The 1,076,117-nt window shown below is 37.9% G+C and overlaps 5 protein-coding genes and 2 long non-coding RNA genes across 15 annotated transcripts; 2 read left to right on the forward strand and 5 right to left on the reverse strand.

The window, feature by feature from the left end:
- Window positions 1-143,244: 143,244 nt before the first annotated feature.
- On the reverse strand, window positions 143,245-368,650 carry NALCN (sodium leak channel, non-selective). 5 transcript variants are annotated; one of them, XM_039389441.1, is made up of 45 exons: window positions 368,528-368,627; window positions 359,761-359,907; window positions 357,294-357,476; window positions 346,403-346,486; window positions 344,675-344,814; window positions 343,722-343,850; window positions 328,995-329,149; window positions 298,914-299,056; window positions 298,691-298,795; window positions 295,967-296,053; window positions 261,304-261,435; window positions 253,249-253,416; window positions 248,084-248,275; window positions 240,195-240,332; window positions 236,286-236,360; window positions 208,334-208,470; window positions 206,315-206,456; window positions 191,895-191,968; window positions 181,550-181,651; window positions 181,041-181,110; window positions 178,979-179,070; window positions 178,695-178,817; window positions 176,620-176,676; window positions 176,125-176,245; window positions 175,892-176,023; window positions 173,753-173,920; window positions 172,489-172,593; window positions 171,665-171,771; window positions 169,591-169,711; window positions 169,407-169,505; window positions 166,721-166,814; window positions 166,121-166,227; window positions 165,654-165,728; window positions 163,332-163,451; window positions 162,259-162,327; window positions 160,202-160,350; window positions 159,407-159,500; window positions 158,494-158,626; window positions 157,842-157,957; window positions 155,490-155,647; window positions 154,675-154,825; window positions 152,433-152,582; window positions 151,647-151,764; window positions 149,659-149,893; window positions 143,245-144,657 (listed from the first exon to the last, which is right to left on the reverse strand). In XM_039389441.1, exons 2-44 carry the CDS (start codon window positions 359,866-359,868, stop codon window positions 149,700-149,702), a joined length of 5,217 nt encoding a protein of 1,738 aa, XP_039245375.1. In that variant the 5' UTR covers window positions 359,869-359,907; window positions 368,528-368,627; the 3' UTR covers window positions 143,245-144,657; window positions 149,659-149,699. The 5 variants fall into 5 exon arrangements, with proteins under 5 accessions (XP_039245375.1, XP_027586566.1, XP_027586564.1 ...); XM_027730765.2 differs by lacking the exon at window positions 143,245-144,657 and adding an exon at window positions 367,853-367,947 and having other exon boundaries at window positions 147,638-149,893; window positions 368,528-368,602; XM_027730763.2 differs by lacking the exon at window positions 143,245-144,657 and having other exon boundaries at window positions 147,638-149,893.
- On the reverse strand, window positions 183,398-185,329 carry LOC120324855. The gene is made up of 3 exons (XR_005566518.1): window positions 184,809-185,329; window positions 184,654-184,716; window positions 183,398-184,546 (listed from the first exon to the last, which is right to left on the reverse strand). It is a non-coding gene; the product is annotated as an uncharacterized LOC120324855 (long non-coding RNA).
- A 9,462-nt stretch (window positions 368,651-378,112) lies between the features above and the next one.
- On the forward strand, window positions 378,113-526,784 carry ITGBL1 (integrin subunit beta like 1). Its single transcript, XM_027730753.2, has 11 exons — window positions 378,113-378,194; window positions 379,468-379,679; window positions 442,173-442,319; window positions 444,946-445,068; window positions 448,010-448,150; window positions 450,554-450,694; window positions 454,867-455,013; window positions 501,816-501,932; window positions 513,131-513,277; window positions 518,470-518,583; window positions 520,118-526,784. The coding sequence occupies exons 3-11, from the start codon at window positions 442,280-442,282 to the stop codon at window positions 520,207-520,209; spliced, it is 1,062 nt and encodes a 353-aa protein (XP_027586554.2). The 5' UTR covers window positions 378,113-378,194; window positions 379,468-379,679; window positions 442,173-442,279; the 3' UTR covers window positions 520,210-526,784.
- LOC113992982 lies at window positions 463,614-477,778 on the reverse strand. Its single transcript, XR_003542435.2, has 5 exons — window positions 477,726-477,778; window positions 476,796-476,923; window positions 473,665-473,854; window positions 470,861-471,035; window positions 463,614-463,860 (listed from the first exon to the last, which is right to left on the reverse strand). It is a non-coding gene; the product is annotated as an uncharacterized LOC113992982 (long non-coding RNA).
- FGF14 (fibroblast growth factor 14) lies at window positions 521,346-922,938 on the reverse strand. 4 transcript variants are annotated; one of them, XM_027730754.2, is made up of 5 exons: window positions 922,320-922,937; window positions 616,916-617,026; window positions 608,308-608,411; window positions 531,203-531,401; window positions 521,346-528,109 (listed from the first exon to the last, which is right to left on the reverse strand). In XM_027730754.2, exons 1-5 carry the CDS (start codon window positions 922,525-922,527, stop codon window positions 527,973-527,975), a joined length of 759 nt encoding a protein of 252 aa, XP_027586555.1. In that variant the 5' UTR covers window positions 922,528-922,937; the 3' UTR covers window positions 521,346-527,972. The 4 variants fall into 4 exon arrangements, with proteins under 4 accessions (XP_027586555.1, XP_027586556.1, XP_027586558.1 ...); XM_027730755.2 differs by lacking the exon at window positions 922,320-922,937 and adding an exon at window positions 649,395-650,409; XM_027730757.2 differs by lacking the exon at window positions 616,916-617,026 and having other exon boundaries at window positions 922,320-922,938.
- A 76,767-nt stretch (window positions 922,939-999,705) lies between these two features.
- On the forward strand, window positions 999,706-1,055,707 carry TPP2 (tripeptidyl peptidase 2). Of its 2 annotated transcripts, XM_027730760.2 has the most exons (30): window positions 999,706-999,944; window positions 1,006,212-1,006,340; window positions 1,008,006-1,008,101; window positions 1,008,523-1,008,627; window positions 1,009,287-1,009,411; window positions 1,010,124-1,010,287; window positions 1,011,490-1,011,644; window positions 1,012,655-1,012,731; window positions 1,013,262-1,013,389; window positions 1,015,277-1,015,376; window positions 1,017,365-1,017,513; window positions 1,017,642-1,017,757; window positions 1,019,340-1,019,508; window positions 1,021,407-1,021,564; window positions 1,023,105-1,023,181; window positions 1,024,042-1,024,148; window positions 1,024,941-1,025,095; window positions 1,026,190-1,026,306; window positions 1,027,925-1,028,025; window positions 1,030,035-1,030,131; window positions 1,030,398-1,030,535; window positions 1,032,352-1,032,596; window positions 1,032,801-1,032,879; window positions 1,034,792-1,034,830; window positions 1,042,574-1,042,725; window positions 1,042,823-1,042,919; window positions 1,043,785-1,043,915; window positions 1,045,227-1,045,434; window positions 1,051,742-1,051,861; window positions 1,052,492-1,055,707. In XM_027730760.2, the coding sequence occupies exons 1-30, from the start codon at window positions 999,783-999,785 to the stop codon at window positions 1,052,579-1,052,581; spliced, it is 3,786 nt and encodes a 1,261-aa protein (XP_027586561.2). In that variant the 5' UTR covers window positions 999,706-999,782; the 3' UTR covers window positions 1,052,582-1,055,707. The 2 variants fall into 2 exon arrangements, with proteins under 2 accessions (XP_027586561.2, XP_027586562.2); XM_027730761.2 differs by lacking the exon at window positions 1,034,792-1,034,830.
- On the reverse strand, window positions 1,053,748-1,061,740 carry METTL21C (methyltransferase like 21C). The gene is given in 8 exon segments (XM_027730762.2): window positions 1,053,748-1,054,142; window positions 1,054,657-1,054,774; window positions 1,056,258-1,056,400; window positions 1,057,703-1,057,854; window positions 1,061,328-1,061,374; window positions 1,061,377-1,061,410; window positions 1,061,514-1,061,585; window positions 1,061,670-1,061,740. Coding segments are annotated over 8 exon segments (1,032 nt in total).
- Window positions 1,061,741-1,076,117: the final 14,377 nt, after the last annotated feature.

Here is a 1,076,117-nt window from a genome sequence, read left to right on the forward strand (position 1 = left end):
GAATGTCTTAGGTAGCTTGTTTTGTATGTAATGTATTGTATGTGTGTGTTGATATGCATACGTATACATATGTAGACAGGCAAACTCATATGCCTGTTGGAGTTGCAGTGTTGATCAACCTTAACTCATAAAACCAAGGAACAAATGAAACAGAAGTTAAACAAGATTGTTGCAACAAGACTCTAATGAATGGAACTTGTTTTGTGTTTTTTATGTGTCTCATATTCTTATACCTCCTTGCTTTATGAACTGCAGTTCCCCTCGTGACCCATATAAGACATCTTCATTAAGATCCCTTGATATTTCTCACTTTGCTTTTTGTCTTGTTACCCGTTCCAGGTTCATTTTATACTATAACTGACCAGAGCTATGAATGTGTTCCCTGGTGAACAGCTTGCCCAGACTTCCTGGCCAGCCAGCCACCACATAGAATTAGTGACAGCTCAGTCTCTCAGTGGAAGTGTCTATAGGATTGCTGTCATTTATGCAGCCATTATGGGCTTTTTTATGGAACATGCAGGAACTGAACATGCCTGAAGCTGCTGTACTTTGATAACTCTGGAATAAATGGAACAGAAGTTATCAGAAAAGGATTGACAGATAGACCCCACAACTTTAATTTTCCTTAGAATTGAGGTTTTCAGTGAAGTATTGAATCCATTGGCCCTGCTACTGTAGACGTATCCTTGCTCCCTGGTTGAGAATGAGCAGGTCCATTGACCAACAATGACTGATATTTTGTTGCTACTAAAATGTTTAGGATAGATTTGAAGGATTATGGCTTGCAGTCTTAAATTATGTTAATTTATCCCCTAAATAGGTAGATAAGAAGTATACTTTAAAAAATTTAATTCTGAAAGTGAGAATTATGCTCTGCTATACAGGTGGTTGTGGAATGTGTTCTTGCCAATATAAAATGAAAATGTAGCAGGTAAAACACTTCTGAATAACAAAGATTCTGCTATTCTGTTGTTCTCTGAACCATAAGAATCTTCATCACTACTTCTCACTATAGTACTTTAGGCATAGTACAAACTATACTTTAGCTTTTATAGGAAAATACAGAACCGTCTATCAATAATCAACCTAAGCCTTTCAAGGAAATTACCAATGCATTTATGCCAATTCGTTGCAAGTTCAGCATTAATACTGAACTACTTCCCTCTGTGCATCTGCCTAGCTTTTGTTACGTTAGAGAAAATACACCCTCTCTTCACCAGACATTGAAATTAAAATAACTCTCTATGCTTGACACAAAGAAACAGAAGATAAAAAAAATTAAAATTTAAATGGAAAGTGGAACTTTTAAATAATTTTCAAAACTACTCAAATTCCCTTCCTAAAACTATTTCAAGCTGTACAAGGAAAAGGTTGGAGACATAGTCAGAATGATTGCATGTGCTAACATTATGATTTAAGAATATTTCCAAGTTTTACATCTTAAAATTGTATTGTCCTAATGAAAAGGCTGTACAGGCATCTCTGCTGTCGGAATCAATTTGTAAATAGTCTTTTAACTACACATACACATACAAATATAAATAAAAATAGGCACTTTTAAAGACAGCTATATCTGTCAGTGTTAAATTGATTGAAACTTTATTGCACACTATATAAAGTTGTATGGGGCAATACATTAACAAATAAGGAAAATTATAATCTGCTGAAAAAAATCCAACAGCATCTAAAGTAGCTTCTCTTGAAAAGCATCTGAAACCATGGTCAGAGCACCAGAAAAATTATTTGCCTTTCCTTGAATTACCTAATTTTAGCAAATTGGACCTTTGTTTTGCACTCACATAGTCATTTGCCTAAGTGAAATATGGTGCTGAATGTCATAAGTCAGTCAGATGATGTCATTTTTTACTGAGTGGTATGAAATGATGATGTGAGATACAGGAAAGAATGAATTGGGACCTGTACATTTTAGTGCTATTTTTAACTTTTTGACTATGTGTCTAACCTTTTCTTTCTTTTTCACAGACCAGCTAACCTAACAATGGGTTCCATTGAATCCTGGAAGTTCATCCACATTTAAAGAACTCCGTGACCATGGCCTATATTTAAAAAGTAGGAGGGAAAAAGGGATCTTTGAAGCTAACCCTAAAAGATAAGAGAACTTCAGGGAAATACATACCATGAAACACTATAATATAGTGAAAAAAAGAGAGAAATTAATAGTTCATGATTCATATGAACCCAGTTTATAATTCTTAAATCAAAAGCTTTATTGAAAAATCTTAAAACTGCATCAGTGTTTGAGGTATACTTGGCAAGTAGCATGATCCAACAGCCATTAGATGACATCAGACTGCAGGCCAGGACATCAGACAGTAACGCTGCCATAAAATGCAGAAATTATTTTAAACTTTTCTTGTTACTTGTATTTGTGAAATTAATTTTGTATTCTTGCTAAAATGATTTTGTTTCATGCAGTTCTGGCTAGAAGCATGAGACTATACAGTAATGCTTGCGTTTTTAGTGTCTACCCAAGAAAGCACTGAGATATTTAAGACATATGAGTTACCGTGGAGTGTAGTTAGAGTGGCTACTTTTAGGTAATTTCCAGCTGTGATTTGTAAACAACGTTTTTCTTTCTTCCCCTTCTTGCTTGGGGTAATTGTGGCCTGTATAAGAAATTTAAGAAGGAATACTTTATCTTGTTTTCATCTAGAATGCTTGGCAAATGAAAGCATCTCGCTTTAGAGGAGAAAAACCTGAGGAATAATGAGATAAAGTCGCTTATCCATGCTTGCACAGTAATTCAGTGGGAAGAACAAGAAACAGAACCCAGCAGATCTTGTTATAACATAGCGTTTTCCTTGCTACGAGGAACTCTGAGGTTTCAGAAAAACTTGAGTTGACAGAAGAAAGGTAAAACCCCAAGAGTTTCATAGGACACAAACTGTGCTCTTCTGCTGCTGCCCATCCAAGAGAGCTCCATCTCAGAAGAAATAGGACTGAGTTATTCAATTAACCATTTATCTTCTAGAAGACTTCTTGTGCACTGGAAAGTAGAATTGATAGGACACCCTTGGGCGGGCTACCACAGTTTGAATTCTGTGCTTCTCTCTCTGACCTTCTAACTAGGCAAAAAAAAGACAGTTCTTTTCTTTCTCCCCACCCTGACTTCAGATCTGTGGTCCCCAGACTTAAAGATTTTTACCCATTATATTTTCTGTGAGGAAGTTATTCAGAAAGATATCACAACCAACTTTGGAAGCCTGTTAATGGAGCTCTAAAACAGCCCCTTATTCATAAGTTAGTCTGACTAATACATTATCTGTTGAGCAGATACTGCCTTTGTACAGAGCCTGACACATTTTTCATATTCTTCTATTGCCTACTAGACCATAATTACTTTTTTTCCCCCCAGTAAGCTAGGGCCTGTGGATCAGACTCCCATTGTGATGGATATTACACAAAAGCATAGGAAAGACAGAATTCCTGCCCCATTTCCTGCCCATTTGTACCCCACAATTTTTTGCAACATTTAAGTTGGTAGAGCAGCATTTGAGTAATAACATTTGGTGGATCTTATAGGGAGTGAAGTGGGGCCATCCTTCCATTGGTAGTGTTCTTTTGCTTGGACACAGGAAAACTATTTATGTGCTCTTCTGTTCTGATACTGCTACAGAGCTCATTAAATCTCCTTTCTGAAAGGAAGGCCTGGGGGCTATTAATTACTCTGTTTTTCTGTATATAAAATGGGCAGAATGCTACTAATCTGTTGACAAGTCTGCACGAAGCTGTTCAACTGTGAAATAATACTGAAAATTTCATTTTCTCAGAGATACTGTCATCTCCTCGTGTTTTTTTTTCCCTAAATAAGTTAGTAAAGCACTTCTCATTACCATGGAGACTAATATTTTATAGCAAAAATTGTAATTGCAAACTAGTTTCAAGGCTGCAAGCAGATTTTCCAGAAATCAGGTCAATTGATGAAGTACCTGCGCTCAATGTCGGCTGCTGCAGTGCACGTGACTTTCATTCTGCGTCTTATTTACATTCCAAGCCCCAGGGCTCGGCTGCCAGCAAATCAATTGTGGGATTTTTGAGCTGTGGTAGGTTCTGCAATAGGATAATAAAGGAAAAATAACTTCACTGAGGGTAAACTTGCTCGCACCTACCCCAAGGTACGTCAGAGTATCAATGTGTGCACAGGCAGTGGCTGCAAAAGAGTTGATGCCCCACAAGATCGTATGTGTTGGCTTACCCATAGCAAGTTATTCTTGTAACCACAGCAAAAGATAGATGGCTCAGTACATCACAAATCAAGGCCTGCCTAATAATAAGCGTCTCTTGCAATTATTAGTTTGATTTACTGAGAAAGAAAAAGAAACGAAAACCTTACTGCCTATTTTCTCACTCTTTTCTTAACACATCAAAAATAAAGTTAATAAATGTAAAAAAAAAAAAAAAAGACAAAAAGAAGAAGAAATGGCTCCAGTCTACAAATTGGAAGTAAAAATGCCAGCAATGCACTCCTGTCCAACTCCGAGGCAGATACATGGAGAGCTTTCAGCAAGTTTGTTTCTGAACTTTCTGTAGAAATCTTCAGGTAGAATTCAGAGACATAAGAGATTTCTTGACCACGTCTTCGTGGAAGGATATTTCTACTCTTGTGCCTTACTTTTGTATTTTTAGCCTTCCAAGTGAGTCAGAAACATCAAGAAATTGTTCCACAGATGCAGTGGCCTGCATGCTAGGAAATGATCGAACGTAGCCCAGGCATTAGTTATTTTTATTACATATATCTGTGGCTTTAAAGAACACTTGACAACCCACATGCATTTGCAGCACGTACATGTTTTTTCAGTATCTGCTTGAGGACCCACTTCTGAAAAGTGCCAAGTGCTCTTAAATTTTATGTGTTGAGTTCAGTGGCAGTAGTTGTATGAAAGCAGATCAACACTTTGGTGAGGAAGATTGGAGCCAGCCAGAAACTGTAACCATAGCTAGTATTTACAGACATTAAAGGTGACAGTATGTATTTAAATACATTGACATTATCTTCCAGAGCTTCCTTTTCCAAATACAATTAGTTTGAAAACCATTTTGCAAGATATTGGCTGTTTCTGAGCAAGCTTGCTGTGTTTCACAGGATCAAGCCCTAGTGGTGCCATGTCCCTGACCTCAAATGCCAGCAATCTGGTGTGTTACAAAGATGCAGTCCTGGACTCTCTTGAATAAATTATCCCTTGGTACAACACTACAGAGAAATGTCAGGAAATATGCTTGTGTAGCTTTAACAAACAAACATTTATGAAGGAGCAAATTAATCCAGAAGGAGAAATTTTCTGTTCCTACAAGACTTTTAGGGTGCTCGCTATCAGTAGAACTAAAGCCAAAGAGTCTAATACAAGACCACTAAACCCATTTGATGTAAAATAATAAGACAAGAATTTAACTGTGTTATTACTCCTAAGTTCTGGATTTCATTACAGATGATACTGGAGCTCCATATTCTGAAAATGTACTTTAAAATATTTTATTTGTGTGTTTTATTAGCATATCACATTGTCTGAAATACTGGGCAGTAGTCAATAAATTGCATACTGAAACATGAATAAGAGTTGTATCTCCTCTATTTTGTGAACAAGAGAAAAAGGAAAAGTAGAAGAAGGCAAAAAAAATTAAGAACCAGGACAATAATAATAGCAGACAATAATTCCAACTGTGTTGTCCCAGGAAATTCTATAACATGAATTTTAAAGCATTTGCTTTCATGCAGTTGTGTTCCCCTAAATATGTGGCGAAAGAGTTATATTTGTTGACTGCCATAATAATAAATTTTTTTTGTGCAAATCCCTTGTGCTCATGTCATTGATTTTATAATTCCTTCAGGAACCATTATTTTATGTTTAGGTTCACCAAGCCTCATTCTGGAATGGTGCATCATGATCTGTATCAAATCCTTTAAGTAGTACATTAGAGCTGGTTCAAACATTATAAGATTTATTTTAGGCATTTATCCATCTTGGGAATTAAAAAAAAAAAGTCAACATTGAGAAAGAATTTCTAAAACATTTTTTAAAAGGCTGCAGGCTTCTTCTGAATAGAAAATGATTTGTTAAGACTGTAGTGTCAAAACATACTGATATGGTTGTATCAGTGGCTGTCCATTCTGTTGTACCCTCAACAGTTTTGGAAAAGGGATTTCAGCTTCTTGAGCAGCAAAGCTTCTGGCACCATTTATTTGCACTATCTTCACACATCATTGCACCAATCTTAACACTGAGAGATGAGCAATAAAATCCCTAGTTTCAGCTTGATTTCTATCAGTGCAGGACTACCCTTTCCTGCTTATGGTTTTGATTGTCCAATGAGGAAGGGAAAAGAAAGACATGGATGAAGGGAGGAGGTTTTTTCCAATGGCTAACTTTCCTCTTCCTCTAAATTTCCATGTGTGCCTACGAGACTAACCTTATTAGGCTACTGTGAATTCCCACCACAAAATAAAAACTAATTTTCTGAATCCTATGCAAATAACATGCCTCTAGGCCATCTACTTTTATTACCACCTTTATTTGATTTATTTTGCTGTTGAAAGGATGTTGAGATCTCACATTAAGCCATCTGTCAAATTCAAAAGATGTTTCTCATAAGAAAGGATATTTTTTGCATATTATCACATCTAACTATTTTCACTTTTGGCTCGGGTAATTTAACTAGTTAAATAAACAAACTGCCAAATAAAGTGTAACTATTTCTCTAATAAGCAGCAAAGAAAAACACATACTAATATTATTGTTATGAGTGATATTCTAAATCTTTAAATGCAAAAGCAACAGTAACAGTTTGTTACAAAAACAGCTAGTTGAGGAGCTGCTTTCTGCAGGTAAATCTAGATCTTGTAGGCAGATATATGATCCATTTAGGCATTCTAGGCTCTTCCCAAGAGGGCACTGCTGTCACTTCATGCAAGTTTTGGTTCAGGTGAGATACAGTGCGTCAAGAACAGCAACTGTATGCTTGGCTGCATAAAAAAAAATTGACCAACACTTCGAGGGAGGTAGTTCCCTCTATTCCACTCTCATGAGAGCTCTGTGTGGAGCTCTGAGGCCCACAAGATAAGGATGATGTAGACCTGTTGGAGTGAGTCCAGGGGAGAGTCACAAAGATGATCATAAGGTTGGAGCATCTCTCCGATGAGGGCAGGTTCAGGGAGTTGGGGTTGTTTAGCAGGAGAAAAGAAGGCTCCAGGGAGACCTTAGAGCAGCCTTCCAGTGCCTAAAAGCTGACAGGAAAGCTGGAGAGGGACTTTTGACGAGGACATATATTGAAAGGACAAGGGGGAATGGTTTTAAACTGAAAGATGGTAGGTTTAGGTTAGATACTAGGAAGAAACTCTTCTACCATGAGAGTGATGAGACACTGGAACAGGTTGCCCAGGGAAGCTGTATCTGTCCCACCCCTGGAAGTGTTCAAGGTCAGGTTGGATGGGGCTTTGAGCAACCAGGTCTTGTGGAAGGTTTCCCTGCCCATGGCAGGCGGGCAAAAACTAGGTGATCTTTAAGGTTGGTTCCAACTCAAACCATTCTGTGATTCTATGACTCTATGAAAATTGCCTGCTTTACATGTGTACACTAACTTCATTTTTGTTGTTGATGAATCTCAGGTTTTGAAAGAAGATCTTGTTTTACCTGCTAAAACTGTAGCAAATTATTTATTATTCATTTTTAAACATGGGAAAGCCTAATCATTGTGAATTCATTCAGTATTGTTTGACAATATGTGTTACTAGTAATAATTATGTCATATCTTAGCAAGAAGAGTTCTTATAGGAGGTCCCCAAGAGTCACTTAAGAGAAAGACTATCAAGATCAGCTGGAAGACTTGAGGAAATCCTTATCACTATGAACAGGGTTGGATAAGGAATCATCAATAGGTCAGAACAGATGAAGTGTATGAAAATATATGTATGTGTGTAGACATATGTATACATAAATATGCACAGACATACAAACACAGAGAAATATGTATGTGTGTGTATACATACATACATATATATCTATATATCTATACATATATATATGAGTGAGTGAGTGAGTGAGTGTAATGACTGCTCAAAATAGCTCTGGAAACATGCTTGGAGGGAAATACAAGCAGCTTTTTAACCATGTCCTGATAACTTCATTGGTTTTTTTGAGCATTGATCATACTGCTGTTCTTTTCTGTTATATTGATGCTTCAGCTTTTGTGACTTTGGCAGCAGAAATTTTAAACTGCTTCATTGCAAGAGAGTGGAAGTTTTGTGGTTCTCAGAACTCAAGTCTGTTATGCAGCTGACCGTAATTTCAGAGGACTGATTCAGCTGAAAATCTTCTGCAGTGGAGATAGTGCTTGTTAGTGTAACAGGAGGTCAGAACTGTGGCTGGACAGAGCAGCAAAACACTTTTATGCACAGTAAGTGTATTCTTAAGGCTACATCAATTTTTAATTCTGTTAAGCTTTCAGTTTAGAAGAACTTCTTCAGTAGACAGAAGAAGTGCTTTCATAGAACTCCAGGAGGGCTAGGGGAACTTATGCACAAATGTATGAAATGCCAGAGAGTAGTTTTAACTGGCTGAGGTCAGAAGCAAATTTGAGTATGGAATCATGACTGGGTTTCTCTTTGTATATACATGTGTTTGGTCCATATACAATGTATTTTGTTAGAGAAACAAAAAGCAAAGTTGAGGCAAATACTGCTCCATCTGAAAACAGTCATACATTCCTTTGGGCTTTCAGTGGGCTGAGATTTTCAAAGACAGCTTTGATAAACTAAATACAGAGGAAAGACTTGCCATATTTGACTTATGATGAAAACCTGTAGGAGATACATTCATTATTGAACCAACTAGCAAAGAAACTATTTTTGACAAACACATTTAAGTATGGCACATATACGAAGTATCTGTGTGCCTTGTCTCAAAAGATAACCCAGTAATTTTTAGGGATAAACAAAATGTCCAGCCACCCACTAGATGGTGGCAAGGAGCATAGTTAGGTAAAATTGTATTTACAGCAGTGTATGTATTATCTTCTTAGCAGCAGAATCATATTAATCTGCCACCAGATTCTCTCCCCAAGGTGGATGTTAGAGCCAATCCTGATGAATAGTAGGGAATTGTTCATAATGGTGATCTGGGATAATAGATTTGCCTAGTTAGCCATGCTGTAGTGAAGCAAGAAAAAGAATAGTCAGGGTGGGTAAGGGGTGCTAAATGGTACAAACAGTTCTACAGTTATGATAACTCCAGCAACAAAATTATTTCCCTATGGTAGCTGTGTTGGAGAGCTCCAAAAGTGCACTCATATCTTCAAAAAGATATGTGACACCAAATGTGGCAGCAAATGTTTCTTTTTCCTAAGAAGGAGAGTGATCCTGGTGAATTAGAATATCAAAACAAAAGCTATGTGAGAGCTGAAGTACCTGCCTATGCCTTCCCTCTTGCTGACTTGTGCTGCATTTCATTAGCTCTCCTCAGCAGTGGCAGGTGAGGGGCCTTATAGATACACAGTCAGAACCATCAGCGGTGAATCCAAACTAACTCTTTCCTAGAAGGCATTATGCATAGCATATCTAGAACACCATGTTCCTCCTTGGTTGCCATAGGGGTGGTAATATTTAGGGAAGCAGTAAGCAGGAAACAATCTGTACCTGACTCTGAAAAGGTAATGCTGAACACAGAAGACACTTTTACTGTCTACATGCCCCATTATAAAAACGAGACAGCTACCACAAGGGGATTCTTATATTCTGTATCTGCTGCAAAGAGCTGGTTTGTATACAGCACTGACGGGTTTGGTTGCCTGAACACAGCTACAGAAGCACTAAGGGATCAAGCAGAATTTAACACCAGAATTTTGCTTGCACTTATGAATAGAATGGGGATACTCTCGCCCCCTCAACCCCCCCAGCATGGTAGATGGATCATAAATAACAAAACAGCATACAAAAACTGCCCAAGAGTTAAAGTATGTGCTATTGCATTTGGTGAAGACTGGCTGCTGCAACCACTGGCAGAGGTTGAATACAAGCCAAGTCAGTCTCACATTGTTTAAGGGAAAGGATGTGCATTGGTGGAAGATTTTTTTGCTATAGTCTACAGGAATAGTAAAATACACAGTAAGTGAATACAAGGAAATATATTGTGCATGAAAGTACTTTACCTTAACCCTAAACAAAATGTTTGCTCAATAGAAATGACCACAGTAAGATTTTAGGTGTCTTTATAGACATGCAGAATCTCCTCATCACTTCAAAAAATGTGGAAAAGCAAGCTGTCTGAGAATGGTACTTTCTCACTACCAAGTGATTAGTTGAATAAATGAGTTTAGTCATGAAAGAAGGGAGAGCACATTGGTGGGAGAAAGAGCAGTGGGAAGACCATGTAACAAAGAGGGGAGGATTCTTGTGATTCCACTTTAGATATTTACAGTGCAGCCTGAGTCCTCATCTCTCCAGTGAGTGACTAATAGAACAGCTGGGTACTACCCTCCTACCACAGACACATATGATGTGGAGCTGAGTGTGATTTCACCACTTATCCCCTTATAGGATGCTGGGTAGAACAGTGTCCTGTCTTTTTCAATCTCATGTTGCAAACTACATCTTTAATCTGGATGATAGCCACTTAACATTGCACATCCTGACCTTCTTGCTAGTGTAGAGATTTCATATTTACCCCAAATTTACAGAATGGCTCGTTTTTTTTGGTAGAATCACCTTCCAGCATCGCACAATACCTGCCATGTAAATTTAGTCTGCTGTAGTCTGTCTGCTTAATGATTTAAATACCTTACTACACAGTAGATGCTAACAGAGTGCCCCTGTTACAGGCCTTATAGTACCAAGCTTACACAGAAATGACCACACTTGATTGAAAAAAAAATCTTATTTTTCTTTAAATAGTTTTTAAACCACCAGTTATACACAGGGCAAGCAAATAAAAGGCTTCATAGATTCTATCTGGGACACTGTATGTTCAAGGCTCTTGTGAAGTATTTTCCTAGCACACAATTCAACACATTAAAAAAAGACTGTATTAACAGCAATCTGGAAAATGGTGTCCAGACCCTTTATTGTGCTCTAAATTTAAGAGTAAGGCACACTACATCTCCAAAAAAAAAAAAAAAAGGAGAGAGAAATAGAAAAGAGCAAGTGCTTTTTTGTCTTATCAGCAACAGAAATGTGATTTTGACACTGCATTGAGTGAACAAGGACCATGTTGGGCTTTCAACCAGACCATGTCTTTTGAATGACCCTTCAGGTAAATTTATGTTGCTGACTCTCAAGTGTATAGCATCATGTTAAACAAGTCACAGTGCGATTATCCTTAAGGTTATGGAGGAGACCAAGCTGTAAGTTTGCTATTGCTCTTCTTTAAGGTGAGGCCTGATGTGGATCTAAATATTCCTTTCATATCTGTTTTCAAACTCCAAAGAGTTTTCTGGTTATCAACAGGCTATGTCGAGTGAGTACTTCTTTGAATATGCCGTATCTTTGGCAAAGATTGCACCCCCTTATGAAGTTTCTGCTTAAAAATATTCTCCTGAGTGTCTCAGAATTTACAATTTCTCAAGGCAAGCAGTGCCACTCTGAAAATGATAGTATCTTTTCAGATTGGTAGAATTGCAGACTCTTGCAGTGCATAAAGTGTCCAGTTAATTCCTTTTCCTCCCTGCTGGAACTACTCCTGAAGATATGGAATAGAATTTTGAATGGGATTTATATCACTCCTTCCAAGAAGACCATCAGAAGACAGTGGTAAATTTACATCACTTGAAGTGGGGTTAATGCAGCTGATCACATGTAGCTTTGTATCTACATCTGAGCTTCTTGTTCTGGGCTTGTTTATAGTCAACAAAAAGAAAAATAGGCACCCCTACATCCCTAGACTTATTTTAGAAGTTTGTGTAAATATAAGACAAATCCAAATATAACAAGGTCTGTCTCCTTTAATACTAGAAACTATGTGCCATTTCTTGGTCTTGAGATCCTCCCAAAGAGAATTCCGGGAGCCAGGCCCTGGGAAAAAACTCTCAGTATAATAATTTTTTTTAATTTTTCTTCAAATCTTAAATATATGATACAATACAATAATAAAGAATAGTGCAACACAGATAGTACATTAAGAATTCATATCTTCAATAACATAAAATACATTAACAATTATTATTACAGTAATAACCAAGGGAGAAAAAACAAATGAAAATAATAGAATTTTGAATTAAAAATGTACAGTTTGCCCAACATAGTGTTATTAGGCAGTTAACCTATTTTGGATTAACCTTACCTAATTTGCCTAAGTTTAAAGATAAAGAAGGGCTTGAGAGAGTCTGCAGATGGAAACCACACCATGAGAATTGACTCAATAGCAAAGTACCGCTGCGAAGCATAATTCTTCTTTTATTACTCTAACTCTGATATAAAATCAGCTTAATAGATGTAATAATATTAAAAATGCTAAATTATATTAGTCTATAAAAGGTAGATGAGTGAATTACTGATAATACAAAACTGTCTCACTCTTACATGAGGTAAATGTTAAAAAGCCCATTTGTGAATGAGCTGGCTTCTCTATTTTTGCTCGTAGGAAGCTCTGACACATTTCTTGAATGTGAGTGTTTTCACAACCAATGTTTTCTGGTCATCTGCTTTCCCATATAAAATTTTCATCCATGTATTTTTTAAAGAGGCTCTTATATTATTGACCCATAATATTTAATAAACTAGGGTCTGATATATGAATTAAGATTTATTGGTGGGTCTAGAGAAACCTCTAGATGCTACACTTCATACCTGCCATCTATTTATGTAGTGCTTCTGAATAAAACCACAGATCCAAAGCCTTGAGGGCCGTTGGGGCTGGTCGAATGGGGAAAGAAATCCAAAAGAACTCCATATTGTTTCCAAATTTACAGTTTAGTCTCATTTCTCATTTTAACACCAATTATAAACATGCTCTTGAACATCATTTACTTTTCATCTCAAACCCATGTCCAAACTCCTGTGGATAATTTCAGCTACCTTATTCTTGTAATCCAGCACTGGTCTAAAATCCATTGGCTTCATGAGGAGCTTTTCAGCTGACTTTCAAATGAGCTCTGGATCAGGTCCTCACTATATATGGATCAAATACAGGGTAAAACAGTTTCCTAGGATGTTCTCTGTCAGGATTCTCTGTTTACCATTACATTTTATAATGATAGCCTCTTCAGCTTTTCTTGCAAAAATTGCTTCAGATCATTTGAAAGACCTTTTTCTCTTGTTAATAAAAACAGATTTAAAATATCTCTTGAAATCTGGCCTGCTGTTCCCAGCTGAAAAATATGCTATACATTATGCATGATTGTTGACTGTTCAGAGCATGAAAAAACCCACTCTGTTTTATGATTATAATGTTATACTAAATGTTTACACTTTATTATTTCTGATAAATATGGCAATCTAGCGATGAATGTGTGTTGTTATTAAGGACACCTATTTGGTATTAATAAAGTCAAATTGAAATTAATTTACTAAGCATCAGAGAAATAATTTTGGAGTGCATTTGTTTGCAAAGAGGCTTCACAATATAGAGGAGCTGGGGAGCAGAGGTTGCTTACTGATCTGGGATCATGTGTTTCTGATTAGTTTTACAGTCTTCCCTTCTCATGTTTACAGATTTCAATAACTATTGTGATTCACTGGATATTAAATGAATGCTTAACTGCGTTTATTACCTTTACTTGTTATTTGAATTTTGATTCTAAAGACACACAAGTGAAGCGTTATATATGAACAGTGTATCCTTTCAAAACATGTTTAGTCATGAATCTCCTGTGTTCCAAGCTTCAGGCATTGGTTGGGCTTAACTTTTAGATAATTCAGCACTTTACTAGAAAATGTAAAACATAAGCATAAAGAAGACCAATATTATCTAGTACATAATTACAAATAAATAAATATATAATATTAAATTAAAAAATAAAATACAGATCAAAATGAATGTGCAGAAAATCTGCTTTGCAGATCAGAGCAAAACACATGAGCTTAATTTATTCAGGGTGAAAATATTGATCGACAACACACCTAATAGCGTAACATCAAGAGTATGTAAGATAAAATTATGATGGAAAGAATAATCTATGACATAAAGATAAAAGTAAATTGTATAAATTGCAATAAGTTTTACCAAGTGAGGTTTATGCCTGAATTAGTTTTTTGGATAGCAGATTTTATAAAGCAGAGATCAAATTTGTTTGGTCACGAATGATGGGATTAATGTTACTAAATGCACATATATCTGCTCTGGAGACTTTTATTTCTGAACTAGTCACCTCATGCTCCCTTTTTTAGCAATGCTAAAAAATAGTTCCTTTTAGGGTATGATTCATCCCATCCTGAAATAAATATCTAAAATAAGTCAGATGAATCACTACGAGTGCTTATTTCTCTCTATTGACTGTAAAGTCAGCCAGGGATCATTAGCTCAGATGTAGATGACCACCCTGAAGACATCTGAAGTTAAATGGAAGTAATCCCACTGAGACAGACTAATTTATGAATAAAGCATCTCAAATGATGCCTTTAGGAAGTGCTCATTAATAAGACAGAGGTGCAAACTTTGACACAGTTAGGGAGTTGTTTAAAGTGAAGATGAAAATGAGCAATGTTGAAAAAAATATTTAATGGGTGGAAGGGAACTACTACTAGAACCATTTCTCATGAATCAGCCTTGGAGTGGCTCTTAGTATTTTCTTTAATGATTTTGGCATGAGAAGTAGGTTTGAACTAATGATATCTAATATGGAACTAGGTCACACTTGATATGGAAGAGAACTAGGATACAGGAAAAATTAGATAAGCTTGAGAACAGAACAGTGGGAATGAGATGAAATTTAATACAAAAGAGTACAAATATTTTTGAAAAATCTGAAAACTTTGCCTAGGTGCCTAAAGTGTATTTTGAAAGAACATTGATGTCTAATTTCAAAAGGAAAATTACAAAAAAATAATATATTCAATCATCTCTATGACTAAAAAGCAATGGAACTTCCAGATTTCTACTGATAATTAATTTTGTACCTAAAGTTTTTCTATTCTGCATTGTTAAGAATACTGCTACTGTGGCTGAACTGAACATTTGGGAACTTATTCCCTGCCTAGACTACTTTGGGAGTCTAAGGTCCCTGAAGACTGCAGTGTTTCTAAGCATTTTCTCATTAGCAAATTAATAGTATTGCCACGTTTCGAAGTCGTCAGATAGAAGCAGATAGACAAGCCTATTTTCTGGTCAATGACATAGCTGCTCGCATGCCTGAGAGGAATGCGACACAACCCGTGCAGAAATTAACCATCTGGTTATGAGAAAGGCACTCTTCATTATTCAGGGGCATCAAAGAATTCAAGAGTCAGAGATGCTAAAAGGATATGCTAGGAATGTCTTGCTTTCCAGCGTTGTTTTTTGGCAAGGAAACAGAGGACCTAAGTCTGGCTCTAAGTTTTGTTGGTCTTTTTTAATCATGATTGCTTCACTCAGGAAAGTGCTGACAGGAACCCAGATGACCGTGATTCCATTTCAGTGGTAAGGCCACTTGATTACTCCCTATTATTTGCTTGAACTGTGGCCCACTTGTACTAAGAGATAAGGGATTAAAGTTCCCTTCTGCCAGTAGACCTGAACCCTGATCACTGTGGGGAATAATGAAACTCAAGTGTCCTACTGACCTGGTAAATGCTCTAATAATTAATCTGTTCCTGATCTCAGGCAAATTGTCTCATGAGCATCTTTTCAATCTGACAGGACAATGACAGTCATCTGTTGAAATGTTGCCCGGAGGCTGTAGATGTCCCATCCCTAGACACATTCAAGGTCAGGTTGGACAGGGCTCTGAGCAACCTAATCTACTTGAAGATGTCCCTGCTCGTGGAACTAGAGGACTTTTAAATGTGCCTTCCATCCCAAAACATTCTATGATTCTATAAATACAGAAGTCTTCATCTGAATAGTTGCCTAGAAAATATATATAGGAAAGCCAAAAATGTGATTTGTGACTTAGTTGATCTCATAATCAATACCTAAAAGTAGACAAATTAATCTTTCTGGGAGTTCTCACATCTCTCCTTTGAGTATAAATAGAGCCTAACTATCTCATCAACATGTAGATTTTACAGGTAAGGTCTCTAGTGCAAAAGATGAATCCCTTTCACATTGGATCATGTATGTCCATTCAAAACTCAAGTTCTTCAAAATTCCCCATTCCTTTCATGTGGCACTGCTCATGGTGCAGTTCAGATTTTGCTATTGAATTGTCTATTGAAAGCTCATATATACCTTTTCTATAGACTGCAGGCACTTGATCTGGCATTTTTGAGCTCACTCTTAAATTTTGTGGATAATTTCTAGGTGATGGAGTGTTGAATATCACATTGCTTAATAAAAATGAGCTACCAGGTTGTCCCAGCACTTTTGAAATACAGGGATCTAGTAACTAGAAACTCAGTCCTGGTGAGAGTTAGCCAACAGCAAATGGTGAATATTCTGTACTAGTACATGGCATCCCGTTTTGTACATGGCATAGAGGAAAAAGTGCGGACATCTGAATCTCAGTTCCTTTGCAAAACTTTCATTCCTGCTTCTCAGAAGAGAAGAATACTAGTTTAATTTACAGATTTTTGACATGAAGCATCAGCTTCAAATTGATGAGCTAGCATTTGTGCCCCAAAAGTTAATTGGGAGGAAACTAACCTTTTCTTTTTCCACATCGGATTCTGTTTTCTTAAGCCCTATTCTTTGTCATAATCTCTTCAGCGTCAGAACTCATCTTCTCGATCAGTCACCTGCAGGCAGTAGGGCAATGATTTTGTTGTATGATGAGTTATGAGGGTGAACAAGGAATAACTTGTTTTGTATGGCTTGTATTTCAGACAGTTCTGAAGGCTGAAAATAACCCAAGAGAGCACACAAAACCCGATGGCTCCGGTGTTAAAACAAAACAAAACAATTCTTCAACAAATTTAAAAGCAAGTGAAACAAAGCCAGCACAGGGTGGATGATAATTTATGTGCCTTTCTGGCCGATGATTCATAGTCATACCTGCTGGCTATATATTTTGGAGAAGAATTTAGAATACCTCAAGCTATTTTCCTTCTTTTGCTCACTTCTCATCTGTATCACCAAACATCTCTACTGTATGTTTTGGTTCTGAGGAGGAGGGGATTATGTATCTCTATGTGAATGCCTTGGATGGAGTCCAGCTGCAAGAATAAGAGTAGATTATATTTAATGCCATTTTCTTGTTCTTTTTAACTCCACATGTCTCCTGACATTGTTACACCAGATTTCAGGGACGCTGTCTGCCTTTCCTATGATATTACAATGAAAGTTCAGTTAAACTTTTTTTTTCTCCACTGTAATTTGCAATTTGCTTTCCTTCTCACAATTCATCAGTTTTTCAGCAAGGTTTAGGTAAAAATTTTAGCATATTTTGTTACTTGTATCAGGCCCTTTGCAATGCCAGCTATTCCCATGAATTCTGAAAATTTGGACTGTTTCCAGAAGAATGGACTGAAGTATTGAAGAAAGTCACTGAAACATAATTTTTCATTTTACATTGCTACACTGACCACAACTGGTCTGCTCTCACCTTTTCTGTGGCAGCTGCTCTTCACTGCCCTGAGCCATAGACCTCAAGCTGATAGAGGGAACTGAACTTGCATAAGAAGGTGAAGACACAAGCTGCCTACTGCTATCATTAACTGCAGGGGAAGGTAGTGCTCCTGGCTGCGGGCAGCAGATGTTCATGAAGTTACTGCCAGAACAGTGTTTGGGGAAACTATACATGTGTTACTTGGCATCAGAGTATTAGTGAATCTAATAGGTTGCCCACTTTTCACTCAATACAGTGACATACAATGAAATGGAAGATGAGACTGTTCAGTCCCAAAGTCCAGCAGAGAATAAAGATCTAGGAATGATTTCCCAGACCTGTCAATTGTGCATCTTGTGCAAAAGCTGAATGGAAATTATTCCAAGATAATGTGGTGCATGTATAATGCGTGGGAAAAACCCTAAAGTGGTAACATGTATGTAAGAATTACTATTTGTTCTCTGGTAAAGAAGAGTGTCCTTTTTCTCCTCCCCTAGGCTCACTATATAACTTCTTACTCTTAAGAACACTTGGCAATCCCAACCACATTTTATCCAGGTATTGAGGAAATTGCTCTGGATCTGTTCTTTTATTCACATGTGGCATATCAGAATAGAAAGCTGTAACTTGTTTAAGATCTTCTATCAAAATGCTTTTAAAGTGTACTTGGAAGTAAAAGGTTCCATTTGGTTTCACTTTTTTAACACCACTATTAAATCTAAAACTAGTATAAAACTAAATTGGTTGGGCTGTAATATTTAAACTGGTAATAAAAGCTGGAAAATTCAGACCTAGGTTTTAATGTCCAGGGTGAATACTCCAGAAGCTTCCAAGCACCAGCTCACCTTATGTAACAGCTCTGGTGATTTATTGTGTCTTCTGAAGGAAAAAAACTTTCCATTAAAAGCTGAATAAATAAAAATAAATAAAATTTTAAATCTCCAGCATATTTTGTTAATATCAAAGAAGGCATAGTTTAAGAGTGACATAAAAGAAATTCGCTATCCTTTTCTTGCTTCTGTCTCTGTCCTTTAAATGACATCATATCCCTCCTTAGTACAGCCTCGTGAGGACATTGGATGTACTTTTTTACTCAGCAGTCAGTTTAGACATCAGTCAAAGGATTTTTCCTTGAGTTTTGTAACATTTGTCTGATGGTAGTCATTATCAGGACAACAGCACCAAAATAAGTGTCATCCTAGGGGAGACATTGCCTATCTGAAAAGCCACAGCCTTTTTGAAGTTGCCATAGGAGATTTCTTCTAAAATACACGTCACATTTCTTTCAGCTGTGGTCACTTGGAACTGAACCAGAGCTGCAGCAATCTCTCAGTAGTGCAAAATATCTGAATGCTCATTTAGTAACAATTCTGTGCTTCATACATGGTGAAATTAGAAAAATGTGTTCCAAATAAAGAAACATGCTTTGTTTGCATTCTGAGATATTGTGTGTAAGCAGGGAGGGAGTGAATTTCTGCATTAATTCAGAAGAAAGGTGAAGTTTATTTTGCCCAATGTAAGCCATATAAAAATAATTTCTTCAGTCAGTCAGGGTGTCTTGTGGGCCGGTGGATCCATAGGTGGTGAAGACTTGGAATCTGAGGGAGCTTCTCATGGGATTGGCAGGTCAGGGTCTCCCCAGCTAGGACCATTTCCACCACTCCAAACAGGATGCAGCCTGGGGAGCTGCCAGGATGAGGCAGGTGCAAGGTCAAGCTGGGAAGTCAATCCAGAGGTCAGGGGCCAGGGCTGGGTCCAGGTCTGGAGTGGTGGTGCCTGGGGCCAGGCAGGGGCATGGCTGTGATGCAGCAGGGGCTGTAGTTCGGGCAGGGGCCAGCCTCATCTTCAAGTTAGCTGCCAGAGTGAAAGGGTCAGCCCTGAGTGGGACCTCTCTGTAGGCATGCCTGACAGCCTCTCCAAAACATCACCAGAGGGGAGGAGGCAGCCTCTCACACTTTTCCTTGGGAAATCAGCATTGATCATTACGAGTATGGCCAGGTGCTCATACGCTAAATGCAAGTGGCATGAGGAGCAAATGGGGAATTGAAGGACTATGTGCAGCCTCAGCAGATTTGCAGATGATAAAAAGCTTGGAGGATTGGTTATTATGGTGGAGATGGTCGTGCTACCAATTCATAGGGACCTTGATGGACTGGAGAAACAGGAGTCCCATGAAGTTCAACAAAGGCAAATGCAAAGTTCTTTGCACAAAAGGACATGGGGATCTTCACAGGCAATATGTTCTTGCAGCAAGGAAAGCCAAAAGCTCCCTGGGCTGCATTAGGAAAAGCATCAGTGTATCACAGTAGGTAATCCTTCCCCTGTGGTCAGCATCTGGAGCACTGTGTCGAATTCTGGGCTCCTCAGTACAAGACATACGGACATACTGGAGTTAGTCCAGCAAAAGATCTTGAAGATGATTATGGAACATCTGACATGAGAAGAAGCTGAGAGAACTGTGACCGTTCAGCCTGAAGAAGAGAAGATTCAGTTGGGGATCTTATCAATATGTATGAATACTTTGAAGGTGCAAAGAAGAGGGATCCAGTCTCTTTATGTGGTGTCCAGTGACAGGAGACAATGGACACAAATTGAAATAGAGTAAATTCCATCTGAGCATAAGAAAACCCTAATTTTCTGTAAGGCCAGTAAAACACAGGTACAGGTTGCCCAAGTAGATTGTGGGGTCTCCATCCTTGCAGACATTCAAAACCTGACTGGACATGGTGAAGGCTAAGGACCTTTTACAAGTTGCCACGTATCATAACTTCTTATTCCACCAGTGCCATCTACTGTATACGAACTAGAAACAACACCCCAGGAACAATGTTAATTTTCAGAAGTATGGTTTTTTGCTTACTTACTAAATCATCACAGTCTGACTGGAGGAATTACAAAGAACAGATGCTAACTGATACAGCAGCTCACACCCTACCGAGAGAATAATGTGGCAGTCCTTGCTCTACTTGCTAAAATATATTTAAATTTAAAATGGCCTTACATTGTTTAATTTCTCTGTGTTATAATGAGCATTCATTTCACTGAATGATCCAATAGAAAAATTGGCTTTAGTTTTTACCCAGATTTCCTGAGGGCTTCAGAACAATAAACACTTTGGCTACACCTATTGGCATTTACTGCACAACAGGGATACGTTCCTCCCGTTCTGTTACATTGAGGAGAAAGGACATTATCACCTACATATCTCATTGTTGCTTCCATTACAATTGCTCTCTTGTGATGCAATTCAGAAATGAGGCATTTTTCATTAATGTAGTTTACCATGGAAACTCATGAGAGATAATCTGCTTCTGCAGCGTCTATGGGTAGTAGAGAGGATTATTTTCTGAGATATCGCTCTGTTTCCTGGCACCATGTCTTTCTGTCGTGTTCTTGGCTGCAAATAAGGCTAAAGCAATGGCACTAAGTACATGCGTGTGTGCATATATGATATGTATGTGTGAGTGTATGTGCAAGCATGCACATGCTCATACACACGTACATGTATGTGAAAGTAGACATATGTGGTCAGGGCAGGTTATGATGGCTTGATCCTCCAGTACAGGCTTGATCCTCCAGTACAGGCTTGATCTAGAACTAAATCACTTCACCATCCACTCTTCATGGTGTGAGGAGTTCACAGGGACCATGATGTCCCTCTTCACCCTGTGGAAGGCTCAGCAAAGCTCCCTCTCTCCAGCCTGGCATAAGAGTGCCAATGAGTGCAGATAGGGACCATTTCTTAGATGAACAGCACTTCTACAGGAAGACCGCGGTTTTGACTTAATTGAAAATGTTTGTGTAATGGACATTCTTTCTGAAAAGTGAAAATGCTTTCTTCTGGTGTTTTCAAAGAGCTCTTTCAATTATATATTCCAAAACCATGCTTCACTACTGCATTTAACAAAACTTATTTTGATTTATTTTGACTAATAGTAGTAATAATGTTAGAAATATGCTAAAGAATAAAGAGAGATAAAACGTCCCGTTTGGGCTGGATTAAAATTTCTTTGTTACCTTAGGTCCTTTTTCCACTTCTTCCTACCCCAGCAAAGTTTAAAAAAAAAAAAGCATGCTTGGAATTTACTCCAAATGCTTTTTTTTTTTTTTCCATTTTTCAAAACACACACTGGTTTGCCAAGCTTTATTCATGTGCTTTCAGAGTATCTGCTTAAGACTTAATTTTGAGTGAGCTTGGCCTAGATCAGGTTTGGCTAATAAGGGCCTAATGTAATATAGCCTCAATCATAACTATGCTGTGGATTGCACCTAGGGTAAGTTAGATCACTTAATCCTATTGGATCTCCTTGATTATATTTAATTTTAGGAGAGATCTTATGTTAACATGTTTTTCTCCATCTATACTGGGGAGAAGGTGAAATTTAAACCCATTCCTAACTAGCAAACCCTGGGCTATCTCTTTACAGAATATAGAAAATCAGTGGTGCAGCTGGGAGTTTAAACATGGAGTTAGTGTAGTTCTTTAGCAGCAAATCCATCCTTTCTATACAACAGATGATAGAAGACAGCTGTATTTAAGTATAGAATCATAGAATCATAGAATCGATTGGGTTGGAAAAGACCTCCGAGATCATCGAGTCCAACCCTTGGTCCAAATCCAGTCCATTTACTAGATCATGGCACTCAGTGCCACGTCCAATCTGCGTTTAAAAATCTCCAGGGATGGTGAATCCACCACCTCTCTGGGCAGCCCATTCCAATACCTGATTACTCTCTCTGTAAAGAATTTTCTCCCGATATCCAACTTAAATTTCCCCTGGCGGAGGTTAAGCCCGTGCCCCCTTGTCCTATTGCTGAGTGCCTGAGAGAAGAGACCAACCCCCACCTGGCTAGAACTTCCCTTCAGGTAGTTATAGACGGCGATGAGGTCACCTCTGATCCTCCTTTTCTCCAGTAAAATAGATATAAAAGAGAACAATGCCATATTTCACCAGCTAATGGATAACAGAAAACTTTTGAAAGAACTTTTAAATCTGTCTTTGCTGGTTACAGATTAAGTTATTCAATGAGTGTGTTGGACAACTAAAAATGAAATATTTGTTACAGATTGGCACCCTTCATCCTTTCCACAGGGAATATACACTCTGCAAGTTCCTGTGTCTACCCCTGCGGGGGGGAAGGGAAAGGTTTGAAGCTGTTGCTCAGAAAGGTGAATGCTGCTTATATCTCAGTGGCTGGCTGATGCTGAAAGAGACCTGAAAGTGACAACTTGAAATATACATCTACTAAAATATTTAATTACTGACTTTTTGTATCATATTCATCAGGAGACATACTTCTTCTGTAATTCCTAAAATTAAAAAGCTTAGGAACGACTGGATATAACATTATTTATTTCAATGTTTTATTCAATTGAATTGTAGTTGTCAGGACTTGGAATATTCTCTCTCCATTTTCCACACAGAAATCATGATCCTTGCTGTGGATCAGAGGTTCAGGCTTCCTCATGATACAGACCTCTTTCTAAAGAGCTTTCTTAATAAGACCTTGCCCAATTGGTTTGAAACACATTTATTTACTTGTCTCTCTGCTTATTGACTCTGAAAAAAGGGGGCTGTATTTACTTTAAGTTGGTGGAATGGCCCTCACAAAAAAAGACAGTATTTTTCTTATTTCTTGGATTTTTCTTTCTTTAGGGAACTGGTAACTTCCTATGCTTTAATTTTGGTTTATTTTAGGTTTCCTGTACCCTCTCAATGGCCCCTGTGTGCTGATTCACAAATCTTGTGGGTGAGAATTCTTCCTGTATAACTTGCAGTGCAGGAGCATTTTTCTGGCCTCTCCCTTTCATTCTGGTAAGACTCAGCCTCCTGGCAGTGGCTGAAGCCTATCTACACTACATGTATGGTAAGGTATTCCCTTCATAGCTGTGCTGGTACCCTGCCATTTTTGGTCTCATAAAAGAAGGCTAATACTGCAGTTAAAAGGGGAGTAGGAAAAGAGGAAAAATATAGGTTTTCAGATCCAACCAATTAAAATATATTGCTTCATGTAGCTATAGAATGATGAAAAGAATTTATTGTTCACAAATCACTTTTTCCAGTCTCCTTTTGTGGCCTACATCTTATGCAGTCTTATAATTTCTTTTAATAAAATTGTAGTTTAAGTGTCTGGCTTTGCGCTGTTTCACATTTTTTCCCTTTTTGGCATACAACACAGGGACATTCTCTGGAAACAGAAGAAAATGGTTTCCTAATTCTGTTCCCAAGATTACTCCTGTTTGTGAAGCAATTTATTAAAGGCACTTATATTCCTATGCTAATTATCTCATCTCTGGCCGGTAATGAATGCCCACATTGAACATAGTTATTGATCAAAATGATGGTAAACAAGTCTAAACAATGGGTTTATTAATTTGTCTTGTCAGAACGGAAATAATGAAATACATTTGAAAGAGTAGATAGTGGCGAAGACTCTCAAGTTTGTGTGACCTCTCTTCTATGTAGGTCCTGACAGAGGTTTGAGTCAAAAATAAGACTATAACATGGATCTATCTAGTGGTCTTGGTTTTGACAAGATAGGCATGGTTTTTGTTAATCCATATATTTTTTCTCACATAAAAAGGCTGTAGTTAATTCAGGCAGAAAAGGGTAAGCAAAATATCAAGGCAATCTGCTGCCTCTTTTCAAGACCAGTAGACAAGTCAAACACAGATATTATGCATACCAATTTTTTCAGGAAGCCAATAAACATGACATATTAAAGTGTCACACTTGCAGATAAAAAGGAACATAGGAGATAGGTAAAGGAAAGATGAAACAGATCATCTTGGCTCTCTATCAAAACCAAAATCTTCCTTCTAGAATCCATGCCTTTCTTTTGGCCAACCATTACTCAGGTTTTTACTCAGACCCTGTTTTAGTTCTTCCTAAAACCTTGGTCACCTTGGTCTATACCAAGGGTACCTTTAACTATAAAAAACATAAACATGTTGATGAAAATTAGTGGTAGGATTTCCCAAATTTTCTGTATGTAAATTTTCATTATAGACATGGCATTAGGAGGTTAAAGAAAGTAAAGAGGCAACTCTCACTGGCCACTTGCCTCTTGTTTATCAGATTTTAAGGAACCCATGAGCTGGAGTCTGGTTTTAATTTTCATACCTTGTATATATTTCTTATAACTCCATTGGCCTTTTAGCAAGAAACAGCGGAAGCTACCAAGGAAATTTACTGTGTTCAAAGTCACAGCCTCCAAGTGACACCAGGAATGGTTCTGGTCAGGTGCAGGAGTGCACCTGTAGGTCCTAACTGCCCTGAGCAGCCACATCTGAGACCCCCATCTATTCATCCTCCTTCCCATGGTCCACGAGTCCCATTTTACCTCAGCCCTGGGCACCCAGCCGTTTCCTGGAGCTACACTGGTAGCCTATACCCAGTCTTGTCTCCTGCTGTTCCTGATTTGACACCCTAGCTGGGTCCCAGTACTGGATTATTGTTTGCCTTGTCTGTCCGTGGATCCTGTTACTGGTCCCTGGCTCTGCCCTCTGTACTGAGACCCTGTGGAACAGTGCTCATTGGGGTGGGCTCAGTCTGTGGGGTCTGCTCATTCGCTGGCTTAGCCCCCACCTGTACTTCTGCTCCCTGACTGCTCTTCTCAGAAGAGTGGCTTTAGGGCTAATCCTTTCATCTTTATTTATGGCATAGTGTGTGGGCCCTTTGTCTATGTCCTTTTTCTGTCAGTGATGCTGCCTATAGGAACAAAACTATTATCTCAGCGAGGGCTTCCAGGGAAGACAACATACTGCTGGTCAATATATAACAGCTTGTGAATATATTCTGAGAATTATGAGCATCCAAGTGAAGTGCTTGCCATGTGTTCCCTAAATATCTGGTGGTTGTTACTGATCTCTGTAAGTCTGTGCCTGGGTCATCAGCTGAATGCACAGTGTCTAGACTGGCTACAGAGATTTTCTCTTGATTTTCAAGAGAATATTTTTTCATCTCTCTAGACAAATGGGCCCATGATCTTCCCCTTCTCAAATCCGACTGTCAGGGTGTTTCTGTGAAGGTGACTGTTGTTAGCTCCATGCCAGTTTTTCTTTGATGTAACTGAAGTGTAACATTAATGAGTTTTCTAGGCTGAGCTGATTTCTTAGGAACTGTTTTTCCTAGACATCACCTTTATCATACAACTTTAATCAAAAGGATGAAACAGGAGACAGGCAACTCAGAGATTAATTGCTCTTTGTGAAATACTCTGTGCACTTGGCTAAAAACGATGCAGCTCTCATCAAACCCAGGCAGTTCTCTATGAAACAGAACAGCAGAACCCACAGGTAGAATGATGGTTCAGATTTTCAGGAGTCAGCATGACAGCAACAGAGGAAGCAATAAATGTAATTCTTCAAGGGTCATTTCCCTGGCTGAAAATAGTATTTTACTTGCACTACCAAATTTCATTTTGTGTAGCTTTGTATGTATGGGAGGAATTACCTTCCAAGTGAATAGTATTTTGTGGGTTATTGTCACTTCAACCCTCCAAAGGTGTAGGCTGATTTTAAGAAAACAACAGCTGCCTATAGAGTTTTACTTTTTTCTCCTGGGCTTTCAATTTTGTTTGTTGAATAATTTGTAGTGCAAGAAGATGGCTTTTTTCTCTTTTTTTTATTGTAACTATTTTATGTTTTGGGATTTTTTTTGCATGGTAAGTGTACCAAGACAATAAAAAATGTAAGAATGACAGCAACACATAACCGATAAGCATGCCTCTTCAGTTTCTGAGTTTATTTCAAAGGAGGGAAAGAAGGAGGGAGGGAAGAAGAAGGTTGTGATCTGTCCTTGTCTTCCTGCTACCTGGTGTTCTTATTTCCCATTTAAGTGGTCTGAACTCAGGGATGTGACTTTGGGGCACTTGTAGGAAGAGTGTAAGCTATCTTGTCTGCCTAATATGATCAACTAGTGTTTTTACAAGGGAGGTGGGGTGGGTGAAGATTAGCATTTGGTAAATATGAATAGACTGAGTTTGCCTTCAAGGACAAACCCTATGCAGCATTGTAGAGACGACACTGAGTTTCTTCTGTTGTAGCTGCTCCAATTTATAAAATGCACTCAGACTTGAATTCAAGCTCACGCTCCACTTTATATTTAGAGTATTGCTGAAGATGCTTAGGTTCATTATCCTCTTCAGCACCTCTTGTAACTGACTCAGATTGCCTTGTCTAATCTTGTTTGTTTCTTGTTTTGAGGCAGCTTTCCCTCCTTGTGGTGCAAAGGAGCACCACCTGGGCATAGACAGGATACCTCAAGACTGTCATGGCCTTGTGAAATGTGGGTATTACAGCATTTCATATTTCAGTGTTCCAGTCTCTCTGTAAATTTATTCCCTAGGCCTACAGTCCTTGGTGTGTTTTTAATATAATAGGTGTTGCTTTATGACAAACCTGAATAATGACATATCTTACAAAAATGTATATTGCCCATAATGAATCTTCTCATCTTTCATGATTATTAATTACTTGCTAAATTCTCAAGTGTCTAACTAAGAAAATACTTAACTGACTGGTAATGCAGTGGCCAACATAAAATTCATTACTGTTAAGACATTGATCTCCAGGGTATTGTGTGAATAGTGTATGTCTTCAACGTGTTTTCCAAAGCGGCTACAAATGGCTTGGAGAAGCAATTAAATTACCATTTCTGTTTCATACCAGAACAGAATGTTTTCATATCATATTTTTGTAAATGGGAGTGCATGGTCTAGTCTTGGATCTATTGTTAGAATTTAATGATCAAAACAAAGTGAAAGCTCTACAGCCCCAGACACCTCTCTGTTTCTTTTAATGTTTTATATATCTTAATGTCAATGCATCAATGTATATTTTGAATAGATGAATGCATAAATTAAGAAAATATACTGTCTCTTCCTCTGTAGCTTGTATTTATTGCAATGATTTATCTGATCTCCATAAAGTGCTGGTTACTGTTGCTGAAAAATATTAATTCTTTGCAGAATGAAACATTCAGCTGTTATCATAGCTCCAGGCATTTTTTTTCACATCTGAATGATAGGAAGATGCACATGATTTATTTTATGTATGGGAACACATACCAGAGTCCAGTTTTTAAGAAGGCTTTTTGCACCCTGTTATTTTAGCATAGATTATGTGGCACATTTTCTGTTGAAATTTTGGTTTCTGCAGCAATGCACTATTTTTGTTGTTACTTATATACTGCTGATTAATTAATTTTTTTTCTATTCACATCACAGATTTAATTGCCAGTAGTTAGCTGGTAAGGTATCTCAGAATGCTAAAAATGTCCTAGGAGTGTAGTTCAATTACTAGGGCTATTGAGTATGTCAGAAATTACAAGGGGAGATGAGAGTTTTATGGTTCTGTATCTCAATGTGACAGGTAATAAAGTTGTTTCTGGGACTGTATCACCTCTCACAACAAGCCAAGTGTACTGGCTTTGTCTAATTGCTGTAATGGAGGAACTTCTATTGTCTCTTTCTTTTGCACTGCTCTGAATGTGTAAACTATTAATTTGCTGTTGCAAATATTCAAATGCCATCAAGTGTTTGACCTTCTAAAATATACATTGCTCAACTGCTCAGGGTCATGGAATAACACCTATTTTTCACATTGATATGTATGTGATATATATATATTGATAGGTGTGATAAATGTGAAAATGCATATAATAATAATAATAATAATAATATCAGAAATAATTTCTTTGATTGTCATGAATATGTCATGTCAATATGTCATGCCTGGAAACAAGAAAAACATAAGAGAGAACTTATTTATGGTACTGTTGAGATCAAAAAGATATTTCATTAGAGACTGCTTCAAAGTTCTTATCTATTAAGGAGACTTAAATTACTACTAACCAGCTGCATTATTATATTATGCAAGGTTTTTGATTGCTTGGATGCTCTACACCATACTTAGTTATTTCTGATTTTATCCTAAGCTTTGCAATCTGGTACTGTCACTTATGTTAATGCATTAACAGTTTGAATATTTATGTCAGCTTAAGCAGCTGTGATTTTGGTTTTTTTTCAGATATGGTAAGTAAAGCATACTCCCATAAAACTGAATTAACTGTAAGGTAATGATACTTCACACACTGCTGAAAATCTACCCCATGCACTGACATTTGCTACGTAACTTAAGAACTCTCCTTCTACTATATGAAATTTAATAGCTGGCATCAGATGACTTTCTCTAAGAGGAGCAGAGGAACAGAGTCAGTCGCCTGTAATGAATAATTGGGATAAGCTTTACGTATTTCATTAAAAATAAAAGGTTATTTGAACACTACAGTATCAAAACAGGGCCAGTTATTACCTGGGTACTGTACATAGATACTGTGCCCCTCTCTGTTTTAGTTTTGATTCCAAATTTTACCGAAAGAAGTTGAGGATGGTCCTGTACTCTTTTGGTGCTTCTGGGAGCTAGTGGAGCATTAGCACAAGCTGGAACCATGATAGGTATTACAAGTAATCACCAAGTCTTTTTTGCAGTCCAGGCTATAGCACAGATTGCTTTGTCTATTGTACTTTCAGTACCACTATATGCCTCACTGCCAGCTTACCTTTTGTTAGAGTGCATGAATGAGGTCTGGACAGAATTGGTGGGCAAAAGCTGCATCACCAAGAAATAATTTCCACTTACAGAGAAAGATGTTTTCTAGACCTCTTCTACATTCACATCATCAGAGCCAGAACCTAGGCCAAGATCCGGGGAAAGACTGGATGTGGCACTTAGTGCTACGGTCTAGTTGACATGGTGGTTTTAGGTCAAAGGTTGGACTCGATCTCAGAGATCTTTTGGTTGGTTTTGTGATCTTAAGGCATCTTGAGGAGACATTAAGGGTCAAGAAATTCCATCTAGAGCAAAAATATTGTCGGATACCCTAGCTTTTCCTATTATTCACATCTTCTCCTTGTTTTATGCTAGGATAGCATAAGGCATGGGCCAAGTACCTGCCATTGACTATCTACTTTCCCTTCCCTCTATGGATCCTCCTAGAAATTGTTCGCATTTTTGCCATCTGAAATCTGGGACATTAGTTTACAATGTGCTGGTAGTTTCTATGCCTGCAGTTTTGCTAAATTTTCAATTTTTTGAGTTATTTAATTTCATATTATGTTGGACAAAGCAATTTCAAACATTACACAAGACTCTGAAAATCAAGTTGCTAGCATTAATAGTGCTGAGCTGGATTGTTGCTTATATGAAGAAAAATCTTTTCAAAGAAGGAAGAAACAAGGAGAGTTTTCACACATGGAGCTTCCGCTACATTGTTCCACTGAAATGTAGGATGGAGAAAATCTTTGTTTTGAGATCTGGACTCCACAAATCCAGCTGACTGTGAGATCACCATGGACTGGAGCTTTCCATACTGAAACTGGGGCATCAGTACTAATTTCCTGACACCTTGCCTTTCTTTCCTGTAACAAAGTCACTGCTGTTATCTCTGATCTCTGAGTGGGAAAGTTTGATTGGTTGACCCTATCAAATAAGATTGCAGTGAATAATCAGAATTCTCCTGTGGAGATACTGACAAGGTCAGCTAAAGGCAAGGAAAATATAGATTAGATCAGATCCCTTAGTCTCAAAATATGCTTCAATTTTAAACTTCTTTATTCACCTACTTCTTTGCCCCTGCAGAACAACTGCTTGCTGAGGCAATTGGATAAGACCTTAGTACTTGCTTGCCACAGGGAATTATAGTCTTGGTGGTTTGTTTCCATTAAGCTGACTACTGGATGTAAGAATCTTTGAATTAAATTTCTAGCATAGAAGAAGAAAGAGTGATTTATTTCCTGCATTTCTATTAGAGTTTTTACTGTTGTCCTTTTACTCTTAGTTTTATGCAGCCTCTCTTTCCCCTGTAAATTATTGATTTTGTAGATGAATAATTATTCCACTGCCAGAAGTTAAGTGTCTTTGTCTGCCAGCAACATGAGCTGGCCCTCAGCTTGAGCCCTGAGATTTATTCAAGTAGAATTTATGCACAATAGAATTGTTAGTCTCTTTTTGCATGAATACTTGCCCATGTGGGTCAAATACCCAGAGAGCAAACTTTGAAATACATGTGAGTGTTGAAACCAAAAAAATATAAATCATCAAAATGCCTTGGCAATTGCCTTTTCCCTTACAACCCCTGCTCCCCTTGGAGGCTTGGCTGCCTCCCTTCAAGTTTCCCAGGGAGCGTGCAGATCGCTGAGCAGAGCCTGCTCTTCACCATCAGTGTCAGAGGTCGAGTAGCAGTGCTTTGGAGAAGTGGAAAACCCAAAGGGAAAATGAGAAGCTGGAAGCTGTTAGGGTTAGAGTGACAGGTGGACAAAAATGCAGTGACTCCTCTCATATTGCTCCTGTATTTCGGTGGGATATTGTGCACATTTCAGCTTTCATTGTGGGTGAATCTGGGTCAGGCGGAAAGTGCTCTGCTCAGAATAAGGCTCCTCACTCAAACAGAAAGGAAACTATTAAAAGCATGGGCTCACTCACATGTGTGACAGCTGTGGGTAACTGGGAAGATTTCTGATAAGATAGTTTTATTTTACAGCTCACCTGTCGAGGTGTATGTGTAGAGTGAGCTATGTTAGTTGCAGAGTTGTCAGTGCTCTGAAAGAGGAGGGAGAGATGTAGAATAGATGTGGATACAGATGTACTGCAAGTGAAACAAGGAAAACAAAGAAGAAAAAAGGAAAATGTACCCTGCCTACAGACTAGGTTGCCTAGAGCCAAGTCTTCAGTGGAAATATAATAATGTTGAGAAGTAGAGGAGGTTGTTAAATCCATCTCCACCTTAGATAAATTAGAGACGTTTCCAGCTGGTAAAATGTTTCATTTTATGAGTCAGTTTGAATGTGAGAATTTTCTTTTACTTCAACTCATGATCACTTCCAAACTTAAAGTTTCATTTTACTTGCTTTAAGATCTGTTGCTTACACAAAATTTTTGTGACAGCAGCCTCAGTTGTGAAGTCCATCTTCATCTCTCTTGTTATCCACTTAAGCTCTTCTTTAGAATCAATCTAAAACATAATTTTCAAATCTTTCCTGGTTGTGGCACTGATGGGAACCTGTATCATGTTTGTTGCTTGTTCCTGCATGCTTTCCATGTATGTTCCAGAGTACGGCTCCTCAAATGTGGGAAATTCACTTTGGTTTTGAGGTTCTGTTGCCATTATTTATATTTGCTCAGATTCCTCTTCATGAGATGTTACCCAAATACTGTAGTTGTGTTTGAACAGTTTCTCTTAGATCAGGGTGTGAGTTCAGTGTGGGTCCTTGAAGATAAGCTGAAGCCCAATTTCAGCCCTACTTCTCAATTACTTCTTCATGTGACATTTTAGAGAGTAAACAAGATCAAACTTGGAAATTATTTGTGTACATGACTCCTATTAATACTCAGTTTTCCATGGCATTTTTGAAACAGCTCTTCCTTTTATAAAGTATTGATGTTATTGACAAAAAACTGTTATCTTGCCAGATATTAAACCTCTGCATCTACCAGAGACTTGAGCCAGATACCAGCATGTTCTCAAAGGGTCTTAGGGATACAAAAATATTTTTCAGCTTGGAAAGCCTACTAAATCACTGGCAGGGGAGGACAGGAACTTACTTTCTGATTCCTGTGGAAATACCAGTATTCCAATTTGTAGAGGAAAAACAGGGACTACAGATCTAAATTAGTTTTGATGCCAGATTTTTATTCTCAAATACTACTGTTAAGCATAATAAAGCCATCAATGAACAGCACCTCTGTGCCATTGGTTAACATTTCTTCCCACTGTGTTGCTGGACCCTTTATTTTCATCCTTGTGGTGGTGCTTGTGACCTTATAGCAAATAAGAGGACACTTCTGCTACCTTTATCACCAGGGGGACAACTGCCAGCTGACTTTCAACTCTTTCATCAGCTGTCATCATCAATGTTCATTTGATGTTGCTTCATATACATCCACCTGAAATTGTCCTTTGCTCTCTCGTGCTTGATAACACTTCCCTAAGCAACTTCCCTTAGCCACCCCCTTGCTGCTAAGCACACTTTGTAGAGTCACTTGCATTTCATTTTCTGTATATTGTGGGTGAATTTGAGAACTGTATTTGCTACAGCTCAAGAAAATGGAACCCAGGAATGAACTCTTAGCAAAGATGGGATTCATGTCATATAATGATGGCCTTCTAAAACCAGGCATGCAGTCAGATCTAGTTATATGAAGTCTCCTGTACCTTCACTGGCAAGGACTGGAACTAGGTGATTTATGTTATCTACCTCGGTGACAAACCTGCCTCTCTCAATCCTTCTAATCACGTAATGGTTTTTCTACAGTGCTTTTACTGTGTATATGCAAGCATCTCAATTGTCTGTTAGTATCTGCAAGTTCTGGTAAAAAACTATAGTTCTCTGGGTTTTCAAAGTGTTCTCCATTTTGAAAGATATACTCTAAACTCCTTATTTCATTGTCACCAAAATCTGTGGAAATAAAAGGACACTGCACACAAAAGATCAGAAGATAATGTAAAATGGACATGATGTAAAAAGGAGAAAGTACACCAGGAGACTAAAAACATGGCTGAAGGAGGGCACAGGAAGAAAGCGAATTTCCTCCCACTTCTGTCTTTTAAGATTTTATTATTTAATTAAACATTGAATATAATAACCTGTAATAACTGTATCCTGGGCTAATAATGTTCTTGACCTTCAGCCATGGAATCTATTCGTCCAGATTATGCATATAACGTTATAAATAAAAGGTACTCTCAAGTTATTATTACAAGTGGGTTCTTGAGTTGTTAGTTTTCAGTTTGGAAAAATTAACAGTAATGTGTTCAGCTAAAACCAAAAGCAGCACAGCCAGAATGAATGATATGATTAGGTCTTTTCAACAGGAAAATGTCCAGGTGTGTGTTATATCTGTGTATAATGCTTTCAGAAGTCTGAAGAAGAGAGTCAAGTGTCTGTTTTCAAAGATACTGAAGAACATTTATTCCAATCAAAATGTTGAACTAACAAGTTGTGGATTGTTCTGGCACTGTTTCTCCGGAAAACATCCAGGTACTTCTATGTGTTTGGATTGGCATAGTCTTAGTGTTTGGGGCTTAGTGTGCTGCTTGAATGAAACAGAATGGGCACTTAAACTCTCCCAGTTTATCTATTTAGTTTGATTATCTGATTATTTAATATGGGTGTTAAAGCATGATAATATCCCTTTTCCTAAAGTGATGGATTTTTTGTGTCTGTCTATCTATCTATCTATCTATCTATCTATCTATCTATCTATCTATCTATCTATCTATCTATCTATCTGTCTATCTGTCTGTCTGTCTGTCTGTCTGTCTGTCTGTCTGTCTGTCTGTCTGTCTATCTATCTATCTATCTATCTCTATCTCAACATTTCTGAGGTCATGTAATAACTACAGTTATTACTGTAGTGATCATCCCTCCTCAATGTCTTGGTGAAATCTGGAGTTTTTCATTTCTGCTGTAGAACAGGTGAATTTTGGTTATTCTTTATTCAAGTTGTTTGCAATATATTTTCAAATAATAAATCTACATTTAATGCCCATTACCTAAGAAGAATATAGACTTCTAACAATTTAATTTTGTAAGTACTGAGTGCTGTGAAATTGCTTCTTCTCTGCAGTGCTATTTGTTTCTGGGTTTGAAAATGTAAGAAAAGACAAGAGGAATTACCTGTAAACGCAAATATAATTAAACCATATTAGAAAGTAATTTTTTCTTGGGTCGCAAAATAGGATATAATCTCAGTGCTTTTTGACTCAACATTACTACTGTAGTCCCAGGCACTGCAAGATGTACTTTGATTAATGTTCAAATTATTATAGTGGGAATGTGTGGTTTTAAGTTTCTTTCAAATTCTTAAATATTTGAGATTGAAGCTGTACAGATTATTCATTTACCTTACACATGATACAGTACAGTATAGCTGGGAAAAAAGCAAATTTGTAGAGGCACGAAAACCTCAATAAATTCCATAAATAATAGTTTGGTTGAACAAACAATGAATATTTATTAAAAATCCCTTAGCTGTAATATTTATATACAGTAAACGAAGACTGCATTCAACTGGGACTATGCTGTTGCCAACATTTAAGTTACTTTGGATATAACTTTTCAGGCACATGAAAGAGAAATATCCCCCCACCCAGACTTACCTGAATGTGAACAATTACACCCGATATCCTTTGTCTTAATATTCAAAATTTTTCATTGCACACTTCTGTGCATTATCTATAATTCTTTCCAGATTTGGTATCTGGCTTCTGTAGCTGTAGGAACTCTCAGAAATTTTGCCCTCTCTTGTGGCTATATCAGCAGCTACTCTCAGGGTTACTCAAAGATTGCTTGCTAAATATTGAATATGAAAAGTAAATGTAGCATAAGTAATTTAAATAACTTCTTGCAGTCAAAACCAGTAAACTCTACAGATTGTTTTTCACTGTTTTCCATAGTAGAAAGAAACTCAGAAAAAATATCCCCTTATTTCTCAGTTCTAGAAGCTCACATTGTCTCATTTATTGACTACAGATCTCCCTTGCTTATAATTTTTAAACAAGTAAATCATATTTTGTTCCTACAAGATTCCCATCTTCCTTCGCTGCTGCATACAACATGTTGGTGTATCTCTTCTACCATCTGCTCTTTTATAATTTCTCTCTTCATTTTCTTGCCAAACTGATGGAGAACCAAAATCTTTTTTTTGTCGACAATTTGGAATACTTTTTTCTAGGGTAATTTTATATCTTATGCAAATAAGGGACTAATCTGCTTGTCAAAGAATTACAGATAGACCAGTATGTACAGTGCGGTCTGTATATAAGTCCATCAATGATCTCTGTAGCATTCTATTATATCTCTGACTTTTTGGTTCATGAAACATATATATTTGTAAACAAATATTAAGTCTAGACTTAAAATATCTCTATCACACAGTTCCTAAATCACTGATTGTTAAAATCAAATATAACCTAAAAAGGGAAGGCTTCTTCTCTGACATGAGAAGGAGAATTCCTAAGAATTTGCTGCTTGTCAAACCTGTATGGCAGGTAGCAGGGTTTCTTTTGCAAAATACACTACTGGCAAAGGGAAAACTGCAAAATTTATCTTCTGTCATGACATAGCCTGATTCTATATTCTTAGTTCTGTCAGTTTGTGATGTTATTTACTGAGTGAAAATACTGCTCCTTGCAGCAGCAAGTATTTAGTCTGCACAAGGGTTTCTGTTTGCCTGTGTAAGAATAATTTAACAAATCTATGAAGCCCTGAGGAAGCAACAACTTTGTTCAAATTCAAAAGGGCTATAGGCGGTGCAAATTCCACTCCCAGCATCAAGTTGTTTAACTGAGGATGCTGCAGGGCTCACCTTGGCCAAGCTTATGTCCATTTGAGTGCCTAAAGCACTGGCTTATTTTGCGGTAGCAAAATTCTGTTAAATGTTTGGGAACCTATGAGGTAAGACTTGTGCCCTGGGCCACAGCCTGAACAGACTCTTTGATACTCACCTGGGTACCAAGTGTCACGATGGATGAACCTCTTCTTGTGTGGCAGCAGAGAACCGAGCCGTAGCATCAAGCTACCACACTTCTTAGGTCAAGGACCCTATATATTTGATGCAGTTAACTGGGGGGTCCCAGGCCTGGCAGAAACCTTGCATGAGCATTTGGTGATGATACCATACCTGTTGTGATCTGCTGATGCCCTGGTTTACAATGGTGCTCTCTGCCGTGTCTGCACACTGCAGCAGTAGAACATCATCCAAGGAGTGGCATCTCTGCTGCTGCCATGCCACAAAGCCTTTTCACAATTTTTTTTCTAGGCAAGGGTTTTGAAAGTGCATCATGTGGTCCACGCAATTTCCTTTTGATTGTGATTGTGAGGTGCTTCCATGTAAAAATTGGGTTGACACAGAATATGGAAGAACTTCAAGCAGGAGATTTTTGCTATAAATATTCTAAAGTACAGATCTGACTTCTATTTGAAATTAGCTTTCTGGGAAAGCAGTGGTTGTAGAAACTTATTTTTATACAGTCACATTAGTGATTATTATTATTTTTATTGCCTTCTAAAAGTGAGTTTTTTAGTCTAAATTTAGAAATAATAGGTATAATGTGTCATAAGTATCACTGAGCTTAAGTGGGTAAAGCAAACTGTAGTATTTACTGTAGAACACAAGGGATGTCTCCAGAATATAAAAAATGAAGTATTTATGGAAGCTGAGGTTACACACTCTTAAAGAATATTTTGAGAACTATCCACTAGAAGATCCTGAAAAATATTACTTGAGTAGGCTGATCCTCCCTGGGGTGGTTGGTATTCCCTGGGGATATAATGGCTGCAACTAATCTGTAAGATGACTGAGAAAATTAAATATTGATTTAGGGTTAGGTCTGATGTTGCACAGTGTTATTAAATTCAATTCAGTGGTGTTAATTTTACGTTTCACACTTTCCCAGAAGATTACACCATTATTTCAGTTTCCCCAGCAACATGGATTCTTTTGATTCAGAAAACCTTGTGAAAAAATATGAGTAGATAGAACATACACACGTGTGCATGGAGTAGTGTTTTTCTTTTAAAACTAGTCATGTTAGGACTCACTTTTGCTTTGATTTTCTCATACCAGAATTACACTATAACTCCTGATTTATGTCAGGAATGTCAAAGGTCACTTTCAATCTTCCTTTATGGTTTTACACTGTTCATAGACTGTTGTGGAGTTATGCTAAAGGAGAATTATACTCCTAAACGGACAAAGGTGTGAGTAGTATTTTTGTATTTAAAAGCTGTGTTTAGCTCTGCTTCCTGGCCTGAAACCTCTGACAGCTACTACATGCCATCACACATCAGTGATGAATCACAGTTTGGTCTTGCATCTGTTAGTCCTGTGTGTTGTTTCACTGTGGCAGGCACAGGAGTGGACCTGTGGGTTTCGCGTCCTTCTCGAAGTCAGGCCCAAATGCTGTGAATGGGCTAATCCTGTTTTACAGTTATCCCGGTGTACATGAAACTAGCTCAGTCGTAAATAATACTTCAGCCTACTGCCCTTAATATCTGCCAGTGCAAGTGGGGGAACAGCAGCCCAAAGAACAATACTCATTTAGGGAGCTGCTGGTGGCTCTGCTTCTCCGGAAAGGAGGGCAGAGTGAAAGTCCTACGGAAGAGCTCTGCCTTCTCTCCTTGGCTGTGCCCATGCTGCTGGAAGTGACAGGATGAGGATCATTCCCATGCCATGCTGCATCTACCTGCCCAGAAAGCTGGTCTGTGGCATGGGCAGCTGCTTCCTCCCTGTGCTGCACTTGGCTGCAGGAGTCCTTTGCATTCAGCATGACCCTCCTGTGACCCTCAAATGAAATAATTACCGGGTCTGCTTTTTCCAGTTCAAAGAAACTGAAGTAACATGAAGTTGCAATATTTTTACAGCAGGAATCTAAGGGTATATTTTTTCTGTCCCAGGATGTGGCATGAGGATCCTGAGAGTGCAGCACCTGCTGGGGGAGTGATTGTAGGCTGCATGGAAAGAAGGTGGCAAAACCAGTGTATGTCATCTATAATGTGGGATCTTGGGAGAAAATGATACCTTTAAATGTCCCTGGGCATTGTCACGAAGGCAGTGTTGCCCAGTATCCCAAAACTGGATACTCACTAATGGTCCCAAGCTCAGTGCTTGAATTTACTCCCTGGAAAGGCAGATGTACTCCCTGTTCTAACAGAAGGCCAGGCATTAAGCTTAGATGCTCCCATAGGCTTTTTTCCCCTTCTCAAATAGAAACAGAAGAAAAAAAATCTTTATTGTGAGGAAGACTTTGGAATTATCTCAGGTTTCCAATACTATGTCTATACTGTTTGAAGATTTTTCTTCCACCAGTGTCGTGAGATTTATATGTTTCTGTAATTCCAAAAGGCTATATAAATTCTGAAAATAGATTTCCCAATCTCTAAAAGCAATTGTTATCTTGGAAGTGGAGACAGCCTTGAATGAAATATAAGTGAGGGACAGAGTGAGGGAGAGAGGGTGAACTTCATCTTGCAATTCTGCCTTCTGCTGCTGTGTGACCTACAGAGATAAGAGTGAAGTGAGAAAAAAAAAATGTGTTGTTCTTGCTAAATTAGTCCCAAGATGTTTCTGAGTAAAAATTACTGACTGAACCACATGTTTTGGTAGTGATTAGGGAGTGTTTTGTTTTGACTAATTTTATGTATACTGGGAACTGAAGTGAGACCATATGTTTTATGTGTTGTAATAACCTTCTCTTAAAATCTAAGGAATTGATATTGGATTAAAACACTGTGCTTAAAGAGAGAGATAAATTTTTAAGAGAGTGATATTTTAAAAGAGACAGACAAATTAAAATAACAACCATTAGAAAAACTGTTACAATGTTAAAAGACCCAATTGAACATGTCAGCTGATCTTTTAAATATGGAAGGTAAATAAGGCCATAATTATTATGAGTACATGTTATTACGATAGTTTCTGGGTATAAAGAATCCATTCATATATGCAAATGTATTTTTAAAAACTGCCAGAAATTGCTACAAAGAAAGATGTTCTATAATAATTCTTTAACACAGTATTCACACATTTGTCACTGTTTTTAAAACACAGCTCTCTGCTTGTAACTTTCTGGAGTCATGGTCATTAATATTTTCGTAGGGTTCCTTTGGAAAACATAAGAAACACATCTCTTAAAGGTTTTGTTTTCCAGCATGAATTTCCTTTCTTCTGATGCAAGTAAATCTGTACTTTTTTTTTCACCTGGCCTCATCTGTGTCTATCATTCACTTGACAGAACTGTGGGTTTAACATTCTAGCTCAGCTATATTACACTCTAGTTCATGCACCAGGGAGCCATCAGCATGTCCATCCACACTGAGCTGTCATAAATCTTACTCCTATCCTGGCTATCCTCCCTAGAGCAGCTCTTCAGTTCAGCTTCTTCAGTTTATTTCTATGATGTTGAAATGCTCAGATATCACTTTTCTATAAGGAAAATAACCATCCCAAATATAGGCAAATTGCTGGTGTTAGACAGTGTGGCAGATATCAGGCTGTAAGGAATCTTTAGAGAAATAGGTCTCCAGGTGGATGTCTGCTGGATACCTAGTTATCATCATTTATACACACATATTTTGTGACAATACTTGCCAATACTGTATGTTTTCTGTTGGTTGACAAAGACAAAAACAGGGACAAAGGAAGACTTCTATTTACTAATAACTCAATAATTTTTGAAGCTGGACTTTCTATTTGGAAGCATTGGAGGGAGATTGGAATGAAAAGGACAGGACTCATCTGTCCCCAAACAGACATCTAGTGCTAGAGACAAGACAATGAAGGCTATATATCATATCTACACAGCATTGGTAGATGCGACAAGATCCAGGGGAGATCTGTGTCCTTTTGGAGATGCAGATACAGTGCAAGTGGCATATCCTGGAGTACTGCAAACGGTGCTTTTTTGGGGCAGGTAAATCAGGCCTCAGCAGTATAGTATTCCTCAAAGTATCTTTTCTTCTCATTCTTGACTGGGAAGCAACACTAATGAGACTGAGACTACTACCTCTTTTCTCTTGCACTTTTTCTGTCTCTCCTTGCTAATGGAGCCACTAACAGTGGTTTTAGTCCTGCAGTAATTATTACTCTGACCTGAAGCACAAGATCATTGAGTGGAGTCAACTGGTAATGACTTTCAGTCACAAATGATTTGAATGATTTTGAACCAATGACCCAGCTGTTGAGGTGAAAGTTGTTATAATTATTCCTCTGAGCATTTTTATTTCCTCTGAATTGGTTTGTTTTACTATTCTTCTCACAGTTTGATAAAAGAAACAAGAGTTGCATGTCTGAAGGCAAGCCTAAATTGATAGTTATTTAATCTTTCCACCTGTATCTACATATGAACAGAGTTGCTTGAGGTAGTAGAGATCTGAGACAGTAAATCCATCTACTGCAGCACTACATACAGCTGAATGCATCCCACTACTGAATGCCAGTGAATGTGTGTCCAGATCTGCTCTGTTGAAGTCTGCAAGAAGTTCAGTTGCAATGTTGCCACTCGTTATTGCAGGACTTTGCTAGTTCAGGTGTCTCTTCACTGTATAGACACATAGCCTGTAATGTTGCCTGTGCTATTGTATGTCGTAAGTCCTGCCCCATTTTGAACCCATTTATTTTAGTAATGTATCAGGTCCTGCTGCACAAGTTGCAGACTTCTCACGTTGACTGAAACCAGCTCTGACAACCTGGTGTCATCTCATGTTTGGCCTGTTTTGATTAACAAGTTATTTGTCAGCCTGACAGTGGCCATGGTGCTTGTGTCTATGTGTTTGTGGATTTCTGTGATGCTAGTGTTCAAACGCTAAGGACTAAACCCATGAACTTCCCCTAAGATACCTGTTTTTCAAAGATGGGAAAGACTAGAATTCTAAAGCTGCAGGATTTTCTTCTAGAAATGCATTATTCTAGATAATGGACCCTTTAGGTCCATAAGGGTGTTTTTTTCCCCTTGCCCTTCAACACCTCATAAGCTAGAGGATACTGTGCATGAACACACTACTGTAAAAAGCACTGGCTAAGGGGTACAGGTTGAAAATTTTGTAGATGTTAGAAATTTACATGAACGGATACACATTGTTCTTTCCAACTAACAAACCATCAGCTTCCATCAGCATTACTTTCCATTTGGAGGATATAGCTTCTCTCTGGCTTAGGAAATTCTTTTTGACATCCTTTCTGGCTTGTGAAGCTGCACAACTGCTTGTAATGCATTGTCCTGGCTTTCAGAGGAGTTTTTCATTGTTTGTTGCAATCAAGTTTTAAACCATTAGTGTCAGGAGCTGTCAATGTTCATAGAGTTTTTAACTCTGGTAAGTTTTATACAGGTTTTTCAGATAAAGGACTGACACCACAAATGCAGACTAAAATGTAATTTTCATTATGTTTAGTTGGAGACAATCTGCAATGATAATTCATTGTATTGCTTTGCTTTTTATTAATATGAATAATATATATGGATTTAGCTTTGGCTTTTCTTTCTTTTTTTTTCTTTTTTTTTATTTTTTTACATTTGAGTAAGCAGATCCATGCATTTAACAAAAAGTGAACTTTAGCCACTTGCCAACATAAACAGTGAGGGTGTTAATGAGGTCAAATCTGCCTACAATAAAACAGCTCAACAATGCTGTCCAAAAAAAGCTAAACCGGTGAACCAGTTTTGTGGTTCACGTGAAGAAACCAGTGAATCAGGCAAATGGAACAGTATATGAAACAGAAACTGGAGACCAGGGTTCTTCCATTGAGGCTGAGAATCATGCTCCCTTTTTCACTCTCCTTATCCTGCTAAATTAGAGGTTTTTTTCTACACAGTGGAACACCTTCAGTGACAGAAATGAGAAACTTACTATATATTCCCTCAAATCAAAGTAATCTGTAGTACTTTGGTGAAGCCTGAGGGACAAGACCTATAGAGTTCCTCTATTTGAGACATATGGAGATCCTCTATTGAAGAGAAGGATAGATGTGAGCCTGGTATTTCATATGCTAAATGAGCGCCCAGAAAAGGCAGATAGTTTGAAAACTAATGCCATAGATTAATTTTGTTTTACTTTTTATCTTAATTTTTTCTACTGTTCTACTGGACTTCATTCAATCTGCTGCCTTTTGGTACTGCCCTTGGTGTCTTTTCAAGCAGAATAATTTAATTCACACACGCACCTGTTTGTGTATAGCACTCTAAGACTGGAGTTTTGTACAGGATGCTTCTGTATTATCCCACCTCCTAAAAATCTTGTATCTTAAATAAGTCAACAAGCATCAGCAGATTTTTTTCTGCAAGTGGAGACAGTGCACTTGTGATGGCCAATTGAAACAGAAAACTCATTGAAAGATTATATATGGAAATTGCTACCTACAGTGGATCCATTCACAATGTGTGTGTTTTTAAGATTCTGTTTGAATATCATATTGTGAAGGTGTATTGACATCTATCCACATTTGTTTCCAGGATGAAGGATGGTCTGCAGTGAAAAACATCAAATGCCATAGATTTTACAGAGCTTATTCCTGTTGCATGTCTTGTCATGTAATCTATGATAGCCTTGAAGTCTGTGAAGTCTACAAGTGTAGTCTATGAAATAGACTACCGCTCAGAAGTCCGTGATAGATGATACATAAAAAAAAGATGTGAAATCTTGAGATTACCAAATCTTTACTTAATCTGTAACAAATTCCTTGTGGTTTTACACATTAGGGAAATTATTTTGAGTAAATTGGACTGTGTTCATTTTTCAGGGAAAATTACGTTGTCCAAGGAAGTTTCTTTTGAGTATTACCAAGAGCAGTTTTTGAGCCAAGCACTCCATGCTAAATCTCACGAGTTTGTGGTGTGCTGTTGGGATCTAGGCAAACTCCCATCAGACCTACGTGACGCAGTCATCATCACTTTGTATAAGAGGAAAGGAGATAAATCAGACTGCTCAAATTACCATGGTATTACTCTGCTCTCCATTGCTGGCAAAATCCTGGCAAGAATACTTTCGAACAGACTAATACCTGCTATAGCAGAAGGAATTCTACCTGAAAGCCAATGTGGTTTCAGAACCAACAGAAATACCACAGACATGGTATTTGTTCTCAGACAACTGCAAGAGAAGTGTAGGGAACAGAACAAAGGTCTCTATGTAACCTTTGTTGATCTCACCAAGGCTTTTGATACTGTGAATAGAAAAGGTCTATGGCAGATCTTGGAACGTTTAGGTTGTCCCCCCAAGTTCCTCAAAATGATCATCTTACTTCGTGAGGATCAGTGTGGCCAAGTCAGATATGGCAACACACTTTCTGAGCCCTTTCTAATACCTAATGGTGTGAAACAAGGCTGCGTTCTTGCACCAACCCTATTCACAATCTTTTTCAGCATGATGCTCCAAAGGGCCATGGCAGACCTCAATAAAGAAGATGGTATCTACATTTGATATCGTACCGATGGAAGCCTATTCAACCTAAGGTGACTGAAGGCCCATACTAAGACCTTAAATCACCTTGTCTGGGAGCTGCTTTATGCTGCTGCCGCTGCCCTCATTGCCCACACAGTAGCTCTGCAGCATTTAAACATCCTGCTTTGCTGAGGCTGCTGAGCTTTCTGGGCTGGAAATCAGCTTAAAGAAGACAGAAGTCTTCTATCAACCTGCACCTCAGGAAGCCTTCCATCATCCCCATATCACCATCGACGAATCAGAACTCAAATCAGTCCAGCAGTTTAATTACCTAGGTAGCCTCATCTCCTCGGATGGTAAGATTGACAGAGAGATAGACAACAGGTTAGCAAAGGCATATAGAGCTTTCAGAAAACTCCATAAAAGAGTTTGGCAAAATAAACGCCTGAAGAAAAGTGCAAAGATCAGTGTTTACAGAGCCATTGTGCTGTCTACTCTCTTATTTGGGTCCGAATCATGGGTCATCTACCGCCACCACCTGCATCTCCTAGAACACTTCCATCAATGCTGTCTCCGTACAATCCTAAACATCCACTGGTCAGATTATGTGACCAATACATCTGTTCTAGAACAGGCAGCAGTTACGAGTATTGAGGCCATGTTGATGAGAACACAGCTGCGCTGGGCAGGACATGTCTCAAGGATGGAGGACCACCACCTCCCTAAGATCTTGCTTTATGGTGAACTTGCCACTGGCTGATGCAAGAGAGGAGCCCCAAAGAGGAGATATAAGGACCCCTGAAACAACATCTCAGCCTTGGTCATACTGATCTTCATCACTAGTCTACTCTGGCCTCCAATCGGGAGGCCTGGAGACACGCTATCTATAACACTGCTGCTTCTTTTGAGAACGCGCGCCGGATCACTCTTGAGGAGAAAAGACAATGCAGAAAGAATCGTGTCTTGTCAATACCATCCAAGGAGTCTTTCTGCTGTGCCTTTTGCAACCAGACTTGTCTATCTCGCATTGGCCTCTTTAGCCACCAGCGCACTTGTAGCAAATGTGGGTAGAGCCCTTCCCAAATCTTCGTTTGCGAAGCCTAGCCATGATGAAATATTCATTAATATCAGAAACATTTTAGACTTCTATCTCTTTCTCTTTCTCTTTCTCTTTCTCTTTCTCTTTCTCTTTCTCTTTCTCTTTCTCTCTTTCTCTTTCTCTTTCTCTTTCTCTTTCTCTTTCTCTTTCTCTTTCTCTTTCTCTTTCTCTTTCTCTTTCTCTTTCTCTTTCTCTTTCTCTTTCTTTCCAGTAAAGGTATCTGAAACACCCAAGTGCCAAAGCAACATAACTGACACTTCAGGTCCCACAAAGTTTTTGAATCAATTTCCTGTCTTTGAAGTTCTGACTTCATATATGTGTAATTGTGCATGTATATGTGTGTTTGTTCATGACAACTAGTGTCAGTACATTTCATTAATTGAGGTAATTTGTCCTCCTCTCATCAACAGCTGGGAAAAATTCTTATTTACTTAACTTACTCCATTATTGTAGCAAAGGTGTGGATGCCATAGGAATGTGTGCAGGTCATCACTGGAACAGTGGAAAAGAAGGGGAGAACAGAGGTGGTAGAAGAATTGGACTAAGGAAATTTGAAAGACAAGAGAAAGGTTGAAGGTAAAGAAGAAAGTGGCAAAGATGTGCATGGTCATTTTGCGTATTTTTATTTTGTTCAGAAAGCAGAATACTGACATGTAATACTTTTTATTTTATACTGCAATCATACTTTGGGACTTTTCCAGTTCTTATATTTATCTAAATGTTTTTAAAAATTAAACTTGTAATATTTTGAGAAAATACCACAGAAACAATTTATCCAATGTAAAGTTATTTTACAGTTTGTCTCCATGCCTGTGAATTAAATAGGCCAAGATTCTCCCCAGAGGGGATTTTTATTGTGAATCTGACTGCCTAATCCATTTTAAATTGGGAGTTTATAACTGACACTTCATTAAATTGCAGCTTCTGTGTGCTACTAGAGTTGGCGCTTCAAGCTGGTTAGTTGGGACCTGATCCTGAAACCTTATTTATACAAGTAATATTACAAAGGTATCACCATTCATTTCATATGTGAGGTCTCCAGGTCTACAGAATAATATATTTTGATTAGTTCAATAATTATCTGTAAATGTTGCTGATTCTTTTATATGTGACTCTGCTTTTGGATTTAAGTGTAATTCTGCACGTGTATTACTCCATTAACAGTCACAATAAACAGTGCAGCTGGAGTGAGATAATTGCATCTGTGGGGCATAGCAACATGCAAGACAGATATGCCAATTCCCTGAGGTTATGATCAGTCTATAGGAACCATTCCCTTGAGTCTCTTGGAATTAGTGTGAGTCTGTACTGTAGGGAAGACTCAGCATAATGAAAAATTTGTACTTGCAGTTCAAAAACTTTTTTAAAAGTTAGGTGACAAGTGGGGGTGGGAGGGATGGCAAAATAATTTAATTCCTTACACACCACGCTTCCTTGTGGCAGAAAGTACAACCAAAGAAAAGTTGTTGTAATGAAACATCTACTGACTTCTGCTAAGGATGCTATGTGCCTATGAATGTGCTTATCCAGTCTTAAGAGTCTTGCTAACAACTTGCCACTCAAGTTCCTCCATCTGAAGATGGGACATTCTCACAGGTGATTATAAAAGACCAATATTTGTTCCCATTTGGTATCAGTGGAAATGCACAGAGGGAAGTCAGAAATCTTCAGAGCAGTTTCTCTACAGAGTTTAGATGTATTTCATATTACGAAGGGATAGCTTGTGGCCCTCATGGATTCTGTTTTTATGCAGGAGCTATGCCACTGACCCAGATAGATTTACAAATCATTTACACCAATGTAGCTGACAGTGATGATGCACAATTGTGGACAAGTTCAAGTAGACTGACAGACCAGGTTGCATAGAAGGATAATATGAAGATACTTCATGGGTTCACTTATGCTTCTCGATTTTGTAATTGAAATGGAGATAAATTTGCAATTAGTTCAGGAGGACAATCAATTCTGGTTGAGATGGTGCTATCACTACACTACCAAAGCAAAGGTTTGTTTGCTGGAATAAAGTTAGAATATTGTAGAATATCCTCATGTGAAAGGGACCCCCGGGTATCCTGACTCCAGACAGGGCAACCTAAAAGTTAACATTTCTTGAACACCAACAGGCTGGGAGCCATGACTACTTCCCTGGGGAGCTAGTTTAAGTGCTAGACCATCCTCTCAGTGAAAAATTTTTCCCAATATCCAGTTTGAACTTCCACTGATGCAGTTTTAAGTAATGCCTTTGTATTCTATTACTGGACACAAGAAAGAAGAGTTCAGCACCTCTCTCTCCACTCCCCCTCATGAGAAGATGTAGACAGCAATGAGGTCACCCCTCAGCCTCCTCTTTTCTAAGCTGAACAAAGCAAGTATCCTCGGCTGCTACTAAAAAGTCACACCCTCTAGTCCTTTCAGCGTCTTCTTGCCCTCCATTGAACACATTCAAACATTTCTGTATCCTTCTTATGCTATGGAGCCCAAAAGTGCACATAGTACTTCAGGTAAGACGACACCAATGCTGAGTATAGTGAGACAATCACTTCTTTTGACTGCCCGGATGTACAGTTAGCCCTTTTGGCCAATCAGGGCAAATTATTGACTCATATAGAGATTACCATCAACCAAACCCACAATCACAATATTAATAATCTGTCAATTGTTTTCCATGCTAGTTGTCACCCATCCTTCAATAGCATGAAGCAAGAGTAAGCATAAAGTTCAAACTGACTGCAGAGCCTGTCTCCCAAGAGCATTCAGCAATGCATTAGTAGTCACATAATGTAATAAGCACACAGAATCCAGGGTTTTATTCAGGTTCATTGATGATATTGCTGACTAAGGGGACTAGCTCAGAGAATGACTCCACTTCAATCAAATTAGCAACTCTGTGTGTTCTGTTTATGGCATCTGCAAAAATGTATAACCTTGTCATATACAATAGCTCAGCAGCAGTGGAAAGAGTAAAAAACACTGAAACCCAAGAATAAGAAGGTTGTGAGGTTTGCCCTTGTAGTTTTAGTAAACAGAGGTCTGCAGTAGGATATTTTCTTTTATGATTTCCTGAGTGTGCTGGAATACTTGCCAAAACTAATGTTTTTTTCAGAGACATGAGAATCTTTTAACTAAATGCTCAGGTGACAAAAGGTTAGGGCAGAAATGTTCTTTCTTTCCAGATTTTGCAAAGAAGACAGAGAAGAATCCTATTAATATTGCAGAAAGAATGAACACTTTATGAAGGCAGGGAGGAAACTTTGCCTAGCAAATGAAATAATTCCTGAGAGGACAGAAAGCATTTGAATCTTTGAAAAGGTTCTTCATTATTAGAGCAGATTTTGTTGGTAGAATACTTGGAACTGTCCACATAGCAGCCCTATGCTTTAGGCTTCATGGAAGTCATGTATAAGTCAAGAAAAGTATTACTGTTTATTTAATCTTTTTACAGCTCCATAAAGAAGGGTCAGATTTGTTGAAAATTATTTATTTTTTTACAGTCTGTTGAAGGATTTATTCTCACTTTTCTCTGTATCAGGAAGAATGCTTCACCAAAAAGTCATATTTGTGCATATCCAGGGGACAGGACAAACAAAAAACCCACAGATTATACTTGATAATGTATGCAGGTAAACTATGTTTGAAAACTCTTTGTCTGCAGCAATTGTTGACAGCCTTCACCACAATATTAAATTGGGAGTTTTTTGTTTATTTTCTTTGGAACCATTTGTATATAAACAGCTCTAAAAAACAGAGCTTCAAATGCCAAGTTTCCCTTTTGGCTTCCATGCCTTCTATGAAATCTAACCTTTTGAACTCATGCTTCATTACCTTGAAGGTGCATGAAGGCAAACCCCTGGAAGTTTGGACAGGCATTAGTTTATTCCAGAATCTCTCTCTTTCTCATAAACTTCTCACACAATGCACAAATATTCCCAGAACTGCAGGAAAGATTCAGGTCAGCTAGAGTAAGTTGTCTCAGATACTGTTTTGAAAGGTGGGAGCTGTTGACATGATATTTGATTATATTTCCTCATACACGGATGGCTTCAGTCTCATGTTCATTGGAATCTCAAAGAAATATCATATTCTTTACTTCCAAAATATCTACTGGTCCATTGTTCTTGAGGAATTTCATTCCATTAGGTCTGGTTTTTTTTATACCTGGTTTCCTGATGGCATTATATAGCAATCACGTTTGCTTCATATGAAATTACTTTACAAGCTTGGTCTTTGGATTTTTTTCACATCATTTAACTAAAGCACAGCATAGATTTTTACTTATCTCAGCATAAATGTCAATGCTACATGTTTATCTTACTAAAATGAGCAGTTGCAGTTGAGAAAATAAAGAGAGGGATTTTATAATAAAAACTGCACAGATGTCTCAATTCGGCATGGTACCCACCATCATACTTCTAACACATAGCTTTCTCCTCTACTGGTTACTTGCTCTGGGAATGACTGGCAATTTAGGTTTGACAGTATCAAAAGGTTTACTGGAACCCGAAAAAATACATCAGCTGGCTTCCCTTGATCAACTAGGTGGGTTACTTTATCATAAAAGGAAATCAGATTGGATAAGCAGGACTTTACTCTCATGAAGCTGTGCTGGCTGTGACCAATGACTGTGTTGTCTTTCAGGTGTTTTTCAATACTTCCCAGAATAATCTTCTCCATAACTTTACCAGGCACCGAAGTGAGACTGACAGGCCTGTAGTTTCCAGGGTCCTCCTTCTTGCCCTTCTTGAAAATCGGGACAACATTCATCAGCTTCCAGTCAGCTGGGACTTCTCTGAATTCCCAAGACTGCTCAAAAATCACCGAGAGAGGTTTAGCGATGACATCAGCTACCTCTCATTTCTTACGGTGTTTATTTCTCTTTAAGGTTGTCTCTTCTTTTTCTTACCTTCTGCCAAATTGGTTCACCACTGATACTGACTAGACTTATCTGTGTAGAATGCTCAGTTAGGAAAGAGTGACAAAATCTGGCTTTCAGGAAAGAACAGGTTATTCAGAAGAAAAAAAAGATCAGGTGGTTAAACTAAGCAGACACTAATGACTGAATGTCATAAGCACTGACAATTGAATGTTCTGGCATGAATGATTTATCTCAACCTCATGCACAAGTACCTCGTGAGGTACTTGTATCAAATTAGATACTGTATTAGCAGTCCAAAGTTTAAGCACTGTGTATAATGCCTGTGATAGCTGAACAACCTCTTTACAACTGGGTGCTTATTTGGAAAGTGGAAAGCTTGTTAAAAACCTCAGAAAAAAATAATGCAAACTTTCTGTTATGGACTTTATATCATGATGGTTAAAAAATCAATTAACATGTTAATATGTTAGTAATTCCTATTTGAGTAGATCTGCCTCAATGATTGTTGCAAGACGTCATTCATTTGTATTGCTCCAGAGAACCTACACTGTCTGAACTGCGTTCATTAATTCCTTTCCATTTCACACATAAGTATAGTACTTGACATGCTGTCCTTGGTGATGTATAATAGCAATTTGCTTCTGACCTCAAGGTCACTTTCTTTTTGTGTGTGCTGCAAGCTGAGATTTTGGGAAGCCTGTATGAATGATTATGGTAGAACTGGTGCTCTATAATAACCCCTGTTGCTACGTGATAAACAGTTAATTACTTCTGAGGCAATCTTGTATTCTAGAAATACAGACCTTTCAAAAGTGTATTTGCTGTGCCTCATGTATGTCAAACTTTATTCCATGGACCGAAAGGGGATATTTGCCTATATCCTTATATACCAAAGAACTTCATACCCAGTTCAGGCTACTGTTTACAGATTAAAAAAAATTATTATTGTTTGTGTCTTACTTCCAAGGCCCGAGTCTCATAAGTGAGTAGGCTCAGACTAAGGATCTGGTTGAGAGAGACTGGCGGGAAGGCAACTGAAAACCCTCCACTGGGGAGAAATAATTCTTTATTGTAAAATGGAGACTATTATAACAATTGTAATTAAAAATAAGGCTATGATATATAGCACTTAACCTTCATACTCACAATTATGTAAATGCTGCAAAACCCTTGCATGAATTTGTAAGCTACAGAGTTTTAAGTGTGATAGAGAGGAAAAATAAACTCTATTGTGGGGCCTGGAGTGCTGGCTGGCAGCCCTGTCCCAAAGAACATTCTAGATACAAAGCAGGAAGAGGGTAGAGGTGTTTGTTCCCTTCTTAAAGGCTGGGCAGTACATATACTGGTTGCAATTTCTATCTATTCAGAAGAAAAAAGAAACAAATAAGGCAAATGTATGATGGGAAAACACAAAGAGCTACAACAATGGGTTATGTTATTAATTATTTGATCCTATCAGTATAAAAAATGCTAAGAAGCAGAAGATAATTTTTACTGAGAATCATGTACACTGATGTATAAATCTTGTCTTTGTGACAGAGATGAAATTAAACAGTAGTTCCAAGAGCTGTCAAAGGAAAAACAAAAAAAAAGATAAATGAGAGGGCTTCAACAACAGCCTCCAAAAGCATTGCACAAAAGAAAAAGTTGGATTTTTTTGGTTTAGGTCACTGTGACCTGTTAATCAACCCTGTACTTGCTTTCAGTTTTGCAGTTACTCCCTGCCATGCACTCATCACATGTCTGAATGACCTTTCCTTAGCCCTTCTGATGGTTTCCCAGAAGCATTTGGAGGAAACACTGATGGTTTGCCTAAATCTCAGATGAGAAAGTCTTCTGACATCTGAGAAAGGCTTCCTAAGGATCATCCTCAAACTGCATTGCGCAGGACCCAGAGAAAGAGTACTGCAAACTATTTAAAAGAAAGAGCTCAGCTGACATGCATCCACCAATGTCAATCTTTGTAGAGTTTGTGGTTTTCTCTACAGTTCTACTAATCCAAATTTGTGTGATTTGAAAACTTTTAAGCTATGAACTCCCTTTTTCTATGTGCACTTCAAGCCTTTTGTATTTTCAGATATTTCTTGAACTATATGATCATCTCAGATTTGTACAATGAGGCTCAAAGCCTGCTAGAGTGGGACTGGGATGGGGACATTTTGTCCCTGATTTTTCTAGCTACATTTTTAATTATGGTGATTATCACAATTCCAATATTCTAGTAGTGTGGAATTGGAATTATAATGCCAGACCTCAATATGCTTCAGTCTGTGAACACAAAGACTTTTTTGACTGTGAATGTGTTAAACTAGCAGTATAAAAGACTGTAATTGATGATATTGTGGTTTTTCACGTATTTCTGCAAACCAGAATAAAATCAAGTTTTTCAGAGGAAGCTTTCTCCTCAATGGTTACACTAGGAACAGTGTGAGTGGAGAGTTCTGTTTCTAAGGGTAAAGAGCTGAAAATTGACCTAAAGAAGAAATGGCAGGTCAAACCCACTTCCTGAAGACCAGACTTCTGTTATCAGAATGACTCCACACTTCTTGCTGTTGCCAGATGTTTTGCATTATTTTGGCTGTATCCCAGAAGCCTTTTCATGTCCTACCATTTCTGCTCTGCCTAGCTCTAGGCTTTCTTTGTTTTTGGGGGTCTTACTCTCACTCTTTGCACATTACATGGACTGTTTATGATTGAGCTATTCCTTGATCTAATACGACTAAAGTACGACAGACAGAAGAGGTTACATACTTGCCTGAAATGAAGGTTAAATACCTGAAATGAGGTATCATGACTGTTAGACTCACAGAATGGAAGACTTTTCATTCAAGACATTTCATTTCAGCTTTTATAAAGTGAGGGTCAAGATGCAATCTGTAGAACAGATGATGCATGAAGCCTCTAACCTGTTTCTAATGATGAATATAAGCAGAAAAAAGTGTCTTCAGGAACTTAAAAGAATGGTAAGCTGCTATGATTAAAAAAATGTAGAAAGAGCAGAAGGGGTAGGGGCAACAGTCTGCATCTGCCTTCCACCCACCTTTTTCTGATTACCTGCTCAACAGATTTACATTTTGTGCTTATTTGGGGAATCTCTAAAAAAGGACAGCCATAGAAATGGAGATGAGAAATGCAAAAGAACAGGGCAGAAACAGGATCGTGGTATGAAGGAAAGTGATGGGGCTTTTTCAAACTGCTCGTTCACCAGCAAGGAATACTGATAAGGAAGCTGGAGAAGGTTATTCACTTCTGCCTTTTTATTCTTGTTCTCTTTTATTCACTCTAGATTTGCATCTCTCTTGGCATTTTAAATCAAAACTCTCTTGTCTGGCAAATTCAAGCAAAATTCAAGGATTAATTTATCTACAAAAAAAATATGCTTTTTGGCAAAATTGTTTGAAGAGAGACAAAAAATTTCCCATGCTGTAGCTCTTAACTGTGCTGCAGCAGAGGAACAGGAGAGTGTAAGTAATTGGTTGTGTATAATTCATATACAATGTGAATCTGTGTTACATACAACCATAGGAGCAGTCCCCACAATTGAAACACACAATGATTTGATAATTTTGTCAACTGTTAGACAGATATCAATAATATTTATATGTGAAAAAGAAGGAAATACGTTTGCTTTCCAGCATTACATACCACAAGTCCACTTTTTCCTTTTGTCCCAAGCTGGTTTCCATAAACCAGAATGTTCATTCTCAATTTGCAATAAGAAGAATTAAAAATTCATATTGGTTTTTTATTGTTTTTTTATTGGTTTTCAAGTGCTATGGTCTAATATTTCATTCTGTCACCGGTTTACAGATTAAGGAAGAAGGTGTTCCTTTGGAAAAGCGATTGCTCCAGTAGTAACATGCAAGATGTCTTTACAGGGAATGTGAGGACAACTTAGAAGGATTGTTATGGTACAACACGTGAAGTAGCACAACAATTTGTTTTCCCTATTCTTGTTTTTGTTCTTGGTGTTAAGCTCCCAAGGTGAAGGAAATCAAGTCTTTTTGAATTAAACATTATTATTTCTGCCAGACAATGAGAGTGGTTTCTCTGCATGGTAAAGGATAGCTTTTGAAAGGAGAGAAAATTATTTTTTAGTTGCCTATATATTTCCTGGCAACTCTACTTAAGGAAGCTTGTGCGTTACTGAGATATCCCTCTACCTGGTCTAAAAAGTCAAATAATCTTCCCAGGTCTTGTTCAACATGAAAAGGCACAGAAAATTCTCAAACTACTGAAGAGCAAAACTGCTGGGAATGTGTAGGTGCTATAAATTTAGGGTTATTTCCTATTGTAAAAACAAACCAAGCAAAGCAGAAAAACCACCCAAACCCCCCCCCCCAAATCCTAAAAATCCAAACTGCATTCAAATTAAGATATTGTGAAGTACTAGTACTTGCTTGCATCTGGAAAAATTCAAGTCCTTCACAGTCTTCAAATGAAGGTTGTTTGCTGTGTTTTCTCCCTCTCAGTTTTGAGAGAGTCCTCCATTTGAGCATCTTCTCAAGACATGGTGCAATAGAGCTATTTGGGAAATTTCAGAGCACTTTGTGGAAAAGTGAAACCTCTTCTATCCTTTTTAGCGTGGTCCTGGTACTGCTGGATCCCAAGAATCAAAGTCCTGAGGTGAGCAGAGTGAAAGACATTGTCCTTCTTGACAGAGAATTAAAAGCAAGATGCTTGCAAGGGGTTTCCTTGCAAGTTGCTTGCAGATGTTTTCCCTGAATTCCTGGCTGTCATTTCAAATCTCCTCCAAAAAGACTTTACAGTCTTTGTGCAAACCTACAAAACAAGAGGGCATGAGCAAGTATTCCAGCATGAGCATTGATGGACAATTACAATATTTTTGTATTGTTTACTCCCAGTTGAGAATTGAAATTTAGGAGAATGAGAGTTAAAATGGCCCCTCGGTGGGCCATGCATACCTCCTCTTTATCATTTCTCTTTCACACCAGTTCCAGGGTGGCAGCCTGCTGGCCCCTGATGGTTTGCTGAGCCACTCACATCTAGCTCTTCCTAAAGGAATTACTCTCAATGAGCTGAGCACCTGGGAAATCAGAAGGGAATAACTGAGTAATATCTTCATTTCTTCATCCACTGATATAGGAGATATGTGAGACTCTGTATTCTTAGGAAAACTAGCAAGCAGTCATGTTCTTCAGTGCTATGGCATGAATGGCCAGGTCACTTACTTGGATACATCAGGGCTCTGCTCCTGCAGATTCAGCAGCAGTGAGACCATGCTAGTGTGGATTTCCTCTTCTATTAGGAATTTATCTTTCCCATTGACAGCTCTGAGCAAATATCTAAATATTTTTAATGCAGTGCAGCATTTTTTCTGCCACTCCTGTGAAATACACTCCAGGGGAGGGCTTCATCCATTTTACAGAGTAATTGCAGCACAGACAAATCACTGACAGAAGGAGAATGGTTTTCAATTTGCCAAAATGTGGACTTTAATAAGTATTTTCACTGATGAAGAGGCTTTGAAAAGGCATGGTTTTGTGAGCACTGCAGCCAGAGTGAGGAACTAGATTCTATTTCAGTCATGTGTAGAACTCAAACAACTTCAAATCTAATCCAATCAAATTTAAATAGTATTGGCCGCTTATCTAAAGGGTTCTTCACTTGCATTCTTCTGAGGTTTGACTGCTTATACTGTAGGGCATTTGCAGCTCCCAGGGTGACCTTGGTTGGGCAACTCATTAAGCATCTGTGTCTCAGTTTTACCATCACTACAAATGAAGATAATAACATTTACCTACTGCACTGGAACTCAGTAATAATTAGATAACGTTTCCAAAACATTTTGAAACTCTGAAAGATCAATGAATGACAGAATGGTTTGATCTTCAATTTCTGAATGCTACCAAATTAAGGCACGGGTGGTATCTCTGGCATGAGCAGCGTGATGAATGAAGATGTTCCACTTCTAACTTGGATATCAATATGTCTTATTGCAGTAGGCTCATCTGTGGATGGTACCGGTTTTCATATGATGCCAAATAGTTATATACCTGTAATGCCACCCCAGGTGCATTATGGATTACACACTTGATGCTATTTTTGTGCTGATTTCATGTTGCTGTAATTCTATCAATTTCAACAACACCACGTTTATAGCAAAAAGTGTAGAGGCTGTACAATCTCTGTATATGGTTTGCATTCTGCCTTTTAGAATTAATTTTTTGTCTTTATGGGAGAAAATCTCTTCTGTTTTCACTTTTTTTCTGTTCAGGGTTACCACACACCAGTGTGTTTTTTTGTTTCTCTTACTATGGCTGATGGCAATTGCTATTATTAGTGTTTGTTGTTGGGGTATCTGGCAGAAATGCAAATGGAAAAGCCAGGCTCTGGAAGGCTGAAATAACTTTTGTTAGTTGTTCTTTTGAAGCATGCTTCCAGTTTTCCATAGAATCAGATTTTGCTTCTATTTTTATTCTGCTTGCACAGACATACACACACTTTGACTAGTCCCTTAAAACTTTAACAACACTTACTAAACCCATCAGTCTGCTTTGTGCTTTACATCAGCCGAGAAGTGTTGAAATTCTGGCAATCTTCATAAATTCCACACCGTGTTTGTCCTTGCTTTTGCAGTCTGCGACAGCTCTGGCAATGGCCCCAAAAGCCATCAAAATCACTCTTTCCCTTGGAATATTAAAACTATCAAAGATCTCTGTAAATATAGCTTGGATCTCTTTCTTCTGCAAAACCAGATATTAAAATGGGTGAAATAGCTGTTGTTTGCTATAAACTGGATGGAGAAGAAAATGATTAGAAAGCGCCAGTCCAATGGTGCATGGACTTAGCCATCTGCTGCAGGGACAGTGAGCTTTGCAGGCAAGAAAAGAAGGATATTTTCCGCTTTCCTTCAGGTTTGTGACTTGCCAGTGCATAATGTTCAGATCCTGTTGTAGCCTTTCTTACTGTGCCATTTCTGAGCAAAATGTGGGATTTTTGTGTTACGAGAGAAATCTCTCTGGTACATTCCCTGAATTCGTTAGTGATCTTCAAGGATTCAAAGCCATGAACGAACAACTCCTCACTTACCTTCTGCAGGTGCAGCACTTACAACTCTGAGAAGACCAGCTTAGTTAACAGTATGATTTAGATCAACTAGCCGTTTCTTCAAGTGGCCCAGGATGTACTCATCCTTTAATACTTCATAAGCAGATTCAGTGCAGAATAGCCCAAACAAAAAAAAATAACTGTCAAATTGGTGGGAAAGATATACTAGCATTTGCCTTTCTTGAACTTCTCAGTTGTCTTTGCAACTAAGAAAATCGTCACTTGTAAAGTCCACTTTCCTCTGGTTATGAATATCATCCTTGCTCAGTGCCTAAGCCTTTGAAATGTTAATGGTCTTATATTTGCAGCCCTGTAGAATGACCTTATTTGTTGTAGTTATCACGCTGCTGTTGTTGTGCTGTTATTCTCAACATCCTACACCAGAAAATCCTGCAAGTGTTCAAGGCTGAGTTGGATGGGGCTCTAAGCAACCTGATGTAATGGAAGGTGTCTCTGTCCATGGTCGAGAGGTTGGAACTAGATGATCTTTAAGATTCCTTCCGGCTCAAACTGTTCTATGAGTCTGTTTTCTGACAGTTTTCTCATGTGAAGTAATTGCCACATTTTCGTAGTCCTTATTTTGAAGCTTGTAGTTTACATCAGAGGAAAAATAAGACTTGCTGAATGACAGTGTAGATAATAATAGTTTAAATAATCAATATGTATTACTCAATGATATACATGCACAAAGATGAGTAACAGACGTTTGGGCAGCACCTGCAGCTGATCAGAATGTCCTCCAGTCAGTGCTGTTAGTGGGAACAGTCACGAGGGGTCCTGATGAAAAATATCCAAGCCTGGTGAATGACCATCATGAACTTTTCTAATTCTTGGTGTCAGCCTTGAACTCCGTGTATGCAAGTAGCTAAAGACCCCACAAATAAAACCTTCTGCATGTAAGGCTATCTCAACATTCTTTTTGTGATACTATGCCAATATATGCTAAGGCAGGGTTGAAGCCCAGGATGTTTCAGCTATTAGTGTGAATCATTCTTTTGTTGAGAAAGTCTGACAGCATTAAGCCTCAGATACCATTAATCCTTTAAAACAGGAAGGAAGCTCTGCCCAGTAACTGAGCTTCAGCACCCACTGGTGCAAGAAGGGAACCACCTTGATAAAACTGTCAAAATTGAGTCTGTGGTTGTGCTTGACAGCGATCTCTAAGATAAATACGATTGCTCTTAGCGTTAGAGAAGAAGGAATAATCCAAGGGAGGGGGCATTATAGAGCTAGTAAATTGCATAGTCCAACCAGATGAATTTAGAATGTTTTTCCCTTACTTACTTAGAGGAGGAACACCTTCCAGATAAGTCTCTGGCATTGCTAAGCATTTCAACATGTTGGATAAATTCAATCAAGGAGGATTTTTCCTTCTTTATGGTAGCTTTCAGAGTTTCAAGTGTGCAGCTATGTTCAGGACTAATCATTAATCAGCTGGCAGGCCTGTATAGGTAACCTAAGGCATACAGTAAAATAATAGAAATTCCCTTGTAATTTAAAATTGGGAACTCTGTCCTCACAAATTTTAGGATTGAATTCTACTTTTTTTCTGTCTATGTTTGCTAACGTACTGGGCAGAATGGAATTGTGGGGTTTGTGTTGATTAGGTTTACCCAAAAGCTTACCAGTCTACTTCATGATGAAGAGCTGGTTGACTTCAAAATAGAAAAGCATGTGCATCCAAACGTCCACAGCTACTGAGACAAGAGGGGTAGATGATTTTGGCTCTGTGAGTCCTGGCACTGTACCCTGCCTATGTGTGACTAATAGAATCAGCATAGCTGCTGTTTCTATTTCTGTGTTAGCACATCCATTATTTTTTATGCTGATAACCAAAATATTCAGTTGGGTTATCAATCCTATTTATCAAATGGTATTAAATAAAGTGCTTTTCAATATCCTGGTATAGAATGGGACTGGAATCCCTTTGTGGTTTCACTGAAATTTCAGTTTACTTCAGATCATAACCTCCCTTGCACCACCATACTATGGCTAGGAAAATCATTCATTTTTTCCCATTTATTTTCTGCTTCATAACAGACATGCTGGTGATTAGCTGCTCCTTATTTAAGTAAAGAAAAAGGATGAGTGTCACTTTTGGAGTTATTCTTCTTGTGTTTTATTCACTTTAAATGTCTCTTCTTCCACCAGAATAAAAATCAAGCAGGCAGGCAAGTAAGACACCCAGATGCCAGCTGAGTACCTCTGGGGTTTTTGTTCGTTCCATCCTCTGCTTAGCACAATTGAAAACAATGTTCACTACAAGTCTCAGTGAAGCAAGCCTATCTGCTTGGATTAGCCCAAGCCTGATCTACCATGCTAATAACAGTTGTCTTTTCACTTCATTGCCATTATTGCAGCATCTTGTGCTTTTTACATATTTTCACTTATGAAATATTGAATTTCAGTACACAGTCTTCTGCAAGAAAAACAGGCAGATAAGACAGCAAAATACAAACTCTGAAAGTAGATTAAATGGGAGACAGGCAGCAGATGTTTCCAAGTATACAGATATGTTGGATTTTTGTTTGCATTTAGAAACATAATGGGAAACTACCCATTTCTTGTTTTATTTGCAAGCAATTTTCTGCTGACAGATTTTCATTTGCATTCATCAATGTTGTTTAGAGCATATATTTTTACTCAACCTGGAGCATTATTATTGCAGATGGCTCTACTCTCCTTCATGAAAAATACTGAGAGGATTCTTCTGTCTGAAAATTTTGTAAACCAGCTGCCCTAAAAGCCTCCCTTGTGAACTTCCTCACTCAACTTATTTTTGGAGTCAATCTCAAAGTATCGTCTATGAACAGACTTCCTCTGTAGCTTGTAAAAATAGGATTATCCATTACAGTAACATGTAATTACCTCACAAAACTGGATGTTTTGAATCTGTCCTCTGGGCCATTCATAACATCTGGGAGACTCACAAAGTAATGTGTCTGAAAGACCAATAAGACTAATACAGGGACATAAAAAAAGTGCCCCCACAGGCACTTTTGTTTCCTTATTATGGAATATTATAGACAGGACTTCTGCTGCCTGGAAAAAAAAAATCAGAAATTTAACTTGAAAATAGTCTGTAATCTCGCTGTCTTTGCAATAAATACACTTTCCAATTGTCCCAATCTACAACAAATTATATGTTACTGTCACTCAAGTTGACAGCAGAGGGATGCTGTCACCAGTAATAACAATTGCCACTGATCAGGTAGCAATGGTACAGTCATTAAACCTTCACTGCTGTAACTGTGTGAGAATGGATGGCGTGAGGTTTTCTTGATCAAATTTCAGGATTTAAGATAACAATAGTAATTATTTTCTATAGGAAGGCAATAATGTACCCATTAGAAAGACTTTTTTTTCCTGAAGAAGACAAGGCCAAAAGGCCAAAAGGAATTTTTTTTTTAAATCTGTAAAATAAGTAACTTAAATAAAGACAGAGACTAAGCATCAAAAGATGAAGAAGCTGTGGTAGACTTGCCAAGAAAATAAATGACCACACTGAATCATTTAACTCTACAAGCTCAGATACACTGAGCTGTGTTTGCCATAACAACATGATCCCTTCCTCATTGATTCTTTTGAGCTAACAGTCCTAAATGCCCCCTTTAAGGTAAATAGAAGCCTGAAACAGAGAAATTATCACACCTTGAAAGAAAAGGTCAAACAAATGCATTGTTCCTGTTTGATTTTTTTCCCCTTTAAAATCATGTCTAAATTCAGTAGTAATGAAAAAAAGAAATCCAAACAAGTATTAGTCAGCACATAGTCTGCAGCTACTCTAAACTCAGGTCTTCTGACAGCATTTCTAATGAATTCCCAGTTTTCATCTACTAGGAGACAAAGGATGAGGGTATTTTACCCAACTTCTGTTACCTAGTGTATAAATGCAAGCAAATATTCTTTCAAGGTTTCTCTTTGAGGGTCACTTTGTCATAAACTTTTTCTGTTACTAGAAGCCAAAACAAAACAAAACAAAACAAAAAAGGGAAAGGCTTTATTGCAGACATTTCACATTTCTGACTTACTGTGGCAAAGGTGGAACTCTCCATCCCAAACCCTCTTGAGAGACCCACACAAGCTCTCTTATGCTCACTCTCTCTCCTCATAGCTCTAAAGTGATATTCCCTCCTAGTCTGATTTGCACTAACCACACATAATCCACAGATAATCCCCCAGTCATGTACAAAAAGCCCTTGGTTATGAGACAAGGCAAAACTGTGCCCTAAGCTTTCCTGGGTGTTCTTACAGCAACAGGTAGCAGAAAGGTACAATCCTCAAAGCTGTGACTTCATTCACAGCTTTCAAACTTGTTGGAGTAAGGTTTGGGGATTTTCTGTCACTTCGAGGTGCTCTGCGAGAACTTGGAGGATGACATTTCTTTTGGCTCTTCCAGTTGAGTCAAATGGCTGCATACTGAAGAAAACATACTGATAGTACCAGGTGTTACCAAACCTCTTCCTTGCCATTTCTGCTGTGGAAGAGAGGCTGGGAACAATTATGTGAAAGTGGGGAGGGACTGGACTTTCAACTATCTACTTCTTACTATTTTTGCCCCACAAAATGAGGCACGAGCCAGAACCACTTCAAAGCTAGCAGGATTACCTTGAGGTCCTGTGCACATTTGCTCTCTTTTAACCTGTTTTTACCTTAGTACACTGTCTTGCACATAAACCAGTCTCTGGCATACTCTCCATTGCATGATGAGCCACAGTTCTCCTGTCTGGTCAGTCTGGAGATGTAGAGTCTGGCTTAAAACCAGCAAATTAATTTCTACTCTTACTTTGGGAATATAACTGCTTACCTATCATGGGGGAGGGGACGTCTCAGGAAGGCTGAGACCATCTTCCTTGGGTGCTATTCAGTTAGTAAGCACACAGCTTCTGCAGCTGTCTGCCTACAGTGATTTTCTGTATAGCCTGAAGGTGGAAATAAACAATATCTATGAACTATATCACATGTAAGAAAATAAAACTTATTTAGTTTGTGTTTTTCCTGTAGATTCATTTCTTTTTATGGCCTGTGTCTGAACAAAGTGAAGGTCAGCATCTAAGTGAGATTGATTTGCAGCCCTGTGAAAGACTCCTGTGCCAAATAACAAACAGCGCATCTTCAGAAGTGCGAAAAGCTAACGACTTCGCTCTCCAAGGTGGTACATGCATCCACTGCATTGCTTAACAACTTCAACAGAACCTGATAGAGATGAGGATTTTGCAAAATGAGATCATGACACAAACACAAACAACTGGACACGAGATGGTTTAGTAATCCAGGTCTTTACCTGCTCTAATCACTGGGCTTCTGACTATTCCTCATCTTTTCTGACAATGTATATAATAAAAAGTGTTTTTCAGATTATAGTCCAATGGGGATACTAATCCATATGTGAAATGTCTGTATGTGAAAACCCTGAGGCATTTTCAGAAGCACCTCCCCCCTGTTTTCTGCTACTTTCTGAGACTGAAAATATGAAAATATCATGAATGTCATGAATTGTCCATCAGCATCCAAAAACTGGAAGGCTGTGGGAAATAAATGAAAACCAATGGAAGACAAATGAAATTTAATTAGGCCTTAAAAAGGCTCTGTTTACATGTGGCCAACCAGTTCATTGATGCCAGCTTTTGACTGACATAACAATGTTGTTTTCTATTTTCCAGCCTGTTTACTCTTGTACAAACAGATCAGAAATCCTCCTAGCAGCCCTGGGGAGGAACTGCTAGTTGACTTCATTTATTGGAAGTGTGGGAGAACTGCAGCCTCCTTGCAAGCATGTGCCACTGCCTGGCTCTCTTTAGCAGGGTGCAGCTTTTTTTTTTAAGACTGGAAATAAAGTGAGACAGTGGATTTACTCCTATGTCAAGGAACAAGTTTCAGGTACACTGGGAATAAATTCTCAACATACAGAGAGAAGGCCTAGAACATAAATACGCCAAGAAAAGTCAGTATCCAACAGAGAATTAGAATGGGAGAAGTAGAGTCCATTAAACAAGTGTGACAGAAAGAAATGCTAGCTTATTCTGAAAACAAAGGCATCATTACCAAGCCATAGGCAGCAGTTTTTCGGGGTTCAGGATCTCATTCATGATACTTCTAGACAAAGGTCTTCCCCTGCTTAGCTGTGTTGCATTGCATATGCCCCAAGGTAAGTATGAGAAAATTCTGGATACCTGCATGGATGCTGTGGATACTCAGCACTCCGGAAAAGCGGGAGGACAAGAAACACAGTCAGGTCAGACTGGCAATCCATCTAACTCACCTTCCTCTGTTGTCAGCGTTGGGTGCTTCAAAAGGAGACTTGAGATGTGGGGAGCTGACAGACAGTGGGTAATCTCTCCTTCACAACATTGCTGGAAAGGATGACATTGTTGCCCTTCCCTTACCAGCAGTAAGAGATTCTAAAATGTCATTTCCATGAAATATAATGTGGCTTGTGATATCCACATTTTAATTGCTGGCATGAATCTCTTGGTGTCTTCCAATGGGACAATAATCCTCAGTGACCTTTCAGGTGAATTGCAGTAATGAAGAAGCAATGCAGAGCACACTAAATTTTTTCTGTTTATTGATTAACATCTGTGTTTAGAGAAAGAGGATAAGGTACATGAATATGTCATAGGTACTGTTCTGACCTGGCTAACTACAGGAATATAGAGTGGTGTCTCTGGGCCTGAGCCTGCAGATAACAAGCTTGGGATAGTGTAATAGAAGTATTCCAGCGCAGGGCTGAGTCCTGGATAAGAGCCAAATTTGCTTTTCTTTTTATTTGCGCTGGAGATACTGAAATTATTGGTATTTAGCAATAAAGGATTGAGCAGGCCCTTGGGATGAGTGGAGGAATATGAGTGGTCTAGGCATGGCTAAGTGTTGATGTAAGTATTTAGTCCTCCCTTTCCCTCTGAGTGAGATGAACAGCAGCCAGCTACAGATGTGAGCATCTGAAAATGAATCCTGTAAACTCAAAGAACTAAATCTAAGAACTAGGAACTTAATAATTTACAAAGAGTGCTTGTGAATAATTTAAACACTGCAAGAGAACCATTCCCTTGCCTGAAATCAGTTAGTCTGGTTACCTTCTTATACTCCTCAGGCTGGCAGCTCTTCCAGGGAGGAGGGTTGGCTGCTGTCTGTGCTTGTTCAGCTCCCAGTGTAGCACAAGTGTTGGGAGGGAATAAAAATTATAAATCAATGGGGTCAGCCACTGACAAATAGCAATCCCAAAAATAGAAAGGGAGGGACTTTTTCTGATTCAGGGGAACATAAACCTTTTGGGAAGGAACAATCAGGGCAAGACAGTTTCTCCACTCATTACATGGCCAAAGATGAGGCAAATTTCAGAAAGCTAAAATGTCATGGTGATCCCAATGAAATTATTTCCCTGATAATGCCAAGCCCTTTTCCAAAGTATGGGACACTATACACCATCACTGCCAGAACCACATGAATTCCTTAAGGTAAGAAGTCAAGATGGTGTCATCGTTCTGTCTGCCTGGCTCTTGAGACAGATGCTGCAATGGGCACTGCCAGTGGCATGGTGGTGTGTCAACAGAAGTAGGTACTGGACAGCAGATAGGCCAGCCCAAGAAGTTTGAGTCCGGCAAAGTTTTAAGCAACCAAAAAATGGGAAAAAAATCAGGAAATTTTAACTCAAGTCTTTGCTATCAGCATTGTCTACAGTAGTGTTTCTCTTTCCTCAGAACATCAGAGGTCACTTTTCTCAAAAACAAGCCTGCCTTTTTTTCTTACAGTTACAGGAGCACAGCAGTCATCGGATCCAGCCCTCTTCCGTCCTTTCCCCCTGATCCCAGCAGTTAGAGCATCACAAAATACGAGTTTTTGCCTTTCTCAGGAGGTACATCTACTTCTAAGTCAGCGGTGAGAAGAAATCTCAGCATGAGAAGAGCAAACGTTCTTTTGTATAATATGTCATCTTTTGAATCAAAAGTAAAACCAAAGTTTAAACAGTTGCATTGAGTAGCACTAACATGCTGTTAGGGAGTATGCTTGGTGTGGCCTGACTTCACTAGTTACACTTTGCCTCATGTTCACAGTTTTGTGCAAGGCTATCAAATCTTTGTGCGTAAGCCCATCCAGTAACCTGTTTTCCCTGTAGATTATTTCTGGACATCACTGACAGCTTCAGTTGTTTTGCAAAAGGATAAATATCCCAAAAGTCACTGCAGTTCTTTGAACTTTGTGAGGGTGTGTGCTGTCTAGAGAAGTCCTCTTGAGGCCCTAACAGAGTGACATTGTCCTTTACTGACATCATAAAAATTAAAGAGGAGAGATGAACTAAAAATGTCCCAATTTTCGGAATAGCTTCACTGGTGCTTGCAGTTTCTTAGGGACCAAAGTCAGTCACCTACAATATTCAAATCTGACAATAATCAGACTTTATTAGCATCTCAGAGAACCACTTGTTCCTTCTTAAAATCTCTTGAAATTGGAACCTGGAATATTTTCCAGTTGTTGACCTGGATATTTATGTACTGCTGCTGCCCATGTGTGAGTGCAAATAATCTCTGCAAAAAATGTCTGCCCTAGCATGTGTCTGTATCTTTATGGCATATCCAAAGCCATAATATGTTTTTGGTATTGTTTGTTATATAAATGTCACACAAGGTCATTAGTCTTATGGGACAGATGAATAATATGTATAGGACTCATTCATTAACTGTTGGCAGATAAAAATCAGAGTGGGTGGACATGAAATAGCACCTTCAGTTGTTACCTGCTTGATAAATATTTGGATTATAATTGCACCTCCAGAAATAAGCTCTAAAAATAGAGTGAGACAAAAGAAAATGAGATATGAATAAAAGTTTATAATAGTGTTTTGTATAATGTCTCCTTCATTAGCATCCATCTGGACAGAACTGATTAAGTCTCTCCGTACGTGTCACTAGGTAGGAGAGATGAAGATGAAAGGATATTCAGCCGCAGACAGCCACAAAGTTGTACCATCAGTAGAATGAATACATAAACACTGACAACCTGCAGGCAGGCTGCACTATATTTCCCCTGCTTTACTCCTAACTGGTGCTGTGACACGTGATTCAAAAATATGGTGTTTTCAATACAGACTTATCTCGCCTGCAATTCCCCTCACTGGGTAATGAGCACAGAGGGCAATGCACATCCTTATCAAAGGCTCGTTCCAGACAGAAGGGCCAAAGTTGACAGAGGCAATTCCAAAAGACTGGGAAGAAATGCATTCTGTACAGACAATTAATTAGAAAAATTGGATGTCGTATTTAAGCTTGCTGTGCTGAGCTGAAAAACAAAACAGCACAAGATAGATTTTCAGGTAACAGGCAATTCATTATCAAAGAAACATATTTCACATAGAAAAGATTTACTGTGCACAATAATCTTTTTCGATTAATGGTTTTAATTAGCAGAAAAATAGCAGATTCAAACTTGAATCAATCTACAAAGGTATCCCACTCTCTTTGTTATTAACTTCAAAAAGAAATCAGGCATGGAATTTTTTTTTTCTTGCAAAACCTTTCCTTAAAATATCAAATTAAAAATCAAACCATTACAGACAAAAACTCAAGCAGATCATGCACTTTGAGCTATACAGGCTTAGCCTGAAATCAGGTAGAAAATTTGTTCTTTTAGTAGGAAGCATCGGGAGAATCCCTATAAAATTATCTAAATCAGAGTTGGTTTCTACATTTTGAGCATTATTTTCTAAAAAAATAAGGTCTATGTAAACTGTCTGTGACTGAACTCAACCTAGTGTGAAGCCTGGAAGTCTCAAAAATAGTTGAGTTCCTGTGTTTTCTCTCAAAGAAAGCTTTAACATAATCTGTCATCTCAGCGGGTAGCTGAGTCACCACCTGGGAGAGATGTCTGTTAAGACCCCTAAGAGAGGAAAAAGCTTTGTTTGGGGCTTAGGGTTTCTTGGAAGCTAAAACTGTACATGAAGAGAAATTCTGCCTGTGAGGAGGCATCTGTCTGTGCCCTGTGGAGAGGATCTGCAAAGCTGCACAGGGAAATGTAATTTTGAAGATCAATAGTGAGGTTACTGAGTGCTTGGAGGTGGCCAAGCAAGAGGAGGATGGCACAAGAGCCCTTTCCCATTCCTGTTTTGGGATGGTAAGTATGCTAGTGAGAATGGCTGATTTCCAGGGCTTCTGCTGCTGTCAGGTGAGCTGAGCCAGAAGGTTTTGGTGTCCCTCTTTGCTTCACCAACAACTGCTGTGAAGGGTTTTATTAGTCTGGACAGCATAGTAGAGTTCAACTGCAAGTAGCTGCTCCTGTTTTGGGAACTCTAGCAGTTCTCCTCCTCCTGACTGACCCTAGGCTTCTCCCCTACTCCATTCCTTTCCTTAGCAGCCTTGACAGCTTTCCCCGTTGGAGTGAGGCTGGCTCACTCCCAGCTCTTCTCATGCAGGCTGTGGACTGTGCTAAACTGCACTTTTTTTCCTGAACATTTGTATCTTGATTTCCCATGGAAACAAGCCTGGAATGATCCTTTCTTCTGTCCTCAGGTCTCTCTCCTCACTCTTAATAAGTCTTGAACTCAGTAGCTGTTTTCAGCCAGTTTTGACAGGGAGGCAGAGGTCTCAAAAGTAATTATGTTTTTACCAGTTTTATAAAAACAGGCATTTGGGTAGATGAGAAATGGGAGTATGAACACTTACAAATACACCTCTGGCTTATGTCTGAGCCCTCTGGCTTCTTGGCATCACTGAATGTGCCAGCCCAAGGATCACTGCCAACGTATTCTACGGGAAGACATTGCATGCATTTGTGGTGGTAATGGAAAATTGTTGTGTAATTTGGCAAACACAAATAATATCAGAGGGCACAAATGGCAAGAAATTGAGGCTTTGTCACATCGGATGCTCATAGAATTACTTATTCTGCATGAATGAAAGACCACTTTGCAGCCAATATTAGAAAATGTGTATCTGTTCATCAGTTCATCTCTAGTCTTTGAAGCTGTTAATCAAATTGCAGGCCAAGTGAAAGGTTTTGTAGCAGAAGTACTATACAAGTAACATGATCTGATCTGTGCTGAAACACCAGGCAGGACAAAATTCAGTGAGGTATAAAATAAGAGGAGTCTGCATAGTTAATGGTAGATTTAAAAAAGAGGGGGAACTCTGTGTCCTCAACTGGGTAATGTCACTATTCCATTACTCCTACATCTGCTGTATATAATTATAAGGATAGATAGTGTATTTTCCACATAGGCTGTTTATGACAGTATACGTCAGAAGAAGGAAACCCTTTAGATGATCTCACTGTAAATATCCTCCAAGCAGCACCATTTTGCTGATAGTTACTAGAAGATTTGATTGTGTTTAGGATGGGGAACAGACATTTCTGAGAGCAATGAGTGCACTGAAGCTATCTTTTTCTACATAAAGACCCAAAACTGCTTAGAGAGCATTACATAAAGGAGCAGGTCCTCTATTATCCCCACAGTGAGGCATAGAGGCAAAATCATGTTACTATGTACTGAGCTATTTATGATTACAGATGGAAAGAAAAGTCTTAGCTTTCCTAAATGAGCTACAGACCTGTTTAAATGGTGGTTATGAGCCTGCAAGTTGTTTTTTTGCCTACAGTTCTTGCTGAAAATCATGTCTGCTATGAAATAGAGATATCCTTCTGGCTTTCCCCATTTCCCTACAAATCTCCAGAGCTGTGAAACCAGAAATGTTGGAAGAGAAATGCTTTATAGCATTATGAATTTGCTGACATAAATACTTACTAATCAGGGTGATAAATTTCTGTCTGATCCAAGGAGCAAAATAAAATAAAAAGGACGTATTTGTGCCAGCATACATCAAAACCCCTTGAGCTGTGCTCCTCTGTCAAACTTCATAAATATTGAATCTGTCATCCCAATTCCACTGCAGCACTGCAGACAAGACAGTAGGAATGTATTTATCTGATATGATTATGATATAAACTTCATGTCTCATTCTTCTCTCCTTCATAAAGTGGAATATTAGATTAGACATTACCATGTGCATGTTGTAATGAGCCTTCTTTTCACTGACTTGTTTTTGATCGATGAGAGAACAATTTTGCTTATTTTACTTGAGACAAGAAAAAGCTAATTGTATTCCTTTCTGAAAATGTGATGTTATTAAAATTGAGAGAATTGGCTCCAAACAAAATACAGAACTTGGAAAAACAATTATTTCTATTATTAGCAACAAGGTGCATTCACTCTGCTGTAATTGCGAGGATACTTGAAATAATCTGTCTTCTCATCACCATTGTGGAAGGCAAAGAGAAAGTGAAAAGTACCAAATAGCTGCACTTAAGACAGGTGTGCTGCATCTCTAGCAGCACTGCAACCTGTATGTCAGCCACTTGACTTAAGGTAGTTTGGGAGGGAGATCCTCAGAGGAAAGAGACAGTTAAAAGGCCTTTTGCCCCATTCACCTCCTTTTATCTCTTCTCTTGTGTCTGTTTTTATGTCATCCATCCCTTGGCAGTAGGGTGACATGCTAATCAGCAAATACCTGGGGTGGCTGGGGCTGTCACTGGGGAGTAATTAATGCTGATGACAAACCCCCATTCTGCGTTTTATCAGACAGTGTGGGATTGTGCGCACATACATGGGAGTTTGCCTGTGTGTGAGGATCAGGAGAAGTGATTAAAGATACTCTCATTGCCTATGCTCTGTAATGAAACAGTAAACATCTGACATACTCATGTTGCTCCAGCTCAGCCCTTTATCCCTTCCAAAGACTTACTATTACACTAGGGTCCTTATAACTACTTCTTTACAAGGGTTTCTACAGAATAGAATTTCATATTTGCAGTGGGACTGCAAATTAGTTGAACATTTTTTTCCTGCTTTCTTCCTAGAATTTTTTTGTGGCAATATACTGAAGTGAATAGTCAAAGATATTTAAATTGGCTTCCAGATGAATGCAAGAAAATGTCAAGGTGACAGCTTGCTGGTGTTTACAGTCTCATTTTCAAATGTTGAACTATGCATTGTATCTATTTATTATGTGTTCCTGTGACAGCTTTTAATACCGGCAGTGCAAATGGTGCTTTTTCATATATGTTGACAATATGTGTCCTCTTGAACAACAAACTGAAGTTAGAGAAACAATAAAAAAAATAGTTGTCTGTGTTTAAGGAGAGACATTCACTTTATTGAATGTGAAAACTGTAGAGAGCAAAGGTGATTTATTCCACAGTTTTCCTGTTAGGGGTGTTCCCTCTAAAACTATGGTGTATATTCTACACCATCAAACCATGGAACAAGGTTGTTTCACTGTCACCAAGAAATTTTCTTAAAAAGCATCTCACAGAATAAAATCTGAATAATAAAAATACTTGTTTTCTTTATTTGTTAAAACAAATTCGAATGAATTTGTTTAGGAAATTGTTCTGATTTCTATTTTTAGAAATGGGGTAAGACCTTCAAACAGAAACAATATTTTTCATTTCAATCAATTGAACCTTTAAAAATATGTATTTTTTTTTCAGAAAAATCTGTTTTTCATTTGCTAAAATTATTTAGAAAATGGTTGCTTGAAAATATGGACTTCCAAGCTCCATTGTAAAATGGCACCATTTTGTATAATGGTGTTTCTACAAAATGGTATTGTGCCATTATGGTATCTCTACAAAAATATCTGTAGTGGAAACAGAGTCACTCTCTGTGATGCATTTGTACCATGAAGAGCATCCAGTGGCAACATTTACAGCTAGAACAATACATTTTTTCTGTAAAGAACCTATTCACATAAATGAAAATTACATGTGTCTTGGTACAGTATAATTATTTTATATTATATAAATAAAAATTTATTCAAATAGGTTTAAAGACAAGCATGTGTGACAACCTCCCACTATTAAATTTGTAAAAACCACTAAGTGCTGAATTACCATACTATTACTGGCCATAATCTAACACTCACTAAAGATGTTTTAAAAGAAAAAAACCCCAAACAACAAAAAGACTATTTTTTTTTTTTTTTGCTGAAGGATGATTAAAATACACATCACACAGGCATATCATCTACTGTACAATAAGTGCAAAATTTTAATTAGTGATTCAATGTTGGTGGCCATGGCTATGGTGCACCCTGATTTGGTCAGTGACATACTGCACATTAGAAGCTCATCTGAGTCGTTGAATCAACCATCACCGGTTTGGATGTATTTCAAAGTCACCTTGCTGACTGAGTGTAGAAAAGGAGAAGATAAACAAAAAACAGAGTGGTAGTTGTCAGGAATACAGGTGCCCTGGCAGGGGAGAAGGAAAAGAAGGCATATGGAATTTTGAACATTTAGCACACACAGTAGAACAGGGCTATGCTTCTTGGTGTTTCTGCTTTGTCTTTCAGAGTTCAAATTGAGAAAGAGACTTTACAAGGATAAAAGATGATCAGTATGTGAGAATTAAACTGAAACAATTGTGTTTTCTTTTCTGTGTGAGTAAAATGGCCAACATAATGTCTCGCAGTAAAAACATACTTTGAAAGGGAGGATTTGAAGCAGGTTACTAGAGTTGGGAAGTATCTCTCTTTTGCTCATTTAGGAAACTGTGAAAGCAGAGCACATGTGCAAGCCTCTGCATCAGGAAGGAGAGCTAGCAAGTGATGCTGATTTGGGATTCGGATTTAGAGGAATTAATTATGGACAGAAGGAGATAGGCATCTGTAGCTGTGGCTGGCATGTCCAACAGGGCTGATGCTGCAGTGCTGCTCCCCAGGCCGTGGCCAGCAGATGCCTGAAGCCGCCTGCCCGGCATCCTGCCTGCTGGTTCTTGTGGAAGCATGCTGGTGCAACCTCCTGCCTGTGCCCTGGCTCCCTAGCTGGCTGTGGGGTGACTGCTCTGCTGCAGGGCAATGTGGCACAGTCTGGAGTGCTGGCATCTCGAGATTTTACTTTTTAAACTTGTGTGCCTCTGAGCTGGCATTGCAATGCTTGTACAAAAGGCCACAGGTGTAGAAGCTGGAAACACAACTGGGGTAGACAAATGAACAATGAGAATGAGGACAAGGAAGATGAAGAAGAAGACGAGGAAAAGAAGGAGGAAAAGGAGGAGGAGGATGACAACAAGAAGAAAGAGAGAGTGTTCCCAGAGAAGCAAACCCTCAGAGAGGGCTTACAGCTGATCCTTCCAAAGGGAGGAAGGTGCTCATTTCTGGCCAATCAGCCAGGTCCACCCAATCTGTCATCCTGGTACTTGAACTCTATGGGTTGATTTCCTCTCTGCCTCATGCCTGCCCTCAAAGCAACACATCTGTGTTTGCAGGAGCTGCATTTCCTGACCTGATCTTGGACTTAGCTCCTGGCTCAGCCAGTGACCAAGCCTAGTTTTGCTATTTCAGAGGTGGCACATTGGGGTCTCTTCTACTTTCCGTTCAGCTTAGATGCCTCCCTGCAACAAACCTGTGCAAATCCCTTGTTTAGGTGTCTGTTCAAATGCTTTTTGGGAGAGATAAGGCAAAATGGTGCAACCCACTCCGTGGTGGAGGATTGCAGAAGGGCAGGTGCAGGTTTGAGAGTTGATCTCATCTACTCAAAACACAATGCTTCTGTTCCTGGTGAAAATCCAGTCACAGTGGGTTGTTCATCTTTTTTTCCCGTATGTGATGCTCTAATCCTTTTCCAGGAAGGCAGAAAGATTTGAGTTACATACCAACTAATAGCAAATTCCTGGCTACTGAGGCACAATTTCTCCAGCCAAACTGTGAAAGTAGTAGGACTTTCCCACTCAGTCAGAAGAGAGGGAGTTAGCTGTCCTTCACTTCCTTTTATTTCAACCCCTGCCAGATGGAAGGAGATAAAAAAGAACAAAATTCAAGTATTTCCCTTCTCCTCTGCCCTTAGTGCTAAAATAAATAGAAAAATAAATTCTTGATAACTAAGCAGAGCTCCAAACTGGCTCTGGCAAGTCATTACAGTATGTCAATTTGTTTTCTTTATACACAAAACCAGAATCAAAACCTCACATAAGCTTCTTTTGGCAGTATCTGAAATTACATGCCTGATCTTTTTCTGCAGCAATTCCTCACTGAAAATGCTCCTGCAATTTCAATGTGGTGTGAAACATTTACTATTTGTACTCTGTGCAAAGGTTTGAGGGAGAAAACAGGAATTCATCTTATTGCAGTCATTAATGTGACTGTCTTCAGCTAGGCAGAGCAGTACCGTGTTTCTGGTTATACTGGGGCTTCAAACTGTATTTTTTTATGGCCACATATAAACTGGCCCATAATAGCATATCAATAAACCCCAATTGCACTCAGGAAAATACTAAAAGCAAAGCTCAAGTGAAGTTCAATAAAGTCTACAGGCAGATTAGAGGTGTGCGGAATAGTGACATCCATCTGGTATTTTTCAGTGACTTCTAGTCAATTACTACATTTCATCATATGTAATCCTCTTTTATCTTCTGTTCCTGCTGCTACAGTAATTCTCACTCTGCTACATCTGTGGCTTTACTGTGAATTTTTATCACCTATGAGTAAGTGGACTTTTTTTTTTCACTAGCATTTGTGCTGTACCTGCTTCGGGATGAAAAAAGGCCAATCAAAAGCCAACCCAAGAAAAAGAAAGATTTAATTGCAAGAGAAGTGAAACACAAACCTAAAGACCACAAGGTACGGATATAAAATAAACCTATTCAGATATGGCAGATAATGAGCATGGCAAAGGTAAATTTCCAATCAGAACATGAATTGCTGAAAACATGGTGTACATTGAAGTGTCTGGAGTGATGCGTATTTTTAACAACCTCTTATGATTTGATCATATCTGTGACAACCCGTTAAAAAGAGCATTCTTAAATAAGTCATAATTGTATTTTTCTTGGAAAAGGAAATTTTGGCTGTCATGTTTTTTGGTCAATATTAAATCCATATTCTCTCTGTATTTTGAAAAATACAAGGTTAAAACCTGCATCTAGTACTCTGTGCTAGTCTAATAACATGCTAAAGTGTACAAAGGCTTCCAATGATTTTTGTGGAGATGGAGAGTGGGAAAGGAAAATTTGCTCATTTCACCACCGCGTGCAAAAGACAGGCATCACATAAACCTTTATATTTGGGGTGTCAGACAGAGAAACCTGTCATGGTGTAAATCATGAGATTCTCTATGAGACTAATGATTGATGCATGGAGCCATCTTCACTGTTAGCACAAATTTAGGGGGCACTTCTAGACAGGTAATGAGCTGAAGGAGTAAAAATGAGAGTAGAACCACAGAAGAAAAGTATATGAAGAGTAGTGAGGAATGCATGGTATGGACCTGCACCCTGGCTCTTCTGCATTCTCGCAAGCACTAATTTTCACGATGTTTTCAGGTGATTGACTCTCTTCCCACGGAGAGGCAAGTGGAAATGTCGCCCTGTGGCATCATCTTTTTCTAGAAAGATGGCTTTCCTTCCCAAGTACAAATTCCCAAGGGTCACGGAGCAAAGTTGCTTGGACATTTTTTGTTTGGAATTGATTTTGCTGAAGATTAGATAAAAAAGAAACTAGAGCTCAGCTTGTTGAGCCAAGTGAAACAGAGAGTGACTGCTCCATTCAAGTACCTCAGGGACACAGGATTCCATAAGGCAGAGGACAAAGCAGAGAGCAGAACCGAGTAATATAAACGGACTAATATTATATATCAGCCTCAAATTAATAGATTTTTAAGTAGAGGAAGAATGAGGGTCTGAAACTGCTTCCCAGTAGGAACATGGGCTGCAAGGAGCCTGAGTAGATTTAAGACTGAGCACGATCAACTGAAGAAAGGGATAAAGTGACATGATTGAAAGATGCAACAAGAAACAGGATTTGATGGTGTAGGAACTTCCTTCCAGGTCTGTACCCCCACGAAAAATGTTTCTTTCTACTTTAAAAACAAGAAAAACTGAGTGAACTATTTGACCTTGTCTACTTTCTCCATTTTGAGTGAAAATATCATGAATAATATCAGTGCATTTAAAAAATGAGAAATGGTTCAAATTGCACATATTGCCCTTAATTGAAGACATTATTTTATTTTTATAACTCTTTTCAGCTCCAGAGAGGTAGACTCGGGTTCAGGAGCAGGAAAATTTCTCCCATCCCCATTCCAGACAAATGTGGCAAAGGGACACTCCTGTCTCATGGATGATGGTGCAACCGTACTTTTGGTGTATTCAGAGCTGTTAAAGTTCTAGGAAAATGGCTTCTCCTACATCCCTAGAAATCAAATCTATGCCTCTGCTGCAATTTGCTTGGGGTTGGAACCAAATATTACCCCTTTGTTGTGGATCAAATGCTAGAGCCAGGATCTGGCAGGAAGAATGGCATAGCTTCCCAGACAGCCTAGCTGCCTGGATGCGTGCATTCAAATGTCACTCAGTTCCTACAGTAAGCAAATAAGCAGCTGCCATGAGAGAACTGTTAGACACTTTAAGTCCTGGTTATAAAACTTGTTATGTATTATTTACTCAGCACTGACGGCTTGCTCCGCACTGTGCACACAAAGCAGCGCGCTCTCTGCCCGTGGGAGCTTTTGATCTCAGGGATTAAAAATCAGGCGCAATCCAAAGGCTTAGGAGACACAGTCTGACTCTGGATTACTGCACCCATCATCCTGGCCTGCTGCTGTCTGGACCATTTATTTTCTTTTCAATGCATAGCTATTAATTTCCTTTCTATGGAAACTGAGATGCATCAAGGGCTCTTGAGTTTTCTGGAGTTGGGACACTGGTGAAACATTTACTTAAGTATCAGGAAATGGTCCAGATTCTTAATCTACAAATAGTCTTAAGCATCTTTATAACCAGTGAAGGCAAAAATACCTGGAAGAACTGAATCAGTTATTCAGCACTTGCATGTGACTTCTTAAACACATATTTCAGTGCTCCTTTTTTTCTCAGCACGTCTCGTTACCCCAGAAGAGAATTACAGTGATGCACACTTCAAATGCTTGGCTCAGAGATTGCTCAAATGCCTTCACAACATGGTATCATGACATTTGAACATATCCAAGTTCAGTGTCTCCAAATGACATCAAAACCAGCTGACACAGAGGCCATGAAGTGCCCAGAGTTAGATGACAGAATATGCTGAGAGAGGGGGTATCCTATCATTCTTCAAAATCTTGCTGCTACTTTTTTTTCTTCTATGGCACTTAACCAATGCTTAACCTGGACTCATGTCTCTTTGGTGCTAGTTACTCTCCAAGTTCCGGGTACAGAATCATTTCCAGGTCTTACTGCTTTCCAGATTTTCAGGCAATATTTTCAATAATTACACAGTTATAACCCTTTGCCATACAACACAATTAATCTTTATGAAGTTCTAGTTGGAAGACTCTCAGGTATCAATTGGCAGCTGCTGATTGTTGGAATTCTCTTTATTTTGACCACCCTTGAACTTTAATTATGAAATCAGAGATTGTTCAAAGTGCTGCAGCCAGACAGCTCACTGTTCCAGGTTTAAGTGATGAAATGCTCCCTGGCCTTCACTTTCAGAGCTGGATTCCTAACCAGTGTCAGGTTAGATCTGATGAAAAGAAATATAAATCAGTACAAAACTTGATGCTTGGATTTCATAATTTTTGCTTTATTATTTTAAGCTCTAAGATATCAGGGACCACAGCCACAAAACAAGAAAATTCAGCTACATTTTTAAAAGCTATCTCATGTTCACTGAAGACCCCCATTCTTCTGTCCTTTTCCATGTTCAGTGTCCATCCATTCACATTTTGCTTTCATTTTAGGAAGTGGAGCTGGATGTGATTTCAACTGAAGATGACACTTCACCTGAAGATGATAGTTTGATTGAAGAGGTGACTAAAGGAACAATAACAAGTGAATGCCTTGAGCCCTCTATTGGAATCAAACCTTTGGAGACACAATTGTATTAAGGTGTGGGGTGATCTGAGACAGGCTATGAGTGAAAGATAACGGCAGGGGATGGAGGTCAAAGACATCTAAGTTGCAGAGTCCAAGCTTATTTCTACCACCCTTTTTCAGTCTTCGACACACTGCAGCAGGCAGGCTATGCTGACTATACTTTTGGTTTTGCAAAACCTTTTGACACAACTTTTGCAAAACCAAGACAGAATAGTATGAACCTGGGTTTGCGTTTCTTCAAGATGTCACCTCTGGGTCAGGAAGGGAGAGGGATGTTTGGAAAGAAAAAATTAAATTTTTTTTTGTCATTCTCCACTCTAAACCTCAAAAATATGAGTAACATTGCTAATGCTCCTGCCTGATTTTCAGGAAACCAGGCACCTTGTTTTCCTCAGTTTTGTATTTAATAAACCCGAGTACATCTGTTAGAGGTCTCGATTTAGTCAAACTTGAACATATGGCAAAGTCAAATCAATGAGACTATTTGCAAGCATACAGTTAAGTGTGTGGCTGGGAACTTTGCTGAGTCAGGGTCATATTGAGTCATAAGGCAAACTGGCACATATTGAAGTATTTTGTTGTTAGAGGCAAAAATAATTTCTGTTTTTTTCCTGACTTTTTAATTTTTTTTCTTTTAATACATCTCTTTTATTGATAATATGCAAAAGTATAAACATGAATACACATACACACACAAAAGAGAGATCAAATTCTATCACGTTATACCAAGAGAGGCATAAAAACAAGGCAATTTTATCTGAAACTCTATTGAACTGCCATTTGTTCTCGGCTTCCTTGGAAAGTTAACTTTCCATATCACACTTTCCATAGTGTGACAATCAAAAAGTTGATGGCTTATAATATATGCAAAAAGAGTTTTTTAAATTTTACAGAATGTGTATAAACTGAATCAGTGCAGCGTGACTGACTAAACACGGATCAAGAGCCATTTGCTTGTTTTTTTCATAACTCACTGGACATGGAGGCGCAAATATTTATTCTCAAAGACATATAGAGATGTGAAGGAAGTGTATGAGAAAAAAAAAGAGAGAAGCAAAGAATAAACAACCGGTCAATTTTGAAGTGAACATCTTGGGATAAAAATGTTAGCTTAGCTAAAATAAAGAAAACAGGAGTGGGAGAAAGTGATAGCAGAGTAGAGGGCTGAGACTGGAAGCAGCATTTCTGTCAGAGGAGAACCTGCTATGGGAGAGCAAAGTAAAGAGAGTCTCTCAAGTATGGACATGAAATTGTGACAAGAGAGGGTACTAATTGGCTATCTAGCTCTGAAGTCTGTCCAAGGTGCAATAATCCTCTATAAGAAGGGCACAAGATGCACCCCGAAGGGATGGCTGTGGAGGGAGGGTTGGGTGCTCCTTCCCGGTGCAGAGTCACCTGGGTAGGTCTGGTGCTCTTGGCCAGTCTGAAGGAGTCTGTTGTCCAGCACTTTGTGTGTCCAGTTCAAACAACTATTTCCAAACCTGTAACCACATTTCAGAAGGGTTGTGTGCACCTGCTAGATGGAGAAGGAGGAGTTTGCACTTCCTGCAACGGAGACTTTGAAGAGGACCAAAGGTGCAGTGGTAGACCTGTTCATAAATATGGGAAATTTTTGCTTGGAGTGTCTGACTGGACAACACAAACTGCTGTGACTTAAAAATGGCAAAGCCCAGTTCTCACACCTGCCTGTAGAACAGCATGACATTTGAGTTTTGGATGACTTTACGTAGCTGAGCCGTTCTGTACTTAAGGTCTGACAGTGCCATGCCATGCGACTGCTATTCCTCTCAACAGAAGGACGAGTGCATGGCAGAGGCATGGCATTAGAGCCTTGCTGCAGAGAAGGCTGTGTTCCTCCTCTTCGGGTTCCTGTCATGACTTTCATCTCCTCTCCTCAGCTATTAGCTGGCCCAGGAAGCCTCACATGCTGAAGACATGAGGGAGAAAGGCAGCTGTTGTACCCAAGGGGTATTACAGCAGCAAGTCTTGGTTGAAGTATTTTATTTTCTGAGTCTTTTACGTGTGTGCGTGTATGTGTTGGAGCATGGCGGAAAGCAGGAAAAGTAGTCTTAAAATATTCTATCGACAAGCAATTACTTTTTAAGTTCTTATGGCCAGTCTCATTGGTTAACAATCTGAACATGAGCTCCCACTGTGATGTGCTGGCTGAGAGCATGGATGAGAGCCAAGGAGGTGTAAACAGCAGGATGTCAGGCAGGAGTGGGATGTGTGGGCATTGCCCTCCCCCAGACAGCACCAGCCAGAGTGTTTGTAGAATACTGTGCCTCATGCTAGTGCCAGGCTTAAAAGGGAAAAAGAAAAAAAAGAAAAAGAGAGAAGATGAATACTGGAGAGATTTTAGAAAAGATGATTTTAGGAATTGAAAGGAAATTTAGAAAGAAACAAGAGCGACTACAAGTATGCAAAATATACTCTGCCATAAAGGTCTTGTGGAAGCAGTTCTCTTTAGCCTGTTAAAAAAAGAGAAGATCCTAAACTGAGCTTAGAGCAGCCTTTGAACACCCCTAGGGAGGGTAGGAGTATCTGACACTAGTGAATCATAGCCCGTGGAAGAAGGAAGAGCTCGTGTGTGCATTTGGACTACCAAACAAAGCTTGACATTTCAAGGGGAATTCACAGTTTAAGTAGTGAAGGTAATTAATCATTGGAGTAATTTATCAAGGGATGTATCATTATTTCAAAAGTGATTTGGCTTAAAAAAATATACTGTTAGTTAGGAATTAGTCTACTGTTCTGTAGGAATTTGACCCATATAATCACAGCAGCTCCTACGACCTTAAAATCTATTACACTATTATTTTTTTAAATCAATCCAGGTTATCTTTCCTCAAATATTTAGTTGCTAGCCCAATCACATAAGCCATTTCAGGGGAATTATTCAAATTATGGAGCAGAGGTCCATCTCAAGGGAAAAAAGGTAGAGGCGATGCTTTCTTTCCATTGTTTAAATAAGTCAAAACTCAAGTAGAGGAGAATACATGAGAAATAGCAGCTGTGTTCAGTGGGGTCAGTCTAAAAGGAGGCATGATATAGCAGCAGCTTTAGGGAAAGTAAAATTAAGTTCAGAGGAAACTCTAGGTTAGTAAAGCTTGCTTCAAAGGAAGGACAGTAAGAGCACTTATTGCCTTAGCCAAAATGCACATTGCATGTTCTGACAAAAAAAATGAAAGGAAACAATAGAAAACAAATCAAGTCAACACAAACCAAAAACAATTTATTCATGCTTCATGTAGAATACAGACTATGGAAAAAGATGAGAGATAACACGCGACAGTCACGGCAAAAATAACACTTTATAGTTATGAACTCTCGAACAAAGCAATTTATGTAATAGAAAATATAGTTCAAAGTAATTTGAGTTATTTTTGAAGTGGATATAAGTAATGAAAAAAATGTCAGGTTATGAATTCTACATTTGCAGTTAGAGAGTAGGCAATGGAATAATATGAATATGTGAATAACAAGATACTTACAGACACTTGTGGAAGCAGGGGAAAAATATGAGAGGTGTTTTTAGATGTAAGTTTGAATTTGACTGACTTTTTAACAACATACACAAAGCCTAACATTTTCATGGCATGTTTAACATTTCATGTTGGTGCTGAGTTTTACATTGAGATTAATATTAACAATAATACACATATGAACTGGATAAATGAAACAAACTATGTGATGATCATATCTACTCAACACTCATTTATCTAATGATTACTCACTCTGTCTTCCTGTAATCAGACCCTTGTTTACTATTCCCCAACAAGTATGTGTTTTCTGTTTGAACCATACAAATCTTTCAGGAAAAACTAAGCCAAAACTGCCCTTCCTCCCCCACCTCAACCAGCTGTAAGATAAGGATCCCAGGTGACTCAATCCATTCCTTCTGCAAAGTAATACACAGCCCTTACATTACTTTTCAATGCATTTGTAAAGCAATTCTAATTTACCTAGTAGATCACGTAGGTTATTGATGCTGTGAGTTGCACTCACACAGTTAGTCATTTTGGTATCAGTGAGATTCTTTGAATGTATAATATCTACTCAGTGGGACTGAGGCTTCCAAAATGGAACTTGAAGAATATAAATGGCCTGTGCCCTAAAGCAAGAGCTGCAGTGCCCTGGTGTGGATTTTCAAAGTGTGACAGAGACTCCAAATGGGGGACACAAAAAAAATTAATTATGCAGACAACTGAAATTGCTGAGGATTACTTCCTTTAGGGGACAAATTCTTTCTGGTACCAGAGGCTCATGCCTATTTATTTCAGCTCATAATTTTCCATTACAAAACTATGGAGACACAAATCTGTGTCAAAGGGAGATGGCTTTTGAATTAAAATTGGAAGCATCCTCAGGAGGCGGGAGGATATGTGCTTAAAATGTGACTTGAGGGATAAAGATAGATGAGATTGCTTGGGGGACCAAGTCTAATCCCTTGGAAGGGAGGTGATGCTGAACAGACTCTTGATATGTTTAAACAGAAGTGCAAGAGTAAGCTGCACCATGTCCTGTTTCCCCAGTCACTCATACTGGGAAAGCTTCATGTAACCTTTTCTATTTTCAAAGCTTCCCTTCCTGTAGAAAGCAGACACAGGGACAGGAGAAATGGTGTCTACTCATTTGGGTCTACTCATGGGTTCTGGTTGCTACCTCCCAGCATGGTGCATGGTCAGAGTGCACACTTTGAGCAGGGCATTGAAATGTGCTTCCTCATCCCACGAGGAAGATGCAGCAGTCAACTTCTTGCTATAAGTGCATGAGTCCAGAACGGTCTGCAAAATGCTACATGCCCAAAGTGTTCCCATTTCCATATCAAAGTTGTATATACGCAAAATGAAGAGGCACCTCACATGACCACTACATTACACATATATACAAACTTAATTTGCTCATCCAGTGTTTAAACCGAGAATCCAAAGGATGCTATCAGAAAGGTTTTAATATTTCAAGAACCAGGGAGGCGAGAGTATGCAGGAGAAGTAAGCTATTTATGGATTCAGTGGTAGCATGAGCGTTATGTAATTCTCTGAATAGGAACATAAAATTGCACTAATTCTTTGATTTCAATTCCATTTTGTCTGAAACAGAGAAGACTTTCTTGTAGTTTGTTCATGCTGTGAACTGATGTAGAAGCATATAGTTTTGGCTTATCTGGATATATTATTGGGTTTATTCATGTCATTGAGACCATTTGGCAGAATTGGCAATATCTCTGTCTTCTGAGTTCAGAAAGATCAGTCTGGCTTAGCAAGAGTTGCTTTCCCTGACTTCCATGAAAGAGGTAAAGCTTTTCTGTCTCATTCATAGGAGTACAAAATCAAAATAATTCTTGTCCTGGTATTCAACTCCCTTCACCTTTTGCTGGGTTAACTTGTGTAAAAATAGAAGAATGATGACACTGGGTTTCAAGGGTTCTTTAAAGCCTGAAGCAGGAACTGAAAGGGAAGTACTAGACAGCTGTCACACACTCATCACATCTCAGCTTTGTGCTCGACATCCAGAAATCAGGATCAGCTTTAGATACCTATCCTTACAGAATACGGTTTGGCTATAAATATTCCCATGAGAAAGAGGTAGGGCTGATTTGTCACAGCTTTGATCTTCTCCAGGTGAGCTGAAGCAGGCAGCTTGACCCTGTGCCTGGGCACTTTGCTGATGTGGGCTCAATGGTAACACATATCTACAGCACCCATGCCCGTATGAACAAAACTCAGTCAAAGTTTCAAGATTTCACCGATGTAAAAAGAGGAAATAGAAAAAAGAATTTTCTGAATACAAATTAAAGAAATATTGTTCTTTAGAAAGAATTGTTCCAGATTGTCAAGTTTCTGTCAGACTCTCTTGCTGTGGCTTTGGAGAACTGAAGTGGAGGGAAGCGAGTTGTTCCACAGACAATTTACTAGGGCAAACTATTACTTGTTATTATTCACAATGTTGCTGCATCGGTACTTAAGCATGTGCTACAAAAGATTGCCTCCATCACCAGGGAAATGGTGACGTCAAGAGACAGAATAATCACAGAGCTTGAGAGGAGACACAAGCAGGGAGGGTGATATGAGTGTCACAAGGCTATGCAGCAGGTCAGTGGCGGAGGGTCACAGATCTCTGGTCTCTGACCTGGATTGCGCTTGCTCCCCAACTCTCAGCCTCACACCAACAAGAGGCTTTCCACCCTTAGTATTAGATCTTAAAATAAACAACGTGATAGCATCGCATATGTGGTCCCTGAATTAGTGTGGAATAGAAACCAGTTTTACAATCTCTTACATTGTTTCCCTGCTGTTGCTGTCACTTTTCAGCAAGATACCCCAGACAGCAGTCTAGCTCAGCAACGACAATTTCAATTAAAAACATTTGTTTTCACTTCCTATTAACAGTTTCCACATGGTGAGAAGTGCCTGCTCTCCCCATGTGAATTTGGGGTGTAGGACAGTGAACAAAGTGTGTATGTTTCCCTCTATGTGGAAAACAATTCCATCCTGGCTTCATTTGACATTGTGCTGTAGCAGAGCTGGGGTATTGCACTGTTGTATATCTCACAGTGCTTATAGGGGTTTATTTTCTCTAATCAAATGTTCTCTGATTAGCCTTTTTCCAACCTAGAAACAAAAACAACTAACATACAAACAAAAAGGGAACTCTGTGTAAAGGAATAAGTTTGTTTGCTACAATATCCAGCTCCTAAATATGCTATTTCTAGCTTGCAGATCATATTCCTGCAATATGTGGATTAAGTACACTTTATGTTGGTGTACACAGATTTACATAAGTTGAGACGTTTTATAGTTTAATGTCCTGACATTGCAAAGTAAGCACATTTTTTTCCAGCTTTTTGAGAGAATTTTTTTACATCAATACACTGGGGTCAAGAAAACATTTACGATGTGCTGTAAACGTGTACATTGATCAGCTTTGGGCTGAGGGCAAATATTTTTTAGGAAAATTATGGGTTTTGTCCACTAGCAACATAATCCTCTTCCTCCAAAAACCTGTTTCTCTGTCAGTACCCAAGTCCACCGCGTTTCATGAAAGTCACAGCAATCAGCAAGTAGTCAAGATCAGGACCCGCCCTGCATTTGAAAATGATACATTAATGTTTGATGTGAGAAGCAGGCATGGATAAAACTAACCTGACAGTTTTGACCTTGGAGGAAACAATACTCCCTAACAGTGATTAAAATCCATCCTGGGGTGAGACAGCAACCTGGTTCTTTCCTTTGCAGTATCGCTTCATATTTTTTTATGTACCTCAGCTCTCTAGATACCTTCCTACTTAATTTGAAAGCTTCTCTCATGCTTATTATTAATTGTCTGTGAATAATCCTACTGAAACAACTACTTCTTGGTAGATGGGCACCTACTTTTTTCCCTAAAGAAAAGAAGGTACTTGCTTAAACTCCTGGAGAATGACAAAAAGCTAGATACATGCAGGTCTAGCTTGACCGGTGTCATAATGTTTCTCACCCTGTATGTAGAGGTCTAGCAGCTGGAACACTCATGTAGAGTGGGAGAAACTGAAAAAAAAATCGTTAAAAACTTAAGGCAAGCTCAGCTGAGTGAATGCTCCTCTCCAGCCATTGCTGGGGCAGACAGAAGTCTGGTGAGGTGATGGCTTCCTGCTGACATTGCCCTTGTTCCTTATATAGCTCCATGTCTTCTGCGTTCCTGTTTGAAAAACGACCAGCCGTGGCTCAGATCATCCCAAGATAGCACTGGTGGGTGTTCATTCTCAGAAGGGATACAAGCAGACATATCTGTGACCTGACAGAGAAGCTCAATATTCCTGTTGTTTTCTTGTACTCTCAATGGAAGCATTAAATATTTACCAGAAATGGATTTCAAGTGCTTTATTTCCTTACACAAGCAATGCATGAGAGAGGTGCTTGCTAGGTGTTCTGGCAGCTGTGTTGGATAGAAAGACCATCCCTTCTCACTGAGCACTAGGAGCCTCAGCTACGTCTGAGACATGCCTAAGTCAGGCACCAAAACCGAGCAGACTGGAAAATCATGTTCTTTTCCTCTATTGCATCAACAAGAAGCACAGGTGTTGTGTTACCTGTCTGTGTGAGTGCAGCAACTGTAGCTGTGGGACTGAAGTCAAGGACTTTCTGAGTAAAATGCAGAGACCATATTATTGGATTCCATAAGAATCCAAGTTTTCTGGATTCAGGTGAAAATAGCTTATATACAGATGGGGAGAGATGGTGAGCTGACTATAATTTAAACCAGACACTTATGTTTAGATTTTACAGTCAAAATATCAGACTGCCTTCCTGTTCTAGGAGGACGTTGTGCTCTAAGGAAAGAGAATAGAGTTGGTGGCTTGGAAAGGGCAAAACCAGGTGACTGGAATGGGATGAGCAAGTAGGATATGGAAGAGATGGCAGAGGCTGACTATACTCCAAGGAATGCTGAAGACTAGAACCCCTATGGCTCAAAGTGGTAGATGTGAAAAAGAGAAGAGATGAAGAGATTTCCTCAAAAGATGACTCTAGACAACCAGAAAGTGAATGCAGCAGGACAAGGAGGCAAAATGGATATTTATGTTACATAAAATTTAAAACAACAATAATACAAATTTTAGAAAAATCACCCTTCAAATTGTCTCATAAACTTCAGCAAGTGCGGTGGGGTTTTCTAATCTCCATGGGACTACCACCCTGACAACTGCTGTTGAATCCCAAGTAAGACCAGATTTCATAGCACATGCGAAAGTAGAGGATATTTCCCCAATCAGGAAAGCTAAATTATATAAACACCAAATTTATTTTTTGAGCTATTTTTGAAGTTCCGTAAATAGTTTGGGAGTTTTCATGCCCAAATATAGTACCTGAACACATGTATCCTATAGGCATGTGGTATTACTTATTATGTGGATATTTCTTCATATTATTTCTCTCTTTCTTCCACTGCAAAATGAATGATCTTAAAGAAATACATATATTACAGAACCTGCCATTTTATAGAACTCACCCTAAATAGGAGGTTCCCAGAAGGAAGAATAAGCAAAAATATCTTTTTGACCAGCTAAATAATATATTTATCTGCATTCATTAGCACTGGAATTTGGATATGGCAAAAGGGAGACTATATGTATGACTGAAGTTTTACTGTATGTAGACAATGTAAGTCACAGTAGTGCAAGACCTCAGGCTCATTTGACTTTTCATTTTCTTCAGTGGCCCCTTGGGAACATTGACCAATCAATAATTGAATAGATTAAAACAAGAGGTCTCTAGAAAACAAATACTAGAGAAACCTGTGCCAGTGTATTGATAATATAGTAATTAAATCTTGACATGAGAACAAATATATCTACCAACTGTCTGAGTAAATAAAATTGTTTGTTAGAATTGTAGTTAATTTAACAGAGCTGGAGTCACACTAAAATCACCTTATCTTTCCAAGGATAATGTGTGGACTAAACCAGTTGTCTCACTTAATAGTTAAAAGAGAGAGAGCGAGGTGGACAGTTCCAGAACTGTATTCATCTCAGGTAAGACAGATAATGAAAATGCCTGAGTTAAGTGAAAAGACCTGGTCATTGAAAGTGCCTGTCCCTTTCACTGTTAGACGGTTATCCTAGTCTAGATAGGTCTAAGTGACTAATCAATAGGCAATCAGAATTAAATAATGATCTTCACGACTGGTATCATTGTCGTTACATGAAGTTCAAGAGATAGGGATACACATCATCCATGACTGGGAGACCTTAACTCCTGTTTAAATGGACATCAGAGAGAAATGACGATGAACTTACATGAAATGACAACTTCATGTCCAACAGGCATCAGAACTACTTCTCTTCACTGGCCACCCAAGGAACTGACATTGGGAGCCCTGGATGCTTATTGATCTGAATTGCTCATCAATCTCTTCATCTCAGACATCACTGCCAGTTACCAGGATGATTACTTTGGGTGATGTGGAAATGGCCCTTATAAAACAATAGTTTTTTGGACACCAAATGGTCATCCTCGTGGTATTCTGTGTTTGTACAGAGAAATCTGAACTGAGGAAGGACCTAGAAAGGAGATATTACACTATACAAGGTTGAGATGTCTGTTTTTCTGGTAAATGAGGAATGCCCAGAACTCAAGTTGGTAGTCCATAAAATTCTGATCAATTTGGATTCTCTCTTAGAGACTTCTAGTGTTGATTAGGTTTTGTGGTAGAGAAGATCATTCTCAGGAGGTTGGTGGTGATAAGAAATGAGGCTTCCTACTTCCTTTTCATGTTATCCAAGAGTAATGTTATACTGCTAGCATTGCAGAACCAAAGAAAACTTGTGAGCAGGCCCTCACATCCCCCGGGGTATGTCCATCCTCGACAGAATGATTAATTAATTGAGCACCACCTGCTGTGCTTGGTAATGTTTGTCTTGCTGTAACTGCACAAGTTAGAAAGAGACTGGCTTGTCCAGTAGGATCTGAATGGAATTTTAACAGTGAGCAAATTAAACATTACCTGTTTCTGTTTTGACAGAGAAATGTGGAAACCAATGCTAGAGCTGCTCTCAGCAAAGATGCTAACGAAGGTAGGAAAGGGGAGCAACTGTGAATGTACTCTAGATCCATAAGAAACTAGCCTTATCTTCATAGTGTGCCACAGAACTGATGATTTCCCTTAGTTTCAAGAGTAATTCTGGCTGGAAAAGACAGAAAATATGATGCTCTGTAATCTTCTATGAGGATTGCCTCCTTACCAGTCTCTGGTACAGAGTGGAACTTGCTGCTTATTTTCCCCTTGTAGTTTGATTTGTGGGGGTTTTAAAATGTCAAAACACAGTTTACCCACCTTTTATATACTCATAAATCCAAATAAATAATAAAATAAAAATTGGGCCATTTATTCAGTCACTTTTTGGTGTATAATCTCATTTTAAAAATATAGGTTTAGCTGCAGGGTAAGCAATCTTTCAGCATTATGCTTCCAATCTGTCAATCTGATAGGAGCTTAAAGGACTCCCATTCTGTTTTTTCCATAGAAACAGAACACTCACTCAACAGTAAATATAGCTTAAGGTGCCTTACAGACAATATGCCTCTCTGCTTCTCCATTGTCATTACCTAGAAAATTGGCCAGTTGTCAGCTGAATGGACCTTGATACCAGGCACTTCGAAGGTCATTGAGTGGCTCAGTACAGAAGACTTGGCAGCAAAAACATTGACAGATTCTGGAGAAAATATGTGTCAGGGATGAATCTCATTCCAGCTTTGTGATGATGAAAATCATCCCACCTTTATGTTTACGTGTAAACCAAAGATTATATATCCTTAACTCTGATTTAGACCTCGTCTCCTCTTTACAAGATCCTTTTTTAATGCTGAAGTAGATCAATAAATTTTAACTTCCTCTCTTTATGTTTAAGGCTAAGGCAGCTCTGTCCTGTTCTACTTTTCGGATTTCATCACATTCTCAAACACAGTTCTTTCTTTCACCAGTGTTGGCTACATTGATGTTATATTCTCTCTTTTTGCTATAACAGTTTGCGACAAGAAGCCTCTAAGAGGAAAAATTTGCTGGCTCCAGTTCCCTGAACACTATGGAAGCACAATTAATGACAACAATACAGGTTGCAAGGTCCTAAGTTGTCATTATTAGAAATGCAGATTATAGATGACCTGTAGTAGGTAGAGCTTTGTGATGCAGCAGACTCTACTGAGTTGCTTAATGACCAAAAGAAAATCGCATTTCTTAAATCACAGAAGCTGAAACAAACCTAAAAAGCTCCATATATACAGGCTGCCTCCTTTCATTTGTTCCAGAGTTTTAGTCTTTTTTTTTTGTTTTGTTCTGTTCAGGAAACAGAAAAACTTCAACTCCTTTTGAAGCTTAAAACTTCATGTAGAATATGTTTCAGAAGAAAGGACCAGGGCAATTATTTGCCCTGGTAGATCTAAGTAAGAAGTCTGGAGAAATAAATATCCTAGCAATATTCTTAAGAGTAAAGAAATGGTAGAATCTGTTTATTTTCTGAGTCTGGTATAAGCAATTCACTTGTTATTTCTGGGTGGTCATGAAGTTTATACTGGAAAGATTATTCTATAACCTCAAAACAAAGCCAAACCACAAATATTTAAACAGCTAAGAAGATTTTATAATAAGAGCCACTGAAAAACTCCTTTTTCGAAAAAGTCTCTCCATGAAGGAGACGGATGAAAGATTTTTGAAAATTTCTTTAGAAAGAGTTTAGACAAAGACAATGGAAAATTGTCTACCATCTAAGGTACTCAAGGTAACATTTGTAAATGTTAAAATTGTCGATTGTAATTGTGTGAGTTTACAATTTTATCTTAATATATTTTTTTCTAAAATAGTAAGGTGTGCTGGGCATGCACATACGAAATTAGCTGATGTTTTCAATATAATTTTCCAGCAAAGCGACCTTTTCTAAAGATTGAGATTTTTCCTTCCATACTTGCTGGTGAAGCCTATCAGGGAACATAATCATACTGTCCTTACTTGCGTTGAGTAGTACTTAGTAGCACCCAGTACGTCTAGGTTGGAAACAGCAGAAATTGGCTTAGAACCAGAAACGCATTTGACCACCTAAGAGCATATTTTCAGAGTTTGTCACACAGTGGTGCGGAGACAAATCCTTCAGCTGATTTCAACTGAGCTACCTTCATCCCCCATCACCACGATGGCCCAGAGGCACAGTGATAGCGGGCCTGGCTTAGCATCCTTTGTGGGACCTGAGTGATATTGATGTTGGGTTGCCATATGGGTGTAATATTTCACCCGGAGCTTAACTAAAGATTTCTGTACTTTATCCCACAGTAGAGGCAGACCCTTGCCCTCCACAGGAAAGCACCTATGATCACAGCAACCACACTACAAAATTTCTGCTATGTCCTCAACAACATTCAGATGCAGGACCAAGCTCATTAATAATAATAATAACAATAACAATAACAATAACAATAATAATAATAATAATAATAATAATAATAATATGCACAAAAGTCTGTCAGTATTTTCTGGCCTGGCTTTCAGAAAATTAGAATAATTTCAAACTTTACTGATTTCAGGGGAAGCAACAGTTGAGAACACACTCTAGGAAATAAGGTTCATGTAGCTGGGATTAGGTATGGTCTAAATATGAGTTTGTGTCTAGCATTCTTTTCAGAGAAATTATAAAGAAAACAAGAAGAAATAAAATTCAATTCAGGGGCTGCTGGATGTATAAATAGGAAAGTTACCTCATAAGGAACGAGTAGAGACTTCCATAAATACCAGTTTATGACGTGTTTATACTTAGGCAAATAAGTTTAAATGATATAATTTTAAATATCACTGGGGCTGTTGGTAAAAAACGTGAAACAAACTATGTTATGGAATTTATCTCATCCACCAGGAGCCATGTCTTTATTTCTTTTCTGACTATAAAGAAGATTTAAATAATTTGGTTTCATTTGAAACCTGCTGTTTACAAATTCTAGATAGATAAAACAAAATAGAAAAATAAAAAACTTGGAAAATATGTAAATGCATAGAAAAAAGTAAAGAAACACAAGACAGTTAGACAAAATGAACCCAATGTAGAAGGTCTTTGTGGAAATACGGTTCTTAAATGTACTTAAATTTAAGAACAAAACAGAGAAGACATAAGTGAACTACTAAAAAAGAAGAACTATTTTTGACTTATTTATTCATCAAACAAGAACCTTACATTTAAGCAATCCACTGACCTCTCCTTTTATGACTTTCTTCTTGAATAAAGAAAAAGGTAGTCAAAAATTTTAACTATGGCTTTGGATTATGTGTTGGGTTTTGATTTTGGGGTTTCTTTTTTTGACCCTGAGTCACTAATTGCACACCAAGGACAAGCTGCCAGTAATCTTCAGCTGGATCTAACATCATTGTTTCACAGTGGTATATTCATGACAACCAAAAAACCTCCTTGTGTTTTGGAACAAAACAATTGGAACTATCCAACAACACCAGAGAATTCAAATTACACATCAAGATATACTTTTTCCCTGGTCCACTGAAAGGCACTAACATAATCTCTGTGACTTGTCCTTCAGCAGATGACGTACATGATCACTCACTTAGGGATTCAGTGATGTTAAATATTTGCATGGCATCTTGGGCTTGTGTTGATACGAAAGTACCAGGGTTCTTCACGTGCAATACATTTTAGCAAGACACCAAGTAAAGCATAATTTCACCATAGCCTGTATCACAGAATCATAAAATCATAAAATCAGCCAGATTGGAAAGGATCTTTGAGATCATCAAGTCCAACCCCTGATCCACTACCGCCATGGTTACTAGACCAAGGCACTAAGTGCCACATCCAGTCTCTTTTTAAAAGCCTTCAGGGATGGAGAATCCACCACTTCCCTGGGCAACCCATTCCAATCGATGATTACCCTCTCTGTAAAATATTTCTTCCTAATATCCAGCCTAAACTTCCCCTGGCAGAGCTTAAGACCACGTCCTCTTGTTTTACTAATAGCTGCCTGGGAGAAGGAACCAACCCCCACCTGGCTACAACCTCCTTTCAGGTAGTTGTAGAGAGTGATGAGGTCTCCCCTGAGCCTCCTCTTCTCCAGGCTGAACAACCCCAGCTCCCTCAGCCTCTCTGCATAGGACTTGCGCTCGAGTCCCTTCACCAGCCTCGTTGCTCTTCTCTGGACCTGCTCCTGAACTGAGGGGCCCAGAACTGGACGCAGTACTCCAGGTGTGGCCTCACCAGCGCTGAGTACGGGGGAAAAGTCACTTCCCTGGTCCTGTTGGCCACATCGTTCCTGGTACAGGCCAGGATGCCATTGGCCTTCTTGGCCACCTGGGCACACTGCTGGCTCCTGTTCAGCTTCCTGTCAATGCAAACTCCCAGGTCCCTTTCTGCCTGGCTGCTCTCCAGCCACTCTGTCCCCAGCCTGTAGCTCTGCATGGGGTTGTTGTGGCCAAAGTGCAGGACTCGGCACTTGGCCTTGTTGAATCTCAGCCTGCTGGAATCAGCCCAACTCTCCAGCCTGTCCAGGTCCCCCTGCAGAGCCCTCCTGCCTTCCAGCTGATCGACACTCCCCCCCAGCTTAGTGTCATCTGCAAATTTGCTGATGGTGGACTCAATCCCCTCATCTAAATCATCGATAAAGATATTAAACAGAACTGGGCCCAACACTGATCCCTGGGGGACACCACTGGTGACCGGCCACCAGCTGGATGTGGCACCGTTCACCAGCACTCTCTGGGCCTGGCCCTCCAGCCAGTTCCTAACCCAGCAGAGAGTGCCCCTGTCCAAGCTGTGGGCTGCCAGCTTTTTCAGGAGAATGCAGGAGAATGTAGCACCAGCTACATCTCCCTTCCATGAATCTAAAGAGTAATCTCTTCAGCAAATTCAGCAGAAGTAAGATAAAAGATAGGTGGTGGTCAAGCTCCTATAGCCCCTATATAAGAACTGTTTTTTTGCAATGAATTGAAGACACAGAAGCCATACTGACTAAGAGAGAAGAATTTCATATAAATATATAAATGCTAGGTAGTCAGAGAGGGAAAAGCTTGTGTTTAAAAACATGATGTAAAGAAAAACATCTGGAGACTGCTGATTCCTGAACAGTACACATATTATAGCTAACTGTAAATAACCGTGAACAAAGAATATCTCAGTAGCCAATATTTTTCTCTGCTGGTATCAAATGAAATTCATTTGGTATCAGCTGGAGTTTTTATAGTGCTAATGGAAGTTATTTTCAGTTATCACGTTGGCCCATAAGTATACAAAGGCAGCAATTTTGCTAGTAATTTGGAGATCAGTTTGTATGTAGGGGGTATACTTTAGACTGTTTCTGCAATGCAAGCTTTTATCTTAATAAATATGATGAATCATAAATAAAAAGGAAATGATAAAAAAGGAACATTCAGCTGGGGCTAGGGTTGGATTTGGAAATATTTCATAGTGTGAGTGTCTGAACTCTCAGACATGCTATCCAGTAATCGCTGTGTTCAATGGAGAACCAGTGTACCCGATAACTAAACATAACTGATATTTTCCTTACAATAACTCCTCTGATATTCCTTTAACATATGACATGAGATAAAAACTAGTCAAATTTTGCACAGTATACATACAATTAAAATTCTTTTTAATAAACTCATGAATTTTAGACTGCCAAATGATTAAGTAAACCAATAAATAAGGAAGAGTTTAAGTTTGTTTTTATAGCTCTCCAAATGATACCAGCAATGCCAGTCTTTAATTTTGGTATATTGATTAGTATTTCAATACACTTTGTTAAGAGGTAATTTGTTCTCCAAAATTGCATTTTAAAAAGATCTTTCATATTTCAAAGCTCTGTTACTCAATTTCTCTAATGACAAGTTTCACATCACCTAGTTAAAATTTATCTAGCATAATGCATACATAATGCTTAAAAGTTACAAAAAATATTTTGTTATGGCATGCATAGACAATTCGGCTGTGCAAGAGGATAGGCCAGGCTCTCAACAGGCAATGCAGCTGAATTTTCTTATATTGCTTAGAATTGTCAGTGACTATTAATGATAATGCTCCTTAAAGATGAATTAATCCTTTTCTAATACTCATCAGTCATTATAGTCATGTGAGATACAGACTTCTGTCTTACACAGTGTTCCCTGGCATCCAGGTGCTCCAGATGTCGGACTGGGAGGACTATCAGGGAACACAACAGTTCCATCTATGTTTGACCACTAAAATGCCTTCCCAGTGACAGTAGAGTTAAGTGTGGAAATACATGATACAGACACAAGTTTAATCTTGTTTCATGGTTGGGTCTTGCCTAGAGTTTCATCAGACTTTGAAGTGGTCCCATATCCCACTTTCTGTCTGGAATCCTGTGATGCTTACCACAGCAGCTACCTGCTTGTTGCTTACACATTTGTGTAGGAACTGTATTTTACTTCCCCATATAATCGTGTGCAATATTTCTTCATTATGATGCCTACTGTTAATGCCAATAATGCAACACATTCTTGTCTGTCAGACTGTGTGCATTGACCTTCCATAATTAAGGTAAGTCATGATCAGCTAATGAGATAACAAAAGCAACTGGCTGAATTTAGAACATATTGCTACAGGTTTTTAACAATGCTTAACCTCAACATTTACCACTTTTTTACCACTTTTTTGAGTTATATGGAAGGCACACCCTCCAATTTTGTAAAGAATTAAAAGAAATGGTCAAAGTAATACAACAGTTCAAATGTTTTCTTCATTCAGTGAATAAAATTCACTACTGTTTCAAGCTGAAACGCAGCAAAACAACAAAAAAAAGGAAAATCTTAACCTGTCACAGGTATTTGATCCTTTCTATGTAATCTTCACAATAGTTACAGGGGCATAGTTTAAAACTGACTCTTAAGTCAATAATTTCCTTTTTAGGTAACAAAGCTTTGTGATACAACTGTTTGATTATACTTCTTTAATGGGAATTTTCTTTACCTGTGCAAATGATTAAACATCAGCCCACATTCTCTTTGCTATTCTAGTGAAACAACTGAGTCATGAAACCTACCTGAACTGACAGACAAAGGCAAACTTACAGTTGCTGTATGTAACCAAGATGACAAGACTATTTTTCCCAGCACTACTGAGATTTGGATCTTTATTGCCTTTCCCTTTGAGCAATCAGTTCCACTTTAGTAAAGACAGTTCCAGGGCTGTTGAAAAACCAGCATCACCATGACATCTGTAGTCACTTTGCATTCATGACTGTAAGGCAATACAGAATTAGGGTTCTTTTGCTCTCATTTTCACACTGAAGACCAAGATGGTAAAGATCAATGTCTGCACTGATATTAAAGCAAAGCTATTGAAGTCACATCCTGAACTACCTTAAATACCAAATTTTTTGACCAGAGGATGGTCTATTCTATTCTATTCTATTCTATTCTATTCTATTCTATTCTATTCTATTCTATTCTATTCTATTCTATTCTATTCTATCCTATCCTATCCTATCCTATCCTATCCTATCCTATCCTATTCTATTCTATTCTATTCTATTCTATTCTATTCTATTCCATGCTATGCTATTCTTCCTGTCCTAGTCTTTATACTAGTCTCACTCTGAAAAAAGGTCCAGCATTTCTTCAGAAGCATATTAAGCAGTGATGCCTTAAGCCCCTAATGTTTTTTTTTTTTTATTTTTCTAATATTTGTAAGACTTGTAAGTTTTATAAGTAGTGGAAGTAGATTTTAAAAGCAGCAACCTCCCCCCCCTTTTGTCCCTTGTCCCTTTCCCTTTCTCTAGCACCCTTGTTTATACATTCCTTAACCCTCTTACCCCATTCTATGCTCCCTATATCACTCATAGCCCCAAATCCAATAGAAATGTTTAGTCTTTTGTCAAGGCAAGGCCTAGATTGTTGGCAGAACAGCATATCAGGGCCTAAACCACAGAACACGGTCAAAAACTGGGTTACTATGTACCCTTTGTGCTCTGATGATGGTGAAGATGGGATGAACAAGGGGTCCCGAAATACACCCCAGACCCATTTTAAGGGGGTGGACCCGGGGCGGACCAGAGTAAAGGCCACAGGGTGGACACATCTGGGGTTGGATGGATGGTATTATAAAATGTAACCTATCAGGCATGGCCTGCGCGTGTCCTGTAACATCTTAGCCTTGGCAGAATAAACCCTTTCTTATCTCACCCCTAATTAACTGCTCTGGAGATTTTTTCAGCACCAAAATACCACGGCAACAGCAGCATACTTAATATCTCTCATACCGAGATTACTTTTTCTTGTGTTTTCTCTCTGGGAAAAGAGCAACATGTACAGTGGTATGTTTAAGTTGGGTGGGACACATCTGGAGACTTTCCTCCGCTGTGCAAGTCAGCCTCTCTTTGCACTAAAGAGACAATCGAGCTGCAGCAGGTGCTGAATTTTGTGACAGTCCTTAGTTTCCATGCGAGTTCAGTTTATGTAGTTCTGCATCATCCAATCCCTTAAGAAAGCTGCACACTTACAACAGAAAAGTGCATTATGCCAGCAGAATGGAATTGTCAGCTCTGTAGTCAGTTTTCAGCAGGATTAGAGAGGGGAAGTCTTAAAGAGGAAGTACAAGAATTTGAGCCCCATTTGGTGTTTCCTGGACAGAAAATAGGAAAATGGTTTTATATGCTCCTAGGATCTGTACTGCTGAAGATTCATGCCGAATATTCTGTACTAATTGAAGTCTAGGTTATTTCATTGTTTTGTCCATATAGAAGTGATAAAGGTTTTTATAGGAAAGGAAAAATCAATCTGTCGATGATAGGATGCAATCTCCTAACCATACAGAACTAACTTGACTGCTTAGGAATGCTACTGAAAGAGAGCTTAGTGTCAGTAAATAAAACTCTGTGGAGACTTGAATTTACCTCTGTGGATGTGAATTGCGCTCTCTGCAAACCTTTCAGAATGTTTTTCTTTGCTTTTCTGCCAAATTGATTGTTTAATTAACACTTCTAAGTAAATGATGAGTATGAACAGAGTAAAAGTAAACATTGGGGAACATTGAAAAAAGAGATGGAGTCTCTTTTTGCTATGCTTCAGGACAGATTTAAACTGCTTTAGTGAACTTCTTGAACCCTACTTTCAGATGGCATCACTGTAGCTCATACTTGAGACTGCCAAATGCTGCAGAGAGATCCCAGTAGATGGGAATAGCATTGAAAGCAGCTGATCAGTCATAGACAGTGCTCTACCTGCTCCCGTTATACCCTGTAGCCTACGTCCACAACTGACTGTTTTCAGGTTATAACTTATGCTGAATATGTAGTTAGCCTTTGCCTTGTTTCTGTTTCTGCTTGCTTAGTCCCAAGAAGCTGGATGTTGGGCTGACAGCAGGTTGAATCAATACCAACCTCTTCAAGGATCAGCAGGCAATTGGATGTGACAAAGACAAGGTTCTTCTACAGAATTAGTGTTTTGGTCTGAGACAGCATAGGCTGGTTGTGGCTCTGTTCCAGGAGCCAAGAGATGGCTTACAGGTGCTCAGTGAAGCTTCTGTCCCAGCCAGGGGCTGTTTTGTGAGTGAACATGCTGTGCACTGGCAATGCAAGCAGGATGGTAGCTGTGGTGCTGCGAGCGATGGATCCTTAGTAAGAAAAAGTGACCCATTAAATTTTGTCTTCACATGACATTGCTATGTAAGAATTTACTGTAGTTAAGATGGGGCTGTATGTGGTTACCAGGGAGTAAAAGGCAGATTGGGCACAAAAGTGAGAATGGACAGTCATCCCCAACGTCTTTTAGAACGGTATTCCAAATACTGATAGACCATGCATAATGCAATACCATGCTGAAAAACAGAATTTCAAATGAGCAATTAGTGGCCCCAAGCTACCTTTCAAAGGAAACTCCATTTACAGGTATGCTTTTCCATTCTGCTGAATTGTATCTGATATAGAATTTCTAAAAAATGTACAAATGTTTCAGAAATGATTGAGGAATCCCATATTGTCTGCAGTTTTTTCTTATGATGACTGACCTGAACTTCTTCTAAGTCTTCTTAGATGCCACAGAGAATCCATTAAGTCCTACTTGTCAATTCCACTGAGATAACTTGCAAATATTAAGGCTGATTAGGTATTTGCAGATTTAAGCTGATATTTGTCAAATGTAAAATTGCAGTAATGGTAGGAGACATAAACAAATTGTGATTGTTCCTTTTTCTAATGATGAAGAAAAGGACTGATTTTTTATATGTGATGCAAAGCCTGCAGTGCTCAAACTGAAAAAAATCCTAAACCTGTAATAAAGACACTGAACATGTTCCAAAACTGTTAAAATAGGCAGACTAAACCAGTAAATAATTAATATTGTAATTACATCTAGATCAACAATAAAATTTGAATATTTACAGAGTTACTATGCTGAAAAAACAATTTGAATTATTAGGAAATCACTTTATTTTTCTAAAGAAATAAATTTCTGTGTCTTCCTCTGTGCTGGTTTAAAGGTAAACCGGCAGGGGAAATGAACCCAACTCAAAAAGAGAGATTATAAGTCAGAATAACAATTTAATAAAATAATACACTAAGTACGATTATACAGACAAACAATTGGTTTAAACCCACAAAACCCAAATGTATAACCCAGCACCTTGGGGCATGAACAGAGTAGTGTTCTTTGGGTCCCCTGTGTCCAAAGTAAAAGGAGAGGGGAAAACCTGTTGGTGAGAGTTCTGTTGCAGTCTGGTCAAGAGTGGTGATTGCAGTCTGGTCGAGGGTGGTGGTTGCAGTCCAGTCGAGAGTGGTGGTCTGCAGTCTGGTTGAGAGTGGTGGTCTGCAGTCTTCCTCTGGATCCCAGGAGTGGTTAAAAAAGTTCCAAGACTCCAAGATTATATATTCTCCAGTTCAGGCAGGAATGCCCAGTAGCTCCCTCAGGGTGGGGAGTTCCACAATGGGTGTGAGGACAGGGGGCACCCTCCTATCTCGCAGGTCTCTTAGCACCCAGTTTATAGCCTGAGGAGTCAGGCTGCTCTGGGCAGATGGTGTAAATAGTCTATTGATAACAGTTTCTGGGAAATGGCATGGAAGGCTATAGAATACACAGTTTTGGGTTACACCCATACAGTGATGAACTGGTCCTAGCTGTTCTAACTAGGACAGCCACCATCCAAATTCTACATTCAAAGCCACAGGACTTAAATAGTAGGAAAGGAAAAAAATATATTTTCTTAACAAATGTTTACTGTGCTTTGGCAGCAGACATCCGTCATGAGTGACTACTGCTAATAGTGAAAAAGGTACAACCACTATACCCAGGGGCCAGACTTTTGAAAACACTGACTGTTGAAAGCTGGAGAAGAACATAAACTTACCAGGTTCCCAAAATGAAACTTATCTTTCTTGCCCTATCTCATCTCCCAGTCTAGAAGTTCAAACTTATTTTCTGTTATTTTATTTGGTTATTATTTTATATTATCTGTGTCAACAGCCTTTCCTATCTTCTAGATTAGCTAGGTTTTCTTTAATTTGTACTTTATCTGATGTTCGCAGAGCATTTTCTTATTAACGGTGAGCAGTGTCAAGTTTCCCTGATTTTCAGTTACCTTCCTATATCTTTTAATTTCCTTAGTAAAGAGACCGTTTCATTCATAGTGTTGAGAAAATTACCTTTTCTTAGAGCAAAAATCATGCCCTTCTCCATTCTAGAAGTTACTACTTAAAAAAAAAAATCAAAATACAGTATGAAAAAATAATGGTACACAGCATCATTATGTTTTTCCTGTGTGACTGGGCTAGCACCTAAAGTGTCCTTCCAAAGGAAGTCAACAGAGATACATGGGGCTCCTGTATTTCAATTACTCTTTAGTTGACTCAGCATTACCTATCCTGCCAGAAAAATGCAGAGAACATTCTAAATTAGTTTCGGGGTTTTTTTACATCTCATCCTTTATAAAAGGAAGGAAGAAACAACTGAGACATGAAAAGAATAGTTTGACATTTGAATGGTTGGAACACAGAAAACAAACTCCATGATCTTTTCTCTGAAGTTCATTTCTGAGCATTTTGGGGCAAACCACTTCTGCATTCCAGAAGTAATGTTTACAATGGCCTACTCAGAAGAGCTTTTTACAGACTATTTCAGAAGGAAACCCGCTACAGCTCCATAAAAACTCACTAAATCAACACGTTGCCAATGTTTTCTTTGTTGGTTGTCACAGTATCTCTTGATTGAATTAATGCAACTAACAAACTCTCTAGAATTAATCTTGTAAACTTCTTGATAACATTAGACACACTGAGGATATTGGTTTTGAATGTATAGACAGAAAATCTTAATACCTTTTTTTCCACCTTCCCTTTGTGTTAGAAACTGGACTGAAGGATTCTAGAAGGGATCCTTCTTGTCTCTGTTTGTCTTCCTTCCAGAAAGGACACATACATTTAAAATAAGTGTTCTGTCTGCCCACTGAGTCTGTAAAGAGAAAGAGATAGCTTCAGTAGATTTTTCTCATTCTCAGGTAAGTGTCAGGTAGGTTAGATGAGCTGCTCCAGAGAAGAACTTCTTTCTGTCCTTTGCCAGATGGGTTTCTGAGGAAGCACTCGTATCATCTTAGCTGAACCTTTCCAGAAAAGAAAAAGAATCCAGAAACAGATTTCAGCATAGGGTATCCCTGGGGCTTTTGCATCTGTCAGATTATCTCGACAATGGCAAATGTACCAGCTTTTGAAACCTCTCAAAATGCTTTTGTAGACCTTCTGTGTTAATAGCCAGGAACAGAGCATGGTTTGACAAAAGGCAAATAATAAAAAAATATAGTTTGGCATAAACACTGTAAATATACTGTGAATATTTGCATAGTTTTTTATCAGTCTCATGTTGGTGTTTTCTTCAAGGGAGAAACCCAGAAGTCAAAGATAGCATAGGGGAGATATGGACTAAAATATTAAACAATGCCCTGATGCATATCCATCCTTTTTTTGAAAACAGAAGAGATCTCTGGCTGCCCCTTAGACTGCTATTCAAACCAATGCCACTAACTCCAGATGTTTTTTGGCAGCTGCAAATGTGGTGTATTCTCGGGTGGTTATTCTGTACTCTCAGACGCCAAGAAAATATGTGGTCATTTCAGTGAAACCAATGCAGTCTTCGAGATTATATTTAATAATAGACACTAACCTATTGATCATGACATCAGTTTTAATCAATTTTTATAAAGGTTTTAGTTCACGTTTAAGGCACTGGTATGGAGGCAGAAAACTTCCTGGAGATTTAGGATGAGTTATATGATAATGCAGTAAAAATGTCAAAATATTAATAATTAGAAAATTGATCTTTTCTCCTGTTAATGTAGGTTGTATTTTACAGAGGATAGCTGGTTTTAAAGGAACTCAGGGCTCAGTCTTCACTGCTGTCCTCTGAGACAAGATGAACCTGAAATAGTCACTTCCTATATTGGATAGTTACTAGAGAGGCCTTATGGGTCTTTAAGTTCATTAATTTCACTGAAATCTCTTCTGAAATGCAAAGAGTAGCAATTATGTGTTGTAAAATCCTGAATAATTACTTTTGTATTTGGAGGCAAAACAGGTTCCGTGATTTATTCATTGAACGCTTTATAAGTGTAACTGCAGAACAGTACAGGTAGACTGTCTTCAGGCAATGTCCACAGTCATGAAAAAGACATTGTTTACTCCAATACCATGAACAATAAGCTTGAGATAAAAATTCAGCTTGCATCAAGACAATTCTAAAATATCTATCCTTTGCATAGAGAAGAACTGATGTTTAAGGCAGTCAGTGGAAAAGGTGAAGAGCTGTACAGGAAAGGAGATTTTAAAATCTACTTTTTTTTTTTTTACATCACAGGGAAACAGTGAACTCTTTCCACCTGCTTGGGCAACACAGTACTAGCATCTATCTTAACTAACATAAGTCAGCAATATTTTTACGTTTTGGTCTCACACACTAAAGTTAAACAGTCCCAACTTTCTGAAGGCAAAGAATTGCCATGCCTTCTCCTGGGAATAATTCTGAAGTAGATGTGTTATTTTTGCTCATAAAATGTCCACTTTTTTGGTTGCAGTTTTCATAAATTAAGAGCTTGTCATCTTGAGATGCAAGTTATTCTTTTGAAATTAAATCCTACCCTACTGAAAGAAACAGCAAGTGTTTTCACCGTGTCCAAAATTTTATTCCTATTTCAACCTGCGACAGGTTAGCATCTATACATAGATTTGGTTATCATTACAGGTCTATGAAGTACAAACCTTTAATTGCCCATGAGGTTACACGAGTAATATAGTATCTTAAATGTTAATTATGGCCTTTGCTTTATTACAAGTTATTTTTATCTGAGGAGAAAAATCCTAGAAAGGGGTTTTCTTCTAAGATGATAACTTAGATTATTAGATCCCCTAATGTCATCCAATGATTCACAGTGAAAGTTTTCTTTTATAAGAAATTTACAGTAAATGGCAAGAACAAACCTGAGGGCAGAATGAACAGATTATTTTTTTATAGCTGAACTAGGCCAGCATACCATCTGTGTAATTCCACCAGACATTATTACTTTCAAGGCAAATAGGGACATTATTTCTCTCAAGGAATGCCATGCATCACTTTCTTTTTTTCAACCAAGCTTTTGTGAAGCTTCAGTGCTCCAGTCATACCTTTAATAAATAGGGTATCTAATAAACAGGGGATCTTCTGCATCAGCCTTTGCACTGTAGAAACAACTACCTCACAGCTTTCTTTCATTTTCTGTGATTGCATTCTAAAGAAAATATGACTAAGATGGAAATTTTCAGGCAAAAACATTAAATAAAAAAATAATGTCAATCTAGAAAACTATCATCAGTTGAGAGTTGGTGCTTTCTGTTTGGTTAGTTATGCCAGTAAGTCCTGCCGCCTTTAAAAGATTTTCCTCTGTGTAAACTGGAGTACAACATCCCTAGCAGTGTGTTTCAATGCACCCATGCATGCATAAAGGTAATCATTGTGCATTTGCAGAGGTGGCCATCCAGCCTAGATCTTTCTGTTCCCAGGCCACAGATGCTTCATCAGCCAGTTTTTAATAACTTCTTATTCAGAATGGTGAGCAGGAATTCAAAGTCATCTTGCACTTCACTCACACCCACTTCCCAGACAAAACTCCCTAATGCATCCTTCCCCATCCCATCGCAGCCTGTCAATACACCCACTCACTAAGGTTTGCTTGCAGCTTAAGAGCTTTCTGTATTGTAGTGAATATGTTATTGATTTAGGGGCTAATTTCAGAGGGATCATTCACATGATTAAAATGACTATGTGTTAAATTTGCCTACAGCATCAGCTCCCCCCTTGAGTAATTGTCCATGATATCCTGGAGCTATGGACTCCCTCTGCAAGAATATAGGGACCACGCTGGTCCCTATGCAGAATCACTACCCACTGCACATAGTTCTGTGAAGCTATCTATCCTGTCTCTGACCATGACTAAATCTGTATTTCCAAGTAGAGTATAAGAACATGATGCTTCTCCTAAATACTCCATAAGCCTCTGATTTTTAGCAGTTCAGGGGAGAATTTGTGTGCATTATAGTTACTAAGAATTTAGTAACTATATAATGGAAATCAGTGGATTTCCATTCCATGAGCACAAACAGTGTCCTGCTGAACTTTTAGTAAGTGCACCATACTGGGGCAATGAGTCCCACAGTTCAGTTAGAACCTTTCCTTTTTACCTACGCTGCATGACTGCTGCTCTTCACATTTTCTGTAGTATAAATGTATTTTAAGTTGTTTTCTAACTCTAAGTTGTGTAAGGATATTATATATATAATATCATAATTATAATTAAATCATATTCCATTATAATTGCTGATACTATACTGTTATTTATCATATCATATTATACTACACTGTAATGCATTGTCTTGCATATTTGGGGTTTTTGTAACTTATGTAGATATATGAAAAATAGTAGAGGCAGTTAATTCAGATAGACTATGTGCAGTTTGGCCTAAGATGGAGTCAAGAACCACAACTACTTTATGAGGTCCCTCCACACATCTGCATCAAGTTAAGAACCTAAACTGCTTGAGGGTCTCGCATTTTACCACATTAACTATTTTACCACTGAAAGTTATGATGCTTGTCACTGGCTTCCATGGGAGCAGTGCTGAGCCACATATGAGCTATTCAAGGTCACTCAGCAATAAAGTATCAGGTGCAGGAAATGAACCTTTATCTTCTGACTCCTTATGTATTGCTTTAGCCTCAAAGTGAGCCTTTGTTCCTTTGTTTTTCTTTAAAAAATATTTTGACCAAATGCGGAGGTCGGCGCTTGAATAAACACCTCCAAACTTTTCAGGGTCCAACTGGTAAGGTGACTTTATTATAGAAGCGGGGTGCAACTGAACAGCTTAAAGCGAGGAACAGAAAAAGGGCACTGCACAAAATGGCTCCAGCCTTATATATCGTGGGTAGGGAAGGCGCTGGAACAGAAGGTGGGGTTTAGGCGGAACATGCAAATTACAACCAGTCATAGGAGACAGAGGCTGAACATAACCATATATGGTACTGCATCAAATATCAACCAATGAAAGAACAGAACATACATACATTATAAATAGAACACAATACAATACAACAACTTATATGCAAAATCTATGATTTCCTTACTAATTACACATTTTCAGACCGCCACAACCAAAAGATATTATTTTCTCCATGTCTTTGCATGAATAATTCCTCTTACAGTATGTCTTGGTTACATTTCTCATCCATTTTTGATGTAAAAAGAAAAATAACACAGTATCTTGCAGCTAAGTAAGTTTCCTGTTAAAAGATAAATGAAGTAATTTTGTACTTCCTATTGATCAGGTCTTCCAAATAGTATTGTAAACTGAAATCTAGTCTTCCTCACAAGAATCAAAATTTAAAATCTTTTTCCCTGCTTGCCCACATTTTTGGACACCTTTGGATGAGCTAACAGGAAAATGAGGACTTTTCCAGGGCCCAGAGATGTTGAACACAGGCAGAAAACCCATTGAATAGTTTGTCGGTGACCAAGACCTTTGCCTTCATCTACCTGCCCTGGAACATGTGGGAAGACATGTGACTGCAGCCATGAGCTCCTGTTCATTTCATAGTAAAATCTTGATGAAGAGTGAGCAAAGGAGTTGTGAAAAATACATTTCAGTACTTAAATATTCCCAAAATCCATCCCCCACCAACACTTCCCAAAACAACCTCAGACTTTTGAAAATTTTTTGCCTGTATTATTTATGCTGAGGACAGAAGTGACAGCCAGTCAGAAATGTGAAAGTCTTCTAAGGGCAGTAGTATTGTTCATAATGGCATGATCCCATGCTGCCAAATAAACTAGGTGGTATGGAGAGACAAAAACAACTCAAAAAACAAAAAAGCAGTAATCCTCATTATGATGTTAATCTCTAAACATTCTCTGAAAGTGCTTTATAAACCCATTTGCAGGAAATGAATCCATACAAGATATGGGCTTAAGAGGATAAAACCAGCATGAGCTGCTATTTACGTATGCTGACCTCAGAAAATATGTCAGATTGGCTGTCAGTGTCTGTAGAATGAGTTGAACAGTTGCTGACATCAGAGATTCATTCCTTTGCTTGTGTCATTTTGTCCCCGGAGATAGCTGTGGAATTGCTGCTGTTTGCTTTAAGGCAGAAGTGTGATTATCACCTCAGAAAAATCAAGAAAATATGATAGGGAGTTGTTTTAATTAAAGAGAAAAGCAAGAGGGAATTACAAATTTCATTGAGGAACACTGCTTGCTAATTATCTAATATACATGGGAGATGTAGGGTACTATAATTAGCCCTTGGGATGGGATGTAGCACAGGATTTACATCACTAGCCAATGAAGTTCCCAGATTTGGACTATCCCAGGACTGACAGTACAGGTCTGGTACTTCTCTTTGCCACTGCCTTTGCTCTTCACTGTGGTATTGGCAGAAAGGAAAGAGAAGGACATGGAAGTGTATTTATGTGGTGTTTGGTACAGGGTGAAGCATGTGTTGCTTCTTTGTAGTCAGACACAGACAACACTTTCTATATTCTATCCTTTACTCAGAATGTGTTTCAGTGATACAGATGTTAAAATGTGCATTTTGTTAGTGTCTCTATTAGACTGATTACTTTCTGTGACTGCCAAATAACCTACACATGGAAAACTATATCTCTGTGTGAGAGGTCTTCTCCCTGTTGTCCTTATAGTGGCCAAGCCAGGAGGTAGTCTATTTTCATGTTTGCCATCTTTCTTTGAATATTATTCCTGGGGCTCAGAGAGGAACTACCTTTTATATAAATGAAATTTGAGTAATCTTAGACATCTCAAAAAGGACAAATCTGTGTGTGTGCTCTGCATGGTTTCTTGATCTCAGAGGAAGAAAAGAAAAAGTTATAATTTCTAATTTGGCTGTTATTTGGCATTTCATGCCAAAAGCCCATTTTTGTAAGGAAGGGTCTTTCCTATTCAAATTTTCCCTCTCTTGATTCAGTAGCTTTGTGGAAGCCCTTAGGTCTATCTCCTTTCTTCATTGCCCCTTCCAACTCAGTGTGTTCTGTGATTCTGTGCTACAGACCTGCCAAGTGACACATGCATGTGTTTCCTAATTTGCTACAGGCAAAATCAGTCAGGTAATCTTCAACCAAAGATTTAAAGCAAGATTGTCTAAGGCAATCTGTTTGAGTTTGCCTGAGAAGAATTAAGTTGCTGTTCCACCGTCAGACTGAGCAATGGTTTCTGACAAGGGGTAGTCAGCACTTCTAGAACTGGATAGGGAAAAGAAAATAATTCCTGTGACCTAAAAAATGCTTGTATGATTCAGCCTTTGGGAGGTGGTGTCACACCAGGTGGATCACCAGAACTTCACTTGTAGCTAAGTGTTTGGCTGTAGCACAAGAGGAAAGTTGATGTTAGACACGCTGGTTGGAAAACGTATGTGGCTACATACGGATTTCATTACATCAATATTAGTGTGTGTCTTGGCTTGCTTGCAGTCAGCTTCGTAATAGATCTAGGACACTAAAGGGATTCACTAAGGAAGCTTTTAGCCTTATTAAAAATTTTTCCTGAGATACAGTGCATGGCCCTTAGGGCACCTCCAGGCCTTACTGTCCTCCATGGCCTCAACCTGAGACCACTCACGCAGGACCCTGGGCTCCATTTTGGCTCAGCCGTGCCTCATCTCAGCTCCAGCAATGCTGCAGGAGTGTTTGTGCTCAGCCTTGCCTCTCTGCTGACTTGGTCTGGCCTGGGACCCCAGCTTACTGCTCCCCAAAAGTGTCAGAGGCTGTTGGTGTCCCTGTTTTTGGTCCCAGCTTTGCCCACAACACTTGTCCCTGAGGTCCCCATGGCACTCTGCTACCCAGCCCTAAGAGAGCAACCGGTCAGTGCTGATTTTGGAATTTACATTTCTTATATAAAATAGCCCTATCTGCCAACTCCAAGTAGTAGATCTGAAGGATTTTTCCAAGCCAACTGTGTGTGTGCTCTGCGCTGCTTAGACTGATCCCTATACTGCCATCGCACTTGTTCTGCCATCGTGGGTACGAGTCTCACAGTTTTAGCTCTTTACGTGGGAGGGCCCCTTCCTTCAGTGATAGCCTCTGGTATCCTCTGTGACATCTGTTGATCATGGCACTGCCCTCTTTCTGCAGCTGTACTCTTCTGATGGGGGAAAAAGTTGCTGAGGACTCATCTCTTAGGTAGGGCTGCAGGAGCTGCTGAGCATGAAATGGAGCAAACTACACTAGGAAAAGAGTGACATACAGGATATGAGATTCACCCATAATTTGACATCTAAAATTAAGATTTCACTCAGGATCTAGAAAGGAGCAGTGTCTCTAACACTCATATTGGTCAATAGTGCTCTCCAGTGAAATATCAGCTTCTGTTTTGTCACCGCCATTTAGAAGCCGACTTTCAGACAACTGCTTTCTGATGCTCACTTGCAGGCAGGGAGTTGGATTCAGTTGCCTACAGAAGGATAGTTTTGGAGATGTTGCTGGTTGCAAGCCAATTATACCCTGGGCTGCATCAAAAGGGGTGTGACCAGCAGGTTGAGGGAGGTGATTCTGCCCCTCTACTCTGCTCTGGTGAGAACCCACCTGGAGTACTGCATCCTGCTCTGGTGCCCCCAGTAGAAAAAACGACATGGACCTCTTGGAGAAGGTCCAGAGGAAGGACATGAAGATAATCAGAAGACTGGAGCAACTCTCCTATGGAGACTGAGAGAGTTGGGGTGATATAACCTGGAGAGGACAAGGCTCCCAGGAGACCTTATAGTGGCCTTTCAATTTATAAAGGGGACTTGTAAGAAAGATGAAGACAGGCTGTCACTAAGAAGGCCCTTAGGGTCAGGACAAGAGGCAATGGTTTTAAACTGAAAGAGAGTAGATTCAGATTGGACATAAGGAATACATTATGATGAGAATAGTGAGTCACTGAAATGGATTGCTCAGGGAAGTTGTGTATGTCTCATTATCGGAAGTGCCTGAGGTCAGATTGACAGGGTTTTGAGCAATCTGATCTAGAGAAAGGTGTCCCTACCCATGGCAGGGACTAGATGATATGTGAAGGTCCCTCCCAACCCAAAGTATCCTATGGTTCTATGATTCTGTGATGTTAACAGACACTATGCAGGACTTTGGGGGTGTCCCACATGCTGGAAGGCCAGGCAGGGTCCCGTATGACATCTCAAATACGTTGAGAGCCTTCACTTATGCAAAATTTGCTCCCTGATCAGCACTGTCACGGGGGTCTAAAGAATAATTCAGCTTGCTTTTCATCAACCAAATATATTTCTTTGTTCCTGTGAGAATATTAACAAGATCTGCATTGACTGGAACAAGAGTTCAAATGCATCCACTTGGATTCCTATAAGGAGACACCTATATTTAATCTGTGAGTTGAATCTCACTCTCAATCTCTTCAGCAGATAACAGCGCTGGACTATAAATCCTTAGCCTTAGTGGAGATTTAAAAACAAGCATGCAAACGACCACTGAATCTGAAACACCTTAAAACAGCAAACCTTCCATTGAGGGAATTTGAAATACCTTGTGTTTCTGAAATGAAAGGTGATATTCTAATTGGTTTTTGGTTCCATTATACTTATATGTGTCTAGACACCTCAGAAAAATACCAAAACCATTCAATTTTTTAATGAATCTGTGGGAGCTAACAGCACAGTTATGTACCAATATCTCCTGCTATTTATAAAATAAAGTCCTAATCCAGCTGTCCATTACAGTGTAGGCTTCCTTTAGACTGCTAGTGTTAATAAGGAATGCATTACCTCCATAATCCTGGCAACACTGATTGTCCATCAAGGTAATAAAAGGCAACTGTTGTAACAACACTCTTAGGAATGTCAGTCCTATGCTTTATCTGTACAATCTCTCTTTCTTTTTAATAAACACACTTTTTATTTCCTTGTTTAAACACCAGCAGAGAGATGTTGTTTTGCATTTCAGTAAGTGTATGTAATTCCATTAAAAATAAGAGAGATTGGAATGTACAGCACGAGAGGTTATATCCTAAGGCATTAATCTCTCATCTCTACTGGAGAATTGCACCTTGTTTATCCAGGAATACATTTCATCCTGGTCTCTTTCTGTAAATTCTATATAACTAATGAGTGCTTATTATTTTTTTTTTCCCCAGAGATATTGTAATGATGATTTTCTCTGTTTGCCAGTTGTGGAATATCAACAGGTAATAGATTACCATAGCATACCTCTGTAATCCCAAAGCCATTTATTAGATATGAGAAAAAAAAAACAAAAAATGTGGTTATGATAGAAATGGTATTTTGTCTCTGATAGATGCAAGACTTGATGGGAACTCACCTAGATCCCACTTTACTTGGGTGTGCTTGAAAGTGCTTTATGATGCAAAGTGTAAGAACTTATAAAACTATGAAGAGAAGAAATCTCTGTTAAAAAAGGAAAAAATGTATTTTATCTCTGTGTGTTTCCACCAAGCTTTGAAGTTTGCAAGCCAGCCTAAAGGTAGGCTTGTAACCAAATACAGACACTGATGTCTGGATCTGCTTTTCAAAGGCAAGTTCTATATATACACAGGCTTGAAGTCTGTGGTTTTTAAGCAAATATACCCTTTTCTCTTACGAAACTGGAGAGAGCTACAAAAGTGAGATTTTTAAAAATTGACCACAATCTATGTTTTCATGTTGTGGTGGTTTGAGACCACCACATAGACTATATGTCTATAGTCTATGAATGAAATTTCTCAGAAAACATTGCTGGGCAACTCTTTATTCCACTGAGAGAGAGATAAGAGGAAATGAAAAGCTGAAACTGGGGTACAGGAAAGTAGTACTGGCAAGTTGTCACTAGTGTGGGATGAGGAGAGCGGAGGGAATGACACTGAGGCTGAAACACTAAAGAATGTCTTCAGAGTGAAATTAGCAGCATTGTGTTTGATGGAAATGAATTTTCTTCCTTTATTCAATGTTTTTGTGTCAGAAACTGGAAAATGCAATGACCCAATTATTTCTGTATTGTATTGGCATGACTTCAAGTGACTGCCATTGCTTGCAGACTGAAGATTATAGTTGCTAAATATGTTGCTGTAGAAATTGCACATGCTTTTTCACTTCCATATGAAAGTGTTACGCTCAATGAAAATAGTCACTCCGTGCTAAGAGTTGCAGTTCAGAAGTTTGTCCCACAGGTTTTCCATTACAGTGAAGCAGTGAGACCCAGGGAATAAAGAAAGAATGAAGACTTAGAAGAAAACTATTTCCAAGTCTGACCTTTGTGACTCAAACACTGGAAGACCTTATTCAAGTCACCTCTGCTCCTTATGCACCTTCAAAAAGAAATAACTCTCCCCTCATTTCTCAGTGAAGCACTTTATGGTTCACAATGTTCCAACTGGCAAGAATGACCTAGATGCAGTCCAGAGATTAAGCGATGGTGTGTATGAGCAACAAAAGTGTTCATCCTTAGGGTCAAAGGCTGAAGTAAAGCTTGCATCATCACCTTACTTGCTTTTTTTTTAAATTATGTACTCAGGAACATTACAGGCTATGAGACTTCCTAAAGCACCAATTCATCTGTGAAATAAAATGCAATAGTTTGTTAACCTGCCATTTTATCAAACCACTCATGCATTCTTAAAAGACTGCTGGAGTGGTAGAACTTGAACTAATTTCTACATTCATTTGCTACAAAATTTGAACCTCTCTGTACTTCTGCTATAGAAGAATTCACATATGAGTTTAATTAATGCTTGGTTTTAGTGTTATTCATTATAATTTACCAAGTCATTATGGTTTATGGTAGATGCTTCATTTGAAAGGAGTTGACAAATTTGTGCCTGGAAGAGATGGCATTTTTTAATTTTGCAGGTGTTTAAAAAGCATAGGCCAAATTCTGTCCCTAGTTTCACTTAATTCCTTTAAGAAAGAGTCTGGCCTAAGTTTACAATAGACTTGTGCAAACCTGCAAAGAAAGCTTATTTGTACAGTGTCGAAAGGATGATGTTTTATAGGGTATATAAAGCAGTTCAACTTGTCTTTAACTGCAAGAAAACTCATGTAGGTTCAAGCTAATTACTTTTTGGCTCTGAGAGACCTGAAGTCTTAGTAGCTTGTTCTGAGATGTCACTTATAAATTAACTGTCAAAAGACCCCAAACTTGTGTGAGTTCCTTGGCTTATTACTTCAGCCAAAGGCAGCATATTAACTCTCTCTCTAATTTTATAAAATCCATTGATTTTGTCACTTGAACTGTTGGTAAGACCATTACTTGTCTAGAGTCAAGTTCATTTTACCCACTTACAATTTTAAAAGTTTTAATACTGATCTGCTTAAGCCTAGGCAAGTAGTGACAAAACTCCTTAGGTATACATCTCACAAGAGTTAGAAATAGCTTAGCTGAGATAATAAACCAACTCCTGGTTAGAGAAGCAGATCTCCCATTGACATGAGAATGCTTAGGATTGGACCTTTTGCAAAAACTATTTGAGTTCTTATCAACTCTCACCTTTTTTCCCATATATTTCTGAACTGTGTTTTCTGTGTTAGGAAGGGCTTGACTATAAAACCAGAATAGACTCAGATAATATTTTGCTTGAATCTTCATATGAAACAGTTTATGTTGTATCCTAGAACAGCATAAATTAAAAGAACTTAATTTCATGGTCTGTTTTTGTTTTTCTCATCAATTTTAGTCCAAATGTTAATCTCTCAATCTATATAGACTAAAAAATAAAGTTTCAAAACTGAAAGACTGGTATTGATTTCAAAAGTCTGATCATAGCCAAATTTGAAAATATTGGCCTAAGATACCATGTACTTTGGAAGATTTCTCATTTAATAACTTGTTGAAACCTAATCATGCTTTATTGCAAACAGTGGTATTGACCTGTGTACGGAAAAGACCTTTCTTCAGGAAATTTTCATTGCGTGTATTTCCCCTCTTCTTTGGTTTGGTTTGGTTTTAATATGTATCTTTAGGGATTTTCTGGACTACTCAATAACTAGGAAAATATTCCTGTGTCTTCTCATATATAGAACTCCATGAGAGTCCCACTGCTCACTATTATTTGGAATACAGCCAAATGAATTATTAGTGGCAATTGTTCAGCTGATGACTAATGTCTCAGCCTTCAGAAATGGTGGGAGAGAGCCAGTAATCGTTAAAGTTATAAAAGGCATTTCACAAGGCTGATTTTATTTTAAGTTTGTTCACTTCCTCAGTATCCTTTTTCTCAGTATAAGATTATCTTATTTATCAGTCAGTGAATATGTTGTTTGTGATATTGTAATTTAGTCTATGAATGGTGGAACATTGTAGAAAATCACAGCAATTCCTCGCCCCCTCCAGATGAATTAATGTTTCATATTTTTCCTTTAGATTTCACTTACCCTAGTGTACACAAGTTATAAACAATTCAAGTTGGTGGAGTTGAGAAACAGGCATAAGTGAGGTAAGAATCCATCTGAAAGGCTTGAGCAAGGTGCTTCATAAATTTTTTATGTGCATATAGTACTATGTCATCATTTTCAGATTTTTATGAAGGACCTAAATACAGATCCGATTTGCTTCCATGACAGAAGACCAGCTAAAGCTTATGGAAATACATTATTTCTGCAGTCCACATGCCCAAGTCTAATGCTCCAAAATTCCTCTGTAGTTGTAACTAGTGATAACTGAAGGAAATTTTGGATATAATTAGGATATAATGATCAAAAAAAGAAATAAATGGGCATATTTTACTTGCAAGATTTTAGTGTGTGTCCAATCCATGACTATAAGGCTGGACAGTGGCAGTCAATTTGCAGTTGACCTGAGTATCACTGTATGCCCTCCCTGAATGCTGCTGCTGAGCAAAGCACTGCAGATTCACATCATAGAAGAGGAAAAAAGAAAAGCTAAATCTTTGTAGCAGGTAAACAAATGTTCCTTGGAGCATTCATTTCGTCCATCCCTGTGGAAAGGTGAACTTCCATGGTGAAATGTGCTGAGAGCACTGGCTGTCTCTCTCATGGTGTCTTCATTTTGATTAAGTCTGGATGCAATTTCTCCAACTAATCTTCACTTCTGTGGGTTTAATGCATAAATTTAAACTCCTTTTGCAGTCAGTAGAGGGAAAGATGCTCTGTAGGAAGCAACTCATCCCTCCTCTGGACAGTGGTTTGAGAGTGCAGTGTCATGATCAGCCCAAGCCTGTATGACATGTGATGCTGTTGAAATGACTGGCCTCAAGATCCCTCCTGTCCCTAGACTAGTGTCTATGCTGTCTTCCCTGTGATGGGTCTAGCAATCCAACAGCAGTTCATTGAGTTCTATTTCTGTTCTTTGCCTTTGCTCCTACAAAAGAAAAATATCTGATGTTCATCAAGCTGATTTGACTCAATTTGTGATCAGCATTACCAATACTAGAGATTGGCTGGGGTGAAAATTGGTTAGGTAAGTTTACAATAGCACAACAGCCATGGACTTGTAAAAGGCAATTGAGAAACTTAAACCTTCCACAGGCAGGATGAACATCAGTTTGGATTTTGCTATCTCTTTCCTGTAATTATAGGAAATGTAGATAGTTAATTCTTAGAGTTTAAGCTGTGTGAAATGAATCTACCCCTTTGATTTGGAAAGTGAGAATACCTTGCTATAGATATACTGCAATACTTGGCTTAATCTTTGTACAGAAAAGCATCCCAACTACAGTCTGCCAGAAATAGTTAATAGTGATAGAATTTTTTTGGAAGCTATGATTAGCTGCTCTGCATTTTCTGGGAATTTATCCAATATTTGTTTTCAAACATTCATAGGATTTTCTGGAAGAAAATAGCAATAAATATTTATCCTTTTACATGAGCTTTGTCTCTCTCTTTTACTCTTCATTTTTTCATTCACTTCTCAATCTTTATTTTCATAATCACTAGCAAATACTTTGTAAGATTTTGAATAAATGTTGTCTTCAGATAAGACTATCTAGGTAACCTGAGAGCCCAGAAACTGAATCATCCTTTTGTTATACTTTTCTCTTTTCTAAGGAGAATTGATGAATCTATTGGCAAGATCTAGTCTGACTAATTTAGAGATCAAAGTAGTTCTTAAAATTTAGGAAAGTAGTGGGACAGTGCATCTCAGGTTGCCACCTAATCAAAGAGCAACTTATTTAGGTGGATGGTATTCTCCTCTCTAATCATTTGAAGGCATCTTCCACTCTCCACTACTTGCATGGGGGAGGTAAACATTAGTTCTAAGATACTGAGGGAATTCATCGTACCAAATGAACAACTTAGTTAGTCACCTTAAAATCCTTTATTATGCATGAGCAGGAATACACTGAGGGTACTATTCTCAGTTTCATTTAGACATTTAAAGTGGGTCACATAAGCAACATCCTGAATTTTTTTTTTTTTCCATGGAAAAGGGAGTCTTGGGCTATTAGTTCAGGTGCTGACATCTGTATTGTAAAGCTGTAGTTTCCAAGGCCAAACTTACTCTCACTGTAGTTTACTGAAGATTTATATCCATGACAGATGTCCAGTTTAAGGGACTAGTTGCCCCTGCCCACCTGGGACTTTTGCCAAATCACATCTATGTGGCTTCTCTGAAGCCTGTAAATGGAGGAACTTCAACAGTAACCTTTCTCTTGGTTTGTACAGTTAGGGGATTTGTCTTTGCTAAGAAGGCTGATTTCACAGACATTATAACCAATTGCAAGATAGCTGTGTATGTAAGGATACCTAGATATAAACACCTACATTATGGATGTCTGAAGTTAAGTGGGTTGAATCCCATCCAGACTGGTCATGCAAGACTGCTTCCATGGAAAAACAGGCTGAGATGGGTCAGGAATTTAAAATAATTGCTCTTCCTACATTAGTTCTAATAAGCATTTAAAAACAATGCTGGAGTTAACCCTACGGCAGCACAAAGAGCATTTACCGCGTGAAGAGAATACACATTTGAACATTGCGATTAGATTTCACTGAGGGGTACCAGGGGTGCAGTGTGAATTGAAGCCTTAATATTGCTATTGGTCTTTCCTCTTAACTTCATCTTCACAGGATTAAGTTAATAGCGGAAAGGATGTTACCAATTAGATTGTACAATAAGTGACTCTTTGACTCAATTACCTACAGCCTTATTTTAGTTGTAAGAGATAAGTTAGCAATGCCTTTACAGTACATACTCATCTCCAAAACAGACTATTCAGTTTCTCCAAAATAACATTGAAACTGAAGTCAGAATACCTCTGTGACACTTCTTCATGGCTCAGCAAACTCTATCAAAAATAAACTTAGCTCTCATTCTGCTAGTTTGAGTGATGGCTAAGCAAGAATGTTAAGTCACCTCTTTGCATAGAAACAGAACAAGCTGCATTTGTCCCATTCTTGAAAAGGCATAATGTACCCATGAATAACAAAAACCTGGGGATTGTAAAACCACTTTATAATTAAAAAGACAGGTTCTCTTTTGTCCAGTTCTTCCAACATAGCTATTAATACACGTCCATTTCTCAATTCCTTCCTGGGGATAGAACAGCAGTTTAAACAAAAGTAGCTCCATTATATTTCTGCATTGCTTGTCTTTGTCTTTATTCTGTTCAGGTGACAAGTTCACTTGAAGGTTAAGGAAGCCTAATTGAATTAACTGTAAGCTTTAACACTGAGGAGTGGTTGGATGCAATTATTTTTCTGGTAATAAAGCTGACTAAAGAAGGTCCTACCTCCTCTCAAGCCCAGCAACACATGCCTGTGGAGGCAAGCCAGTCCCTCCTTCTGAATTTTGCTCAAATATCTCAGATAAATGTATGTCTATTCTCTAAATTAGACCAAGAAAGTGATCTAGGTTCTGGCAAATTGTTCCAAAAAGTGGTCTGGGTTTTTTTTTTAATCTTCACTAGCTCTATATTTATAGTCAAATAAGAAATGAGTATATTCAGATAAACACCAGGCAATTAAAGTGCACACACATTCAATGCAATAAAAAGCAGGATAAAAAGCAAACCCACAGATTCTTGATATATTTTTGCCCTTTATTAGCTAGACCAGCCCTGACTTCCATTCATTCAGTTTTAAAGACAGCATCAGTGATTTTTCCTAACATAAAAAGCTTTCATTTTTCCATTTACTCATTATAGGTATGGAAGATGTTGTGAGTTCCATCTCTTCAATGCCTCAGTATTTTCCTGTTTGATGCTGAGATTCAGATGATCTTTTGACAGTTGCTTGCAGGGAATTTGCTGGGATAAACAACCCAGCACAGATATGGCACTTTTATTAGTTAATAGAAGAAGAACAAAAGTGTGTGGTCTTTTGGAAATAGACAGTTTCATTTGTGCTGCTGGATATACAATATAGTGGTGAGGGTCTGATGTGATTTGAGCCCAGCCGGCCGCTCAACCCCCCACAGCCACTCACTTGCCTCTGCAGTGGAATGGGGGAGAGAATCAGAAGAGTAAAAGTGAGACAACTCATAGATTGAGATAAAGACAATTTAATAGGTAAAGCAAAAGCTGTGCACACAAGCAAAGCAAAGCAAGGGATTCATTCACCACTTTCCAAGGACAGGCAGGTGTTCAGCCATCCCCAGGAAAGCTGGGCTCCATCAACCCATAATGGTGACTCGGGAAGACAAACACCATCACTTCAAACTTTATATGCTGAGTATGATGTTATATGGTATGGGATATCCCTGTGGTCAGTTGGGGTCAGCTGCTTGGGCTCTGTCCCCTCCCAAATCCTTGTGCACCCCCAGCCTCCTCACTGGCAGGGTGGGGGGAGAAGCACAGTGGGGCCTTGACTTTGTGTAAGCCCTGCTCAGCAACACCTAAAACATTCTTGAGTTATCAACATGGTTTCCAGCACAAATCTGAAACACAGCCCCATGCCAGGTAGTGTGAAGAAAATTAACTCTACCCCAGTCAAAACCAGCACAGGATCATATACAACTTACTGGCACTTGATTGCAAGGCTTTTCTCAATGCACATCCATCTTCTCTGATCAAAGGTTCCCACTGGTTACATTCTCTGACGAGACAGCTGTAGTTGCTGTAAAGTCTGTTATAAAGAACACACTTTGTACCTCCCACTGTATAATTTTCAGGTTCAAGATTCCTCAGCACCTTCAAAGCAACTTCACTAGAGGCAAACTTCTTCCTGATTTTCATCCAGCTCCTGTATTAGCAAGGATGTTATGGTGGGTGGAACAGTCCTTTGAACTCAGACTGGAAAGCAGGACACATGCAATAGCTTTCTTGCACATTTTGCTTTTTCTACCAGTTGGACGGTCTCTATCTTTGCCATTCTTGAGAAAACTTTTCAGTTAGCTTCTGCCACAAACAAAATGCCAGCACATATTTCTTTTAGATGAGGTGTTTGATTAGGAAAATCTTGTGTAAGGGGAAGAACCCTTTTGTTCTGTAGGACAGTGGTGTCCTGTTGGTGTTTTTTTTTTTCTTAGAGTGAATAGAAGTTCCCAAGTTAAATTAATTTTAATTATGCAACAAGAAAGATACAGAGACAATGGTTCACATCTGCAGCTGTTGCAAACAATAATGGTTCAGAGGCTTCATAACCCCAAGATTTGGCTCAACCAAAGTCAGCCTTTATACAAGCGCTTTGCATTCTAATCAGCATGATCATAGCGTTCCTCCCCACCTGTCTGCATTGCAAAATATCTACTTGGTGGTAAAAAACTGCTATTAAGCAGTTAAGAATAGTAGTTCTTATGCTAGATGGCTCACACATGCTCTGTTAACTTTTCTGTAGTTGTTAGATTGATTTGCCCAAGTGCTACATTTGGCAAATTTCATTTAAGCAATCTCAGGTTGAAGTGACTGAAAGCTTTACTCAAATGAAGACTACACTCTCTGACTTACTGTTCTGCCTTAAAAATGATGAATAGCCACCATGTTTAATTAGCCTAGAAGGCTATGGCAAAGACACCACTGTCTCGACCTAACTACAGTACAGCTCTTTGACAAAGAATTAGGTAGAATCAATTTGGTATGTAACAGGACCCAGATCATTTATCTTTCTGACCTTCAAAAAATAGTCAAATGCAGTGAAGATTTACAGTAAGATTTATGCACATTAGGTTAATATTTCCCTACAGGCTTCATTTCAAAGCTTTCATAGTTTTGTCAGTCAATTTAATTCAACATCATAACAAAAGTGAGTATAATTTTCTTTGCTTTCCACACATCTTTATTTTCAGCAAATCAAGCTTGTAATAACAAGAATTAGAGTCATAGTCTAGCAGTGCACAATAACAGCTGAATGTCTCAGGCTAAGTAGTCATCTTTCACAAAAGGTGCATTGATTTGTCTTCATTAAGGCATAGAAACCAACCACAACACATCACCTTTGACCATTTTCTTCTCTAGCTTCCAATTTACATCTCTGGGTCCTTTAATGAATTAAAAGAGGGGTGTCAACCCCTTTTGTTAAAGTTACTGAAGAATTAATTTCAACTGTTTTTTCAAGTAAGTGACAATTTTCAAATGCTTCCATTTCTAGAACCCCCTTTTAAGGACACAGTGTAGCATTGCTAAGGGCTTATGTAAGTGTTGTTCTACAGAATCAGATAGGCAAAAAGCAAAAATGAGTCAAATATTTGTTTTCTGCCCTAAAGCGATGGAGTGAGAGAGACAGAAGTACATGAGGCATTTTCAAGTTCATAACGATTTAAAAAGGGCCCAAGTTTTACATGGCTGGACATGAAATTATACGAGATGGGTGAAAAGGCTTGAGGCTGTAAGTAGAATTTGACAGGAAAAGAGTGTTTGCTGAAAAGAAGCATCTATGCTTTTTGTGTAGGGAATTGGTTTCATTTGACCAAGCTATGAGCCTTGTCAAATTATGAGCTGTAGCCGTAAAATATGCAGCCTTTAAAATGTATGCAGCACATATACGCATGGCAAAGTTACTACATAATGAAAAATCTAGTCAGGTAGATTGCTGCAATTCAGACAAGGCTGCTTGAAAAAGGTATCTAGCAAGCCTTGTCAGGTGCTAAATGGCTGCTTGTGCAAAAAAAGGGTTCCTGCTGACAGTAAGAGACATTATACTTATACCTCCTAGGGATGTATTGCTTGCTGGCTATTGTCAGGGACAATCCAATGAATGAAACAGGATTTTGGTCCAGTTCTAGCAACTCCTATATTTCTAAGAATGTAAATTTTACTTGAAACTTAAAAGCTAGTATCTATCTCAACCTGGGATTCCCTAGGCAAAGCTCAGTGCATTAGAAAATGGAAATCAAACTTGGTGTGTCTGGTTTCATTAGATTAAACTGTGAGTATTGTGCCCTACCACAAGGAAGCCACTGGACCAAGACCACTGTTAATTTTCATATCAGTCAGTACAGAGGGACATTTTTCTTGACAGGCCAAATTCCCAGCTGAAGACTGAAGGATGGTCTTTTGTCTATGGAAGAAGCTGTCCCTACAGCTACTCAGCAGTGTGCTGGCTAGCACTGTGCATCAGCTTCCTCATCAATTTGGTAGTGATTTTAATGTCATTACTTAAGTCTCATCAGAAACAATGGACTGGGCTGTATTCATAAGGTACAATAAACTTTTTTTATTTTTAAAAAGAGTAACAGACAATGTTGAAGGAAATAAAACTCTGCAGGAGCTGGCTGTAGAAACAGTAGTCTTGTCATTAAATGTATTTGAGAGGTCAGATCCAATTGAAATTATATCTTAATATCATGAATTCCAATTAATTTCATCTGGGAAAAAGAAAGAAAAAGCTTTGTATTAATTATTTTTGTGACCACTCATCTTCTTGCGCTCTTGATTCTTACTTAAAATAACACCTTTAGTGCAGTCTACTTTGTATTACATATGCTTCCTCTTTAATATCCCTTGCTTGCCATCAGGGCACATTCAAGTTCTTCCCAAAACATCTGCAGAAAGTGCATACTCCCTGAAAGCATTAATCTCAATATTTACTTAGTTATGCACTCATACTAAACATCCCCAGCTAATACAAAAGACAATTTGTTTGCTGATTCATGGACTCTTGCTTAAGTTTCAGCTAGGAGCAATAAAAAATAAGGTTAAACGTGCCTTTGAAAAGGCAATCTGGTTTACATGAAAACTTTGAGCTGAATTATAGATGGCAACTGATGTTTGGTTCAGTACTAGTACAGCCTTCTCCTCTGGGGAGCTGTTGAGTTTCTTGCAGAGAGAAGCCCATTAAGGAAGGCTGTCCCAGGAAGACCCACAGGCACCCTGCACCTGTGGCATTACAAGAGGGTAATGCCTGAACCCAAATGCCTGCCACGTGCAATAATCCAACAAACAGAACTGGTCCTGGTTGGAAGGTTCATGTGAGAATCAGCATCAAGGACTCCTACTGAATTTAAAAAGATGGTCATTTAAAAAAAAACTTTGAAGAATTAGTCATTTGAGGCCCTGTGTGTTTCAGATCTTAAAAGCAAGCAGGGCATCATGCCATATTTCCCTCTCCCTGGGACTTGTTTCATGAGGCTGACTCTGGAAGAGCTGTCAGCCAGCTGTGCCTCTTAGCAGTGATGCTGAAGCATTCACTCAGGAAAGGAGGTAGGAGGCATTTAAATAACTGTCTCAAGCTGCCAAGATGAAAGCAGAAGTTGCACATTTTTAAAAGTGTAATGTGGCAGAACATCTAATAGCTGTAGCGTGGCAGTGCATCCAGTGTTGGGAGTGCAACACATGAGTGGCCTTTGCCTAGGACATGGCTGGTGGCACCAGCAGGAGCTGCCTACCTCAGGGGGAGAGCGAGAGAGAGAGCCCCAGAGCCTCCTTTCAGAGCGCTGGAGCAGGAAAATGAGGTTGGCACTGATCAGGGAAAAATAAGTCAAAGAAGGGGAAAAGAAACATTCCAGATCACTGGAATAAGGATCTGGAGAAGAAGCAGACAACTCTGGCTTTTGACTTTTCACAGTGCCATTAGCTCTTTAGGGACCTGTGCCCAGAAACTCATAGTTATCAGAGGGCAAAAAAGAGACTTGGTATGGTGCCCACTCTTAACTCTGTCATTACAAAATGCAACTGATTGAAATTGCTGCTGACACAGGGAAGAAAACAGGGTAATTAGGCAGCCATGTAACTCTCTTGTTTAATTTCTATTACCAAAGCATCTAGGCTTAGGAGGCATTTCTCTGTCACTCTGTGTAACACAAATACAGAACGGAAAGACCGTCCCTGTCCCCACAACCTACAATTTTAATATCCACAGACAAGAGACCTTAAAGAAATAGCAAAAATGTTGAGATGCAGGAGAGGTAGCAGGACAAGCATCTGCCCAGGGCCTACTTATGCTGAGGGAAGGAGGAGGAAGAGAGGGCTGCAGAGGAGGAAAGCTTACACGAACTTTGCCTGACACAGCAGAGCTGCTGAAAGGATATATAGACAGGGTGAGATGGCAAAGACATGGGTTTAGGGAGAAAACTCTTGTGGTGATGTTCTGGTTGTAGGTCAATGGCAGAAGGTGACATTTGTCATTGCTGTAGCAAAATCTTTTGCAGTGTCTGAGGTATAGGATTGTAATGCTGGGAGGAAGCCAGTGAAACAGCCAGCATATGTACAGGTACATCCTGTATCATCTCTGAGGGACAGAAAACCAGGTTATGGATAACAACAACATACTGTTGCTGGGGCTGGGTGATCAATTGTAACCATAAGTGTTCGTTTAAAAAAAAAAAAAGACAAAAAAACCCAAAACAGACAATTCCCCCACTGCTGTAGGATTCAGACCTTGTCAAAGATGTCAGTCTGACAGTCCTGGAGTCTGAAGTCCTCTCATTATCCACAGAACAGGTGCAGCAAGGGGAGCAGCAGGACAGCTTTTTCAGCACTGATCTGACAAGCCTGTCTTTAGCAGTAAGATGGCAGTTTTCTGTGACAGATAAATTGTTGATCTCCTGATGGAGTCTGCAATTTGTGGTGGTAGGAGCAGTGGAGTTTGGAGACCAACTGCACTCTCACTGAGAGCTGAGTTGAGGCAAACCACGTGCTTTGGATCACTTGAGTGAGAGGTCTGTCAGAAGTAATGCATTACAGTCAAGACATATTCCAGTGTAATTTAAACCAGGACCTCACAGAAAAAAATTTAGGATCCCACTTCAGCACTTCATCATTTTCCCACCAAAGTTCTTTGTGTTGGCTTTCAGGCCTTTGAATCATTCAATATCTTAAAAAGTCCTTTCTTGGGCCTTGTCATCCCTCCTGACCTGCCTCAGTAACTTGGACATTTTAGGAAAAACTGTCGAGGAGGGCATGAACCAGGTTTGATGTAGTATTGGTAGAGCCACCTCACAGAGGCGCTGCACCCAATCATATATACTTCTACCCAGAAGTTGTCATTCCTTGTCATATGGTAAATTGCACAACAAGCTCAGCCTCTTAGGATTTGCTGTTCCCGATAGCCTGGAAGCCAAGTGGGTGGCCTGGATGAACAACCCTGAAAACCCACGAGCAACCAGATCTCCCATGGCAGACAGCTCCTAGAATACCTGGCAAGGGTCTCTTTTTTCTGACTTAGGTATGAAGATGCCTGGTTTTGATATCACAGTTTTCTACAACTCCAATCTCTATTGCTAGTCTATCTCTGTGGACGGAGCAGAGTTTATAGGTTATTAAACCACATATTTATTCTAAACTAAGGACTAGTTCAACCAAAACTGCAGCACATCTAAGCAACTTGGAAAGCACTGACAAATCAAAAACTCCTCATGCCTTAGATATGTGTGACAGGTAGTTGCCAAAATTTTTTCTCAATTTTTACTCATGTCTTGAACAATTTTTCTTCTCCCCCTCGGCTTTTAACTACTTATTTTCAGAGTCTACTGTTAGCCATGGTTTAACTTGGGGTTTTAGTTTATATTCTTCTTTTTTTCATATCACTCAAACCAACTTGTAAACCCCTTGTACTCACTTAAGAGTTTTAATAAAAATGGTTGTCTTTAGGAGTTTCACTAGTTTGAACCAGGTCCTTGAAGTACTATCAATATTTTTCAGAATAGCTGCATACCTTTTTGACTTGTGTTTTGATATTCTGAACTGCCACTGCAAATGTCACTAGGATCCTGAGCAACTCCTAATCCCTGTGTTGCTCTCTGCTGCATGATCTGATCCCCACCTAACTGCTGATATCATCATGTTAAGCATGTCGAGCCCTTGCAGGAACATCAGTGTTGTCCAGGGTGGCAGAGTCAGCTTTTGATGTTCTGCACCCAGTGATTGGAAAGTCTGCCTCCATGTCCCTTTGTTCAGAAAGGAGTCATTAGTTTAGATTATACTGCCATTTATTCATCTTTAAGAGAGGAAGATATCACTTAATGTATTAATGGATGGAAATTGTACATCTATTTCAGCTTTAAATAGGTGAAACCTGGCTAGAGAGTTGTATACACTCCACCCCTGGAAATGTTGAAGACCAGGTTGGATGGGGCTTTGAGCAATTTAGTCTAGTGGAAGGTGTCCCTGCCCATGGCAGGGCAGGGTTGGAACTAGATGATTTTTAAGGTCCCTTCCAACCCAAACCGTTCTGTGATTCTATGATTCTCTGAAACAGGAGATATTTATAGTAAGTTCCCAACCTTACAGTAAGTTTTTATATTTGAAAAACCTGGGTAAGATAACCACTCAGCTTTTTAAGTGGTTGCCATAGCAGGAAAGAGAAGCATTTACATGTGGTGAAGGAGAAATAAAGTCTTGCAAAGTACTGTTCTGCATTATCTCAGGCACTTCAGCGTCAATGCAGAATTGGTCATGGCAGGCATTCAAGTCCTCAGCTTTTTACTAGAACAGTGATGTTCCCTCTAATGCTTTTATCTTTGAGGGAAATTCATCAGATGTAAAACCTGAAGACACATTGTACTCTCCTGATCATCCCCCATTACCATTGTTCCATATGTGTTTTAATACAGCTGACTCCAAATGTTCAAAATTCACAAATCACACTCCCATAAGTGATATTGAGTTAGAAGCCAGAACTTTTAAAGGAAAAAAAAATCCCAATAAATAAAAAAAGATTTTTTATTTCCTTCTCTTTTATGAGTTATTATTCTGGATGAATCATTATTATAAGGATTCTTTTGTGAAAGTTAAGTCTTGATAGTTCTCCTTGCCTTTTGCCTTGCCTTGCTTTGCCTTACCTTCCCTTTCCTTTCGCTTTTCCCTTTTCCCTTTACACTTGTGGACAAGGCTCTTTAGTTGCCTTTTTGAACACATTTTTCAAGGAATGATGCTTCTTTTCCCTCTTTCTGATTAAGAGAAGCCCTGTGTAAGAAGATGTCCCACTCCACTTTATCTCTCCTGGCTTTCTATACATTGAGGAGAAAGAGTTTGAGCTTTTCTCATGTCTGGCTGCAGCTCTTTATAGGAGAGTGGTTAGTCTTGTGTGTAAGACATGGCAAGTCTGCAGGATAATTCTCTGTTCCTGTGAGTCACAGTTTGAAAAATGTGATTAAATCTGTTGGTGTTTTAGTTTTTTTTAAAAAGAATGCAGAAGACCCTTGACTATTTAACATGATCTGTAAAAATGTTATTTTAATTTTTTTGTTGAGGGCTCACCAAGGAGGTGGAATTCAATAACTCGAAGCATCTGCACTATGAAATGGGTGTCAAGCCTCTGTTACAAATGATGGAGAATTCTGGAGGAACTGACTAGGCTAAACGTAGAGCTATAGAGTCATTTTAGGGCAGTCAGTCTCCAGAGTCTGCTTCAGAAAGAGCAGTCTTCCATAAGCTTGTGTTGTGCCTGCCCACCTGTGCACCTATCTGGCATGTTTCTGAGCATCTCAGCATACCAGCCCCTTATGGGATCCCCTGCCTGGATATCTGAAATGCTGATGTGTGGGTGTCTGATGAATCTCTCTCCACACACCACATAAGGAACGGTCTGTTAAGTTGTTCTAAATACAGACATATCATCTATCTCCGATGCCCTAAAGCACCTGAGACACCTGAACTGGACTGATAGAGCTGATGTCCAGATTTCCATGGAGTTTATTTGGAATTAAGACAAACGGCTCACACCTTGAACTATCTTAATCTGTGAACAGAATCCACCTTTGGTTGTTACAAGGTGCAAACTTGTACAATTTGAAATTCACATATGTTTTTCATCCAATTGTATTTGTTTGCCAGCATTTTCTTTTAGTTCAGTGATGTATTTTGAAATCTGTATTGCACACTTACTAAATTCCCAAATGAGTTGCTAGAGAAGCACACCAAATCATGGGTTTACAATGGCAAGATGGATATCTGCTTTTTTGCATATGCTTTTAATGTAAAAATATGATCAGGCTTCTAATCTGCTCGCTACTGTGTGACCTTTGTATTATTGTTTTGCTACAAGAGTTTCAAAAATTGTTTCAGACCAGTGGATCATGTCTGAAGGAACAAAACAGCAAATATATTGTTGCTTTTTATTAAGACTAATGCATGCTAATAAATGCTAATGCCATTTTCTAAAGTATCAAATAGTGATGTCAGACTCCAGCATAAGAATCTGTGGATTAGTCTCAGATAGGCAAGAGATGGATAGACCTCAAAGCTCTAAGATAACAGATTAAAAGGGAAAATGGAAAACTCAGGGATGAAAGGATATGTTTTAAAACACTGCAATCAGATTTGTTATTGTTGATGTGTGTCCCTGTCGACATCATCCCTGTTCTTCTCAAGGGCTCATGTTTCTGTAGGTGTCATCCTTTTTCCAGTCCATGGGATCATGTCCAGCACCTGCTGGTGTCTGAAAAGTCATAGATGCTTGAGTGTGGGCAACTGAACCAAACAGGTGAAGGCTTGATGTTTTGCTCTTTGCTGAGATTATTAGGACATATTTGGCCTGGCTGTGCTGCTTTTACGCAGCAGACAGATGTCAAATGTCTTCTCCATGCTGCCCGAATGTCCCCTCCTGATATTTGAAGATTCCTCTGCTCCATGGTGTCCTGGGATACTGCCTTTAGGTAAGTCTGAGTCTTCCTAGTACCACTGAAAGCAGAGACGTAACGTCATTCCGAGTGTAGCTCTGGAGGTTGCTATATTTCATGAAAGAAATGTCTTAGTTTTCCCAGCACACACATATAGATGTTTTACTCTGCCTTGTAAAGATAAAAGAGAAATCTGCTCTGACTAAACTGGAATCCCAGAAGTTAAGTATACTAGCAGAAAAAAAAAAAAAAGGCAAAAGAGAAGGGATTTTCTCAGCATGAAGTCAATCAGTGATGAAAAAAATGCTGCAAAGGATAGGGAAGAATTAATGCCAAGAATGGAGTTGTTATAGATCCTCGTTAACTGAGGTGCTAGCAAGAATTTCTACCATCTCTAAGGTGAACAACAGATTTGCAAGGGTTTTACATGTTCTTTTCTTCTGGTTGAACCAGACAACCAGTTATCGCAAGAATTCCTATATATTATGCCCCAGGTAAGAAGTGAATGATGCATAAATGTAATTCTTTTTGAGACCTGCCTCAGCAGGCTGTGGTAACAGCTGCCCACCCACAAACACAGAGCCATGTGATAAGGCTATTGTGAAAAAGATTAGTTAATTGGATTAGTTGTACAATTACATTCTCAGGAAAAATCACAGGGAAAGAGAAACCTCATAACAGGCAAGAATTATTTTTTTAACTTGTCACTTCAACAGTGACAGAGAGCAGAAGACAGATTTCCACTGCAGATTTTTTTTCTTTTTCTGTCAGAGATCAACTTTTCTAGAGAGCTGCTGATGTCTAGGAGGAACCTGGGTGAGTTTGAGTCCTGTCCATGCCATGCAGTTTTTGAAAGCAAGCCTTTGGTGTTCAAGGATGGTACCACAGCTGCAGAAAGCTCTTGAGGTGCAGCCAACACAAACGCTGCAAAAGCTGGAAGTGAGAATAGTCAAATATTGAAAGAAGGAGCCACCACTGTCTTTATATTCCCCCTTATTATTTGCAAAGTTTTTGGCTGAAGAAAGTTGCTGTAAGCATTTTCCAGCCCTTTCTCAGCCTTGTTACAACTTTTCTGTCCACTTTTTATCAGGGTACAATAACAGCCCAATTGAAAGAGGTCAGATTGTTTTGGTTTCTTAAAATTAGAGGCTTGCTGTGCCTTGCTAGTTTTGTTACCCATTAGCTGGAGGGAAATCTCATGGTTTTTTGTCTGGTACACTTTAAAATGCCCCATCCAAGAAATTAGAGAAAGAAAATAATGACTGAACATACAAAACAGACAGTGAGATGACAGCTCGATGATGACAATAATACATAATCTGTTCATTAAACCTGCAGGGATCCCACACTCGACTTCAGTAAAACTAAGTCTTTAAAAACGGCACAGAAAGACTAAAATGACCATAATATTTTCTTTTGTAAGTGATGAAACAATCACTTAAATACATGAACTATGACTTTGCAACATGACTTGGGTCTGTTTGTGACAAGGACCCAAAGACATGAGCTCTCTTCAAAAATTATTTTCATTGAGGAGTCCTGGAATAGAACTATGAGAATATGAGAAGTTGTATCTCTCTTTAAATAACACAGAGAAGTAATCGTATTTTGGTTTCTGTGGTTATTACCTGCATTCCATATGCTATCTACTTTTTAAGATTCTCTTGAGATGTTCTTTTTTCTTTTTATTGTGCTTCCATTTTTGAAGTAAAACTCTGGACCTACTGAAATCGACAGAAATCTTGTCTTGTCTGCTGGCAAGGAGTCATAATTGGTTCAACTCGGCAGCCTGAACAAAAAGCCATGCTTTTTTGTATATCCAAGCTAATTTTTTTATCAGATAACCATTCCTCCTTCCTTGCTGTTTAGGTGAGGAAATGCATTCTTATTCTTCCACCTTCTTCACTGATGGCACTGGCAGTAGGTGCAAGCAAATGCTCAAGGAGCACAATAACACTGGCAACAGATATTAGCTCTATTATTGGCACTATGAGCAACTGTGTACTGAGGATTTAGGTATAATTTGGAGTATGATGAAGCTAAATGACCATGTTTGCAGGCAGAGACAGATAACTTGATCCATCCACACATTCATTTTCTTTTTCATATTGAGATGACTTTTTCAAGTTTGTCAATAAATAATAGAAACACATTTAGTAATTCAGTCATTCATTAATTTGGAGTGGTGTCATTTTATTAATATAAGGTATCTGGACAAATCAACAAGAGTGAGTCACAAAAAAGAACATACTTGCAGTAGTTAGAATTTTTTGGCAAATATATGGAGTAAGGAAAGCTGAGCTTCAAAGAAAATGTTTATTGCCCAAAGACTTGTTAATAAATAGACTGGGAGAAGGACAAACAAGTTAAATGTTATGGGCAAAAATCCATTGAGCCTGTGTAAACTCATCAATTAAATCTTGGAGAGTTTGGTAGGGCTATTTTCATGGGAGCTGTGACCTCTGCTGCTACTGACTGCGACCAGGCTTTTCTAATTAACATGACACTCCAGGGACCACTGAATTGGTGATGAGTTTTGTGCAGGTGACCATTGCAAAGAGAAGCCCAAAAATTCAGATTGCAGGTGCTTCACTATGTGCTGCTGAGATGTATTTTCTCTCTGCATGCAAAACATGGAGTCCTACAAAACTGTTGCCTAGGCACTGGTCTGAAAATTCAGTCTGTAGAACCCAGCTTCTTTTTCATTCTTGTCATTCAGCCTTACTGAGACTGAGTGTGACCTTCCATTTATATGATTTTATTTAAACGATAAATTGCCTACTCCGTAAGAGTGTATTTCCTTATGATTTCCAATAGTATTTAAATACACTAGAGATTTTTGCTTTGTGTATTGCTGGTAGGAGGTTGTTGCATATTGGCAGTTTTGCCTCAACAGAGGAGAGGAATGCCTTATTAACATCTTTTCAAAAAGCATTTTACATTTTACTTAAGATTCCCAAGCAGTTGAAAGGCTACTGTTCACATTACATTTCTGTTCCATTTAATTTCCTCACTCCTCTTCTGTCTTGAAATGATTAGAGATCAGACAGGTTTCATTCTAGCTTTGTAAGAGAGACTAATTCTTAATGGAATGCAAACAGGACTTTCTCAGAAACAACATTATATCCTTATACAGATGGAGATACAGGTGATCAGAGGCTAAATAATAAATCTGGGCTGCCTCTCCACTAGGAAAATTGGAAGTGTTGGAACATGAGTCTAGGCACGGGTATGCAGCTGTGATTCTGGGGAGCTGTTACAACAGTGTTTGGCATGCCTTTGGACACAGAGGGTATCAGTTTCAACTGCATTGGCTTGCTTCAGGCTTCACATTCTCCTAAGCAAACTGGCAAATATTCACATTCGTCTCAATTTTATGTGTCTTAAGCCGATTTCAAATATCTCTTGGGTTAAAGTCACACTTCAGGCACCTCAGCCAAGAAAGGTGCTCAGAGAAGAGAAAGGGTGTGGGAAGTAACAGGTGTAAAGCTGGAAATACTTTTGCCTTTGCTATAGTAAGGTGAAGTGAGAGATACAAGTGAGGGAGGGGATGTCTTCCAACAGCCAATAGAGAGCTCATGGGGAGAGAGCTGGAGAAGGGCTGTAGAGAGGACCTGGGGTTTCAGCTGTGACAGCTGAAGAAAACACAGGGGAAAAATTAAAAAAAAAAAAAAGATGAAGTCAAAAAGTTTCGACATGTAAGGATTTGGTTGCAATGTTTGGGTTCTAGGAGGAGTCCCACTGAGTTAACAGTGGGTGAGAGGTGGAGGTCCTCAGCAGTCAGCTCACACTTCTCTATGCAACTTCACCAACATAATTCAAAACATACCTGTTATTTGCTTCCACAGTGGCATTACTCCCATTTTCTGGGGAGAGAAATGTGTGGGATAAAGGTAAAGAACAGTGACACAAGGGTTAACATCCCTGGGAACTTCATTTTAATGTTTCTTTCTCAGAAGCCCATTTCTGGTGCCATGCTGGGTTGCTAACAGATGAAGCATGTCTGCCTCCATGTTCCTTAATATTTCAACCTTTTATCTTCTGGTCCAGTGAGGAAGTGGTGCAGAACTGAAATGCCACCCATACTGTGACAATTCAATTGTTGTTTTATATTTTAAAAATGTCCTGTTGTTCATGGAAATATGACACCAACAGAAGCCCAATAGGAACTAGATGGAATTATTTACTTGCCTTAAACACTAGCTTCTTTATCTGCAGCAAATCCATGTTTCCTTTGTAAATGTCTGCTAGTGATGAGGCCAGCTGGATTAAAATAATTGGGGAGTTAAAGTATCAACCCAGGAAAAATGTTCATTACAAACAGTGCAAGGCCAAAAGGAAGACATCTGAAAATGTCATTGTTCCTTAACTTTTTCTTGTATCTTAGAGCACAAAATAAGATTTATCATGAAATGACATACATTAATCCCAAAAGCTTGTGTAGTTATATTTTTAAAGTGTATCAATGATATATTTTACTCTTTTTTTTTTTTTACAATTTCAGGCTTTTACATTTCCGTCTTGGCATTTCAAATATGTTTGCTTCAAGTGCAAAGGATTATGGCAAAACACTTCAAAGCTGCTTCCAAATATATTGACCTTGAACTATATATCTTTTTCTGGCAGCATAAAGCTGTCTACTGCTGCACCTCAACCAGGGTTGGTTGACGGAGAGCATTCAAACATGAAGGCAGGAAACAGTGGGTGATGAAATATATACATGTGCACATGCAAGGTTGAACCCACATTTGCATATAATTCAAGAAATATATTGTTTGACGTCCTGAGAGATTGTGTATGTCACCCGTGTCCACTTGATACTGTGAACAAATAACGATGGGACCTTACTGACCCCCACCCAAAACAAAGCAGAAAGAGGTATTTGAAACAAACTCTCCATTTACAAGAGTAATTCTGTATCCTTTCTTACACTGTATAAAACAGAGTTGTATATCAACTATTGTGAGGGAAAATTGCTTTTATATAAAATAACTGACTTTGAAATTGAAATTGAAGAGCAAGTAGGAGCACTGTATGTTTTAAAATAAATTTGTAATATAAGTGTTCTTCTCAATAAAAAGGGACTGTTATTCAACAGGCTTTTATTTCTAGAGTTGCTAAATCCTTTGCTGCTGCATCGCAGTTAGAGAGAACCAAGTGATTATTGATGTATGCACTAATTAATCACTTTCCTCCTTTTCCAGATCTGTCAGCACCATCATTACTCCTATTTTAATAACAGATTATGAAAAAATAGGCATAATTCAAAACTACTGCTTAGTATAACATGGATGGGGGTTTAGAAAATCTGAAAAAAATCAAGCAGACAAGCAGAAATAAAATGATTAATGATTTCTTAAAAAACCGCAGTTGATTTAATAATTTGAGGCTGAATGAGGTGCATTTCAGAAAGCCCAATTAGCTGATGGTTGGGAGGAGATAACTGTGTGTGGAGTGCCCTCGCTGAGTGTGTTAAGACAGTGGTATCTAAAGGTTAAAAACAGATGCATGAGAACCTGCTAAGAAGCAATTCAGGGCTGAACATGCATGAGGTCAAGTGTGAAAACTATTTCCTGCTTATTCTGGTTTTTATCTCCAAGCAGAGAAGAAATCAATAATCCCATATAGTGCACACTTCTGAATAAGAACTAGTCATCCCATTCTGAGTAACCCATTCACATGAGCTCCATGCATTGCTAATAAAAAAAAAAAAAAGAAAGAAAGGATGGTTCTCTCCATTGCCACAAATTAGGAACAGTATTTTGCCTCTTCCCCTCAGTGCTGCTTTAGATACAGTTTAGCTCATGCCCACTGCACACGAGAGGAATACAAAAGGAAACATACAGCTATTTGGGTATAAAATGAAAATACATCCCACAAACTGCTTTGACTTAATAGACTCTGCAGACAAAGCTGAAACATCGCGGAATGGGTGGAGTATTTACCCTAATTCATGGAACAGTATTTGACCATTCTCTTATCTTTCTCTTCCTTCTGTCTCTTTTTAAACATAGGTGATTGCCTACAGAAGCTGAGGCAGGAACTGACAGACCCCATTCCATCAGTCAGTTTCTTTCAGTGTAGATGATTTTCTTTTCTCTGTTAGCAAACATTGATTTTCTTAGTTTTATTTCCTTGGAGCTATACTCTCCAAGGCTCTCATTGTGCTGCTGCAGATTATCAGTAACAGCAAGAAAAACTCTGACAATAATGAGGGCTACTCAGCTGCTGCTTTTGAGCCAGCAGAGAAACACAAAAGCACAAAAGGATGCAGAACAAAGATGCTCTGGTGGTTAATCCCTGCTCAAAACCCTCCTCTATTGTGATGCCAATAGCAAAACTTGACAGTAGTCTGGCTGCAGCTGAGCAGAGACCTCTGCCTAGTGCTATGACTGGCAGCATCATTTCAGTTTCCTGGTCTCTTGTACTTCTCTGTCCGATTTATCCATCACTTGTAAAATCTTTTAGGTAGGAACCACCTTTTCAACTGTTGTGCCACAGGGAAATACCATACCGTTCTGTTTAAACCCAATCTAGATAAAAGAGCCCTATTTACTTATTGACATGTAAGTAGCAAGAAACCACTGAAGCATACATTCAAGACAAATGCAACAGGTAAAACACAGCACTAGATGTTGAAAAACTTCAATGAATGCTCAGAAGTTTCTGAAGATCCTTCTATAACAAAACCTAGGATGTTTTAATCCCACGCCGTCTCACAGTCCCCTTGGCGGTGGGTATCCTGCAGTGCAAAGTGTGGGAGCCTCAGCCTCATGGGTAGCCCTGCTGCTTCCCCCAACCTGCTGAAACACAGGGGGAGCCCCAGGGGCCCTGGCATTTCCAGAGAGTCATCTCTGCTGCCTAACTTAACCCATGTTCTTTGCTTATAACATCAAGTTGTGGTTGTCATGTCTTCGTCCCCACACCCTGCATAAACGAGGCTTTACACATGCATTATTTGCCGTGTGCTTTGTAGCCCCCGCTGAGCAATGTAGAGGTGCTGATGTGCTTGTGTCGAAACCTGGCCTTGGCAACACAGTGGGTGAAAAGCCTGGTTTGGTCCCCCATTTTGCAGGCAGATCATAAACTGCTTGAACTTTTTATTTTTAATTGAAGTATTTCAGGATTTAGCTACCACTGAAACAACAAAAGTCTTTTCCACAACCGTCCTTTTCTGAGGCTTAGAAATATTTGTCTGATTTCCATCCTAAATTTATTCATGGCCACTTTCTACCCACCAGTGCTTGCACAAGCAATGTTCATTAGTCTGAATAACAGCTATTTCACAGGCTGCAGCACTGGAGGCCTGGTAGGAAGCTCCAACAGCCAGGCAGACTTGTGCGCATCCTAAATCCATTTTTCAAGGAATTCTTCAAGGCTGGAGGAACAGCTTGTTGTGAGAGCTACATGGAAGCCAGACTCTCAGCTGGGGGGGAATGCTAGCAACAGTAGGAAAGATTTCTGGATGAAAACCAATAAATGCATTATTATAAGGGATTTTACATGCAGTGGGACACAGTTAGCTTCGCTTGAGAGTGGAAGCCAAATTTTCTTTGGCCGTTATCCTAACTGCCACACCTGATGCTAGATGGCTTCCAAGGGAAGAAAGAAACTCTCCAGAAGAAAGTTGAATCTTCATCTGGAGATTTAGCTACTCTAACTTAGATTTTATTAAACAAAAGGAAAAACAGATTATTGCTTCACCTTGCATGCAAGAATGCTTAAATCAGCATGGAACACTTTGCCAGTGTCAATGTGTTGTCCCAGGAGAACCTCTTTGACAGCTTCTGCGAGAAGTGAAGAAGTGATTTATGGCTTTGTATCTGTGAGCTGGTTGTGCTCATTTGCAGAGCTGTTGGGAGGCAGCAGAATTTGGCAACTCTGCTACCAATCAGCCTCTACATCAGAACAAAACCTGCACCTCATTGATGTGTCCCCTCCTTCTGACCAGGGGCACTTGAAAAGTTTCAACTTCCAGAATCTCGACATGATCAACAAAACTCCCATCAAGTCAGGTCACTAATTTTCTCTTCTCACTATGCTCATCAGTTCTCAGCTGAGGAAACAATATCTTTTTCAGGCATGGCCAGAGTGAGATTTCCAACTTCCATTGTGATATTTTCTTTAATTTCATACTGTGTGGCTAAATCAAATAATCAAAGGATTCCCTGGCACAAACAATGTTTGGTGCTAATAGCTGCTAATAGCAACAGCAAGTTCCGATTTGATTGCCCCAGGCTAAGGATACCTTGCCTAGGTATCTCCAAAATTTAGTGTAAAGTGCCAAAGTAAAGCCACGATTTCTTATTGCCATTCCTAGAGAAGTTCTCAAGCTTCTGCTGCTCCTTCCAAACTGACATAAGCCTGGAGGTGCCTTTACAGACATGTTTTATCCATACTAGATTCACTTCCAGTTTTTAAGTGTCCTGGGCTTTTGCTGATAGCATTCAGTTTTGACTGTGTTTGCCTAAGAAGCACACACTCTTCAATAGTTTTCTTACCTACGGCTAGTGAGTCACCTTGCTGTATTTGAGGAGGGGAAAATTGTTTCCGTAGTTTTCATATCATCAGCTTTCCAAACCACATAAAGAAATTAATTTGAGTATTTATATTTTTTAACTATATTTATATAAAGTGCAAATATTCACTGTGAGCTTTGGTTTTAAATATTGCCTTCTCAGAGTCCACTGATGACTTTCAGATAGTTGGGAACATGTTATGCCTCTGGCAGACACCCTGGGAAATTTATGAGTGCAACAAACCTCCAGTTCTTCAGGGGTCTTTGAATAAACTTACATGTCAGCATAATGAGAACAAGCAGCAAAATGCTGTTCGTAGTCAGAGACCTTATAAGTCTGCCCTGGAAAAGGAGGTTCTGGAAATTAATAACCTTTATAATCCAAGTTCTGCTTTTAAAATATAGATGAAAATAGTTGTGTGTGGATGTGAAACCAGATCAAAAAGAATGAACCAAACCATGGAAATGGATTTATGTGTGTGGGTTATTTATCAGTTTGGGCAAGGTAAGTAAGTCAGATGGATGATCAGCAGTTTTATTTAAATGTAGATGGCAGTATTAGGAGATGTTCCTGCTGAAGTCTGACTCCTATGATTTCAGGTTCATACAGCACAGCATGTAGTGCCAGGACTTTTTGAGGAACAGATCACTTGATCTGGAAGTCTAGCTTTGAGTACAGGACAGAATTTATGCATAGATGCAAGGCAGTTTTACTTCTGGAGTTCAGGAATGGATTAGGCTGTTGTGTTTCAGGTTGTCTCATATCACTGATAAACATCTTATAAGATGATTCATGTTGTTTATATATATTTTGCATGTTCATGCTGGAACTTGCACAATGAAGTCACATTTCCGCATAGGATCCTGTGATGATGGGGGTTGGAACTAGATGATCTTCAGGGTCCCCTTCAAACCCAAACTCTTCTATGATTCTATGATTCTATGAAGGTCTGCCCTTGGGTTGTTGCTTTAAGGAGAAGGCAATACGGTATTTGGTTGTCGTTGAGAGAGTCTGTGTCCAAGCTGAGCTTCTTTTGAACATGGGGCTGTGCCAAAGATCCTAGATATTTCTGTGTGTGGGATGACACAGAAGGAGACAGACCCCTAGTGACAGAGGTGAGTAGAGTAGGAGGCACCTGGGTAAATCTCTCATTCGACAGTGGCATCATATGATAAGTAGAGACCCCCATCCAACTGAGCTGTGTTATGTGTTGTCCCATAAACTGCAGTCTGCAAAGGGACAATCCTCAGCCACTATACAGCCACAGTCAGATACCTCCAGATTTCTGTAAATAAATTTCTGTAACCCATAGCTTTCCACACCCACTTTCCATAGCTCAGAAGTGAGTGCTGAGATGTCTTTCAGTGCTTCAAAGGAAGACAGTTTTGGAAAAATAAACATCCAGCTGAAAGTAGGCACAGTGAGCCTTCTATTGAAGTGAACAGGAGCAAGGCACTTGCAGGGCTGGGAGCACCACCTAACATTTTTGATGCGGCAAGAGCGCTTCTGCTCAAGGTTTTGGTAAAAACAAGTAAGTTCTCCTAAGTAGGCAGTATCATAAAACCCAGTTTCTGGAGAGGCATCAGGCTGTGGGCTGCTGAGAGGTAGCAGCAGAAGCCTTAGTGCCTGGCACACCTGAGCAGAATGTGGGTGTTGCTGGGGATCTTGGTTATAGGCATGTGAGGTCTGCAGCACTGCCTTGTGCAAGTGGCTTTACTGAATGTTTTCTGCAATGTCTGGGTGCCTGATGGCTGTATGCCATGGGCTGGACACATCCCTGCAATAGCATTTTCAAAAACTCTCCATTCTTGCTGGTGTCAAGGCTCTCCATATCCACAGTGGTGTGGTCCCAGGCTTTTTTCCATATGACCTTAAAGATTCTGAGCCTTAAAGTCCTTTGGGCTTTCCTCTTTCTGTGCATTTTAGAGTATCAAGGAGACCTGAGCCTAGCAGGAACTGTCAAACAGAAAGCATTGCTTCTGTGTGGCTCCCACATAAATATAGAAAAAAAGACCATTCCTGGCAAGAAGAGCTTTCTCTGAAAAAAAAGAAATGCTAAAATTATCATTATTTTGAGCCTGAAAAGCTTGACTTCACAAACTCAGATTAATTTTAAAGCAAAACTACTTTAAAGTTTGTTTTAACTGGATTTTTTCATTACTTAGCAAAAGAACAGGTGGTCAAGGTTTTCATATTTGGAGGCTCATAATGCATTTATGCTTACATGTCCTGCAGCACCCCACATCAGCAGGAATCAGCACTGTAAAATAGTAAAAAAGAAATTAAAATCTGCTTCTATGTTGCACTGTTGTTTTGTCTATTGCTACTAATAGAGATTCACAGAAGAGTAGCAATTAAAAAACTGCCGGAGTAATTTCAGGTCAATTTTAATTATTTGTGATACTAGGAATGAAATGCTAATTACAGGTCAAAGTAGCAAAGGCTTGCTGCCCCTGCCAGAGAAGCCACAGGCATATTTTCCCTGAGATCACATGCTTTGCTGCTTCAGGGAGACATCATACCCAAGAGGATGCAATCAATGAAAAGGTGCCTCAGGAGAGCACGTTAAAGCTAGAGGAAGAATTCAACTTGGAGGGAACCAACTGCATGTGCTTGGATAAGTCATAAGGCACATCAGATATAAAGGTGTTTGGGAAGGATAAACAAGGATCCATTTGTGTTGGTGGTAGCCAGGATGGAGATGTTTTATCTAAGGGACAAGAAATATTTGAGACCTTCATAGCACAACCAAATCCAAGTAGAAACTTAATAATTCTCTGTTTGGCAAAAGATGAGCCATTGGTGCCCCAAATCACTCAACTGGCTTAATGGCAATTGGCTTCCAAAACTAGCAAAGCAAGTGGAAGAATGGGATGGGAAAGCACATTTCTGAAATCAGGAGGCCACACATTCAGTCCCTGAGAAGCTCTTGTCAAAGGTCTATGGGCGCTGAGCAGTTTTTTTAGGCCTTTATTTTATTTTTAGATCAGAGAGATTTCTGCTGGCTAGACCCATTCCTTATGCCATCTCATCAGAGTAAAATGGTAAAAAAGGCTTTCAACTATGGGCCACACAATGTAAGAGCCATTGTTCACCATAGCACAACTGTATCAGCAAAGGCTTGCCTTCTAGTTTATGTAATATTTCAATATATATTAAGTTTAATCCTATGAAATATTATTATAATAGAAAGCAAATACTACTAGTGGGACAGTTCTGATCAATACTGATGCATCTGCCTTGTATTGCTTAATACTTCAGAAGAGAAAAAGGCACAAATGCTATTAAAGGATTTTTTTTTTCCACTCAAGTATTTTAAAGTTTTTCTTGTAGCTGCTGTTACAGACCTAACCATAAAACCAGAAGACTGGCTGCACTGAGCCAATCTAAAGATCCAATATCCTGTCTTTGTCAGAGAGCGATAACAGATGCCTGGAGAAAGAATGTAAGAAATAGCTCATTTATAGAGTGATCTTTCCCCTGGTATGCACTCCCCGTTTCCAGCAATAACCATTTAAGAGTTTCCCGTGCCAGCATCCAGACCGTCATGTTTAATGAGGAACTCCTCTCACTGGGCTGTCACCAGGTTGTTGTAATTAGGTCCTGAGTAATTCTGCGCCAGCTGGAGCTGGGCACAGTCCAGACGGCTCCTGAAAAGGGCTCCAAGGTGCAGTCCCTGGGGCAGACCTCCTGCCTGGCACAGTCCTGCAAAAGAAGGACCTGCCACTCATTTGTCCCCCAGGTGGTAGGTGACTGTGTGTGCTGAGTCCCGGGCCACCCTCAAAGCCACCCTGGCACAGGTGCTCTGCTAGGCAATGTTGTTCCTTGGGGCAAAATGACAATTAAAGAAAAAAAAAAGAAAAAAAAAGGAAGAAATATGAAACACAAACCTTTCCAGGAGCCTTCCTGAAAACTTTTATTGCTGGAAAGCTGTAACTTTGCATGTTTCAGGAAAAAAGAGATAAAACTTAAATACAGTTCTCTATGGTTTACTGATACAGTTTTCCAGGAATTGAACATCCTTCTTTATGAATGTGTTAAGTGACTGAATAAACATGATGGCCTTAAACTGAAAGACAGTGGGTTTAGATTAGATATTTGAAAGCAATTCTTTACTGTGAGGATGATGTGGCATTGGAACAGGATGCCCAGAGAAGCTGTGGATGCCCTATCTCTGGAAGTGTTCAAGTCCAGTTTGACAAGGCTTTGAGCAACCTGGTCAAGTGAAAGGTGTCCCTGCTCATGTGCCTTCCAACCCAAACCATTCTATGAATCCATGATTCCTCACTTAAGTCTAAGACCTTACTTTCTAGAATATATTAGATAAATATAATTTTGATAATTCCACGGTTTTCGTTCCTCCCTATATTTCCACATGAGAGCCTTGCCGTGTGTTTGAGGATGTTATGGGTCTATGTAACCACTCTAGCATCATATATCCACATGGGGTTAGGGGTAGCTATGATGCAAAAGGGGTCATACTTCTGGCTCAGTGTCCTTGGATTGTGCACTTGCCCAGGTCCCCAGGAGGCAAAAGGGCCCCAAAAGGCAGGGGAAAAATAACAACAACAACAATAATAATAATTAATAACTCCCCGCCACCACAACAAAAAAACATGAATAATAAAACTGTATAAATCTTTTTCTTCTGGAGCCATGGACAAGCTATACTTCACCTAAATGGCCTGTGGTCACACCCTTAGAAAGCACTGCTGGGCTCGGCTTCCTCCCACGTTCTTCATAAGGGCTTCCCCAAGGCTGCCTATTACTGAGATGAGAGGTGTTTTTCCACCTGGGAAAATGCAGCTCTGTAATTCTACTTTGCATGGTGAACAATTTGTGAACTTGACCATAGCAGGACTGGGGATACAACAGAAACAGGGACCCATGCAGGAGTCAATCAGCAAACCAAACCTTAAGCATTAGAGAACTAGAGGTCTTAGGATGCTATATTACAGTGGAAAACCCCACATGCATATACTTGCTGATGGGCTCAGCCCTTACACACTGCATTTTTAGGAATGTCTATTTGATTCAAGTTCAAGAGCAAAACAACTTGTTTGCTTCAAGGCAGACACAGCTGTTGAGACCCTGCTGGTCCCTCAAATCTCAGGCTTTGAGCAACTGGCTGTGTCAACTGGCAGGGGAAACTTGTATTTTTCGAACTGCAAATAGGGATCTCTTTGGCGAAGGGATGGGTGATGTAAGAGACATCTCAGCCACCCCAGGTGAGCTCCTCTCTGCTGGATGCTGTTTTGCCACAGAAGCGAGCATTCCTGAAGGTTATCCAGTACCTGAAGAAAAATTCAGAAACATGATCTGCCTGCTGGCATGTGCTCAACGTCATCCATGAACACTTGTAAAAAGGCAGATTGGTGAAAAGTGAAGCATTTGGAAGACACTGTTCAACCCCTTTGTGAAAAGCAATGGAGGAAACATGTATGAGACCAATAAAAGATAGCAGCAAGCACCTTCAATTAGAAGGCTGTCATGACAGAGAATTGCTGCTTAAGCTTTGAACATCTCTTTCACCCATTGCTCTGTAACAGAAAAGCCTCCACAGAGATCAACATTACTCTCTTTTCCACTATCTCAACATAACCCAGACCTTTTTGCAGCTGTGCTTGTATATCGCTCCTTCTCACCTGACTAACTTCTGTGCTGACAAACTCATACAGGTTCAGCCAGATTCCTTTGTTTGAAAGAGAGCACTTTTACTGAAGAGGTTCACACCTGGAATAAAGCAGGGTGTCATGGTTCTGGTTCTAGGTTTCACTAATGCCCTTGGCTTTGAAGCAGCCTGAGATACCTGATACACTATCATCTACAAGAGGAAACGGTTTTCTTTTGTGCTTTAAGGGATTCATTCTACCTCTGACTATTAATTTTGCAGGGTACTATGCACTCACTTGCAGGTGTTAGTAAAGATAATTTTTGTACCAATTAAAGCTCTGACTTGGTACAGAGATCATACAGCTTTGCAAGTTGCTTTTCTCCTGCCTGGAGAATGTTTCCCTCTTAATTCCATACCTCAGCTTTGGGAACAGCACCATGATAAACAGTGGCAAGACCTGTCTTCCTGAGCTGTTCCTATAATTTAAAACAGAAGTTACTGGAGTCACATCTGAGACAACAGTTGCCCCTGATTATCCAGCCTTGCACTGCTGATGTGGTGAGCTCATCCTTACTACCATGTGTGACAGTAGTCCCAGTATGGTCCCATGTCCTTTGCAAATAACCCCTAAAGCCCACTGGCTAACATAATGACCCTTGAAGTTGGATACCCTGTTCATGGCTGCACCCACCACTACCATGACACCCCTGGCTCCTTAAGGACCAGCCCCACACTAGCTAACAACCAGGCAGTGGTGACGGCGGAATAGCATACTCCAGCAGGGCCTTGCCTGCTCTCTTCTGAAGATGAATATCAAACTAATGTCTGCAGGAAGGCTCTGTAAAGATTTCCTGAAAAATTATTTTATGCACCTTACATTCTGCCTTTGCTGCTGGCCATTGCACAGCTTTAGCAGGACTTGCAGCCATTGCAGGGCTTTCATAAGGAGACATACCCAGGGAAAAAAACACCCAGATCCTCCTCAGCCTCATCTTTGTGGGCTGAGGGAAGTGAGCTTGAACAGGTTGCCCAGAGATGTTGTGGATGCCTTGTCCCTGAAGTGTTCAAGGCCAGGTTAGAGGGAGCTCTGAGCAACATGGTCTAGCGCAAGGTGTCCCAGCCCATGGCCATGGGTTGGAACTAGATCATCTTTAAGGCTCCTTTCAACCCAAACCATTCTATCATTCTATGATTCTATGATCTTTCCTTCATCTTTCTTCTGTGCCTTTGCTGCCTCAGTCCTCTAACCGCTGCACGACTCTTTGCCACAACCTGCTTGTATTTATCAACAGGGTGATCACAGAAGTTTCCAGCAATTCCTCCACATGGGCTAACCCTCAGCTCCTCCCTCCCAGATAAACGCTGAAAATGGAAAGAAACAATGGAAGGTTTTTACACTGATTTGGGTTCCAGAGTACATTTCCTGCTGGTAGGTATCCCACTATACACATGAGAGAAAAACATCTCTCTCTTGCTGCTTCTCTCAGCATACAGAAGCTAAGCAATGCAGGCAGTGTTTAACCATAATGCCAAATGCAACAGATAACCACAACAGCAAACCAGCCCTCACTGCAAGGTAGCAATGCTCACAGCTTGTGGGCCGATTCCTAGACACCACTTCGCAGTGCACTTGTAGCAATTTTCAGATGCAGATGATGCAGATGGGCACTGAAATTTTAAAATGAAATTCATATGCAGTTCAAGTTGAGGAATGCCTTGGTGAGACAGTTTACCCAGCAAATATTTTGATATGGCATAAAGTCTTGTGGTTTGTGTTAGATGAACACTTGAGGAGGAAGCCCAAAATGAATAGTGCAACACTAATGTGAAGTGAAGATTTGGACATGCAACTGAATGTGGGTGAACCACAGCTGGACAAGTCATTGCAAACAGCTGGGCATCTGAAATGGAAATCAACCACATTAGTCTAAAGTGTCCATTAAGAAGGGACACAATGGGCTCACTGCAGCCAAAGGGAAACTTCATGCTGCTTTTAGTGGATGTTGTACACCATCCCGTGCCTTTTTCTCCCCTTTCCCTCTTATTGTAAAAATTTTTATGAAAAAAATGACCCCAAACACTCCCTGCTTTTCGTACTAGAACACAGAAAGCCAGCTGCATTTTCAAATATTTCTCAAAATGATTAACTATCCATCAACAAACATAATCTGTAAAAGCATTTCTCATCTAATCACAGCTTGTAAGTGAGCATATGTAGATGCATATAGTTGGGCCAGAAAATCCAGAAATGAAAAGCAGGCATTGTAAAAAGCAGGTGTCACAGTTCTAATTATTGAGCATAATTTCTCTTTCCAAGAAATGAAATATGCATTTATTTTGTGGCATAAGGTTTCTGGTGTCCTTCGCTAATTGCTCAACTTTAGTATCTGGATTTTGAAAATGGTCTCACTCCTGAATTTTCCTGGGAATTGAAATGCAAATATAATCTGCATTCCAGCTGACACACAAATACCACAATCATTGGAGATACAGAAAATGAAATGCTGTTGCTTATTCAATTTTCTATTACAACTTCTGTGCACATCATACCTAAGTGGGAATTCAGATGTTATTAGTTTCCCAAAAAGTCATGCTTCCACAAACAAAACAAAGCAGTTTTTCTAGAAGTACTATAAGGTTAATGAAAGGTCCCTTTGTATATAATGATGGTAGAAATATCTTGTCACTGCATATCTAAACACTCTACAAACCAAAATAATTAAACCAACATTAAATCACTAGCACAGAGAGGTTCAAGCTACTTATCTTATGTGTGTGTGTGTGCAGAGGCCAATGTAAAGTAATGCCAGCCCTCTAGTGTTAAAAAAGAGTTTACATTTGTCATAGTTCTGCAATACCTTAATAGAAGGCTCAGCTATCGAAAATTGCTGAAATGGTCTGTCTTTGGCATTTCTGACTATCCAGCTCAGGGGGAATACAGTGTTTGATTACAACTGTGGATGACTTTAATAGACTAAAACTCTGTAGTTAGATTGGCTCAGAAAACTGATCTTACAGATTGTACCAAAACCTTTTCCTAATGAAAAGCACTGATTTGCTTGAAAAAGAAAGGCTTTGGTGAAAGCCATCTGATCCCAAGATGACTGTTTGTGTCTAAAAGTGAAGACAGAGACTGCTGTCCCTGGTTCTTGAGTGCATGTGGAGTAGCTGTGCGTCCACACTGCATGGTGTGAGACCCTCTGCAGAAACCCCATCACTTCCACAGCCCATACCCTGGGCCCGATTTGGTGTCCTTGTGGGGCTAGTATATAATTGACATATTCTTTCTGTTCATTGTTCAACTCAATCATCTGGAATAAGGCAAGGAATTTACTGCACCAGCCACAGCATGAAACTGAGAGAATGTTCCATATGCTCTGTGGTGTGTCAGGGGGGCTTGTAGGAATACTGGGGGCTACAGAGCTGCTCACACCATATTCAAGGGCTGCACAAGGTGGAGGGAACCCTACCCAGTACAGTCTCATCCGAAATGAATCCTGGGGGGTGGTTCCTGGTGTAAATTACCCCAAACTGCTCAACAATATCTTTGGGCAAAGTGGTTGGAATGGTACATGGCAGAGCCAGGGCTGCCCTGGCACCGGGTTCCAAGGATGCTCAGGGAGCAGGGTGTAAACTGGTCCTGAGACCACTTTTAGTTAGCATCTCAGTCACTTCTAGAGATGCTAAGAAGGGCCTCCTCTAAGCAAAGGATGTAAAACCATATAATTAAAGGTGCGGGTATTAAAATGGCTGACGTGTAGACCCGCGGGAGCACTCTTGCCATTAGAATAAAAGCATTTTATTTGGGTTATTTGGGTTTAAACATAGATCAATAGGAAAAATCTTTAAACTGAAATAAGCATTTCTACAGGTATTCAAACTGATTTAGAGAAATCAATTTGCAATAACAGGTTAAATTTAAGCTGGTGCAACTTCCTCACATAGATAACCTCTTGAAGAAACACGCTGAATTGATGAATACATATGAAGTTGAAATATATCTATAGGCAAATGTCAGATAAATATTCTTGCTGTTACTGATCCAATTAAAATGAAGGTTTTATATGAGGATTTTAAAATCTGGAGTATTTTATGGAGCTCAGAAGAGGAAGCAATTGGGTGAAGAGGTAAACTGGCCAAGTTCAGGACATTGTACTTCCTGGTAGAAGAGCTGCGCTGGCTATGAACAGCTGAATTTGATACCTTCTTAATCACAGCAGCTAAATCAATTCAGTGGATCATACCCTCAGGAACGTCCGCAGCACAGGGGTGCATAAACTTCACACCTAACATCACTGATCTGAAAGTTTTGGCAGAAACGCTTAGGCAAGCCTTTCTGTGCTTGTTGGCTGCTCTTTGCTGCCAAAGCACTATGGTGACAGAGGTGTCCCTCTCCTGGTAGAGCAGCCTGAGGGGACCTGCGTAGGCTCAGCCTCTGCTGGACTCTTTAGAACTTTAACTCCCCTCCACTGTGAGTGCAGTGGAAAAGTCAAGTTTTGTCATGGAGGACAGAGGTACAGGCGCCTAGTTGCATCTACCAGCCTTGATAAGGAAGTAATTGTCTCCAACAGCTGGGTGGACAAGGTGAGCAGGCACTGCAAAACTCACCAACAAGTGACGGTTGCACTGGAGGACTTGGCAGGCAGCCGAGGAGGAACTGGGAAAAGTGATTTTTTTTTTCCTTGGTGATGTGTAGTTTTTGAAGTACTTGAAATGCTTAGGAAGAAGACCCCTGTGGTCAGCAAACCAACATTTTCTCTTAATTAGTTTCAGCAAATAGAGTAAAATGTTCATTGTTGTGCAGTTTTCAACATAGTGATAACAAAGGCAGTGTTCCTCTTTCTCCTGGTTGTCATTTTTCTGTATGACATTGTTCTTATGCCAGCTCAGGAAACATGGAATGCTTTGGCTTGGAGGAGTCTTCAAAGGTCATCTAGTTCAAGCCCCCTGTCATAGAAAGAGACATTTTCCACTAGACTAAATTGCTGAAAGCTTCATCCACCATAGCCTTGAACGCTTCCAGGGATGGGGCATCCACAACTTCTCTGCTCCAGTATCTCACCATACTCACAGTAAAGAATTTCTTGCTAATACTGCTTCTAATGCAGCCCAGGATATGGTTGGCTTTCTGGGATGGAAGCTCACATTTCTGAGTTATGTCCAATTTTTCAGACAGATGAACTTTTTCCTGGTGGACTTAAAAGAAAAAAAATTAATCTGAGTGAATTTTTGTGCATGATAAAAATTTATAGGGAAAATCAGTTTTTCGTAACCAAAGTATTGTCAATTTTTAGTCAAATACAGCAAATAGGTTTTGATGACACTTATAACTAAAAAGAAGAGTCAAGATGTGAAACTCTTCCTTTCAAAACTGAGGTGCATTTGAGAAATGGACACATTAAGAAAAAAGTAAAACTTTTTTGTTTTCTTAGATTGGTTAGAGCAAATGACAAGCTTGGCTTTATGAAGAAAAGGAGATTTTTTTTTATTTTTAAGGAGCTGCTGAAATGAAAAAGCTAAAAAAGAAACTAAAACGCAACAACACCCAGGTAACCACTTATATATTTTTTCTCCTTTTTTATTTTTTTTTAATTTATTTTTTAAATTTTTTTTCCTTTTTTTTCCTGTTTCTTTTTCACTTTTTCCCCCTTTCTTTTTAAATGTGCAGTGAACAGACTCCACAGGCAGTACGAATTTAGACAATCTGAGTGGTGAAAATACCTAATCTGTAAAACATGTAGTTTGGTGGAATAGGTGCCGAGCCCAAAAAGCAAGACTCATTGCCCTTATAAACTAGCATCAGGTGCATTATAGTGAAATCATAACTGTGTTGAATTCTCCATTTCTGAGAACATACTGAGAATGGAGAATATGCTTAGACACTGACCACCCTACATGAAATTGGAAAGCAAAACCTAAAAGAAAACCAGAAAACAGGGCATGAGAGGGGATGTGACATCTGGCTTCTCTGCCAATGAACTCAAGGACCAACTCTCTTCTTTTATCTTCGGAGGAAGATGTACTTACAAACAACAATTCCACTATGTTGATTTCCAATGTGTGGAGGACCCCGCTAGAACCTGGCTGCCCAAGTCTCTAGGATACACTGATGTTTGCCTGGTGTAAACTAGTTTGTTTCCAATCTAGGCAAAAGTTTTCCTGAAACAAATGTCCACTGAGACAATGGAAGCTTGTGCCACTGGTGGCTGCTGCTTGAATTCAGAAAGAAGAAAAGTCTAATGTCAACAGCTCTTCAGGCTGATGGATAGTGGTGTGGTTTTTTTTCTCTTTTCTACCTGTACTTAAGACATATTTTGCCTTTCCAGTAAGCTACCCTTGTCTGAAAGACACTTTTATAGGGGCTCAGGTAATTCACCCAAACTCCCCAGGGCAGATATGCAAGTCAGATAACAGCAGGAAACCAGTAAGGGTATTGGAATAAGCATCTGAGACAGGAACCTGTGGAAGGGGGATAAAATGCCACTGCCATACACTTAGCTCACTGATGGGTTAATAACTTGGTGCTTAGAGGTTCTTCATTGAGAACAACGGGCAACAGCAGCTAATGGGGTCCGACACCAGCGCCCTTGGGATGAAGAGGAAGGTTAATTGAATTCCAGTGAAGCTCCCTTTGTGTTGCAGAGCATTTGAACAAACCAGGGCAGCCAACTTCCCAGCATCAACCTATGCATTGTGGCAAGTTCATCTGTGGTATGACTAAACTGCCTTCAACAGAAGGAATGAATTTAGCCTCCAAAACTTAGTTTTGGGGTGATTGAGATAATCCTATTGGAAATTTTGTCTGACTACTCAGACCAGTGTTTGTTTTCACTTGTGAAAATATTGCAGGAGAAGGAGTGGGCATTCTTGGATGAGATGGTGCTGCTCCAAACGTACAACAGTGTGAACTCTTCTACTTCACTTATTCATGGACACCCTAATCTGCACAAAAACAAGAGCTGTGGGCATGTTGTGAAAAAAGAGAACAAAATAGATTATTCACACAAAGTCATTCGCTTGCTTTTGGCATCTAAATCTCCTTTGGCTTTTCAGAAGCTGTGATACTAGTCTTCAAATGCAGACAATACTGAACATAATGTTATTTTGAAGATGTTTAAGCCTGATTGTTCCACATCAGTTAAAACAAAGATGGTAGTTTCAGCTTGCCTGACAAAAGCAGATTTTATGTTTTCAGTTCTTAATTCACTTGGATATCTTCCAGTAGCAAATGGTTTCAGGTTATTAGTTTCTTCATTACAATAGTGATTGTCTGAAATCTGACCTGACTTTGGAATGATATTGAGATACATCTTTGCTGCATGTTCTCAGATTTCCCACAAACTGTTTTTTTATTTGAGCACTGACAATACGCACTCACTTTTTTACCCACCCAAGTTGTGAAGACTTTTACAACTTGCTTCCTAAGGAACAGACCTCTCTTAGTGGCTGAAAAGAAGTTTAAACACCTTCCTGTTTTCACTTGTATAGGATAACTTCGTAGGTAGTAATATTCCCCTGACAATTTTTTGTTTACCTTTGCTTAGGATCTATTCTTGTTTGAACTTTTCTCTGAGGTTGTCTGCACTGACTCTGATTTCCTGTTGCGTTATTTCCACTTTGTGTGTCTCTATTGTTTGTGCAAGCTGTTTGAACTCCAGGCATTCTTCAACTCTCTTTTCTGCTTCTTCACCTTCATGTTTAAATGTGCATTGGTTGCTCTGCTGCAAAGGAGGAGGTTATCATCTTCTTCGGTTATGTTGGGGGTATCACACTAAGGAAGTTTTTACCTTAACCTAGTCACCTGGGTGCTCCAGTATATATTACTTTCATATCTTTATAACTCCATTCCATTTCCTATATCTGCAAAAGTAAAACGGGACACACACACACACACACACACACACACGTCCAAATTCCACAGCAAACAAAGAAAAAGTGGGTTAAATAAAAATAAATAAAGAACAGACTTATTTAGTCCCATCTTTTGACTGAGACTCTTTGTGGCATTACTGATGAGGTCAGTTGCTGGAGTTAAAAAAAAGAGGCCCTCCAATTACAAGAATTTGAAAGCAGCTCTAAATAATCTAAATAAGCCACAGAGCTAGTTACTATGCAGCATTATCACAGACAAGCCAGGTATAGTGAATGCAGTTAGAATGAAAACTATAGGGAGGAATATTGTTTAAAGCAACTCACTTTTATTGACAGTGTACTGTAAGGCAAGGAAAAAATGTTTGCCAGATTTTTTAAAAAGAAGGTTTGCAGCAAGAGTGATCTCCAGTTCAATATATTATTGAACTTTCAAAGATAGTATCTTTTATAAATCCAATATTTATCTTTTTATCGTATATACAAAAGCTTAACTTAAACAAGCACAAAACAGAACACAAAATAATGGATTTGCATATGAAGTTTTGTTGATGGTTCATAATCTAGTAAACAAGAAAATGCACACATTCTGTTACTATAGAGTTACATTTGACTAGATTTAAACTTAAATATACCCCAAACCACATAAAACACCCAGAAAATACAGATGTGTTCAATATGACTACTTCAGAAAAAAATCTAAACAATGTTCAACCATACACTGGGAACAAAACATTGATAGATGCCAAGAAAACTGTATTTCATGGCCAAAACTAATTTTGCATTTTTGGTGAAGGCATCTGTGTGTTTTCACTGTTGTATTCTGACTGTTCTACATTAATATCTTGGCAAGAAAAAATTTTCCAAACACTGGCTTTTGTCTGCTTTTGAAAGGATATGTTTTTGAACTGGTGATGTAAATAAACTGCGAGTCTCTTAGAAGATCTCACATCAGGCCATGTTAGAGCAAACTATCATTTCCATAGGAAACAATGGTAACAGAAAGGTCCCAGCTATGCTAAAAAACCCAGTCGGGGGACAAGGAACAAAATCTGCAAACTCTGAGTTCTTCCCTGAGGGAAGGGCACATTTTTACCCCACATTTTTTGACAGCCTTAAATTCTGAAACTAACAAACGCTGTTGTATTTCATGGCTTTTGTTCTCTACCTCCACATCTGTATAGCATTGGCCTTTCACTGGAAAAACTTTCATGAAAGCGATAGCTGCTTTTTCACTGGCGATAACGTAGCATTATTAGCGGTTCGTAAAATAAATGAAGGCTAACGTCTCAAAATATGATGCATTAGGATAAAAGGGACAAAGGTACTTAACCTCAGTACATGTCATGCCTTAGCTTTGCAGGGCTGTAGCATGAGAAGTAACACAGGTAAGTAAAATTTGCTTCTACCTATATAGGCAAAACTGAACGTATTTTTAAAGACATACAATACTATTCTGTAATTAGAATCCCCAACATGCTAATTTTTATCACAGACAAGAAGAAAATTATTTTACAACTACACAAGGAAATGGGACCCAATTAACAGGAGAATAATGACACTGCACTTATATGTAGCCAGTATATTCTGAAAATGAAGCATAAACCCATGGTTTTCAACTGGAGGTCTTTTGCTGGATGCTTAAATGCACAGTTTTCATGTATTTTTTTCTTGTTTTTTTTCCCCTGTTTTCTCTATGAAAATCAAGCTCTTTGCATAATTAACCACAGCTCAAAGATATTTACATTTTAAAAGCCAATCCTTCACCTTCTGATTTTAAAATGAGTCATGCTGTATCTTGTATATTTTAAAAAAAGGTCCAGAAAAAGCTTAGAATTGTAATTCAGAATCTGTACTTTGTAAAAATACTTCCCTTGAACATGAAGTCAGTGCTGACCTCTTCAGGTCATTTGTGAATAATAAAATCTTTCTAAAGTAATGTTACTTAATAAGAACTGAGTGAAAACATAAGAACATTACCCCTGTATTGTAAAGTGTTGCCACTTTAAAGTACAGTATAGGTTGAAGAAAAACAGAGGTGTGTATATCAAAATATATTTTCACTATGATTCTACAGAACACATGAAATCTTTCAATACTCTGTCTGCCAAAGGCAATATAGTCTTTCTGGCTTTGTTAGTACCGCTATAGTATACAGGTTTCTTAAAGTACACTTAGTACCTATAGAGGTCAATTCTAACACCTAAACGTGTGCTATGCTTCATATGGCAGAAGGATAAGCATAGAAAAAATTTATGACATTGATTTTAAAGAAATTGTACATCACACATCTATGTTTAATTCTAAACATAGAAAATAAGACTGTACTTGAAGTGGTTGTTGTTGTTGTAGTATGACTTAAATGTTTCTCAGATGTCAAGAAGGTCCTCTCCACTCTCATCACTCTCCACAGTTAATTGTCTTGTCCACCATTTCTTGACTTCTGATCCACAAGAAGCAGCATCAGACATAGGATTCATTTTGCATGCAACAGATTTCATAGTTGAACGTCCACCAAAACGGAGGTTGACTGAAGACACTGAATGGCTTAGTGGTTTGGGGGCTATGAAATCAAACAGAAAGTTCTGTATTAGAGTAGATCTGCTTCTTGAGCATTTTTGCTTGGAATTCACGTACACAGAACTAGCTGGAGTGGGGACACCTTCAAACTGATTTACTGCAAAAAGAGTAGCGGTCTTTTCTAATGTTGTTGTGGCTTTTTGTTTGGGTTTTTTTTTGTTGCTGTTTTTTGTTTCTTTGTTTTTTTCCCATCTCTCACTGTTCACACTGCTCCTACTAATCTGCTGGTAGAGCAGTTTAATGGAGCAGTCCCTCATTTCCTTCTGCTGGAATAACTGATCCAAGAGACATCTTCCTATCTAGCTAATTGCAGCCTAAATATTTTAGGCAGTACTTACATGAGCTGACCTGCTGGCAAAATGGTCGAAGTGGTAAATGTGAGGAAAAGGGGAGGAAAAGTGCTTTTAGGGTTGGCAGCTGCACCTAGAAAATGATACTTTACTAGGGCCTAGGGTTTGAAGCCAGTACAAGGTGCTGGTATGGCAGTAAAACATGTCTAATTATATAAACCCTACAGTTGATCTTAATTATACTATTCATGATGCTAAATACATGTCTTTGTTGGACTGGAGGCACACTACTTATCTGTTGGGCTGTACTATGCATGGAGATGACCCTCCTTTTTAGGACTATCCACTGAGGAACATTCAAGATGGACATGGACCAGGTCAGTGTTAAGAAAGGAAAACCTGAGCTCCTCGTTCTCACCCGAAAAACCTGTCCAGTTGGCTACAGCAGTATGATTCCTCTTTAGCAAGCTTTCTCTTTCACTCTTTCTCTCTGTTCCAACAAAATGTTGATCTTTGACGCTCAGTGATATTTACTTGGAAAACATGGATTGCAAGCTCTCTATTAAACTATCCTGTTTCTTGGACAAGTACACTGGTCACAAAAGTAGGGTCAATGGTAGTCAGTAGAATAGCATGACTACCTCTTCCACTTAGGTATGACTGGGGTCTGAACACTGGCAGCCTTTGAAGGCAGCACTCTGACTCAGAACAGGACCAACTGATGACAGCTGAAAGCAGGTTGATGTGCTGCTCGCCATGGGTGTAGCAGGCTGTAGAGGTCAATATACACTTTAAGAGAGACTATTTGAGGTGGGGGAGACACGGACTCTTGAAATACGGACTTAATAAGGCATCAGACTGTAGCTATGCACCTCTCCCACCCTCCTCTATGGCATAGCCTAGCCTTTTTTCTTCTAGTGGACTGTAGTTACTAGAGTAACCTGTTTCTGAGAAAATAAATGGGAAACTGGTTGTACACATGGCCAATTCCTGTCTGAAGATCTAAAAATGTGTTATTATGGTTTAAGTTATAAATCATACATCTGGCATGCTTAGACAAGACAAGGCAGTAGGAAATTATTACCGTTGTTGGGAAAAAATTCATTTTCACCATACTTCACATGACAAAAGAGAACTCTAAATGCACAAGATGCTATCCAAACATATGGGTCGGTACAGTCCCCTATTCAAAGGTCCTGAATAAATGAAAAAGTAAAAAACCACCTGCACAGGGCAGTGCTTCAGTCCATCTTCCAAACTTTCAGAATTGTGAAAAAGGGGAGAAGCTGCTTTGTTGTAACAGCCATGAGGGTAGGAAAGCCCTGATGTGGGTGTAAGCAGCAGCCAGGGGGCAGAACTGTGAACCACGAAGCCTCTCACGGCCTTGTTATTGTACAGCAGCAATTTTGCATGTAAGGACTCCACTGATAAACCTTCTTCACTTACCTGATGGCAAGCGCCATTGTCCAAATTTACGCTGAGGTTTCCCAGCATCTCCAGAGTCTTGTCGATAGCCACCTCTGTCAGAAAGTGTGGGGCTAAGGAGCTGCTGCTGGCTACTCGTCTGAACGGAGATAAAAGAATCTCAGTCAGAGTTCCCCACTGCATGGGTATAATCCTAAGGGGGGGTATTTTTCTATCCTATTTCAAGCTTTTTCCATGAATAAAACAAAACATATTGCCATTTGTTAAGGCAGTATGGTTTCTATTCTTTAAAGCCCCAGAAAACTACTAACAGACAAATGTAAAATGGGCTCAATGCCACTGCACAGTCCCATTGAAGGGTATGAAATTATTCTCAGCCTTCTACATTCACTGTAGAAAGTAGCCCTTATGCTGTACTTTTTGGGTTCCCCAGCCTGGAAGAGCCCAGGGCTCCTGCTCAGAGGACACAGCATGACCAGTATTACCTCTCTTAGTGTGAACACTAGTTCAGGATGCCTGAACTGGAAAGCTTCACATCCCCAAGCCTGTATAAAGCTCATGCTGGAGCTGAAAGCTGGTGCTGTCAGAATTGTACAGTTGCCCTTTATAGTGATAGCAAGACAGTTAACTATGTTGGGGAATTACTGCCTTAGACCATCTTGCCTTTACATCAGCAAAGACCAAAGCAAAACAAGGTATTGCTTTCAACCCTTTCAGTTAAAACGGTGTTTTAAAAAAGAAGAAATAAGAAACAGGGAAGTTTTCTGAATTTGTTATGAGTAGCTGATAGTTTTCAGTTTAACATACCTCTGGCTGAGCACTGTTATCTTGATTAATAGCATTCATATCTTCACTTGGCTGTGTTGTCTCAATGCTGGGAGGATTCAGAAATCGGCTCAACTCCTGCTGTTGACTCTCTCGCAGACTATGGATAATGCTGCACGACTGCTGTTGTTTCTATCAAGGCACAATATGTGATGAAAAAAATGTTCTCACTGGTGTGTCACAGTGATTTTTTTTAAAGCATTCTAAATATTTAACTGAACAGCCAGATGTGGATCCCAGGTGCATCAATAAAGATCCATGTATCAGATGTTGCTATTTAAATAAAGTGACTTCCAGCATATTTCTAACCTTTATATAGGGAATAGAGGATTAAAATCAAGAATTATATTAAGTGGAAGGCATGTTGCTCAACTGTTGGTTTAAACCTACAGTTTAAACACACACAAAGTTTCTAATTGATGAGTTAAAGTTCTTCCAAAAATAAGAAACAAGGAAATTGTTAGAGATTCACAGGAAATTACATGAAGGCAATGAAAAAATTCTGATTTCTTTCATGGACTTTGGAACAGGCTGCTAATAAGACTGAATAAAACTGTAGTGAAAACCTTGGGACTAAGTATAGATTTATAGTACAAATAGAAAAACAAACCTACCACCATTATGATCTTACAATCTAATTTGCTTTTAAATTAAAATAAACAGCCTTTAGGAAGGTTTTCACTTTCCTGGGTAGTTTTCACATGCTCCCTCTAGAGACACTTGGAGAATAACAAGAGAATTTGAAAGCAGATATTAACTTCCATAATTACATTCAGTTTATAAAAGGTTCATATAATGTGAAATGATCTGAACCATATTATTGGAGTGAAATGAATAGCATATTTACTTTAACATAGTGTAGTTCAGTATCATAATGAAATGAACAACAGAGTTGAACAAACCCAGAACTGAGAGTTGAGACTAAATTTACTGCCATTGTTATTCACATACAGAGATGAGATAAAAAATGAAACTATGTATCATTGAACACTGAGGTTTCAGCTGGAATGTACATTACATTCAAAATGTCCTGTTACGATTTTTTATACAGATTGCTATGGAAAACCTTCAATCACAAGAAGTAATTTTTTATAGAAATAAAAAATATATGTGTCAAAAGCTGGACTCAGACTTACAGGAACTGAAAAATCAGTCATCAATGCAATCAGGTTGTGATTTTTTATATAAAGGAAGAGTTGGTTTTGGAAGACAACATGAGAATAACTGCAAAACCTAAACAAAATTTTTTGCTTCTTTTTTTAATATAAATTTATCCAAGCCAAACTTCAACCAGCATGTATTGTAGCTATCCTGAGCAAAGGTAAAAATGTTTCTGACAATCAGAAGCACTTCATAAACAGAACACAGAAGCACTGGTTAGGTCTATACGGGTAAGTTAAAGAGACTGGGATTGCCTGCAGTGCTGAAGCCAAGGGACAGGCCAGGACTTGTATGATCTGGCTAAGCTTCCCTCTGCCTCTAGCTTCAACCACTGCCTACTGGCAGCGGTCTCCACCCTGATATGCCTGGAGGACAGTGATGCTCCTGCAGCGGTGGTCTGGGAGACCATATGGCAGTGGTCTGGGGGTATATGAGTACGCATAGGCCAAAACTGGCCAAAACTGTGCTGAAGAACATGCTAATGGGTGATCCCATCCCAGCCCTGAGCCAAGCCCCTTGTCCCTGCTTAGTTTACTGGCTACACAGCTACGGTGTGCCATGGTTCATATACCTGCTTTGCATGTACACATACGGCTCATTTGCACAAAAAATAACTGTAATGGTTCACTCAAATGATTTATCTTAATACAGGTTCCATTTGAAGAGTCATTTTCAGGTGACAGATCTACCAGCAGAGTCAAGGAAATTATACAATTATATTCTGTGAGGCGGGATTAGGCCTATGAAGTTTCATCAAATTATATTTTTTTTTTCTTTATTCCTTTGACTTTGGTCTCTGCACATGCCTCTTCCTGCTCTATCGAAAATACAGATAGATTTTTGTCAGGAAGACAGGTTTTGCCTTCAAAAGATGCTTATTTTTGTTGCACTTTCAATTGAGCTGTAACACACATTTTTTTGCTGAGTTAGCAAATGCTACATACTTCTTCAAATAAGTATTATCATGACTCCAGAGCAAATGAAGCACAGTGGTAGCAAATTCCAGCAGTGTTGAACAGTACAATTTATGCAACCATTTAGATCCTGGTTTTGCTTGACTTACTGCTCTGATTCGCTTCAAGCACTTCTTCAGCCACATGCGTATGGTCTGTTTGGCCACCTCCTCTTCTATGGTATATTCCAGTTGTTCCCTAGCAAGCAGCTCTTCCAGTTGAAGACTTTTTCTGATATCAACAGACCTATATGAAAGCATGCTGGAAGAAACACAATTTATTTATTTTTAAATGCTGGTATCATTACATTTTAATCTAGAAAATCAAACTTCATACTTGAGACCTTAGTGCAAAAATACATAACTAGGGTGTGTGCAATAAATTCACATTTGATGCTAAAAAATTGCTGAGATGATTCCAGAAGAGACTTGTGGTGCTCAAAACAAAGACCTTATCACCTACCTGTAGCTATTGAAAACAGGTGAGCTGCTGAACTGTGAGCAATTAGGGCATTTGTGGTGGTGTTTTGATTTTTTATTTTTTTTCCCCCCTAAGTGTTTATGCTTGGATAATGTTCCCATTTCTATTTTATTTCCAGTCAGGCTCGCTGTCATGTTGCTACACTTGAAGGTGCAGCATTTCATTAGAAGGATACAAGAACAACATGTGACTGCTGTTTGTGACAAATTGCCTCCAATGAAAATCTTAAAATACTTAGAGCTGATTCCCTAGGACCTGTGTTTTCCATCACTAATATTTTTGCAGGAAAAAAAGAGAAATCTAATTTTTGTACTGCATTTAAAATTGCAGTGCCTCTGTGGCTACCAGTCTTGCCTTTTCCCAAGTCTAATGACTACCTGTTAGCCTGGAGAGAAACACAGGCCATTATATATCTTCTAAAAATGTAGAGAAAATCTCAGGGTACCTGAGCACATCATGAAAAGTGACATCACCACCATTGTGAAGCCGCTCCATTTCATAGCACATGTGCTTGAACAGCAGCTTGTCCTTGTCGAGATCCACCTCCAGCCTGCCTCGCAGAAGCCTCAGCAGAAATTTCACTCGGAAGGTAGGGATTACCCCCTGTGTAAAATTGCATAATAGATGGTAAATTATTACTGCGACCTAACAACCGGCTCAGACATTCAACTTGATCAGTGAGAGAAACACGATTTCTCCAAAGACTCTGTGCCTAATCCTAGCCTATTTAAGTCACTGTGAATACATTACTGAAAAATATGCACATGAAGCCAGCTCTTCAGCACATTCACAGAAGTCTTGGCTGTTATTTGACTCATATACAGTCTATGTTGGTTATTTTGCCAGAAATTTTCAAAATTGCCTGGGGATTGAGTTTTTCCATTTGCATTCATCTGTAATGAGAATCATATGCCTGGAGAACTGACTTTGAAAAATGGAAATTAAACTACAATTTAAACACTCACAGCCAAGCCTACAAATCACTGTAAACCTGTTCCCTTCTCTGCATCTTTGGACAGGAGAATGTTGGGAGTTTTTATTTTATTCTTTTTTTAGGACTCAAGGTACTTCCCTTTGAAACTGTGGTACTCATAATATTCAAATATTTTTTTCTACTGAATAAGCCTGACCAGAACTATTTTTGCTGTAATGTGTTGTTCCACATCAGAGAGATAGTGTCAGTGCTGGGCACAATGGATCCAGAACTCTCTACCTCTATCAGTACCTCTATCAGTATCAGCAGCTTTCATCTCCAGCACAGCCATGTGCCAACTACAAGGAGCCAACTTGTTTCACTGCCATGTTGTTCATATTCAAATCTTAGTGATGTCATGAATCATTCAGATAATGACTTAATTTGTGTGAGCATCTGAACACCTCAGTCTCCCAGATGTTATTCTTACTCCAGAATCACAGAATGGTTGAGGTTGGAAGGGACCTATGGAGCTCACCTTGTCTGATTCCCTCTGTTTAAGCAGGGCTTCCTAAAGCCAGTTTCCCAGGACCATGTCCAGATGTCTTCTGAATATCTCCAAGGACAAAGACTCCACAATCCCCCCTGGGAAACCTGTGACAGTGCTCAGTCACCCTTACAGTGAAAAAGTGTTTCCTGATGTTCAGAGGAAACCTCCCATATTTCAGGATGTGCCCATTGCCTCCAGTCCTTCACTGGGGAGCACGGGGCAAAGCCTGACTCTGCCCTCTTTGCAACATCCCTTCAGGTATTTGACAAGCTGCCCCTGAGCCTTCTCCAGTCTGAACAGTCCCAGCTCTCTCAGTCTTTCCTCACAGGAGACATGCTCCAGTCCCTTCATCATCTTTGTGGCCCTTTGTATGTCTGTGTCTCTGTGTACAGAGGAGCCCAGAATTGAACCCAGGACTCCAGGTGTGGCCTCGCCCGGGCTGAGTAGAGGGGAAGGACCCTCTGCCTTGGCCTGATGGCAATACTTTGTCTAATGCAGCCCAGGACACCACTAGTCCTCTTTGCTGCAAGGGCAATGGTGGCTCATGTTCAACTTGGTGTCCACCAGGACCCCCAGGTCCTTTATTGACAAGCTGCTTTCCAGTTGGGTGGCCTCCAGCATGTACTTTGCCCTGGTTTATTCTTCTCCAGGTGCAAGACTGCATTTTTCCTTGTTGAACTTCATAAGGCTCCTGCGAGCCCACTTCTCCAGCCTGTCGAGGTCCCTCTGGAAGGCAGCACAACCCTCTGGTTTATCAGCCACTCCTTCCAGTTTGGTGTCATCAGGAAATGTGCTGGGGGTGCCCTCTGCTCCGTGGTCCAGCTCATTAATGAAGATGTTGAACAGGATTGGACCCAGTACTGACTCCTGGGGTACACAGCTAGTTACTGGCCTCCAACTAGAATCTGTGCTGCTGATCATCACCCTCTGGGCCTGGCTATGCAGACAGTTTTCAGTCCACTTCATTGTCTTCTCACTCAGCCCATACTTCATCAGCCTCTCCATAAGAATCAAGCTCTCCCAAAGATCAGACACATAAATGGATATGAGTTTGTAGACTTTCAAGGGGACAACTCTTTGGAAGCTGTGAGGAAAGATGCTATTATATTAATCCTTTAAATAGGTACGTTTGTTTGTAAATCTGCTACTATAAGTACTTCACAGAATACACATTAGTATTCGAAGGGTCATGAACAACTTCAGATCATGCTCACTGAACTTCTAAAATCTAACCTCTCAGTGAGTTTTGCCAACATACTTTGTTTTCCCCATACTTTCTTACAAGGAAAGCTGGAAATTTACTAGATTTCTGTGATTATTATCAAATGTCTTACCTCTCTTTTGTCATCAACCATGTTCCATATAATTTGAAAATGCCTAAGATCATTATAACTTAGAAGCTGGTCTTCTTCGGTTGAGTAAAACAATGAGAAATTCTCCACAATGATAGCTGAAAACCACAAGAACAAAAATACACCACAAAGAATGCCTGTAGTTACATTCTAACTGGTTAACATCTAATTCTATTGTGCCAACTTCATATTAATAAATGCCTGTATGTTCAGACAAGGATTTTGAATGCACAATATACCATTATGCCACATCAATATTCACCATGCTCACTTTTTAAGAGCTGTATTTTAAATGCTGGTGAGATCCTAACCTAAAGTTCTAATGTCAATTAAGTGAATTCCAATGATGTTCAAAAAATATTAACTGAAGAAAGAAAAGCTCAGAAAACAGTATTTCATAGGGAAACTGTACTCTACAAATACAACATATTCGTTCAAAAAGCTTACATTTCCAAACTTCCTGAGTTTTAGCGTACACCATACCAAAGAAGTATCAAAACCATTATACTCATACAAGATAACATTGAAAGTACAAGGTAGCCTCATACCTGAATAGCACAACAGACTCACATCTAGCACACTATATGCCAAGATGGACCTTACCTTTTTGTTATTAATGCATATTTTCACTTACCAACAAGCAAGTTTAGCATGATGTACGCAATGATGACATAGAAAGAACAGAAATACATAAGAGCACCGGCATAATTTCCACAGTCTGTTTTCCAGTAGGTGCTGTTATCTGGTGTGCAAAATGGAGGCTGAACCTTCAAAACAAAAGAAAATAAAGTAAAATGTTTCTCTGCAAACAATACAATAATTAAGACTATTATTTCTTTAAAGCTTCCCAGATAGGGAATAATACTATGGGCATTATTGTGGGCAGGTTTTTTTTCTTTCTTTAGTAGTCAAAAACCAGAAAACAGAGAGACATATGACAAAAAAGGCTTAGGCATGGATCTCAGTCCACATGCAGAGCACATTGTGCATTATGCCACTGTACAGAAATAACCTGGTGCTCTGAAACATGGTGCTTTCCAGAAATCTTCCTTGCTGCTCATTAATTTTAAAAAGGAAAGGCATATGATTTTCTTTGCAATGGAAAGCACAGACAAACATTTACCTATAACGATTTGAGGATTAATTCTGAGGTCATCAAGACTATCATTATCATGGACTGAACCTAAGTGCAGGCATTAAAGAAAAAGTTAATCTGAAAAGACACCTTGCCCCAGTCAAAGAAGAGATAAGAGTGAAAAAGTAAGTTATTGCACTTCTGATTTTGAAACATTTTCATTTGAAAACGAAATTGTTTCATTTTTGCTTTTAAACCATCTAATAGCCTAGCTCCAAGAAATACTACACTATGAGTACGGGATTGGAGCTGCAATGTGCATGTTCTGAGGTTTAGTGAACATTATATCTCTTGAAGAGATAAAGGCAAGCACAATATTCCTTCTACAAAGCTAAGATAGTGATAGCAGTTTGAGATGGAAGAGTGTATCTAATTTCTTGTCTACTGTAGCTCTGGCAGCATTGTAAATTACCATGCAGTCATGCATAATTTTGTTCCAGTCTTCTCCAGTAACTATTCTGAAGAGTACAGTAATAGCCTTGCCAGCTGATGAAAAATTTGCATGTCTGTTTTAAAGAAAAAGAGAGAGAGAGATTGTTTCACTTTCCAGAAATAAAACATTGGCAAGAAAAAATGTTTCCAGTTTCTACTGTTCTACTATTTTAAACTAAAAATAGTTACAGTATCATTTGAATGAGCTCATTGAATTATTTATTTCATGACTTAAGATGTAATAACTGAACTCTAGCTCAGACATGGGTCTGAGTATTTTAGTACATTTTATTTAGAGCTAAAGCAAACTCAAGGCCAGATCCTATTTCCTGTGTCCATTTTCTTCTATAAGCTTGATGATGACTGGGAAATCTTCAGTTAACAGACAGTTCAAAGAACTGTCTCCTCTCTGTATCAGCCTGGAATATGGATCCTGTTCTTGGGTGATGCCAAAAAGATGTAGTAGGTACACCGTGTTTCAGCAGCTTGCGGGTTAGCGCGGTGCTGCTTTGAAGCATATTCCAGCTGGCATAATGAAGAACAACTCTCAGTCTGCTCTGGGTTGGATCAGGTGTCATTTGGGCCAATGCACAAGGACTGGAAAGACGGCTCAGTATCAGAATAGGATGTCTCCTGTCAGAAATTCTGTTTAGAACTCTTCAGCTAGACCTGGAGAATTGTCTGGTTTTTTACCATGGATAAACTCTCTAGCAGAATGTGATTTCTTCAGGCTGCTTAAAGAACATCCCCACAAGGTAGGAAGTACACACTGTACCTGTTAATGTTCTCTCCATATTTCACTGTACCAAATAAAACCACTCCAGCAAAAGCATAACAAAGAAGCAGTAAGAACATTCCCACTATGATGAAGAAACTCTTGTACATGCTGACAACCACAGTAAGGAGCAACATTTTTAGTGTCACCTGGAAGGACAGAGAAAAAATCATCTATGATGCCATTCAGGAAAGCAAAGAAAAAAAGAAAAGACAGTTCTTGCACTTGCCATTTGACAATAAATTCTTTACACACATACATTAATGGATGAGCCCAGTAAAAAGGTACGTTATAAATCTGATTTGAAGTGTGTGTCATTTTTACTTGTTGTAGACATCAGCATATCTTCATCATTTACAAGGTCAAGATGTTGCTCCTCAAAAAGTATATATAAGATAATACAGCTTAGGATAATACAGTGAAAATATAGCGTAAGCTTAACTCTAATATTCTAGAATCAGTATACTCCTGAAGTATCAGAATTAGCATTGCATGAACAGTGGTGCAATAAACTACTCTGATCTTATCTGAAAGTGATTCTAACTGTTAGATAGAAACTACAGACACTGCAGCCTACTTAAAGGAATGGGTTGATGTATAGAGAAGGGGATTTCCTTAAGATTAGTGTAGCTTAATTAAACTATTAATTTCTCATGCAAGTTTGTGAAAGACCAGGGAGACTTTCTAGTATCCTTCCAGTCCCTAAAGGAGGCCAACAAAAGAGCTGGAGAGGGACTTTTTGCAAGGGCATGTAGAGACACGACAAAGGCAAATGGCTTTAAACTGAAAGAGGGAAGCTTTAGATTAGATGTTAGGAAAAAATTATTTACTGGGAGAGTGGTGAGGCATTGGAACAAGCTGCCCTAAAAATTTGTGGATGCCCCATCCCTGGAAGTGTTCAAGGCCAGGTTGGATGGGGCTTTGAGTAATCTGGTCTAGTGGAAGGTGTCCCTGCCCATGGCAGGGCAGGGTTGGAACTAGCTGATATTTAAGGTCCCTTCCAACCCAAACCATTCTGTGAGTCTATGATTCTGCAAAGTTGGTCATAGAGTTTAAGATGAGAACATAATTTTGGAAATTACATAGGCCGTAGGCCTAGATTGTAGCTATTACTTTCTCATGCATGTATATTGTACATCTTACTGTTGATAAAGTTATTGCCCTAGATTGTCCTGACACCCTTAACTGCTTTGGATGTGATGGAAAATTCCCTTTAATGGGACTGAGGGAGTCAGTTTTCTTTATAATCAAGCCAAATTCATGCTGACCTTTAGTCATCACATTGCAACAGAACAGGTAAATTAGTGAAACTCATACAGCTCCTAACAGGAAAGCACAAATGACTAGGTTAAAACCTTGAAAAAAACTTTAGAATCAATCTGAAACCTCTGAAGGCAATCATTTGGTCTGGATGCATAGGAGAAGCAAGGATTTTTCATTTGACTTCCAAGGCTCTTCAGGCTCTGTGCAGTTTGACTGAAAGAAAACTTTTTCCCTCTACTGAACAAATCCTTTGACTTACTGTTCTTAACCCCAGCAACCTAGTACAGCAGTCTTTTCATCACATTTACTTTAATATGTCAGACTTCATAGAAGATATTTGGATAGTGTAAGAAGTTCCACAGCAAGGGAATGCAGTGTCACCACTTGTCAAATAAATGTGTTTGTTCTCTGCCTATGCTTATTCTGCCTGTCTACTCTCAATTACACCAGAGAAAATCCAAACACAAAAGAAATGTAAACTTGAGAAGTGACTTGCTTTATAACCATGCAAGTGTTTCCAGAAGAACATCTTGGCCCAATATTGTTTTAAAATTGAATGTAAGTCCTTTAGCATGATAAGACATACACTGTAGAGACAAAAGACACAGACCTGCACTCTGGAGGAAGAAATTTCTGTAAAAGAGCACTATCATAATAAGATGAATGCATCAACCACTTCTACTGTAGTCTTGCAGCAAAAATAAATAAATAGCATGCTTTAGAGATGCATAGCATCTAGTCCTTTAACCAATACCTGAGCACTTCAACAGCTGTAGTTCCTAATTAATACTTACGTGCTTTCCACAAATTGAGAAAAACCTGAAGACAATTACACATGCCCCCATCATGTATGTGTACGCGTTCTGGAACACAAACACAGAAGACTTAATACATTGTGCCCCAAGGATTTCTTGGAAAGATCATGACAATTGATCTTTTAATAATATAGAGCAATCCCCATATAAAATAAGAGAAATCATAAACTAGTAGCAACAATATCAAAAAACCCAAACCCAGCCTCTCCACACATCAAACCGAAAAACCTTCAATCCTCTATTAATTATGTCCATCAGGCCCAGTCTACTTGTCTAGGCAGTCACTGGATTACAGAAACTCCTCAGGCCTTCCAAGCTACTTAGCAGCAGGGGGCAAACTGTGAATGTCAGGGCAAAATGTCTAGTCACAGAAGACAGGTTTTCTTTCAAACAGAGCTTGGGGCAGACAAGAGAGAATCCCACAGCCATTACAGGGTTGTGACTTTGACAACTTGTGATCCATGACAAGTATCAACCATCCCTTCTCCTTCCCTTGCAAATAAAAGAACCAGGAGTGTATTTAAATTTAAAAAACTGGTGTGGGATGGAGGGAGAGCTGATTTCCTCCCCTCTCCTCCATGTCTTCTTGGATTAATCATCCCCCCTTAACCCAAAACAGTGGTACAGAATCGCTGGTGGGTTTGGGACAGTCTATATTGTTCAGTAGTTTTGAACCAATGCTTTCTTCCAGTCCTTTGCTCCCATTTGCATTCTGTGCATTGCCTCTTTCTTCTTTCTTTGCTCATGAGACTGTTGTTGGCAAGAGCTCTCAGTCTGTTCAGTCTCCTTCCTTTTCTCAGTCACATTACACCTAAAGACTTGTTTTCTACCACATTTACAGACTCTTAACTCATATCAGTAAGACAACCTTTGCACTACATCGTTGTCCACGACAGTGATTCCTTCTTAGCATCAAGCTTAATGTTCTTCAGCCGTATTTCAGCCTTATTAAACTCCCGAGGGTTTATCTCAATGTATAGCAGCAATCCTACTGCTGGTGCTTAACAGATGAAATCACTTTAATCACTGCAATTTCATTCTGTAAATCTTACCAGTAAGGCAAAGTGAAGTATCACCCATATAACTCCAAGAGATGTCACCAAGAGATCATACCGATTTCTTCTGCTTTGCCAGAAGCCAGAAGGTGACATTGCAATAATCTTCATCGTGACCTAAGGATAAAAGAAATTAAAACTTGTAATGAAGAAATGGTTATTTCTTGCCATAAGATTCCTCTTCCATTCTCTAAAATGTTTGATTGAGTTTATCAAACAATCAAGGACACGTTTCACATCAGTTAAATGTTCCTATGTGGACTAACCAAATAAACCAGATATTGATGTAAGGTGATGTATGTAGAGGGAACATCAGAGAGCTTCTCATACACAATTCGTATAAAACCTCAAATCAAGTTAAGAGCTACTAAATAAAGACCATAAATGTCAGGCATTCATTACATTATTTTTTCCATTCCACCTTGCAACCCTGCCGTTTAATATTTTGGAAACCTAAACCATATATAATGTTGAGGTAAAAGGCTGACTTTCCAGGTAGTTTTTTGCCTTATAATGTTTTCTGAAGCCTGACTACAGAATGAACAATATGGTCTCTGAATTTCTAATTGTGATTTGAGGTATCTGAAAATATCTTGCCTCCTTCTACCCAGTTAGCTGAGGTGCCCTAGAGAATTGGAGATAGATGCATGGGGCTGGAAGGGATGACAGAAGACTGGTAAACATCCCTACTTTTCTGCAGTGGCTAGTGGAGGTAACTGAATCTCACCCTTCATCTTCCTTGATCACAGTTACAGCTTAAACACCTACCTCGAATATGGAATATAAGCACCTTAGGTACCTACAATCTTGAACTGAATACCACACCATGCAAATAAAAAACCCCACATCTCCCTTTATTCTGCCATCATCAGTGTGGTAACAAAAGTGAGATCTTCAGATTCTTCCTGTTCTTCTATACCACATATACTGATGTGAGCAGTAGAGGTTTAAGATTGAATCAGGAGTCGTTAGATTAGATATAGGGCTGTTAGCTATGCAGAAAGCTTCCTCATGGATCATGCCTGCTAGTGGTAGCAGACCATGTACATAGCAGATTCTGTAACAAGACAATGATGCCTTAGGGAAGATCCTGGGCAGGAAGCTGCTTTGTTTCCATAAATGGTGTGCACTCACAGTGTGATAGCTTGCCTGTTGAGACAACCAACCGATGTTTTTTGGCTCTGACAAAGTTCCTTTGAAATTCTACAAGTGTGTTTGTTTCCCCTGACAGTATAAGAGAAAAAAGTAATTCCAAAGACACAGTTACTAGGTAAATTAAAACCTGCCTGCTTATGACACAAAACTTTTCTGTGTTGCTCAGTCTCCCTAGAGATACTGATTTCTCCTGGGTAGGGAAAAAAAATCAACAACGTGGCCATACTCTAGCTACAGCTAGTGTATACAAGCTATTCACTTCATTGTTTATTCATCACTGCTGGCAAAACCTATCAGTGGAACATAGGAACTGTCATATTGGATTAGAGCAGTGGGAAACATGGTCTACTATCCTGTTTCTGCTAGTGGTCAGTATCAGCTATGTAGAATGGACTGACAAGAAGAGTAGTCAACCACAAACTTATAAAGAATTGTGTACTAACCTAACCACAGAGGAAGCATCTTCTTTAACATCATAAATGTGTGCTTTGTTACACTACGGATATCCTTACACATTAAAAAATATATGCATTTCAAAATGTGGCTAAATCATTAGATTCCAGTCTTATGCAAATAGGCTAAAGACACCTTGCACAGTTGTTTGTAATAACAATATTCTCATAGAAAGAGAACTGCTACCACACAGGAGCCAGATCTGTGCCCCAAAAGACAGACAATATGGACATAGCTTATTAAAGTATTAAAATGAAGTATGATACTTAAACCAAACCAAAACAAAACTGAGAGAGGTTTGATGATGTCACAGATACAGAGTAGTGGGGATTAATGCACCAGGCAAAATAGAACCGGATCAAGCAAAACTTCCATGAGACAACACAGATCCTGTGTTATACAGAGGGAATTTAACCTGAGATGTTCTGCAAGAAAAGAGTTCACTGGGTTCACCAAAACACACTTTTAAAGGCTCAGACTTGAATATATATAAAAGGACACAAAGCTCAAGGCTGTAGAGAAGTATGACTATGAAACATTAAAAGTTTCTTCTTATAATACATGTTTAAAGACAAGTGACATGGAGAACTCTGAATGTACATGTTCAGAAGTAAATACCATAGTGAAGAATGAGACAGATTTCCTAAAGACAAAATGAAATATGTACATACGAGGCTTAATCTCAAGAAGTCTCAAAATATATTACTTTACCTCGAGGACAAAAATGAAGGTGAAAACAACGGACATTGTTGCTAAAGGTACAGTCACTGGATCTGCAGCATCCCACTGAAATGCAAACAAAATCCATTCATGGAAGAGTAGCTGTTAAACAGAATAAATGCCTCTTCATTGCCTTAACTTTTCTTGAAGGTTTTGTTAGTGAATAGATTTCACTTTAAAATATGCTCAGACAGGAATGGTATCTTGGTATACTCTTCTCTTGTAGATTTATAGAAATTAAAAATAGTGGATTGGACCACAAAAAGGCACAAATTGACTCAGCTCTAAAAGTTACAATTAATCTACAGTGATCTGCCCCAATTGAGATTGTTGTATCTAGAAATCATATTTCCTTACATTCATCACAGTAATGGCTCAGTTGATGGTTAACTGGTGTTAGGAAATGTGCAACACATGCTGTACTACTATAAAGAAACACTTAAAAAAATCACAATTACCTTAACTGATAACAACACAGACTGCGCCAGAACAAGTACAGCAATAGTTCTCTTAAAGAATGGGTGCTGAGTTATGTCATACATCTTAGCTCTAAAGCCATCATTATCTGAAAAAAAAAAAAGAGTTCGAGGAGGAGAGTTAAAATACACAATGGCATTTTCCCCCTACTTCTGAACATCAAAATATATTTCTAATTTTCTGCTACAATTTTCCATATCAAATAGGGCTTCTGAACATCTAATTTCAAATACTGAACACCAGTGTTGCATGAAGGTTTTGGTACTTTTAGTGTAAGTGCATCGTTCAACTGCTGTCAGGTTAATACATTCCATTCATATCACTACAGCCAACTGCAAACATTTTTCATTTAGAAATTCATTTTATCATTAAGGCTTATCCTAAAGCCATCGAAGCAGAACCTTTTTTGGGTTGATTTTAATAGCCTTATGGAGAGATCTGTAGTTGGAGCCTGTTTCAACATTAACTTATGCACAACCTCCTAGTGGCCTCACGATTGCAGTTTTAATTTGAATTGCAGATTGCTGGGGAATTACGAACACTAGGGCTTAACACGTATAAAATCAAAATATCTTTGATACCCGGACGAGGTGGGAGATGAAGAGGTTGTGCTATCTTCAGTCTGCTTTTCAGATCTTCCCATCGTCTCTGATCGACAGTCAGTAAAGCTGTCCCCTTAATAAACAAAGAGAAGCGTATAAAGCTTTTGTCATTTAACAGCTAGAACATTCAACACCGTAACATGAAAACAACATTCTCTTTGGTGCCTGAAATAAAGTTACATATGCAACTTTCCTTAAATAACACACTGTTTGGGTAAAGGAGTCTGAAGTATCAGCTGTTACTCAAGAGGATTTCTGGATGCATTAGCCGTGTGTTTCCGGAACTCAACTCAGCAGGCACAGTTGTTCTTTGTAGCAGCAGCCCAGTGTGGGCAATGAAACACTGCAGGAGGTCTTATGTTTGACTGAACATCATTTGCCAGGAAGCACTATTTTAAAGACTGGTCGATTTTGTCTGGACTTTGCAGCAGAAAATCCTGTGGCTTGTCAGTGCCTCTACAGTTTCTCAGGGAACAAGCCCTCCAGGAGACCGCTGCTGCTCTCCACAGCTCTTCTGCTTGGGGTGTAAGTGAAATAAAATAATAGTATGCTATGAATCTACAAGAGCTCTCCATGGAGGAAGCACAAAGAGAGGTTGAGACACACCCTTAGGGTGGGGTGGTGGTAGATGGTATGTGTGTAAATGTTCTCATAACATAGGAAGAAACAAGCAGACTCCAAACGGAATTCAATGTTATCTAAAATGACCTTCAAAGCAAAGTGAGTTCCTTGTAACTTCAGAGAACTGTAAAATCTCATGGAAGGATTCTAGAGTTACAAAAACAAGGGAGACCTTTTCAAGGTAAGTGTCAAAAGGTTGCTTTCCCCGTTAGAAAGGAGCTGCACTGAGCTGGGTGAGGGCTGGGGTGATCTTTGGGGTTCACCTGGGAACTGGCTTGTTTAGATGCTTGAACTGAGGCTGGCTGTGCAACTGATAAGGTCAGGATTCCTCCCTCTTAGTGGACATAAGCTCTTTATGGAACTGTGTCCCCAGACAGCACCCTGGGAAGAGGTGCCTTCCAACACAATCCAGAAAAAGTGATAGATGTAAGGATGCTGACTACTTGTGTCAGGGCCAAATCGTACCATTTAGAAATGCTTAAATTAAAAGGAACTCATTAACCCTAATGAGTATGTCTGGTTTATATTCTTGGAGAGCCTTCACTGCCAAAAAGATAAAAGGTGGCAAAAAAGAGTGGACTCCTGTAAAATCTAGAAATAATGGTGCCACGTTGCTTTGCTGCTCAGAGACTGCAGTTCCACAAGTGGGATCATTATAAGGGGACCACAGAGCAGAGCCCTGCGAGTAGGACTACTGCTGGAGGAGCTGTGTTTGCATTTGGACTTTATCACAAAGTGGCAGCTAATATTTGAGTATTGACACATTTGAAGGAAAAGTAATACTGCACAGCTGAACAAGAAGAGGCAGAAGCATCTATAAAAATCCAATGGAATTCTCTGTCAAAATTTAGTGAATAAGAAAATAAATGAATAACACATTGCTCCTTGTTCTCTAGAACAGATACATTTTAACAGGAATGACCACACTTTATCTCACCAAAATTACACTGGAGTTATGCAAATATAAAAATACCTTCAGAATAGCAGAGGTTTTAGGCCATTTATTTGGCTCACAAAGTGTTTGACTCAATTGCATGATGCCTAGCTTGCCCATGCTACATGCACAGTAGTGTGCTGCTCAGCTCCCTTCTAGAAGGAGTCAAAGGGTCTTCCCGAAGGACAAACTCCACAGCTGTGTTTGCTACAGAGTTTGGATTAGGGCCATAGCCAGCAACCAGTCTCCAGCATTAGCACACTGGGTTGTTGCACATCTCCACACCCCAGAGTCTGAAATAATCCTTTTTCTCCAGTGCCATGAGTGATAAAAATAGCATATCTCATTATTTTTGTCACTTTGAACCAAAAGATGAAAAAAATTAATAATTATGTCCCAATGCCTCAGGGGCACCATAAGAGGCTCAGAAAATCCCCTCAGATTAAGCGTTGGGCAGTGTGTATGCAGCAAATCTATCCAGAGTATTCTATCTTTAACAAGTGTAGACATAAGCTGCTCTGCAACAATTCCCCCAGGGACAAGTTTTTCTATTTCTCAAGGTAATCCAAAAAGCCCATGTGAACTTCTCTAGAAAACTAGCTACCTTTTTGTTTAAGTGATGGACAATTATTTTTACAATGTACTCTGCTGTTTGCCAGGAAAAAGTCACACAGCTTTACTCTGGATATGAAATACTGCAATGGGAGGGCTCTAATGAGACCTCTTAGCTGCAACACATACAAGTATAACGCATCTTTTTATCTGCCACGGCATGTATGCCTACATTAAACTAAACCAGCAGCATCTGTAAATACATTGTGCTTTAGGTTCAGTCTCCATCTAGCAGCATGGCTGCAATATAAATAAACTCAGACAGCTTTGACAGAGTATGTGATGGATTGCTACCATCACAGGTTTCAGTTCTGTAGCAAATATGGATCAGATGGATCTGAAGACTTGCAGTGTTGTAGAATGCAAGATCAGTAAGCCAGTCTTCAAGGTAGCCTTACCAGGTAATGCAGACAGTGTAAGTATCAGTTTCAGGTTTCTTACAGAGTCAGTTCTACTGAATAAAATGCCTCACTCAGAATAAGCCACCTCATTCAGTACCTTGTTTTCATTAAAATTAGCGATGACAACTCCAACAAAAAGGGTCAGTCCAATCATGCAGCCAAGAAATACAAAAACGTGAATGTAGATTCCATGGATCTGAATAGACAAAAGTAAGATTTATAGTTAAGACAAATCAAAGGTAGGTGTTGTAGAATTCAAAGGCTTTGATGTGTTTCCTTACCGGCCCAACTCGATGAATAATAACATCTCTGACTTCCACCCAGCCTTTTAATGAAAGAACTTCGAATAGTGCCAGCATTGCATTGCCCACATTGTCAAAATTAAAATTCCGAGGATTTGCCCTGAAATGCAGTACACAAATAGGTGTAACTTCAGCAATAAAGTTGTTCTATTTGATACCTTGATTCTTCATAGCCTAACATTTAAATACCCTGCAAAGCTGGTGTGAAAGCTTCTGGAACACATCAAAGTTCTGTATCAAGAATAAGAAAACAGTAGCAACAGCAAAAAATATTTAAAGTATAATATTTTAGATCCCTATGTATGGTTTATTTTCTTACTCAGAATCTGATTCACAGTAATAAAGCTTAAAATATGTTCAAGGTTCAGGTTGAATGAGGCTTTAAGCAACCTGGTGTAGTGAAAGGTGTTCCTGTCCATGCCAAGGGGGTTGGAACTAGAGGATCTTTAAGGTCCCTTCCAACCCAAACCATTCTATGACAGTATGTTGCTGCATTTTAGTGGTTTTGCCATTGAAATTAGAAAAATACAGCATTCATGAAAAAATAGATCTGATGGCATTGGCCAGATTCTAAAATAAATTTACCTCTAGGAGATCATTCTCTAACACACATAGAAAATCTGGACTCCAAAGTCAGCAAGATTATTTAGAAAACGTAGTTCCCTGTTACATTATCATCAGGAACTGTCAGTCTAAAGTAAAACTTACTGAGATGACATCACATCTTCTTGGCTTACCTATACCATATGCTCTGATCTTTTTTATCAGTTGACATTCAAAAGAGTGTTTGCAATTGAACATTAAAAGTACCCTCCTTGGGCTAGGTTAGCATGGTGCTCTGTCTCTACAATCCAAAACAGACAATCCAAAGAGCACAATGACTTTTCAACAGTCTATAAGCTAAATAGTTGTATTCCAGAAGAGTTATTACATGTTTGGTGCCTCTTAAATCCAATCATTCAGTGAAAATAGAGCTCTCAGATGCAGATATTTCATTTTAATGCAGTCCTTATACTGACATCTGGCTCTTGAAAATCTGGCATGACACAGCCAACAGGTGATATAAACGTCCTTGCAGTAAAACATTTTTCTGCAATATTCCCCAAAGTTTACAGTTATGCTGATTAAGGCAGCTTTTGCTTATTTCTGGATCAAGCTGAACAGGATTGAATTTGCTTACTTGAGGAAGAATTTGTCTGAAGCATACAGAAACAAAGACATCTGCAGATGTCAGAATTTCACTGACTGTTCAAATCACAGCATATTATTTCATTAGTATAGGATGGATCTGAAACCACCACTGCTGGTACATTCTTTATCCACACACATGGCCAATTAAAATAATTGTGGCTGTTAAGATGATTTTGCAAAATGCCAACCAAGTGAAAAATATAAAAAATTAAAAAGAGGGAGTTTTGCCTGTTCAGGTGTTGAGAAATACTAAATGGACTTTATTAGAATACTAATTAAAAAGATATGTTAGCTTTTAAATAATTTTTACTGCATTTCTGCAATAGATAGACCACAAGGATTCCCTGCATTGGAAAAAGAAAGAAGTTGCTAGCTGGCATGGTTGATGACCATAGAAGAGAAAGTCTGGTTTTAGACATGACTTGCTCATTTGTTTTTGATGGTAGCTGTAGGAAAGTTGATTTACATTTCTTTTTCTTCCATCTTTTCATATATATTCTTAGGTTCTGTGTTGCTGTATGGCTCTCACGATGTCTCTACAACAGTACTAAAGAACAGTTAAGTGATAATTCTCCGAGAAAATAACTCCCACTGTAATAATAACCAAATCAAATCTAATTCCTATATAGGTTTATTATCTACAGGGATTTATACCTTTCTGGTTTATGAAGTTAAGGTTAAATCCAGAAAAGTTTCATATATATGTCTTTTTACTAAATATGCCAGAATTTTTACTCTTAACATCATTTCAATTATAATAAAACCCCTCAATCAGTAGTTTAATGCCATGAGATTTGAACCATTTTTCTACACCAACAGCTGCATTTTTAGAAGAAAAATAGGCAAATATGTAGCAACTCACCAGACTCGTGGCACCCAAAATCCAGGCTTTTTCTCTCCAGGTCTTAACTTTAAATTGAGGTTTTTGGAAACACTTACATTTATTCTGAAGATGCCATGACAGTCTTCCTATAGTATAATAAACCACAGCCTGAGATTAAACAAACGCCCTGAGAGATGCCAACATGCCATCATAAACAGGACATTTGCCACAATGGGAAAGCAATGTAAAGAGAAATGAAAGGTTATTTACAGGTCTGTGATTTGTAGTCATGGACCTTTATCCAAATGAAAAATGCATCTTAGCAAGGATTCAAAATGCTCTTTTTCTCCCAGGACTGACAGTGCTTTTCAATTTGCAAGACTATGTAGCCTTTCATCTCTTTCCTAAAGACCATTGGTCTCTTCAGGTGATGATGATATTTCTCCAAATGGAGTAAGAAACAAGGATAACTTTCTCCATATAATCCACATAGCATTCCCAGTGCTTTGAACCTCTAGCAGTCTAACCTGTTTTTCAGTTGTGGACCTAGGAATGCAGAGGTGCAATTTTCCATGGTTAATTCCATGTGCCATCCAGTCCTTTGCAGATAATAATGGCATTAATTTGACAACTTTCTTAAAGACAGTCCTCATTATTTGGACCTGCTTTACTTTTTTAATCAAAGCCTTATCCTCATTCACTGAATCCTTTTTTACCTCTTCCTCCATCATTCTGATTATGAACAAGAAAGTGCCCAAGATCTCCATTTCTCATACGACAGCTCTGATTTCCTCACTTGCTTTCCCTAGCAGGTAGAAATTGCACAACATACCAATATTTTGAAGCAGAAAAGCAGTTCTTACCCTAGAGATGATGTGAGGATCATTGCATTTGGCCAGTTTTCCAGCAAATAGCTGCACTCCAAAGCTTGCAAAAACAAGCATTAAAGTCAGCAAAAGTATAGAAACCTGTAAAGATGAAGTTAGATCTGTTAAGCTCTTCTCCTACTGACTTGAAAAAAGGGATCAGCTCCTTTGGGGAATGGCAGGTAGGATAGTTTTGTGGCATAAACCTGGAGATACGGTTTTCATGACAGATATGTTACTTTAGGTTCTGATGCAGTAACCAGGTGCTGCCTTAGTATTAGTCTTATCATTAACACAGGATCTAAAAATAGCAGATAAGGATCAAAGCTTTCTTGCATTCCGTGTACCACCTTGCTAAATTCTGTATGCATAAGAATTACCATTCACTTTAAAGAGAACTTTTCAAGTACTTAAATATGTGCTCCTTCTGTTTTTCTGAATCAGGCTTTACTAACTAATCCAAGTAAGACATTGTTAGATATTTAATCAGGATAGTTACAATAAAGATATGCATGAGTAAATTATGATGTAAATATCTTTAACAGAATACTGCATCTGTGAAATACTAACTAGCTTTATAATTTTTGTCCTTTTTCTATTACTGCCTGCAAATATTTTGTAGCTTTGCCTTTTATATCAATGTGACCTAATACAGCGTCCTGCTAAGGAATAAAATATCTGTTATTTAGGCTGACAAATATCACATAGGGTCTCAAGGCAATAGATTAGGTTCTGATCAAGCAATCACAGACTCCATTACTGTTATTATTACTATAAGTGCATAATTATGATCGTAGTAATAACAATAACGTAACAATGAGATCCAGATCTGTGATAAGCAGCTGTGTTGTCTCTGGTTGCCTCTCAAAAAACTTGGAGGTAGAGACCTTCAGCTCAGAAACCAGATTTACTTTTGTTCTTACAGAGCTGCCATATGCTACTTCTTATCTTCCTTGCCCAACTAGAAGTGTGAATAAGGAGTAGGTTTTTTTTTCAGTAGTCCTCCTATGTAACTGTGGTGAAATGTATGCTGAATTAATATAATTTATAAAAGAATTATTAAAGCAGCTTTATTCAGTATAAATATGAGTTACTTATATTCCTAATTTTTAACCTGTTCTGTGGTCATCTCCAGTGATAGCCACAATGAAAAGTAAACAGACAACAATGGTGAAAAGAATAGAAAACATACATGTTATAGCAAAATGTTATCTTATTACTGCTTCATATATTTTAACAAGAAAAAATAATTGGCACATACCAAAAAAATTTCCTTAAAGCCACTAAACAGCTCTCGCACCACTTTTCTCATCTGAGGGACTAGTTTGAAAATTCGAAGAGGTCGGAGGCAGCGGAGTACCATTAAGAGCTGAGCTCCGGATTTCGCAGGGACATTCTGAGGCATCCAGCACAGGAATATCAAACTCACCTGGAGATGACAGGGCAGGAAAGGGCAAAGAAGGATTAGGCTTACAATGCCTTACTTGACATAGACACAGCACAGATCAATGACTGCTTCCCTTCCTTAAAATTAAAGGAAAGAATAAGGCAGAAAAGCACCTAATTTAGAAAATGGACTTGGACCTCTTGTGTCCTGGCTTATTAACTAACAGGCATCAGCTTCAGTCTCTGTCTTCCCCTTTGACTCAGAATCTACTTGATACTTTTCAGCAGATGGAACTGTTCCAAAAGAGGAAACCAATTTGGCTGATTCAGAATAGGGTCAGAAACTATATTCTTGGAGCAGGCAGCATTATTGCTCTCCCCCCTTTCTCATTTCAGAGATTCTATCCTGAATCTAAGAAATCCTCACCTGGAAAATCTGTTAACAGTTTTCTCGACAGTTTTTCCTACCACTTTGTTACAGGCATAAATAGTTTTGTCACCACGTGGCCTCATCACATAAATGTTATGTATTTGAAAACATTTTCAAACAGCATAGTTGTGTCTTGTAGCCTCAGCAATCTCTGACAAATGGTTATTGATTTAAAGTCTGTTAATTACTTCTTATTTTTTAAAGCCAATGTTATTATAGGGGGACAGAGGCGAGAGTGTTACAATGAAGCAAGTGCACAAAAAATGGAGGATCAAGCTGATATCATCAATATGATTTAAAACATAATATGAATTGTTAAAACAACAGTGACAAAAGACAGCTGCTCCATCAAAACAAAATGATTTGCCAGCGCTTCTAACTTTATTTCATATTCTTTTAAGACCACCACAAGCACATTTGGAATATCCAAGCCACACCACCTAAATTTTCCTTCAGACAAGCAGAGGGATTCAGAGAGATTTGAAGAAACTAATGCACACAGGAATTATGCATACTACAGTAGGAGTTTTGTACAAGTATGCATATTTTTATTTGCTAACAATGGAATCTTAGATACAAATTGATCATGACAAATTTTATGCAGCACATCTGCCTGGTGAATTTATCTCTGAAAGATTTAATCTAAATCCATCAAAGCCATTTTTCTCAGTAATTTCTTCAGTACTAAATAACAGAATAACAGACTATGCTGAGTTGGAAGGGACCCACAAGGATCATCGAGTCCAGCCCTTAGCCCTGCACAGGACCATCCCTGAGAGTCACACCATGTGCCCAAGAGTATTGTCCAACTGCTTTTTGAACTTCTTCAGGCTTTGTGCTTTGACCACTTACCTGAGGAGCCTGTTCTAGTGCCCAACCACAAATAAAAATATTTCATACTGCATTATACTGGGCACTGGTTTTGACATTCTGTGGTGTTTACTGTCATATGTGAAGAGGAAATGGACACCCTTCTCCTGTATTTGAATGCACGAAATTTCTCAGGTACAAAGGAAACAGTAGAGCAATTTTTTTTTTCCTGAGAACTACTACTGATAGGTATAGGGTATAGAAAGATGTTGTTTTGCTTTCTGCTACAGCAACACCAGCAACAAGGATGTGCCCTTCATCAAATATTAAAGGTTTTTGAAACACCTTCTATAAGGCAGGAATACTGTGGAGAGGGGTAGAAGCAATGAGTATCTATGAAACAGGTAAAATAAAGAATCTCCTGCATAAGAATGCTGAAGCGAGGTCAGAGATCTTGAGTTTACTTTGGAATTAAATCAGATCTGACACTTAAAGCATATCAACAAATAAACAATTAAAAGGGACCATACAGTGACCCCACACTAAATTGCCAGGTGCTTATCACATCGGTGTATTTTTAGATGTCTAAACAAGTATTTGTACACATAACTGACAGGAATGCACATGAAAACAGCAGTGTCTGAACACAAATTATACTACTATATTTGCATCAGGGTGCAGAGCCAAACTTTTTCATACTACTAAACATTTATATAACCGAAGATATCAAAATTATGACTGCTACAAAAACCTCCCATAAATATAAAAACTTACAAGATATATAAATATGTCCATAACGCCTCCAAAGTCCCTAATGACAGCTGTTGGTGTAAAAAACAAGCCATCTGCCATAATCTTCAGATTAAGCTCAATGCTCATGAATATTACAAAAACATATTCAGCAATCTGAAAAGCAAAGCAGAAAACAGTCATAATTTAAGAACAGGCAGTGGAGAAAACCGAGGTGATTGTGCTTTGTTAATTGTAAAATGATTTGGTGGCAGTACCTGGAGTGTTGGAGCATGCATAACTCTTCTAAAAGGGGATTCGAACATCATGGAAATGCAGGAGCATATAGTAACAATGATCATGACCCAGTCCAGGTAAGTAACCAAACCCAGCAAGTCACTGTGAACAATACATAAGGAAATTCCATTACAGAAATGCCTAGAGTGCTGTGTACTTGTGCCACGCCTACAGTACAGTTAAATGCTTTCCTATGAAAAATAAATTAAGCTGAGGAGTATCAAAGATTTCAGTATTTCAGAAATGTGTACTAAAAAAACCAGAGAAGTTACATGCAAGTGAAGAAGAAAAGTCTGATTAAAAAATCTGCTTCCTATTCATCCTCCTCCCCAATCAACTCCATGGAAAGAAAAACCTTTTTGGGAAAAAAAAAAATACATGTGCATGCACATATACACACATACATGCAGGTGTGTGCTCACACACTTATGCTGCAGGCTTATGTGACCAAACAAAGTTACTTTTGCAGTGCTTACTAAAGCTGATGGTATTTGGTATTTTTCACAGCTCCAGTAACAGGATCTGTTTTAGAACTATAAAAAGAAGAAAAGATACAGTAATTTACATTTTATTTTAGTTAACATTATAATTATACCATGCATCTGTCACCTCAAAGTAATTTCTGTCCAAAATCAAGGCTCCATTTTATCTCATCTTAATTTTAAATGTCTGAATAAGTTTCATTTAATTCTATGCAATTTCAGTCATATTACCAACACAGCTGGTATCACTTTAACTCATTGCTTACCTGTAATTCCTCTAATGATTCCTTGAACTGCAAGTTTTTTGGGTTTTGCTTTTGCAAACAAGGATTTAATTTTGTATTTTGCTTGGAAATGAGGGCGCTAAGCTGCTACTGAATTTTATGTACCAAGGTATTTCCTCAGGAGTTAATTTCAAAACTTCTTGGACCATGGCTGGATGGGGCTCTGAGCAACCTGTCCTAGCGAAAGCTGTCCCTGTCCATGGCAGAGGGGGTTGAACTAGGTGATCTTTAAGGCCCCTTCCAACTTAAACCACTCCTTATGATTTTGTGATTCTATGATATCCTCAGTTAACATACACACACACAAATCCTTCCACATGACCTATTCCTTTTACTATTTCTTGAGTCTTTTTCTGATTAATATTTTTAGATTCTCCATATCTGAATTTTCCTATGTAATTGCTGTGCTCCACCTACCATGTCTAAGCACCCATTAGGCAGTCAGAAAGAGTGAGAACCACTTTATAAGTAATATACACATATCTAGGAGACAAGAGTTAAATTCTGGCTGCAGCAATTATTTATTGATTCCTAAAGTCAAGCCTTTCCCCCCTATTTTACATAGTAGCATTCCTCAGCCTTTTTTACTAGAAGAAAATATGTATCCTACCAGTTTGAAAAACATATCTAAAACACCTTACTTGGCAAGCTAGGTAGGACAATGAATGAAGCAGGTAGGATTTAAAGAAATGAAAAAAAGTACTGTTTAAGAAAATCAGTTTATTCTTATAATTGCAAATATTTTCTTTAAACTGTTTTAATGTAAATATCCTACTACCATCAGGCACTCCACAATGGTAAGAGGCACTGACAAGTTTTTGACAAGTGGATTGGAATGACTGTGTGGTTTTTTTTTTCTGTGTTAATTTGCAGTGTTACATGGACCAGTGCACCACAATCAAGTTAGCAGTTGTATAAAAAAGTGGACGTGCCTCTACACACATGGCAGAACACTTAAATATAGGTATTGTTAAAACTGAATATCTAACCTTCCTGCCATGCTAACCAATTTGTTGAAGGGCACAGAGAAAATCAATGATAAAGCAGGTACTGAAACCAGTCCTTACAAGGGCCAAGCTCATAGTCTAGAGCTATCTTGTGTCTTACACTATCTGTTTGCAAGGTGACATGCATTAACCCTTAAAAATTAGGATGCCAGTCACAGACAGAGGTTTAAAAGAAGAGCTGTAAGATTATTTTATATCAAGTTGCTTGTACATAGATCTCTATCTGCCATGCTCACACACACAGTTTAGTTGCTGAGACTTCCTGATTTTCATCTGGTTTCAGCTTTTCTTCTTTTATCTCCCAGAGCTGAACACCTCCCCATCCCATTCTGGGTCCCTAATTATGGGCTACAGAGTCTTCAGGTGAGCATAGGTGTGATTCATTTCTCTTTACCTTTTTCTGTTCTATGAGTAACTAACTGCTGGTGTATAAAAACTTCTCGCTTTATGATGAGGAATAGGAAGGAAATAGCAAGCTGATTCCCCAGGGTCTAAAACTGGGAAACATTAGCCTTTCCTCTCAGTTCACGTCTGTGGTTTCTCCACAGTCTTGTCCCATCTCAGCACCACAGACTGCTCTAACACATCTGCCCCTACACAGCATTTTATTGCTTCCTTTCTTTCAACAGCAAAACTACACCATAGAAAACTGACTGCCAGCTTGTCTGGTGACCACATTATATGCAGTTTTCCTTGTAAAAGAAAAGTTAGAACTTGATTTTGGAGGATATGAAGGTAAACATGTGTTGGAACCAATGTTGATATGAAATGAACTTACGCATTAAAGCGAGCTCGTACCACCACTCGGCAGAAATTCCTGAATCTGTGCTCACGACCAACTATGAAAAGGGGTTTATCAAAATATGGATGATTCTCTCTCAGCTCCTCCTCCTGGACTTTCCTTTTGAAAAAAATGTAAATTATTAAGTGTTATGCATTAAAACAGGCAAAAATATCCCTTACACTTTGTTCTTTTTTTCATGTTGACTCTCAATACATTTTACTTCATACAGAGAATAGTTAACACAGAAAATGTGCACTCAGACTTTGACTGTTAAATACCTTTTCATTTCAGCTTGTTCCTTTTTTTCTTGGATCATCTTTATCTCACTGTCTTCTCTCTGTGCATTTCTGTATCTCACTGTGTTTGAGTGCTAGAAGCAAAATGATTCCTTTTAAATAAGGTCTGAGGGTTGTTGTTTTTTTTATGTTTCAGATGAAAGCAAGATATGGTATTTTACATAGAAATATTAAAATGAAAGGTCTTTATTTCCAATTGTACTGCACATCAACTCAGTCAAGCATATTGCACAGTATTTTCCATCTACAACATAAGGCTCCTTATTTTCATCAAGGTTAATTTCAGTTCTAATTTCATGCTCGAGGTTCCATCCAATCTAACTTTTAACTTTAAAAACAGAGGTTCTGTAAGCTCAGCCAATCTCTCTGAACTGGAATGAATATCATCAAAGTTACTAAGGGCAAAGACTGGGAAAGAAAAGGCTTTAGACACCCCTTAAGTTTCTCATGCCTGCTGCATGGCTGCCACGCTGCGGGGCATGCAGAACATACAGGCAGTGAATGCTGAGTGCAGGGACAGGGAGAGTGAGGGAGGATGCCATCTGAGATCATCCAGTGAAGGGTACAATCAGTATTACTATTCTGAGTTATGTGAGTCTTTGGAGCACTCATGGTGGGGTAATGCTGGGTGTTATCCTTACTACTGGACACTAACAAAGCCACATCTGCTTTAGTTACCTACAGTTTAAGTTCAACAAGACCAAGTGCTGGGTCCTGCAATTTGGCCACAACAACCCCATGGAGCACTAGAGGCTGGGGACAGAATGGCTGGAGAGCAGCCAGGCAGAAAGGTACTGATTGACAGCAGGCTGAACATGAGCCAGCAGTGTGCCCAGGTGGCCAAGGAGGCCAATGGCATCCTGGCCTGTATCAGGAATAGTGTGGCCAGCAGGACCAGGGAAGTGATTCTTCTCCTGTATGCAGTGCTGGTGAGGTCGCACCTCAAGTACTGTGTCCAGTTCTGGGCCCCTCAATTTAGGAAGGAAATTGAGGCGCTGAAGCAAGTCCAGAAAAAGGCAATGAGGCTTGTAAGGCTCTGAGTACAAGATCAGTGAGGAGTGGCTGAGGGAGCTGGGGAGAACTGGGAGAACAGGAGGCTCAGGGGAGACCTTATCGCTGTTTACAACTACCTGAAAGGAGGTTGTAGCCAGGTGGGGGTCGGGCTCTTCTCCCAAATAACTAGTGACAGGACAAGAGGACAGTCTTAAGCTGTGCCAGAGGAGATTTAGGTTGGACATTAGGAAGAAGTTCTTCACAGAAAAAGTGACTGGGCATTGGAATGGGCTACCCAGGAAGGTGGTGGATTCACCATACCTGGAGATGTTTAAGAAAAGACTAGATGTGGCACTTAATGACATGGTCTAGTTGACAAGGTGGCATTAGGTCATAGGCTGGACTTGATGATCTCAGAGGTCTTTTCCAACCTAATTGATTCTGTGATTCTGTGATTCTGTTTCTTTGAAGACTTTGATAGTTTGAATGAGAGGACTAATATTGCCCCTTGAACTTTCATCGTCACAGAGTTCCACAAAATATGGTATGAATTTGCAGAAATGAAAACGCACTTAACTGTATGAAACTACACCGCAGTGAAATTCATGATTACTATTTTCCCTTTTAGTCTTTGTCCTTTCATCTGACAGTTCTACTGCTTGAAAAATATCGCTAAACTTCCACCAGAAATTCTGAAGTGCTGTATTGCCAGCCTGAGTGATCTGTGTAATTCCAGAGTAAGCCTTTTTAAGGTGTCCTGGGTAGCAATTGTTGTGTTCCTAATGTAGTATCTACAGCTTCAGTGAATCTATCTCAGCAAGTGTTCCAAAACCAGTAAGTCTATCAGTGAAATAACCATGGCAATTATTTTGAGGATAATTCTAATGCAGTTACAGTATTTGTTATATGACTTCCTTTCAAGATTTCAAAAGATAAATTGTAAGCTACTTCATAAATAGAAATTAGTCTTACACAAGCATTTATTTGATAGTATGTAGTCTTACTTTTTACATTCCCAAAAATCAAAACCATCATTTCTATGAGGACTTACATCTTGAGTCAACGTTTCAAGAGATTTTCCTCTGCTGATTCTCTGGCTGTTGGAACCATGTCTCAGTGACCTGAAACAATAATAATCAATTTAACAATACATCTCAGGATGAAATTTTGACCTTTATAAGATGGCCATTATAAAGCACTGCTCTCCAGACACCCAATATCTCAAATTTTTATCATTTTTCTCTCGCTAACATCAGAAGCTTATATGTTCTTCAATTGTTTTCAATCTGGTCTAACATAAGCCAATTTCTTTCCTTCTGATCTTTAAACTGATAGCTTTGTAGTTGGCAAAGGGAATGACATTTGAAATAAAAAGGCATTTTTTCCATTTATACAGTACAATGAATTTCATTATGGTTACAATGAAGAATGTAGAATTCAGTTCTTTGTACAAGTAGGCAATTTTGGGTTTTCATGTCTTAAGTATTGCTCAAATTTAATTCTTTTTGTCATCTTTATTTTAAGAATAGTTTTAAAGCCATCTCTTTTGTCCATGTTTACCTGCGTTCTTGTCGTATATGATGCTGGACACTAAGTATTGACCTTTCCTTTGCTGGCTGCCCCTCAAATGATCCACTCAGCATGCGCTGTCTAGTGCAGGCCCTACAAAGAAATATAAATATGATGACAGAGAGTTTTCAGTATAAATGATAATTTCAGAGGTAGCATATTCAGAAAAGTCAGCTTTGCTTTGTGGGAACCAAGTTCTTCAATAATAACAGACAAAAATAATAAAAGAGCAATGTACTTTCCATGAAAACATGTCCAAAGCAATAGTCCTTGCTCTGCAACACAACCAGTCATCCAATGAACCTCCTTCCTGCCTTAGCAAGGACCATCTACAACTTTTTTATCCAGTTGGTTTAGAATTTATGGTCCCTCAAGAGTTCACAAAGTGTGAAAGGGCTGAAGCAATGCACTAATCCCCAGTAAAACCAGCTTCTCAGCAATAAAGAAGGGAATAGGACAAGTACAACAGCAGTTTTAGTCCCTTTCAGGGCTGTATGTACACATTTAAGACTTACAGCATAACTTTGAGTGTTCTAAATAACTGGAACCATATATGGTATGAAATGAAAAGCTGCATGTTGCTGATATCCTGCAAATGAAATGTCTGCTCTCTGTGAATGCATTCAACTTGCAGCATTTTGCTGTGTGGGTTTTCTCACTTGTTTGCTCACAGTTCATTTTGTTTTGGCAAACACATTTTACATTTTACACATTTTGGCAGAGATGAGTATTCGTTGGCTACTAAGTGTACTACAACTAAACAGAGCATGCATATCTTTATCTTGATGGCTACAATGGAATTGATTTGCTTAAGAAAAAGAGATGTTTCCACCGAAATAGCTCACGCAAATATTCTGATGCCTGAGAGATGGAATTTCAACACTGGAAACATATTTTAACATTCCAGGAATGCTTCAATTTTAAGTTTACACTGTCCAATCCTTACTGCTCATTTTGTGTTATGCAACCATCCAGAGAAACATAAGACCCAACTGGCAATATTCCATACTTTTTATTGAATAGAATCTCCTTTTTTTTAAAAAAAAAGATTAAAAAAATTATACACCATTTGAGTAACCACTCAATTTGCCAGTCTGCTGTAGGGCTTAGGTAAATGCTGGCCTTGACAGCATGGAATGAGCATGCTTGACTGCAAAAGGTGTACATGGCATGTTCTTTCCCCACTGTGACTTTGTTTTTCACTCTTCTTTTGGATATAAACACATAAATGATAGAAGTATGAATCCAAAGTGAGATCTGGAACAAAACCAAGAAGCTTAGAATGCTTATCAGTGTCATCACTGCTCGTCAGATTAGCATGTCAGAAAAAAATACATTGTGCTACAATTGTTATAAAAAGCATTAGGTTATACTACACTGAACTGAAGCATCATGACATTTAAGAAAATTACTACATGTCTTATAAAACACAGCTCATCTTAGGCAAATCATGAACATTTTAATGCCAATGGATTTTAAGCATTATATTATGGAGGATGATACCATATAACACTGTCAGAAAACAACAGAGATATCTGAATACCTGTGCAATTTTTGACTAAAAAAAGAAAAAAGCAAAAAATTATTTCCTAAAAATGGATTATATCTAAATCCATTAAAATGACAGTTCAGTTTTTCCTAGGAGAGACAATGGAAAGTTCTGTATAAAGGGTTCTCGCTGTGACAAAGAGATTAACTTATCTTTTTTTCCCCCCCTGTAAATATAAATTATTATGCTTTGCTTTTAACAGCTAGAAATTATTTTCTTGACATCAAAAAGTGACTTGCACATAAACTTTTCATATTCTTGTACACAATTACTTGAATACCAAGCTACATGAACTCTTAGTGTTCACAATAAAAGAGATTTTAAGTGCTCAAACAATAAATTCTTTACCTGACTAATGAACAAGATGGCTTATTTTATTATTAATTGTATAATACAATAGACTTAGCCCATATACTATGGGCATACTATGGCAGAACGGGCATGCATAAAGAGTAACTAACACCTGTAGAAAGACTTAGTATTGTTTATGATCTCTAAATTAGATTACTAAATCCATATTTAGAATTTACATCCATTGCCTTATTTTCAATACCTCTGGAAGCCCTGCAGCTCCTACTGAAGTGAACAGAGAAATAAGGAAATGCCAGTTGTATAGCAGAGAGATCAGAAATTTTTATCAAGTAATTGCAAAGAAATTTTTTTGTATTTCTAGAGAAAAAGATGCTGTCCTGAAAAGGCCATGGCTCCTTTTGACAGTCTCTCTCTGAGCATTCTCCACTTCATGGGAATGATTGCCTTAATCTTCCTTGTATTTCCAGATACTTTGTTATACTTTTTTATACTTTTGACTCAGAATCTGGATATTTTTCAGCTGCTTAGACACCTAGAGTTGCAGATCTTTGGGACTTTTGAAAAAGAAGGCAAGTGCCATGAAGTTTTCAGAATGGCATGGTTGCCAATTTAAAAGTCTGCAGCAGGATTTGCGTTCTCATTGCAGACGTACACTTACGTACTCACTCTCAGTGCCTCCATGTGATCCGTGTGTCCAGGCTTCCCTCATAACCAACAGAGATGTAGGACTCAATTAATTTGGTTGTACAGAGGTGTCCAGCACCACCTGCCATGCCTTGGAGTATCTTGCCTTGCTTCCAGCTGCTGCTCCATCAGGGTACAAGGTACAATAGTCCTATGAATTTCTGTATTACCTCTGTCTTTATGTCTTTGACATCCTCTGGCATCTCATACAGTACTGTATGTCCCTATGTGGACAACTTCATTGAATGCTTGGTCAATTAATCTAATGAATTATGTTCTGAAAGTATTAAAGTAACCATAAAGTGGGCATCTAAAGACAAAGCAGTCAGCTAAAGATCTCACTGGGTTCCACTATTTTTATTGCAGAACTTGGAACAGAGTCCAGCAGCTGCCAACTACATGCTCCAAATCTTCCTTGAAAAGCGCAAATACAACAAAATATCCTGAAAGAGAAAATGCAATTTTTTGGTTATTAGAAAGCAGCTGAAGATTACACAGAACAATATACTACTGGGATACCACATAGTTTGTGCCACATAGTTTGTATTACCTGTAACCTGTTAGGAGGTCCAAACTTCTGAAGTTCTTCAAACTATTTCCTGCTTTGGGATCCCTGAAAAATAAGTAGTGAACAGTGTTCAAGCAACAGTCTTTGACCTAATATAAAATGTTAAATGTTTTGATCAATACTTTAAAATACTATACCTTTAATCAGTATTCCGAGGTCTCTTGGAGAAGGTATGCATATGGCTCATGCTTGGACTTCTTAGTCAGGCATCCTTTCTTCAACAAGTGTTTACTCATCTTTTATTCTACTAGAACACCAATTTGGGTTTTTTCTTCGTTATTTGAACGAGTGAGTACTTATGTAGTAACTGTAGCAACTGCATAAATTACTGTGTGCTTTTGTTCTTGTTCTCTCTGAAATGTGCTCAAACTGAAGTCTTAGCAGTGTGGTACCCTGCAGCACAACACTCAGTTATCATCCTCATTCAGCACTGTTTCCACTCTCTATGACTCTCTAACCTTACTAAATCTTTCTCTGCTCTCATTATAATTCCATCTAACTTGGAATATATGTTTGTATATGTGCCAATTTAAGATTTATGGGGAATCCACCTGATAGATGTTGTAGTGTTTCTTTCATTTATAAATTTAATTCAATAAGGTACTTTTTGAATAGCAAGCAAAATGCACATTTTCACCATAGCTATACTACTGTTCTTTTTTTAAAGAAATATGAATTTGGCTGGTAAAATAAAATGGATTATTAATGCAACTTGTATAATCTATGATTTTTCTTTTCCATGTTTTTTCTTGTTTCCTTCCATATGCTACTAAAGAAAAACCAGTCACATCTTTAGTGTCTGCTCAGCCAGATGAGCTATGGTAGCAGAGTTTTTTCTTTAGCAATTTTTTACTCTGATTGCCATTCTTGCCTTGCTGTTTCAGCTTCTCCTCTCACAGATATTAGTATAATAACAATTTGGATTGGATTGTAGAAGAATTAATAAAAGCAATATAGAAGAAGAAACCTCAAGTGACCATCCAGTCTATCACCTCTCTCAAAATGGGATCAACGATAGCTACATTATTTGGGGCTAATGTTTGTTTAACTTCTTTTTCCATACCTGCAGTGTTGGAGACTCCATAGTCCAATAACTCTACTTCACAACTGTGCTTTGCGCTGATCCATAACATGGTGGTCAGTTGGCACAACCCCCATGGAACAGAGTAACTTCTTACCAATGGATATGTGCATTCCAGAATTTCCTTTTTTTGTCTTTGCATTAGGTAGGTGAAATCCAATCATGCCATATGCTTGTAGATATTGAGGAAGGTGGACTAAGTCTGGATTTTGCGCCTGACAACAACTAACATCAAATTATCTGGAACATTTGTTCTGAGAAATGCATGGTATCAAACCCTCAAAGTTATGAAGAAAGAAATCATACTCTTAAGAGGGAAAACATAAAATATATGCCAAGAAATTTGTTGCAAATGATTCAGAACTAAGTCACTTATTTAATGCAGGTAAATTTCTAATAAAGAATAGTATGTCTTCTAGGATCATAGAATCATAGAATCATTTAGGCTAGAAATGATATTAAAGATCAAGTTCAACTGTTAACCCAGTATTGCCAAGTCCACCACTAAAGCATGGCCCTAAGTGTCTTTTAAATACCTCCAGAGATGGCGACTCAACCACCTCCCTGGGCAGCCTATTACAGTGCTTGACCACCCTTTCCATGAAGACTTTTTTCCTAACATCCAGTCTAAACCTCCCCTGGTGCAACTTGAGGCCATTTCCTTTTGTCCAGTCACTTGTTGCCTGGTATAAGAGACTGAACCCCACTTCAGTACAATGTTCTGGCAGTTGTAGAGAATGATAAGGTCTCCTCTCGGCCTCCTTTTCTCCAGTTGAAACATCCCTAGTTCCCTCAGCTGCTCCTCATAAGACTTGTGCTCCAGAGCCTTCACCAGCTCCGCTGCCCTTTTCTGGACATGCTCCAGCACCTCAATGTCTTTCTTGTCATGAGGGGGCTAAAGCTGAACACAGGTTTCAAGGTGTGGCCTCACCAGTGCTGAGTACAGGGGGACAATCACTTCCCTGATCCTTCTGGCCACACTACTTCTCATACAATCCAGGATGCCACTGGTTTTTTGTCTGCCTGGACATAATGCTGGCTGTCAACCAGCACCCCTATGTCCTTTTCTGCTGGCAGCTTTCCAGCCACTCTGCCCCCAAACTGTAGCACTGCATGGGGTTGTTGTGACCCAAGTGCAGGACCCAGCACTTTGTCTTATGGAACTGTTGCCCTCAGCCCATCAATCCATCCTATCCATATCTCTCCACTGAGCCTTCCTGCCTTCCGGCAGATCAACACTCCTGCCCAAGTTGGTGTCATCAGTAAACTTACTGAGGTTGCACTTGATCCTCTTATCCAGGTTATTGATAAAGATATTGAACAAGGCTGGCCCCAATACTGAGCCCTGGGGAACACCACTGCTGACCAGCTGCCAGCTGGATGTAACTCCGTTCACTATCACTCTCTGGGCCCAGCCATCCAGACAGATTTCACCTAGTGAAGAGTGCGCCCATCCATACCATGGGAAGCCAGTTCCTTCAGGAGAATGTTGTGGGAAATGATGCCAAAGGATTTACTAAAGTCCAGGCAGACAACATCCACAGCCTCACCCTCATCTACAAAGTGGGTTACCTTGTCATAGAAGGAGATCAGGTTGGTCAAGCAGGACCTGCCTTTCACAAACACATGCTGGCTCGGGCTGATCCCTTGTTATTCTGTATGTCCTGCATGATGGCACTGATGATGATCTGCTCCATGATCTTCCACAAGGTCAGGCTAACAAGCCTGTAGTTCCCTGGATACTCCTTCTGGCCCTTCTTGTAGAACCAGACCAGGTGGAAGATGCAGAGTTGAGCTGACCCAGGGTAAACAAGACCTGGTCTGATCCAGGGTTAGCAACTGGGCAGCTGGAACACATGGCCTACAAAGTTCCCCTCTGACCAAATTCCTGTGATAAACTAATGAAAATGTTTGCTCAGTGTCTTGTGAAAGGTGTTTATACATTAGTGTTCAGAGAGATTTTATTCAGAGATAAACTTTATAACTTTCCTAGAAGCACAGAGAACCTTGTTTCTTGCTCATTCAGAAAAAAAAACAAACCACTGTATTTTGAAGAAATACTTGTAGGAACAAAGTCTGAATTAACTTCTAGCGTATTAGCTGTGCTGGTTTAAAGGTAAACCGGCAGGAGAAATGAACTCAGCTCAAAGGAGAGATTATAAGTCAGAATAACAATTTAATAATATAATACAATAAATACGATTATACAGACAAACAGTTGTTTTTAACTCACAAAACCCAAACATATAACCCACCACCCTGGGGCATGAACAAAGTGGTGTTCATTGGGCCCCCTGAGTCCAAAGCAAAAGGAGAGGGGAAAACCTGTTGGTGAGAGTGCTGTTGCAGTCTGGTCAAGAGTGGTGATTGCAGTCCAGTCGAGAGTGATGGTTGCAGTCTGGTTGAGAGTGGTGGTCTGCAGTCTTCCTCTGGATCCCATGAGTGGTTAAAAAAGTCCCAAGACTCCAAGATTATATATCCTCCAGTTCAGGCAGGAATGCCCAGTAGCTCCCTCAGGGTGGGGAGTTCCACAATGGGTGTGAGGACAGGAGCATCCTCCTATCTCACAGGCCTCTTAGCACCCAGTTTATAGCCTGAGGAGTCAGGCTGTGCTCTGGGCAGATGGTGTAAATGGTCTATTGATAACAGTTTCTGGGAAATGGCATGGAAGGCTATAGAATACACAGTTTTGGGTTGCACCCATCCAGTGATGAACTGGTCCCAGCTGTTCTAACTAGGACATTAGCAAATTAGTAGAATGGAATACTTAATTCAAGCAATTCTTTCTCTCCCTCCTTCTTCCCCCCACCCCTAATGCACTCATGGTAGTCTCAGTTTCAAACATAAGATAAATGCACTTCACTCAATTAGGTGTTCGTGAAACTTAAGATTCCACTTAAGCATGAGTTATGTTATTCCCTCAGGCCCAGGAAACACATCAGGCAAACCTTATCTACAACAGTGAAAATCCTATTGCACACCCTTAGCATCAGTTTGCAGTTTGACTATAGCATCAGCTGTAATGAAAAGCAAATAAAAAGGTTAGAGTATAGACAGTTAGAACAACTTTTTTAGAACAAAGATGCAAACCATTGGTAAAAGTACTCAGGACAGTAGTTACTACATCCTTAACTTGGTTCCCATGCCTAATTGCACAAAGACCTCAAGGAGGCCAGGGGAAGATTAGTTTCAAAACAAGGATATTCAGAAACTAGGTAGTTCCCCTGAAGTGCAGCAAGAAAGCTTCAGGAGAACAGACCCAAGACCTGCATTTTGCTGCTGTAACACTGAGACACCTAGGATTGAATGTATGAACTGTCTCTCTGGGTGGTCAGGGCTATTCATGTCCTTCTTCCTCTTCTTGGGGGAGAAGTCAAACTGCAGTTCATCATACAAAGGGAAAAACAAGGTTTGCATAGAGAAAGATGCATAAGAGAGACATAGAGGTATCTTTGTGTAATGCATAGTACAGTTGGTTATATTGAAACATTCACAATTTGACTAAAATATAAATTGACAAGGTTTAAAAAATAGAGGGGAAAAGGTCAGAGGTGGACTTAAGCTAGAACAGACTTAAATTCTCTTTCAGTGCAGCAATTTTGTCAAGCTGAAGTTGCCCATGGGTGGTTTTACTGTGTAGAGGCATTGCTTTAGATAAATGCTCCTTAATTCAGGTAGACAAAAATTAAGAAGATGATAGAAGCAATCTTTTCTGAAGGGACATCCTGATTTATCTCTTATTGTTCTTGGCATAAATGCCATTTGTTCTTTTCTCAGATATTCTGAATAGCTGAGAGTAACCTAATTTTATGAAGGAGTTTATGTAATTTACAACTATAGCAAAAATTAGAAAAAGTCTTGAGGGTTTGAATTTTCCCGTGTTACTTAAACTGAATCTAAAATTTCAGATGTAAATCTTATCACTTCCTCTGTTTGTAAAACTCACCTGCATCAACAGTGGCAACACTGTCATCAACATGGAAACACTGTCAGTGCTCAGGACCAGTCAGACCCTCACTGGCAATGCTCTCTATCAGCATGCCCACCAGATATGCCACGAACACAGTTTTTTTATGCTGAAACAGATGCATTGTAAATGTCATAGATCAGAACTTATTTAACAATTTTGAGGCAAACCCAAGGAACAATAAACACTATTTGTTCCTTTTGCTCAGGAGGAGAATAAGACTGCTTCTTTGTAAATGACTTACAAGCATCCCAAGAAAGCATTAGAGGGCACGTGATCCCACGTTTTTCTTACTTCACACAAGTTCCCCCCTTTCTCTGTGTTTCTCAAAGTTCATTGCTGATGAACCAGGAAATAGATGAGAAAGAGCAGTAAATGCAGATTAAATTAATAGATTAAATAGATTAATTAAAAATAAAATAATAGATTAGTAAATGAAAACTTTCTTCTTCTTCCTCAGAAACTTTTCTTCAGAGGAATTTGGGTGAATTGGTGAGAAGTCCTTCTAGACACAAGATTTTGGCAGAAGTCATGATCTGTAGGACCAAGTGGAATTCAGTAGGCTTGAAACTGGAAGGACTGATTTCTGATCCTGTCCTGGTATGTCTGAGAAATTAGTGAAATCCAAACAATGGTTTGCTTAGATTCTCCTCCCATTCTGTTTCAGATTTATCCTGAAAAGGGGAAAAATCTATGCTGATGGGAGAATTCATCAGAATTCTTAATTTCAATTTTGCAGAACTTAGGTTTTTTTCTTCTGTCTAAGAAAGAATGGAGCCCCTACAGATGTAATTAAAAAAATTAAATATATAAAAGTAGGATATTTTCTTCATCTACATTTTTTCTCTGTGGTATAGTATAAGAAACACACCAAAAAACCTGACATTTGTGTAACCCTGGAGATGTCAATAGCATTTCACAGTTCTCGTATAACACAGAATTTCATTAAAAATGTTTTACTGAAATGATGCCAGGACGCTTGTATCTAAAACCATATTTTAAAAAGTTTTTTTATTAATCTATCTGTAACAGTTATGCCTGTAAAATCAAGGAACAATCCCATAACTGAAAAAAAAGGCTTACAAATAGAGCTCTAAGATTTGTTAAAATTGAATACTTATAGTACTTCATTTACATTTATGAACAATATCTTTATACTGAAAATTCATTTGAATTAGTAATTTTATGTTTTCATTACATGGATTTAAAGATAAAAAAAGTTTCACATTAATTGCTATAGTTTTCCCTGTTCTGTATTCTGATAGAGCATTAAAAAGAACTAATACTTCTCAAATGGCATGGATTCAAGAAACTTCATAATTCAGAAATCACACTGAACTTCTAGTTCACTGCTCCTCACAAAACACTGCCTCACTTAATCTACACTTTTCAGCAAAGTTATTCCTGTTTATACTGTGTGCTTACCTGGGACCTCTCATTGACAATACTCTGGAGATGCATCTGCTTTGCTGATAATTTAAATATAAAAAGAATGATCTATTAAGTGTTGGTATTGCTAATGCACCTTATACCAAGAACAGCCATTTTAATGTAAAACCAACAGTAGCATGAAAAACTGCACCATGGTGTTACCTATATGATAACTTCAGACATGGGCCTTGGAGACTCAGACTGGCATTATTCACTTATGGTACTGAGTACTTACTTGATATAGAATACCAAAAGGAGTGATCATTATTAAAACATTCAGGAAATCCTTCTTCAGAAGTCACAGTTCTGAAATCTTCTTTATCCATTTGGTACTTGGAGTATCATTGGCTGTAGTCTACGCTTTCTAGTGTGCAATCCCTGTGAACGTTTATGTGCATATACTTGCCAGATCCAGGCTAGAATTCTTTAGGCAAAATAACATCACTTATGAAAGGGCATGTTTTAGTTAATTTAGAAGGAAGAAATGAAATGAGCTGAAACGTGATCTTTCTGCGTGACACAGAATTCAAATACATACCAAAGAAGAACAATCTCTCTCTTATTTCTGTTTAAACATATAATATAGCCAGAGAAAAGAGCAATTTATTTTTGATAATGAAAGCAATAGATGTACTACAAAGGGATACACTATTAATACTATACATCCAGTAACATTTGTGAAAAACAAGGTTATGAGAAATCAGACGACAGTCAAAACAATACCAAATCACATCTGACTCTTACCTTAGAATTTTATTGATTGCCGTCTCTTTTTCCAGAAGATTTCTTGCTCTGATGCTGAAAACAGATTTACGGAGCTATAAAATTAAGAAAAAGACAGCGTACTTTTTAATTGTCATAAAATATAGCGTGTATGTGACAGACCAATGAAACATTATGATGTTGAGTGCATGTAAAATTAAAGACATAAGGTTCTCTATGATAAAGTTATTTTTCACAGTCTGCATCATGGGTGTTCTCTTCCAGGAAAAGGATGGCAGAAAAACTAAAAATGTTTACACAGAGCAAATTCCTTGAGGAATACCTAAGATCCTAGCCTCATCTTGCAGCTTTTGGCCTCTCTACCCCAATCCTGAGGTAGTTCTGTGTAGAAAGAAGCAGATAGTTTTGTTGACTAGCACAAATGTTATTTCCTTTATTACACATTTCTTCTCCAGTTGACCAAGTCATGCCTTTTTGCTACTCATTCTCCACTTTGGATTTTGACTAGGCTGGATTGTACTCTGGAGATGCCTTGACTATACAAAAGAGCCAGCTAACAAAGCTTAGATATATAATTTAAGTGCATAGAACTAGATAAGATGAAAGTAGGCCCCTTTTTTCCCCCACAGATGTAGAGTAAAAAAGCGTGGTGAGCAAAATGTGCTTGTGCTTGCCTCTGGTCATGAACAGTGTTTCGGGTATATTCTTGTGAACAGGACTTCCTGAATGGGAAATGGAAGGACATGAAAAAAGGACATTAAAGATACATGAAAAAACAAACATGCACTTACTAAGCAAGTGATTAACAAATATGGCAACTCAGGGAACAAATAACAGCTGAAGAATTTAGGTCAGGAATTACACCTGTGATGAACAGAAAGCCCCTGGCACCTTGTAAGACTTAAATCTGTCAACTGTTTGGAGATTGTTATCGTGAAGAAAATGGTTGAGAGAGATTTGGAAACTCCTAGCAATGTTTGCCCTGTTTTTGATCAATCTGAAATGGAATCTAAGCACATTACTTTAAATCTTCTTTACATGTTTCTAAAACACTGCCTCCAGTCATTTGACAAATAATTTTTCTAGAACTTCTCTCAAGACTCGGATTGACTCTGAGTCACAGTTAGATATCTTACTTTGAAGAGAAACAGAAGCCTAGAAAATACCTAAACTTTCAAATTGTACCGGCTGTACTTAATAAAATGGCTACTGCTTTTAACCCACACCTGCAAGCTACAATCTCATTCCTACCCCTTGTCTTCTCAAGCATGGTTCCTTTAACCTTTTTCATGCTCTAACCCATCTCTGTACAGCCTGTGGAAGTAAGAACACGGATTATTTGAAAACACCCCTATTTTGAGAATCTGCGGCTTCCTTAAAAAACCTGCAACTTGAAAACTGAAAATACTTGAGAAGGTAGTTTGGAAAATAAAGTATTGGATTTTCAATTAAGATTAAAAAATTAGTAATAGGCTTGTTGAATGTAAACAAAAAATGATTCCATTCCCTGGATATGGTTCCCATAAATATAAATTGAAAATCAATGTATGAGATATACCTGTTGAGGAATATATTTAGTGCAGGTAGCTCAGTGTGAAGCTGCAGATTGAGCTCTGTCTGGGTGATGAGAGCCCAAGGCAAGACGCTGTGAACTGTTGACCCTTTGCCTAACAAAGGGCACAGGGAGCCCTTCCAGGGGACCAGACACTCAGCGACATAGCAGGAGCTGATGACCCCCAGACTTTTCTGTTCTTAGACTGTTAGGGTATAAGCGCCCAAGGGTCCCTTTGTTGAAGATTCCTCCTCAGAGACACCAACATGAGCTGTTATTTTGTTATTTAGTTATTACACCGTCATTAAATTATTTTAAGGATCTGTATGTCTGAGACTCTGCTATGGGAAACCTGGGGTCAAGGTGGTCAGGAAACCTGGTCTGACTGTGAGTGTGGGGGGTGTAGCTGTGAAGGGGCCTCGGTCCCAGCTCAGATGGTGCCAGAGTCTGACTGCCAGAGTGGCTCCTGGATGGTCAGACAGGGAAGTTTCCTTAAGGTACCATTATAATAAATATTGTGTAGGTATAAATATTTCATATACTGAAACATACTTGTGTAGGTTTTAACTCATTTGCAGTATCTCAACACAGGTTTAGTGGATTTATAACCAAGGTACTTTATTATGGATTTGGATATAACTAACAGTGCTGAAAGCACTAGCAACTCTTTCACATATTTTTTTTCTTCTAATGTCAGTGAAATTAATGTCAGTGGAATCCCATAAAAATGTTTTTGCCCACTTGAGGATTGCAGAAAGAAGCCTCCAAACCACAGGAGTATCTATTTTACAAGATACTACATAATAATTCTTTTAGGGCTCAACTAGGAACATCAAACTTATGGGAATAAGAAAAGTGGAAAACCAGCAGTTTTGTTTCAGTTGGTTTTTCCTGTTATAAATAATTGCTTTAGAATAATTGCAATTACATTAAATATCAGAGAAAAAATGTGTGCTGCCTACTAATGTGTTATGTCCATTTATTTCTAATAAAAATTCTTGTTAACATCTTGGAAATCAAAAAGATTTTAAAAACAGGAAGCATTAATTTCCTTCCCAATTTCCAGTTTTTGCTCATCTGATTTTGGCAAAAAAGCTGAGTCAAATACATTTTCCTGAAATTGTCTACAGTTCCCTATCTGGCATAGGCCACTTTTCAGTGTATAAAGTAGGTGACAAAACACCTTGGCATTAAAGCTTGTGGCCCAAGCAAGGTTGTCAGCAAGGGAACATGTCCTAGAAAAGCAGAAGTGAGGAGTCTACATATTTTCAGACTCCAAAAGGATGTTGAGCACTTGAACTGATTCACTTAGTGCTTCCCCAAGCCAAGCATTAAACCACTTAGTGCCAGCAAGGAAAAAAGAACACCTCAAGAAAAGGTGCTGTCAGGTCTAGGGCAAGGGCTACTTACATACTATCGGGAACTGCCGAATCCGCCCTCTAGGTAGCAAGACTAACAAAGAAGGAAATAGTGCTGTATATTTTGCATAAAAGTATAGCACTAAATCTCTTTCATGCCTCAGCTGGAAATGGCTTGACTCCCTTTTTCTGTTTTCTTCAATGAACAAGCTTAGTTGTCTGCTGCAAGAATAGTGCCGCACTCCTGTATGTGGCCGCCACATAGCCAGAGGTGCATAATCCACAGAGCCAGAGAGATGAAGAGAAGCAATAGGAAGGAGCCCGTGTCTGGAGACACTGAGATGGGAAAGAAAAGACTGGGTTCTAGTTCATACACCCAAAGCTGTTCATGAATTTTATTCAGTGATGCTTGAACAAATAATCACAGAATCACAGAATACGCTGAGTTGGAGGGGACCCACAAGGATCATTGACTCCAACTCCTGGCCCTGCACAGGACAGCCCAAAAATCACACCACGTGCCTGAGAGCATTTTCCAAATGCTTCTTGAACTCTGTCAGGCTTGGTGCTGTGACCACTTCCCTGGGAAGTCTGTTCCAGTGCCCAGTCATCTTCTGGGTGAAAAACCTTTCCCTAATATCCAACCTAAACCTCCCCTGACACAACTTCAGGTCATTCTCTCAGGTCCTGTCACTGGTCACCAGAAAGAAGAGATCAGTGCCTTCCCCTCCTCTTCCTCTCACGAGGAAGTTGTAGACTGCAATGAGGTGTCCCTTCAGTCTGCTCTTCTCCAGGCTGAACAGACCAAGTGACTGCAGCTGGTACTCATACGGCTTCCCCTCTATGCCTAAGAAGTCATGAGAATGGAGAAAGGCATCAGAACACAGGGTGTTACACCACGTTATTTGGGCAGAGTGCATTTACTTTTGCTGCACTTTTTTTCACAACTAGCTGTGAAATTTGCACCCAAAGCACCTCAAGGACATCCTTGAGCACCAACCTTGGTCCATACCTAATGGACTGTGGCTTAGGTGAAGTTTTGAAGGTTTGTTACCATCCTGTTTGCCTTATGATTTTTGAAGCTAATGGTCCTCATTTCTCTTTAGGATTCAGGAGCCCTTCCTTCAAAAGAACCCTGGTGAATTTAACTTGAGTTTAAAATATCCAGAAGCAGCAATACAAGACAATATTTTTAGAGAAGCACAACTGATCCATTTCTCATATTTAAAGGAGTCAGCAGTCAGTCAAATAGCAACACATATGTCAATATTCATGCTGAAGAAAATCAAACAATACTATAGATTTTTAAAATATGTATCCTTACTTCTATATTAGATAAATAAATTAAACTGTTCCCCATTTAATTTTCCAAATTTACATAGCACACCAGGCAAGTGCAATGGAACTGTACAAATGGAAAATGTGGACGATGATCAGTATTTTGTTTAATAATGTCTAGATGCCACATGCTGGTGTAGAATGAGGCTGGCAATTAAAACTTGTGATACCTGCCGAGTTCTTGAATTTTACAGAGGAAATTATGAGCAGTGTTAATGTATAAAAGACATTACTCAATCAGATGATGTGGAATTAAATAAATACAGTATACTCTGCTGAGGTTATTTGAGGGATATCTGTTTAGCCTGCTGGGTTTTTTTATTACAGACTGTGCTGTACTGCGAGGACACCCTCAGTGTATCTTTATTAGCCTTTCTTTCTTTCTTTCTTTATGTACTTCTTTATGTAACCTATAAGTACACTCAGTGCAGAAATAACAGTGCCATACAGCTTTCTGCTATAGAGCATTATTTTTTAGCATATGACACTGTCCTGAAACCACCTAACAGCATCTGATTACTTTTAGACATGTTTTCAGCAACACATTTTAAAGAACTCTTGCAGGTTACTTTAAACTGTAAGGAATCACTGTGGCAGATCAGCAAATTACCAGTAGTATTTCCTGGATGAAAGGTGTTAGATGGAAAGTATGTGCTTCTATGAAACCATGAATAAAGTTCATGTCTTGGTTTCCACACTCCTTTATTTGCACACACATGCCCGTAGATAGAGAATTAGGAAATCTGCAGGTAGTGCTTCTCTTCCAGAAGTGCTGGCACCCTTCTCTGCTGCTGACTTCCAGGCACAAAAAATTACTCAGTCAAGTCAGTGTGAACTTGGTCTGAACACTACACCCTATGAAATCCCATTTGTCAACAAGGACAAAGCAATAAACCACAGTAAGTGTTGTAAAAAGAGCTAAATCACAGAACGTTGCTCTGCAAGTGCCACCCACTGCTTTGAAAAGGTACTGCAGATATTTTCAATGATAGTTTTTATTTAGTATCATGTTTAAAAAATCCAGGCTTTCTACCCTGGAATAAGAAGATCCTTGGCACAAGATTAAAAGCAAAGCAACACAGGAACCTCTGTGAAGTGTCAGGCAATGACTGCGGACCAGTCCTACAGCCTAGATGTACTGACTGGCACAGTACTGCTGACTTCAGAGCAATCTATCCCAATTTATACCAGCTAAGTTTTAAAGTTTTAAAGTTTTGAGAAATGTTATTCATTGTCAAGGTTTTGATGTATTTTTCTAGCAAGACGTTTGCACTGCACAAACCCCAGTAAACACTACATAAAGCAATTATTTTCAAATCGAACTTGCTAAAGAATTGTATGCTATCAACAGGTAAAATCTGTGGTGATGTAGTGTATCATTTTTGTATCAGACTACTTCAGAGTTGGTAGAAGAGACAAGCGTTGGTGAGTATTCTGCAATACAAGGTGAGACAAGGTCATAAGTAAATAATGAGATAGAAATACCTGAAATGTTTGCTTGACAATGGGAAAAAAAAGCGCAGTGCGTGTAATATGTTTTTCTAAGTCAGTTACTTAAGTGCTATATGAAAATTAGGAATCTTAGCTTAGTGCTGTTGCTAGTAATCTTTTATAGACAACTGCAGGACCATACAGGAATAGTCTACTGTGCCATGCCAGAAATTCCAAGCAAGGAAAAAAAATCATCCAAAGCTTCTGTTTCAAATCGTGATTTGTTGTATGTCAATAGATGGTTTATGTAGACTTGCAGAATGAACAGATTGTTAGGTATTATAATGTTATTTAAATATGTACAGCTTCTAGGGAAAATATGACGAGTCAGTACAATAAGTAATATATTAGAATGACTTTTAAGGAAAAGCAAGGAAATATTTGGTAAGAATCCATTCAAAGATTTAGCATTCCATCAAATATAGGATATTCTTGGCCCACAGGATTTTGCTGTGTAGCTTCTCAAATGCAAATAGTATTATGTGTTCAACAACATTCTGCCTATGCATCTTAGGTTTGAAGAGACTGGACTCTTTCAAAACGAATGTGACAAAAGTCACATGAAGAATGACAGAAGGGCAGACTGCAAGTTTTTGGTAGATGCCTAACAAAATGTTCACAAGAATTTAAGCAGGTTAAGTGACTAAATCCTATAGGTAGTGTGGAATTTCTTAAGCTCTTTTGAAAACTTTGGTTAATGCCTACAGAATCATAAAGGATGCAATTACAAGGGGTGTCTAGAGATCACCTAATCTCTCAAAGTAGAACTAACTATTTTCTGTTGGACTGTGAAAATCTGGCCCTTTGTGAGGTTGTCCTATAAAAGAAACAGGCTTACTAAACAGTCAAGAAAGTGGTCTAGCTTTAGGTAAGTGCCACAAGGACTCAAAGGCTGTCCCTTTGGATCAGATGTCTAGAATGAGAAGTGGGCATAATCTCCTTAAATCTTGGGAGTCACTGACCTGAAATAGCCTTAATTCATTTTCTAGACCTTGATTGCTGCCTCTCTCTTAAGGAAAGCAATGTTCTTCTAATTAGCTGACTACTGGTCTGGAAAATCTACATGTCCTTTCATAACCAAGAACCTTTTTCAATTAAGTCTGAAAATGTGGACAAGGATAATATTAGCATACTCATAAAACCTCCAAAGACTTAAAGAGGATGATAACAGTCCATCTCAGACACATCTCAGGGGAGCAGCTCTGGGGAGGGAGAAGAATCCCTCTCTTTTATGTCTTGTAATAATATGCTTGGGTTTTTTTCCCTTTAGTATACTTGAGTTTTTAACTTTCAGAGGTTTAATGGTAGATTTTTCACAAAAAAATAGATTGTTTTGGCTTGGAAGGGACCTTTAAACGTCATCTAGTCCAACCCTCCTGCCATGAGCAGCAACGTTGTCGACTAGATCAGGTTGCTCAGAGCCCCATTCAACCTGACAACGAATGTTTTCAAGGATGGGGAAATCACCACTTCTCTGGGCAACCTGTTCCAGTGTTTTACCACTGTCGTAATACAAAATTTCTTCTTTATATCTGGTATGAATCTACCCTCATTTAGTTTAAAATCATTAACCCTTGTCCTACTGCTACGGGCCCTTGTAAAAAAAAGTCTGTCCTCATCTTATAAGCCCCCTTTAACTACTGAAAAGCTGCTGTAAAGTTTCCCCAGAATCTTCTCCAGGATGAAAACCCCTGACTCTTTCATCTTGTTCTCATAGGAGAGGCAATCCATCCCTCTGCTTATTTTGGCAAATGCAACCTTGTTTTCTATCTTTACTCAATGCAGAAGCCAGGGAGACCCCGTGAAAAGCTAGTAAAGAAGGCTGGATAGATTACTTATGGCAGCCAACAGCAGGGTGGAACTGAGGACTCCTGGCCAGGCTGACAAGGGGTTTTCATTTATTCTGCTGGGTGCACAGTGATGGAGGAGAAGGCTCCATTCCACATCTAGGGCTAAGGATCTTGAGGCTCTAGGGAAGAAGGGACTGTCGGGCTGGGCTGGACTGGGAATGGAAGATATGGACAGGGATTTTCAAGCAGGAAGTAAGGAAGAACATTACTCCAGGTTGTACAAGCACATGCATATAATTCTGTTCACTAGAAAGAAGCGATCATGACTAGGGTTGTTAACCAGTTCTTGTGAATGAGTTCTCTGAATCGGTGGTAGAGACTGAAGGGCCTGGAGATGGAGATCTGGATTCCTTGGTAGAAGTGGGGAAAGGGAGAGTACAAGGCTCAAAGAGAAGGGCTTTCCTGTAACCCAGTTCCTCATTGCCTCTCCCTTCACTCCTAACTAATGCATGCTCTTCTCTGTTAAAATACAACAGGACTAAAAATTCTGCCATGTCTGTATTTTGATTGATTGAAGAAAATGGAGAAATATGATCATCCCTTTGTATATAAATGCATCTTCACAGCCTTTGTATCAAACACTTTAAATATTTTAGTGTAAAACTGATGAAGTAGAAAGCAAATGCCAGAAAGAAGTGCTGAGTTATGGTTCTTTTTGAAAATGGAAAAGTATCAAGTCCCCTGCCTCCTTTCTCTCAGAATATAATTGAAAATTGGCACTTTTCCAGACAGAATTTTGAACATACTATTTAAAGGCAAGAGTGACAAAGCAATTTAAAATCATCAGAAGTCAGAGACAGACCATAACAAGAACAGAGTCTTGTTACTATTGCAATTTTGTCTTCTCTGCTCTGAAGGCAAACATAGTCAGAGAAGTAAAACATTACCAGCACAAATGTATATTTGGTAAAATGCTTAATGAGAAGGAAATCTATAAATCGGTTATTTAGACATGGGGACATTGTTACATATCCATTTTATCTGAAAAGAAACAAAATCTTTAAAAATGCAAAACAGACAAAGAGGTCACCTGATTTTTAGTAAACCTGAAACATAATTGCATTCACATATATTAACTTCATTAGAAAGATCTGATGAGAACAGATGTGGGACAAAAATCTTTTAATATTATGACTGTAATGAGCAAGAAAATGCTGGATCCATAGGCCATTATTGTTCCAGCAGGTAGATTGTTTTAATGACTTTTCTGAATGTTACAGCAAGATAGATTTTGGCATTACCCTGTGAATGACATAAATAGATAAGACTTGATGGACTTGGCCATGTTTATTTAACAAGTGGTATATGGAAACTGAAATGGTAGGACAGAGTTCTACTCAGATACTCAGTAAATTAAGAAAAAGCTTGAATGATTTTTGTTGATACTTATGAACAAAGTCCTGCAAGAATTACTTCTGAAAAAAAGGTAGTATTCAGTAGTATTTAAAAATAAATAATGCTTTCTACTTGGAGTTCATGTGCAATTACAATTTATTAGTTTCTGTTATATTCAAAATGAATGTGATAAAATTATTCTTTCAAATTACTTAGAGAAAAGAATAATCAGGAACGCAACAGAATGCTATTGTACTTTTTGTGCCAAAATTCTGCTTTGCACAATAGAATGCCCAAAATAAAGTTCAGAGAAGTTGATTAACTTGGGACATAAGTTTATTACAATAAGAAATAGAAATTCTGGAAATTAGAATTTATGAATAAATACTCTACCCTTGGTTCTTTTCTAAGAAGGAAAAAATACAAATAAGTTATATGAGTATGTCTTCGCACCTGATGGTTTTCTGAAAGATGTCTTGGAACATCCTGTCTTTCATACTAAAAACCATGTTTTAAAAAAGCCGAAAGGCTACTTCAGCTTTTACAGTTAGAAATACTTTCTGCAAAGAGAAGTAGAAGCTGAGCTCAGATCAGGAAAAAAATCAGGACAGAACAAATTTCCAGATTAAACAATGTCTTATTAAGATTAGGTGGCATGTCTCAGCAGCACACAAATGAAGTATCTATGATGTTAACCAAACACGCATTAAACGAAGTATCCATCATGAGGTCTTCCTCTTAATATTCAGAATCCTCCAAGGTAATGGCTCTGGTTACCTCTGAGATCAGCTCTCACTTCCTGATCATGACCTCCCATCACACAGGTACATTCTGCTGTAAGCAGGAAATCAGTGGAAGAGGCATATAGCATGGGAGGTCAAGCTTTCCCAGGAGCTAGACCTTAATGATGCATCTGGCTCCCACAGGAAAAAAGGAATGGCTATGTGATAGTTTTCACCCTAGGCCTTCCTGGAGACCAGCTTGCAACCAGGAAGGAACTAGGGTAGTGACTTAGGAAGTATTCCATGCTATTCCTTTCCGTAACACAACATATAAAAAGGCGCAGATAAGAGAGTTCTCTCTCTTCTCCCTTCCAGTGGCTGAAGACGACAGGTCCCTCTCGCAGACAGTTTTTGCTTGTATAGGCCAAAGCCTGCCTGCTCTGACCTGCCATTATCTCCAGTCTCTCCGGGAGGCATGGGGGAAGTTGGCTGCTGCCTTGCACAGCTCTGCTGTCCTGCTCAGGGAAGTATTTAATTCGTTTTCATATTTATTCATCAGCTCTCTGTTAACAGGTGTATGTAGGAGATATTTGTTGTTAGGTTTCTTTTTATCCCTGTTTCCCCCTCCCTTTTCCCTTTTTCTGCCTCGGGAGCTCCCTGTTGTGGATAATATATTCAAATTGTATATATATAATTGTAAATATATATATTTTTTATAGAATCCTGTTTCGTTCAAACTTCTTTCAGTTTTTTTTCCTGTGGTTTGTTTTTTTTCCTTCCCTTTCTGGGAAGCAGGCCCTGTTGTCAAGTTTTGGAGACTTGTCGGGAAGCCAGTTCAAAACTTGCACAGGCTATTAACTTCAATGTTTGCAAAACTAAAACCAAAACTCATACGTGTGAAAGGAATCAGAAAGGAAACAAGATGATAAATAGGAGAGAAAAGAGAAATTATGTTTGTTACTATGCAATTACTCTTACAAATAGAGAAATAAGGGAGCTGGTTTGCTTACATTCCTCCAATTAAATGGGAGATGCTCAAAGTCTGAACTATAAAATACATGTATATATCAAAGGCTCTTCTATTTTCTTTTGTAATTCAATCTTGCTGTGCTACTGCTGTAAACATGTACATGGGTTATCTGTACATATTGAGCCATAGGCATTTTCAAAGTTTGTCTCATGAGCCTCTCAGTTTTGACTTTTAATTTAACAGCCATGTGCTATGTTTTGTGGCCAAAGATAAGTAACAAGTTCAAAAGTGTCCTTCTTGCAATAATTTTCTGCAAGGCTTCCTAAAAGTTGTATGTCTCTTAGGAAAGCACTCTGAAGTGTCTCTGTGCCCCTCTGATTCTACTCTTGAAGTTAAGAAGGCAAGGCCAATGCTCTACAGCCAACTCAGATGTATTTTACTGGACACCTTATTTGTTGTAAATCTCAGGGTTCGTTTAGTTCTTCATTCCTTGAAACTTGCTGCAACTATTCCTCAGTCTCTTGTGAAAGTCACCACAGGGAGACATCCTTATCTTCTGCCAACTTGCTTTCTTCTCATCCACCCACTCACACTAAAATTATATGTTTCCATACTTCATCCAGTTCTTCTGTCCAGAATTAACTGAAATATTGGTTATCTAAGGAAATTCACAGCATACTGTGAATAATTTTCAATTAATGGCCTGCAGACCATATCAGGACAAACTAGATCAGCACACAGTGGAGGAGGTCTGTGGCAAGATCAATGAGTTTAAGAAAATTTGCTCTGCAGGACCTCAAGTGCAGAGCAAAAAATGATCATCCTGCATTTCCAGCAGTGTTAAGTTCAGAGAACCCCAGAGAACCCCGGTTTTACACACAAAATGTTACAGATAATATTAAATAACTCAAACAAAGCATTGGGCTAAGCTGCCTATCAAGCATCTGTATCTGAGAGAGCCCAGGTGTAGCCAACACTGGAGGCAGAAGCACTGTAAAATTTGTATATACACATCCACTCAGACAACACATACTGAGAGTGAACTCTTAGGGGATGTATAAAGAGAAAAGGCATTTAGGTATCTATAGGTGATTTCTTATGTTAGTGTTTGGTTAGCTTATTACGTTCATAACAGTTTAAAAATTTTAAAGAGTTAGAAAAAGTGCTGGAACTCACAGACTTGACTAGAAAAAGAGGAGTACAGCAAAGAAATCTGTTTTCCAAAGCTGTTCTTTTGATTTGGCATAGATGAATATAATTTTAAACTGATTGTAGTCATGGTTACAGTAATATACACAACTATATATTTTTTTCAATTTTTTGAGAAGGTAAAATACCTTAAAAAAAGAAGAAAGAATTCAATGAAAATCTCCTCACCTTTTACAACTTAAAACAACTTTTAAAGGAGGTGGATAGTTATAATACTGAAAAAAACTCACTACATCCATTACATAAGAGAACATATATAAGATCTGCTCTATTGATCATCACAAATTATGGATCAGATTGATTCTGAACACAAAAACAACACTATATACATATACATACATATATATATATATAGTGGCAGGTTTTTAGAGAAAGGAAGAAAAGAATGTTGCTGAAATGGAAATAAGGGAAAAATAAAAGAATGTATGGATTAAGTACTTCCTACCCCTTCAGCAGGTGTCGAACATAGAAATACTGACTTAAGTCCAGGGGCAACTCAAGAATTAGCCACAGTTCAGGCATTACAAAGGAAGAGTCCAATCTGCCAGCAGAATCTTACCTTTTGATTCCACTTTTTTTTCATAAACTACAATGGAAAAAAGATGTGAAAAGTCTCTGAAGCTATCCTCCTGCTATCAGGAGCAGTGAAAATGTATCCTACTAGGCATTAAGATTAGTAAAATGTTTTGTTGGGTTTCTTTTTCTACGAAGAAAAGTAAAGTATGTATGTAAAGTTTATACTCAAGCAAAACAATCATTCCAAGCATGTTTTAAGGATATTTTTAACAAGATTTGTTCATACAAAAGTGAGGTTGCCTTGGCAACTGTAACTATAGAAAGGCAGAGTAATTACTTTCACAAATCCTTCCTAGTACTTTCTCCTCTTAATAGGGATGTGTAAATACCTTGTTTTAAGCTACATTTACCTGAAATATTACTCATCATTGTTTCTATCCTTGAGGCATGAGAATCCTAAAGTATGTGCTTAAAGCAGGTTGAATAGTACAAAACCAATTTCCAAATGCCTACTTCAATTAAAAAATGAAAGTCAGATCATGCATATCTGCTCTTGAAGTGAATATTTGAAAAGAATCCAACATTCTGTTTTCATATTGCAAGATCTCACTGAATAAACAGTACCATGTATTCAACTGTCTTCAAACATAAAAACAGTTCACTTTTGTGAACAGCAGGAATAAGGAATTAAGCTGCAACTTAAAATACCTAAACTATACTCATGTAAACAGATCTACTGCATTATTGCACCGCTCTGTGTTGCACACTATGGACTTACCTGTGTGTCTGAAACAACTTTGTTCATCCCTTTATTACGTGGTAAAAATGTATTTTGATTTCCCTGACATAGTGTTTGAGCTCCATTATCAGTGATGTTTAGCATAGTTCTACTAACTCCTAGGCTGGTCATTTAATAACTTATCCAATTTTGATTCTGTGCTTGTTAAAACAGATGATGTCCATTTAGGCTTGATTACTTCCTATGGCCTTCCTGGACTGATTTTGCCACAGACCTCCCTCTCAGGCCATGCTGTTCAGCTTTGGCTTACTGATGCCATAGAATACATCAGCCACAGGAACGTCTTCTTGCACCAAACTAGGGAAGGCAATTAACAGTAGCTTGAAAATTGACTATTTTCATTCATTATCAGAAGAGTAATCTTTTCTCCAGGTCTGCTTCCTGCCTTTATGAATGCTGTTCTGAGTTATGGTTGCAAACCACACTCTAGGAAAGCCAGTTATAATGAGTAACTGCAACACATAGACTCTTTTCTTGTATGTGATTCTGTAACTTAAAACATATCTAAAAAACACAGTACCCTGTAATAATACTGAAAGTACTTTTATCTGTTCAAATGTCACTAAGTTGCACAATACTACAAGTGATCAAGGACAGATTTCACTCTAGATGCCACTAGAAATCAGGGAAGCCAATATCTTCCAGGATGCACATGAAATTTTTTTCTGCTCCTGTAGTTTTGTAAGGTGTCAGAAGTCACATACATTTAGTTACAGTGCATCATCATCATCGTCATCATTCCGAGCAGTTTTGGTATTTTTCAAATCCAACCATCCATGTCAGTCTGACTGGGAGACTAGCAGCATTTAGAAAAAGGGGTATCAAATATGTGTTGAGCACCTGTTTTCCAGTGATTCTCAGGCTTAGGTTAATGTCCTCTAAATAATTAGAATAATTATTAAATTTTTACTCATCTTCAATGATTACACAGAGACCTTGCTTCAGTGAAGTGTGTTTTCAATGTTGTAATAGTATTGAGGCACTCAAAAATTATATTCGGAAACTTTAATTGTCCACTAGCTTCTCAGTAATTAACAGCAAAACTACTTCAAAAAATAGCTTCAGAAGATGCATGCATTAAATAAAATAATGTATCAAATCTTGAATTTTGAATTCAAAAGAGATGGGAAAATTTAACAGACATATCTATGATGCCTGTTGTAGGCTAAATAAATATAGCCCTTTAACCTGTGTTCAATCATCCTAGCTTGTATTTATCTTTTACGTAGCTATGAATAATCTGAAGTCTTTCCCCACAATACTCAAGGAAAGACATACACTGCCCTGTACTCCTGATTTACCTTTTGATCAATATATTTGTTTTCTTCAATTGCCGATCTTTTAGAGTGGTCGCACGAGGAAGAAGATGCTGAAGGAAGTCTTCGCAGCAAACAGCTGGTATCTTGTTGCTGACGATCAATAAACTGCTTCATAAAACTTTCCCTTGTGAACAAAGAAGATATTGATGCATTAGAACCCCAGGAAGAGTTAATATTTGGTTTTCCTTATGATGTCACAACCCACTAGTTGCTAAGATAAACTTCCGAGAAAAAGTTGTACTGGACTATAGATTTATAAATGAACAGAGTGCCAGAACAACTGATAATACTTCATTTATTAAAGAAATCCACAAGTGAATTGAGAGGTAGGTCACTTGTGTGTAGATTCAAGGAAAATAATTATATTGCTTTTATTATTTATTTATTTACCAATATAAATGCTAAATATTTCAAGTGCCTTTTGCAGTTTTCAGCTCTTTTGAGCTCATTAAACAGCAAGTTGTTACTTGACTGTAAATCAAATTCTAATATAACCCAAAGGAAACATAGTCTCTGTGTGAAATTCTTTCTTGAAGATTTCAAACAACATCTGTTCATATAACTGCTTTGAATGCCAGTATTAGGGTGCTTCAGCAATTCTGTGCCTCACATATGTCATGTTTAAAATGCAGAAGCATTTCTGTTTACAACAAATGTACATTCATTTTGCTGTATTTTAAGTTCAGCAGAGTTGTCTCTTTTCAGTGTAAACTGACTATGTCAAAACTAATTTACTCTGGAGAGATATTTCTATATGGTGCAATAACTTCAGATTTAAAGATATGATTTGCTAGTGCTACTTTGAAGTCTGTTTCAGTAGTTAGTATGATTACGAATTAGTATAGAGTACGTTAGGGAAAACAAAGCTAGAAAGAAATACCTGAAAAAGACTAAGACTAGTAGAAGAATGCCCTCCATATATAAACAAAGAGTATTTTGATACTAAAAGCAAAATATCTGTGATTGCTTCCTTGAGGTTTCGAAGGTGTTTTTCCTGACTCTTCCTTTCATTCAGCTAAGATACTATAAACAGGACAAACCAGTTGCCTTAGCTTTCTTGTGACTTTAATCAAAATAAATGTAATCTCAGGAGACTCAGAAAAATGGCAGCAATCTTTCACATCATCCTTTCTCCCAGCATGTAGTTATTGAGGATATTAGAACGGGCATGACCAGAGGACCTGCTTAGCCAGCCTGTGCTGTTTCAACAAACTTTGCAGCTTGTATATGCTAGAGCAGTCCTTTATGTAGGCTTTTTTTGACTTCAAGCAAAAATAATTGTAACTGAATGGTTTGGGTTGGGTTTGGGTTGGAAGGGAACTTAAAGATCACCTTGTTCCACCCCCCTGCCATGGGCAGGGACACCTTCCACTAGACCAGGTTGCTCAGAGCACCATTAAACCTGGCCTTCAACACTTCCAAGGATGGGGCATCCACAACTTCTCTGGGCAAACTGTTCTAGTGCCTCGCCACCCTCACAGTAAAAGAATGATCTAATAGATAACTGAGGGTCTGATCCTTTGTTAAGGTGAGTCTTATAGAAAAGTGATAACTATGCAAATACAAAGAAGGGATGAGGTCATCACAGAGTAACTGGTATTGGATGGTCTATGTTATCCCCTCTAATATTTGCTGCCAATTCACCCTATCTCTAAAAACCTACTAGTTGTCTAAAAAACAACTGTTAGTTGTTCATGTGAGCCAAGAATCTAAAATCCAAATGGGAGCGGAGAAACAACACACTTTTCAATTATATTGTGCTTGTGTCAGTTTTGGTCAATCTAGCTGCTTGTTGTCAGGAGTGCTAGGATTTTTTTCTCCCCAAACGTAAAAAAAGGTAAACCCAAAATGTCACATCTTTTGAATGCCTACGTTAATTCTATTTAATTTCTGATTTTCTGAACTATCTGCCTAACCCACAAGAAAAAATGTTAAATATTTTGGGTACTATGTGGCCCCAGAAAAGTTTACAGCATAGTAGCAAAGGAAATATTTCAATACCTTATTTTTGGAACTGTGAAATCTGAAGGAAGTTTGGAGATTTTCACCATTTGTGGTCTGTTTGGAAATTTTTCAAAGATGCGTAGACGCAATGGAAGCTTCTCCTTTGTGTCTGCATTAGCTTCACTTTGCTTTAGCTGAAAACAGGGAAATAAAACAAATGACATAAAGAGAAATTTTACTCCATAATATACCACTCTTATTTTTCAGAATCCAAATAATAATGGCAATCATTTTAAGAAACAGAAGATGGCAGCAAAGACCTGCGGAGGGTAAATTTGATACACGAGTTTTTTGGTCTTCTTGTGCCGGAAAAAGACAAATATATAACAATACCATGCTTTAACTGAAAGACACAAAATGTGAGGATTGTAAATAATTTTAATTTTAAAATACAAAGCATATTAGTGTCCTATTCAATATGCTTATTTCTACATTTTCTTCACAGATCCCTAACACTTTATCAAGCAAATAAACACGCATGATCTTTTCTTATTAGGCATATCTTTTTGTATACGCTGACAGCTCTTTGATATTCAAGGACAACACAGCACTTTAAAAGGCAGAAATTTTAAAGGCATCCAGCTCTCAGAATACAAAAATAACAAGAAAATCACATTTAGATTAGTATTATAAGCAATAATAAAGAACTCAAAAGAATCCATCTACATCAGCAATACTGAGCTGCAGCACATCACATAACATATTTCGAATTTGTAACTATCCACAAACAGTTATTCCATGGAACATCACACATCCAAGTACAGAAAAGGCAGATGCATCTATCTATGTGGACAGATGATGGCTAAATCAAATGATATAAGATAAAAAAGATATGCTATAGACATATGATTCCTGAATTGACTACCTTATGTAGCAATTCAGTTGTGTCATTTCAACAAAATACTATGTCAAAAAGAAGCAGTGAAATTAATTTTCACATTTATTTTAAACTGTATGTGTATTGTATGCTATTTCAACAAGAATATATCTAAATGAAATTTTAATTCTCCTTCTCACCCCTGCGTGTGAGCAAAGGATTAGAAGCTTATATTTTAGCAGAGATTTTCACCATCAGCACCCTGCAGAAAATACTGCTGATAGACATCAGCTATAGATTTTTACCAGGGGCAATTGCCCAGAAAGTTGAACAGAGTTTTAACTCTCACTTGCCCTGCCTACCGAAATGCACGCTCCCACAGTATGCTATAGAAGAACAACTGCTCTGCTGCACTGTCATGCTATCAGCAACATCATCACTTCCAGCCACAGGACAGCTTAAAATGAAAATCAATTCATATTTGGTTGGATGCAAGTTGTCATGTGGCTGAAAACTGAAGAGCTACAAAGACTAATTAATGGTGAAGCACTGAGTCAGAATAAAAGGGGAATATTGCATATATCTGTATTGTGTCCAGTCCTGTTTCATTGCTTTATTAATGATCCTTAAAAGGAATAAATGATGACATTAGCACCCACTTGGTATTAAAATGTGAAGAGTTACAAATACCATGTGGGACAAGGAAAAGGATGCATTTAGAAACAGCGTCAGGAAATAACAGACTGAAAAAATTCTAGATAAAGAATAAGAGCAGAAGCTAAACAAGAATTGAACTTCCATATAGCATCAAAAGGTCAATTTGGGCACCAATTACATTACCTGCCAAAGGCTATACTCACAACCAAGCTCTGTTGGGTAGATATTACAGAGTTATGAAAAATGGTACAGAAGTCCACAGCTCCTCTCTGTGCTGCTTTAAAGAGACCATATCAGGGTATGCATAAATTTCTAAATACCATTTTACCATTTTCATACTCACAAGGCAAAATAGTGCTGAAGAGAGGCACGAAAACCAGGAGAGTGCTACATAAACTAACAGGGGCAAGGGAGAAAAAAGGAGAGAAAGACTATAAAATTTATTCCACATCTGCAATAATGGATAATAAAGTAAGGGTAGGGGAGATGTAAATTTATATAAGAAATATTTGAAAACAAATTATTTCAAGAATATAACAGTGTATACCAAACAAAGGAATGAGAGGATGAAATTTAGAAAGAGAATTTCGAGGATGAGAATAAAGATTTCTAGTCTTATGGGGAAATTTCTGAGTGTTCAAACAGATCTCTGGAGGGGAGTGCCTCATCATTTCAAATTCAGACCACTCAGAACCCCCGAAATGCCAGAGTATTGCTGCAAGAAATCACTCACAAGGAAACCAGGCTTCTCTGCAAAACTGTACTGTTGAAAAGCTTAAGGAAGGGACTATTTCTAGAAGAAAAAAAAAAGGTTTCCAGTTTCTGACACTTGATTTTTTTAATAAGAAGACACTGCATAAATATGCACATTTTGGCATGGAAAATGTCACTTACAGCTATGAACTCCTGTTTGCAGAAGTCAGTGTATATAGAACAGAGACTATTGCAATGTTGTCTGAAGTCTTAGTGCAGAACAGATCAGGGAGAACTTGAAAGCAGGAAACTGTGTAGTTCAAAAGGTAAACAAGGCAACAGGAGAATGATTCAAGATAGGTTTTAAAATAACTTAAAGTCAAAGTAGTTCTATAGAATATCTCCAATTACTCATGCTGTGATAATATTACATATTGGGGAGCATGAGGCATTTAGCTTCACTAAGTTCTTCTCCTTGCACTTAAGGTGTAATTACTACTCCACATGACATACATCCTGTTTTGTATTGCTGCTTAAAACCTTTATATTTCAACTTTCTTTAACACATAACAAACATATATTTTTAAAGGTACAGGATTATGGTGAAATGGGGTTATGATAGTGCATATGATAGTGCAGAGTTTCTAGTAACAGCTAGACCCAAATAACCCAAGAAACACATATAAAATATTAGGTCATTTTTCTCTATGATTTTTAGGTTTTATTTATTACTCTTCCTATTGGCACACTGGCCTGATTTGCTCTGCATGGCCCTCAAGCTCCAGTCCCAAGAGCCTACTGGGAATGGTTCAACAATATTTTGTCATCCTGGTCTGGCTGAATTCTCTTGTGGATGGTGGAAAACATTTACGTCTGTAAAGCCGTTGAAGGAATTTGTGTCTATGTCCACTACTGCCATGATGCTTGAGTTTGGAGGAGCAGATTTAGTGGCACACACATATAGTAAAACTGTCTGCTCTAAACCTGTATCCAAATAGTACATAAATGGTGAGGAGTGTCAGAGAGGATATTTTAATTTAGGATTTCTGTGGTCATTTGAACAGGTCTCTAAAAACCAAGTTCTCCCTGATCTGTTCACATAATTGTCTCAGATCAATACAAAAGACAGCTGTGAGAAAGGCAGACTTACAGAAATAAGATTTGTACTATTTGACTCTCACAGAAAGGCATTATGGGCATGTCTCCATTTGGTCTGGAGCAGTTTGAAGTTTGAATCATCAGCATGTGTTTTCTGGTTCAGTTTATGAGCTGTGTTGGTAAGCAAACCAGATTCTTCTCAGAGGAAACAAAACCACAGGCTCCAGCTTGGTTACATAAAAAATGCGGTCCAGGCTTAAGGATCACAACCAGTGGCTGGTCCTTAGGGTGGCCTTGAACCCCATGTGTGATGGGGCACATAGTCCAATGTGAGACTGAATCTGTTCTGAAGCAAACCCCTCTGACCTGCACACTGTACATGCAACAGCCACAGCAACTGTTTCATTGTGCCAATTCTCTCCGATGGCACAGCCCAGGTCTTACATAGTACAATCTAATCCATATTACTCATTGCAGCTTCACTTGTAAATTTTTTTGTGACTTCAAGGCTTGCTTACAAAAACATGATTGCCAAAATCAGCTTTAGTATAATAAACATCTTGGTCCTTAAAAATTAAAAGAATCTGTAAGTGGTTGTCCTAAATACACACAGTAGGATGAGTGGTGGTGAAAGTGGAAGACCGGGAAAGGCAGAGTGCAATAAAAGAGACAGCAGGTAATGACTGTCAATGAGGAAAAGCGTCAGGATTATCTTTTTCGCACAGAGGTACCCTAGCTGTGGTCAGACAATTGTGCTAGGATGATCTGAAAAGCAATCACTGCCCTGCTGGAGAGAGCATCCTTTCTGTCATGAAGCCAGTGTCTCCTGTGTAATCACACTAGTCCTACCAGGCCAGAAAAGCCACAGCAACAGACTATTCACACACCATCCCACCTCTGCCAGGTACTAAAGCATTCTCATCTGTGTATCACAAATGTATTACAGTACTTGAACCACCCAGTATACACTGTTATCTAGAACTTTGAGAGTAAGGTAATAAATGGTGGTTCTTACTTTTTTTTATCTTAAAACATTGTAGCACTATAGTCACCCAGATAGCAATCACTGTAAATGTGCTCAAGGTGAAATTAGTGAGTTCTTTTAAAGTGCATATTGCAACTCCTGTGATAGCAGTGAATGGAGTTGCTGAAAAATCACTAAAGAATTGGAATGAGACAAGAAGCAGGACCTGATTAGGAGGGATGCATTTCCCCAGTCTTTCCCTATGTTCAGCAGAAGAGACATGCACAGTGAATTTCAGATCTTCAGGTGAATGCAGGGTAGTATCACACATGCCCTCCAGCTGACATCCTCTTCTGTGGAAGCAGGATGTGAGAAGTGTCTGCACATGCAAAAGTCTCATGATGGACTCAGGTGGGAGCTGACAGACTGAAAGGTGGAAGTGCTTCAGGGTCTGGTAATATGAACAAGATCACTCAAACAGTTCAAAGGGCAAACTAAGGTCAGTAACTCTCAATATCACCAATTTGCATTTAGAGACAGAAACATCCTCAAAAGTATTGATCTGGGCAAAAGAAACCAAAAGCTCAAATTTAACATAGTCATCGAGTCTCTAAGATATTGACAGTTTGGTGAGAAACAGAATTAACCATATCCAAAGGGATAAGACCTACCATTCCTAACTTTTTGTTTTGTTCTGTATTCATTTAGTTCTGATCATGGAAGAAGAGCCAGTAATGTGCAAAACTCAAAGAGTGACAGATGTAGTTTTCAGATGGCCTGTGAGGCAAATGTATGTGAAATTCACTTAAACGCTCTGTAAATATTTCAATGAAATCAAATGATTATAAAAATTTGCAGCAATGCTCTAACTCTTTCATTTTAGTTGACAGTTTTCAAAACAGGCTGAGATCAATCATGTTCCAAATTAAAAGCTTTACTACTGATGTACACAAAACCTATTTAGGAACTGGCCAGCTGCCCAGAATAATTTCATGGTGACTGAAAAGTTCAAACCTTTTGTGAAAGTTCAGGGGGAGTCACTAGTGGATAGTTTTAAATTAATATTGTTTGGTATATTATAGTGCACTACTAAATAACAACATTTTTCACTGCAAATCTCCTTTAGGGGCTGTATTTGAAGAATAAAATGACTATACAGTATCTGTGCTGCATGCTTAGCAAGATATACTACGTGCTCCAACACCAAACATTGAAAACAAAAGTGCACATGGATGAAAGACATTATAAACTGATACCAGCACCCAACCAACAGCTTTGCATAATTTTTTACCTATCCAGATTCTCAGAATTACCATCACCTTTGGTTTGTCAAAAGGAGCTTTGAATGAAATCCAAGTAATTAGCATAAAATGACATGTAAATTAAAGAACTAAAAATCAGAAAGGCAGACCAAACAAACTACTTTTTTTCCTTTCTGTTATTATTCTCAAATCCTATGGATCAGGAAAATTTTTGGACATGAATGAACTATACTTAAAGAAGATATGCATATGGGTAGGCTGTACTATTTGGCTCTTGGTTCTTCTAGGACCTGAGACATAATTACATCGGTTATTTTTCCACAGGTTTTCCAATTGTTCAAGGTATCTAAAACAACATGTGAGGTTTTATGAGCAATTTTCTTGTGCAGCACCTCCACAGGATGACATTTGGGTTGTGTATTGCCTACTTTGAGAGGCAGTTTGGCAGGAGGTGGGAGAGCATTACTGTTTGTCTTAGAGTCCAACCTGGTGAAGCCTTGTCTCTGCTTTCTTTGAAAGCAGTCCCTCCATTAAAATATTCCCTGAACTACATCAAAGTATTCTCTGGAAGAAAGTAGCAGGAGCTAGAGGAGAGAGCCAGCAGTGAGGGAAGAGTTAAGCAGCACGCACAGACAAGTGGTCAATGCTTAAGCTTGCTCTCTTGTCCTCTTTTAGGCAACTGGTTAGATGTACCAGTAGTGAATTCTGCCCTTCAGGCTCATGTATATAAATGGGTACATTGCAAGTAATAAAAAATGCTCCCATGTGGGTACTGTAAAACAGAACCCCAATTGATTTTAATCACATTCTGCACTGCCATGGGGAATTTTCAGTGAAATATACCAAAAACTATGATTATGGTGGTGCTGGCATTCAGAACAGAGACTGCATTGTTGATAATGATAAAGGTAAAATAAACTGAAAAAGTTCCTAGCAGATGGAGGAACAAGATTACATATATTTCTTATATGCATAAGATCTGTTTTTCTTATAAGCAACATTTCTCTGTCACCAGGTTTATATGCTGTGTGTAATACAATTTGGTGCTGTGCCTGCTATTTCCCAATTGTTCATTTAGATAATTTTTTCTTCAATTTTGCATGAAGTCTTCAAAATTTAACAGATTTTGAGTAAGGTTTCACAAATGTGGGGTTTTTAATAACTTCCTTCTAGCTCCTATCAGTTTTTCAGGAAAAAATCCTGCTGACAGGATATGATTCCAATTCCCATAGTGCAAAACTTACCTAGCAAAACTTGACTAAGATGTAGTCTATTTATCTAAAAGAGGACAGAAATCCAAATTTTCAGAGAGTTTTCCTTTGATCAACTGAGATAAATAAGACAAATTTTTCAGAGCTATTACTTCATACTGCCTACAGACTGGTAAACATTGCTACGTGGATTACACTTAAGCCATATTTACAAATATTTTTCCCTCTGCAGTGGCAAGCATTATATAATTTAAAAGAACAGGTGATCCAAGATTCTGTGCAGTCAGTGTTCGTAATCAGGGCCCCAGGTATGTGCTTATCAGACAAGATTCAACCTTCTTGCCTTTAGACTGAGGTACCTACCTGAATTAACTTAGTTAAGGTCTGTCTTATAGCCAAAAGTGACCAGATGTGTAGAGACCAGTTCAGATCTTGGGTTGGCTATATATTTCACACATGTTTATCTTTTCCCATTGACTAACTAGGCAACTTGAATCCAATATGTTCTTTAAATCAGATGTCTGACTCCCAATGTTAGGCAGGATGAATCTAGGCCATAGCATCCATGATGGTATTCATCTTAGTTAATTACAGTTGTCCAAATGTGAAGTAAATTGTACAATCATTTAGGCACTTATATTTAAATGAAAAAGGTATCCCCAGATATTGACTCACCCTATACTAACATATAAGTAAGACAAACAAGATAGACTATTACCTCAGGGTAACTCCTTCACTGAATGTAGAGACATTAGATCTACACCAGTAACCTAATGGGGTATGGGCCTAAGAACTGGAGTAAGACTGTCGATACTGCTAGCAAGATTGACTACACGGTTTTGGCCTCTTATCATGCTTGAGCACAGTTTGGGGCTTACCCTAGCTGGGGACATTCCCTACAGGCAGTATGGACACTTTCTATTTAAATGGTAGATAGTTTTGGGGAGGGAAAATAACTTAACTGTACATACAAGCCAGGCTGTGCCACTTAGCCAGCTCTAGGGACAGAGAGCAGGTTCTGGACTGCTATCTCAATACACATCAGCTAAATTACTAGCTTTGAGAAGATGCTCTAGTTTAGGTAAGAAGGTTTAGGTAAATTGTTTATAGATTCATAGAATAATTTAGGTTGGGAAAGACCCCTAAGATCATCGAGTCAAACCATGAACCTAAGATTGTCAAGATTTCTTTTATCTTAGATGAGATAAACCCCACCCTTATTCTAAAACAGTTCAGGGGTAGGTACCTCTTTTTGATGGATAGTTTAAAGTAGATAATGAAAATTAAACATAAATGTAATGCTAACATGTATAGTTCTTCTTTTTGCTGTTTCACATATAAATGTAGCTTTACCATTTTCATATTCATTATTTTTCTCTTGGGATAAGTGGCAGAAATATTTTTGTTTCCATACAAAGGTTAGTGAGTACCAAAAGAACATACATTATAATAAAAAAAGCATTGCATGCTCTATTACATCAGCAGAAACTGCTTGAGACTTCATTTAAACTAGGCATCATTATTTGTTATGAACAATAAGCAACTAAAATATTTTCAAGCGAACAATGGAACAACATGTATGAATTCTGCTCTTGTACAAACATAATCATTCAACATGGACTATTACAATGTGTTCATCTTCAAGATTCAGGGCAAAATTCAGTACAGCCTGAAAAGGTGCTTCTGCACAGGAAGCAAAGAAAGTACCATTGCAAGACAATTCAGAGACTTAATGTTTACTTTCTTATTCTAGATTCTACACAAAGGAAGATTCCTGGAGGTAGCTTTGTAAATGGTGCTTACCTAAATGTAGCTGAGACATACAACTTCCCTTAACATAATTATCAAACGTGATAATTAATGCATTACTCTTGGTCTTTACTCACAGGAGTAAGCAAACATCAACGACAGTGCACAGTACTTTTTTTCTGTATTTTTTCCAGGTGCTTTTATAATAACCACCATTATCATGTGCATTTGTTTCCTTAAATGTATTCGGCTAAATATGCATGTGGCTGTACATTTGATCTGATCTCCACATAGTCGATTTGTTTGAGACTGGAAAACTGAAGAGGGTTTGTGGAGAGACCACAGAAATTTCATCTATAATGTCATTCTAGAGAATATAGAGGAATACTCTTCACAAGGAGACTTGGTCACAGGACAGGAGGCAAAGAGCATCATTTGCTTCATGAAAGAAAAATCTCTTTAGACAGAATAAAGTAATTCTTCTTTATGAAGACAATCACTGGAATAAGTTGCCCAGAGAAGCTATGCTAAGTTTATCACTGGAGATATTCAGGAACTGACCTGACAGGACTCTAGGTAACCATATCTAATGGCCTGCTTTCAACAACAGGTTGGACCAGGTGTTGTCCAGAAGTCCCTTCCATCCTACACTTTTCTATGATTGTATGATTTGGTGATAGCTGTGAACTGCAAGACAACAGATCCTTATTATGCTCTTCAGTTTCACTCTTGTGTATATGCATGTGTCATCTCTTAGTAACTTGGCCTTTTGTTCAAACCATTATGAGGCTCTGTTAGATTCTGTGAGAAGATAATATAACTCAAATTGAAAATATGTAACTCACATAGTGGACCAATTCCTACAATTGAGTATCCTTACTTAGAAAATGTAACTGAAGTTAAGAAAAAATTCACAGATGTAGTTGAGGCCAGAATCTAGTACATTTTGTTCAACAGGGGAGACTTTGAGCAAATCAGCTGCCCCTTGGCTTTTTGTGGTTGGCTGGTTGGTTTGTTCATTTTGAAGTAGAGGCAGAACATTTAATTTGACATAAGTGGCCTGAGTTTTAGATTCACTGCAGTTTCACAGTATTTCTCCAGTACAGGAATTCAGACAGAAAATTAATTTTACCAAAGGACATGCAGAGGCAAACCTACATGAGTGGTAACTGGGAGGTCACAGAGGCTGATCCAAATTACTTCAGAAACCTTCTACGCTGGACTAGATGAAAACAAAGATAATTTGATGTTACTGGCTGCCCTTTCTCCCACACAAGTTTGCTGATGAAATTTTAGCCAGGGCTAGATTCCTGCATTCTGTTATTCCCTTTCACAAGAGATGGAGAGAGTTTTCTTTGTATCCTTGTGGTGATAGACTGCTTTTTTAAAGAGGAAGATACGGGTAAGAATTCTCCCTCAGTTTTGAAATAGTGCTCCCACTCATTGGATATTATGCAAGAAAACCGTGCAGGCTTTCTCATCTTCTGTCATGTTTTTAAAAGAGTGTCTGATCCATTCTTGAGGAACTATAAAGGGAGAAACCCTCTGAATTCTATGTGGAAGTGACTGACTTACACTCAGGTACCTAAAAATGGCAGTAAAAATAAAATGAATTAGTTATTTTAAGTAGACAGTAATTTTTAATGACTGAAAAAGGAATTAAATCTCATGCAAAGGCCAAGCCTCTACTTTTTTTTAAGTATGCAGAAGTCGATTACAATGTGTGCACAAGTGCAAAGATTCACATGCTGCTATGGGCCTAAAACATGGTTAAGGAAAGGTGATGCAGACAAAAAAAAAAAAAGGGGTACAAACACAGCATGGATTTTCAAGAATCCATTGCCATACAAATAACTAGTAATGCTACATAAGCCCTGTCCTTCATTCCAAACTGCTGCAGGGCTGCCCCTTTATTCAGAGGATGGAGCATCTAGAATCATGTATGTGCCCTGACAAACACTTGTATCTTCCTTTGCTATCAACCAAATAAAACAAAAGATAAAAAAGATAAAAAATAAAGATTAGGTGAGCTCCTGGTGATATAAAAGATAGGTAAGCATTTTCTTCCATAGTAATATAAATGAAGCAGCAGAAGCTTACATTTATATTTTGTTACTCCTATTCACACATTCATAGCAAATTTGACTCCCATCTCTCCTTGAAAAATGTGTGCTTTGAATATGATATTTGGCAAGAAATTTTCAAAGGTCTCTATTTTATACCATAAAACCTTCTTCCAAGAGAAAAGCTCTTGAATTTATTGAGTTTTCTTCACAGATAATACGGTATTGCATATACTAGGAATTGGCAACTTCTGAATTGATACTTAGGTGTTATTTTCACCATTGAAAATAAAACGTATGAGCCAGAATTTGTGATCCATTGATACTGTTTTTAAAAAAGGTGGCAGATGAGGTAAGAGATAGCAAAAAAATTCAAACAACAAAGGTGTTTTGAAGCTACAGCCTTCAGGAGACTTTGAAAACTTTCTTAGTTATTAAAAAAGAAATAGTCCAGCATGAGCAGTTTTCCAGATGACCGTGTTTTCCAGTCTCGAAAGGTCAGCTTATTTTCTAGAAATGGACACAGTCTCCATAAAACTTGCTACTTTTGAAACAGTGCTACTTTGAATTCTCTGCATATGGTCCAGGAATGGGGGACCAACTTGAATTTTGTGAACTTTCTATTTCCTCTATGATGAAAAGAAGGATTTTATGCATTTTATGTAGTACTTAAAATTCAGTTTGGAACCATTACTGTACTTTACATTTATTAATAAAATGTGCTCTACACTTATCTTTGCTGCCACTTGTTAAAAATCCATTTACACGGGATCAGATATAATGAAAAGGTAATTTTCCATTTTTATTCTACTTTATAGTTATTTCCCATTTAGAATTACCTCAAATACGGTCCTAAGAATAAAAATATTCTGGAGGCAAGTAAAACTAACTAGGCTTAAAAAAGCTCCTTGATTTTCACATACACATTCACATTTATAGGATTTTATGCTGAGTGTGTTTAAATTAGATATACCAATTATACCACCTTGTTCACACAATATGTTCATGAAAAATCCCCATGCTGAAACTCCCACTTTAATGCTAAAACCTCAGCACACAAAATTTGGAAGTGATGCAACTGCTGAAATTGTCATTGGCATCTTCCTAGATCTGCTGAATGACTGGAGATGCTGGGTGAAAGGCAGAGGGTTCCAGCAACATGTTCTGACCAAACGTGTTCAGCATACCAAATCCTATCTTTTCCATCTCCTCCTCTTCTGATAGATAAAATTGCACTTCTGAGATATCACTCAACATAGCTTTTGCAGTCAGGTACTCAAAAAAACAATTAGCAGTGTTTGACCTGTCATTGTTCATGGTCTCAATTAAAGGCAATAGTGAACTATGTGCTTTGGTTCTACTTAACAAAAATCTGGGGAGAAGGGGGCAGAGGAAAAGGAATACGGATCATAAAGTGTGAGCACAGTTTTGCTTCTTGCTGAAAAAAGGAGTTGTTAATAGGTCTGCCAAAATGATATCTGCATTACCAGGACAGTGAGACTTCTTGGTATTAAAAGGAGTAAGGTCGAAACTGTCTTCTGAATGAATAATGACTGTATCTGGATGGCCTGGACTTCCCCTAGAAAGACCTTGGTTTCAAATACTAAGCTGCCTCACCAGAAAAGAGAGCTGAGAAAAGTAAATGGAGACACAGGGAAAGCAAAAAGATGAAATCCATGAAAAGCAGTTCCAGCAAAGCATCAGCGAGCCAGTTGCATGAAGGGAGACAGGACTTCTTATTATTTTAGACTGACTTTCTAATACTTTTTCTATTATGGACTAGATATTTTGAATTCTTGTTAAGAAACCAATTCCAAGAAATGATGTTACAGAAATTCTATCCTAGTAATTTCACATACTGATTTATTTACTTTAAAAAAAAAATGAGGGCGTTTGTAAGGAATATTAAATATTACTTTTTCCAACATGTTAGTTATCTTGCAAATGTAGATCACTTCAAATAGACTTACCCAGTGAAAAGAAACTCAGGTCTGATTCTAAAGCTGCATGTACAGGTGCACAAAGACAGAAAACAGGAAGCAATAACAGGCATGGTAGGAAGGAGAGAGCACTGAGGAAGCATTTGACTGGAAGGTACATCACAGGCTAGCAGGCATCAAATGAAATAATCGAATGGCAGATTCATAAGTTGAAAAGGAATTATCTTCTCACACAGTGCATTGTTAAATTTATCTTTCCTGCTGCAAGCAGTAAATGCTAGAATATACACAGATTTGAAAATAGATTTAACAGACATGCGAGCAGTAAGTGCCTTCCCTATTTTTGTATTAGTTCCTAAACATATTTTTCTGGCCACCATCAGGGACTAGATATATTGAACTAGGAGGACCTTTGCTTTGAGCCAGTAGATCTCTTGCTATATTCCAAGTCTACAGGTTCTTCCTCAGTAAACTTCATAATAAATTTCCAAGGACAATCTTGGCATCATTTTTTCACCAGAAACATATATAGTGAAATTCTACCAATCACTGGTCACAAGGAATGGCCAAGTGACTGTGAATGCCTTGGTTCTACTGTCAGGTGACATTGGTAGTGATATAATTAGAGCTATAAGAGAGACATGAAGCTACGGATTACTAGGATGTGGAAGACTTTTCTCTGATGCCAGGGACCATCATAGTGAATACCAAGCAACACCATACTTAAAGAGCAGTAATTTTAGGGTACACAGTACACCTGGGTTACCAAGTAAAAGTCTCTAGTAGGACTTGCTCTCTTAGGACAGTCCACTGCCATTACAAACAAGATATGTAGGCACTCCACATAATTTCATTACTGAAAATGGATAAAATAATATTGTGGAATTAAGACATGCCTGATTGGAAAAAAAAAAGTATTAAACACAGGGAAACTCATTAGAGGCACTGCTGGAGCTGTTAAAAATTTAAGGATTTTGTTTTAAAGAACAATATAAGGTATGCACATACATTTTCAAGCTCTGGAAATACATTCAACACTTACATAAAACTGGTCTGATTTTAAAAGGGATCTGTTGTCATTTTGTAACCTGTACAAATCTGGTCACTTTGCAAAACTTTGTATATTTGACAAATTTATTGTATGTGGGTGTATGTGTACACCTGCATTCACATATGCATATGTAGCAAAGGTATTTGCAGGTCCTGAAATGGAGGAAAAATTTTATGATTCTGAAACGGTTGGCACGTATGTGTGTTTCTGTATAGTTTCAAAATCAGATAGGCTGCTTGTATTAGAGAACAAAAATATACATTATGTCTTTGTGGTAAACAGACCAAAAGCATATATTTAGGATATGATAATCAGATGCACAGAACAGAAAAATATGCATCTGCACTCAGGAGGTCCTAATTTTCTTTAATCTCTTCAAAGAACATGGATACAATGCTTGTCCTGACATTTTGATCGTTGCTTTTTTGTCCTAAACATAATTGCTTATACTAATGCCTAGAGGGTACCTCATCCTCCCAGAATTCACATGTTATTTTTAGTGCAGAATGGAATGTAGCACATTGCAAGCTTTTTAACTACCCAAAGGCACTGACTGTATAACCAAAATATAACTGATTCATAGTCCTTTTAGTATATTTTAGAAGATAAATATGAAGATTCTTTACTTTTTGGGGTTATTTTCCTCTCTTTTTTTAAAACCTTAGTGAAATATTTTAAACATGACTGAAGTACGTCAGATGGTTGTGGTAATGCAAATGAATCTATATTCTTTGCTAGGTGCAAAGTCTGAACTCCCCCATCTGAGATTTTAACCCAGTGTCTGGAATCCTTTGACCTATAAGAAAAAAGTAAAGGCATCTAGCTTTGTAAAACAAGTATCCTACACTCCAGCTGCAGGAAAGAATGTGACGGAAAGACAATTTAACATATCTGAGATATCACTGTCTCTGAGGAAGCCTATTCCTCTCCACTCCTCAGAGAACTGATGTAACTATATTGCCAAGGTCAGAAGTTTTAAAAAAAAAAAGAAGTTGAGTCTTGCTCTTTTCTTCAGATTTCGCAAGGATACTGCAAGGCTTCCTGGAGCTCCAGAATGAAAAGGGGTAGTGGGAGAGGCACTAAACAAATGGGTGTCTGAACAGATCAAGTGAGGTCTATGGGTCACCCTTGTTATTTGAAACCACAGAAGGGGTCACTTTTACTGGGTTGGGCATGACACGGCGAGGACAGTCCTGGAAGATTTAATGTAAGACTTTATAGAAGATGTGTGTGTGTGTGTGTGTGTGAGCATGTGTGTGTGCACGTATAACACAGAGGAAGTTTGACAAAACAGTATTTTACAAAGTAAGAATAATACACTATTAATTTTCAAAGAAACACTAACAAGACAAAGAAATATTTAATAGTTGTACATTAGAAAACAAAAAATAACAACCACCTCCACCATTTCAGTGCTGCCCAGCAACAGGACAAGAAGTAATGGTCGTAAATTAAAACACAAGAGGTTCCACCTCAATTTGAGGAAGAAATTCTTTATGGTGAGGGTGGTAGAGCACTGGAACAGGCTGCCAAGAGGGGTCATGGAGTCTTCCTCTCTGTAGACATTCAGAACCCTCTTGGATACATTGCTATGTCACCTGCTCTAGCTGACCGTGTCTTGGCAGGGTGGTTGGACTGGATGATCTCCAGAGGTGTCTTCCAACCTTAACGATTCTGTGATCTCATTGTGAATGATCTTACGACTCTCTCCTGCCCCTGCTCATGCTTAGTTCAAATTGCCATATTATTGTAAGCTTAGGGAGAGCCAGTGAAATTCCCACACATATGAATAAGAATATGCATTCTCAGTAACACCTTAAGTTAAAAAAAGTATCTGTCGAAACTCTTACCATCTCTTGCAAATTGCAACTTTCAACAAGTTTCCACAAGTATTCTACCTAATTTCACTAATACTTAAATGCATTACAGGCTTCCAAGTCAGTTTTTCAAGCCAGAAACATTTGAAAGAAAAATAAAATATAAGTGGTGCCAAATACAAATGCAGATCACATTATGGCTCTCATGGAGAAAAGACCTCTTAGGCAGGAAAGACTTCATAAGCAAAAATAAGTCCTAACTCCTTGTTGCAAATTCTTCTGAAACGTAGCTACCCCTGCAGACAGCATTAAAAATTTTAGTTCTTAGAGTAGCTCTGCCAAGTCCTAAAACTACTTGCAGATATTGCAGTTTGTTTTCTCTAAGCTCACATAAATCTTTTCACAAAATGATAGTTAGATGATGCACATCAAGAACTTACAACAGAGAGTGAACCAATGAGCAACAATGGACAACATTCTCAGGCACATGGTGATTCTTGGGGTTCCTGCACAGGCCCAGGAGTTGGACTTGATGATCCTGATGGGTCCCTTTCCACTCAGCATATTCTATGGTTCTATGAAAGCATTACATTTTCCTCTTCTGTTATCCATACGGTAATCCAGACCCAAATGCACAAGGCTTTTACTCAACATAAGAAGCATTCTGAAACAATAGGTTACTGAATACAGTTCCCTTGTTCAATACAACTTTTTTTATTGGTAATGTTGGTAAAAGTGCCAACTGCTTAAAGCTTCAATATTGCATATGTTCTGGTTTCAGAATAATGGAGGTTTGGGCACTTTAGATATCAAATCACAGACAGTTTGAGCTGCAAATAGCTGTGTAACTGTGCTTTACCCTGAAACCTGAATTAGTTTTGGCTTTATTTTCAAAATAGGGAGAAAGCACCGTCCTCTTTGAAATGGACTGTTTCCAAGGAATTACCTCCCTCCCAGAAGGAAAGTACTTTGCTTTTAGTAAGTCATGCATGATTGTGTGGCGAAACCACTGGCTAGCTGCCATGTGAACAGTTCTGTGAGAAACCAGGGTTCTGCATGGGGAAAAAAAGCCATGCACAGCCTTCGTTGGCTTATGTGCTTTCACTTTAACAGAGATGAAAATAATTGCTTTTTCCAGAGCTCTCCTACAGTGTGTAACTATATTTTCTCAGTTCCCAAACCCACATTGAGGAAAATATTTTACTTTTGTACTGTTTCCAGCATCCCAGAACCAAGATTAGGTAGAACTTGGCCTCAGCCATGGGCTTTGGTTTGGCTGACAGTCAGATTTTGACTTATCTTCTTTCTATGACCAGTTCTGCTGAATACATCTCTTTGTTAGCACTCACCTCTGCAAAGCTCTCACAGGGGTTTAATTATGAAGACTTCTTGACAAAAACTAATGGATCAATGCAGAAACATTTCTTCTTAGAAGCTCAAAGTAAAAAGTTAAAGATAAAGCAGTGCACTTAGTTCAGGTTGCTTCCTTCATTTGTTCTTCAGACAATAATATAAGAAGACAGCAGCAGAAGTGTCTAGTAGAAGCTATAAAAATAGCATGTATTTTCACTAGCTAGAAGAGGAGTGAGCTGTTTCAGTTATTAGAACTGCTTTATGTGAAGACATGATGAATATGTGGAGGACAAGAGTGTATGGAAACCAAATTTCATAGCTTAGTATCTAGAAACAGTTAAAAAAGCAAGCAAAAAGTGGAAAGGTATAAATACACAGGATCGACTGCTTCACGAATCATCGTGAATGTATACTGAAGAGGGTAGTGGCAAAACCTTGACCTTTTCTTCCTGGTCATCTGATTTCAACAGAATGACAACAACAAAAAAACCTCAAACCTGAAAATGAGTTAAAATCTGCAACCATCCCTAGCACAGAAAGTAGAAACATGCTATGTGTGAGAGACACAAAAAAGCTAATGGAAGATTAGGTTGCAGACCTGACTTCTGTATTTTGTTCTGTAAAAGATCAGTGTATTTCTCATTTTTATCTCTTTGTCAGTGTGACTTTCATAATGGAAACATAGTTTCCATTATGTGGGAAAGCTTTCTCTCATATCATGAATTTCAGCAATAGGTGTATGCCTGGGACAGAGAAATACCGATAAACAATTTTATAACGATTTTTAGTCCAAAAAAGAGAGCAGTGATCAGAGCAAGGCTCAACTTTAAAAGTGAGACACCTTTAAAAGTGTCAAGGAAACCAGTGCTGCATCTGTAAATCCATACGAGTTCTCCTAATAAACAGATGCTTGTTTTGCAAATGTCCAACAATGGATGGATGAGTAAACTCCTTTGAATATGGGGAAGTGATCACGGGCAGTAAGAAATGTATGATCTAATGTAAACAAAAGACTGCACTAACTGTGCCTGGATGTAAAAAAAAAATAACCAGTAGCCGAGGAAATGGGAACCATAATGATAATGGCTGAGGGGAGAAAGGTGTCAAACAAGAATAATACTGGAGTAACACAGTAAATAAAAAAAAATAAACCCCAGTATCTTGATATTGATGCAGCAACACTTGTTCTCATATCATTGCAGAGAATATAAGATGGATATCCTCAACATCATTGGAAATGCAGTGAGAGCCTTATTCTCTGGGGAAGCAATTATCTGTATCTTTGTCTTTCGAGACCAAACATAACTACAAAGTCTTAGTAGGGTACATAAAAATGTGTGAGAGCCACATTTTTGTCATATTCCCATAGCAAATGGTGAATGTCTGGTTTCACAGTGACTACATTGTTTTCACCTCTGAGCATGCCTTTTGCTCCACAAGTGAGTTGGGGCCTGTATTATCTTCTGAGTCAACCCCGGTTGAAGTCAGGAACCTCTACAGTGATCCTGTTAAATTTGTGCCACACACCATTAGAAAACTAACTCAAGTGCCAATGCAAGAGACCTGCTATTTTACGAACCTAAGTTCATAAATGTAGACTTCTTTTTCTGCTGTGAGTGAAGAGAGGTGACCAGCTTTGAATGTTGACTTTTATCCTTTGTTGCCATTATCATCTAAGTTGCTAATCTAACTTCAGTAAGGTGTCACTGTTGGCACCTTATCACACTAAGATTTTTGGCTTCAAAATGTAAAGGAACCCGTATGATTAAATGTCAATGAAATGTGGGTTCCTAATTCATCAGACTTGGATATTCATGTAATTTAACTTTATCTATTGAAAAATCAGGTATTTTGCCTAATTAGCTGTCTAGACTCCCTCTATAACAGAAAAAAGAAAGCATCCAACTTGGATGGGATGAATCATTCCCTGGAGGGTAACTATGACTACAGGTAAGCCCAAATGACTGGCTTAGACCACATGCCTAACTTTTTGCATGGCTAACGAGATGATATGAATCCTATCCCTTGACATTTTAGAAAATTCTAGCCATTATCTAAATGAATGAGAATTTTCTTCTTTGTATATAATTGTTCAAAAACTTGAGGATAGTTGCTTCTAAACTTCTGAGTGTCAGATTAATTATAAAAGCATTAAAACTTTTGTTATGCTGCTTACTGCGTAAGTACACAGTATTATCATGATTTATTTTTTTCAGTCTGTGTCAGAAGATACTCCTACTTCTTTATTAAAAACCCCCGCATTTAAATGCATGAAACTTTTTATTCTTGAGAGGTTTCTTTTAAATGAATTAAAAATGTGAATCTATTTGCTCTGAGTTAGAATCAAAGTAATAACTGCAAAATCAACAACTGATTGCACATGAATTTAGGATCAAAGGTACAAATTGTGCTGCTTCTCTCCAGCTTTGATACAAGCAAAGCTGAATACTATAGCAATCAATGAAAGAAAATTTTATGTTTGCTCTGGGGATGTAAGTTCAAATTGTTTGACATGTGAATACTGCTTTAGTTTAATAAATATTTCAACTCTCAAAATCAGCAGGATGCTCTGGTGATCAGAGTCCTGCAACACTGAAAAACATTTTATTCTACTTAATATAAATTTTTGATTTGAAACTTCTATTCAAATTCACTTTAGAGAAAAATGTCAAAGGACTCAGCACAGTCTCTTGAACTAATTTGCTTTGTCTTGACTGAGATTAACAAAAATTCCACTTATGTATTCTTGCATGAAAGGTAAGCAGTGTCAAATACACATTTAGAATATATGTGCCAGAATTTACTTGAACAATGTTCAGAAATCAGATACTCTCAGTTTAGATAGAAGGAAAACAAAAGTCTCATTATAAATCAGAGATTTTCTAATCTGAGTAGTGAAGAAGGAGAAGTAACTACTTAGTGAGAAAAAAATATTAATTGCTCTGTTTCCCTGACAACAAGACCAGAAAAAAACCTGAGTTTAAGATCAGAGAGATTAATATTTAAAAATCATTATTATTTTTTAAAATGCTTTTCAAAGACCTCTGTATTCTGCTGCTGTAGTTCTGGTCAATTAGGTGGTAGTAGATCCAAGTATAGACCTCCTTGTGCTCCTACCACCACCACCACTACCACCATCAAAAACGCCAAGCATCATGGTACTAGAGTCCAGGATAGTTCTTTGATAGCGCTGCCATTTTTGATAGCACTCAAATCCTGATCAACTTTCTTCTATTGCAATTGAGCCTTCTTATGAGACAGATTGCCTATTGCATTCCTTTTATTACTTTTATGCTTTTGCTTTGAAAGCTCTGTCAAGACTACTAATGTTTGTTTAACTGACTCTTTTCTGCAAAGCTTTTAAGCATTTCAAAATGTGACCCTGAACTACTGGCATCAAATTGAGCTATTCAGACATTAAACATTGTTGAAAGCAAGAATCTATCTCAACAGACAAAACCAGCAAAGAATCTATCATTATCTCCAAGCTTTTTTGTTTATGAAAGTTTTTGTTTCAACATCGAATAGTTAAAAGTGAGATTTAAAAGAGAGAAAATGGACATGGTAAAAATCTGTTATTTTTAAAAGCACAGGAACAAGAATTTAATTTGAAAGGTATCACTTTTTAAAAAAATATATGTGTACTGTAAGTATATATGTATATATATATACCATGATATAGTAGATATATATATGTATATATATATATATAAACCTCTGGAGGATCTGCTGCTTTGATATAGATTTGGGGGGAAAAAAACTTGTATGTATTTCATGGTCTGGAGCAGAACTGGAGGGAAAGGAGCACATACATATGACAAGTACCCTCACTGGTAAAAGTGTGAATTTAATTAAATTAGAAGAGAAATGTCCCCACTTTTGTCCAAGAATTTCTGTTGCCAGGTAGTAAGGCATGGAGATAATATTTTTAGTAATGACTGCCATCTGTATTCATGTTGTGAGTGTGCACCAGTGATCACAGACAGCACACATGCGATAAGACAGAAATCTGATCTTCCTCAAGGGAATATTCCTTTGAAGCAGTAGAACTCCACTTATGTGAGATTTCAATAATTTAAAAGTGGATCTATGTTCCTGATTGGCTTGAGGGGCTCAAGCACTAGAATAGTCTTTGTTTGATTCCTCATCCTACTGGGAATTTGTATATGAACCCAGAGATGTCACTACAGCTTTGATTCTCCAGTACTAAAATAGGGACACAACAATCTTGTCTGACACAAACTGTAAGATAAACCCTTCAAAGTTAGTGAAGTAAGTTGGGGTTGTTATCACAAATATAAGGTAAACAAAGAAAATTTTATAGTTTGTCTTATATATATAATTATATATAATATATATTTTAACAGTGGCATTCCAGGAAATAGGATTACAGAAGTAAGATTACATGGCCAGGGAAGTTAGACCGTGGTTTGTGCTCAGAGATGCTTGAGATGGTTGCCCTTCCCCTTGGGGCATTACAAAAGAGTACAGTGGGGGTGCACATGGGTTTAGCCACCAATGGGTTTGTCCTTATGCTATTTGAAAACTGAAATCCCATTCAGATGATGAAACACCAGGGGAGTAAGAAGGAGTGCACTAGGTTAGATCAACGGTCCATCTCTCCATTACCCTGTCTCTGACAAGGACCAGCCAAAGAGCTCTGAGATATAAGAATAGAACAAAGAGTAGTTTTACTTCCTGTGTGCTTTCCCAGTTTTGACAACCTCTGCAGCTGAAAGATACATCTAAACTATCAGCACTTATAGGATTTTTATTCCATTAATTTGTCTTAACACTAAACCCATTTGATTTGATTGAGTGCCCTCTCTTTTTTTTTTACTGTAGAAGAAATAAAATAGTCTTCTATGCAACTTCTCATACCTTTTCTGATTTAATATAACTCTTACTTAGCCTCCTCCTCAGTCCTCTCATTTACAAACTGAAGATCATCCTCATTATCCTTGTCTATACCTCTTCTTGGTTTATTATATCTTATTTTTAAAAAGATGCTTTGATCTTACCTGCATGCAGTACTCAAGACAACGAAGCATCTTGGATACAGATGGCAGAACAGTAATGTTTTCAATTCTGTTTAACAATTTTCTCTAATAATTTTAAAAAATATGTTTGCCTTCTCTTTTGATAAACACTGAACTGACATGACAATGAATATCTACAACAATTCAAAAATCTTTCTGGACTGGTAATAGCTTAATTAAACCCTATATTTCTGTATGTAGTCGGCTGCTTCCCTATGTGTATTTATTGACATTACATTTCATCTGACATTTTATTTCTCAGCCATGAAATATAAATACTTCACTGTAAGCTTTAATACTGTTTGTCTTTACTAACTTTTCACCATCAGCAAACGCTCTTGCCTCACTGTTCACCTCATTTTTAGATAAGTCACAAATACTGAACCGCACCGATCCCGGCCAAGATCATCATGGACCTCTACTTTCCTCTGTTGTGAAAAAACAGTCATTTATCCCTACCTTTTGTTTTATATCTTTTTTCTTTTTTTCATAATTCAACAGATATTTCTTTTTAAATTGTGTAAGCTTAGAAGGGATGCACTTTGTATGGTTCAGAGGAAGCTGGGATATACACTTGAGAAGCAGTGTCACACAGGTGTCATTATTGTAAGCTACAAACTATGCTGCAGATGAAGGAAAGACGATTCATACAGCCAGGGCAGCTTGAGGATAATCTTATGCTGGCTCCAAATTTTCTAGTAGCTGCCCTACAAACAAAATGTATGTCTCTCCAAATTGCCCTCCAAAAGTATTTACCACTCGTCAGTGACTAGGGAAGGAAATTTACATGAATACTTTAAACTGCATATACAGCTTCATAATGTATTGGTGAAGTGAGATGAATTCTACCCGGGTGTTTAAACCTCCATAACATTTTAAGGGAACTTCACCGGTTGCAAAAACTGTTTAAGGGACCAGGTTCTAAAACAGTAGAGTAAGCCCAGAATGGAGTAATAAAAAGGTAAACATGAGTTTTTCTGTAGAGAGTGAGGCTATGGGAAACCTAAAAGTTTACAAATTTCTAGTAGGAAACAGAAAAACATGAGAAATAAAGCCATATTAAGGAGGGGACATAAAACTAGACAAGAATAACATATATACAGGCTTTTATATTAATAGTAAAACCCTAAAAAATTTAACATGGTTGAATTAGAATTCCTGTTATTAAAAACTCCACAGTGTTGACACAAAACACATCTCAGAAATTCGGCAGAAGTAACAAGCAGTAGGATCCTGATCATATTCTGATCAGAATGAGAATATGCAGAACAGGCAACATATTATCCAGATTGACAGTACATGGCATCAATGAAAGACTGGTGTTATTCTACACAGACGTTCTACAGTCAAAGAAGTAAATAAGGTAAATGCATATATAAACAGCACAGGATCACTCTGCATTGAAACTGTGTGCCAAAGTGGAAGAAATATTCTGCCACCGTAAATGAGGATTAGAAAGTAACTTCAGTATGCAAAGTAGTATTCAAGGCCTAAAGACAAGCAGTAATAATAGTGGGAAGCCTTTGTTTATCCTCATGTATGTTTAGGAAAGGGTAGAAGAAAGAAATGAACTTTCTACTCATGCGTGAATCCTTGCTGAATTATGCAGCCAGAGAACACCTAAGTGAAGAAGCACATTATGGTTCAGTACTGAGCAAGATCTACTTCATGACATAAATATCAAAAAGTTATCCCATAACAGTGAGAAAAATGATCTTAAATTCAGATTTTAGTTTACAAGTAAAAGGTCAAATCCATCTACAATGCTGAATTTAAATGAAAAAAAAATAATTACTTAAAATCATAAGGCTTTTGAAAAGAATTTTAAAGGAAAGGCCAAATGACAGAAACTGGGAAGGGGGTGTATGGAGTAACTTTAAATATCCTGTTTTAGAAGGGCAGAGCACATCTACCAACTACAGAAAAACTCCAAAAAAGTCAAGAAGTCCAGCAGTGTCAACTGGACTGCAAAGAAGACTTATAAAAGTAAACAGATATGTTTCAGAAAGGGAATCCATATGCTAAGTAAAGAATAGAGAAAAAAAAGCATAAGTACTAGCAATTTTTTGGTATAAAAATAATGGCAGATCATGAAAGATATAGAGAAACTACTTTCTAAAGAAATTGAGAAACTACTTTCTAAAGAAATAAAATCTAAAAAGAAAGCTTTTAAGAACATAAAGAAAGCAGCAAGTCTAAAAGAGCAACATACTAATCAAGTGTGTTCTGTAAAATAAAACCAAAGTAAGAAAGAAAAATATATAGTGTTGACCACAGATGAGGTCAAAGGAGACCTTAAACAATGCCAAAGACTGATCTTCTACAAAACTGTCATGAGAAAAGCTTTTGGAAGATACTTAACACAAGTTCAACTTGTCCCTCTCCAACACCTGATAACACACTCTCAAGACTTCTAAAGGATCTCAGATACAACAAGGCTACATACAGCAGTGGTAAATAATTTGTCACCTAAATAAACTTTGGAGTGAGAGAAAGGAAAGTGGTAAATGTGACTAATGTTACAAAAGGGATTCAGGATAGAGCATTCAGGAAATGAGAAACTAATCAGTCTGACTTCACATTTAGGCAATTTGATAGAAATGTATTAATACTACAATTAGTAAATATGTGGAAAATATGATGTGAAAAGTTAATGTAGCTGCTGTAAGGGAAAGTCATGCTTCAAATGCTGTGAAGAGTGATGAATTTCTAAAAAAGAAAGTTGTCACTTTATCACAAAAGGCAAAAGAAATTCAAGAAGTCCTCTCAGTTTCTTTTTAACTTTGGAGCAATAGTTTATAGAGAGAGGCATAAAAGAGAAGGAAGTCAGTATTGTAGCTGAGAGACTTCTTGTGCCTAAGATCAATATCACCTGCATAACTGATGTACCAATCACCAAAGAAAAGGACCTCACAGGATGATGAGCAAGATCAACGACATACCTAGAGATCAAGTAGTGTGTTAGGGTCAGCCTGAATTGCTGCAGAGGATCAAGTTTAATGCACAGAGAGATGGTGACTATTAGCGACAGTACAAACCCTTCTCACTCGAGCTATCATGGCAGACAGACGAGAGGATGAGACGTGGCAGAGGATGAGAGATGTATTGCAAATGAACAGAGCTGTAAAAATACAAAAAATTATTCTGTTCTTAAACCATCTGAATGGTGTCTTGGAAAAACAGATTCTACTCCTATGTGTGCTTTTTCTGCTAAGTAAATCACTCAAATTAAATATTTTACAAATTTTATGTTCATTGTACATACTTATGAGGGGTACCATAAAAAAGTCAGAAAGGAGATTAATAGTTTTATCAAAGCTTGAATACTGGGCAATAAATAAAGCACATGATCGCACTGCACAATAAAGAGAAAAAATATCGACTAGTGGTTTATTAAAATGAACTCTATCTACTCCTTGCACTAAATGAGGCCAGACCTTTGGAAAGAATATTATGTAATAATGTAATTAAAAACTGAATCATGATGCATATCCTTAACTAAATTTGCACTGGCAAATTTAATTCTAAAAGTTTACTTGCTTTTAAATACATTATTTTACAATCTTATTTAGATTCTCTGAGTCATTTAATGCTTTCATTTATTCATATTTAAACATATTTACTGAAGCAACATGAATACCAAGTGTTTACATATCATTTTACATTTTGCAAATATTAACTAATTAGTCCTTTCCCCAATAATCTGAAAGATAAGTAATAAAATACATCTTATCAAGTTTCAGAAAAGAAATTCAGTGATAGTTAAGAAGAACACATTCCAAAAGGGATTACTAGCTAGATGTGATTTCTGGTCTAAATATATTCTCCTTCCTTCCTTCAAAAACATTCAGTATTTCATCATCTGAAAATGCCCTGTGCCTTGAGGTTTACATCTTGACCTTTACAGCCAGTAAAGGCAGGGAAAAAAATAGACCCATGAGGATGGAAATACTTTGTAGAGCATTACAGTTTCACCATTTTCAACCAATCAAGGTCTTTTACATTTGAATTACAATTTGAATTATTTGACTCCTCCTTTGGAACATCATTTATCTTTTAATTATAGATGCCAAAAATTTTCCTGTGCAGCAATACAGATTTATTTCTTTAAGAAATATTCTTGATTGAAACATAACAATTACCTTATAATCCTTCTTCTTCTAACAGTCCATTTTTAGTGGAGAATTCAAAATATCATTGAATTAAAAACTCTTTTTACTTTATCTTCTTGATACAAGGCAACCAATATTTCAGTGTACTAGACCACAGTCAGCACTGAGCCTGTGCATTACATTTAACCCACAGGAAACCTTTTTTGTTCTAGATATTTAATCAGTTGTACATTCATTCCACTAACTTTATATCGTGCAGCTCCAAGAACCAAACCCTTACCCCCTTTCACCGTAGTAATTTTTAAAATATGCAACACTTCATATAACATTAATTTGTTTTAAAATACCAGAAGGAAATGCAGTACTGAAGTACTGAAGAGAGGTGACTGTTTAAAAGAACATTTCAAAAGTGTAAGTACAAGTGAACCAGTGTCAGCCACCTTGGATATTTTTATACATCAAAATGGTGTATAATGCATATACCATTATGCCAGTCAACCAAACTGCTGTGCCCAATAGCAGAGTGCTGTGCTCTGGTTAAATGACCACTTGGGTCACAGAAACAGTCTGTCAGTGGCATGGTAGTTGGAAGGTCTGGTGACTGAGGGAGTGGTTTTATTCTGGTCCAGCACCATACTCATGTAGTTATGCTGCTGTAGTCTATGAAGTTGAAAGACTCATTCAAAAATTCTATTTATGTTTTTCACTGGGGTGTGCTTTATTGCTATTACAGAGACAGAATTCCTACTAGGTTAACAAGATTTCAGACTGACACAGTGACAAGTATTGCATGTGGTGGCCTCTCATCATTGCTTTTTGTTCACCAGTTCCAGAGCAAGCTGCTAAAGCACAAACCTATGCAAAAATGTAGACTATTAAAGTGGTTTATGAATCAGACATGCTATGTTTCATGGAAAACCCACTGGATTTCATATCATAAGCTCTTCACCCAGAAAAGTTGATTTGTGTTTCTAACTCATGCAGAGATTTTGAAAAATTTCCTGTAAGGGTATCAGGATGATATAACATTGTTTGCCATACATCTGAGCCATTTTCATTTCAGATCATTTTACATCTTGAGACTGGTAAAGAGAAACATGAATGCACTTGATTTGGCCTACTTGGTTTGCATACTCAAGACTGTCAGGCCATCTCAAAATCATCTGTAAGATCTGTCACTTATACGAGCTGATTAACTGAAATCCAGTATTTGTATTTCTTTGTGGCAGAAAATACTTGGTCTTTTAACTTTTTTGAAGTTTGCAATACATACTGAAATTTAATACTGCAACCACAAAAACCATATTGATTTCTGTATTGAATTCTGTAAAGATGAATTTAACACAAGTATATAACATTTTCATGTAAGAATTCAGTGTTAAATATCTCAATTGTCTGGGTGATTAATATTCAAGAATTGAAAAAACGTAATTCTTTGACAATTGCCGATGCACATTTAAAATGAACAAAACTAGCAAATGATGGGTGAAAGAAGGCTGTAAGCCCAATATTACAAAAGAGGTTCCCATGTGTCAACTCATGATAATTCGTGCATGAAATGTTTATGGCTCTGCTCCTCTTTGTGCAATTAAAGCACAGCCATAGATTTATGTAAAAGCTACAGACACCTTTCTCTCTGGTCATTTGTCCACAAGGTCAGAAAAGTCAATGTGAACTCTCTAGTTAAATTTGTTTTATGTGATTGAAATTTGGTGTTTCAAGCATGAGAGAATGACTTCTTGGTCCCCAGATGTGGAGAACCAAACAAGCAAGACAACTTTGCGAAGCCTCTTTAGCCCTCCCCTAACACATTGACCCTATCGCTCTATGCCTTCCTGTCTCTGGAGTCTTGTCAGTACTATCCCCTGCAGTGGAGCTGTGCTGTGCTCATAAAGCATGGGCAGGGACAGCTTTCACTAGTTTAAAAGCAAAAAGATGACCTAGCTGTGATTTTTAAATTATTTTAATTACCTGAGTATCTGAATTGACTTTCATTGAATATTTCAACCAATTTCTAAATCTATTTTACAATATTTTAATTTTTCCCCTCACATATTATTTTACCACATAAAATACCAGTAAAGTAATGCTTTTTTGAAAGCACAACAAAAATATGTTCTTACTTGTTTAAGTTTCTTTAGATCTTCATCGAGTTCCAAGTTGTCCAAAATAACAGCAACGAACAAGCTGAGTAGAATCTACAAAACAATGGTAAATGATTTGTTAAAGTTGACTTTATTTTTGTTAAGAAGTACTATTAAATGACATGGAAAAATGATGGCCCTACGGATATAAACTGGATTCTTGCTTTTGACATCTGTTGAACTAATATCTCCTAGCTACTATATATCTCCTAGCCATTTTGCAAGTACTAAATTGATTTTTATTTTACCATAAAATTAATATGAGTTTAAAAATGTTGAATTCTAGGTTTGATGACCAATGCATTATATATGTTATCAATATACTCATTAAAATGTACTTCACTTGCAAAGAAAATTAAATTAATCAGAAATAATAATTAAAAAAACCACAAAGCAAAATCCTAAAACAGCTTGTAAAGCTAAGGTAGTTTTCAACTAAGGTAGGAACCTTAGCACTTTTTTTAAAAGAGTTACAGGTCTAGAATATTTCTGTGGTCTTGGACCCCTGAGTGACAACCAGAGCAGACATATCGTTTCAGCACTACTATAAATGAAGTGCAAGTTTACCTGTCCCACCTATATAGAAGATAAAATTTAAGTGGCTTAGTATGCCAGCAAGGAGTTTGGAACTCAAACTGCATCAGAGTTGAGTGTCTGGACCTTATTCCAAAGAAGAATTTTCTTTCCCTCCATGAACTATAAAGGTACAGGAGACACAGGAAGGACTCTGGCCCATAAATTTAAAAACTGTAAATGTTCAGAAAAAACTGTGTTCTTTGAACAGGAAAGTGGTTTTAGCAGACATATTATATGTGCCACATACTTAAACAGTACCTCATACAGTTTTCAATGATCCAACTACAACCAACAGTGGAAGTAAAGATGGCATTCAGAATGGCAAAGCAAGACAGAAGTCTGATAAAATACATAATACCTGGCACAATGTGGAGAAGCTGACTTTAGTCACAGGATGGACTATGGTGATGCAACCTCCTCTGCCTCCCCCCAGCCCACACTAAGATCTGAGAAAGGCTCATTAGGCCTCAGCCTTGATGAACTGCACAAGGTCTAAGCCCCTCCAGAGCTTATTAGAAACACTGTCTGTTCCCAGGAACTAACAGGTGTCTAATAAGCACCTGTTTTTTAATGAACCACCTTGAAAACTTATTTTTCTTGCCTGAATAACAACTCAAGTGGAATAATATTTTTGTTGTTGAACTTTCAAAGCAAGTTACCAACTTGAATTGTGGCCAGAATGGAAAATTACTATAACTAAAGCCTACTCTCTAATGACCCTATAAACAGCGGTCCAAAGTGAGATGCTTTTGAGGTCTCGATTCCCAGAAGAAGGGGATAATGTGTGTATCTCAAACACTGATAACTGGATGGCTGTGGATCCAGCCAATGACTATTAGTAATAACAGACATGAATTGTTGGCAATAAACAAGGACTACTGGTATTAACATGGCATGAGAAAGAACAAGATTTGGCTGGAGAAGGGGGGGCAGGCAGAGATAGGGCAGCGCTTTTCTGTGAGAAATAAGCACAACACAGTACAGTGAAAGCTCAAGAGTGGCAGGAAGTGGTCATGTACTACAGGGTGGGATTGTGACCACCAAAGTCCCTCAAAGCCCTACAACCCATTTCCAGAAAGGCCTGAAAGAACAGACTGCGCATGATAACTAACTAGCATAGAAAGCGAGAAACCCATCTCTGGGGTGGAGAAACCTGTCTATAAAATGGTACCCACCCAAGCCCAGGTAGTGCCCTTCAGGACCATGGACATCTCATCGGCCAGACCTATGCAGCTGGATTGACACTTACCAGCTGGATCAATGCTGAAACCAGGATTGGCATCCCCCCAGTGGGATTGACACTGGAAACAGGACTCTCTTTCTCTTTCTTCTTCTCTTTTCCTTTCTCTCTTTCTTAATTAATTAATCTCTTCCCCTTTAATTTCTCTCTTCCCTTTTATCCCACCCCTTTATCCAAAACCCGCTGCCATGTGCTTATATAGCAGGTCAGGGACTAATATACCAATTTCCATGCCAAGTGGAACTTTCTGACTGTTTGTGGACTCTCTGACTTTTGTCGTTCCTTTAGATGATCAAGCATTTATGAATCTTAGGTGCTTCCTTCCCTTTAAGGGTGGGTTGTCACACACAAACTGCTTTGATCCCTAATTAATGATGAACAGTTTTGCTATAATTCTGTCAGGATTTTACAGTATGGTGTTTTCCTTCTTCAGATATGTTATACATTCCGTGATACTCCAGCACCTGCAGGTCAAAGCATACCAGTTAAGGAAGTGCTGTTCCATAGTAAAAAGAAGTATGGCACTCATTAAAGATATCACCCCTTACAGTCTTGCTGATTCACGCACTGATATGTATCAAGACAAGACTTTCTTGCTCCTTTTTTTCTTTTTTTCAAGAAGAACCAAAGACGATGTACCACAAAGTTAAATGTAAACTTGTTATTTGTTTAATTTCCTCTGCTGCCATCTCAACTAATAACAGTCCTTGGTTCCAAGAGTGGGATTTTTTTCTGAGCTTCAACTTTTCTTTGCCTTCTAATGTGAAACCTATTCATTTCTTTCCAAGGTTCTACAGTGTGCTTTGCCAAATGCCTGCAATTATCTCTTCTCAATTCTAATCCTCCTCCCTCTTCCAGTTGTTAAAAGTAATTTCTTCATTTAACTTCACTCTTGTTATTCACTGATGGCTGTTTATTCTTAGAATGCTTCTTTTAGGTTTCAGTAGCAGCCCAACTGTTTTCATTCTTCCTTACCAGTTCCATGTTATTTTCTTTCTTTAAACTTCTTTTACCTACAGAAAACTCTGTCCTACATAGTTTTTCTCTGCCAGGGTCTGAGGAAGGTCTCAGAACTGAAACTAAAAACTTCATAAGCCCAGGTAATTCTGCAAAGTTGTCTGCTGCACCCACAATTACAGTCTGATTATTCAGTCTTTAGAAGTGAAACAGGACATACTGTAAAGTAAAAGAAGTAAATAGAAGCTGATGAAGATTGTATAAATACATTTAATACCTTATGTAAGTAGACAATTGAGTAAAGAATGAAAATGGAATGAAGGAAGTGAAAATAAGAGTAAGTGTATCAAAACGTCCAGTGAATGGAGAATACAAAATGAGCAATAGCAGGAGTGAATTAAGGGAGCATAAAATGGTTAGTCCCCCTGGTCGTGGTATTTTCTCTGTGCTGGTACTCCAAATACAGTACTGAGCCCTTACTGATATAGGATAACCAAAGAGATGTTTTCCTTCCCATTTTCTCTATAAAAGAATGTAATAATCCCATTTTAAATGTATACAGAAAAATGGGGCTTTTACATATAATCCCCATTTCTGTATACGTGCAGGAACTGCTGTATTAGTTCTCGTCCATTTATTGCTTGATATTCTATGTCATATATATATGTGCATTGATTTTGCATCAGACAACAGGAATGTAGTGATTACTAGTCAAGTATATATCCTAAGGCTTTACACTTCTTACTTTAATTACTGTTGCAAAGAGAATGCAACGAAAGCTGAGGAGACCATTTCTACATGATAAATAAAATCACTTGCTTAACTCCGCAATCATTAGAGCTGTGAAAGTACAGGACAGATAACAATTATACTGTTAGTCTAGCAGTGTTACTTGGATCTAAGAAGAACAACACCTCACGCCAGAACAAAGCCCACCACTTTATGCCACATGGCTGAAGGGTAAATTAATTCTACCACATCAAAGAATTAGTCCTAAAGCCCCTCTGTGCTAAAAATGGGCACCACAATTAGTTTTAACTAGCTGAGAATTCTAAGTAATACAAGAGCTATGAGAATAATTCAAAAGCACAGCATATTTAAGAGTGAAAACTTACCAGAGTAGCAAAAAGATGATATAGTATAAAATAAATAGCAACTACTGGGGCCCACATATGTCCTACAGCATTCAGTGTCTGATCCATGACATCCACCCATCCTTCCTGTGTGAGAATCTGAAACATTGACATGAATGCCTGCAGGAAAGAGAATTGCCAACATATAAACAAATTATATTAATATGGTTATATTGACACATTCCTAAAGTTAATTTAACAGAGCAGAACACCTGTTTTGTTTTGCTTTTTAAACCTTAACAAATGTATTTCAACTTTTAAAGCCAAGCAAAACGCTATTCATGAGCTAAAGGAGAAATCAATAGCTTGACCATTGAACTGTAAACTGCAATTTGTAACATAGTCCTAGCTCCATTAGCCCATATGAAGAGCTTTTTGGTTTCCTTCAGGGCTGCAAAAAAAAAAAGAGAAAGATCCTGAGCATCAGATATTATTGTTTTGAATGCTATACTGTATTGTGATTTTTTGATTATGCTTTTTCTCCCATGTTACCTCTTTATGAATATACTTATAATGAAGTGTTATAGTTAAATGTGACCACACTTTTATATAATCTTAATAGTAGAAGCATTTGAGGCACCCCACAGATGAGACTGACCAACAAAAGGCAAGGTCTCAGTACTTGCACTTGATTTAGCCAGTCAGCCTGTTCCTCTACATTTTGTAAATAGCACTCTTTGTGGAACTGTTCCCGTAACATTTTCAAATCCTTTCAGACCAGACATACATGTCAGAAACAGAGTAAATAATGGAAATGTTTCAAACAACTTCATTTGGTGATAGGAACATATGAAAGCAGATAAATCTAGAACCCAGATGCCTTAGACCTTTGGAACCCCAACTGGAGCCTACAGCATCGACCAGAATCGAACTCAACGTGAGCATATACATCCTACACAGCTACAGAGGACTGCAGGCTGCCTAGGAAACAGAAGTTGGACTATAGTATCAAAGTGAAGTGTGGATCTTGATAGTCTTAACTGTCTCAATGAGGCCAAACTATTGCACAAGTTTCTTTTGCTTTTGCCTAACATCAAAAGTGCTCTCTTTCCAGACAGGATCAAAGCTGGTATCTTACTGAAATTTATGCATAACAAAAAAGTGTTAGGAACTGAAGATATTAAGAATGCAGCTTACACCTAACAGGATTCCTATAATTCAAGATGTTATAAAGATATATTAGGTCTGTGCTCAGTGTGCCTGACACTCACAGCGACAGCAGATTAACACATTAATGCACTGGCACAAAGAGAACAGCATTCTTCTTGCCAAACCTGTGAGAAAACAGTACCCAGAGAGCTATTCACATCAATTTACCCTACGTCAAAATGCATTCTTGAAAAGCTGAAAACATGTAGGTATGTAAACTTATGTGTTTGGGAAACAACAAAATGAGTTCTAATTAATTTTTAAAGTTGCTGGCAAAAATAATGGTGGGAGACTTCAGTTTTATATTCCTATTATAAACTACAGGCAACTTTGCTTGGGCTCCTTATCAAGTTTGCAGAGTTTTTCCAACAAAACAATGACTTCTCTAAGCAGTTTCTTCCAATGCAAACACGACTCTTAAGGTTACACCTACACCCTTAAGGGAGGCCACTCCAGAATGTGATTTCTCACCTGCAGTGAAGGCTAATTTACTCTAGAGAAGACCGTCCATGTGCATACATACAGCACTTGGTTGTGGTCTACGTAAGGTCCCTATGGGTGCAACACATCAGCAATATTTGGTGAAAGGAGCTGGTTCCAACTATCTGAAATAATAAGAAGGATGTGGCATGACTCACTACATTCTGTTTCTGCATCATGAAATCAAGGGTGTATGCTTTTTGCTTAAAATTTGAAACGATGGCCTGCAAGTACAAAGCATGCTGTAACAGGGTTGGGTAAGGCAGGGACAATCTAATCCAGTGCATCTCGTTATGCAATCACTTCAAAAAAGGAGTTTTGGAGTGCCCAGCTGGAGAGAACAATTTCCCAGAATCACAGAATATTCTGACTTGGAAGGGACCCACAGGGATCATTGAGTCCAACTCTTAAGCGAATGGCCCATGCCCAGGGATTGCCTCAGAGAGGGATTTCTGGAAGCAGAAAGAAAGTTAACAACTAAACAGCATCAGAAGGCCACTGATACTCACTGTCTGTCCATTCTTTCATTGACCACTGATAAGGATCCTAGGAATAAAGCTTTTTCTCCTCTGTCTAATTAATACATATTTTAAAGTACAAAAATTGGATCATATTGCCTCTAGATCATGTTCAGAGGAAGAATTGTGAATTTTTACTCTGTTAGAGGGGTCACAAACATTTAGATACTCAAGGGTTTGTAAAAAATTTGCCTGCTGACTCTCACAAAAAAAAGCCTGTCGCCAGAGTCCAACTTGTTTTTTTATTGCTGATTTGTTCTGTGGCATTCTGAAGCAGACAGAAGCATAAACACATTGCTAGGTTAAGACCAAGGAGTTTGAGAGCTATTTTTACAGTTGTTGTTCAGAATTAACTCACACTAATCAAATTTTCAGAGATGCTTAAGCCTACAAGTCCAAATTACTCACAAAAAGTGAAGCTAGGATGTGCACGGAGCAGCTTAAGGCATCCAAGTGAGCAATCACACACATTGGGAGAGAAGTTAAACATCAGACTTTAATTTTTACATCAGCAACATCTTGACCAAATGTAAAGTCCCAACCTTTCTTTTGAACATATAGATCCCACAGAGAACAAAGGCTATCATGAACTAGAAGCAGCAGAGAAAACTGCTCGCAACTACTTTTTTTGTAAATTCTCTATGGTGGCTAAAGTTTTTGGTATATCATGTATTAGGAGAGACTAAACATGATGGCTGGAGTTTACACAGTGCCGTCTACTTTATGTTGCTTAACTATGGCCTTAACTAGCATCCTGCCAACCTGAATCCAAGATCCTCCCTTCAAGTTAGTGTCCCCTTACAGCCCTGCACACGGACTCTTTACACTGCGCAAAATACAAACTCTTATTACTGATTCATTTTCTTACAATAAATAATTTTCTCCCCATGGAAAACATGTAGAGAAGGAAGCATTTGTGATCTTTATCCAGGAGAGGCCTTGTGTAGCCAGCTGAGCATGCATGAAGGAAGCAGAAAATTCAGCCTCCTTTACAGCTGCCAGTGGTGCTTGAGGATGAAGAAGACAATGACCCCATCAGTGCTCAACACTGCCTCTCAGGTTCCCTTCGTAATGGGGAGGTGAAGCTAAACCAGGCAGCTGTCATTTCCCTGCACTCAGAGCACCTCTGGAGTGGCAGTTGTACCGGACTGGTGTGGCACTCCTTGCTGAAATATAAGGTGGGCACTGCATTAAGTAACATACCCCACTGTTGGTTTTAAAAACACCTGAGGGACTGGGTAACTGAACCAGTGCAGTATCCGTTCTTCTGAATCACAGTGAATTCCAATATTTTAATGCTTTTTAAAAATATATATTTTACTTAATTCTTCAAAGTGTAAAGATACTTCCAATACTGTGACCTCTCATTAATATAAGTACTAGATTAATGTGGAGAAGATATTCTTTGAACATCATAAAAATCTAATCTTCCATTTAAACCAGTTGTCCATTAAGCACATAGTTATATAAAATGACCTTTCAATATAATTTAAGTATTTTATTATACCATTTATGAAAAAAAAATTAGTTTTAAGTAAATAAGGCAGTGCACAATGAGTATGCGCCTTGCACCTAGCAATCTCCTTTGGAGCAAGTTATTTTTAGCTGAAAGATAGACTTCCCACTGTTTATTTTAAAATTAATTTGAAATGCAACTAGCTGACAGAATCAACATCTGTGAAGACAAGACTTAGAGATTTATGCAAATGGTGATTTTCTGCATTAATTTGAGTTATAGAAAAGACTGTCAATTTCTTTGAGTATTTATGCCCTATTACTTAATGAGCTGTTTTGATGATGGAAGTCAAACTACCTTTTTATTTATAGTAGAAGATTGGCAAAAGTTTGGTAGAATATATGAGCCAAAGCACCAGTTCTGATATCTTGTCCAACTATTACAGGGGTGGTGCCACACAAATTACCACTTAACAGTTATAATGTACTTGTCTTGTAACTGGAGCTTGTAGGGGACAAATCCCAATGGCCGTATTCATGGAAGCTGTTCTACAATCACTGGGATTTTTTCTGCAAATTAAGTTAAAGGGATTTAGGACATATTGCTGTAACTTCCTTGCAATCTGTTCTACCACCATAAACTTATGTTTTCCTCCTAACACAGTCATGAATGTGCAGTAATGCACTGAGAGAAGAGTAGCTGTCCTGTAAAAATGTGGCAGTCATACTGAGATTTTAACTGCATCAGACAATTAAGACTACATTGTTTAACTTTACAAATGGATGTTGCTTAGGTTGAGCTAATATTTCATATCTTGAACGTTCTCCAAGCTTAAGGCTAGCAGCAAAGATCTGGTTTTGTGAAGACTGGAGGATTTTTGCTGCTTGAGATCAGTTGGGCCTGGCTTTCATGTTGTAATGACCCATTCAAAAGAAAGGCAGCATTCCCAGCTTTGTAACCTGAGATACAGAGCAGTCAGCACATGGCCCCAAACTCCAAGAGATACCAGGACATGGAAGTCAGAGACACTAACAATGTGTTTTGTTCTCCATACAGTGAATTTTCTTAGTGGCCTTCTTACACTTGTGCCTTTGAACAGTTTTCCCCTCCCATTCCTTCTTCAGGGGCCCAGCCACCCCTGTACTTTCTCATGGCTCAATACGTGCAGCCCAAGAAGACATGGAAAAATAAGAGACAGCAGATGGGTTAAAAACATTATAGCAAACATCTATATTTTTATACTTGGTATTAGATAGAAAGCCAGTCCATTGGGCCAAAAGAAGTAATGGCCAAAAGAAGGGTGAAATTAGTGGCCATGGCAACACTGAGCTTGTGCCTATTCACTGTCATCAGGAAACCATGTGAAAACATGCAATTTAGAGGCATTAGCAAAAGGAGGAGGTCTACTTGTTCCAAAACCCATACTGTGCCTTTTTATAAAGCACTTAGAGTTTCAAAATGATTGTAGGTTTTGTCTGTTTCAGTGTAGAAAACACTTTACTGTACAAACTCAAAATTTAGCCTTTAATGTCACCATTTTTGTTATCATGCTTGTTCTCTCTGTATTTGTAATGAAAAAAATGCCACAGTAACAATGCTGGAATTTTTAGGTTTGCTATTCTCTGAGGGTAAGTTCCTAAAAATTTATCTTAGCAAATTCTGGTATTGCAGATCTCATATCATCTCTACTTTATATAGTATGTCTTCAGTCATGTTTTGAAAATAATTTTAATTGTCTTATTGTAAACTGATTCAGTGGTCTTTATTCAGGGCAGAAAATGTGAGATCTCCCCAACCTTTTCTAGGAAGTCACACTTCTTTGGAGGGACACCACTATTCACATAATCAATCACAAATTTTGAGTTCAAAATTTTCATTGACTTTAAACCTATTAAGAGATGTTTCAGTATAAAACTGCAAAAAGAAGCCATATACTGTAAACTATACACTTCTGAAACAATCATAACAAGGTGAATATGTATAAAAATAAAAATTAAATAAAAAATAAGGAGAGACTCTTACTTCTGGCCATCATATGAAAAATATTAAAAAATTTTCAATTCAGTATTGCTGGAACACTCCTTTATTGTTGGTAACAGGTCTTCTGATTTTCCAATACTTAAGTAAGAAAAGAGGAAACAAGTAAAGATATTTTCTGTTTGTAAAAAAAATGTATAATTTGCTGGAGAGAATATTTTCTCACTCTTCCAACATATATTTAGGATATTCATATATCTGTTAAAATTCAATATTCTAGAAGCTCTTATTGAAGTTTAAATGGTAACAGATTAAAATGCTTAAAATAATCCAAAACTTTATTAATGTATCAATATATATTGGTAATTTTTCATTGCAAGTGGATCTTTACTCAGATACAAATTTATCTAGTCAAAATGTGCAGGTGTTTGTGAATCTGTCTTATTTTAATCATACTACAATAACTCTTTGAGGACTTCCATTGCCATTTTGCATAACTAATAAAATAATTCTAAAACAAAATTCCTTGGTGATTTGAAATCTGAAGTTGGAGGTTTTTTTCAGAAGTTACACGTGGGAGTTGGTCACACATTAGAAAAGCTTAAGCTTTTTTTTTTTTGTGTGTGTGTGGTTTTTTTTTTTCTTTTTCCCTTTCTTCAGCATTTAAACAATTAATTATATGGAATTCTACTGGATGCTTTTCTAAGCACATTTTCCAAAATAGAAAGCATGGTGTTACATTATTCCCAGTGGGTAGGCATTTTTTGTCTCACATTTGATGGCCAGCTTCCCATACATCAAGTTCAGGTTGATAATTATAAATTGCTGCTTAGCCATTTTGTTTGCTAAATGCATGACCCTTGAGGCTGCCTTATTCATTGTTATTTAATCGTTCCAAACAATGCACTTTCACTAAAATAGATACATTGGATAACCAAGCTGGAATGACAGAAACAAATAAATTGTCACTGGAATCAATCCATGTACACTCAGTCTAATCCACTATTAAAGAAATGGCAGTATTTTCATTCAGAACAGTGTGCTTCAATAAATACATTAGCTCCAATTTCCACTGATTTTCAGTGTTCTGTTCTGAATTAATGTAATGCTCATAAATATCCATTATTTATACCCAAAAGGCAAACACTTATTTTGTCAATGCAGACTGATTTTATAACCCTGTGTAAGACAAGCATTCCTGTACAAATCAAGAACAACATGAAGATATAAATCATGTATAGACATTTTATATAAATTTTGTGGCTAATATTCACACTTGTGGGCATGAATCTTCTTTCTGTAACATGCTAGAGTACTGTTAAGCCATATGCTGTTGTGTCATCATCACAGTGCATAGGTAAAATTTCTCTATATTCCCTTGACAGCAGAAATAGAACACCTCACTCAAAGAAAGACGGTCTTCACTACAGAAGGACTACAGGAAGACTGTTATACCCAGAAAATACAATTCTTTTATCTATACATATGGAGATAAACTGCTTCATGGTTCTCAGAAGGAAAGGAAGATCACTAATGTAATAAAAAAATATGACAGAATGTGACTTGGTTTCGGCTGGGGTAGAGGTAATTTTCTTCCTAGTAGTTGGTACAATGCTGTATTTTGGGTTTAGGATGAGAATAATGTTGATAACACTCCAGTGTTTTAGTTACAAGCAGTACTTGCTCAGAGCCAAGGCCTTTTCTGCCTCTTACCTCATGCCACCAGTGAGCAGGCTGTGGCTGCACGAGGAGTTGGGAGGGGACACAGCTGGGACAGCTGACTCCAACTGACCACAGGGATATCCCATACTGTATGGCATCATGGTCAGCATATAAACTAGGGGGAAAGCTGGCTGGTGGCTGCAGATCGGAAACTAGCTGGGCATCGGTCAACGGGTAGTGAGCAATGGCAATGTGTGCCACTTATTTTGTATATTCTAATGCTTTTATCATTATCGTTTTCCCTTCTGTTTCTGTCGTACTAAAATTTCTTTATCTCAGACCATGAATTTTGCTTTTTAAAGTTTTTTTCCCAATTCTCTCCCCCATCCCAGTCAGAGGGAGGATTGAACAAGTGGCTGTGTGAAGTTTAGCTACTGGCTGGGTTAAACCACGACAGAATCACAGAATTATTTAGGATAGAAAGAACCTTTAAGATCATCGAGTCCAATCATTAATCCAACGCTGCCAAGTTCACCATCAATGGTAAGAAAATATCAATGATAAGAAAATAATAACAAGTAATGAGTAATCATTTTGAGTAATTAATGAGTAATGCTTTTTATACTTGCCCGTGGAAAGGTTGTAAATCTATCCAGTTCTTCCACAAAGCAAAACATCTGTAAACTGATTGCTGACATTACGATTAACAGGCTGGCAGTAAATACTACCAAACTCCCAAGTTTTTTTCCTGGTCCAAATATCTTGTACACAAAATCCTCCAAAGCAGGAGAAATCTTTATAAGCCGAACTACTCTAAGAACCTGCATGGAAAAAGAAAATACAACTGTATCAATGATTTGATTATTACATTAATCAAAACTTTTCAAAATATCAGACAGTCATGGCCAAAAATGGACTTGCAGCCCTGTAGTCCAATAAATATTAGGTCGACAGCACTTGTAACAGATGACAAGTTGTGTTAGGTTAAAAATATAAGACACAGAACATAAGCAGCATTTAAGCATATAGGCACGGGATGACAGCAGAAGTCTTGATAGTACAGACATGGGAGGACTGAAGGACCCCAAGGCTGTAAACAACTCACAGATCACTAAGAGTCATTGCAGAAATGCAATTGGGTAAAGCTGGTTTTGAGGTAACAATGGGAACAAAGACATAGGCAAAACATATGACAGATAGTAAATCTGAATGTAATGTGGAATTAGAGACCAATGGAGGCTTATAGTGTGTTAGCAAATATAAGAATGGCTCCAGGCAGGGGTCCAAGCACATCAGTCTAGATTTAGCAACTGAGAATCTACTGCAGTGATAGTAAATTGCTCTGGTTTGATTAGCATCACTTCTAAAAATTCATACTTATTCTAAGCGGACAGGTTCCTGAACAGTCTTTGAAGAAACCTCTGCTTTGAGCAGCCAGCTAGATGAGATTACTTTGAAAGGCCACTCCCAAACTAGATTTTTCTATGATTCTATAATGTTTGTTGTACCAGGTTACATATTCACATAAAGAACTGCCAAATCTTTCCATTTCAGTGATCAAAGGCAAAACTGTTTGGCATTGTGTACTATGTAACCTAGCAAATTTGGTAATGAACATATTTTGCTATTTGATATTATATATAACATGGGAAATTTTGGGTGGCATTTCTCAGTATCAGAGGAAAAAGCAACGTGTGCCACTGACATATTTGATAACTTGCAGTATTAGTACTGGCAGTAAAACTTTGATCATGTGTGGAACTCCTGACCCATTTACTGCTGAGTCCACTTGAAAGAGCTGTTTATTCTCCTATTTCTGCTAGTGATGGTGGCACAGTGACATGAATACCAGTATCATCAACAAGAGGCAGTGGCAACAACAGTAGTTGCTGAAGACAACAGACAGCAGCATATGAGGGAACTGAGATTCTGCAGTTCTTCAGGAGAAAAAGACTCTCTAGCCCAAGGTATCATCTGGATTTCCACAAGAATCATATTGTAATCAAAAGGTAGGAATTGCAGTGCAGTTATTGGCTGAACTATGTGCAAGTCCAATACAATTACTATGCTGTTTTTGGAGAGAAAATAAGTATGACAGTTGTTCACAGAATGAGATCACTGTACTTTGTAGCTTGCTAAATACTGTACACCTTTGGATTTTGCATGAAACTCATCTCCCTACCCATTTGTAAGGTATGCAGAATATGCTTGTCATTTAGACTTTACTGCAAAAGGGGAGGGAGAGAGAGAAAGTCGACTCAAGAGAGCAACTTATTCCAAACATACGAGATCCCTTGTGTGAGATGAGATGAGTCTCCACAGTCTTCAGTGGTAAACAAGAGTGCCAGATCAGAGGTTAGACTAGACTTTCATAACGTTAGCACAAGGTGAGATAAAGTCCTTTCTTTCATATAGGTACTGTGGTTACATTACATGAAACTGGATACCAAGGCAGACAGTGAGATGAGGGAGATTTCCAAGTACTATGAATATGTAAATATGGTGCCTTCTTACTTACAAGATTTACTCATGGTGTAAATGTTAGCTCTGTTCCCATCAATACTGGTTTCAACACAGACCCCAGTGAGGTGAAGATTTCACGCTAGTCAGTATTCTGTTTTAGATAAATGCAATTATCTGCCTTACTTTTTTCCCCTTTGGAGAACTTTATTGACCTTTAAGCAACACACTAATCTTATTGATACTATTTGGTTTATTCATTTATTTTCATTAGGTGACAAATTGAATTTAACAAAAGTACACTCTAATGAACATTTATGCATTTTGTGTAATTGGATTGCAAATTGTATTAAATTTGGGAGCTGTGGAAGAAGCACTATTTGGATTAAATATAAAGATATGTTAAAGAACAAATCAAAATGAATAATACAAAAGAGGAACCACAGCTTTGTTACAAAGAATGGCTGCATCTCCTACAAGGAATGATAGTTATTCAGAAAATGACTCAGCCATATTTTCCCCAAGCAGAAATACAGTACCATCTCTTCAGTCCAGTATAGGTCAAATTCTGTTTAAATCTCTCCCTTTTATGCTGGTTCATTACAGATCTCTGCAGAATTACGCAAAATGTGTCATTTCTCCACTAGTTTTGTGCCCTATGGATTATTGCCATGTAACAGTTCTTTGCTGTAGTCTTTCACAGAGGACTTTCCAAAGTGTTTTGAATAAATGCACAGTGAATGCAAGAAAGATAAGAGGGACAGTGGACAGTAGCCAGTGTAGTAAAGAGTGAATGATGTGTTGGCAAAAGGTAATGGTAAAGACCAATGAATAATGCAAACTGAAATATATGCAAGGAAGACTAGACATGCCAAACAATAAATCTGCTTGCTATCCTGGAATGTGTCAAGTAGGACTTCTGTTTCCAGTAATCTGTTTTATTCACTGACAAGGAACACATTTAACCTGTCATCATGAATACCTAAAGGCCTGGAAATCTGCCTAACATCAAGATGTATTCATGCAAAAAAGACTTTTTGACCTTGGTTGATTTGAAAATGTGTTATCTAGCTTGCCCAGAACTTAATTGCAGAGGAATACAGTGTGTACCTCCCTTACAAGTTGACATCAAAGGTATTCAACCTTCCTATCCTTTGCCTCTTAGGGGTTTTGGATTGCAAAATAAAACCCAAATCTTTCAGTGTAGCAGGTGTGATGGCTTGTAAAATATGTATCTTTCATACATTCTGGAAAAAAAAAAATCATATCTTGGAATCTTCTGTCATAAAAGTTAGCACGTTGTAATTAAACAAACACCAACTCAGCTCCACAAAACTAATTAAATCCATTAAAAAGAAAATACTTATTATTTTATTATCAACATCTGGCTACATTTTAATTACACTTTCAATCCTATGAGTTAGTGATGATGTTCCCCATTTAGTACAAAATATTCATAAGTTATACTTAAAATTCTTAGAAAGAAACTACCAGTCATAAGTGGACTCTTCCCTAATAAATATGGACCAACTATTAACCAAGTTGCTAACTTCTTTAACTGAGATCTCCCAGCTATGTTCCCTCTGTGCTTTTGACGCAGCAGTGCAATGGCATAGTCCTGACAGATCATCCTTTCTTGCAGGTTAGATGTACCATGCTGCACTGAGTAACCATATTTTACATATTTGGAAAGCAAAATCAATGCTATAATGATCTAAAAGTCTTCAAATAATATCAGGTGAAAGCAAAATAGATTTTTTTCACCTGAAAGCTTTCTTGAGCAGGTTTGTAGAATCATTCAGAAAAAATACAGGATGACATTTGCAGAAATCTGAAAAGACCATTATACTTCAACCCACACTTGGGGAGTACTCATAGTACGTGTCACTATAACTAATCAAATTGATTGACAGGACTCTGTTGGACAATTTATTATTTTCCTTTATTAATTATTACTTATTCACCATGCCAATCCATTGTTGAATAATGATATGAATCCTTTATTATATATATACTTAAAATTCCCTTTCTTTAGCACTATAGAATATAACACATTGTAATGAATCCCAGTGCTTTCTCCCAAAACTGGAGTAATCCCAGGCACTTCAGGGAGGATGAATGGGGAATTAGTTGGGCTGACTGACAGGCAGAATCAGAAGTATGAATTAACAAGTCTTTTTTTTGTCTCTCCTACTCTTCCACAAAGTGAAAATGTAGGAACAGCCTCAAGAAACACACTTTCCCTCTAGATAAGGAATGGCTGAGGAGCTTAAAACCCAACTCTAAGAAGATTCTGGAGAAATGACCTCAGAAGACCCACAGTAACTGGAGCAGAGCCTCTTAGTTAGGCATGTGACTGTCACAGAGATGAAGATTTGGAGGAGCAGCAGCAACTGTACTGAGAACTCTGGGAGACCAGCCAGGAAAACAGTGGTGGACACTACAGGAAGGCAATGTTGTAAACAGCTGTATACAGGGTCAAGGCTCAATGAAAGACAGTGAAGAAACTAATCCAGAACTTACTGAACAGTGCAGCTCAGATAAGAAACAGGAGTTACTGAAAACAGAAAGGATTTCTCAGCAAAGTTAGAAAGAATCCTATTTCTGTAAATCCACCCAATTGATGCCTTAAGCCCCTAATGTTTTTTTTTTATTTTTCTAATATTTGTAAGACTGGTAAGAATTGTAGGTTTTAAAAGCAGAAACCCCTTTGTGCCTTGTTCCTTTCCCTTGTTTACACATTCCCTAACCCTCTTACCCCATTCTATGTTACCATATCAAACCTACCCCTGAATTCAGTAGCAGTGTTTAGTCTTTTGTCAAGGCAAAGGCCTAGACTGTTTGGAGAACAGCGTATCAGGGCCTAAACCACAGAATACGGTCAAGAATTAGGTAATCATGTACCCTTGGTACTCTGATGAAGCTGAAGATGATGAAGGGGGGGTCCCAAAATACACCCCAGACCCATTTCTCAAGGGGTGGACCCGGGGCGGTCCAGAGGAAAGGCCAAAGGGTGGACACATCTGGGATTGGATGGATAATGTTATAAAATGTAACCTCTCAGGCACAGTCGGCATGCGTCCTATAACATCTACTGCCTTGGCAAATAAACCCTTTCTTATCTCACCCCTAATTAACTGCTCCGGAGATTTTTTTCAGCACCAAAATACACAGGCAACACAATGAACACAGTTAAGAACAGAGAGATTTGTTACCTTAAAGTTATTCTCAAAATGAGTCAATACTGTGAGAAAATTGACATTTGTGTGAAATGTTGATGGGTTAATGTTTTAAATTGATATATAGGGTAAAAAGTAAAAGTAGATGATCATACCTGAAAATATGTAAATTGAGAATGATAGAGGTCTGGATAAATATGGAGAGTAGTTCCAATTACAAGCAGCAATTCAAACTTGTGAAGAGATGAGCTGATGTATCCTGTGAAACCCAAACACCAGATCTTCAGAAGAGCTTCTAAATCAAACAGAACTGTGAAAGCAACCTAGATAAATATATAAGACAAGAAAGATGCATTCAAAACACTGAGTTAAATTAGAAGTTTTTATGTCATGATGTCTATAGAGGCTTTGTAGGGCAAAAATAAAGATCTTCATAACATTTAACAAAACCAACCATATTCTAAACAAAATAAACAATAATAAATTTCACTTTATGAAAATTTCTGAAGACTCAATGCAGACAGGTAGATTTCATGGATTGGAAAGCATGAAATAATAAATCAATCCAGCTGATCTTTAAGTTTATGTACACATATAAAAAGGAAAATATGAAGAGATTTATTTTTTCAAAATACAAAGCAATATAGACAAGCCGCCTGAAGAATTTTAAGAGACCTCAGGAACAAATCACAGTTTAAGGTCTCTAGTCTGAAAATTGCTATTTCAATTTCCAAAAATATCCATAGAAATATGACAGTCAAAACAGGTAGCAAAGAAGTAGTGGGACTTAAACACCTAAAACAAATTTAAAAAAGAGACGAAATTCAAATTTAGTCCAGAATTGGTTAATTTTCACAAAGGTGTTAAAGAAGTTGTGCCTAGTAGGAAGTTACAAGAGAAGAAATCTACTTGTAAGGATTGAATGAATTTGGGGTTCTTCCAGAGGCTTTAAAATATTTGCACAGTAAAATGCATAACGTTCAGCTTGGACAAAAGGCGACAATTTTGAATAAGTTTACATCTTCAAAATTTATTTTCTCTTACTTCTCCCACTACCAAAAATACATCTGCCTAGACACACTTCTTCATCACATACCTTCTTATTTTACCATTGTATGTACTCTAGATGCTCTCTCCCTCACTCTCCAACAGCCAGGAAACCCAATGGAAAAGATGCTTTTCCTTGCCTCAGAAATGTTCCTCTCTGACCCTTTACACATGTTGGGGCTTAAAAGAGACACTAAAATAACATTAGGTCACATCTAAATACAACTAATACTTTCAAAGTGCAGTACAAGTATTAAGGAAAAACAGCTTAAATCTCCTTTGAGAAAAAGCCTTATTAGTCTTTTAGACTAATTGACTGTGAATCATAAGGTTTACTAGATTTGGTAGGGTATAAAAAATTTAGAGACTAACATTTTAACTTTGAATTGACAGTGACAATCTCTGGGATGCTGCCTTAAGTACTTATGTTATTTAAAATTTAAACTCTACAGTCCATCAAAAATATACTTATCAACATAAAAGAGGGAAGTTGTGAGATAGCTAAAAAAATTTTACTTATTTTATGTGTACAGGACTGCCACAAGAAGGAGTGGAGATGGAAATTAAACGCTGAAGTTTATGTCCTACGTTTATTCCCCTAGTCCACACACCTATTTACAAGAAGTGCTACCAGCTCTATCATACAGCTTCCTCAAGGCATGCAAAATAGTTATCAGGCTTCAAATGTCTTCTGAATGATTAAATCAAGGCAAAATGCTTCACAGCACTCCAAAAATCTCTTCACATTAGGAAAGAAAGACTACTAGAAGTATTTGTGTGCTTTCAGTCATAGGGACAATGTAGGGACACTTTCAGGCTCTTATTCTCAAATGGATCTGGTCAGTTTTTCAGCCTGCGCTCTGGGATCTCAAAGAGCTCTAGGAGAACAATGAGCCAAGTCTGAAGAGACTACTTCTTTACATGAAAATCTCTATCTAAGACACAAGGTAAATATTTTATTAAAAAATCTTAAAAGTAAAGCTCACTTTTAATGACAACACATCTAACTGAGTCCTGAAAGAGAAGAGGGTCAAAGTAAGAAAAATGGAACAGTGGGTAGAAAGCAGCTGGGATTCAGCTCAGAGCAGGTGAAACAGCCATCATCATGGCTAGGCTTTGTGAATGAAGATTTGGGAAGGCTCTACCCACATTTGCTACAAACACGCTGGTGGCTAAAGAGGCCAGTGCGAGATAGACAAGTCCGGCTGCAAAAGGCACAGCAGAAAGACTCCTTGGATGGTACCGGCAAGACACAATTCTTTCTGCGTTGTCTTTTCTCCTCGAGAGTGATCCTGTGTGCCTTCTCAGCAGTGTTATACATCGTGTGTCTCCAGGCCTCCTGATTGGAGCCCAGAGTAGACAAGTGATGAAGATCAATATGGCCAAGGCTGAGACGTTGTTTCAGGGAGTCCTTATATCTCCTCTTTGGGGCTCCTCTCATGCGGCAGCCAGTGGCAAGTTCACCATAAAGCATGATTTTAGGGAGGTGGTGGTCCTCCATCCTGGAGACGTGTCCTGCCCAGCGCAGCTGTGTTCTCAGCAACATGGCCTCAATGCTCGTAAGTGCTGCCTGTTCTAGAACAGATGTATTGGTCACATAATCTGACCAGTGGATGTTTAGGATTGTACAGAGACAGTGTTGATGGAAGTGTTCTAGGAGTCACAGGTGGTGGCGGTAGATGACCCATGATTCGGATCCATATAAAAGAGTAGACAGCACTATGGCTCTGTAAACACTGATCTTTGTGCTTTTCTTCAGGTGTTTATTTCGCCAAACTCTTTTAGGAGTTTTCTGAAAGCTCTATATGCCTTTGCTAACCTGTTGTCTATCTCTCCTTTGATCTTACCGTCCGAGGAGACCACTTAAATACACACATATACATTTCAGAGCACATAGGCTTCCTATTAGAACAAGACTAACAAATATGATGTTCAGTGTAATTTAATTTATTCTAAAAATGTGTGGGCAGGATCATTTGCATTTCACATGCTTGTCAAATCAATTCAAACCACTGGCACTTAAAAATGTATCAAATGGTTTGCATAACATTTGATTACATTTATACACCTGTCTTCCTGCTGACAGAGATTGTATTTTTTTCCTTCCTTGTAATTAATTACAGGAGAAGATTCAGAATATCTGACTAGAACTTTTTGTTAGACATGAAATGTAATACAACTTTATAGTTTTGTGGGGTTTTTTTTAAAGCTCAAATAATTCCCTTCATTGCTGTAGAGACATGGGAAAGGCAAACTCAGATATGAAGCCAGAGCAGACCCACAGAGAAAAAGCAGGTGTAACACACGAGCAGCCACTGAGCAGCCACTCTACATCAGGTTGCTAATTTTGCAAAGAGGAGCTAACAGGAATGGGCTGTTTCTCTGAGAGCTACCTCCCATTTGATCAGCTTCCACCTGGAAGCTTTATGGTACTAATGGTACCTTCAGCAACATTACGTTTTGCCAGCAGCCAGTAGCAAACAGTTTTTTTTTTCAGAGGCAGAGTTCAGTATCAGTGAAAACCCAACAGTGACAGACTCAGTTTGTTTTCTTTGTAACAGTGGCTCATTTGAAGGGTTATCAAGCTGTCGGGAAAGACAAGGATTCTTCCCAGCAGGACCAGTGGGATTAAGGGCACAGACCTCTCACACTTCTCTCACTACCAGATTTGACACAGCACTCAATCCGTCCTTTATCCAGGACAGGGCAAAGTCAGTAGTGCAAGGGGACAGGCTACAGAAGGAATCTAGGAGGAACCGTATAAGACCTGGTTTTGAACTCTGGTGTCCCGACACTTTCAAGCAATATTTGTGGAAATCTTACACATCTCTAATAAGACTATTAGCCTGTAAAATGTTTTAATGGAAGACAATGTGGGAGATGCATATAAACCAAACATCCATCTCTATTCTGTGTAGGTATTGAGCAGTTAAAGCCAACATCCTCATTAAAAATTACTGAAATGAGTTTGAAGCCCTACTCTTTCCAGGTTCTCAAATACTGCACTGGGGTTTTGAGTAATCCTGTTAAAATTCTGTTTTTGCTTAATCTGCAGGGTTGATGTATAAAAGTTGAAATGCCTGTCAGAACCTCTTATTTACTACTAGGTATACAAACTTATGCAAAGAATGGATCTGGGTTTAGAATTAATTTTATCTTCTCATATAGCTTTTTGCCTTCTTGAGTCTGTCTTCTCTTTCCAACAATGAAAACAAGTTTCTTCTCTCAGTATTGGGCATCGCAATAGCTTCACTTAGATTTGTCTCCTGAGCTTAAGCAGATGTATTTCTACAGTTCCAGATCACTAAAATGTCTGATCCAGAGAATGGACCAAGAGAGCTATTTTCTTAGACATATCTGCTCCTAAAGTCAGCAGCTCCCAAGATGACTTCTGGAAAATGTAACAGAAAGCCATGCTTGCTGTAATTTATCTGGCCATTTCCTTTAGCAAGGGGAATCCTCACTGCTGTTGGCTGCTCAAGTCAGCTCCCACTGAAGGGAAAGCTTTCTGCAGCCTAGTCTAATGGAAAAGACAGAGCAACAGCAGTGCATTCTGCTCCAACCAGTCTTCTTCACCAAGGAAACAAAGTAGCCACTGTGGAATAATCTGCATTGTTTCAGTATTCAGCCTCCTCAAGGCTCTTAAAAAACATTTTCTTTGTTCACTCTGTACTGGAAAGAACAAGTTTCACAATAACCAAGTAGGAAATGACACCCGTTTATCAATTCCTCCTCTCTCCCAGGATTTTTTTACTCTTCTACTGTTCTTATACATTCCTTTATACCTCCTTCTACAAGATACTAGGGTTTTGTTCTTGTTTGCTTTTTACAGTGCCTCTAGTAAAAGCATAACAGGCTTAAAAAAAATAATCAACAAACAGACATAAAAAAATGCTTTAAAATACCCCCCCTTCTCTATCCCAGAATACTTTATGCTATATAATCAGAAATGTAAAATGTAGAATGCAAGCAAATGAGTTTTCTGACAACCTCTCCACTAATAAATCAATTATCTAAGCTATACAGAAACACAATAATATATTGTTAAAGAAATTTGGACATAATTTATAGGACAGAATTATAATACACTAGTCTTCATGATATACTCACCTTGAATAAACTCTGGCAAGTATTTCTGTTGGAAAACAACCTCGCAAACCCTGTACTTGAAATAGATGTTGAAGAGATTGTTTCTAGCACTGATTATTAAAAGCATAATTATACTATATATTCAGAGCCAAAATAGAAATAGGACATGCAGTGATCCCTTTTTTGAATAAAAATAGAATTAATGTTATTTTGTTAAGAATCTGGGCTCCACTTGTTGTATGCTAGGCATAAAGCAAAAATGCCTACTGTGAATTCACGGTCTCAGGCTTTAATGCTGATTTAATTATTTGTTTCCGGCCAAGGACATTGTACTGGATTTGCCTGCAACAGAGTTAACTTTCCTCAACATAGTTTGTATAGTGCTATTTTGGATATGTGCTGGAAACTGTTGGTAAACAGGAATGTTTTAGTTGTTGCTGACCAGCACTTGCACAGTCAAGACTTTTTCTGCTTCTCTCCCCACCCCACCAGCAAAAAGGCTGGTGTTGGAGTTGGGAGGGAACACACCCAGGACATCTGACCCCAACTGACCACAGGGATATCCCATAACATATGGTGTCATGCTCAGCATATAAAGCTGGAGGAAGCAGAAGGAAGAGAGAGAGATTTAAAGTGATGATGTTTGTCTTCCCAAGGCACCGTTATGGGTCGTGGAGCCTGGCTTTCCTGGGGATGGCTGAACATCTGCCTGCCCATAGGAAGTGGTGTATGAATCCTCTGCTTTGCTTTGCTTGTGTGCATGGCTTTTGCTTTACCTGTTAAACTGTCATTATCTCTACCCATGACTTGTCTCACTTTTACCCTGATGATTCTCTCCCTATCCCATTGTGGGACAGTGAGCAAGAGGCTGTGTGGGGCTGAGCTGCTGGTTGGGGTTAAACTATGATGGAGAGTAGAATGAGTTTCCCTGTCTTCAATTCTATCCTCATCTGTAGGGTAGAACAAGAGAACCCAGCATATGCTGATGGGTTTTATTCTGATGTCTTATTTTCAGGAGAATCTTTTTCATGTTAATGTTGTTTCTTGAATGCTGTCTTGGGTCTGGCTGAGATTGTGTTCATTTCCCCATAGTAGCCCACACAGTGCTGTGCTTTGCAGTGGTAGCTAGAAGGGTGCTGATAACACACCGGTGTTTTGGCTACTGCTGAGCACAGCATCAGCACTGTAACATTCCTTCCTCAATCAAGGGCAAGATCCTGGGAGGGGACACAAGTAGGCCAGCTGACCCAAACTGACCAAAGGGATATTCCATACCACATGACGTCAGCTCAGATATAAAAGCTAAGGCAAGAAGCAGGAAGGCAGGCATTTGTTACCTCCAATGGCTGCCTGCTAAGGAACATGCTGAAGCCCTGCTTCTTGGAAGTGGCTGACCATCAGTGCTGATGAGAAGTAGAGAATAAACCATGTTATCTTTTGCTTCGCTTTTGCACACACAAGTTTTTGCTTTGCTTTTGGTTTAATAAACTGCCTTATCCCAACTCACAGGTTGTTTCCATCTTACTCTCTCCCCTGTCCGGCTGGGAAAGGCAGTGATAGAATGGCTGGGTAGGCACCTGGCATCCAGCCAAGGTCAACCCACCACAAATGCACTTAAAACTCGAGATAGAATAAGCACAACACATTTCACAATTACTCTCGTAATTGTTGGCCAGGCCAACATTGACTCAATATTCACACAAACTACAGCTATCTCCAGCAGCATGAGAGACAACAGAGTATGAGCAGCAGTGCTGTCTCTACAATATGTGCTTTTTTTAAGGTTTGGACTCTGGTGCTATCTTTTAACTTTTTTCTTGCTTTCATTTTCATTTTCACCACTGGTGAACATTTTCACCATAACTGGTGAACTCTCAGCTTCATACAATTTTATGAGATCAGACACAAATTCTAAAACAAAGATAAAAAATGTGTATCGACTCAACCTTCCTTAAAAAAAGGAGATTCATGAAGCATTGCACTGTTATGAACTAAAGGGTTTAAAGTGGGGCATAAAACCACAGAGTATTGCCAACAAGGCAATACCAACAAAGGAGAAACCAGAAGGAATATTCTGCTATCATGCACTCTAGCCTAAGAAAGTCTTCTCTGGCTCCAAAAATGGAGTGTGGAACTACTGAAGCCAGGGAAACTGCAATAACCATAAAGCTAAACATGTACCCAACCCAGGTAACTGTGATCAACACTTTGAGAGAATTGATCTTGGTGCACTGGTGAAAGAACTGATCTTTTTATTGGCTTTTTACTCAGATAAAGTCACAATTCACAATGCCCATGGAAATAAATCTTTATAATAAAGAATCATACAATACTGACTTCACTCAATACAGGAAAAACAAGTATCTATTTGAAGCTATGCCAGTACATTAGTACCAAAGATTTCAATTATTTTTTTTAACTGAATTGAATAGTACTAAAAAGATATGTATGGAAGGTTCTAGTATCTCTAAGTGTATGTTCTACAGTAAAATCCTTGACCAGCTAATGACTCAAGCAGGCTCCCTGTCAGAATGCCACTTGTAGCTCCACTTCAGTGGTTCAGAAGCACAGACTCCTCCTTCACCAAATTCATGACTGGATAAATGTGGTTTTTTGCAGTATGCTCTCCAGATTGCTGAAGCCAGACTATTTGTAATACTATTTTGGTTATGCTTAAGGACCTTCTGGAAGCTAAGTATGTAAAAATGATTTAGGGAGAAGTCCTATATTATTTTTTTTAAAAGGAAGTGTTTTGTCATCTTTTTAAAGTCTTCTGAATGTTATGTTCCTGCTAGAGAAAGATAGCAACTTAGCAGTCATGCATTGCCTGCAGATGTTATTCTTAAGCCTCAGCTCATTACCAGTGACATTTTGTTTGAGGAAATTACCTTTCAAAAGGTTGTTAAGATAGAGCTGTCAGCTATTGTCAGACAGAGGAAGTTGAACAAGTTAGCAAAGTATTCTTGGAATGCTTAAGGGAATAAGAAATTACATATTAAAATGTTCTTGACATTCACATTTTTTACTTTAGCTTATCTTGAAAATTATCCAGATAGTCATTTCAGCATACTCACCTCAGCTAGGTAAAATTCATCATATTGTCTCTTGAAATTTTCTCCTTTGTAGTAGTTACTAGCAGCAACAATCACATCGACAGCAACCATGCTTAGTATGAACATATGAAACACGGATGACCTCATCATTTTCTGCAAAAGAAAAAGTAACCTTTATCATCAAAATGAGTCAAACCACACGCATTTTAAAGTTCTTTTACGTTGTCAAAACATAATCAGCTATATCTTCTTTATATGATTGTAATTTATTTCTCTTTAAAATACAGTTTAATATATTCCTTCAACTGGCTTACATGTGCAAGTTTGGGGGGTGGTTTTTTTTTTGTTTTTTTTTTTTTTTTTACTTTTCAGTTTTTATTTGCCAACTGACTTCTTACTGAAGGTTTATAACTTAATATGATATCCATTATTTGAGTATGTTTTAAAGGATAAACTGTACTTCTATCTACTCAGTTGGCCCTGGTTAATACTCCTTCATTAGGATTTATTCTTACAAATCTTGTTCAGGAAAAAGTAACATCAATTCTATCTCATGCATTGCTTTTCCTCAAGAAACACGTGTAATATGGGATTCATCTGATGTCAAACTATTGCCTAAAGTAACAAAACATATAGTAGATATACACATCTGGGTCTATGAGCTATGAAGTACTCACAGATAATTCACGTATCTATGCACTCAATGCTTTATGTCACTGCTGCCACAACCCCACAGAAGGAAAGAGAAATGGAGGCATGGAGCACTGGTCAGGAGTGATAAGATACATAAGATGTATGTAGAAGTTCAAAGAAGTAACTTCTAAGCCCCCACCACAAAGATTGTGGACTTATGATTTACCCTGAAAACTAACCACAATCCTCATTGGGTCAGCCACAGCTGTTCAGGAAAATAAAATTCAAAATATAGAAGAACTCTGCCTCCTCTCAGCTTTTTCCTAAAGACACTGTATGCCTCTACTGGTTTAAGTTCACATAATCACATAGTAAATTAGGTTGAAAGGGATGTCTTGAGATTATCTAGTCTGCTGCTGCTTGTTTAAGCAGAGTCAGCTAGAGCAGGTATTCCAGAATTGTGTCCAGTCAGAGTTTGAGTATCTTGACAGAAGAAGGCTCCACAACCTGTCTGTTCAACCTATTCTACTCTTTGGCCACCTTCACAGTGAAAGAGTTTTTTCTTCTGTTCGGATGTTCAAAATTAGACAAATGTCCCAGTGGAAGGCAAATAAGATCACAGAATCTCTGAGATTAGAATCTCAAAGGGCTTCTTGAGATGTTCTTGTCCAATCTCTCTGCTCAAAGCAGCATCACCTAGAGAATGTTGCTCAGGACCACATCCAGTCAGGTTTTGACTATCTTGAATGATGGAAACTCTAACACCTGCCTGGGCATGTTTGTCCTGCATTTTTACAGTGAAAATTTTTTTCATGTTTAATTAGTATTTATTAGTGTTTCAATTTGTGTCCATTGCTTCTTATCCTATCATTGGATACTGCTCAGAAAAGCCTAGCTCTGTGTTCTTTACTTCCTCACATCAAGTATTTTTTCATACTGTCAGGATCTACTCCTGAGTTCATTATCTCCAGGTTAAACAGTTACAGCTCTCTCAGTATTTCCTCATATGAAAGATGCTCCAGCCCCTTATCATCTTTGCAGCCCTCTATTAGACTATCTAAAGAATTCATGCCTCTTGAATTCCACTGGAGTTTTAAGTAGCTTGCTTAAATTGAAGCTGAATGGAGATAAGCACACATTTGCAAGCCTTTGGCTGATAGGCTTCCCTCGTTTCTTAATATCTGGACTTTTTGTGTGAATTACAGATCGCATTATAGACAGAAGACAGATCAAACACTTCTCATGCAAGCTGGCTTCCTTTTGACCCTAGTGACATGAAATGGTTGTATATTCCAGCCTAAAAAGGGAGGCTCAGGAGATAAAGCTTTACATTCAGAAATTGACAGAACAAGCCTGAGTTAATAACAATGTCTAAAGACAGGTAAGTCACAAAAAATAGTGGCTAAATAAGGTCTTGCTTTTATGTTTAATCCACAAGACAAGCTATAAGAATACAATAAGTAAAGATAGGGCTATTGGCATCCAGCATGCACTTTTTTCAGCGGTGTGATTCAAAACAGGTAGCATCCTATCTGCTACATTTTCATTTCACATGAATTCTAACCAGATAGTCTCTCTGCATATTTTACACTGCATTTTTAAAAGTGTCAGAATTTTCTTCATAATAACAAAGTATTCTGTCTCAATTGTGAAAGGACTTGCTAAAAGAAACTAGTAAGTTAGGCTGCAAAATGCACTTATCTCTCACAAAAAACAAGGAAGCAAAATGGTAATACAGGAAGAATAAAAATGATAAACTGTCTTGGTATACATGTACATACATGCACACTTTCTCATATAGACTGTACCTTTGGACACTGTTGTGTTTTAGGAATGACACTTCCCAGTTTAGTGCTCTTATTGAGACTCTTCAGACCCTGCTGCTGCTCACTTGCTCCCCCCATCGCCTTGTGCAGCTTGCCGTCATTTCTTCTCATCCTGTAACTTGTCACTTATGAGAAGAGACCAACCCCCACCTCAGTGCAACCTCTTTTCAGGTAGTTTTAGGGAGACTCTTTTTCTCCAAGCTAAACAGCCCCAACTCCCTCCGCCGCTCTTCAAAAGACTTCTGCTACGGCCTCTTCACCAGCTTCCTTGCCTTTCTCTGGACTCACTGCAGCACCTTTTACTTTTCACTAAAATTCAATAAAACTTCTTGTCCAAGTTGCCTTCCCAACTGAACTAAAAGGAGACTATTTAGCTAACAGAGAGTATTACTTTGGATAACATGATTCAACATTAAGGTAATACAGAAGGAGGCTCAGACAGGACACAAGCTAGGCACAGGCTATGCAAAGCCAGAAACAGCTGGCTGAGGCATCAAATGAGGATGCAGTTGTGATGAGGAACGTGAAAAGCACCTAGCTGCTGGCAGAAAGACAGAGAGCACAAAGGGTCAGCAAGGTGGAGGTATCCAAGCAAATACCTCCACCACACGCACAGCAAAAACACTATGCTGAGGAGATCCAAAAAAGAAATTCACTACTTTTAGATCCCAGGACTGTCCAGTTCATAGAGGCCAGACTGGTGTCTTAATTTTTTCTACAGCATGTCAGAATCTAGCTGCTCATTTGGCATGAACGCTGTGCATGATAAGCAGTTTTCCCGTTGGTCTCTCAGACAGACTGCAATATCCTTAGGAGATCAATCACAGTGCTCTAGCCCATACACTTACCGTGCCTAGCTTTCCCCCTACTTTAATCTGTCTCAGTTTGCTCTTTCTACATCACAGAACGGTTTAGATGCATCTCTGCTGCAATGTTTGACCATGAGAATTCACCACCTCTTTACGTATTTTTGTATTTGGAATGAGGTCTAAGTGAAAGCTGAATTTAGCCCACAGCACTTGCCCAAGCCTTAAAAATTATTTTGGATCACCGCATCAGCAGTGTGTCATTTGGATTACAGCCCTTTTCAGAGCACACAGGGGTGGAAAATTCTCCACGCAAACTTGAAAGAAGAGACATAATGCCAATTTTTGTTCTTGTTTAATTTACTTTTTTCAGGCCTCGGATGTCTGTTTCTTAAACTGTGTAGGAATGAGATGAAAGAAATGTTCTGATGTTGCTGTCAGCCAGTTGCATGGTGGGAAAATTGTATCTAATATTAAATTGGACTTAAGATTACCTATGTTGAAGAAGTCTCAAGTGAAATGCCTTGTTACTACCATCAAGCAATTACAACAGTGATGAAGTTCTTACATTTACTACGAATCACTTGTAATACTGGCAACTGATTTCATGCAGAATACTGATTCTCAGTGTCCACACTACTGTGAAGAATGCGGATGGCAGAGAGCATTAAAGATGCAGTAGCCATAAAAATCAATACCCCAAAAAACTGTTAATGATCCAAATTCTTTCAGTGTTTGGAAATATACAAAGAAGCCGAGGATTTGCTTTGTGCCCAGATGGGAATCTCACAACAACAGAAAAGATTTCTAAAATACTACTTATTTATTCAACACTAGGGATGTGCTTGGTGCAGCTGAGGGACTCTGAATGAAAAACTGTATTTAATACCCCAGATTCACCCAAAAGCTCAAGTAAGCAATGACACTGCAATTGCTGACAGGCAAAAACTACCTGGCTCACTTAGTCTTACAGAGCATTACCACGTATGGCCTAAAGCAGTCTTTAGTCATGCCACAAGTATCAGAATGGGGTACATTACTTCAATACTCCTCCCATATTCCTGGATGGCAGAGGTAGGATGAGTGACATAAATTGTCTTTGCCAGCTCACTGCCCTGGAGAAAATCCACAGCAGCTGCCACCTTGCACAGCCAGAGCCACACAGATGCTGGTTCAGGAAAGCAGTGGTCCATGCAAAATGCAGTCACTAAGCAAACTAGAATAACTGAATAAGAAACTACTTTTTCCTAAACTGCTTTTGGGGGCTTGATACGTACATCAGGTCACTCCTTGTATCACCATCCTTTATACAGGATTTTTCTTTCAAGTCCGTAATAGATCATGCTTAGTAAGCAAGATAGGAAGTATTGCAAACTTCTAGGGTCTGACAAACTTAATAATGAAAGAACCCATGGGCCATGATACCCTCATATTACTAGCTCAAAACTGATCCAGCTGGTAATGTTCAATATTATCACGTGCAACCTTGAAAGAGGTGTCTTCAAAGGGCTCATTGTTTCATTTCAGACCCACAGAAATTCAGACTGCATTTGACAAAACTAACACTCTTGGTGGCAATCTAAGAAAACAAAAAAGAGGAAAAATTGGCTTGATAAAAAATTACCTACAAAGCCCTCAAGTTTATTAGTACTGAGCAAGACATGGTGAAGATCTGATATGCAGGAAAGCTTTGCTTGTTTTGGCCATTTAGTGTGTGAAAAGCTTAGAGTGCATAATTTTCAAACTGGCAGGGTAGATCTTGAAAGTACCAAATCAATTAAGGAACAGTGTAAACATCATTTAACTAAAAGACTTTGATAATCACTATATGGGTAAGCAGCTTTTTTGCAGATTTTGATACTCTTGAATTACACATTCATCAACAGGAAAAATATAGTTGTATCTGTATTTCTTTATATTTTAGATATACTATATCACTTCATAAAACAGAGTATCTCCTCCTTCAGGATTTAATGGAATGGCCCTGGAAGGCTGCTTACTCCCTTTTCATCTTCACTCACTTTTGCTCTTTGCCCAAGGAAGCTAGGTCCTGCTAAAAGATTCCTGGCAAGCTTCCAGCTATGGCTGTTTAAAGACCTTACACTGGCTACATGATCATTGTGGTTAAGTTTACACCTATCATTATAATTATGTTGTAGATTATTATGTACTCCTCTCTACACATGCCTATGGGAAGACCATCCTCTCTGGTAGCTAGAACAGATTTTGATTTGTTAAAGTTGTTTAGATGTGCGCAAAAGAGTTGGGTGATATTATAGAACAGTTACTGCAACTGAAAAGCTTACATTTGTGCTACTCCATTCTTTTTTACTTATGGGCCTGATGCAGCCAAGCCTCTACCACTGTAATGACATTAGGGTGAATAAAACTCCCAGCTTACTTCCATGCACAGAACCACCACAACTTGTGGTGTTACATTCTGTAACGACACCACAAGTCTTATGGTACCCAATGACTTCTTAAAGTTCCATTAGCTGAAGTTATGTGGGCATCATAATGCCTTGTTCAGAAGAGCTAACAAAGCATAACTCAGATTCATAGTAGCATGGAAAACACTAGGTCAAATGAAAAAAAAAGTATTTAAAGTAAGTTCTCATTCTTTCTAGCCATTTTTTCAGAGCTCAGCCCACAACTGCTAAATACTTATAAAGAGATCATGGGTTTTATAGAGCAGGACAAGTTTAAGGTGTATGCATAAAATTTATACCACTAAGAAAGTAACATGAAGGTCAGTCACTCAGTTTGATGTTGAAAGAAGGACACATAAAATGCCTCAGAAATAATTATAATGTACAAGACTAGAAATAGCAAAACACCCTTGACTTAAGGATTCTATGACACAAGGTTTCTAAGAGTCACTGAGCAAAGATTCAATTGTGGCATAAAGAAAAGGGCAAGTTTTTTTATCCTATACATGTTTAGTATACTTGTGGTGTTTATTTTGTCCCTTTTCTTTACAAAGTGCTTGAAGGTACCTTGAATATGAAAGACGCTTTAGAAAATCACATTCTATACACTGTTAATCATAGATAATTCATGGAGTGAATAGGATAAATTTGATTTTCATCTTGTTGGTTAATGGCCATCTGAGCAAGTACAAAATTGTGAAATTGCAGGAAATTTTCCCTTTTGTTTGCAGTACATTGTAGAGCATTTTACAAGCTATGTAACTAATTTTCTATAAACCATTTTGCTTTCAACTTATTTTATGACTGCCTGAAAAAGATATGCTTATAAGGAGAATTTAGCAATTATTCTCATGCTCTGCAATCTGAACATTTCTGAAAATTATTAAGCATTAACCAGAAATTTTATGGGATCAAGTTTTTTCACATCTTATATTGCTGCAGTTATATATCAGTGTGGGACATTAGAAATATTGTAAATCTGACATACCATCTACTGTATTTGAGAGGAACTTCCAGATGCTAGATGAATTCATATAATGCAATTTCACTGAGGAAACAAGGCGAAGGGTGGGTTTTAAAGATGCTGGAAGGGATGGTTTTTAGATATCGCAAAGAAAACAAGTCAGTACTCACAGCTAAGATGTTACTAACTTTGGTGATGACAGGGGGGCAGTCTTGGCCTTCCAGTACAGGCTGCCTGCCCCAGTGCAATGACAGCAGGGTGATTCTTCACCAATTTTGGCTATCGAGACTTGCTTTAACATTTTTATGATAGCACGGGAAGTTCTTAGGGTAGTGATGTAGTAGAGATCCATGGTCCAATGAAAAATCTCCTCAGAAACTTGAGGTTACTTTGAGATCACCTTAGCTCAGAGAACCTTTGTTATCAGCTTCAGGAGACAATATAGATGGTATGGTGATATTCAAGGAAGGAAAATGCTCCCCAAAAACACAAACATCATAACTCTTGCAAGTTTTAGAATACACATTTGGAAACCTTTCTATAAATGTTATGTGGTTTCAGTAGAGGTGACACTGGCCTGGCAGAAAGAACAGCATGGTCCTGGCTTGTAAAACATTCTACTCATTTCACTTTACTGTGCTTCCCTTTGCACCTTCCATCTGATCTGATTAGCATGCAAGCCTCAAGGTAGGCACTGTATCTAAGCGTATTTTTACAGGGTCTCCTACTATGTATCCTCAAAATAGCCTGGAAATGGGACTATTACTGAAAAATGGCAACATTTCAGGACATGCAGATATGTGCTCTGACAGGTAAGCATAAGATTTCCTGCTATCACCACCATATGTTTTTAAAGCAACAAATGTCATTTTCAGATGACATAATATAGATAAAATCATACAGAAATCAGCAATTTCCAAGCACTATCTTCCAACAGTCTAAATGTCTTTGTAATATTTGAAAATACAGGCAATTCATGAACCTGTCATATTTACATCGACTCTCCTGCCTTTTAGCATAGCTAATTTTGATTTATAAGTTAAAACTACTTTAAAAAAGGCACACCGAATTCTGATCAAAGGAATAAGGTAAAGATAGTAACATAGGACGAATGAGAAAATAACACACTTAGGAAGTAAATTCATGGAAGTAACGATAAGAAGCCTACTGAAGAGAAATGGAAAACTTGCATCTTCAGATTTTTTAAAATAACCAAACCTTTAAGGCAAAAGTTTCTGTCAGAAATTAGATATATTTTTTGTCCTTACATGTTAGATTTGAAAGCCAAAGTCCTATTTCTGCTATAGGGCTAAGGAATTTGTTGCATATGCCTCTTTCAGACTAGCTGCATCCTGCTAATTCACATTCTGCAACAACAGAATAAAGCAGTGCATAAATACACTTCTGTACGCCTCTTACTAACAGCAGCCACTTTTCTCCTCCCACAAACTTCTAATAGAACAGTCAAAAAGGAAATGGTGACTCTTCTGCCCTAAAAATCCATGAAATAATGGCTTATTTGAAACTAAACGATCCTCCTCCTCACCAGTTTATAAATCAGCTTGCACAGATATGTCATTTTCTTTGCAAGAAGATAGAGAAGAAGTAAGCAGCCTTTCAGTGCCTGCAATCTGACTTAGAGAAATGGAGAACAGCTGCTACAACATAAAAGAAACCTAAAAATATTCCTTAAGTTATTCATGATAACAATAATGCATAGAAATTGTTACCTACCTGTCAGATTTTTAGAACTGTTAGTAAGTATATCATCACCTCAGCAGTAATTTTCTTAAAGCTACATACTATGAAATGCAAAACAGAACCCAAATAATATGAATGAAGTTTTAGCTCTTTTTTCTAAACATTGCAACACAGATCAATTCAGAAAATACAATGAGTCAAAATAATTAATGAATAAAAGGTGAAATTAATTTTTGGTATATATGTAGTGACTTCATCAAAGCTGTAGGGTTGAAGTGGACTCTGTACTTTATCCTAAAATGTGATAAATTGCCAACCTGTTCTATGTGGATTAATACACTGCCTAGTCCCACAGCAGTTGCAAAATGAAAGTCTACAAATTCTTTTCCTCTCACAATAAAAAATACTGCAAATCACAAATTGTCAGTGATGTCTCAGCAGCAATCCAGACATATGAACTAGTTTAAAATCACAATGCTAAATGTATTTAACCTTAATGCATTTTATATACATTAAAATGCATTTAGCCTTAATGCATTTTATATATGTCAAACTTAATGCATTTAACCTGTGTGGATGACTGAGCACTGGAGCAGATTGCCCAGAGAGGTTGTGGAGTCTCCCTCACTGGAGACATTCAAGAACCATCTGGATGCAATCCTGTGCAGTGTGCTCTAGGGTGATCCTACTTGAGTAGGGAGGCTGGACCAGATGTCCCACTGTCATTCCTTCCAATCTTACCCATTCTGTGAACCTCAGGTACAGGAAGAGGTATCGACCCAAACACTCCCATCTGGTCACATTATGGATGAACACCACACAAATACATAATTATATAAAAATATATATGTATGCACATAACATTTCTATAAATATGCACTTATAGGGTAGGTCAAATTTATAGCCAATTGCTGATGCTGTGCTCGGTCAGTCACCTTATAATGGATGCACTTGACATTCTTAATCTACATTTTCTAAGTTCTTCTCTGAAAACTTCAGCTGATTCACTATCTGCATTATATATTTACATATTGTTGCTGAACCCTCTAGATATAATCTTCTATTTTATTACATTTCCTATATTTGTATATTTTTATTTTGAGAACATGTTAACCACAAAAAAAAAAAGTAATAATGTTGTGCTTACTGTGGAGTGAGGCAGCTCCATCCCTAATACTAAATCTGTTTGCTATTATTTAGAAGTTGTCCCATTTATGAGCTGTGGTACATAATATATTGCTCACTCCTTCAGAAACGCATTAAATATTATTTTGACAAGCAATTGTTTATAATATGTGCTTCAACTTTCTCCCCAAATTTCAGAGGAGATGAGTAAGAATGAAAAGAATTTGGACCCTACCCATGCTGTAATTTTTTTCCGTGCCTTCAAAATTTACATAACTTTTACACTTTACAACTCTAGGAACCTCATTTCCAAAAATTTTCAATTAACATTTATTCCTTGAATTATATGCCTCTGAAGATTTCACCTGGAAGGCCTCTCTGAAATTGCTTCAATAGACTACTTACTCTTTTACTTACATTTCAATTCAAGAGCCATGTCTCTGAAATGTCTTTTATTAACCTGATGAGAATCAGCCATTTTCATTACCTCTGTCCTCTTTGGCTTTTTATTTCTTGATTCATTAAAATAATTCTTATTTTTATGTTATTGCAGTTTTATTTATGTCATTGTAGCTTTACCAGCCGCTTTATAAATATGAAGAAAAACTTTGCTCTCATTATAATTAGTAGCTAATGAGCTGAAAGAACAATAGACTGTAACGTAAGTATTGCACCATATTCTGCAATTAGTACTTACTCAGGATCATCGTGAAATCCTTCAGAATTCTTGGCATTATTTTTAGGATACCCATATACAAGGACAGGTGCAGCTGAGCTAGAGGAATTAAATAATCTGCCTGCCCTTCCCTTTTTGCTCTGTCACAGTTTAAACCACCTTCTCAAGTATTTAGCGCAGATTCTGTTTCACTGTGACTTCATTGCTGTGTCAACTCCAAGGAGCCAGTTGCTTGTATCAAAGTTGGTATCTACTAACTCTGCATACAATCTGTAGAGGACATGGCTCTTCAGGGGGAACCAAAACTCAGTGCTGGCCACATGTGTTTCAACCCACCTTTCCTCACAGAAGTGTTCACATACCATGAGGGACTTATGTGGGTGTTCTGATAGTATAAAGTGACAGAAGGTAGAAAAGAGCTGACACTACTCAGAATGAGTTGGAGGACTGAAAATATAAATGCTGCTGTTAGGGAGACTTCAGGACATATCTTCTAGTTCCTTTGAGTTCATGAGAAAACAACACACGGAGCAATTCAGGATAAACAGAAATTGAGTCTCTCTTTGCCCACAACCTCTTGTACAACAACATAGCACCATTTTGAATTCCCAACTACCAAGAAAACACTAACAAGCCGATGTTTTAACAGAAAAGAAGAACAAGAAAACAAACAAAAAAAAGAGATGCGGAATATTTTTCTTCAGTTTGAAGAAGTGATGGGGAATAAAATAAATCCAAATGCTTCAAGGAAGCATTTGCTTGTCTGACATGGAAAGAGCAAAATATATGTCCATCTAAATAATTTCTTTTCTAACATCAAAAGATACATGTGGAAGCATTCAGTTCTATCTTTGGACAACTTGCTGTCAGTATTTCCAAACATCATGAAAACTTGGAAAATAAGCTTCCAAAAAAGCAATTCCTCATGAACGGAAACTTTTTTTTTGTAGGTTTTCTTATTACTATCACTATATTTCCTGGAAAACTCACTAAGACAAAACTCTCCTTCATGGAAAAGTTTTATACACATCTAGAGCTTCTTACCTTCTCTTAGTATTTATTGCAGCTTTTTATCTTAGCACGATGATTATTATAATGTGTGCTTTGAAATTCTTTAGGTGGCTGAGCTAAATTTCAGTGCTTTTTCACAGCTGTTGTATAGTTCAACTGTTTAAAACTTACAGAAGTACTTGATCAGCATTAGAAAAAGTAGAGTACTTCAATTCTTTGATAATTTCCCTTCTGAACTAAAAACTGCCAAATATGTGCTTTAAGACAACTTGCTTTAAGACAACTCTAGTCAGAATTAATGAAAATATTTCCCTGGGTCAGATTGGTCATTTGTATCGATTATTGGTTTCTGATTGCAATGCCTTGCCTAACGTAGGGCACTAATCTTCTTAGTTACTGTATGTACTGCTTTAGGAACATGGTGTACAGTCCAGTTCAGACTGGCAACAGCTACCTCCTTTGAAACGCTCTGTATCACTTTTATACTTTGGTGTGCTGGCATGAGACAACAAAAACTTCACTTTTTGGGAGAAGTTTTTATGGCAGGAAATTGATAATTTAATGAAATTCAGAACACAGCTGATATGCCTGAAAACATGTATGTGTATCTGCTTCACACTAAAAGGCTTAATCTAGTCAGGTGTGTAATAGGAAACAGAAAGAACATACCAACAGCGGCATGTTCAGAAAACCTCTTTTAGACAAAAACTTTTTCTAAAATGAGTTACTCAGCTATATAAATAAATATCAAAAATTTCAATGGAATTTCCACCTTTAGATTAGAATGGTTTTTCCTTGCATTTTCCTTGTGTAATTTAATTAGCACACTCTCAGATTTGTGATTTACATATAAAAAGCAGAGATTACTTTGAAATATATCAAATGCTCCATTAAAGAAGTGATCAGATGAATAATTAGAAGAAAAAATACTTTTTCACTTGGACTCAAAACCTACTTTCTAGTAAAGTGGCTTCCAATCAAAAAAATTAAACACACAGAAGAGAATCATAGGAGTATTTCTCCCTAACTTAAATAGTGCTGGAAACTGCTGACAACTTAGGCTCTACTGCCTTGAGCAAGGGGATAGCAAAGCTGATCAGAGATTTTGATTGCCATTAATTCAGAGGGCAAGGGGTAGTGATTGCCTATATAATTCCCTTTTTCTTAAAAAGCATCTGTTCTCCAGCTTCATCAGCTAGACTACCTTTACTGCAGTCAAGCTGTGATATCCCCTTCCCTTCACGAAGGTAAAACAAGTGATGTAGACCTGTCTAACAAAAAGACAACTCTAATGTGGCTTGGATGAAACACGGTATCATTCCAGAATGAAAAAATATTGATTTTTTTAAATTGCTTCCCTCTCATAGGCAGTAGTAAAAGAAATTATTTCCCCACTTTCTAAAAAGGGCATGATATTAAGGTTGGATTTGGACTAGACCACTCAGAAATCCTGTTTTGTAAATCTCTTGGAGAGGCTGGAGTCATAGGACACAGGAGACTGCAACCTTCTGGTTATTTTGAAGCTTACCATTCCAAATTTAGTGGAAATTCAACTAAATTTTAGTTGGATAATTGAATGAACAGCCAATAACCCTTCAGTTTCACAACCACACATAGAAGTGACTTGTAATTGTCATTTTCAGTGAGTTCATAGTTCAACATTACCAGCTTTCTCTTATAAGGTGTTATTTAAAGAAATATATTTAAAGTAAGAGACCTAAGACGAAGATTGTCTCAAGCCTAATGTAGGCATCATTAATTCAAATTTCAGGCTCCTTTGAAAATCATCCACTCCCTTAAAAAAATCAAAAAAACAAATCACAAAGAATCTTCTAAAAATATCCACACATTTCCATTTTTGATTGGTTTTCCAAATAGGATTAAGACAATTTTAAAGTGTAGATGCCATGTAAAAAGAGATAAGGATAACGTGTAGTGTTCATAACTATGGTCACACTTAGGGTATAAAACCAAGCAGGTAGGTCCTACAAAAGACAAACCAAGAGATGCACCAAATGCAGGTACTAGTAATTCTTCTTTCAGAGACTGGGAGAGTTTGTATAGGGGGGGTACAGTTCAATTTTTTGGCTGCTTTCACCACTACAGTTTCATAGAGCTGTGTTGGCTTCTGCTCATCTATAGCCAGCAAATTAAAAGAGCGGTTCAGTTCCGAGTAGAGTTGATTTGCAACACTGACAGCTTTAACACCACCTAAATAGAGCTGCTTCCCTGAATGTTGCTAGAGATGGATGGGACTACACAAAATAAATGGGCTTGATCAAGCAGTAAAGACACACAAGGTAATGTGTGATTTTGGATGAAAATTATAAATTTTGGGGCATGTCCTCAATACTGAGAAGCGACATGGATAGAGAGAAGCTGATTAAGTAAGGGAGAGGAAAGAAAATACAATTTTCCTTTCCTACAAATTTCTGAACTCCTAAAATGCTCTTCTCCCTATAACCCATCCTTTCAAAAATTCCCATATGACCTTCCTGAATTTTCACTTCAGAAACACTTATCTGATGGGAAAGCACATGGGAAGGGAACTAAGAAATCTTATGTTCACAGCAGGGGGAGGACAGAAAAGCAGAACAAAAGCAAAGGAGAAAAAAAGGTTTAGTACTAGGCTGAACTTGTAAGAGTATTTGACACAACTATGGGTGGCAATCATAGGGGAATTGCTGTTCCTGGATTGTGAAACTCATTCAAGGGCAAGGATTTGTATGAGCCTCACTTCTAACTCCTGCTCTTCAACTGGTGAGCGCACTGTTTGCCTAAAAACGTAGAACATTAAATCAAGCTGGGAATTAAGAAGAAAGAAAATTAAATAAAATAAGGAAGCAGGTTAAAAGTTTACCATCAGCACATACCTAGATGTTTTTAAAAGTTTAATTAATAAAAAATCTATAATTGTGATTTGATTTTGTTATATGCTAAATCAAAATGAAGCAGTTAATTAGTAAACCAAATCTCTTCTGGTCTGTACGGCAAGAGTTTCTATTGAAGTGAACTTCAAAGGATTTCTTTAAAAATATGAGCATCAAACATTTTTTTGAACAACAAAGGAATATCCTTTGATAAAAAAATGCTGTTGTCCTATATTTGTAATATATAATTCTTATTTGATAATTCTCAATGGGATTATAAGGTATCTCATAAGACTTTAGAAAAGAAGAAGGATCCTGTAATTAAATGATAAAACAAACTAATAACATGTCTGACAATATTGGTCCAAGTTCTGCAAATTTAGATGTTTTCTCTTTTGCAAATCATTCATCTTATTTTAGTTTTCCAAAGAAGATCTATAGCACTTTTAAAAACTGTCACATTAATATATATCATTAAGTAACATTTCCATTTATAGTCATTCCTGAAAAATGGGAAAATACAGACATTCCAGCTATTTTATGTGATAGTTTTATATGATTTTGATTATATCAAGTATGAAGAAATTTGCCTTTAATGAAAACCATCTCTTTACTTATGGCCACTGAAATACACCTAAAACTGAAGCACTGTTTGCAAGAGATCATGAGATATACAATCTCAGTGTGTTTTTATCTGTACAAATTCTTTAGGGGGAACTGCTATCACTGACACACTACTGAATTAACATGGTCTACTAAATATCAGTGAAGTAGGACCTCTTTAGACCTGTACGTCCAATTTTCAATTTTGACTAACTAGAGTTTTATTTTCAGCAGATGAAGTTTTGTGTGTCTATAAACTTGAATGTGGCCTCCAATTACTTCTCATTATGATCACAATGGGGTTTTAAAGCTACATGAAGAGCAGAGCTTACTGAGAATCCATTACCACAATATGTTATTCAGTATTTGCATTGTGAATTCAGCTTGAACATTTAAATGACCAAGGTTTTGAGCTATCAACAATGACTATCTTAAAATTACATGACTCATCTCCTGTTGACATCTCTTACTTCTGATTATAAAATGTCTAGGGTGATCAACTCCCATCAGTATATCTATTTGCCAGACTCATAAGAAGGTCAAATAAATTCCATTCCTTCTATGTCTATGTCTGTACAACTCCACCTATGCATAAATATCTATTCCTGCCCTCATTCCCACCCCTAAGGTTTTCAAGTATTTTTAAAATTAATTTCTAGTTAATATTGCTATCCCACCAGTGAAAAGAATAAAATCATTAAAATTTAAACTGTATCTATCACTGCCACACATCCCATTCTAAGCCACAGTTTCATTCTATTATTCACCTTTTGCACACCATATCTTATTATTCCCTTAAACAACCAGTAGGATTAACCTTAGTGGTTATATATTAATGATTAATTCTGAACTGAAATAGTGTGAACAGCTTAAACTGTATATTGATTTACAATGTAGGGGTTTTTTTTGTGAAAAAGGAACTTCAGTGGCAGCATTACTACAGCCAATTTTTCAAATGATCTGCAAAAGTAACTACACTCGTTCATATATACCAACAGGTATTACTGTCCTTTCATTTCAGTGATGATGTTAGTTCATAATGTTTTTTGTTGAATACACTTGCATATTCACAATCCACAAAAAATGGTAAGTTTTTCGTGTCCAACATGAGTCTTACACATACCCTCATCTGTCTCAATATAAGCTCGTTACTTGTTTATGAAAACACAGCACACTTACATGTCGAAGAGTCGTCTTAGAGACGAAGAGTTTCAAAGCAGTCAAGTGGATTTAGACATGTAAGCTCCACTTCAGTAATGAAATAGACAGAAAGCAATTCTTGGAATTGCTGAAGAATAGAAAAACATTAATTCTGAGAAATAGGAAGTATTCTAGAAATGTGTTCAATGTTAAGCATAACCAGTAAAATAATTTTTTTACAGCTAGAGTAAATTTAAGGAACAGGTTATACTGTTTCTGTTCTGCATTTCCCCTAAACAGAAAGAGAGAAAGTCCTAGATGAACAGAGCAGAAATAAACCTGTGCTAGTCTAGTGTCCTTTCTTCCTCACTTCTCCGAGGTACAGGTACAAGAAGGTCTCTGACCATTAGCGTTTGGCTCTACTTTGCAGAACATTCAGAATCCCCCATCAATTTTCTCTCAGAAACCCAGTAAGTAAATGAATTATCCTCTTTTGAAGCTCAATCAGTGAATAACAACCTGCCTCAGAACACTTAAGACTGACAAGCCAAAGTCTGTATTTCTGTATCATACACAGCTCTTTCCCCAGGTAGATCTTTACATCAGGCTTGGTTTTAGTTTACTCAATGGCATTTTCAGCTACAATAAACTTTGCTAAGTTTGCTCTATCCTAGGGGATATCACCTATCACCTCTAGAAGGATGCAGACTTACTGCACCTCAGTCTCCTGACATGAACTGGAAGATCCCAATGCCATACCTTGCCTGACTTCATCAACATCCTCTGCAATAATCTCCATGTGAAGCATGCTCAGCAGCATCCTTGAAAAAGGAATACCTTCTCCCAATGGAATCCTTCTGACTGGGAGCAGTACAGGACCTATCATGGTTCCACAAAGCATACAACAGGCATGAATTCAGTAGAAAAGCAAGACCCACACCAGAAGAAATGGTTCAGCTTATCTTCCAGTGACAGAATATGAGATCGGTCACCCATAACAAACTTGCTCAGTTTTTTGCTTTACTTCTCTACTGTGGCTAAGGAAAAAGGAAGAGTTTAAGATCAAATCAGATCTATTGTTAGTGGCTTCTATGTTATGCAGCCTTGGAAAAGGGCAAGAGATGAAATGGAGCTACTGAGTATGAAAACAGTAAGGCTTCTCTTGCAAACAACCATGAATAGTCAGTGGGAGGCAGTTTCTCAGTAAAAGAGAAATGACTTAGAGGATACTGAAGAAAACTGAGATATCCAGGAAGATAGTTCTGAGCCAACAGAATAAAAACTTTATGTAGACAAAGACAGTATGAGGAAGGGAATTTGGTATACAGTCAGCTTTCACTAATTAGTGTTCCAGTTCCTCCTCTGAGTTATCTAGGATCCTACAGAAGGAAGTGAAGGGCAGAAACAAAGAAAGAAGCACAGCACTTGTGCTGCCAACTCTGCTATATTAGCAGTGTCTGTAGTAAAATACCTTCTGAAATCAAGCCCACTAGTGCATACATCTGCTTTTCTCAGCTGAACCTTCTGAAATTTTTACGATAGAGAACAGGAACCCTCTAGATACTGGACAATTAATAAAATGTCATCACATATAATATATGCACCAGGTGGAATTAATGGCAAAATAATGCATGGTACTTAAAGTATGATGTTTTAAGCTACTATTCAAAAGATGAGGTGAAGACTGAATGGAAATGACTGATTATGGAAATGAATGATGAAAGTTCCTGAAACACTGCAATTTAAATATGAAACAGAATGTTATGGATCTAGGTCTATTAAAAAAAAATCTGTCACAACTAGCAAAGAAAGCATCTGCTTCTCTCCACTAAGTATAACCTTCTGTGCCTCAGTTGGATAAATAATTCTTAAATATTAAAAGTAAATTAAATGCCTGTTCCTGCCCACAGAAACTGGTTACTGCATATGAGGAAAGAATATGCTAGTGTTTTGCCAACTGTCCTGAGAAAAGGAAGCCCAAGTTACAGCTCTGCACTAAGCTGAGCTGGAAAGATCAAGGCTCTTTGTGTAGATAAAAGGAAAAGCTGGGAAAAGAATCCAATATAGCTGAGTGACAGTTTTACAGTTGTGATTAATTTTTGCCTTTCTCAAGGAATCAAAGAATCACAGAATAGTTAGGGTTGGAAGAGACTTCTGGAGATCATCTAGTCCAACCTCCCCTCCAAGACCAGGTCATCTAGTACAGGTGACACAGGATGGTATCTGGGTGGGTTTTGAATGCCTCCAGAGAGGGAGACTCCACAACCTCCCTGGACAGCCTGTTCCAGTGCTCTGCCACCCGCAATGTAAAGAAGTTCTTCCTCACATTGAGGTAGAACTTGTGTTTTATGTTATGGCCCCTCCCTGCTGGGCATCACTGAAAGGTGGTTCATCTTACAGCAGAGTAAAAGAAGTATCTGCTGCATCACACCCTTATCCCTACTGATGCAGAATGACTTTCTAGGCTGTTGACCAGCATGGTCTGACAATGGCTGCAGCCATTGGAGGATATTTTCCTGCTACCACTCAAACTTTACTACAGAATCTACAACATTCACTGTTCGCCATAAATTCTCCCATTCTTATTTTAATCATAGAATCACACAGTGTTAAGAGGTTGGAATAGATTTTAAAGATCATCTAGTTCCAACCCTCCCTACCATGGGCAGGGATACTTCCTCCTAGACCAGATTGCTAAATGGCTTTGAACACCATAAGGGTTGGGACATCCACAACCTCCCTGGGTAGCCTGTTCCAGTGTTTAACCACCCTCATAATGAAACATTTCTTACTAATATCTAACCTAAATTTTGCCTCTTTTAATTTGTACCCATTACTTCGTGTAATGGTCATAGTTGTTTGTACCATACAACGTACAGCCTGCTGTACCCTATCCTAATTTTCTGTCGTCTCTACTTGATCTTTTACAATACCTATCATTAACAACCAAGCACGTTTGGTTTCTGTGTTTAAGTATTGCACTGTATCCTTTTTGCCCCTGTGTTATGAAAGAATTTGCAAAAAACTTTTCACTTGAGGAAAACTCATTCTCTGCTACCTTTTATTCTGTTAAAAGAATGAAAGTCAAGAAGCAAACACAAAAACTGATGGCCATATGCAGTCTGCTTAACTGCTATCTGCCTGCATGGCTCTGGTTTGGACCTCCTCTGTTAGTTCTCCTTGAAACTACAGCCAAGAATGGCTCCCTCCATTCTATACCACTGTCTAACACCACAGAAGTCTTTGCACCCTTGAACAACTTCACTCCCACCGCTATCAAACCTGAGAGCACGCAATGCATGACCTCAGCATCACACCATTATCGTTCTGGTGAGCTGTCAACACTACCCTTAATTTATTTTGGATACTAGGAATGGAAAATACCACAGAGAAATAATTGTGCCTGAAAGATACAGGAATGCCACAGTGGCCCACACAAGACAAAGGGACAAGCACTATGTAAAGCGGGAATGATTGATCTGTTCTGGACAAGGAAGTATGGAAGGCCATAGTCCATGTCCAATGGCCTCTAGGCCAGGTATCCATCCTCACCTTCTTTAGCTAGAAAAATAAAGAACATGAGAGTCTATAAAAGGGAATGAACACTCTTATTGTGACAGTTCAGTTTTGTACATTGTCTGAAAGCTCTGAGACAAGAACATTAAAGGATTTTTTTTTTTTTTACATGGAAGAATTAAAATAACACACAGAAAAAAAAAGAGCTCAAACTTCAAAATACCCTAAATATAAAACTAAATCTAGGGCTAGAAATCAAAGTATATCTATGCCAATGAAGGGTTGCAAACATGTGCTATCAGTTCACATCCATTAAACATGAAGAAAGTTAGTCTCCTTTGTCCATGTGACACACTGCTAGCTTTCCTCTTTGCTCCTATCAGACCTCAAAGATCCTCTTTTCAAAGGTTCGAGGTAAGGGTAGGAAAGAAATGGAATCTCAGGAAGGGGATGCAAAATTGTGAGAGAATCAGCTTGAAGATTTGAATCTACTTTACTGCACTGCAGTCTTCAGCTTGTTAAAATGCATAGGGCAGCGGAAGATGCTTCTGTCTTTAGCTAACACTTTAAAAATTCCAAAAGGATAAAGGATGTAGACTTTGACATGACCGCAAATACTTCTCTGTATAACAGCTGCACTTATGTCAATGAAATCACTCACATGAAAATACGATTCTCAAAACTCTAGGCACCTTCTAGTGATTTCAGTAGGATTTAATAAATGCAAATACTTATGAAAATTCAGTATGCATGCCTGCTGAAGCAGGACTTAATCTTGCTTTAAATCTGCACACCAGAAATATATTATTATGGCCTACTGGAGACAGAGGAGGTACAGATTCTGGCATTCAAGATTCACCCCAGAAGCACTGGCACATCTAAAAGGCAAACACCCTGCACTCTGATGCAGTCTGTAGAGTGATGGGCACCCCTGGATTCAGATTCTCAGCTGCCCTCGGACAGTGTCCATAGTTTTCCATTGGTTCTGTGCCGCTATGATCCTACCATCGGCATCTGCCTGGGACTTAAAGACATGAAATGAAACAAGACCACACTGATTCTCAAGAGTTAGAGTCAGCATTTAGAGCACCAAGAATATGATAAGAAAAGGCAAAGCCATTCTTATAGATTTTTTTAGTGAGATATATTAATGAATAATTGAAAACAAAGATTTTAATCTGAATATGAAATAGCTACTTAAAAATTTCAGGATTTAGTAAGAGCTGTTTGCCTAAATACCTACTGGCTCACACTCATCCTGATTGCTCTTAGGCATTTCACTGAGGTGCTGTGAAGACCACACAGTTTGTGTCGCCTCCCCATGACAGTGAAGAAGTACAGACAACACAAAAGGCAATTCATCATCCCCAACTTGTGAATTATCTTCAGGTTCATGACGAGAATAAGTCTCCACTCACTATTGAGAAACCTATAGGGCTAGAGACCCCAAGAGTAACAAAGAGATATTGTAAAGTGATTTGTTTCAAAAAGTTTCAAAAATCTAAAAATAATATCTAAAAAGAACTATCTAATAACCTACATGGTTGTAGTACATGATATTCTTTGCAGTCCTAGTGAAAAGAGACATTTCTTTGCGAAATAATAGAATTATGGAAAATCTTGGAGGGAAAACAACCCACATGAAGACAAAAAAATCCTGCTAGTTTTATTCTAAGACTCTGCAGTCTTCCACTTTGCTCAGATTTGTCATCCAAGTTACAGCTCCAAAGGAAGTCATGCTGTTCCTGCTGCTGCTTTCAACACTTTGATTGCTCTAATTGTGCGAAACACAAGAAAACTACATGACAATTTAAATACCTGTTTTCTGTTTGATAGGATTTGAAACACTGGACATATTTAACCCCAGAAATAAAATTTTCTAAAGGAAACTCAGCTGAACTTCAACTCTAGTGGCATTACTGAATAGTTTCTATAATCCACTGACACTCATGTGCCCCAAAATTTCTAAGTACAAATTACGAGTACAAGCTGTACTGAAGTCCATTGCTAAAAAGAATGCTAGAAAAATGTTCCAGTCTGCCTGTTTAGATCAAAGCAAAAAGACTGAGGTAAAAAAAAAAAAAAAAGCAAAACACATAACTGAAGCAGTCTTTAAAAAACATTAAAATAACTTCTGTATTTTTATTGTAGGAGATTTTTAGCTTATTAATTTGGTCATGATGTTGTAAGAACTGAATGTGACTGCCTAATGAGCAAACTGTTGTGGTGGGTTGACCCTGCCTGAATACCAGGTTCCCACTGAGCCACTCTATCACTCCCCTCCTCAGCTGGAAGAGCTTGGGGAGAAGATGGAAAAAATTTGTTGGTCAAGATTAAAGCAGTTTAATAAAGCAAAAGCAAAGGCAGCATGTGGAAGCAAAGGAATACAAAAGGTTTATTCTCTACTTCCCATCAGCAGGTGAAGTACAGACACTTCCTGGGAAGCAGAGCTTCAGCATGCACAGGAGTTGCTCTAGAAGACAACATGTTGTAATAATAAATGTGTGTGTGTGTCCTCTCTCTTAGCTTTTATATCTGAGCAGACATCATATGATATGAATGAAATGAAAATGATATGAAATATCCCTTTGGTCATCTGGAGTCAGCTGTCCTGCCTGTGTCCCCTCTCAAGACCTTGCCCACACTCAGCCTACTGGCAAGGGGGGAATGTTGGGGAGACAGTGCTGATGCTGTGTGAGCACTGCTCAACAATAGCTCAACTGGTGTGTTACCAATACCCTCCTAAAAAAGCACAGCACTACAAGGACTGCTATGGGGAAAATTACCTCCATCTCAGCCACTCCCAACACAACTGTACAGGACTGTACAAAAGAAGGTCAAGACTTATAAAAATTCCTTATGTAAAATGTATTACTTGTGGAGCAGGTTTTCTGTGGATGCATTTGAAAATCAGGGGTTACACAAGAGGTTCTATTTTCAGCTTGTCAAAAACCAAGGAGAATTTCAGAGATTTTGACTAACTGTGTCAGCCAATGCTTCTGGCTGGATGGCCAAGCCCAGAGAGTGGTGGTGAACGGAGTTACATTCAGCTGTTGTCTGGTCACAAGTGGTGCTCCCTGGGGCTCAGTACTGGGGTCAGTTCTGTTTAATATCTTTATCAATGATCTAGACAAGGGGTTTGAGTACACTCAATCAGTTCACAGAGGACACCAAGCTGTATGGGAATGTTGATCTGCTGGAGGGTAGGAAGGCTCTGCAGAGGGATATGGATAGGATGGATTGATGGGCCGAGGCCAATGGTATGAAGTTCAACAAGTCCTGCCCTTGGGTCACAGCAACCCCATGCAGCTCTGCAGGCTGGGACAGAGTAGCTGTAAAGCTGCCCAGAGGAAAAGGATCTGCTAGCGTTTTTTGCCAGTCACTAACCATAAGCCAGCAGTGTGCCCAGGTGGCCAAGCAGGTCAATGATATCCTGGCTCATATTAGAAATAGTGTGGCCGGCAAGACAGGGCGATGATCATCCCCCCGTACTTGGCACAGGTGACTGGTGAACACCTCAAATCCTGTGTTCAGTTTTGGCCCCCTCATGACAAGAAAGACGTTGAGCTACTGAAGCATGAAGTCTTACGAGGTGTGGCTAAGGGTACCAGGATTGTTTAGCCTTGAGAAGAGGAGGCTCAGAGGGGCCTTATCACTCTCTAAAACTATATGAAAGGAGGTTGTAATGAGGTGGGGGTTGGCCTCTTCTACCAAGTGACAGGATGAGAAGAAATGGCTTCAAGTTCTGTCAGGGGAGGTTTAGATTAGACATAAGGAAAAAATTCTTCACATAAAGGGTTGTGAGACATTGGAACAGGCTGCCCAGGGGACTGGTAGAATCATCATCCCTGAAAGTGTTCAGGAAAACCCGTGGATGTGGCACCGAGGGACATGGTTTACAGGCGAACATGGCAGTGCTGGGTTAATGGTTGCACTTAATGATCTTAGAGATCTTTTCCAACCTTAAGAACTCAATGATTCTATGATATAATTCTGAAATACAAAGATTTTTGAAAATCTACTTCCTCAGAGAAATTCAAAATACTTGATCCTAAATTTCCCAAGTTGATGCCAAGGGCCTGATGTGACCCAGTTTTCTGCTGTGGGAGGCTGTCTTCTAATAAGGACTATTGCCAAGGAAAGCAGCTACCCTTTTATAAGCTTAATCATAGTTAAACACCTATCTATTTTGTCTTTTTGATGTGATTCCAATATTTTAAGTCTGCAGGAAAATTACATGATCAAACTGAGGAAGTCATTTTCTATTTGATCAAATGCAAAACAGTGAGACCAATGACATTTCCTTTCTTTTTTGTTTAGTTTCTGTAGTTACATTGCTACAACTCTGGCTAGTAATTTACTTTGTAATGAACAAGAACAGACAGTTCAGCAAGTAAATGGAAAACTATGGAGAAGAAACTATGAACATAAAAGAACTGTGTCTCTAACTCATTGTTACAAATGTGGTTTGGTATAATGGTTATAAAGGAAAAGGCAGGCAGGTAAGAAAGATAGGAAGGAGGGAGAGAGGAAAGGAGGCTGTATGCCTTGCAGAGTGGCAATATGCGTGTAGTCCTGAATCCCCTTGAAATTGCTTTTCTGTTAGATGCCTGTATACAATAGCAGAGAAATAGAAGCATAGGAAAAAATACAATAGGAATCTAATAATCATTAAATTAATTATTATTCGTTAATGCCACAGTGTTACCTATGGAAAGATTTGAAAGTTATCTTACAAATGACAGCCTTGTCACCAAGCACACTAACCTCTTTTATAACAATCCTTAGTGATAGTGAAAGTCTGTTTCCCTTTCTGATGTTTCCTTGGCACTGGTAGTTCTATTTGGATACACAAGCACAAACAAAAAGCAACCATCTCCCATGGCTGGTTGTTTATACTCCTCGGACACTCCTGTCTGCCCTCCTCTTGTTACTGATTGCATGTTACAACACCCTGTGATCCTGATCATAAAGTTTTGTTGCCTCAAATTCTTTGTTTTACTGAATATGAGCACCTGTCTCAAAATTGGAACGAACAATCTTTGCATCGTTTTGCTTTATTTCTGAGTAATCTCAGGAAAATGAGCAAATTAATCTGCAATTGTAATCAATTAAAATGCTGCATCGTTACTTTATGTAACTTGTTCCTACGAGGTGTTCTGGAAGCCAAAACGATAAATGCGTTCAAAAAAAAAGGCTAGACAAGTTAATACGTGATAAATCCATCAACAGATACTAAATATAATGACCTAAATTTAACATCCACTGTGCAAGACAGAGAACAAGGGCATAAATGGGTATCCAGGAGCCCAGAGAAGAATGATATATATATGCCTATTTCTAGTACTGGCCAATTTTTAAGTCATGGCAAATGCATTGTTTATCTGTTAGTTTTATGAGCACTGTAGAGTTTTCAGTAATCTATGACGTTGCTAGATATCAATCCAAGGAAAGCAATCAAAAGGAAAGTGATGCATTAAAGTATTATTTTATTGAGATAGTACCCCAAATAGGCTTTAAGCTTATTAAATATTAAATATTGACCAAAATACTGCTCAAAGAAGGCAAAATCTCAAAGTCTAAACAAACACAGACACCTTTATTCATCTGACCATGCATTACTGTTTCAGTTCTATCAAAGTAAAATAAAAGTAGGCCTCCTATAAAATTCATGCATTTAAATCTTTTGCAACATATTAAAGGCATTCTTTATGCATTAAGTCTCTAGTGAGAGATAAAGTAATTATTTGCAAAGAGTTTGAGTGAATTTTGTTCCTTAGGAACATGATGCATAAGTCTGAATCTAGGAAAGAGTTAATCAGATTGGAGAATATATATCCTGCCTTTAGGACACATGCAATTAATATGCACTCTTCTGACCTTTCTTGCCCAAGTATATTGTCATTCAATATCCTGTGAAAGATGGAGTTCTTAGGAAAAGGTAGTCAAGACTCTCCATTGCCCTGTATAATTTTAATTAAAATTTGCACTAAGTTTGGTTTTATTAATTCCTCTCTGGGCTCTATAAATATTACTGCTCCAAATATGAAAGGGAAATTAAAGTTCTGTTTCTACAGTTGCATGAGTCTGGGCCTATCCTTTGGAGAAACTCCACTTATTTAGTGTATTGAGTTATTTAGAACTTACTTCCTTAACAAACTATATTGTACATTGGGAAAGGAAATATCCTAGTGGCTAATGGAATGAAGAAGGACTCTGAAGATCTGTGTCTGATTTATTGGCTAAGTACAAATTTCCTGTAGATTTTATAGGTTTCTTGCTGTAGTTCATATTCCTTATTGTGGAAAAATGTATCCCTCTGAGATTTGTCTACTGTGGTGTCTAAACCTACTAACGAGCTACTTGAGAGGCACTCCAACAAGATAGGGCCTGTGCTATCTAAGCTGGCAAACAGATATATCCAGCTGTCTAAAGTGGGGAGTGATGGAGGAAAGAATAATGTGATAACTGTGGTGTGTAACATAAAACCCTCTCTCACACAAGTTTTGAAAGACACTTAGAACCATAGAATATCTTGAGTTGGAAGGGACCCACAAGGGTCATTGAGTCCAGCTACTTCCAGCTACAACCATTTTACATGGACTAGCTGGATCTGTTGGGTTTTACTAGTTTGGCCTTTGTACAACCATGCTTACTCCCTCAGACCAGGTCAGGGTTTCAGCCTGGCAGGCCTTGCTAGCCTAGGTAGAACATTGCAATGGCACATGAAGCAATGCAGGTCTGGTGTTATATCTGAGCAAACAACAATTCAGACAGAGATACCATATAGGCTCTGTGCAGAGCCTTTGTAACTTGCTTTTTCTCACACAAACATGTGGGTTTTGCACCAGACTGCTCAATTAGGTAAAACAAATAAAGAGGTTAACCACAGCTGATCTGCAAAGAGGATTACAAAGCAGTTTCAGAATCCCACCTAGTGTGTAGTGGGTCTTGGTATGTCTAAACTGCTGGGTAGGTGAGTGACACTGAGCTTGCCAAGGAACCCCCTCTCGTCTCTCCCAAGAGCCCACCTGCCTATCCTCTGGGTGCACGGCATATAGGCAGATCAGAACTAGGATGCACGTACAGATCTGGGATCTGCAAGGGGCTCTTGCATACAGCAGCATAACAGTTGAAAGTAAATAAGACTAAACCATGACAAGTGGGCAAGAAAGATGGCCACTAATATGGTATTTTTGAAGAACTTTAACTTGGTCACCTAACTGAGTTTCCTTTAATTTTTTATAAGTGGTTGGAAGTGGCAACACGAAAAATTAGTGTCACTATGGTTTCTGATTATGTCTTGCAAATCCATCCTCATGTAGGGCAAAGAAGCTTTTATTTTGGTATAATGGTTTTATACTTATTGCATTTTTCTTTTGAGCGTTCCCAAAGGTGCTTTGTGGTCTTTTGTTACTTGTTCTCACTGTTCCCTATGACTGGCATTGATTTAAAATATTGATTTTCTTTTCTTACTGAAAAATAATCTTTGTGTTTTCCATTTCAACATGAACCATTTGACATGAATGCATGCTGAGGCTTCCACATTGCCATATTATTTTGCTGTTGTTGATATTACTTTAACACACTGTAGTGTGCTAGAACTTTCTGCCTACCGTGAGTTACTCCTACAAGCCCAGCAGGAGGCTTCAGTTCACAAATAAAGAAAACCAAGCACCAGGTTCCAGGAAAAATCCTTTAAAAAACTCTTTGAGCATGTATTTATGCTTTTAAAGGCACATCGTGTTTTTTAGTTTTCTTTTCCTATTAATTTTAGAGGTTGCTAATGTTTTTATCACTCGTTCCTTAAAGTACACATACTCACTTAAAGCTGAACTGGGGAGATTAAGCTCATATCTTCCGTGAAACTGTGGTTGTTATTATTAACACCAGGTAATGACATCTGCAGTTTTCTCAATGCATAGTTTTCTAATGAACAGAGAAAATATGGAACTATGGCTTTTGTGGGAAACAATGAGTTAGACAATTCCATGTTCACATGCAAAAATGTATAGTTTGGGCAAAAAGGAAATGCATAACCAGAGATTCAACGATGTTTAGAAAAAGCTTTGGAATGCTGTGTGTGATGTGTCACCATGAACGGAAACAGTCACTTACAAACTGTATGTGCACTCTGATAGTAAAATCTTCAACTGATTAAAGACACTATATTCACTTTTAATCATATGTGTTCCCCCTAGGGAAGAAATAGAAGGTCACAAAGCTATGACCTGAGCAAGCAATGACATTATTATGAGTATAGTGCTTTTGAACACATGATTAATGTCAGAAATTTAAGCATACCTTTTTGCATAAAAAAAAAGTCCTTCATGCTATGTACTATTATCTCAGTTTGTTAAACAATTCTGTATAATGACAAAACTCTAGAGAAACTTGAAGGTGAGACAAAAAGATGAAAAACAATATCAAAAGACATAAAACATATGGAGGGTGGAGGAGACATGGCCAGAGAAGCAGGAATTGAGTGTTTTAGCAGGATATATTGAATGAGAGAGAGAAATGAGACAAAACAGTACTTAGGGATTTTCACTGCAGAAAAGAGATTTTCACACAGAAAAGAGCATAAGTGGGTTTTCTCTTGCATGGAAAGTAATTATTGGTGAACAAGAAAAGTGTGGTAGTCTATTTATTTACTAATTTGCCCTTTAGTGTAAATTTGGAATCAAAAGCAGAAGGTGAGCTTACTCAATCCTATTCTCTTCTTACCTACAGTGGCTTTCATTAAATTATATGCATATGTATTTTTTTCCAATGAACTGAGATCCCCTCTTACAGTGAAAGAAACATCTTTTCTTTCAGTTGGCTAAAATTAGTTTTGATTTGAATGAGTTTATTATTTGAGCATATTACATGAATTTATTATTAAATTAATTAGATTAATTGATTCCAAATCCTAAATTTCTGAGGCTGCAGTTACAAAAAAATTAAAAATTATGTCTTTTTTTTTCTATACCCTGTTCTCATTTAAAAAGCCTAGGAACTGCATTGGTTAAGAGAAGCTTGGATAAATCAGTGGTACCGAAAAGTACTGAAAAACAACCAGAGTATGAAAAGTGTAATGTAAAAGCAAACGGTTAGTTTCGGTGAGGTAAAAGCAGTGAAAAAAATGAGGAGAAATGGAAGGTTCTGCAGACAAATTAAACATGTTGGTGACAGAAGAACCTGCACAATATAGTCCAGCCCCATCCAATCTTGCTATCTTCAGTTGAATATAGGAAGATCGTAAATATCGGCCATTATGAAAAGAAAAAATAAAGAGATTCCCATTAATTTCTACTTGCACATATGGGAAGAAAGAGTGAAAGGGAATGGAGTAAAGGGGCAGAAACTCCAACATCTGGCTAACTCTAGCAGCTTTAGCCACAGCAGCAGTTGCAACTGAAGAGGCAGTGAGTTTCCTCCTCGGACATCTCAGTTCCCTGTCTCATCTAATAATGTAAACTGGCATCCACTTCAGTTTATGTTATTAAAAGAAGTTATGAATTCAGACAGCAGAAATGATTGAAGTTCATTTAACTGGAGGAAGGAGAGGACAGGGTAAATAAAGTGTAAATGTGAGTGGTGAGAACCACTGTCTTTTTCTGTTATGAAATAAAAAGCTAATCTCATAAAACTGGAGAATCAAACATATTTTGCCCATATACCTTTTTTGCATACTTTAATTCACTATTTTTTACTGAAAGGGACCTGAAAAACAGTAAGTCTCCCAACTATCTTGGAGCCCCTCTGTTGAACTTGCGCCAGCTTGTCAGTACTTATATTGTACCAGGGGGGCCAAAACCAGACATGGTGTCTGGATTCAGGCTTACCAGTGATGAGCAACAGGAGATAATTCCTTCCACACAATGGCCCAGGATCCTGTTGACTGCCTCTGCTGTCAGGGAAGGCCGCTGGCTCCTATTCAGCATGCTTTCTACAAAGACTCCCAGGGCCTTTCCAGCAAAGCCCAGACCCACCTTGTGTTGCCACAGTGGGTTCCTCCTGAAGTACAGCCTGTCCTCAGTGAATTTAACCTAATGTCCCTGCTGGTCTTTACCCTAGGCCTGCCTACTTCTGCCTAAATAGCAGCTCTGCCCTTAATTGTTTACTTCTCAATCTGGCAGCACCTACAAAGATGCTGCACATGCCGTCACAGACATTAATCTACCATTTTAAGATGTAAATTTGTGAAGAATTCTTAAATTTTAAATAGCTTTGAGGCTTGTCATTTGATACATGCAAAGTAAAGAGCAACCAGAGGTCAGGGAATGTTTTCCTATCCCATTTCAGGTGTGTTTGCAGTGTCTCCAGAGAGGGAGACCTCACTGGGCAGCCTATAAAAAATGTGTTTTGCAAGTTACCTGTGTAGTCTGTGACTTTAGCTCTCAGTCAGGAACATCACATAACTTGTATTAGTGGTCCTGCGGAGCTAAATTTTGAATTGGTTGCAAAGGCTTTTAAGAGGGAAGAGGATGAGCCTGCTGGGGACGCAACACACACTTTAAACAACTACTCAAAAAAATTTACTGTCAGAATCAGATGTAGGGCAGAACTCTGAGGCCATATCCTCCAGCAGTCCAATGCAGCCATTGAGACTTTGCAACATCAACACGTTTAGGAAAGGCTTGAGGTTTTATTAAACAACAAAAAAAATACATTCTCTGCTGAATTCAGTGTTATGCTTGTTCATCTTCAGTTTTCCATGGACTGCACAGGTGCCTACTGTGACAGCGTTACACTTTTTTTGTAGCTCATCAGGATACATATTCTAAAACAACTGGAGAATTAAAGGACATCAGCATTATCTGAGTTCTTGCACTCACCCAAACACGTTAATAATGTGTACTTACTGCCAGAGTTAGATTTCAAAGCTAATATCCTGTCAAAATAAGTGGCAGTTTACAACTCTCATAGCCATCTCTTTTGTATTGCAGATACTCTTTGCATATGTTACCTGGAAGATAAGAAGAGGTCTCAAATTTTTTTAGAATTCAGCTTTTAATCAGCAATTGTTTTCTTCCCAAATAAAATCAGGGTCAGTCCCTAAGATCCAAACACACTGAAGTGTCTATTTGTAGGAACTCCTAACAAAGAGAAACAGAGCATTGTCCATGGCATAGCTAATCACCTTATATACACAACTCAAGACCAACAGTGGCATTTGCAAGTTCTCATTTACAATTTCTCTTAGAAATTGTACATTCTCATTTCCTCTCATTAAGCAAGAAATGCTTGTTTTCTAGTCAGTAATTGCACCAACATTTTTAAGTGAAAATCAGTTGTATAACTGCAGGCAAGCAGTTACTCAGGCTAGTTACTGAAGTGGGAGAGGGAATGGGGATGGCAGAGTCAGCCACAGCCTCTACATATAGCTGTAGGTATTGTACTTCAGAGGTAGAAGGCTCCCTACGTAATGTCCTTTGTCAACACACTGGAGATATATTTACATTGGGGGTTTGTCCTGTTCTGTTTTTTTTCCCAAATACTAGTCCCTCAGTAAGCCACAACACCTCTCTAAATGTTGGCTTCTTCTGGTCAGGAGCCCACATGAATGGAAGAAGGCATGTTGAAAGAACATGCTAGGTACAGTCTACACCCACTCTGCCTGTCTGAAGTGAAGTGTGGAACAGTTTTGCTCCATGCACCAAAACCAGTCCTCCAATACTGTCCCCAACAGTCCTATATCTCCCCCATGCATCACACAACCCATGTACACAGGGTTCAAGTCTTCATGCACCCAAAATCACTACCCCACTAGCCCATTGCTTCTGGTCCCAGCAGTTAAAGAGGATATTAACACTTTTGCAATGAAACAAGGAGCTGGAAGTTAGTTTATATATTCCAGTGTCTAACTGAAGAGCGTAGCACAGGACAGTCCCTGGCAAAATCTCTGGTTCATGTCAGGGGAGAATCACAGCATGAACTGCAGGAAATGCACAGATGTTCTTAGTGCCATCATCAACTTGTAGATGCAGGGTCAAGTCTTTAATCTCAAATGTGTGAAATACTACCTCCAGTCAACTTGACAAACATTTTTCCAGCAGAATTTAGCCTTCAAACTGACAACTCTAGCAGCACAAGTCTTTAAAACCAGGCAGTAGGTAGGGCCTGTTGCTTCTGTTTAAATATTTGCTGAGCTGTTGTTCTTTAAATTGTTGCTACAGGCACTTAGTTTCTCTCCACAGCATTATCAGTTGTTATTAATATTTGTTTCTTCTTGCTTGAATGGTCCACTGTCACAGGGAGGCAGCAGCTCTGGTGATGTCACAGCAGACATGGAAGCTCCTCACAGCCATGGGCAAAAGGACATCTGCATCCTTTCAGCCGGCAGAGATGTGGGCTGGGCCCTACATGAGCTCCTGGAACACTTAATAGTGATGCAGTGGCTAAAACACTGATGGTGGCCCATGTCACTGTGGGGTAGGTGGGAGGGTTGGCCTAGGAGTCATGTCTTCTGGCTGTCACAGAGATATGGGATGGAAAACCTTGGAAGAAGTCTGGGAGAGCCCCAGGTTGGGGGGGCAGGAGAGGTCTGAGGTGATGGAAAGTGACTGCTTTGGTTATTGTTTCTCACCTCTTATGTCTGCACCACCCTGTATCTCCACACCCCATTAAGGCCCTACAGGCTAATGGAAGTTACCCACATTCAGAGACAAAGGTATGTCTGCCTCCTGCACCTTCTCCATACTCCATCATGGGACTACAGGCAAATGGAAGCTCAGCACAAAGGGATGTCCACACCTCTCTTCATGTCCCCCCCCCATTACTTCTCTACAGGCAGATGGAAGCCCATCACAGTCATGGGCAAAGGCAGCACCATTACACCAACCATATCTGTAGACTACCATCCACCAACTCTGTACCCCATTGTGTTCCTACAAGCAGCTGGAACCCACTCTACTCATGGCCACGGGGAATCGCACCTCCACACCACCTATGACCTCTATATTCCACACCGCTGCACCGTGTCATTATCCTACAGGTAGTTGGAAGCTCCACACAGCCATGGATGACAGTAACCTCTCAACTATGCTCCATTTCTGTACCCCTTCACAGTCACACTGGTAACTAAAGAATCCCCACTGCTGTGAACAGAGTAACCTTTTCATCGCCCACCTGAATACATAGAATTCTTCAAAATAAATGTTCCAATTCATGAACCCATTGTCTGGGTCTTTCAAATTTGTTTGGGTTTGATTTGGTTTGGGGTTTTTTGTAACCTTTTTGGGTGGATCATTGCTGTCCTTGTTTCCTTTTATTTATACATCTTTAAATGTGTGTGTGTGTGTGTGTATGTATGTGATATGCAGGTATATATAAATATACATATATAAAGCGTACCTATGAATAAACCTGAGAGCTGCACAGAGGAACCCGGGTGATTGCAAGCCACCAGGGCTGGGTACTTTAGGGATCACTTGGAGCTGGCTGCACAGGCCAGCAGACAAACTACCTCACATTCCCAGACTGCTCCCACTAAAGTTCTGGCCCCTTTCTTGTGTCAGAAAAAACATTTATGCAGCTGGAGTGAGTCTGATCAATAATAAATCCTTTCCCCCTGCCAACCTTGATTCCATGCCCTGAACAACTGAATAAACATTGTGCCAGTTCAGACAGGTAGTAAGGGGGAAGTATAGCAATGAGGAAGGATAAGACTATCTACTTTCTGCAATTCTCTCATTATGATCTGATGCAGAATAAAAAAAATCCATTTCTCAGAACATTTTAAAATCATTAGACCAACCTAATATGTGTAGACTAGCAGTTAAAAAACCACAAAAAGTCCTACACCACACAGAATATTTACATTTATGAACGCAGAAGTATCTAACACATAGAAGTTCCAAATTATACAAATCAAGTCTTAATGCTCGTATTTCTGGTATCTAAAAGTTAGAGTGTGTAAACATGAACAGCAATCCCCTTTATTGCCTCCATGATGACAAACATCAATATAGCTTATTTGTCAATAGAGACAGTAATGCCATGAAGTATAAATTTCCTAATGGAAATTAGGACATGGGCTTCATATAGTTTATGGACTATTGGACTAACAGACTCCTAATGGACTTCATATAGTCTAATGTCAGAACAAGCACTAAAGCACTGTTTTAGAGCCTCCTCTATATCACAAGGAAATGAAGAATGAGAAGAAAACTGCTAGCTGAGTTGCAATTATAAAAAGTTGAAATATCCACTGATGCATGATGCTTATGTCCACTGTAACACAATTTACTGTGTGTTCACATGATTCCTAAAAGCGGCAAAAATGAAATACTATGGACAAAGGCAGTCCAGGTAACTCAGATGGCATCTAAACTTTCATATGGATTTTTTTTCACTGTGAGTTCAGCTACATTTTATCCACATACATAAAACTGTTACTTGAAAACACCACAAATGATGTTCCTGTTGCTGTCAAAATCAAGAATGAAATTTGGGAAGAGGAATTATCCATTAAGACATATGCTATAATCAAATATATGGCAGTGGTTTGGCCAAGCAAAGATATTTGAGAATGAACAGCTTTTATAGGGGACTGAAGTGCCTTGCCAGCTTAGAGTTCAGCAATGTACATGCTGCCAACAAGTGTGTGTATTTTAGTTGACACATTAAACCAAACATAACCAAATCTGCCAGAAAATATCATGCTATCAGATTGCTGTAGTAGATTTGGCTTTCTACTCTGAAGCTAGTTTGCTTATCCTGAAATGATATTATTTAACTTGCAAATAAAAATTTGAGCTGCTGTACAGTGTTCTGTACTAAAAAATGGATTTATAAAAAAAATTACTTAGTCTTGATTTATTTAAACAATGAGGATAGAGTTTTACAAACTCACTTATATCCAAGGAAGAATATTAAATCTGGAAGTTTCAAACACTGTATGGCTTAATACCTACATCCATCTTCCCCCTTATTCTGTAAGCCTATTTTCACAATTAAACAAGAGAAACTAGGTACTTCTGTGTTTATTATGATTAGTCATGCTTCTTGGCATATGTCATTGTATTTTGCATTTAATAAACAAGCATTTATGTTGTGAATACCCTAGGAATGGAAACCATTTGTATATAAATTCTGAGATATAAAAGGTGATTAATTATTTTATTTTATATTTGAAAATCTTAAATCTTTCTCCCATGAGCACACTAAACAGAGCCTTTGTAAAGAATGGATTTTTATAATCTTCTCCCTTTGGGTGTGGTAGATCTCTTTTTGTTGATCTGTGATTTTCAAGAACGAGTCTACACTGCAGAAAGCAATGAATTAAAAAAAAATATGACTAAAACTACTGTTGCTATTTCTCACTGCAGTCTCTGTATGGCAACATTTGAGTGGTGCTGGTTACACATATTGATTTATTAAAAAGCAATGTCATACCTGTAGACATGCAGGAGCTCTGCCTTGTGGTTTATTCACATCAACAGCCACAAGCTGCCAACCTCCAGCAGCATCTTCATGAAACATCTTGAAAGGGAAGACTGTTGTCAGAAATGTTTTACGTGCCAATAAATACATGTGAAATCTAATACATTCACCTTAAGGATAACCATATGTTTTGATGATAGCTAGTTTAAAATAAGAGAGAAATGGTTCTCACTGCTACAGAAAAAAAAGTAACATGCTTTTTCCAACATTAATAGAGTCTGAATTTTACTCAGATAACATCAAACACAATGTGTCCCTATTAGTCCTAATGTAGAAACTGATTCAATTAATCTCTGATCAGTATCATTAGATAGTGGTACCTGTTCAGAATAAATTCCTTACAATGCTAAGCTTATCCCTGAGGAAACACAAACACATTGTGACCACGCAAATAAGTTTCATGGTGTATTTGGCAACAGCAGCCAACCTTGTCTTTTTTACTGGAAAAATTATTTTACTCCAAGGACCACTTTATTTTTGTTGCACTGATGCATATCAAGAGTAGCTGTACAGTCCTTCTGTATTGTTTCCCAGAGTTTATAATTCCTGTAAGTAGCTGAATATTTCCAGGTTCTAATAATGTCAATGGAAAAGGCTCTCTTGACCACAGTGGTATTCACATTTTACCAATAACCTCTGGAAGCACAGGTGTAGGTATTCTGAATTTTTTTTTTCTCAGAAATTAGGACACAAAAATATGCAAATTGCTGGACATAAGGAACAGTCCTTTAAAATGTCCTTGAAAGAAAATGAATGGCTCTAGCATTTTTAATTGCCACCTGCTTATACTATATAATAAAGTGTGGCAAAGTCCTCATCTCACTCCCACCTTTTCCTTGACACCCAGCACTCAAACAAGTCACTTCAAGAACACAGTCACAGGAACATGGTTGAAACTTAAAAGTCATCCTGAAAGAAGTGCTCATTAGAGTGGGGACAGTGTCACAAAAATACGGTTGTAATGCTTCTGAGTCCTTATTTAGCGTCTCTGCACTAGGAAGAGTTGCCAGCTAAGATCAGCTCCTAGTTACTCCTCTTTGTACCGTGCTTTAATGTGCAGTGTTTTACAAGAATGTCCTTTTATCTTTTCCCGAGACCCCTTCCTAGACTTTGACTCCTGGACATTCATTTTCTTTCCTACAGGAATAGCTCAAAATAGTTTGGGGAAAAGCTCAATTATTTATGAAGTGGGCAAATGAAGTAAGATATTGTTGCATTTTCTCAAGGTTATTTCATGCACAAAACAAGCAAGGGTTTTAACTTTCTTCTGGTGTTTTGAATAAGAAATCCTGCAAGAAATCTTCTGCCCTTCTTAAAACAGAAAAAGATAAATTGCTTTTGCAATTTGGTGAGCTGGGCTCCCTTCATGTGCAATTACGTCAGTGATTCAAGGAACAAAGCAACCATTTGCCTGTCTGCAGCAGGGTATTTGAAATTCCTTAATGTTAGCTGCTACTTGTGTTTCCCTACATTGATCTCTCTGTTCCAGCTTCTAGTTCAGAGTATGTTGGTTAAGCCTATGTGGGTGAGGAATTTGTCCTATCAGAGAGGAAATGAACAAAGTTCCCCAGGCTAAGCAGGTGTCCTGTAGAAAAGTCCTTCTTTTCAGATTTTAAATAGATATCACAAAGTCTGTTTTGACAAAGACATATATAGATTAGAAATTATTTCCATGAAGTCTATCTGAGGCAAAAAATGTAGTAGTAGGCAGAAAAGAACTAGATTTACATATGGATTACTGATATAACCAAAGGAATATCAGAGAATATTTAATAAATAATTTTGAAAATTTAAATCCTCTGGTTGAAGAAAATAAATAATCTCTAGCTACATAGTTAGAAAAAATTCCCTCATGGGCATGTTTCTCACATCTGTCCTATTAAGAGCTTTTTGCAGGCAGCTTTTTGCACTGGTTCCTCTTAGAGATGGCAAGCTGCACTAGCCTGGAAAAGCCTTGTCTTTTGTACATTCAAAACACATAATCTGACTGTTAAAATAATGAGTGAGAGAATTTAAATCTCAGCCCATTAGCTCTCATTTTTCATATTGGGTCTTTCCCACTACGCAGGCCACATGTAGCACCCTTCCTATCATGGTTTCTTCTTACTCATTATCTCTATTCAGGGTCTCACTTTCTGTGACTTCCCCAGCTATTAGCATGGCTCTTTCATTGTCCCAACACCTCATTTCCTCCTTGGTCTCAACACACCCTTCTCAGTTCCAGGACCAACTTCTGCAAACGCTTCAGCTACCCTCTGACCTCTCTTCTTCCAGCCACGACTTTGCAATTTCAGCTCTTATTCCTTAACACAGAAAAAGTGATATTCAACAGCAACCCTAATTTCAAACCCACTAATGACATGAGAAAAAACCATTATCCTACTCTATTAAAAGAAAATACAAACACAGCTATAGCATACCTAGCCATGTAGGGAACCACATTACAGTCTTCTCTATAATTCTTTTTTAAAAAAGACTAGTTAGATAATGCAATTTACATGGATATGGATAATAGAATTAAATTTTATATGAAAGTTCATATATTAATTTTAGAATATAGGTAGTAACATGCAAAGTCAAATATATCATATGTAACAGTAATTTTCTGCTTATTATTAATTCATAAACTAAAACAAATCAAATCCCCAGAGAATCTCAGCATCTCAAGTGCTTCACCTGGGTTGTAGCAGTTGAAGTAGTACTGCTCCTGGACCCCCACATCTGTTGGAACTGCACTCTAATTTCAGCAAACGTTTCAATGATGACTGCAATGAAAACATTCTGAAAAACAGAACAAGAAAGAATGGCTGACATAAAGCTCAGCAAGCAGAAAAGAGAAGAAATTAATTTAATATGATCTACATTTCAAACTGCTTTAAAAAGACATATTTTTAAGTACCTTGACAAGCCAGGCCAGAAAGAAAATTAAGGTGATGAAATAGAAATATGAACGCCATCGGGGAAAGCTGTCGATTGCTCGGTACATGAGGAACACCCAGCCTTCCTGAGAAGCAGCTTCATAAACAGTAAATATGCTTGTGCCTGTCAGAGGGAAAAAATAAAAAGTTTGGCATTAAGCCTCCCTGAAAGTTTTCAGTATCAGCAAACAATAAACTTTTAACCATTCTATTTTCTTTTTTTTCTAAAGGGTGTCAGCTTTCCTCTCCTCATTCAAAGAGAAGTTTTTCTTCTGCACTTCCACATTTCTTCCTTTTGCAACTGAATATGAATTGGTTTTGTAACAGACCAGACTGACTCCCTTCTCTTACTGGACCCACATGCATAATCTCTCAGATGGATTCACTTGCAGTATGCAAATGTCTCCAAAGGCAGAATTTGTCCCATCATGTGACTTCAGCAGCTTGTCTGAGAAAAGGCAGATTTAACTAAAACTCTCAGGATCAACATTCAGTAGGTGAAAGAAATCACTACTAATATCAGCAACACTGAGTAAGCATCAATATACCAAGAGGATGCCTGATGCTAGCAAGCACAGTTAAGCACCTACAAGCAAGCTACTGAACAGTTTTGAAATTCAGGTGGGTAGCTGCATTAACATACATGTGTTGCCTTAAAAAAGCATTTTTGGGTTGAACTTCCTATATCACTCTGTGGAGGGGGAGAGAAGACAAAAGGAAAGTTATGAGAGGCTTATGTGTGCAGAAACTAGTGGTGTTCCCCAGGGATCAGTGTTGGGCCCAGTTCTACTTAATATCTTTACCAATGATTTAGATGAGGGGATTGAGTCCACCATCAGCAAATTTGCAGATGACACTAAACTGAGGGGGGGGGTGTCAATTAGCTGGAAGGCAGGAGGGCTCTGCAGGGGGACCTGGACAGGCTGGAGAGTTGGGCTGATTCCAACGGGATGAGGTTCAACAAGGCCAAATACCAGGTCCTGTACTTTGGCCACAACAACCCCATGCAGAGCTACAGGCTGGGGACAGAGTGGCTGGAGAGCAGTCAGGCAGAAAGGGACCTGGGAGTTTGCATTGACAGGAAGCTGAACATGAGCCAGCAGTGTGCCCAGGTGGCCAAGAAGGCCAAGGGCATCCTGGCCTGTATCAGGAACAGTGTGGCCAACAGGACCAGGGAAGTGATTCTTCCCCTGTACTCAGCGCTGGTGAGGCCACACCTCGAGTACTGTGTCCAGTTCCAGGTCCCTCAGTTCAGGAAGGATATTGAGGTCCTGGAGCAGGTCCACAGAAGAGCAACGAGGCTGGTGAAGGGACTTGAGCACAAGTCCTCTGAGGAGAGGCTGAGGGAACTGGGGTTGTTCAGTCTGGAGAGGAGGAGGCTCAGGGGAGACCTCATCACTCTCTACAACTCCCTGAAAGGAGGTTGTAGCCAGGTGAGGGTTGGTCTCTTCTCCCAGGCAACTATCAGTAAGACAAGAGGGCATGATCTTAAGCTCTGCCAGAGGAGGTTTAGGTTAGAATTTCTTTACAGAAAGGGTAATCATCCATTGGAATGGGCTGCCCAGGGAAGTGGTGGATTCTCTGTCCCTGGAGGTTTTTAAGAGGAAACTGGATGTGGCACTTAGTGCCATGGCCTAGCAACCATGGTGGTAGTCGATCAAGGGTTGGACTTGATCTTGGAGGTCCCTTCCAACCCGGCTGATTCTATGATTCTATGAAACCACTTTTGATTAATAGCTGCAAAGTTACTAATTTTAAACTCTGGGTCCAAACTCAGCATAATGTCTGTGATAATAGGCTTCAGCCAGTTTGTCCTTCCTCCTTATCTCTGCAATGAAAGCTTCAAAATACAGACTGGTTAGGGCTTGTTAGGCATTCTCGTTTGAAGTAATTTTTTGTTCAGAGAAGAAGCACAATTAAACTGTGAAATTAAACTGTGAAATCTCACAAACTGCTGTGAAATCACAGAATTGTCCTACAGCCACCCGCTCGCTCTGCTTAACTGCTGCTTCATTTCATGAAATGTCTTGGATAAAAGAGAGCGAGTGTGAGGAGCATTGCCCTTAGCAAAACATAGCAGCTGCTAGCAACATAAAGATAGAAAGCTGACTATCTGATCCTCTTCACAGAGAAAGGAGTGGTTCTGGCCAGAAATGTCAGAGTCCACAGGTTTCCCAAAAATTCACACCAGCCTATAAGGAGTCCCTATTGATTTTGCAGCATCTACATCCTAGTCTGCTAATACAAATAGGATGAACCTGGAAGCGGTTTTGCCTCAGGGTGTCCCTTTTGCAAATAAATCTTCACCGATAAGAGGAGGCAGGGATGAATGGAATTTTTTCTGTATAAACTCAATTCTTTGATATGTTGGTGTTAAATGGTTAAGATGGGCATGGTGGGTAGGCAAAACTGTTAATCCTTTCTGTTAATTTTTCTAGTTATTTGATTCCTTCCTATTTACTGCACAGGCTCTCAGTACCAAGGAAGAGAAATAAAATAAAAGGAAAGGAAAAGCATTCAAGCACAGATAGCAAATCCGTTTCCATTTCTTCAGAAGAGAGAGTGGTCTCTATCAATACTGAAATATTCATCAGTGATTACTTCATGGGTATTTTGCATTTCAAAAATTCAAAAAGTAATGGTTCAATTGTCTAATACTGTTGCTGAACTGATTAAATTATTGAACAAAACAGTGCTGTTGAGGACAGGCCAAGATTAAAGAAAAAAATGGAATCTATTAAAAGTTGCTGGCTAGGAAACTGTCATTAGTCATTACCAATGGGAAAGTCACAGTGAAGATCAGTAAAATAGAGGGGATGTCATGCAAAGTGTTTATAACACATCACTGGGCCATCTGCCACAGTAAAGCAATACTGTGAATGGACAAAAATGCACAATTAGCCCAATTAAAATAATGTGTGTTCATCTGTGACACGAAAGTAAAAACATATTTAGCATATGACTGGTAGAAGTGTTCTTAAGGCTATTAGAAAGCAATCACTCTAATGAATATACATTCTTGCTTACATATGTGACTAGAGAATGATAAAGCTTTCATTATTGATGCCAGGAACCGTGCTGTTAACTATCTCTGTAAATACTCTTTCAACTGGATACAGCATAAAGCATGCCACTAAGGGATTCAACACCATGAAATGTTTTGCTTTCAAAAAGAAGAGTAATTCTTAGTTAACATCTGCCTTACTGCATCTTTTGCTCTTCCAAAAGTTACAATTAAAGACAATCAGCAACCGATTCCATTTTTTCTGATTATTTACTTAATATCTGACTACATCTTCCTGAAGCCAACAAGTAAGTTATTAAAAGACTTTCACAGCAACATGCTCTGTTTTTCTCAACATGTTCAAAGCCATATGGAGGGAGAGAAAGTATCAAAATTTTAAGTGATGGTGGGATACATCCCAGAAAATCAAACATGGGGATGCTGCCATGTACAAAACCTAACATATGTCCCTTATATCAAATGGCAAATTTCTCCTTTTTCACAGATGTCAGTATTCAATCAGTGACATTGTGCTGCCTTCTACTAGTTCAAAGGGTTTAAGTAATGACAGCATAGTGCTAGGAGTCCCATGGTTAGGACAGATGAGAGCATATATCTCTCTGTAGTTTGTATAACAGCAGGAACATGGGTGTCACGGGGCACAAGGGCTTGAAAACCTGCAGAGCCTGGCTATTCAATCTGCAACAGGCCCCGTTACTTCAAAACCTCTTGTCAATGTCCTCAACAATCAGATCATGATTCATGCAATATAACTACAGACATCAGTGAGACATTTCAGTCATGAAAAGGCTTTGAATCATGAAGAGGGTTAAACACATGGTTGTTATGACACTGCTCATCAGTTTAGGCATGTTGGCATGGGCAATTTGCAGCATTTGAGAGTAGGATTTCAACATCTGCATCTAAATATTGTTAGATCTTAGTAAAGAAAAATATCTAGCAAATATTTATGATAACTTTCCCATTTGTTTCAGTAGATGGCTAAACCTTGGTTAATTTATCAGAATTTTCTGATGACAAAAGAGGTAAAATAAAGTAACAGGCTTTGAAATTTTTGTGTTTCAGTGCTTTTGTTTGAACTTGTCTAATAAATTCCACATTTTGATGTAACAATAAAACAATTCCTTTAATCACAAAGACAGTTAATCATAAAAAGGAAGGAAAACACTTCTCAATAGAGATTAAAACTAAGAAAATTGATATCATCATGTGTATCAATCTCAAAAGACTGCTTTTATCCAAGCAATAAACAGTTCTACCTTTGAAAATGTTTTACACCTGTAAATGGTCATTATCAAAAAGAAAAGAAAAAAAGTTCAGGAAATGAAAGATTTAGTGAAGTACTGGAAAAGAGTTGAATCTTGATCAATTTATATGACATCCTCCCTTAGCTTCATACTGTTTAGAAGAAAAGACAGCAGACAAACTGTACCTGTACTCATATTGCACATTTAGGCATATGGGCATTCAGCAACAAAATGCAGGGGGCTTAAGTCTCCTTCAGTATATGTTTTTCTCAGATTTAGAAGATGGGAGCATTAGCCTGAAGGAGCATGGATGAAGTAATTGCTTTAACACCTAAATCATTATAATAAAAGAAAATTCTAGTAGTTTCCATGTCTAATCAGGAAGTTGGTAACCTGGCTCTTCCATGCTATACAGATGAATAGAGTATCAGAAAAAAAACCAACTAAAAGAACTAGAGGACATAAGTAATGATTTCCCATGGGGAGTAAAGAAACATATCCTGACAGAAACCCTATCTTTTAAATAACTAATGAATATAAAAGGTATTTATTTTTTAAGAAAAACTCATTGTTGACAGAACAATAGTATCATTATGCAGGGATGCTATTTTACACACTGTATTTATATTTATGCATATTTTGTAAACACATGGGATTTTCTGCTTGTTTCTGTGACTGTGTGACACCCCCATGCTCTGTGAAATCATTTCTTTCTATAATCAACTCATTCTGCAAATGGACATAATGAAAAAGGGAGTGCACTGAATAATACTGTAGCTTTATAATGTCAGAATTAAAGGAGCAGATCTAAAAGGTCACATGCAAAAAATTAACTGAATCTGGAAACAGAACCCATTCCTCCTAACTCTATGTTGCCTTCTTGCTTGATTCAAAATCCCATCTTATTTGAGGAAGAGAATATATGGTGTCGAGGAATTGTCTCTTATTAATTAGTATCTTTGTGCTATGTGATTTGTAGCTTTCCAAGTGAGAAGAAAAAACTTAAAACTAGCCTTAGATATGTGTGTGAGGTTTTTTTTCCTGTTTAATCAGGAATCACTCAGGCAAGTAAAAATGCATGCGTTGTTCTTAAAAGCTTAAAACATTACCTACTGTCGGCCATGAAATGCCTCCCATGCCAGGCAGTGACATGCTCCTCACCCTTACTATAGAGCAGCCGCTAGATGGTGGTCGTGCACCTCGAGCACATCTGGAACATCAGGCAGCGGCAGAGCGCCCACCCCGCAGAGCGCAGGCTGTGACAACCTCCCGGTGCGCCAGCAAAAGGATTGATTTTCCTATTTGCCGGCAAAACTAAGCCGCCTTCTGGCAGGTGCTGCTGTCTAATTTCTCTGTTGTGCTGCATACTGAAAGACAGTCTTCCTTAACATGGTTCTGTGAGTGATCTGTCCATAAAGCAATGACCTCTCACTTAGCTACAGAAATGTTATCATGCCTGTTTATATCCCTGCTCACTTTCACTCATAAATTCACAAGGCCGAATGTTTCTGTGGGGCATGGATTTTCCAAGTGAGCAGTCAGCTTGTAATTTACGTCGTCTTTCACTATCAAGGTATTTGTAAAACACTGCATGCAGTCAGGCTTTTCCAGCTGTCTTACACTATTGCTTTGGTGAAACTAGATGGGAACAAAAATTGCCCAGAAATGGAAGGACAAAGTTGTTAACACTTCTGGGAAGCAGCTGGCAGACAGGACTGAAATCAACAAAAAGATCAAATTCAGAATGGCTTCACAGGGGGTTGCTTCTTGCTTGCATCTGAGTGAGTGATCTAATTTACTCTCCCAAACTGACTCCCACCAGCCAGTTCGCCAGCCAGAAGAAATGACGAAGAAAAGAAGAAAGCCAAAACATGCCAATGCTCTGCTCCTCTGTTGAAATCTCAATCCCCAGTGCCATCTTTCTGTTACTGAGCTGTGGAAAAGACTGATTTACAACTGCAGAAAAAACACACTGCCATTCTGAACACAGTCTTTGAACACAGTCTTTTAACCCTTGTTAAGTGTAGTGACTTCATCATACAGTAGTAATGTGTTACCAAACCTTCATTTGGAAAATCTGTTTCCTTAAAAGAAGATTAAGGATACAACTTTTCTCAGTCTTTTACATATGAGAAAAGACTATAAACAGAGATTGTACGCATAAAAGCATCAAAGTGCTTGAGCTCCCTGATATAATATTTTATGCTTTAAAAAGAGGAATCTGGTTTACATTTGTGAACAAGTCCAAGGTGTAAACAGAGAGGAACATTCTTCAAAGTGACTCTATGTGTACTTGTTTATGGATATTTAGCCAGGCTAGCATTTATATCTGCTTTAATACTTTTTTAATTAAAGCACTCCTTAGCTATATGTTCACAAATAACTCAGCAAATAGGGATCCAAAATGTCAGCAGTGCTCATAAGCTGGCTTTATGTGCTGAAATACTGTCTGCTTTTTTCTTTTGGCAATTACATAGCTAGTAGGGCTAATATACTGTCTCTCATAATCACTTTTGTGTGTGTGGCAACTCTACAAAATTTACTGGCAGTTGATGAGAATAAAGGAAATGCTGAACTGTGAATTGTTCACACCTCACACACAGCTACCTGGAAGCTCTCCATCACAGTCAACACTCCCACCTCTACTTCGCCTTAGAGAGTATTTTTAAGGATACAACTTTTCTCAGATCTCTGGGCTCTCATCCTCAACAGAATGGGCAGAGCTTCAGGCTGAAGCCTGGAAGTAGGACACTACATAGCTGTGCTTGTCCTTATCAAACTGTAATAATACACATTTTCCAGATCTAGAAACCAAGAATATAGAAATCCCTATACCCTGGTTTAAAGAGCGACCAACGCTGTGAAGATGGGCCTTTTACCACCTCAGCTTTTCCAAAGAAATGCCTCTGATTTAAAGTACAGTCATAGTAGAGTAAATGACTGTTACAGTAAACGTTATGACAAAACCATGTAACATAAAAAATGTTCAATGGAAGAAACTCTATAATTCCTTTGAAAATTAACCATCTTTTTATAGGAGTGTTACTTCTTTTAAAATACATTATGCATGTAGCTGCCTTTAAAACTATACAGTAAAAGTGAGAGTCTAGAAATTAAAATTTAGAAATTCCCCAAAATGGTTACATCTAAAATTTAATAAACATTTTAAGGGTTACCATATTAAAAAGACAAATTAAAGACAACTTCTTAGTACAGATACTATGCATTTGGATTGTCATTCAGTCATATATTAAATGCTGGGAATGACTATTAAAGACAAGGTAGTGATGGATTCCTTTGTTAGAGAGTAAAAAAAGTATGAAAATCTTCCTTGACGCAAGGTATGTAAATTCAGCACTGACTTTCATACATTATTAATCAAACCCATTCACTTGTTGCATAAGCTTTCACAAGTCACAGAGAAATCTAATTCATTTTAAGTACAGTCATGAAATAGCAAAGCTAGCATGCATCATAGTATCAACTAATTTGCTTAATTTATAAAAAATATATCTGCTTTTTAAGATTTGCTTTGAAAGAATTATGAAACAATGAAACCATAGAACATATTCACATCGTAACATTTCCGTATCTAAGTGACCATTATGATACTTGACCTGGTTTTGGCTGGGACGGAGTTTGTTTTTTTTCCTAGTAGCTGGTACAGTGCTGTGGTTTGGATTTAGGATGAGAATAATGTTGATAACACAATGATGTTTTAGTTGCTGCTGTGCAATGTTTACCCTAGGTCAAGATCTTTTCTGATCTCACTACGCCCCATCAGTGAACAGGCGTGGGGTGCACAAGGGGTTGGGAAGGGACATAGCCAGGACAGCTGATCCCAACAGACCATGGGGATATCCCATACAATATGGCATTATTCTCAGCATAAAAATTCGGGGGAAAAGCTGGTTGGGGGCTGCTGCTTGGGAACTGGCTGGGCATTTTTCTTTTTTCTCAACCCAGGAATTATCTTATTTTTCTCCTTCCAATTCTCTCCCCCATCCCACAGAGGACAGGAAATGAGGGAGTAGCTCTGTGGTGCTCAATTGCCTGTTGGGGTTCAAACATGACAACACTTTACCCAAAAGTAGAGTTAAATAAGTAGAACAACTCTAAGCTTTACCAAGAGACATCATTTCATCAAGTCTTGAGTTTGGTTAGCTAGTAGCAACTGTCTCAAAAACATGAAATTGTGTGGAGGCAATAAAAATGCACTACAAGAAAAGAAGTAGAAGCTGAACAGATGAAAACCTGGAAAACCTGGAGACACAGAAAGAATCTAAACCCGTATGCATGTTTGGGAAATATGGATTACAAGAAATTGCCTGACATGAATAGAGCATTTCCAGTGTGGTATTTCTCTGAAAAATCGGAGAAGTTCAAGACAAAAAACCTTAAGAAAAAAAACAGACTAGCATAGTCCATAAAGAAAAGATTATGATGTCCAGAAACTGCTAAAAAAGATCTTGCAAGTACCCATAACAGCGAATTTTATTGATCCTTCACAACAATGTATTTCCTGATTTCCAGGTTGCAGTGCATTCTCTTCATCCTGAAGTTTCAAACAGTCCAAACAATCAGCAATTAAGAAAACCCTACAGCACAAATATGTAACAAAGTGAAGAATCTCCTCACCCTCAGCATAGATTTAAGAAAAGAAGAGGACCAAAGAGAGCTTGAAATTCACTCTACAAAACCCAAGCTGGTGACTGTGTGTGCAAAATGACTGGCCAGTCTGACAGTGAGTAACAGTAGGCTAGGTATTCTGGTAGACAGGAAGGTATTCAAGGAGGAAATTCCACAGTATATAATTTCAACAGCTTATGAAGGCTATATTTATTTATTCTTTTTACTGTAGTGCAGGAGAAACAAACGTTTAAGTGAACCTAGACAACCAAAGCTACTGCTTGGCCCTAAAGCTCTATTTCAGTTTCATTCAGTTCCTCTGCATTGTAGGCACTTCTCTGAGGATGTACTCTCTCTCTCAAAATGAAGAGATCAGCCCCTTTCTCATGAATGAATAAAATTTTCAAAAGCATTTGCATGAGATTTTACCATAATCAGTTGTAAAAATGTTGTCATCTTAAATAAGATGCTTTTAAAAATCCCTCCCCAAAGAATCCTAATTTGATTTGCTCCACTATAGTGCACATCTGAATAAGACTATATTCTTTTATGTATAAAAGTTTCACGAAAGGACAACAGCAGAAAATCTCACCTAACAAGACCTGCTGAGTATTCAGTGAATGGAAATAAGACAGTAACAGCACTTAGATAATGCATTTCTGTCAGAAAAGACTAGACAGTAAAGCTGGTGAAGGAGACATTACAAAAACAGATCCATGTTAGAAATCTCGTTAGCCTCCAAACATCTGAATAACAGGTGCAAATATACGGTATCAAATGCATCTTAAGAGACTAGTCAAACTGAAGAGACAATATCTTCTCTTCCTAAATTGGAGAAAGGAGCTCTATGATTGACTGTTACAAGAAAACCCAAATGACACTCACTCAATGACTTGTTTAGCTATTAATGACATAAGGACTCCCTGGTGCCTTATACATGCCACTAGAAGTAAAATAATTTACCTACTTTGTTGATGTGAGGAAGAGGTTTGCCCACTAGCCTCATTCGTGCAGTTAGAGGGAGTGCAGACACAGAGAAGTGGTTTAGTGTGCTGAATCCCACAGTATCTTTATTAGATAAGCATATTTTTAATTCTGTTTCAGAGATGGCTGTATTAAGTTAGAGACTCTGAGACTCTCTTCAAACAGCAACATAACCAATGTCTAAGATGTGACTATCTTAAAGAGTTCTGATTTTGAAAGAGCTGGGTGTAAAGAGAGAAAAAACCTGGTATTTTTTTTTAATAAAAACCATACATGGATGTCAGCAAAAATATACAACAACTTTTTTTCTTTCCTTCTGAAAACGAAATATTGAATTGAAATGAAAATCTATTCTTTTAACATCTGACTCCTTTTATTCTTAACTGCCTTAAAGAAAGTGTTTGCATGACCAGAGATCTACCGGTTATCAAAAGAATTCTTGGAAGCCTAGCACTAATAGACTAAGCAGATGAAAATCAAAACCTCTGGCAAGAAAAGCTGTATAAACTGCCAGGTATTTCTTGGGAGAGAGACTGTCCAGAGTTTTAATACACTGTTTAAACATTGTTTTCAATATTACCTCCTTCTTCAGAAATCCTTTCTGATCTTTATGCACTATTTAAAACAGTTCCACACACCCATAACAGAAATTTCCTGGATTTCTCTCTGTCAAATCAATGATTATTTTTTTCCCTTGGATAGGCCTTTTTCTTTTTTTTCTCAGCATTAAGTTTACCTGCAAAGATGTTTATTCTTTGTGTAGGTGTGTGTCAACTCTGTGCTTTGACTCAAATCTGCATTAATTCCTTATAGACCTACGATATTTAACATATTTTTTCTTAAAGCTTTTTGCTAAAGTAGAAAATGTGGCATTTTGTACTGAGACACATGAACATGTGGTTTGAAAAAAAAAGGACTGTGTATGAAAAAAAGTTTTGGCATTGCTTGGTGAAGTAGTTTCTCAAGAAATATACATCAGATCTACTCCTAGAAATTTTTTATCAAAGCATGAGCTACACAGACCTCATTTTCCATATGAAAATAATTTTCAGTGAGTGAAATGAAATCAGAACTTTTAGATCTGAAGGTGCAAAAAAGTGCTATCTATAAATTCAGGGTTGATGTTCTGCATGCCATTTACTTCACAGTGATTACCTCTTTTTCTACTCTTCAATTTTAAAACAAACCAACTTTGGAAGTCTATCCACTCCCTTCACTGAAGTCAAAGGCACCCCTAAAAGCGTACATAAGGACAGTTACTGCTGGACATTATAAACACATTGTTATCCCCAGTAATGTGTCTAGAAGTCCTACCATGGCTTGGGTAGAAATTTTGTGTTGTTACATTATGTCCCCATATTTTTCAGAACAAGAAACAAATCCCGATCCTTACTTGGAATCTCTGCTAGCACATTTCTGTAGTATTTTAGAGGAGAAAATTATGATCACAATTTTTTAAATCACACTGCCCAAAGTTAGTCATGTTAGCTGTTGTTCAGATAGCTGGATATAGCTGGATTCTTTGAGATGCTGAAGGAAGCAAGATCAAAATTTTCGACCCTGGCCTAATTGCTAGTGCTTGAAGCCAAAGAGGAATTTATCATTCCTTTAGTAGAAACAGAACTAGATTCACCACATAAGTTCCTGCAAAACATAAAAGATGTTGGGAAAAAAGTGTATTTGATCAATGTGGTGTTTTCAAAACACTTATTAAATTGCCTGCCACATTAAAAATAAAGCTAGAGATTGATACTACGATATGTAGTCACAAGAAGAAAGTACAACTGTTTCCACAATATCTGAGAGATGGTCTTCCTAAATGAATACAAATGCAATTGAGAACCTGAAAGAAATGTCTGCTTCCAAAACTGACCATCAGACAGATCTCTGGTGCTCTGGGATTAGAATTCTTTCCAGTGACTTTCCTAAGAAGTTTGTAAAGGTATCAACTAAATGCTTTTAGTAGGATTCATGTGCTCAGATCAGAATTAACTGAAATAGAGGAGAAACAACTGCTAGAAGGCAATAGCAAGTACTGGAATAACTGAAAAGACTGTAGAATTTGATTCCTTGGAGCTCTTTAAGAATACATCAGCTAAGCAACTATAAGGAATGACATAGGCACAGGTGACTCGATCTGGGGGTGGCAATGAGCTTGACCTTTAAATAGATATCTTTTTGAGGTTTGTACTAATTTTCTCCAATTTTAGAGCATTAAAGAATTCTATAAGGCCCATGCAGCATCTTATCTTTACTAGTTATTAAAAATATATATTAACATGGATAAAGTAATGTGTTTAGGCTGCATATAGACACTACCTCTTCCAAATGCTGCACATAGACACTACAAAAAAATGGAGTTCAGAATGCAAAAAGTACCTTGCATTAGGGTTTTGCAGAGCCAAGTTCCACTGCTTCTGAACCAGCAAAAACCCTTTTTCTTTCTGTTTGATAAAGGAAGCATTCATGAGTCATAGGCTGTGGATCTAACTTCTGTAGAAGATGTAAAGTAACACTATGAATAAATAAAATGTCACTCAAGACATGATTAGATGATAAATTAACTCTGTCCATAAGGCTCTGTCTGTAAGACTACTATATCAGAAGCACCACAGCCACATGACAAGAAGCACTGATTTACTATAAGCTCCTTAGAAAATACCTTTTTTCTAGGGCTTCACTTTTTACTGAAAGGTTATACACTGCAACTTGCACTGTCTACCTGCACCCCAATTTGTGCAACAGCAGATACTATCTGCTCTCCTACTTCCAGCATAAAGTCGGTATAATTGCAGCATTTTGTGTCTCCCTCAGGGATGCTGACAGTAACACATTTATGTACCCTGCCTCATCCTGAGCAATTGCTACAGTGGGTCTTATCACATGTCAGACCATGGCCCGAGTCTACTGCAAAGCAGCACTCCTGCAGCACTTAGTAGTGAAATATTGTAGTTCCTGTTCCCCGACATTATCTTCCAATGGATGTGCCTGTACCACGTGTAGCTCCCTCCAACCCGTGCACAACTCCTGTACTATTCCAAATAGGCTTGCATGTCTAACATCTTCCACAGGCTGACACTGCCTCATGCCATACTCAGTATCTTCGATACTGGATTATAAAGCCACATCCCTGGTGGGATGTGACAGCCACAGGGATGTGACACAACTCTCATGGGAACTTTGGACTGAGAAATCTCATATTTTTTAGTTATATTTTAGGGTCACTCATGAAGTCCAGTGAAGATCAAACCCAAGTACTGTACATACGGATACACGCACATACAGCTCTTGAAGGGACCAGGCTTGAGCAGTGTAAACACTTGTCAGCCTACATCACGTTGTGTATAGACCAAAGACCAGTGCCAAGTAGATGATTTTATTAGTGCAAATCCTGCCCCTGTCATAGTTCCATAGTTCATATTTCCACAGTATATGGCTCAGCAGCAGTAGGTTTGCAGAAGACACATAGCCAAATATCTAAGTGCGAACACAATAGAAAGTGCCCAAGTTCAGGTTGCCAAAAAATAGAAAACACAGAGGGTAAAAATATCACTAAGAACTTGTCTCTGACCATAAAGAAAGACAAAGGGTAATACTGGCATCAGAACAAGTAGACATGAATATGAGGTAGGCTGATTTTAGGCATTTTCTAATCATCAGAAAAATGAAGTCCTGAAAGAGTTTTTAATCTTGTTTTACCTCTTCCTCCTAAGTTGGAACTTACTTCATAGTTTTATGAACGATGGATATGACACAATTCTCTATGGTCACAAAAAGAAGTGAACAAGAGCATCACCGAGGTTTTTTCTAGCTGAAAAACAAGGTTTCATCTGTAAATGTGATGATACAGGCCATAAGCAAACTCCTTCTAAGTCCCATAAAGTCCAATTTTCTAAATAACATAGACTGAATCCACAAGGAGCAAACAGTACAAAAATAAGATTCATTTTCATTGGCTTCCTGACAGGGAAGATTTCTAAGAATGCTTCTAATGAAGTTATGCAGGAAGGATTAACACTGTGGTCTGTTCAGGAAGAAAGCAGCAATGTGGCTCATCTAATAAAGTACTGCACCACAGCTGGGCAAGTAATTCTTTGGTACAGAGACTGGTTTTGTTACAAAATATCTGTTTACTCTGAACTGCATTGAAATTCTCCAGTGAAAACTCTTTCCTGCCTTTCACCTTCCCCCTTGTGCCTGAGGACACTGTGGACAGAGCTGCAAATGTGCATCTGTTTACGGTAATTGAATTGCATATGAAACTAACAATATCTCCATGTTCACTACAACAGCCCTAACCACTTGAGCACTCTAAAAACTGCTGTCAGCATAGTTGGTCAAATCTATTTATAATTCTAATACTTAACTAAAATGAAGGACTGCTTAAGGATGCATTTAGAAGGGAGAAAAAAAGAAAAAAGAAAAAGAAGTCGTAGCTCTTGGAGATATCAAGAGGCCGCATATCCATGGAAGCATGTGTGTTATGGATTTCATAGAATGTCTAAGGAATGAATGAAATTAGAAAGCAACTGGAGAAAGACATGCTGTTGGAGACTAGGTTGCCTGGTATAACATAAAGCATCTTATCTGACAAATCTGGCAAAGTATTTGAGAAGAGAATAAAAAACAGACAGGTGTGAAGTAACTAACACAGTCAATTTCAATTAGGTTTAAGACACTTGTGAAACTATGGTAGAAAGCAGGTTAATCACAGTTCGAGTAAGTGCACAGTACAAGCAGCATTCTTCACTGGATAAAATGACCAGGTGAAAGACTGCAAAGACCAGTGTGACTGTGAAATAACCGTACAGATGTCTATTAAATTAATCCTACAAGGATCCCACAGCAACTCTTTAAAAACAGTACTCTCCCCCGATACTCCAAACTCTCTTCAGGATTTCTTAGTTACCCAATGATTGCAGGCAATACCCTTAGCTATCTCCAGAGCATTTGCATCTTGCTGTGTGAATGTCAGTGAAATAAATATTCACGGCTATGGTATAATAATGGTAGAATGCTGCATTTTAGATGGTTTTTGAAGTATTCCATTTCCATTCATTGCTACTACCCCTCCATGAATCATCATTATTGATCCATAGTTTCGTATCAGATGAGGACAAAAAGAAAACATCCAAGTAATAACAGAATTATGATTCTATGTGAAAAAATGAAAATAGGAAAAAGAAAACACATTTGGAGTTTGTTTTAGAGAAGAGGATTAAGCAGTAATAATACAACTGAAGCTCTTTGAGAGATGGTGATAGGCATTTAACTAATTGTCACCTCAGAATTCTAAGTAAAATGCCTAAAACCATCAGATGTAAAACAAATATAATAAATATGTTCGTATGTACAATGCAGCAATGGCTAATGCAGAAGGATATGTAAGCAGTACACATACCGGTATTAAAACTATGCAATGCCTGCCACAGGCAGGTAATTAGAAGAAAGCACACTACAGTTTATCCGAGGAGACATACAGAAGTCCTGTTGTGACTAATCTATCTTATTTGAATTTGTCAGCCCCTGGGTAACTTCTGTCAAGATGAATCAACTACATGTAGAGTCAGCTCCTCGAGCAATAGAACACATTTCTGAAGATTTTACTTTGTGGATGTTACCACAGAGCATCTATGCTCTATGAACGGTTAGATGTCCCTGTCCCACTGGTGACTGACAAGATCTTCTGACAGTAGATTTGCTAACTGTTTTCACTTCTTCTGAATTTTATACAAGAAGTGATTTAATTCTTTCAGTATCATTGATTTAAAAAGTGTACAGCTTAGCTGAAAACAGGGGCTCAAAGTCATCCAATCTCATTGTAGTTGTTTAAATTAAGTGCCAAAATTTGGAGCTAAGTTACTGCAATCTTCTTTACAGTGGTAAGGAAAAGGTGACAGCTTTGTGTAGTTAACTCCTTTTCAGATGTGGACTGAGATTCTTAACTTGAGGGTTGATACAATGATGAAATGAGGCAAAGTAATGACCATTATGGTACTCTCTATTGCAAGGTGACAGTAGCACAGATTTGTTGGAAAAGTAAAGGATAACCTTCTAAAACAGCTTCTGAATGTAGTAGAAAATTCTGACTGTAGCATGGGAGAAGATGTATGTTGACACTTGCCAAGATGACCAGTCACACCTTCCCTAGAGATGGAATAGCATGTCTTCAAAAAGTCTTAAAATCTGCACAGTTCAACCTCCAAGGCAGGTTGAACAATTAAAGACTCTGTCCACTGAAAAATATCTGTAGACATTTTAGGAAAGATAGCGATTATCTGCATATTGAAACAATTCATAAGACAAAAATGCCTCTGTGGCAAAGAAATCAAGATGTATTTCCTAACACAGTCCTAAGTATAGAAAAATGGTAACTATTTGTTAGATGTCTTAAAGTCTTATTCAAAAGATTTATTCAGATCACCTGCTAGATACTGCAGTATCTAGCTCCCAGTTTGTTCACAACCAAAATCTACGGTAAGAGTTAAGTATAGGTAAGGTATTTAATGTTCTTAGGTAAGACTGTTCTTTCAAGTCATTCCTATTCTTTCTCAGTTGCTGTGAGAAAGGCAGTAACTAGAAGTGAATGGTCTTACATTTTTTTAAAGAAGTTCGCATGGGATTTGAAATATTATACTGTTCTTTTAGCTTGTAACCTAGATCTTTTCATATATCACTCAGTGCATACCAGATACTGCGTAAGAATTTCTTCATGTGGCAATTTCATGACACTGACGATGGAGTAGAATACAGTAACTACACTAAATCCCTAAGAACAACAGGCAAAAGACACTTAGGAAAAGAAACATTCAATATTTAAATATTTGAGTAACACAGTGCACAATTTAATGAAGAAGGAGCATGGCATTACAAATTTGCTGCAGGGTACTGCAATGGTAGCAGCATGTATGAAGCCAGTTATCACAAATGAGCTGATGTGCTGGAGTGTCACACCTAAGCTGCTGCTCTGTGAGTGCTCCCCCCGCTAGAGTCACCATCTGTGAACTAGATTTTCTGGAATAGCATTATTCCCCCTTGTTCCCCAGCAGAATTGGGAAAGCCAAGCTGCAAGCTGGCCCTGTGTTATCAAATCAAAGGTCTTAAATCAAAGATAATTTGGTAAGCTACTCTAATTACTGTAACAGAGGGCATGTTGCATGAGTATTGCACGTTGTATTTCTAGTGGGTGGTTTAGCTCGTTTCCACCAACCTTATGGAAAGGATAAAATAATCAGATCTCAGGAGGTAAGGTAAAAACCACGTGTCCCATGCATTACACAAATGTTGAAGGTCAAAGCTTGTAAACCGGTCACATCCTGAAGCTTTTGTCTGAAAGTGAAGATCTTCCACTGTGAAAACAATTATCTCTATTACCCAGTAACTGCAGGTTTCATTGTGCAGAGCTATATTGTCTTAATGGAACTGACTGATAATTAAACCAAAAGGATCTAATTTTCTTGGTATGGAATGACAGGTTTCTAATTGTCTAACTCCATTCTCTGTCTATTGGCTAAGAGTTTCCTGCTCCTTAGCATGGCTGAAATTAGTCACACCTTTGTTTCTGGAATGTTCACACACCTGTACACCTTTAACTTCTCTTTCCATTTTTTCATATTGTTCTCCATTCCTTGTCAGACTGAGTTATTGAGTAGCTATCCACACAAATAGCTATTGTCTTTGACATAAGCCTTTCTTCAACACTCATGCAGAGTGAAAACTGGTGCACTGGGAGGTTGGTTTTGCTTGAAGCAGTTCTTTCTATTTGTTTTCTTAGTAAATCCTCATTAAGAAAATGGTCTTAATCTGCATTTATTTCCCTTTGACCGTGGCATTCCTAGCATGCATGTGTCCCTTGACTGCTTTACTTAGCCTCTCCAAGTTATCTGACCCTTTGGTCATGCCTTCCATAGGAATTATAAGTAAACTGTAGTAGCAGTACAAAAGAAAATTTCCTCTTTTGCCTTCACAGAGCATGTATCATCTCAAAATCATGCTGGAAGGCCTTGCCATGCTGGAGAAGGGGAAGCAGAAAGTAAGCATGAGAAGGTCACCTGTGGAAATAGTATTTACACTGCTTGTAACACACACAGCAGCAGTGGGCACTGACAGGCTGCAGGCCCGCTGGAGGATGCAGTGCAAAGGCTGCCGTTGGCTAGGGGTGCCCTCTGGGAGCTTGGGTCCTGCAGAGCCAGCTGCAAGGTCTCCAGCACCACATTTCCCAGCAAGCTCCATTCCAGGCTTCCTCAAACTGTTATGCTGGAGCAAATATGTCCTCTTGCCATGCAGAGCAGTAGGGAGCAAGAGGTGGGGATATTTAAGTGGTTCACTAAGAAGCAAACAGCTGGTGAACTCTACTGCACTGGGTTTTTTTGTTGGGTGTGTGTGTGTGTGTTTGTTTTAGTTGAGGTTTTTTGTTGGTTTGGGGCTTTTTTTTGTTTTGTTTTGTTTTTTTGTTATTCTTATACTTGTGATCTCCTACTGATCTCAGGGGAAAACTTACATAGAATTTAAGACTATCCTACTTCAGCTAAATTAAGAAACAGTACATGAAGTTTTATGTCAATAAGGAATTGATATGTATGAGGTGATAGAGCTTACAGTTCAAAAAAATCTAATCAGATGTAATTAAACCTTGCATTTGACCTGCCTCAACTTTCCTTTTCTTATACCCATCTAATAAGGCTGCCTTTCTGCTCCACTTTGCTCTTTCACCTTTTCAGCTTATGGTCAGGGACAGTTTATGGGCCTTTTACCTAAAAGTAGCAAGTATGAATTTATTTTTTTTAACATTGCCATTCCCATCATGCAAGTACTAATCAGAGGGTATATTAGAAAGAAAACTTCAAAATACCTACTTTCAAAATGAAATCTAACCAAAAGAACCCTTTCTGCATTCCCAGGCACAGATGAAAATGAAAGAGAGATAGAAAGAAGAAGACAGCAGAGACATTGGACACATGATTAAATTCTGTGCAGCACACTATAATAACACAAGTGATATATCAAACTATAAATAACAGCAAAAGATGTCCACCAGGAAAGGTCAACAATTACAAACAAAACAGAGAACAAAAGAAAAAGTAAAGCTTTCTGGAAAGTTCTTTTATTCCGTTATATATTTAGCTGCTGACTCTAACACAAAACAGCCTGAAATGGCAGGGAAAAGTATGTTCCACTGAAGCCTCTCAGCAGCAGTAAAGTTTTCTTTGACTGTCAGTACAACTGTATTAATCTATTCACATTAGTTTCACCCGATTGCCTGGTTTAATGCAAGACTCAATTACTTTGGGATTAACACAGCAATAAATTACAATTCTGGAGGGTTGCTCAAATTACTCTAAGTTTCCAAACCTCTGCAACTTCCCACATACCATTTCTTAGTGTAAGAGCTAATTCAATGGACATTATTTGTGCAATTTTCGTGTGTCTCTAAACCATTGCTTAAAACTAAAAAGTCTTAATTAACTAAGCAACAAGAATGGCCTCACTGAGAAAAGTGAAGCCTAGAGAAACATCAAATAGCTAAGGAATTTTTTTTGTTTTTAATTCACACCATTTATTCAGTTTTCTAAAATCACAAGTATTGTCTTATTATCCTTTGTGAAAAGTTTGTGGTTGTAGCTATCTCTGTGTTACTCTTCCAAAACAGAAATACAAAGAGCTCACTGTGACCATCAGTAACAGCCAATATTTATATCCCAGTCACATCCTTGTACCCACATATTACAAGCAGTTTAAGCAGTCGGTGTGTGCTGTAGAGTGGCAGGACACTGGTGCCCCAGTCCTGGGGAAGGGAGACTGGAGCTGCCTTCTGGTCTACATATCAGGCTTCCTTCTCCCACAAAAAGCAGGCAGGAATAAAGAAATAGCAATGAAATATGTCTCTGGTATAAGGTTATGACACAGCCACAGTATATAGGACCAAGACCTCAGACATGCAGGCCCACCAGCTGAGACATAACCTTTAGTTTAAGCCATTGGCATTCCATTGAAAATTCATGGCCTGACATAATGTCCTTAAGATGCAGTTGTTTCTAATCTGCCAAAAATTTCTCATTAAAGACTCTCTATTAATACATTCACCAATCAAACTTAGTCTACATCACCCTCACAAAGACACGACAGATTTGACTCCCTTCAGCAAGAGCAAGAATTAAAAGAATTAAGAGACTGAAAGTTTTCAAGAAACATGCCCCCATCTAGAGCCTACTCATTTTGGCATTGTGTTCCCTGCAAATCAAGAAATTACCTGTTTTCTCCTTTCCACAAGACATGGAAACTCACTAACATGGCCTTGCTAGAGCACTTCCATTTTAAAATGATTCTGCTTGTTTAGATGGAATTGTTACACTAAAGAATAAAACCGAAATAATCTGAAGAAGTCTGGCAAACTATACCTCTTCAGTGAAAGGCTCATCAAGCCTTCATATTTGAAAGGCATGTTCAGTCCTCTATAGCAATAATAATTTTACCATGTGCCACAGAATTTTTGCTGAACAGAGCTAATTGCCACTTACCTTGGAAACACTATCAGCACCAAATTGTTTGATAACTACCATATCTCATCTCTACTAGGAAGAAATAGTGAATCATATGCATTCATCTGCATTTTATAAACCTTTCTGTATAACTTTTAAGTAAGAAAACCTGTATTTTTTATGTATTATGTACAGGGATATTCACTTACATATATAGAGGGTTATAAACCCCATAGTGTCAGGCTGCAGGAGCAAGTGACAGCAAAAGATAAACAGTATACATATTTATGGTCAAAGAAAGTTAGTAAATAAGGGCTGATCCCTCAGTGTCTGCTCAGAAGAAAACTCCATACTGAGGATGTCAGCATTTCTAAAACCAGTCTGCTGTTAGCCAGTTATTCTGGGAAATAGCTTAAAACTTGTTAGTATGATTACAAGGTTTACGAACCCTCAAATAAACTTAAATCTATATGGAGAAAACAAGTATAATGAGGACAGAGCTCTCTCCAAATAAAGAAATAATTCTGCAGAGGCAACAACCTAGTATAAGTGTCTTTCAGCCGCCCTAATGCGGTAAAACAGAAGCACCTCTATTTGGAGCTGAGCTAAAGTTCACATAGCAATAAACTGTAAGCATTCATTTAAGGGGGACAAGTGACAAGTATAATGTGCGACATCCTTGCCAAGCCATAGAAACAGTGACCCACGACCACAACACCCCACAGTATTGCAGCCGTGGAAACTGCAGAACTGGTGACCCACTTGGAAAATTCTGTGGTTAATTTTAAAGTTCCTGCTAATTTTTGTTATTTGAAACAGGATCAAAACACAAAGTCGACTTTGCAGAACATGGAGATAGGTCAAGAGAAAAAACTTATTGCTGTCTGTCGTCTGCAAGGTGTTGGTTTACCAGACTCTGCTTTCCTGTGCAATGCAAGATAAGCATATACCATGGACACTGCCAAGGTTGGAAATATTTGTGCTAAATAAGCACACTTTGATAAATTAAGTTTGCCTAGTCTTCATTTCTGTTTCTTCTCATGAGCAACGGTCCTTTCCTGGTGCACCAATTTGAGAATGAAATCATATTATTTTTCTTCTTCGACAACTCTGAATATTCTTTGGTAGCAAAATGAATTTTCTACACAATGCCTTGCTAAATCTCTCCATTTTGTCAGTTTAAGAAAATTTCAGTGAGAGAAAACTTTGATCTAAAGGATATTATCCTGTATCCTGCACAAGATTTAGTACTAAAAAAACCACAAGCAAGCATAATGTAAAGACAAACAGAGCTTCCAATACTTTCAGACTCACTTGATGGCAAAAATTACATATTCTGCTGAATAGCATAATGGAAAAAGGTATTTGTGGGTAAAATCCTTACAGAAAGACAGCTGCTCCTGCTTTCTGAATCTAAGCCTCTATACAAACTGGCATTTGGAACCTCAAAGGAAAGAGTGGCTAAACAGTGAGTGGAATCAAAGATGAGTATCAAGAGAAAGGAATATTATGTCAAAAAATTCTCTTTTGTATTCTGTGAAAACTGAATATATTGTAGATCTGCATTTTTTCACTACAGGGAGAAGGAACAGGTTTAAAATCATATTTGGGAAATAGGAAAACATAAAAGCAGGAGTCAAGTGAAACAGTGGTCCGTTTCCACTGGATCACCTTGTTGTAGAAGGACATCAAGTTAGTCAAGCAGGACCTGCCTTGAATGTTTATGTTTTCCGAAGTATATTTGTCTACATTTGACTTCCAACCACTGAATTTCACTAGTACTTTTTCTGCCAAATAAAATTAAATACCAAAGAAAAAACAAAACTCACAAAGCCTTCTGTTATTAAACTCTTTCTGATGAGAAACTAAACATGGCCTTGTAAGCAGGTCCTTAACAAGCTGCAACCAGTGAAAACACTAGTGTGCCTTAAGCCCAAAGATTTGTCAGTTGATTCCATTTCAATTTTTTCATTATATCTAAGGAAGAAACTGAACTTATTTACTTTATTAACAGACCCATGCTTCATTCCTCACAGTGTTTGCATCCTTCTTAAGTACAATTATTTCCCAAGTTGAACAACACAACAAAGATCGCAAACTGTTCTCACCTGCACAGGGCATATAGACTGTTTACTTTACTCCTCTGTGCTCACCAAAACCCTCTACAACCTTCAGAAGGTGCATATGTAAAGGTGACGCCTAAGTTTATTTAGGTGCCTTTGGTGATCATAACCGGTAGGCTTTTGGTACTAGGGGGCATTCCAGAGCAGGGACACTTGTTAGGGGACTGCAGCCCATGTCTAAGTCCATCCTGGAGCAGAGGAGATGATTAGTAAGGAAGGAGCAGCAGCAGAAGAGTAAGAAAGAAGGGGCAGCACAAAACCCCCAAACATTATGCATCTACTCCAGATTCTTGCACCACTCCCTACCTCACATGCTGCAAGAACACAGGAGAGGAGACTAGGACACTGGGAGTAGAGGTGTGAGGACTGAAGCTGAGACAGGCGAAGGAGGAAAGATGTTTCCTGTAAGTGTCTCTTTAACTATTTGTCTTCCTTGCTTCTTAATACCTGAATAAGTAATTATACTACCTTAATTGGCAGTAAAACAAATAAGTGAAATTCCCTGAGTGGAGACTCTTTTCCCCACAACAGTGTCACAGATGGTGTCAGGGCCCTATTCTGTCTGCAAGCGTAAGAAGGAATTCCAGTGAAGAAAAAAATCTATCGCCATTTTTGAAATAATGGTTTTTAGTGGTTTCTCAATCAGTGGAGTAATGGGGCATGCTTTAAATCATTTTGGCTCACATTTAGAAAATATGTGTTTTATTACTAGATAGTCTGAATGCCTTCCCTAATTACATTTGACACCACACATTAACATCACTATCATTTGTCATGTTATCACATGATAACTCCACAGGCTGCAGTCATGGATGAAGGCCTCCTTATTAGACACTTTACATGAAAGAGCCATATAACTGGAATAAGATTAGACCTGTTTACTAAAGTATTTAATACTATAATGTAGTTTCTAGGATAAACAGAGCATGAAGATTCAATACATGTATCAAGCATCCATATCATCTATAGAATAAAAGAGTCTGACCAAAAATTTTGATGAAATTGTTATTGAATTAACGCTTCTTTCATAAGGCTCAACTTCTCAGCCCTTAATGGGTACAATTAAATGGAGGCTCTGACTAAACAATTACATGCCCTCATTGCTTTCTATTATTCCAGATACAAAATGACTGAGGGCCAAGGGATTCAGGCTGTGGTGGTGATGATGCTGATCTGCATTTCTGTCCATCTATGTCTGTGCAAAATGACACCAGCTTCACTCAGGTAGAGATGATGGTGTGAAAGGGCAGTGAAGGGGGGAAGAAGGCATGTTGGGAGGCTGATAAAAACCCTTTCAATCCTTTGCACTATCAGTTGTATCTCCTACTTTGAGCAAATAACCTGCAAATGTAAATTTTTTTCAGTTCATCAACTCATAATTTCCTCATGGACCTTGAAGTCTCAGAGCTGGCAAAGTAGGCAGTTGCTTAGGACAACTAACCAGTCAAAACCCACCTTCCTCTCTTGCCTGTGCCCGGGACGTGGAAAGACCAAGTGTCTGCTAATAGCACCACCAAGACCCAAGCAGCCTGTGTGGGGGTGACAGAGTAATTAAAAGGTTAGCCTCTGCCACCTGTGAGAGGCACTCTTCTCATCCAATGGCAGTAGGAATGGCAAGTTGGATTTTCAAGTGTTTTATGTTGGTATGTCTTGTTAGAATTCAGCCTCTTAAATGTTAGAGGTGATTTTATTTTATCCATTTTGGTGTGAGGTGGTCCATGGAGAAAAATTGGAAATAACTTCACAGAAGAATGACAAAGAGCAGGTCTTTATAGAACTCCCTCTAGTAACCAGTTTCATGTTGCTTGCTTTCTGATGCCTGCAGCAGGAATTCCTGCTGCTGCAGACTCAGAAGGAGGGAGATGGAAGGAACCATGCTCTGCCTCAGTCCCTGAATGCAGGTTAGCAGGGTATCCTTACAGAATGCAGGTTTTTCACTTTGACCACTGCACTACTAAATAAAAACATGGGTCACTTCCACCTTACCTTTAGACTACCATTTACTACTGAAATTTTGTTATTTGTCTCCAAGATATAATATGTATATGTTTATCTCCCATATGTAAAATGGCCATTAATGTGGTAGTTTTTGTGAAATACTCTTTGCAGGTAAAAGAAGTAATTAGTATCATTTAATAGGGTACTGGCCCTAGCTATTGACAGACGGGTCAATAATACAGGATAGAATTAGATTTCCTTTTTCTCCTTTCAAAAAGATCTTTCATGGCCTAGAACTTCTTTGGTTTGCTTTGTAGAATATTTTTTTAACTTTTAGGTTTCTTTATTCAGGACTCCCTTTTCCTTTTGAGAATATTTGAAACAATATGTAGCACTGTAAATCATTAAAAAAACCCCTTCTCTAGGATTACGTGATGACTAAAATCAGTAATGTAGCTGTAAGTGTACATCTGTAGATGATTACAGATGCACCCATGAGGCATGTGGAATGATTACTAGCTGATGTTTCAAAAACCTGAATGCATAAGCATCTGTACTGTGTGAAAAGTACAGGTAAGGAGGAAAACTGTACAGGATATCCAATGACAGTGCAGATTTTGGCACACTTGTGTCTACGAGGCACCCCTTCCAACAGCACCTATAAAGACAGCTCTGCCAACACCCTTAGTGTGCCCCTGATAGCAATTACTGCCATATTAAATAGTGACTTAAAGTAGATGCACATTCAGATAAACAGATAAGGCAGAAGTGCTTGTCGCAGCCCTTCAATTGCCAAGATTTGCATACTCTAATTTAATTCAACAGTTATATTTATGCTTTTTAGGTATATCAGATGCAAATACTTAAACAAATACGTGACTAATAATTTGTACAATTACTATTTGTTCACAAAACAAAAGCAATTTTTCTCAATATTTAGCTAAACTTTGTTTACATGCTTCATAATACTGTCATGCTATCAGCTATACCCTATGAAATTTAACACAGCTAGGAAAAATACAAAGTAGAAGAAAATAAAATCAGAAAGAAGAAATAGGCCATCTGTGAATGTACCTGATGCTCTCAGTGGGAGACAAGGCTGAAGGCTGTTCTAATTTTTTATAGAAGTCTGAATTGAAACCAGCTAAGTCTGAGAAAGCAAAGAGCTTGACAGTACCATACAGGTATAGTCAATATTGCCACCCACAGCCACACAGCCAGCCAAGCTTTTCATTCATACACTTTCTCTTACTCCCACTCAGCCCCATAGCTAGTGTTCAAAAAGTCTTTCAGGCATCCTTATGGATAAAAGAGGTAATTTAATATTAAGGCTGACATTGGGTAAGAACAACACATACTTAAGAAGACAAGTTCTGTGTCAAACTGTTGGAAAGAGTACTTAGGTTTCTACTAAGTTCATGAGCAACTTTCTAAGAGAAAGCAGTAACTTCCTGTAGCTTCTCATCACCTGTAACCTGAAACAGCTGAAGTCAGTTTACCTAGATGGGCATCTTGTTCTTTCCTTACTATTTCTTCCTTCCATTTCAGAACTTCACAGAGAAAGGGATTTGAGGTACTGGGACCTTAGCTAATTGGTTCCTGTTTCATTAATTCTTCAGTTTCACAAACACTTATGAGATAGACCTTTGTGACTTTTGCTTATAACTTTTCCAGAGGTATTGCCAGACAGAACTGTCCCAGCTTTTAGTAACTTCGCTCTCTTTAGAAATTACATTGATAAAGTTGGCAATACTAATCAGTGTTTATTTCATCCTACATGCAATCTAGAAATATGTACACTGAAGAACAGAGGCATTAGCTGTAGATATATGTTGATGTGGCCCATGTTTGAAAAATTATCTTCACAAACATCAGGTGTCTCAATATATTAATATATATTAAAGGGTACAGGCCCTGGAGAACATATGGAGAACCGGAGAACAAATCTTATTCTATCAATGCCGTACAAATGCAGAATGGAGGCAGGTTTTGTAAAGAGAGAGGAAACACTTGATGGCCTACATCTTAATTTTAAAAGGCTTTTAACATTGTCTCACCATGGCAACGTACAGGAATATGGCTAGGTGATGCTGCTCTGTGATGGGTGCAAAACTATTTCTTAGGTGTACTTATGAACAGCTATTAATGAAACTTTGTCAGAAGAGTAAGACTCATCAAACAAGGTTCCAGAGTCTGATCTTGGTCTGTTTCTATTTATTTTTTCACTCTTGACCAGGTTGACAGAAAATAAATTACACTCATCTAATTTCAGATACAAGTAAGTGGAAAGGCACAGAAAGTATTCAGGAGGAAAGAATTAAAATTACAGAAGATCTTGTAAATTGAAGAAATAGTCTGGAAAAACAAAAGAAAGTATGCTATTCAACAGAGACAAATGTACATTTAAAAAGAAATAAGTAAACAAATAAAGGATGGGAAACAGCGATGGCAGCTCTTTCAACAGGACGCAAGGGCTGTAATAAATCAGAAAAACATGAATCACCCACAGCATGCTGTTCTGAAAATGGAAAACATCTCACTGGGATGTAGAAACTGTAACAGAGCTTTACAACACATAAAGTAATGGCTCTACTGGGGTATTCTGACAGTACTGCACTTCAACAAAGTGGTGAATCAGCCACAGAAGGTCTAGAGAAGGACAGTAAGAACAATTTAAGGTATAAAATATAACAGCAAAAGACTGAAGCATTTAGAGCTATATGGAGGCATAAGGAAAGATGCAAAAAAGCTATTTTTTTAAGGTTTTGTCTGTGCCAATAGTGAATAAGGTGAGAAATTATGACCTTAAATTGCATAAAGAAGAGAGATTCAGGTTATCCTTTAGGAAAATCTTCCTAAGAGTACAGACAATGAATCAGCACAATAGGGTGCCTCGAAAGATTATGAAGCCTCCTTCTCATCAGAAGGGGATGGCCTAGATTGTCTTGACAAGATGAATTCAAGCCCCATTTATCAGTAGTCTATAGCTATGTTCTTCCTTATGCAGTACATACATACTTGCATGGAAGCATACATAAAATAGATAAACAGAACACCTCAAAACTAAAAATAAAAACTTGGGAAAGAAATAAATTTTATTTTTTTAAATAAGTATTAAAACTTATACTATTATCTTTCCAATTTCCATCCTTTTAAAGCCAAAGCCATTCATAAAAGTGGGAGCAGAGTATGGCTAAAATCAAGGTATTTTCCAAATATGAAACTATCTAATTGGCATAGCCCCCAGTATTAAAATCTCTATTAGCTTTTATCTGATTAGGACAACTTGGTTTTCACCCAGTAATAAAATTGTAAAAATCCCTCCTTTTTTCTTTATAGAGAAGAAAAATAACAGAAATTATCAAATTCAAATGTTCATGGCTTGTACTTATATGCTGCAAACTAAATATTACTAATTTTACAATAGCGGCCAAACTGTTATCTCTTGTGTTTTGTGTAACGATAGATTTCAGGATCCAACAGGATAGGCTGTATCATAACATCTTCAAGTAAAAATCAATGAATGTATACAATAAAACAGTACAGTTGCATAGAGAAGACTTCATTACTTACCTATTAATTACATACAAATGTGCATCACAAAATGGATATTTATAAAATATTGATAAACTCACTGGTTATAATCCTGTTTTATAACACTCCTGATTTGAGGAAGCATATTTAACATTTTGTAACAAAGCCTGTGTCTTACCCAGTATTTTAAAGTTTAGTAATCAGCTTTCAATTGATATTCAATTTACTGCTGGCTACTGTACTGAAAGGTGCTATATCCTGTTTACCTATTTCTAGACAAAAACAATTTATCAGTGACAAGTCTTCTATGTCTACTAGCAGTCTCTGACCTTTAAAATGCAACACTCAAAAAGACATATTGATAAGTGTAACTGTGACTCAGGAGACCAAGTCTTCAGTCCTGTTTTTTCACCCAGCATCGCAGGCATGGACAAACTATTTCACCTGTCTTTGCCAACCTGCCTCCATCATTAAAAACATACTGGCCTCCTTTATTAAGCACTCTGGACCTCATTCAAATCATCTACCCATTTAAGCTTGTCTAAGGCATTGCAACTGCTTTTTGTGGGTGACTAGGTAGGCAGCTAGAATAACACCCTTCAATGCCACAAATAATTTCACATGTCAAGGTGACTTCAATCTGAGGCCTTATTCCACTGAGGATACATCTATCTTATGTTCCCCTGTCAAACCATCTTGAACTTGAGAACTCATGTGCAGATGGTTTTAGGTTCTACTGTGAACTCAGCCCATGTTCATCCAGGCATAGCAATAATTCTGAAGGTTGACTGAGAGATCTGACAGGGTTATCCTTTGATGTCTACTGAAGAAAAAATTTATATAAAATTTGATACTGTCAATAGTGCTATTCAGCTAGCAGTACTCGTACAACTGGTACGCTTCTGACTCCCAGAGGAAACAGAACAGTGCTTGGTTGAAATCAGGTTTTTCTCCCTTTCTCACAAGAAAAAAGAAAGGACACAAATGGCAGTTGCTGTCCAGAAATTATTTGGTATCACAGAGTACTTCTTGTAGCAGGATTCTGAAACTACTTCTTGCAACTCTCTGGCTCATTCTGTATATTCAGCAACCTGGGAACCAACTGAAGTAATTTCAGCTGTAAAGGCTTTCAATACTCAAAAAACTATTCTGGATTACAGTCATTCAGTCATTAAACCTTTTGACTACCTTCGAACTGGGGACAAGAAAACAGTCTGGAGCCCATGCCAGGAAAAGTGAAAAAAAAAAAAGCTCATCAAAGTCAAAGAGATGCATCAGAAGGAATGCAGCCTGTGCGTATGCTCTATCATTTGAAGGGACTTCCCTATCTGCCCAGAAATAAAAATTTACAGTTGCAGGCTCCTATTGGACCTTTGTCTGTTAAATAAATGAGATAACCAAAATGTTCTGACAGAGTAACTGCATATTTTCCATTGGGATGTGGATCTTGCCACAGCTGCCCATGCTCTTGCCACCTTTCCTGATTTTTTGTTCTACACTCATTTCCCCATGGGGATAGCACGACACATTTCATCTATCAGAGATCATATTCTCCTGGTGACTCTGCAGGGTTTTTCACAGAACACAAATTGCACCTGTATTGCAAAATCTTCCTGACTCTCAATCATTTTTCTGGGTGACGTTCTGACTAACACAGTCTGGATCAAGATTGGCACAGATACACATGATATCACTTTCTCACTCCTCTTCTTAGTAACAAGATGATTATCAAAGTGATTCTGGCTGGTTTTTTTTTTTTTCCCATAGGAATTATTACTAAAATCAGACAAACAGGATGAATTATATAGTCCAAAATGAATCATAAATAAAACACAGAAATTAGTCTGGTTTGTATACTGGTGATAATCAACAGTTGACTCCTTATGAAGACACTGTTTTAAAGTTATTTAAATCCTGAGATCCCAGGCAATGTAAAAATGTATCATAACTGCAAAGCAAACAGCAAGCTTCTCTTTCTGGCATGTGCTCTACTTGAGCAGAATACTGACTGCACTTGATGTCTTTTCAGCACAAACATTTGTTCTATTCATTTAAAAAACATTTTTAAATGGATACTGAAATTGATTTTACCAGTAAGACAGACCTATCTCATTAAAGCCACTGTAGCCCAGCTCTTGCCTGCTTAGTCCCAGATCTTCAAGGTCCATGCATTTAAATCCCGGTGGGCACTGGTAACCTTCTTCTAGCTCTCTGGAACAGTGGGTGTCTGGGATAGCTAAATTATTCCAGGTTACGTTTCTGTGAAAAATACAAAATTAAGGTGTTACATAAACTAAGACAATAGCAAAACTAAATATTTGAAAGCGAGAGGACTATAGTGAAAAGTACATCAGCTGTTATTTTTACTATCTGATGTTCTTTGGTATACGCTATTTTCATTAATTAAGGACTTATTGTAAAGGGCAAGCTAACACTCTCCTAAAACTTCAGCCTTATGTAGCGATAGTGCAAATACTAACAGCAGAAATTTCATACTAATGCCTAGAGGCCCCATAAAAACAGAGACTCTCCAAGAAATGGAGGATTTGACACTCAGCTGTTCCAAATGCTCTTTAATGCAATTTGGACACTTAGTGTTTCGGGCTTCTTTGCAGATCCTGAGAGTGTGTTCAACTGCAGTCAATACTATGACTTTGACTTCCAAAGGCGTTACCTGTGCTAGCTCTGACACTCCTTAAAGGAACACTGTGGATGACTTGTCAGTCATCTGAACATTCAGATTGTAATTTGGTCAGGCCAGGTTTCCACCATGGATGGAGGGTCACAGGAAAGAAGTCAAACCATTACACGTCTAGTATCATTAGTATCTGTGACAGGCTCTGCTATGACTGAAACAGATCTGATTCCCTTTTAGACCAGTCCAGTAATGATTTGGTAGAATAGGTGAAAACATTTTAACTGGTTTGAATTGGTTCAAACTGATTTATGTTGGTGACCGTAACATTGAAAAATAGAAAGATCATGAGACAAGGGCCAGTGCCTCAACACAATGTGTTGATCATTTTTTACTGTTGTCAGAGGCCGAGCATCACTTGTCTTCCCAGCTCCTCTGGCAGCTGTGGCTGAGCTGCTGGAGGCTCTTCATGCTGGACCACAATGGGAGTTCAGGTAGGCCCAACACTAAGGGACATAGAAGCTAAAAGGAGAGGGAGGACAAGTTTGTTGCTCCCTGTTCTGTTAAATACATGCCTGTGGCATGTACACATAAATATGGCTTATCTAAGTACTCCAAACTTTGGGAAGGAGAAGCTCAGGCAGCTGATTCCTGCTAATAATTTACAGCACCCAGTTAATAATCACAATACATAGTATTTTGCCAAAACCAAACACTGATCGTCCTATTTCCTAAGTTGCAGTTTAGTTAAGAGGTAACTTTAGCAAACTGTTCCCCTCCATCCTGAGCACGTCCCTGTTAGTGTCTGCAAAGCAACACAGCACAGAAGTGGGAAATATATTACCTTAGGGCAAATATACTGAAAGACAATATATTAGCAGTAGTAAAAAATTACAGTATCTATACATTGAATTTAGAATTAAAAGAAAGTATTAGGTCATCTAATCAAACTTCATTTTGTTTCCCTTCTATGAAACCTTATAGCTTGTGTCTGTCTCCTAGATGTGTATCTATTCTTGACTAGCTTGCAGAAAAACAATCATAAGCATGGAAACTTTTTTTTTTATAGCAAAAACTGTTTCACTGTTAAAAAATGTTCCTAATTTATCACCTTAATTTGTTTGTCTTCAACTGTTGGCTTCCTATTCTTGTTATACTTTTTTACGCTAGACTGCACAGAACCTTAATTCCTAGTATTTTCTCTGTGTGAATCCACTGAAAAAAAATTAAGCACCTTTCAATATGCTTTTTAATAAACTAACATTATTGAGCTCTTTAGGTCTTTTACTGCAAAGCATGTTCTCCAGTGTTCTCATTTTCATGTTCTTCTATTATTCCATCAATTTTTCAAATACAAAATAGGATCAAAACCATGTATGCAATATTAATCAAAATTTGTATGAGTTCCACACATAAAGGAACATTAATTAATTTTTCTTTCTGTGTACAGTCTAGGAAAGCACTGGCTTTTTCTTGCCATGATGTTACTGGGACAAATATGAGAGCATACCTTGTTATATCCCCTCATCTCAAACTCTCATGTAGCATCTATATTCTATAATATTTCCATCCTCTTTTTATTCCAGAGGCCATAGGTCGTAAGATTGGCTTTCAGTGATCCTACTGCTATAACTTTGCATTTGGCTGTATTAAAGCACATTTTGGTTTGTAGGATCAAGGTAACCAAATGATTCTGATAACTTGTCAGAGTGCCTTGTCCTTATCATTATTTATGTTTCTATCCTTATTCTTCATTTTGTACATGTTTCTCCCTCATTGATTCTGGTAGATCATGATAATGATTTCACTCACAAGTATTTTTTGACATATCAGTTAATCAATTTTCAGCCCATTTAGCTTGTGCTTTATTGATATTATATAGTGCAAACTTTTTAATCAGTCATGTTATTGAATGAATTGCTTTACAAAGTCTAAGTTAGGCAATTTTATTAGACAAATCTGTAATCTTATAAAAATCATGTTACTATGATGAGAATTATTTTCTCTAAACCCCTTCTTCCTTCCATTTATTATATTAACTTTCTTTACTCTTTACCAATTAGACTTTTTATCAGCTCACTCTTTCTTTTGTCTTGGTTGATGTCGGGCTAACCAGTTTTGCTGCTTGTTCTTTAGAAATTAATGGTACACTAGCATTCTTCTGGAATTTCCCTGCTATTTCAAGATTTATTAAAAATTAATAGAAGAGATGCCCTCAGTTATTTGGGCCTGTTGATTTGAATAAAATTATCCCTAGCAGATGCTTTCTGATATTCTCCTCAGTTACTAATTCTTGATAAGTGAAATCTGTGTTTGCCAAGCTAAAATGTAAAATATGGAATGTTGCCAAAGCTTAAGCTTTGTGTTTATACTGTTTGTAAAGCCATGAGTCCTGTAAGCATGCCCTATCTTATTTTTAATGTGATAAAAATAATTAATAGATATCAGAGACAATCTGTTACCAGAAAGGGTTGAAAGCTTTATAGTTGTAATTACAGATATAATTATGAAAAACGTTAAATATGGATGAAGTTTTCACACTCACAGTTTAAAAGATAAAACAGACTTTGTTGTTGGATTAAAAACAGAAAACTGGTTCTGTAAGTACAGTACATGATCACTTTAGACTTAAATTTGAATAAAAGTAAAACATAACATTTAAAAATGACCCTTGGAATGCTAAGATTATAAAATATCAGAGGAATATTGGTGCCTAAACAAATCTGTAATCCTTAAACTAGAAAAGTGCTCTCTGAAATTTCTTCAACTGTCACCAGTGATTTTGGGTGACTCTGCTACTGAAGTCTCCAGAAGCTGTAATGACAGCTTTGTCCTAAGCAGCAATCTCTTTCTGCACAAATTAGAAGATCTGTCAGTAGATCTTAACTGCAGTACTACTCTCGCTCACTGAAGTTAATGATTATATATGTGTCTGACTTCAGTGACAGAAGAGTTTGCTGACACTGAGTATACTTGGAAAACAGTACACCCAATAATAATGATAAACTACTACTGCAAATTTTAGAAATACCAATATAACTGATTTATATGTTAATACTGTCCTTGTTAAGCTGAGGTCATAATGTGGTAATAAATATGAAAATGATAAATAGAAAACTTCATTACAGAAACAAAGCTGTTATAATTATTAAAGTACAATATCATTATTCTAACAATTGTGCAGGAGCAGCTGTTATTACTGTTAGGTCTGTAAAAAGAGCACCAGTGTAAGAAAGTGGTCTAGGAAACATCTGTTAATAGCAGTTGTACGTTCAGAGTTTCCCACTGGAGAAAATGGATTTGACTGGATCAGCACAGTAAGAATTAAGATATGGCTTTGGGAATAAGACACGTTTAAAAGGACAAATCAAAGGAAATTTGCCTAGGTGCTTAGACTGTTTTCATGGTCACTAAGCAACAAATAAACTTTAATCTTTCTCCATGTTTGTTTTTTTTTGAAAGGACTCAGATAAAAAGCAAGTACTTTTCCATCTAGGTTTCCTATCTTTTAAGTTCCCAGAGTCTCTGAAAACAAGTGTAACTTGGAATAAAAAAGAAATATTTTAATATTTTTGACTACCTAATGCTATTGGCAGCTATATAGCAGTTGCCATCTGAGCTTCTAAGAGGATATATTCTAAAGAGAAAAGTTATACAAAACTTCCCTTCTGCATGATGTTACTGGTATATTATAGCAAGAACCTTAATTTCATATTTTCTGATTTTTATTGGTATAAAATTACAGCCATTAATTATGGTTATGCCACGAGTATCTTTTTTTTTTTTTTAATTCTGTAAATTCTTTAAATTCTTTAAGGAAAATCTTTTGATTGGAAAACAGTGTTCTGTGCTCTAAAACTGGCTGGTGGCATAGGGGGAAAGCAAACTAAGGTTGATGACTTGGATGGCAATAGGAAGTGTCATTGCTTTTTTTTTTAACTTAAAGGGCCTGTTATCCTTTAAGTTATCCACATGTAGGCATTTGGTGTTACTGATGTATTGAAGACACTCAAGCAGGGCACAGGCTACCATGACACATCCGAAAAGCACAAGCAATCTCTGTGAGGAAAATAAAATTCAGTTACAAGTCTTGGGTATTCACATGGATTCAATTGCAGGAAGGAGCTTTAAATCTAGGATGCGAAGTGTTAGTGACTAAACATCTTATTCTGCATTTGATGTGAAAATCTGTTCTTTTGCATGATTAAGTGTTATGAGTAAGGCATTTGCAAAAAGAAGTTAGTATTTGCTACCCTAGCAATTAGCATTTGCTATATCAGATCTGTGACCTGGGAGATTCCGCTACCATTAATCTGTCAGTCTATATATATCTTGCACTTATATTTTGTTGCTTCAAATAATTCTCTACAGCACTGTTAAAATCAGGATGCTTGTGGCACAACTGACCTTACTTTCCGACTATGAATTCAGCTTGTAAATTACATCTCATTTCATAAAATACTGATATGATATGGAATTTAGAGCCTGAAATAAAAAAATTAATGGGCTATGTTAATTGTCCAGAATGGTGCAGTGAAGTTGTTCCAGAGCAGTAGATCACTCTGGTTTTCAAAATGATGACAAATTAAGAGATATAATTCGCCTATATATGTAAGAGAGCGGTATACTAATACTCATGAGACAACTTGTCTAAAGTCAATGTAGAACCACAGTATCACTACATCAGAAAACATTTATTGAGAAATCCTAGGCCAGAATCCATTTAATGTGAGCTTCAGGAACAAGTTATCTGCACCATGGAGCTCTCTGAGTTTATTTTAAGTTATTGCTAGATTCTCACTAGCTTGTTACTGTGCCCTTGTGTTCTGGCAATACGGCAAAGCAGAAGCATCTTTTAGAAACATGTAGAGAAATGGAAATTTTTTATCAAAATTGTATGTTCAGAGTTAGGTGTCTAGCAGAAGAGGAAACTATTAATTCTTGATATCTTAAAGAGAAAACTCTTATCAGTCATCTGATCCAAACTTATTTCTGTATTACTACTTTCTACACAGCAGTGCCCATTTTGTGTTTAGGTTCTATCACTTTCTGAATTCATTACTTGACATTAAATCACAGTTATTGAGAGTAACCTTTAAAGTCTTCAGAACTGCATAATCTTTCTCTGTTCTCAAAGGTTTTTGTTATCCTTCATCATATGCTCGGTGTGATTTTGATGATGCAGGGTTCACAAGGTCCCCCAGGTCACTAATGAAAATGGATAGCACAGAATACAGTGCCAATTCCTCTGAGATCCTAGTTAATGTATTGCTCCCTGTTTCACTGCTGTACGGTTGCTACTTACTTGCTTCATGATCTACCAGCCATTTTTTGTGTCTGCTGTGGTATTTTTACCAACGCAGTAGCTCTTCAGTCAGCAGCTGTGCTGTGCAGTACCTGGTTTTGGTGCAGAGACAGACATAGGGTTCCCTTCAACTAATACAGGAAATCCTTCAGCTCCAGCTAAGTCATTTTTACTTGTTGACTTCTTTACCTAATTAGTCAACTGTAATAATTTTTTATTATCTTATCAATAAATATCTGTCTTAGTTTTTTATTTAATTTTCTGGATCTGAAAACTACATGAGTAGCTTGGTAATTTTGAATTGCTTTCTGGTGATATCTTAGAAAATTAACAGAATACCAGAAAAAAAAATCCCTTTTTTCCTCCTTTTCTATTTTCAGCAGAGAAATCAGGCTAACAGAAAACAGGAAGCTAGAAGCTATGTTGGGTAATTTGTCTCTTAAGTTGTCAAAACCTCTCTTTGAAGAATTGCCTTAATAAGGAGAAGGTACTAAAAGATTGTGCTCACATGGGCACATGATGGTTGAAAGACCAGTTTCGCAACAGATGCTGTGGAAAACAGCCACTTTACTGCCAAGACACATCAACTCAGGTTCTTCTTGTGGTGTACATATGTATGTATGTAGTCAGAATGTTCTTCAGGCAATTAAAAACATGTCAGAGTAACAGTCCTATGCCTTTTGCAACAATCTTGTTATTGAAGGATGTCTATCAAGTGATGTGGAGTCAATTATCTCCTTCTGGATCCTTTGCATTCCTTTGAAGAACTAATTTCTGAGCTTGTTTGCTGGGTTGAAGCTGCACTCCATACTGCACTCTATACTCTGCATGGAAATATTCGGTTGATCTACTGGGATGAATTGTTTCTTGTTCATAATTTGATCAAGGCACCCTATTGAGCAAGATGTTTAAGCACATTGCCTAATTGAACTTTTGAGATGCTTAAAATTAGTTATGTGCTGAATCAGCACCTCAGTACTTAATTCATGTTGAATATGGCCTATGAAGGAATAAAACAATTGAAATCATCTTATATTGAAAACATCTGGTGATATTCTACCCATTTCTAGATATCTAATATTTTCTAGTCCATGTGTACTAGTTTATGCTTATTTATTGTCTTGAGGCAGAACAAAATTAGCCCATAGTAACAGTGGCCCAAAAAAGGCCTGTATCTGTACAGGTGCTATAAGCAGAGATTCTTCCTTTTTAGCCTAAGTCATACTCAATGCATGTAAGAGCTTTTTTTTTCTTCAAAAGGAGGTTAAATAAAAAAATAATCTACGTTTATATTAAGCACTTAAAATGAATGCTTTGCATTGTAGTGATTTAGGCAGCAATACTTTTAATAATATGCCCTCATGCTGCTGGCCTCTTGGGATTTGAGGGTTTTTCTAATGCAAACCATAATGTGAAATTCATCAACTACCAGTAGCTGGGGATCTGAATCTGCTTGAGCCAATGTATTAATTTTAATTTCTAAAAATACTTGTAAAATACTGTCTTATGATAATCCTATATATTATAATGGCTTTTGGATGGCAGTATCATAAATCTAACATACTTAAAGCATACAACTGGGTATGAATTAACATATTCTACTATAAAGGAATTAGGGTGCCCAGATTAATTTTTAAATCCTTGAGTTATATGTACTAAGCATGTTTACAAAAAGTGGAATGAGTACGTGTATGCTTGTGTATCTGTCTATCTTTTCAGTTACACACACAGTGAAATTTCAGGGTGTTCTTTAAAACTTCATCTGGAATTTACAAGTCTGTGTGTGCATCCACGTAGATATGTATGTGTAGCACTATACCTGATGAGAAACTTGTTTAAACATGTTTTAAAATGGCTCTTTGTGGTCCCTTTGCAAACACGTGTTTCTTCTTCCCAACAGCAACTGTTATGCAGGAATGTCCTGGGAAAGGTGTCCTGAGGTGTCCCATAACCCCTTCCTATTGGCTGCACCTACCTGATGGTTACCCTGAACTTGTGATTGGTTCCCCTTTGACCCTCCTAAAAGCATAAACCCCTTAAACTACGCCCGGTGTGCTGTCTCTGTGCCTGCCATGGAGCCACGTGCACCTCTCCCCTCCAGGGGGCCTGAAAAACCCTGTTTGGAGTACAAGACGTCGGAAATGGTTCTTCAGACGGAGAAGGAACTAGAGCTGGGCTCCCCCACGTCGAGGATGGGGAAAGGGAAACCCATATGTATGTCTCTCTGGTAATCATAAAGAAATGACTACAGGATAGGTGCACCTATAGTTATTTCTCTGCACTTATAATTGCCTAGGAAAAATTTTGTAAGAAGCTTTGGTTTCACACTGACAGATTTCAATTAATGTCTTGCTATCCCATGCAGTGCATGAAAGCAATAAAAATAATTAAAGCTTCTGTTCACCCAATTTAGTCGTCAAATGCATCTGTGAGTTAGATTAAAAGAAGAGGACTTTCAGAAGAAAAGTAAGATACTAATTATACTAAAGGGCAGCCTAAAGAGTTTTACCTTTTCTGTGGACAAGCAAGATTAATTAAAATGATGAATTTTAAGACACTCACTGAAGCCTTGGGATAATGGGGTGAATAGTACAAGATTTTATTTGCAACTTTCAGCAATTCATTTTGGATGTTTTTATATCAAAAGTCTGTGCTGTAACCAGGAAGTCAGAATCAACCTGAACATGAATGGAAAATATTATTGACTGCTTTTTTTCTCAGACCAGAACTTGCCATGATTAGCTTTTCAAGTCTGATTTGAAATTGCCCTAGGACTGGTCCAAAATAAGGATTTTCATTTGCTGGTTGAGAGAATACAAGCGAGGAGAAAAGCAGGTGTTTCTTATTACTGTATGCCCATTCAGCAGAGTTGGAGTTATGCCTTAGTTCAAAGTTTCTTCTCTTTGGTTTACCCAGCGGACCCATGAGGCAGTAATTCTGAGTAAAGTTTGATATCATTTTGACTGTAGCATTTTTTCATTTCATATGTGACCTGAGTCTAAAAAATGTGCCTTTGATGTTCCATCTATTGCTACTCACCACATAGTATCTCTGAAAAGATTCAAATTAAATCACTGACCCTATCTCACATTTCCGGATGCAAAAATTCAAAGCTCCAGCTCCTCTTAGTTGAATCTTTAGAAGGAACTGCACAATAAGAGACTGCAGGTCTGATGTCCTGACTTATCCCACCTCATTTTAAGTAATGAAGACAAAGAGAGAGAAATACATCTGCTGAGTTCAGAGGTTGGTGGTGTCAGCCACACTCCTAAAGCACCTTTCTCTCTCTGACAGCCAGAGAGGAAATTCAAGGCATTTAGGTTTCTAACACAGGTTTGCTGACATCAAAATCAGATGATACTCTGCTCATGGTAGATCACTTCTGTTAAGCAAAGCCAACGCTGTCATTGTCCAAATGAAAACAGGGCAGTTGCAGCTAATTAACAATTTTGACAAGCTATTGCTTTGATAACTAGTTACTGGCATTAGGGGAAATTAAATTCCCATCACTCATTTATTACCAGTCAAAGTAACAAAGTCACTGAAGTTAATCACAAAAAAATGAGTAAAAGAAGAAATCTTTCCTATGGACAGCCTTCTTCATTAGTTGTCCGGCTTCCTCTTGCACTATAAAGAAGAGTAGTTTTCCCTCTTCCTTTATATTTAAGAAAGCAAACAGTACCCAATCACCCATTTGGCAAATTCGCTTGAGATCACTCTTAGAATTCTGTTTTTCTAGTGATTTTTGTCTTTCTCTCAATTTTATGATATACCGGAGGATATTCTGACTTCTGGCATCCTGGCCTCCTGAATGTTTCCTGTAGAAAGCTCAATACTCATCAATAATTCTGTACAGCAATTATAAGGTAAAAATCTTGTGGCTAAATATAAAACTTTCCTTATGGCAAAGAAGAGATTAGGTAGTTATGTTCTTCAAATTCTTATACGTATAGTGAGCCAACTTCACAATAATCTATAAAATCCACTGCAGATTACTCAAAAGGATCTATTCTCAAAAAAATCCCACAAAGGTTGACAGGCTGAGCAGAAGTTCAATAAATTTGATTTCTGCTCTGGGACAGAGAATTGTGTGAACCCAAATGGCTCCAAATCTTAATACAAACAAGTACATGTCATTACTGAGCCATCAGGAGCTGAGGTAATTGGGTTCTCATCACTCTATCCCAGACTGTTGTTAAAAGGTCACCTTTTTGTTTAAAATGCATTTGGATAAACAAAACACTGTAAAGCCTGTGCTAAATTAATCAATCGTGTAATTACTTTGGACAGCTATCTGTATAAAAGTTCTAATAAAAAATAGTATTTCTGCTCAGAAATCATGTGCCCTCTGAAAGTTTCGAGAGCCTCACTCCTGAAGACTGCTTCCCAACACAGGCCACCAACATAGGCCACCACCTCAACATTCTTTCCACCCTTTTGACTGGATCCCATTTAAAATGAATTACTTTCCTTTTTGACTGGTGCTTTATTTTAATTGTTTTTGGTTGGGGTTTAAACAACATCAGGCCTCAAAGAATAAGATTTTTTTCCATTTCTCTTCTTCCTGAGGAGTTTATAGTAGACATGTATTACCAGTAAGAGAGATTGTGAATAAATCCCAAAGACAATATTAAAGTGGTGCTGGTTGTTGAACTAAAATCAATAAATTAATGTGCTCTGCTAATGAAGTCCTGTTATGTTGATTTTTCAAGCTTGGTCTTTGATTCCTTCCCTTTCTCAGAAACCTGATTACTCATGCTTACTTTCCCATGGCTGGTGTAAGACAGTATTACAAATTCCTTTTGTTCTTTTTAATCATATTTATTTCCTCTACTAGATACTGTGGTGAGCTTTCAGCTCCAATCTTTGAAGCTATTTTCTGACATTTTCGTGGCCTATCCGTAGACAGATGGAAAGATCACCAAGAACTTCTTAGCTCTTTCTATTACACAGTAATTATTTTTCTTATCTGTTTTCCTGGGCATCTGCTACTTTAAACAAGAAACCTTAAAAAAGAAGGATTTTAAATTGACTGCCATGGTGACAAGGCAGACCGGTCTACAGAAATATTCAGCCTATACACCACTGAAAATGTTAAAAAAAAAAGGATCTAAAGAATAACTTTGGGAAAAGAAATAGGTAAGTACCACAATTTATGGCGGTTAGCCATATTAGCCTTTCTCTTTTGATGAGGCTTCCTTTCCCTTAGCTCCATGTAGACTGAGATAATATAAATATAAACTATATTTAATATAATGTAAATATATTATATTATATAATATATAATAAATATAAACCAATCACGCGGTTTGGAAGCATTATTGTGTAATCAAACATGTCTTAGGAATAAAAAATACAGAAAACATTCAGTAGCTAGCATGTGAGGATATATAAAATATTCTAACAACCACAGGAAGGGTTTGGAAAGATTTTCTCTCTCCTGTCCTTGTGGAAGTACATTGTATATACTAGAGGTGACCAAGACTAAATTACAGTAGCTTTGGAAACACAACTTTTTTCACTTTATTTTGTTTGACTCTTTGAATTTAATCTCAGATATAACAAAAAAACCTATCAAACTGCTTATAATGTATGGATTTATCGAGATAATTGGATTACATATAGATTACATTCCAACCATACAGTGTGTCTTTCATGCAACTAAAGAAGATCTGCTCAAAGGAAATTCATGTAATATACCACTTATTGACAGAAAAAAGATATATTGCTCGGAGAAATCATCAGGGAAAAGCTATTACTGCATAGCTGAAAAAAGATAAGTCATAATCATGAGGGAATAATGAATGATAAAATTGTCTCGGAAGAAGACAGTGTTCCTTTTAGGGAAGACTGTTGTGAGAATAAAGGAAAAAAGGACTTATCATCAAACAACAACAATAAACTTTTCAGCCTTTGGGAGGAAGGCAGAGTCTGTTGGTTTCTCAGACAGAATGAAAACTCAGACTGCAGTTAGCTCACTTCAGTATTTCTATTTGTCAGAGTTAACATCATAAAATGACTGAGGAGGTGGAGAGACAGGAGGTCAGGCAGTGTGGGCATCAAGAGAGATGGAAAGATAAAAGAACTTGCAGCAGTCAAAGAGGCAATGCTTGTCTGATGAGGATACCATGTCCTTTCAAATAAAAAAAGAATAGCAAGATTTTAAGATGCCGTTTTCAAAAGGCACTTGCCTCCTTCATAATAATAATTTATAAGGCAGTAAACTTAAAAAGGGTGATTTCTAAAATGTCACAAATAGATGAAGCCTTGACCGCAAAAATAAGATTTCACCCTTGTTGCCTGACACAGAATTCTGCACAATACCAGGAAAATCACCTAAAATTAAACTTCTCACAGGTGGTTGCTAATTAGACGGTTTTCATTTTCTAATCTTGACTTGGGAGCCTGGGATCTGGTTTGCTGAAAATTTACAGCTGTGGCTCATTAAAGACTAAAGTTATTTAAGGACAAGTACAGCCAACTTTGGCGACTCTCCATTGCCTGGAACAGAGCCACCTGAGACAGACAGACTGACTGACCAATTCAACCTCTAAGAGGAATGTTTAATCCTCATTATAAGCTGAGAAACTGAACCTCAAAGACAAAAGTAAAACTTGGCTAAGCAATTTTCATGCTTTTGTGCTCTATTACATCCCAGCTAATAAACTAGCTCCGGAAAGGTCAGCCCTGACCTACATGAAGAAGGCACATGCCAACTCCACTCTGACCTTCTGCACTGCACTCTTCAAAAATTAAACACAGAAGAGATAGGGGCAAGTGTTTCTGGGGGTGTAATGATGAATGTTACAGACAAGAAGAGGAAATCAGTGTTTTCAGAGTAGGAATGAGCAGTATGCCAAGACTAAGGTAAAAATCCACATGTCAAGCAACAAAAAAAAAAAAGTATATTGTTCTTTGTGTAAGCACCATTCATCAGAATAAATGGGGGAACATTTCCAGGGAAAAAAAGTGGTGTCAATGTGGTGTCAATTTCTAATTTTTAAACAGCTAAAAAGATATAAACTTGATGAAACTGAAAGGAAAAGGAGTTTGGGGTACATGGTCAACCTCAAGTCTAAAATTCCCTTGATTCTCCACATTGGAATTTTTGAACATTAACCCCACCTAGGCAGATTTTAAATATTATTTTATACACTGGATATTTGTAGCTTTTAACCTTTTCCTGTAATTCAGACCTTCAACAACCTAAAATTTAGGGGGTTTCTGTATACTTTTTTTTTTTTTTAATAATGCCATATTCAGAGAGCAACCCAACACATGCAGAGAAAGCAGCCAAAACTTAATGGAAAGCCTTAAAGTTATAAATTTAAATTTCCATATTGCAAACATTATTATGTCCCATTTCATCTTTTTCTGCTGATTTCAAGGAAAAGCTGTATTCACTGACACAAGCAATTATATGATCCCTGATCTTTCTTGTGTTGTCTATGTCACTTCTTGTTTTTCCAAATAACATTCTGTAAATTGCAGAATTACATACCTTCTTATTACCACAAACGAATTTTTGACAAAGAACTTTTTCTCATGTCTATGGGAAATGGTAAAAAAAATCTGTTCTATAAAGATTTTTTCTTATAAAAAGAGTTAGAATAAAAGAATAAATGTGCAGTCGAGGTGAAGATCAGCTCCACATTTTACTATATTATTGATTAAATAAGTAAGAAAATATCTCAAAATTATTTTTTTTCATTTAACAAAGTACCATAAAATATCTAGCATATTCTCAAATAATTTTGCACTCTTTTTTTGAATCTGCCGCTTTTAATGCTCTCATTTTATATTTGATAGTTTTTAGGTCTTAGTTTAGAAAAATCTTTAATACAGAGTTTTGCGATCATGAGACCTACTGAGCTCAGTAGCAGACTAAGTGGTGTTTTGCTTTCTTACCATGCTTACTTTGTTTATTTTATGTTCTGACAAATTCAATACAGGAATAAAAGGATCCCATTTTGACTAAAACAAAGACCACAACTCCAGAGCTAATGTTTCACTATCCAAAGAAACAGGAACAAAACAAAGAAATAGATGTAAAAGACTCTCACAATGTAACGGTGCTCAAGGACACAGTTAAGTCTTCAATTCAACAGGACATGTAAGCATATTATCTGTGATTTTATCAGTCATCCCAGTGACAAGAGGCTCTATTGTACTTCAAGGTGGTTAAGTATATATTGAATCAAAATGTGATGTATACTCGATTACCAGTGTAAAATATATATCATAAGTATTTTGCAGAAGCTGGACAAAAAGGGTCTTTAAATCTGAGCATCAGATCCCAGCAAACTATTAATCCAGAAAGGGCCTGAGATACTGGAACAGGTTGACCAGAGAGGCTGTAGATGGCCCATCCCTGGAAACACTCAAGGTCAGGTTGGCTCTGAGCAACGTGATCTAGTTGAAGATGTCCCTGCTCATTGCAGGGGGGCCCTTCCAACCCAAACTATTCTGTGATTCTATAATTCCAGGGGTGGTTCTGCCCCATACTTTAGGTCTGGTCCCATATCAAGACATTCTAGGAAAAGACAGAAGAGCGCAAAACCTGATGAATCGTCAGTGACCCAGAGCAGCCACAAATGGCAATGCTCCTCTTAAAGTATCCTCTGCTCTCCTGCTCTCTCACCTCCCTGTCCCACACCACATACAGTCACTCACTCTCAAACTCAGACTGCAGCCAAATGACACAATTTGTAACCTCTCTGTCACAGTTAAAATTTGTATTTTTCGTAATTCCTAACATTTTTGTTTCCCCAATTTACCTTAATGTATTTTGGTGGATTGCTTTTAATCCATTAAGTTCATTTTACATCCGCTGATGCTACTACAATTATACATATATAAGGAAAGAACAGGCCCTGCACAGGTTAACTCACCCTGGTTGTGTGTCGTCGGTCACACAATGGTATGTAAAAGTTCCAAACATTTGCACTCCCAGGATCCCATATAGGAGAAGAAAGAACAGAAGAAAAATTGAAACGCTCCAGATTTGCTCTCCAGAACGCCTGGTAAAAAGACAAACAGGACTCTGAATGCACAGGCAATGTGAAGCCTCCTCTGAAAATCTCTAGAATAGAAAATATGCTCATACAAAGAAAGTAGTATTTCATCCTGCAGAAAAATTGTCCTTAAAACTGTACTTTTACTCTGCACAAAAAGAAAAGGGGGACATGATTTTTTCTAAATCCCTAAGTTAGGATAATTAAACCAGCTGTAAGCTGTAAAGGGTGGAACAAAAATGCCCAAATAAAATGTATAAAGTCTAGCTTTTGTAAAATAGTATCTAATGACTTATACAGACGACATATGGTGATGAATAAAGTTGATACTGAATAAAGACCAAAAAACTCTTTCACATTACCATTATACTTTTTGCCATGACATGCTCTACCAAGCATAATTATGTGTGTTTGCTTGCAAATAGGCATCTCTGTATACACACCAATACATGTACACTTGTAACTGTAACGGTTAGGGTCTGTGTTCATGTACTTTTATTTACAAATATTACCCTAGTAAGGGTATTCACCTTGATTATTAAATGGGGATATTAATGGAACAGAATTTACTGCCATTGGTTGCAAATTGCTGGCTACAGTTATTAGCAAAGTGCTTTAAAATGTGTTTAAATATTAGAAAATTTTGATCATTTGCTATAAAACTTCATTATTCCTTAAATATGGCAAATAGCAAGAATTTTTGGCCAGAACTAAAACTCAGGAGGAAAATGCCCATTAAGCATGAAGGGTCATTGATTTACTGCATAGTGAGTCTTCTAACCCAACACTGAAATATTCTCTATTATCTGAAGAATAATAGCCTTACTTACTTCAAAATATTTGTTATCCTAGTTCTTGGCAGCTCAAAACGAAAATATATCCGGAATGCTCGAATCATAATGAGCGGTCGTGGAATCCGTAGCATGCCCCAAGGTGACATCTGGTCAACTATTTCAGCAATTTCAAACACCTACAAAGCAAAGAATCAGTACTTTGTCTTGATGACTCTCTCCTATGCCTGTGTTCATTTATGGAACTTTTAAAAGTATGAATACTACACATTTTTTATTTTAATTTTCAATGTTCTCTTGGTTTATTTTATGGTTCATTTTAACTATATTTTTAAAAAAGAAAAGTCTTTGTAAATACTTTAATCCATTTCTGTTATCCTAATGAGCTTCCAAAAATATACTCTGCCCATGCTCATAATGCTTCAGTCTCAAACAACTCAAGAAGACTCTGCAAGCTTGTGTTAGCTGCCTATTTCTGTGCTAGTCCTACCCCATAGGTTTCCCACAACCTTGTTAGAAGTGATTAATATATATTTCCAAATATGAAAATCAGTATCTGTTAATGTTGCACAGCACTAAGGTTTTTACTATAATATAAAAATACATATACACAGATTGCCTTATGAGTTGCAACATGCTTATAAATTCTCCACTTAATTCCAAGTGCATGACAAAACTGTGCATTTTTTTCTCCTAGACTCTACTTATGACACAAATTTCAGCCAAGACACAGAATGGGGAACCATTTCCTCAATACATTGATAAGTTATGCACTCCATAAAGAGTGTTTAGCTAAATGATTGGGTGAAAATGTCTTGTTTTAATCCTTGTCTATCACTCTCTTAAAGTAACTACTTGATTTAATGTTTACTCAAAGTACTAAGAAAACGGAGGGGGAACCTGGACACACATAAACTGGGTAATCTACAGTGCTTATCTGTAATGATCAACCTTCATTCTACATGTGTACAAGATGTACCACCAAAGTCTGCCCTGTGTAAAAAGCAGAAAATAATGTGTCTGAAATTTGCCAGAAATGTATACGTGCCTAACAGCAATCACTATAGAACTTTTACAATCCTTACACTATTGCAGGTCAAATGTCAGTCTTCAACCTGTTCTTACCCAAAAAACTGCCTATGGTTAAGGACTGATTGATACGCAGGACACAATTTGACCTTTACCTTAACACTGTACTTTTTTGCAACATGTCCAGGTTCCCTTCTTTATAAAAATTTATCAAACTATTTCCAAATATAGTTTTTTTTCCCACTGTGCTTTAGCTTGAATCTTGGAAAATGTTTTGTTAGCTGTGAGCAATCAATCTTACATGAAACCACTCCACTCACCATATCAATACACCTGCAGCATGGGAAACATTTACCATTGGAAACATTCTCCCCTTAGATGCCTAAGCTAGTCACCATGGCATCCTGCTAGACTCAGTGGAAGGAAATGAGCACAACTGTCATATGGAGTAAGGGATAAATGGCTCTCTGAAGATCCTTCTTTCTCCTTTTGACCATGCAGAGAGTTTATGGTAACCAGCTTCAGATTTAATAAGAAAAATTAAACAAGATAAATTCTGCTACTAATGCAGATATGCTGCAATGTGCAATTACGGAGCTACTGAATTCAGTACATTTTTTTAAAAACAATTTGACCCAAGTACAACTGTACTTCCACAACTCACAATTTTTTGGTTGTGCCATATATTTTTCACAATTAAGGAACCATTCATTGAAAAAAAAGAAGTGAAATGATTACCTGTAAAACCAGTGACACCCAAAGACAAAAGACCATGAATCCATCAAACACACACCAACGATCCTTTACATAGGAGCTATCACCCTACATGAAAGAAAAGCTAAGAGGTTAATTGTTCTTTTACTGTCAGGATTTACAAATATCATAAACAAGAGTTCTTGGAAGAAGAAGTGTTTCTTGTGGACTTTTAGAATGCTACTTTTGAAAGACTTCAAGTCTAGTATCTGGATTAGAATATGCTGGAAACATATACATATCTTCTGGGTGAATAAATGTCAGCTTCATTCTTGTGTGGTACTTCTGTCAGAGAGAACTTACAAATAAACCTGCTATTTAGACTTTGATGTAAATCAAAAAACACACAAAAAATTAACACTGCACTTACTTTTCCATTGTATTGCCCATTACAAAATACACAGGAAGGTAAGTGTAAAATGGTAGCAATATAGTATTGTGTCATTCACTTACTTCAATACTGTTCAACAGCTTCAATTAAATCAGTATCATTTTACATTCATTTTTTTCATATTTTTTCAATCATTTTTCATGCTCTAGAGAAGTCTTGCTATCAGAAACACTTAACAGTAACCACTGAAACATCTGAACATGGTTTTGGTGACAGTCCAATCCAAAGATCACTCCTAAAAGGCAGCATGGAGAATTCAGCATCCAATTTCCTCTACACTACACAATTCTCAATCTCTCTTCCAGTTTGCATGCTTCTATATCCTCATGTTTCACACCATTCCTGACATGCAACACAGGCCCTCCACTGCAAGCTGTAACAACACTTCTTTGCTGGGCTGCTAATGCCTGATACTTCAGACACCTACACTTATTAGGTAGATCACAGCTGAGTGTTAGTTTTGTGTACCACACGGAGCATAGAGGAAGTTGGGACCCAAATGCATACAGATAGATGCAGCTTGTTGAAGGGGAGACTAGACAAAAATATACCTAAGGAAAGTAGATATCACAGTTTCATGCAAAAACATATGCAAAGACAATGACATCCCAGGGCACAAAATCACCCCTTCCAAATGATGTTTCTCACAACAGATTCAATATAGCCTTCCCTGCCTTATACACTCCCTCGTTTCTTTTCTGTTTAGAGATCTTACAGCTACAAAGTACAATCCACTTTTCAAAGGTATAACTGGGGAAAAAATTACTGTCATGTCTGAAGAATCTTGAAGACATTATTGGACTTTGGCCTTTTATGTGATTCCTGGCTTTATAGACATTTTTCCTTATCCCAGTTATTTCAGTATTTGTTTTTAAATGTCTCAGCATTTTCATTGATTCTGTAAGCACAGACAAGATGTTTTGTTTTAATCTGTTTTCAATGACATACACTATCCTAAAAATTATTTATCATTCCTTGCAGTAGGTGACAGCATGATATATTGTGTAAAGAGACAAATTATGTTTGGCTTAGTTTTTTTTTTAATTTATTTCAGTCGCAAAAATTCTTCAGGGCAGAAGTAAACACAGGATATCAAGAAAATACAGTAAGTGGTTTTCAAGTCTGAAATAAGGGACAGAGAACTTCAACACTATTTTCAAATGAGGATTTTCTAACACATAAGGAGGTTAAAGCTCTCAAATCAAGACTTAAGAGAAGGAAGACTGCAAATTAGGGAAGCAACAGAACAGGAACTTTTGCAACATTTTTACCTGTCCTTCCTAAAGAAAGTAGACTTAGTTCCTCAAGTAAACTCCAGGCTAATCAGTAACTGTTTGCTCAGGGCTGAGAGAATTCAGATGTTCAGTAGTTATGTTCAGTAACCGTGAAGCAGATTCATGTTATTTCTCTGCAGAAATCAGCTACCCACACCCTAAATCTCTTACTCCTCTTTCCTCTGCCATTCTCTCCTAGTGAATAAATCTCCAGTGAGATTTGTATCAACATGCAACTTGAGTCCTTCAATTGTGGCTCTGAACAAAAATGCTGATTGGTCTTTCTCTTGCTGAAGAATTCTTTGAAACTTACATTTCTTCTCTTAAGTACCCTTTGTCTAAAGCAAAAAGTCTTCCCTGAGTTGAGCCATACAGATCTGAGCAGGAACTTGTGCAGGAGTTCTTGTATTCACACTCTTCTGAATAACCCATCAAGTTCTCACTGAAAGCCAAACCTTTTTTTAGAAACTGCTTTTTCTCTCCACAATAGCTGTGGTATAATTGAAACAGCTTTGCTGTTTTCTCCTTACAAAAGTAGATGTCATGACCCTTTCCAGTCTTCTCACCTGTTAAGTTGCTGCATCACTTCACTTCTCTCACTGTCACACCAGGCCAGTTTCCACCACTAAATCCTCCCAGTAAGAGAGGCTTTCAGTGAACTGACCACAGAAACTTAGGGCACCTGAACTACATCTGTAGAAACGACTCATTTTGGGGGAGGGCCTGGCCCTTTCCACTTTGCATGTAGGGAGATCTGGGCTAAGTCCTTTTAATGTTATTTGTCTGGCAGTGGATGTGGTAGGGAATCTTTGATGCATTTTACTGTGTATGGCCTTATTAGATGTTAGTTGTTCTTGGAAGCATTTTTAAGGCAGGACTACATTCTAGTGTGCCTTAAAAATAAGTTTGAAATTGTAGCCTCGCAGAGGTGATGTGTGTTAAACACTGCTGTGCTTCATCCAGCAGTATTCTGTCCTCCCCCAGCTCGAGTGTTTATGGTGGATGCAATGGGTGGATTGGGAGCCAAATGATTCAAGGTGAAAGCTTTCACTTTGAAGCATCAAATATTGCCTGAAGATTGAACAGGGAGGTTTGACAGGCAAACAGTCTCATCTAACATGACAACAACTCAGATTTATAATTGACATTCAAAGCTCTTATTCAACAGAAAAAAGCCACAACACTGAGAGATGGAATAGGTAAGAAGGATGCATTTTCCAGAAAGAAGATTGTATTATTTGGTAATTAGCATTATTAAAAGTTGAACAATACATTTTATACTCCAAAGACTAGGAAAAGCTTATGGAAACAAAAATCCCAGTGTAGCTGTAAGAAAGACATATTTATATTAGTGGTGGAGAACACAATACTCTGAAATCAAATTTTACATTCAACTTACTCCCTTAAAAATCCTACACAAATTTCATCATTTTCATGAAAACACAGCTGCATAGAAAAGTTCTTATTCCCTTCAACGGGGATTTAGATGTCATTAAGATTTGTTCATCTTCATGTCTTGTTTCATTCTCTCAAATTAAGAGAGAAGAAAACATGGGCATAAAATAAAATAGAATTGTTTAATTATAGCAGAATTCCTTGAAAATGCAAGTTTCAACACAGAAGGGTACATTAGGGACGAAGTTCCTTCTCTTGCTACCTGAATACATAACATGTTATCCACTATGTTGCTTTCACTGCTTTCCTTTCGTGTCATTTTACCCTGATATGAAGTGATACATTAAAAATATCCTTCAGTAATAGCTGCTGTCATGAAGAATAACAAGCAAGTAACCCTTGAAAGTGCTGTTACAGAGGAAAAAATCAGCATTACCAAAAAGTAAAGTTCTGTTCATCTAACTGGTGTGTATATTGAAAGAGCAATTTCCAACTACATTGTGAAAGTCAGTATGCAGTGTATTTTTTCTTAGCAACTTTTAGGTTAAATTTTGATCATAAGTATTGCTAAGTATTATATGGACACATACTTCAATCCATGCCCCAAAATAATTTCTCACTAAAAACTTCCATGACCCATTGACCAGTCAGAAAAAATACTGTTTATATTTTAGAAATACTGCTTATGTACATTCACCAAGTAATTTAAATTTTCTAATGCTTTAATGCAAAAATGGTGCAAAAAGCCCCACTGTGTAATATGAGTCATTACTTTCCTGTAATAAACACTCCAACAAAACCTGACACAAGTAACCATAGAAACAGGTGCATATATTCTAGTGCTATGGTCTCTAACCTTCCCTGGTCCACAGGCAGCAACAGACAACCAGCAGCATGCTGCAGGCAACTTCAAATTTGTTTTCCTCATGATAATCACTTTTAATTTTTTTAATTTCCTGTGACTGGAAACAGCATCGGAGCATTTCACTAGTAACACAACCCCAGTAGGCTAGGAACAGATGTCCTTTACAATGGACATACATGCTTAGCAAAACAACAAAAAACACAGGAAAAAAGTGAGACAGAAGAATCAAGTTTTGTAGACTGTGTTATTCACATGATGGATATAAATACTATTTTCTATGAAATAATATTTACAACTAAGAATCACAGCTGCCAACACCAAAATATTCCAGTATTTTTTAAAGTTACATTTTAAAACAATTTGAAATAACATACTCTTTGCCAACAAAGAATAGCATGGGACCTGCACTACACATCTAGGTTTCCAACACCATTATACACTGTACAAAACTTCAGTTTTCTAATACATGTATGCAAAATAATTTGTCATGAGGAAAAAAAATCATCTTAAAATCCCAAGACACTGGGCAAAGAGAAACTCAAACCTTATGACAAATGGTCTTTTTTGTGTTTACTCTGTGAGCTTTTTACTACCACAAGTAAGTAGTTTTCTCACTTTCTTTTTTTCCCTCCACTCTGTTCAGTCAAAGAAACTCAGAATTTTCTCATTCTTGCCACTGACTCTACTGGTTATGCCCCTGCCCTCAAGGTCAAGGTTCTCACTCTTGTTTGTGACTTGCACATCCTGAGACTGAGCTTTCAGCACAAGGCATCACAAGCACATCAGAGCATGCTCTTGCTTGATGATGGGAGCCACATATTCTATTTTACTACCCAACCTTTGAAAAGAACACAATTTCCTGATCCTTAACTCATTCATACACTACGGGTATACAGCACTTCTAAAGTCATGGAACACATTCATTTCAGAATTTCAGTCTTCCATTTTCAGTCTGTAACACAACAGAAACTCCTTTAACAAAGCTAGTAAAACCCGGTGAGCAAGCTGACAGTGTTTCACCACAATTCTATTAATATTTTCATCATTTATCAGAAGGATTAATCTAATTTTGTAATTTCTTTATTCCTGTTTGATGAAGATGGAATGTTTAGTATTAAAACTACTGAAAAGAAGGCGAAACAGATACTTGTAATAAGGTGCATTAAACATCAGTTCTGTAATCGATAACTCAAGACAAACTTCTGAATTAGGATGATTATAGAAGAAACTCATTTAAACATGAATGAGTTAATGCCATAAATGTTAAAGAAAAAGTTGGCATCTCATTGTCTATATAAGTTTTGTGGTCCCTACCTGTCCATTGACAACAAATATATAATAATGAGTTAGAGCAATTGGTGAGATATCTATAGGCTGGGTGCTAGCGTAGGTACTTTAAGCTTCCCTTTCAGTCAATGGGAAAAAAACCACCAGATAAATTATAAATTATCTTTCGAAAGAGATACAATAAGCAACTAATTGCAGACCATTGCAGTCCCTCAAATTAGTGCTGATGAATGCTATTATTTTTTTCTAGGTTAAGTCAAAAAATCTACTTTTTGCAAGCAAAGATAGAAAAAAAAAAGCCAGATTATGCAATTAGATATCAGTGGCCACTGGAAACACAGAACCAAAGAGTCATTGAACTCCGTTTACATTATAGGAAATAAAGAGCAAATCTAGGATTAATTGAAGAAAGTGGAATTCTGAACAGAAGAGATCATGAAAATACTAATGTCAAATTGAATTCAGTAAGCTTTAACCACGAACTAAGTTTATTAAATTTTTTATTACATTTACTGTCACAGGTCATCATTCTTCAATCTAGAGTATCATTTAGAATACAAGCATAAAAATATGTCATAAGAAACAAACTGACTTGGTCTAATTCCCTGTTGCCATCTCATATAAAACTTCACAAGCCATTGCAAGTTGTCTTCCTGCTTGTACATACATTTTATACAATACAGCCAGACAATATGAGGCAGACTGTCCTAGAATATTGTTTTTAAAAAGATCTTAATCAGTAAGAAATTATAGCCTGAATTTCATCTTCAGACTCAAATTAATGACAGATGTATTAATAGCATTAGTTCACTAGTTCATGACATGTGACAATAGCCTGCAATACCAAAAACTTCACAACCTCCCTGGGCAGCCTGTTCCAGTGTCTAACCACCCTCACAATAAAAAATTTCTTCCTAATATCTAACCTGAATTTCCCCTCTTTCAATTTGTACCCATTACTCCATGATCTATCACTACCGTTCCTTATGTAGAGTCCCTCTCTGGCTTCCCTGTAGGCCCCCTTGAGATACTGGAAGGTTGCTATGAGGTCTCCACACAACCTTCTGTTCTCCAGGCTGAACAGCCCCAACTTTCTCAGCCTGTCTTGGCTGGGAAGGTGCTTCAGTCCTCTTATCAACTTCATGGCCCTCTGGACTTGCTCCAACAGTTCCACGTCCTTCTTATGCTGGGGGCACCAGAACTGTACACAGTACTCCAGGTTAGGTCTCACAAGAGCAGAGTAGAGGAGGAGAATCACCTCCTTTGACCTGCTGGCCACGCTCCTTTCGATGCAGTCCAGGATGAGGTTGGCTTTGCCAGTTCATGTTGAGTTTTTCATCAACCATCATCCCCAAGTCCTTCTCCACAGGGCTTCTCTCAATCACCTCTGCCCAACCTGTAAGCGTGTCTGGGATTGCCGTGCCCCAGGTGTAGGACCTTGCACTTTGCTTTGTTGAACTTCATGAGGTTTGCATCAGCCCAGCTCTCAAGCCTGTCAAGGTCCCTTCGGACGGCATCCCTTCCCTCCAGTGTGGCAACTGCACCACACAGCTTCGCGTCATCAGCAAACTTGCTGAGGGTGCACTCAATCCTGCTGTTCATGTTGCCAACAGAAATGTTGAACAGTAACAGTACTTTCAGTACTTTTCTCCCAGGTAGTGCCTATATACTGAATATAATCTGTTACGCTGCCCATTTCACTTCTTTCAGAGAAGTCAACCTATCATAATACCTATTTAGAAGCAAACAGTAAATGATAGCAATAATATGGAACATCAATATATAGTTTGAAAACAAAAGGAGCTCAGACTTTGTAGTAGATATATCCTATGCTGTCATGCTGAGGTTTCTTTAATACCTGTATTTGTTCTCATTTTCTAAACACATCAACATCTACTTTCTTTGTAGAAGGTGGATATCTATCTGTGTAATTCCAGGAGTTCCCTGTATCATTTGCCTTCACAAATGGAACAAGCACCAACCAGCATTTACAAGGCATGGGCAGCCCAAATTTTGAATAGATTTTACTAGCACAGCAACAATAACTCAGAAGGAAACATGAGCAATAAAAGGCACAGTATCACAGCAACATTTCAGTTTAGCTTTCCTTCTGGGGTAACAAAACTCTTGGATGGAGGCATTGTTTCATTTTGTCATTTAGTTTACATGGGGAAAAGGAAAACTTTTTACAGAGAAAAGGCTAGTAGTTTCAGAAAATACTTTTTTTTCCTAAAAACTCTTGGCACCAAAGGAAGTATATTTCTCACTTGTCCTCAGAGAGTGTTAATTGGACATGACTTAACATTTTCAAAATCTTCTTAGCTCAGCTATACTTACACTTTTATTAATTAGGACTTAAATGGATGGTGCCTACCTTATCCATAAATTAGGTTTCTCGCTGCACTATAATTTTGCATTAATCATGGTTCAAATGTTTATTAGCCTTTCAATTTCTAAAGCATTTACAGAAATACCAACATGGTAAAGTTCAGTAGAACCATATGGCAATGCATTCATTGATCCTATGCTCACTAAAAATCTTGAATGCACTTAAATTAGGATTACATTTCATAAACAAATTTTGTTATGTAAAGATGGTTCAAATACAAACATCTTTAATAAATGCTAATAGAGTTCTAAACAGTGCCTTATTTACTTCAATTGCCACTGTCTTAGGAAGACCATGGATCAATATGTTCTGGCAAAATTATAATATTTAACCAATATTTTCCCTAAAATCCATAATCCAAAGAATAAGTCAAATAGTTCACTAAAAAGGATCACTCACTAATTAGTATTCAAAGAAACATGGAAGTTTTTGATTAAGTATTAGGAAAAATATCTTTGCCATAAGGTTGGTCAAGCACTGGAACAGGCTGTCTAGAGAGCTTGTGAAGTCTTCATCCTTGGAGGAGTCTGAAATTCCCCTGGACAACCCAAGCCATGGGCAACTTCATCTAACTGGACCTGCTTTGGGCAGCAGGTCAGACCAGATGACCTCTGTAGGTTCCTTACCATCTAAGTTATTCTATGACTCCATGAATAAGCGCCAAAGAAGGCACTTCATTTCAGTGTAACTATATTCACTGATGAATGCTACAAGACATCAAGCTTTAAGCAAATGCTCAATTGTTAAAAAAACAAAAAATGCAGCCATTTTTTATTAAACTATCTGTTCTAGAACAAGCAGCAGTTACGAGTACTGAGGCCATGTTGCTGAGAACACAGCTGTGTTGGGCAGGACACATCTCAAGGATGAAGGACCACCGCCTCCCTAATATCGTGCTTTATGGTGAACTTGCCACTGGCTGCCACAAGAGAGGAGCCCTGAAGAGAAGATACAAGGACTCCTTGAAACAACATCTCAGCCTTGGTCACATTGATCTTCATCACTGGTCTACTCTGGCCTCCAATCGGGAGGCCTGGAGACACATTATCTATAACGCTGCTGCTTCCTTTGAGAACACACACAAGATCACTCTCGAGGAGAAAAGACAATGCAGAAAGAATCGTGTCTTGCCAATACCACCTAAGGAGTCTTTCTGCTGTGCCTTTTGCAACCAGACTTGTCTATCTGGCATTGGCCTCTTTAGCCACCAGCGCGCTTGTAAGCAAATGTGGGTAGAGCCCTTCCAAAATCTTCATTTGCGTAGCCTAGCCATGGTGATGATGATGATCTTTGTGTAACAGTGGTTATGTCTAATCTGTTTTAGTGTATTTTTATCTAATAAACAAATAGTAAAATGTCAGTGCAAAGGAAATAATCTGTGCTGTTATCTATATATGTATAACATAAATTGAGGCATTGAAACCAACTCCAGACAGCTACTCATTCTGTGTGGCCAGGCTCACCAGACACGCTTCAAATACAAGTTCATTATATGACAATTATAGACAAGTTCATCCTATGAGGAGCAGCTAAGGACTCTAGGTTTGTCTAGTTCAGAGAAAAGGAGGCTGAGGGGTAACCTTATTGCTCTCAACAGCTTCCTGAGGAGAGGAGAAGTGAAGAGTGAGGTGCTGATCTCCCTGGTACCCTGTGACCCGATGCATGGAAATGGTTCAAAGCTGTGCCAGGGAAGGTTCAGACTGGAAACTGGGAAACCTTTTGTAAAGAGGGCGGTTAAACACTGGAACAGGCTTCCTAGACAGGTGGTCAATGCCCCAAGCCTGTGTTTAAGAGGCATTTGGACAATGCACTTTAAGTTTTGGTCAGCCCTGAACTGGTCAATTGGTCAGGCAGTTGGACTGGATTATGGCTGTAGGTCCCTTCCAACAATCCCTTCCACCTTCTCCTTGCCTCACCTCACCTCGGCTCTTCTTTTTTCTCTTCCCACAAACCCACAAATTTAAACAATCCAGTGAAAGTCAGACTAAGCAGCATATTGTTCATAGACCTTAGGGGTCAACTGTGAGTGAAGTTGGCATTTGCATACACAAAAGCTCAGAAATCAAGCTTTGTACAAAAGTCACACTGTTGGCCACCCTTCCCTCTCTCTCTCTGCATTAATATCTACATGTCTCTTTCTCTGCAAAGGCCGTACTGGTTGTAATAGTAACTTTTTATTCTCACACTGTTCAAATGTGCACAACGGTCACCAATTCTCCATTCATAATCCTGTGTCCTTATCTTCACCTACTTAATAGACATCTCTGAAGAAGAAAGCATAGGTGGCAGCTAGAAATAGCACTTCACAATAGATTACTTGGGCTTTATACAGTCCATGAAGATTTTCTCATAACTATCTTATCTCAGTAATTTTCTAAATATTAATATTAATGACACTTTAACTTTTACTACTAATATTCATTAGGTATGATGAATAATATTTCAGTTTGGAAGTGAACAAAAAATGCTGTCTGCAAACTCAGAAAAACTTCAAGAGCTTAAGTACAGCATCAGATGTCTCTGGAGTCACCAGACCTTTCAGAAGTGAAAAGCAAGGATAACACTGATTATCTATTCTGTGCCATAGTGACATAATTGCATTGTCAATAAGGTCTGTAGATGGATTTTCTATATGGAAGCTGATTTGTATCTTTTTGTAGAAGACTGGAAACAACTAGTAAAATAATAGTACAAAATAATGATTACTGAAAAATTCTGCAGTTTTGCAGCCTACAATATTGTATCTACTTATACAAATTAGCCCAGTAACAACAGCAGACATATAACAGAAGCATTTGTTTACCAACATGGATTATATTAAGGAAAAAACATTCAAAGCAAGATAACTTTCTCATTTAGCTCACAGTAAGACATATGTTCTTATTTAAGTAACCACACAAGAACACATCCAGCCTTCTGAAACGAAAATCTAAATTCTAACTCCATATATGGACCAATAGACATTTACAAAATATTCTTCCTAATGTATATGTTGCTTTTTATTCCTTTCATTTTTTATACTAATGCAATGCAACTATCTATTTCTTACTAGTAGACCTTATTAGGAATGCTGGCATTATATTTTGGGGTGATTAAATATGCAGTAAAGCTGAATCTTTGTCAATCTGTCTTTTCAGTTTATACGCCATAATGTTGCCTGCAGTTAAAAACAATCATATTGAGAAGAGCTGGTAAATTGAAAAACAAATACCAAATGTCATTAGCATAAATGCAGATCACTTGAAGCACACATAGAATACTGTTAAAATGCTTACCTTAACTATCCCACGGATGTGCATTTTTGCTATCATCTCTGCAGTGTAAAGAAACATCAACAAAGTATCAAGAGCAAATGTCACATACTGGAGAGGCGGATAATGCTCGAAGGTCTTTGGAGTGTTCATACAAACAGAAATAACACTGATGATGGCACAGATTCGTAGTAAAGAGTGTACCCACTGAAAAAAAAAACAAAACCAAACAAAACAACCAAACACAAAATATTGCAAGATTGTTTTGATCTTTAAAAAAGCTCAAATATTTAGCCTCCATAACTTATATTGGCACCTTTTGTAAATGCACATCTGTGTTCTTTTACGTCATGATCCACATATTAAAGGTCTTTAACCACAAACAAGCACTCCTAAATGATTTATAATTATATATACATATAAAGAATTTTATTGGGCAATTTGTGAGGTTGTATAATTCAGAAACAAAGAATTAAGAACCATGAAACTGAGAATTAGGATTCCATCATTTCTACTTTGCAGCATTTGTAATTCAATTTCTTTTCAAATGACAGCTTGCCACATTTATGGGCAGACAATAAGTAGAACTAGTTGAAGTTATAAATTGGGTAAATATCTGTCAACAATTTTAGTTCAACACTGAGAAGAAATTATTTTTAAATCAATTTACAACTCCAAAAATTAAGTGAGAGGCACAGGATTAAAAGCATCCTTCCATTTATGAAAAGAATAAATATAAAAAAGGCTATGTCACAGAAAGCTACTTCTTAAGAACAGGATTCACTTTTGTTCCAATCAAGTTTTGTTGCTATAAGAGAACAGTTAATTTCTATTACTACTTAGGTCTCAGACACACTCCTTATTAATAAGGTTGATATTCAGTGCCAATTAGAGAGGGAAGTGTAACAAAAAAAGTAGAATATATTAATACAAGGGTTTAAGGTTAGATTTTTTTCTTTTAAATCAAAGCAGCTTGAAGCCACACAAGTGTAATGAATCAGAGTTGGTAAGGTCATACCTATCAAAACAAGTTCTTTTCAGCAAGAAAAAACTCCAAACAAAAAACATTGAAAGGTATTTTTAAAATTTTTCCATCTGGGGAAAAATCTGACACTCATTTACAGCACTTCAGACATTTTGATATACAGAAGACTTAACAGGCACCTAATTTAATACTCACTGTTTGCTCACCTAAGTGTAATGATATTTGACCTGAATTGAATAGCTCTATCATTTGCATACTCAGCCCAGATTAATAATCTGGAAGTGGAAGGCACCCAACGAAGATCTCTAATGTCCCTTTAACATCTACTTTGCTTTGAACCTTGTTTCAACTGAGAAAATTAACATAAATATTAAAGTGTGGCTGATATCAAACTCATTCTCTGCTGCAGTAAAAGGTCAGTATTACAAGCCCTAAGTACTATACAACTAGTTTATCAGCATGACGATAAAAAAATTATTCCATAAAAACCTCATGTATTGTGTGATGAGAAACATGTGTAAATAACCCAGCATATATTTCTGCAATGACATTTTGAGCTTCTTACAGCAGTCAATACAAACATTCTACTTAAAACTATTTAGCATTAATAAATACATGGGTGTTGTCTTGTAGATGATTTAGGTGTCAAAACTCAGCAGCAAAGCTGAAAGGATCTAGCATTCATACTGCAAATGAGATGACAGTTCCATAAAATGCATGCAATGACAACAACAGGTATTATTTCAGAATATTTTACTTTCTGCTTTTAAAAAGTAAAAATTTATACACTACTTTAAGAGAAATGTGAAAATTCCTTCTCTACAAAAACACAAATCATTCACCATATAGGAATCCCAGATGCATGCTGACTGCTGAATAATTTAATCATAAAAAACATATTTACACAGGAAAGACATTTTCTTAATACTACATCATCCATTATTAACTCCACTCCTAATGAAACTTACCCCAGTTTCAAGCTGTCAGACACTTTTCCACCTATCTATTTCTTATGGCAGATTATAAGGAAATGATACCATAAAAATGAGAGTTGTACTTCAAAATAAACAGTCAAAATACACTTCTATTATGATATATATGAAGTAAAAGGAGAGATTTGAAAGTCAAAAGTGTTGACTGCTGGCTACCACTTGAGCAATGAAATGCTCCTTTTAACATCCTTTTCAAAAGCCCAATTTATGAACTTCTAATTTCAACAACCATGTTAGGAACCAGAGACATTGAAAGGATGGCTGTTTTAAAAGAATCAATCAGTAGATGAACTGGTTGAAAACACTGCTTGATCATCCCATCATTTTGCAACAGCCAAAAGAAACTTGTTTTTTAGTTTTGGACTTTCTTCAAAAAATAACTGGTAGATTAGCAACTATAGCTCAATACTTGTTTCTGACAAATATTTAATTCAGAATCTTTTGTGGAAGTCATATTTCAACAATACAAGATACATTTAACTTAAAATCAGTAACTACAGAAAGAGATACCCACTGGTTTGTTAATCCATAGAATATCTGCGTTGTCTGACAAAGATTCATCAGGACCAAAATCTGTAACTGGCTGGGCTTCCACCCTTGAACTTTGTTTCCTTTTTAGCATCCTGAAGTTAACTTTTGTTATCTACAATCATGAAACCTCCTTCGGGAGAAAAAGACAGCAAACATTAATTCACTAAAACCATTTTATAATGCATTTTGAACAGTTTTATAAATAACCTAAAGCATTTTATTTTCATGCAAACTGCTTTTGTATTTACTGATTAACAGGATAGTCAGTTGATTAAATATAAATCACTCTCATTATGTTACAAAAAATTTACACAAAGGTATGTAACACAAACAATTACCAGAAACTTAGCAAAGCTGACAGAAAATTTGTACCAACATGCAAAGAATGCTATTGCTGTGAACTTCAACACAGAGTAATCACTGGATGGATTTGACCTGAAGCCATTTAATTAAATGGTGACATTTCCATTTATTACACTAGGCTAAGATAAATCCCAACATGCCAAAGGCAAACAGGCAATGTTAAGCTGCCAACACATATTAATGTTCTTTACTGAAATCGGAAGAGCCTTTTTGCTATATACTACTATTAACATGTATTTTTCTAATACTTTTTTTAATGTTAGCAATTATCTATCCAACACTTAGACAGATGGCTGTCTCTGGGGCTTGTGTTGGCATGCAGAAGCACTGAGGAAAATGTGTTGTTCGCACGGAGTCACGCCAAATCTGGACATTCCTGCATGGGTGGCACTGACTGAGACTTCTACATGCTCAGTGATGTGAGCCACAACTAGGAGACACAACTAGGAGACACAACAAGAGAGCAGAAAGGTGAGTTAGATCTTATTAGTCCTCGATTAGTTGGAGGCAATAGTTGACTTAGGACTGCAGAAGTCCCGTGTGCTTGGTCTCAGCTGGCCTTTTCAATGACATGGGCTCCTGCTTCATGTCCAAACACTATGCATGCATCCTTGGCTGTCTTGTCTTTTAGCTGTAATGGCAAATGTAAACTATTACACTTATTCCAAGTCCCTCAGAGTCTACCCCTACTCTGTTTTCTCTCTTTCAGATTGAAGAGGACAGCTCCTGTGTCTGTAAAACCAAGTCTGAACCACTGGTCTCTCTTTGCACAAACCACACAGCAACAGGGCTGAGGTCTTGTACTAACATACCCAGGTAGAGGAGCTGACATTATGCGATGATTGATTTTTTTAAAATAAACAGAAATAACACAAAAGCACAAAATAAGGGACAACTTCTGACTCCTATATTCATCTGGTCATTCACAGCAACCTTAGTACAAGTGAAGCTGGTAAGCTGTCACTAAAACCATGCAAATGTTGTAAAATGAACATTACAAATAAATAATCTTTCTCTAACAAATGAAGACTGAAATAATATTCACAGAGGTTGTAGGTTCTCTTAGTCTTCATGCTCAAACTTTGTGCTCCCACCTCTATCATAACTGAATTCACTACTTCCTCCTCTTTAGCAATTTTTTTCCACTTTCTCTTATTTCTTTCTAAGCCTGATATATTGACCTTTTTTCTCTACTTGGACCAAAGCATAACTAGAAATGCTTGAAGCCTCAATGATGCTGGTGTGCTTTTTGAAATCATGAAACTTTAAAATGGCTACATTTAACACAGCGATAAGAAGTCATTGCAATGCCTTGGGAGATGCATTTCCCAAAACCTTAGGGAAAAAAAAGACACTGTCTAAAATGTTTCTTGCAAATATGTTTTTTGGAAATTGTTACTCGAAAGCTAATCAGTGAATTAACAAAATAATAATTTTATGTTTACTATTTCTGGTAATGGCTATGACTGTGCTCCTAAGCTTTTAAGAAAATATGCAGCAATAAATAGAGAATTAATAAAATAAGCTCAATCAGTAATTATGAGAAAAGGCTCAGGATATGAAACACTGATTTTTGTTTAGCCACTACTGATTTTTTTTTTAAATAAATGACACTCTAAAGAACAAGCTATGTCCATTTAGGGAAAAAAGTAGATAATTATCAACTGTCTTTCAGCAAGGCTCTGTTGTTTTTATGCTTTTCTCAATACCGCTTATTCATACATCTCATGTGTAGGAAGATTAGCCATGTCCTTCTAATGAAATTCCCATTTTTCCTTTTATCTCGTGCCTCTTTGTTCAAGGTTTTTTTTTTAATTGGTCCAGGCACAGAAAATAATGTGAACTTTAGATGCTCATAATGGATGTCCATAATGGATTAGGTTCACATACTTAAATGTTGTGACTAAAGAGATTAGAATTCTTACTTTTAAGAGGCAGCCTTGAATAAACAACTCTTCATGTATCTAAACCTAATGGACGGAAGGGAAGGCGACGTTTATGGAATATAAGAATCAGCTTGTCTACTTCTCTACTTGAAATGACCAGAAATGCACACCAAAAAATGCAGAATAAAGGTGACAAGCCAAGAATATCATGGAAATGGTCTTCAGCAAGATTATTCAAAGTATAGCAAGGTTGCTTTCAAGCTTTTATGCATTTTTATTGTTCTCACTACTATTATTTTACCAGGGAATGCACAGGCTTTCCATGTGTCTGTTGCTGTACAGCAACATAAAGCCTAGTACAGCTTCAGGACTCTGCCATGTATGTAAAGAATTTTAACCCTTGGACTAAAATCCCTTTTGCACTTGTTACTGCAAGGAGGAACCTGCTGAAAGATGAAGAGAAGGGCAGCTGTGCACAAACTCCTTCCAGCATGTGACACGCAGTGAGCACCACACCAAGCTGTGCTAATGGGGAGGCTGTAGTACTCCCTAACCCTGACTACAAATCCACCCCTGCAGTTCCCGCATTGATTTTGGCACACATCATTAGGTCTTTCTTTGATCACAACCTGTTATTAATGTGAAAGGCTTAATACATTCCCTAGCATGTACTTCTCGCTCCAGTGTTTTTTAAGACATACTGGGTGCAGGGAAAACACAGGCTTGAGACAGGAAAATATCACGAAGTTTTGGGGCTACAATCACTTCACATTTCTTTGGAGTACTGATAAACCTGAGTCTCATTTATAAAGCAAGCTCACTGTATACAGCATAATCTGCTCAAAAGATCTCCATCACAAAGTCAAGAGAACGTGCTTATAAATGCTCTGGCTGACAAAGGCGGCAGTTGAAAAATGACTTCCCAGAAACATAAACAGGAAAATAAAGCAGATATTCCTACCTACAATTTTTGGAGTTTGAAAATCAGATAAATCCTTGAAATCAGCAATGTCTGGCTTCCAACATAACTTCTTTCTCATTGCTGATTGAGTTTGTCACGTGAGATCACGTGAGCACTATGTGAAGGTCCTCCTAAGGCAGGCCACATACAAGCACTCTCTTCAACACCAGTTCTCTCTCTGAAAATGTCAACTCCCCTTCCAACTTCACCCAGAGCAGGGACAGAGAAAGTGGCACATAACATTTCAAGACAATAACTACAAATGTGAAAGCTAAAAGGGGTGGCAGAAGAGGATGTGAACACCCATAGACATAGCATGGCGACAAAACCCCATTTCCATACTATACGCTAAAAAAGCCTCAAACTACAGGCCACCTTAAGGAAATTGATTGCTCTTAACTGTAGTATGCATTATATGGTTATAGGAAAAATATAAGTTCTCATTCTTTCATCTCAATAGCCGTCACCTTTCCCTCTTTACCAATTGTCCCTGTTTCTCTATTGCCTGCTCCCTCTATCCCTACGTTCTTCCATCCCTGATTTTGGGTGCAGGTACAGGTAAACGGCATTTCAGTATTTGTTTTCATGTTGAAAAAAATTTGAAGTGAGCAAGTTACGTACGTGACAGTATATTTATTTTAGAAGGGTAAACACAAAATTCCAGTGGATACAATCACATAGCACATGCCACCACGGATGCCATTAACTCATACCTAATTTTAAGGAAGAACTTATTTCAGTATTTTTCCTCTCTGTGGGGTATTGTTATTGCATCTGATGAATGATCTCTTCATTATTTTGTACACGATATACTGCTAACCAAACTTTAGTGTTTATTAAAAACAAACCTAGTTCTTCACAAAGACGGTATACTGAAGAAATATCCTAAAAATCAGTTACATTCACATTTTCAAATCATTTGGATACAGGTAGGAAAGAACAACTGGTGATATCTTGTACTTAGTAACAGGATCCCAGACTAAAAATACGAGAACTGGGGTTCACAACTGAGGAAGGTTTAACAATTGCTTACGGCTGCCAATGTAATAACATCTAGTCTGAAAATACACAGATGTTCAGACTTCAGCTCTTTGCTCCCAACACATCTCCTGTGTCTTGCCTTATTATCAACTAAGGACAATGCTCTCAAAGTATTTATTTCTTACATATAAGTTCTTCCACTCAGACACAGCCAAAATAATTCAGAACTATTGAGCAGACAGAAGCAAATTATCACATTGTATACAGAGGCAGATCTCTTGTGAGTCAGATATAAAGTCTACCTCTATTGTCACATGATGTATCACAAGTCCTTTTCACTACAGGCCTTCTAACATCCAGAATATACAATACCAAAGACACTACACATGCATATACATGGTGCCATGATGCAGCCAGAAAATGAACTTCTTAATTTTAAATAGAATTGCTTAGTTTTTTTATATTTTTCTATTAAAAAATTTGGTTGTGTCAAAAAAAAAGGCAGAACAACTCTAGACGATTTTTCAGTTGGTGCTGGTAGATCACACCACGGCACATTCCACCACACTTCTTTCATATACAATGGCCTGAAGTTGTGTCAGGGGAGGTTCAGGTTGGATATTAGAAAAAGGTTTTTCACCCAAAGGGTGGTTGGGTGCTGAAAGAGGCTCCCCAGGGAAGTGGTTACAGCACCAATTCCAACAGAGTTCAATAAAGCATTTGGACAATACTCTCCCGCACATGGTGTGACTCTTGGGGTTGAACCTGTGCGGGCCAGGAGTTGCACTTGATGATCCTTGTGGGTCCCTTCCTACTCAGCATATGCTGTGATTCTGTGAATGCACAGTAATTATATGTAGAGAATATACTGATGGTAATTTATTTCCTTTATGGATATATAGCAGTTTAACAGCTATCTTACTGCAAAAGTTCACTTCAACTGTGGGCCACCTACCCACCACTTGCTGCCCTAGGATTGGTCTACTGCAATATAGCCTATATAAATATCCTTAAGAGCCCAAAGCTGACAAAGACACACAGCAATGTCCTTAGCAAGAATCATGCTGGAAAAAATGGAGAGTGGTGTTCTGTAATTTGCTTTTGCGGTCTACCCATCTCCTAGTAGAAATTGTGTCTAGCCCTTTGCAAAAGTAATGGGACAGGCAGTACCAGGTCTTTCTTTGAGAGGATTCAGGAAGCAACCCATCCTCTCTCTAAAATACCCCACATTCAGTAACATGCTATGAATACCGCAGATCTATTTTTCAGACTTTTAAAGAAAAGAGTGAGGGTATCCTTCCCAGAATGACACAGGGGTGGAAAGGAGCCTCTCTGTAGGCAGATGGCTGATGACATGCCTGCTTAAGTGATTATTTTAAGGTTGCAGGGATTTTTTTGTGTATCAATAATTACATGTTAGTGTGCCTAGAGCCTTGTATACACATCCTTTCATAATTTAAATTGAAATACATTAAAAATTAAAATAAGCAGTGGTTATATTATTTTGAATTTGTTACAGTTTTTGCTAAAATAATTATTAAAGCAACTGAAATATTCTAGATCATCTTCCCTTCCCAAATTCTCCCCTTTCTATCCTCTAAGGAATTGCCAGTGAAACAGTTAACACGTATATATTTTAAAACTGAAGTCCTGAAAACAGAATTAGGACTTTTTTATCCTCTTATCTTTCCTTTAAAACAAAGTAATTGACATATGATACACATCCTCCTTGCTGCAGGCAGTTCCTAGAAGTCACAGTTATAATCTCTGATACTGTAGGTACTGTACCTGAAGGCTTTATTTTGGAGGGGAAAAAAAACCAAACAAACAAAGGAAAACTGAGTTCATAGAATCATAAGACAGATCAGGTTGGAGAGACTTCAGCTCTGCTCTTGTGAGACTCCACCTGGAGTACTGCATCCAGTTCCAGGGCCATCAACACAAGAAAGACATTGACCTGTTGGAATGAGTCCAGAGGAGGGCCATGAAGATGATCAGAAAGCTGGAGCTCCTCTCCTATGAAGACAGGCTGAGAGTTGGGGTTGTTCAGCCTGGAAAAGGGAAGGCTCCATGGAAACCTTCAAGCAACCTTCCAGTACCTAAGGGGGGGGCCTACAAGAGAGCTGGAGAGGGACTTTTCACAAGGACATAGGACACTTAAGGCGAATGACCTTAAGATGAAGGAGGGTAGGTATAGATTAGAAATTAGGAAGAAATTCTATATCGTGAGGATAGTGAGGCATTGGAACAGGTTGCCCACAGAAGTTGTGGATGCCCTATCCCTGACAATGCTTAAGGCCTGGCTGCCTGGGGCTCTGAGTAACTTGGTCTAGTGAATGGTTTCCTGCCCATGGCAGGGGGTGATGCAGCTAGATGATCTTTAAGGTCCCTTCCAACCCAAACCATACTATGATTCTATGACTTCAGGAGGTCTCCAGTCCCATTTTCTGCTCAAGCAGTATCAACTGTGATAAAGACCAGGCTATTGCAGTTTACTCAGGTTATTCCAGTCCAGTCATGGAAACCTGCAGCAAAGGAGACCATACAATTTCTTTGAGCAACTTGTTCCACTGCTTGATTTTCCTCACCAGGGGAAGGGGGGAGGAGGGAGGTTAAGAGAGAGAGATGGAAGATGAAAGCATCACAAAAAATAAAGAAAGGAAAAAAAAAGATTACCTAGTAGAGCCAAGGCAATTTGCAACCATAGTCTAGTAGTGGTATCGCTCAAAGCAAGGCATTTACCAGTACTCAGCCAATACAGGAAACTTCAAACGAAATAAAAGATGCGATGAAGGTAATGAAAGGGAGAACAGAGAAAGACTAAAAGGGAAAGAAAACATGATTCAATCCGTAATGCTCATATTAGGCTGACTTTGCTCTATCTCCAAAAGATTGCATGCTCAAAATCTACAGGAAATCTAAGTAATAGGAAAATATCCTATTAGTAACACAGTAAAAATAATTTGTGAATGCAACACCCGTGTTTTATTCATAAGCACATCAAAAATCTTGTTTGCAACTGACCAGATTCCTAAATACCTAGGGAGGATGGGAGGAAGCCCAAATCCCCAGAAGCCAGTACCAGTTCTATCTCATCATGAGATACTCATGCCTTAAGAAGACATCCTTATCCATGAAAGTCTAAGACTCGCCACCTCTTCTAGAGCTTGGTCCAGTAGCCCGTTACTCCTAGTAGTGCAGCACGATAGTATTGATCTCCTATCGTGAAGGTTTAAGAGCCAAAACCCCTTTGACTCAATAAACAGGTTTGGATGAATGCCATACAGATTTACGTAAGTGTTCATGGTACCGGCAATGACCAGGAGCTGGAAGGAAGTCAAATCAGAGCGAGTTATATTTCCAGGTGGTATAGCTTAAATGGGAATGAACTGTGATGGACCACATTTCAGATTAAAATAAAGCAAATGCACCAAACAAGAAGATCATGGGTCCACATAAAGCACAAATGACATGCTGATTGGTACAGTTTTAAAATTTCATTTTAAAACACAGTACCAAGCTCAAATGGTAAAACAAAAAATTCCCCAACTGTTCCTAAAAGTCTCAAAAGTATATGCATAAACTTGAAGAGAGCTGGAGTCTTCTAGCAACCAGGGAGTTTAAGTCAAAGAAATGTGATTTCCCGCCCCTCATTGAAGTTTAACTTCCTGATTCAACATAGTTCATTGTTAATATGTATCATTTCTCTGTTGGTCACTTAGAGGGCAGGTGGGATGGGACTGTTTTGGAAGGAAGTGAATAAAAACATCGATATTTAACAGGAAATTGACGATGCTTAAGAAAAAGACAAAAGACTCAAATAGCATTTAGTTATTTTTTTCTCACTGTAAATATTTGCCTTAATGCAACAATGGTTAACCTACCAAATCATAGCTGACTTAAAAGGTACGTTTGCAAGTAAAGGCCATCAAAAACCTTCATCCTTCCTAGAAATATGTCTCTGATGTTACCGGGAGTACTAAAATAAACAAGATGCCAACAACAAAAAAATATTAAGCACCTCTCTCTCTATTTGATGAACAAACCCCTGAAACTGCAAACTAAAGATTTACTCCAGGCCTGCGTAGGTCGCTCTCTCCAACCACCCCAACCCCGCAGGGAGAGAGCTCCCCACAGCCATCCCCGTCCTCATCCACAGCCACCCCATCAGTCAGTGCACTCCGAAGAGGCCTGTTCGCCCCTCGGCCCTGCCCTGCCTCAGTGGCGAGTGCGGCACTCCTGCACCCCACCGAGGGATGCCGAGGGGTCCGGAGCAGTCCCGGCGGGGAAGGCCGACGGCGGCCGGGCCGGAGCGCCCCCTCCCACCGCGGGGGAAGGACAGCTGGGGCGGGCGATGCAGAGGACGCCACCGCCCCTTCCCCCCTCGCCGCGGAGCCGGCCGGGCCTCTCGCCGCGCCCGTCCCCGCCTCGGGAACCGCCAGCGCTGCCGGCGGAGCCGCGGCGGCCGCGGGCCGCGGAAGGGCCGGGGAAGGGGGCGGGAAGGCGCAGGGATCCCACCGCGCACCGAGAGCGAGCCGCGCCCGCCGCCTCCGACCTACCGCCAGCATCTCCTTTCATGGCGCGGTCGGGAGGGGCCCCCGCGGGTGTGCGGGGTGTTACGGTGCTGTGCCAGCCCCGCACGCCGCCCTCCCGCGCTGGATCGCGGCGGCGGGGCCCGCCCGGCGGCGGCCGCGCTCAGTCTCTCGGCAACGACGGCGGGGGCGGGCGGGGACGGAGCAGGTGCGGGGGAGACGGTGCCGACCGCGCACGGCCGCGTTGGGACAAGCAGACCCCCGCCGTGCTAAAGCCTCCTGCTGGGAAGAGATGGGGGCTGAGCGGCTCCGGAGCAGCGGGGGGACCCCACGGCGGTCCCGTCACGCAAAACACCCCCAGAGCTGCTTGGAACTGTGGTCGCTGCGCCCCGAAACACGCAAGGGGCGACCTGCATGGGACGGAGCTCGCCGGGTGGTGCCCCGTGCTGAGCCCGCACAGCCCCCCTCCGAACAGCAACGGTGTAGGGCTTTGGTTTGGGGTGTAGCTTTTTTGTTTGTTGGTGGGTTTGGGTTTTTTGCTTGGTTTTGGTTTGGTGGGGGTTTTTTTGTCTTTTTGTTTGTTTGTTTGTTTGTTTGTTTTTGGTTTTTGTTTAATGATGATGCTCAAGTGCTAGGATAGTTTATTTATTTTGGCAAGAAACCCTATTTGTGCATCTTAAAGCTTTTTTAGTACTCATGACCTTCTTTGCCCGTTCTTCACTGGTAGCATCATCTGGGTGGTCTGGTTACTAATGAAGAGCCAAGTAAAGGCTCAGTCTTGACATGGTGAATTAAATTCATGAAATAGCATCACTTGTTGGACTAGATGATCTTAGAGGTCTTTTCTAGCCTGAATGAATCTAGGAAAGAGATACTAAAAATAAATAAATAAATAGATAAATACTAAATTGTTTCTGCTTGTGAATTTGACATGCTCCAATTTGTATTTTTGTTTTCTTGGGAAAAAAAAAAGGTACGTTTCTGAAAATTATAATTTGTGTTTAAATGAAACCTGATGATAGTGAATAATGTAAGCTCATAAACTTATGGAGTTTGTAAAGACATGGAATAGGATTTGAAAATAACCCAGAAAGGTGAAGGAAGGTATATGGCACAAATTGTACTACATTTCTTTAGATTACATCTATTTGTCTATTTGACGCTTGCAACAAAAACTAATAAGCCAGTTAGGGAGCTGGCCTCAGGATTACAGATGCAGTCCTGCCAGCACTACTTATGTGTATTACCAGCATTAGCAATTCCAGTAAATTTAAGCACCTAATTGTAGTGTGTGCAGGGCTAGTGTATTTGATAGCTGCTAAAAAAACCCAAACAAACCAATTTAAATGTGCTTACAAATAATACTTTTCACATTTTGTCTTTTTCCTCCCCAGTTACGTTTTATTGCTTGGGATAAGTTGCTAGGCAGTATTATGCTGTTGGTGATAGCATCTCAAAAATGAAAACTGACAGTTGCAAACAATGAAATGTTGCACCTATATCTAAGCAAAAGAAATCAGCGTATGCCAGCAGATGTGACTTTGTGTAACAGTTTTTCTATGGATATACTGGCTTCTGAAAAATAATTCTTGACAGAACAGTTTTCCAGTTGGAAGGGACCTTGCGAGACCATCTGGTCTGACCAATCTGCTGAAACCAGGCTCAGCGGTGAGATCACACCAGCTTGCTTAGGCTTTATCTGTTTGGGTCTTGAAAACCTCCCAAGACAGAGACTGCACAGTCTCCCTAGGAAGCCTGTTCCAGTACTGGACTGTCCTCATGGTGAAGGATTTTTTCGTGACACGCTGTTGGACCCTCTCTTGTCTGCTGTCTCTCCTCCTCCTGCAATGCACCCTGGAGAATAGCCCAGCTTCATCCTCTTGACAGCTTCTTCATAAACCCTGGCAGACTAATCTTAGATACCCCCTAAAGCCATCCCTTCTCCAGGCTGAAAAAGATCACCTCTTTCAGCCTCTCCTCATGGAGCAAGTGCTCCAGCCCCAACCACCTAGGTGGCCTGCCACTGAATTCACATATTACCATCTTTCAGGTGTTGGAGGGGAGCTCAGAATTTGATGCAGTATTATAGGTAGTTTAATGAGTGCCAAAAAACAGGTATTAATTTCCTTACATGTGGTTTGTATTATAGGATGCATATTTCCTTATATATTTCAAACTTTTACCTGGTGTCGTATTTGGTATTATATTGTTACTACCTGCATATACTGAGCCTCTATGAACTACAAGTGCTAATGGGGACCCACATTTCAGCAGAAGACTGGATTCTCTCATACAGCCTGTCTGTGAGCACCACTTGCATCAGATGATGCTAGTGCTGAAAAAAGGGTTTAGCCCCTGAAGCCTTGAGGTACCTGCCTATGCGCAAGGGCAAAATAGCAGTCTTCCATTTATAGAATTGTGCAGACAGAGAAAGTCTGCTGTTTTCAAGAAAAAGCGCTGTCTTGCTTTGCTATTTCACCACAAATTTACTTTCAGATCTGTCACGTGAAAAGCAATGATGAACACTTTAGAACTTGAGTGGCATATAATGTATATGAGGATAAAGTGGAAAACTTAGATATCTATAACATTTCTGATATAATTTTGCAAAGACCCTATCAGTCTTTTGAAGTCTGTAACAATGCTTAGTATTTAAGGCTGAAGTCTGTTTTTATTCTGATTTAGAAAGTTCACATCAACCTAAAATTCAAACCATAAACATATAGATAAGGACTGAATCTGGGAGTTAATCTTATGATGTTACTTTATGGTAACTTGAAATAGGTTAAAAGGAAAAATGTGTCTTAGTAAAGATTTGCCTCTCAGCTCTATAAATGAGGAACAGATAAAGGAACTTCCTTATTCAATCATCAAACTTTGAAACTGGTCATAGGAAAATGTCCATTTAAAAGGAAAACTTTGGACAATTGCAGAAGATGTCATACTGAGATTTCAAGGGGAGAATTCTCAGCCTTACCTATCACTTTAATTCCTGTAACATGATCTGCAAACACAGTAAGATCTTCCTAGATAAAAGATAATTAACAAACCAAAGTTTCGTGGACCTGCTAACTCAACAAGTCCTGAAGAAAAATGCGGAATGTAAAGCATCTACTTATTTTGCATGTTTCCTTGCAGAATCTGGAGAGCCCTCAAGCCCTGTTTTATTTTTCTGGGACGCAGTTAACTCAAGCAATTAAAAGGATGAAAATTAGAGTGAAGAATTGCTAGAGTGCACCAAAGAAGGAGAGTAATGGACATCCTCATCTTCCCCATTGTCAGTGAGGAAGAGCAAGGGTTAAGAAAGGAAAGCACTAGCAGGTCCTCAACACAAGTTGGGGGCCAACTATTTGTTCTTACAAAATCCAGTTGCTACTCTCCCATTTGCTGACGGCTGTATAAATACGCATGTTTCCTCAGACAGACACATAGTTTAACTATCCCACTGTTATTGGAAGGAAGTAAAGCCACATTAGAAGTAGTGGAATTGTGGGGGGTTATTTCTGAATTTATTTGAGCTTTATTTGGTCTCTTGTCCTTACTTTTCATAAGTATGTGTTAAGGAGTTAAAGAGCAATATAAACAAATTTTAAGAACATCCCAAGGAGTTGAGTTTATTGGAATTGCCATTGTTGAAATTCGATTTACCATTTAGGAAAGAATGAAGTGCTTGATCAGATTTCAGATAGTCTATAATGAGTAAAAGAATTCATGAAATATTCATTTTGAAATTATGCTTGAGCTTTTAAAAAAGGTCACAAAATATCATTTAGCAATTCAGAATTAAACTTCAGACCAAAGGAAGTTTTAATCATTTAGGTATAAGATACAAGTCAAAAGCTGCTCAATTCCTGTCTCTCTAGCCCCAGGTCATGCAAAGTCCTTAGTCCTCTTAATGGTGGTTACCACAAAGTTGTCCCATAGTCAGAAGTCCTGCTCTGTGCATGCTGAGCAGCCCCTGGTATTGCTAGAGCTCCACATGATTCAAATTATCTGAGCAGCCTGACTTGTTTCCACCTGTCTGGTCCTTATGGCTCAGGCTAGAGGTGGTCTTGCTCAGAATCATGTAACCATAACAGAAATGGCCACAGAACAACTTGAGACTAATGATGGTGAGAGAAGATCAGTTACTGTTCCTGAGTAATTTTGATTGGGATGGGTTAGAAAACTGTCATTCTTGAGTGTCCGTGATCTGTGTCAACATTGATGATCCAGAATATAAGACATGGATTATGGTTTTTAAAATTTCAAACCTTAAAAAGAATCCTAAATCTGCAACTAACTATGTATATGCTTAGTTTGCTTTCAAAAAGTACCAAGTATTTAGAAGAGGAGCAATAATGGTGTTCTTCCACACTTCCTTTTTCTTAATTTCTGTCTCTCCTTCATTTTTGGTTTGATAGCAAGCACTGCAAGACAGAGCGTTGAAACCGTACGAGGTGGTTGCAGTTGCCTGGATAATCTGGTGTGCATATGTTCAACTCAGGCACTCAACTTGAGTTACTGCAGTTTTGGCCTTAGGAAGTCAACAGTACCTGTTTTTTAAATTTGCTAACCTTAAAAACAACTCTTTAGCCAAAACAATGAGAATAATCCTTCATTGTAACTCATTCAGGTTAAAGGTTGTTAAAAAGATCATAAGTCAAAAAGCACAAGCAATAGTCATTCTTATATTTTCCACTATTTTTTATTCTTTAAGATTCCCAGCATCAAGAAACGTTATCCCTTTGAGAAATAAGGCACAACTTGACCACAGAGTAACAATTTATGTTGGGAAATGACATGCCTTTTTTCTACTTTCTTGGGCTCTTCAAGGATACTGTTAACTCAGCTTACCACAGACCTTGACTGACTTTCAGGAATAAGTGCTAAACAGTTAAGAACACAGTAGGATGCTCTTTAAAATACAGTTATTGCTGGCATTCTGAGCTTTCTTGCAAGGTCATGTTTAAAAACCTTCTGCTTCCTTTAAGACCTCTGTAAAAGCAGGGTGTTATTGCTGTTTAGGGGAGTTCTCTAGCAAACACTGAACAAACAAGAAACTTACCAACTATTTAAAGTTTCAACTGAGACATTAAAGAGTAAGCTAAGGTTTTACACTAGAGTATAACACAATAACATCTTGATTAACATTGGCCTATGAACTGTTTGGGTAGCTTATATATGAACTGTTTAGGCAGCTTATATTCTCTACTATTCAGGCCTGCTACCTTCGGATGAGCTCAGCTTTAATCTTGTTCTAACCTTGATCCTATAACTCCAAAAGCTATTTGTATTCCCTATGTGATACCATCAGCTGTCCCAGATTCCATGCCATGTCAGCAAAATTAACACGAAGTTTTCAGTTCTGTACAGCTCTGGCATACTCTGTCTCCTGCCACCTTCCAGATATGCCATTGGCTATCACAGTGATGACTCTCAACAGTTGCATGCATTTCTGAACTGTTTAATTTAGACAGATTTTAGTTAACTCCATCAAGTACTTTGCTCCATGGGTGTTAAAGTTTCTTGTCATAAATCTTTTCAACCATCTCATTTAGTGATTGTATACCCTTGGCAGAAGAATCACTGGGTCCTTCTAACTCTCCTCGTTCCACATTTTATGGAGAAACAATAACTTGTTTGATATGTGAGATTTTCAACTTCTGGTTAAGTTTAGAAAATTGTGATGTAACCGAATGCCTCTGCATTCTAATGCCTCAGTCTTCACTGATACTAACCAATGCTGCTACTAAAATGGAAATGCTGCTACTTCAGTGGAAACCCAGGAAGAATACTTGACAGACTTTGATGATCTCTAGAGGTTTTTTTTTAACTTTAGACTGTTCACTGGATGTGCATTTTGCTTTGTTTTATTAAAAAAAAAACCAAAAAAGCCTCCTTAAGAATTGCATGGAATGTGGTTTGCAAACCTAATGGTATTATTAAAGTGACAGCAAAATTAAACTGTTCACTAAGAGGCTGTAATTAAGGAGTAGGCAGAGTCCATCTGCCTCCCCACACCAAATCAAATCTTGTTCAGTAGCACAGTATGCCATCAGAGCCATAGAATTATGGAATGTTTGAGGTTGGAAAGGATCTCTGAAGATGGTCTAGTCCACCCTGCCTACTAAGAGTAGGATTGCCTAGAGCATGTTGCCCAGAACCCTGTCCAGATGGCTTTTGAATATCTTCAAGGGTGAAGATTACACAACATTGCTAGGGATACTGTTCCAGTTTTAGACCTCTCTTACAGTAAAAAAGCTTTTTCTTAGGTTTATTTTCCTTATGTTTTAATATTATTCTTATTTGCTTTACTAAAAAAAAACAATTATGGCAAAGTTAAAGTTAAGATATTGTTTGCCTTTAAAAAAATATCACTGCCTATGAATTACCTAATCTACCCCTGGGCTTGGTTTTTGCACAATTCAGAAGACTATGAAATCACAAAAATAACCTTCACCAATTTGGATAGGAAATTATACTACTTTTTCCTCTGCTGGTAAATAAAATTGCAGGGAGAGGCTTATCCCAATCGCTGGCCATACCAAATCCTGCAAACTTGTAAAAAGAGCACTAATAGGGATACACTTAAACTGAAGTTCAAGTGTAGGCATGTTTAACAGCACTTATTTTCTTGATTCCAATCTTTATTTGAATACATTTGCATCTGACAAGTATTATTTAAACCTATTGACTACTTTTCAAAAGGTTGTTTAGTATTAGCAGTACGTTCCAGCTCCTCCTCCTCCTCAGCAATGTGTTCCCTATGTGACTTTCTCTTTTCTGCCTTTACTCTGCAGGTAGCAATATTCCCACTCATAAAGTGTACGTCTACCAAGCACCTACAGGTCTGGACCCTTAGTCTGAAATTCCAGTACACAGGAAAAGTTGCATTTTAAGCATGCTCTGCTTCATGTGTGTATATGTTATCCAGTAGAGAACAAAGTTCCTTAAGATTATGTACAGGAGTGGCTGAAAGGAAGTGAGAAGTCCTCAAGACAGCATATCAGGTTCTCATCTAGAAAGACTGAGTCCTTTTAAATGGAATTTACAGTCTGTTTGCAAGCCTCTTAGCTCCTGAATATCCTGAATACATATACATCATATATATAATTATAAATACACATATATATGCATGCGTGCCTACAAACATTCTAGGCTTAAATGATTAAATAATAAATCTGAACAAAGGTTAAAATCCATTAAGAGAGCACTGAGATATTGTATTAGAGACACATACACATGAAAGCAATTATTAAATTTAAACTCTGGGTACACATTTCAAATACTGTACCCTTGGACTGGTGTAAGTACACCTTCTCCAAATTCAAAAGGTCCACAGCCAAAAGGTGTATATTGTTTCAAATTCTGACAGATGTAAATAAATAAAAAATAAGCTGCGATTAGGTCAACATATCATGATGAATGTCTTCTCCTCATAGATTTGAAGGCATAGTTTGCAGGCTGCCTGAAGGTCTTGTGAATACCTCTCAGCACAGTCTGCTCAGGGAAAAAGGAGGAAGATGAACAGATGGCAACATTTAAGTTTGTGGATTAAAGATAAATTTAGTGCCAAAAGAGAATTGCTATTGTTTAAAATGCAAACCTTTCTATTTATTCTTCTTTAACTTGAGACTTCAGGCAATACAATTTCTGACAATCACATTGTTCTTAAAAGTGCTCCCTTTGTAATGTCTCTTTTTATATATATTTACTGTAGCATTATAAATAAGTTCAAAAAACTATCACACAGACAGAACACGTAGTGCTGCATTAAGCATGGACTTCAAAGACTGTCAAAAATAAAGGCTTGCTAATATTATTTACCTTTTCACTAGATCCATCAAAGTAAGTCAAATGCATGGGGTTAGCACAACTGTAAACATTTACAAGACTGAAGCCAACAAATTACTCGTAACACAGGATTTTTACCATCTGCATTGCTTGAGAAAATTCTGTAACATGTTTGTGATATGAAATATACTATAAAGGGCATCAAAACTGGTAAAAACTTATATATAGTACGCAGCTGCTGTATATGGGACTTTCAAATATTTTTGACATCCTAATTCTACTTGCTCATATTTTAGGGCAAAATTATATGTCATATAGAGGGTTGTACACTAGACAGCGAAGTTTTGCACTTCAGAACTTCGAGATAACCTAATAAAATACAAGAGCCTTGTGTCCACTGGAATAATGTTTGAGTTTAACCTGAATATATTCAGGAAATAAGAATGTATATTTACAAATATGCTAGAACAGATTTTGTTGAGTCTCTTTTGAGTTTTGATGAAAGTTTTTATTTCAACAGAATGGGTACTTTACTGAAAACTGGATTTTACAGGCCCCAAACTGGACTTTAAGGATTCTTTCAGCATCTATAAGACCAACAGAGCAAAGCCAAATGCTTGATGCAATTTTTTTGCAGGACACCATTAGCAGAACTAGTTATGTGAGCAGAAATGCTGAGAATTGTACCCTTGATTTCACTATGTAAACTGTAAGACACGTACTTACACTTTTAGGAAAGACAGCCTATAAGTCAAAGAATTTTAACAAAATATTAATTTTTTTTAAAAAAACATTATAATCTGTGTTATACCAGATATTTAATATGAAACTAAACCAAGAGTTGTCCATTTTGAGAAAGCTACTGAGAGCTTTTATGTCCAATATAGGCTTCAGAACCAGTGAAAGTTTCTTCTGCCAGCTGCCTGCTTTAAAAATCTGTATGTGTATTGGTAGAGTAGGAAACCCCTAACATACTATCTTTTGTGGTCAAAGTGTGTTTCTTTAAGAGCTTTCCATCTCAGGGAGGTATATGGCAATCAGCAATTTCTCAGGACAACCAGAGGGATCAAGAAGTGTTGGATAAAGAAATGAACATGGCGAAATTTGATTCATTTAGAGAGACTATCCCTCAGCTTAGTTTTAAAGCACTTCCGAAATCTCCCACTGCTGTGATGAAGTATTGGACTGTGTGTTTTAACAAGGCATTAGGAAATGGCTAGCTAATAGTATTTTTAATGTGCAGTCACTCAGGCTGGTGTAGGTTGGCAACCTGCAGTGTCGTACAGTGCAATGACGTGAGCAGGTGACCTCAGGGGAACGAGAGAAGGGAGGGACCTGGGGAGGCAGGCGGCAGGGACGTGCTCCAGCGGCCAGCTGGGGAGTGCTGATCCTGTCTCTTCGGCGGTGCAAGTTTCACCCACCACGTTACACAGATTATCCCAAGCAGCCAGGCATCAAAGGACAGGGGAATACACATACCTCAAATATTTACGGTGCCTGCACTTTCAGAATGAGACAGTTCGTTCACATCTGTGAACGGGCCATTTTTAAAACATCAAAATAAACCATCTGGCTGCGCAACTGTTTCTAATTACTTCCCTGCCTAGACTGTAAACTTCGGGGTTTGGCACCGGCCTCCTTCCCAGAGTGCTGCCCAAATCCCACTCCCAGGCAGCTAATCAGAGCTACTGCAGCACGGGGGGAGCAGCGCTGGAGCCGGCCTTGTCCAGCTCGCAGCTCTCCGCATGCCTGGCGGGTCTGTCCGGCTGTCTGTCGGCCCGTCTGCAGGAGTACTCCAGGTGCGGCATAGCACAGCCTGCACCATGTACGCACAGGGGCTGCTGGGGCTGGCGCTGCTGCTGGTCACCTCGGTGCCGGCCGGTCACCTCTCGCCGCCGGCTGGCCCCCTGGCCCTGCGGTAAGTGTGGCTTTGAAGCCTCACGGGGGGTTGCGACCGATTTTGAGATGTCAGGAGCGTGGAAGCTGGGGTTGCAGAGGGAACAGTGGAGAAGTTTGTTAGCTCTTCCTCTGCCTGCTTAAAAGTAACACTGAGGGAAGCACTCTGGGTCCCTGGGAATCTCAACAGGTAGGTGCCTGTGAAAACTGCGGGAGTTATTTGCAATGATGTATTTGATGCCGAAGATGCAGGCTTTGAAAGCAGCAAAGGGGGAAGAGCTGGATAGTGATGACTTTACGCCCAACCTCTAAATTCTGCTGCCTGAGTGGAGCAGGCATCTAACCATAGAACCCTGCTTGTTCCTGCACTTTGGTGCAGTAGCACAGTGAGGCACACTGCCCTTCACTCTTCCCCTCCACCACAACCAGCACACCCTGACTCCTAGAGCCAGCAGTTCCTTTGCTCTAGAGCCTTGCAAAATCTACTATCTGAGAAGGGCAGGTACTACTCACTTTAATCCCCAGTATTCCCTAGCACTGTAAAGATCTATTTGTCTTGCGCAGTCCTTTGTTCTGTTTTCTTACAATGCAGCTCCCGATAAGGCAAAGTGTGATTTTCCCTGTGTATGTTCTGAAAGTCCTGATGTCTCTGTGCTCCAGTGCATGGTACAATTGCATGGCAGAACTGTAAATCTACTGATCTGGCGTCTGGATTCTGCTGGATTTACTAAAACCACAGCCACAAACTACACTATTGCATGGGAAGTGGTGATTAATTCGGTTTCCTTTTCCTTTGAAAGCATGGATCGTATATGTCTGACAACCAAAAGGATTACTTTGTGAAACATATTTTATTGGAATCAACCATAGGTTTACTTTTTGATATCATATATTCCTGTTATGCTACCTAGATGTTTGCATGTATATGTCATCTCTAAACTTTTTGGAATAAAAGATCAAAATGTTTCACGATAGATAGTCAAACTACACATGCCTATGCATATATACCAGATATGCATGATGAGGAAGTAGATGAGCCTAACACAGTTAATAAGGTAAGTAAAATCAAATAGAAACATTCCTGCAGGTATCAGTGAGATTGCTGATGAAGAAAATTGGGGGTATATGAGGCAAATAATATTTTGCAACCATAACTAAATGGTGGCATTAAGAACAGTGTTCTGGATATGGGCTGAAACCAAGGAGGGTGGTTTCCTATGAGCCAAGCTCTCATCATCTCTGAACTGCAGCCCCTGTCTTTGACTCCAACTTATTCTGTTTGCTGTTCCCCACAGGAGCAGTTTGGGTGGTCCTACTTTGTGCCAGCTGTCCCGGACTGAGTCGGAGCTCAGGTGCCGTGTCCCAGGAGGGAAGTTGTGCAATGACAGAGGCACATGTGAGTGTGGAGTCTGCATCTGCCAAGTGACTGAGTCTGGCAAATACTACGGTCCACTCTGTGAGTGCCATGACTGGGTGTGCGAGACCTATGATGGGAAGATCTGTGCTGGTAAGGAAGCCACTATGATGACAGAAGCTTAGAAAATTAGGAATATATATTAAAACTAGAAATATGTTAGGAACACAACACACTGATAGAGACATGGTTATGTATGGGTCCCTGACCCGTGTTTCTAAATGTAATTGTGGGCACATCCAAGGATTTTGCCAGATTAAAGGATACAAGTCAAAGGCACTGTCTCTGCCATAAAATGGGACTTTGCCCAGGGCAAGTTTCATCTGCAGCAGGGGTAAAAGCAGGAGCTGCTTTGGATTGGAGGCTCTGCAAGCTGTGTTTTAAGTCTAATATAGGAAGCAATATTGCTCATATGATATTACTTCATTTGAACCGCTTGCCTAATGGTGGCATATAGTATCTATCCAGGCTTTAAACTATCTCCAAATAATCAATTTTATCCTGTGATTATTGTTTTTTATTTCTTTGCTGAAAGAGGTACCACACTGAAGGCATATAAATATGAAAATTCTGTTTTTCTCTAAGTAATGATAAAGCTTTCCAAATAGAGACTTAAAACAACGTAATTGTATTGTGATTTCAGAGATTTCCCCACTGACACTGTATTCCTTGATAACATACATTTCTGGGACAGAATTTAGACCCTGCCAGTTGTTGGAACATGTCGCTTGGTTTGCGTCTAAACATTATCACTCTTTCATCTTTCCAGCTGTCTTTACTTTAGTTTCTGGGTTATTCCAGTCAGATTTTTTTTTTTTTAAGCAGCTTAGAACAGATTTTAGAAAAAAACAAGGAGAAGAGATGCCATCACATTCCTAAGGGGATTCAGCCTAGAGCTTGATGAAAGGGGCCAGAAGGGTACTTCATTTCTAGTATCCCTGCTTCAACAGCTTTACCAGATTCACACAAACGTGTCATCTTTTCAGGCCAAAACCTGCAATTAGGTCAATGGGAATGTTACAGGAATTCTTCTAGTAAAAGGACAATACAAATGAATTCCAGCAGTTTGGCAAATTTTGTAGGAAAAAAAAGCAACTTATTTTAGCAATAATTTAGCCAGGAAGTTCAATAACAACATGAAAAGGATAGGATTATGAGAAAAGGATTTATATTTGTCACGTATGACTTTAGAGTCCTGTGGAGAAAATGATTTATAGGCTCTGCAGTTACCAGTATTAAGTCCAGCTACATAAGAAATATAGCATTTCATTTCTTTGCTGTCCCAAATGTGAATTTTCTGATTGGTGGTGTGATTTCAATGTGCTTGCTGTTGTTGCTGAGTTAATTGCACAAAATGAAACCAAAAGCTCCTTCAATTTTAATATTCTACCATAAATTCCACTATCACGTTCTTGTTATTGTTATGAGCAGTGGCTTCAAGTTTTGTCAGTGCTTTGGTGGTAAGGGTGCTGACAGCATAAACAGAGCCAAGAAATCTCTAGCAATATTTAACTTCTGGGTAACACTTCATGTAGCAATGTGATTGTTAAGTGAATGAACGTTTTTTAGAAACCAGTTTTCTGTAGCTGTCACCTTTTGCACCTGGATTATTGAAGCCACGTTACCACTGAGATGTCAAACACTTTAAATTCTCCCTTCTGGGAAAAAAAATAGTAAAAAATTCAGTAAAAAGTCCTGGGCAGAGAAACAACTGTGTAGGGTGCAGGGGTTTTGCTTGCTTGGTTTGTTTTTTTTTGACAATGGTGCTGAACATCCAGCTGACTTTGTTCCAGTCCAGGGCTACCCAGCACTAGAGGAGAGTGGCTGGGATACAGGATCTGGATCCACGTGGTAAAATATTTCCTTTCAGGCTGTGCTTGTTTCCCTCTTCATTTTTCACCCAGGTTTTTAGTCACTGAAGTTATGTGTATATGGGAGGAGGGGACCATAGAAAAGATGGTCAGATCTAGTATAAGTGGCAGGCGACTGGACCTTATGTTGTATGAATAACATTTTCCCCTAACCAACTATTCAGTGAACCGCATCTTCTGATATTTCTTGACATTACGTCACCACCCTGATTTCCTGTGTAAACAATTTCCTTTCTTTGTATTTCTGAGCACATTTTTTGACTCGATGAAATTGTGTTTCCTCTAAGTGAATAGCCAAAATGTCTTACTGCAGTTGTATTCCTGTTTCCTGCTGTTCTTTTCATATTTTTATTTTGATGTTTGATGTCCTGTTTCGTTATGGATCTCTTCTGATAAATACAACAGCAGTACCCAGTGACTGGTACCACACAGAGAACTTCAAGACAGTCTTTCAGTACTCCTCCAGAGAGCCATGGTTAATGCTGTTTCAAACAGGCTACTTTTCAAGTTGCCAGTGATGCCTTTTTCAAACAACTGATGTCTAAGCACTGATGATGCTCATGTTCAGAGGTAGACAGGCAGATTTTTTTGAGTCATGAACATCAAAAATAGCTGTTTCCCTGCCAGTCAGTTCAGACCCACTTGCCTATACCAAGCTAAACAAAATCCTTATTTGCTCAATATGCAGCTCATTATCTTAAAGGCACTTTCTGTGTCAGATCCATTTTCTGGACCATTTTCTGAACAACCATATTCTGAAGAGGGAAGGCCTGAAGATAAATAAGATGTCCATCTGATTGACTTGCTTTTTCTAATAACCTTGTTTAAGAAAATGGCAAGAGATTATGCCATGAGTAATGAAGAAGAGCAGGTGTAAATGTCTCTGTCCTTTTACTCTACCTTGAGACTTCTTTGCTGTATTTATCTTCCATTGTGTGTCCAGGTGCTTTAGAGGGAATTTCAATTGGTTTTTTTTTCCTTTTAGCCCACTGAGATTGATAAAGCAACAGGTGATCTCTCACAAAGTCAGAGATGTAGAAGAGAGAAACGAAGTACTGTGGTCTGAGTCACTGAGTCCCCTGTTCTCCTCAGTGGCCTTTTTATCTGCCTGATGTATCTTGGGGTGTAGAGGAGAGTGAGTAGCTACTGTCATTCTCTTTGCAATGTTGGTGACATCTTTATTTATCGTTTGTTGCTGATCTTCAAGGAGATGAGCTAAGAGGAGGAAGACTGAATCAAACACTGAATCAAACCCCCAAAGGATTTATGCTCCCTTCAGTGCAGACAATATATTTGTTGCTGTTTATTTGCAGATAGTAGTTCTGACTTCAGTTGCATATTGCCTCAGGCTTGCTTAGCATAAGTGGAGCCTGTGTTGTGTGCAAGGGAAAGTGGATTACAGGACTAATTCCTATCACATTACTGCTTGACACCTATTTCTCTGTAGTTTTGCAGCATAGAGGAAAATGAATTTTAGTGAATTTTTTTTTTTTGTTAATCTTTTTTACTGTGTCTGTGGTTAATGAACATAGAAAAACTAAAGTAAGCATAGAATTCCTTGGCCAACTGAAGTGGGATCACTCTAGATGTTCTTAGAGAATGGACCACAGGAACTGCCAGCTGGAAAGTAACAGTATGACTGCACTGTTTATAGTTGGTAAGATAAGGGACAGATACAATTTTGTGACAACATAGGCAGCAACATATGAAGAAGGCTCCTATTTGCTCAGAACTATATTCATTGTCTTTGTTTTCTTCATAGTTACTATGATTTTATAAACCATTTTTCTTCCAAAATGAAATATATTTTATAACTACTGACTAATAGTGGCACAGCGTGATTTGTCATTGCCATAAGCAGTTGCTGGGGAACCTTCACTGCTGCTGTTCAGGCCAGTGAAAGATTTTTCTTTTTCTGTCTCCAAAGCTGTAGTCGCTGTGAGTGCTGTACCTATTTTGAGACTAGTTCAGCAATGTAATGGCAGCGTTACTTGTACGTTTTCACAACCAGAAGTGTTATCATACATAATGTGAACAAAAGTAAGATATCAGTGCCATTATTTTCTACTCTTTAAGGTTTTAAACTATGCAAAGAACACAAATGAAAAATTAAATTGACAAGGAGTAGATGTAGAAATACAAGATAAATCCAAATTAAAGTATTAATACGTAGCTATGTATCCATGTGAGTTTATTGGTCCTATGTATAAGTTGGAGAGAGTTAGGAATTTGAGAATGGAACTTGGAGAACGTTTTGAGCTGAAGGCTGTTCTTTGCACAAAAGCTGAATAGTGTCTTTAGGCAGAGTTATTGCAGTTGAGTTGGAAAGGTTCTAACAACTGTGCTTTTGTATTCATATTGAAGGGAGGTCTGACACACTGATTTTTCTTTCAGCAGAATTTCTTGCTAAAAGTGTCAAGAAAAGCTAGTCTGTGACCTGCATTGATTGCCATTTGATCCAAAGTGAAATTCAAAGCCCTGGATTTTGAGAACAAGTGTAAGCCACTTCTCTGTTAGAGGCCATGTTTGCAAAGACTCAGCTGTGGCACATGTGATCATTGGAGACAGAGCCTCCTAAAAAGACCAAGTTAAAAATAGGGCAGGAGGCTACTGATGAAAATAGAGTTTGCAGTTCTGCTCTGACCTAGTTTGTGTTAGTCCAGATTTCAGAACTTTGCTTTTTGTGACATTTCTTCCTGGAGCAGGGGTGTGTAGGTGTGATAATACCATCCATATTCATCTCAAAACAGGTCACTCAGGTTCTAGTAAAAGTGAAATCATGATAGCATAGACCTCATTGCAGGTTCTCTGCCTTGCTAAGTGCACGAGGTTCCAGCAGACATAAAAAGCTAAAACCCGTATTAATCTCAACTTTATGCTCTTGGTATCTCGTCTAGGTAAAATCAAGCAGCCTTTGATATATCAGCAATTACTGTAGTTCCAAATGTAGCATGTATGTTCATAGCTACGGTGAGGGAGGCAGAAGGAAACTCAGACAGAAACACTGCAAGGGAAGGGAAGCATTTTAAGAGTAACATTAAATGATCCGTAGCTAACTGTATTCCTTTATCTGTAGATACTACTAATGGAAAATAGGTGCTAGTTTAAAAAGTAAAAAGGAATAAGCTGGGTGTGTGGAAGGGAAAGGCTTTTGCAGCACCTAGCAGAGCAATGAATGTAGCCGCTCAGGCTATCACCAAAAACAAACAAGGGAGGAGAGCAGCATCTCCTTCACCTTTTGTCCTCCTGTAGTCTGAGGTGACAAGCTTATCCATTGCAGAGAAAAAGCAAACCTTTATGCAAGTTTTGTTCATGCAAATAAGTGTTCTGAAGTGTGTTTAAATTATCATGCTATTCACAGGCTGATAATGAAGTATATATTTGAAAGAATTTTCTTTGTGACAAAATGGCTTTCACAGACTGTATCCTTTTGTAACTTTTATGTGTTGGGATGATTAATATGGAAAAAGATATGATGAATAGCAAGTAGATGTTACAGAAGGGTTTATTAATGATTTTACCTGCTTCATCAGTGGCTATGTTTCAGTAAGTGTTCTTATGACAGCCTTTGTCGGACAAACTGACTGGCTTGGTAAAATTTTCTATGCTTATTTAAAGTTTTATTGTTGATAGCTGGTCGAGTAAAGGGCTTCAAATTATCTATCACTTATGACACTGGACTGTAGACTTTTCAGCCTTGGTGTTCCCAGGTAGTTTGTCCTGGCAAAGAATATGTCACTCATTTAAAAAGTTCCCATGAGGTTTTTGATGAGGAAAGAACACATTGCTAGTACTATCTCAGGAAAAAGGGCAATTTGTGCCTATAAAGACTGATGCTTGGCTTTGGCCATACAAAGAAGAACCCCAAAGTATTTACATGGTGCGTGAACTTAGCAGTGTTTTAACTGAATGGCATGGTGGTGGAGGGAGGTCACATTACTTTGTGATGAACACAGTTGTATTGCTGGAGTCAAATTTCCTTTAGAGCTGGAAGAACTATGAAGAAAAAAGGAAAGGTGAAGGAGCTGGAATTCAAGGTTTTTTCCTTTAATTCTCTTTTTTTTTTTTTTCACATGTCCTTAGAAAGAGAGGATTGTTTTGGCCAAAACCACTTGCAAGCCATGTTCATAACAATAATTCTAGATTGAAAAGACACATATCCAGAGCCAGTGAGGCATATTTTCCTTCACTCCTCTGTTCCAAGTCTGAGTATATAATGAAAAAATGTTCTACTTTTAAACACTATTTTAAAAGACCTTTTAAAACTTCATTTCTTAGCGATGGAGTCTTTACTTGTGGATAAGAGTTTGTGTACGTTTGATACATAGGGAGTGGGCTGGAACACAGCTCGAGCAGTTACATGACCATATGAAGAGGAATAAAGATTCGAGTTTAATTATAATTGCACTTGTCCCCTATCTTGAAAGAGCAATTACATTCCTAACACTCCTAAGACCTGCTTTGCCCTTCTGCCTCTCCACCTGAGTAGCATCAGTGATACGAAGTGAGGCATTTTCTTGAGAGTGACCTAAAGAGTGGCAGCCAGAGTCTATGGAGGCATATCTGGGGCATTTTTATGGGGAAAAGACTGCCAAAGCCTACCTTTCTCAGACATGCTTTATCCAACTGCGTGCCTCCAGCAGGCCCAAGTGGTGTCAGTCAATTTAAATATTGGAGATGTTAGCTTTCATGATCCACCGTTAGAGGCTACTTCATGTAAAAATAGCTCATTTAAAGTGTTTTTCCTGTTTTGCATGTAATTTCCTTTTTAATTAAAAGGATACATTAAAGTTATTTAAATCTTGAAGATGCATGATTGACAGTTAGGAAATTCTAAATCTGTCTACCTCTATTGGAGAGTCTTGTGCATTCATACTGTTATGCATCTTTTAATTTTGTATTCATTATGGTTTTCTGCAGTGGACTTAGGCATCAACGACAAGAAGAAAATGATTGCTTCCTGATATTTGAAATGGTTTAGTTTACAAACTTGATACCATGTTTAAAGCAAGATAAAAATGTTAAGTATTTGCCTTATTCCATTCATTTGTCTGAAATATGGGGAACACATATGGCAAAAGAGCTTGTTGTTAGGTAATGCAGGCTTCTTGGCATCCTATTTCCTTACTCCAAGTGTTTTAAACAATATTTTGCAGAAAGTAACTGAATATTTGCAAAACTCAATGGTATAAGCTGATTGAGTCTCAGAAGCCAGAAGTCCCTCTTTTTAAGAAAACTGTTTTCTTCTCCATTTCCTGAAAAAGCCAGACTTGTTTCTGGTCTGTCCTTACCCTTTCAGAAATTACTGGTTGCAAGTGGAGCTGGTATATCATTTGAATGGCTTTTCAGCAGATGAAGATACAGGTGTATCTTTTGGAGATGAATAATGAATGGCATTTGATTGTGAACAAGAGCTAAACTTACGTAATCCAAACCATTTCTATGTCTGTATGTCCTGGTGAGTATGTGCTCTAAAAAAAAAATTAGTTGAGGTATTTTCTTTGTCTTTTCAGTTGTACGACAATACAGTTTTTGACCCATTCTGGGAGACTTTTAAACTAATAACAAATCTGGATGCATAAAATACATTTCTGTTGTGAATAACCTATTTTCCAAAGTTGTAACTCAGAAGCTGAAATTTAACCACTTTCCTTTTCTTTCTCAAATAGTTGAATAATGATAATCTTGTTCACTTTGGGGAATCTTGGAGACACTCTCTTTCTTTAATCTCTCTTTCTCTCTGAATAGGATTTATTGGACTCTTAGGGACCACAAGCTGATGGCAAAACCAGCTCATACAAGTAGGATAGGTTCCTCCTGTCCAGAATTACAAGTCCCGTTTGCGATGGTGCAAACGTGTCTGGTACATGGCAGTGGACTGTAATGATCAGACTATCCAGCTCTCATGTACACCTTTCTTTGCAGTTCTTGCAACAAGTTACTAAAAGATGTATTTTTTTTTTCTGATATTGAAGAGAGGGGAAACTGAAAGTCAGACATCAAAGATATACCTCCTGATCATCTAAGGCTGATGGTGAGACTCAGAAGATTGCCCAAGTATCTGAGTCCTGCTCAGGGACTCTCAAACCATTGAGTCCTCATCAGGTGTAAGGATAAAGTCTGTTAGTATGAAAACTATCAGTTAAGACTGTGTCAAAAATACATTTTTTTCAGGTTTAGGTGCTAAAAATACTATTTCCTACAAAAAATAGTCATGTATTCTTTTTCCAAAGAGCTATCTGTGCATTATATACTACTGAATTGTTATTTCCTATGTGTATTATCGAAGTGAGAGCAGGTTTGATTTATGAAAACAGCCAGTGTGTTTCTGGCTTAAAAGTGTTCCACATATAAATAAGAAGGTGAATTTGTAGCAGGTCAATCCCACAGAGAACTGTAGGTGCAACGACATGCCTGGTAGACTGTGTTACAGAGAACAGTCCTCAAAATAGTGGTTTTTAAAGTCATACTTTGAAGGATTACTGGAGAAGTTCAGAATTCTCACTTTGGGAACAGGGAAGAACTAAAATGGAGAAGGACAACCAATTTCATTTTATGAGCATGCTTGCAGAAAGTCCAAGTCATGCTGAATGGTGGTAATGCCATGACAAAAGTTACATAAGAACATGTTGCACTGCTGTTCTCCTGAACACTTTTGCAGAATTGTGCCTCTTAATCACTATATGCTTTACATGAAAAAAACAATTATGTGGTCTCTCGGAACAAACCACACTTTTGCCCCAATGATCTGCACTGACTCAGTTTCTTCTTAAACAGTTTTTAAACTTGAAAGAGTAGTGGCAATGAATATATTGTACAACGGTAGTCTGACTTCCAGAGGTAAGGCTGAGACCTGCTGTTACAGAATCATAGAAGTCAGCATTACAAACTTACTTAGCTTTTTGTCTGGTGCCTTTGTAGTCAGGTAAATTCAGTGGGAAACAGATAACCAGTAAGAAATGTATTTAAAATCAGAAATGGTCTTCAAGCACTTCATTGAAGTACTGTCATAGCCCTGGTACTTCTAGTGACTGTCTTTTGAAATAATTTTGTTTCATTCTCACTTCTGTTTCAAGCCACAGATAATTCTCATCACAGACACAGCAAATGTAATGAAGCACAACTTCCTGTGCTTAGGAAGAGGTCCAGGTGCAAGCTATCACTGAAAGAAAATTGCCCATACCTTCATAAAGAGCACTTTCTCTAGATGAGATCTGAGAATGTAGGAGCAATTGCGGTTGAGTAGGACGACTTTCCATTTACATGAGTTTGCCTACACTTAGTGTTTGTGGAAATCCTTTTATTTAGGGCAAAATCTCTAAGTTTTACTTTAAAAATTTTCCTTTCTGGGGCAAAAAAAATCCCAGCTCTTAACCCTGTTTCAGCCACTGCAGCTTAACCTAAGACTGGTTGCCTTGAAGTGCTCTTGGAGTAATATCCTGCTTCCATTGCTGAAAATCCATCTGAGAATTTCCCAGAATGAGCCACTCTGCCTAAGCTTTTCCACCAACCCCAGATGCAGTGAAATTTTCTTCTCTTTCTTGAATATATCATTTTCTCATTCCCAGGGCTTTAGGCCATCATCCTGTAGTGAGAGGCACTGGAACATTTCCTACTGCCTTTTTTTCCCCGAAGGCTGCTTGATTAATTGAAGCGTAGCGGAGAAATGTTAGAGCATATCATTGGCACTGGACATAAACTGCTTCCCTTTGTATGTGGCCTCTTCTAAACAGAGAGACTTAACTGTGGCATAAATTTGTGTATCACAGTAAAAAATAACTGTACAAGGTCTCTTCAAGATTTATAATGTTTAACTTTCTACTACCTTTGTGTATCAAAATTTAAAAAATAGATTGGAGATGGGATTGACAAAATTACCAAACCCCAGTCATGTACTTTGTTAGATTTAGGAGTGGATCCTGTCACTCATCTCTACTCTTCAGGTTAAAAATATGTTTTAATAAAAGCAGATGGTGTATCTTTTTTTTTTTTTCAATCTAAATGGAAGCCTATGTTTTCTTCTGACAGCAGTCTAATAAATTCAATAAAGTTATGCCAACTGAGAATTGGTCTCAACATTTTCTTCCCTTGTTTGGCCAGAATCTCCAAGTAATAGCGGACAAAATTACAACAGCAAAATACAGACCCTGTCAATTTTCTGCAAGTGGTAATGGTAAAGCAGTAACAACAATAATGACATCTCCAAAGTGTAGAATGATTTTAAACTTGGCAACATTTTACATGATTTTCTGCTTTTTTCTTCTGTATATTGTACTACTTTAAAGAGTTACATGTTACTCAGTGGTAGTTTGAAAGGACATTTACCAAAATAATTTTTCTCCAGAATGGCAGAGTTGGACTTAGCAGAAATTAGATTTGTGCATGAAAACATTCTAATAAATGAAAACCAATCTTTTAAAGATTTAGACTGTTGTGTTAATAAAAGAATCGATTACACTGACAGAACTATGCCAAGTTTTATTAAATGGTCTGCCGATTTGGAAAGTCCCAATAAAATTAAGATTTTGTAATTAGATCAGCAGGATGTCAATCCCCTCTCCTCTCACCATCTTAAGACTTTTGTGTATAAGTTTTTGTAAATGAGAAAATTCTAATTTAACTATAATTGTCAACTGCTTTAAATGTATGTCTACTACACTTACAAGCAGTCTATAAAAGCTTTTATTTACAGATATTGTCCAGAAATGATTTCTCCATAGGTGGTTTCAAAAGGTCATATCATATGAGAATTTCTGAATTAAGTTCTTTCAGGATAATATCTTGAAGGCTGTATGTAAATAGTACAGTGACCTCAGACTTCCTTTTATTTCATGGGTGCCTATCGAAGGAACTCATAGTTGGAGGTTTTTAAAATAGTCTTACTCTGCCTGGATCATTTTTTATCAAGCTCTTTCAAAGTAGCACATAATTCCTCTGGCCCTTCATATGGGCTTCCAGTTCTCTGTATTTTTGGGTTTCAGGTGTTGTCTTGGCTTTTTTCTCCATCTTTTTCTGTATGAGCAGTGGTTGCCACCCCCACTTTGACCATTTCGGTTATCTCCAGTTGCCAAATTGTTTTTCCTAATTCGAGTCCCTCTTCGTGGAGTCTTTTCTGCTTTTTGGGTGGTCTCTGTCTGGCTCAATTCTTTGGCACTGCTCCTTACAGTTCTCCTAATCCATTCCTCTAGTTCATCAAAGAACAGTTGTTTCTGTGAGAACCTGGGTGGAAGCTGGACCCACCTTAGCTCTTTTTACGCCTCCTGATGGCATTTTTCAAATCAATGAACTCTCCTCTTGTGTTCCAGGAATCCGTTAAATACTGTTGCTTAGCTCACACTTTTTTCATGCAGATCTTGTTCAGGATATGAATCTAAACCACAGAAACTTTAAAATAGGCATAAATCAGGTGTACACTGCTGTATTGTCACTTCTACTACTTCACCCCTTTCTCCTTGCTGGGATAGGTGGCACAGCACACTGAAATTTTACAGCTTATTTTAGTTACTTCCAATAATCTGTGTATTGTGCTGCATATTCCCAAGAGAGGGAATGTTTTTGACTGTTGTAAAAAGCTTGTCCTAGGGAGACTGTGGAATCTCTGTTGCTGGGAGTTTCAAAAACATGTTGGACAAGTATCTGTCAGGAAGGATCAACACACACTTTTTTGTGTCTCAAGGCACAGAAGTGAACCGGATGATCTCTTCCAGAGGTCTCTGAGGCTGATTTTCTTTGATGCTGCTGTGAAACCAGTTCTCAGCTTAATGTTCTGCCTTAGAGAGGAGTATCTGTGGAAGTATAAACATAGTTTTTGTCATGCTATTATGTTTCTAAGTGTAATAATTCACTGAAATTGATGCATAACCATTGAATTTAATCTGTTAATACTAGGAACTTTCATTTTCTGCAGTATTTATAATATATGAGTGTCTGTTTCAAGTTTCTAAATGATCACATTCTTAAATGACCACTACCAAGTTATTAAGCAGGAATGATTCTGAGAACAAGTTTGCTTGTTTAAAGTATAGGCATCTTTTCAACAGAGTGGCATAAATTAATGCCTTCTAGAGATAAGTGGTGGATTGACTTCTATAACAAGTTCAGAGTCATGGAAAACATACTTTATCCAACCCTTGCAATTTGATGGAAAGTTAAGAGTGGAAGTATTAAACAGAAATATTTCTATTTTTTAATTTGCTTTGTTTTAACAAATGGATTCTTAGTCAACTACTGACCTACTGACTGAATAACTGGCAAAATGTGCAAAACAGTGAGGGAAAGCCAATGGTTGCCCTGCAGTTTGATGTAGAGTAATACAGAGCATGTAAAAAATGATATTCTTATCCTTGTTGGCTTCATTAAAAAGCAAGTTACATAATTCCTACTTAACCAGGAACCACGTCTGTTTTGCATTTTTCACTGGAAGTAAAAAGATAAAAATATTTTGCCAGATAATGAAAGAAGGGTAGCAAGTAGTATTACATTGCCTTTTTTTTAACTGCTGCCATGACACTATGTATCCCTATGTTGTCTCAGTGCAATATTACCCTCTGGAAAGTTAATTATTCTTGGATGGCAATGAACCGAACCCTATGCCGATAGCTGAAAACATTACTTAGATTGATGGCAAGTCAAAAGGTGCTGCCATTGTTGGGGGACAACACTTGTATCTCACACCTGATTACTTTCATATCAGTGGCAATCTGGGAATTGCCCTACATTTCCCTTCTTCAGCTTAAAACCTCGAGTCTGTACACGGGATAATTCCATATACACAGGATACAGCACAGTTCTGTACGAATGTTTCTTCTTCCTTCTTTCCTTCTCTTGATCTTCCTGCATTCCCCAGGCATATGGTATTCATCACACTTGTTGTGCACATTTGTAGGAAGGAGACAGGGAATTCCGCCCCCACAGAAATCTTCCCCAGTCTTCACCTTTTCTCCTGTATCCAATGAATGTGAAAATATTGCTGCTTAACTTCTCCTTTAGCTCAGTGTCCCCCACATGCTTCAGACAAGCCCTTCGTGGAGCTGTGTTGCAGTCTCAGTGATAATGTGTCAATAGTTTGTTGCTGCTGAGCAGCAATGATTTCAGAAGCTTCTGTAAGGGAAGTATCTGCGTTTCTGAACTGTGTATTCTATGAAACCAAATAACTTTGGGGTGCTTAAAATTTTTTGTTAGGTTAACCTCAGAAGAAAAGGTGATGTTACTCTATCTGTACTGAGCAACAGAATTGTCACCTCACAAGTGTAGTGACGGAAGCCGATGTTGGAGAGTCCAATACTCTTCAAATAATGGGCATTCCCACTGTACAGTGTTCTTACCCTCTTGATCTTTTTTTTCTTTCCATGTGAGTCACAGAAGTGGTTTTAAGCGTCTTTCAGTGAGTCATATAGTTTTACTAATTCTGTCCCTACTTTAATGTCACTATATACAGTCTCTTTCTTACCTAAAAGCTAACATTTCACTTGGTCATCTCCTTGACACCTTTATAATAAGTACTTGCTTCCTCAAACACACTTTTTTTTTTTTTTTTTGTCATAGCAATGTCAAAATCTCAAGCTTTTGTTTCTATTCTGAACTGTCAGTTTGAATTTTTAAATCCTTTCTCAAAAATGGATCAGACTGAGCATTACATTGACTGCATAGCTTCTGACACCTTCTGGCAAGCATCAGAAGCCAAGAGTTCCACTCTGCCATGTCTTATTGCTTGGCTGAAAAAGAATCAAAGTGCACATAGGAAATTTAATGTGGTAAAAGTGAGAAGAAGAAAAGGATTAAAGGCTAGAAACAAACATAAAGACTTTGCATACAAGTGGTGGTTGGAATGTATGAGACCTCATGCAGTACAAAGTGTTCCTCAGAACAGGAAAATGTAGGTCTGTTATAGCAGCCACAGTTTTTAAACTGACTTAATTTTGTGATGGTAACATTCACAAAATTCCTGACCCAGTGGTTTCATTCAGCTTGAAAATGAAGGAGACGAGTGCCTGAAGACATCATGCATGTGGTACAGAAGGGATATATTAAACTAACAGATGCCAAAAATCAATAGGGAAATGCTGACACCTTTCCAGCCAAACAGCTAGGTGGGGAAATTCTATTTGAGACATTTGGATAGGTAAGATATATTTCTAGAAAAAGCATGAGAGAGAGCCAAAAAAGATGATTGTTTGACTGCTATATTGAAACATATTGTATTGGCATTACAAGATATGTTTTGGCATTAAAATGAAATGAGCAAGGAAATTAACCTAGTTCAATATCTTCATTCCTTTCCCCTCAGTGCTGGCTTCTTCCAATGTAGTGTTTTAATGTTAAAAGCACTTTCACACTCTTTATGCACTAGAAATGCAACTTAAGTAAAAATATTGTTTCATTCCCCACCCAAAATACTAGAATGTGTAAAACAAGCAGTTAAAAATAATACTTGCATCATAACTTTTAAAACTTATAAATTTGAAAACTAAACCAGATGCAGTCCAAATTCAGTGAAGTGACTTGGTGAGCAGAGCATCACCATCTAAACACTGAGAGTCATTTTTCTGGTTTCTATAGAGACAAATCAATGCAAAGTCAAACTGATTTTTTTGTGTTTTGAGATGTAAACCTTAAAAACAAATATTCTTTTTTTTGTAAATGGAATGAAGAGAATCTATACTGCCTGTAAAGACCATTTGTTCTGCTGTTCTTGCATGCAGTTTTTCTATTGATATTGCTTGTACATTGGCCAAGGATGCAGTTTGATAAACCTGGCTTTCAAACAGTTCCAGAAGTAATATAGCAAGATTAGTTCTGTTAGGAGTTATTTCGCCTATAAATGCATCTTGAAACCACTTTTTTTTTTCTTTTACAAGATGTTGTCCTAGTGATGTATAGAAATTTTAGTTAATATTTTCTGCTGACTTCCAAACACGTAATACTAGGTTGTGCTCTCTGAAGATACGAAGATAGTGTGTTGCATACCATTTGTATCAGTCTCACCCCTAAATTTTGTGTTTTTTCCTAAGTATATTTCCACCTGTGTTTTAATATGACTGAGAAATTTGATCACTTTTGCTGTTTTGCAAATAGTGTAGGAATGCTCTCTGATTTACAAATCCTGGGGAATGAAAAGTGATGCAGAGTTATACAGGATGCTGAATAGGCTTGTGGGCTTCTGTATGTAAATATTTTAAGCTAGTACTGCCATGAAATTTTAAGACATAATTTTGTTTCCTAAGAAGCGGTCCTTAGAATCTCATCAGCAATTGTGCAGTTGGTAAATGAGCAGGGAATTGACAGAAACACTGATATTGGAACAAATGGTGTAGAATGCCTAGAGAGAACAGTTCATCCTACAGAATGAGTGGAAGAATTTCGTCAGAGGATGAAAGAGAGGATTTCATCATAATGGAAGAAATGAGGAAGAAGTATACAGGCATAAATACAACTCTTAATAACTATTAAAAACAACAGCCATTTTGCTTCATTACCCACCCTGCCTGCAAAACTTCAGTTACATTGCCTGCAGTGTTTATAGTGGTCATAGTGAAGTTATCACATGCAAAAGGGAATTAGGTTCAAGTAGCAGAGAGTACATTGGTGTTTCTTTTTCAGACAGCAGAAATGACAAGATTAGAAAAATTAAACTTCAGGAATATTACTATGAGCTGTGCTGAGATGGCATTTTCAGGCTCTTATCACTGCTATTGACAGTAGCCATCTTTGTGTCATGATTTTGATTATGTCACATACTCAACACTACAGGCAAACTAAACTTCATGATCAAAAGAGGAATTTCAGTGCACTTTTCTGAAATTCAGATATACACATACAGGTTGTGGTGGGGGGAAACAGTTTTTCCCCCTGCAGTTATAAAATGGTAAAACCTCAGGGGGTGGTGACCCTTGAAGTTTTGAGGTTTTACCCAGTGAGCAAAATATAAACATATCACAAGCAGAACGGAAGAGAAGGTTAGTTGTAGTTGTTGTAGAAGAAGTAACCATGTTGTAAAAGCCACGAGGAGAAACAGCAGCAGCCCCCTCTGGGGGAGCTCTGGCCCCCCAGCCCTGGCTGGGAGGGGGGGGCTGCAGGGACTTGGAACAGCGTAATGCTGGGCTAAGTACCTGTGCTGAAAACTAGAGAAGTTTTCTCCACCGTGAGTGAGCAGAGACAGAGCAGAAGCAGCATCCAGAGATTGTGGCTAAGAGCCAAGAGATAACTGAAGAAGCAGCAGAGGCATTGCAGCCGAGCAAGAGAGACACAGAGTTGTCTGAGAGACGAGAACCAGCAGCAAAGAGAGCAGACTAAGCTCTACAGACAGAGACAGAGTTGGGGTAAGAAACTGAAACCAAAAGATCCCAAACTCCTTGGAGACCCCTCACCTCCCAGAAGGGAGGGGTGAAGTGCAACATGCACTGCAGAGGAGCTGAAAAGCTCAAAGCGTCCCAGAAAGCTGGACCAAAGTAATGGCCAAAGGAATGTGGAGAGGGTGACCATGGCCCCCCCTGCTGCTTGAGACAGAGCACAGGAGCTCTGGGAGAACTCTTGAGGCAAAGACTTTCAACTGAAAGCTGCCCGAGACGTTCTGACTCAGAGGTAAATCCCCTGAGGAAGAGACTTTCACGAAGATGCCCCTGCACTTCGTGATACGCCCGTGGTGAAGTGAGTTTAGTCCCTGCTGGCAGTCCACAGGTGAGACCTTCGCTGGGAGTCAAAGGACGAGAGGGGTGAGAGGAGACCCCCTTGTGTGTATTGAAAAGAGATCCAGCTACAGCAATCCAGTTACAGCTGCCACATAGAAGAAGAGAACCTGCTGCCTATGAGACATTGCTGCTCTGAGAGTGGATCTTTTTCTTTCTTCCCTCCTGGACTTTTTTTTTGGAGGGGAGAAGAGATTTGATCCATTGTAAATACTTATGTCATGATAGAGATAGCTAAGATTGTATATAATGTATTGTAGTATTTATTTTGTACAGTCATTGTAATATATTCCCTTTCCCCCATTTAAGTCTCGTGTGGTGTCTGGAAACCATCTCACACTGGGTTGAGATGTGGGAGGGGGCTTGGACTAGGGAATTGGATTTTTGGGGCTCTCAAACCATGACACAGTTGTACTCCCCACCAGAAATCCATCACATGTCAGAAGTAATCAGGTTTGTTTTTTTTTTGCTTTTGTGAAAAGTGCTTATTCTCATGGGCAAGCAGAAATTTTGACAGGAGAAAAATGAAAAATACACACATGAGTTAGAAATCCCTCTGAAGCAAATCCCTTTTTCTATATACCTTTTATTATAAATATACAATAATACATTTTGACGTCATGAAGTAAGGCTTGTCTAGTCACAGAGCTCTTACTTTTTTGCCATTTTTTTCACCAGCATTGGTTAATTTTTGAAAACAGAAAGACTGGGCTGGTTCATAGCCATCATCAGAATAGGATCAAAGAATTATTTAGGTTGGAAGAGACTTGTCAAGGTTGGCTGATCCAACCTCCTGCTAAAGGAGGCCTGGCTTCGGAGTTGCTCAGGGTCATCACAGACACAAAGTCAAAGTATGTCTATGTGACAAGGTAAAAAAAAAATCAGCAGAACTACAGGTGAACTTCTACTGAAATAATGCTTAATTCATTTGACTCATTTGACAAAAATTAGAAACAGTTTAAAATAGTTTTTGACATGAGGAAAGATGGGTTCTGAAACTAAACCAACTTATTTTGCATTTCTTTATTAGAAATGTAATAACTTTATCCTGGGAGGTTTTCTTTTCTAAAGCTCTCTATTTTACATCAGGAAAAAAGCAAGCACAAAAGCAGAAAAGAAAACGTTGATGTGGACTGTCTTTTTAAGGAAGGTCTGTTAATTAGGATAGTTCTGCCTACCTCATTAACGCACATCTCTCCCATATTATTTTCTATTTCTCACATTTCCTTGATCTCTCAAGCTGCTAGTAGACTTGGCTTTTTCTTCTGAATATATGCTAACTGGTTGCATTGATTATTCCTGAGTTTCTCTGTGGAGTGTGTGATGCATTTTTGGACATTTCCTGTTGGAAGACAAGTACATGTTGGAAGATGGTACATGACACATGACAGAAAGCAGAGGGCTAGACTTAATAATGCAAGTAGGCATTTTTGAAGTTTCAAGATCTTAAGAGTTCATAAGTTGAAGATATACTGATGGAATGAACATGAAAATCCTTCGTTCAAATAAAAAATCAAAAAAGAAAAATTGGATTTGTTGCTTGGGTCTAGACATCTGTCTATTAACATAAGGTGTAGTCATAAAACTACTATTTCTGTCTCAAACTTCATGCCTAGAAGGATCATTCCTTCATCAAGTCATGCTGTCACTGATCACTAAAGGCTTAATGACTCCAAGGTGCAATTTCTGGGAGCTTCAGTCAAAGGTTTTTTTTTCTTAGCACTTGATTACAACCTTACAAAGCCAGCTGCTTTGAAACTGCTTAAACTTGTGATTAAGAATTGGAAGGTCTTGTTGCCCTGTCTCAATCTGACTGTGGGATAGGTTAACTTAAACTTCCTATGTCTCATCCTTCCTTTTATAACTGGAACATAATTACCATTCTTCCATAACAAAACCTGTTTTGGATGGTGATTGAAGACTTCCACTAAACTGTTCAGTGTTAAAAATACACAGTACATTGCTACCAAATACTCAGCCTGGTCTTGTCCATTAAGTCTGTTTTCAAGGCTAAATCTGACAGGAAAAAAATTAAATAAAAAAACCCACCTAGGTGACCCTTTGCTCTATTCATTCATCAGCAGGGAAGTAAACAGTTTGTCTATGATTGCCTGTCTCACTATTCCATTACAGTCTGTTTGTTCTTCCTACCCTGTAATTACCCCATTGGATCTGCTGAAATAACCTCTGATTCACATTCAAACTATTTGAAATACCCTTTAATTCTGGCATAATATTTCAGTGCTCAGTAAATATAAAGAGGTGCTCAAGTTTTGCTTTATTACAAAGTTCTGGATGGCACTGTGAACTTACTGCTGTGTGAGGTTCCAGTTTGGCAGCAACTAAAAACTGATTTCTTTCCTAGACTGAATGCCCAGAGTTGGAGGCAGCAACAGTAGGTGGCACAAACTTGTCCCTCCCCAGTACTAAGAAACTAAGTCAAGGTAGTTCCCTTCAGTGAGATACTCTTACGAGACATTGTCTCATTATTGTGAATTCGAATTCAATTGTTAACTTTATAAAAGAACCACATTTAATTTTTTTAAAGTTTGTTTATACATCTTTGATCATTTTACACCATGGCCTTGTGCCTTAGGTGTGAGGAAGGGAAAGCCAACTGGCTTCCTCAAGTGGACCAGATGTTAAGACCGTGAATAGACTTCCCCTGCAAGGAATTTAATGGGGACCCAAAAGGATGGTTGGTTACCTGGCTGCATCACACATGCTGAAGTGAAGGTCGTGAGCACATGAACCTTGAGGCATGGAGCAGCTGTATCTGCTCTCTAGAGAAGCATATTGCTCATGTATGTGTTTAATCTGTTTTGTCACCACACAGTTTTACTCCCCATGCCCAAACAGCAGGTGGTAAGCGAGGAGACTCACAGGAGTGCTGAATGTCAGAAAATGTGTAGCACCTATGGGAGGATTTAGGAGAACAGTGCTAATTTCTGGGTCTAAGCAAGTTGAACCATGGAGTCTCTGCTGCCAGAAGAAATACAGATGTGTTTCCATATCCATACCAAGAGCTGGAGAGACAGTTTTGGTTTTGCACAAGAAGACAAGAGCACAGCACATCTAGTTTTTTGGCCTAATACGCTATCCTGGTAAACATTTTAAAAGCCAGCAAGTCTTGGGATAGCCCATGCTGGCTTTTAAAATATTTACCAGGACAGGAATGATCAATTCCAAAGAGAAACAAGAACTCATTTTATAGTCCTGAGCCATATATTTCTATTGGGACATTGGGAAGTTAATGTTAAAGGCTTTTTTTTTTTTTTTTTTTTTTACTTGCCTTTACCTTTTAATTCTTTGTTTGATATTTCTGGGATATAGTGCTTTAACATTATTGGATGTATGCTGTAATTTGCTATTGGAACTGACAGGATGTTCCCAGGGATTTTTGTGTACAGGTTTTTGATGTAAAATAGAGTACTGAAAGGTTATTGTCTAAAAGTATAGCAAAACCCTTGCCAGGCCAAGTAATTAGGTTTAGAACCATCTCTTATCCTTACCCTAATGTTAGTTCAGAAAAAGATTTAAAAAAATAATGACTGTACATATAAATCAGTTGAATAACACAATGGTATGTTTTTCCCAACTTTGATGAGGAAAGCAAAAACTCTGTATCCCTCTAATACACAGAAATCCACACTGCTTTTAATAACAAAAAGGGAAAATAAAGAAAAATTACTGATGTTAACATCAGAAGAAACAGTACTTTGAGAAAGTCAACAATATGCTTTATAAAATTTCACTACTGGCTCTTGAATGATGGGTAATGAATTTATATGTAGATTCAAGTTACATATAGCACTTTTTGAAAATGTGTCAGACTGAAAAGCATGATTAAACATTAACAACTTTATAAAGGACAACATTTAAAAGGAGAAAGTTGGGCATTACTCTCCTGTAAGCATTTTCCTTTAATGTTGCTTTGCTTTATTAACCACTGACACTTACAGGGCATTTTATTGTCCTTACTCCTGTCAGTCTGTTCTCATGAAGCATGCTTATATCAAAATTCTGACTCTCGCCAGTTATAACTCACACTGTTTTCTTGGCAAAAAATATTTTCCATCTTACTTGAGACCTGTTGCCTTACTTGTTTGAAAGTTGTCCTTTTTATTATGACATACTTTGCATTATTATGGCTAGGGTAATGCAAGGAATTGCATATTATGTCATTTTTCACTAGATTACTCAAATAAAGACCAAAAAAAATGTATCCAACTTAGATACCTTGACTTTGTAAGGTTGTTTCTTTTTTTTTTTTTTTTAAGTTGCATTTCTAATCTTTTTACCTTATTGTATTAAGATTAATGGCTTAATGGAGATTAAACCCAGTTTGGTTATGTTGGTTAAAGCTTTCTTCCATTTGTCTCCTTGGCTGTTTCTGCAGACTAAAGTTAAATGTAGTCCAGTTTAGAAATGTTGCTCTTAAAGAGTATTCTCTGCTAATTACTTTTCAACTAGTATTAGATATTGAAATGAATACAAAAATAAAATTGGGCAACAGTCTACTTAAAATATATGTAGCATATAATCTTATTAGTATTAAAAAATCAAATGCAAAACGTTTGGCAAATATGAGAAAAATGAGTTCATGAGTCAAATAGTACCTTGGGAATGAAAGAAATTTTAACACTTTTCACTGCTACCTCTTTCCTTTTTCCCTCATCCACTTCTTTCCCCTTTATTAGAAGATATTACTTCTTACATATTTTAATTAGGAGAGACAGAGATGAAACATAAATACTGAAAGACTTATTATCTGCAACTTTAAAGAGTTTTGATGTGTTAAATTGTCTACTAACATTAAATCAAAATACTTGAAACAAAAAATAAAGCAGATAAGTAGTATACAACACCACAAATTTAGGCAGTTTAATTTGCAAGTTGTTTTAAAAAAAACCCCACAACGCTTTTTGATACCAAGAATTTTCCAAAGGAAAGACAAGTATTACCTACTCCTATACTATTTGATATCTATTAGAAATAGTGTGTCTGTCCCACTAATGTAGATAATATATAATTAGACACAACACTGCCACTGTGCCCAGCACCTTGGGAAACAATTTGAAAATAACACATCTTTCAAGTGTTGAAAGATGTGTTATTTTGGACTATGGTAGTTAAAAAATTCTCTTATTAAGAACACAGTGGCAGTTCTTAGCACTGCTGAGTACTTTGGCAGAAAAAGCAGATTTGTTCAATGGTTATTAATGTTCTGTATTTGGAAAGAATGACATACTAATATCATGTGATGATTACAAAAACCAGCTCAATGCTTTATTATCGAGGACCAAATGAAACATTTTTTTATGGAGAAAAGAATATTTTATAATTAAAATAAAACATTTAAAAGTGAAAAGCTTGTACACCAAATTATAAGGTAATGCTCAGCTTATACATTATCGTATAAGAACTAAAAAGTGATATATAATAGTACTGTTAAAAAAACTCCAAATTGAGTGATCCAGGTGATTCTATAAGGTATTCTAAGTTTGAGGGGGAATAATAGAAGATTGTTTTGGGATTGAGTAGATAAAGAATTAACGAATAAGAATATAATGTATAATATTCAACCTGGTTTTACAGAAATTACTTTTTAAAAACTATTTTCTTCAAATTACCTTGAATTCATTCTTCAAAGAGATTACAAGTTTGGTTGTTCAAAGTAATTACTTAGCTGGGACACTGCATTTTTGTGTGGTATTTGTTTTGCTATTGAAAGTCTTCCCATTTAAACAAAAATTTTGCCATCATTAACGTGTACGTTAATCAGTCTCAGGGACTTTTTTTTTGGATGGATTCAATTTTATTAATGTATTTAAATTTTTTATGGATTTAAAAATATTCTTACCAGTTCCTATCACTAAGCGAATTTCTAATAACAGTCACCATTCCATTTATTTTCTCATAGTGATCTGCTGATTTAAAAGGCATTGGACATTGACTACAATTTACAAGACAGAGAGACCGGCAGAATGGTTGATAAAGATATTTTTTAACATTATTATTATTATTAATATATAATCTGGAAAGCAATAAATAGAACTCTAGGAATTCACAATTCTAAAAGAATGTGCAGTAAAGGAGAGCCTGAGTAGAAGGACCAAGAATGGCGCACATGGTGGGGGCAAAGACTGATTCCCAGGAGAAACTCAAGTTTGATAAAATTAACAAGATCTGATTGTTTTTGTTAAAGGGTATTTATACCTTTTAAAATAATAAACAAAGCAGTGTAGGCACAATCTGGAATTGTGAACTTTTGTCCCAAATAGCTCCATACTCATTTTCAGATGCTGCCCTAAATGCCAGTTCAGTCCTGGGGTCTATGACTAAAACCAATTCCAAACAGAAAAATGGTGCTCTGAACAAGAAGAAAACCTCAGGTGATTTTTGAGCTGTGTGAAATCATCACATGTACTTATTTTTCAGTATGTAAATGTGATCATCTCTTCTCTACACAGGAAAGAGTTTATTATTATTTGTTCAGATTTATTGTTTGCCGTTGCTGTTCTTGCCTTTTCTGTATTGTGTCTGAAAAATGTGACATAAGAGTTCCTGTTTACTCACCTTTGTGTTATAGGAGGCATCCTTCTACCTGCAGTCAGGCTCAAAGGACCATATCACACAACACAGCAACTGAAGTAAACCACTTGTGGAAATTATGACATTTTTTGCCTTTAGCAGAGGTATATTTAGAGGCATAGTGGACAGAATTTTACCAATCCAGAACCATGAGTTCAAGCCATTAGTGTGGATGTGCCTTACACACTCTAGCTTGAGAGGTTATTCTGGCTCAGGTGAAATGACTCCAGTCAAGGATAGGTTCTTGTATGCATGGTCAAGTACATGGTCAAGTACATTGTCAAGTATATCTGGCCTCTGCCGTTCAGGCTTAAAAATCTCCACTGTAAATCTATGAGTCTATTAAATGTACTCCTTTTATTAGGAGGAAGCAGCTTTACAGCATTAGCCTGGAGATAGCTAAAGTTCTTCATGCTTTATTTTCTCACAGGGGATACCTAAGTTTTGTGAGTCAATACTAGGATGATCAGGGCATATAACACTAGAACAGTGATAAGTCTAACCGACACCAGGGATGCCCCTGTGATCTATGTTCTGCTAATGGATCTGGTGTTTGATTATTAGGTGATATAGGTCCAAAGGGCCAGGAAAGCTCACAAATAATAAAAGAAGTGGCAAAAGAACCAGAATTTTCTTTTCATCACTAAATTTGTAATATGGACTCAGGGTAGGGAGTAGGGAATATCCAGCTTTTAACACTGAGACTTCTCTTTTCAGAGACAGACACAGAATAAAGACCGTATCTTGCAAGGCTGTCGTGGAAAGTGGCCAATGTGTGGATGTTACTTTGATTAACTCATAAAAAATCCCTGAAAAAATAGTTTTTGATGACAGTTATTACAAAGAGAGATGATTTCATCCTACTAATGTGTTGTCCATGGATTTTTTAAGTTACTTGACTGTATGAGCAGAGAGGAAAATACTGCTTAAAATTGGCACTAACCATTCAAAATGCACTGTTTGTGTGTATCTGGAAAGGTACCTAGTAATGAACTACTGGATATGAAAATTGGAAGTGAATATAACACTGAATAAAAATGAACAAAAATTGGCTTTAAATTTAATGTCTGAATTGAGAAAAAATAATGCTGAGGTAATAGAATTCATTATTTATGAACAAGAGTATTATTTATCCCTTTGTGGTTTTGTTATACACTTTAGGTAGTTTAACAAGGCTAAAGGACAAACTTTCAAATTTTTGAGATACTGTTCAATTAGATGAAGTAGCAAACAGTGAAAAAATAAGCAGTCTGACAGATTACAGAATGATTCAGATAAATTGATGGATTAATAGATGGCAAATGTTATTCAACCGACAGTGAGAAAAACCCATAAGAATACAGAGTTAAATGCAGTGGTATCTGTAGGAAGGTTATTTCAGAGCACAGGCCAGGAGGGAGAATAGAATGATGTACTACAGAAAGAAATCATTAAGTTGTAAATGCAGTTAATGGGAGTAGTGGAAAGAGGAGCAGTAGAAAACACTACCCAGCCAAAGGAAGGATGGCTAGTGGGCCAGCCACAGAGAGGGCATTTTCAGACTGCTAGGGAAGTTCACTGTATAATCATCATCATCATCTCAATTTCTCCCGTGTTTCAGCTCAGATGATCCTAGAGGTTTGTCCTCTGCAGTAACAAAAGCAGGTATATGATAAAGGTCCCAGCTGATGGCCTTTTCACCAACAGGTGGTGTTCAAGCCTTGCTTCAGGGCCCGTTTGGACTTTCTGATTTTGAGGAGGAGAGAAGGAAATGAAATACTCCTTGTGCAAATTAGAATTACTGGGTCCAAGCAGCACTAGCAGTTCCTAAGAAAAAAAGAAAAGCTTGTACCATTGGCTTTAAAACAGTGGTAAAACATTCTGTTTGAGGAAAGTATGTGCTGGTTATTTAGGAGGTGAGGGTTTCTTAGTGCTTTGCAGACCCAATCTATTGGCAAATAGATTTACAAGAGTATTGGGTAAAGTGTTTCCATGGCAATGCTCAGGCTTTTTGTCAGCATTTTTAAAATGAGGATTGAGAGGTACCGCGCTGGGCAGTACAGGGCAAAAGCTTTTGCTTCCAATCACCGAGAGGAAACTGACCCTTCTGAGCCTTTGCGAGGCATGAAAAGGCAAGAGGCAACAAGGTGGTGGCTGTGGGAGGCTTTTTGTAGGATTGTCTGTATATCGTTCCAGCTGGAAAATAGCTTGAGACTGCCTTTTGAGGGAGTTCAAACAGAAGACCTTTGATGCTAATGCGAGGAGAGAAGCCGCAGAAGGAGAGCTTAAAGCTGCTGCTGCAAACAAGTAACTGTTTAAACAGTACACATGAATAATGATTTAGCCAAATGGTTACTGGCTCTTGGTCTTCAGACCTGAACAAAGTCTGATCCATGGGATTGCAGGGATGATTATTATACTCAAGCACCTGCAGACAAGCACAGAAATTCAGCTTCTACTTAACTGGATCTTTTTTCCTGTTGTGAGAAGTAGTATTTCCAGTGCATTTGGATGAGGAATGAATTTTGCCTAGTGGCCTGTCCAGAGTTTTTTTGGATTTGCCCAAAATTTCTCACAATGGGCATTGTTGGAATATTGTTACCTGAGGTCATCTTTGTGTGAGTGCTGGAATATGAAAAACCTTTTAAGTTACTGAATAAAAGAATGCATGTCTTCATGCTGTCTTTAAATGCACAATTGAGAATCTCTTGTATTTGAGTAAGTTACTGACATCAGTAGATGCAAACTTGGGGAAGTCACAAGTCAAACAGGAAAGAAGGTTTTCACAAAAAAACTTCTGGTTTTGAATGCTGTGTATATTTTTATGTTTACCAGGGATACACTTTGCACCACCAGCCTTTCAGTAGATCAATGTTATTTTTAGTTAGAACTTATGTGAAAATGGATATGCAAATAAACTCTTCACATAAGCTGGTAAGACACTGAAGTGGTAGGTGCTGTCATGGTGGGATGATGGCTGTGAGACCTTGAAATGAACTGGGGATACCATCTGAAAGAACAAGAGAAGAATCATGACTTTCTTCAAGTGCTCACACGCATTCTACTAATGAATATACAGGACATACTTACTCAGTGTTTAAAATGCAAATCATGAATTTATTGATTCACTATCAACCCACAGGTGAATGATGGTAATAGGTTCACTTTTGCAGCAGGCTTACAGAGAGTGGTAAGCACACCTTTTTCATGATAATGAGCTATCAGCAAACTGCAATAAAACCATGTACTGAGCGCTGGTGGTGATGCACCTCTGGGGTTGTTCTCAGCACCAACTGGAGCAACTATTTCTGGAACATCAGAAGCCTCAGGTCAGACGGTGCTTCCCAGAGAGGATGCAGCTCTCCAGGTCTGGGGACTGAGCAAGTGCCCAGAGCCTCTCGGTAAGGCAGGGAATGGGGAGATGGTGCCCTTAGCTGCTGGTAGAGGGTCTGTGTTGCCAAGTAAAGAAGCTGCAGGAGGAGGTCAGCAGCTGCAGAGCCTCAGAAATGACCAAAAAAAAAATGGCCAGATCTTCTCCAACACCATGCAGCTACAGGAGCCAGAGTGCACAGCTGTACCTAAGGAGAGGCATTTTTCAGGCTGGACAATAATGACAAAGCCCGGAATCTTGTGACTTCTGGTACTCACAGAAGAGGATCAGTGCCATGGTAGCAGATGAGAGGCTAGGATATATCTTCAGTGACAAACTGAGCCCAAGCTGGATGTTTCTTTTCTCATGGAAAACAGTAACTACTGCAAATGTTAAAGAAAGAAAAAACAACTGATCTTTGGTAATTAGAGGCATAGGAACTCAAACTAGGCTCTAGGCTTAGTTATATTAGTTATATTTGGTCAACAAAAGATTCAGCATGTACTGCTGCAGAGAACTGTGAAAGGATCACATCAATGACCACTAGAAGAGTTTTTATTTTTTATTGCCTGTGCAATTTCACTGCAGAGAAAAGGAAGAATGAAAATTAAAGGGCAATAATTTTGCTCCATTGCAATGGCTGTAGCAGTGTGACTTGCAATTTTGTCAAAGAAACAATTGCTATTGATATCACTGAATGCTGTGGTTTTGTAAAGGCTGTAAAGTCATACTCTGTCATCAGTCTCTTAACCACTTTTCTACTTTTCATATGCAAATGTTGGGATCTAGATTTCCTTCAAACATCCTGTTTCTCTATGGAAATACTGGTGAACTTGGCTTAGTTATTTTTATGATTGATCTCAAATATCTTTTTTAAAATATTGCAGAAATGGATTTCTGTTTCAGTTACTTGTTACAATCTGACAGTAGTTACAGTGAATTAGAGATGCATTTATCAATTAGTTGTTTGGTAACTTTCTTCTGTGCTTATTCTAAACTTTCTTGACAACAATTAATGAAAGCGTGGTCTGAAATGAACATTTTTCCCTAGATTAAGTGTTGGTCATAAATTTTGTACTGTAGTTATTTCTGGTAGGATTCCTATGCTAAGCTCTAGGCACTCTTGTGTAGCAGAAACATCTGGTTATCTGGCAGATTCTGCAGACAAATGTGTTGCCAGCTCCTGAGCTGTCTCCTCATTTGCCTTATGATTTGGCTTTTCTTGGCAGATTGACTCAAATTCCTTAATGCCATTTTTTCTGATTTTCTTTTTATGATAAAGACAATATTTCAAATGTTTTAAGTTTATTAGTGAATGTTTATGTTGAAAGTTATGCTTGGAATATCACTGAAAGAGTGCAGGTGACTGGAAAGAAAAGTTTGGACGTAGTATAAATTAAATAAATTATTTATAAAATAGATTATTCACTTAAAAATAAAACAACTTCTTTGTGTTTTCATGTAGCATATAAAATAGCTGAAAATCTCAATCAAGATGATGATGTGTGCTGTCCAAACGCTAATACTCATGATACATACTGTCCTGGAGAGCATTCTGTTCTGCCAGTATTTTCACAAAATATATCTCAGCGTACTAGATGTAAATTTTTTGCAGTTGCAGTAACCAAGATTCATGAGAAAGCCCCAGGATATCTGACAGCATTTCCCAATGCATCCTGTATGTTGAAAAAGTAAAACAGCTTTTCAGAAAAATAAATAACTGGATGTGGGGAAGTTCTGATAGTAATTATTTGAATAGGACTGATCAAGATCAAACATAATGATAATATGAAATATACCAAACTCTGTCAATAACATCATCTACTCTGTGCACACTGACAAGGAATAATGGATATGTTTATTCATTTTCAACATCGCAGATATTTAAAATTTGCTAATATTTTCCAACCAACTGCCCTATCAGTTGATCATTTACCTGTTTACAGAATGCTTTAAATAATTTTGTTCTGTACAACTACACTGTTATGTTACATGGCTGTTCTTGGAAAAACATTGGGACTTGTTCTTGGAAAAGTGTGTTGGATGTCTTATACACACATTTGCTTTTACAAATTAGGTCTGTTTATAGTAAGACATGATTATGGCATTTTAGGTAGTGCTTACTTTATTTTTTTTTATTATTATGATTTCTATAGTGAGTTCTTCTTTCCCTTTACAACAGATGAGTAACATAATGCTGTTGGATATTAAAATGTTGATCTGTTTTGTCTTATTCCTATAAATGCTCTTAGGGAGTGTTATTTGCCTCACATTAGTTTTCTAGATCCATGAAGATCAGCACAGCCAAGTCAGATATGCTGATCCATGAGGATCAGCACGGCCAAGTCAGATATGGCAATGCACTTTCTGAGCCCTTTTTAATTAAGAATGGTTTGAAACAAGGCTGCGTTCTCGCTCCTACCCTATTCACAGTCTTCTTTAGCATGATGCTCCAAAGGGCCACAGCAGACCTCAATGATCAGGACGGTATCTACGTTCGATATTGTACTGATGGAAGTCTATTCAATCTAAGGCGACTTAAGGCCCACACCAAGACCTTAAACCATCTTGTCCGGGAGCTGCTTTATGCTGATGATGCCGCCCTTGTTGCACACACAGAAGCAGCCCTGCAGTGTTTAACATCCTGCTTTGAAGACGCTGCTGAGCTCTTTGGGCTGGAAGTCAGCTTAAAAAAGACAGAGGTCCTCCATCAGCCTGCACCTCAGGAAGTCCCCCATCATCCCCACATCACCATTGGCCAATCAGAGCTCAAATCAGTCCAGCAGTTTAATTACCTTGGTAGCCTCATCTCCTCAGATGGTAAGATTGACGGAGAGATAGACAACAGGCTAGCAAAGGCATGTAGTGCTTTTGGAAAACTCCACAAAAGAGTATGGCGTAATAAACACTTGAAGAAAAGCACCAAGATCAGTGTTTACAAAGCCATAGTGTTGTCGACTCTCTTATACGGCTCCGAATCATGGGTCATCTACCGCCACCACCTGCGTCTCCTAGAACGCTTCCATCAACGCTGCCTTTGTTCAATCCTAAACATCCACTGGTCAGGTTTTGTGACCAATACATCTGTTCTAGAGCAAGCAGCAGCCACAAGTATTGAGGCCATGTTACTGAGAACACAGCTGTGATGGGCAGGGCACGTCTCCAGGATGAAGGAGCACCGCCTCCCTAAGATCTTGCTTTACGGTGAACTTGCCACTGGCTGCCGCAAGAGAGGAGCCCCAAAGAAAAGATACAAGGACTCCCTGAAACAACATCTCAGCCTTGGCCATATTGATCACCATAACTGGTCTACTCTGGCCTCCAATCGGGAGGCCTGGAGACACACCATCTATAACGCAGCTGTCTCCTTCGAGAACAAACACAGGATCACTCTCGAGGAAAAAAGGCAACGCAGAAAGAACCGTGTATTGCAGAATACACCATCTAAGGAGTCTTTCTGTTGTGCCTTTTGCAATCGGATATGTCTGTCACGTATTGGCCTCATAAGCCACCAGCGTGCCTGTAGCAAATGTGGATAGAGCCTTCCCAAATCTTTGTTCATGAAGCCTAGCCATGAGTTTTCTAGAATAAATTTGACTAGTCCCAGAGGCAATGTTAATCTTTAATGTAAATTCTCTTTCAAATGCCAAAACCAGGTGGTAAGGCTTGGTATGAATGGGATCATAAGGGTTTTAGGCAGTTTCTTCAGAATATAATTCTTTGGTCTGTTTTATTACAGCCAGATCCTGCATCTGGTTACATTGTCAGTCTTCATAATTCCACCTGCTATTTGTCTCTAATTTTGCAATATAATGCATGGAGAGTTCCTATGTATATTAGGACTGTGTGGTGCACAGACTGCCTTCATGTTTCATCTGAGATCCCCAAATCATGGTTTGCTTGTGCAAAAAACTGTTGAATAGGAGATCATTTCTAAACTGTGGTAACTGAAGATTTATGTGAATGCTACGTAGTGAAAAAGTAGAAAAGTTGGAAAAGATTTTGTGAGGACCTACGGACTTATTCCAGTTTTTAAAATGAAGCTCAGTTGAATGTTTTGAAGTTAATCAGACTTTAAAATTAATCCAGATTAATAATTTGTCTGAATAGTTTCATATTTGGACTCAGTGATCTTAGGTGCATTTTCCAGCCATAACGATGCTAAGATTCTGTTATTTTATAACTTAGCAGTCCCCCAATTTCATTTGTACAAAAATATATTCTATACTACAATACCTAATGAACTATCAATGGATAGAAAAGCAGTGTTGGAGCAGGGTCTGTGTCATGGTTTGAGATCCCAAAAAAAATCTAATTCCCTAGTCCAAGCCCCCTGGTACATCTCAATCCAATGTGAGATGGGTTTTCCAGACAAACACACGAGACTCAAAATGGGGAAAGGGAATATATTACAATGACTATACAAATAAATATTATAATACATTATACACACTATCACAACTATCTCTACTATGACATAAGTATTTACAATGGATCAGATCTCTTCTCCCCTCCAAATAAAAGTCCAGGAGGGAAGAAGGACAGATCCCTTCTAGTCTCTACTCTGAGCAGCAGCATCTTCTAAGGCAGCAGGTTCTCTGTGTCTTCCATTCCATGCAGCAGTTGGAGCTGGATCTCTTTTCAATACACACAAGGGGTCTCCAAGCCCCTTGGCCCGTCGTCTCCAAACGAGGGTCTTTCAAGACACAAGGGGGTCTCCTTTCACCCCTCTTGGCTCTCCTTCGACTCCAAGCGAAGGTCTCACCCGTGGACTGCCAGCAGGGACTAAACTCACTTCACCACGGGCATATCACGAAATGCAGGGGCATCTTCGTGAAAGTCCCTTCCTCAGGGGGGTTCACCCCTGAGTCAGAACATCTTGGGCAGCATTCAGTTGAAAGTCTTTTCCTCAAGAGTTCTACCAGAGCTCCTGTGCTCTGTCTCAGGCTGCTAGGCTTGTCAGCAGCAGTGAGGGGGGCCAAGGTCACCCCTCCGCATTCCTTCTCCGTCCCGGTCCAGCTTCAGGACGTCTTTGAGCTTCTCAGCTCCTCTCTCTCTGGTGCTGCAGCACTCCAAGGCTCCTCTCCTTAGTAGGAGTCCATCTCCCTCCTTTCTCGGAGGTCTCAGAGGGGTCTTATTCTAGTTCTTACCCCAGCTTCCTCTCTCCCTGCTGCTCTCTTGTCTCTCTCTATTAGACATCTCTGTGTCTGCTTGTCTGGTTGCAAGCCACCTCTGCTGCGTTCTTATCTTTTTGGCTCTCTGCCATCGCCTCTGGACGCTGCTTCTGCTGCTGCTGTCTCTGCTCACTCACAGTGGAGAAAACTTTCTTAGCTCTCAATTGCAGGCACCTAGCCCAGCTTTGTGCTGTTCCAGGTCCCTGCAGGCCCCCACTTGGGGCTGGGGGCCAAAGCTACGGCTACCACTTCTATAACCAAACTACAACTCACCTTCTCTTCCATTTGGTTGTAGTATGTTTACATTTCGCAGAAGCGCCCATTGGACAAAACTTCAAGACTTCCAGGGGTCACCACCCCCTGGGGTTTACCACTTTCTTAGCTTCAGGGGGAAAACCTGGTTCAAACCACTACAGTCTGATATATTCATATTTAGGAAAGATGAAAGTAACGCTGTGTAGCTTCTTTTGAATGCTTTTCTTCCTAATACACTGGAGCAATTATTCAAAAATATGTCACCAATGCGAAAATATGTTCCCTGTGGTGCTATGAAAATAGCTCTGCCCTTAGCATAACTGCTGCAAAAAGTGATGGACAAATACAGCTTTAATTTACTTTTAAAACAGTATACAAGAACATTTATGTTATCTTTCCTTTTTCCTTTTTTTTCTTTTTTTTTTTTTTCAGAATAATTTCTTTCTTTTTTAAAAAACCTGAATGTTCTACTTCTAGACATAGGTACATTGGTATAAATGAATACTGATGATGAATTAATTCAGTCTACACTATATAGGCTAAAAGTAGGTTATGGTACAAAGCTCATTTCTTGCCAAAGTGATAATTTGAGGCCAGCAGAGGTATAAAAGTGGAGTATGACACTAGAAATGAAGATGGCTTTTTAAAACTCTCTGTAAAATGTCACTGTAACATTCTACTTTTATCTCTTATCATTATCTTGTTTACATGCTTTCTGTAATTATCTTGTTCTCTAACCTTAATATTGCTCTTTAAAGGTATTGACTGTGATTTAATTTTCTTCTTTTGAAATAAATTGTGGGTTTTTCTATCCCCTAAGTTGGGTCAGCTGCAATTTTATCTTAAATCCTACTAGAATTGCAGTGGAGGCCTCTTGTGCTCTAGTTGGGGGGTTGTCCATAACCAAGAGTGGGATTTTTTTTAACTCCTCCATCCCCTGAAAGGTAGGCTAGTGCAGACATGTGAGAGAAGGTTATCATGTTTAGATTGCCTTTGTTATTGTTGGGAAGAAATTGTTAGGTTTTTGGACACAACTCTTTCCTTCAACGGGCCATCAAATAAATCCGGGGAAACCTAACAATCAGACAATGTCTTTCCTCTGTGACTTTCTAAATAGATGAATTAGAAAAAAATTGTCTCTGTATTTTGAAAGATATTGAAGTACGAGCACTCAGAATTCATTCCTGTTAGGGCAATTCTGCAGGTATTTCTTGGATAGAGTCTCAGACTAAAAGTTGGAGAAAAGGATCAAGTTTTGTGGCTTTCAAGGAAATGAATAGGGAGCCAGAACCACAGCTGAGGTGCTTGCAGTAGAAATATTTTGGGAATCCAAAGAAGCCAGTTTAAGGGACTTCTCATAAACACAGTTTCTCTCTTTGTTGAGCAGAAAATTTATACATACTTTTTTTTCTGTACCATGCAGTAATATTATACATATATATGTATATTTTAAGTTGCAGGAACTGTCTTGCCTAATTTGTATCATACGACAATTTAGGGGCTTCATTCATCTTCTTACAATATGTGAACCTAAGAAAATTCAAAATATTAGAAGAATCAATGATAAAAAAATCTATATTGCTAAATCGTCCAGCTGTTTGTGGTAATGTCTGTACATTAAACTTGATTCCACTGTAACTATTGTTTTTCCTCACTGAGTCCTTATGGAAGTGAATTACTCAGTTTGGAAGTTTAAAAGAAATACTGAAAGTGAATTTATCTAGTTGTTTTTTCTTCTAGCCAGATGCTTAAGTTTAATGTCTTTTTTAAGGAGAAACTATGTGCTTGCACATTTTTGTCCTACTGTGAATAACTGTACTTTAGGTTGTCATGATTCCACTGCTGCATTTAATGCAGAACTAGCACACTGACTACTGTGGCAGCAGAATTTAACTGATAGGTATAGAGCGGTCTGTCCAGGAAATTTTTGCGCTTCAGGTAAGATGAGTTAAGCACAAGAATAGGTCTTAGGTGAAGAAATTTGACACTCTTTACCCTTAGGGACCAAAAAAGCATGGAGTACAAACTACAAAAGCTTGACTTGCACAGACTTGTGTAGTCTACCTTACTAATTGCTCTGAAATTCTTCATTGGCTGCTGTATTTTTGTAAGATGAAGAGAAAATTAGTCTGCCATTGCACTTTATAAATAATTCTTTCACATTTAACTCATAATTTACATCATTAGTCAGGAAGCAATTAACATTTTAAATGCTAATTTTTAGACTATTAGAGAAATATTGATATTAGACTGCTAAGACGGAGGCATGCCATGGTAGATTATTATAGCTTGAAGACCATGGAGAAGAATACTGTATATTTCAGTTCAGTGTCAGCAAGAAATGATAAGATGCAGTTCTGTAGAAATCTGGAAGATTTATTTTAACTTTTTGAGGAAAAACAGCAGTACATAGTTATATAGAAAGCCTTACCTGAGACAGGTTTAAAGAGTAAAGCAAATAAGTTTTTTTAAACGTCAGAGTTGTATTGTTTTTTAAGTAGTACATTTGGATTAGTGCATTTTTCAATATCCAGCATTAGCAATTTTTCCCTTGTTAGCCTTTTCTTGTTTTAATCTGACTGGGATCATGTTAAAATGATAACACCTGGACAGCTCTGACGCTCAAAGGCTAGTAATTATATGTAAGCAGACATTCCCACTGATGGGACATGCCAAGGACTAGGTTTCCAGTTTAATCTCCTTATTGTTATTCATTCCAGTCAGCAGCAGAGATTCTGAAATTGTATGGGACATAAGAAACTCACAAATGAGGGCTGTTTTTAGAGAGTCACAGACCTAGTCAGTAGGAAATGCTTAGGGGACAGACAACTGGGGCTTGAACAGCTTTTGGGTTTGGGCATTGCCAGTGACTTGCTCTGTGGTATTCAGTCAGGGGTTCTGCTTCCAGAAAAACAGGGGAATGATACTGCCTTCCTTCTCAGAGCACTTTCATCTTAGTGTCTTTTAAGCTCTGTCATAATTACTGTTTAAAAAACTAACTAATTGCATACTTGTATCCCTCTGGACAAAGACAACTGGAAGATAATTACTAAAGTTATGGAATTGTGTATAGTCTCTTGCCCTTCTTTACTCCTATCTTTATTAATGTTGACATAATCAGTTTTAGAAAATTCCAGTGTTAGCTATTTAGACCTGGAAGTGCAAGAGAGACTTTGTTTTTCTGTTTTATTGTACTACTCGTTATGATGATTGTCAGAGTCTGTTAACTATGGAAACAAAATTTCTACATCCATTTTCTAGATCCTGTGGGTTAGGATGTGTATTTTGCCTTAGACAATTTCTCATTTCCATTTTGATAGCACTCTTGTAACACCTAGCCTCGATAGATAATTGGCTTGATGAATTAGCTGAATGTTATGGGCTCTATTAGCCCTCAAATCTCTCATAGTTGGGCAATAGAGTTTGAAGCCATTCTTCTCAAACTCCTGCTTTAGCAGCAAATTTACAAGTTATGGAACAAATGCAGTAATGAAAGTCAGTTGTGTTGTTTATACATTCAGAAAGATGCACCTCTGTAGCAAATTGCTGTCAAATGTCCATCTAAATGAGCTGGTTATTACGCACACATTCATTTTGCTGTTTCCAGCAGGTAGATACTCAGGGCTCACTAGCAGTTTTCATTGGGCTCTGTTGTTTACATAATGACATATTTGATAAGACTATCTTTGTTGAATCTAAATACTTTCACTTAAAACTGATCATAACTTTTAAGAACTGTGAAATATTTTGATTTCTAACTCTCGTATAGGAAATATTGATAATTTATGAAAACCCTAATGCAACTCAGTTAATGGGAGTGTGAGCAGGGGCTAGCAGTGAATATGTCATCAAAGCTGCTTGGGTGTTTTCTACAAAGCCAAAGGATATCAAGATAGTAACAGGAGCATTCAGATGGTTCTAATAAATGAATAAATAAATAAATGATATTCTAAGTAAGTTATCTAAAAGTAATAATACTGTAATAAATCTTTACATGAAAGGTTTACTAGAGAAAAACAAAGACAAAAAGATGATGCAACAGTAACAACAAGTATAAACAACTGGAAATTTAATGAAGTCAAGTAAAAACCAACTACACATAAATTGAAAGTCACTTTACTGAAGCAATTGTTGTCTCTAAAATACATACATAATGTACTTACTGGTTTCCATGGCCTGTTACAATGAAATTGTTTCACTTATTCAATACTTAGAAAATTAAACATTCTCTAAAATTGTAAATTTGTTCTAAAAAGATGAGAAAAACCACAGAAAGGTCACAGCAAGCCTTAGATTCATATGTGTGGCTACAGAGTTTGCAAGGACAGAAAATTACATATAGCTTCCTGTTCAAGAATCTATGAGTGATCCATACAATAAATACCTACCTTAAAAGCCAAATTATTTGTAGAAAGTAATAAATGCAGATCATGGATCAAATCAGTATGTACAGCCCCTCTAGATTTCCGTACTGATGTAAGATCACAATGACCCCTCATGTTTTCATTTGAACCAAAAATTTCTAGCCTTCCTTGCATTCCACTCTGCAGAATGTCTTGTCCTCTCTTTCATATAGGAGCCTGCAAAGTTACTCTGCATTAATTGGCACTCATGGCAGTTTCAGATTGTCAGATAAGTAAATTCATGAAACAGAAGTGGGAAGCTAGTATTGTGTGAGATTGTTTCTATCCTCCACTGGTGAAATTAGGGTGGAAACTGCTACTGAAAATAGCGTGATTTTTTTTCTCTGGTGCTTTTTTCTTTCTGTCTGCTTCAGAGAGGCTGAGCTAGAGTACCAGGACAGAATGTGCTAGGACGTGGGTGACACAGGTTCTTGAGGATGAAATCTGATTTGAACAAGACTATTTTTTATTTTGAGAGTTTTCACTGCAAATGAAAGCCATGGTATTGGAAATATGACTTCACCTTGACTTTGTAGCTTAATAGCATGTGGGAGGTCTCCTGCATTCAGGTCAGCTCAAGATCATGCAGACATCAAGCATTTCAGCTTTATTCAAGTCCTGGTGTTCCCTTCCTACAAAGTGGATTAATATGTTTAGAAGAATTTTCTCATTGATCTATTTTTGCCAGAAATAGTGAAAGGGAGAGATTCTGCCTGTGCAGTATGGGAGAGAAAAATGCATATTGAAGCAGCTTAAATCATGAAGAAACTGCTATTATAACTTGACTAAGAAATGAGTCTCAATTAGCTGCCACAAATGAAGTGCATTGCTGTTCTGGGAAGTATTTGATTATTGCATCGCAGTCTCACCTTGAACCCAATTTGAAACAAACTGAATATCCAGATCTGTGCTTTTAGTATTCTGTAATTTACAGTCTGAAAAGTCATAATGGTATTACTTTTCTTAAAAAAAAAAAAAAAGGAAAGAAAAGTTATATATTACTTCTACACACATTTCCACGTGTAATCCAACCTAAAATACCCTGATCTGTTATATATTATAGCTGGAAGATCTGGAGGTATTTTTCAAGGCTACTAACAGAGGAAAAGCACTTCCACAGAGGCAAAAAACAGAAGAGTTGCTTGCCAAGCCACTTTCCATCATTTACCAGCAGTACTGGTTAATCAGGGAGGTCCCAGTTGACTAAAGTGAGCAAAGGTGGTGCCCATCTACAAGAGAAGCTGGAAAGAGGATTCAGGGAACTACAGGCCTGTCAGTCTGACCTCAGGGCTGGGGAAGGCTATGGAACAGATCACCTTGAGCATGTGCAGGACAACCACATGATCAGGCCAAGCTGGCATGGGTTTATGAAAGGCAGGTCTTGCTTGACCAACCTAATTTACTTCTATATAACCCTCTATATTCACTCAGAGGGTCTATATGACCCTCTGAGTGAATGAGGGAAAGGCTGTGGGTGTTTTCTGTCTGGACGTTAGTAAAGTCTTTGACACTGTTTCTCACGGCATTCACCCGTAGAAGTTGGCTGCCCCTGGCTTGGATGGGTGTGCTGTTCGTTGCAGAAAAAACTGTCTGTACGGCCAGGCCCAGAGAGTGGTGGTGAATGGAGGTACTTCCAAGTGGTGGCCAGTCACCAGTGGTGCTCTCCAGGGCTCAATATTGGGGGCAGTCCTGTTTAATATCTTTGTCAATGATCTGGAAAAGAGGATCAAGTGAACCCTCTGTCAGTTCACAGACAAAACCAGGTTTGGCAGGATTGTTGATCTGCTGGAGTGTAGGAAAGCTCTGGAGAGGGATCTGGACAGGTTGGATCAATGGCTGAGGCCAGTAGTCTGAGGTTCAAAAAGACAAAGTGCTGGGTCCTGCCTTTGGGTCAAAACAGCCCCATGCAGTGCTACAGGCTTGGGGAAGAGTGACTAAAAGGCTGCCTGACAGAAAAGGACCTAGGGGTGCTGGTTGACAGCTGCTGACCATGAGCCAGCAGTATGCTCAAGTGACCAAGAAGGCCAATAGCATCCTGGCTTATAGCAGAAATAGTGTGGCCAGAAGGACCAGGGAAGTGATCGTTTCCCTCTACTCAGCACAGATGTGGCTGCACCTCAAGCACTCTGTTCAGTTCTGGGCCACTCACAACAAGAAAGACATCAAGGTGCTGAAGCATGTCCAGAGAAGGGCAACAGAGCTGGTGAAGGGAGTGGAGGAATGGCTGCCGGAGATAGGGTTGTTTAGCCTAGAGAAAAGGAAGCTGAGGGGAGACCTTATCACTCACTACAACTACCTGTAGACTGCCCGTAGCAAGGGGGGAATCAGCTTCTTCTCCCAGGCAACAAGTGACAGAACAAGAAGAAATGACCTCAAGTTGTGCCAGGGGAGGTTCGGGTTGGAAATCAGGAAGAAATTCTTTACCAAAAAGTTTGTCAAGCATTGGAACAGGCTGACCAGGGAAATGGTTGAGTCACAATCCCCAGAGGTATTTAAAAGACATGTAGTTGTGGCGCTTGGTAACACAGTTTACTGGTGCACTTGGCAATGTAGACTTTAATGGTTGGACTCAAAGACCCTAAGGGTCTTTTCCAACCTATGTGATTCTATAATTCTGTGAGTTTAGCAGCTGTTTAGGGCTTGGTCCAAATCCTGCCAAAGTAAATTGGTAGAAATTGGTAGATACTGAAATGAAAGAAAGAAAGAAAGAAAGAAAGAAAGAAAGAAAGAAAGAAAGAAAGAAAGAAAGAAAGAAAGAAAGAAAGAGAAAGAAAAAGAAAGAAAGAAAGAGAAAGAAAGAAAAAGAATGACAAAAAGAAAGACAGAAAGAAAGAGAAAGAAAGAAAAAGAAAGACAGAAAGAAAGAGAAAGAAAGAAAAAGAAAGACAAAAAGAAAGACAGAAAGAAAGAGAAAGAAAGAAAAAGAAAGACAGAAAGAAAGAGAAAGAAAGAAAATGAAAGACAGAAAGAAAGAAAGAAAGAAAGAAGGAAAGAAAGAAGGAAAGAAAGAAGGAAAGAGAGAAAGAACAAGAGTTGACAGTGGAGTGATATCTCCACCTGTGGATCCAGTAATGAGACTTGATTGTTGCAATTTAGATGTCCATTAGTCGAAGTGATGGTCGTAGTCTTGATCCACCAGAAGTGGGGGCGATACCAAAAAACAGCAGAAACTTCTTAAGACCAATTTGTAGGTTTTAAAAACAGCATTCTTTATTCAGCATGTTGGACATTCAGAGGATAGTTCCCTAATCGAAAGTGCCAAATGACAGATAAACAGGGCTTTTTATTACACATACTGTTTACATATAATTAGATATTCTCACTTAATACATATTCATTAGTTTGCTTTACATAGTCACACCCTTATTGGAAGTCCATTTTTGGTCCTTTCTCGGTCTTTGTCATCTTGAGCAGGCACAGCGTCATAGTGTTTCACCACCGAAAACTGTAACATTTGTTCTTTATCTTTTTTGGGTACACAGAACTTAGTTTACATCCCGTTTGAGTTACATGCTTATCTAATTCTCTATGACTTTTCTAAGATTATATTGTTCCTTATTTGGGCATTCCAGGATACTGTCAGTAAAGTTTCTATTTCTCCTACCAGGGGAAGCCAACGAAATGAAAAGTTCAATAGGTTAATATATGTTCAAGTTCAGGTGGAAACTCTCAGGTACCTTCCCTGGGAGTTTACACTGTCTGATGCAACACTGTGGAGCATGCACAGTCCTCTTGTGGAAGGCCCAAGAAATGAGTATGGGGGTGCTGGCTTATCTATGGCAAATTCCTTCTGAGGCCTTGACAGTGTTTGAGATAGGCAACTCTTTAATTCCTTACACTAGTTAAAAATGTATATGATTTACGGAAGGCTGAAGAGAAGTTCTTGAAAAAAAATAACATAAATTCTGTTCCATCCCATATTCCTGGGAACACAGATCACTTTCCAGTTGGCTTTTTCCTTTAACTTTCTTTTCTCCTCTTGTATTGAATAATATTCTTGTATCGTCAGCCAAAACAGGACCAAAGGGCTAGCTGGAAACTGTTCCCCATTTTCAGGTCTGTGTTGCATGTGTGTCCCTGAAACACAGGGATCATTTCCAATTCAAGCAATTCTCCTTATTGCACAGAGTCCTGTTAACTGTGAGGCCTAACTACAGGATTGGAAATTCTTGAGTTTTTGATGGAATTCTCTTTTGCATGTGTAGAGGCACAAAAATCACAAAACACAAGTTGACAGAAGTACATTGCTCTTTCATAAGAGCCATATGTGTGAAAAAGGAAAAGAGGATACTTACTATATTCAACTAATAAATAAAAAAGCATGTGTAATAAGAGCCTTTTGCCATTAGCATTTGATCTTTCGTTTTCCTTCAGAAGAATAAAAAAAATTATTGCAAAAGTGAAAGATTGAAAAAGAGAGTGTGCAAAGAAAAAGAACAAAACTCAATTTGTTCTAATTACTTTCCTTGAAATCTCTTGACATTTTATGGCAGGTACAACAGTAAATAGCTCTTTATCTTTAATTTTAGTTATTTTCTATCATTTTTTTGCGTTATTTAAAGTATATTTACTTTTATAGGTATATAGGTACCTATATTTTTATATTTGTGTGTGGATGTACATTTCTGTGTGTGGAAATGATTTGTCTAAAAAAGCACTGGAAAAACTTCCAGGTAACCTTTCTGAATTGTTTAATGCCAGAAAAACAATGTATAATATTAAACTCCGTCTTTAAACTTACTGTTCTTTCTTTTAGGCATCCATAGAAAAATGTTGCAACAGATACATATATTAAAGTGCTAAGTGGGAAATTGTGTAGTTACCCTGCAAGGGCTTATCTTTTTTTACATTACTAACTTTAGTAATATCACAAACTATTATTTTTATTTCTGTTATAAAACATTATCATGAAACAGATATTAACTGAAGATTACTAAACACTTAATGCTAAATTTTGCTGGGGAGTGGAGGATGGGCAATGTAGTTTATTTGTTTTATTTTTTTAACTTCAGAATAATAACATTATTTGTCTGGTGACAGGAACTTCCATCTTAATAGACCTAGAAATACTCCGCTCAAAATTGTGATCTTACTCTACTATAGGTCTCATTGGCAGTATCACCTCTTAAATGCAAGAGAAATGCCACAGCATTATCTGGGACAGTAAGATGAATTTAAATTCTTTTTGGAGATATATTTTACTACCTTTGCTTTCACATGATATTCCTGAAAAAAAGTTGTGTATGAAAGGCAAAATTATAATATTTTTTGCTAACTTATTAACAGGGAGGAGCACAGTCCTGCAGCACTCTTCTGTTTTGAACTCATTTCTTTTCCAAGTCTTATCCCAACCTTATTCTCCACCATCTGTTCCAACTTCCTTTTCATTTCACACAAATATCGTGGTATTCTTTCTGCTGTCATCTTGCATTCCTATCACCGAATAACTAAATACCCACCCACCTAACACATAGGTTAATATCCAGACCACACGATCCACCTAGGGGATATTTTCTAACTATTGTTTCATTTGGTTACAGGTATTTTCCAGACCTCTATTCTTTCAAAATATCTACTTTCATGCAGAATACACATCCTAAAATATTTTCACATTCTGTTTTTATGTTTTTATTAAAGACCCTGTCTTTATTAATGAATACTCTTTTGGCTGGTGCTTTCCACACTCAAGTTTTTTTAACTAAGTTTCTGTTAGCAGGCATTATTTTTCACCTAAATTTATCTTCTAACTTTCAGTGTGCCAATAAACATTTGTACTTGGTTAGCTCCCTGCAATATCTATGTATTACTAATTTCCTACTCTACATTCTAGCTTTTAAAATAATTTTCTGTTTGTTACAGTCTTCTTGAAATCTAGGTATATTAGTATATTTGCTTCTCATTCTAAATATGTGTTTATAAAAGTATTTTTGCTGGTATCACGGGATCTGGGTTGGAAGGGACCTTAAAGATTACCTATTTCCAAGCCCCCTGCCATGGACAGGGACACCTTCTACTAGACTAGGTTGTTCAAAGCCCTATCCAGCTTGACCATGGACAGTTCCAGGGATGAAACATCCGCAGCTTCTCTGGGCAATGTGTTGCAGTGCCTGACCACCCTCACAGTAAAGAATTTTTTCCTAATATCTAATCTAAACCTTCTCTCTTTTAGTTTAAAGCCATTTCCCCTTGCCCTATTGCTACTTGCCCTTGTAAAAAGTACCTAAGTAATGTAACTTTTTCTTTGGAAAACCACAAGCATTTTGAGAAAAAAACAAACAAACAACCCCCCACATATTTATCTTTAGACATGTTCAGCTATGTGAAGAGAGTATCTGTGTGCAAGATATTTTGAGACTAAATACATTCTGAGCAACAGCTATAATTCCTGAGTGCTTAAAGCCTGAAGCAATTTATGGACCTCTATTGTGTGTGCAGGAAATGGAATGACATCTGGCACTTGTTGCTAGGCAAAGTGTGCTTACCAACATAGCACTTAAAAGTAATCTGGCAGTTTAACTAGTAGGAAAGCTAAATTGCTTCCAATGCAATTTGCCTGTGATATATTTCTAAAGTGAATGTAAACTTTTTTTCCTACCCAATAATTTACGCCCACAAAATGTAAACCCCTCTACTTGTGTAGGCTGTCAGCCCCACGTGGGTAAAATCCCCAACATTTTGGGGGGGGCTTTTTTTCTGGAATGTACTAAGCACCTCTCAAGAGCATTGATTTCAGTAGGAGTTACCAAAACTCACAATTGCTTTGTAATGCACATAATTAGGCTCTGGAAAATCAGCACCCATATACACTGTGAGGGGTGTGGATGTAGGAAAGCAATTTAGCTAGCGTTTTCAGTAGGTTCAGTGTTTGCTTCATTTCTGTTCTGTGCAATGGACACTGAAGTGAAAGGGAAAGGATTTTGCATTTTGAGGACTGGAGAGATCACAGGAAGACGTCCTTCAGGGTATTCTTGGCACAATACATACAAACTACCAATAACCAGTCATTCTACATGAGCTAAAACAGTGTTTGAATATTATATTTGCACTATGGTGGGCCATATAGAAGAAATTAGAAGCACATGGGGTGATTTATATCTGTTTGTCTGATCTTAAAGTCTTTCCAGGACTTAAAAAAAAATCCACTGTCTAACTGGGAATAAACCAAGCAGTGTTAATAATGGATTCATGAAGATACATCTTTTTCGAGACCATTGCACTTTATTACACATATATCTATTTTAAAATATTTGTTACAGAGAAAGTTTGACTAATTTATATTCAAATATAAAATAAAATCTCCTTTATTTCATTATAATCTAACTTGGTTTTCTGTTGTGGACCTCTATATTGTAGGTATCTAGCAAAGACCCTGGTTGAATACATATTCTAGCTTTGTAGCTTTGATTGGCAACTGTAATATGAATGAGATTCTGCTTTGCTCAATGATTGTCATTCAGACATTCTTTGCAGAGAACATGAATTTGAACTAATGGCAGGAAAATTAAACAATTCTTCTATTGATTTGTTAATTCTTCTCGTTATAAAGGCATTTCCTTTAGGGAAATTGCATTCTATTTGGGAATATCTTCTACCAAATAGCCTGATTTGATTCTTGATGTGATCACATCTCATCCTTTTGACTGACAAGGTTGACTCTTACTGCCAAGGGTTTTTTTTTATGTTTTTTTTCTTTGCATTTTCCATGTCATGGCTTTCTGCCTCCTTCTTTCCATTCTTTCTCCATTTTGAGTATATGTTTTAACAATTGTCTATATTGTCTCACCTTCTTTTTTAATTTTCTGTCTTTTGTTTCTTCTGAATCCTCTCTTTAGTCCTGTAGTTTTGTTCTTTGTGCTCCACATTATAACCCAGTTCTTTCTACTCACCTGATCCTGCCTTTTTTTTCTTTCCTTAGGTCCTTTGTCCACTCCCTCAGACTCTTTAATTTCTTCTTCATTTGCTTCTAGGTTCCTTACACATTCTCTACTTAATACCATCCACTGCCCACCTCTGCAGCCATAGTTCTTAGGCACTTAAAACAACTGACGTTTTCACCCAGTTCCTATCCTTTCCTCCCCTCTGTACTTTTATTTTTTTTTTCCCTGTGGAAAGCATTGACTGAGGATATTTATTTAAAGAGAAATATTTTTCTCTTAGATTTTAATATTTTATGTACCATTTGCAAAGTAGTTACGTTGATCTTGCATTCACTTAAACTTTTTTGTCTAAGCCATCATAGTCTTAACTTGTCCATATTCATTAGTTTCAAAGTGTTAGCATGAATCTGTTGTCCTTGTGTAATCTATCTTTCAATTTGATCTGCTTCTTAGAACAACTAACATATCCATAATAAACAGACATTATTAATTTCTATGATAATTGATTTTCCACAGAATATGAAATCTAGCCAGGGTTGCATATTACGAAAAGTTTGTGAAACAAAGATCTTCTACCTAAAAAGGGAACAGGGGAACTTGGGTTTGTTCTTGTCTTTCAAGTCACTATTTTAACAACTACTATTTGCATTATACCATTTAATTATCTGACTAACCAAGGTCATACTCTAACTGGATGGGTTTGTGATTATGTCGGGCTTGAAAAGTCATGAATAACCAACATTAACATAAAAATTGTGAGTACAATATACATCGTGTTCCTATCAGTGTGTTTCAGTCAGAAGCAGAAGTGTCTTGTTTTTATCCTTGATTTCTGAACTGTCCTTATTGGCTCCTTTTAGAGCTTCTAAACCTTCCACTCTCGCCTTTCTCCTCAAAATGTTTCAAAAGTGTAAAAGTCCTAGGGAATAAAAAAATAATAAAATAATAAAAAAATGTACTCTTCTATTACCAAGCCAGCTCAGTGAAAGTTCTTTAAAGGTTTGATTCCTTTTTTCTATTGTATAAAGGTTCATCCTCTTCATCTCAAACTCAGAAGAACAATGAGAGTCTTGTTTACTGAATCTGTAATTCAACAGAAAGGTTTTTTTTTCTCTTCCTTTTTTATTTATTGCCACCAAAGTTCTTAGGAATTTTCTCCTTTGAAAGCTGACAGAGGATCTGCCTTTTTGTCTGTGTATGTGAGAGATTCGTCGTCAAAAGCTACCTAGGATCCTTTGTTAGAGCAGCCTTCCTTTCTTGCTACCTTGATTGAGCTTTTGAAGATCCCCTGATGGTTTCATCAGATGAGAGGACATCCATGTCATGAGCAAGAATGATTAAATTTCAGACTGAAACCAGACATCAGAAAATCAATGTGAGTTTTACCACTGACTTCAGCAGACCAGTCTCTTCTGTTTCCTTCTCTGGCTACAGTGCTTATTCTGTATGGTTTTTTTCCATTCCTTCCTGGCCACCTAATCTAAGAAGGAAGTGCATAGTGCAAAGTGTAGAGTCAAGACCACTGACTTATATGATCTGAGTGTAAAGACAGAGACTGTCTCACTCTGCTATATTAATATTACATTGGGAATATTAGCTACATAATATTAGCTAAACTCACTTGTTTTACGGTCTTCCAGTACATTTTATGCCCTATATGTAAAATGTGGGTAATTTTTTCCACCACAATTTTTGGGCATTGCGAATGTAACAGCCACACAAACACCTAATAATAGGCTGTGATATGCTGAGGTCATATGGCAACAGAACTCTATAAGTAACTGAAATTAAAAGTATTCAGGACTTCATCTGAGATTACTTCAGAACTTTGGGATATATTTTTCCCTGTGCTTCAAACTTTGTAAGGAATGGAAAATGTCATTCAATTGTTTGGATTTTTTTTTACTAAATTCATTACTTATTAGCACTACATTTAAATGTGCATCGAGGAGAATAACAACATAAAGAGACTGAGAAGTTCAATTATACCACCCACACATAGAAATACTCTTTTTACACTAAGAATCTGAAACGTTTTAAAAGCAAATAAAACAATCTGTTCACCTTCTATCCATTATGTTCTTTTAGTTTCAGAGATTTCCCTGATTTATTTTGAATCAAAGAAATAAAAATAGAATTAATTTCATTTTGCCATGAATTGCAGTCTCTGGTATTTCTGTGCTGATTACTCTTTGTTTAAAAGCATGGTAATCTGTGCATACTATCATAATTGGAGCTCTGTTCCCACCTGCCAGCTATTTTCTTACTGTTTCTCTGAGCAAGTAGTCTTTCATTTTGCTCTTTAAGTAATTTGATGCAAAAAATAAGTAACATAATAGTTTCGACTCTGCAAAAGCCTCTTCCTAAGTTGTTTGACCTTTTATAGAAAGGTCTGAGCATATTCACCCATCCAATTTTGGTGGTGTACCTGAAGCACCTAAGTTAGGAACCTATCTATCTTGCTAAAGTGTCTACACTGGCTTTCAGACTGTGCTGTACAGATCTCTGAGGTGCCATGAACTATATGTAAAGGCAACTGAAAAAATCAGGTTCTAATATAGATTTGAAAAAATATATGATTTTTCTGAAAAGGATAACGTGTTATCTGGCAAATGTCTAGGGATCTATAAAGCATGAATAACGTTTATCCTGGTAGACTTCTTTTCTCCAGGCTTAAGCTCTGAATCAAACCAAGCTACTTGCTGGAACCACCTAACTCTCTCCATTTGAGTATAGATTGACTGCAATTGCAATATATTTTAGCCTATGTTAGCTTAGGGATAAAATTTCCCAAATACCATACAGCATGTTTTGGAAAGTGAAATCTATTTTAATTTCACTGAGGAGCCAGTGCACAACTTGGTAAGTTTGCAAGTCTGTACTTGGTAGAATGTGATAACAACAGGAGGTGCTGCAGGAGGTTTGGCTGGACCGTAGAAGAAACTGTCAACCTGAGACGTCCTAAGAAACAAGATCCACCTTTATTTTGCTGAATTTTAGGTTCTTCTTAAAGCTTATAAAGAACACCATAATTTCTGAACAGGTTAAAAGTTCACAAATGTTTTTCCTTTCTAAAAGTATAAGGAAAAAATGAGACAGTGTTAAGAGATCATTTATATTCAAAAAGTAAGGGAAGAAAAACCTAATGCCTACCAGTACAGTGGTGGAGACTATAGCCAAAACAAATATCGAAAAGCATTTGTTTAACATTTGGCAGTGGATAAATGTAGGCACAACTTCATATGCTGTATAAAGAACTGTATTTCATTTTTTACCATGTTCTTCATTAAAATGTTGAGGTATACCCCTCTTATGTGTCCTGCATGGTCAGATATGTTTAAAATTTTCTAAAATGAGATTCACTCATGTTTTTTCCTCCAATAATAGTCTATTGAAACTATATGCAATGCTCAGTTTGTTTTTAAACATTACTGCAAGCTAACACATGCTTGAATACTCAGTTTTATACACCTCCTATTTTTGTAATTAATTTTCCCCATATGCTAGCAAAAGTTTTGGAGACATTAGTGACTCAATTTCAGGGATTACTAGCTGGTATTTAACAATTTAAATCTATGCTGTGACAAGCTGCTGTTTCCCATTTCTATTTTCTGCATCAAGTGTATATCTACATCGTTTTGAAGAGAGGAACCAGATTTCCTACCAGACACAAATCCAAAGGATTATTATATTTATGATCTTGATTTAGGGATTTGTATAGTACCAGAGAAATTTTCTGTTTAACCAAAAGACTGAAAAATGTGCTTTTGATTTAAATCTGAGGAAACTCATTAACTTTGCTTATGCTCTCTTGCTGAGATGCTGCTGTGCATAGCACACCCACAAAGAATTTATTTTAAACTAAGCTTTTCAACAAAAGCTGTAGGAAGTATGTGCAAGCACATCCCTTAATTTGCTACATATGTAAAGAGACCATTAAATAAAATTGTTATCCATTCCAATTAACTAGCTATAATTAGAATGAAATTATGGACAAACTAAATTTTGTAAAGCATATATATAACTTTGATAAAAATATTAAAAATTATTCTATCATTAATAGATAACATTGAATACAAGTATTTCAGATAAGAAAGCACATCATCTAGGAGATCCTTGGTTTGAAAAAAAAAGTCCTTGGATCACCAGCCAGTCATTCCTTAAGCACAATTAGTTAATAATGATAACTTCTTGTGATGCTGGCAAATTTCATTTAAGTGTAGTCATTGTGGGAGGCTTGCAGTTGTTTTGTGAGAGTATGTCCCCTTTTCCCCCCTCCAGCTCACTATACAAAGGAGATGTAACATAAAGTTATTAGCTTCTGACTCAGTGGTGACGACATAGTCATCAAACAGGCCTTGTGCAGTGAGTTGACTTTAATTAGGCACAGGTTCTCCCATGTGCAGCTCATGTACAGATTGTGCCAGACTTGTAATTTTTACCTTTTGGGCATTAGGTTTACCATGTTGTGAATAATATTTAAAATTCATTTTGTACTCTGTGGAGCTGTTTTACTGAGCTGACTTATTCCATGTAATATTTCTGTAACTGGTATATTTAATGTGGGCTTGTTTGACCAAATGGTAACCAGACAACTGTAGAGGATCTGGGTTTTCTTTGGAGAATGCTACAGAGAATTGCAACATACCTGTGCTAGAGTTTGTTGGGGATCCCAGTGAGAAAGGCTGTCAGAACACATTAAGGTATTGTTTAAAATACCTTTTATTGGAGATAACACAAGATGAACAAAAGGGATGGCACATATAATTTTACATCTCCTCAGATGCTGGCAGCATCAGATGTTGTACAGCATCAGATGGACTTCTACTCAAGGCATGTCAGGCTGCCTGAATCCTGTCTGTGCTGAGGTTCACCAGCGTGATGACCTTCAGACCTCTTATAGGATTTTCTTAGAAGTAACCATGATGGGTCATTCTGACTGTCAAGTAAAAGAATGTTCGCATGAGAACTTTAAGACAAAGACAAAAACCCACAGGTGACCGTTTATTTCACATATAGTAAATCAAATGTTACTTCAGCTAGTCTGAGCTCACACAGTCCTTAAAGCACAGTTCATGGTGTCTGCCTGTGGTCTACGTAAGCTGCAGAACCATCTGCATTCATTTTGAAGGTGCAATGTGTATCATATAACTTTACTCCTAAACAATTTTCTCCCAAACCCCCGCCCCGTGATCTAATATATCGATAATATAAAGTTTGTATTTAGCTTGGTATATTTTAGCCTTATCTTTAGATGTTTGATCAGAATGGACTCTCAAATCTCCAGTGGATACTGGAGTGGGTGGAGTGGCGTTTGACTGGGTGGAGAGAGGCAGCATCCATGGTACCATCACCTTGCTGTAGCTCTGTAGACCAGAGTGCTGAGGCTGCTGGCAGCAGGAATAACAGGGAATTTTTGAATGAAACAGTTGCTCTGGAAATTTCACATTTGCTGAATCCATAAGGAAAAGAACTTTCCTTGAATTGCTGTTCAAAGAACTTTCTGAAAGAGCTTTGCTCAAATGATATCCACCAAATATTAGATTTTTGAGTTACTACCATAGATGTCTGAGATTAGAAGCCTTAGGAATCCTTTGTACATCTTTGGGACTTAGGCCACAGTTGGACGCCTTGAGAGCTCCTATACAAACATGGCCTCCAAAGTTTCCAGACAGCCAAGAGGTGACTGTCAAGACCTTCAGGTGTTCATGGGTTCCTTTCTCTTAATCATGGGAGTCTAAAAGTCCATTGATTGTTTGGCTGAAATCAAATAGCTGCTAGGCAGGCATTTGGAGGCATGGTTTTTAATAAATTTGTGTACCTCTGTTTTTGAAAATAAAAACCGTGCAGCATGTGTTGGTTTTTTGGGTGGATGGTGGTGGTGAAGCCAAACATAGTGGTGGTCTGAAAAATAAAAGCTAGACACGATCCCAGTATGGGGAAACTGGAATAGTTTATTGAACACAAGAACACTATTTTAAAGGCGTCTGGGGCTGTATGTTAATGAAGGGGACAACCTATGTTAATTGGGGAGTTACACAATTTTTTACTGCAATTTCCAAAGAGTTAATTTTTCTTCTAGTAGGATTACATGGGGGATAGAGGGATTACAGGGGTTTAGACATGGTTTGATACAATCATCTCAAAAGTCCTTTCTGATTTCTGCTGGAGCCAAGCTTGATCCATGAGGTAGAACTTTAACAGGTCTTGTGAGAAGGGTCCAGCTCCTTCAGATCACAAGGTTTTTGTCAGCCCTTGTTTTCCTTTGCTGAAAGCTGGGTTTGGGCTCCCACAAAACATCAACTGTTTAATCTGACAGGGAATCAGGAATTCTCCTTCAGTCAGGTATGGTTTGTTGCCTTTGAATTATGGAGCCCAAAAAGTCATGGGTAGCCACAGACCATGGAAGGAGCCGGTTAAGGGTATCTGGGACAGCATTTGTTAGTCAACCTGAAGCACACACCAGTTTTGCTAGACTCAGGAAATGGTCTTGTGCTGGCTTTTTTGGGGATGATTTTCTTCATTGTAGTTGGTATGGGGCTGTGTTTTTCATCTTTGTTGGAAACAGTGTTGATAACTCAGGGATGTTTTAGTGGTTGCTGAGCAATGCTTGCGCAAAGTCAAGGCCTTTTCTGCTTCTCACACCACCACACGAGGGAGCAGGTTGGGCTGCATAAGGAGTTGGAAGGGGACACAGCTGGGACAGCTGACTGCAACTGACCAGAGGGATATTCCTTATGGCATCTTGCTCAGCGTATAAAGCTGGGGGAAGCAGGTGGAAGGGGGAATGGTTGTTGTGATGGCGTTTCTGTTCCCAAGTCACCATCTTGCATGATGGAGACCTGTTTTCCTGGGAACGGCTGAACACCTGTCTGCCAATGCGAAAAAGTAAAGGAATTCCTTCTTTTCCTTTCTTGTGTGCAGAGCCTTTGCTTTACCTATTAAACTGTCTTTTTCTCAACCCATGAGTTTTCTCACTTTTACCATTCTGATTCTCTCCCCCATCCCACCAAGGCTGACTTCTCTGCAAGTTATCTCATGGAAAGGAATTGTTCATCTCTTAGGCATAGTTTTGTTTGATATGTTCATTATCTGTACAAAAGTCTACACTGAGAAAGCAACATATGAAGTGGTCTTCTAGAGAAACCAAAGAATACTTCTTCTGTCTATTTAAAGATCTTCTTACTTAAAATTGATTATTTTTGTTCTTCAAAAAAAATGAGAAACCATTTGGTTAAAAATAAGTAAGAAATCTTTCACAGAAACATTGAATTATTAACAAAAACCTTGACTCTAGACTGTTTTGATGGATAAAACTAATTTATCTCTGTCTCCATGAGATATTTATATCATCTGTCTAAACAGTGTGAATCACATGTAAAATTATATCAACTTGTGCCACTTCCAGGGTAACAAACTAGAGCTGAGTCAACTGAGTGTTGCTTTCCTTCATTTTAATCATTCACAATATCCAATTGATTTTTATTAAAATTGAGACTCTTCACTTTACAGGGAATTTGAATTTATAGCCAAGAGGGAGAAAAAGAGATGTCAGTAATCAGCACTATAATATTTATTTACTGAAAACCTTGGTTTCTAATGCTTTGTTTAGGGCTTAAGCAGAAGCAGAATGGAGATGCAAAAAGGGCTACACGACTGTATAACCTGACACACAGAGTTTTGTACAGAGAAATTTTAAGAACGCGGGAGACAATCCCACTTATATCTGTCTTTTGCTGAGACCAATCTTTGAAAATCCTCACTGGTGTCTTTTTTTAAATTCTGAAATATAGGATTAGAGTAGTATGTATTAAAAAACCTTTATGGCCAGCATGTGCAATAAAAGCATAAGCATTACTGATAAGCATTACTGTAATTTAACTTCTAATCTTGTCAGTGGAATTGCAATTGCCAGTAAGTATAGTTTTGAATTTCAAGACTAAGTAAAATAATTCATGATGACCTCTTTGGACAGAGAACAATAACTGCAGTCTCAGTAATGAAGAATATTCATACCATCCAGAAGGCAATATTTTTATTTTTTTTTTAATTTCAATTTCATTTTCTAGTCTATTTCCATTTCAAAAGACAGTGATTTAAGTATTGTTTGATCTGATCCATGGTTCCTTATTACTATTAGTGTAATAAGTAAGTTTTTATCTAATGAGAGGACATTACTTACATGTCCTGTATGATGCCAATGCAAATTTTGTGTTTTCTTAAAATGTTCTTCTGCAAATGTTAATACTTTTCAACTCCAAATTTAACAATAGTACTTTTAAATCAGCTTATTTGCACAACTTTTAATGGGAGATGATTAGAAGTTTTAAAAACTTCTATATTCACATTGACTCAAGTCAACATGAAACAAAGAGTTTATTGCTGTGAATAATATTGCAGAGTGTGTGTAACAGAAATATCCGTTATGTCTAGTTTATTTATAACCTGAAAATTAAATAGCATCAGCAGTCATGTCCTCACACTTACCTCTGGTAATTTTTTTTATATTTTAATGTCTGTTCTGTTTGATTTTCTAATTTAGGAACACTATTTAATATTTGTTTACTAAAGCATTTTTCTAAGCCATCACTGTAACACATAGCACTACAAGTGCAATAGGATTTATTTTCCTTAGGAAGTATACACAGTAGTTTGGTTGGTTTTATCCACACCTCTGTTGGAGTTATGATTTACCAACATTTATGATGTTTTCATTGTTCGAGTGTTCCCAGTAATAACTAAATTGAGATGTTTTGTCACCACTTTTCATTTTAACTCTGAAAATCCATTTCAGGTAAATTTAAATGTGTGTGGAGAATCCGATCACTAAAGAGCACTGCAAGGCATACTCTGTTACAGACCCTATGTACTCTTGTCACAGTGACTCAGATAGTCTCTTAGGTTGCCCAAGGGCCAGTGCTCAATGTTTCTGCCTTTTATTTTTGACTACTTCAAAGTCTGAACAACCTAAATAAACACAGATAAACTGGTTTAATGTAAGAGCATCTAAGTTCAAAGTTCTTTTTTATTTTGATTTTCAATAGTCTTTTGAGAAATAAGGGTTAATTTCTTTTCATCATTAAAGGTCTCTGGGCTTACTGTGTTGCTTTAAAATCTCTGATGCAGTTCTTAACAGGACTGTAACTTGTTGATAAAGGGGCTTCAGTGACAAAATTGGCTTGAAATGTTCTACTATCATTAGGCAGTTTTTTCATTTAAATTTCCCTCTGGCTTTATTGAGTGTTGTTTCTAAATTCAAACTAGTACCCTTGACCACTCTATAGTTTAACTTCATACTGTCAGCATAGGGAAAGTAACAAGTGGTTGTGTTGTGAAGGAGGAGCCACCCCACCATTGCCAAACCTACTTTCAGTAGGAGCAGAATCCCTAGAGTATACTGCAAAGGTCCAGAAGACACCTGGCTTTCACCAGAGGTAGCCCAACATAGACAACCAAGATGCCAACCCTGAAGAGGGATTTATTTCAAACATACAGAGATAAAAAAGGTAATAATACCAACTTTTTTCCCCCAGAAACTGCAACTTTAACAATTCTGAAAAAGGAGATTCAGAGAAATTCTTCATCTGACTGCAAGGCAGTTACTGAGAATCAAAAATGCAGCTAAACAATATAGTCCATTTTGTAAAACTTATCCTAGTGCAATCTGAAATATTTTCACTAGCTTTACATTGGTATAAAGTAGCAGAATCTACTTCACTAACTACAGGAAAGAAAGCCATCCAGCTATTAAAAACACCTTCACTGTGCTGGTCTAGGTTGAAAGTGCAGAACAATGTTTTAATTTTTTCCCCAACGTTTTTGACTCTTGCAACTTAATCATCCCTCCTATCTAACATCCCAATCTGAAGTAGGAATCCATAACAATAAGTTCTTCATATTTTTTCACCTATTTCATGAATTGATTTTTTTAGATTTGAAAAGCACTTCATGAATCACTCAGGGGTTGCTAAAAATGAATAGTAATGTGCCCAATTAATTTATCATGCCAGCTGCTGATTTCCTTCTGATGACTTCATGCTGTAGACAGGAATCCTTACGTTAGCATAAGCATCTCACCTGCCTGTAGAAAATTGATTGCATTACAATTTTAAAATGAGAACTGACCTCAGCTGTGTTCTTACATAGAATAATTGGACTCTAGTTATCAAAAATAAGTGACAGCAAGGACATCTGAGTGTATTTTAATGCCTGGTCAAACATCGTGGATCTTTGCACTCAAGTAAGACACATCTTTTGCAGTGACAGTTACTGTGCTATAACTAATGTGGTGCAACCACATAAATATCTATTATTTCAAAGGCGGTATCTCCAATTGTGTTGACTTAATGAACGAAGGTTTTATTTAAGAGCTCTGGCAGTTTTACAAGCATATGATCATAGTTTTACAGTTCCCCCTAGACAGTGTTCATCTTACTGAGAAAAATGGTTACTGTAATTTATAGGATAGTACATTGCCTCATTGGGCTTTTTGTATGTTTGTTTGTTTTTAAATTAGCTACCTCTAGTCATACATAACATCTGAAAGCTCCAAGAAAATTTGTCCTTATGAGAATTTCTATGACAAAGTTAATTATCAATACTTTCTTAATAAAGAAGAGGAAAGGAGAGATTTTAAGCTCATCTCTTGGACTCCTGGTTATGTTGCACTGTGCTAGAGGTTATCCAGAAAATGAAAGATCCAAGAGTTGAACCCAGTCACCTTTCTTTCAATTCAAGGTCTTGGATCAAGATCAGCCTCTTATATCCATTTTCTGCTACATGTTCCTGAGGAGTCTGCATTTTTGTGCCCAACCATTGCTTGGTAGAAAAGATAGTCATGACATATAGACATGCATGCATTCGCACATGCTCTCAGCAAGACCGTGGGAGCTAATGAAACAAGTAATTTGTTTTGACTGTTTTCATTGCCTATAGGAAGTTTAACTGCAAGGATGTAGTTGTTATTGTTTACTTTGGCTGAACACCAGATATCCCAGTCCCTCCAGAGGGAATGGGAGAGGGGAAGGGGGGAAAAGAAGGGAAAAAAAACCTCTACGGAATTGAAGCTGCTAAGAAAGGGTGTTTATATTTACACAAAGAGGGAAGATGTACAGGCAGAGAAGAACTAAAAATAGATACTTCCCCACAACCAGCACTCTTCTCCCCCGAAGGAACTGCCCAACCGCTCCGCTCAGCTACCTGGAAGAGAAGGGGCCACTTGCTTCCTTCCCATCTATTTTATATCTGAGCTGACGTAATGTGGTATGGAATATCTTATTGGTAAAATACACATCAAATGACCTATCCTATTTCCGTTTCCTTTTCAGGGAGAGTAACAAACCCATTATAGTAGTAGAGCTTTCAGTGAATATTAGTAATTAATAAAAAAATGAACCAAAACTGGTACAAAGGTGGAGAGAATCTTTCCAGTGAGATGCACACAAATAACAATAGCACTGCTGAATGCTGCAATTTCTGTACACACATAGAAATGGAAACAATTTCAAATTTAATTTCTGCTTTATCTAATAATTATGTAATATAATTGTTTTGATAAACTGATGGACTTAAGCTGATATCCTTCTCTTTTCTTATTCAAACTGTGTCAGAGTATTTAAAACCTGACTTAGATTATTTTATAGATAAGTGAAGTAAATGAAAATAAACGAATGAATCTCTATTTGCACTCAAACAAGTCTAATGATGCACCAAACTTCAGAGTCCCAGCTTCCCGGTAATTTAATGAAGAAAGAGAGCCAACCTCTGAAGACTGTTCAGCCCACTCAGGACCTGAGTCACTCTGCAGAAGTGCTTGTCTCTCATGATGGATTACAGACAGATCACAGCAAAAGCAGGCTTCCAAACTGATGCCCTGAATACATACAATTCAGATATGAATTCAGAACGTTTTGTCAGAGATTTTACCTTTGTGTCTTTGCTCTTGAACCTATGGATATTCAGATATGTCATAGAAAAATGTTTTTGGAATGCACTTAGGATGAATTTAAGAGCCTAAGGACAAAGGTATGTGATCACAGGTTGTAGTTTAAATCACCATCTTTCATCTGAGATGTTTTAATTCCCAAGTCATTGCAACTTTGGAAGTAGCTACAATTTTACCAGTGTTTTCATCGGAAAACTTGACTCAGTCTTCTGAAGTTTAGAGATCTAATGGAAATTTCCAGAATTAACTGGGCCCATTACTGTGTTACATAGATTGTGTGCATCAAATCATTTCAAACGCAGGTTTGTTACCATTTCCTGTCCCTGATGATATATTTTCAATGGGTACATCTTAGACTCTTTTAAGCCAAAGACTTAGTCACACCATCTTTCCAGAGCTGACATGAATGTACACCCAGACTTTTCTTGTTATTTCCAACTAGGGACATATTAACCTATGGCACAATTTCCTTGCCCCTGCTGTGTGATCCTGTGCTTTGTATTTCCAGTTTCAATCCTTTTACTAGTTCAGTCCTTCAGACTGTCCATCCAGTTAATTTTGTATGGTCTTCCATCTTCACCTTTTTACCGAGGGCTTACAGGTTCATGTCTTTGGCAAATGTCTTTGGCATACTCTGAATTTTTGTATCAGTATCAGTAAAGTATATACAGTTCCAAAAACATCATTTGAAACATTGCCAGTAATCTCCTATCCCAGTAATATTCCTTTTGTTCCTAATATTGTTTCCTTCCTTTAAACTATGTTGTGATTCCTTTACATTTCTAGAACACCGTATCCAAAATAATTTTGGTTTCCCTGAGTGGTATTGCATCCAATATATGTGTTCATATTATCTAGATTTCCTGTGTTTGTTTTCTTAAAATATTGGTTATCTTATAAAGACATATGTCAGGTTAATTTAGCATAATTATAATCTACTTTGGGTTAAAACTGTTATTCATTATACTCTATTTTCATTATCTCAATGTCTCTGGCTGTGCAATGCTTCATAATTTGTTTGAAATCCTTGCTCAGCTCATGAGGTCACAGTCACTTGTTTTTATGTTGCCTGGATCATGTACATTCCTTTTTCTTATAAGGAAAAAAGCTAGTTTTTATTTTTCAGATATTTGATTGCCACCCTGATAGATTAATTAAAAGTCTGTGTTGTTAAACTGTCCTTTTATGTACAAGGATTTTTAGTATTCTCAAGTGGAGATTACAGGATCTTGCCCTCTTGGTCTAGACATTTCCTTAAAAACAATTTTATGTCTTTGTTTTCTTCTCCTCTTAGATGAGTAATTTTCATTTCCACAGAGCATATCATTAGCCACACTGCATTTGCTACTAGTAGTCAACATCCCCATATTAATTTTGTTTTGGACTGCCTGTAAATTGTCTTTAATCTTAACTGGTTTTTTGCTGCTTGGTGAAGCAACTCTTCTTCCCATTTTCTTTTTATTTGGATGATGAAAGTACCTTTTAGTACTTGCAGTTTTGCAAGATCTGACCCTGCCTAACATTTTCTGTTCTCACTTTCTTCATATATTTTCTGACATCTGACGGTTTTCCTTGCATATTAGTTTCATGTTCCACCCTACAAGCTTTCGGCATAGTCCAGATATACTCTCTGAGGTGACTGCTCATCTAGTTAGAAATGGAGTCCTTTGTTATAAAAGGTTTTTCCACATGTTTGAAGATGCAAGTTTTTCACAGTCCACAGCCAGTCTTTTTCTTATAGGAATTCTTACACTTTTTTCAGTCTTCATTATTTCCTTATTTTCTGATGTTTTAAAGTGAAATTCTGATTTATTTATGTTTAGCATTTATTTGTGTTACAGACATTTTAAAAAATGGAATGAATGTGTCATCACATTGAGATACAGCTTTCTTGGCCAACTATTCAGTAAGGTTTTGTACCTCACTTTTCTTGTGTTGTGTTTCTCATTCTCACATACCTGGGTCTACCCCTTATTGATGGAATTTATTTTCTGGGAACTTGAAATTTCACCTCATATTTTTCATAGTGATTTTAACTGCTTACTTACTATCATAATTATTTACATATTAAATAATGCAGAAATTTATATAAAACCAATAGGACCCTACTAAAACCTTTCTGAAAAGAATCTGAAACCAATAACAAAACTTTTGTGCTTTCTCTAATTTTCTTACAGTTATCACATACTTTGTTTATACTTTATCACATCAATATTTTTGCCCTGAGGAGGACCATATTGGTACATGGGGATGTGGGAAAAAAGCAAGAAGAGGATTACTGTGTTAAACTGACATGCAAATGTACTGCATCATCTATGTGACAGGGAAGATGCAGTGAGTTACTCAAACTATTGGAGGCAGTTCTATGGCCTTCTACACTTCTATATAGTCCTCTCACAAAAATTTTCAGTCAGAATATTGCCATTGCTTTAAAATTCAAAAAAAATCCAAATGGCACAATTAGTATATTTTAGAAGATGGTAAAGGTGAAAATCACACATGTAATCTTACAAATTTATATGAGTTAAATTCCTGATAGTTTCTTTCAGTTGTATGCAAGGATCTTCCACTAATTCTCTCAGTTTAATTAGTTTAATTTCTTTGCATTTTCTTGTTAAATAAAGCCAAAAAAATGCTCTGTATAACTACTCTCATGGAGGTCTTTTATTCATTTTCTTTAAACAGAACGTGCATTTGAAATGAAATTATTTTTTTCCTTTATGCATCATATGTTAGGTTAGTGCTGAGAGAGGTTAATGCTGCTGGACCACTGATATACAGTGGCTTCTGTCTTTGTCATTTAGACATGGGAATTGGAAAATGAGTCCTCTTTTTATTAGAGTATGTCTTCTTCACCAGCAGGCATCAAACTGCTAAATCACGAGAGTTCCTACCATAGAGAATGAAAAGTCATTGTGATAAGTAATTTTTAAAAGAATGGAAAATGGTTATATTTTGTCTTTAGTTATTAGTTATATTACAAATTTTAAGCAATTCAAATGATAGAGGGTTATCATGCCATGTATAGAACCACAAAACGGTTTGGGTTGGAAGGGACATTAAAGATCACACAGTTCCAAACCCCGTGCCATGGACAGGGACACTTTTCACTAGACCAGGTTGTTCAAAGCTGCATTCGACTTTGCCTTGAATGCTGCCAGGGATGGGGCATCTACCACCTCTCTGGGCAACAAGTTCCAATGCCTTACCACTCTCACAGTGAAGAATTTCTTTCTAATATCTAATCTAAACACTTTGTTTTGGTTCTTTAAGATACTTCACACTTAACAAATAATCATAAGTAAATATAGTCCTATAAGTATCAAAATATATCACACTGTCAATATTGTGTCAATATTTAAAGAAAAAAAAATAATTTTTGCAGCAGCAGCAATGTAGAGTGTAGGTAGGCGGGTGGGAATGGGCTAGAGAAATCAATAGCCAGAGGAGACTTCATGAAGAAGGATATGCACCTCTGTCATGGTTTGAGAACCCTAAAATCCAATTCCCTAGTCCAAGCCCCCCCTCCCTCATCTCAACCCAGTGTGAGATGGGTTTTCCAGACACCACACAAGACTCAAAATGGGGGGAAGGGATTATATATTACAGTGACTGTAAAAAATAAATATTACAATACATTACACACACAATCTAGGCTATCTACAATGACAAAACAGTATTTACAATGGATCAAACCTCTTCTCCCTTCCAAATAAAAGTCCAGGAGGGAAGAAGGAAGAGATCCTTTCCACTCTCAGAGCAGCAATGTCTCTAGGGCAGCAGGCTGTCTTCTCTCATGCAGCAGCTGTAGCTGGATCTCTGCCAGTACACACGAGGGGGTATCCAAGCCCCTCAGCCCTTCGTCTCCAAGCGAGGGTCTTCTCTTCCGTGGGCTGTGTTCACCCAGACAAAGGTCACTTCACCACGTCGTATCAATGAAGTACAGAAGCCTTCATGATGGTCTGTATCTTCAGAGGATTCAAGCCCCCTTTGCAGAGCTCCCATGCTCTGACTCAAAACTGCCAGCTTGGCAGTAGCAGCGGGGGGACCAAGGTCACCCCCTCCACATTCTTTCTCTGAGCTTTTCAGCTCCTTTCTGCAGTGCTATAGCACTCCAAGACTCTTTCAAGTAGGAGTCCATCATCCTCCTCTCTCTAGGAGGGGTCTCCAAGGCGTTTGGGGGGTTTTGGTTCAGTTCTTACCCCAGCTCTCTCTCTCCCTGTAGAGCTTAGTTCTGCTCTCTCTGCTGCTGGCTCTCTTTCTCTCGGACAACTCTGTGTCTCTCTTACTCGGTTGCATGCTTGTTTGCTGCTTCTCTCTAATCTCTTCTGGTTCTCTGCCACATTTCCTTGGTCAGTGTTGTTCTGCTGCTGCTGCTGCTGCTGCTCACGGTGGAGAAACTTACTTCAGCTTTCTAGCTACAGGTACCTAGCCCAGTTTAACACTGTCCCAAGTCCCTGTAGCCCCCCAGCTTGCGGCTGGTGGGGGGGCTCAGCCCCCAGTGGGGCTGAGGGCCCCTCAACTCGTGGCTTCCACAACATGGCCACCTCTCCAACAACAACTACAACTACTTTCTTTTCCGGTCTAAGTGTGATATGTTTATATTTTGCAGAAGCGCTCATTGGCTCAAACCTCAAGGGTCACCACCCCCTGGGGGTCTACCATTTTATAACTTCAGGGGGAAAAATGTTTTCCCCCACCACAACCTCTCAGTAAGGGTAGGAGCTGCAGCTGCTGCTCCATAGGAGAGATACTGCTTGCTGCTATAGCTGTGCCCCCTCACATTCCTTTCCAGAGCTTCTACCAATATAGCTAAATCAGAGTCTTCAGGCTTCCATTTCTAGCCATTCTTTGCCTACTGCTGGGCAAGGAGGTGAATGGAATCTTTGCACTTGGAGTTTTGTTGTGGTAATAACAGTTAAGAGTAGACAAACATGGGAATGAGAGAGAGGGTAAAGTAGTAAGAAAGCCCATTGTTCATGAAGGATGTTTTAGTTCTATATACCCTCTTAAAATAAGAATTTATATGCAGACCTATCAAAATTACATACAATATATTTATCATGTTCCCTCATATTTAAGGTCATTTTAAGGTCATATTTAAATCATATGCATAGAATCATGTAATGGTTTGGGTTGGAAGGGACCTCAAAGATCATCTAGTTCCAAACCCCCTGCCATGGGCAGGTACACCTTTCACTAGACCAGGTTGATCAGAGCCCCATCGAGCTTGGCCTTGAATGCTTCCAGGAATGGGGCAGCCACAGCTTCTCTGGGCAACCTGTGCCAGTTCCTCAACACCCTGACAGCAAAATATTTTTTCCTAATATCTAATCTAAACCTACTCTCTTTCAAAGTCATTGCCCCTTGTCCTATCAATACATGCCCTTGTAAAAAGTCTCCAGCTTTCTTGTAGGCTCCCTTCAGGTCATCCCAAAGCCTTCTCTTCTCCAGGCTGAACAATCCCAATTCTCTCAGCCTCTCCTCGTAGGAGAAGTGCATCCAGTGATCTTGGTGGCCCTTCTCTGATCTTGCTCCAACAGGTCGATGTCTTTCCTGTGCTGGAGACCCCAGAGCTGGTTGCAGCACACCAGGTGTGTTGTGAGTGGAGTGGAGTGGAGTACTCCACCAAGAGTGGAGTAGAGGGGCAGAATCCCATCCCTCAACCTGCTGGCCATACTGCTTTTAAAGCACTAACAAGTTCTTCTCAGCAGAGTTGCTCTTGATCTGTTCATCCCCAACCTGTATTGATACTGGGGGTTACCCCAAGCCAGGTGCAGGACCTCGCGCTTGGTCTTGTTAAACTCCATGTGATTCCCATGGGCCCACTTCTCAAGCTTGTCCAGATCCCTTTGTATGGCATCCCGTCCTTCAGGTGTGTCGACCTCACCACTAAGCTTGGTGTCATCAGCAAATTTGCTGAAGGTGCATTCGATCCCTTTATCTACGTCATTGATGAAGATATTAACTAACACTGGCCCCAATTCGGACCCCTGAGGGACACCACCTGTCACTGATGTCCATTGGGACTCTGAGCCATTTACCACTACCCTCGGGATGCAACTGTCCGACCAATTCTTTATCCACCTAACAGTCCACCCATCCAAACCATCTCTCTCTGATTTAGAGAGAAAGATATTGGGATGGGCTGTGTCAAAGGTTTTACGGAAGTTGAGATAAATGACACCTGTAGCCCTTCCTTTGTCCATTGATTTAGTCACTCCATTGTAGGCAGGACTTGTCCTTGGTGGAGCCATGCTGGCTGTCTTGATTCATCTCCCTTCTGTTTTTAATTGCATGTGAACTATGTTAATTTGTTAGTCATGATGATTTAAAAATGGAATTGATGGAATCTATTTTGAAAGCTGGATAAGAAAATATCACTTTCTGAATGAAAAAAAAAGGACTTGACACACTCTTTTCTTCCTTTGCTAGGACATGGAAAGTGTGACTGTGGGAAGTGCAAATGTGATGAAGGCTGGTATGGTGAAGCCTGTCAGTATCCAACTACTTGCAATCTTACACGGAGAAAAAGCAATGAAATGTGCAAGAATTCTCAAGATATCATCTGTTCTGGTGCAGGTAAGATGTCTTTTGTTGCTTTTGATGGTTTGATGCTCTCAGTGTTATCTTGAGAATCATCGTAATTTCTTTTCTAACAATTTTGTAGAGTATGTTTCAAAAGACTGAGAAATAACTGTGTGCATACTGAAGTGTTTCACTTTCCTATTTCTATGCATATAATGTACACTGATTCAGAATACCTACTTTAGTACTCTATCCATAGCTGTTTTAGGTTGGTGAAACTGCAGCTGTGTCATGTATTTTGCTCATCAAAATGTTGTGATAATGGGATTAACTCAAGAAGTGATGCAATTTCTTATTTGTGTTTGTGTTTGCAGTGTGCAAAAATGGCATTTACAAATATCTTTCCGAGGTGTTTATAAGCTGTACAATTTTTTGAGACGCTTTTGAATTGTAACAGTGATTCTTAAAATCAGTTGTAGAAAACCTTCTGAATAATTTTAAAGGGGTACTTTCATTTTCAATTTTCTGATTTGGTAACATTTTTTTCTCTAATTGTTTAATTTAATAACCAACCTAACTAAAATAGAGAGTCCTTTCCTTAAAAAAAAAACAAAAACAAACCCAACACCCCCCCAAAAAAAAGTCAGAAAACCAAACAACGTTTAGAAGACTTCACTGCAGAATAGTAGAATTTTGAAGAGCATTTGCTACCAGTCAAGGTTTGAGACCAGAAATTACCTTCCAGTTTTTCCGTGATATTGATCACTCAATGAGTGTTTCAAGAACCTCACTTCTGCTCACTATTCCTGGCCTTTAATTTCTCTCTGGGTCCATAAATTTTCATACAACGAATTTTCTCACAAGTTAGCTGCTGGCATGAGCAAAGAACCCAAAGGATTTGTGGGACTTGTTACAGAGAAGTTAGCCCTCACAGCAGGATGTGAAGCCAATTTAACATAAAACTTCTAGCATGTGGCATGCTGAGTAAATGATACATTTCATTTATGACAATAATATAGATTATATGAAACTCACAATTGAGAGACAGATGAGAGACAGCTAAATGAGAAACTGACTCTCAAAAATAAGTATAGTTCACTGTTATAAGTCAAAGTTCTTAAAAAAACCCTCTTTCTTTCCTTGGCTAGAAGTGGCCCCATTCTTCACAGAAAAAACAGTGTAGCTGAACAACCACTATAAGTAAGGGAGTGCTTGTGAATAAATGCTTTTGGTTTTGCTGATATTAAACAGGATAGGAATGCTGATATTAAACAGGACAGGATGAGACAGGCTTAGGAATTTGGGGTAACTTTGGCTGTAGTCATACGTATTTTCTCTTGGTAGGATTGTCTTTTGATCTATGACTAGCATTGATCTTCGAGTCTGAGCTGTTTTTTAATTGGCAATAAAAGATGGGAAGGGATGACATGAATTGTTACAAAAACAGTCCTCTGCAATCACACAAATAATTATTTATTGTAATACTTTTCATTAATCAATCAGGATCCACCTAAAATTTCACTTTTCTGATTTAACTGTTCCTAATAATTTGTCAGAATGGGGATTATCTGTAAACATAACAGTTTTCTTAAAATTTTGATTTGTATTTGTTTCCTGAGTAATTATAGCAAATAACTTGAGTTCTGTAGGTTACTTATGTTGTTTATCAGTTGTATTATTATTATCTTATTATATTAGCTCTTGAAAATATTTTTTTGAATGTCTGCCTAATATTTCTGTTCTTTAAATTAATATGTTTAGTAAAAGTTGTGCTGTACTTGTAGAGGTAAAATGTAAACTGGTTTCTACAAACTAGTGGTGTAACATCAGCATAAAAGTTCTATTTTGGAGGAATTCTTTGATGTCAATAACCATGTTTTCTAAAATACGTATGGGTGTAACATGAGAAATATGAATCCTGTGAAGTTCATTTTTTCATACCTTCTGCCATAGTGATATCATTGACTGCTGAAACAACCTGTGCAAGCCTACTGACCACAGGGCCCCAATAACATGGTATTGCACAAAATTCCTAGCCTTGCAATTTTGATAAAGGTGAGAGAGGTAGAGAAAAGGGATGTCGTATATGACCAGCATGGTAATACTTTTGTTTCTAATATGATTTTAATGTATTTTTGCCCATTTTTTGACTGTACAACTCATTAATATGTTTATTTGTGAGCTTGGGTCAGACAAACCCGTTGAGGAAAAAAGGGGGATTCTTCTTTCCCTAGGACCAACAAAATGAACTTTTCCTGTTTGGGACGACATGTCATGGAGAGAGGCAGCCACTGAGGTGAGGGGGCAACCCTGTTCAAAAGACCAAGAAACAACTGTGGGACCAGACCAAAGGCGATATAAGAGATCTGTTTACAAACCCATTTCCCTCCTTTGCCTTCTCTGAGCACTCTGGCTTTTCATTATGTCAGAAAGTTTTCTTTTGTAGTTTATGGTGTGGGAAAAAACAACTCTACCCTTCCAAAGCACATGAATGTTGTATCTCATTACAGCTAAGATTAGACTTTTTGATGATATGGATTGTTTCTGTGTCTGTCTTTATTTGATTGGATGATCTTAAGATTTCAGCCTTCTCAGACATAAAATATGTACTATCTCTGATGGACTAATGAAGCTCTTTCTATAAACTGCAGTCACTGAGTACTGTCTTAAATGTTTACAGGCACGTGTCAGTGTGGCAGATGTAAATGTGCAAACTCAGAAGGAAATGGACTGGTGTATGGCAAATTTTGTGAATGTGATGATAGAGAATGTGTAGATGATGAAACAGGAGAGATTTGTACAGGTATGTATTTTAACGAGTGCAAAAAATAGTGAAAATTAATACAGGCTGTTATAATTTGATTTTGTGGTCCTAAAAATAACTTTACTGAATGCATGACTTAAAATAAAAGTAACTGTATTTACAAGAATTTAGTTTGCAAATTGTAAGTGGAAATTTCAGATACAAAAATGAACTAAGAATAAGGTTAAAGAATGAATAAATCCTGTGACATCCTCCTTTTTTTGGAAGAACTGCAAAGAGGATTGCATAAGATAATTCACTAAGGTAATTCAAAACTCAGTGTGTCTGTCTTCAGTACAATATAAGAAATGTGAACGCTTTGTGGCACAAATGAGAGCAGGATGGAGGACATAGGAGAAAACAAAACAAAGCAAAACAAAAAGTAGAATATTAAGAACTTTGAAAAGGAAGTAAAAATTAAAAATAGCAAGAATAAATGTAAGAGAGAAAGGGATGAATGAATGAAAAAAAATCATCTGTGATAGGAAAGACAGGAAAATCAGATGGAATGAACTCTGCTGATAGATAGAAATGCAACCAAAATTCAAACCGTGTTTTCATTTCAACATAAGGTAGGAACTGGGCAACTAAATTTTAAATACCCACCATTTATGGCATTATAAATGCTGTTGCCTACATTGCTAGGGAGGCTTGCCCTTGAGCTGGAAGGTGCTACAAATACTGTCCAAGCCATACACATGCATACTGTGTCCGTATGCATGCAAGTGTTCTGATCTGCTCTTAGACTATTCATATCTAATGATGTGTCTGTGTATAAAAAGAGAGAGAGTACTTGTGTAAAATAGCTTTCCCTGTCTTTTCCTTACACAAAGAGCAAAATAAATTCTATTAATTTAAGTGCCTTTGAAGGCAAAAAGAACTTTCTATTTTGCATAGGATCTTGCAACAATTACATATGGTACCAAATATGATAAAAAAATTATCATTTGTTTGGTTCCAGTAAATTCTCTTTCCACTGTTTTTGTTTGTATTTTTCCTCCACCTGTTTTGCTGCTGGTTTATATTAAGTTTTTCTTAGCTTTTATTTCCCCTTGTTTCATCCAATCATTCCATATTTCAGAAAAGACCAGATGCATCTGTGTGAAAAACTAGTTTTATGTGTATGGAGAAATCAAAGTATGCTGATAAAAAAGGACAAACTGTGGGTAGATTCAAGTCTCTGCAGTTGGTGATTGATCAGCATAAAAGTCATGATACCTCATTTAAGATTTGGAGCCTTCTAAAGTATAGGTATAAACTAATGGTTTACTTGACTTGGTTGGGTTATACTGTAAGCTGAAGAGGTTATGCAGGTAGGCTATGAGTGTTACATTTTACTTTGCTTTCTAACAAACCTCTACAGTACAAAACCATGTTGAACCAGGTTTTATGCAGAAAAAATGCACAGCAGGTGAACTGAAGATCAAAGGTACATAATTTCATCAACTGGGAGCTGGGATTTTATCCTGGGAAAGCATACCATGTCATGCTGAGATATGGATAACATGTATTTTTATTTTTGCAAAAGGGCACTGCATTTTTTAGAACTGCAAATCAGTTCTTAGGTAGAGCAAAGTTGCAAAGATGTGTTAAACCTCAGTTGGATTTCTATCAATCAGTTGTCTGCAACACTTTTTATTAAAGGTAACATAAATTTTGGAATCAAGTTATAGCTTATTTTTAATAAAGTATCCTGGTTTCTAGCAATTTAAATTCTGATCCCCATCTTTATTTTCTTTTTGTAAGACTTTTTGGCTCTCACTGAATGATTTTTTTCTTCTGTCAAGAGAAAGTGATAGTGGCAAATTTTATCATTTAATTCATACTTATTTGAGGAGTATAAAAGTGTGAACGAAGCATGAAGTTCTGATATTTTAATCTGTAAAAACTGCCAGTATATGAAATTTATTTACTCCTTCACCATCTTCCCTGTTATTTCTTGCCCACTGTTCAAAAACAACCTTTTGGTAATAAGAATTATTTTAGATTATCTTTTCTGCTTAATTCTCTAATTAAATTAATTGGTTTTGACATGTAACCAAACAATCATAATGAAAATTCCATGTGTAGTTGCAAAAACAGGAAAAATTTTATTGAACTATTTGCAATCTTGATAGTTAAAAATATGCATTGACCTGATTTTCATAGAGATGACCAGATCTACTAAACTTAAGGGAAGGAAGAACAAGATCCTGACTTGATCCTTCTAGTAAAGAATTAATTTATGGCTTTAAGATTAGTAAGAGTTGCAACTACTTAGTTTGAATTCTTTGAGCCACTGAAGCACATGGCACAAGTACCTTAGCAGATCAAAATGTTCAAGAGCTGGTTTCATCAAGTCAGAGTTGATGCAAATATCTTTTTTGAGATATGTATGACTTGTTAAATGAACATCTGAAAGATTTGTTTTGCTAATAATTATTTTTAATGAACCGGTTTATTCGTGTTCTAAAATCTTCTTGACAGGTAAGAAGAGTAGCCATACACAGTGTAGGCAATGTGTAATAAATCAAGGTCCCCTTTCTGGAACTATCTGAGGAGTCAAGAACATACAATGCTTTCTTAGACATGCTGAGTATGATGGGCACTTGTGTCCTACCTTAATATGTAAAGCTGTGCTTAAATTTTAACTGTTACACTTACCATCTTCGAAATTGATCTATAAAGTTGAGCTTACAAATATAAAAATGTTGATTATAATTAGTGGTTATTGATTAGATTTAATCTGTGATTAAATGAAAACCTGTTCTAAAGCAGCGGAGAAAACTATAATTGAGATATCCTTTGTCTTATTTTATGTAGTCGTATATGGTTTATAAATTGTTTCTATTCTGAGTCTAGCTCTAGAAATTTTTAAAAGAAAAGATCAAAACAGTTAAATTGTTAATGCCTTTTAAAAACTTGCCTTTTTCTCACTGTATGAAATTTGTTTTGGCTTAAGGCCATGGAAAGTGTTACTGTGGAAACTGTTACTGTGAGGCTGGTTGGCATGGAGATAAATGTGAATTCCAGTGTGACATCACCCCCTGGGAGATCAAGAAAAGATGCACATCTCCAGATGGCAAAATCTGCAGCAACAGAGGTGTGTCATTCGCACGGTCCTTCTATGCATATTTATATAACTTGCTTTTATTTTGCTCTATGCATTTGCTACAGTATGACACTGTGTTTGCTGATAGTTTCTAGTTTGTTCTCAGCTATTTCAGGTCTGGATATACATTTCCAAGTGAGTGGGCAGATACCTGTGTTTAAGTATAAACTTAAACAGATCCACATCCATTTCTTGATTAAGCAAACCTAAGTTGGTCTCATCTTTTAGTTTCGTAGTAAGACTGAGCAGGATAATTTGTAGTAAAAAAAAACCTGTGAAGTGTTCAGTAACAATGGTGAGGAAGGTAGACTTCACAGGATATTTCTAACTACCTGGTGTTTTATTTGCGCAGAGTTTTAGAATTTGAATTTTACCATATACTTCTGTTTAATTTTGCCATTTTGGAAAAAAAAAGAGCATAAAATAAAGTTGTTTTTCACTACTGTGTTTGGCTTCATTGAACAAAGAGTTAAAAAAATATGAGGGATTTTTTTGGCAATAGTCCAGAAATATTACAGTAGAACATAAGCAAAAGTCACATTTCTACTGACAAAACCTGCTGTACTGCAAACATCAAATTATCTTGAGAGAATTTAGAAAATTCTCTTCTCATAATTATGAGAAGAGAAATACAGAGATCATGTAGGCCCATTTAGTCTTGTGACTTTAAGATAAAATTTTTGTGTAGTTCTGGAAATATTAATCAAAGTAGGTTCAGATCAGATACTTTCTTTGCACTGAGAAAGTAATTTCTTGTCAAAGAATTTGTCAAAGCAAGTTTTTGTTAAGATTTGGAATTGTATCGTGTGATTATAACAATTGAAGGAATTGAGTGAGTAGTAAAGCTGGTATTCTGGGTACTTACAACCTCCTATACAAAGGTACATTTGTGGGATATTTCTATATCTTTAGCTTTTCGTGTATTTGTGATTTTATTTTCATAAAACATTTGTAGACTTCTATGACATGAAGTTGCTTTCGAACACAGTATTTTTGCTCCATTTAGTCCTACTTACCCAGGTTTTAGTGTTCATACACCTTGCTGTATAAGTGCAGTTCATCTTGTCAGTCTTGAGACTTGTAAAAATCAAATATTGGGGTTAACCTTGCTGTCTACCCTCCTTCAGTGCTAAGTTGGATAAATTGTCTCTCTCTTTCCCCCCACAACTGTCTAGTCAACCAGCTGAGACCAGATGTGAACCTTTAGATTTTTAAACTTTGGAGAAATGGTGTTTTGCATTTTGATATCCAGGACAGCTGATCCAAATTCACTTTGAAGTTGTTTCTGGGAGGATTAATCACCCTCTGGAGGTGTTTTCTTTTTGGTTTTTTGTTTGTTGGTTGGTTTGGATTTTTTTCTTCTTCAATAATGTCACTGAATTGTGAACGTATAAAAAAATCAGGTGCAAATTTCCTGAGGGCTGCCTTGGTGGCTTTAGCCTTTCCTGCTTCATTTAAGTGTCATGCATACACAATTGTGTAGACCTTACCCTTTTAGAGAAAGTACTCATATATATATGTATTGTTGTCCTCAAATGCATTATATTGTTTAGAGTAATCAATAAGATGACAAAGGTGTTGGCAGAGTAGTAAAAGGTGGAGCTTCTTTGCAGGAAATGAGCTGCATGCATCAGTAAGGTCAGGTTGCTTCTAAGGACCTGTTGGCACCTCAGAAAAAGCAGTGGGTCTGTGGTCCTGAAGCATATTTGTACTTCTGAAGAAGGAAACTGGGTTTTTTTGTTGTTGTTGTTCAGATTTTCCTAAGTGTTCTCAGTATATTAGTAGGATTGTGCCAAATTTGTATTTCTGTCATATTTCATATTTCTTCTTATTGTAAACAACTGGGTGTGGCCCTGAATATTGACTTGGGAAAGTGGATAAATATCCTTTTCAGATAGATCTGTGCTGCAGTTCTTCTTAGGTAAAGAATGACCTCCTAGACATTTTCAGCTGGATTAGAATTTGTATTCCATTGTATTCTTAATATTTATGCTTTAACAACCATTAATTATCTATTGTGCCCAAGCCCAACTCATTTAAACAGAATTGATTTTTATTGTCATTACTGTCAGGGCAAATTACTGTTGATGTCAAAGATTTACGACTGTTCTGCGCACTACATTTTTCTGTTGATTCCTAACAAGTCTCAAACAGCAAAAAGAAACTTGAACAGAAAGCCAATTTGTTTGTATAAAGTATTGCTACTAACTAATCATAGAAGGTTTCAAATCGTAGAAGATGAACACTCGCTCATGATTAACACTTGCAGCTTTGAAACTGCATTCCTGTGAGAGCTAAAAATTCACAAGTGTAAATTCCTGTAATCAAACTACTATTACTTTAAATTGCTCTGTTAATCTTCTATCTCTGTGTATTTTTTTTTCTCTTTCTTAGGCACATGTGTATGTGGGGAATGCACATGCCATGATGTAGACCCAACTGGTGACTGGGGAGATATTCATGGAGATACTTGTGAGTGTGATGAAAGAAACTGCAAAGCAGTGTATGACAGATATTCTGATGACTTCTGTTCAGGTAAGGATTTTATGTAATAGGGACTTTTGTGTAGTTTTATAAAGAGAGCACCCAACTGGTCTGATCTCCCTCTTCTCTAGTGCTCCAGTTCCCATTTTTCTATCTTAAAAAATATACCAAACTTTACTTGTTTTTTCTTGTCGGTTCGGAGTGGATTTTTTAAATTAAAAGGCATAATTCTGTAATTATTTTCTAGGCCATTTAACAAAATTCTGTAAATATTAAATACTTCTAGGTGTCCATCTCTCTTCTAATACTCTTGCATTCAGTATAACCTAGCATAAATTGGATAATGGTTGAAACTTTAAAATATAGATATAACCTTTCTTGGGGAAATTTGAATTTGAAAGTTTGTTAGATTGAATTGTATTTGTTATTTCATGTTATACGGCAGGGAGAGAATAATCAAGAAGAAGAAATTCAAGGAAAAGTAAATAAAGGAGTTAACAAAAAACAGTACCCTGAAAATACAAAATGACATGAGAACAAGTAGAGCATCAATATATGGAAAATATGAATGTGTGGCCCAGCTGCACAATACTGACTGTACATCTTAGACACTTCTACCTTCCTTTTTCTTCTACCTGTGCTTCAGAGCATTATGTTCAAATCGGTTAATACCATCCATCCATCCACCCATGCATCCAAGTTTTTCAGTGTATTTAGATGGATGCTCCACGTATCAACTAACAAAAGCTGAGATTCCGAGTGAGACCTTGCATACAATTTTGTATAGTTACTAATAAAGATGCTAATACTAGGCAAGAGAGAAGGACTTTGATCAATACACGGCATGCAATTTTTACACACAGGAACTCTGCAAAAACAAATGAGTGATTTCAAAGGGACTTGACACATTAGAGGTTGCCAGCTTGAACGCATCCTGCAAAAACCTTATCTGGCCTAATTAATAACAGGAAGAATGCAGTGACGTCAAGGAAACTAGTGATGTGGTATATTCTCCTTCTATTACGAGAATGAAGGATCCATCATTGAAAGACCACAGAAGCTGTCTGTAACAGAGAAAGAAAGCAGAAACCAACATGATACATAAAATTTTCAGCTTTTTCTTTTACTGTTAAAGAAGTGGAATTTTTTTCAACTCTTATGTTAGGGTTTTTTAAATAAATATTGATGAATTACTAGCTAATAAAATGAGTAAAAAAAAGAAAGAAGCTATTCTGAAAACCTTCAGTGAATTAATTCACTAGTTAATGTTTCAGCCACTTGCAAATGTTATATAGGTTTATTTAATGAAAGATCTGGAAGGATGAAGAACTGCAGTCATGAGTGCAACAGGAAGACTTACTTTGGGATGTTGTCAATTTTTGAATGTATCATTGTGTTGCTGTCAATGTTTTTAGCAGTTTGGGACTGATCAAAATATCAGCATCAGCTGAGGAATACAAAGCTACAAATCAACCTGATAAATGTGTTCCATAGTTAAGGGTGAACACAAGAGTTTCAAACCTAATTAAATTGAAGCAAAGCTGTGGCATCTACAGCTAATGCTGCATAACTGAAACACTGATACTTGAACTCCCCCTTTTCTGGATATTATTGCCATTGCAGCTGCTGCTGCCCAGAATGGTAATGGTTGTAAGAAAGCACAGGGTAAGTAAGACAGTTACAGATGAGCTGGGGGAAAGATATTGCCATTTGACACTGGATTAAGGACTGATACAATGTTCTTTATACTGGTATAACTGTAAATGAGCAAAACTGTATGAGAAGACATACAAAATGAGGGACTCATATGGCTTGTTTAGTATAACTAAAACCCATTTTGAAGTATAGCTTAATTTTTCCATCTAGTCATCACAAATTTTAGTGGTAATTATTTTTATCCATTCCCTATTCATTATATTTTAGAAAAGCCTAATTTAACCTTAGCTGGCCATCCAAATATACATTATGCAAAAAAATCCATTTTCACATGAAGCAATGTGAACGTCTTCCAGTCCTGCTGCTTAGTCATATTTCAGAAATAGATAAGAGGCATGAGTACTAATTTTGGTTTATTGTGGTAGACAGACAGAATCTCCAATTAAACCAAAGATTTAATAGTAGAATTGTAACTGGACAACTTACTTGCTGCACAAAGTGTGCATACATTACGTGTGTCTGCAAAATATCCTCATTTTTCTCACAATTATTTCTAAATTGGTTTGGGATGAATCCAAGAGGGATTAGTCAGATTAGAGAAAATAATCCATCTCTCTTAAAACCTTCATGAAACAGAGATGATACAAAATTTTCTTGTCTTATTCTGCCTATCTAATAGCTATAGACAGGAAATCACATTGTCCTGAGTAGCATATTGAAATGATAGGAAGTCAGGTTTTCATGTAAAGAGTTTTACTGTAACTGAATGAAATGCTATGTTTATTTCATAAACTATGAATGACAGGAATTGGCAGCCCTGCTGTGAGAATTTAACATCACACAAGAGCAGCTTCCTCCAGAAGTTTCATATGACTTGAGGAGACTGTCAATTCACAGTACATCATATTGGCAACTAGAGTCCTTTTTTTAACACCTGAAGTGCTATTCAGTATGTTAATGAATTATTTTCTTTCAGAAGTGTTCTCAACATTAAAGTGATTCTCTTCGTTTAAAGAGATAATAGCTTTCATGACTTGACACCAAAAGAAAAAAGGCTTCCACAAGGAAATTCATACATTCACACATCTCATTAGCTCCTTTGCTGTGACTCTAGCAAAGAAACTATTGTATGAAAGAACATAATCCTCTCACAAGTATCTATGTGGATTAGGGAACATAGCTCCAATTTGCAACCTGTTTGCAGGTACACATGAAAGCAAAGGACACAATCATGGAATCACAGAATTATTTGTGTTGGAAGGAACCTTAAAAATCACCTAGTTCCAACCCCAGCCACGGGCAGGGACATCTTCCACTAGACCAGGCTGCTCAAAGCCCCATCCAGCCTAGCCCTGAACACTTTCAGAGATGGGTCATGCACAGATTCTCTGGTCAACCTGTTCCAGAGCCTCACCACCCACCCAGAAAAGATTTTCTTCCCAATATCTTGTCTAAACCTATCCTCTAAACAAGAGGAAGACTTTAATGCTTTTCAAGGAAAATAAATAACTGATGTAAAGAAATATTATTCTTTAACGTTAACTTTAAGACATATTTTGGGAATTACTCTGATGACTCACAGAATGCTTGCTTCCTCCCATTTTCTCCTTTTGAATTGATAAATGGGTACAAGCCATTCTTAAAATGCAAATATGGTTAGAAAGAAACATAAAATCTGTGTTGCTATGTTTTCATGAAGAAAATGGATAGAGAAGTGGACGTTGAAGCAATGCTTTGGTCCTGTGTCCAATGAATGATGACTATGTGAAAATTGTGAGAGTTCTAACCTGCTGTCAGAGGTCATGAAAATATTTGATTTTGTGGCAGGGAAGGTTTTTGCTGATTCTCAAACTTTCCTCAGTGTTCAAGAAATATTTTGTATTGCCAGAATCTCACTGCTTTAGGCAAAGAGTATAAAGAGGGAGAAGAGCAATTTTCTTGTTTTTTCTTGGTCTGGATATGTTTGCATTCATAGAGGAAATAGGCAGGCTCAGGAACAGTCAAGTTAGCCAGTGAGATACCAAAAATCATATCCAACTGCTCTATCGAAATGAGAATTGATTATGTCCAATATTTTATTATTTATACATCAGTTTTTAATAGAAGGCACTGGTTTGAGACTTGGAATTGATGTGACATTGTTTGTCTCTGGGAGATCACATTGATTGCAAGTAGATAAAAGATGGTATTGGTATATTTCATAGAGATTATGCTGCAACTGTGGTAGAAAAAGAAGAACATAAAGGTAAATGAAACTGCTTTATGACACCCTACTTTTCCAAGCAATGGTGAAATATGTATTTGTAATCTCTATTCCACCCATTTGCATGTAGATCATGTGCTGAGTGGCAAAACATGCCTTCAGAAGAAAAGAAAAAAGAAATATGGCTCAAATGGAACGGGAGACCAGTGCTATTTTTGGGGGGGAAAAAAATGTAGATAGAGTGAAATAATTGAATTTTTTGCCAGTCTAGTTATTGAATGAAGCCACAACTTTGATAAAGTTCATCTAATTATGACAGTTTACTACCTCATTAGAATGAAGGTTAATCTTAATTTTATTCAAGGTCATGGACAGTGTAATTGTGGAAGATGTGACTGTAAAGAAGGATGGACTGGGAAAAAGTGTGAGCATCCACGTTCTTGTCCATTGTCTGTTGAGGAAAGTGCTAAGAGATGCCAAGGAAATTCTAATTTACTTTGCTCTGGAAGAGGTAAAAACATTTCTGAAAGAATTTTCATGCTCTTTAAATGTACTTCCATTAAAAGAATTTTAATGATGTCCAGCATTACTAGTACTGAAAAATGTGGCTTATTGTGCATGAATCTCACATACATAACTTGTGAGTTAGGAGAAGGGAGGAGAAGAATCAGAAAGGTCACCTATTTTGCCTGTCATCTTCTGCTTTGTGTTTTATTTTACATATCAATAGTTGTTTTGCAGGTTTTCAAGGATGCTTTGAAAATTGCTGCAGCTAAGTCTTTACTAATGACACATTAAAAATATGAATGTATCCTATGCAGTCTTTGCTACAAAAGCAGCATGACATTTTCAGCCTGTGTAAAATGTTGTGGCACCATTGTGATAAGGACTGGATTTACTCTGCCTAAGAAACTGGGTAATTGAGTACAAGACTGACTCTATAAAATGCAGCTGTGCTTCAGCACAGTTTGCTAGTTGGCCACTGGCTTTTCATTTGAGAAATGTGACGTGACATATTTCTTTGTCACACTGTAGCCTTTTCCAAAGTTTTGACTAAAAAAGTATGCTAAGTCATACATACGCTTGAAATCCAAGCAAAAGAAAATTTTTCTCAAAAGGAAATGGACTTGCTAGTTTTCATCTGTCCCTGTGTGAAATGTGGTTTTCTGCAGATAGAAAAAAGAAAAGGAAATATGAGAGAGTATTGGTAATTGGTAAGTTGTTATGAATTGGTAGGAGTTGTTATTCAGTTGGTAATTGAAGTTGTTATGAATTCTGACCACTTAAGTATTTGCTGGGAAAGGTCTAAAGCTACTCTTGATTTATTGCATTTGACCCTAAATGTCAGTTCATTTGCAATATCTACTTAGTCAAAAATTGTAGGTTGTCCACCCAGGTTAGCTCTGTGGTAATTGTTCTTTTCTCCCCCTGTAAATGTATAGCAGGTCATAACTTAGTAAATGCAGCATTATCAGTATCTTAAAAGAACTGTGTGTTAAGAACATTGTTGCTCATTGTTTATTTTTTCTTAATTAAGACACAGTTTTCAGTGAGATCTCTCTTTTATTGTTAAGAATTTTCAACAGAATTTTTGGCTATGAGTTAGGTGAAAAATGAGCATCTGTAGAGAATTAATTACATTTTATTGTTCTTAATTGCAAGAATGACAACTAACAGAAATGAGGGTTGACTTTTGATTTATTTTAATTTTTTTTAATACTGGCTCACTTTTTTCTGTTGTCATTGGATGCTGAATGTCTCTTCTTTCATCTGCTTCACTAGAAGTTGTGTATGTTGAGAATTTTGAGTCATAAAAAGAAGTTTAATTTGAATAAATATACAGTCTTAGTTATGGAGCATGTGTTCTATTTTATATTTAAAATACTTATATTTTAAATTTTGATTTTTTAAATTAAATATAATGAAAAGAGTAATTTTAACATTTCAAAATTAATGTCAATAGTTTTGACTTTCTGAAAAACACTTATTAATGCTGGCAGTGTTTTTCTGTTGAGATATTAGCACTGAAATAAGTCCCTTTCAGGTGAATTCATTTGACTGAGTGATCTGTCAGTCAAAATTTTCAAAAAAAGTACAAGCAGCTTCTGTTGGAACAAAAAGCTTAATTGATAGTGGCTTTCACTGAACTTTGACTTCTAAACACAAAGAGATCACCAAGGTTTTTGAGGAGTGCAAAAGGCACAGATATGGATTTAGGACATAGCATGATGGACAGCTGCTGTAACAAAAGAATGAGAGATTTTGCATTCCACATTTGAAAAAAGATTTCCATGAAAACTGTAATTTTAAAATGGAAAGTAGTATCTTGTTTTAGTTTTATGAACAATTTTGTTTAGGAAATCGAGAGAGAAAAGAGAAAAGATATTTTAGTCTACTTATCTCTGTTTTACTGGATAGTGTATTTTCTTTTTTTACATTGGATTTCCCTTTCCTCCATTATACTTTGGATATAATACAAAATGTAAAAACGTTGCTGCCTTGCTGAAGTGATTAGTTTTACTTCCTATTAGCATTTAGTTCCTATGAAAAACTGCCACTGGACATGCACATTTAAATTCTTTGTTCCCATTGGAAAATCCAACTACTTGTCATAGCTTTTCATGTGCAGAAGTGTGAAACAAGAAAATGAAACAAAATAAACATTTTCAATCAAGCACAACCTCTTTCAAGTCTTCACGATTGCAAAAAGCCATGTACTTCTAACACCAGCTCCAGTTTTTCTGACATCCATAAAGAGGATTGTGTGACTTGAAAAGGAAAGTCCCGAAAGAAAATGGAAATGTGTAGTAGGTTGACCCCGGCTGGATATCAGGTACCCACTAAAGCCACTCTCTCCCTCCCCTCTGCAACTGGACACAGGAGAGAAAAAAACCAGCAAAGTATTCATGAGTTGAGATAAGAACTGGGAGAGTCAGTTACTGATCACAGGCAAAACAGACTCAAAGTGGGGATATTAATTAAATATTACTGACAGGATCAGAGCAAAAAAGTGAGAAGTAAAATAATCTTAAAAGCACCTTTCCCTCTCCCCTCCTTCCTTCCAAGTTCTACCTCCTCCCCCCCAGTGGTGAAGGGAGACAGGGAATGGGGGTTACGATCAGTTGTTGTTTCTGCCACTGCTCAGGCAGAGGAGTCCTTCCCCTGCTCCCTTGAGGTCCCTCCCACAGGAGATAGTCCTTCACAAACCTCTCTGGCATGAGTCCATCGCACAGGCAACACTTCTTCACAAACTGCTGTCCTGTGGGTCACTTCTCCATGGGTGCAGTCCTTCACGAATGAGCTGTACTGACGTGGGTCCCCCACAGGGGCCACAAGTCCTACCCAGGAAAAACACATTCCAGTGTGGGCTCCTCTCTCCATGGGCTACATCTCCCTGGCAGGACTCTGCTCCGTCTTGGGCCTCCCACGGAGTCACAGCCTCCTTTGGTTATCCACTCACTCCAGCACGGGCTCCACCACAGGCTACAGGTGGGTCTCTGCACCCCGATGGTCCCCCATGGGCTGCAGGGGCACAGCTGCTCCACCATGGTCTGCACCACGGGCTGCAGGGGCCTCAGCTCCTGTGCCTGGAGCACCTCCTGCTCCTCATTCTGCACTGACCTTGGTGTCTACATTGTTGTTCCCATGTTTTCACTCCTCTTTTCCCTGGCTGGAATTTTCATCTGTGCAATAACTTTCCGTTCTTAAATATGTTATCACAGAGGCGTTACTATCATTCTTCATTGGCTTGGCCTTGGCCAGAGGCAGGAAGCCTGTTCTGGAGCCAGCTGGCATTGGCTCCACCAGACAGGGGAAGCTTCTAGCAGCTTCTAACAGAAGCCACCCCTGTAGCCCCCACCCCCCCACTACCAAAACCCAACCACAGAAACCCACTACAAAAATGTTAGCTTTTCTATTTGAACATTATTGTTATGGCAACAACCTTGTATTATTTTTCTCCTGGCTATGACACAAGGACAGTAAGTCCTTGTACAGGTCACGAATCCACTGTGCTGCCAAAGGACTTGAGTACTTAACAGTCTTATTTAATGGGGTCTTTTAGTAAAGCAGTTCATGTATCAAGTACAGAATGCCCAGAGATGCAGATGCATGACTTTATGATTTTGCCACGTATTGTGTTTCCTTGAAGAATGTTTTCAGTTCATCTGTACCTTTTGTTTCTAGATTAGTTAACAGCAGTTGTGTCAGCTGATGTACTCTTCTGCAATCACTTTTATGGTCTTGGATAAAGACACTGAAGGACAAAGCATTTTTAGGATTTTTAATGCCATATAGATAGCAAAATGTGCAGACAGAGAAAGATAGAACTGCTGTAATATCTTCCTGCAATCTCTGTCTAAATTACAACATGCACTCAGATTTTCAGGTGGAGGAGTTTCAAACTTCAGTTACAATACTCTGTTCCCAAGATTAACAAAAGTTTTATTTCCGAGGTGGTATTTTCTTGTTGAAATCTTAAGTATGACTTCCAAATGGGATAATCCTGCATTTAAGCAGTATTAAAAAAAAAACAACAAAAAACATGCTGCCCTAGAAAGCATTAAATAAATAGTCCTTTAAAGCTTTGCCTGGCCATTTTTAGGTTTTTGTACATTTTTCAAATTTTTCTGATAAGGAGTGCTGTGAAACTCGCAATGGTTTAGCTTAAGTCTTTAAAAACTCCAATAATAATTACGGAAGGCGAACCACAAAAAAACCCTAAAAAAACCATACCCAAATCAAATAAAGCACCAAATCTTTTAAATTCCTCTTTAAAAAAAAAGGTTGAGATCTGGATATATTTGCATTAGAGACTTGGAATAATGTGGGCTTGTTAAAAAAAAATATTTAAAATTATATAATATTAACACAAAAATCATGGCAAAATGATACTTTTCATATCAATCTGAGGGACTCAATGTTTCCATCTTTGAACTTTATTTATCTTAATTTTACCTAATTACCTAATTTTACCTTAATTTTGGTAAGGGTCTTAATTTATACTCTATATTTTACTTTCACAGGTAATGATAAATGGAAAAGAGAATGTTAACCTAACCTAACTTTTTTGTTTTTTTAATGATTCAATGACACAATTTGTAATATTAAATACTGTGAGGTTTTTATATATGTTTTCCTCAAATTTTTATTACTTACCTCTTAGATAAATTATGCTACTATGTAGACAGAAATAGAGAAAGCATCAGCAACGGAAACTAAGAGAATTGTCACATGGTACCCAGATTTTGAGAATCCCATGTTCCCTTAACTGTTAGTCATGTAACTTCAGCAAGAGAAAAAAGGTGTGGGAAAAAATAACAGTGAAATAAAACTTTTTTTAATGTTGAAATGTGTCAGGGTTACATAAAATTCTATTAATTTTTTTAGAGAAGTAAAATGATGCTATGAAGAACACAACTTAATTACATAATTCCTGTCTATAAAATGCAATGGATTACAATTTCTCAATCTGCATTTTGCTCTTCTGAGAGCAGATGAAACAGTGAACTTTCATTTCAGGCTATAATTCCCTTCCTGATTTTCCCCAGTCACTCACAGGAATAACGAGCTGTTTCATGGGTTCTGGTCAGCATGTGGAGAGGGCAGAGAGGCTGCCAAAAATATATTACACCATGGTCTTATATTTCTTAGCTGCTTCAGTAGGCGAAGGAGAGAGGAGGCTTTATATTGACATGCTGAGCAGTAAATTAGAATATCTACATGCTAAGATCATATTATAAAGGCAGAGAAATTATACATCCTCTCAGTTAAATCAATCAATCTGTCTATACCTGCAGTAGTCCCTGTTATATATAACGTGAGAGAAGGACCACAGGAAAATTTTGGGAGTTTAAATACACTAAGTATTTTCCAAAAATTACTAGCCAGCTTCATTCATGTAAAGTGAAGAATTCCCTACACTTCTATTCTGAAGAGTGGTTTCTTTTTTTTAGCTTGCTGCATGACTTCTCACTGTGGATATAATACTTTCATTTTTTTGACAGTGAAAATCTGTCACTTTTAAGAACACACTGTACAGCAAGACCAGTGTCAAAGACAAAGGAAAAGACACACCAAACATCATGGTTAGAAATAAAGAGATAGCATATTGTTGTCAGGATTAAGGCTCAAGACAAACCCGTTTTTCTCTTTAAAACGCACATCACTCACTTGAGTTTCCCCTTTGGGTAAAAAGCAGATTTCAAAATAGTTTTAATAAAAAAGCCTTTAGTAAGATAAATGATAATTAAAAAAGTAGGTTTTGAGAATAATAAATGAGAGCTTTTTTTTTAAATAATCTTGTTTTCATCACTTACCCTTAGTGAAGGCAGCCATTCCACAGCAGATTTCCCAAGACAGATAAATGACAAATCTTATTAGCACTGTCTTTTAACATTTAAATATCTTTTCTATAGTTGCTTTTATTTATTTGCCATATGGAGATAATTAAACTGTTTCTTTATTGGTGAAATTCCTCCTTATACTTATGCTCTAGCATTGGCTATCTGAAATATGAAGATTTTTTTTGATTCTGTATTGAAACAGATTTCTGTTGTTTCTGAAAATGCCCTTAAGCCCCATTTTTAAAATACTAAATTAATTAGCTCAAAAACTATGTGGAATTTTGAAAGTTTACTGAGAGAGTTAATTTACAGTAACTTTGCTGTTTCTTCTCTGTTTAAAATTACTAGATGTTGATTGACTTAGTGGAAGAGCAACAGTGTTCAACGCATTATTAAACATTCCTTGCGGTGAACTAAGACAGTGAATCAATCTCTCGTGTTCTGTAATGTATATTGCCCGTCTGGCAAGATACCACCTCCTGAAGTCTGAAAACAAAGCTCAGGGATAAGGGTCAATGAACACTCCAAAGAACAGTGCCATTGGCCCTTGCCTACTGTAAAGTCTTAATACTTTTTTAAGATATCTTGACTGTATGATATCTTCTATGATATATGCTTTATGCTGCTCTGAAAGATATCACATCCAAACCTTGACTGGTGCAGAAAATGCTGTAAATTCCAATTGATACAATTCACCGTGATATGCAGAAGGAAAGAGAAAGGCACATGGCATAATCGTATCTGCGTAGTGACAAGAGTAGATGGAAACTGCATAAAACTTTTGTGCTGCCTAAATAGCTGCCTAAAAGCAGATGTAATTCTGCACTTCTGACCTTTGTGAAGTCTTACGTGACTGATGGTAAATATGGCATAAAATATTCCGGTTGTAATTAATTTTGGGGGTTGGATCATCAACTACTATAGTTTCATATAAACATTTGGATGACATCATTCAGCATATCTTCAAGATTTTTAATTCTATACAAACTGTAATTAAGTAATACCGATCTGTTCATCTCTCCAACAAGTAAGTCTCCACAGACAGGTATGACGCCTTTAAAGGGCGGAAGGGAAACTGGAGGCATGTATCAGATCATGAGAACTAATTCTATGCTATTACCATTGGAGCCTCATTTACTATAGTTTTATGTCCTCACAGTTCTGGTTTTTTTGTTCTAAATGCAGTTATTAGTTAAGGACTTTGGAGTCCCCCTCTAGTATGATATTGCCAAAACCGACCAACAAAAAAAAAATCCTATTTCTATTAGACACCGATATAAAAACATTGTTTCTAAAACCTAAAGCTTGTTGACTTAGTAAAGGAAGAAGATAGTAGAAGTTGCTATTTGAATAATTTACTGTACTTTATACATGACAGGATGGGGTCAGAGAAGAAAAGTGTAAACAATCCTAAGGTAAAATCTAGATTACTACCCCTGCTACCCGCTCTTTACTACAGACTCTTATTATGCAAATTGTGCTCTTTAATTGAAGTGTAAATTACTCTAATGTACATCATCTCTGAATTTGGCGTGCTGTTTTCATTCATTTTGCATGACCCCTGCATTCTGAAGGAGGTATTAATTAAAGCACTATAGTAGACAGCCTGGCAGCAAGCAGCATTATTAGCTGGTGTAAGAAGAACAGAGCATAAATTCAAGTCGTGTGTCACATTTCTAGCTTTCATCTCATCAACTTTGAGATTGAGCTCCATTATACATCTGTGTGCTTCAAGCAGAGAGGCAGTCTTGCTATGCTAGAACTTTAATGCTGCATGAGCTGGCGTAACAGTCTATGTTACACCCTTATATGCCAGACTGACACCCTGACCTCCACTTGTAGTCTGTTGAAGTCTAAGAAAAAAGTAGAGATAAATAGTTGCATCACACTCCTCTTATATTTGTCTATCAATAGTATAGGTCACTGATTTTAAGCTGCTTCTCTGATTCAAGCTCTGTTTGAGCCTTTCTCTCTCTCTTAATTGAAGCAGGATCATCTGGAAGCTGCCTTTTGTTAGGAAAGCCAATTTGGAATAGTTGAGAATATTTCACCTTTTCCGACCTTGTCTTTTTTTTAATTTTTATTTTTTTTTAATCATAAAGTGTTCAGGAGCTCGACACTTCAGTATTTGTCTGTAGAGAAAGCTACTTAATTGTCTGTGACCCACCTACAGCACTCTTGGCTATTGTTTTTAGCCTTACCAGTCATGTTTTTGGGAGACATCAAGTAGAGACGGAGGAAACCTAGGAAAGACTGTAAATCAAAAGAACATTTCATTTCTGCAGTGAACCCTTACTTGCAGTAAGGTAATACAAAATGGTAATACAAAGTAATACAAAAATGGTTCATGATGTACTTTGTTTCTGCCTAAGTACTTTTTCATCTGTCCTGGGAGAAGCAGGGTGTGTTGTAAGTTGTCTGTTTCTGAGATGTAGATGATATTCTAAGAGTGAGGTAGTTCTATAATACAATTTATTAATGTTCTGAAGTTTTCCACTGGTTTTCACAGTGAAAAGTTTGAGGATTGGTAAAGAATAGAGGATATGTAATATATTTGTTTTAGGATAATACTTAGGAATTAGGGCTGCAGGATAAAAGTATAACAGTATAACAAAGGAATCTTTAAACCATGGCAATCATGGCTGGTAGAGTAGCAAACATGGATGCCACCTTACAATGAGAATAATTTGCAGGCTCTTTTTCAATATGGCATGTTTTGGTTCAAATATATTTCATTTTATTCTCACTAGCAAGAAAGACAGTGTAGGACAGAACAAATTCTGATATTTAAATGAACATGCAAGAGGGCAACACAATTGTTTACATATTATATATTTATGTAATTATTTTTATGTGTTATATTAATAGGTAATTATTTATTGTGAGTGTGGTAGGTGTTTGCTACAGATCACCTGATCAAGAAAGGATGTAAATGAAACCTTCTTACAGCTGCAGGAATCTTCAGTGTTGGAGGCCTTGTTAATCACAGGCAGTTTCAGTCACCTTGGTATCTGCTGGAAGATCAGAACAGTTCAATGAAATTCTCTTAAGACTGGGAATGAAATTCCTCCTATTGTAGGAAAAGATCAGCTCCAAGATCACCTAAGGAACTATCCTTAGCGATTTTCAAAACTCTGTGGGGTCACAGCCCTCAACAACTGCACTGGGTGGGCTTTGAGCTAGTTGACCCCTGGAGGCTCTTCCAGCATACATGATTCCAGGAGCGTGTGATACAACAGGTGTATAAGATACCTTGTAGTCAATCAGCTTTTATTTCTTGTGCAATTTGGAAGAGGCTGGGATACAACTGTGCAACTGTTCATTCTGAAAAACTGTTTATCTCTATTTATCTCTAATTACATGCCTTTGCTGGTTTTCAAGCCTACATACTTCAGATAGTACAAACAATTCAATAGAATAGCTGGAACCCCTAGTGTGACCAGAGATCACCTGCAGCTGCCAGATTTGAAAAGCAACCAGCTGGCTTTGTCATATGTGAGTCCCCTTCATCATATTAACGTCTATTTAATCATAGCATGTAGATTTGCTTTTCAGGAAATAACAGCAAAATAAGTGATCCATGCACAGATTAGCGCCAGCCATTTTGTTTCAAAATTTTAAAATCTGGCATATGAGTTCTAGTTTGGCTTTGCATTCTTTCTCATCAGACAAGTAAAAGAGTGTGTTTCCCTGCTTGCTTTTTTAAAAATTTTCTTTTCTCTCCTTTTTTTTTTTTTTTTTTTTTTTTTTTTGTTTAATGTTCAGCTCAGCTTTAGCTGTTTTCTCTGAGATCTATGGAAAAAAAGAAATCAGTGTGCAATGCTTTATTGGCAGCTGGCAGCTACCAAGAGATAAGAGTCAATGTTTGTGCCTCCGCTGGTTAAAGGAGAGATAAACTGCACTAATGCTTTTATTTTCTTTTTTTACTCAGTGCAGTCTGTACAAGCCTACCAGCCAGCCATCTTAAATGGTTTTGTTTCTAATGAGTCATATGCCTATCTGAGGTATTTGTAGGCACTGGTTTAGGTAAACCTAATCTGATGGATAAGAATGATTAGAGTACAAAAGGCAGAAATCTGTAAAATATTGGAGTTACTAATTTCACAGTTCAGGGAGGAATGGGTTTTCTGGTGGCTGTAAGAAATGGTCACATGAAATATCCCTTTTATTTTCTCAGTCAGTGCTTCTGAAATGCTACCGTCTCTGGACACGTTGCAGATTTACTTTTGTGTGTGATGTGGTCTTCCTTGTTCTTGTTCCCTTGATTGCAATTCTTCCTCCAGCAGACAAAGACCTCTTTCATCTGTGAAAGACACCTGTGAAAGACCTTGAAGGCCAGGATTGTCTTCTTTCTGATGGCTAGTTGTCTTCTGTACATAGTCTCTTCCACATCCCAGTCTTGCTTAATTTTCTTAGCCTACATCTTCCCATTTTCAGTTGATCTGATCCTCTTTTTCTGTCTTTCTAAATGTCAGTGTTTAGTGATTACTAGTGTATCTTTTGACATAGTTAGCCTTTTTTTAAGACACCCCTATTTTTGTCAAATAGTTTGAGCTTGACTTCTTTAGCAGAGCAGGGAACATAATACAGAAGGCAAACAGGAAAACAATCATATTTACCTTATGTTTATATAGTATAAAAATCTCACTATTGAAATTTTATGTGAGAAAAAATAGTTTTGCCTAATGTTGTGTGTGAACTCAGGTGAAACTTTCAATAATGCCTGTTCTCTTTACACTCCAGTGAGATTTATATCTGTAGAGGATGACTATATCTTAGATGAATTCACGTATATATTAATAATATGTAATAGATCAAAGCCCTAATTTATCAGTCCAATTTATCCTGTTTACAACTGAAAGAACACAGTAAATATTCAAAAAGTTCAGGCAAAGCTTTGCATAAGTGGATACTTGTAAGTGCTACACTTTGCTACAGGCTGGCAATTTTGAAACATTTTCCTGTAGTGGATTGCTGTAATTATCATAATTGCCATTACCTAATCAAAGAATGGACTGACACTCATTTGTGCTAGACTTCCTTTGAATCTTTTGTCTGGTTTTTCTTTTTTATTTGATTAGAGAGTGAGCTGCAGATAGACCAGCAACACATCAAGGCCTTTGATGGATGGTATGGGCTTCTAAAGCCTAGAAAGCAAATATATTGTTGTCAATGCTGGATGGAGAAACTGCTTGCTCTTAAGCAGTAAATCCTGATAGCTGAAGGTTTGCGGTGAAATTTCTTTAGCTTCTGTTGAAGGACACCTAACAAACTTTAAATATACTTGCTTTTGATATAATAAACTAATTTGTAAGGAAGTAGAATGTGAGCTATGCATTCCAGTCAGAGAAGATATAACCAATTAAAATGAATAATAATTTATAAAGTAGATTAATTTTTTGCTGCTCCAAGTTGTCATCCTATTTTGGTTCGCTTAAAAAATGCTGTCTGACCTTAAGTCAGGATTTGTGAATGTCTTGAGTACATGCAAAGATATGGGAATGATTCACACTGCTGAAAAAAATTATTCATTGAAATGTGCAAGAGTAATTAGAAGAAGGAATGTTTATGCAAGGAATACAACAGGAGAGATAGATGCACGTTCATTTTACATTTGTGGCAGTGACACAGCTGTTTAAAATGGAAGTATCTTTAAGTACCTTCTTTCTCATAACTGGTATATCAAGTATTTTTTGTTCAATCACAATAACAGGAGACATTACAAAAAAAATCTCTGCTGGGAAAAAAGAAGCAATTGAGGTGTGTGTATATGTTTATGTGGGAGAGCTGATTAGATTTCACAGCTTGTTGACTAGAACAAATATCTTCTGTAAAGTCATGAAGTTGTACTTTGCAGTAAAAACTGAGATGAAGGCCTGTATTGTCCAAAATTTTTACTCATCCCCCAAATAAATGTATGTATATTGAAACATTAGTGTATGAGTCATTTGGAAATGCAGAATTGACTTGTTCTGCACAACAGAACCAAGTCATCATGTTAAAGAGATGTCATCTATTGTAAACACGGAGGAATATTCTGGGTGAGGTTCATCTCAAATTTACCTAGACATCAAACTGTGAGATACTTCAGTGTTTGGTTTTGGTGGAATGATAGTACTTCTAAATAAGAGGAAATCTGCCCATTTCTTCTATATTTCTGTGTTACTATAAGATGAATTGTCATAACTCATACTTTGCCCTACTGTCTTTAAAAGAATTACTATTGGGCTAACTTTTATATGCCTGCATCTCGGTTCTGTGAATCCCATCAGTTTATGAAATTATTTACCCCAACTGTAATGTTTTACTACAGTGCAAATAAAATTAATAGAAATCTACATGGGCTGGAGCAAAGAACCTCTGCTGTTGATATGCAGATATGAGTCCTTTTTCTGACTATCTTGTAGTTTATTGAGTGTTTTGAGATACCTTAACAGTGACATCTACACTAGCAAATTAAATACTTCCACGTATCAACCCCAGGCACTGCAGCTTGCTGGCCTATAATGTCAGATCGCTAGAACAGCTACTGACCCACTTTTACCCTGTGCCAGCTGGTATTCTTTCCAAACAATTTCTGCTTATAATTCAGGAACTAATGTGGGCTAGTGACTGTTCCCAGTAGGCAGTCTGGATGAGGCCACTCTCATGGAAGACAACTTGATAGTATGAATGCCAGTTCTTCTATGTCAATTGGTCTCAATGCCAGGGAACTGTCCCAATCCCATTTAATTGACTAGTAAAGAGACATCTATCAAATACTGCACTGTTGTTATTGTAATGAAGATTGACTTTCTTCCTGCACTGTGTTGGTGTGGTATCTAGGTAGCGTTCAGAAAAAGATAAAAGAAAGACAAGAGCTTCCAACACACTTTGTAAAGGACGCATTGCTTACTCTGAAGCTGTTACCTGCTCTGTGCTTTAGTTAAGACAGTCACTTGTGTAAAATAAATGCATCAATGCTGTCTCAAAATTTATTTTGTCTGGTGTGACAGATGATTAATAGGTTTCCATGCTGATTGAGTAGTTTGATTTCTTCCTTCTTTTGTTCTTCTCTTATAAAAAACCTTTTACTTAAAAATATCTGAAAGACCCTGAAAATTCAAATGAAGCCAATTTTAAGCTGAGAACTGTTAATAATTGAAAGTAATCAGGTTGTAGGTGAATATCACGAGATATGTTTTTTTCAGGATCTGCTTTTTGGAAAGAAAGCCTGGACTTGATGGAATAATTTTAGAAGTCCAACTTTCCACAGTAAAAATGACACCCCACCGTTTTTCTTAACTAGATTTAGACCTGACCAGGTTCTAGCCTAATCAATGCTTACTTGCTTATCTGTCTCAGTTTCTTGTTTGAGGAGTTCCTTATTTCTCTCCAAGTATCTTGCTATGTCATGCTTAGGGTGCAAAATGAGTTATTCCACTCTGTGGTAACTGAGTATCAGTAAGTGTATTTGAAGCATATAGGTACAAAGATTAAAAATTTCTTTAAATTCTGTAAAGAAGAAAGCTATTAAAAAGCTAAGGAAATTTTATTTTTCTGGTAGTCAGAAATAATCTTGCATGTTTATATCAATAGCTGTGTTCTGCTTTATTAAATTCTAAAGTGCTGTTTGCCAACTTTGCAAGAAGCACTGACTGGTATATTAGAGATGCAGGTATTTCTAAGAGTCTGAACACTATAAAATTAATTTATTAAGTCAACAAATCTCAAAGTATGTAGGTCTTTTTTTAACAAACTTTAACAAGTAACAAACTTTAAGAAATTAATACATTTAGCAAATGCTGAATTTAAATCAACATGACATTGATATTTAAACAGAACTTTTACTGTGCTACTTTTTGAGGTTGCTTCTTTGGTGTGAACATGCTTAATAATCAACATATGATTTGTAAGGAAAAAAACACAGTATCTTGCAGGAACATGTAGCATTGAATTTTTCTTTTTTTTTTTTTTTGATGAAACTAAAAAGGAATGCTATGAGTTGTTGTTAAGTAAGAATGTCTGTAGAAGGATGTTCTTTAGAAAACAAGTTCTTTAGAGTTTCAAAATAAATGGTTGCATCCTTGCTTTGCATAGGAAAACTGACATGACAGCATGAGCTCCCTGAGATAGAGAGATATGGAATTGTTTCCCTACTTTTACGTGCTTCTAGAGATATTTGAGTGTTATGAAACCTGAGCAGAGACTGGACTAAATATTTTACAAAGGAATGTAGAAAGAAGTGGGACTGGGAGGAAGTAGCTAGGCTTCTGATTTCTCATTGAGAGTTTTTGCAGTTATCAGTGAAAAATGGGAAGTATAGTTAGCAACTAAAAGCCTAAACACTTTCTAAAATCTTTGCTAGATATGTCTAAATACTGATATGAAACTTTGGACAATAACTCTAAGGTAAACGTGTTTCCTGCAATTTATGTTTAGAGAAAACTTTTTCAAAGTTCAGTGACAGTTCAAAGTCAAGAAAAGTCAGGCTGAAAGCCAGACTCCATATTGAGAAATTCCCAACAAAAGTCTTCTTCCCAATCAAAATCTTTGCCCCTGAAGTTGAGATTCTTTTTCTGAGACGGGGTTCACAAAGCTGTAATACATTATGTCATTTTTGTTCCCTGAATAGCACTAATGCACTTATTTTACAGGAACTGCTGCAGTTTTTCTAAGCAATGGACCCATGAGTTTAAGAGTTCTGCCCTTTCCTTGCCATCTTCATTTGTCCAGTGCTCAGTATACTTTCAGGAGACAGCTTAGTCAGTTCTGTTAGGAAAATTATTTTATGGCACACTTGAAGTCAGATATTTGTCTGTGTCTGTGTTCTCTTTAGTTTGTTGTCCAAATTGCACTTCAGAAAGCCAATAAAGGAAGACAAGACCCAAAAAAATAAGTGCTTATGATTAAATCATACTTTCAGTGAAATTTACAGTTACCTCAGCCCTCCAGTTCTAAAAGTGAAAGCACAGTGTTGGGTAAAACCAAGCAAAACAACTGTCTTACATTATAGAGTTTTTCAGAAAGACAGATGAATATCAGATTCAAAAAACTGCAGTCATAAAAATATTCATACTTGCTTAATCTGGTCCCTCTAAGACACAGAGGAAGAGAAGGGCATACAAATCAGATAATAAACATTAATTTTGTTATTTGAACTTTTGTATTTCTTGGTTGTTTTGTGTTTGTTTGTGGTTTTGTTTTTTTTCTCTCATGAGTCATAGCCATGGTTTTAAACCTAAGGTATCTGAAGACATGCTGTTCCTGATTATTTGTAAAGTGCAATATGTACAGCGTTTCTTTCTCATGTGTAGTATAATAAATAATTACTGTCTCCTTTACTTACTTATTATAAATCAGTCATTGCCTAAATACCCATTTCAAAATGACAGCACTTCAACAATTAATGTTTTTGGAAAGTTGTAGGACAGAGAACTGAACATGAAGCTATATGTCTGGTGGGGTCCTTTTTATCAGTTTACTCAAGAATCTTTTAACAGCATTGTCTGCCTCATTTATGCAGGCCAACATTGGAACTGTGTGTTTGGAGTTAATTTGTACGACCCTTTGCTTGCTATACGTGCCTTTCTTCTTACTGTGAGAACTGTCCATTTAGTAACTATGCCAGTACTGTGTATGCTTATGAGGCTGTGGAACATGCATACACAAAAAATCCTTCTTTCTAAGTGGGTCATGAACCAGCCAGTTATTTCCTACTAGGGACTTGTTTCCAAACATAAGGCAATGATTAAGAATAGCCTTTGAAGAGAAACGTGGAACATAACACCTTCTTTCAAATTTAGAGATTTCTTTTAAAATAAATGATCTTTAGACTTGTTTGTAGTGTCTGAAACTGATAATCTTACCCCACCTAGCAACTTACAAACACTGCTACTTATTGTTATTGCCGGTAGATGGCATTCTTTATATTAACTAAATAAACAACAGTTGGAAAGTTTTTTGTCAGCTTTTTTTTTGCAGGGTGGATGATAGACATTTGTTTTTCAGGGTATTCATGGAAATGATACATACCTGATATTTTGAAATGTTTGACAAAATTACTTCAATTCAGCAAAGTGATCTTACCTTTTTCTTTTTTCTTTTTTTTTTCCAAAATGAAAATTATGTAATGATACAATTCAACTCATTCAGTAATTTTTACTTTTATTTCAGGTGAGGAAGAGGAAAGGGTTTTTCTTTTTCTCTTCTGAAAGATAAAACAAAATATTTAATGGAGAGTTAGAGTTTAATATTGTTGCTTTCATTCTAGAAAATTTTAAAAAATTTTTTTTCTGCCCTATTGCTTACAGTCTGCAACACTTATAGACTAGAGACACAACCATTTTTTATGTAGTAGTTTTGTAATGACCTGTGACAGAACTGAGGAAATTACCCAGGGACATGAGTCCAGTTGTAGTTTACAGCTCTCCAACTGTTTGGTGGGGGTTTCTTTCCCCTATTTAAATGCGTAAACCAAAGCCCACTAAAGTTAAGAGGGAGATATATACTGGCATCAGAATTTTTTTTTCACGCTTCAATGCATACTGAAGTAAGGGGGCTGCTCTCAGAGAAAGGTACATTAATGGAAGCTAACCAGAAGATTTTCATGCATTAATCATATTGGAACCCATGACCTTTGCAGTGATAAATGAGCAAGTGAAGTGTAGAAGATATTTCAAGATCCATTAAATTTGAAAATGTATTATGTATTCCAGTGCATAATGCAGATATTGATCCTTGTGGCTTTTGCATGTGCTGAATGTTTATCTCACAGGCAGGAAGTAGATAGGAGCCAGACACCCCCGAGAGAGTGTGGACTAGAAGACTAATTTTCCCAGCTGGGATACTGGAATACAGTACACTTAGTTCAGTTTGCTACCACGTGCAAACTCATTCCATCACTTTGTGCCCGTAGAGTACCCAGATGTGAGCTGGAGGTGAGACAGAGCAGCAGCCTCTCAGATTCTCGGTAAATGAGCCTTCTCTGGTCGGAGGAGGTACTGCCAAATGCGGAATACTTTCCAGCTACAAACTATTGGTGATGACAAATAAGTATCTATGAAATAAGGAATTCATATCAGCAATGGCTTAGTTTCTAAACTTAGCCTTTGAATGGTAGTGACTTTCAGTCCGTTGTAGTGTACAGCTGAGTCAAACTGAAGAACTAATTAGAAAGACCCTTTGTCCCAGTAGGTCAATTGACCTAGATAGGCTTAAACCCTCTAATACTGAAGAAAAAAACCCAGATTTTTATCTTACTACACATTTGTGCTTACTGGAAAGAACATCTGTTTTTCCTGGGACTATCAGAAGTCCTGTATTGTGACCTGGCTGCAGTGGTGATTCTTGTCATAACCCTGTAATTCGAGGACTAAGCTGAGGGCCAGGGAAGCACAAAGATATTTTAATTATGTTTATGATTATGGACAAAATGCACGTGGAAAGAATATTCAGGTCATTAATAATGCTCTGCTACCCAGAGGTTATCTCATTTACCCTGTCTTCATTGGAAATGTCCTTCAAAAACGCTGCTTACTTAGGGAAAATGCTGCCGCATGAATTTGTACCAAATGCCACCTTAACACATAAGGAATCACATTAATTTTAAGTAGCTTGAGAAGTAAGATGTTTTTTTCTCACTGCACAAAGGTTCAGATTTTTATGCAGGACATGCACTGGAGCATAATTGAAGAGTAGCTCAAAGTGTTTCCCACTCTTTAAAGATTCATATAAGCTTTGAATGAACTCTGAAGCTAAAATGGATTTAATATAAACCAGAAATATCACAAATATATGCAGACATGGTTTTATGATGTAATGACATATTAGAATTCTGTTTTCTGCTTATCTGTTAAATTACAGGTTCAAATTAATATTTGTTGAGTAAATTTGATTTAATATCCTAATCCATGCCTTTACCAAAAAGAACAGACTACTAATCTGCTTTATCATTTTTGGAATGATGATTAACTTGAGCTGGAATGCAAATGTTATAAATTCTGGATCTTTTCATTCAAGTTTTTACTTGGAGCAACAGTTTTTGGATTTGTACCCAAATGAGTAATAGTTTTGTTTTATTAGTTTCAGTGTGTTTTCATACTTAAAAGCTGTTACCATAACCAAGAAATATGCTGATCTTTTTCCCCACTTCTAGATCTAGAAAGAATGGGATAGGTAATCCAAAAACACCCTGAACTTTCTTTTGTATTAGCTATCTTTTTGTTTCATATCACAGACTCAAAGATACTTCTAGATACCTCTGTGTGACCTTTGCTACTGATCTGATAGTAACTGGAACGTGATGCAACGCTGATTATCACGTAATACAGAATTTGCAAGAAATAAGCAACTCAGAGGCCTCTTGGTTTCATATATATAATGTAGTGAATTTCACTATTGGCATCTTACACTGATTAGTCATAGGTGACTGATTTTTGACTGGATATATAACCATAATCTTATGGTCAAGAAGTTGTTTGTCCAGTTTTTGTGAGGATACAGAGGAACAGTAATTGAAGAATAAACATTCAATGATAACTTTATAAGCATTTTGAGTAATTAACACAGCAAAAAAGGGTAATGATGGATAGAGGAAAATTATAAGAAGTGTACATATGGTTCTATCATTTCCTAAGCCTTAAGAGTTTTTTGGTGGTAATGGCAGTGAAGCAGAAGGCAGGGGGGAAAAAGCTCTGAAGAGACAGAAGGAAAGGCATTACAAATATTAAAAAAATTATTAATTAATACTAATACAGGTTTTCCAAAGGCCTAAAATGAAGTACATTATGATGAGCAGTTGTACCTAAATCAAAGAAACTTGTGCAAAAATCTGTCACCTGTAGAATTATGTCACAATCCAAACTTCAGGCATTAATTACAGTTCCATTCTTGAGTCATCTCAGTGAATATATTAACAGTAGATCACAGGAATTTCAGATAAAACCTCTCATTCCTGATGCTGAGTATTGTCAAGCTTATAAGCATCTTGAAGAGATCATCAGTCTTTTGGGTAGGAAGCTTGCACATCTGTAAATTTGCAAGTTTTATCAGTTTCTATTGAGATTAGGTAGATCATTTATCAGATGACAAACTTTCAAGGATAATCTAATAAACAGATAGTCTATAGAAAGAAAAGTGATTTGTAAGAGTTCATTCTCCTATTCAGCAGTTTTTCTTGCTTCTATGTTTAATTTGTAAATTTTTAAGATTAGAGTTTATTTTCTTTATAGCAAACAGTTATGAAACTTGACATGATGGGTTTGGATCAGCTAGTCTTAGCTGCAATGCAAATAGGACATGCAAACATAGCCAGTGGTAAGTAATATCTCAAATAAAATCTGAGGCTCCTTTAGGTGTAAATGATAACTCACATTAAATGAATGACCTTATAAATAATGCTCACTGGTATGGAATTGCATATTGACTATCATTTTGTCATATGACAAGTATATCTGTAATTCTGAAGAGCTCTTTCTGAGGTGCTAAATGGGGTTCTTTCTCAATGGGAATGACTCATATCATCACAAATTTGATATTGTGACATTTTCAAGTTTTATTCCATTTTATCCATATAGCTTAGTGTTAGATTCTTGAGAGTGTTATGTGTTGGCTGAACTGAATCAGCAAGATGACATAATCTCATCTAGATTCATCTAAAAGGATTGTGGAGCAATAGATCATTTAGATAATGGAGTGCTGGAATGATTTATTCTGCTTAAAATCTTGTAAAATAGAAATTTCTCTCCTCACAGAGGAGTGATGTCTTGACAGCCATCTTTTATGAGTTAGGAAAAGGCTATTCCGCAGGGGGGTTAACATACCTAGATTTCCAGCAGTGAACCATTTAAGGTGGATGACTATAGGCACTGTATTTTCAAATGTAAAACTTAATTTTCATGTATCTTGCTTTTGCCTTTGAACAGTTGAGTGGGATTTACTTACATGAGTACTTCCAGAAAGTGAATTTAAAAAAAATAAACAAGCATGAATTCTGAGACTGGCCCACTAGGAAAGAGAAAAAAAGGTTCCTTGTTCCCACAAAATCAATGCTACTTTAATGATTCATTTGTCAAATGGTAGTTATCTGTAGTCAAGGATAAAAGACTAAAAATCATTACATGAAATTTTGGGTAATGGTGGTGATGGTAGTTATGGATTAAGACTGAATATTGACTACTAATACCTGGTCTGAATAATCCAGGTAGGTTGAAGCACAAGCTGTCAATACTTTCCCAGAATTTCCTTACAACTAAGTTCCAAATAGTGTTATTATGTCCTAACTTGGTGTCATATTAAAAGAAATATCTGGGTAGTCCAAAGAGTCAATCCAAAAATCATCATTCAGGAAATGTAGCCATTTCACTGTACTTGTTTTTGAGTATTTGTATTTTTAAGTGAGGTCAAATAGTGCCAAATTTGAAATTTCTTTACAATTAGTACTACATGGCTACCAGGATAGGAAAGAATGGTAGATAAAAAATTAAGGCAAACATCTCTAATAATAGGAAAAGTTGATGCTATACTAAGCTCAAATATATAAATTTCTGTAAGCCTATACAGTTATAAAAAAAAATAGTTGCTAGGAAGATTCCTTTCAACTATTTCTCTTCCTTTCTACTTCATATCTTTTTAAAAAACAGTACTTAGAAGTATACACTCCCTTTGTTTAGCTTTTCTGTTTTAAGCTATGACAACAGAGTTTAGTAACACTGTGTATCTGTTGTGGTTTAGGAATGTTATTCCCCAATTTAGTACTTTCACCAAAAAGAAAACCACAAGCCACTCCCCTCCCACCTCTGGTGGGATGTACAAAAGGCAGAGATCCTTTGTTGAGACAAGAATAATTTACTGGAAACAGTAATGAGATAAAATAACAAACAGTAACAGCAACAGTATTAGTAGCAAAAATGCTCACCAAGCCCAGGACAACAAAAGACAGTGACAGACCCTCCACCTGCTATACTTTCCCCATGAGGAGAAAGGAATGTGAGAGAGAGAGTCCCTTTTCCTCACCACTGGCAATGGTGTAAGATGGTATTGAATAACTTTAGGGTCTTGGCCATGCCCATACAGTTCCAAGCTCCACCCTCTCACAGCTACTGAGAAAAATTAACCCTGTCCTTGGCCAAAACCAGGTCAGTATCCTAGGACAAACATCAAAGGATAGGCTAGGACTAGTTTTACTGTTTTCACAAGTAACAGCAGATCTCTTAAGATCAAGCAATAATTTATTAATGGAGAAAGAGTTGAACAATTGGGACTTAAAAAATGTCTGGTTTTATTTTCTTTCCCCCAGCTCCATCTACTTCATTAATAAACCAAAAAATTTCTGAGATGATATTCTGGATGGTAGTGACATAAGTAGAACCTGTTCTCCATTCCAAAAGGTCCCAAATAATAGTGTTTCTAACTAAGCCTGTAGCAAAATTTATTGTGCAATTTTTACACTTACAGCTGTGTAGAGTGCTGTGAACTTCATAGAGAAATACATCACAGGACAGTTTTGTAGTTTTGCAGGTAGCTTCAAGGTAACCTCTTGCTTCAGTCTGAGGTAACTCAGATCCCTCTTAATATTTGCTTTCAGAGACACCACATTGGTGTTAAGGAAAGATAAAATACTGCATGGTGAGTCTTTTAAATGGCACTACTTGTGCATGAGTAGATGCATAATGTCAAGCCAATGATTCTACTGTGTCTATATGTTCAATAAACCAAACTGAGGTTTATGTCTGGGCTCTGCATTAGTCACCAGCTATCTCAGGCTTAATTTCAATTACTCTGTCATTATTTGTATTCTCTTAGTGTCTCTGCTTTCCACTCAAGTTGGAAGCAGTATTTCTTTAAGCACTGTATGCCTATGCGGCAACAAGTGATGACTCTTGTCTGAAGAGGTTTCCTGTTTAAGGAGGGACTGTTCTGTTCCAGTGACAATAAATAATGGCCCAAGGGAGATGAAAGGGAACATTACCTTCTCTGGCTTAGTGTTAACTGAGATTTTAATTGTTCTCTTGTCTTCTATGTTATCAATTATAATGTCACTTTATCTGCTCCGAGTTTCAACAAACTATATGTTTTATTGTGAGATGCGATATTCCCCTGTAAGAAATACATAACCAGATACTTTAAAACAGAATGATAGAATATTTTGAACTTTTAGTCTGCAGTACTAGTAACACCTTCTTTCACTGCCCATAATGGGGTTCAAGAACCTTCCTAATTGCCTACCACCTTAATGGATCCATGAGGGGTGTTTACAGTAATTAATACTTCAAAATAACACAGATTAATTAGATTTCATGATATATTTATTGCTATCTTCATATTTACTCTGTCAGGGATTCTTTACACTGCTTCTTATTTAGAATGGTTTGGGTTTGTACTTGGTGTTATGAAGACTTTTGACAAAGAGAAATATTGTGCAGTTCTAGTAATTAGTACAGACTTGGTATCTGTATGAGAAATTTCAACATGATTATCTACTTGATTTTTTAATTCACACCTTAAAAGCTGATTCAAACAGGACTTTGGGATACCATAAGGAACAGAAAAAATTTCAAAACAAAGTGAAAATTCTTGCAGAATTATGTTTAAATGCTTGTCTAAGTTTTATTTGGCTCCCCACCAAGTCCCCAAGACCCAGCACAAAAACCTCTGGCAAAGAGCAAAAGAAAAAATACTACGAAAAAAATCCAGATTGGCCAAACTATATTAAAATATATGTATTTACATATATTACGGTTATATACAGTTGAAATACTATATACAATCCCAAAAGGGAAAGGGAAAAGGGAAAGGAAAAAAAAAAAGGACAAAAAAACCAAAACCAAAACAGATATACACAAATAAAAAAACCCCTCAGGATCTAGCAAACTAAAGAATTTGCAAAAGAGTATCTTACTACTTTCCTTGGGATAGCACAATTGCCCAAATGCTGCCGCCACCCTACCGGACCCCGGATCAGCAGGAACAACAGGCCCTGTAGGCCCGGCCAGGCCTCGACTCCCCCCACAGGAGCGAGACCGGCCTTGCGGGAGTCTGCTGTGTCCAAACCTCGCCGGAAGGGAAGAGAGAAAGAGGCTTCTCTCTCCATCTATTTATATGCTGGATTACGTAAAGGAATAGGATGGAATACTTCCTTCCTTCCTTCCTGGTTACCTGGAAGGAAGGCCTAAACTCAAAACCATTACAGTGCTATTTGGTAGAAACTGAAAGGATTATCTTCATTTTACAAGTGCAAAGTGCAAATGCATCAATGGCAATGAGGTTTACAATTTTACTCACAACATCAGTGTATGCAAAATCATATAAAATACTGTGTTCAAAACACTGTCCATATTGATGATTGTGTTTTCATTCTTAGGAGTCAATGAGAACTGTCTGCACCACTTTCAAAGTTCTGACCTGCATCTGAAGGTGCTGAAATGATCCTTCTGAATGTTGTTTGAATTCTCTTGGGGAGTGGGAGAGGAGGAAAATGTTTTTAGAATAGAATAGGACAAGGAGTAATTTCCTCTCCTACCCCTCCTGCCCCGCCCCCCCTTTTTTTCCTTTTGTTTTTCCTTCCTGAAAGTATGCCATTTGATATCTTGAAAAAAATGAGATTCTCTGTACCCTCAATTGAACAATAATGGTTCCTTAATTAATGAATTTTATTTGCCTTTCCTCATCTGACTTTTTATAAGGTTATTATGTATGCTTGTGGATCCATAGGCAATCTTGAAGTGGTCCCTGTTCTTCTGTGAGAGATGCATGGTAGGGAGATGAGCTTTGTAACATGGAGTTTGGCATGTTAACTGAATTATTCTGAGTCTTCCAAAGATTCCGTGGTTAGTGAAGGGATACGGAATCAGATATACTATTGTTTTGCTTCAGTACAGCAATTCCTGCATTGTTCTGTTTTGTCTATGCCGAATCAGGATCTCTGTGTGTTTTATTGTGTGTTGATTTATTCATACAACTACCTTAAAGATATTCCATAACAAGTGGTATATTTAACTTCCATATAAACAGGTAGCACAAAACTGTTTTTAGAGTCTTCTCTAAATCTTCATAAATAGATGATGTCTTCTGTCAACATACATTATGAGGTTACAGTCAAATTGACCAGTGTTAACGTGGCATTCAAATTCCTTCCATGGATAGGTCTTAACTTCTAGGAAAAGAGAAAAAAAGGTTGTAAAGCATATGAATGTATTCCTTAGTCAAGTTGTTGAGTGTAGAAGATATCTGAGCCTATACACTTAAACTTCTTTTTCCTATTGAAATTACTTCTTTTTTCCTGAATCACTGTGAGATCTACATTTTTCTTCCCAACTATTTCAGACATATCCTGCAGATACAGCTAATTAAGAGGCAACCACTAGGAGTTTCCCCCAGTGCTTTCCACTGATTTGTTTTTGTTTATGATGTGCTTTGTTTGCTTCATTTCAGTGACACATTTGTGCAGTCTTATTTAGCCTTTAGAGCATCAAGTTACTGGAGCATCAGTGCACGCAGCATGAAAAGAAATGAGTCATTCGCGCATTCCCAATCTTTTGTTTCCTCAGCTGATTGAAGGGTTCAATAAATTACTGTGGTTCATAATGACTGTAGAAGTTAAACACTATTTTTATCTCTTCAGCTGTGTTTTAAATACAGCATGGGGATCTATCATTCTGTCATGGAGAGAGGCTCTGGAAGCATATGACAACTTATAATCTTTCCTCCTTCACATATTCATGAGAGAGAAAGATTATGCATGCAAGCAATAACTTTACACATTAATTATTGAGTCAGATATCAGGAAGACCATAACTTCATGAAAGACAATGCACAGAAACACTTTGATTTGAAGAAAAGATGAAGCTCAAGGACAAAGGTCCTAAGGTTTGAATAACAGCAGATAATTTCTTGTCCTTCCTCTTCTACTCCTTATCTAAGTCTTGGGCTAGAACATTTACATTATGAAAAGTCCCTAAGGAAGAACAGAAGTGAGCAGCAGGAAATACAGCTGTTCACTGGGCTCATTAATGGGCTTGGGCAATGTCTGACTAGTGCCTATTACAGACTGGTGTAATGAGATCCTTCTCTGAGTTGTGATTCTTAGCATGCTGCAAGCAGTCATCAGGGCTATAACTCTAAAACTTTCAAAAAATTGCTTTCTTCCTGGAAAGAAGATGAAACCAGACAGTTGCCTTGCCTAGACCATGCAGCATGAGTGGTGGGCTTCTACTTTATCCTTGTGCCCTCTTATTACCTTATTATTTGGCCTAATGAATCAATCTCCCGTCTCAGAACATCAAACAGTGCTAAGGTAGCTCCCTAATTTGTTCATAACTGTTGATGACTACTAATTCAAAGTAATTCGACTGGCTGTATTGTAGAAACCCCTGCACTCATTCTTAGACTATTAGCCTGGTTTTTTGATGATAGCACTTTTAATTCATCCTGGTATTATACAGGAATAATTCTGTGAAATAATTTGTTCAAAAGACAGAGAAAAAAACCACTTTTACCCTTTCATTTACACATTGCAACAGAGAAATAACTCTTGGCAGGAATTAACCCATGCTCCTGAATAATCTTTCTCAGATTAAAAAATTGAAGCATTCTGAGTAATTCTTTTTGTTCAAGTAACATTTGAATTTGACGCTTCCTACAACCACTTTTATTCCAATAACATGGGCAGGATATGAAATTAATTTAGTGCAGAATAAGAGATGGCTGTTGTCTTTAATCTGCAGAGTCTCATGTTAAAGTCTGTAGACAAGAGCTCTTATTTTAAGATCATAAATACTCTGTTTCTGGTAATTTCATCTTTTTCTATATATTGCATATGATAAGAACAAAACAGTTACAGTTATCTACATACATATATATAAGTGAACAAACACAGTAGCAATGACACTTTGGCACCACTGCATAATTTTCTGTGGATTCAGCTATATATCCTGCTATACAGAGCCCGGAAAAAGGTAAGCTTTTTTACTTAAGAGGATTTTTTCTACTGTCATACTTTCTTTACCAGAAATTGTATTGGTATCTCCTAGAATACACTTCTTTATTTTATTTTATTTTATTATTTTATTAATTTTATTTAATTTTTTTATTTTTTGAGATGTGCATTTGTGTGCTTTGAAATCCATGGCATTCACCTAGAGAAACTGGCAGTTCATGGCTTTGCTGGGTATACTCTTCTTTGGGTGAAAAACTGCCTGGATGGCGAGGGCCAGAGAGTGGTGGTGAGTGGAGCTACATCCAGTTGGTGGCTGGTCATTGGGGGTTCAGTATTGGGGCCAGTCCTGTTTAAAATCTTTATCAATGAGCTGGATGAGGGCCCTTAGCCAATTTGCAGATGACACTGAGTTGGGTGGGAGTGTTGGTCTGCTGGAAGGTAGGAAGGCTCTACAGAAGGATCTGCACATACTGTATCGATGAGCCAAGGTCAAAGGTGTGAGGGTCAACTGTGCAAAGTGACGGGTCCTGCCCTTGGGTCACAACAAACCCACGTAGTGCTACAGGCTTGGGAAGAGTGGCTTGAGAGCTGTTCAACAGGAAAGTTTTAAGGCTGGCTGAACATGAGCTAGCTGTATGCCCAGGGGGCCAAGAAGGCCAATGGCATCTTGGCCTGTATCAAAAATAGCGTGGCCAGCCAGACTAGGGCAGTGATTGTCCCCCTGTACTAGGCAATAGGTGAGGCAACACCATGAGTACCGTGTTCAGTTCTAGGCCCCTCACTTCCAAAAAGACATTGAGGTGCTAGAGTGTGTCCAGAGAAGGGTAACAGAGCTGGTGAAGGGTCTAGAAAACATGTACTATGAGGAGTGGCTGATGGAACTGGGGTTGTTTAGTCTGGAGAAGGTAAACGTTCAGGCTAAAGGGGTACCTCACTGCTCTTTACAACTACCTGAAAGGAGGTTGTAGTGAAGTGGGGGTCTGTCTTTTCTGCCATCTCCAAAGTGAAAGGATGAGAAGAAATGGCCTTAAGTTGTGCCAGGGAAGTTCATATTAGGCAATAGAAGAAAAATTTTTACTGAAATTTTAGGCACTGGAATAAGTTGACCAGATTGGAATCACTATCTCTGGATGTGTTCAAGAGTTGTCTGGATGTGGCACTTGGGGACATAGTTTAGGGGTGATTATAGTTGTGCTAAGTTGATGTTTGGACCAGATGATCTTGAAGGTCTCTTCCAGCCTTGATGATTTTGTGATTCTGTGAACTTGTCTTGTTACAAACAGATATCTCTCATAAACTTATACTGATTTTCTATATTCCTTTAGTTGTAGACTTGAAGTCTCATTCTGAGAAACGTGTTATATATCAGAGTTACTTTCAACAAAACAAAGAAAAATGCATTGTTTAAAAGGTATAGAGCAATCTATTTTTCAAACTCTAGAAATCTCAACAACTTGAAGCTGTTTCACAAATCTTCAATCCATGTCACTTTCTTCAGTTAAACGTATTTTCCTTGCAGGCTGCCCTGTTTATGACCATTTCTATTAAAATTTCCCTATTAAATTATAGGCTTACCTATAATTCAAGTTGTTGATCTGCTTTTCATGCTTGCTGCCTTACATTGTTAAGCACTATAAGGCTGTCTGTCCTCTTCAATTTGTTTGAATAAGTTTTTGTGGTGTTTGCAGTGTGTTCTAACCTATGTATGTTCTTGTATCTCAGCATCCTCACTGTATCCAAATGCCTTCCAGTTGTCTGCTAAGGAAGAGTGCTACCCCTCGAGACTCAGTCTTTTTCTCACTCTTTTCCAAAGGAAGTGTTTTGATTTGAAAAGTTGAATTGATGATTTGTTGTAGGAGATGTTGAAAAAGAACTACACTTTGTCCTCCTGGCAGAGAATGGTAATGTTTGTGGCAGCCTTCATGCTTTTAAAATTTCAGACCTCCACCTGAGAATCTTTCACTGCAGCACAGATAAGATTTATTTTTGTTGTTTCATTTAGGATATGATATACCTTTGTGCCTAATTTGGATTTGTGATCTTAGTGTAGACCTCGTGCTAGAGCTTAAGACAAACCATCAGGTATTATCATCTGTGACTGACTGAAAATAAGAACACAATATTTTTTATACAAGCTATTTAATTTTTTCAATCAAAGAAAACTGAAAAATAAGTTGAAATTTCTTGATATAACATTTAGTAAGATTAATGATGTTATAGTTTCAGACTTAAAATTGGCTTATGTCTGATGGGAGGTCTTGCAAACTTTCATCTTCCCTGGAAACTACATTTATAATAAATGTGGACCCCAGTTTTGATAGTCTAAGATTGAAAAGCAGAGTAGCTCATTCTGCTTTAATTTCTAATTCAGTTTTTTTTCTGAGGATCCTGCACCCAGTGGGGCAAGTAAATTGAGTTACTTGGAGTGCATCCTTTATAGAAATTTGAAATCTACCACTGTTTTAAAGGTAGCTGGAAAAGCAAATATTTGAATAATTAATTTCAATGTTACTTAGAAGTGAGTAGAATACGTTGTTATTTTGATTCTGGTCCTAACTTATGTATATGGAAAAAGCATAACTTACTATTAAAAAATAGTATACAACCATTGCAGATACAGATACATAATTTCATTTCAAAGAAGAGCAGGGTGGAGATGTTGGGTTCTATAAAATATTCCATTTCCCAGATTGTTTCATTTTTTTTTTGATGAATCAGAAAGTGTCGAGTGCAAATATGCATAGTGTATTTCCACAACAAGCTTTTGGGAAACCTCTATTTGTTTTTTCCCCAAATCCCTCAATGGTGACTGATTAATCAACAGACTTTTTTTTCTTCACCTCCTGCAGGAGAGATATTGTAATAATTAATCTAAAAATTCTGTTATTTTTCTAGGTAAGGGAAACTCATTATAATCTTGGTGCAGTGGTATTTCAGAGGAGGAAAAAAATTAAAATGAAAAAAAAAGTTTTACTATGAGAGTGACCACACACTGGAAGAGGTTGCCTAGAGATTTTGTGTAATCTCCACCTCTGGAGTCATTCAAAACCAAACTGAACACAAACCTGGGCAGACAGCTGTAGATCATCCTCTACTGAAAAGAAGGATTAGACTAGATGATCTCCAGGCATGCCTTCCCACTTCAAATATCCTGTGATCCCTGCTTATGGTTCTGTGACTTAGATTAGTTGAAAAAACTTTCCTACAAGGGCACATTAATCTCTTGAATTTTGTGGTATCGCTTCATGGCAACAGTTTCATTTTTCCATCAATATAAATGAATTAATTACAGATAAAGTACTGCAGTCCCTTAGGACTAAGATACTTGGTCCATCTCTTTGCTGATTTGAGGTGGTGTGAATTCATTTTAATAGGCTAATACTGAAGAGCAGTGTTGTTCATGTATTTCAATGAAAAGGAACAGCTAAGACACTCCTCAATGGATGTATCTCTCTGGTTTATAAATCTATATAGATAGTGCTGTTAATTTATCTTGTGAGGTGTTTCCTTTTTACATTGTGTAACAACTGCATGAGAATTGAAGGGTCACTCATCACCTAACTTCCCAGGAGCTCGTTCCCTTGCAACAGGCACTCGTTATGACTGCCCGGCCTTCCCTGGAAAGAGAGCATTGACAGCAAGAGGAAAGCAAAAGCAGGGAATTCAGAGAGCTACTCCTTCTAATTTTCAGGTTTTGGAAGGATACATCCCTCACCGACTAACTTACGGTTCACTTTAGACTTCGTGCTGCCTAGTGGGGCTCTCCTTTACTGAGATATTTGGAGCCACAGGCATTCTTAAATTTGCGTTTATTTTCTTTAAGAATCTATATGCGCAAGAAAAATATATGAGCTTCCACGCAGCTTGAGTTCCAGACACATCTCTCTAGTTGCCATGGATTGCACCTAATCAAGATCTTTGTATGGTATGTGCAGCTGTCTAGGAATTAATATGATTCTTCAGACAAATATATAATTTCATTGGGAATATAGGTCATGAATGAGCACAAAATTCTTCAGCATTGCTAAGAGTTTGTCCATAGGGTCTTCTACAGAAAGTCCTGAGTTTGTATTTCATAGCGTTAGCCATGCCATGCAAGATGTAGCTTCAGAGACGAAACCACATTAGTGTAGCAGCACACTTGAGTTGTTGAATTCTGTTAGGCATCTGTATTCATGCTGATAATGTAGCTTTGGATCTAGCTTTGTCTGGAAAGACTGTACAGATCAATCCTTAGAGGTTTTATCTCCCTCCTAGCAGAAGGAGAAGGATGGGGTGAGGGCTGATATGTAATTTCTTACCCTTTAATGTAGATGCAACCTGTGTCTTGTTCTGTGTGGAATTTTTACAAGGGCATGTAATGATAGGACAAGGGAGAATGGCTTTAAACTGAAAGATAGTAGGTTTAAACTGGATATTGAGTCCATCATCAGCAAATTTGCTGATGACACCAAACTGGGAGGGAGTGTCGACCTGCTGGAAGGCAGGAGGGCTCTGCAGAGGGATCTGGATAGACTTGAGAGATGGGCTGATTCCAATGGGATGAAGTTCAATAAAGCCAAGTGCCGGGTCCTGCACTTTGGCCACAACAACCCCCTGCAGCGCTACAGGCTGGGCACAGAGTGGCTGGAAAGCAGCCAGGCCGAAAGGGACCTGGGGGTACTAATTGACAGGAAGCTCAACATGAGCCAACAGTGTGCCCAGGTGGCCAAGAAGGCCAATGGGATCTTGTCCTGTATCAAAATTGCGTGGCCAGCAGGAGCAGGGAAGTGATCCTTCCCCTGTACTCTGCGTTGGTGAGGCCACACCTTGAGTATTGTGTTCAGTTCTGGGCCCCTCAGTTCAGAAAGGATAGTGAGGTGCTGGAGCGGGTCCAGAGAAGAGCAACAAGGCTGGTGAAGGGACTGGAGCATAAGTCCTATGGGGAGAGGCTGAGGGAGCTGGGGTTGTTTAGCCTGGAGAAGAGGAGGCTCAGAGTTGACCTCATCACCGTCTATAACTACCTGAAGGGAAGTTCTAGCCAGGTGGGGGTTGGTCTCTTCTCTCAGGCACTCAGCAATAGGACAAGGGGGCACGGGCTTAAGCTCCGCCAGGGGAGATTTAAGTTGGATATCAGGAGAAAATTCTTTATAGAGAGAGTAATCAGGCATTGGAATGGGCTGCCCAGAGAGGTGGTGGATTCACCATCCCTGGAGATTTTTAAACGCAGATTGGACGTGGCCCTGAGTGCCATGATCTAGTAAATGGACTGGATTTGGACCAAGGGTTGGACTCGATGATCTCGGAGGTCTTTTCCAACCCAATCGATTCTATGATTCTATGATTCTATGATTCTATGATTCTATGATTAGGAAGAATTTTTCTTTACTGTGAGAGTGGTAAGGCACTGGAACAAGTTGCACAGAGAGGTTTTGGGTGCCCCATGCCTGGAAGTGTTCAGGGCCAGGTTGGGCAGATATTTGAGAAAACTGGTCTAGTGGATGGTGTCCCTGCCCATAGCAGGAGCATGGGAACTAGATGGTCTTTAAGGTCCCTTCTAACTCAAAACATTCTGTGATTCTATGAAACATGGAATTGCACTGTTTGACTTGTGACAGCATTTCATGATTTTGTAGATCTGCATGCATACACTACTCTGTCTGCTATTCTAAATTTGCCTCCATTTGGAAACTATTTTAATTTGACATTTTTATGTGGTGGGGAGGTTATTTTCCCTAGAATTATTTTGATCTTCAGTGTCATAAGTCATGTGATCATGTAATTTTGATACAGCTTGCTGTGAAACCTCAACATTTGTTACTTTTGCCTTTAAGAAACACTTTCATGCATGTGGTCTTGCATGGGTTTTATGTATAGAAAATAGCTGTATCCATCTGTACTACAATTTTTCAGATCAAGGTCTTTTAGGGGGAAAATGCCTATGAAAATAATTGCGTTTGTAATACAGAATCAGAAGCATGGAATCACAGACTACTTTGGGTTGGAAGGGACTTCTAAAGGACATTTAGTTCAATCCCCCTGCAGTGAGCAGGAACTTCTTCAACCTGTTCCATTGTTTCATCACTCTCATAATAAAAAATGTCTTCCTTATATCTAGTCTGAATCTACACTCCTTTAGTTTAAAACCATTTTGCCCTGTCCTATCAACATGTTGCACTTGGCTTCTCTTGACATTTGAGGTGGGGATTGTTTGGTTTTGCGTGGAGATTTTATTGTTCTTTTGAACACTGAACCTCTCCTCAGCAGTGGTGGCTTTTTTAGGGTAAGTCTGAATTGTCTTTCAATTAGATACTAAAAGTGAGGTGGGGTTCTGTGTATGATTTTATATGTATTTCTTATACTGCATAAACTATTCAGTTTGTGAATAGTTTTCCCTTGTGTCATGAAATTTCTTGGGAAAATACATTTCTTTTTCATTAATTGCAGCTATAAATAAAGTAGTGGCGAAACAGATAGAGATGAGTGTAATGTTTCCTGTTGTGATCTTTGAGACAGGATGGATGAATGAGTCATTCATTTAAGTAGCAGTGATGATAACGAAGGCTTCAAGGAAGATATTAAATTCTGTCATTGTGATCTGCCTGTGCTCAGACTCCAGATCCTGAAAGTGACAATCCCAGAATGCCCAGGTCTGCTGCAGCACAGTCTGCTCTGGCAGACTTGCCTGCTGCTGCCTTGCCTTGCCTTGTTGACCCCTTTTACCATCAAAAATTCTGAAAGCCAGACCATTACTGTGCAAAGTGGAGAGCCCTGACGTCTCTGGCAGTGATGCTGAAATGCTGGGGAGAAGGCAGGGCTGCTGCTCTTGGGAAGGAAACAGAGAGTGACTAACTTTATTTCTGTAAGTGTGTGCACTTCAAGAGTTTTGATGTGGTTTTTTATGCTACTGATGTTATAGTACATGTGGTGGCTGCTTGTTTTCAGCTGATGTCTCCACTGCTCTTTTTTCTCTCACAACTGAGTATCAGTTTCTGCCCTTGTCTTATCTACAATTTCCGCCCCCTATAACTTATGCCTCCCACTATTTCTCACAGAAAAATAATGAGTTCTGGTGATTATTTTCCCTATTTTTACCCATTCCTTCAGCCACAAGCCTCACTAGCCTCCCAGCTCCAGGAGGGGTAAATGAAAATAGCAATGAAATTAGTAATTCTTCTGTGGCAGACTCTTATTTGCTGCTGTCAATACTCTGCCATAACTCAAGTTCCTCGGGAGAAGGGTTAAAATCCAAGCAATTACTAGAACTTTACATCTTCCTGCACAGGAATTTAATAACACACCAGTCTTTCCGTTGCATGGAGCTACTGAGAGGAGGCTTAAATATAATTTTCTTATGACTGTATTAGCAAAGAGGAGCCAAACCACCTTCTTTTATGAAATAAATGCTCTTTAGATCATTACTACTTGCTGTTATTAGAAAACCAAACCAAACAAAACAATAGATTTGTAGAATTAATTGCTTCTAAGCATAGAATTTAAACTGTTTCTTTTATATGTCTGAGTAATTTCAGGTACTTTTCTCTATAACAGCAGTAAAAGATCCCACACTCATGCTAAATTTAAAGCCATTTTGACAAATTTAAAGTGGTAATACCAGACCCATTTTGTTTCTCTAGTTAAATGTTTATGGTAAGTGTGGAATACTCTGTCTAGGCCTAATTTCCAGCTGAAATCAGGTATGACAGAGATTGTCAAACTCATTGTGTTCAATCTGGTTGGCAGTAATGTGAGAGGGGAGATGTTCAGTTTTTTTCTTATTTGCTAAAGAGAACTCTGACATTTCCTGGAAAAGGACTGGGATGAATTTTTGACAGTCTGTAAAAATCCATAAAAGTAAACACAACTTTAGCATGCTAAAATCCAAGATGGCATCCTGGTGCTGGAACAATGTTTCTCACAACTGGGATTTGCCTTCTGTCTGTTCTCTCATATCACTTCAATCCCTCACAGTGAAAGTCATGAAAAACAGTGCTACTTTACACACGTTCCAAAGCTTCCTGGTTCATCTCCAGTGCTTGTTGTAGATATGTGGGTCCAGGTGCAAGCTTAACAGCTGAGTTTGGCTCCAGGGACAGCCATCTTCTCCTTCTTGCAGGACATGGGGAGTTGTGGTTTTTTTTCATAACACAGCTTTGCATGCTGACTGCTTTTAATACACTGGTTGCTAATGCTCTTCTTCTTAGGTGTTGTAATCCTGCTTCTTCCTTGTAGACAAGTAAGTGGATTGCTAATGAAGGTGCAACCATGCACTGTGATCCTGAATGCCCTCTCTAATTATAACAAGTAAGCAAAGAGTAACAGTAATTTTTACTGAAAGGAAGATCTAGCTTGATTAGACAACCAAGTGGGAACATTTTTTCTTCAGGTCTGTACAGTCTCTAATTGTGCCACCATGCTTCCCATGTGTTATGGCCACCACTCAATCCTTATGAGCCATGGCAGTTCAGAGGTGGTTTAGTGCCAGTGTATAAGTAGTAAGGCGGCTATAGCAGTGACAGAAAAATTGTTCTTAGACAAGAAAAATCAGCTGAACCATGGTGGTGCAGGAAATAGTGTTTCTTTCTGTAGACTCAACAGTCTGTACAGTGATACATTGCTTCATAGTTCAGCAAGGTGAAGGTCTTGATTAATCTGAGCTGTCTTCCTATGGAAACAGGGTCTGTTTTTTTATTATTATGGAAAATGTGTTGGCTCTTTCCATAGATAAAGTACTTTTGACTTGGACAGGAATTCTTTTGCTTTTAGAGGACAATATAGCATTTCTCTCTCTTCACACCACTGCTTGACCTAGATGTTGTGTTTTAATTCTCTTTTAATGACACTTTCCTTCAAATTGGAAAAATTTTCCTGAGAACACCTGGGTTTCACTTTTCTGGAGCATCTTCCTTAGAATTACTCATCCTCACCCCTTTGGCATACTTTTGTATTTTCAAGATTGATTTGCCTCATTTTGCTGAATGGGCGTCACAGGTTCTCCTTACTTTGTTCTTTTGTTTGGCAGATCATTTCACTTTCTATTTTCTCACCATCACCCACTTATTTTTCTGTGAGCTCTGATGCCTACCTGCCTCCCTTATCTGTTCCTTAGCGATAAGAGCAGACCTATTGCTCTCTACAACTACTTGAAAGGAGGTCGTAGCAAGGTGGGAGTTAGTCTCTTCTCCCAGGTAACAAGCTATAAGATGAGAGGAAATGGCCTCAAGTTGCACCAGGGAGTGGTTTAGCTTGGATATTAGGAAAAATTTCTTCACCAAAAGGCTGGTCAGGCAGTGGAACAGGCTGCCCAAGGAAATGCTTGAGTCACTATCCCTGGAGGTATTTAAAAGACATATAGCTATTGCACTTAGAGACATGTTTTAATGGTGGACTCTGCAGTGCTGGGTTAATGGCTGGACTTGATGTTCTTAAGGGTCTTTTCCAACCTAAATGATTCTGTGATTCAGTGATTTGCAGACATCTTTGCTTTTCTTTCCTTCCAGTTCACATTTGAATTTCTCAGGGTGTTTGGAACACTCCAAACTCATTGTTCAAGCTTATTCTTTTGTGTCCTAACTTCATGGCCAAAAGTTTTCTGTTCTTCTCATCTAAGAATGTGCTGTCAAAATCCTTTTTTTTTTTTTGTCAGATTTACGAGTTTTCAGTATATCCGACCTTAACTCTTGTATTATTTTACTACCCACCCAAATTTTGCCTTCATCCTCATCTGTGCCTTTAGTCTTGGGACTTTAGTTCTTTGGTGAAACCTGTTAGATTACATTTCTTACAGATACATATTCTAGAGAATGCTTACCATAGTGTAACTAGATGTAATGGTCTTCTCATCATGTCTTATCTTCTTCTGCCTTGGCAACCATTTGGATAACTTTTCCTGCTCCTACCTTTAAATGCAAGAACACTAAAAAGTGGGAAAAAGCTCCCAGAGACCTCTCACACCTCTCAATTCATCTGAAATCTCCACTGCGTTTCTGCTTTGTTGACTTTCCCTGTTTTACCAGTGAGATTTTTATGACTAAAAAAGTACTAGAATTACCTTCTGTAGGTTTATTTCAAAAACCTGGTTTATGTGAAGGATTGAGTTCTTTCTTTCCTCTCTGCTGGAGTAACATTGCTCTAAAGTTGCAAAGAACTGTTCCTAAATAGCTACAGTGGGTAGGGAGTTGCATCTGTGTTCAGATTTCTGTAATAGTGACTACTATCTCTGGGAACAATATGTTCTCCATACATTCAGTAGTGGGAAATAGGAAGTTTTAGCTTGCAATTTAGTGGACCTGTTTAGAAGAAGTACTTTGGGGGACACAAATTGCTACAGCAAGTGGCTTTGATGCATTCTTTCTCTTTTTCTATCCAGAAAGATAAAATCACTTAGGCTTCACTCAATAGGCCCAGATTTCTCCTCTAAGTTGATATTTTGCTTAGCAGTTTTTTTTTTTTTTAGAAACTGTTGCAGTGAATATTGCTTTTTCCTTGAAGGATTATTTTTTTTTTTTTAGCCAGCAATCTCATTTCTGATGAAGTTTTAAATATTTAATAAAGCAATTGGTCTGTAGAAAGCACTATTTGCATTGTCTTTGTGTTTTACATGATGACTGAGAAGATTGACAAAGCAGAATTTTGTGTAATATCTATACTTATTTCCAAAACAGCAGAGGAGAGATGTTTTCAATTTTGCATAGAATTCCCTACAGTACTTATCAGGCTTTACAGTCTTAACCTTTTTAATCAGTTGTAAAAGATCCTCTTACTCTCTGATTTATATAATAGACCTTAGCTTTTCTATTTTTTGCTTCATTTGACTTCAGAATGTTTCCAAGGCTATAAAAAATTGACATTTTGGTAATCTTATTTTCATCTTAAATTTTTCCATGGATCAATGTTGACAACATTATCACTTTTGAAACAGTGACTTTTAAAGACAGAAAAGATTAGACAAAATCCTTAAAACAAAAGACATACAATATTTAATATTAAACATATTAATGAAATTTTCCTCAAAACCTTATTGACTGAAGTTTTCAAGGGATTAGTCATGTGTTTTGAATTCTCCAGCTGCTGGAGAACTTTTAAAGTTTTCTGGGGAACACTGGGGACTCTTTCTTCTCTCTCCTTCCCTCTTATAAGAGAGGAAATACGGGAAGAACTGCAAGTTATATAAAACTTCCCTGGCACTCCCAGAGGTTCATCTTGTGTGGTAGTCTACTTGTCCCTGCACTAATGTGAAACATAAATTCTTGATTCCTAGTATCCATTCAGTTTCAAGTACTTCTTTTGCCCATAGGTGGTGTTTCCTCTTGTCCTATCCAGAGGGCTGAGGCTCTTCCAGACAATCAATATTTTCAGTGGGCTGCTCCACTGAGAACAGACACAGACTGCTGCATTTTGTGTCTACGACTTAAGCACACACGTAAATCTGTGGCAGAATGAAAATCTGTCAAAATGAAGGTCAGTTTCAGCCAAACCAGAAATCTTGGCAGGAACATGTCTTATTTCACAGTGATCCTTCTAGAAATTTTGGGGCTAATTCACACTATAAACCTCATTTCTTGCTCTCAGAACTAGCAAGAATATTAAGGTATAGGCATTTGTTTTAGAATTGAGCTCTTCATAACACCTTCTTTTGTTAACAAAGTGAAATAAAATGCCTACATTTTAGTGTTTCAGAGCACTATTGTGTTTGTCAGGAAGGTTTGGAGACTGATCTGTAATTCAGATGTCAATCCAAATTTTCTGTGACAGAGGTAGCGAAGCTCTCACTACTAGGCTTTGATGACTTGTTGTACGTATTTCAACTAGCTTGAAAACTGCCATCACTAATTGCTGGGTTTTATTCAGGTCATCCAAACATCATAAATACGTGCAGCTCCTAATTATACCTGTTCTCTCTACCTCTGTCTTACCAGTGTCTGTGTCAGTGCATGAGGTTGTATCAAGACATATGCTCAGTGTTACTTTCAAGGACTTTAAATAAGTACTCACCTGTAGAGTGATATATAATGTGCCTGGCTAGTCCTTTGATAACTCTTGGGTCACTGGTTTGTTATTGCCATGCACTCTTCTTGAAATATGTAAACTCAGGGTTACCTGCAACAAAGAATTTACTACTGATACTTGAAGTCATACAGTGGGGAAATAAAGGATTGTGTTGTTTTCTAAAGATAAAGTTTGCATTTAAAAATCTGTTAGTCCTTCATTCAAACTGCTTCAAAAGCTGTTATTTCTTCATTCCATATTATGCACTTTTCCTCAGAGACAACCTTTTTGGGTGCCAGGAAGAAACATTATTTCTCAGATGACATTACATTTGGGGAAAAGATTTTAAGAGCTGTAAGACACTGTCTCTATGACAGATTAAATAGAGAGCCTTGAAATGAGAAGCTAGTCCACAATCTGGTCAGTTGGCAACAAAAAAGGAAAAATTTGCTTAAAGAGTGAAGGGCAAGAGCATTTTAACTTGGAGCAACTCAATAGATGATGCAGTTGCTAGGTAATGTCTTTCGTTTCTGCAAAAAGTCTTTAGGTGAAAGCTAATCAATAAGGTAGATACAGTGTGATGTCATTGGTTGCCATGGTTTCTGAACTTAGCAGTCTTTTATCTGCAAATAATATTGATGGTTGCTATGCAGTTGAATATTTTCATATTTTTTTTTGCCATTATAAAGCTCTTTAATCTTAGCTAAAGCTTCAAAGAGCAGAGCACTTAAGAGTTTAAATGTTTTAATAGATAGGCTTCTATTACAACCCTAAAATATCTTGAATTTTACTACCTAATAAACAGTAGGCATCAGGAGGAAGTGAACAAGGTTAACATTTTGATGATTAAATTTCCACAAAGCGGTTGACATTTTCTAGTAAATTAATCTGCAAATTAAATATCTCTGTGGAATTAGTGCTATGACTCATTACATGGCAGATCATGTTAAAAAAAAAGGGGTAAGCAGTCAGTCCTCCGGATGATAAGGCAGTCAAATGTATAAAGCTCTAAATGTCTCAGAAACCATCATGGCTTCTTGAACAATGGCTTTGTGTTTTATGTATCTTTCACTGTTGGATTGTTCCTCTTCATGAACTTGGCTTTGGCTAGAAAATATTTTATAGCAGCTTATGCTAATCATTGAAGAGTTGGACAGGCTGAAAGGGAAATGAGACTTATTTTTCCTGATAGTTGTCGAGGTGAAGGGAAAGCATTTCCAAATCAGATCCTTTAAATCAAACATAACTTCATTCTTAATATTCTATGGAGAAGACGTTAGTTTTAGTAAAATGCTGTGTATCCTTTGCTTGATTTATTGGATCTCTTTACAGTAGTTTTTCTTGATAGTTTGAGTTCTTGAAAGCATTTTGGAGGGAAAAAAATGAAAAGAGATAAGGAGAGGAAGAGCAGTTAAAAATCAGATGATGGCTTGCTGAATTCTAGGATTTGTACATCTTCGGTGATGTTTACCATGCTGTCTAGTTTTTCTCTTTTTCCCCAATGTATTCCTTCTCCTCCTCTTCAATTTCCACTGTTCTCTGCCTTAACAACACATTTCTTTACAAAGTGTTTTGCCACCTTCTTTCTCGTCTTCTTCACACATCTCTCCTCTGTGTGGTGATATTGACTATCACCTTTCTTTCAAATGGAGAAGTAATTGCCTTCATAGTCCTACTTGTCTCCTTAATATAGTGAGTGAATTGGCAAGGATGCCTCCCAAATGGGAGAACCTGAGGAAGATGTCACCAGGAAAAGTGGTGCATACAACTAAAATCCTACTCCTGCAAAGTGGGCAGGGGTGTTCTTGATGATTCCTCTGCTGGAACTCCTCTAGAAATTCCCTGTCGGCCATGCAGAAACACAATAACAGCCTTCAAGGAGTGTATCCTCAAAGGAGTGCTACTGAGAGCAGGCAGATGGAGGAGATATGTCAGCTCCATGATGATCGCAAGTATCAAATTAACAGTCTCAAAAGGATACTAGCAATGCAGCAGTGTTTCTTATCCAAATGTTTAAAGAGAGGGAGGAGATAAAAAAAAAAAGAAAAAAGAAAGGCAGCCTGGAAAAGGAGATACAAATCAGTAGTGCTGATCAGCTAGAGCTTTAAATGACTATCTGATGGTAAATCTGTAAAGTGGTGCCATCGAGTGGAATTATCTAAAGAAGTATTTCACTCTAAGGCTGTCACAAAGAAAAAGCATTTACTTCAGATGTCATATGCCAACTGTGCAATCAGGCTTCCAGTCATACATGGTGTGTGTTCTAAAGCTGGGGGGCAAGTCTCAGCCATTTGCAATTGCTCTTGCATAATGCTAGCTTTTACGATACTAGATATTCGATTGCTTGTGCTGTTGTGAGAGTTTTGTTGTTTGGGATAACATACTTTTATTTCTTGAGATTTTTTTATTTTAGCATTACTTGTTTTTTGTGTTTTGGGGTGTTTTGTCCCCCTTATGAAAAAACTAAATTGTCAGACAATTTTTTAGTGCTCTTTCACATCATCAAGCAATTAAATCTGTAAAAGATTAAAAGAAACATACCTTTTCTGTCTGAGAAAATACCCACACCCCTAATTATATGATAGACAGTTGGGTATTTTGTGCCAATGAACAACTTTATAAAGCATACATACAATAGTGGAAAGTCTCAGGAAGCTTTAACAAAAGAATTGCTTAATTTGTGAATTTCTGCTGTGTTTTTTAGGCCAAATATTTGTGCCAACAGCCTTTACAAGACACTGAGTGTAGGTGATAAGTAGACATGGGAGTTTAAGTATCCACTCCTAAAAGAAAAGGATAAGAGAAACTGTACACATAAAATCTCCAGAGCCACCATGACATCACTGCATTGTACACACCTGTAAAGCCTTTCAAACTCTTCCCACCCTTTCACATGGGACTATGATGTTCCATGTAATACTGGTTGGCCCTGTGTCACTGAGAGCTTAACACAGGTTTGGAATAGGCTTTTCAAGCGTGATATGGAAATTAAAATAAAAACAAGTGTAACAGTAAAAGTATTTAGTGAAAGTATCCTGGCCTTTGAAGTCACATATGGGCCTGAGGTGAGATAATGCAATCTGGAATAAATTTTACCAGCTATAGCTACAAATCTTCAAAACGTATGATATAGTTACATCATAATAGTTGAATACAGTAATTTCAGCCCTGTTGGTAGTGCTGAATGTAGAAGATGATGAAGTTACTGCAGTTGAGGGGTGACTAGTAAGACTAAGAAAAATACAGATATTTAAGCCAGCTAGATGCTTCAGCTATTGTTGATGTTACTTAAATAAAAATCCCAGAACTTGCTGCTAGAAGTCGCTTCAGTGTATAAAATTCTTGAAAAAAAAGTAGTACAAAAATCTGAAGTTTGGAAATTACTTTAGATTTATTAAAGCAATTTTCATTTCACTATTATGTCTGTATGATTCAGCTAAGCTCTTCTCTGGAGCTTTTATATCTTTAGTTGAGGTCTTGGGTCAGTCATGCTGCAAATAATCTCTTTTTATGAGTAACTCAAGGCGTGTTTGCTTTCTGTAAAAGCAACTGATCTAGAAACAGAAAGTTAGTTCCCAATACAAATCTAAACAAGCAGTTCTTTTAATAATTGCAGAATGTTTTTTTCTTAGGTATGAGGAGATAAATGCACACATTTTTTTTCATAATGTACTGCAGAAAAACAAAAAAGGCTTGTTGCTTGAACATTCTGTGGAAAACACAATTTTCACCCAATTTTCAAGAGATCTTCACAAAAACAAGCCCTCCACCTCAAACCTGCAACAGCCTAATAGAGAAATCCTGTGTAGACTAAGCAAGGAAATCCTTTGTGGTTCTTGTAACTTGTACTGAGATAAGTTCATAATGCTTTTTTAGGAGAAGAAATATTTTCCCAGCATAACTAAAGACTACAGGTGACATGATTCATATCTTGCTCGCCTAAAATCCATGCAAGAAGCTAATCCCCAGATTTTCATCATTTGGGTGAAATCAGCCAGATATTCGTGTATTTAAAGAGGTTTTAAGGACACTTTTGCACGTATTTAAGATGCTTTCAAAGGTTCACTTTTTCTGGTACCTCACAAACTATCCAGCCAACCAGATCTAAGATTTGCCAGCATTTAAAACACAGTAAAAGGCAGATTTTTTTTTTTGTCTAGTCAGTACAATATTTTTATATGATTTTTTTAAGCCATTCTAGGTGTGGGAATTAATTCCAGGCTATTTTGGGAGTAGGACATGCAGAACACAGGATGCATAACTACTGAGAACTCTGTATTTGTTTTCTGTTTGAGTCTCTAAATTTCTCCACATTGATCAAGCTCAGCTGGAGTGTACTGTTCTTAGCACCTCTGACTGAACAAGACATGATGATATTGTCCACCCTATTTTTGGCAAGTATTGCATTTTGTTTGCCCATTTTGTGGTGCTGTTTATTCCCTCTACTGGTCTTTTTTTCTTCCACCATTCAACCAATGAATTTTCTTTTACCTTACCTGAAGCTGCTATATGGTATTACTTCCTTTAGTCAAATCTGCTTCCCCTCATCCACTAAGTCCCCTGAAACTTTATGATCTTCTGTACAAATCTTCCAACCCCTCTTCTCTGATTTGCCATTTCTGAACATTATTTTAAGCTCATCTTGTTCGCATCCAGCAATGAAATGAGTTCTGCTGGCAGAAAGACACAGCAGCTTTACTGAATGTGCTCAGGTTGCTTGAGATTACTTGATAACAAAGAAATTGCAATTTCTGATAGGCAATGCTTTCAGATGTTGAACCTGGGACAGCCACAGGGCAGAAAAGTCCTTCCTAAAAGCACATTCCCTTCTGTTTATCATTGGCCTGGAACACCATCTTTCCAGGATGACAATGAACCTGGTTTGCTTTTAGCACATTCTCAGTGCAATTTGGTACAGTATTTCTTACACATTAAAAAAAATAAATAAATAAAGAAAAAAAAATAGAAATAGTTTTATTTATTTGTTTTCATTTAGAAGATAAAAATTCAGCATCCTGCGCAGAAAAATCCTTTACGTTGTAGAGTTATAGACAGGAAAAGGCAATGAAGTACATCTTATTAATCTTAGTATATTCAGTGTTTATTTTTACATTGAAAGCTATTGCTATTTCTTCCTGATAATTTTGCTGGCAACAACAGGGTAAAAATTCTTTATTACACAAATTATATACTTCTATCACAGTCTTTTAAAATGAAAATTACCTGTACAAAGGAGATTTTCAGTCAGTCTACGTAGGCAGCTGGAGTTGGTTTGAATGCATGCAGCTAATGGTCACAGCAATTTGCATGGGAGCAGGTTTAATGTAAATCTAGGCACTGTTTACTTTACTTATGCTTTCATAAACGTTGGACATGAGGAATGAAAAAATGCTGTAGTAAATGGTGAATAAAATCAAAAGGCATTTTTTAGAATTCTAGAGTCAATTATCTAATGAACTAATGTGTTTTGATGAGATATGGCACCTTAATTCCCTTTAAAAACAAAAAACCCCAACCTAAACTGATCTTTTTTTCAATCTTCAAGTGCTAACAATTATTAGAAATAATTTAATACTCCTTCTGACATCAATGGGAGGAAAAAGTGTGAGAAAATACTAAAAGTGAGGGCAAATAAATGTCTTGTATAATTATTCTATTCTTAGAACCTTGCATTGCTATAGGTAGGTTAAGCTTTTCAACGCTAATAGCTAATACAACCTCCATCATAAAGCTCCCTTCATCTGAAGCCATCAGATTATGACATTTACTCTCCTTGTTTAGCTAGGAGGAGTGGATACCACTTGCTGTAAAATGTCTGAGGTCAACTGATTTCTTTTTACTCAAGTGTAGCTCTTGCACAGAAGGTTGAGAAGGTGCAGAATATTATAGTAATCCTGTATTTAATTGTTTCTGTATGTCCTGGAATTTAAAGAGAATTTAGGATGTGTTTGGCTTTCCCTGCATAATCAGGTTGCTATGGTAAACATATTATTCTATACAAAGAAAGAGCATGTTTAGTAAGGTACTAATCCTTTTCAGTACAATGCGAGCTTCAAATTATTTTTGAATGATTGAATTTATTTGGTAAGTGTTTTATCACAATAACTAAGAGAAGAACATCACAGAATAAGGTGTGGCTTCTGATATTTCAGTAGCACATACATCCTATGTAGTTAGCTGTTCAGAATCAATAGGACTTTAATTCTCAGTTAAACTATCTCCTCAGAATGAGCCTACCTTACACAATCTAACCAAAACCTCAGTACTTTTGGAGGCAAAATATTATTTTGAAGCCAGTAAAAAGTTGCAATTATTAAGTGCCACCACTAAATTAATTAACCTTGTTTCTAATGCTTATCTTGTAACATGTGTGAAAGTAAAGGAATGATAAACTAAATAACTTGTGTATCAATTTCAGCAGTGGTGTACTAAGCTACTGTAACTGTATCTTTGAATATTTAAAAGTGAAGAAATAGTTCAGAGAAATCAGAAATCCTTTTCTAGAGCACTTGCTGACTGAGGTTTTTGTCTATTTTCGAGACACTTTCAGTTCTGCCGATGTCTGGAGTCAGATGACCTAAACCATACTCTGAACTTAGGTGGGAGCCAGGCAAAATAAAATATGAAGCACAGATATTAACAAAGAGTTCAGGCTTTTTGAATATATGTGTTTGTGCTTTGTTCATTAGCTGAGAAGACTGAGAAAGTAAGACCTAAATTCCCTTTGAGCTTGTATCTCTTACCTGAAAAAATGTGCCCTATCTGTCTGGGGATGGGCATCCTTCCATTTTTCTACTGGTGAAACTGTTGCACGTTACACAAAATGAATAAACATTACTTGCAGCAAGAACCGAGAGGAACCTGTTCCCATTGCAGTGTAAGTGACTGGCCACTGGGCTCTCAGGTCACTCTGGCTTATTAAATTAAGCATTACAGAAGACAATGCTTAATTACAGAACATGCAGAATCCTCATTACAGGGCCTTCCTTTACTCATTCCTCTGGAGGATTTTCCATCTCTGATGACTCCTCTAATCAAAGCAACTTTTGCTTAAACTGATTTTATTATCCTTCAGGTATCCTCTTTATTATAGCAATAGCTGGCCAGGATACCACTGTTAAAGACTCTTTTTTGTTTATTTTATAGAGTCTTCACAGCAGGTGGGTCCTGTTCATCAGGTACTTCTCTGCCCATGGATGACTGACTGTTCTTTGGGACACCGTGATGTGACATATTTGCAAAAACAACCCTGTTGTCTAAGGTGGACGCATGGTGGAGAGCCCTAAATAGTGACAACTTAGACTCATTAAAATTCTCTGTATATTTAAGTACTAAGGAATTATTTTTTTTCAATTTCTAATTTGGCTCTTCTTGACAAATAGTTACAGCTAAGAGAATGAAGACAAATTCTTCTGTAGACAAACATATCTTAATTTTTGACATGATTACTAAACACAACTGTATTTAGTGATGTGGTAGATGCACTTTCTATAAGTTTCTTTCTGGAATGAATATCCCCATATAATTGCCAATGCAACATAGTTTTTAAACTATGTATATCATAAAGTTATCATGAAGTATTTGCTCTAATTCTCTTTATCAGCATGACTTTTTAAAAATTCTTGCACTTTATGTCCTTCTAGATTGAATTCTGGCATATAGAAGGTCAGCTCAAAAGTGTATTTGAGGCTTGGAGCAACTATAAAATCAACTGAGAATTTTTTTCCATAACTAATAAGATCCCCCACTACTCCAACTGAATTAGACTATTAAAAACAAACAAACAAACAAACACTAAGTAAAACCAAATCAAACCAAAACAAAACCTCCCAAATAAATATAATAAATTTACCTTATGGAAAAAAATATTAAGAATTATCTGCCAGTAGGTTAACCTAAAAGGTTTTATTGTCACAAAACTTACAGTTAGAAAACCTCCACTAAGGTTTTCATTCAGCAAAATATTTCCGAAAATGCTAAAAGAATTAATGTAGTGTGTGGTTAACTATCTGGTTACATATGAAAGGCTGCACTTGGAGAATTGTTTTTTTGTTTCTAGAAATATTTGCTCCTACTGTAAATTTGGGTTCAGTCAGTAGAGCAGTGGGCAGGCCCAGGCTGAGACTCACTCATGCTGTGATTAAGTTAAATCAAGAGGAGCAGGCTTTTCTGCATCCTAATCCATGTCTCTGGTGGGTTTTTTTTACACATAATAGTCTTTCCCATCAAATGTATTAGTTTGGTCCATGGTTTGGGTCATATTTAGAACATTCTCACACCAGTATTGCATTGAAACAATTTAAAAACTTACAGAGGCAAACCCTTAGAAGTTAGGGCCAGTGTTACCTGAAATGAGATTGTCTCAAATATATGCAATGTAAGACTGTCCTTGATATTAATTTTTTTCACACCTGACTATTTAGCACTTTCAGCACTGAGGATTTTGGAGTGGAAGATCTGTTGGAGCTTGGATAAATCCATTGGCCCTTTAAGCTCTGGGGAGCTCTCCTGTAAATAGGTTGATGGAAGGGGAGACTGACAAAGGTTGTGCTTTTGACTTCTGTTTCCTGAGATCTAGACAAGAAAAATTATAGGCATTTGTGCTTTCGAAATGCTTGACAGAGTATTTGATGAGTTATGTTTCTGCATGAATAGAGAGTATCTTAGATAACCCTGTGCGGAGACTATTTAATTCTGATCACATTAATATTGGAGTTTCTGAGATATGTGCTAAATATTTTAGATCAATTATAGAGGTTAATTATGCAGATAAGCATGGGCCATAGCTCAGTTATACTAAGTTCAGATATGAAAAGCATGCAATGCCAATGATTCCTTATTGTTGCTGTTTCCACTAAGATATAACAGTGACATACGGTCCTTCTGGTTGCCATGGAGGAGGAATTTGGTTTGCTATGTTTTTGTTTGATTCGGGTTTTTTTTAATCACGTTTATGTGCACACTTCAACTAATACAGGGTGACTTGTAGTTTGTCTTGGGGGGTAGAGTGTAGAATAAATTTAGGTTTTCATTTAATTTATTTTACTTCACTGAAATCATGACTCTATCAACTGTTTATTCTTACAGGGAGATGTGAATGCGGCCAATGCACTTGTTTCCCTCCAGGAGACAACAGAGTTCATGGCAAAAACTGTGAATGTGATGATCGACAGTGTGAAAATGCAGAAGGAGATGTCTGTGGGGGTATGTGTCCACTTAATAAAAATAAGAACATAGCATAAAATAACAATAACATAACTAAATCTTGACAGTTTATAACTTTCTGTTCTGCTTGATTTTATAACATGATGTCACTATATACGATTGGCATAATTAATTATTGCTAATAGATTGCAGATTTTTGTAAGAAACAATCTCTAGAAATATTGAATATGTTAGTGAATATTTATTTTAAGACTTCAGAAATACTAACACTGAAGTTGATTAAATAAAATTAGTGGCATAAATGTAAGTGCTGTAGTATATCCAAATTCTATCATTGTCCATTAGAGAAGAATACATTTGAAGACATTTGAAGAAGAATCTGAAATATTAGGTAATTTTACTTTGTGTTTAGTACACCTGATGTTTCACTATGTTGTAACACACCTAAAGGTATTAATGACCAGAAAAAATTTTAAATGTCTCATAGTCACTGACAGTGACTATGTTTTCTAAAAAAATCATAAGATATATCGTGAAAGAATCTAAAATGTCTGAGAGACAGTGTCATAGCAATTGTAGATGTAGATGGTTTATTTTAGTGTTGACTGTGAAAACCTCACTCAGGTAGTTTTGGATATGTAAATATATATATACCATATGGTATTTCAAAAGGAGGTGAGTAGTATTTATCTTAACTGCTGTCATTTTAGGTCTTACTGGCTTTATTTTTAAAATGATTCTTTGATTCTAAATATTAATAAAGTAGTTGGTATGAACAATGACACATTGTATTATATTCCTTATTTCTATGTAAGAAAAAACATACTGTTTCGTGATCCTTGTGTACATTAACAATTTTGACTACAGCAAATATTTCTTCATACTGTCTTCCATGCAGATTGTAGATATATATAGAAAATTGTGATTTGAATATCTAAACAGCCATAATAATAATTTATAACATTCAGAGTAATTCTGTAATAGGAATGTCTAGGAAAAGAATAATTTTGAAATTTAATTTTGTATAAAGGACATAAAAGTGCAGAAAAGCACTGAAAAGCTATGTGATATTTATTATCAACTAAATAGTTGGGAACCAAAGTTCATTATCATTTATGCTTAAAAATATCTCTTCTGTTAATATCACTCATATTTTACATTATTCAACAACAGCGTTTCAGTGTTAATATTGCTAATGATATTGCACATTTTGAAAAATATAGACAAGAATTCCATTCTTCCTTCTTAGGAGGAATACAGAGATAATTTTGATTTTTAATGCTGGCTAGAGCACCTCACACTTAAATGAATAATCACCTCAACACCTGAGCCAGTGTCCAATTTTCTATTGTTCACAAGACAGTCTAGATTACACTTTTACCTGAATAAAGTCTCTCCTTTAGTCTAAATTGCTTTGTCCAAAGAGAATAGCAGAAATGAATGAACAAACTATTTACAATCCATATGCTTTAACCTTATTTTCCTCATTTTGGAGCAACAAATACAAAAGAGAGACAGGTTATTTTTGTAATATTGGTATTTCATTTTTTGTTCTATTATATTTATAAATATAATTTGAGATCTTTTCAGTTTATTCTAGATTTGTCTGTAATTTACTCCTTGAAGTATGTTCTTATGTTGTTGTTATTGCACGATTTCATTCTTTCTTTCATTGTTTTACAGATAAGAACTGGTTTCCCCTTCCTCTGGTTCTGTTTTCATGCCACTGAAATGTTTCTTTGTTTGCACTTTTTTGGTTCTTCCACATGAAGTGTGCTGCGATTCAAATCAATCATGCAGTTCTCTTCCATACATCAGTTTTCCTTCTCTTTGCTGCTGGAGCCCTGAAATGGTTCCTTCCCTCATTTATCCTCTCTCTCTCTCTCTTTCTTTCCTTACTTTTTTTTTTTAATTCTTTCTACTTTTTTCCTTCTTTTTTTTTTGCTGCTGTCAGATCCTGAAACATTATTTTTTTGACCATCCAGTAGACACTGGATGTCTGTGCTTCTGATCCACCTACCTCAAGAGGCCACCTCACACCCCAATAACTAAGGGGAGCACCTATTTAGGTGTAAGCACTAAGTACAGAAATGTTTATCTTCAGAGGGTCCTCATCAGTTGCAGGTTTCTGTTCACTCATCATTTAGCAACTGAACTCCCCTCACCTTCCATCACCTTCAAACTCATAATATGAACTCATTTTCTTTCATCTTTCCTGCAGTTTCATTGAAATGTCTCTTCCCACAGTTTCTGACCAAATGTAGGAGTTTCTGTCACTGTTTTCCTTTTCAGATCCTCAAGAGCCCCTAATGTTACTGATAGCTTTCACCCCACTCTTTAGTAATAGTCAGATGTTTTTCTTGGCTATCCCTTTCTTTCCTGATAACATTTTGAACATTTCCTTTGGTATACCATACTTTGCCTATCTCTCTTTTTTGGATATTCTACCAATTTTAACCTTATTTTGCAACTTATCTATTCACTGAACTTCTCTCATTAATTTTGCACTAATAGCAAACATATCTCCCTCTCCTCTTTTTGGGTCTGTCCATGCTTCCATCTCAACCTGAACTTCTTGACACCTTTTGCTGACTGCTTATTCCTTCCTCTTTTCTTGTCCTCTTTTCATTACTATTTTTCTACCACTGTTGCTGGCAATCACTGTCAATACATAAGCCCTTGGTAGTAAATCTATCTTTGGAGAATTATAAGCTGGACTCTGTGAATGTGCAGGGTCTGACAGTGAGCACTGAGTGCCGGTAAGCACAAAGAAACACCACCAGTGTTTTCAGATTGAATGCATGCTGAAACGAGAAACACGAATGACAACCTAAATGATTTGAATAAGAATTGTTACTGGCTTCCTCTGACCATCAGAGATTGATTAATAGCTTGCTTTCCAGACCAGCTGTCCATGCAATGGTAGAAAGACATGAGGCGAAAGATATGATAAATTAGGGTACAACCAAGTGAGACCCTATTACCATGTTTCTGTATGATCGTGGTGAGTCATTCCTTTAAAAATTCATCTGTCCATCAATGCAGTACCAGGAATAGAGACACTGTGTCTCCACAAAGGTTGCAAGACAACTCAGCATAGATTTCACTATAGCACTCTGCTATTAGAAATTGATTCATATAATTATGGAATCATAGAATGATTTGGGTTGGAAGGGGCATTTAAAGATCATTTAGTCCAACCCCTCCCTGACATGGGCAGGGAACCTTTCACTAGACAAGGTTGCTCAGAACCCCATCCACCCTGGACTTGAACATTTTCAAGGGTGGGAAATTCACATCTCTCAGAAACCTTTTCCAGTGTCTCAACACCCTAATCATAAAAAAATCTCTTCCTTATGTTCATGATAAACCTACTATCTTTCAGTTTAAAACTATTACTCCTTGTTCTGTGACTACAGACCTTGAAGTGTCTCTCCCTCTTTCTTATACTCCCCCTTTATAATATTGAAAGGGCACAGTAAGGTCTCCCCAGAGCCTTCACTTCTCCAGGTTAAACGATCTCGACTCTCTCAGCCATTCCTCATAAGAGAGGTGATCCATTTCTCTGACTGTTTCTGTGGCCCTTCTCTGGACCTGCTCCAAGAGGTCCATCCATGTCTTTCTTGTACTGAGGACCCCAGAGCTGGACACATTAGTCCAGGTGGGAGAATGGAGGGGGAGCCTCACCTTCCTTGTCCTGCTTTCCAGATCCTTCCTTTGTGTTCCCCTTCCTTTGTCTATGCCTCTGTACAGAGACTTATTAAGCGATAGCTGGACAAGATGTCTCATTGCAGCTTTTTTGAGATAGGTGTGTTCTACCTATTCTGCCCATTCTCTACAGTTCAGTTTTTTTCAGTTATGTAAGATTTTTCCAGGTATATTGCAGTGCTGATCCACAGAAATATTTAACATTACATTTTCTTTGGCTTTATTTGGTTCTTTGAGTCTTTCTTGTGCAAGTTAAGTCATTTTGGTGCACCCATGTGACCAGAGAATGTCAAGTTCTTTCTTGGCAAGTCTATGCCACTGATGTACACCAGGCTGGATATTTATTTGTCCTGTATCCTGATGAGAGATACTTTTCTTTGCCCTCTGAGGTTAAGGCTGTGCTGCTCACTGCAGATGTGTCCTGAGCTGTCAAGTGTTATTTATTCCCCTACTGTGTCCAATCATGTTTTCCAATGATATCATCATTGGCTGCTCCACCTCATTGGGTTGACTGTTGTCCATTATGTTCTGTTCTCTTTCAGGATTGAGAGCAGGCAGACAAGAGCTCAGAACAGCAGTAAAGATCAATTTGAAATTGATTTGATAATGCTCTTAACTCCATTCACTTTGATTTGTTCTCTGGACAATTATTGGCCTAGGTGTTAGTTCTTGTCATGGAAAAGTAGCAACAATTAAAGGAATAAAACAAAAGCCCTTTGGGGTCCCCTGGATGCTACAAGTTGTGTAGGATTGTGCTGATTAAAAACTCTACAATAAAACCAAACTCATCAAAAATATAAAAAGTTGGTTGAAGATCAACACAAATTCATCACTAGGACCACTAGCAAAGGTTTAGACTAATAACAGGTAACTCATAACATGGCTTTGCATATTTTTAGGGATGCTTCAATTTTGTATTACATCAGTATATCATTCTGTGCTTCAAATAGTAGGCCACCAATCAGAAAATCAGCTTAGATGAGACCTTTTAATGTTTACTTATAGATGTTTGCACTGTCCTCAACACTAAGAAACAGATAAGACTCTGGTCATCCCAGTAAAACAGTTCTTTGACTGGTAATGGAATACCTTGAGAAGTCTGGTTTCTTTATTTTCAAGTGAAAAAATCCACTTTGATGACTTTTAAACTGTTCATTTTGGCCACAGCACATCAAAATACAATTTTCATCAAAATACAATCCTAACACTGTAGAAAATCCAGTTGTGTAATGTTATGTCACATTAAAAAGTTGTATTTGTTTATACCAATGTCTTTTGGTAAAAGGTTCTCATTAGTTTTAAATTCTGGTTGCAGTATAAAGGCTTATAAAAGTTGAAGGAGATGACATTCTTGGAGCAAATGCTGAGGTAATTCACATTTCCCTCCTTACTCAGGTTTACCTTCACATCTTTCTCTTCTCTAAGTATAAGACAACAGTACAGCAAAAACTCTGTTTGAGACTTTATGGGAGGGGAAGCTAGTAATTTTTTTAGAAAATCCCTGAGTAAATTAATTTTCACGACTCAGACACATCCTTTCATTAATTTAATTTACTCGCTTTCTCACTCCCACATACAAGCATCAAAGTGTCTGCATTTAATAGTTTAGTCACTTGTGTGTGACACAGATTATAGACAAGGGATGCCACCCATCAAGTTCTCAGTAGGTCTTTTTGTTTCATCTTGACTGACAACCACAAGCTCATCTTTAAACATATCTTTTATATGATTTAGGACTCAAAAGTTAGGGTGATCCTTTTGACATAGTTTTTCTTACTTTCATCTCTGTAAACCTCAGGCAAGTCTGATGCTTGTTGTCTGTGCTTCCTGATTTTTTACATTCTTAGGACAGTGCTGATCTTTCTGGGGTTATAGGGAAATGAATGACACAAATTATGTGCTGTGTCTGCGCTGACGTCTTTTCTTGTTGAGCACACAGTCTTCTGCTAACAATTCATTGTGCAAGTCATGATATAATTGTTTCATGAGAGTGCAGGCCTTTTGATATGAAAAAATAATTCATTCACTAGTTAACTCCTGTGAAGGTGGTGTTGGTTATCGATGTAGGTAATGGTTTTGACCTCATTCTGGTGCTTCTTCTGGTGCTTACTTACACATTTCCATCCATACATCATTCACACCAGTCAAGATTTCTGGTGTGAATCTCTAGGTATTGTCAGAAAACAAGGGAAAATCTGGATTCTATAAGGCGTACATTTACTTTAAGCCACAATTCCCAGCTTTATGATGATTTAAACTTTTAAAACAGGGACAGAAGCTGCCATATCACATTCTTATAATTAGTGATGGATTCTAGGATTGCACAGTCATCACCAGGATGTGCAATGGTAAGATTCCCTCTCAAAAGATTGGTATAAGTTGCCCCTAATTGTCATGTTCCTTTGAATATAAAATTTTCATTACAATCCAGTCAGGCTAATTAATTGGATTCAGAGGAAATACTGTTCATTTTTTTCTTCTTTTGGAATATCAGATATACAACAGAAAATGTAATTTTTTTTTTTAATGAATGTTCTAGGTCCATACTGCAGAAATCATGAATGAGATTTATTTTTGTCATCTGTTCAGTGAAGCAGAAGCATGATATTTTCAGCTAGCATGTTCTTATGAGGACCAATAAAACTATAACCATAAAAATGAGAGAGTTATGATTAATTATATACTTCATTAAGCAAAGTTAATATTATGGTACAGTTGCTGTCAGAAAATTTCCTTGTTTCTTGCACTAGCAGTGCTCCACAGAAATAGAACTATATAGGTTTTTATACCTAAAAACCATATTAGGATAGAAAAACCTGTCTCTCTCCCAAAGATAGGTTTTGGCAGTGATTGGTATGAAAATTCAGAAATATAAATTCAGCTCCTGAGTCTGCCATGGCTTCTCAGACTATGTGGGACATAATTGCAAAGTCTTCAGGCACCTAAAGTAAAGCACCTTTTATCACTTCTGATACCCAAGGCTTCCCTTACCTGACCCCAGCTTGGCTCCACAAGGACACAGGTGTTCCTGCATAGCTGGTGCCATCATGAGGATGTCCTTTGTGCCTTAGGGTATGTCCAATGGCACTAGGCATCTGAATTGAACCTGTAATTTGTCTGTGGTCCCTTCTATGTTAAAATAAGAGTTTATTTCCTACTGACAGGTTTTTCACCTGTTCTATTGGAAAGTCTTTGGAGCAGGGTCCATATCCTTTTGACTGAGAAATCTGAACAACATTGTCACAGAACACTTGTCACAGAATTCACTAGACATTTTTTGTACTATTAAATAAAGAAATTCTATTACGGTATTTGTTATTGAGAAATGCAGTTTATTCTCCAGAGGAAAAACCAAACAAACAAACAAACAAAAAACAAAAAAAGAAATCAACCATTCGAACGTGTGTTTACTGAGTGAAATTAGATCTAACAAAAGTGAAAATGACTATGTTAGGTAATGGAGAAGTCAGAGTCTAACTGGCATAAAACTAGTGTGATTTAGGGCTTTATTTTGACAACATTAAGTAGAGAATTAATGATTCAATGCCTGTGTCCTCGTGCTTAACTGTTTCATCCCAGCTCTGAGGTACATCCAGGGGCAGCAACAGATAAATTCAAAAGGATCAGTATGTATTAGATATGAGACTACCTATTGTAGCCAGTATAGGTATTAATGATATTGTATAGTCTGTATTAAATTATTATAGTTTTACTTAACTAATTTTAATTTTTATAATTTTTTCTTTTAAATGTCCTACAGATTTCTGTCCTGGTTACCCAGACATTTGTGTAGGTGTATGAAAAGTCAAGACTTTGTGTAGGTACACAGAGATCATATTTTCATTAGCTTTTCAGATAGCATAAAATATGATTTAGGTTTATAAAAGCATTTTAATTTAATCTTTCCGTTCAAATGAGCAGTAAAGGAATTGCTAATGCACCAACATTTAAGGTGATTAGTAGATATTAATTTTTAAATCCCAAAGCGGTTTTTTTGCTGAACCTTGTATATTAGTCTATAAATAAGCCATTACACTACATCCATACTTCCCCTATGTTGAAGTTTGTGTAGTGTGTGCAGCAAAAGCCTGTCTCTGAGCAGGCCATACTCTGAAGGCTCCTGTATAGTCCATGCCAACATCACTTTATAGTTTGTTCCGATCGTCATCACCCTTTTTTGAAATGCTGGTTCATTTCTTAAGTGGTTTTATCAGTATGAGCTTTTATCCCTTGCTTTGTCTTTCTCTGGTAGTTTGAGAATCCCCATTCTGGTAGCCTTTGAATTCTTTACATCTTTTTAGTACTCTTCCAAGTTTTGGAAAATCTCTTCAAACATCGATGTCACAGAGTTGCAGGACTTTAATATTCATCTCATCAATGCTCTAATTCTGCTCCTAGTCACTGTTCTACTGCTATATGCATATGAGGATGGTATCAGCCCTTTTCACTGCAGGTTTCACTTGAAGGTGTTACTGAACTATGTGACTGTTATGCTGCTGAAACTGGAGGCACAGTCCACCTTTATTAGACAGACAATACTAACTGGCCTCCTTTGAAAATATAATAGACAATCAGTATTTTGCTTCACATTTATATTAGGCTTCTCTAACTACAGTTTTCACAATTGTTATGACATTCTCCTTTTATTCAATAAAAACTAAAAAGTAAAAATCAGTGTTACAGTAATGTTTTTCTCAACTTGTTTAGCATATTTTGGCAGGGTAATGAAGCCTGTTTACTTAGAAATATTTCTCCCAGACAAATGTTTAATATTCTCTTCTGTTAATAATATAATGGAAAGTCCTGCAATTAAAAAAAAAAGGAAATCCTGTTTCCATTTAAATACAGAGAGAAATATTTGTTTAATTTACTGAAGTGTTCTATATAAGGGATCCTGCATTGTGCTGCAATTTTTCATACTCCTAGCCTGAGGTGCCAAATTTTGCTTGGGCCTGGCCTTAGTTTGCCCTTCAGAAACATCATCTGATTATAAACAGTCTAGAAATAAGAACCAGCTTTCTCTGTGATGATTACTTCACCTTTTTCATCATGCTGATGTTCCCATGTGGTTGTGCCTTTTGTATTACAAAATGATCAAGCAGGTTTTTCAGGAACTCCAACAACAGCTGTATTAGTAGTCCTAAACTGATTTCCCACAACAACACAATTTTGTTTCTAATCATGTTAAGAAATAATTAATCCCAGAGTCCTGTTCGGTTCGGGATGAGTTGGGCTATAATGGACCCCCGCCAGTAACTGTCACAGCTTGCTTTGTTGCTGCATTCATATTTTACATTTAAGTCTTGTGGTTATTGGAGTTTTAATTCTAAACAAAATGACAGTATTTTTAGCAACATCTTTTTCTGTCCTTTACCTCTCCCCCATCAGAGTCTTTATTCTTGATTGGACATTAATGTTTAAACTGTGTTAAATATTTAGAAGTTCATTAACATAGATTTTTATTAATGGAGATCTGTAGTCTCAGAACCATTGCATTGCAATGCAATTTTTTTATGATTTTAATGGTTTTTTGTTAAATTTGAAATTATGATAGACCAACACTTTCCAGTAAATCTTCTCAATCTGAACAGTTGGGGTAAAGAAAAATCTCTAAGTGAAGAAATCCAGCCCAAAATTAATTGTTTAACATGATAAAATACTGATTTAACTATTCACACTATCTTTTCTCTGTGATTTGCAAGGAAGATATACAGAACAAAATCACGTAAAACAGTTTTTCTCAGGCTACCACACACACATGAGATAGCGAGGAGTTAACAAGCACTGGGCAAAGCACGTATACTCAATATCCCAAGGCACCCAAAGAGCTGCAGTTGCCCAAGCTAGTGTCAGCTAGGAATACATATTATTTTTGTAAAATGGATTACTTGAGATGAAAGAATTCTTCATGGTTTGAGGATTTATATGGCATAAAGGAGGAGAGGAATGGTCACTGCAGAAAATGCAAGTCGAATTTTATATGGTAAACTGTAAACTGCAGTAAATTTATAGATTATTCATTACCTTTTTATTTGACTTATGTAAGGACTTTACAGACATGATCAGTCTCTGCATTCAGTAACACATAATGACTATACAAGAAAAATCCAACAAAATTATTTTCTCAGTGAAATCACCATAGATTTTGTACTATTCACTGCTAAAATGAGTAAAGCATCTGTATGTTCACTAATAATTTTCCAACAGTGACATCCAGTTGTATATTTTGCTCTTAATTGGTAGAGCTATTCTCAATTCTAATCCATATGTCACTAATTAAAAATAAATAAGACATAAAAATGCTCTGACAGAAGCTTAATTACATTAAGTTACAGTTGCATGACATCTATCTGGAAGGAGCATATCAGTATATGCTTGTTTTCTATCTCTTGTATTTTGATTTGTCATATAGTTGACCTTGTTTCCCTTTCTAAAACTAGGATCAAGCTTCAAAAGTGGCATCAAGCTTCTGTTGCTGCTAGTTATCAATTTTCATAAGTGGGTAGCAATACTGTCATAGTAACACTGTCATTGTTACAAATCATTTAAAGTTGTATAGATGGTATGTTAAAAAAAACCCAAACACCAATACAGAGTCTGGGATACAAATATTATTTTTAACATTTAGATGCTGTAAATGACAGCTAAAAAACTTTGGAGCTCCCTGTATTTTTCTAATTTAAAGTATTTTTCTAATTTAAAGTATTTGGCCATCAGTAAACTTTGAAGGAACTCCACTTAGAGCAAACTGTAAGGTTTGTCTCTCCTCTGGGCTTCTACCAGTGCTGCCTCCCTGTTTACAATATTAGGTTGTGTTGCTGGCTCATGAGAAGTCCACAAATGAGAAAAACAAAATTGCTGGTTTGCTTCCCCACATCCTGCAGCTCCATGCTTTGCCAGATACTCCTACTGCTTCTTCCCAGCCCATACTCACAAATTATCTCAGACTTTTCATTTCTGCTCCCTTGCCCTACATAGCGGGTAGGGTAGGAAAAAAGTCACTGGTATGTATAATTTTGTCTCTGCCGCAGAAATATAATTCAAAGCTGAAAAATGAAATTCTGGCTGAGAGACATTTTTTGCTTCTCTTTTTCATTCTCCATTCCTATATTTTTGTCTGCATTTGTTGTCACTTTTCCCTTCTTCCTGGCCAGATTTTCTACTCAGTTTATTCTTAAAAATATTTTCCTTTTTTATTAATTTTTTTACAAACAACTCTCAAAAAATTTTATTTTATCTTTTTTTTCCCTGTCTTTAAAGCATAAATTATAACTTCTAGGGTCTATCTTTGACCTGTGTTCTAGAGTTTCTTTGACCTTTCCCTCACTTGTTTTCTGCACATCACTGTTTAACATAAGAATGAAAGCTGAAGAAGGCCACCCTACCGAGAAGCAGTGCTGTCCATCCATCTGTCTGTCTGTCCCGTTACACACACTCCACACTGCACAGGTCTGAAGGTGATCTCGGCTGTGACTGCAGTCACTGGTTTCTGCTTGTCTTGGTCATAACCAACCTTGGTGTCATTACAGGCCATGGCATCTGCTCCTGCGGCCGATGCATTTGCCAGGATGGGTGGTTTGGAAACTTGTGCCAGCACTCAAGGAAGTGCAACATGACGGAGCAGGAGAGCAGAAGTCTCTGCGAGTCAGCGGATGGCATTTTATGTTCGGGGAAGGGTAAGAACTGGCAGCTGAGCTACTTCATGTCAGTGCAGTGCCAGAGGAAAACTATCATATTCTGGAAGACTAATGTGCATGGAAGTGGGTTGTTGTTTAATAACCCTTTCTTTTCAAAGGTACCCATTATTAAAAGGATGTTATATTTGGCTCCATAATGCACTTATATCCATTTTGTCAAACACCCACCACGGCCGTACATGCTCAGCGATGTTGCTCCCCTATGCAATTTTGTTAGTAGCATATCATTTTCTGTATCTGTTTAGCTGATGGTCTTCATGGAATAGCTGTACACTATAAACTAACTGTTCGTGCTCCATCCAGTTTGAGGGAAAGGGGCACTACCTGCAGAAACACTGCAGTGGGGAAGATGACAGATGTAATATACTGGGCAAGAGTAAGTGGAAGAGAGTGTTTAACAGCAACATTTGGTATACCTAATCACTCTGCTCCCCAACACAACAGCAAAGTATGTGTCTGCAGCCCCCACAAATGAATCCTGAAAACTTTCTCATTTACTAATTTTCATTTAGGTGGTTGCATCAGCTTCAGTTCAGCTATAAAAAAATGCCACAGGGAAGAATAAAAGTTAGAAAATCCTGATAGTTATCTGAAATTGTTCTCTGAGGTTCCTACCTTGCAGTCTTTCAGGCTAGGAAATTGCATTAATGGAAAGAGGGCTTTTTAGCTCCCCCATAGTGCAAATTGCCTATTTTTGTATATAATATAACTGAAAGAGAATAGACAAAAAATGGGTGGTGGGACTGACTGGAGGCTAGAATGCACTCACTCCAGATTTTATGTGCCATTTCCTCTATTTTTATGTCCCTTGCATAGACAGAGGACCAGCTGGAAAAAACAGTTAGGAGCTTTCTCCATCAGGCAGGTTTCCAGTTTTCCCTTTGGTAACTTTTATTTCAGTGCAGAGGAAATTTAAATAGGGTTTCCAGCCTGGCCTTCATCCATCTGTATTATCACTTGGAATTCTCTCCTGAAGAACTGTTTCATTTTATTTTGGGTTTTTTTCTGTCCCCAATTGATGCAATGTCATAGAAAATGAGCAAGTTGCATTGTTTCTTTATTTTTTCCAGATGTGTCTGTGTTTAAATTAGTGTATGTGTAAGAGAATGGTGAGTTGTTAGAGAAAATGAATGACTCTATTTTACTGTAGAAATTAACTTTTCTTCTCTTAGTCTTGGTCTCCCTGTGATACTTTATATAAACCATAAAGGTGAGGGAATATTCTTAGTAAAAATAAAATGCACTATGTGAGATTCTAAATAAATATAAACATGAAAAATTATATTGATTTTTAAAGTATTTGTATTATCTTCTACCTTTTTATAAGGATGGCTGAGAGCCCACTAGCCCGTGGGTCTTACTCTGAGAACAATTAGCTTTGAGACCGTTTATCAAGGATACAATTTACTCTGAGGCTTTGGGAGTAGATAATCTGGCAGAAATTTGCAGAGACACCCAGGATTATTTTTCTGTCTGCTGGCTATAGTGCCCAGGGGGTGGTTTGGGATCTGGTCACTAATGCAATCTGGAGCAGCCTGAAAGTTGCTCTAGGTTGTAACCAGCAGCAGGCAGGTAGTGCTTTTACACATGACTGCTTGAATGGAGGTTCCAAAGGCTCAGATTTTCTAGAGTAGTAGCTCTCTTGTTGAACAGCATTTACTTCCTCTGGGAATCACAAACCTGACACATGGAGCCAGACTCTTCTCAGTGGTTCCAAGCAGTAAAACGAGAGGCAAGGGGCAGAAACTGATGCACAGGAGGTTCCTTAACATGAGGAAGAACTTTACTGTGCAGATGACCGAGCACTGAAACAGATTACCCAGAGAGGTTGTGGAGTCTTTCTCACTGGAGATGCTCAAGAACCATCTGGATGCAATACTGCTCAACATGCTCTAGAGAGGCAGTGTAATACTCTTATTAACTGCTTCATCAGGGAGGTTGAATTAGATGACCCCACAATTGTCCCTTCCAACCTTACCCATTCTGTGACCTTAAATCCATATTCAGCAAGAGTGGTAGGATTTTTTTTTTTTTGTTAAGTTTCTTCGGACCCCAAGCACATGTAAGCTTTCAGTGTGATGGAAGGTTGCCCTGAGGACAGTCAATATAATAAAGCAGTGTCAAATTAGGTGCTATAAGAGCTTTATTGTAGAAACAGCTGCTCACATGTGTTTGTTGCAGCAGAGAAATACCTGCATAAGATAACTTCATTTCTGTGTGGTCAGTAAACATTCAAGCAGGCTACTATCTCCTGCCTCTTCTCTGAGCAGGATGGGGATCACAGGCAAAGACAGTGTAATTATTTATAGCCTTTTTTCCTTTTTTTCTTTTTTTTTTTTTTTTGGCAAATCTACTTTCGATGCTGAGATATGTATCTGAAAATCATGTCTTACTGGATACTCATACTTTAAAACGCTGTTCATAGCTAGTGAAGCATTACCCTAATGGCAAATTGTTCTTTCTGATTTATTACAATGAGAAAAAAAAATAATGATTACTTCTCAGATAAAAGTGAATTTTGCTGGAAACCTAGCCAGGATAAGCAAGTGTTATAATGGACTGAGAGGAGCTTGAGTTTCTTTTGTAGGACTGTGAGGAGTCCTAGTTTTCAGCAGATAACTGCTGAACAATACCAGAAAATTGCACTCTGCTAATATAAGCAAAGTTGGACATCCACATTCCTAGTCTGTTTTTAGAATCTTGGCTCTCTGACTGTGCCACCTGTAGTAAGAGCTCTTCCAAAGGAAAACAGCAACACCCACCACTGCTGTCTCCCTGGCATTAAATATAGGGCTGCATATGGCGACTGTAACAGTGCAGGATGTAGGCAAGGTAATGAGCCAAATCCCATCCGAGAGGATCTGGCTGGGATCCCAGGAAACACCCTACAACTCATTAGACTCATTTTAATTAAACTAAGGGGCCTCCCAGAGCATCATGCTCTGTTCAGGGAAAATGCTTGATTCATTTCCCTAACAGATTTTGTATTATGGAGCCTGATCTTCCTTGGTTGACTTGGTGTTAAATTTGCTGTATCTTCTGCAAAATAGTTTTAAACACTGTGGGCATTCCTCAGTAGCAGCATCAGTGCTGTTTATGAAGAATTACTTCAAGTTTTTTACAGTGTAATACTCTTATTAACTGCTTTAATTTCACTAAAATTATCATACTATTCCTCATTATTTTCTGTTGTCTGTACCTTGCAATTTGTACGAACAGAGAGATTTGGTTTAAATTATCCTCAAGTAAGTCTTAGTGTACCTCTTATACAGCAACCATGCAATATATATGCTATTCTCCACAGTGGCATTTTTTATCCTTGTAGGGTATGTCAATATTTTCTGTGCTGGTGGCTCAGTAAGGAATACTCAGAAGTCACAGAAAAAGTAGATGCTTAATCAAATGCTCCCATCCCCAAATGTTCTAATCATTAGCTCTTCCTGAATATATTTGCATGTTCCATATGTTACAAGTTAAAACATTTCCCTAAAATTAGGCAATGAGTTAATTTTTGTGAATTTAAAATAAACATTAAATTACTTACATATTTAATTAAAAATTAAATACTCTGCTGAGGCTGTTATGAAGTTTTCAAGAATTAAGTTTCAGTGATCAGAGGTACTTCTGTATTTACAGGAAAAACCTATGGAAAATTCCTTGATATCAAGAGATGCACTTTTTTTAAAAAAAAAAAAGTGTAATAGGATCATTATTATGGATTTTTTTCAGAGGTCTGAAAGAACTGGAAAGATGGAAAAGCATAATTTTATAGGCTTTGGCTAAGGCCCTGTTAAGTAACCCATGAATTCTATTTAGGTTATATTCTGACATAACCAAGCTTCCTTCTATATATTTTTTCCTTAATATTGTATTAAGCACATTGGTGACTTTTACTGGAATCATTCTGGAAATATTGCAGGAAGCTAGGATTTTCAACTGCATTTAACTAATTTATAAGTATGTTCTGTTAAATGTCAACAACTTATTTGATGATTTTTTTTTTTAACTCTGCCTCTGATAATTGAAAATTTATGTGTGTATCCTTTGCTATAATTTATTTGGGGGGTCGATTTTTTTAATAATGCTTTCTAATGTAACCCTTTCTTAGGGCTTGGTTCACAAAAGGTTTTTTGCTCAGCAGTTACTAAGAGCCCCACCTTAGCGTTGTAGGTGTTGTACTGAAATCTGTATAGGGTCAAGCTGCTGAAGATAGGATCTGAAAAGTTGAGTCTTTTCAGCCAAGTTTTGGAATCATCCAGAAGGAATGACCATCTCCTAGTGGCATTTCTAGTTGCAGAAAAGCCTGTCTCACCCCATTCTCAGACTACAGTCTTCCTGACACATGATTGTCTGAGGGCAATTGTCACTTTCCAGGATTCAGAGACATGAACCTTCTTCTGAAGGTAAGAATGTCTCCGAGCCTTCCCTTGAAAGGAGGTTTCTGGTGCTCTGTGGGTTATGGCATCACCTGAACATCACCATAGAGTCTCTCCTTTCCCTGTGGGACTGTGACCTGACATCCCGGAGAAGGAGGAGAGCAGCTTGCCCCAACAAAGGGCACTAGTGTACACTGCAGGAATAAGCCAAGTGCTGAACTGCCATTATGTGCTCAAACTCTTTCTGACCTAGAGCAAATAATTAATTAGTAATTCCATGGGAGGTGAAGAAACTTTGTTTGTGGTGATGAGGATTTTGGGGGTCTAAATGTTAGTCTTGTGCATTGCCGGTCTTTTGTGGACCCAGCCCTAAATTTAGATGAGGAGGACTATTTCCTTCCTGGGTGTGATTTTATTGCCTTCAGTAACAGTGGGCTGGGGACAATTTGAGCTTTTCTAGTAAAAAAAAAAAGAACAATTACTGGGAAGAGAAGCCCTGATTGTAGGTCTCTGAAACCAAAAGAAAGCTTAAGAATGTGAGCCTTGATTAAGTGAAATAGCAGGATCAAAGCGTTAGTAGTAACATTCCACCATACTCAAGCTCATGCCAAAAGAATCCTTTCATTCAAAAGACTTTTAGCTTGATTATTTTCTCTTATGTAATAGCCTCTTAGGCAGCAATTTTGTGCATATGCACACGTGCATATGTGTGCACGTGTGTGTCGCGGGTTGTTGTTTTCTAGTCTGAAACTGACAGTGCTCTTTGACTGCGAGTAATAATTTTTGTGATTTCAGGTTCCTGCCACTGTGGAAAGTGCATCTGTTCTCCCCAGGAGTGGTACATTTCAGGCGATTTCTGTGAATGCGATGACAGAGACTGTGACAAACATGACGGTCTCATTTGCACAGGTGCAGTACAGGCTAACACTTAATTGCTTCAGGAAACAAACTGTGTTGATGGGAATTATGTTAGACAAAGCCAAGCTACTTCTTTCCCCACTGACAGAGGAAGTGCATTTGCTGGTTATTCAAATCTGCTATAATTGTTTCTTCATGCAGTGTGATAATCAACTTAAGGTTTCAAAACAACAGTTGAAAGCCCGAGCATGAATTTAAATAAGTAAGTCAGCTATTACATCCATCAACAATTCTCATTGTAATAGACTACAAGTTACTGCTTTTTTGGCAAAGGACATAGTGTCAGCATTACGATCATGAGGTTTCCTTAGCCTTTGTTCTTCTACTGGACATTCTATGTGTGTAAATTTAAGTCACAGACAAAATTCACTTGTCTGATGATCCTTGGTGGCTCAGAGGCGTAGTTGTGTGGGTTAACAGACCTTTCTGGCAATAAGGCAATTGTTGGTGGGAGCCTGAAATGCACAATAACTTTTCTTATGATGTGATGACTGATGATTAAATTAATTATTATAGCAACTTCATCTTAACATTGTCTGAAAGTTGAGGTGGCAGATGTGGATAGAAACGAGCAGGGTGCCAACAAGCCCTCACGATAAACATAGTGACAAGAAGCAGCATGGGAATTGCTAAATTAACTCATTGGCTTCTTCCTGTTACAAATCTTAATTTTAGAAAAATTTTGCCAGCAATTATTAGACGTGGAAGAAATCTGCAAGTTGATTAGAGTGAGAGTGGGAGGGCTGACACTAGTAAATTGTGTCTTCCAGCTAGCTCTATTAGCAAGTGTCCTTTTCTGGAGGCAAGTAGCCAGTGTAGCGGCAGCAGAAGTCTTATCTTCAGCTGTAATGGCTGTTCATGGATCTTCATAAAGCTGGTAGGAAGAGGAGTTCACATTGGAAACTCATGCTGTAGCTGTCTCAAGCTGAGCATTTGAGTCATAAAAAATATTTAAATAAAATGAAAATAGAGGTGTCAGTATGTAATGTTTCCCTACTGTAAAATGGGGCCAACACATTTTTCACTTAATAGAGAGTTTGAGATATGATTTATTTGTATAGCGCTCCTGGAAAGGTAGGTGTAAAGTTTTTCATGTTTAGAGTGATGGTTTTATTGCTATTCTGTTGGTAACTTTTAATGACTTTTTCTTTCTTTGTAGTAGTTAAAAGTAATCTTGTTTTACCTTGTACCTTGAGGCACAGTGCGAACACTGAACCTCACCAGCTGGGTACAGATACTGATGTATACAGTTGCACTACACAATACACAATTACAATATTTGCAATATGGCTGATGGAATTATTGAGAGAATGCTATTAATGCTTTGAAAATGTAGGTTTGGGGTGATTTCTTAATGCAATGGTACAATAATTGCTTCCTTCCAAAGGGGAAAAAAAAAAAAGGGGTAGGGGAACAATAAAGGAACAATGCAACTACTTTACCATGGCTTTTTACTTCCAGTAAAACACATTTTAATGTAGTACATTTCAATTATGATAATTGCCTTTTATTCATTCTATTCTAGGCAACGGTGTTTGTAGCTGTGGAAACTGTGAGTGCTGGGAAGGATGGAATGGAAATGCTTGTGAAATCTGGCTGGGGAGAGAATACCCTTAATGCAGGGTGTTAAAGACTGAGGAGGTTTTTTTGTTTGTTTTTCTTTAGGCTGCTAGAACATTTAATTTCAGAAGTGCTCAGTGTGTGGGTGTGGGTGTGCATGTAAGCACACATACATGGTTTTAAATACCTTAGAACACATCTGAGGACCTGCTCTTTAAAGAAATGCATCAAAAAAACTAAAAAAGGGAGCAGGACAACCCCAGCTCTAGAGGGTGAAGTCATAAAATACCGGCCCTGTGGAACTCCTCCAGAGTTTTTTTTGTAAATTCAGTGGAACTGAGATTATATCTATAATGCTTGTTTCTTTAAGCAACCTTTGGAAAAAGCATAAGAAAGCCTTTTTTGACATTATTTACTTGGTCATCACCTCTCCTTATCAATCTTAACAATACCGCTGTAGAGGAGTAACACTAGCTGAATATTTGTCAAATAACTACTTTGATTAATTTTATGGTGTTGGAAAAATACATTATTTGACTTTTTTTCTTTCTAACAATCCTGATTAAGCACCAGCTCATAAATTGAAAGAAGCTGTAAAGAAGCCTATAAAAACATTAGTGATTTTTTGTTTGGTAAAATAATTATCTGAGATCCAATTACAAGACACCCATAAACTGAAGACCTGAAATGTTTGAACAGACCCTTTTCCACAAAAAAACTTAGTTTCTGTGGTTAATGTGTCAGTAAGTTGGTTATCTAATCCACATACTACAATACTTTCAAGTACATAACCTATGGGAACATAAGGAAGGAAACTAATAAAGATATAAATGTATGATTGCCTATTCTGAATATGTATTCTGCAACTCATATATACTTCTATCATACTGTTCTGTGTAGTACAGTTGCCTCTTAAAAGTAAAGTAAATGAAAATTTGTTATATTGAAAATGAAAATATGTCACTTTCAGGATGAAAATTCTGTCTACTATTTGAAATCAATGTTTAGAACAGATTACACTGTCACACATGGTATTCATTGAATTTAACTGCTTTTATGGAAGTGGGAAACCTGAAGGTCAACTGACTTGAAAAATTGTCTATGCTATGCAGCAGCTTGGTCTCAGCCAAAGACATTTGGACAATGTCAACAAAGTAATTAAAGTTTTAATACAGTAAATACAAGTAAAGCAGTGGTATGAACAAAAATTTTATTTTTATTTTCCAATGGTGAAATGCTGCTCAGTGTGAAATTCACATTGAGTAATGAATGATGCACAACTATTGGGACTTCCCTAACTTATTTACATATGAGTCTCTTAATTTTTTGTACACATAGATTTGGCAGCCCTTGAATTCTTTAGAACAAAAAGAAGAAATACACATTTTAGTTTCAAAAGTGTTTACATTTTGTGAAATCATGGTTGAGTGAGAAAATTGATTAAATGGCTGAAAAATACTTCTTTTAGATACCAAACTGTAACACTGGCATTTAGGTGCCAAGGTCCTAAGAAGAGGTACATGATTCAGAAATAATGGAACTATGTATCAACCAAATAATGTATTTCCATTATTTATCTAGAAATTAGTTTTCTTTTAGAAAGGACGGTTTTGAAATAGGAAAATACAATGCTACAGAACACGTAACAGAATGCAAAATTTCAAATTTATTTAATTGCCTTATTATTGCCCCTTCCCGTGTTGCTTGTTCTCTCACCCAGTTTTTTTTTAGTTAGCCTGTATTATTTCTTTCTAAAAATGAAGCCTGTGAAACCCATGTTCTCAGGGAGCATAATCACCAAACATCCAATTTATATATAAGTTCTGCAGATAGTAATGAGACATACATCCTAAAGCTGTTACCTGCTCTCTTGTTAGATAACCAAAATATCAGACGGAGTTCTAAAAGATATTGATACAGTATAAAGCATCTTCAAAATAAAATCATCTTGAAATTTTCGTTTATACTTTATACTTGTAACCCTTAAACTCCATGGAACTGAACAGAAATATTTTCTTAAGTTTCAGCATATATGCATTTTGCCAACCCTGGTGTCTGGAGAGCACAGATTGTTGTTTTTATTTATATTTACGAATACAGCTGACCTGAATCACCTTGTAATCAGTGGGTTTTTTGCATATACATTCACCTGCTGAATCAGAGTGGAAACAGTGAAGGATACAAAGTTTTCCTTTATTTTCTTCCATCTGTATTTAGTACAGTAATAAGAAAATATCAGATAATCAAAACTGTTATCTGGTGTCAGTAGATGCTTTTGGCTTGTTCATGCCATCATTAGCAGATTTATATATACTGTAGACCAGTTGTGGTATTTCAGGTACTCATTCATATATAAAAGAACAATTCTTTAGCTGGTTGCAGTATCGTATTTGATGCATTTTACTTTGTAATTTGCTTTAATTTTAAATTTATATACTTAAAGAATGTAAGTTAATTCTTATTTCTAGTTTGTTTGGGTTTTTTTGAAAAAAAAACAATCAACTCCAACATTTTGACTACTGGACGGATTACACAGCCACAGTATTTCTGTTATCCAAGTTGTTTTTTATATTACATATGGAAAAAAAAATAGGATATCTACAACGGTTACTCTCTGTGTTTCATTAAAATGCAATTATCAAACAAAACGGTGCTATTACTATAAACCATAAAGTATTAACTAAGACTATTAAAAATGTAATGTTCACATTAATTTTTTTCCAATTTTTATTTTGTGTCTTATAACGTTGCTTGAACATTTCCCCTCTTCATGTTGAGGTAACTGGTGGTGTAACACCCAGCAGATCTGTTTTGTGGCTGATTTTCTCACTAAAAAATGAGATTGGAAGAAATAAGATTATTATTCCACATATGTGAATATAATAGCTGTAATATCAAATTGTTGTTTTACACCTCATTCCGTATGATGGGAATTCTAGATACATAAACTGTAACAGCAGGAAGAGGCATAAGGAAGTGAAACTTACTGCTTGATTCTTTACAGCTAGTGACCGTAAAAACTTTCTCCCAGGCCTGTGACAAAAGGCAAAATCAAATTGGATAAATGAGGATTTTGTACTGATTAAATTAGTAAACCTTATGAAAAAAATATTATGTCCTTGCTTTCTTATGAGAGAAAGAACACAATCCAGAAGTGTGCTGAATGCTTCTATAATAGACTTGCAGGATAATGGCTACTGTATATAACTTATCTGTAATATCAGCTATAAAACAGCTGTGGATTGATTTGCTTCTATAAATTATTAACCTGCTTGTGACCCTTTTTTCAGTGGCCACACTCTCTTTTAGAAACACGCAGATGAACATTTAGTCATGTACCTGCTCTCACTTTTCTGATGCTTTGCCCATTGCTTCTTAGCAGAATGACATCTCACTTTGTAGCTAAAGGATACAGCTACATGATACTGGGATGAAGAAAGCTCAGTTGAATATTTCTGTGACTAGGTAACAGAACAAAAATTTTATTACATCTTTAAAAATAAGTCATAGCATTTGCATTAGTCATCACCAAAACAACCCCTCTTATTAAACGTTTTAGAATGCATTGCACAGAATATGAATTTATCTAAAGGGTCATCTAAAAGAAAGAGAACCTTCTCATTTAGTCTGATTTTATTTGCATTCCCATCTGAATGGAGCTGAATAATTTCTTCTTTATACCAAAAACAGAAGGATCAGCGAGACATACTTTTACTGCATGGACCAAACTGATTTCATATCTCATTGCTTAAACTAGTATTAAATTAAGACAAAAAGTTTCCCTACATATATATATATATATAAAGCCAGAGTTCTTAGTGTTGTGTCAGGTATATGCCATAGTCAAAGTGAATGTCTTTACTTTATGGGGGTGAGACGGTGGGGAGAGAGGGGAGAGGTTTAGTAAGAATCAACATGACTACACCAGTTAAAGTTTATGAAAATGACAATATATTAAAAAATCATTTGAGAATGGCTAAAACCCCCAACAAGTTAAGCAAAGGCTGTGTTATGTGAACCACAAAGCACTTAAAAGGAGCTAGAGCCCTTTCTATAGGCTCTATCATGTGAGCAATCTCATAAGGATTCTTGTGTATTTATAAAATTTTTGAAGTACAACAAAATGGTGCTTTGTTGAAATAGTTCATATCTACTTAAAACTGGATTTCTGAAACCGCAGATGTGATTGATTTTGCCAAACAGAACTGTAGCTGAAATACAGATTTAAAAAAAAAGGGAAGAGATAATGACTATATGCAGTGTTAACATATAAAATGGTAAGATGAGGTTAGATTGCTGTGCAAACAGTCTCTCAGAGATTAGAGAAAAACCAGAAGAATAAAATACAAAGCAAGCATGCAAAAGATCTGGAAGGCTGCAGATTCACAGGCAGCTGCACATGTAAGTACAAAACCCCCAGTCTATAAATACAAATTTATTCCATCAGGTTTACTATACAGTACTTTAGTAGTAACAGACAGTTGAAAACAGCTTTCACTTAAAAGCAAAATTAATTTTAGAGGGAAGAAAATGGTGAACTCTTATTCTGGAGAACAGCAAGAGAGGTATTATATTAAGGAGCTAAAATTTTCTTTGGCATGGTAAAGGGGGAGAATTGAGTTTGCCAACCTATTTACATGAAGTTTCACCATCCTGTGGGCAGTGCAATGATGTTTTGCACAGTCTACTTTTTACATAAACTTTTTTGTTGGTTTCATATATGCCTTCATATAAGTGCTTTATTCATCATTTTGAATCTGTGTATACATCAAATAAGAATAAACAAACTGTACAATGCAAACTCTTTGCATATATGTTCGTAAATTTAGTAATACTGACCAACAGTTCTTTGACAGGTACAACCTACAACATGCAGTTCATCCTTGCCATCCTCTTTCCATGCAACAGATGAGACAAGACGAAATAAAAGGGAAGAAAGAAAGCACAAAGACAACTTTTTATGTTTAAACAAAATGTAATAATAAAAAAAAATTAGGACATCTATTCATTGGATTAAACATACATAAGAATTTAGCCCACAGCAACAAAACCAGAAAACAATAATTTAAAAAAATGTTGTATTTCCAGTATGCACTAACAACTTGCAGAAATTAAATCTGGCCTTAATTATAGACTCCCAAAGTGGTTCACAGATCATAGTTACTCAGGATCAAAATATTAGTGTTGAAAACAATACTTATGTAGGATCAAGCCATGAACCAGAACTTCCTCGCTTTGCTCAGCCAGTTTTCCAGCCCCGTCTCTCCTCAGGCTCTTACGCTGGGGAGTAAAAAGACAGCTGGATGAGACATGAACTTGTGTATTCACTCCTCATGAATCAGGTGAGAGAGAATGTAGCCTTCAGCTGTATTGCCTTACTTGAAATATTGTGAAGTGCTCCTCTTATAATTGTTGGAAGGCCCGGGGCCATCCCTGGGACCCAGCTGATAGTACAGCATCATGGCTGCTGCCTCTCATGAATCCTACAGGTGGAGAGTAAGCCCCCAGCTCATCATGTGAGTTGCTTTGGTTTTGTTTTGTTTTCTCAAGGATGGTGCATAAATCCCACTGGACCAGATAGGATTAGAAGGGTACACCAAAATTTTTAATAAAGTGGTGTTTTCCCCATGCACACATATTTAGTGCTAGCAGACAAGGGCACAGTCTAAGTCCAAGTTTCTTTGCATTTTTATCACAGTTTTAGATTAGGTTTGTTTTGTTTTTTTTTTTTTCCCCCTACATGGATAGAGGGCTTCATGCTTAACTCATTCCCTCCCTAGAAAGACCCAACATCAAGCATTAGCTTGCTGTTCTCATAGCACATATACAAAAGGAAGTCTGACCTACAGAAAAAAAAAGTTTTATCTAGAATTTAGCAGCTTTACAGTAGCCTCCTTGAAGAGTGCACTAAATGTTTCTTATAAAAACAGAACACATTTGAAAACTAGTATGAAGAGTTCATTCAGACTGAATCAGTTGTTCAGCTGAGCAGACAGGGACTTTGAAATAACCAGCAGCCTCTCTTAGGGACTTCAGCACAAAGACGTGGTAAAATAAATTGCCAGAAATACAGTGCTAAAAAAGGAATGGATGGTTTCCAGCTTTTTTGTCTTTAAATATCAAGGTAACAGCAAGAGGCCACACAGTTTTCCAGACTGAGATAGAGTTTGATCTTTGCTGCCATTTCTGAGAAATAAATTCCATCTTAAGCATTCAGAGAGTGCCCATATTTTTAATCTCCTGAAAGCCGGTGACTAAGCATGCAAAAACTTCAGTGGCACCTCTGTGGCATTCTCTAATTCTTCCCCCCCCAAGCCCACCTCACCCCATAACATTGGCTTAATTGTTCACAAGGGAGAAACTCGAGGGGTTAATGTTGTTTCTGGTAATATGATCCAAGGCTTCAATTTTATAATGTTTTTCATTTCTTCTAGATTGATGTAGGAGAAAGTACAGTATATAGAGATCAAGGCAAGGCACCTTCAATCTAGCAATTTGGTGGGCATGTTATCCTCAGAAGCTGGGTGGAGGTACATACCGGAATATCAGTGAAATACCTAGGACTGGACTTTGCATGCTTAGCTAAAAACAAAAATAAAGTTTTGTAATATGTCCAGTTTTAAAATTTTTTTTAAACACCAGAAATATTAAACTATAATTTGTAACTACCCTTTGCATTGGTGCTGCAAAAAAGAACACAACATCCTTGCCCATGCTTTGCTAAGTAGGTGTGGAATTCAGCCAAAAATAACAATGGCATTAAGTTCAGTTCCTTAAAAACAGGAAAGGATTATATTTGAAATGGATGTAGGTAGCACGATTCTGATTAGTCTTGCTTATTTTTTTTTTTATTGGTGGTGGTTGTTTTTCAAACAATGAAGATTTAGTAGATGAAAAATGAGCCTTAATTCAGGCCTACAAGGCCTACAAAATTCTTTGGACCCACTTTCCCAAAAGTGAGTGGGTCTTGCTCGCTGGGCAAGGCAAATGTTACCATTACCAGTAAGCCTGTGATATGTATAAAACACACACACAAAAAGAAACTATACGGGGATGCCAAACACGTGTTTCATAAAACTCCCCGTTGGTTGTGTTTGACACTCTTCCCTCCACTATAACGCCAACCTCAGAAGCACAGTATCTTTTACTAAAGAGTATTCACATTTAATCAATATTGTAAGCCAGAGACAACGATCCTATTCTTTATAGATATAATTTGTAATAATAGATTTTTGAAGGCTTCCGATTCCCTGATTGCTTTCAAAACTAAGCCACCGGCAACACTTAAGTTATAGAGAAACACAATCCCTGCAAAAGTTCACAAACAGTGGAGCGAGCAGCCTTATAAAAAAGGGAAGAAGAGAAATTCATAATAGCACAGGTTTACAGCATCTAACTAGAAATTACTTGATTATTTGTGTGCTACAAAATAGAACTTAAACACATGGATTTTGCTGAAAGTGGACTCAAAAAGGGATTATGGGCAATTGTCAGCAGGCAAGGTATCAAGTGTACTTGTGAAGTATGTGATTCACATGAAGTGTCACAGTCACAGAAAAGATATTAAAAAGGCATTCCAATATCTGGTAGGGCATTCCATGGTCTGAGTTTAGCTGGTTTGTCCAGGTGTCTTCTTGTTTTGGGTAGAGCTACATGTTGAGATTTATCCACTTGCAACAACTCAGTTCAGAAACAGCAACGGGCAAGTCGGTGACTTGCTGCAAGCTGATCCACAGACACTGCCGAGAGGAAGTCTGGCAAGGATAAATCGCTCAACTGTACTCGAGATTCAGTAAGTCACAACACCTGTGAGGATCTGGCTATGTCGTCTTGCTCTTGTTAACTGGTTTGCCGCCATTCATTATTGCAGATGCACTTGTGCTTTTACTTGGAGTTACCCCAGCCTTTGGCACTGTTTCTCCAATATCATGCAAAGATGGTTCTCGATACATGGCAACTGAGGGGAGAGAAGAGAAAGGGAGAAACATTTTTAAGAACGTATCACATGTAAGAGTTCATCTCAAATAATTATCTATAATAACTGATATTGTAGGATGTTCCTCTTGCATACCAGGGAAACTATTTATTTTGACAGACACTTGTTTTGCATCACTGATAGATTTTCTTGACCCTCCAAAATTCTCACTTCTTCATCTCACTTAAAAACACAGTAGGAAACTACATGCTTGTTTGTTTGATGGACACGATAGATTTTTGGAAATTAAAAGCTACTCTTCTATCTTTGCATAAAGTGAACACACAAAAATGTAAATGTATATACACATATGTATATATATAGACCCCTTAAATAAACATGCAAGCTTTTAGAAGTAAAACATGATAAGACAGATTGTATTTAAAAAGTGGAATCATACAATACAGTTGTCTAGACTTGTGTTCTTTTTTAGTCATATTTGCAAGACTAGGCCAGGATCCAGTTCTACAAAGTTATGTGTACATCAGTCTCTCAAATCTAAGGAACTTGGCCATGATCTCTTCAGTTGTATCCTGAAGAAATATCCAGGAGATGTGGAGAGTACACAGAAGGTTTGGGGTTTTTTCTTCCTCCTTTGCAAAAACGTATGCAGTAACCACTGATCTCCACTGAACGTAGAAACGCAGAAAACTCCAGATTGAACTATTAACTGAATTCTTAGAGGAATTAAAAGTTTGCCCCGGGGCTTCAGTTCCTATCTAACCACTTCAAATCCTTTGAGAAAAATACATGTATTCAATTACACAGTTCCAGCATTAAGCTGCCTTAATGATTAATGCTCTTGGATAATTCAATTTCATTTTCCATGTCACTGAATCAGGTAATATTTCCACTTATACCTAACTTCAGTAGCATTTATTTATATCAGAGCAATGTTAAAAGAGATATCAAAGCAGTCAAAGGAATTAATCATCACACTATGACTTTGGGACTGGCTGTGTGTTGCCATAGAGAGCACAATTTCTTCATCCCTTGGCTAATTAGAGTAGGAGGCTGGAGCATCAAAGTACTGACCTTGATCTTCAGTGGTGTGAAGTTTCATAATAAATATGAAGGGCCCCATAGCATCATTAACTAATCAAATACTTGTTCTAACATTTCCAGTGACATAATCTACATCCTTTTATGCCTTCTAGAAGACTGAAATTAAATGTCTTCTTTAGAGTATATAAGGCTGGTTATGATCTATGTCTTCAGAGTGTCCCATAACTGTGTTTAGGGCACTTAGTTGATTAATTAGGAGATCTTGATGAAATAACACTGTGACCTACACAACTATTAAGTTGAACAACATGAGATGGAACTATAAAGTAAGGAATTATATAGAAGAGCTATCATATTTGATGATTCTTATAGGCAATAAAACAGGAGCCAGACCTAAAAGAGTTAACTGAGATATCTTGGCCTGCTAAGAAACTACCAACATCTAAACGATCTGTGCTTGTTCTGTTCTGCCTACTGGACTAAAGCTTAAAAGAATGGTAGAAGAAGCATACAATAGGCCTAGAGGTAATAAATTAGGATGCAGTAAGATAAAGTAGACATTTGAATAGGAGAAACAGGCCTGGAGCCAAGGCTTTCTCCAAGCTCCAGTGAGTGGATCGAGAACAACGGAAAAGTAGGAAGGTCAAGATGAGGAAGATGAGATGAGACCCCAGACTCAAGAGAGGAAGAGCGGATCTCCCACCAAGATTGAGGGCCAAGAGAAGCACCACTCCAAGCCCCGCCTGAGCTCCATCTATACTCTGCCTGTTATTAATATGTATAGATAGCTGTTGTAATCACATGAATATGCATTTAATCATATATGAAAATTGTATAAAAACTACTGATTTTGTGTGAAACCTTTGAGAAGTTCTTTGTGGTGTGAGCCACGCTTGCTCCCAGTGCTGTCAATAAATACCTTTGCTGCTCAAAGATCCAAAAGTCTCTGAGCAGCTCTTTACAGCAATATAAATCAAGTTATTTCTATGCATTGTCTAAGCTATTTTGATAGTCTGATAATCCAAATATTATTGAAAAAACTAACTTCTTTCCTAATCCATATCAGTTTGCATTTCTTTTAAAAATTCAATCGCTTTCCCTCTTAGCAATTTGTATTATTTAATATAAAGGAATCAAGATATAAAGTATTAATATTGTTGAGAGCTCATGGAACTACTGGAAGCTTTTACAAGACAAGAAAAGCAAGATAGCATCAACCTGAGTTCAAAAATGAATTCAAAACTTAGATTATTCTGATTCTTTACGATGAAACTAAAATATTTTACAAACTGATTGTCTAATCAAAAATTTACTCAGACATGTTTTCAGATGTTAAGTGATGAGATAACTTTCAGAATGACTGAAGCTATGTGAAGCAATAAGAACAGTAAAATTTGGAGTGCCATCAGGACAAGAAATGAAAGACAGCATAGGTTTATAGAGGCTTGTAGAATGCATAGGATAAGACAAAAGTTCCAAGATATAAATGGATGCATTTTTCAGAGAATGTGTGACATCATTTTAGTGTGTAAGGTTACTGTGACTGTTATTTGCTTCTATCTTGGTTTAAAGGCCAACTTACAAAAGTTATGTACGTTACACCAATTGGCAAAGTAACACAGCATGATTTATTTCATAGAGACCTTTGTGTTTTGTATTAGAAAGCTTTTACTTTGAAATGCTGACATTTCATGCATTCCCTATATAACTCCCGATTATCCTACAATATCCATTATTTCATTCTGCCTAATAAAAGGACTATTTTCTCAATGCAAGACTCACAACAGCTTTTGTCCCTACCAACAGAATATTTTAAAAGCAGCACAATGCACTTCCACAAAAGAGTTCTTTTCTTATAGAATGACCTCTTAATCCCTGGAAAAATGTTTTTACATATGCCCTTTCTATCATCACTATGCTGAAGCACAAAACTGCTCCATGAATCTTTAGGACTGTCATTAGTAATGGCCCCTGTGCAAGGCACACATATTCAGAAAGGGCATTTTAGAAATCGTTCCCTTTTGTTGTGAGATTTATAGGAGGGTCTACCAGCGATGGACTGAGCCTCACCTTCCAATGGCTTGGGTAGAAAATGAGCTGCTGGTTTTGTTTTCTTCACTCTATTTCCTTTCATGACCTGCCCTTCTTTGTTCAGCCCCAAGAACCAGGCCCTCCCGGACTCCTGTTGTCTGTAGAGCATGGATGAGTAGATTACATAATAATTTTCAAAAACGGACTCCTTGAATTTGCACTCTGGTGTAAAAAGTTCCTGTGGGAGGAAAAGTAAATGTTAAATGGTATCTCTAAAGTGCGGCTTCTGTTTAGTTAATTTACAAATACATCTTGATAAGTTTAATGTATGACTTATAATAAGGTTCTGCTTTGAGAACAGGAGTTCTGTCTTCCTCTGGAAGACCTCCAGGTGAACTTTCCATGGATGCCTCAGTTTTCCCATCTGTGCAAGAGGGATAGTACATTTTCAAAGTAGAAAGGAAGCTATACAGACATAAAAAAAATTTCAAAATACATGAATAATTATTATTGTGCTTATTTTTTCAGATAGGATATTCTTATAAAGATTAAGAAAGTCTATGCTAAAATAGCATTAATGAGATGACAGTTGTTTTAACATGGTAAATGCAGCAAACTTCCTCTGGTTTACAACAACTAATATTTGAAGCTCAAAATGCTGCTACTAATGTATTAAGACATATATCATGCCCTGGAATCCACATGGCCTGAAACACCACAGGAAAATACTATTTTGATGTACAAATTCCTGGACAAAGAAAAATAATTCCTACTGACTTTCTCAGCATTCATTCCAAAAGTGGAATATTTTTCAGAAGTCACATTTAGAAACAGCAGCTGTCCAAAAACTTTCTCTATAGGTTAATCTAAATACAAACTTCTGCAGAGCGGTAGCAAAATAATAATTTAAACATAGATATATATTTTAATAACATACGTAACTGACAAAATAAACAGTGTGAACATACATTGAGATAGAGATTACCAAAATTCTTTGAAAAAAACAGCAAGTTAATAAGCAAATAAAAATACATTTAAAATATCACAAGAAAATAAGATTCTGTGTGATGTGATTTTCTGTCTGTGGATCCATCTGCTGAAGCCTGTAGAAGAAATAAGACATGAAAGGAAGAGGTAGATGTGGAAAAGAGGGAAAAGCTTAACTTACCTTGCTAAGCTTTCAGAGAGCAAAGTTCTCAACCCTGAATACTCTTTTTATATTTCTTTTGGTTATCTTTCCCAAGCAGTTAAAAAAATCTGAGAACATCATATCTTTTCACTTCTCCATTCACAGTATTTTTTATTCATTTCTTTTTTTCCTGGCCCCATGCAGTACTGAGTTAACACCCAGCAGGCAACATGTTTTCAGGGTCTCTATGCCATCCCCAGCTGCCTATATATTGTAAGAATTTCACAGCTCTTTCTATCACAGATTTACTTTCTGGAAATCAAAGTCCTTAAAGACATAGTTCCCCATACCAAAAAGCACAGATGAAAGACTTTTCTGAATCTGCAATAAATGTCATTTAGTGCACAACCAAGTTCTTCTATATGATGGGGTACATAGTGTTCATATTACCATGGCTTAAGTTACCGCCAGTAAGCAAAGCTGTTTTGATGAACACCAGGCATACTATTAGCATTTTCAATTACGGAGCATCTTTGAACCTCAGATAAAAAGAATTAATGTATTTTATGCAGCAACAGACTAAAAGCAGTTGCTGTAGCATATGGGAAATGACTTGTGAGCCTGCCTTAAAATAGGTTGCTTTGGCTGTGTGAGCCAGTACACTTAGTGTCTATAGGTCACACTCATTCACAGGATGCAAAAAAAATTCTTTGATATGTGCAATGGGCATCTTTATGTACTACAACGTTTTTACCCCCCCATGTGCACAACCGCATATATATATATATACACACACACACACGTGCATAAATGCAAATACAGTTTGTAATAGAAGCACCGAATACTAATGACAGGAAACACCTTAACTGCATCTTCTCCTTTGCCATGGGGCTTTTTCTCTCTCTGTTCCAAGACTTTAAGACACCTGTTGTTTGTGTTAGTCTCCTTTCTCCTCCACTGATTTCAAATCACAGTAGGGCTCAAGGCGACTGAAAATAAAACCAGAAGGCAGTGACATGCTAGAGGGAATGCCTGTTAAAACCTAGCACAAGTGTTTACATGCGAGTCATGTTTCTCAGCTGTTGAAACAGCAGATGCTAATCAGGAAATGCCTACACAGCTCTCCTCATTACCTACTTCACTGAAAATGCTACCCCCTGTGTTCCCCACAAAGTTTTACTTCCTTGCAAAGCTCAATTACCATAAACACTACTCCTTAGCCAATATTCACTTTTTTTTTTTGCTGTAAACAAAAGCTGTTTGTCATTCTATATTCCTCTGTACTAGAGATGGTTGGCTGCCTCTAAATGCTATTTGAGTGTTTTACCCTAACAATATCCACTACCATACTTAAACAAGACTCTTTCAAATCGTATCCCTTCTCTGAATCAAACCCAACTCTTTCCTCTTTGACTTCTTTGGCATGGGCCATATGTTTCTGACAGTGCATAGCATATGAAATGGTAGGTATTTACCAGGTGAAAAAAAATGGATTATTTCTGCGCTATTACTTGTCTACTCATGGACAAACTAGCATCATTACTATTATGTAGTTATGAAAAGCACAGTAATAGTCTGATAATTTTTTTCCCCTTTAAGGAACAGTCAAACCTGAATACTGTACTCTGCCTAAAAATACTGCAGCTATCCAACTCCAGACATCTGGGTAGTGTAACAGCTTTGAGCAGGGTTTGCTTTTATCTAGTATATTAGGATGCAATTCTGCTGGGTTAAACTCTCAGTCAAAAAGTCCCTTAAATATATGTTACTTTAAAGTAGAATAATAATTCTACTGATGTGGCGAGTATTCATGAATGAAAATTAGGCACCTGACAATTACTATACTGAACTGCAGCCATCAGCTCCTCTGAGGAAAGTTAGTCAAAAGGAGACTTTTGAAGGGTCCACCTTCCCTGGGGCTCAGGTGGAAATTGAATATTTCTAAGTTAAGAGTGATACCTAAAGTCTTGCCTTAGACACCATCTCAGCTGGCTGAAAAGCTATAAGGGTCTATACTTTCTTCAGTAAAGTACCCATAACACCTAAGATATTGTTTGTGTAAACATCTAAGATATTATTTGTGCATGTTTGCATGTACCTAGACAAATCTAAATCTGTATCTCTAAGACTCAACCCAGTAAGTACTATCAGAAAATTACCAATGTGTTAAACAGCACCAACTTAAAAAAAAATCATCCACAGGTGACTTGACTCAAATCCAACGCTGGAGGTAAAGGCAGTATAATGGTATTTTTTTAAGGGAAACTCAATGGTGAAGGCACTCCCCTAGGCTATCTCCCTATCTGTATCCAACCTGAAGGAATCCAATATGCATCTGGCTGACATGGATAATTTAGATCTTCCCTACAAGAATGACTTTTCGGGGTTTGATCCCAGGACATTTTGTATTAGGAAGTGACATCACTTGCAAACAACAACTTGTGCTCAGGATTTCTCTTCCAATGTCAATGCCCAGATTTAACGTGTAGTTTTATATAAAAAGTGGTTTTATCCTGCCACAGCAACATTTGAAAAATAAAAAGTATATCAGCTGCCAATTTCCAAAACCTCAGGAATAGGTTTTGGCTGTGAACTGCAATCTGATACAGCTTCCTGGGTCCTGGGGAAAGGAAGGACGTATGAAACTGCATCATGCTGAGGAAGGATTTTCACTTGGATATTTTTGCTATATTCTCATCAAGTTTTTGCTTGATGTGAGTCCTATGTGGAGATATTTTAAATCTTCTGGTTGCAGTAGCATTAATACATATCACAACACACAGATCATGGATTCAAACTTGTGGAATCAAAAGTTCTTTTATTGTGGAGTTTTTAGTTTTGGGGCCCCCAGCAGTGTCACCAAATCTCAGCATTGTATTACTCCATAATGATGGAGGCTTTGCTCATGGAATCATGTGGTAGCGTCAGAATCTACTTCATTTAAGAACAAAACACAAAAGAAATAAAATGAACTCCCACACACATTATCCATTTCTCACATCTGGGAGTGCCTGAACAACAGAGCTCAGGTTACTTGTGGTGTCAACATGGAGATATAAGGAACGTTGGAAAGTAATTCAGATGACAATTGAGATGAATTCCCTACCAAGTAATGTCTTTCTGTCAATCAGAGGCTGAAGTCTGACATGCTGAAGCTAGGCCTCAATGCCAATCAATAATATGGCACAGTAGCAAATGGCTAAATCAAAGCACAGGGGGTAGCACTGTATTTCTCAGTGAGAAGGGGAGAATGCTGCAGTGTGAAATGAGGTGTGAAATGATGAGATCCCAGAAAACAGCTGCAGTGCAGTGGAAAGGCAAAAGGCCTTGTCATAAACATATTTGTGCAGTAAAATCTGTAAGATCTTGAGGCTTCTACATGAGACCTGGAATACATCTAAATTGATATTTCTCTGACTTGCTGCACATTGAATTAGGTGAGTTAGACTACTTCCTTACAGTATACCTATTTGACAAATGCCAGTGTAAGAAAAAAAATTACTAAAGATTTCCCAGATATAGTATCAAATTTTTCCAACATTTAAGCTGGCCAAAAGTCTGCAGTTCAAAATGATCTTGTGCACTAGTTCCTCTTCAAATGGTAGAAAACACAGCAACACATGGCTACTTACCTTATGGATTAAGGAGAAACTTATATTTCCTGTACGTTCAGAAGACATTTAGTGGATCTGGGCCTAAAAGCCCCCTAAAAAACCCATAATTTTTAAACATAAAAACAGGAACAAGCAAAGTTGGCAGAATTTTCTATGTGCAAACTGGCCACATAAGATACCAAGGAACACAGGACTTTAGCTACCACTACAGACTTTGCGGTCACTTTACTAACAAATCTTCAAAATGTACAGCAGTACTAGCTGAACCTGGTAATCCTACAGATGCCCCATGAAAGCAGCAAATACTCTGAACCACTTTCACCCACTTTATGCCATCTTCTGATGGAAAATTTCCTTAGTAGATTACAACAGTCAGAGAACACCATTATTGGCTCTTCTAAGCTGACGTTATTTCTGTCCTCTGGAAGATTACTAAACATGTGGACTTAAAAAGAAAATTAAAAAAATAGGAGTTGATATCATGCAGGTAAAAACCAGGGATGACTCTTCTTAAGGAAACTGAGAGTTCAGTAAAGATGTCAGCATGTAAAAGCAAAATTTTTAGGAGACACATATCATTGCTTGTAAAGAAACAAAACACAACTTCTGTCTAAATTTAGGCAAAATTATATTCAAATCAATGCTATTGCAACTATTAACACTTAGTTTACTGGAATTCTAATTAGTGGGGATGTGAATGGTAATATTGATAATGTAGCAATTATTTTATTCATTTACATTCATAAGAACCTAAATTAAGGTAATGAATAAAAGCCACACAGCATACATAAAGACAAAATAACAAAAATTAGTTTGAACAGATACCTGCATGTTTAAGAGAATCACAGAATAGTTATAGTTGGAAGGGTTCTCTGGAGACCATCTAATCCAACCCCCAATACTAAATACAGCCCGAATTAGGCTTAATTTTATGTCCAGATTGGAATCATAGAATCATTAAAGATGGAAAAGACCTCCAAGATCATCAAGTCCAACCTCTTCCTGAACAAAACCTTATCAACTAAACCCTAGCACTAAGAGTCTGACTCCCACCTTGCTACAACCTCCTTTCAGATAGTTGTAGGGAGTAATAAGGACAAAACAAAACATAAAGTGTGGAGAAGCAAGATTCAGGATGGGAACAGTTCCAGGCATGGAGAAAAGCATACAGCAATTGGCAGGACTTTCATATGGACTTTCACTGTATTCATGCTACACAGTGCACAACTGCACATGCCCAGGCTTCCTCCTCCCCCTTTTGCCTGTGCCCTGTTCTGATTTGCTCCCCCATTTGTCTGTCTGATAGCCCTCTCGATGTTCTGCCCCCTGCCCCTGGTGGGACAGTTAAGAATCGGGCCCATGCCTGAATAAAGAAGTCTGCTTGCACCCTTCCTCGTGTCCTGTCCCCTCTTCCCTTCGGACCCGCAACAATAAAGCAGCTTCGATTACAAAAATTTCCTTGTTTCATAAAGGTTGCTTCGCTTAAACTAGAAGATATGGCCATATTTAACTATAATTTATTAAAGGTAATAATATTTTGTATGGAAAGCAGAGCACATGCTCATCACTTGCATAAACTTACCATTTGTAAGACTAAACAATGATGTCAGATAAAAGCAAATTTTAAATAATAACTTCAAGAATGATCCCAAATTGCTACTTATATACACTAAGGAGAAGTGATATATTTCTCTCTCCTTCTACATAGTAGCTATTCCAAGCACTGCCCAGGTATTTTTTTTTGATCACTACCTACAATTCAGAGTCATCGACTCAGTGGGACGTGGCTGAAATAGAACAAATTTTCCTTGATATAAGCATTTATGATATATAAATGCTTATATAAAGTTATTTAAAGTTGTACAACTGACTCAAAAAAATGAACTAATGTTTGTGAAATGCAGTCCATCAGGAATATCTCAAATTTAATCCTCACATTAGGAGTGAATGAGTAGAGGTTGTTAAAAGTTGAGGGAAAGTTTGGGTCAGCAGTCTGGAAAAGGTTGCTAATTTTCAAAACTGTCTTTATGGCACTTGTGTGAAAACTAGAATACTTCACCAAATGCTCAAGAGAAGAACCACTAAAAAAGTGTTGCCTCACTTGAATATAAAAAGCAAAATTAATTCTAGAAATATTATCAAGAAGCCAAATTTTTAACCATGGATTTAGAATGGCTGCAGCACACCAACAGCCATCACATATTACAGCGTATGGTCAAGTATAATATCCTCACAGACAGATAAAGGAGAGTGAAGTTAATTTTTGCTTCAGTTCAACTCTGAGCTCTCACAGAAATGTGTAATTTTTGGCTTGAGTACATCTTTGGCTTTAAAGGAAATGCAACGAGAATTCCTGTATCACTAAAATGAGATATTCAATCTCCTCACCACCTAATCCTCAGTAGCTATCTTCCCTTTCTTTGCAGTAGAAATCTGCTTTAAGGTTTCAGCTTAAACAACTATAACTTCTTGCTGTATCAACGCAGAAAGACACCTTTTGTCTCCTGTATGGCATCTATGATTAAAGAAATCCAGTATCAGTAAGAAAGACAGACACGCTAAGGCACAAGTAAGAGAAACTGCATGCATTGTAGGGAATGTTTTCTTCCAGTATGTTATGAGAAATTTTGGAGAAGAGCATGAGTAAACCATCCTGTCTTTGATGGTCACTTTCACTTAGAGCAGGCACAATTCATCAGCTTGTAGATAGCACCAGGTTCTCAGCTAGAAAAGGTCAGCGTCGAGGGAAAAATAGGACAGCACTAAATAAAGAGACTGAAAGGAAGGATTTAACAACATAGCTGTTGAAACAAACCATGATGGGCTGGGGAAGGAATTCTAATCGGGTTGCCTATGGATCCACCATTCTGTCTACGGATGAATAATGCAGGAGGCATACAGAGTACACTCAGTCATAGACCAAGCCTTTCCAAATGACAGTGGAATTTTTTGAAACAAGTTCATTCAGACATGTACAGTCATTTCTGCAGACAACCTTCTGCAATCCAAATGCCTCAAATAAAACAAACTATAAAGAAAAGAGCAAAGTAGTTATTTAAATGGCTGAGTACCCAGAAAGAACCAAGGAGGATGTTTTTTTCTATTTGTTTACCACTAATGAAATTTCTTCTCCTCTCCAATACACTGAAATATTGGATAAAGAAAACTGATCACAGTTTTTAACACTATTGTTCGAAGTCAGATGGGATGGCATATTTTCATATATATGGTGTTTTTGCAGACCTTCCTGAGTATGATAATATGACATATCCATAACTATGTAAAAATGCAAAAGTAAACATAAATAGATGCAAATTCAAAGGTATTTTGTAAGGTTCACTTTAGGCTCTTTCAGTTCTACATGTTCCTTCCAAAAGATGTGCGAATTTATGAAAGTTTTAAATGAGTGTCACTTGCAAGCTGAGCAGTTAGAAAAAGTTGCAAGAACATTCAAGTTATAAGAAATGGCCTACTTTAGTGTACTCTTTTCTATTTCTTTTTTCTTTACAGTTGTGAGCTCGTTTTTCTACTTGCAGCCTTTTTTTATGACCTGTCAGTGAATGAATTATACCGTCTAAAAACTAACTATTATAAAAGACAGGGGCTGGAATAAATAAAAGTCAGGAGGGTAGGTCAATTAGAACTTCTTGCTAATGCATCTTTTTAACCTTTTGCTGTTTTACGCTGGGTGTTCATAAGAAGAACATGGAAGGTAAGTTCAGAGGAACCTCAGTCTGAGGAGACTTGTGTAAGGCAAAATTATTCTGTAAAGACTATAATCAGTTCTCTGAAAAAATGCATTAGCAAAATCTTCTCTTATTTTCATGATTCAATATAAGCTGCAGTTGACCACTGGAGGATAGGAAGTAAAGGGAGCAGAGACAACTTTCAGATGTTTGTTCCTTAACTCTTTTTATACAGCAAATACGTATTTTAGGAGAAACAGCAATTTCTTGCTTCTTTCACTGTGAATCTTTTTGCCCATCTTTGTCCTTCCAGCATGGAAGCACAACTGTAAATATTCAACAGGCTTTCCCTGTTTCCTTCCAAAGCAGCTTCCACATAGGAAGACCAAAGGCTCGAAGTCGATTCTCTGTTCTCCTTTCCTCTCTCCTTTTCCAACAAGAAGACAGAAAATGATGAATATCAAATCTGAAAGACAGACAAAACCTGACAGGCTGACAGGCTCTTAAATATTCTGTACTGTTTCCTGGTTTACGCATTTTCATTCTTTCATAGAGATGGATGGTTTTAGCACTGTTGCACTTAAACATAAAAAGTCAGTGCACACAATATGGGACACCCAACAGAGTGCTGCCTGCCACATAATGTCTGCCCAGAAAAGATGACCCAAGAGCACAGTTGCCTTCATTTATTTATTTATTATTGCCTGAAATTAATAAATGTAGACAAAAATCCTAAAATTCTTGCTAGTGTATTATATATGTATCTCATGCAAATAGCAATGTTCACAAAAAAAGCCATCTTTTCGCTTAATATATTTTAGTTCATTCATAGATCTAAAAATATATTCCTGTTATTATTTAATTTTTATACACCTACACAGTTTTTACTTCAAGTATCCATTGTCAGAAGAAACTTAAAGTCCAGAGATTCACACCCAAACATTCAAAAGTTGTATAGTGAATCAATGCAAAAGACAAAAGAAAATCCATTTTGTCTCGTGTTTTAGCTAACAATTAATGGGAAATAAAATGTCAGCCACTAAAAGGTATTTTTTTGGAATGGCATCACACCATTAACCAGTCAGAAATGGCGAAAGGAAATAAATCAGACACTTTTGTATGTTCATAGGACAACCAAGCTACCACAGGTTGCAGCCTGACACTGTAAAAGAATTCTGTATAAACCACTTTATCAGAGCTCTGAAGTGAGCAGGATATTTGCTCATGGTGATATCCAGGGGAGTACCATGCATCCCCTGCCTCAGCCAACCCGCTTCTGTTAGTAAAGCTTTTTTAGAAACTGAAATGAATTAAATGGAGTCATGCTTACAAAGACAAGGGAGAAAAAAACCTCTCTGCTATTGAATGCTATTGAAAGTATTTAATTGTTTGTTCCTATCAATAATAACAAAGTGGTGTAATATTTGAAAAAAAAAAAGTAAAATCTCCCTTCTCTACTCACACGGTATCTATTTCTTGACTGACACTGCTTAGGCTCACAACTTGTACAACACACACAGTTTGCATACCTTTCACCAAAAAGTTATTTGGTACCTCAGCTTGTGTATCTATTAGACATGACTGACTCAAATCTCATCCACATTGGGTTACAAAGTAGAGGTAAAATTCTGAAATACTACACTCCACAGAAAACTATATAAAAATATAAAAATACTCAAGGGTCCTCATTGGGGGATAATAGTTAACATTTCAATTACTTGCATGTCTGATAAAAGTATATGTGCTTTTAGAACTGAAAGTGAGTTACTCTCTTTGGTTAAAAGCTAAATTTTACATTGAGATTAAAGGAAGAATTACACAGCTCCCTGGCCAGAGATTTCAGCAAGTACCAAGCAGTAAATACATAACATTACTCTCTGGGTGTTCACATCAGTGCCATGCCATGCCCACCATCACCTAAAAGCAATGGCCAACATGTAGATTGATCTTCAAAGGCCCTTAATTAAGGCCCTGAATTTGGGATGAACAGATCACACCATGAGGACATTACAGGGATGTCATTAAAGGCAATGTGTTCAGGAACAGTCTGACTCCTGCTGGGGATACATGTGCCTGCCATGCAGGAAGCAGGGACATGATGCTGGGGCAGGGAGTAGCCTCTCTCCCTGGCACCTGTCCAGAGGGTGCACAGCCAGATCACAGATTTTAGGGTATGCATGGAATTGGTCACAGGGCAAGGCAGTGGTAAATTCAGACCTTAGCCTCCCAGACAAAGAATTGATTTGTGATGGATGTTCAACGTCGTTTCCTTTTGGATTCTTCCAGGCAAGGCCACTAGTCATGGTGGGTGGGAGAAGGAACCTGTTCCTTTCTGGTTCATGGTTCAATTAATGAATATTTAAATAGACTCTCTCTCCCTTCACTGAAACTCAGCAGATACCAGACTTTCATTATCTTGGCCATTTCTTTATTATGCTTTTATTAGATTTCACTTCTAAAATCATGTCCTCAAGCAAGTTAATTTTTACATCTTTTTAACTTATGTGGAGTATTTTTTCTCATGTCACTCCCTGTTTAGTCCTCAGGATAAAGTCTTCCGTAGATACCACCACATTTAAAAGTAAATAAATTACCACTTGTATTTCAGGAAACATATTCTTTCCTGCTTCAAAAAGAAAAATTAAACAGTAAATGAAAAAAAAGGGGGAAATCATTATTTAATAACATTCTGGTTTACATCCTTTTAAATGAAAAGCTAAACACTGTGCAAAAATTATAATATTAGCATAATCTTATCTATTTTAATAGCCTGAAGATTCGCCTGATTTGCTGAAACTGCTACCAGGAGTCAGTCCTCCAGGACTGGCTCTCCAATGAGCAGAGTGCCAAATAGACAGAGCTGAGTAAAAGTACCCTTGAATAATTTATAATCATTAATGTTTTATTTGTCTAAATGTAATATTTATGACTCTCATTCATGAAATTACTTAATGAAACATAAAATGTTATGAGTTATAATTTATTTTATTAAAATGAAAATCAGGAACATTCAATTACTGATATGGATAATCTCATCTGAATTGAATTCCCTATTGTTGGGCACTCTGATTCTTTCTGAGGCTCAGAAGCTACAGGTACATTACTTACAGAACAACTGTTCTTCATGAAGAATAGAGAGGACCTACAACACTCAAGAGAATGCTTATTATATTTATTTTTCATTAAAACAGCAGCCTAAAAACTCTCCACTGCCTTGGATAACAAAGCCCCAACCTGCAAACATTTATAAATATAAATAACCTTAATTAGTATACCTGATGCTAGGGGGATGCTATATATAAACTAAAATATATAAAAACCATTACTATCTGAAGATAGGTACTCTATGAAGTATTCCAGGTATTTATCAATGCTGTTCCTGTAACCAGACGTGGAGATGGCCTCACCTATATCTGCCACTGAGAAAGACGCAGTTGGAAATCTGATATTTGGAACCTAATCTAAAGCAAAATGCCAGAGTTGGAATTAATTTCTCTCCTATACTTTCATAATGAAGATATTTATTTTAAAGTGAAAACTTATTTTACAAAATACTACTCTTCATGAGTAAGTTAGCTGCACATGATGTGAAAGACAGTGAAGGGAATTAGGTCAGCTGTGCTGTTAAAATACAAAGAAAAAAAAAGACAAAATATAGCAGCTAATCCAAAACTAGAACACAAAGAATAAAGTTTAAAAATGGTCCTGGATTGTTTTAAAATTTTTAATGTCCCATTCTTTTGTTCCATTACATTTGTACTTTTTTCTGTGTTTCTGTTTTCTTCATACTACAAGACGATCCAACTTTTTTCTTGTGAAAGGCCAGATCCCCATTTCTTCAATGGCAAAAAAAATCACATTTGATTTGTTACAGAGAAAGCGTTATCATTTGATTCTGTAAGTCAGTACATTTAAACACCTGTTCTGGCAAAGTAGTGAGGCCTCTTTCCATTTGAAGCCTCCTCAAATACAATCCCTTGCTAAAACATTCCCTTCCACTGCCTCTCTCTTCTCTAAATATCACTGATGCCAGGTTAGACATCACTGAACTGTCTTTCTGAGTCCATCTGAAGTTTGAATTAAATGAAGTTCCTCCTCCAGTGATGTGTATCTGTCTTGCTTCCTGTGCACCTCCTTACAAACCCACTGAGAGGTATTTGGATTTGGACACAGCTTATGATATGAATCTAAATATATATGAGATACTGCATAAGACCAAAACTACAGGACACCAGGCAGTAAACTGGTTCATTAAACTGATTTACAAGAACTTATTGAAAGATATATGAAACCCCCGAAATGAAATAGGCAGTAACCAATCCACCCAAATCACAAAACTCTTTTCTATTGTAGCACTAAGAGTTTTAGATCCCCTGAGCAATGCTCTGTTTGGATTCTGAATGCCTCAGCGCTTAAATACATCAGTGATATAAAAGTCAGTCAGAGATGATGTATTAATGGGAGAAAGAGATGCTATTACTTCTATATCAGAACATAGCACTCAACTGTCAGAGGTAAGTCCAGGTTTCACTGGATAAACAATAAATACCACGCTGTTATTTGGTGCTCCTTCTTCCAAATATGGGTACCCAAACCCACAGTGATCTTTACCTCTAGATGGGCATGGCACAGCATTAAAGACATCATAAGAATACTTGAGATCCTTTATATTTTCCCTTTGGTTTTGGATGTCCTTATTAATTTATAGTAGGTTTCAAGTGTCTCTCTTTAAATATGGGAATAAAATTACAAAATAATACTTTTTTTTTTGTAATCACAAGGTTAAAGGTACTTGGGTTTGAAGAAAGCCAGCATTACAACCACAAATTCACTCATAGGATCACTGACCTTCTGTTTACCCAAACCCCCCATCTACAGTGCCACTCCTGAGCCAGGCTGAGCAGGTGGTTGAACGATTTCTCGTAATTCCCCACAAGGAAAGAACTGGTGCAAGTTTCATGGCAGAGCAGTTTCATGAACCAACCTGAAACATCCTCTGCTGTACAGTGTAAATGCTTATCAGGGACCCAACAAAAACTATATTTCTGTCATCTAAGATCTTCTTTCTTAACAGAATAGGATAAATGCAATTAGCACCAAGGATGAACACAACACAGGACCATGAGTCCTAATACTCTGTTTAATCCTATAGCAGATCTTGGTGTAAAATCAAGACAGTATTTAACATACATGGAAGTAAATTCTTTTATAGTTGCAAAAAAAGGGATTTTATTGATAAGTAAATGAGACCTGAATACTGATGAAAAAAGCTTTTGGAGAGTTGAGCTGAATTATTTTCCTACAAAATATTGCTAACAGCTACCTGTTCAGAAAAGCCCTACAGAAGGACCTCTGCAGAGGAAAAATAAGAAGGATGAAGGTATGTCCTCTCCCAATTAACCCTTTATGCTTACTACAGTTACAAGAATAAGAGTGGAATAATTGGTTTCCCCATTCTTCTCTAGAGGCAAAGGAGGTCCAGCTGTGATTTCAGAAGTGGACACAGATAAGGGTGGTAATTGCTTCCATCAGGCCACCAGCTGTGCATTGGGCCAGTGAACAAGACTTAGGATGTGTTAGGCTCTACTTGGGCTGGTCTTGGCCTGGAACTTTGTTAGAGCTTGTTTAACTGTAGCAGCAGACTTCCAATAAAACTCAAGTTGAAAGTGACCTTGTAAGGTCCAACTACTGCTTGAAGTAGAGTCACCTATGAGAAGATGCTGCTAATGCTTTTTTCTGTTATTATTTATATTAGTTTACTTTTTACATTGGTAGCAAGCAATTACTAGAGAATTTCAGCTCTCCTGTAATTAAAAGTTCTACTTCAAACAGCTGTTAAAAAGATGCTAAACAGTCAGACACAAGTACTTGGAAGGAAAGAAAAAAATTAAACTTGATACCTGTTCTCTGTTTTCAGATCGCATAATTTTTATATCGATGACTTCCAATGACTTGTGAGGAACAGTGCAGTGCTGTGCCAAAAACAAAGTGGTCATGCATTAACTACTTTCTAAGGCATTTCCAACTCAGGCCATATTTAAATCAGACTTTATCAGATATAATTACTGTACTCTCACCCAAACTATTCAAATTTCAAATGTTCACTTTAAAACATGTGGAATTTCCTCTAAAATAAGTATCTCCTCCTAATTGAACTACCAGGAAGAAAAGGAAAACTAGAAGGATCATCCAGCAGGATCTAACAATCTCAGAGATCCAATATTATTAAAAAAACCAAGAATGCCCAGTGAAGACAATGCCAGACAATACTAGTTATTCATGTAATTTCAAATCACATATTTTAGTGGCAACCCATATGCTCTACACGTCTGTAGATACGTCTTCAATCTGCTTCTCAAGAAAACCAAAAGTGAAATCTCAGCCGAAGAAAGACTTGCCACCACTTTTGTTCACATTCTTTTCCTGATTAATTTTATAGCTTTAGAAAGAAATTATTTTAAAAATATTTAATTAGTGGAAAGAATGATAAATAATTAATTATCTGTACGTTGCGCTTATTTTTTATTTGTGATGAACTTTTGCAGTGTATCAGCCCTAAGACTGCTGTTCACCATATTGTTAATACCCTGTATAGTACCATAAGAGATAGCGACAGAATCACCTACTGTCCCACTTCTAATACCTCTTACCAGTTTTAAAACAACATATGGCTGAGGTTGAATACATTTTTGAGAATTCTGTTTGCAGTATCACCTTAAATTAATCTTTCCTTTAAATTCTATTAAGATGACACTTAAACATATCAGTAGTACTCTAATGTACTTCAATCAAAAATGAGTAACACCAAGGCAGGTTTTTGTTTTATATGTTATTAACTACTTCACAGAACTGAGCAAATGCTGCTATTCCCATCTTCCTGCTGGAACACAAGCAAAGGCAGATCCCGAGATTAACAACCCAAGATTGACAAGTAAAAGCAAAGGCATATTTGCATCTTTCAAAATACCCACTCAGATAAAAGCTTTCTAAGCCTGCCTAACACTCTCTGCTTACCTTCTCTTATTTACCCTTTTTTTTCTGTACCATTCTTTCTTCTAAGTGCCTGTAGCTACTCCCCACCTGTGCGCATCAAATGCCTTAATGTCACTTCCAATGTTCTGCAGTTCTCCAGGTCTGGGTGAGGGCATCAGCTGGGTCTGGAGATAAGGGAAGATACACAGCCTCCAAAAGCACCTATGCCTCGTGGGCCCTGGATTCATCAGCCACCCAAAAATCTGATTCCAAGGTGTACAGAAGAATTACCTTATTAAACACTAGCTTTTTACCCACAGCAATTCTCAACAATGAAATAGATGGGAAAACACAGACTTCTTGGCTATCCATCACTTTCCTGAGACAGAAGCAAAGACATGGAAACAATAGGATGGAGAGGTGCAGGACCCTTCTTGACATCTCCTCCACAGCCAAAAAACTAAATATTTACTGTGATAGTTTTTGTGCCTGGGACATGAAGCCTGTCAAGGATTTTGTAGCATATGTGCAGCAGTACATAGAGAAATAAGATTTGTAATGATTTACAGTCAGAAGCTAGGACTGCTGCCAATATTTATTATAATTTTTCAGGGCAGAAAAATTACTATTTTGGAGACAATCACCCCATAATGCCTGACAGCAGATTTAGCTAACAAAAAACCCACAAAAAACAGGACAAAGTAACAAAGCTGTTATTCTGGAAGTGTGGGAGGGAGCAAAGGAGCATCTTTTTACAGAGCACCTAAGGAGAAAATTCTCAGATCAGAAGCAAATCAGAGTTCAGGTGTATACAATTTACAGTTGAGGAAATAAAAGAACAGTGGGCTATTGTAAAAATGGAGCCACTCTTAGACAAAGTACATAAGCAGCACAGTGAGGTTTTTGTCCTGCAAATTTCTGAGCTCTCCTGCCCTAACATATAATGAATGTAAGTGGGTAATATACTGCCCACTCTATGAAGACAAAAAAATTGGTCTCTTTCTGGGGCTTTTGGACAGTTTCAAAGTGCATTTTGCAAGAATAGCAATCCTTTGTCTCCTTCACTGAGCTAAAGATCATTTAGATCTCACTCTTGGCGGACCAGGGTAAATAAGTAAAATGAAAATTATTGCTCGCACCTTAAGAGTGGCAAACTAATTGATGTACTCCCCAGCAGGCTTTCTGTTGGTCTTAATTAAACAATTTCACAAATTCAAAATCTTGACTTTGGTAAGGATCAGCATCCTCTTGAAACCTCCACCGTGGGGCAGGTGAGACTGGCCCTCAGATGAGACGCTGCGCTGAGCACCTTTGTGGCTGCTTGCCAAGTAATACTTTTGTGGAACTCCTGCAGCAAAGCATCGCACTCCGACACATTTTGCAAGCTGTCCTATATTATCAAGAGCAGTGACAAAATAAAACTGTCTCACTGTTTGAATTTTTCCCATGCTAATCCATGCTGCTTGGCCAACCAGTGTGAAACTAAATAGCTGATGGCATTTTTAGGGGAAAAACAGTACCAAAATCTGAGGATACAGAGAACTGTGGAATCACTCCAAGAGGCTTTCTGATGAGTCATTATCCAGCTGTCTGAAGCTTTTGGCAGCAAAGGCATTAAAAAGATATTATGACTGCACAGCTTTCACTACAGGTCCTTGCTCCAGATGATTATTTTTTGCCTCTATGTACTGCTATCTACATTCTTTGCAGGATGCTTATTCAGGTACTGTTAACTACAACCATTGCAGGATATTTATTTACTGAGAATTCTGCTTATACCTCAATATTAAACAGTTGTTGGGTGGCCTTGGATGGTGCTGTTCAACAACAGTTGTTGTAAATGTCCTATTTCCTCAGACTACGTCTGCATCAGCCAAATTTTTGTACTTGTCATTTTTTCCACAGATGCCCTGAGAAAGATTTTTATTCTAGGCAATGACCTACATTAGGGCAGGCTGGCTGCCGCAGCCATGGGGAACACTTTTCAGTGCTGTCTCTGCCTCCTCACCACCATGCTCCAACTCCAACTTTTGTTTCTCATGCTAAGCCTCTCGCACACCTTCAGTCTTCCAGGAAATAACCCCAGCATCTTAAGAAAAAAAAAATCCACAGGAACTATTCAGAAAGGATTTAATTACCTTATAAAAGTTGTCACTGAAAAACACTTCACTTATGCCAGAGAGACAAAATATCCACCAAGTAAAAGTATGTACGATAACTGCATCGAGAGAAGTAATTCTTCTCCTCCACTCCACTCTCATCAGATCCCAACTGAGTACTGTTTTCAGCTTTGGCGTCCCATGGACCTGTTGAAGCAAGTCCAGAGGATGTCCATGAAGATGATCAGAGGGTTGAAGCACCTCTCCTATGAAGACAGGTCAAGAAAGTTGGGGTTGTTCAGCCTGGAGAAGTGAAGGCTCCATGAAGACCTCCTAGCAGCCTCCCAGTACCTAAACAGAGCTACGAGAGAGCTGGAGAACAACTTTTTATCAGGGGATGTAGAGATAGGGCAAGGGAGAATGATCTCAAACTGAAAGAGGGTAGGTTTAGATTAGATATTAGTGAGAAATTCTTTACTGTGAGGGTTGTGAGGCATTGGAACAGGTTGCCCAGAGAAATTGTGAACACTGGAAGTGTTCAAGGCCAGTTTGGATGGAGCTCTGAGCAACCTGGTCTAGTGGAAGGTTCCCTGCCCATGGCAGTGGGGTTGGAACTAGGTGATCTTTAAAGTCCCTTCCAACCCAAACTGTTCTATGATTCTATGATATGTCCTAGTCTGTTTAGGTTATGAGTACATCCTTCTGGAACATAGGAAACAAACTCTACACTAGAATATATATGTTTGGTAGCAGAGAATATAAAGGATCTCTTTTGCATAATTTTAGCTATCAACTCTTCTTATGTAGCCAGTTGAGAGACAGGTGCACCTTCACAAAGAGACCCCTTGCAACCTATGATGTTGAAAATAAATGAGATTAAATAAGGTTAATTATTTTATACTGGTCATAAAGAACATCTAGGAGAATAATCTCATGCTAATTGCTGAAATTCGTAAAAAACCCCAAAGCCCTTGTGTGTGGAAAAAATACTGAATAGTAAATATGTGATCAAGAGTTACAACTGTAAGTAGCATGTCCTTTAATAACTTATACAAATAAATGTACAGTTTCTCTTATTTTGTGTATAATATCACAGGGATCTATACTGCCAGCCACCCATCAGCACCTAGCAGAGATACTTCTCTATACATAAATATGCTGGGTGAGCACTTGAAAACAATTGACATTGAGTAATCTCAAGGTTTGAAGTGGTGCTGTTGCTTACTATGCAGCTTCACCAAGCGCACACTGTAACAGAGGAAAACCCAGAAATATTCCTCTAGGTTAGAATAAACTAATTATCAAAAACATATATTTAACTATTTAAAAAATATATTTAATTATTTAACAATCGTCGGTTCATGCTCCAAGTTGTATTTGTATAGAGAGACTATAGGGTCCATGACCGCAGGATTTGCACTCAAGCCTCATGAATACAGTCCACAAGGCTTCAATTATAGGACCAGGGATAATACAGTTTTTAGGAGAGGAAATAAGAAAAAAAGCCAACAAATTATAGTTGTTTGGTTTGTGAATAGTGAAGTTTAAAGATGATTGGCTAGTATTGCTCAGACAATCTATTTACATCTCCATACTACACCTATCACTATAGCAACTGGAGCCTGGGAGGTGTTTCCAAAACTCTTAAGAGCAATTAATTTTCCAGGAGATATAAAACTGTATTCCTGCCCTTTTATAAAACAGTTTGATGCAGCATACCAAGTACCCCAACAGCCCAGTTGCAATAGTTATCACAATTTACTTCCTAGGAACATTTACTCATGGTTAAGACTGTTATTCAATAGCACATCACATGCATGCAATTTTAGGAAGGTGGAGAAGAACATGCTCAGTCCACAGAGACTGGAAACCTGCAAACTAATCCAAGGCAAATAAGAAGGCCTGGGCAGCAGTCTGGTCACTGCTTGAGGGTGACAGGGAAACCAGACAGCGTCTGTTCCCAGCAGGACATGCAGCAGCAAGTAGACTGGAAGAGGTCTGTGCTAACACATCTCTCCTTGGCTTCCCAGCTTGTGGCACAGAGGTCATTTAAAGAAACTATTAATGGACATAAACAAAAGCTTGCTCCACAATCCTATGGCATCACTAATGCTTCCTCTTATGTGTGGAAGCCAAAGAGGAACTGACACGTGTTTCTGCTTTGGGAGCTGAAGACAGCTCTAACGTGTCACTGGCTTTAATCACAACTAGAACTGTCTGGGCAAAAAATCATACTGATGGAACAAAACATCTTATTAATCATCACACCATGCTGTTCAGTATTTCAGAAACACATAGGCAAGAGTGTCAAGAGAGCCATAAGATACTGTGATTTAATTGGAAGATAGAGATTCTTTCTGGACAGTTTATCTTCTAGATATCTTCTAGAAGATTGAATAACACAATGGCTAGAAATTATTTCATTAGGTACATTTTTAAAATACATGTGGTTTTCTAGAGGTTGAGATCTCATGAAAATCCAAGTTTGGAGGAACTCCTTCCTCCTCATTGGTCCCCCTTCACTAACAGTGCTCTCTGTGCCTCACCTGGAGGCTTATGCATTTTATCAAAAAATGCTTGCTCTTCATCTCCACCTTGCTCCTGGCTCACAGCCACCTAACTCGGAAAAACAGTGAAACTTCAGGCAGAATATTGCACTTAAGTATACATTTCCTGCAGTAAAATACAGAGAGAAAGGGAAAGGTACCTAAAGTCAACTCGTGCAGGTTTGGGAAGAAGGACAGCTCCTATAAGTCGTGTCACTGACTGGTGCTGGTAACATCTGAGCTAGCATAAGAAGAAACAACTGCTTTTTCCTCAAATGCCACTCATCAACCGTGGTCTTCCTGCAACCAGAATTTCACCTGACAGCTCATCATCATTAGTGGCCTTATTTCATTGCTTTCATTACTAGTGACTCCTTTTCCTTTCCTGTCTTGTACTTTTCAGAGCCAAACACTTGAGGAAGTTCTGATTATCATTATTTCCTCTACTCAGACTGGTTCTAAATTTATCATGGTATTTTGCTAATGCTAATCCCTCAGTTGGCATTCATTTACCCTTTTAATCTTTTTGGTCAGGCAGTTATCAACACATACTTACTAGTTACCATTATTGCCAATCTTTTCTTAAATATTATGTGCAAATATGAAAATATTGGAAAGGTCATAGAAAGCATGAGAAGCAGTCTGGTAGGACTACAAGAAGTACTAATCAAGAAGCCCACTTCAACTGATTACTAAAATTTGAAAAATGTTCCTGTTCATCTTAGCTTTCCATTAAAGAGGGATGAATTTGGGTAAAGATTTTGAACCGAAACCTGCAGAAAAGTGTCTGACTCCTGATCCAGCTGCTCAGACCACAAGGCAGCCCAGATATAAAAGTCCTCCTGGTCATGGTGCAAAACTGTCACAGCCTTACTTGACAAATTCCATGCTAATATCAGCATGGGCTTAGCTGAAAAGTGCACTCCTCTTCTGAAAATTTAAGGAGTATGTGCTTGATTAATAAATTATAAGATATTTGCCCAGGAGCAGAGAATGCCCAAGTGACCCCACACCAATGCATAGTGCTGCTACTTATATTATACCAGACAAATCACATCTTTGGGTGCTCCCACATACACTATCCATGCATATTGACAAACAGGAGACAATAGTCTCTATAGCAGTGCAGCATCAAATTATAAAGCCATTTATTTTTATTGAAATAATTTACAGATTTGGCATATTGGATTTTCTGTAGCCAAAAGATTTGCTACTTCAGGGTTGTTTACTTGCAGTAATTTTCATTTCAGTACAGCACTGTCAAAGTAAGCTGTTTATTTAAAATAGTTTGATAATTTAACATCTCTACTTAATAAATAATAAATCCCCATAACTCAGTGGCAATTCAGATGATGGGTAGAAAAATCTTACAGCTCCTGTGCCACTACAAACCCCGCACTCAACAGAAGACCTGAATGAGGACTTCAGGTGTCTGTTTGGAGACTTTTCTACAGAATGGTTTAGCTTAAATGAACCTAAATGTTGTCCAGAAGCTCTTGAGCTCACAGTGTGCCACCACAGCATCTCCTAAAGACACTATGGCTCAGTGACAAAAATAAGTGGTAAGCAGCTGAATCCCATTATCATGTAAGGGTTGCTCTTAAGTGGAGAAACACCCTGTTAACTATAGATAAACTTAATTTGCAGACACTGTCATTACAGCATGGTAAAAGAGCTTGAGTAGGAGCCAATAATACTTTTCATATAAGTGAAATGCCCTGTAATTATTTGCACTTAATTATATTATCACAGCAGTGAGAAGTCTAGGACAGGCAGTCATTTCCATTCTTTTTTCAGAGCAAGAACTTCACCTTCCTTCTCCATCTCTCCCACAAATACAATATAACCCAATTAACACTTTATCTAACCCTTATCAGCACCTTTTTCAATTGAATTCTGAAAAGGAAATAAAAACCATGTTCAGCTAGGTATAATGAGAAAGTCAAATAGTCCAGAGTACTTTTCTATAATTACTGGGAAATAACTGAGAGTTTTAAAAGATTATTTCTCTTAAGATACATACAGGCATGTACATTGATGAGAAATATTTGTGTAAATATATATGTGCCCATCTCTACACAAACAGAAAAACAGTTCTCATGGGGCTACTCTACTGCATTAAAGAATATACTATATTTTTAAACATAAGTGTATTGCTTTTCCTTTAATTTGAAGGTGCTCCAAACAATGCACCCAGAAAACCAAAAAAAAAATTAGCTCTGTATTAGAAGTTTTAAACGTATGCTGTACAGAAATGGGGCCTTTGGGAAGCAGTTTTACAGCTACTATCCAATTTTCTTCTGTGCCAAGCCTTGGAAATGAATGAAGTCTGTACTGTAGGGGAACAAGAATTTTAGCAAAAAACTATAAATTTCATGCTTAGAAATCTCTTTATCACAAGAAATGAAATCTATTGCAGCTAATTCCCAGTATTATTTTGTTTGTGCACAATAAAATTCATCAGGAGCCTAACTGCCTCTTTGGAAAGTTTCTTTAGACACCAAAAAATTTCAAGAAGCACCTGTTCTGCGGGTACAGAGGTATCTCTCTCTTCTGAACACTGTGCTACAAGGAAGGAGGTGGGTTCAACCTCAAAAGGACCAAAAAGCCATATTCAGGCTTGTGGGTAAGCTTTTCAGCTGTCTCCCCACATACCAATGATGTGGGATGCTGGTGACCCAACCATTATGTTTGTAAAGAACAATCCTGGCTCTACTAGGATACTGTCCTCAAACAAGAGATAGATCAGATCTCAAGATGTGGATACTAGGTTTTTTAAATTATTATTCTCATATAGTGTCAGTGGAGAGAGATGAGTTCTTTACTTAATTGTGCTGTATTGCAACTCCAGAGGACTTTTTTCCCATTGCTGAACTAAAAGGAACTACTTTAGGTTTGGATTTGCCCTTAGCCATTCCTAGGGTTTACTATCAAGAATTTAAGCATATCTGCACATCTAACAGGCACTGTGAACCACAGAATTACAATCCCTTAAGTGCTTTTAGTTCCACTCATTTAATGAAAATTACCTGTATCTACTCTAACCATTCCTTTTTTTTTTTCAAGGCAGACCTTGTTGCTTTTTCCACTTTAATGAAGATTTCTAGGCAGTTTTCAGAGAGCTTGACTGCTATATTTGATTGTCCAGATTTCATAAAAATTATAGTATTATTCTAAAAAAATTAAGGACTTTTGTTTACATGAACTTATTTAACTGCCCAGAAGGATCAGCAGAAGCAGGGTCTGACTGGCTTTCCAGATAAGGAGAAATCCTCCAGACGCCCTTAGGCACCCATGCTGCTGGCCAAGCAGAGATCCACTTACAGTGACAGTGAGCTTCTAGCAAAGGTGGTCTGTCATGATGGATTTGAGAAGATTCAATATCTTTGTGTAAGTTAGGAAAAAATGTCTTTAGGTATTTCTTGAAGCAGAACCCTAGATGTCCCTGGAAGTGTTCAAAGCCAGGTTGGATTGGGCCTTGAGCAGCCTGGTCTAGTGGATGGCATCCCTGCCCATGGCATGGGGGTTGGAACTGGATGATCTGAAAGGTCCCTTCCAATCTATGATTCTATGTTATGTAGCAAAAACCCTTTGTCTTTAATTTTTTGTATAACTGATTTTGCAGTTTGTAATAACATTTCACAGGTATCCTTGTTTCCAAAGGTGCATTTCAGTGTACCATGTCAGGCTGATCTTAGTCTTGTACTTTCAGCTATAGTTTTGCTTCAGCAATGGTGAGTTTTAAGAATTTCAGCTGCACTGCTGTTGCAATCCTAGACCTGCATCAAAAATTCAAATTAAAAAAAAATTTTTCTTGGTCAAGTGAAAGGGAGAAATCTGGAAAATGTAAACCACCTAATTGCCTCTTGGCTGTCATTAAAAAAACCTGAAAATTGCCTGTAACTGGAAATAACATATTTCCATCAGTAAATTTCTGCTGTTGAATGAAAACTTTTCTTCCGTTTTTCAAAGTAAAAACTCTCAAGTACTAAGAATACTGTTATAGAAAGCATATATCACTAAGCTAATAGGAGTGGTATGCTACTATGATGCTTGCTAACAGGAAGAGTGAATAGAATACTCAATAGGCAAGAGAAGAAAGATACTTTTTTCTACCTGGAATAATAATGTTATCTCCAACTGAATTGAATAGTGAACAGTTATTTTTTTATTTTACTGAAACTATTCAAATAATTAAATTTGAAGGATTCCACAAAACCATATCAATGCCAGCTTGACAATTTTTTCTCCATTGTCTGGAAATCACTATGGTTGTCCTTTTTTTTCGACACTAATTCAAAAGTGCCTTAAAAATATTCTAAAAAATCTGAGAAACATTTGTCTTGATAAATTGAGGGACTTTACAGATGGCACTGAAATCCATGAATAGCCAGGAGGTGAATTACCAAAAAAATAATAGAAAGAAAATGCACACTCAAACATTAACATGCACTCCAAAAAGGACTGCCCAAAGAATGAGCTTGTGGTCTCAACCAGGATATACAGAGGTTACAGCTGGAGGAGCTGGAAGACCTCTAAGGCAACTTTACCCTGTATTTACTTTCTCCAGAATGCAATTTCCATCATTTGAAGATAATGAAGGGAACAGAAGTCATTGGACTTCCTGGCTGATGAGCAAACAAACCTTTTGTATTCACAGTTTGAAGCACGTGGAGCCCATGTGCATACCTTTACCTGTAGGCTCTCATTTCACTTTCAGACATTACGGTTTATCAAAGCGAAGCTGAAATCACCAGCATGCTTCAAACACCACTGACTTGCAGTTGCAGGTCTATAATTAAAAGCCATGTTTGACATATGAATTTAACTGACACCCATATATATGGCTTCAGGCTGGTCTCCACTGCCATTGTGGTTTGTACATTAATTGAAATGTTTCCCTTGAAGGAAAACTTTCTGACAGCCAGGGGAATAAACAGCTTGGGTTCCAGTTCCCTTCAATCACCCTACTGAAGTGATACACTAGAAAGTGATTTTAAATCTGAACTGTCACTAAAGATCAAAGCTCAAGGTTAAAATAAGAAAGAAACAGTTATCTGAAGTTTTTCAGATGACAAAAAAAAAAAAGTTTCACACAGACCTGAGTTTTAATTATGCCAGCTTGGAAACAGATCAAATGAAAAACAGCCTGTATGCTATAGAGCTGCAAAGAAGTAAAGAAAACCCAGTTAAATACACTGGGGCAACCTAAAAAACCTCTTGCACTTACCACCAAACACGTTATTGAATTATGACTTTTTCTAGGAATGTTTATTGAATGTGCTGTGGATTTGGATGAGAGTTTTGGTATTAAACAGATTAGCAAGAGCTCCTGCTTTTTAAATCAGAATTGTATATATATAAATATAAATCTAGTTACACTTTTCACAGTCTTTTTAACTAAGGCAAATTCACAAGATGTTTTCTTGGTACACCAACAGCCATTTGCATTTCGCTGCTTTTACTTTTTACTAAACAAATAGTGAAAAGATTTGGTTGAAATGTCCACCTTCATTAGGAAAAAAATAGAACAAAACAAAACCAAACACCTAAAAGCCCTAGGTTAGGTCACCCAAGGCCCCACAGTTTCCTCTTTACCCACGGTAGTCCAGAATATCTCTGCTAGGGTGTATTCCTGACTCCAGTAGGGAAACCAATGCCTCTTCTAGTTCCTGGAGAAGAACAGCTTTTAGGAGTGCTAAGGTTGTACATTTCAGAAATGTTGTATTGGACTGCTCAGTGTGTTTTTGTGCTGTTTCAAGAGCAAGCAATACAATAAGCCATTTTGTACAGCACACCTAAAATGATCTCCTCATCATGCAACAATGATGGTTGAAATTATTTGCCTGCACAGTAATTCTCTCTACTTTTCCCCATGTGTAGATCACAGTTCTAGCTTTTGCAAGGTCAGAACCATTCTAGTCTTTTGTTAACAAGTTGTTCACATAAAAACTCTGTCTAAGACTCCATGCTTCAAAATACAAAGGATTTATTTTACAGATTTGAAGGAAATTTATGACTGTAGATGTTAGAGTAATGCTATCAGAAACCAGATTATCTTTGGTCAGGTTTTATCTCGTACATCCATTTTATTATGTCAACAAACACATGGCATAGTTTGGTTTTTAAGTATCAAGAAGGATATTCATTCAACATTACCTAAATTAAATTCATTTGAAGTAAATAGTTGCATTGGAGTGCTGCAACTGGTTTCCAAATCAGAAGATAAGATAGCATTTGGAGCAGAAAACAATTTTAACTAGCAATAGATGAAATGCAAATGGAAACCCCCTTTTATTCGAAGTATTAATTTCACTGTAATTGAGAAAAATGCTTTTCCAGAATATGCCTCCTATGCATGATATGCTGAGAAGTAGTTTTTAAAGAAACATACACTTCATGTTAAAAGAATGACATCTTTTAACATGATGTCATTTAACATCTGTTAAATGATGTAGATGTCTCCATCTACAGTCAAAGTCCTAGAGCAAGCCAACCACCCCTCTTCTTTTTCACACATCAGCATTCAGCCCTGAAATGCATGTCCCCAGAAGCTCGCCTACCTGACTGCATTGAATGATTTACATCCTAATGACAATTGAGGCCAAGAATAGCAAACACTAGTTTTTCCCTTAAATTTTGAATTGAAAGCTATCTATAAAATTAACTAAGCGAAAAACTGCTCAAATCTGAAGGCTAAAATCATACATTTTTTTAAATCACCTTGCACACATACAATGGCTTGGACAGACACGAGATTTTCCCCAAAACAACTGCTGACATATCTTCTTAGACACTTCCACAATAAATGTTTCACTGCACCCAAAGCTTAATCCACTATTTCCAGCCTAGGGGGACTTTGAAGTAAATCTTACAGTTCTCAGCCTTTAACTGAAAGGTAAAGCTCATGTTAACCCTAGAAGATGTTGGTGACAAATTACCAGATTTTGAAAGGTCAACAAAAGCATTTGAAGTTCAAAGTTTTCCTTCCTAACTTATAACAAGAAATTTCATCAAGAACTCCTGTCACCAGGGCACATGAAGAATTAGGAAAATACACAAAAATGAGAGAACAGAAACATATCACTGCTTTCTCAAAATTAAATCAATGTTTCTTATTTACTTAACTGGTAATAAGACTCATAGGTTTACAGTATTTGGCTTGGAATTATTGGAACATTGCCTGTTTAGATTTGCAACATGTTGACTTCTTCAGTTACACCACCAAGGGGGACCATAAAGAAACACTTCTCTGTTACTCTGTAGGCATTGCCATCTATCTTATCTTTATCACTTTGAGCACTATTTCAGGAATGATCACTGCCATAACTCAGAAGCCATGCACCAGCACTTTGACCTTTTCAAAGCTTAGACACTATCTCAAATGCTTTTGCAGTTCAGAACAAAGATTACTTACCAGGTGGATCAAAAAATCTTTATCGTTCAGCAAGCGAGGTGCAGAGATACCACCACTGTTCTTTCTCCTTACTAACCAAGGAAATAATTACTACTGAAACATTACGGAGAGACTACTACAGAACATGAGATAAGACTGAAAATAAGTGATTTATATATATATATTATAATAATAAAAGCTATTTGAGTTTACATTGCTAGTTGACAGATTATCCATTGAGAATGGAAGTCGATAAAGCCCATAAGAAAAACTGCAAGGTAACACACGGGGAAGATTTTGTGTCTGAGATGCCTTTCAACATGATTGATTCAGATGAACAATACTAAAAGTTTCTTTTCATTCTTAAGAGCTTCATCCAAGATTTGACAACCAGAAATTTGTCCAACAAGTTGCACAGTATAGAATGAATGCAGTTACTGGGATGCTTTTTTAAATATATGTAATAACATATCCTTTACTTTACAAAGTCCTTAGAATAAACATATGTCATACCAGATGAAAAGACATGAAAAATTTTTCCCATTATCTTCTCTCTCTCTCCCCTATTCAACTACATGATTATTAATTGCAGATGGCAAAGGAAAATATCTTCTTTTATGTGCACAGCTGCATAATTATGTTAGAATCATTCTATGATTCCATGAACTTCAGATACAAAGTAAAATTCAAAAAGTCATGAAGCAACCTTCCACTGCTGTGTGAACAGATTTTGAACCACAGAAGTGAACACCAAAAAAAAAAACCTTTTTGAATTTAAAATCATAAATATTTTTCTATCACTTCAGCACAACATTTACTGAAACTCCCAGAGCAAATCTCTTTCACTATAAAGTTTATTTCTGTTTCCCCTCACCTCCTACTCAAGGGAACCTTGGAAAGGGAAGCACTGGCAGGAGTACAGTCACTGAAATACTGCTTGGTAATAGTGATTTATACATCTGGCTGAAACAGCCAACCACTGGATGTCACTGTTACTCCATACGAAGTAAACCAATACAACCATGAGATTACCACTACCATAGAGTAGCTGTCTACTTTTTTAAGTTGTCTAGCTTAAAAAAAAAAGAAAAAAATGCCGTTTGTAAAAATACAATGAATTTAAAATTTAGAAGGAGTGCAAGGCCAAACCATGCTTGGAAATCAAAGCTTTAGGGAGTCTGCAGTGCAAAGGGTGGTCAGTAGTAGCCTATGTTACTGTGCCAAATTTTGGTTTTGAAGAAATCTAAAGGAAAAGTTGACTTTTCTTTCAGAGTGGGAGAACAGTTTCTTCTTCAATCTCTTTGCATTTCTGGTCTCTGGGATTCCTGACTGTTTTCAACTGTTGCACATTGTATATTGCCATTGTTGTGCATGTACTTTTCTAGTTAGAAGAAGACTGACTGACATGACTTATTTAGGTAGCAACACAAAGACACATGCACATGCTCAAAAAATTCCTATCAGTTGTCAGCTGGGTATCCTAACTGACAGTTCTATCCTAATAGAACTAATGGCTTTCAGTTCTATTAGTTCTCCCATGAGCAAAATGGTTTTCTGGTGTAAATGGTTGTAAGCTGCTTCACATTGCATTGTAAAAACAATCCTGTATAAGAAAAGAAAAAAAAGAAAAAGAATGTTCATCTTCTCCCTAGAATGCAAAAAATCCAAGTGATTTTCTTGGCGACAGTCTTGAATGTGAAAATTCTTCGATCTGTTTGATAAGGCAAAAACCTTTCTTTTTCTTTTTGTGTATTATGTTTCACCATGCAATTGTTTTATCATTATTTTAACCTCCTTACCTAACTGTCTCTAGTATTTCCAACAGCCCTTGAAAATACAGAAATAACTCAGCTTACTATTTCCAACATCACCTCCAGGAAGCAACATGATTCTGAGCCCCCTGAATCTGAAAAGAGACATTACTTTAATTTAATGTGTAACTAATTGGGCTTAACCAAAAAGTATGCTCTCAGTAAATGTGAAGTCTGTACTTTAAAATCAAGACTAGTCCTAATTTGTAAGGCGTTATGATTTATTTTCAGTAAGTTCACGTTACGTTTTTTAGAATAATTTCAACTTCCATTAGAAACTTCATCTGATGATATTTCTGAGACATTTTCATCTTTCAAATTAGAAGAAGGTGTTAGGAATGAAAATAAAATCAGAAGTTCATAATGAGAGTTTCAAAGGTGTTTAAAGTTTACAATCATAAATAGGGAAATACTGTCCCTAAGTATCCTTAATTATAGTGCCTAATTTCACCTTGTGTATGTGATAACACAGCAGAAAGAGAATTTTTAGAAGATGTCCACGCATTTTTCATTTTTCCTTTGCAGTTAAATATCTACAATATTACTGAACTTGTTTACTCTTTTTAAAATAAGATTTCTATGTTATCAGCATTAGCTATGGAGAAACTATAGCTCCGCTGAGCTACAAATTCAAACTTAACACAGTGCCTGTATTTCCAGTCAATACTTGAATCTGTTACTATAGTTAGATGTCATGTGATTTTGTGGTGTCACTGCTCAGGTACTATAATTTGTTATGCTTCTAATTAAGCCTATAGAAAAGCATAGAAACATGTAATCTGTACAATTAGGAAGATGAGAGTATCTGGGACTCAAAGACAGAAAAAGCGTATAGAATACCTTAAAAATTATCTGCCCAGTGGAAAATGCCATTTTAATGATACAAATCAAGGGATTTCCAGACAAGTAAAAAAGTAGAGTCCATACAGATTTTATGATATAAAATGCAGCAGTGATTACATATTTTTATATGACAGAAAAACAAACAAAGAAAAAAGGCATGGATCAGGAGTTAAACAACATTGAATAGTCATGGAAAAGTTTTGAAAGTCAAAGATGCAGGAAATAAACAGCCACAATGTAGATATTTCAATCAAACATGGTTTTTTAGTTATCTTGCTAGAACCAGATCAAAAAAGGATGAAAAATAATCATAGAGATGGCCTTTGCTGAATGGCACATCAAACCCGGCTTGCTCTTGAAACTGGCAGGTCACATGGGCCCAGCATTTCACAACATGTAAATGGAGCTCTACATATGATGGCCACAGACTCTGCCCACCCGTTTTTGTGACCATGATATTGACTGTAGTTTAGTAGTGAAATTGAATTTCGTGTATGCATTTTTACTGATGGAAATCATTCACTAAAATAATAGCTCATAAAAGGCAGGCAGCGATATGGCACATTACATGTATCCTGGGTACAGAATAGATTTTTGCCTATAGTTTACACTTGTCTGACTTCTCTTTGCACTTACCAACTAGCCAAATAATATCTGGGTCATTCAAAACCACAGTCAGCAACACAAATTCTGCCACCAACTGTGCTTTTAACTTCAACAGAAAGGCAGAAATTGGTTAAAGATGATTCACGAAAGCAAAAAAAAAAAATCTCTGAAGATGTCTTTCTATTGTCTTTAGATTGTTACAACCACAAAGCCTAGGTGATAGGAACGAGGGGGTGAGGGGAACAGGGGAGGAGAAGCTCTGATTACTGGAAGACCTCATACAGTATATTTCCATACAGTGCAAAATACTGAAATTCCACAGAAAGTACCTTGAGGCATTTCTTGGCCTTAGATAAGTTCTAGTTTGAAATTTTCTCCTTTTAATCCTTTTGCACTGACTTTAAACGATTCCCTCCTTCACGGTGGGTAGTTAGCATCTCCTGGGACTGCCTGCCACAGAAGAGGTTTGATATTGCAAAGGTATTTTCTTTGATGAACTGTAACACAACCCATATGCAAGGCTGCATTGTCTTCAGCCTCCATAATGGGATTGTTCATTTAATGAAAGGTAAACATATTAAGAATGACAATTTCCATCTGATCATTCAGTTTAGAAAAGGACAGAGGCTCCTTGCAAAAAAGAATAGCATGGCAAGGTTATCCATAATAGGGATTTTACAGTACAGCTGTCAGCATTCAGAGATCATCTGTATACCAACAGGTGTCACTGTCACTGTCGTTGGGCTTTTCCTGAAGCAGAAGGGAAAACTGACCAATGACAGAACCATGCGCAGTATCTGTGGTCTTATACATTCAACGAATGTTGATCCTGCAGCAATGACTGCTGCTTTCAGACACACTTGCAGCTGCATCCTTTGTTCATGCAAGAACATAAGAGGAAAGTTCAGAAGTGAAGGTGCCAGAACTACACAATCATTTAAATACTGTAGGGGCTGATCTTGATTTGCTTCTGAGCTTGGTGCTTATTACCGTGAATATTCTTTCTAAAATTAATGGAAGTACTCAAGCAAATAAAGCTTCTAATGCCTTAATTGCCTGAGTCTTGAGGTCCACAGGTGCATAAGTGTAGATCATTGCACCCACATGGAGTCTCCTGACTTCCCAAAAAAACCCTTTGTTTAGGTGAAATATCTGCCCACATTGTTCTTTTTTTAAGGATTAGAGATGTAGTTTGTGGTATAACATACCAGGTAATTTCTTTGAACTTCAACAAGAAATTATTTTCTTCTTGTTCAGACAGACAAGGAAAAACTGATGTAAAGATACAATCTAATTGCCAAAATATAATTAGGATTGACATAAATGTGGATGTAGAGACTGTCCGGAATTTTTTTTGCAACCATAAGGAAACTCTACTTTTATATGGTCATAAAAAACTCAACTACAATTTGCAAACAAGATTTTTGCAAAGGTTCTTCTGTTTTCCATTTATAATTTGCACAGACCATTAGACATGTTGATGGTCACACACCAATATTTGTCTCCCAATTTTCACTTTACAAAGACACTAAGTGTCCAAAGACTAAAGACCACCAAATTCATACCGATGTCTCAACATGACACTGTTTCATACTCATGTCCCTTCCCTTCTACTGCCTTCTTCCTCTTTCAGGGTTTCTGTAACGCTTGCAGAAGTTTCAAAGCAACTAAGTACATGAAAGCTTATAGAGATGGTAAGGTGCTAGATCCAATCTGTTTTCATAGTTCCTAGAAGAAATGCAAGATGACCTCAAACAGTTTCTGAGACTCAGTTTCATCACTAAAGCATCCCTTAAAATTCACCATATGATATTGTTCCAATTAATTGCAACATAAATTATTATGGGTACTGTATTTGATTAATGGTTTTGTATTCATTCATTTTAAGAAAGCTTCATTTTATCAATTAAATTAGAACTACTTTGAAGATTCCATGCAATATTGGATCTGGTAATAGTTCCCCACCTGGAAAGCTAATTATCCTTCCCTATTGCTTGTTGGATATCTAATTCTGCTCTTACATTAGACACAATATATTGGTACATTGGACTCACTGGATAAAAATTTTCTGCTGATTTCTGTAATGTCTACCAGACCAATCCTTGAATGGACTACCTGTACCAAACTCCACATGGTACAACACAAATGTAAACCTATCTGGCAGTTACTGAAAATACTCCTTTTCTCAAAAATCCCAATTACAAAATGAATGCAACCCGTCACACCAAATTAAGTGCATAAGAAATGCATAAGAAGCCTGCTTTCATCTAGGCATAAAATATACATGCTCCCAAGGGGCTGCTGAGTCTCTGTTGACTTGCAGCTAGGGAGCAAGTGTGGGCCCATTGAAGTCCTGACTCCAGTGACACAGAAACCAGCTAACAGCTCTAAAAACTAAGCTAGCCTGTAGACTACGAAACACTGAAAAAACCAGACAATTTTCTTAGGGCACTAAACATGGAGATCATTCCGGATTTGCTGAAATAATGCTCACCACACAATTTACTTCATGGGCAGGAGACTTCTGTTGTTGGTCCCTTTTTTATCTTTTGTGTGAGAGAGAATGTAACTTCACTATTTCTCCCCATGGAGAAGAAAGAATGTGTTTGTAGGTATGTGTGAATATGTATGACTGACAAATAATGTATATTGTCAAATCTTTGAGGCAAGAACCATATAATCTATATTTTGCACCATTTTATAGTATCAAATCATCACAAAAATCTCTATGAACAGCTAACAATTTTTTGGTATTGCAGAAAAGTACTGAACATACATTATTTTTCTCAAAAGTTAAAGAGCTGCATAAGAAGAATCTCCAACAACCATGCTTATTTTTAATACAAATAGGAATTAGTGGGGAATTCTCATTCTAGTGCCGTGCCAACATTTGAAAAGGGCAAATGGACTGATCGTATGTCAGTTAACACAGCACCAACCAACAGATGCATCAGTCAACAGACAACAAAGCAACCAATCAGAAAAAAAACATTGGATTTAATTAGTTGTTAGTTAAAACTTAGGCGTTTAAGTGGACAATTCAACATGATACTATGGAAAATGTTTTTTTTTTAGAGAAATACTGATTCATTCATTACTTTAAATTTGATAGCTGACAAAGGAAAAAAGACATACCATATTTCAACCATATTTCAACTTGTAAAAGCATCTTACTTGATACGTTACAGAATTTTGACTGAAAAAAATAAGACATGCCTCAACCATAGCTGTCTTAGAAACCACCCTAGATTGGTGCTCCACAATATTCATCAAAGAATCCATAAAGTGTTAGATGATGAGAAAGACAGGTACTGGGAAAACTGTGTGGTAAAAGGGACAAATCCAGACAAAATATGTTAACATAGCTACAGGGAGACTCAGGTATTTAGGGACAAAATGAAAATAAAAATTCTACAATAAGGAGGAAGAATTATGGAAAATATTACTTTTAAACAGGACAGGTGAGAGGAGACAAACATCTTAGCATGAATTCTCAGTGCACAGTTCTTTGGCAAACAGGAGTTACAGTAGTCTGGACTTAATAAAAAACAAAACCAAAGCTAATATTCAGAGGAGGTGGCTTTATGTCTCTATACAGCTTGATCAGATCAGTAATGGGTTAATGTTTGCATTTCTGATACCCATCCTTTTACATTTGGAGTCATGGGAATAAAGAGCCGTGGTGTTGCATTTATCTATTCCTTCATCACAGTTCTTTTTGGAAGATGTGTGTTACATATTTTTAAGGACTGATTCAACGTTCACTGGTCAAAATGGTAGGGTGTCTAGTTGTAAAAGGTATAAACCTTGAAAACTAGTAATCTGGTCATCCTAAACTGGCTACATTTTTATCCTAGTGCTTACTGTGCTGCCTCTGCAGTACAAAAGGCTCCTTCTGAAATACTCTCCTCGTGTATGCTTTCCATCATTTAAATTTACAGGAGGGTTTCCAAGGGAAACTAGTATGAAAATTAAGGTGCATCAAAATGTAGTTTTCATGAATAATGCACCACCACAATATCTACTGAAGAGAGCCATACAAAAACTCCTTGCTCTGAGACTCTTGGGAACACAGAGACATAACCAAGGTAACTTCTAGCATCCTGATCATACTTCTGCACCCATACTAATTGCTCTCATGAGAAATTAATTAGAAAAGGCATAGTGCTGAAGTAATGCAGGTACAATGCTGCTAGTTGTGCTAAGGCCAGCTCCTTTGCAACAAGCTTGGCTGTCTGGATGGGTTTGTGTTATGTGTCGCAGGCTGTCCCCTACACTTAGAGGAATTGCTACTTCATCCTCCCCTGATATCCATGGTGTTATCACTCTATTATAAAAAGGAGGAACTAATACAAAATTAAACAAGGTAATTGGTGAACATTAAGGGGATGCCTACATGACAGACTGAATAATTTTGAGCAAGTTTTACCTTGTTCTTTGGGTCACAAGGCAGCTCGTGTCTATACACTCTGTGATAACAGAGTTCTGAGCTCAGGCTCAAAGTTTTGCTGAGAAACAGTATAATGACTAAACATACCATAGTACTAATGCAGATATGTGAATTTTGAATCAGGTATAGCTCATAATCTAACTTGTCATGATACAGGTTGAGTACTCACCATCCAACTTATAGACAAATGCACAGAATACCAATGGCAGTGGCAGGGACAGATGTTCTTTACTTAGTATTCCATACAAGGATAAAACTAATACTCATTGCATAGAAGAGCTTAGAATTCAATTATTGCATCTTTCGGTAAGCATATCTCAGTTTCCAAAGAAAGCTACATAAAAAGCAATGTGCTGTACGTGGGTAGGGAAAGAAGTATTCCTAGCAAAACCATTGAGCAACTTTAAAATCAATCCTTCCTTATTTATATTATTATTTTATATAATATCTGAATATTAAAAATGAAAATAATTTTTATATTCCATTGTTGCTGAATCGCTAATGTATAGTTATGAAGCCATGAATAATAACCTTTGGCTTCCAGTATAAGAGTGTAAAGCATTTAGATGTGAAAAATATATTTTTGCAACTTACATTAACATGACATCATCATGGGTTACACCATGAAATCAGAAAATGTTTCTACAATTTACTGCATGCCCATAGAGAAATAGTCTCTGAATAAAACTCCTCAAGCAAGAATCCAGTATCTGCTCAACCAGGAAAACAGTCCATATCATAACTTTGCAAGAAATAAGCTGTTATGACAGACTATCCTATAAAAATATACCTCTGCAAAAGTTCAACAAAATGCTTCAGTTTTACTAGATCCTGAAAGGTTGCTAAACCACCAGAAGTTGGCTATTATTTCTGTTATCTCATGAAAGGAAAGAGCAAACCACAACTGGGATACAATCGCTGCATTCTGTCTAACAGAGCTTTTTAAGACAGGAGATTTTATGCTCCACAGCATACAGAAGTCTGAAGAGTGAAAAGAAGGAACAGTATTGCAGATCATTTCTGAAACATTCTGAATTCAGGGGAAAACACAGCCCACACTTCACAAAGTTAAAAACTCAGGCTCCCCAATCTGTTTCCATCCTAAGGTAACCATCAATCCCATCAAATCTTACAATGTCTTTATCATTTGGATTTATCTTCTTTACACTTTTCTATAACTTTGACCATAAATTTTACAGGATTTCAAAATTTGTATCACCATAAGTCTGGTTTTACTCTGAAAATATCCTCCAAGGTCTCTTTTGTATCACAACAAAGTCAGGAAAAATTATGCAATAAAAATGTAAAAAAGTAGTTCATATGTCATTGTTCAAAAAGTTTTAAAAGAAAAATTAGTAGTTTTGGCCATTCAAACAGGGCATTCATTCACAGTAGTAAAAATATAATATTATGTTCAGTTTTAGTGCCCAGTGATTTCACACATTCCTAGTTAGCATTATTTTTCCAGTAGGGAAGTATTGACAACAGTGCTAATTCCAATTTTAATTAGCAATGTCATAAATAATCTAATGGGATAAAAGCACTAATTAAGTGCACAGTTAATACTAAATTAAACTTTTCTGTAAGCATTCATGAGATTGGGGATATAATACAAAGGAACAATAATTTACTAAGAGGAACTTCTACCAAGACTTGAGGATTGTCCTATATTGGTATCCTCTGTTAACAGCTAATCAAAAATTAAGATATTAAGTTCTCGATATCACCCACTATATTTTATTAATATGTACTCGCTCTGATATAAAAGGTGATAGTAATAATACACGCAGTAAATGTGAAATAAAGCCACGTGCTTTGGAGAAATCATCTTGGAACACAGAGTAGGAGATTTTTACAGCACTTTTCCCAATGTAAGTCCCAAAGACACTTGGCATGTTAGAAGGCATGTCTTAGAGAGGTATACATAGTACAACTTTTTATTAAGAAATTGAGATTTTGGTTATATATCGTTGCACTCATAGAATGATTTAATCCATATGACTTTGCTGATTATACACTTGGAGTACCATATGCAGCTTGAAGCTACTCCATGCTGCTAAATGGGAGCAATTTTGGAAGAAATGCACAGAAGCAGTTGGAAGGGTTCATTCATTCATTCATACTTAAAAAAGATAAAATAGAAAGGTTGATGAGGAGAGGACAAAATAAAAAATTTTATATCCAAATGCGCATGTAGAAAATGGGTGCTAAAGGAGATAGATAGAAACAGACATAACTAAAAATAACAGGATTCACATTTCTAAAAGTAAAACCAGATATTAATAAACTAGCCAGGCTAATGCCTTTCCAGCCATTAAATTCCTCTCTATTGTGCTACATTTAATTGCACATATTGTCTAAGGATTAATATTAGCTAATAGACTTGTTATCTTCTTTATTAGTGCTCATTATGCTAAGCTATACTCTTGTATTGGACAGCTGCCATTCCTATGTTATTTAAATTTTGTATACTAAATATATTTAATCCATTCAGTGCTGCCAAACACAAAAAATAAAGGAAAGAACTCTGGGAAAGAGACTGAGTTTAAATACCTAAATGAACACAATCCATTTAATAAAGTATTATCAAATAACAAAGAATAATCCTGCTTTGACAAAGGAAAATAGCAGGTATAATAATACCTGCTACCTACATAAAAATTATCTATCAAACTAAGATTATGTTAAATCCATTTTAAAAGAATTTATTCTTTAAAAGTCCTTAAAGGATAAAGTTTAAAATAAATCCCATATTTCCCAAGATGCTTAAATGTTTATATCAAGAAAGCATTGCAATTATGGCAGGATTGCGTTGTTATTATAAGGAGGTATTTTGAAATGAGACAATGACAACTAGCTAGAAGACAATGTAGCTCTTGCTATTTTGATGTAAATTTTCTTGTAAACTTCCTATTAGTTTATCAGATGTATGAATTAGAATCATAGAATCATCAGGATTGGAAGAGACCTTAAAGTCCAACCGTCAATTTAGCACTATCACTGTAACCCTTAAAACCCCTAAACTTTATTACCCAGCACCAGATCCAGACACCTGTTAAACGCTTCCAGGGATGATGACTCCACCTCTTCTCTGGGCATCCTATTCCAATGCCTGGCCACTTGAACAGTGAAAAATTTTTTTCTAATATCTAATCTGCATCTCCCCTGTCTCAGCTTAAGGCCATTTCCTCTGGTCCTCTCACTGCAGGCATGGTAGAAGAGATCAGCCTCATCTCACTACAACCTCCTTTCAGGCAGTTACAGAGAGCAATGAGGTCCCTCCTGAACCTCCTCTTCTCTAGAAGAGAAGTGAACTCGAGGTGCAGCCTCAGCAACGCTGAGTACAGGGGGATAATCACTTCCTTAGTCCTGGCCAAGATGCCATTGGCCCTCTTGACCACCTGGTCACACTGCTGGCTCATACTGAGTCAGCTGTCAACCAGCACCTCCAAGTCCCTTTCTGCCAAACAGCTCTCAAGTCACTCCTCCCCAAGCCTGTAGCACTGCATGGGGTTGCTGTGACCCAGGTGCACTTCTGCTTATTGAACCTTGTTATGCTATTAATACATTTAGTTATATTTTTCTTAAATTACCTCGTGCTTTCTGCCTGACGATTTGCAGAAAGACAGTTTTGCCATTGCCAGTATCTTGTCATAACTTCAGTATCACAATTACGTTGAAAATTCAGTGATGATACTGAGCTGTATTCAAAATAAATTTTAAAAAATCAGTATAATAGTCTCATTCTTCATTTCACCATAGAACAATCCTTGGCCACAGTAAAACAACATAAAGTACCTCTAAAGTCAATGGGTCTGCTGCAGAAAAATGAGCTATAAATGTGTAGCATTTGTTGCTATGACCACTCAGGAAATACCACCTGAGGAAAGTGGGGAAGAAACCAGGCTTGTGTATACCCACAACCTGCCAGGTAGAGACAGGTAGACCTTCCTCACTGCTAAGAACAGCCTTGACTTGAGTACCCTGCTGTGTTAAACTGTGTGCCATGTTGTAACCCGACCCATGCTAAAATTAGTACAAAATACAGGGAATAAGAACACATCCTTGCCTGGAACTCAGTTCTCTGCAGCAAGGGATATGTTACCTTCCTAAGACAATTCACTTCTTGATAATTACATTTTTATTACTTTTTTTAATAAATATTGAGACAGTCTGAACAACAGGAGAAAGACTGAGCATCGATACGTGAATGATTGAGCAGTGCTCACTCCTGAGGGACTGCAGAGTCACCTGGTGGGTGCCACTACAGAGGGAGGTAATAGAGGGATGGCAACCTGTGGCTTCAGCTATTCAGAGGCTTTTGACCCTGTCAAACCAAATGGCACACAACGGACTGACTGCAATTTTTCTCCAGTGCACAAAGGGCAACAGGAGTGTCAAAGATGAAGCACTAGAAGCCAAGAGTATATCTCTTTTTTGTGTGTAACTTATTGAAACTGAAGAAGAGACAAAAACATATTTGAAACTTAAGGTGATTTTTTTAAAAATTATTTTTAGAAATTAAATATAATTTATGCTAAATCCTTGGTAGAAGAAATGGATTTCTGTCAAAAATCATTTTTTTAGTTTTGGTTAAATAAATCAGTCTTATTTTAAAATTGATAAAAGAATCAACATCCATTTCAAAAGAATTATTATACAAATAGGTAGTGAAAAAGACAAGCTATTTGAGCATGTGTATCTCAACATCTCAGCACCAATGTCCTACCCTAGTAAAAAGCTTGAGTATGCCAGAATTCATCCTATTGATGACATCCAAGTTGGACTTGTAGTTTGAAGGTGTGTCAGTAGAGACAAGGGTCTCCAGAAACCAAATTCAGCCTAATTAGGTGACTTCCTGATGACTCCTCTATTCTCCATCTCACTGTCTGCATAGGGTGATAGGAGAACTGAACTTGTGAGTTAAGCATGCCAATTATATATCTGAAGTCTGGGGCAAACCTGGGCTTTATGCCAGCTGTTTCTCAGTGTATGAGGCATGACACCATGTTTTGCATAACCACAGGCTAAAAATAGCACACTGAAATCAGACATAATGGTACAAAGACAAGTGGGATGACAGATTTCAGTTCAGATGATGTTCTACAGCGTACTATCACATAACAAGCCCCTCCTGTCCAGTTGCCATACATAAGGTTTTCCTGTTTTGTTCTTGCACAGGAAGTGCCCTGCTTTAACATCTTAGCAAATAAAACAGTGAAGAGACATAAACCATTGGCATTGGCCCCCTATGGCTTTTATGCTGCTGGTCCTTCCTCAGTTCACAAGCTTGTGGAAGTGCTTCAGGTTTTCTCTTTAAACTCATTGTCCATCCATTACTCCAGGTCCAAGTATACCGAACTGCACTGTCAAAAATCTATGATCAGGAAGCTTGGACCAAAGCTCTCTCTAAGACAACAACAGAATCAGTCACTGTTTTCCTCTGGGAGTCCAAATTTTCCAAGAAGCAACAAAACAGGCAACCAGAAACCAAGGAAGAGATTCTCTAATTTTATCTGCAGAATTGGTAATGAATCAACAAGATGGTAGAGTTGTGTTTTTTGAAAATTTTTTTAATTATTAGAAAATTATATTAAGCAGTGAAATGGCAAGAGTTTCTGATCAGTCCATATGTAGATACATTCAGTATGCTGATTCACAAAAAGTAGCTGAAGCCATAGGATGTCAGATTCTGAATACTCCTGGGCAGACCCTTCAGAATATTCAGCTACATTTATGAAACTGTCTAGCCCTTTTACAATCAGTTATATCTACTTTTAATTCTAGCAAAATCACCCATGGCCAGAATTCCTCTGATTTCTTCCTTTTTGCTAATTTCATCGACAGTTTTCAAAACCACTGAATACCCTCTGAACCATGAGAACCTCTGTTTTCCTCTCACTGGTGTGAGGACAGACTCGCCTAGCAGAAATACCAAAGAAAGAAGGAGGGGGGGAAAAAGGAGACCCTTTCTAAATTGGTATTTTTGCTTGCTGCTTTTCTCTTATACTTTTAGGGATGTATGAGCACAGATTAATCCCCTCAGATCACCTCCTTTTTGCAGAATTTGATATTGCCCAAGTAAACTGGGTTATTTTGAAATATCACCACTCCCTTCAAAACTCTACTGCAAGACATGTCACAGTAAGTGGCATTCAAATAAGTAAAAAATGACTACCCACATGTTTAAATTATGTAAAATGCTAACAGTATTCTAAATACAGGAAAAGTGTTTCTTTAATGTTCTTTTTTGACAATTCACCACAACTCCATCCATTTCAAAGGCTTCTCCTCCCCACATAGAATTAAATAGCTGCTACAAATGTCCTTTGAACAAGAGTTGCCATCAGTGGAATAAGAGCACAAGCAGCCTGGGGGCTCGCATCAAACAGTCCCCCAAAAGAAAGATTATAAAGCAACCAAGGGCATCTAAAGAGAAATAGGCTGAGAACTATTTGAGGAATTATCTTGAGAGACATTTCTTCCAGAAAGTATATCAGATATGGTTTACGCTATGAAGTATCTTCTATCAGCATGGTTCAGGGCATACACATACTCTAATCTACTTTCAGTCCTGACAGTTGAACTCTCACCTTCTGCAAGTTAAGTAATAGCAATCCTTGGAGTCATGTGACCTTCTCCATTGTGACAGTCTGTGTACGTGTTTGCCAGCACAAAATGTGACAGCACCATTGTCTCTGCAACCCTGGCTCTGCTGGCCAGATTTTCTAACTGTTACCTGAGAATTACATGACTATACATTCATAAGCTTTAAGGTGTCACTTGCCTTGAAAATACCCCTTCTTTGCCTAGGTTATCAGCACAAGTGGATGCTACTGCCCCAGATAAGGAAAGGTATCGTGGCTGTTTTTTCAGTCTGAGGGTGTAATAAAACACCACAAAAATTCAGCTGCCAGAAATCAGAGGGAATATAGATGTTCCTTTGGACATTTAAAATAAGACACAAAATCTAATGGAAGATACTCTTCACCACATGGGGAATGCAGAAATCTGAAACAAGAAGACAGAGGACATAAACAAAAGACAGTTCTGCTACATGTCGATACTGTGTAGGGCTTAATACCATTTTTTACAGGAATCAGCACCATTCCAGGAATGCAGAATACTCTTGAAATGCCCAGAGGAAGACTCCCCAATATCAAAAGGCAAGGAAGAATTCATAGGGAAAGGAAACACAGAAGATGTAGAGCCCAGAAAGACTCAGGAGTTCTTTCAGACTCAACAAAACTACGGAGAAAGATGGAAAAGGAGGAGCCCTGGCATTGCAAGAGTATTTTCTTTGATGAACGGTAAAAAAACTCATGTGCAAGGCTGCATTATCTTCAGCCTTTTTGATGGGATTTCTCATTAAGTGGAAGGTAACCATGGTTTACAACTCTCTGTACCACAGAGCGTTAAAAAATAAAATAAAAAAACCCTATAACTCTTTATTGCTTCAGCATTTGATTCCAAGTTCCCCATCACAATCTCCAAACACTTCTCTCCCTATTGCAAATGTCGCGGAACAAAGACTCTCTTTCAAGGTAGTCAGTTTGCTTCTGGGGCATGTCCATGATAAAAGAAGGTACACAGAGTGACAAATTCTTAATCAATAGCAACCTACAGAAAGGAGCATGGCAAAAATATTGCGTCCACAGCAAATCTGTTCCTAAAATTTATTGCATGGTAGTTTTCGTTGTAGGTTATAGTTTTCTTGTTATGTTATATTAAAAAAAAAAAAGGCAGCAACAAAATCTACTAAAAAAAGTTTGGATTCACAAAGAAAACACTTTATCAGAGGATTCTAATGTAAACAAAATAAAAATGATCCCCAAGGAAACAAATAAAAATGTATATGGAACATTACTGATTTAAGTTAATTTAAGTGCGGTGAAGATTTTCAAAGTATATCTGTAAAGAATTCAGCAACTGGATACTTCGACTATGCCACATTGCAAACAAACTAATAAGGACTCCTCAAAAGTAGTGTTTCTACCTAAAAATACATTATTTTTTGTACCCCAGATCAAAAGTTCAAGTACACAGGAACTGCTTGCATATTGCACCTCGGTTCAATAAGGTTCAATAATCAGACAATTACTGAATGTTCTAAGAACAAAACAGCAGCAGCAGTTCCTCTGAAATTCATTTTAGCTTTTTTATATCAGTGCACAGTTATTTAAATTTTCCTGGAGTAACGACTAGTTTTTTTTCCTTCTCAATTTTTCTAAAAAGAAAATAAATTTTGTCTTAATAGGGGGAGGAAGTAAAGCAAACACTCTCCTCTTGCTCAGATGCTGGTGGATTAGGTTTTAGCCCATATTTTGTGCTATGCAATATACTCATGCTCCAGTGAGGAAAGACAGGTGCCACAGTCAGTATGTATCTGCCTGCCTTTGCTGCCATGCTCCAGCAGGTCACCACTGAGGAGAAGCAAGTGGTACATGCGGATATTGGTAGTTCTAAGGTTGCTTGCAACAGCAACAATATGTGGTGAGTTAGGATCTGGCTCAGTTCTATGAGACTTCTGCTGCCAAACCAACTTGTGCCTGCTTCAACAGTAAGTAATTTTTGTCCATCCCTATTACAGTTTCAGTCTGGGCACACAAGAGTTGCTGTTGGAATAGTAATGGCACTGAATACTCCTGTTCAGCCTCACAGCTCACTGTCAGTGGATGATAACATACGTACCCTGGATTTTCTGATACCGAAATAATTACCATTGTCCAGTTCTAGGCGAGACAGTAAGCTGTGTTTCTATCATCAAAACATCTCTTGGTTGTCTCACAGTTGATTGCATTTCATGGATAGGAAGAGCATGATGCACAATTTCAGGAATGATATTCCCCTGCACAAAAGTTCTGCAACAGCCAACAAGTAGCTGCACTTTCCCACACTTACCACTGAATATTTAAGGGCTCACAACTACTACTCAGCTGTAAGCATTTGGTGTGTAAATGCCTGTGACATCTGGTGACTTTCATTTACTGTCTTCATCACAGATTTCTCAAATGATCTAATTTCCAACATAGTACAATTGACTGCTCTGGTATTGCTTTGAATGAAGAAAAATAAAAGAATTGGTTACACATATTCTAAACCAAAGTATCTTTACTCATTTTTCCAAAATAGAAGCTTCTAATGAGGAAGTTGTGAAGAGACTGAAAGTCAGTTTGAGAAACTGTGGTCAGGAAACAAGTTGGAGATAGTGGCTGGATGCTTAAAAAACCCCATATAATGGAGATGAAAAAATGAAATTTTAGAGAGTTTGATCCTCATCACCCACCATACCCTGAGAGCAGCTCTATTACAGCATGGCACAATGCTGCATGCATGAAAATAATATTAGGATGGTAGGATTACTGCATAATGTGACAATTAAATTCTGCCACTGCAAAACATTGATGTGAAAAAGGGTTGCCTTAGAAAAAGACTAAAATATGAAAGAAACACAGAATCATAACAAAGTTAGAAGTTGTGTACTACCGGAAATTTTACTAGACCAATGTTTTAGTGCACTGCAAAGTACTTGCAGGTGGCAGCAATTGGACTTTGTATCTACACTGGATTAAAAAATAAATAATGCAAGCCAAATCTTTTGAAATCCTAGAAGAATAAATGTGAGCTATCCCCCTATTATGTAACAAGATGCAATAAATAACCTGAAGTAGCACAAAGATGCTTATCACAAAATAAAATACTTTTAAAAGATACAGTACCATGTTTGACTCCTACTGATTTAAAAGTCTACTGACCTATCAAATGTTCAGGAATATGAATCAAGACTTTAATATACCCTAATTAGTAAGGAATACTATGATATATTCTGCTGAGTGTACTAGGATATCAGTGTCAGTAACATATGAATGTAAACCCTATGTTTGCAATGGCAGTTTCAAAACACATTGCTGTACTTGTCACTCAAGAGTCTGTTCAATCCCCAGATTTAAAGTCACTGAGAAATAATTCTTGATCACAGCTTGTACCAGTTTTTTTGTGCATGGGGTCTCCCTGGGGTTACAAGGCTCCTTTTATAAACATGTACAGAACAAACAGCACTATATTAAGCTGTAATACAAATATTTGGCTCATTGCTTCATGGTTCATGGACAGTTTACTGATGGAAAATATGCTGCTTTTGTGTTTCATTAACCTTCTTACTGTCTTGCATTTAAGTCAGTGCTACTCCTCTAAGAATGAAAGGATAGAAGACCATGAGGGGAAAAAATGAAAATTCAATGATGACTACAATTTAGTCATATATCCATATCAAATTCAGAACTGATGAACAAATGCTGGTTATATATGTTCCATTGCACAAGTATTAATCAAAATATTTATAGCTTGCAATTGTGTGAGCCAGCATGCATAAATTTTTTTGTGAGGAAAAATATGTCAAGAATGTAGTAGGGATTGTAAAATGACAATATTAGGAATGTTCTTCTCATCCTTCTGAAAGATGTCTAAATTATTATCAGTAAAAGGTTAAGCAGGAACCCCAACACTCTTTTTCTTTTCAAAACATCATGACATTGAATGCCTCTAAGAGCTAAATTCAGTGCTGTGATCCAGGGCAAATCTGGAAACCCTCCAATCCCACTTCTCAAAGGTAGTAAGATACAATATTCAGAAGGAATGACATTTTAACACACAGAAAAGCTGCTATTGACCCTAAAGTGATTACTGATTGCCCTAGGGTTCAGGCAAACTTAAATCCATATTTTGGGATATAAGTAGAAAATGCTTCTCTGTCAGAATCAAAAAGCAAAACCAAAATGTGCTTGTTCTGCATCCTCTCAAGGGATTCTGAATAAATCCACCCAGATCACAATGACAGAAAATAAGTAATGTGTATCTCTCTGGTCTGCCACAGTTTTGTTCCAGATGGATGGAGGGAGGAAAGAGAGGAGGAGACTTTATTAATCATCATTCTCTATATAGCTTTAGTACCTATGCTATCTTCTTAGAGAGCTCATTTCAGAGGGCTTTCATGCCAGATATCTGTGTATCAGAAAAGTTACGTAACCAAAATTCATCAAGACGAAACAGCCACACCCAAATCTGGAGAGATTTATGTGTTTTAATTCTTCCCCAAACCAATCTAAAAATTCTAACTATTTTATCAGATCAAACTCACTGTCTAGAAGAAGAATTTCTGTACTGCTGGGTTGGAGACAATACATAACAGAGTGTGATGGCTTAATTATGAAAAGATGGGCATCAGGGAACTGCCAAAGAATTGTTTGGTTGGAACTCCACAGCTGAGAATTCCACTGTGTTTGCAGAAAGCATTGCCGTAGCCAGCATCTGCTTGTAAGCTTCCACTAAACCGATGCAATGATGCTTAGGGGGAGTGGAACCAGGAGGAAAGGAAATTCCATGGCTGGTCTCTACTACCACTGACAGGCAGTGCTGCAATAATGCTGTTGGTGCACGACAGCAAAAAGCAACATGTGCAGACAGGTTGGGGGATAAAGAGTGGAATAAGAGTGGAATATTTCAAGTAATAAATGTGTATCATTAACCTTTTTTTTTCCCTCTTCCTTTTGTATTGCCAGGTATATGAACAGACTAGATTTTGTCCTATACTACATCTCTGAAATAGCACAGAAAACAGTGGGATTTGGTGCATAGGAGGTGTTAAAAGGTGTCTCTAACCTGGATGAGGATGCTACAGCACATGCTGGGGATTATTTCTTCTCTCCCTTGGGAGATACTAGTTATCTGTGCAGGCAACAGTTAAGGAAGAGCCCTCAGGATTTTTCCAGTTGGGTGTAGAGGTTTGTTACTGCAGTTTTCGGGGACTTGCCTGGTCTGCTTGACTGCCCCTTACTTCAGGGCACGTCCTGATAGTGATGCCTGCAATTAGCAGCAATTGGAAACAGAGCTACTTGTACCTTAACCTTTTCACTTATCATTTTGCCCTCAAGACTTCATTCAGCCCTTTGGCACACCTGCTTCATCTAACCACTTCTCTAGAGAACAGCATGAGAAGGGATTTGAGCTGTGAATTAATTGTGCCTATACAAAGCCACCAGGGAACATGCCAGTGCAGATTGCTCATTTGCCTCATGGGATAATATGTCAGAAAGAAAATAGCAACAATATATCAGGCAACCTAGTGTTTCTGATGCTTGACACTACACATTACAGGAAAGGTATTAAGCTTTAATACAGTCACAAAGCAAAGAAAAAAAATCACATGATTTTAAAGAGAGATTTCTGTGAAAGCACAGTTATGTTTGTGCATAATAAGGCACTATTGCAGCTTTGTCTTCTGTATTGATTTCTCCTTCACATTTAAAAATCTGTACAGAAGACAGATATGCTTAAACAACTTTAAGACCATAAATATCACCTGTGATATGAAGGAAAAGTGTAGGTTAGTGCTGACAATTTCAGCTTCAGATTGTTTATTTTGGCCTAAATCTCAAGAGAAAAAAAATCTATTTGAAGCCTTTTCAGTGCACAGGGAATAGCTGAAACAAGGACCATTTTTAACTTCTGTTTTAATTTTGCCCACTTGCCTACTTTGCTTCAGATTTTTCCTCTAGCCTTCATTACTGAGTTTTGATAACAGCTCCCAGCCCACCATTTCCCAAGCCTATAAGACGAGTCATACTGGAAATTACTACAAATGTAAAAGAACTTTTAAACCACCATTTAAACAAACAGATACATTTTTTGTTGTTAGGACAAAAAGTATGTTGGACTCCTCCAGACTCAGGAACTAAAATACCTCCTTTTTCACCAGATGAATAAAATGTTATCTCCTTTGCATTTATATCACTTGCATGAATTGCTAAGCAAAACACTTTTTGGTGATTGCTATTTTAAACTAAGTAATTGTCAGTTTTCCCTGTTCATAAAAGATCCAAATATGATTTCTTTAATCCACAACAGTTACCAATGATCTGTAAAACTAGAATTTAAAAAATAACATGAAAGCCCAAACAGAAAACTTAGGAAAGTATTAAAAAAAGGAAGAAAAATGTATGAGAAAAAGCACCTTATCCTTTCATATCTCAGAATCTCTTATGGTGATGTTTTTCTTTAATCTGTCTGGTGATAAGAAAATAATATAATCAGCATATGGGTTTGAACTGTGTGCATTGACCACCAGATCTGAATGTAAGGGGGGAGCTCCCCAGGAGGGGTGCCAAGAAGGAGGGGACAAATGAGAAATGCCAAGATGAAAACGTGTTGGGGGGCTCCTCACAGTCCCAGCCATGAGAGGGGGGAAGAGGCACGCAGCCCTTGCAGCCATGTGTGATAAACGTGCCCGCTGATACCCCTCAAGCCCTAAATGCCAGCATGCCTATTCTTCTGCAATGGCTGGTGTTATGCCACCTTGCACCAAATCACTGAGGGTCTGGTTGAGGAAGCATGAAAGTTGGGGGAAAAAAAGGGCTACAAAAAATGTTTTGTAAAAGGAGGTCCCATGCCATACATCTGACTGCAGATGCCTCCCCACCATGACTAGACTGCTGCTGCTCGTACCAGCCATGCCAATACGTCACAGCAGCGTAGCACAGTCAGGCAGCAGAGAAGTACTCTGATACACTAAAGCTCAACAGATTGGTTATTTCTTAGATCTGAAGGGTAAAAAAGACAACTAATAAACACAGTATAATGTTCCCTGGTGGCAAACTGTAACAAGATTTATTGATTTTTAGCAGTTTACTACATCTTCTGAAGCAAGCTGTTTTTTGACATGTACAATACAGTATGGTGTGAAAGGTTCTAAATACATGGCAAAAATATAAAATTGCATCAAGTTCTTGACAGAAGATTATTTGGTGTCTCCTCGTTTCCACTGTTTGAAATTGTTACAATTTCAAACTTTTGGTTTACAGGAAAGTCTTAAGACATGGCTAAAGGACATGGTTTGAACACATCTGAAGAGAACACAGAAAATGTAAAGTTAGCTGAACCTGAAAAAGGAGCAAAGGACACTGTGAGGGCATGATAAGTGTGACATAGGGAAGGAAGTTTCTTAGTGGCCTTGCTATAAGCTGATGTTTGGTACCATTTGTTCTCGCTGAGCAATGACTAGGAGAAGCCTACTGGCTTAGGCTTTAAAAGTTAAGTTTGCTCCTTGTAGCCACAATGCTGCTAAGTGCATATTACTAAATAAATAGAAATTCAAGGCACAAAATAGTAGTTTAACCGTTTGCTTGGAAAATGCATTTTTATATTCACATTTCTCTATTCACATTCAATATGTTGAGAAACTATGCAACCAGCTTAATTTTATTAACAAAGAAAGAAACTCAGGCTTATCTATATCCAGGTTTAGGTACAGCCCTGAACACTTAACTCAGTTCAGTCCTAAAGATGACAACTAGACTACAGATTTGGTGACTAAAAAAATCCTAGTGCTGACTTCAAATACCTGAGGCAGCATGTCTCCCTAAGAGCTATGAAGAAAAATGTTAAACTTAAATTTGAAGTACTTATCATGCACAAAAGTGTGATTGTGAAATTCGGTTTGTGCTTCTACAGACATCTCTTGAATCCAACTGTGTTATGAAGTCTAAGCATATTAGATCCCCTACAAAACACAAAAGTTCTCTATTATGTTTTTCTTGATATAAAGGTTGATGGTTGTTTAAGAAGAATTTTTTACAAGGTGTTTATAAACTAGAATACGAAATTTTACATGAAAGAACCCAATGTGTTTTTTTAATAATTTCAATATTTGTGCACAGAAATCCTAAAATTTTCTTATAAATACAAACTTAAGTACACTATCGAATTTTGCACACCATTAAGTCAATAAAGTTCTGTCTTGTTTCTCATCAAAGATGCTGTACGTGGAATTAAAATTATTACAAAGATATAACTCTTCTTATAGTATAGAAGAGCCCTATGCAGAAGGATACAGTGTATCAGCGTAGCTATGTACATCCGTATAACTGTGACCAAAACCATATCAACTATTAAGAAATATACTGGTGCAACCATTTTGTGTTTCATCTATTTGCGATTCTGAATTAAAAAACGCAACCATTTTTAATGGTATATGAAACCTGGGAAATAAGGTTGGGCTTGAATTATATTCAAAATGGAATACAGAAGGAAGTAAAAACCTTAAGAGAAATTGCATCAGTTCTATTTTGCCAAGAAGGGGGCATTATGATCAAATAGGAAATCAGAGGCAAAAACTTTAACACCGCAAAGGCTGAGGCATGTGGAGGTCAAATGCCACAATGTCAACAGTATTACAAATTACTTAAATTTGGATCAGCTTTGATCACAAGAATGAGAACCAACCTCCTTTCTCCTCCAGTCTAAAACTATCTCCCAGATTCTTTGGTAGTGTGTTCACAAGGAGTAATGGAATATTTAACCCAAATGGAATTTTTGGAAGAAGCTTATACAGCTATGCAATATAGAAGAGCTCAGTGCACCCTACATCACAGCACTTGGGGCTGTGTGGAGACCTCCCTATTCCTCAGCAGCTCCACTGTGACAGCTCTGTAATCTGGAATCTCATCGGGTCTGAAGTGTCAAACCATATGCATAGTATTTACAGTACTAATAAACGATGAAGGTGGTAATACCAATTCTAGAAATGGCTAGTTTTTGTTTGCAAAACACTCTGCAGCGGAAAAGAAATAGTTTTGTTTTTAATTTGGAAGGATATCCAGTTCACTGAAAGCTACAGTTGATTGTAAAAACAGATGCTTTGAAAACCCACAAATCCATAGATTTTTAGAGATTGGAATAAGAAGTCAAATAGAAAGAAAATAACTGATTTGAACATGGTTGATTTGCAGGTTTTTTTTCATTTTTTTCTTTTAGTTTCCTCAAACTTTCAAATTTAGCAGTTCATAAAATAAATAAACAAGCCATTCCAAACTGAATTTGATTTAAATGTCAGTTATGGGACAGACAGATGTTTTTTCAGAACGAAATTGAAAAAACTGAAACCTTCTCCTGTATAAGCAAAAGTGCAAAAGATCCTCTCTGGCAGCTTAGTCCAGCCAAATTTGAACCATCACAGTGCCTGCTAAATCGAAAGCTAAAATTTTATCAAACTAGCCAGAGTTCCTTCTGAAAAGGCTCTTGGTTACGCATTGCAGTGAAAACTCAAGAGTAAAAAAGGAAAAGAAAAATGTTACCTAACTCTACCATATGTGAAAACAGGAGATTTAAATAAAAAACCAAGGCAAGGTATGGACATAATGAAAAACAATTGAGTTCGGTGTCCTCAAACACACAAAGTAATTCAGGGCATCAATTTTACACCTAAGTTTACTTCTAAAACATGTAAAATCAGTTATGTCACTACTGTCTAACAGAAAGAGTTATTGAAATGTCACATTAGTCTGTTGCTTTAGCTTGAGTTAAGCCTGTTCTGTCTAAAATATTAAATCATCAATAAAAACATACCATTAAAAGTACTGTCTTTGTTGCATAGAATGCAAATTCATTTTTGGTAGGTGCTGACAAGAAATATAGGCAAGAAAAAACATAATAACTATACGTACTTACTATATATCCATTTACACATCGTTCCACTATGTGCTATATCTCAGTTTTATAGACAACAGACATATCAGCTGTTCAGCTCAAGTACAACAAATCATTTTTATACCATCGATTTGCAAATTTTACTCACTGAATTGCACTGTTTCAGCCATTTGAAATGAATGTGATTGCTACCAGTAACAATGGTTTCCTTTACCAACACAGCACCCTCATTAAACCACAAGCAAATCGTAAAACTGTCCCAGATTCTATGACATAAATCTGTTCTTTTAACAGAAATGAAGTATTCCTTCAAAGTTAGCTGCATCTGAAAATCCCAAACTGAGAGGCAGAAAGACTTTTCTTAATGCAAAGGACTCACTATAGTACATTGATTTCTGTGTGTACTAAAAGCAAAAATTGATTTTTCGTATGTATGAAAAGCAAACATGGCTTTTATTAGATCCATAATAATAACTGTACTGTTGCTTGTTCTGCGAGCTAATTACTTCCTTTTTCTTTATCACTTAAGTAATATCCTCACAAATTGTTTTATGTTATGTACACCCACTGTTATTCCAATTGTTTTTGCCAGTTTAAGAGAGAATATTTCATGACAATGAAGAAGAAAGTATTTTGGGATTGTACATTTTACTGCATAGAATTCGTTTCTATTTCTGTATATGAAATAAAATATAACCAGAGTTCCACCTCAAATTTTTTGTCCCTGTTTTATGTTTTTAGCCAAAAAATAGTGTCAGAAAGAATTATATGAATCAGTGATCAAGAACTGAACAAAGCTGAACAATGCCATATGTTGCACGTGTCTAGTCTCCTTTATGGTCTGAGTCTTAACAAGTAGCTCTAGTTAAAAAGAAATTAAAATACAATCACAGCCACTGTCAGTGCTACATCAGTAGCACTCTTCAGGCACATTTTGAGCTAAAACTCTAACAATCTTGGAAATAAATTACTGTGTTCCCCTTGCATCCCTGTACAAAAACAGGTGTGTCACTCTTAAACAACATCTCAGCCTTGGCCATATTGATCACCATAACTGGTCTACTCTGGCCTCAAATCGGGAGGCCTGGAGACACACCATCTATAACGCAGCTGTCTCCTCTGAGAACACACACAGGATCACTCTCGAGGAGAAAAGGCAACGCAGAAAGAATCGTGTTCTGCAGAATACACCATCTAAAGAGTCTTTCTGCTGTGCCTTTTGCAATCGGATATGTCTGTCTTGTATTGGCCTCATAAGTCACCAACGTGTCTGTAACAAATGTGGTTAGAGCCTTCCCAAATCTTCGTTCGTGAAGCCCAGCCATGAAATGAATGAAATGAAAATGATGACTCTTAAAATCATGCTAATTAAACCATACATACAAATTTTGATACTACTAGTAGAATTTCCTAGAACAAGTGCTGAGAGCTATAACTAAGTATCTGACATGTGCCACCTGTCTTAATGTAGCACTGTGAGCCGTGGCAGCTGTATAATGACTCCTTGGAAAGAGGAGTGAAAACCAAAATGAGCTGCTTGCAGCCCTCTGTGGCTGGTTATAGACAGCAGTGACTTGTGCACCTGTCCTCTCAGGTCTTGTGACCAGGACCCACAGACCTGTGACCTCAAGGCCTGCAAATGAACCACAGCAGGTACCCCACAGGACAGCACAGAGGCAGCAACAACCCATCTGCACATCACTCTGTGACTCCTGGTTCAAGGTCTCAGCAAAATAGGTGCTCTGCAAAAGTGATCACAGACTCTTTATAGGTTCATTATGTTACTCCCTAGCCACAGGTAGGCCCCCAAATGCTGACTTTGTTTTGCAAGGGTGATTAATACTGGCACATCGTAATAAGAGACAGAAATCTCCAAGGCATCCAGCCCTGTCTCCTGGGACTGCTCTGACCAGGAATGAGGCCAGGATGACAAAGCTCAGGAAACCAAGATGGCATCACCTTGACACATGAGATCCTTCATTACACACCAATACAGCTCTTGGATAATCACCATAAAATAAATAAATAACACAGGTAATATTTCCTTCCAAGAGAAAGAAGCACAGGCAGCTGTTACTCCGTTGAGAAAGTGAATTTTTAGAACCCTCGCCTCTTGAAGCTACAATTTCTGTCTTCATATTGAATTCTGTATCTGTAAAGTATGATAAATATCTTTGCATCCTCCAGGAGCAATAGGTAGTATGGTGCCAGCTGCTGGTTGTTACCAAATATACAGAATACTGCTTTGCTGAAATTAACAAGTATACAATTTGGAGGAACATAAAAATATGATAAAAAATTATGCTCCTGGATATAAGTCACGGGGAACGTAGAGAAGTACAGCAGGTGCGTATGAGGCCTCCAAAAATCTTTAAATATTACCTTTACCTGCTTCATGCTGCTTTGTGAGTAACAACACAGTACACAGCAGACTCGCAGCAGTATAAACCTGACTTGCAATGCCATTGACTCTAAGGTTCCACAGAAAAGGGTCATATCAGAACAAAATCTATCTAGCCCTGTAACACAGGTAGCAGCCAAAAGCATATTCATATAGAAAGAGAAAAAAACACAATGACAACACTGAAAATGTATGGTAGGTAGAGAATCAGAATGACCACTTTCTTTAAAAACAGGGGAAAAAAGTTCAAACCTGTAAGTCATATTCAGGTAATGTTACTAGCATGCTGGTGGCTTATATAAAATGAAAGCTGTTTGCTCCTGTTGCATCCCCTCCTGTCCTATAAGAACAATAACAACATGTGCATGTAGTACAAGGGAGATGGAGTAGGATGGAGGCAGACCTCGGACATCTTACAGTGAAGATGAATCATGTTTGAATATGAATACATTTCTTCATACATGTCTTAGAAGATATCAGGCACCATCTTTATTGAGATTTGCATAAACTAGATTATTAGTTCTGGATAAAGGATACAGGGGTATTCTAATTTGGTTTTGAACTTTTAATTGTGGAATTTTAAAGTTTTCAATTAAATGTTTAAATCAATTTGCTGTACACCAATGGAGAAAGAGGTTTGGGAATCTAGCAGGCTGAACTACACAGATGGCTACAAACTTTATATTATTTGTTTCTTTCATGATGAGTCCAATTACAATATAGAGCTCTGCTGAAAAAACACTGATCTGGAACCTTCGAAACATTTAGCTATTGCTGTACTTTATGGCTTAATTAAAACATTATTTTTATCACTTAACACACTGAACATGCAGTCCTTATGAACTGACTTTACAAGCCCATCAAGAAAGCAATGCCACCATGACACTGAGTAATTTTGTGTGACAAGAAACACACTCTAGCATACAAGGAATTTGTATTCCAAATAAAACAAAAGTGACACCAGATTTATCACTCAATGAAAGACTCAGTTATAGTGTAGGAAGAACTACCTGCCCTAGGATACTTCATTCAAATTTAGCATATTTCAAATAGAGTTTAATTATCTAGACCATAGTCTCTGACTAATTAAGCACTAATTCAGCTTTGTTATCTTCAGTAATGTATCTCCTAATCTGTGTCTGTATCAGAGAAGAATCAGGTCAGTAGCAATTCTGCACCCCAAAATACTGGGGTTTAGGACCTTTCCTAAGCTAAACAAATCAAAGTAACCTTGTGCTCTGCAATTAAGTTGAAGGGAAGCCACCACACTCATTTATGTACTGTTTCAGTCATAAATTCTTGGACCTAGTCCACAGAAACTACTGAAAATTATTCTTGTATTTTGAAGGAAGTTTAAAGATGTCTTTGTTGCACATCTCTATTAGTCAAAGGAGGACACAGACTTGTCTTCCAATGGTAATAGTTATATTCCGTGCCAATGCCTACATAATTTCACTTCTTGAACCTTTTGTACCTACATATTAGTTTAGCAAGTTAAAATAATCAAAAGAACTCATAAGAGTATAACAGATTACCTCAAATATGTCCTAACCCACTTGTGGTAACGGAAGAAAGTTGGTGCAGAAGGCTTATGTGGTTCTAAAAATTTTAACTGAACATGAACTTTTGCTATTTAACTTTTATTGCATACATCCAAAATTCAAGCAACCCTTTGACACAATAATATTTTGTTCTGAAGCGTTTTGGCCAACTTAAAAAGCAGTCAAACACTTATGCTTTTATTTGTTGGGTTATGGAGGCTTTTTAAGTCTTGAAGTCATAACCATCCGATTGCTTCCTAATCTCTGTAATATTTCTAAAGTATACTTTACCTTCACAGCAAGCTCAAAGGTTATGCCCTATTGCACATCCATGTCATATTAAACTGCCTTCAGGAGAATTTATAGGCATTAAAACTATTTCTAGCTTTTGCTAGAAAATAAGTAAGAGAGGAACGAGGAAGCAGTGCACAATACAAGCTTAAACTGAAGCTTCTTACGAAGGCACATTTTAGAATGTAATAAAAAGTCACATGAAAGTTTACAGAATAAATTCCTCAAGGAATATAAAGTTCAGTTATTACTATTACAAAGTATGCTAATGGAACCTCTTGGAACTTAGTTTACTTCTTACTTTTGATAATATTTTATTTATTGACAATTAATGGTTACTTTTTTTGAAGAGGTGGAAAATTGAAAGGATATGCAGCATTTAAATTTCATCCATGCCTTAAGAGAAATATTTCTCTACTCTTAACACAGCCTATCAAAACTATTTTTCTGTGGTTTCCTAACATTTTTCCCCTTTCAATAGCACGAAATATTGTATTAGTGTATGATTATTATGCCATTTCTGAAATGTCACGTGGTCATCATGCCATTCCCTTTCTAAACATTATTTGCTCCTTAAAGTGAAAAACAACTCAAGCTAAAATGCACACAGCACAATATAGAGCAAAGCTTCTGCAAATCTTGAAGAAAATATGAACTATCCCTAAACTCAGAAGGTAAATTAAAATATAAATTTATTCTTAACTTGCTAAACTAATCAAGAGTTATTATTGTCTCTCACTTCATAAAAACATCACCTCTCAAGAATGTATCAAAACTGCTCAGACCTCACAATCAAACTAATGCTAAGAAAACTGAGCTGTAAATTGCAGCAATAAATGCATTTTTTTCAAAGTGTTAGTAGTTCAACTACTTGCAAGTCCTTTTACATGGTGTCTCATTTTTTTGTGATAACCTCATTACACTAGAAAATAGGCAACTGGTTCATCATTCTGTTTGATGAAAACAAGAATGGAGTTTTCAAAAGTATTCATTCCTATCTGGGCTTTGCTCCACTTGAATTTAATGTGAGTTTTATGCTAAAATGAACATATTTATGTTTGGGCCATTGCAGCTGCTCAAGGTGTTTAGGTGCTACCTACATTATAGCTACAAAACTGTGCTACTGTTCCATGAGATTTCAGCTAGGGCCAGAGGCCACATATCACCTTTTCTTTGAGCTCTGTTGGACATCAAATGGACACCATTACATGCATTGTTTTATGACAAATAATTTAGACTAGATTTTTTTGTTTCATTTTGATCCCTCAAGGACAAAAATGAAGGTTTAGACTTCCAAGTAGAAAGGACAGCACTGAAGACAATTTAAAAACTGTTTAAAACATTTTAGAGTAAAGATTTTTCTGTGCTCATTTTCATCTTTGTGCACTCTAATAAAAATGAAGGTCTAATGACACTAAATTTGGGCAAGAAACTAGGAAAACAGCCAGTAGGAACGACTGGCAGGAAGTGAACAAAATATTATTGGAAGGATTTTCTATGCTCTGTGCTGCTAACTGGATTTAATTTCTATTTTGAATCATTCCTACTTCCCTTCCTATATTCTTTTTCTGTGTGATGATTCAAAATAAAGGTCTAAGCCGTATTTTGTAAGGACTGGGATAAGCAATTTGGGGATTGAGACTAGAGCAGTAAATACCTTTCTGCAGATCCCCAGAGCACTAGGTTGTGTTTATTGACTGAATTCAACAGCTTCCCTTTCATGTAACGAATGACTCCTTTTAGGAAAGAGTATAGTATAAATAGTATAATATTTAGTATAAATATTACCTTTGAGCTATATACATTAAATTCATATCATATAATCTGATGGTAGCTACGATTACAGTGATTGATTTTCCCCTGAAATAGTATCACACAAAACAAGCAACTTCACCTGACTATCCATGTGATTCCAAAAATTAAGATTCAGAACCTATATCAACTGTATTGAACTTATCTGAGCATGCATACCTCCTAAACAAACCCTCTCAGAAAAGTACACCAAATACTGACTGAAATTCATCAAACTGGTGAAATTAGACCTAAAATTCAGAGCTGTATAGCTCTTAGTAGAAATAAAGGCTGCTACTTTTCCTACATAGCAATACATTTCTTACACTTAGAATCAACAAAGGTTACTAGAAGGAAAAACTCAACTTCAATAATTATTACTGAACTTACTGAACTGGGCAGTCCTCTAACTGCTTTCTTTTCAATTCTGACACCTTGATTAAGTGCTGCAGCCCAAATCTCAAGAAATCCAAGGTAAAGCAGATAGCAGTTAGTAATTATTTGATTGCATTATCTCTCAATACATAGTCATAGACTATGTAAATCAGAGTAATCATACAAGTGTTGGACTAGAAAAGGACTTTAGGTTAGAAGAGTTATAGACCTTGATGAAGCTGCCGGCTCTGAATCAGAAGCAAGTCTGTCTAGATCATATTGACAAGTTTGCCTCAATCATAGTTAGAAACCTCCAGTGAGACGATTCACAGGTTTTTAACTTTTCCCAGAACATCATGTAGTTTCAGATTTTCCCTGACATTGCCTTCACTAACAATTACTAATTACATCTTGTCCTATTCTAGATTAATATAAAAATAACTTATTGCTTTTCTTGCCCCACTACAGTACAGATGTAATTCCATCCAGTTCTCTCAAAATCAAAACCTTACTAAATTCAAGGAAAGGCATACATATAGCTTTTTCTTAACAGTAGTTAAGCTACACTATCAAAGACAGCAATGAGACTGATTTCACACTGTAACTTCCTGATCAATTCATATGGGTTGTTTCTTACTATATTAATATTTGTATATTTATAAAATTAATATTTTTCTACAGAATTTATATATTATATGTAAAAAGATACTCTTTGTTAGATTCTACTTCCTCCTCCCACTCCATCCCATCCCTCAAAGCTAGATAGAATGCTTGCCTTGCTTTGGGTTTTTGGGTCCTGCCTTATCCTTAGAGCTTCAAGTTCCTTTGGTGCATTAAAGACCAGGCAGAGCAGGAACTTCTGATCAAATACATCCATTTGATCTACAAATCCTCTAGCTTTGAGTGAGTCTTGTTTTGACTCACTTCTCAGTGGGTCCAATTAGGTTCAGATTAGTTCTGGACCACCTTGTGATAAAAAATTATTAAAGAAAAAATCCCATTATTTGGAATTTTCTAGTCTTGCCCTGTGACATAATTAAAAAATACTGAAGTTCCTTACTTAAATTATTAGCGTGTGTCACACGAAAATTGAAGTACTACAAGAAATCAACCCAAATTTTATGCCAGAAATTCTTAAAATATTCTACTAAGTTTTTTTATTGCTCTGAAGCAGACATACAAACACCATGAATAGATGAGAAAACTTTTTTCTAAGGATTTACATTAAGAAAACTTTTTTTTCGCTGATTCATTTCTACGTAAAAAAAAGGTTAAGTTGGAAGCACAGCTAAGAAAGCAATACAATGGAAAAGATGTTTCAAGTCTTCAAAATTAGTGCATATACACTTTTATTAATCTTTAATATTGACTTATCTTCTAGTTAATAACTTTTTATTTAATGCAAGAGAATTATGGTTGATGGATATAAGGTAAGTTATACACACATTTTCAAGACAAAAAAGCACATTCAAATCAAATTAGAAGAACTGACAGCAGACAGGAACAATGCAAATGACAAATATTATGTCAAAGTATCACATAATTCTTAGCTAAGGACTAATGGGAGACCAAATACCACATTTTCCCACATTAAAAAAAAAACAAAAATAAAAAAACAAACAGTACAACAAAGTCACAAAAATATAAATTTCAAAACCTTCCATCAACAAAAGGTCCTCCAAAAATGTTTTTCCTATTTGCTAGTGGAGAAGTAATACAGTGTCCTGAATGTAGTAAGTCATAGAAACAGTATGTAAAGAGAAAGGGTGAAACAAAGGCAAAGCTTCATTACAAATTAATAAGATTTCTATATAGATAGCATTTAAGTCTACATAATAAACCTCTAGTCTGTAGTTTAAAGTCACAAATTACCTTTCAGATCTCAACAGGAGAAAGTATAGTATATATTTATTCACAGGTTTTCACATAATTTGTTTCCAGTTATAGATTTGTTTCTATGATCTTTTTACTCATGTAGGTCTTTCTCATTTCAAAACAATCTCTACAGCAATTTGTATTTTGTATATACTGGTTTCAGGTGCACTTGTCTGCTTCCCATCTCCTCCTGGTAATTGTCCTGTTGAGCTACTCAGAGTGGGGTATTGGAAAAATGCATTCATATTATCATCTTACATTTCCAAGTTATCTGGACATATTTAATAAAGTAATTTTTTTCATTAAAGTAGTTAATCATACTATGCACTATTGGCTAGATTGTACATTATATTCTGATGCATTCCTTCTGTAAAGTCTTTTTCTTTTCCTTGATCACTGGTACTAAAGTCTTCCTTTGAACAGCAATGAAAATGATTATATATAATGGAAAAAGGGAAAAACTTAAGAAAATAGTTTTGTTTAAGTTTTACTAGTCCATGTATAAACATTCAGCTAATTTTGTTACAGAAGACTACATTTATCTTTGGCTCTACCATTCTTATGGTTGAAAAGCAAAGCCACCCTTCATGTACCTCCATATCCTTCTGGAAAGTAAGCAGGAGTCTTAATGAACAAAAGTAGAAAATTGGACGCTAGAATCTGTTACATATACCCTTTTCTTGGAAACTCATTTGTAGCTGGGTTTTGCAATAATATTCACTGATTTTAACCCCCTGAGGCATACCATTTGCAGCCTAATACTCCATTGAAATAAGCACCTGTAACTTTAACTGCAGTAATACTGCAGCATGGATTTATCCCCAGGTTTTCTTCACAATAAAGTGCTGTTAATTGGTTCTAATATTGATGGGATTTTTCATGACAAATGTAGGTTATGTTTCTGTTTTCATTACCTTTTTAGGAATTTGTTAAGCAAGGTAAGAAAAAAAAAAAGAGAAAACACACATATAAACCAGGTCCTATACTTTTCTTTGCTCCTCTATACTCCTATGTTATTTTGGCAAAAGGCATAAATTGGTTTTGAATATCTTAATACTAGTATGACTACCAGGCCACTTTTAGGACATTTTAGTGTCTTCTAGGCCACTAATTTTCAACATAAATTTCACAAAATATGTAAGGATGTTCTTTGAAGTAAAACGAGTGACAGATACAAAATATTTTCGTGTATTTTATTCCCTGACATGCGGCATTTGAAAATACAGAAAGTGGGAAAAATTACCCAAAGACATTATACAGAGATTGAAATAAGTAATGCTGAGAAGCATTCTTGAAGCTCAAAGTAAATGCATTCATATAATACCCTCTATACATGGTGAGATATATCTAAGAAAAGAAGTAAAGTTGCTGTATTAAGATCCCCAGGGCCGGAAGTCCTGACAAGTGAGGAGACAGGTCTCTTGAGATGTCACACGAACAACTATCTGTAGAGGTTACTTAGCTTTTTCAGCATCTTAGAAAAAAATAGTAATTTATGGATAAGGTAATATTTTTGTGTTATATAAGCTTTATTATACAAAACAGATATAAGGGTTTTTTAGTACAAAGAAGTGGAAACAAAGGAGTACCTTCCATTTCAACCTTAAATCTTTCATTATTACATTACTTTTAAGACAAAAGAGAAACTACTGAATACATCTCATCAAAAAGAAAGACTCTCGTTCAATTGTATTGACATAACATCTTTAAAACATAAAAACTTTGCAAGTGATATAATTTAATTAAGTAGAGAGAGCTGTATAAAGGTATAGCTATTGTTCTAAGTGTTAATTGCATTTCAAACCACCTATGGTGCTCTTAAGAACTAGGGGCCCAGTCTAACAGAAGCATTAACAGAATATTGCCTGGAATGCTTTTCATTTCACTGCATTTCACTTAATTGTCACCCATAAAACATGGATTTTATAATTTTAAATAACGTGATTTTGAAATAATTATGGATTGTTCAATTTATATGCTAAATCTGACATCTAAAATGATTAGTTATGTTTGATCTGTTCAACATTACTTTCTTTTCGTATTCTCCACTGCAGAAGTTGCAACTAGAAGACAACAGAGTGTTATTAGCAAAACTTTTCCAAGAAGAAGCAAAACATACCAAAAGCTGTATGTGGTTCCTGGTGCTGCTGCTTTGTCTTACTCTGTAGCATAGCTAGGAGATTTCCCCAGTCAGGACCAAACAAGCCAGATTGGGTTGTGAAAGTCAAGTTTTATACATATAGTAATAAGATAGCTCTATATAAAATTCTCCTGGGAGAAATTACATCTTAGTCTCAGTATTCAGGTAATCCAGTTAGCTAACAAAACAGTCTTGAGGTAAGAAAGAGTCACCAGAAATAGGGAGTAAAAAAAGAGAAAGCATTTTTGACAGCTACTTTGAACATGATGTTTTAGCCCATGACAAACAAACTGTAAGAAAAAACATATTTGTTTTCTCACTGTTCTGCCACTGTGTTCACCATTTTGTTAAAATGATAAAAAGATAGGACTTTCACAGAATCTGCTTAAGACACATTTCTGTAGACGGCATGTGGATGAACTATGCAATTTTGCCATGGTTTAGTGGCAGAAATTAGGATATTCCACACTGCAATCTAAATACAGGATTATTGCAGAAAGATTTTCAAAATTTTGTTAAATTCCTTCTACCATAAAGTTAACTAAACCATTTGAATCTATGTCAATAATTTTAGTAGATGTTTTCCTGGTGACAAAAGACTTTGGGACTACATTCAAACCACATGCTGTGGTGCTACAATGAATTTATTATTACTTTTGAATTCAAGAAAGTAATGAGAAATTCAGACACCTGCTTCCAAATCCTGTCAGAACCTGGACTCAAATATTCCAGAAAAAGAACCAGGGACCCTGTGCAGACCAACTTCCATTGTTACATATTCATATATCTCAAATCTGCTTTATAATTAACACTCTAATATATACATCTGTTACCATAGCCAATTAAACTCTTCTCAGTTAAGCAGCTTCCTAAATTTAATCTCTTTTGAAATTTTTTAACAGGCAGTCAAGAAAGCTTACTCTCATTCTTGCACAACATACATTGAAGTAACAAAGCTACATTCATTCCTGCATGTCAAATTTTTTGGGGTCTCCAGGTGGAAGCCACTAACAAAATAAGTTTCTGTCACTATGATATTATGGATATTGGCAGTGCTTAGGCTCTGGTTTCACAAAGCTTTTTTCATGGAAGCAGCAGAGTTTTCCCCTCGCTGAGACTATCCAAAAGTACAAAACTGCTGACATGTGTGAGAAATCCTTGGCGTATTCCTTTATCAGCATAATATAAGATTATAACTTTAACAACCTGTTCTACAAAAACCTGACTTCCTATCGATGTTTCAACACTGATATTTAAAAGGCCTATGGCAAAGAAAAATATGCTGATGAAAATATTCGTTTATTTTTTATGTTCACTTATTTTACCTATTCATACTATAGAATAAATAAATAAGTCTAATTATATATTTGATGGTCTTTTTATGGTTGGAAATAGATATTTACTTCAGAATAAAGGAACAATATATCACCTTAACAAGGGCTTATCCAGCAGACCTTGCTTTCCAGGTCACTCCAATCACAGAGCGATATCAAGTGACATTAACAGAAAGATACTACTAACAATTTTAAGCATAGCTAGAGAACCCCCCGCTGTCTACCAGTGAGGGGAACTGAGTTGGAAACCTTTAGAAAAAGCAGTAGGCCATGAAATGCCAAATAAAATTCCTTCTTCCATGCAGAGATAAAGGAAAAAAGTACAGTACTAGTTTAACAAATAGGACTTGACAAAAAAGAGAGAAAATAGATGCAGGCATTTTTCAACATTTCTTGTTTTGACAAAGGGAAGAATGTGAAGAAAAAGAGGTTGTTTCAAGTTTTTTTTAAAAAATACCATATATAAAAACCTATTTACAGAACTTCTGAAGTCCATCTCTCTCACAAAAATACCCCCTAGTCTGATTAGAAATTACCCAGAGGTGGTAATAACTAAGAAGGCAATACAATTCTCTAGTTTTCTTTGATTTCTTATAAAGTTACTTTTACATATCCTTGAATTCAATTCTTCCTGATTTGATTATCAACACTTTCCATTTACTGATGGAAGAATGAAAGAAATATTTGAGTTCTGCAAAATACAATGGTTCAGTTCTTATAAAAATGGACAGTAATTTGAATTATTCAGGCATGTTTACAGAGAACAGGTTCATTCTCAAAATAGTTTTGTGGGGTTTGTTTTTGCTTTTTTGGGGGTTTGTTTTGGGTTTTTTGGTAACTTTAATGCCTGTGAATAAATTACATCTTATTGTATAATTTACACTACTTTTAGTCATGCATGGTGGTATATATACTCACACATCCCTTTACACATATAAATCATAGGAGCATTTTTAAATGAATTTGTATTTATGTTCTTATTTTCTCTTGATTATCTAGAACTTTGACTAAAATCTATGGGAAGATTTCAGCATTCTCTCCACACCTAAAAAGAACACGATTCAAGATCTCGAAAATTTGTTTGAGCAATTATTTCTGAGTTTCTGAATTATTTACTTTATTAGCAAACTTTTTGCCTAGATAAATACAGAGCATCACTTTTAAAATATTTTTAATTTTTGTTCAATATCTTAAGCGCTTACAGTGTTACAATTTATTCATCATTCCTTTGTTCAGTAATATCTAAGTTAACAGCTACACTCCTTGAGTTATTCTGTGACTTTTCAGTTAAACAACCTATCAACATTTTCTTTACATTCCTATGACTAATGTTTTATTCCTCAAATCTTCCCATGAAGTTTCTGCCACGGTAGGCTCATACAAAAATATGTCTAATGAAGTCATGAGGATAAAAAGGTTATAGTGCATTTATTTTTAAGGCCAGAACTGCAGAACTCCATTATATATTTCTGAATTTGATGTATGTACAAATGAATGAAACTGAACACACCTCTTCACAGTTAACAAAAGCTGTGATCTGCCAGAATAAAAGGTCATTTAGTGTGAATTTTGCATCTTGTCTGTCTCTGGCATGGTCAGCGCTTACACTTCTTATCAGGGTAATTCCAACAACTTCAAGTGAGGTTATTTTTATCTTGAGTAGTTTCTGACAAAATTTACTACTGAGACTTTTCATATAGTGAGATCGTTTTCATATTATTGGCAGAGTTTGAAGTGAACCTACTATGATCTACCTGTCAATCATCTAATCCTAATCCTTTCCTTTGCCTCCTTCTTTCTCAGTGCAATACTTGCACACCCAAGCTATGAGTTGGACACAACAGTTCAGACACTCTCTCAATACTCCTCACCTGCCATCTATAGAGCAGTCACGTCCATATAATAATCCTCGAAAATCAAAAATCAATTGACCTGTCTTCTACTCTAATCATGGCAGTTGAAGAAAAGTGACTTTCACAGTTCTGAGTAAGACAGCACAGGGCAGGATGCTGACACTTGGCAAAAATGCAGTGAAATTTCTGTAAGTATTAAGGGAAAACACCAATTTCATCGCTTATTCTGTTTTGAAATGCTATTCTTCAATGCCACCTTCAATGCTCAAATGAATGCTAAATGGGTGATAGAATTGCCTTAGCTGATGTTTCCTGAAGTTGTCACTTCCAATGCCTGAAAGGCCGATTCCTTCATCTCCTTTGCTGCTGGTGTCAATAGATACTTGAAAATGAAGAGACAAGGGCACACTCCTGATCTTCAAATGTCAAGAAGATAGTCAACTCAATCCCCCTCACTAACAACTAAATGTTGAAAAAGAATACAAAATGCTGCTTCCTCCTATCTTACCCTAAGCCTTAAAAGTCCTCCAGTAAAAAAAAAAAAAAAAAAAAGCAGGATGGAGAGAGAGGAGAGGAAGAGGAATGGAAAAGCACAAGGAGAGCATGTTGAAATTAAATACGCATTTTTAACAGGAACATTTAGATGTTGAATTAAACAGAGGAATTCTCCCTGATATATTCTGTTCAAGAAGCTGAATAAGAATGATGCTTACACTTATCTAAATCCTTCTAGAACCTACTAAAGTATAACCCAATAGCTTCAGATCCCACTAGAACAAATGGAAAAATTCCAACCAAATCTAAAAATCATTCTATGTCATTGTTAAAAGAAAAGTAATTTTTGTGAAAATATGAAGTTACAACTGCTACTGAGTTCTGAAAGAACACATTTTTCAGTTCAATAATATCAATCATTTGCAGAGAGAGTGCTTCCAGATTATTCTATATTAATTATACTTTACTGTTTTGTCTAACCAGTCTATTGTCACATTATCACAATAACATGTCTTTTGCTCTTCCCTTATCAGGGAAAATCCAAACCTATTCTACGGTAAAGAAAAAAATATCAACAAGAATTGTGGAATGTGGTTAATCTCAGCTAGGTGTTCTTTTAATTAAATTTTTATAAAATTAAACCCTTATTTTTATTTTCTTTTAAATAAAGCCATACTCAGCCAAGAACACAAAATATTGGGGATGGAAATAGTAGAAATACTTTGCAATCTGATTTAAAATAAATATTATACTTTTACCTAACATCTTCTAAGCTACTTTTAAGAGTGGATCTTTTCATAATATTATTCTCTTTCCTGATGATCTGGACTGTGCTCAGTTTTGGCCTGTAGCCTGAATAGTAATGTGACAGGGTATAACTGCTTAGGGGACATCAGTCACAACATGGAAGACACATGCTGGCCAAGAGGGACATGAAAAGGAGAACATATTATGCTTTTGAAATGTTGGCTATATTTTGTTTTGTGCCTCTGGTATAAAACCCTCTGTCTATCTTTTTAAAATTCACTGTTAGGCAATTCTGCAATAAGTAAGTAAACAATTCCATGGTGAATTAGGCAATCACATCTCTTTTGTGGAAAACTTTAGGTCTTTAGCTGTGTACATCTGCAGAGTCACAAAGTACTGCTGAAACACTGTTTTTAGCTTTGCAGCCACAATCACACTGAAGATTAAGTAATATAACGTAAATATCTGGTAATGCTAAAAAATCTTATCATACTGTTATTAAGCCAATGCCATCCATAAAGTGACATGCTATCAGAAAAGAAATCCATGGGTGCATAGAAGGAATTAAGTCTTCGGTTTTTGGTTTCGGTTAATCAAAGTACAAGGTTCTCCTGTAAATCCTGCATATTAAGTCCAGGCTTTCATGGTTTTCCAGGTAGTTGCATCATGTCACTTTTTATTATAAAATGCTTAGTGACACAAAAGCAGAATGTAGAGAACAGTCACATCTGAATTCAAACACAATGGGGTGAGTTGTCTACTCACGCCTATTCCAACGCTTTCAGTGCAGGATACAGGTTTGACTGCTGATTTTCTACAGATTTATGATTTCTTTTGAGACATCCTTGGGGAGAGACATTATATCCCCGAGGCTGTATTTGTAGTCTGCTAAAAAACAAGAATCCTTGTCGAATCAACAGGAATCAGTCAAGAGAGCTTCTCATCTGACAGTGAATAGAATACGTTGAATAAACATTCCACAATAAACCTTACCAGTTTAACCCTTCCAAGAGGGATTTTTGAAAATGCTCTGTTATGCCAACCCTGATAGTTATGAGGTCAGCAGCTGTAATTAACTTCAGAACTTGACCAGTATGTTGTACTTCTAAGAAATTCAGAGCCCTCCAATATTCAGACAGTATTTCACAAATTTAAAATTAGAACTTTTAATTACACAATTAAAAGGTGTTGTTCTGATGCCATTCCACGGCTAGAGCTTGGTCAAGTAACAAGACAGATGAACCTCGTACATTCCTCCTGGAGATCTGTTTCCACTTAAAACTGCCTCTGTCTGAATGGTGTCCCAAATGAGGGAGAGATGAGAAGACAGGAAACAGTCACGCTATACAAAGAAAAATGTCGAAAGTAGGTTGTAAGAATCATAGAACAACCTGATTTGAAAGGGACACGCAAGGATCATTGAAGTCCAGCTCCTGGCCCTGCATGGGACCAAAAGTCTATGATACTTGTCTAAATGAACATATATGATCACAGACCATCCATGGGAATACACCAAGGATCACTGTCAGCGAAAGTTGCCAACCAGAGAAAATGGAGGATTGAAACAAACCAAGAGGGAGATGACTACTTGACGTTAGCTAACTACATATAAGTTGCTGGATGCTTTCTTTCCTAGTCAGTTTTGTATAGACACATAAAAATCAGTGTTAACACACTTGTAAGCGAACTCTAATCAGCAAATAGTCAGCTACAAATTTAGATAAAGGGAAAAAAAACATGGCCTCGAGTTATCCTTTCAGAGGTTTAGTCCTACAGGAACGAGAAGGTTTTAGAGTTGATCCCAGTCCTTTATGTGGACATATTCACCTGCAGACTGTCACAGCTCTGAAAAGACACACGCCAGATCTAGTCCCTGGACACAGAAATTTCAACAGGGGAAAGCAGGTGGAGGCTGCCTCTGTTCCCTGCAACATGCACACGTAAGAGAGGGGGCCATGAACACCCTAGGGCAGGTCCCAGATCAACAAGCTCTGCCAACATGTGAGAGGCCAAGGTAAGGGGTCATTAGTCAGAACATGCAGAATCAGCATTTCTATGGGCCACCCAGATGGTCAAGTTTCCATACAGGATCCAGCCCAAGGCTAAAACTGCCTTAGAAACAGAAATATCTCAATTTTTTCAACAGGGACACTTGGCATATGGGAATATTACAGGGGATATATATTTATGCTGACCATCATTCACTAAGCTTAGCTAAACACTTGCCTATTCAAGTAAAAAAAAAAATGAATATGTTACAACAAGAAAATAAATGTGTATAATAGTAATCTAAAACAAGACCACCCCCCAAAAAAAAATCCAAAATAATGGGAAACCTGTTTCAAAATTAAAATGGATATTGGGTATAAATCAGTCATTTAAATATGTAACACTAATACAGAAGACAGCTATGGCTTTTTTCAACATTTGATATTTACAGAAACATTTTTATACAAAGCCTTATGAAGGTTTGCATATTATAATAACATTTTAAATATACTATCCTTCTTTTAAAGCCTAATCCTAAGGACCACACATGATACAGAATTGTGTCTGTCATGATTTGAGAACTCCAAAAATCCAATTCCCTAGATTGATAAAGATTCCCTAGACTGATAAAGATATGATGATAATTTAATACTCACATACTTGAGCCTCTACCTCTCATAATAGGATATGTAAGGTGCCTTACCAAGTTCCCTGAAGTTATAGGCTGCTTGCATAATTTTCTTTAATGACCTAGGTAAATGCAACATTTTCCTCTTTTATCTTGATATTATCAGATATAAATTGAATATTCCAATATAGACACAAGATTTAGAGAAATTTAAAAAAATCACAGAATATGCATTTGACTATTTAACATCTGCAAGGTAATGTGGAACTTTTCTTGTATAACGAAAGCACAATTCTTCCTGACTGAAGCCATTCTTCAGCCAACCAGAAATATTTTTTTAAAAATAGACTTTATATGTAAAAGCTCACTGTTCATTTCTATTCATCTATCTTGGTATGTAGCCATATATTTTTTGGAAATAGTCCTGAATAACAGAAGATGCATTAACTATGCCATTACAGCAATGATAAACAGCACCCCATGTCTAACTGCTGTTCTGCTCCACAAAAACTTAATTTTTTTTCTTATCAAACATCATCATGATGAAATGAGAAGTCTTCTTTATGCTAGAAGGACCATATTTATTATAAAATGGATTTAAACTTACCATAAAATCCATCAACAATTGTCTTCAATATTTTGAATATTCATTAACCAATAATGGAAAGAAGTAATATAAGTTTGTTATGGAAACATTTTTTTTATAATTGTCTAAAAATTGAGAGATTTTAAATCTTTGGTAGTCACTTTTCTTACTTAGATGCAATGAATTACTAAGATTTAACAGTAATGAGTGGAAAATTAGAAATTTCCAACATGATCCTTTTTGCTTTTGCAGTGACAATCAGAAGGGAAGGAAGAGAACAGAAGGCAAGTGGGGTATACAATAGACAGTGAGATGCATTCAACATTTAGGATTACAGACAACCCCAAATGTCTAACAACCACAATGCAGAGAATAAACATCCAGAAAAGTGTAGTTGTATTTGTGCAACAAAACAAACATTGGCCAAAAACACAGGGAGGAATTGCCAGAGGCAGAAATTTGACATACTTGATTAAGCTGCTGGTCCATCAAGCCTGTGCTCAGCCTTTGGCTGTGACCATTGCACAACAGTTCAGAGGTAAACCTCCTTCAGTGCTACAGTAAATGTTGCCATATATTGAGGAAAACATCCCTCTTGATCCCTGTGGCAATAATCTTATTTCCTGAAGCATGAGATTAGATTACCTCACTTCAGCATACCTACCTACAGTTACTATTCCTTGTCATAAAATTATTGAAAAATATCCAGTTGCAGCTGCTGACTCTGATCATCCGTGCTCTGGCAAGAAGTTTGGAAGAGCATCTTTTAATCTTGAGGCATTTATGTACATTTCTGTAGTCTCAGAGAGAGAGAACACATACAGCAAGAGATTTTTTGCAAGTGGATATGAGACGTATACATGAGAAAGGAAAATAAATATTTTAAGCAAATATGAAACAGTTTCTTATAGACAAAAATTTCTAATAGATCCTGACAAGGATACTGTGGAGATTAAGGAACCAAACAGGACATACATACTTGGTTTAAGTGGCAAGAAACACCACTGCAAGTTTTGAGTCAAATTCTGTTATTACCCCCAGTACAGCGTTTAAATGCCAGGAGGATGGAACAGGTGCCACAGAGTAAGAAGCCACACTAAAATACTGTATCTTTATAGTACTAATTATCTTTTTGTATATTCAAATTAGCATATTTCTTTAAGAGATATTATTTATTAGCTGCAGTTCAAATAGTAGCCGTTTCTTCATGTGAAAAACTCAGAAAGGTAGTAACAAATACAAGCATGAGACCTGAACAATGGTGATACCATCCTAAACATTTCTACAATGATGATATCATCATAGGGTTTTCTACAGTACCGTTCTGCTCAACTGCTTTCTTATAACTCTTCTTATCACAGTCTCCTCATGGCAGCCTCATTCCATTCATCTCTTCCCTTCTCAGTTCTCTTCTCCCTTATCAAAATCTTATGTGCCTGTGCATGCCTCCCTTTTACATTTTCTTGTGTGTGAAAGCATTGGCTTCACCACATTCAATCAAAAATGTACTGAAAACATAACCCAGTGAAAAAAGTCATGGACCTAAAATGTATTTTATATCCCTTTTCTACCATACTCTGTAGCAGGAACATCTGGAACTATTTTGTACAATACAGCAGGGCTACGTTATCAGCTCTTCCTTAAGTTTCACCATAGAATAAATAAATACATTAGTAATTTTCTGTATTTATTTTTGGCAGGCAACTTGAGAGACAAATTATCTACTTCCAAACACAGATATAAATAAGCATAAACCATGCAGATGTTTTCCTCCTCCCTGTCAGTGTATTTCAACTGCTGGAACACACTGAACTTGTTTACCTTTTGAGCAATGCAGCCCAACTTCTACAGGAAAAAAGTCCCCAAACACGCTATATGCTCCCCTCTCAAACAAACTTTTTTCATATGAAACAAATATAGGTTGCCTTCTAACCAATACCAGATTGAATAAAAGATAACAGGAAATGCAAAAATGGTAAGGAATATGGCAAGGAAACGTATTAGTGGTAAGCCCTTAAGATTACGGAGTTTGCATAAGGTCTATGCACTTACACTCTTAAAAATATCACAAAACCAGTTTTCAAAAGTCTTTATCAGAAGGTGTGATTTTAAAATAATTAAATCCACCCATTTTTGTCTCTCCAAAGAGAACCAGAATACTTCCAAGACACAGCTAATGGCAACTGACATAAGGTCCTACCCTTGTCCTAGTAAAGTCTATGCTGGGAGATAAATGCGTGGGAGCAGGTTGAGACCCTAAAGCATAAGTCTGACATGAGAAAGAAAATTATGTTTTCTATTGATCACAATACTATGAAAGGAGACACTCCAGTCTGATGTATTTGCATTTACAAAACCACAGATACCTCAAGAGCAACAAGACTTATCCTTTTCTAATATTCAGTGTATATCTAACCACTAGAAATAAAAGTCTACATCTTTCAAATCATACAACAAGCTCTCTAAACAGATATATTCCTGACTATTTCTACAGTATCTTGCAAGATGGGGAATGATCTTTGCCAAAACCTAGGTCAACTACTGTTATAACAGAAAATAATGTCTTGATGTCAATGTTAACACCTTTCTGATTATTCTTGTAAAAAACCTGCAGATTTTAAAACATCACATTTCGTCTTTGGCTTTGTGTAGTTTTAACTTCCTTCTGCTCTGTTTATTATAAGGTGTTAATTAGAAATACAGACTACTTCAGTTCTCATTCTCAGCCTTTGTTGTCTGTGCTACTATCTTCTTCCTTGAGGCTGAATTTGGTTCTCCTCAGTGAGGTCAATTATGTGGGTTTAAAGAAATGGCAGAAATTTCAGCATTGGGAAGCTGCTGAAATGTCAGGAGAAATCCTCAAAGGCTTTTCTTTCAGGTGAGAGTTGCCAGAGTCATATAACAAATGCACTTCCCAGTAACAGATATTGATATTATCTCTCTTTCATGAAGGCTGTGATACAGACTGACATCTTACTGCAGAAGAAATGCTACCCTGACCAACACCCTTCCAACACCCTCAACACTGCATACCGTGGCAGATCAAAAATACAGACCATCATCCTACAGGAAGATTTTTCTGTTGTGAGTGGTGTGACATTCCTAATTCTGAAACACTTTATAAAAAGTTGGTAAACTTCCCAGAAATGCAGCCATGTCCTTCCATCCTCCCAGTGACGTTCCCACTGCCCCATACACAGAAGAGGATCTCTGGAGCCATGGTGCACAATGCTGGAAGAGATGACTAGGCAGGTCAGATCAGGCCCTTCAGGCTCAGTCATCTTTTAAAGCTTCAGTCTTACAAGGAAATCAGACAGTGGCTTCCTAGGTCTTTAATATCTACTGATGACAATATCACAGGTGTAGTCTTCTCCCTCTGATTTTGTCCACATCTCTGGTTTCAGAAAATTAGCAGAAGAAATAGTAAAAAAGGAAACATGAAGACGAAAGTAAAAACAGGTGAAGGTGTTCTAGAGTTAGGATGTTTCCTTTTCTACATTTTAGATTTTCTCTTTTCTTTTACTCTGATAGCCACCAAATGTTGGTAATACTCTGCTCCTACGATGAAAAAAGAAACCAGTAGCCCTTCCAAACCCTCCCATATATATAAAATAATTCTTGAGAAAAATTCACTGATATAAACCCAGAAGACTCTCATATCCTCATCACAGAAAAATAGGAATCATAAAATGGACTCACATAAGTTTTACCTTTGAATTCGTCCTGCTAAGATAGCAGAAAATCCTAAAAGCAAAACAAGAAGCTTCAGCCCCCTGAACATTGAACTAGTTAACCGCTTGCAAAGGGAGTTGAGCAAAATTAGCATCAAACCCAACAAGAGATTCTGCCATGTACTGCACTGCCATCTTCCTGCTGCAGGCAATACCTGTTCCCCATGGAGAATCCCTGGAACTGTGCTTCATTTTTCAGTGTATGGAGCCAGTTTCACTCCTTTTGATTATGACAAGATAAAACCTGGAAAAGAAACCTCATCTTGCTCACCCTTTCCAAAGGTAAGACAGGAGTAAGGCACCATTTTTGACTCTAACATATGAAGTCCATAACTATTATGTCAAAAATCTTGCTAGCAACTGAGATGGTTCTTTGTGGAAAAATCCAGATTCTCCAACTAGCTTTCACAGTTAAGTCAGTCATAAATACTGAATTGTTCACAGTTCATTAAACCAAATAAAATAAATTTCAACTCACTTTTATAATTGTCACTGCTCACTAACACATGTAGAATTTGAAAGCTGTCACTAGATAAATATATCTTAATTATGAGTAGATATATATCAATATGAATATATATGTGTACATATATACACACAGAAATAAAGTTGAATGCAGTAACCCAAAACTTCAAAATAGGTGAGATAGTCTTTAGGTGGGATAACCCTTAAAAGTGCAAGATAAAAAACAACATGAAAAGGCTCTTGTTCTCATATTTCATCTGACAGAAAAAATGAATTTTGGTATTACAATAATTAAACACATAAAAAAAATTAGGTTATGATTTTGTAAAAATAATTTCTCTCAGGAATTCTGCAAATCCCTATCAAACTCCAAAGATTTTGCTTCTCCTTTATTTGACAAGACTTTGATGGTGTATGATAGAGACCCTGGCTTGATCAATCCCAAAAGGACAGAATACAAATCTCAACTGCTGCAGCAGGCAAAATAGGTATGAAAAGCTCCTGAGAGTGACCTTCCTACACAATTTGCTGTCCCCCTGTTTCTGTTCAAAGAAATATTGCCATAAGACTCTTCTATGATTATTCTGCATATTTTGATAGTTCTAATTCTGAGAAATAGTTGAAAAAATCTTAAATATGTCAGAATAAAGTAAGGGAGGAAAGGGGGAAAAGACTCCCAAACTGACACAACTAACTACTGAGAAAAAAAAATAAAAAAAGGCAAGAGACAATGTAACTCTGCTTTTGGTGATCTGTATGTAAAGCTGGTCTGTAACTGTACCTTCGTTTTCTTCTTACTGAACACTTCATATCAGAGAAAGCAGGTTCACACATAATACCTTTCCTGTCAGTGCTGTTGCTTAATTAGTCAACAGGATGTGAACCTTATGATAAAAATAATTGAGTTGGGGCCTTCAGTCTCTGAAGAAAGGCATCAACGTAGTATATTCTCACAAGATATGGATTTTGTACACTGTGAATGGAAAAAGGGACACTGAGGTATTCTGCGGAAAAGGACTATACAGTACTTCGGTCTCAGACTATAAATGCTGCTTAGTCTACAGTGCAGGCTTCCATTTTTTAAATCCCTATAATAAATCAGTAATAAATATAAATATGTATACATTTTAACTATCATTCCCATTATGCAGCACTTTTTTTCAGTTATGATGGTCGTCATACAAAACTTCAAAAACTTTTTTCTTCCATCATCCTCTAAATAACCAAGGGAAAAATACATGACATATAATATAGAACTTCAGCATTTAAGTGCAACAGATACACAAACATGAAAATGAGTCAAAAATCCACAAACAGAACAGTAATAGAAAGTGATTTGTTAAAAATACTTTTCTACAAATGACAGTATTTAATTCTGCATGCATTATTTCTTCATCTTGATCCTCAGGAGGAGACAGACTTCTCTCATGTTTTGTTGTCTTATTTTCAAATTCATTAGTCTTTATGCTGAAAGCTGGCAATTGCTGAGACAAAAGTGTATTACCAATGTTTTCAATGCATTAATATGAAACAATCAAACCTGTATTACAGCACTGATGTTTTGAAACTACTGCCTTTAAATTTGTATTAGATCAAATTATTACTTTTCTGCTTGACAAAAGGTTAAGTTGAAAATCATTTTGTAGACATATCAAAACTAAAGTCTTCCACTGTGTTTTCTAATGTATCAAATCTCTTTGCCATTTAATGGACCACTCATCTTTCATTCTCTGCACAAGAGTGAGCAGTACATTATAAAAACACTCATTTCCTTGCCTCACTTTACTTCATTTAACTTGAACTATTTCCAGAATGCATAAATACAGTGGCTGTGAGAATTTGTATATGTAGGGTTACTCCGTCTGCAGAATTATCCATCAGGAAACTGTACACCTTCTGAAATTTGTATTTCTTTCTGAAGGACTGAGTGCTCACTTCAGAAACAGTGCTGGGCAAGAATATACTCTTCACTGTGCCAACACATTCAAAAAGTACTCTTCATGCCATGATACAGAAATTAACTCCCCACATGAAGTGATGGAACTGGAAAGTCAGTAATTCATTTTTTTCTAATAACTCTAGGTTTTTTTCTTCTAGTTTTCTTCCTTCTGACAGCAAACATTGCATGTTTTCCTGCAATAGAATTTTTATTTTGAAGAGAAGCGAAAAAATGTTGTAGACCATACTGCTGGAGTTTCCAGCAGACATTGTATAAGGAGGAATTTTCTGTCTGTCTTGACATTGACATTCAAGATTAGTTCCATTTTTTTCTTCCTAATTAGCTTTTCCAAGAAAATTGTATATTTGAAACAAACAGAATACTTTCCCTCAGGGCATCAGAAACTTAATCTTTCCAATTTCCTTTCAACGGTCATTGACAACAAAGCATTATATTGTAACTCAGTGGGGAATTAAGAACTATGTGAAGTAAAAAATGGAAAAAGCACTATGTAAATAAATTCCACATAGATGTCAGTAAAAATATAGTAATGAAAAATCCTTTAGGCCACCTTGTTAATACCTGACAGAACTGCCTGTTCACATTAAAGTCTGTTTGTCTTTCAAAGGAGGTTAAGACACTAAATTTATATAAAACTGAGGAATTTTATATTCACAACAACACACTGAGTGATTAGCATTAAATCATTTGAAATATCATAAACACGAGATCTTTCCAATCACTTTATCCAGCAGTCTTCTTTGTTACTCAAAAGATTTTTTTTTTCAACTTTAATCATTCCACAAAGATATAGTCCCTCACAGAACTTTTATTTTCTTTATATCTGACATAAAAATGCTAAGACAGAATTACAAGATTATGGTGATAAACTGTAAGGCTGTTAACAACCTTTTAGATGGAAGTTGCACTTGTAAATCTTATCAATAAAAGTAACTGTTGGAGCAGCTTTTGGATTCTGATCAACAAGTCACTAAAAAAATAATTGCAGGTCTTTATTTAAAGATTTTTGAGAAATTAATTGAAGATTATAAGCTTTGTGACATATGGCACACTACCAGTATAGCCTACGAGGAAAAGACATTTACAGCATGCCTTTTCTGGACTGTTAACATGCAGACTTTCATATGTAGTACACAGTAATTTCTACTTAATCCCATGTATAGATAATGCTGTGTACATATATGGTGTGTGTACCATACGTATATATATATATATAAGACGTTACAGAACTTCTTAAAAGTGAATGTCTCATTCTTGTGTAGATTTCAGCTTCAGTTGTGCCTCTTAAACAGAGTTCAGCAAGGTACTTACTGATGTGTAGAGGAAACCTTCTCCATTTAGGGCTATATACAACCCAGTCTTTACACCCTGGATAGCAACAACTCGAAGTCCCACTGGTATAAGGTTGAATAAAGCTATGAAGAAAAAACATAACCAGATATTAATATGCTATGACTAAAACAATATCCTAATAAATATCACTAGTAAAAAGAAAGAAACTATATAATAAACTGTATGATTTTTTTTCTGATTTTGAAATTAGACTAATTCAGAAAAACCACCTTCTTATAAAGTTCATCCTCAGAATTAAAGTCTATCTATCTACCAATAAGTTCTGCAATAGTTTAGTATCTGGCACAAGTGTTAACTAGTAAATACAAAGCACAGCAAACTGGGCTGTAATCATTTATGCAGCACTGCAAACATGAACATCTGAGACAATCTGAATAGAGTCAAAGAGCCCACCAGTTCCCTCACCAACGTAGACTGATCATAAGAGTAATACTTATGATATGCCCTGCAGAAAACATCTCCAATTCTGGCAAGTAACACAGAAGGTAATGGCTGAGGCTTAAAAGTTCATAAAGGCACCGAAATATGTACTTGACCCTAAATGTGCATAAATGTTATTGAGCTAAATACAGAACATGCTCAAAAACTTGGAGCTCTGTGCGTGCGTGTGTGGAGTAATTAGAAAATAATTAGAAAACTACCTAATAGCAAATACCATAGGAATGGTATATACCTCTGTAGTAACAAAACCAGCCACAACTTTGATCACTGTCTGAAAAAGACCAGTGTGAGGAGTGGGAGTTTACCAGCCTCACCACAGAAAAACACAGAAAACCAGGAAAAGCTATATAAATAGGAGACATGAAAGATTCTTCTTCTAAAAATTATGCCAGCACACACCTATACTACATTTACTGACTCATACTAGAAAATCAGATGCAAAGCACACATCAGTCTTGGAAGAAAAGCTCTAGATGAGACAGAGTTCATGCTAAATATTTTTCCATTGTGAATGAGTCAAGGACTGACAAGTCCTTGGATGAAAACCAAAAGCACAACCTTTGTATTCAACATATGCATTGAGGACTATGGTTCTACTAAGTCAGGTCTCAGGAACACAGTAACACCTACAGTGAGTTCCTCAAAATTTAGGAAAGTCATTCAGAGGTGTGACCAGAAAATGTACTGTATGAGGCTATCTGTAATCAGAATGCCAGAGCTAAAGCCAAAATCAAGAGAATAAGTGCCATGTACTTGCAGTGGATAAGTACATTTCTCAAGGTGTGAAAACTCCTGTGTGGTCAAAGGACACAAATCCACAGTTTGTTTATGATGAAGATGATCAAATCTTTACAACTGAGAAAAAGCATAGGTTGACTACTAGAACTTAAAGACAGAAGTGGATGAAAAAAAAAAAAGATACTTTTCCTTCAACATTGTTATGGAGAAAAAGAGTGTGTAACATTAGATCTTTTTATGAACACACAAAGCCAGTATAAAGCAAGGAATTGTAGCAGAGTACTTCCTAAAGGTTTAGAAAGAAAAATATATTCGAAAGAGCTCTAGAAGAACAGATAACAATTTTTGGGGGGGCTTACAAAGAAGAATAGAAAAGATGACAAGAATTAGCATAAAGAAATAGCATTTTAATTTCTGTAATTTCCAAAAGTCTCCATTATGCTAGGATCTTAGTGGGCTGTTGACTAGAAAAATACTGGATACAGACAAGGTTCCCTCTCTATATTAGGATAAACAGCGAAATATGACACTCATTGATAAGATATCCTAAGAGTATATAGGCTAAACACTGCATGGCTTGAGGGCTTTCAAATGTTCAATATAATCTGAAAGTTAAAAATTAAAGTCATTACCCTGAAAGGAAACAATTCAAAGCCAGCAAAATCATTGTTGTGGATGGTGGATGGGGAGTCTGTTAGAGAAAAACTAAGTTTCATATAGCAATTGAGTTTGGGGTTTTCTCCGAGAAGAAAAGAAATTGCGGGGGAGGAGGAAACCTGCATAGAAACACCACGCTAGAGGGGGGGAGCAGCAACAATTGAAGGGGCACCAGAAAGAAAAATCAAACAATACTTGTATAAAGACAAGAAATGAACACAAAAGACAAGTCAGCCATGAAAACTGCTATGGAAAAATAACTTCAAATCATAAAGGTTCCGTCAAAAAAATTCTAGAACATAGATATTATTTGCTGTATTGCCATTAAAAATAAAGCAGCAGAGCTAGAAAAAAACCCCAGCCCTCACTGAAGAAGAATTAGAGGTTTGTAACAGGGCAGTGTTTTATGCAACCTATAAAATTACTAGAGCATCTTATAGTTGCTGGTGAATTTAGAAAGCATTGAAGAGGGCGTGTAATGTATCTTTTACTGCCACTAGATTTTAATTGGAGACTGTCAGAGCTCCTGTAATTAGCCTAAGACCATAAAGTTTTAGACTATGATCTGAAATGCTGCAATTCTGCACATACAGAAAATTCAGTAAATTTCACAAAATCTTTCAGACTTGGTTGAAACTAGGCAGGCCAGTCTACATTCAGTTTTCAATTGACAAATGTTCAGCAATATGTTTCATACCGGGGTCAGCAGAACATGTATCAGGAAGGTACAGTATGTGGTTTTTAGGTGCTTTGAAGGTGGCCAAAGGAAAGTCAATTTCCTCCAGAACATGACTGTGCAGTACTCTTTAATGAACAAGACTTTTCTGCCTAATTACACATTTCAAACCTTCCTAGGATTCACCTATGCTATCCCCCACTCTAATAAGAACCTGCTTTGAGAGAAGCAGAAAGCCTTCCAGAGTCTGCTGGCATTTTGGTTCTGCACAGCCAAAGCTATGCTCTTACCTGAGGGGGCTGTGAAAAAGAACCATTTCCCCAGCTTTCTTCTGTCTTTAAGACATTGATCCAAAACCAAAACTAACTGGAGAGTGAGGCTCCTGAACATCTTTATGTACCTAAACCCAGTTCAATGAGTCCATAGATGAGTTGAGAGAGGGGGCACCCTCTTTCAGCCTAGGAAATATAACTCTGCCTGATGCTCAGTGCTCCTATGTTGCACACTTAAGCAGAAAGCCTGGCGAATCCAAATGTAAATAAGACGTGGGACCATTAAGGAAAACAAAGGAACCGATCGGCAAAAACGGTTCCAATAAAACCTTTTCTTCTTGTCAGCACTGAGTCTGTGCACTCCCTGAGCTTTGATTTGTATTCCATCTAAACCGTGATCATAAAGCACACAGTTTCTCCTCCTTCTCCTAAGCCTACAAGCCTAAACGTATTCCCATCACAGACAAGATCAGAAAATGGGAGTGGAGGGCAGTTAGCAGAAACAACTGGCATGAAAATGGTTATTTGTTTAGGTGTCATGGAGCAGACTTGCAGGAACTCCAAATCTGACTTGGATTCTAATCCTCACAAAGCTTTAGTCAAAGTTTAAGTCCACTTTTAAATTTTTTATAAGCAATCACTCCTTTCTTGAGCAAAACACAAAACCACCACATAACTTTTTCCTTCTTTTATGCAATATCATCATAGTATCTAAATTTGAAATCTGAAATGCCTAAAATCAGATATTTCCATTTACTTATGAAAATCTATGTAGGTACAACTGACTTGTAGCTACAAGAAAATTGCTATTGCAGATCACTGTTTTTCTCAAGAAGTTTGTTAAAAAAACCGATTGCTTAAGGCTTATAAATTTACTGTCTCTTCTGAATGTGCTGTGCTCTTGTGTCAGTTAACAAAACTTTCCACAGCACCAAATCTCCAGTCAGATCAAGGCAACTATTTCTTTAATTTATTTTCATCTGCAGACCCACAGGCAAAAATGGCGACTCCATCATAACATCTCTTAGATTGGCAATGAGTGCAAAAAGGTTGGTATTTAGAGGTCTGTGCATCCATTTCTTATGGAGCAAACCCATTCTACCTACCTGACTTTGCACAAGACATAATTAAAACATAACTGAACATGGCCTTCACTGACTCTGTTAGACTAAGATTATCCCAATGGGAGAAACAGGCTTACCTAACTCCCAGAGGTAGTGTAGGTAGACGAGTAAATGCCTGAATAATTCTTGGAAGACAAACTTCAGTAAAAAGTAATGTGAAAATCAGGCTGCAGGTATTTCAGTGCAGCAATTCAAATTTAACGTTCATTAATCCAAATTTAACAGCACTGCAGGTGTTGTTTTTTAATCTTCATGTGCTTTATTTCTGTCTAATTATCTCCTTTACCTTAAAAGGGTGCTGTAAAGATTATTTTATTTCTATCTTCAAACCGAAATGTGATAGGGGTAGGTAGTTTAGAAAGACATTAAAAAGTTAATACTTCCATATTCAATTTGGAAGATATAAATAAAATATTAGGAGCATGCACTAAAAGATGAAAATAAAGGAATGTTAAATGATTGCAGGATTTTCTTGAACAGCAACTCTACCAGATACCAAGCATCACAAAAGAGGTAAAGCATGCTGCAGAATAATAAAGGAAGAGATGTTCACAACAAAGCCAGATCAAAGTTGCTTGGTTAACGTTATCTTTGTCATTTATAAGCTTATGAAATAAGGCTAATTACCAATGAGTAATGCTCTTTTAATTACAGCATGTTATAAACATGTTCTAAACGTGACTGTAATTCATAAGGGGCGCAAATAGCAACATTTGAGTGTTACAATCAGGTCTATCTCCTATAAAGGAAAGTATCACCATTTATGTTGAATTTTTTCAGTGGTTGTTGTCTGAGATACACTCTCTACGTGACTCAAAAGAAGCCATAGATCTAAAAGATTTAGGGGTTTGATCTCAGAAATTAAAGAATCAGAATCGTCTGTTTCTCAAATTTATTAGTCTTCCTACAGAACCTACCCTTCATTCATAAGACAAAACTTTGAAGATAGACCAAAACCTAAAAATGAGCTGGTTTAGGTGGGGAGGACAGGAGGAGAATGTTATGCTTGTTACCACAAGCACATATGGAAATTTCTTCTATTTCTTTATGATTTCTGTGTAGTAGCTTGTAGCTTTCCTAATTATTAATGATAAGGCCCATGGACAACACTGAAGCAAGTTGCATTTGCATCTCTAAAATCCAGGAAAATTAGAGCTAGAGAGGGACAGCTACACTGAGTAGGACCTCAGTATTCAAGCCTACAGCTTTAATCACAGTCACTCCTGCCTTTACTACAAACATGCTCCAAAAGCAAACCATAAACTGTAAGGCATTAGAGAAACAAAAAAGAGAAAACCAACTAAAATAATAAAATAATAAAAGCAATGTATTAAAGCCTCTTTTGATTGAGAGTGGGTTAAAAAACCCCACAGACTGAACACACAAGATTGCTTAAGCAACAGCCTTGATCTGGTGATGTGATCTAAGGAAACTCAGCATCATTAACCAATGGGTGCATTAATTCACACTCTTTCACAAAACATGATTAGCTTGGAAAAGTTATACATAGAAATTACAACACTGAACTGAAACCTATCAGTCTGTTTGGGTTGAGTTCTAATATCATAGCCGTCAACATGAACAGACAAAAGTACCTTCAGGGATGTAATTACAAGTAGTCACATCTTTCTTCCTTTTTCGTGGAAGGATTTGTGTGTAGCAATGTACTAAAAATCTTGCCATCTCTCTCTCTGCAGACTCTAGCCTTTACTCAGACTTAAGGCAAGCTGGGACAATGGCTTGCACTAGAGCAGCTGATTAAATCCACTGGTACTACTCATTTTGACTTCAAATAGAAGCAAAATGTCATTAAAGTGACTACTGAGAAGCTTTAAAGACATCTTAATCTTGGTTTACGCTACCTCTCTGTAACACTGCGACTCCAATAGTGTGTAACTTATTGTTTACTGACATACATATAAAATGAGTACCAAATGATATAGGCACTTGAGGGAATTTTAACTTCAAGCACCGCTCTAACTGCTTGACACAGAATACATTGCAGAAGCACAAAAAGTAGCAGCATGACTAAGCTTCAAACAGTTTCCTTGCTGAAGACAAAAAAGAAAATACATCTTTTTCTGACTCTCATGCCTTGCTTTTCTGACACCCATTGACTCAGATGGCCAGTGCACTCTCTTCAGGGACAGTGAATAGTCCAGAAGACAGGTGGAAGGCTGGCAGAGGTGCAAACCCTTTGGCGGTCTGTATTTTCTTTTTTTATGAACACAATCAAATGGAAGTCATCTTCACTATCAAGATAAGCATATTATCTGTCCTACTGACAGCTAATATATGTCCATCCCTTCACCCACTGGGCACATTAAAGAGGCAGTCTGTAAACACAATGGTCAGAAGCAGGATTTTCTCCTTGGGCCACTGCCAGAAGTTATTTACCTGTAAGCCTCAGACAGAAATTATCATGCTAAGGAGCTCAGAAAATAAAATATCAAAACACTAGGAATTCCATCCATGAGAAAATTATTGTTTTAAAGTAAAAAAGAGAAGGAAAACCATCATATGCTGCAATAAACAAAAGCAATAGGAAAAAAAGTTTAACGGGAAATGGAAGGAAATAGAGTGGAAAGGGAAAAAAATAAGGAGAAAGACTGACAGCACAAAAGAAACAGATGCATATTCATATCTTTTTATATTAATGAATAGACCAACTAGATCAGTCTTTTCAGCTCTTAATATAGTGTTGATACATCTATACCAGTAAAATTTCAGGTGGAATTATAGGCCCTCCTGGCAAACACATTAATTTTGCATTCTCTTCTAAACTGTCTTTACTAAAAAATATTGTAAAATTGGACTAGTGAATAAAAAAAAAGAATCACACCAATTAAAGACAGAAAAAAATACTCTTATGAAAAAAAATTAGCTTAAAAATAATTTTGAAGTAAAACACAATGTTATCTAACAATATTTATCCAAAATACACAATATTGCTATCTGGTATTTGGTTGAGTTTGGAGAAGTTCTATATTTCCTAATACTTATTAATTATAATATTATAATGATACATATATAATAATTATAATATTATAAGTCATTCTACATTTTGGAAAAAGAAGAATAAAAGAGATGGATAGACAGATGGAAAATCAGAAAGGCAGGGAAGAACGGAGAGAAAGGTAAATTAAATAGTAAGAAAAAAAAAAAAGATTTGTGAAGCTGACACCAGCAAAAAGAGAAAAGTAGTATGGTCCAGTTTTGCAAAGAATCCAAATTCATAGAATTCTAAGATTTACAAAAAACCCTCAGAAAAAAAACAATAAAACTTTGCAAAATTATTGTAGTCATACACACCTTCTCGCTGAAGCTGAAAATAAGAGAGATGGGCAGAGAGAGACACACACTCGCACTCTAAGATATATTTCTCAGACCTCATCTAGGCAAAGCTTCTATAAAAGGCAATAATAGTCTTGTCTGTATAAGGTCTTAGTATTTAGTCCAGTACAGAAGTGGGCATGAGAGATGGACACACTGAAGGAAGAAAATAAACAAGGAATGGGGTGGGGAGAGAGGGTGTGGGGAGGGACGAAAACACTTGGAAAGCAGGCAGAGAAGTACATATCAAAATAGATTAATCAGCTTTTCTCACTTTAAAAAAACCAAAACAATAAAAGATGATCATGTTATCTGTTGATGAAAAGTGTTAAATGACAGCCATGCATTAACAGATAAAATAAGACCTTACCAATGTAAAGCAGAAACCTCAAATCCCCTAATTTCTGTAGCCTAATTCCAAGATTTTTGAGGAAACTGAAGGTTTATTTATGTATATGTGTGCATAACAAGAAGATAAAGCTTTTGTATTAAAAGTGCCTAAAATAGAACTCAAGGTCACACAGAAATGTTACTTAAATATGTCATTATAATTAAAATATACAAAATACAAATCAACTGTTTCTAGAGTAAGAATAGGCTTTTTTAATTATCATTTGCAGCTGAAGTTATCAAAGACATATATCCTCATTGAATGAAAATATGTGGCCTTATCATAGGAAAAGTGTATCAAAGCAGTCAGCCATACGGCCTTTCAAGACTGCTTTTGTTTGGAATATTTTTGAAAACTGTCACTGATGCAGCCCCTACAGTGGCAGAAATTTGCTTAAGGTCATTGGAACTCTTTCTGGTATAGGGACTGTAGGATTTTTAGCCCCAATTCAGCAAGGTACTTCAGTGTGTGTTTTAAGCAGGACTTTAATAGTTAAATGTACATTTATTTGCTTTGCTGAATCAGGGCCTATATATCCAGATTTTTCAGGGAAATTTAGTTTCCAGTTCTTTTTTTCTTTGTTATTTATTGGAAGGTAAAAAAATTATGTTAAATATATAATTTTTATTAAAAATATTTTAATATAATTTTACCATTTTTATAAAATTACCAGAAGACAATCATTGGCCTAAATATCTCACTCGTAAGGCCCATGGGCACTTACACCTTTCTCTTCAGAGGGAACATATTTAGGCCAATATCCTGTATGAGCCATGCTGGTGGTCATCAAGCTTCAAACAGACAGAACCCTCCTCCTTTGAACAAAACACATTCAGAAACCCTTCAAAGGCATTAACACAGTGTCTGTGCATACACATTCGAGCGATGCGATCTGTGTGTGCGATTAAGACATTCCCCTGGGGCAGTCACTTACTAGAATTACTGCTGTCATCCTTGGTTCCATCGAGACTTCCATCGGGGTGCATTTGCAAGTAGTAGCCTTGCCTGCAATATAACCTGGTCACTATACCCTTGAGCTGGGGATCTGAAAGACAAACATATTTTGTCACTAGCCTCAAAACTTTTTCCAAGAGTTATCCCTACTTCTCTCACTGTAGGAGGAAGTTTGGTGAAGCAGCATTGCTGTCTTAAAAGTAAGTACTACAACAGGATGTGTGCTGATGGAGATGGAGAAAAATCTTGCTGCAGAGTGTTATTAGATCAGTTGTGTGTCCTGTTCTCTGCCTCCAACATTCCTCATTACAATTAACACAGGTAAAACAGAGAAAAAAGAACATCCCAAATACCCACAGTCAAAAGCTTAAACCAAATTAAGCCCTGCAAAAAATTTTAGACTTCAGCAACAAGTATAGTTCCTTACAGAAAATAACAAAACATTTGAAAAACTCTACTCGTTTCGTACATGTTAGTAACTTACTGTACTGCACATAAGTTTTAAGGAAACTGGAAGAAAAAGGTCTGTTTCCTTTCCTACTGAAAGTGATAGACTAATCTGATATAATTTGTAACAGTACCATCTGAAGAGTTCCCAAAATATTTTACCAATCTAGAAGCGGATTCAACCCACCTACCCTCTTACACTCCCCAGGGAAAAACACCCATGATTAGGGCAAGATACAACCTTTGTTCAACAGATGGAAAATCCTCAGTAAGCTAAAGCCATGAGAAATTTAGGTAGCTGAACAACGAAGGTACTCTCTTTAATACTCTGCATATATGAAATTTCTAAGAATTGGACAGGGACTGCCAAGTCGCAAACTTTTTGATTCATAGCATGGATGTTGCCTTACCAAATTACAAACTGAGTTGTTTCAAAACTGGTTCAGAGAAAGAAGACATCACATCTTAAAAAAAATCAACAGCACTACCTCTGTGTGATATTGGTATTAATATTGTTAAACATTAACTATTAGGCCCAGCTCCAGGTAGCCAGTACATAAACTTGTGAGAACATTAGCATTAAAAGCACCTATGTCATATCATACTTAGTTCCACAGTAGTGAACTAAATTCATAAAGATTTTGATACAGATATGTAACAAAGAGGTGAACTTCTAAGACAGAAAGTGTCTCCATGCAACCCTGTGACCAGAATATAAAATCCTCCTTGAATCTGTGTATAATTGCTCTCACAATTAATCAATCTGAATTACTTATAGTATCCTATGGGGAGGTGAAAATAAACACTAATAAACAAAACTTACTCTAAGTTATATGTTCAGAAGTTTTCCATAGGGGCTCGGTTCTATGAAATTATTCTGAAAATGTTTTTATTGAGTATCCAAATTACAAAGTCATATTAAACAATAAACCAACCTAAATTAATAATACAAGATTAAACTGTAAATATAATAAAACTGTTGCTATAAATAATAACACTGTAAGGTTTCTGAGGCATGCAAATAAATAACATTACCTTTTGATTATTAACGTGTAAGCACATTACAACTTATTTCTTTAAATTTATTGTATCTGCAGATTTTGCTTTCCATGATTTTTTAAATTAGCAAAAGTTTTTCAGTCTTTATATAGGAATAATCAGAAAGAAATATTTTTTAAAAATTTATAAACATGTTAAAGTGTATTATCTTTGAATGTCTCCATCAACTTCATCAGGCAACTTAAAACTATTTTCATAATTTAAAAAGGAGACAAGAGCTCTTTCATATCAATGCATGCTTTCAATGTGCACTTTCAAACTGACAATTTTAAACATGCTTACTTAACACGTATTAAAAAGGGCATTTTTAAAGACTAAATAAAATAGTTTTTAAAATGTTATTAAAACTAGATCTTTAAATATTATTTACAGGAAAAGTATCAGCATTTTGAAAAACACTTTCTATACCTATAGAATTATGAATAAATGATTATTTATCAACACTTTCTAGTGCAAAGTTTCATAGGAAGGCAAAGCACAGTCAACTCACTGTCACCAGTTGTTTACATTTATTGCTTCAAGGGAAAAATGTCAAACTTAGAAGTGACTTTCAAAGTTGTTCTTTATACTTATTCTATTAATTTTTCTAAATTGACAAATCTACTTTCTAACAATCATTTGAGTATGTTTTCATCAAAAGTATTATTTAAAGTTAACCCTGCTTTACCAACCATCCAAAATTATACCCAAATGAAAGTATCTTAGTGAATAGCTATCCACTTCAGCTAGCTTTTCAGCCTATATGTGATGAGACAGAGTATGAATCCTCCATTTATTTGTTCACTCAAATCCAAACATAGCAAAATAATAACTTGTTATGTAGCAAGTGAAACTTTCTTCTTACTTTGTTGGTTTCATTTTTTTTTCTGTGGATTATCAGAATCTTTTTTACCTAAGAACATGTTTTCTGCCTTAAGGCCCCCCCTGTCCTTGGCGAGATTAAAACTTGTATTCCTGACAAGTAATTTAATCATGCATATTTTACTAGTTCTTGATTCTAATCTTTAGTAAACATATATCACAGTGCATCAGATCACAGAATCAAAGTAAATAACAACTAAATGTTTTAGCTCAACAGTGTTCAGAAAAATGGAGGAACTGGAAATTAGACATGGTACTTCTTTGATCTTATCCAAAACGCAACCCAGATTTAGTGATAGAGTTGTGTGAAATGACACATCAATCTCTATGTGAGTCATAATAAGCAATAGTCACAAAGACTACTCCATACAGTTTCAAGGTAAATATCTCCAAGATGAAGCAGACAATCCTGTCAAGCAAGGAATTTATCTCTTCTCCTGGCAGAAAGATAAATTACTCTTTCAGGTCCTTTTTGAGACACCTGAGCAGCAAGCAGAGAAGAGAAATCTGGTAGTCCTTGTATTTCTATGGTATTTTTTCCACCCATTACCTCTTAATAACATTACAGGAACAGTCTTAGCTTCAGATGTTTTACAAATGAGCTTCTCAAATCCTTCTGGACTACACTTTCTTTTAGTTTATCTTTTTTTTTTAATACTGTCTGCTAGACAGCAGGAGCGAGCAGCAAAGCCCAGAAAAAATAGCAGAATTCTGATGCTGCCTGTCCACAAGGGTACTGGGTATGTTACCTTTCTTTAACTCTAACGGCAGTGACACAGACAGAAGACCAGCATTTATTCTTATCCATTAAACCCCACACATGCCTTTATCTTCCCACATGTAAGAGTAAGAGAATGGCGAGAAAATACAACAAAATGATAAACCACAAATGAACATGATAAGGGTGATTTTATTATAGATATACTGCTGCTAGTTTTCTGCAAGTCCTAGCTGCCACACTGAAGTGTTTTTTGTGAACAATACCATTTCTATATAATTTTAAACACCTTGAATTCAGGGGAAAAGAAACAAAAAAAACCAAACTTCACCATGGATCAACAATCAAAGTTCAACATCTCCTAATGATTTTCATTGATCTTATTTTGCACCTTGACTTCTGAAGTTGAACAATTCTGTGTGACATGTCAGTAAAGCCCTACTGTGGAAAAAATTATTCTAACTTGCGGTTATTAGAGGTTGTCATTTAAAATTCAAAGACATACTGAATGGACAAGCAACAGCTTTCTTCCACAGCAATTTGTGTGACAGCAGCCACTTGCAGCCCACTTTTATTGGTTTTTTTCCTTGTCAGTGGTAATGGCAGTATGTGTGATTGCAGTTAGCATGCACACTCTGCCAGTAGCTTTTTTGATGTCTTCAACAAAGGCAGAGTTTAATTAAGATGTCTTCTCTCTCCAATAGTGGCTACAAAAATGGCTTTGGTGTTAACTCAAGGCAGCCTGAGTGCAGCTTTTGCTCTAGAACAATTATGACACTTCATGTTTTGAATTTCGAATATTTTCTGTTCACAAAGAAAATGGTTTTAGCATCTCCTTCCCCACTCTGACATACTGCCAGGACAGTTCTTTTTAGAAATTTTATAGATTTAAAATAATCTAAGGGACGAACTCACTAAATATGAGTGTTAAGACATAGATGAATTTACTAGAAGAACAATGTTGAATATGCCCACTGTATATTAACACCATGAAAAATTAATCCCTTAGTATCCACTGGAGTTTTAATTTTTAGTTTTTACCAGAGGAGGGCTTTTTTAGCCTGTCATTATTTACTCCCTCTTCTGTGTAAAGGTACTAAATAAAAGCCTGTTTGAGATGACAAGCAAATGTTTAATGGTGGGTTAGTCTCATATTAACTTACATTCTTATGGAGAATAAACTTTCCAGTCAGCTGCCAGTCTGTCAAAAAATGAATTGCTCAGTGAGCCAAGTGAAAGTCGGTATTTAGAAGTATATTCTGCTCAGATAGCATAGCATCGAACTCATGATGATGACTGTAGCTCCAGGTTCTTCATCTTTATTCTTGTCCTTTATTCTTTGCATTTCCCTCCTGCTGTTTTTACTTTTGGATATTTCACTACTAAAAGTACCACTCACGTTTGGTCCAGAAAAAAAATGAGATTTATGGTCCTCCAGTAGTCACTGTGACTTGGTTGTCATTTTTTGCTTGCTGATGTTATGGTCAGCATTTGTTAGGAATCTTCTTCCTCATCTATTGAACTTTATTTGAATTATAAAAAAAAACATTTATAGTCCGCATCAGGATTTTAAAAAAAAGTCAACCCCTCAAAATTCTGCAACCCGCAGATTTCTTTTGAAGTTGGGAAGTAAAATACCCACCCAAAGTTGAGTGTCTCATCCACTCCAGACATCTCATTAGTTTGTAAGGCCTGGGACATGTAAAAGGCCCCTTTTCCTGACTTCTCACACAAGAGTACCCCAACAACGGGGGGGGATAAGAGGGAGAGGCAGTGTTGGACTGAGATTCTTGCCATCTTTCTTGCTGAAGCGTCTCTACTTTGGACAATAATTAACTACCACCCCTAGGCAGGATTAGACCCCATCCACTATACCACAGTTCAAGACAATCTCAAGACCCATCACCTCACAGAAAGCTATTGTTGCTTCAGTTTAGTGTCTGGATACTTTTTAAAACTTTAAACATGTCTCTGTACTGCTTAGGATTTTAGAAACATATTCCACCAAGCAATTCAGCTCCAGAAGCACGGACCAGATCCCATGTAAATGACACTTCCTTTTTTTAAAATTCTCATTTCAACTATCTCAGTTCCTGCTGTAATGCTTTTCCCAGCTTCCAAAAATAATTTTCTTCTCAAGCGTACTGTTTATGTTTAATTGCAACAGTACTCAAACAGGTACAGTCAGTACAGATGATCGCATTACACTACTTTTGCCTTCTTTTTGGCAAGTCTTGAGGCATCATTCCAACACGTTAAAGTGCAGAGTCTTCTGATACGTGTGCTACACCATCACAAAGGCAAGCTTCCTGAAGCAAGTACATAGTCAATGAAAATGCAGAACTTTGTACTTCATTTAAAGGTGAAAAAATCCTAAATAGGCATCTAAACCAATAATGTTCCTTTGTTACTAAAGTCTTCAGCTGTTTCTGAACCTTTCAGCATTCAAAAGCTTTATACAATCCTACTTTCTTTATTAGACTGTCCTATAACCAGGTGTCTCAATGTTTCCAAGTTTCTGATTGTGTTGTTTTTACTTTCATTCTTAATAGAGAAGGATAAAATCTAGATATTTATATCCTAAAGCTCTCTGATTTTAAAAGTAATGTTTTCAATATCTCATAGCATACATCAGAAAACTAAAATTTAATTAAAAACTTTAAAGAAAAATATTTTTAAAAGAAAGTTTTGCTTTATTCAGGGCAGAGGGGAAAAGGATATAATGTGAATTCAGAAAAGCAATAGCTTCCATTATTCCCTGTTCCCATAAGTAATAATAGTACTTGTTCTGAAACATGGTGGCTTTCTCTTTGCTCACTTATTTTTCTGTTCTCATGATGATTACAAGGCACTCAACTTTGGTGTTTATTTTTAACTCTACTTTTTATCCATTTATGCCTCACATCACAAGCTCATCTCCCGCAGAACCTCACTTTGAGAGCACATTTAAGAGACAGAGAGTCCTCCTACGTTCCTGCGCTGTCATTGTCATTGGTACTTCCACAGCGTTTATGAAATTTCCCGGTAAACTATGAAAGTGGGTTGGAGTTCTGCAAAATGGTTGCTTTTCTTGAAAGCACAGCATCACACCCTTTGTGCTGGCATCCTTGCCTTTGTACTGCAAATGTTTTTATGTTAACTGAAAAATGTGCTCCCTTCCGTTTGTGGGCAGTGACATTTTTTCTCTAGGTCTCGCAGTACATTTCAAACTACATTAGATTTGTTTCTTGCTACATGGTTTTATTTGAACAAATTTGATTGTCAGTAGAATTACAGCAACTTGGCTTCTAGCTGGGATAATTTATATCTGTTCAGATTTACAAGATAATTTGATTTAATAGACTTGTCTACAGCATAATCATTAATAGTCTCCTTTACCGGGTATATTATTTTTGAAGGGTATTTGTTGGAAAGAGAAGTTTAGGTTGTTCAGAATAAACATTGTTTCAAAGTCACAATTTTATGCAGTTATGGTAGTTCAATTCTAGTAAATTCATTTAACTGTCTGCATTTCTCTTTCTACTGGACTATACTGTACACTCTAATGGTTCTGACCTTGCAACACAGGGATTTCTTGGAAGATTTCTGGCTAAATACTGCTTTCCACTGTTGACCTGTGTTTCTTCTAATATGCTAAAATTCAATGATATCCAGTTTCTCAACATCTAAAATAGCTTATGTTGTACACAGGAATATTGAGAAGAAGCTAGTGTCTGGTCCCAAGCTTACTTAGATAGCACCAGTTAGAGTTTAATATATTTGACTATCATCTAACAAGCATCACCTTCCGCAGATGAAAACAAAATCCATTTTTGCACCTATATTCTCTTTCTCAGTTTACTCAAAATGCTAAAAATTTTATTCTCTAAATTCCATGCTAGAGAAGTCTTGTTATTACAATTTTTACTTGTTCTTTTTACTTTTCATAAGCCTAAAAAATACCCTTTCTTACTGAACCTTATTGACTTGGACAAAATAATTTTCTAGTATTTTGTTTAGGACCCCTTCCTATACCTGAACATCTTAGTTCTAATATGGCGTATTCTTGATTCTGAATTCTGACACTAAAATATTGACATTACACAAAAATTGCTTAATGTTTACCTTAAAAAAAAAAAGGCATCAAACAATAGATGCCAGAATTAAGTAATTTCTGTGTCATCATTTTTGCAATAATCTCTCCTTTGGTAGCTTTCCATAAAAAGGCTTTGTTAAAGACCAAACATAATTTTAGTCACACTCAAAAAATACCAAGGCACCACAACATGACAGATTGTAATACCATTTAACTTACATATATATTTGAGTAATGCATTGCCCTTTGAATGAGTAAATAAATGGGTTTTAAGAATGAGATTTCTCTGAAGATATCACTGAACATTGAAAGCACAATAGGATGGGCATACATGACCTTTGCAAATGTAACTGAATATATTTCTCATAACACCCAACTTATCAAAGAATTAATTTGATACTCCCTTTCATAGATAATTTCTATTTCTGGAACTCAATGTTTAAACATTATATTTATTTTTTATAAATTTTACTATTTATCTCCTCGCATACTGCATCACAAAACAATGAAGTATCTGAAGTCAGCTTCTATTTTTTTCACCAACTGATTAGAACTAAATCCTAAAGCACTTAAACCATCTATTCTAAAATATTTAAAGCCATCATGGTAATGGTCAATGGAGAGAGGACAAAAAGATAATCTGCAAAGCTAAGTATTGAGTCCTAAAACACACTTTATTTTCTATTGTTACATTTGGGAATCTTCCATAATACCAAGTAGCAGGAGTCCTTAATTTGTTATTAACTTCATTTAATTCTTGTCAGAATATATAAAAGTCTACAAAATGCAGGAGTATATTCCCTCTGCTTAGATATGCAAACCCATTCCTTCTGAAATACGCTTTTCAAGAACATGGTGTATTAAATTTACTTCTACTTTCTTGCCAAATTACTGAAAGAAGCCATTCACATTACTTTCAAGAAATTTTAAGTTACTGACTAGTCTCAGAAGGGGAGGCAAACAGAAATTGCACTGACAATGAACCGGTACAAGGGAGATTTATTCCAGTTAGGAAGTGATAATTAGGAAATGTAGTATATAGAATCATAGAATCACATAGTTTGGAAAGACCTTTAAGATGATTAAGTCCAACCATTAACCCAGCACTGCCAAGTCCACCACTTCCTTAGCAACACATCTACACCTCTTTAAATACCTGCAGGGATGGTGACCACCACCTCCTTGGGCAGCCAGTTTCAGTGCTTGACAACCCTTACCAAGAAGAAATTTTTTCTAATATCTAATTTAAGCCATCCATGGCACAACCTGAGGCCATTTCCTCTTAACCTGTCACTTATTGCCTGTGAGAAGAGACCAATACCCACCTGTCTTCCATCTCCTTCCATGTAGTTGTAGAGAGCATTACGTCTCCCCTGAGCTTTCTTTTCTCCAGGCTAAACTCCCCTGCTCCCTCAGCTGCTCTCCATAAGATTTGTTCTCATGTGGTATGTCAGAGACACATTTCAGAGCAAAGACTCAGTTTTCTTTGATACTGAACAACATATAAAGCTTTCCTTGTTTCAGATGCAGCAGATTCCAAATATCTCCTAATGTTGCAGTCTCATTTCTTACTGCCACCACCATAAACATATACATTACTACATTTTATAAAATTGCAAAAAATCACAAACTGTCATTTTTACATGACAGTTTCTTGAGTTGAGTAAATTGAACTGAGATTTGTGTAGGTTTAAACACATAAATCAGAAAGTCAAAAGAAACAGGAATTGTTCTTTTTCATCAGTGCTAACCATTTAGTGCAATGTAAACTCCTGATTAATAATACGATAAAACCATCAAGTAGTAACAAAAGATAAATAAACCTGTTTCATATTAAAAAATAAAATAAAATCACACAAAAGGAAATAAAGACATTGATAAAATAATTACATTTCAATTTAGTTATCAGTGATGTAGAAACAAAAGGTATCTCCTTTTTTTGCTATATCTGACAGGAAAATATCTACTATGAAAAATTTGGATCAATAAACTCATTTCCAACCTTTAAAAAAATAGAAAAGTAAAAATTTTCCTTAGTTGAAAATTATGTATTTTTATATATTATTATTTAATCCTTATGGTTTAAGATAAATCTTTATTGTCAAACCATGTCATTCACCAACACTGCCTGAACATATTTGTTTACAAAGACAAGAAATCGCAGAAAATGAGACCTGTTAAGTGCAAACTACATCTCAGTTCTCTTCACGAACAAGCAAGATTACTGGAGATACAAGACTCTAAAGGAAAATTGATTGAGAAATGGATAATCCCATTGTGAAAGGGAAATAAATATAGTTCCATATTTATTTATTAGTTAGCAACATTATTGTTTTTGTATAAAGTGAGATTGCAGAAGTTCCATCAGACAAGCTTAAGCTTATGCTGTTAGTATGAGTACTTCATATAATTAGAAAAATACTTTATTTTGTAGGAAAGCATGAATGTACTGTCATTAATTCATATGGAAGATTAAAAAAAATCTATATAATATATAAATACATATATTAAATATATATTAAATACATAAATACATATTAAATATAATATCATTATACATACAGTATAATTAATATTTTTTTAACATTTTAAACAACATTACATTCCTCTTTCACAAAGGGTAGCTATTTTCACTTTAATCTTCAAAACCACTTACAGCAAAAGAAGTGAAAGGAAGGCAGTATCACCAAAAATTATGATTGAGGATCTACAGTTATTTACTTATTTATTTATTTATTTATTTATTTATTTATTTATTTATTTATTTATTTATTTAAAAAATAGATACCCAAGAAATGTCATGAGTTATGTGAAACATATTAGTAGGAACTACTTGAACCAGCAAGTAGCCAGTCATACTAAATATTAAGCTGTTCTTTCCTCTTTACAGTGTAACTAAGTGTTATCTGGGAGTGCTCTTTAACCAGGGAAGAAATAGCAGACCTTTTCCTATGCTTGTGCTTGTACATTTTATTTGTGAGAATACAATGAGATGGAGAGATAGAAAGAGAAGTAATGCATGGCTGCTTTGGTTTACTGAGATCCCATTTTCCCAAAATTCTCCCTGTGAGGAAGATGAGTTCTCTTCAGCCTACAGACTGCAAGGCTTTATAATGTCATATTAAACACAGTTCAGAAATCTTTAGAGCAGCAGCTTGGAAAACTGATTTTCAAATAGTGTGACAAGAAACTAATCCCCTGAGTTGAAAAACACAGTCTGAACCATTTCGGATTCAGAATAAGAGAGTAATTTCTTCTACCTTCGGTATAACAAAGCTGTGTCTTCAGAAGTTCCTCTCTGCTTATTTTTCAACTTGGGCCACACTCTCAAAGGTTTTTTGTCTTCACCCCACCTCTGCTATCCAAGAAAACTTGGAGTACACAGAAAGAAAACAAACTCTTATGAAGTTACATGACCTCAGGATCTGGGCTTTAAGGACATCAGTAGAATTTGACACTGATACAGAACAATCACAGGAAACTGTGACAGGCAGCCACTCAACTAAAACCATTTGACAGACTTTAGCACAAACAATCTTGCTTCTCTGGAACTGTTCTTGCTTCAAGACTGACTCTAGCAAGAAAAAAATGGTTGTAAGTGGCAGATTCCTTTCATGGCAACTAATGCTCCAAGAGGGAAAAAACCCAAAAACAACAACAAAAAACCCAAAACCACAAAAAAGCCCAAACAAAATTGAACCGTTTATCCCACTTAGATTATTCTGATTGTCTTAGAAAAAACTATTTGGTCCAGATATTTAGCTATAAACCAGAAACTAAGCAGAACTATACTCATAGCATCTATGAGAAAATGAGCAAAATCAGTTTGAGTTAACTTGATTATTCACTAATAAAGAATAAGTAAATCTTCCAGTTCTGAGTCTTTTGATGATATAGTGGAGACAGTCAGTAGCCTCTCACTGCCACTATTAACTAAACCTACTCTCCACCTCCAAAATAATGAAAGTATTCCAAAAAGTCTTACAAGACTGAAAATGTCTGCCAGGTTTTGGACGAGCTCAAAGTTGGTTTGTGCTTTGATGATGACCTGACCAAAAATATCTCAAAAACACCAAGGCAGCTTTCAATCTCTAAATCTAAATTTTATTAGAACACAGACCAGAACAAATAGCTTTTAAATATATAACCTGAAAGTCAAATGAAATAGAAAGAAATAAGATCTTTATAAGGAATCTCCCACACTATCTAGTATATTTATGCAGTGACTTCATGATCTGTTTTTTTTCATCCTGCTTTGTCTGAAGTCCAGCTTTCTCAGCATGGAGAACTGGCTATACATCTACCACCATGTACTTTATTAACCTGTTCAGGTTACAGGCCTTTCTTCCCCTGTTTCTCACATCTTGTCTTTCATTCCGTACCTGCTGTACTCTCATTCCAGTATTGTTTCCCAGTCATGCATCTCCAACAATGCTCAGCATTCAAGAGGACATAAGAAGACAGACCTCTTCCCTGTTGCCCAATCACATCTTAACTTTAATAACAAAACATATTTTAAGCTTAAATAAAACAAATAGGCCATCAGTCACAGAAACACTTAGATTGTCTTCAGGCTAACAGAACTTAGCAGAAGATGAAAACTCCACCTTGTAGCTACCAGAAATACAGTGTAGTCTGTAATTTCTGGTTGTTTACACTGAGGCATATGAGCACATAGAGCCAAAGCCACCATCAACTTCATCAGCCATCCAGCCATCACACGCATTTTGCAGAGCAGTGAGTCAGACTGAAGAACCATGGCTGTTCCAAATGCACATTTTCTCTCAAGATATGTAATACAAAACTGACAAAAAACCACCACCAAAACAAAACATATTCCTGAAGGCTGCTGAGCCACAACATTTCCACAGTGACAGCTCCTCCCTTCACTGTTTGGCTAAAAGAGTTAACAGCCTCATCATTCCTTGTCAAGTCTGGCATCATCTCTTAATTTATTAAAGATGTCCCCAATTATTTGTGTGAAGGTACTAAATGAGGAGAATTCTAGACCTGCCACTGGTATCTTCCAGTAATATAACACGTGCCATTCCTCTAACCAGGTATGGATCTTTTCCCCTAAGCTAATGATTAACTCCTTTGAGAAGGAATGGGGAGAAACAGGGAGCTCATTCTGAAGGGCAGTCCAAAAATGCCCTGAATTAACTGCACCCAAAATAGCTTACTTATCCACCCAAAACATCTGACCCAAACATCTATGTGCTCTTCAGATCTGTTCCCACTCTAGAGACACTGATGCTCTTAACTCTTTGGATAAGTCTTTCCACCCTAGGACTCAACTCCAGACCTTGTCAGGCTATTCTGGTTGGACTGGAATTCTGGCCAGACCCAGACAGCTACTTATTCTCTTATGCTGTGTTCAGAGACCTACCTATACTACAAAAATGCAACCATATGGGCACAACTAAATTTAAACTAGCTTGCTTAGCACCCTCAACTATCAGCCGCTGATTTTTCTCACACCGGGATTTCCATTCCCCCCTTCAATTTGAAACTTGTCCTGAAAACCACTTTACAGAACATAAAAGGTCAACTAGCATGTTTTAAACAGAAATCAAAAGCAATTTCATTCTCCAGATCTATTTGCTTGTACTGCAGCAGTAACTTCTGAGACCCAGTGTAGACTGAGGTGCTACCATGTGATCCAGCACTCAAAAGAGGCAACAGGTATGCTCCTAAAAAACAAATTACAACGCTTTCTCAATATTAATATTAAACCCTCTCTAAATCTCTTACATTTACCTCACATTTATTATACCGACAACTTAAATGTTATTAGAAGCTGAAAGATTACAGAGATTGAAAAACAGGAAATTTATCCTTGAGATTTCCACAGCAACTTCTGCCTGTGCCTGGGGACACTGCAGTGACAGCACTGCTATCAGCCAAGAGCACAGAGCAGTTGCAAGAACTGATACAAATTTCACTTTGTAATCATGTCCTAACAACAGCCTTCAACTGAATGTTTCAGGTTTCTTTAGCCTCCTAACTCAGGGCCTGAGCTGCCTGTCCTGTTTCAGTTTCTAACCCTCACACATTATTACTCAGGCTGTCCGATGAGCAGTCTGAGGGCTGCCCCTCTGCACCAAAACCAGAGGTGTTGCTGGTGCTTCACTTGTAATACTGCAGGTGAAATACTGTGTGCCTTAGTATAACACATCTCCAGTGCAGATTTGCATACACTTCAAAAGCAACATACCATAGCTGAAACACCTAACGCTTGTACTTTTTATCAGGACATAAATTGAAGCTTCTCCGGCCCCTATGTGCAGTTGGGACAAAGAAATAAACAAACAACAGGGACACTTCTAATTTAGAAAGCTATTCGAAAATAATCTACTTCCTTTTCAACAAAGCTCACAATGTAGCAGAAGTCCTGTGTGTTTTTCAGAGGCCTTTGATAAAGTTCTCTGTTTCGACACCCTACAACAGAAGTCTCCGACATAAATCTTGCTCAGATTTGACACAAAATCTAAACTCCCTTGTCAACACACAAAGAGGATTGGCCTTGATTATGCTTTATTAGATTCTTCACTAAAATCTGTGGCAGCAGCCTCATGAAGTGGGTGACACTTGACATTTCTAAGAAAATATTTTTAGCTGCATGCGGTGTGGGTTCACCTGAGAAGGAAGAGGAGGAAAAGGGGAAAGAGAAGGTAAAAGCTCACATCACCCCAGCTAATGCGCTGCCACAACTGTGTGCTGCCACACAGAGGAATCTGCTGCTTTACAATCAAAGTGTCACTTCAGCTGTTTCTCGGGAACCTCACAAGACAGCAAAGCAAGTGCAAGACATTACACTAAGCAATGGTCAGCAACAACTTTGCTTTCAGTATAAGGCCTGAAGATGATGGGCCAACCTCTTCTTAAGGTTGCCAACAGCCCTTGACACTCTATTGCAAAGCAACACAGGGGTTTTCAGCAAGGGCTTCCTTGTTGCAACCGTAAGTAAAGAAGTAGTGGCATCCCACCCTAGAATCACAGAATCATAGAATGGTTTGGGTTGGAAGGGACCTTAAGGATCACCTCATTCAAAGCCCCCTGCCATGGACAGGGACACCTTCTACTAGACCAGGTTGCTCAAAGCCCCATCCAATCTGGCCTTGAACACTTCCAGGGATGGGCCATCCACAGCTTCTCTGGGCAGCCTGTTCCCACCTGATAGTGCTTCACCACCCTCACATTAAAGAACCATACCTCTAACCTAATTTTCCCCTCTTCCAGTTTTTGACCTTACTGAGAAGGACTGACACATAGCTCAGAAACTATTTATGCTGTATGACTTGAAGTTTCTAAGATGAGCACCTTGACTTGCGCTTTAAAAGGTCATAAATTACTCAGGGCACCTGATGCTGAAGACCAAAATCTGAAGTTGCATGATGTGAATAAAGCAACCATGGTATCACCCAGGATGTTTGCAACTGAAAAAGGACTTGGATCTGAATCTCTATAGCATCAGCAACTGCCTGGAAGTAGGATGGCTGACCTTTGTTTTTAGAACAAAGATAAACATAATGTTTTTGTAGTTTACCAAAAGAAAAGGAAACCTTGAGAAGAAAAGCAAAACTTAATGGATTAAAAGCTTTTCCATTCTACTCTAATAGGCCAAATTGAGCAATGGCAGTTGAAAAAACACCTGGTCACACCCAAATAAACAAAATTATCAATGACTCAATGTTTAAATCCTGACATATGAAAATACTTAATTTAGTCAAAGAGTAAATATTTAATATTTAATGTCAAATACGAACGCAATTTTATAATTTTAAAATTAAACTGATTGACAAATTAAAATAAAGACCTGCTTCAAAACTGGGAATAAAATTTCAAAATTCTGAAATGTCTATCTGAAAAGGCTTACTTCAGACTGCTTCCAGGTTCACACCTTTCTATTACAAGGAGCAACATGGTTAAATTAACATGTCTGTGAAGTCTCTTTTGTTGCTTTGAGTTCTACATTTAGAATCAAGAATTTTGCAAAGAAAAGTACCTTTAAGCATAGTCTTGTCCTACCAAATAACCTATCTAAAGCAGAGGTACATAAATCCTTTCTACCTGAGCTAATGGGATCGACTCTGAGGTTTCTGGTTCCAGCCTGGTTCTGATGTGTGTGAAAGGACCCAAAATCTAAAGAACTTGTCATAGAGATATGCCCTATTTGGAAACACAGAGACACCAAGAAAGTAGAGTATTACTATCAGATTCAAACTCTCATAAGAGCAGAATATATACCCTCTCATTGGGAAAGTGTCATGCATTGAGAGAGGACAAGTGTCTTCCATTTAATTTCCCTGGTTGCCTTCTGAAATCTCCAGATGTCCAGCTCTAATGCAAAGCAAACCAAAGCTAGTTTTTAATTTCTGCCCCAAACAAGTTGCCTCTGTATTTCTACTTTGCATTTTTTAATTTTAGAACATGGTTCGTTTTGAATATTTTGAAATACATGCCTTAAAAGCTATACAGTTATTCATTGAAGTTATTGTTTAAGTTCAAAGCAAAGACAAGGTGCTTCCATCATATTTCGGTCAAAAACCCTGTAGTATCTACAAAATATTTTACGTGTCCTATTGATTACAACACTCTGTAGACTCTAGTGAATATGTTTCACTCTAGCAGCGTGAAGAAGGTGGAATGGCCCTATGGGCAAAGCACAGAGGTCTCAATCAGGAGAGGAATGTGGGTCAGTCTCCACTTTGAAGGGGACTAGGCTGGTCCAGAGCACTGGGGCATTGTTTCTGGAGGAGCATAGGCATACTGTAAAGTCATAGTAAAAAGATCTTGCTGCCCAAAGATTTCCACACTGAACATAAACACAAGAGATCAGCATCACCCTCACTTTAGACAGAGTAGTAGAAGCACTACAAGAATGGATGGTTTGTCCAAAGCAGCAGTAAAAATGTGGTTTGCTGCATCCTAATCCTGGATGTACATGCCCCTGCTAGGCTATACAAAAAGGACTTAATATGACTGAAAAAGACACAATTAATAACTGGATAGAAGAAATTGCTATTTTCTAGCATGTCGGAGGCCCTGAGTTATACATTAATTGAGTATATTTGTTTCAGTAAGACAGTATTAATCCCACTGCTGGGGCAAATGGAAGGATTTTAATAGAGGAATTTTAAGTGGGTGAAGTGAAGGGAAAAAGGCTTGCCACTGTTAATAAAATAAAAAATGTCAGTGCAAATAGACATCACTTATTAGAAGCCTCCTATCTGTATAGCAGAATGTCATCTACTGATGAATGCAACTGGAAAGGGGGAAAAAAAAAAGAAACCCTTGTCGACAGTTTCCAAACAATTCCAAATAAAATAATCTGCTTTTAAAATCACATTTTGGTCAATCCATGTTAACTACTGGATATGTATTATTCAGAATAAATAATTTGTTAGTGGAATTTACCTCCTTTGAAAAGTCACGAAGAGTTTTAATGACAGTGTTTCTAAACTGGAATTAGCTCTAAGACTTTTTTTAAAGTTCTGAGGTATTTCATTGAATCATAGAATGGTTTGCGTTAGAAAGGACCTCAAAGATCATCTAGTTTTAACCTCCCCTGCCATGGGCAGGGACATCTTCCACTAGACCAGGTTGCTCAAAGCCCCATCCAACCTGGCCTTGAACACTTCTAGGAATGGGGCATCCACAACTTGTCTGGGCAACCTCAATTTAAAGCTGAATATCTGCATAGCAAGACTTTTCATTCAGTCAGGTAAATCTCATCCCAAGGGTCTAGAGTATCTTCATGGGACACCTATTCATTCGTTGGAAAACGTACTTTGTTTTTACTGAAACTTCAGCAGAATCAAAATATCCCAGAAAAGCAGTTTGATTCAACGGTAAATGATCACAACAAACAATCAATGATGTAACAGATGATTACAATGAAACTTCTCTGAGAAATGTTGTGAGTCATATGAACCCAGCCAATATCAAAATCCTTTGAAATGCCATCCTGAAGGCAGAACTTCTTAAAAACTGGACTTAACAGGAAATTATTTCCTACTAGGGACAACAAGAAAATGTGCTCAGTAACTCTGTTTCTCTCCAAAGAACTTAAAATGACTACCTTAAAGTCAGAAGTCCACAGAAACACATGGTAATAGTTAAAACTTCCCACAGCTGAAGGGGAACAGACCTCTGCCTTTGTGACACTCACCCACAGCATTCCAGAATATAAATTACTTCCCTGTCCTACTTGATATCTGTCTTTTTCAGTCTCTTGAAGAAACAAGTCTGAAATCCTTCAACAGCAAAAAGCATATTGCATAAAGGTCTACCTCCCAATCAAAGTGTACAGGTAACAATAGTGTACAGGTGGCATGAGTATTAAACTTGTCAACTGGTGTCTAAAATTAGCATGTGGATGTGGGAAAATGGATAAAGCCAACCTCAAAAGGATAAAGTTTATATCTTCGTTTAACAGAAAAATGCTTCTAAGACATTGAAGTGATTCTTTTTTGCTTTGATGATCTGCCTAGCAAATATTCAAAACCAGATGATGAAACACAGATTTCCCTGTGCTCTGGAGTAAACACCTTTTCACCTCGTCAACCAAGAATGAACCTCCAGCTCTGTAACTGTCCTGCAACTACCATCACTCCACACCACCAAACCCTCTCTGATAATGTCCTGGAATTGGTAATAAACATCTGTCACCTCCTATCTGACTACAATAATGTATTTTGAAAAAGCTTTCTAGACAAAATTAAGCAGAAAATAATGTTCCCATTGTGAAATACTTTTTCAGGATAAAGCCCAGAACAAAGGTTTCTTAATAAAAAATTTAAAAGAAAGGAAAAACATTACCAGGGTTACTCACACAGGAATAACTAGCAGCCTGGCAAACAATGCAGAATCAGGTTAAAGGCTTTTTGTCTGTATCAAAGCAAGTAGGAACTCAAGACTTGAAAGGTCCACATGGTAGGAAAGTGCTTGACCCACAGAACTGCTTGTTATACCTTAGAGTTTAAGAAAGAAAAATAAAATTCTCCAGCCGTAAGACTTTTTGAGCAGAAATTTTAACAAAAATATCCTGTTTTGATGGAAGTTTGGCATTTGGCCAATCCTGACAGACCAGGAAAACTGTTTTGGGCAAAATCAAAATATCAGTCCAACAATCTCTACCAGAAGGTCAGAAAAAAAAAAAAAAAGTAATTCAATCTGCCTAGGAAGAAGGATCACATGTGACAATTTCACTTTACTTGCTCACCATAAAATATTTGGTTAATTCTTTTCTCCTTTCCCAGCTGATGATATACAGTCCTAAAGGACTGCTTCACTTTTTTTTTAAAAAGAGCAAGCAAAACAATTATTGTTACAAACATAAAACCCAAAGAATAATGCAAGCAAACGCAGTACAACAGAAGATCGCTTGAACAAGTCACAAAATAAATTATGCAGATCTCTTATTCATTAAGGCAGAGTTTCATTAATGCTACAACAGTATAGACTACAGCAACAGACAATCTCAAAATTAGTGCACACACACACATGCACCTTCCACCCTCTCTAGCACAGGTGACTTACCACTGTCATCACTACTTTGTTGTTATGTGAAAGCACAAACCCTCACAAAGCTTATGTTCAACTGCTAAAATTAAAGCCTAGATAAATGAAGCTAATTTCTTAAATCATACTGCTAACTCAGTTTGCTAAACCAGGTACCCTACTTATCTCTACTTCCTTAGAATGACAATCGGAACCTTCTAACCTTCTTGATGTTAGATGTAATACATTGATGTGCTTCCATGTCTGAAGTCTGGAAACTTTGCTTACATGTGATAGTGCAACTCCTCTATGAATGTAAGCTAGAAGACCAATGCCACGTACCAAAACCTGTCTGGATGCCAAATGTGACTCATTTTAGTAGGCATCCAGTAAAACTTATGCTAACAGAATGATTTTGGTTATATTTTAAATTAATTCAGAATCTTTATGAGACAAATATTAGTTTGATCCTTATTTGGGGGGGTGTGATTTTTTATTTTTTTTATTTTTTTAAAGTTCCCATTCAAATGAAACCTTCCAACATTCATTACCAATAGGCCACAGTAATTTAACAAATTCACAGTTGTATCTTTCCTTATACTCAAAGTGGACAGGAAATAAAGGCAGATGTATTTTTGATTCATATATCTTCTATGGGACCACTTTGCATGGGCTTATTGTCTGGTCAGTCTTGCTTACTAGTTCCAGAACTCAAAATGAGGAAAAAGTTCTTCAGCTTCATGTACTAAAATGAAAAACTCAGTCTTGAGAGATTTATATAACTTCTGCACATACAGAAATGATCGAAATGGAATCAAAATCTCTGGTTTTGTTTATCAAAATTGGTACAAAAATAAGTTGTGGTCATCAGCAGGTTCCAAACTTGCAGTCCCAGAACTAACTGGTTATGTTTTATTTTACCTTTACAGAATTGAAACTAATTCCATCTACCTCTTTTAGTATTAGAAAGCTTTAAGGAAAATAAACTCAGTGAAATACAGCGACGATACAGGGATAGGCCTGAAGTTCACCCATAGTACAGCATGACTTTGCTCTAAACTCTGCTCTACTGATTGAAATTACATAATTGCTGCCGGGTAGTTGGTTGTCACAAACCAACTGTTACTCCACTTGGCTGTGTTCTAATGCATGAAACTGAAGGATCTTGGCAGATATGAGGCATTACAGAATCAATGACACAAAAGTTAAAGACTGAATAATTCATGTAACAGTACTCTTTGAATAAATCTGGTGTACCCACCACAGTTTTTTAGATGGAACAAGATATGTGTAACTCATTTGTTTGAGTTTCCCCCCAGTCCATCCCCCTCCTTGGGTAATCAGGTGTCTTACCAATATGGTAAGTCAGGATGTGTCTGTCAGAACAGGTTTTGGCTGGAAATGCTGTTCTGACAAAATAGAAAATACAGCATGCTTCACAGTGAAAAACTGCACAAACCTAAATGTCGTTTGTTTTCCCAGATGACAGTACAGTCATTTTCTGCACAGCTTTGTTTAATAAGTTGTTGGTATTACTACTAGTCTGATTTTCAAGCTGAAGCTTTTAAGGAGCCAGAGCAGTTTTCAACGCATTGCTATGTCCTTCTGTTAAGAGCTGTTTAGGGAGCAGACTACAAACCACAACTGCTCTCTCTGTTTTTGGGTTTTGAGCAATCTCAAGGTGCAGGCCTAAGCCAACATGCCTTCCACGGTCTAAGCTTTATCACAGCACAGATAAGGATAACTATGGCCTTGTCTACATTAGAGAGTCATATTCTTGTCCCGAAGAGTCCCAGTGCTCAGCAGTCACATAAATACCCAGAATAACCTTAACATTTAATATCATAACTGATCTACATGTGTTATGTATCTACAGCTGCATCCTGTTGCTAGGATAATCAAAAGAATTTCTTCCCTTCTACTGTTTTTTTCTAATTTAATTTGCAGACACATAGTTACCCAAGTGGCATATAAGCACTGTGATATCTGTTTCACTGCTCCCATTGGAGTAAGAGGTGAGATTCAGTGCTGGTTGATCTTACTGTAATGTCTGAGCAACAGCCTCATGGTTGGCCTTATTTCAGTCTTATATTCACAATGAAGAGGGATGGCAACATTAATCCCTGTGATTCTGAATGGCAGGACTGCACAACTGCACGTTGGGATTGTTGGAAAACAATCCTGTTTCCTTTGAAAAGCATTTCTGCTGAAGTTTATGGGCAAAGGTGGTGGCAAAGGGTTTCCAGAGCTACAGAAAATCATATTTCTCCTTCCTCCATTGAAATGCAAATAGGAAAATGTCTATCTTGCACCAAAGTCTGAATGACCTCAATTATAAAAATCTATTCAGTTTCCTCATTTTCCCCTTAAATGGGAGATTAGATAGAAGTATATAGACAGATGAACTAACATTATTCAGAATTAGTTCACTGATGAACTGCCTCACAATTGTTTTTAAAACATTGATACACTGCCTTCCTACAAAGAGTGAAGAATAACTGTAACTAGCCACACACTCAAAATTTAGAAAATCCAATGCATCCAGTGTACAGAAAGACCAAAGTCCAATTCATCATGACAGTAGAGAGTAGAGTCCAAAATTGTGTAATGTTCATGTTAACTACCAAAAAACAACAACAACAACAACAAAAAAGATAAAAGCCTTCTCAGGGGTAAAAATTCAACCTGATAACCAAATGGACGGAGAGTCAGGACTCACCGAGCTGTCAACATATTAAAGCCACTGTGTGAGACATTGCTGATACTATGGCAGAAGTGAAGAAACATTTTTTCGCCTCCTACATAGCTATGACATATCCCTAAAAAAAACCTCAGTATGCCACAATCTATTGGACTCAGGATGTGAGTTGCGCCATTAGTCCTCTGGTATCACATCTGAACGGCTCCAGAAAATAAACAGCAAACACTCAAATTGTTCCTATGTAATCGCACACATCTATCTGGAAATAAATTGGAAAAAAACACCATTATATATATAAACTATTACACAATCAAAATATAAATAAAGTAGAACGACAGTAAGTAGCAAATAGTTAAAGACTGTTTCTACATCATGTCTTATTTTTGGTAGTTTGGGTCATCCTCGATATAATTGAAGGCAACAAATATACCTAAAAAGAAACAAAACCTTTTTCCTGCTTTAGGCTCCAAATGTAGCTGACTTCTCTACTCTAATTAGGAACTAAAGTTCTGAAGTTAAACATACTACTAATATTCAAAGTATATTAAATCCAAAGATACTGCTTCAAACAACTCCTATTATGTCCTGGATGGATACTTATATCAGAACAGAAATAATCAAAAAACCTAAAAATTACATTGTCTTTACAACGCTGTTTAAGCTAAAAGTACTAAAATCTCTAGTCAGATTGCTCAGATGCATGCAACTTATCCTTTCCACACCTTAACATGATTGAAATTTCTGAAAGTTTAGCCAAAATTTGCAGTGAATGATTTTGGAAAAATATCATCAGCAATTTACCACCATTGCATTCCCCACAGCTACTTATACTCAACACTTACATTACTTATATCTGAACACTTGTTAGCAAAGAGTAGAAAATAGGCTGATTTTCCTTACATCCCTCCCTGTATTTAAAACAAATGCCAACTGTGAAAACAAAAATAACTATATTGTGTGAAGTTGGTAACAAGCTGACAAAATTATAGTTAAGAACCTCTAAGCATAAACATTTTTTAAGATGAGATTCACTATGTCCCTCATACATTTGTCACTCAGGTTGCTTAAACCACTTTTTTAGCTGCTATTATTTGAACTCTGAAAGTTGAGAGTTTTAGTAAATCAGATCCTGAATTGTTGACTGTTTATCCAATACAAACTTTGAATACAACCTGTTGACTGATATCCAATGACTTAAAAACCTATCCCAATAACTCAACAGAAATGTTTGCTTATGGCACCAGTTCATTTCAACTATTATGTTAGTGACATAAACCACTGATAAACAGGGTGATGATTGATTGATTGACTGACTATGATAAGTGGCCCTGAGATGGCTATTGCTTTGATCCAGCCATTGTCATCACAACCATGAGATACAAATGACTATTCATACCTGAATGCTACTAATTAGCAGCCATTAGTGTCATAAATTATTTAAATCTGAGCCATCCACTCATTTTGATTTATTTGCATGCACAATTTTTCTTTGCTTATTTTACATAGAAATTACAGTAGAATAATTTTTATAAAGAGCAGTACATATAAATTTTACAAAGATTCCCAAAATCGTGTATATTAAATCAAAATATCTGGTTTTAGGGTAGTAACATCACAACATCGCAGTTGTTTAGCTCATATAAGCTCCTTAGAAAACAGAATTTAATAAATGAATTTACATCTACAGAAGTGCTAAAGTGCTAAAATCCTAAAATTTTATATTTCTTAGTTGTACCCAAATTGACGATTTGGGACATCTGACCTTTAGAGCTGGAATTAACTAGAATGCCAGCTATTTCTACTTTGTCAGAAAACTAAAATATAATTGGAAGCAATAATGAAGTGGGGTTTATCAATCTAATGCCTGGAAGAGTTCAGCCATACACTAATCTCTGCACAAAACCATCTTCAGGGGAAAAAACAAAAGGTAAGTAAAAATAAAAGCTTCTCAGAATTCAGACTGTTGTTTTAAGCAAGCCAAAACTATAGTAATAAGGAAGTTAAGAGTACAGTCTTCATTTTTTCATTTTTGTGAAAAAGATTTAAGTAATATATGCACCAGACTCTGTTTGGAGTTTGTGATAAAGGTATTCAGATGAAAAAAATACTTGCTTGGTAGTGAGAACTGATGATGGTGATGATGATGATGATGTATATTGTTCACTATCAAAAACTTTCTAATGGTACCTTAGGAGGAACACATAATTTCTAAATCCTTAAAACATACACAACCTAAGTTCAAAAACACTTGCTAGAAGCAAAAGAGGTTTTCTTTTCTTCAGATTACCTGTATCAGCAATATAGGGATCAATCTCTCAATTTTTTAGCTCCAGAAATAGCTTTCTATTAAAAAAACCTGAAGTATCATGTGTTATTTTACAATTATTTCTACCTCTTGGCACAGTCATGATCCCAGAAAATTGATAAGATAATGAAAAGGAACTACTAGCAGAAGAAATCCATTACTATTTATAGTGTGTCCTTACACAAGAAAAGGGGTAGACAACCATACTTAGGTCTTCATTCTGTAATCATACCTCTACTTTTTTGAGGGCAAGCATGGGTAATCTTCAGGTACAAGCTAACCAGATCTCTGATGAGACAGGACTTGTAGTGGACACAAGGGAAGGCTTGCTAAATTCTGAAAGGCTGTAGCAAAGACCTTCCTACCATGTAAGTTTCTTTCTAGTTTCATAGAAAGAGATTCAGTAGTTGATGGAATCTTATTTTTGTTGGCTTAAATAAAACAGTTTAAAATACTGTTTGGAACAAAATATTACACATTTCATGTGTCTTTGTTCTGATTACAAAGATAGAGCTGTTCTGATTGCACAGCAAGAAAAGTGAAAAGAGAAAATAGAGCAATGAAGTTTAAGAGTTCATTTATTCAATAGTTGATGGTATACAGATTACAGTGGCAAATTTTTTCAACTCATCAGAATTTCATATGAAAAGATACAAACCACTAATTAAGGTAGAGGAATTCAAGTCTGTTATACATAAACTAGATAGATGAAAATGAGAGGAGCATCTTCTTAAGCTGGAATATTCACAATGCATAAGGCAGTAAGTGTGTGAACAACTGAACTCTCAGTAAAAGCTGAAAGATTTTGGAACAGTTAAAACTATATTCCAAGAACTACAGAGTTTAGGTTGCAAGAGAGAGTGGTTGGAAAAAATTCTTACTTCACCACATTTATGAACATACCAATTTGTTATAAGATTGTTCCTAAAAACAAAAAAAAGAAGAAATAGTTAAGGATTAAAACAAAACCAAATGTAAATACCTATTTTCTTTATAGTCTAGCAAACAGACTATTCTTTATGAATTAACAATAAACTTTAAACACATTGTTCTAATTACAAAAACTAAGTCTGCTTCTGTATGAAAAACTGTTGCCGGTTTGAAAAGATAATATAAGAATCATACTGAAATATACTTCACTGTTTCATTATAGAACTTACTTTTAAAAGAAGAGCACTAACACAAGCATTAGTATGTATTGTTTTTACGTAAGTAGGTATATATAAACCATAAATTTATTACTTATGATCACAGAAGTCCGAAGTAAACAGTTGCCTTTCAAAGACATCCTTCCTTCACACTACAGAAAATACTACAATAAAAGCATAGTAAATTTACTAAACACACATCTCCCACCCACCACCCTCCCATGGCTCTAGTTTTAAAACTAGAAATACCTATAATGCATTATTGCATTAAGGGACACCCCGGTACAAGCTCCCACCTCTAGGCTTATAGTTCTATAAGAAACTTCACTGCAAAGAAACCTGCTGACCTTTTCTTAAGCCTGACATATCTGCTGTGTGCTGAGTGACTTTGAAATTCAGTAACAAAAATACCTTGAGGTTTGAAAAGTCCTTTTTCATTAGGACATGAAACTTCACTCATGTTTACCTGTACAATGAGCTATTAAAAATGCAGACTAATTTAAAAAATCCCCATCCTTACCTCCTTCCCTCCCCTCCCTTTCCTCCCTTCCTTTTCTGTTTTTGTTCCCTCCCTTTCCTCCCTTCCTTTTCTGTCTTCCTTTTCTTTCTTCCTTTCTGTTTTTTTGGTTTTTTTTGGTTTTTTTTTTTTTTTAAAACACTGGAAATAGCCTAGCAACCAAAACTAGATGCTTCCTGGAGCCGGGCTTCACAGTACTAAAGGAGGAGCAGCAACAGCTACACTTTGTGTAGCTTGGAGTTTACAAAAAAAAGCAGAAAGGGCAGACTTTGCAATGGAAATGATAGTTAATTATGAAGGACTTTTTAATTTTACAGATTTTAAAATTGACTTCTACAGAGACAACAGGTTGGGTGCTTTTGTTTCATAAAGCTGAATTATTCTTACATGGAACAAAATGTTTGACTTAATATTTTAAACAAATGCTGAGTTCCATCATTTATTTATGTTAAATACTGCCAATCAGCTGTCCAATCGTGATTCAGTTTACAGCAGTTTTATAGCACAGTAACTCCAGTGCCTTTCAAAAGTTCTACACCTGGGCAAGGGAATAGAATCAAGACCACAGATGTAATTAAATTGTTTAATTTAGTTACATCCTAGGGATAACGCTTTATATCTTAGAAAAAGGATATTCTTCACATTCCTATTTCAGTCATCTTTCTCTTGGTTCATTTATGAAAATCTTACTGAAAAACTAATATCATATTTATTAGCTTCTATTCACTATTTTACAAAATGGCAACCATAACAACCCGAGACCCTGAAAACCTTGAGGGAACAAGGTTTCTGTATTTTTTTCAACACAGTCCCTCTATTTAAATTTTATGTAGAACTTTTACCATTTACTTTTTCCAATCTTATACCGACTTTCTTTTGAAATACAAAAATTCTCCATCTTCATTTGTTTTATTTACAAAAGTATAAATTTAAGTAATGTCACCTATTGATGAAATCATCTAGAGTTTATAACGTAGAATCAGAACTTGAGAGTCCTGGATTCTACTTCTGCCAATCCCTATCTTGATGCAAACATATATTCCTAAATTCTGGCATCAAAAACAGCTAGTTCCATCCTTGGCACCAGGAAAGCATAAGTTCCCTCATTTTCAGTCCCATAGGAAAATAAATTACAATATCTACCCTTGATCTCAGCAGGTTATTATATTTCTATATTGAAATGAAAAAACGAAACCTCTAATGTACAGAAATTTTATCATCTACAACGGAATGGAAGCAGGTTGCTGATTTTTAATCATAATAAAAGAAATTTAGAGCTTCATTAATTTCCTAAACCTTTTCTACCATGGAATGTAGTATCATATATTCTTTCTATTTTCACACCACTCAGTGTATGGCAGAGCATAAGACCTGAGTTAATAATAATAACTCTTGAAAACAAAAATGCACTCGTATCCAAGGGTTGCAGAAAAAGCTGATGGCACAGTAAGAGTACATGCCACTGGAGTACATCTTCCTGTCTATTGCTAACTCTAGTATTTGCCAGAGGTAGAAAGGAGTTTACATATTACCAAATAAGAGAGACCTCTGTTTACTCATTACAAAAAATGGGGACCCACAGCTGACTATCTTCAAATTTATGCTTAGAGTCTAAATCAAAAACCTTCAACAGAAAATTTTTCTGTAATAAATGTTTTGAGTGTTAGCTCTATATTAAAATTAATTATTTCTGTTTATAAACTACTGACTTGAAAAGCAATCATTCAAAACAAGTTTTAAGCTCTGATTTTCAAAAAGCCTGAAATATCAAAAAAATTACATCTACTAATAAATTATATACTGTTAAAAGACAGAGTTCTGTCTTTAAATACAGTAAAGAAACCTCACCTCACCTGTCACTACATCACCATGAATCAGAAATTATCTGTACTGCAATATCCCTTAATATCTCTATTAATCAGATAACTTAGTTCTACAACACATTTAATAATACAATAATGGATATACCTTAAAAAAAAAAAAGGCTATATGTGGACAGAACTTGCCTGAACTTTAGAGATTCAGAAGATCACTCAATATTGAAGAGTACATTTTCTAATGAAGTGCTACATCTCCAATTAATGAGTGAAGATATCAAAAAGCAATGTTTGTGTATAGGAAAAGTGAAATTTGGGTTCCTCCAATTTCACATATCCTTCAGATATACAAACTACCTGAGGTAAAAAAATGTAAAACAATGCTTATCAGAAAGAAAGCATTGACAAAAAAAAACCCAAACAACACAGCACTTTACACAAAACAAGCAAGAAATTCACGAAAATAGCTGTGAAGTCTTTGAGAAATTTAACACAAATCTTAGCTTCTAACTAACATCAAACTTAGAATATTTAGAAAACATAAAATACTTACTGCTCTCAGATGATTTCTACTTTTAACAGAATATTTTAAAATATACAATAGTTAAGTATTTCTATTCGCTTTACATTAAAATAGGAGATATTCTGAAATAACACTGGTACAGAACTATCTGTTTATTAAATGTCAACTATTCTATCACCCCTATTTGGGATATTTTTAAATATCAATAGTCCCTAAAATTATGTTACTATTTTTCCCAATTTGGTCTCAAAACCAACTTGCTTGTCACTTTTAGAGCTACCAAGACCAGTTTAGAATAAGAATTACATTCCAGCTATTACTGCATTTCTTTTAAAAGCTTCCCTTAGTAAATACAGGATTTATGTGAAATATTGAATGTATGGGAAACAAAGCTTGACACTGAGTCTAGCAAATCATGTTTTCAAAAATATTTTTTAAATATGCTTAGAATATTTTACATTCACAGTTCCAGTTTGTGATGATCATGACACCCTTTGAATAGGTTAACAGCAGTGAGAGAAAAAAATTAATAATTTCTTATATAGACTGTTAAGACTGTGTTTATAGTTCCAAAAAGATTCTGGGTTAATCAACTTCATTTGCAGAAAAGAAGCAAAAAACAAGTAATATCAGTTCAACACCCTGAGAAACAGGTAGTCTTGCACCTAGACAAAACAGGAGCAGTGGGCTTTAGAGAACAGTCAAAAAGAATTAATTCTGAGGACAGTCACATAGGAAAGCACAGCTACAGGTTTTGGTCTGCTAAAACTTTGAGCAAGCCAGATCATCCAACGCGGGAGCTAACTAGTGGGAATTTGATGTGGTTTCTTAAGCTTTGGGAAATAAGTCATGTACACTCATGTTCACAGATCTCCATTTCAGTTACACTTCATTCCATAAGTAGGAATGAAACTACTTAGGGCACTATGTATATTGGGAATTATCTTATATCTGAGATTATGGGCCACTCCCACATCTGCTGAAAAACATTAGCTGATCTACTGAGCAATTTTCCAAAAATGCTTTCTTTGGAGAATTAAATTACTTTTGTAGATGCAGTAAGATCTAATCAATGCATTTTCTGAACATGTTCCCTAGATCTCTCTTTCTCATAAATATTAATGTACAAAATCAGAGGCCAAGTCATTCCAGAATTCAGACACTCCGTATATAAATTTAGAAGGCTTAATGTGGTATTAGCACACAGAAACAGTAAACATCAGACATTAATACATTTAAATGTTGAGTATTTTCCAGCAGAATATTCTCAAGGGACCTAATTAACCAAATGAAGATTTTTCAGATTACCAAAGCAGCTAGACATGTAGAAGAAAATACAGGCTAAGAAGTTTGAATTTGCTCTAGAGACAAGCATACGTTTTAATCTCTTCTCTCTATAGGTGCCTGAGGTGAAGAAGTGGCATTTCCCCAGGTTAGCTAAGGTTATTTCACATGAAGACAAAATCTTGACTGTCAATTCTTCTATTTGTGATTATATTAACGTAAATTAAACCATTATAACTAAACAACCTCTAATCCAGGGGAGGATGATTCATAGTTGATTGGTGTCTGGCATCAGATCAGGCAAGATCTTGGCTTCATGGCTATCCAGAAATTAATGACAGTGATTTCTTCATCATATGAAGGTAGAATAAAATAAAAATGAGATAAATTTAAAATATCATAACACTAAGCGATATGAATCAAAGCTGTCCAGTAAATGAAAATGGTTTCTTCCACTCAGCAGATTATCAGGCAAGTCTCTCACAGAAAGCACTTTGCTAGTTTAATTCAATAATCAACATTTTAGTAATGCTGTTTAAAACTACCATGGCATCTATCATTAGAGAAAATATATAAGTAAACACAAATATTACTCTTTGCCCTTAGTGAGCTCCTGGATGTATCTTTAATGCTACTCTTCCAAAATGTTAGTCTCCCAAAGAACACTTCCGTTGATATTTTAGTATGCCCCTAAACAAAGGACCATGAACAGAAAATTTGTCACAATGACAGAAATAAATTTCTACAGGGCATACACATGATTGTAGCATTTTATGTATTCATAATAACCTCATCTGTTCTCAAATAAATCCCACTGAGCCAGAACAGTACTAACAGGCATTTTTAAAGAAGAGTTTAAAAATAAAGAATGCTTTTCAAAGTTTGCTAACATGTTGGCATGTGTGCATATATTGTGCATATCTATTTACCTAACTCACATACATATATGTGTACAAGAGTAAATGTGCATTTTTGATTGAAAAAGCAGCATCACTGGTTTTCACTGTTTGTTTCAAAGATGGGGAAACAGTTACTTTTCATACGTAAGCACAAAGCAAAACACTTCTTTATTTCATGGAAAACAGAGTCTAGCTTTTACTGCTATACATAAACATTTTACATATACTTCTACACTTCCATTGAATTGTATGAGAATGCTACAGATGGTTTGTAACATCTCGATTAGCTCATTTTTCACAGTGCTCTTGTGACACTCTATATCATTTACAGAAGGTTTATTCGTCAAGATCCCATAGCACCTTTCTGACAACAGATGTTTTGAAATTCGTCCTATTTTGCTTGGCAAAGATTTATTTTAATGGGTTTGACAGTATGATTTCAGTGAAGACTTCACATGCCATTTAGCTCAGTTTAGGAAAACTGAAAAGGCACTCTGATAAATGTTCATTTATCAGATGAATGTTATTAAATGTTATCTAAAAGATGCTCTGCTAAATGTTTATAAAAAAGACACTCTCATAAACAGTAATTTCGTAACTCTTATAATGTATTTTAAAGCAATCAGCCCTATAAAATGTGGCTTATTTGGGTTTTTTTCCCATATGATTTTTCATTGTAAGTTATTATGCAAAAAATGTTTAAGTAATGACTTCAGCTTGATTATTTCTTCAGTTTCCTTCTTAAACAGCATGCAACTTTGAATCCACAGGTACTCCATGTATCACTTTGTGCATCAAGAACATACACAGTAAAAAGTATGATAGTATTTTTTCACCAGGAATTCCTATGGATGAGCAGTAATTGAGCCTTTAACTTAAATCAATGGATAAATATCATCATGTCTCAACATGAAGAGTTCTTAGAGAAAATAAACTTGGGGGTCTGATACTGCAGACTTTACTGGTGAATAGCCCTTGTTCTGATTATTCTTACTGAAATCTTCTGTATCCGTGGTACAGGTTAACAGCAGAGTTATATTCTAATCCAGTTCTCTTGTTCAAGAATGTCACAATGTACCTTATGAAAAGTGACTAAATGAAAAAGAATGAATTCAAAAGTCTCTATAAAGTCCCTTCTTACCTAGGAAAATGTTTGGTATCTCAGTGCTGTGAGACAGTCATCTCCTCAAATGGTAATATAGTCAAATCCAGAGTTTTCACCCAAATAAGACTGCACAGGTGATCAAGCACAATTGTTCAATTAGCAAATCCTCATAAATTCATTTTCATGAATAAGTATCACTTATAAAATCCACCATCATAAAGAAAATACTGTAGTCTGCTTAAGCACACACAGAGACTGCTTAAGAAAAGCCACTTTAGATTTTGCCACTGACATGTTCCTCCTCATCTTTCCTACATCATTGTACTACCTAAAAATGGCAAGACTTAACTTGCATTTAATGCGAGTTACAATAAATAAAAATAAATAATTTCACTGTAACAAAGCTACATGAAAGTAAAATTGCATGGATTTTGTTGATTTATGCTTTTTCATGTATGAGGCACGGAAAAGAGGCAGGAAGCATCAATCAGGACAGTTCCCTGATTATGCTTCTTAAAATTATCTTCTGACCCAAGCTAAAGAGGAGTTGTAGTATACATACTGAACCACAACACATGGTGGCATTCTTTAATGTAACAGAGGGTGGTTTGTGCTTTATCATGGTTAGATAGTATTAGCCACATTTCAGGTAATACTTAACATTTTCACTCATATATATAATAATATATATATAATCCTTTTGTTCTAAAACTACTTGTTTCCTGAGGACAAGTACAAAGTAAGTCATCATCATTTCTGAATGCTGTTGAATACCACAGAACTGTAAAAAATGGATAAGTCATTCCAATATCATTTGACTCCTTTTATTTCTGGTGTTCTAACACAACGTAGTGGATAGAATGCAATCATCACGGAACCAGTTTCAGTTTTCTCCGTTGACTACTGATCATCTACCCTGAAGAACTGCCTGCAGAACCTGTTGGTCTGCATGGTGAGGCCCTGGTTGGGGATGGGCAACAGGCAGGTGGACCTGCTACCTGGGCACCCATTGCGATGCTGAGAAGCTCTCCCACACCTCTCAGTGTGCTGACTGGGAAGTTACCGGACAGCGTGGAGCGAGACCCCTGCACTAGGGCCGGGCTGCACCCACCAAAGCCAAGCGGGTGTCTCAAGGAAGGGCTGGGGAACGACGGCCCTCAAACATCGGACACCCAAAGAGCTTTCCACGCTGTGCGCTTTTTGTCCTTCAAAGAGAAACACGGGAGAGACGAGGACACGCGGAGGGGCGGGTAGGGCTCTCGCCGCGCCGGCCGCCTCTCCCGAGGGGATTCCTGCCCGTAGCACACCTGTCGTGACCAACACCGGCGCTCCAGGGCCGGCCGGGCTCGCCAGCCGCGGCTCCACGGGGAGCCAGGAGCCGCCGGCTGGCAGGACCGGGGGCGGCGCCCGACCTGGGAAGTTTTTCGCCACAGGTTGCCCCCTCCCGTCCCCCCACCCCGGGAGCCCGCGGGCGGGCCCGGCCACGAGGACGCACCTTGGCGCCGCAACCGCCGCTTCTTGAGCCCGAAGATGCGGACCTTGGAGAAGATGTCCACCAGGTTGCCGTTGCAGAGCCCGCGGTTCTTGCTGGGGCTGTTCCGCCTCCTGCTGGCCGAGGGCCGGTCCCAGTGCTGCTCCCTCGCCTGCCGCTTCTGGCGGATCAAGCCGCTGGCGATGGCCGCTGCCATGGCTGCTAGCCGGATCGCCCACGCCGGGCAGAGAGGCGGGAGGCGGCGGGGCGCTCAGCCCCGGCGGGGACCCATCCCCGGGGGACGCGGGAGAGCGGAAGCCTCCTCCGGCCCGAGGCGCGGCTGCGGAGGGGCACCTCCACCCTGCGGCCGGCGGGAGCTGCTGCCGCCGAGGGTCACCGCATGGGTGCCCCACCGTCACCCCCGCCGTGTCCTGGCACAGGGGCACCTACTACCTGCTCGGGCGAGCGTCTGCGGGCGGGCGGGCTGGCGGCGCAGAGAGGAGCGAGCGGGACTCGGGGCAGAGCCGCGCCCGGTCGGGTCGGATCGGGTCGGGTCGGATCGTGTCCGACCGGCAGCGCTGCCCCTCAGCCCCGCGCCGCCGCCTCCCGCTCGCCCGCCGCTGCCATCGCCGCGGCCGGGGCGGCTACCGCCGCTTCTTCCCGGCTCCCGCCTGATGATTGCCAAGTGCTTCAGAAATCAGCATCTGGAGAGAGCAATCTTCTTCTCCGGGGAGAGCTGTAATCACGGCTCCTCGGTCCCACCCCGCTCCAGCCTCCCCTACACACGCACACGCACATACACACACACACACACGCACGCACACACACACACACACACACAGGCACGCACCGCTGGAGCTTTTTTTTGTCCTCCCCAAGGCGAGGGGCGGCGAAGGTGCGAGGGGTGGAGAAGGAATGAGGGAAAGACAGAAGAAGGGGGAGAGAGTCGGACGGACTGGGTGTTGCTGATGCGGTTTTCTGGTGGGACCCGGGGGGGGGTTCCCGGTACATCCGCCTCCAGCTGCCTCTGCCCCCCGTCCGGGTGCCTTTGTAAGGGGCTCCCTCCCCGGGGGGGCGGAGGGCGCTGCGTGCTGCCGGAGTGGCGGATGGCCCTCCGCGTTCTCCTCCGCCCGCCCGAGGCACCCTCGCACGCACCCTCTCGCCGGCTCCCCGGCACCGGCTCCCTGCCGGCCGCCCCTGCCGCCCCCAGCGGTGACACCGGCACCTGTCACCGTCCCCAGGCCGGAGAAGCCATGGGGGCAGGGCCGGCGGGTGAGTTGGCACCGCGTTCCGCCAAGGGCAGGCACCCCGCCCCGCGACTGCCCCTCCGCCGGACAGCCCGCCCGCGGCGGGGCAGGAGCGCCCCACAATCCGGGAACGGACGGGGCTGGGGGTGTAGTCTGGCGGGAGAGGAGTTTCTGCCTCAAGGGAAGGTTTTAGAGCCATGAGGAAGAAGCACATCTACGAGCTGGAGGGCAGAATACCGAATACCGAAGGAATAACATAGGGCACCCACAAACGGCCGCGGCTGGTAGACTTACTGATGACAAGCACCGTGTAAAATTGTAGGCCGTCTTGGAGCACTTGAGGAAGCACCAAACAAGTTCACTAGACACAGAAGCCTAAGGAGTATCTGCCCCGAGGAGATCACAAGACACTGCAAATAGTAACTACCATGTAAAATATGACATCTCACTTGTTTCCTTTCATCTTTTTCACTTTGCTCTTCTCTCTTTTCAAATAAGGGCTTAAAGTTTTTCGGATTTACTTTCTGCAAGCCTAATTGTTAAACTTCCTGAAGTTGTAACTAGCCAGAGAAAAGTAGAAAAAGGAAGTAAGCAGCTACACAGAAAAAAAAATGCAGTTATCCTATAAAGAAGGACAGATGCTTGCACAGGGAATTATTGTGTAATAAATATCTATTTTTATACTGTTTACAGAACACTCTAATTTCTTATTAGAGGGGTTTGTGGTGGGTTTTTTGTTGTTGGTTTGTTTTGTTTAACAGGCTTGGAGGTGCAAATATCAATCCAGAATAATTAATTTATTTGCAATACAGTACCTAGTATATAAGAGTTTGTTCTTGTTTCAGCAAAGGCTTCAGCATCTCTGATATTGACCATTTTTTCCCTAAATCCTTTAATCTACAAAGCGCTATTTTTATACAGAGGGCAAAAGTGTATGGTGGGAACTCCAGTATACAGGGATTTTGTATTAATACTAGACCAGCTAGGAACAGAACATGCACAATCGGATCACGATAATACATTTTAATTCTATTTAAAAGTGTCTCTAAAGAGATTCAGCTAAGTCTCATTGGATTTTCTATCTGGTAATTTTTACAGAGCAGCAATTTCCTTACAACGGTTACAATTGCCTTAACTAATGCAATTAGACAGAGAAGTGGTTATATTTTTAAATATAAAATTCACTGTAGTATTTTTGTATGCTGCTTTCCTTTTCCTTCCTTCTCAGAAGTGGACAAGACACGGTGCTGCCTTCCTTAAGAACTCTCAAGAGGGAAGCGGTCCTCCAAGTGACTCCCCAGTGGGCCTCCCCCAGCCCCGGCCCTGGTCCCGTCCCCGGCCCGATTCCCTCCCCGGTCTGTTTCTGCCTTCAGCACCACGGACAGCGTAGCAGAGAGGAGCAGCGAGTGGCATAGAACATCCCGTGCCACCGCCGCGGAGCTGACAATACGCAGCCTAAGTCAGCTCGACTTGGCTGCTGGCTCCAAACAAAAGAATGAATGAGAGGGAGTAGAGTGAAATAAAGGCCAATCACCCACTATCTTTCATTTTCACGGGATTTTCGGAGTAGAATATGTACATACAGACCTAACATTAGCATGAGAATCTCTCTCCAAAAAGATGTAGGTTCCACGTTCCCTTTTGCTGGAGGGACCTCTTTATATTGTCCAACGATGCTATGCTATATACTATCTACTACTATTGTTCCTTTTCCGTAGTTTCCTTCAAATATTGGGCCTTTGCCAAAACACACTGCCATTTCTCAACGACACGATGCTTGAGGTGATGGCAAAGAAAAGAAACAAAGAAGGTGAAAACGGGTGGTATGCCTATAGACAAAGAGAAAACGTGTTTCTTACTCCAGAGATCAAAAACAATAGCTTCCTACTCACATCTGAGAAATACAGAGCAGTTGTTTACAGCTTGAGGTTTTGCAAAGAAAACTCAAGAGAGCCATCTGGTGTCTTAACCTGTGATAAAATGTGTGCAGTTCTAGTCAAAGTGAAGGTTTTGCTAACAGATGGATTGTAGAAGTATGAACATATTGGCTACCTTAAAGACTAATAACTGTAGAAGATTATGTATTTAGGACAAATATCTTACTTATGACATTTTTTACATTAAAACAGGGTCTTATTTCTGATTAACAATACTCTGGATATGAAAACAAATAAATAAAAGCCAAAGAGGGTGAGCAGAGATTTTCAATACTTTCTGTTCTCCCATCTGTTCATTTCTAACTTGTAATTTATTATGGATTTCAGGAGTTTTCTGAAACAAAAACATTTTAGAATCTATAACATTGCTTGCTTGAATGAATTTTAGAGTAAAAAATTCAACATATATAAAGTGTGTATAAAATACTTGCAGTATTATATACTAGGGTATATAATACCTACATAATAAGAAACATTATTATTCCTTAAATTTATTCTTTGCTGTATTACTGGGAAAAAAACATATACCATTTCAACTAATTTAACATATAAATTACAACGTGGTATTTTCGGGCATTAATATTCAATATTAAAATTTACAACATTAATATTTGTGTATATGCACGTACTAGTGATACATAACACACTTTTATAGAGATTTCTTTATAGGAAAAATGGAATTTAATCTTTATTGTAACCTAGACACATTGGCTTCAAAATTTACAGAACTTAAAATGTCATCCTTATGCATCATGGACTGTTCTATTTCTTCTTTCTTCCCCCCCCCCCCCCACTTGTATGTTTTGCGTTAATTTAGATAAAGTTAAAAGCTGCAGAGTAACTTCTGGTCAATGCAGACATGAAAGCTCTACAGAGTTCTTTCTTTTATAAACCATTTCAATATAAAGAAAAATGTCTTTCTACAGGTATTTCCCACCTATGCACACTCCGTCCAAATTTTCCCCTCCCAGATATCCTGAAACCATTCTTCTTATCAAATCCAAACCAAAATAAAAAAAATAAACCCCAAAGTTCTTACACACATATATTTTATAGGAGTGTAAAATGTCAGATTACTACATTGCTACTAAATGTGTAAGTTTCATGAGCTCTAGTGAAGTTTTTTTAGCAATTCCTTGCCAACAGTAGGCTCACACAGCTCATTTTTCCAGTTAAATACATTAGAATATGATGAGGGAGAGTCAACTTATCCTGTATTCTAGAAATCACTAGTAAAGTATTGTGAATCTAGATGTTCTTCTAGACCCTAAAGAGTTGAAGATTGTTTCATGTTTCTGAAAATGTTGTTTGCTTTTTTTTTCTTTGGAAGATGTTGTGTGCTATAGTTGCAAAAAAGATTAGTACCTTACTCCTTATATTTCCATTCAAACTTGAAAGGATGTCCTGGGGGTAAAGGTGCCAATTTAGGCACACAATTGCAAGGTATGCATAAAGGTACATCTAGACCACTGGGAAAATTTAATATCATTCCAAGAAGTGGCCTCTCAGGAGTGGAAAAAACACTTGTTTCTAAGTTGTGATGGATTCATTTAATCAACCTTGTGGTGCTTTTGAAAAGACAGTAGACTGATTACCAGGGTGCTGTTTCTAACTAAAATTGGGATTCTGAACATTAGGTGGTTCTGATAAAAAAAATTTCTTGAAGGTTGCTGGTAGTTTTGTTGGACCATAATCAAAGTACCTAATTTCGATGTACATACTAAAACACCTGCACTCCCACACTATGATATCATAAGAAAATGTGATACAGGCCTACAAGTAGGATTATTCATATAATTGCAAACTGATATTTTCCCAAGGCACACAATATGTACTTACGCAGGAGGATGGGTATTGGTAAGCAATAGTAACTTTCAGTTCTTGTTTTCGTTTTCTTGGGGGACAAAGATGGAGCAAGAGAAATAACAATGACTTGAAGAAGATGAAACGTATAATCTACTCTGTAGGTTGGTAAATGTTTAATTGAAAAAAACTTAAGTTAGAAAAACATGTCAACATAAAAGGTCGTATTTGTCATGATCATACCTGTGTGAAAATATTAAAACATAGACAAGAAATCCCTTTTCAGATAGTTTATGCGCATTCCATGCTTATAATAAGACTAGTATGCTTGTGCAATGAGCTTTAAATTGGGTCCATTTTACATATTCTTGTATATTAATCTGGATATAGTTCTCCTTAAAAGTTATTGTTAACTTCTCAAAAGACAAGGCACTGGGAAGCACTGAAATTTAAAATCTTTGATGTCCTGAACACCTGACGCTCATTTATTAGAATTTGGAGAGCATTAAGAACAAAGTTTATTAAACATGATAATATACTTCACAAAATTTGGAGAATTTGGATTTCTATGCTTTCACACTGCTCTGTACCAAAAGCACTCAGCTTTCAGTCTCAACATTCAGAATGCACTCAAGGAGCCAAACTCATACCTATTAAAATCTACTGAATACATAGGAGTTCCTGTGGAGTCACTTGTTTAAATAGGTCAGGTGAATCCCTTTAAACAAGACAAAAATAAGATTTCAGTACGTTGTTCAGAGGACTGCACATAATTTAGCCACCTTCTTCACAGGCTGTGGACTCACTTGACCTTATGTATCCAAGTCATAAGAAGAACGGTTAAAACATAATTAGTGCACATACAAAAATAAATTAAAGCACTATGCAAGGAAGTCCTACATTAGATGACTGGCTATACAGAGAACTATCAAAACATGACCACTAATATGCATAACAGCTCAGGTGCTGCCTACAGCAGCTCAGAGCTGATGCCTTAGCTAGTGCAATATTTGTTCTGCATTCATTCTTTCACATATTACCTGGGATACATCTGTAACTCGAAGGACTGAGTACCTCCACTCTATATATTGGCTTACTCTTTAGACATTAGAATAGTTCTAAGAATGCTTAGTTTTGCTTTCTGTTTTTGACTTTGCTTTTCCCATTCCCTTTCCAATGCTAAATTGCACCTATTATTCTGTAGTAATGAGTCTCATTAGTAGTGCTTTGTCAATTAAAATACCTACTTTAATTACTTCAGAACGTTGGTTTTTATTCCATTGGCTAACTCTTCATTCTTCAACAGAGAAAAAAAAAAGGAGATGGAGATTCTTAAACTATTTTTTACAATTGATCTTTCGGCAAGATTGTATGCATGATTACAGTTGCTAACTTTTAGCACAGCTCCTGTGACGTCTTTCATGACTCTTCCTGGTTTTCACTCTGTCCTCTACTTCTGATACCACTTCTTTTGAGAACAAAACAAATCAGCTGAGTTGACAGGAGAATCTGAAGAGCAGACAGATCATATAAGAGTCTCCAGGATAGCTCACCCAGGCCCAAAATTTAATTCCAACAAGTCTCTTTTAAATGACAGTTAAAAAACTGGGGAAAAAAATAGTCAAGATCACTTTCAGGGAAAAATCCATAAAAGTAATTTAAAATTGATACATTGTGGTTTGTTGGATTCCAAAATATGATATCTGCAGAGAGAGATTTGAGTGGTCTCTGCAGAAAGCCATGGGCTACTAAAGTTGGGGAAAAAAACCTTGACATAAGAAGCAAACAAAATACCATCCATGTGACATGCCCTGCCCAAGCCAAGAGTGTCCGTCTTGATCTCATCAACCCACGCAGGAGACTTATTGTGGTTTATGTCTCCCTTTGTGTCCTCTGTATCCTGTGTATTTTGCAGTCCTGAATACCCTTCTCCCCCCATGAAGTCCCCCAAGATAAAGCAGGGTTTTTCCTATGATGTAATTGTAAGACCCCAAGATTTGTTAACCTGGGTTTTTCCCTTATGTCATCCTCGTGAAACCCCCCAATTTTAATAGAATGAATATGCAACCCCCTTGTTGAATGTGTTGACCCTGAACCCCTTAAATACCAAACTGTAAGTCCAAAAAAATATTCCAGTTTCTTGCCTCCCTGGGATCATTTTAGCTTTATTGACCTCTGCAGTGGTTTCTACAGTGACATATATATTATTTTACCTCTAAAAATTAAATAGTCCCCTTAAAGAGAGGTTCTTAACAACTACAACAGAAACACATTGCCGTTAATTTTGTTCCCACTGAAGCTAACAGCAGATTTGCTTCAGACAAGGCTCTGGTGACACAAGCCAGAACAAGGACTTTCATTAAAGAAAAGCAAACACAAACACCACCCCCCCATCTCTAGTCCACACAGCTGCAGAGAGCAGTTTAAGATTTAGAGGTCTAAAAACAGCGTGGAGAGCTTCTTCATTAATATGCACAGCTTAAGCCAACATCTGTTGTGTTTACTTATCTAGCCACAGCAGGACTTGTCTGTTTTGCCTGACTTCTGAAACATGCAACACATTTTGCTATTATTCTCTCAAGTAACTGAAAGTCCCTGTAAGGTTAGTCTGCTTAATTTTGTTCTACAGAAACAAAAGGAACACTGTTGCTGAGGAATTAGGTCTCTACAGTGAATTTCCTCTGAAGTCAGTTCAGTTGGCAGAGCGTGTAAGCTGTTATACCTGTTTGAGAATACTCTCCAGTGAGGATTTCCTACTCCTAGAACATCTTTACAAGTGTGTTTCTTGCTTTCCTTAGAACAGATATGAACACATGACATATGAGAAAAAAAATGTGCAATATTTCTGAACCTTAAGAACAAAGGTGGTGTCAGATATTGACCATCTCAGAGACCCAGAAGAAAAAGCACATTATACCCATTACAATAAAATGCTGACCAGACAAGACAGTATGTGCAGAGACATACATAAACAACTATTTTGAGAAGCAGAAGAATGATTCACCTAAAATTAAAACCAATAATGCCTTAAATATAAAAAGTGATTTTTACCAGAGCCAAGAAGAACTGGAGCATGTCTGCCCATGCATTTGCATGCACACATGTATATGCTTACACATATAAACACATCCACAATATAATTTTGGAAGAAAGCATGAAGGACACTTCTTGACAAATAATTTAGAAAAAACAGTCTTATTTCCTGCTATGTGACCTAAAATTGACAGTGTAAGTAATCTGGTAAAAAAATTTTTTTATAGTAATCTGTCTTTTTTTACAATTCTTCTACCATTTATTTTCAAATTACTTTTGTTTTGCAATCCCTTCCATACTAATTCTAAGATATTTTGTTCTTTTCTTGTTCTAAAGGGGAGGTAATACAGTGTTTCTCTGAGTACTGCTAATGAAGAAAGTAAGTGTCTGAAGGAAGAAAATGTAGATATAGAACAATTCAGGTTAATGCCACATTCATCAATAGGGCAGGCCTTGATCTCCTCTGAGATCTATTCATACAGACACATTCCTTCCTTTGGGGTTCAGACGCAACTAATGTTCTCTGAAAAAAAAGTCACATACCGTGGTACCCCTTCCAAACAAACAGAAAATTCAGTGCATAGTCCACTATTTCTATTGAACAGAGTAAGTTAATGACATATATAAATCTCTGCAAACAAGTATGCTTAGCTTCTTTTTAGTTAATCCAGATTTTTAGAAGTATCTGACAAGCATGAATACTTCTAACATAGTGACCTGATTTTTCAACACAAGCTTACAAACATAAATTACAAAATGTTTGACACTTAGGACGTAATTCATTGAAACCTTTCAAAAGCATCTCTCTCTAATCTGCAGTGCAATTATGTGATTTGCCAGCAGTGGACACTGTCTGTCTAGTTTTTCACAGATATATTGACTGAGGAATATCTTGCAACACGTACCGGTAAATTTTTCTTTTATTACTTGCGCTGATGTAAGAAATGAGAGGTATTTGTACCAGACAAAAGCTGAGTAAAAATTGCATGGAAGGAATATTTTTCAACATCTGTGTAACATCAGACTGTACCTTTCTTTAAAAAACCCTGTTATTTTAAAGTAACTTTAAAGCTAGAAATCAATCTAACTAGTTGAAAGAGAGTTTTCATTCATCTTAAAAATAGAAAAATCTAAGCATTTTTTAAAAAAAAGGCACAGATTTAATCACAGATAATAAATATTACCCCAGGCACAGTTATAAGAGTTACAACAATCACCTGTTAATCTCAACATTCAAACGACTCATTAAGCTCCCTCTAAAATGCCCTTTATCTTAATAGCATAATGCTCATTGTCTGCCTAATGTAGCTGAAAACTCAAAAATAGGGCTCAATAGTCTGCTGCCAACAGGACACAGGACACCCACAATGTCTACCTTAACTATGCTTTTTGTCATGCAAAAAGTCACTTGTAATTAGTGATAGGATCATCTTAGATCAGCCTAAGACTATTGTGAAATTGCCTTCCAGAAAGCTGTGAACTTTAGGAAGATTGGCGATCTAGCTGCTAGGTGGCTATATTTCAGTCTTTGAGAACCTGGAGTGTCCATTATGTCAGTCCGCTTATTCACAGTCTTTTATTGTGTGAGTAAAAGTGACTTAGAAGCATCAGTCAATGCATGAATCCAGTCAAAACAGAATACTTGGACTAGACCGAGAGACTGCTGAAATTTCCTTTCAGTCGCATCAGCTCTTAAACCTGCTCAGACTTGAATACCAGTAGGAAAACACTGTCTCTTCCCAAAGCCACTTTTCCCAAGCTGTCCACCTTAAAACTGCACTTTCTACTGTGTACATGGTTACTTTTCCAACTCAGTCCTTTGGGACACATTTATTACCAGAAATCTCTAAGCATCCCTTGCATTGCCCTTCCGTGTTCAAGTAAATTTTGCATTTAAATAAATAAAATTAAATTAAAATTTATCACCAAGTCTCAGAGTTTTTGGGTTATTTCCAGCTTTACTTTAAGCACTATGGAAACTTGCTTTAGCTACAGATGTAGGAAGGAAGAGCTAAATTAATACCAGGAAACAGCTTGATGAGTGGAAGGTCTCTTTGATGCAATCCAAACTCTGCTCTGTAAATAATTAGTAAGTGGTTCTGGCTATGTAGACTGACAAGGAAGAACAGAAGTCATTAGAAATGGAACAATCTGGCAGCCAAATTGCCGTGAACCTTGGCTCCTTGACTAATATTTTCTCTCTAGAAAACAAAGCAATCCTTTCTGGGCCTTAAAGCTCAAAGATATACAATCTACATATTGTAATTTATTGTGAAGAAAAAAAGAAATCTTAAAATTACCATTTTAGTTTTACACATTGTCCTGGGTTACACAAAAATTCTGGTATTCATCTTTTCTTTTCTCTTTTCTCCAAATATGCCTTTTTGGCTTTAAAGTGACTGAACTGCTAGTGATTAAGGACTCAAACATTCAACTGCACCTGCTAAGGTGCTGTAAGGTACTGGACTATTGGTGCTCACGGCTCAATCAGCAGTGTGCTTTGCTGACAATGTGCAGAGAGGCCACCAAGGGCAGGTGCTGAAGGCATGCACATTCGACACCTCAGGCAACAACTCTATTTGGTCTGGTGGGCGGGATTTGGGAAGTTTCTCCTCATCGGGTGGTTTAACCCAGTTTTATCAGAATTGTTATCAGCATTCTCCTTGGTAATGAGTTATATCTGGGCGTATTTGGTCTCTCTCTCTGTATTGGAGAAAGCAGGGCTATGAATCCAAGGGAGGACACTTCTGTCCGAGTTCTCCACACCTCCAAATTTTCTCCAACTGAGACACACATGTGGAATAGGGTACTACACCGTGATGTAAGTATCACTCATATAAGTAAGCGTTCAGTGATTTTGTTTGCAGTTGTGTTACACCAAATAATAGTGCTTTGATGCCACTCACATTTTTTAAACTGACTGCTAAAACCTTGGATACAGGAAGATCAAATTTGCATTGAATCGGTTTTTATAATTTTTAATCTCCTAATTTAAAAAAAAAAGAAAAAACAGCCTATCAAAAACAGTAGACCCGGATCTGAACAGCATATAGATATGTCTAAATCCGATGATTTTCTTTTTCCCAAGACAGATAATCACTTCTGTTTTACAACAGGATCTTTTAAGTGACGATGTAGGCAAAAAAGGATTAAAAATATTTTATCTGATAAGCTCTCTGATCATTATTTATTTCTGAAATTATTTATGATTAGAAGTCAGCTTCTAATTGTCAACATGGTGCTGTTGACAATTTAAACTTTGAATGCTTCTTGCATGATTCACATGACATGAGGTTTTCTGAAGGACAATCTTTTCCAGTAGACTTTCAAAATATTATTTTCTGATGTTCTTGATTTATGAGCCATGAGATTCAAGCTTTCCCTCTACATGAAATTAATCTATCAATGGTCTACACAGGCTTAAATATGAATCTCAGTGATTACCTGACAAAGCTTAAGAAACTTAGTTCTCAAGCTCAAACAATTTCTCCAAAGATTATCACAAAAAATAATTTCTTATACTCTTACTTAAAAATATTTATTTAATAATTATATTTTAGAAAGGCATAGATTTATACATAAAACACACAGATACATACGATTTTCCTACTGCTAAGGGTGAAATGTAAGATTGGACTCTAGAAAACAAAACTTCAGATAGTCTATCAAAAGCAAATGTAAATGAAAAGATAGGTACAAGATGGAAGGGCATAGGATAAAATGTATCTTTAAAAGTCCTCAGAAGTTTTGTACTACAAGAATAAAGAAATGAAAAGTATATTACATATATATACTGAAACACGTGAAAACACAGGAATGTGAGAGAGAGTAGACAATAATATAAATTAAGATGCTATTCAAAGAAATCTGTGACCAATTTAGTGATCTAAGCAAATGTCTAATCTATTAATACCGAATGAGGACAGTTTTCTTCATTCCAAGTATTCAAGAAAATAAATGAAGCTACAGAAAAGCCTTTTTGAAAAAAATGTCTTTTGCAGACTGAAAAATAAATTGGCCATTTTTGGCCTGTGAAAATAATAGTATATGAGGAAAATACCAGAAAAGTTATATTTCTGTATTTTAGAAGAAAAATAATTCTGAGTATCATACAGTTACCAATCAACAAATCTGGTCTTACTAAAATGCAAATCATAACTTAGCATATATAGCAAAGTTAGAGCAAATATTTTAGCAATTTCAATAATCACTAAAAACTTCAAGAATAAAGAAGGAATAATGTAATTTTTAAGGAAAGATATGGAGCTTGTTCAAGGAGAAGCCTTGCTGTGCCTTTTTTTGATCCTCCCCAAACAAAAACTAGGACCTTTTGTTCTCACACAAAAATTAGAAAAGACTAGTGCATTTGCTGGGCAAATGCCATTCATAAGATTGTTACCTAAACTTGAAATGTCAGAAAGTTTCAGTTAACAGGGATCTTCACAGTGATATTGAGTACCCTGTACGTAGAGGCATTTATCCAACACAAATTCTGTGTTGCCAAATGCAAGACCTCAGTCTTCTTTCACTGGCTCTTATGAATCTTTAGATTCATAAGCCTAATTCTGCCTGTCTGAAATACAATTCTGATGCTTCAAACACTGTAAAGTATTTAAGTTCCTATAGGGGTTAATACTAACAAAAAAAATTTTGAGATAAGTTTTATAGAAAAGAAATTTTCAAAGGTATTAAAAAAGTTATCAGTTTTCAGTACTTAATAAGTCATTGTTTGAACTAGGCTTTCTGTATTCCAGCATCAGCTGAAATATCCCGGATTTCCTTTTTTTCCCTTTTTGTAATACTCATGCTCATCAGAAATCTTTAGGTCATTTAAATTTTTTCACAAAAGCCAACAAGAATGCTAATTAAAAGATTATGTAAAACAGTTCTAATGTGAGGCACTGAAACACTATAAATTATCAGGGATTACCAAATTTCATGCATTCAGTTATATCCGCTAGAACTTTAATATTTTGTATGGTAGCTCTGATCATTTCTCCTGGTTATTCAGTGATGCCTGAACACATCCCGAGACAGATCTCCCTTCTATTCTCAATACACTTACTGAATGTTCTAACGTATTAACAAAATCTAGTGTACATGTAGTTTGTTACATACAGGGGCTCCCATTGTGATCTCATCCTTAAAAATAATTAGAGATTTATTATCTAGCTAACAGAAATTAATAGTAGTGTGCTGGCATCTATTCTCTTTTTGTTAAGAGGCCTATTTCCTCCACTGTTTCTCTGCAGATGAGTGGGAAGATAATTGTTAATGATGGGCTTTTTGGGTGTGAGTGAGGAAGTGGAATGAAAGCATTAGTCCCAGCTTGCAAGACATCTTGAGAGAAAAAAGAAAAACATCAGCCATTTTCATATACTCTGAATTTGAAAGAATATTCCATTTTAAAGCCTTTTTTATTAAAATACTATATAATTAATTGTCCTTTTGTATGTGTTTGATGCTAATTTTATTCATTGAACTAAGTCAACTATTAAAAAAATAATCTTGATGCGGCTCTGCCACAAAATTAAACATTATACCTTATCTAGTTGAGACCCAAGAAATGAGTTCATTCCTTCTAACCATTAAAGTGTTGATATTGCCTTAGTTAAAATGAATTTTAACTTCATTTGAATTTAAGGCAAGCTAGCGATACTGCCCTGCTCTGGATTGCTCTGCTCCAGATGAACACAGAATTGCAAGAAAAAGTCCCTCTATTTTTCCAAAATATCCTTGTGGATACTCAGTTTTCAAATGGAAATTAATGACAGGAAACTGACTTTTCCCAAAACATATTTTCTCTGTCCCTTTTTTTTCTATTTGGTGCACTGCACCATTAATCCTCGCCTTACTCTGTTTAATTCCTCTGGCTTTGTTAATTTTGTCATGCTACCAAAAAATCCCAATCTTTGCATATTGTCAAGATTCAGTCTGTGTTATTATTGAATTGTTAATTAACTTGTTTTGGATCCCTTATAATCAAATCCTATGCTCTCTTTTATGGTGGAGCTTTCCTTTGGATAACACTGAACTCCTCCCAGAGTGTTGTAACTGATGACTATCATCTGTGTGGCTTTGGAGGAGGCTCTCACACTGCTCAGTATATGTGGTATCTAGCGCAAGGACTGAACCTCCAGTCTGCTGCTGATCTCCATTTGCTAAACGTTTCTGCTTTCATCAGCTATCCATCCTACTAGTAGTTTTCTCCCGCAATACAAAATGTTAGGAGGAAATCAGCGCAGTTGCCAGCATCAGAGCATTTGTAAATTTTTGATGTGCTTCCTTTAATGTGAGTTCGACTGTACAGACTAGCTAACTTAAGTATAAATAGGACCATATTCTCACTGGTGTCTTAGTTTTGTGGTAATTACAATTACTAATACAGGAAATGAAATGAAGTCTGAAGAAGAGTAGGTAGATTTTAAGAGACAAAGAATAGTTTTCTCTTTGACACACTCAATATTATTGTCAATTAGAGGTAACTTCTTTGCTTACCCTCTCCCCACAACATAGACAAATAAAAGAACAAAATCCCTAAACCAGACATTTAGAAAAATAAAATTTTATGAGTAAAAATGAAAGAAATTCATATACATTCTTTAAAAGCCAAGATCATAGATCAGAACAGCCTAATTTTCTTGTAATGTTACCTTAACTGATTACTTTCCAGTTGAAACTACTTGGTTTTTTATGACAAACAGTAAACACAAAAGGCAAGGTATTACAACCTCATTCAGAAATTGAGCATTAGAGTTAGTGAAATGTTACCCTATTCCCCTTTCCTTACACTCTAACCAGCAGGTGACACAAAGAGCAACAATAATGCTTAAATTCATCAAAAACACATTATTATGTACTACAGTTTCCTCACAACAGGATCAAAGATAAATCCTTTGTGCTTTGTGTACTACTGATTCAACTCAAGGTCTAAACAATGGTAAACAATGCTAATATTGCTCAAATTTTTGAAAAATCCCCCTTGTTTATTATGACCCATTAAGAAATCATCATCTAATCAAGGAAATATTACAAACAAAACACTGTGTGAATATGGGGTGGCAGATCATGCAATAATGTACATATAAGATATACAAGCAGTAAGAGCTCTTTGAGGACTCAGATTCCCTGTTGACATAAATTTATAACAACAAAAATGCAAAGGGCTAGATTGAGCTCACCTAAATTTCATCACTAGAAGTCTGGAATTTAGGCTCCTGTCCAAAGGAGAAAAACACCCACCCAGTCTTTGGAAAATGCTTACCACCCTCTACCGATCATAAATAAATCCACGCTCCTAGTTGAAACACAAGGGAAGCATTCAACAGCTCTGATAGAACAGGAACTTTTTTGCGTACAGCGACACACACAGAGTTCTCCCTTCTCTGCCCAGTTTAGGTTCAATAGCTCTGTCTTTTTCATAATCCAGGTGAAGATTTTGCAAGCTTATTTTGTACAATCTTCAGAGAGGTTACCTTCATTCTTTCTACCCTGTATTTTGCTAACTATTCCTTCTTTCTTTTCTGGATCTCTGTCTTTCTCCTCCTGGGTGTGAGAGGTACTGCAGAAGGGCTCTGTTGGGGGGCAGGTTCAGAGAAGCCTTGAAGCAGGCTCTGAGCGCTCATGTTGTGCCAAGTTGCAGTTGGCACAGTGCCATTTTTGTGTTGAAACATAGAATTATTTAGGTTGGAAAAGACCTTTAAGATCATCATTTTGGTATGAAACAGGAGAGAGAACATTGGTTTGCTTAGCACAGTCAAATTGTCCTTGTGTTTAAATGGTCATAAATGTCCTAACTTTCTGTAGATACATTAGGAAGATATTCAAATGAAATGTGCAGAGAGAAATTAAAATGCATTAGTTACATCTATTTTAGCTAAATAATTTCCTGTGGAAATAATTGCATTCAAATCTTGCAAGAGTCATTTTCAATAGAACATCTGGAGATGCTAGATTCATTGTAAGAAGATCTTGGGGATTAAGGGACAATACTAATGATTTATTTTCATTTTATTTTTTTACTATCCTGAGCAGTAAAAATGATATACAGCCTTTGAGGATTATTGTGCTCTTGTTTAATTAGGTAATATTTAATTAATCTCCTGAGTTATTAATCTTTGTGAATCACATACCATCAGATGGGCTTCTAGTACTTAACAGTGTCAGAAATTATTTATGTATTTTTTATCTCACTACCTTCTGCCTCCAATTTTTTGCTCTCTCTTGCTTTTTCCCTCTACCCACAAGCCTTGCCTTTCCCTTTAGCATTCTAAATCCTGTAAATTATTCACTCATCCTCTAAGGATGACCCACTCACTGGGCAGGGTAAAGAACTGCCCTAGCAATAGGAACTGAAAGCTGGGAAACCTCTCCTTTGTCGCAAGGCTACTAACCTAACCCGCTACTCTCCTCTCTTATGAGGTATTTGCTGCACAGGGTTACAAAATGAACAGGAGAAATAGAATGTCCCTTGTCATTGCCTGATCTGTAAACTGCAATTCCCAAATTCCTCCTGTCTGCAAAGGGTGTGTAGCTAAGATCTCTCATTGTATGTATAGTTCAAAGCAAGTAGGTCTGTAACTGCAGAGGCTATATTAAAAAATCAGCATTATTTCATTCTGTATCAGCTGTGCATTATGGCAGGAAAAGTTAACTAAGCTCTAATATTTAAAGTAACAAAGAAGGTTCTGAGCACAACTTCCAGAGAAGGATTTGGCTGTAAATACCAGGTGGAAAAATACAAACAATTCCAGGGTAGTTTATATCACTATTGCAAAAAAACCCTAAAATTTCTTTTCATCACTACAGATGAAAAAAATTTTATTCACAAAATGAATGATTTTGGTTGACAGGGAAACTGTCTTTGCACTCTAATAACTAAAACTTCATATTTAGAAGTCATGCGAGAAAATGATTATTTTGATTTTAGTAAACAAACAGGTGTTAAAAGAAAAAATGCTTGAAAGGAACTAATGTTCAGGGGTGACAACATTGCAACTATTATAGGTGGAGTCAACACTGCTTTAAAACTGATTTAAATTAGTTACACAAAAATCAGGGCATCTCATTCGCTGTTCATTTATGAAAAGCTCAACTACAGCCCAGGCTGCCTATAAAAAGGCATTATTTTCAATATCATAAAATAAATATCAACAACATTTTTGCCACAGAAGGAATTGACTTTCAATATTATTCTCTGATTGTTGTTGAAAAATTATGTTTCTTGGGTTCAAATAAAATCTTATTTGAATGCAAAGTTTAATATGTGAGCATTCAAAAGGCTTATATTTTAGTTAGCAGAAAACGAGCAAATCCTTTTTTCTGACAAAACATTGAAATGAAAGGTGTAAATTCAAGTAATACTGTCAGCTACCTGTGTTAGAAGACATTTTAATGAGAAAAATTCACAGCAAGTGTCTTAACCGTAAAAAACCTCAAGAGCTACAAATTAAAAGGTTGACAGGCAATTTGGAAACGTCTAGCCATTCCTAACTTCTTGTCTATAACGGTGTACTAGAAGCAAAATGAATTGCCATGTTGATGTCAGTAAGATGTACAAAAGAAATGTCAATGATTAGTTAGTGAATAGTCCCACCAAGGCACTCCATATGTGCAGACACCTTTTCCCCTCTTATGTAACTTATCCTCAGTTTTGAAATTCTGAAAGAAGTAATGAGTATAGTCCAGCAATAAAGAACCAAGAATAGGGATCCATCTCTTGTTTTAAAAGTCACTAGAGGTATAGAAATGCAAATTGCTGGACACAGCAGACATGGTTGTTCTGTGGAGACAAAAGGTCTCAGCCAAGAGCACATTTCTCTTTGCATTTGCTCTGTGCCTGTTTAGATAGGTATTCAGTTCCCGATCACTTTATGATGATCTAACCACTACTATTCAGCTCCCCTAGCTGAGCACTGCTTCCCTCTTCCAATAACCAACAGCTTTAGTGGGAGTAGGAGCAGCTCACTGATGCAATAGAAAAGACGGTATTAGTTAACATGCTAGGTCATGATGCTGATCCTGCTTGCCCTGTAGTCACAGTGCTGGTGGACAGGGACGAGGAATGTGAGGCCACAAAGAACATAAGTCCTTCCAGATGGATAATTTTATAAAAGCTTGGTATATTTTATTAAAATGCTAGTGCTCTCTAAGAGGTGGTTGCCTTGCATACTTGAACTTCTACAGTTTGTATGTTAGTCTGGGAACTGTTAGCACAGCTGTTATTGCTACTGGAAGTCTATGACTAATATTCTATCACAAGGACTTCATAAACATTTTAAATAACTGAGTGACATTTTTTTAAATCAATGCAAACCTACTTCAAGGAATTTTTAGAGATTCTTTGTAAAGAGACAGCATCATGCAAATAGTGAGGCTATTTCAAAGGCAGTGTCAGGATATAGGAAAATTTAAAGACTTTTTGTATTGAGAGAAAGGTGTTATGGACTGAAGGAATTTTCAGGCTGTTGTAATATCTTCACAAATGTTCAACATTGTGTGCCTTACTAGATCAGCTACTAAGTTACTATTAGAAAGCAAACCTGAAAAATAAATGTTAAAGCAAATGATCATGATTTACCCTGTATCTGCTCTGAGCTTTATGAGAAGATATAGAGTCATCAGACCCAATTCTCAGTCATGACTTCTGAAGTACAAGGCTTGTAACTGTATGATCTCTGCACTGGAGGTCGCTCAGACTTGGTGCTAGAACTGTTGCCTTTCCATGTGACAAGTCCTGTGAAGATCTGTGATTCTGTGGTCATGTAGTACATGACTGACTTTAGTAAGCTATTAATGCATTCAGACATGCATTTATAGTTTTCTCTGTAATACTTCTTTTCAGATTATATTATGACTGCTGGCAGCAGGGACCTGTGAAGAGCTACTCACAGTCCCAAAGACCTACTCAGAAGTCCCAAAAAGGAAAAAAGACTATGAACAGTGAAGAACATAAAAGTCCTCTCCCATGGTTAAATAAACGTAATATCTAGAAGAAGCCACGAAGTAGTTGAGGGCTAATTAGTCTTACAAACTGAAGTAATAATCAGATCAAATTTTCTTTCCACTCTTTCTTCAAAGAAGATGTCATTGAAAAAGTGAGTATGAATGACAGGTTTAGTGAATCCCTCTAAACAACCTATGGAAGAAAGCCTTGGCTATAAACTAGAAAGAATGTTTGCACGCGTCCCACTCAGCTTAGTCTTGTCTGCAAACTGATTTAGGGTGCATTTAATCCCCTCGTACAGATCATTGATAAAGCTATTAAACAGGGCTGGTCCCAATACTGAGTTTTGGGGAACCCAAAGCTGCTACACCGACTGGGTGTAGCAGCACTCACCACCACTTTCTGGGCCCAGCCATCAAGTCAGTTTTCAACACAAAAAAGAGTCCATCTGTCCAAGCCATGGGCTTCCAGCCTTTCCAGCAGAATGTTGTGGGAGACAGTATCAAAGGCTTTACTGAAGTCCAGGTAGACAACATCCACAGTCTTTCCCTCATAAAACGGGGCACAGGGAGAGAGACTTTATCGCTCTCTACAACTACCTGAAAGGAGGTTTTAGCAAGGAGGGGGTCGATCTCTTCTCCTAGGCAAATAGTGATGGGATAAGAGGAAATTGCCTCAAACTGCACTAGGGAAGGTTTGATTTGGACATCAGGAAGAATTTTTTCTCTGAAAGGGTGGCTAAGCATTGGAATGGGCTGGCCAGGGAGAAGGTGAAGTCATCATCCCTGGAAGTGTTCAAGAAATGACTGGACATGGAATTAGTGCTATGGTTTGGTTGACAAGGTGGTGATTGGCCAAAAGTCAGACTTGACAGTCTTGGAGAGGTCTTTTCCAACCTTAATGATTCTATGATTCTATGACTGTATTGAGTTGTTCACTGATCTGTTTTCCCAATTGTTTCAAACACTCAGATTCAATGACTGGGTTGTGTGAGACACAGAGAAACTGTATATTTATATTTGTCATGATGCTGAGAACTTCTTTCATGCCAGCCCACTTTATAACAAGTACTTATTTTTGTTAAAGCAATATCACTGGTGAAGTGACTTTTCATGGAATCAATGGCAAAATGTCAATGATTTTGAGAGATCAGACCCAAAATATTTTCCAATTACAGTACTCCAAATTTATTTTGAATGCATTTAAAAATGTTTATCTCCACCAAGGCAATGGAGGAAGACCTGCTTGTTATTTCAGCTCGCAAATTTATTTGTGCAACAAGAATTATGGGAAAAGCATAATTAAATACTATATTATATATAGTTTCTCCCTTTCTGTTGGGATGGGTCAGAGTACATCATGTGCTTTGTTAGTTTAACAGAGGCCATTGGAAATTTATGTTCAAAAATTACCTATGCTGAAATAACTGACATATTAAGAAATGGTTTCAACAATGAAGTAAAGATTTGTGGCATCTTCCTCCTAAAGAGGGTGTGTGTTTAAATCCTTGGACCTCCAACCCCAGCCTGTGATGAAGTAATAATACGGAATTTGTCTTAAGTAATATAGATAAAAGTAGGGCAAAAAGGGAAGGTTGTAGGGAAAACCTAAGAAATAAAGAAGAAGTAAATAATAGCTACTCAAAACCATGAAGAAAATAGTTTCCCAGTGATGGAAAGTAAGTATATAGAATAATATATTCTTAATTTGATATAGCCTTTATATATAAAAACATATTTTCATTTGTAAGATATTAGATTTTTTTTTTTAATAGTTTGAGTCCAAATATTTGTCAGAGAAATTTCCACTCAGGCTGAAGCATAGTTGAAAGTGTTTGGAATTTCTAAAGTGAGCTCAAGTTTGATTTACAGAAAATGAAAGAGAGGAGGTAGCACATGTGGATTAAAAACAGTGTTTAAAAGGCTCTGCTTACATCTAATTTTAACAGTTTGAGAACAAAACTAAATTTTCATTTGAGGGATATTTCCTCAAAAAAAATAAAATGAGACTGCAAATAGCTCTAGGAAGAACTGCCTCATTTTACTAGAGATTCAGAATGACCTTGCTGAGTTATGCATGCTTCTGGATTAAGATAATTTGCACATAATTGATGACTTCACACATATTGGTGACCATGTGAGAATATCTTACCTTTGAGCTCACTCTCAATATCTTATACTACGAACTGAAAGGAATGTCAGAGACTTTCATCAGACAGTTATATTGAGATTTTACATTTCACAAAATATAGGTATACACACAGATCAAGAACTTATGCTTTATAACTTATTGCAGACTATTTGAAATAAAGCATATCAGAAAGGTTTTCTTTAAACCTGTGTGCAGAGCACTTGAAAACAAATGATGGATTCAAATACTCTGATGATAGTGAGGTTGACCATTAAGTGAATCCTTTTTATTTACACAGTGAAGCAGAGTAATACACTCACAGTTATATATGTAGAAATTGAGTTGGTGAAAAACACATGTTGGTTTTCTCAACATTTGCCTCAAAAGTTTGGCACTAGTGAATAAGCAATTAGCCAGAACTAACTGTTTCCTGTTTTACATGTTTGGTTTGTTTGTTTTCAAATAATTGGACATTTAATATGCAGGTTTAAAATTTTATAACAGATCTTTTTGGAATGTTTTTTAGTATCTGATAATTAGGGCTTATTATTAATGAATGGTTTTTATTAAGGATTGCTTACAAAATAACTCTTTATGTAAATCAGATATATTTATGAGAATTTATTGCATAAAGCATACCACATTCAAATAAAAGTTAAAAGATATACGCAGGAAAAATTATTTCCTTCTGTAAGAAGCTATAGCTGAGAATGGTTTATGGTTACCTTAACATCAAAACATACATAGTAAAAACACAATGTTCTGTATTGCATAAGAAATTGCTCATTAAATATTTTTAAGAGATGAGGGGAAAAAGAAAGAATATGTTGTTAATTTCAGAAGGTGAGCTTCACTTAATATACTGCAAACAATTATGCTGAAAAATTAAATTTTCTTGGAATTTAAAAGCAAATATAATTAAACTCCTTAAAAGTAGGCACAAAACCCCTGCTTGTACTTGGGAAAAGTTAGTTTGCTAATATATTTGGTCATCGCATAGCACCATTTCCAAGAAGGTGTAGTCAAAGAAATCAGAAACAGAAGTAGGTGAATTCAAATTTATTTGTTCAGGAAGAGAAGTGAAAACTGGAATACATTATTTTTTAAAGACTGTTATTAACTAGTCCAATGTCTTGCTGAAATGCATTATTTTGATATACCAAGAGAACTATGAAAGCAGTTATTATGTCTGATGTGTTTTCAATAACAGAATCCTTTGCTAGACCTTCTCTAAATGTATGAATTTCCTACAGACACTAAAAATGTTTTAGTAAAGGATTAAATTAATGGAAGGTTTGAAACTTAAAAACAAATTAATTTTGATTTACCAAAAATAAAAAGTTTCCTTGTAAAAAGAAAAAGTAATTAGAAGTTTCTGTCATATTTCCAGGATCACACTTTTAAATTTTTTTGATACTTTTAAAATAAAGTTACTATTTTTTTGAGACATCACAGAAGTCACGCCCTTAAAGGCATATTCTACAGGAAGTTATCATTAGGCTAGTTGTAACAATGCTCATTAAAAGAAGAAACAAAATTTGCTGCAGCTCAAACGCCATCAAAATTGGGGGCTCCACTCAATGGTCTATCATAGAAGTTGTAGTTACAATGGCAGACACACATGAGCATTAAAAAACCTGCTGTTATTTTAGATTTAAATCCAAAGGAATATGATTTTTTCCCTGTTCATCTGTAAGAAATATCTTGTTCTTAAGTTGGATGCTTGCAAATTAATTTCCTTTTTAAAATAGTCTTTTGAAGAGAAATCATACTCGGTTTGCTCTGGTCAATAGTTTCCACAGGAAATGTCCAAAGAAACCTTTCCACTCTTCTATCACATCCAAAAGAAGCTCTCTTTGCTAGCAAATGTTCATGTGTTTATCACCCCAACTTTCAATCTTTCAACTTAGGCTAATGCTTTCAAAGGCAGTCTCTTAACTTCCAAGGCAATGCTTTTAGGATTCTAACCTACTCACCTCAAACACTTGCAAAGGCTGATATTCTCCATTTTTGGAAGTTCAACAAAAAATCCTTGCCCAAGTTTATAATGTCAGTCATGTTACAGGACACCAAAAATCACTGAGCCCTCTTCCATCTGTTGTATCCATACAAATTTCCAGTGTTTATTACAATAAATCATACATAAGACAGTAGTCAGTAGCTTATACAAAATTTCTAAAATAACCTCATGTTTTACAAAGAAAAACAAGAATGGTAAAATGTATATATTGGAATTGAGGAAGATAACCATAACACCTGATACTGAAAGGAACAGTTGCTTATATAAATTAGTCCAAAAGAAAGATGTAAAGAAATACCTAAGTTCAGCAAAAATGCCATGAAATAAATATTTCTTGAAAGAAGCTGTCTTTAAAGAAATATGTCCTCATTTTTCATTATTTTTCATTGTCCAGTTATTGTACCATAATGTTAATACTTGAGAACTGGGAACGGAACAAAAGTAAAAATAGAAGCAAAAAAAAAAAAAAAAAAGGTGAGGGTGTAAATTAAATTATTTTTGTGGCAGTGGAATACATATGGTGAAAACTAAATTTAAATTGGCTGTGATCCCATGCATCCCATTAATTTTGGCTTTCAAACACAGAAGGACTGCTTGGAACAGCCTCAGCACAGTGGGGTCCTGGCCCAAGACACTGAAGTATTAGATGAGAAGAGTAACCATGCATAAATATTCACACACATATATAAACAGACAGGAAGCAATGCATATAAAATTCCAAATATCCATTCTCAGCCATTCCTCATTTGCCTCCCTGAAATGAAGGGAGGTAATGTCTGATCTGCATGAAGATCTGACACTTGTCCTTAATCACAGCCTACTAGTGTCTAACAGGACACAAGCAAAGTTTATACACCACCGTTGACAGGGCAGAAATTAATATACAGAAATATTAAGGTTAGTATGGATTAAATGAATGGAAGTCGGGTTTTATAGAGAAAGGAGGGAGGGGAAAAGAATGTGTAGGTATGAAAGGGAGAAAGCTTTGATTTACAGGATATAGGCTTCAGTTTCTTAGAGTTAGTCAAGAGAATGCTTACATTAGTCAGCTCCTGGCAGGAAGGCATATTCAAGGAAATCTGCGGGGAAATTGAGCAGAAATCTGAACTTTTTTAGTTGCAGTGATTGATCTGTAGGGTCTATCCTCATTATACCACTTCTCACCGCACACCATTTCTCACTGAACTGAAATCTTGAATTTTTATATAATGAACTTTCCATTTAAAAAAGAATAAAGCAAGATTTTTCTATTCCCCTGGCAGTCCACAACTGTGCCTCTAGTTGCTTCTGTAGCCTGATTGGCAACATGGGTCCTGAAGAATCATAGCCTGGAAAAACACTGTAGAGACAAAAGTTCCCAAAGAAAGAGAATCCCAGAATCCAATTTTGCAAGATCATGCCAGATTCAAATTCCCCTGTCAAAGAGAAGCTATTGTAACCTATTCACCAGCTGTGGAATTAGAGAAATATCTGTACTCTATCAGCTATCACCTCGCATTTGTGTACTAAACTAGGAGTCACCATGTAAACTGAAGTGACCCATAATATATTTGTCAATATACCAAACCAAGATAACTTCAGAATGAGAAAACTCTATCTCCTTTACATCCTACAGGCCTGTCTGCTTAGGTTTGTGTTCAGATATAAATGATGACTATTTTGAGAATTGTTCTGTGTGATCTTACAAAAAAAACCCAAAAACCAAATAAAACCATTCAGACTAAACTGGTTACCTTTCCCAGTTTTCTTGTTTCTGAAATATGTCCTTAATGAAGTCTCTCACTGAAAGATGTGGTTATCATTCGTGTGAAATTCAGAGGAAGATTTTACTTGGGAAGGTGACAGAAGTAAGAAAAGCTAAAATAAATTAGAAAAATGCAGCTACACTGACTATTTTTTTTTCTTCCACCCCTATGCTTTCTACTTTGATCTGTTGTGTCCCACAGCTTGATAAATTGTTAAATTAAGGACGGTACTTGAAATTGAAATGCGAATTAATTGCTTCATTAGTTTTTTCAGGCTCCATTCTAGAGTAAAAGTACAGAACTGTGGTTTGACATAGAAGGAAACTGTGTTTAGGGTACACTAAAACCCACAGTGATGTTTCAAGTAAAATCTTGCAAACTAATACAAGTCAGCTGGAACATGTTCGCTGTTTCTGGCTGTCAAAACAAGACATTTAGAGAGGTATTTCCCCAGCTAGATTCAAAGAAAATAAATGTTATTTTTACTGTTAAAGTTCTGCAATTGCCCTAAGTTACAGGTGAGGGCACTATAAGCAAAAATAAAACCTTAGGAAAAACTACATGCTGATACTTTTAAAGTGAAATATCTTCAAAAGGCACAAGGAAATGTGATCACTGACATCTCAAATTACAGGACAGTAAATCCCAACCGAAGAGTTTTATATTTTGTACTTAAATACCGTAATTTAGGGAATAATTGAAGCTTTTCCTTATAAATTGTATATCATGTGCACTTGCATATAGACATTTGCAGAAAATTGCCTAAACCCAAAATTTATATAACCAAATAGGATTACCTATGAAAGGTTAAATCTGCTGCCCAGTGCACTTGAATCAGGGAATAATCTGAGATATAACTGTGCAGCTCAGATTTTTTCCTCTATGGTTATCAAACTTCACTTGATAATGTTGCAGGAGAGCTGATATTCTAAGATAGCTCTGCTTTTTAATTTCATTACATAAATGTAACATTAGAGTGTTTCTGTATTTGTTTTCGAATAGTAATTTCAAAAATCACATGCACAGAATGATTTGAATAGCATTATTAAATGGCATAATATTAAATATTAAATAGCTTTTTTTTCTTTTCTAAATTGCTAAATAGGGCTTTAAAAATAGATATTTTTTTGTTTCTTTTTTTAGTCTTACTTCTATTTTACTAGTATGAAAGGTATTTTGAAAGACAGCTACCTTGATTTTTCCATTAGGTATATCATTTCACTTCCAAATACTTAATTGAATTAAGCAGGGAAAAAGGCCATATTTAGTAACTGATGTAAATGAGATGGTTTTAAAGAATACTCAGTATCAAACTCTTTCTCTGACAGTGAAGAACTTTTCTATTTAGTTGACTCAGCACATGATTCAGAAGTTCAGCAAGAAAGGAATAGGGTCTTTATTTAAAAGTTTTGAACAGGATTTGGACTTTGATTTCATGCTAATTTTTTACAGTCTAAGATATGAAATAATGGAAATGTAAAGTATTTTTCTAGAAAGACTGATATGAAGAAATGCAGACTGTTGTCTGAAAACTGGTATGAGGCAACTGAAGATGTTGGCATGGCTCATGCACAAGAGTGGAGTCTTATACTTGCCCTCCTCTGAGTAAAATTCTTAAAAAAAAACAACAACAAACAAATAAAAAAGTGTTCCAAGAATATGAAGTAAGTAAAAAAAAGGAAAATAAGAAGAAAATAGCTACAGTCTCTGGGATTTTAAAACCCATGAGACTTCCAACATTTTGCAACCTTGAGTTATTACTGTCTTACTTTAATGAAACTGTACAAGCAGAAATACGCTGTAGTGAAGAGCTTCATGAAGAGAAGACAAACAGAAATATTGGACTCATTTACCAAAAGTCTGTCATCCTGCAAAGCACTAGATATCAGGTTCAAAACCTAAGCTAATAAAATTACAGCTAATCCAGTGTCTGTGTGCAGGCTCTGTGACACAGAATTATAAAATGCCTAAATGTTTTGATCTTAACCCACATTTAAACCTATCAGATACAAATATAAGCAAAGACTGCTTGGCAAACACAGGGATTCACAGTGGAACTCACTTTTGAAACCTGGGATATCAGGTCAATTTTTCTATTCATCTTTACACTGCCTAAACATAAAAGCTAGTCAACTCAAATTCTAGGTCAAAGTCATCTATTAGTGGGGCCAAAATAATGCACTGTGTGCATAAGTTGTTTGCTCAACGCCTTCTTTATTCACAGCAACACTGACAGCTGTCTAACCCCAGAATGGTCCCCAGGATCCCAAGACAGGGAGCAAGATTGTCTGTAAAATACATGGTGAGAGTGAGGAACCAGGAACATGATAATGATGGAATCATTTACTCCCAGAACACTGCAAGAAGACACTTCAGGTAATCTGATGGTTACCAAAAATCTCTTCAAAGTTCCAAAGCCTCTCTCCTGAGAGCAGACAGCTAACCCATCTTTTTAGTTAACTCTTTTAGACTACACCCTTTTCACTTCAAGAGGTAATACATCTTTGGATTCCCAGAACCCAGTTGCAAGTACAGTGGCTCAGAATCACCCCCAGTGGATTTGGACCTCAGGTCTTCCCAAATGTATCAAAATGGTTGGAATGGTATTATGCAATTCACAGAGCTCAGTCCGGTTCTTGTCTCTCTTTCCTTTTTTCAAGAGAAAGCCTCAGGTGTATTTTGGATAGAATATCTTATTTTGTGAGTCCTATACACCGAGGCCCTGGTGCAGGAGGTGCTACCTGTGCCAAGTCCCCCTCACACCTAGTCACAAGCTTGTTACCAGGTTGCCTCAACCTGTTGACAAGAAAGTGCTTCCTGATATGCACTGAAATAAAATTTGAGGTAAGAAATTGTCCCTGTAGAATTTAAGTCCCCTCAATGTTAGGGGGTGATAGCTGAGAAGAGTTTCTTTGGACTACAACTTGGACCTGGTTTCCAAGGTGTCATTCCTAAGGAGGTACTTCTCTATGCATTGCTCCTCAGTGAGTGAGAATGCACTTTTATAACATTTTGAAAGCATAAGTACCTATAATGAGCTTGATGATACAAAATAAAGACAACAATGTCACAGTGAGGCAAATGTAATTTTTCTTTCAACTCAAGGCAGCCAGGCTATCATCCCATGTTTCACGTTTTGAGAGCAAGAGAGCACTACTTCCATACACAAATATTTTAGGTTAAACCTCTAACACTTAGTAAGACTTTGATGATATTAAGTTTGAGCAGGTACAATTAAAAAATAACTATAAAAATAACAAAGAAATGCCTTGGTTTTATCATAGTAAAAGAATGTGGAATAAAAAAAATCCCAAGTTGTCACATAAATTTCAGAATTTAACAGAAGTATATTTTCTTTCATACTTGTTTTGCAGTAGAAACAGCTCATGAATGTAGACATTTATCTGATATATTCCTTCCACAAAAGTAGTAGTTTTGATATAAACAAGTAAGTTTCACTGAATCTTCCATGCAAATGAAGATTAAACAGTTGGTATTTATCAAACAAATGATGAGAACACTGTCTGGTAAAACACAAATTAAAATCTATTGCCGAAGCTAAAAATATCTATAAAAATTATTCTGGTGGCACCTACCCATATTATTTAAGAGTCTAAGTTCCCAGGAGAAAAAAAAAAAAGAAAGAAAGATAAGCCTACTTTCCCACCTTGCTTCCTCCTTCTTCCACCTTGCTGCCACCAAAGGAGCCATGAACCCCAAAACTGTTATTGATGTAAGTGTCCTGCAGATCACATACTTTCTAGCACCCTCAAATATATCCGTATAATACCGATCATCAGTCTTCCAGTTTCAAATTTTCTTTACTCCAATATGGTAAAAGTGGGGTTCTTAAGTGTTAATCTTAGATAACACAATACAATTGTGACAATTTGTGATGCATGAGACTCCATTTTCATTGCAAACTATTTTAATCATGTATATAACACCAAATAGGTCACCTATATCATGTGTAAAACACGGAAAGAAAGTAAGTTTCTATCAGTACGACTAAAGAAACTCCCCCCAAGTAAGTTCAGAAGTAAGAAGTCCCAAACATCTGATATCAAGCTCTGTGAGAAATAATTTATTTAATGAAGAACATAAAAACACTGACAGTGGGAAAGTATCATACGTAGTTGATTCTTGCAGCAATGCTCTGCTAATACAACCAGCAAAAGGAGGAGAGCCTCAAGATAGAAGGGCTACTATGTCTCAGCCAAGAAACCATATATTTCTGGAGATTAGGAGCCCAGAGAAGGAAGTAATTGGCCCAAGAGATGGCACTTCTTATGACACAGATGTCTAAATACTTCAGGGATGACATCTCCTTTACTTCAAGGCTTCACACAGTTTTAGGTTAGCAGTAGTATTTACCGCAGATTCACGGCCAATGATTAAAAGGAGAACTACCATTGTCATGTTCTAGCATCTGTATCCAAAACCCTCCTGATATTGTTCAGCCAGATCTACTTTATTTAATTTGCTTGAGTTTGTAGGCCTGCATGAAAAATACAGCTGAATTAATTTGTTGTCTCTTGTATAACTGAGTAAGCTACACATGTGTAAGAAAAGAATAGTTTTTTACTGAATCAAAGCATTATCTTAACAAGAATAAGTATGCATACCATAATAAACCAAATATTCATGCAAATTAAAATCTGAAATAATGATTTGTAGGCTAAGATAAATGCACAGTCATGCATTTCAGTATCACATAAACCCATTTAGTAAATGGCTAAAGTAGCAATGCTGTTTATCTATCATGATTTTATGCCTTTATAAAAGTTTAATTTCCTTGGTTCCTCTGGATTTTGCTCTTGCCCTAGCTGGAAATACAATTGAAATCTTTAACTTTGTCTATTTATGCAAACATAGTAAATGAGTCACTTACTATTTTAAAGAAGACAATAACAAAGTAAATTTTTGAAGTAAAATTTTTGAAGGCTGCATCCCAAATAATGAGAGGAGTAAGCAAAAAAACTAAAACTGGTTTGAATGTCATTATGGAACTGTATTACACATTTTGAAAGGTGTGCATGTGGGTGCATACTGCAGACAGATGACGAATCAGAACAACTATGTATTATGATTATTAAATGTTAATACAATTATAACAGTCAGGTAGCACATTTACTCAGGATATTATGCTGATATACCACAGATGCAGAATTATTAGTAAATTTAATACCTGCACTTCCATAAGGAAGGCTAGTGGTTGCATCTAAGACTACCAAATAAAAGATATTAAATTAAATATCAATAGGCTCTTAATTGGTGAAATTTATTATATTGAAAGAAAAAAATCCAAGAAGAAGGGAAAAATTTTCAGATAGACTGAGTGAAGAAGTTTCATTGGAATATTCTTTGGTGGTTTTATACTGAAATTTGTGCTTCCTCTTTAATATAACGCTGGTCTTAACAAGTGATGTCAACTTCAAAACATGCCTTAAGAACAGAATGAAGCATGGTGATTAAACAATTTATGAAATGATGCATAAATAGCCTGTGCAGTTTCCCTTTGAGACTTGACAAAACATACTGGATTCTACCCAGACATCAAAATGTAATTAAGTATGATTTATTATGTATATTCATGGATTATTCACATCTGAACACTTCGCTTGCTTGAACAGCGTTAGGGTATTTGGCCCTGATCTATGAAATATTTTAAGTGAAAAATCAAACTAGAGAAACTTTTCCTGGAGGAACTAATTTTCTCTTTGTCTCCCTTTCTACAGATCTGGAGCAATTAATAGTGTAAAATGTTGGATTATGTTAGATCATTAATCTAAATATTTAAAATAGCAACAGATTGTGCCAATACAACACACAGCGTGATCTTGCAGGAAAGAGAGCCCAGCTATGGGAGTAACACCAATATTCCATATGTTCAGATTGATGGTGAACACATTAAACAAAAAATAATTTGCTCCCAATGGCAACAAAATTGTCACAATTCCTACATAAACCAGCAAGGTGTCAAAACAGTTCAAGAACCACCCTGTGCCAAATCTCTACATTTTCATGCCTTTGTCAGGACACTCTTTTCAAATATATCAAAAGCCAAAAGAAGCTCCATTTTCTCTCATTTCTAAAGATGAGAAATCTCTCATCTCTTCAATCCTTCTGGATTAGCCTTAACCTGTTGTGTTCTTGATTTAGGAGGTTGAAATTTTTTGTTTAAAGAAGTGGTATCCGATGATTAAGAAAAGAAGAAGATGTACATTGTCCCCTTGCTGTACTCTTCCCCCCCATTCCCTGCTCTGTGTAAATATATTAGTTTTTAAATGTTCTGCACATTTCAGTGTTGCTCAAACAACTCTTACAAGACATTGAGAAAAAACACAACCTCCACAGTCCACCCCTCCAACAGTAAAGGTGTTATCTTTGGACATGTGGCAAACAAACACACTACTACTGCTTCCTTTCTTAAAGTACACTTGCTGTAACATTCCTATGTACCACAAACTCTTCACTCCTCCAAGTGAAGAGTTTGGCCCTCTTTTTGGCAGTTAAATTTGGCAACAAATTTGAGACCCTTTGATGTAGCAACATTTCTATGAAATTCTCTCCGTGTGGTAAGAAACACTGGGAGGCCAGTTGTTGGCTGGGGACACTCAGAAGCAGTTATAGCACCAGTATTAATTTTACTGTTTGTCATGTCCTGCTATCAAGGCCTAAAGAATGCTTACAAATCCTATGGACTATACTACAGACTGTTTAGTTGTAAAAATATGCTGGAAAAATAGAGATTAAGTACCAGGATTTGTTCTGGAGTAAAAATGAATACAGCTGATAAAGGTATTTAGGTTGAAAGCAATGCAGCTTGTCAGCAAGAGAGTGTTGTAACAAAGTTTTAAGCATAATGTAGAAAAAACCCACATCCATTTCCAAAAGGAAAACTCATCCTTTTTTTTTTTTTTTTTGCCACTGAGCTCTCTAAATAATACTGTCTAATTTTATTTATTTATTTATGTGAAAATGCTTAGCATCCTGTTACTATGGTAACAATTTGCCTTGCTGAGTTAACATCCCCTTGTTGTAGTAATGCTTCCATCTGGCAGTGACAATTTTTTGCTTGAGTGAAAATTCCCCTAAAGTATAAAAATCAGGCCACTTATTTTTAGAAAGCTGACTGCCCCACCTCCTACTGACTTGCAGAGTCCCAGTCAGAACCTCTGTAAATTCAGTCATGTGATATTGATATCTTAACGAAGGAGATAAGCAACACTGTAAAAAATGATTGAGTTACAAAGTTAACCAGTTGTCCTCTTGCCTTTGATGGAGAAAATTTATTTTTCAATCATTTTAAAGAAGTGATGTTTTAAAAACCATATACCCCACCTCACCTCCTTTGCTTCACTGAAAATCAGTGGTATTAGGCAGGTGGTAAAATAAACTCAGTCATTAGTAAGATGCATTTCAAGAATATCACATGAAGACTAGGAACCCTGCAGTTTCCATGGTAAATCATTTGACTCTAATACACTTAATAAACATGTTTAACAGTCCATACTCTGTGGGTCAAATGAAAATAATGTAACCACAATTATTAGGCCAAATAAATAAGGTAAGAATTCAGAGGAACAGCAAAAAATGGGTATGTACTGACAAGCCAGGTTGGACAGATATACAAGCAAAAGCTCTTTCAATCATGGGCCTCCCTCACATCTACATTTTGACATTTCAGTAACTCTTCTGAATTCTGCTCTAAAGTATAAAATAAGCATTATTTTTCAGTTAGAAATAATGTAAGTGGTATTAAATATTTAATTAAATCATGCCGTGATTGTATTTTACATATCTAGTATTACAAGTCAGCTGATTAATAAATGATTCATGCATTAGAAGTGTTCTTCAAAATGCATAAAACCAGCTAAATAATTTTTCTGGTTTTTGAGGGGAATACAGGTAACCACGAAACTGATGATAGATCTTAGGATGCATTTTAGAGTTACGTATTTAAGTCTTTAGTGTACATGAAGAGTGTAATATAGGACTATATTTTTCTAGATCACTCATCCAAGCATGTGATACTGTTGATTTCTCCCTTCAAAATCCAGAGCATAAGACCAGAGTGTTCTGTCCTGCTCTCTGTAGTGAACATATGTCAGGCTACTTTATATGCAAAAAATTGCTTTCCATGTGTGTTCATATACAGACAAATCTCCACCTCAGTGATGGGGGTTTTGTCCCTGAAAGTAAATGTTATCAGGAAAAAAAAAGGAATTGACAGTAGCGTCTTACGTGGCATTTGAAAACAGTGGAGAGAGCACCATGTAGTTTGACCAGAAACATATTGATGGAAGAAATGGGAGAGCTGAGAGACTGCAATAACTTTTAAATTCTAGGTCAGTTCTGTAGGGTTTGAATTCATTGTAGAACAGATATGTTTTAAACTGAGAATATTTAATGTGAACAATTGAGAAAGAATCTGAAAAATAGACCCAAAATATTGAGTCCTGTGTTGCAGAGCATCAAACAACCCATATTTCTGAGTGAGAAGTTACCTTAGGGAAATGACTGGTTATCTTTAATGATTCAACATCTCTTGGGTTGGGGGTTTCAATACAACTTCCGAACTGCAATTTTACAAAATCTTGTTTTGTTGTGTTTTTCACATTACTGCAAGCTTCCCTTCTTTCACAATGGACTATTCTTTGGGGGGGTTATTTTATACTATTGAAGAAACATGCTGCCAATTTATTAAACATGAGATAAACTGTTTTTTGAAAAGATTGAGGAGAAAATTCACCATCAAAAATCTAGTTTCACTTTTTAAAGGAGGCTAGCATGTGTAAGATAACTTTGGAAAGGTTATAGTCTGTGAGGAATACCACCACCAATTTTCTGACCAGAAAACAAAATGATAGCATGGAGTTCCTTAAGCAAAAGGATAATGCCCAATATTTTTATATTTTTCTTTATAAAGTAAAGAAATCTAACTTTTACTGAAAATCATTAATCCCTCTTTGTGTTACACACCATTATAAAGTGCATAGTTCTTTTCTTTGGGGAAAAGGTGATCTGTTGAATAGAGAAACATTGCTTTCTCCAATATCTTTAATAGAGAAAATGTAATACACATATTTACAGTGCAGAAGAAATTATAAAAGTCACAAGAACAAAACTAGCAGAATTCTCAGAGCTACATATTTCTTGAATGGATATGTGAAAATAATAATTTAGCATACCTTAGCCATAAGCATGGTGCTAAGACAGACATCTAACGCTGCTCAGATGGTTAGGAAGGATCAGCTTCTGATAGGTCCAGTCTCTCCACTGAGCATGAATAAGTAGCCCTATATCTTAGTGAGGCTAAAGGGAGGCAGGTTGAATCATCACCCTGCTTGTCATCTCCAGCGCTGCTGTGCAGGTCAGACACAGCTTCAATAAAGTCAGCAGTGCTGTAACATGAAGGAAGCAATAGCATGAACACAATCTTCTGGTTTTGCTTTTGGTTTCGTTTTTTTTTTAGGAGAATTAGACTGCAGTTATTTCAAAGATTTGAAGAATCATAGAATGATTTGGGTTTGCTCGCACATGTGCTACAGGTTTGCCTCACCTCAAACTCAGGAAAGCTAATATTTTGGTGATTCCACTTCCCTGGGAAGTAGTTGCATAAGAAGGCTGTTTCTTTTCAGCTGATGTCTATTTTGTTTGGACATCAAGTCCATGACTAACGATTTTCGCTTCACAGTACTTCCAGAATGCTATCTCAGAATTTAGCAAGAGAAATCTCTTCTCTTACTACTGCTAAAGAGAATTATAAATAATTTGAAACAAGGAGAAAAAAATATCCAAAACAGAGGATACCAGAAATTATTTTAAAGGCAACAATGGTTCTATTCATGGTAAAGTAAGTATATTTGGCATAAACCAAGAAACTTGTGAGCTGTAGGTCAAAGAAAGCCAGCCAAAAGTGTACACCAGTTGAAAAATAAACAGACATCAACACAGAACTACTATTAATCTGATTTGTTACACCTGAATAGCAGTTTTCAGGTACTGAAGCAATTCAAACCTTAACATCTTTCTAATTCACATTGTAAAAATTCAATATGACTGAAGAACAAGAATTTTTTTAAATATATGAAACTTCATACACTAAGAATCCAGTCTCAAAATCTACACTTCAGTATTCTTAAGTGTTCTATTTCATTATTTATAACAGAAAACCTACAAAAATCTGGCAAATGACAGAAAATACACCCACGCACCTGCTACTAAGTATTTATTCATGCTCATAGGAAAGCTTAAAAAGGTTTTATATTCTTAGCAAATTATGCATCTACTTCATCACATTATGAGGATTGTTACTAACCTTTTTTGCAGGAAACAGCAAATACAACACTGCCATGCTGCACTATATATCTTTCATCCACAATTCAGCCAAAATGGATACTGGTGTCTTCACTGCTAAAGAAGATTTCTAGGTGCTGCAGAGATACCATGGACTCTCTAGAAGTCCACAGGTGCCACTCCTCCTCTCCACTCCAAGTGGTAAAAGAATCAGTATTCCACACCCATTCCCATTAAAATATGTTTCATCCACAGCACCAAGATAAAGATATTATGTATCTGAATAACCTGCAGGTAGTGGCCCCCCCACTATAAGACAAGAAAAACTCTTGAAACTATAATGGACCGTCTTCTAGGCTGCATAGAGAGGTTTTTTTATGATTATGCAGATGAATCACAATTCCATTAAAAAAAAAAAAAAAAGAAAAAATCAAACCCCTCTGCACCCAGCTTAAATAGAACTTAATCCACAGTAATTATTCATCCTTTTGAAACTTTTAAAGTGCCATTTTTCTTGACATCTTAGTAGCCCATGCACTTTCTGCCAAACAGATAGCTCTATTCAATATGTGTCATGCCTATGCAATGAAGTTATCATGAAAATTAATGGTAATGTTATGAACCTCAGAATAAAAGCAATTAACTTTTTTTTTCCCAAATGCCAGCAGTACAAAACCTCTACATCTTAATTAGTTCTCTATCATCTTACTTCATATTTTTCCACAACATGCAGTTATTATTTAAATAAAATACACTTTGGGGACTCATTTTCCATCATGATAAAGTAGTTTTGCTCCATGTTGACAACATGAATTTAGGTTTTACCCTAGTCTGGGAAGAATCCCTCCACCAAAAGGCTGTATTTTCTTGTAGTTGGTTTGTGTGGCTGTTTCTTAGTAGCAGGGAAGCTAAAAGGGTGGCTTCTGTGAGAAGCTGCTAGAAGCTTCCTCCATGTCCAACAGAACCAATGTCAGCCAGCTCCAGGATGGACCCATCACTGGCCAAGGTTGAGGCTGGGCTAACTAGAAATGATGGCAACACTTCTGTGATAACATTTTTCAGAAATTTAACTTAATTTTTTTAAAAAGTTGTTGCATGGATGTAATTGTGGCCAGAGAAGAGCAGAGCGAGAATATGCGAAAGGAACTGTGTAGACGGTAAAGTCTGTGGAGAAGGAGGGGGAGGAGGTGCTCCAGGCACTGGAGCTGAAATTCCCTTGCAGCCTGTGGTGAAGGCCATTGAGTCAGGCTGTTGTCCTGAAGCCCATGGAGGTTAATGGGAGTGCAAACATCCACCTGCAGCCCATGGAGGAGACCAACGCCAGAGCAAGTGGATGCCTGAAGGAGGCTGTGAACCTGTGGGAAGCCCATGCTGGAGCAAGGCCTTGGAAAGGACGTGCTGACCCAGGGAGAGAGGAACCCAAGGCACAGCAGGTTTTCCTGGTAGGAGTTATGATCCTGGGGGAACCAACACTGGAGCAGGCTGTGCTGAAGGACTGCACCCCATGGAAAAGTGACCTGCATTGGAACAGTTCATGAGGAACTGTTGCCCGTAGGATGGAAGCACACTGGAGAAGTTCATGGAGGACTGCCTCCTGTGGGAGGGACCCCATGTGGAACAGGGGAAGGACTCTTCTGCTTGAGCAGCAGCAGGAACAACCTGTGATGAACTGACCATAATCCCCCTTCCCTGTCTCCCTGTGATGCTGGGGGGGAAAGAGGTAAAGCCAGGGAAGGAGGGAGGGATCGGAGGAAGTTGTTTTTAAGATTTGTTTTACTTCTCATTCTCCTGCTCTTATTTGATTAAAAATAAATGTAATTAATATCTCCAAGCTGAGTATGTTTTGCCTGTGACAGTATCCACTGAGTGATTACTCCTGGTCCTTATATCAACCCATGAACCCTCTGGTATATTTTCTCTTCCCCTGTCCAGCTGCGGAGGGGAGTGATAGAGTGGCTTTCGTGGGTGCCTGGCATCCAGCCAGGGTCTATCCAATACATTCCTTTTAAATGGACCAAGCACAGACAGATCATACAAAATCCCTTTGTTTCTAGTCTCACAATAGAAAGAAAAGAATTATCTTGATCATAGGCATCATGTCAGCCCATAAACAACAACACCATGCTGAGGATTAAAGCAATCCATTATAACATTTTTTTCTGACAGGAAAAAAACAAAATTATATTTTACTAAATAACAAACAGATGAAGTTTATTCTACCTTTTCCATTTACTTTCTTGACATACACTCTGTGCAGATCAGTTAATGTACAGAATGTGATTCCTCAAGTGCTGTTACCAAGAGGAGTGCAGATTCAGTACTCTGTCGAGAATTTACTGTGTTTTGTTCTTGTTTTCAACTGAAATGGGAAAGCTTTCCCATCATCATGGCAAATACAAATGTAGCTTTCGTTTCCTAATTATCACGGCTATTTAGACCTTGAAAATATGACTTGTTTTTGCTGTAGCTGTACTGTGCAGATCTTAGGGGTGTCATAGAAACTAGGAATGATTCACATGATGGGAAGACATGTTCAGTCAATACTTAACCAACAACCCACAACAACAAAAAGAAAAATTGGTTACTGAAGATGGTAACTCTATGGAAACAAGTTTTTGACACGTCATTTGCTTTTCTCTACTCCTCTTAATAACTGAATTCGGTAAAGCATTTTCCCTGTTATTTTTTGTACTACAGCTATGATGCTTTATGTGTCTCTCTGATAAACTGTCAATTTGTACCTTTTTAACAAGAGAGCAGAAGTGAGAACTTTATGATAGAAAAAAAAAATCAACCAACCAACCAACCAAAAAAAAACCCAAAGCCCAAACCAAAGGACAATGACTTTTGAGTAACTTGTATGCTTTTGAGAGAAATCTTCAAACAGTACACAACATGGTATTTTGAAAGTGCTGTCCTACCCTTAGAAATAATACAACTTCTTTATCTAATAGTAATCTTCCCCTTTATTTTACAAGAAAGTTCCCCCTAACATCTAGGTAATCTGTGCTATGCACAGCTGGGTACCATCTCCTTGTGTCATTCAAACTAATTAAGATTCTGCAACTAGAATTTAAGTTTACAATATTTTGATGAAACTTGACCCAAAAATCAGGCAGTTCTGTATCAGTTCTACAGCATTAGCTTTTCAAAAAGTTATCACACTCTATGCATGTAGTTGATTTTAGTTGAAATAGAAGGATGATTACTCTTTCCCCATTGCAGCTGTTTTCTCCAAAATTCCACGCACAGCAGCTTGTTAAATATTTTTAAAGATAATGGATAACTGGAGGACTTCAGATGTCACAATGGGATACAGAACCTGGTCAGTTTACGTTCTGTCACATTGTGTCCTATGTGTTGTATGTAATATTTCATTTATATTCTTTCTTAAAATGCTTCAGGTATTTAACTAACAAAAACTGGGAAGATGTGCTGTTTTTATAAAAAGCAGCAAATAGTACAAGGCATCATCATATGATTGAGCAAATTCTGTGTTAAGATTGGTAGGAAGGGAGAGACAAAGGAGAAAGGGAAAATTACATACCACTATTTGTGTTTGTTGTAGTCCTCCCTCTTCTTCCACCCTACAAAACAAGATCCCATACAGCAAGCGTTATCTACCTACTAGGAAGCAGGAGGCAAAAAGACTGTCAATCACAGGGGTATTACATACAGTAAACTTTCACCCTTTCTCCCCCTTGCAGTCATTAAAAAAATATATATGAGAAACTTTGTAGAATTAGGAAATATACTACTATGGAGAAAGTCAGTATAATGTGAATAGGGGAAAGAGGGAAGATAGGATGGCAGAAAACAAGACTATGACAAAGACAATCACTAGTAAGTAATTTAGAGCTTTGTAATTCCTGTCTCCTCCCATTCTGCAAAACAAGATTCCATACAACAAGCAGAAGTGGTAAGAAATGAAGTTTGGTGAAAGGATCCTCTTAATTGCCAGCCTGAAGAATTCTTCAATCAAATCATCCAGCTTAAGCAATAAGTCATGATAACAATAGTGGCAAGAACTGTATCAAGGATCAAATCTCAGCTTTGTATATAGTAGATATTGCTGCCTCAGTCCTTTGGTCTAGAAGATTAAAACACTTCCAATGGGCTGCTCATGAACAAGTATACAGCTAAGGTTTTTCTGTACCCCATGGAGTATCTCCATAGCACTACTTATTTGCAGTATTACTTTCTCATAGAATAAAACAGATCTCTTTTTGATGCGAGCATGGTCTAGGTCAAGGGAGATGCAAGTTCATCTGATGGCTCTTAAGAAAACCCAGAGGTATAGTAATTAATATTTAATGCTGAAAATTGAAAGAGAAAAACATACACTGCACAAACAACTTTATCTGGAAGTAGTCAGTTCAGAAAAATAATGAATTCTGACTCCAGTGGCTGTTTGTATTGAAGTAAATTATAGGGCTTAAAGAAACTCACAATGAAAATTCTGGAATAACCAAGTTTTGAAATAAGACATATCCTTTCCTTACTGTCTGGCAGACTGTATCTTGAATAAACCAGGTACAGAAACTTCTTGAGCACTAAGAAGTGTTTTTTGATGATCTTACTGGACAGGGGAATTAACACACTTCAGAGATCACTTGATAACAAAACTATCTTAAAATAAGACAGCTCAACAAGTGTAAAACAGCTTCAATGCTTAAAAATATAAAGAGAAACTGATGTTGTAATTATAAGACAAATATGATTCAATGACTACCAGTGTAAGGTAGATTGTAGGTAAATTCAAGAAGATTCAATGTATGTTGAAATACATACATTGCTGCAGCAGGTTATTGTACTCTTTTACACACATTTAAGTAGGTAACTAATCCAAAGGGGAAATAGAGGGGGAGTTAGATACTCATGCAATAACCGGTCAAATGTTACAACAGGACAAGCTTGAAAAACCAAGTTTCCTGACTCCTTAAACACATATGTCTTCTAACTGCTGTACATTTTAAAATAATTGTTACACTACTGGGAAGCCTGCATACTCTAGAGAGTGATTTTTTTTTATAATGAACTTTATAAAAAATTTACCTACCCAAGATGCAAAGTTCTGAAAATATAAAAGTTAAAATTCTTCAACTCCTTTTGAACTCTCCTTTAGAACAATATAATTAAGTCATGGGGAGAAGAGAGAGTAAGAGGGAACAGCAGTATGATAGAAGAAGCAAAATACAAGAGAAGACAAATAAGTTTTTTCCAATAGTAAACTCAACAGAAGCAAACTTTGAAGGCAGGTTGAAGATTAAACAAGTCAATTTAAAAAAAAAAAAAAAACAAAAACCTCAGAGAAACTGTGAGAAAACAGAAATGCACTGTCAGTCCTGGGGAACAGAACAATTAAAATAGATAGAAAGCAAAATAAATTAGCTATTTTCCCTGTTGTAGCTACAGCAGAATTTATAAACTTCAGTTTTCAGGTAGAAAAGAGAAGATAATTGTTGATGACACTCAAGAAAACTGCAAAGCCACGGGTGACAAGAAAACAAGAGAATGCAGCACCACCAGATGACCCACCAGATTAGGGAAGACAACACAAACTGGATCTCATAGCTAGTGCGCACAGGCTAGTGATACAGCCATTCTAATACCCAGCAACTTCTGGTTTCCCAAATATTCTATTCTTGTCTGCATTACCTGAACCAGGACCTTCAACCAGGTTCAAAGGATCTTTTTACAAGGGCATGCAGTGAAAGGCAAGGGAGAATGGCATTAAACAGAAAGAGGGCAGGTTTAGATCGGATACGAGGAAGAAACTATTCACTGTGAGTGTGGTGAGGCACTGGAATGTTTTGCCCAAAGGAGTTGTGGATCCTTCACTCCTGGAAGTGTTCAAGGCCAGGTTGGATGATGCTTTCAGCAACCTGGTCTAGTGGAAGGTGTCCCTGCCTGTGGTAGGGGGGATTGGAACTAGAGAACCTTTAAGCTCCCTTCCAACCCAAACTATTCTATATTCTATGATTCTATTATGATCTTGCTATACAGATCCAGAGGACACAAAACCTCTGCCGTCATACCTACAGAAATGTTTTCCACAGGAGAAAGGCAGAAATTCCAACAAGGAATTGGAAGGAACCCCAAGCATGAGGCTGCACTTCTGCCTTTTTGGCTGTGGAGGCTGTTTTGATGCTACAGTCTCCTTGAGTTCCACTCAAGTCCTGCTTATACACATCAGCCACTGAAGACAGAGGATACACAGGATAGCAGGCTTGGATTTCTCATATGAGTTCAAACTCTACTCCTTTAACCACTTTTTATTCAGCAGCAATATCCTAATAGACCCAGCAGTCAGGTTACATCATCGTTGAATGCAGTTTGCTGTCAGATACACACTGCTTGCCCAGATAAATTGGAGAAAAGCCTGCACAGAGTACATAGTACAGAATACCCAAAGAGGCCCAAATCTCGTTGCACGGTTCTGGTAATGTGAGCATAATGCTCTTAGGCCTGCAAATTTAGTCATCTGCGTTTCAAATAATATATTAGATTTTCTCACCAAAAACACCTTAATGATGCCATGAGAATCAGAAAGCACCGTAAGAGATGTCATTCACCTGCGGTGTCCGGAAGATCCTTTGGAATGAAAAGTTTTCAAAAAAAAAATATGAGGAATTCCTATGGTGCAAAATTTGTTCTTTAGCAAAAATCATCAAAACATTGATTTGAATAAAGCATATTTTGACTGACATGAAATAAATAAATTTTTATCATTCTTCTCTTTCAAAAAAAATGTTTGATCTTAACCAGCTTTACTAAAGTTGCAGAACTTTCATGGTTTACAGTGGTTTCCTTATACAAAAGATATAACATGTTGCAAATAGCTGTTGAAATACTGTACTCAATCAAAATCTGAAATGACCATTTCTTTTGTGGTAAATATCATATCCTAGAGGTTTTTGAAAATTCGTCTAAAATTCTCTAGACAGATTTCTTTTTCCTCAGAAGAAAACTCTCCCATTTGGAAGTTCTCCTACCAGCCCGCAAAGCAATTGGTTTTTTTTGGTAAAGTTTTGTATCCATATAAATGTCACTATGTGAACAACAGGTCCCACTGGTCCAAGCAGCAACCAGCCATAATGTTGGATCAGAGGCAGGCAGTACAGGAAAAAAAAGAGTAAAGAAGCTATTTCTGCAGAAAGGGAAAGCATTTTCTAGCTGGGACATGCTCTGTTTAGCAAGTGGTGAATGGGCAAAGAATAAAGAGTATGAACTGAATGTCTATTAAAAAAAAGAGAATTACTAAATAATAAGAACAGCTACAAAAAGACCACCTTTTGGTCAGTGGAGATGAAGGACAGTTTTATCGATTGTAAAGAATGCATCACCTGCCCTAATACTTGGGGGGAAAATACAAAGGAAAAAAGCCAAGGATCATACAAGAGCAAAACAAGGCTGCTGAGGGATCATTTAAGGATTTCACACACACAAAAAAAGGTAGAAATGGAAATGTCCTCCAAAATCTGAAAAGACACTGCATCCAGCTATATCTGCAGTCTGAATTTTAGCATAAGCTCAAGCAGAAGACATGCACCTGCAAATAGTATTCAAATACTGGAAGTTCCGGTTTTCTTGAAAGTCTGTTTGGAAAAGAAGGGGAGAAGATTTTTAAAAATAAAAAATAAAAAGGAAAAAACTACCAAAAAACAACCAGTGATGCCTAGAACATTGAGAAGTAGAACGAGGAAATGAGGAAGTTGCAACTAAACCACCTCTGCCCTTCCAGGAAGTCAGTGATATTAGATATTTCTGTGACAACATGCAGTGCTAAGAACTGGTACAATATAATTTTCACCTTTCTGCAAGAGACAGGCAACCTGTGACATGTGGGCCAATAAAGCCAACAAAAGTTTGAATATGATTTTTTCCTTTAGATATCTTTAGGGCATGTACAAAAAGAGATATATCTCGTGCCTGAGCACCCAGTTGTCCTTTGGAAGCCAAAGCCTTGGACTCAAAGCACAAGTATTAAGAGTCAGTGAGCTAAGGTACCATGCAGCTGAATTTTTTATACCTCCACTATTACATTTTCTTTCTGTTTCCTCATTTCAAATTGGTGGAGTTATATTGCTTGTTGTATGGAAGGTTGTTTTGTGGGCAACGATAAGAAGCAACATATGAAAATAGAATTAAGATGAAGGCTGAAAAATAGGACAAAAATTTCTTTGGATGAGGTTCATCTATCTCTGAAAGATGAACATAGATAGCAATATTGTAATCACCACACAACAGCAGAATCTTAGATGGTGGAGGTGTAAGAAAGGCAGGAAAAAAGGAAGAAACTATCTACTAGATGAGAGTTCAGTTTTTAGGCCTTTGCTCCTATAAAAATACTGGTCAAAAAAAATGGAAAAAAAATCTATAATAATGGCATTTATTAAATGAAGAAGACCAGACGTTTTCCACACATTTCAGATGGGCATGTAAACAACCTTCACAAGACAACACAATTTTGTTTCTCTAGAGTCTTTTAATTTTTTAATTGTTATCCTTAAGGTGAAAATAATGGTGAATAGATTCTAGGCTGGGGGTTTATTGTTTGTGTCAGTTATGTTTATGTACTAGACAGCTCCTATAAATGCACACATTGGAGCATACAGTGCACCATAGGCATTTCATCATTGTTTTGAAAAGTAACTAACCTCTTCTGGCCCAACAGCTTTCACAGCACAACCAAAGTTATTATACATACACATAACAGCTCAAAAATTACAATATAATTAATAATAATTCTCTAGTCACAACAGTTGATCACTCACTGTGCTGTAGACAGACAATGAGTCAACAAAATACCAGCTGTAAAAATGCAGCCATATAATTGACTTTATTTTATTTATAAATGAGCACCTTTTGCTGTCTTAAATTTGCTTCATAAACAATCACAGTTTGATAATACCATGCTAATGGTTTTAAGCCATTTTTACAGTAAGACAATTACATACTAGGTGTTTTGGGGAAAAAAAGAAGATAGCATGAATTTCATAGGATATAAGCATTGAAGTTAAGTGCAGGTCTTGTGGGTTATGATTATGGGGACTGAAGGAAAACCAGAAACTCAGAAAAGAAAACAAAATTACTCTACCAGGCTCATCCAAGAAATATTAGAATAACACCAAATGACAACTAACTTCCTTTGTAGTTCCTGCACTGACACATTTAAGAGAGATGTTACTCCTCAGTTACATGAAAGCAAGAGCATGAGAATCCACTTTGCTTGCTCTCAGTTTTTACAGCACACAGTGGATTTCTGCTATAACTGGGCCTCTGTAATACTACTGCAGTACAAGTAACAGGTCTAACTATCCAATCTTTGTGCAAAGCTATCCAGTAGTGCCTGTTGTCCATCACTTATTTGAAAGGACTACTTGATTCTTTAATTCTACTCCAAGATAAAGACACTTATTTGTAATATTTTGATTTTCCAGCCATATAAACATACTTTTTTTGTGTGTTTGAAAATACACAGTGAATGACACCATTTCTGATGTAAAGCAGTAATCTAAGTGTGAATCTGATAAAATAATTACAATAATACCCTCAAATTTCAGTGAAAAGTGTACAACGGGCATCACAAAAGACAAGCTAAAATCCTCTAGAAAACAGATGAAAAAAACTTTTATAAAAGAGAAAGGCAGGAACATGTGATGAAAAGATAGAGCTCATGTAAGTTTTACATCAAAGTCAAGAGGACTGATGAGAAGATACCCAACCTGGAGGAGAAAGTGTTATTCCCTTGCTATCTGTGTATAATTATACAAGCTGAACCCTATATGAACAGGGTGAGGAAGCACACTTGGAGGAGAGAAAAGGATTGGAGACAACAGAATAAGAAAAAGTGCGCACTTGTGTGCGTGTGTCTGTGTGTGCGTGTGTGTGAGGAGGAGACTAACATCAGAAAAAAGTAAATTAGAAGACAATTAATACATGAAGGAATCAGGCATTTTAAAGAGATTATAATTAGTCTTAAAAAGAAGAAATACGTGGAAGAAACATCCACACAGTAAGTAGACTACAGATAAATAAATGATACTTCATCATCTTTCTAGAAATCTCAGTTTTCTGTAGATCTCAACAGCACACTATCCTGACTGCCTAAAACAGTTTTAGAACCTATAAAAATTATACAATACATGTAGGTGTTTAGATACAGCAATTAAATGGCTAACATTGCAGAACTGTGTTTGAATCCTGAGGTCTTTCTGTATGCTATGATAATTCTCTCAAACATACAAGAAATGGGCTGTTTTTAAACTAGCTACCCTTCCCAATCACTAGAATAGGAGCTGAGTTGACTTACATCAGTTTTAGAAGCGTTGATTACAATCCCTCAGTGCATTACTTGCTATACTTTTTCTTTAAAGTATATTAAATGCTGAAGTAATAAGAAAACATTAAGTTTGGCTATAACAGCTTGAATCCAGAGCTGACATTTTTTCGTCTGCATATCAGATGGCTCTTGAGTGTGGTACCTAACCTGCGTCAGCAATTATTATGGGTCCAGCATGTTGTGCAGAATGACAAATACCTTGTTTATTTAATAATCTATTTTATTTTAAAAGTCTTGTTTCAACCTTCTACTAAAAAAAATCTCAAGAATGGGTTCAAAAGGAAAGAAAAAAAAATTATACGCTGCATGGAAAATGAAATATTTATCTGCCTTTTGTACCTTTTAAAGCCTCTTCTTTTTATGGTAAATCTGATTCACCCTTTGTAAGTTGTCGTAACTTGCCACATAATTTTATGATTACAGTCTAGATTTGTGCACATTCATTTAATCCTGCTATAGTTTTCCAATGAGAATAAATGAACACTGACCTATCTTCTCTACATGTTAATCTGAAGGAAAAAAGCCATTAGGAAACGCTTCATGGATGATTTTTCTAATTGCCCAGCTTCCACTCAGGTACCTAAAAAAGATTTTCCAAAATGCTTAGCATCAGACATATTTAGCATCTTCAAAAAAAGCTGATGTCTTATTTTGATAGCTAGATAAGATTGGAATACTTTGCCAGTGTTTTAGAAAAAGAAAAATCTAGTTTAGGATACTTAATCTTCTTACACTGACACCAAGCGAAAATTTCCTTAACAGTACTGGAGTTAATTTGGACTTGAAATATATTTCCAGCATTATGACCTCTGCAAACATTGTAAGGGGAAAAAAGATATAGACTGCTACATAGACAGAAGGACAGTATAAGACATAATCAAATTAAGATGCAAAGCAAGAGTCTGGTAGCTTAAATGTACTCAGAGCTTCTGAAATAAAAAGTATGTTTACCAAGTGAATAAAGCAGGATGGTTTCTAATATGTACAACAAAAGACTCATCTGGGTTAAATACTTTATTATCCTAGTCTGATTGAAGATTTCAATTTCATAACCAGCTCCCCTTCAAAAAAGCATAATTTAATCTGGTTTCACATCCCACTATTGAATATTTCACAGAAAAAATTTTGAATGGATTTCCACCTCAAAGAGTCAAAATTTCTTAACGAGTAATGCAAACACAACAGAATTGGGTTTCACATGGCTCAGCATAGTAATTGTAAATGTGATAAACTTGCTGCAGCAAAGCTGCCCAAAGGCAGGCTATCCGTATTCTCACAAATGAGCCCCAAGATGTATGTGATCCTCCCTGGCCTGTAACACTGCTCCTGCAAACCTGCCTATCATTAGGCAATGGATGACATCTGTAAACATCTGGGAATGGCACAGTTCAGCATCCCTATGTGCTGAATTGTGTATGCAGTGTGTGCTTTCCCTCCTACTTCTCACATTGTTTATATACCAGGTAACATGAATACTGCTCATGACTTGTCACTGTTCATCATGAGTTTCTGAAACCAACAGTGCTTCCTCACAGTCCATTCGTGGAGGTTTCTCAGAGGAGCAGAAGACAAATGTTTTTAAGGATGACAGTCATCTCCATTCTTGACCTAATGGCTGACAGCAAGAGAAATCCTAGGTTACACTGCTCACAACCTCCTTCAAATTTCTGCAGGTGACCAATATTCAATTGGCATGGGAAAAAAATCCATTATTCTGCTCAAATGTGCAAATTTATGGAGAACGATATGGAATATTCTGACCCTGGCAAGGACTGAAGGTTGGATTTAGTCCAGAATTATGTGATCTCCAGAGAGGAAAATTAATCTCTGAACAAAGTAGTTCAAGGGAAGCAGCACTGGGTACTGCCTGGAAGAGGATATGCACTTTTTAGCTCAAGGAGTCAGGTCCTGCAAATTGAAGAGTTCCCTGCAATGTCTGTAGGGCTCTAAACACATCTCAAGATAGTGAGTTGTTGGAGTTCAATTAAAAGAAATATCTGAAAGTCTTAGCTGGTTTAGAAAATAACATCCCTTTTTCTGTTTTGCCATTTGCATCTCAAAAGATATAAAGTAACCTGAAAAAAAATTATACAATTCAAAAAGGAAAATGACTAATTTAATAACACCAACATCTCAGTCACATGAACAGGAATATAGTACCTGAAAAACCATAAGTCAGATGTCTTCCACTTTATAGGTGATTAATTCACAAAAAATAAATATTGTGCAAATAAATACAAATGAACCCTTGCTGCCTTTGAGTGATCTGATTGTAGTCCATCAATTACATACACATTCATAAGACCTAGGAACTTATTTCTGTAACATGAAGTCACACTAAATCCAACACTGCAACTTAGGAGAAGAGTAATATCATCACTGAAGTACAGCTGAGAATCTTAGCTAATGTCTTAAATTCACTGCCACCACCACCCCCTGCTGATTCAAAGGAACCTTTTCTGTACTTACACATATGCAAGGAGTTATAGGACGATACAGACTGATGAAGGTTCACATCACAAATCCTGGATGGATATTCAGTGTCTATCATCACAGTTAAAATATAACTATTAAGAAAATCAAAAGGGAGCAGACCTGATAATTTTAAAAAAAAATGCATCTAGATTTTAGAGAATTAATGATCATATTCAATGGTAAATTTAAGACAATAAATGAGCTAGGGCTTTTTTCCAACCAGTATTTCAACTTAATGAATAGCTTGCACAACAAGTCACGGCTACAGCACATTTTCTTCTTTAAGCACTTTTAATAATACAGTGTAAAATATAGTGAAATTATTCTCTTGTAAACTCTGGTTAACAGAAAGCTACCAAATTCTACCCAGTTAATAATTTTTCACTAAGCCCTGTATGAAATTAGGGTTTCCAAATCTTACTGAAGTTTTCTCATACTGTTAGGAAATTCTTTGATAATATTAAAGAGGTTTACTAAAAAAATAATAGAATAAAATAGAAAAGTGATAAGATCTTCCTCTTCACAGAGAAAATGTCCCTCTGAGTTGGCATAGGAGGAGCGACAAATAAGCTGTTCCTGAATTGAGGCAAGAGGAAATCAGCTGTTGTTGACACAGAGGAATGATGCTGCCATACTTCAAGGAGACTGTATGTACAAGAATGCTGAACCTTCTGCACATGGTGTTCTAACACGGGACAAATTCAGCCCACTGTGAAACCACATGTTAAGTCACTTGAAGCATGTGAATACAACTTCAACCTCATAAAAACTCTTCTATGGGATTTCTGAAGCCAGTAGGTCTTTAGCAGCTTATCAAACAATTTTTTTTTATTAATGTCAACCAGAAGAACTTGCTGTTTGTGTTTCTCACTATGCTAAGAATGGTTTACAGTTCAATGTCAAGGAGTATTCACAAAATATTCAGCTTTCATAACTGCTCTCTTCCTTACTTGGGCTTGAATTCATCCTAGCAAGACATTCTCTTTAACAAAATCTACCCAAATGAAGACTGGAAGTGATACCTGCTTATGTTTTCATGTAAAGCACTTCTCAATCCCACTTCCCAAAAATCTCAACTAGACTAAATCCAAGAGACTTTACTATCTGTAAAAATTCTTCCCATTGATTGAGGCTTAAAGAGTTCTTCTTTCCACGAAAAGCAAAAATAGAAGGTATTAAATGAAAATATATAATTTTACTATAGATGGAATCAATTTACTACAGAGTGAAAGAAACCCAGGTGATATAAATTTACTATTATGAGAAGAAAGGGAACATAAATATTAAGTCATTCATTTTGGTCAAAACATATGATAAAAACAAGACATGTCTACAACTATGCTATTCCCCACACATGAAAATTAGCAACCACAAAAAAATAGAAGAAATTAAAATTGTTCTTCTCATAAGAACATTTATTTTATATGCTATAAAGATATACTACTGGTGCAATTCGTCAAGTGTCCACCATCCAAAGTCGTTTGGGGGAAAGATACCGTTATCAAGTCTGAAATTTTGAGGAGGTAAAAATAAGAATCCAAGGAGTCCAACAAGTCAGATACATTTCTGTGTAGCAGCAGCACAGAAGCAGCACTCCTGAATATCTTCCAGAATACAAAATCATTAATCACTACTAATAAGGGTAAATTTTACATCCCTGTACATTCCTTTAAAACTTTGTCTCCAAAATCCAGTATGAGCTGCCTTGCAGCTGGGGGGACCACACTCTAAGAACAACCTTCACAGCAAAATGATCTGAGTTCTTCTTTGCCCTCCAGGGCTTTACCCATGTCTCCTTCATTGTCCTAATAGACCAGCAGTTATTAGATGGTTTTGCTCACCCAGCACTTCACCCTGATGCTACTTAGGGTCAAGTAAAGAACCAGCAAGAGGCACTAGGACAACAGAAATCAGACCTACCAGTGTCAACCCAATCTGGGATCCTCGACACAGCTTTTATGCATATCACTATCAGGATTTTTCCCCTCTCCAGTGATGGAGAGTTAAGAGAGGTGCAGGAATAGTACCTTTATTAACAGGTATTTGTTGATTGTTGACAAATGGTACAAGATAAATGATGTATTAAAGCATTTTACTCAGTTATCACTGGATTTTTTTTTGTGATGGGGAGAAGATACAACTGTTGCCCCTTTTGCTTTCTTCATAAATCCCTTTCTTTTCATTCTTCCATCATTTTATAGCTTTTCCATCTTCTTGGTTATGTTTATCAACCTATTTCTTATTCCCCTTTCTCCCCTCCCACAGACATGGTTTTTTCAGTCTTTAAATCTCTCCTAGAAATCAGAACTGGAAAGGCAAATCTGAAGATGCCCAGCAAGCTGAGTCAAAGTAGCAGCACTAACCTGACAACTGTGGCCCACCAAAAGATTTCACAGAGGACGTTCATGTTTAAGTAAAATATTTAAGATATATATAATTGTGGAGACAGCAGATATGCTCCCTGTTTTTGGCTGTAACTCTGTGTTGTGCCATGAATTGGACCCTTCAGGTGGGAAGCCTGAACATTAAATAAATAAATAATTTGAGGTTTTATTTTTAAATTAAAATCAATGAAGAATTTAGTACCCTTTCGGTAAACAGGGATTTGATTTTCTGAAAAATTTTACATTTTAAAACTATTTGATTTTTCTAACTTCCCTTCAGGATAAAATTACAACAGAATTGGTGAAGAATATGTGAATGCAAGTTATGGAGGAGAAAATTAATTGTGGAGGAAAAGCCCCAACCTTTTAAAAATCAGACTAGTGATATTGTAGAGCATCTTACTCAGAAGAGTAGTGAAGAAGAAGAAAAAATATCAATTTCTGCCATGGAACAATTTGAAAATGGCTAACTATGCTGCCTGCAATAATATGAGGGTAAAACTCTGCACAAGAATTTCAGTCATTGTATTCTCAAATTCCTGACAACTATGTCCAAGCAAAATGATTCTCCACAATTTGAGTAAAGTCAACATAAAATTAAAATTTTGCTAATAATATAGCAAACATAAAAAAAGAATGTTGTGATTAATTTTTTAAGACAAATGAGAGAGAAGAAAGCGCAGGAAGAGAATTATAACAGATCTATTTGTTCAAGTTACTCGAATGCAACAGGAATCTGAAAAGACAAGAGGTTAATTATACTCTGTAAATAACGTTTTCACGAGAACACCTTTGGTAAGTATAACAGGTTCTTTGAAATTGCTACCATTATTTATTGCAACCATCTGTCCAGAACTACATATTAGCTGCAATGTCTATTGAGCAAGAGATACATACCACACTTTAAACACAAGTCTTAATGCCAAGATAATATTAGCAATTCCCATGTAAAATTTTAGCTATATTTCGAAGTTTCCCCACCTTCAGTTTTGTGACTCAATATTATTATTCCTCTTAGCATTAAAGCCTGAAACATTCCAAATGCATTCCAACATTTCAGAAAACCACAACACCCAGCTGCTTCCCTCATTGAGTGAAAGCACCATCACACACAGCAGTAAATCACTGTTTGTCTTCCACAGTAACTGCATCATTTATATACCATTTATGTGGGGTTTTGTAATATCATTCAGGAGAGCACTGTAAGCAATATTATAAATTCAGCACTGCCAGCCTGATGCTTACATTTTCAGATCAACTGATGTTTTTTCCCCTGATAAGTAGAGATACAGTTACTAAATCAGATAAACTTGGAAACACTAAAATAAAAGTCCTGTTGATAACAGGCTTTGGAATAAATCACTCTTATCTGGACAGAGAAATACCAATGATAAATTCAAGAGAACAGAAATGACCATGGGCTGCGCAAAATGTGGAGGTTGTTCTGCACTCTCTTCAGCTTCCTCTTTGACTGCATCTACCCAACTTTGTATGCCCCCTCACCTGATGTCTTTGCCCAGGAAAAAGGGAAAAGAAGACCACATGCAAGTAACAGAGGACTTACACATTATGATGGTGAAAACTGACAAGCCATATCACAAGTCAAATTGAAATATGTAAGCATGCAAACCTTTTTAAGCACTAATCTAAGGAATTTACTGCCTCAAAATTTTGCCTTTCTGCATATATGATACAAGATTACAAGGTGTAGATTTGATCTATCTGCTTCAACATTGCAGAAAAAAATGAGAGATGATGCTTTACATATTTAAGAGAATTAATTTCAGTTAATAAAATTTTGGAACAATCCCAGAACAAGTTACTAAATAGAAATGATTGAACATTTTTAGAAAAACTATAAAAAGATTGTTAAAAAATGCATGTGACCCTGTTTTCCTTCATGTAATTGAAATGTTATGCAGTAAAAGAGTTCATTTAAATGTATATAGTTCTGAATGAAGAAAAATTATGGTAATTCAAACTTGCAGCTACTCATCTATACACAGTAATATATGACATAAGCAGAAGGAAAAGAAAAATCAGAGAGGCCAATCTCCCATAGGTCATACAGTCATGCAGAGACTGTGAAAAGCCACAAAAAATACCTCACCTATTAATCTTTGGAATAAATCCAGTCTACTTTCATGAAAGTACAGTGCTGAATATAAAACAGTCCTGCTCAGTTGCATGTGAAAAAAAATATTTTTAGCTATAAAGAAACAGAGAAAGGAGGGGATTAAATGGTAGAAAATAATGGTAAAGGGCAAAAATACCAGAAAACACATAAATAGAAAGAAAAAAAAAAACCTAGATTTGTGTGTGTTTTTGTTTAACTTGACTTAATATAATATTATTTTTATATTTTCTATAAGTATATATAAATATTTTTATGTGTCCTAAAAATATAAATATCTATAAATACCATCATGGGAGCAGTCCTCAAAATCAGGTTGTTCCCATGTTTTCTAAAGTTTCATAGCTTTTGTCTCTTTAAAAACAACCTTGTAAGTGCTACTTACAAATAGCATTTTGCAATTAAAAAACCAAATAAATATTTTTACTGGCTGGTCTGAGTGTGCATGTAAGGGAAAGCACATCATCCTTTATGCACTTAAGGCATTCAAAGTATAATGGCTTTTTCACTGCTGAAAACTTCATGCTGTTGTGGAACTCCATGCCCTTAACAATGTATACAGATGCTTGCACTAAAAATGCCTCTAATGTCTAACTTTTCTTATATTGTGCCCCAAATGGTTTTTGGCAAAGTGAGAGGAAAAAGTACAACAAATAAATATTAATTTCATCCAAAATTTTTTCAGACCTGTAAAATCTTTTCACAAGTTTGGATGGATGCAGCACACAATTGGCACATAGGAGAAGGTACTACAAAGGAGAGACATCCTCATTAAATCCCTGGTCTTTTGACAAGTTCAACAGACAGAGGCTTGTTGAGGTTTAGCAGAATGTATCTATAACTTCCAGGTGGACTCTGAAAAAAAGTCTTGGCTACCTAGAAACCAGTAATAATTTATCTGCAGTATATAAATATCTCTCTCTCTATATATATGTATGTAGTATTATTAGAAACTTAAAACATTTGAGAAGGTTAGGGTCTAATGTTTTGGCAGTGGAGGGGTTTATTGATATAGGTTTGAGCAATCTGGTCTAGTGAAAAGTGTCCCTGTCTGTGGCAGAATGGTTGGAACCAGATGATCTTTAAGGTCCCTTCAAACCCAAACCATTCTATGATTCTATGAACTCACATGTTTAGACCCATACAATAATTAGATTTCTATGAAAAAAAAAGCAAACAACTTTAATATTAATTCTCTGAGATGTAATGGGCAAAGCAAAGAACACTATTGAAGACAAGCATTTGCACAAAAGAACAAATCAACCAACCAACTTTAGATGCTCTGTTAGAGTAAAAGCACTGTGAACTTGTAATCTTAACCTATATCTATTTTCCAATTGTGAAATGGCATATACATAATATAGAGGCATTCAGAACTCAAAAAAAAAAATCATTTTCATCTAGTTTCTGGATGTGCCTTTGGAAATTGCAAACTTTTCTGTCATCTGCTGGCTTATAAGAACAATTATTTGCAATATCCAATGGTTCCACATTTTTTCCCATAAAGAAGTCCTGAAATAACGTGAATGATAAAATTAGAATCATATTCCATGGAGTAAGATTACAGCTTTCTTCAATGCCTCATTCCTACTAAACTGCTATGATTCAGGTGAGGTGTGTGTTGGGGAAAGTCACACATCAAAACAATGAAACAAAGAACCCACACTCCGTCTCCTCTATGTTGCTACAGTATCTTTTTATTTTCCATATTTTGTCCCACTCATCTGAATTTGCTCCAACAGTGGTATGTAGTTTTATTACTACAACCAAAGTTTTAAATTCTTCTAGATAATGTTGAATAAGAAGCATGAGTAAAACTAACAGAGTTGCCCAAGAAGCTATTCTGTTGTGATTTTTTTTATAAATGCAGTAGTAAAATAACAAACCCACAAAATACCCTCAGGTAGAGAATGGTTGCACCTTTTCAATTACTTTACAAAATGTTATGACACACAAGACAGCTCAGAGAAAGATTCAATAACCTGGAACAAAAGACATATTATTGATGCTACCATAATGTTGAGGCAATCCTGATGAATACATACCAGGGTTGTTAAAAAAAGAAATAAATCTCACCAGTACTCCTTTTTATTTATTTGCAGTTGAAGAAATTTAAATTGGAAATAAAACCAAGGACTCCACCATATGCTCATAAAATTCAGTAAATTGTAAGATCAGCTATTTTCAGGTTATTAGGTGATATATAATACTTACTGTTGAATCATCTAGAAATATAAAACAAAATTATTTGTTAGACAGTCCACATAAAACAAAGGTCTTTAAAAATCTAACCAAGAAAAGAAAAATCCAGAACATACAAAGTAAAAATGGAATTTACTTTGTATAATGTTTTGTGTTCTTCCTATATATAGATTAATTAAAATGAATTCTGTTAATTTAGAAATTAATTAATACGAATTTGGTTAATCTAGCTCATGCATCATTGGATTAACTTGGATGCACGTAGTTGTATCTGCTTAATTTCACAAATTTTCAAGTTATATTCAGTGTACCACAGTTGATTATTTCCATAATGCTTCATTCTTTTAATTTAATTTTTTTTTTGCTTCAACTTGAGCTAAAAAGGTAATTATTATAGTAGTGCAATATGCTAAGACAAGAAATCCAATTGCTTTTAGACCACTGAGATATATCCTATTTGAAGACTTTAAGCCAATCATCACTTATTATTGCAAAAAGTTTTCCTCCTGCTGACAAGGGAAAAATAAATCAGATAAGGGAGAACTATGAGAAACAAGAGAAACATGAACAATACCATGAAGGACATAAAATTAGAAGGCACAAGGCTCAGAGTTCCAGTCTCTGTTTGTTTGCCGTTCCTTATATATTTTGTGTCATTTTTAGGACTCATAAAGGAAAGGCTTTGGGATGAGTGGGACAAGAAGCCTGCAGCTTTATAGAGGCAATCCAGGTGAAGACAAATATGTTCAGATCAGAGACAGGCAGTAAATAACAGAGGCAACATTTTTTTTGTTGTTATCTCTTTGTTTCATGTAATTAAAACTTGGAAAAGGACACTGAAGAAAACACAAAAAAAGGAATAAAATGTGAAGAGAAAACAAGCTTAAAATGAAAACTACGTGATGGTCTCTTGTTTTTCTAGTGATGAAGAACATTTACTACTTAATGGGGGTAAGACAAAGACTAACATCTTTCAAGACTTGGATTTAGTTTATCCTTTAGATGAAACTAAGTCAAAGCCTTTCTGCAGTGCAGATGCTGAATCACATTTAATACTGCCAGGCATTTCTTGTTTTATTCACGTGCATGTTCATCTTTCTTTATCCTAGCTTCTCTGTTACAAGTGTTAGGACAACTTAAGTTCCCTATTTGGATAATAACCAATTACTCACTGAATTTGTTACAACATACTTGAGTAAAAAAAGAATTAACAGACCAAAATGAATATGACCTTTTTTGAACAGGTCTTATATTTTATTCCAGCTACAACTTCCATAAAGAAAAAGTACATATAGCAGAAGGAATAGGTGTGAAGATGGCTATGTCAAATTCTGGCTTCATTTTGTCCTTTTTATAAAGGTTACATATATCATATTTGATGTGAAAATCATTAAAGAGAGTTGATAGGGAATGAGAAAAATAATTGATGAAGACTTAAATGCTTAATTACCATAAACTGGCTTGCAAAATACTAGTCTGCTATGACAACTTTCCACTCTTTATTATTGTTTTTATTTAAACTATTTCAGCTCCTGCTCAGAAGTTTTAATCGAAATCAGGATCTTTCTTCCACTATCTGCATATTTCACTTAATGGTCTGAATGCAGGTTATCAGCAATTCCTTCATGCATTGCAGGGTGATAGTGTTCTCTTTAAAATAAATTAAGAAAAAAAAGAAGAAAGAAATATAGAGCAGATGTGAAAAGACATCAAAATAATTATTTGAGAGATCTAAACATTTGGCTGGAAGACATTTTTTACTTTTCACAATAATGGATTTTTTTTTTTTTTTGACGTGGAAAGAGGAAAGAAAAAAAGGAGTAAAAAGTCAGCCTAGAGAAGTAATATTTAAATAACATTCCCAGCAAGTGCAACACTTGATATATGGAGACCTCATTTAAGATCCACTTTCTGTAAAACCTAACAGGAGGTATATTTTAACCTTGGTCTCCATACCCCAGTGAATATTGATTATCGGTCTTTTTTGGTCCAATGACTAAATATAGTAAAATGGCAAACAAACTGCAGTTATGTCTCAACTGGATGACTAGCTATTCTGTGACACATGCACGTGCCCGTTAGCTCATCTCCAATCACTCGGTCCTGCTGCAGAACAGAATGCATTTAAATTCTGACGTGTCCTATCGACAGGGAAATCACCACTCCCAACTCTTCCTACATACAAAAGATTTTGTATCAAAGATGATCAGAGGACTGGGAAGTCTGCCATATGAGGAAATCTGAGAGAACTGGGTTTGTTCAGTCTTGAGAAAGGATCACTTAGGGGAGACTTCATTACCATGTTCCAGTAAAAGGGTGACTAGAGGAAAGATGGAGACTCGTTTTTTACAAGGAGTCACATGGAAAAGATAAGGGGAAATGGCTAAAAGTTACCCCTGGGGAGAATCTAATTGGACACAAGAGGAAAATTTTTCACATTGAGAAAAATCAGCCATTGAAATAAACTCCCCGTGGAAGTGGTGGCTTCCCCAGTGCTGAACACTTTTAAGATTTTGGAGAGGGTGCTGGGCCATCATGCCTAGACCATGCTTTCACCAATAAATTTGGACCAGAAAATTGGTAAGTTCCCTTCCAACTTTCTATGATACTTTGACTTCTTTTATAGAGTGGTATTAAAAATGTCACACATCATCCAGTAAACTACAAAAAGGAAACATCTTTAAAGTCTATTCTCTTAAACATACATCCCATTTCTTAAGATTTTAATTTTCACCAGATACTTGTAATTAAAATTACTATAAAATAAGTAGAATGACATTACTCAACAAATCTCAGAGTATGATTCCCAACATAATACTGTTTTCCATAGCAACTCCTAAAAAAAAATTATTATACATGCACACTCATTCATACATGTACACTCATAAAAGTAAAGCTAATCTTCTAATGTTTCCTAATGATGAAGCCAAAAATCTAGGTTATATGCAGGGAAAATTAAATTTACGAAGATTTTCTTGGAATGGATAGCTAGTTTTCCTTTTTTTTGAGGGGGGAGAGGGGAAGGATGGGGTTACCCCAAGCTCAGCCATGAGTTGATTCCATTCTCATAATGCATTTTGGATTTTAAGTGAAAGTTCAAATTAGATTCTGTTGAAAAATATTGGAAAACACTGGAAAGAAATCAGCATTTTAATTAAGTTTTGCTTAGAAGTGTTACGTGAAGTAGGATCAGTGTTGAGATCAATACTGCTGTGGTTGGGGATCATAAGAGTTTTCTGTAAACTCAGAAGTGCCATAGAGAACATATAAAGAAAGCAAGTACATAAGGACTATGACACCAAAGGAAGCTGAGAGATGGCAGATATGAAAGAAACAAAATTCAGTGGTCAAGCTCTTTGTCACAGAATACTGTAGATGAATCAAGGTGTAAACAGCCCTGAAAATTGATTTGACCAGTTCTCAGGAAAAATTTCTGAATCAAATCAAGTTAAATAAAAATATACTGCCTCTGACTCAGGAAGCTATTTAACTGCCTGTCACTATAACACTACTTTCTAGAAAAGCGTTCCCACCTGCACGCCCTGTTCTTATTGTTCCTGAAACACCTATTATTGAGTGATGGCAAACAGAGCTAGATGGACTTTTGGTTTGAACAAGTAGATTTAACGTGATACATATTACTGCCTACATGCCTTTAGATAACCATAATAAATCCCAAACAGCAAATGCCCAATATACCATCAAGAAAAAAAACTGAGCACAGCTCTGGTCTGGGAAGAACCTATCTCTGTACTACATGACATGAGACTGGGTGCCACATGTGGCAGGGGGGGAACAGAGAGGACCTGCCTCTCCCTCCTCTTCTCAGCACAAGTCTGGACCAGGAAACATGCAGAGCACACATGAAGGATGATCGTGTTCCCACAGTGTGCCAGCAATGAATGTCCTTCAGCTGATCATATGTCAGTATATTTTAAAGTTCATCAGGAACCTGTTCACAAGAGGTATTTACCTTAGAACAGCAAAAATCAGTGTTGCTTTTAGCAATACAGACCAAGTCAGCTAAATAGAAATAATCGAATACAAGAAAACTTGTGACAAAGAATACAAGTAATGCTACTAAAGCATGAGATGCATACTGCCATTTGCACATCCCACTGGCCAGCAGGCTGAACCAAAACTGGTCCTGGAAGGATCCCAACAGACTGAAATGGGCTTTAGCCGAAGGTCTACATACAGAGAGCTTTGAAGTTCTCCCTGTTTGGCTGGTCACAGATGTTTCCCTTCTCTCCCTTCTCTCAGAACACAAGACAACAAACCAAAAAAAACCCAATAAACCACACTAAGATGGTAAAACCTGATCAAAAAGCTACACAATGAGGTGCTTGAAATATGCTATTTTTAAATGAGCAGATTTTGAGTTAGTATTCCATTAAATCACTTGCTGCATGCTAGTAGAAATTTTATGATTAATGTAGCTTCATATTAATACTCAAACCACTAAATATGCTTTACAACAATTTGCTTTAAAGAGATGTACAAGTTCCAGAAGATGAGGGTGCAAACTGTGGAACACATCCTAAAATAAAATAAACAGAAGAGGAAGGAAGCAAATGCATTCTAACAAAATAAACCTATTTTAAACCAGTCCCATTTTTGTGTCTTCTACATACATATTTCATTTTTCTGCTTTTGTAGAGGAAATACAACAGTCTTTTATCAATTGTTCGCCTTTCTAGTCTCAATCTCTCAATGTATTAATATTAAATTGTCTTTTTCTTCAAGTATATCCTTCCGTTAAGTAGGGTGTTATCACATGCTGCTTTATCAAGAGAAAACCTAGAACTGGTGTAAAAAAAGGCTTCACCATTAAAAAAAAAATACAATTTCTCTTTTTTGTGATAGTCAGTTTTCACAGTGGAGGCCTTACTGTGACACATGTTTATGCTTACTGCTTACACTTATGCGCTCTCAGTTTTTAAACAAAATGCATGACAGTTCTGTGTCACTGTGATGGAATTCTCCATGAGGAAAAGAGAGAAATACAATAAATTGGTAATATTAAAAGCTTGCAACATTTTTCATTGTCTTTAAAATTTAACATCAAGTGCTATTTGAATTTAAATATTACAGGTACTATAAACTTGTAACAAGCTGGTATTAGTTATGTCTACAGGCTTCTGTAACACAATAAGGTTTCATAAGAAAACTGCTGCTTGCACAATTTATTCTGTTGGGACAATGAAATACTTTGTCCTTTAGTAGAAGTTTCATGTGACACTTGGCAGTCAGGACAACAGAGTAAAAGGATATGTCACTGGAGACAGAGGGCCTCGGACATGGCAGGGAGCAGGTACTCACGCAGGTTTCTTACCAGTGCAAAGAAGTAATTGTAACTTTCACACTGTGCTGGTTTTGCAATGTTGTTAGTAACTCTGGCTACTACTTCCACTCCTCAATCTCTGTCTAGAAGCTGTGAGCATGCTCTAGTGCCTCATAATCTTGCAGTGAAACTCTGGAACTGGCTCTTGTGATACAGTGCCCCCCACGCTACTACTATCTAGGTAGTCCAGCAGGATTTGCTGTTGGTGCTTCTTTTTGGTAGGAGTAACCAGCGGTCACCCAAGACCACTTTCTTAAAGCAAGGCTGCTTGGGAATAAATCATGTCAATGAGACATACTAAAGCAGAAAGAGGTCTATGTGGATGTGTATTTGCAGTACGCAATTGGAGGCATGACTGTAACAGACACAGATTTTTACAGGCCAATCCTGGGGTCATCCTGACACAGCAGTGGCAAAAATGGATTTCAGTGATGAGAAGATTCTATCGATACTAGTTAAAAACAAGCAAGAAGAAATGAGAGAGCAAATAAACAAACAAACATGAAAATATCAGGCTCCATGCCCTCTTGCTGTCAATGACCCAAAGAAACCACTGCAAAACTATCAGTTTTTCCCTTACTCAATATAAACCCTAGCACTACCAGTACTATAAAATTATTTGATTCCTAGTACTGATTTGGGGATTTGAAATGAGAAAACAAGCACAGTCTATTTCTAATTTATTGACAAGGAAGCAAACTCTTCTCTCATTCTCCTCTCAAAGAAAAGAAGATGTGATACTCTGACTGTGTTTCAGCTTTGAACTTAAAGTAGTTAACTTACATAGGTGTGGCAAAAATTAGTGAATTTATTGCAAAACAACACATGAAGGGAAGTCAAATACTTTTAATTGTTCTCTGAACTACTTTCCCATGCATGGCAGGAGGGAAATAGAAATGGCAATAGCCTACTAATAAAAATAAATAAATATTCTAATAATGAAGAATTTTACATCAAGATCACATTAATCACTCAGTAACCTCCCATAATTACGCACAAAACTGTACTCAAATTCATAATTTTCAAACATATTTACCACCATTTTTACTATCCCTCCCGGATATTTATACTCCCTAAAGCAGAACATATTAAAGATTGTTACAAATTTAAAATACTTCAGAATATTAAAACACTCCCTATTCCCTTCACATCCTGATTGAAATCTCTATTTTGAATAGAAGAACAGCATAATTTACAACATGAAATTCACTATCTATTCAACTCTGATAGTAGCAACAGTGCACTTTCAGATAGCTTGTCTGGGGAATCGTGCATCAAATACAGGTTTTTAGTTTTTTATACGAAATACAATGCAATCTGACAAGGTGATGGAAGCAACAGAACAAGATTAGACTGTGTTCTGTCTCCCAGTAAAATTTTGAATGTAAACCAAAACTAGCCTCAATAATGAAGCAGTGATACAGCCCTGGAGGCTGCCCTGCTCCAGCCTCTCCAGTTCTGGGCATGAGGAACAACCTCCCATTACTCAGTCACGGCTTTACAAAGTCTGTGTCATCAGTGTAGGACAACAGCATCATCAGCGAGATGAAGCAGAATAGTAGAAAGACAGACACTGTAGCTACTGGTCCCTCCTGTCAGACAGGACTTGGTCCCTCTTGGCCAGTGAAGAAGCACAAGCAGAGTGAGCAAAGGTTTGCCCTGGTACAGGCTGCTTTGTGCCAAGGTCTATGAGCAGATTTGGTCCTGAACAGTTCGACTGGAGAACTTAGCAGAAGCCTACAGAAGCCAGAGACATCTGTACACCCTGTCTTTTCACTGATCCCTCCAAGAGAAAGTACTGCTGATGTGTTTTCTGCTGCCGTTCTCCATATGCACATGAAACACCTGTTAGCCCTCTCCTCTCAGCAGCAATTTATCACAGAGCTGCTGGTCCTCTGAGGCTGATATCCACTGTTCCTCTGCTGTAAATAAAGAAACAGAACACCACACACTATCTAATGTATTTTAGAAGTTGTTTGAGCCAGTAGGCAATGGTATTTTGCAGAGCATGTGTACAAGCATTGCTGTAGGGACACAGGAGCTACCACAGATTGTTGTCCCTTCCATGAACTCTGTGTGTTACAGTGCCAAATCACTGAACTTGTGTGCTTGTCCCCAGAAAGCATCACCTTCTGGAAAAAAGTTGAACATAACACCAGTTAAGCATTCATAATCCACACATGCTGCAGCACAGTATAAAGTAGCTGAGGAATTTCTGACAATTTTTTGCCCTAGGATTAGCTAAAAGTCCTCCCAGCTAAGTAAAAGACTATTTCGTAAGTATATTTACCTTTCAGATAGAAAATTTAAATTGTGAATTTCAGAGGACAGGTAGTGAGATGTTGTTAGAGAATAATATCTGACCCTTGGTTGTAACAAATATCTAGCAGCACTTTAAAATATTGGCAATGATTGCAGAATAAAAAACATGCACTCAATTTTGTTTAAATCACCCGCAAGTTTCTGGTAAAACTAATATCTTATTAAATCTTAGGTGAAGTAGAAAGAGGGAAGAAAGGTTACAAGAGGTTTCCAGGAAAGAAGCAAAAGAGTGAGACAAAAACATCCCTGTACTGAGTAGAAAAGACTAATTTAGTTACTATCTGTGGTGATAAGAAATGCTAATGAATTTGGTTAGTATATGTTATTATACTGTGGTGATAAGAAATCCTTCCCATCTACTGTACTTACAAGCTCCAAGAGAAGTACTGCACTGTAAAAGAAAGAAGGTGAGCTGGGGATGATCTTGGAGATCACTGTGCTCGAATTCATATATATCTTTTTTATATACATTCTCATAGCTTGTTTTCAGGTTTAGTCAGAGGAGACAACATCATTATACTAGGGACAAATATTTCAATGATAGGGACATCATAGAAAGAACTTTTCACAGCAGGCAGGGCAAACATAGTAGTGTTACTAGCACTGCTAGTAGGTTTGTTGTTTAAAGATTGAGCAATTGCAGAGAACTGTAATATTAGCCCCATCCTCCCTCCTTCCAAGGTGCATGCTTGTGTCATTCTGAGTTCATGGGGAAGCTACTGGGCACAGGTTAGGAAAAATCCTCGGAAGTTCTTCTGAGCAGTGAACTAACTTAATGCAGGCATCTGTATTTAATTCCTTCATCATACTCTCATCATTAACTTTCTGTAATGTTTCTATAAATCCCTTAAGGATTATTCTTATATTGGAAAGCAACTATGCCACCGACAATTATCTTGATTTTATTTGCCTTATTCAGCTGTTCTGTAGTGAAAATAAGTTGGTCTCAGTAAGAAAGACTTAGCGGTCAGTAAATTTTTTTTTTTTTAACAGTGTTTTAAACTGTGTACTAGTTTTTTCTCTTGTTACTAACATATTTGGTTCTTGCTTCAAACTGATTGTGCTTAGAGAATTTTGTTTTGGCATAAAATAGACTTGAAAAAAATCCATGATCTCATACAGGGGAGAGAGGGAAATAGTAAGACCATTTCCCATTAATGGAACAGAAGCAGACAGGGTAATGGAACAAAAGCAGACAGGGACAGGGGCAGAACAAGGAATACCAGGCCAGCAAAACTTGGTATACTATATTTTCAAAACGAATAAATGTGCACAGATAATATATTTGTGAAAACTTAATTCCAAAGACAGCCAAGCTCTGAGAGTGAAAACAAGCATTCCATAAAGTTATTGGCAGTTTTATAAATAACGAGCAAACCTTTTAATGTTTTGGGTTTTTTTGTTTGTTTGCTTGTTGTTTATTTGCTTTTGGTGTTTTGGGAGTTTTTTTTGAGTGTGATTTAAAGAGTTCTTAATACTTTACCAGAAATACAGGCAACAATGTTCACGTCTCCAACAACATAATTATTTAACTGAGGTGTATATTACATTTCAAAGACTTTAATGAGCAGGCTCCTTCTGTCTCTCAAAAAATGTGAGTAAAAAAGAAAGGCCCATAAGGTCTTTTCATCTACAAGTTATTGTAAAAGAGAGAAGTAGACTGGAGTTTCAGTAAGGCAGCCAGTTCTGAGGGTAGGCTTTTAGTACAGTATTAACTGAGGTGATAGGCCAGAGTTCTGCAAAAGCATCTGAGTTTACTTTAATTTTACCCAAACAGACCACCACGTTGAAACTTAAACTTTATGAGGAAGCCTCAAATAGCAGTAACTTCATGCTTGGAGATTATTAGCAAGAGATATGATATGGGAGAAAGGTGTTTAAAACACATTTACATAAATAAAATTCAAGAATAGCAGCTCTGCTTCTAGCAGCATTCATTAAAGGCTGCTGAAAATGAGTCTGTTACCACAGTAACCAAGCTAATATTGGCTTTCCAGCTTGCAGGCATTAAATCCCTTAAATACAGGTGCAGAGGATGAATTCACAGTTTTGGAGTAGATGAATTTTCTCTGTCAAAAATGTCAGAAGTGGAAAGAAGATTCTGTAATTTTTTATTATAAAGACATTGTAAATCAATTACTCAAGAAAAGAGATGGAGAGCCTTGTGATAGTAACGAAATTTGGTCTAGATGGAGTGTAAACCCTAAGTACACAAACCTATTGTTTTTACTCAGAAATAATGGGCATTATTTGGAGAGTTATTCTTGTGATGTTTAAGGTGAACCAGAACTCACTTCACCCCTTTTTAAGTGTAGGAATCAGAGGCAAAATATAGATTAGCTTTTTGCTCAAGTGAGCGGGTGAGGTCCTGAGTACAAACAAGTAGTAAACCTATTAAAGCAGAGTATCCTTCCCATATTTTTTCCCCAAAGTAAAAAACTCCTCAGGCTTTGAAATGCATAAAATTCTCTCTGAGGGAAGTGTATTGGGCTAGCCTCTTCTGCCAAACAGGTGTTATAAATAGACTATCTCTAGTTACAGGTCACAGGTGTAATTTTTCCTAACTTAATGATTAGTACTGAAGTTCAGGAGTACATTCACTGCTAACTCTTCCCAGAAATATTTTGAAGACATACATTTTAAGAGGATTGGGTTATTTTATTTATTCATACTTTGCTCTTTTCTGTATTAATGGCATCTTAAAAAAAAATCCTTATAAAATAGAAGTTTTACAAATCATACAAAGAATACACATATTCTAAAGAAATTTTGCATTTAACACTAAGTATTTCAAAACAGAATTGCATTCTGGAATTAAATTGTTGTTACATCATGCATTTAAAATAGATAAATATATGCATGTTCATACAGCATCTGACTCTACTAACTGTATAGCTCTGAGAAATCTTTGCAAGTCTAAGAACATGAATGTTTGGGGAACAGAGACAAAAAATGCTTGTCTCATCCTCAGGGGCTGTGAATGACACCAGGATGCCCTAACCTCTCAAGGGGGCTGTGCTTGAAGTGAGGTTCATGAGTCATTTCTTTCTCTCACCCTCAGACTGACTCAAGCATTTTTATAAAAGCATAACAGAGGTAGGCAGGTAGCTGACAAAAGACACTCTGGCACTCTGGGAGCAGCTGGGACATGCTGGGCCTGCTTAGGAGAATTTCCTCCTCACTCAAGGAGCTACAGGTTGCAAGACCTGCATTTCAGAGTTGCCAAGATGACATTACCCAACTTATCTGTGATTTTATCAAAATTATTTCAGATATTCAGATTATTTTATTAAAAAATTTCAGAAATTAACAGCAAAAGAATACAAGACGAGGTAAATAACCGTGCTTACATTGCTGTGGGCATAATCAGAGATTTTACTTAAATTATTTTAATAAGTCTATCCTCTCTGACTGTCAGAGATGATATTTCAGATTCAAGAAATCTCTGAAGCACATTAGATAGACTGTTGAAACTTTCTTTTTTTTTCAATGAGCAAAGAATAAACACAACAGGTTCCTATACCAAAAATCACAAATGTTGATGCAATGTTCTTACTCGGTTTTGATAAGAGTTGGTGTCTTTGTCAGTATTCTCCTAGTGTTCCTCTTCAAGACAATGGTCATTTAAGAATCTATGGTGGTCCACAGGGAGTTTCTGAATTAAAACTTGTCAATAAAAAGGCTATTTAGAATATCAGACATTTAAACAACAGACATACTACTGAAGCATGTCACTATCCTAACACATACTTCCTTTCACATATGATAGTAACACCTTGAAGACTAAGCAGCATGACAGAGTAAAGTCACTGTTTTACAAATCAACACAGGTCAGACAGACTTTTATAAATCCTGCTAGCCAGTGTACTATAAACAGGAATCTATGGCAATCATTTGTGATGCAGCATCTAAACATATATAGCATGGCTATTAAACAAAAATATTCTAAGATGCTTGATGCATAGGGAAAAGGAATGCAATAGGATACTATTCAGTAGAAAATGCTCAGAAAGAATTGTTCTTTCTACTCTAATTCATAGTTTCTTTCAGAAACTTTTACAGACCAGTATCCTATAAATGAATGTGACTTAACCTGTTAAGAAGTCATATAAAGTATGTTTCAATTTTATTACCTCATTTTCAATCTTATACCAGGAAACTTGTAAAGTTTTTGTTAATAGTTCACCATCGAAGTTCCCAAGCAATATTTCAGTGTGTGGGAAAACACCAAAACTGAAGCACTCAATGTCACTTATTGGCCTCTGTTTTTGCTTCTAAATACCTGATGTTCTCTGTACTGCTTTTCCTCCATTCACAGTCAAACCATTTGTGCCAACACACCAAGGATGTTAAGAGTGTTCATTTGACAAATTATACTCAAAGTCAATTCTTGCAGTTTGCAATGAAAACTAAGTCAATATAAGAGGTATTTTGGAGAAAAGAAGAAAGTCTTGAATAAGTCTTCACTTAAGTTATCTGGTTGATTTCATATCTAATAGGAAATGTTGACCAGAATGCAAAACTGAAATTATGAACTGATTTCCATAAAATCTCTAATAGCTATTACCAGTTAGAAAATATCAATATTATCTAACATAATCTTGAAATGTTGCAAAATATTCAAATTTTTCCCCTTAATTTTTATTAATTGATATTTTAATTTAATTGATATAAAATATAATCCATCAGCTTCAGGCTTTCAAAAATATTGATTAAATGCACAAGATGCCAAGTTTTTGAAATTTGTTTCTCTGCCTCAGGGATCTTGATATTAAACTCTGTTATTAAAGGAAAACTAGCTGAAGTTATAATAATGAGTTTAAGCAATATAGAAGTACCTGTTGTATTTTTAAGAAGGCCCACTAAATTACAAGTTTTAATAAGGGAACCAAACTGTTGCAGCATAGGACTGTTTAAAATCCAAGCACAAGGGATACTGAATCAATGACCTTACAGAAATTCAGAAATACAGTCAGCAGGCAGAGTTGTCATTTCTGCATGACATGGTATCACTGATGTTTTTGTGACAGGTCCCATTCTTCATAAAATTATACTCACTGACTCAAGTAAATGTTCACCCTCTGATATCTTACTCACAGCATCTGCTGTGGTGGCTTGAAGCTTTGATGACAAGCTAACCTGGTTGCAGTGTTCTCTATCAATCTGTACTAACACTTAAAGCAAAAAAAAGTACTGAACCATTGCATTTTCCAGCTCTTTTAAATGCATCATTAGTATCAGATTTATTTAACTTTGTCACTGACTCAGAAGTTTGTGGTCAATTCTTTCTAACATCTTTAGTATAAATTACCAAATCTGCAGGTAGAAAAGTACCCCTTGGTTTTAGCTGATGTTTAACTTCCCCTCTGATTTCTTCTTAAATAGGTGATGTGTCACTAGTTCTCTGACATTTTCCCAGCTTTCCTTTAAGAAAAACAATTCATTATTTCTGTCTTTTCTTCATCATGCTTGACAACTTCATAATTCAAACTCATACCAGTGCAGAAATTCTGATATGTCAGAGCTCAGATGTTTACTGAACTACTTGCCATGCACATAATCTTTACTGGAGTGTCTAACAGTGTCTAACTGCTTCAGTCACTCACTCTTTCCTTCCTAAATTAATATATTCTCATGATTTAATATTCCTTAAGAGTCTGAGTAATGTCAGTCACATAAGCTATCACTTGTACATAGAATATATTCTATTAAATTAATGGAATGTATACTAAAAACACTGCATATAAATAAGCACTTTAAATTTCAGAACTTGTAGGAAAATAAAACAGTCTTTCAGAATTTCAGTGCAGTTACGTTTTTTTAAAAATCTGAACCTTAAATATTCTGGAAGATTTGACAGGTATATGCTGGTTTAACGTTTGTAAGATAAATAAATACTCTGAGCCACACAATAATTTCTGACTCTCTCAATTTTATCATTTGAGAAACAGTCACATAATATATTAACTTAGCATAAAGAACTCAATCTCACAATTTTGCAAGGTGTCATGCAAGACAGCAAAGGGTCCCAAGACTGCTTCAAATAAAGGTGGTATATTCTTGGTAGAATAATAAAAGAATTCTCGAAAGAAATAATAAAATATCTGCATTTGAGTACGAAAAGTGTTGTTTACCAACAATCCTCAAACACAGGCCCAGTTTATTTTCCTGTTTCCTTTATCTGCTTCCAAAAGCCCTGACTGTTTTCAAGGCTTCCTGCAATAATTCTTCATGATCATAATTTCCTTTAGCTTCACCAGTCATACAGTGTCATGGCATACAATGGCATATAATCTACATCCATTACAAAAGCAACCACATTTTCCTTATCATGTTCACATTGGTTTTAATTTCTGATAACATGATAACTTATCAATTCTTTTTGATGTTATAGAGCATGTTGTTGTATTACGGAATTACTTCCTTACTCTACAGAAAGCTTGAAAATCCTATTTGTTTTAAAGTAAAACCTGCATTGATATTCTCTAGCTAAACTAGTTTATCAGTTGGTCTCCTAGCATGGAGGAATATTTTTTCTTTTTTTTTTCCCTTTCTTTTGGTGGGGGAGTCAAAATGTTAAATAAATATGCAACATTAAAGGAAAACATGAAAATGTAAGAATAAACAAAATTTTAAAAATGATGCAATATAAAAATATTCTCATTTTTATAAAAATAAAAGCTTACTTCCCTCAAGGGACTTTCACTGAACTGAGCTAAAATCAGCCAGGAGGATAGCAGCACACAGCCTACAAGAGCTACAACCTCCAAAGCTTGTGTCATGTTTTCCTAACCTCCTCCTTCCCATTGAAAAATGTGTGCCAATCATCATTCATGCATATTCAGACCCAGCTGAAGTTAGCAGTTCCCAGATTTCGAGAAGTGAGATAAAAGAAGTGAGAAAACCCACAGACTGCTGCTCAAGCCATAATCTGTAACTGTCTTGAGACAAGCTGCAACCCAGAGGAGAAAGATGCTCCCTAAACAGGCTAATTTAGTCAGGCAAAGTCTTCTGGAAGCATCAAAATGACCTTTATACCTTCACATCTATTATTTAATTGTATAGTCCTTTAAAAGAAAAGTAATACTGGATTAACTTGGAACAATTTCTTTACTGGTTATCTATCTAAAATTTTGGCAGAAGTTAAGCAGAAATATTGGCTCTGGGTTTGTTTGATTTTCTTTTTTTTTAAGTAATGGAGAACTTCAACTAAGTACTACTACTGCAACATTATGGTCAAATTGTAGCAGCACTTCACATATTTACATTATACTTTAATGCCCAGAGAATGTCCCTCCGTTAAAAAAAAAATCATAGAAGCTTCAACAAATTGATTTTGGTCTCTTCAGTAAAGCAAAATGAATATTCAAATCCAGTTCCTCAGTGAGACCCCACAAAAAATCTTATCAGATTGCAACAAAATTCTGCTGTCATTTGAAATAGCACAGGAACCAGCAGAATACTTTCCACTTCCCTAAGTAGCTTTAGGTTGAAGGGACTGGCAGCGCTTTCCTTGTCCCATCATACTAGACAAATCTCTAAGTTCTACACATTCCCAATGAAAATATTTTTCAGTGAGATAAGGATTAAATAGCAGAGATTTGTAATTGCTCAATAAAAATAACCCAAGGAGGTTGTTTGGCTGCTTTATACCCACCAAATAGCAGGAACAAGTAAGGGAGGTAACCTAGAGGTGTTCTGCTCAGTCCAAGTTAGAAGGTATTTGTCTTTGACCCTAATGAGAAAAGAAAAAACAACAGGGCTGCAAGAAGCTTTGCCCAGGTGGTACCAACTCCTTCTTGCTTCAGCCTTCTGCGTGGGGTACTCATGTATTCATGCTCTCAACATCTCTGAAATGCTGCTGTGGGTGTAGTAAAGCATCTTCTGACAACATATGGGACTGAAACAGATATTTCCTTTAATAGAGGTTAATTGCCAAAATGCATTTTTGTAGGAAATTCAATGATTCTGTTCTCACTGAACTGGTCAGCATCTGTGGCAGACAGCATTAAAGGCAGTAAGGCCCTCCAAAACTGTGACGTGGTAAAATTGTAGCTGTGCTCTGATCTGTTCGTTATATGTCTCTCTTTTCACTGATGAGACACTTTCAGTGAAAGGAAACTTGAGGGGGGAGAAGTAACAATGCTTCACTGAAAACAGTATTCATTGATTTAGTTCTAGCACCAGAGCATGGTGATTTGTTAATTTAGGCTTCTGCAGTTCCGCTAAACTTAGTAAGTGATGTCATCAAGCCCAGAAGCAACTCTAGAAATACACAATTTCTTTTCAGAGAATGAAATCATCTGAAGGACACAGGCAGAGCTGGATGAAAAATAACAAAATTCACAAAAAATATTATGAAAGTTTTTTCTTCAACTTTTTATAGTTTGACATCTTGTGAAAAAGGAACAACAGCTACCTCAATGTCCTCTCCACCAAAAGCACATGAGCCAGAAAGGTACTACACCAGTGTGTACACAGACACATGTGTCTAAGTTTGTCACATTTCAATGAAATATCTTAAACTTTGAAATACCACTTATTGCAAGACAGATCTGTCTCATTTTAAAACAGAAATTAGGTTCTAGAAAACCCTATCAAAAGTAACAATTGAAGACATGCTTGATTTTGATAAAATTAGATTTTTTTTTGTCAGAGACAAGTGAGATATTGGAGCAAGAGCTATTTGGAAATAATTTCTACCTTGAATACTTCATCTGAATACAGGCACAAGGACAAATTCCTGAGGTTTAAACAACAAGATTGTAGCAAAACTTGGTTGCTTTTAAATAAAACTGCAGCCCCCCAACAAGCTGTGCGCAGGCAAACTGGCCTCTCTAAGTCTCTGATCAGGATAGCTGGGAATCAGTGTAAATTTTATTCAGAAAAAATAAAAAGAGGAGGAAAAAACAAAAAAGCAGCTCAGAAGGTGTTGTAGCAATATGGTTTCTGTAGCAATAATCCCTTGGGATTATACTTCACCTCCACCTCATTGCAGGCTCCCAAAGTTAACATCAAGCAGTAAATCTCTCTGAAGTAGTGCTGACATACTGAATTACTTAAACAAGAAATTCTTCATAATAAGGTGTTTTCAAAAGCAGATAATTATTTTGCTGCAGTTCTGTTGTATAGCTAAGAAGTCAGAAAATGAAAGCATCCTCCAAACATGTTGTAGGTGATATCAGCACTGGGGGCTGTCAGTAGGAGGTGAATAACTGAATTCTCCCCTCAGAAAATGATTTCACACTTTTTAAAGGAAGAATACATGGGGAGGTGGGGGGCAGAGCCGGGAAACTGTTTCTACTGCTCTTGCTGAGCTCAGAGTTTACTGTCATTAACTAGTTTCAGCTCACTAATATCCTTGAGGTTTTCTGCTCCGATCCCATTAAATTAGAAGTGTAAGGTAAGGAGGCAGAAAACAGAGTCTAGTGATACTGACCCTACTGGTGCAATGCCTAATGAACATGGAAATAATTATGCCAAATACTGATTCATATCGATACCACCAGTCCTCTTCCCCCACTTGAATCTCCTCTCTGGTCTCCTCGTCCTTGCCTCGCCTCCGAAGCATGGCTGCTGAAACAGCTCTTGGCATGGTGGCTGAAGCCCAGGGGAGCAGTAGCAGCTGGAATGTAACCTCTGCTGCTGGGACAGCAGCAGATGGGGACAGCTGATCTGAATCTTGGTATGGAAAGTGTATGGAAGAAGTCTTTCTGCACTGTTAAGCCACCCTCTAATGCATGCATTCAAGCAAGAGACTCTACCAGTCACCCACTTTGCTGGGTTGCGGTATGATTTTTGGCATGATTTGTTTTTCATGCTTAACATTGCTCTTTTTCCCTGAAGAGCAATAACTCATCTACATAGTGGGATGCATTATTACATACAACCCTGAATCCTATCCAGGGAGGGATGGTGCAGAAATACTGCAAGTCACAAAATCACACAAGAGAAAAATCTAGTTCTGAGTTTCAGATTTTGTATCTCCCTGTGCAGCTCGGCATCTGCCATCAACATGATATTTTTCTTTCTAGATCAGGACATATGCCTCTTCATGCATTAGACAAGACTGGACGATGGATGACATCATCTGTATCTTTGTTAACCCATTTTCAGGAATCTGGGGTCCTTAGAAGGTTGAATTTAGAAAGACAAGTAGTTTTTCCATGTGCTAAACCAAGATAATCTCCTATGTTTTGTTTCTTTTGGCATATTATGCAAATTTTATAATTTATTTGAGCCATTTGCAACATTAAACATGGAATTGATCAGACAGTATGCACAACCAAATTGCACAACCACATGAGAATGAGATCGTTTCCAAAGATAGTTACATTAAGCTTACATTTGCAGAATAAATAATTCAATCCTCACGCTTCACATTTAAATATTTATACAAATACACTGCTTGTCACAATTAGTTTGATTAAAATGTTAAGAAAAAGGAACTGTGAAAGAAATGAGACTTTATCCAGGAGGAGAAGCTATTCATGTTGAAGTAAATGATGTGAAAATACAGAAGTAGCAGCAGATCAGGAAGCGATCCTCCAAATCCACAAAAAGATCTGACCCCCAGTTCAGTCAGGGAAGGTTTTCTACCCATTTTTTTTTTTTTAGCAAACAAGACCCTAAGCTTATTTTCCTCTCTCTCTCATGGAAACATGAGACATATTTTCCTCTTTTTCCTCTTCTAAAAGTCTTACTTTTAGACTGAAAAGACCGTGTAGTTTACGGACTATTTTCTGCATCATTTTCTTTTACAACATGATCAGGAAAAATTATTTGCTTCCACAGAACACTCACCACAGGTCCTTGAAAGAGGAAGGGAAACATTAAAGGAAAACCTTTCCCCTTTAGTCTCGAGTTTTTCAGGAAACCTCAAAAATCCTTCAAAATAGCCTCAGAGAAAAGTCACCTCAGAGAAAAACCAATGCAAGCCTGTTTATAGATCAGAATAGGGATTATTTCTGATCTATGTGAGGTCTGGTGCTACAAAGTTTAGGGGGACTGAATGACACTCCCTCTCTAAGAGGAAGAAATCAGTTTACCCCATCTCACTGGCACTAATTCTAATGTGACTAAGACTAACCCAGAGCTTCGCACATGATATTTTGTAGTTCTACTAAGAATTCAAGCTCTGACTGTATGTGCAATACTGCAGAGCTGCTGCAACAGGACACGGATAGGCATGTGGGTCACCTTGATCTGAGACAATTTATTCTGTGTTTTTCAATAATCAAAGGGAAAAAAGGATGACGGGTCTACTCCATCACTGGCCAAGTTCAAGCTGCAAGATCAAGTAAGAGCACAATGTAAGAGCATTTACTGCACAGAACAATCAGCTGGTGAGAGGCATTCTGTAGGACAAGCCAGACTGCCAAACCAGCCTCCAACTCAAGCTCATGAGGGATTTGCCTTTGCATCAAAGGGCACTGACTAGAGATTTTGTCCAGAGGACAAATAAAAAAATTCTTTTGTTTCTATCTAGTTATTTTGATATCATTTCTGGAATAAACCTATGGGAGAGGCAGCCAGATTAGGAATGCTGCAAACATTCACAAATGCTGCAAACATTCACAAATGCTGCAAAAATTCACAAATGCCTGTTGTACCTTTGGTGGTGATTGGTGGTGCAAGAACATGAAGAGTGGGAAGAAAAGTGTGGGATGCTGCCTTTAACTGCCAAGAACCTGACAGGAGATTTATTTATTTTTTGATTCAATGAAAACAAAGAATTTAGTTGTATCTATGAAGTAAGCTGAATGTAAGTGGAATGTGAGTGGAATTTGGCTTTTTTTATTATATATTTGGTTGATACGTTTCCTCATATTCCATTTTCCTCTTACCTTCCCCTCTCAAGTAAAAAATATGTCCTTTTTCTGAGAATGAATGCATTAATTAGTTTTAAATGAAAGTGAGACCAAGAATACATTCAAAGAGGTGGTGTTTTAGTTTCCCAGTACCAAAAATGAGTACATGCAGCTTTGGGAAAAGCACTTTACCATTTGGATTTAGTTTAGAAGAGCTCTAGCAGGCCTGAACCTGGTCACCTTTATTGCTGGCATCTGGAAGAAGGTTAAACATCATTACATACACTCAAATGAATCCATAACCAAGGAAAGAACTATCACACTCACAGAATAAAAATAATAATAGATGGGTTTGACTATTTCTCCAAAGGTTGTCAAGAAGGAGAGAAACAGGTGGATACTATGTAAAATCTCTACTTCCCTCCTATGCAGGCAAAAGTCAGGTATGAAACCACAGTCCTCAAGAAAGAAAATCAGCTAAATTCATACAAAGAATTGATATGGAGCTTTTGTTACTGATAAAAACTGCCACCACACCACAGATCTGCTCTTCCAGAGTAAAGGAAACAAAAAATAAAAAAGGAAGAGGCACCATAGTCTTTGCTTTTGTGGACAAGTTGAGGGGGAAGTTAGTACACATGATATGGGTGTTTATCAGCATGACTTTTTCAGGGAATGGATTACTAGAATGGTTCTTTTTTTTTCTTTTTATATGTCACCAAAACAGAGCAAAGAGCAACATTTCTGTGTCAGAGAGGGCAGCTATCTGGAACTTTATTATTATATTTATTACTACCTAGAGAGACTTCCACCCTAACAGTCCTTAATGTTGGCAACCTGCTGAGAAAAAGTAGAGTGCTTTAGCTGTTTACTGTACCTGTCAACATGTTTCTGACATTTTACAGTGACTGGGGAAAGGTTTCATTTTCACATTGATCATGTGGCAAATCAGTAATGACAAAAAATCCCATTGTAAAAAGAGTATTAAAAACCAGGACTTATTGTAGGACCTCTGCGTCAATGGAATTCTTGCTTATTTTTTTCTTAACTGTTAGTAATTTAATGAAGCAGTTGTAGCAGAGAACACTTTACACCAATTTAACCTGAACCTGTCACTGAAAGAAACAGTCCTACAAGGTTGTTTGTAACCTGAAGAAACTCTCTAGCTCTGTTTATTGCTTAAGGTTTTGTGCCAGTCCAAGGCTCTGGCTGGCAGATGTACTAACAAGGGGCAAGGGGTGGATGATGTACTGGACTTTTCTTTTAGGAGTAGAGCTGATATTAAACATTCAGGAAAATATGACCAAATATTTGGGGTATGGGAGAGGTTTGCCATTATTTTCCATCCCTTCCAATATAGACTGGGCAAAGATATAAAATCTCTGTTTCTCCCAAATATCACACATATTTGCAGTGTCTCATAAGATTCAAAGTTACAAAAACATACAGATTAGCTTTAATAAGTTATTCTTCAAAGAGCCACGCAGTGCTGGAATCTGAGAGGTAGTGCTTCCCTTATCTCTCCATTGCCCCTGTTTTCTCCTTTATTTTGGTACTTAGCCATGATCATACCACTTCCCAACAGTCATGCAATCAAAACATATTTCATTCCATCAGTAATACAATAAATCATTTAGAAAAACATTATTCACTGAGTCTGACTCCGAAAAGAAAATATCCAGAGGTTGTAGAAGAGATCGATCTTTTAACCATACCACTGATTTCTCTAATTTCACAATGTGTTACTCTCTAGTCATTATCCCTTGAATATGAGGATTTAGAAAAAAACAAGCTAAAAGAAAATCCATCATAAAACAGGAGAGAACAATAATGTTAACCAATATTCCATTCTCTGTAGCAAAGAAGAAAAAACAATTTCAGTGACATTTTTTGATTTTGTTCTCAAAGTGGCAGTAGATCTACTATACAAATAACTAGATCTTATAACTGTGTAATACTACATACCTTCAACATCAAATGCACACACTTGCTAAGTATAAGAAGTATTTGCTTGCTCATAGATAAGATATTTTGATTAAAATATTTGCATTTACACAAGTGAAAGCAAAATAAGAACCTAATCCCTTTTGGGATTGAACTAAAGTGAAATAGAAAGTTGACAATGTTTAAAAAAACAACAAATAAACAAATAAAGACCTGTTGTATTAAAGATGTGAATGGGCATGTTTTCTTTTGACATTATAAGAAAGAAGACCATCTGGTCTTCATACCTCAGAGAGAAGAGTGTCAGTTCAGTAGCCGCATGGTTAAGGTGTCTGACTTACTGCATTTGGACAGTATAACTTTTTGGTTCGCGTCTCAAATAAAGTTTATCTCTAATGTGTCTAACAAGAAACAACTTTCTTCACGCTGCAGTGAAGAAACTTAATTACTTTTTGATACAGTGAAATATGCCTAGTTATTCATTGAGACCTTTTCCCTTGTTCATTCAGTTGACCTTAGATCACCTGTATTAGATTCATTTACATTTTCTCAGGAGGAAACAGTAACCCATTTTGTATACATGCTTCCCAGTATTTTAAAGATACTGTCTGGGAGAGGGAAGGTCTTCAGGAAGAAGCCTATTGATTAGAAAGTTCCATTAGTTGCTACAAATATAGGGGTTTTAACTAGCTTCAAAGTGTTAACAGTAAAGACGCATTTGTGATGGGACACTTGTTAATATTCACAGAAGCACGAGGTCAAACCTTCTTAGAAAGCTAAGACTATGCATATGAAGTAGAAACATACTTTAATTTTGGTTTATGATCTAAACACTAACACTAAATATTATTCATTTTGCAAATTACATAAAACATGGTTCTAAAATCAAAAAGAATAACCCCATACTAATTCTATAAGTCTTTCAGACATGCAATTGTTCAGCTGAGATACCCATCCTGACAGAACCATGAGCAATCAGCCAATGAAGGTTTTTTTAGTTGTTTTTTTCTTTTCCTGTAGCCTAATGTTTCCCCTGTACTATCCAGAACCATTTTGCTCTGTAGTTAAACTGTAATAAAAAGGAATGCACTTTAAACACTCAGTAAGTCTAAAGAGCATGTTGTAGCTTCTGGAAGTATCACTATATACTTTCAGCAAACAGGACGTACAGATAATTTTCTTGCACGTTGCAGAAGCTGTCATACTGTCCCTGCACCTTGTATTTAAATGCATTTTAATTTTTATTGCATAATAATAATAATAATAAAATTAAGCAAACTTCACAATTTCAAATTACTTAATTGGAAGCAAAAGGAGAAACAAAACATCAAGTTGTAAACTCACAAAATAGTGAAGACAATATAGTAAACTGGTGTAAATTAGGAGAAGCTCAGTTTTACATCACTATCTCATGGTATGAATAAGAGCCGAGAAGAGCAAATAAAAGAAGGAAGCCATACTTGGACACAAGGTGGGAAAGTTGCATCCTGTGTCTCTAAAAGAGCTCAAGGAAAAGTTTTGCCTTAAAGAAGGCATAAAGAATCTCGAACCAAGGCTATGTAGACTTCTAAAACTCTGAAAGCAGTTTTCAAAATCTCCACTGTTAAGTGCATTTGTAAAAAAAGATATATGCATTGTGCCTGTTTAGGAACTAATGTGAGACATCTTAGGATATAATAAAAAAAAAAGATGACATAATTGCTAGTAGAAAACAATAGTTGTTTGAGGACGTGTTTATTTTTCCAAGAGCAAAGTCCAGCTATGTGAATTCTGTAATGTGATTCCTTTTGTAGTTTCTTTCTTAGTTTGCACTCCATACTATACCAGAAATGCTACAGATGATTTTGTCCCTGAGACTTACCTCTAGCTTTGACCGATGTTTAAATATTCAAATATGTACAGAATGTATGCTGAATACTTGAGCAAGTAACTGTTGTTTCCCAGCAGCTATGGTTCATTAAGTACAGGTTTTGCAATAAATTATTCAGGATGACACAGTTTCTAAGCAGACTTTCTGCTAAAAGTGTCACAAAGGACTAGAAAAAAAGCCTTATTTTCTAGCACTAAATCAGTTAATTTTTAGAGTAATAATGCAACCAAGAGTTTGAAAGAAAATGTTTATTTTAATTCAAGAAGAGATTTTTTTTACATGTCCTATGTAAAAATATAAACCAGAAATTTTCAGCCTCTATTTTGAGATTATGTGTTGTATAAACACCAATAAATTTTCAAGGTTATCTACTTTATAGCAAGAACTAATTTGAAATATTATAATTCCAAATACCAGGATACAAAGACCTCTGTTGGCTTTCAAAAACAGGTTAAAGATCAGTTTAACAATAAGAGTCTTCATAATATTCACTGTTCTTTGCACCTCTCAATGCCAATCACTAGCTAATAAAGATGGCACTAGTCTATAAAAGTTGCCCCAAATGGATGAACTAATGCATTTTGTTTTCTTATTTAGTTAGAATAAGTGGCCATCCTTCAATAGCTGCCATAAAAAGAAATACTATCTGTAAATTCAAAATTATTTAGGATCTTTCTATAATGACTTACTATGTCCTCCTTCCAAAACAAGGTAGTATATTACAACAGACAAATCTGCAAAGAATTGGGCTAGTCAGGAGAGTCCAGCAGACATCATTAGTCACAAATAATACTCAAATGACAAAATGCCAAGAATATATGGGAAAATAATGACACCAAAAAAAAAAAAAAAAAAAAAAAAAGAAAGTGCAAAATAATTACAGAAATAATCTAAAGTTTATAAAATCTTAGACAAGTCAGGCTAAAACTTTGATTTAGCTAGTTATTCTATTTTCTTTCAATAATTCTATTTTCTTTAAGAGAAAGCTCATGCAGTAATCAATAGAGAATGAAAGACTTTTATATTCACTCCTGGAGAATCTTCCTCCTGATATTCTCTCAGACTTCTTTAGCATGCATTATAAGTTATACTTAGGATCATAACACTGCTCTACTGTACAGATCATCCTTTTCTTATGTGCTTATATTATGCTCAGCCTGGGGGGGTATTAGTTTATGAGTGGGATCTCAAAATGCTATTCTAACAATATTACCTAATTTTACTCATTATTACCCTAAAAAAACCCAACATCACTTAATGTTACCTTAACACAAACATTAAATCACTGCCTTCTGCAGCAGAAGGTGTAATGTGTTACACCTACTTAAGTCTAATCACATGCTCCTCCCAAAAACACATTTCTACTCTGCCTCCTGCCATATCTCATGAACACATGGATGGAGGGCAAATGGGATAAGTTTGGTGATCCAATGAAACCCTGCATCCCATGCTTTCATTAGCTAATTATCAACAAGACAAATCAATGTGACTCAATTTCATGCTGCACAACTGCAAAGGGGACTGAAGCTGCAAGTCCCTGAGGGTCCAGGTGAGGATTAGACTGCCCAGTTAGTTTTGATCAGCTGTAAAAAGAAGCTGCACCCTAATAGAGCTGAAAACCACCTTGGAAGGGCACTGGTTGGTCATGAAAATAATGAAAATAATTTGGATGATCTTGTACATAGATACTGTCATATAACTGTGTTGATTTATAGTTTGTCCTAATAGTCAGACTACTGATGGAACCAGCTTGGCTGAATAGATACCCAATTCCAGTTTCAGAAACGTAACAGGAAGAATCATGCTAAATTGCAAAGTAGTGCACTGACACCCATCAGTCAACAAGCAGAACAACACAGAAAAACATATGCCACAAGAAAGAGTCCTTGATTAAAGTCCTAGCCTTGGATGCAGACTCAATTTTTTGCTCTCCCATAAACCTCTCAAGATAATTTATTGCTACTACCTCTACAGAGTGACTGAGAGTATTCTAGCAGTAAACACTGGAAGACCAAAACTTAAAATGTGTGGGCCTGAATCCATAAAAGGACTTAAAAAATAATCCAGTGAAAGAAACAGCTGTCTTAAATTAGGCATATCTAAGTGGTGATGTCTAAATAATATCTAATTTTTCTAATCTTGTTCAAAAAGCAGAATAGAAAATTCAGAGCTAGACAGAGACTGAGCATAAAATGCCCAAGGAGAATTAGACATAAAGCAAGAGATTCATGCTCCAAATGGCAAATCATCAAGAACTAAGCAATAGGAAATATAATTAACAAGAGATACGAATTCATCTTCCCTTGAGCTTCTGAGTCTTGAGTCAGCTTGGTGTGCCAGGCAGTGCCCACAACTTGTCTTTCTAAGAAACAAGCTGGAGGCAGAGAAGGGCGTGTTGTTTCCTTGAACTCTAGAATTCATGTACTTTCCCTGGACAGCTGGTGATGGCCTCAGTGCACTCCATAGACCAAGGACCAGAGTCACAGACTGGGAATGAGCTGCACCACGTACTCTTTGTCTCCTGAAAGCCTGCAGGCAGCAGAGCCAGACCATGATGCAGCTACCTGACAGATGGATACCCCAAACACTGACTTTTTGTCCAGTTCCCTAAGACTATCATTACAATCTAGAAATAGTCATCATATAAAATGGACAAATTTTATCTTTGATTGATACTGACAGTAGAGCTACAGTAAAAAAAAAACAAAAACAAGCATAACTGAAAGAAAAATATTTTGAAAAATGAAAAATCAGAACCTAAAGAATGGATTTTCTCATATCACCCAACCCAACACATTCCAGACCCTAAAAGAAGTGCAAAACCTTTCCTGGTCCCCTTCCAAACTGACTTACAGCCTTGGAATTAAGGTGTTCAAGCAAAAGCCTGTGGTCAGACTGTGAGAAGATTTAGCAGTTTCAACAGTTAAAAGGATTTCTTCTTTTGCCCTTATTCTCAGTCTTGACTATTTCATGCATCTGGTGAGGTTTTACAACATACGCTCAGCAGGTTTTTTCTTTTCCTCCCTTTGTAAGGAAAAATCAACCAAAAAACACGAACATCTGAGGGGCAGAGAAGAAACCCCCTTGTGTACTTCTAAAAGCAAAAAAAAAAAAGTTAAGAAAACTATGAAGTTTTCATATGTGTTGTGTCTCACCAGAGAATCAGTGGTTTGAATGTAGATTGATTACTTTGAAATATCCCCTTCAAAGGATTTCAGAAAGCATAAAATAATTAACAATTCAAAAGAAACAGATATTTTTTTAAAAAATACTCCAAAACCCTACCCTACTTTAAGGAAGGGCATCATTTTGGTTTTGATACACACAATTAAAGTTACAATAAAAGGCAAATCAGGGAATCCATGACAGAAGTCAAGGTCACACTGAAGACACTCAACCTTCAAGGAGAATAGCTGCAGAAACCACTTGCTCCTGCCTGTCTCACTTGCCAGAGCACATCCAGCAGGGAGGTTCCCACAGAAAACCCCAAGCAGCACAGGGGAAGTCCCATGCACCCTGCCTACTGCACCTTTGCCAGATATATACCTCAGCAGGGAATGCCATGAGCCTCCCCAGCACCTTACATTTTTTATGCTGAGATTTGGATAGAACAGATTACAAAATGGACAGAGGATGAAGCAGGAAACAAACAGGTATTGCTGAGCAAGTGACTTTCCTACTTCTGTTACGTTGTATCTTTCAAGTTTGGTTGTATCTACTGAAAGGTGAACATTTTGTGGTTGTTTTAAGTCCTAGGGGTTATTTTCCTATTGCCTTTCTAAGTAGAAAGTTTAGAGAAATCACATCATTAATTGCTAAACAGAGAGGTACTTGTGAAGGAGCTAGGTCAGAACACCAAGTTTAGTACAACAAATAACTGAGGAGGAGTTTTGGCTTTCAGCACTATTAAAAGTAAAATTCATATGAAAAATGTTCTGACATTGTTTGAAGATATGCTGCAAAAATAGATAAAATCCAGTGCAATCTAAAACTTTACTCAGATTGTGCACCAACCACCTGTGCAATACGAATGAGCCTAGAAACAAAAGTGCTTGAGTGTTTTCTGTCTCAGTAATTAATGCCAACATGAAAATTTCTTCCTACAACCATCACTTAATTATTGCCTCAAGGAACTAAAGATTCCAGAAATGTCAATTCAGAATAAAGCTTATTTTCACTTACACTTGCCCAAACAGGAGAGCTTACACAGCTCTCCAGAGTGACTGGAACCTCAATTTCATGCAAGGTGACAGACTTTGAGAGATCTTGTGTCCCTCGGTCGCTGTAATTGTTGGTGTCAAGCAGTTACTTCCAGAATAAGGGTGACAAAGGACACAAGCCATATGCTCTTTGGACCGGAACAGTCTTCTTAAAAAAAGCTCTGTCTGTAACTTACATGCGTGAAACAGTTACTTGCTTAAATTTCAAATACTGTTTTGTAGTGGAAAAAATACTATGGCACTTGGGCATCCACCTTAAGTTTAAATGTGGGTCTTCACTAGTTTTCTTAAAGATCCTCCATGCTAATTACAAATATATGTCTATATGTACAAGAACATTATGCTGTTGGATCCCAAGACTTATTTTCCTTTACATGGCACTCATAAAAATTTCAGTTTTGTCAGAATAATTAGTAAAGGAGTACACTCCCTGATGTTGTTATTATGTTTTTCTGAGCACAAACTGATTAGTTCTTCTCTCCTAGATTTAAAAAAAAAAAATAAAAAAAAAAATTAGGGTTTTTGTTTTAATTCCTTATTGACCTTCCTCACCTTTCCTTAGGAAAGTTAACTTCTAAATTCAAACAGTTAGCTTCATTTGCTTTCACTCTATCCAGGAGATAACTAGTTTCTTGTACTCCTGAGTCCAGCAGAGCAGGAAAAAAGAAATGTCTTTTCTAATCCTACAGTAGGCTCTCACTGTCTTTTAAATCCATTTTCTTAGGAGATGCAAATTTAATTGTTCAAAACATTACCAGCATCCCTTTGAAACAGAAAGTTCATTTTTTGGGGTTGGTTTTGGGAAGAGATACCCTCTCCTGACAATGTGAAAGCTTTATCCTTTCAACACTGTCTCTACAGAAAGGAACATTTCAGGCACAATGACAGTGAGATCTTAGTAGGAAGAAGATTACATTTCCTTTGGGTATTGTAAGCATAAGGCTTTTCTGTGTCTGAAGATAAGACAATTTTACCAATTCTTCTAAGTTACCTTCAGACATGTTTTTATTATTTGCTACAGAAACGGTGAGTTCTGTCATGTGAATAATGCTAATCTTTAGAGGTCAGTCTTTTGCATATGCTCCTTCTAGGCAGGTTCATAGAAATCATAGATGTCACAGGGAGAAATATTTTTTTCATTACAAGTAGTTAAATTCAAGTAGTGTTATGCTTCACAATAGTTAATTTTCTTAATTATTTTACAATAGCATTACAGAAGGCAGCAGACCAAAGAATTCATAGTATATCAACTGTCTACATGCCAAGCACCTACCACAGCCTCTCTCACTCCCCTCTGCAACTGGACAGAGGAGACTTGAGGTAAGGACCAGGAGAGAACACTCACTGATTACTGTAATGGGCAAAACACACTCAAAGCAGGGATATTAAGTGAATTTATTACTAACAAAATCAGAGCAGGAAAATGAGAATAAAATAAATCTTAAACCTTTCCCCCACCCTTCCTCCTTCCAATTTTCTGTCTCCTCCCCTCACAGCAGCATAGGGAATGGGACAGGTTCATCACAGGCTGTTCCTACCACTGCTCAGGGAGAAGAGTCCTTCCCTCACTCCACTGTCAGGTCCCTCCCACAGGAGACAGTCCACCACAAACTTCTCCAACATGAGTCAATATCATGGGCAACAATTTTTCATGTCCCTTACCAAGGGGTGCAGTCCTTCAGGCACAGGCGTGGGTTCCCCACAGGGCCATAAGTCCTACCAGGAAAACCTGCTCTGCTGTGGGTCCTCTATCCGCAGGTCAACAGATCCCTGCCAGGACCCTGCTCCAGCACAGGCTTCCCACAGGGTGACAGCCTCCTGGGCATACACCTGCTCTAGTGTGAGTTCCTCCATGGACTGCAGGTGGATCAGGAGGACCACCATGGTCCTCCATGGGCTGCAGGGGCACAGCTGCCTCACTGTGGTCTGCACCATGGACTGCAGGGAAACCTCAGCTCTGGTGCCTGGAGAACCTCCTCCTCCTCCTTCTCAACTGACTTTGGTGTCTGCGCAGTTGTTCACATGTTCTCACTCCTCTTTTCTCTGGCTGCAATTTCATCTGCCCGATAACTTATTTTTTCCCTTCATAAATACGTTATCACAGAGACATTACTATTATTCCTGATTGGTTTGACCTTGGCCAGTGGTGGGTCCATCCTGGAGCCAGTGGGCATTGGCTCTACCGGACATGGAGGAAGCTTCTGGCAGATTCTCACAGAAGCCACCCCTGTAGTCCCCCAGCTACAAAAACCTAGCCACACAAACCCAATATGCACTAATACCAATTTCACCTAGGTATTCACCTAAAAGAGCTTCAGTTTATACAATGTTTTTTTCTCAGTTAGAATTCTTGACAACTTTATTACTAAAACATTAGACTGAATGAATTCTCTTACAGGATCTGTGGTCTTTATATGTAACCAGATAGATGACAGGACCTAAGAGGCCAAAAAACCTACGTACTGAGAAAGAGTGTGGGAAGACCCAACCAACCCTGCATACATAGACACACCGTAAACCCCAGTACCATCTTTTGCTCTAACTGCAAGGCTTAGCTGATTCCAAGGATGGATTTACAGCACAGATTTTACTGCTCAGGCAGAGATTTATTGAGCTGTAACAAATTACAAGACACCCTGGAAACGGGTTGCTAGTGCTCATCCTGTGAGATTGCTGAACTCCACTGACAGACTGGTTGAGATGAGGGCAGTGCCTCTGGGCTTAATTTTTGCAGTAGCTGCCAGGAAACACACACTACAGATTTAACACATCATGTTACTTGAAACTATGTACACATGCACACAAAAAAAAACCCTGAAAAGTGTAATTCTGGTATAAAGCCGAACCTGTCAGCAAAGAACAGTTTCAATTCGAAACTCTCACCCTTCCAAAACTCCCCTTGCCAATTCTGCAGAAGTGTGAGATTATTTTGATAGTAAGTTATCTGTGACAATAATACAAGTATGCTCATTTCTCACGAAGAAAGAAAATAATACACGACTCAATAAATCTGTTAAAAAAAGTCCTGCAGAGTACAGACATTCAGTGAAAACAGAGATCTAAACCAATTCTACATCATCTATTTTAAGACTTCATAAAGGAGTTATATCTATTCAGCAGACTTGCTGCTGAATCTAAGGAAGGCTGGAAACCTCACAGTACTTCATTTCCAGGACCATTTAGCTTTCATTCAAAATCTAAACATTGTTCATTTAATTATTCTTTTCAAAAACTGAATTTCAGCTAATATCAAGTTAATAAAAGCAGTCTAGAATCACCACACACTGCATAAGGACTGTATTAGAAGCAGCAAGTCCTTTCAAAAGACCCATTTAACTCAAACTCTGCTTTACTTCTCCATCTCAATAATCTCAAACCCAAATCCATAAAATAACCTCAGGGAAAAAACATTAAGTACCAAATCTAGTGAAATTTCTGTCAAGAAAAAGAATGGTCATTTTCATATTCTGCAGTTTCATTAACATTATTTAATATTCATATAATTTCCCTTAGTGCTTATATGAGACTTATGTCTCATTAGTGCAAGGGTCAAAAAATACAGTTAATCTGTAAAGATATGCTTTCAAACATATTTACACAGGATTTGTTTTGTTTTGTTTTGTTTTGTTTTTTTCTTTTAGAATTACTTACCAAGTGTTTGGAAGAAGAATTATAAAAAGCCCATAGTTCGTTGCACACATTTTGTGTGATGACAGTTTTTAGGTTTTACATGAGAACAGTGGTGTTCCTGTATACCTTATTTTTCCAATAACAAATCATTGGGTGAACATATTCTTGTAGCCAAACTACTTCCACAGCAGTTGTACAGTATCTCACACTGTATTAGGACAGATCATTAAAGGACCTGAAGAAATCCTGGGATACCAGATCATGGCTCAGTCAACAGGATCTAGGAACAGGGGCTATAATTTGCCATACTGGAAGTGAGACCTTTTCAGTTCTTTCATAAAGGATGTTTGGTTTAGAAGTGTGGTTGGACAGAGGGAGTTTTGACGAGCATTGTGTTGAGAAACAATCAATACACACTAGAAAAAGAACAAGACTTTTTCTCCCTCAGATTTGGATGAAAAAGGAATTGAACTATCTCACAGGACACCAGAGAAGGTGAAATCATCTGTGCTTAATGGTGCAGCATACCCTCTTCACAAAAACACTCTATACAACCCCTCATAGCTGGGGGAAAAAGGCAGTGACCTGAGAATCTATGCGATAGAATAGCAGAAGTTAACATCTTTCTAAAAGCTGCTAGTGTATTAAGTGGCATTAAAATGAAAAAGGCTGAAAACATTACACATGGTAAAAAAACAAGGAGGGGATAAAAGTACCCTTTAAATTACAAGTACTGGTAAACCAAATGGCTTGTGGAAGATATATTTCACTAGAACAGCTAACATAATTGCTACAGCCAAGATACAATTGATTAAAATCAGTTTTTCTTAATTTAATATATATTGAATAAATACATCAGCGAGGAAAACGCAATTCTGTCTAAAGCCACACAGCTTCATTCCCAGAGCAAATAAGTCACTGCTGCAGCAAAAAAAAAAAAAAAAGTGATCTCACCCCTTGGCTCATTTGGTGTGTTTTGACAAATTACTGAAGAACTCCAATTCTTCAGTACCACATTTATTAAAGAATATTTATAGGCTCCCTCTACATGCACATTCCCTCATTTTCACTAAAAAAGACACGTCTCCAAGAATGACTAACTGGAAAGGGGAACACAGGTGTCCTTATTGGTAATTACAGCTGCAGTAGAGTGCCATCCTCATGGGCTTGCCTCTTCCTCCAGGGCTCCAGGCATCACAAAAGAGAGGCTTTAAATTGAAGAAAACTACTGAGAGGCAATTACCATTTTATCTCACATTCCAATGTATTATCCAAGGGACTGATGACTAACTTTATTGTGGAAGTAAAAACTGAAATGATACCATGGATGGTTGAATGGGAAGTAGTTAGACCTGGGTGTGGGCCTCTTCCCAAAAACTGAGGGACGGCTTTGAGTCCTTGTACTGAGTAAGAGGCTATCAAACAAGTTTTAATATGCCCATGAGGAAAACGACATTACAACTCAACAGAAATCAGATGAGAAATATCTTTCTTGTTTGTTACCAGTCCATGAATGAATGTTTACGGGGGAGGGGGGGGGGGAAGAAGGGGATGGGTAATCCTTTAAAACCCAAAGTGTTAAACTAGAAAAAGATGAACAAAAATACTTGTAATTAAGTGTATACGGACAGAAGAAAAGTTCCGAAATTAGTATACCATCATGAAAAATCAAGCTTTTTGGTTTTTGTACATCATCAGAAGTGAAACTGGGGGACACATCAGTCACTTCAAATATTACAAATGGCTGGGCATTTTAACAGCTTTTACAAATAATGTTTTTGACATCCAGTAGAGCAAGTACCCCTAAAAAGAATAACAATAACAAACAAACAAAAAACAAAACAAAACCAAACAACCAGACAAACAAAAACAAAAAACCCCAAACCAACAAAATCCAGCAACTTTTCAAATACAAATTTAACCTCACAGCAACCTTGTAAAAAGTTTGGTGATACCAGGACACAAACAGAAATAAAACCAAATTGGGAATGGAAGCACTGATGCATGGGCAAGCAAGGAGAGCTCTCAAATTTTTAAATATAATTTTTGTACACCCAGAAATACAAGTGTGAGAACTTGAGCAAACTGAATGCATAATAAATTATAACTTTTTTTTAAGATCAACACTGTTCATTCACTTTCTTAAAGGCTTGATTACTGACGAAGAGATTTCTTAAAAGAGAGGAGGAAAAATTTACAATTATTTATATTAGTTAAGTGACAGAACATGATGGTTCATTAATTCAAGCAAATTAAATTCCTTAATGCAAGAATATCAATATATTAGACAGCTTTTACAAATTTAGCAACCTAACTTATGTCTACTTTTGATCCACTATTATCAGTTAGTTAATTTTTTCTTGCAACAGCCTCATCTTGCAAAGATTTATCGTTCTTTAATTTTTACGCTGCAATACATTCCCAGATCTCAGTGGAACTATTCATGTCATTAAATGTAGAGAATACACATACATCTTTTGTAAGAATAGAGCCCAATTCTCAAACCAAGCTCCAAATTCAAGTAATAAGTCAATGTTAAAGTAAGGCAGAAAAGACTGCCAATTGCTTATATCACTCATAGAGTTATCAGAATGTGTGCTAAGGAGGAGAGAATGAAAAATCTCTCCCCTTTAACAGAGCATCTAGGCAAACCATTCAAGGGAAGATGTATTCTGAGTAAAGATTGACAAGTTGTTAATCTGTGGAAAAATTAAAAATTAATATGTAAAAGAATTTCTGCCTATTTTAAGGTAATTTGTGTTTTCACCTCAACATCTGAAAATAGACTTTTTTCTGTTACTATTTTTTTTTGTAGTTATAGGCACATTTTAATTGAATGGAAATGCAAATAAACATTAAAGGTAAATGTTATGGTAAAAGCAGAGAAATGAGAAGAGCTAAATCTTGGTGGAGCAAGATCCTGAACTAGAAATAAAGAGAAAGGCAGGCTTGTATTGTTCTTCTATGCCTAAATTTGCCTCAGTTGGCTTCAGTAATTTAGACATTAGGCATCTGTGCTGAATTGCAGTTCTTTATTCAGACACCTAATTTTGAGTGCGTGTAGTCCCTTTGTAATCATTTGAGATCTAGTCAGTGTCTTCAACAAGGATAGGAGATTCATCTCACCAAAAGCAACCATCAGTTCTAGTCATCTGAACAGTGGTCTCTGCTCCACTGGGCGTATTTATTGCATCTCCACTGACTCCTACTTCTAAGGCATCGCTGGGGTAGAGACTGATGGCCCTGTGGCAAGCCATGGTTAGGGTGGAAGAAGACCCCAGGGAAGGCTGTGTAAGGCCAGTGAGACCTTTTTGTGCCTTGTCAGTGAATTTACATGAAGAAGGTTCACCACATTTTGGAATGATTAAGCCTTGTTTCTGATTATTGAAATCTGAGCAGATTTCAGTGTGAGAAGACACTGCTGCACTGTGATTGAAGGTATGCTGAATGTCACTTCTCGTCATCTGTTCTCATCTCTACATCTGTGCTCAAAAAGATGGACTTTGTAATGAACTATGAACAGAAAAAAGGGCACACATCATTGAACTGCATGGGTGTGGACAGATCCTGCAGCTAAACCAACTTAGACTTTCATGGCATATCTCTTAAACCATAGCAAATCCCCTGCAAAAAGAAAATAGTTCGAAGCAAATCGTATGTGTGGGGGACAATAAAGAGTTTTTTCAAATGTACTAATGACAAAAGGCAGTATAGAAATATAACCAGCCCACTACAGGATGAGGATGGTCACCTCACAAACAGAGACAAGGCAAAGGTGTTTAATGTTTTCTTTGCCTCTGTCTTCAACATGGATGATGGACCATGGGGGTCTCTGTGCCCTGATCTGGAGGGCTATGACTGTGAGAATGACCAACTCCCAGTCAACAGTGAAACTGTGCAGGATCTGCTGCTCCAGGTGTATCCCTACAAATCTATGGGGCCTGATGGGATTCACTCAAGAATCCTCAAAGAGCTGCTGATGTCATCACAAAACCTCTCTCAATGATTTTTGAGCAGTCTTGAGAATCCAGAGAGGTCCCAGCTGACTAGAAGCTGGTGACTGTTGTCGAAATTTTCAAGGAAAGCAAGAAGGAAGACCCCAGAAAGTACAGGCCTGTCTGTCTCACTTCAGTGCCTGGTAAAGTTACGGAGAAGATTATTCTGAGAGGTATTGAAAAACACCTGAAAGACAACATAGTCATTGGTCAGAGCCAGCATGGCTTCATAAGGGGAAAGTCCTGCTTATCAAATTTCCTTTTATGACAAGGTAACCCACCTAGTTGATCAAGGGAAGCAAGTTGATGTAATTTTTTTGGATTTCAGTAAAGCTTTCAATACCGTCTCTCACAGGTTCATTCTGGACAAGATGTCCATCACACAGCTGGATAAACACATCACTTGGTGGGTGTGCAGTTGGCTCACGGGTCGAGCACAGAGGGTAATAGTGAATTGGGTAACATCATACTGGTGACCTGTCACTACTGGGGTTCCACAGGGCTCCATCTTAGTCCCTATGCTCTTCAACATCTTCATAAATGACTGGGACATGGGACTGGAAGCGATACTAAGCAAGTTAGCAGATGACACAAAACTGGGAGGAGCTGTTGACTCCCTCAAAGGCAGGGAAGCCCTGCAGAGAGACTTCAACACATTGGAGGACTGGGCAATCACCGACCATATGAAGTTCAACAAGGGGAAGCACCAGATTCTGCACCTGGGATGAGGCAATCCTGAATGCATGTGCAGACTGGGGAATGAGATGGTGGAAAGCAGTGCTGGGGAAAGGTCGATGTGAAGTTGAATTTGAGTCAGCAGTGCCCTGGTAGTCAGGAGGACCAACCGTGGACTGGTGCAGCCTCGCCTTGAATATTGTGTGCAATTTTGGGTACCACAATATAAAAAAGATACAAAGCTCTTAGAGAACGTCCAAAGGAACACAACAAAGGTGGTGAAGAGGAAGCTGTATGAGGAGTGACTGAGGTCACTCGGTCTATTGAGCCTGGAGAAGAGGAAACGGAGGGGGGACCTCATCACACTCTACAACCTCCCTGCAAGGGGAAGAGGAGGGGCAGATACTGATCTCTTCTCCGTGGTGACCAGTGACAGGACCCGAGGGAATGGCCTGAAGTTGTGTCAGGGGAGGTTATCGTTGGATATTAGAAAATTCTTCTTCACTCAGAGGGTGGTTGGGCACTGGAACAGGTTCCCCAGGGCAATGGTCACAGCACCAAGCCTGACAGAGTTCAAGAAGCATTTGGATGATACTCTCGGACACATGGTGTGACTCTTGGAGATGGTCATGTGCAGGGCTAAGCGTTGGACTTGATGATCCTTGTGGATCCCTTCTTACTCGGCATATTCTGTGATTTTGTCATTCTGTGATCTGCAGCCATCACTGCCAGAGGAATATTTCAACAGCCTGAAAACCTGAACTGCTGGCAAAGATATGAATTTGGGGTGTGACACTGTAAGAGAGAGGATGAAACAAAGAAGATATTTTCTGTGTTCCAAAATTAGAAAGAAATTTTCAGGTCTTTTGAAGTCTTCACATTTATTATCACTCATTGATTAATAAACTATCAGTTATATAAATGATCAGCCAGTGAGGTAGGTAACTTAGAATATATTTAGTAAAGCTGAGGTTACACCTATCCTCAGTAAGTAATTTCTGAAGTTTAAGTTAAAGTTCTGGGTCTACTGAACTTATAGAAATTTTGTAAGTGACCCATGTAGTACAAGATTTCACCAACTATTCCATTTATTCAGACAGGAATTTATTTCAGAACTGAAATTCTTGACTTTGAACTTCTATTTCTCTACACTGGCTTAAGTGCATTACAAATGCACAGAAAAAAAACCTGAAAAGCAAGAATATCCACTATGTATATGTGACTGTCACTGCAGCATCCACAACAAAGTCAGTTATGACAGTGCAAGTCTATAGTTTCTAGCAATATTGGTAGTTATATCCTATTTCAATCTTGAACAAACAAATTATAAAATGCACGCTTCTGGTGTAGTTAGAACACATCCCTGCATCCTGAAAACTGCTTCAATGCATAGAAATGATTTTTTTTTGTTCTTATCATCATACAAATGCAGTATCTCTACAACTGCCACAGTCAAAAGGTAGAAAACTAGTATTGAAATAACAAAAATAGTAGATTCTGCCAGCTTGAAATCTCACATACAAGAATTTATTCAATGAACAAGGACAAACTCATATTGTCACTTTACACATAGGCAGCTTTGGGTGTCTTAATGGTTCCAGTATCAGAGATTCATACATCAATAGAAGTTGCATATAAGTGTAGGGGGTTTTTTATTCTGTTCCAAGAATAATTACAATAAAATTACACTAACTGTAATAAAAATCATCTTCGTGACTTTTACCTGGCAAGTTAGTGCTGCTTATTTGACAGGTAGTAATTTGTTAATCCAAAGTGGTCAAACTATTGTGATTTATGTGACTGTACTCTTTTCATGTAACCACTGTTGAATACCAATTACTTCATCCATGATGCTGAACTTCAGATTTGGGAGAATCCACCTCTCCCCCATGGAACAACTGTGGTTCAAAATGTGTGGACCACTTAATGGTTTTGATGATTCACCCATCTCTCATTTGGGGCAAATCACCGTTTCATGCAATTTTTATTTAACACTGTTTGCAAGTGTGAGGTGCTTTGAACCTGACAATGATAAGTGCTTCTATTATACTGAAATTACAGATAAGACAAAGATCTTTCATAAGTCTTCATAAATGTAGTCTTCCTTATCTCATTTTAGATAAAAGTGGCAACTACTTGGACAAATGGACATTGTTGGATGCTTTTTAGTGTATACTTGAAAAATTGGTCAGTGCAAGGATTGCCTGCTCTAAATGGGTGAATATCAGTACTTTTAACAAATTCCAAGAATTTGGAATAGTAAAAGCAGGGCCAAATTCAGGACTCCAAGTTTTTCATACCTGAGTAAGACTTTCAGCAGACTGAGAGGGACTAACTATATCAATATTTAAAATATCTGGTTTGGGCTACAAATAGTTCTATTTAATAACAATATTTCCTCTCTGTGAATTTGCAGCAAAGAAGTATTTCTGGCTTTTTAGCCTTGTGTTTCCATTGCTGGCAGATATGCGAACACAAGGTGGTAAAAGCCAGTTCCCTTTAGTTACACCCAAACTGCTGTGCTGGCTCAGAAAGCACCCAGGACTCCCCCCCCACCCCCCCACCCCCACCCCCCTCCTTTGCACAACCTGCTTCCCAGAGGGAGAAAGAGAGGGTTGGCAGGAGGAGAGGGGAGGGGAGGAGAGGGGAGGCATCCTCTGTGCACCCCAAGGTGCTGCCTGAGTGTAGGCAGAAGGTACCTCTGTGAACTCAGAGCTCCCAAAGCTCTGATGTACACCACTGTACAAACAACAGACACTCCAAAATTCCTGATGAACGCATACATTAAAACACATAGTCTCTGTAAAACTCCACATACTGCTGAGGGCATAAGTTCAGAAATGACAAGGTTACTGAACTGAGCCCTCAGGATAACTCAGTGCTGTTCGCATTATTGCTGTCTGTATTGCAGCAGTGATATTGACAGTGATCTGATTGGATCCCTTGAACTGCACTACGTGCAGATACACAAGATGGCAGTTTACCACCCAGGAAGGTTTTGTGTTCTAAATTAAAATGAGATCCCACTTATAAATAGCAACAGAACAATGTCATTAAATAGTCTCCTTTGCCAGCGTCATGATGATTCCAAATTACATCAATGGAAGCAGAGAAAATTAACAGCTTTGCCTTAATCCTTTGTATGTTATGTTGGGGAATGTGTCAACATGATTCCATTCCCAACACTTCATTCCTGTAATTTGTCTGTAAAAATCCCCTACAAAATAAAATGTCCCTAAAGACAAATTATCTAAACCAGAAACAGTAAGAGAATTAAGGTAAAAAGTTCAAAGTAGATGGCACTGCCCATGGAAACTGCTGAGATTGATTGTGCTTCTTAAACAAATAAACAAACAAGAATCACACCAGGTAAAAAGTAAAAATTAACTTTCTTACTTTCTAGTGGAAGTCCTGTACAGTTAAGTATTGATTCCTTTAACAGTTGGATAGCAGTTGGATATAGCATATGATACAACTTGGTTTCAGCATGTTGCTCAATAGAAAGTGTTGGTTCCCATTATATTACTGAAGCCTACAGAGGTATAGTTAAATGCCATGTAAATACAAACCATAGAGCATTTTACCAGATGGCTGTTCAAAGGCTCATGTAGGCATCCAGAAAAATCTACAAAGATAGCGTTTGTAATGGCAGTAGTTGCTAAGTGCACCTCTAGAAGCAGTACAAATATCAACAGTGATGCAGGAAAACAACAAAAAAGGGAATAGTTCTGATGTATCACTGCATTACTTTAGTTTCACATGACTCTTATACCAGCAATTTTCCTAGGAATCAGTCCAATTCAAAATTATATCTTCTCTTTTAATTTAGTTCACTACAAAAAGTGCATGTCTACTAGATTGAGATATGTCTAGATATGAGAGAAGAATGTATAATAGTTCACTTCAACTCCACTGCAAGTAAAAACTCTCATTTTAAAGCATTCTGGTGAAAACATGTTTAACTGTAATGCAGTAATGGCAAATATCAGAGTTTAAGCAGAGGAAATATCATTCATAAAGGTTTGAAGGTGATTTTCTGACTTGAAATCAAAGCCAAAGGAAAAATTATGTCTCAAGATACAAAGCTGTGATGACCTCACATTCAAAGGGAGAGGACTTCTGAGGATGGAGATCAAGAGTGAGATCTAAAAAAGACGGTTTAATATTATCACTCCTACAGATATATTTATTATGTTTAACAAAATGATAAAAGTGTGAGTATAAAATGAGAGACTCTAGAGTGGAGAAGGAGGATGGAAGGGAGAGTCAGGCAAATTAAATAAGGTAAACTTCAATAAATAAGAAATACTTTGGGTGAGGATTCAGAGAAATTAATTCTAGAATTTGAGTGAATGAAGTGGGCTACCTGAAGCAGGCTACCTTTTCAGGGGTCTGGTGGGGGTGCCATTCACCTGCCCAACCTAAAAAAAAAAATCACATCTAAAGGCTCAGTTACAGCTATACACATTCTAAACATAGCTTTTGGGCTTTAGGTGTTTTGAGGTTTTTTGACGTTAAGCCTTACCAGTGTGTAATCAAACATTCCTTCCCCAAAATACTAAGCTGCCCTTTCTTTTCTTCAGTTTCTTGTTTTGGGCTTCCCTTTGCCCAGAGAGATGTTACACATCATTATCTAGAGAACATGTAGACCAGATGTGTCGAATGAGGGTAATAGCTAGATTCCTTCAAATAGAATTGAATAAAATTAAAATGCTATTGCAGTTGAGGAGGTATGAGATCATATCAAGGGATCGGATGGAAACTGAGCACTCTGGCAGTGTTTCTATCTGTAATCAGAACTTATTTTTACATCTCCAGTGACGTACACTCAAGTAGTTTCTTGAAGTTCTCTTTTGTTTTTAAGGTTAGCCCCTGTGAACTTGAGGATGCCATGTAAAAGCCCTGATTGACCAATAACAAAACTTAGCAGTCAAAGCAGGGAAACATCGAGGCTCTTTGCCAATGAAAAAGAAGAAACAAACTATCTAAAAAACCAAACTGAACAAATACAAACCACAGGAAATGTGGGTTTTAAGGTTATTAAGAAGAAATAAAATCAAATGAGCTATTAGGAGTTCAAATTATAGTGCTTTTATTAAGCCAATGATTGCAGCATACTCAATGAGCAGAAACTCACAGCGCATTTATTGGATGTACAGTGATATATTTTATGAAGTGCTAGCATATATTCTTGGTGCAAGAGAATATTCTCATTGTAAAACAAACAAAGTAAAAAATTTTTTGGGTCAGAATCATTGGCTACCACGAACAGGAAACACATAGCCCTTGTTTTCTATGAGGATTTGTTTGTGAGCTTCTTACGGTTCCGTGGTGTAAATGCTATCTGAAATTCACACATTTCTGATAATGGTTGCCTGGATTCTGCCTTTTTCTGGTTTCTTTTTGTAAGGAGGAGGGGAGTTACATGTTTTACAAAAAACAAGCTTCATTTTCAGGACAAAGTCCCTGCTTGCACCCATCAGTTCATTTGTTTTTTAGGCAGATGCATAATGAAAAGATGCCTTTTGTCCTCAGAATGTTATCCAAAATGAAACAGGATTACAAGTGGTAAACTAGTCCAGGTTTGACTTCTTAGTGTCAATACTCATTTGTGTATCACGTTTAAAATGCACAGACCGCAGATAGAGTGAAACAGATTTCAGACGTGTCGCTAGATACCTGTGTGATTATGCATATAATAAATCCCCCAGAAATTCAAAGCCACCTTCAAATAAAACTCATGAATGCAAACCATGCAACCCACATGTGAATCTCTTCCCACAAAAAATGATTTAGTTGAGGAATGAAAATAATAATATAAATTCTTGTAGCTCTTGTGATATTTTGTGATCATTCATAGGGCTCTGTCTAACCTTGTAACATTAAGCTTCATAAGGAAGGCTCAGTAGGAAGAGGCATTTGTGTCTTTAGCAGGGATAGAAAGGAAAGGAGCAAAGAGAATTCACAAGTAATGCACTGTTAGTCTTCTCTAGCTCTAGTCTCTCTCTTTTCTCTCGAAACAAAGAGGGAGATTCCAGGTGAACTTGCCAAAAATCCAAGGGAGGTCAGAGATCATCTGCTGATCATTCAGGTTAAAAACCTTCTTGATCAGTGATGCTACATCACTCTTGATCCTAAGAATTTTAAATGTCCAGTCTCACAGATTAACCAACACTAAACAGTTAAGGAGTACTAAAGAGTTAAGGAGTAAGTTATATTAATTTCAATATGTGCTATTTTTAAATTACCATTTTCATTAAGAAAATCTTTTTTATTCTAATAATTTTTAACAAATCTGTAGCTGGTTAAGAGGACAGAGTCATCTGATTTGTAACAGCTTTCCTCTTCCTTTGGAATTCCTAAATCAAGTTGGTTTAACTGGTAAACTTTGGCCACCAAAAATCAGAAAGCTCTGGTAAACTGGGACATGCATTGCAGTTTCTTCCTCCCACAAATGCCTGTAAGACTACTGAATGAATAATCTCTGGTGAGTTCTACCCAGTGTTTCAGTTCCAAGTGAGAAAAGGGTGTGGAATAAACTCAGGCTTCCAGAGTTGCTCAACAATAGGAAAAAACGTGAGAGGTAAAATCAGTTTAGCTGACCAAAGCATGTGTAAAATACGAAAAATAAATACAGCAAGTCCATTGCATATTCCTTGTCAAACATGGCAGTTCTGACAAGAGAAAATAAAGTACTGTCTTAACAACTTTAAGTCTATTAGGAACAGCTGAAAACCAGCACATTGCAGAAGATATTTGTTAAGAGTAAGCCAAAGATGATTGTGATGGGAAGTAATTAAAAACTGACACTGCTTCCATACATGGGAAATTATGTTCAATTCACTAATTCTGCAGATTTGCTCAATCTTGATAAAACTGAATGGGAAACCGCACACAAACACGATAGAAAACATGATGAAATTTAGTTCTCTGTAGCCAGTGCTTACAGTCAGACCTCCAGTAGAGCTGATTATACAACTAATAACCAACAGACAACCCCCCTCCAGATTCATAAAAGTAAACCAAACTTTTTTCTTCCTACTTCAGAGCCATTTTACTTGTAGTTTCCATCCAAAACTTTTCCCTGCTAAAGAAAGAATCAATGAAACTCCTTAATAATTTTAATGTATTGACATATTTGTTAATATTTGAAAGCTTTAGAAGAGGAACGCAGTTGTAATTCTCATGATATAGCTAAAAGAGCCCACAAACCACTTCAGTTCCACTTTAGTTTTGCTGCAAGTGGACAATGTCCAGCACAGAAAATCCTGGTCACCACTGCTGACCACTACTATTTCCATTGCAGAATACAGTTTCTATGGTCTCTCAAGATCTTAGCTGACTTAGCTGACTTAGTGGAACTAAATGCTTTAAGATATGAGTAGGTCGGATAGTTGCTGCAAAACTAAGGTCACCTCACAAAACAGCATTTCATGGATACATAATGTAGCTGCATATACACAACTATATGAAAAGTGAATTGTGCAAAAACCCCAACTTGATAAGGCTACATAACAAGTGTTTTCCTGTGAATCAGCACAGAACAACGTGAAGGTAAAACAATACGCAGACACTACAATGAGTACATAGAGAAGAGTCCACCTACCATGTGAGACTCCAGTTGGGAATTGTTTCCTCTTTAGTCGTCTCCTGCCTGAGACTCTGCACATGTTGAAACACATGAATGTGATCCCCAAAAATGCCTAGTACAACAGAAATGCTAGCAACTGTCTCTTTCAATTTTGCTTAGTAAAAGAAGTAAAAAAATCAGCCCTGTTTTCTTTCATCCACTCAGCACCAGATGAGTCCTGCAAACAGAAAAAGGCATCTTTTTTCTTGTGACAGGCTGGTGGAGAATACAGAGAACTCAACAACCAGGGCTATAAGAGCAAGAATGTGAGAGCTTGAGTGGAGCAGAAATAGAAATTGTATCACAGTCACACACAGTGAGCAAGAACGCTCGAATACCAAGCTGGTAAAAAGGTCATAACCCATGTCATGTATGCCAAAGCAGGAGGGTGAAGCAGTTTTGAAATCACCACCAAGTACAGTCATGGTCTCTGGAGGAGAGAGACTAGTATGGCTATAGAAGCCATAGAAGAACGGGCAGGACATTTGTATTCTCACCCTTGGATATCCAAGGCTTTTAAGAGTCTTTTAAGTAAAATTATGTAAGCTTTTGAGGGCCTTAGGAAGAATGGATTGTTTGTGGGAAAGGAGGAGTTAAAGGGCAGGATGGCCTGGGCTGGAGGAATGTTGGGCAGCTAGTGAGAACACTGTGAAGATAAGAGCAAGGCATTAGGGGAGGAAAACAAATGCTGTGGGGATCACGCTGGGGAGTACAAGGCCAGAGAATGTACCTTTGCTGCAGAAGGGCTAAAAACAGCTGCTGCTGGGAGAGAATGGGGAGGATGAGAGGAAAGACCAAAGAAAGACATTTCAGATATCACACAATGTGAGAGAAAAAAAGAAAACTGAGCTGGCTCATGTTAAGGCAGCTGTTACAGTGGTGCTGGAGAAAACACAAGAGAGGAGATGGAAAGGTGAGGATCACAACTCTTACATGAAGATAACCGAGATGCTTAAACAGAAATGACGGGTAAAATGGGTAAAGCAGTACAAACCAGAGGACAGCTAGAAAAGCAGGATCATGACAACTGGCACAGAGGGTTTTGGAATGATCCCAGTCCACCTGGTACTGCTCCTTGTGAGAATAAAACATCCCCAGTTGACCGATGCTGATCAAAATTACCTGTTGGAAACAGCCTGTGCAGCCACCAAATGGGTCATGTGCAACACCCAAAAAACACCCAGCTGTGGGAAATGAACTATGGATACTTCCAGAGTTGAAACATGTTAAAGCAGATGGAAGCAGTGTCTGTAGAGCTTTGTTTGGAAGAATAAAGCCAAATGGGTCCAGAGTCATATGTTGTTAAAAATAACTATTGTCTGTAGTTATTAGACTCATGCCAGAGGGAGGTTTGGTTTAATTATGGCGAGTTATGAACATTCACAGCTTCAGTGCTGGAGGATTCACTCATCCATTGCACATGATTATGGGTCCTCTGACCCCTGATAACATAAGCGGGCTGGATTCAGAAAGGCAGGCTGGCAGGGCTGGGAAGACTCTCCAGGAAGGAGGACAGCTCAAGGAACCTAAGAAAAAGGAGAAGAAAAATACATACAAAAATAAAAGATACAAGCAGCTATAATGCTTGCTAATACAGACCTTGAGGGCAAACCAACAAGGACCCTGGTAAGTAAAGACAAGACGGGCCCCTGTGGTTCTGTTTATGGGGCTTGACTGCAGGACGGCACAGAGGGGTTTTTTATTTTTATTTTTCCAAGAATGCTGTGTGAGTCCTGAAGAAGGCATTGGAATTACAATAACTGAGTTTGCAATTAAAAATTGAATGCCCAGGAGAAAATACAGCCAAATGGAATATGAAACCACTAGCCACCTTCATGCATAGATTGGCAAAACTGTATGCTAGAAATGAAAGAGAAGATCTCAAGTCAAGTGTCTCAATCAAGAGCAGGTGATCTCCAGGAATATGAAAGCAACATTTTCAACTCCACTAGCTGAGGAACATTCAGACTTTAAGACTGGGCAGGACCATTCACTCGACCCTTGGGGACACAGTAGATTAAGGTATAATTAGTCAGAAGAGCCTTTTAGCACCAATCTTACTGTAGATGTAATGAGTGGCCCTAGCTTGTTAAGAGAGTTTGGTGCTGTTACTGATGTCTTGAAACACACTGGGTACCCAAGAGACACAGCATACCAAGGCAAGTCTGTGGGAAAGTGTGTACCGTATTCAGCAAGACAGGAGAAAAATTACATTTTAGGCAATGGTCTCTGATTAGAAAATGGTCTCATTCTGAATCTCACTAGTAATTGTTTGTGTGGTGGTAACGCAGCAACAGTAGTAATCTTGGTTACACGATGGTGAGTGGCAGTCTAGCCTCAGAAACACTTGAAACACCTCAGGGATGAGTGGCAAGAGAAGTTTGTACAGGTATACTCAAGATAAGTTAGTGCAGAAGGATTAATGCACTTACGTTAGTTGAGCTTTTTGGGCTGGAAGTCAGCTTAAAGAAGACAGAAGTCTTCTATCAACCTGCACCTCAGGAAGTCTTCCATCATCCCCATATCACCATCAGCGAATCAGAGCTCAAATCAGTCCAGCAGTTTAATTACCTAGGTAGCATCATCTCCTCGGATGGTAAGATTGATGGAGAGATAGACAACAGGTTAGCAAAGGCATATAGAGCTTTTGGAAGACTCCATAAAAGAGTTTGATGAAACAAACACCTAAAGAAAAGCACAAAGATCAGTGTTTACAGAGCCATTGTGTTGTCTACTTTTTTATACGGTTTCGAATCATAGGTCATTTACCACCACCATCTGCATCTCCTAGAACGCTTCCATCAATGCTGCCTCCATTCAATCCTAAACATCCACTGGTCAGATTATGTGACTAACACGTCTGTTCTAGAACAAGCAGCAATCACAAGTATTGAGGCCATGTTGCTGAGAACACAGTTGCATTGGGCAGGGCACGTCTCCAGGATGAAGGACCACCACCTCCCTAAGATCTTGCTTTATGGTGAACTTGCCACTGGCTGCCGCAAGAGAGGAGCCCTGAAGAGAAGATACAAGGACTCCCTGAAACAACATCTCAGCCTTGGCCATATTGATCAACATCACTGGTCTACTCTGGCCTCCAATCAGGTCTGGAGACACACTATCTTCAACGCTGCTGATGCTTTTGAGAACGCACGCAGGATCACTCTTGAGGAGAAAAGACAACATGGAAAGAATCGTGTCTTGCTGATAGCATCCAAGGAGTCTTTCTGCTGTGCCTTTTGCAACCAGACTTGTCTATCTCGTATTGGCCTCTTTAGCCACCGATGTGCTTGTAGCAAATGTGGGTAGAGCCCTTCCCAAATCTTTATTCATGAAGCCTAGCCATGATGAGGAGCCAAAACCACAGAAACTGTATGAATGTCTAAGTGAGGCTGAGGAAGGATTGTGACTCACTATTTTTAGCCAAGTGATTATGGAGTACTAGTTCAGTGACCCAGTTTATATAATCAACCAGTGTATCACAGAGTGATGAAAGGATCTGGAGTCTGGATATCCGGGCAGTAAACACTGTCACTCCACAAACAGCACCTAGTACTTTTAAACTGCCACAACTCGTGGTTACAGAAATAAAAGGTAAAAAGCAATTTTCAGTAATGGACCTAGAAATTTTTATTTTTTTTTACCTTGGTCTGCTGTTGAGTCTATTTTTTTTCCCTTTCCATTAGAAAGGAGTGCTGGTATAAGTTTATTTCTATATTTCAAGAGCTGCAATATGCCTTCATATTTCTCAAGTCTCACAATGGTCCTCCAGTTTGCCAAGCACACATGACCTGAATGTGTGATAAATTAATCCATGAGTGAAGGAAAAATAAAATATCATCGATTCTGTAGTAAATGTCTGCTGCTTTTGTTGAAAAACTTTAAATTTTTTATAACTAATGATGTTCATAAATTGTCCATACACACAAACTTATGTGTTAGACTAGTAAAGAACAAGAGAAAGATCATTCAGTAGTGTCCATAACTCTTGTGACTGCTAAAGGAGTTTAATGTACAATTTATATGAAAAATAAAAACAAAATTTTAAATCTACAGACAACTGAAATATTACTCAAAATTACTATTTTGTGTTTAACAGCAGGAACAGACAAAGCGTTTATATAGTAAATTGTTTATAACTCCTTTATCCGAAGTATATATATCATGAAAAAAAGAAAAACCAGTTTTTCCTGGTCTTTTTTCAGTATACAGGCATCAGCCTTAGATCACCTTTTGTCACTAGATGCTGATACCATCAGACACACTGTGAAGGAGTCAGTTATTGAAAATAACAATTTGGCTTTTTGTAAAGCAATTGGTATTGCAGTTATCTGAATAGCTTCTTGATAGGAACTGCTTGCAACATACCCTGGTTTCTGCTTTTCCAGAACTGATTTCTGTGGAGTTACAACCCACAATTCCTCTCAGTGGTAAAATTAGACATGAATATTTTAAGAATTGTAATGTTAGTGTAACTGAACAGCTTAAAAATCAGTAATAGCACCTGTATTTTTAACATTTGACATTACTAAGAGTTTTTAAAATAGCACAGAACAAAACCCTGCTTAAATGAAGCAGGCTAGTAGTAATATTAGAGTGACAGTTGCTCTTAAATTTCTGGTTTACTTCTGTATTTTCTTTAAAGTTGATAATTTTTCTAAAAGGCTCTAAATTGCTGGGTCACAGAAAGGACACGGACAGTGGTGAAAAGCTCAGTCTGCCTGTGTGAAGATGATCCTGTGTTGAGCAAACTAGCCAATTAGCTGCCAACTGCAGTTTCTTTTCCAGGCTGATCCCAAACCATCACTTACTGCTTCTTTTCTGATGTCTTTGACACTTGCTTCTGTAAGAGAGCAATAATAGTGCCAAGAATACATTGTTGCAGTGACATGGCATTACAGCATCCCTGTGGCTGCATCACGGAAGACCTTTACGAAGCGGGTTGGGGAAAGGAGAAGGAGAGACAGGAGTGTTCACACTATGGGTCAGGGCATTTCAGTGGTTTAAAACTTATTAAAGATTTTAAATGCATTAAGTTTAATCTAGTCCGTAAAACAGCACTTCCAAGAGTAAAGTTTGTACTGGAAAAGAAAGTGACTTCTTCCAAATACACTAAACTCAAATTATTTTGGAAGATTATAGCAACCAAGAGCCTAAATAAAATTCCTTGAAGACTACCATAAGAAATTTTCAAGCTCTTCCATCCCATATGAAATACCATTTTAACATCATGAAGGAGAAAGAATGGTTTAAATGCACCTTCATTAAAATTGTAATTATTTAAAATATATATGACTTTCATTAACTTTCTCTGTTAACTCTTATAAATTTTTATTGTTTAATTAATTTGTCTTATGGTGGTTATAGGCTTAAGTGGGTGCAGGCTTCACTGCAGGACCAGTATCTTACCTGATTCCAGCTCTGATACTCTTTCATTGTGCATCCTATTCTCACACGCACCACCAATTAGCAATGTAAGGGCAGCTTGGGTCCAGATGCCTTTATTCACAGAGCAGAAAGCATTTGATGAACTCAAGATACTTTCTCTCTGGCTCTGATCTTGAGCCTTCTCATTTTTGTGTGCACAGTGCATTTCTGGCTTTTATGCCAGAAAATAATAAATATTTTCAATTGGCTCCTGTTTTAATAGAACTTCAAGTCCTACATCAGCAGCAGAGATACACTGCACCACTTGAGCTTTACCATTGCAGTCCATATGGTAATAATAGTCATTTCAGCAAAATTACAGCCTTGCAAAGCTCTGCTACATACACAGCCTTCCTCACTGTAATACAAGATTTACAAGGCAATATGTAGGAACTGGAACATTTTAAAACCCGATGAGGATGTTTGAAGTAATAGAGCACTTTACAACAGTTAATGGTAGCGGATGGATGACAAACATGAGTTATGATCACACTATATTTAGGTAGAGGTGTGAGCAAAACAGATGTTAAGCCTTCTTTTTCTTAATGCTCAAATATATTTTTTCCCAGTGCCTTCTTTAACTCAAGTCAAATCTCTTTCCAGTATAAATTCCCTTTTCTCTGTTTACTCTCTGCACAAGAAGGCAGATGCCCCTCCCTTACTCCCAGCCTGCCCACTGCTAAGCAGGTAGGGTTTCTCATGAGTTTGCGGATCCCCACATGCACAGCTGCACAGCATAGGAGCAACAGCTATAGTGTTGAACTAAACTATGTGTCATGCTTTTGTGTTCTTTCCTTTTCTCACAGCCTGAATATTTAAGCAGAAAAAGGAAAACACTGTCCTGGCCTTCCCAGGAGCCAAGGAACAGCTGCCTAGTGGTGCTAAAAGCAGACTCAGCAGCATCTCCCTCACCTTCACTTGCAGATGCTTTATCTTATCAAAGAAGCTCTGCTTTCCTTATTCTATAACATACTCTCCATGTTAATACCCACAAGCCACCCTTCAATCAGCAATCAAAGGAAACAAGAATTAAGAAATAGCTGATCCAAATTGTCACACTCCTTTCAAGGACAGTGGGTTTTGTACTTTTGTTTGTTTGTTTGTTTGTTTATATTGTCTTGCCTTTGGAAGCAAAGATTATTTTGTATTCCTCACGTCTGATGTGAAGTAGCAGTAACTTGATATGAAGGACATCTTGAAATATTCTGCCTTTGTGAATATGAATGTAGGAATCTGCAGAAACTGTGAATGAACATTTACAACAAACTGTGAGCCTCCTACTGATGCACTCAAATACAAAACAGGAGGCGAGAGAGAGAAGGAAAAGAGATGAATTTGTTTTCCTAGCAAACAGCTGTCTTCTTTAACAGAAGAAACTAAAAAGAAAACAGTGTGCAAAGAGGCCAAAAGCTGCATTAATTACAGTATTTTTAGATGCTACAAGTACAATTTTGATAAACACTCTAAGCTGTGAAAAAAATGTACTGTCAATGCAATTAAGTCTTTTTCATGGTGCAGCATCGTCAATGCATTTGTCTGCTGAGAATATATTGTGGGCTGTGCAATGCAGTTACCCTCTTACTAATGATTCAAGGCAATCAGTAGGGACCACACCATCTCCTGGGGGATGCCACAGTAAGCAAGCACAATGTCATAATTTAATTTCTTCTCTTGACCTACATTACAAAAAGTGAAGACTCAGTCACTATTAAGGGTCAAATTCCAGTTGTGGTTATAGAAAAGCAACTCCAATGAGGTTAAAACTAACATATACACAGTTTAGGAGCAAAATTTGGCATGGAGAGATCACTTCTTGGATATTTGGAGGGATGATATTTATTTGTTTATTTATATCAACTGCAGGATATGGAAGGTGACAGACTAATTCTATGCTAGCTTTAATGGCTAGGCTGCTGTGAGTCACATATAGCAGCAAAAACAATCCTTCATGTTTGAAAAAAAAAGTTGGATCTTGTTTCTTAGCTGGTTAGTATTTCTATTTAGCCAAAGCATGGCATTAGAGCTCTTGTTTTATCAGGGTAGACCTAAAAGTCAGCCTGAAGCAATCTTTTTGCTAGTGGCACCCACAACCAGTGACATCAGCCTGTCAGTCACGTTGCTTTCCTTCACTGACATTAAGTCCTCCATTCATGCCAATGGGCAGTGATCACTAAGAAATATAAAATACTGTAGCACCTCCTTCAAACAGTGTTTTCTACTGTTTGGGTAGCAAAACTATCTTCTGCTTCCTGGACTGGTTGCCTGTACAGTATTTATTCTTGTCCAAGGACTCAGTTATTGCCTTCTGAAACATCATTGTTTCAAGTAAGGATAACTGAAAGGCCAACATTAGCAACATTGCCGACAGTAGTGTTTTTCTGACATGTTGAAATTTTCTACATTGAAGGTGGAGTGCATCTGCCCTAGAGACATCATTTTCTCCAGGGCTAAGCGTTTAGAATGTACTTCCTGAATAACCAAAGTTATTTTCAGCTTTGACTTCATTTATAAACTCAAAGCATCTTCACAATTTTCATTTTTCCCATAAGGAATAGATGCAAGAATAGGTATGTTGCCTACCAGTTACATTACTTTCTGCACTGCAGAAAGCTTCTCAGACACTTCAGAATGAAAGTTTACATTATATGAAATGGAACAAAAGAATATAAATGCTTTGATATATGAGATCGCAGATAAGGAATAATTCTGCCTGTAGTGGGAGTTGTCAGTTTAAACAGTTTCACTGGGTTATTGGACAGGAACACACCTATAAGTGGAAGCTTCACATTTTTGCTAGGTAAAAATACTATGAAAGTTTCTAGGTTTTTTTAAAGGTAATAATTTAACTCCCTATGATGTTGCCTATGAAATGTAGTCCACAGAGTCATATACACCGAAAACTGAGTTCAAATCTCTGAATTGCCACACATTAAGTACTTCCTCTGAGTATGTAATAAAAAAATCCAAAAAAAACCCCACACTCTGCGATTAAGAAGTCTAAAAGGAGCTACTTCTAGCCCAGTACAAAAGAATTCAGGCAGTAACAAAACTACTCCGTCAAATGTCTACGAAATTTGAAATTGACCAAAACTTGCAAAGTCATTAATTATTTGGGACATTAACAAAAAATTTGTATTTTTGTGTTTCAATGCATAAGAAAGTTGATTTTAAATTTGCTAAGTCACGGGAGCTTTTAGGGAACCAGCTGCTGAAACTGTCTTTTATGTATTTATGGGCTGTTCACCAGCTGTCATGAGCTGCCATAGTTTTCCTCACCTTCAAACCAGAGACGGTCTAGTGCCTGCACCTTTCCAAATGGAATGGTACATGCAGCTTGCTGTCTTGTAGAAATAGTCTCAGATTAATCACTTAATTATTAAGATTTATATGTTATGCAAAACCAGTTATTTCTATTGCTGAATCAATATAACTGGTATGTACCGCTTAAATAAGGAATATATCTCTTCTGAGCTACTCAACAGGGATTAGCTTCTTTTATAAGCATCACGCATAAAAATACAACTCTCAACCCTTTTTCCTCATCCTTGTGTATCCATCTCTTTTTATGCAAAGAAGTTATCCTCCCTTCAAAGAATAAAATTTTTAGCCTTCAAAATCCTTCAGGTACCTGAAACTGTGCTTTCATGCTTAAGCAGTACTGGCTCAAGACTGAGAGAGTTGAAGAGTAAAGTTACTTTATTGACAGACAATCTCTATTCCAAGGATTTCACTTACTCATTAACTATTTAATATAAAAATGGGTCCTTGGACTAAGAACAAGAATCAATGCATCCCATTTCTGTTGCTCTCCCTTTGTGAGCCCTACCACCCAAGGACCTCTGTCTACGACAATTAAAAGAGTTAATTGGTGCAATTTCAGCAGAAGGAAGGAGGGCAAACCAATCAGTGTACATCACAGACTTCTTTTTCCCTGAAGACATATTTTAGGCATTTAAATACTTCATTAACAAGACCTCAAATGCATATTTTGTACTTGTAAAAATAACTGAGAAGCAACCAACCTAAATTTAAGAATGAAATGGGTAATCATCCTCTAAAGAAGATACATTAAATGTTCTTTAGAAGAGCTCCTCTTGCTTCTCTGACCATGGAGAAAATCTGGTTGTATCCCTGGGGTGAGAACCCCTTTCCTGAACTCTGTTGCTGCTGTCTTCCCATCTCATGTTCTCATGTGTACATTCAACAGTTACTGGATTGGAGAAGCCTAATCTGATAAGAATCAAAACTGACAAACTGCCCACCTGATCAAGTGCCTAAATGTCCTTAGGGACCAAAATTCAAGGCCTAATTAGGAAGAACATAAGACAGTAGTCACCGTGCAGATAGGATGGCAGCACTGACTACTATGTCATGAGAGATTAAAGGCAGAAAGGGTAGGAAACATGAGAGTAGTAATTACCCTTATAAAGATTCACACTGGTATGTAGCACAGATATCACATTTTTATGAGTACATCAACAAGTACATCCTGAAGCAGCTGTGAAGGCAGCCCAAAAACTGGGACACCTCCCTCAACCTTGTCCATACTATCACATGTGGCTCAAAACCGCATGTGTGACTCTAGATAAACTCCGTATCCCTACAGGAGCAACAAAAGCCAAAAAGATACACCACAGTTTTGCCCCATTTCAAGAGGTAGAGCCACACAAAGATGAAGAAACTTGTTTAAAGTAAGCAGCTAAGAAAATTAAAACCTTACAGTGAAGAGATTATTGAAGGAGCAGCACTGATGAATGCATACCACTGAGTTTTTTTAAAGTATTTTTAGAAAGGGTGGAAAAGTCATGAGGACTGAACAGCAGGTGAGGGAGGTTATTGGAAAGAAGAAGACATCTCTCAGAAGGCTGAAGCTGTGTCAAACCTAAGAAAAATGAAATAATCGTGAACTCTGAAAGATTAAATGTAAAAACATAACCAGGAGGGCCCAAAAGAGGGTTTGAAGAACAACTGTCAAGGAGAATTAAACTAAATACAAAATTTTTCTTCAAACAGTTCAGCAGCAAGAAGTTTGGCAAGGTCTGTAAGGCCAACAGTTCATCAAAGTACTCAAGAAAAATCTGAAAGAGGACGGGATTGCAAAGCATAAAACCAGTTCTCTATGTTAGTGTTCACTGTAAAAGAAACTGGGCGGATTTCCATACTGAAATTCTTATTTTAGGGGGACTCGGTAAAGGAGACTTCTGTATCACATTTTACAGTTACTTAAAAGAAGCTGGTAATAACATGCAAAACCTCTCTAGCATACTGTAAGCAGTTCTAAGAGAATTCAGGGGTGAAATTTACCAGTAGCAGTGAGCAACCCTTCCACACAAAGCTGTCAAAATACTTGAAAATGGTAAATGCGAGTTGAGTTTTCCAAAACTGGTTAGCTGATAAGTATGCATGTCCAAAGCAAAACAATGGAGATGCCTAAGGGTCTAGAGCACAAATCTTCTGAAGAACATCTGAGGGAACTAGGGTTGTTTAACCTGGGGAAAAGGAGCCTCAGGGTGGCACCTTTTTATTCTCTGCAACTACCTGAGAGGAGATTGTAGACAACTGGGGGTTGGTCTCTTCTCCCTGCTATCAAGTGACGGGACAAGAGGAAATGGCCTCAAATTGGGGCACAGGAAATTTAAATTGGATATTAGGAAAAATTTCTTCACTGAAAGGGTTGTCAAGTTTTGTAACAGGATTCCCAGGGAAGTAGTTGAGGCACCATCCTTGGAGGTATTTAGAAGATGTCTAGATGTTGCACTTGGGGGCATGGTTTAGTGGTGAACTTTGCAGGGTCAGGTTTATGGTTGGACTGGATGATCATAAGAGTCTTTTCCAACCTAAATGATTCTATGATTCTAGATAAGGAAAATTCATAAAGAGTGATGTAAGCACCCTTATATTTTAAGCAGTACATAGTTTTGTCTTCATCAATAAGAAGATGACTAATCTATTTGTCAATACTTGAAATAATAGTTTAGGCTGTGACGCAAAAATTTCTGTCCCCACTTCCCTCACAGCACACTCCTTCAGATGCTAATTTTGGATTATTAATTGCATAAGAGATTGGATATAACAGGTTAAAAAAAAAAAAAAGAAAGAAAGAAAGATTCCTTTTGGTTTGGATTAGCTATTTTCCAAGCCAAAATATGTTATCATTCTAAACCACAAAATACAATACTGTAATAAACAACCCCAAAATACCTACGTGAAAGCAGGTTAGTCATAGTATTTGAGGTAATTGTCTTTCCTTTCATTCATCAAAGTGTCTGCCTCTAAACTGCTTGTTCCTTTCATTGGTGCAGGTTTACTTAAATGACTTGATCCTTGAAGAAAATTTACTAGAAATGACCTAGCAAAGAGATAGTTTTATTTTTTGTTGTACTTTGCTCTTGTTCTCAATATGTTGAAAGACTGCATTTCTCACTGCTTATACAGTCTTTTCAGAGCAGTGCTTTCAAAGCAATTATACTGCTCACCATTTGTACCCAGATGTCTGCTTGCATGGACAAAGGGGATGTCAGAGCTGATATATCTTCCAGGATGAACATTCATCCCCTTTCTTTGCCCTGAAATATGCACATTGGACTTTTTCCGACTTCTCAGAAATTTGAGTGAGATCCATCTTGTCTGACTCTAGTTATCTATAGGTTACATTTTTATTTTTCCTCATAAAAATACCAGTATTGGGCAAGTCCAAGGATTTATTTGATTTATTTGTTTTGATATTGTTCCCATCAATGGCCATAGCCATCTGCTTGATGACAGAAAAACAGCAACCACATAGAGTGATTTGGTTTGGAAGGAACCTTTAAAGACCATTTAATGTAACCCTGCCATGGACCTAGCTTTCACTAGGTCAGGTTGCTCAGAGCCCTATTCACAATCTTAGTTAAATACAATACTTCCCCTGAGTACTTTCATAGCTTCCATATGTTTTCCACTCAGCTGATTTCCAGAGCCTGATGTGATTTCTGTGTTTACTATCCCCCAACAGATACTTCTTCCAAGTACTTGTCCATTTCTTCCTTAAGACCATGTAACCTTTAATCATTCGCAACATTGTCTATCAGTAAGCTCATTGGTTCCAATTACAACCACACGAAGGACTTTCTCTTTTGTCTCTTTGGTAATGGGCTTCTCATAGATTAATTTCATGCCCCCAGTTATTGTATTTGAAGAGGCAGCAAACACTGTCTCCTTTTGCCATGGCATTTGTGATTTTGAAATTATTGTATGCCTGTCTCCCCCATGTTCCCCATCTCCGTGTCATCTATTTGTGTCATCTGTTGTGGATTGACCTTGGTAGGCTGTTGGGTGCTTGCCAAGCTGTTCTATCATTCTCCTCCCCCTAAAAAGGACAGGGGAGAAAATTTAAAAAAAGCTCATGGGTAGAGATAAGGAAAGGGAGAGATCACATTTCAATAATTGTCATGGGTAAAACCTGACTTGATTTAGGAAAATTAACTTAATTTATTGCCAATTAAACAGAGTAAGATAGTGAGAAATAAGATAAAATCTAAAAACTCCTTCTCCCAGTCTTCATTTCTTCCCAGGCTCAACCTCCTTCAGACTTCTTTACCTTCTCCACCCTGAGCAGAGCAGGGGGATGGGGAATGGGGGTTGTGGTCAGTTTGTTATGCATTGTCTCTCCTGCTCCTTACACCTTGCACTCTTCAAGCATGGGGTTACTCCCATGGGATACAGTCCTTCATGAACTGCTTCCCACAGGCTGCAGTTCTTAATGAGCTGCTCCAGCATGGGTGCCTTCCATGGGCTGCAGCCCTTCAGGAACAAGCTGCTCCAGTGAGGGTCACAAGTCCTGTCAGAAAACCTGCTTGACTCTTGGCTCCTCTCTCCATGAGTCCAAAGGTCCTGTCAAGACCCTGCTCCAGCATAGTCTGTGCATGGAGTCACAGCCTTCTTTAGGTACTCTACCTGCTCTGGCATGGAGTCCAGCAGGGCTGTAGGTGGATCTCTTCTCCCCTGTGGACCTCCATGGTCTGCAGGGACAGAGCTGCTTTACCATGGTCCGCACCATGGGCTGCAGGGGAATCTCTGCTCTGGCGCCTGGAGCACCTCCTGCACCTCCTTCTCCACTGACCTTGGTGTCTTCAGAACTGTTTCTCTCACAAATTCCCATGCCTCTCTGCTGTTGCCCAGCAGTTTTTGTCCTTTCTGAAATACATTATCCCAGAGTCACTACCACCACCACAAATGGGCTTGGCCTCCAATGGCAGGTCTGTCTTGCCAGCTGGCGTTGGCTCTATCAGACATAAGGGAATCTTCTGGCATCTTCTCTGCAGTACACTCCACTACCAAAATCTTGCTATGTAAACCCAATACATATGGCCAACCCACCAAGTCACAGCTTGTATGGAAGCTGCTCCCTGACTTTGACCACTGTTTTTCCCTGAATATCTCCATTACTTCAATATGAACTTTTCGATAAGAGGGAATGTGAATGATGCGGTGTTCAAGATATGGGTGAACCACAAACTTACAAACACACACTCTGTTCTTTATATAGTTTCCTGTTATTTTCCTATAAATTCCTACTACTTGATACTTTCTGATTGTCAATGAGATGGTAGTTCCATAAAAATAACTGTCAGAATCAATAATGTCTCTGTGAAATTATTGGTTCTTAAAAAAGAGTTTTTTCCAGTCTTCTTTGCCAAAATCTTCCATTCTCTAATTTACTACACCTCTGGTTTTGATAAAACATATATTTACTTAATATTTGGGATAAAATTAGTATTAGAAAAAGTTGAAAATAACAAAAATGTTAAAGTAATTTACATGCTTCTTGCTTGTATAAGCAAGCCCTACAAGAAAAGCATTACTTTTTCCTCATTTATTAATTCATCTTTTATCTCAAATAGTATAAGGGAGTAAAGGGAAAAATTCTCATAAAGAATGGAAAAAACAATAATTTGCCTGTGTCCAAGCCAAGTACTTGCATAACACCCTGATTAGGGTACATTTATGTCTGTCCTAAACCTAGAAGAAGCTCTCAGCAAGCCAGGTGACACTTGGCGTGCAACCAACTGGGTCTAGAGACGTTATAATGAGTCTGATGTTTTACTTTTCCCTAGGGAAATATAAATCCCACATGCATTCAGCTGTTGTATTTCTGATACATGTGTTTGCATAGAGAAGATAATGAGACATTTATAAGTGGCATGACATATTACCCTATAAAACTGATGAGCAACCCATGCATCACGCTCTAAGAGAATTAAGAAATTAATCAGTATCCATTCTTGCTTTTGAATTCTAATTTTTTTAGAGGTGCTGTGAAAACTGTAAACTATTAAGAAGTCAAAAGTTAAAATTCTGCAATAACATATGATTTCTGCATCTGATTTGAAAACTACCTAATAGAAAGATTTAAGTGCTTATTTCTTTAATTGAATAATGTAGGTGAATGGTGCAGTCAGTGGTGCAAAGGGAAACAAAAAAATCCACAAAAAGGGCATATTCAGGAGGTTTTGGCAGGGAGAAATGCTATCCAAAACCGTGAAGATATACAGCTTAGGCAGAAAGCCTTTCATCGTGAATTATACAGGCTATGTGATTATCTTTCAGAAGTGGCTTTCACTAACTTATGAAGAAGTGTTCAAGGGTTGAAATAGATGGATGAGTGGAGAGAGCATACCTCCATTGTTACAATATAATAGCCAGAAACTTGGCACGAGTATTTGGACCTGAGAGTTAATTTCACTTTTGGACTGCTCCAGAGGCCATTTAAGTATTACCTATTCCTTGCCTGGAGCTGGCTATAATTCAGTCTTAGACAAGAGGTACTAGAAATACTTTCAGAACCCTGCAAAGTTCAGAAATATTCACATCAGAGAGTTACTCCAAACTTATGTAATGCCTACTTTCACCAAACCTACAGTTTATCAGCTAAAAATACCTCAGATATTTTCAGTGAGAGACATGATATTGAAGAGTCTGTTCTTCAATTCATTGATTCCACTGGGGTTTGTGTTAGTCTGTAATCCTTAAACATTGAGTAATGTCACAGATAGAAGAATTAATTGTACCAAGTAAGACTGTGAGATACTTGGTTGAGAAGAAAAAGGACAAAGTAAAAGCAAGCCAAACCATGTTCAACTGAAAACACGGAGTTAATGTTTTGTTCTTTTATATCCCTTACAAAGACATCTGGTTCCTGTTAATTTAATATGAGCCTTCCATCACTGTTATTTCATTCTTTCTCTTGAACTTCAGCTAAATGACTATTGAAAATCTTAGCAAATATCTCTTAAGATTTTTGACATTTTTTTTTCCAAAGGAAAAGTTATGGCTTGACCAATTCATTTCAACTTGAAAAAAAAGAAACCTTTGACACTGTCAAGACAGGAAAAATGTTCAAAAAATTACTTGGAAGCAATCATCACCTATATAAAAGACATATGACAAAAAACTGAGCAAACTACCAAAAGGCACAATGTTGATCTGATTAGTGATGCACTTAAATAGTTTTTAAGAGTTTTAGCTTCCCTCCTGACCCCTGAACTGGAGAAGAAAAAAAGAAAAAAGAAGAATACAAGTTCCTCCGAGCTGCAGAGATCCCCATTGAGGAAAATAATGAATTTTAGAGTTAAACGCATGTAATTAAATAGTGAAAATTACATTCATGTATATAGTACCCATTCAATTGTGAGAGCACACATCTCTGCAGCATGAATGTTCTAATATCTAATGTGAAATATAAGTTTTTAATAGCTCTAGAAGGCTCAAATGGATATGATAATGACTTTTTAATAATATTCCTTATTCCATTTAAGGAGAGAATTGTTAATCCTTTTGTTTCTTTATTTTTAATTTTGTATTAGAAAGGGATAAATTACACCAAAGATGTTACATTTGAAGCAATTCTCAGTCACAAATCAATTGACTGGAAAGTAAAGATTAATTTGTGATGGAAACAAGAGAAAGAAAATGAAGTCTGTTCATAGGCACTATAGGAAAGAAAAAAAGAAAAACAAACCAGCTGAGTAACTACATAAGGGAATACTGTCCACAGAGACAAACCAAGCATCAGACTTTCTTGACCTTTTAGCCACCATTTTTTCTTATTTAAAAGTAAATTAAAAAAATAATTATGCTAAATGACAAGATTTTTCTGAGAAGTTTGCCAAAAGGTGAGGCAACAAATCTCACTGTTTTCATAATTTAACTATAGATTCTCTCCAATTCCAAACAAGTATGGCAATGAATATATTTCTGTCTTACTAATCTAAGCTCTTATTCACCTGCATATTTATGCACACAGTTCAGCAACTATTAGTAGCATTCCACTCAGTCCCAACTGGTCTCCACATCCCTCATACACTAATTGGAATTTTTCCTATTAACTCCTGTCTTCTCTAAGTTGACTTTTTTTATGTGATGTTATCAAAAACTCTTTTCCAAAACAATTTTACAAGATACTTAATAAAGTGGCTCATCTTTTCATAATTAATTTTCTAGGAATTGACTACTAAAGGATGGTGTTCAAAGCTATCAATACCATTTATTTTTCTTAGGAGGCTTGGAGATTCTCAAACTTCCCTTTTTCTTCAATTCTTCATTGGCAATTCCCTCCATCAAGATCAAAAACTCACCCTTGTTCTCAGGATTGCCTTTTACTGAATCTCTCCACTTACATTGTTGATATATTTGAAGATAGGTGCTTTTCAATAACTCTTTCAGGAGATGCAAAGACTACCTGTGAAATTTGAACAGGATCACAATAGGCAAGGCAAAAGAAACAAAAAAATGTCAAAACCAAAACTTTGCTTTCAACCAGCATAATTTTCTCCTCTTCCCCTGACTTTTTCAAAGTCAAGATGAAGATCACTTTGACTGAGATGTACAAAATGACAAACACCAGCTAGTTGTCCTAATAGTTTCCTTTGGGGAAAGGTTCTTTGAAAGAAGTGACTCATTAGTTTCTGTGCTTTCTAAAAGAAAAAATGCCTTCACTGCACTTCCCTCAAGCACTGCTCTACTTGCCTTCTGCAGCATCGAATTCATGTTGGCAACAACTGTTTTGTGCTTCAGGATTGGATTACCCTGGGAGACCTCTACTCTCTCTGAAAACAGGAATCAGGTACCATGGAGAAAACAGAAAGGCGTAAGTAGACTTACTTCTGTAAACCACAGGAGAATAGCATGTTTCTGGGACGTTCTAAAATAAACTAACAAAACCAAGAAATTAAAAGCAGAACAAGTCCTGCTCTTTTTGAAACAACTGGGTGGGAGTTAGGCTCATTCCTGAAGCTGGAGATTTGCTCAAGCCACAAGCTGTCAGATACCGGGTTTCTTAAGACAGTCCGGAGGGAGTAAGAACTTATATGTTTAGCCTCCCACAGTCAGAGGTGACACAGTGGAGGCAAAAGGGACTGCAAGGACCAGGAAAGCTGAATTTGGATTCTGGCTCTGCAAGTAGAGCCAGCTCTTGCTGAAGCCAATGAAACAGTCCACATTTAGGAGAACTGTGTGCGAATCAATAAAACTGAACAGGAAAAAGAACAACCAGTGTGCACAGGAGTAAGATATATCTCTTAGAAATATAAGAAGTCATCCTAAAAATTAATTTCAAGGAAAAAAATGAGGGAAAATCATTTTCTTTGCTCTTACACACTGTTTTTAAGTGTCCCATATTTTTGTTTTTTAGAGTCTACAATAAAAAGTTGTAGTCATGCAATGTTCTTAATATCATCAGCAGCTCTGTAGATGTACTTAGATGAATATTCAAAGACTGAAATGCACCTGGCAAAGGAGAAGTCAATGGGAATGTAGATGTTTCTCCCTTTGGTTTTTCCTCAGAAAACATTACTTTCAGTTAAGAAATTCTACTGTGGCCCTCCATGCTGGTCTCCAAAATTTTGTTAGAAATGTACACCACTAAACACTGCTGTGGAATTACTGTACCTTCACCAATGGTCAACTAAGCTAATGTTCAACTCGACCTACAGCTACTAATTCTAATGTGAAGACACCCAAGTCCTTCTTAGCACAGCAATCTGGGGACATCCTGTGTGCCAGGAACCGTGGCTGCCTGCAACCAGACTCCCTGTCTTATCAGAGATTTTGTCAGATTCTCATGGGGTCCTTCCCACGTGAACAGTGTGCTTCCCAGGCTATTCCTGGGGTAGCACTGACTCACTGCACCCTTGCCTAAGTACTCAGGACTTTGCCATGAAAACAAACACCAAGTAACCTTCACTCCTATCTGCTCCTCGTAAGTTTTCCCTTTGGTCCTTTGTCACAGACTTTATTTCTCTGTGCTCTGAAGAAACTTCTTTTCATCACCTTCATGCCCTGAATAGAGAACACCCAAATCAGCTTCCTCATGTGTTTTTAACAGTGCTTGCAATGAGTTTCTACTTCAGATGTGAGAACAGGATGCCTTGACAAAACAGCTCCACATCCCAAGCCCAAGTGTGGAGTCTGCCACCATAACTGTTTTGATTAAAATAGAAAGCATTACTGAATGCAGACAAAAAAGGCCATGAAGTACAGACTATTTACCTCAGAAGGATTTTGCAAATGGGTCATCATTTACAGTACATTACATCATTACAGTACATCACATCATTGCAGTACCTCATTTACATTTACAGTACAGATGCTAAAACCAATGCTCTAGCTACAATATCAATATGCTTCTCAACATTTTTTGAAGAAAGCTTTCTACCAAAATGTTTGCAGGAAGGTAAATTCTCAGCATAGGCTAACATGCATTGAAAGAATTTCTAAACATATAAAGTAATAGTAAGTAGAAGAGATGTAGTGCAATTTGATGTTATAATTACAGCTTAAATTTATTTTCAAATGAAAATGAAGCATTTTAATAGCAACTGTTTCCGAAATAAAACCTTTCATTTCATGAATACAAACCTTAGACTTTTCACTTGGGATTTTCTCAGTTTGCTTAGAGCACCTATAAAGTTTCACCCTGTCCACTGTGCAAATTTTTATAGTTCACTGTGATTTCTGTAGTGTTTTGCATGAACTCTCCAAGTAGACTTTTCAATTAAGTAATAATGTCTTATATCATTTATATATATATATATATATATATATATAAAGAAGAAGCCTACAAAACTGGAAGAAATTTTGAAAGAAATTAATGAAAACAGTAGCCTTACTCATCAATAATGCCAACTGAGAGTAGCCTATTGTCATAAATATGAGAAAACAGGAGAAGTCTTCCAAATTCCCAACATATTTGCACATCATATAACTTGACCTATTATAATAAACAACCTGCTTCATCTACTTGCCTTATATTGAAATATATGTGGGAAATTTCTTCCTCAAGTTAACAGTTGTCCCTGTGAATAGTAGAATACTGCCTGCAGATAATATTTTACTGTTTCATCTGACCTCTCTATTTTCTTTTGTGATGTGTACTTTCTATCATTTCTGCTTTCAGAGATCTTGAAGGAAAACTCAGGACACTTTTGTCTACAACCGAAAAAAATGAATAAATAATTTATATGTATTTAGTTCTTTAAGAAATGCCTACTGATTTTGTCCAAATATTAAGCACTATATGAACATGTTAATATTAATCTTGATTTCCACATATGAATTCTACAGAGAAATAGAACTCTTAAATTACTGTCCAGAAATGTATTTGTAATCTTGAAATGAAAACTCAGTTAGCAACAAATGAATTCATATTACTGAAACAGAGTAATAGCATCTAATAGTGCTATTAGGTGAGGACTAGAAACACAGACAAACCTCTTTTGACCCACATCATACTCTCAAGTTGAGGAAATGAAGTCCATGCTCGACTCTTATCAGCACTCCTTGGAATCTGCCAGTGCCACAGGGGTAATCATGCAGCGGTGTTGCAGTGTCAGCACCCTATCAACTGGACTGACACCACCGAACAGAGCCCTTGTCAGCCCAGGGATGATATCTAAAATAGGCTCAGCGAAGCACAAGCGAAGGGCTAATAATCTCTGCCCTAGAGAGCACATCCTCTGGCAGTTTGATGCTGCACTGAAATTCATAAGCACAGCTCTTCAGTCCATGCCAAACTCTGAAATAACCATAAAACTTTGCATAGTCTATCCTCTCTGCTCATGAAATTGAGAGAGATACTTTACTTTAAAAGCAAAGCTATAGATAAAAGGCAGCAGGGCAGGAGGAATGCAAGTAAACAAGTTTGTGTTTAAAATTTTATTTTTTTTTCTTCTTTTTAAGGTGCTGAAAAGTCCTTCAGCTTTGGATTTTGTTTCTCCACCTAATTCATCCCACCCAGGATCTATGAGTTTGGCAGCATGCTATATAATTTTTCTCTGCTAATTTCTTACCCTAGTCCTGCAAGCTTACAAATAGTGAAAATATCTCTGCATCAGAGAAAATATCATTCTGATCAAATTTTGAAAAATATTTCCATATACTTTTTAATAAAGTGATTTATTTTTTCTTAGTCTGTAATTTTTCTTATGATGTTTTAATCAGCCCATTATCTAGGAAATAAAGGAAATGGCATAGACAAATGTCTAATGCACTAAGGAACACATTTTTATTGCAACATTTGAGTGTTTTATTATAAAGAACTGTGATTGCCTCCAAAAAACTTATTTCAAGGGGACATGTCAGTATAGTTTTTAAAATGATACGCACTAATTAATTCTCTAAGTGCCCTTGCTAGTTGCTCTCTTCCGGTCCTCTCTTTGTTCAGGAGGTTCATTGAATCACAGCTTTTCTCCCTTCCTGAGTTTCACCCACTCGTTATCAGGAATGAATCACATCTCTGTAGCATCTCCTCTCCCAGCCAGAGTCTCCAAACAGAAGAACCAGCCCACAGATGAGCTCCTGATTTCAGTCATGTGAGTGATTCTCCCTCCCCTCTAGGTGTGGGTGTTCAGCTGAGGGGTTTGCACAGCTCAGCACTGGCTGGGTGAGTACAGCTGGGCACTAGAGATGCATGGTATCAGGGTTACCAGGGGAGCCCAGTCCCTCGCAGTGGGAGTCATAAGCTGACAAGACCTACTACAGTACCCACTGAAAAGTCTCTTTCTCTCCCATTCTGTCACTCCTTACTTGTGAAATGACCCCACTGCTCCCCTTACGTCCAGGGGTATGGCTCTAAGTGGAAGTTTCTAACCCAGTCTATATTGGCACCACCCAGAAGGAGCTGCAGTTTACACTGTATTCGCTCAGGTTGTAGTATCCTTTAACCCCATTCCTGCAAGTGACTTGGATTATTGACTGATAAGTGGTTCAAAAATAGTTGATCTATCTTTTTCTTTTCTTTTTCTTTTTTTTTTTTTCCCCAAACTAATGTAAAAGCAGCTGACAACCTGGGGTTCAGATTGTCCCATATTTCAAAAGAGAAATAGATGTTCTACTCATATAGAAATTACTGACTATTGTACTCCTGAAGTCCTGGAGCTGAATCAAGCTTTTCCACCAAAGCTAAAATAAATACATTCACACTAACAGCTTCTTTTGACAGTTTTTGTTATTTTTACTTTATGCACACAGTTTTTCAAAAGAGGCTTTATTGCCCAGAACTTTCTTTCCAGAGCCCATTCTTTATTATAATATCGTGTCAGATAAAGTAACAGAAAGAACACAGTAGGACAGGAGAGCAAAAGGGGAAGATGAAAGAGCAAGTGGGGGAAAAAATTGAGGCTCATGAATGCAGCAAAGGCTTCATGTTCACATCATGGCAATACTGATGGATAAATTTTCCCTGAGGAGAGAGGCAGGCGTGAGAGCTGTTCACAGACCAGAGCTTGGAAAGAAACTTTTGTAACAACTAGTTTTGGGGTTTTAAGTGCCTCATGAATATGCCATTTGGGAGTAACATTTTCTTATTCTTTTTATGAATTCAAGGATAACTCAGAAATCCTCCAAATTCAGAGTTCATCTCTCTTGACCAGAAGGCCAGACTGTATCCCAATGTTAAATATCTGTAACTAGGTGACCTGACTATCCTAGCTGAGATATTCACATTCTTAAAGTTAAAAACATGATTTCAGAGGACTGATCACTAGAACTTTATGACACACCTAGTTAATACAAGCATCATCACACTATATGAGTATATATTATTCAGAGTGGACTCTTGAAAACTGTGTCAAGATTCATAAAGCATCCTAACACCCTGAAGTTACTGGCTTAAGGCATAAAACATGGAGCAGGACAACAGATATAATCTGAAAAAGGTTTAATACCCTTGATAGAAGGAATAAAAATTGTGACAAGTGAATAAAGGAACAACAATAAAGAAGCCAAAGGAATAAGAAATAAATTGTATCTTATTATACACTAAGTTATCTCTGTTTTGAGGGTAAGAGGAGAAGTAGGAGAAGACTTTAGATGGGAAGCAAAGCAATGGAAGCAAGTGGAGTCAGAGGATGAACAACCATTGCTGCTACCCTTTTCGTCATACCCCAGAGTCACATTTGGACACTGAGGAATCTCCTATTTTTTGAATGCTATCCCAGTAAGACCCGACAGAGGGGTGGATGCAGATTTACAACCATACTCATAACCTCTGGCTAAGTCTGGAGCAAGTCCTGGGATACCTGTTTTGTACTGCTCCCTGTTTCTCTCCTCTCTAACAGTCTCATTTTGACATGTAAGGCCATCTTTTTCTCAAGGCAACGTTTCTGTGAACTTGTGACAAATGAGGTAACTCAATAATAGTCTCAACAGCCCAATCCTGCTACAGGTTTGCTACATCACAGAGCAGCTGATGAGACCATGTGTTCTGCCTACGTCTTTCCAGCACCTGAGACAAGAATGGCTTTTTCTATTTTTGCTGATTTTTTCTAGTACATTTTGTCTTAAGAAAAAAATCTTTAAAGCAGCAGTTCATCTCAACTAACTTTTTCTCCTTCATCCTTTCCCCAGTACCTAAGAGAGTGGTCATTAGTTCCAAATATAGTAAAAGGCACTCAAGTAGGACTTTCCCCATTAAAAGAACAAACAAAACACCCAAATAAAAACCAAAACCAGAACAACAACAAAAAACCCCACATACTTTCTAGAAAAAAAAGGAAATTTAAAAAGCTAAACAAAAACACAAAAATGGAAGTCTCAGTTCCTGTTTAATGTTCCCATCACTTGCCTTTACCTGTTCCCCTTTCTCTCATCCATCCTGAACAGATAAAGATGTGTAACATGAACAAAAAAGCCCACGGTATCCATTGGCAGCTACATCAGCATGTAATAAGAACAGATCTATAAGGCAAAGAGGCTCGTTCTAGGGACCAGGGGTTCTAGGGGCATCCACTAAAAGCTGATAAAGGTGCACTCCTTGTTACTCAAAACTGCAAATGATCTCTGAATTCATTACCTACAGTGAGAGAGACACATTAAACACCTTTAATTCTCTAGGTCTATTTATAGAAACACAGTGTAACTCTGCTTTTTCCTCTGTGTAAGAAAGTGTTATGCTGATATTAGTAACACCAAACAAATATTATATGGTTTTCAGAATTACTTGTTCTAGCAGGTGAAATTGCCAAGGTAGTGAAGTAATATTTATGTCACTATATAAGATTTGCCATCATTACAGAGAATTCAGAGAAGACACTCTGATGCTAAGCTAGTTCAGCTTAGCAAAAGCTCACACATCAACTGTTTTGTTGAGGTGGGGGTTGGCATCTCACTGCAGCTTTTTGATTGAGATATCTTTTACTAAAACTTTGTCCTGGATCAATATTTCATCTCTATGTTTTTCAGTACATACCTTTTGTTTAATTCTCCTTAGGTGTATTCCAAAATATTCACACATTTCAAAAAAAATCACATTCTTTAATATATACAGGAAATAATTGAAGAGGAACTCTAACTAAGATGTCCATGTTGATGAGCACTTTGTAACTGGCAAAACCAGTTATTGCAACCAGCATACCTTTCCAAACGTTCCATTCTCTGCTTGTTTTGGAGCTCCATACTCAAGCAATATTGAAGATTCAGGTTTCTAAATCAATTTTAACATTCAGGAGAAAAGGGCAAAAGTTAAAACAAATCTTTAATTTTCAAAAATTATATAGGAGAAGAAAGAAAGTGGCAGTTGGGTTAAACAAAATGTTCGTGACCAATCCTTACATGGGTGGAGCTCTTGGAAACCACCTGTGTCCAAGCTTGCTATCACTAGCATAGAATTGTTCTTGCTCAAAGAAGTTAGGTTTTCTCAAAGGTTCATGTTGTTTTGCTTAAAATTCAAGAAGGAAATAAAACAAAATTATCTCTAGAGGGAGGTCTGGTTCTATGCTCTTTCAATTTGCACTACACATTTGTGACCAACCTACAGGGTTAATCAGCCTAAATTGCTTACATAAAATTAGCACTACAAATCCTTATATCAGAATATGCTAAAATTGCATAAAGCAAACGTTTGAAAGTAAGAGTATTCAAAAAGGAAACTTATTTATAAAATTGTAATTCAATCGAAGAAAATGTGCAATAAAATAAATAAATTATATAAATAAATAATTTTTTTCTGTTCGAAAAAATGCATTGGTCATTAATTGCACCTTGTTGCTCCCACATAGGGTCATCATGAGAACTAGAAGAGGAACATAGGCAGATGCTGCTTGGGGAGAAGGAAGAGATTGAACTCATAAGGTAGTAACTACCCAATGTGTGAGCTGTGAGATATGTGAAAGGATTGCAAAGTTGTCCAGGTGAGCATATGGTTGTTCTGGCTGTTCTGATGTTGAGATAATGGGGCCAGTAATCTGGAATTAAAGGTTAAGGAAGCCAGGCAGGTCAATGCATTTTTCTCGATCCCTTTGACAGCAGAGTGCAGGACACAATTTGCTTTGACTTGGAGCGGTGTCCAACACACCTGGACTGTTCCAAGTGGGGAAACACAGTCCTATCATCTGCCATAAACTGATCCAGACTGCACTGGAACAGGGTGAAGCTCTGGAACACCTGAAACACATTGATGTCATTATTGTGTAGGACCACACACCATAAGTTTTTGAGAAGGGGAAGACAATAGCCCAAATCCTTCTGAAAGCCAGTTTGGCCATAAAACAAGTAAGGTCAATGGATCTGCATAGGAGATCCAGTTTTTACGAATAAAATGGCAAGATGGATGCAATTAACAAGGTAAGAATAATGTCTCCACGAACAAGCAAAAAGGAAACACAAGCTTTTTTTAGGCATTGTGGATTTTTGGAGAATGTGCTGAAGAGGCCCCACTGTATAATGAATTACCATGAAATGAAAAACAATATACCCTATTCATTGATGGGTCCTGTCGTATTGTAGGAAACCATCAAAGGTGAAAAGCTGTTGTGTGGAGTCCCACACGACAAGACATAAAAACTACTGAAGGACAAGGTGAATTGAGTCAATATGTAAATGTGAAAGCTATTCAGCTGGCTTTAGATTTTGCTGAATGAGAAAAATGGCCAATACTTTATTTCTATATTGATTCATCGATGATGGCAAGTGCCCTGTGGGGGTGGATACAGGGATGGAAGCAGAGCAACTGACAGCACAGAGGTAAACTCATCTGGGCTGCTGAATGATGGTAAGATATTGTTGCTAGTTATAAAAGTAACATCATGTAGGTGCTCACATACCCACTAAAAAATATAAAAACAAATCAGTAGGTGGACCAGATTGACGTGGCTCAGGAAACTCTGGGCCGATAACAGAAGGGGTGGATTATTTAGGGCCCAATGGGCTCATGACACTTCAGGCCATCAAGGAAGGGTTGCAACATATAGATGGGCTCATGATTGAGGGGAGTGGGCTGAACCATGGACACTATTGCACAGGTTATTCCTCAGTGTGAAATATGAGCTGCAATCAAGCAAGCCAAGCAATTAAAACCTTTCTGATATGGAGGATGATGGCTGAAATATGGAGAAATCTGGGAGATTGAATATATCACACTTCCTCTAGCCCTTCAAGGCAAGCACCATGTGCTTATAATAATGGAAGAAATCATCAGATAGCTGGAAACACATCCCATGCCCCCCATGCCAACACTACCTTGAGCCTTGCAAAACAAGCTGTATAGTGACATGGCACTCCAGGTAGAATTGATTCAGAAAATGGGACTCGTTTCCAAAACAATCTCATAGGCACCTGGTCCCAAGAGCATGGCATCGAGTGGGTATATCACACGCCCTATCAGCACCAACCTCCAGGAAAATTGAATGATACAATGAACTCTAAAGACTGCACTGAGAAATGGGTGGTGGGACCTTTGAACACCGGGATACACATTAAGCCAAAGCCACCTGGTAAGAACCCCTCAGTCAAGTCTAGGGGATCTGCCAAACCCAACTGGCTGGCCCTGCCCAGTCAAAATGTTATGTACTGTGGAAGGGGATAAAGTCACTGTAGTGTACATAAAAAATTTTGCTGCGGAAGACAGTCCAGGTTATTCCTGCTACAGGCAGTGGCAAATACACTTGTGTGACTGCTTTTGCTCAAGGGCCTGGGTGCACTTGGTAGGTAATGAGGAATGATGGGGAATTCTGATGTGTGCCTCAAGGGGATTTGATTTTGGTTAAGAATAGTCAGTGATTTGAACTATATAATGTTAATTGCAGTATAATACTGTATGTCATCACTACTACAGTTGCTATATGCCCTATCAATTACAAGACAGGAAAATTGTCCAGATTAATGAAGAATGAATTTTGATGAACTGGGGCAAAGCGCAGCAATGATAGAACCAGAACTGGCCTCATCATGTAACAATCCAACACCACAAACCATTTTCTGCCCTGAAGGACTACTATGATGGATGGAGTCCAAAGCCATGGACTAAATTATCTCAACAGACATTTTAGAGGAATGGCTCATAGACTAAGGGAATTACATCTGTATGTATATAAAAAAGACAGGAAAGAACGTACTGGAAATGTTGGGACCTGGCCATAATGGAAATGGTATAGAATGGGGTGGGTATTGTCCTGGTTTCATCTGAAATAGAATTAATTTTTTTCCGAGTAGTTGGTACAGTAATGTGTTTTGGATGTAAGATGAGAATAATGTTGATAACATGCTGATGTTTGAGTTGTTGTTAAGAAGTGTTTACACCAAGTCAAGGTCTTTTCTGCCTCTCCCCCCACCTCACCAGTAAGCAGGCTGGGGGTACAACAAGTGTTTCTCTCCTTTTAAACTGTCTTTATATAAGCCCAAGAATTTTTACTTTGATTTTTTTTTCCCCACAATTTTCTCACTCATCCCACTGAGGTGATGAGGGACAGAGCAGCTGTGTGGTGTTTAGTTACCTAATGGCTTAAAACATGACATCATTTCAGACCTAAGATGACTCACATTCAGCTATGGATCATCAAAGACCTGCCAGAGTACATAAAATTTGAAATCCCTCAGAACTGCATGACTTCTGTTTCCCTTCAACATACTTTGACGTTAAAAAAAAAAAAATCACTAAACAAACAAAAGATATTCTGAGGCAAACACTCAGCATCAATAGTTTCACTTCTATGTTTAAACTTGGCAAAATCATAAACCACTAAAAATAGCGCCTTCCAATGCAAAAATAAGGCAAAACAAAGCAAACAAAACAATCCTTACTTGGTTTCTTAAAAAATACAGAAATCATAATTTAGATGGTGCAAGGCATTCTAAATTATTTAAAAACAATAAATTGGAAGTGCGCCTTACAACGCTCTGCCTACAAGAAAGATAGACTATTTACAAAAACATGTAGTGACAGGATAAGGGGAAATGGCTTTAAACTGAAAGAGAGTAGGTTTAGATTAGCTGTTAGGAAGACATTCTTCACTACGAGTGTGGTGAAGCACTCCTACAGGTTACCCAGAGAAGTTGTGGAGGTCACATCCCTGGAACTATTCAAGACCAGGTTAAATGGAGTTCAAGCAATCTGATCTAGTGAAAGGTGTTCCCGTCCATGGCAGAGGGAGTGGAACTAGAAGATCTTTAACGCCCCTTCAAACCCAAGTCATTCTATGATTCTGTGGTTTTCATTTAAATAATCTTTTTCAAGTGCTTGACTGCCTTGTGTAGAAAGATTCCAACCGAAAGACTTCTGATGCCAGGACTACTCTTCAAGATCTTAGCAGATGTCTGTGGGACTCTGTGTACCTCCCCATGGCCTTAGGTGAGGCTCCTTCTGCATGGAGGTACAAAAATCTCACTGATCCAGTCCACTCCAGATTCCATAAGAAACTTACAGTGTTGTTTAAGATTGTATTGCTTAAACATATCCTTCCACCTATGAAAGAAAAGTAATTGGCATGCATTGCTGGCTTTCCATTTCTTCTCTTCTAAAGGTATGGTATGCTTCATGATCCATCATAACAAATGCAGGGAAGAAAATAATGAAATACTCTTTACCGTGTGTAATAAGTGGTTTATTCATACAGTTATGGAAAACATTTTGAAACAGTTATGATTAAACACCCCAGGAAGCTGCTGAGGTACATTATTTATCAATATGATCTGTACCAGTATTTGGCTCCCTCATCCTGCAAGTAATTTCCACTGTGCAATGCTTTACCAGGCACTAATTGGTAGCTCTGAAGGTTCTCTTACGGTATATTTTCCCTTGCCTTCAAAAGTCAAACAGTGAAAAGTAATGTTTCCAGGTTTATATTTTTATCTTATTTTTATTCCTTAAGGAAAGACTACAGGAATAACTGCTAAAATTTGAAACATGGCACACATGGTCCTCACAGACTACTAATTTTAGATTTTACTTAATATTTAAAAAAAGAATGGGTTTCATGTGAACAAAGGTGTTCATTGTTTTTTCAAGTGTAGCAGAAAATTTGTTTTAGCATTTCGAGGAATATGTTTTGAATTTGGTCTTATAAGCATTTTAATACAGCAATAATTTTAAGCACATTATTCTGTAACTTAATGGTGCTTGCCTGTCAAATTAGCAATGATTACTCACTCATTTCAAGTGTGATTCACAACCAACACGTAAAATTCCCTTGCAATACAGTATCTTCTGACAACATCCATTTACAGATCCAAATGTGCTGCTGTTCAAAGGTGATAAAAAACACTTGTGTCCTGTAAACGGCTAAGCTAATAATTTTGATAGCTTGAAGGAAGCAAATTTTTGACTTCTCAAGAAGGTCACCCTGATAAACACCCAGGGAAGAGATCCTTCATAGGTTACTATAGTAAAAACACTCTGCAGATTACTGAGGTTTCTTTTTTTCCAGATCTATGATCTATTGCTTACATAGAGTCTGGGAAGCAAAGGATTTCACAATTAAGTGTTTTAGGAAGCAATTATGAGATGCTTTCTGATAACACAACCATCCCAAGTAACTGCTTTGCCTTGGTGTTTTACTTCATTTCCAACAGCTCAAGGTTAGTCAATTTATTACACAAAGAAAAGAGAACTATTTGCCAACAACTTGTATAAAACAACAGCTCAGTTTTCACTGTTACCTCTCATGCTTAGAAAAGGATGTAGACTTAGAATCATATAATTATAGAATCATTAAGGTTGGAAAGGTCTCCGAGATCACTGACTCCATTCAACTGTCTAAGATTTGTATGATGTTGTCTAGTAATTCTGTAGTTAAGACTTTAATTTTAAACATCTATGAGAAGACAAGAGTAAATGAAGGTAGAAGTTTGCAAATTTGGGAGGGACACTAATGGCACCTCAGACCACAGTGTTATACTACTGGTTGAGCAGAGTTCCCCCAAGAACTGTGGACCTGAGTATTTGTAGGAATACTTACATCTCCTCCACCTTCTCAAAATCCATACTGAATGTGCTGTTGGGCCTTGGGGTTGTAAAGCATAGATGGATGCACCAGTTGCACACACTTCTAGACTTGATGAATCATATTCTGGAGTTATAACTAAGGACTTGATTCTTACATTTTAAAATCAGGCTCATTTCCTCACAAATGTCCAAAATCTAAGGGAATTGATATCGTAGGGTATAGAAAACTAGTAATAGATAGATAGTTATTATATATATATATAACCACATCATTCTTCAGTTTAATCATCCCCAAACACAATTTCTAAAAAAAGAATTTACAAATACACAATGCTGACCCAAATCTGTTTTCTCCCCATTCACCTGTATAGGAGAAGCTTTAAGCGCTTGTCAGAGCACAATTATTTCACAGGATGTGATACTCCTCCCTGAAGATAGCCTTAGTACTACAAAAAGTTTATTTTGATGACACATCCACAACTAAGGCATAAAAGACCATTCCTTGTAATCAACAGACTCTTATGTGACTCTATCAGCTGCCTTCACAGAATCATAGAATCAACTGGGTTGAAAAAGACCTCTGAGATCATCAAGTCCAAGCATTAATCCAACACTGCTGTGGTTACTAGACCGTGGCACCAAGTGCCACATCCAGTCTCATCTTAGAAACCTCCAGGGACGGTGAATCCCCCACCTCCCTGGGCACCCATTCCAACGTCTGATTACTCTCTCTGTAAAGAAATTCTTCCCAATATCCAACCTAAACTTCTCCTGGCAGAGCTTAAGATCATGCCCTATTGTCCTACTGCTGGTTGCCCGGGAGAAGAGACCAACCCCCATCTGGCTACAACCTCCTTTCAGGGAGTTGTAGAGAGTGATGAGGTCTCCCCTGAGCCTCTTCTTCTCCAGGCTAAACAAACTCAGCTCCCTCAGCCTCTCCTCATAGGACTTGTGCTCAAGTCCCTTCACCAGCCTCATTGCTCTTCTCTGGACCTGCTCCAGCACCTCAATATCCTTCCTGAACTGAGGGGCCCAGAACTGGACACAGTACTCCAGGTGTGGCCTTACCAGCTCCGAGTACAGGGGAAGAATCACTTCTCTGGTCCTGTTGGCCACGTTGTTCCTGATCCAGGCCAGGATGCCATTGGCCTTCTTGGCCACCTGGGCACACTGCTGGCTCATGTTCAGCTTCCTGTCAATCCAAACTCCCAGGTCCCTTTCTGCCTGGCTGCTCTCCAGCCACTCCATCCCCAGCCTGTAGCTCTGCATAGGGTTGTTGTGGCCAAAGTACAGGACCTGGCACTTGGCCTTGTTGAACCTCATCCCGTTGGAATCAGCCCAACTCTCCAGTCTGTCCAGGTCCCTCTGCAGAGCCCTCCTACCTTCCAGCAGATTAACCCCAATTTAGTGTCATCTGCAAATTTGCTGATGGTGGACTCAATCCCATCATCTAAATCATCAATAAAGATATTAAACAGAACTGGGCCCAACACTGATCCCTGGGGGACACCACTAGTGACCGGCCACCAACTGGATGCAGCCCCGTTCACCACCAATCTCTGGGCCCGGCCCTCCAGCCAGTTCCTAACCCAGCAGAGAGTGCCCCTGTCCAAGCCTTGGGCTGCCAGCTTTTCCAGGAGTACACTACGGGAGACGGTGTCAAAGGCTTTGCTGAAATCCAGATAGACCACATCCACAGCCTTCCCCTCATCCACCAGGCGGGTCACCTGATCATAAAAGGAGATCAGGTTGGTCAGATAGGACCTGCCCTTCCTAAACCCATGCTGGCTGGGTCTGATCCCTTGTCCATCCTGTAGACGTCATGTGATTGCACTTAGGATGATCTGCTCCATAACCTTGCCAGGCACTGAGCTCAGGCTGACGGGCCTGTAGTTTCCCAGGTCTCTCTCCGGCCCTTTTTGTGGATCAGCGTGACATTCACCAACTTGTAATCATCTGGGACCTCCTCAGTGAGCCAGGACTGGTGATAAACAATAGAGATTGACTTGGCAAGCTCTTCCTCCAGCTCCCTCATCACCCTAGGATGGATCCCATCTGGTCCCATAGACTTGTGAGGATCCAAGTGGCTCAGCAGGTCACTGTTTCCTCCTGGATTACAGGGGGGCTATTCGGCTTCCTGTCTCTACCAGCTCCGGAGACCAGTTGTCCTGAGGACAACCTGTCTTACTGTTGAAAACTGAGGCAAAGAAGGTGTTACCAACCTCAGCCTTTTCTTCATCTTTGGTGACTATGTTTCCCCCCATGTCCAACAAAGAATGGAGGTTTTCCTTGCCCCTCCTTTTGCTATTTATGTAGTTGTAGAAGCACTTCTTGTTATCTCTAACAGAAGTGGTAAGATTGAGTTCAAATTGTGCCTTTGTCTCTCTAATTTTCTTTCTACATGACCTAACTATATTCCTAAACTCTTCACGAGTAACCAGCCCTTTTTTCCACAGTTAGTAAGCTCTCTTTTTTCCCCTAATTTCCTTCAAAATCTCCCTATTCAGCCAGGCTGGCCATCTTCCCTGCCGGCTCACCTTTCGGCACACTGGCACAGCCTGCTCCTGTGTGTTCAAGACTTGCTTCTTGAAGCATGTCCACCCCTCCTGGACCCCTTTGTTTTCAAGGTCTGTTTCCCAGGGTACCCTCTGAACAGGTCTTTTGACTAGGCTGAAATTTGCCCTTCAGAAGTCCAGGGTAGAAGTTTTATTGATGGTCCTCTTTGCCTCCCTGAGTATTGAAAACTATTATTTCATGGTCACTGTGCCCCAGACGGCCTCCGACCACCACATCTCACACCAACCCCTCTCTGTTTGTGAAGAGCAGGTCTAGGAGGGACCCACCCCTGGTAGGCTCATTTACCACCTGAAGCAGGAAGTTATCTTCTCTACACTTCCAGGAATCTCCTAGACTGCCTCTTCTCTGCTGTGTTGAGTTCCCAGCAGACATCCAGCAGGTTAAAGTCACCCACAAGAACAAGGGCTGGCAATTTTGAGATATCTACCAACTGTTTGTAGAATAATTCATCACCCTCATCATCCTGGTTGGGTGGTCTATAGAAGACTCCCACCAGGATGTCAGCTTATTGGCCTTTCTCCTGATTCTGATCCACAGGCAATCAACCTTATCGTTATTGACTTCAAGTTCTATAGTCAAGAGACTAACATATAGAGCCACACCTCCACTTCTCCTACCTTGCCTGTCCCTTCTGAAGGGCTTGTAGCCATCCATTGCAGCACTCCAGTCATGTGAATCATCCCACCACGTTTCTGTGACGGCGACTACATCATAGCTTTCCTGTTGCACCATGGATTCCAGCTCCTCTTGTTTGTTACCCAGACTGCGTGCATTGCTGTACATGCACTTCAGCTGGGCTGATGATATCACTTCTAACTCGGGCTTTCCACCCCTAGGCTCATCTCTGGAGAGCCTGGTTTCAACCTCTTCTGTCTCGAAACCTAGTATCATGACTGATATCTTTTTTGCTTACCTGCAAGGGCAGGCACAGGGACAGAGGAGGTAGAGCATACTGCTCTCTCAACTGCCTCAAGCTGGCATCTACCTTGAGCAAGCTCCTGTCCTCACTCACAATGAGTGTAGCACAGTGTCAGCTCAAGGCTAACAGCTTTGCAAGATTTTCCTTCCCTTTTTTTGCCTTCTTCTTTCCTGTCCAGACCCTCATAGATCTGTAGTATGTTGGGGAACCTGTAGATCAGAGGTACCTTAGTTCTGCACATTCCTCACCTTTTAATTCAGTCAACATCAAAAATGCGCATGCTAATGTCAGCTGTGCTGAGGGCATTTGACAACCTGATTCAGCCCTCTGACCTCACTCCAGAAAATGAGAGATGTGAGCATGTACTTCAAAGCACAGTGCAGTCCTATGCCCGTAGAATGCTGCTATGCCTTAACATTTCTGTACTTTGCAATGTTTGTAGAAAAACATTCCCTTCAGGCATTAATCATCTGGCAGGGTTTGCTTATTAAATCTTCTACATACCTCAAGGGAGAGCTATGGGCAGATCTAAGGCAGTAACAAATACACCAGATTAGGCCCTTAGTCTTTTTAGCTGTTGTCTGTTTTAACGGAGAGTAGGGAGAAGGGGAACATTCTTCATGATACCTTATATACTCTATAAAATACCTTTCCCAGACAAAGAACAACCTGTTCTTTCAAAACACTTAAATAAATGTAAATTGGAAATGCCATAACCAGAAAGGAACCACACAGCCAGCCTAGGTATAATTGCAACTCTAATATTCACATCAACTCAAAATATCTTAAGTAATGCATCTCATCATAGCCAGTTAGAAAACCTGACACCTGAGAATAGGATGCTAGCTTACTTGAGGAACACTTGTACGACTAACCAACCATGTGCTTGAATTCAAGTTTCAGAATCAAGCCAATGCTTGGAAATTTATTCCTTTTCACAGATTCTTGTATTTGCAAAACACAGTTGCAATTTTTTTTCTTCACCCTTCAGAAGATACAAATTCACTCAGAAGAAACAATGTCAGGCTTAAGGGAAGTAAAAGCAACCAAGCTGTGGATTTATGATTTTGTTGTTTGGAAGGCTGCTAACTCAAGCTCCCTCCCTCCCTTTTTATTTTTATATGAGTACATAAGGAATTTCTGTCAGAACAATAAGTCAGAGAAAAAATAAATGCTATACTCAATGGAATACATCCAATAAATAATCACACTGAAATCAGTTTATCTCCAAGAAATTGAAGTGTATAGGCTCCAGCTCTTATGTGAAATCCTTTATTTTTATTGAAACCAAATGCAGACACCACCAATTCAGAAGATAAATTTCCCTCTTTTCATCTATTCTGCCTTTGCCTAACCGGTACTTATTAATACTGATGCTCAAACTCTGGAAAGAACACACATTACAGATTAAGACAGCTCAATCCTTCACTTCCCAATTCAAAAATCTTGTCTGAACACACAAAAATTGATATATTACCTAACATTCTGAGAAGAGTAAACATAGTTTTATTTCTGTGCAATCCCAGAATCACTCAGATTGGAAGAGACATCAGAAGGTTTGTAGTCTGACTTGTGCTCATAGGAGTGTCAAGGTAAGATCAGATTGCCTGGCCTTTACCCTGTTGCATTTTGGAACCCTGTAAGAATGATGCCTGCACAATATCCATGGGCAACCTGTCCCTACTTACAAGTGTGTTCACATTTTTCGTGTTTATCATTTTGCTATTAGTGCAGCACTGGAAATTTTTCTTTCCCTGTGTGTCCCTTCACACTTTCAACTGAAGTTGAGCTTTGGTTTTCCCAAGATCATCCATAAAAGGCTGGGCAGTGTTTCTACATTTCTCCTTTGTAACCCATCTCTGTAAATTATTTGTGTGTCAGAGCTCACTTTTGAGCTCCCTTTTTAGCCAAGCTGGTCTCCTGGTACAGTTTCTAGCTTTCCTGAGTGTCAGGACAGAGCATTATTTTTTCTTGGAGGATGCTGTCCTTAACAACCTTTAGGTGCTGTTGCCAAAGACCTTCTAGCTCTACTAAGCTCCTTTGCCCTTCAGAGCTGCCTCCCTTGGGATCCCCCAGACCAACTCCCTGCAGAAGACAAAGTTTGCTCTCTCCTGAAGCCCAGGTTCTGTGCTCTGCTAACTGCCTTCCTTACTGCCCTCTGATTTTGAACTGTAGTTTTTCATAGTCCCTACAGTTAAGGCTGCCACAGATTAATTATCACATCCAGTTGAACAAAATACTTTCTTGTTTTGCATAGCAGATCCAGGACAATATCACATTTAGCCAGCCAGTCTAGCATTTGTGTGATTATTCTAAGCCTCCTGAATTGCTTGAATCCCATTCTTGCTTTTCTAACAATGCCTCTTAAAATGGAAATATTTTTTCACCAGGAGAATTTCTAAGTAAATCAAGTAAATTCTTTTATATTCCTCTGATTTTTTTTATTTTTTTAAATTTTTTTTTTATTTCAGCATGACGGTTCAGTATCTTTTGAGTGAGTATACCTCAATCTTGCAATATTCCCCTCTGGTTTTCACCCTATATATAACTTCATGGTGTTTTCACACTAAAATGAAAATTTTACCCAGATCTGTACTTGAATCTATAGGAGCATCATTACTTCCTCAAAGTAAGTTCTCTTTTTAATTTATGCAAATCTTACCAAATGGTGCATAGGAACAGTTTTCCCTTGATATAAATATTGTTGAAGTTAAGCTTATTTGTTTTCGTGCTCATCCCAGAGTGATAAAGCTCAACCTATATGCTTCTCTCTATGTCCATAAGAGCACAGAGGAGTAGGATGACAAAGGTATTTCATGTCAGAAAGAAGAAAGAAGGAACAGTGGTTTCAGCTTCCTCTAGGCTGATTTGGTAACTAAGGTCCAAATGCCTTAAATAGTGTTATTGCTATCTGCAAATGATGAACTACAATACTTCACAAGGCTCATTTTGGGAAAGGAATGGCAGTTGGTGATTTTTATTAAAAGTCTACAGGCTTTGAGGTTTTATTTTAAAATAAAAAAGAGATACTCTATGTTTCAGCTTATTAATTAATTATTTAAATTTTTTTTCCTATACATAGTCTTCAACAATAAGCAAAGGACTGGGGAAGTGTGTAACTTAAGTAATTAAGTTTCAGATTAATCCTTTCTTTTCTTATATGCCCATACTGTGTCTGAATGCAAAGATAACTAGCAGAAATTGAATCTGACTGCTCTATTAGAATAAATGTTGCTTGTTTTGCATGCATCAATCTTCAGCGCAATCAATAAACAAATGTATGGCAAAAGGGGATTATGGTACAACGGTTTTCTCTTCTGCCCCTCAGGAAAAGGGAGCTCATAGACAGAAACAGTGTAGGCAACTCTGCTGAAGTCTGTGAAAAGGACCCAATGCAATCAACAGAATAATCCTTTATATACCTGTTTTAAACTTTTGCTGAACAACAATACACAAGCTGAAAAGAATAATGTTAAGAAATGAGAGGTTCCTCAAGCAGACAGATTCAGATTCAGAGATCAAAGAAGACAGTAAAAGGGTAAAGACTTCAATGTTGCAAAATACTCAGTATTGTAAACAGACATGAAAGTCAGAAGCATTTGCAAGATTTGAGGATGTCACAGGATCACTCCCCACCTTGGAGAGTAAATGTGGTAAATATTGATTTAGGCAAAACAGTTTGTAGAAGAGTGTGAACAGTGAATAACATAATTTCAAACAAACAAAGCATGGTGCACATTAATTAAAAAATAAATTAATTTTTGGCTCAAAATTTACTCAAAAACAGGACAAGTATAGGTTACAAGGTTTTTTTCACAGCTGAGTAATACTCTGATCAATCATGTGCTTTGTAAACACCTGCCTGAATGTCAGGTCAGATGAATCAGTCACATCTGAGTTTCTTGTTTTTCAAATACAGTTACTTTCTTCTTCTAGACAATGAGAAGCATTCTTAGGGGTGACTCATGTGCGTTGCTGTAGCTGAGTTTCTATGATGTGAAACTTACTCATTCCAGGACAACTTGTAGCTTGGTAAGAAGTAGCCACAGAACTCCACCTTACAAATGTCTATCCAGTCCATTGGAGTACAGTACTGACACAGTAGTAAGTATAGAAACACTCAGACATATGCAAATCATATTAGTGCAAGAGCAAGTCTTGAGTCAGCCTTACTGAGGTATGCAGACCTGAGAAGTGCAGTGACTGAAGCACTCTGAAAGACCTCTCTCCATGAACAGAGTAGCCCTGATCCATGTCCTAATACCAGGTAATGCCCTGAAGATCTGCTGGCTTCTCTCATTTAGAGGGGAAAAGAAAGAAATCCAAGGACTCCGTGTGTACACACAGACACATAACATCAGAATAACTGGATTTGTGCTTTCCTGGGCACCACTCATTAAGCAATCCTTGGTTGTTAGGCTTTTATTATTATTGCTACTTTGTGTTGTGAACTCTACTCATATATAAAGTGCTATAAGAATAATTGCAGGTTTAGATAGGTTGAAATCTTGAGCTAATCAATCTAATGTTCTATTGACAAACAGCAAGAAGGAAGCACCTAAACCAAAACCTAAGCAAAACAGGCAAATCCCCTAAGTAACTTGTAGAAAGAGATACAAAACACACTTGTACAAAAATGTCACTTGGACTGAATTTTCAACAACTTTGTTCACACTTGATAGGCACAGAAGAGTCACAGAGCAGGTCTGGCACCTGCTCCTGCTCCTGAAGGACAGTGTTTTCCATATAATTATTATTGGTACAGCTGCTTCACACAAAGTGCAAAACAGCTGTTCCAACCCAGATTTTAAGCACCACATCACTTTGTCCTGTGGCAGAAGGGAAGGTAGGGTGGTGTTGGTGGAAGAACATTGTTGCTGCCTCTCAGCAATTCTATACCCTTGACCACTGAGACAGGGATTCAGTGTAAGTATGAGAAGTGCCAGCATCCCCAACACTTCTGTATTGTCCATTGCAGAAGTTGATTGTACCTATGTCATTTGGAGTGCTGCATGTGACTGAAGCATCTCCTTAGACCACAGTTTAAAATATACAAATTTTTGTACCTATTCAAGTGCCTAGTAATTCAAAACAGAATCACTTCAGTGCCCTGCTACCTGAAACTGTGCCACTATTAGCCACTGCAATAGGTTTTTTTTCTGTCTGAAGCTGAGGCAATTATTCTGTCATCAGATTAAAATTATGTAACTACTGTGGGGCTTTTTTTCTCAAATTTTAACACGTTCAGGATTATTAGAATGTGGTAAATCATGAGGATTTTTTTATCCAAATTCCAGGTATTGAAGAATGTGTAATAAAGAAGATATGTTTCTTCATCCACTTCATGTTCATTGCAGAAATAACCAAACCAACACACATCTAATGAAGCCAGTTCTAGCAAAAGTAAGAAGTATATATTTTACAAGGCTGACTGTAATGGTACAGATAGATTCCAGGCAAACCTTCAAACTAGGCTTGAAAACCATTCCATAGATTCTACAGATTCCTCTCCTGAAACAATTTGGCACCATATTAAAAACAGCATCCTGCAGTCCTCTGAAGAATCCTTAGAGTTCTCCTTCAAGAAGAACAAGGACTGGTTTGATGAAAACAATCGAGAGATCCAGGAAATGTTGAGGAAGAAGAGAACCACTCACCAAGCACACCTTGCACTGCCATCCTGTCATGCAAGAAAAACAGCCTTTCATCTCACATGCAGCAAGCTCCAACAGAAACTCTGTGACATCCAGAACAAGTGGTGGATCAATCTAGCTGAGAAAACTCAATTATGCGCAGATACAGGTGATCACAAAGGATTCTATGAGGCCCTGAAAACAGCATATGGGCCCACATACCAAGTCCAAAGCCCTCTACTCAGCGCTGATGGTCAAACGCTTCTGACAGATAAAACCTCCATTCTGAATTGTTGGTCTGAACACTTTCAGACTCTTTTCAGTACCAACCGTGTAGTCCAAGACTCAGCAATTCAGTCCATCTCACAACAACCAGTGAAGTACGAATTGGATACTGCCCCCACTTTAGGAGAAACCCTTAAGGCCATACAGCAGGTGAAAATCAGCAAGGCAGCTGGGGTTGATGGAATTCCACCTGAAGTCTGGAAACAGGGGGGCCTTGCACTCCATGCTAAATTTCAAGAGTTTGTGGTGCGCTGCTGGGAACTCGGCGAACTCCCATCAGACCTTCGTGATGCAGTCATCATCACCTTGTATAAGAAGAAAGGAATTAAATCAGACTGCTCAAATCACTGTGGTATTACTCTGCTCTCCATTGCTGGCAAAATCTTGGAAAGAATACTCTTTAACAAACTAATACCCGCTACAGCAGAAGAAATTCTTCCTGAAAGCCAATGTGGTTTCAGAGCCAACAGGAGTACCACAGACATGGTATTTGTTCTCAGACAACTGCAAGAGAAGTGTAGGGAACAGAACAAAGGTCTCTATGTAACCTTTGTTGACCTCACCAAGGCTTTCGATACTGTGAGCAGAAAAGGTCTGTGGCAGATTTTGGAACGTTTAGGTTGTCCCCCCAAGTTCCTTAAAACGATCATCTCACTCCATGAGGATCAGCGCAGCCAAGTCAGATATGGCAATGCACTTTCTGAGCCCTTTCTAATAATTAATGTGTGAAACAAGGCTGTGTTCTTGCACCAACCCTATTCACAGTCTTTTTCATCATGATGCTCCAAAGGGCCACAGCAGACCTTGATGATCAGGACAGTATCTACACCCGATACTGTGCTGATGGAAGTCTGTTCAACCTAAGGTGACTGAAGGCCCACACCAAGACCTTAAATCATCTTGTCCGGGTGCTGCTTTATGCTGATGACGCTGCCCTTGTCGCCCACACAGAAGCAACTCTGCAGCGTTTAACATCCTGCTTTGCAGACGCTGCTGAGCTCTTTGGGCTGGAAGTCAGCTTAAAGAAGACAGAAGTTCTCTATCAACCTGCACCTCAGGAAGTCTTCCATCATCCCCATATCACCACTGGCGAATCAGAGCTCAAATCAGTCCAGCAGTTCAATTACTTAGGTAGCCTCATCTCCTCGGATGGTAAGATTGACGGGGAGGTAGACAACAGGTTAGCAAAGGCATATAGTGCTTTTGGAAAGCTTCATAAAAGAGTTTGGCAAAATAAACACTTGAAGAAAAGTACAAAGATTAGTGTTTATAGAGCCATTGTACTGTCTACTCTCTTATATGGATCTGAATCCTGGGTCATCTACCACCACCATCTGCAACTCCTAGAACGCTTCCATCAACGCTGCCTCCATTCAATCCTAAACATCCACTGGTCAGACTATGTGACCAATACATCTGTTCTAGAACAAGCAGCAGTTACGAGTATTGAGGCCATGTTGATGAGAACACAGCTGCGATGGGCAGGGCACGTCTCCAGGATGAAGGACCACCGCCTCCCTAAGATCTTGCTTTATGGTGAACTTGCCACTGGCTGCCGCATGAGAGGAGCCCCAAAGAGAAGATACAAGGACTCCCTGAAACAACATCTCAGCCTTGGCCATATTGATCAACATAACTGGTCTGCTCTGGCCTCCAATCGGGAGGTCTGGAGACACACCATCTATAACGCTGCTGATGCTTTTGAGAACGCACGCAGGATCACTCTCGAGGAGAAAAGACAGTGCAGAAAGAACCGTGTCTTGCAGAATATACCTCCTGAAGAGTCTTTCTGCTGTGCCTTTTGCAACCAGACATGTCGATCTCGTATTGACCTTTTTAGCCACCAGCATGCTTGTAACAAACGTGGGTAGTGCCCTTCCCAAATCTTCATGATGTTTTACAAGGCTATACCTTCTGAGTTATTTGGGACAGATTTGGTAAGTATAGTATATAAAACTCAATTCACTAAAACATTAATATCCTCCCAGCCTGCCAAAAATTTGTATCAGGATAAAAATTCTGTCCTTTTTTTCTCTAGAGATCTCTATTATAACAACTTTATTTGATGTTTCACTCAAAAATAAGATTTTAAATGTTATTATTCAATAAAACAATTGAATAATTTCCTCAGCTTGTTTTAATATGAAAATATTATTTAGTAACTAAAATTCATTCCTTTGTTAGGGCATTCATTCTCCTGCTAAAGGAACTGAGAAGTGATACCTCAGACCCTCAAGATTTCATTTCAACTGTGGAGGTGTAATATCTGCATTATACAAACTCCCATTAGTTATAGTTCAGAGATCCTCTGGAGGTGCATCTTTCATGTCTTAGAACTTACCACACACCATTCAATATTTTTAGGGAAAACACACCATCAGGCACAGGAAACAACTCACCAGTGATAGCCCAGTTATTGGACAAACATGATAAAGCCGCATTTCTCCTGGCCTTGACCCTTTTTCATGGACAGTTGACTCTCAGTTCCCTAGACCTGCATGCAGCATCTTCAAACCTCCAAGATTATCCATGTCACTCCTTCATGATCACGGTAGTCATCCTTTAATCCCTGCCTCTCCTGGATATAGTTGCTGCCTGACCCTCCCTGCTAAGGGACAGTTGTGGATGACCCACCAGCTAACCCTGGCTAGCAAAGATGAAGTGTTCAGCTTTGTGCCTAAACCTCACCAGTGTGCAAACCCTACCCAACACATGGACAAGCTTGGGCTTAGTCCCAGCCATGCCTTTGGCACACTTTTCCAACAGGAGCCTTTTCCTTCGATCTTAAATAGTCAGTTAGGAGTCATATCATCATCTAAACACATTCCATAGTAGCAAATATTGTCTTCTGGTTTTGTCTTTGCAAATCTACTAAGAAAGCGTCAAGCAACACCACACTGAAAGCAATCAACCCTCCTTTTCCATCTTGCCTATCCTGAAAAAAAGAAAAACAACAGACTTTGAATCTGTTTCTTGGAATTTCCATCTAAAATAAAAATAAAGTAGAATTAAGTAGTGGGTTTCCTTTGTAAACACTTTTTATTATTATTATTTATTTCTGCCCCAAAAAAGGTTTGTCTAACAGTTTATTTTGCATTGATTTCCTATTTTGGCAACCCCACAAAATACTAAATCAAGACATTTACCTAGTTTGATACTATGAAAAACACTGGAAGGGGAAAAAAATCCTAGGAAATGGTTCTTCGTGAAGGGTTTCGTCTTTCTTCTTCTATTTTTTTGTGTGATATTTTTCAAATTTATTATGCCTTTATGTGTGTTCATCAGCAGTTCACTGTACTTATGAATCAGGAAAAGCCCCCTTTTCAGATTTTCATCTCAAAAGAAAAAAAGATTGATTACACCAAAACCTTACTAAGCTGTCACCCTATCCATGTGAACAAAATTTAAGTATATACAATATGTCAGTTGAAATCAATCAGGAAAAGTTTATTACTTTGTACTGTGTTCATTAATGACCAAAAAACCCAAGACTTTTGACGCAGATATCAAATTAACAGGCAAAACATCAAAAACATGAAGGCTTGGGAAACAAGTAGACAACAGTTAAAGGATAAGAAAAGAAATACAACTGTGTAATGCAATTATTAAGTGCACAGTAAGGGAAAACTTCAACGTGCAGCAATCCTAAACAAAACAGATACTCCAAGATGGCATTGTTCTATACAGCTTCATGTCTCATCCTAAAAAAAAGAGAATTGTGCTTCTCCATGTCCAGCAAACATCCATGGGTTCACAAAAAGAAAAGGACAGCATTTTCAGTTTATTACTGTCAGCTCTCTTTACATATTGTTGCAACTGCCACTTTTTAAAATATTAAACACAGCAGAAGAAACTTTGATAAAGCCTAAAATTTTTAAGAAAGAGTAATAAGGTGAGCCCACCAAGCAAGTGATTTTTCACTACAGCTTGCATTCACCTCACCTGCCTGCCAATTTAAAGATCATGTACTCTTAATGAAGTCAGTTCCCCAGGGGAATTATGGCATTACTCTTTACAAATAACATAAATATTAACGAGGATTTTACTTCCTATCCATTAAAAATCTGTAGGTTATAATAACTCCAATTAGAATAACAGTTAGTTTCACTTCAATTCCCACCTTCTCCAAATCCTTGGTTTTATAGTTAATAAGATTTTTGCAGATTTAATATTTACTTTTAATCCAGGATTCAAAAACCTTTTCAGATGTAAACTTACAAAACATCACTTAAGCACACATTGTTCTCCCCACTCACAAAAAAAAAGGTGCTGTAACAAGCTGGAAGGCTTGTCTAAAAAAGGGAGCTGATGAGGCTGAATTTACAGCTTCCCAGATACTTCAAGGCAACTCAAACGCCCACATCGTGAAGACACAGTAAATGCAGCCACCTCGCGGCACATCTTACCAGGATGAGCTGCCAGAAAGGCCTGCTGTAGATGTATCCATGTGGAAACACGGCCACCAGAAACTAGGCTCCATCCCCATTCTGCTAAGTGTTTTCAGCTGGACTGGTGAGGTGTCCTCACTGGGTCACAATGTTTTCTGTTTAAGCAGGTGCAGGTTGTGTGCCTGAGTCAGGGTATGCTAGCTGGCTGGGTGGCCATGTCAACACACCTCCTTCAGCAGCAGTGTCATTTTAGATCCATGTAAGCTACATGTCGAATTATATCTTACTCCATTTTAACATACTTCTTGGTAACGTCTCCATATTACAGACTCTGTGCAGCTTGCTCAAATCTGAGATTAGGTGTCTCTATATGGGTACTTTTGCAAGAGAAGCAGAGAGGTAGCAAAGTCAGGTCCAGACAAAAATAGAGGGACTTCCCTGGAAAGGTAAATGAATTAACTCAAGGTGTGATTTGATGACAGTTCAAACTAATCTGTGGTGGACCTGCCACCCGTTTCCTTCAGCCCTAAACCTAATCTCACCAGAAAAGTAACATGTTAGTGGAAAGCAGGGCCCCCTACAACTCCAGCTAACACTACTTGACTGCAGCCCTGATGAGAAAGACCTGGGGGTGTTGGTTGACAGGAAGCTCAACATGAACTGGCAATGCGCACTTCCAGCCCAGAAAGACGACTGTATCCAAAGTGTGGCCTGCAGGGCAAGAGAGATGATTCTGCCTCTCTACGCTGCTCTCATGAGACTCCACCTGGAGTACTGCATTCAGCTCTGGGGTTCCCAACATAAGGAGGGTGTGAACCTCTTGGAGCAAGTCCAGAGGAGGAAGGACCATGAAGATGATCAAAGAGCTAGAGCACCTCTCCTCTGAAGGCAGGCTGAGAGTTGAGGTTGTTCTGGCTGGAAGAGAGAAGGCTTTGGAGACCTTAGAGAAGCCTTCCACTACCTGAAGGGGGCCTACAAGACCCCTGGAGAGGGACTTTTTACAGGAACATGTAGTGATATGACAAGAGGGAATGGCTTCAAACTGAAAGTGAGTAGGTTAAAATTAGATATAAGGAAGAAATTCTTCCCTGTGAGGATGGTAAGGCACTGGAACAAGTTACCCAGAGCAGTGTTGGAAGCCCCATCCCTGGAAGTGTTCAGGGCCAGGTTGGACAGGGCTTTGAGTAGCCTGGTCTAGTGGAAGCTTCCAAGCTCATGGCAGGGGGATTGGAACTAGATGATTGGTAAGATTCCTTCCAGCCCAAACTGTTCTATGATGATTCTATGGTTCTACTTTATTCCACTACTGACATTGCAGCTCCAGACTATTTGAAATAGGTAGCCAAATTACAGGCCTTCCCATACTTCATTTCAGTACAAACACAAACCAATTGTTTCTTCCCCACACCAATTTATAATTCAGCTAATCTTAACATAACATATGGCCTACACAAGATGTATTGCTTACACTGGACTCTAGAGTTCCGGCATATAAATGTGGACTAAAACCCAGGAAGATTTCCAAGCAATGAGGAAGCCAAAATCGGTATTCAGGAGTGCTGCTATATAGCTTACCATTTTGAAGGGCGTGGCAGGTGAAAAAAGGCTTATTAAAATACTAAGGATCTGTACTTAGTTCTGGTGCTTCTATACAGACTCAGTTCTCTGCCTACATATGATTACCTTTGCAATCATGTCACTCATCTACCAAAGCAAAACGCACTACTAGAGGATAAGAGAGCAATTTCAGTATAAATCCATTCAGAACAGAGAAGTTTCAATATGGACCAATTTGAAAATTAATCATTACCTAGAAATTTATGTACTCCTCAAAAACTCCTACAGTCAGCTTTGCAATTAAACTCATGAACGGCATTTTGAGAACACAATAGTAGATATCCAGAAAATATTTCAATATATGACTTCTTGTAGTAAAATTAATTAACTGATTTGGGGTTAGGTGTTTTTCTTTTTTTTTTCCTACCTACACCACAGCACATTTCTGAACAAACAGCAGATAGCTGTTCTGTCTGGGTTCTCACTAGTTGGTGAAATGCCAGCTGATCCTGTCATTTCCCACCAAACTTTCCCTCCCGCTGCAAAGTCTTACAGTCACACTCTAAATTTTCTTTTAGTAAGGTCCATTCAATTTAGTATTAACTCAAGCATTTTTATTACCTTTGTTTCTACTCCAACACATTATAAACTATTAAATGTGTAATTACATTATAAAACTGATATATATCTAATAAGTAATATATTTTATCTTGTCCTTAATTCAGCTTTTACTTCACCAGTATAGAAAAAGTACAGTCTTGGGCTATACTATTTTTAGCACTGCAATAAATAAAATATATTGGAATAATTAGCAGCATACATTTCTGTGAAAACTACACCAGCTTTCATACCAATTATTCTCTAAGTATTTACAAGAGAAGATTCAGGTAAACATGCTATTTGAAAAGGACAAGCTGCCAAATGCTTCACTCACAGAAATATTTTTTTTCTAATTTTGTGTATGGTAATTCCCTTTTTTTTCCATCTTAAATTATGCTAATATCTTCTCAGCCTCTACACTAATTAAACTTTTTACAGTGACCATGATTATGTCTGATATTCAGAAACTAAATGGCATTTTTAAATTAAATATAAACTGAGAAAGGATATTACTTATGTTATCAATTAGGATCTGTATCTTTACTTGTCATTTACAAATATGGAAATTAATCATCTACAAAATCATATACACATGCACTGAAAAACCTAGACTTTTGATTAGACTTCTCTACAAATAAATTTGAAGGAAAAAGGTGATCTCCACATAAAGGCTATAAGCCTCCACTTGAAGAACTTCTGTCTGGATGAAAAACCTTTGTAATTTTCCTGTGTCTTATAACTCTATTAACAAAATGTAAATAGTAACTATATGACTATATAGGTCAGTGGTGCAAAGTACAAATAAAAACTATATAGTATCATAGAATGATAGATCCACAGAGTTGTTTAGGTTGGAAAAGATCTTTACAGTCATCAAGTCCAACTGTTAATCCAACACTTCCAAGTCCACCACTAAACCATGTCCCCAAGCGCCACATCTACCTGTCTTTTTAATATCTTTAGTGATGGTGACTCCACCACTTCCTTGGCCAGCCTGTTCCAGTGCTTGACAATCCTTCTTGTGAAGAATTTTTTCCTAACACCCAATCTAAACCTCCCCTGGTGCAACTTGAGGACATTTTGCTTTGTCTTATCACTTGTTACTTGGGAGAAGAGACCACCCCCACACCTGCACTCTACAACCTCCTTTCAGGTATTTGTAGAGAGCAATAAGGTCTCCCCCTCAGCCTCCTTTTCTCCAGGCTAAACAACCTCAGCTTCATCAGCTGCTCCTTATAAGTCCTGTGCTCCAGCCCTTTCTCCAGCTTTGTTGTTCTTCCCTGGACATGCTCTAGCACCTCTTGTCATGAGAGACCCAAAACTGAACAGAGGATTCAAAGTGTGGCCTCACTAGTGCTGAGTACAGGGGTTGGATCATTGACCCATTCCTGCTGGTCACACTATTGCTGATACTATTGTTGGCACAAGTTATTGCAGATACTTTCAGGGACAGGTAAAAATCTTTGTTGGCATTCACAAAAATAATAAGGAGCAAGATGGCTTTAACACGAAAAGAGCAGGAGAACGCTCCACTCTGGGAATGAGCCTTATCCTTGCTGGGGTCATATCTGAATGTGGTCTGAAAAGTAAGTTAGGAACAGGAAAAGTGCAACAACTACTTCAGTGAAAAGGCATAATTTAGGACAGTCTCCTCGCCAAGCACCAGGGTGTGCAGAGGGCAAGCAGAGGTGAACAACCACTTAGCCTTCCTTTCAAATCCACTCAAAACATCTGTCCCCTTCTTACTCTCATGACAGCACGCTTGAAGAAAGGTGAAACATCTCTGTGAAATATAGCTCCTTCAAGAGTACTTATCTGTTATCTATTAAAAACCTGTTCTGCAAGCAAACTAGAAGCTATCAACGTCTTTATATAAAAACACTCCCTTTCAAAATAGACAAGTTTACCTTCAGGTACTACTAATAATCACCTGTTGACCTTAGTGGCTGTTTTGATCTCCCTTCCTCGTGCTTTGAAGGCCACACATAAAGCTAGCTGGAAATTAGAGAAAGAAAAAGCCCACTGCCTTTGTGTGTTAACTTCCTAGTTAATACATGTTTGCTCTGCCTGATAAGGAAAATACCTTAAAATTAAATACCTTAAAATTTACATTTGTGTGGAAGAAATTAATTACATATGAGGGGGAAAAATCACTATGTGTTATATATAGGTCTTTAAATAACAAGACAGAGGAAACATAATTTATCACATGAAAACAACATATGCAGACAAACTTACAGCCCTGAGAATACAACAGTAAAATTCAAAATCATATCTCATTTTAATTTTTCTAAGACATAAGAAAAATTTTAAGGTGTTAAATATTGTAACAACACCTTAGTGCTAGTATAACATTAGTCTCTAGGACTGTTTATTCCTAGGTGTTGGAAAGTTAGGGGTGTTCAGAAATAGCTGACGTTGCCTACAGAATAATCTACTTAATTTCAAGTTTTCAGGATGAAAACCTTCTGGCTCTTAGCACCTGTTTTGTCACCTTTGAAGTATGAAAGGAAAGCCTCCAAATTTTGACTACTGAAATTTGGGATAATTAGTGAAAAGAAGATTCACAGTATGTTTGCCCTGTCTTGAGCAACTTCTACAGCTGACCCTTAGAGACATGACACTGTGTTAGATGACACACTGTATGGATTTCTTTTGTTACCAAATTGATCTTTCTCCAAGAATGCCTTCCTCTTCTAAAATAAAATGTGAAAACTAGGATCTGAACTTCCCTCATAATAAATACTGCAAGCCACAAGGTACAATACATCATCAAAGACAAGCAATCACTCTTGTTAAAACATAAGAAATATTCTAAAGTGTAATTTAGGAAGAAAAAAATAATCAAAAAAATCTGAAATTAAAAAATAAAGACATGACCACTAAGGTTAAAAATAATGTAGTGAGACTAGATTTGTAATTCAGTCTGTATGCACAAATAAAAAAAATAATTCCTCCAGGTTAGTAACTAAATTTCGTCCAGAATTTATGGTTCAGTCTTACTCTCATGGTAATGTGTTATGAATCTTTTATTGAAATGAATGCTTATGAGTTTTTTAATTTTATTGGAGGACATATGGATCTTCCATTTAAGTAATATTATTTCTGAGTCTTAATGACTTTTTTTTCCAACAGTACAATATTATTACTTTTTAAGTGTTCAAGATCTTTCATTTTGGCAATGATTTACAGTACCTGTTAATAACAGTACTGCTTCTATTTCCTGGAACCAATACAGTCATTCAGGGGTGACCTGCACTGCCTAAGGTACCTTTAGTGATGATGCTGCTCGTGCATATCTGAATCATGTATGTCCACCAGTTAATTCCTCCAACGGTTTGTCCTTTTTGGACCAATGTAAAGGTTAATCTGCTGCAAACCAGAAGATTTTCAGATTTCTTGCAGCTAGGCAATATCTTTTCTATTATTTTCTATATGGTTGCAATTCACTGAGTGCTGAAAACTATGCAAATACTGTCCTACAGGTGCAGGTTACAGACATACTAAGGCACAAAATTCTTTTTTAAAAACAAACAAACAAACAAATCAAGGTAGGTCACTTCTAAAATAGATCAATTAGCTCCTATATGTGGGATTAATCTCTGCAGACTTTATCAAGATAAGGTTAGGCCTCCAGTTATTAAAGATGGAAACATAATTCCCTCTGTTCCTTAATAAAAACAAGACTCATTTCTGACATTATTAATTAAAAGTTCTAACATCTTTAAGAAGTACTAATATAGCTAGTATCATATTTAAATCTTTATATTTAAAAGAAAGAAAGAAACTATAAAAATGTGACTTACATTTTGTAAGAGTAAATACAAATCAGAGAAATTCCCCATTAAATAGTGTTTTGACAGTGAGTGGAAGAGCAGAATCTATTTTTTTGCAATATTTTTATTATACTTGTTTGTGATCCAAGATGCAGAACTAAAATCTTTCTTTTCACTTTTTAAATTCTGAAAGGTCAGAGTGGGGTTTTTAATTTGGATTTGGGTCATTCGTACACTTGTTATATGCCTCTGGGTTGCTCCCATTGATTTTCATCTAAAATGATGTTTTTAGAAAGTGCTTATTTAGTGCCACATTGAAGCTAAAAACTGCAATCTTAAATCTTTCTCTTTGAAAGATGTGAACCCTAAAAAAACACTATAGTTACCAGTTCCCCGTACATTATAGCCCCAAACATTGGTTTTGTGCAGTGCAGAGAACATGAGATGTAGTCTAGAAAACAATGCAATTGCCCATTCAGAACAAAACAACCAGAACAAACAAAATATAAGGAATCTGGTTTCTGCCTGTACGAAACAAGGACTGAGTGGCATGGCAAAGGCTGGCATAGCAATTAAAACTAAAAACACCCAAAATCAGCCAGATGTTCAGCTAAATAACTTGCAGGTGAGGATCACTAAGACAGTCTCATGGGTGAAGCAGCAATTCAAACTGCTCCTTTCATGTCCTCTCTGCTGGTACAGCATACCAGAAGCAACGGAGGGAAGTTCATTTGGAATGAGACTAAAGAGTGGGAAAAAAAGCCTGTGTTATTTAGAGTCAGTCTGGTATTTTTGGTTCAGGCCCAGTTCAGGGTGTATTGATCTGGTTAGCTCTGCCATGCTGCCACAACGAGGCTTGAATACTGATGTGGAGAATTCCACAAAACATAAGGCATGGACCTTAGAGGAAAAAATTGACTTAGTTGTAGAAATTTCTCATTACCACTGTAGAGATGTTTGTTTCGGGTATAGGATAGAGGGAAGGAGGGAGAGAAGGAGGGTGGCCTGTTCCACAACAACTATCACAGTATAAAACACCTCTCATGGAAACATCTAAAGACATTTTTTAAATACTGATGAAGTCTCCTGAGACCCTGACAACTTTCGGAAATAATATGCTTGTATTGTGGAAAGTTACTCTGATGTCTGGAGGAGTTACTGAATTGCACAAGACCATAAATGAGTAACAAAGCTCTTAGTAAATGTAGGTTATTGAGGAAGAACTGTAAGAAAATACTGTGGCATAAACATGGGGCAGGAAGGAGGGAAGCTGATTTCTCCTGAGAATGATGCTCCGTGTTTCCCCCTGCAGATGTTTACGGCTACTGCCTGTCACCAGCCTGCCACCAAGGACACGCAGCCCTTCTTGCAGGACAGTGCTGGTCTGCAGGGCTCTTACCTGCCTGCTATTTAAACTTTTTCTTTCAGAGTGCCTGGGGTAGTCACCCATCTTACTTCCCCTTTGCTATAGCTCAGTGACTTGCCAGAGTGCAACAACTATGGCAGGAGAGATGCTTACCTTGCTTCACTTTCTCTATGATAAATTTATGGCTCAAGACATGCAGCTGAAAGTCGACTTTTTTTTAAGAATACACTTGTCTTAATATGCCTGTAATTTTGTTAGTTGCCGGGTACTTGGAAGCAAACTGCAAAAAGTCCATTAAGTGTTGTGAACACTCTCAGCCTAGGTGCAATTTTAATTTAACTCATATTCTTTAATAACATGGCACCTGAGAGACAAGAATATTTCCGTTCAAAAAATAAAATGGATGAGAAATTTCAATGATTATTAATTTTGTGAATAGAAAACATTAAGCAAATTATATTATTAAAAATTAGGTTCTTCTACACAAGATTCAGTTGGCAAAACAATATCTCTCAGCATTATTAGTTTTTTGACTTGTACATCCATAAAACTATTATCATGCACCCATTGCACTACAGTGATCATAGTGATTGCTCTCATAACCAAACAGGGAAATACATATGACCAATTAAAAAACCAACCAACCAAACAAAAAAAAAAGCAATGGAACTGTCCTAACACATCACATAAAAAGGCTTTTAAAACTTGGACTTCTTTTTGCTTAAGTTATTGATTTTTTATTAAATGAGCTCTCAATTTGGCCATTCATATCACAATGGAGAAAGAGAAGTGGTTACCTATCAGTGCCAAGTCAGAGCAGTGACTGAAATCTGCACAATCACTAGTTTTTATTTTCACAGGCACTCCTCCTAAGTGCCTAGGTCACAAAGACAACTAATGGACACAGCTGCTGGCTTCCAGGGAGAGTTAAGCCATGAATCGCCTCTCTACTTACTAAACTCACCACACTGAATTTGTAAGCATGACTGTTCTTAAGCACCTCAGGTACCTCAAGTACCCCCAAGTATCAAAAAGTGTGCATTTATCTTTGGAGAGGGGGTGGATGTTTATAATATAGGGATACAAAAATTTCCTCATACTATATATGTAATTGACCATGAAATCACTAAAAAATCAGTTATGATTGGAATTCTTCAGGTGAACACCCAGCTGGGCAGTGACTGACAACCTCTTTTACCTGTCCTTAGTGATATAAGAATTGCCACTCTGAAAAAGTCACAGGAGAGTTTAAAAAGGTTTTGGCAGGTAGGCCATGCACCTCCCAGAATACAAATTATTAGGACTTAGCTCCAAATCTTCAAAAGTTTTAGTTATTACTTTCTTTTTTCTCTTTCCTTGGAGTTTTTCTACTCTCTCAGCCTAGTAAGCCTTATGCTACTTTTGTTGTTGTTATCATGAAACACTCAGAATATACTTCTTGAGTGAGTCTTTAGAGTGTGTATTGGACCTGTTTATCAAATACAGGGCAGACTTATTCTGCTGCTTCATTCTGGAAAAAGGTTAATCAGCGATTGGAAGAAGACAATCTGAGTAGACTAAGTCCACTAGATAGCAAAGATGAAGACCCTTTTTAGATAAAGTATTGAAAAATCCCAGCAAAAGGAAATATAAATTTGATACTGAAAATGAAAGAAGTATGAACAGTGACCAAAAGTTTAATGTGGAAAAAAAAAAGATATGCATGTATGTAAATATGAACAAACATTGAAGATCCCAAATATGAGTTTTATTTACATCCATATGTTTTTTAATGCAGAAAGAGTTCACTGATACTGAATTACAGTTATTTGTTCAAACTAATTAATGGGAAATTGTAATTTTCCATATTTTTTCACAGATTCAAATCATATCTTACAGTGATGAAAGTAATAAATTAATATGCCTCAGATATTTCCTTAATTTAGTCAGAGGTCAGAAATGGTATTATATCTTATTGATGTAGTATTCAATAACAGCAGAAGTGCACAAATACAATGCACACAGCTACACTGAGTCAGAAACTTCTATCAACAAAGAATACATTGATAGTCTTTCCTTCAAAAAGGCTCATCCACATATCTTTGATATTTTTCTTTTAAACCTATCCTTCAAATAATAGGTTTTAAACTAGAGTATAAAATGTGATTACCTGCTCAGAGTAGATAAAAGGTAGATACCTTAAAAAGGCGTTTTTAGTTTTCTTAGAAGCCCTCCTCACTTTGCCTTTTTTTTCTGTAAAAAGAAAGTAAATTAAACTAATCTAAGACAGTTTTAACTGGAGCTCTAGGCAGCCTTGCTAAACTGCTTGGTTAACTGGATGGGAGAGTTTTCCTAAACCTTTTATGAAATTACCTCACCTGTTTTACCTGACTTCTGTAGTGAGCCATGACTTGTAATTTGGCAGGTTTTATATTTTATATTTTATTTCTAAAAATTACATATTATCAGTTAAATTTTCCTCATCTTTTAAATCTAAGCCTCAGGTCCTTTCATTGAAGACTGGAACATAAAGAGAACTTGACATATGTGGCAAATACAATAAGTAACGAATACACTTTTGGATCATCCTGAAATTTTCTCCTAATCAGGTTTTTCCCTAATCCTGTTACTATAAAAGCACATTGGATGTGTTCTTTTTTATCTATAAGAAGACTTCAGTATCCATACAAGGATAGCAAGAGAGCAGACCTCAATTGTGCCACTACAGTTTCCTTCTCCCCTCATGTGGGAGTATCATGAAACACGTAAAAGAATCATTAAAGATAACTTAGTCTAACTCCAAACACTGAGACAGAATAATATATATATAAAAAGATGTAGGTAAGATAATAATCTGAATCTACCATTAAGGACAATTTGTTTTTAAATTCCAGGTGAACGTGTAGTTGGTTAAAAAAATTATTTCCTGATTTGAATTCACCTCTTAGGGCCAATTCTGAAAGCATGACTTTTTATTAGTCATTAGGCACAGACTTAATTCTCCTTGAGTCATTTGAATTACCTGTGAAAGAAAAGCACAGTATCTGCAAATATGCAAAACACAGACTGACACCCAAAAAATATCCTAATAGTGAAGGACTTCCTTCTTCGTGTTTTGATTTGTTGAAGGGGGGGTTTAATGAAAAATGGTGATATTGAAAAATTATCTTTTCTGTACTTTAAGTATGAACTAATCGGATAATTAATACAAAAAGTAGGCAGAAATTTTTCTAGACTATAAAGGAATTATATAATTCCAGTAATTTTTAAATTCAAATATTTCCATCTTTAAAATGTCACTGATATCATCTTACTGTAAATGTAAAGAATAAATATAGAATGTAGATCTATATTCTGACTGAAATTTACTTCCTCTAGCCAAATCTGTTGTTGACAAATATCCAAGTTCCTAATGCAGAAAAAAGAGATATCCCAAACTTGGCATGTGCTGATATTACAGAGAAATTACAATGATTTTAAGCTTGTGCTTGATAATAAGAGAAGATATTTCACTTAGCACAAATATTATACACAGAATAACAGCTTCAAACTTATATTTCTGGAGATTATATACACACTTATAATTCCAGTGAACTTTAAAAACCTTATTTTTAAAATATTGTGATATTGCACACAAATTTTTAATTTAAAGAATCACAGAATCAAAGAATGGATAAGGTTGGAAGGGGCTACAGTGGGTCATCTGGTCCAATCTCCCTGCTCAAGCAGGGCCTTTCTAGAGCACATTGCACAGAATCGCATCCAGACAGTTCTTGAATATCTTCAGTGAGGGAGGCTCCACAACCTCTCTGGGTAATCTGTTCCAGCGCATGGTCACCCGCACTGTAAAGAAGTTCTTCCTCATATTCAGGTGGAACTTCCTTGCCCGCTGCCTCTTGCCCTATTGCTTGGCACCACTGACAAGAGCCTGGATACATCCTCTTGGCACCCTCCCTGCAGATACTTATACACATTGATGAGGTTCCCTCACAGTCGCCTCCTCCAGGATGAACAGGTCCAGCTTCTTCAGCCTATCCTTGTGAGAGTGATGCTCTAATCCCCTAATCATCCTTGTAGCCCTCAGCTGGACCTGCTGCAGAAGCTCCATGTCTCTCTTTTGCTGAGGAGCCCAGAACTGGACACAGCACTCCAGATGAGGCCTCACCAGGGCTGAGCAGAGGGGCAGAATCGTCTTCCTCAACCTCCTGGCAATGCTGTTCCTAATGCACCCAGGATACCACTGGCCCTCTTGGCCGCAAGAGCACATTGCTGGCTCATGGACAGCTTGTTGTTCACCCAGACCCCCAGGTTCTTCTCCTCAGAACTGCTTCCCAGCAAGTTGGCCCCCAGCCTATTCAGGTGCCTGGGGTTATTCCTCTCCAGGTACAGGATCCTACATTTGCCTTTGTTGAATTTCAGACTGTTCTTCTCTGCTCAGCTCTCCAGGGAGGGCCCATTTCTTTAAAATGTTTTCCCACAATGCCTTTGTAAATAGATCAGCTTCACAGTGCTCATTTGATGAACATTTATTCAATATTTCATTATTGTTAGATGCTTAGCCTAATATCTTATTCACTACAAATTATTCAAACCCTAGTTTGAAAAAGCAATCATTAGTTTCCTCATGGGCTTTTTAAAGGCTGCCATCATTTATGCTAAACAAAAGCCTCAGGACCGGTCATCTCCTTTGCAGATGAGGGCTGTCACAGCAATCCTGATTTCACAGCTAGGAAGTTGTGACACAGTGACGTCATGTGAGATGTGTCCACAAATGCCAAGTCAAACTTAGGTGAACTGAGGTACCTGGAGGCTCACCATTCAGACAGAGCTGAGCATATTTTCATGGGAAAAATAGCTGATGTGAAAATGACCTTATCTTTCCTATGGAAAAATCTCACATCAAGATAATCCTATTCCTCACAGAACAAAATTTCACAACCTTCCTCTCAATCACTGAAGTGCTCCTCTACAAATGGGGTTGTGAGATAGTTTAGCATATAGAGAAACTTGATGGGCTTGCCAAACTTCATTCTTAGGAAGGACCTGGGGTGTTTTGGTTTTTTCCCTTTCTCTCTCTCTTTTGTGAATTTTTCCCTTGAAGATCAAAGGGAAGCAATTCCTGAGAACTAAGAGATCTTTGGGAAGCCATAGGCTTCTGCTGCAGCCATCAGACCTAAGAAGACATCCACTGGCACAGGCTGGGTGTGCTTAGATCACCCCCTCCCACTGACTGTATCCTGTATAGAAACAAAGCAGTGGAGTAAAAGTTAAATACAGAAAAACTGCTTAATGCTTATGTTCTAGAGCTGTCACAATGATGACATTCAAACATTAACTTCAGCACTTACATGATATTCTTTGGGACCATTTATATCTTGCCAAGCCAAGATAGCTATTATATAGGTATTTAAATCTGAGCTAGTTGCCCTAGGCTCTCTTTAAAGTCAACAGAGTGAAAGAAACAGTTCTAGGCCATGATTCAACTCCTCTTAAGGCAGGTGTTCAAAATAGGTCAGATGAATCATGCCCTAAAAGCATCTGTTTCTTTCGATTGACAATGAAGGGGCCAACACCAACAAGCTCAAATGCAAACTTCTGTCACATAAAAGACTTTTGAACTTTGGGGAATTGAACCCCACCCCTTACAAACAGGTTGAGTACCATGGCTCAACCTTCCCAGGAGCAGCCTTCCTAGGAAAAAAGGCTTTTCTTTACTCATCCTCAAACTCATTCCCAAAAGCGCATCTTTATGTTTTCCCCTTCACACAGAAGCTGTTTTCCTATTCCCTTCTTTCAGAGGCTCATGTCACCTTGAGCCTCACAACATGTCCTTCTACCAGCACTAGTCTAAGTGCTTTCCCTACTTCCTTAGGCATTTCCCCTCCTCTGCAGCCTTCTCCAAAGTGCATTTATCCCTTGCAGCTGCATTTCATCATCCCATCTGCTGTCTTGCCAGTGCCTGCGTTAACCGTTTCTCTGCTTGAAAGTACTTGTAAGTCCTACCCCACACCACATCTTCAGATACTTTTATTAGCAGTTTATTAGCATACTGTAAAGCATGTATGCATGTTAGGTTGTTGCACTTGAAGGAAACAGTCTAGGAAAGTGATAAAATAATGTAAAAAAATCTAAATCTTCTGGACCTTTTGAAATAAGAATAAATTTGTGTTTTCTCCCCTCAAAAAGTATTCCACAGTATTCAAAAACCCTGCTGTAATACTAAAATATTGCAGCAGCATAGTACTGGTGATTCTGTAGTTCAACCACAATTAAAATGAAACATGCAAGTATACGGAAGCAAGATGTATGAATGAAGAAACTATACCTTTTTTCCTTTTCAAAGGAAACTACAGTCTATACACTTCAGGAAAAAAATAGTCAACTGTATTTCAGAGAATTTAGAAGTTATGGTAGCTTCCACCAATACAAAAGAGCAGCAGCAGCACAGACAACTCCACAAAAAAAGGGAGACAAAGACAGTGTCTCATGAAATCTTAATTCATTAAAGAATGAATATATCCTACAATTTGTGAAGAAATAACTCTGTTCTGAAGAACAAGGCAATTTGGGGAAAGGAAGAGTAGCTATCTTTTTCCTTTTGATCTGAAAATACACCTAAACATCACTATATGTAGCTGAAAAAACAAGAAGTGAAGGTAAAAGTAAAACTATAAATATTAAAAATACTGTAAGAAATCCCAATCTCTATGAAGTTTTCCTAGTTCCTAAATGGTAACTATCATATAAAAGAGTAAAAAGCATATAATAAACAGAATAACTTTTGTCTCTATACTACATTATTTTTTTTCTGTTTCTAAGCCTTAATTTTCCAGTCCCAAGTTATCAGCTCATCCAGGTGTGAAGAAAACAAAAGCATAGTGTAGTCTTAAACAGTACAAAATGGAAGCACTCTGGAAGTGCTGAAGGCCAGGTTGGATGGGGCTGTGAACAACCTGGTCTAGTGGAAGGTGTCCCTGCCCATGTCAGGCGGGGTTGATCTTTAAGGACTCTTTCAACCCCAACTGTTCTGTGATTGTACAATTCTATGAAAATAAAGATGTTATTTTAATTTTATGTATATGAAAAGTATTACTGAATGAAATGGAACTATTCATTTACATTCAGTTAGGTGTATGCTTGTAGGATTACAACCTATTTCATGACTAAGTATACTTCAAAACATGCAACTCCATTGAATTTTTCCCATCTATCATTTTGTCTTTTCTGTGCGATTCAGAGAAGATATGCAAGTATGAGTATAAGGTAGAAAAAATATCACTGGGATTCAACATTCTTTTCTCCTCTTGAAGAGAGATAAGAGAGTGTCAGATGCATGAGTGGAACAATAATTTCAATAGAGTAAGAATGCTTGAGCATGGTTCTATGTTGAAACTACTCTTTTAACTTAATTGTCTGTACACAGTTTTAGTATTCATCCCCAAGGAGCATGAGTGCTGTCAGTCATTTGAGCGATCAATTAAAAGAAAAGCGCCGAAAACAAACATGTGACTTTGTTAAAAGCCTGTAATTGGCATACTGGGGCTGTGACCTGGCAAGGTGCGCTCCAGTGAGTATGGGTAAACTGTTATGCCCATACACGCTCAAGATGTGGTATGGGAAATGATAGTGACTTTAGAAGAAGCAGCCTACTCCCTACAAATCAACTGCAGAAATCAAAGCTCCACTTTACCACAGTGCATTTAGTCTTTGTCTTTAAGAAAAAAAAAAAAAAGAGGAAATCTTCATTCTAACTTTTACAACAGAAAGTTTTCTATTATTCTAAGTTTTAAGATAGAAAGCCTATTATTAGATGGGGGGCTTGGTAGGGGCAGGCAGGGGAAGCTTTTCTGAACCAGCCTTGAAAATGAGACATATACATTAAATACATCAATTTTATTGAATTAATTCATGCTGTTTGCCTGTGTTTTCCATGACAGCGTATTTATTCTTCTAACATTACTAGCATTTGCTAAAGATTCATACTAACATGGAGGAAGGTGCAAGGTGACGCTCTATTCTGTAAGTTGCTCGGTTACGCATGGTTGAAAACTAATCATCCTGAAAGTTAGCAAACTGCTGGAAGAAGTTCACAGACATATATCCTGCTTTTGTATTGCACAAGCCACCCCACACGTAGATTTGATGGCGCAGGTGTCTCTGGGGCCATAGGGAGGGATGTGAGTACCACGTCAGGCTGGTACAATGTGCCTGGTACTTTTCTGCAGATTTCAAGTAGAGCTATTACATGCTACTTCATCATTTCAGAAAAGAGAAACATTTCAAAAAATGAGAATGAAATTTACCGTATGGATTCCATACAAGCTAATTGTTGCAGACTGGGAGTGTACAGTTCTAATATGCTATTTCTTCCATATTTCTTTTCCGAACACTCACATCTGCATGCAGTTTGTTCAGTTGAAACAGTTACTGAATTTCTGCCTTATTCATGTGCATTAGGTATTGTATCCTTACTTTGGACACAGCACATGCACCATCTCTTCTTCTTCTTCAAATCTCTGTCCCTTGTTTGTGTAAGCAAAACAGAGAGAAAGGCATTTAACTTCCTGCACTTAATGGATAGGTACTAGATGTTGGGTTTTGCCTTTCATACAGAAACTGCCTCTAGAACAAAAAAAGTGAAACATAACTTCATACCGTTCCTCAAAGCCTGACTGTTAAGACATTTTTAAGCCAGCGTAACTTAGGGTCTCTCAATTAATATTGGGGGGAAAAAATTACTTCCAAGAGACATCTTATATAAATTAAGTTTAGTTTATCCATCAGGACAAGTATCGAGTATCAGTCATGTCAAAATACCACAAATCTGTGTCACAGTCAGGATCATCTTTTGCAACGTGGTGGAATAGAACTGGTCTGTAGATCAGTTCAACAAGCCATGAGGAAAGAAAAGGTTCTATTTGTCCAAAAGTTCTGCGGGGATAATTCATTTCTGCCAGATTTCTGAGTTTCCAGGACAACTTCATGTTTTATTAAGTGGGAAATTGAAAAAAGAATGAACTGGAAGGATATTACTTTGCAAGAGATTGCTTAGATAGGATTTGTTAGGGAGATTGACATTTACAACAATAAAATTTATTTATGGTTTGTGCAGCCACCAGAAAAAGCAGATCAGATTGCAGTTGATTTAGGTTGGTCAAATGCATTCTTGGGAAATGAAACAAACAGTGTCTGTGTATCAGCATACAGCTGGCAGGACTTGAAGCAAACTGATACTGTCAAGTGCCCTCCAATGGCCATGTGCCAATACAGTTATCCTGTCTCTAAGTAGCTAGCTACCTGTTAAAGTTATCTGCTGTGCTGGTTTTGACTGTGGGATAGGTAATTTTCTCCACAGTAGCTGGCATGGGACAGTGTTTTGGATTTGTGCTGCAAATAGTGTAGATAACACAGGAATGTTTTCCGTATTGCTGATCAGAGTCAAGGCCTTTTCTGCCTGTTACCCCAACAGAGAGCAGGCTGGGGGTGCACAAGGATTTGTGAGGGAACACAGCCAGGACAGATGACCCCAACTGACCAAAGGAATGTTCCACATGTTCAGCATGTAAAGCTGGGGGAAGAAGGAGAAAGGGTGGACATTTGGAATTATAGTGTTTTTCTTCCCAGATCATCATGATGTGTGATGGAGCCCAGCTTTCCTGGAGATGGCTGAACACCTGCCTGTCCATGGGAAGCAGTGATATTTCCTTCAGAAATAAGTAATTCCCTTTCACCTTCTTTCAGTTTATTGAGCAAGCAGTACAGTGTTCTCATTCTTTCTATAGTATTACAGTATCAGTTGCCTACTCATTATCAGCAGCTCCTCCACTCTTTTGGTATACTTTTCTTTATTTCTGAACAGGAAATTTATCAATACATTGGGAAGTGTGTGTGTGTGTGTGTGTGTGCGGGCGCGTGTGTGTGTGAAAGCCCAAGCATTTGCCACAGCCTTCACATGCTGGTTTTACAATTCTTTAACTAGGTCCCCACAAATATTTAGGCAGAATTTAGATGAGAGAATGCTATTTGAGTGCTTTCTGGTTTTGAACATTTAAACAGAGCTTTTGAATAATTTCCTGACTTTTCTCTTGCAGGCCCTAGAGATAAGAACACATTAAAAACTGTAAGTGGATTTCTGATACTTATATTGCTTCAAGAACTAGAACCTTAAGAAAATTTCCTAATTAATGCTACATTCAGTGTCTATGAGGAGTGTAATCCTTTCCAGTCTATCTAGAGAAGCTCTTTTCCATTGTATCCTAAATCTACAGTCTTTGTACCTGCCATTTACTCTAACAGATAATTAAACAAAAATTTCATTAAGCTTAGTCTACATTGAAATTAATCTCTGCAGAGAAAATCTTTGTTGATCATGAAACAGCAGCTCGGAATCAGAAGTGTTATTTTCTGATGGTAACTATTTGCAACAATAATTCACATTTCTCATTCAAGCATGTTGGTATACAGTTGATAAACATTGGAGATAGGCTGTTGCAAAGAATTAAAAGATTGTGCTTGCTACTGTGAGCATATGTGAAGGCACATGTATGTGCATCTTCAGTTAGAGTTGTGTTCTTTCAGCTTGTTATTCCAAAAATAAAATGGTTATAAAATGGTAGGCATTTCTGTGTGCCTTTCTTGTTCAGATACACGCCAGTAATTAAATTTCAAGCTTAACTGAAAGACTTGTTTAAATTGTTTTTACAGTTTTCTGCACTTAGATATTATCCCTTGTACTATTCTTTAAATACATGTTGGGCTTAGCCAAGCTATAAAGAAAGGGCTCTGACATTCAAACAAAAACATAGAAAATCCCAATTGCTCTCTGACAAGGAAATTTAATTCCTTCCCCACTGACTTCATAGATAGGCCAGTCTGCTTAGCTGTTGAAACACAGGTGCTTGAGACATTTACAATCTCTAAAACACGGAGGAACCAGTACACAGAAGGTTGACCTGGAACTGAGCAGAAACCTTGGTCAATCTACAGAAGAACTATGTGTTCATTTTGTGATGCAAATTATGCTTCTCTTAAGAAAGATTTTAGGCCTGTGGTGAGACCTGTCAGTGCAGTCTGACACACTGGCAGCTAATTTGCACTCAAATTTTAGGCAGCAAAGTGGTTATCTAAGGAAATAATTAAGTTCCTCATATTGCAAATGGAGAAGAGGAAATTCCTGCAGAGGAATAACACATCTGTCTAACATAAATACACATGTTCAGTCAGAATGGATCCATCTTTGGACACCTCTGAGGTATCTAACTTTTTCCACTTGTACTCCTAGGAAAATAGTTTAGGAGAAAAAATTAATTGAAGTGACTCAGTAGACTAAAATTGAAGCTCATATTAGATAAAGATCCTCACTATTAAGCTCTATTTGGCAAAAACATTTACTTGCAACAGATTCTGACTCCTCAATTTCATATATTGCTATTAATTAAATATATATTCCCTTCTGTGATGTTAATGCATTCAGTTATGGATGCACAGTTGAGCAGAAAATTTAGACAGAGGTATTCTCCTATTCATGAGAAACCTGGTGACAAGAGTCTTATGGGAATGGATTAGTAAATCTGAATGAAAGCCAGCAAATGAAAAGAGAAAGACAAGAAAAATCACAGTTGATAGTGTATGTTTTTAGGTTTTTTTCTTATTCCACAGAGGTTAAGAGGAATAAGAGCTTTTATAAGCATCAGACTCAAGAACTACAAGAAAAAGAAAGCATATTAATAAAGGAAAAGTGAGATTAAATTAGTGATTTCAGTAATGATTGTGATACTGAAATCTCTTTTCAAATGTGCCTTTAGGAAGACAAACAAAAGAAGTCTGAATAAATAGAAAGCAACGAAGACACGAAAATATAAATTGAGAAAACAGAGATGAACGAGTGTATGCTACCTTGGATGAAGCCTATCACACTGAGTTGCTGTATTGGAAAAGACACAGGCAAGTAAGTGCTGGAAGACTGGAAGAAAATGTTACTCAGAAAAGGAATAGAAAGACAATGCATTATTCATTGTAACTACTCATGGTCTTTTATTAGACCAAGTAAAAAGGGCAAAACAGGTACAGCAGTACCAGTAAAACATACGTGTGTGTATAAAAGTGCAGGTAATATCCCACAAATATTTTATTAAAAATTTAAAAATGCCAAAGCACACAAGATTCTGCAACTGAATGCTTCCACTGCATGTATTTCCTAGGTAATATAAAGGACGTTATTACATATCTAAGCTTTGTCATTTGTTCTTTTTTTTTCTTCTATTTAGAAATATTTTGATTTTTATCTACACCCTGTTCACGGAAAAGACATCAGAAGCTCTTTAAATGAGAAGACTCTACTAAAATTTTATGTTCCTGATGACTTAAGAAAAACCCTATTTCTTCTCCAGGCAAAATTCAGCAGAAAAATCATACTGGGGCAAGTCAAAATATCGACACAAAAACCATCTTATCCCTATAAAATTATACAGAAAGAAGCCAAAAACTGTTCTAATTTACCTGTGATAGCATCTATAAGGAAAAAATCAATGCTCAAAAGAGATGGGTAACATTCCTTGTAAAATAAAGGGAAGAATTAAGATTAGACTTGTTCACAGCCATATAAGCTTTGAATATTACTGAATGTCTTTAAGTCACAGATTCACAGAACCACAGAATATAGTGAGTTGGAAGGGACCCACAAGTATCATCAAGTCCAACCTTTAGCTCTGCACAGGACCATACGCAAGAGTCACACCATGTGCCTGAGAGTATCATCCAAATGCTTCTTGAACTCTGGCAGATTTGGTGCTGTGACCACTTCCCTAGGGAGCCTGTTCCAGTGGCCAACCACCCTCTAAGCGAAGAACCTCTTTCTAATATCCAACCTAAACCTCCTCTGACATAACTTCAGACCATTCCCTCAGGTCCTGTCACTGGTCACCACAGAGAAGAGATCAGCGCCTGCCGATTTTCTTCCCCTCACAAGGAAGTTGTAGACTGCGATGAGGTCTTCCCTCCGTCTCCTCTTCTCCAGGCTCAATAGACCAAGTGCCCTCAGCCACTCCTCATATGGCTTCCCCTCAAGGCCCTTCTCCATCTTCCCTGCCCTCCTTTGGATGCTTAATAACTTTTTTATATTGTGGCACCCAAAACTGCACACAATATTCAAGGTGAGTGCAGAGCAGAGAGGGATAAACCCCTCCCTGGACCAGCTGGCGATGCTTTGCCAGATGCCCTTTTAGGATTCTTGGATAAAACTTAGCAGGCCCCACAGATTTTTAGGGATCCAGCTGGAGTAGCAAATAAGCGTTCAATTAATATGTCCATATTTTTATCTTTCCTTGCATATTTCTGCGGACACACTTGGAATAATGTTCTCATGCTTCTGAAGCACGGAAAAAACTCCCACTAGTGAGGTTAGAACTGAACCACACACTGTAAACTGCAGAACCATTTACAGCTTTGCTCTAATACAACCTGTGTTCCTATTGTATAGTCACCATGCATGTGTGCTTGGAGACTAATTTTGGTATGTCAGCAAGTGGCTATTTTGAGCAGTGAAGATGGACAAGTTAAAGTCAGAACTTTAGAGAAGGATAACACAAAGATGAGTTTCTTTTAATTTTGAAATTTTCAGAAGACACTCATTTATGCTTCCAGCACAAATTTGGTCTATTTTTTTTTTTAATGTAGAACCAGTATTGTAAGCCAGTGCTATAGCTGGGGAAAAACAGAACTTCAAAATGAAAACTAGTTTAAGCTTCAGGCTGCAGTTCAGTAAATGTAACTCTAGCTAAATATAGCTTTTCCTTATTTTTAAGAAAACCAAACCAGAAAACCATGCAACTCTATCAAAGTAGTTGGGCCATTTTGTTTTATTTGATGACAAATGATGCTGGTGCTCACGTGAAATTAACACTTCACTCTTGAGCTAAAGACATGTTTCTTTAACGGAGCTGAGAAGGAGTGGGACAGTGTAATTATTGTGGAAAAGGACGTTGAAAAGTTGTGGGTTACAAGAGTGTAAAAGGTAGCTTCTCAAAGGCACAGAAAGTTCTAAAAGATGAGAAAAATGAGGATATTTTACAATCATTAGAGAAGTAATAATTTTTGTTGTCAGTTGGAATGCATGTATTTCTTTTTATTTATTTAATTTAATAAAATTCAATTGGATTTAGGTTTGAATTCCAGATAAATTAGCCAAAAAAATCACCTGAATCTTAATGTTCTTAAGCTTCTATTTTTTTTAAACTCACATTCCACTGTCAGCAACTAGATCTTGTAAAACTGTTCTATACATTGACAGATGCAGTTTGTTAATAGCATGACATTCAAAACACTGCAGCAAATGATGCAGAAAATACAAGATTGTGAGGTGTGGAGATTGCCATTAATAACAGATAGGACAGCAAGAATACTATTTTTGGAATGCATAACTATGAAAATTTTCACTATTTTGGATTATTTGTTTTTGCCAGTACTTTAGTATGCAGAAAAATTATTATTATTTTTTGACTTCCTAAAATTAAACTCCTGAATGTGACTGAATGTAATGTATATGCTTTGATATGTACATGACTTTAAAGGTGGTGGATCTTTAGAAGTTCCCATTACATTAATGCTATATTCTGAATTCACTGAGACACACAGTATAACTTTGAGCACCATGAGGTGTCTTGTCTAACATTAGCTACCACTCCAGAAACTCTCCTAAAAGCCTTCTGTTATATTAACCAGCAGTATCTTAAATGGCACTTCACATTTATATTTTTCCTGCCTGAAATATTTAACTTTCAGAATGAAATGCCTACAGATATTTCTGAATCATATTAATAGCACATACTGTACACCTGAGAAAATACTATATATTTTGATGTTATAAAATGAGGTTATGACATAACTCTGAGTAAAAAACTGTTCCCAGTGTTTTTGTTGACAAAGGCCACAACTCTCTGTGAATCCCACACAAGAAGACAGTTTTTCCAGATCTGGAGCATGATAAAATTTATCCTTGTGTTTTTTCCTTTTCAGTGTGACTTGACTAGAACCCAAATTTGTCCAAGATAATATATAGCCAAATTTTAGGAATATCTATCACAAAATACTAGAATGGATTTTTTTATTATTTTATATAATAACTTGCAATAAAGAGGTTTCACTTTCTTGAAAAGTTTTCCTTTAAAAAGAGTTAATTACTTAAATTTTGACATCTTAAAGTTTATACAGCAACTACAATCCGTTGTTGTCAGTGAGTTCAATTACTTTGAATAAGCTAGTTTATAAACAAATAATTAAAGCAAAGGGTAATGCTAAGAAAGTGGGAAGAAGTTAAATTAAACTATTCACAGAAATTTTAGCACCATCTGCTAAGGTACATAAAGTCTCAAAAAACAGTATAAACTAGCCAAAAGTTAATCATGAAACATACAGTTCAGAACTGTATGTTATGCTAAATGCAGCAGCAGGCAAGCATAGGAGTTCAGTATAAACCAGGTGAAAAATGACGTGTTTTGACATGTTAAATACTATGGGGACAACATTTTTCAAATATTTTTGAAAGTCTAAGCAGCTTCTTTGGAAGGAGAAGATCACCTCTGCATCCACCACTCAGCAGTTACTCAAAGAAGAGGTGCTAGTGCATAAATGAACATGTATTTCTAGTTTGGTTTCACTGAAGGAGGACTTCACTAGAAAGAAAAAAAGGAAGTCCAGATAGGATGCAGCCTATGAGGAGTCAAAAAGCTGTATTTTGGGTTTCACAGTCTTTGCAGGAAGAATTTGAATGGTTAGACAAAATTTTTGATCACTAAGTAAGGTCACCTTACACAGCATCTAGAGCATACTTAGGCAGTGTAAAAGGTTAGAAGAGAAGCCTGTACAAGTCACACAGATTAAAAGGCAGTTTTGAAACTTAAGTGAGCATGCTTACTACTGTGTGGGCTTTATGGCGCTGAGCAACCAGGTACTCCGTGGGAAACATTTAGTTGTGTCTTTTGCAGAGAAGAGACAAAAGGAGCTGTGTCAAGGGCAAACTTCCTAATAGCCAAGGCCACAGAAGAAACCTTCAGCATGAGAATAAAGCCATTAGAGAAAATACTAGTTATCTGGACACTAGCATGTTTACAGCCAGCATGTCTGTCACCCTGTACCCTGTAGAACTTCCTACCTATCAGGCCAATGCTAAGTACTACTTGAATTTGAAGAGAGTGAGGCAACCAAAGAAAATCATTGTATGCTTATGCACATTTTCCCACAAGAACAACCAAAACTAACTAATCAAAGTTTGGATCTGTTCCCCAGTGTCAAACAAAGATAGTTCTGCTGAATTGGACAGAAGCATAACTGAGATGCAGAAGAGGTGTGACGAGCTGTATGGAAATCCAGTGGGAAAAGAGTGTTCTTCAAGAGCATATATAAACTTCCTTTCCCCATATCCAGCACTCTTCCACTACTCTGCTCTTCAGAATAACGGGCAAATGCTCCTAGTACTGTGGTTACCTAAACATTATCATTTTCATATAACTGTATTGTTATTAGGCATAATTGTAATAAGAAAACTCAAGACAGTACGCCTGCATGAAGCACTTGAATCAGCTTATGTTACCATGTTACACAAAAATTGCATGGTCTCTGTCAAATTAAACACATTAAAATCTACATCAAGCCTTAATTCTCTCCCTAACAGCTATCCAATAATCACTAAGTACTCCAATAGCACAAAATTTAAAGTCCATTACAGATATTTATTAAGTTGAAATCTCTTCCATCACCAAATTTAAATAGTTACCTTCAAACTTGTCCAAAGTATGTGTCCAGTTTGATATCTCTTTGCCGTTAAGCTCACAGGAAATTTTATGAGGTATCAAGTCTACTTGTGAAGTACTCTAGTGTAAGAAAGTGAAGAATATGCATTTCTTAGATTTCTCTATGGGCTATGCAGTAGAATGTACTGCTCTGTGTGATCCTGATTTTTCAAGGTTAAAGAGAGAAGGATTGAGCATGACAGTATTTGGAAGGAAATGTGGCAATGAGTATCTGTTCCACAGTGTAAACAGGCAGAAACAGCTGTGTGGCATTACCAGGCATCTAGCAATTCACTGCAATTGCAGATTGCAGTATCAAACAGGAGGACAACTGGCATCCCTTCTAGTGACCACCTGCAGTATAACAGAAGAGTTGTGCTAATGGAAACCTCTAAAAACTCACTGTAACATATCCCGTCATAAGTCTAAAAGTCCATAATAGCCAGAAAGTCATTTCAGTTTTCTATAATCTTGCTATTTTTAAAGCCAGGAGACTTTAGCACGAAAATAGGAATAAATGTATGGTTGAAGTGCAGGTGTTTCCATCAAATTCCAGGTACTGTTGAGTAACTCTCATTTTTTCTTCAAAGATTTTCTGTTCCTATTCCAGGATGCTTACCAAAGAACTTCCCATACCTCCCAAGGTTTTGAGAAAAAGAGGGCTACTTAAAAAGATTCCTAACTGACCTCCTAACTGAACAGATGTGGGCAATGGATCCAAATTTGCCTCATAAGGGCGAGCACCGAGCTCTATTCCAAATACTAAGTCCAAGGATCTCAACTATCAGAAGCCATCTGAATCTAAGTACAAAAATTTTTCTGGTACAGAAATAGTAGACATTTTAGAGCATTCTTCTAAGCAAGGCCTCATACACTTGTAACAACTGATCTGTGGTAACACAGCTGTAATGATTTCACCGGAGTAAGCAGAATAAATTCTTAAACCCAACTATCAGCACAAATTCATCAGCTTTTTGGACCTATCTAGCTATGAAACCACAAAAGTCTCCCAGGGTCTAAAATATTCAGCATTGCCTCATCTTGCAGAGACAGAAGCTTTTAGGAAGAAAACTGACACATCCAAGGCTTCACTGAGATGTAAATCTTCCAAGGTTAAAACTGAAGATGAAGCCTGGAGTTAGTTGATGCTATAGCAGTGACAAAAGCTGTTGTGCTAGGTTAGGTGATATTGTCTCATGGGTTTGGAGAAAGGCTTATGAGCCCTATAGGAAATTAGGAATTTGTGAGTCCTCTGCTCTTACCATAGTACATTGGGGTGTAGATGTGCTCCCTTGTTCCACATAAGAAGTGGGAATGACTGCCACTTTCAGGAACAAAGAAAGACAGTGTTGAGGACACAAAGCGATACTGTTATTCCAGGTCAGTCTGAGAAGAGTTCTGACTCGAATTAGGGGTAGATGGAAACAACATGAAGAGGCTCAGTTCTATCCATGGTCACCTCAGAAACAGGCTGACTGCTTCAGAAGCTGGATTTCAGCACTTTTTGCACTCGGGTGGCAGAGCAGAGCTCAGACCAGTAAGAGATATATTGCCCAGGATGCTGGATAAAGTGATTTGGTATCTAAAAGCCAGATGCCTTTCTAAGGTGTCAGCAGATACGTGTGACTAGGATAGATAAGGTATGCTTCATATAATTTCCCCCCTACTACCACAGCTTCCCATCCTGTGCTGATGCAACGAAAATACTCATAGCCTTGATCCAGATGATTTCTCTTGGTCTTTTGCAATGAGTGGATCAAGTAAGGTGATGAGTAGGCCCTGCCACCTGGTTCAGTAGGAAGCACATAAAAAGCTTACGTTGCCTGTGCTTGGCCCAGAGAAAGCAGCCCACTATTTCATTCTATGGTTTGTCACAAGGAGACCTAATTCCAGTCACAAAGGCTGGAGGGATGGGAGTGCTGCTGCACGTTGCCCCTTGGGGAACCATCCCTGTGGGGCTAACTGAGCCCTGTGGTGTTATTCAGCAGGGGAGCTTTGCTTTTCCAGATGAAGAGCTACAGAGTCCCACAAGCCCCTGCTCTGGGGCAATCATATGAGTCATCTTGTGTTTAATACTCACACCTCCTGCACACTCTTCTGGGGAACAAAGCCATGAACGTGGGCCCGCCAGCCCACCACCCAGAAGCTCTGCAGAGCCACCTCTCTGCTGCAGAAACAAAAGAGTGCAGAATCTTTTATATAAAGAGCTGAAAATGAGTGGTGGAGGAGGGAGAGAGGTATCTTCCCATAATATCCTGTCTCAGGGAGTCTACCAGCAGACAAAGCAAGCCCTCTGGAATCAGTTCAGCTTCCTGTGTTGTTGAATAGGTCTGAACCTGCTGTGTTCCTACTGTCTCTCTTTAGACTCAAGAATTTTTTGGTACGAAAGAATGAAATTTTGCCCAAATGAGTTCTGCTGCACAGATCAGCAGGAGGAAGTGCACTTTGTCCATTGTCACAAGAAAAAAAATCTGATAAAATAATCTAGCTAAATTAGTCTAACAGACTCTGGCACACCTTCAAGATATGCACAGGGTCTCTGAAAGCCACTACTTTTAAGGGTTTTATCTTTTTCTCCCCCTCCACTCACAAACAGCATTTTTGTGGTGCAGCCTGTGACTGGGCAACAAACAGAACAATCAGCTGATCAATGATTATTTTTAAGTTATTCTGAATTCACAAAGACTATCTTTTTAACACTGCCTTTGATTAGACAATTTCCTTTTAAGAAATGGATGGGCTCAGTTAATGAAGAAGAAAGCACCCTACTGATCCTCCAGTCACCAAGCAGCTACCAAGTGTAAATATGCCCTAAAGAGAACGATGCTGTATAACTGTTTACAGGGAAAAAAACCTAACAACCTGAATAAAATTGAACAGCTAAGTTATATTCATTGCTTCAGAACAGTTGTCTCAGATAAACCCAGATAGTTTATTGGATCCCTTAAAAATCTTTGACAGAATGTCAGAATAATAGAGTGGCTTTTATTACCTTTAGGTTTAGTAACCAGCGTAAAAAGAGCTACTTCCCAAAATTGAAGAAGCACTTAGAACACACATGCTTTTCCCTTTTGGACAGCCATAATCTATTGACAGGGCAACCGCTGTCAAAACATGCTGACTCTATTTTAAATAACTGTAGCAAGTTAAGGATAAAAAGCAAAGTAGTTTACTTTTGGAATTTTTTTCTCATTTTTTCTAATTCCATGTTTATCTTATTGTCCTGTTACTGAAAAAGGTAGGATCATGAGTCTGAGCTTCAAAATATCTCGCCAATTTTTCAAATACACTCTTCAGATCTGGGTCCTATTACATGGCACAAACATTTAAATACACAAATATTATTTGTCATGAAGAATTATTTCCAGACAAAAAGCTACTATGAGAATCCATCTAACAATATGAGTGGGACACAGTGGCACCATTTTTCTCTATTACTGACTTTCCCAACTGGCTTTTAAGAGCATGATGAACCACTTACTGATTATGAGTGATCTCATCAGCACTAACAACGACCTCGAGACTCAGCGCTGTGTCTCCTTTGAAGCACTTCCATCAGCAGCCAAAGATCACATTGTAATTATCAAAGGCATCAGAGGTAATTCAAACTATTTTATAGCTTATTATAAGTACTTTTGATATACTGCATCCTTTCCTGGTTGCAGATGACCCACATGTGCTTTGAACAGCTTAAAATTTAGCACCTCTGACCTACACAAGACTTGTTCATAATGCAAAGTAGGATCTATCTTTTTTATAGCTGTCCTGGTTTCAGCTGAGATAGAGTTAATTTCTTCTCAGTAGCTAGTACAGTGCTGTGTTTTGGATTCAGAATGAGAATAACATTGATAACTGATGTTTTGGCTTCTGCTAGGTTGTGTTTATCCTAAGTCGAGGACTTTTTTTCTGTGTTTGCCTTCTGTTCTGCCAGTGAAGAGATATATAAAAGAGAAAAACTAGGAGGGACCATAGTCAGGAAAGATGACCTGAACTGACCAGAGGGATACTCCACACCACAGAACATCAATCCCACTATATAAACTGGGGGAGTTACCTGGAAGGGAGGCCAATCTGGGTTCAGGCACAGGGTCTGGCAATGGTCAGCTGTCAATGAACAATTGTTTAGGTTTATTTATTTTCCCTTTTTATTACCATTATTATTATTATTTACTATTATTATTGTATTTTATGATGTTTTCAATTATTAAACTCTTCTTATCTCAACCTGCAAGTTTTACTTTTGATTCTCATGTCCATTCCACTGGGGTAGGAAGTGGAGGGGGGGGGGCTTGAGTGAGTGAGTGGCTCTGTGATGCTTAGTTGCCAGCTGAGCTTAAACCACGACAATAGGTTATATATTCCTAGAAAGAACCTATCCCAACACCAACAACAGCTGAAGTTAGAGCAGTAAATACTGTTTTCTTGTCTTTAAGTTTCTATACAGGGACCTTGTTTGCAAGCCACTTCTTTTGAAAGCGGGGTTGGTATACCAGGAGTTTCTGTGAAGGATGACTGTGCACTTGAGAAAAAGATTGTCATATTCTCCATAGCTGCATGGCAATAAACAGATGCCTTTCACAGTAATCCACCAGTATGTCATAGCCATAACTACTGTTAGGACTCTGGATCTTTCTCTGCCCTATACTTAGAACATTAATTGCTAATTAATGAAAAAATAAGTAGGTATCTTTCTAGTGAAAACTGCATGGGAATCAATGCAGTTCCAATAAGATATTGCATAAATTACTTACATTTTTTGGACAGCATTGAACATACTGAATTAAGCATTATCTACAAGGAGAAATTTTCAAACACCATTACCATACTAAGCTACCACATCCCCCAGATGACTTAAAATGTATACTCTTGATTTTATTTGAAAAACAGTATCCTTAAAATTAAGATTTTTTTTGCCATTTCACAGATCAGAAATTACTTTAACTCTACAGACTGCTTACCATGAGAAGATAAGCTGTAATGGGACCACCTTCCTCTCATCTTCTTTGCATCCAACCAACTAACACTTGGCTAAGCCTGTACGATCATCTCTTAGCAGCATTATCTCTCTCCTTTAACAGACTTCAGGGGCTAGCTTTCAGGAAGAGAGCGTAAGCCCTTATCAAGCTCCAACCCCTGACTTCCTCGTATCACTCTTCACTCATTATCTTCTCCTCCCTTCATTTCTGCAGTCCTGGCAACTCATTGCTTCCCAGTTGCTTTGCAGGCAAAGGGAAAAGCAGCAGAGACACACCAAAGCCAGGTGTGTGCACGGGCACATGTACACACCTGCCCTGGCCCCAAAGCTTTTTCATATCAGATTGCCTCCAGCACATGACCCATATGGGCCCATGGTGTGACTAAGCATGACAATGTGGTCCAGCTAACTCCATGACGTGACAATTAAACCTGACCCTGCACATATCTCTTCCAAAGCAGGTCCTGAACACTTGCTGCTTGCTGCCTGCATCTTCACTGATGATAAGACACATTTGTCACCCCGTTCAAGGTGGAGAAACTGAATAATATGCTCTGTGACCATTAGTAAACTTGTGGCACTTGTCCACAGAAAAAAAATTCTACATGAGTATTGGTGAAATCTAACATATTTTTCCCAAGCAACCTCATTTATACTCCCGCACTATTTATAGGGGGAAATATTTGATAAACAAAATGCCTTTTTATGATGCCAGACCCATTTTAAACTGACTTGCCTAACCCAGCACTGGTGTGAGGGGGATAAGCAGGAAGGATGTTGCAGAAATGTACCACAGCAACAAACCACTTGGAATAATTTAATAACCTCCAGTCCAACACATGCCTTTTCTCACACATGGATACATCTATTTCAGTGTCTTCAGATCGATGCCTTCATGTTATGGACTGAGGAACCTCTGCACTGTCATGAGGCGCTGCTTTAAGCAGCTGAGACGTTTAAAGCAGTGACAAACACTGCAGAACAGCTATGTTGTACCATTCTGCTACTATTATTTTTTTTCTCAGTATGTTCCCAAGGGATAGAAATGCACTTCACAGTGTATAAACAACATCAAACCATTATCTTCAAAGCATGAAAAAGATACCAAAGTGAAACACAATTCAGAGGATGACCTTTAAGTGCTATTATCTGCAGTGCACTAATTAGTTTTATCTGCTATGCACAAATGAAATGAATAGTGTCTTCTAAAAATATGTGAATGAATGGAGGAAAAATGAATAAACAAATAAATGGAAATTGTGAGAAGCTTCATCCAATACGTGCCCCTTTGTTCCGCTTTGTGAAGGTGTACAGAGGGGCAAAAATGAAAGACAGCAGCTAACAACCCTATGTCTGTACTTGAAGTGCGCACTTGCTCACTCTGAAGTTGTACAAAGAATTATTTTGGCCTCAGATGCCAAGAAAATCTTCCAGCAAATGGGACTTCATTACACCTGTCATCCAATATCAGAGAAAAAAAACACTAGTATCATTCATGCTTTCAGACACCAGCAAAAACTTAATGGCCCAGGTATTACCTGGGTAAGGGTGGGCTTGGTGACCTGTGTCATGTTTCATCTGTGGGTGTCAGGTCTGGCTTACAATGGAATAAACTAGGAAGTCAGGGAAGAAGTTTCTGCAGAACTATTGTAAGCTCATAAAGTAAGTAACTCAAACAAGTGCTTAAATTGTGAAGTTTTTAGCAAGGCAAACCACACTGTTATATGCCACACAGCCTAGCTATTCTTAAAATAGATCATCATAGGCAGATGTCGCAGAGAAAACCCAAACTGGCATTCTTGCATGCATTTTAAAGAGTGTTTTCATATCCCTCATCCCTAAATTTTAGTAACAGACATGCTCCTGACCTTAATCCAATGGTATCAGGCCTTGTATTTCTGAAAATAAGTCATAGAAAGAAATTAAGCAGACCCAAGGGATACACTTGTTTTTGGTTTTGGCTTTGCAAATCCCCTTGGCTCTCCCCCCTGATGAGTTCTAGTCATCAACACTTGCACTTTTAAGGTAATTTTCCACCAAATAATTACAGAAACTCAGAGATATTTTTTTTCTGTAGAAATATACTCATTTTTCATTTGTTACAAATATGCAAATTTAATGTTACTTCCCCTTTCCAGTAAAATGAGTATCACACAGAGACTGAGCTTTCCCAAAGAAAGGGTTGGTTCACCTCAAAGTGTCATTTTAACTTTTGTAATGACACAACAGCACGGACTGACATCACTTTTCATCTTCCTTCTGCTGATCCATTCATTGATGGGAGGGAGACACCATGAAGTGTGCTGGGCACACTCAAGTCATCTCTACTTAAGCAGAGTACTCAAGACGTCGTTTCTTAACTGCAGGAGAATTATTTTTAACCCCAGGGCTCATCCACGCAATGTTATGTGGTGCTAACGCCACACTCTGAATACATTACAAAACTTTGGAGATGTAGTTTTGGGGATTGTCTGCACATTAGGTCAATAGCCCCTGTTGGTATCTAATTTGCACTGATCACTCAATCATGTAAAGCTGTACATTAATTAGGCCAATAACTGAAACATATTGTGAGGAGGTTTAAGCTTTGCAAAGCTGACAAAGATTACTGAAGTATCAAACAAATAAGAAGGGAAGAACACATTTCAATGGGATGACTAATTGTATGAACAACTTCTTTTTAAACTATTGTCATTTTTTTTAATCCTTAATTAAAAAATTAAGTGAAATGCAAGAACAGTGAAAGCTCCTTGCTCCTCTCCTCCTTCAGTGACAGTTCCTGAAGCCAGAAGTACCATAGCAAATTAGTAATAAAGTATCAAAGGCCTTACCCGTATTTGCAAAGCCCTGTAGTGACATCTACAAATGCAGTCACACAAAGATCAAAAGACAAAGGCATATACACCTGCCTCCAAAGGTGTACCCAAATTAACTCTAGCATGCTGGAACATCAGAACCATGCTCGATTCTGCGGATAGCGGACGTCCTGAGCGTCGCTCTGCCCTAATTGCCCATGAACTGTCACGTCTCCACATTGACATTGCTGCTCTCAGTGAAGTTCGTCTCCACAAGGAAGGTAGACTTAGAGAACATGGTGCCAGTTACACACGTTTTTGGTCAGGTAAACTCAGAACCGAAAAGCATCTCTCAGGAGTTGGTTTCATGATTAAAGCTTCATAAAAGAGTTTGGCAAAATAAATACTTGAAGAAAAGTACAAAGATCATTGTTTACGGAGCCATTGTGCTGTCTACTTTCTTATATGGATCTGAATCATGGGTCATCTACCACCACCATCTGCGTCTCCTAGAATGCTTCCATCAACGCTGCCTCCAACAATCCTAGACATCCACTGGTCAGATTATGTGATTAACACGTCTGTTCTAGAACAAGCAGTAGTCACAAGTATTGAGGCCATGTTGATGAGAACACAGCTGCGATGGGCAGGGCACGTCTCAAGGATGAAAGACCACCGCCTCCCTAAGATCTTGCTTTATGGTGAACTTACCACTGGCTGCCGCATGAGAGGAGCCCTGAAGAGAAGATACAAGGACTCCCTGAAACAACATCTCAGCCTTGGCCATATTGATCACCATAACTGGTCTACTCTGGCCTCCAATCGGGAGGTCTGGAGACACACTATAACACTGCTGCTGCTTTTGAGAAAGCACGCAGGATCACTCTCGAGGAGAAAAGACAACACAGAAAGATTTGTGCCTTGCAGAATTTACCACCTAAGGAGTCTTTCTGCTGTGCCTTTTGCAACGGGACGTGTCTATCTCGTATTGGCCTTTTTAGCCACCAGCGTGCTTGTAACAAATACGGGTAGAGCGCTTCCCAAATCTTCGTTCGCGAAGCCCAGCCATGATGATGATGATGATGAGCACAATTACTCCTTACTTTATAAATAGTTTTTCAGTAATTTGGAGGGTTTTTTCCTTTAAATTTTGAAATAAAGATAATTCATCAAAATTAGGAGTTTTATTTATAAAATTATAAAAAAATGTGTATTCTTCATGTTCATTATAAAAATCTTGAAAATGTCACATGAAAAAGAAGGGTAGAAAGAAGTTACCAAAAGAAAAAATCATATTATTTTCACTGAAAAATATTACTTATGTTTGAGATGTATTTTATATTTTTAATGAAGTATATTAAAGAGGGTTTGGGTGTCTTTTCATTGCTTATAAAGTTTCAAGCCTTTGAACATTGCACAGTTGTGATTCCCCTTACTTTGCAAGTGAAGAAAAAGAGGCATAAAACGATTCGAGACCCAGGGTTTGGAAATGTTCGATAGCTTTGATTTCTTCCACATTGTGGAACTAAAATTAGTTACTCTGGACTATATTCTGCTCTCGTTGATGTTTCTGCAGATTTCTCAACACAGAAAAATTGTTACGAGGACTTATTTTTTTACGAGAGGTCCATAACTTTAGAATTGAGTCCATATGTTGTCCTAGAAATCCCTAAATTGTTGAAACATGCTGCAGACAAGTTTAAAGTTCTTCTCTTTTGAAGAAATTTGCTGATTTTACATGCTACACCTTCCAAATGACATTGTGTGGAGAAATCTCACATTCTTCAGAGAATAAGCACTACTTTATCTTGCAAGTGATCTCAGGGATTACAGTAAGAATTTTAAAGGATAAGAGACATTACTTGACTTGAGAAAAGGAAGAAAAATCTGGTCAAACTTAAATATTAACCTTTCAAGGAGTTTACAAGTCTTAGAAGGATTGCCAATTTAAATAATGCTTTGTCTGAGAAATTTCTGTTATATTCTACATTGAAAAATGGATTATACCCTAACAGTGGGATTATGCTAACATTAAGAATCTCACTGTTAACAAGCCTCAACTGTATTTTAAACCCACTTTGGTTTTTCGGTTCAAGTTTATATTTTGCAGTTTTAAGCGAACACATTGAGTAAAGGTTGTCATTTCTTTTTTTCCTACCAGCAGGTAGACACAAAGTTGATTGCCTAATTAAACAGTAATGTTACAAGAAACAAATGAGCACCAAATCTCTTTAGAAGAAAATTGCATAAAGAAATAATTAATCAGTTAATAAAATCATAGAAGTCAAATGAGTCAGCTTACAAAAAAACCCCATGCATTTTAGCATGATGTCATCCCAAAGACACACCCTTACAAAGAAGGTTTTTATTTGTACAAACAACATTTACATTCTCTGTTTTTAAATTGCTATGAAACAAACTAGGATTTATCATTAAAAAGAGATTATTTATTTCCTTTTGCGATTGACAATATGCTGTATATCTGATGGGTTCCTTCAGTTCAGGATCTAGTTTTATTTGTACTGGAGTAAAAAAAAAAAACCAAAAAACGAACAACTTGATGTATTTTGCTTTTAAGTATCAGTTTCAGGTTTTGCCAGTAGAAGTTTATTGCAGCTATTCAAGCCTGAGGAAGATTTACCTATTGATTTTACGTGGTATAATAATTTAACACTACTTCTTATTTTTATAATAAGGTCAAACTGGAGGCAAAATATTTCTTGGGTGGAAAAAAGACAATGACATGAAACAGGATCTTAAAAATACTATATAATACATATTTTCCTCGAGATGTAAAGTTCTACAGGGTCAAAATTTATTTTCAATCATTAAAAAAATGAATTTATTCTTTAAACTAGCACTTATCAGTTTTAATTTACTTTAATACATCTTTCTTCATTCACAGAAATCTGGATATGGAAAACTGAACTTTAATTAGGAGCTCAGGCTTAACAGAATCAATATGCAGAAGGTTCTGCAATCTGTCCACATCTCTTTAGACAACATGGTCTTTCCACTGCTGTGTTTGAGGTAGGACTGAACATCATGATTTCAGAATGATTAAGAAACTGAGACAAGAACAAATGGCTAAATCAAGTTAAGGTAAATTTTATTGTTGAAATTACAGTTTGAAGACAGATATTTACTTGCTAATACACTGCAGAGTTAAAGTCTCTGTGTCTTTCTGCTTCGTGATATGTTTCTAATGAAAAAATAACTGTTTACTAGATTTTTTTTTCAGGAATATACTATAATTAACCCTCCAGGCACCTATATTATGTAATAAATTTTGTCACATATAAAATATTTTTTATAGCTTTCAAATTCCTTCATAAAATCTTTAAATATACTGTGACAGAAATAGAAATTAGTATTATGTCATTGACAACATTTCTTCATCTTTGTCTTCCATAAAAGGATTTTAAAATTGCTGTCTTCATACAAAGTAGAAAGCAACTTAAACCACTTGGAAAATATTTTTATACACTTTTGACTGTAGGCTTAAGAAAGTGTCAGAGACCTGAGGAAATTTCATTGAATATAAACAGTTCTGAACCTTTTGGAGTTGAAAACAAGAAGGAAATCCTACTGTGTGGCAAACAGTCATACTAATTTTTCACTATAGTTAAGTGACCTGTATGAATGATTATGCATAATATGTAGTAAACTAACATACTTTCTCCAAAATCTTCATCACATATTGTATTTTCTTATTTCATAATGTTAGTACTGCAAAAGTTTCAAGAATTGTTATTGATCTATGATAGGGTTGCATTTGTGATCTACTTGATTTGCATGCTGCCCTATATCTGACAGTCATTTCTAAGCAATTGAGAAATTTCTTCTGCACAAACTTCAGCAAGTCTTACTGCTATCTCTGCAGATGCATGCAAACTGCTCTCCTACTTTCTTTTGAAAAAGTTAAGCTTCCCTTTTTGTACTTTTACTTACCAGTGTGATATTACCACCATGGTAGCACTGAATACAAATATGAACAGATTGATGAAAAATATTTTTATAATATCAAAATGTAGACTTAAATAATTTTACATGTTCTTTCTTTCATCCTTCACATTCAGCAGACCTGAGATTCTGCATCCTATAAAGGTTGCATTCACCAATGTAATCTACCTACAGCTAATCTGGGAATTTTTTTATTTTTATTTATCATTTCATATTTAATTAATCTGTTCATAAATTTGAAGAACAAATTTAGGCCGTTTTATAGTAATCTTAAATTACTGTATAGGTCTAATTATACAACATATTTACTCCAAATTAAATATAAACTACTCAACTTCAAATGCAGGGTGATTTGGGGAAGACAAAGAACTCACAGCCAAAATAAAAACAAAAATATAAATCAGAATTCAAATTTTGGGCACCAACATTTGTAGTTTCTTCAGAATTTACTATCTCCTTTGTTTCATTGAGGTCACTCAGCCTTCAAACTGTAGTCCCAGTTTTGGAAACGAGGGAGATGTTTCGTAGCAGTCTTTCACAGCAGTTCTCCTATAAAACTTACATTCAGTCCATAACCTTTGGGGTGGCCGTTTTGCTACTGATTTGACACTTTCATTCCAGTATCTTCTTAGTGACTCAGCACAAATCTGCACCAGAGTACAAATTATCTCCCCACACTCTTGCACATGGCCTGCTGAGACTGGATGCTAATGAAGAAAGAAAAATCCAGATTTTACTAGATAGAGTTGTCCTGACCCTTTGTTTCACAGTACTGTCACACTTCAGAGCAAAATGAGAGAAGAAAGTCTCTTTTCATTAAAGCTTTGTAGCTTTTTATCCAAAACATTCTTCTCAGGCTGCATTTTACGAGAAGAAGGAGGTTTATTCAATGCTTAAATTGCCTCATGATTTTCTACAAAGGTTTGATAGATTGAGTCTTCCAATTGATCACAGAATAAATGAATGAAAAAATCTGAGTCCCTTATAATTGGAGACGCAATTTTCTCTCAGAAAGAAATTGAAGAATGGATATCATAAAATATTGGAAGTATAATCTCCCGAAGTCCCCAACCCTCTAACCATGTTTAGCTTAACGCTGAACAAAAGGAAAGATGAACTTTGTTTAGGAGACCTGAAGCCTTATTTGTAAAAAAAATACTACTAGTGTGTTTGACCCAGAGGAGAACATGGAGGAGAGTAATGATAATAAGGTCATGCAATCATTTAGTTTTTCTATCACACACTTGATGTCTTAGATTGTAGTAAAGATTTTTTTTTCTTAACAATCGTCTTGTGCTGTCTACCATGATCTAGCTATCACGGACTGTTTAATTTTTTCCTGTGTACCACAGAGAGAGATAACCACAAAAAAAGGGCAGCAGATACAAAGACTTTTAAACCTTGAAAGCAACAAGGTAAAAGGGAATAAAGAAGATATTTAGAAATGCAGAAGTATTCCTAAAGTTCATTCCTTTAAGTAAAACAGAAAAAATTGCTATTCCTGCAGAGGATGATAATATTTCATAAGAGGGCTGGAGGAGAAAAAGAAATAAAATAGTGCTAATGAGAAATGCAAAGGTTGAGAAACAGAAGAATTCAACTGCTGGAAATTACAATTAATTAGAAACAGATCTTAATGGTATTTTTAAAACTTTCTTTCTAAACTTCTAACATCATCTTTCTGAGCAGCCATGCAATGTAAGTTGCACTTATCTCACACTTTTGGGGGTTGCAACTGCATCAGGTAATTCCTTCTTTTCAAATAAACAAGGACAATACCTTCAAAAGTGGCATTCTGAGGAAGAAGTCATTAGAATGGTTACCAGGTCTTCTCGAGCCTTTGTATTCATGGCTGCTAACATTTCAGTTTTCTGAATATCAGACAGATTCCATTTCTTTCACACAGCCTTTTTTTCAGCACAAACCCACGCTGTATTTTTGTGGTAACTAACTCTGAGATGAAGCACTGGTGAAGACCAGGCTCTGGTAGTTTTAAAAATATTTTAGGACTTCCAGGTTCCACCCTAATCTATCCTTTGATCTGTTTTTCTATCTGGGAGATATAAAAACTCCTTATGTTCACTGTGGTCCTGCATCATCTTAGTTAAAGAAAGTGTTCAGCTTTCATCCTGTGGTGAACATGTCCAGGCACAGTTGAGAAAAAAGTGTCTTTGTTAGTAGAGTTGAGAGACCATCTGGGCAGCAGCTGTCCTTAAATTCATCATCCTTTACACTCAGTGTTAAAAATACTAGAAAAATGAGGCATGTCTGTATTTAAAAAAAAAAAAAAAAAAAAAAAAAAAAAAAAGAAAGAAAAAAACACAAAAATATTTAAATTAAAACTTTGTGAATAAGAAGCTATCATAAAAGAGAGTAGAGGTTTGAGTGGTACTTCAATGTATTTTTTTCTGCCTTGCCACTGCATGCCAAGTCCTTCGAGAAATGCTGATCTATGCTCCCCGGGTAGGGCACTCAGAGCTTCCCTTTAAATTAAATGCAACATGAATATAACCGTTCTCTAATTCCAATTTTTAGACATTTATTGAGGGAGAAAAAAAAAAGAGTAAGAAAGAAGTGGGGTGGCAAATGTACTAGGAGGCAGAGGAGAGAAATTGTGCATGTATGTGTGTGGGAGAGCAGAATGAGTTCAGAAGAAAAAAGTCAGCTTTAAATCTCTTTTCTGCCTTAGCCCAGATGTCTTTGCATCATCAGATTTTGGTGCAGCATCCAACACCAAGACTCATTTTCTGTTGGAAAGCTAATTTATAGGAATCATTTAAGAATGAACTTCCTTTAGCAGAAACTATATAAAATGAACTGAATCAGAAATTTCTTCTTCTGCAGGTTGTAGTTAGGTTCAGGAAACTGAAAGAAGGAGATTAGGATTTAAAATATTAAAGTAAATTTAAAAAAGAAAAAGAGAGAGAAAATAGAAGGAAAAGGAGAGAGGAGGCTGACAGTGATTGAAAATATGTAACGGCATATAAAAAATACCATATAGAAATATATTCAAAATACCAGAAAGTTCCTACCTGACTCATTTCTCTTTTTCCTGCTATTATTTTGGCATTAGGAAAGATTTAGGGAGAGATACATTGCAAAAAAAAAACCCTCTAAAATTTTATTATTGAAAAGCATTTGAATCTTATGATTGGTAAATTATACTTTATGAAATTATGAATTACTGCATCACTGTTACCCCTCTTAAGAGCTGCAGAATAATCACAGTATGCATAAACAGCCTAGCAACAACACCCATGAGAGTTATGGCCATAAAACACTTTTATTTTGTTGCAGTGTATTTACATTGAAAAGATACAGTTTAATTAATGATCATGGTGAGGAACTGAGAAAATAGGAAAGGTGACTGCTGATTGTAGTTTAGGTACATTTATCCTGAAATAAGCCTGATTTAAAAAAAATGCTTTATTCTGCCTGGACAAATAAATTAAATAATTTGTCATTTTTAGTCCTCAGTTGTGAAAAAGATGACTTCATTCCGAAAAAATTAGGGCAAAATTGGCAGATAAAAAGATTGTCTTTCATAAGAAGCAGCCTTCTAAATTAGATTGCCCCTCTATGAGTAAGCAGAAAAGATTACTATGAGACTAAGCAGATCTTCAGAAAAAGGCCTGGAAAAACACACCTTTACTGCAGGAAAAATTGTAAAGACAGCAGCTAAAGACTTCAGCTCATTTAAGAGAGCTTCACATTCTAGAATTCAGGAATCTGGTTGTGGAGTCCTAGTACACTGAAATAAATGCATGTGAGAAAATAGCAAACCTGATAACTAAAGGAAAATGCGTTACATGGATGTTTTCAAAGATTTCAGAGAAAAGAAAGCATAAAATATTAGTACTGCAAGAACTACCAGCTCTGGTGCTTTTGATAATGCTTGACAATGAATGGATCTGACTCTAAAACTGTTTTTTAAGGACACTGCACTGAGAAAAGCATAGAAGCATCCTATTTACGTGGGGCTAAAAAACAACTTAGACCCATGACTTCCCAGAGTTAGCATAAATTTTGCTCAAGAGTCTTTAGCCATCTAGACAAAAATCAATCCACAGGAAATGGTGGGCTGGCTGGTAGCAACATTGTACTGGGACTTATTTACTGAGCTACAATTTTATTTTTAAGGAAAGAAGACTAGGGGTAAAGACACAGAAAAGTAGGCAAAACACTGGATATTTTCCATTTCTCTAAGTTAAGATCCAAATGTAACATCAAGATGATGCTAATATTATACAAGCTTGCTGCACTGCACCAAACTCGCAGAACATACTGCACTACTTAAAACACTGCCACACTCTCTCTACAAGCAGGCTGACATAAAAAAGCCTCCTAAGTTATTTCTAGCATTAAGTTGTTCATCAATCAAAGAAGGCATTCATTTAATCATCTTAAAGGGGTGTAATATTTTGTTGTGTTATCCATTCATTGTTAAATATCCAACATTACGTGATCTATAAAACTAAAATCCAAAATAGTTGTGGTTTTCCACTGCACAGCTTCCTTTTATGATCAAAAAGACAGCATTTCTTCACCTGCATCATTGACATTAGGCCTACAATGACTTTCTATTATTAAGGATTGTGCAGTTTTGCAAGGCATAGGATCAGTTGGGCAATAAAGAGTATAAATGTCATGTTATACTGCAGGAACAAAAGAAAAAAGTATTGAAATATTTATAATACTTACATCAACCTTTGTGCAGTTAAACCATTAAAATCTGATTAATTCTAGATGAAAGCACTAGTAACATAACTCAGGGAGAAGCCTCTTCATGTAAGAAACACACAATAATTGCCTAGCCCACCAGCATAAATTTTATCCACCATGGTAATCCCAGCATCTAATATTCAAATCCCAATCCAACATACTGGCAGAGGATGCAGGATATCAAGCAGGTCTAGTGCCATGCCACATACACACCCTACATTGCACCTGTGGTTTATTACAGTTTGGGTCTGCCCACTTACCCTTACGTTTAGATTGTACTGGCATCCTCCATATCCCTAATACGGGACAAACACAGCTCATTAGGCAGATTTTATGCCTTAGCTGGCTAATGAACACCTCTAGAAAAGGCCCAGAGACTTTGCTTAGATTAACATCTACCTGTTGGGCACAAATACACATGTCTGAGCATTGGCAAATGGTCCTTCAGAGTATTAAAACATTACAGCTGTTTCTTACAAGGTTTTAGCTAGGTCTGTGTAGTCTTATTTTAAAAAGGAAGAGCATCATCTCAAGGATAATGGCAAGCTGAATGAGCCAGCTTCAGGGCCAGAGGCCATCTCCTGGTTCATTTTATTGACTAGCACAGACATAAGCAATTCAACCTACAAAGAGACTAAGAAGTCACTTGTTATATGTAGAGAACAGGAGAGTTTGACATGTAGATGGTAACTAAGACTTTTGCAATGGCAAGTAACCAGTCAGTTAGAAGCACCAAGATGATTTCAACTGGTGATCTGTGGTCTACATTGCTGAGATAAAGTGAAAAATCTCTAAGGTCTGTGCCTTTCAGAGCTAGAATACCCAGCTTGTGCACCCTTCATCTTTATAGAGACATATCTTCTCATAATGTTCAGCTTAAAGTAACCCTGTAAGATTTTTTTTTTCTTTCAAATAAAAGCCTTCTAGTTTCCTGTTTTCCTTACTAACAACCAAGGTTCTGTCAAGAATCACAGACACCCTCAGGGAAGGTAATGCAGGCCATGGCAGATCTGCTTGAGGCACTGATTTTTCCACAGACTATCATAAATCTCCATTTTAAGATTCAAAACTGATGACAGATGCCAGGCCAGATCACTCTCCCTCAGGTGCACTGGGGCAAGTGCCAGAGTCAGACAATTTTGTGCTAGAAACTGGACAAGGAGCATGACCTAATTCTAGCACATGTACACTTCTCATGCCAGAAGTATCTCCAGTGGTGTTACTAGCAGTGTCCCATATGGCCTATTTCTGTTCTCATTTTGATACAAAAACACTGCTCATTACCTATACCCCAGCATCAGTCCAGTAGTTTTACTGGTTCTGTGACTTCTACCAGACACATGTCTATCAGTAAATCTAAATTTCAAATCAAATGGAATAACCTGCAAAGCAGCAATGACATTACTATATCTAAGCCAAATTTGTTGCTAGTGATTTTCCATATCTAAAGAAATTTAATGCCTTTCCTTCTTTGATGGTACACTTTTTCTGCTTATGAATCCTTGCAAAGAGTGTATATGGACATTGGAAGTATTTCACAGACTCTTCCATGGCAATGAACTTGCACTCATAAAAGCCTTCTGAGTAGTTACGGAAAGGGAAGACCTGACCAGATAGTACATCAGTGAAAAAGAATAGGGAGATGACAAACCAGAGAAAGATAAGATAAAAAAGCAAGATGGAAGGAAAGAGGTGAAGATGATGAGAATGCCATGCTGTAGTTGTATTGAGGTATCTGCAAGTCTTAAATACTGTCACTCACTTAGGAGAGCAGAGGAGAAATAAGTCAAAATTATATTATGTATCTACAGGAAGGGTATTTTTATATTTAAAACCATCTGTCTTAGAAAAGTTCAGGTCGCATCATTCAGTTAGATAATTATAAGCCCTTCCAAAGCCCCAGTTTTAGTAGAAAATGCTAACTTTATATGAGTTCCTGGCCTGAAATAGCTGTAGGATTTGCTAATGCATGACAGAGGCAAAATGGATGTGGTAGAAAATCTTTCCAGCTTCAGAAATTCCTACTCCCTAAGGGAAGGTAGATTTGCAATTGTAAGGCTGCACCAAGTCACTGGGACCCCAGTAACCACAGGATTCATGATTCAGAGTGCCACGGGCAAAGACAGTGAACAACATTCTCCAGAGGATTTGTGTACTGGGTATACTTAACAAACAGTGAGACAAGAGTTTTACTCTACTTGACTATGAGGCAATCACACTTCCACTGCCTCCAGTGCTACAGTTACCAGATCTTGCCATCCCTTTCCAGTATGAATATTGCTGCTCGACCAGGACAGTCAGGCAGAAAGTCAGGTTAGTTCCCACCATGTCACTGCTCACCATGACCCATGTTGGTTGTTACAAGGCAAAGTCCCCAGGTGTCCCCTGGCATTCATCTCCACATAGGTCTTGGTGAGATCTTTGGTCTCCAGGATCACTTCCAAGATCTTTCTTCCTACCAAGTTCTTCACTTTCATCTTTCCAGGTTCCCTTCTTTTTTTTCAAAGACTGTTTCTTCTTTTCAGAAACCCTTCTTATTGACATCAACTCTTCTTTCCAGCACCCCAAGCCCCCAGCTTTCCTCATCTAAATTGGCTACATGCAGAAGCACAGTGTGTGATCAGACACCCAGTTGCTGTTTCTGGTTCATGTCTCTCTTAGGTGGAGAACTGAGAACATTATCTTCTGTTTAGTCCAGGTGTTATCAGAGTTTACAAGCAACTTGTGCTGGTTGCAGCTAGCAAGTAGCAGTCTTCTCCTCAATTCAGCAGCTCAACTTGGGACACTCACCTACACGCATGCATGCATCCCTCATCTGCCATCTCATGGCATTCATAGTTCAATCCAGTTTTTCACCTATGACAGTTACTCCACCTCATACCAGGAAGTGTCACCTAAAAACTATAAATGCTGTGTTTTGTAGCTGCAATACATACCTGAGAGAGCACAAATGCCCATTCCCAATCCAAAGATTCATTTTAATAACATCAGATAAGCATTTCTCAGCTCAATGAGGGACCACAGTAGCTGCTTCTCATATAGTAGTGAACTTGCTTTACATGGAGATAGGAAATCAAAAAGCAGAGAAATTTCCCTCCTCCTTAGTGAGCCATGCCTATCAAGTGGTACTGGGCAATCTCCTGAAAGTTGGAAGGTTTGGTTCATTAGGAAACTGTACCAACATTTGCTACTTGCTGCCTGAGCACTTCACCTGGTATGCCTCACTGCAAAGTGTTCTTCTCCTGTCTCCAACACCATCCCACTACCACCAGATGCCTTTTTCTTCCTGGACCCCTTGGCACGGTCCCTAACCTTCTCTACACACTCTCATGTTGTCTGTCCTATACCAGGTTGATACAGTTTCCTCCTTCTCTTCCCTATGATCACTTCTGGGGTGCAAGCTATAAAAGAAGCTTGGTAGCTTGGGTTCATTTTTTGAACAATGCCACCCTCCCCATATCTAGTACCCTCTAACCATAAGGAGCTTGGGTCTTGAGGCATCAAGAAAACAGTTTTTATCTCAAATTTCTCCAATGCTGTTTTGAACAGCAGCAGTAGCCATCAACACATTGTGTTCAGTGTGTCCAGTTCACATTAGCAGTGCTCCAGAGGGCAAAGTAGAGGAAGTTTTTGAATCCAAATGGGGCTTCAGTGCAAGCTATTTGACCACATCAAGAATCATAGAAGTCAGATTCCAGGTGCCCAAGAAATTTTGCCATCAGAGAGAGCAGCGCTCATACTGTCCTTCCAAGGTTAGGAAGCAGATGAACAGCAGTTTCCACATCACAACTTTGTGCCCTGGCTTTTGAATTCTGCTTGAGACACATTTAGATTTTGACAAGTGACTTTTGGGTCCAGCCTTTTCTGTTTCAGTCAGATTCCTGGAATGTGCTTGGTACTATCATTAAAAAGTCTCAGCCACAAAGCCAATGACTGATGTGATCAAACAAGGCATCCATATTACTTGCCAGATATAATACTGTTATACACTCCTCACTCTAGCATAGATGCCAGAACAAGCCTGGCTTTCTTGTTTGAAACAACATGGGAGAGACATGCAGCAGATTGTGAGTTTACAGAGGATAAGGGAGGAACAGGACGTTGCTACTTATTACGATATGGTGATGCATAACTCAGTAGGGTAGAGATAAAAAGAGTGTACAGAATTTAAAAGAACCTTGAAAGAAGGAGGGTTTTGTTTGGAAATAGAGGCTAAAAAGAAATTCTTACAGACTCTTGTATAACTTTTTTTTAAAAAGATTCTGACATGCTACAATAATGTAGTATGCACTGCCACCCTTCCCAGAAAAAATAGGCTCACAGAGAAAACAATTCATCTCAATCTTTTTCCAAAGCAAGGCAACCCTGACAGGCTACAAAGAACCTGTCACATCTTCTCGTGGAGGCCAGTCATTTAAAAATCCTCCTAATTGTAAAATGGGTGGTCAGGTCAGCGAGCTATCAGAGAACAATGAGCACTAATGGGATACTTGCACTCGATTGTGAAGCTCAAACTCTGCCTAAATATGTCCTGCCTCAAAATGCTCTGACAAGGAGTCAAAAAATATACCAGACTATTTTTGAATGTGAACTGCTGTCATGAAATATTTCACCAAAGTTAATGACCTAATCTTCTAAGGTGCCAAGGCAAATCAAACACAAGAGTTAAAATTCCTTTTGTTTTCAGAATTTTTGTTGCTTGAAATAACAGGGAACAACACAGCTCCCATATTCCATTGCAATCAGCCACTTCTGAGACAGATATGTAAAGGCCTAAAAGCCAATACCACATAAATATATATTACAAAGCATCAGTACATACCTTCTATACATAGTTCAAATCTTGGTGCTGCTTTATCACAAATGTTTAAGGCGTCACACTGATTTGTACTAAAAATATCAATGTCTTGGGAGTGCAGCAGAAATAATAATCTTCTTGCAACACTGAAATTTTGTACCTATTGTCTATATTCTAAAGGAAAGGGTGGAAATCAGAAAAATTTAAAAGTTAAAGACTTTTTGACTGGCAAATTGCCTTAAATATGAAACAAAATGCAATGCAAACAGTTGGTTTTTTTTATTACCCCCTGTACCTATATATTAAGTCACATTTTTTTATAGTTTTTTGCTATGACAGTCTCTGTGTTCCACCTTAGAAAATTCTTCTCAAAGGAGCTGGAGAGTGGATCCACTCTTAAGCTGCAGACAGCTGTGAGGATTACCCACAGTTCTGTATTATACCTCTTCTATTTCAGGCATCTGCTGAAGGCTGGCACCAAGAGAAAGACCAGGAGAAACATAAACTAGCCAAATCCTCAGCAGCAAGCAGGTCCTTGTAATATGACAAACCAAAGGCAAGGTGGTTTTCCACTACAGATAATGCTATGTGTTGATATTGGAAAATAATTAGTATTGATGCTCTACTGAGTATTACTACTTTTATTAATGTGACAGCATCAAATTCAACATCAAGAGCCCAGGTCCCTACCTTATCAGAGTCAGTTCAAATATTCCTATTAGGAAGTTAAAGTTCTGAAGATATCAAGGTACCGCAACAGACCAAACGATAGAGATTATAGTCAGATCATATCCTCTACACAGTAGCCATCTGACTTTACTCACTCTTGTAAGATACAGAATAAAGCATCCGCATCAGCTCCCACACTGTTGCATCTGCAAACTATACAGATAGATCACAAAGGACAGACTAATACTGAGCAACAACTTCCTCTAGAGGGATAGTCTTGGTTTCCTCTGTGCCAAAAAGTCACAAAAGATGATAGTTTTAACACCTACCTTTAATGCAAGTTATCTCACAGTAGGAGAAATAGAATTGTTCAGCCTATAACAACTACACAACCAGTAAAAATTGTACAATATTTGTGTAATCCCTATGCTTCAACTGCATAACACAAATCCAAGCAAACAATTTTCCTTTCCATGTAAATGATTGCAAAGGACATCTGCTCTGGTGAGGTGGAATGATGGATACAAAACACTTGTCCATTCCTGACAGAGTAGTTGTGAAGAGGAGGTATGGGGTGATTTTTGTTTTATGGCTTTTGAGTTCTCTAAAGTAGGGAGTTTATAAAGGAAATGTAAAAGGATGGAGAGCAGAAAAGGGAAGAAAATTAATGTTTTAAAAAAATCTCAGTAGTATTATAATCCCATCGTCTTCTTCACATGTTTCTTATGCATATATTGAAGTTTTTTCTAAAGAGATTGGGAAATCAGTGCACTGCTTTTGCCAAGAATAGCATGAAAATTCCCACACAGGAGACAGGGGGATTGCCAAGTCTGAATAGAGATCTGCATTTTCTCATTATGGCTAATGAGAACCAATGGCACAAATTGTGGTAATTTGTTCAGCCAATAAGGGCTGTTTTCAGGGACAGTTTAAGTATTTGTATACTGCACTTTCCCTGGACAAACCTGTATGTTGCAGGCAGAAGCACAGCTCAGGAGCTAATAACACTGATGTACAGTAACAAGATTGTTGTTGCTAACAAGATTGCAGCTATGTATCTGTGCTTCTGCATTCCCTTGTCAGACTTAGGTGAACGCTATTTTGGGGATATCTGTACCTGCTCTGATCATATCTTTCATCTGCAACAAAAAATAACCAAAGCTATATGCATGTTATGAGAAGCAAGCAGGTGACAGAAATCCAGTCTAACTCGCATATATGTTCTGAAGCACTGCTTAAGCATCACAACTGTAGTAAGTGTCAAAGTGGTTGGTACAATCAATGGAGTAAGTGCCTTTAAAAGTCCCCAAGAGAGGCTAGATTTTCCCTTTGTCACATAAGCAAATTGAATACCTTCGTCTGGTCAATTATTGCCTTCTAAACATCAATTTCTAAGTGTTGTTTGACAAACAAATAAAAGAGGGTGCAAATATAAATTGAAATCAAGATATTTGTAATTAACAGCACATAGGGACAAAGCTTCATTCTCCTTCCATGTTACTTGTGATTGATTAAACCACCTCCATAACATCAGCATCCTGTGATCCTGAATCAGATGCTCAAAGTCAAAATGAAAGGGTTTCATTGCAAGGAATAATGTTTACTACTGACACAGACAAATGTATAGCATTCCTGCACTGTCTGGGACCTTTTTTCAGAAGACTATAAAATAATTTGTAACCAAAAAAAAAGTTTAAATTATGTCTATAGCATCTACATGAAAGAGAGAAAAACAAGAAGAAGCCTACGGCAGGCATAATGCATTTATAACTTCTTTCACATTTCTCAGTGTTCCTTTTTTTTCCCCTACATTTCTTTGAGGGCAGACAGTGGAATAATTAACATTTTTTCTAAATTAACTTGGTTTTGCTAGTTTATATTTTATCTTCATACAAGAATCTATATTCTCATGTTCTATAGCTCCAAATAACTAACATTTTAGCTTAATATTATGAGATACCATTGGCAGTATATTCCAATTTTAATTGTTTCTAGGTTTTTTTGAGTGTGTTTGATGAAATAGTTTGCATATCTGTGTATGTACTTCTACAGACATGTATGTAGAATGAAAGAGACTTAAAATAGGTGATTCAGGCTTCACTTTGCCACTCTACCTGGCAATGGATTTTGCCTCAGTACAGATAACTATAATCTGCTGCTGTTTCAGCTTCAACAAGACATCTTCTGGTGTTGATAAGACAAGACATCATTTGAATACGTGGAATTGATTTCAACTGGAAGCAAAGTCAGTCCTACCAAAACACATAGTTGCTTTGCCTGTCCATCCAAATGGTTGCTCTGGTGCAGGCAACACAAGGGCTCAGATTGGCAAAAAAATAAACCATAAAAGTCGAAAATTTAGGATTACTTACAGCTGAAAAAGGTCACTGGAAGCAAAGGGCAATACTTTCAGTGACAGCCTAGGTATTTTTGGAGCCTACATATCATCCTCATACAGCACTTAAGAAGACAGGACCAGACTGTTACACACAAAAGTACCTGAGGCACAGAAAGCCTCTATATGAATTTCAGCTGTATCCAGAGACTGAAATCACATTAATTTTGGCCAGTTCAGACATGTGAATGGACTGGCCATCAACCCCAGTAACCAGTTGCTGCACAATGGATGAACCCCAGGAAATTCCCAGCTCTGCCGTAGGTTATTGGTAAAATCATTTTACTAGATTTTTTGATACTGTTCTAATGAAAGACATGAATTCTACAGTCACTCTCCTTCTATTACTGCCTGAATCCCTCTGCTGATAATTTATTAGGTTTCTCTGTTTGAACAACTGCAGGTGGTAATAGAATATGCAGAAATTTAAGACATGTTCACAGTTTGATGTGGTGGAGTTCATAAAATATAATTACTGTGGAGTCATATGAACACCGTATTATGAAGGTGTGGAAACCAGTTGATTTTATGAATTCCCTGTGTATACCTTTGTAAAATGACAGCTTATATTTTAATTTTGAGAATAACTTTACATATCTATTATTATTTTTACTTCCAATTCCATATGAGATCCGAGGCACTGCTGGCATCACTAACTAATGGAAATTCTTGAATCTTGAAAATATTCTGTTTGATGAGAACATCATTCAAGAATATGGTCAGGAAAATGAAGCTAGACAGATTGAAAATAAAAAGTTAATCATTACCAGACAAGGAGCATAATTCCAGTTATCAAGATCACCCAGTGAACCAAATTAGAAAACAAAGTGGAATTTTTTAAAGATAAGCTCTCCTCTAGGTGAGAGAAAGGAGGAGATTTCAGCAAACACAACAGTAATCCTGTTCCTGCATCTGTAGGTTCTTGTATTAAGTGAAAGCTTAGACTTCCTGCAAAGTGGACACTGGGTGTCTCCAGTGTCTGAGGAAGTGACAGGAAAACCCAAGTGCCACTTTGGTCCAACAGCATGCTCACAGGACCCCAGCTCATCCTGCTCATCACAGAGACAGCATCTTGTTGAAGTAATTAAGAGAGCACAAACCCATTTACTGATCAAAGAGAAAACAAGAGGCTGGAACTGGAGTGTACCCAAACTAAAGAAAGCTTAAGGAAAGTGTAGTTTCATTTCCTGCCATATGGCAGGAAAGCTTCCCTTCAGAACACCCTTTCTGATCCCTAAATTAACTAGAGTGTGCTGTGAAGGGGTGCAATTTGATATTTACCCTCTTCTGTTACTGATGGATGTTGGTTTGGAATACAATGCCCCAATATCAGCCACAGAATATTTCCTTTTCACTTATTTATTTTTGCCTAGATCTTCATTGAGAGATTGCCACAAACCACACACAAGGAAACAAGATGCATGAGTAATTGTCACTTCTGTATTCTTTTGAAATGAAATACATTTTATTGTTCAGCATATCTGTCATCCTCATCTTCTGTCTTAGCTCTAGAAATTCCATCTGTAAGTACCTATTGTAAATCATGTGTATAAACTGATATTCCCAGTGTCACAGGGTATATATATTCCTTATGTCTTAGCACATTCTACATCATTTGAAGTATGAAACATGCATCAGAGAACCAATTTGTCTTTTCAAAAAAGAAAAAAAGAGATCCTTGGTGAAAGGGCCTATAAAAATTTCTGCAAAAAAGCATAGACCAAACAATGAATAATCTCACCTCAATAAATTATGCCTGCAAAGACCAAGGCAATACCAAATTCTAATATTTCACTTATGTAATATTTTCTCCCAATTCTCCTATGCACTGAGGACAGATACTTGATACAGTGTCAACATAATATTAGGGAAAAGAAAAACACATAACTGTACAGATCCTCAAGATATTGTCAACCAGCTCCAGTATCTTATCTCTGTCTATTTACCTTTTTATTCTATTCTACTATTTGTAAAGTTGCACCCCTAGTTCTGTTGTTGATTGAATGCACAGTTCTCGTTTGGGCAGGCAGCTGGCAAGCACAGCCCTACTCACAATGAAAGTGAGAATCAACATATTGGAAAGGCTTGAGCTCTGGTAAATAAAATACTAAACCTATATAAATTGAGAATTGACATCTGTACTCTAGATGTCTCCTCTTCCTGACCCTGCCTTGAATGTCAAGTTCACCAAAGTGGATGGAATAATTTATGTCAAAGGAGTAAGACCATACTAGATGATCTAATAGTCATTTAATGCCTGTTCTGTAACTTCCACAAGGAGCACAAGAAACCCTGAGTACACTACTAAGTAAATTCACTGTTAGAAACCATAATTTCCTCATTATCTGACAAGATTTGGCTGAAGAATTCAAATGTGTATTGAAAGCGGTCATTTAACTCAGTGACCACAGACATACTTTCCAGGTTTGAAGGGCACCCTTTGATACTAGCTGGACCATTCACTTGAGCCCTAAAATCCAAACCTCTGAGCAAAACTATCCAACTAGGGGTCATATTTCCAACCTGGAAGAGCGGACAGAATCACGTTAGGGAGCAGGGGCATCTATAAGGACTCATTGGTGACTACTGAGCTGGACAGAAGAGTGGGGGGAAAGGGGAGACGGACCTATTTAGCTGCAGCAGCACTATTAAGAGGGGTTTTCTAGAATCACAGAATCTAAGGCACTAGACCAGGTTGCTCAAAACCCCATCCAATCTGACCTTAAACACTTCCAGGGATGGGGAAGCCACAACTACACTGGGTAAACTGTTCCAGTGCCTCACCAAATAATTTCTTCCTAATATCTGATCTAAACCTACTCTCTTTCAGTTTGAAGCCATTCCCCCTGGTCCTGTCACTACATGCCCTTGTATATAGTCTCTCTCCATCTTTTTTGTAGGCTCCTTTCCGGTACTGGAAGGCTGTAATTAGGTGCCCTGAAGTCCTCTCTTTTCCAGGCTGAATAATCCCAATTCTCCCAGCCTTTCCTCTTAGGAAATGTAGTTCATCTTTCAAATTATCTTAGTGGCCTTTCTCTAGACTTGCTCCAACAGGTCGATGTCATTTCTGTGTTGGAGACCCCAGAGTTGGATGCAGTGTTCCAGGTGGGCCCTCACAAGAGCAGAGTAGAGGGGCAGAATCACCTCTCTCGACCTGCTGGCCATGCTGCTTTTGATGCAGCCTAGGATACAATTGGCTTTCTGGGCTGCAAGCACACATTGCCAGCTCATATCCAACCTCTCATCCACCAGCACCTCCAAGTCCTTCTCAACAGGGCTGCTCTTGATCTGTTCATCCCCAAGCCTGCATTGATCCCGAGGGTTGCCCTGACCCAAGTACAGCATCTTGCACTTGGTTTTGTTCAACGTCATGAAATTCCAATGGCCCACTTCTCGAGTTTGTCTAGGTAGAGAAGTAGAGCTAGAAATGCACTTTCTACTTTTCAGAAGAAAGCAAGTCAGAGATGGCAAAATTGCATGAGAAAAACTGCTTTTGGAGAGAAAGAAGCTTAGGAAACCCTCTTCTCAGATGAGGCTGTAGTGAGAGGTAGTTTAGGCACCAACTATCTGGCAGATTTGAGGTTATCAGAGGAAAAGGTATTCTAGTGGGGAAAAAGGGGTGGTTTGTGGGCTTGAAGAATATTAAAGGCAAAGAAACAAGCGAAACCACACACATAAACCCCCTCTCATTCCTCAGTAGATCTAGACCGATTAAGAAGCTCCTATTGTACTGAAGGATGATGTATTACATTAATTTGAAAATACATTCTTTATTTCCATTCTTAATCAAACTGGACAAGAGCATTATGCTCTGCGGTTAGCTCGGTTGGTTAGAGCGTGGTGCTAATAACACCAAGGTTGTGGGTTCAATCCCTCTATGGGCCATTCACTTAAGAGTTGGATTCAATGATCCTTGTGGTCCCTTCCAGCTCAGAATAGTATGTGATTCTGTGATCTTCAAGCTTCATTATTGCTCATTATTTATCTAAAGTTGAAGACTGCAAAATCATGATTACGTATAGAGAAGAATGAACTAAACTAAAAGACGAGGGCAATGAGTGGACACTCCTCACACTGACCAATGCAACAGCACCTTTTTGTTCGTCTTAAGATGACAAGTTAACAGGAAAGTTAAAATTTCTTGAAGCTTTATATTTTATATTACAACATTTGTAAGAACCAATCTTTATTCCTCTACTGAACCATTCCTTTCAGACAAAACAAGAAGTTGCTGAGCTATAATTTTAAAAATTATTGCTTATACTACAGTATTTGATGCATCTTAGGAAGCAAAGAAAAACTGGGCAAAGTGTTCATATATCAGCTGGAACCTCTTCTCTAAGATACCTTTAAGGTGTCTTTTAGATGCCTTTGTCACTGGGACCAAGAGAACTGTTCTTCAGTGTTGGGTGCTCTGGTTCCTTAATTAAGGTTACAGCCTTAGTATTTGTTAATCTACAAGTAAATTAAAGGTTTACATTTCACCCACTATCAATTCCAGTAGCTGAAAATGGGAAATAAGATAAAGACATCAAGGACCTTTAGAAATCATCTTCTACTCTTGGAAGAAAAGAAGACAGAATGCCTATAAAAAACAGGATATCTCTTAACATATAAGTCTAGAATTTGACCTGATTACATCAAATACTTAAATCAGAGATTCCTATTGACGATTTCTAAACAGGACTGTAACTGGAATCAGCAGTGCTAAATAATACACACAAAGACACCACTTTCTGTATTCCCTCAGGACACTGTAGGAGCATGGAGATCCATCTGCTTGTGGATTTTGCCTCACAAAGCCCCCAGTGATAGCTCACACTAAACCCCAGCAAGGAAATTGCAGTAATAGTGAGAAGCTGAATAACATAACTTCAACTTTTTGCTCACTCATAAGATAATATGCCAAATACTTGCTGAGGAATAGCAACTTCTCAACAAATACAAATTTTTTTTTCCATTTCACCTTCTATATATTATAGCAGATATCAAAAGAAAATCTGTCCCAGTGGAAAAATTGTAATGTCTGTTTTAGAAGTCTCTCTTAAAGGTCAGTGGGAGTCAGAGATTTTATTTTAACAAGGCTCAAACCTCACTGTAGGAATTTTAGACATCAAAAATCATTATACGTGGCTGGAAAGCCCTTGGCTATAAAGATTATGCATCTTCTACTTAGTCTTACCAAGATGAAGTTTGCAAAGGACTCAAAATCTAGATAGATAAGTGAAAGACAAAGGTATCATTTTTCAAGTTGTGTGGACTTCCTGATTTGTCTTTTTTTTATTTTTCATTACAACAAAATTTGAAGGCTTGAACCAATGATGAGAAAACGCAAGGATAGAGGGTAAACAGTAAAAAGAATATACTATGCATTTATTAGATCTTCCCAAATGGAGATGAAACATATACAGGAGACATATAGAAAGAAACAGGTTATTTAAAAGACTAGATGAAAATCCTAGAGGGAAAAATCTGTCTTAAAGAGTCAAGGGGAGATCCATCCATGAATGCTACCTGTAGGAGGATATACTGGTGTTTAAGGCAGCAAGAAGGGGCCTTAGTGCCTTGACTAGTCCCATCCAAGATCTATAAGGCAAAGACTGCCCTAGCAATAGTAAACAAACAACTGTCTCTGTGGCACCATTCTGATAACAGAAGCAATGCAGTCATGTTAACTTCTCCCAGGTATCTTTCTTGCAGAAAAATTAAAATTCTCAAGTGCCCACATTGTCACCTCAACCACACAGCTCAAACAGAGTCTTCGAACATTGCACCACAACTTGCCAGATTCTTAGGGTACACCTACGCTGCTAAGTCACAGAAGTTTTCCCACTGCTTATTTGATATTTCATCACGCAGCTGAATCTTGCATTTTCTATCCTCTCTAAAAAAGAGTCCTAACCACTTTTCTGTGGACACTTCATAAACTGCAAACTGGGTCAAAAGGCAATACAATCAACCACCATGTGATGTGCTCCAACTATGTTCAAGTTCTGCAGGGTTAAGCAGTCACTCCTTAGCCAGGCATTGCAGCAGTCTGAGTACCACACATCGAAATACTGCTCTGAAAGGCAGCCACACATTCCCCATGCAGGGCCCAGTGAAGAACCAAGGCCAGGTACTGTGCTGTTTACAGACAGACAGACAGCTCTGGAGAACTAGTCCTAAAAAATGGTTATAAAGGTCCTTGATTTTCTTTTATTTAATTAACAGTTGACACAGCCTTAGTTTCTAAAAAAGTATATAAAAGCCTTAGAGTCAGTGTTTTGCAAATCCTTGCTGCAGAAGGAAGAACAGAAAAGGAGTACAGGGTTTTTGCACCATAACAAAGGGGGCACCTTAGTAATAAGATCAAGATCAGCTCTGCATCACAAAAAACGAATCCAAACTCTTTTAATTCTGATGCCAATTTATGTAGGTGGATTGAGAAACTTGTAGGCAAACAGATTTGTCTAGGGAGAAGATGATATTTCCTTGAAAAGGTTTTTCTTTGCTTAGTTCTTATTTTGCTTATTTGATGGACTTTTAACCAAGCTGGGCAGGCCAGGATAGAAGTTATTTAGCGGCCCTGCTGAGTCAGCTGCTTGAGGGCCTAAATATGCTATGATAGTCTTGATGAGCCTGAGTAAGAGTGTCTGTAAAACCCTTGATTCCCAACGGGATCCTCAGAAGTTGGTGACTACTACCCTGTAGGCTATGTATGGACATTCGTTGTGACATCTCCTTTGCCTGACTCCTCATCTTTCACATCAAGGGACTTACAGTTGCAGCCTTGGGGCTATTAAACTAATTAAAATACATAGCATTAAAGATGGAAAGGCTGCTGATCTGGCTTCTGTAAAGATGTCAAAACAAGAAATCACTTTTCCTCTGAGTCTGAATAAAATCAAATTATACATAGAGTAGATTAGATTAGAGAAGATCTGTTTCTTAAAGTATCTTATCTGTTCTCTTCTCATTGTATTCAGCCAAAGCAGGCAGATTCACTGAATGCTGTTTATATCTGTGAGCCTCATACTTGCATAGGGATCAAATTCTGATCCTGTAAACATTTAGCTCATTCCAACAATGATATGTATAATCTGCGTCTGACTCCAAAGCAGAGGATTTTAGCAAAAAGAGCAAGTAAACTGTGATGGGTGTATAAGTGCATTAATGGCTCCTGCTAAGTCTCGGTGATCCTCTTACAGGTACACAGGCTATAATGGATCCAGAGTAGAGAAGGTAATGCATAGTAGTTCATGCATAGTTCACCTTGATAGAAAAACACAAACAGTGCTTGCTGACAAGATGAGGGAATGGAGTTTTTTTCAAAAATGTCTTAGCTGTTCAGGAGCTACCATGGAGATCTAGTGGGCATGAGTAGGATAAAAGCTCATGTTCAAAGGAGCTCAGTACTTGAGCACTCCCTCAGAAGGAAGGTCTAGAAAGCATTTAACCCTGTTCCCAGCTCACAGACAGTAGCAGATACACTTCCATATTGTGCAAGGACCACTCGGTTTTTGGGGAGAGGTGATATATTTTCTCTCTCACCTAAGAGACTCAGAAGTTGCAGGTGAGCTTTTAGTCCCACACACCAGGGTGAAGGGTGCATGTGGGCTCACTGCTTTTTTCTGACCATATCAGTTGACATTACTGTACACTGAGCAACCCTGATATCATTAAGCAGTCACCACTATAGCAGTAGCAGTTCTGTGCGTGTTTCTCTTACTTTTCTCTTCTGTTACACACATGGGGTTACTGCTCCGAGATATGTTATTGTCTGGCAGAAACACAGCACAGGAATGTCTTGAGTAAGACATTCCCATGCCACTGGAAAGAATAAACCCAAGAATATTAAACAAAAATTAATTCCTCCTTGCCCTTTTGATAAGGAATCCCTCCAGAAGTGGAAGTCCATATAAGTATTATTGTACTATCTCCTAGTTAAGGGGCAGTTCATAAACCATCTAAAAGAGCTGTAAATTGAATATATTACAGCTGAATCACAGTCACATCATATCACTTTCCATATCACTTTCCATATATAACCACGTTTTCCTGGGTTCATTTAGTTCTTTAAAACTTTCTGGTTAACTAGACAGGCATTTAAGTAGTGTAAAAGACAGAAATAATAAATGTGAAATAATTGGGACTCAATTATTTAGTTCCTTTAACTATTGTTATCTTGCCTTAGCTTATAAATTGTGTTTTTTATCATTCTGCTACACTAAGTGTGGGGTTTTTTGAGACAGTTAGTGTCATTGAGCTTTTTCCATTAATTTCTGAAAACTAAATATATTTCATATTTTATGTAAGCATTTCTAAATATACAAAATATGTTTAAGACCTGTTTTTTTCAAAGATCTTTCAGCCAAAAAAGTTCCAATGCATAATATTGAGAAGTAGCTACCTTTTTTTTTTTGTGACCTGTATATTTATGTATAGAAAAACTCATTTACACATAAAAATGTCACAGCTTTTAAGTGTACTATCTTTCTGATAGCAGACATCTAATTAGATAATGTTTGCTATGCATATGTCTAAGACCTTCCAGAACCATAAATAAAACCTTTACTGCAGTGAAAAACTTTCAGGAACATGGGACACCAAAGTTTTTACTCTCACTCACCTAATTTGTATATTGTTTGGTGAGTGGCTGCATATTTTGTACTGAAGGGGATAGAGTACAGTAAATTGCCAGAAGCAAGCAAATTATTTGTAGCAGAGTATATTTACTGACTATTCACCTGAAGCAGCTGAGAGGTTTAGAATACTGATGTCCCTGACAGGGATGTATTAGTGAACGTTCAACGGTGTTTAAGTCTAATTCAACTGCTTTCTCTGAACACTGCCTTATGATTATCAGCTCCATATCTGCTGGATGTTCATATACCACTCTCCTAACTTATACTTAAACAGTGCCCATGACTGCTGTTTGTGTTTGTCTTTAAGTTTTGGAACTTTTTTCTCTATAGTAGGAAAAAGGAACTTTAATAATAGGAACTTTTTTTTTCTCTATAATAGGGGGAAAAAAAGAGAAAAATATTGGAAAAGAGAAGAAACTCAACATATGGAGGACAGAAAGACGGGAGAAAGGGATAAATGTCAGAAATGGCACCTTTTTGTATTCTGAGTAGTCAGGAACATCTGATATTAGCTCAGAGACAAATGACCACCTCAAGGCTACCTTATCCATCTGCAGTATTTTGCACCTTGTACAGAACTCGTCTTAAGAACAGGGAAAATCAGACGATTGTAAGATAAATTTGAGCAGTGAAGATGAATAAATGTTTGATTATCTCAGCTACCACCTTATTCACTTGAATTTACCTAGTCTATATATGTATATCCAAATAGCATAGATTGATGAGACCATTTCTTCTCCTTAGTCCCTTACCTTGGTGTAAAATCTATTTGAATGCCAGAGTAAAATTTCTTTGGATATCTGAAAATGTGAGAAGGGAATTAAAACCTTCAAAGCCATTCAATTATAACAGGAACTGTCTAAAACACTGAAAAAACTATGTAGTATGATTAATTAACCTGAATCCAAGAAAACACTCAAAAGGAAATCTCAACCTTTAAGAAATGGAATTACAGTAACTTATAGAGATCTCTGCAGTGGTATGGAATCAAGAAATGCAATACAATTTTAACCATTTAACCATGATAGTAGTCCATTCCAACCCAGCTCAAAGCTCAAAATCATCTCATAAAATAGCATTAGCATTTCTGCAGACAAACCAGGCAGGCAACTTAGATAAACATTTTCACTGAGGCAAAAACATTTTCAGCAAATAACTACGTGTCCCTCAAAACAGTTTGTTCGTTAGAAGACAGAAAAATTGGAGTATTTTTCTCTTGAAGATAACATTGCATACAACTCTATTTGCAATCCTCTCTGAATCCTGCCTGCGGCACGAAAGCCCACAGTGCTAAGGAGTCACATCAGATGTCCAGTGTCACACAGCATACTTTTAAATAAACCAAGCCTTGGGACAACTTAAAACTACAGAGCAGCTGAAGCAATGAGAAGAAAACTGAGTTATTCTGACTGTAAGGCAGGAACAAGTTAACCTATCACAGATACTGACTGATCCCTCCTGGTTTCCTTCAGAGCACCTTCATTCTTTTGATGTTCAGATGCCAACTACAATCACCTCTATCAGTATGAGCAAAATTCACTCTCTTCAGAAACCCTAATACACAGACTAGCAGAATTGTCACTGTATCACTTATTTTTAAAAAAGCTTTACTTATAAAATATATCTTAAAAGTGACAGACAAGGCACACTGTCCTTCTTTAAAATATATTCATAAAGAAAAATCAAGTAACACGATATAATCCAGTAATCTCATTTTAATCTCATTTTACTGTCTAGATCATTCATTTGTACTGTGATTACATATTGAAGTTCTTACACTGCAGAGACACTTCCCTGCTGCTTCTGTTTGCTGTCTTATCTGATTCAAAAGGTGCTCCAAGCCATGTCCCCTGTGCTCTGGGAGACAGACCACTTCAGAACCCTTCCTGCAGTAGACCCAATTCTGTGCTGACCCAAAGGGACATAAAATGGGCAGCAAGTGTTGTTGGGTGTGCAACAAGATAAACACAGTGTTGCGCACAGAGCTGTATGGGGAAGGTACTGCTGCTGTCTTCTGCTCCTCTCGCTGTCACCCAAGAGTGCATAAGTCTTTTTCATTTCTGCTCCCCATTCCTGCCTTGGCACTATCTTAAATTCCGAGGAGAACCAGTTTGATCCAAACTCAGGTCACTCTGACTAATGAAGGGAAATGAAATAACACTGTTGCAACCAAGTTCTTGAAAACATTAGATTTTCAATGTGAATGAGATGATTCTAAAGTTTTGAAATCATTAAAGCAGATTTGTAGGCAGGTCTAAAATCTCCTATTTATTTGCAGGAAACTGTTTCCTTTCTGACCCACTATATGAATGACTGTTTCAGTGCTATTGCTGCCTGTCCAGATCCTATGCAAAACAGGCAATTTTCTGTCTGGCTCAACACATCAAGCACTATCCTGCAAAACACAAGACAAATACCACAAAGTACATCTGCTTTGCACACACCTCTCTTTCCACCTAGACATTATACTAACACAACACCCAAAGGAGTTTATGAGAAGAGTCTGAGTGTTTACCAGGTTGGTCAGTACAGTAGCAGGAGCCCTGCCCACATTGCCACATGTTCAGAAAACCATAAGCAAATGTCCATTACATAAATATAGATCAGATCTAAAGTTCACAAGCATAGTCTTCCCTTCCTGGGATGCCTGCCTGTGCACTGAACAGGCTGTGTGCTTTTGGATGTGGTAAAACTGATGCAGTTTTTTGCATATCAAACATTCTGCTTGTGCCCAGAACTAAATGGCACATAGACAGTTCCTGTTAGCCCAGATAAAACAGATTCATTCTGCAGAGGACTAGCATGCACTCTTGAATTTATGGCACCTGTATAAATTTTAGTTCTCTGAAGTGCTAAAATGGACCTCAACATAATTTAATGCTCTTTAAAGTTGCAGAATAACTTATGCTGCTTATAAATGCTGAGGATCTCATCCTTTCCATGCAGGAAGGGGAAGAAAGGACCATGGAGTTTTTTCTCTTGGAGCCCCATACAGTACTTTTTGCAATCTTGTTCTGGTGATAAAATCTGCTGGGGTGCTGGTGAATGTACAAGGCAAAAACCTTCCCTTAACTATTCAGCTTTAAAATACATATTTTGTAATTTTAACTACATTATTCCACACTGAGTATCAGAGAGAGAAAAAAAATAGAAACATTGTGGATTTGCATAAGTCACATCCAGTACAAGGAAGCTTGTGAATTAGCAGAAAAAAGCAAGAAACTAGTTATTCCAAAAGGGAAAGGTTTTTTCAGTGAAATAAAAAATGAATAAACAATTTGGAATGTGCCATATCTTCAGTATTGATGCCCATCATCAGATGGCGACGCTCCATGAAAACAAATCTACAGATATGTAAAAAAATATTCAAAATGTTTGAATTTTTAGTAAGGATATTAAAAGAAAGGAGATATAAGCAATCTTCCTACTGAAGAAAAAGAAGGTGCACTTAACTTTCAACTCAGCCACTCCTGAATTTTGAAGGAAATCAAAAAGTACATCTTGAGTAAATTGAGATCTGTCACTTTTATCTGTGGTCTTCAAACCCTGCCAGTATTAACATGAAATACAGATTCTATGTTTGAAAATTAAGTACACAGGTCCTGGACACCTAAAGTATACTTGACAGTGGACTGCTACAAAAAGAAAACTGGAAAGATTTACAAGTGAGAGCTAATATTGAAACTGCACGCAAGATGGATGTATTCATTTCAGTGGATTTGCACTCTTTTATGCAATAAATATGTTTACTGGTACTGAACTTCAAGTTACTAAAGTCAGAGATGATTTCTTTTAGTTTTTTTAATGACCGAATCACTTTCTACCCTTTTAAAACTCTTTAGCGATTGGTGAGTGCCTTTCCTTAGCACTTGCATGCAACTACCTTTGAATCATCAGATTCAATTAGTGGCACCATGTTACGTAAAGAGCAATGCTAAATCAGATAAAGAGGATAAGAGGGAGCACAAAGTGGTTTAGTGTGAAAAAGGATTAGATGCATTTACTACAAACTAGCTGCTTCTTTTGGGGAGTAATGTAGTGTCCTACAAGTATTTAGAGACTACAAAAGCCATTTTTGGGAAAAGAGTTAATTTAACACATAATGAAAAAAAGGGTAAATAAAATGTTATGATTACATCAGGAAGAAGCACATGTACCCATCTTTCCAAAAAGAGCACCCTCCTTTCAGTCACAGAGCAATCTGGCAAGAGAAAAGGTACAAATCTCATTTTCTGGGGGTTTGAAAATAGAAGTCAGTATTATTTCAATAATAAACTAATAATACAGTAATTCCTTATGGAAATACAGGAAATGATCTTATGTTTCCAGGAGACAAGCATGATAGAGCCTCCTATCCTCACAGTCACAGAATACTACTATTTTGTGCAATGGAACTGTCTTCTTCTACCAATGCTGTTTGAAAAAGGTAGCAATACCAGAGACTGGTGTAAGTCATATTTTATCACCTTTGCACTTCTTCCAGCAATACTGATGCCTGAAATGACAGTGTTTACTGCTTGCTTCTATGCCACACTAACTTGGGAATATCTAAACACACTGCTTTTGTAAGGAATGGCTTTGCTCTAGCTTGCACATCAACACAGCACAAGGCAGCACAGAGCAAGGCTCACATCATGGTAGGTAATACCCTGCCTCAACTTTCATATCAGGAGATAAACATGCCTCTTTGCAACCTTCTATTAAACAGTGCAATTATCTAGGTGGTGTAGATATAGTCTCCCAGAACTGTATGACATGGAAGACGGTCAGATGAGTGATCAGGACTGTTATTTGTCTTTTGATCTCATGACAGCCAACACAAAATTATAATATATGAACTAATAGCTCCTTCAAATTTTAGATGTATGCCCCAGCTATCTCAGAAAATGATAAATGATGTGGTAGCCATTTAACAATTTACTTGACCAAAACACTAAGCTTTTAACAGTTTCAAGTGTAGAAATTAATGTGGCAAATTTTAGTATATCTGAAAAGCTGCTCTGTTCAACACTGTAATCTTACTTTTATTTGCACAGCACAAAAGTGGTAAAGGCTAGTAAATTTTATCTATTCTATTTCTTCTTTCCCTGTAAGTCCGAAGTGTTTTGGTACAAAGATCATGCAGCTTAGTGTACTTTTTCAATAATTACAAAGTGAAAACCATCTGACTTTATGTTAGGTAATCGTGCAGCAAACACTTTTACCCACTATACTTATTTATTTATGTAGAAGTCGATAGCCGAAAAGGATTGTGCTGGTTCTCTCATGATGCTTCGACGTGCATGAACAAGTGTGTGAGCTGCTTCCCTATAAAAGAGAAGTGAGAACCTGGTTGTTGGACTCATCACACATGGTCAGGTAGAGCAGATGTGCCAAGCACTGCAGTCACTAACCCTGCAGGACTTTCCTTGCACTCAGGATGTAGAACAAAGAAGAAACTAAGCTTGCAAGTGCACTGAAATAGGACTGTCGGAGACTTTTGCTGCAACAACTTGCTTGCTGAACTTGACTGTAGCACTAAACTTTCACCTTGCACTGTGGTTTCTAGTAATGTTTTTCTAAGTTATCTCTCCAGGAGTATTTGAGGCCCTGTTGATTGCTGTCAATATTGTTACCACCCTTGTTTCATTACCAGATTTTGAATCCTTCAACATATCTTCTGACATGATGAAAATCATGTGAAAAAACAATTTGAGAAATATTATCTGAATATACTGGTAGGTGTTTTCCCAGAATCAATTTATTTCCAGACTGCTTGGAACTGCTTCCAGACCTGGTATACATGTTCAGTTTTTAAAGAGATAAGTGGATGCTTCTGGTAACAAATATGATGAAAACAAATGAGCACAAAAGGATTTGGAAATGGACAGAAGCACTTTCACATTACTGATGTTTTTTCTTACTCTTTTTAATGTCCCTGTCAAACTGTCACAAAGTTATGATTATAAATCCTTTGCCTCTCTCTTTTCTCCCTGCCATATAGACATCACCATCTCACATATAGACCTGTACAGTTCAACCAGTCTTCACTGATTACTCTCCAAACCTGATCTTTGAAAAGCTGGTAAATCTCATTGTATTTAACATTTGGTTTCTTCAACATACATTTTTGACATTAAAGAAATATTATTTTTTGTAAAACTGTGAAGTCATTCAGGTATTACGGAAAATACAAAAGGACCTTAAAAGGCTAAAACATCCCATAAAGAAAGAAAAATAAAATTCAGCTTAGAAAATGCAGAGAAAAATAAAATGTCTTGTAGAAAATAACTCAACTGAAGTGTTCAACAATACAGTTATGACACTTTCTATTTAACCAGCTAATGTGTTTTACCAGATATTGGGAATAATTCTTCCATCCTACACCTGAGGCAGTCAAGGTCTCAAAATGTTGTACTCCTTATTAACAATAAAACAAAGAGTGAAGAAAAATGTAGGTAGTAGAAGAAGTACAGTCTGTGTGTGGTGCTATATACCTGATCACAGGATGAAGGTCAAGGTCAGAGAAAGGCCAGAGACTACTTTAGTTGTGGTGGGATTCTTCTACCTACCTCTTTTTAAATTGTTCTCCATCATGATCAACAAGATATTTTGTTTTCTTTGTTGTTTCTTTTCTGGATTTGGGTGAAATTGTGACAGACTCTGTTCCCATGCAAGGGAATAAAAGCAGAAATCTCCTATTACCACCTTAATGCCAATGTCTGATTCGTGCATTTATCTTCTCTGGGGTCTAGAGAAGAAAATGAGTGATGCAAACACACCCTCATCCTCCCTGGAGATGATAAGAAACCTCTGGACTTAGGTGATAAAAGGTTTTTCCTCTACTCTGAGATTGTGTTTGCTCAAAACAAAAACAAAACCAAAACAAACAAATAACAAAAAAACCTCATACCTAAAACACCCAAGCCCACATTTTTTGAAAATATCTCCTTTTCTCGTTTGGGTTTTGGGGAGGTTTGCGGAGTTTATGGACTCAACCCTTTCTTCTTTCTGGGCATTTTCTGCTGATCCATTTAAAGAGAGTCTAAACAGGTGTAAATGTTATGTATATAAGAGACTGTTAGTGAGACAGAGGATAAGCACACACTTGGAATTTTGCTGAGCCAATAATCAGTCCCAGGCTAAAAAGCAACCCGAATACCCTGTGATCTGTGCTTGCTTAAGCTATCGGTGTTTCAGTCAGAGCTCTGTTTTAGAACGCACTAACCCCTGGTGTATGGAGAAAAGAGGTCTTACTTGCTACTTCCTTTACTTGTTAATAATTATTATAATTCTAAACAAGTTCCAAATTAGTGTGAGCTAAATGCTCAATGCTAAATGAGAATCTCTTAGCCTAAATAAACATATTGTTTAGTGTCATTTGAATATAGAAGAGATTCAATGCTTACTTTTAAAATTACTCCAAGAGCTACTGTTCTAATACTTCATACTGATCTTTATCTGGCTGTTACACTCATCTACAACAGATAAGGGTTTTAAAAAGAAAAAGATCTCTATGTCATGGGTTCTAGTTTTAATTTTTTTTTAATAAACTGTCACAGGCAGGATATAGAGAGCTTTTAAACTGATTATATAACCCACAGAAAGATCCATTCCCTCCTTAGTCATCAGTAACACTATTAAATAAGCAGCTGCAATCCACACACCCATTTTTGCTTTTATCATGAAAACAGGATGAAATTTATCAGTTATCAAACGCAATGCCTTCTCTGTACGAATAAATTATCTTGTGGTTATAACTTACAAAATGTTCCCATCTCTATTCATACCAAATGCATCAAGTCATTTGGATGACAGAACACTACAAAAATTATCTGAACTGTCAGGAAGCTGCAATGACTTATTGTATAAAAATTATTCCAATTTTTATCAATTCAAAACAGTAGCAAAAAGGGGAAAAGAGAAGTCTTTCAAGAATACTGGTCATATATAGTTCAGAATGAATCATCACTGACTAAATCATGCTTGTTCTTTCTAAGGAATCAATGATTTACATCTTAACAACACTTGACAGGGAAGTCATGGTCCCTTCTTTCAAACAAAGCTCCGCTCCCGCAAAAGAAGCACTGTTTGAAATTTTCAAAGTATCAATAAGCTTTTTTAACACAAATTAATTTACAGTAACAAATACCTTATGTTTTGCACTCAGATAATGTCACCCACCATGAAATGACATAAAACCTGAATCATTATAGCAGTCTACAACCTGGTCATGAGGGGAAGAGGAGGGGCAGACACTGATCTCTTCTCTGTGCTGACCAGTGACAGGACCCAAGGGAATGACCCCAGGGAAGTGGTCACAGCACCAAGCCTGTCAGAGTTCAAGATGCATTTGGATGATACTCTCAGGCAGATGGTGTGACTCTTGGGGATGGTCCTGTGCAGGGCTAAGAGTTATACTTGATGATCCTGTATGTCCCTTACAACTCAGCATATTCTGTGATTCTGTGATTATTAAAATATTTTTACTTTTCTCTGACAAGCTATACTCCACTTGAAAGGAGCTCTACAGATGAGGAAGATGTATACTGAACTTACTGATAGATCTGGAAACTAAAAGAGGTCTTTTTATGATTCTGCAGCTGAAATCTGATCAAAGTGTGTTTGATATATATTTACATAACTGCAAAGAATGGGTGATCTATTAAAAAAAAAATAAGACATACTTTCTGTCCATTTTAGTAATCATAAAACCAGTTCAAAATTTATATTTTCATGGCAGGATGTAAGACTTCAAAAAGATTTTTCATAAAATAAAGTTGCAGTTTCTTAAATCTGTAAAAGAAGATTTAAAATAAACTTTTTTTTTTTTCTGGAGACAGCATCTTCTCCCTCAAATGCAAAACTTCAAGCAGTTTTCACTTGAGCTGACTCAACACAGATTGAGCTGAAGCATCTGGTCCTATGAAAGCTGCTGTGAGAGTTTGCAGAATTTTAAATTCTATTTTAGGAGCATCGTGGTGACACTGTAGTTATCACACTGCACTACTAAATAGGCTCGAGCTCCATTTTAAACACACAGAGCTTATGTTCCAGCATAGCTCAGAAACACTAAGCTAGGCCTGCCTGGTGGCGTGACTAGTCCAGTAATATCTTCTACAGCAGCACCCTTGAAGCTCTTCAGTTAAAAGAAATAATGAAATAGGTAAGTGCTACATTACTGAAGGAAAAAATATCCTTCAGTAATAATCAAAGTTTGGGTTATGCCTCAAAGTGTTGAGATGCTGAGTTTTCCAGAGTTACAGAGGTAGATTTGTAGGCTTGTGTCACAGCACTGAAGGCTGTAGCTGAGGTACCAGCCTAGTTACTGGTGTTTCTTTCTAATCCCTGCTGTATGTCTGATTGCTTTATACTCTGTATAAAACTTTTAACCTTAACTCTTTTCTTTACTGATATCTATTTGCACTGTCGATCTACAAGAGTTTCTTGCAGTACAAATATTAAATGTCTTTTTCTTCTAGCTGTACTCTAGTTTGTTTGCTCCTGCATCTCTGAGTAATCAAAGCTTTTAATCTACCTTTTTCATCCCATTGCCTTCTTTATTATACATGTCCTTCCTGAACTGAGTGATCACAGTCTTTTAAATAATTTTTCTCCTTCTGCTTTTCCAGTCTGTTTAAAAAAACTCTCATCATTGATCTTAAGTCATATTTTTAACAGTGGAGAAAAAAAATCTCACCTTCAGTAGAGTAATATTAATCAATACACAGCACAAAATCCCCTACATTGTTCCCAGACCAAAAAAAAAAAAAAAGCTTTACAGATGTGCCTCACATGCAACAAGGTTCCATGTACCTCATCATTCAGGCTCCATATAAGGAAGTTGGCACTGAAATAGGGATGCTACCATAGACTACCTTTGTAGTCCTTTGCGTGGCACCAGGTGACTGAAAACACGTTCCAACTTTGTTGTATTCACTCTACACAAACCAGTCTTTACGCTTTACTAATAAATGTTAAAATAAAAATACCACCAAAATGTGTTAAAGTTGGAACAAATGCACTCCAATGCCTTTGACCTTGTGATTCATGACACACATCAGTAAACAAATTATAAGATGCACTCAATTCTGCCTATTATTTCCCAGGTAACATCTTGGAACAGACAGCATTATTTTTTTGATGTGAACCTACAACAGGACCTTCATTCCTAGGTCTTAGGAATTTTCTAGGGACAACAGTAGACAGAAAATAGAGCTGATAGCAGAAGGAACAGTATTTGACCTTTCTGTTGTTGTTATTAATAAACAAACAACATGTTGCCATTTCCTCAGCATAGCACACTGAAAGAAAAGATCCCTCTCTGTCATTCGTTGCCAGGCTCTGTCTTTCTTCCCTCCTTCCTTCCTTTCTTCCTTCCTTCCTCCTTCCTTCCTTCCTTCCTTCCTCCTTCCTTCCTTCCTTCCTTCCTCACTTTATTCAAGATGACTTGTATCTGTATAATTCCATCTTGTATCTGTATAATTCTGCCTTAGTTTACTCCAGGGTATGATCAAAAATATATGTGGCCATGCTTCTGTTGCACCAATTATTTTAAATCTCTTTGATTTGTCAAGTATACTTCATTTTTTTTTCACTCTAACATTTTTCTAAAATGATGCTCTCCTGAGTAATTATGGAATTAACTTAAGGAGTGTTTCTCCTGCATAAACCTTAACCCTGTCTCCTTTGATCAGACATTATCCAAACTAAAAATAAACCAGCTAAAAATCCTTCCATATCACAGACAACATACAAATTGTGCCTTACAAAATGACTGACAAAATTATAATGAGTCTGGTGTGTATGTGTACAGATAACTCAACTGACAGAAAGGAATTCAGGTGAGGCATCCCCTGGATCTCTGCTACTCCTGTATATGGTTTATTCATCAGCAAACAGGAACATATTGCTTTCACAGGAGAAAAACAATGCGGGAAACTCCCTTGATTTCCTACCATTCATTGAGGTTGAAGATGTAGTACCTTAGAAAAAGAGGCTCTGTAATGTCAACCTGCACAAAAGAGGAGATTTTCCATTACATGTCTGCATTTGCCCGCTAATATACAGAAGGAGTTCAAATGTTGAACCAGGTTGCCCAGAGAAGTTTTTGGCATCCTTGGAAATATTCAACACTTGACCCTCAGCAGCCTTATTTAGTTGGGCCCACACTGCGCAGGAATTGCACCTGGTGAAGTCCAGAGGCCCCTTCCAACCTAAATGACCCCATGATTCTGTAATACTTATCTCAAATGCTTCATTTTGGATGTATTTAAAGGCAAGGTTGGTTTTTGACCAGGCCCACCTCAGGTATTCTTTCTAAAAAGAAGTAAGTATGAATGTTTTACATATAGTACTTATAGAAGGGATAGCCTCAGAACAAAGACACACAGTCTATAGACCATCCAAGGCTACTGTGAGAAAGAAATATTCAAATGCAAGGGTTTTTGCTTCCTTGAACCTACCCCTTGCTCATGGGAAAACAGGAAATGTGTAAATTTACTACAACAAAATAACATACACTCTTGCAAAATCTTTCCTTATTTTCAGATTTTGACAATCACAATACTTCTTAAATTTCAGAATAACATCTTATTGTCTATACGAGTTTCTTTTTTATTTCTCATTGGAAGTGTCTAACTATTTGACCATCTTTTGTGTTATATCAACTTAACAGAGCTTGAACTCAAAAAAGCCTTTGTTAAACTGGAACCTGTTTTGAGTATGGAGACATACAAGATGAGAATCTCTAATGGCTGAAAGAAAAGGTTACTTGAAAGAAGAAACGCCTGATATTTATTATTAAAGGAGAAAGCAGTACTGTGTTTTTAAAATTAAGTCTAAATAAGGCTAATTCAGAATTGTGAACTTCAAAGAAAAATCTAAAATAAAATGTCCAGATTCAAGCTTAAAGAAACTAAGGCATAAAATAACTTGTCTAGACCTTACTGTGACCAGGCGCATCTAAACATTCATTGGTTACAGCTAGTATGTTTTTGCAAAAGCTGTTGCAACATGAGCCTGCACACAATGCAAAATGCAAATAGCTGCCATCAATCACTTTTCATGCAAATGGCAAGACCACTTAGACACAGGCCATACCTATGGCAAACACTATTACTGTCGTGCTTTAAAAAGAGTGCAGTGAGGAGGCCTTTTAGTCAAGCAAATACCACCCCTAAATCTGTCCATAACGAGGACTGGTTTTCTCCTCTGTGTTTTTCGTCAGAGTATACATCGTGGGAAGAAATTACAGTACTGTGCAGATGGTTCCTCCCTGCTAAAATGAAGGCATTTAAGGGAGAAGAAAATAGAATTTGCCTACTAAAGCATTTGTTTCTTTCTAGCAGTTGAGTAAAAAGAGGAAAATACTTATATAAGAGATAATCCACAAAAAAAAGTACAAAGTACAGGTATATCCTCCATCTGATACTTTAATGCATTAAAACCCCTAAAAATAAAGTGCATGTGTGCACACATCTCTGTTAGCAAAAATTAAATACTATGTTTTTAATTAGATGTGAAAAAATAGTCAAAACCAATTTTAATGTTTAAGGCGAAAAGCTTCCTGGATATGAGTGTTGTAGTCTAAAATGATGAACAGGTTCATTTACACAGCTGATAAACATGAGAGGAGCCTAAATAGGCTTATTTTCCATAGAAATGACTGCAAAAAATGGTTTTCTGACAAGTCCTTTATCAACTTTCTAAGGTGTAAAATCTCAAAGATCCCTTATTAAATAAGGATATGTTCTAGAAAGTGAGGTCAGAAGAAATGAGATAGGCTGTATAGGAAAATGTCGCTTTAAAAACCCTGTAGCACATAAGATACATTAAACAAGATGAAAGGCAACAAATGTGCTTAATCTAGTGAAGTTTTTTTCTTTCAGGCCAAAAAACCTACTTTGACCTCTAGACTGGGTTTTCTGTTATGGGTGTGGGCAGACATATCAGCTAAATCAGTTCTCTGGGGAAAAAAAAGAAAAAAAACATAAAGAAAAATCAAATCACTTAGAATGTTCTTAAAAATTCCCTCCTAGCTTCTTATTCAAAACTCTAATTTGAAGCAAAGACTTGGATTTAAATATAGTAAATGGGGTTTGTGTGGAATGTCTCCTGGAAAATCTGCATTCCCAAAGCTGAATGTAGGATAAACTCTCAGGTTAGTGATATTCGAAAGGAATACAGGAATTACAGAAAGGAAGGCAAGCTATACAAAAGGGCAATGCCTATGATACTAGTATCAATTCCTTACTTTCAATGACTTTAAAACTATGGCAATGCATCAATTTTTATGGTAGGGTACTGGCCTAGCAAAAAAGGAGAAAATATTATCTAGAGAGAGGATATTCACAGCATTAGCTGTAAAGACAGCATGCAGACCCTTTGGCTAGTATGGACAAAGATAAAGTGATCCCTTAAGCAGTGTCTGGTGATTCCAGATGAATTCCAATGTAGAAAAGCTACTAAGTTAAATAACTTGGTTTTAACTTAAGCATGTTTTCCAGAAAGGTAGTCCGTGTAGATTTGAAGACATAAAGAGGCAGAAAATACAGTTCTCAATAATTCATTCCATCTATCAGTCACTTTGATCATTAAAAAAATGATGCCTCGTTTCTGATTTGACTTTGTCCAGTTTCAGCTGTCAGACATTAGTTTCTCCTATCCCTTAGAATCATAGAATAGAATAATACAATGGTTTGAGTTGAAAGGGACCTTAAAAATCATCTAGTTCCAACCCCCCTGCATGGACAGGGACACTTTCCAGTACTAGAACAGGTTGCTCAAAACCCCATCCAACCTGGCCTTAAACACTTCCAGAGATGGGGCAGCCACAATTGCACTGGATAACCTGATCCAGTGCCTCACCACCTTCACAGTAAAGAATATCTTCCTAATATCTGATCTAAACCTGCTCTCTTTCAGTTTGAAGCCATTCCCCTTGTCCTGTCACTACATGCTCTTGCAAATAGTCTCTCTCCATCTTTCTTGTAGGCTCTCTTCAGGTACTGGAAGGCTACAGTTCACCCCAAAGCCTTCTCTTTTCCAGGCTGAACAATCCCAATTCTCTCAGCCTTTCCCCATAGGAGAGGTGCTTCATCCCTCTAATCAACTTGGTGGCCCTCCTCTGGACTCACTCCAACAGGTCACCGTCCTTTTCTGTTGAGCTGGATACAGTGCTCCAGGTGAGGTCGCACCAGAACAGAGTACAGGGGTAGAATCCCCTCCCTTGACCTAATGCCCATGCTGCTTTTGGTGCAACCCAGGACATTGGATTTCTGGGCTGCAGGAACACATTGCCAGCTCTGGTCCAGCCTCTCAACCACCAGCACCTCCAAGCCCTTCTCAGCAGGGCTGCTCTTGATCTGTGCATCCCCCAGCCTGTATTGATACCAAGGGTTGCCCCAAGCCAAGTGCAGCACCTTGAGCTTGGTCTTATTAAACTACATGAGACTCCCATGGGCCCACTAGCTAAAGTGAAAAACAACTTCAGTTTTGACACTTTCATTTAGTTCTTGTGGGCTGTAATGAAGAGACATTACAGAATCCTGAGCTCCACATAACTATTTCTAAAATGTATTTTCTACAAGATTAAAATCCTTTTTTGGGGTTTTTCCTCTGCATCTTCTCCTTTTGCTCAAGCCTCTTGAGAAAACAGTGTCATCAGAACTACACACACGGCACTGTGTATTAGCAATCAGAAAATGCTGGTATACTCACAATATTTATATTCACACAAACTTATACATGGCCAAGGACTGATTACAGTCTTTCTGGTAAATTATCTCCCAGGTGTCCATGTTGACGTATTCATCTACCATAATTCCCAAGTCTTGCTGAAACTCTACTTTCCTGCACAGTCTTCCTTTCTGTAAATATAGTCTCCATCCTTTGTTCCAGTGTATATTTGGTCTAGCAGATAGACCTTCCCAAACCTCCAAGTCACACCCTGTGAACACTCTTCCTAGAAGGTGCAGTCCTCCTGTGGTGATATCTTTCTGTTTGTTTGTTTTAAATCAGCAGTAACTTTTAAATTTTAATCTTGAAAGTTTATGAATAAAAAAAACCAAGCAACTTCTCAGGTCCCAAAACCCCCAAAACTAAAATGACATGTAGAACTAAATCATTGGTTTTATGAAACTGGATTTTACCTACACAGCTTTCTTTTAGTCTTTCAATCTAATTTATAATCTCTCAAAAATGAAATAAAGGCTGTTTGATGAGACTTGTTTTCCATAAAACCATGTTGACTGGTATTAATTAACTTCCTATCCTCTAAGACATTAATAATTACATTCGGTATCAACTTTTCATTATTTTGCCCAGGGAGTCATTCATTCATGGTTACTCATGTGAGATAAACTACCTTTAATTAATGCTGAAGCAATGTTTCCCTGTGATAGTTCTCTCAAATTGCAATATTTTTCTGATAGGTATTAAAAATTAACACTAGGGTGGCAGATAACCTCCCAATCAACTACTTACAAGTTCTACTGATTTAAAACTGCATTTCCCTTGCAGACATTTTTTACCATCCTAATTGTTTATGAACCAGAATGAGAATGTCTAAATTATTTTCATGTAATAAGAATAGACCATCCTAATTTTTCCAAGTACAGAATAGAAATATTTCTTGAACAGTCTTATTTTTCCTGAATCATGTTAACAATTTTATATTTTTCATTCCATGTTGGACTGACACCTTTGCCAACATTTCTTTTGCTCTTAATCTATTAAATAGAAAAAAATGTCCCACAACTTAGACATACACAGCTTTATGGGGCCAGATGAGATCCACCACAGGGTACTGAAGGACCTTAGTGGAAGGGCTCACCGAGTCACTTTCCATCATTTACCAGCAGTCCTGGCTCACTAGGGTGAGCCCAGGTGGCTAGAGGTTAGCCAGCATGACACCCATCTACAGGAAGGGCCAGAAGGAGAATCCAGGGAACTACAGGCCTGTCAGCCTGACCTTGGTGCTAGGGAAGGTCATGGAGGGCATCATCTTCAGTGCCATCCCACAGCATGTGCAGGACAGCCAGGGGATCAGGCCCAGTCAGTGTGGGTTTAGGAAAGGCAGGTGCTGCTTGACCAACTTGATCTTCTGTGACAAGGTGACCCACTTAGTGGGTGATGGAAATGTTGTGCATATTGTCTGCCTGGACTTTAGTAAAGCCTTTGACACCATTTCCCACAACACTCTCCTGGAGAAACTGGTTGTTCGTGGTGTGAGCAGGTGCACTCTTCACCGGGCAATAAACTGTCTGGGTGGCCAGGTCCAGAGAGGGGTGGTGAATGGTGCTACTTCCAAATGTGGTCAGTCACCAGTGGTGCTCTTCAGGGTTCAATACTGGCACCAGTCCTGTTTAATATCTTTATCAATGACCTGGATGAAGGGATTGAGTGCACCCTCAGTCAGTTTGCAGCCAATACCAAGTTGGGTGGGACCATTGATCTGTCAGAAGACAGGAAGGCTCTGCAGAAGGATCTGGACCAGCTGGATCAATTGACCAAGGACAGTGGTATGAGGTTCATCAAAACAAAGTGCCAGGTTCTGCCCTTGGGTCACAACAACCTTATGCAGCACTACAGGCTGAGGACAGACAGAGTGGCTGGAAAGCTGCCCAGGGGAAAAGGACCTGGAGGTGTTGGTTGACAGCAGCTGAACAAGAGCCAGCAGTGTGCCCAGGTGGCCAACAAGGCCAGTGGCATCCTGGCTTTTATCAGAAATAATGTGGCCAGCGGGACTAGGGAAGTGATCATCCCCCTGTACTTGGCACTGGTGAGGCTGCACTTTGAATCCTGTGTTTTGGGCCCCTCATGACAGGAAAGACTTTGAGATGCTGGAGCACACCTAGAAAAGGGTAACAGAGTTGGTGAAGCATCTGGAGATGAAGCTGCTCTGGTTATGACGAGTGACTGAGAGATCTGTAACTGTTTATTCTGGAAAAAAGGAGGTTTATCACTACCTACAACTACCTGAAAGGAAATTGTAGAGAAGTGTGGGTTGGCCTCTTCTCCCAGGTAACAAGTAAGAGGATGAGATGAAGTGGCCAGACGTTGTATGAGGGGAGGTTTAGATTGGATATTAGGAAAAATTTCTTTATGAAAAGCATTGTGAAGTATTGGAACAGACTGTCCAGGGAAGTGGTTGAGTCACCGTCACTGGAGGTATTTAAAAGTTGTGATGGTTAGGGACTTGGTTTAGTGGTGGACTTGGTAGAGTTAGATTTATGGTTGGAGTTGATGATCTTAAAGTTTTTTTCCAACCCAAATGACTCTATGATTCTATTATGATTTACCTTGTTCCAGAGGCAATATTCTTTAGCTCAGACAATATTTCCTATCTGTTTCAAGTACATTAATGTTTTATTATTGCTTGTGAAACAGAGCATACACTATTCGAATTCAGTATCTTTTTCCCTGTGTTACACACAATTCTGTCTGGAATGGGACAGACAAGAAATCACGATGTATTGAAAGTATGACAGCAGAACATCTGACATAAAACCTGAAAACTAACATACTCTGAGACAGCAGGGGTTTTATTAAAACAGTTGCAACATTCATTAAAAAAAAATGCCACCAAACAATGGGAGAAATCTGAGAAACAAAGTAGGTGATTTACTCTGCCTGGTAATGATACAAGACATCACAGAAACACAGAAAATTACTGTACATAAAGATAAATAATGAAAATAAATATAAATCCTGACTATAAAACACACAGGAAAGACAATGTTTTTGTAGTAGAAGAAAGAAGCATTGTATCTGAAAAACATGATAAGAAATCAGTGAAGAAATATATTGAATAGAGTATCAATGAATACAGATCTTGAGTTATAAATATGTAGTATAGTACTGGTGTTTCAAAAGCCAGTTGACCAATAAAAGGAAGTTAATTTCATAAAGTTAAGGGATACTAAAGAAAAGGCTCCAAATGTTAAGTGGTTATATTACAACTGCAGATAAAAAATATGTTACATAAACCTAATCCCTAAAATTATGGCTTCTCAGAGCAGCCTCTTTCACAGTCTGCAGAACTCAAACCTATTCTCAGGTTCCTCCTCTGAAACATACTGGAATCTGTTTAAGAAGTAACTAGAGCCAAGCTACTAATTAACAGTGACACAAAACAATTAAATTCAACTTCCTCTATGGAGTAATCATAGCATGAAATCACATTGTCGCACCAATCTTCTGAGAGGAGTATTTTTTAAAAACAAAAGTGTATAAGTTAATCAAAAAGAGACAGAAGAGTGAGCAAACTAAACATTTTAACCACAGCATAAAGAAAACTCTGGGGTTTTAAATAGTTTAAGTTGTAAAATACCAGTACTTATACCTTTAAATAGTACGGAAGGAGGAAGAAAATAATGGGAAAGGGGTGAGTACTTCCATGCTTCAGAAAATAGATAATTAACTCTAGTCAATAGAAGTGAGTAGTAAATGGGAAGAAATTATTGCAAATAAAATGGTCACCCTGCAAATCAATAAAACAAACAATACTGGGATAGCAGCTGTGATAGTATAAGATACTGAACAAAAAGTAATTTTGGACTGATTATAAGGTTTGGACATGAATCAGTACAACCTTAATTGGAATGCCATATTTTGGTCTCTGAAATTAAAGAAGAGCAACAGCAACTGCAGATAACTCCTTCCACCCCAAGCCTATAGAGTCATAGAAAGACCAGTAAATATGGAGAGTGAAGATATTAAGCCCTAAATGTGAGAGACTTCAATGAGTTAGGCAGAAAAACCCAACCAACCAAAAAAACCCTAAACAAATAAAATAAGGGACAGAATGCATGAGAAACTTTTGAATGAAATGTTGAACAAGTCCATAAACTTTACTCTTCCACTGTAGAGGCAAAAATTTATAATTCACCAGGAAAAAGCCCTTTTTTTAGTTAACACTTTCATTGTACACATAAAATTTTAGAGTTTTGAAAAAGTTTGGGGAGCAACCTTGCCTAGCTTAAGGGGCAAAGCCAAAAATGATTGTTTGATAATTAGAAAATGGAAGATATACTTGAGCATCCTGGGCCAACTGGGTCTAAACAGTAAACGACATAATATCATTAGGAAAAGTAATGGAAGGCTGTGAGAGGGAAGATAAACAGTGCCAGGGAGAGATGGAGAGTCCAGGAATACGGTCAAAATAAGAGCTTAGAAAAATAACTTTGTGCCAGAAAAATGTGTGCATGGAAATATTGTACTCTGCAAGGCCTACCTCTTCTCTTTTCCCATGTTGCCCAGAGGGCTCTACAAACACAGGTGAATGAGAAAGAAGACCCAAAAGACAAACTGGCAAGCAAGATCATCAGGATCATACTGTGCCCCAATATTTGCAATATACAATCATGAAACAAAAACTTGTGTGATGGGACAATATAACCGCTCTCTATACACTCCATATACAATCACTAAACATGTTTAAATCACAGGAGAAAAAACCTAACATTTCTAGTAAGTGTTGAAATTTGAGAACTACATTATTTATATGTGGCAAAGATTTCTGCTACATCAACAATGTAAGGATTTAAGTTTTGGTGCAGATGTAACTTTGAACACTGTGTAACATTCCTTGGAGGGCCCTCAGCATTAGATATCTTAGTTTCTCATGAAAATTTGCTTCCCAGAGGATGAGACTCCCAGTATAAACTTAATTACTGTTCAGAGAAAACAACCCATGGTGCCACAAAGTGTGGCATAAAGTAGTCTTTAGGAAATAGGTAAGTGGGGGAGTAAAACCCTCTGTAAAACCCTGGTCAGCCTCCTGGTCAGCTTGTCAGTGGTGCACGTGAACTATAATAGTTCAGTAAGTTGGTGCTATTCGGCCTTGATTCACTAAAGAGGATCTCTTGAGAAATAATCACTTTAGATAATGAGATGTCATGAAATGGTCTACTTGACCATTATAGAATATTTTCTCTACACATTTTCTGATGGATTGAATGGAAAGAGTATGTTTCCTTCTTAGTGACTCTAAGTTGCTTTTTTTATTTTTTTTTTAAGCAGTCTGACTTTGAAAACGACGCAGGTAAATATTGACTGCTCCTCATGTTGAATCACATGCTCACTGCAGATGGATTAGAATGAAATTATCATGAAAAAACATGCTTTTTGATCAAGCCTGGATCAACATTTCCTGCCTCCTACGATTCACACAGTCTATCATAGGAATATAATGTTAGACATCCAGGTTGGAGGAAGTCAGCCTAAGCATTCTGTATTCAAAGGAAATAAACTATACCATTTGCAAAGAGTGATCCAGCTAAGCACAAAAAATGTGTCTAAAAATGGTCAAATGAAGCACTTTCTGAAATTGCCCATTTCCCTCCATAATCTGTGAAACTAAATTAGGATTACCAGATCAGATTTAGAGGGTAAATGCTGTGATGCTTTGATCAACATAAAAAGAAAAACTTCCTTCTCATTTCTATATGTCTACACAGAATACCGTAACATATGCTTAAGCTTCTTCTTTCCCTCCAGTTTTTTAAGGCTTCTTATTCAGGGTACATGCTAGTTTTCATAAAATTGATCCAAGACCAGCAAGGGAGAAGGAAAAGGAACACACTGAATATCCATCTGCTTACCCCTTGCAGATCTTTGTAGGATGTCCTGACTGAATAAAAATCTTAGATCTAAAACCTTTGAAATCTTCCAAACTAAATATCAAGATTGGATTCTACTTTCTTAAGCCCACACTCTGATGCATATTTTTCCTAAGGAAATGCATGCTGTGTTTATTTAGTCTTTTCTTTGTCATCTGATGACAGTTTCTTTTAAGTCAGCTTCTACAAAATATTTTTATAACAATCTGCAGCTTTCTGAAAGACAACTCCTTTCTGTCACTTCACTTAGCGTTCGAGCATTGTGTGTCCTCGGATGAGTCAGCTCATGGAGCCCAGAGCCTCTTGAACTGAGGCCTGAGCTCCAACACTTTTTCAAAGGTGCAGGGTAAGACCACTCAACTTTGAACTGAGGATCTACCTTAGAACAATATGTGTTGCTGGTGTACTAGCCCATGTCTCATGAAAGCCCAGCACCACAGTTCGATTGTCCAAATTAGATTGGACATTTAGAAGCATTTCTTTACTGAGAGGGTGGTCAAACACTAGAACAGCTTCCTAGAGAGGTGGTTGATACCTGTAGTCTGTCAGTGTGTAAGAGGCATATGGACAATGTCCTTAACAATATGCTTTAACTTTTGGTCATCTCCAAATTTGTCAGACAGTTGGACTAGATCATTGTCAGTCCCTTCCAACTGAAATATTCAATTTTACTCTGTTCTATTTACACTTCTAAGACATTTAGTCTGATAATTCTTAGGACTTCCTGTAGAATGATTTTGCTACCAGACATGAAGTCAGACAAGGTAAAGCCCAACTTATTCTTCCCTTCCCTTGTCTCCATAAAAAAAAAAGAACAGAAGCATGGTGACAGATTACAAAAAACTGCAGTGAAAGCAGAACATGTTGAATGACCAGAAGGCCAATCCACAGTGCTGTGCTGGTGGCTCAGCCTTAATCATTCTGTGGAAAGACCAGCTTCTCCATGTTCACTCATTGTTTTACATCTTGTACCACAAAATTCTACCTTACTACAGGGAAAAACCTTCTCTCTCTTCCATGTTTGTCATCTATCTATCAAAGCAATGCAAAAACAAGAGGGCAGAAGATCTGGATAAGCCTCATTAGTAATTCATAGCCCTTCAGATGACTACCGGGAGCCAGTAAAGGTTTTGACAGACAGTGGCCAGATGGCTATGCAAATTCTGCTTTCCAGCACCAGCCTCACACAGCTCTGTACAGTCAAGACAGAGAAAGGGCAGATTTTCTCTGAGTCTCTCTACAGGCCTAGAGATCAGCCATCACCAGGTAATCAATGGATGGCTGCTGGTAAAATGACTGGGAGCAAAAAACTGAGCTTGCAAATGTACCATGCTAGACCACATCTGTGCGTCAAACTCCTCACTTCTCAAACATTATTGTATCACATGGCCTGCCCTATCTCCAGTGGTCTTTGCTCTTCATCAGTTAACAGCTCTTTTCTTCTCACCTAAGAAAAACTTAGAAAATGCCATTAAAAAATACTTTTCTTATTTTCATTTCAGCACACCTCCAGTATCTTTGCCAAATGAACAATTGCTTACTATTTCTTTTGTTCACAGGTGGGTACTAGAAAAGTCATCTATTCAACTACCTCTTTTTAACACGAGACTAATTTTTAAACTAATTTCAATTTTGAACATTAAGAACAGACTTTCTTGCACCACTACTGAACTCCAAACTAATTTGTAAATACATTGTATGTTTGGGTTTTGAAGAAAAACTTCTTTGCTTTATTACTTACAGAAACTCCTAGTAAAACAGTACTGGTTTAACAAGGGGTAGCAGCCTTGATTTCGCATTGTTTGCTTTTAATGGTCCTCAGTATCTGCAGGTAATGATAGTGCTGACAATCAACAATTGTCTCCTAATGAAAGAAATCCTTTCATTCTGCCTGGATCGAAAGTGGGATGTGAGAGTTAATTCCTGGAAAGAATTAAAGGCACCAGAAAGTCTTTAAGAAAATGCCTGGAATTACCATGCCAGATTCTAATGTCCTGTTTCATTTGTTTATCTTTTAAGGAACTGAAATTCTGGTATGGAATTTCTATATGGAATTCTGTAATTGTGTGGGAACAACATTTCCTCACATAACTTATATTTGGTTAGAAAAAAAATTTAAAATCGCTCTCCCCTTTATTTTCAGATAAGTGAATTGGAAAATAATCAAGAATGTGGCAAATAATTTTATTTTCTTATGAACCTTTGTTTCCTTGACAGGACAAAAGAAACCTGGGAGGTTTCTTTTTCAGTCAAAACCTGAAGGTTTTGACTGAAAAAACCTTGGAACTTTATTTCAAAAAGTGCGGAAGTTATAAAACACAGTGAAATTAAACAAATTGAGACATCACAATGCATTAAGTCCATCCATTTTGTAACTGTGAAGTTGCTCACATGGCCAGATTAATGGCATTTTTGAGGGAAATTTCAGTCTCTGTTTCTGCAGGGTAACTGAGGGACCTCCTCTAAAGTGCCAGGAAGGTTCTGCTGTTCTGAAACCCACAGCCAATCTTTAATTGCACAGGCTTAGTATAAAGTGGAGAAAGCAGTTAGTTAAAATTTCAAACTAGTACTATTGTCAGTTTGCATTTTTCTCATACATTCCTGTTCACTGTTATAACCTAAAAATATCACATTTTCAGTATTTCATATGTCGGGGATTTAAGTCCCACTAATCAGTAAAATTTGTATAAACATGAATGACTTGATATCAAATGCTCAGAAACAACTCCTATCGAAATTATTTCTTACGTGACTAACATTTGTGATTTTCTGTAAAACTCATGAAATCATCTTATCTCACAGTATTCAGAACCATCATTGTCACTTTCCAGCAGCCAGGGAATCTTGGTTATTTTCCTAATCAAGATTCAGCATCTATATATCACAGCAAGAAATACTTTTAAAATCCACTTTATCAATAGCTAAGATGGATATTTCTTTTATATTAACACAATCAGTGAGCAGTTTTCAAGGCAGATTTTTAAATAACTTCAAGGATTTCAAATGAGATGTGATTTTCTATCACTGAAGCTGATGAAAAGAAAATGGAAGGAAAAAAAACAAAAAGGGGAATATGTTTTACAATTGCCTCTATCAACACATGCTTCAGGTTACCAAAGCAAAATCTGAAGGTGATATATTACTTCTGCCTAGTGATCTCTTGCCATCAACCTGCACAAAAATCTGCTATGAGCCTTCATCTGATCTGAAAATACAGGGCAGAAGACATTGTCTGCAAGCTGAGTGTCTTTGCAGCTCTTCTTCTTTTTATGGTGAAATACAGATACTGTGTTCGTATCACTACTGATGCTGCCACAAATATAATTTAATTTGGTCTTAATTTATGAGATGTTTTATTAATTTTCCTCTAAAAAATACCAAAGGCAAAAAAAATGTTTCATTTTATACATGAAGAATATTTTAGAAAGCAGACAAATCTGCTAAGTATACAAATATTCAACAGTTATCAAGGAAAAAACAAACAGGAAAAATAGAAAAGGTCATCTCAGCTCTTCTACCTCCTTTATGCAGGGAACTATTCTTACAAAACTGTGTATATGTCACTGCAACAGCATCTGGCAAGATGATAAATATTTTGACCTATTTTGACATTAGTAGTTTTAGAATATAAAGTCCTAGTTTAAAGGAAACAAGGAATGAAAAGGTCTCAAGGATAGCTGCTGAAGTATAAGTCCACATAGAAAAAAAAAATAATCATAGATCAAAATAGTCCTTATAAAACAAATGCTTTACAGTCTTATGAAAAAAAATACCAGGAATATTTTGCCAAAGATTTTTCTTTCCCCTGGTAGACACATTAAGTCCTGCTACTTCTTATCACTCCACAGGCTCCTTAAAAACACTATTTTCCAAGGTGGAAAAGACAAAGCCTCAAAGCGGGATGCGTGGGAAAAGAAGTGCCCCCTGCAAATAGTCCCCTGATGGATATCCCAAGCCCTGGGTGGGCAGTATTTGGGCCCCACAGATGGTTCCCTATCATATTCCCTCATTCCAGCTGCCATTCTCTGCTGCCAGACCATGCTGCTCAGTTGACTGCAGTTCAGATATGCAGACCAGAAGAGCTCGTCCTACCTGCCAAAGGGAGGTCCTGCCAAATACCTGCTTTGTGGAGTATCTAGAAGGGGTGGTAGGGATCTGAACTGTCCCTGCATAATTGTGTGAGGGATATCTATGTGTGGTTGTGTGTGTGTGTTTCTCTGTGTTGGAATGTAGTTCCACAAATACTTGTTCTCAGAGGCAAAGCCATTTTAAGAGACTTCTCCTTTTTGGCTTTGGGTCCCTATGCATCTGCCACACCTCTCAGATGCATCAGCTATGCACCTTTTCTGAAAAATTATCTATAACCCAGATTATTTCACAGTCTTGGTGTGCAGTAAGGATCCACAGACCCCTTATATCAGTACAATCACGAAGTTGGAGACCTGAGGTGGGAAGGTGGGAAAAAGAAAACCAAGATCTCCTCAGCTGCCTTCACATGTGCAAATAGGTTCTGCAAGTGCACAGGTGTGCCCTCTTCAAACTTTTCTGAGTGATTTTTACTCACACTATAAGAAAAGAATTAAAAAGAAATGAGGTCAAGCCTACCAGTGACGCATTTTAATTGTTTCAGCTTCTCACCTTCCAGTAACACCATTAGAACAGCTACTGTGTAAAAATAAGTGTGGTCATGTGTATACAACAAAAGAAAAAGATTAGAACAAGCAGAGAACAAACGAGTGAAGAAAAGGTGATGAAAAGAAAGAAACTGAAAGATGCAACCTTTGAAAAAAAAAAAAGAAGAAATCAAAGCCAAGCCTAGGATCTTATTTCAAGTCTGCTTCCTTTTAGCATGCTATCATGGACATCCTCATGTCATCCTATCAGCATCCTCCTAATAAAGATAAATATAGTGTGCACAACCACAAACATATTTTTGAATAAGGATAAGAGATATTACTATAATAAAAAATGGTTGTCTTCAATACTTCCTTTCCTACCCTTGCTGTAGAGTTCTTATGTTTGTCCCTTTGCCTTTTTGAATAATTAGACTGATCTTTCCTCCACAGCACACGCACAGATTTTCCTAACAATTCTGCTCAATCTTCAGCAGAAAATGACTGGGAGGTGACAGAGTGAGCTATGTTGCATTATGCAGACAACACCTCTAGAGAACCACTGGCTATAGAGAAGACATAATGATTTGTTTAAATGCATCTGTCCTGCCCAGCTGTTTACATGCATAGTGCTGGCACTCTGCGTACAGAGACATCACTGATCTGGTAAGAGAATCTGCACAATTATATCTAAGAAAAACATTGGTGTTTGGCATGAGGTGACTAGATTAACTATGATTGAGTATTTTTACTACTGTATTTTTATTCATTCTGGGGAAGGATGCTCTAGGGATCACCAAAGGTCACTGTGAGTACTTCAGGTCAACAGCATGTCCATTAACATTCCTGAAAAGTCTCTAGTCTTATTTTCATCAGCTAATATGCAATCTGTATGAAGACAGGCAACACTGCAAGCCACTGGCAGTTACACAGGGCAAAAATATGCGCTGTGGATGGTCATTCTTCTTTCAACTAAAGCATACCATTCCCTGGCAAACACCTGAAGTGCCAGTCAGGGCAAGCCACTGGCTGTTACACAGGGCAAAAATATGCGCTGTGGATGGTCATTCTTCTTTCAACTAAAGCATACCATTCCCTGGCAAACACCTGTGTGCCAAAAGTCAGGGTTTTGTCAACCCTGCCTGATATAGCAGAGTACCTGGGAAGCCCTGGATCTTCCCCTTCCCCTATCTCCACTCACTTAGTAGTCAGTTGGTAGCAGGTACCTCTGGCCTCATGCATCAAGCTGATTATTTTGTTGCCTCATGCACCAAGTCCAATATTATCAAGTCTGACTTTTCTTACCTTGCACATATGTATCACAGCAGTGGACAGGTCATTCAGGGGATCTGTAACTCAATGGTTGCTCTGGGGTTAGAGGCGGAGTGCAAGGCAGTGCCTTACACAGAGATCACTAAATCCCCCTAGCATGGACACCTCTGAACCATTCAATTAAAAAGGACTGGTACCACCCTCCTACAAACTCTGCAGATAGACCTGCTTCCACTCATATGTCTTCCTGTGCTTTAAAGGCTGTGAAGGTGAATACGCCTCAGGACAGAGAAGCAGCGATTTATCAATATCATAAAAGATGTATTCAGAACTGGCTGAAGGGCAGAGATCAAAGCGCTGTTGTGAAGGGGGTGATGTCTGGCTGGTGATCTGCCACTAAGGGTGTTCCTCAGGGCTCTGCTCTAGGACCAGTTCTGTTCAGTATATTTATCAACGATCTGGATGCGGGAGTTGAATGCGCTATTAGCAGCTTTGTTGATGATACCAAACTGGGAGGTGCTGTTGACTTTCTTGTGGGACAGGAACACTTGTGAAGGGATCTAGATAGAATGGAGCATTGGGCTATGATTAATGCAAACAAGTCAAAATTATGGATTCTTCACCTAGGATGGGTAATTCAGGGCACAGGTATAAACTGGGAAAGGAGTGGCTGGAGAGCAGTACTGCAGAAAGGGGTCTGGGGGTGCTGGTCAGCAGCAGTTCAACAGGAGTCAACAGGGAACCCAGGCAGCCAGGAAGACAAACTCCATTCTAGGTTGCATCAAACATAGCATCACCAACCAGGCAAAAGGTTCTTCACCCAGAGGGTGGTTGGGTACTGGAACAGGCTCCCCAGGGAAGTGGTCACAGCACTAAGACTGACAGAGTTCAAGAAGCATTTGGACAGTATTCTCGGGCATGTGGTGTGACTCTTGGGGATGGTCCTGTGCAGGGCCAGGAGTTGGACTTGATGATCCTTGTATGTCCCTTCCAATGCAGCATATTCTGTGATTCTGTGAAAAGAGGTCATTAGCCTTCTGTATTCAGCATTGGGGTGGCCTCACCTAGGCTGCAGTTCCGGGTCCCACAGTTTAAGAAGGATATGAAGGTCATTGAATGCTTCCAGAGGAGGGCAACAAAGCTGATCACAGGGCTAGAAAGTATGTCCTATGAGGAGCAGCTAAGGCCCTCATAGACTGGTCTGCTTTGGCAAAAAGGAGACTGAGAGGCGACTTTGTTGCTCTGTACAGCTTCCAAGTTCCTGAGGGGAGGGGAAGTGGAGAGGGAGATGCTGATTTCTTCCCCCAGTACCCAGTGATAGGATGTGTGGTAATGGTTCAGAACTGTGTATGGGGGAGTTTAGACTGGACAGTAGGAAGCATTTCTTTACTGAGAGGGTGCTCAAACACCAGAACAGGTTTCCTAGAGAGGCAGTTGATGACCCAAGACTGTCAGTGTTTAAGAGACATTTGGACAATGCCCTTGACAACGTGCTTTAGCTCTTGATCAGCCCTGAATTGGTCAGGCAGCAGGACTACATGATGGTTGCAGGTCCCTTCCAACTGAAATAGTTTATTTTGTTGTATCCTTCTGACCCTATCTATTATATTCTGTTCTATAATTAGAGAGTGTTGAGAAAATCTTAGACGATGCAGGACATATACTGCATCAGGCCTGCTTGCACAATCCGACCTGCGTGCTGGATGGCAGGGACCTGTGTTCTCCAGCAGCAGATGTGTGTCCTTGAGCAGCAGATATCAGAAAGCTGCATAGAGGAAAACAAGGAAGGATGTTGTTGTCCAGGGTGTGAGAAACCAGAAGATGGGGGGACCTGGAAATGTGCCTTGGCTAGTAGAGCCAATGAAGTTATAGATATAGTGTGTGAAAGTAAATGTAACCAATAGAAAGTTAGAATAGAGCGTGTGAACCCTGTAGGACCCTTGATAATGTGTGTATTTTTGGAATAAAGTTAGAGCATTGCCTGTACCTCTATGAGGATGTGTCTCTGACTCTCGAGCTCGTTTTTTGCATCTTCTCCTTTTAAGAGAGGAGAAAGCATGTGATGTATAGGTTGCTTTTCCTACATTCATATGCCATATGGAGACTTGGTAAAGTATGGCTGTGTGATCAAGCAATCCCAGCTGCTAAAATGATAAAACAAGGAAAACATCCAAGGATTTATCTTTTTTTCCTCATGAAAAGGGTGGGAAAACCAACATAATTTGACATAATTGTTCCATTTGACTGACTTCATTTTGGTCACATATGAAAAACAAAAGGCTACATTAGTAGCAACTATAGCAAGTAGCTTTTTTCTCCAGGAACTGACTGCCTTGAGTCCTGAAGGAGTTCCCTCTCTTTCCAGGCATGTGGTTCAAGAGCAATGGTACATCTTTCTCCAGCACGTTTCTACTCTTTCAGTCTTTTCTTTATTTCTCCAGTGGGAAGCACATGGTGGATGTGGCCTCATTTTCAGTACTTTCAGGAGTTCCCACGCTGTGGTTGCCAGAGCCTTTACTACCAGGTCCAGCACAGCACAAGTAACACAGCTATGGCTGTTCATGGGGAAACAAAATGCTAGGAACCACTTCAAGGGGGAGCAGAATTTCTCTTCAGAAAAGCACTGATCTCCATGATTTCATTCCATGCTACACCATAGCCCAAAGAGGAGAACAGGTAGTAGTTGTTACACATGCACATGTTTTGTCCCCTGTTTCATGACCGATGTAGAGGTCTTGATGGGTAACGAGATGACTTTTTCACAGAAGGACTGATAAGCTGGCAGCCATTAAAGGGAAGTTGAACCAGCACTCTCCACAGCATCTTACATGGCAGGACAAGCCCTTATACATACAACTCTTTACATATGGGTCAGTATCCCTTTTTTAAATTTGAATAAACCTAAGCAAAAGAAATACTACAACAGCACACCCCTCTCGTTTCCTTTGCTTCTTCAAGATGATTGTACTGAATGACTTTCTAATTTTGACTTTGTTGAAGTAGAAACAACCAAAGACTTGGAAGCTACAGACTATTTCTGGCAGAAATTAATCATATTGTGTCCTTCTCTTAAGCACATTGACATAACCACTGATGTGTTTGTTAGGTTAATTTCCTCAACAACAGCAAATCAAGGCCAACAGTCTGCAATCATGTTAAGCAGACATGCTGTTTGTGTTGGGTTACCTTGCCTTTACTTCTGGCACATGCTGTCAGCTTTCACTACTCTGTCTGACTCAATATTTCTAAAGCAATGTTCCCACACCTTCCTACATATACTTGATACAGTCCTTTGACCTGCTTCAGCACTAGAAACCTACGTAGCTAGCACTTGGTGAGAATGAGCTTAAGAAGGCTATGAAAAAAAAAAAAAACAACATTTTTTTTTAAGTCTAACTAGTGGTTCCTAACCACTCTGGACCAAAAGACTGTTGTCAAACCTTGACATTTCTCCTGAACCACTAAGTACTGTGCCACTAAACAATGTGCCTACCACCAGACAAGGGATACATTGAGTTATAGGCAGAAGAGAAGTGATGACATCCAAATGAGAAAGAAAGTATTCATTAAATGAGTTCTGTAATGAAATGAAATAATCCATGGGACTTATTTTAGAAGGCCATTACATAAAATATTAATTGCAGAACAGAGTAAATAAACCAAAGTCATGGAACATAAGCATTGCACAAAAGAAAGGCATGAGACATTTAAATTTATTAACATAGCAAAAAGATAAGATTTATGCAAGCTGAAACATGGCATTAAACTTTAGCAGCCCTTTTGTTCTAAGTCTTCCCTTAGCTTCTCTAAAGGTGCCACTTTGGGATGAAGAGGGTGTCCCTTTTTGCCTGCAAGTGGGAACTGAGGATGAATATGAGTCATTGCCAGAAGAACACTGCTCCAGGGCAAATCCCATCTTTTATTACCTAATCACTAAAATGAAGCTGTTTTAGTATAATTATGATAAGTTGTTGTAATTAGGATATCACCCAGTTTCCAGGAGATTCAGTCTAAGCTTAAACCTAATTTTCATAGCCTGTGATTCCCTAAATGATGATCTTGTTTGGTAGCCCGTGAGATTTGTGCAGGTGAAATGTTATTCTATATTTCTTACCTGTGACTATTTCATTCGACTTTTCTTCCCTTAGTATCTCTTTTTGTTCTGTTCTAAGGCAGTGACTGTCAAAGCATGCTATTAAGGTCTCCAAAATTCATTGTTACACCCTCTTTAGCATACTAGGATCTTACTCTGTGTCTTTCTTACCTCTATATCTTATTCTATGTTTTTTCATTTCAGCCAGCAGCATGACAGAGTTTGAGGTTCTGAGGTACTGTTTAAGGCCTAAAGTCTTTGTTGTGCTATATTAGAGCCAGCAGAGGTGTCAGCAAAGACTGTCAGCTGTTTCTTTCCATGGGACAGCTTTGTACTAATTTCTCTAGCCTCAAAGACTTCCTGAGATCTGCTGAAAACAACTCAAAGACTCCCAGATCCAAGCCAACCAGTACGTATCAGCCAGCACCTAGAAAATCAGTGAGCAAACTTTCTCATTTTTTCCTTGAACTCAACTCAAAATTATGTGTTACCTATATTCCTCAACCTCTCGCTAACTTCTTTGTCCCCAGACAGCATTACTTCCACTGCCAATCTGCATTCAGATGCTGAGATTTCCCACTTTAAAACTATGTCAAGACACTGATGATGTTTTGACAGTGCAGGCTGTATTGTAGAACATTTGACACAGCTTAGAAGAGGTAGAAAAAAATCTGTTTCAAATACAGGAACAACCAGTTTTTTAACGTTTCATTAAAGATAAAAAAATTTTAAAAAAAAGCTAGGTCATCATGATAAAAAAATACTATAGACAAAGATGTTGGCTGGTAGAGTAGATTATTTTAAGATGGTGTCTGCTTGATACAGAAACTCTGCATTACATATTATTCTGCACTAAACCACCAATTTTTAAAATATGGCTGTGCAGAGTCAGCTTCCTAAATCAAATATAAGTTCCATATTTCCAAAAGCACTGAACACCAACAAGTACTGCTGCAGTGCTTTCTACTGCCCTAGCGTGTTGAATTTAGTGTGATGAATACTTTGATAAAACCAGTACATTTATTTAGATGCCTAAATAAGGGCTGAGCTAGCATACCAAATTTCAGACTGATGAAAATTATTTTCCATCAAAACACAAGACGTCTCTGCAGTGAAAATTCTGACACATTCTTAACAGCAATAACAAGACAAAATCCTAGAATAGATTACTTGTTCTCAGAAAAAGAGTTAATTTCATTAAATCCATTATGACTGCCATTTAAATCCTCTATTACAGGAGTGCTTGATGTGCCTTGGCAAGCAGAGCTTTTTTTGTGTGCATGTGTTCAGTTCCTGTGCAAATGAGTAGATAATAGACATTTTTTCTAGGAGCAAAGCCGTGGCCTGAAGGTGCCCTTAGAACACTAAAATCACAAAGCTTTTTGTGTCCGAGAAGTCAGGGTTTCTGACATTTTTTCAAGCCATCCGCATCTCCAACATATGATTGCCAACAGAGATTTTGGGAGCAGAGGGGCAGGGAAGCAGAACTGAGCAGTCTGAAAGGCAGAGACATGTATTAATAGATTCACAATCAGCCAGGGCCTATCAAATCTCTACCTCTTTTTTTTAATTTTATTTTAAGAAATAAACATAAGACAAAAAACCCTGTATTTTACAAAACAAACTGTGGTGTAGAACAAGGACAAATTTTGAAGCATAAGCAATGTGCACATGTTTTTGACAGGCTCCTTAAGTTTAACTCACTACTTTCCAAGCTTAGCCCTTGATTTTTCTCCGGTTATGTTGATGGTGCCTGCTTGGACACTTTCCATACTAACTTGCACCTTACTTTTATTCCAGTGTAAAACAGTGGATTGCAATAAGCAAAACGTTAGGAATGGATTCTTAGCCAACTTGTATTCCAAAAGAGAAGATGCCATGCCACCTGTGCTGTCTACAAAATGTTGCATCATGTTGTCGTGAAATAACTATCATGTTGCTGTGACACAGTGGAGAGGCAAAAGTCCCTTCAGCTCCCTCACTAAAACAAAATGCATTCTCCAGTCAAGAATAATGCAATAAATATGAGCCTCCTAATGGAGAATTATTTTCCTCTCTTTCAGCTCACCCACATGAAATCCTAGAAAGAGGATGCTGCACTGCAGAATTGTCCACGATTCAGATGTCCCCATTCCTCCCAAAAACTCTTGTATTTGCCAGCTGAGCCAGCCAGCTTTCTTGAGGGTATAAAGCACTGAGTCTCCAACATGAACACATGGATAAAGCAGAGCATGGTCCACAGAAACCTACAATAATTGTTTCCTGGTCAATATATTTTGCACTGCTTGTCCAGTCTCCTGAAGAGCTGAATATTAGGAAGACTAAAGTGATGCTGGCAAGGAGAAAAGCAGATGGAAATACACAAATTCTTCCACAATAGCACTCCCCATGATGAATGTCTACCCCGAGACCATGAGGACCTTCAGTAACTAGGCTGTTCACCTGAATTTATGGCTGTTTCTGAATATCTAACTGGAGCCGCTGCAATAAAAACATCCTCCCCTTTCCTGGGCTTAAAGAAGGTTGGACTTCATCTTGTCAAATGAAAACTGAACTTTAATGCTCTCAAATGTAAAGCTTCCTTATTATTTACATAGCTGTAGCTTTTAGTAGCCTTTGCAATCCACCTCTCTCTTTATAACGCTTTTAATCTTTAAAGGAACTAATTCAGGCAGAACAGAGAAATCAAAAGCATGTGATTAAGTGCATCGCTGCCTGCCTGCCCTGTTAAATGATGAGTCACATTCAATAGTATCAAGATCTCTTTAAAAGCTGATTGTCATGCAATCAACTTCAGGTGATCCTCCAGAACACCTATATCCCACTACAGAGATAGGGCTGCCATTTTCAACAGTGAAATTCATAAAAGCATTAGAACTATTTCTTGACATCGCACTCAAAGCTAGAACTCCTAGAAGAGAAAACAAATTATTAACAGTCACAGACAGGCTACTGTCCCTGAGGAAACTGAAAGAATAATAGAGCTCTGTTATTATTTTGGAAGTAGAAAAAAGAGAGTAATTGTCATTGACATGCACTTTTTATGTTTTCCGAAGTAGCTGAGTAATACGGAAATGAAGCCACAAGAAGAGAAAGATCCACCTTTGCTTTTCTTTGTGGAGAGCTTTAGCTCTACAGATCAAAGGAAGGCTATCGAGGTCCTGGAGCAGGTCCAGAGGAGGGCAACTAGGCTGGTGAAGGGACTCAAGCACAAGTCCTATGAGGAGACGCTGAGGGAGCTGGGGCTGTTCAGCCTGGAGAAGAGGAGGCTCAGGGGAGACCTCATGGCTCTCTACAACTACCTGAAAGGAGGTTGTAGCCAGGTGGGGCTTGGTCACTTAGTGCCATGGCCTAGTAACCGCAGCGGTAGTGGATCAAGGACTGGACTTGATGATCTCGGAGGTCCCTTCCAACCCAGCTGATTCTGTGATTCTATGATTCTATGACAGCATAATTATGCTACTTGATCTGATTACCTACATGTGAAGAGGCAAATGCATAAAGTGATGGCTATAAATGCTGAGATGGGCAGAAAGCAGGAAGATAGAAAAAAATCCTGTTGGCGTTATTGATCCTCACCAATGGGCATAGCAAAGCCAAAGCCAGTTATGTAGCTCAAGAGACTTTTATGATTTCTTTGTCTCTTTTTTCCCTTCTCTGCAAGGTAGAAATCAAATCTGTCACCATATTTCTTGTCAGAACCTGAATTAGGAACACAGTTATGACTTTTCTCTCTTTTTTTAGAAATTACAACTGTAGGAATGAAGCTGTTACACACAAAAGCAAATGTTCCTCAAAGCCACCCAAAAGCCCCTTAAATATAGATTTTTTTTGGTCTGAAGAAATCACCGTTATTGCAGTTGTAGACTCAAAAATATTCTTTTTAGTCTTTAACACAGACTTATGCCTCCATAGTTCTATAACTTTCTGTGAAGAAATCAGAGTCTTCAGTCTCATTACCATCAAGATTTCTATGGAATATTCTTTTCTTCTTTGGAAATCAATGATGGATTAAAAATTTTATATACACTCACATGGACATAAGCACATTTTTTGGTTTAGTGGATATATTCACCTCCTCTCTGAGAGAAATATAAAAAAAAAGCCTGAGCATGGAAACTATATGAGAACAGAGAAGGTGACTTTCAGGCTGTCTCATAAACTGGGTATTATGCTGCCTCAATGTTTTCAAACACTCCTTGGCACTGCTGTCATGCTTTGGAGCATTACAATCAGGTTTCCATAGGTAGAGGTGTATGCAGCCTGAGCTATGCTAGCTTTGAGTCCTCTGAAGAGCTTCAGCTCTACATTGCATCTGTTTGGCCTCATCAAAATCAATGCTCGTGTGCTTGGCTAATTGCTGATCATTTTCTAAGAAGCAAACAGCATTGACCCAACAGCAGCTATTTGTTTGATCTTCCTCTTCAATCACTGGGGAAGATGGAAGCACATCTAGTCTTCAACCTTTTTCAAAAGAATAGGGATGAATGATGGACAGAGCAGCTTGCAAGCAGATAAAGAAAAGCAGTTGCAATTTTTCATGAATAATAAAATAATGAAGGACTGAGGGATACTATTTAAGTATACAGGTGCAAAACATTTTTAGCAACAAAGCCTGACTTTGACCAGATAATACAATAAAAATGGTAATATTAAAAAAGGAACAGCAGCAGCTACAGCAATGGAAAGATGAAAATCAGAAATACATCATTTTCCAGAAAGGAAATTAAGCAGAATAATACATATGTTTTGCTTAGTGGCCTGCAGTGTAAGACAGTGCTTCAGCAACAAAGAGTTGCTTTGACATTGTTTAACTCTGTGCAAGACTATAATATTTAGCAGTATTTCAAATCTTAACAATGTAATTGACAGGAATGCACTAAAGTTAAGAATTCATATTTAATGTGTTTAGAAAGATATATGTCAATAACAAACAAAAAAACTTCATACTAATTGCAAAGTATTGGTTACTGAATATATAGGTTTGCTAAACAACAATAATGGGAAATACATTTAATGTTGGAAGCCTTTAAATAACTGGGAAAAAAAGTTTTAAAGAATAGTGTACTAAGCATTATGCCACTTTCATAAAACAGTGGGTATTATATGTCCTCCACAAGTTTTGAATATGCCATAAAATGCTACGGAGGAATTACACATTTAGAATCATCATAAGCATTTGGCTAATGCCATTATAATAAACAGACTACTGCTATGAATATTTAAAACATAAGCAGTATGTATGTAATGAAATTAAATCTGACATTTACAGTATTACACGACCTTAAGGCAATGCAGGCAAATGACTTGCAGTGCACCTGAAAGCTGCTTACCTCTCAATAAATTGTAAGATTGCATGAGCTTTGAAAAGAAACAGAGACATTCAGAGTCTGAAACAACTGGAAGACAGTAGGAAAAAATATATATAAGTACCATTTTTCAGACTTTCCTTCTATCCCTGTAAAGGCTGTTGGCAATGCTCATTTATGTGCTTTAAATTAGAGAGAATGATGGACATAACATTAATAAATTACAATACATGCAATGCTTTGGCTGTGAGTGTACCCTGCATAAACAAAGTGTATGCAAAGTAATTTCATTTCTTCAGAGATCATGACATTTATAAATTACTCTCTTATAAAATGAGATTAAGGTTGCTAAATGACCAGCACAGGCACATTTTACTCCAAAATGAGATCCATAACTCATAACACGATATTGGTATATGGATATCCATACAATACACTGATCCTTTACACTCCAACGGCTTTCCAACAGTAGTGATGACTTCTGACATGTTTTCTTTGTACTTTTCTTTGGTCATAGAAATATAGCATAGCAGCATTTCCAGAAACAGATTTCACAAAACACACACACAAGTGATGCACAGAACCCCCTGAGGCATTGTTCCCCCTTGTCAAGCAATGAATGTGGCTCCCAGCCACAAGTTATTTCACAGACGCAGCAAAACAAAACAAATTTAATTTTCTTTAAAAAATGCACACTATGGTGTGAAGGCGAGAAGCTGAAGTCCTCACAAAACTATCCAACGCCATGTACTTTAATAAATTATTAGCATTTGTCTGTATTAGAATCTCATTATCCTACTCAAATCAAAAGCAAAAGGCTTTGTAAAAGTTATTGTATAAGTACAGCAAAATATTGCATTACTTCTGAGCACATCATCCAGTACATATGTATCCTTTCAATACCACTGTGTTGTAGTTGGGGATCTAAGAGAGTTGATTTGCTTATCCCAACCTTCTGGGAAATCTGCAGACATAAGAAGAACGCACTTTGCTTCTGCAGTGCCAGTTACCATCCTCTGTATTACATCTAGCATAATTTCTGACATTTAAATTTGAAAATTCAGTACAAAAGATGACAATCCACATTAGAAATAGTAATGTAGCACACACAGAGAGAGAGGTGCATGAATAATGGATAATAGTTATAAGAAGTAAGCAAGGGGCCTTTCCTCTTTTCTCGACCTAATAGCAGAAGACCTTCAGAACTTGACCTAAAGAAGAATAAGACATAAATCTGCTAGGCGTCTATGAATATATGTAATATAGTGGTTTTTAAGGACTTGGGAAATTCTTATCATTTTTCTGACCTCAAGAGGGTCAGTATTGATATATCCTGGCAATGAAGCATAGACTGGCAATGAAACAACACTATTGTCTTTGTTTTTGAACACTGAAGAGCTTCCATGATGAAGCAGGCAAGACTTGGACAACATAGATTTCTCCTGAGCTAAAATATGTATCAAATTCTTGGCTATTCACATAAGACTCATAAATGATGGAGGCTCTGAGCTTTCTGAAAGTTTTGGAAAATTTAAAGGTTTGAAGGACTCTACACACAGTCTATTAAATTTTAAGTATGAGAAGAAGGAGTTCCTTCTCACAGTCATCAACCCTAACTACAATTTCTAAAGAGTATCAACAAAAAGTGCAATAAAACATTATCACTTATACAGGCTTCTTACTGTAGACTTTGGGGAAGTAGTAACTGCATTTTTTTTGTTTGGATAGATGTCATAGGAAAAGTGAGTCTAAGAAAGCTGAATATTTTGGTCAATTCTCTTCTGCAGATGTTCCATGATTCTCTTTTTGCAGACACAGAGGAGATTGTAACACTATCAGCTCTGCTGGCATGAATAAGATTTATACAGATGGGGAGGTTTTAGTCACCACAATATAAGAAAGAAATTGAGCCATTAGAGAGTATCCAAAGAAGGACAATGAAGATGGTGAAGGGCCTTCAGGGAAAGCCATATGAGGAGTGGTTGAGGGCACTTTGTCTGTTCAGCCTGGAGGAGACTGAGGAGAGACTTCATTGCAGGTTTCAGTTTCCTCATGAGGGCAAGAGGAGGGGCAGACACTGATTTCTTCTCTGTGGTGACCAGTGACAAGATTGAGGGAATGGCCTGAAATTGTGTCAAGGGGATTTAGGTTGGATATTAGAAAGAGGTTTTTCACCCAGAAGGTGGTTGGGCACTGGAACAGGCTCGGGGAAGTGGGCACAGCACCAAACCTGACGGAGTTCAAGAAGCATCTCAGACACATGTTGGGACTGTTGGGGAAGGTCCAGTGCAGGGCTAGGGGTTTGAATTTATTTTTATGTTATTGTGATTCAAACATATAATCCAACCTGATAACAAAACTTCTCAAATTGCAAACACCAAACTAATCCACTCTGCAATTTGATATATTCTAGTGTTTGACCCAGGAGAAAGGTACATTATCTATCTGAATTGTGGGAGACAAAGGCATTTACAAAATTATGGTATAATATGTTTAGAGGCCCACTTTTTAAAATAAAATGTAAATTCTATTAGTTGACATGTTAAATAAGTATTCTGCTATTATAACATTACAGAATACTTACACTGAGAAATACCCATAAGCTTCAAGGAGACAGTAAATAAGCATCACAAAAGGATGCTGTAAATATTGTCTACGTATAGAGTAAGTAATATACCAGTTGTAGTACACAGTACATCACATTGCAATTATACATAATCAAAACTATAGACTTCTCCTGCATATTCTATTCCCAACCCTGACTTTCTCTTCTTAATTAACTACTATGACGACATCAAACTAGTACTTTAAATTCCCATCCTTGAATCTGGAAACAAACTTGATTCATATGCAGCAACAATCCTGAAATCAAAAGTTTAAAATTTTTCAGCCTGGTCATGAAATTTCTAGATAACTTGCTCAATTGAGAGTAAGTCTCTGTTAAGCAGGCAAGTATTTGCTAGTGAGAATTGCCTTTATCATCAGCTTTGTCATCAGAACTACAAACAACTGTACTTGAAACCAAGCTTTGGCTTCATTGCATTGAGCTTTGTTCAACACTCCTCTTTCCAACACAAGAACTGGTAATGACACATGGTGTTTAAATACCTTTCAATTTTTCCTGTCATATTTTATTCCGACAACATAGACTGTGATATTGCAAGATACTGAGTGTTATAAAGTACTGTGACTTTTACTCCTATGAATGTCAATAAGAGTTCAGTTTCTTACAAAACTGGGATGATATTCCCTATCTTCTGTGAACAAATAATCCATGAAAACAAACAAAAAAGTCTAACATGCTGTATTAAGTATATTTTCGTGGCAAAGTATGAAAGTCTTCTATCAGACATTGGCAATTTCTGTAAACATTTCTGCCAACCATAAAGTGAAAGCTATTACAGATCTGCAATTCAGCAGACAAATCTCCACATCTAGTGTCTTTCTTATGGTTCACAAGCTTGAAGCAAAACCCACAGAAATTTTAAGGACCTGTTATGAACTTTAGCAGATTTTGCATGAGGTGCTGCACAGAATCAGCCTTCTTCAGATCACCCTTTTTTGATATGAAGACACCAGCAAGTTTGCAATAGCCTTTATCCTTTATGATCTCTGCCCGTATACTTAAGCTATACTGAAATGGACATAGATGCAAATGCACTTTTATCTATACTTCCCAATACTTTAAAACAATTTAATGTAGTATTTTCAAATATATCTGATTTTCCAGCAAGCACACCACCAGTACACAGAGTCACTTAAACTGTTGCTAACTGCAACACTATTATCTTAATACTAGCCTAAAAGATTTCTGCTTACTGCTATGTATTGAACCAAGTCTATATAAGGCTGGATATCTCACTTATTCAAGATAAACAACTGTGCTGAGGAATAAAAAGGAAAATAGTATTTATAAAAATTTGAACACAGAAGAATACGATTGTGTGATAAAAAAGAAAGACTTCTCTATAAAATTTTTGGCATTCAGGTACATGTAAGTAATGGTTTCAATCAATCACATCACATGTTATTCAGAAAAACATATAAATCAGCTATAATGGACATGTAGCCATTTCATGGACTCTGATATATAAATGTGTCTTTAAGCAAGGCAAAATACTTCTAGCAGAATTTAATTGAACTTAGGAACTCTATGCAAAGTGAAAAAGGGAAATTTCACTGGAATGCATAAAAGGAATAAAATCCTAACACCTGAATGTCACCTGACACATAAACCTAAAGAAAAAAATCCCAGGTTTATAAGTGCCTTATTTAAATAAAGAATTGATTTTATTTTCTTTGTGCCTGATGGCCAAAGGTGTCAGCATCTATTGATATGTCTACTTCTGGAATTATTTATATTGTAAGTATAATATTATAAAAACAGGGCCTAAAGCAAAGAGTGCTTTGCAACAGAACCATATTTAGAGTCATCTGAAAGCCAAGTGGAAAAACCACTCTTGCTTACTTATTTCAAACAAAATACAATTTAAATGAGCTCAATGGGGAATAATATCTGTGCCTGATAACTAAAAAAAAAAAAAAGTAAGTGCAACCAAATGCAGTGACTGCCAATGTGTGAGAGTTTTCTAACTGAAATACAGAAACAAATTGTGTCCTACTGCTTCCAATTACTAAGAATGGGATAAAAAAAAAAGTAAGAAATAATAATTCAGCACTGTCTGTTGGCAAAAACGACCTGTCAGATCTATGACAGTCTGACAGCACTTTGAAAAACCCTGAGATTTTTCCAAGTCATGCTAAGATCCAGTTCATCCCTCAGCTGCATAGTGCCAACACAAACCATTTACTATAAAGAAGAGGCTGTATTGAAGTTGAAATTCACACAGCACTTCTGATGTGCTCCACATTCCCAGAAGTCCCATGGCCAAAGCTGTGTGCCAGGGTACTGCTGGAGAAGACTGTTGTGTGGACAAAGGGTCCTCCAGCATCTGGTGCTGCCCACACACAGGAGATTGTGCTACTGCCTGCAGGAACACAGGAACAGCAATCAGTGCTGATCGCTGATTAGGATCATAGTGTAATCTGGACTGGAAAGGACCTCATAAGGTTTCTAGTCCAACCTCCCACACACAGCAGGGTCAGCTCCAAGGTCAGACCAGGTTACTCAGGGTAATTATCTCTAGGATACTTCTAAGCAGGGGGGCTGCATAACCTACTGCCTTTGAGTTTAGGCACAAAGTGAGTGCTTACAGCTAGTAACTGGCCTGAACTTCATTGCCCATACACACATCACATGCACTTTAAGCCCTCAAAAAAAAAAAAAGGATTGGCCTTGTCCTTCCCCCTATGTGCTGTACCAGTTCAGTAGTGGAGATGCACAAACTGTATGCTGGATTAATCACAGTGTATGAATTCCACTTACCCCTCAGATATAGTAAATGCAGCTCTGCTGCAGCGTCAGAACTGCCTTTTGACAGTAGTACCTTATTAACTGTAACTTCGGGAGAAAGAGAAACCTTGAACTCACCTGAGTTACATGTTCATATACTAAAAAAAAAAAAAAAAATAAAAATCAATATTAATCATGTCTTTGGAGGCTGTCCGCTAGTAAACAATTTTTAAAGCAGCTTCCATGGATGATTTCATGTGCTCAGATGTGACTCTTGATATCACTCTCCGGAACTGATTATTTTCACTGTCTCTTAGAGAATTAATTCACAAGAGACAATGACAAAGAGAATCAGGTCCTTATTTACAAAATAATCTATAAAAGCTTTATTTAATATAAAAGAAAACAAGACTTGTGAACTTGTCTACATAACAATGTTCTTTAATGAATAAAGCAAAAGAAATATACAATAGAATTTTCATAACACAACTAAAATATTAGTATGTTGCCAGTTTTTATACAGTCACATAAGAGACATAATGTTAGGGCATTAACAAAGAAATTATTTTGTCTGTGGCTAAGGGCTCCAACATGCAGTCTGAAAGGTCTCTTTGCCATGACTTCCTTCTGTTTAAGACTAGTTATTCCAGAATATATTAAATCAAACTCAAAGTCTTGGCACACTGCCCAACAAGATCCCTGCACTTAAGAAAAATGCAGGCTTTTGAAGCTCAAAATTAGAGCTTCAACGTTTTTGATGACTACTTATTGTAATCCTATTCATTTGTTTTCTGGTATTGTCTCAGCTGTGGATGAAGGCTGCTCTGTTCTATGACTTTTCACCTAGTTATATAAAGAAGATATCTTTCCCAACAATTAATGCAAATGCAAAAGCAAAGGCAGACAAAAAGAAGAGGTTTGCCATATAGGCTACATGCAAAAGTAATTAAGCCTGGGAATTAAAATAGAGATTTCAGTTTCTCCCTAAGGAAACCGTTCTTGAAGAGGGACTCGCACAAAGGTTACCCTTCTTCCTCTAATTGCATGAACAGAAAATGTTATAGAAAGACTTTTTTAATTATAACTACACTCATTTCTATCAAATCTGCAGTTGTACACACTTATAAATGTAAATTCAATAAGGCTCATCCTCCTTTTTCAATTCTTACCAGATATGAATAGCTTATCTGAAAACTCACCTTTTAATTGCACTCTTGACATGTCAACCCATGTACAGGTATTGTGTTCAAAGGCAGCAGTGCATAATCAAGCTGTATAAAGCCATAAAGACTACCTTCTGCCATATAGCTCTATATACACATGGCCAATGGCACATATAATCACATTAAATTATTTGTATTGCCTTCCAGACTGGATTTGAAAAGATGATGGGTATAAAGTGTGTGTGTGCGTGTGTGTGTGTGTGTGTGTGTGCATGTGCATATACATACAGAGAGACAAGCAGCACAAAAGACTGGTGGATATTGCTTTGTCTAGAGAAATTATGAAGATAGAGTTTACTTGATTCTCCTTACTAAACTGAAACTGTGTTTCATTTATTTCTTAGTTGGTGAGTCCTGCACTTCCCTAGGATATTTGCACTTTCATCACCACTCAGCTGAAGGTCAGCAACTTAATCTACACAGAAGAGTGAATACCAAGTGACACAACAGAGTTTATCTCCATATCCATTTTGATTATTAGATTTGGTTTTAGACTACGTGCATTTTCCATGCAATATCAGGTTCAAGGCTCTAATACCTATTTCTAAAGACCTCAATGGCTGAGCATCAAGATATCTAATAGTTCAAAAACAGTGAGGATGCGGCAAATAATTTCACCCTTCTGGAAGACTGGAACTTTCTACAGTATAGTTTTTCTCAGTAAGTTACATTAACATCAGAGATGGAGCTCACCTTGCACTTCAAATGCATTTGAATCAAATGCATTTCTTTGAATCTTCTCTAACAACTAACATGCCACTTTCTGTTAAGTCAGAACAATTAGTTTGACACCATACAATTCTTGTCTTAGAAAAAAGATTAAACGGTTAGTATTATAATGTCTATTATATATTATTATATTGTATTAATTATATTAGTAATATATTTATTTATTGTCATAGTAAGCATTAATATTATTTAATGTTTTTACTGAAAAGAGCAAAATTAAAGAGGTAACTGTTTTTGTACAAAATAAATGTCAACACAAGACAAGGTTGTGGTCAGTCACCCTTCCTTACTCCACGAATGCTTTGCTTTGCTCAGGTACGATAACCGATAAATATTATTTTCCTGTGGGAAGAACATGGTAAATTAGCTATAGGTTTTGTATGCAACTACAGCTTTTCTGTATCTTGTATGTGCCCATCCATGTGTGCCCATGCCCACAGACAAAAGAACTAGTAAAGTATTTAGGGATGTATTCACTACCTAAATACTGACTAATTTTTCTACCATGCCAGTCTAAGCCAACTAATCTTAGTGTAGACACACTGGTTTCTGTGGCCAAGAGAGCTCCTATAGCACCTGACTCCCCTTGTTTCCCAAGACCTAATAATTCACTACCCAGCTAGAACTGGATCAAATGAGGCATCTTGGGTACAAACTCAGAGCAAGAATCACACTCTCATTGCTGGTTGCACGTACTGACTGCAATGCTCCATTTGATCTTATGCCTTTATAATACATTAAAGTCTCTCTGTTTTTCAGAGAAGGTTTACCAAGGTATTTCGAACTCATGTTATTTTTACACAGTGGATTAGAAAGCTTTTCTCGGTACAAAATTAAATAAATGATCCTTGCTGTTTCACTTTCTTTTCATTTAATCGTCAATTCACAAAATTGGGTCATTTTCAATGGTATTATCACATGAAACAGTAAGGAATAATAATAGCCAGCAATTAAGTCAAATTTAGCACTTATTACTCAACAAGAATTGCCTAGGAACAGAACATGTTTTCCATAAAAGCATTCATTGTTCAAAATTCTTTTGAGTATGGAGCATGTTTTATGCATCTGTGTCCTCTCTTCAGATACTTAATAAGCTGCTCATTGCAAAAGAATGTATCAGAAGTTGGATAGTCACAATTCAAAATTAAAGTTAATTTGACCAATCTTCAGCTGAATATGTCTTTTGCTGATTACACAATCACAGCTCATCTGATCTGCAGTATGTCCATTCCTGAGTCTGAATTCTATATTTACTTTCCATTAATATTCTCAAGGAATTATTAAAACAATGTTTTTTCTAACTACTTCTATAAGTAACGTGTGTTCTCCTAAACAGATTCAAGTTACATACAGCAGGAAATACAAGTGAAACAGCTTCTTTGAGCTCTGTTCTGTCTTTGAGCACCAACTCAAGTAGCCATACGTACTTTAAATCTGACTATAAAGTTCTAAAGAAGAAAAATACAGTGTGTTTGACATGAAATTAAGATAATTCTGCTTCTCTTCTGTTTGTGTAAGTGAAAATGTGAGCTCCTGTCTTGCCACGATACACACTTAGTGTTAATAATTTCATAGCAAATACATAAGACGAGGAAAAGGTTGAGGTATTTAACACCTACTTTACATCAGTTTTCAACAGTAAGACAGCTGTCCTGAGGACAGCTGGCTTCTGGAGCTTGTAGAAAGAGACAAGAATCTGAATAGCCCCCCTGTAATCCAGAAGGAAACAGTTAGCGACCTGCTGAGCCGCCTGGATCCCCACAAATCTATGGGACCAGATGGGATCCACCCCAGGGTGATGAGGGAGCTGGCGGAAGAGCTCACCAAGCCTCTCTCCATCATCTACCACCAGTCTTGGCTCACTGTGGAGGTCCCAGATGATTGGAAGTTGGTAAATGTCACGCCAATCCACAAAAAGGGCCGGAAGGAGGACCCGGGAAACTACAGGCCCATCAGCCTGACCTCAGTGCCTGGCAAGGTTATGGAGGAGATCATCCTCAGTGCAATTACACAGCACCTACAGGATGGACAAGGGATCAGACCCAGCCAGCACGGGTTTAGGAGGGGCAGGTCCTGTCTGACCAACCTGATCTCCTTTTATGATCAGGTGACCCGCCTGGTGGATGAGGGAAAGGCTGTGGATGTGGTCTACCTGGACTTCAGCAAAGCCTTTGACACCATCTCCCATAGCATACTCCTGGAAAAGCTGGCAGCCCACAGCTTGGACAGGGGCACTCTGTGCTGGGTTAGGAACTGGCTGGAGGGCCGGGCCCAGAGAGTGGTGGTGAATGGTGCTGCATCCAGTTGGCAGCCGGTCACTAGTGGTGTCCCCCAGGGATCAGTGTTGGGCCCAGTTCTATTTAATATCTTTACTGATGATTTAGATGAGGGGATTAAGTCCACCATCAGCAAATTTGCAGATGACACTAAACTGGGGGGGGAGTGATGATCAGCTGAATGGTAGGAGGGCTCTGCAGAGGGACCAGGACAGGCTGGAGAGTTGGGCTGATTCCAAGGGGATGAGGTTCAACAAGGCCAAGTGCCGGGTCCTGCACTTTGGCCACAACAACCCCATGCAGAGCTACAGGCTGCGCACAGAGTGGCTGGAGAGCAGCCAGGCAGAAAGGGACCTGGGAGTTTGGATGGACAGAAAGCTGAACATGAGGCAGCAGTGTGCCCAGGTGGCCAAGAAGGTCAATGGCATCCTGGCCTGGATCAGGAACAGTGTGCCCAACAGGACCAGGGAAGTGATTCTTCCCCTGTACTCAGTGCTGGTGAGGCCACACCTGGAGTACTGTGTCCAGTTCTGGGCCCCTCAGTTCAGGAAGGATATTGAGGTCCTGGAGCAGGTCCAGAGAAGAACAAGAAGTTAGAAGTCTGGTGAAAGGACTCAAGCACAAGTCCTGTGAGGAGAGGCTGAGGGAGCTGGGGTTGTTCAGCCTGAAGAAGAGGAGGCTCAGGGGAGACCTCATCACTCTCTACAACTACCTGAAAGGATGTTGTAGCTGGGGGGTTGGTCTCTTTTCCCAGGCAACTATCAGCAAGACAAGAGAACATGGTCTTAAGCTCTGCCAGGGGAGGTTTAGGTTAGATATTAGGAAGAAATTCTTTACAGAAAGGGTAATCAGGAATTGAGATGGGCTGCCCAGGGAAGTGGTGGATTCTCCATCCCTGGAGGTTTTTAAGATAAGACTGGATGTGGCACTTAGTGCCATGGTCCAGCAACCACAGTAGTAGTGGATCAAGGGTTGGACTTGATGATCTCGGAGGTCCCTTCCCTTCTATTCTATGATTCTATGATAAGTGATCCATTCTGTATTCATCAGCTTTGATATGCTGTCTGTCCTCAAAGACCCTCTTAAAATATGTACAAAGGCTGAAGTACCAGATTTTCTGGACCATTTCTTTTTTTAAGCTGTAATATAACAAGATATCTACTACAAAGTTGAGGTTTTACATCTCTCTCTTTTTAATTTCAATTATAACCTGCAAAAAAAGTCAACATTCCCTTACAATACAAATCACTCAAGTTGAATATTCACTACGTTATCAAAATAGAAAGTGAGCAGTTAGAATAGGCACACTGTATTTATAACATCCTTTGACTGTAACCATCTTCAGTTCCCTAGCACAGACAATCAAGTCTTTATGTTAGAAATAGTCTACAAATCTTTGGTCTTTAAGTTAAAATTAGCACTTGAAAACATTCACAATTTAGGAATCATAACTCGAGCAACTAATCTCACCACTTCAGTTGCAACATGATAACGCTCCTCTGCAACACCCAAAAAGTTGACATAATGGGATGTTCCCTACTAGGTAGAGACTCAGGAGGCGTAACAGCTCCAGGATGGGCATAATGTGGGCTCTGAGTCTGACACAAGAACATGGGGCTGCAGATGCTGTACTACACATCCAACCTCCACCCCACAGGCTTAGGGGAACAGTGTCAGGTTGAAGATTTAATACCACAAGGCAATGAAGTCAGTCTGCCTTGGGGCCTTGTGGCCCATCTCAGAACATACGCTGTTTCAGTCACCAACCCTCATCCCATAGCTCGCACTGTTCACAGCCATGCAAAACAGAATTGCAATAAGCAGACAGATTAGATTTGGTACTTGTGCTTTGCACAAATGCAGGAGGCATCACGCTGGTGCACAGCAGCAAAGTCAGCCTAGCATTACTCCAAGTTGTTTACCATCTAGCTCTCACTCCCACATATTTGCAGACTGCTAAAAATGACAAGTTTTCTTCATTTCAGCTGGTTCTGCTGACTGTCTACTATGGTTTGAATTTTCCAGTCTGAAACCTGAAGCCACTGAACCTGGAGGGACCCTATAATGAGACAAGTGAGGTCATGAAGGTCTGTCTTCCAGACACCATTTGGCACAAATCAAATCACCTGTATTGGCCAAATCTCTGTACAGACTATGCTGGCTTGCATAGCCATTCATCAGAACTTAATAAAGGAAATAATACTGGCTAACTAAGATTTGCCCTTGCCTTGAAATATATATATGTAACAGAATAATTAATATAACAGAAAAATGAACTAGAGCATATCTGTCTTCTAAATGCAATAAACTTGTCCATAGGACTGTTAATATTAAGAGACTAATATCCAGAAGGAGTAGTTAGGTATTTTCTCAAAAATCCAAATAAATAAAGGATCAAATTAATAAAGGTATAGCCACCTCTTCAGCACTTAAGTATCATAGAAATGGATAAATACTCTAAAATTCTTTATTGCCTCCCATTTTCTTTCAATTTACAAATTTTCTCAAATTATATTGGGGGCTATACATATATATGCACACATAGCATTGCCAACCTCACAAGATTATAACCTACAAAAGCAAAATCAGTCACAACATTGAATAGTGTACTCTTATCTTGGCTATACCCATTCTTTGGAAAAGTCATCTCTTTTTTGGTTTGAAGGGTTTGGGGAAAGCCTTCCATAGAGGTCTCCATATTTCTGCTTCTGTGAAAAGGCAGGGAAACTTCCACTGCCTCCTTCCTGCATGTTCTACTGCCTGTTGCACCCTAAGGCCATGATAGAGACGAACTCTATCATTGGGCACTGCTTTTGCCCAACTTCCCATCTCTTTAAAATATTCTGCCTTCCTTTTCCTCCACACAGTGTACCCAATTCAAGGACAAGATGACCAGCTCTCTTACCCCATGGATATTATTTCCAAAATGTTCTTACCCCTTTCCACAGCTCACCTTTTCCCCTCTGAGATCTGATTATATGCACATGGGGAGCAAAGCAGGGAAATACAGAGATTCTGGTCATCTGCTACATGTTCTCCTTTGCTTCTCTTTCTCCCACTTCATCCTATGTAAAGGGAAAGGGTGGGTGAGGAGGTGCAGCAGGCTTCTTCATTTGCCACACAGGCACTCCTGGGACAGCAGAAAGTGGTGCAGGCTGTGCAACACCTGCCTCAGCTGGAAGCATTCTTCATGCCAGTCCAAAGCCATCTTCCACTCTCCTGCACTGGCAGCCATCCCACCCTCTGCAGCCAGCACTGAAGCAGAACTGCTGAGCTGTCAGCAAGTTCTCACAAGAGGCCAATTTTTACGCCGCATAATTGTAGCAAAAAAAAGAAAAAAAATTCATGAGAGTTGGCAACCCGTGTCAAATTTGCATGCATATCTGATTAGCTGTGTCTCTAGAAAACACAGTCTTACAAAATATTGCAAAATTATTCATTTTATTTTTTTTAAAGTCTGGATTGAATTCTGTCAAAATATAAAGCCTGTTTCCTTCTTCCTTCCCTCCCTCCAAGTGAGTATAATCCAATTTTCCTTTGAAACTGTAACATTTTATTTCATATTGCTTTGGAGTTATGAGCAAAAAGAGAAAAACAGTAATAGGAGTGAAAAAGGAATTTGCCAGCTTCATCTTTATTTAAGAAGCCAGAGAATGAAATAGAACACTTCCCTTCCACCTACTTCCCCAGAAAATATCTAGAAGACAAGGCTCCAAACTGGTTAATCAAAGCTTGTGGAAGTCAACCTCAAGGGTATTTTTTTATAACCTCTACATTTCCTTAGCCTGAGTTCAAAGTACTGAGGTCACCATATAGGAAAGGAGCCAGGATGTTACAGATCTAGGCACAGATGGGAGACCTGCTCTGGCTCACCTACACAGCTGGTGTCAGAAGGCCAAAAAAGTAATTGTAATCCAGGTTACAGTGTAAGAGCTGTAGTGAATTTGGATAAGATTTTCATGTTTGCCAGACTGACTGGGTTATACTTTCTGCAACTGGAAACCAGGACATTGCAGGAAGATTGAGGTAGGAGAGTTGGGGGTCACCTTTCTGACCCTGAAGAAGAATTTGGATCTGAGGTGCTGCTGTTTCATCTTTACCTGTGAAGGCCTGAATGACAAATGTATTTCAGACTGTGGCCAGGGCTGCCAAACATCCATTTCATACAGCAGTCTCAGCTCACAGCTTGACCCCTTGCACCCAGCGGTCATGTGGGACCACCCAACCCATTCCATTTCCCCAGTGAAATTAAAGTAAGGAAGAACAAACACTTTCCTCTCAAGAGGAAGGACCCAGTCTGCATCTTTACCTGCCAAGCTACTACACATGACAACACCCTTCCAACTTACCCCCAGCTCAAACCCACCTCAGAAATTTCTTCCTAGTCAAGCATGAGTAAGCCCTCTTGAGCCGTCTTCCCAGTCACTGATTCCTCACAACAGTCAGAAATTTACATCAAGACACAACCACCTACCTTCATCTCCCACTCATTCCACCTTCCTCAGTGCCTTCCTGGCACCCATGGCTTAATGAGTATACTCTCCAGCACATGTCCCTACTGCACAGCTCCAGTGCTCAGGCAAAGCTTAGTGCTCAGGCAGTGAAGACGAAGAATAAAAACCAACAGGCAATCAACACAAAACAAAGTATGCACATCTGCGTGTATGAGCTAAAACTAAAAGCTATCCTTTCCCTTCTCTTGTGCTTCCAAAGGTATATATTCTTTATTCCATAAACATGCATTATGTAGACTGTCAAATACTACTATGAAAAAAGTTGTATCAAATTGGTTAATTTTTTTTACAATATTTCAGGCAGAATTTTTAATACTGTATTTTGCTTAGTGTGAATATCTGAGCACTGAAGTTACTTTTTAAAAACAATAGTTAAAAAAAAATTTAAATCTTATTTCAGGAATTCCATACAATGTCCTGGGTGTGTTTGTATAGCACCTTCTGAAAAGAACAACAGTGGAAAACCCAGGCTTCATTTCAGAAAGTGCACAAAGGGAAAGGTTGCAGTGGCTACACTGATTTCGTTTCAGTATTTCAATATAGAGGTGCTTATGTACATTTGACAAACATTAAGCTATTAGAGTGTCCAAAGGATGACCACATGGGTAGTGAAGGGTCTAGAGGGGAAGCCGTATGAGGAGTGGCTGAGGTTCGGCCTGGTTTGTTCGGCCTGGAGAAGAGGAGACTGAGGTGAGACCCTCACTGTGGTCTTTGACACCTGCACAGAGGAGCAGGTACCAATCTGTTCACTCTCATGACCGGTGAAAGGACTCAAGGAAATGGCAGTAAGCTGATTCAGAGGGGCTTTAGGTTAGATATCAGGAAAAGGTTCTTCACCCAGAGGGTGGTTGAGCACTGGAACAGGCTCCCCAGGGAAGTGGTCACGGCACCAAGACTGTTCAAGAAGCATATGGACAGTGCTCACAAGCACATCATGTGATTACTGGGGCTGTCCTATGCAGGGTCAGGACTTGGACTTGATGATCCTGATGGGTCTCTTCCAACTCAGCATATTCTACAATTCTATGATTCAATGACAAAAATAAGCCTTCCATAAAGACATCCTATCTGGGGATAGAAAACCCAAACAAGCAATTCACAACGTCACAAATAAGATCCATCCACTTCTGTGGTGAGACACCACCTTTTATTTTTTATTATCCTCTTACAGCTTTACATAACGTGGTCGCCATAGTTCATTTTCTTTGTGATGAAACTTTGTGCTTCAGTTCATAAAAATAGAGCGTAAAGTTTTGCCACAAAGAAAACACTTGTCAGTGCCTGGTCATGTCGACTTACAAGTCAAGAAACAGTAGAAAAATAAAGAAAATCTGGGAACAAAGGAACTATGAATCCTGCATACTTTTGTCAGTTTACAAACAGTAGCTGTAAATTCAAACAGCAGCTGCAACCATTTCTCTTGACAAGATCCTCAGTGCCTCTGTAGTTAACTAGGTGGCAGCCCTCAACCCTTGAAAGGGGTTTGGACACTGAACTCATGGTAAGAAACTGTCACTTACATTAACTACTTTCTGCACGTGGAGGGGACATGTCCTCCCCCCAGTTGTGCTCACACCAGTAAAAAGATGCCGTGAAATACTTGGCATCATTTTGCATTCATCAGAGATTTTTTAGCTCCAGATGAGCACCAGTTTCAGATGGGTCTAGACAGCTTTGGTTGGAGCTACTTGGACGTTTATGTATTGCACTCTTCAGTACACCACATAATAGGAAACATTATTCACTTGGCCACTGTGCAGCACAACTACACACAGACAGCTTGATTTCTAATCACACCTGAGCTAATAAGTCCTCCTGAGACTTATTAGTGTCAGCTTGAGCTGTCTGGAAACATCTAGCCCATATTTAAAAAAAACTCTCAGTCATTTCTCTGAAAAGATCTAGTGCATCCATGAAGTAGAGCAGACTTTTGTAAAAGCACCACAGAAAACCTCAGACTGTGGTTTTACAATAGACTTACTAGAATTTAGCAGCTACAGTCTCTGGTTGTGCTGTCCATGCTTCAGCTTAGGATTCTGATTGGTGAGCAGGGAGGATTTTGTCTCTCGTTGCTGCTAACCCCTTTTCCAACTGCCTGTGAGGTACTCCCTACTGCACGTCTCCAGTGCTCAGGCAAAGCTCAGCTCTCGGGGAGTGAAGACAAAGAATAAAAACCAATAGGCAATCAAGTAATTAAAGCCATAGTTGAACAAAATTAATACATATAATGGAGACTAGTTAAGAAGAAAGTTAACTGCTCTACCAACTAGATGTTACTTTATACCCAGGCTGCTTATTCCTTCCTGGTACAACACCATACAAACTAGAGGATTTAATCCTGCTGCAGTAGTTAAAGCATTACAGCTTTCTAAAGTCAATTAGATCTAACATTTGAATGCTTGATTCTGCAGCTACTTTTAATGAATTTTAATTTTTTGTTTGTTTTAATGATGTATTGACAAATATTGTCAAACAGCAACAAAAACAAGCTGAAAGCAAGCACTGTGATTATATGCACCACGTTTAACTTGCCTAACATCCCTGGGAGCTATTTACTTTTTTTCAAGTTCTGGATGCCAGAGTATGAAGACTAGGAACAAAGACTGTTTTTAATGTTAAGACATTGAAAAATAAATTTGTGTTCCTAGAGATAGTATTACACAAAAATGTTAAATCATTATAATTTTCTAGTCCTCCTTTTCTTATATCCAAACAGTAGTTAGTAAGACTCTCTTAGCCCCTAGAAATTTTGGAAGCACTAATTAACACCTGCATAATAATTTATGATCGAGGATGGATACAACAAATAAAAACAATTAATTTTATTGACTACATTTTCCATAGTGCAATTAAAAACCCCTGCATTTGCAAACTGGAATTTCTATATACCATGTAGTAATCAAAGGAATACAAAGTTCCTGGTTACGCTCTGTTTTCTCAGAGCCTTCAGCACATCACTGAATGCATTTAAATGGAGCTAATTTTAAAGGAAAAAAAATTAAAACTACAATGCATCTGATAGTTTCCATAGCAGTAATTATACTCTTTTTCCCCCTCAAAAATATCAAAATGCTTGGAATTATCAATGAAAGCAGCCAAAACCTTCTACTCCTTTCTCCTTAAAGTCACTACAGTTGCAAAATATTCTGGAGCACTTTTGATTACTTCTAGTCATACAGGAAAAAAAGGTAATGCACTTGTTTCAGATATTATATTATGTGGCAGTCTTTCCTAGGAAGTAAGTGCTGTTGTGACAGAAGCAAATCTCCACAGTATAACTGATGTGAAAGAAACCCTTTCAGTTTTCATCAGCTGAGATGCTTTCTATGGTGAGGGTTTGGCTAATTTTCCTCCTGAGGCTGTTGGTATCTTGCTGCACATCCAGCAGCTTAAGCATAGGAGAATTGTCAACACTGTCCCCACATCAGATAGAGAGATGCATATGGCTCCTGGGCAATTCTCTTTCACGTGCTCATAGAGGGAAGATTTCAGCCAAAGGAACTGGGGCATGACTTCTTTTCTTTGTTCTCCCACTGTCATCTCAGCCCCCTGGGGTTAATGTTGAACAGCATTTTTAACCTGAATCAGGAAACTAGACAGCCGGACAGGGACTGCATGTCTGCAGTGAAGAAGTTTATTTACATCATATGCCCATGCATCAGCTTCATGACATAGCCAGAGAACTGATCTTAAAAGAAAACAGCAGAAAGATTAGAAAAAGGAGTTATCTCAATTCTGCAACAGGAAGGAGGTGGTCCTTTGGTCCCTCACTTTGTTGATTCCTGAAGCTACCCTCACTCAAGCAACAACAGCTGAACATAGAACCTGGTCTTTCTGCCTACATTGCACATGCTGCGTTCAAGTCATCTGGATATCAACCACGTCCAGCTTTGAACAGATGCTCAAAGTGCAGTAGAATAGGTAATATTGCTTCCACTTGTGTAAATATTGTATGTTTGCAACTTTATGTGAGTTACAGCTCAAATTCTGAGAAGAAAGATGCTAAAAGTCCTCATCATTCATCTACCTGCTTACACCCACAAGTAGTGGCCATTTGAAGTCAGAAGTCAATATTTGTCAAATATTTGAAATAACATCCTGTAACTTGTTATTTTAATTTCTGCAAGATTTGACAGTAGTGTACATGAGCAGAGGAAATGAGGAAAGCAGGAGTCTTTAATTGCAGATTAAGTAGAACTCCCTGTTACAGCATAAGGACAAATGAATGTGGAGAAGGAAGCATCTATCTACATTTTGAAAAAATATTACAAAAAAAAGAGACAGAGTTGTCAATTTTAATTGCTATCTATATTAAAGCAGAGTACTGGCTTTTTGGTTGTGTCCCACATGTCGTTAGGAATCTGTGAATTAGGTGCCTTTTTAATCAGCAGAATTGCAGCACTCCATGTGACACCAGAGACAATTTGTTGTAATTGGAAGAAATACGGTATTATTCCACATCCTGCAGCCCACAGCTCTACCTCTAGCCTTCCGCAGGTGGGCTTTTCCCACTCCATCAAGAATCAACCTCCTGGACATCCCTCTATGCCCCGAATAAAAGAAATAAGTCTGTGCCAGACAATCTGCAGGAAGACAAGGGAGAGAATCAGCTAAGCACTACTTTGTCCTTGGTATGCCAAGTGCAGAACTAAAGTATAATTTCACCCTTACCATATGAATAGTACCATTTTAATGAGCACGTATTATTGTACGAGGATTTTCTTCAGATGTATCTGCCACAGTCAGCACTATTTTTAGTGCTTTTTTTTCATGACCACAGCAATATTATGCAAATAAAGCAGAGGCAATCAATTGTAAAATCTTATATTTGTCACTGCCCACGGAGAAGTTGAATTTGGATAGCAAGCACTGTGGGGACAGTAAGTACTGCGGGGTCTTGGGATGAAGAAGAATGACCATCTGAAACTCTGTTTTAACTGTATGATGATATTTTTCTTAATCCTTTTTGTCGCTGAAAAAATATTTCAAGCAAGACAGGTTTCCAATCCTAGTTCTAAAAGTGAATAAGTATATGACCATGACTTCAGTGTCTCCACTCTTATAGGTATTGTGACCTATTTATTTAATAAGAGAGAAGAAGCCATGGATAAGACAAATCAAGCGTTACCTTCCTGTTACCTCTGGAACAATTCAAAAGACCAATGAAGAATAACATAGAAATTTACTTAGAATCAAGGTTAGCTAGAGTAAACACTGATTAATTCCTAGCTTTCCAAAGACATTGTTAAAATGGAATACTTTCCTTATTTCCTACTGAAAGTACAATTCCTACTAAAGTATTTTCCCATTAATATAAGTAAAATCATCTTAGGTTAAAATAATAATAAATGAAAGAAATTTATTAGAATTCACTTTTCATCTACTTTGATGCTGCTTATTAGATGTGTACATTTTCCTTAGTTTAGGCAATAAAAATAACCCTAAAATCTTTAATTTTATTTCTTAAGTGTCTTGTCCTCTCTTTGACATGCATATGTTTGCTGCCCCTATATATATGGCTGTATTTTATTATTTAATTATGTGTTATATTAGGCCACTGGACCACTCCCTAACTAGGTATTTTAGAAAAAAACTATACAGCATTTAATGTCAGTTTATAAAGAGAAAATTCTTAACAAGTCAACGCAGTTTCACTCATTTACATGAGTGACAAATTTGACCCAGCAATCTCAGTGGGTCTTGTGTCTTCTCCTTGCATGTACAGTTCTTCATAACTGCAGCCTGAAACCTGATAAGGTGACACGGGTCGTGCAGCATGCAGCTTAGTATGAACATGTTTTATTGTGACTCGATTGATACAGTAAAATCAGTCCTTATTTAAGTTTCTTGTGGTACAATAACAGCTAGGAAGAGTCCAAACCTATGGAGAAGGGAAAAAGGCAATTTGCAACACTTTTGTTACAGCACCCAAGAGTAAAGCAAAAAAAAAACCAAAACCAAAAACAAAAACTAACAAACAAAAAACCAAACAAACCACAGAAATAATAATTTCTTACTTTCTAAAGGATAAATCAAACATCTGGATTATTTGCAGGAACACTTGGATGCAGGACTGGAAGGGATACTAAGCAAGTCTGCAGATGATACAAAACTCGGAGGAGTTTTTAACTCTCTTGAAAGCAGGGAGGCTCTGCAGAGAGACCCCCAAAAATAAGAGGACTGGGCAATCACCAACCATATGAAGTTCAACAAGGGAAAGTGCCAGATTCTGCACCTCGGATGGAGCAAACCCAGATGTACAGACAGAATGAGGAATGAGATGCTGGAAAACAGTGCCTTGGAAAAGGACCTGGGGGTCCCGGTCGACAGCAGGTTGAATATGAGTCAGCAGTGCCCTGGTAGCCAGGAGGGCCAGCCATGTCCTGGGGGGCATAAGGCAAAGCATCACCAGAAAGTCCAAGGAGGTGATTATTCCGTTCTGCTCTGCACTGGGGCAGCCTTACCTTGAATACTGTGTGGAGCTTTGGGTACTGCAATATAAGAAAGGTATTAAGCTCTTACAGAGTAACGCCTCTGTGATAACACATTTAAGAACCGAAAGGTATTGATCAGAAAGAATTCCAGCCAGGGAAGAGTGGAGTGAGAACATGTGAACAATGTAGACACCAAGGTCAGTGCAGAATGAGGAGCAGGAGGTGCTCCAGGCGCCAGAGCTGAGGCCCCTGCAGTCCATGGTGCAAACCATGGTGGAGCAGCTGTGCCCCTGCAGCCCATGGAGGACCATCATGGTGCAGAGACCCACAGTGCAGAGACCCATCTGCAGCCCATGGAGGAGCCCATGCTGGAGCAGGTAGATATCTGAAGGAGGCTGTGACCCCTTGGGAGGTCCAAGGTGGAAGAGGGTCCTGCCAGGGACCTGCAACCCGTGCAGAGAAAAACCCATGCTGGAGCAGGTTTTTCCCAGGTAGGACTTGTGGCCCCTGTGGGGGACCCATGTCAGTACAGCTCATTCGTGAAGGACTGAACCCCATGGAGGAGTGACCCACGGGACAGCAGTTTGTGAAGAACTGTTACCTGTGGGATGGGCTCACACTGGAGAGGTCCATCAAGGACTGTCTCCCATGGGAGGGACCTCACAGAAGCAGGGGAAGGACTCCTCTCTCTGAGCAACAGCAGTAACAACAACCGACCATAACCCCCATTCCCTGTCCCCCCGCACTTCTGGGGGAAGGGAGGGAAGGTGGTGGGAAGGTGTTTTCAAGGTTATTTTATCTCTCACTCTTTTGCTTTTATCCTGTCAGTAATAAATTTAATTAATAACCCCACTTTGAGTCTGTTTTGCCCATGAAGGTAATCAGTAACTGACCTCTCCCAGCTGTTAACTCAACTCATGTATCCTCGGCTATTTTTTAAACTCTCTCCTCTGTCCAGTTGCAGAGGGAGACTAAGAAAGTGGCTTTAGTGGGTACCTGGCATCCAGACAGGGTCAACTCACTACAAGTTGGAAAGGCTGGTTAAAAAACTGAATGTTAATATTAACTGTAAGAACCAAACATGCAAGTGGCACCTTCCGTTTCACATTGTTACTAACTCAAGAGATCCCATTTATTAAATAATCATACAGAAATTTTCTCCCCAACACTCATCCAAGCCAAGGGCAATGTTCCTGCTTACTCAAAAAACCCTTGGTCTGGAGTTGAATGCTCAATCAAATGGAATTCTTTTGTAACACAGCTGATATTCCAAGATATGAGAAATTAGCCATTAGCCTGATCCCACTGTTAGCATTACACCTTACCTTTAAGAACATTTTGAGATCTGTCAAAGCAGAATGGGAATTCGTATACTGTATTAGCCTATTTCTCTCTCAAATTATCACTAGAACTTTTGAACTAAAAATTACCTGCAAAAAACCAAAATCTAAGTGAACTGAGCATCCACTGAAAAATCTTTCATGCTTCTTTGTACATGCCAAACTATGAAATATAAAGGCTGTAATACTAAAATTGTCCTGTAAGTGTTCTTTCAGGTCCTTATATATCCATCATAAATACGACTGTTTAGACATTATCTTCTTAAATTCTCATTACAGTATTGCTAAACATGGAGTAAAGTTGAGTGGACACAACTGATATGGCTGCTGCATAATGAAGAAGAATCAAAACATAGGTCATTTTATAAGTATTAATAATCTCGTGGTACCCATGAGCCTGGAAGAGCAGGGAGAGGAGTACACAGTGAATACTGTTAGTATAGTACATGGAAGTACAGAGAAGCTCTTTATAATAAAATTAAAACTAACATTCTTTTTACACCTTTTGTAGAAGAGATGAACTGTCAGTAATAAGACCCAAAAATTTTGATTCCAAGTCACAAAATGCAAATTTCCTTTGCTGGACATGTGGGTACCAGCAGCTTTGTTCTTTCTCCCTCTACTCCATTCACACAAATCCCTCTGCACACAGGTTGGATGGTATAGCGAGCAGATCATGTGCTCTTTCTAGAGAAATTTCAGAAGCCTTTTGCCTTCCCATCTGTTATTCAAATCCACCCTAATTTGTTCAGAGCAGATCTTTTTCTCAGAGCAGATCTTTTTCTCAGAAGGGCAGCATTTGCCCCACAGTAAACTCAAAGTTCAAAATCTCTTCAGTCCTAAAGAAAAGGTTTCTCCTGTTAGGAAATATCTCCATGCTGAAACTCATCAGGTGACAGAGTCACATACTGTGCTTGAAAGATGATGGTCCTTGCCACTGTGGTGTTGAAAGCAGTCACCGGTTACTTCTCATCACTGAAGGGAAGTATGGGAGCAAGACCATGAGATCACTTACCGAGCACAGCAGAGTTCTCAGGCTTTTTAAAATCCATCAGGATTTTAAATACACGGAAATACACAGTGCTGATGAGGCCCCACACTACAGCAAAGGATGTGAACTGACAGGAGCTTTGTATTGTACCCACAGAAGAGGAAAGAGTAGCAAGAAAGCATTACTCCAAGTCCCATCCCCAGGTGGAAGAATTTCCCCACTGGGTGCTGTAAAACAGGATTTTCACTCTTTATTTTTCTGAAAGAATGATGGGGAGAGAGAGATGGAAAAGGAAGGACAATAAGTAGATGGGCTGTAGTAAAGGTCATGGCACTGGTAAAAGTAACCATGCTCGTGTCCCCACCCCTGGAGATATTCAAAACCTGAGTGGATGTGATCCTGTGCAATCCATTCTAGGTGACCCTGCTTTAGTTGGGGAGTTAGAATAGATGGTCTCCAGAGGTCCCTTCCAACCTGAACCATTCTGTGATTCTATGTCCTCTGTGGGCTAAGAAGAGGAAACACAGGCTAAAGAGTTCTAAAACAAAATAATCTCTAATTAAGTAACTGCATCTAGGGGCAAGAGCAATCACCCCTGTCATCAAACATGGAATATTCTGGCAGAAATTGTGCCTTTTAACAGGGTTATTCCAAGAAATGTAAGAGCAGTAGTTAATTTATTACCTTCAATAAGGAGTGGTAATAAGTTGCCCAGTTCTAAACAAAGCAGAAAAAGAAAGAAGAGCTTGTAAAAATATCTGCAGGAAAGCTTCTGCTCCATCCTTTTGCTATGAAAGCACCATGTATGTTGAAAGATCTGGCAGCTCTTGAAGTGCAGATGCGAGTTGCCTATGCAAAGTGCCACATTCCAGACATTCCTACTTACTAGCATTAAGACAGTTGTTAATCTAGAACTGCTCACCACTAAATTAAACAAATTGCATATAATTGGTTCCTATAAACCCTACAGAAAATACTGTTTCACTACCTTAGCTGCCTGTCTCTTATTCTTAGTTCAAAAGTCTTAGTAGGCACTCACAGAGTGAGTGCCTACTCACAAGAACACTGAGTTTAGTATCATGGAGGTTTTTGGCTGAACTGCCCTCCTAAGTTGAATATCTCTGAAATTAAAGGAAGAATTGTTATATTTTGTTTCAGTGATGGACCTTTATTTCATAATTATTGAGTACTGCAGGCCACTGGGCAGCATTTTACATACTGGCCATTTTACCTGTGCTCTTTCAGAAGCTTTATAAACTCACCATTATATCTAACTTCAAAAGAATTAATATTTTTAATGCTATTCTTTGAAAAGTCCTGCTAAGATCTACTGAATACCACGTATTTCTATACTAGTCAGATCTTTCTGTACTAAATTTAAAAAACAAACAAACAAACAAACAAACAAACAAAAAACTTTTAAAAAGGGTAGCACTCTGCCAGGATACTGTACATACCCCTGAGGGAGAAAATATTAGTGCCATGTACCAGGGACAAGGAGACTACCAGGTGACCTGCTTACAAATTTGTATACTGCAATGTGGGCAGTTTAAACTTTCATTCTCCGATATTCCTTTTTTTAGAAGTATTTTTCAAAAGGATTAGAAATTCCTGACAAGTCAGCCTTTCATTTTTATAAATTTTCTTCTAGGTCCTTCATTGAAGACACATTGAGATTTCTGAAATCCATTTGTGTAACCTCCAGTTTGTTCTGGTTTTCACTGTTGCCTGTATCTTACTGAGCAGTGACAAGAACTTAATGAGTCTGAGAAAAAGCTCAGTTCTCCATAAAGGAAAATCCAAGAGGACCATGTCCACATCAGGGGGAAAATTCAGTCCCCACTGTTCCTTTGCTGCCTGTTTTATTTGCTTTCTCTAGACCCAGATTAGTTTGTTAACCTAGATTAGTTAGCGCCCTTGAATGTAAACTGAGAAAGACATGCTTGTTCTGCAAATTAGTCACTCTAAAATAGAAGAAGATGAATGAAACTGAGGCTGATGTTGTAAGAATTATTCAAGTAATAGTAGATTAAGCAGAGAATTATTAAATCTGTACAAGAAAATTATTGTCTTCCACAGAAACAGGAGCCTTCCCTTACAGAGACCACGGAATAGAGGATTAGCAAGAAAGATTTGAGTATTTAAATCTAGTTAGATTTTAAAAACCGAAAGCAGTATGTCAAGGCCTAAAAACATCTCCCTTTTTTTCCTCTGAGAGCAAAGATCACTTTCCATCACAAAAATGGTCCCATGGAGAGCATGCTCCCTTTATCCTCCTGTAAAACACTTTTTTGGAGGTCTTTATGACCGAATCTGACAATGGAGCACTGCAGCATAAAGCAGATAGCAAGAAACTTCCAGAAGAAGGATTAAAGGTGGTCCTTTCAGTTAGCACGCCAAAAAGAAAAACACTCTAAGTGAGAAAACACAAAAAAACTTATTTCCCCAGCCTAGAGGGGAAAAGATATTTTCACTTCTGGAAAGAACCTCAATGCAAATAGTCTGGCCCAAGTTGTCTTAATTGCCAAACCACATGAAAGTCTCTAGACATGTTATGTTAATGTGCTACTAACAGGAGAAACAGTTTTCAAGATACCTAATACATTAGACCTAATACACGAGACGTATTTATACTGAAAGTCTTTTATTTCCCTATTGATAAAAAGACTTTACTGGTTTAGAAGATTTTACTTAACTTCCAAATTTACAGAGTGTTTAGAGCATTTTCAGAAATCCCAGCTTTTTCTAAGAAGCTCACAGCCTGAACACAACCCCTCATTGTGCTTCATTTTAAGGCAAAACATAACTGTTTCTCATCATCGGAGCTTTTCACAATTGCTTTTATTGTCAGCAATGAAAACATTAAAATTTCCATTCTTGTTAAATGCAACACCACTCTTAGCCCCTGATCAAGCAGTGATACTTGGGTTTCTTCAGATATTCAACTTGTAAAGGAACAGTCACCTTAAGGGGGTTTCAAGGAATTAAAGTGGAGAATCCGCTATTTAAATTCAACCTTCTCATATTTAGCATTAAATGCAAGAGTAAACACACCCTTTGCATCCTTAAAGAAAAGAATCAAGGGATTCCAAATACTGTAAACTGATTTTCCCTGAAACTATTTAAAAAATCGCAAGCAAACCAAGAACCAAATGCTAACTGCTTTATGATTTCTAATTTTCATTAATTTAAGAAAAATACACATACAGTCATACTGTAAGCCAGATCCTTCTAATTCACAGACCGTCACCAGATGTAGCCCGCCAACATATCTAAAGCAACAATAATCAGAAAAAAATATTTCTTTACTCATGCTCCTCACAACTCTATAAGGGAAGAGAGGGACTGGTGGTCATGTGGGGAGAAATATACACCCTTAATTAAAGAAAGATCAAGAAACACGTACAGCAGTAATGCAGGTTGATGCCCATATATCTCAGCAAAAAGAAGGTGGGTGTGCAGCGAAAAAACAGGTTACTCAGATGACCAGTTTTGTTGCACATGCTCGCAAAAATGAAGGAGTGATCTCTGAGGTCAGTGAGAAGGAAAGGAAGTCAGTGAAGCAGCAGAAAAAAAGATTTTATTTAGAGACAGAGGAAAGCACCTGTCCTTCAGCTCTTCCTTACCCTGGAGCTCCATCTTGTTCTTTTTCCTTTCCCCAACAAGACTGAGCCTCCCTTCCTGTCTGGTTCACCCTCCTCAGAAATTCATTATGATTCATTCCCTGCAGCTCCGATCTCTGCTGCTCATCTGCCAGACTCACTCTGAGGTGGATGTACTCTGGTCTCCTTCCTCCACCAGTTTTTCATATGGTTAACCAAGAAACCATAGGTAGCCCCTTACTGGGTGCTCCTTCTTCAAAGGATGAAGCTGGGATTCATCCTCTCCACTGAATCTCTAATATACCCATAGCCCTGCCAGGAAGGTGTTATGCTGTTATTAGCCAAGGTACAGTCCCCCTCTGAGGCCAGGGGCACAAGTAAATCAGTCTACAGGTGTAAGTTAAGCTTCCCTTAACTTTCTTTGGTGGGAGTGGCAGGTTTTTTCTGATCCTCTTTGGCTATGTTTAGACTGCTAAATTAAAGAAGTGCTAGACCCCTGGTCACCCACACCCTTCCTTAAGTCCCAGGCAGTTTTGCACCACTTGAGCAAGCTCTCTCCAAGCCAAATGTGCTAGGGAGGGTGGTAACTGTAAGTAGTGTAGACATGACACAGCCTGAGCTATTTGGACTTGGATCAACCCCTGGCCCTTTTTAATTAAGCAATATAAATTCAATCTTATGTTCCTGAACAACTAGGAGGAGTGTAAGGTGGGAGAAGGACATCAGTGCCAAACTGAAGGTGGAGAGTTCTTACTCACAATTTTGACTTGCCATCTGTTAACAAGAAGAAGGCTCTCCCTTTGAAGTTACTTGAAAATCTCCAGTATAGGCTTCTTGATGCAAATTTATGGTCATCTACAAGGTCTGAATGACACCTGACACTCTTGGCCTGTTTGACTGTGAACTTAATAAGCTACTGGAAGAAAAATGCAAATTAATATTGAACTTTTGTACTCTCCTATAGTTTGTACCACCCAGTGCATTGCGTCTGATACAAAGATTTACAAAGCTTAAGAACCACAGAAGCACATACTCTAGGTTTTAAAAGTTGTGCTGTAAATCAGTTTGGAGGGGGATAATACATTTCCTCTCCCCAGCAGTTACTGTGGCAACAATACTGGCTGCTTCAGTTTAGCTTGAGGGCCACCCTCATGAGCCAATTCATGTGACATCTCTCTTGCAGGTGGGCTGGCAGGTGTTAGCCCAGGCAGCTGGAGCACACATAGGACTCCACACACCCATGCAGGTCCAAAGCATCAAGGGCTGCCAGGCAGGCAGCTTGTAGGGCATTGGTGCAACAGCGCACAGGCAGGAGGCACTAGACACTCAGCCTAAGGTCACCCTGGAGGCCACTTCTTCAGAGATGTGCAGTGACAGCTGGTAGATTCATGAGAGTGTGGGAGCACCTTCATTTATAATAGCAAAGCAACGTTTACAAGGATATCTCACCTTTAGCAAGATAGCTATAAATGGAATAAATTGAGAGAAGCTAGACTCTCAAACATGACTGTCTGATATGTCCTTGGGAAAGAAGCACTTCTAGAAATAGATGTTTTCCATGAAAATGTCCTTAAATTTCAGATCTGTTTGCTCTTCGATTGATAAGTAGCTTAAACAATTTCTAAATTCTGCCTGCCTGTAGGCCTCTCTATCACTAACCTGTCTAAATGACTACAGATTCCTTTAAAGCCTTTATTATTTACTTTATAATTTCTTTTATCATTCTGGTTTTTCATCTCCCTCTGAGAATAAGTGGGAGAGAAAGCATCCCACACTGTTCATGTATCATCCACATAGCCTCTGAAAAAAATCTCACCTAATGTACTAATGTCGCATTCTGACTTTTGTTCGAACTTCAGCAAGTTCCACCCCCAATGTCTTAACCTGCATATGTAACTACAAGGGCTTAGCATTTACTTTCTCATCTTCTATCTTAAGTCTATTCACAAGCGTTCTTTTTGGCAGCCTACCTAGACCACAATTTCTCCAGACAGCCATGGAAGACCAAGGCAAATGGGCTTCGGCAAACGTAACAAACCCTCATTTTGCTATTTCTCCTGATATTTTGTTAAAAGATTTTAACCTAGCCTGCACAACATACAGCTTACTTTTGCTTTGGTTATAAGGTCCTAAACTGCTACCTCCACTTTTACTCACATAACAGCTGGCACAACTGGAACAAAATCATTCTCATCCGGCATCTAAGAGAATCTTAGTAGCCCTAACAAAATACCTCTACAGACAAAATACAGTGAAATTCACCTTCATAATCTTAGGTTCAATTATTTTTTTCTCATTGTGTTTAAGGACATTTCTTTTTTCTTTCTTCTTTTTTTTTTTTTTTTTAACGAGACCACCATATTGAGTTAGCTTTTTGAGAAACCCCTCAGACTGTGTTTTCATCAGTGGTGCATAGCAATGGTCAAAATCGACATGCATAATGTCGAAGTGATAAAAAAGCCAATGTCTTCTCAGACATGCTTTCACTGAAAACTTTCAATGAGGAGAAAATATCTTCTGTGGCACGCAAATCACTGGGCTCATCTCCACTTAATGTCAGTAATGCTTCAGATACATCATTTCTTATAAACCGCAAAGATGAACTGAAATGAGGAAAAGACATTAGAACAGAAAATCATGACTCCGTTCCCACTACTTTGATGAAAATTCCTCCTCTCATGAATAAACTGATTTATTTTACACATATATGTATTACATAGGAAACTATAACAGTTTAACTTACTTTCTCTCACACTTTCACAACTCCACAAACATTACTAGAGTTTAAAGTCCAGTTTGAAAACAAAATAAGACCTCCTATTACATTCAATAATAAAATAAACCTGTGTAGTCATTCTGCTCATGGCCACTAACTAATTATTTGAAGTTGTGCAGAGAACTTAAAAATACCTGAAAGAAATACAATTAAGAGCCAATTTTCCTCAAAGATCCTATCTAAAGTGAGATGCTTGCACAAAGAGAAGGTGAAAGAACTAAAAGAGATGTGAGAGGCAATAATGGAGACAACAGTGTTTGGAATAGATCAAGGTCATATTTGTAGAGATAATAAACATCTGAGTAAGGCCATAAGACTAGAAAATGTTGGTACTGAAACTCTGTGTAACCACATTGTTTGAGGCAGAAAGTGTCCTTCACATGGGAGCATAGATTTATAAGACCAAGGGGATAGGAAGAAATCTCTTAGGGGTGCCAAGCTTTACAAACTTTAATCTATCTGTTAATTCTACTTTAAAACATGGATTTTAGTGAAAGGTGGAAGAACCTAAGCCATAAAATTATCTTGGTTTTAGACATCGTGAATTTAGTTCACATCTGAGATCTTGGGTTGATCTCCTGGTGGGATAATCTGCCTAAGTCACATCTAGGTTCAGTTTCTCAGGAACTATTAGCATTCTGGGTTTGACTTGAAATTTCCAGTTGGAAGGAAATCAGAACAGTAAAGTGGCTTTTTGTGTCATGAGCACTATGAATTAATAGGGACTACTATTAATTTAAGCCTTATTAAGATATTCCTGATAGGATACTCTATAAGATACTACTATACAGATGATTTAACATATTTTTAAGCATTTTGCTCTTCTTTAATTTTTCTACATCTTTTTCTATATTTTCCACTATGTTTTGCACTAGTAGTTCCTCTTCATCTCATTCAGTGTCAATAAATGTGCCTATACAGCAATGAGTGATACGTGTAGAAACTACTGAGCAATGGTAATACTCCATAATGCACTTCTCTAATGAGAAGCATGAACTGCAAACTGTATAATCTGGACATTGTTTGAATGTAGGAGGACATGCTTAGAAATACATTTACTGAAAGAGTAACAAGTCTGGCAAACTTACCTTCTTTAAATTAACGTTTTCGGCTCAAACCTCATTAAAGGGCAATGAAATTCCTGCGTATTTCCTTTGCTAGCATTGGTGAGAACCAAGAGATTCATGTGTAAACAGAAGTCTTTGCTTTTATATGCAAGCTCTCTCCTGTTCAAACCATTCAACGATGGTAAAAAATTCTAGTTTTCAGTCACACTGGAGCTTAATTCTTTAAAAGCTTCTTCGAGGGAGTCATATCCTTCTTCCCTCAAGGGAAAGGACTTTGTGAAAACATGCCCTTTTCAGGAGATATTTCCTTATCCCATAGGCCTAGAAAATCCATAGAAATTAACTCCTTTTAGCTGGACGAAAGCAGAGTGTTCAAAGAGATGTGTCAGCTGCTGCTTCATTTGTGTCCTCCAAAGCCAAAGATACCTTATATCCTCAGCAAAGCAAGTTACGCTGCATGGGAACCGAGATGGTAGAAATACGCAGTACTTCAGGACAGTTCAAGAAGGAGAAGAAACCATGAAAGAAGTGCTTTTCACCTGAAAAGCACTGTAATTGGTAATTACAAACACAGGGCAGAAATAGCAGGGTTAGCCTCTGTTTTTCAACAGAATAACCAAGTATCCATAGAAAGTGCAAACCCCTCCATGTCCTTTCCACATGGCACATGGTTACATGCAGCTCACTGCCATGCAAAGTTTTCCTATGCCCAAAAATAGAAATGCAGTTTGATAAGTAAATTTGCGTAGCTCTTTCAGAGGCTGCTACATGCAGTGGCCTGAATACAAGCTCTGACCTCAGACAGACAAGTGACAGCTGAAGACTGAGGGGATGGATTAGGGGAAGTATCAAACCTAGATTTGCCCCATGTCTTGTATTTTTGCTTACACCATCTAATGCCCAGAGATGGGGACAGGACTAAGGCACAAGTCCTGTACATTCTGTATCCTCACTGTGTTCTTATCTTTCCAGATGACAAAACCATACACACAAAAAACATGGATGACTTGATGAATTTTCAGTGAACAGCAAAGTCTATTCCTCTACCAGTTCAGTAAAATACAGGCTTTTTGAGAACCTCCTTAGAATAATTTTTTCATAGAGTATTACAGTTTATTTGTTTCATTGTCTGTGAACAAAAGTCAAAACCATTCCAATTGAATTAAAATGTTTAACCTTGGTTTGATTGTACTGTCTGATGGGACCAGGTACATTTTAGTGCCACAAAAAGATTAAGCCACGTAATTTCCAAGATATTGCCTTCTGCATGCAAATGTTAAAACTTGTTCAGTGCAATTCCTCATGCTGTTTCCAGTTAAAAGTAAAATAAGCAGGTGTCAGAGTGAAAACACAAAATACAGACATTAAAATTAGACTATCAATTTCTGCTAGCAACTCCATGACATCTTTTGTCATCTGACCCACACAGCCATTCAATATTAACTCAAAAACTATTAAAATATTATGTTCACCACAGTATGTTACCTAAACTAGTGCATTAAATTTTACTGCCGAAGGTGTTATTCATCTGAATAGTGCATTGAATATTACTACAGATATTGTTATTCTGAATTCTCAATGCTATTTCATCAGCAACTATTTACTTTCCTTGTTACTATTAATGTGACTGCTTCTAATAGCATATGCTACAGATACACCAAACCTGCATTCCATCTACACATTAAAAGCTTTTCACTTGATTATTGTTGAGGTTTTGCCCTCAAAAAGTTCTTCTTCAGAGTCAGCGTGCTCCTGTTTTGAAAAACAAATTTGTTAGCTATTCACACTCTATTTACCTTTACTGCAGAGTATATTAATAAGAATACATTACTTACATTTTTCTTGCTGGGCGTTCAGTCCATCATGGTACCAAACACCATTAGTTCCCTTTGCAATTATTGTTTTCAGTACTTCTGGTTGGCTCTAAAGATCCACTTCAAGAATACAATAACTTTTTTTTAATAGTTTGTCTAAAGATGAATATACTCTTTTCAGCAGTTTATTATATGATCTCCAAAAAAAATAGTTTCTTCCCAGTTGCTTCATTTGTTATGACAGTAGAAGCCCATTCTGTGGAAGAAGCAGGCTCTTTCTGAATGAAACTTGGCCATGGTCCTGCAAAGTTTATTTCCAGGTACACTGTTTTTCTACTGTACACACACATATACTCTTTCTGTACAGCAGCAAATAGCTCTCGGGTACATTAATTGTACATCAAGTCTCATGCTATGTCTCAGCAATTTTTTTTCACAACAAAGATTGTAAAACTTTAAGATCATTCAATGTTTTCCTACTCAGTAAGTTGTTCAGCAAACTAGTAATTTATCTTTGAAAAGCTATCATTTGCTGAAATGTGAAAAACAAACAAAAGGTCCAACAGCACACTTGTGCAATGTTCAGACATTGCCTGTGATTTCTAACAAGCGGGAAAGCAAGGCATAGGAAAGCAACAGTGTGTTCAAAATCACAAAAGCCATCTAGAAGAGAATTAGGTAAAGAAACAAATCACTGCTCCCTAAGTAACAAGATCATCATTGACTGAATGAAACATGCTCCAGCAGGACTCACTGCTCACAGGTACATCTGGCAAACATCTGTAAATATTCAGCAGAGATTAATTTGCACACAACCACTTCATTTATCCAGCTGGATTCCAGACTCGCAGTGTTTCATCCTACATATTAAGTTTTCTATGAAAACTTCAGTAGTGAACCTACACCATCTACAAAATGTCACCTCAGAGTCAGTGTAATGCCCTGATTCCTGTTTCTTTAGATTTATGAAGTTCTCTTGAAAAACTGGTTTCCAGTTTCAAGCAACTCTCTACTCTCCAGATTATATTTTTACAAGCATTTACTGGACAGAAAACTTTTACAAAGAGACAAATTCTGAATATCTAAATCACTCCTTATCTAGATTTGAGGTCAATAGACATTTTAGCTTAAAATTTGTATACTTAACATAATCCAAGAAGGTTATGCAGGATAAACATCAAACTCAAATGAAAACTACATACACATAAATATTTAAAACAATGGTATCTGTAAATACATTTTTTGTATTTTCCTTAAGCCTAAGTCATCTTTTTTTGTATTTGAATTCATTTATAAATGGCCTGTCATTAGTAGACATTGAACTAGGTGCAAACATTTTATCACAGTAGGGAGATACATGAGCAGGCATAAATTTCACCCCTTAATAAGTAGAATATGCAATTTAATTTGATCAAGAATAATTAAATTTGTATAAATTCAGGAAATGTATTCCATAGAGGACAAAACTTCAGAAGGTGAAATATATGTAAATAGGTAGTTTTACATTTGAGCAAGAGAAACGGATCACAGTTCAATTACCATTACGAATTATGGTATTCAAGCAGTCAGAGCTGCTTTTCAGACCTACATGAGAGAAACTTCAAGGACCCAATCCCACAGGTCTTACTGAGGCAAAATACCCTTTGTCTTTTGGTGGGAAGTTTGTTTTCTATGAGTAAGAAAAGTGGGGAGGCCAAATTGTTTTAGAAATCAGACAAAGACACATACTGTATGTTTTATGGACAGGACGCAAGCTTCCATTTCAAACAGATCCTTGCACGGCTGTGCTTAGAAACTTTTTCAAAATTGTTAGCAATCATGAAATAACAATCTAGCTATTTTATGGAGAAGGAAATTAACAAGGGACTATGCAGACATTCCAGTTCATCCACAGCCTGTATTTCTTTTTAAATAGGTTTTGTATTTGAGATTGATATGGGATTGATACTTATTTCCTAAACTAAATTCCTCTATCAGCGACATATTTATAGTAATGCCATTTTCCATCTACTCTCCTGTCAACAACCGTGACTGCATTGGAGAGATGCTTCTCCTTGGAGGTAAAAATGGAGAGGAAACCCGATCCATCCTGTCTGTTGGGTTGCCACCAGGAGTGAAATGTGATAGCAATTTCTGCAATGGGGGTATCTAGTACTCCAGCCAACTAAAACATCTCCCATAGGCACCCAAACAGCTGTCATCTGGGGAAAAGAAAATCTATTCACTTGCTAGATTTGCTTCAAAAGGCAGCCAGAGATAACCTCTTTCCTCATTTCTTCTCAGGCCCCAAATCCTCCCCATGATGTAGCCATTCCCAAACTAAACAAACTCAGTTTAGAGCCTGGAGGTGGTGGTGGGGAAGCCACCAGGATGGCATATTATTGCAAGCCGTGGCTCAGGGCATATGGTCTGGAGCAACTTTTAACTCTTTGTGAGAAAAAACAATCTCTTTTTTCCACACTTTGAGAAGTCCTCTCTGTGTGTACAACAAACAGGAAGGGCAGAGTTAGATAGAAATAATTACAAAAGCAAACATTTTCGTGCTGGACAGGACACTGCGGATACGTGGGGCTTCATTACTTTTGGTACCACCAGGAACACTCAAAAAAATTCAGCAGCTGAAAACACAGCCACACCTACTGATTTGCAAAGTTTTTGTCCTTATAAAGAAGTGTAAAGAGGTAAATAATTGTAGTAATCAAAAACAGCTCCTCTATTCAGGATATGAAATTCGAAACCAAGGGGTTTCAGCCAGCTGCATTTCTGTGATGAATAAAACAAAGCCTCCTGATGCAACTCTACCAGAGACTTGCACACAGCCCGTCGGACACCACATCCCTCCCTGCCCCACTCGCCCTCCCCCCCCCATCCCCTCTCTAGAGCTCTGATAGGTGCCGGTAATCCCAGCAGGGCCACCTGAGGCCCCTGGAGACGGCAGGGGAGCCCGGGAGGGGGTCATCACACGTGCAGCCAGCGGTGGGGAGGAAACGCAAAGCAGAGAACATTTGGAAAGGAGCCACCCAGTCCCATTTCTGGAAATAGACCAGCTCTTGAAAGGGATAAAAAAAGTGCAGCAGGCCTAAAATAGCTGAATAAACTGCAATTACAGCCAGCGTTAGCTGCCTAACCTGCTGGATTTTCCGCACGGTTGGATCAGCGGCAGCTGCTCGTTCATGTGATGCCTTTTGAGACTAAAAAACCCAGCGGTTCCTGCAAAGTTTGGCGGGCAAAGGGGGCCGGGGGCGGGTAGCGAAGCCCCACGCCTCAGGGGGGATGGGGATCTCCGGCTCCCGCGGGCCGAGCTGCCCGCAGAGGGGGAGGCCCACGGCCCGGAGCGCGGGGGCACCGGGGAGGTCGGACATCACGGCACTGGCTCTCTGAGCTCCCGCAGGCTGCCCCAGCCTGGGTTGAGATGATCTGCCGTCAGAGCAACAGAGCCTGTGACCGAGCTACCAGCTAATCCGGCCAAGCGGATTATTAGCCTCCTCAGACAGATAGCCGCAGTTCGGCGCTCCCGGGAACGGCTCGGCTGGGCTCGGCGTCCCGGCTGCTCCGCCGGGATCGCGTCGGACCGGAGCGGAGCAGCGCAAACTGTGCGGGCGGGGAGCGAGACCGGGGACCTGGCCGGCGGGGTTCGTACCTGCCAGACCCCCAGTCAGCGTCCCCATCCTCCTCGCCCCGTTCACCTCTCTTGCTTAGACGTGCTCCCCCCACTCCTTCAGGAGAGGGGATCAGCCCTCTTCAGACCAGGTCAGCCCTCCGCAGGCAGGGTGGCGGTGCCACTCCAGCCACCCAAATCCACTCGTCCCGTGCAGAGGGAGTAGGTAAGTGCGGCAAAGTCCCCGGGGAGGTGGAAAGCTGTGCTGTGGCCCCTGGCACTCCGAGATACATGACTTGGCTTCAGGGGCCGATGCTTTGACAGCGTCCCCTCTGCAGAGGAAGGACACGGGTCCTTGGGGGAGGGCTGGAGGGTGAGGGGGGTATACACCTCTCCCACCGGTATGCAAACTGAGAGGTCTAGAAACCACCAGCCCCCCACTTCCAGAATCCCTTCCTCCAGAACATCGCCTCTTGCCCAGAGCACCACGGCGCTGTGGGGCGGCAGCAGCGGGCAGGGCAGGCAGGGCCACGGCGTGGCTCTGCTCTCCCCCCGCGGTCACGGCCCTGTGTGCGTGGCCCGGGCAGGGGGAGAGGGGCGTCCCCAGGGGCTGCGAGAAAGTGTCCGGCTGCCCTGCCCCTGTCTGCTCCATTCCTCCCCGGGGGGCACACGGCAGGGAAGTGGCCCCCGGCTGGCCGCAGCGCCAAGGGGCGAGTGAAGCAAAGGGCACTTTGCGGGAGGCTGAGCGCAGCCTCCGGCGGGGCATTTCGGCCTCTGGTATGCTAAGAAGTGGCTGCTTTTCGCTGCTGCGGCAGCGGCGGGGGGAAAGGGGCGAGACGAGCTGGTAAACGGAAGGCGGGGGCGGAGAGGGGTAAATCCGCCGATGTGCCCACCTCGGCTCTGCACCGGACCCGGACTGTGCAGAGCAGGAGCCGGTACCCCGGCTGCCGGAGAGGAAAGGGGTGCGGGCTGCCAGTGCTGCTGCTTGTTGATGTTGGGGTGTCAGAGAGGCAACGAGAGCCTATGATCTACTACACTGCAGTGCCAGCGTCAGGAGCCTTCTGCTCGGGAGCTGCCACTGCAGGGCAGCCGGCACACACACACACACCAGCGCGCACACACGGCATCCCTCCCCTCACGGCATCCCTCCCCTCACAGCCTGGACTCCGGTGGCTCTCATCTCCCCAAGCACTCAAGTGCTTGAAGACAACCTGCCGGCCGCGGGGAGCGAGCTCGGCGGTGGAGGGGACCGGAGGCCGGTATCTCCCCTGAAAAGCTTGGCTCCCCCGCCTGCCAAGCATCCCTCCTCGCCCACCTTGCTCGCCAAGCCTCGGGCTTGGCCGCACGGACGCCCCGAGCAAGAGGGATGCAACAGCAGCAACGTGACCCCCGGAGACCAGGCGGCCCAGAGCACCTGCATTTGCATTTCTTATGTAATGTACTGCAAGTTTCCCCCTCGGAACCGGGTTGAACTGAAGCGCATGATCCCGACTGCCAGGCAGACATGGAGACGGACGCAGAGACACCAGCATGTGCACAGAGGGGTCATCCCGGCAGGGATACGCGCAGGAGAGGCGCAGCCAACCCGCCGGTGTTGCTGCGGCCGCTCAGCATAGCTGGCTGAGTTGCCACCTGGGCACAAGCCCTAAGAAAGTGTCCACCTCCATCCCTCACCCCCCTCCACCCTCCCGGCCTAGAGTGCCGGAGGGCGAGTGACAAGGTAGAGCCCCCAGGCCGGGGGCGGGGGGTGTCAGGCTTGACTTTAGAAAGCAGAGCGAGGCGGTGGGTGGGTGTGTGTGCGTGTGGGGTGACATACTGCAAGCTATTCAGAAAGTGTTGTGCAGGACCCAAGCCCCGTCACACTCGCCCACCGCAGGCAGGGCTGGCTAACACCAGCACAGGAGAGCCAGTCTCCTCTTTCCAAAACTGACTGGGGGGTTTGCATCGTGGTCGGGAGTGGGGGGCTATAACGGCTTCCCCTCAATAAGGGTAGTGATATAAAAGTTTCCACCTTGGAAATAGCACATAGGAACTAGGAGATGCAGGCTCGGCTAGGGTCGCCTTTGATTATTTTTTTTTCCCCTTTTCGGTGGTGACAGTGGCTGAAGCTAATCCAAACCGCTCCTTGCTTATTCATACACGTACGCACATGCATGTCCGTGCTGGCCTCTATATATCCCCCCTTCTCCCCTCATCAGGATTGCAGATCTACCTCGGCGAGCAACAGACAGGTTAGCATAGAATAAAAACAGCGCATTGCAATGGATTGCTTACCAGTTGGGTTCTTGTTTTTCTTAAGACTCTTGCCACAAAGACACTGCAGCATATGCGATCCTTTGCTGAAAATGTTCCAAAGAAACCACATTGATTTGGGCGAAAAGCAATCCAGCAGCTTATACACCCTGAGAAAGAAGAGATCCTTGTGGTTGCATAATAATAAATTGAGACCAGTTCTCCTGAAGAGGGGCACCAGTTTTATCATAGAAAAAGCGATTATATTCCGTTCTTCTCCCAGGTTTTTTTCCTCACGTGGTATATTTCTTTGAGACTTTTCAATGGATGCTTTTTTTTCAGCCAGGCTGAATGGTTATTCCCCCTAGACCAACACTGGATTATAACCAAAAGCGTGGAGAGCAAATATAAGAAATCCCTTTTTTCAGCATGAAGCCAAACGAAAAGTAAGATAGTGAAATCCCAGCCGAGGCCAAAACCTCATCGGAGACACCAGCAAAACGCGGAAGAAAGATGCCCAGAGAGAAAACCATAGCCTGGTACTTGACTGCTAGGAGGATGGGTGGATCTGCAGAACAAAAGCCACGGCAGGATCCATCCTACTGAACGACTGCCATTGTGCAGCCCCGCGGCGGGAGAGCGCACCGCCAGCACCCGGCGAAGCCCAGCTGAGGCGCAGAGAGCGCTGCCGGCCGCGGGCGCGGACCCCGCCCGCAGCCCCTGCCGATGCCCCGCAGCCCCCGCCGCCGCCCCGCGACGCCGCCCGCCCTCGCCCGCGCGGGCCGCTCGCCTGCCGGCCCCGCTGCCGCTGCGCCCCGCACCGCCCCGCACCGCCCCGCACCGCCGCGCAGGAGGCAGCACCCCCGCCCCGCGCCGCCCGCCGCAGCCTCGGCGCCCAGTCGCCGGCGGGCGCCGGGGGAGGAGGAGCCGCCGAGCCCCGCCGGCCCCGATCGCCGTCACGGACCCACGTGCGGTCCGGCCCGGCCCGGCCCGGCCCGGCCCCGCCCGCGGGCAGCACGGCAGCGCTGCCCTGGGGCCGGCCGCGGGACGAGCAGCCCGCCCCCAAAGTGCCCTGGACCCGGACACCTGTCCCTTCCCCAAGTCTGGCTCTTGCTCGTCTTGGCCATGCCATGGTCTCAGCGGGCACGGATGACCAACGCAGTCGTGAGCTGAATAAATCAGCCTGAGGGGAGTGTTTCTGAATGCTGTCCCTGCTGGTATCAGACCTAAGGAGTGTTCTGGTGAGGTTTGGGGTTTGCCCCAGCAGAGGCAAGCACCATCTGTGTCATTATGGGATAATGCCGTGAACAGTAGAGCCTTGGGTCGGGACTGGGGTTCCCAAGTACCATAAATACCCAGAGAGGTAGTGCTAACATAGCCCCACAAAGCACCTGCTGCACAGCCGAGTTGACAGGTCCACGGGCAGACGGACCAGTTCCTGAACAGTGCCAGTCATTGCTCTCCATAGGCCCACCCAGGGAGCATTACCCTTTCACCAGTCCTCCCGGCCTCTGCCCGAGGAGTGCCCAGATTGTCTGCCCTCACACATGGCAGTGGTAGCACTGGAAAAGCTGGAAGCTGATGCCCATGTTCTCCTCCTCCCCTTTAGATTCTCTGTGGACCGTTTGCATACCGGAAGATGGTGGAAGATAGGACAGAGTAATCTATATCCACCTTCATGATCATCTTTACTCCTTTGAACAAAGGTTCTCTCTTTGACCATTAGCTTTTTTCCAGTATCAGAATACAAACTGGAAGTACCAGGAGACTGGTTTCATCTATGGCATTTCTATTAATATTCACATTCATTTAGACATGATCAGGTGTTGGTGTTTTCTCCTGAAGCCATGGAAGCTGCCATTGCTCAAGGAAGTGTAAAACTAAAATATGAAAAAACCAGAGATCTGTGCGTGTGCTTTTTCTGCTCTGCCAGGATCTCTGTTTGCTTATCAATTTTTGAGAAACTCTTACAGTAAACTTTTTGCCAGTACACCAAAAAAGCACTGGGAAATAGAACTTTTCCAATAGTTTTAATTTCATCAAGATTCTGGATTTACACGCACAGATGAGCTGCTTGGTTACCAGATCCTTGTCTACATGCTATTTAAACATCATCACCCTGTTTTATGGAGATGAAGAGTGACACACAGGAATGAAGTACTGTATTGTGAGAAGTGACCCGTGGAATTTGCAGAACTTTGGAGAGTTCCTACCTCTGAGCACCCAAGTTTTTAAAAATAAAAAGAAGCCAAACTTGATAGATAAAGTGTAAGAGAAGTTAGAAAGAGTGAGGCAAAGGTCACAGAGGTGATACTTCTTAATGCGAAGAAGTGGCTGGTCTCTTGTTCCATCCCCTTGGCTGTGCTACCTGCTGAGTTAACGGACTGTCCTTCCTGGTGTGCAGACGTTCCACAGGCTGCTGGGAAGACAAGCTGGCTCAGCCACCTTGCAGCCAGCTGGCTGGGAGTTCACAACAGCCCTAGTGCTATTCATGGGAGCTCATATGTCATGACTCCCTACAAACATAAAATTGATCTAGAGTATTCCCAAAATATCTGAGATCTGTGTTTATCCTCTCTTGACCACAAGAGCCAACAATATATAGCTGGAAACAGTTTTTGATCTGTAGAAAACAAAAAGTCATTTACAAGCTTCCCACCCAAGTAATTGGTTTATATACCTCCCTCAGGCTAGCATGGAACTTCCTACTTTCTAAATGAAAATAAAACTTCTCTTTATCATCTCACCATCATTCACTTGTCAGGAATTGTGGCTACAGAACTGAAGGGGGCTTGTTCTGAAGGCAATAATATGATTTAAGGTTTACTATAATTATAACAGAGGCAGAAACTTCATATTTCAACAGAGAAAGCAAAAACACACCTTGCCTGTCTGGTAACTTAATGGCCTTCAAGAGGTCTCCAAAACACAGCAGGCCTGCAAAGAAATACCTGAGCAAGAGCAAGCAGTTATTCAAAATTCCTCTTTACGCAAAGTCAGAGCCTTTTGAAAGAAGAGTTGACCTAATGTGAAAATAAAAAAAAAGAAACACAACAAAAAAGCAAACAGAGGAAGTCTTTTCTTCTAAGGTGAAATGTGTATAAAAACCTTAAAGAGTCTAAAAAGTATATTTAGACCTATTTAGCCAAAGTATAACTTAACATTTTCAATACCTTAATTGATTTACAAATGGCCTATCATTAACTGACACTGAACTGGGTGTAAGCATTTTATCACAGTGGGAAGATTTATGAACAAAAATAAATCTCATACTTTACTGTGTACAATATGCAAACAATCAAATTAAAACAATGACCTGGACAAGGAGAAGGAAACATTCCTTCAAGGGCTCTTATATGTTTTAGGACCATGGAATAAGACAACTTTACTTGAAGAGAGATATACACATAAAAGTTGAGTAGACCTCTTTCATACCAAAGTTTGGGTATACATTGATTGCAAAAGTAAATTGGACAAGGTTAGTTGCTTACACATCAACCTTAAAATTCTCTGTCTTCTAAAATAAAGAGCCTGCATAGTTTCCATACAGTCTAGAAAATAAAAAGACGGAGCTCCCCTTTAGTGAGACTGAGTCTGCAGAACAAGAAGTCTAGATTTCTGCTAGCCAACTAGATGGTTATATCCATTATGGTCCATGAAGATCTGGAACTTGGTTTAGCTGCTGAAATTTAGACATCTAGAGCCGTCTGAGATGATCCCGGGATGTCTTGCAACATAAGGCACGGAAGATACGATTCTGAATCTATGGGAGTCCCAGGCCCTTAGGTAGCTGCAGGTGGAGACCACACAGTGCATCCTAGAGTATCTCGAAAGGACAGTAACTGCTACCTATGTGTAAGCAATTGTACATAGGGCTTCTAAATCCCTATTGGTTGCACTGGAGCTTGAATATTCAGCTCATGGCTTTACACAGACACAGACAGTTCAGTTTAGGCATCTTACCTACAAACTGTGTCACACACTAAATGTCTATACATGCAGACTCTTGCTGTCTTTGGAGACGACTAATTCTGAATGCCTCTTCCTCTTCTGTGCTGGGGGGTAGTGTCTAGAGGAGTAGATGAGGCTAAACTCTTCATTATACTCCATTGCAGATTTTTTTGACTGTTCTACAGAGAGAACATCAGAAAGAAGTTCCCAAGTACCAAGAGCAATGGAGATAAAGGGATTGAGCCTTTTTGAAATGTCGCTTTGCTCCTACTGGGAAAGGGAAGAAGGATGGATTGTCATTCTCTCTTGATTCAGCACACAGGTGCACTTGCCCTGAGTGAATGAAGAGTATGAGTTTGAGCATCAAATGATCTTTCAAATTTGAACATGCTGATCCACCAGTTCCAGCCCAAGTGCCAATTTCTGTAGGACTAGAAATATGACATTTCTTACCTGAAAAAGAAAAGGATACAATGGGAAATAGAACATATTCTCACAAGCAGATATCAGCCAGATCCATAGCTACATATATATAAAAAGAAGTTAACAAATATTGGGCTTTTCTTGTTGTTCCAAGATAATGAAAGAGCTGCAGAGAGGTCCTGGGGCAAATCAGGTGAAGAGTGCCCTGTACAGGTGATGACTGGTTGAGTATAGTTGGTAAAGGTGAACATACACTGAGGACCTGGGATCATTTTAGGTTACTAAGGCAAGTCATATGCATGAGTGCTGTACTCCATTGTCTGTCCTACCAGCCTAGTATCTCATGACAGCATTCCTTTTGTGGGAAAGAAAGAGCTAACCGAATGGAAGAAAAAGAGCCTAGAGCTGCCTGCTCAGTAGAGGCCAAAGGTCCTAACGTTCAGAAGCAATTGTAGAAGGAATCCTACTGCCTCCGTAGAGTGTAGTAAGACTTTATGAGAGAGTAACTGGGTGGTGGGTGGGATATGAATTTGATGTAGATCTAGTGATACATAAAATGGTCTGACATTCAGAAACCTGGCCTGTTACCCTGTTTTGGACCGGAAGCAAAATGAGAAGCTTTACAAAGAGGTGCCAAGTTTTCTTTGCTGAGAAGATTGTTCATTTTAATGTAGCAATGCCAAAGAGAAGCTTTAGTCAAAGGTCAAGACCTCAGCATGCTGGGTCCAGTAAAACATAAAGACTATGCCTAGACTAAATCTACCTTTGCAGGAAAGAATAAAAGTCCTAACTTGAAAGCAGCCAGACTGAGACAAATTAGATGTTGTCCACATTAGTCAAAATTTAATCCATTCATCAGTCTGTAAAAAAACATGAGTCATGTTCACAGAAACACAGATATGGTCCTGCATGCCTTAACTGTATGAACATATTCCTGAAAAATGTAAGGTCTGGTGGCCATAAACATTTATTGGTCCACTCCAGTGTGTATCACCCCTGCTTTTCCCAAGGGAGAGGCTAAATGCAAATGATCCAACAGAGCACAGAGCCAGCAAATGGAGTAGCATACGATGCAGGAGTGACCCATGTAGGTTTGCCTGTAGGATTTGACTTCAGGAAGCCTAATAAAATTCCCTTTCATCAGACGTGGGGCAGACATGTCTGACCAGGTTGTGGTGGCCACACTTACCTCTGCCTAGGTGGCAGTGACTGCCTTTAAGGCACTGGCAGGGGTTATAGACAGGTGAGAAATTTACAGATTGAGCTTTTCTGCCTGCAGACATGTCCTGGCTGTGCTGCTGGGGGCTGCCCAATACCAATGCCAGCTGGCTTCAGCACAGAGCATCCTCAGTGGACCAAGACTTTGGAGAACAGAGCCCTGGCTACTCCATGACATACAAGCAGCTGTAAAGTTCTTCAGTTATGGCAGAAGGCTGGGCAGCATCCCTGTTTAAATTGCGAGGCTGATACTTCAGTGATTTGTTCTGTGAAAACACAAATCTATCATTGCAGAGACTATAAAGTGTAGGAAATCTGAGATTGTTGTGGTCATACAAACAAAATACAGTTATGAGTACTAGAGCAGAAGGAATTAATTTTTAAAAAAACCTGGTCCAGCCTCTGCTTTCAAAAGCAGATTGAGCTTCTTTTCCTTCAATAATAGAAGTGCAAGATCATGTAGTAGAGGGCAGAGGGTAGTAATTTGAGAAATATAAAAAAGTTGAGGAAGCAGGTACAGTTAAGATAAAACAAATATGCTGCAAGAAATTTCTCATGGACTTAAGGGCAATGGCACTGAAGAAACAATTAACTGTGAAACTAAGCAAATATTGCACATTTTAGGGCATAGGAAAGACTTAAAATAGCTTAGTCTAAGAGACTTAGGTGATACAATGGTTTGTATCTGTAGTTGCTTGATTTAATTTCAGATACGTGTAATTACTATGAGGCCTGACTAGTGAACCTTTCATAGTTCTTAAAGGGCAAAACATTTGTGTTACAGCTCTGTGGTCAAATTGAAAACTATGTCAGTGAAGAACAGCAAAATGCTTTAAGTGGTTAAGAGGAAGAAAACAAATCTGCTTCGGCAGAGCTTTTGTGTCTCAGTTTACTGCATTTGAAAGATATGGAGAAATCAAACTATTAGGAAAGGACAAGATACCGTGGTGTTTTTTTCAGTTACCTGAGCAATAGAAGTAACAAAGTCTCTGAAAGAACCTTAGAACTGATAAACAGCAAAGACTGCTGAAAGCATAAGGAAAGCATGATACCTTGAACTTCATTCTACAATCCAACAAGGAAGCATAAAGTATATGTTGATCTAAATGAGTGTAATTGATACAAAAAGCAGAGACTTGGTTCCTGAAAAGACAGAAGAGCACAGTAGTGACAAGCTTGAACACACATTTGCAGACTGTTTATATTTGCCTTGGCATGTTGAGCAAAGCACCCCAGGGCAGCAGCTGTGCCAATTAAAGCGATGGGCATTGAAGGTGGTGTGGTGGGCTGCCAGGCTATTTAAACGCATCCCAGTGAATTGTGTGGACAATGCAGCACTGTGAATATGAGAATGGATCACCAAAAAACGGAATAAATCTGTTTACCATCAAAGCAGAGCAAGGGAATTTGCAAACGTGTACCTGCTGGACACAGGGGACTTTTTTCCTGAAGTGTTTTAGTCTGCAGTGTTTTCATGTCAATACATATGTTCTCTAAAACAATAATCATCATCCACAGGAGGAAATCAGAGTCTTCTAAAGGAAAAAAATCCATCCGATTCCTAAATCAATTCATGTGTTTTCCCCTAGAATAAATTATTTTCCAGGTTTGACTTGATTATGCAGTGCATTGAACTCAGCCAGCGATATAAAACTGTCACGAGACAAAGAGTACCCTTCAAATACGTAAGTAAGAAATAGTAGAAGTCAACTCACCTGTAGCGTTGGTTGACATAGAAACTGTCTTACTGAAAAATTAGACACTCGACTATGAAAGACAAGAGGGGAAATATGGTCTGCCCTATCTGAGTATCTTTATCTTCCATTAGTTATTCAGAGAACTGAATCTAGCCTAGCCACAAATTAACCAGCAGTCAGAGTTAGAGACCTAGAAATAAAGGGCACTCTTCAACATAAAGAGAACTATGTCATATCATTGCTGTTATCTATAACAGTCCAATATACCAAAGCTTACATGGGCCAGGCATTACATTTCTCCACCTATCTCATGGTCTTCAAATTCTAAGCAGATTCAGGCATTCTCTCCTTGATCATGTCCACAAACATGTCAAGATCAGGAGAGATATGGGGCAGATTTCTTGTCCTACATTTGATTGAGGGTTGTTGTTTTTTATTGATCCCTGGCACACCACAGGAACATGTAGGTTGTCCTAAGATGAGTATAAATGAGAAGCACATTTAAGGAGTCTGATGGAGAATCGTGTGACTGAATTTCTCAAAGCGAACCTTAAAGGGAAATGGTTGCAACACCACTGTGTCTACAGATGTGAGGGAAGGGAGAGTTGTGCGAAGCATAGGCAGATGGACGCAGTGGAAAACATGGGATTAAACATAACTGAGGAAGGAGGTAAGAAACCTTCCCTTCCATTTCCTGGGTCATGACAACTAATACCTTCAGCCAACATCATTTACAAATGCAGAACTCTACTGGAGAGCTGGTGGAGCTCTCTCATTTAGGAATGAGAATCATAGAAATTGTGAATCCTCCATAAAAATTTTTCACTGCAAGGCAAAAAAGTTCTTTTTGTCCCATTCCCAGCACAGTCTCTAACGCCAACCTTCCTGGCATAATCAGCAGAAAGACTACAAACTTCTATGCCTGAATTTTCGTGAGTATTAGGACAAAAAGTAAAAGAACCATCCACTAAACTGCTTGCTGGAAGGAGCTGTTAACAGTATTCTTCTCTGCTCTATTTGTGTCTAATGTTAGGAGCTGCAGCCCTACCATTACACATATTTAGGTATTTCCTACTGAAAGTAATATTTTAAGGACTTGATCCAAGATCGTAATGCTAAGGTAGTTGACAGGAGCTTTTTCTTCTTTCTATATTATGTGTATGTCAGATACTAGGAAACAACAATTTGTGAATAAACCAGGTAAGTAAGACCAAAAAAACACCCCAAACAGTTAAAGGAATTAAAGAGCTTAGCAAGTAGAGACAGTGTCAAGAGTTGTTTGGTTTGGGTTTTTTTCAGTGAGAGCTCTCTAAATGCCAGGTTTTATCACTAACCATTTCCAGAGCTGAACTGATCAAGAAGAACAAAGACACTTATTCTCCTTTTCTTTTTCACCTAACCATAAAAGGACCCAAGGCTTGTCCAAGACAGAACTAATTCAGATTTAGCTTGAGTACCTTGATAGGCAATTTTGTTGTTCCATTGAGACACAACTGAGATTTGGAAATCTGTCCCCCCAGGTGACTTAATTTTGCTTTTTCTTCCAACCTAAATAAAGAAAAATCTTTTCTTAGTAAAGACTACAACAGGAAAACTACCCATTCTTTGTCTCCAAAGCTGTGTTTTCCACTGTGTAAGTTTTCTATATGCTCTAGTTCTGAGAGCTTATTAACATATGAGCACTGCTGAAGACAGCTGCAATAGAACTTAATTTTTTTTACATCTAGAAATGCAATCATTCTACAGTGAATGTATGCAGAGACTATTCAAGACTGAATTCAAATTTTTATGCCTGATGGTAGTCATAGCGAGTGGATTTCTGTTCCTAGTTTAAAATACCTAAATGTAAGAGATCTACGTCTATTTACCATAATCTATATATGTCTAGGTGTGAGATAGCTGCCTCTGTTCCCAAGGTAGTCAGTGAGAATTCCTCATCACAGTGAATGGACTTTCAAGAAGTTAGAGTATTGCAGCATTTTAATGCTCCCTTCAAAACAGACACCAGGTCAGCTTTGCATCAGCTGGAAACTACTATTAATTTCACTAACTCTACTGACTAGCTTTCCATAATAGAGATTACATTTAAGGGCCCTAATTTGCAAGTTGAAACCAATCCTTTTTTAAGTATGGGCGATATGCCAATGAAAGGAAAGTGAAAACAAGTTGAGTTAATTTAAAAAATTAGTACACTGGTAATAAAATTAATAACATAGTAGGTAGGTCAGACATCCACTCATGAAAAATACCCTCTGTGTGGACTTGCTGGCTTCTGCATGTACAAGTTAAGCTGAATTGGTTTCACTTTCTACTATGATCACCACCCACATAAACAGCTTGATCTTCTGAGGTGCTGAGAATTTATACTTTCTGGAGCCAAGAAAAGCTTCAACAGTACATCATCTGAAAATTGGGACATTTATTTAGATTGCTATGTGGCAATGTTGATTTAAATACCCAGTTTGAAAATGTTGGCCACAGCGTCTTCGGTGAAGAAAGAAAGCAGGTCCTATGACTATTATTTCTTGTTCTTCCAGTCAATATCTTCTTCCAGTCAGCTTCTTTGTTTTTTTCTAGTGTTTTGTTTTGGGTTTGTTTTTTTTTCCCTACAGGTACTGACATTGTGTTCTCCTGATTGATGTCAGTGATGGTCCCTCTTTGACACTTTTGGCAGTTCCAGATCTTTCCTCATTACTGTCATTGTTGAAGGTAGAGATTTGTACCATACAGAACTCATGTCCTCCCTTGCTTTCTTCCTTGTGCCATCACTTATAGAGTGAGTTTTAAATGATTGGGTAAGACCAGACCTCTGATCCCTCATTATGTTACATTTATTCTGCTTAGGCGTAAGTGACTACACAAGTGGTGTAAATAAGTGACCACAGAGCAATGGAAAGCAAGGTTTTTCCAAAGGCATTTGGTATCCCCATGTACATTCTTGCCACTCTAGTGTATGAAGCATTCTAATCTGGAAGGAATTTGATAGAATGTTTTCTGTTCTGCAAGAATAAAGTACCGAGGTCTATCTATAAATAAAAATTATTTCTCAAGTCCTTTTTTTTTCACTTGGAAATATATTTTTTCAGGGAAAAAAGAGTCTATAATGGATTTAATTTTTACTACTCCAGTAAAAAAAATTAGCAACTCCAATAAAGATGAAGACAAGATAATCTCAATCTTGTCTTAGAATAGAAAGTACTAAATAAAACGTATATAACTTCTTTCTTTATATCTTTGTCTTCTAACAATACCTAGTAGATGTTAATGTTGGACAAGCTGTTAATCTAGAACACCTTTCTAAAATACTTTTTATTTATCTTTTTACCCAAAGGAAAAATATTTACTCTTAGTTGTTCACATCTTTTTTATATTTTTTTCCCCAGCCAAATTATTAGTTTCAGGTCTGAACTGGGCAACTCACTAGCTTTTCAGCTATATTAACATGCTCATTTTTGAGTAGGCACTTGTACTGCACAGAGTTTGTACAGAGATCACAAAAAATTTTTTAGTTAAAAGCTTTACTTTGTACTTGGAGTGTGGGCCTTAGAGGTAACAATCTACTCTTTAATAAATTAAAACACATAGTGATGTACTTTTGTACTGCAAATGAATGAGAACATATTGTAAATAATAAATTATGAGACTGGTAACGTATCTGCAGGACATCTTAGATCTTGCACTTACGTTACACTAAATGACTACTCTGTGGCTTCTGTCTTGGAAGTGTAGAACAAAGTACATTAAAATGAGGTGGGTTAAAATGTGAGTGCTATTGGAAAACAAAGCCCAAGTTTGTTTCCTGTATGCATCCTTGATAATCTGGAATCGCTGTCAAATTACTGGAGCTGCTATTCCTTCTTAGGGATACAAATTAAGAGCAGAAGATGGCTTAGAATAATGGTCTAATCATCCTCTGTGAAGAAATCTGAGCCATTCTGCTACTATGTTTTAAATAAAAAATTGTACTTCTCAGAAGCAGCAGTGTGTTGTTTTTCATTTAAAAAGTAAAGCAACAAAGCATCAAAAAATAGAATCAAAGCCATTCACTTTAACCCCATTTACCTATCTGAAGTCAGATCTAGAGCAGCAAAATCAAGAAACAGGGAAATCAGCTTAATCAAATTTAGTAAATTCAGATGTTGCAGCAGCTGCAGAAATTCCGCTATTAGTTCCTGAACTAAGGCTCATTTTCGCATTGAATGATGGCAAGATAAGGCTTGCAGAAGTAATTTAAGTGTGAATAAGTTACTGATTATATTTATTAATCCTGGCTCCAACATGTATTAGGTTTCAATGGAGTTCTAGAAAGAATCCAACTCAGGTGACAGCTGGCAATGATGAAAATATTGCTGTGGAAAACTAGGCAAAGAAGAAAAGAGTTGTGCTCTTTCATAAAGAGCTTAAAGACCTTAATAAATAAGGTCCCATATTTTTTTTTAATATATTCTGAATACATTCTGAATCCCACCTCAGGACTGCCTGAATCTGGGCAGGAAAGAACATTTTCCATACTTTGCGTTCTGCAGGGGTAGAGGCTGGAGGAGCATCTTCTGAGAATGAGACCATAGAAAGTAAAAGGATTGTCTAGATACCTAGACATCTAGGATCTAACTATCCCTGGAATATATTGGAATGACACAGTCAGCACAGATTGATTCAATACTTTCCTATTCTGGTTTGTGCTCATCTCTCTTTATATCACTCATAAACTCTCATGGAATCAGAGTGATGTAGAAAGCTCTACACATATGAGAAAACTGGAGTTTGCTTCATGTACAAGTATCTTCATAAACCCTTTATTAAAAAGAAATAAAATTACATTAGAACTGATGAGAGACCAAGGAGAAAAAATCAGGCAGAGCCCCTGCCGCAGTGTGCCCAGAGTTGGTATAGGCACATTGCTATTTGTAAATGTGAGGGGTGTGGTTTAGGAATGAGGGCCCTATTTCTCTCCTCTTAAAACATGCTTGTAAAGAAGCTGAGTTAAGCAAGAGTAAGAAATATGGTTTGATAACAAGAATGCTTAGATTATCCTTGATCTAGGCATAGAAAGAACCCATAATGTTTCTTTGGATTTCATTTGAAAGAGATAGGAAGTTCAAACGTGTTAGCCCACTGGAAAGACCTGAAAATCTTTAAGTAAAATAGCTACTAAAATTATAATTTTTTTGTTCAATATTTAGGCACCAAACCTAAGTCACATTGTGTTATTGAGGTTATGTCCAAGTTAGCTGCCACAAAATATTATCATAAAATTTGAAAACTTCCGTGCTTTTCTCCAGTAAGCCTATTTATCAGGCATCAACTGCCAAATAGGGTTAAAATACAGAGAGAAGATGAAAACCAGCACAAAACGTTAAGTTCCTCCCTCTTGCCACACTCAGTTCTAGAGGCACTGCTTTTTGTCGTTGTCCACCAACAGGAGTAAGAGATAATGTTCTGCACAGCATTAAAAGAGGACACCGCCAGCCTAGCTTTAATAAATTAAATCAAAATCTAATAAACTTACTTTTTCAAAAGGGCACCTGCCTCTGAGATCATCTCCTCTATATTCTTTCTCATTATTTAAACTAATTTTATCTAATTTAATTTTTTTATTACTTTTCCATTGTCTGCTGCTGTGAGAACCATTTTTTCCCCCTGCACAGATGCAAGCAGCTTGCAAAAATTCCTCTCAGGATGCCTGGAAGTAGGACCAAAATCTCAGGGACCCTTAATGACCCTCAGACCTCCATAAAGAATCCATTGTTTCTACTATGTGGCAGTTGTGGTTTTTCTAATCAGAGCTGTCCCAAGGAAACACTAAATATCTTCTTCTCAGACCAAAATCATTCAGAACATTGCACACTGAATAAAGTGCATAGTTCATTTTCCATGGCAGCTTGGTGTTATTCTGTGTGTTCCTCCTATGTCTTTGGGGTAGGTAGAAAGGGAAAGCCCTTCCTCACATCCATTAGAATAGTGACTTCTCTAGTGTGATATCTTCTGTTCCTGTTTCTTTCTCAGGGCATCACAAAGTCTAAACTTGTACTTCTGAGTCAGGGAGCAGCTTCTTAGACAAAAAATCCTTTCCCTAGCATCTGCAGGGATTCAGATGAGAGAAATAGTACTACTCATCAGCTTCTGCATGGACCTACACATTTTTTGAACACTCAGAAAACATTTACAGGTTAACTAATCCTGGTAAACAACATTTTCCTACTGTCATCTAGCTCAGCTTTGCAACTTAAAGCTTTACATTTAAGCAGCCATATTTACAAGATCTATGTTTTCATCCTAGAAGAAACATTACTATTGAATTCTCATTTCTCATCCCTTAGACTAGGGCATGACACTGACCAAAGGGACACTCATTTCATATGCAAGAAACAAATTGGAAATCATTTCTCTCCAACTGAACAGTTCTGGGAACACAGGTCACATTTTCTGAAACTCATTTCAAAGAGGCAGTGCTTTGGAGAAAGCTGCCCAGTGCCAATCGGGGTGGCAGTGCTGGTCTCCAGATCTAAACCTCATCAAAAAAGCTAACTACCCTTTTGACAGAATTTCCTAATATTATTACATCTTCCATGTAAAGGATTTTTTGTAATAGCCATAAAGTGCAAAGGCTTTTGAAAATGGCACTGCAGTGGTTTGAACTCAGATAGCCATACTTCCTAATTCATACTGCTTCACTGTCTATTCCCTGCTGCCTGAGGGTGGCCAGCTAGTCCAAGTAGGCTACGCCACTCCTCCTCACCTCTCTCCTGAGACATCTGATACCATTTGCATGTCCAGGTGCAATTAAGCCACTGAGCAGGTCAGTTTGAGTAAATCACCGTGCTGACCCTCACACAAAGCAGTGAGCAGCTGACCTGCACACAACACTCAGCTTCTCACTTACCCTCCTAGGACAGAGGCCAGTTTTTGCAAGTGTTGCCTGTTCTCACACCTCTTTGCCGTTTCTGTTGCCTTCACATCTTGTCTGGAGTTGTGGGTTTTGCAGCCATTTCTCTTTGCTGCCTGATTTTCTGTCCAGTTTCCATTTCTAAAGAAGGGAACATTGTGTTAAATTTGGTCTGTTCCTTATTTTTTATCCTGAAAAATATACTAGGACTTCAGGTTTCCTGCTTTTGCCCCAAAATAGGGATGAATGTTTAAGCTTTCTAGTTCCCTTCCTTTACATTATTGTTACCCTTTTCTTCACCCTGCCACCTTCCTATTGAATGACCACCGGTCCACACCACTGTTGTGCTGGCAGCTTAGGAAGATTCTGAGATTCTGGTCAGTGTAGTTTGCGCGGACAGACCTTTCCTTTGTACAGTGCTTCCTGAATTTAAAGTGTGAGCTAAATCTTCTTCTAGCATAGCAACACCAGGAGCTCCATCAGCCCCAAATCTGTTCTCAGAGCCAATTTATATATTGTTATGGTTGAACCACAGAAACCAAGACAGTTACATAAAGCCGTCAGATCAAAAGAAAATGCTTATAAGCTTTCTGTTGTTGTTAGCAATGCAGGCAGATGTGACCACAGGGGAACAAGGCTCTGTTACCAGTTTTAGGCTACTGGCAGTTTAGAAGACAATCCAGTGACAACATCCAGGAACATCTAAAGAAGTCAATGAATCTGAAGTAAAATTTGTTGCTGATGGTGACTATTTTCCAAGCCGGCTCTATATACCTAAGAAACATGGCGTATGCTCCCCCACTTACATTTGCAGAGCTGGCAAACACCCTTTGGTTATAAAATGACACATGTGGAATAAAACCACTGAAGAACAATAAAAATTAGAGTCCCATGAAGCCAGTGTATATGATGATCAATTATCAGAATATGGTTCTATTTTAACATATGGCCTGTAAAATATGTTAGTATATTTTAAAATCTAAAAGAATGACCTTTTTAATTACTGATGGAATTGGCTTGCTCCCCAGGCAGTCCAGTTTTGATGAAGCTACAAAGCAATTAACTGTTTTGTAACAAAAAAATAAAAAATGCATAGCTTATCTTTCCAGGAAATACCAGAGATTAAAAGAAAAAATGAGAAATATGGTGTGTCTTTTAATTATAATTTTTTAAAAATTTATAGTGAGAAGAAGTAGAAATCAAAGTTATCATAAGCCACCATTATAAACATTAATTCAACTGATTAAAATTATATTAATAATTTAACCAATTTTAATAATAGAATAACAGACTAGGTTTGATGAGCTAATATTACAAAGATTTATCTACAGACAGAAACACATTATGCACAGGGTACATAATTTCTCATATTCACAGAAGATCCATTTCTCTTATAATGAAAAGATTGTAAGGTTTGATCTACTGAAGCATCATAGGATACCCCGGTGTGACTGATGTAAACCTATCAGGGTAGCTATACCAGATATGTTGATTCATATCTCTATCTTATTTTAACCCTGTTACTTTTCAAATAGTCATTTGTACAGCATGACATGGGGTTCAATGCTGCCTCTTTAAAACCTTTTTTCTTTCATTAAATGCCATAAAAGCATTTTCTTGTGAAGAAATCATAGCTCATTTTACATTTCTCTTAACAGCATTCACTTAACGACCTCACCACTTTGGAGTTACAGCTGGGACTGACTCATAAGATATTTATATAAAGGACTATTTTATCTTGTAGCTAAATTCCCATATACAGACAAACTCTAACCATAGATAGAGCAGGACATGATTGGTATCAAGAAATGTGGGTTTATATTTAGGATTGCTGAAGACTCAATTTTACAAAAAGCCTCTGAAGTGATCTTACTATTTATTCATTTCCTAATAGACTAACCTGAGCTTATTTCTAGGCAGAAAACACTTGTGAATCTTGAGGAAAGAAGACCATTGCTTTTACAGTCCATTTGCTGCCCTCTTCTACCCATAAGATGTGGGTAGCTCCACAGCAGTATTGATTTGTTCCTATCAGAGTATGCTCAAGAAGGTGTCTCAATTATTTCCTGTAATTTTCAGGGAGGAAAAAAAAAAAGATGGTTCCTACTAAAAAATAGGCTGGGAAATTTTGAAAATTACCTTTCCTCTACTGCTACAAACCACAGCCAGTATCTGCTAGGAGATTTTTCATTACGGAAGCCATTACTCTTAATAGAGGCGGGCTGTTACAATTAGCTGTCAGCTGCCCCAGCCAAATGCTTCCTCTGAGGGCTGAGGCCCACAGGGTCAGCCCTGGAGTGCCACCCTCCAAGGGTCCCAGCCCCATGGGACCCATATGCCTGATCACAGCCTTTACAGGGTGGCGGCTTCCTTCTTTGAGACACCCCACCCACCGCTGAGGCTGGTGCCCATGGGCAATCACTCTCAGATTCAACTGACTTGTGATGTTATGAGTTTATCCATTCTCATGGGCTTGGATGAGATTGGTCAGTGGAGTTTGTCGGCTCTTGGGAGACCCTCACACGCTCCCTCTCAGTTCCATCACCTACCTTTGGAGGGCTTTTTTCAGTAACTCTTTCTCCATCCATGCCCATGTGGCCCTATAGAGCTCATTCACACAAACCCACACATAGGGTGCTTTTATGAAAAACTGGCTTTTATTTTTGACAGGAAGAGAAGGAAGGGAGAAAGGACCGTCCTAATCTAAAATCTTAAAGTAATAGTTGTATTTTTCTCCCTTGCAAAAATATTTTGCTCTAGTTGTCTGCTTCATCACTGAATTGCTGTGGAAAATGCTGTTTTATAAAAGCCTCAGATCATTATGATAGATACGTACTTATATTACTAATAGTTGGAAAGACTTGAAGAAAGCCATGTGATAAACTTGAAGATAGCACATCACTACAAAGCGAAGAACAGCAGTCCCCATGGGGTAAGTTGTCTACCTCGGTTAGTAGCTAAAACTTAGGAGTTACATTAAAGCTTTTACTATATATATTACATGTATTACGCCCTCCTCCACCCCGGTGTCATAATCCATTCATACCTACTGGCAACTTCTTGATGTGGCTGACCACACAAACACTTGTTAAGCTATTTCTTGCAACTTGGAAAGGGAGAAGTCTTGATCACATGACATATCTGTGTTATTTCCAGGAAAAGAGGAGGGAAAGTTTATAAAAAATGACAGAATTCACACTCAGAAATCCCTGGATGACAGTGTTCAAGGTAAGAAATCTCATGCCTATCCTTTTTCACCTAGTAGTCTGTAGGTGAAAAAGGGTAGAAACTTTAGAAAAAAGGGTAGATATTTTCTCCCCTACTTAGTACACCAGAGCCTGTTAGAAGATTTTCCTGGGAAAGATGGAGACAAAAATCCCTGGGCCTATGAGGGTATGGAACCAAGGCTGTCCCACCCTGGAGCAAGCATTTGCTTTGTTAGTATCTACATGATAGGAAAGTGGGACACCATGATTATAATTTTATTTTTTTAAAAGAGCTGGTTATGCTTTATTATGTTGACATCTTCAAAGAGGACTTCACGGAATGGATTCTGAATAGGCAAAGTCATCTAATATTTAAGTTGCTGTGCAATTAATGAAGAAAGATAAAGATCTGACTTAGTGAGGCTGCATCTCCCTTCTACTGTCTTCAGAGACACCTACCCAGCTCCATTAACTCTAAAGGAAATGTAGGCATTATGTTTTCTCCTGCCAGGCCAAATACCTCAAATTTCTGCAGATTTTTGCACATCAATTAGACACACTGTGTTTTGCTTACACAGACTCTCCTTCCACAGAACTTTTTATAATAAGTACACTAAAAGTCCCATTGTAAAACAATTGTGCGTAGCATCACATGCTATTTGGTGCTTTCAGGATACATTGAAATGATCAGCTGATTTCCAAAGAATCAAGGAACCAACCTGACTGTTCACTCTTTGTACTTTCTTTGTTCTGTTTGTACAGCACAAAGTGAGTATAAAACACTGCCAGACTTCCTGTTTTTTTTTAAACTAATACTCAAAGAATTTAAAGTGTCTGTGACGTGACAGTGTTTTATTCTATGTCCCACACTGTCTAGCTCAAAGGAGTCTTGGGCAGGGAGTGGAGTTTTGGGATATCATTATTAGTGGAATTGTATATGAGGGATTGTTTTTTAATCTCAAGATGTCTTTTTTTTTTTTCCCTGCCTGCAAAGTCTATTCCAAAAGGAATTTAATAAAAACCTGGAGTCAGATTTTGAAGGCATGACCAAAAGTAAGTGGTGAGATTTTGGTCTTCTGGGAAAAGGGATGCCCCAAGGGGAGGGTGTGGATCATCCAGGTAGAACAAGTCCTGAGATAAGTGAATATGAGGTGTTAGACAACCGTACTAGTTCTGGGGAGAAGTGGTAAAGCAGACCTCATTACAGATTGTTTAATTTTCTGATAGAGACATGTTAAAAGTGCTGGGCACCTCTACCCTGTGCGAGAAGGACTGTTCCTTTGTTTGCTTGTATCTCCATGTATCTTTGCCTTTTGAATGTATTTATAACTTCTGAAAGCTCCTTATCTTGGAACCATGTGTACAGATATTCAGAGCCTATTAGCTACTGGGCTCTTCCTGCTTTTCATAGAATCATAGAATATTCTGAGTTGGAAGGGACCCACAAGGATAATTTAAGTCCAACTTTGACCCTGCACAGGACCATCCCCAAGAATCACCCTGTGCCTGTCTAAACACTTCTGGGACTCTGTCAGGCTTGGTGCTGTGACCACTTCCCTGGGGAGCCTGTTTCAGTGCCCAACCATCCTCTGAGTGAAAAACCTTTTTCTAATATCCAACCTAAACTTCCCCTGATGTAACTTCAGGCCATTCTCTCTAGTCCTGTCACTGGTCACCACAGAGAAGAGATCAGTGCCTGCCCCTCCTCTTCCCCTCACGAGGAAGTTGTAACTGCAATGAGATCTCCCCTCAGTTTCCTCTTCTCCAGGCTGAACAGACCAAGTGACCTCAGCTGCTCCTCTTATGGCTTCCCCTCTAGGCTCTTCATCATCTTCATAGCTCTCCTTTGGACAATCTCTAATACGTACATACATACAGGGTTACACCATTCCAGGTGCAAAATCTGGCACTTGTTTTGTTAAACTTCATATGGTTGGTGATGGCCCAGCCGTCTCTGCAGCTCTAGGTCTGTCAGCAGGGCCTCTCTGCCTTAGAGGGAGTCAATAGCTCCTCCCAATTTAGTATCATAGGCAAACTTACTTAGTAAATCCCATAAGATGTGACACCTTTCTGCTGGTGATAGCTACGAGTCTAAACCTGTTGGCTCTTAGTGGAGGCACCAGCTCCCAGTTCTGGAGCGTGATTCTGGGGTCTTGTGTGCTACTTTCCAGATATTGTGGAAGCTGTGTGTGGCTCGGTGCACCAACTCCCTGCTCCCAGCTGAGAGACCCACAGATTCCCCCATGGGGAAACAGAGAGGAACTAGGGCAGGCAGAGGTGGGCTGCCTGCCCATGATGGCAGGGTGCATATGTAATAGCTGAAACTGGAATGAGATGGAGCTAAGAAGGGCCCAAAAGACCCTAAGTAAGCAGAAAGCTTTGTGTTAAAAAATGACACTTGATGGCTCAATGTGACGCTGTGTTCATAAGGGAGATCAATTAAGAGAAGTAGTGATTTCATCATTTCATGGAGTATGTCATCTTCAGAGGCCAGAGATGACTGTTAAATTACTTAAACTGACTTCTCATGTATTAAAGACTTGTAAATGTCACCCACTCATTCCTGTACTGAACACAATGACTTTAATTTGACTTAAATATTTCAGTCCTCAAGCAACTAAACGCTTTTTGTTCTGCAGGGTGGGAACAGACAAGACTGAGGCATCAGTCTACCGTGAAGGGAATTTACTACCACAGAAAGGACCTGTTTTGTTTTTTTTTTCCTTAAATAGCAATAAGTGTCATGACTCTTTCCAATATGGATATATTTTTCTTCTCAGAAACATTTCTTTATCCTCCCCAAATTTGATGTTCAATTGAACTTTTGAGTAAGTGTCAATCACCAGTCTGTTGACAGGTGCATTTCAGAGCACCAGTCCCTCTGCTGTCCAGCATCCAGCTACAGTCAAAGTCAGATATCTTACAATGAGGGACAAAGAAAAGAAAAATTGGCCAGTTGTTGTTCTTACCGAAATCAGGAGCCTTGGTAGCAGATTACAGCCATTCATTGCAGAGCTGCCAGTTCTGTGGCTCTGCACAGAGAAGACTCTTGTGTCTTCCTCACCCTAGTTATGTGTGGCTGAAAGTGGATGGCAGAGTGGTATTTAGAGCCACAAGATCCAAGGCAAGAAGGACCACAACAACTTAGGTTTACTTAGCCACCTGCCTGTTCAGTATTCAAGCTCTCAGAAGCTGGATCAAATCCTATCTTTAGGACAGCAACTAACGTCACCTTCCAATTATAGTGACTGCACCGCCCTCCAAAATCAGTGTTAATTTGTCATCTTCCCTGTTAGAAAACTGCATCATATGTCAAGGTGAATTTGCCTGACTTCTGCTCATTGGATCTGGTTGTCTCATGTTACGTAAGACTGAAAAGGCTTCCAGTTTTACTTTCTTTCCGAAAAGCTAGAACTTGTAAAGATCCTTTTTTCCCCTACATGTATGAGTAGATCTTATCTCAGCCTCCATTTTATAAGCTGAATAGGACTAGCTTCTCATCTTAAGAGTTATTTTTAGCAATTTCATTTTTTGACTCTTCCACTGGAATTGAGGATAGCAGAGCTGATATGGTAGTCCAGCATATTACAGTAGCACAGCACATTACAGCAGCACAGAAGTACAGCTATTGCAGAAGTAGAACTATTACAGTGGTGTGTTGCTCCTATGTGCAAAACAATATTGAATCTCTCCCCTTCACTTTGATACTCCCTCTCTTCTCCTTGATCAAGGAGGAATATCACCTTGATCAAGGGTGATGCTGATATCTCCAAGGACAGTGTAACACTGAAAGCTGACAGGAAGGTGATGAAGATGGCCATTGAGTAAGTAAAAAAAAAAAAAATTAGTTTCTGAGTTCTGGAAAAAGATTTCTTGAAAATATTTGGAGTGCTGGGGGAGAAGAAATTATATTTGTTATTATTATGAAAGTGGAGAGCTAGGATGTTTGTATATTATATTTTAAAAAGAAACAAGAGTGAACTACTTGACTGCTACATGTCATTGTGGACCTATTACAACTTCTCTGAAATTACAGTATTTTAAGATTCAAGGACAGGACAAGGATAAAATAAAACAGAAGAAATATTCTGACTGCCTCACTCTTCTTAGAGTAAGGCTCAGCTTCAAAGGAAGAAAAAAGCTGAATACATGCCACATTTGGTAGGAAAGATTTCACCAGAAGTAGTTCTCAAAACACATTTGAAACCTGTAAAGAGCACCTACTTACAGGGATATGTGTTTAACTCCCTGATGAAGTAGGCAACTTAAAAGTTAGATGTAAAGTTCAAAAAAGTTCTGATGTGTCCAAAACATATCACTTCAAAATGGTTTGAAGAAAAGCAGGTTTATGTTGCTAGAGATATTTCTCAAGATAATTTTTGAAAGTATAATTTTATTAGTAACCAGTTATATCAGAATAGAGTAAAATATTTTTAAATGTATGTAGTAACTGAAGCAAGCTTATTTGGAGCTATCTGACAATATATTTTACCTTCAGGGAAAACACAGAAAGACATTGGGCATTGTTAGTCCAGAAAAGGAAAAAAAAATTAAAAACAACCACTTATGATAGATGTTTCAGAACATATTTATCATCAACTAACAAACATCTATATGAAATGTAAAGAACATGTTTCTCTTCTTTATTAATCAGCAACAGCTAAGTGAAAAGACTATTTCCAGATTTTAAAAAGTGTATTACATTGACAATAAAATAGCCATATAAACAGTTCAGAATCATTTCAAGTAGCAGTATGTTGGCCTAAGTAGACAACAAAAATTGGTTATTTATGCTGGCAAAATGAATAACTGAATTTTCACTGAAGGGTAAAGTTTCATAATATACAAATGCTAGTTAGAGACTTGATTTCTATCATATACCTATGGAAGTTAGATCCTTAACTGATTTTTGCACACATAAAAATCTTTCCTGCAATCACCTGCCCAAAAAACCACAATTGTGGTGGGCTTTTTTTCTCCTTTAGAAGGATCAGTATTCTTTCTACGAAATTATCAGTGGAGAGTATAGCTACTTAGGATTTTGCATTTCTGATGATGTTTTCAGTCCTAATGGATGGATCAGAATGCAAACTTAGCATCTCGAAAGGATCTCATCTCTGAAAGCAAATAAAAGCAAGACAAACCAAAATGACAGAGTTGCCTCTGCCTTTTAAATTTGAAGCTGATGTGTTATAAGTGTATTCTGACTTTATTTGAGGAGGTAAAAGCAGAAGTCATAGAATTGGGGAATCATAGAATGGTTTGGGTTGGAAAGAACCTTTAGAGATCGAGTCCAACCCCACTGCCATGGGCAGGAATACCTTCAAGTAGATCTGGTGCTCAAAGCCCCATCCAGCCTGGCCTCAAACACTTCTAGAGTTGGGACATTCACAACTTCTCTGGGAATGTCTAGGGAATAAAGTAACCCAGGTAATTAGTATTGTGGAGAAGGTATCCATCAGTGGATGTTAAGAGCTGAAACGCTGCTGTGAGTTGATTGTGACTAAGCTGGACCTGGATGACACATGGGATTGCTCAGAAATGGAGTTCTTTCCAGTATGACTTCAGTGTTCTGAGCTTATTGAGTATGCTACTCTAAAGGATAGGTTTCCCTCAAAAAGTTTCCAGTTTGTATAGCACTATTATTTTTGATTCCTTCTGGTTTGCCCCACTCTCCAGAAGCACCTGTTGCAGGCTCTATTAACCTCCTGTCACTATAGCCATTCACATAAATTTTCTCATTATTATGTAGGAATATAAAAATTGGTAGACAACTGGACTGTATAACTAAATATATTTACCCTTATGACAAATCATAACACCATTTAGCCTCACATTTTTCTAACCACATGAATTTTGTGCAGTTCTGCTTCAGAGAAACTAAATTGATTCTTTTTCCTTCATGGTAACTTTGATAAGCAGCAAAAAGATGTATGACAGCAGCCTGTGTTTTAGCCATGGAGACAATCTCCAGTGATATCAGCAAATCTGACAAGCCCGACCCTGAAGGTTATTCCAGTCCCAGCAGACCCAGGAGAAGGTCGATGTGCTATCTTTGGTCTTCAGCTACTGCCAGGGAGACAAGCTACACTTACTGTTTACCAATCTGGTATCTTACAGAAGAAAAGGTAGGTCAGAAACTTCACTTTTTTCTCTCTATACTCTGTTCTTGTCTCACTGAAGAATGCCATTCTTCTCTTCTCTATCCTCTCCTTGCTTCAGTGCAGAGGCTTCTCTGTGTCTGATTCTGGTCCAGAGGGGACCTATACAAGAGCAACCAAAAATATTCAATATTCCCTGAGCTGCAAAATTTTCCTCTTGTTCATCCTCCTGGAAATCACAAGATGTAGAATCAACTTTTAATTTTTAAATTATTAAAATATATATTTCTGTGCAATGATTCCTTTAGAAAATGTCAAGCTCAGAGGTAAATCTAAAAAGCCCTTAGTACTTAGTTCTAGTTCAAACCTACCTTCCCTCTGGTCTTCTTGAGGGATTATCTTTCCACTGGGGAAATGTGTATTTCAGTGGAGGAATCTGCATTGACTGCCTCCAGCTTCTTTCTTCTTTCACTGCAAGATAGCCATTCCTGACCCTCTGCCTCTACTCAAAAAATCTCTTTCCTTGAACAGTTTTCCATATTCTTTCTGAAAACTGAGTTTTTTTCTGATACATGCTGCTGTGCCATGCGGACACCAAGAAATGTAGAGTAGCTGTGCTTCTAAGAGCCTAAAGGTATTCTGGTTTATGCTGGTAAATCATCTGCTGGTAATGTCTAGGATTTGCTAGGGGAAAACAGTATATGCAGTTCAAAAAGACAAAACTCATTCACCATTTGCCCCTCTCCTGCTTCTGCTGAAACTACAGGCCCCAGAACTTTTGGGTCTGTCCTGGGAGGTTTTGGACCTCTTCAGCCCTTCACCAGCTTCCAAGGAATGAGTGAAAATTGATGTTGATAAAAAGAGGTGATGGTTCTGTTGCAAGAAGTCTCCCTTAATCATGTGGATTTTCCATTTTTCTTGCAGGGCCCTCGGCTTGAGTTGACTGGTGCAGGTAGGTGTAGGGAATTTCCAGGTGTAAGTGCAGCTGGGCACCATTTGACCCTTTCCATTCTTAGCTACTCTGACAGCCAGTTCAATATGCATCAACAAGATGGAAAATGAGTTGCACCAAAATTGTGAATATTTTCACAGTTACATGTCTTTCTATATTTAAACAGTATTTGAAATAAAAAAATTAAAAAAAACATTTAAGAAGACTGGAGCTTAAATAAAATACAATGAAGGAGTTATAAATGGCTTAAATGAAACCATGCTTGTGTGAAACTAATGGCATTCACACAAATCACATTTTATAACAAATGAATGAATTTTGACTGCTTCACAGTTTTTGCCTTTGCACTCAATGTGTGTGTGTGAGTGTATCTGGGAATGAGACCATCTTCCCTGTTGTGGTTTACTCGCAGGAGCAGCAAACCATGCCTCTCCATGACTTTAACAGAAGTGAGAACACCAATTGCCACGTGACCTTCAGAAGGCAGTTGATGGGTAGGAGAAGGCAAAGTAGAAGGATACAATTTAGTATTTTGCTTTAGTATGCTAGTAGTATTAAAACTACATATCCTTCTTCATGGACACCCTTTATCTAGAGGAGGAGGGGAAATTCACAATTTTCAGATATGATTATCTTCTGTCCCTAGTGGAATTAGCACAGTGAGTTGAGTCTTCCAGCCACTGTAGCTAACAATAACCCTTTTCTAATGTGTTCCTATACTGAGTATTCATTCATTCATTCTCCTTTTGTTTATTCTTTGAAAAATAAACTAAGTCTGCAAATGTTTGAGCCAGCTTGATATTGATGTTGGGTCAGGCTTCAGGTTTTGATATTTATCATTTGTTCAGTGAAATGGAACTTTTTAAAGACAGTTAATAAATCACTTTGTCAGCTGAAAAGTGAACCACCAGAAAAAGAATGGAAGTGGCGAAACGACTTTTAAAAATATCTTATACATATTTTGTGATTTCCTGTGAAAACTGTGGAGGGAATATTTTCAGTCACTTCTTCAATCCATTCCTACTTGTCCTCTGAAACTTTTTATGAAGGGTCTAGCATGAAATATATGTGCACAAGCCAAGCTGAAAGATAAATGTGGCTCTTTGTTCTCACTCTTTCCTCCAGATAAATCTAGTACATTGTAAAGGAAATAACTGCAGGACCTGCAGCTCACCTCTACAGGCTGAAGTGAAAAGACATATATATCTGGAACTACCAGAACCAAGAGGGCTTTTCTAACAATAGACTAACACCAAAAATTGATGAGTGACTTTCTCAGTGAGGTAATTAAATGGTCATTTCACTTGAACATATGTCTAAATGACAGAAAGTTCAAAGCATTAAGCTACAGGATTAGTGCAGTATGAAGAGAGGGGGCACCCCTGGGATGGGCACGCAGAGCTCATCTGAGGCATGTGGTCAGATGATGGAATGCCACCAGGGCAGAGAGGAGGCCAGGACCCCTGAGCATCCTTTCATCTGGGCATACCCACATTCTTGCAAGGTCAGCTTTGAGGATTTCTAGACTATCAAAATGTGAACTGAATGTTTGCTTAAAGCTTAAATGCAGAATCCGCTATCCCAGATAAGAATTCGAATGCTATTGCTCAATTTCTGTTAACAAAATAATTATACAGTGATACAACTGTATAACATGAAAGCCTTGAAAACTTACTTCTAAATTTGCATCTCTTCATTTAAAAGACTCCACCTGTGAGAAGAAGGAGTTCAATATAAATTCAGTGCTATGTTTCATATATTCAATGTTCCATATATTATCAAAAAACACAAATTCAACACAGGTAAATATCTTTGAAGGATCCTGGAGTGTCTTTCATGATGTTATGAACATAAATAATTGCATTCTGCAGCAAAGCAAATTTATTCAATTTTACTGTATTGGACAACAGGTGTCTTTTGTGCATGATGGCAGGTAAGAAAATCTAGCACCTTTAGTAATCATTTTTTTTACATCAGTGTCTCTTTTGCAGCATGTAATGAGTGTGCAATATTTATATCACCACTTTCAGCAATTTTACCAAAAGTCTGGTGATTGTTATTTTGTAACAGTTGAAAAAGCAGTTCCGGAATCTGACATTGGATTGCTTTGACAATTATAGTATGTCCAACACATGCAGGACAAAGACAGGACAAAATTAGAACTGCTGCCCTTCTTTCAATCACGGTGTCATCAATATTCAGGACTTGAAGTAGTGGGACAGTCTGGTTTGCTTGGTTCTTGTATTTCAATGCCTTCATAAAGCCAGAACTGAACATTTAAAACCTAAAGGACTAATAGCATACAGAGCCAATGTGAAGAACATGCTAAGGTTTTATCAATGCACTCTTGACTGATAATGTTACCCTAAATAGAGAGGTTAACTCTGTTTATTTCTGCTATTTCAAGAAGCTGTTTCTGACCATATCAAGCAGCAGTGGGCCAGCTAGTCTTCTTGAAATCTGGGGCCTAAAGACATCCCAGCAGAGGTGTATGCCTCATCCCTTTGAGGGAAGTACTGCAGAACAACGTAGATTCTCACAGTCTAATTCTCATTTACAATTGAGCTCGCTCACACTGATCTAGCTGTTAATATGGGGACTTTAGAGTTTGATGAAGGTGAAGCTGCAGTTAGTATTATTTTTACTCTGTCATATCATAAAAATGGAATTTCTAGATCCTTGCCATAATGGGTCAATGAGGCCAAACTGTGTTCACCTCGCTTGCACGACTAACCTCATCATCTCTTCACAGCTTCATCCCATGAGGAAAGGGAAATGATGGGTTTTAAATTTCACTGAAATCAATGTAAAGGACTCCGTAGAGGATGAAAACTAAGGTCGTGATTCTGTAAACATTTTCTTATTTGGGACATTTTACTTCATTTGTCCCCTTGTGTTACTCATTTTCCAAACCAGCTTCTTAATAAGGTTTTGCCACACATCGACCTCTCATGAGAAGTGCAACATCCCTGCCAGGACCTTGTTTTGGGGGATACCCAACTGTCATGTCCTCACCTACACTGAGCCTTGACACGCAATTAGTTTCATCTTTCTCAGAAGTCCTTAAGAGAGAAAAGTAACAAGCTTTCTTGCTCACTTATATAAGCGTATGGTCTTATTCTCTACATTTTGTTCTTTCTCTCCATATTCCCTCTTGTTTGGTACTAACGAGGTTCATTGATTTGTTATGTCAAGTTAGTATGTAAGCTCTTTCAAGTATATGTGCCATCTTTTGTGCTTGTATAATACCTGATTTCAGGATGCCAAGTGCAATAGATACCAAACCCATATTAATGTTACTGATATGTGCTATTGCATTCCATACAATAACAACATTAGCCATAGTCATAATCATACATATGATTAGTGCTTCATTTTTGTTTGTATAACTATGAACTATACAATTGTGGTGTTTTTCTATGAAAAAAGCCCTGTGATTTCAGCAGCAGTGTAGGCTGATTTCACAAGCAGGTAGTGCAATGCAAATTCACCTTAGAGTCCTGATCATCCAGCAAAACTTTTGGTTTTGATTCTCATTACATGATTATTTTGTGAGCATATGAATTCTCTGAATACTTAGTTTCAAGGAACAACTCCTTTTACTGGGTTGCAGGTGATTTGAAAATATAATAATACATTATTCAAACACAAAGCCTTAGTTAGGTTTTCAAGAGTACTATATAACCTTGATTTCAGTTACTTTGGTTCACTCCATATTTCTTGATGCTCTGTATTCTTCAAAATGCTTTCTTCAATCAAAGAAGAATAAAAACCTTTCCATTTGGCATTAGTTATTCTATTTCTTTTCAAAAAAGAGCAGCAACCTTGGGAGTGTTCATGCTCTGCTATTAAGGACTAAGGGACCATTTCCTTAATCATATTTTTGCAGACAATGCCTTCATTTCACATTTCCCAAGGCAGATAATGCCATGTTGCAACACATCAAATCCTGGTACACCAGCCACACACCTCAGTATCCCGGGTCATGGAATGGAATACAAGCCCAGTATAAATGGATGTCATGAGGCACAATGTAGGATGTCAGGGATGAGTCTCATACAATAGGAGTCTCTTCCTGCTTCTCATCACTCAGGATCCAGGGCATTCAGCTTTGAGAGACAGCATCTCTCTCCTTCTGGAAATCATCAAAGTCAGTGATGCACCCTATTTTCTTTATAGGAAAATTTGGCCCTTACTTGAGAAGGATTGCTTTGTTAGACACCTAAAGTGGATGTACAAGCAAATTACACTGACTTGATACAATCCTGCCTTTTATTTCTTGTTTTAGGAGTATATTGGGCTCATTAAGGACTAATTTATTAAATGCGTGGAAATAGTTTACTGCTCAAAAAAATAAACACAACATCTAAAAGTTGTTTTTATTATGCAAGAACAGAACTCAATGATTTTTAACAAACTAATCAAGATATATGCTTCAATAATTTATAAAAAACGTAGCTAATACTTCCTGTAATCTGAATAAAAACAGGAATTAATTTTGCAATCAGAAACCATTTTAAGCACTCATACATCCTGTAGCCATTATGGACAGGGTATGCATAACTGAGGGACTGAACTGTAATAAAATAAAAGAGCTTATTTTTTGGAGAAAAAAAAAAAATATATCAGCTTTTCCAGGGAAGCAAAAAAAAAAAAAAAGAAGATGATGATGCAGGACTCCTTCATCTCATGTTCTATTCATCAACTTTCCATTACCTCTGGCGTTCTTGGGGCATATTTCTATGGTGTTGTCTCCAGACTTGAAATGCATTGTAATATTTTGATGGCATATATAGTGTGCTAAATCCTGTAAGCAGCATTCATTCTCTCAAGGTGATGCAGCTTGGAGGCAGGAGGCTTTGCTATTTGTAGAAACAAAAACAAGGAAGAAAAGGATCACTCAGAGCAGACTACTCTGAGTGTTAAAGCATTTTGTGCAAGAACCCCAAAATTGTGCTGTTCAGCTTGAACGAGCCTATATTTTTTAAGTTGTTTCACTGAAGCCTGAAGTACACAAATGAAAGCAAATTCTAAAACACTTTTGCTTTCTGGGATTTTTTGTAGCTATTACATGAATTATTTAAATCTGTTAGATAAAATGGAGTAGAGTGAAGAGACTTCACTTGCTGTTCAGTGCTTTCCATTGAAGGGATTTGAAACTACCTCCCAAAACAAAAGTGCAGTTCTTTTCCAGCTATATGACAGCGGAGTGTAAAGCTCAGTGAAAGCTGCAGTTACGTGCTCATTTGCACACTGCTTTCTCCTGAAGCAAAAATGTTTGGGCTACAGTTCTCTGCTTTACAAGCCTGCTTCATTTCTCAAGGTCAGAATCCATGCAACCAGCGACGCTCTTGCAAAACACCGTACATAAGCTGATGCCACCTTCTTCTCCTCCCCGGCAAGCAAGAAGGGCATTTGCCTTGTGCTCTGCTTCTTCCAGGCTCCTTGCTGGGGCCCAACTCGTGGTCACAGAAGCTGTGGAAATATCCCTGAGCACTAGAAGGCTGAGCTCTCTACGTGCATCACTGAGTCAGGCACTTTGGGATTACCGAGTATTATATCAATAGAAGAGGCCTGTGTGCACACAGTATGAGTCTGTTTATCTTCCCCAAAATTTACTTGTGTGACTCATAGCTGGTTTTCTCTGTGCCATTAGTGGCATAATTGAAATATTTTTCCACTGGTCAATTTAACATGCTTTAAACCCAACAGTAAAATGAGAGGAATGGCAATTACACTCCCACACACATTTTGTAATTTTTAATATTCACATGCTGAGCAGAATATATTCTTGTTTGCTAAAAGTGTGGCAGATTGCCGATGTGCACCACATCGCTGCACTCTCCTCATGGCTCACGCAGGATTTCAATGGGCTGTGTGCTGTGTCTGGAATGGGATCAAGTTTGCCTGTGTGTTGCTCAAGCCAAAACAGAAGAAAGGTAGGGTAAGGTAAGGTAACGTAAGGTAAGATAAGGTAAGGTAGGATAAAAAACACAAAAGGACACGTGGAAAAGAAATGTTATTAATGACAAAGCAAGAGAAAAATACTTAGGAAAAATACAGGATGATACTCTATTGATGGATGGAAAAGAGCTGATCCTGTGCAGAGGGATGAGTGAGGAGGACAGACAGATGAAGTGAGAGACTGTGAAGTAAACTACTTGGGCTGGTGCAGAGAAGGGGTGAGGAGTGTTGTGAAGCATGTGCTGTATGGAAATGAGAGGCTGAAAGTGTCCCACTGCCTTGCCTTTCATTACATGACAGCACTTACTGATTGCAGAGGAGCAGCCTCACAGAGGGTGGAAGCAGTAGTCCTCACTCCAGAGCTGGCCAGTCCCAGGTAGAACTACAGGCATTTCAAACAATAGAACAGTATTCGTTGTATTTGTCAGAGGTCTCAGCAGCCAAATTTGTGGTGGGTCAGTCAGCCTTGTCGCACAGGTGATGCTTCTGATGATTGAGCTGTTGCTTTGTTTAGCTGCTGGTCCCTGCTAAGAACATAAAAGTTCAAACCGGCACATTGATAGTCTGAAGAGTAGCTCTGTAATTTAGGGAATAACCTCAGTTTCTGCATCAGGGACATGTCTGTGACACCATCTATGACTGAAGACATTTAGAATACACATATTTCAGCATTCTCTCCCTGAGACTGACTGTTTAAGTTACACATGATGCAGTATATAAAGTACCATTCTGATGTAATTTGGTGTAAGGTTATGCAAAATAAGGGACTTGAATTGCACCTGATTCCTTAGAGTTGCTAGCAAACAAATCAGATCTGAGCTTCCCTCCTTCTGCACTTTTTCAATATTGCCCAGTGCAATGACCCACCTACATGCCTGAGACTCCTCTCAGACTGTTATTTGGGTACAGAAAATTATAGGTTGGCCATACACCTTTAGTTTGCGTGTGAATATATTCAGACCCAGATCCAGACTCTGTGTAGGACAACTTTTAATTGGCTTCCAAAATTTCTTCCTATGTCAGCAAGATTCACATGAAGGATGGATGTTAATGGGAGCTTTATACAGCAGCTTTGCTGGATAAAGAAATTCAGCTAGTGATATTATGGTAGCTTCTTGGTTTATTTTAAAATAAGGACAGAGGACTTTTTATTTTAAAAAGTGAATATTAATATACTTTGAAATACCTATAGTGGAAAGTATTTTTTTACTGCTAAATGGAGTGATTATAGCACTTTAAAAATCAATCACTGTTCCCCCTTTAAAAGGTTCTTTGCATTTACCAAGCTGATGAATAGCCTAATTAAATTCAAAGGAGTTAAAAAAAAACAAGTTCAAAAACTGAAGCATGTTGAAGTGCTATTTTGGGGAACACAAAATATGACTATGTCAAAAGCCTGTTTGGTGAAGCAGCATGTGATGAAAATTGTCTTGCTCAATTGAGTCTGCTCCCTTTCCATCTCTCATATAGCTTTTTAATGAAGAACAGCAGTACTGTTCTTTGAGGATCAGAATTCCTGTTTCATCCTCACTATTTTCACTTCCAATAATGATGTAAGACAGGAGGAAATTATAAATGCAGTAGTGTAAATTATTGCTTTCCATTTTTATTCTTTGCAGAATTATGGATGCATAATCATTTTATGTCTTATTTTATTGTCCAGGTAGAGCAGAATTCTATCTCATGAGGCACTGTGCAATCATAAAGTAGGACAAGTTACTTCGGTGTAAAACAGCCATGAGAAAAAGTAAAACAACTGGGAGATTTACGGGATAGTACTGCATTGCTACAACTAAAATACTTCAATTTTTGTATCTTTAATTACGTAACTAATATATAGCTTTTTATTATCTATTTATACTTGTTGGGTTTTTTATTAATTTATGATCTATATTTATGAGAATGTATGTCTTTCTTCTTCCTAAAGCTTTAGCACAGTGAAACAACAGAAAGGTGCTACAGACATTTACATTTGCCTAATCTAAACTTCTATTGAAGTCTTCTTTTAGTTTCCCAGGCTTGTTTAGTTTTCAAATACAAGATCAGGAGTTAAAATTTCCTTAAAAATGGTGAGTGGACCATTGAGAATTTGGGTAATCTGGCACTTGAATACTGAAGAAATAAATTCTCTTTTCTGCACATGGATTGGTTGGTTGCTCACCTTCCATGCAACACTTGTAGGAACCTGCTGTACTCAAAATTTTGAACTGTTATCTCAATTTAAATTAAGTGAAAGAAACAGATGGGAGAAAGAGTATTGGGAGTATTGTTTTCAATCCCAAATTTGAAAAGACTGGCTGCAAAAGAAGAACTTACGTAGAGAAAATGATAAAGAAGAAAATATGATTGTGATTAGAAAAAAACATACCAGACAGGCAAATAGAGATAAGGTCCAGAGAAAAACTCAGTGGGTAGGTCAGAGATGGAGTTGAATGAGGGTTGGGACGGAGACTCACAGCATAAAAGCCAGAGGCAGCGCAGCAAGGGAGGAAAGTCAGTGTGTTAAAGAAAAATGAGAACTGCAGACAGATGCAAAGTGTCAAGTCTAAGAAACATAGAGAAAAATAGATATGTTAGCAAAGTGCTTATTATACCAGTCTAGTCAGAGAGAAAGGAAGAAATAGGAGGCATGGAAGACTAAAATACAGCTCTGTGTTGGCCTTAAGTGTGGAGTTCCATAGTTGAAAGCAAAGATCAGGTGTCAGCTAATGTGAGGAAAGGGAGAAAGAACTGAGCTACAGTGATAGATCTGTGGTTTTTAAACACTGTGCTCAATGTTATGTGGGTTGGCTTTTCTTCAAACTGTCATGTTGTGAGACGTTCAGGATTACCCTTTGCCTTGGAGGAGAGAGAATGAGATCTTACTCTGATTTTCTAGTTATAGCTCAATGCTTTAGCAAAATAAATGGAAGAATTTCAAGTAAAAAGAAAACTACCAGCAGCTTCTTTTCTTGTTAGGATTCCTTTTTTCTGACACATATCGGAGTTTGACATCACTTTCTCTTTGCTTCCAGATGCATTAGTGTGCATTTTTCTATGAGAATAGTATCATTGGCAGGTTTGGATTGACTTCTGCTACTGACTGACTTAGAAAGTGAAGCCTTTTGGAGGAGATAAGCTTATAAGTAGCTCCATAAAATTTCTAGTTGTCTCATTTTTTATATTATGCAGAGGTTATCAGGCAGCCAAAGTTCAGTCACCCTCCAGTGCAGTTCATAGCTTGGGAATATACAGGTGCCAGAAGAACTTATTGCAGAGTGGCAAAAACTGATTTCAGTGCATGAATGGTCCCTCTGTTGATAGCACAAAGAATTTGAAGTTTCCAAAAAGCATCTCACAATGAGAAGTTGAAATCTGTAATAAACTTAATAGGTGTGTATGATAACTTTTTTATTTTGTGAAATTCATGTCTGAAAAAAAAATCAATCTCCTAGTTATTTTATTCAGACACTGAAGTTGTTAGTCAAATCCTCCTTTTACTTTTTGTTTTTCTTCTTCTTTTCTTCTATATTTACACTTTGAAAATCAGTAGGCAATGATTTTGGGCTAGTTCTGACAGTACAACCTGCAACCAGGAACTCCTGGCAAATGGCTGATGTGTCTCCATTGAGTAGTGAATACGGTTGCACATTTAGTCAGCTGAATTTTGGAAATTTGTAGCATCTGTTTTTGTTCTCATATGCTAAACCATGTTTGCATAGCTGCGAGGGTAACCACATTAACAGAATGATTTTCATTGCCCACTACTGCTTTGTGCTGATCCCACAAGGTGCCCTGGTAATGTGCAAGTGCAAACAAGATAGACATAATTGTTAAGAAACAGTTAGTGAGAGATGCCTCTGCCCAGCTTAAGGTGCACATGAGACCATATGCCAAAGTCAATAATATGGATTTTATTTAACAATGAATGTGAGGTAGAGAGATAGAAAGAAATAGAAAAGAGAGGGAGGAGAGAAAGAGATAGAGATCAAGCAGAAGATAGTCCCCATCCATGGATCCAGCAGCGTCCTGTTGGTTCTTCTTCACCCTGAGACCCTCACTGGTGCAGATCCCAAGGCCATTCAAAACTTCTCACTATTTATACATTTTAGCAAACAAAGGAAATATCACTCATTGACTACACAGTTCTCTTATTCTATTGACTTAAGTTCTGTTGGTTAAATCATTCTCTGGCTTCTAATGCTAATTAGCCCACATACTCAGTCTTTCTCTTCTTTTGAGTTGGTGGGTTGCTTGGGTTGGTGGGCCGTGAGTCGGTGGTCTGAGTCTCCCCCTGCCGGCATACCTTTTACCCAATCGGAGCTAATTTCAGCACAGTTGCTGAGTTGGCTTTCCTTGTGGAAAATAAATTCCCCATTCTTTGTGTATTCAGTGATACATTCTTCTCTTTAAGCTTTGTTAACCTCACCCTAGGTTTCCTCACCTGGAAAACAGTACCACCTTTATCTTGTCTCAAGTTCCCACTGTTGTGGCTTGTCTTACAGTCCAAGTTCCAGGTATTCACAGAGACGTATTCTGTGGGGATTCGGTGGTTGTTGATGATTGCAGATGCCATCTGTCCCAGAACATTACCCCAATAAAGGTTGGGGTAATCTTTGTTTGACTGGTGATATGCATATGAGCAGTTGCTTCTTTACACTGTTTGCCACAGTGGGAATTTTTGTCTGGATGTGTTAACCAGGATGAGCCAACCAGATCTTACTTTTGCCAGGCTGGGAGTTAGTGTCATCCTGTCTGTTCCCTTCAGTGCTTATCTCATGGCAAAGTCCTTCTGTGGCCTTAGCAGCATTTGAGAGAGGCAACTGTGCTATTTAAATCCTTACAATAATGCTTTTCCATATTTAACTTTAAAAGGTATGTGCTGGTTGACAACACTGCATCTGCTTTATTTTTCTTTCAGCTTGTTTCACTTGTAAAACCTATGCTCTGTGTGCATAAGGTGTAAGTGATCTCTAGCTTTAGTTTCAGACATATGAAGATCCCCCACCCAGTTTCGTCACAACACTTTCATTACTCAGCTCTTGAATGGAAAACCTCATCCCTCTTGACGCTCCCAAACTGCACACTGCTGGGAGCCACAGCAGTGAACTGCAAGACCACCTAGCAGTGATAAATTTCATTGGATATTTGTCTGGATATTTGGACTTCTAAGTTTCTGAATATTCAGTACTACATTCTCTTGTATTGAATGTAATTTTACTTTTTAGAAAAAAAGATTATGTTTAAACAAAATTATGGCTGCCAACCAACCTTCTCCATGTGGGTGGGAGAGTTTGAGTACTAACAGTATGTGCTGCCATTTATACTAGAGCAGGATATGTGCCAGGGAACAAGCAGGACAGATGCTGCCCTTGCAGGCAGGGGAGCTGGGAGCAGAAGGTGGCAGTGCGGCAAGACCCTGACCCACCTGTCAGAGACCCATAGCACTCAAAGAGGAGCAGAGCAAGTCCAGTGATAGTCCCCCAGGTCAGAGTTCAGATGGCCAGGGTAGTTCACTGCAACAAGGAAGGGTCAAAGTCAAGATGGGAAGCCAAGTCAACACAGCAAGGCCAGGCTTTATATGGTACAAGACTGAGCACTGCCTTTCCTGTTGTATAGTTCAGGCGGGGACAGGCGGCTAAGCTTAAAGTTCAGTTAAGCCTGGACTTAAAAGCAGATACCAAGTTAAGGGATGGGTACCACTGTCTTTGACTCACCTCCTTCCCAGCCATTGACTCCCAGTTGACAGAGCTGGGCCATACCAGAGCTGGCTTGAGCATGGGTGGCCAAACCCAAGGAAGGTGAGAAGAGAAGGTAGAAGTGTCTATTTGTGCATGTAGGGACATGAAGCAGATAATGATTCGGAGAAGCTTGCAGTTCTGCTCCCAAATCATCACACCAAGCTGCTGTGGCATCCTCTGCTTCCTAGCTTGCCTTTTCTTCCAATGAAAATGACCCTGTGGGCAGGGAGTGGAGAAAATGCTGCTAGAGTTCTTATCTTAATGTGCAGTCTAGACATGGTTGGATAAGGACCTGCCATCTTAAGCCGGAAGACAATCTGACCTTTGTTGTTTAGGCATAGATATCACGTAGTAAAGTGGTATAAGTGCCCACTGATTTTGGTGCTCAGTCTGAAACACTCAGATTCTAGTATTTCAAAGTTGTTACAGTTCTGCAGCCCATGGTATGCAGGTATGGGGGCCGGTTTCATAAAAGTTAATGTGAGAGGCTATTGGAACAAGTCTGGAGTGCTAGCCAGGGAATATTTTTTGTAAAATCATCACAATACTTGTTTTGGTTTCTCAGTCCAGTGTCTAAAGTGAAACCACCACACTCATTTTGGGGGGTGCAGAGAACTCTGCAGTTCCCGTTTTCCAGTGTTTTGTATAGATAACATCTTCAGCAACTGTAATGATCAAATTGTAAACCTTACTGCCAAACTGAGCATGTTTGGTAATTTTCTAAATTGTTTGAATTTGTGCAGAACCTTTTGGGAGAGAAAACACACTCTGCCAACAAACTTGAAGGTTCTTCTTTATAGCATGGGAGCATTAAGGCTCTTGACAATATGTCCTTAATACCAGAAAGACAAAGAGCTTGTCCCCAGTCTCATTCTTACCTAAAATATTGTAAGAAACAACAAATTCCCAGCCAGGGAAAAAAATTAGTCCAAAACTTTGATTAACCATTGGTAACATTTTAAATAACTGGAAAAGGAGTCTTCTAAAGGAATGTGTCAAGAAAATTGAACTGTAGGAGGGACTGTCAGTTATGCCTACGATTTCTTACACTCAACTCTTATAGGAGATATCCCTATACAAAAATCTTAAAATATGATTGGTATGAGCACTGCACTTTCCTAATAGTTTTCCTTATTTGAGCCCAATAATTGTCCATTAGATCGCTGTTACTGCAGTTAATCATACCTTTCTTCCCAAGGTTCACTTTCTTTGCAGTTAAGTTTTACTTCAAGTTATAGCCATTTTTAGTGTTGTCTTTAAGGTCTAGTAACAGTCTAATCTTTGTTTCTGGTGTCTTGGGACATGTAGATAACATATATGTCTTGAACCATATCCAGGAGGAAATGCTATTGAGACCTTTTACCACTACCTGAGGTACCCTTCTGCACATATCTAGATTTTAAGTGTTTGAAGTTAGGCAAAATTAATCCCATCCTAATTGCAGTTACTCACAATTACCCCCCTCACTATCAGATGAAGGGCAAAGAAACATGAGCAATTCCAAAAATCTTCATTTGCAGGTGTCATCTGACAATTTAATGTCATTCTCCAAGAGTAGCAAGGATACTATTCTGAATCTGAATTCAAAGTAGGCAAATCCAAATCTGTGCAAACAAATAAACAGAAAATTAACAGTCCAGTCACGTTTGCCAACTCTGAGGACGAAATGAGTCTAAAAGCTATGTTGTCATCCAAGGCCATAACCATATAAAGGAAGAAGATCTGTAAGCCACCTTTAATCATAATATGGTCAATTTTTTGTTTAAAATCCTTTTTAAAAGTCAAGGTTATGATTTCCCCCTAGTTCAGCCCAAGATTTTCTCATTTTTAGCAGGTTGTAGAAAACTAATTCAAAACAAAAGCTCTTATGGGTCTGAGAGAATAGCAGGTCTCCCTTTCTTAACATGTTATACATGAATTCTTATGAACTGTTGGTTTTTGTCACTGCTGGAGGAGCCCTTCATTTGCATTCTTCAGTAACAGTCTGATAAATAACAGAAAGTCCTTCTCTTCAGCTCTTCCAACTGCTTCAAGCCAGATGGAGCGTTCTCTTTCTGCTTCTCCCGCCTTTGGTTTTGGAAATGCAAAACTATTTATTGTTCAGCAGGAAGCCACAGCTTGTCTTTCTCTTCTCCTCCTATTTTGTATCTCCTGCTGCTGTAAATACTTCCAGACTATCACTAGGACGCTTCTTCAAAGCTTCTCCAAGCTTATGGAGGATGAGTCTGACCCAAGTTTTCTCAGTTGCTCAGTTGTACCCGAGGATCCCAGCATTACCACTGTCCATTGCAATCCCAGCAGTATATATTCATCTTATTCTAAAATAGACATCTAGGGCAGATAAAAGTGTCAAGGACCTCATCCAGCCATAATAACAGTTGGGGAACCTCGAAGCAGCAGCAGAAAAACTGACCGCTGTGCCTGTAACCTCCAGGAAGACAACATTGCTCTGGTCATTCCTGCTTCACATTCAGAGAGTTTTCATCTAAACCACACAGGCTCAAGCCTGTTTATTTCCATACTGATATTTAAATAAAGTTAAAATTCTGCAGAATTTGATAGCACTTGTTTGGAAGAATTGAGGTTAGAGAGGAGCTGTTTCGTCAAGTCTTACATATTTAGTAGCTGACATCTTCTACTATATTTAGCTTGTGTACTGAAGAGCAGATAGCTGATTATGCAACAAATTGAACTTTTTCCGGCCTCTTTGCAATGAGCAGGGCATTTAGCAACCTGATTACAACTGTAAACAGTTAATAATTATTGTAATAATGACTGTTATCATTAATCTCACATTAAACTTCAGATATTTTCAAGGCATTTTACAAAATACCAGAGACTTGTAACACTCCTGTGAGTTAATTAAGACCTAACATTCTTATTTTGGGAGGGATCTGAGGATTAAGGGCCCCATCTGGAATGGAATGGAGATGATATTGACTCAGGTTTCAGTTTTAACATTAATAATATTTATAATAATTGAGTGTTTAAGCTCTTAACTTATGTGCCCTAATACAGTAACTGCAAAGTTATACTAAGCTACTGTTGTCCCAACTTTTCCAGAAGTTTCTCTTGCTATTTATAATGAAGGCACAATTAAGCCCCCTGTTAATGAACTTATAAATCCTGCTAATGTAACATTTGTTAAATGTCTGAGAAAAAAAAGAGGAAGGCTGGAAGAAAATTCGTGCAGCAGAAAGCCATTCAAGTTTTTTTAATCCCCAGTTAATGGTGAACCAACTACATAAGTATCAAACATAAGGTTTTTTTTAAGAAAAGTATTTTTGTCAGTGTTTAATTTCATGAAGTTGGCACTTTCTAAAGATTACTGAGGAAATGGGTGGCATCAGGACTTTGACATATGAAGAAATTTCCCCAAATACCCAGGCCTTTCGTCTCTCAGTACTCTTCTCTAAAAATTAAATCTTCATCCTTCAATGAAAGAATGAAGCAGATTTCTGAAGCATCATTAGTGTGCTCTTTATATCTCCACAAGTAAATCAGGAAAGACGCCTCACAAGACACAAACATCTCATATGCTTTGGTTTCTCTCGAAGTGCTCAGTATCAGTACTATGCTGTACTGTTCTTCTTTTTGTGAACAATCTTCTAGTAATTTAATGAGTTACCATGGTAAAAGAATGACTTTGACTGTTTAACTGTGCAGGAAATCAGTTGTTATTAGTCAGCAACATTTCATAATACTATGTTTGTGTATATATAGCTGTAGGTGAATTGTCAAAGTAACATAACAAGTCAATAAAGAAACCTGCAGTTCTTCTTCCTAATTTCACAAAAAACAGTATTCACATTTGAAATAGAGAAAAAAAATACAAAATCTGTAGCTGATTCTGTTGACTTATTATTACTTCATTCATTCATGCTTGTTCAAGATGTAGACATAGCCATGGGAAGCCTTCCGATGTTCACCCATTTAAAAACCTCAAAAGTTGGTGCTGATTAATTAATGTACGTTTCATCATCTGCTAAAGTGTCAGCCCTGGGGAGATGGATAAAGTTATATTCTGTATTCCCTAAGGAATCACACATTACCTGTGCATTACCACACATTGGAGACAGCAAGGCAGGTTGGTTTTCTGGGAAACAAGCTATATCTCCCAAGATAGTAGCATTTTGTGTTTGAATTAATGTATGCTTCCATAAGTACTACTGCATGCAAAAATAATTGATTATTTTCGGTTTTTTTCAGATAAAGACACAAAGTCTTTCACCTTCCTTCTCTGATTTATTGACATTTTGATGTAACTTTTAATGTGTTATCTTATGTATTCTTTCCTCTTCTAGTAAAATGCCATTGCATTTTAACATTCTGTTTAACCATGGCAAAAAGTAACTTCCGATTCAGTACTTTAATTGTTTCTTCTTTAAACATTGATATTCCATGATTTTGTGTAAGCCACTGTTCCAAAGGAAAATAAATCAGAGCTAATGAGTGGCAAAAAGAATTGCCCATTTTTCATGTGATTCCATCCTACCTTAATCATGTAACATCACCTATCAGGCTGTAAGGAGGCAAAAGCACGGTCCACCAAATTAATGACAAAACACTTTCCAGTCTCATTCAGCCTCAGAGGAAAAGAAGTTTTATGCTCTATTTTTTCCTTCTGTACATACTTCTACAGTTTTGTGGGTTTGGTGGGTTGGGTTTTTTACCCCCAGTAGCAACTCTTGGGATTCGGAGAGCAATGGACTAGCTTGCTGATTAGTTTCTTCAATTTTAATATCTCTGAATTTTCTGACTAGGCAAGAGATGACATCAGATACAATGGCTGAAGTCCTGACTACTATGTGACATTGGGAAGCTGACATTACATCAACTCAAATCAGAAGGAGGTGAGGAAACTTGTTTCAGTCTCCAAGCTCAGACTCACACAGCTGCCGTAATTGCCCAATGGCTGAGCTACAGTCACTGTCGATAAACGTGCCCCAGACAAATGTGATGCGATAGGATTTATATGGGTTTCCCTTTCCCCATCCACGACGTGGGGGAGCCCAGCTCTAGTTCCTTCTCCGTCTGAAGAACCATTTCCGACGTCTTGTGGGACGGGGAAGGGGGACTCCAGACACAGGGTTTTTCAGGCCCCGAGCCTGGAGGGGAGAGGTGCCCTCCCCTCCCCCCCCCACCCACGTGGCTCCATGGCAGGCACAGAGACAGCACACCGGGCGTGGAGAGGAGGCAAGAGAGAGTTTATTGTTGGGAAGGGGTTTATAAGGCTTTTAGGAGGGTCAAAGGGGAACCAATCACAAGTTCAGGGTCACACAGAAAAAACCATCAGGTAAAGGGTCAACAGCCAATAGGAAGGGGTTTAACAAAGGACCAATGGGACACCTCGGGACACCTTTCCCAGGACACTCCTGCATGGGAGATAACAGTTGCTGTGGGGGGTATTGGGAAGAAGAAACACGTGTTTGCAAAGGGACCACAAAGAACCATTTTAAGACATGTTTAAACAAGTTTCTCATCAGGTATAGTGCCACAGATTTAGCTTAGCCCACTGTGAAGAAGGATAGCAGCAAGTTACTTCCTGCACATTTGTCATGGTCTAGGAATATGTGCACCAATATCTCTTGCTTCTCAGCAGATACGCACTAACATTTTACCCTGCAGCAATCTGGTCATGCATCTGAGCCTAGTGCAGAAAGCAGTGAAGAAAGTGCTACAGGTTGCTGGGAAGAGAGAATATCCTGTCATAGTCACAGTGTGATTGGAGTATTGTTAGAGGCATTTGTCATACCAAATTTGGCTCCTGATGCACACCTTCCCAGCTGTGTTCAAAGTCTTAAAAGTTTTAATTAAAGACTTTTATGTAAATTAATGACCACTAAGAACATTCAGAATTTTCTGGGTGACAACTCTGTTACTTGTGGCAGACTGCTCAGTTATCAGTTAGTGAAAACATTAAATTTATATGAAGACAGTATATAAGTTAGCTAGAAAAACATGGATCCATCTGGGAAGTCACTATCTAAGCAGCTTGCTGAGATTAAAACTCAGCTTTGTATAATCATTTGATACATGAGCACCAACAGATCCAGAAACTTTATCCACATCTGGATTACCATTATTAGTCAATTTTAGTCTGTTACGAGGGATCTCAACATGCACATTAGTCAACATAGATTACCAGTTTAGTATCCTCTTGCTCATTGTTCCATTTTTCAACCAGTAGTCTGTTATGAAAAGCGCTATATTACATTTAAACTTTTATTCTATTTTAACTTAGCACAACCCACTGTCTTTTGTTCACATATGTGGCAGAATGTCACTATGGTAATAACTGTGCTATTTTTTTCAGCTGTTTTAATGGTATTCTAACATTTGTTGGAAGCTAGAGATTTGCTGGGGTACTATTTCTCACATCTGGAACATATTGCCTACTGAGATTTGTATTGTTGATTCAATTCCTGATTATAAATCCAGCCCTAAATTTTATTTGTTCTCCTTGGCTTTCACTGAATGAGCTAAATTTGTGGGTTTGTACTCTTTATGTGTAATTTTCCTTAAGACACCCTGTGAAAATCACTATCCAAGCACAATTTGTGCTGTATGGCGTTATTAAGTATTCTCTTTTGAGTTGTACTGTGAAAGAACTGTATAATTCATTTTGTTATAGCTTCCCAAACAAACATATTTAGCTAAAATATTTTTGATTAAAAATTGATGTGTCATGTAGCTACTTCCCACTGATTTTAAGTGAACACAAATAGGATAAACTGGAGGTTTTTCGAAAGAAGTGTTCATCTCATGTATTTTCGTCAGGTTGAATCTAAAAGGGCTTCCACTGGTAAAACACTATTTCAAAGCTACCACATGTAATTTCCTATGGCAGTGTTCCCACGGAGATCAAGACTTTAGAGTAAGATTGTCAATAACAGAATGTATACCTCATAGTTGAGGCAAGTGAATCAATTTCCTTTTCTTTCACTTTGAATTTTAGTGTTGCAAATCACAGCATGGAGCACCATGGTATGCAGTACGGCCTAAAATATTCCGCTGGTAAGAAGGCAATGTGAGAACTGCTATTTAAAATAAAAAAAGCCATTTTTACGTCAGACCAGAATGTGATTATGCACTGCTACTTTGCAGTAAGCCATAACAGCAGTGAATAGTAAATGCCTGCTGTGAAAACATGGTTGACTGGGTTTCTAAACAGGTTTTAACCAAAATGCTCTTCCATAGGAATCACCTCTGGTGCATCGGACTTCTAAAAGGTTTTTTTCTGGAGTAAAAAACTTTGGTGTCTTTGGAAAACAGTTGTTACAGAAGCTACCTTTAATGTTTTGCAGAGGGATAGCTTTGTCTACAGAATTGCAACCAAATTTTACTCTCTGATCTATCTGATCAGCTTTCATTTATCTTCATATTATTGACAAATGTATACACAAGCTGATCAAATTTTACTGTGTCATAGCTTACACTGACAAATTAAGATACAATTCAAATAAATCCTATGCATTCCCTTCTTTAATAAGCGTTAAATTTGAATTAAAATGGCATGGAGAATTAGGAACATCTCTAGATGTCAATATACACTGAAGTTCCACTAAAAGTAATAATGGTACTGAATCAAATCCAAATGGAAATACCAGTCAAAGTGGGCAAGGGAAATTTAGAACTGGATCTGAGTTTATGTAACCCACACCTGTTCTTAACAGTTGAAATTGAAGTTACAACCATTCCTTCATTAATTGACACATCCAGGGCACAGCAAAACTTGAGATCCTCTGTGAAGCTTTACTGTAGTCCAATTTTTACTTGTTTTTCTGAGTCCCTGAGGTACAACAGTATCTCTTCTGCTCTTGTCACTGGCTCTTTCATCAGCTCCTCCCTGGTTCACTACTCCTCAATGTCATATTCTGTCTGCTCTGCAGTCTTTCCATTCCTCAGTCAGCCTATTGCTGGCATATATTTTTATTTTTCCTACTTTTGTGGAATCCTGCTTCATAAATGTATGTCTACTCCTCTTCCCAAATACTGGGTGGGAACAGATGAGGTCACAGCACAGATCTAGACTGAATAACTCAGAAATCAGACTTGCACCTCAATTTTCTGTTCATAGTTCATCAGTTCTTGTAAATTGGATATCTCCCCTATATCTAATGAACTGAAGAATGTACTTTTGAAAGCCTTCAGGAAGAGGGCCCTATCTACCTAAATTTTTAGTGCAAGTTAAAAGCCTTCATTGTGTACACATTGTTCATTGTGTACACATTGTTCATTGGGTCGTGTTTCGTGACAATCTAGATGGAGACATGGGATATCGTTTAGGCTTGTACTTCCTTAGGTTAAGATGACTAAAATTGAATTTTCTTTCTTCCTGTACCTCTTTTATGTAATTTTCATTGACATTTTAGATGTACTTTTAGTAATTCAGATTTCCAGCTGTGCAGTTCTCTGACCTATCTTAGGCTTCTCATGGGCAGCTTTACTTTTTGGGCATCCTTCAAAATTCATCCTTTTCTTTACATCTCCACCAGTGACACTTCATGTCATTTTTTCTTCTCTTAATTTTTTCCAAGGTTACAGTCTCCAAAGTCTCTCACTGAACATTTTCTTCTTATAATTGCTCAGCTTGCAAAATTCATTTGATTCTGCTCTAAAATACAATTGACATGAGTTCTGAGATCCTGGATTGGGTTTTTATCTCTTGCAAGATAAAGCATTAACTCTGCTCTCTCCTCTTGAGAGAAACCATGCTAAGTTGCTGTGTAACTATGGGTCTTCTCATTCAAGTGCCCTTCTGCCTTATACTCCCTATATGTGGTTCTCCATCCATTTTCCTACTTTCTTTCTTTCTTTCTTTACTTTTTCTCCCCCTTTTGGAGGTTTTTCATGTAGCTCTAGTTTAAGGTGGTGGAGGTGTGGACAATGCAGAATACATGATGGCAGAATCTCAGCTGATCTGGCAGGACCCTCTTCCTCTCTCCATTGACTATGGAAGGAGACAAAGGCAGCAAGCCTCTGTTGAATCAGCCATCTACTGTGTTTTCTTCTTTATTTTTCCCTCTATTTAGTGATTTTCTTGCAGTACATAAAGAAACATGTCTCCCTATAACTCCAGCCTTCCAATTGAACAATAATTCCCTGGGTCATTGCCTAGTGGATAGGGGCAAAAGTATTTTCAGGTTGGATTGCTGTGGAGAGCAATTTATCCTTTTAAGGATAAAAGTATATTGGTAATTCTGACCCTTGCACAAGACATTCTCATGTGTTTGCTTCAAATTGTATTTTTCACATAGCTTTTATTTCTACAAGTAAGATTTATTTTTAATATCAAAGCATTCATGTCATGAGATGGTTTTTAACCCTCCTTGGTTCTGTGTTTAAACTGCACTGAGAATAATATTTCGAGTAAAATATTTTCTTAGACTTGAATGACAGAGCAAATATTAATGAGAGATTCTGCACCACAAGAGCTGCAGAGAACGAAACGATCTTTACAAAATACATTTTTTGTCCTGCTCACTTGAACACTGAATTATTATTCTACCTCCCCAGCAATGGCCCTTTTTGTCCTAATTATACTTTTAGTTCCCAGGAGAGGGTCACACAGGACAGAAGACACCCATTCATTCTAGCACGTGTCTGCTCTGGTGGACTTCCACTTCACATAAAATAACTTGAGCTGATCAGTCATTTTCTCCAAGAAATTCATTATACTTCCATGCATCTTCAGTGTCTCACTGACCAAACATTATGGTCTTGTTGAATTTGTACTCTGTCTGGAAAATTCTATAGACAGGAAAAAGCAATAGAGGACTTTAGTTATCTGCATCTTCCTCTCCGTTCACAAAAATCACTTCTCTCTCTGCACTGACAGGTATTACTAGCTCAATATGGAGAGACCGGTCCACCTAGCATTTATATTCAAGGTTAAGGATGAATAAAAAATGACAAGACTTACAATACAATCTCTTTAGGTTATTGCTCTGCCCCTGCAGAATTTTATTTCTTTCACACAAAACTTGTAATTCTTGCTCTGTCTGACTTCATATGATGGATTACTTAGAGTGAAAAATTATTCAGTGGTAACACCTCACATCACTCCAGTGCAATCTCACATGAAGATAAATGCTTCAAGTGCTCTGAGCTCAGACTTGTAGAAAGGAGAGATTGAGGATGTTCAACAAAAACAAAAGCTAACATGAATGGGCTTTCAAAGAAAGATGAGAGCGGAAGTTTCAAGTAAGAAGTTACAGTGCTCTGAAATAAGGGACAAAGCTTCATTTGTGTCTGATCAGTGGTCCTTGCAGTCTGGGAATGAAAGGAGAAGAAACTTGACTATAAGACAGTTTTATCTGAGGAGTGAGGTAAAGTGAAACTAAATACTAGATATCCAGTTCCCTGGCAAAGAGACTAGCAGGGCTGACATAAACCAACTTCCTTAAGATCTCCTCAGCACTGAAAGTTTCCTTTACTTCCAATAGCTTCCAAAAGAGACTTTCCATGTTTGCTCCACTAGGTTTATGGCATGCCTATCTAAAGCTGGTGTCAAAAGTCTTGGCCTTATAGACAAGTAAATGAGCCTAGGTTTTATAATGTTTCCTATATTTCCTTCCACTTCTCCAACTGGTCTGGGATATCTCAGTGGTAGAAGGGGGACAACTAGTAAATCTGGCTCAGTTTTCTGCAGTGTTTCCACACTGACTTTGGATGCTAGCCTAGAGCTACCTCTCAGAAATGCAGCAATGAAGGTGGGAAGCGTGGTATAGGAGCCAGAAAACTATGTACCCCAAAAAGCTGTCTGAGAGCTAACACTCAGAAGTAGTTCCTTCTCCAACCATCTCTTTGCACACAGAAGTTTCCTAGATAAAGTAGCTCACATGCACCTAAAAGGAACTAGAATCTGGAACAAGCTCTGAGCACTCTCAGGTGCAGAAGCATCTGAACATTCCATTGATAGGAGGGCTTCCTTGCACAATTGGCACTACAGGTCCTGTCAGGGCCTTGAATGACTCCACAAACCTGGAAAGGTTTCACTCAGCTGGGAGCTAGGAGGTGAGGAGGGATCTGAAGAGATCCTGGAAAGGGAGTGGGAAAACCTTTGGTAATCAGTTATTAGGGACGCTGCTTTGTACCGCCATTCTGTCGCAGGATCTCTCCGATCTCATACGAAGCACCCCCATGGAGCTTTCTCCACATGAAGTGAAGCCTTGCCTCCTACAACTTTGCAGGGATTGAGGCACATATGGAAGCTGGATTGTGGGATTAGAGGGATCTGGCAGAAATTTGGGTATAATGGGGGCTGCCAAGAGATAGGGCACAGCAGAAGGAGGGGGCCTAAAAGCATCATGTGCTGAAAGTCCCTCGTGGGGCCATTCTATGTCATGCACTTCTCTGAACTATATTTCTGACATATTTGACAATGTCCATCATGAGTGAGGCTCTGGCTGCTGTAGAGGTCAGAGTTGTACGGCATCAAAATTTCTGTGCAGCAGGGAAGGAAAGGAGTCCCTCCTGGCAGTTTACGCTTCAATTAGCATCACTAGCACCCAGAAATAGAAAAGCTGTGCCTTGCACTTTGGACCTTTTAAAAGGATGCTGTGCATGAGGGTGTGGGCTCTGACCTACATCAGATCCCAAAAGGACATGAGGACACCCTATGGATGTGGGGAGCTCCATGACATGAGGTTGTTGAGAGAACCTGAGGGAGGGCCAGAGACCAGATGCCCAACTGCACAAAAGCAGCCACTCTTCAACGCTCCTACCTCCCCACTAGACAGTCGCTAGGCCAACACAAGCTGCATGTCATCATGTCCTGAAGACGATCTTGGAAATTCTCCTATAAGATGTCACAGATATAGCCCATGCAGTCCCCCTCCAGTATTTCACATTTAAATAAATGTCTTTCTCACCAGAAGTAAAATCCGGTATCATCTAAATATTTTGAATTTTGATGCCATGGCAATGATCTAAATGCTTTTTCCATAATTACAGAATAATTTCTAGGAGAAGATGTTCTCTGAGGAAGAAAGCACACTTTCCCTGAGGAAAAGCATGTCTTTGCATAGAGTCGAGCAAAAAAAAAGGAAAACGAAAGCATATAACAAGCAACTTCAGTTCCTGTCACACAGGTGTCAACCAGGAATCACTTACTGCTCTCCAGTTAGAGTATATGTGGTTGAAGAAGTTTTAACCTTAGACTTTACACTTCAAAGAAACTGAAAGCCAACATTGTTACCTAAATTTACTTTCTGAACAAGTAATTTTTAAAATATCTAAACTGACAGTCAAAATTTGTTATATAGGGAACTGATGTCAGATCCAGCTATATTCAAAATCTAAAACTGACAGAAAAGTTCGTTATACTTGGATTTTTTTATGACACACTAGGGTAAAGAGGATTTTGCCTGACAGCTCCTCAGGGAGGCAATCTTACCATTCTTGTATTATGAAAAGTATGTTAGCAGTAGAGCACTGTAAGTGGTATATGTCAATGTGCAACAAAACCTGCTCAGAATTTTCAATGCTATTTGAAAACAAACGGTGCAAAGACAGCTTCAGCTTTGCTTGATGGACTTACAAGAGCATTAGAAAAATCAAATAAACCTTCTTAGAGTATTTAAATTCCTGAAACTATAATAACTTGTTTCTGAAATGTTAAATTTTCATTATTTTTGGTAATTTTCAGGTTAACGGACCTTTGATTTTAAAATATTTTGTGTTGTAGAAGCCTCATCTTTTCTTTTCTGTTTTGTCCGTTCTTGGACAGTTTGCACTTCAGGTACATTTAAAAATATATCTGAGCTATAACAAGGAGGTCAGAATTCATCCTAAGTCATTTTAGGGACTTACTACTATTCAATAGAATGTATTTTTTAATACATATATTCTAGTCTTCCCTTACAGACTGGCCCTTACAGCTTTACACAGACAAGTTAGACTTGTCCCAGTACTGTATTTTGCAAGATGACAAATTGGTAGACCCTTCTACTCATGACCAGTGTCATCACTCTAATACATAGGTTCTGTAGTTGAATGTAATTAAGATATTCATTATTGATGTGTCTCTGCAAGAAAAGAAGCAGTGAAAATGTACCTTTGTCATCAGGATCAATCTGAATACGATGGCACCTGTGGTTATTAGTTTTACCTAGTATCTTACAAGAGCAGTTCTGTTTTAATTAACCATCTGAGGTAGTTCTTTCCTCTGTTCGTTAAATAGGTATCTCTGTTTTATCTATCAGAATAACTCTGTTCATTTTTCTCATTAATCTCCTTCCACATAATCTGATAGTAACTTAATTTTCTTTCCCTGAGTTATCCCAGTCTTCTCTGTTTTCATTTAAACTTTGCTCTGTTCACTATTTCTTCCCCTTTTCTTTATCCGTTCTTTCCCTATGAACTCTGAATTACTGTTTCCTTACAACCATGCTCCTGCTTTTCCAACTGCTACAACCTAGATGTTTCTAAAATCTCTTCTTTGTGAAGCATCTGGAACACTGGGTCATTCTGTATTTGAGGACCCCCATCTGTGAGTGCCTTCTCTTTATTCTCAAGTGCTTCAGGACTACTTAGAAGACTCTGCTGGGCTCAAGGGTCATTGCAATGCATGATCCATTCTACAAGCAATATAAATGTCAGGGTGTTGAGGAGCATTGCCTTTCACTGAAGAACTGAGGTGCAGATATGACAGCCTGACCATGCAAGTTCACGGTAGAATTTGGAGATTGTGGGCAAATTAATGTCTTTATTACCAAACCACCTCATCCTCATCGCTGGTAAAACTGAGTCATGGTTATCAGTCACAGAGGAGTACAGATGATTCAGAGGTTCATTAATGAAGCACTTTGATGTTGTTGGAGGCTGAACTAATTAGGTTTGGAGATACAGCCAGAATACTCAAGAATCTTGTTGTTTCCCTTTGTTTGCTTGTAATTGCTGTTCTGCAGTACAGCAGTTTTTTGCGCTAGGGGATTTATTTCTCGTTTCTACAGAGTATTGCATTACCCTTTAATGTAACTCTCTAGTGACATTTTTAAATGATTCATACACACTTCATATATACCAAATTATTTTTAAATGGAAAATGCAGAGGAAAATCTTAAAAGACACACATCTGTACAGGAAGCCTTGCTGAAGACATTGCATTCAAGGGGTCGGTGATCTCGGACAGGTCTTTTAGGGCTCATACTTAGGGCTTGAGAAGCCCCTATGTTATTAATATAATATACAACTTCAAATACAGCTCTGGGAAAGGTAAACTCTACATGGATCAAGGGGTGGTATGTATTGATCCTGACCAGGAGAGCACTGTTCCTTGAGGAGGGAGGGAGCCACATCACAGGTAACCTGAGCAGGCACAGGCCAGTCCTGTGCTATCCATGTCCCTTGGCCACAGAATGACCTCCAGCAGCTCATGGTATCAGGGGAGCTTGCAGGCAGCTCCCACCTGACCCTGCTAATCACTGTAATGGTCTAATAAAGCTATCATGATCCCAGATATAGAGGCAAAAACTGGAATGATTTATTGAACACTTAAGTGCTATTTAAGGGTCTCAGGGGCTTCCATGCTAATGAGGAGGTAGGGTTATTCCAAACAGGGGATTCCATAATCTATTAGCATTTCCAGTAACAGGGGTGACATAAGGGGAAAAATGATTTTACATTTCTCAGATACAGTATTTACATTTTGGGGGAAAAGTTTTGATATTTCCAGTAAGCAGAGTTACATTGGGGAAGGGTGATCAGCTTTACCTGAAAGAAGGATTTACACAGGGAGGGAGAAAACAATGAGATATCTGATAGCATCATTCAAAGTCTCTCTACATCCTGCTGGGGGAGATCAGGAGAATGGATCTTGTCTGGTCTTTTAGATGATGGTTTTTCCCCAGCTCCTGTGGCCTAAGATTTCCTGTCTAATCCTAGCAGTTCAGTTTCTCTTGGTATCCGAATTTCAGACTGCAACAACTCACAGCACCTGCCTAGCCTTGACTTCATCTGAAAAAAGGGTAGCAAGAAGTTAATGTCTGAACATCCTGTACAGTAGTTTTCCTGTATACAGTACAATTATTGTACTATACAGTAGCTCAAATGGCCAAAACAGAAGACCCTCCCTCCACAGACATGATCTGCTCTGCACAGCATGACTTGGGAAAGTCCATTTGGTTTAGCCACAATGCTGCACGAACACACGTGCCCTGCATCTGAAAGGACGTGACATTTACTCACTATCTATATTTCTTGTCCTCTACTGTCTTATTAAAGCAGCTATATTATTAAGGCTTTTATTGTCAGACCTTTATTATTGAGATCCAGGAAGAGCCCTACACGTGCTTGTCCCCCTCTCACCCTCCCGCAGAGCAACCTCTTTCTTCACCACTCTTAGTGCTCTCAGACTGTACAAAGTCACTAAGGATCTTAAACAAGCACTATTCTGATTTTTAAAATACAGATAAAGAGGGAAAGAAAAAGAAAAGTGAGGCAGCTTCTTGTAACTGAATTCAGGACCTCTCTCTGAATTATGTATTGTTTTCTGTGGTCAATCTCTACAAAAAAACAGAGTGCTTTCATTCACATAGCTTAGTAATGGGAGGGAAATCATCATAGGGGAGGAAATAAAATCCATGGCATATTTATTGTTAAAATAATTCTTTGAGCTTGGAAAAACAGCACCTGGGGCCTTCTGATTCTTAGGTAAGAAACTTACTAGGGTCTCTCTATGCTTAAAATAATAGTTAGATTTCTCAGTCAGAAAGTCAGATGATTATATGATTAAATCATGGAAGCATAAATCAGGATTCTCCTGCAGGTGACTTTATGAGAAACTTTAATTAAACTTTGATTAGGTGTAGATAGGAGAGGAGAAGTATCTTTAGCTTGCCTATCCACCTCTGTGTTCACCTCTCCGTTTATTCACTGTATAATAATTTTTGAAGCTACCAGTCAGTTTCAATCCATTATGACAGACTAGTTGAGGTCTTAAATACCTCAGATGCCAGGTAAAGCAGAAACCAACAGTACTGCTGCTCAGAGTACTATTTACTCTTCTTTCCTTTTCTTTTTTAAATCTTAATGTTATATAAGAGATGGAAATATTTCTGTCCTTTATGATCGGTCCATAAAATCAGTTAACCCGTATCCTATTTCCAGCAGTGACTGGAACAAGAAAAGTATTTGTACAAGTACAGAATTACCTGTCCACAGTGGGACCCCCATTCCCATGCCCTCTTAGTTAACAGCTGTAGTTAGGCCTGAACATGATTTTATATCCCTTCTCTTTTCTAGGCTGGCTTTCTAAAGGCAAAAGAAATTCACGATTTCTCTGCCTACCTGCTTGTGCGTACAGGTGTGTCTCACACCCACCAAAAACCACTGAACCCACTGGCCATTACTAGCAAAACCTGAAAACATGATAGAAGTCTGGTAAACCATGTGAAAAGTGGTGGTTCTGGAAAGGGGCTTATGTTACTGTTCCCACTCAGAAAAGATGTGGCAAAAGTCAGCTGCAATACACCCAGTTTGCTGATAGCTTGGGAGCCAGCCTGCACACAGGGAGCTACAGGAGTTCTGCCTCTGGCAAATGAACATCGAGGGCTGGGGAGTGAGAACCAGGGTATATGGGGGGGAAGCAGATGAGGGGATAAGGAATACAGTAAATCAGTTGGATTACTGTTTACAGGCAACTTGCTTCAGACACTCTTGCTTCCAAAATAAGAAAAAAAAAAAGTACAAAGGATCACAATTTTCACGTCAGCCTCTTCATGTTTCTGGAGGAAAGGAAGAAAATGTTCCCTACCACCACAAGAAAGTTGTACAGAATATTTGCAGGGAATGACTCCATTGTACTAGCAAAAACTTTAACAGAGTGAAGTGTTTATGAATTTTTTAATCATACAAACCAGAGTAGTTTAATTACATATAAAAAAAGAATTGCATAACCTTTGTAAGGTGTTGAATATTTCATCTCAGCCTAAGGATGCTAGAGTGCTCCATTAGTTGAAAAAGCCCTTGAGGATGTGTGAAAGTGCTCTGTGAGAGTGTCTCTATGTTAGATCAGGAATGCATGCATACATGTATGTGTGTATACGTAGGGGAGAAGAGAAAATAGCTGTGGGCAGTGTAATATTCTGAGGAGTAGGTTGTATCTCACTGAGAAAAAGCAGGTATTGTATGGAAAGATATAAGCGTTTTTTATTATAAAATCCTATTTTAATAGTATAATAATTTTGACTTGAAACATTTTTTTGCTTTAAATCTTGCCTTTGATTTCTTTAAAGAGAAAAAGGAATGTTTATGTAAAGTCTGAATAACATTCACATACTCTTATCTGAGTATCGAGATGCTAAACAATACCTTGTTTGTAATATTTGGCATTTGCCTAAGATGTCTTTGTTTTTATGCAATCAGCTTGCTGCTGAATGTTCACACTTCTTATGGCTATTTGAAGAAAACAAGATTTAATTTAGCAAGGTATTTATTGTTAATTTGTTAGGTAATTTGGTCTCCCCTGACATAAAGAGACTTTATTCATTCAGTCATTTATTTTGCTCCTGGCTTCAGCAGAAGCTCACTATAAAACATATGAATTCCTCTAATTACATTTCAGAGATGGCATACACTACATTCCCTGCAGCTCAGATTCACACCTTTAGAAGAGCAGGGATCTGAAATGAGTTCAGCATCTGCATTGGATAAATGTAAGTTTGGCTATCCAGTCATGCTCGGTTAAGCAAGAATATCCCTCTCTTAATGGGTACTGAAAACTGCTGTTAAAACTTTAGTTTATTTATCTGTTCTTACCATGTCTCCTGGATTAACCTGTTAATAGCATGTAAGAGTTTACTAATTTAAAGCTGTTCCATATTTAGCCCTTATATAGTACAACACTTGGCTTTTCTTGTTTGTCACAGAGCTGGAGCCTAGGCCAGCTCTGGGTTAGACAGTAGCATTTTATGAGGTCAAGAAACACAGAGACAACATTGCTCTGTAGGTGCCTGGTCCAGAAGATGGTGGAGACCTTCCCAGACACAAGGATCACAGCTGTGATATGGTTGATGAGAGCGGGAGAGGAAGAAGTTCAGCAAGCCCTGTTGATGCTTACAAGGCATGCTTAACTAAAGCTCTGTAAATGTCCAGGGGAAGCATTAGGGAAATAAAAGGCTAGTCTTCACCATTTCCCTGTGAATGTGAAAAGGTCTGATAAGCAGTCCCTCTCTTCCAGTGCTGGCAAGTCGGATTACTGCTCTGTTGTCTCCTCTGTAGTTTAGTCTGAGTAGTCCACAGTGCACCTCATCCCACTTTCCATTCCAGTCTGTCATGGTTTAACCCTATCCATCAGCTCAGCCCCACACAACTGCTGCTTACTCTCCCCCAAAAGGAAGGGGGGGGACAATCAGAAGAGCAGAAGAGAGAAAAGACACAGAGTGAGATAAAGACAGTTAAATAGGTAAAACAAAAGCCATGCACACAAACAAAACAAAACAAGGAATCCATTCATTTCCCATTGCATGGGCAGGTGGGTGTTCAGTCACACCCAGGAAAGATGGGCTCCATCATGTCTAACAGTGATTTGGGAAGACAAACGCCATCACTCCAAACTTCCCCCGCTTCTTCTCCCAGTTTTATATGCTGGGCACAATGCCATATGGTATAGGATATCCTTGTGGTCAGTTGGGGTCAGCTATCCTGGCTGTGTCCCCTCCCAACTCCTTGTGTCCTCCAGCCTGTTTGATGTTGGGGTGGGCAGAGAGGCAGAAAAGGCCTTGACTCTGTGCAAGAACCGCTCAGCAGTAACAAAAATATCCCTGCGTTATTAACACTGTTTCCAGCACAAGTCATACCAGCTACTGTGAAGAATATTATCTCTCTCCCAGTCAAAACACTGTGCCACAATATGGAGGCTGCCCTGAGCTATTCACCAGGAAGGCCCTGGTCTTACCTGTCCACGCCTTGCCCATGTTGAGACCTGTGCTCCAGGGCAGGTGAGGTGAACAGCAAACACAATTGAGTCCACCAAGCCCATCCTATTTATGCTGCAAGAAAGGAAAAGCCCACGCTGAGGCACCACAGAAGCCTGGGCTTTCCCCTTTAACGTCCCCCAAAACTCCTCAAAACCCTGAGCCTTCGAGTCATGTTGGGTTGGTGCAGGTGCAAGACAGGCTTGAGTCCAAAATGATGTGGGCCCACGCTGAAGCACAGTGTCAGTTTTTTGGACCACTACGACTACAGGGTTTTATTTCATTTGACAAGTTTAAACAAGGTTTTTAATGAACTTTGGCAGGAGGCTCAATCACAGGGGCAAATTTTTGAGGTAACCCCAGGAAATGCCATCAGTGTAGGGCACATAACATGACAGAAATTCTCTTTTCTCTCTCTGCGAGGGGCTGGGAGTTGTAGCTTTCAGTGCTCCCTGTCAGCACCTGCCATTTAAACACACTGGACATCTTCTCAGCAACAGCTAAATCTCACTGGACTTTGAGGGTTCATCCCCTGTGTTAGGCTGTGACCTCACAGCCAGCTTTGTCCTGCTCCCCTCCCATAACACAATGAAATGAAACAAAACAAAACAAACTCAACCTACCAAAAACTAACAAACAAGCAAACAAACAAAAGAAAAATCTTGTTTGTTTTGTGCTGTAGTAGCAAAACGAATTTGTTTCCAAAAGTTCAGCAGGAGTAGCATGCATGCTGGAGAAGGCAGCAAGACAGACTGAAAAGGAAGCATGTCCTCTCAGTCAGCAGTGGTGGATTTTAAATTTATTCACCCCATCCTGTGAAAACCAAGTTATGACTGTAGATCATGAGTGGCTTCTAGCCCAGTGACTTTAATACCTAATTGAAATACAGGAAATTTAACCAACAATTCAGTGCATCCATTTAAAAAGCTAATTGCAGAGAGATGATTATTGAAATTGCTCAAGGTGAAGTGCATTTAGGATTGCTTTGTCAGAGTCTCACCCTGTCCACATGAGGAACACACTCCAAATACCATTTCTCCAAGATGGGTGTTTTTAACTCTCATTTTTTTCTTTGGAAAATGGCTTTATCAGTCCTGGTTATCACCTGGAAGACATAACTTCACTCAATGGATTTTCACACTACGCACAGCTTCTCTAGACACATTTCAAGAGATGTCTCAGCTTTGCTTCACTCACTGTCCTCTTCCTTATAAACCTTTTCTTAAATGCCTTATGATCAGGCAGAATACTATCAGCTAGCCAAATGACAGCACAGATGTCATACCATCAGCCAGAAGGAAGAAGAGGGATCAGACGCTGGTCCAGACAAATGCCAATAACTAATTAGTTGACATCTTGTGAAATTCTGTGAGATTTTTGCAGACTGGTGGGAGTAGAAGAAAGAAGAGTACTAATAGGTGTTGGTAATAATTTTTTCCCATAGTCTCCAAAGGAAGTAATTGATGACCCTGTCTTTGAGTGTTTTGAAAATTGTCATGGGTAGAGCATTTTTCTATCTCTAAGCATTTTCTGTCTCTACTGTCTATGATGCTGCCAGGAAACACTTCAAAGTTAATTAGGGAATATTTGTAAAACACTTTGGATATTAAGTGCTGTGTGAGAACCAAGGTGTTATTAAATATGATCCCAGTGAAGTTTAGACTCCAACAGCACCAAGTGGGCAGTGGTACCAGGGTGTTTTAGAGAAAAGGGGAGCTGGTGGGGAGAAGAGGGCTTCGGAGATGTACTGCAAACATCTGAGACATGTGAGGAGCAAAGTGAGAAACTGGTCAAGCTAGACATGCTAAACCAGAAGTCACTGAAATGGTTCGCAGCTGTAACTCTCGCTTACTAAAGGTTCCTAAAGAAAATACTCTGCAGCACAGAATTAGTAGTTACTGGTTCCTAGTTGGAAGGAACAACCATCAGCTTCCTCTTTGTTTCACTGTTCAAGTTTCTTTTCATATAGAGGATCATAAATTCTGGACTTTCGATGTATGACTGTTTTCATGTTGACTCTTTGATGTCGTGCACAGAGCAGCTCACACATTTCCAGCATGAAGAGAACAGCTCTTCTCCTGGGGCTCCTGCTGAGCTGAATTTTCCAGTTGTATCTTGTCTCTCACCTACCCATGAGCACAGGACTAGAAGTGATGAGAGCTCTGTGATGCCTTTGATGTCTTTTTTGTAACATCTATCACCCCAAGTTATATGAATAAAACTCAGGAATGCACTGCATCTCACTGAAGGAAAGAATCTGGAAGACTTCTGGGTGGATACATTCCCAGTATTATTCCTCCCCTTCTAAGTTAGGCTGGGTTACCTAAGTTTAAGGGAGCAGAACTTGAGGTCAGGGGAAAAGCGCTTTAACAGTCTGCTGCTCCATTAATGTTCAGTCTTTCCAAAAGACATGGTTCCTTTGAAATCCCTCCAGCCTGGTATAGTTTGAACAAGACACCTGGTGACCTGCAACATCAAATTTTGAAAAACAGATGATTTCTGTAATTTCTTGGATCCAATGAGAGACAGGTAAGCCATTTTACTTACCTTTTCTCTTAAGAGAAATGTGGAGATCCTCATGGGATTGAATCTTCATTCACTTGGAGGATGCTGTGAAAATTGTGATTGGTAGCTACCACTAGCCTGTGCAAATGTGTCTTACTATGTATGCAATGGCCTTATGATGCATGGGAGCTTTGACTAGATAGGACTTTTTAAAATCCAGCCTTTTATGTTCAATGAACATAAAATACACAGCTTTAGGTACCCAACAGAAGTACTTAGAAATCCATTCCAGTACACAGCTTGTTGTCATTTTCTAGTTTTTCTTTTCTCTGCCATTGGTCTCATCAACTTCTGGAAAATTCAAGGGAGAAGAAAAGGATGATAAGGTCAAATAAAAAAAAGGCTGCTTCTAAAAGCACATTGAAGACATTAGAGGTGAGTGTATATTTTTCATAAACAATGAGGAAAGATGAAGTTGATGAGCCAGACTCTTAACACTGTAAACATCAGGACAATTGCCACCGGTTTTAGTGGTATGTGAAGTTACCTACGCTCCTGCAGGTGGTAAGTATTGCCAAAATTTTCATGCTTAGTTTTAAAAGTCAAGAAATTGAATGTTATGTATTCCAGAGAGACTGAAAAGAAAGCATACCTGAGGTCTCAAGGTTATGAAATGTGCATTTAACATCTATTTATTATTTTTTTACATATTCTCTCAGGAAACAGGCAAGCAGAATGCCGACACTGAACCCCGGCAGACTCTACTTGACCAAGGAGCATCATGCATGCATCTGTATGGTACAAGTTGGACTGTTACCACACGCCTATGTTTCAGCTTCGAGCCATGAGTCCTCAGGCTGAAATTTGAGTGTATTTGTACTGGAAGGTTGTGGTCCTCAGCCTCTGCAATGCAACCAGCCAATGCCTCACTTTTCTTCCTGAGAGATTCCAACCACTCACCCAATCTTACTTCTCTAGCTGATGAGCCCTGGGTATTGTAAATGTTCAATAGTGCTTAAATAATTCATTTGGGCCTTTTAATATTGTTCACAGATGAGAAGATGCCCTGGGTCACTTCAGTTACAATAGGACTTCAAAGAGTTTAGTCACAGAACTGAGAAAAACTATGGGAAGTGCTGGGATTATAGACACTGCTCTTTCTGGAAGAGAAAGAAAAAATCCCACATTGGTGACTGAGCAAACTTCACAGCACATAAGGTTGGAAGATCTCCAACAGGACACTCGGAGCTTTAAAAAAGCTCATAAAATGGAGAAAGTAAATAATGATTTCCTCAATGGGTAAATAACATAATTTCTTTTTCCGTCTACTGCTGAGCAGCAGTGAACACGGGAGCCTATATGATGCAGAAAGGTATGTGTATACATATGTGTATATAGATGCATATATATATATATGTATATATATATGTATATCTATCTATCTATCTATCTATCTATATATATATACACAGTCGACATTTTAGGAAAAGGTCCTGAACTATTACTTAAATGCATGGCAAGTAGGTCCCAGGTAACCCAGTCAACAAAACTTCTCCAGGAAAGGCTGATCACTGCTTCTGTCCCTACTTGAAGTTCATCAGGATTTCACAAAATCAACTGGATATTTTCCTCTCTTCCCAAAGGGAGATGAAAGGTAACCTGCTTTGTAAGGTGTCAGACTACAGGCTTATGAACATGTCAGAAGCAGAGTCTAATATTTTGTTTTTTGAAGCCCAAGGCCCACCAATAAATTTTGAAACTTGTATTAAAGTTGTAGTGAAACTTGGGACTGAGAACACCCATCTCCCAGACCAATGAGAAAAATGAGAGCTACATTTTTTCATGTTTTTCTCTCTGTTTTCATTAGTACACTAACCTGTCATGATTTGTTCCAGCAATCCATACTGGACGTACTAATAACACAGTCATACCAATTTTTTCTTTTGTGACAAAACTGCCATAATGACTCAAATATTTTCAGCATGCTAATGGTTCTGTCACTCCAGTTGTACTCCATTTCATATCAAATTACATTAATTACAAAAAAAATTCTTTCAGGTTGGACATTGGGAAGAATTTCTTCACTGAAGGGGTTGTCAAGCAGTGGAATGAGCTGCCCAGGGAAGTGATGGAGTCATCATCTCTGGAAGTGTTCAAGAAACAACTGAATTCTGATATGTGAGGGCATGCAGAGGTAAAGATTAGTAAATACTGCAAAAAACTGAAGACACAGAAAGAAACCTTGATGTGAACATGTGGAATATTTATTTTTAAGGGACAAATTAAACATTCTAAGACAAATACATAAATTCTTTGACTGCAGTCAAAACACTAAAAGGGAAGAAGGAGAATTAGATCAAACAGTCATTTCCAATTGATAGATGAAACCCCCTTTTTTTTTGGTGGATAACCTCTAGAGTTGCATATTTCCCTTTAAGGGTTGTTGCAAATCATCTTTGAAGCCATGTTCTAGCACATAGTCTGTACTCATGGCTATGCAAATCTTAACTATAAGGCAGCCAGTTAATCTGCATTTAGTATTTTGAAAATTATTACAAAATTATTAAGAAATATATTTTTTATTAAATTAGTAATTACTTGTCCTTATGATTGTATATTAAATCCTACTTTTAAAATGGATTTTTATTGTACAATTTTGTTACAATTTTTTTTCTTGTAATGCTATTTTACAGGGACTTTAATAGTCAGGTAAGCAATAAACTTTTGAATTTGCTTGAAGTAGTCTTTACAGAAGTCCTTCTTTGTTCCTTCATGTTATCCATTTCGGTTAAAATGATGAAATAAGAGTGGCCACACTGGCTCAGACTGGAGGTCCCTTTAGCCCAGTGCCCTGTCCTTGGCAGTAACCAGGGGCTGATGCTCGAGGAAACATGGAAGAACAGGACAAATATGTAGGATGTTTCTCCTGTACAATATACACCTCTGAATTTCTGTGGTCTGCACACTTAAAGGTTTATAAGCATTTTACAACTACTACTTGACCAAGAACCATGAGGTCTCTGATCCCATAAATTTTTAGTAGCCACAGCATCCCATGAGAAGGATCCTGCAGCTGAATTGTACTGTGTACAAAGATATACATCCAGTTTTATATGTTACATGCCAGGTTTTGTACTGGGGGATGCAGAGAGGAACTTATTCCTATTCACTTTCATCACACTACTCATCTGCTTACAGACTTCTACCTTATGCCCCTCATTTCTCTCTCTTTCAGACTACTTTCAGCATCCCAGTTTACCGAGAAATCCATGAACTTGCTCATCTTTGTAGCTCTTCTCTGAAGCTTCTTCCAGTTCTGTCTTCTAATTCTTTCTGTCTAGGCATTTTATTCTATTCTTTCCCATTTGAGATGAAGCAAGAAGAACCATATGTAATGAACCATTCTGTCTTACTCTGTGTACCTTCTGCTTAAAACTTAGTACTTAGTTTTTTGACCTCTATCCAGCACTGATTTGATCTTTTCATCAAACCATCCAGAAAAATTCAACGTGGCATTGGCCTTTTTAGCCACCAGTGTGCTTGTAGCAAGTGTGGGCAGAGTCCTTCCCAAATCTTCGTTCGCGAAGCCTAGCCATGACATGACATGACATGATATACATATATGTATAATTATGCATTTTTTATATGATACACTGTTTCTTTGCCCTGAATGATTTACATATGATACACTCTTTCCTCATTTCTCTGAATGATTTAGTATTATTTGAAACCTATTACTTTGCCACTTCCCTTCTCCAGGCATGTGCACATGTCCCACCACAGATCCATGCAGAACTCACTTATGAATTTCTCCCATCTAGAAAGCTGAGAACTTATTTCTATGCTGTGTTTCTTATTCCAACCGATTACTTGAACATGAAACACCAGCATTCCCTGATAGCAGAGATTGCCAGAGGCATATGGGGCTGCAACACAGGAGCACAGCCAGGAGATCAGGGAGGTTATCCCTAATCCCTGACTGGTTATCCCTTTCTACTCAGCACTCGCTAGACCAGATCTTCTGTTCCCCAGTACAGAAAAGACATTAATAAACTGCAGCAAGTTCAGTGATGGTCAGGGTTGGAACAATGGCCCTGAGGAGAGCCTGGATCAGGGGGCTTGTCTCAGCATGAGACAGAGATGGTTTCGGGAACACCACACAGCTACCCTCCTACAGGGAGGTCAAGGAGATAGGTGTTATACTCTCCAATGTGGTGTGTGGTGGGAGGCTAAGAAACAATAGGAATAAATTTAATCTTCTCAAAGTCTCACTTTTTCCATTAACAAAAAATATTTTAAAATCTCTGGACTGTCTGCATTGACTTAAAAATCAACAAGTAATGCTTGTGCCTCATGGTCTCTTAAGGTTCATGAAAAGTAACTCCTTTATTTTTGAGAATTCTAAAGTCTTTGAGTCCCATTCTGGACAGGCTTTTACATCATAGTGATTTGCGGTTTCCGTTTGTGATTCCACTTTGCTGACCATATTTGTATTTCTCACTAATTCATGAGCAAGGATAAGTAGAAGATTGACTCCAGGAAGATATTTTGGGCTAGTTATCTGGGCAGGACAAACAGGTATTAGGAATCTCATTGGTGTGATATAGAAAAAAAATTATTGAATTTATTATTAATTAGGTCTAATGGTTATTTTGGAGTTGGAGGAAATAAATTAGCAATTGAAAAGGCATGTTTTCCAATTTCACAGTTCTATCTGAACCGTAAAATATTTTGAGCATCTAATCAAATCAAAAAATGAAAGAACATCTAGAAGATCTTTCATTCAAAGATCTACTAATTTATTTTTCTACTACCAATTTATTTTTCTAGAAATAATGGTTTTCTTCTAATATAAAGATCCAACTGTTATATTGTATGCATAATAATATATATACACAGAATAATTAAATAATGTATTTTCATTACTTTACAAATTCTAAGGTGTAATTTTTAACATTTGCTAAATATTCAATGTGTAGCATTAAGGATACAGCCACTAGAAAGCTATAGAGTTATCCCACTCCTTTTTTTTTAAGGGACTTCAACTTAGAGCAATGAATGATGCTTCAGTCATGTATACATAGAGCAACAGTCACATCTAGTGGCCATAAAGCTAATTATTTCTATATATTTTGCATGGCAAATCTGAAAGGCATTTTTTATATTGAGTATCAGATGCTATTATTTTCTATTTACATTGTATGCATATTAATAAAATTTTAAATACCCATATAAGAAAGACACACATATATCTGTGCAAAAATGAATACTTTATAATTCGGAATTATGTTAGAGCAAAAACTACCACAACACTAATAGAGGGGAAAAGAAAAAATTCAGAAGGCACTTAAAGATACTCACATGGGCACAGAAAACTTTTTGATTTTGGCGTGGGGTGATGCCATTTATGAATCCAGTCAAATGTAACATGTAAAATGGTAATATAGACAGAATTATGAAGGATTGAGGTTTTTATACCCTTGAAAGCAGGAGATTTCCATATATAACAGCAAGGAGACACATACAACATTTTATTAAACTAATCCTTCAAGACATCTTAGAGCATATGGATAAAAATCATGGCTAGCCTAGATAAGTTGCTCTTTTGGCACAAGAGAGATCAACCTAGGTAAGAAAAGGGAAAAGGAAACCTTCCCAGGGATCAGACAGGGGCCACATGGGTAGTTCTCTGAAGGACTTCAGGGAGGCTATACTAATTTCCCCTGGTCCCCCAGCTTATCACAGTACGTGGCCTTCCTGACTGCTCCATGCAGGGCCACCAGTGCCTTAATTTACAATGAGAACTGATCAGCAGCATCCAGTCCTTGAGTTCCCTAAACAAAAGAGAGTATAGAGCACTATATATGGACAAGGGACAGTTCTGCTCCCCAGCCCAGCCCTATGCAGGACAAACTGATGCTCCATCCAATCCTATCTTGCCCTCTGGCCTCTCTTCAAGGCATAGGCAGGAGGGGGCTCCACATGATTCAACCACAGAGTCTTACAAGCGGGCAAGGAGCAAGTTGAAACAGCTGCTGCAAAGTCAGCTATCCCAGAAAGTGATGGGACTAAGTCCAGCCATACAGACAGATGGAGCATATGAATCATATGCCCTCTCACCAACCGAGAGGCAGTTCACCCTGTGCACTATACAGAATAACCCTGCAAAATCAGGTCTCCTTTGCAAGCCTGTGTGGACATGCAACCCCCAGTGCCTTTCACATAATTCACAATGAGTTTTATTCTTTTGGTCTACATGATATTCCTTTCAGATGCTTTCCCCTAATTTCCTCTGCCTTATGGTGAACTGGTCGATATCACCATGCATGAAGAATTCAAGTATTTGTAACCTACTTTGATATTTGAGGTATGGGATTTGGATAACACATGCAGAGTATACATTCTTGCTACAAGACTGCAAGTATTCCTTGAGAGTGCAATTTGGTACAAAACAGTTATACCACACTTAGAACGACATCCAACTTTACTGGGAGCTGGAAGAAAGCCACAGAACAGGTAGAGGATAATGAAACTCCTTCTATTGTTCCCAGGAGTTCTGCATCACTCTCCAAGTTTGAAGGCACTATGTTTTCTAGCACATGAAGTAAATTCAAGGGAAGTGGGTCATGCCTGGGTCAGGCATACTTTCTGGGTCAAAAGCAAAGAGAAAATTTCTGAAACACAGAGTTTCCATTAATAAAATACCAATGTGTATTTGTAGTATTGCCAGTATAAGAGGTTACATTTATACTTGTCTAATTTATTCTTTCATCTAGCTTCATTCAAAGACTACACAGAAGTCATAGTTATCTTCAGTAGAAAATATAACAGTAGTTCAAACTGTTCCTTTATGATGATGAAGATTACAAAGTTGGTGTGGGTAAAGTGCCTGTGGGTAAAGATCAGGGGGAAGGTCAGCACGGCAGACATCATGGTGGGAGTCTGTTATAGACCACCCAACCAGGATGAAAAGGCTGATGAGGCATTCTGCAAGTGGTCGGTAGAAATCTCACGATCACCGGCCCTTGTACTTGGGGGTGACTTCAACCTGGAAGCTCTCTGCTGGAAATGCAACACAGCAGAGAGAAAGCAGTCTAGGAGATTCCTGGAGTGTGTGGAAGAAAACTTTCTAACACAACTGGTAAATGAGTCTCCCAGAGGAGGTTGCGTGCTAGACCTGTTGTTCGTGAACAAAGGACGAGTGGATGATGTGGTGGTCAGTGGCCGTCTTAGGCATAATGACCATGAAATGTTAGTGTTTTCTATACTGGGTCAAGTAAAGAGGGGTGTCAGCAGAACTTCCACCTTGGACTTCTAGCAGACAGACTTTGGCCAGTTTAGGACATTGATTGACAGAGTTCCTTGGGAATCAGTTCTCAAGGGCAAAGGAGTTCAGGAAGGCTGGATGTGCTTTAAAAACAAGTTGTTAGATGGAGTAGGCTGTCCCCATCTGTAAAAAGATGAGTTGTAAGGGAAAAAGACTGGCCTGGTTAAACAGAGAACTCAGGCTGGAATGTAGGGAATAAAAGAGAATTTATCATCCCTGGAAGGAGGGCTAGGTAACTTGGAAGAACTACAAAGATGTTGTGAGGTCATGTAGGGAGAAGATTAGAAGGGTCAAAGCCCAACTAGAACTTGATTTTGCCGCTACAGTTAAAGACAACTGTAGTGTAGTCACAGAGAATGAGGAAAATACCTCCTTTGCCTCAGTCTTCAGTATCAAGACCACTTGTCCCCAGGATACCCAGCTCCCTGAGCTGAAAGTTGGTGAAGTGGAGATGAGTGAAGTCCCCATAATCCAGGAGGAGATAGTTAATGAACTATTATGACAATTAGACATTCACAAGTCTATGGGCCCTAGTGGGACCCACCCCAGAGTAATGAGGGAACTGGCAAAAGAACTTGCCAAACCACTCTCAATCATCTACCAGCAGTCGTGACTAACTGGAGAAGTTACAGATGACTGGAAACTAGCAAATGTGAATGCCCATCTACAAGAGGAATCACAAGGATGATCCAGGAAACTACAGGTCTGTCAGCCTAACCTCAGTTCTGGGCAAGGGGTTATGGAAATCATCCTCAGTGTCAATACACAGTACATGCAGGACAACCAGAGGATCAAGGCCAGCCAACACGGATTTACGAAAAGCAGTTTCTGCTTGATTAACCTGATCAACTTCTATGACAAAACAACCAGCTTTGTAAATGAGGGAAATGTAGATGTGGTCTATCTAAACTTCAGTAAGGTGTTTGACACCATCTCTCACAGCATCCCCCTAGTAAAACTGGCTGCTCATGGCTTGAATGGGTGGACTGTGCTGGGCTAGGAGCTGGACTTGATGATCATTGTGGGTCCCTTCCAACTCGGCATATTCTGTGATTCTGTGACTCTTTGATGGGTAAAAAAGTGGCTGGATGGCTGGGCCCAGAGAGTTATGGTGAAGGAAGCTTAATCCAGTTAGCAGATGGTCACTAGTGATGTTCTCCAGGGCTCAGTTTTGGAGCCAGTCCTATTTAATATCTTTATTGATGACCTGGACATGGGAATTGAGTGCACCCTCAGTAAATCTGCAGACCACGCTAAGTTGGGTAGGAGTGTTGATCTGCTTGAGGGTATGAAGGTTCTACAGAGAGACCTGGACAGACTCAGTCAATGGGCAAAGGACAGCTCCATGAGGTTCAATAAGGTGAAGTGCTAGGTCCTGTACTTGGGTTGAAGCAACCCCAGGCAGCGCTACAGGTTGGGGGAGTGGCTTGAGAGCTGTTTGGAAGAAAGGGACTTGGGGGTGCTGGTTGACAGCTGGCTCAATATGAGCCAGTAGCATGACTAGGTGGCCAAGAAGGCCAATGGCATCTTAGTCTGTATCAAGAATAGCGCGGTTAGGACTATGGAAGCGATCATCCTCTTGTACTCAACAGTGGTGAAGCCTCATCTCGAGTACTGTATTCTGTTCTGGGCCTCTCACTTTAAAAAGGACATTGAGGTGCTGAAACATGTCCTCAAAGGGTAACAAGGCTCATGAAAGGTCTGAAAAATATGTCTTATGAGGAACAACTGAAGGAGCTGTTTAGTCTTGAGAAGAGGAGGTTCGGGGGGCACCCATCACTCTCTGCAACTACCTGAGAGGAGGTTTTAGTGAGGTGGAGGCCAACCTCTAGGTTGCCCAGGGAGGTGGTGGAGTCACCACCCTTCGAGATGTTTAAGACATTGTCTGGATCTGGTGCTGGGTGATGTGGTTTAGTTGTTTAGGGTTTATAGTGATAGTGCTGAGTTGACAGGTGGACTTGATGATCTTCAAGGTTTCTTCCGACCTTGATGAATCTATGATTATATGATTCTATATGTTTCTACTTCTTGGTTACTCTGTTCTCATTTGGTTTATAAGGTGAACCTTTCACCCTGCTGTTTCGACGCTCGCCATGTGCGGAACTGAACCCACCCTTTAATCCTGAGGTTCATCTGCCAGGGCCGAGAGAGCTTGGACATTGACAGCGAGGTCCTCAGGACGCAGGTTTGATTAGAGTGACCTTCTCTTAGATGGATGGTCTTACGGGGCCAAGCGAGCTCAATCTGCCCGGGTTTGGGATTAGAGTTGTCCTTCTCCTGGGATGACTGCCAGAAGGCTAATGAGCTCATCCTGCCCAAGAATGTAGTGTATCTGGTCCTATGGTTTTGACCTGTCTGGCATGGGCGACCCTACCGAAGGCATGTACCATCGCCAGCATAGCTCGCAACCACATAGGGGCACACAGGCTACGTTCCTGTTAGAACGGTTTGGGCAAGTCTTTCATTTCCTACTTTACTATCACCTATTTATATACAATCATAAGGAGAAAGGTGAACCATATGAACTTGGTTTTGTATGCTGCATTTTTCACTTAAATTTTCAGGTGTTGTCCTTTAGTACAAGAACTGTAGGGGCTGGGCTGTAAGTAAAGCTGTACTCTGAACCCTGAGGGCCAATGGGCAAGTTAACTCTGGCCTATCTCAAATCCAAGATATTCTTTATCTTCTCATTAGGAAACATGAATGACTTTTAGTTCTGAATGTTTGCTGCCCTCAAGAGGAGAACTTTAAAAAAATACTTATTTCATTACCTTACTCATTAAAAACAATGGCTAAGGGGTGTTGTTTTTAGGTTTCACAAAAAAGAAACACATTCCAGCCATTATGTTTCCAGATCTCTGTGTTGTTGAAGGGTTTGCAGTCTGAAACACTTAGCTTTAGACTTATTCATATTTTTAAATCAGATACAAATTAAAAACACATACTAAATAGCTATCACCTCACCACTGTCAACATATCGTTTCAAATGGAGACTAAATACATATTTTGAAGTCAGTTCTGTGTAAGGTTACAAAACAGACAAGCCTCGTCAGGTTCAGGAGGTCCCCTGAGCTGAAAATAGTAGAAGTTTAGATTATTCACAAATATTTATGCTTGACCAGATCTTGCTTCTGCCTCGGTGTCTGCTAATGGGCTCTACTGGGAAACAGGATGTTGGATCAGATGGAGCCATTAGCCCCTCTTATGTTCTCAAATATAGCCTGCAATTATTAGGTAAATAACCTAGGACATGCCTCTGAGGAGTCCAGCATCCTCATTATCTCCTGCAAGGAGCTCTGCAGCTCTTCCTCCTGAATGCAGTCAAAAACTTTCCAGGAGATTCTTGGTGACTTTTTCTTTTAGTGAAATTCTACTAATGGATCTACAAATTTCTTTGAAATTCTTGTTTAGCCACATCTTTGTCTTTCCGAGAAAACTGAAGAATAACAACAAAAAAAATGGAATTAGAGAAAAACTTAAGAAAAACAAATTAAAAAAAATAAATAATTTGAGTATTTAAGCTCAAAAACAATCTAAATAGTTTCAGATGTCATTCACATCTTCTTCTGTGAAATACTTTTCTTAGCTGCCAGATGTTCTTTTACCCTTGTGCTGCTCAAGAAATTATGTTAAAGGCTTGTATACCACACATAGCACAGAGTGTGCCTGTGATACTAGTTAGCTGATGGGGATCTCAACGGAAAACATTGTACCAGGTCCCTGCACCTGCATATAAAACACTGGAGGCTGAAACAACAGCAACATAAAAGTCAAGAACAGCGTAAGTTATTCTGTTCTTTGTCACCCACTGGAAAATAGAAAACAAAAGGCCATACCTTGTAATTTTTGCCTTTGTATCCTTTTCTCTTGTCAGTCCATGCTGTCATATAACTGTCTCTGACCCTGAAGAGAGACAGCAATATCCCCACTGAGGGCTGCTAATGTGTTCAAGTAGTCATTAAAAAAAAAATTAGGGAAATTACTTGCCAAACAAAAAGTGTTGCTACATGTTGTAACTAGTTAGTATGAGGTTTGTTGCTGCCTCTGTTTTAAAACAGAGGTAAACTCTCACTGAATATTTGTGCCACTGCAACGTGTACAGCAACAAAGGAAGATTCATGAGAGGCATATGGAGATCACTATCTTCAAGGAAAGAGTTGCTCCCATTCGGAGAAATTTCTCACAGAAGACACCCCTTACATTAAAGGAAATTCACAGTATCTTCTCTTACTTTGGTGCAGATTTCTTTGTCTTTTATTTCAGGATATGTTGGTCCTTAAAGCATATTCCTTAATCCCGACTACTGGAATCCAATAGCTGCTGATCATTTCCTATTCGAGTAAGCCAAAGAAAGATACTTGGTGTTCGAATTTGTCCCTTAGAGACAAGAATTAGACCTTTAGATCTCAAATGGTGTCTCCATTATAGTGCAGGCTCACGATAAAAAAAAAAAAAATGACAAAAATATGGTAAAAGTGCTTACAGGAAAATCTGGAAATATTTCTAGTTGCCTTATTGCATAGTTTCTAAGAAAGCATAATTTCAAATGCCTCATATATTTACTTCCAAATGCATAAAGCATTTCTCATACAGAAGCTCCTGAATTCCATTTTAGGGAATATGTACATATTTCATATATGTATGCAGTAATATAGCACATTTTTCAACCTTTCTAAAGTGGGGCTTTAGAGTTTAAACAGATACAGGAAATCTTCAGAAACATCCTGTATGGATGCAGCTTACATTGCATCATTTGCAGCTTACCTTACAATGCATCATAAAGAAGCACTACTTGTTGTGCTTAAACTTATACTAGTGTGTTGGTTTTGGTTGGGGTATAATTAATTTTTTTCCTAGTAGCTGATATGGGGCTGTATTTCGGATTTGTGCAGAATGATAGTGATAACATAGGGTGTTATCAATATTACTTCTGAGTGGTGGTTACACAGAGTCAAGCATTTCTTTTTTGGGGGGTTGTCTTGTGCAGGCTTAGAAGTTTGACTTGATGATCCTTGTGAATTCCTTCCAGCTCAGGAGATTCTGTGATTCTATAAGGCCTCTCACCCCATCCCACCAGTGAGCAGGCTAGGGATGCACAAACAGTTGGGAGGGGACACAGCCAGGACAGCTGACCCCAGTTGACCAGAGGGACATCCCATACTGTATTGTGTCATTCTCAGCATATAAAGCTGGGGGAAGAAGGAGGAAGTGGGGCATGTTTGGATTGGTGGTATTTGTTTTCCCAAGCCCCTGTTACATGTGATGGAGCCCGACTTTCCTTGGGAGTGCTGAACACCTGCCTGCTCATAGGAAGTAGTAAATTAATTTCTTGGTTTTCTTTGCTTGTGTCTGTGGCTTCTGCTTTACCTATTAAACTGTCTTTATCTCAACCCACAAGTTTTCTCAACCTTACCCTTCTGATTCTTTCCCTGATCCCCTGATCCCAGTGGGGAGTGAGCGAGTGTCTGTCTGTGGCTTAGCTGTCAGCCGGGGTTAAACAATGACAGAAGTGTATCTGCATTCATAAATTGAAAAAGAAACAAATTTGTAGTGTCTTATAAAATTCAACTAATTAAAAGCCTAAACTGCCAAACTGACTTTGATGTAACAGAGTAACACTTGCAATACCAACTGCCATGGCAATCACCCTATTAGCAATAGTATTCCTGAGACTGCAAAAATGTTAAACAAAAATCAGTGTGAAACCACATGGAGGAAGAAGATGATATCTATGTTAAACAAAACCAATTTTGGTCGTTTATATTTATTATCTCATAGATTGTTCTCCTGCACTCCCATGTTCATTTGCACCAAAATGTGTGTCCCAGTGATCTGGCCAATTTCACTTATACATGACGCAGGGACAAGGGACATCAGCTATCAACTCCTAGTTAAATCTCTTGAATTCCTCCTGCTGACAATGGGGTTAGACATAGGTTTGATTTACTTTGTGAGTTAGTCACTATGGCATGAATTTATGCTTCAGAATCTAGCTTAAAGGTTCTTCCTCCATACACTTCTTGGTAGGTTGCTACCCACGAACTGTGTATCCCCATTTGGGCATCTTTCTGGCTACAGTCTTGCTGCCATCCTCCTGTTAGCAGAATTCAATCTTCTACTTAAAGTATCATCATGCTGTGGCCCCACAAGCACTCAGGCCTTCAGGTCTTTCTGTAAACAATGCATTCCTTTGTGATCACCCCTTTGACGTTAACTGTGTCCTTGGTTATCAGTATATGATGTTCTTTAATCTTTGTTTGATATTGTTTCTTTTGGTGCTTTTACATACATACAATTCCATCCATAATTCGTTCTATTAATCTTTGTGTTTCTATCACAAGTCTCTGCAAGTTACACAAGGCCAAGCCTGGGAAAAAGGCTGAACTCAAGCTTCAGAAAAAAACATGAAAAATGAGTGTGCATGCTCAGCTCTAGAAAAAAACAAGTATGTATTTATATTCAGCAATTTCTTTGCTCATTTCTGCAGTATACTTAAAGAAGACCCTTCAAGCCTTCTTGCATCTGTCCTCTGCTGATGAAGGCATGGCTATCTCAGTTTTATTTCAGCTAAAGAAACAGTTCATGGTGGACACATTTCATGAATCCTTCTCCTTCTGTGTTATACCATTGCAAACCTCAGCTGTAAGTTAGAGAATTACATTTCTCTCGTTCCTTTAAATGTCTGACTCATCTCTCCTATGTGGGGCAAAAAATGCATGTATAATTTTCTTAGAGAAGATAAGATTCAAGAAAGTCACTCTGCAATTTTAACACAGCCTCCGGTGATTTGGGTGATTCTTAGTTAGGAAATCAGAGAAGGAATGCTCCCTATAGGGTCAACTGCCAGCTGTGTTGAAGGCCTGTGGTGGCACTCAAGGCTCTTATGATTGGGGATGTATCAGAGCCAAATACTCTCTGAGCAGGTTCTTTGAGATATTCCACATGAGGAGGGCTTCATGTTTAATACCAAATTTCCTTATTTGTAGATATCTGATATTGCACAGGATTTTGATTTAGCAGAGTGATACAGCAATGTATTAAAATCACAAGAGCAATATAGCAATTGCAATACATAGTTCTGTCACAATACAAACCTGATTACTACAACCGGTCCTTGTATGCTCACTGTCATGACACTGGGCATTCCAGGCTCCAGGAAGGAGTACATGAGTTGAAACCATCTGAAGTGAGTTGCTCTTTTCAAAGTTCATTTTCTTAGTTGTTCAGCTTTTATACTTCTAGGTTTGGCTGAGTTGCCTACACATTTCTCCACTCATGCTGTTTCTATCCCCTAGTTATGTCAGGCAAGACTGCTCCCACAAATCAAAACCCCACTGGTACAGCTGGGTATCTAAAACAAAGGTCACCCTCAACAACCTTTGTGCTGAGATTAGTTCAGCTTTCCTTATGATAATTGGAGGTCATTCTTTATATTCTTCCCTGGGTTTATCATTCTTGCCCTTTTCCTCTGAGCCTTCTTTCATTGTAGGTGTTTGTTGTCACAGTGTACATTTCTCTTCTTTATTTCTTTTTATATAAAAAAAAAACAAACTTGAAAAACGTTCATTACAACGAAGATAAAAAGTGAGTATGGCATTTCGTTTTGTGCCTCTTTCTCAAGGAAATATGTTTTTAAGAAGCAACCCTACTAATAATTTTGCCACAGAAGACCACTAAATGTTTGAGGTTCAACTGGTACTGAAATGCAGCCTCAGCTTTTTGCTGAGGCCAGAGTCTTGCTAAATGAACCCTACCTTCTTAAAATTTCAGGACTAATAATTTCCTTGAGTAGCATTCCTGAGAAAGGGTTTAAAGCAATATATGAACAGCTCTCCATATGGATATATTTTCAGACAAGTTTGTAAATGAAAATACATCCTCAAACCATTAGCTGGGCCCCAAAAGTCTGACAGAGAACAATAAGAGTTCATTAGTTTTAGCTGCTGCTGAATCTGACAGACATCCATGATTATGATGGAAAGTAATGCCAGCTGTTGTCCACTAATGATCTCATCATGTTACATGTATGCAATGAACTTCTTATTTTCTATTTATCAAGGGAAGAATGTGGCAAATTGACCCATCAGAATAAATACCTTCACGAAGGCAAAGCTGAGGACACATTGTCCACAAAAGAAGTTTTGTTATCAAAACTACAAGATGGGTATATGTTTGTCTCTGTGTGAAGAAAGTGTCAAACTGCTCACTCTGTGGGTTTGATATCTTTGTCCATGCTGAACTGTTCTCTAGTAATTAAAGAAAAAAAAACTAGGACTGAGCCTTCTCTGAAAATCTTTATTAAATAGATCCACCAAAAAGACACACACAGGCTTGTAGCTATCCTGGCCCATTGTCTCAGTACACTACCTGGTAAACAAAACCCAAATCCTATAAAGCCAGCTTCCCTGACAGTGTGTTGCAGATAACATGCAGTGGCCAAGGTTCCCCATGCAGTGCCTTAATCCCGTGGTCTGCCTGATTGTGGAGTGTTGTGCTGGACCATCTCCACTCTGCACCAACACAAGCATGGAAGAGGTGATAGAGGACCCTGTCTCACGTAACAGGTCCCAACTGCTTTTGTGGGATAGCTTTCAGCCACATTTATTTCTTTATCTGTTCCATCATGAAGCCACACCAGCACAAGTGATTGGAAAGCAGAAGAACCAGAGTGAATGGCCAAGGATCAGGCTGGGAGGCAGTGAGAAACTGTTTCTTCTGGAGGACTTGTATTGTTTTACACTTACATGGGAATAACAAGACTCAATGTGAAGGGAATGGAGACAGAAGCCAATCTCAGGAATTAAGTACATCTTGACTTCCACTTCATTCAAGGATCATCTAACCATTAAGTCCTAGGAGTTAGACACTGTAGTTAACCCTCTCTCCTAAAGGGGGAGTAAGGAGGAGTCTCTACTGAGCACCTCGGTAATCAATGAATTCACTCAGAACACTGAAATACCTGCCTGTAATTTGATCAAACACCTCCTCTCCCTGAATAACTGACAGGCTCATTCCTCCTCTCCATATGTTGTAACTGAGGTAGGGTTGAAACAAGACATGAGTGGGCGAAATCTGCAACATAGTGACTAAGGTAATTGCTTACAACTGAAATTTGAAGAGTTCATGCTCAACACCAATTGATACGTTGTATAGAATAATTTAACCTTAATTAGAGAAAGAATGAAAACCCCAGTATTTCTCCATCCATGTCAATGCCTGCACTAGTAAGATATTAGGTCACGTTGTTTCGGGTTCACTTTGGGATGTTTCCATGCAAAACAAAAGACCTGACTCAGAGAGAACCCTGCAGCAGCAAGAGCTTTTAGTTTGCAAAAAGATGCATGCTCAGACAGAAAAGAAATTTGTAGCCCAGCATCTGACTTCTGGGTGTAACATCAGGCAGAAAATGCAGCAAGTATCCTCGGCCTTCTTATCTGCAGTGCATCAGGCTAGAGGTGAAATCAGTGGTGGTTGTTGGCCATCTCCACAACCTGACAGGCCTAACACATGAGCAATGTGAAGAACTAATCAGGGTTGTCAAGACTGGAGCAGTTTTGCCAGGTCTCAGATTCAGACCTAGAAACACATCCATTCGGGGAGTATTCAGAGCGGAATCTGGGTGGGGCATCGTATGCCCATGGAAATCTAGCCCAGTGAAAACATTTAGATGTTCATAGAATCATAGAATGGTTTGGGTTGAAAGACATCTTAAAAGGTCATCTAGTTCAATCCTCTTGCAGTAGGCATGGACGTCTTCAGCGATATTTGGTTGCTCAGAGCTAGTCCAACCTGACCTTCAATGTTTCCAGGGATGTGGCATCCTCCACCGCCCTGGGCAATTTGTTACAGTGTTTCACTACCCTCATTGTAAAACAAAATTCTGCTTATATCTAGTCTGAATCTACCCTTAGTAGTCCTATTCCTGCAGGTCCTTCTAAAAATCTGTCCCCGGGCTGCCTGTGGAAGTGGTTAAGTCAGCATCCCTGGAGGTATTTAAACAGATGTAGACGTGGTGCTTGGGGGCATGGTTCAGTGGAGTAGTTGGCAGTGTCAGTCCAACTGTTAACCTAGAAAACTAAACATAAGAAATCTGAGAAGCTCAGAATTAAATGTAAAATTCCCAAATTCTCAGTACAGTCAGATCTGCAAAGGCCCAGTAAGATGCACAACCTTAACATTAACCCTGTGTCCTAACACTGCAGTTGTATTCATACAATTAACACGATAGTTATGTTTTAAGGGTTGTCACTGAAATCAGGTTTTTTTCTTCTCTGGTATTGCTCAATGTCTGTTAAAAGGTGTTTGGCACACCTTCCACAAAGCCTGATTTTTCCTGTAGAACCTGCCCTGCTACTTAGCAGTGCACATCACTGAGTTATACATACCTGTATAATTAAGGTACCCGCTAATTTGAGTTGTTTGTGGTATAACTGAGACCAAGGCAAAAGAACAGAGCAGAAATTGTCAGGGTTAGTAATAAATGTCTCCAATGTAATAAATGTTCATTGAATAGGATATTAAACATTTTGAGAATTTGATGTAGTTTAGTGTCTCAAAGTCTACTAGGGATAGGATATATTAGACTTCCGCTGATTTCAATGTGCTGCCAGAAATAGAAGCCTCTCCCATTGAGATGCACTCGCAGTGATACACAAAAGGAAAACTCAAGTCAAATGGGCTGTGAATTACATATTAAACAAGTGAATAACCACCCTGTCAGAATAATTCTCTCCACTGAGGTAAGATCAGTCAAGGTTTTATGTAATTACAAAAAAGAGCTTGAATATGGCTGTCAGACACCAGCAGTATTCTAACAAAGTCAAGTACATGGTACTTAGACATCACAAAGTGAAATTTTGACTTATGATTGAAAATCAAAGTGGGAAGCAGATTTAATTATACACTAAGTATATACGGTACAGTTTTGGCTTTTTTTAATTATATGTATTTTTATGGCAGTGCTCTTCAGATTTATTTTAGTATTTGCATAAAAATCCTGTAGATCTCTAAAGCCATTGATGAGCTGGAAGACAACGCTGAAGGAGGTTTACAAAATGGGAAAAATACAGAAAGTACCACTATTTGCTAGCAACCCTCCCCCTGCTGCTAAGAAAGAACAAATGCCAGCTCTATTCCAGTGAAGATTAGTGTCTGACAAACATTAATGAGACCCATGAAACAAACAAAAAAATTACAGAGGTAGAAAAATTCCCAAAAGTCAAAATCCCCTTTGCTTTACAGTGAATATGTTAATGCAGCCAAACTTAACCTTTTTCTCCCATGGTGACTCTGAATAGAAACTAGCCTGAAGAAAGCAAAGTGATACCCTAGAAACCAACCAGTTTTACACTCATTACCAGTTAAAATGGCTAAAGAGCCACGTGTCTGACACTACAAATAAGCTATCTTTTCCAAAGAAGTTCTGTGTATATTTGGTTTCAGATACTCCACAGTTCAGGGGTTTTTTTGCAAATTTACATGAGAGCATGAAAGCTAGAAAAATACCTTTAAAATGTCTGTTCAAAGTTGAGATTTTCCCTTAACAGCTTCACCAAAAATTTTATTTGGAGCCCTCTACAGTCTTTAGGTAGCCTTTTTGGTTTGGTTTGGGTTTTTTTTTTCCTTAGGTTGTCTTTTCGGGTTTCTTTTTCATTGTTTGTTTTGTTTTTTGTTTTGTTTATTCTTCTCTTTGCTCAACTGTTGCCCAAGTACCCAACTGCTGTGCAACACATTATAGAGATTGTGCCAATCCACAGCAATGGAGACATCGTGCTCCTGCTGGCACTGCCACCGCAGGACCTGCTTTAATCACAGACAATGAATCAGCAGAAGAAAAAAGGAAAAAGGAAAAAATCATTAAGTAAATGTTTGCACATTGGTTCATTGAGTAGAGGAGGTTCGAAGGTGACCTTATCACTCTACCTGAAAGGAGGTTATAACCAAGTGGGAGTCCGCCTCTTTTCCCAGGCAACCAGCGGCAAGATGAGAGGACACGGCCTCCAGCTGTGCCAGAGGAGGTTTAGGCTGGACATTAGGAGAAATTTTTTCACAGAAAGGGTGATTAGATATCGGAATGGGCTGCCCAGGGAGGTGGGGAGTCACCGTTCCTGTAGGTGTTAAAGGACGTTAACTGGACGCGGCACTCAGCCTAGTTGACACGGTGGTGTTCGGTCCTGAGTTGCACTCGATGATCTCAGGTCTTTTCCAACCTAATCGATTCTGTGGTTCTGTTGCCGATGCGGAGGACCACGCGCACCCCCGCGCTGCAGCACTGCCGGTCCCCCCTGACGGGCCCGCGGCCGGACCGCGGCGCTGAGGCGAGACCGCCCTCCCTCCCCGCGGGCGGGGCCGCCCGAAGGTGCCCCCGGCTCCCGCCGCCTCCCGACGTGGCCGCCGCAGCCGCCCGCGCACAGCGCGTGGAGCGCGTCCCTTCTCCGATTGGCTGCCCGCACCACCAGGCCCCGCCCGCCTCAGCGCCCTATTGGTCGGTTTCAGCCCCGGCGCTCCTCGCGCCGCAGGCCGCAAGAGGGTGCGCGTCCCCGCGGGCGACCCCGCGCATGCGCGTTCCCGCCGTGGCCTCTCCTAGGCTCTCCCCCCGCCCCGCTCACGCCGGCCCCGCGCCCCGGTCTCGCGCCATGGCGGCCGCCGCCGAGGAGCCGTTCCCGTTCCACGGGCTCCTGCCCAAGAAGGAGACAGGCGCCGCGGCCTTCCTCGCCCGCTTCCCCGACTTCGACGGGCGGGGGGTGTTGCTGGCCGTGCTGGACACCGGCGTGGACCCCGGGGCGCCGGGCATGCAGGTAGCGCGGGGCGGCCCTGTGTCACGGCCGCGGCCCTCTGGCAGCGCCCGGGCCCCGCCGGGTCGGCCCTGCCGCGGGGACGGGGGCGAGAGCGGGGGCCCGAGGCGGCGGCGGCGGCGAGAGCGGGGGAGGCCCCTGAGGGGCTGTCCCGGGGACTGCCGTCCCGCGGACTTGTCCCAGTGTGTTCGTTCCTGGTTCCCGCTCGGCAGCTGGTGCGGGAGGGCGGGGAGATGCCGGATCCGGGAGGTCCGCACCGGGCACTCCGGGTGCTGCTGTGGGGATCCTCCTAAGCCGTCCACAGGCGTTTTATGGCATCTAAATCTCCTCGGCTGCCACCTCTCACGCAGAGCTCGTTATAAAGGAACGTTTTGTGTTGTTAGCGCTACTTCGGCAGTGGGTGACTCGGGACTACACACGGCCGCTTAGGGCTTTTACATGAAAAGCGCATTTCTGGCATTTTGCATACCAGTCTTTGAGAGTGTATTTTTCGTGCGTTGTATTGCAATAACAGTCTGTATCAGATTCGATTCTGCCAGCTTTTTTTGAGTGTGCCAGCTTTGTATGTCAGATCGCACAACGATTACCATTATCATCTCCATTTCGGGTTTGTAAATTTCTCTGTGCGTGACTTCAATTTGGGCATTTCTCAGCACTTCTCTCTTTTAACTCTTGTCTCTTAACATTTCTATATCGTGTAAGTTTGCGTGTGGCCTTTTGTGTCACTACTGTTTCTTATTTCTTGTCAACATGTTTTCTCTGAGTTGTAGCAAAAGAGCCCTTGAAGAAAGATTCAGAGTTGAATGCAACTCATTTGGATATTGCATCCTTTATTTTTTTGACTAAGTAGAGATTGTATTGGTTTCTGCCCTTTCTGTGGTGCAGATTTAACTCCTAAGTGACCTCATTCCGGGACTTGACCCTGGCAGATCATTAGTTACATGTTCGGAAATGACTCCTTATAGGATTCAGTTAAGCAAAGGGATGAGTGAAGAGGACAGGTAGGGTGGAAGGAGGAACTGAGCAGCTGTAACTTCAATGGATTTAAGTTGAAGTGAAGATGGTACTTTTGGCAAGAAATTGTGGGTAAGTGGAATAGTAATTGGGAAACTTAATGAAAGTTAGCCAAAAAGCAAGCAAGATAGTACCATGGGCAGAGTAGAAAGTAATAAAGACAATTGGGAAAATGTGAATGCAAGTTGGATGACATGCATAGTTCTGAAGTTTCACATATAAAAGCAAAAAACCCTAAATTTTTAGAGGTTATAAATGAGGAGTAGACAGCACCACCAACAAAAACACCAACAACATGAGTTTATGGACAGTAGTGGGAAGCTTTGTTCTGAGATAGGTAACCCAAAGTTCATAAGGGATACTTCTGAACCATCATGATCTCAGTGCTGACCATATCAGTTTTCTTCAGCCTGTTTCTTTTATATGCAGAATAAAATTTCAAGTAGTTAAGTAAAAAATTTGTCAGGAACTTTGGAGGGGGGCTGGAATTCATGTTGCAATGAGTGAGTTTGCAGGGGCGTTAGAGAAATGTGTAAAAAAAGTTGTATTCTCTGTCCACGCTTCCCAGTTAATACCTGGCTTAAGCCACTTGCTGAACTACAGACTGGGGAGGCTCATTGCACAGGGAATTGCAAAGGAGATATAGCCTGCACACAACCTGTAGAATAGCTTTGTAGGTGTTTATTCAGCAAGAGGATGTCCTCACTCTCTGGAGTATTGGGCAGTTTACATTTTGCCTCCATGCAATACATCAGTGTCCTGGGCACAGGCAGTGAGACAGCATAGCTGTACTACAAGAAGTAGCTTCTAAACTTGGGACAATTTTGTGATTTTTTTTTTTTTTTGCACCCTTGTCCTTTCTGCTGCTGCTTTTTCTTACTGTCAGTTCTTGGCCTGGTACGGAGTTAATCTATGAGAGTTGAATCAGTTGCTTAGAGGGAAGAGAAGACATGTTTAGCAAGGTTTATGGGTATTACAACTTTGAGTTCAGGTTAATGACAATAATGATTACAGGCCAAAATGAGCTACCCTGTTTTGAATATAGTGGGGTTTTTAGTCAAAACAAAACAGTTCATTTCTTTTCTGCTCCCTAGTGTTTCATTCCTGGGTAGGTTTCCTTTTTGTGTTGATTCTATGATTTGGTTTGTAAACACTGATACCAGTTTGTCCCCTTTACAAGGGACGAAAAGATTTGGGGACAGAGTTAAACAGAGAAATACCATAACGTTTATATTCTTCCCTGGATAATTGCTGCTATAGAGACAATAGTTATCGGGCTTAAAAAACCTTCTCTTTTCTATTGGTTGGCTTGCTTTGCCACACAAAATGTTAATCTAACTTGTACTTACTTTCCATTTCCTTATGAACCTTTTGTAGTCAGTGCTCTCTAGGGAACTTCTTTCATGTCATCTTTTATTGTTTTATGCTCCACCTGTTGATGCCAACTCTTAGGTTCAGTTTGTCTGATTCTTCAATGCTGGTTTTTGCCCTTTCAGCTCTTCTTGGTAGAATCCATTTCCTGTTGCTGTCTACCGAGTCATGACTTGTAATTCCTTAGTAAGGCACAATAACTGATGAAATTTTAGGTGGGCAGATAAGGTGCACTTAATGGAGTGTTGTGGTTGTATATGTATTGTCTTTGTTCAACCCCAACCTGTCTGTTCCCTGTTCCTGTTGTGAATTCTTATGTTTCGTGATAGATAAGTCATTCATCTGCTTCTTGCAAATTTATTTATTTTGTGGACTGCCTGCTGGAATTATTATTTACTACAGTTAACTTGTACTTTTGTATGACAACCTTTTAGCAGTAGCAGCTAGTTTGGTTTTACTTGCTTTTCAGCACTGAGTTGCTTGAAAATTATTTTATTTGTAATAACGATGACCAGCTGTCCCATGACCCAAGTGCTGAAAAATTTGTTCATCTCTTGTTGCTACAGTAGCTGTCCGTTGGAGTCAGTAACATTGTATGGGCTGGCAAAAACATGCTCAGTGCATCTGGCTTTCACTTTTCAATTGGGATTGTCACAGATACTGGTGCTTCTCTATTTCTGTTATACTGATCAGTTGCCAGGATTATACAGAGAGATTATTTTTAGTGTGCTCAATTTATCAATTTTTTTGTTTTGCAAAATTGGAGCTAACGTGTAAGTAGGTTTTTCAAACTTCAAGCAGAAATGTATAAACAAGAAAGTAATTTTCAGTTTTGAGGTACTAGAATATTATTTGTTTTTCAAATGGCTATAGGCAAGCCATGATAATAAAGGTAGGATTGAGGGGGATTTTATAAATACAATATAAAATATTTTTAATTGTATAAGAGTTCTTAATTTTTTTAATTTTAATCCAAAAGGTACTAAAATGTACCTTCTATCCGTAATCAGTTCATTAGTTCAGGACTTTTCTGTTCACATAAGGGAATTGATCAAGCTTACATGATTATTTTTGTATTATTATCGTTTTTCCTCAGAATTACGAGACTTGAAAAGCAAAACAGAGCTGAACTCTGAGTTAGACTGTAGCATTACTGCTGGTGGGCAGTGTGCCGAACAGCAGTTCGGGTCAGCAGAAGCAGCCGTATCAGTTACTTGCGCTAAAGGACCGTGAACCTGTCTGAATTGCTGCTTTTAGGAATTGAACCTTGGACCATGTGAAACTCTCGAGTTTCTTGTGTCTGACTGGGAGACTTTAATTTGTTGGTTCTAACTGTACAAACTCACGTGCATGTGCAGACCTGCTGGGACTCAGCTACGAGGCAAAAAGCCACGTAGTGTAGGACTTGCATGTTGTCTGTCTGGCTAGAAAACAACTTCTAAAACTACTCAACCATAAATCTATGTTCTGGCCACCTGTTGCTGTATAACTTGCCTACTTCAAACAAGTCACCTTGAATTACCTTTCATTCTTCTTGTACTTTGATCGCTGAATAGTTCATTTTGAGTAAAGGCAAAGACATTGAAAAATGTCCAGTGCTGCTAATCTCAGTTTTGGCTTGCAGTCCCTTTATTGTTGGAGCAGCTCTTAACTTTTCTGTGAGTTGAGACTGACATTTGAAGGCATTAACTACAAATGCTAGAAAATGGTATTGGTTTAGTGCCTACGCGCTGTTCCCCAAGTAAATTTTCACTACTGTGTAACTGTTCTTCAGTGGATGTTTTACCAGGTTAACATGCTTTAATGATTTTCTTAAGCGAACGTGAATTTCTATGAACAGAGTAGCAGTGTTGGTTTCTATAGTGGAAGTTCTTCCTTAACAAGACTCTTCAAAAGCCATATTTGTTTCTGGGAAATGAAATTGAAGTTCTTTTTATGGTTGCTATGGGTTTGGAATTTTTTGTTTAGTTTTGGTTTTTTGGTTTTGTTTGTTTGTTTTTAGTTGTTTAAGCCTGTTTTTATTGGGGTGTTGCTTGTTATTTTTCTGGGTTTGGTTTTTTTGGTTGTTGTTGAGTTTTAGGGGATTGGGTTATATGGAGTTTGTTTTGGTTTTTGTTTGGGGTTTGAGTTTTCTTTTAAACCATGAGAATTTGAGACCATGTAAGTATTGTCCTTATTTGTTGAGGTGTGATAAAAGCCTGACCCTTGTTATTTTGGCAGCAACAGAGAGACTTTTATGAAACAGCCTGAACGTGTTGTTAACTTCCAACAGCTGAATCCACAATTGCAGAGCACGATTGGAACAAAACAACTGTGTCATATATGTTACACCTAGCATAAAAATTACTAATAGAGAATAAAGGCAACAATACCAAATATTTAAATGACAGAAAACAGCAAATGTGGCTGCTTTTCTGAATAAGAATTTTTTTTCACTTTCAGTGTAGTTATTGTATAGGAGATGTTGGGAAGATTTTTTTTTCTTCTTTTTTTTTAAAAATCGGTCTTTAATGTAGGACTAGAAGAATATGTGCATATGATCAATTCATACAATCATGTAATGGTTTGGGTTGGAAAGGAGCTTGAAAGGCCAACTAGTCCAACCCCCCTGCAATGAGCAGGGACATCTTCAACTAGATCAGGTTGCTTAGAGCCCTGTCCAACCTGACTTTGAATGTTTCCAGATATGAGACATCCACCACCTCTCTGGGCAACCTGTTCCAGTATTTCACCACCCTCATAGTAAAAAATTTCTTCCTTATATCTAGTCTGAATCTATCCTCCTTTAGTTTAAAGTCATTCCCCCTTGCCCTGTCACTGTCTGTGCCCTCCTAACAAGTTTCTCTCCATTTTTTTTAAGGCCCTCTTTAAGTACTGGGAGGCTGCTATAAGGTTTTTCCAGAGCCTTCTCTTCTCCAGGCTAAACAACCCCAGCCTGTCCTCATAGGAGAGGTGCTCCATCCCTCTGAATTCGTATTGCCCTTCAGGCAAATGCTACTATATATGGGTATAGTTTATTTGCTGAATAAACTCCTACAGTATCTCCTAGATGAAGAATGTTATTACAAGAAAGTAACTTCGGGTATTTTTGCTAAATGTTAAATGAATAAAAAAATCTTAACTATACTATTGGTAATTGTGTAGGAGGTTCCTCTAGGTGAAAGGGACATTAGAAGGGTTAGTAGTTTCTATTTTGATGTTGTTTAGTTACCCACAACTACTGTAAAGTCCATCAGGGCTAGTTTTGATCTAATTTGAGGAGACTTTAAATATATGTTCATAAACTCCTCATAGGTAGTCAGCTCTTTTTCTTCTTGCTCTGGTAAAAATACTCCTTATATGAATATTAGGAGTATATAGCCATAGCTACTAATAATGAAGCAGAATCCTTGAAACAGGAAAAAGGAGATGATGGTAACTTGTGTTCCTTTTAGGTTTAAGGTCAATTGAGAGACTCAAGCTTGTGAGAGCTTGTACTTCACCTTTCATTTTGTTAGTTGTGCACTCATTACTGTAAAATTTGGCCATAATGGGTGAATGGAAGCAACACAGCAAATAATTTGACCACAAATAGTAATTTTTGCAAATTTAGGCTTGGTTTTAAAGTGAGGCTGCATGTGCTTTGTTGATACAGTGGTTTTACTTGTTTCTCTTCTAAGTCCTTATTAGAAATAAGTGGGTTTGTATAAACCAGAAAGATGAACATGTTGGTCTTAGTTCATTTAAAATATAACCAAGTTCAAGTTGGTTTTGTGTCCTTGAGTTAAAGTTTAGTGTCTAAGAAAGTTAGTTGCTATTTTTGATAAGAAAAATTAAAACTTTCCTGGTTTGTGTGCTCAAGGGTAATCAACTACATTTTCAATTCTCTGGTACTCATATTTTCAGATTACGACTGATGGGAAACCGAAGATAGTTGATATAATTGACACAACAGGCAGTGGTGATGTAACTACATGTACCATTGTAGAACCTAAAGATGGAGAAATTACTGGTCTTTCTGGAAGAACTTTAAAGGTGAGTGTTTGGTAGTACAGAAACACCATTGAACATCATCTTCTTGATTGCTTAATGACAAATACAGCACCTGTTTTGGTTTCTGCAGAACTTAACTTCCGTTTAATCAGATTTTGTGGTTTAAGCCCAGCCGGCAACCAAGCAGCATACAGCCTCTTGCTCAGTCTCCCCCCAGCAGTATAAGGGGAAGAGAATCAGAAGGGTAAAAGTGAGAAAACCCGTGGGTTGGGAGGAATTCATTTTCTACTTCTCATGGGCAGGCAGGTAAACAGCCATACCCAGGAAAGATGGGCTCCATCATGGATAATGGTGACTTGAGGATATAAATGCCATCACTCTGAACATCTCCCCTTATTTCCCCAGGTTATATGCTGAGCATGACACCATGCAGTGTGGGATACCCTTTTGGTCAATTGGGGTCAGCTATCCTGTCTGAGTCCCCTCCCAGCAGCTTGTGCAGGGCCAGCCTGCTCATTGGTGGGGTGGGGTGAGAGACAGACAAAGCCTTGACTCTGCTCAGCAACAGCTAAAACATCCCTGTATTATTAACACTGTGTTCAGCACAGATCCAAAACACAGCCTCATACCAGCTACTGTGAAGGAAATCAAACCCAGCCCAACCAAAATCAGCAAACCAGATCCTATGCAAAGCTAATACTGGACTTGATCATCTTCATACAGATTGCTTAGTGTTTCTTTTACTTTTCATATGTCTTTCTTTTTAATATTTTCTGTAGCCAAATGGGGGTGTGTACAGTGTTTTGTTGGGTGCTTGATTATAGTTTAATTATTTGTTCAAAACAGTATCTGATATAGCTTTGGAAACTGACTGAAGAAAACATGCTAACATTCTTTAAAAGTGCTAGTATTTTCCACATTTGCATAAACTACAAGAGGAATTGCGCTAAGCTCATGGTAAATAGTTTTAGAGACTGAAAAATATGTGACAACTTAGATGTTGGCTCACTGAATTCTCACTATGCATAGAATAGAAGTGGTGCAGGGTTTTCAGAAAGGACACAATGAGATCTAGTAGAGATCTTGGGTGCACAGAACTGCTGATGTTGTGACATGTTCTTGATTTCCTAGTTGGATTGATGAGGTGATATGGGGCTATCACATCTTTGAATCTCTCCATACTATCAGCTTTCTTCTTAATTTTGCACAGAAGGTGACTGTAAGGGTGCTCTTTTGTTGTTGTTACTAGGATTAGTGGATCTAATATATGGAATCTAAATTGCAGCAAGATGTAAAATGAGACATTCACATGTGTGTCATGACTTCCAACTATAATGCTCCTTCATAGAAGGGCATGTCTTTTCATTTATAGGACTGTTATTTCCCCAGATCTCTGGTGAATAAGGTCACTGCTGGGGCTTTGTGTTTTGAAAGTAGAGTATCAGGGAAACTGATACTTAAAGATGTTCAATGGCAGTGTCACAGGAACTGATACTAATTCTTTTGGAACTAGATTGAAATTGCCATGTCCTATTGTTGAAACAGTGTGGTAGTTGCTGTCCTGGAGACAGGGAATTAAATTGGCAGTATTTGCAAGTCTGTTCTGCTAAGTTATGTTTTTGTTTGTTTGTTTGCTGTTTTTTTCCTTGGGATTTTTTGGTTTTTTTTATGGTTAGTTAACTTATTTCTGAATATACTTTTCTGTAGATTCCAGCAAACTGGGTAAATCCTTCAGGCAAATATCACATTGGCATAAAAAATGGCTATGATATCTATCCTAAAGCTCTTAAGGAGAGGATTCAGGTAAGGAGGTACCTTTTGTTTTTGGTGTATAGTTGTATTTCACTGTTCTATTTCTCAGTTTTGTTTTTGGAAAACCACAGCATGTGATTTGCTAACACACTTAGGCTGCTAGGCAGCACTTGAGTGCTATTCTCTCACTGATTTTTGTTTATTTTTGATATGATCAATTTCTTCTGTGATTTTTTTGAGAGCAAGAGCGATTGGCTCAGTAGTCTTCCTCACAGTGCTCCGTTGAGATAAAAAGTCTAGAAATTACTGATACTCTTTTTTTTTCTGTGTGGCAATTTATGTTTATTTATAATATTGTATGGGACACTTTTAGCCATTGTGTGTCAAATCAGAATTTTCAAATTGTTTTTGAAGATTTCATACTTTGACATGTATTTGCCAATATAGTGAGGAACCTGGTTTTATTTTACAGAAAGAACGCAAGGAAAAACTGTGGGATCCTGTTCACAGACTGGCTCTAGCAGAGGCCTGTAGGAAACAAGAAGAATTTGATGCCGCTTTTAGCTCTCCTTCACAGGTTTGCAGAAGTCTAAATTTATAAACTTGTTGTTTGCAACACTTTGTTACTAGTTGACAGGATTAAAATATTTCATTAGATGAGCAAAGGAAAGATACTTGTGACTATTTTGGTAGATAACTTACCAGTGTATCTTTTGATTAATTTAAAAAGTTTTTATATGGATGATTGATTTGCTTAGTGCTGTTAACTTTCTAAAGTTGTTGTCAAATATGAAAATGGTATTACTTCAAAAACTTTGTAGGATACTTTTAGTAAGTTTTATTTTTAATTTAATGTGCTATTTTTTGGGCCACCATCTTTGCATTGTTCAAAGTTGGAATCTTCTAAGTATATTCTTTCATTTGTAAACTATGTACTATTTCAGTGAAGTACCAGAAATGCCTCAGGTTACTACTTTATCATTTAACTGTCTTTAAAAAAATAATGGCTTTAAATGTTACAATTACAGAAATTGGAAATAGTTTTGCATAATTAGCTGAAAATAAACAGTGCACTGTTGAAGGCCATTGAACTTCTAGATGTTTGTGACTTCTAGGATAGTCTAACATTCCTGAAGAAGCAATGGAACAAATATATAGCATCAGAAAGGAATTTAGGATTACCTGTCTTGTAATAATTTTAGAAATACTCTAACTGAAGTTTGGTTGCCTTATTAGGTAAATAAGCTAATAAAGGAAGAACTTCAAAATCAAGTGGAATTGTTGAATTCTTTTGAGAAAAAATACAGTGATCCTGGCCCAGTATATGATTGCTTAGTGTGGAATGATGGTGAGACCTGGAGGTAAATGCCTAAACTTGTCTAAAATGTCTTGTTGTACACATAAACCAACAGCTTGCAATGGAGACTCTTGTTAATTTTTAAATCTGCCCCTTTTATAGAAGTTTTAAATATATTTTGCTTTAAAATAATCCTGCTGTATCAATTGAGTTTTTTGACAAAATTCCGATCCCAAATGAAGATGGGGAAGAATAAAATTGAAGACAGCATGATATGAGTGGAAGCTTGTGGGATTTTTTTCTGAAGGAGAATAAAATGGCTTTGAGTATCCATTGAGGACAGGAAAAAAACCACCTGAAACAAAACAGGTGTCTGTGCACAGACTTCAGGCTGTAACATGTCACATTTCTTGACTGATAATGTGCATCATATGAAACAGTGAGTAAGACTTCAAATGTTTGTGTACCAACCCTGAATGGGTAGCTTTAGTAAAATTTTGTCCCTGAAATTGGATGAATTTTCATATCCTTGCTTTTCAAAGGTGGATTTATTTGAATTTAGTAGCATTTGGCAATCAGTTTATTTAGAGATCTTGTAATTTCTGAGTCTTAAGTGTAAACAACCAGATTTTAAAATAGTGATTTGAAGAAGTAAGATACCATAAACACAGAACCAAACTTCTTGAAGTCTTTGTAGTATGTTGTGCTGGAGGGGGGAGATAACAAAAAGTTTGCAGCAGCTGGAAAATTGTCTTTTTATTTGTATTTGTCAACAGAGCCTGCATAGATACAAGTGAGAGTGGTGACTTAACTAACTGTACAGTGCTGAGAACCTACAAAGAGGCTCAGGAATATGGATCTTTTGGAACATCTGAGATGTTGAATTATTCTGTGAATATATATGATGATGGAAACCTCCTGTCCATTGTAACAAGTGGAGGTAAATTAAACTTAAGAATATTTTGCTGCTGCTTAGATGTCGTGAGAAGCAGCAATTTATATTGGGTCCTGATTCTGATACTTGTGATGGCTTGAGGCCACTGTCTTAATACAGCATTCATTATTATGGCATTTAAGACTGATATTCAGATTTCCTGAACTAAACCTATAATGACAGCTCATTACCAAACTTGCTTACATTTTTCTCTGAAATATTGTTAAATTTGCTTACATAAGCATGTATACATAGAATGTGTATACTTAGGTACTCCTTAAGATGTTCCTACATCTTAAGGCCTAAACTAGAGAGAACCTTCTTTCAAAACACCATTTTTGTTTTGTTTGTTAAGTATAGAGGGATGATTGATTTTTAGTTGCTATGCTTTGTGCTTGTATATTTTAAGAATTTAAATAAGATATCCATGAACAAAATGGGTATTGATCTTTCTTTAGGTTTATACAAACTTTTTTTTGTGATGTCAGGGGCTACTATAGTTCTAGATCCAACTACTCTGAACCCATAGTGGTGTACTCTTTAAATAAACATGTTTTGGAAGCATCCTAAGTGATTAGGGTGATATGGATGTATTTGATTTGAAAAATACTCTTAATTCTTCATGAAACTATCTCAACTGCAAAACAACTACAAGCAGTTCTGGTTTCTAAATGGTTGGTAGTTTTTCTGAGACATTCCTTTTGTATTACTGTGCAGTTCTATTTTTTTTCCTAATCCTCACTATCCAAGTCATCTCAGATACAGTATTCATAACTTTGAGTAGGAAGCATTGAGCCTTTGAAGTAACTTTTGTCAGTGGGATTAAGTTATACTTCATTTCTCTCTCCCCGCTGCCTCCTTTCTCTCCTCAAAAAGCTGTTTGCTTTGTTGAACCTCTTCAGTTGGCCTCAACCTGTTGATCCAGCCTGTCCAGATCCCTCTATAGAGCCTTCCTATCCTCCAGCAGATCAACACTCTCTCCCAGCTTGTTGCTGGCTGTAAGCTGACTGAGGGTACCATTGGATCCCCTTGTCCAGATCAACAATAAAATTATGAAACTGGACTGGCCTCACTGAGTCACCACTGGTGACTGGCCACTGATTGGATTTATATTGTTATAGCTCAATAAGTGAAAATTAGTTGAGCTGTAGTATATTAAATTGATAGAAATGGAATTCACTAAACATACACACTTTTCATTTGTGCAGGAGCACATGGAACACATGTGGCCAGTATTGCAGCTGGATACTTTCCAGAAGAACCAGAAAGAAATGGTGTGGCTCCTGGAGCTCAGATTCTTGCAATCAAGATTGGCGATACGAGACTGAGTACAATGGAAACTGGCACTGGTCTAATAAGAGCTGTGGGTATTTCACCAAATAAATTGTTAATCTCAGCACTGTGATTAAAGTGTAGAATATTGTGAACCTTTCTGCAGGCTTATAGGCTGTTTTTATGGTTATACAGTATTTACAACAAAAAACCTAACCAAACACAAAAAAACAACCGCAACAACAAAACAACCCACCCACTCAATCCTAAAAAAAACCTGAAAACAACTAAAATGTATTTTAAAGCATATTTTAAGACTAATGTTTTAATATAAAACAAGACTTGTGTTGCATAGAGCACAGAGTTTTTTCAGACTGACAGACTTGCAGTATGTCTGTCAAGCTTGACACATAGGTGAAGTTACTTGCACGTTTACTTTAAGTTCTATGTGTTGTGAGTGTATTTTTTATAGTTACTTAGATATTTATAGAAGACTTGAATAAATCTAGAATAGAGACTAGTATCTACTTATGTGGCTGTATTTATGTGAACTTTTTTATTAAAAGTGAGGAAAAATATCATTCCTTTTAATGATGAAAGGCCCAAGACCTTTTCCATATGGTGAGTTGATGGGGAAAAACTTTACACAAGAAAAGGATCTGAAAATAGAAAATTATGTTTCTGGCCCATAGTACATTTTGATATAGCAACATGAAGATGTACAATAATGTTTTGCAACTTTTTGGAGTTCAGCTGAACTGCACAGGAAAAGGAGAATTTTATGTTATTGAGGACAGACCTTAGTGACAATACTGATGATGTCTACAGTTTTCTCTTAGGGTAATGTCTTAATTTATGGCTTGGAATGTGGCAAGAATAAGGCAGTTCAGGGAGTGGTTTGTTTTAATTCTCTTTGTTCATAGCACTTGAAAATAGCACTTAAATAACTGACTGAACTAAATTATTTTCTAGAGTGAAAAGAGATTTATCCCACTTTCTTAGATATGTAGCAGATCAGTTCAAGCAGATGTTTTTTGTCATTCTGGAAGTGACTTATTCTGTGACTGGTATATATTTTTGCTTTTATTTTTATTTTATCAGATGATAGAAACAATAAAATACAAATGTGATCTTGTCAACTATAGCTATGGAGAAGCAACACACTGGCCAAATTCTGGGTGAGTAGTACTGTAGTTAAAGTATTTCAGTTTCACAGAAGTGGAATTATATTTGTTGAGCTTTGTGTAAACCAGCTGTCACTAAGAATGAATTGTCCAGGCCCATATGATTCATGTGTTAGAAACTCTGCAGTCTACATTTTAAACGGTCTTTAAAAGTTAAGTAAACCCATCCAAAAAGCTATTAATTTATAATATACAAACAAATATATAATATACAAATTTATATATATAATATTTTAGATTAATAAAGAATTTTTGTAGCTGCAACACCACATAATCTGTGGGGTGTGTTTTGAAGACCTAAGATTGCTGTAGCTGTTACTCCTTTTTAAAACCAGAAGGTATTTTTGTGGTCAACTTCTGTACTGGAACCACCTCTGACAGGTGTGGGAAGCAGGCTACATATTCCTTGTTTGGTGACTGCTCAGAAGTTCTACTGAGAATGGGAATTTTGTCCTGTGGAATAAAGCAATATTGTTGCTTTAAAGCAATATTGTTAAATGACTTTTTTTTTCCTCATACTTCAGGAGAATTTGTGAAGTGATTAATGAAGCAGTGTGGAAACACAACGTGATCTATGTTTCAAGTGCAGGAAATAATGGTCCTTGCCTCTCTACAGTAGGATGTCCTGGTGGAACTACATCGAGTGTGATAGGTACACACTTTGTTTTGAAAAAAATTTTTACAATATTCAGCTTCTGTCTTTTCAAACTTTGTACTTTTGTTACGTTTGATTGCTGAACTAAATCAAAAAAATTTTCAGGCTGCTGGGCTACAAGATTAATTCTGACGAAGGCACTTGCTATATGCTTAGGGATAAAAATTTAGATTATCTCCTTACAATTCTTGCAAGACCCTATGTAGAAAAGAGAGGTAGGAGGCAAATGGTCTTGATTCGATATGGCTTTGTATCAAATGTATAAAAGAAATCTTTGGGTTTACTTATTTGAACATTTCAGGATTAGTTTTTTAATTAGTTTTTCAATTAATTTTTTGTCTAAGCACACCACTTTGCTCAGACCAATAGGTGGTGGTTAATGCAACTTGTAAAAAATATGATTCTAGGTTGGATTCCAGTTAATCTTCTGGAGAGTCTTGCAGTGCATTCTGAATTGTCAGAACTGTGGTTTTGGATCATCTGTCTTCATCAGATACTCTAATTTTATTTGTAGTGAAACAAATTTTTTTAATTTGGATATAAAATAATGCCATGTCAGGACCTAGACAAGTCCTTGAGGGGAGGAATCTTCCAGGTGCGGTGCCACTTCTGTGCAAGCCCACTACTGGCATAGAAGTTGGTTTTCTGATGGACTAACATGTTTTTGATATTTCAGTGAAAGATTGACTTACAAGACTTAGCAAAATGTCTAGCATTTGGGGGTAACTTCCTTAGTCTTAATTTTTATATAAATCCTCTGTTGCCTCATTGTTGCATTACACAAGATGCTTATTAAGTCTCAGAATTCTCATTCAAGAAGACTAGCATGGAAAGGAGACTAGCATGAAGTCATGAAAGCTGGAGAGCTGCTATTTCAGGGCAGCTAGTAGAATTAATGCTGATTACTTTCTAAAAGTTAATCTGCAATTAATTCCTTGCTGAGACTAGGGTTGGAACTAGAACTAACAAACTCTTGTCAGGTCTGTATTGGCTTTGCTCTTAGAATGCATCTACTCTGTCAATTCAACTTACTTGTTGTATCACTCTAGAGACTGGATGATCTTTCACTCCGCATGCCAAGTAGCTTGGTCCTTGTCCTCCATCTGGAGTGAATCAGATAGGGGTTTTTTTTTGGTTTTGAGGGTAAAGCAAAATACAGCTGGCAGGTTGGCTTAGTTTACACAGACATGGACATGGGCCTTGCCAAATTTGTCAGCTTGACACTGTAGTTTTCTACCATCCTGATAGTGCTTGTGCTGTAAACAAAGTGGAGTGTACACTTTAGAATAGGTAAATGGCATAGTTGTAACGTGCATCCTTGGCATTCTGTTCTAAAAATGCTACTTTGTCAGGCTTTGATGCAGTTATTTACGTACTCTCTGCACTTTGAACTGATACACAGTAATGACTGTCTCATAACTGAGTTTGAGTTGTGTGGATGTGGCTCCAGGTGGTATAGCTGTGAGCCACGTGAACATGAACCAAATCATGTATGGATTGCTTTGAAGTATGGTTGTTGTAGTTCATAGCAGTGTAAACGCAGCCAAAGGGGCGCAGGAGAGAGTGGAAATGAGTAAAAGGCATCTGTTGTGAAAGAAATGTGGAAGGTGAATACATCCTGTTCCAGCTGAATAAAATTGAAATTTGGAAATTTGTGTAATATTTTAGTATTACATGGTGTGCCCATCAGTGTTGTTACTTCATAGCATGCTGCTTTACATTTGTTTAGCAAAAATACCTGGATTTAATGAGATGGAAAATGTGTGTTTCTGTTTTTAAAAAACAAGAATTCTTCTCACAATGAATTAAAACCACAGAAATATTTCACTTTAGCTTTTATTAAAAGTTCATATTACATCTAAAACACTTGAATGTTTTTTACAGGTGTTGGTGCCTATGTATCACCTGACATGATGGTTGCTGAATACTCTTTAAGAGAAAAACTGCCTGCAAATCAATATACTTGGTCATCCAGAGGGCCTAGGTATGTTATACTCTTAGAACAAATTATTGCTTTGAGGTAATTCAAAATCTAAATTGGTCATTAATACCAGAATAAAAATTTCTTTCCTGTGGAAAGATCATAGATAGCCTGCTGTTCTGGGATGGCCTTTGAATATTGGGCTCTAGAACTCCTGGGGGAGGAGGAATACCACTGAACAGCTTCAGCACAACCTGTATTTTTCAGGAAAGGGTATTTGGGTGCAGACCTATTCAGAGATGATAAAAGTTGATGGAATGTTTGGAAATTTGTTTGGGTTTTTTAATTTAGTTTTTTGAGAGATTTTTTCATAGAATTTATGTCATTAAGTTAATGTGGTGAAAGTAATTATTCTGTCAGTGCTGAAGATTAAAAGAAATACTGCAGTGGTGTGACCTCTGGCTTCACTGGCATTGCTGCTGTGGCACAACTTACTCAAGGGTTTTGTTTGAGTCTGGCAGAAGTGTAAGTAGGCAAAGAAAATTTTTTTTTTCTACCTCACACTATAGAAAATTACCTCAAAGAACTATAAAAGAAAATTTAGGGGCAATATAAACTTCAGTTTTTATTTCATGTCTCAGAAGCATTTGGTACTAATTTGGTAGACAAAAGAAGAACCAAAAGAGTGTATGTCTGTTTGAGTTCTTACCTGTGTTTAGACTTTAGAATTGTTCTGTAGCTGTCATGGTGTTTGCATAGTGGTGAGGATATTGTTTCAAGAATTTTGCTATGAAGAATTGTCATGTTTCATACAGGGAAAAGAGAAATGTGGTCTCTGCCTTCAACTGAGAAAGGGAGAAAGATCTGTAATTAATTTTTATATTCATACACACACACACACACATACATATAAAAACCCTACATTTTGTGTGCTTAGTCACTGTGCACTGTAAAGTAGTCAGAGTGAGCATATGTCAGCTGAAAGGCCCAAGTCTGGCCAAAGGAGGATTCCTCTTGTGTTGGGTACAACATGCAGCCGACTGGAGAGTTCCTAAAGCTTTACTGCAGCAGCCTTGGTATAGGGGATCAGTCTGTCTGAGTAAGCGGCAGAGGCTTTCAGGCAGCCGTGCTGTGCACTGCGTGTCCAGAGGTGTTCTGGTACAGAACCTTCTATACGTTTATATGTGTCTGTCATAAAATACGTCCAAACATCACATTAGAGTACTGTACTTAGAGTACTCTTGATTTGAGACAGATTTTAGATGTAAGAGATTGTTAGTGTGGTATATAAACGCCCTATAATACCCTGCCTCTCTACAGAACCCAATAGCTCGGGTACAGTGCCGTCCTTATTCAAGCGATGCAATTTTTGTCTATCTGGAGCAAGAAAGATGGACCATATCTGGCTCATAGAATTGAAAACTAGATGATGCTTTAACTGTGCCAGAGATCCTTGCTCTGTTCTTAAATATGCTTGTGAAAGATAGGCCTAGCTAATCCTGATCCAGCTCTTGACATTCCATTTGTTTTTTTTTTTGTTCTTCCCCTGCCCTCCTTGTTTCAGGTTTGTTTGTTGTAATTCAGAACTTGACCTGGTAGTGAACTGGCAACATAGAAAATTAGACATCTGGGGTTTGGATCTTTTCTATCCTTCCTCTGCCTTTTACTATTTTTCTTTAAAAATAATAACCATTTAATAGGCTGTGTAAAATACTGTTTTATGTATTGAAGTGTTTAATAGGTTTGTTTACGTGCATTTTCTAATTCAAATCTCAGAAGATAGTCTACTGGCTAAACCGAAGAGTATTGAAGGGGTGAAAATTTAGAAACCTTTCATTGTAAAACAGGCATAACTGATGATTAATGTGACATTTTAAACTGTTACTTGTTTCCGTGCTTTGTCTTGGCTTAATGGGTTAATAGATTTAATAAAGTAATAGATTGCAAATGTTCCCTAAAGCTAAAATTTTTTGAAGTGTACTGATAACTTCAAGATAAATTGTGCAGAAAAAAAAAAGTTTGGTTTTTAACCAATTTTTTTTAAACACTAGCACTGATGGAGCCCTTGGAGTAAGTATTAGTGCCCCAGGAGGTGCTATTGCTTCTGTTCCAAACTGGACTCTGCGAGGAACACAACTCATGAATGGCACATCCATGTCCTCTCCCAATGCATGTGGAGGCATTGCATTAGTGTTGTCAGGTAATGTGCTACAATGTTAAACTTAGATGGGTTATCTAAAAGAGATTAAATAGTTTTTCCTCTTAAAAAAATGCTGTAGCTTTCAAATTTTTTGTTGTGTCCAATAACACCCTTATTTTTAATTTCAGGACTCAAAGCTAATGGTATTCACTACACTGTGCATTCTGTCAGAAGAGCTTTAGAAAATACTGCAGTGAAAGCTGAAAACATAGAAGTGTTTGCACAAGGACATGGTATTATTCAGGTATTTGCTAACAAAAACTCCAGGATAATATAAGTAACTGTCAGTGGAAAATTAACCCACAAAAAAGCTGCTTTCTTGGTGATCTTGCTCAGTTTGCTCTCATGCTACTTGATTCTCAGATCTGTTTGAGCAAGAGGAAGGGAATGTAGTGGGAGGGGAGAATAAATGAGAAATTCTTCCAGTTTCAGCATGCAGTTACTGTAGAATAAATGTGTTAACTGGACACATTTTTAGGCTCATCAAAAAAGTACATGGAAATAAAAGTGGAATGTGGGTTTTTATCACCCACATTTGAATGTGTGCCTAAATTCTGTCCTAATGTCCAAAAATGTTTTTATGTATTGTCAGAGAGAGCTGAACTTGTTCTGTTCAGACAAAAGCTGGAACTGTAAGTTCTTAGCAGTGAAAATAAATGCCCATGGTGGTTCACATAGGAGTACAGCTGCAGTTGTGCAGTGACTTTGCTGCAGGCTTGCACTGAAGTGCTCATTGTATCCTGTGGACTTTTAAGTGACTTGGCAATCTGATGTGATCCTTTGTATGATGAAGGCATACTGAATTAGTGTCTCTGTATGCATAAGCTTGTATTCTTACAGAGCTGCTGCTCTTTTTTGCCTACAGTCACTCCCATCCTAGTCAAAACAAGTACTGAGATTTTTCTCTCATGCTTCAAGATGGTAGATATTAACTGCTCAGTCCTAAACTCACGTTCTGGAGATGCTAGAATGTAGTAGGCTAAACACATCTATAATGACACAAAAGGCAGCAGTGGTGGTAGCCATACCAAATAGAAAACGTTGCTGCAGAAAAATGGAATGCACCAGTTATACTTTGTGTTTTAGTAGCCTGTGATTAAAGCATGTGTTAAAATGTGGTTAGAACTGATCTGTGAGACAAGGCTATTGTTTGTACACTTGTCTCAAAGGAAAGCACCCTAATCTTTGCTGGTGAAGGTACCTTGCTGCCAAGTAGAAGAGAATGTAAGATTTTTGTAGTCAGTAAAATAGCAAGCAAGGTAGACGGTTGTCTTCTTAAAACAAAAGCTGAATTTGTCCTGCAAGGTTACTATGACAGCTCATTTACTTAGACCTAGGGATGGATTTCATGACCTGATTCTCTTATTTCATACTAATTTTTAAAACTTACATGGGCATCCCATATTGCTTGTCTCTTTTGAATTGCTCAACTTTTTATTGTATAAAAGTTTTAAATGTTTAACTAGTGTTACTTCACCTGTGAAAAAGTCACCTGAATTGATATCATAGGTTTGGGCCTTGAAGTCCTCTTTGTCCTTGAGGTCATCTCTGAAAACTCGTGTTATGAATTTGTTGATTGATTTGTAGCAGAGGAGACTTGGCCTTTTTATTTTAAATGTTCTTGGCTTTCTGGGCTCTGTGTGGCTGTTGCAGACAGGAAAAGTTGCCTCACTTTCTATATTTGGTATTGTGGAAGCACATGTGGCTCAGGTAGCATGAGGTACTTCACTGTTGCTGTGCTTGCTGAACACTTCATGTTGAAGAGAATATGCATAAATTACTATTAAGTTGCAATTTGTTAATTTATAACTTGTTCTTTCTAACAGGTTGATAAAGCCTATGACTACCTCATTCAGAATTCGTCATTCACAAGCAACATCGGCTTTACAGTTACTGTTGGCAGCAACCGTGGAATCTACCTCAGAGATCCGGCCCAGATAGCTGCACCATCTGATCATGGGGTTGGCATAGAACCTGTCTTTCCTGAGAATACAGGTAGGAAAGAGCTTTTGTATGTGAAGGTGGGTGGGAACATAAAAGCGTGATCTTGAAGCAAAAAGTTCTGATAATGAGGAGTGATAGGAACCTGTACTGTAAAAGGAGTCACTGTAACTCTAAATTTCATGGTAAACGAAGACACAACTAAAACTTTTCCATTCTAACCTCAGACTTATAACTGCAGTGCTTTAATGTTTTGGGAGAGTCTGTTGCTTCATGCTTCCTCCCACTGAAAGAATCTCTGTTCTGTAGAAATTTAAAGTGAAGTTATGGGACTAGGGAAAAATAAAAAAAAAAAAGTCAAACATTCCTGATGTTTCATGAAATTATAGAACTATAGGGGCTTTATTGTAGATAACTCTTGACAAGGGATGATTACTCTTCTAAAGATGAAAGCACTTACCCAGAAATTAGTTTCTCAGTTGTTTAAAGAGTATAAATTTTAGATTTGGACTTTAAGTTTCCACAACCTGAGAAAAATCTTGTTTAACAATCTAGACTTCCATTCAATATCTAATAATTGATAATCATAAATATATCTAGGGGCAATACAGCAATTGATACGGGTTTTACTTACAGAGAAAAAGTAACTTATGCAGATCAAAATAAGATTTGACATCTTTTTTTTCTGTAAACTATTTTGCCCTGCTTTACTTTATTTAATAAAAATTGGAACTCACTGAGAGACTGAATTACATTGTATTTGAAAAATGAACCATGTGAGAGCTTGTTACTGAGATTAATTCCTTTCCTAAAACTGGAGATTCTCAAGAAGGTTGGCATGTGGCAAAGGGGTGAGTTTGCTTAGGGGAAGAAAGGGTATTATTTGGGACGGGTTACTGACTCAGAATAGCTTACTTATTTGACAGCTTATATTGCAATCAGTGCATTTTTAAATTTAACATGTGACACAAAAAAATGAAGTCATCATACACTAGACTCTTCTGCAGGAAACAAACAATTTGAAAACAATTAGGCATTTGTAATGGGTGAGAAGCTTGTAGCATGCTGTTGTTTCCCTAGTACCTGTCTAGTTGTTATTTCTGTGCTGTGTCTGGTGTCTTCAACAAGACTGAGTTTGAGAAACTGTAGGAAGTGGTTAAGGGACATTCAGTCCGTCTGTTGAAGCTCTCTTAGAGCTTTTCATCTATCCATAAAGGAATTACATCTCATTATAGAATGCTCCTTTCTCTAATAAAGATGTGATGAAATGTCTTGAAAATTAAGCTAAGCTTAATTAGGAACAGGAAACCTGAAAAAAGTTTTTGGAGGTGTTATCTTTGGAGCAGGAAGTTGGTTTTTAATAACTAAAACATTTCAACTGGGTTGGATACTTTCCTGGAAGCTTAGCACTTTTTTTGACATAAAAGCTAATTTATAGAATCTGACTGTTTGCAAAGTCAAACTAGATTATCATAGTAATTTTTAAAAGATTTTTCTTCTTGCTTAGGTTGCTCGATAATGTAATTTGGTAATTAACATAACCTTCAGAATCAATGGGATTGCTTTTTATTGTATTTCTCTGCATTAGGCAACACTTTATCTATAGAAGGAAGTTTATAACTACTTCCAGACTATGTTGTGGGTAACTGAAGCATTTGCTTACCATCCTACCTTTGACTTTGTTGGGTTTGACTGTTTTAGGGGGGAGGACTTTCAAAGTTGGATACAAACTTTATTTTACTGCATACTGCTGCTATTCTGTTTTTCTCAAGTTAAAAGAAGTAATGTAGAACACTGCCCTTTGTACAGAATCTGACGTCCAAGTGCCCTAAGGAATTGATTCCTATTACATTTTATTGACGTGTGCATTTTAATAGTAAATGCTGCATTATAGCAGGCTATGTGCCCATATTTGTGTTATTGACTTGTTTCTTAAACTTGTTTCTTGACAGAAAATACTGAAAGAATATCTCTCCAGCTTCATTTAGCTTTAACCTCAAATGCACTGTGGGTCCAGTGTCCTAGTCATTTAGAGCTCATGAACCAGTGTCGACACATAAATATTCGTGTGGATCCACGTGGCCTCAGAGAAGGAGTACATTATACAGAAGTATGGAAATATTGGTGTTCTAAGTGAGATTGTGTGCTCTTTGCTTTTCATGTGGTCTCTATCAACTTTTTATAGAAGTAATTTTTAAGGAAATAAAGTCTGTGTGCTGTATAGACCAGAAAATAGTGCCACACTCCATTTCACTATAGAGGCTGAAGCCAGGGTTCAGCCATGGTTATGCTATACAATGTTGTATAGCACATGCCAGTAGGACTTTGATTATCTATGTTTAAAAAATAAAAATATATAAAAAATATAAACCAAATAAATAACCATTGATTAAGTTTTTTCCTCTGGATATATTTTAACCTTTGACTATCTGTCTCAATTGACAGACACTGTTATTGAGGATAGAGATTTGTGCTTTTATGAGGTCTTAAATATTTCTTCCGTGGTGGCTTAAGGACTGGCTTGGCTTTTGTGATGTTGCCATGCAATCTTAAATGGACCCAAGATTTTGCTTTGGCTTTAGAAGTTGCTCATGTGATTACAGTGATGTAACATATTTTCTTGTTTCCTTACCTCTACTACATTCCATTTTGGAAGGCGAAGGAGAAAAGTGTGTGGTAATGGCTGTGTACTAGAAGATGTAGCTGACTTTGAGTATCTACATTCAAATTTTGTCAAATTTTAATAACAAAGCCATTAAATTTCTCCTTCACTCTCCCAGTCATCCTCTTTTACTCCTGCGAAAGTTACCCGCCAACAACAAATATTTTTCAGCCCTCTCTATCCTTATCACTAACCTTATATTAACATTGAAATGCTTTCATTGCATTGGACTTGATCATAATAAAGATGATACCAGCTTTCTCTTTCAGAGTGCTTGCTTAAGATGTTTAGAGTTGCAAGTCTTCTATGGTACCACTGAGAACATTTTAGCAAAGTCACTGTGAGAGTGGTGAGATGCTGGAACAGGTTGCTCAGAGAAGCTGTTGGATGCCCATCCTTTGCAGTGTTCAAGACCAGGTTGGATGGGGCTTTGAGCAACCCAATCTAGTGGAATGAGTCCCTGCCCATGGCAGAGGAGTTGGAACTTAATGATCTTCAAGGCCCCTTTCAACCTTAACCGTTATGAGATTCTGTGATTGAACATATTTTTCAAAGATAGTATTTAAAGCTTGGCTGTGAAAAGCATGGTAAATCAAATTATATTTTTTTCTAACATAATCCTAGAAGACAAGAATAAAAATATTTTTTATATAACAATAAAAATATCTGAACTAAAGTAAGTCTGTTTGGGACAAATTCTGAGTTGAAACTAGGTTGAGCTTTTGATATAGGAACTGTCAAATGTGCGTTGAAAGTTTGGAGACTGTTGGGGAAAGACTGAAATGAGTCAGTGTGAAAACTAATTTTTTTTTTCCTCGGGGGTTGTTGGTGTTTTATTATTTCTAGGGTGACAGTGGTCAAATGGCTTTTTTTTTCTCAGTGATTATTACAAAGATTCAAAATACTCTGCAAGTAGTTTAAATTGAATGTTGTCTTCTGTAGTTTAGTTTTGACCAAAGATTTTAAGTAGTTGTATTTATTTTGTTAGGTGTGTGGATATGATACAGCAACGCCTAATGCAGGCCCTCTGTTCAGAGTTCCAATCACTGTTGTTATACCAACAAGGTCAGTAAACCCAGAACTCTGGGAGTTCTAGAACTTAATAGTAACTCTGTTAAGGGAGTAGACACCTGAAAAGATTCTTACAGCAGACAGGCAGCTGTGACATTTTCATAGTTTTGGTCCTGACAGCCAGAAGGCAGTGTGTTCTGGTGGGCTTAGCCATGGTGGCAGCAACTTCCTGCTCCATCAGAATACAGATGCTTTCTGGCTTGTTTTACAAAGTATCTATCAATGTACTTACTCATACTTGTAGGTCAACTGGAGTTGGCTTTTCGTTTCTGCCTGGTGGACTAGAGTACACAGAGGCAGAGGGCATTATTTGGCCATTGTACATTGGCAGACACTTTGGTCATGACTTTAATACAGGGAGTTTACCAATAGTATTGTGTCCATCACTGTTTTAAACATGACTTCAGCAATGTTGATAGAGAAGGGCAGTATTTGATTAAACCTGTCTGGTGAACAATCTGCCCTGAGGCAGTGAGGGGAGGGGAAGTAACTGTTCTCTGACTCGTTCACAGATATATTGCTTCTTTCATGCCTTAGCTCACTTCAGTGGCAATTCACTCAGCCAGGAAGAGCAGATCCACTGAAAATGAGGATTCTTTGATACTTACGTTTAAGTGCTGTAACTTCAGGGAGGTGGGGAGGGTGTTTACTTAGTGTGGTGGAGCTGATGTTTTACATCTTTTGGATACGTTGTGCTGTCAGATTCTGTACTATTATGGATTAAAATAATTGGTGCTGAGGACTAAATATCCTCATTGTAGACATTTTTAGAGTGTTTTTGCATTTAAAAATACTTTAAATATTGGCTTCACAGCTTGTTTGACTACGATTTGTGTTTTCCTTTTGACATACAGAGTAGATGAATCATCAAGCTATGACCTGACATATACAGATGTTCATTTTAAACCTGGTCAGATCCGAAGGCATTTCATTGATGTTCCACAGGGATCTACATGGGCTGGTGAGGAAATAACCACCTTAATTAAATAAAAAATCACGTCTGTCAAACTTGACAAAGTTATTTTTAAATCATTTTAAGTTCTGCCTGAATCAATACTGAAGGATTCAATCCATGAATATGTAAAATATTTATTTGATTTTTAAGCTCTTAAAGGAGTGATTGTGAATTATCCTATGTTTTTTAGTATAGTAGGTCTTAAAGAAACCAGCAAATAACAATCTGAAATGATTTCCTATACCTGGAGGAATGCCCCATGTTTATGGAAAAGTATTACTGTCTGAGGTTTGTCTAGTTTTTAAGGTGTATGGATGCAGTGTTGAAAGATTTTGAACTGAAGAAAATGTGATTTTCATAAGGGGCAAGTAACCTGTAATTTGGAAAAAGGAAAAAAAGGGGTTTTTTCCTCGTATTCCTGCATGAAATTATTAAATAATAATCCTTTCAAAAATCTTTCATTTAAACAGAAGTTAATGATAAGACTCTTAATTTGGAATTCAGTACTCTGTCCTGTACAGATTGTACTCTGTAGTATCTGATTAATTTTCACCATTTGTGAAACATAATGTTTCTTTTAATTTTTCTCTGAATGTAGTTAGTTTGCCTTGATCTGAAAGGGTCTTGGAAAATAACTGATATATAAGCATTTTTCACATATGGAGCCACTTGGGCTGCTGCATAACTTCTTAAATTACAAATGACTTGGAAAAGTAGTGTTTCTCTGGTGAATCTCTGCTTTCCTTCTAAAATTCTCGGGTCTTGAAACTAAACCTAATTTCTTTTTCTGTAACCTAGAAGTGACAGTGAGTTCATGTTCAGCTGATGTGACTGCCAAATTTGTGCTTCATGCTGTTCAACTAGTGAAACAAAAGGCATATAGAAGTCATGAGTTCTACAAATTTTCATCCTTACCAGAAAAAGGATCAGTGACTGAAGCATTTCCTGTCTTAGTAAGTTACTTAGGGTGGTGTGGGTTAAATAAAGTATCCATGCATTATAACGTTGTTCTGGATTTTTTTTTCCAAAGAAAAACCCCCAGCCCAAGAAATCATGTGTTTGTTACAGTAGTTAGCGCATCTGATTTTCAGTCTGATAGCTTTCTAGGGTTTCTGAGCTATTTAGTAATATAATACATGTTAATATCTTCAGTTTGTTTCTACTTGTTTATACAAAGCAGTTTGTTTCCTTTTCAAGTAGGAACTATGACTTTAGTTCAGCTGTAGTTCAGCATATTTTGCCTTTAGTGGTTAATGTGGTAGTCTGGGACATCTTGATGTTTAAGCCAGGTGATAGCTGGTAGAGCAGGCTTAGCTTAGATAATGCTAGCTCAAGAGTCCAGAACACAACCTGGGAATGAGCTAACAGTTCAGGGGTGTGGATAACAGAGCCTCCTTCTAAAGTTTGTCCCCTGCCTTGCTCAGTTTAGTTGTATAGCTCTAAAGCCAAAGAGTAGTTATAATTTCTGTGCTATTCAGTCCCTTAACCTGTGTGAAAATGTCTGGTGGGGGACCATAAGCTAAATTGGTCCCACTGACACGTTATGAATTTTATCATATTAATTAAAAACCAAAACAAACAAAAAACCCCACCAATCAGACAAAAATAAAATCAACCCAAAGCTCTCAAGCTTCATGTCATCTTATTTAGGCAGGGAGTGGGATCTCTTTTTCTAATAGGTGTTTTCTGGGGCACATATGTTAAACTCATCTATGACCTAACCTGTCTGCCTAGTTTGAAGGATAAGAAAGGAAAAGGTAACCTTTAAAAGCTTTACCAATCTGTGTAGGGTATATCCCAACACCCTTTGTTCTGATGCATTCATCAGTCATCCTGGTTTTTTTGGAGCTGTCTTGTGTTTTTTAATAAAGTATGTCTTATTTGGTACTGTACAAATCTGTACAGTTGGAGTAAACCGGACATAAGAGGTCTTTTTTGAGCTGTACTCTGATGTTTTTGTTGTCTTGGGAGAAGGAGGTTGGGGATTGGGATCAATAGAAGAGGAAGATGGGAGCTTGAGTCTAACGTTGTGCTTTTTTTTACCCAGGCTGGAAAAACAATTGAATTTTGTGTTGCTCGGTGGTGGGCAAGCCTTAGTGATGTTAGCATTAATTACACAATTTCTTTCCATGGTGTACTTTGCGCTGCTCCTCAGCTAAACATGGTAAGTTTTCCAGAGTGTTTATTTTTAATTATTTTGAAATCCTATGGTACCTCAAAAAGGAAAGATTTTTCCTTCTTGACTGTATTTAGAAAGAGTTAAAGTATCTTATACATGAGATGTTCAAGTTCTCTCTTAAAAGTTGCAAAATAGTTCAGTCCCACAGAAATGCCCATTACCATTATTTATGCTTTTTTTTTCTTTGCCTTTTCATTGTTAATCAGTAGTGGGAAGAGAAAGGAAAAGAACCCAAGCAAAACCCCTAAACTCAACACCAATAGAAAAAACATACTAAAAGGCTGAAATTGTAAATACGCTTGCACTAGCAAGTGTTTGTGTAAATAAATTTCACTGGGCCCACAGTTCTTGAACTTGAATATCTAGACGAACATTGATAAAAAGACAATACTCTCAATATCATATTCAGAATAAAATTTAATTAAAATTTATTTTCTGTTCAGTATTTTATTGAGATTAGCTTGAGAGTCATCAAGCTGATTGGGTTGAGGGTCATCATTTAGGGCAGTTGAAGGCACAGTGGATGGGTCAGTGTCATGATGACTAAGGCTCTGTGACACTAAAGGATTTGAAAAGTTGCTTAAAATGTTAGTATCATAAGTTACAGTACTCTGTCTTGGTCCTATATTTTTGCTGTCCTATGCAAGCTGGCTTAGCTTGACACTGCCTCACTCAGGAGAGAGCTCTTTGAGAGCTGATAGGGAAATACATACATGAAGCAGCACCATGCCAATTTATCCTGGCTCCTCTCTTTTTTTTCAGCTGAAAGCCAGAGCAAATTATAGTTGTCCCATGGGTGAATTTAGATGTAGTCAGGCTCTAAGAGCTGAATAAACTGGGGAAAAAAGAGTGGGTGCAATGTGCTAAGGTCCCGGGGTCTTCAACCAGTAGAACAATAAAAGAAGGATCTGGTGGTGGTGGTGTGCACAGCAGCTGCCCCCAGCCCAGCAGGATTACGTCAAATAAATAATGGGGAGTTAAAAATGAGAGAATAGGAACAGTTTTGCTCTTCCTTTTTGAGCACTGGTGACTTTCATAAATTAAATTTTAATAGTGCTCATGTATAGTCTTTGTCATGGGATACTGCTAAAAAGAAAGTTTTCAAATGATTTTGCCCATCGCTAGGTCTGTCTATGTAGTATTGTTTCTCTTTTGCAGAGTTAAGGTCTTCTGTAATAATAATCCTAAGAAGCACAATAAAATACTTGCTTTAATATTCTAGATGAATAATACTTGTATATGTTGAGTTACGTATTGAAAAAAAATCATCCCAAATGCACAAACAAAATCCAACCTTGCTCAAAGTATGACTTGTCAGTTCTATGCAAAGTCTTTATATATTACATATATATATACTTATAATAATATAAGTATGTAAGTATATAAATAAAACTGTAGCCCCACTTGCTAAAGTTTTGCAAGTCCTGGTATGTCTGCTGTTGTAAAATAGAGAAACACTTGTGATACTTTCAAAATCATGCAGTGTTCTTGTTAAAGTGTAAATAATTACAGCTTGTGTTATATTTTTGAGGGATATAACAGGTAGTCCACATCTGATATTATAAGTGCACAGAAGCCTAATTGTTATATACTCTTTTTATAGCATGCTTCAGAAGGCATCGTACGATTTGATGTTCAGTCCCTGTTGAAATATGAAGATATTGCTCCATGCATAAATCTGAAAAGCTGGGTTCAAACGCTCAGGTAGAGTTTCTGGGGAATTGTTTGGGGAGAGTGGGAAAACTAATTGTGCGTAGGGTTAAAACAGTAACACGTTAACAGTGAAATTCAAAATTACGTCAATATTCTTGTCAAATTCAAAGTAGCTTTGGAAGCATCAATTAATTTTTCAGCATTCCCTCTTTTGGTTTCTTTATGGTGACTTCTTTCCATACAAATTAGTTTCCTTAAGCTAATTTTAAAAAAAAAATACAAAAATATTCCATTGCTTCTGAAGGAGGCACTTAGAGGTAAAATGCCTTTTAATATCTAAAAGGCACTTTAATACATAAAGAAACAAATTGTAGAGTTATTTGGTGCTACTGTTTGTTGGCTTGGGTTTATGGGGTTTTTTTAAGCAGCTGCTTCAGATCCTGCCCAGTTTTGACATGGGAAGACTCTTCTCTCTTGCTTGATTAGAAGTGTTTTTGTAGGATCTAGTGCAGAATTTTTTGTGGAAAGCTGTTTTTATCTTGTCAGTTTGACAGCAATACTGGTTTGGAGGAAAGGCTTTGTTGGAAAATTCCTAAACAGTGCAGCAATTATTACAGTTGGTCACTTCAGAAGGATAAAAAAATGCCATGTGGTTTAAGCGATGCTTTTAAGATGTGGGACAGATGATTTCATAGTGCTCAGTAGTCCAAAGTTTTCCTTTATTTGGGCCTGTCAGTGGAGACCTGGGGTCTCTGTCTGGAGGTTTTGGATACTTGTAACTGGAATTGAGGTCATTAAGAGTTTACTGTTTAATGAACTTGTCACCTAATGTTATATTCAGAAATACTCAATTTGATATGCCTTAAGTGAGGAAATAAAACAGTCCCTTAATATAACTTTGCCTCATTCTTGGTTTGAAAAATGGAGATGCTCTTAAGTCCTTGTAAAGTCTTTAAGGCGCTTGTCTGACAGTAAATGAACTGCAATTAAGTAAACTATGGAGAAATACTTATGCATTTAAATTAAGGCAGGAATAATGTTTCTTGAATGAACTAAAGAGTCATAACACAGAGAAGAAAAATACTGAATGGCTTTTCATTCTGTCTCTTGTTTCAAATGCTTGGAGGCAGGGTGAACGTTAGGGAGGTGTATCATGTGTGGTATTACTCGGTTCTTAAGTCTTCTGTCAGCAGTCTATCTAGTGTCTGCCAGACTAGGAAACCTGGGTTAAATGGACACGTGGTCTGACTCAGCATACACCTCTTACTGGGTGACTAGTCTGTGCTCTTGGCAGTGAAAGAGTTGGCAGAATCTTAGAGAAAAATTCTGATCATGTAGTTAAAGGTTGTCAGATTGAATGAATGAAATGTAAACTTAAATTATACCAGGCCACCGTGATTCTGCTACTCTTTATTTCTGAAGCTCAGATTTTCCTATATCATTATTATTTAGTTTATATTCTTTGACGCTTAATGTCTAAAGTGTTTGTGTTGCCCTGAGCAATGGCTTTTCCCAACTGTTTCTGAATTAACATACACTCTCTGTAGTGTACATTCTTCTATATTACTACTCAGATTTCTCAAGGCCTCTTATAGCTTCTCTTATGATACAATCTTCTATAACAAGGAATTATCAACTGTTTGTTCTGTCTCCTAATTGCCGTACCATTAATCTTTTTGTTATGAATACAAGTGCTGATTTCAGTATGGATACTAGAAGTGTAACCTGATTTTTTTTTTTTTGTTTCCTAAACCTGAGTCTGGTTTTCCTTTTTTTTTTTTTTTCAAATGACCTTTTATTTTGAGTTTTAGACACACTTGCTACATTGGCTTCTTTTTTTTTGGCTGTGTCTGTAATGTCATTAAACCTTGTTTTTGAACTGACATTAATTTTAACTGAGGAATATATGCTGCCTGGATAGTTACAATATTTAAGAGATGTTATTGCATTTGCTGAATTCAGTTGTACTTCAGAATATGCTTCTACTTAAGACAAATTTTGGTAGAGGATACATGTTTCTTAAGAGTACCTTTTGTTGTTTTTTTGTTGTTTAACTGCAGACCAGTGAGTGCAAAAATAAAACCTTTGGGTTCCAGAGATATTTTACCAAATAACCGTCAACTGTATGAGATGATTTTGACATATAATTTTCATCAGGTAAGGTAACTGTTTTTTTAAAAGTCAGTGATAAGTACAGCATGTTTTCTAAAACCAGATAGATCTTAATTTTAACTAACTTCCTGTCAGAAAGGAGGTCTAGATTCACACTCTGGACTCTACATCAGCATTCTGATTTGGTCCACTTAAAGAGCTGCTGTTGCATGAAATGGGCCACAGTTCAGTTATCTTTTAGAATATGTGTATAAGGATTGTACTTGTTTTATTCTGTACAAGATTAAATGCCTTGACCTTTCTTTTAATAGCCTAAGAGTGGAGAAGTAACTCCAAGCTGTCCACTTCTTTGTGAATTGTTGTATGAATCTGAATTTGATAGTCAACTGTGGATTATTTTTGACCAGAACAAAAGACAAATGGGTTCAGGAGATGCCTATCCACACCAGGTACAGAGTAATGTATATATTTTACCTTCTGTTTTCTGCAGACAGTGAAAATTTTCATTCTTTTTCACCACCTAGCCCTGCTGTTAGCTCTTAATATTTCCTGATGCATAGATATAATGTTCTTATGTGTTCTCAAGAAGACATAGTCAATGGTGATGTATTTGTCTTTAAAAAATTGATAGGTTTGTGTCCATTAAATAGAACATGATTTTTTTTCCTCTTTTAAGGAAGGAGAAACAGGAAAAGCTGTTAACTTATGATTTTGACAGGCGCTTCTCAAGAAGTGAATTCAAAATCTTGTCTTTATGTGTCTTTATGTTTGGGGTTTTTACAAAGACAATACCGTAAACTTTTCTATGTGAGGTGGAAAGAATCCATTATTTTTCTGTAGTTTGACTTGTCTGCTGTTAAATCAGAGGTTTCTGTATCCGTGAAGGCTGTGGTTTTCTGTGCTGGTGCTTTCTCCAAACAGCTTTTAATGCTTCAGCATGGTTTTCTTCTTGTTTCCGTTTTTCAAAAGGGAGATTTTTGCACAACACTTGTAGATACTGTAACCTCTGTGGAAATCTTAATGCTTTAACAGTTTGTGTGTCTGGATCATGGGGAAAGTAGGCAGGAATTAAAAAAAAAAGGAAAAAAAGAAGGAAAAAAAAAGATGTAAACATTTTCCATGGTTTTATGGTTTTGAAACTTTTTTTTTACTAATCTAAAATCCAGTTGAACTTCATCAATAAAATGTTTATTTTGATAGATTGATCATCCCAGAAGTGTACAAAAGATAGTTTCAAAAGACATGCTTTAATGTTTATAAATTACTTTCAGAAATTGCGTTAAACTTCTATTCCTTAACCTGCACTTTTAAGATGCTATAAAATCTAGAACTCTAGAAAAAGTACTTTGTTACTTTCACCTGGTGGACCACCATGCTGTAACTCTGTGGTATTGTGCATCATGGGACAATTTTAAAGCAACTCAAAATTAATTAATCCAGGAAGAAATAGCAACAGGAAGCATGATTCCCTAACTAGGAGAGGGATATTCTGGGAACAGGGTAGTTCTGAGTTACTGTTCCTTTCCTCTTGGGGCTGCCTTTTGTATTATTGCAGCAGCAGCAGAAAGGAAACTTAGCATGCCGCTGCTCCAAACATCCACATTGTTGCCCTTTTAGATTGACTGAAATGAAAGAATGTTTTCAAAACTAAGAATTTGATAGTCTGGAGGTTTTTTCCTTGGGTGATTTGATGTGGGGAGGGAGAGGATTCTTGGTTTTGTTTGGGGTTTTTTTGTTTGTTTCTTTGTTGTTTGTTTTTTTTTTTAATAAATGGAGATTATTTATCTGCATATTTTTAACTGAGTGACAAGCTCAGGGCAAAGAGTCTGTCAGCTCTTTAAACTGCAGCCATAGATCTCACAGGAATACTGGGTCCCTCAGTGTGAAAGTTGGTGGTATTTGAGACAGTAGGAAATGTTCTGTGATCTCAACCCAGAGCACCCAAACATAGTACACTGAAAGTGTATCAAGGCAAACCTGCAGAGGTTTTGAACTGAAAGCTTAACAGGAATTCTGATTTGTGCCTGTTTTGTGGTCTGAAAACTTAATTTTTTTTCCCCTCAGTACAAAACATGTTTTGGCTGCTATCCTGTCTTGAAAGCACTCTGTTTTCAGGAGATTCCAAAACCAAGCAATCTAATATATTTAAATAGCTAGAGCTATATGGATCAAGAAGAACATGACAGTTTTATTTCTGGGGTTTGTGTTTTTTTGTGAATGGTGAAATATTTAATCTGGACATTTATGAGAACTTCTTTCTTTCAGTATTCTGTGAAACTGGAAAAAGGAGATTACACTATTCGGTTACAAATTCGTCATGAACAGAACAGTGAGCTGGATCGCATCAAAGACCTTCCATTTATTGTTTCTCACAGGTTGTCTAGTACCTTGAGCTTAGATATTTATGAAAACCATAGCCTTGCTCTCTTAGGGAAGAAGAAATCCAACAGTTTGACATTACCACCAAAACACAGTCAGCCATTCTTTGTTACATCTCTGCCTGATGACAAGTAAGTTTCCGAAGTCCTGTTTTTCCCATCTACGTCTAACCAGCTGCTTCTGCACCTAACTAAAATGATACTTGAATAGTGTCTACCTATTCAGGCTTGGTAATTCCTCTTGTGTTGCTCTTTCACTATTTGGCTTCTTCATTGTAGTTTTCATGGAACCTTAATTAACCTGATTTTAACACTGAACTTACTTTCTTTGAACAGAATACCTAAAGGAGCAGGACCAGGATGTTATCTTGCAGGAAGTCTTACACTATCTAAAACAGAACTTGGAAAGAAAGCTGTGAGTATATGAGATGGATGACAGTTTCTTTTTCTGAAACTTTTGTAGCAAGTGAATGGCATGCCAGGAAGTACTGTATTGTATGGGTTTATTACTTTAAAGAGCGTTAGGTTTAGTAATATATAATGCATTTTAGAAGCAGTTGTTTCATTATAAAGTCAACATAATTTCTAAGTAGCTCTAATTTTATTTTCATCTTCTAATTTCAAATTTAGTTGCATTTTCTAAATTGTGTCTTCTAGTTCTTTCACTCTGAAACCTTTTTATTTCTAGGAGCAACTGCTTTTTTGTTGGCATGGAGCCTTTAAAATTGATTTTTATAACTCCATAGCTTACTGTAATTTTTGAATGAAAAATACATGCATCTGTAGTGTTTTGTGCATGTTGGTTCTGTAACAAGCACCTATACTCTTCCTTGCATGCATACAATTTTGAGCAAAAATACGTGTTTTCTAAATACCTACATGTTACTGTTACCAAGTAGTAGGAATTTTGCTGGCTCGAGTACATAGATGTTCTTACCTGCTACACACTGATGTTGTCAACCACTAGTATGACTGTATGCTTCAAAGCAAGAGATAAGATCTTTGTGTGTGATGCTAGAAAAACAGCTGTAGGGTCTTTTTGCTCATAATGCAAGATCCTGTGAAAAAATGGGTTTTAACTTGTATGGCTTTCTAGTGCAACAGTGATTGTAGTAAGCACAACTATTTTCTGTGTATCTGGTGGTACAGTGTTTAGAAGATTCCCCTAGCTATTTTTAAACAGATGGCATACCTGAGATTAAATTTTAGTCAATCCTGGTGATTGTTAGTACTTAAAAGGTAGTTCATCTATGTCTGTATATCGCTAGATGTGGCTGAACAATATATATAAATTTAGAGTATGTTTTCATACAAAATAGGTTTCTGTGAGTAGGGGGGCATGTACCTTTACATCTTGTCTAGCATAAAAGTTTAGTTCATTCAGTCTGATTTGGCTGTAGCTAGTACTTTTGGGGCAGATTGCGTATAACTGCAGGTGAGATAATGTCTGTCAGGAGAATTTACATATCAGTGAGGAAAAATCCAGTAACTAGGAACTCTAAAATACCTAGTTTAATTATTTCTTTGTGATTCCTGTGAGGTTGTAAGTGTGCTTTTAGGAAATCCGTGGTAAGTTCATTACACTAGTGTAGTATAGTTTCCCTAACTAGAATTTTGCACTTCCTTGAACTATTGGTTGTGATTCTTGCCCATTTTATTTTAAAGCCAGACTAAGTGGCTATGTACAGTAGTTTCTGTGATAGGAAGTAGGAGATAGGTAGATACTGCCTGTCAAATTTCATGTGATGGAGAAAAATTTCTTTCTCGGAGAGAAGTTCTAGCTGAGGCGTGTCTCATGTCATAGTCTAAGGCATTACTGTTATGGTCATGTTTCACTGGAAAAAGGATGGGATCGAATAGCATCAGATACTTTCTGCTGCCTTTAGTGAATCTCAATACGTACCAGGAGACAAAAAAGGAGGACTAGGCAGCAAAGTTGTCTCTAAGTCAGCAGGTGGATGCAAGGTAAGGGAAAATGTATCTAATTTCTGTATATTTATTATGAAATACAACAATGCCAGTAAACAGTCAACAATCTAAAAACTAAAATTCCGAGGCTCAATTTCTGTAATTTATTAATTGAAGCTAAGTGGTTAACAACACTTGCTTATCTTACAGGAGGAATGGACTGTATACACAATGATGCATTGTTTTATTAATTTTGAAAACATGAAAGAGCATGCTTTAAGAGCATGTTTGAACATAGATGTGACTCTAGAAGTTGGCAATCTGTAGGTTGAAAGTATGACTATAATTGTACAGAGAAGGTGTCTCCATCCTGTGTGGTGTGTGCATGTTTTCTTACAGTATGTTATTCTAACTCCCAGGGGCAGTCTGCAGCAAAACGACAAGGAAAATTTAAAAAGGTACTGAATGTTAGTTTTTGAAAAAGATATGCTTAAGTCTTTTTGCATATGACTTAAAGAATTTGTCTACCAGTCTTGGTTTTTAATTTGTCTCCTTCATCTACCTACTTAGACCTGAATTATTTATTTCAGCACCTTACGTATGTTTACTGGTAGAATGACAAAACACTGAGAGGCACGTGAGCATGTGTATACTTTTGCAATAAGTGGTGTAAAATGCATGTGGTGATTAGTGGCCTGTATTTTTTCTCATTATTAAATATTCAGGAATCTTAAGTGTTTGTGGTCTAGATTTTCTGAGGCAAGTGTTTCTGCCTATTCTGTCTGCAAATTGAGAATTGAATACGAACCTAACCCATTGATATAGAATTGAGTAAATGAATATCTAACTCTATACCCAATCTACTGAATTGAGAGTTGGCTTCATTACAGTCATAAAAACATACTGTAGGAAGCAATATTTTCCTTAGGTGAGATGGACTTGGTGGAAAAGTCTCTCAGTTCATGTTTCTACTTAAATTGAATGTATTTTGTTACAGTCTAGAGTTTATACAGTTGTGTAGCAGGTAGTAGAATTTACAGAATGAATTTTGGAGTACATATAAGATATTTTAGGTAGGGGGTGAGTGACTTTTCAATACAGCAGCGTTTAATATTGTACTTTCTTGTATTTTTACATCAGGTAATACAATAGTCTGCCAGAAGTCAGAGTGTGAAACAGTTTATTAAAAGAATGCAAAAAGTCCTCCGTTAGACTACCTTTATAAAGTTACTGGGTTTTTTCTTGTTAGAAATAAGATCTGAGAACCATGGATAACTCAGTCTGTTGCCACATTCTGCTATTTTGTTAACAGTGAATTTATAACTGAACCTGCTAACTTACTCTGGTTTTGGTGTAATAACTGTGTGGGAATGTGATTAGGCTTTACAAGGAAGGATTTTAGTGCACGTTGCTGAATTTTATTTTCATATCTGAAAATCATGCAGATCACTTTTAGTAAGTGAATGCGGATCACTTCTAGTAAGTGAATGCAGATCACTTTTAGTAAGTGAATGCATGGCTTCCTGATGAATAGGGTATAAAATCTTCACAAAGTGATTCTCTAACAAGGGAGTTAAACTCTACTCATAATTTAATTTGCATAACAAAACCTGTTAAACAGATTAGAGGTTTCATGTTCTGGGGTTTTTTTCTTTTTTTTTTTTTTTAGAACAGAGATTTGTGTTCAGATATACTGAGCAGTATACCCACTCGAAGTTGAAATAAAAACCGCTGCTCTTGTTACTTCCATCTATTACTCATCAATGTACTAGCAGCAAATAAATAAAACACAATGCATTTCACAGCATTGTTCTGTAAGACCTCTATTAATTAATGCATTTTTCTGAGAATACAACTCCGAGGCCTTCCTAGTTTACAAGTTTCAATACTTACCCTGCCCTGTCCTAAGTTTACATGCAGGTAAAATGTTTTCCAGCAGAGAAAACTTGGGGTTTTTGGGGTTTTTTTTGTGACACAGTTGATCAAAAAAGTATGTGTAGACTTTCCGTATTTTTCACAGACTAGTCCAGGCCCTCTTGTAAGATTAGGAGTGTTAATTTACATGTGACATTTTTATTTTATGTGTGGGGTTTTTTTGTTTTGGTACCAATGACTAGTCTGTGGAAGGATTTTCTTGTTGTTTTGGGGTTTCTGGGTTTTGGGTTTTTTTTAGTTGAGGAGGAATGGAACTTGTTAGCTTGCACACATGTGCATGACACTATGAGAGATCTAGAGCAAGTATTTCTGGTTGTTTGAAAGTACTTCTGTTTTCACAGAATTATAGAACCGCTGAGGCTGGAAGTGACCTCTGGAGGTCATCTGGTCTAACCCTCCTGCTTGAGCAGGGTCTCCTAAAGCTGGTTTCCCAAGACCATGCCCAGACGGCTTTTGAGTATCTTGAAGGGTGGAGACTACGCAACCTCTCTGGGCAACCTGTGCCCTGCCTAGTCACCCTCACTGTGAAAAAGTGTTTCCTGGTGTCCAGAGGCAACCTCCTGTGTTTCTGTTCATGGCCATTTCCTCCAGTCTTGTCACTATGCACCACTGAAGACAGTCTGGATTTCTCTTTACTCTCCCCCTGTAGGTATTTACACAGATAGAGGAGTTCAATCCCCAAATGCTCCACACCCCCCAAATGCCTTCTTTAGGCTGAACAGTCACAGCTGTTTTGCATCTTTTTCACATCTTCATGGACCTTCACTGGGCTTGCTCCAGTAGATCCACATGTCTCTTTTACTGGGGAGCCCAGGACTGGACATAGCACCCCAGGTGAGGCTTCACTGTTGCAGAGCAAAGGAGAAGAATCACATCCCTCAACCTGCTGATAGTAAGTGTAATGCAACCAGGGGATACCATTAGCCCTCTTTACCACAAAGGCACTGCTGGCTCATGTTCAACCTGGTGTCCATCAGGACCCCCAGCTCCTTTCCTGCCAAGCTGCTTTCCAGCTGGCTGCCCCACAGCATGTTCTGTGCCTGGATTTATTCTATTTGAGTTCTTCTTGTTGAACTTCATGAGGCTCCTGCAAGCCCATTTCTGCAGCCTGTCAAGGTCCCTCTGGATGGCAGCATGATCCTCTGGTTTATCACCCAGTCCTCCCAGTTTGATGTCATCAGAAGATGTGCTGGGAGTACCTCTGCCCCATCATTCAGGTCATTAATGAAGATGTTGAGCAGCATTCTATCCAATACTGATCCCTGGGGTACACAACTAGGTACTGGCCTCCAGGTGTGTGCCACTGATCACCACGCTCTGGGCCCAGCCATTCAGCAGGTTTCAATCTGCCTGGCTGCTCATCCAGCCCATACTTGAACAGCTTCTCTGTATTGCATAAAAGCAGTTTGTGGTTATGCCAGGAAATAGCAGCCTAGTTTTCCAAAGGTAGTGAATTCTTTTATAACTTGGACAAAAATGTCAATATGTTCTCTCTACGCAATAAGCAGGTGTCTTTGTTTTTACAATGACTGATTATAAAGCAGTTACAATCTGGTTACTTTTTCCCCTTGTCTCTAAGTTAAGTCCAGAACCCAGTTAGAATGAAAAACAAATAATTGACTTTTTCTGGTCTGTAACAATAATTTTGTGTTGTTTTACATAATGCAGCTTTTGAACAGCAATATGTAACAACTAGCCAAGGGATAGAAAATTTCTACATCTTTCTCCCTGTTCTGCCATTCTTTCCTCTGATTTAAAACAAGAAATGCATTATGCAGGTATTGATAAGTACAAATGGGAGACTAATAAATAGCATTGTGAAGTCAAACATGAAGGGTGACTTCCTTTGAGCGTTAAGACACTATCCTTGTTTAATCGTGAGGCCTTCAAAAATAGGATGAAGTATGTGCCTAATGAAATTTTGTGTAAGCCTGGCTGATGACTTCAAGAATCTTAATTTTCCATTAAATTAGAGTATTATCATAAAAATAAGCAACACTGCACAAATTGTATGCATCTTAAAGCAGATTCAAATTTCATATGTGCATTCAATTGTGTGTATGCAGAATTGCATTAATATGCAGATGCATATTAAATGAAAAATGAGACCTGGGATGTGTTTCTTGAAGGAGCTGTTTGCCTATAGTTAGTTTTGCTGTGGATGCTTTGAAGTACAGAAAACAGTAGTTCATATGTGTTTTCCACATAAAGTACTAGAAATTGAATCACTAGACAAAAATCTTTAAAAATTAGAATCTTGAAGCAAAATTAACAGTTAATTAAGCTCTTTTGAGAGGTGATTGTTTTGAGCGCATTGTTCTTGTTTATGTATGCAGTTTGTAGTTCTAGTTAAAAGTAAATTCAGGCTTATCAAACTACACAGAGTACACTGACCAAAGTGCATATCCTATCTACTTCCAAAGTTTTTAATACTCCACTAATTTTTAGAGGATAAACAAAAAGCATCTTTTGCATTAATTTGAAAGATTATTTAAAGTATTTTTTTCAATGGATAATATTCTCACTTGCTATCTTTATCTGTCTACAGTTCTGTATCTTTTTATAGGTATATGTAAAATCAGTACACTATTCTAGGAATTCTGTTCAGAGGGAAGTTTGAATAAGAAAACAAGCTGAAGTGCTGAATTGTAAAGAACTGCCTTTCTTCTCCTTAGTTTCTAATGATGAATGTCTCTTTGATGGCAATGACAGTGCCATTCTGAGATCTTCTGATATCTAGGGGGTTGCCAGGTTTTATAAATGATCCTAGTGTTTGCAGATAGAATAGAGAAAGAAGCTTTCAATCCATCTTACAGTCCTGTTATAGTTAAATTATATGTAATTAAATATTATAAGCACCTAAACTTTATTTATCCCATGAAATAAGTTTGAAGTCTGTGTAGAAGAGTGTACCTCTTATTCTGTAAGCTCTTTTAATTGGAGGGTGCCTGTGTCTGAAGCTCATTGATTTCCTTTCAGTGGTCATAGCTTGTAATGCTTGCAGAATCTCATGACCAAAAGTATCTTGCTGAGAGAATGGGGAGATGACATTTTACCGTTGATGGTTTAGCTACATAGAATTAGTCTGTCTAAGTGAAAGTGTTTTTCCACGTAAGTGGGTTTTTGTTAATCCAGTTATGCTTGGTTTGAAACTTAAACCAGAGTAGTATAGTAGAACCTTCTCATATAGAGAGGGCTTGAGAATGCAGAGATCGTTTAGATACGTAACTCCAAAAACAGTTGCCAAGTAAGATCAAAAAGGACTTTCAAGAGGAAAATCCTGAACTACTGGAAGAATATTTCTGAGAATGGGTGGTTTCCTTCTTAAGAAAATATTAGTCTCAATAGAGGACATCTTTTAAAAAACATGGTAAACTCATTCAGATTTTTGTACTTAACCCGTTAGGTATCTTAAAATGTTAGTTTGTTTTAATGGACTACATTGCTACGTTGTTGGTTTCTACTGTTCTCATTACCTTAGTGAGCCCCTACCATGTTTCTGACCTCTGTACCTTCCTGCATGTGCTTACTTCCATGATCTCATTCATTGTGCTCTGGCCTAGGTCTTGCTGAGTCTTATTTAGCTGTACTGACTGGTCACGTGCTTCATATTTGAAATGCATGTGTGCGGGATAGTTCCTGTGAAGGAATTATTCTTTGTATTCCTGTTATTATATTCTTATCCTGTAATTATATTATTTTTTTTCTTTATATGATTCCTGTGAAGGAATTCCTTTAATGTAGATTAGTTGTCTAAACGACTTTAAAAAAATCGGTATTTAAATGTCAGTGTTGTTGTTCTATGATTACATATTAAGTAGCTCGAAAAATTGTTTTAAGGGAATATTGATGTCACTGTTACCAGTACCGTGTTTGATAACACATAGCAAGTTACTGGTCTGTTTGAATTATCAGTTCAAATAAAATTTTTCTGCATCAATGTCCTTGAATGTTTCAGAAGTGTAGTGTTCAAGTTCATTATTGAAATGTGGCAGTTTGAGCCACATTAGAAATCCAAAATCCAATTTCCAGGCTTCCCCACCCCTTCCCACAATTTATCCTAACACCGAAGAGAAATCTTTCAGGCCAGAGGCTTCTATAGGGGAAAGGGGAAGTATTTACATTTATTTACACTAATAAATATACTGTACAAACTAAAAGCAACTATATATATTTATAATTACACTTCTATCAGTCCCTTCGAAGCTTCTCCTTTTAACTTTAGTCCAGGAAAAGCCTTTTCAGGCTGATAAGTAACCAGTCTCCCTCTCTCGTGGGAGTGTTTGGGGACCCGAATGCTCCCCCCTCACCAAGCTCCAGCTGTTTGTGGAAGTCCTTCCTTCCTCATGAAGTCCAAGAAGGTAGCTTTGAGTCCTTTCTCCTTGGTCCTGTGTCATTTCTACTGTGTGATCTCTCTCTCTCGGTCTCATACCTCGGTTTTGTAGGCTGCTGTAGTGTAGCTTATCAACGTATGCGTCCTCCAAGTCAGTTTTCAGCTGCCCCTGGTCAAACCTCGGCAGGGCAACTCCTGAGCCTCTCTCTCTCTGGCCCGTCTCCAATTTCGCCTGGGATTCTTTTCCCTAGCGCCGAGCTGCTTCCTTATCAGCCCATCCACTTGGCTCTGCTTCAATGCTGAGCCTTGCGCCACTCCCACTAAAAAGTGAGAGGGAAAAACAGCCCCTTCTGCAGCCTGGCTGCAAAGGGGGGGAAAGAAGAAGAAAGCCCGACCGCAAGGCCTGCCTCTCTCTCTCTCTCTCTCTCTCACTTTACCAGTTGTTTGTGAGTCACGTCCCTCACAAACATACACTCACTCCAATGCTGTCTCGAACTCTGGCCTAGGCAGAGTTGGGGGGCTGCAGGGCTCTCCTCTCACCCCCTGGAGGGGGAAGAAGGAGCCCAGCCACCCCCTGGCCTTCTACACCTACACGCAGCAGCCACCAACAGAAACTGCCAGCAGCTTCCGGTGCTGTTGATTTTTTAGCAGAAGCAAACAAGACAAGTGGTGACTGGCTCTCCAGGGAACACTGCCCTGGCACCCAATCACCTCTGAGCCCCCGACTCTCAGGGGGGGCCAGTCTTAACCCATGACAGCATAGCAGTTTCTAATAGCCACCCTTTTACCTGCTGTTAAAGTAACCTTAAATAACTCCATCTTGTGCACAAGGTTTCATTTTATTCCACAACACTGACATGGTTTACGGGAAGCATTCCCACAAATGTATTGTGGAACAATTGGTAAGAATAATTAAATTGCCACAGTGATTGAGCATGCAGCTCAATATTTGGCACAACGTTGCAGCAGAGTAATGGTATCTAGAGGATGTAAACTTTAATGATCTTCTATGAAACATCTTATATGTAACATAACGGGACACGTGCCCTCACTGTTTAGGGAAAAGCTTTTTTAAAGATTGCAACACAAAACCCAAAAAAGAACAAAACAGCCTCCCCCAGCAGTTGTAATATTTTAGAATGAGTGACTGAAATCTAATGCTAGCTTATTTGCAAACTTATATGTAAGTTGCCTTGGGAAAAGGACTTCAGAGCATGGTCAAAGATGAGTTAGCTGTAGGTGATTTTCTTATGGTAATTGTTGACTAGTATAGCATGAACTCAAACTATAGTGATATTTGTATAAACATATAGTGTTTAAAAAAAAACTTGCTGTTGTGATGACTAATTTGAGCACAGGTGCAGATGAAACTGGAAAGTCTGTAGCAGTTGACTGTAGATACGTCAGCTAATTCAGTAGGCACATGGAAGAAATAGTATCTTGGGTGGAATAAATTTGTATGTCCTGTGACATGTTTCGTGTTTATCCTACTGTGATATTTTTTAGAAATCAGTCATCTTTATTAATTTGCTTATTTCCAGATTTATAGGATAAGATTTCTAACTGTCTTCTTTTCCTTTGCCTTTATCCAAGTTATTTGCTTTTTTTTATAAACAAAAACCCTTCCATGTTTCTTATTCCCTAACTAATACCTTTTAAAATTATATGAATACAAAAATGTCAAACTTCATAAATTTTAGGCTTTCTTTTCTTACACCTAGTGTGCTGTCTTAATATTTATGTCCTTGCATTGCTTAGAATAAAAAGTTAAAGCAGTTCCTGAATTCTTAATATCTAATAGCTTTGCTCTCAGAATCTTTACTCGTTGTATGTGTAGCTCAGAGTAGTTGCTGGCTATGATTTGGCTTTTATATTGCATCAGAAAAAAATGTACTGTATCCCTTTCAGTATATGTCTCTTTTCCCACCTCCAGGATGTCCTTACTGTTCACTATCATCTGATACCATCACCATCAAAGAGTAAAAATGGCAGCAAAGAGAAAGAAAAAGAACAGGAAAAAGAAAAAGACGTAAAAGAAGAATTTGCTGAAGCTTTAAGAGATCTAAAAATACAGTGGATGACTAAGTATGTCTGCTGTCCTTGCTACACAAGCTTAAGCAGCTTGAAATTCAAAAAAATATTTAGAATCTGTACTTTCATGATGTATCCTCCTCTTTTCTAGGCTAGATACCACTGACATGTATAATGAGTTGAAAGAAGCATTTCCTAATCATCTTCCATTATATGTTGCAAGACTTCACCAGCTGGATTCTGAAAAGGTTATTTAACACTTCTTAAACTTGATGTCTCAATACATCCATGTAGCCTGAAAACTGAGTGTTTCTTCATATATGTTGGAGTTGAAGTGACTGTACTCAGTACTATAAAGCAGAAATTCCTGATTAGAGTGACAACTGCCTCCTTAACTGGTGGTGGTTTACTTAATCCCACAGCAGGGTGAAAGTATGCTTAACTATACTGTTTGCTTATCAGTTACTCCTTGTTTGGTTAAACAAATTGTAAATTTCCTTACTGGTTTAGTCTACAACAATATTATTCTGAATGGTGGTTATTGAGAAAAACACACATCCCAATCTGTTCCTCTACTGGATTGGTAATTTCTTCTGGCAGAATTGCTTAGACGACTGAGGACAGTAATCCCCTGAAATGACACAGCTAAATCCAGAATCTGTCCTCAAAAATGAGAACTGTGAACAGAAAAGTTTACATGTGAGTTTTTTTATGTTGAAGATAAAGACCTTTGTGTATATGCCACTAGCTTGAATATTTTTCTTTTCATTTCGTTCTGATTTTAAATTTATTTCTGAATTGAATAACTACTACCATTATTTAAGAGTATTGATTTGTACTGAAAGGTGATTTTTTTTCCATAAACTCTCATTTTCCATGTACCGACCTCATATTTTTCACTGTTTATTTTCAGTAAAATGGACTACGTATGCAGGAAATCTTGCAAACTTTCCAGATTTCTTTAAGCAAACTTTGGAGAAAGGGGAGGAAACGACAGGTTTAATTATCTAGTGTTACTTCTGCATAACTTTGCAGTTATCCTAATGTAGTGTGTTATCCAGTGAAGCGGTGTGATTTCATAGAGCTGAACATCTTTTTTTATTCTTCCTTTAGGAACGAATGAAAAGACTAGATGAAATTGTTGCAGCTGCAAATACTGTAATCTCTCATATTGATCAGACAGCATTAGCAGTATATTTTGCCATGAAGACTGATCCCAGGCCTGATGCAACTACTATAAAAAAGTACCTAACCAGTAAATAATTTTCTTGCATCCTATTTTTGTAATCTGTGTACTTTGTCTCTGCATATAAAAAATTGAGTTACTATAACTTTGATAACTTGTGGTATTTTTTGGGACATAGGTAATTTCAAATTTGACTATACAGTTACTGTGTTTTCTTATTATATCTCCGGAATGCAGGAACACTGAAACCTGCAATTTTTCATTTACTCAATAAAATAAACGAGGGTGCTTTTAGGATTTAATTGTATCAGAAAAATAGAGTATTAAGTTTTTGTATCAAGCTCAATCTAAGATCAGAAGGACCAGCAGAATATTAGTAGAAGTGTGTGTTTTGAATGCTACATGCGTTTTCTTTATCTTTTGCAACCATTCAGATCTGTATTTGAAGACAAAATTGACATCAGCCAAAGAACTAACTGCTTGCAAAAGATTTTATTTGTGATAAGCATGATGACCATACTTCTGCTTCAGAGTATTTTTGAGACTCATTGTTTTTCTTTAGTTTTAGATTGTTCCTCTTAATTACCAGTGTGTATATATATATCTCCAAGAAGACACTGTTTTGAAGGTGACATCCTAGTCTAGAGAATAAGTGGTGGGTTTTGCTGGACGTAGTATGGCGCTGTTTTAGTCATGAACAGAGCACCAGATTTGAAGATTAGGCCCTTGACATGGGAGATGCATATTTGTTGATTAATATTAATTAATATTAATATTAAAATAGCGTATTTCAGTTGTAAATCTAGTCTATCTGTTCTGGCTATCCTGAATTCAGATTTGTGGGTAATTTTAGAATTGCTGTTGTAAAAGCAAAGCCATGACATAATAAACTTCATTCTAAACATTTCTTGGTAAGTTGACCCATTAGGTCATGCGGTTGAATCTAACATCTGAAATTAAACACCAGATTCAATGGTGCTTTAAATGGATGCAATTCCTTTGAAGTCAGCAGAATTGTATCTGCTTATGTTAGTGGTGGATTCAACTCTCTCTGTTGATAATGCCAGGAACTATAAAGCTGTATATCTAAATGCTGGCTTACTTTTAGAAGTCTGAGTTGCCCTTGCCTTAAGACGTTAAAGGCATTTCAGACTTAGAAGAATGATTGAGTTTCTGTAATGCACAGTGTTTTAAGGTATTTTTTTACGATTATTTTAAGTTATAGTAACTAGCCTTGGTTTAAAAATTATCTTTGTGCTTATTTTCATTTTGCGTATACTAACTACTGTAAACTCAGTTGGCACGGATTCTGTTCTTAATGAGGTATCTGCAAAAATTCTAAATATTTCATGCTGTTTTCTTTTTCTAGTGAAATGGAAAAACAGAAGAGTACTTTAGTGGATGCACTTTGTCGAAAAGGAAGTGCACTGGCTGACCAACTGCTTCATCTGCAGGCCCAAGAAGGGGCTGCTTCCAGTGATACAGAGGGCAAAGATGAGGATCACGAGAGGTGCTCAGAAGTTTTGACAGAGACATTCTGGGAAACAACAAAATGGACTGATCTTTTTGACAGCAAGGTAAGAGACCAGAACGGATTTTTTTTCTTTTGCATGTTGGGTTTTCTGATAGTTTCTCCTGGGATTATGCACCACCTTTGTGTGCACAGCCTCGTATATTCCTCCCTTGTACTTTTTCATGCTGTCCCTATATCTTGTGCTTCCTAAATGACCTTTTTCCACAGAGATTTTGCCAAGCCTTTCAAATCCACGGTAAGCCCATCTCTGTGCACATGAATGTAGAGGTTAAGGGAAGGGTATAGGACAGTACCAGATTTATATAAAAAAGCTACTTGCTTTATTGAATTGCTTCTTTCTGTACTTTCCAGGGAATATTTTTGATTAACCTCTGCACTGTTGTAGCTGTGCACACAGAAGTGTGCAGCAACCCTACTCTGTTCAGTCCTGCATGCTGTAGTCTCTTCCACACCATGGACAAGAGAAGTTTTGTGTTTTGCTGTCAGTAGTATCTGTAGAGGTAAAGGAAGAATCCCTTGGAAATAATTACACTTCTGTTTTTATTAGCACAGACTTTCTTGACATTTCAAGGTTCCTGATCCTGAGACTTGAATTTTTTTTTGTCTGCTTCATTCAAGACAGTTATTCCAGAAGGAAAAAAAAGTCATCGTAGGTGATTAGTTATGTAGCTTTTAATTTATAAAGGTTATGACTTTGTATTTTTGGCTGTTGAGCTATGTAGTTGCTGTATGTAGCTGTCACACGGGACTGTTTTAGTAGAAGATGAAGTGACCAACGTATCTGTTTATAATTGAGTAAACTTACAAACGCACTTCAAGTAGTTAAAAAAGAAAAACTTTGAAAGTGGAGAAAAAAAAAGCCCCAAAACATTTAACTTCCTTGGCAGGAAATAAACTTCGTGTAAGAACTTGTGCTTTAGGTGGAGGCCTGAACAAGAAGTTTGATGATGCTCACTCTCGCTTAGTGTGTATGCCCTTGTACCCATACATCTTTTCAGCATACCTCTCCTAATCATTAACTGATTATAATATTCTGTGGTAGCAGATTTTGTGCTTTAATCATATTCCTTGGTGTGTGATTTTCTTGCTATCTGTTTGTAAATGCAATACCTTGTTCCAGTATAGTAACTCCTGGCTTACTTCTGTCTTCTGGTTTTTATTTTTTAAAGCTGATAGAATTTCAGGGGGAAAATGCCTATATAGACATTCTGTTAGGAGTTTATCACTCTTTGTTAATGGCTTTTTTTTTCAAGACACGTAGTGATTCCAGGTATTGTTGAGCTGAATGCTCTGGGTCGGGAATAAGTAACTGATTTGAGTTCTACAGATTAGGAACTTGAACCTTTCTCTTTGAGTGGCTTAAGTATGGATTTGTCTAAGTGCACATTCAGATTTTGCTCTGAAAATTTATGCTGCTGTATTGTTAAATTGGTACTGAAAAGCCAACAAAACTGTTTTACATTTCTGTAGCATTTCATATGGAAATTACTTCCATCCTGTTTTTGTAGTACGTTTGTCTTCTTTTTCCTCTTGGTTTTACTACTCAATTTGAAATCTAAACTGATTGATGGTCAGGAGACCTACAGAGCTACTTGCTCATTCCCCTGCGGTGGAATGAGGGAGAAAACTGGAAGAGTAAAAGTGAGAACTTTCAGGGTGAGATAATGACAGTTCAACAGGTAAAGCAAAAGCCATGCACACAAGCGAAACAAAACAAGGAATTCGTTTGTCACTACCTATGGGCAGGCAGGTGTTCAGACATCTCCAGGAAAGCCAGGCTCCCTCATATGTAACTGTGACTTGGGAAATCAAATGCCATCACTCCAAATCTCCCCCATTCCTCCTTCTTCTCCCAGCTTTATATACTGAGCATGACACCATACAGTGTGGGATATCCCTGTGGTCAGTTGGGGTCAGCTGTCCTGGTTGTGTTCCCTCTCAACTCTTTGTGCATCCCCAGCCTGCTCACTGGTGAGGTGGGGTGAAGAGGCCTTGACTCTGCGCAAGTGCTACTCAGCAATGACTAAAACATCCCTGTGTTATCAGCCCTGTTTCCAGCACAAATCCAAAACAGGGCCCCATACCAGCTACTATGAAGAAAACTAGCTCAGCCAAAACCAGCGCAGAAATGAAAGAGAAGGAAGGGTAGAGTGGAGTAGTCAAGTCAAACAGGAGACAGACTTTGTATGAATGTCCTTCAGTGAGAATCCTCAAGAAGCAACCAGCTTCTTCTAAAGCAGTGTGTAGTAAATTAAAATGTGGACCTCTTCTGTGTGTGGACATGGCACTTGAAAGATGGAACACCTGGATGAGAAAGCATGGAAATAAGGCTTTTGATACTGATCATTCAAGTATATATAGACAGCTTTAGAGAGAAACATTGCTTTAAGTGTTTTTAGTTCTAAGTTTTCTACCAATCAAATTACATCCAGATGTCAGTAATTAAAAGGCTAAGTAAATTTTTGAAAACAAAGAGATGAATCAGGAATGTCATCACTTTTCTGTGTGCTTCTGCTCACCCTCTAGTAAACCAAGTACTGTCACTTGTTGTATCTCTCCTCTGCAGCTGTTGCACCTATGTGGCCACAGGGCATTTGTTGGTTTCCTTGAATTGCCTGTTTCTCATGGAAATGTCGTGCTTGTTCCCTGTATTGTAGCAAATGTGTAGGGAAGTAAATTTCCTTTTGATAGTAAGTGCATTTGTTCACACTTTCAGCTCTTCTCTGAAGGTTCATTTTAAATGAAACATGAAAGAAAATATTTATGTCCCCTGTGTACACAAAAGCATTTCAAGTAAACTCTAGTTGAGACAGCTTTATGCAGCATTTGATTGCTTATGCTGACATGTTTATGACAGCACTGTAGGGTCTTCAGTAATGGAATATAAGTTGTGCAGTTTTTCTTTTACCTAGAACATAGCTTTAAATTTTGTAGGCCAAAATCCTCAGTTTTAAACAAAGCTGCTACAGGAGAGTAGTAGGATGTTGTATGTTTGTTAATGGGAATGACCAATCTGTATAATTTAATGCCCCTCAACCTTTATTAGCTGTTGGGGACAAACCTAAAGTCACATTTAAAAACAAGTAAAAGGTGCAGACTTTTCCATCTTGTCCTTTAGACATCTTTAGCCTGCATTATTTTTCCTAGTACTGTCTGCACCATTAGATGCAGCTGTCTCTTCCAGCTGATTGTATTCAGTCACTGCCAAAAACTTGCTGCTGGATACTTGATTCCCTTAACTGCCTTCCCTCTCTTGAAAATATGAGTCAATTTTTTTATATGAATAATACTTTCATCTGTGATAGGGCAGTCGATAGAACTTAATTACCATAGTTCATTACCTGAAAAAGCTTGTTTGCTGGGAATTGTAAACATTATAACCTCAGTGTTCTTAATAAGTAGTTGCAGTATGTTATCTACACATTATATTGTTTAATCTAGTATTTTAACGATTTGTACATGTAGATATATTTTAATCAACTGCTTAAATAATGAAGTAATTGATTATACAAATCTGTTTTCATAGGTAACAACATTAGGACGCTAGAACAGGTTTTTTAGGTAGTTTAGTGTTGCTGGATTCAAACACTTTTCTAAGAGTGTTTTCAGGTTTTTAAATATTTCAGCCCTACAAATGTTTTAGGAGAAATCGTTTCAGCATTTTACTCTCCTAAACGTCTTTATAGCCAATAGCAAGTTAGGCAGCTAATTAGGAGTCAGATGTTCAGCCATTTTCATGAGTCTGACTCCTAGCACGTGGAGTATTCCAGGCCATTAGCTTGGGGAATGAAGTATCTAACAGTGATATCTTTTTTTTCCCTCCCCTCAGTATCCTAGAAGTATGTGTTGCCTTTTCTTACTACCCTTCTTATCGCTCTTTGTACAGTCTCTGGGCCATATCACTTGTGATGTAAAAGCTAGCCCTAATTGTATTTGTTGCAATTATGAAATAATATTAATATACTTTGAATTAATTCCTCTTCTTTCATCTAGAAATTTGCTTTTGGATACTACAAATTGGTTTCTTTGCTGGTTTTATACATTCATATAGCAGCTGGTTTTTGTTTTATATCTTAATAGCATTCCAGGTTACATTTTGTTTACACACATCAAGGAACCATAATCTTTACTTCTGTGACCTTATAAAGCTTGCAATAATTATAAGGCTTAATTTGACCAACATGTGTACAAGTTGTAAAATATCTTAACGCCTTTCTTTGTAAACCAGTTCCGATCTTAAAGCAATTCATGGATTGTTCTTAACTTCTAAAGTGCTCATGAATTTTTAGTAGTTTTACTGAACTTGTATACGGTTGATTGAGGGTTTTTTTCCAAGCACTACAACAGAAATTGTCTTTTATCAAGAGCTCTTGGAGCATTGTTTTCAACCTTTTGGTCCAGCAGAGAACCTTTTTCTCATTTAGAAATACCCAAACTTTTATTTGGCCAGAGCCAAGGGTGTTTCGTAAAATGCTTTGTTTTCTTGCCATAAAAACTCTAGGAAGCCCTGTTACGAAAGAAATGCTGTCAAGTGGCTTTCCTCCTGCCTTTATCACTGATGTTCAATAACCATTCAAAACTTAGAGGGTCAGGTAAGAGCTTTCTTAATAGAGCAGTGACATTATTTCTGGTTAGCCTCCGATATGTTATATTTGCTGAGAGCTCCAATGCATTTTTCATTTGATTTTATTTTGTTTGTTTGTTTTTTGTTTTGTGGTTCTATCATCTTTTACAGAAGGTAATTTTTTTTTTTAAGTTTAGTTTAGCCAACTAAATGCTAATGGATCCACTGAGAGGTTATTCAGAAATGTTTGCTAATGTGTTTTGCTTTAGGAAAATATCCAGAATAATTGGATTGAGAGTGCAGCATGGCAAAGTGTTTTTCCAATAGCAGTATTTGGAAAATCTTATCTGTGAATGGTGCTGTCTGCTCATTGTTGCATATATGTGTGTGTTTTAAGCTACAACAGATTAAGTGAATACTTCAACACAGCAAAATAAGTACCTGAAGATAGAAGAAGAAGAATGAGGAACTCTGAGTACTTGACATAGTATTTTGGAGCTTCAAAATTGCACCTTTACTTGCTTGATAATTGAGCTTGTTATTTCTTTTTTACCTGTCCTTTAAATATTGATCCTGCAAAGACTTGTGCATGTGATTAACACTAAATGGAAGTGTTCAGGCTGCTAAAATTAGACAGGTTCTTCAGTCCTTGCAAGATTCAGGTCTCTGGTTCCTTAATGTTTATATTCTTGAGATATATTTAATTTATTTTTTTATGCTGTAATGCAAAGCATATTTCCAGACATCCTATTACACTTTTTGTTAGCTTTTCTTAATGGGAAATTTAAGTGGGAAAATTTAACTTTTATTGTGGAGTCAGAGGGAAGGACAAATATTGTAATGAAGAGGGAAAATGAATGGCAAACTCTAATACAAGATTTCATAAACACTACCAACAACAGATACACCACCATATTCACCAACTTTACTGCTATGTCACTTTTCAGTAAAAAATAAAAACTACCTATTTGCTATGAGTGTTCCAAAGGGAATAAAAGATAAGTGTCTTGATTGCTCTAATTTTTAGCGCTGTAGCTGGTGAAATGGTATGAACTATCTTGCAGCACCCTGAATGCCATCAGTGTTTGGTGTTAAGAACCTGATTTATTTCACATTAGCACTCAAGGAGACACATTTGTTTGCTTATGTGAGTTACTGCATTGATAGGGACTGTCAGCTGGCTCTTTAGTTAGTGTTATCAAGAGAAAGCTTTTTTTATGATCTCTTCTTAAGAAATTACCAATAGTGAGGAGCTCACCTAAAACCTGAGGCTTGTCTTCATGCTTACCTGTCTTCATTGCTTTTTTATAATTATGTGCATTTCTCTGTCTGTGTCTGTATATATATCATTCACTATGTACATTCATACTTTTTTCTGCAGTAAGTTAGTGACTACCTAGGAATCAAAATTCTCAGTTGGGTCTTTGCTTCTGTGGGTTGAAAATGTACCTGCCTGGTTCTTGATTTTTTTTAAATTTTTTTTTTTTAATGTACCATATGGTTGCCTCTAGAGAATGAAATGAAAATGTGATAAATGAAAAATTACAATAGTGACATCTGTCTTACATAAGATGTTCTGAAGTCAAATATGTGAAGTCAGAAATAGTCTCTAGGAAGTTCATGTTTATAACTACTACTGTGAATCATCTGTTTTACTGCAAAGAAAAAGCTATCTTCTGTAAATGTTTTATTTTGAATCACTTCTACCTGAACAGAATTTGCTATTACTTGTCAAACCTTGTAAGATATACTTAATTTGTTTTGGTTTTTTTAATTTGCATTGTAGGTTTTGACTTTTGCCTATAAGCATGCATTGGTAAATAAAATGTACGGGAGAGGTCTCAAGTTTGCCACAAAACTTGCAGAAGAAAAGCCAACAAAGGACAACTTGAAAAACTGCATTCAGGTAAGCGGTATTTGGTCAAGTAATGGACTATGTTCATGCTGAGTAAACTTTTAAGAGCAAGATATAAGTCTTTTGGAATTTTTGATACTTTTTACATTTTAGAAACCACTAAATGGAACATTTTATCTTTATCCAGGCTTTGGTAGCTTGCCCTCCATTTTTGATAGTGATTTCGTCTTTCTTTTTCTAGAATAACTCATTTGTGAGTAACTGTCATTTTAGCAGATTTACTTTCTGGAACTTCCTTTGGGGCATAAAAGAGGTAGACAGCTTAGCCAAAGATATCTGCATATTTAAAATCCTGTTATGTTGCTGTTTAACCACTATTATTTTTTACTATTATTAATCATAATTACTGTTAGTGGAATATAGGTGGAGAATTAATGGAAATTATGGTAGTTCCTAGGACAAGATTTTTGTGCACTGAGTTAAAAGACTGTCGATCATAGGGGGGGGGGGCAGAAGTTTCCCCCTTTCAGGACTAAGGAATTCAAAGATCACTAGTTCTCCAATCTGTTATCTTTCTATAACTGACATTTTTAGTAAGATGTTGATATCTGTGCAGTGTTTGTTTAGATTTAGATGTTAAAAAGAATGACTCTTTTTTTAATGTCTGCTTTTTTTCTTCAGCTAATGAAGTTGCTTGGATGGACTCATTGTGCAGCTTTCACTGAGAATTGGCTTCCTGTCATGTATCCACCTGATTATTGCGTATTCTAGAAAATCAACAGTTGTAAAATTAAAATGATTTTATATGGGGCAGGATAGGAAAAGATAAGTTTGACTTTTTATTCGAACGCATGTTTTCATTACTGAATGCTGATTATTAAATTGTGTGTATTTATCAGTAAAGGCACCTGGGTACAGTTAATACCTGTTAACCTAACTCCTATAATTAGGGAGTTTCCTTATTGTGCATCCCATTGCTGGCAATGGATGTGCCAGAACTGCCAACACCAAGGATTTGGAATCAGGTTGGAAAGACTTACTGCATGCATGTTAGGTTCTGAACTGTTACTTTTAACTGCAAACCTGTAAAAGTTCTGTATTTTTTACGATAAACTGAATTTTAACATGTTTGATCTTAATTTCAGTTGTATGAAGGCCTTAAAGCTACTTCAAGAGTGGCTAAACTCTTACTTATTAGACGAAAATAATGGAACACGTGTATTGTTTGCAAGAGTTTACATTTAATTTTTTTAAGAAAAATTCAACCTCTCAAACTGTTACGGTATTTGAATTGCTGATGCATAGGTGCTCTTGTAAATCTTCATTTTGGAGTGATTTCAGACAAACTCAAAAATCTGTGTGAAGCTGAGTATCAAGGACAGACTGATACATGTATAAAAGTGCCAGACAGTTACATCTTGATCGGATATTGTAAAGCTATACATATATGTTTATTAATGTTAAAAGTATAAACCACAGCAGAATAAATGTGCAAAGCTGAAGATCAAAAAAACACTATGTGCACTCTGATACTTTAAAAGATTTTTATAATTAATAAAAATACTGAAGCTAAAAATTGTATTGGTTTCTGGATTAGTACATAAAAAAAACTTGCTGAAAGAAAACACCTTACAAACAAAAGTTCAGTGCAGCCCAGAAGATCAGTGCTTTTTGTTAAAGCCTTGTTACTGACTACTGCTATGAAAATTGTTCCTTCAGTGAAGGGAAATTGGTCTGTTTGAACAGGTCATATGTATCAACCAGAGACAAATTGCCGTATCCTTTGCCTTGCTAGTTTTTTCAATACTTGCAATGCAAAACTTAAATACAACTGCAACTTTACAAATGTAAATGCACATAAGGTGCAACATAATCCTGCAAAGCATTCCAAACTGTGAGGTCCTGCCACTAAATCAAGAATAGTGATAGTTTTCTCTTTAATTTTCTCTTACTGTGGCTTTAAGCAACTTGACATTGGATTCTGGAAATTCTGCTAGAATAGTTGTGTTAAATATATTGGAAAGTTTTTCCAAAAATTCATAGTCTGTAGTAAATCTGAATTTATTGGCCCATAGTAATACTGTTCCTGGCTTACAAAAATACACCATTGTTGCTAGCAGGGGATCCAGAGCTGCATGATGGTACACAACATCAGTTGCCAGTATGAAATCATAATGGTAAGTTGATACAGGAAAATCTTCGTTGAGGCCTTCTCCCCATACCAGTTTTCTCACTTCAGGTTTGTGCATATTCATGTTTTGTGTATTTCTTGAAATATTATATGAGAGATTTTCAAGAACTTCAGGCAAATCGGTAGCTGTAACATGAGCTCCTAAAGAAAACATGAATTTGTTTCAATTCACAGAATCATCAAGGTTGGAAGAGACCTTCAAGATCATCTGGTCCAACTGTGAACCCAGCTCTGCCATAATCACCCCTAAACCATTTCCCCAAGTCCCACATCCAGATGCCTCTTGAAAACTTCAGAGATGGTGACTACACCACCTCCATGGGCAACTTATTCCAATGCCTAAACCACTCTACAGTAAAAAAAATAAACATCTAACTTTAAGGCCATTTCCTCTCATCCTTTCACTTGAAACATGGCAGAATTCATAGATAAGTAGTTAAACATATATAAAACTTTATCTGCATAACTTCTCCAGCCTCCCCCTTGCCAGTAACTAGGGTAGTTAACAAAAGAGTTTTTTACAGTAATTTTCATTAAAAAAACCCAAACAACCAGTGATGAAGTTTATTTCAATTGTTTCATTTCCTTAAAGTCACAGTGGCAGGACTAAATCATCTTTCACAGAAAATCTAAAAGAAAATACAAATTTACCAACCTAAGATACAGGCCACAATGGAAAGCAAGCCTGTTCCAGCACCAATTTCCAAAACTTTTTTGTCTTTGAGGTTGAATTGTTCTTGATTTGATTCCAGATATTGAGATAAAGCCAGTGCCTAAAACGGTTAACACATATCCGTAAGAGGGTAACAGCTAAGTTGCACAAAAATTCATTAGATGTTTTTATGCAAAGGTGTTGGTTTTTTTAGTACAATGAAAAACACTGAAGGGTGTAACATAAAAATGTAATATGGAAAGAATTGCGATGTTCTGTTTTTTTATATTAAAAAAATTAAAGCAGTTTATTTTTAATTTACTTTTATGGGATATGGATTTGCTACACATTTCTATGTGAGTCTTCTGACAGCTCAAGATAGGCAGTGGTAAAATGTAAACCATACAGTCAGAGCACCAAACGAGATTTAACAATATGTAAAAAGTAATGTTCTGGTTTATGATCATAAATGTTATGCTTTATTATCGCTATTATCAAGTAAATTCAGACTTCAGCAGAGATTTTTTGGAAAACCTGTTTTTGTTTCAATTTTTTTTAGCAAAGGAAATATTAAAAATTTATTTACCAACTTGACACTTGTCTTGGTAATCATATACACTTTAAAAAGGAAACAGCACTGTATGGAAATATTGTTTATCAGGCCTTTGTAAAGATCTTATCAATAGAATATAAAGGGGCTGTTTATAAACAACATAAACTGATGCCAAAGAAACTGTCTTCCCCCTTTTGCTTCTCTTCTTTAGAGTTGTGTTACTATTTTAATTCTTGTGCTTTTCATAATGCAACACTGTCTACCTACTCTGAGAAAGCTGACAGCTAATAAATCACTAGTCCAATTTGTGCAACCTCTCCATTTTCTTGGATAGTTGTACCATCTGCATTCTGACACCTGATTAATGTGCGAATTGATGATCAGACATGTCAAAATAAGATACTGCTTCACCCACACATATGCTTTCTTCCTATTGTTTTGAAATTGTCTGCCATTTTTTTGTGAGCTTTTTAAATAAATGTGGATCTGAAAATTTTGAAATCCTAATTTTCATGTCTTTATCGTTGACCCTCTCTTCCCTCAAAGGCAGTTTTCTCAGTCCATGTGAAATTCTGTTTTTAAGAGCAGGAGAAGCAGAGATTGAAGAACTGTTTGCAAGTGTGGTTTTCTGTACTGCGATGGAGCTGTTCCAGCCTGTTCTTTAAAGGAAGCATGTTTAATTGTTATAACCTCCTTTATTTAATCTCTCACAATTTTCTTTTTCAGCCTCCTTTTTGTACTGCTGATTGCTTACCTCCTAGCAGTGACTGATTGGAAACATGAAGGAAGCTGAATGCTTCTTCCTGAGTTCCCTTTCTGAATTTTTTTGAACGCCTGCATCCAATTTACAAATGCTTAAATGCCATAGTCCTTTTGGTGTGAACTGGCAAATTTTACCCTAAGGCAGAGCTTTCTGCTGAAGGTCTTTGTCCTGCGTAGGGAAACCTCCATTGTCGGAAGTATCATCTAAGAAAGCTTCCTTAATGTTTGCGTGCTGCTATCATTGTTTACTCTTGTGTCCTGTCAGCCTTCTGCCGTGTCATGCACTTACCCCCGGCCATACCACGGCTCCAAAGTGTTCTATGGACTCCTGAATGATGATCCGGTGGCCAACGTATGTATAGTGCTCTTTATCGAAGTAGTGCGAAACTCTAGGAACCCAGTTCTGCAGTATTTTGAGAGTTACTGGTGAGCCTGTGAGAGAAAAGTTGAAATTGGTGTCTTTATATGCAACTTGGTAAAAAGTGTCTTGCAAAAATAGTGTGTGGGCACACGGACTAGAAAGCTGTCAGGCCATTGGCCTTGAATGTCAGAATCATTAAGGTGGGGAAAGATCTGGAAGATTGTTGAATCTAACCCTTAACCAACGCAGCACCTCTGTGTTCATCACTAAAACATGTTCTCAAGTGCCATATCTTTTAAACACTTCTGGGGATGGTGATTTGATCGCTTCCCTGGGCAGCCTGTTCCAATGCCTGACCACCCTTTCAGTGAAGACTAGCTGCTGTCCAAAAGCAGACACTCTGGCTGACCAGGTAGTGAAAGAAACAATGGTCATTTCCTGCCATTCTGAGTGTTCACGTGGGCAATTTACTAAATCAAATATAAAGTTGTTCTAATTACAGCTAGAAGACTTTCAGGCCCAAGTTACCTTGTATTTTGGGGTAAGATAGTTCATATTGAGTATGAAGATAGTATGTAGGTGTTTGTGCTGTAGATTTCATTTGTGGGGTCAACAGCTCTAGAACATCAAATGTCTTTTTAAATAAGAAGTGTTTAGAATTTACCTCTTTCATTGAAGAAAACCTAACTCTTTTTAGTAGTTGTTTTTTAAGCATCCTTCCACAGAAGGAGAGTTGTAAGATACTCTTTAAGTATGTGTTGACAAAACAGCGTGGTTCAGCAAGTCAGTACTATGGCTGTTGCTAGCGTGTCTCATCATAGCAAGCAGTCTCATGGGTGAGGCTTTTCAGAAGAGCTGTGCTGAACTGTTCCATCTGATCTCACTGAAAACAAGGACACAGATCTGAACGACTGTACTGTTGCTGGAAGCCTGTTAGCAGGATATGCACAGAATTAACCTTAACTGCAAAGAAAAATTTTGCTCTGGCTAGCATGGATTTTAATTGTTGCCTGCCAGGAATCCTTGGTAGCTGTTGGAGCAGTTTGGCCTGTTGAAATTTGTAATACCACAGCTTCAACAGTGCCAGCCCAATTTATGCATATTATAATCATATCTCTGATTGTAATTGACAAATAATTCTTAGATGTCCAAGTAAAATTCAGAGACCTTTTTAAATATACATCTGAATTATGGAGAGAGTAATTTTTTTGTAGATTTGGTCTGATAATATATGCAAACATAAGGAGAAATGGGAAAATTGGATGTCAAAAGGCAAAGTGACATGGTGACGTCTACTATTTGAAGACTGACAAAAATCAAAATATGAACTGCTAGCATGCCATAGCAATTGCAGAATTTAAATGGGATTAAACCTGTGTCAGATTCTGCATGCTTGGAGCTGCAAGTGCAGTTTTCAGAGTCACACTGCTCTTCACAGGTTTCTTCTTCCTCAGATTGGCAGTCCATTGCTCTTTGAATTTTGTTGGGAAATGGTGGCTGCTGTGCAGAGATCATAGCAGAAGAGCTGAAACAGAAGGGGGAAACTAATGTAAAATCTTGCAGGCACTCTCTTTGTATGAGACATGACTGGAAGAAGACATGAGTAGTTTGGGTGGACTTTGGTGGCCTTTTGGGTTTTTTTTTCAGTGATGGTTTGAAGGGACAGGATGACATGTGATATTCCCACTCCACTGAGTGTTATGACCACTTTCTGATAATGCAGTAATGCTGTCAGAATTTTTATTTTATCATATTTATTATTGTGTTTATTTTAACATTTATACAGAATCTTAGCATTATGTCACTGAATTGATACCACTAAGCAGTCTGAAAATTGAGCTACTTTTATCAATTGAAGCAATAACTGAGAAAGATAACTGTCTTTTAACATCTATGACTTTTAATCTGTGCAATTTACTGTTTTCCAAAAAACTTGGGACTTGGCATTCCTGAGATAAAACTGTTTCATTTACTGCAGCCAGTGCTCTTGATTTTGTCTCTTAGCATCCAGTTGCCTTCTCTTCCCTGCCTTTTCTTGCAGAACAGCTTAATGAATTACTCTGAAATGTAGTGAACTGCAGAGTATGCAGATAGCAGTCAGGAAATCATTGCAGTGAGCAGTTTGAATCCGTAGGGCTTCTTGGAGAATTGTGTGTGTTGTGAATGATTGTGCATCCTCAGTGTACAGGGCAGCACCCAGCCTAAAAAGGAACTGATTGATACCAACTAACATCAGTAAAAGCAGGAATGGGACTGGATCTAAATTGCCTGGGGAGTAATATGTCAGTGACACTTCTTGCTTGACTAGAATTTTATTCAGTGAAGCACCAGCATATATCTGTGTGTGTAGATAGACAGAAAAATAGATAAGGTATACACACACAGTAAAGAGCAAAAAAATGGTTCATAACCTGCTCTGGCCAGAGGTTGTACAAGCTCACCCTTCCCACATAACCTGACAGCTGGAGTGAGCTATGTTTTTGTCCATGATGAAAACATTTATCCATTCTGCTCATTCTTGAGACTGCATATTTGCTCTCTCCAGCCACAGGCACTGCAGACTAAGCATTGTATAATTTGGGTTGCATCATACTGCGGGAGGCTGTTGTGGATATCCTGACCAGAAGGGGTAAATGTTTGGCAGTGACCAAAAAGTTCAGCAATGCCTGCAGGGTAGTTTTTTAAGGAGCAGAGTACCCGCTGACTTGTGTGAGTGGTTTATTTGCACATGATATTGACACTATTGCAGTTTTACTGATACCTGATATATTCCTTATTGCTGCTCTGTTTATTCACAAGGATGGGATTTAGATTCCTATTCCTCTGACACTGCATTTGCTCAGTCTTGACAGCAATTTTGTACTGTTTCAGAAAAGAGTGCTTTGAAGGAAATTGATTTCTGCAGATTTTGATTTTCTTTTCTTCAGAGGCCCTCCATCTGGCTAGTAACAAATTCTGGCTGTGCACTTTTTGCGTGTGATTTCAGATGTGATGACAGTATTTAAGAGGCTGAAGTTAATGCTGCAGTTACGGCATTCCCTGACGAGTGAATTCATCCATGTTCACAGGTCACACATGACATTGTGCCTCTTTCCAACGACATTGGTTTCTCATGTAATCAAAAGTAGACTTCTAGTTTTCAGCAATGCCTCCTTCATGCCTTGAGCTAGAATAAAATCTGGTCATGTTTTAATGTTTTAGGAAATCTCTGTGAAAAATAAGACTTGGGCAATTGGGAAGGTACATAATGAAACGAGAAGAATCTGTCAGAACTGGTGATGGCTAAAGCCAGAAAACAGTTGGTTAAAGACCCAGTCTTCTTAACATTTCATGCTGAAACATGCAGAGCACTACATTGTCATATTCAGGGAGTTTGGAATGAGTGTTTTGTTTTGTTTTGGTGGGGGTTTTTTTGTAAGGGTCTTGTAGCATGAAATTTGTGCTGCATAAATGAAAAAGCCAATCCTGAAATTAAACAGCAGGAGGAAACTTTATCTTGTCCAGTACTTTTCCATGTATAAAACCAGAAGGGCTTGTTTAATGAGTAAACTGTAATTTGTCAGCCTGAGTAGAAAGTAATCCCTCTGTATTTTTTTCCTTCCTTAAACGAGTCACTGCAACAGGCCACAATTTCAGTTAGCTGTGGGTAGTGGTGAATTCCAGAAAACAGTTTGAAAACATGCTTAATAAATACAAGTTTGTTGATAAACACTAGGCACTCTGCATTTGTATGTCATCTAACACACTGGGCTCTGGTTTATCACTGGGGCTTCAAGATGCTATATTAATATCTTATCATAGGTGTAGCTTTTGCTAAACAGAAAGCAGTTTATATGTGTGTGTATATATATATATACACATTCTATTGCCATAATTATTATGTTATATATTTCATAGGAGTTAAAAGTATGGCTTGTTTTTTTAGCTGCAAACTACAGGACAGTTTTAGTCATATAAATTCAAGAATTCAGGAATATTAGTGTCTTGGCCTTATTGATGCACAGCTTTATCATTTTAAGTGGCAAACTACCTGAAGACTACAGGCGAGTATTGAGAAGCTATTTGCAAATAGGTGGTTGTATTTTTACACCCTCTATATGTAATATGGTCAAGTTGTTGATGCGCTTCAAGAATTATAAAAAATATTTCTTACTGTTTTGATATTTTTCTGTTCCATATTTTACTGAAAACTATATATCTCTAAAAGAATTTTGATTTAATAATGTTGCAAGTAAAATCTGTTCCCTTTGAAAGTGTTGGCTTTTTCTGAATGTGAGCAGCCAGTTTGTTTCCAAATTGATCCTGTTGGGAAATAATCATCTAAATTCTTTCAGAGTTTTAAGACCAGCATTGACTTCAGTAATAACCTTAAGCTGTTGTGAACAAAACTTACAAAATCACATTTGATTTCTTCAAAACCTAAGGAAGAAAGAATAATTCATAAAATTATATCTATTTGACAATACCACATAGAATTAACAAGGTAATCAAACATTTAAGGGCAAATTCTAAGATGATGATAAACCTTAAGGTAACACAGTTTATCCCCTATAATAATAAACTTTGTGCCTCTTAAACTGTTGAAATCCATTGCTCAGAAAGAGCTTTTCAAATCTAGCTATGTGGCAAAAAAAAAAAAAAGTAGATTATTGAGTGGTAATGTAAACACAATTCTGCTGAAATGTGTTTCTCTCACCTCTACACAAAGTTGCACAGTGTACTCTGGTTTAGTCTGAAGTATTTGGGCAAAAGCCAATTTCATTTGCTCACATGGGAAATGTAATTACAGTGTGTTCTTTGCAAGACAGGGCTTAACCGTAGACTCTTACCACACAGTAACATCTGTTTCTTAAGGTTCATGCAATTTTCTCATGTTATCATACATTACATTAAAAAAAAAAAAAACAGTATAAATGCTAGGAAATAAAGAAAATGCCAATGCTAGGAATATCAGTATAAGAAACTTATATGATATTTCAATCCACAAGGTAAATGGACCCAAATACTGAAAACCAGCAGTGACAGTCAATCCTCACAAAACAGAAAGGGTTAGGAAAGCTGGATTCTGTTGGCAAACAGAGCTGACCTGAAATACAAGAATTCAGGCAAAGGTAATTCTGTTGTTAGTTAGCAGAGAACACAAAGGCATGCCAGATGAGGTTAGCTGAGCAGCTGTGTGGGTACCTGATGTGACGGCACGGGAAGTTTCCTGTGGGTGGATGCATGCTCCAGAGGTTTTTTATACAGGCGTGCACCTGAAAAGAATAACTCTCCTCTCTGGCCAGTCGGATTGCAGGCTATTTAGAGTAACATTACCAGGCAGCGCTCAAAGAACTTAATATGTTACACTAAACTCTTCCACATTTGCAGTACAAAATGAAAACTCTTTTAGACTTTGAAGTCCCAAGCATACTAACCTTCAGAAATAAGGTTCAGTTTCCTCCAACCTCTTGTTCTGTTTTTGCAGATGGAGTGTTCCCTGTGTTTGCCTTAGGTCAGCAGAGCTGAACCAAGCAAGCAACTTACTGTGGGCAAACTAGAGCATAAATAACATGTGTGGCCACTTGGCAGCAGCCCGAGTGCAGAGAAAAGTTTGTGAAGCTCCTACTTACTGCCAGGAAAAGGTCAAGTCTTACTTGCCCTGCTGAGTGTCTGGCTGGGGAAGCTCTGGGTACCCTCCCCTGTCCTGAGTCACAGAGGGTATAGGGAACTGACATTCCTAAGGAAATAACAACTTTCCCACTGTCTTTAGTGCAGGTCATAACCACAGGAGATATTATATCCACTGAAAGAGAGAGTGCAAACCTGAAAATACCAATTTCATCAGGAAATCTTGCAGTTGCTTTTTTTTAAAACAGGTGGATGTTGTAGATGTTGGAGATAAATCAAATGTGTATTCCTTTCATGGTTCAAGAATTTGAGAGGCTTATATGCATTTATTCCTTTGCTGCCCTTCTGCCTTCCTTTCTCCTTCTTGGAAAAGTTTCTGTGGAAAGAAATTTAACTAGAAGACAGAAAAATTTAAAAGCAACTTTGAAAGTCATAAAGCTAGAAAACAACCCCTGGCTAATTAATGAACAACTGAAGGCTGGCAATAGAAATGGGGGAGGTGGGAAGAAATGTAGATTTTTAACTCAATTTATAGGCATCTGCATTTTTGGATGAAGAGCTTTTGAATTCAGGTAACGCTCTCCTGAGGAGTGGCAAAGGGAAAAAATGAACCTTTCCTGTCACTGTGGCTGTTTCACGCATTAGCTGCTGTTTCTAGTAGTCACACCAAGTGTAGGAGACACTTGGCTCTGCATTCAGATGTTCACCAGTTTATTTCCTCTGAAAGTTTATAGTTAAAAGATACTTTTTAATTTATACTTTGGAGCTAGTATTAAGATATTAACTGTATTAGGTTGATATAAACATTCCATTTCACAGACCCGCCTGACTTTACAAGTACTGCAAATGAGTGGTCCTGAGCCACATCCTGTTATTGGAAATAAAGGAGCAAATATACTGCTGTTGGAATGACTGCCATAGCTTTTGTTAAGATGTGGTTCTTCTTTAACAGGCATGTTCCCACTGTCATATTTATTGTATTTGTCACCAGGGGTGAATGTAGCTCAGACTGGTGCTGCTGTCAAAGTTGTGTCCTAAGCTTTGGCAATGGGATTGATGCTGGACATAAACAGTTTATTTTTTAAATTAAATCAGAGGAACTGGCTTACTCTGTGTTATATCTCTTTTAAAAAGGATGCCAACTGTATGGACAGTGTTACAGCTTATGACTGATGCAGGCGTGGCTTAATTTCTTGTTTATAACTGATAAAGGGATCGACACTAATGCTCTGAAATGTAGTGTTTGTTGACAAAGATTTACTATGTAATTTCTATAAATACTTCTTGTTCTACACTCTATCTCCAAGCACTTCTTTAACATTGAAAATGTGTGTTGTCTGGAGGGGTAGCCCCATGGAATTAAAATTTCTCCTGACTTCCATGAATAGTAAGGCTGAGGAGGGTACAGCTCCTCAGTTCTATGCGCAAAAGAGTGATTTTCAGTTATTAACATCAAATTCCACAAAGCTCTGGATTATTCAATTGGCTTTTCTGTTTCTCAAAGCACTCATGGGAATTTTGCCATTGGTGGAAGACAAAATGCAACAGGCTGAAAAATGCAATGAAGTAAAGCAAACTTCAAATATTTTTAGAATGTGTTTATTTTTAGTATGAATTGTGTAGCTTGGGTAGGTTTGGGGGGGGTTAAGCCCGCTTATATGAAACCTGATTGGTAGTGTAGGTAGTGTACAGGCAGAGTAAAACTATACTCATATTATTGGATTATAGATTACAGTGATTTAAATTTAAAACAAATTTAAAAGTTTCTCTGCTGTTGAAGGTAACAAGTTCGATGTAAAATAATGTAAAATTGTTAAAAATTCAGTTAGAAAAATTGCGAGAGAGAGGTAGGAAAATGTCATGGTCATTTAACCTTACATCATGAGCAAGAAACCTGCCAGATTTGTACCAAAAGAAGGCAGGGTTAAACCAGAAAAGTTAAAAGATGTACTTGTCAATGAATTTAATAGTAGCAGAGCACCAGGATCAGATGGTAGTTACCCAGAACTCTGCAGTAAAGTTACCAGCTCTGAACCAGAGCATGGTGCCTGCATCTGAAAGTAGGCTTGATATCAAAGCACAGGAAATTATACAAATGTGAGGTGTACGTCTAAGGGGGTTTTGGATGGATCTAGGGAACAGTGGAGCGAGTGAGTCTGACATCTGTGTCAGGGAAACTGAGAAGAACGGCAGTGTTGGTGTTAGCTGATAAGTAATAGGCATAGGATGGGAAAGGAAGAAGGTTTTATATGTTCTTTGACGGTATCTACAAACATGTAGTTTGGGGTCCTCCAGTTTACAGCATATGTGAATTTCCACAACCTTTTCAAAGGTCACTAACTTAAGATCTTTACAGGAATTGAGCTTTGCTGGGATAAGGAGTCATTTTGCTTTTTTTTAATAATTTGTTAACAGCAAGAAGGCAATAAATGGTCAGGTTTACAATGACCCAGGAGCAGCTGTGCTGCTGAGTGTATTCGTAAGAGTTAATGGGAAGTGTAGAAAATAATGTGATGAAAATAATGCAGAATTATTCAAGACCGTGAAAACAAAAATAAGCTGCAGAGTTCCAAAAGGATCTCTTGACATGTTACGAGAGGTGATAATATGATAAATGAAATTCAGTGTTGACAAGTATAACATAATACACAGAGACAGCCTCTAACCACCTGGGAAAGAGATCTTAATGGCACCAGAGACAGCTATGTAAAAATACCTCTGCAAAACCACATTGTAATCAAAAACATAAAGAGATTTTTGCATTTATAAGGAAAAAAGCAAACAAACCAGGAAACAAAAAACAATGGAAAAGAAACATTGTTTGTTCCACTCTAGGAATTCAGAGATTGTCTCATGTGCTCAGTGTGTGCCTCAAGTCCTTGATTAAAACATTCAGGGTCCTGAATCCTACAGAGTTTGCTGAAGTGGGTGATCAGGCAAATGACTGGTGAAGAATGACAAACTCACAGCTCTAGAGTATATTCTCCTCATCCTTATTGCTGGAGGCATCTGCTGGACTTTTCTGGATGTGGAAAGCAGGTTTGCATTCTCCAGCTCACAGGGACTTCTTAACTGCAGTTGGCAGCCAGCTAAATGTCTACGGCATTGTCTTGACGTTACCTGTGCAGTTTGTTCAAGTACAAACAACTAAGGGAAACTTCCTGGTCAGTGTCTATGACAGGCCCCTGATCAAGGCGACCCTACTGATGAAGCCTTTTTGCTCCAGCTATAGGAGGCATCGAGCTCATAAGCAGAAAAGTGCTTCCCACTGTTAGCAAAGATCAGGTTCGTGACCACCTGAGGAACCTGATTGTGCATAAGTCTATGGGACCCAGGAGGTACATCCCAGAGTCTGAGGGAATTGGCTGCTATAGTTGCCAAGCCTCTCTCCATGACATTTGAAAAGTCAGGTGAAGTCCCAGGTGACTAGAAGAAGTGAAACGTTGAACCCACCTTTAAAAAGGGTAGGAAGAAGGACCCTGGGAGCTACTAACCTGTCAGCCTCACCTCCGTGCCTGAGAAGATCATAGAGCAGATCCTTCTAGAAGGTATGATAAGGCCCGTGGAGAACAGGGAGGTGATTTGGGATAGCCAGCATGGCTTCACCAAGGGCAAGTCCTGCCTGACCAACCTGGTGGCCTTCTGTGATGGAGCAACTACATCAGTGGACAAGGGAAGGGCTACGGATGTCATTAATCTGAATTTCTTTAAAACATTTGACATGGTCCCCCATAATATCCTTTTCTCTGAACTGGAGAGAGATGGATTTGATGAGTGGACTGTTTGGTGGATTAGGAATTGGTTGGATGGTCACAACCAGAGGGGAATGGTAAAGGGCTCAGTGTCCAAATGGACATTGGTGATAAGTGGTGTCCCTCAGGGGTCCAAACTGGGATCAGTGTTACTTAATATCTTCATCAATGACATAGATAAGGGGATCGAGTGAGCCCTCAGCAAATTTGCAGATGACATCAAGCTAAGTGGTGCAGTTGACACACTGAAGCATGGGATGCCCTCCAGAGGGACTTGGACAAGCTCAAGAAGTGGGCCTGTGGGAATCTCTTGAGGTCTAACAACACCGAGTCCAAGGTGCTGCACCTGGGTTGGGGCAACTCCCAGTGTCAATACAGGCTGGAGATGAACAGATTCCCATCCCTGGAAACATTCAAGGTCAGGTTGGACAGGCCTCTGATCAACCTGATACAGTAAAAGATGTCCCTGCTCACTGCAGGGGGGATTGCACTAGATGACCTTTAAAGGTCACTTCCAACACAAGCCATTCTATGATCTTTGGTGTTTGGCATTTTCTTATCCTATTCCTTATGGCTCTGGAATGACTCCTTAGCTTGAAGTCACTAATACCCAAAGTTAATTGTGGTGGCTCTCCTAAACAAGGGCAGCTAAAGGCGAAGGATAACACTGAACACTGAATATGATCCTCAAACCACACACACTGTTTTCATTGTTTTTAAAATAAGAAATCCTTTCTTATTGGTAGAGACCTCCTTTTGCTCGCCTAGCTGAGGTAACTCAAGGATGGTGACTCAACCACTTCCCTGGGCAGTCCGTTCCAGTGCTTTACAGAAACCTTTTTATTTTTTTTCTTTAATTGATTAAATGTTTCATGTTAAGTTAATCAGGCCTAACCTTATTTTCGCATACAATCAGATGACACACATCTCAAAGAAGGCAACAAAGCAGATAACTCTGGAACAAGTTGTCTAGAGAAGCTGTGGACGTCCCATCCCTGAAAGTGTTCAAGGTCAGGCTGGATGGGGCCCTAAGCAACCTGGTCTAGTGGAAGGCGTCCCTGCCCAAGGCAGGGGGTTTGGAACTAGGTGATCTTTGGGTCCATTTGAACCCAAACCATTCTGTGATTCTAAGTATTTATTTAAAATTGTGGTGCTATATAGGAGATCTTCATGTTCAGGAGCATGGAAGAATGAAGAAATGCTCCAAGATTTTATGCTAAAAAGAGTGACATCAGGCTGTGCCCACCTTGTCAGTGGCTCCTGACTGCTGTTAGCTGCGTATTGTGCATTTAATGCCTGCTCTCTCCTTCCCTGGCAGTGCAAGTGCTGCTGCTCAGTAGCAAAGCTGTTGGGGAAACCCCAACAGTGCTGCACCACCTGGGCTCATCACAAGAGCCAAGATGGTGAGGAATGGGACTCTAAATGAGTGTTTATTCCCATCATCTAACCATCCTCTGTGATTTAGGCTGTTCTGGATTAGGCTAAAGGGCCTTATTCCTGTGAGAATACATGTGTTCTGTACTTCCTGTGTCCATCTACGTGATCTGTTGAACAAGAGCTCTTCCTGTCTTGCTAAAAAGCAAGGGGACAGGTGAGTCAAAACTTGGCTTTGGGTGGTCTGAGCAGAACCTTCCTTCACTTGTCTTTAAGTGAAGAGCCCTGGAATATTATTTAAGCGCAAACTCTAATACCAGAATTAACAGATTGGGGTTATTTTTAATTACTAATTTCCTTCTTGAGGTTTTTGTCCAGCTTCTGTATGTGCCTCTTATCATGGCAAAGACCTGTTAGATAAAAGAAAACAGGTAATTTAGATGCCATGCATTTGCACGAGGAGATTGGCGAGAGAGGTACAACTGTAAAGGGAAGTCAGAAGTGGAACACAGAGGCACAACATCTGGTATTGCTGCATGTGAAAAGTGCATTTGAATGCATGAAGCCACAGGCAAATCAGATCCTTTGCCCTCATTTTCACATATTGACAGTAGAGACAATATAACTAAAATCCATGGATTGTTTTTTTGCAGCGGATTAACTCCTGTCTTATTATAAAGTCACACACTTCCGCTTCCCTCAGCAATGAGTTTTGGGGGTGTCTTCAAGCCTTCTGTAGTTAGTTTTTGAAAATCTGAATTTGCCTTCAAGGGATTGTTTTAGTTTGGGTTTCCTCATTAATCCTAGTTCTTCTCTGTTTTAAATAGGGACAGGTTTTTCCCTTGGTGCTACCTCTTTCTCATCTGCTTATTCATCCCACCTGTTTGGAGAGCTGCTACTCCCTCAGAAGTCGCTAAAGCTGAACTTTCATTTGAACTCTCTCAAAGCTTGGGAAGTATTTTAGCTCTTCGCTGAGGATCCCTCTCTACCCTGCCATGGAGTGTTGTCTTACCTCCTGTGGTCCCTGTGCCATTTCTCAGCCTTCTCAGAGAAGGACTCAATGCCACCTTCTATTTTTTTCTTTGTGGCAAGGAAAGAGATCTTGACCTAATTCTACGTGGCTTTTTATAGAGCAAAGAGTGTGATGGTCTTAATATACTGAACTGGAAGTTTTACAGCTGGGGCTCCCTTTACTCGGTCTGTTTGGGGCTGGTTACTATATACACAAATGAGGGACCAGCTTAAGCTGGCTGTGTCAAGAATGAGCACACCACTCTCAGTGCTGCAGTGTTTGCTTGGCTACAGTTACTACCATTAATAATGTCAGGGCTTTTTTAACATCTTGCCTTTCTGTTTTTGTTGAATTGTTTGGTTTTGGTTTGGTTTGGGGTTTTTTTGAGGGGGACATTTAGTTATCCCCCATTGTAATAATATTTGCCAAGCAATAAACTCTTCAAGTTCTTATTCAGGTAAAGCTGCTGAAAGCAGGCAGTTTTGTCATGACAAGGGATGATTAAATGGCTGAATAACAAGAATGCAGGTTCTGATTAGTGGTATCCCACTGAAGAGTCTCCTTGCTTCTCTTCCAGTTGTGAAAAATGTGGTGTTTTTCTAGAAGGAGGATAAAAATGTATTTAAAGTCATTTCAAATGAATGACTAATGAGTAGCTCAAGCAATATTACAAGGAATCAATTTGTTTTGCAAGAGGAATTAAGTATTCAGAAATCAATTTTTGCAGACTAATATTATAAGTAACTTGACCTTATTAAAAAAAATTAGATGGAAGAGTCTCTATTGACTTAGAATTCTAGAATCATTAAGGTTGGAAAAGACCTCGAAGATTGAGTCCATCTGTTAACCCAGCACTGCCAAGCCCACCACTAAATCATATAGTTTTTAACAAACCAAGGCTTGTATGAGCTTAACTGTACAGATACAAAGGGTAATACAATGTCTGTTTCCTTAACTATTGTGTGTGCAAATCAAAAAATCTAATGCAAATCAAGGTAGCTCTGTGCCTGAATTAATCAACAGACTCTTGATGACATTGAAACCATAGCTGAAATGTCAGATGGTGACCATAAGGTAGATTTCTATGTCATTGGAGTCAGTGGGGGTTATTTTGCCTTGGACCCCAAAAAATATATATTTTTCATATTTTTTACAAGTTTATCTGTAGCAGGGCTCTTATATATTTAGCATTGTAGGGTTTTTTATTTTTCTGATTTCTTTTCTCTCTTCTCCCCTTTTTTCCATTTATAGAATGAGTTTGGGTGTGAAAGAGCTAGGTTTGAAGCCTCCAGTTTCACTCGGATTTAATCAACATCTGTGTGCTGCAGTGTGCAATAAGTCTGAAAGCTCAGCAGGTTTGTGTAAGCGAGAACTGCAGAATTTAATCCTGAGTCACTAGTAATATTTATTTTTAAAGAATCTATTTAGCTCCAACATCTATCATCACATCTTTTCAACTGCTGTCCAGATCTTACTCTGCACCTGCTTCACAGGCAAACCTGTGCTGTCCATCTCTTAAGTAGGAATAGGATGCTGATTTGGCTCTATAGAAGTTTAAAAGGATTGCAATCTGGATATTTAACAAACAACTTTAGTCAGAAGTTGTCATAAAGCCCTTCCTAGCTCACTAAAAAGGGATCCACTGGCAATGTACCCATCATGATTTCTTTAGGACATCAAGATTAGTTCCTGGTCTTGGTCTGCAGAAGCACAAATTGGGCTTTGCTGCCTTTTGGAGACATAAATCAAAGTCTAACTGTTTGAAGGAGAGATTTGGCTTTTTTATTCTATGAGAGGAACAGCTCATTTCCACAGCCTCACCTACTGTATCAGTGTGTTTTGTGGATGTGAGAGGCAAGAAGGCCCAGGAACTCAGTGGCAGGGAGAAAGTCAGAGCTGGCAAATGTTTTGTTGTGCTGCTGCCTCTGCAATCATGCAGCGTGTCTGTAATATTTTAGGAATGGCCCAGAAAAAGCAGAATTACGTTATCTGGAAAGTACCAGTAATACTTAAAGCTATGAAAGATTTGCCTGGCAGCTTTTGTAAGGCTATTCAGAAGAGATATTTTGGGATGGCTATTACATCAAGGTTAAAACTATTCCCTGCCAGCACCACCAAAAAGATGAGGGGTTACTTCAAGCCTCCTAAGCCAGTGATGGGCCCCACAAACACTTTGCTGTCCTGCTCCCCTCTGAGGACGTAGTTCCAGGCTTCCATATTCAAGCCAATTGATCAAAAGGAAAATTTTTTTTAAAGCTCTTTAAGGACCACAATTGCAGCATTACAGCACAGACAGAAGCTCAGAGGAAAGGTAGCTGTCCTCTGTAGGAAATAATCTTCAAGTGAAAAGTATGCCATATTGTGCCACAGAGCATAGGCTACAACAGTAGCAACCCTGGGCAATTACACTTGGTGTTCCAAACCTCCATGAACTGAGTTTTGCAGTATTAGACTTGTTTATAATAATGTCTTCTTTAGCCCACACTCTTGTTCTAATGTTTCAGAGACTTCAGTCATCTTTGTTGGTCGGCTGGCCCAATCTTCAGCAAAGTCTGTCTTTGCTGCAGGCAAAAGGAAAAAACAGAAGCAGAGACAAGAGACACTGTCTACTATGAGCAAGATTTGTTGTTGTAATTAGCATGACTCAGCCTTTTGCAAAAGAGATCATTGTAACTTGTATAACTGTGTCACACTGGCTTTTAAATACATTATTTCTGTAGTATTAATTGCTGTGTCTATATCCAGCATCTGTGTGAGTTAAGGCAGCTGTTCCCTCTGACCGCAGTCTCCTGTTGTTCCCATGCAGAGTGCAGCGTTTGTAGGAGGGTGCTTGGGCCATCGCTGAGTTATCACTCGGATTTGAACATGATCAGTGCTGGACCCTGCATGTCCCCATAAGTAAAGCTCCTCCGCTGATAGAAGCCACAGCTCCCTGCTGCATCTGCAGGTTTTGGGAGGCAGTGAGCAGCGTGGAGTGCCTGCCCATTGGTGATGGATGTACTTCTCTCCCAGCTATTGGTCTTCCTGCTGTGCGCTTGCAGAGGTATCTATTGCAAAGGCACTTGTGACATTTTTTTTCAGTCCTTGCTGACCAGACCCTGTAAAGGCACACAGGTGTGAGCGCACAGTGATGTACTCTCAAATAACAAGTTTACCCAAACCCTTTTCAATTTGGGTGTCATCTTTGCTCTCTTGTTCACAGAATCACAGAGTAGTCTGAGTTGGAAGAGACCCACTAGGATCATCAAGTCCAACTCCTAGGAGAATGGCTGATATGGGAATTGAACCTGCAACCTTGGCGTTATGTTATTAGCACCGTGCTCTGACTGCTCACGTGCTTGTGTCAAACTGACAATGGAAACATTTCATCACCTTGGCAATGAGGGTTCATTTATCCCTGCTGCTCCTCACCTGGCATGAAACAGCAAAGTGGCATTACCAGTTTATTGGAAAGGAGTTTATTATCCTTACAGCTGCTCACTGAGGTAAAATAAGAGATCAGAACTATGTGAATTGCTGTCTCACAATGGAAAGATGTGCTCACCAGCAGGAGTATACAGAGACAATTCTGTACATTGATCGAGTGGATCTCCTTGCAAAGTCAGAGAAGGCACCGTGGAGCATTAAATTTGTCAAGACCTTCACTCTCTCCTCCTTAGCCTGGGGTGAATCCCCATTAATTTCTTTAGTTTAATCCCTCCTGTCACAGCTCCACTACAGGTCAGGATTTCTCCTGCTGTGTGTTATCCCTACCATTTCCTACTGTGCACAAAGGCTAAAGTTTGTTCTCACCCAAAAAAAAGACTGTCAGGCAAAGCCTGTGTACTCCAAGGGTGAATTTTATCTGAATTACTCAGACTTCCACTGCACATTGTGCTGCTCTGCAAAGTCTATGCTGATGCCAAAAAACAAATTTCAAACCACTGAATATTGAAATAAAATTTACAAATCTCTCTTGAGGACTGGGTTGGTAGAAAAAAATACAAAGCACAGATCTAACTAATAAGAAAGTGCTGGGAATCTCTGAAAGTGCTGTTAGTATCAGAGGGCACAGCTCGTATCACTTTGACAGGACCACCAGATCAGATAAAAAATGGAAATCTCAGCATCAGTCTCCAATATGCTTTTTGAGCTGGAAAACAGACTGTAATGCAAAATAAGCATGGAGTGAATGAATGCTGCCCATGTGAGCCAGTGGTGAACCCACTGTAGCGAGCATACGTGACAAAAGTCTTGTGAATAATATCAGTGCAGACTTTGGCTCTCCCCTTCCAGAAACATCAGGGTGTTCCTGGCACTGACCATACTGACAGCATTCTCCCAGCCCTCTTCAAGACACAGATGGCTTGAGTACAGATGCCCAAAGCCCTCTGAGACACCTCAGCATGTCTGGAATAATTGCTTGGGGCTGACAGAGAAGACATGGCACTGCTGGGGGACCCTCAGCCTCCTGCAGCAGCAGCTGGAGTCCAGGTGGGGTACCTGAGATTGTACTAGACAGCCATATTTAGGCCACTTAATCACATTCAATACCAGGTGAGAACATCTAAATTCAGGCATGAATGTGGGAATTCATTCGAGTCCATGGAAATATATTCTGTATAATCAATGAACCTAGAAATAATTAATCTTTCTAAATCCAGGATTCAGTTGCCTAAAAACAAGTGTCTAATGCTATTTTAGGTGTTGTGGAGTATCCTGGTTGGCATCCAGTTGCTTCACCAAAAGGGCATGGACTTCCTTTGTCTTACATCATATCTGCAAGCCCTGTGCAGATGTCTCATCTGTCCTGGAGTATCAAATGGCAGGAAGAGCCCATCTGTGCTGGTAGGGCATATGAATCATCCCCCAAGCTCCTTTGACTGCATCAATCAGACCTCTGTGATTAAAGAAGGACCCAAGGTACTAAATTTTAAGATAAGATATAAGCCTGACTCTCCAAAATAAACCTATTTTGCTGGAAAAATAACAAGATTTGGGACACTGAAAGCCCCTTTTTATCCACAGCTAGATGATTTATGGGTGCAACTGTCTCTGTTGCACTCTTTTCTTGCTTCCCAAAATGGCAGTGCAGCTTACAGGCTGATGGTTATTTTTAAGTCAGTTTTTCACAGTCCTTCTTGTTGTAACTGCACCCCTGGTGTGAAAGAAGCTTGAGCATCCATTACCTAGAGAAAGATGTCACAGATGTGTTCAACTAGGCATTCAGAAACAAAGTATGATGTGAAGCAAGGGTTAGACTTAAAATTAGGTCTTTGCCTTGCAAAGAGAAATAGATGGGAAAGTGTTTGTTTGGGAAATCCAGCAGGCCTTGTGCTCAGACAAAAGCATTTGGATTTGACTAGTTGTAACTATGGCCAGCAGCTGATGAGATGGAGATTTTACCATGGAAATGGAGCTACAGGGGAGATTTAGCCAGAGACAAGCAGCAGCTTAGGGTGGGAGTTCACAGCATAAACATTTTGAACTTAGCTGCCCAAGGGACTTAGGATTGCCATTGGTGATCTAGACTTTTTTTCTGCCTGTGTCAATCCTTGGGAGAAATAACAAACAAAATAGAATGGAAAACATGTCCTCTCAATCAGTAAGTTGAAAAGGATTCTCTTCTCAACAGGAAAACATTCTCTTTCCCCCATCTTCTCTTCCTGAAGGTGATACCTAGGTAAACTTAGAAAGGTTTAACAGCTGCAGAAAAATCTGAATAATTAATATGATTTGTTTTAATTTTGGCTACTAGCTAGTAGCTGTGCTTGTCACCCCTCTAATAGTCTAACCATCATGTTAATTTCCTAGAGGTCTCAGAAAATTGTGTTGCAATTGCTTGTAGAAAGTCATTCTTCCAGCCCAAGGTATGAGCAACTACACCTGAACCATTCCTGGCAGATGTTTGTCTAACCTGCTTTTCAAGATCAGCAAAGAGTTGCAGTCTTCATTTTACTGAGATATGTGATGAACAGAGGATTGCAGGTGCTGGGTGCAAGGGTGAAAGCAGGTTTGCATGATGTGGTTTTGTGCAACCTCTGGTTGAAGCATCAAGTCAGGTGATCACACAGCTGTGGCACAATCATTAGGGACACTCCAAATCCCATTAAACCAAATCAGATTAAACTGAAAAATATATGCAAACACATCTTTGAATGACAACTGCAAATATGTTTGAGCATGAGGTGGGATTTCTTGACACCTTACTGTATCCTATGGTACCTTGCTAGACTGAGACTTACATGGCAAGAAGTTGTTACAGCCCCTTATGAGCCAAAAAGTTTCACAGTGGAGTGTCCTCTGAATTAAACGGTGCTTCTTAGCAAGATTAAAGGGCAAATGCTCATTTAAAGAGAATAAATAGCATACATAGACGGATACTCTACTATCATCCCCACAACATTTCTAAATATTTCTAAACTGAAAGGTGTGTGTGTCACTCAGATGTCTGCACTATCTGTGCCCACCAAGTATGTTGATGGAGGACCACATGGAAGAAAACTGCTTTGGTATGTTGTTTTTTCCAAACTGCATCACTCTGAAGACCGGACAAGAATGTACTTACTCCTCAAAACTGGAATGAGATCCTGCAAACAGAGCTATATCCAACAAAGTTTTATAGACTCAGAATTATCTGCAGCAACTGCAGGAAACATGAGAAAGGACATTCACTCAGTGATTTAAGACGTTGCTAATGAGGATAAGGTTGCCTCCACCAACGCTTGTCAGCTTCCCCATGCACATTCAAGCTATTTCCATCATTTTAAGCCCTCCTCTTGAACACCAGCTTGCTAAGGGCTCTCTTCTAAGGGCTCTTATCGAACTGGTCTCGTGTTGTAGTGCACCTGTACAAGCAAGAACATTTGTCTAAGAGCACTCTCCTTGCACATGCCACTCTTCTTCAGTAGAAAGCCATGTCACCTGTTTGTGTGTTGTCTGACTAGAAGAACATTTCTCTGCTGCTCAACTGATGGGAGAATTCAGACTAGTTACTCATTGCTTTAGTTCTTGGCGACAAAACACATAGCACTGCTGCAGGCATGACTATTTTGAGCATTGTAGCACAGGTCTTTCCAGTCAGCTGCTACCTAGGGCCAGGACAGCAATAGCCAAAGCCACCAGGGTCAACTGGAAGTAGCCAAGGCAGTGTAAAACCCCTTTAAAAGTATAGCACTTTCAATTTTTTAATTTTTTTTTAAATGACAAAGCAAGTATAGCCTCAGTTGAAGGTAACAATTTCTGCAAACATACTACTTAATTTACCTTTAAAACATAACTGTTTTAAAAGTTTTCTTCTCCATTTCTAATTTAACATCTGGCTATGCTGCTCTGAGTAGGATAAGAAGATCCTTTAATAAAGCTCTTTGATTTATTGGTTTTAAATTATAGCTCACAAAACACGAAAATCATTACCTGCTACTTTAGAAATATGTAATAAACAATAGAGGCAAAAGCCATGTGCAGCTAAGCTAGTTGTGTGAAATATTTATCTTTTCATTTAAATTCAGCAGTGAGTAATAGTGTCATATTGTTTAGGAGAATGCCTTGCCAGTGTTTGCTAATCACTCTTCCTAAGAGTAACAAATATCCTGCTTGGTCCACCAAATTGTAAGTCAATCTTCAGATTCAGTGAAAGGCAATATCCTGAAAGAAAAATGACTTTGGCAGTTTGTGATGAGCAACTTGAATTACAGCCTTGGTACTCTGTGCATCACACTGTTTCATTTAAGAAACATGACCACATGTTTGTAAAGTGAGGACTGGTTTTTTATTTCATTGCAGAAGCCAAGTTAGAAATCACAAGGATAGTAAGAGCAACAGCCTGCCTCATCCAGAGAAGGAAAAATCAGAAACTACTGTTAAGAGGAAAATAAATATATAATATATGTGTAATGGTTTATATTATATATATAATACCAATTATAGCATTGGGCTGACAACTGTGTAATAAGAGACTACTGTGCTGGTTCCTTGCTTTGATCTCTAGATACAAGTGTGGTATTCATTTTTTTCACTGTGAGTACCAATTTATCAGAAACATTGAAATGCTTGGTGTTC

Source organism: Pipra filicauda, unplaced genomic scaffold (assembly GCF_003945595.2).
Source record: "Pipra filicauda isolate LSUMZ 115617 unplaced genomic scaffold, ASM394559v2 scaffold125_size2111803_pilon, whole genome shotgun sequence".
Classification (NCBI taxonomy): Eukaryota; Metazoa; Chordata; class Aves; order Passeriformes; family Pipridae; genus Pipra; species Pipra filicauda.

Excerpts from the sequence above, each read along its gene's own strand:
- NALCN (XM_039389441.1), bottom strand. The coding sequence starts at position 359,868 with ATGCTAAAAAGGAAACAAAGTTCAAGGGTGGAAGCCCAGCCAGTTACA. Across the intron at positions 169,506-169,590 it reads TTATTCATCGAGTTGGGCCG|ATCCATGGAATCTACATTCA; the intron begins GTAAGGAAACAC and ends TTGTCTATTCAG. Across the intron at positions 159,501-160,201 it reads TATGGAGAGAACATTAACAG|ACATGCAAATTTTTCATCAG; the intron begins GTACAGTGTGTA and ends TCTTTAAAACAG.
- ITGBL1 (XM_027730753.2), top strand. The coding sequence starts at position 442,280 with ATGTGCAAGAATTCTCAAGATATCATCTGTTCTGGTGCAG. Across the intron at positions 445,069-448,009 it reads AACAGGAGAGATTTGTACAG|GCCATGGAAAGTGTTACTGT; the intron begins GTATGTATTTTA and ends TTTTGGCTTAAG. Across the intron at positions 501,933-513,130 it reads AGAAGGAGATGTCTGTGGGG|GCCATGGCATCTGCTCCTGC; the intron begins GTATGTGTCCAC and ends GTGTCATTACAG.
- FGF14 (XM_027730754.2), bottom strand. The coding sequence starts at position 922,527 with ATGATAAAACTGGTGCCCCTCTTCAGGAGAACTGGTCTCAATTTATTA. Across the intron at positions 617,027-922,319 it reads GAAAAACAAGAACCCAACTG|ATCCCCAGCTCAAGGGTATA; the intron begins GTAAGCAATCCA and ends TTTGTCTTTCAG. Across the intron at positions 608,412-616,915 it reads GGATGACAGCAGTAATTCTA|CTTTATTCAACCTTATACCA; the intron begins GTAAGTGACTGC and ends TTTTCTTCATAG.
- TPP2 (XM_027730760.2), top strand. The coding sequence starts at position 999,783 with ATGGCGGCCGCCGCCGAGGAGCCGTTCCCGTTCCACGGGCTCCTGCCC. Across the intron at positions 1,045,435-1,051,741 it reads CTGATCTTTTTGACAGCAAG|GTTTTGACTTTTGCCTATAA; the intron begins GTAAGAGACCAG and ends TTTGCATTGTAG. Across the intron at positions 1,051,862-1,052,491 it reads ACTTGAAAAACTGCATTCAG|CTAATGAAGTTGCTTGGATG; the intron begins GTAAGCGGTATT and ends TTTTTTCTTCAG.